The sequence below is a fragment of the Mustela erminea genome, chromosome 14 (assembly GCF_009829155.1).
Source record: "Mustela erminea isolate mMusErm1 chromosome 14, mMusErm1.Pri, whole genome shotgun sequence".
Taxonomy (NCBI): Eukaryota; Metazoa; Chordata; class Mammalia; order Carnivora; family Mustelidae; genus Mustela; species Mustela erminea.
The window spans coordinates 49,021,668-50,145,105 of record NC_045627.1 but is presented as its reverse complement, the minus strand read 5'-3'; the positions used below and the strand labels follow the sequence as shown (position 1 = coordinate 50,145,105).

Here is a 1,123,438-nt window from a genome sequence, read left to right as displayed (position 1 = left end):
ACGCCCAAGGATGTTCCATGAACCCTTCCTTCCCCAAGTCCGGATTCAGCAGATCTGGCTTGGCGAGGTAGGGTGCTGCAATGCCAGTCAGAGGAGTAGCCCAGAAGTCCTCTTCCAGAACTTTCTATGACCAAAGGAGATGGCCAAATCGCTTATGGAAAACGTCTTTTTCTTTCCTTTTGTCTTTAAAACTTGAAGTCAATCCACTGTTCTCTTGACTGCCTCTGCACCCACCCGGTAGACAGACACTTCAGAACAGGCTAAACAATACGATGCGGTGGGAAGAACATCAACTTTGGAGTCAAAATTCTGGCTGAACTTCCTAATTTTTGACCTTGTGTGGACTTTGTCAACCTCTCTAAATCCCAATCTCTTCATCTATAAAATGGGGATAAATAAATAAATCAAATCTAGTGAGACAAATGTGAAAGTTAAATGAGAATATATGGGAAACAGTTGGCATAGAGTCGATGCTCAATTAATTTTCGTTACCTTTCCTTTTCCTTCTAGAAAGTGATTGGTCCATCAGTATTTATGTTGAGGGGGAAAGAAAACAAACTGTAAAACTCCTAATGAGCCTTACTTCAAATACAGCCCAGTGCCATTCAGTAATTAGTATGTAAGTTCTGGTTCAGCTTGGGCTGGGCTCCAGTTCTTCGTTCCAGCCTTAGCTCAGGAATTTCCTTCTCTAGAAACCCTTTGCTGCCCATTCCCAGGCTGAGTTATTGCCTGATTAGTCCTGTGGCACCTCAAGCTTATTTCTGAAAACCTGGATCCCAAACTCAATCAGTTTCTTATCTAATCGATGCCTACTTTTCTTCAGGGCCTCCTGAACCTACCGTCACCGAAAAGTCACAAGTATGGAAGGAGACTCTGTAGGGGTCTCTGTGGCGATGACCACAGCAGAACAGAATTGTCCTCACTATTGGCCTTCTGTCTTGGACCGCAGGCACTCCCTGGATGCCTTGCACCCATTCTGGAAATGCAAGGAGCCTCTGTCATTCAAAGCGCTTCATCAGAAATAAAAGATAAGACCTTTGTCCTTGAATCTGAAAATTATTTTGAAATCGTCTATTTATACCTACTTTTATGCATCAATGAGACCTTGAGCCAGGCTTAGATAAGGGGACACCTGATTTGCAAATGGAAATGCAGCCCTAAGAATTTACTTAGCGAAATGTTTTGGTTTTTAAAATAAGATTTGTATGTGAGAAAAGGAACTCAGCTCCCAGCTAAGCTGCATCAACATGGCATCCTTTTGCCGTTTCAGTTCTAAATTTCATCAGTATCCTGCCTCGCTATAGATGGGGGGAAAATGATAATCCAAGGCATGTGCTGCTGTGGAAAAGTATTCAGAGTTTTCACAGTTTGACTAACCCATAAATGCACTCCAAATAGCCATTGTTTATAGCTGTTTCTTGTGTAAACAGGTGAGAAAGAAATAATTGAAATAAGCAGTCAATTATTAAGTAATGGGGAAATGCAAGAGTGTGCTGGAAGGACCAAGGATGGAATGCTGGCTCCCAGGATGGCCGAGAAGAGAAGGTAAGTCCGTGACAGGTTAAGAGGCTATAGAAATCCACATTGCTAGTACGTGGGGTCCTGTATGCAGTTAGTGTGGGCGCTACTGAGTGGTCATGGGAAGCCATTTACAAATGTTAAGCAAGACCATTAACTGATGGCCAGATTTATTTTTGAAGAGATATCACTACCTGCTGTGTGGGCGGTGGGTTAGCGGTAGATGGGCGGCCAAAAGGAGACAAGGTCAGGAAGCTGGGGAGATACCTAGAAAAGAGATGTTTGGAGGCAGGAAGGGTCCTAAGGAGGAGCGAAAGGAACAGTTCCCAGACAGATCAGGAAATAAATATGGCAGCCTGTGGTAACTCTTGTCAGAAGGAGCAGTGGTAGGAGAAGACAGACACATAGGATGACTCCCAGATTTCCAGTTTCAATGACCGGGTGGGACCTGCCATGCCCTGAATGAAACGATACGAGAGGAGAAGCAAGTTGGGGGTAGAGCAGTAAACTCAGTCAGCATCAGGTCCAGAATTCCTACACAGAAGAGGTGCAAAGCAGCAGGGCTATGGGACTGGTGCCGAAACTATGTTAACAAAAATCAGCACTCTTTCTGTTCGGATGGGGTGGCATGGGTAAGACGAGTGGCAAATGGTGGGGGCTTCAGCTCCTCCCACCATCCTGAATCCAGCATGGGCATTGTATTGGTTGCAAGAGACAGAAACCAATGGAAGCAAGCTCAAGGATCAAGGGGAAATTTATTACATCAAGAAAGAGATAGGTGTGGCGCCTCAGGAATGACTAGATCCAGGAGCCTTCATGTTGGCAGAACACTTCCTCCTCTTCATTTCTAATCTTTGCTTCTCAGTATCTGTTGGCTTCTCTCTCTCCTATAGCAGACAGACTTTCTCTGCACAGGAGGGAACACAGGGCTTTTGGACTAACATTCTTCCAGCTTGGCCACCAGTAAGAGAAAAACCTATCCCTTTCCAAGCTCCAGGTTTAACAAAATCTCAGGGAAAGGTTCTAACTGTTCTGGTTTGGTTACAAACCCACTTCCCGAACCAACCACTGCACCTCAAGGTACTAAGAGAAAAGATGGGAAGAACCCAGCCATGGCCATTCCTCCAGCCTATGAAATAGGCTGACTTGGAGATGGCTGTAGGATATCCAGGAGAGACAGTAAAGAAAATCTGGATATGTGAGCCTGAGGATCTCAGGAGAGCTGTACATGGAAGACATAGATGTCGAATAATTCAGCAAAGTAGTTGACAGCCTTGACAAAATTCATGGCAGAATTTATGCCACAAGCTCAATAAACACATTAACTTGGGATCATTATTACTTAGATTACCCTTATTATGTATTTTGTAGAGCTTTATTTATTTAAGTTAATCTATTTTTAAAAAATAATCTCTACACCCATTTTGGGGCTCTAACCCATGACCCCGAGGTCAAGAGTCACATGCTCTTCAAACTGAGCCAGCCAGGTGCCCCTATAGAGGTTTAAGTAGGATCAAACAGTAAAGTTCATAGTTAAAACATAAATTGTTTTTAAAAGAAAGAAAATCTTAGAACAGTATATATAGTATGATTCCAATTAAGTAAAACCTAATGTGTGTGTGCAGTTTGTGTGGGTGCGTATACAAGCATGGGTCTGTTTCCCAGATTTCAGAAAACAATGTGAGCTATAGCTACACAGATCTGTTTCCCCGACGTTAGACAACTGTATGAAACTAGTTTTGCCATATTCATCCGAAACTGCTTAATGAACAGTTTCAATTTTTTTTTTTTTCAGGTGAGAGAGCACACTTGAGCAGGGGGAGGAGGGCAGGGGCAGAGAAAGAGGAGACAGAAAATCTTGAGCAGGCTCCACACCCAGCATGGAGCCCCAAACGGGGCTTTATCTCACGACCCTGATCAAGAGTCGGCCACTTAACTGAGCCACCTAGGCACCCCAGGGAAAGTAAAATTTATTCTTCTATCAAAAATGGAAATTCTTGAGGCGCCTGGGTGGCTCAGTGGGTTAAGCCGCTGCCTTCAGCTCAGGTCATGATCTCGGGATCCTGGGATTGAGTCCCGCGTCGGGCTCTCTGCTCAGCAGGGAGTCTGCTTCTCTCTCTCTCTCTCTCTCTCTGCCTGCCTCTCTGTCTACTTGTGATCTCTCTGTCCAATAAATAAATAAATAAATCTTTAAAAAAAAAAAATGGAAATTCTTGGGATCCTGCGTGGCTCAGGCAGCTAAGCATCTGCCTTCGGCTCAGGTCATGATTCCAGGGTCCTCAGATTGAGTCCCACATCAGACTCCTTGCTCAGCAGGGAGCCTGCTTCTCACTCTGCCCCTCCCAGCTACTTGTGCTTGCGCGCGCTCTCTCTCTCAAATAAATAAATAAAGTCTTTTTTAAAAAAAGTGGAGTTCTTTTTTTTTTTTTTAAGATTTTATTTATTTATTTGACAGACAGAGATCACAAGGAGGCAGAGAGGCAGGCAGAGAGAGAGGAGGAAGCAGGCTCCCTGCCGAGCAGAGAGCCTGATGCGGGGCTCGATCCCAGGACCCTGGGATCATGACCCGAGCCGAAGGCAGGGGCTTTAACCCACTGAGCCACCCAGGCGCCCCATAAAAAAGTGGAGTTCTTGGATTCAAATATTTATCTCCTTTCAACTGGCAGGAATTTGACAGCATTATGTGGCATGTCTTACTGAGACCTACAATGTCTTCTGTGCTCCTCGCCTCCTCTCTTACTGCCCTCTCCTTAGTTGTACTTTCAAGCCTGGGCCTTCCCCGTGCCAAAATCCTTCCCTTAAAGCCTCCACATGTATTTTTCCCTCCTTCTGAAACACTCTATCTCAAACTTTGGTATGGTTGGTTTCTTCTCATCATTCAGACCTCCCTCAGCTCGAATATTATCTCCAAGAAGGTCTTCCCTGACTAAAGTCCCAGCCAAAAGTAGCTTACTGTGCCCCCAACACCACGCTCTTGTTTTATTTTCCTGTAGCACTCACTGCCTCAAATTATACTGATGATGTATACCAGCTTCTTGCTCGTCTTGTCCCTGAAAGTGAAAGCAGGAACCTTGTCTGGATTGTACACCCTCCATCCCTACACCGGAGCCCAGCCACTCACTGAATGTTTGTTGAATGAAAAGATATATTGCTGGAATATTATTCAGCACTATAAAAGAATGAGGCGTCAAGCCATAAAAAGACCTAGAGGAAACTTAAATGCATATTACTAAGTGAACGAAGCCAACAGCCTACAAAGGCTACATACTGTGTGATTCCAACTCTATGACAGTCCAGAAAAGGCAAAACTATGGAGACAGTAAATAGATCATTGGTTGTCAGGGGCTAGGGGAGAGGAAGAGGTGAGTAGGTACAGCACAGAAGGCTCTTTTTTTTTTTTTTAAAGATTTTATTTATTTATTTGACAAAGAGAGATCACAAGTAGGCAGAGAGGCAGAGAGAGAGGTGGGGGAAGCAGGTTCCCTGCTGAGCAGAGAGCCTAATGTGGGGCTTGATCCCAGGACCCTGAGATCATGACCTGAGCTGAAGGCAGAGGCTTAACCCACAGAGTCACCCAGGCACCCCAACACAGAATGCTTTTACTGCAACTCTGTATGACGTCGAGATGTCATCATACATTTGCTCAAACCCAAGGCATATGAGTGTGTCAAACCCACTAAGAGTGAACCCTAACATAACCTGTGGACTCTGGGTGATAATGACACCTCAGTAGGGGTTCAGCAATTGTAATGAACGTCCCACTCTGGTGGGGGTTGCTGATAATGGGGGAGGCTATGTGTGAGTTGGAGCAAGGAGAATCTGGGCCACCTGTGTACCTTCTGCTCAATTTTGCTGTGAACCTAAAACTGCTCTGAAAATTAAATCTATTAAAAAAACAACAGCAACATACATTGCCCAAGTTGTTGCGATGATTGCAGTGTGTGAGTGGAACATGGAGAAAAATTCTTACCTTGGTCAGGATTGTCCTGGGAAAGCTAGAACCTGGAAAGCCTAAACCCAAACTTTAAGAAGTCTTTCAAAATTGGAATTCCATATTCTGTGCTAAATTAAATGAAGCAAGTTTCTTTACTGGGGAGCGGGCACTAGTACAGCTCACGTATGTATACCGTGACTCTCTAGAATGAACAGTGTATGCAGCCCTTTCCTATGATTTGATCCAGAACCTGTTCTTTGTGCCCCATCTCTGTCATGCAGGAGCCTGAGTCCGGATGAATGCCAGTGGTTAGCCTGGAGAGTGGCTTCCAATAGTCAGCTGTTTCGCCTCAGAACTAGTCCAACATGTTAGTTATTATCTTGTTTTGCAGATTCCAAACCCCTAGAATCTAAGTTCCATGAGAAGAGCGGTTTTTGTTTGTTTTATTTACTATTATTTTCCCAGTGTCCAGACCAGCACCTGAATAGAGCAGGTGCTCAATAAATATCAGTTGAAAGAATGAATGAATGAACAAATGAATAAACAAATTTTCTTCTGTGAAAAGGACAGAAATTCTAGCACAAGGTAATTCTACCAAATTTTCATCCAGGTGGTTCATATTTCCCAGCTCCTTGTGTAATATTTATTCTTGCTTCAAGTTTTCCCAAAGCATTTTTTTCTGAATGGACACATTGAAGGAGTTAAGAAAATCAAGGAATGTGGTACAAAAACAATGAATACTGTTACGCTGAAAAGAAATTTTAAAAAAAGAAAAGAAAAGAAAAGAAAATCAAGGAAGAGTAAGGACCTTGGGCTCAGTTCTCACCTACTCCATTGGTGATAATGGTCACTAACATTTGTGTTGTAATTTCTAACAAAAGCTATTGCATTTAGCTCTCAAAACACCTGGGAGGCAGGTGTCAGTACCTTCACTCTCAGAAGGGATGAGAGTTGGTCTGCCAATATCACCCTGTTGATATTAGATCACCTTGATCTAAGCCCTGGTCTTAACATGTCAAAGTCCATGTTCAGTGCATGGTCCCCAGCTGCTTCCCCAGAAGACCGAATGTACTGGGAAGCTATTTCCCCTTTCTTGGTTTCCACATCTGGAAAGTGCCCAGGGGATTTCTTAGATTCCTTCCAACTTTACATTCTATGACTCTATGAGACTCCTTTTTTTTTTTCTTTTTCTCCATCTAAATTGCTACAGCTTTGAAAAGTACTAAAATAATATCTTATTCCTTCTTGCAATCGCACAGCTCTTTGAAAATCTGATTGAGGTACTAAAAAAAATCAAATAAATTATAAACATTTTCTCTTTCTTTTCAAGTAATGCCTGGAAACAGAATACCTTAACAAAGAGGGAATTGGGGCGCCTGGGTGGCTCAGTGGGTAAAGCCTCTGCCTTCGGCTCAGGTCATGATCCCAGGGTCCTGGGATCGAGCCCCACATCGGGCTCCCTGCTCAGCAGTGAGCCTGCTTCCCCCTCTCACTCTCTGCCTGCCTCTCTGCCTACTTGTGATCTCTGTCTGTCAGATAAATAAATAAAATCTTTAAAAAAAAAACCAAAAAACAAAGAGGGAATTGGTTTCGTTAAGCATAGTATCCTCAGAAGGGTCTTCCTTATTAAAAAAGAAAAAAAGTGCCATGAGAGGGTTTTTCTGTGAGCTTATTTCAAAACAAAAGACATGGAAGAAAATATACCAACTTTTCTGGAAATGGAGCCATTTAGAACAGAATAAAAATAAATAAATCCGAAATATTTAATCACCTACTAGCTAAATAAATAAACTTTTCCAAAAAGAAAAGGCAAAGCCTGGTCTTCACTTTATTATTTACCTGATCAATTCCCTTTGTATGCAAAACATTTGTATTATTCACATATCCTTGTCTGTTTAAACAAAGCAATTAAACTGCTGTTGAACCACACAGTCAACAGAGCAAGTGAGTTATTTGTGCTTCTTCTCCGTAGGACATTTTGTTTTGCCTTAAACTTTTTTTTCATCTGTATGGAAATAATCTAGTTTTGGTGTCATGTGAAAAAACTTTACACAGAAATATCTGTATTTGCTCATCCTTTTTTAGGTTTTATTGTGCTAAAAAGTAGAATTCACACAAGCAAAAACAAAACAAAACAAAAAAACAAAAAAAAAAACCCAAACCAAACAAACATGCAAAATATTTTTGTGCACACCTCTATCACACTACTTTCCACTTTTGAAATCTTGAAGAAAAAAAAAAAATCCCAAAGCAAAAGTACCTGAGTTGAAAAGCTAACATTATAAAAGCTAGATTCCTAACACAAACACTGCAGACATAAATCACTCCATTGCAAAATTTATAAGTGTTTATAAGTGTTAAATAAGCATCAAAAATGAAGACACCAGAACTGTAGATCCAAAGTGTACTCCCCACCAGGAACTATTAGAAATTGTTTGGTGTCCTAGGACAGCCCTGATGTTAACTTGAAATAGATACAACCTTATCCTCAAAGCTACGCCAAACTTGCAAACACCGAGGGAACCCCATATTCAAAACTATCCTCTTCTCCTACTACCTTTAAAATGGTTTTTGTGTATGTGTTTTGGTAAATTAAAGAGTCTCTCAGAAGCAACACTCGCTCTCTCTGAGATGTAGAAAAACCGATTCAGTAAATGACCATGATGAAGTCCTTCTTTGAGATGCTTCACTTTTCCTTTTAATGATCATGTACTTTTTTAATGATCGCACGGGCATGTGTGCGTCCATTTGCGCCTAACCCCTTTTAAAAGATATTTTTGGAAACTTAACCCTTGGGAACTGTTTTTCCTTTCCTCTAGACCAATCCCTGAAAACGTGTTTTTGTTTTCATTTTTGCTTTAAGAGAAAGCAAGAGCTTTTCTGTACAACCAACAACCTCCTTATCCCTGTATATTTGAACTTTCCAAAAATAACAGAATGCTCCAAGGTACTTGTTTGCAACTCCTGAAAAATCTCCAGTCACTCCCAGCAGATTCTACTGTCTGGTACTTTAGATTCACTTTCTTACTGCACAACAGGTAAAGAAGGGCCCGGTGGTAGGAGCACAATTATGTACGAGACACAGCTTCACCCCTGGAAAAAAAACAGGGGCCTCCTGCTAGGGACGCATCCTGCTGCTTCTTTCTCCTTCAAGGAGAAGGAACACACTCAGGGAGAAAGACAGTCCCCTGGAAGCCTCAGTTCTCAGAAGAAAAAAAATGTTCTAATGCATTCTCATAAAACATGCAAAGAGAAAAATCCAAAACAGGAGTGAGGAGAGAGTAGCAGTGAGTTGGAAGAGTGCCTAACTATTGTGTTCAAGTGAGAAACACCCCCTCAGACTGCCTGCTTCCATGCCTTGTTCCATGAGCGTAATGACAGTGCTTCCTGAAGGGAAAGAGAATGTACCATTTCCAGGCTCAGAAACCAAGCTTCTCTCTTTGTCACCTAACAGCTTTAAAATGCTTTCTTAACTCAAACTATCACTAATGTTTAAAGAAGTTTGAAGACCCAAGACTATTTCAATAAGTACTTAAACAAGTTCTAGATCAACTCAGCTTATCCATTGTCAAACTATAGGCCCGAATGGCAAATGAGTACCGTATCAGTCCCTCTTCGCCTCCCAACAGTCAACACCCCGGCACGTAATCAGTGCACTGTGTTGAAAGGAACCCTTGAGAAGCCTGGTGCAGGTCTGAGGTGGGAGGTGCTGCCAACACTGGTGTTCTTACTGAGGCTGACAGAAAGTAACGCTCCTCTCCCCATGCAGAGTTCGGGCATATTCCCAGCCTAGTCTGCCATCCTGTTTCAGACACCGTCTCTCTCTTCTTGTCCACAGCTCATCACGCCTGTTGGGGGAAGGGGTGCTGAGGAAGACTTCATAAGTGAGCCGTCCCAGGATTGGGAGAGAAAAACATGCATAAGCCTGGACATTCACGCTCACGAACTTCATAAAGCAAAACAAAGGCTAGACACAACCCAGAGTCGCTTTAAAATCTCCTCTCACACACAGCAAAGCAAAACTGGAAAAATCCAATTCCACTTTCCCATCACAATTCAAAAAGGAGCTCAACCTTCTGGGGACATAGGATGTCTTAGACGTGAGCCAGAGCCCTTCCTAAAGCCCTGTCAACCGCCCCGCGGCTCCCAGAAGGCACCTCCTAGATGCCTGGACTCCCTCAGAACGCTCAACTCTGTTCCAGGTCTGAAGTCTGATGCGCAGAGGTGGCTCCGTGACGCTAGTAACGGAATAACACTTCCTTTTTTGGCGAGGAAAGCCCAATCGGTCTCAGCTAACAAGCCCTCAGCTATGGCTCTAAAAATACCCCACAGCGAGTACTGTTTGGCACTTGGGTCTGCTTGCCAGACAAGCTCTAGAGAACTCCACAGCACACTCCAGAGTCTCCAACAGCGCCCTGAGCTCTGTCCCTGCTCTGGTGACCTCAGGGAAGGGTGTCGCTTCGAGAACATGACTTTTTTTTGTTTTTCACTTTGGAGTTCTTGGAATTCTGTTCTGAACATTTGAATTACCACTCCAGCCTTGGATTAATTACTAGCTTGGTTGAGGAATCTTCATTTGGCTTCTAGTCTGAACTATGCAAATACACGATCTGTGTGCAGAAGGAAGGACTAAAATTATACTTCAAAAGGGCTCAGTAGCTTCCTGTCTTCCTCCTTTCCCCCAAAAGAAACATCAGCCTCCTTGAATCCTTTGTTGCCAGCGGCAGGAGCGGCTCCCGGCCTGTCCGCATCAGACGCTCCGGGCTCCCTACACGTTGATAGCGTGTGCGTGCTTCTTACACAGGGGTCTGTCCTTCTTGGAGTAGAAAGGCTGCCCCTCCAGATTCACGTGGCAGACCTGAGACAGAGGAAATGGACAGGCATGAGGCGGGGCCTAGCTTTCCCCACCACAAATGCTTAATGATGTAAGCAGAGTGGACAGTCGAACTACATAACATTTAAGACTCCCAAAGAGGAACACAGAACTAAACTCAAATGAAACAAAATGGAACACACAAAAAAATACACAAGATGAAGATGATCGATGGATGCTATCCAAAGTTTACAAGAAAACAGTACAAAACCATGAGTCAATATCCACGGGCGTGATTAACATCCAAGAAAATACCATTAGGAAACTAACAAAACATATCAGAAAAGATTACCTCACTAATATTTAAAGGAAAAATAAATTAAAGCCTCCATGAGAGACCCCTAGGTATCTATTAGTCTAACAAAATAAATAAAACAAACAAACAAAAAACCCCTTCAATCACATGTTACCTTTAATCTTAGAAGACTAGCTAAAAAACAAAAAGAAAAAAAAAAGTACCAATCAACACTCAACAATGCCTACTCATGCACTGCTAAGGACACAGCTTGGTGAATCAGCTCAGCCTTCTGTAGGGGGTGTGACAATACCAGAGAGGAATGGTAAAGATGCCCAGTACCACCCAGGAGAGGTTCATCCTGCAGAAACTATTGCACGGAACAATGTGTGCTCAGGCCAAAACTAAAAATTACCAAAATGCCTCTCAATAGGGAGATGACTAAGTAGATTCCTACAGTACATTCTCCAATGGAATGCCACCATGAAAACGATCAATCCAATATGGAAAAGCATTGCAGGGAGACATTATATGAAAGAAAAAGAGGCAAATTGATATGTCCCCATGATGACAGCATGTGAGTGCACTTTGAAGATGGAGACATCACAGAGAGAAGAAAGCTCAGTCATGTATGTTGAGGCTACTGTGGGTGAAGCAGGAGGCCAGACACTCTATATACATGATCTCATTTAATCCCCACAAAAAGTTATAGGAAGGTATGACTTGTCCCCATTTCATAAGGGAAAACTGCAGTTCATAGAGCTAAGTGTGTTGCTTAAGTCAGAGACCCAGCAAGTTGTAGAGCTGGGACTTGGTGTCCAGGTCTGCAAGACTCCAGCTCTAGCTCATCTTCCACTCACCCCACTGCAGAGAGGGGCTATGCTTACTTAAAATTGTTCTGGGCTTACAGGACTTGTATTGAGGTATCCTCCAAGTTTATTGGACTACCAGTATGTAGGCTGGCCCTGGGTGGGCAGTAGGCCAAGGTGTCAGAGTTACCTGGGAAGTCAGTTTGGCTGGGATGGGCCCCAGGGTCATAGACAGCACTGAGCAGATGAAGTAGGCACCACACCCAGGACATGGACATCAGAAGACGTGCAAGTAGGGGCGCCTGGATGGCTCAGTCGTTGAAGCATCCAACTCTTGATTTCATGTCATGTCATGATATCAGGGCCATGAGATCAAGCCCCATGTTGAACTCCACACTGGGTGTGGAGCCTCCTTAAGATTCTCCCTCCCTCTCTCTTTCTCTTTCTCTCCCTCTGCCTGTCCCCCTACTAAAAGAGAAGAAGGAGGAGGAGAAGGGCAGCAGGTAGAGTTTCCATATACAGAAGGCATGAAGATAGAGAAATCATCCTCTTGAGATGAGCTAGCTCAGTGAGCATGCGACCACTCGAAGACAGTTGGAAAGAAAAGCAGCATCACAGTGGTCCCTCGTGGGCCAGTTGAGAATGTAATACTCGGGATTACACAGGGCTGACAATGGGCCCTGGGAAACAATGGTGTAAAAAAGTGACCAGAAACATCCCAGGTGGAGGCAGTGATATTGAGTGAAACCAGGCTCTTGGGGTGGCCTCAAGCTGCTGGTGAAGATGTGGAGACAAGCCCAAGATCCAACAGTGAGGATGGGTTTCATGGAGATAGAAAGGCAGCTCTGGAGTGAGTTGTCAAGGAGCTGCTTGTCAACGTCTGGGGCTCTGCCTAGTCTGGGACAATGCTGGTTACTTGTAAGAACTGTGGGATAAGTTGGAGAGTGTATTGGGAGACTAAAGGCCCAGAAGTAAGCAAGGGCCAGATCCTCAGGGGTGGCTAATTGATAAGATGGAGCTGAGGGCAGAAAACATCACAGAAAGGTTGTGTTCAGTGTCCTGGGCTAGGAGACTCTAAGTGGGATACATGGTGGCTTCCTGGTAGGGTCTCCCGACTACTCAGGCACAACAGGGATGGTTCAAGCTCCAGGCTCCGTGGTCAAGTGTCATCAGGACCCGGGTGAGTAGGAATCATGGATGGTGCTGGGAGACAAGGACATCGGCCAGCTGAAGGAGCCACTAGGACTGCCGCCTTCCCCTCCTGATACCCACACCAGTGGGGAAGGGTTGGAGACCCACCAAGACTTAAAGGAAAAGAGGGGCCACTCTATCCACTACCTACTAAAGATAGGCCCCACATCTTTTCCATTGGAACTCAAGTGCCAAAGCCAGATAGGAGCTTAACCCCTTACCCCAACCCACACAGCCCTTCTCAATCATCATTTTATTATTTATTTTTATTTTTATTTTATTTTATTTTTTTTAGAAAGAGAGAACAAGTAGCGAGGGGCAGAGGGAGAAGAAAAGATAATCTTAAGCAGACTCCATGCTCAGCACAGACCCCGATGTGGGGCTCCATCTCAAGACCCTGAGATGACCCAAGCTGAAATCAAGAGTCGGACACTTAACTGACTGAGCCACCTAGGGGCCCCATCTCAGCCATCAATTTATGTGCTTGGGACTTTAGAGAGGCTATCTTGTTCTATTCTTTAATCGCTTATAAATTTCAACTTTGTTTCCTTTCAAGATTCCAAACTCCTTGAAGGTAGCGATTTGTTCTGGCATACTTTTTTTTTTTTTAGATTATTTATTTGTTTATCTGACAGAGAGAGATCACAAGTAGGTAGAGAGGCAGGCAGAGAGAGGGGGAAGCAGGGCCCCCACTGAGCAGAGAGCCCGATGTGGGGCTCGATCCCAGGACCCTGAGATCATGACCTGAGCCGAAGGCAGAGGTTTAACTCACTGAGCCACCAGGCACCCGATGGGATACTCTTCTGTCCTCCAAATCAAGCAATATTTGGTAAGCTGAATTTGCCTAAAGTTATGTGTTCTCCTGAGATCTAACTGACGGGAAAACAGCTAATCAGCTGGGAGAGCTAGTTCTGATTTTCCTTTCTTACTAGGTTTTTTTTTTTATTATAAGAAAATACACGCATCAAAGATGATTTAGAAATAGAAAGTGATGATGGGACGCCTGAGTGGCTCAGTCAGTTAAGCATCCCAGGGTCCTAGGATCGAGTCCCGCATCTGACTCCTTGTTCAGCAGGAGTCTGTTTCTCCCTCTACCTGCTGCCCTCCCTACTTACGCTCTTTCTCTGACAAATAAATATAATCTTAAAAAAATAAAATAAAAAGTGATGGAAAAGGACTCCCCTCCCCCCCAACCATCAGTTTTCCAATCAAAAATTAAAACCAAAACCATGTTCCACTTCACTGTATCTTAACAGGGCAGTGAGTGCCACACAGGGCCACTTTGGAGGAAGACATAATGATTCACCATGCCGATTCTCCAAAGGACAGGACTTGCCTGGTTTTTCTGCATAGACCCTTTTGCAGTGCTATGGGTCTCTCGCACCTTGCCAGAACTTATTTATAATCTTGGCCTGAACAACCCTACACTTTATTGCTTCTTCTGCTCTCTCTCTCTGGGATTTGTGCCACTGTGACTTTCAGCCAAACTCAGTGAGCTCAAGGGAGCAGACCCATGCTCACCTTTTCCGTGGTACCCTCTCCATGTGACACACACCTCTCATCAGCCCGCCCTTAGAGAACAGGCCTTCTGTGCCACAGTCTGCCCTGGACCTTCTCCAAGTCTCTTGGATCCTTCTAGAAGTCGGGCAACCAGACTTACAGGCAGTGTCTTAGGATCAGACAAGCCACGGCTTGAATGCAGGGGTCAGAGGGCTCTATGTGCCTTGCTGAGCCATGGCTCTGTGGGAGACAACCGGAAAGCCAGTATATTCACATCACTGTCCCTTTTCAGAGGGAAGGACCTGATGTACTCAAAGGACCCTAAAAGGCAATTAGAAAATCTATTCCAAAAGCTAGAAAATTGGAGTGTTTAGGTTGAATTGTGTTATTTCCTCCCCCAAATTTATATGTTGGAAGATACTCCCTGTACCTTTAATCTACTTGGCACAGGGACACACCAATGACCTTCTTTGAAAGCAGGATCTTTGTGGATATAATTAAGGTGTAAGTTAAGATGAGGTCATTAATCCAATAGGACCAGTGTTCTTATAAGAAAAGGAGAAGCTGGGTGCCTGGGTGCCCCAGTTGGTTAAGCAAATGCCTTCAGCTCAGGTCATGATCCCGGAGTCTTGGGCTTGAGTCCCGCACCGGGCCTCCCCACTCAGCGGGTATCCTGTTTCTCCCTCTCTTCCCGGCTCCTGCTTTCTCTCACTATCCCTGTCTCATTCCCTCCAATAAATAAATAAAAACCTTAAAAAAAAAAAAAAAAGGAGAAGCACATAGAGACAGACACACACAGAAGAGGGTGCCATGCAGAAACACAGACACACATAGGGCAGGCTGCCAGGGGACCATGGAGTCCGAGACTGAAGTTCTGCAGCTATGATTCAAGAAACACCAAGGATTGCTGGCAACCGCCCAAAGCTCAGGGAGAATGCATGGCCCTGCTGTGGATGTCTAGTCTCCAGAGCTATGAGACAGTCCATTTCAGTTGTTGAAGCCACTGGGTTTTGGTCCATTGTTACAGCAGACCTGGCAAACTCACATTCAGAGTCAACACAGTGCACTCCATGCACTGTGGAGTGTGGGAGTGGTGTAGACACTGATGTGTGTTGCTGTAAACTTTATGATGAGGGTTTCCTCTATTATAAGCCTATCAAAATGGTTCAAGTGGAAACTGCATGGATATTTGACACATGGCCACACTTTACCTTGAGCAGTACTTGTAAAACAAAACAAAACAAAACAAAACAAAAGTGGTAGCAGCACATTAATTTTCCCAAATAAAGTTCAGTCAATTGCAGACTCACATCACAGGCCTTTCTCAGGGATGAATATTTCCTAGATGTAAGGCAGAGTCTTAATGTCAGTGAACTCATTGCTGTGTCCCCTCCCCAACCCGAAGCCCTCATAAGGAAAATGCCAATTTCATGGGAAAAACAACTTGGCTGTTTGGAAGAAATAGATGGCACATGGTTAACAGTTATGTAGGGCTTATCTCTGGCAACTATGTATCAAGAACAAGACCATTTAGAAAATAAAATGATAGCCCCCATTCCTAAAGAGTCCATCAAAAGAAGAAGCCCTATCTCAGCCTTTCATAGAATGAGTCAAAAAGCTCCAACCTAGTGTTTCTTGGTGCAAATTTTGGGGAAAATCCTTGAAACACTTCATCACATTTAAAGCAACTTATAATCAGAAGAAACCCCCCTGCTTTATTATTCACTGCTCCCAATGATGGAGAGCATTGCTAGTGAGGCAAGCTGCTGGTATGACAGATCCTGGGAGAGTACTCTTTTCCTTAGTGAAATGGAGAGTAACAAAAGCCACACTGGTTTAGAAGTAATTATTAGTAATAAACTTGGCTTGACTGTGACATATCCAGATACCATGGTACTTCTAAAAATGATCAGAATATCAGAGCACCAGGGTTGAAAGGGATGTAGACAGTTGATCACCTGGCCCCGCTGGGTCCCTCTTGCCCCTTCTCAGAAAGTCAGAACCCCCAGCCCCAGCTAATCACATACTGCGCAGATGAAGCAGGTGTCATGCCAGGTGTGTCCCAGGGCTTCAATAAACTTGTCACCGGCTTCCACGGGGAAATCACAGCCATGACACTTGGTGCTGAACAGATTGACGTAGTCTGAAATGAAAGGCAGAGTGAGGACCAGGCATCCAGGCAGGCTGGGAGAAGCATCCTGGACACACCAACCTGATGCCCTAACAATGACATCACACCACAAATCACTGAGCGGGGGCAGTGGGTATGATCTAACTGGTTTACTTGTTGTCTTGCAGACAAAATGCTCAGCTATATGATTGTGGTTTCTTTTCTTTTCAATCATTTGCACAGGTGGTCTATGGATTCAGGCTTAGTTATCACTCTGTGCTGGTTTGATTTGCAAACACTCTCCAGACCTGTCGTTAACTTTCTACAGGGTGATTTTCTCCTCTGCCTTTACAGCCCAAACAGACCAATCCCAAAAAGAAGAAAAAAATCATATTTCCAGATAGCTTGAAAGGAGAGCTCTTAACATTTTCAGGAGTTATATAGTATGTTATTTGCCTGGCGATTCTTCTCTCATTGGGCATTTGTGTTGATAACAAATTTTTACCACTGGAAACAATATCTGAGCTACTATGTTAAAACGTGTCCCCTTCCCTGCCTCACCAAAGAGATAATAATACCATGTATTGCTTGTATAATGCTTTACAGTTCACCAAGCATTCTCGCATAGATGGTATTCTTTACTAGAATCTCAATGTCATGGTCTGTGGATTTGTATGTACTAGTTTTCTTGCCACCCTCAACACAGTGCCTGGCACACGAGTTAGTACCCAACACATACATGTGGGATGAATAAGGGAATGGACGAACCAGTGAATCAACAAATCAATGAATGAACTCAATCTTCAAAAAACCCCTCCAAGATTGAACTAATTATTTTTTCTGTTTTATGTGTGTTTTATTTTGTGGATAAGGAAACTGAGGCTTGCCAGAGTCATACAGCTGAGACACACAGCTGAGCAGGCTGGGTCCCAGGTCCACCAGCTGTCTCATCTGGGCCCCGGGGGCAAGCAGGTCTACTGTCCTCAGTGGAGAATCCTTCCAGATTCTTTGAGAGATGTTTGATGTCTCTTACGAAGACTTCATTCCCCTACAAGTATACTTGTCGCTCCACAGCTCTGCCACAGTTGGCTTCTCCTTGCAACTTCCATGTTTCTGCTTGTGGACAGCATGGCTGCTCTTAGACCACATGCTGAGAGGCAGTGTGCCATGGGGGGTTATGTACTTGGGTTCTGAAGAACAAAAGCACTGAGCTCAAGTTCAAGCTCTGTTTGGGAATTGCTCCTCCTTGGGGCAAGTCACCTAACTTCTCAGTGTCTCCATTTTCTCCTCTATAGAAAGGAAGTAACTACAGGACCTAAGTCGTGGGGTTGTTTTACCGATTCAGTAAGATAACGTATGTGAATGTACGTGGCACAAAAACTCAAAAATCTTGGCTCTTACTTGTATGTCTTTATAAATGACGGAAGGAGAGAAGGAAACGTGAGTCCAGTGCCTACTCGGCACCAGTCCAATACTAGTGCTTTTCTAAGTTTCCTGTGTAATCTTCACAGCAGCTTTGTAAAGAAATATTATTCCCACTTTAAAGATGAGGAAACTGGCTGTCAAGTTTCTGTCACCTGGCAGGAAGGAACCCTCCTCAGGGACTCCAAAGTTCATCCTCTTCCCATGACTTCACGTGGTCTCGTTATCTCTTTGCCATTGAGCTTTGATAAGTTATATCTCTTGGATATATTTTCCAATATACGGTTTCCCCTTTTGTGTTTAATTATGGTTTGTCATGCAAATGCTGTGTGTCATGGTCTGTGAAGCCCATCTCTGACAGACCCCTTAATTTCTCACCACAACTAAAAACATCATTCTGGTTCCTCTACAAGGTTAGAGCAGGTTTATGGTTCACTCCGTGCTCTGTAGGAACTCGTGTGGGTGAGAAACAGGGCCATAGGCTACCCCATCTCCATGGGAGGGCAAGCCCTGAACCCCACTTCTGACTTCTCTCTCCTTATACCTTATAGTTTCCGCATGCCCTGGACTCTCTCACCTACCTCATGCCTGTGTGTGAACCAGGTCCTGGGCTTGGAAAACCCTCCCCACTTTGTCTACCTGTGATCCTGTGGGCCAGGACTTCCTTCTGCGAAGTCCTCTTCCTCCACCCTAACCAAGAGAGATGAGATGGCCTTCCTGGGAGCTTCTCTTGGGCTTCCCTGCCTTCTCACTCCATTCATTCATTCATTTAGTCAATATCTCTTCACTGTCCATTTATGTGTTGGCATATCCTAGGATGATGTGTCCCCTTGAGGTTTTTGAGGGCAGAGACCCACTCCTAATGCTCAGTGTCTTTCAGAGGAATTGGCACAGAGTTGATGGATAAACGATGAACGGGAAAACAAAGGAATGGTTAAGAAAACCTTACTAAATACTGATTCCTTCTTTCACTGTGCAGCCTAATATTAAACTCTTACAATAGAATGTCTAGTCTTTTTTTTTTTTAAGATTTTATTTATTTATTTGACAGAGAGAGACACAGTGAGAGAGGGAAACAGCAGGGGGAGTGGGAGAGGGAGAACAGGCTTCCCTGCGGAGCAGGGAACCTGATGCAGGGCTCAATCCCGGGACCCTGGGATCATGATTTGAGCTGAAGGCAGACGCTTAACAAGTGAGCCACCCAGGTACCCCTAGAATGTCTAGTCTTGCCTGCTGATTGTTTTTTCTGTTATATACTTGATTCTGTATGATCTGGGGAACTGCCACCTTGTTTTAAAATTTGGTAGCACTGGTCTTGACCCTAATACATTTTTTTTAAAAGTTCACATATTTCATCATTTATCAAAAAAAAAATGAGAATATAATTGCAATTAAGTTTGTGCATGGGCCTTTCCCACCATGAATATAATCTAGTTCCTCATGTATTTATTTCTTACTCTATTTCTTCTATTAGGTCTTTATAATTTTCTTTGACTAACTCTCTTAGGCCCCAAGTTGAATTTGTACCCTGTATTTAATGGATTTTATTGCTGTTGTAAAAGGGTTTCTATCCAACAAATCACAGTTGCTTTCTGTTGAAAAAGGGCTTAGTGCTTTCGGAGAGCAGTGGGTCTTCAAACATTAGAATCATCTTGAGGGTCCCCTCAAGATGTGTTCCCTCAAAACACAGACTGCTGGGCCCCATCCCCTCAGAGTTTCTGATTTGGTGCATCTGGGGTGGGGCCCAGAGATTTGTGATCCTGATATTGCTGGTCTTAGGATCATGCCTCAATTCTCAAACTTAACTGAATATAGAATCATACGAGTGGGGGTAGGGTGGTGAAATTCTGCATCTGAACATCTGGGAACTGATCTTCTCTATCTTTAAAGTTTCCCAGGTGATCCTCAGGTGATCAGCCTGACATGGGGCTCCACCTCATGACCCTGAGATCATGACCTGAGCTGACACCAAGAATCAGATGCCAAATTGACTGAGCCACTCGGGTTCCCCAGTAATAGCAATTTGTATTGGCACGAACACACATCTATCAATTATCTGCTAATTATCTAACAATTATCACTATACACTCACAAGAAAGGAAAAGAGATGCTTATCTTCTCCCTTTTACACATATGGAAACTGAGGCACGGAGTGACCAAGTAACTAAGTCATTCAATTAATAAGAGCTGGGAAGAGATCTCACCCATATATAAGAACTCCAGAAATTTTTCTTTCATAATTTGTTGTCAGGGGAGAATAGTTTTAGTTAGCTTTGCTTTTCCCCTGGAGGAACTGGAATGTTTTCTCCTTTCCGACTTTAAAGTACACTAACTTACTGTGTTTATCTTTTGCCCTCAGACTTGCTGCCCATTCACTGTTGTTCTGTTATTCTTCATAATCAACATGCTTGCTTTTCCTTCTTCTATTTGGTGCTAGTTCTATGACCTTAACCTTCCTATCTATGGTAACTTTGTTGGACCCTGCCTCAAATCCTTTTCTGAAAAAGGCAGTCTATGGGAGCCCCTGGGTGGCTCAGTCAGTTGAGCATCTGACTCTCCATTTTTTTTTTTTTTAAGATTTTATTTATTTATTTAACAGAGAGGGGGAGCAGTAGAGAAGCAGGCTCCCTGCTGAGCAGGAAGCCAATGTTGGGCTCCATCCCAGGACCCTGGGATCATGACCTGAGCCAAAAGCAGACACTTAACCATCTGAGCCACCCAGGCACCCCTGACTCTTGATTTTGGCTCAGGTCATGATCTCAGAATCATGAGATCGAGCCCCACGTCTGGATCCCCCAAGGAGTCTGCTTGTTCCTCTCTCTCTCCCCCTCCTCCTCTACTCCTCCCCCTACTCATGCATGTATTCTCTCTCTCCAAAATAAATAAATCAATCTTTAAAGAAAAAGAGAGGTAGTCTATGAATAAATGAGTGAGGAAGTGGCTAACTAGCTAGGATACCTGATTCTCTAATAGAGTGCTTTGTCTTCAAAATTTATAATTTACTCCAAGTTCCAAGGTAAAATGTAGCATTTTAAGGAACAAAGAAACTCTGAATTCAGACGGGGCGGGGGGGGGCTGCCGGTGGTCACAGGATACTGAAGGAACATCAGAGGAGTAGGGAAAGGGACTTTCACATGTTTGATTCTTTACACACTTTCTCTGGTTAAACACCTGCTCGTGAGGCTGGTGTTCATATGTCCCTTTGTATAGATGAGGGAAGTGAGCTCAGACAAGTTTAAACACTCGCTCAGGGTTACAAAGCCAGCCCGAGGTGGAGCCTGAAATAGAACCGAAGACAAAGTCCAAAGCCAAAGCCTTTTCAGACTCCAGATCAAACTCATCTGAAAGGTTTCCCAAGTGGTTACAAGATGCCAACCTGTGATCCACATATTTGGTGCAGGGAAGGGAACAGAGATCGAATGTATAAAAAACTTTTTAAAAGGCTATCGACCCAGCCCCCACCCAGGAAAGTATGACTCTGTCATTTGGAGACTCCTGATGGTTCCATGTGAATGGACACAGGCAGGAGTTTCCTGTACCTGCCCCTTTCTCCCAGACCGTGGAGCCCCCTCCATAGCATAGTGGTCCTACCTTTCTCGCAGTAGGGCTCCCCGTCTTCCATGTGGAAGAGGCTGTTCCCGAAGGGTTTTTTGCAAGCTGCGCAGACGAAACAGGTGGTGTGCCATGTCTGTTTCAGCGCATGCATCACTTCCTAGGAGAAAGAGCCTCCGCTCGGGTCACAAAGGTTCAGGACAAAGAGGAAGTTGGGCCCCGCCTTCCTCACTGGGCCCTGGCTACTGCTGGAGCACCCCAACAGGGAGCAGGGCAGAAGAGGTGGGCCTTGGACGTACTGAGGAAAGGCCCAGGGAGGGAGGCAGAGGAGTTCGCACTCAGGTAGCACCTGCTGGGTGCCATGTTCTGTGTCAAAATCATCAGAGAGGTGGTTACATTGTCTGTGATTCTGAACCCTCCTATCAAAGCTGCTGATTACGTCACTTTACCAAAGGAGCATGGAGGGGTCAACATGTGGGTGCATGGCAAGGTCAGTCTATGAAGTGATAACTTGCTTTGCAGAAGCTCCACCAACACTTCAGGCTGTGTGGCCCAGGCAAGTTATCATCTCTCTCTCCAAGTTCATTTGCTCCCTGGTTCACTGGTGGCAAACCAAGTCCCTTATAGGATAGATGGTTGTTCTCTCTCTGTTAGCAGCCACTTCTTGGCTCCATAATGGGACCCCACAATCTTGGAGAGGAGAGAGATTGGTTGGGGAAGAGACAAAAGTCAGAGGACTTACCCCCATGATTTTGGTGTTGCACTTGGCACAGATTGGCGCAAAGAACTGTTCGTAACAGCGCTCGCAGTACACGTTGTTCTGTTCCTCTACGAAGCACACGTCCGCCAGGGAGGTCTTGCAGTAGGCACAGTTGAACTCTTCTGGGTGCCAGGAACGGCCCATGGCTACCAGAAAGGGGCCCCTGGGGAAGCAGAGAATGGCATCTTAAGGCAGGCCCAAAAGCTCAAGGCCCAATGTTTCAGAACCCCCAACACTTGTGTAACCCTTCTAATGAACTCATGTGAAATTCAGCTAAACTCTACACAAAAAGATATTCATTGTTGCATCAATAACACTAAAGAAAAACAGAAAAGCAACTCAAATATCTACCAGCAGGGGACGAGGAAAGCATATTATAGCTATCGAGTCAGTTGTAACAAGAAAAGCCAAGACGACCATGCCAATGGCTGACGTTTACTGAATGTTTACTCTGTGCCTGGCACTATTTAAGAAGAAATGCATGTGTTCACTTGTTTAGTGCTTATAACAATCCTAAGAAGTAGGATTATGGTGCCCACTTTCAGATTAGGGAACTGAGGCACAGAGAGGTAAGTGGTTCAAGGCCATAGTGCTAGTACAGCTAGGGTACCGCAGATCCAGGTTGGCAGTCAGAGCAGTGGGACTATGAGGAAATGTTGTACATCTTAATTTTTACTTTTCTGAACTCTCTAATTATTCTCTAATGAGCATGTGTTGCTTTGTTTTTAAGTAAAAGTATATTTATTGCATGTATACGCCCTCCTCCCCAACACACATATCCTGTAAACATACTATGTCCAAACGAGAGTCACCTAGGTCCATGAAATGACTTGTTTTCCTTTTAGGGTGGCAGATGCCCACCAAAGCCCTGAGCAGCACTGGCCTGACTGTGAAAAGACCCAGAAGGAAGCCTAAAAGAAAGCTGGGTCAAAACTAGCCCTGTCAGCCAGCTTGCAACACGCCCAATAAACCCAACAACAAGACCTGTGATTCCCAGAACCCGGCCTTAGCCCAAGGGGGAGGTCCTGGCACCAGGCACTGTGCTGGGAGCTTCATCCACTTACCTCATGGAATTCTCCTGACTCCTGAGGGAAGTGGCTGTCTCATAGGTATGGAAGCCAAAGCTCAAAGAGGGTCAGACAAGGTGGCAAGCCAGAGGAGCCTGAGGCTGCCCAGTAGAAAGCCTTCTCCCTATCCCTGCCCTCCCTCTCACCCCCTGCCCCACCACAGAGTTCAGATGGTGCACAAGCACCCACCACCCCCGCCCAGGCTCCCAGAGCGCCGACTCCATGGCACAGCGGGACCATACCTGATGACGTTATTACAGTGGCCACAGAGCGGAGTCCGGCTGCTGGCTGGGAAGCGCTCAGCCCGCTGAACGATGCCCCTGGCCAGGGGAGACACTTGGGGCCCCATAGGGGTGTAGGCAGGGGTCCCTCGGGGCAGGGTTTGCTTGCTGATGGAGGTGGTACTCTTGCCAGGGGCAAACTTCTGAGAGAAGCTGTCGTCTGACACCCATGGGGGGCGGCTGGCAGACTCCACAGGGCCCCCGCTGTAGGCAGCTGAGGGGGCAGGGTTATAGCTTGGGGCTGGTGAGGGGGTGTAGCTTGGAGCCGGGGAAGGGGAGTAGGTGGGGGCAGGCGAGGGGGTGTAGGGAGCTGGGCTATAATTGGCCCCCGGGGATGGGCTGTACGTGGACACCGGCACTGCAAAGCCAAAAACAGCCAAAGAAAAATATATCAGGGATTCATTTCCCCAATTTCCCCCATGCCCAGCCAGAAAACTGTAAAAGGTGACTTTAATATTAGAGCAGTACAGTTCCAATTTTGATGGAAGACATGTTCCTGAACTTTTTGATGCCCCAGATTTGAGTTTGCAGCAGGGAGCTAAGGGAGATAGAACAGAGCCCTCGGGAGCCTGGACAGGGCTGGGAAAGGGACAGAGCTATAAATATCTGCAGCTGTGTGGGGTGGGGCCCAGCCAGGCCTGGGCTTCCAGAAGCCTGCAAAAGACAGGGAATGGGGGTGGCGGGCGTGCCAGGCAAGCCTCATATCTGGGTCCCCTGGGCCGGGAAGGGGGTGGGAGCGGGTCAAACTTGGCCTTGACTGGAAGATGCTTTCAGCTGCACTCTGACCAGGGATTTGACATCCACAATGCCTCTCTCACATGTGTTTGCTGAACTTGGCCCTAGTCCAGGCTTGGGGACAAAGTAGATGATGGGGCAACTGGGTTCTCAGGTTCAGGTTTCACTTTTAGCTACAATCATTTTCTTGAAAAACACTGTAGCTTCATTTGCATTGGGGGAAATTTCCCCTTGGTTTGATTGGGGTGGGGGTCTTGAGGGAGCCATTCAGAGGGAACCTGGGCAGAGATATTGGGGAGACACAGCCCAGGTCTCGCTGCTCCCTCATTCTGTGGCTGGCTCTGGAAGGCCCATGCTCCCCTACACCACTTTGGGGGAAACACAGTATGTCTGAGAGCATGTGAAATTACCATGAAAGAATGCAGGAGAATATACCGCCTCACTTCCAGAACCCCTTCCTCCAGCTCTCCCAGAGCTAACACCCTTTTCCAGAGACAACACAAAGGAGCACAGCAGCTGCTCACCCAAAGCCTTCTGAGGCCTGGACTCTCAAAACCCAGGTTTCCGAGTACTGCGGCCCCCCCGCTGGGGATCCTGCACACACATTCCAGTCGGCTTCCTCTTCTAGCCAGGGAGGCTCCAGAAGCCTCACCTCAGCTCACAGTCTGTGCCTCTGGAAAGAGGCCTCATTCCTCCCATCCTCGGAAGCAAGTTGGGGCAGCCTCCCTTCATTCCTGAGCCTGCTTAGGTGGGTGGACTATGTTGAGGGGTGCGGACACAGCCCCCCTCGTCTTTCAGTCGAGAAAGGAAGGTCTTCCTCAGGGCTAAAGTTCCCCACCTGGCCTTTGGTCTCTCCCACCTGGTTCTCCGGGCCCACCTTGGGTGGCCTGTGGCATGCTGTTCCAATTCTATTGTGCTACTCCCAGATGACTGGCCCCTCAGTGCTGGGTAACACAGGAACCCCAATGCTGGGCGGGAGGGAGCAGGCCTGTGTTATTGAAAGGGGAAGGGGTAAAATCCTCCACAGCCCTGCTTTGGAACCATGTTGGGAGGGATGCTGGCTCCTAAAAGTAAAACCCTCTCCAGAAGGAATCAATCTTCTTCTCACTTACTAAGGGAGTAGACTTGGCACATAACAAGTCATCTGGTTTAGTCCTCTTTAGGGTTGAGGTCACTGAGGCTCAGACAGAGCCAGTAAGTGGCAGAGTGAGTGTCCAAAACCGTTCCATTACCCCAAGCTACCTCTGTAAAGAATACAAGTCTAATTCCAGAAAATCTTGGTGCACCACGTCATTGAGGAGTAACTATCAACTTGGAGGAGGTCCCATGCTCTGGCATGTAGCACAGCCATCAAGAGCCCTAGATTCAAGTCCCAGCACTACTACATCCTGGCTGTGTGTCCTTGGACAAGTTCCTTACCATCTCTGGGCCTGAATGTCCTTTTTTAAAAACAGCATTAATAATTCTTAGTGCCTCACAGGGTGGTTATGAGGTTTCAAGGGGGCAAGAAAAATAAAGTGTTCAGCCTAGTGCCTGGCACAGTGCATACATCATTTCATGTTAGTGAGGGTGGTGACTTCTGGGTCTCAGGGTCTGGGTGAACTGTCAGCTCAGCTTACTGCCTGATGGTCCCCTGAGGGAACCCGTCCAGGGAAACTGTGGGATTTTGAGGGTGGGGAAGGAAGATGTGATGCCCTGAAGTCAGATAACCTGGGACTGAGTCTGTCACCAGTGGTAGAAAGTATGATGCCCCTGTCTGCCTCAAAGGGAGTGGTGGGGACCTCCTGGGGAGACATGATGCATGCACTGTGCAAACTTGTGAAGCCCAGATTCTGCGTGTTGCCCCCCTTCCTAACAACCTTGCATAGCAGCCAAGTGCCCAGAGCAGAGCGCCTCAAAGTGCTAGGATAGGGGTGATGAGGGGAACACCACCAGGGAGGGGTGTGGGGAGAGGTCATCTAGCAGATCTTCAGAGCAGCTTCATCCCTCTCTATTATATATAATGGGGTTCTTTTTTTTTTTTTTAATTTTATTTATTTCTTTGGCAGAGAGAGAGGAGGAAGCAGGCTCCCTGCTGAGCAGAGAGCCCGATGCGGGGCTCGATCTCAAGACCCTGAGATCATGACCTGAGCCGAAGGCAGAGGCTTTAACCCACTGAGCCACCCAGGCGCCCCTATAATGGGGTTCTAAGCAAGATTTTGTCCCCTGCTTTTTTTTTCTTTCTAAAGTGGGGGAATCTCTGCAGAAAGGGATTAAGAACGCAGCCCTAATCCTGTGCCAGTGCACAGCCCTAGGAGGCAGTAAGCACTTGAAATGTGGCTAATCCAAATTGAGAAGTGCTATAAATGTAAAATACACACCAGATTTCAGGGCTTAGCACAAGAAAAGAATATAAATATCTCATTAATCATTATTTTATGTTTGACATATATTGAAATGATGTTTTGAATATACTGATAAATAAAATACGGTAACGTGATTTTCACCTGCTTCCTTTTCCTTTAAAAATGTGGCTAACTAGAAAATTTATTTTTATTGGACGGTGCTGCCCTCACCAGCACAGTGGCTACGTGGTACTGATGGCTTCCCCAGGCCGGCTCTTTACGTGTAGTACTGCATGTAAATCGCACTGCAAGCCAGAGAGGCAGAGAATATTTTCTAGCCCATTTTACAGGTGGAGAACTGAAGCTTGGTGAGTCTAAGTGACTACTGGAAAGTTAGGGAGCTGGGGCAGCAGGACTCAACTCCAGATCCCCTGCTTAACCACTCCCTAGGCAACCAAACGGGCTTTAGCACGCCCCTTCCAACTCGGGCCCTTGCCCACTTTTCGTGCTCCCCTCCAGCAACACAAACCCCATTCCCTCTGCCTGGAAGATGTTCTCTTCCCTCCTCCGGAAGGCCTTCCAGACTCCCTGATCCAGCCCCGTCTTCTAAGCCCTTGGGAAAGGCTCAGCAGGTCAGAGGCCTGCCAGAATCTGGACCCCGGTGGGCTGCCCTAGGGACTTTCGGTTTCCCGAGGCGCAGGCCGGCAGCTCCCCACTTCCACACCGCGTCCCCCAACGCTAGCGGGGTGAGAATGGGAGTGCGAGGAGCGGCGGCTTCCCTGTCCCCTTCCCTCTGCGCCCTTCCTCCTGGCTCTGGCTGCGCCACCCCAGACGTGCCAAAAGGGAGACCTGATATCCCATCTCCGAGCCCGGGGCTGTTGCTATTTCTGCTTGACGGAATTAAGCCCGTCTAAATTAGAAGGTGATATTTCATCTCTAATTGGCAAGTTCAAAAGGCCCCTATCGCACTTGGCGGCCTCGGGAATGTGTAATTAAACAAGGTGATTTCTGACTCATTCCAGGTCGGGCCTGGCTCCCCGCGAGCGCCGGCCCCCGCCCGCCCCGCGGGCCGACGTGGCCTCCCCCGGCCCGCTCCGGGCCCCTCCGCCCACGGCGAGGCCTCCCCGGCCGCCTCCCGGGCCCCAGGTGCTCCGGGGAGCGGCCGCCCAGCCCCGGCGCCCCCGATGGCAGCCGGGCTGCGAACGTCACCCTCGGCGCAGAGGAGTCCCGCGGGGGAGCTGCGGCCCGGCCTGGGTCCGCGGAGGACGGGAGCGGCTAGGGCCAGCGTTCCCTGCTTCTTCCCGGGCCGCCTGCCAGCCGCCCGGCCTCCCCGGGAGAGGGGCGGAGGCCGGTCGCCTCCTTCCCCGCGGGCAGGCATGAGTTAACGTCTGCACCGCCTGGGAACGCTGCGCAGGGAGGCCGCCGCCCGGGGCTCCGGCACGTCTCGCCCGCCTGGGCCCCAGCCCGGGACGGAGCGGAGGGGCGCCGGGCTGGGGGCCAGGCGGCGGGCGCCCCCGGAGCTGTGCCGCCCCCTGGCGGACCTGCGGAGGAGAGCCGGCGCCCGGAGCGGGGGCGCCGAAGCCCGGGTCCGCCCCGGAAGGTGCCGGGGAGGACCCGCCTGGGAAGGGAGCCCGGGCCGGGACGGAAATGCGCTCCTGGCGCGGCGACAGAGCCTCGCCTCAGCCGGCTGCGCCTCCCCAAACTCCTTTCCACCCTGCCCGCCGTGGTCCCGGTCTCCGCAGGGCAGCCGCGTCCTCCAGCTCCCCCGGAGAGCTTCGCCATGGCAGCCAGCTCCGAATTGCTCCCTAATCCTGTGGATTCTAACCTCAGAACTTGTGTCCCTAAGTCTGAAAGGTCAGGGAAGGGCGCTTCCTGTGTGCCAAGTACTCGGCTGGGTGCTTCATTTCGTCCCCAGAATACGAGGTCTACACAGCTGCGTGCCCATGTTTCAGAGCCGGGAACTCAGGCCGCGAAGACAAAGGGCTGTGCCTTGGAGGAGGCAGAGCGGACCCCCGCACCGGGACCCGCCTGATGCTGAAGCGACTTCTACTGCCCACACTCAACCCCGCCGGCAGAGCGAGCTTTATAGGAGGAGGGCTGATGACGGCTCCTGGCTCCTCGGCCCTGCACCTCAAGCCTAGCCAGGCCCTTCCTGCTCAGTCCCTGTCTGACCTCCCCCTAACCGCCCATGCAGGATCCTCTCCACCGACTCTCCTTTTCCTGAACAGGATTTGCTCCCCAGTAGGGACTCGACCTCATGACTTCTTGACCAACTCTGCCTCTCTTGGGTGATATAGAGAAGCCCCCTCCCATCCCCTCAGAGTTAGCTACCCGATTCTTTCCCAAGCATGTCCTTAACTTCCTCACCCCATCACGGTTCCCATGTGTGAAAAAGGTGTGGGTGTAATAACTTGGGAGGGGGAGGGGAACAGTTTGGATATTATTACAAGTGGAAAATGTCATTATTGCTAGAATTTTTATGGCCACGATGGCTGTGAAGAGAAAATGTTGAAAGTATAATGCTTTAAATGAAAGGTGTGTGCCCACCTCAAATCCTATCTCAGCCATCCATGGAACTGGCATGGGCCCCTCATGGGAACCATTGTGACCCATGACCCCTGGGTTCAGTCACCAGAGTGCACAGTTCACCGCCTCTCTCCATGCCATTCCTTACCCCTGGCTTGAGTTCCTTACCAGCATTCATTCATTCATTTATTCATTCATCTACTACCTTCGCTGAGCTTCTCCTCGGTGCCAGGCCTAAGTCAGGCGCTGGGGAGACAGTGAAGAAAATCTCCACAGCCCTGCCCTCCTGGAGTTCAAAGTCAGAATCCAGAGGGAAGGAGGGGATGGTGATGTCAGCCCTGGACGGCTGTAATTGCCCAAAGCCCTGCTGTGGACATATCCACTAGACCAGGGCACACAAGACCTTCCCCAGCCTGGGGAGATGGAGGCTAAAGAGCCCTTAGCTTCACTGAGCAGGGGGGCTTCACTGAGGCAGGGGGCAAGTAGGCAGGGGACGGTGAAGTGAAAAACTGAGAATTGCCCCCAGGCTCTGGGGAGCAGGCCAAACTTTACCAAGGGAAGAGGAGACAGGGCGCTGAGTCCTCATCACTGTGAAATGGCGGGGACCAGAGGGATGGAACAGATAGCCGAGAGCTCTGCGGCCCGCTGACCCTGTGCCAGCCATTCTGTTGCTGATCACGGGTGCTCTCTGGGCCTCCACTATCCTGCCTCAGCTGAGGAAACCAAAGACCAGACAGGATGAGCAGCTCGCCCCAGGTCACAGCATGGTTCAGTAGGTCTGTCCAGAGCCCACAGCATTTTCATGACACCTGCTCGTCTTCCAGCTTGAATCAGACCCGCACTCCTGGAGAAACAAGCTCTCTTCCTTCACCTTGAGCCTGGAAATCCCCAGCCAGGACCAGGATCTTCCTGAGAGCTGGGCGGCTCCATCCCTGGCTGGCGCCGCATACCTGTCTGCCCAGGGCCGGAGGCAGGCTCCATTGGATGCGCCCCACATGTGGAGGAAGGAGGGCTGAGCCTCCTTGGCAGGGCCTCACTGGCCACCAACCTTTTGGGGATGTGGCCTAGAAGTCACATCCAGCCTGACAGCCTCCCCTCCATTTTGCCTCTCACCTGGCTGGTAGACAGAAGGCCGGATGCTGGCGGTGGTGACAACCCGGGGCTTGGGCGCAGGGGCAGCTGAGGCCTCATTGTATGTATGAGTGGCAGGTGCTGGAGAGGTCGCCTTGGCGGGACTGTAGGCTGAGGCCTGGGGCCTGGAACCAAGGGGGGGGAGGAGTTAGCAGCCAGAAGCACAGCCCTACCCAGGCCCTGGGGCCTGCAGTCCTGGCAGGCTGTCTCCCCCAGCTTCAGGAGCTTCTGTGAGGAGGAAACCTGACAGAAGTCATCCCGGAGTTGCCAGAGGCTGTAAAGGAAAGACCATGGCAGTCTTTGCAGGGAAGAAGCGGCTCCATGGGGGCTGAGTGTTTGTGAGCCTGGTGAGAGCAATACAGCCCATTGCTAGTGCTATCACCTTAGGAGAGAGGGAGGAAAATCACCGGCTTGCCAGAGAGACACAGAGAAAACCTTCACTCCCTGGGGAGAGACTTCCAGGGTGGGGCCAGGGCTGGAGGGGGCAGTAGCAGGAGAGAGGAGACAGATGAGGTGGTCAGAGCTACCCCTCTCCCTCAACCTTCTGACCTTCTGGGGCACAGCCTCAAACCACTGGCCGCCTCCCCATTCCCCTTCCCGCATTGCTGGAGGGAGCTGCCAAGTCTCAGGCTTCTGGGTGCTCCAGGGAGGGCTCAAGGGGAGCCAGGAGACACAACCCCCCAAAAAACCACACGCACACAGGCATCTCTGTACAGAATTCCTGTTGCCCTCTTCCCACTGAGTTAGCTGCCAAGGGGCCTAGAGCAGCCTTTTCCCACTTGTGACCCAGGAACCATGGGACCTCAGTGAAGGGGGGAAAGTGCCCCAGTTCTTTGCCCTCAGGAAATGCTGTCCTTGGCCTCTCCCCTTGAAGAGCTAAAAGTTCCAAGAACTGGAGTTAAGCAGCATGTTCAACTTTGTCTCATCCAGTGTTTCCCAGTTTCATTTGTCAGTGAACAACCTGCCCCCCCACTTTTTTTTTTTTTTTTTCCCATTTAAAACTCAAGAATACCTTACTGAACACATCCTTTGTTTCTCTCTACATCTTTCAGATACCACTGGGAGCCACATGTCCCCAGGGCAAATGGGTCATTGATGGGGATGTTAGAGAAGTGAACCCTTGCTAATATGTCCCTGCCTCCCAGCCCCTGGTTTCCTGCCTTCCTTCCAATGCTCCCGATGGGCCCAGGTGCTGGGCAGAGTCAAAGGATAAGAAAGTATATTCTCCAGGGCTCTGAGCTAAGGACCCACCCCTGAGCTCCTGAGTGGATCCAGAAGCATGTATGGTGCTGCCCAGAGGGTATGGAGGTAGAATGAGCCTCAGACAGCCAGTGTCCTGGATGTTGGAGGTGTGCAGACTTACCGTGCCAAGTTACCATGTTGCTGACTGGGTGAGGCCATTGTCTTCCCTGCCAGGGCCTGCCTGACCTGCTCTGATATGCCACAGTGGAGTAGGGGCCTCAAAGGAAGAGGAGGAGGCAGTATCCCAGGGGTGCCCAGCTTCTAGTGCAGTGGAAGGCCTAGGGTCAGTGGGGCTTAACCAGGCTCTCCCAGCAGTGGAGGAAGCTTTCCCAGCATCCCAGAGCTAAAGATCCTGTGTCAGGGATTGGTACTAGGGGAGGAAGCAGAGGTTTAAACCATCCAGCAAGGATTCTAAGGCCATGCCAAGAAAGGTTGGGGTGTCCATTCGCCTCCCACTGGCTCCCTCTAGCTCCATCTACCCTTGGGCAAGAAGGGGAGGTGTCTGGGCCCAGAGTGTGGTTCCTTAGTCCTTTCTGCTCTGGCCTGATGCTGGGAGCCCTCCAGTTGTCTCTCTGACCTCTACCTAGGCCTCATCTCCCTTTGCAAGGCAAAGGAAGGAAGGGTTTATCCTGTGGAGGGAGCCCTAAGGGCCCCAGGACACAGATGACATGGAGGCCTGAAGCACAGTGCTGGAGCTCATCCTTGACCAGGGCCCCAGCGTCTGGAGCTCCTCCATCCAGCCAGGGAGGCATCTCCCCACTTAACAACAGAGACATTTCTTACCCTCTTCAAAGTGTCTTCTTTGTGTCCTTACCTGAAGAGATTCTGTGTGCAGAGGGGAAGCAACTTGCTAAGTGACCCCAGGAAGCTGGAATAAAACAACCCCTGGAGGCCCAAAGTGGGCTCACCCTTGAGACTTGAGCTGGGCTGAGCAAAGGCTGGGCCTGGCACGTAGGCCCTTGTGAAGCCTGGGGCAGGGGGGCAGCCCACATGTCTGCAAGCCACTCTGCCCACCCTTCATCCTGCCTCAAGCCAGGGACCTATGAATCCTGACCCAGAGAGGCATGACCTTTCCAGCAAAACCCTGGGAGGGGAACATGGAAAGCTGGGAAAGCTGGCTCTGACCCCAGACACCAACTTGACAGCTTCCTCTGCCCCAGGAAGAGTTGGGCCTCTCCAGCCGTTACACAGCCTGGCCATGCTAGAATGACTCATCTGGCCTACCCCCTCCACCTTCCTGCAACACCCTGTACCCTTCACAAACTGCAACCCCCATTGCCCCCATCCCCACCCCAACCTTTGTTGGGTATCCAGGAGGTCAGATTGAAATGATACTTGAGAGCATTTTATGTGCTGGGTGATTTACGCACACTTTTCTCTGTCCCAACCCTCAAAAAAGACATTGTATTAAGTATCTTAGCAGGTGAGGAACTAAGCTGCAGAGAAATGAAGTCACTTTCTGCAGTGGTGGAGCAGAGACTTAAGTCCCATGACATAGGCTGCCTCTGGAGGTAGCATGCTTTCTATCAAGAGATAAAGAAAGAGGGCAAGTTAGTTGCTAAATATCTGCCCAGACCTGGCATGCCCAGGTCAACACTGCCTCTGCTCCAGAGAGCCTTCCTTGACTTCCCCAGACCACAGGGACAATTTCTATTCTCCCCCTTATCCCAGTTCCAGGCCTCTGTTATCTGCGTGTGTGTGTGTGTGTGTGTGTGTGTGTGAGAGTGTGAGAGAGGGAGACTTTATCACTGTCTCAGAACACGTGCTGGCGGTCAAGGCAGCATGTCCCTGTCTCTGTCCTGACCCACATAGTGTGCTCTCCTGCAGGGACCCAGGGTCTGCCCTTCACGCTCAGCACCAGGCAGTGCTAGGTTTGGCTTCCCGAGGACCCAGAGTCCTAACCACCTTGGACGAGCTTTTCCAAGGGCTGGACACAGTTGTCAACAGGTAGACACAGGTTGAGCCTTTCCTGACTCCCTCACCTGAGGTCACGGCCGGCACGTGGGGGGCCAGTTACCTTGGACTGTCCGCAGGGCTTGAGGCAGGGGCTGCAGCAGAGGCGGTGGCAGCATGGGCAGTGGCTGCACTCAGGGGTGGCGAGGCGGCCCCGGGAGGGGCAGCAGCAGGCGGCTGGGCGGAAGCGGGCAGCAGCGGGGTGGCGGCCTGGCTGGTACACACTGGAGCATGCGCAATAGGGGTGCTGACGAGGCGGGACCAAGAAAGACAACAGGTCAAGGGGGTCCCGTATACACTGGAGCATGCGTAATAGGCATGCTGATGAGGCAGGACCGAGAAAGACAACAGGTCACGGGGGTCCTGCTGTATGGAGATGGTGCTGGCAGCAGAGACAGGCTGGGCGGAAGGCACCATCCATACTGCAAACAGGGTAGAATCTCCCAGAAGGCGTGTTTCCAGGCTCAGGGAAGGAGCCTCCCAGGACCCAAGAGGGAAGGGCTCAGAGTACTTGAAGGTCCATAGTCACATCAAAAATATTCTCAAGCCTGGCTAGTTTCCACACAACCCCCTGCTCCCAATTTCTGTGTGCTTCCTATCTTGTCTTTCTCCATATGTAAAACAAAAACACAGTGTGGTGGGAAAGTAGATTGAATTACCAACCAAGTTTCCTCACCCATCCTGTTTTCCTTCCCATTTTGCCCTTCCCCATTTAGTCAGAGGCATGCATTGTGTCTGAGAAGGGATGGGACACGGCACAAAGCAGAGGTAAGATGTGTGCAGGCCCAGGGCTTCGACTGTGGAGTTGTGAGAGGCTGGGCATCAGGCTGCAGATGACTCAGGCCCCTGAATGCATTTGGAAGATGGACGAAAGCTACCATGTCAGGCAGGTCCAGGGCATCAGAACAAGAAAGGGGACAATGCAGCAAAGGGGATTCAAGGAGAGAGGGAGCCATGTCCCTGTTCTGGATAAACCCTGGGGATGTAGCAGGACCCCATGGTGAAGAGGCAGACCCAAGACAGCCCAAAGATCCCCAGGCCAGCAGGTGACCTAGCACCCGTAGAGGGTTTCCCCCACACCCCCTGAGAGTCATGGACATGGTCCTGAGTGCCCGCGCAGCTGAGAGGCACTGGGAACTAGAGAGGGGCTGCTCTGCGGTGTCACCAGCACGAGACCACGTGGGCTGGGAATATCTCAGCAGATGTCAGCCCAGGCAGACCACCACCAAAGACCAAGGACCCACATGCCCTACCCCACTCTGTAAGCACCTTTTCCCCCAGCCCATCCAGACAAAAGAAAAGCATCAGAGCCTGGGGTGATGGGATTTGATTTCTGCCATCTCTGTGAAGCAGGGCAGAGAATAAAAATTAAATTATAGGAAAGCAAAGACATGCACATTCTTTGCTCCTTGGGGTCTTTGGACGAAGATTTGCACGCAAAACAACGGCAGCAAGATATGCAGCTCCTGCCCATGGAAATGACCTCCCCCATGTTCTGCAATTCATTCGCTGAACTCGTACCACCTGCCAGGCACATGTCTTTAATTTCTCACTCCAGTCCTCTGATGATCGGCTCCGTTCAATAGCTGAGGGAGTGGAGGCCGGGAGAATTCAGTCACCCAGCCTCCCAGCGCCTCCCGGCAGAGACAGCAGGATCTGAGTGACATGCCCTTGGATTTGAAGGAAGTCTTACCCAGGACCTCAAGGAGGAATAGAGAAACTTCTCGTGATTAGCCAAGTAGAATCTTTCCATGACAAAACACACTCTTCTTATTTGAAAACAGAAGACTAATCTTCCCTCTGTGAGTATTTACCATATGCTGGGTCTTGGGCTGACTACTGTACAAATCTCAGTCCATTTGATCCTTTCAACCTTCTTGAATGATTGGTATCATGGTCCTCGTTTTACAGATGAAGCCCCTGAGGTCCAGAGAGATTGAATCTCTGCTGAACGCCGTGCAGCCGCCAAGGGGGGCAGTGAAGGGTATGAACCCTAATCACTACGCAGCTTCTCAGTCTTTCATAGGAAGACGAATCGCCTGGGAATCTTGGTAGAGTGCAGCTTCTAGTTCAGTGGGTCTGGGGGGCTGAGAGTCTACTTTTCTAACAGGCTCCTGGGAGGAATGCCGCTGCGCTGGTCCGCAGACCACACTTTGAGTAGCGCCGTGCTGGGGAGGGCTCTCCCAGGTAGCAACGCAACTGGGCCATGTGCTGTTCACCAAAGCATTGCTGAAGTGATCTCCATCCAGCGAGGTGCGCGGTAGCGAAAGGCATGAAATAGCAAGAGAGGGTTGGGGAACAAGAGAACCAGGGACTTGGCAAGGTTGTAGCCTGACTTTCCTGTGGGAGGGGGCACCATTCTTCTCCATGACCATGTGGAAAACATTCAGGGTGGACAAAGGCAGTGGCCATGTCCTGTCCAGCCCTTTCCCAGCTTAGTGGTTCTGACAGAAAGCCTCAGGCAGCCCCGCTCTCAGGCCTGCTGTATTAATGCCTTGAGGCCACTCACCCACCCTCCACAAAAGAACCTGGTTTCTAGAAGCCATGCCTATGAAGCATCTGCCTCAGAAAAGGACTGAGTCATAGCACAGCGCTGGCCACTCAGACCCTGCTCAAGGTGTGAGCAGGTGCAGGCTGGGATGACTCAGGCTGACAAAGGACACCTGGTCCCCCTGTTGCATGCTTCTGGTGGGCTTCTGAGAACTGAGGACACCACTCAGGACTAGAGTGATGAAGATGTCTGGGTTAGAGACTGTATTCTGTAGGACAAACAGGAAGTTGGCTCTGCCTATCCCTTTTGCTCCAGTTCTCTGTCAGACCAGCTTACCTGGTGGCTCTCCCCAGGCATAGCTCCAAACACACCTGAATTCTGGGGGGCAAAGGTGGAGCTGGATGGGGGCCCTAGGAAAATTCATGACCTCACATCCTGTTTAGGCCCACTGTTGGCAGACACCAAGCAGCCAGGGCCTAGAAGAAGTAGGGGTGGCACTGAGGGTGTCCTGTAGGATTTTGGGTTCTTGTTTGGGTCAACTCTGGCCTGAAGTTCCACAGGCCCCCAGAAACTCCAAGGAGTAGGTACAAGAGAGCAAGCACTGTAGGGGACTTATTACGCCCTGGCTACAGTCCTGAAGAGAGTACCCATGAGATCACCCCAGCCTGGTCTAGAATTCAATAGTCGCCTCTTGACTTGGTCATAATCCACTTTAAATATCAAAGCAAAAACCAGACTAGACCACCAAGCCAGTTACACTCAAATGATCACAGCTGTGTGGGGGAGGGCATGGCCAGAGGAAACTTACAGCCTGGCTAGTCCCCCTTTTAGCCCATCTCTTCCCTCAGCCTGGTTGGCAGCAAGGGGAGCGTGCCAGCCCTGTGCCCCTGCTCAGTGGTGATGGCCCTTGATGGGGGGAGTGGTGGGGCTTGGTTGATGTTCTTATTGATGATGGCAACATGTATGGGAAGGGTGCAGATGGTATTGGTGATGGTGCTAGGTCTTGGGTTTTGTGGTCATTGGGCTCAGGTTGGAACTGTGGGTGACGATGAAGGTGTTATGATTGATCGTGCGGTCGGGGGCGGGGATTGACAGTATTTAGGTGAGGATGCTGTTTGTCTTAGTTAAGAGAATGGGAAATGAACATCTTGGTTGATTGCATGATAGCAGAATACCAGTCAGGGGGTTGGTCTTGAAATTGTTCACACTGCCACAGACCGAGTTGGCATTCCATCTTGCAGCCTGATAGCTATGGCTCAGGGCAGCCCTGCCCACATCCCTTTGCAGCTGCGCTGCTGCAACACACAACTCCAAGGGCCCTGGGGTCATTATAGTCTAAGCTAATGACACCCCTCAAGAACAGTGTCTGGCAATCTCCATAGGCTATAGCGTGAATGAAGCCCTGCAAACTTTGCTAGTCCTACATGGCCTTCAGAACACAGAGCACCCTGGCATCCCAGCTCTGGACCACTACCCATAATATCCATTCCAGCCAAACTGATTAACTCGGGATTCTAGGACACCCTTCTTCTCCTAAGCACCTCTGTTCCCTCTGCGAAGAACACCTGTTCAGCCTTCCCTAACTGCACTTGCTCCAGTCCTACCTAGTCATGAAGATCAAACACGAAGACACTTTCTTCCAGAAAGCATTCTCAGACCTCTGCTTGGAGGGTGCTCCCTGTCTCTGGCTCTCACATGACCAACCTTGCATCGTGGTCAGCCACCATCCACAGTGGTCCTTTCTGATTCCTTTGGCACCCACATCTGGCCAACTTGGTGCCTTTACTAAAGCCCACAGACAAAGAATGCTGGATGAGGAAATCTCTTCTCAGCATCCCCCAGAGGGCTTTATACAGTCCCCTGGCCTGGGGCTCCCAGTGCGCTTGTGCAGGGGTCGGGGTTATTGGGAGGACACTGGGCAGGCTGGAAAGCAAATGAGGGCCTTCCAGGGCTTCAAGAGAGATCCAGCAGGCAGAGGCTGAATACAGCAGCTGCAAGGTCACCAGCTCTGACTAGTGGTCCTCTGTCAGCCTCAGACACCCACTGCCTGGGACTTCTCTCTGTCTGGCAGCGTACGGCCCCACAACCTACCCTTGGGCCTTGGATGTCCTCAATAAAAGTCAGCTAAATATGGGGCGCACCAGGGTGCCTTGATGCAAGCAGGAGTCCACATCTCCCCTTCCCTGTTGATCCCCCAGCCACTTGCCCTGCCTGGTCCTGGCCCTGGACTCAGACTGCTAGAGGCAGGAAAGGTTTGGGAGTCCAAGGTGGAGTAGGCTGGTAGGGTGCTTCAGGGAGCATCTCAGCGCGGTGGGCAGCATAGACCTCTCCCCCTTGGCCATCCCTTCCAGGTGGGATTGCCAAGTCCCTAGAGGCAGAAAGAAAGCCTTTGCCCAGCCAGTGGGAATGGGAGAGACTTCTCTGGCCAGTCCAGCCATAGGGAGGGACAGTTGGGGAGCCCTGGGAGATGGACCTTCACATCTGCCTTTGTTTTTGGTTCCCTATGGTTCCCTCAATCAAGGGACAGGCTGATGGGTGGGCAGGTGTGTAGGGAAGACATGAGCCGGCCAGCCTGGACCTTCCTAAATGCTCAGGACAAGGACAAGGCTGCAGGTGGCTGGGGCTAGACGCAAGGTCAAGCTGGGGGTCTTCCACACCTGCCTGCCGCCTAAGCAAAGCTTCAGCAAGCCCAAGGACCCCCCCTCCTCTCCTCTCAGTCATGGCGTCAGCCCACTGAGGTCCCCCAGCAGTTCCCGTGTGAGTGGCTCTTCAGTCTGGGCAAGCCCTTTCCTCGCTTCCTGAACCAGGTCTGAGCATGACAGCATCTTCCTGGGCCAGGGGCTTGCAGCAACCCGGGGATGGGGATGATTTCTGATCCGTAGGCCTGCTGGTGTGGCTGGGTATGGGAGGGGAGTAGGAGACATTCCAGAACCTTACCCCCCCCCCCTCCCCACTGCCCTCTGGGAGGCTATAGCTGCCCTGTGGGCCCGTAGCACAGACTCCCAGCCACCATTCACCGTCCCCTGAGCTCCACCAGCCCAGGGGGGCCCCCGAGTCAGGAAGTCAGAGGCAGTCAGGCAGAGCTGCACTGGGTTCCAGCCCCAGCAGGCACCGCTGAGCCCCTTTTCAGGGAGTGCCTGTCCTCTCCCCATCTCAGAACACCCCCTTGAGTGGTACGCACACAGGCACAGCATGACTGGGGCTGGTTTGGTTCATTTTAAATCCTCTTTATTTCAGAACAAGCATGCATATATGTACAGAAGAGAGTACTAGGGAGCCATCGCACACAGCACAGAGAGGAGAGCGCACACCCCAATCTCACCACAGCCTGGAGGGGCCTCTACCTTGTCTACCCTGGGGCTTCCATTTCCTCCACAGAGAGCCTAGTTCTGGGCTGCCTGGGCTCCAAAGGGCAGGAAGAGAGAGAGTGGGGCCGGGGGGCGGGGGTCAGGGCGGGTTGGCCTCTTCCTGGGACCCTGACCTAGAGGCAGCTTATTCCAGGACGGCACTAGGGCAGACTGCCTCTCTTAGGAGCTAAGGGGGGGTGGGAAATGGCCCAGGGGCACATTCTGTTTCCCTTGGGTCTGCGGTACTATGCCAGCCAACCCTGCCATGTCCTCTCTGATCTATGGCTGAGGCCCCGGGCAGGGGAGCAGAGGCGTGGGCCCATGGGGGTGGGGTGTGGTGAGGGTGGCACTGGGGGGGCAGGAGTGGGCGTGGAGCTGTGTGGCGCTGGGCCTCGGCTGTCAGCTCTGGGGTGGGCAGAGAACAGAACTGCTGAAGGTTTCTATCAAAGGTGCCCCCCAGCACAGTTGTACATTCTCAAGCATCACCGTGGGGCTCACATGCCAGAACTGTGTGGGGGGTTGGGGGGGTGTCCAGCCTGAGAGGAGTGGGGGCATTCCAGATAGCCTTTTAGCTTTTAACATTAAGGATTTGGGCCGAAAGGCCATGATGCCAGTTGCGCAATTTGGCAAAACGTGGGCTGTTACGTTCCGTTTCAAACCTTTCCCTGTGGCACAGAGAGAGAGAGACAGAGACAGAGACAGAGAGAAGAGAGAAAGAAAGAAAGGGGTTAGGGGATGTGTCCCATTCCCCTGTCTGACAGCTCGGGCAGGGGGCATGGGAGGAGGGAGTTTGGTTTGGAGAGGCTTGGCCACCCACGGAGTACTTTCCAGGTTTGGGACAAGACTAGAGTCCCAAGGACCAGGATTGAGGGACTAGAGTCCCTTAGTGGAATAAGAAGGAAGCCACAGAGAAAGGACCTGGCTAGTGGGCCTAAGAGCCGGCTGGGCAAGGGGGTGGGCCTCTGGGTTCTCCCTGGCCCACGTGGTGAGGGCTGGGCAAGGCTGCTTTGGCTCTCGGGACTGAACCACATTGGCAGGTGGGCCTAGCATGGTCTCTGTCCCCAGGCTGGGCATCAAGAAAGAGGAACGCCTGTTCCCATGATGAGATTTGGTGAGCAGACCTGTCACCTTCCTATGCTTCCCTGGCCTCTGCCAAGCCTTCTCTGTTCCCAGACAGAAGCCTTCACATACCACCAACTGCCTGCACCCGCCCAGCCCTGAACACAGCCAGGTACACACGTGCAGCACATCCTCACGAGACCAAGGGCACACCTACAGAGAACCAGGACTTCCCACAACTTCCCACCCACAGGGCCTCCGCGGCTCCCCCCACAGCCTGCTCAGCCAAGGCGCAACACAAAACAGGCAAGGCGCAGCTAGAAATGCAAACACAAAGGAGAGTGTGTGCCTGGGGAAATGCAAGTGCCACAGATGCCAGAACCCTAGACCTTCCAGGCTGGAGGGACCGCTAATCGCCTCCAGACCAGAAGTGCACATTGGTGGCCCAGAGGCCCACATCTGGCCACAAACATGGTGTGTTTAACCTGGATTGTGTTTAAAACTCCTTTTAAAAATTATTTGCTACATCCAGACCATGGAATACTATTCAGTAATAAAAAGAGATGAACGAAGCATTGGTACACTCTCTAACTTGGCTAAATCCCCGGGGAAACCAGGTTGACAGAGAAAAGCCAATCCCACAAGGTCACGGACTGTATGATTCCATATACACAACAGACTTGAAATGATAAAACTAAAGAAGTGGAGAATAGTTAACAGATTGGTGGTTGCCACAGGTCAGGGAGACGGTGTGCACGGTAGGGAGGTGGGTGTAGTGATACATGGGCAACAGGGGGAGAAGCCTTGAAGTGATGGAAATACTCTGTGTTTGGCTATCCCAGTGCCCACAGGCTTGTTGTGATTTTGTTCTGTAGTTTTGCAAGGTGTTATCATGGGGGATAAAGGGTATCGAGGACCTCTCCATATTATTTCTTACAACTGCATGCCAATCTGCGATGATCTCAAAATAAGTAGTTTAATAAATGAATTGCCAGCGTACAAAGGTCAGGAAGATCAGCGTTAGGTCTCTGAAAATCAGAGATGGGGCAGTGCTGGTCTTACATTTCTCTAGCCGTCCCGCATCCCCACATACACATTTTATACCACCCCCGTCTGCATTACAGTCTCCCCCTCTACACGTGGAGTGTATGCATGCTGCGTGCTGTGTCTCTGCGGAAGATTCTGTTCGACTGCCAACGTACTGGAAAACCACTGTTCCAGACCAAACTTTCCTGATACCAACAGGAAGCGAAGGCCCAGAGACATCGTGTGAACGGCCTAAAACCACGCGGGAAGTCAGCAGCAGAGCTGTGAGCTAACCAGGACCTCTCCGAGGTTGGGGAGGAAGAAGGAAGACAGCAGAAGCAGGGGCCCTGATGGCAGCAGGGTGTGCGGCAACAATCGACCATCCCATAGAGGCCACCCAGGACAGAGACATGGCCAGTCTGTCCAGCCAGGTTCACAGCCATTGTCATCAGTGCTCAGTGACAGGCTCGGAGATAGTCCCCGAGAGTCGGAGACTCTAGCAAGCTCTGCTTGCAGTTGTTGGTAAATTTACAGCCTGCCCAAGAGAGGATCCAGGGGAGGAAAGAAGAGACGGAGCAGAGAGAGGGGAGAGCTGGAAGGAGAGGAAGGAGAAGTCCTAGGACACCCATGGGGGTTTCTCAGGGATACCCAGGGAGGGTGCTGGTTTCTCCAGTGTGGTTTTCGGACTTGCTAGGCGGGCAGACCACCAAGAATAAAAAATCCACAAAGTGCAGGTGACTTTTGCCATCTGTGTGAAGTTTCCCTATGGGGGAGGGCTCTGAGCTGGGCTGGCCCCAGGGGAGTCAGCCACAGGAGCTGGGCCAGAGCTGACTGTGCACAGGGAGGGAGGGAAAAGGACCCTGGGTGCTTGCCCAGGGAGGCCACAGTGGGGAGGAGGGACGAACTGGTAGGTGCCTGAGCTCGGCTGGAAGTATGGGAGGGAGAGGAAAAAGAACCTTGGGTGGGGGGCACCGTGGAGTAGGGACTTAGAAGAGTTTTTATGCTGTTTGTGGAGGAGGGTGCAAGGGCCCCCCTCCCCTCCGACTCCTCTGTGAACTTGTCACTCAAATCAACTTTCTTCCTTAACCCTTGGGGTCTAAGAGAGGGGCTGAGTTCTTCACACAGGTGAGCATTGCGTAAAGGCAGAAATCGCACTTATAAGACGGTTGAGCTACAAGCAGGGGGGGAGGGGATGTCTGGGTTACACACTGGGGTCCTCTGGGATGGTCACGCCCAAGCACTGGGAACCTGAGGCCTCAAAGATTCGGACCCTGCCTGGGACAAACTAGGCTCGCCTTCACGTCCACCCTCATCAGCGCAGCCCCACGTGGGGCTGACCTTCTGAGCTATCAGACCCCCGGAGCGCTTGCCCCAAGTCCGACAGAAGCTGTGGTGACCTCTCTGAGATTAGAGGCTCAGCTCTTGGAGGGAGGTCTGGTTTGTGCTCTGCTACTTCAGACGGAGGCCAGGAGCCCCCGTACTCCCTGCACCCCCGTAGGAGCTGGCAAGAGCTGCTATTTCAGTCTGCCTGGAGAGTTTGCTAAGATGCTGGGGTCCTTCCAAGGAGGGGGCCAAGTCCACAAAAGATGTCTGGGCTATTTAGGGGCCCACCCTGCCTCGCCTGGAAGGAGAGGGTCCCTGGAGATTAGACTCTGCCTTGGGCTGGCCAGCAGGTGGGCACGGGAGCCTCGGAGGGAAGCCACCTGCTGCTACCAGATGTGGGGGACACCTTCAGTGTCAAGAGCCAGGACCCTGAGGAGAGGAGAGCAGAGCTATGCACTACTATAGAACTATTGCAGGGTTGGCGTGGGGAGCAGGGCAGACCTGGGAAGTGAAGCAGAGACACTCTGTGAGGGGAGAGGATGCAGAGTCCTGGGACAGGCAGACTGCCCCCTGCTGGTGAGGCCAGCAGGGCCACCGCACCTGGTACAGAGCCTCTGCTCACAGCATTCCTGCCTGTCTCCACCGCCCCCCCCACCCCTGCCCCACCCACAGCAGTAGGAAGAAGAAAGCCCCTCTGCACGTGTACAGGCCTATACAGGCTGTTGCCCAGGCCCCAGTGTCGGCAAACTCAGGCTCGGCTGGAGTCTGCTATTTGGAAGTGGTGTGCTGGGATACCTCCCTGGGGAGACAGCCTTCTGAGATCCCTTCCTGTCCGTGCTGCTGAACTGGGAGGAAGAGAAGGACGTGGGCCCCCTCGGTGGACAGGACGGGTCAGCAGGGTGTGGGCGTGCAGCTTCTGACATGGGAATGGGGCACAGTCCCCCTGGGGAGCAAGATCCCTGACCAACCCAGACCCAGGGTGGGGACAAGCGTGCTTCCTGCTGCTTAGATAGCCACTCGGGTGACCCCAGGGTATGATCAGGGACCACAGTCCCTCCGCAGACCTTAATCACAAACAGAACGGGAGCACTGCACCCAGCACAAGCCTTACTCCCGGGGCCTCTGGCTGCTTGTGATTCAGTGAGATGAGATTGCACGCCCACCTCCACCGACCACGGGGAGAATGCACATTTTGTGGAAGGCTCTGAGGACTACTTCCTGGAGATTAAAGTCAGGAAAAGGGAGTGGAGCAGGAGGCTTCTGCCCCTCCAGTCCTGGGTAGAAGTCTTGTCCCTGAAGCTTCACAGCCCGGCCAGAGACCCCAGTGGGTCTCTGTGGGGGAAGCTATTTTTTCTCCGGGGGTGGGGGGTGGGGTGGTGGTGGTGTGTGTGTGTGTGTGTGTCCAGAACTGAGGGGGAAGCAGGATGGAGCCTCTATTTGGGCTCTCTTTCCAAGATTTCCCTACAGAAAACCCTGCAATAGCTGGCAAGAGGCTCTAAGACGTGCAGCAGCCTTCTTCTGGGGGCTGAGCCAGGCTCCTGTGGGATTAGGCCCCAGGGGGAAGGACTGATCTGCCCACATATCTCCAGGCCTAGGCAGAACAGGCCCTGGAAGATGCTTCTGAAAGGAGGGAATGACCAGTGAGGCCTGGACACAACCCTTCTTTCGAGCTTTGGTGTTCTCACTCAAGAACTTTGCAGAGCCTGCATACTCCCAGGGAAATATGAGAGACGGAGGTTCTGCCTTCTAGACCGTGCCTGGTTGGTGAGGTGTGAGCTCAGAGTGCCCGGCCAGGAGAACGAAATGTCCTCAGAAGTACTCACTCCAGGGGCAGGGCTCTGTCTCACACGAGGGAGAGAAAACACGCTGCAGGCTTCCTGATAGAAGGCTATTTGCTGTGTGTGTGTGTGTGTGTGTGTGTGTGTGTGTGTGTGTGCTGTTGGTGGGCAGTAAGCCCCTCTGTTGGGGAACTACACTCCTCATCAAAGCATTCATATGGGTGGCTTCAAAGAGGAGGTGGAAAAAAACAACAGAGTGCCATGGAGCCTGGGAGTGGGGACGGCTGACAGCTCGGTCACACTTCAAGTAGCTAGGTACTATCTATTGAGCGAAATCTCGTGTCTTCCCATTGGGGCTTTATGTAGACACCGTGCGGGCACTAAAGGGTTAACAACTGTGACTGGAACTACAGGCCATTTTAAGCAGGCCTGGGAGGACCACGCTTTCCCTTGGATGCCCCAGCCAAAAAGTGAGAACAGTTTGGACTGGCATAAATAGAGGTCAGAAAATAAAAGCCCCTGTCAACTCTGAGCTGACCCCAGAGCCCCACTGTCCACGCAATCCTGAGATCACTACATGCCGGTTAGCCAAGTACAGAAAGCCTGGACCCACGTACCAGAGCCCCTCTGAGCCCCAGCGCCTTACGGGGAGGCCGCCACAGAACGCACCCCCGAGGCAGACTCTCCCAGGAAGAGCACGCACATTTGCTGCCGCAAGTACAAACACAATCATACGGGGCCCCAGGCCTCACCACAGAAGACCCTAGCAGGTTCCAGTGGGTTTCAGGGCAGTGTGCCCGGGCCCGTGAGCACCTGGATGCAGGTGGTAGGTTAGTGGCTATGGCCTCAGGCCTGCCACCTTCAGGGGAACATAACCCAAGACACTCAGCCTAGCAGCAGCCACTGTGCTTGGAGCAATCAATGGAACTAATACCTCAGTGTAGGTATGGACAGGTGAATCCTAAGTGAGGTACCCGTGCCCAGCACAGCCCTCCACATGCCTGCTTCCCTGTGCCCAGCCTCCAGACTCACAGGGGACAGGCACTGAGCGGAGCGCGCAGGCAAGGCTGCTGGCCCGGTGCCCTCACAGGGAGAGATGCCCTCATTCTCAACAGCCCAGCAAAGGCCAAAGCAGCCCTGCCCCCTGCCCAGGGACAGAGCCAGGAGAGCCCAGAATCCTTATTCCTGCAGCCTGGGCCCAGGGGATTGAGACTCTGCTCCAGGCACCAAGCTCAGTGACCTGGGACGAAGGCCCCAAGCCAGGGTCTGCTGGAGCCCTGCAGGGGCCAGGAGCTTCCAAATACATAAACTTGAGAGTTTCCTTCCATGAGTCATGTGACCTGGGAGCTGCCTGGGGAGGGGTTGAGTTAGGAGGGACAAGGCCACAGAACCTGAGTCCGGGCACTTACCTTGACCGTCGTAAAGCTTCTTCATCAGGGTCTTGCACTGTGGGAAGAAAATTGTCGATTAGGAGGAATCGCAGGAAACGTAGGAGTCCCCACCGAAGACTGAACAGTGATTGCCCCCAGCCTGTAAACCGTGGCAGGGGAAGACTGTGTGCTGGGCAGAGGGCAGGGGGAGACCATAGGAAATGCTGCCATTGGGAGGGAGTAGTCCAAGGTGTGGCTTTTGAGGTCCTCTTATCCCAGCTCTGGGTCATCACATGGCATGTGGCTGCCCCCACTGCAGTTAGAGACCTGGGCAGAGGGCCCATGTCATTCAGCAGCCTGCCCCAAGGGGCCCAGAGCCGTCAGCAGGCCACTAGTTATCTGACAAGACCAGCTCATCTTCAAGGGCAGGGGTTTGACAGCCTGGCTGTTGTGGGCCCCTCTGCATCTCCCCTGCCCGCGCCCCTCCCCCACCCCCAGCCCCACTTACTGTATTCTGTCCCCGTCATCTGGGCCAAGATACGGAAAGAGCGAGACTGCAGGTTGGAAGAGCGTCGGGCCCACTCGTCAGCCTCGTCTTCCGGCTTGTTCTGGTTCTTAATCACGGCCTGGTACACGGGGGAGGCACTGTCCACGGCAAGGTCTTTAATAGGAAGGCTCCTGCAGGTCAGAGAGAAGCGTGAGTGAGGGCAAGGCTGGAGGCCTGCTCCTGTCCTCCTGCACTCCCCGCCGCGGCTCATCCACTTGCACCCTTACACCCTACACACCAGTTGGTGGCCCCTGCTTTTCTCAACCCGCTGTGCCCTCCACCCACTGCCATCCGAAAGCCTGTGACAAAGGCTTGGCCTGGGTCCTCAGTGCTCAGAGAGGCCACAGCAATTCCTCACGGATCCCTTCGGCCACGCCCACACCCCACCCTGGGCTGACTCCACACACAGACCTGAAAACCCACTCCCATAGCTACTGCCGCCTACCCCAGTGGGGAGGGCTGTATCTCTTTTAAGGGAAGAAGAGGCAGAATAGGTCTCTTGAAATAATTTCAACCTCTCTGAACAATTCCTGAGTTTGGGGCTGGGTGACAACGGGCCTTTTGCAGGGACTCAGAGGCTTCTTCAGGGTCAGTCCTTTGTCCCCTGCACACTGTTGGATCCAAACAGGGAGCCACCAGTGCCAGACCTGACCCAGAAGAGGAGTGGGGGCCTCCTGTTCAGCAAACACGGGCAGGCTTGGTGGGGAGTTGGCGTGAGAAACAAGGCAACAAGTCTGATGGGCTGGCGTTACCTGTAGATGGGCAGGGGGGTTCTGGCCTGGGGAGCTGGGGGAAGAGCTGCAGGGAAGGTCATTAGTCCTCTGCTCCAGAGCAACACGGCCTTCGGAGGAGGAACTGGTGACCTTAGACTCCTTTAGGCACATGGCAGGTGCTCAAAACTTACTTAAATGAATGAATCCCAGATCAGAGCCAGAAGGAACCCCAGAATCTCTTGGGTCCAGGATCTCCCAACCTGAATCAGACTGCAGGGCATCTTACAGGTGCCCACTTACCCTGGCCAGTGAGAGCTGGAGGATCCTGACTGTCCAACCCACACTCCAAGGAATTAGGGTGGACTTGAGTCAAGTTCACAGCAGTGACGGCCTGACTCCCCAGCCTATGGACCAGCGGCCCAGCCCTCTCTTCTTAGAGATGCTGAAACTGAGGTTCAGAGAGGCTAGCTCCAGCTGACAGCATGTAGGGACCCTGTTGGGTCAGAGCCCAGGCTTCCTGCGTCCCACCCCACAGTCCTTTCCATCAAATTATCTTCAGCAAAAATGGCTGAGAGAAGCAACTTCTGCCCACTGGGGCCTTGCTCACCCCAGATGCTCCACACCTGGAGACATGGCCCAGCCCAGGGACTCACTCTGTGAAGTCTCCATTTGCCTGTTGCTATGGCCACCTCTACCTGCCCTCCAAAGGGCCAGCTGGCTGGGAGAGGGACCTCCCCAGCGCCCACATCTTTTAGCCTCTCTGCAAGGAGCTGGAAGGAAGCACTGGCCTACTTTCCCAAGACTGGGAGTCCCTCAAGATTGGTCCTCAGTGTCAGGCTCAGAGTGGGTTCTAAGAGCAGAGGTGGAGAAAGGTGACAAAAGGTGACCAAGACTGCATGGAGCTGCCCCTACTTCCCTGAAGGGTCTGCCCGGCCCCCCAGGAGCTTGAGCTACTGTCCACCTCAGATCAGATGGGGAAGACCAGCAGATCCTTCCAGGGTCCAGCAGCAGGGAGGCTGGGGATGCCCAGAAAGCAGAGGAGACAGTGGGGTCTCGTGCAAGAGGCCATTTTTGGCATAGGGAGGAGCAGAGGCAGGTCTGCTGCCTTCGAGTGAGAGGTACAGTAGGAAAGAAGCAGGACTCCCCGGTCTGCTAGAAGGGAGAAGGAGGAAGTGAGGATTGAGCAGCGGAAGAGGGAAGGTATAGACCCAAGGCCAGGCCCTGCCCTTGAATCTGCCTACACACAGCTGTTCGGTCCAGAAAGTGGATGGAAGGTGTTTGCTACCATTTTCCTGGAATGTGCCCTTGAGACACTCCCCTGTTCCTTCCACAGCTCCAGGGGCTCAGAAAGTTCCCAGGGGTGAGTCCCTTGGGATTCACATTGCTAGCTCCACTTTCCACGGTGCTGTGCAAAGACCAGGGATTTGTGTTGTTGCCACGACAGCCCCTGGGAGTCAGATGAGGGAATTCCTGTTCCTTTTGAGACTCCAGGACTCCAGGAGAATATGTACAGAGAAAGGATGGAACAGGCCCTATAGTCCTGGGACCCTGGGTCTGAGGCGACTCTGGAGCCACTCCCAGTAATGGTCTTCTTGCCACCAAATACATGTCACAGTTACCACAACATCAAGGTCACCTCTAGACACTTACCCACTGTCCACTGCCCTCAAATCTGACTCATCTTTGGCCTCCCATGGATGATACTGGCAGGTGCTGGCTCCTTCAGATCCCTGAGGATCCTAGGGAATGGCCTCCAAGAGGCCCCCTCATCACTCCTTCCCTGAATAATGGCCCCACGTGGATTCTGACATTCAGGTCTCTGCTGTCCCAGAGCAGACAGGAGCTGCCGCAAAGCATAGCCCAGAGATCCACTCCCAGCCTTGGGTGCAGGAGAGGCAGTGTGATGTCACTGCTCTGATTTCCATGTTCATAGTGACATTACTGGAGGCAAAGCCCAAAAGCACTTGCCTGTATAGTCTCCTGAGCATGTCGTTTGGCTGTGAGGTGGGTGTGAGGAGAAACATGGACAGAACCGCTGTCCTCAGACATATCCCACCAAACCCACACACCATCCCTCGACCAGACAGACGACCACAACGCGGAACAGACAGTGTGGAGTCTACTTACGCCAGCGGCGACGCCCTGCCAAGCAGAAGAAAGCCCAGCAGTGAGTGCGTGTCCATCAGCGGATGGCAGAGGGGCCGCGCACACACAAGGGAGCGGGTTTAGGGTCAGAAATGAGTTAGGGGAGTGGGGTGGATAAAGGAGGAAGAGAAAGAGACAAAAAGAAAACTGTCAGTGAGGAAGGAATCATGGACATTAACAGCAGAAACGGAGCACCTTACGGCACAGGACGGCTCCTACCCCCTGGTACCACAGACGCATCAGCCCAGCAGGGCGAAGTTAGAAGGAAGGGGAAAGCAGGTTGCTTCCCAGGCACACAGGGAAGGGAGGGTGAGGGGAGGGCGAGGGGAGGGGAGGGGACAGGAGGAAGGTGGGAGAGGCACTCTGAGAAGCCTAGGTTAGGTCAATGTTGCGTCATGTTAAAAAAAAAAAAAAAAGAAAGAAATAGTGGTGAAACCAAATGATAGTAGTCTTTTTGCCAAGACAAAGAATATATAAAGTTAGTGAAGAGCAGTTCTTCCATTATTTTCCACTGAATTTCCCTCTGGCAACCTTACCGCTCTTAAGGGCACACCAAGGACACACAGGCAAACAAATGTTAACAGGAAATCCCTGTTAGCTTTTTGGCTTAGTCAGGCAGCCTTGTTTTCCTGGGTACACATGAGCAACTGGTTGTGTTTTGAGACTTACGTGGTCATATTTTCTGCTTTGAATGGTGGGATTAAAGAAATAACACTCTCCACAGTTCTGCAAAGAGCTACAGCTCAGAACCTGGTGGGTTTGAGACTCAGGGCTCCAGGGCAAGCAAATTCTGCCCCCTGGTGGCCCACGGAAGCACTGTGCACGGAAGAGGAGAAGTGTCCGCACACTGTTCCATCCTTTGTCCCCTGGAGCCTCCCCCTTGTAACTACAGGTACCATCATGGCCACCAGGGCTGAGTTCTGCAAAGGCCAAGCACTATCAGAGTTATCTGGGGCTTTTGAACCCTTTAATCTCTCTTACAAACATCTGTTTTTCCTAGCTTCGGAAAAAAAAAAAAAATACAACCATCATTTTAAGATTTCTTGCTTTGAGTTGCTTAAGGTCCTGACTTGGGGATAAGATGTTGCCCAAAGAGATTACCAGTCAATTCTGAAAGTTAACAATGATATTCTCAAGTAGAAAACAATACGAATGTTTGTGTGAGAGAAAGAAGGACAGAAAGATAGAGACAGAGAGACAGAAAGAGACAGAGATGGGGAGACACATACAGGGAGAGAGAGATACAGAGAGACTATGAGAGACAGAGAAAGTAAGAGGGAGTGAGGTCCCTATTACCATTTGCACTATTAGCGGTTTTTTCCCCCCACAAATGATTCCCAGCCAACTCTTTCCCTATTTAACACTCGAGTTCCTCAACCATTGCTAACAGGCAAATTCTGAGAACCAAGGATGCCTTAAATCTCATTGCCTTGAGATTGGGCTTCCCTGAGTCCTGGGTGCTTCCCAGGCTCTGCCGTGGGCTGACTACAACCAGTACCTCAGATGATTTGTCCAGAGGCCCCTTCCCAAACAAGAAACCTGGTCATCCGTTTGAATTGCTCTCATCATTGAAAGAAAGCAAAAACTTCCCCCAAAGAATGGCTTAGTCTATGAGAAGACTGGTTTATCCAGATGTGACCCAGGATTCCAGATGTTTCTTTCTAAACTGACCCCCTTGCGGAGTCCGGGGGAAAATGCAGAAGCTGTGAGAAGCGCTTGGAGCAAGCACCATATTCGTTGATTTTCCACCCTTCTCCTAAAGCTGAGACTGATTCTGAAGAGAGAATATGGTGTTCTGGAAGGCATGGCAAAGGTTCCCCTCCAACAGCCATGGCCCTAGAGGCTCAAGGTGAGGGAGGAAAGCTGGTCTCGATACCCAAAGTCTCTGATGGCACCAAGCAGCCTGGTGCCGTTGGCCTCCACTGGTGAGGAGGCCCAGCCAGTGGTGAAGGCGATGACCGATGAGCAACAGCGGAGGAGAGGAGGCGCTTACCCACTGAAGTCACTGCCCTGGGCCTGGGCCTGCCCAGCAATGGCGTCCATAATGGCGTCCTGGGAATACATGCTGATGGGTGTGTTGTACTGCGCATGGATGATGGTGGCCTTGCCGCCCAGCCCCTTCACCTCAATGGGCTTGTGGGTGGACAGGGCAGAGTCCTTCAGGGCGTTGGGGTTGAACCGTTCCTGGTAGTCGGCGCTGGGGGAGGGCAGTAGGGAGAGCAGAGGAGGAAGAGGAAGGGAGGCAGAAGGAGAAAAGGCAACAGGTGGTGTTACACAGGGGGTCAAGGAAAGGGCTGGTGATGGAGAGACCTCCCAAGGCCTGATCCCAGATAGGTCCCCCAAGTCCCCTGAACTATGGACAGTGGGGTCTGGTAGAGAAAACCCTAGCACCCTCCCCAGAGCCCTTCGTGGCCGGTTTCTCTCGCCCACCCTGGCAATACCAGACCCTGGGAAGCCTCTGCTCAGCCTGAGCGAGCTACATCTCAGGGTCAGCAGGGGGCGCCAGGCACTGGAAGCTCTCTCACCTCACCAGCAAGGAAGCAGAGACAAAGAGGGTTGGGAGTCGGGGACAGGAGCTGGGCCACACGTGAGAAGCAGCGGCAGCCCAAGCAGAGTCCAGAATGACCGAAAGGCAAAAAGCAGCCCCGCGGGGGCACCCATAGGGGTTCTGAGCAAGGTTCCTCCACGATGGGGCTCATCCTGCTGGCCATGCCCTCCGTGGCCCAGGGCTCTGCTCTTCCAGATGATCCAGGGCACGTGTTTCTTCCTTGGAGCAGGACTCGGGCTGCTCAGTACCCCTCAAGTCCGGCTGGCTGTGCAGCCCGCAGTCTCTGCCCATCGGGGCGCTCCCCTCCAACAGATGAGCGCACTCCCCGGGCCCAGAAGATCAAGCGCAGCCCTTTGGAGTAGTCCCGCCACCCCCAGGACAGAAATGTCTTCAGGCTCACGTGGAACCCAGCAGGAGCACGGCACACACTCCACCACCGTCCTCCCCTCCCCCCAGAGCCAGCCTGCTGGTCCAAAGCAGCCACCACAGGAAAGGGCGAAGGGAAAGGGCGCATCCGACATCCGACAGAGACCTGGCACCCCTCCCCCGTGCCTTTCCTCCATACTTGCAGATCCACTCACATGCAGGCTCGCTCCGGGACACGAATGCACGCCCACTCACACATGCACACGCATGTACACGTGCTGACGCAGGCGCACGCTGTCCAGACCCACAGACACTCGGACGCATGCTGGGGTATGCACAGAGCGCACACACATGCTTTCCTTTGATACTAACTTGGCTGGAGAGTTGGCTACCACCTGGGGAGGAGAGAAAGAGCAAAGAAGACAGGGCTGTCAGAGTGTGGTCCTGCCAGGGGCTCTGAGTGCTGGGACCATCCTCAGACTGGCCCTCATGGAGGCTGCTCCAGCTCTGACAGGCGCAGGGGGTGGGGTGCCGAGGAGAGGGGCAGGGCTCCAAGTCAGGGTCACGGCCTCTGAGTTTGGGTCAAAGGTGCTGACAGTGGTGCTACCCTCTCAGTAGGTCCACAGTCCCTGAAGCTTTGCCAGGAGTAAGGGTTTTCTAGTCCATCTTCATGGGTGCCACATACTGCCTGGCTGGAGACCCCAAGACAGGAAGATGGAGAAGAGACAGGACCAGCTGCGGCTGCTATGGGCCAAGCCCAGGCTGTAGGTGCCTCCTAGCTAGTCAGCCATTCTGGACGTATCCTTGTGTAATTGGCAGTGGTGCTGGGGGGGTGCAGTCGGGTTACCCACAGTCTCCCAGATGTACTCTCCCTCCCAGAGTGGGCACAGGCAGCCCTGGCTGCTACTTCTGGGGCACAGAAGTGCAGTCCCCTGTGACTGTCCCTAAAGGCCCTGTGGACGGTCAGTGAAGCAGGATGGAGGAAGGCAGAGGCTCAGGAGAAGGTCCAAGGGGTATTGCAGGAAAGTCCCTAGCCAAGGCAACCCAACTCAGACCTAAGAGGGACCCTGCCCTCGCTTTTGTATAGAGCGAGCTTCCTGGAGCATCATCTCTTTGGAAAGGCATTGCCTGCATTAGGTTTCCTTAAATGCAAATCCCTTGCAGGGCAGACCGGGGCAACACCAATGGCCTTGTCAGAAACCTGAGGGAAAAGAGCGCTGGTGGCATCCCTGCCCCTGTCGCAGACTGGACCACTCAGGGCTCTGGCTGGGAGATCCTGGGCCCCAACTAGCCTGACCCTGGTCATCCCTTGGCCAGGCCAAAGCTAGGGGGCCCTCTAGCTGCACGCCTCACAGTCTTGGAGCTGATAAAATTCCCTCTGTCCTCTAGGCTCAAATAGCTCCAAGTGGAGCTATATTAGGAAAGATCTTCCATCCCTTCTCCATTTCTGGCCAGTGCTGACAGCTGCAGGGTCAGCTCTTGCCCTGACCAGCCCAATGTCCCCTACAGAGGGCAGTGGGGTGGGGAAGGGGAATGCCGCCTCTGCCCTTCCCTGTCCCAGCACCCGGCACCGTCTTTGGCATTGACTCCTGCTCCATGCCTAGCTCCCACCTGAAGACTTGGAGGCTGAGTGGCCCACAGCAGACAGCTCAGAGAGGAGCCAGCACCAGGTCTCAGGGAGAATCAGTCAAGATCCACCCAGAGGCCCCTGCACCGAATGCCCTGAGGGGTATTGCCCTGCCCTGCCAGCTCATGGCGGTTGGAGAGGGACTGCTGCCATGCTCTGGCCTGGGGATCTCGCACCCTGTTTGTTCTTGCCAGTCCTCCCAAGAGGATTCAAGCTGTCGAAGACTCACATTGCAAGCTGCCTGGAGAGGAGGACAAGGAACTTCCTTTTGGAGCCAGGTGGGACAGAGTTTAAATCCTTACCCTGAATCTTCCTAGCGCTGTGACTCTGGGCAGTTCCCCACCAGTCTCAGCCTCAGTCCCTCATTCACAAAATCAAGATGATGGTGGCCACTGCGCAGACAGGCTGTGCACGCTAAACAGAATCCGGAGTGTAAAGCCCTTGTCATGACTTACGTGTGCAATGGATGGGATGTGGGGATTAGCATTTACCAGCCCTGCCACCTTCCTGCACACAGGCACTTAGCAAAGCTGGTAGCCTCAGCCCATCAGAAGCTGCCTGGGCTAGCCCAGGTCAGAGGCTCCCTGCTTCCAGCATCGCCCGGGGACCGCAGCATAGCCTTTACTGTGGATGAATGGAGATGTACTCCTTCCACTAGCCTGTCTACCCTTAGAGAAGCTGTTGGACCCTGCTGCTCTGAGTGTCGAGTAATAAATTAACACTTGTCGGCTTCTGAGAAGCCCCTGCACCAGAGGGAAGGCACCCCTGGAGTCATGGGAAGCTGGGATGGGGCTGGCCCTTGATTTTCCTGGCCAGGTTGTGAGGTCCCTATCACCATATAGGGAGGAGTCAGGCTGACCCGGGTACCAGCCCTGTGTGCCTCTGTGCTTATTAGCTGTGTGTGACCTTGACCAAATCACTCACTCTGAGCTTCTACTTCCCAGCTAGGAAATGGGGGAAATGATGCTCACCTCTGAAGTTGCTGAGAGCTGAAGTTAAATAAAGCACATGGACTGTGAGTTGGTCCCAAGTCTAGACTGAGGGCTCACAAGGGGACATATTATTGTCACTGTAGGTGGGCTTCATGGAGGTCCCTGTCTCTCAGAGACTGATTTCCTTGCCAGGGGCCAGTTCCAGAGAGCACCAGAAAGAGCTACCAGCCCATCCAAGGTGGAAGGAGGCCATTTCTGCTCTGTCATTCCTCGGGTTTTTTGGCAGAAGCTCCTTGCTGGGAAAAGCCCAGGGTTTATGGTTCTGACGCCTTGGTCTGAGGAGGCTGGGGTCCAGGTGCTCAGGCTGTGGAGTGCTCAAGGCCAGCTTCAGACAGGATCCCAGAAAAGGCTGAGGGATATGGGGAAGCTGGGGATCGGCAAGGGAGCAGTGAACCAGTGGGGCACAGGTACCTTCTGTGGCAAGGGCAAAGGAAGGGCATGGGCGGGGCCAGACTGACCCAGATTCTGATTCTAACTCCTGGGTGCATCTACCGTGTGACTTCAGGTAGCACAAGGCAAGTGTGCTGGCTCGGAGTTCAGGGCTGTGCAACGTGTGTCCTCTTTCCATCCTGCCGGCAATCCTGAGATATGGACAGTCTCATACCCAGGTACAGAGGAGGAACCCTGAACCCCTAACCACTGGGCCATAATGGCCTTGACTCAGCCTGCTCCACCTCTAGAGCACATGAAGATAATTATACCGATTGTAGCCGAGAAGTTAGAATAAGATACAAGCAGGAAGGGCTTAGAAGCTAGCACGTGCTTGGCTTGGGGTCTCCCTCCCCTCAACCCCTCCACGATGCGTACCCTGGTTGCAGATTCTTTTAGCTCCTGTGCTCACAGAGTCCCACCAGCTGGTGCTCAGCGGGTTGTGGGGGGCAGGCTACCGTTCTCCTACACACCCTCTTTGTCCTCGGTTCTTCCTTGCCTCATTCTATCTTGGCTCAGTTCTACAAGCCCATGACACTCACCCCATTCCTGAATCTTTCTGCACCCAGCTCAGTCGCTCCCACCTACAGGCAGCCTTCCCAGATCACTCCCAGCCCCCAGAGAACTTACCCTCCTACCTTTCTATTTCTTCCCTGCTCCTGCCTCAGGGCTCCTCCAGGGGAGGGACCTTTGTCCCAGGGTTCCGTGAGACAGCAGGCTTCATCTTGGGGGGGGGGCGTTGTGTGGCAAGGGGGTGCTGGTATGGATGTTTTGGGAGTCAGTATCTCTTGCATTCAGACCTCACTTAGCCACTTAGCAGCGGGACGGCTGGACCTCGACTAAACCTCTGAGCCTCAGTTTCCCCCTCTACAGGATCCAACACGTCACCCCAGCTTATGGAAAATAAATACGTCTGGCTCCTGATAAAAATACCGGCCAGGTTATTACTTGTACGGCTCTAGGCTTGTGCCACTGCGTGGGCCGACTGAGGCCAGCTCCTTGCTCTGACTGCCTGGCCGAGCCTCCGTGAGCACTGAGGACCCCGGTGGCCCCAGACCACCAGCAGAGAGCGGCGCACCTGTTACCTACCCTCCTGGGAGTCCAGCACCTGAGGCCTTCCCTCGGAGGCTCATCTGATACATCTGAGCCATCTCCCTCAGGGTCTCTGCTGAGTACAGGCCAATGGGGTTGTTATACTGCCTTGGCTGGCTCGAGCCCTGCGGGGCTTTCGGGCTGAATGAGTCCAGGGCTCCCTCCAGGCTGGTCTTGGCCCCTGGGCTGCCCCGCGGAGGGCCGGGCTCAGAGGCCTCGGTGTGTGAGGAGAAGACGGAGGTCTGGGAGAAGGAGCTAAAGGTGTGCCTGAGCTCCGGGGTGCCCGGGGTGCCCAGACTCGCCCTTGCCTCAGGGTTGGGGCTGAGGGCCGCCGGGCTGCCGTTCGTGTCCCGAGCGGGGTCCTGGCCCAGAGCAGCGCCATGCAGGGGAGAGAGAAGAGAGCGGTTAGAGGCCATAGGGGTCCCAGCGCTTCCGCAAGGACCTGAAACACAGGTGTTAGTGTGAGCGCCCAGCAGCCTACCCCCTGCTGCGACCACGCAGAGCTCGGGAGGGGACACAACGGACACCTGCAAGAGAAGAGTTTTGTCGAGGAGAGGGAGGGAGGCGCCCATCCCTGGCCCTGAGGCCCACATCCTCCTGACCAAAGTGCCAGCCCCACACAAAAAGCCAAGCCAAGCCAGCCCACCTGCAGGGCTGCGGGAAAGGGGACGTGGGCCTCAGGGAGTTGGGGAGAGCCTCCTCCATCCTCTCTCTGCTTTCCGTTGCCCTGAGTGGAAGCCCCTAGTTGGCACAGCCTGGCCTCCTGCTCTACCAACCCCATACTGAGATGCCTCCACATGGCCAGCCAGAGGCCCCCCACCCTGAGCTGGCAGTGGTCAGGCAAAGTAGAAATGCAAGAGGGAAAATGGGGACACTGCGGGGCTGACAACTTGTTCCCACAGTCTGCCTGTGCAGCTTCTCCCAAGCAACCCTCTGCTCCCTTCCCCCATCTGTCACCCACCCCAAGCCCCTGTCAGCCTCTTTGTATCAGACTGAGGTCATGCAGGAGGCAGGGGGTGGGCCCTGCAGGAGGGGTGGGGAGGGCCTTCCATGCTTCAGTTCAAGTCCTTTTGGCACACAGGGTTGAACTGCTTCAAGGGAGCACTGAGGGGGTGGCAGGCAACGTGGTGAGGTATGCCTGCCTTGGGCTTGCTGCCTGACTACCATCAGCACCTCTGAGGGGGCTGTTGGGACATCCAGTCGGGAGGGGCAGTGGAAAACGGTGGGAGAGACCCTATGTCAGAGATAAACTCTGAGGACCAGCAGGCCCCCTCCCTCCATGCCTGGGCTGGCTGCTTGAACCAGGGTCTCTGGCTTTCATGCCCCAGGGACCCCCCTTCCCAGTACCCTCAGGATCCTTGTCCCCACCTAGCTGGGAGGAAGATCCCTCTCCTAAAAACACCATGGCCTAGGCTGGTTTCCCAGCAGCCCAGCCATGAGGTCCCAGGACCAGGACCCAGGCAGACACCCCACACTTGGTACTGCATGGGGGCTGGAACGCCTCTTCTTGGGGGCCTGCCCCCACTCCTTCACGCTCAGCCATAGCTGGGGCAAGGAGACGGCTAATCCTACTACTCTGTCCGGTTTGGGCCAACCAAGGGCCAGGCAGGCAGACCAGGGGCCACCCCACAGGAACCACCGCTGAGAGTGGAGTCAGCACCTACCTTCTGGTGGGGGATCACTGGCAGAGGGGACTGGACCGGGGGTGCTGTTGTGGAGATGGGGATGGGGCGCTTTGACCTGGAAGAAACCAGAAAGGGGTCCAAGTGAAGACCACTGCCACTAAGACCAGGAGCTCCTGCCAGGGCAGGGCTGGAGACAGAGAACATCAGAGACCTGGGTCACTGGGCCACAGCTTCAGGTCCGCTGTCCTCCCCATGGACTGTGTGACTCCAGGAAGGCACTGGGCCTGACCAGGATGAGGAAGTCATGGCCCTTGGACACTTTGCTCCCATGGGCCTCTGTTAGGTCCTTGGGAGGCTATCTGGGGCAAAGAGGAGGCAGGGCTTTCAGGCCCAACTCCCTCCGCACTGACTGGCAGCACTGTGACCGTCCCGACCCCCAAGGCTTATCCATAAAGTGAGGCACAGACATGTCAGGTGTTTGATGGCTTGGCCCTGTCCTCCTCCTGGTCCAGAGGCCCTCCTTACTTTGCTGTGTGATCCTGTGGCACAGGCTGGGCCCACATGACTGCTGCCGGACCCCTTCTTTTGGGCCCTTGATGCCCACGTCCCTCTACCCCCTGCTCTGGAGAGCTCCCACCTACTTCTGCAGTGTGAGACTCAGGTTGTAGCTAGCAGACTTGATCTTGTTCTGAGCTTCCAGGTGGGTCATGGTGTCTGTGTTGACTCCGTCGATGGCCACCACGAGGTCACCCTGGCTGAGCTGGGACTGGGCGGCCTTGCTCCCCGGTGTGATCTGAGAGAATGACAGATGGGGGGGCAGCAGTGAGCATACAAAGGGTGGACCCAGGCCGTTCTTGAGGAAGAGTCACCAGGGATCATCCAGTAGAGGCCTGCCATTTCCACTTTCATTCACTATGACCAGCACCCGCTGCTCCCCAAGCCCGATGCCTCCTCCTGGCACACCATCACCCCTCTGCCTAGCGTTCTGTATCTGAATGTGACCCAGAGCCCAGCCCTGGCTAGGGGAATGTGGATGGAAGCAATACCCACCACTTCCAGGCCTGCCTCTAGCCACCATCCTTGACATCCTGCACTCTCTCTCCTTCTTAGCTGACTGGATGCAGAGGACCCAGAAGAGGACAGCTGAGCCACCAACGGAAGGACCCAAATCCTCAACTCACTGCTTGGAGGAGAGAGGATTAAGAAGTACTGCATCTGATGTTGCACAAGGGAGAAGTAAGCTTCTGCTATGCTAGGCCATTGAGACTTGGGGGCTGTCTGTTACACCAATTAGCCTACTATAATGGCTGCACCCCCAAAACCCATGGAGCACTTTCTGGGCTCCAGGAGGGAGGGTATATGCACGAGTTAAGACTCAGCACCACCACAGAGACTCTGCCAGGCTAGTACCCAGAACAGATGAGCCCTCAGGGGAGCACCCCAGGGCAAGTGCCTAGGGCTATCATGGCAGGGAAGCAGAGAGCTGTGGAAGCAAGGTCTGCTGGGGCATGGGGCAAGGCTCAGCACTATGTGGCTGGCTTCAGACTTCCAGAAGAGGAGATGCAGGTGTGGGGGCCAGATCCCAAATCCTGCACACTAATGATATCACAGAATGTTAGAGTCTGGGGCCCCCTATCCCCAGGGTGATCACACAGAATGCTATAGACACCACACGCCAAGAATATCTCCTGTCATGTCAAGGCCACCCTCCCAGGGACATTACATGCAATGTCAGGATGGCTAAGACCCACTCTTAGTGACATCATGCACAACGCCAAATTCCATAGGCCTGGTCCTCCGTAACAGCATGCCCCCCACCAGCCCAGAGATGTCACTTGAAATGCAAAATTCTGGAGGGCCTAGATGATATCACCTATGATAACTTGATGGCTGGCCCCTCGGGACATCACATGGAATGTGAGGAAGCTCCAGTTCCAAAGATGCCTCATGGAATGTCACCAAGACTGGCTTTACACCCCCATGTCACAACACGAAATACCATACCCTACCCCTTACAGATAACACAAAGAATGACTTGACCCCCATGATATCATGTGGAAGGCCCCCTGTGACATCATGTAGAATGACATACAGAGCTTGCCCCAGTGACATCACAGGAAAGAGGAGGCTCTGGGAGCCAGCCCCCACCAATCTGTAACTAGAGGATGTCCCTTGGCTTTTGTTCCCCAACATGCCCACCAGCCAGCTTTCCTGGCTTCTATGGGCACATCTCAGTCACCTTCCTGTCTACAGCCCAGGGACAAGGCTGGCTTCTAATGCTGGCAGAAGCCGTTTTCTGGCCCTGGCCTGGGGGACCATCCTAGAAGGAGTCCAAAGAGGACCTAGGGAAAATCCCCTATCCTGGTTGCCAGGCCCTGGGCTCCCAGACATGGACGGAAGCCTCCTGCAACACCCCTCATGAGGAATCTTCCACCAAACCAGGGCCACCTGTGGTCACCAGGCTCTAGTCCCTGGTGGGCTCTAAAGGCCAGGTTGCAAACCGCCTGTGCAAACCCAGGGACAGCAGCAAGAGCAGACGAGTCCTCGAGGAGGAAGTGCCCAGTTAGCCCTGGGGACTGCGCTAGCTTCACCAACGCCGAGTAGCCTCCCCTCACCCATGAATCCACAGAGACCTGGCAGGGACAGTAGAGAAACCACCCCATAGACTGCCAGGAAACCAAAGTCCAGCCCACTTTCCTGGCTCCAACAGAGGTATCTTAGAATTACTTGGGCTGGGGTGCCTGGGTGGCTCAGTCGGTTGAGCATCTGCCTTCGGCTCAGGTCATGATCTTAGGGTTCTGGGATCGAGCCCCAGGTTGGGCTCCGCACTCTCCTTCTGCCCTTCCCCCTGCTCATGAGCACACATACTCTCTCTCTAATAAATAAATAAAATCTTAAAAAAAAAATTACTTGGGCCTTCTCAAAATGCACATCCCTTATCCCCAAATTCATGGCCTCGGGGAGACTCTACTAATGACAGGAGTGTTGTTTCCGTTTATTTTAAGGGTTGAACAAAGGGTAAAAACAAAAACAACAACAACAAAAAAAAAAAAACGACAAAACAAAAAACCCAGAGAAAAACAAAGCACTTTCTGGGCCAAGAGGGGACTCCTGAGGGCAAGCTGAGGGGCAAGCTGGGCCTGTCTGCAGAAAATCGGCTTTCCCTACTCCTCCTGGTTTCGCGTTCAGGCCTATGCTATCCCCAGCATTTTCTGATATGTATCTTCAAACAGAGAAAGCAGACAGAACTCTACAGGGAGCATCCCCACACCTGCCACTGAGCTTCTACCTTCACACGGTTCAGCTTTCTGTGTCACATGTCTAGCCTCTCCGTATGGTAATCCGTCTTAGTTTGGAAGGTTTTCAGAGAAAATAGCGGATACCCATATGCTTCCATTCAGGGTGAATTGTGCAATGCCTCTGCGGTGTTCGTGAACCGCCCACAGGGCTCCCCCACAGTAGGACACCCCCCACACCAGGGCTTCCCCATACCAGGACTCTCCCAGATGCTTCTCACCATCTACAGACAGCATAATGAGCTCCCAGGTATGGCCACCACAGACCCCAGATAGAAGGGCAGGCCTTCTGCCTGCAGAGGTGAGGCCTGCCAGCCAGGACTGGAGCTGTGTCCAGAAGATCATGGATGTGTGAGCAAGGACGCCAGAATGACATCCAGAGCTGCTGGGGCCAGATCAGCTAGGGCAAAGTGTAGGACTATTGGGAATGCCCTCTCTTTGGAGCTGCCCTGGGGACATCTGTCTTCCTCAAGCGTGGGCTAACACTGTATCTTTCCACGGGGTCTCCTGCCTCCCTCTTGCCTGGCTCCACCTCATTCCCAGTATAGATTGGGTGATCCTGGTTCCCTGGGAAATGCCCAGCCTCCCCAGGGCCTAGTTAGCAACCAAGCTCCCCTAGGAGAGTGCCAAGCTAGCTCCTGCCTTCCTGGCGCCTCTCTCCCCACACCTGTGTCTGCTCATCAGGGCTCAGCTGGCCTGGCTTTCAGCTGCCCTGAGCAGGGCCCATGACCTCTGAGACTGGGGGTGGGTGGAGGTGGGTGGAGGGTACTGTAATTCTCTTCTGGAAGGGTGCTCTTTGGCTCGGTCCAAGTCTCCTAAGAGGAGGCAGGGACCCTAAGGAGGTCGCCCCCTGCTTGGTCCAAGGGCCATCAGATCCCCACCCTCTTCTCAGGAACAGCCTGTCCTGCAGGAGTGTGAGGCCACCCGGGGACCCCTGCCCAAAGCCCAGGACTTGGGAAGAGTGCAGTGCAGGTGTGGTATACCCATGTGTCTCTTGCCTGACTCTCTGCTTCTCTCTCTGCGTTCCTTGTCCCACAGAGGACCTAAAGCCACTAAATCCTTGGAGGATTTTTTTCTTTGAAGTCTTTATATCCTCTTTTGAGCATTTGAAAACCTCTTCATAACAACAGTTCATTCTCACTTCACTTTTCATTCTTCTCCGACCAACAGCCACCTCTCAACTCAGAGCCCAGATGTGGGCAGAGCTCCAGGAGCATGGCCTGTTCTCAAAAGCTCCTGAGGTCCCTGGGGGCCAAAACTGCCACCAGACTCATGGGAGCCCTTCCTTCTTGTTGGGCCGTGGTTTTGGGTCCATGAGAAGGGACACCAGGCTAGCAGGTGCTAGGAGGGAGCAGCCGTGGCCTCTGTGACTGTTGGGTGACTTATAGGGAGGCAATAAAGCAAAAAGCACAGACTTTGGTCCGAGTCAGACCTGAGGGTACAGGGCAGCCTCCACACTCTCTGGGTAAAGACAGCAGCAATGCCTTTCGCACACAATCGCTGGGAGGATTACATGTTTAAATAAGTTATCCATAAGGAGGTGCAGAGCCGAGAAAGCCTCAGGGAAGTTCCCAGTGGAGGAGAGACAGGGGCTGGCCCCCAGCCCTGCCCCCGGAGCACGGAGGGCGCCATAGGGGAGGAGACTGGGTAGCTGTACCCTGGCTCCACTGGGAAACAAGATCTGGGGCTGGAAGGAAGCGGGGTGTGAGGGGCCAGCCTCAACTGACCAGTCCTAAGCCAGCCTTCCGTCCCTAGAGGGGCCTGAGCATCAGCTGGAAGAGACAGAAGTCCTGACCAGGGTCCCAGGGAAGCAAGGCACTGGTCAGGGCTCAGGTGCACATAGGGTCCTATTTCCCCAGCTCCCTGGTGGCAGGGGGGTGGCTGGGCTCTGCAAAGGTTCCCAGCCTTCACTCTCGGTGCTCCAAACCAGACAGGTCCCTGCCTTCCTTCCCTTCTAGAGCTGCCAGCGTAGGTGTGGCAGGGGCTTGGGGGGCAAGGGTAGATGGTAGTTGCGGTGAACTATGCATCTTCCAGAATCTCCTCCCAAACTGCCCAGAGTGACCACCCCAGCAGACTTCCCATGGAGCCCTAAGTGCATTTAACATGATGTGATTAAATTACCATCAAGCCATGCTCTGCTTCCCTGCCCATCTGGCCTCCCCTGGGGCCTTGCTCCATCTCTCATCCTTTCACTGGAACCTTCTGTCTCCCCATGGCCCCACTCCCCAGCTCCACCCTGGCTGATAAACAAGCCAGAGTCTTGGCTATACACAAAGAGCCTCTCCTTGCCCAGAGGATTTTTAGGGCAGTGAAAATATTTTCTATGATGTGATATTGTGGATCTAAGTTATTCTACGTTGGCCCAAACCCACAGACTGAACAACACTGAGAGTCAACCCAGATGTAAACTATGGAGTCAGGGACAGCTCTGAGCACCTGGGAGGGAAGCAGGCAGGGCTAATGCCTGGCCTGGGAACCTCCAAGAACGCATTCCCCAGCTGGGGGCCTCTGTCCGGTTATCTTCCCCACTCGCTCATCTGGGAAGGCCCCGGCCAGCCTCACAGCAGTCCTCCGGAGGCTTGCCTGACCTTCAGTGTGGCTATAAACAGCTCAGCCTGTCAGCACTGCTAGGCGCTGCCCAAGAAACAGCACTAAGGCCTCAAAATTCCGGGAATGGCCGGCACAGTTAACCCAGAATAGTCTCCGCCTGTCCCCCTCCCCCTCCCAGGGGACCCTCTGTCCTCTGCGTCCCCACCGTAACTAGGAGATCTGACAAATACTGGAACAAAAAAAAAAAAAAAAAAAACAGCAAAGAAGCAAAAGCTTCTGGGCTGGTGCCCCAGGAAAGCCTACAAGGCCAGATGAATAAGGCCTTAAGGGACAGAGGCCTTGGAGCAGAGAGAAGGGCCTCCCGCATGCCTACCCCACCCCACCCCGGGGGCCTGGCTCGGGCCCCACCGCTCCCCCATCCTCACCACCACCTCAGCAGAACAACGGGTGCACAGCACTTTCCCATGCTTGTTAGAAAGCACTCAGCGGGGCGCCTGGATGGCTCAGTGGGTTAAGCCGCTGCCTCCGGCTCAGGTCATGATCTCAGGGTCCTGGGATCGAGTCCCACATCGGGCTCTCTGCTCAGCAGGGAGCCTGCTTCCTCCTCTCTCTCTCTGCCTACCTCTCTGCCTAATTGTAATCTCTCTCTGTCAAATAAATAAATAAAATCTAAAAAAAAAAAAAAAAAGAAAAGAAAAAAAGAAAGCACTCAGCCATGCACACTTCCATTTCACAGATGAGACAACCAGGCTGAGCAGGAGAACCTACAACTTGGCTCCAAAGGCAGCACAACTGTGAGCAACAGAGCCAGACAAAAGCACACGCTTCTTCCCGAAAGTCAAGGGCTGCAGCGTGCACCAAGGACAAGGCCCCAGACCAGGGCCCCAGCCTCTTGACGTAGCTTGGACAGGGGCAGGCCCGTCCTTTGGAGCGCTCCTCCGTGGCTGCTTCCATCCCTCCCCCACTTCCTGGAGAACTGGCTAGGGCTGGCAGGGGGGCGGTGGGAGGGGAGCTCATGTTGCAGGCCCAGCCGCACCTGTCCCGGATAAATAAAGGCATTTCCCCTCCACCCTCCCACTTTCCCTCCTGAGCCCACTTCTCTGTGGGTCCTCGCGGAGACCCACTGAAAGGAGGCCGTGGCGGGCTGTTATCGCCCCTGGGCTGATTCTGGCGGGTGGGCGGGGCAGGGGCAGAGTAGGGTGGAGACTGGAGCTACCACTCAGCCTGAGGGGGGCAGCCTTCTTACAGGAGGAGTGGCAGCCTGCATCTCCAGCTGACAAGGGACAGGCCCCATTCAGTCCTCTTCTGCTAATCCCCAGCCCAAGGGTGGAGGGCAAGCCAGGGAGTTAGGGGTTACTGAGGTCACCAGAGCTCCCGAGCAAATCTGAGCCTCAGCTTGGCTGGCACTGAGGTGAGATGGTAATCCCAGAGCCCCACCCCCACCCTGCCTCAGATGCCCAGGGGTGTCGGCCCTGCTGAGAGTGAGCAGGCCCTGCCTTCATTATCCCCACCCCCCACCCCACCACCCTTTGCCGCCACTGGCCTGTTCCAAAGGCTCAGGCCAGGATGCCAGAGCATCCATGGGCCTTGCATCCTACTCCCACGGAGGGAGAAGTTCCTGCTGCAGAAGGGCCTTGAGAGCCCCAGCAGGAAACACCACAGCCCCCGTGGGAGTATCCTGGGTCTGAGCCGGGGATGCCCCAGCCCAGGGCATCAGTGGCCCCACAGAGGAGTCTGTGGAGAGGTTCTGAACCCTGGGGAGGACCGAGCGCCCAGCCCAGCTTGTTCCATTGCTTTGATGATTTGGGGCACACCTCTGAAGGAAGCCAAGAGGCCATTATCCCTGGCCCCCGATGCCCTGCTGGAGTTGGGGGTTCTATTTATAAAGGTCCCCCGTAGTCATTGGTTCCATTACCTCCCAATATACCCTTTCCATGCGGTGGGGACATTCTTCCTGCTGTCTAGCTTAAGGCCTCTGTGCTGCAATATAAGCCCTGGGCTGGCCAAGGCCAGGTGGTGCATAGATCTGGGGTGAGGTCATTGGCTATCCTGGGTGCCCCTGAGCCAGGAGGCTAATTTCCACCCGCTGGGGCAAGGAGCACCAGCATGAGGCCTTGAGGACTGTAAGGACGGGGGGGAGATGTGGGCTTAGTCCCAGGCATGGGAGGCCTGTGGACCCATGATGGTAAAGGTGGATAGCCCTGTGACCGTGCTGGTGGGGAGCTGTGCAGGGTCCTGGAGGGAGGGGGCCACATCCACGCATTTGAGCCCACATGGCAGCATGTCATCAGGCAGGGCGTACAAGGCTCTGGGTGTCCTCCTAGCATTACACACCAGGGCCTCTGGGACAGTGGGTCTGGAGGGATGAAGACTCAGATTAGATGAGCCAGACCTCCAGTGGGATCAACGTGGTCCTCTCCCTGGACTCAAGCCAGGCCAGTGCCCGCCCCCCCCAGGGGGTCATGTCCTCTATAGCTGTTATGAGGCTCCTCTGGCACTCCTGAGGGGGGCTTCTCCTTCTCAGGTTCCCCCCAAAGGCCCACTTCAGGTTCCACAACCGGAACTGCCCCTCCATGGGGGCATTGGTTCCCTGTCCTCTCTGCCAAGCACCTCCAGGCCTTCCCTGGCTACCCACCTGAGGGCCCCCCTTGCCCACCCCCATGTTCCTGCCCCCTACCCCCAGGCCCATGACAAATCTCTGCGGCCCTGAGGAAGAAAGTGCCTCCCTGTCCCCAGGTGGGCAGGGTCCAGACTCCCTGGGCCATCATCCCCCCAAACCCCCAACCAGTGACTGCCTGGAACCCCAGGCTGCCCCCTCAAGCCCACACCAGTGGTGTGGGGAGCTCAGTCTCAGCCTGACCCCACCAGGCTCAGCTTATCTTGCTCCTCCCACACCTCACAGCCCGCCCTGAGCCCTGAGGTCTTCACCCTAGCTCTGCCAGACTTGCTGGGGAGTCCCTTGACAAGTGCTACCTGAGTGCCTACCATGTTCTAGACATGGGGAGGGGTGGGGGTTGCCCAGTGGTGGTTAAGACAAAGACAGCTTCCTCTCAAGTGCATCTAGCTTATCGCCTCTCTGGACTTGAGTGTTTCTGGTTAGGCAATAGAGTTACTCAGACAATCTCCAGGGATCTGGGACATCGCCAGCAAGCTGTTCCCTGATCACAGACCCTGCAGAACATATGGGCCATTTCCCCAGGTGAGCATGGGGAAGAAGATGTCAGACAGTCAGAGCAGCTGTGGCCGTGTCCGAATGGGTAGGGCCCCTGCGAGGGGAGGGAGGAAGCTGGCAGGAGATCCCCAGCAGGCCCAGGAAAGGGGTGGTGGGTATGGAGGCGAGGCTGTTACCTTGCTCCTGGGATGGAGTGGATACTGGAGCCTAGTCACCAGCCCAGCCCAGCCTTGAACCCCAACAACAGGACTGCTGAAGTCCTCAGTCTCTCCATCTATCCAGCTGCCAGCACGTCACCTGCACTCTCCATGCTAGGAGTGCCCTCTTCCCAAAGCAGCTGCCCACTTCCATGGAGATGCTCCAGGCTTAGGGGCTCCCTGGGTTCCCCCTCCCCAGGGAAGGGCTTAAGAAAGCATTAACTATACTCCATCCACCGGCCTGCCTACCCAGAAAACTTGGCATTTCCTTCTTGGCTCAAGACACCCACTATTTGCCCATGTTTCACACTCACGACAGGTCGGTGAACTCAGGTGGACAACAGCTATGACTGAAACCAGGGGTCTGCGGCTGGCAGCATCCAGCTGGAGCCAGTCCCAGCCCCCAGACTGGGGACGGGGCATGCTCTGCTTTTCCAAGAGCCTCAGACAGGACAGCGCAGGGATGGAGGGATGCACACACCCGCCTGTGGGCGCGTCCTGCCCCTGCGGGCACCAGGCTGTGTGGGCAGCGCACACTCACCCGGGAGATAGTGAGAGGCATGTTGAAGTCCTTGCCTCCCTGGAGACGGAAGCCCCAGGGCCCGGGCCCGGTCAGGGTCACGCTGTAAGACATGCTGGTGCTGACAGCGGCAGTCTCTGTGAACAAGAGAAGAGAGGGTGAGAGGGCCCTCACGCACCCACCTCCCTGGCCTATACCTGGGCCCCTACCCCCGACCCCCAGCCTTGCCTGTTCTGTCCCTTGCTGTCTGGCCAGGCTGGTGGAGCTCCTGAGAGGCTCCTAAGAATAGCTGGGAACGAATGCCATCGACACTGATATCTGCCCTCGGCTGCGCCCATAAATGGACTGTAACCCTACACTCCGCCCGCCCGCAGCCTCCCACCATGACTCACATGGCTAATATTGCCCCCAGGGAGGGCTGTCCAGCACCCAGCACCCCCCAGGGCACAGGATGGGGGACCGGCCAGATTAGCGATAATGCTCTCTCCTCCTTGCTCTCCTCTCCTTGCTCCCTCTGCCCATTCGGGCCCAGATGTGTGTTCTCTCTGCCCAGCTCAGCTCACACCCCTTCACCCAGAAGACTGTGGCTGAGCTCCTCTGGGCAGGGGCTTTGCAGTTTGCTGTCTTCTTGCTCTGGGCTCCCTGGTGAGGACCTGAGATTGTAGCTTACCCAGAAGGAAGCCTGGGATGGAGCTGAGCCTCCGGCTTCTGCTCAGGAGACTAGCAATTGGCCCAGGGTTGTCCAGCTGTAAAAATAATCCTAATAACAGCAGGAGCTCTGGGCATGCCCGAGCTCAGCATCGGGTCCCTCAAGCCATTATCCCATCAGATCCTGAGAGGCTGCCACCTTAGCCGGCAGCAACCAGGGCTCAGAGAGGTTAAGTGACTTCTCCAAGGTCACACAGGAATGAACCCAGGCTATGCTGGAGCACTGAATGGTGCTCATTCCTATTAGACTCGTGCCAGATAATGGGTTCCCAGGGGCTGCAGACACCTCACAATGCCCAGACCAGGCATGGGAGTGAAGGGCACAGGGTCCTGGCCTAGGGTCTGAGAGGCCTCAGACCCACACCCTCCAGACCCTCTAGGGGCCTGGTGGTTATTCCTGGCTCTCCTGGCTCATTTGTGCCCTGGAAAACTTGACAGCAGCATGGAAAGCTCCAGCTGCCAATGTTGCATGCCAGATCCCCATGCCCTTTGCACTGGAATGGCAGGGGGCAGGGAGGAGGGGAGGAGATGCCATTTGCTCAGCTGCTGGGATATGGGCCAGAAGGCAGAAGGACGGGGCTGTGCGTGCGGTGTGTTCAGCTTGTAACACAGAGACAGGGTGTTCTGGGTGGGGGCCTGGGAGCCTAGTCCCCTCAGGACTCCAGCCAGTGTGGTCTTAGGGCCAAGATACCTCCAGAAGTCCTTCCTCAGAAGAGGCCACAGGCCCTGTGTGGCCTGGAGATACACATCAAGGCCATCCTGACTCTGGCTGGGGAAACTGAGGCTCATGGAAGCTGCTCTTTGGCCCTCTGGGAAGGCTCTAGCCTAAGCTGGGCCCTGAGGACTCAGTGCAGGCCCTGGTGTGAGTAATTTCCCAGCTGCCAGGACTCCTACCTAATACCGTGGGCCTGCCCATACAGCATGCACGGTAGGAACCCCCCATCACCAGAGCGTTTGGTAACTTGCCTAAGTTCACACAGAAATCCAGAGAAAGAAGTCAGGGAGGGACCTGTATACTTTCACCCACTCTACTGCCTCTTCTGTGTTTCACACAGCCCAGTCTGTCCCTGCTGCCCGGGCCTGGCCCAGAAAGCCGGCCACTCATGGCCAGCACCCCACCCTCCTCTATACTAGCCCCTGCCCCACCCCTACACGCCCCCCCATCCCTCCCAACCTCCGGTTTTACCCCCTTTCCTGGGAGGGGTCTGTCCTGCCAAGCTGGAGAGGGCCCGACAGCAAATAGGGTCAATGTGGGGAGAGAGAGGAGCAGATCCCGCAGAGGGAGGGGAAGCCCCGGGCTAGGCAGTACCTGGAGCTGCCTGCTCTCTCTCTCTGGACTGGCACCCACACTGCCTGATGCTGCCTCTTGGATGGGGGAGGCGGGTATAGGATGCTCTTAAAGGGAAAGGCCAGCCTCCTTCCATCTGCCTCCCCTTGGAGACCAGAAGCCAGCCAGAAAGCAGCTGGCCCCCTAGAGGATGGGCATGAAGTGTTTCCTGAAAACAGCAGCCTATTCGGGAGTGGGGACAGGGGCAAGCCCAGTGTCTGTCCCTCCTCCACCCTGCCCCTTGAAGTTTGAGATGGAGGCTTCAGGAGTGAGAGAGGCCAGCTGGGGGACAGAGGGAGGGGAGAAAGAGAGGCCACTGTGGGCATCAGAGGTCAGGCCCTGGCTCTCTCCTTCACCACCACACTCATAGGTAAAGACCATGCTTATCTGAGGGAACTTCTGTGCTTTTTATTTTCCTATACACTATCAGAGCCATAGGGCCCCGGGATGGACTCAGACAAACCACAGGTACAGAGTACACACGCCTGTGCATGGTGCATGCAGACATGTCCCTATAGGAGAGTGTGGGCCATGGCGGACAGAGCACTCAAGAAGCAGGTGCGTGGCAGACAGGCAAATGATGGTTTCCTATGCAGGACGGTCTGTGCTTGGCTTCCAAGGTGGGCTGCAGGGATGCCAAGCTGGCCTGCCCGTGTCAGTGAAAGGCCCAGCCTGGGTGCAGAGGCAGCTCACAGTTAGCCAGCGTGTCCCACGGAGCTGTCGCCATTGTCATTGCCTGGACAATCACAGCACACAGCATTTGAGGAGAGGCGGACGACTGCGGGAAGCAGGAGGGCCTGGGCTCCCGCACTTCAGGCTGAGCCTGGGGTACCGGCTGTTGAGATGAGAGCACTTGGCAGGGCAGGAGTTTGGTGGTGTTGGGGCCGTGAATCCAGCACGGCACAGGTGACAGGGCCACTTCAAAGCCCGCAGGCTCCTGAGGGTAATCCTGGGTCTGTGTGTATGAGGGGGAGGTGAAGGGGCTGGATGTGTCCCAGAAGAAAAGGGGAGCCAATGGGCACCCTACATCCTGGGGTTCGGGCTGGGGAGCAGCCCCTTGGTCTGAAAGCAAACAGCACACATTTGTTTAGCCCACAGCGTGTCCCCCTGGGAGCAGTTTCCCAATGAGCCACCACGCATAGGGTCACCGAGCAGTGAAGAGTAGTGAAAGGAGGTTGCCTAGAGGGGCCAGGTGGTGTCCTGACTGGGGGATGGTCCTTCCCCGAGACCACAGGCCATATGGCCTGGAGGATGGAGGGCCATGCCTAAGGCCACTGATAGGACGTCCCCCTGGGATGTCTCCCAAGCTCTCTGACTCCTGCAGTAGGGCAGGACTCAGCTCCCCTTGCCTCCACTTCCTCCACTCCTCCTGGGGCCCCAGCATTCCCTCTCTCTCTGCTGCCTTCAATGCCCATTTCTTGCCCATCCTACAGCATCAGCTTCCTCTGGGCTTTTCCCTGCCGCCTCATCCCTTTCAACCTCTGCTTCCCCAGCCACTGCAGAGAAGCCCTACCACCCCGCGAGGCTGACCAAGCCACTACGGGGGCCCCAGCTCAGTCCTCCCGCCGAGAGCTCCCTGCTCCCCCGGCTCAGGGCTAGACACCTGATTGGGCCTCCCACAGTTCTGACCACCTCCTGCCCTTCTTTTCTTCTCTTCTGTCCCCACCACCAGCTCCCGAGTCCCTTTGGCTGTTCCCTAGTCACAAAGCAACATTGTGTTCCCAGACACCCCAAGCTCCACCCCCCAGGCCCCGCCTGCTGCATTCACACAGGGCGTCCCCTCTGCCTGGACGACTCAGCATGACCCCCTCACTGCCTGACAATCCTTGCTTCACCTCCACCTTCCCTGGGGAGCTCTAGGGGATTTGCCTCTTCTCTCAGCACCCTGTGTGATGGCAGTGCTTATCACACGTGTTAGGTGACTGCTGATGTGCTGTCCCTCTCTACCCTGTGCCATAGTCCAGTCCAGTATTCCCTCCAGGACGGCACACTGTCTTTCACCATGCACTGCCCCCAAATCCGAGGGGCACTTCCCATCTCTGTCCTGGCCTCTGTGGCCGTGCACAGTGCCCAGGCCCAGGACTGGGGAGTGAGTCCTTCCTGAGGTCAGAGCCAGTGTTCCCCGGGAGAGGCAGGGGCTCCACAGTTGGAGGGAGAAGCCCAGGTGTCCCCCTGTCTGGGATGCCGAGGGAATAGCCTTGGGGAAGTAAGGCAAGACATGGTCTTGGGCTCGTGGGGAAGCCCAAGAGAGCCCAGGAGCTGGGGGGTGTTGTACGGGTGTGAATGGAGGGGCTGGGTGGGGAGCTGTCTGCTGAGGGGACAGGGGGAAGGGTAGCCTCGAGGCCTGTACACATGGCATTTCCAGCGTTCCAGAATATGGCCTTCTCTAATCACCATCGACATTCCGTTCCATAGGCACTTGGGCTGACAGCTGGCCTTCTTTTAATAGCCACAAGTATTCTGGGTGACATCCTAATCTCAGGGCATTCACTGTGAGCACATACACAGCTCGCAGCAACCCCCCCGCCAGGTAAGTCCAGCCTCCGATCACGCAGAGAGGTACACACCAGCCACCCTTCGTCACAGGCAGCTTAGAGCAGACCTGTTGAGACACTTGGTTCTGTGCCCTGCGGTGTCACAGTGACAGAGAACATGTGCAGGGCACATGGTCACACACAGGCAGAAGTTACACTTCACTGTGCACACACATTCTGTCTGGCTGTATACAGTTACACATGCTGCACATTTCCCACAGTACCACAAGGCCCCTGCTGCTGGCCATGGATGTACAAAGTCAGGGTCCCACCATCCCACAGACACTCTCATGTGCGGTCCAGACTCACTCAGGCCTGCTCAGAACATCGTGGAGTCCCAGAGAGCCCCATGCACCCCAAACAGGAAAGGGGACATCTGGGTGGGGAAGGAGTGATTCCTAGAGGGCGCTGGACCTGCCCACAAGAATAGCTCCCCTTTTGGGGCCACTCCCTAGGCTACTTGCCCCTTGTCCCCACCCCTATATGGACTGGCAGGGGCCCAGCCCAATCACCTTCTCAGAAGTCTCCGCTTCCTGCCCGCCGGGCCTGAGAGGGGCCTTGGTTTCCATGTCCTCCAGGCCCTGACTGCAGGGGAAGCGTACGTTCACTTGCTGGGCAGCCTCCCACATGGCTGCTGCCTCTGTGTCCATCCAGCCCTGGGAAAGGTGGGTCAGTTATAGTGAAGGGAGGGGGACCTTCCCTAAGCCCCGCTCCTGCCCTCATCCCCAGCCAAGACTGTCTCCATCCTCTGCATAGGTATTCACTACAGGGAGGTCCACAGCCCTGGAGGCTTGCTGGTCACAAAATCTCTGCCATCTTTGATTGCCTGTGCCAGGTCTGTGAGTGTGGGCCTTCTTAAACATGTAGGATGGTCCGTCTTTACGAGGGTCCAGACCTTTGTTGACAGATAGCATTCACTCCTTTGATATCATTCACTATGTGTGGTCAGGGAAGGGACCTCTGACATCTCCCCCCTTAGCCCCTCAACCGAGGCTCTCCAGGGATGGAAGCAGTGGGAAGAGGTCAGTGGAGATTCTGGGCGAAGCCAACCATGGGCCCTGTAGTACAATGATGGAGGAGCCCAGGTGTGGGTGAGGACAGGAGTTCACAGCACAGAGAGCTCTCCTGGGGACATTAGGGGGCATCCCAGCCCCGGGCCCCAAAGAGGGGCTGGCAGGCTGGTAGTTCCCAGGGCTATCACAGCTGTGGAGTCAGCACCCACCCGTGGGCACCCTAGCCAGTCTTGGATGTAGACACAACTGTTTTCCCTTTTAGAGAAGAACACAGAGGCTCAGAGTGGGTGAGTGACCTGCCCGAGGTCACACAGCGAGGCTCTAGTAGAACTGAGGCGTGACTCCAGGTCCTCAGACTCCTGGGCCAGAACTCCTTCTGTTGTATCCTGTGGGCTCCTCAAGGCTCCCAGGAGGAGGGGGCTTAAGGCTAAGAACAAAGGACCCTGAGCTAGCTCCTGCCTGGGTCTCAGGAGGCCCATCTACGGCCAGAAATGCCTATCTTTTCACGGCTCTCAGCTTCTGGAATACTGCCAGCATGGAAGAGAGAAGGCCTGGCATTGGCAGATGCGTCAGTCCTGGCCCTGTTACTGGGTGACCTTGGGCCAACCCATTGCCTCTCTGGCCCCAGGGCCCCTGCCTGTCACAGGGGATGGGGCAAGGGAAGGCCCTGGAGCAGTCATGGAGGGCTCTTCCTGCCAGCGTCCCAGCTTCCTGAGGGTCCTTGGTTCTCAGAAGCCTGAGGCTGGCCTGGTAGAGGAGAGGAGGGCAAGGTGCCAGCCTCAGGAGACCACCGCATCCTTACCACCTCGCTCTCTGAGCCCAGGGATGCATGGCGCCTCTGTCCGGAGATCCAGCTGAGGTCTGAGGCCTGGCTGCTCAGTGTGGAGCGGTGGGTGGAGCGGTAGCTGGCGAAGGGGCCAGTACGCTGGCCTGACACACCGAGCAGCACCCCCAGGCAGGGCAGGTGCTGGGCAATGGCCATTCTGCAGGAACAGCACATCTGGTTAGGGGGATGAACAGGCAGACACCAGGAGATGGGGGTGGATGGACAGACTGCTATAGGGCTAATGGGAGTGGACAGAATGTGGGAAATGGGTGGTTCAGACACTGGGGTTATGAGGACAAATGCTGGAGTGATGGGAATGGACAAAAAGACACTGGCAGTCACAAGAGGTGATGAGGAAGGCCAGACAGATGCTGGGTTGAAAGGGACCGACAGGCTCATAGCCTTGAGGATGGACAGACAGACACAGGGGCCATGGGCAAGGAGGGTAGCAGGTTCGGTAAGGTGCTTGGTCTCAGCTCTCAAGGGGCTGGCCCAGGCTGCATCTCTCCCAGTGAGGACCAGGGACATTCCCCAAGGAGCCTCTGAGCCTGAAGCTGGCCTCAGCATGGTGGCAAGTTACTGACCCCACCAGGCAGAAGGAGGCACTGAAGGGCCCCTCGCAGGCGAGGCCGGCTATGCTGGGAATCCCATCAGCAGAGAGCACTCTGGGCCAGAACCATGCCTGGGCCTCCACCAGGGCCCTTGAACCTCTCCCTACTGTGGTCTCTCCAGGACATTGCTGTCTGGGGGCTTCTCTTTGTAGGGATCACTGCTGATTGGCCATCCCGGCTGCCTTTTGGCCTTGGCTCCCCAAATCCCATAGGCAGAACTGGACACTGTCCAAGGAACTCTGATGTCCCTCCAAGCTGATCCCCCCGGGAAACTGGAGCAGCCGAGGGGGTCACACCAGCTCCAGACCCCATCCATGTCACTGGCTGCTCCCAGCTGCTGGAGGCCCCCACCCAGTGCATATAGGAGAGACAGAAAAGATGGCCAGTCTCTGCTCCCATTCATGTCTTCAGGCCCTCCATGGCCTGGGGACCTGGGGCTGGGTCCTGGAGGAGGGCTGCACCTGTACTTGGGGTGGGTGATGGCATAGATGATGGGGTTGTGGATGGCAGAGGCCTTGGCGATGACAGCAGGCACTGTGTTCATGTAAGGCGTCAGGACATGGGCGTACCTAGGACAGAGAAGCCGTGATTCCCCTGCTAGCTGGCCCTCCCAGAGACTCCACAGCCCACCTGCCCTCTCAGGAACCTGCTTCCCCTGGGCCAGGCCCTGCGGGCTACAGCCCAGCCTGGCCCAAACTAGCACTGCCAAGCCAGCCTCATGAGAGGGACTGAAATGCAGGGAGAATTCTGACCTGAGGTGAGCGGAAACCTGGGGAGCCCATGACGGAGGGTTGCTGGAGGAAGATAAGGCAGGCTGGGGGGGTTCTGCCCAGTCCCAGGATAGCCCGGAGCCCGTGCTGCAGGCAGGAAGCCCTCCCCACCCCGAGGACCTCTGGGCCTCTGGCCAGCTCCTCTCCCACCCCCCACAACCCTGAGACCCACTGCTCCCTGGCTCTCTTGGAGGGACTTCACATGACAGTCTTACCAGGGACCAGGCCCTTCCTGCACAAGCAGGTCTCAGACCCAGACACTTCCCAGGATGAACAACTCTCACTGTCTCGAAGTGCTTCTGAAGTCTGGCCTATGTCCTCGCTGCTGCAGACATCAAGTCCCCAGACTAGCCACGAAGAACTGGCAGGCAGGAGGTGAGCGGCACCCCAGGCCGTGTGCCCACAGCCCAGGTGAAGAGGGAACCAGGATCTCAGGGAGAATCTTGTGTTCCCGTGGGATCTGGTAGGAACTGGGAGCCCATACTATGGGCCCTCAGATCAAACCCAGCATGGCTGAGAGCTCCCCCAGCGTATGTCCCGGTGCCTCCAGGACATGGCGGGGCCATCTCCCTCGGGGAACCTCGCTGCCACTACCACAACCGCAGAGAGAATGAATGAATGGCTGTGAGGCAGGACTTTGGGTGTGAAAATGGCTGGCTTGGGCTTGGACTTGGGCTGGGGAGGGACAGGCCACGCCAGGGTCCCCTTACCGTTCTCCCACCCCCTCCAGCCCCTGTCCCAGCCCCTTGGGCACTGCTCACCCAGCAAAGGCCGTCAGGGCCACAGTGGAGTAGGGGGCCCAGGAGAGCACAAAGAGAAGGATGACCAGCAGCTCAATCTTGGCCATTTTCCACTCTCTCTGCAGCCGCTGCCGTTGTCGGGGGGACCTGACACCGCCCTCACAGGCCCTGAAAGTCTGGAGAGCCCTAGCACAGGCGCAAAGTCCAAGTCTGACCCTGCTCTGGTGGCAGCGAAGGCCGCGGTCATGGATGCTGTGGGGGAGGCTCCCTGGACCTGGCCATTCTCTCCAGCGCAGGGAGCCCTGACTCTCAGAAAGTTCTCCATTACATCCAGCCAAAGCACCACCCTGTGGTTCCGCTGTGCGGTCTTCCCTACCCGCAGACCTCCCGATTAAGCCTAAAGGCCCCTCCTCAGAAGCCCTTGTCTCTTGAGACTTCTCTAGGCGCCCAGGTTGTGCTGATCTCTGGGCACCTCACCCTCTAAGCACATGGGCTCAGCTTGTCTTTGCCCATCTGGAGCTGGGAATCTCCTGGGGAGGGGAGGGCGCAGCGTGAGGCTGGGGACAGGGTCGGGTCTTCAGGCTGAGGGGCGTGGCCACCCTCCCATCTAGCCCCTCCTCCAATCCCAGCTCTTACCGGCCTGTCTCCCGGATGGCCCTGAAGATGAAGATGTAGCAGTAGATGATGACCAGCAGGGGGAGGAAGAACACGAAGCAGAAGAGCAGCATGGTGTAGGCTCGGACTGACGGCGTGAAGCTCATGTAGTCCCAGGAGCAGGAGGTCAGCAGCCCCTCAGGTACGTAGGCGCCTGAGAGTCAGGAGTCGATGCTCAGCCTTCGGGGCAGCCTGCTTCAGGCTCCTCATCCAGCAGGGGCTTTGGATGTGGGGTCCAGGCTCCCGGAACATTTTTACCAGGCTGGAACAGAGACCCGATCGTAGCCCCCCCCCTCCCGCCCCCGTCTTACTCTTCCAGATTTGGGCCAGGTTTGTGGCCTGCCACAGAAGGTGGGTGCCTGGCTGCTAACCTTCCCACCTGCTCAAGCCCACACTCCACGGCCTGCCTCAGCATCGGAAGCCCCTGTCACTTCCCACCAGCCAGGAACCAGTGGTCTCCCCTGGTATTTGGGGGTGGGAGCCCAGGTCATGCTCGGATTGCTGATGGAGCTACCTCGGTTTCCCCTGCTGCTAGTCATGCCTCCTGAGGTATCCACCTGCCTCGAGGCCCCTCTTGCTAGCTGACGAATGCAAGTCTATCTACCTGCCCCTTAAACTTGCCTCGCCCAGGTTATTCTCCTCTCTCCCAATTCCCCCAGTCTACTTACTCCAGCCAAAGAAGGGTGGCAGACTCCAGGCCAGGGCATAGAGCCAGACGCCCACCAGGACAAGTGCTGCCCGCCTCTTGGACACCACCCCAATGGCGGCCAGTGGGTGCGTGATCACCAGGTAGCGGTCCAGAGCGATGGCCATCAGGGTAATCATGGAGGTGATGCCGAAGACAGCCCCACAGAAGGCATAGAACTCGCAGCCTGTGGGCACAGCTCCCTGACCTCGGGCCATGGCGGGAGACCATGAGGTACCCCAGCGGAGGGAGGGTCTGGGGATGGCACATACTCAGCTCCTGCCTTCAGCTTTCCAGAAAAGCCGCCTTGAGCCCCTCTCCACCCTGGCTACTTGCCACATCTGGCCCAGAAGCTGAGTCTTCCCTCTTGCTCACTCACAGGGTCAAGGGTGCCCACCCACTCTCTGCCCAGGAAGAGCCAATGACCTCCTCATCCGAGGCCAGCCTCCACTGCGGGCATCGCCTGCCACAACCTGCCTCCTCCCTCCAGCAGAAGGGAACCCTGAAGGTCTACCTGCCTCCCCAAAGAGCCACCGCTTATGGAGGCTGCTGACGAAGAAGACAGGGGCCTGGGTGAAGGACATGAAAAAGTCGCTGACCGCAAGGTTGATAATGAACATGTTGGAGGGTGTCCTGAGGCCTCTGGTCCTGCGAAGGGTTGGAAGCTGTCAGGAGGTGCTTCTGCTGGGGAGCTTCCCCGAACTATGCACGCACGCGTGCATACACACACACACGCGCACACAGGCACGAGCCACAGGCCACGACCTGTCCTGCTGCCCAGCAACCACCAGCCAGACAGCTCTAGGGCCTGACGGCGTGATCTAAGAATCCCCCGCCTAGGTAGCAACTCTTGCCTCATATGGAGAGTGATACTGTCTCTGCAGTTCTGTGCAGCCGAAGCTGGCTTTAGGACTCGTCTGTTCCCTCCTCCCACCCTCTGGATCCACTCTGCATGACCGGCTCTCTCTCCTTGGTCACACCCCTCATTCCACTGAACCTTTCCCAGCCAGTTCTCCCAAGTGCCTCCTCCTGCATGCTCAGACGTGCCTTCCCAAGAGCTCCTTCCACCTCTTTGGTCCCCAGCGACCCCTCCTGGTTCCCCTTCTGCCAGAATCTCTGCAGTCTTCATGTTCAGGGTTGGCGCAGGGCAGAGGGACGGACAGGTGTGCCCCACAGGCCAGGCGCTTTCATAAACTCCTCTCCCGTAATCATCCATCTTTGCATCTACCTCTCCCTCTTTTCCAGTTGAGAATACTGAGGTTCCCACCCGCAAGGTGGTTTGCTCCAGGTAACAAGACTCAGTAGGTGGCATGGCCAGGATTCAAACACTTATTGGATGGGCACTGCACAGTCTGAACTTGCATAATCCTACACTGACTCCCTGAAATAAATCACAAGTCCATTTTGCAGATAAGAAAAATGCACGCACAGCCACCTGGGTGGCTCAGTTGGTTAAGCATCTACCTTCAGCTCAAGTCACAATCCCAGGGTCCTGGGATCAAGTTCCGCCTTGGGCTCCTTGCTCAACGGAGAGCTTGTTTTTCCCTCAGCCCCTGACCCCCGCTCATGCTCTCTTTCTCTTTCTTAAATAAATAAATTTTTTAAAAGAGAGAGAAAAATGGACCCACAGAGAATAAGTGACTTGCCCAAAGTCAGTTCAGCTAATAGGTAGTAGGGAATTGCCTGTCTCGGCCATTCAGCCCAAGAATGGAGCAGGTGGGGAAAGAAGCTGGGGTGCCCACCAGGGGCTCTTGCTGAAGGTCTTGAGGACTCGGGACCCTGTTTCCAGTTGGGCTGCTTATCGAGGCAGAGAGAGGATGCCCACTGGAGCAGGTGGCATGGAGGTGAGCTGAGAGCATGGCAGAATGGGCAGAGGCATGTGAGTCATAGAGACACTTGTCCTACACAGAAAGTGTGTCCTGGACTATTTTTTTGACCCTTCCCTAAGCTAGAAGATGGAGGCCTGTCCTGAGACCATGGAAGGCTTGGCGGCAGCGTCCCCACCCAGGCTTAACAGAACCCTGCAGAGCTGGCGACAGCATTCCTGCACCGTCTCTGCATGGCTGGCTGCCCTCAGTGCCCTTGCCCTAGTCTCACCAATCAGGCACCTGCAGAAGGTATAGATGACCATCAGATTGCCCAGCATCCCTGTGAGCCCCACCAGCAGGATCACTGTGCCCAGGGTGTAGTGGGCATGGTCTGGAACATCCACCGTTGGGAAGGGGACCCAGGCAGCACCCTGAGCCCCGGCTGCCTATGGAGAGACAGAAAAACAAGAGCATCACATTATCCTATCATCTGGAATAACCCTGAAAAGGAAGGGTTAAGGTTCCCAGGAGGGCCGGTAGAGAAACGGAGGCTCAGAGAGGCACCGCCATTTGCCCACACTGCTAGGAAGTGGCTGAACCAGAGAGTAATCTCCGTTCTCTCTGAAGTTAAGCCAGAGCTCCTGAACCATGGCACAGAGGCATGAGGCTCCTAGGATCACCTGTTAGAGGCTGGACAGACAGTGACACATGTCTGACAAGGAGGGACATAGCTGGAGTGAGTTTACCTTTCCAGGGAGAAGGCAGAGCCATCCCTCGGTGCTTCCTCTCCCCTGTAGGGGCCCTGACCGAAGCACTGGAAGTGGTTAGCAAGGGTCTTCCAGGCCCTGTAGACTCTGCAGTGGCGGAGCCCCTTTCCCCTGGAGCCCCACCCCCTCACCAACCTCAATGAAGAGATTGTATTCCCCCACAGTAAAACTGAGGAGTGCTGACCTTATTACCTGGCGTGAGACAGAGGAAAAGAATTCCCCTTTAAAGAAAGTTTGGGGGCACCTGGCTGGCAGGTCGGTTAAGCGTCTGACTGTTGATTTTGGCTCAGATCATGATCTCAGGTTCGTGAGGTTGAGCCCCGAGTCAGGCTCACACTCAGTGGGGGGAATCTGCTTGAGATTCTCTTTCCCTCTCTGTCTGCCCCTCCCCCCAATAAATAAATAAATCTTAAATAAATAAATAAATGTAAAAAATAATAAAGAAAGCTTAGGTTCCCCCAGGGTCACTGCTGAGTCCAGCACGGAGGGCTTTAAAGAACCCTCTGCCCCAGCTCCTTTCCTGGAAAGGAGGGCAATTTAGTCTCTGTCTCGTCTCCTATAGCTACAGAGCCTTCCCGTCCAATCCAGGATGTAGGCCCACATCCCAGGGTCCTCAGGGTACCCTCTGTCCTCACCAGTTACCAGTGGTTTCGATGGGGTATGACCCTGGGGCCCTGGCCAGAAGGATGGAGGCACAGGAAGGTACCCACCATGTCACTCTGGGCGGACAATGCAGACGCCTTGGGTGTGCCTTCCTCTCTGGAAGGCTCTGTGGGGTGTCCAACCACCCTCAGAAAAGAATGCATGCAACCAAGGGCAGGTCTGGGCCATTCCAGCCCCTTGTCCCTTACGGTTGGTCTTTCCGTTCCTCAGATGCTCTCTCCACAGGGACAGACTTTGCCCATACTCTCCTCTATTGGCCTCTCTGTGGAAGACAGTCCCAGAGGAGTCCAGTAACATGCCCAAGGTCCCAGAGAGGAGCTCAGGTCTTTTCTCTCTCCCTGGCAAAGCCCCTGGGTGTTCCCAGCAGGGAGGCCAGGGTGGGCAGAGGGAAGCCTCTGTGTGTGCACATGCTGGCCCCCGGCTTACCGTGGCACTGATGGCCAGAGCTTGGCCCAGGCTGGAGGTGCTGCTCCGGGAGCCGTCCCACCTGCTGGGTGAGGCTGGGGTGGCCACGCAGCTGGGCTCCTGGGCTCTGGGCCCTGAAGGAGGGTTCATCCTGAGGCAGGGTAGTCCTTTCTCAAGCCGTCAGGATATTAGCTGCGCCCAGCCTCCCAACCTTCCTCCGTCCTCTGTACCCCTGCCTGGTCTGCGGCCGCCTGTACCCGCGTCCTGCGTGGACCCAGCCCGGAGCTACTCTTGAAGCTGATGACTGCTGTGTCCAGTGAAGCACAAAGGAACGAGTGTCACAGCTATGGCGACTCACAGCCACGGGCTCTGTCCCCACCTTTAAGTAGCAGAGCTGGGAGTGCACATGCCCAGTTGCTCAGTATGCGAGCTCCCCCAGATACAGGTCCCTGGGTGTCTGTCCACAGAAGGTCTGATGATGGCGGTGTCCATGTGTGAAAGTGTGTGTGTGTGTGTGTGTGTGCGCGCGGACGCGCATGAGTGTGAGAGTGTGTGTCAGTGTGAATGTGTGTATTTCAAGGGAGACTGTTGTCCTTGGGCTTCCAGACACTGGGCAGAAGCCTTTGTCCTCCCGTCTGACAAGGCTCTCTTTCTCCCCTGAGCTCATCAGAAACAGCCTCTGCTGCCCTCAGTAAACCCCACGGCTGTCCGGGAGGGCAGCTTCACCCTTTCCATGGAGCCCCTGGCCCTCAGTTCTGCCCACAAGAGTCCACCCCATCGTCACAGCCACCGCCATGAGCCAAGGCTGGTCACCCATTGCACAGATGAAGAAGCTAAGAGGTTGTGTCATGATATCACACAAGCAGGGTGAGATCAGACCATAAGGCATTTTTATTTATTTATTTTTAAATTAACATATAATGTATTGTTAGCCCCAGGGGCATAAGGCATTTTTTGTTTGTTGTTTTATGATAATAAACTTTTTTATTGAAGTATAAAGATTTTATTTCTTTTTAAGATTTTATTTATATAAGACAGATAGTAAGAGGGGAGGAGAGGGAGAAGCAGGCCCCTGCTGAGCAGGGAGCCTGATGTTGGACTCGATCCCAGGACCCTGGAATCATGACCTGAGCTGAAGGCAGGCGCTTAACCAACTGAGCCACCCAGGTGGCCTGAAGCATAAATATGTTTAAAAACCACCAAGTGCAAAGCTGGTAGAGACCTGGGAACTCAGGCCTGGCAGAGATGAGTGAACGTCAGAGGGGGAGGCGTCCCCAGGCCAGCACCTCCATCCAGTCTTGCAAGAGGCAGTGGGAATGAAGTGAAGCGTCCCAGAGCTGGAGGGAATGGCTGCTGAGCAGTCTTCACAGGTGTCCCCTCAGCTTCCAGAACATTCTACCTTGGAGTGTGTCCTGAGACACAGTGCAGAGGTTTGTGGAACTCTGGAGTGGAGACACACACCATCTCTTGCTCCAGGACAGCTCCCGGTCTTTACAACCAATTCCCCTTGAGCCCCAGATTGGGGCCAGCGGGTGGGAGCACCCATACTCCGAGAGAGAAGCTGCACTTCCCAACAGGCGTTAACTCATGGCTCAGACACACTTACCCCTGACACCTTCCATTTCAGGTCTTAGCTCACAGAGGCTCACCTAGGGTGCTGGGTGAGGCTGGACCCTGGCTTTGCTTCTCCTTGTAATGCCCAGTGTGGACTTACCAGCTGCTGGCTTTTGAATATAAGGCTTTCCCTACTGATCGCCACTGGGAGCAGCTCTGAGCTGACGTGAAATCCCATTCAATGTCCTCTCTCCCTCTCCAACCTGAAAACTAGGAGAGAACACAGTGCAGGAGCTAGGACCAGGAGCTCTCAGAAAGGTTTGTTGGGTGGACAGAAGAGAAGGGGCCATGCCCAGGGCAACACAGGCCTCGGAGCAACTCCCAGAGGCCCAGGGAATTGAATCCTTTTATATTGCCCTTCTCCGTGGCTGACATACAGCCCCTTGGAAGTGACACTGAGATGTTCCATCCCCTCATCCTGTGTTGCGGGATCCTTCAGGGGAGGCCCCCCCACGACCGTCATGCTCCACACCTCTGTGCCCAACTTCTGCTCTGCTCAGAGCCTGCAGTCCAGGCTAAGTCAGGAGAGCTACACGGACAGCCCCAGCCTCTGAGGACACAGTGTTTAACTGTCCCCCCGTGGGCACACCGCTGCCCAAGCTGTGCTGGTTATAAGTCACGGGTCTGAAGTGGAGGAGTCCTTGACCTTCCATCACTCTCCTCAGACCTCTCAGGTATGCAGCTGCATTCCCACCTCTGAGCCCCACTTCTGTTCCCTGCTCTGCCTTGCCCGTCAGATCTCTCTCCAGGCCTGGCTCAGAGTGAGGCCCAGCCTCTCCAGGCCCATCCTGGCCTTCCTGTCAACAGTCTCAGGTGCCCCGCTCCGCCCAGGAATCAGCACAGGGACAAACAGAGGGGGGGGCCTCCAACCCCTCCTAGGTCCCATCCTGGCTAGTGCCCACTCCCTCGGATGGCATCTCTTCCTCTCCCTGTCCAGCAGCCGAGGGCAGGTGGATATTCAAGGCCAGACTCTGGCTCTGGCGACCTCTGTGTCCCCCGGTCCCCCGAGCTGATAACAAGTTGCCATCCCCGTACATGGCTTCTCTCTTCATGGCTTCCCCTTTTCTCTTGCCCCCGCCTTACAGCTCATTCTTTGCACTGCAGCCCTTAAGTCATTTGGAAACATGGAGTCAGATAACCTCATACTTAACCCTTTGGCGGCTTCCATTGCTCTTGAGACATAGACAAAGGCCCAGATTGGAGAGGAGGTAAAGGAAAATAACACAATGTCCATGGATTTTGTTGGGGAAGCTAAACTCTTCAGCATCAGCAAGAAGAGGCCTGCTCTCACCTACCGCCTCATTGTATGTGTATACGGGCCAGGCGGTCATCACTGCCCCTTTTGGATGCATGTTCCAGAACAGCCCTGTTTTCAGGAAGGAGCGGCTGAGCTCGGGTGCCAGGCAGTCTGGGTGTGGCTGCCTGCTAAGCCAGGAAGTTTCTGAGAAGGCCAGCTGCCGGCACCCTAAGACCCTCCTGGGAGCTGGATTCAGGCCATAGGGGAAAGGGGAGCTGATCACACGAGGAATTGAGTTCAGGTGCAGACCCTCTTGCTGGGGAGGAGGAGCTAGCTTGGTCCCTGAGCTTCTGGACTCACTCTCCAAGGTGTCCTCATGGTGCTCCAGCCAAGCTGCCCTCCCCTCGGCGCGCCCAGTCCCTCTGTCGCCCAGCTTCCGCTCATGCATTGCTCTTGAAACTGTCCTCCACCCCTTCTCAACGTCTCAGCTCAAACACCGCCTCATCAAGGTGTCAACGAAGCCGTCCTGAGAACCCAGCTGTTCGCAGCCTCCTGTCCGTCCTGTGGAGGACTCACTCATAGTGTCATTTATAGTGATCGTCGTCTGATTGTGTCCTCTCCCCTCCCTGGGTCACAAATAGATCTATGTGCTTCATCTCTGTGACCCACTGCCCAGCGGAGTGCCTGCACGTCCTTTCAGGAAAATAAAAATCTTGGTCCTTGCTTCTTGAAGTGCTGGCCAAGCAACTGGTGGGAGAAGTGGCCCTGAGGGGGACCCTGAAGCAACCCAGGGATTAGCAAGAGCAGGACACTCTGCCAAGTCTGAGGCTGGAAGGACAGAAGAGGAAGGGGGGTCCTGGGATACCAGGGGCTAGAGATGTCCAGCAGGCTGCTGCAGAGAGAGGCTGCTCACAGGTGGGACTGGAAGCCTCGGTGGGGACATGGCGGCCGACAGGGACTCCATGGTGGGCAGAGAGTGAGCCTGCGCTCCCACCCTCTCCTCTCTGGCCTCCTGTGTTCTGCTCTTCCCTCCCATTGGCCAAAAGTCCCTGGAAGCCAGAGGTAAGAGGGGCTGAGCAACGTGGTTCCCTGGCACAGAGAACAGAGTAGGGAAGGGCGATGGTGCACACAGGTTATCATCCTCCACCCCGGCCCCAACCTGCCACCGTGGCCAGTAGATGGTTTGGGTGCCGCCCCAACCTCCCGGCCAGCAGATCAGCCCTCCCAGTTCACCCGCAGGTGCTCTAGCTCCTTGATTTCTTGGGACCCCCTTCCCAGAGGCTGCTTGTGGAGGGATGGCCTGAACCTTGGGTGGGTAGTGGTAGCAGCTGTCTGCCTGGCCAGCCTCTGGGTTCCCCTGGACCAGCCTGGGCCACCCTGGGGTCCAACGTGGCCTAGGAGTCTACGGCCATCATGCTCACGCCCCCTCCGCATGCACACGCACCGTGCCGGGAGATCTGAGTGTGCACTCTGCACCCAGAACCCTCGCCTAATCTCTGTGTTGCCTGCTCCTCGCACCTCACTGGCATGACTGCAGGTAGGGAAAGCTCTCTAGGTCCCTCATTCTTAGGGGAGTTCTGGGAACATAGGAAGCAGGAAGCCTGCGAGCCGTCCTGGGTGTCTGCACAGCTGAGGGGCTGGGGAGGCAGGGGTATGGCGTGTTCTGTTAAAGCAGGCAGCGGTTATGCACATCTCACGGGTGGGTCATCTGCCAACACAACCCACACTGGTTGGAGGGCTAGAATCAGCCAAGGGCATGGACACTCTCCACAGGGCCCTGATTCCAGCTTTACTTACTTCTGAGTCCCAGAATTCCTGTCCAGCATAAGGAAGTCCTGAAAGCTCTTATAAGAAAAGCTGATAGAGGGGCGCCTGAGTGGCTCAGTCGGTTGGGAGTCTGCCTTCAGCGTGGGTCATGATCCCAGGGTCCTGGGATCGAGTCCTGTGGCAGGCTCCTTGCTCATCAGGGAACCTGCTTCTCCCTCTGCCTGCTGTTCCCTCTGCTTGTGCTTGCTCTCTGACAAATTAAAAAAAAAAAAAAAATGCTGCTAGAAAAGCCAGGAGGGCAGGCCCGTGGCCCCTGCATTTCTGTCTTTCTGGCCACAGCACCAGTGTCCAGGGAGCCAGGTCCCTGTGACCTAGCCTAGCAGGCAGCACTGTACTGACACTCCCACGCCCTTCCCAGCCTCTCCACAGCTTCGGATCACTTTCCACGTCCTGAGGCTGGTCAGGGCTATCTGGTTACCCAGAGACTCCTGGGAAACTCCCAGAAGCTGTTGCCAGGGGAATATTAAATGTCTTAGTGAGCATATTCCCGCAGGCACCCAGCCAGCCGCTCACCTAGGCACCTCCTCTCCTGGAACGTGTTAGGATCCAGGCAAACCCTGTCAGGATAGGGCCCACCGTCCTACAGCATGGGGTGGGGGTGGGGGACATAAACTCGGAAATTTGGAAAATCTTGCTCTTTTGCTGTCTTCTGCTGCAGAGCAGCAGATATAGCTCTGTCTATCTACCTGCTCGAATGCCATCCAGACGCGCCCCTCCCCCACTGCTGCCCCACCACCAAAGTAGGCCTACTCTTGGGAGCCAGCCGAGTAGCCCAGTGGCCCTGCTAATGTCCCCATAGGCATCCAAGGGTCTTTAGGTCCCTCTGGCCCACATTTTTGTCACTCCTCCCACACTTACTCCCCCAGAATGGGGGAGGTGCCTTCTGTGCACCCTATGATAGCCAAGAGGGGGACTTGCCGGGGTACAGCCGGGGGACAGAGTTTCCACAGCACTACGGGGCCTTTTCCTGTCCTCACAGGAGCACCTATGGTGGCTCCTGGGTTTGCTGCCTACTGACGCCTACATTCCTGGCTTGGGGTCCAGACCCAGGGCCTTCAGTGTCTCCTAGCCCCATCTTCCTGATCCACGTGTGTCATGTCAGTCTGGGGGCTCCAACTTCGTACCATCCAAGGACCATGCATTTATTAAGTGACTACAGTGTGCCCTGCCCTGGGTTAGCATCAGCTAGAGTGGCTGCCCTGGGCACACTTGCTGTGTTATCAGGAGGGGAATGACACAGTCTCTCTCTCTCTCTCTCTCACACACACACACACACACACACACACACACACAGTGCCTGCCGACCCCAGAAACTAGCTTTTTCCTCCCCTTAGCTGGAAGCATCTGTCTAGGGGAGTCAGGGCCAGTTAACAGGTGCAAGAGAGGAACAGGGAAACAGAAAGTCAAGGGAAATATGAGTAAGGCCAAAAAACCCGAATCCTTTAAAAAAAGATTTTATTTATTTGTGTATTTATTTAGAGAGCACTCGCATAAGCAGTGGGAGACGCAGAGGGAGAGAGAGAGAATCCCAAGCAGACTCCGTTTCGCGCTCAGAGCCCGATACAGGCCTGGCTCGATCCCATGACCCTGAGAACATGACCCGGGCCGAAATCAAGAGTTGGGCACTCAGCTGACTCAACCACACAGGTGCCCCAAGAACTTTTAACTCAAAAACTGATTGCACACCCCAGAGAGTCATGTCCCTCGGGCAGGCCCAGCCCATGGAAAGCAAGAACTTGCTACTGGATTTCAACCACAAGACTGATTCCTTAGAGCCTTTGACATTTCCTGGGGACACATGCAGCACTCCAGCTGATGCCCGCAGAGAGCCGTGTGAACCACCTGGAGACTATATACTGTTTTTTGACCTTTGGGTAACATGCTGGAGTAGCCGGAACAACAGTTTTCTTCCTCACTGTGTTTTCACTTCCTGAGCTCTTCCTTACCAAGTGGAGCATGTGTTTGAGGGGAGAGGAAGGGAGGAAAGCATCCGCTTTGATTTCTAACAGCCCAGAGCGATTTTTGACAGCTCACAGAGGACACGTTGGGGCAGGATGGAAAACCTACATGAACCACAGAGATGCACTACATAAAGAGGGCAGTTCTAGCATGGGACCTGTGTCTGGGTTCATTCTCAGTGAATAAAGTACCCCATAAACCATCAGATTTCTGAGCACTGCATGAATAGACCTGGAAGACTTCTGAATGCAAACCCTGAACTTGAATTGGCTTTGTCTTTTGATGTTGACTGTGGACCTGGTAGCTTTGCAGGGCCGCCGAAGCAGGAGAGGGCAAGTCCTGGCTTCACCCCGGGGCTGTGAGGTTTGCACAGCACAAATGCCCACCCCACCCCACAAGGACACTGGGGTCAGCCAGGACTGTGCCCCCCTATGGAGCTGGGTGACCTTGGGTGATTCCGTCTTGCCCTCTGAGTCTCCTTCCTTGTTTGTGGAATGGAGACCAGGATACTTCATTAGAGGCAATGGTTTAATTTGACAAGAGAAATGACTCATGCACCTGGAACACAGCAGGCTTCAGCAATGTGAGCCCCTAATCCTTTTAGCTGATTGCAGAGGGATTGAGATGGCTATGGCAGGTCTTGCCAGGATCACAGCCCGCTTTGTGGCAGAAAGGGCCCCTCCTGAAGCCCTCAAGGTCAGGGAGCAGATGCGCAGAAGGCGGCATGGCAGGTGTGGGGACCACATCCCTTTTCTCAGAGAGGGGAAGTGAGCCCCTGGTATGAGTGTGAGCTCCCTGCCCACCAACAGCCAGCCCCACTGTCCAAGGCCCCAGCTTTTCCACCCACAGGGAATATGGGGTTGGCTCTTTGCAGGGCGGTGGGTTGGGACAGAAGGTGCTCATTTTCTCTCCTTAGAAGACTGGCTAACTCCATGAGCTGATGGCAGTTTCAGCCAGCCAAAGTCGGGGACTAGCGGTGGCTGGCACCCTCCTCTGTCGGGGCTCTTCAGTCTTCTCCCCCTCCTTCCTTCCCCACTTGGGCCAGCTGGGGCTCTGGACAGAGCTCCTAGTCAGCTCACAGATGGACCTCTGTGAGCCTCTGGGGCCTCTTTCCTCTCTCTTCCTGTACACCACTCTGTCCCTTGCCTTTACATCCAGCTCCCAAGGCACTCCGGAATCATCAGGGAGCTTAAAAAATTATGTCACCTGGAGCCCACCTCCCAGAGACTGATTCAGTTGGCCTCAGGTATGAGCTAGGCGCTAGGACTTTTATTTCATTTTATCTTTTTAGAGATTTTATTTATTTATATGAGAGAGAGGGAGCGAGACAGAGTAGGAGTGGGAGCGGGGGGACAAAGAAAGAGGGAGAAGCAGACTCCCCGCTGAGCAGGGAGCCCAAAACAGGGCTCAGTCCCAGGACCCTGGGAGCGTGAACTGAGCTGAAGGCTGACGCTTAATCGACTGAGCCACCCAGGGGCCCCGGCACTGGGATTTTTAAAAAACACTGCCTAACACAGTCTTAGGTGCCCGACTTCCATCTTTAGGCTAATGCCTTCCAGACACAGACCTGGACTCAGGGGCGGACCCTGTGCCCCCACCCACCTTGAGCTCCAGTCCCCTCAGCTCCAGCTCTGTCTGCTCTGTACGGGGCTATGGTTTTGCAGCCTGTTTGCAGCCTGTGCCACGAGTGAACTCCTCCACCTTCTCCGCCCTGCCAAGGTCCAAATTCAGGCTCGAACCAGACCTGCCTGAGCCCCTGTAAAGTAGGGGAAAGGGCTGGTGATGAGGGGTCTGGTGCTTGGTGCCCACGGGCAGAGGGACACATGAGAGGAACCAGTGATGAGGGCTGTGATGGGAAGAGCCGTGAACTCGAGAAGCCAGGCAGAAGAGGCAGGGTTCTTAGCTGGGGCTCTGCAGGGAGACTTCAGGGCATCCTTGAACTTGGGTGAGAAAAAAATGATACTGTTTGCACGAATCTCTGGCCGAAATTTAACATTTTCCTTTTATTATGAACATGGACAAAACCCCACAGTAATATGGCCTGTGATTCTGTCACTAGTGGAAATCACTGCTGCTTTTCTATGGTGGTAGGACTGCTGTGCAATGGCACAATATTGGTTTTCGTCTTCATCGTTTCAGAATTACAGACCCTGCTTACACCTGCCACCAGATCTAGTTGACTTGTTAATGAAGAACCATGCATGTAACCCCATCACAAATTTATTTATTTACTATATTAGTGGTCATATTTCACTGGGATCGGTTTCCTTTGTAATCCTGCGTATTTTATTTCATGCATTCACTTCATGCAATGCTCCTGGAAAGGACCCTAGAGGTGGCGCAAGACTCTTGGAGTAGAAGTTGAGGCAGGTGTTCCGAGATCAAGCTGTGGCCACGATTGTAGGGGCCTGTTGGTGGCCTCCCTTGGGTACCTCACAAAGGTGGCCTGGAGGTCTTTAGGAACCGGGAGACACCGACAAGCCCCTGGATCCTTCAGGTCTGGTTGTTTAGCTTTGCCTAGGTCCCCGGAGGCAGCCAGCATCTGGCAAGAGCTGCCTGGTCTCGAGGCCCCACCATCCATCCCAATCCCTGAACCCTGAAGCCTGGTCATAAGTCCTGCCTGCCTCTTTCTGCAGATAAACTTTGATTCCTTGGAGCCGGCAGAGCTGACCAACACCCCATGGGGACGGAGTGTGCAGGAGGCCTCGCCACCCAGAGGAGAGGGGACCCAGTGTGTGGCAGTTGCCCCCGAGAGAGAGACTTCACTCAGTGTGCTGCGCTCAGGGCAGTGCCTCACCGGAGAGCCAGAAGCAGCCTTCACCGCAGGTCCAGGAAGCTATTAGGCCTTAGGGAGAGGGCCAGACAGAACAGGAAGATGATGTGGAGAGTTAAGAAGTGGGACCCTGGTGCAGGACTGACTGGCAGAGCCTGGAGCTGCTCCCTTCGCTGCCTGTGGACACAGAGGGGCTGGAGGCCCACACTCACACCCAAGAGCATGGACCCTCCAGCCTGGTCCACCCCTCTGCTCTTCTCACTCGGAGAGGCAGTGGTTGCCACCAGGGACTCTACCTTTCCCTCATCATCTAAAAGCTTCTCAGAATCCTGGTTCTGAAAGCGAAAACTTCACAGCTTCCCCCCCAAGGACTGGGAAGCCTATGGCTTCACAGCAGCTCCTCCAGCCACCTCTCCCCACTTGTCCCCACTTGGGGCTCTGTGTCTACAATAGTAACTGTGTGAGTAACCGTGTGACAGATTTGAAGAGTGAGGGCTCTCCCTGCCCCACAAATCCCAGAGGACAGGCCAGGGCAAGGGAATTCCTGGGATTGTTTTGTAGTTTTTATTTGTACAATCTAATTGATACCAGCACATCCTTTAAAAATGAAATCATGGGGCGCCTGGGTGGCTCCGTTAGTTAAGCATCAGACTCTTGATCTCAGCTCAGGTCTTGATCTCAGGGTCATGAGTTTGGGCCCCGTGTTGGGCTCTGTACTGGGCATAGAGCCTACTAAAAAAATAAATAAATGAAATGAAATGAAATCATACCAAGAGATTTATGTGAAAAATCGTCCCTTGTCCCAACCCTTCTACTCCCTAGTTCCACCTCCTGGAAGCAACCATTTTCAATCCCTTAATATTTCTTCCGCTAGCTATCTCCATATTTGTAAACAAAAGGCTTATGCTGCTGAATCTTGCTTAGAAGGATGTAGAAAGAGACTTTTCCTGTTGTTGGTTAAAGCCCCAAAGCAGAAGTCAAGAGGCTTAAGGGCCCCCACAATCTAGAAAAAAAATGTCACAGAGCTGCTTGACAGCCCTCCAAGCCACCTCAGAGGAACGCGAGCTGTCCCCTGCACCCCTTCCCCAGTGAGCCACCATGTTTGCAGGAAGGTATGCTGGTGTTTTTCCTTCCAAGAAGCTGGAGGCTGGGTGAGTCTCCTCACCCCTACTTCTTAGAGGTAGATCTGGCTAGTTTTCCCAGAGAGGACTTGAGTAGAGAAGAGGGCTGGTTGGGGAGAGAGGTATCTCAGTATTCACTTAGCTGCCTGTTTTGGTTCAGTACCTTCAAGCCCATTACTTTTGCCCGATGCCCATCCCCCAGTGCAGAGACCGCCCCCCACTCACCCACTCCAGCGGAGACCCTGCAGTCTTCGACCGTGATGGGGAGACAGCTGTGCAGAGTGGGGAGGTTGCCAAGGGCTCCTAACACCATCTAGGGCTTCCTAACACTCCTCCTGCAGGCCTCTTTCCTCTCCCCACCTCTTCCCAGGTACCTGGTTCTGTCCACTGCAAAGCCTTTTGTGGCTCTTACAATGTAATCAATTGATTGTGGGTGGTTCATGGTGGTTCCTATTGCCGGTTTAAGACCTGGCTTTCTCGGGGCTACTGAGTCAGTTTCCACTCATCTTCCTGTGTCTAGGTTTCAGATAGTTGTGGCTTTCTCTGCTGTTCTCCCCATCTTTGGGGGTTTCTGTCTTTCCAATGTCCACTTACTGTGACTTTCATGGATGTTTTGGACAGACAGCCAACCCAGATACAGTGTTCCATCGCTATCTTGATCGGAAGTCCCAGTTTGCTTTCTGCTCCGAGGTGCCCTCCAAGGCTGGGTGTTTTATGTTCTTCCCCTTCTCTGTAGGTTGTGAGGGCACAAGTGGAAGCAGGAATTAGCAAGAGGAACAGGAGCCCCGGACTGAGGCACTGTCCATCTGTGCTAGGACATCTGTACTCTGCCCTGTCTTCTAAAGATGGTTGATGAATTATTCAAAAGGCTGGGGTTTTATTATATATTTTCTAGCTCACTTCATTAGTTACTGGGGAAGAGAATATCTATGAAGATATTTTAATTGACTATTGCCACCCATGACTTGGAAGTCTCTCCAGAAGAATCTTTGTACATTAGGGTGGTCCTTCTGGAGGCTTATTTCCCTAAAGTTCTTATAGCAGGATTCTGAGGTACAGGCCTGGTCAAGGATCTGGACCTCTGTTCTGAGGGTTGGCCTCCCCCACCGTCCCCAGCTTCCCCTCCCCAGTGCAATGCCCAGCATGGCCACCCCTGTTTGCAGCTCCAGCCTGGACTGCACTGAACAGAAAAGCACAAATGAGAACAAATCGACTTAATGTGGGGACTTGAAGGAAAAACAGTATTCGATTTTACAGAACCCTGAGCCTAAAAACCTAAAAGTTTTAAGATATGCCCCTCCCCCATGCCAACCCCAGGTCTAATTGACAGGCATAATAGGACTTTAAATCCCTCTCCCCAGCAGCCCAGCCCTAGCCTGGACTTAGGTTCAGGTTTCTGATCTTTAGACTTGTCACATAAAACAGATGTGTCCCCATGAGAAAGAATCGAGGCCTGGAGACCCCTAACTATGTCGTTTTCAATCTCATGGTAGATAGCCGGTCTGAACTTCTCTCCATTACAGATTTTGCTGTTCCTGCCTCTGGTTAGTGCTCCTGGAAGAGACTAGGATCCGGGCGGCCTGGGTTCTCAGGCACTTCTGAGCCCCACAATTGGGACGAGTCTCTCCCCTGGGCCTCCTGGGTCCAGTATCTACAGAGGACACAAAGACAGAGTCTGCAGGAGCTGGGGCAGGGCTAGGCTTTGAAGAGGAAACTACTTTCAGAAGTGAAGAAGCCTATCCTCAGAGCGGGGCCTCAGGCACCCCAAAAAGGATGGAGGTACTTACCTGAGCACTTGCTTGCCTCAGTGAGGGCCACAGCAGCAAGAGCTCTCTGGGAGGTCCAATAAGGAACCACCTACCCCCACATTCCTATTCCTCCTCCTCTGCCCTGGTCTCAGGCCTGGCCTCAGCCACCCTGTGCTCTGAATGAATGACCACACAACAGTGCTCTGTTTGGGTAGGGCTTACCCAGGTGAGGCCCAGGGAAGGATACCCTGCACCCTCCTTCCTATACCCTTGCTAATGCACAAGAGGAAGGACTGTGGCTGCTGTACCCTAGGCCCTCACATCATCATGCCAGCCACTAGATCCTGCCCCCATCCGCCTACAGAGAGTTCCAGGAGCAGGGGCACTCCTGACCAGCTCTTGAGGGCCCATGAACATGGAATTCCTGGAACTTCAAACTCAAGAACAGTGAAATGTCAGGGTGGGAAGGGCTCAGCCAGACCTGAAAGTAATGTGAGCAGAGTAGGGAATGGGAGAGGCAGCCAAAGGTGCCACGTCAGGCAAAGTCCTAGTCTCTACCTGATGCTGCTAGGAACTCTGGGGTGTAAGCTACCCTTGGGATTTAATTCAACCTCAAGACAGAGGGCCTGAGCTAGCAATTCTTTGCTATGGGCTACCCCACAGGTACCTAAACACCCTAGCATTTCCAGTTCCCTCCAGGGTGAAGAACTCTCAGATGCCAGCACTTAGAAGGGGGTGGGTCCACAGGACTGGGGAGTGGTGGCCATAGGTCCTGGGCAGAGCACCAAAAATACCTGCTGCATTGAAGAAGTAACTAGAATGAAATTCTCCCAAAGACTAGAAATTGGTGAGTCACCAAATCCCAGAGTGGGAAGGAAAGTCAGAGGTCATTACACATGGATTCCCAACTTCCAGTCCACCCTATGAGGGGATAGGGAGGGTCTCCTCCCCTTGAAGTTTAAACCTTCCAAATTTGTCATTCTCTCACCAGTCATCCAGAACATCCTGTCCTCCAGCCTGTGTGTTCAAGCTGGCCACAAGGTGACACAAGAGCCTTGTGTCTTGTGTCAGCATCTTCTAAGATGACTGCTGGGACCTTGGTACTCACCTGGGAAGCCCTGCAGCCCACCCACTCTTGCAGGTTTTCAGGAAGGAGATTATCTGGCAGACAGAATATTTAATGACTCTAGCCACACCTCCCTTTCCCCTGTTTACAGGTTTTAGAATTGAGCACCAATAGACATTAAGGCCTAAGTCCTAGAACTGGCTCTTCCTACTCTCTCTTTTTCTACTATACAGTGGGATATTTATCCCCCTCATCTCCCTTGGCGCCCCCCTACCTCAGGGGCTCTAGATGTCAGGACTACGCCTGCTGTGTTGGCCACCATGTCCCCAAGGTCTCTCCTGGTGCCCAGCAGACAGGAGGAGGTGCTAAGTGACTTTGGTTGATCAGAATTGATGTCACAGGATGTTTGTCACACCAAGCGTGAAGAATGAGCCTTGTTTTAGCCTGCATTCCCTGGGAAGCAGAATCTGAGGCAAAAGCTAAGATGCTAACACTTTTTGAGGAGTGAATCCCAGAGAAGCAGGAGTGAGGCAAGCAAAGGAGAGGGAACCTAAGGGAGGACTGACTGAACCGAGCACAGCACTGTAACAGGCACAGTGATTGTTCAGCTCGAAAGATGTCTAAAGAAAGCTGCATGAACCACCATGACGTCAAGGAGTTGGCCTCAGAGAAAAAAAGGGGGAAACACACTCCCATCTCCTAGTTGCTGAGTTTACTGGGTGCCTGCACCTGGGGCCTCTCTAGCCCTGCTCTTAGGTCTGGTGCTCCTCGAAGCCCCAGTAGGAACCAGAAGAACTGAATCCCAGGGCCATGGTGGCATGCTTTGGCATGAGCCACCGCCTGTGGGCAGGCCAGCCAGGGGACTGAAGCCAGCGGCCCACGCCATTGCTGTCTTGCGGCCCACAGCTCCGCAGGCCAAAATGCACACACAGGTGCCCAGTGGGTCTGCAGTTGCTTGCGTCCCAGTAGGGACAAGCTCCAGGACAGGAGGAAGAGACAAGCAGCAAGAATGTGGGGGCAGGGATGCCACAGGGCCAGGAGGTCAGGGAGGGCACTAGGCAGACACGGGCTGCTTCACAAGGCTGCACCCAGCTCAGCACACTCCCTCTGATGAAGATCCAGACCTTCCCTGTGCCTCAGGGATGTGCTGGTACCAGGTGGTCCTCCAGAAGGCTCACCTGCAATATCAGGCAGAAAAAGATCAAGTAAATCCAGGGAGATGCACAGACTGTGTCTAACATAAGACTTTGTCAGCCACTGTGGGAGAAAAAGATAACACTCCATCAGAGCTGGGTGTCTGGCCCCATCCCCACTCAGGTTCTGTAACCCCTGGTTCACATGGGGAGGTTCTGGGAAGTGCCTGGGGAGGGTCTGAAACCACAGAGTGGGGGAATGGGGAGGCCAGAAGGGGAGTGGTGAGTAGCTGAGGTGGGCAGCCTTAAGGAGTTAGAGCCCACTACCCAGATCCTTCCAGTGACCCAGAGGGCAAGATGGACATTTTGGAGAAGAGACATATTCAGGTTGTGAATGTGACTCACATGGTTCCAGCTGCCCTGATTCCAAGGGGTGTCCACAGTTAGGCATTGCTGGTGTGGTGGATTCAAAATGGCCTCCAATTCTTTGACACTCCTCCCCTTGAGAGATGAGATGTGTCCCTGCCCCTTGAATCTGGGCAGGCTCTGTGACTGCTTTAACCAGTAGAATACAGAGGGAGTCCTGCTCTACCAGACTGTGCCCAGGCCTTAAGAGGCTGGAAGCTTCCACTGCCTGTGTCTTAGAACACTGTGTGTGGGGAGCTCTGGTTGCCTTACAGGAAGCCTGATGCCTGGGGCTGCCTCACAGGAAAAGCCGCATCAGTCAGTTTTGGTTCATAGTCCAGCAGCGCCCGGACTTCCGGCCATCCTGGCTAGGTGCCAGGCACATGAGGGACACAACCTTGGACCTTGTCATCTGCCTGAGTGACCTCGGTTCGTGTCTGGCGCAAACATCTTGCAGCAGAGCCCTGCCCCGATTCCTGACCTACAGAACTGTGAGACAGAAGAAAGTGGTTGTTGGTTGAAACCTCTAGGCTCTGCGGTAGCTTGTTGTTACACAGGAAAGGACAAACAGAACCAGAGGCTACAGGCCCTGCCCACCAGGACCCTAGATCCACTTTTGTGTGGTTTTCCTCGCTGTGCCTTCTGCGTTGGGTATCATTTTCAGCTTAGACTAAAATGGCCTCATTTACTGGTGTGTGATCCAAGCTTAAGGGATGCAAGTGTTGTTTTTAGAAATGACACCCCTGAGGAATTTTCTCATATTAGGGTGGTCCTACTGAGTCTTCCCTTAAGATAGGATAAACTGCCTATTCCTAAGCCAACTGCTAGTGAGGAAAATGGCGTGAGGACCATAATCGGCTTAGATCTGCACTGTCTACTATGGTAGCCTCGAGACCACATAGAGCTACTGAAATTAAAATAGAAATTAAACGAAAAGTTCATTCCTTCAGTTGCACCAGTCACATTTTGTTCAGTAGACACATGTGGCTCGTGGTTAATGTAAGGGAAAACACATAGGATAGAACATTTGCATCATTGAAGAAAGTTCTGCTGGACAGCACTGACTTAGATGAATCCTTGAGGAGTTGGGAGGGTAAATCTGGGGAAGTCAAGCACAGTGGTTACCACACTGGAAGGGGGTTAAGAGAGGTAAAGAGGTAGGTAAAGAGGACTCCCCCTGGGTGCCTGGGTGGCTCAGTGGGTTAAAGCCTCTGCCTTCAGCTCAGGTCATGATCCCAGTGTCCTGGGATCGAGCCCCGCATCGGGCTCTCTGCTCCCCCTCTCTCTGCCTATCTCCCTGCCTATTTGTGATCTCTCTCTCTCTGTCAAATAAATAAATAAAATCTTAAAAAAAAAAAAAAAGGAATCCCCCCCAAACTTTCAGTTACCATTGACCCTCCCTCTAAGAAGAAACTCATTCCTTGATACTCAGGCCACTAACTTGGCCACCAATCAGGGCCTTACCAGCATCAGAGTCTTCAACAGGCCCTGTAAGCAGCCGTCATCAGGATTATGTCCCCAGTTTCTGAATGTGTGGTTGGAACGGATGGCCTGCTGCCACAGAGCTGCTGTGGGCTTAAAGAGTAAGTCCATCTTCATAGGAACTACCAGGTAGAAGCCACTGGATTACCTCTCCCGGCCAAGGGAAATTAACTCCCAATGTTGGAGGTCCTTGGGGCTGTGTTTGCCTCGTCTTCTGCACTCAAGCAATCGCTCCCATGGGTCATGGAGTGTGTATAAAACTCATGCAGGGGAAGCATATCACAAGAAGCCAGCAGAACCTCAGGTAAAAGGGGACACAGCTGGAGGCACCTGGCGAGGATCAATAACCAGGGATGAAATCCAGAGCTTATTCAGAAAGTTCTCTGTGTGGTCGAAGTGGGAAACCTAATCAAGAAACATGGAAAGAGGACTGACTTCACAACGTAAAAAAAATAAAATGTGGAAGGACAAGGGGAGTCAGGGTCTTCTCAGGAAGTGACTCTCCTTTTGTAACTTAAAAAGCACCATATACAACCCAAAATGTGGCAACTCCTTATCAAAATATCAATTTTTCCAACCTTTGTTCATGAAAATGTATTTTTTATAAAAACAAGAGTTTTACACACGAAACAGGCAAAAATACCAAAAAATGGGAAGAAGATATGAACAGACACTTCTCCAATCAAGACATACAAATGGCTATCAGACACATGAAAAAATGTTCATCATCATTAGCCCTCAGGGAGATTCAAATTAAAACCACATTGAGATATCACCTTACACCAGTTAGAATGGCCAAAATTAACAAGACAGGAAACAACATGTGTTGGAGAGGATGTGGAGAAAGGGGAACCCTCTTCCACTGTTGGTGGGAATGCAAGTTGGTGCAGCCTCTTTGGAGAACAGTTTGGAGATTCCTCAAGAAATTAAAAATAGAACTTCCCTATGACCTGCAATTGCACTCCTGGGTATTTACCCCAAAGATACAGATGTCGTGAAAAGAAGGGCCATCTGTACCCCAACGTTTATAGCAACAATGGCCACGGTTGCCAAACTATGGAAAGAACCAAGATGCCCTTCAATGGACGAATGGATAAGGAAGATGTGGTCCATATACACTATGGAGTATTACGCCTCCATCAGAAAGGATGAATACCCAACTTTTGTAGCAACATGGACGGGACTGGAAGAGATTATGCTGAGTGAAATAAGTCAAGCAGAGAGAGTCAATTATCATATGGTTTCACTTATTTGTGGAGCATAACAAATATCATGGAGGACAAGGGGTGTTAGAGAGGAGAAGGGAGTTGGGGTAAATTAGAAGGGGAGGTGAATCATGAGAGACTATGGACTCTGAAAAACAATCTGAGGGTTTTGAAGTGGCGGGGGGGTGGGAGGTCGGGGTACCAGGTGGTGGGTATTATAGAGGGCACGGATTGCATGGAGCACTGGGTGTGGTGAAAAAATAATGAATACTGTTTTTCTGAAAATAAATTGAAAAAATTAAAAAAAAAAAAGAAAGATGATGAGGGCTAAAAAAAAAAAAAGACAAGAGTTTGTTTTGTTTTAATTTTAAAGATCCTATTTATTTATTTGACAGAAACTGCAAGAGAAGGAATACAAGCAGGGAGAACAGCAGGCAGAGGCAGCAGACACAGGCTCCCTGCTGAGTGAGGGGCCCGATGTGGGACTTGATCCCAGGACCCTGGGATCATGAACTGAGCCAAAAACAGACACCCAGGGGCACCTGGGTGGCTCAGTGGTTTAAGCCTCTGCCTTTGGCTCAGGTCTTGATCTCAGGATCCTGGGATCGAGTCCCGTATCAGTCTCTCTGCTCAGCAGGGAGCCTGCTTCCCCCTCTCTCTCTGCCTGCCTCTCTGCCTACTTGTGATCTCTGTCTATCAAAAAAAAAAAAAAAAAAAAAAGCAGACACCCAAAGACTGAGACATCCAGGTGCCCCCCAAAAATGTAAAATTTTTGAGATGTAGAAGAAATAGTTGTGCCTATTTATCTCGTTTATTAATTTAGCTATTCATATTTTAAGTGCATATTTTATAAAGTAGTATCTCAATCTGTAAATGTTTCTTTTGTTCATTCCATGTGTTGTGAAACAACCCCAGTTTTTATGTCCCCTAGAGCCTCTTGGTGAGTCATCCAACAGGTTTCTTAAAAAACTCATTTCTTGAGAACAAAACCAAGAAGCCTCGAGAATTTCAATTCCCTACTTACCATCAAGAAGATCTCAAGGAAATAGGTTTGCATGTGGTGCACTTATTGTAGGTGGAAATGGGGACCCGCTTGACCATTTTGCGGAGGTGTGACGCTGCTATAATGCCAGGGGAACACCCAAGGCCCTGTCTGCTAAAGGGTGGGAAAAGCAGATGGCCCTGGGACTTGGGACATGCTCACAACTGATTCAGTAGTGGACAAAGGATCCATAAAAAAATAGGGGTGCTTGGGTGGCTCAGCCATTAAGCATCTGCCTTCAGCTAAGGTAATGATCTCAGGGTCCCAAGATCAAGCCCCGCATCAGGCTCTCTCCTAGAAGCCTGGTTCTCTGTCTCCCACTCTCCCTGCTTGTGATCCCTCTCTCACTGGCTCTCTGTCAAATAAATAAAATATTTTTTAAAAAATAGAGGAACTTCAAGAGATTAAGAGAAATGTAAGAGTCCTGTTAATGGAATGTAATGTGTTACTGAAACAAACATTTGGGGACAGTTAGGGAAATCTGATCCTCAACTGGATATTAGATTCTTTTTTCAAAGATGAGATGATAGTACGGTGTTTGTGCTAAAAGCGTCATTTTCTGGGATGCCTGGCTGGCTCAGTCAGAAGAACACGTGACTCTTGATCTCTGGGTGGTGAGTTCGAGCCCATGCGGGTGTAGAGATTACTAAATAAGAAAAAAAATTTTTTTAAAGGAAAAAAAAGATTATGTATCTTCTAGATACATGTCTAGAACTTAATTTAAGATAATCTAGTAACAGAGGTTAGGGAGAAAACAGAGAGGATGTGTGTGTGTGTGTGTGTGTGTGTGTGTGTTGGGGGGTGGAGAGTAAAGAGGGAAAAAGATTGGCCACAATTAATAATTGGTCAAGCTGTGTGATGAGTACTTGAGGGATGATTATACTAATCTCTCCATTTTTAAGCATGAAGGCTTTCATTTTAAAAAATACAATGTCTTCAGAAGTTTGTTTTTCAAACTGAGGTAATTTAGAGAACATCCTATAATATGAGAGGATTTTAAGGACTAGACTATTCTTTTTTTTTTTTTTTTTTTTTAACTAGGCCATTAGTTACTAGTTTTTTGAAGCTTTAGGCATGTATAGTAGGTATGGAATACAGAACAGATAGGGTTCCTTGCCTTCCCCTTCTAGCAGTTGCAAAGTATCAAGAGGCTGGTTGACAGTCGACCAATTGTTTACATTTCTGTAATACCTTGGCAGAAGGTGTTGTGTGTTATCAAAACCACCTGTCACCCCTTACTAAAATGCTCTACCATTTAAAAATTGTAAATAGGGACACCAGGGTGGCTCAGTTGGTTAAGCTTCTGCCTTCAGCTCAGGTCATGGTCCTGGGGTCCTGGGGTCCTGGGATGGAGCCCCACATTGGGCTCCCTGCTCAGAGGGAAGTCTGCTTCTCCCTCTCCCTCGGCCACTCCCCCTGCTGTGCTCTCTCTCTGTCAATTATATAAATAAGACCTTTTTTTAAAAAAAGTTCCTCCAGTAAGAAAGAAGGCCTGCCACTCAGCCTGCATAGGGGTAGGGAGGAATTCCTTTGACCCCCACACCAGGCATCTTGAAAATTCCACTAGCTTCAGCCTGCGGCAGAAGACCCTTGGGGTCCCTTCCATCCTGGGCACTGGTCACAGACATTTCCGAGTAGTCCTTCCCTCCGAAGCAAAATGAAGTTGTTTTAGCAACAGGTAACTTCACTCTTCCTCCATTGTAACAGGCCCCCCAGAGCTCCCCCTCAGCATTAAGGCACATACTGTCTGGGGCTTGTCTCCCTCTCCAGCTTGTGGACACTTCAGTAGATCTTTCCCGTCTGCATGTCCTAGTCAAAGGCGCCCATGGAGCAAGACAAACTGTCAATGTCCTAGAGGATGTCGTGGTCCAGGGGCCAATCCAAACCACGGGAGATGTCCGCCTGGTCAAAGTACTTTTCCACTCAGTGGTCAGGAAAGAGGGAGTACAGGGACCCCTTGTGCTGCTCTAGAACAGCCAGGGTGGTCTCCTCAGCTGTGGTGCTAGCCAAGTACCTCTCAGTGGGCTCCACCTGCCCGTCATTGAACAGATTGTTTTTCTTGTCTTATCTGCTTCAGCCAGCATGACCACTGACTGATCTTCCCAGTTCGAAGCCTAGACTTGTTCCAGTGGTAGCAGCGTAGCCTCCTGACTGGCGAGGAGCCACAGAGCTGGCAGGGGCATTGACGGTCACTTGTTGCACTCACATGCTGAGCAGACACCACTGGCAAACCTTTTCTGCAGAAATATCTATGGAGAGCGGAGAGTTGGACGCTCCTCCCCCACCTGGAGTCTCATCACCCTGGTAGCTCTTTGATGGAATGCGCTCAGGCTAAATGCGAGACCTTGTCCTGGGGGCCATCTTGGTGCTAATGACTGTGGGAGAACTGACTCAGGACTAGATTTCCTTTTAGTCTTCTCTGAAAGAGTCTTTGAAAATGAGTAACTCTCGATGTTGGTGTCTGTGGTAGTAATGAGACCAAGGTCTCATACCTACCACATGGTAAAGCTAGAGTGTGGTCTTTGGCGCTCTCTCCTGACAGCTATGTGACCCTGAGTCACAGCCACCCATGTCAGAACCTCACACTAGTTTCTATGTCAGCCTCCTCCTCTATCTTGATTTGGATCACTTGGTTGATCCATAACTCAACATCTGTTCTACTAGAGTAAACTACAGTGTCCATTACCTGGCTGTTAGTACATTGGAGATATTGGCTAACTATGAAAATTGTACCATTTATTTTGCACCTGTCAATCTCTCCACTTGGTTTCTTTTTGAACAGAGCTCAGACTGCTTCACACCTACTTTTCTTTACTGTGTTTGTGATTGACTCCTGGACCCTTAAAAGCATTAGTGAAAATATATGTATAAAAGAGGCTGACATGTACTAGATATTCACAAAGACTGCTCAAATCTGAATTGTGCATTATTTGGGTAGACAAAAATTTCAGTGCAACATAATAAAACATTTGATTTTAATTTATGGTATTCTATTTTATAATTCAACTTTTGTTACAAAAATAATAAATGTTCATTTTAGGAAATTACAAAAATATTAAAAAAGCCAAAACCAGTGGGTAAATTTACTAGTCATCCCACCACCCTAACATAACCACTGTTACCATTTTAGTGAATATATTTTCAGTAATGGGGCATCTGGGTGGCTCAGCCAGTTAAACGACTGCCTTCGGCTCAGGTCATGATCCCAGGGTCCTGGGATTGAGTCCCGCATCCGACTCCTCGCTTAGCAGGAGCCTGCTTCTCCCTCTCCCTCTGCCTGCTGCTCCCCATGTTTGTGCTCCCTCTCCATGTAAGATAAACAAAATCTTTAAAAATATTTTTTTTCAGGGTGCCTGGGTGGCTCAGTCGTTAAGTGTCTGTGTTCGCCTCAGGTCATGATCCCAGGGTCCTGAGATTGAGCTCCCTGCTCAGCGGAAAGCCTGCTTCTCCCTCTCTCACTCCCCCTGCTTGTGTTCCCTTTCTGACTGTGTCTCTCTCTGTCAAATAAAAAAATTAAGGTCCTTAAAAAAAAGAATATATTTTTCAGTGATATTTCTAATATATGTAAATGTGTAAAAATGTATAAAATATTTTAAAAAGTATAAAAATGTATTAAAAAATCATGTTGTGATTGACTAGTTTCACTTCTCATATGATGTGACTAGTTATTGATACCATTAGGTATTACACCACATTATTAGTGGTTGCACAATATCCTATCCTAAAGAAGCAACATAATTTGTTTAACTAGTTCTCTATTAATTATCAATGATTCTATTATAAATTTCCTCATATATGAATAATTTCAAACAGCCACGATTAAAATTTCCATAGACCAGCTTTCTAGGATGAGAAATGCTGGAGCAAATGCTTACATGTAATTTTCAGTGCCAGCCACAGTATCGAATTACAAGAAAAGTACTCAAACAAAGAAAAAAGAGACAAACCAAAAAAAAATAGTCTCTTAACTATAGAGAACAAACTGATGGTTACCAGAGGGGAGATGGGTGGGGGAGGGGGGAAATAGGCAAAGGGAATTAAGAAGACACTCATGATGATGAGTGCTAAATGATGTATAGAATTGTTTTTTTATATAAGTTTCTTTTTAAGATTTTATTTATTTCAGACGAGAGAGAGAGAACGAGAGAGAGAGAGAGATATCATGAGCAAGGGGAGGAGCAGAAGGAGAAGCAGGCTCCCTACTGAGCAAGGAGCCCAAACATGACCTGAGCTGAAGGCAGACGCTTAGCTGACTGAATTGTTAAATCACTATATAGTCCAACTAAAACTAATATAACACTATACGTTAATTACACTGGTATTAAAATAAACATTTTTAAAAACCATTGTGGGGCGCCTGGGTGGCTCAGTGGGTTAAACCTCTGCCTTCAGCCCAGGTCATGATCTTGGGGTCCTGATCGAGCCCCACATCAGCTCCCTGCTCAGTGGGGAGCCTGCTTCCCCCTCTCTCTCTGCCTGCCTCTCTGCCTACTTGTGATCTCTGTCAAATAAATAAATAAAATCTTTTTAAAAAATCATTGTATTTTGGTGTCTAATATATGATTGCCGATCATCTGTGCTATTAGGCTTCTTGCATTCCTCAATCCTCTAAAGAAGTACCAAACTATTACATGATTTTAAACCAAGTAAAGAACTCTCACTTTCAGAAATAGTGCACTAAATAATTCAGAACTAACCTCCTATTGAAGACAACTAAAATAATTCATATGAACTATAAAAAGCTTTCCCCTAAAAACAGAAAAATGCTAACAAGTAACAAGGAATCACCTTGCCAATAATTGGCAAGAGACAATTGCTCAGAAAAAGTGAACAACCAGAGAGGAGAACTCAGTTTGGGGGCCACTTTTGCAACCAGCAGAGTAGCTAAAAAGCTGAGGGAGCTAAGGTCATGTATGTTAGAATCTCAGGCTTTTCAAGGCAGAGTCATTCCTGGAAAACCATTCCAAGCTCAGGACTGTAACCCTGAGTGGATGCACCCTGGAAGTAAGAGTAAACTGAAAATAAACTAGCTTTCTCCTGTGCTTCAGCTCAATTTCAAGTACTCTGGGTGATTCAGAAAAATCTCAAGCACTGAAAATGCGTTTGGTGCTTCTGGATTGCTAGAAGGGCCCCTCACATTTGCCAAAGTCAATGGAAACCCTTTCTATAAGAAGATGATATTATCCTAGTCTTAACATCACTCCAACAAATTTTTCAAGTACAGTTTTCAGCACACAATCAAAGATAATCAGACATAGAAGGAGACAAAATAAGAGCAAGAACCAGCATAAACACTAGACAATAGACTTTCAACAGTCCAGACAGTGGGGTCATTAGACATAAATCAGAAAAAAAAAAACCTTAGTATGGTCAGTAGGATACAAATTGAACTTTTGACACAAAATTGGAAACTAAACAAAACATAAATTGGGGTGCCTGGCTGGCTGAGTTAGTATAGCATGAGATTCTTGATCTCAAGATTGTGAGTACAAACCCAATGTTGGGTGGAGAGGTTACTTTAAAATAAAGTCTTGGGGTGCCTGGATAGCTCAGTTGTTGAGCATGTGCCTTTGGCTCGGGTCATGATCCTTTGGTCGTGGGATCGAGCCCCACACTGAGCTCCCTGCTTGATGGGAAGCCTGCTTCTCTCTCTCCCACTCGCCCTGCTTATGTTCCCTCTCTTGCTGAGTCTTTCTCTGTCAAAAAGATAAATAAATAAATAAATAAATGACGTCTTGGCTATTGTGAGTGCTGTGAATTGTGGAAGACTTGATGGTTCACAGACCTGTACTCCTGAAGCAAATAATACATTATATGTTAGTAAAATTAAAAAATAAATAAATAAAAATTAAAATAAAAAAATAAAGTCTTGGGGCACTTGGTAGCGCAGTTGGTTAAGCATCTGCCATTGGTTCAGGTCATGATCTCAGGGTCGTGGGATCAAGCCCCATATCCCCTGCTCAGCAGGGAGTCCTCCTCTCCCTCCTCTTGCTCATGCTCTCTCTCTGTCTCTCAAATAAATAAATAAATAAAATCTTTTAAAAATAAAATATAGGGCGCCTGGGTGGCTCAGTGGGTTAAGCCGCTGCCTTCGGCTCAGGTCATGATCTCAGGGTCCTGGGATCGAGTCCCACATCGGGCTCTCTGCTCAGCAGGGAGCCTGCTTCCTCTTCTCTCTCTCTGCCTGCCTCTCTGCCTACTTGTAATCTCTCTCTGTCAAATAAATAAATAAAATCTTTAAAAAAAATAAAATAAATAAAATATAAAATAGAATAAAATAAAATCTTAAAAAACAACCACCATAAATTGAAGATTCAAAAGCCAATAAATATAATGGCACAAATTAAGAACCCAATATATGGGTTTAAAAACAGATTAGATGAAGAGGATAGCTTTGAAGAATCATTCAGAATTAGAAAATTCACATGTATTTAGACTTTTAGTTTCTGTAGGTTATATTATGAATCATAGGTTTGTTTAACATTTTTCAGCTGCTCAGGGCCCCTATTTCCCCCAAGATCTTGGCACGTTTCATCAGAGATGACTTTCCTCCTGTCTGCAGGGTCATCTGTAATATTTGCTGCAGTGTTTCTTATCAGTTCTTCCCAGTCTGAGAAGCCATAACCAGGCTCAGAAGCTACGGACACCGGGTAGTCTCATTCTCTTCTAGACTCAGCTGTGCTGGTATCCCTTTTTCCCTCCCTCTGAACCCAGACTCAAGGCATCTCTGCTCCTGGCTTCACCCTATAACAGATACATCCTTCCTAGGGGAGTGGAATGTCCCTTCCCATTGTCTCAGAGTTACTCCTCCCTCTCTCAAGGGCAAATCACTCCTTCTTCTCTGGAATACAGCTCTTACCTATTTTCCTGATCAGGGAAGCCTTATCATGTAACTAAAAGTCTTGTCAATCAGGAAAAAAGCGGGGGGTTGGCATCCTTGAGAATGGGGACTGTTCAAGGAGGGAAAACATCATCCTCTTCTGAGATCAGAAGGACTGGGCCCCCAGAGGGTCAAAATGGACTTGTACCTGGCCCACTGTCCCACCGCCATTTTGACCTTGACTGTGGAGTACAGGAAGGCCCTGCGCCCAAGGGGATCCACCCTGTCGCCTCTGGTCACCTTCAAAGCCTGCTGTAAGGACCCTCACCAGCATGGGGTGGGGCGAAGGGCCCTCAGCAAGCAGCCTCAGTACATCCATCCTGCCACTGGGTGGCACTGTGACTCCTCAGAGAGGGAACAGCGCCCACGGGGGAGACTGACCACAAAAAGGACTGGGAATACCATGCCTGTCCTAATGCACTGGGCATTGTGGTTACAAAAGAGAACAAGAAATGGTTCCTGCCACCCATGAGCCCATGGTGGGACAGATAAACACATGGATAATGGATTAATTGCTCCAACAACCCATTCCAGCTGTGGGGCCCAGGGAAGGAGGAGGCACTTGAGACTTGATGCACAATTGGCCATTCCAGGACAGGCTGGCTGTGATGGTGCTGACTCCCAGGGCACACCGCACAGATGGGGATGGGGGAGGTTCACGGACTCCCAGCAAGGAATGGCAGGTAGGGAGCTGGGGGTTGGGGGCGCCTGGCACAGGTGAGGAAGGATGGGCACTTGTGCACAAGGTTTCAGCACCAAAAAGCTCAGGTGCTCTTTGTGTCCATGGAGCACTTAGCTCAGAGATGTGGTGAGGCCCCTGGTGCTCCCACGACTAGAAAATGCTGGAAGATCCTGGCAGGAGCAGAAGACTACTGGCGTCCTGTTCTCTTCCTGTGCTTTTCTGCTCTCAGCCTCCAGTTCCAGCACTGGTCCCATCTTGCCGCAGGATCCTGGATCAGACACCAAAGCTCTCTGGCCTCCGTGACTGTTTGTGTACAAGGGATCTTTCATATGCACAAATACGTTGAAAGATGAAAAAGTTTAGTCAGAAGCCACAGAGCGGGGGAAAAAATAAGCCAAAGAGCATCAAGAACTACTCACGCTGTTTCCTGCTGCCCTGGTCTTTTTGGAGGTGGGGCCACTGGGGAGGAGGACTCCCTTGGCTCCCTTCAGGCCTGGGCAGGACCCAATAGAAAACCAGATAGTATCTATTTGTCCTTGGAGAACAGTCCATCTCCACAAAGTCTGTAAAATTTTTTTTTAATTTTTTAAGATTTATTTATTTGACAGAGATCACAAGTAGACAGAGAGGGAGGCAGAGAGAGAGGGAGAAAGCAGGCTCCCTGCTGAGCAGAGAGACCAATGTGGGGCTCGATCCCAGGACCCTGAGATCATGACCTGAGCCGAAGGCAGAGGCTTTAACCCACTGAGCCACCCAGGCGCCCCAAGTCTGTAAAATTTAATAAGCAGAACTTTGCAGCAAGGAAACAATTTAATATCTGGTATATACGTTTTCATTAAAATCTTAAAGATGGAACAAAGACTCTGTTTTCAAATTTCCTATTCAGGAGTTAACTTATTATGGTGTTGAAATCCACGTGGAAACAGCTGAACTGAAATGAGCCTCCTAAAACAAAACACAAGTGGTAATGGACTGGCAAGTTTGAGACTAATGACTTCAAACCCTGGCTGGTGGGTAAGGCCTCAGCCTGACTCTGGTCCACACGCACAACCATCAGAAGGGGGTGCCCGTTGTGTCCCTTATCCCCCCCCCACCACCACCATAGGAATCTGGGGACCAGCAAGAGTGCTCAGGGCTCCAGGCCAGTGCAGACAGTACTATTTCAACCAGATACTCCCCACCTCCTTTTGTAATTTACAAATGAAGCTGATAAGAGGTGATAAGGCCCTTGGAGATACCCAGTGTTTGTCAGGGAAGAGGCTCCTCCCTACACTCCCCTCTACTAGCGTCCAGCCCCAGAGCCAAACCTGCCCAGCTCAAACTGGGGAACCCAGGTCACCTTTTAGAGAGATTATTCCCCTCCACCTAGTGAGGATTCCAGAAGAGGCACAAGGGGCTTTGCATAGCATAGTGCATAGCATGTACATCCTTTTCATTAAAAGGTGTATCACAGTTCTGTTAAATTACAGTTTTCAAAGATGCTTTTATACGCACATTTCACTGCAAACAACATAAATTTTATGAAATTATTTGAATAATGATGAAAGGGAAGAGAGGAAGCCTGGGGAGAGGTAATGGGGATTAAGGGAGATAAAGTCCTTCCAGTCCCACCCTCTCCTCTGCCTTTGTCCATTTGCTCCTAATCGGTTACTTTTTTAAAGTATAATCATGCAGGGACGCCTGAGTGGCTCAGTTGGTTGGACAACTGCCTTCGGCTCAGGTCATGATCCCGGAGTCCCGGGATCGAGTCCTGCATCAGTCTCCCAGCTCCACAGGGAGTCTGCTTCTCCCTCTGACCTCCTCCTCGCTCATGTTCTCTCTCACTGTCTCTCTCAAATAAATAAATAAAATCTTTAAAAAAAAAAAGTATAATCATGCAGCAATAAGTCAAGAAAAGCCTTGGCCCAGGCTTTGGAGTTCAACACCACAGTCAGAAGGTATGTAATTCCATCCTCAAACTGACAAGAAGTCAGCACACACTAGACTAGGTACAGAAAGCTCCAGCTTTATGCACAGAAAACTGGTCTTGGAGGAGGGGTGATTGAGTTTTCAGAAGGTATGATGTGACGCCCACACACACAGATTTATTATCTGCAACTATATGTCCCAGAAGAGTCTTTTGAGGGACATGAGAAGTTCTCTATTCCTCATCTGTCTTGCAGAGTGCTTCTAATCTCTTTGCAGAGTATCCTAGCACCCCTGATTTCCTTTTATACATTTTAGGTATGTAATTTAGAGCAAGTGATACTGTATCTGGTCTTTCCATCAATCAGAGCTTACGGTTGACTTTGACGTTGTCAGTACCTTGGTCATGTATTATCCTCAACACAAGAAGAACATATGTAAACTAAATTTTTAAAAATAAGTAGTAAGGGGTGCCCGGGTGGCTCAGTGGGTTGGGCCGCTGCCTTCAGCTCAGGTCATGGTCTCGGGGTCCTGGGATCGAGTCCCGCCCGTATCGGGCTCTCTGCTCAGCAGGGAGCCTGCTTCCCTCTCTCTCTGCCTGCCTCTCTGTCTACTTGTGATCTCTGTCTGTCAAATAAATAAATAAATAAATAAATATTTTAAAAAAATAAATAAGTAGTAAAAGACACGAAAAATACAATTCATAAAAGGTTAAGAAATGCCCAGTGTTAGGTGAAACTGTCCCTCACCTTTTATGACTATGCATATAATCTGATACAACTGAGAGTAGTTTCAAAATGTTTCAGTGTGTATGCTCTGATAAGCAATTCCACTTCTCCAAATGTATCCTATGGAAACATCCACTCAACTAAACAGAGACAGATGTACAAGGATTTTCACTGTAGCTTTATATAGTATAGGAAATTTATTATAGAAAAACTGGAAAAAAGCATAAAAGTCCCTCAAGAGCAGATTCGGACTTCTCCAAGCTTCATCCAGACACAGGGAGCCGAGCCAGCAGGACCGAGCGCCGAGTGCCCCTCTCACTCCTGCGGAGCCCCTGCTGGGACCCTCTGTGCGACTGGTACCCGGCGCACAGCCCCTTCTTGGACCGGGCCTTCGGGCTGGCCCGGCTGCCCCAGGAGCGCGCGCAGTGTGTGGTTGGGCCACAGCAGCTGGCAGGGCTATGTGCGCCCGCTGCCTGGGGCGGCGCTGGAGGGCCCAGCCCCGCTGCGGTGGCGGTCCCCGCCTGTAGCCCTGGGCTCTGCCCGCAGCTCCGAAGCGCAAGGCTCAGCGATTCCGCAGACGGTCAACGGCTGCCTTGTCCCTGGACGTCCACCGCTTCGCGCCCAGGAGTTGACAGTCAAGACCAAGGTCTGCGTGGTGGCGATCACCTGCAAGCACGGAGAGAGGCAGAAGGAGCATGGCTACATCTCGCGGTGCCTCACTAGAAAATACACATTGCTCCACATCCCATCCCCCACCCCTCCTCCGGGAGCTCTGAAACCCTCAGTTCCTTTCCTGGAGCCCATAGTCTCTCATTGTTTGTCTCCTTCTCTGATCCCTGCCCCCTTCAGTTTTTCCTTCATTCTACTTTTGTCCTCTGTTCTATTCCTTCTGTCCCACATATGAGTGAAACCAGATGATAATTATCTTTCTCTCCTTGACTGATTTCACTTAGCATAATCTTCTGGGTTCACCCATGAGCATGCAAATGGTGGGTAATGGCTGAGTAATATTCCATCGTATGTATGAACTGCATCTTTATCCATCTATCTGTTGAAGGGCACTGAGGCTCTTTCCACAGCTTGGCTATTGTGGTCATTGCTGCTATGAACTTTGGGATGCATATGGCCCTTCTTTTCACCAAATCTGTATCATTGGGGTGAATACGTAGCTAGTAGTACAGTTGCTGAGTCATAGGGTAGCTCTATTTTTAACTTTTTGAGGAAGCTCCATACTGTTTTCCAAAGTGGCTGTACCAGCTCTCATTCCCACCAGCAGTGTTTCAGAGGGGAGAGGGTGAGGGGTTGGGGTAGCTGGGTGATGGTTAGTAAGGAGGACACACATTGTGATGAGCACTGGGTGTTCTACGCAACTAATGAATCATGGAACACTACATCAAAAACTAATGATGTACTACTGTATAGTGACTAACTTAACTTAAAAAAAAGAAAAGAAAAAATACATGCTCCTCCCTACTGTGGACCCTACCCTGGTCTCCCCCTCTCCATTCCCTGAGGGCAGGCTGACGCTAGAGGTGCCAATTCCAAGGCCAGCCACCCAGTCATCAGAAGTCACTATCCCTGGGTACCTGGATACCTCAATGGGTTAAAGCCTCTGCCTTTGGCTGAGGTCATGGTCATAGGGTCCTGGGATAGAGACCCACATCGGTCTTTCTGCTCAGCAGGGAGCCTGCTTCCCACTGCCCCACCCCTGCCTGCTTCTATGCCTACTTGTGATCTCTCTCTCTCTCTCTCTGTCAAATAAATAAATAAAATCTTAAAAAAAAAAAAAAGTCAGTATCCCTGTCATCTTTAAGGCACCTTAGAGCATGGGGGCCCAGAAGCTGGGACATCAGAGCAGCCTGGAGCCAAGGAATGGGCTTAGCCCTGCTGTCCACCTGTCACCTCTGTAGCCATTACTACCACCCACCAGTAGAGTTCAAAGCAACAACGCCCCCCTCCCAAAAAATGTAGCTTGGTTAAACTATTGGTTAACCATACAATAGTCCATGAGACAAAAAGTATAAGGTAAATCCATACCTCTTGATATATGCCAGGATGTCCTCAAAATACTGTCAAGTAAAAAAGGAAAGCAGATTAAAAACTAGTATGGTCCCTATGAGTTCTATGAAAATGTATGAATCTATATATATATATTGAAAACCTGGAAAGTTACACCGGTTAAATTTGTTAAATTTCTGTGATTGACTAGCTTTGGGATGGATTTAAATTTTCCTGTTTTCAGGGTGTCTGGGTGGCTCAGTCAGTTAAGTGTTTGCCTTTGGCTCAGGTCCTTATCCTGGGGTCCTGGGATTGAGCCCTGTATTGGGTTCCCTGCTCAGCCGTGAGCCTGCTTCTTCCTCTTCCTCTCCCCCTCCCCTGACTTGTGTTCTCTCTTCCCTCTCTCTCTCTCAAATAAATAAAATCTCTTTTAAAAACAAAATAAACAGGGGCACCTGGGTGGCTCAGTGGGTTAAGCCGCTGCCTTCGGCTCAGGTCATGATCTCAGGTTCCTGGGATCGAGTCCCGCATCGGGCTCTCTGCTCAGCAGGGAGCCTGCTTCCCTCTCTCTCTCTCTGCCTGCCTCTCCGTCTACTTGTGATTTCTCTCTGTCAAATAAATAAATAAAATCTTTAATAAAAAAAAAACAAAATAAACAAAATAAACATAATAAATTGTCCTGTTCACATCTGGATATTTTTAAAAACTTCTATAATATTTCTTAGTATTATGATCAGCTAAAAAAAAAAATAGGATTCCCAATTGGGGAGAAAACAAATATTCCAACTCCTGAATCTTTGAACATTTTATGAGTTATCTACCTTCCTACAGGTCAGGGAGGAAGCCAATTATATCATCTCAGTCGTATACATGGGTACCTTGAACCCCCAAAAGTATAGGGATCCTTGCCAGGATCACACAGACAGAAACACATGTTCCCACCTCTTCAACTAGATGTTTCACAATGAGCTTTGTTTTGTTTCATTCTTTCTGGCAGCCATACTTTCTGCCCGAAGGATCTTCAGGCAGAGCTATGTTGGTATCCTGTTTTTTCCTGTAACAAACACTGTCAATATCCTGCCTGTCCCTTCTTAACCTTTATCATTTCATTGCACACGAGCCTGACTTCTGAATGCCAGCCACTGTAGATAATTGCCTGACAGCACTTTCTGGCTGCTGGAAACCACTCTGCCTTCAAAACAGTCCAGAAGTAACAGAGAGCTAATCTCTCCAGGTAGCAGCATTCTACTTAATCACAGGCAGCAGCTGCTCTGTAAATACCCCCGCGCCCCCACACCTCAGGGGGGTAACACTGCAGCAGGCATTCTACACTGGCTTCCCAAGTACTGTAGTGGGACTGACCTCCAGATGCCTGCAATGGTAACCTGCTTGGTAACATACCCTGTATTGACTTCCTTCCCACTTTCCCACCCCCTTACTAGCATTTCTGGGAATCCCTTCCCAAATGGAATGCTTTCACTGAAATCCTTATCTCAATGAACAGTCTTGGGAAAACTGGACAGCCACATGCCAAAGAAGGAAACTGGCCCAGAATCTTATACCATACACAAAAATTAACTCAAAATGGATTGAAGATTTGAATGCAAGTCATGAAACTGCAGAACTCCTAGGAAAAAAATACAGGGGGTAAGCAACTTGACATTGGTCCCAGTGATTATTTTCTGGATTTGACTCCAAGAGCAACAAAAACAAAAATAAACATGTGAGACTACATCAAACTAAAATCTTCTGCACAGCAAAGGAAATCATCAACAGAACAAAAAGACAGGGGCACTTGGGTGGCTCAGTCAGTTAAGCATCTGCCTTTGGTTCAGGCCACGATCTCAGGGTCCTGGGATAGAGCCCTGCATTGGGCTCCTTGCTCAGTGGAGAACTTGCTTTTCCCTCTCCCGCTGTTTTTGTCCTTTCTTTCTCTCTGTAAAATAAACAAACAACTTTTTTAAAAATGAAAAGACAACTTACTAAATAAGGGTAAAAGCTTTCAAATCATTTATATATATGATTTTATCCTAAAATATATAAATAACCTCTGATAAGGGGTAAATATCCAAAATATACAAAGAACTCTACAACTAAATATCAAAAAAAAATCTAGTTAAAAAATGGGCAGAGGAATTGAATAGGCATTTTTCCAAAGAAGACATACAGATGACAAACAGGTACATGAAAAGATCCCCCAAATTGGGCACCTGGGTGGCTTAGTTGGCTGAGTGTCTAACTTTAGCTCAGGTCATGATCTTGGGGTCCTGAGATCAAGCCTGGCACCAGGCTTTGGGACCAGCAGGGAGTCTGCTTCTCCCACTCTCTCTGTCCCTCTGCCCCACCCTCTGCTTGTTCTTTCTCTTTCTCTCAAATAAATAAATAACATCTTTAAAAAAAAAAGAAAAGATGCTCAAAATCACTTATCAATAGGGAAAGGCAAATCAAAACCATAATGAGATATCCCCCTTATACCTGGTTATTATCAAAAAGACAAGAAATAACAAGTGTTGGCAAGCATGTAGAGAAAAGGGAACATATATGCACCGTTGCTGGGAATATACATTCATATGGTCACTAGGGAAAACAGTACGGAAGTTCCTCAAAAAATTAAAAATAGAACTACCATATGATCCAACAATTTCACTTTGGTAAATTTATCTGAAGGTAACACAAACACTAACTTGAAAGACACATGCACTCTCATGTTCACTGCAGCATTACTTACAAGAGCCAAGACATGGAAGCAAGCTAAGTGTTCATCAATAGATGAATGGATAAACAAAATGTGACATAAATAATGCAATATTATTTAGCCATAAGAAAGAAAAAGTCTTGCCATTTGCCATCAACAACATGGATGGAGCTTGAAGACATCATACTAGATGAAATGTCAGATAGAGAAAGACAAATACTGTATGATTTCATTTATAAGTGGAAGATAAACAACAAAACAAAACAAACTCAAACTCACAGACACAGAGAACAGATTAGTGGTTGCCAGAGGGGTTGGGGAGTGAGGTGAGATAAGTGAAGGGGTCGAAAGGTACAAATTCCCAGTCATAAGACAAGTCCTGGGGAGAAGATGTGCAGCATGATGGCTAGAATTAATAATACTGTATTGTATTAGAAGTTGCTAAGAAAGTTGATCTTAAAATTGTCATCACACACAAAAATCTGCCACTATGTGTGGTGACGGATGCTAACTGGACTTACTGTGATCATTTCACAATACATACAATATTGACTCCCTACCCTGTACACCTGAAACTAATTATATGTCAACTATCTCAATTTTTAAAAATAAAATGAAAAAGAAAAGACAGAAACAGAATAGTGTAAATAACATCCTACCTGTTTTTGTAAGAAAAAGGGGGAGGATGGGTGCCTGGGTGGCTCAGTCATTAAATGTCTGCCTTCAACTCAGGTTATGATGCCGGGGTCCTGGGATGGAGCCCTGCATCAGGCTCCCTGCTCAGCGGGAAGCCTGCTTCCCTATCTCCCATTCCTCCTGCTTGTGTTCCCTCTCTTGCTGTGTCTCTATCAAGTAAATAAACAAAATCTTTGAGGAGGGGCACCTGGGTGGCTCAGTGGGTTAAGCCTCTGTCTTCAGCTCGGGTCATGATCTCAGGGTCCTGGGATCGAGCCCCAAGTCGGGCTCTCTGCTCAGCAGGGAGCCTGCTTCCTCCTCTCTCTGCCTGCCTCTCTGCCTACTTGTGATCTCTCTGTGTCAAATAAATGAATAAAATATTTTTAAAAAAATCTTTGAGGAAAAAAAAGGGAGAAAAGAACTTGGGTGGCTCAGTTGGTTGAGCATCTGCCTTTAATGAGCCCGAATGGGGCTCCATGCTCAGCAGGGAGTCTGCCTGTCCTTCTCCCTCTATATACTATATTAGTTTCAGGTGTACAAAATAATGATTTAATATTTTACATATTGCAAAGTGATCATCACAGTAAGTCTAGTTAACATCCATCAGCACATATAGTTACAAAACTATTTGTATTGTGATAGGAACTTCTTTTTTTTAAGATTTATTTACTTATTTTTAAAAGATTTTATTTATTTATTTGACAGAGAGAGAGATCACAAGCAGGCAGAGAGGCAGGCAGAGACAGAGAGGGGGAAGCAGGCTCCCTGCCGAGCAGAGAGCCCGATGTGGGGCTTGATCCCAAGACTGTGAGATCATGACCTCAGCCAAAGGCAGAGGCTTTAACCCACTGAACCACCCAGGTGCCCCAAGATTTATTTACTAATTTGAGAGAGAGAGAGCGCTTGTGTGGAGGGATAACAGGGGAAGGGGCAGAGGGAGAGGGAGAGAGAAACTCAAGCAGATTGTACATTGAGCACAGAGCCAGAAGCTGGGCTTGATTCTAGCACCCTGGGATGACCACCCAAGCAGAAACCAAGAGTTGGATACTCAACAGACTGTAGCACCCAGGTGACCCATGATGGGAACTTCTATGATCTACTCTCTTAATAACTTCCCAATATACAATACAGTATTATTAGCTGTAGTCACCATTCTGTATACTACATTCTATATTTACTTTCACTTGCATAAATAACCACTGGAAGGATTCGCAACAAAGAAATAAAAGAAAGTGGTTCTCTATAGAAGGCAGATGGGGAGGAGCACCTGGGTGGCTCAGTCAGTTAAGTGTCTGCCTTCATCTCAGGTCATGATCCCAGGATCCTTGGATCAAGCCTCTTATCAGGCTCCATGCTCAGCGGGGAGTCTGCTTCTCCCTCTTCACCTGCCCCTCCCCCTGCTCATACTCTCTCTCTCTCTCTAATAAATAAATTAAAAATCTTAAAAAAAAAAAAAGGAGAAAGCAGGTGGGGAGGTAATGGGCTGGATGGGGGCTTAAGTTCAACCAAGACTTTTAAGCACAAACTTTTTTTTTTAATTTTTTAAATTTATATTCAGCATAACAGTACTCATTGTTTTTGCACCACACCCAGCGCTCCATGCAATCTATGCCCTCTCCAATACCCACCACCTGGTTCCCCCAACCTCCCACTCCCTGTCCCTTCAAAACCCTCAGATTGTTCTTCAGAGTCCCTCAACTCCCTTCTCCTCTCCATCTCCCCATGTCCTCCATGCTATTTGTTATGCTCCACAAATAAGTGAAACCATATGATAATTGACTCTCTCTGCTTGACTTATTTCATTCAGCATCATCTCTTCCAGTCCTGTCCATGTTGCTATAAAAGTTGGGTATTCATCCTTTCTGATGGAGGCATAATACTCCATAGTGTATATAGACCACATCTTCCTTATCCATTCGTCCGTTGAAGGGCATCTTGGTTCTTTCCACAGTTTGGCGACTGTGGCCATTGCAAGCATGAACTTTTTAATATTGTTTTGATATTTGAGAGAAGTGTTACCTTTATGAAAAAGTAAATTACAAAAACCGAACAACAATGGTATCATCAAATCTGGTAAGGATGCAATAAAATTATTTTACACACCCACACAGCCATCTCCATCCAAGAAAGCATCACTCATTGCCAACATCAGAGGTCATTTTTCGGTTGCTTTTAAATTTTTTTTTTTTCTTTAAATCTTCTGGAACTCTGTGATGCATTGCAAGGAAATGTAATGTCTGGGTTGTGACTAGTCCAGTAACACAGGCTGGGAGAAATCTAGGTGAAGATGGGTCAAAGGGAGCTTTGACTTTCTTTTAAGGCTGCCAAGTATATGAACTTGTCTATGACTCTTGGTGGAAGGCAGAGATGATCATTTTCCACTATGGAAGCCATAATGGCCAGATACTCTCTTTTCCAGCTTCCTTTGCCCATAGGACATAGACTCATCTGTTACACTATCAGTAGCTAATCAACTGCATCCTCCCCAAAACCTGAAGTGGGAGCTAATGGTATCCAGAATCCTCTCTATGTCATCAGCAGTCACGAGGGCACCATCCACGTCCTGGGACAGCAAAGGTGTCCAGGGCTAACAGGAGGTCCAGGGGTAATATCCTGCACCCCATGCTGACTGACCACATAGATGCAGCAGTGGTCTCCTTCCCCAGCTCTGGTTTTATTTTACAGCATCAACTGTTGCTGCCTTTCTGGCTGTACGGCTTCCCTCCACTATGCCTATTTCCCAGGCCTGTGTCTCCAAGTCTCCTTCGATTCATTCTATGCATTCTGTTTTCCTTACATCTGTCAGAATTGGCTTCTGTTGCTTGCAGAACCTGACTGTGCATTAGGGGGTTCTCTAGGTGGAAGTCAGAGAAAATATGGGAACCAACAACCCAGCCAGCATCTCCAGATCTTTACCTTTGGCAAAAAAAAAACAAATGGGAAAGAGGGAAAAGCAGTCCCATAACTGCGTGCATGCGTACGTGCGTGTGCATGCGTACATATTACAGGGCATCAGTGGGGGTGGCAGTCAGACAGGAGAACACAAGAGGATCTCCTGAGAAGAGGCTGCTGGTCCGAGGTCCTGGGTCGAGCTGGGTCTAAAGCTGGCTGGGAGAGGTTGACAGCTACACACACCATTAGCTACGCTAATGGTTTTAACTAATTAGCGATAGGAGGTAAAAACTTGAAGTAGGACAGAGAATCTGTGAGAGGGAACTTTCTGCCACATAGTTACAGTCTGAAATCGGATGATTTGTTAAAGATTTTATTTATATATTTATTTGAGAGAGAGAGCACAAATAGTGGGAGCAGCAGGCAGAAGGAGAGGAAGAAGCAGACTCCCCACCGAGCAGGGAACCCAATGCAGAGCTTGATCCCAGGACCCCAAGATCATGACCTGAGTCGAAGGCAGATGTTTAACTGACAGAGACACCCAGGTGCCCTGAAATGTATGATTTTTTTTTTTTTTAATAATGATCATTTGGGCACCTGGATGGCTCATTTGTTAAGCATCTGCCTTCCGCTCCCATCTTGATCCCAGGGTCCAAGGATAGAGCCCTGCTTCAGGCTCCTTGCTCGGTAGGGAGCCTACTTCTCCCTCTCTTTCTCCCACTGCTTGTGTTCCCTCTCTTGCTGTTTCTTTTTGTCAAATAAATAAATAAATAAAATCTTTAATTAAAAAAAATAATGATCATCAGTTCATATGGCACTTCTGAACTTAAAAGACAGATGGAACAAAGGACTGCAGGGGTAAAGGTACGTGTGATTGCTCCTCTGTATATATCCAGAAAGACTTCTCTTAGATCTGATTCATTTATTCATTTTACATGTGTTCACCGAGCAGATACAGAAGTGAATTAAAAATGTACATCTCAATTCACTCCTCTGAAAACGCCAATACTACTTCAATAAAGGGATTTATAACTATTTTTTTTCTTTAATTTGGGTCTACATATCTTTTGTATTGTGGTAACATATATGTTGTTTATTTATCATTTTATTTTTTATCTTTTTAAAATGTTTATCATTTTATTTTTATCATTTTATTCGTGTTGGGTCCATGGTCAAAGGAGCAAGACTGATACAAAGCGAAGGTCAAGCAAAGCTTTATTATTTCGTGCCAAGCATCAAGAATCAAACTGACCGGCCAGGGCTGTCTCTTGCAAAGAGGTGACCTTTCCCAGCCTCTTAAAAGACTAACTTTTATAGAGCAAAGTCCATGTGATTGAGCCTGGCCACACACAGGTGGCCAATTGAATTATAATAGCTATTTGAACTAGCCTATCACTCTGGTCAGAATTGGCACCCAAAAGGCAGGGCCCACATTCTTGGGTGGTTAGGGAGGTGCTTTCCTGATTGGATGTCTCCACCTGGCTTGACTCATCCTTGTATTCTGGGCTCTGTTACCTCCCCCTGACCTAGCACGTCCTGGTATATGGGCTCTGTTATCAGGGGCTGGTCAGTCATATTTTACTGGTTTCCCAGACTTGTCTCTAAGTAAGTTCCTCTGGGGGGGCAGGGTCAATCTAAGTTTACTGCATAAAGAACAAAATGGCTCACTCTGGCTAAGTAGGCCCTTACATTTGTTTATCATTTTTATTATTTTTATCATATTTGTTTTTTATTTTTTTTAAAAAAGATTTTATTTATTTATTTATTTGACAGAGAGACAGAGATCACAAGTAGGCAGAGAGGCAGGTAGAGAGAGAGGGGGAAGAAGGCTCCTGGCCGAGCAGAGAGCCTGACTCAGGGCTCAATCCCAGGACCCTGGGATCATGACCCGACACTAAGGCAGAGGCTTAACCCACTGAGCCATCCAGGTGCCCCTCATTTTTGTTTTTTAATTATCATTATATTATCAAACATTTATCATTTTAACCATTGTTAAGTATACATTTCAGTGGCATTAAGCACATTCGCAATGTTGTTCAGCCACTGCCACTATCCTTATTGAGAACTTCTTTGTCATTCCAAACAGAAACCCCATGTCCATTGCACAATACCTTCACGTTCTTCCCTCCCTCCAACCCTAGCACCTCCATTCTATTTTCTGTCTCTGTAATTTTTCCTGTTCTACATACCTCACATAAGCAGAATCCTACGATATCTTTGTGGTTTTTTTAAATTTGGCTTATTTCACTTAGTGTAATGTTTTCAAGGCTCAACCATGTATCAGAATCTCCTTTTTAAGGCTGAATAATATTTTGTAGCATAAATGTAACACAACTTGCTTATCCATTCGTCTCCTGATGGACACTTGGGTGGGGTCTACCTTCTGGCTTTGTGAAAAATGCCGCTATGGATTTTGGTGTAGAGATATCTGTTCGAGTTCCTGCTTTCTGTTCTTTTTGGGTACGTGTCTGGAAGTGGGACAGCTGGGTCATATGGTAATTCTATACTTAACAGTTTTGAGGAACAGTCCTACTGTTTTCCACAGCAAATGTGTCTTTTGTTTCTCCACCAGCAATAAGCAAGGGTTCCAAGTTCTCCACATCCCCACCAACATTTTCATTTTTTATTTATTTATTTGTATTTTTAAAAAGATTTTATTTATTTGACAGAGACAGACACAGTGAGAGAGGAAACACAAGCAGGGGAGTGGGAGAGGGAGAAGCAGGCCTCCCACTGAGCAGGCAGCCCAATGTGGGGCTTGATCCCAGGACGCCGGGATCATGACCCCAGCTGAAGGCAGAAACCCAACAACTGAGCCACCCAGGTACCCCACATTTTCATTTTTTAAATAATAGTCATCTAAAAGAGTATGAAGTGGTATCTCATTGTGGTATAGTTACTTTTTTATGCATAACCTCAATAAGCAAAGGACTCATATCCAAGCCTGTGTGATCTGACCCTTTTACTCCACATCTTGGTCCTTCTGAGGCCCAAGCACATTTGTTCTAACAAAGCAGAACGTTTCCCCAACATTAGCTTAGCTTAGATATGCAGCCTTTGGTGTTGAATGCCATGTATCTCACCTTCAGGCCCATACCCTGGAATCTTGCTTCAGGAAATATGGGAAACTAAGCTCAAATAGGACCAACTCTGAGATATAAAAATGTCCATGACAACATTTTCTTATAAAAACAAAAACAATCTAGAATAACATAAATGTATAATAGAGAAATACCGAGTAAATTTCATATTCTTTTTTAAAAATTTTTATATTTTTTATAAACATATAATGTATTATTAGCCTCAGGGGTACAGGTCTGTGAATTGCCAGGTTTACACAAGTCACAACACTCACCATAGTACATACCCTCCCCAATGTCCATAACCCCATCACCCTCTCCTGACCCCCCTCCCCCCAGCAACCCTCAGTTTGTTTTGTGAGATTAAGAGTCTCTTATGGTTTGTCTCCCTTCCTGATCCCATCTTGTTTCATTTTTTCTTTTCCTACCCCCCAAACTCCCCATATTGCATCTCTACTTCCTCATATCAGGGAGAGCATATGATATTTGTCTTTCTCCAATTGACTTATTTCGCTAAGCATAATACCCTCCAGTTCCATCCATGTCAGTGCAAATGGCAAGATTTCATTTCTTTTGATGGCTGCATAGTATTCCATTGTATATATATATACCACATCTTCTTTACCCGTTCATCTGTTGATGGACATCTAGGTTCTTTCCATAGTTTGGCTTTTGTGGACATTGCTGCTATAAACATTCGGGTGCACATACCCCTTTGGATCACTACACTTTTAACTTTAGGGTAAATACCCAGTAGTGCAATTGCTGGGTCATAGGGTAGCTCTATTTTCAATTTTTTGAGGAACCTCCATGCTGTTTTCCAGAGTGGCTGCACCAGCTTACATTCCCACCAACAGTGTAGGAGGGTTCCCCTTTCTCCGCATCCTTGCCAGCATCTGTCATTTCCTGACTTGTTAATTTTACCCATTCTGACTGGTGTGAGGTGGTATATCATTGTGGTTTTGATTTGTATTTCCGTGATGCCAAGTGATGTGGAGCACTTTTTCATGTGTCTGTTGGCCATCTAGATGTCTTCTTTGCAGAAATGTCTGTTCATGTCCTCTGCCCATTTCTTGACTGGATTATTTGTTCTTTGGGTGTTGAGTTTGCTAAGCTCTTTATAGATTTTTGATACTAGCCCTTTATCTGATATGTCGTTTGCAAATATCTTCTCCCATTCTGTCAGTTGTCTTTTGGTTTTGTTAACTGTTTCCTTTGCTGTGCAAAAGCTTTTGATCTTGGTAAAATCCCAATAGTTCATTTTTTCCCTTGCTTCCCTTGCCTTTGGCAATGTTCCTAGGAAGAACTTGCTGCAGCTGAGGTAGAAGAGGTTGCTGCCTGTGTTCTCCTCAAGGATTTTGATGGATTCCTTTCGCACATTGAGGTCCTTCATCCATTTTGAGTCTATTTTCATGTGTGGTGTAAGGAAATGGTCCAATTTCATTTTTCTGCTGTGGCTGTCCAATTGTCCCAACACCATTTGTTGAAGAGGCTGTCTTTCTTCCATTGGACATTCTTTCTTGTTTTGTTGAAAATTAGTTGACCATAGTGTTGAGGGTCGATTTCTGGGCTCTCTATTCTGTTCCATTAATCTATGTGTCTGTTTTTGTGCCAGTAACATACTGTCTCGATGATGACAGCTTTGTAATAGAGCTTGAAGTCCGGAATTGTGATGCCACTAACTTTGGCTTTCTCTTTCAATATCCCTTTGGCTATTTGAGGTCTTTTCTGGTTCCATATAAATTTTAGGATTATTTGTTCCATTTCTTTGAAAAAAAAAATGGATGGGATTTTGATAGGGATTGCATTAAATGTGTAGATTGCTTTAGGTAGCATAGACATTTTCACAATATTTGTTCTTCCAATCCAGGAGCATGGAACATTTTTCCATTTCTTTGTGTCTTCCTCAATTTGCTTCATGAGTACTTTATAGTTTTCTGAGTATAGATTCTTTGCCTCTTTGGCTAGGTTTATTCCTAGGTATCTTATGGTTTTGGATGTAATTGTAAATGGGATTGACTTCTTAATTTCTCTTTCTTCTGTCTTGTTGTTGGTGTACAGAAATACAACTGATTTCTGTGCATTGATTTTATATCCTGACACTTTACTGAATTCCTGTACAAGTTCTAGCAATTTTGGAGTGGAGTCTTTTGGGTTTTCCACATATAGTTTCATATCATCTGCAAAGAGTGAGAATGTGACTTCTTCTTTGCTGATTCGGATGCCTTTAATTTCTTTTTGTTGTCTGATTGCTGAGGCTAGGAGTTCCAGTACTATGTTGAATAGCAGTGGTGATAGTGGACATCCCTGCCATGTTCCTGACCTTAGGGGAAAAGCTGAGAGCTTTTGGATAGATTTTTTTTTTTTTTTTTTTTAAAGATTTTTTTTATTTATTTATTTGACAGAGAGAGATTTGACAAGTAGGCAGAGAGGCAGGCAGAGAGAGAGGAGGAAGCAGGCTCCCTGCCGAGCAGAGAGCCCGATGTGGGACTCGATCCCAGGACCTGAGATCATGACCTGAGCCGAAGGCAGCGGCTTAACCCACTGAGCCACCCAGGCGCCCTGGATAGATTTTTAAGAACAATATTTGCTATGGGTTTTTCAGAGATGGCTTTGATGATAATGAGGTATGTGCCCTCTATCCCCACACTTTGAAGAGTTTTGATCAGGAAGGGATGTTGTACTTTGTCAAATGCTTTTTCAGCATCTATTGAGAGTATCATATGGTTCTTGTTCTTTCCTTTATTAATGTATTGTATCACATTGATTGATTTGCGGATATCGAAGCAATCTTGCAGCCCTGGAATAAATCCCACTCAGTCGTGGTGAATAATACTTTTAATGTACTGTTGGATTCTATTGGCTAGTATTTTGTTGAGAATTTTTGCATCTATGTTCATCAAGGATATTGGTCTGTAATTATCTTTTTTGATGGGATCCTTGTCTGGTTGGGATCAAGGTGATGCTGGCCTCATAAAATGAGTTTGGAAGTTTTCCTTCCATTTCTATTTTTTGGAACAGTTTCAGGAGAATAGGAATGAATTCTTCTTTAAATGTTTGGTAGAATTCCCCTGGGAAGCCTTCTGGCCCTGGGTTTTTGTTTGTTCGGATATTTTTGATGACTGTTTCAATCTCCTTATTGGTTATGGGTCTGTTCCCAGGTGCCCCAAAGAAACTACTTTAAAGAGAGAGAGAGGGGGGTGCCTGGGTGGCTCAGTGGTTTGGGCTGCTGCCTTCGGCTTGGGTCATGATCTCAGGGTCCTGGGATCGAGCCCCGCATCGGGCTCTCTGCTCCGCAGGAAGCCTGCTTCCCTCTCTCTCTGCCTGCCTCTCTGCCTAATTGTGATCTCTGTCTGTCGAATAAATAAATAAAAAATCTAAAAAATAAATAAATAAAAATAAAGAGAGAGAGAGGGAGAGAAAGGCATCAGTGAACCAGACACGTGATTGAGGTTGGCTGATGAGTGATGGGTAAATATCAATTCTCATTTTTTATTGAGATATAATTGACATATAACATGGTGTAATTTTAAGGTGTACAGCATATTGATTTGATGCATTTATGTTACAATCTGACTGCCATTGTAGTGTTAGCTAATATCTCTGTCATGTCACATATTTATCGTTTCTTCTAGTGGTGAGAACAATTAAGATCTAAGCTCTTAGTGAATTTAATGTTTATAATACAGAATACACTTTTGTTGTCTCTAATCACTGTATGGTGTATTAGACCTCCAATTTATCTAGTAGTCTCCAGCATGTGCCCTTAAGCAACATCTCTCCCATTCCCCATTCTCAGTCCCTGTCTTTTTGAGTTTGTTTGTTTTTTGTGTTTTTTAGATTCCACATATAGAGATATATATATAGTATTTGTCTTTCTCTGTCTGACTTATTTCATTAGGTGTACTGTCACCAAGGCCCATCTATATTGTCACAAAAGGCAGGGTTTCCTTCTTTCTTGTGTCAGAAAAATATTCCCCCATATGATACAGCACATCTTCTTTAACCATTCACCCATTTGGGGATGCTTAGTTTGTTTCTGTGGCTTGGCTATTTGTGCAATGATCGTAGGATTGCAGATATCTCTTCCATCACTTTTCATTTTTGTCTGATAGCACATCTCACTATGATTACAAAATTTATTCTGAATCTTCTGCCGGCACTTTTTGCCCAATTATATCTTTATATGGGTTCCAAGGAAGGTGTGACTAAAACTATGATGGCAGATTCTAGGAGGCCTAGATGACTCGTGCAATTTGGGTGGAAACCATTACTGAGGTTTGTAACAGTTGGCGGGATGGGGACATCCCAAATCCTCACATTTTCCCATGCATTAAACCACCACTAGATGCCACTAGAGGCTTGCTATGCCTCCCAAGCAGGCTCTGTTTGCCTTCCTCCTTTCCAAGGGGAAATGATGAACCTTTAAATGTTATGTGTTAGCACACACTCACATGCATTTTTATGCCAAGTAAAGCTCCGTGAGTTGGAAGCACCACCTTTTCTACATCTTTTGAACAGAGCTTTGAAACTCAGGTCTTCCTAGCATCTTCTCTGGGCCAGGCAGTCTTCATTCATTTTCCCATTTGATCTCTGTGCCTGGCATCTTCTGTTTGCCCCACCAGATCAGCTTTCCACCCCTCTCCCACCATTGCGTGCCCCCAGGGACTGAGCTGTGGAGAAAGAATTTGCCAGTTTTTTTCTGCTATGGCTTCCCCTTGGGTTTGGTCAGTGGGAAGCTCCAGTAGGAGGTGGCAGGAGGAAGAGAAAGGCCTTGAGATGTTTGTTCCCCAGTTCCCTCTGCAGAACCCCACTGGCTGGCTTTGTCCGGCCACCAACGGTTCCATCACCTGTAGAGCAGCCCTCCACACAGCCTCCCTGTCTCCAGGTTTTGTCCTTCAGGCCAGGGGAGGTGACAGATAGTCCTATTGTTTAGGAACAATAGGACTCATCCTGGTCTTGGAGTACAGCACAATCCCCCAGTGGTTACTCTACACCTTATTCACACCTTTGTCAATAGTCTTTTTATTAAGCTCTCCTCAAATTATCCCTATTGAGTGTGTCACATGTTTAGTGCCAGGACCTGACTAATATAATCCCTAAAGAGATGAGGGTAACTCAACCAAATTTGAGAGGTAACAGGCACCATGACTGGGCTGGGAAACAGGTCTGTCTGCATCGTTTGCCAGGTCAGACTGCACTGCTCAGGAAGAGCCAGACTTGAGCAGTGGGCACATTGGATACCCAGGAATGGGTCTAGCACTGGGCATAGGGAACGAACTCTTCTGCTCCATGCCCTAGACCACTGCACGTCCAGAGCCCATTCCTACTTCTGTCTCCCCTAAAGCTGGTGTGTTCCCTCCTCATTATTCAACTGTCAAAGCATTTCCCCAGGAAGCCTTTGCTTATAGAGCCCAGAGTAGTCTCCCCCAGGACTTTTGTGGTGGTTTTTAAAATATGCCCAGAAATTCTTGGAGATTGTCTCCATCAGGACTGGTGTCTAATTCTCCTTCCCTTGAATATGTGCTGTCCCTAGTAATTTGCTTCTAAACAGCAGAATACAGAAGTGATATGCCCTGACTTCTGAGACTGGGTCACAAAATCAGATCAGTTTCTGCCTGCCTTTCTCCTATTGGGACATTAATTCATGAAAGCCAGCTGCCATACAGGGAGGAGACCCAGACAACATGGGGAGGCCACGTACAGATGAGCCCTTGCTGAAGTTCCAGCCATGAGAAAGACTCAGGCCCCAGCCATGGTTTGATTACAACCACGTGAGAGATGCCACTGAGAACTGCCTGGCTGAGCCCAGTCAATGGGAAATGAGAGAGATAATAATAAAATGTTTGCTATTGTTTTAAGTCACTAAGTTTTGAGATAACGTGTGATACAGCAGTAAAAAATTGATGAAGTCCCTTCTGCATAGAACCAACAATATTGATTCTCTTTGGGATGTCCAGTGTATTCTGAAAGACTATTCTCCTTTAATTCTCTCTTAAAATCTCCAAATTTGGGGTGCCTGGCTGGCTCATTTGGTGGAGCATAAGACTCTTGATCTCAGAGTTGTGAGTTCAAGCCCCACATTGGGTGTGGAGCCTATTTTTAAAAAAAAAAATTAAATTAATTAAAATCTCCAAATTTCATAAATAAATAATTCTGAATTTCCAATTTTTGTTACATCATGATCTTGTCCTGGATTTTGTTCCTGGATACTTGAAAGGTTGATAACATCTTGGAATTTAATATACCTGAATTTTGGTTCAGAATGGGTTCATGTTCTAGAACTTGCTCTTTCCACTTGGTAATATATTGTTGACAACTTTCCAAATGAGTAAATATAGATATCCCATGTTTTAAACAATGGCTGTGTAATATTAAGCTATGATTTTTATGAGTTTTCCCAAGCTGAACCTGCCATCAAATAACCCCCACCCATGGGAGGATAGTGTGTTAGTTCATTTGTTCCCTCACTCGCTCATTCAAAACCCTATAAAGTGTTCACTACATTCCTCATAGTGGTTTTGAGAATATCAAGAACTTCTTAGAACTCTAAGTCTAATTTTCTAGAGATAATTTTTCCTTAAGTTAGGGGGAAATGGTCATCTTCCCTGGATAGTATTGAAGGTAATTGTTACAGACAGACTTTAAGACGGTTCCCAAAGCTCCTCCCCTCCTGTACTTTATACTATTGTGTGTTCTGGATGTGGGGACTTGCTTCTAACAAATACTGGAAAAGTGATGGGCTGATTAAGTTACAAAAGACCGTGACCTCCATCTTGCCCTATGACCTTCCATTTTTACATGCTTTAATGAAATTTGTTGATGTGTTAGAGATGTCCAAATGACAAGGAACTGATCAACAGGTTATGAGGAACTGAACCCTGTTGAGAACCATGTGAGTGAGGGGTGCCTGGGTGGCTCAGTAGGTTAAGCATCTACCTTCAGCTTGGGTCATGATCTTCAGATCCTGGGATTGAACCCCAAATTGGGCTCCCTGCTCAGCAGGAAGCCTGATTGTCCCTCTCCCACTCCCCTGCTTATATTCCCTCTCTCATTCTCTCTCTCTGTCAAATAAATAATAAAATCTTTAAAAAGAGAGAGAGAGAGAGAGAGAACCATGTGAGTGAGCTTGAACATGGATCCCTCCTGAGTCAACATTCAGATAAGACCGCAGATTTGATTTTGCCACCTTGAGAGAGACCCTGACATGGAAGATGCAGAAACACTGTGCCCAGACCCTGACCCATGAATACTGGGAGATAATAAGGATGTGTTGTTTCAATAGCCTAAGTTGTAATTTGTTGTTGTGCACCAATAGATAACAAACAGTAGGTATTTAGGGATGAGAACTTGTAGGTTATGGCAAGTAAGGGACAAAATCAATGATTTAACTATTGCTTAGGGTTGCCTGGAAAGAAATACCAATTGAGGCAAGGCTCTGGGGGTCCTAATGGCCACCATCCGAAAACATCATGGAGGAAACAATTAATTCCAGGACTATGGGTGAGACCATTGTTTTGAACTCTGGACAATTTAAGGAAGGAAACTGAGAAGCACAAAGTCATAGCTTCTTATTCCTCTTCTATTTCTTTTTATTTTTATTCTTCTCTTAAGTTCTTGGAAAATTCTATCCTAAAGGCACTAGGCAGGACAGAGCAAGGAAGGCATTTGTACCTGGAGTGGAAGGAGCGTTGGAGGCATAGAGTGGGGTATTGGTGACTGAATGGGGTTCGGAGAGCATTTGTGTAGAAGAGTGGCCTGGCCCAGCGAATTGGAAACTAGGCTGCCCCACGAGGGTGTTTACATAGGACAGTGGCCTCGCATAGGTATCAGAGTCTGAGAAGGGTAAGGATAGCCCTGTAGAGGGTTAGCTCAGTGAGGGTGTCACAACCTGAGCAGAGTAATGAACGTGTATTAGTTATCTCTTGCTGCATTAGAAATTACCGCCCAACCTCGTGGGGGTAGAACCATATCTTTTCACTATCTCACAGTCAAGAATTCAGACAGGACATAACAGACACAGCTTGTTTCTGTCCTGTGATTTCTCAGCCTGGCAGCCTTGATGGCTAAGAGCTGACTTAATCCGAAGTCTTTCTTGGCTGAGGCTGGAGGATCCATTTCTACAGTGTCTCACTTCATGCCTGAAAAGTCAGGGCTAACAAGCTCATTTTTTTCCTGTGTGGACCTATCCATATGTGACTCTGTCCATAGGATGGTTGAGTGTCCTTATAACATGAGGACTTCCCTTCTCAGGCTTCCCTGAGAGCCAGTGATCCTGGAGAGTGAGCTGGGAAGAAGTTATGTTTTCCTAATGAACTAGCTTAGAAAGTCATATGGTATAATTTCTATCATATTTTATTCATTAGAAGTGAGTTACTAAATGCAGCCTATCATCAAGGAGAGGGGGATTAGGTGACACCTTTTAAAGGGAAAAGTTTCAAAGAATTTGCACATATATTTTTAAACCACTATGGAAGACATGGAGGGGCAGCCTGGTTGGTGGTAGTGGGTGTCTTAGACTCCAAGCAGATTGGGGAGGGCATGGACAAAGAAGAAAAGTGTGTCATGAGTTTTCAGAGCCTGAGCAGGATGAAGAAGCCATGTGGAAGAGACAGACTGGCTGGGGAGCTGGAGCCCAAGTGAATTTGAGGAAGGCATCTGTGCTCCTGTGGGGGTTGGAGTCATGCTGGAAGATGGTTTGCATACAAGGGATTGATCACATAAGTAAATATATTAAGGATAACTAGAGCCAGGCTTCTCACTGTCAGAAGAGCGACTTACAAATATGGAAAGAGAGAAAAATAATATAAATCTTGTGATATTGGATTGGGAGCTGTAGGTATGAGTGTAAACTCATGGATTCCAAGATGGAAAAGTGGATAAATAGATAGTGTGTGTGTGTGTGTGTGTGTGTGTGTGTGTGTGTTTCCTATCAGTGTCCAGGGCCCTTGGAAGAGCAGAATCCGAATAGCGATGAGCACACCTAACACACAGGAATACCATTTCCCCTAAAAGGAACCAGTGTTTTTCAGGCGATAGCAGATTCCAGACTTAGAGCAGGGAACATACAAGATAAGCCCAGAACACCTTTTCAAACCAGAAAGCAAGGACTTGCTCAGGAATGTTTGGAACATGAGCCAGCATGATGGGGCTCCCACTGACCAAATCTGGGACAATCTGAGCCAGCCAAAATAAAAAATGATATTAAGAAAACATAGCCCACTGAAATAAAGTAGGAAAGCAGGAGTCTATACTAGTATTAATAAATGAGTAAATTAATGAAGAATGGGGTATTTACAGAGTTTCAAAGTATCCACTAAATATTTAATAATTACAAAGGAAAAGTGTGCTTTACAGTGGGGAAGCAGGCACCATGAAGCAGTCAAAAAAACACTACCGGTAATGTGACAAATCAAAGTCAAATACCATCTGATTCGATGCGGGCAGAAATGCACAGATTCACTTCTGTAATAACCTGCATCTAGTCATGAGGAAACAGACAAACCAAAACTGGAGGCCACAGAATAACTGAGCTGTGATTTTCCAAATGATCAAGGATATGAAAGTTAAATAAACCTGCAGAATTGTTCCATATTGAAGGGCATTAAAAAGACATGAAACCTGAAAGCAAATTGCCAGTGTGAAATGAATCCTAATGTTTGAAAAGACAAAAGGCCAAACCTAACTGGGATCTGAGGATTGCATGGTAGTGATGCTGATTTCCTACTTCTGATACAGTTTGATACTTTGTAGGAAATACACACTTAGTGTTCTATTGGAGATAAAAGACCAAAATTCTAACAACTCCCTCAACTCTGCTCCAAGAAAGCTCCCCTGCACTGCAGCCCCCGAGTGGGTCACAAAGTCTCCGCGTGTTTGCCGGGTGGACACGACATGCTCCGAGCAAGAAAGCGCTCTAGGTAAAAAGGCACAGGGTAATCCGCAGGGCCGGCCAACGCCGGCCAATTCTCACGAGCTTTCTGCCCAAATCAATGCCTACTTGGGCAGAATACTCGTGAGAATTGACCGGAAATCCCCCGAGACGGATGCCACACGTCTGCAGGGCCAGCCCTGGGCCTGGCCCGGGATCCCGAGTGGTCGCAGCTCCAACCCCACCAGAAAGCCCTCCCGGTGTCAGGCGCAGGTGAGGCCAAGGCCTACTGTTCCTCAGCCTCCAGTGGTCCCCTCCCTGGTGCTGGCCGATGGGGCTGGGCATGCACCGAGGCCCGGGACCTAACCCTCGCCTGTTTTTACAGCCTCCCATTTCCAAGGTCCTGTCCCTCGAGCCTTCCACTTGGGGAAACCCAAGTTTCTGAGTCCGCCTGCCACCCTGGCGGAAACGGTGCCTTTCGGAGCTGCGGAAAAGCCTCAGAATGAGAGAAATATTCGTGACCCCAATGAAGCCAGTCCCAACCTTCGTTGCCCCAGCGGCCCGAAATGTTGGAGGCAGATACCCGGCCACAGTTCCTCCCTCAACTCTGCTCTGGGAGAGCTAGCCTGCCCCTGGGCCCATGGGTAGGCTGCGCTATCTCGGCGTGTTTTCCGGCGTGTTTTCCGGGTGACCGCGACATGCCCCGAGCTAGAAAGGGCCCTCAGCCACAGGGGACTGGGTGCTCTGCAGGGTCGCCCAACCCCGGCCAATTCTCAAGAGTGTTCTGCCCAAATCAATCCCAATTTGGGCAGAATGCTCTTGAGAATTGGCCAGAATGCCCCGGCGAACTCGCTTCGGGAGCCGCACATCTGCAGACCCGCCCCCAGGGACTGGCCCAGCATCCCCAGTGGTCGCGGCTCGAACCCCTCCAGAAAGCCCTCCGGGAGTCCAGTGCAGGACTGGCCAACGCCTCCTGCTCCTCTGTCTAAGGCGGTCCCCTCCCTGGCTCTGACTAATGGGGCCGGGCCTGCCCGAGGCTGGGGCACGAACCCTCGCCTGCTTTCTCAGCCTCCGGATTCCAGGGTCCTGTCCCTCCGGATCTCCAATTGGGGAACGCGGAGTCCCCAGCCACGAATGACCTTACCACCCGAACACAAACGGTACCTTTCTTTGCTGCGGAAAAGCCTCAGTGCGAGGGAAAATTTCACAGAGGCCATCCCAGCCTGGGGCGACCCAGTGGTGCAAGAAATCGGAGGACACCCGGCCACAACCCTCACCTCAACTCTGCTCTTGGAACGCTCCACTGAGGCGGGGCGCCAGGGTGGGCAGCGTCGTTTTCTGGGAGGCCGCGACATGCCCCCAGTGAGAAAGGGTCTTCGGCCACGTGGGTCTTCGGCTCTGCAGGTCTGCCCAACGCCGGCCAATTCTCACGAGCATTCGATTTGGGCAGAACCCTTGTGAGAATTGGCTGGAAAACGCCCAGCGAACTCGCTTCGGGCGCCGCACGTCTGGCATGGGATTGAGAGTGGTCGCACCCAAACCGCGCCACAAAGGACTCCGGGAGTCAGGCGCCCGCGAGCCGGACGCCTCCTGCTCCTCAGCCTCCGGGGGTCTTCTCCCGGGTGCTGTCCGATGGGGCCCGACCTGCCCCGAGGCCCGGGCACCAACCCTCGCCTCCTTTCTCAGCCTGCCACTTCCAGGGTCCTGTCCCTCGGGGCCTCCAACTGGGGAACCCTGAGTCCAGCGCCAGGACTCCCCCTACAGCCCCGGCGCAAACGGTGCCAGGGCGGAGTGGCGGAAAAGCCTCAGAGCGAGAGAAACTTTCCTGCCCCCACCGAGGCCAGCCCCAGTCTTGGGCGCGCAAGCGGTCCAAGAAATCAGACATGGACGCCCGGCCACAACGCCTCCCACAACTCGGCTCAGGAATGGTCCCCTGTGCCGGGGCCCCCGGTTGGGCCGCGTCATCTCGGCGCGTTCTCCGGGTGGCCGCGACATGCCCCGAGCGAGAAAGGGCCCTCGGCCAAGGGGAACAGGGCGGTCCACAGGGCTGCTCAACGCCAGCCAATTCTTACGAGCCTTCTGCCCACACCGATCCCGGTTTGGGCAGAAGGCTCGTGAGAAATGGCTGGAAAAAGCCCTGCGAACTCGTTTCAGGCGCCGCAGGTCTGCAGGGCCGCCCCCTAGGACTGGCCTGGCATCGCGAGAAGTGATGTCCGAACACTGCCAGAGAGTTCTATGGGAGTCAGGCGCTGTGAGCCCAACGCCTCCTGGTCCTCAGCCTCTGGGGGTCCCCTCCTTGGCGTTGCCCGATGTGGCCGGGCCTGCCCCCTGGGCGGGCACGAAGCCTTGCCTGTTTCCTCAGCCTTCCGTTTCCAGGGTCCTGTCCCTGGGGGCCTCCCTCTGGGGAACCCTGAGTCCCGCTCCTCTACTTCTGCTTCAAACCCAGCGGAAATGGTGCCTTTCGGCGCTTTGGACAAGCTTCGGAGCGAGAGGATCTTTCGTGACCTCAATGAGGCCAACCTATCCTCGGATGCCCCAGCGGCCCAGACAGTCCAAGTTGGACGCCTGGCCACAACCCCTCCTTCAACTGTGCTCCTGGAATGCTCCCCTGTGCCTTCGTCTCGGCGTGTTTTCCCCGTGGCTGCCAAATGTCCCAATTTTGTAAGTGACCTCGGCTACAGGGGACAGGGCGGTCCTCAGAGCTGCCTAACTCCGGCCAATTCTCACGAGTGTCCTCTCCATGTTGATCCCGATTTTGGAGTGGAACTAACCTGGTCTTTCTTGTAAACCACCCCCACCCTCATTGTTCTCCCTGCCCAGAAACCCAGATTTTGCCGCACTGCAGGACCCATTTCCTGAAGTCAACCCCAAGGGGAGCCCTCTCCACGCTGGCAGATCGGAGTAGCCATTCCCCAAGTCCATAAGGCTAACCCTAAGTTGTGTTTTCAGGCTTCCTTCTACAGGGGCCTGTCCCACAAACTCTCTGGCTTGGGAACCCTGAAGTCACACCGTAGGGGTCCACCTGCCACCTAGCAGGTAACCAGTCTGTTGGGAGCTGCACAGGGCCGTCAGAGCCAGTGAAAAATTGCGTGTCCTCATAAGTCCTCCCCCACGTTCTGCTGCCCCCCTGGAGCATGATGCGCCACCTGACCACCATCCTCAACTCGGCTCCTCGGGGATCCAACCTCCAGATCAGCAGTTCAGGCATGCCACGCCCCTACCTCAGCTCTCTTCAGGAACCCCTGTCAGCTCTAGGCAGACCTGGAACTCCCCTGCCTGCCAAAAAGCTCTGGGATCCCCTCTCCTTCTACTCGATTGACATTGGCCCAAGGCTTCCTTGACAAAGGGGGAAGGCTACCTCCTGACTGCTTCACACCTCCTTTCCTCTTCTTCCTTATTTCTCTCCTGGGCAAACTGGAAGGAACATATCCATGGAACATGGACATGCTCTGACATTTGAATCTTCCTGGCAGCTTTCTGAGGCCTCCTTAATGCAAACAGAATCTAGTGTAGCATAACATAGTGTGTTTGCAAATGATCATCAAGAGAACAAGAGAGCAAAAATCACTCCATTTTTACCTCCCTCTTCATGAAGTAGAACATGGTCTTCTTCTTTCCTTCCTTCACTTCAATTCCAATTCTTTTCCATGCAGTGTGCATTCCTTTGCTTCGGGGTAGGATTTCATGATTCCTTGCCTGCACAGAACACCCAGAGCTCATCACTACGAGTGCCCTCCCTAAGAGCCGTCACCCATTGAACCCTTCCCTTCACACCCCTGCTCTCTAGCCACCCTCATTTGGTGCTCTAAGTTTGAGTCTCTTTCCTCATTGACCTATCTTTCTCCCCTCACTATGTTCCTGTTTTCTTTCTGAAATCCCATAGAAGTCAAATTATAGGCTATTGGTCATTTCTTACTGATATGGCTAAGCTAAATCTAATCTAGATCCATCCACATCCTAGCAAATGTTAAGATTTCATTCTTTCTAAACCTGGCTCCTATTCCATTGAGAATATGTTGGAAATTAGATATCTACAATCATATATATATATATATATATATATATATATATATATCTCGCTCATCAGCGAATGGACACTGCGACTCCCTCCATCGTTTTGCTATGGCTGATAATGCTGGTGTCCATATCACGGTGCTTGTACCCCCATTGAATGTGCATTTTTGTGCCCTTGAGGGAAATACCTAGGAGGGCAACTGCTATATCCTAGGGTTGTTCAGTTTTTAGCATTCGGAGGAACCACCGTGCTTTTTTCCAGAGTGGCTGCAACAAGTTGCATGCCCACTGACAGTGCAGGAGGGTTCCTCTGGATGCAGAACATTCCCTGCCAGCAATTTCCTAAGGAGGAAACAGAAAACCTGGGGGATAACATGACTCAGACAGCGTCCGGCAAGCAGCCCCAGAAGTTCACCTCAGGGTTCCTGATGCCATGCCCTGGGAAGCCATCAGAATGCCTCTATCCAGTGGAATTCCCCAAGACTCTCCTTCTGACTTCACCACCCATGAAACTGCAGAGAAAGGATGCCATGACCAACTTTCTAGAGGGTCCACCGAGTGAAACTAGAAAGTCAAGCTTCCCTTTTCAACCGTCCAAGGCTCCTTGGAATCCTTTTGAATGTTCCCTCTGCCCTCGTTGGAACACTTTGGATGAAAAAAGACAAATCCATTAGGATCCATCCCCTTGGACAAAGAAGAAGCCATCCTCCAAGCCTCTCTCTGACCACAAACAGCCACCTCACTCTAGATGCCGGCCATTCCACCACAGCCTAGGACCCATGGAATCAACATTGTTCGATGAAGGAACGCATTCTAGGTCCCAAACACACACCGAGTCCATCTCATCTTCCTTTTCGAATCCAAGGGATTGCCTAGGAAAGAGATGTTCCAAATACCTCTGTGAGCCAGAAAGAAGCAGAGAAAATGAGATCCCCTGCCAGGTGCTCCCTGCAAGGAAACTCAGGAACCCTAGCACCCATGCTCCATGGCTGACAGCTGCATTCCTGTGACTTTTTGGCTCCACTGGAGATGAGAGAACATGCAGGATGTTTGGGGTGAAAGAGAAGTTTTACCTCCCATGCTGGCATGGATGTGCCATTGTGCCCCACATGCCTGCTGTTTTCTCTGAATGCTGACGTGCTGGGACAAGCTGCATGACGGACTCAGACGCTGATTTCCAAACCTCAGGTCTCGTGGAGCCAGAGTGAAGAAGGGTTGTCAGGTGGGCATAAGCAGGTACCTCCCACCTAAAGCCTACACAGCTGGTCTGATTCCTGGGAGAAGGAGAGACACATGCTTGTTTCTTAAGTGGTCATTCACTTCCTTCTCAAGCTGGCCAATGCCCTTGTCCTTTTTGGAGAAGCAAATAGACTCCTCCAAACAGACACTCAACTCCTTGGTTCCAAAGGCACCATGGGTCGAGTTTGGTTCCCTCAGTTCCAGACCCCCACCTCCTGAAATATTCTGACAGCGCATTCCCATCCAACCTGGGGCAACGGGGCACAGTGCTGAGTGGGGGCCTGGCTCCGGCGGTTGTTACCACCACTCTTGAGCCTGGGGAAATAGAGAGTCTTCAGCTCAACACACGGTCCTGGAAAAACAAGCTGCAGTGCCTCACATTTCAGGGTCTCTCACACAGCACCTCACCACTGACCTCAGAGCCAGCAGGCTGCATGGACTCCTCTTCTGGTGTGTGTCCCACGGCAACTCGTCACTGCCTCCAGTGGTGGCAAGCAGCATTGCCACCCCTGCCGTGCTCTCTCGTGCCACAGCTCACCACGCCCTCCAGTGGCGTGAATCGGCACTGCCGGGCCTTTTACAGACTACTAATGCAGCTCACAAACCCTCCACAGGTCTAAAGCCAAACTGGCACTATCCCTCCAGATTGGGACCTCTAGGCCACACCCCACGAGTCTGCCTGCCACCCAGGAGGAAACAGTGCCATTCAAAGCTATGTAGAAACCTAGGAATGGAACAACCCACATGCCTCCCTGAAGACACCCCCAACCTCAACGGCCCCCCCAGTCACAAACTCACAACCTGATGTCCCCTTCCTGATCCCTGTGCTCAACTCAGCCCCCAGGATTCTCACCTCAGCGCTGGCAGATCAGGCCTGGATACCCCTAAGCCCTAACCCAAACCCTAGTTTGTGTTTTCAGGCATCCACGCCCAGAGATCTTGCCAACAAGCCCTCCAGATTGGGAACCCCTGAGCCACACCTAAGGACTCCACCTGCCATCCAGGAGGAAACCTTTCGGTTTGGAACTGCCCAGAACCCTTAGACCGCGAGAGACCCGCATGCATTCCTGAGGCCATCCTCACCGCAGACGGCCCACGTGACAACAAAACCCAGAGCTTGAAGTGCCACTTGACCCCCATTCTTGACTCAGCCCATAAGGGAACCCGCCTCAGCACTGGCAGATTGTGTCTGCCATGCCCCTAGGCCCTACAGTGCCTTTCGGAGCTGCGCAAATCCCTCAGAGCGAGAGAAACATTCATGCCCAAACTGAGGCCTCCCCAACATTTGGTGCTACACCGGGCCAAAAAGTCGGAGGCTGACACCCAGCCATAAGCCCTACCTCAACTCTGCTTCAGGAAAGCTCAACTGCACAGGGGCTCTCAGTCAGTCAGCATAGTCTCCACCCGTATTCCAGACGGCATGACAAGCACCCAGGAGAAATCTCTCCAGTCCACAGGGGACAGTGTGGTCCGAATCACTGCCCAATGCTGATTTGGGCAGAAAGCTTGTGAGAATTGGCCAGAAAACCCCCGGCAAACTTGATTCGTGGAAGTCACCCAAGACATAATAAGCATTAACTCTCTCTTTAGCATAATGCTGCTAATTGTGTACCCACCCATGGGAGAGCTGGAATAAATAGTCCCTCAAATAATTTTCTTCTCGGGGCGCCTGGGTGGCTCAGTGGGTTAAGGCCTCTGCCTTTGGCTTGGGTCATGATCCCAGGGTCCTGGGATCGAGCCCCATGTTGGGCTCTCTGCTCAGCGGGGAGCCTGCTTCCCTTCCTCTCTCTGTCTGCCTCTATGTCTACTTGTAATCTCTGTCTGTCAAATAAATAAATTCCTTTAAAAAAATTAATTTTCTTCTCTTCTGTCATTCAGTTGAAGATATTTATTTATTTATTTATTTCACAGAGAGAATGCACAAGCAGGCACAAGTAGGCAGAGGGAAAGGGAGAAGCAGGCTCTCTGCCACACAGAGTCCAACAGTAGGCCTTGATCTCAGGACCCTGAGAACACGACCTGAGTCAAAGGCAGATGCTCAACTGACTGAGCCACCAAGACAGCCTAGCACCACCGTTTCTTAGGTGAAAGTTAAGGAAGTGACGAGGGAAAAACAGGCTTCTCACATGTTCAGTGAGGTTTACAGTACTCCTAACCACATTCAGCCTCATGTGCCTGAGGGGTCACCTTGTAGCCTAAGACCTCTGGAGCCAGGCCCCTGCAAAAGGTAGCCATTCTCACAGGTACTGGCTCCCGGCCTACCATGGGAACTGTGGCTCTCAACCTTGGTTGCCCGCTGGAATCACCCATGGAATCTTCATACTTACTGGATCTCTGGATTGCACGCCCAGGAATTTTGATTTAATTGGTTTGGGGTCCAATTTAGTTTGGGTCTTAGCAGCTCCCAAAGAGATTCTAACTTTCAGCCAAGACTGAGAACTACCAACTGAACTGGAGGTAAAACCCAGCATGCCCAAAGGTCAAATTACAACAGAAAACTCAGGAGCAGCCTCATATGCAAAAGGAATTGTAAAGTTCAGCTCATTCACACCAGCAACATACATTATTTGGAATTCTTCTGCATGGGAGACTTGTCCCTTCTTTTCTATTTATTTATCTTTTCCATCCCTTCCATCAGTATGACTCATGGATATATGCTATATATTTTGGGTTATAACCCAATACTATTCATATTGCTATGATTGCTCCAGTTTTAGCCATTAGGAGCTCCTCCTCCTCTCTTCTTCTTTTAAGATTTTATTAATTTATTTGACAGACAGAGATCACAAGTAGGCAGAAAGGCAGGCAGAGAGAGAGGAGGAAGCAGGCTCCCCGCTGAGCAGAGAGCCCGATGTGGGGCTCGATTCCAGGACCCTGAGATCATGACCTGAGCCGAAGGCAGAGGCTCAACCCACTGAGCCACCCAGGTTCCCCTGTAATTGCTTTAATTCTCTTGTAAGATGAATTCCGCCCTAAGGGAACTTCATAAGGGAGACTTTCAGGACAAATACAGGTCTTTGATATGTTAAAATCCTGGAACTGAAATGGGTAAGAATTTACAGAAGTAAGGGCTACATTCGGACTAAACCAGAATTAGTAACATGGGACTAGATGAACTGAAAGGTTGTAATGTTGTGTCTCTTAATGTTTTAAACATGACTGGTTCTGTAATGTTTGCTCTTCCATACTAGGGAAACTTTTTCTTAAGTTATCTGTAATTTATAGAGATGTAAAAGTGCTCATTTGTAAACGAATCAAGGCATTCAACTTTGCTCTCTATCTGAACCCTCTGAAACCAAAAGGTCTTAGTAAATATTCTTTCTTTCATGGCAATCAGTCATTTTCACAAGTTCAATAAGAATCTGTTCTCCTTGTAACAGGACACTATTGGAAACACTGGTTATTTTACCAAGGCTTTGACTGGGATGTCATATTTGAAAAGACTCAGATATGACCAGACATTTTAAAGGAACTAAGGTTGACTTTTTTTTTTAATTTATTTATTTGACAGAGATAACAAGTAGGCAGAGAGGCAGGCGGGGGGACAGAGGGGGCGGGGAAGCAGGCTCTCCGCTGAGCAGAGAGCCCGACGTGGGGCTCGATTCCAAGACCCTGGGATCATGACCTGAGCCAAAGGCAGAGGCTTTAACCCACTGAGCCACCCAGGCGCCCCTAAGGTTGACTTTATAAAACCTGGAGCCGTAAAGCCCCTTGGAACCATTGGCCTGATCCCTTGCTTACAGAGTTCCCAGCAGCCTCACCAGGTGAGTAAAGAATGTCACTCCCTGGTCGGTGCAGAGCCCAGGAAGAGGAATTTGCCCAAATCAACAGGTATTGCAGACATGTCTGATGGCAACTACGTGGCTTGGCTTCTGGCCGGGAGAGGCTACTAAAAGTACAACCTAGAGATTCCTTATAAAAAGTTCCAGCAAAGCAGATTCTAGAAGATCTATATGATCACACTCACTGTTCTTGCTGAGCTTGTGTAAATAATTAGGCCAAGTTTGTTAAAACTGGACTTGTTTTTCAAATGAATAACTCCTGATTTGGCTATCTCTGGAAATGAGGGTTATTTTAGAGAGAAAAATTATGTTTTAATAAAACACCTTTATGGATATTAAATTCTAGATTTTTAAAAACAATTAAATCTAGAATTTACCTAAACTAGACAACTTGAGGTAAACTTCAGAGAAGTTGCACGATAGCTCGTTTAGGCAATCTTGCTTTTGCCAGTCAGTCAGCCCCAGATGTAAGGAGCATTTCGGGAGTTACAAACAGCCTTACTGAGTGCCCCAGCATTGGTCATCCCAGATGTTACCAAGCCCTTCCACTTGTATGTGGGTAAAGAGGCAGGGGTGGCCAAGGAGTTGTGACTCAGACTCTGGGGCCTTGGCAAAGGCCAGTAGCCTATCTTAGCAAGAAACCTCTGGGTCTTAGCAAGATGCGTCTGGGTTCCCCCTTGTCTCCCGCATAATTACTACGACGGCCTTCCTGGTCAAGGATGCAAGTAAATTGACTTTGGGTCAAAATCTCATCTTGACCACCACTCATGCTATCAGGGGCCTTCTCCGGACTCCACCAGACTGGTAGGTGACAAACACCGGCGTGACGGGTTATCAGGTCCTCCTACTTAACAATGACTGATTAGTCTGTACTCCAGTCACTACAGGCATTACAGTCTGTCTAGCCCACGCAGAGATCCTATCTGCCCACCCTGAGACAGAGACAGAGCTGGAACCACCCGGGGACTTGGTTTGGATACGCTGCCGCCAAGTGGAAAACTCGGAGCCTCACTGGAAGGAACCCTACCTACATCGTGATCCTGACCACTCCCACCTCCAAGACTCCCTACCTTGTTACTGAGGCCAGCTCGGACCCATGATTGGGTCCTACCTTTGGTTCCTCTGAGGGGGAAATGTGGAGGCCAAGAAAAACAAGGCTGTACCCATCTCAAGTCTAGCCCTAACATAAGTGCAGCCATCTTGATGTTCCAGATTATCAAAAATATTTCTTGGGTCCTGACCTACTCAGGTTAGCACTTTAAACAGTCCCTCTCTCCTTTAATGATTGATTTAAACCTCTGGACTCAGCTGCCTCTGTCTTTCATAACTCCCCTATACCTTCCCCAACTGATCAATGTTGACCCGAGTAGGTAGGGACAACTCTACGCCCCTACTCAGTAGGAAGAAGTTACAGAAGATGAGACTTTCCACATTCAACAACCTTAAAGATTTAAGGGTCAAAATTGTTCAGGAGGAAATGTGGAGGCTGAGAAAAATCAAGGCCATCCCACCTCAGTTTTAGCCTCAGCATAAACAGCCACCTCAGACCCTGTGCCCAAGGGCTGAACTTTCCCCTACTTTGCTTTAGTTCCAGGAAGCCCCACCTACTTTAGTTCTAAAGACCCCCACCCTGCTTTAGTTCCAGGAAGCCTTAAATACCCCTGCCTTAACCAAGCTCTGGGTCCAAGTCCCTACTCCGCTGTGTCGTTTATACTTGGGCCCAAGCTTAAGCTTGTCAAATAAACCCTCCTGTGATTGCATTGGTGCTTGGCTCCTTGGTGGTCTTTCGGATGTGAAAACTTGGGCACAACATTCTCCAGCCCTGCTGCTTGTCCTAAGCAAAAGAATCCCCACAAAGTTTCGGAAGCTTAAGAATTTATTCCATGTGGGGTGCCTCGGTGGCTCAGTGGGTTAAGCCTCTGCCTTCGGCTCAGGTCATGATGTCAGGGTCCTGGGATCGAGTCCCGCATCGGGCTCTCTGCTCAGCAGGGAGCCTGCTTCCCCCTCTTTCTCTGCTTGCCTTTCTGCCTACTTGTGGTCTCTCTCTGTCAAATAAATAAAATCTTAAAAAAAAAAAAAAAAAGAATTTATTCTGTCTGCCAGGGAGCCGGGCTGGTTCAGTTGGGAGAGCATGAGATTCTTGGGGCACCTGGGTGGTTCAGATATTAAGTGTCTGCCTTTGGCTCAGGTCATGATCTCAGGGTCCCAGGATGGAGCCCTGCATCGGGCTTCCTTCTCAGCGGGAAGCCTGCCTCTTCCTCTTCCACTCCCCCTGCTTGTGTTCCGTCTCTCCCTGAGTCACTCTCTGTCAAATAATAAATAAACTCTTAAAAATAAAATTTTTAAGAAAAGTATGTATTCCTTGTGCCTTTGGGCAGGAGGGCGGAGTGGATTTTTATACCTTCCTTGGTGGCACTTAAGCAGCATTTGAGAGATTATTTTGCAGGTGATATTATCACATGGGTCCTAAAGTCGCCTGTACAACTTGATAAACTCGGAGAGTGGGCTAGGCTAAGAGAATGGAGAGGGTACAGAGAAGAGCTATGTCAAGGCCCTGTCCCAGCTAATGTCAGTCATGGGGACTGAGACAAACCCAGCCAAGACAAAATGTGGAGCAGCAGGCTCCAGGTCAGTAGGTTCAACCAGTTGCTGGAGTAGTTGGGAGGTGATTACCCCTGGCTCTGGTGGAGGGTGGAGAGCTTGGGGAAAGAACTTCAACTAGGGGCACTCTTGCGGGCACCTAACAAAAACACTGAAGCTGCACAGCCCAGAGACCTGCTGAGGAAGAACAAGTAAGCCAGCTCCACAGGAGAAAGGAGGCTAAGCAGGTAACTGGAGCCTGGGAGGTTCTGGAACAGGATTCTTAAGCCTGGGCCTGGACAAATTTCATGGCCTGGAGCCCGAAACCGGGCGCAGAATTGGGAGAGCAAGCGCATTTTTCAGGGCACGGAGTTAACAGAGCATATCCTTTTCTCAAAGGTTGGCACTACTGAAGAGTCTGCCATGTCAGGAGACCCACCGCAGCTCCTGGACAGAGTGAGATAAAACAGAAGCTGCCTTCCATCAGACCTTGCAGTTTATCGACAGAGCCCGCAGTGGCGTGGCCCCCTAACTCACAGCTGCCTCCTAAAACCCTTTCGGAGGGGAGAGGGGGATTGGTATGAATCGCCCTCCTTTTACCAAAACTGACGTGTCATTCCCTTTCCACAACCCCAGATGTCCTCCAAAGGTACCTCTGAGATTCCAGAGGAGGGATGCACAGCCAGGGGTGAGTATGGGAGACTGCGTGCACACATTTTTTCTGTAGGCGAGACCCGGGACCCTGGACCCTGGGTCCTGGACAGAGGGAAGCCAAGGCTTGGGGAAGCAGAGGGCACACAGCTATTATAGGTGCGATTACAACTTCATCGTAGAGTGCTATTAGGGGTAACCAAGGAATTTGGGGGCGGAGAAGAGGTTCTGGTCTCCGAAGCCTGAGGTTGGTTGTGAATGTCAGCTTCAGCAAGACAGAGGAAGCAATGCAGAAGTGAGCGCGGGAGACCTGAGCGCTGCAAAGACCGGCAGGAATCGTGCACCTGGCAGCAAAGGCTCGGGTAGCGCGAGGCCTGGCTGGGTGGGCACTACAGCTCGTGAGGCGCCACGAGGCGGCCTCAGGCTCCGGACCGCGGGTTGGCGCCCACACTTCCTTCCGGGAGCTTCACAGGCCGCACCCCGATAGGACTCAGAAGGAGGGAGGCGTGACGGTGCCGGGTGTCCACACCATGGGGTCAGGCGCAGGGCCGGCCAAACCCTTTTGGACTCAGAAATCTCAGATAAAGAGGCTGGGGTGGACGGGCCAATCCCACCACCGCTACAGGTTCCCCAACGACTCTAGAGCACCGCGCGGGACAGCAGAGCGGGTGCGCTTGGGGGAAGGCAGCCCCCACGCGCTCTTGGGCGGGTGCAACTCTCCGACCCGCCTTTGCTCATCACTCCGCTTCCGCTCCCTGGGCCGAGGCCGGACAGCCCCGCTTAGTCCCAGGGCCATCGATCAGTCTAGGAAGTGCCCGCGAGGTCATTCGCACAACAAAGGCGGCCCCAAGCGGAGCCTTCTGTCTTGTAAATATCAGGTCCCGCCCCGGGTAGAAGCTGAAGAAGGCACCTGCCCCCTCTCCGCTCCCCACCCCCACAACTCCCGGGCTCTTTCATTTGAAATGTTAATGTCTTGAAGCTTCTTTCTGGGCGGGGTTTTCTCACTGAAAGGCGGTTGAAACCTCTGGGATTAATAAACAAACCGGCATTAGACTTGGGTGGGAACAGGGTAAACATTTGTCGGTCTAAAAGAGACAGGCAGGTGGGCGTAGACAAACGCGGGTAAATTATTACACAGCCCCGGCTACTCGCTTTAAAAGAGACCGCTTTGTGCACGGATCCCAGGACTTGGAGAAGTTTTCCCCAAGAGAGAACCTTATTTGCACGGTGCAGACTGAGGGCTCCGACTGCACTGCCGTCCGCCCCCGCCTGGCACTGGGGAATCCAGGTCGCAGGTGGAGAGCTGACTGAGCCGCGCTCGGGCGGAGCCAAGGCCAGGCCCCGCCCAGGTCCTCCTAGGCTGTAGTCCTGCTGGGCTGGAACCTCCTCCCGCAAGCGGCCGCTAAGGTTCCGGGTGTCCTCGGGTAGCCCTGACCACCGCGAGGTTGGGTGTCTCTGGCCAGTTGGCCCGATTATAACATGCTCGGCTACCGCGCCAGCGGAGGACCCAGAGGGGTGTCGTAGCCGGTGCTTTTCAAAAGTCTTGGCGTGAGTTTCCCTGTCCACATTCGATAGTTTGTCAGGGTTATTGCCAAAATGTTATCAAGTCGGATTCCTTGCCCAGCCCAGCTGCTAGCGATGATAATAGTACCCGCGGTCACTTCGGGAGGGCTGACACTCGGCCGTGCACTGTTCGAAGCCCTTCACATTGAGAAAGTAAGCTGTGACGACACAAGGCATTAACTTGCTCTTTCTAGCGCGGGGACATCATGTATTCTCCACCTGTCATTGCGGGTGACAGCAAAATGAGGCATGTGCCCTCACCGGATTTGGGGTCCCAATGGTACAGGTCTGACTCCACGTGCCACAGGAACCGTGTGTGCCGGGGAGGGCTATGAAGGTGACCGAGGCACCATTGTGCTCCTGGAACGCAGCCAGGTCCCCACAATTCCCCAACTTCAGTATTCTTTAATCCACTAAATCCTCCCAGGCACAGCCTGGTCTTCCAAAAGCTTTTGCCTCAAGCTGGGAAAACCCAATAAAGGAACGATCATTTTTCAACCATGGGAGCCAGCAACACTCATACATAATGAAGCAAGTCGCACAAAGGAAGGAATTCTTTCCCATTCCCCTGGGAGAGGCCCCTCAGCCCAGGGAATTTTCAGAGCTGCCCAAATGCCCAAACTATGGGCCAGCCTGGGGGGGGGGGGATGCGGATATAAAGAGGGGGAGGTTTACTGAGGGGGGAGGTTTACCCTCCCACCCACCCAAAGGCCGGAGTTGTCACCTGAAGAAATGCCAGCCCAGGTTATTCCTAAGCATTTCTTAAAAATCCCAATTCCTGCATTTTCTCTGCCCCGGGGTGCCAGTTGTGGATTCCCCGGCCCGTTGAGTGATACAGAGAAGAGAGGAAGAACAGCTTATAGTAGAAGATCACCACCCATGATAGCATCTGGATGCTGTCGGAGGACCCAATGGACAGGGTGGGAAGAGATTGTACACCACCTGGTTAGGACAAGGTGCATGGGCCCGGGGTTATACATACATCTGACTTTGTAAACACCCATCTGCCCTGCTCCTCTACCCTCAGTGCTCATAAGATACATGATCACCCAGGTTCTTTACACATTCCCCGCAGGCACTAGACCATTCTGACTCCAACCTGGTCACTTCCTCTAAACACCCCTGAGGACTCAAACAGATCCTCACTCCTCCAGCCAGGCCTGGATATCCTCGGGCTGCAAAGGACAGCAAAAGAATAGGATTCCTCTACCTGGTGCAATGTTAAAGACCCAGGGTAACATATGCTTCATGCCTGTGACTTATGGAGAAAAACAGTCACCTGTTAAGTAGCTGAATGATTTTGGGCTAGTCATTTATCTTTGCTCAGTATTCCATAAGTTTCCCATTAGCAGAGTGGTCAGAAATAGAACATTCCTGGAATGCCTGGGTGGCACAGTTGGTTAAGCGGCTGACTCTTAATCTAAGAGTTGTGAGTTCAACCCCTGTGTTAGAGCCCAGCGTGAAGCCTACTTAAAATCCAAAAATAATAAAGTAAAATTTAAAAAATGAAAGAAATAGAACATTCCTGGAAAGGTGGAGATGTGGGGAAATCTGCATTGTAAACTCATCACCCAGAAGCCTTCTCACACATTCTGATGAGGCTCCACTGTATGAAGGTGGAGAGGGAGCTCTCACTGCCATGCTGTCATCTGGCCTGGAAGCGAAATACTTGAAATTGACTCACCCTGGCATCCTGGCTTGAGTGAGAGGCAGTGAGGGACAGATTGCCTTTCAGAGCAGGTGACAGTCCAACAGCCTGTCTCCTATCACTGGAGACAGGCAGTCAGCGAACACCACCTTACTGCTGGGATGGATCATACTCCCAGCATGGTATCCCACCACCTCTTGCCTGGGAGATGAGCCCAAGGGATCTTCACTGACATTAAATAGCCTTGTTCTGCTCCCACTGTTTCCATCTCAAGGATATCAATCCCTAGCCCGCGTGTGGCTATCAGACTTCTTTTTCAGCATTTCCATATCCACTTTCCAAACTTCCATATGCCCAGTTTTCTGTATTTACTTTTTTTTTTTTTAAGATTTTATTTATTTATTTAACAGAGAGAGAGATCACAAGTAGGCAGAGAGGCAGGCAGAGAGAGAGAGGAGGAAGCAGGCTCCCCGCTGAGCAGAGAGCCCCATGCGGGGCTCGATCCCAGAACCCTAGGACTCTGAGATCATGACCTGAGCCGAAGGCAGAGGCTTTAACCCACTGAGCCACCCAGGCGCCCCTTCTGTATCTACTTTTATTTAATTTAGAAAAGGTTTTATTTATTTGAGAGAGAGAGAGAGGGCGAGAACGCATCCATGCATGTGAGCATGTGCTGGGGGTGGGGGGACTGGCAGAAGGAGAGGCAGAGGGAGAAGCAGGCTCTGGGCCAAGCAGTGAGCCCAACATAGGGCTCCATTCCAGGACCCCGGAATCATGACCTGAGCTGAAGGCAGATGCTTGACCAGCTGAGCCACCCAGGAGCCTCTGTATATACTTTTAATTTAGAATTTATAGAAACAAGGGTTAGAGGATGACTGACTATATGCAAGGGTGTATGATTCACTGGGTTCTACAAGTGGGGAGGGAGAGGACTTTCCAAGTCGAGGGGCTGCACGAGTCAGGCAGTGGAGGCCTGAGACCATCGGTTAGTCTGGTTTAGCTGGAGAGGAGATGAATTGGAAAATGGGGAGAGGTAAAGTGGCAACAACTACGAACACCAAAGCCAGTCCTAGTGGTTGTGAACTTACACTGGTAGACACTGAATTTTTTTTTAAAGAGGAAAGTGGTGTGTTAAATTTATGTTTTAAATCATTTTGGTAGCTAGCTGTGCAAGGGTGAATTCATTTTTTAAAATAGATTTAAAAAAAAATAATAGTAGTTTTATGTTCACAGAAAAATTGAGCATGTAATACAGAGAATTCCCATATACTTCCCACCCCTTCCCATAGTTTATTACTACTGTCTTGAATTGGTGTGGTATATTTGCTAAGTCAGTGAATCAAAGTGAGGTATTTTTTTTTTTAAAGATTTTATTTATTTACGTGTCAGATGGAGATCACAAGTAAGCAGAGAAGCAGGTAGGCTCCCGGCTGAGCAGAGAGCCCGATGCACCTATGCAATGAGGGGCTTGATCCCAGGACCCTGAGGCTTTAACCCACTGAGCTACCCAGGCGCCCCTCCAAATGATGTATTAACTAAAGTCCATAGTTTACATTAGGCTTCATTCTTTGTCTTGTACACTTCTATGGGTTTTGACAAATGTGTATCATGTATCTATAATTATGGTATCAGACAGAAGCGTTTCATCCCCCTAAAAATTCCCCAGCACTTCACCTATTCATTCCTCCCACCTTGCTGCTGTAAGCCCTTGGCAACCACCAACTGCTACAGTGTTGCCATTTGCAAAACATCATATAGTACATGGACTTTTCAAACTGGCTTTCTCTTAGTAATATGGATTTATGGTTCTTATATATCTTTTTGTGGCTTAATAGGTCATTTCTTTCAGTAAACCTTTTATTTATTTATTTATTTATTATTTATTTGTCAGAGAGAGAGCACAAGCAAGGAACAACAGGCAGTGAGAGAAGCAGTCTCCCTGCCAAGCAAGGAGCCAGATGCCTGACTCGAGACTCTATGCCAGAACCCTGGGATCATGACCTTAACTGAAGGCCGACACTAACCAACTGAGCCACACAGGCATCCTCGGTAAGCCTTTTAAAAAAATCTTTTCCTTTGGTAAATATTTGCTGAAATTCTGTATCGGTACTGTCTGATAGAAATATAATCAAGGGGGTACCTGGGTGGCTCAGTCAGTTAAGTGTCTTCCTTCAGCTCAGGTCATGATCCCAGAGTCCTGGAATCAAGTCCTGCATCAGGCTCCCTGCTCAGTGGAGAGCCGGCTTCCTCCTCTGCCTGCTGCTCCCCCGATTTGTTCTCCCTCTCTCTCATTCTCGCTCTTGATGTATCTCAAATAAATACATAAAATCTTAAAAAAAAAAAAAAGAATTATGGTCAAGGTTACAAACTTGCTTTTCTAGTAGCCACTTTTAAAAAAGGCAAAAAGAAACAGATAAAATTAATTTTAACATTCTATTTGATATATTCAAAATATTATCATTTCAGTATTTGGTGTAAATATTATGGAGATCTTTTTTTTTTTTTTAAGATTTTTATTTATTTATTTGACGGACAGAGATCACAAGTAGGCAGAGAGGCAGGCAGAGAAAGAGAGAGGAGGAAGCAGGCTCCCCGCTGAGCAGAGAGCCTGATTCCAGGACCCTGGGATCATGACCTGAGCCGAAGGCAGAGGCTTTAACCCACTGAGCCACTCAGGTGCCCCTATGGAGATACTTTTATTCTTTTTTTGTACTAAGCCTTTTAGTACAAAATCCAGTGTGTTATAATATTTTATTTTTAAAGATTTTATTTATTTGAGAGAGAGAGAGAGAGAGAGAGACAGTGAGAGAGGGAACACAAGCAGGGGTAGTGGGTAAGGGAGAAGCAGGCTTCCCACCAAGCAGGGAGCCCAGTGCAATGAATGGCTTGATCCCAGGATCCTGGGATCATGACCCAGGCTGAAGGCAGATGCTTAAGGACTGAGCCACCCAGGCACCCCCATGTGTATTTTATATTTTCAGCATATCTCTACTTGGACTAGCCACATTTTTAGTGCTCAGTGGACATGAAGTGGAACAGAGCAGTACTGTGCTGGGTACTGAGGACATACAGCAGGGGACAAAATGGACAAGGCCTCTGTCCTTACATGTAAGGACAGTCTAGTATGGGAAACCCATAACAAAGTAAACAAATCATTTTGGAGAGTGATGTATTAGTCTGTGGTATTATAGACTGGGAAACTGAGCTAGTTTGCCGGGGTAGTCAGGAAGGCTTTTCTGAGCCTGAGAACCAAAGGAGGGGTCATTAACCATCAATTATCTATTGCCACAATAATGCAGTGTAACAACCCACTCCAAAATGCAGAGGCTTAACATAATAACTATTTATTATTGCTCGTGAGTCTAAAGTCATCTGGGCAGTTGGTCTGGCCCCAGGTGGGCTCACACAGGCATCTGTGGGCAGCTGCAGGTTGGGTAGGTGGCTATGCTAATCCTGGCTTGGCTTGCATGTTTGGGGTCTGCTGACTATTGACTGGTGTACGATGACCTCAGCTCTTTTCCATGTGGCTTCTCCTCCTCCAGCAGGCTAGCCCAGGCCTGCTCTCCTTGTGGAGGCAGGGATCCAAGAAAGAATGTGGAATCGTTCAAGTTTTCGTAAGACTCCAGCTCAGAGCTGTATCTCTTCTGCCATGTTCTTTCGGCCAACCCAAGTTACAAGTTACAGCCCAGATTCTTCAAGGAGCTGCAAAGTCACACTACAAATGGTGTGCCTACAGGGAGGGATGGAAAATTCAGGTGATTTTTGTGATTGATCTTCTGTATTACTTAAAAAGCTTTCAATTCCACCAGGAAGTTATAAAAAAAATTCCAAATTTCTATGTGCCCAATAAAATATCCTGAAAATATAAAAATGAAGATAGGTTTTTTATTTTTATTTTTTATTATTTTACCATAAAAAAAAAATAAGGAAAGGAGATATGGAGTGCTTGGCTGGGAGGGTGAGGGATTTAACTAAAATAGCACAGTTAGGGTAGGCACTACTGAGGAGACACCTGAGTGGAGGCCTTAGAGGTGAGTGAGTGAGTCAGGTGCTTATCTCCAGGACAAGTCGAGGAAACAGAGGCCTGAAGGCAGGAGCTGGTTTGGCAGGTTCTAGCAGTAGATAGAGGCAGGCTGGGTGAGGTGGGAAGGGATAGGAGTATTGGGGCCCAATCGCCCATGCCTTTATAGGCCACAAGATGATTTGGGGTTTTACTCTTGATGATGGGAAGCCCCAAGAGGGTTTTTGTTGGTGGGGCGGCGGGGGGGGGGATACCATAGAGCATTAGGGGTGAGGGGCCCAAGGGAAAGTGGCTGTTTGGAGATGAGGGTCAGGTAGCCAGAGTTTTAGAGGTTGCTGGGTACCAATCCTTGTCAGGCAACATGTCCCCAGGGAATTCGCCTTGCTTTGCCTTTCAACTACCTAGACAGCAGCTTATTCCCCAAAGGATGTCACCATCTCTGGAGAACATATTCCAATTATGCTGGAAAACAAGGTAATTGTGATTATAGTAATATTCATCTTCTCAATTCTCAGAATGAAAGCCTATCCAAAGCAAGAACAAAAGATAACTCCAGAAAGCATTCTTCCCCCACTTGGGAAAACCTAGTCAACTATTTATGGTGCTACCAGTTATAGGAAACTATTGTCAGTTTCAAGTCTCTTTCCTTTCAAGATACAATCTTACATGAAAGAAGGAAATAAATGGGGAGCATTTAAGTAAGTATTTGTTGAGCACCTACTGTGTGCTACACACTCTTCCACGTGCTAGGGTTTTAGCAGGAGATAATAATCCCTTCCCTCATAGGGAAGATAAATATATAATACAAACACAAAAATGTGATATACTAGATGAGATAAATGCCCTGAAGAAAAATAAAGTAGAAATAATGAACATTTTTGGACTGGGGTGTTAGGGTGTTACAATTTACAATTTATTTTTTATTTTTATTTTTTTAAAGACTTATTTGAGAGCTCAAGCAGGCGGAGGCACAGAGGAGAGGGAGAAGTAGGCTCCTCCGCTGAGCAGGGAGCCTGGCCGTGGTGGGAGGGTTGGGGGTGGGGTGGGTGCTGAATCCCAAGACCTGGGGATCTTTACCAGAGCCCAAGGCAGATGCTTAATCTAACCAACTGAGCCACACAGGCACCCTGGGTATTATAATTTAAGTAAAATAGGCTGGGGTGGGGGTGGGAATAGACTAACTGAAAAGAGAGAAGGGTTGGGGAGTGTTAGGGAGGTAAGGGCAGGGCCTGGCCCTCATCTTGTAGGGCACTGTAACACACCACTACAACATGCAAGTATATGATTTATAATTTTTATTCCCCATCCTAAGATAAGGAAAAATTTCCTGTAACCAATGTGGTAATTTCTGACTTCTAGTTCTCTGAATTCTGTAAATTGGGATACATTTTATTACCCATTATCAGAAAAAGATTACACAGCTCTATTTAGCAACTCTAGTTCTGATAATTCCCGTGCTTGGGCTAGAACAAAGACACAATGGCAGGACAGATTCTTCTAGTAGTTTTCTTTGCAGGATTTTCTTTTTTCGGCTGAAACAAAATACTAGTCCACCTGAATGGAGCTCCCTAAAGGCCCAGTCTGAACTTCCTCCTGAAGGGGCTCTAGAATAGGCAGTCTTTAGTATGAGGCACTAAAGGAGGAGAGCAGAGAGCCCCAGCACAGCTCTGTTCGGGATTAACATACTAAGCTTCCACATACTACACCCACATGCAGTTTTCCACTTTTAAAATCCTGTATCATTTTCTACTAGATTCAACAGTATCTGTAAGTAATAATGGGTATCCAATGTTTCAGAAAATGTTTGGGGACGCCTGGGTGGCTCAGTTGGTTGAGCGTCTGCTTTCAGCTCAGTCATGATCCTGGGGTCCTGGGATGGAGCCCAGCATGAGGCCAGCGGCGGGGTGGGGGGGTCAGATCCTTGCTCAGGAGGGAGCCTGCTTGTCCCTCTGCCTGCCACTTCTTCAGCTTGTGTGCTCTCTTGCTGACAAATAAAAACTTAAAAAAAAAAAAAAAGGAAAATGTATGACTTCCTCATTAGTTACCATACCTTGAGCAAATGCCAACCTCTCAATTTCCTCACCTGTAAAACAGGGATAACAAGCAGAGATGCAAATGAAGAGCCTGGCAGCATATCTGTTGTATAATAGGTTCTTAATGGTCTCTTCCTTCCTTCCCGAATCGTAACAAAAAAGATTAGAGTTTAGATAAACCTATAGGTATCCTTGAAAAAATAGGACTTGTCCACCTTTCCTGTGTGGACCAGTTACCTGGGGAATCCTGTTAAAAGCACCAATTCTGATTCAGTGGAGTTGGGGACAGGAATTCTGTATTCCCAAAAAGCTTTCAGATTATGCCATGCTGCTGACCTGGGATCATTCTTTGAGTGGCAAGAATTTAATGCTATGCAAACACAGTTACTGCACAAAAAGCCCCTAAATGGGTTCCATGTATTGTCTCTGTCTATAAAAAATTAATTCTTTTACTTAAGCCTCATGTGGAGTCACCGACCCAGCCAAGTAACCAGGCCAGGTCATAAAGAATACATCCTTTGGTCCAGGAGGGTTCGCAGCACCACTTCTGCAGGAAGATCCTGCAATTGTCTCCCCACCACTTTCTGCTTTTTGATCTTAGCCTTTGCCTCTGATGATAATTACCCCTTAATTAGCACCCACCACTCTGTCATCTAAATAATTATAGTAAGTGCAGCTAGCACCTCTGCTCTGCTCGCAATCTCTAAACAGATAAAATAAGATCCTATGCTGATTTTTTAAAAAAAGACAAAACTGACCCCAATACAAGTCATGCACATACTGCCCACAGTGGAATATGCAGACCTGGTTATAACTTCCAGTCACAAAGGCTATCAAAAGTTTATTTATTTTGAAACAATCAAGAGAAAGTACTGTTGTGATATTTGGGAAATTGTAAATGTCAGCATATAAATTTTGTAAGCAATATTGCAAAAGTCAAACAAGTCAGCCTGCTAAAATCCACCTTAACTTCCCACTGGGAAGGGCTGCAGAATCTCTGAACTATTTTTTTTTCTTTATTCGGAGTTTTCTGAATATATTGGAGGAATTTGGTAACTTCTGGGCGCATTTAAAGCACATTATCCTTTTGTGGAAGAAGGGGCGGGGTTTTCACTAGAACCAATTAGTTTTCTAATTTCCCAGGTGTATCTCCATTAACCACCCACCCAACAACAGGGCTGTCCGGGACAGATGAATCACGTACCTCTTAACACAAACTGATAGCGCTACTTTTTAGAATGCTGTTTTCCCACTGAAGCTTTAAAAAAAAAGACAGAAAACCCCCAAATTTCCAACTTTCTGAATACGTAATACATTGATCTGGAAAAAGAACCCGAACAGCACAAAAGAGCGTACAGTGTAAGTAACACTTTTCCCCCTTTCATCTCCCACCTCCCTGTCCTCCCCAGAGGCAATCACTGGTTCATTGCTCTAAACTTTTCATTATGGAAAATTTCAGAAACATTAGAGAGCCTGGAATAATGAGCCCTTGTGTACGTATCACGCAACAACGGAAAAACACCCCGTTGGTTTCTTTTATTCCCCTTCGCCCGGTATTTGTAGGAGTTACTTTCAAGTAAATACCAGACTCGAAATCATTTTACCCATCAAAACTTTAGACATTTTTTAAAATTAGTTCTTACATAACCACATTATCGTTATCACACCCAACAAGGTTAACGATAATTCCTTAATATCAGCCAGTATTCTCGGGGTCATTTTTAACGGGTGCGGGAGAGACCCGAGAACTATGAACGTACGGCCGAGGAGTCGGAGGGGGAGCATTTAAGGGCTGGAGCCGACATCACTCGCGGCGTTACATGCCCAGCGCATCGGGCTTCCCGGTTCCCGCAGTCGTTACCTGCGCTGGGCCAGCCTCCGCCGGGCCGGGCTGAGGGCGGTTCCGAGCCGCCAGCTCCCCACCTCCCCGATCCCGGGCCGCGGCCCCAGCAGGCCTGGCGCAGCTGCACAACCCATCCTCCCTAGACACCGGCGTGTCCCTGGGGGGGAAACGATTGACACAGCTGCCTGCACTGAGGCCCCGGCCCTCCCCCGCAGCACCTGGGTCTCCCGGCAGGGCCGGGAGCTGAAACTGGCCCCCGAGCCCGGGCGGGTCAGACCCGCCACGACCGTTCCTCCCGCCACCCGCTCCCGCGCCCCGCTCCGAGTATCGGGACCTCGCGGACCGGGACTACAACTCCCGTCGGGCGCCGCGGCCGGACCAATGGCGGGCGCCGGAGCATGCGGGGAGCGGCGCCTGCGCGGCGGTTTGAGTAAGCTGCCGCGCGATTGGCTGTGGGGTCGGACGGCCGCGCGGGGCCTGTGGGAAGCGGAGTGACGGAGCGAGCGGCTGTTGGAGGAAGGAGGTGGGGGCCGGGAGCGCAAATGGCGTTGAGATGGTTCAGGGCCCTGTTCAAACTCCAGCGCTGACCATTCACCGGCGGAAGCGGCGGCGCAGGAGGCGGCGGCGGCCTAGCGGGGGCACGTAGCGAGCTCCGGTACCGGCTCCAGCGGCGGCGGCCAGGGAGGCCTAGACACGGGCCCGGCCGGCGGCGCTCAAGGCGGGGAGGGAAGTTGCGGTGCCGCCGCTCCTCCCCCCTCCTCCACCGGGTTTCCTATTTACCCACAGCGGAGTCGCGGGTTCTGACGGTGGCGGAGCCCCTTGCCTCTCTTCGCGCACAAGCCGCCCCTGTTCTCCCGCGCGGGGCTCCCGCGCCCGTCCGTGGGCCGTTGGGAGCAGGAGAGGCGGAGGCGGCCCGAGGCCAAAGCACCCGCCAGGCGCCGAGGGTAAGTGAGGTCTCGGGCGGCTGCCTAGGCCCGGAGCGAGTCAGGGAGGGTGGGGGAGGTAGGGGTCTGGAAGTCTCGCTGTCTCACCTACACGGCCTCTGAGGAAGTTGGGCAGGGAAACGACATGAGGAACTCTCTTTTTCCTCTCTTATTTTTCCTTTTTCTGAGTTCCTTCCGGGCGGCTTCTAATTTACTTCCCTCCCCAAGCGTGGTCAAGTGCGTTGGTTTCAGCCCTGAGTCCTTCGCCGTCTTTTCTCCGCCCCTGGCCGCCACCGAGGCCTTACACTGCTTTGGGGATTCAGTCGCAGAGGCTTCCGGGGCCTCGGAAGCTACATCCCGTTCCTGGCGGTGGGGGTGGGGAGGAGAAAAGTTGCGTGAGCTTCCAGCCGGAGGGGGCCGCCTCTCCCCGCCACCTCCCGGTGCACCGACCGCCCCCAGGTGAGGATTTCTGGGTGGTTAGCTTCGCCCTCTCCGGCTTTCACTTCTTAGTGGAAGCCTCTAAGCTCTTGGGGATCCTAAAGACGCTGCACTTGGTTGAGGGTTAATTGTGAGGACTTTTTATCCTAGCGCACTTTCCTGAAAATTCGACCTGGCTTTGGGCAGAAGCAAGGGTCCAACGACCGAAAAAGACTTAGTTGTGAATCATTCTTTCCTTTTTCGTTAGGAAAGTCTTTGGAGTTTGAAACCTGAACAACACAGCCTGTGTACTTGAGATATTCTTAAAATATAATGTCAACTGTGTCTGCACACTTACTTGAATTAAACCTGCTTTACACCCTAGGCGTAGATAATGCCACCACAGTTGTCTGTTTAGTGGCTTTTCCAAAAAGACATGGAAAACTAAAGGAAGTCAAAAGTAGGGGGTATTATGTAATGATCACCCGGGTATTAATCGTTTAGATTCAATAGTTACTCTTAACCAAATGTTTCTCATCTACATGCTTTCTGTTCCACATCCTTTAAAGCTAGAGAATTGCTGACGTTATTTCACTAGTATTTTAGTATATATTTATAAGAGTGGACTCTTAAAAAACATAAGCATTATTTTCTTATTGCTTAATATAGTTAACTCCTTTATATCAAGTGTTTACAGACTTTCAGCATGAAACAGTGAACGCTTTGTGGTTCCAGGACCGTTTTCCTCCAGGGCCCAAAGGAGTTCAAGTCTAGATTTTTGGTTTGGCTTTTAGTTGACATTTTTAGGTGATCGCTACCATGTAATTGTATACAAAATGTTCCAGCTTTGTTGGTGTATGTGTAAATGTAGGTGTGTGGATCAGGGCTTTATTCTGTTCTTAGAGCTGCCAGATATACTTAGTTTTGTTTAGGCTTTATGCAACAGGAACGAATGATTCTTTAGTGTAAATCTACAGTAGATGGGAAATAGATCTCAGGAAAAGGTTTTCTGTCATATTAGAAGGTCTTCACACTATTTTCTCTTAACGGAGAGCTGTATGATGACCAGATAGTTACTTTGTCAAATTAGAATTGGTTTCTAACCAAAAATGAGAGGAAAATCCTCTACTGGATATATATAAAACTAAGTTTATAGTGATGTAAGTTGCAAGAATTTAAGTTAGTAGAGGAAAATGTGTTTAAAATGTAGATCAAAACGTATTCAAAAGTAGAAGACAAATGTATTTCCAGTTGTCGTATTTTAAATTTCAAGATACAAAGATTTTCTTTTCAAAATCTAGACTTCTTTATTTCTAGATATATTTGACATATCGGTATTTAAACTTTAGAAGGTTAAAGTGTAGGAAATGGATAAGAATTCATAGTGTTTAAAAAGGACTGTAATTTGCTTTAAAAACGTTTTACTTCTGATTTACTGTCCTAAATTTTTTTTTCTCATAGTAGTTACTATGTAGGCACATCAGATGAGTGCATTTATCTTTTATAAAGCAGAGCGGAAAATAAAGTTATATGTTTCTTTTGCTTCGTTTAATAATCAGAGCAGTCTAGTATGCTGGAGTTCACCAGCTTCAGGAAAACGTAACTCAGCAAAGGAGCACAGCACTATAGGGACAAAGAAGATAGAAAAAGTATGGTTCCTTGTGAGTAGGAAGATGACCAACTAGGGAGTATTTGTCAAGTCGCAGTTCAACCAACATTAGACCAAGAATCAGAACCTTTAAGATTGTTTTAAAAGCTATAGGTTCTGGGGTGCCTCGGTGGCTCAGTGGATTAAGCCTCTGCCTTCTGCTCAGGTCATGGTCTCAGGGTTCTGGGATCAAGCCCCACATTAGGCTCTCCGCTCAGCAGGGAGCCTGCTTCTCCCCCTGCCTGCCTCTGCCTACTTGTGATCTTTCTCTCTGTCAAATAAATAAAACCTTAAAAAAGGGGGGGGGCTGTAGTTTCTAATACGTGAGAAAATAGTACCATTTTTCTGACTTTTTCCCCATCAGTTGAATAAATGCTCTGAAGTTTCAAAGACCTAATTTAGTCAATTATTTGGTATTTCTGAGATCCTGAAAAAAATCAACGTTTTGTGTTTAAGATTTTATATTAGGAGTAATAACCTATTGAGATTATTTTTGTAAAGGTAACTTGTATTTATAAGGATAGTGCTTAGATTCATTTGAAACCTAAAAAAGGGTTTCAGTGTTCCTCAACAATGTTGATGTTCTGTTCTTAAGTTGGTTTGGGGGATAAGTTGGTTATTAGTTTTTATACTTGCTTACTTTCTAAGTAGTTTGTGAATATGTACTCACTGAAAGAAGGAAATGGAGATCTGGAAATCTGTAGAATAAAAAATGAACCCCTTTCCTTTATACGCCCTCTCATATGTATTTAACCATTTTACAGGTTTGTATCTTCAGTTTTGAAAAGCCCCAAGGGGAGAATCCCTGGTTCTTATTTTTATATTCAGTGTTAACATTTGTTACATATTTGGTGATTATATATATATTCTTACTTTTTTTTTCCACAGAGAATATGAAACAGGTGTCAAAATGACATCCAGATTTGGGAAAACATACAGTAGGAAAGGAGGAAATGGCAGTTCAAAATTTGATGAAGTCTTTTCCAACAAACGGACCACCCTTAGCACAAAATGGGGAGAGACCACATTTATGGCTAAATTAGGGCAGAAGAGGCCCAATTTCAAACCAGATATCCAAGAAATTCCGAAGAAACCTAAAGTGGAAGAAGAAAATACTGGAGATCCTTTCGGATTTGATAGTGATGATGAGTCTCTACCAGTTTCTTCAAAGAATTTAGCCCAGGGTAAGGGTTCCACTTATTCAGAATCTAGTGAAGCTGCTCAGCTGGAAGAGGTCACTTCTGTACTTGAAGCTAATAGCAAAATTAGTCATGCAGTGGGTGAAGACAGTGTTGTATCTGATAAATGCTTACATTTGGAAGAAACTTTGGTTGGGAAAGAAAAGAGCACAAACCGAATCTTGGAAGATGATGCAAGCAAAAGTAGCTGTGCTAAATTAATGACTTCAGGTAAGTTTTGAATTTCTTTATTCTGAGCCAGAAGAGCTTTGTGTAAACCATTTAGTTAAATGCTTTGAATTCTAAAATACTATTGTTCTTGTGTTTTCTTTATGCAGTTGTGGTTAATGGGGACTATAGGTAATTTTGTAGAAGAGACTTAAGAACTTTAAAGAAACCAGTTGGGGGTTGAAGTTTTACTTAAGCAACTTGGATATTAACGTTTCCAGGCTGTTACTCATGGTACATTTTGGGAACAGTTTTTCTTACATCCGTAACTCCGTTTCCGCAAGAAACATCTCTTTTTGTTGGGTTAGCATCACACAGTATCTCATTTCTGTTACTGTGGAGGATTTGTGTTGTTACTGATAATGGAAATTGGATGAGCATTTACACTGAGGATTAAGTTTAGGAGTGTTTGGCTTTCCTTCAAAACTAGTTTAGAAAGATTAAGGAGGTATTGTGGAAACATTGAAGAATTGAACTTGATTGCAATTTGAGATTTGTTTGGAGTCTGGTTAGCAACTTGTATTAATAGATTTTAATCCACAAAACCAGTTGTATTTTTAAGGTGCTAATTTGTAAATCTGGCATCTAGTATTCATTCAGAAAACAATATATTTTGTCCATTTTACCCCTGGTCCTTTTGTAAAAGATTTGAGATTTAGAGTAAGTGATGAAAGTACAATTAATTAAAAGACCAAAGAATTGAGATTGGAGGTAGCAGGAGAGAGCATGCTTGCTTTATTAGTAATAGGACAAGGATGGATAGCACTGTATTTGAAAATAGACCTTAGATTTCAACTTCTGGCAAAGTTTGGGGATACAAAAGATTATACAGATCTCTTATTTTGAAAGGAAGTAAAGACAAAACTTTTCCTCGTACTGAATTCTTAAGAAGAGTTTGTACTTGAGGCTTAATATAAGTGCCTCGGAACAGTATAATAAAAGACTTTGCCTTGCATAGTTTTACTAAAAATGCTGAACATTTTTCACTCTTTTTTTCACCCTTGGATGAGAGGACGAGCCAGCTGTTATTGTCATTCCCTTGATTCTGCCGGTTAATTCTGATTTGGCTGTCCTTATGCTTTGCCCACATTTTCTTCTGAAGCGTTGTTTAAAACTTAAGGTTAGGATAAACTTTCATTAAAAAAAACAGCTTAAAAACTGTTTCTCAGATCAGCTCCTAAAAACGTAATCATAGGACTGTTAAACCAAAATAAACTAACTCAGGTCTACTTACTTTATAGATGAGGCTCAAAGAGGTCAAGTGACTATCCAAGGTTGGGTAGTGGCACAACTGGAGTGAGATTCACTTAGCGATTTTAACACGTTGAGCACATAATGTGTGCCCTCCACTGTGGCTGTGGGAGTGCTGTTCCACTTCAGTTATCCAGTGTTCTTACTGCTGTGTCTTGTCCTCTGATAGTTCATCCACTCTGTGGATCACATAGCCTGGAGGAAGGAAGATGAGGCTGAGGAAGTGACAAAACTGGTCAAGGAAGGCAGACACAGCTTTCCCAGGTGCTGTCTTTTTGAGAGCAGGGTGTCACTGGCAGGGAGAGGATAACAGCAGGATGAATGTTTAGGTAGAGGAACAATATGAACTTAGAAATTAAATGTATACAGATGGCAGTTGCTTATATGGTTTTGCTGATGTTAGGTCTGTATCTGTCCATACCACCATAAGAAGTTGTTAGGTGGGAACTGGAAACAGTTTTCTGTAGAAATGAGATACTAGCTTCCCAGTCTGATACAGCTAAATTGTAGTTCTGCTGCTGATACTGTGGACTGACTGGGAGCCCAGACAACATTAGAATGGTTTCATGAGGAGAAAATGTGTACTAAAATACAGATAAATAGATGTTTAAGAACATCTTGTCCCTCTTCCTTCTTCACGAGGTATTCTTAGTGGAAAGGGCATGAGGTAGCTCTATGAATATTTTTTTTCCTCTCTTTTCCTTTGACCACTCAGAGCTGCAGCAACTCTGGCAGCCCCCAGTAGGGTAAGAAGGGAACTTTGAAGGAATGCTTTTAGTTCTTACTGTAGTCTTATTCTAAGTTCTTTTTTTTTTTTTTTTTTTAATTTATTCGATAGGGAGAGATCACAAGTAGGCAGAGAGGCAGGCGGGGGTGGGGGGGAGAAGCAGGCTCCCTGCTGAGCAGAAGCCTGATGTGGGGCTCAATCCCAGGACCCCAAGATCATGACCCGAGCTGAAGGCAGAGGCTTAACCCGCTAAGCCACCCAGGTGCCCCTTATTCTAAGTTCTTAAAAACCATTTATAGGTTTGTATGTTTATAAAAGTTGATTATAGTTTTGGAAATACTTGTGTACATTATGACCTTCCTTTTTTTTTTTGCTCCTGCCCTCTAACATTTGGGCATTTCCCTGTTTCTAGACTCTACTCTTACTATGTCTGTCACATTGTTACTGTCTTTACTGTCCTTGAACAAGCCTTTGGTTTTAGTTGAAGTTTAGAAACCCAAACTTAAATTTTTGATAAAGGGAGTCTTTATAAATCTAAAGTGGTTCCTAGCCTTTTTTGAATTAGAGATCCTTGAGAATGATAAAATTTTGGACTCAAGATAAAACTGTACATGTAATGTCTCAGAACTCCCTTTCAGGTCATTTTATTCAAGAGCCTTTGAGAAATTTGGGATAAAGTTTGTTCAAAGCATACTAGCTAATTTCCTTCCCATGGAATTCAGACCATTTTCACTGTAGAATTATATCACATCAGTGAAAAGGTTCAGATTTACTCTATCTAATTTCTCTTAGCATTAAGTGTTAGGTGCATATCTTTCTCTGTAGGGGAATATGTGGTTAATTTTTTAGCTACTGGTAAAATTGTTTCATTATCTATATTATTATACTTCATTTGAGGGAGTACTTTTAAAAACTGGCTTATTTGGAGAGGAAATGCAGAATGAGGTCATGATGATATGTAGTATTGTTGCCATTTTCCAAATAGAGGTTTGATGGGAAAGATAACCAGAAGCAAGATTACAGACTGAATGAGAACTGCAAGGAATGGTTGAGTTGCTTAAATGTCCTAACTTTTCTTTCTTTCTTTTTTCTTTTTTTCCAAAAAGATTTATTTATTTAACAGAGAGAGAAAGCCAGAGAGAGAACACAAGCAGGGAGAGTGGGAAAGGGAGAAGCAGGCTTCTTCCTGAGCAGGGAATCTGACGTGAGACTCGATGCCAGGACCCCAGGATCATGACTTGAACTGAAGGCAGATGCCCAACGATGGAGGCACCCAGGTGCCCAATGTCCTAACTTTTCATTTAAAAACAGAAAACTTAAGGGCATCTGGGTGGCTCAGTAGGTTAAGGTTCTGCCTTTGGCCCAGATCATGATCCTCAGGATCCTGAGATGGAGCCCCAGGTTGGGCTCTGTGCTCAGTGGGGAATCTGCTTCTCCCTCTTCCTCTGTCTCTCCGTGCCCCATTTGCTCCATACTCACTCTACTTTCCATCCTCTACTCCCTGGATTATTTTAAAGATTTATATATTTATTTGGGAGAGGGGGTGGGAAGGGTGATAGGGGGAGAAGCAGACTCCCTCCTGAGCACAAAGCCCGGTGTGGGGTTTGATTCATGACACTGAGATAACTTGAGCTGAAATCAAGAGTCAGACACATAACCTACTGAACTACCTAGGCCTTCCTTCCTGGATTATTATTATTTTTATTTTTGTTATTTTTTAAAGATTTTACTTATTAGGGAGAGAGAGTGAACACCCACACACCAAAGGGAGAGAAGAGAAGCCCCCACTGAGCAGGGAGCCTGACCTGGGCCTCCATTTCAGTACCCTGAGATCATGACCCAAGCCAAAGGCAGATGCTTAACTAGCTGAGCCACCCAGGCACCCCTCTCTGGATTATTATTATTATTATTTTATTTTATTTTTTAAAAGATTTTATTTATTCAACACAGAGAGATCACAGGTAGGCAGAGAGGCAGGCAGAGAGAGGGGGAAGCAGGCTCCCTGCTGAGCAGAGAGCCAGATGCGGGGCTCCCCGGGACCCTGAAACCATTACCCGAGCTGAAGGCAGAGGCCCAACCTTCTGAGCCACCTAGGTGCCCCTCCCTGGATTATTTCAGTGTAGATTCAGGACTTGTGTTTTATACGCAAATACTTAAGTTGTGATTGCTATTAAAGTGAGTTTTTAAACAGGTGTGCTGCTTAAAAATGGCCCTTAGCAGGACCTAAAGGTTTGCTCTTATAATTATGAGGTCGTGGAATGTTCTTTAAAAAGTTCATTAAAGGGCTGTATTAGGGTCACAAGAAGGCTTCTCTTGCCTTTTGTATGAGGCTGTTTCCATTTTCCGTCTTTGTGCTTTCTGCTACAGGTTTTTAATCAGGACTCTAGAATAAAGTATGCAAAGACTTATATTTCTGCTTGGCACACTTTCCATGCCAGCCAGCTGGGATTCAGTCTACACATCCTGCCAAATATTGAGATAACTACTGCATAGGATCTTAATTTGCATGACTGGTTTCGTAGCCAATATATTTTTTTTCCATTTGCTTAAAGCTGTACTGAGTGTTTGTGTGTTAGATGGATGTTATTGTCAGGAATTTAAGAACCTTGATTAGGAACTAAAGATGATTTTTAGAAAGGGTTGCATTATTCTATTCCTGAAAGCTTAAAGTAGGCCAGGAACTCCTGAGGTTAGATGAGATTTTCATCTGCTTATTGGATAAAGTATAGGTGTCTAATGAGGATTATTAAAGAATTCTGAAAGTATAATATCACGAACAGTTACTAGCTTTCATTTAGGTACTGAATATATTGTTTAGAATATATTTAAGTAGTACCTAAAATTCTGTTTTTCAGATATTTTATTTATTCATTTGAGAGAGAGAAAGTACAAGCAGGGTGGGAGAGGGACAAGAGGCATACTCTCTACTGAGCTTGGAGCCTGTCATGGGGCTCAGTCCCAGGACCTGAAAATCATGACCCAAGCCAAAGGCAGATGCTTAACCATCTGAGCCACCCAGGTGCAACTAAAATTCTTTTTAAGAGAAGTAGATAAGAGACCTATTATTTATTTAGCTCCTACTTTATTTTGAGTCCTTTATGTATCAGTTGACCCTTAATCACAACTAGGTAAGCCAGGCTTTATTTCCATTTTATAGAGGGTAAAGGACAGTTTAGTGAATAATTTGGATTACTAGTAGAAGATCTGAAAGACATCCACAGTGTTCTTTTCATGAATGAACATAATTTTATCATATTTAAAGACTTATATTTAAAATATGTCAACCTGCGTGCCTGAAACAATACTTTATATGTTAATAAAAATAAATAAAATAACATGTCACTGGGGCGCCTAGGTGGCTCTCAGTGAGGTGACACCTGATTTTGGCTTAGAGCACGTCCTGCATTGGACTCCTCAACAGGGATTCTGCTGGAGATTCTCTCTCTCTTCTCCTTCCTAACTTGTGCACTTTCTCTTTCTCTCCCAAATAAAGAAATCTTTAAAAAAATAATAGTGTCACTGTACAGTCATTTTTGATGTTGGAAATAACTGATGGGAACATATTATGGATTCTCTCTTGTTGTTATTTAAGTAATTTTATTTATTTTATTTTATTTTTAAAGATTTTTTTTTTTTAATTTATTTGATGGAGAGAAATCACAAGTAGGCAGAGAGGCAGGCAGAGAGAGAGAAAGGGAAGCAGGCTCCCCGCTGAACAGAGAGCCCGATGTGGGACTCGATCCCAGGACCCTGAGATCATGACCTGAGCCGAAGGCAGCAGCTTAACCCACTGAGCCACCCAGGTGCCCCTATTTAAGTAATTTTAATAAGAATTTTGGCCTAAGTAGTTATAATACTTAGTCAATAAAACTGACCTTATTTTCATAAGTAATAAGTATCTTCTATTTTTAATTTTTTGTTATATACAAATGGAAATTCAGTATGCAAATTCTGAAAGATTAATTTTGCTTATTTTGTTCTAAAGTAGAATTTTTTTAAAAATTTTTTTTTCTTAAAGATTTTATTTATTTATTTATTTGACAGAGAGAGAGATCACAAGCAGACAGAGGCAGGCAGAGAGAGAGAGGGAAGCAGGCTCCCTGCTGAGCAGAGAGCCCGACGCGGGCCTCGATCCCAGGACCCTGAGATCATGACCTGAGCCGAAGGCAGCGGCTTAACCCACTGAGCCACCCAGGCGCCCTAAAGTAGAAATTTATTTTTCAGATTTTACTTATTTATATGAGAGAGAGAGAGAGAATGAGAGACAGAGAGCATGAGAGGGGAGAGGTCAGAGGGAGACGCAGACTGAGCAGGGAGCCCGATGCGGGACTCTATCTTGGGACTCTAGGATCATAACCTGAGTCAAAGTCAACTGAGTCACCTAGGTGCCCCGTTTTTTGTTGTTGTTTGTTCGTATGTTTGTTTATAGTTTATTAACTTTTTTAAAAAAGATTTTATTTATTTATTTGACAGAGAGAGAGCACAAGTAGGCAGAGAGGCAGGCAGAGAGAGGGGGAAGCAGGGTCCCCGTCGAGCAGAGAGCCCGACGCGGGGCTCGATCCCAGCACCCTGGGATCACTACCCGAGCCGAAGGCAGAGGTCTCAACCCACTGAGCCACCCAGGCGCCCCATAGTTTATTAACTTCTCTAGTAATCTCTATACCCAGCATTGGGCTTGGAACTCACAACCCCGAGGTTAAGAGTGGCATGCTCTTCCGACTGAGCGAGCTGGTGCTCCAGAACTTTTAATTTCTTGTAAAATATTTTTTTAGTAAAAGGAGAATTATTTTCAGGGTCTGAGCAAATAACAAAAGTGCAGTAGACCACTAACAAGTTTCTTCTTGGATCCAGGTTGAATACCAGCCATGGGAGGGTAGTACATAGAAACTTAGAAACTATAAGCATAATCTCTGCCCTCTGGGAATGGAACTCTTGATTGCCGCTGATTAATAAGTAACTGCTTTTAAAACAATGACCAATACATTTGTATAATACTTGATGCTTTTCAGAGATTTTCCATATGCCATATTTTTAGAATTTAGAGCCAGATGATAAATATATTTTCCTGGTCCAGTCTCTGACTCCAGGAAGCAGTCCACAACTTTTCGAGAGCCCTGATAGTAGAGGAGGATAAATTAGTTTGTAGGAAGGTCTGGGGGAATGCCTGCCTTCCAACCATTCAGCTATTTTAGTGTCCTCTATGCTGAGAGCTCATTTATGCCAAAGAACAAGATCATGTCTTATTCACATTCTAGTGGGCAAGGCAGTAGATTGAAGACAGAATAAGAAGTGTGCTGAAAATTATAGAAAGATAGAAGGATCTGAGATGCCTGGTTGGCTGAGTCAGAAGAGCCATGTGACTCTGGATCTTGGGGAACTGAGTTCGTGTGCCATATTGGGTGTAGAGATTACTTAAACTTTTTTTTTTTTTTTTAAGATTTTATTTATTTATTTGAGAGAGAGAGCATGAGAGAGGAGAAGGTCAGGTGGAGAAGCACACTCCTCACGGAGCTGGGAGCCCCATGCAGGACTTGATCCCAGGACTCCGGGATCATGACATCAGCCGAAGGCAGTCGGTTAACCAACTGAGTCACTCAGGCACCCCTATTTTTTATTCATTTGAAAAAGGTTTTATTTATTCATTTGAGATGGAGATAGCATGAGCAGGGGGAGAGGCGGAGGGAGAGGAAGAAGCTGGCTCCCTGCCAGGGAGCCTGGTGCACGGCTCCATCCCACGACCTTGAGAGTATGACCTGAGCCGAAGGCAGCGGCTCAACCATCTGATCCAGCCAGTGCCCCAATAAATAAACTTTAAAAGTGGAAAGAAAAATATAGGGTCCTGTGAAATTGTATAATAGCCTATTTACTGGTCTAAGTGAGGGGTAGGGGCAAGGCTAACATTTAACTTGAGACCTGCTGTACTGAGCAAAGGATAAAAGTGACAACTTAGTAGCATGGGCAGTAAGGAAGAAGGAGACGTTAAAAATGATTCTCAGTATTTAATGTGAGCACCTGAACAAATGGTAATGTCATTCTTTGAGATAAAGGGACATTTTGAGGGCAAGTTCATCAGTTCAGGTTTATGCACATGGAATTTGAGGTATTTGTGAGGGTTAGGATATACTAGTATGGAACTTAGATAAGAAGTCTTGGTTGGAGATAATACATTTGAGATTCAGCATATAAATGTTATTTGAGGTGGCACCTGGGTGGCTTAGTCAGTTAAAGGTCTGACTCTTCCTGTCAGCTCAGGTCTTGATTTCAAGGTCATGAGTTCGAGCCTCCTGTTGGGCTCCCTGCTTGTGTGTGGAGCCTACTTAAAGCTGTTACTTGAAATTACAGGATTACATGAAGTCATTGAGAATGTAAGAGGAAAAAGCACTGTGCTATGAAGAACTTGTAATACTTGATGGAGAGAAGAAAAACTAGATAAGGAAATTGAATAAGAGCAGAGCATCAGTAGGCACATTGAGTCAGTGCTATCTTATAGAAGCCAGCAAAAATATGTTCATGAAGGATCAACTGAATTGGAATGTTCTCAGGACCACAAAGCTGGCATTGGAGTATGCAGCTTGGGTTGAAACAGTCTGAGTAGTGAGTACATAGGGTATGGGGGTAGCAAGAATGTACATGACTTGTTAAAGATGTTAGATGGGGAGAAGAGAGGTTTTGAAAAATTATGAGGTGATGAGGGGTTCTGCAAGGTTTGATTGCATGGAAGAGCCTTAGAACATAGGCTTCAAAGCACAGGGGCGAGAGAGGTCTTGGGAGAAGGATGCTGCGTTTTCTGGACAGGAGGAAAGATGGTTGAGAATGTGAGCTTCCTGAGAGGTGGAAGATAAGGTGGCTTATGGAGGAAAGTGTTTTTTCCCCCATGAAATGATAGAAGAGGTTATCCCTGGAAGTGGGAAAGAAAGGCAAGGAAATGCAGGGGCTGGAGTGAAGGAAGGAACAAAGGGTTTAAATTGATGTTGCAGAAAATGGAAGGAAGAAGTTGTGAAGAGACAATTTTTGGATAATAATGAGACCTTAGTGAAGATAATACCATTAGAAACTCAGTTTCTAACTTCCCTCATTATATTTGTGCCCCTCCTCCCACCTTTAGCCATGAACCAGCACAGAATGTAGAATACTGGAAAGGAAAATTAGATTATCCTGGATGGTTATTTTTGTCTAACAAGATGTGTTGTGAACAGACAGAGAAGGAAGAATTTAGGGTATCGCCCAGAGAGTGATTGAAATGATGGACTGTAGAATTTAAAATGCTTAGGATCTGGACAAGGCTGGTGGATAGGAGAAAGGAGAGAAGAGGGGTCAGTATACTAAGAGTCTTATTAAATAAAAGTTAAGAATGGGGTTACTGGAACAGGTTAGGTAGTTAGTAGGCTGTGATTGAGAGGTGAAGCCACTTTGGATAGAAGTGGCTTTACCTCTCAGTCACAACCTGCCACCACAAAGATACCCAAAACTATCCAATCTGATTTTAATATTTAAGAGGTGAAGCTTTCTGGGACATGACAAGTTGCTTCATGAAGCTGAGAACTGGTGTCTGAGCTGGAATGTAGAAGACTAGGGATGGGAGATGATTAAAGAACTGTGAGGTCAGGAGATTGGGATTTGGTGGAATTCAGCATGATAGCAAGACTGGCATGAGAGGTAGGTTATAAATCCTGTGTAAAACCCTTAAATGAAGAATAAGAGGTTGTTAGATGGACAGGTATGAGGAAGATTAGAGGGTAACTAGCTGAGTGGCACGAGCCTCAAAAGAATGGGCTTTTTATAAGAGGGTGGAGTCATAATAGTTTTATAAACAGGTTCTGGGGAGCTAGAATACCAGTGACCCCAAAGCATCCTACTCTCAGATACTTAAAGGGGCTGAAGAAGAACAGACATGTGTAGTCAGGGTTCTGCTAGGGCATGGAATTGGTTGAGGGAGTGAATCCCCAGGCATATGTGAGTGTCCTGATCACCAAAGCCTGCTTGCTTTAGACATAAGGGTTTGGGTGGTGGTGATGCTCATTTTTGGATTATGATATTGGAAAGAAGTACAGATACATTTTGAGTATTAACATTTAGGAGAAGGTAGATCACAAGATGTGTTCACGTTTTGGATCAAGACACAGAGAAAGAGGTGAGAAGCATACGTTAGAACCAAATTTTCCTATAGCAGTTTTTGAACCATATATATGCAAAAGATTTACTGAGAGAGAGAGAGGACAGAGAATGTACGGGTGTGTACATGGAGGGAAGGGACAAAGGGAAAGAATCTTCAAGCCGACTCCCTGCTGAGCGTGGAGCCCAACTCAGCTGCAGCCCAGGACCCATGATACCGTGACCGGAGCCAAAACCAAGAGCTGGATGCTTAACTCACTGAGCCACCCAGGCACCCCTCCCCATATATTTTTATAAGTTCTAGTCTGGATTTATTAGTCAAGGTTCCCACTGAAAATAGGTTAACACCAGGAAAATAATAAAGGAGCTATTTAGAAAAGTGTGGGGAGAATGTTAGGGAAAGCACAAAAAATGGTGTTGTCGGCTTGGTTAGCTGCAGTGAAGCTATTATCACCCATTTTCACAGGGACAAGAAATCATCTGAGTCTTATAGTGGAGGCCACCTTAAGAGGAGCAGTATTCTGTTGAGGGGCTTTATAAGCAAAGTGCTGGAGGGGTAATGTACCTGAACCTGTTTTCTCCTTCCCTCCTTTGTCCTGCTGGGGGTCCTCATGGGTAGAACCCAGTAGAAGAAGTAAGGGGACTTTGATACAGGTCAGCCTCCTGAGAGGGCTACGATCAGGGTGGAGAGTGGATCTGGAAGGACAAGTGGAAAATACTTGATGTAATATCTTAAAACAAAACTGCTAAGTTCTGTGGAAATACATACATTTGTGTAATTATTACCAAGATACAGAATATTTCTGTTATCTCGAAAGTTCCTTCATGCTTCTTTTTGGTTAGTTCCTTCTCTTACTTCCAGCCCCTGGCATTCACTGATCTGTTTTCTGTCTCTGGTTTTTATCTTTTTCAGAATGTCCTATACATGTGATCATGGTATATAGCCTTATCAGTCTGGTGTCTTTGAGTTAGCATAATGCTTTTAAAGACTGTTCCATGTAACAGTAGTTCATTCCTTTTTGATTGCTGAGTAGTATTCTATTATATATGTACTGTAATTCATTCATTAGTTGGAGGACATTTAGATGGTTTTCAGTTTGGGGCAGTTATGAGTGAAGCTGCTATAAACTGTAACATTGAGGTTTTTGTTAGACATATGTCCTCATTTCTCTTGGAGAAGTACCTAGGACGGGATCGCTGGTCATGAAAACATTGATCATAAATTTAAATGGTTGCAAAGGGTATAATTTCCTATGAAATAATATAATTTTAAAGTAAAACTAACACTCAGTATAAGTATCAGTGATTTTTTTAACCTTTTTTATTGTAAAATAAAACACAGATACAGAAAACCACACAATGTAATGCATAACAATATGCTTAGATTAATGAATTATGAGAGCAACACCCTTATGACCAACACCCACATTAAGAAATAAATTTTGGCAACCACTCTAGAATCTCTTCCATCTGTCCCTTCTTTCAGTCCCAGAATAACTGCTCTCTTGCCTTTTATCATAATCCCTTTGTTACTTGCAAGTGCTGTAATTATTTACTGTTTATTTTCATATATTAAATAATAATAAAAGAACAAGTTCTTTTTTTAACAGCCAGATGATTTACAGTACTCCTTTTTCTTTTTGAAATATTTCTATACCACCTCCCCTTCAGAATTTTATCCTAATGAACATACTTATGCTTAGCCTTTTAATGGTCATCCTTTTCATAATTCTTTGTACAAAAATGTATTTCTACTTAAACTTCTAAGAATTCTCTGTGATTGTCATGCTCTAGGTATTTAAAAATTCTCCTAGATTATTAGCACAATTAATAGTGCATAATTTATCAAATATGAATGCTATATGTTTTAGAGTTAGGGTTTAAAAGAAAAATACTGCTGCATGGTTATGTCAGTATCTATGTGCTGTAAATTCCTTAAATGGGTCATTGTTGATATGAGACTTTTGGGTTGCTTTCATATTTTTGTTCTCTTTTTTAAGTTGCTTTATTTTTCAAATACCACTTAATAACTCTATGACTATCAACTAGTAACTTACTTATATCTGTTATATTTAATTTGCAAAATGGGGTACAGGTTCACATTTCCTTATATAAAACCTTGGGGCCAGATTTGTCTTGGAATTTAGGATGATTTTGGAATATAGGAAGTGTGTATATATATATATATATTTTTTTTTTTTTAAAGATTTTACTTATTTATTTGACAGAGATCACAAGTAGGCAGAGAGACAGGCAGAGAGAGAGAGAGGAGGAAGCAGGCTCCCTGCTGAGCAGAGAGCCTGACGCGGGGCTTGATCCCAGGACCCTGAGATCACGACCCAAGCCGAAGGCAGCGGCTTAACCCACTGAGCCACCCAGGTGCCCGGAAGTGTATATATTTTATATTAATATTGCCTGTCAGAGTCTGAGGCGGCACTCTAATTGAACACCATGTTTGTTCAGAAAAAGAAAATAAATTCTGAAGTATTTGTATTTATTTAAATAGTCTCACTTAGGTGAGGTCAGGTTTTGCTTCAGAATGTATTATGAGAAAACTTAGTTTTCAGAGCTTTTTGGGTGTTGTAATTGTGGATAAAGTCTTATGAACTTGTAATAATAGTGCCTACCTCAGATGGTTGCTATTAGTCAAATGAATTAATATGTAGAAAGTATTTAAATGAATTTATATGTAGAAAGTATAACAGTATGGGGCATATACTTAGGGCTTAGTAAGTATAAATATAGTTCAACTTTGTTTTTTCCTCAACTTTATTGAGATATAATTAACATATAACATTGTGTACTTTTTTTTTTTTTTTTTAGGAGAGAGAGGTGGAGCAAGTATGTGTTTGCGGGGGTGCAGGGGTAGGCAAAGGGAGAGGGAGGAAGGGAGTGAATCCCAAGCAGGGTCCATGCCCAGCATGGAGCTGGATTCAGGGTTCTATCTCAGGACCCTGAGATCATGACCTGAGCCAGAATCAGGAGTCAGACCCTTAAGCAACTGAGCCACACCGGTTTCCCATGTACTTTTTTATCTTTAATTTTTTTTTCTTTAATATATATTTTTAAAAGTAATCTCTGCATCTGACATGGGGCTTGAACTCGCAACCCCAAGGTCAAGAGTTGCCCGCTCCACTGACAGCCATCCAGGTGCCCCTGTACATTTTTTTTTTTACTTTGATTTTTAATTGTGAATGAAATAAAATACTTTTTCATAAGTTATTCATTTATGTTTTTCTTTAAATTGCTTCTTTATGTTTCTAACTTCTGTTTTTACTGAGATGTTGACTTGCTCATGTATAAGAATTTTTAATATATTAAGGAAATTAAATTAGCCTTTTGCATTTCCCTAATGACTACCAATGAGCATTTTTCATGTGCTTATTTGATATCAGAGTAGTTTCTTTGCTGATACCTGTTTCTTTTTTTGCTCATTTGTAATTGGGTTGTTTATTTTCTCGTTGAATTTAAAGAGTTCTTTATATATTTTGGATAAAGATCTTTTGTAGGTATATTTAGTGCAGACATTTTTTCTGGATCTGTGGCTTGTCTTTGCATTCTCTTAACAGTGTCTTTTGCAGAGTAGAAGTTAACTGATTTTATTTTATTTTATTTTATTTTATTTTATTTTTTTTAAGATTTTATTTATTCATTTGACAGAGAGATCACAAGTAGGCAGAGAGGCAGGCAGAGAGAGAGAGGAGGAAGCAGGCTCCCCGCGGAGCAGAGAACCCGATGCGGGACTCGATCCCAGGACCCTAAGATCATGACCTGAGCCGAAGGCAGCGGCTTAACCCACTGAGCCACCCAGGCGCCCAGAAGTTAACTGATTTTAATTAAGTCCCACTTTATCACATACTTCTTTTATTACAAGGGAGTATACTCTTTCCCCTAGGCATTCCCTTTGGAGACTTCTAATTTAACGTTAATGTTCCTGCTCTCAGCCCTTACAGTTTGTATGAATTGAATGATTTCTACACATTGAATAAGTTTGTTCCCTCTTCTCATGACAACAACCCTGATAATTAAAGGCAGCTTGAAACAAACAAAAAAAGAAAAAAGGCAGCTTGTTTGTAATGGAGGTTCCCCTTTACCCCGTAAATTAACTTTTCTAGTTACCTCCTCTGTATTTGATGAATAATGATCTCCAAAGCTTCTTCTCTGTCTGTATAGTCTCCTTAGTCAGAAGTCAGAGGTTTTGTTTAAATCTAGTCCTCAGCACATCACTTGATTCATCTAGCCAAAACATTAGATGTTTAATCTGGACCTTTTCTGTTAATGTGGATTAAGATGGTTTACCTGCTTTAGTATTGCAGTTTTCAGCGACTACCCTTCTAGGTAGTTTAATGTAATAGAACTTACCGCCCTCGACCCGCAAGGATGACAAGAAGCCCCAGTTCAGATGTATCTTCTCTCTCTCCATTTCAGCAAGTCTACACACTTATATACGTTTACATGACCAATCAGCGAGCAGGGTACAGGAGGGAGCGAATCAGGCTGTGCACCTAAACGAACAACTTCGCTAGCAACCAATGCTGTTTACTTCCTCTTTGGGCGTTCCGCTTAGTCTCAGGAGGCAGTCCTAACCTGGCAACTAAACAGGCGCCATCTTTTAATGGCGGAGGCCGCCCTGGCCAGGGGCCTGCCTCCGACAAGAACTGGGCTTTTTAATTAGGTCTTTTGGATATTGGCTTAGTTGATAACTGTTGCTGTCATTGGCTTCTCTGAGCCTCTTTTTTCTCACCTGTGTAATGATGCGTTTGGTAAAAGTAAAAGGAAATATCTTTACTTTCTTATAAGATGGTGGAAGAAGTGTATATGTTGTATATGTGTATATATATGTTGTTAGTCTACAGCAAATAGCATACGGTTACACAGATGTGTCTATTATGTAGCTTCAGTAAACAATTCATAGTCTTGTCTTATTTTTATCCCTACCTTTTCCCTTTTTATAATGGATTATTTTGAAGCAAATTCCCTACATAAATATAATTCTTTAAAAGATAAGGACTCCAGGGGCGCCTGGGTGGCTCAGTGGGTTAGGCTGCTGCCTTCGGCTCAGGTCATGATCTCAGGTTCCTGGGAACGAGTCCCGCATCGGGCTCGCCGCTCAGCGGGGAGCCTGCTTCCTCCTCTTTCTCTCTCTCTGCCTGCCTCTCTGCCTGCTTGTGATCTCTCTCTGTCAAATAAATAAATAAAATCTTAAAAAAAAAAAAAAAGATAAGGACTCCAGGGATACCCGAGTGGCATAGTTGGTTGGGTGTCTGATCTTGGGGTAGTAGGATCCAGCCCTGTGTCTGGTACCATTGTTACTCTTTTTGTAGGGGGCAGGGGAGGGAGAGAGAATTTTAAGCAGTCAACTCAATCAGGACCCTGAGATCATGACGCTTAACTAACTGAGCCGTCCAGGTGCCCTGTACTGTTCTTAGTCTTCAAGGTGTATAATATGTACCTTTGCCAGTTACTATGTTTTAAGCTTTTGAACAGCCTATTTTTAGACAGTATACAATTCAAGAGACAGGAAAGTCTTTTCCATCATCCCTATCCCTCAGGGCAACCCTATCTGTACATAATGTAGATCTGCCTCATTCTTTTTTAATAGCTACGTGGCTGTATGATAATTTAGTTCTTTATTGATAGGTGTTTGTATTGTTTATGAAGGCAAAAACCAGGAAAGTTGTAATGAGTTTCCTTGTTACTTACTTTATTTCATGCTTATTATTTATAGAGTAAATGGTTTTAAATAAAATTGCTGGCTTCGAGGGTAAGTTCATTTCTTTGACGTATAGATTTCTAATTTTAAAAGATACTACCGCGCACCTGGGTGGCTCAGTCGGTTAAGCGTCTGTCTTCACCTCAGGTCCTGATCTCAGGGTTGTGGAATTCAGCCGCACATCAGGCTCCCTGCTCAGTGGGGAGCCGGCTTCTCCCTCTCCCTCTGCCTGCTGCTTCCCCCTACTTGTGCGCATGCTCTCTCTCTCTCTCTCTGTCAAATAAGATCTTAAAAGAAATTAAAAAATGAAAGATATTACCAAATTATCCTTTGTAGTGGTTATACTAAGATATGCTCCTACAGAAGTATAGTTTTATTTTTGTTTCTCTGATGTATTTTTGTTTAAAGATTTTATTTATATTTATTTGACACACAGAGATCACAAGTAGGCAGAGAGACAGGCAGAGGGAGGGGGAAGCAGGCTCCCTGCTGAGCAGGGATCCCGATGCGGGGCTTGATCTAGGGACCCTGGAATCATGACTGAGCCACCCAGGCGTCCCTGAAGTATTTATTTGTATAAGCAGACCACTTTATTGACTGGCCTGCTAATGAATATTCACATTTCATTGATGTTGGTTTTTTTTTTTTAAATTTTATTTATTTATTTGACAGACAGAGATCACAAGGAGGCAGAGAGGCAGGCAGAGAGGAAGGGAAGCAGGCTCCCTGCTGAGCAGAGAGCCTGATACGGGGCTCGATCCCAGGATCCTGGGAACATGACCTGAGCGGAAGGCAGAGGCTTTAACCCACTGAGCCACCCAGGCGCCCCTACATTTCATTGTTTTGCAGTGATGTTGCTATACATATGTCTGTTATGCTGAACCATGTAGGATTGCTGATATTCAATTATTTTATTTATTTGAAAGATTTATTTATTTTAGAGAGAAAGCCTGTGCACAGGAGCAGGTAGTTCTCTTAAATAGTGTTGTTTTATGGACAGATTTAATTTTGATAAGATTAAATTTTTCTTCCTTTGTGGTTGATGCTTTTTGTATCTTGTTGAAGAAAACTTTCCCTGCCTGAGGTCATAAAGATATACTCCTATATACTAAATTAAAAACTTTGCATTTTTTCCATATTCAGGTCTCTAATTCATCTAGATGTGTAGAGTTCCTTTTTATTTATTTTTTTAAAGATTTTATTTAGAGAGAGTGAGAGAGCACGAGCAAGACAGAGAAAGAGGGACAAGTAGACTCCTCTCTGAGCGGGGACCCTGACACAGGGCTTGATCCCCGGACTCCAGGATCATGACCCAAGCAGAAGGCAGACGAGTAACCATCTGAGCCACCCAGGCACCCCTTTAGGAGTTCTTTTTAAATTAAGGAAATTGACCCCATTTTTGGTAATAATAGGTGCACTTATGTTTTTCAGATTTTACTGTTTCCTTTAACTTTAACATGCTGAAATTTTAGATTGTATGTAAATTAATATGGATTATGAGCTTTGTATCTGAGAAAGAACTTCCCCATGTATTCTTTAAAATTTATTTTATTTTATTTTATAATATGTGTTTAGTTTCATTTTCTGTATTCAAATCTTAATCTAGAATATATTTTAATATTTGAGGTTAAAAAAAAGTTAACTTTATTTCCCCCGTATGTTTCTTATGGGGGAAATAATTTGTCTTTCCACAGATTCAAACTTCCACAATCAATACACACTGATGTCCTGCATATGTTTTGCTCCTGTTTGTCCTTTAAACCAATAAAAATATATTTTAGTTTGGAAACTTGCTGAAACTATACATACTATCCCTGAAAAATGTGTGCACATTTTCATAGAGTTCATAAAGTATAAAGAACCTCTGAAACCCATTCGTAAATCTCTGCTCAAACTTAACCTTCTCAACTTCTTAAATACTTCAGAAAGTATATTCATAGAAGCCTTAAATCATCCCACCTATTTTTTTCCTTTATAAAACTGTATATACTATTATTGTAAGTACTTGGATGTTAGTGTTTTTAAGAGAATTATCCATTTCCCTTCCGACTTAAGAATCCTTTAGGGAGTAATGGTCATTTAATTAATCTTTTATGTGAGGTTGCTGTGTTTTATTTTATTTCATTTTTTTTTTTAATTTATCTGACAGAGATCACAAGTAGGTAGAGAGGCAGGCAGAGAGAGAGGAGGAAGCAGGCTCCCTGCAGCGCAGAGAGCCCGATGTGGGGCTCGATCCCAGGACCCTGGGATCATGACCTGAGCCGAAGGCAGAGGCTTAACCCACTGAGCCACCCAGGTGCCCCTGTTTACTGTGTTTTAGATAAGCAGTATGAGTCCTAGAGAAAGAATATGGCTTGCCAAATTTTTACGTATCTAGTTATTGGTTTAGCTGTGTGGTTTAACCCTATGCTTCTCAAATTCCATGTAGTTTTCTTCATTAAGATAAATTCCCTCCTTACCTAATGTGTAAAAGATTGAGTATCTAGTGATACTAAAATCTAGTGATGTTGGGGCACCTGACTGGCTTGGTCAGAAGAGTGTATGACTCCTAATCTTGGGGTTGTAAGTTCGAGCCCCACATTGGGTGTAGAGATTACTTAAATGAATACATTTTAAAAATAAAATCCAGTGATGTTAAAAGGCATTTATTAAGTATCTGATTATGCCAATTAAGTCTTGAATTGAGAACTTTCTGCACATCCAGTCTTGACCCTCTGGCTTGAGGAACAGTAGGCCTTAGAATGTGGTTTTAGATTCCTTGCATGAAGCACGTAGACACAAGACACACAAGGGAGTATTGATGAACTTACACATAAGAGCCCACTAAGAAAAGTTTTGTTAAAAAATTATAAAAAATAAAAAATAGGTCCTGTGTTGTGGCATAGTGGTAATACCTATGATAATTTGCATTCATATGATGCATTATCCTGTAAAATACCCTTAAATATATTGTCTTTTATCTGTTCACCTTGCCCTTCAGAAAGATCTTATTAGTTCACTGTTTTGCTGAAGAAATGGCCTGAACTTCTTAAGGCCTCATTTTAGCCAGAAAGTAGCACAGTTGGCACACATTCACTTAACTCCTAAACTTAGCTAGGAATACATTTCTGGTTAAGTAGTTGATTTTCTTTCTTTCTTTCTTTCTTTTTTTTTTTTTAAAGATTTTATTTATTTATTTGACAGAGAGAGATCACAAGTAGCCAGAGAGGCAGGCAGAGAGAGAGGAGGAAGCAGGCTCCCCGCTGAGCAGAGAGCCCGATGCGGGACTCGATCCCAGGACCCTGAGATCATGACCTGAGCCGAAGGCAGCGGCTTAACCCACTGAGCCACCCAGGCGCCCGATTTTTTTTTCTTTTAAGATTTTATGTATTTATTTGACAGAGAGAGCCCAGCAAGGGGAGGAGGGAGAGAGAGAGAGAGAGAAGCAGGCTCACAGAGCACGGAGCCTGATGCGGGGCTTGATCCCCAGACCCTGAGACTATGACCTGAACCGAAGGCAGAAGCTTAACCCACTGAGCCACCCAGGCGCCCCAACTTTTATTTATGTTTGAAAAGGTTTTATATATTTATTTGAGAGAGAACAACGTGGGGGAAGGATAAGCAGACTGCCCTGAGCGCAGAGCTTGAACATGACTTGATCCCAGGACCCTGAGGTCCTGACCTGAGCCAAAGCCAACAGTCTGGTTCTTAAGCAACTAAACCATCCAGGTGCCCCAATTTATAACTTTCGTGAGAATATTTTCCATAGGAGTCTTTATTACTTTTTGTACTTAAAATAGATTACATGTAAGCTCACAACAAAGTTAGGCATATGAAAGATAGCTTATTTATGGGAATAAATACATGTTATAGTAACAACATGTATTCTCTCTGATTGTAGGAAAAATGGGAGTAATAAAAGTGAAACTTCTAAAAATAAACTTAAAAAAATTTTTTTTTAAAAACTTTTAAAAGTAGGGTTTTTTTGTTTGTTTGGTTTGTTTGTGTTTTTAAAGATTTTATTTATTTACTTGACAGAGTGAGAGCACAAGCAGGGGGAGCATTAGAGGGAGGGGGAGTAACAGGCTCCCTGCTACGGAGCCTGATGGAGGGCTTGATCCAGGACCCTGGGATTATGACCTGAGCTGAAGGCAGACGTTTAACCATTCTAAGCCACCCAGGCACCCCTGATGTAGTTTTTTAAAAATAGGGATACTAACATTTATTGTTCACAGAAACTTTTTAAGTCAGAAAGATACTTGCTACATAAAACAACTAGATACAGCCTAAATAAATTTTGTGACATTAAGACAGTAGAATGCTCTGCAGTTATGGGAGTGATGTGTAGGGGTGCCTGTGTGGCTCAGTTGGTGAAGCATCGACTCTTAATTTCTGCTCAGGTTGTGATCTCGGAATTATGAGATTGACCCCAGGCCTCCAGCTGGCTGTGGAGCCTCTTTTTAGGATTCTCTCGCTCTCCCTCTGTCCCACCTCTCTCCACCTCCCTCTTTAAAAAAAAAAAAGTCATGTAATATAACATTTAATGACCTGTCACAGACCTTTGTGTAGCTAAATATATGAGTACTCCCATAAGCTATTTATTAGGAAATAATTCCTTCAGTAATGCTGTAATGTAGTCTAGGTCAGTGGCTTCCCTTTTGAGAGAAATTGAAGCCCTCAGGGAAACTCTCAAAGTTTAGGGGTCTTGCTTGGGCTCTAGAGAGCTAGTTTAGCCAGGGCAACACAAGCTTCTAGACTCCACTACCAGTGCTCTTTCCACTTGATAGTAAAAGCAGTGCTGGTATATTTTCTGGTTTGTTTTTAATCTTGGCTTTGATTCTTTCTCTTTCAAAGTATCAGCTGTCAGAATCAGCTTTTAATTTTTAGCTTTTCAGTATTTTAGGCTTAGTGATTGGTACTTCTGAGATAATGAAAACTGTAGTTCCTTCTGCTGGGAAATGTCTAAGAATAAAACAGGTATTAGATGCCTTCTAAAGGTAGGTAAGTATAAATCTAACAAGTTAAATTATGTTTAAACCTGTTGGGTAGTATTAAAAATTGTGCGTTGAATTTATGTAATCATCCCTTTGCTTATACTTGATGGTTTGTTAATTGAGATCTGTAATTGGCTTTTCTTAAATGTAAGTGCACTTTTTAAATACTTCTATTGTTCGGCATAAACATTTTGCCAGTGTTTCTCTACCACTGAGTATTGGGAGAATTAATTATTATTATTATTATTTTTTTTTTTTAAAGATTTTATTTATTTATTTGACAGAGGGAGATCACAAGTAGGCAGAGAGGCAGGCAGAGAGAGAGAGGAGGAAGCAGGCTCCCCGCTGAGCAGAGAGCCCGATGCGGGACTCGATCCCAGGACCCTGAGATCATGACCCGAGCCGAAGGCAGCGGCTTAAGCCACTGAGCCACCCAGGCGCCCGGGAGAATTAATTATAATACCAGTTTGAATCATATTTCCATCTCTCATTTAGAAAGGTTAACAAAAAATGTTTCTGATGATAAAAATTAAAGATAGCAAAAGTGAATTCCCCAAGTACAAAATGAATAGGGAAGTTTAAGGTTTGCTATTTCCTGATATGCATAAATAAGCCACTGTAGTCACTTAGGCACCAGAACTATTGTTAAAAAAGAAAAAAAATCTTTGAAGTTATATGTATATGGCATTTAGGATTAGGAGAAAGAGTAGAAAGCAGGAATAGCAAAAGAAACCTGACCTTGAGACAGGTTTCTAGACAGAGCTGGCATGCCTTATGGGCATCCTTAACCCAGAGAAACACATTGCCAGAATGTTGTCATTTATTGTGTTATACTTTTTTTAAAAAAATGTTTTATTTATTTATTTGAATAGAGCATACAAGCAGAGGGAGAGGGAGAATCACACTCCCTATTGAGCAGGGAGCCCAGGGGGGACTTTGATTCCAGGACCCTGGGATCACGATCTGAGCCAAAAGCAGATGCTTAACTGACTGAGCCATCCAGGTGGCCCCTGCGTTACACTATTTAGGTATACTAAGTAAATCTCAATTTAAGGTTTTTATTTGCAAAACCTGTAATACTGCTGAGAAGATTTGGCTGAGTCATTTAATTCTGAATTGATCTGTTTGCTTAACACTGTTGAAATCTCTTGAATTAATTTTTTAAAAGATTTTTTAAATTTATTTATTTGACAGAGAGATCATAAGTAGGCAGAGAGACAGGTGGGAGGGGTGGGGGGGTCAGCAGGCTCCCTTCCAAGCAGAAACCTGATGTGGGGCTCTAGGACTCTGAGATCATGACCTAAGCTGAAAGCAGAGGCTTTAACCCACTGAGCCACCCAGGTGACCCTCTTGAATTAATTTTAACAAATTTAAGGGACTTGAATGACTAGGGAGAGGTCATTAAAAGACATGAGAGCTCTATGCTAAGCCTACATGGCTCAGTCAGTTAAGCATCCAACTCCTAATTTTGGCTCAGGTCACGATCCTCAGAGTTGTGAGATTGAGCCTGTGCAGGCCTCCGTGCTGGGTGTCAGCCTGCTTAGGATTCTCTCCCTCTTCCTCACCTCCTTTCCCCCAAAATAAAAGTGAAAGTGGAAATGTCAGATATGTAAACATTCATCAGTTTCTTCATAATTTAACATTACTGTAGTTATTTTAAGATTAATTGATTCTGTATTCTTAATTAGCTAGATACTCCCATTTGTTAATGTTTACATTGATGTCACTTATCCTTTTATTCTTATTTTTAATTTTTACAGATAAAATGGAGAATTTTAGTGAAGAATATGAAAAGAATAGTCACCATATTTACAGAAATGCTGAAGATAGTACAAAGAAACCCAGTGCAGAAACAACTGTAGCTTCTGGATACAAAGCTGATGAAATCAAGGAAACAAATGATACTTGGAACTCCCAACTTGGAAAAAGATCAGAATCTCCATCAGAAATATCTCCGATTAAGGGATCTGTAAGAACTGGTTTATATGAATGGGATAATGATTTTGAAGATATCAGATCAGAAGATTGTCTTTTAAGTTTGGATAGTGATCCTCTTTTGGAGATGAAGGATGAGGATTTTAAAAACCGGTTGGAAAATCTAAATGAAGCCATTGAGGAAGACATCGTGCAAAGTGTTCTTAGGCCAAGCAACTGTAGGACGTACTGTAGGGCCAATAAAGCGAAATCCTCACAAGGAGCATCAAATTTTGATAAGCTAATGGACGGCACCAGTCAGGCCTTAGCCAAAGCAAACAGTGAAACAAATAAAGATGGCCTGAATCAGGCAAAGAAGGGCAGTGTAAGTTCTGGGACCAGTTTCAGAGGGACGGTTGGACGGACTAGAGATTACACTGTTTTACATCCATCTTGCTTGTCAGTTTGTAATGTTACCATACAGGATACTATGGAACGTAGCATGGATGAGTTCACTGCATCAACCCCTGCAGATTTGGGAGAAGCTGGCCGTCTAAGAAAAAAGGCAGATATTGCAACTTCTAAGACCACTACTAGATTTCGACCTAGTAATACTAAATCTAAAAAGGATGTTAAACTTGAATTTTTTGGTTTTGAAGATCATGATGAGACAGGAGGTGATGAAGGAGGCTCTGGGAGTTCTAATTACAAAATTAAGTATTTTGGGTTTGATGATCTTAGTGAAAGTGAAGATGATGATGAAGAGGACTGTCAAGTGGAAAGAAAGACAAGCAAAAAAAGAACTAAAACAGCTCCATCCCCCTCCTTGCAGCCTCCTCCTGAAAGCAATGATAATTCCCAGGACAGTCAGTCTAGTGCTAATAATACAGGTAAGACTTTAAGAAAAATTATAAATAAATGTTTTTCAGGATTAAATCAGCTAGCTTCTGCCTAGATACTTAATTTTAACTTGTTATGTTCAATTTTAATAGAAGTACTGTGTAGGACCACACATTACCTGAGGTACAGGTACAGCATTTCATCCAGAGGCACAACATTTTAAATGTTAATAAAGTTCCACATTGTAAGGATTGATTTATAGATTGGAATCTTTTTGTTTGTGTTTTAATTCTGCTATTAGCACTTGAGAATTTTTAAGAGTGTGTGTATAGGGGTTCTAGACATCTTAATGTTTCAGCTTTGAAAATCCAAATGCAGACTTAGGGTAGATTTTGGACATTTAGAACTACACTGATAATAGATGGTTTCTAGTGAGGGAAAAATTAGAAAATTAAAATTGATGAAAAGCCTTTGTAGTTGTCTCAAAACTAATCAGCTAACAAATGTTTAAAACATTCTCAAGAAATTTTAAGTCTTAATCTTAAAAATCATCCTCTTGAGTTGATTTAATAAAATTGAAAAGTGCTGATTAAGTATTTATTTAATCTTAACAGTGACATTTAATTTGTCTCTTAGGTTGTAGGGCCAGTAATGATTAGAGGCTCTCAAGGAGTTGATAGTCTACTGAGAGAGACAAAAGAAGTACGATAGCTTTGTTATTAAGTCTTTACCAGACAAGGGTCTTTGTGAAGTGGATTGATTGTTGAGTGAGGAAGAGTTAAGTGAAAGTCTCTGGGATACAGGAGCTATATTTATATATATTTAACCAAATACATACTTTTTCTGTATTTGTTTACTAAATAAAGCTTTTGTCCTATTAAGTCATACAAGAAATGTCATTATGGTGAGTTAGAATTCTGATAGTATTCTTACATATAGATTCACTTGTACATTATAAGTCATACTTGAGACTACCTACCCTTTTGTTGTATTTGGCTTAAAATTAGTTTTGTTAGATTAGAGTCAGTCTTTAAAACTAGAATTATATAGGAATAGTCCCCGAGGCTCACTTCTTACTTCCATTGCAAAAATAAATAAGGGTATTGTCAGAATTTATCTAGTGCTGTCTTGAATTTCTTTTGGAGAACTGAAGTTGCAGCAGCCTTGCTAGTCACATGTGATCTGACTGGGCAGACAGCTTTACAGTTGCTTTCTCAGGAGGATGATAAGTAATTATGTACGAAACCTGAGCTCCTGTCTCCCTGCAGTTTACTTAGTTCTTACTGCTAACCTTGATAGCAAGTTATCTTAATCAGCAATTGAAAATCTGTGGCAGAAATTTACATTTTGAGGTCATAAAGCTTTTTTTTTTTTTTTAAGATTTTATTTATTTATTTGACAGACAGATGACAAGTAGGCAGAGAGGCAGGCAGAGAGAGAAGGAAGCAGGCTCCCTGCTGAGCAAAGAACCTGACTTGGGGCTCGATCCCAGGACCCTGGGAACATGACCTGAGCCGAAGGCAGAGGCTTAACCCACTGAGCCACCCAGGCTCCCCAGGTCATAAAACTTTAAGCATTGAAATGTGAAATCATTAGACGCCCCTTTCATAAACTTTATGTTGCTACCAAATAAAATTTAAAAATTAGAGACCATTTGATTGATACACCCAAAGTTGGAATTTGGGTGTTAATATGATGTATGAAATAGCAAACATTTTTAAGGTTGGGCTAGCAAAAAGCCCTCCTATTTTTCTTCTTTTGTTTAGGCTGGAATAAGTATAACCATTTAGGAATTAATCTAATTCTTGGGTTATTTTTTTTTGAAGACCCACAAATCATTGAGCTACATTGTACTGGGGTCATTTTCCATCTGTTGCCAAGGATAGCTATCTTTTTTTTTTAATGTGGTTTTTGTAGATGTAAACAGACATTCTTTGAAGGCCAGCATGATTCAGTATACTTAAGTTCTAGAAAAATGTTAAAAGTGAATACCACCTGATACTGTGTGTGTGTGTATTTTAAACTAGACCATTTTAATGTCGGTGTCCATAGATATCCAACAGTTATTTTACTAAAGAATTGATTTTGCCATTTACACAAAATAAAACTGAAGCACATACACTGTAACTAGGTTTCTGATTTTCTCCTTGAGTAGGGAGCAAGCAGGAGGGTGAGAATAGCAAAATGAAACTTTATACTGTTAGGAGTATTTTGTCAACTGAGTGGTGCTTTTATTCCTTTTATTTTTCCCCCCTCATAATATGCCACTCCCTCAAATGTTCATAGGTTGTTTGGTAGATAATTGGAAGTATTAGAAAGCTAGCTAGTTTTGATTGCCTTTTCAGAAAACTTGGATTTTACAGAGGACTTGCCTGGAGTGCCTGAAAGTGTGAAGAAGCCCCCAAATAAACAAGGAGATAAATCAAAGGAAAACACCAGAAAGATTTTTAGTGGTCCCAAACGGGTAAGTAAAGCATTATCTGTGATTTGTATTACTTATTTATTATTGGGGGGAAGGGTGCAATTCTTACTTATTTTATTTGAAAATTACTAACAAATTTTGTCTTTTTTTAATTTGAAAATTACTAGTAAATTTATTTATCTTCCAAGGGATATAAGTCAATTTTTTATATGTAACCATTTTTTGAAGTGTACAAAATATACCTAACATAGTTTTTATTATATGTGCAGTTCAGTAATATTAAATACATTCACAGTGTTTTGTAACCATCCCATTATCGTATACAAAACATATCATCTCCAGCAAAATTTGCCTATTCTGGTTACCTCATATAAGTGGAATCATAAAATACTTAACCTTTTTGTGTCTTAAAGCATATTTATTCTGTCACAGTTCTGCATGCCAGAAATCCAAAATCAAGATGTTGGGAGGGCTGTGCTTTCTCAAAGCCCCTATGGAGAAATCCTTCCTTGCCTCTTTCAGCTTCTGGTGGCTCCAGGTCTTCTTTGGCTTGTGCTGAGTAACTTGCAGTATCTACCTCTGTCACATGGCCGCCTTCTCCCTCTTTCCCTGTGTCTTCTTTTAGAAGGACACTTTGTATATACCACATTTTGTTTATTCATCATTAGGGTTGTTTTCACCTTTTGGCTGTTTGAGCCCCTGCTTTCAGTACTTTCGGATATCTATCTAAGAGTAGAATTTTTGAGACCTAGGGTAGGTCTGTGTTTAACTGTCAGACTCTTCCGCCTTAACTGAACCATTTTATTACATTACCGCCTGCAGCAATGCATGAGGGTTCCATTTTCTCCATGTCCTCACCAACACTTATTTTCTGTGGTTTGTTTTATTTTGCTTTTTGTTTTTGTTTCGTGTTAAAAGATTTATCTGTTTACTTGGGAGAGAGAGAGTAAGCACACTTACTCTCTCTTAAGTAAGAGTGCGAATGCTGGTAGGAGCTGAGTGAGACAAGCAGACTCCCCACTGAGTGGGGAGCCTGATGCAGGGCTCCATCCCGGGACACTGAGATCATGACCTGAGCCAAACTGAGAGACCCTTAAATGACTGAGTCACTCAGGTGCCCTGTTTTGCTTTTAGGTGCCCAGTGTAGGGCTTGAACTCATGACTCTGACTGAGATCAAGACCTCCGCTGACGTTAAGCTGAGCTTAACCAACGGAGCCACACAGGCCACCCCTATGGGTTTTTAAAAAAATTTTAATAACTATTCTAATGGGTATGAAATGGTATTTCATTGTGGTTTGATTTCCCTGACTAGTGATGTTGAACATCTTTTTGTGTACTTACTGGTCATTTTGTATACCTTTTCAGAGAAATATTTATTCAAGTCCTTTGTACATGTTTGAGTCGAGTTGTCTTTTGGTTGAATTATAGGAGTTTTTTACATAGTCTAAATACTAATTTATTAGATAAACAATTTGCACATAGATCCTTTATTCTGTGACTTGTCTCTTCATTCTCTTGATAGTGTGCTTTGATCACAGTTTTTAATTTCAGTGAACTCCTAATTTGTTGTTTCTTTTGTTGCCAGAAAATCACTGCCAAGTCAGGTGTCATATGGCTTTTCCCTTATGTTTTCTCCGAAGGATTTTATAGTTTTAGGTCTTATATTTAAGTCTTTGATCCATTTTGAGTTCATTTTTGTATATGGTATAAGTTAAGGGTCCAGCTTCATTCTAATGCATTATGTAAGACATTTTTATATGGTCCAGTGTGGTATTTAGAATAATTTACTTGATTTTACCTGTTCATTAAAAAATATTCCTTTCTGGGCACTTGGGTGGCTCAGACGTTTAAGCCGCTGCCTTAGGCTCAGGTTGTGCTGGCATGGAGCCCCACATTGGGCTCCTTACTCAGCAGGCAACCTGCTTCTCCCTCTGTGCTTGCTGTCCCTGCCCCCCCCCCATGCCAAATAAGTTAAATCTTTTTAAACTTAATTATATAACATGTTATGTGTTAGTTAGTTTTGTTATTAAAAGGTAGTTGTGGGATGCCTGGGTAGCTCAGTCTCAATGTCTGCTTTTAGCTCAGGTCATGATCTCCGGGTCCTGGGATCTGGCTCTGAGTTGGGCTCCCTGCTTAGTGGGGAGCCCTGTTTCTTCCTCTGCCTGCTTGGCCTGCTGCTACCCCTACTTCTGCTCTCTCTCTCTGATAAACAAATAAATATTTAAAAAAATAAATAAAAGGTAGTTACAGGTTGTTAACATCTTTTGCAGATCGAACTGCTTTTAAACAGAAGAAGCTTGTTCAGGAATGAATAAGGCCAAGTCTTATAGCCTTATTTTATTTTTATTCTTTTATCTAATTGGGATTCATTTCAAAGTAATTGTGCTATACTTTTATACCCCCATGTGTCTAACCCTCATCCAAAAAAAAAAAAAAAGTGTTTAATGCTAATTTCAAAAGTTGCTCTGGGGCCAGGGGCCAGGGCAGTGTGGAATATAATCTGTATGGACTATACAGATTGTAGTCTTTTTTTTAAATTAAAGATTTTATTTATTTATTTGACAGAGATCACAAGTAGGCAGAGAGGGAGGCAGAGAGAGAGAGGAGAAAGCAGGCTCCCTGAGGAGCAGAGAGCCCGATGTGGGGCTCGATTTCAGGACCCTGGGATCATGACCTGAGCCGAAGGCAGAGGCTTTAACCCACTGAGCCACCCAGGTGCCCCTTGAGGGCTTTTTCTTATATGAAACTGGTAGTTTGGGTGCCTGGGTGGCTCAGTGGGTTAAAGCCTCTGCCTTCGGCTCAGGTCATGATCCCAGGGTCCTGGGATTGAGCCCCACGTTGAGCTCTCTGCTCTCTGGGGAGCCCGCTTGCCCTTCTCGCTCTGCCTGCCTCTCTGCCTGCTTGTGATCTCTGTCAGTCAAATGAATAAATAAAATCTTAAAAAAAAACAAACAACTGGTAGTTTATTTTTTAAACTGAAGTGTATGGCAGTAAAAAAATATATTTTATTTATTTATTAGAGAGTGAGAGACAGAGAGCATGATAAAGGAGAGGGTCAGAGGGGAGAAGCGACACCTTCCCTGCTGAGCAGGGAGCTCGATGAGGGACTTGATCCTGGGACTCCAGAATCGTGACCTAAGCTGAAGGCAGTTGCTTAACCAACTGAGCCACCCAGGTGCCCCTAAAAAAAAGCTTTTTTAAAAATTAACATATATTATGTATTTCAGGGGTACAGGTCTGTGATTCATCAGTCTTACACAATATACAGTGCTCACCACAGCACATACATTCCCCAATGTCCATCACCCAGCCACCCTATCCCTGCCACCTTCCTCCACCCCAGCAACCCTCTGTTTGTTTCTTGAGATTAGTAGTCTCTTGTGGTTTGTCTCCCTCTCTGGTTTCATCTTGTTTCATTTTTTCCTCTCTCCCTCTATGATCCTCTGCCTTATTTCTCAAATTCCATGTATCAGTGAGGTCATATGATAATTGCCTTTCTCTGGTTAACTTATTTTGCTTAACGTAATACCCTCTAGTTCCATCCACATGGTTGCAAATGGCAAGGTTTCACTTTTTTTGATGGCTGCAAAATACTCCATTGTATGTATATACCACATCTTTATCCATTCATCTGTCAGTGGACATCTGGGCTCTTCAGTAGTTTGGCTCTTGAGGACATTGTTGCTATAAACACTGGGGTGCAGGTATCCCTTTGGATTACTACATTTGTATCTGTGGAGCTTTATCCATTACCGATTGCTTTTGCATCATCTGTACGAATGACAGCACAGTGAAAAAGGCCAATAACACATTATTATTGTGAAATAGTTGGAAGAGTTTCATGGGTCCCCAGCATACAGTTTGAGAACTGCTGATATAACATTTTGCTTTGTTTTCTTCCCTCTCAACTTTTTCTTATGAAAAGGCAAAATATATAGAAAATGTAAAAGATCGGTTTGATGAATACCCATATCCCTCTTCCTAGATTGATTCCAAGTTAATATTTTGATGTAATGGCATATATGTGATCTCCTCCCCCTACCACATATATAATTTTTTTCTTATTTGAAAGTTAGTTGGTCAGTTGTAGAGTTATGGATAACATACATTTCTTTCTTCTTTTTTTTAATTAAGATTTTATTTTTAAGCAGTCTCTACACCCAGTGTGGGGCTTAAACCCATGACCTCGAGATCAAGAGTCCCACGCTCCATCTACTGAGCCAGCCAGATGCCCCAAGATAACATATGTTTGTTAAGCATACATACCTGGCTGTGGTTATATGATTAAAGTTCTTAAAAACATTAGCAGTTCTTTGATATTATTTGATGTTTAGTCCATATTCTGTTTATCCCAGCTATCTCTGAATTGTCTTTTAGTGTTTTTATTTTTCTTCCAAACCATAATCATTTAGTTGTTATATCTCCAGTCTTGAACAGTCCTCTCGTCTTTTGAAAATTCTTGTGGCACTGATTTTATTTTAAAAAGCTCATGAGGGGCACCTGGGTGGCTCAGTTGTTAAGCGTCTGCCTTTGGCTCAGGTGATGATCCCAGGGTCCTGGCACCCAGCCCCACATGGGGCTCTCTGCTTGGTTGGAAGCGTGCTTTTCCCTCTCCACTCCCCCTGCTTGTGTTCCTTCTCTTGCTGTGTCTTTGTCAAGTAAATAAATCTTTAAGAAAAAAAAAGAGCTCATGATACTAGTTTTGTAGAATTTTCCACATTCACAGTTTGTCTGATTTTTTCCTGATGATATCCTTTAGGTAATTATTGTATTGAAGTAGTATAGTGGTGGGCGCCTGGGTGTTTCAGTTGACTGTCTGCCTTTGGCTCAGGTTGTGATTCCAGTGTCCTGGTATCAAGCCCTGCTTCAGGCTCCCTGCTGAGTGGGGAGCCTGCTTCTCCCTCTCTCTCCCCCTGCTTGTGCTTGTGAGCTCTCTCCGTCAAATAAATGAATAAAATCTTAACAAAATATAAAGTAATATAGTGGTATAGAACACTGGAAATTAGGTCTATACGCTTGATTAGATTCAGGTTAAACATATTTTGGCAAGAATAAGTCAAAGTGATAATTGTATGTTGCTTTACATTAGAAGCTACGTAACACCTGGTAATTTTGCTCTTAATATTGACTACCAAGTGAATGTTGTGATCACCAGCTGTCCAATAAAGGTCTGTTTTGCCTTTTGTAATTTAGTAAGTAAGCTTCTGGGTGCTACTTTGGTACCATCTAAATATCCAGTTCCCCGTTATTTTTTCACTTCATCATTTTGGCATCCGTTGTTGATCTTTGTCTGCATCATTTATTACACTGACAGTTGTAGAAAGGTGAGTTTTCTTTTCTTTTTTTTAAGGGTGAGTTTTCTAATGGCTCTTTCTTCTATATTTAATAACTGGGATTCTATAAAGAGTTTTCATTCTCCTTTCCCCACCACCTTGCACTCTCTCTTCCTCTCTTTCCTACAGTATAGACTCAATACTTTTTGCTTTTTAAATGTATTTACAGGAGCTCCTAGGTGGTTCAGTTGGTTAGGGGTCTGATTCTTGATTTCAGCTCTGGTCATGATCTTAGGGTCCTGAGATGGAGTCCCATGTTAGGATCCATGCTGGGCATGGAACCTGCTTGGGATTCTCTTGCTCCCTCCCCTCCGCCCCTCTTCCCAACCCCTGAGCACACACAGGCATGTTCTTACTCTCAAAAAAAACAAAAGTATCTACAGTAAACTGGGCCTGTGTGAGCCTTTTATCTCTTGTGTCCTTTTGCTATAACTGCATTATCTTTTATTCTCCCTAAGATTTTATTTTTTTAAGTAACACCTGCACCTGGCATGAGGCTCAAACTCACAACCATGGCTGAGATCAGGAGTTGCTTGCTCCACCACCTGACCCAGCCAGGTGCCCCAACCCCATCATCTTTGAGTATTTCCCATGCTTTCTGCACACAAGATGACTGGGACTCATCTTGTGTTTTACCTGTTTCAGTCATGGAAGCATTCATTTATGCAAGGATCCTTGGTTCTTTTGGTGGGAATAGTATTTAGAAACCCAGATCTGGATGCTAGGTGTGTTCATTGCTTTTAGGCTCTTTTGTTGGACAGAACTGTGAAACATGTTGAAAAATAAGCTGTGAGTTCATTTTGGTAGTTTCATTTCAAATTTAAGATTACAGAATTTTGTACTAGTTTACTTGCTTTATCTTATAGTATATATTACTCTCAAAATTGTAATACCAATATTATTATAATGTTTTTAAGATCTTGCTTATTTGTTAGAGATTGAAAGCACAAGCAGAGGGAGCAGCAGGGAGAGGGAGAAGCAGGCTCCCCACTGAGCAAGGAGACCCATGTCAAACTGGATCCCAGGACTCTGGGATCATGACCTGAGCTGAAGGCAGATGCTTAACCAACTGAGCCACCCAGGTGTCCCAAAACACTATTATTATGAACAATAAGTACACTGAGTGAATTTTAAGTTTTTCCAGTTTTTTTGTCCTTAGATTATTTCATTGAGGATGAAGTCATAGTAATGTGTTCACAAATTTTTAAATACTTATATGCTTATGTTAATTGATACTCATTTACATCCATTTGTATTCATTTGTGTTCAGGTTTTTTAGCTTAGTTTTAAACTTAAATATCGGAGTCATTTCTTTGCTACTAATGTGGCTTAGAAGGCAGCAGTGTACATGTACTTGACCCGATTATGAAGCAATCTCTCTGTCCTAAAGTAAATTAGGTCATATAACCTAGTAGGCAGAAGACCTATTTACTGGTGATGGCTAATGTCTGAGAAAAATTAAGAAACTGCTAATTTATAAAGCCAAAAGAGCTATGAAATTGAACTTCATTGAAACATGTAATATGGGTAAAGCCCTGCCTTAAAACCAAAGTTCTAAATAACATTTTATTTCCTGAAGAAAACACTTAAGTGTTTCAGTTTCCTTTTTAACCTCCTACTGAAATATTTGCCAAAATATTTTAAGTGAGAATTTATCAGAATTTCTTTACATATGTTAGTAATACTTAGGTGGGTAATTTTCAGAAATGAAACTTTGACCCAAGTGTTATTGTACTTTAATAAAAATAATAATGTTTTAGATCCCGTGGAAAATATGTACCCTCACAGAAATATGTAGGTAAAGAATTTAGAAGCCTACTTCAGGAAGAGAGCAACAAGAAGTTAAGCAGTATAAAATAGCTCATAGGAAATAGGTCATCCATTTGCCTTTAAGACACTAAAAGACTACTTCAGAAAGCCATTGAGAAACAGAAAAAGAAATTTTGCCTATTGAGTTTTGATGAGTGTAAAGGAATAGAGGAAATAAATAGGCTAAAATTTTAAGCATTTAAATGATATAAATTAATATAATGGAAATGATAGATGTTTTATATATAAGAAATTAAGAATTTTGTTATCTGTGCAAAAAAAAACATAGATAAGCTCATTTCTCAAAGGAATTTTTATGTAGGTTACCCCCAAATCTCCAGAGAAAAAAGAAGGGGGGGTTAAGTACGTGGGTGTAGGAAATGTTCTCAGCAGTTGTTCTAGTTCTCCATTATAATAGAAACAGCATCATGTTGCTGATAGGTCAGTGGGAGTATCTAGGTCTTCTCTAATCTGATTAGATTTAAAGACACTAATGACCTCCTTTCTGTGCAAAGAGGTAGCCCTTGGCTTGGGGTGGCAACAGTTTCCTTCCCTACCTGTCTGGCTTTCTTAGCTCCAATACTGTAGATATTTTGGACTGAATAAATCTTTATTGTGGGGTTGGCCCTTGTAAATTGGAGAATATTTAGCAACACATGTGGCCTCTACCTATTAGATGCTAATAGAACTTGCTCCCCCTAACCCCCCAAAAAACCCCACCACCAGTTGCTTCAACCAAAAATGTCTGTGGACATTGTGAATGTCTTGTGGGGGTCAAAGTGGACTTCCTTCCCATTCATTGCTGTGTTTGTGTGTCTTGAGAATCATGTTGCAGACTTGATGCCCATTACTCCATAATCTCTTAGTCTGTACTTTCTAAACACAAGAGCACTTTACTCTATAGCAGCAGCATTCCCATCAACACAGGAAATTGGTTTGACATTGATAAAATAGTCTAGGCCATAGATCCCATTCATATTTTACCAATTGCTTCAGTAATGGTTTTATGGCATAAGATAACCCTCCTCTCTCCCAAATAAAGAGCCCGTGCTCCAGTCCAGAATCACATGTTGTGTTTAATTGTGACAAGTCTCAACTCTCCTTCAGTGTGGAACATCTGTGTCTTTCCTGGTCTTTCCATGACTTTGACATCGTTAAAGTGTTAGGATCTGCTGGTATTTGTAGTTGCCCCTCAATATATGTGTGATTTAGGTTATATGTATTTGTTGGAAGTACCACAGAAGAGATGCTGAGTTCTCATTGCATCGTATCAGGTGGCACACAGTTGGCCACTTTGTACCATTACTATTGATGTTAACTGATCCCTTGGTGTCTGTCAGGTTCCTCAGCTTTCCTCAAAGTTTCACCCACTAGTTTTAGCATTCTTGCCCAAATCAGTTTTTTACTATGATGGTTGTTGGATGTTTTTTCCTGTTTATGTCATTCTTTCTGCAGTTATTAGCAGTTGGCCTTCTACTTTAAGGCGGATCTTTTTCTCTGTAAGACTGTGTGTATTTATATGTTTATATTTATGTATCATTTCTTTATCTCCATATGAACATGGATTCCTGTTTCATTCAATCATTTGTTAAATACTATTAAATGATAATACTGTCATTCTTTCAATGCCCAGTTTTCTTAGATTTGGCATTTGGATGTTTCTTCAGACTGCTTTTTGATGTGTCCAGTTCTTGAATTTCTTTACTTAATGGCATACTGAAATGTTCAGTATTCATCATATACCTTCCCAGTCCTGGAATCAAGCATTTATCTAAGGACCCCTGTTTTCTTTTAGTGGAAAATGGTATTTAGAAATAAAGGTCTAGGGTCCTGAGTTTGAGCACCATGTTGGGCATAGAGAGGACTTGAATAACTAAAGCTTTAAAAAATTTAAAAACAAAGAAATGAAGGTCTGGTGACTAGGTATGGTCACTTATTCTACATTGTCATTGCTTCTAGGCCTTCTTTGAGTTCACAGAGCTAGGAAGTATGTAAATATATGCATCTGTCTCACACACACATATTTTGTATCTATATTTAGAGCCATGAATTCACACTGATAACCTCTCACCATGTTTTATTCTAGCCTTTCCACATTTTCACTTTGCTGATAGTGAGAGCTCTGGTTCCATTATCCTCAGTGTATTTATTTTTTCAATCCTCATGTATATACGCAGTTTCCTGACCACACAGGCCATCTCCGTTTTAGTGCAACTAGCCAAGAGGTCTCTCTTCCCTCTCCCAGTCTCTCCATGTTAGAAAACATTAACTTTTTAAAGCATGCTGCTCTAATAATCTTCCCCAGCACGTAACCAGGGATACAGAAAAGGGTTGTTCATAACAGGATCAGGGGTTCTCTAGGGTAACACATATGGCAGCAAGATGAGAAGGGTGAGGAAAACTTCTGGTAAGAATGTATTGAGGGTACCTAGGTAGCTCAGTTGGTTAAGCATCCTGACTCTTGATTTTGGCTCAGGTCATGATCTCAGTGTTGTGAGATCAAGCTTCATGTTGGGCTCTGTGCTCAGCATGGAGTCTGCTTATCCCTCCCCCTCTGCTCCTTCCCCTGCACTTTCTTTCTCCTTCTTTCTCAAATAAAATCTTAAAAACAAACAAAAACAAAACAGTGAAATGGTCAGAAAAGTTGTAACTTGCTAGGGAGAAAATTAAAGATAAGAGTTTGAGGGATTAGGCTGGGACCTATATGTATTTAAATGCCTGTTTCTCGGGGCCCCTGGGTGGCTCATTGGGTTAATAAGCCTTTGCCTTCGGCTCGGGTCGTGATCCCAGTGTCCTGGGATCGAGCCCCACATCAGGCTCCCTGCTCGGGGGGAAGCCTGCTTCTCCCTCTCCCATTCCCCCTGCTTGTATTCCCTCTCTCGCTGTCTGTCTGTCAAATAAATAAATAAATAAAATATTTTTAAAAACAAAGCCTGTTTCACTATATGGTTTTATTGGTCATTTGGCAATTTTGATGCCTTTTTTTCTTGAAAATTTTTTATTCCTCTTTAAAAAATGCCATCCTAGGGTGCCTGGGTGGCCCAGTCAGTTAAGCGTCTGCCTTTAGCTGGGGTAATGATCTTGGGGTAATGATCTCAGGGTCCTGATCCCAAGGTCCTGGATTGAGTCCTGCAGGGCTCCTTGCTCAGCAGGGAGCCAGCTTCTCCCACTACTTGCTGCTCTCCCTGCTTGTGCTCCCTCTCAAATAAATAAAAAGTCTTAAAAAGAAAAAAAAAGTAAAAAGTGCTACCCTATTTTTGTTAGCTAGGCATAGTTTCCCTGAATTGTTATTTGTGGTTGTCATATATGTGCTGATACACTTAGATCATTTTTTTTTTTTTTTTTTGCCTTCAGTGCTTTTTACTTGATTTCTAGGTTTCCTTCAACTGCTTTTCTGCTCTCTTTCTTAAGGCGTTATCTGTGTAATCATCTTAATTTTTGGTGCTTGGAGGGATATATATTATCTGGGACTTTGGCCATCTTCTTTTGCTAGTTAAGATTGCTGCTGGGTCACTGATAAAACAAATCATATTTGTCAGTCTCCATTTCAGTTCTCAAATATTTATATTTTCATTTTTACAATTTTCCTGTAGTTTAGTGTTGGGCCCATCTGGCACTACCTTTTGTCTGACTCTCAGGGAACATTCTGGGCTTTATTTTTTTTTCTCCTTTCTTTCATTCAGTATGACACTGGTTAGTGGGTTTCTGGATAATTGAATTAAAATTAGATTATCACTGTAAATCATGGTTATATATTAGTTGTATTAAGATTACATAAAGCTGTAGTTTTAAAGTTAAGTATAACTATAGTTTTATAAACTCATTTTTTTTGTTTCATAAAATGAAACAAAAGCTGCAGTTTTAAAGTTAAGTATAACTTTATAGTTTTATAAACTCATTTTTTTGTTTCATAAAATGAATTGTATATCTTAAAAACAAAAGTCTTACAATTAAAGAGATTTTAAAGATTTTATTTATTTATTTGACAGAGAGAGAGAGATATCACAAGTAGGCAGAGAGGCAGGCAGAGAGGGAGAGAAGGAAACAGGCTCCCTCCTGTGCAGAGACCCTGATGCAGGACTTGATCCCAGGACCTTGAAATCATGACCTGAGTGGAAGGCAGAAGCCTTAACCCACTGAGCCACCGAGGCGCCCTACAATTAAAGAGATTTTAAAGGACAAGTAGTCCCAGCTCCTACCCAAGAGCAGATGTTCCTTCACAGTATCCTTGTTTAGCAGTTAACTCATTCTCATGAAGCAGCTTATTTTTTCATCATATTATTTTACCCACTGACCGTCCTGGGATCTAGTCTTCAAGATGGCAGTATGAAATTTACTACATCTCTTGGACTAGAAACCTGAGATAACCTGTGAAGCCTGGGCGGGGCGGTGGTGGGGAGCGGAGGAGACTCTAGCCATTGGTTTGCTATTGAAACTGCCCAAATTGTGCAAGTAAAAAGCCACAGCTACCCATTTATAGCTAGCTCCTCAGTTATTGATACAGAGAGTTGTTGAAGCTTGAACATATTCTTGCTGATCCAGGGTTTGGAAGAGGCTCAGTTTTAGTTGGCTTTTCTTTGTGATTTTTTTTGTCTTTTTCAAGGTTTTATTTATTTGTCAGAGAGAGCACAAGCAGGGGGAGCAGCAGGCAGAGGGGGAAGCAGGCTCCTGCTTGGAGCATGGAGCCCCATGTTGGACTCAATCCCAGGACCCTGAGATCAGGGCCCAAGTTGAAGGCAGACACTTTACTGACTGAGCCACCCAGACATCCCTGTTTTTATTCAACGTATACTACTTGGTTTTCACTGTGCTTGCTGCTGGAAAATAAAAAAAAGAATGTCTCTTTAAAAGGCTGTCTGGTAAGGAAGAATGTTTTTCCTCCTGTGGAAACTTTTGGGTAGTCTTTAATATTTCCTCAAGTGTGTTTATTTCAGAGCAGAAGCATCTGTCATCTTTTGTTTTGGTTTTTAAAGGTTTTATTTGAAAAAGAGAGATACAGAGAACACAAGTGGGGACAGAGGGAGAGAGAGAGGAATAAGCAGAGTCTCAGCTGAGTGCAGAGCCATACGTGGGTTTCAGTCCCAGGACCCTGAGATCATAACGAGCTGAAGTCAGGCGCTCAACCAACTGAGCCACCCAGGAGGCCCCTGTCAGCTCTTTATATAGATAGAATTTAACTTAAATAGTAAATGAGGTACTTAAATTGTTGATCTGAATAATGTAAAGATGGGAAAATGTGAATTATTTTCTTGATTAATTCTTAGGAGGTATTTTCTTACTTACTTACTTTATTTATTTATTTATTTTAAAGGTTTTGTGGGTTTTTTGTTTTTTGGTTTTTTTTTTAAAGGATTTTTTCTTCAACACATCAATAAAAGAAAGAACAAGAACCATATGATACTCTCAATAGATGCTGAAAAAGCATTTGACAAAGTACAGCATCCCTTCCTGATCAAAACTCTTCAAAGTGTAGGGATAGAGGGCACATACCTCTTTTAAAGATTTAGTTACTGGAGTGCCTGGGTGGCTCAGTCAGGTAAGCATCTGCCTTAGGCTTAGGTCATGATCTTGGGGTCCTGGGATCCAGCCCCACGTTGGGCTCCCTGCTCAGTGGGGAGTCTGCTTCTCCCTCCCTCTACCCCTGGCTCGTACATTCTTGCGCGCTGTCTCTCTCTCTCAAATAAGTAAATAAAATCTTTTTTAAAAAAAGATGGATGGATTTATTAGAGGGTGCGTGCCCGTGAGCCATAGAGGGGGAAGGGGAGAGACAACCTCAAACAGACTCCCTGCTGAGTGTGGAGCCTGATACAGGGCTCTGTCTCACAACCCTGGAATCATAACCTGAGCAGAAATCAAGACTCAGAGGCTTAACCAGCTGAGCCACCTAGGGACCCCAGAAGGGTTTTAATAAGGAATGAAAGTACTATTAATCTTTTCCATTTTCTTTAATTCAAGCTCCTTTAACGTTTGAAGGTTCAAAATATTTTTTATAACTGATTTCCCCAGAAAATGAAGTTTGAAATGAGGCAATGAAGCCATAGGTTAATCAAGAGCCTGAGAACTTTGACATGTATTTGACAGTTTGCCAAAGAGTATGTACCTGCATTTATTAGCGTACTTATTTTTTGGAATTTGTTTTTCCATTTTTTAAAGTTTATATTTAATTTATTTATTTGAGAGGGAGAGAGATCACAAATAGGGGGAAGGAGTAGAAGAAGAAGCATACTCCCCACTGAGCAGGGAGCCTGATGGCAGGTCTCAATCCCAGGACCCCAGGATCATGACCTGAGCCAAAGGCAGAATTTTAATCCACTGAGCCACACAGGTGCCCCTGTTTTTCCGTTTTGTAACACATTTTATTTAGAATTGCTCAGGATTCAGAAATCCAGAAAACTCACTAAACTTTCTTTTCCTTTCTTTCTTTTTTTCTTTTTTTTAAAGACTTATTTATCTATTTTAGAGAAAGTGCATGCATGTGAGTGGTGGGGGGGGTGCAGCGAGCAGAGGGAGAGAGAGACTCTCAAGACTCCACTGAGTGTGGAGTGTGACATGGGGCTCAATCCCACGACCCTAAGATCATGCCATGAGCTGTAATCAACGTCAAGTGCCTAACCAACTGAGCTCCCCAGGTGCCCCTAGACTTTTCTTTTTTTTTTAAGTTTGTTTTTGTTTGTTTCTTTGTTTTTTTGTTTGACAAAGAGGGACATAGTGAGAGAGGGAACACAAGCAAGGGGAATATGAGAGGGAGAAGCAGGCTTCCGGCTGAACAGGAACCCAATGTGGGGCTTGATCCCAGGACCCCAAGAACATGACCTGAGCCGAAGCAGACACTTAACAACTGAGCCACCCAGGGGCCCCAACTTTGTTTTCTTGATACTCTGATGACTTCATGCTAATGATGACCACAGATTAACATAAGATGTATAATTTTTTGAGGATGATGACCATGTTTTTGTTTACCTTCACATTCTCAGTGTATGAGACATAGAGTTCATAATGTTTATTTTTGGGATTCTTGGAGGTATCTTTTAGCAAAGAATATTTAGTACTAAATATATCTTTAATATTTAATGATTGGTAAGCCTATAAAATTTGTAAAAATTTCAGCCAGTATTCTTTTTTTTTTTTTACGATTTTATTTATTTATTTGACAGACAGATCACAAGTAGGCAGAGTGAGAGGAGGAAGCCGGTTCCTTGCTGAGCAGAGACCCCGATGCGGGGCTCGATCCCAGGACCCTGAGATCATGACCTGAGCCGAAGGCAGAGGCTTTAACCCACTGAGCCACCCAGGCGCCCCTCAGCCAGTATTCTTCAGATACTTTTGTCTGTTTCCTTTTGGTACTCCAATTAAACTTATCCTACCTCAGTCAACCAAAAGTCAGCTGGTAAAATTTATTTATTTATTGTAATAAATTTATTATAACAAATAAATAAATTTATTTATTAAATTTATTATTTATGTAATAAATAAATTTATTTATGGTAATAAAGCATATTGCACACCAGAGGAGTGAGGGGACATCTTATCAAAGAAAAGGCTTTGTAGGATTTTTGGTGGATAGAGGAGTTTAAGTGGTGAGATTTAAGTGGAACAGTATTTGAGAGGCTCAGAGCAAAGTGGTATTATCTGTAAAGGGATCTGTATAACGGCTTGGGCTACAAAGTGGGTCCAGGGGATCCAATTTACTTGAAACCATGAAGTTAAAGTAATTATGGGAGGTTGTGTCAAGAAACTCTTTTTGAAGCTGTGTATCTCTTCAAAATAACTTAGATCCTCCAAGTGAGAATGTATGCCTATTAATTTTTGATAGAATTCTAGTCATAGAGGCTTTTGCTTTGTTAGGTATTGGATATTTCCCTTATGAGATTTATTTCATTTTGTTTTGTTTTAAAGATTTTGTTTATTATTTTGAGAGAGAGCATGAGAAGGGGGAGGATCCGAGGGAGAAGCAGAATTCCTTCTGATCAGGGAGCCCAGTGTTGGGACTCGATCCTGGGACTCCACAATTATGACCTGATCCAAAATCATTTGCCCAACCAACTGAGCCACCCACATGCCCTCCCTTTAAGATTTGACTTACTCTTATTCCACTATAGCTAGTGGGAACATGAATTTTTTGCAGTTCTGGGAAAGAACAGTTGAGGGATTGTTTCCTTGCTCTTCTGGGGGGAAGTTCATTCCCTTGCTTCAGGTATTTTTCTTTACACATTCGCTCATCATTACTCACTACATACTTGATGGGGACCCTCTGTATATCCAAAGTACTTTGAGCAGCTTTCTCCTCCGACACTGTGCTCTACAAAACTGCCTACTGCCTTCGTCTTCCTGGTTCCATTTCAGAAGAGAGACTGCTGCTGGTTGAACTGTGACTTCTCCCTTCCTGTGTTATTGCCTGGAAACTCAGGCAATTATAGGACTATCTTCATATTTTTGCCCTCTCAGGCATCATTGTACTATGCTCTCTGATGTCCATTTTCTGGAAGCTGTTTCATAGAATTTTTTTCCCCACACTATTTATTTATTTATTTATTTATTTATTTATTTACTATTTATTTATTTATTTATTTTCAGATTGAAAAGTGAATTTGGTCCCTGTTACAAAATCATACCCAGAAATGGAAATCCTAGATTCATATATGTGTTAATGATAATCATTATGTTCTATATCCCCTTTTTTTTCCCTTCACGAGGACTTAAGAATATAAGGATTTACTCCAAAACTAATGATCCATTTTTTTTTCTATTGTTCTCTTTTCTTCTCTCCTTAATTTTAACTTGACTTGATCTAGAATTTCATTTTAGAATTGAAATACAATTTTGTCTGTATATGCTTAGTTATGATTTCTGTATTGCCCATATAAAAAACATTTGAGAAATGGACATTTGGTTCTTCCAAAACCAGATTAAAAATAGATGAGGAAATATGTTAAACAGTAAGGAGGGGGCACCTGGGTGGCTCAGTGGGTTAAGCCTCTGTCTTTGGCTCAGGTCATGGTCTCAGGGTTCTGGGATTGAGCCCTGTATCAGGCTCTCTGCTCAGCGAGGAGCCTGTTTCCCGCCCCCCACCTCTCTGCCTACTTGTGATCTCTCTCTCTCTGAAATAAATAAATAAAATCTTAAAAGAAAGAAAGAAACTGTAAGGAGTAGAAGGAGGTGAAATCAGAATTTAAGCCTTTTTTTTTGTGATGGATTTCGTAGGCCTACTGCAAATAGAACTTGGAGATTCTTAAAAGCCTGGCAGAAATGGTTGACAGTAGCCCCTTTACTTTTCAGTAAGGACCATTAAAAATAGAAAATCCTTGTCACCCAGGGTCACATATGGGTTATTTTAATTTTTTTCTGTATCTCAGCCAAGTAAGTATTGCTATTAAACTTTTCATTTGTTGGGGTGCCTGGCTGACTTAGTTGGAAGAGCACAGGACTCTTGATCTCAGGGTCATGAGTTTGAGCCCCACATTGGGTGTAGAAATTAGTTTAAAAAAATCAAAATTTTCTTTCATTTGTTTTTGATAGGGTACTAGCAAAATTTAATTTCAGCTTATAAATAAAGGATGTTCTTAACACTTCCCACTTGTAAAATTGGCCATACTAGGATTATATTCATCTTTTTATTACTCTTTGGCTTCTTTCTTACTTTCCTTCTTTTTTTCCTTTCTTCCTTCCTCCCTCCCTCCCTTCATTTGTTCTTAAGACTTTATTGAGAGAGGGAGAGAGAGCAGCACAAGCAGGGGTGCAGAGTGAGGGACAAGCAGACTCCCTTGCTGAGCAGAGAGCCCAACAAGGGGCTCGATCCCAGGACCCTGGGATCATGACCTGAGCCGAAGGCAGAGGCTTAACCCACTGAGCCACCCAGGTGCCCCGTTACTTCAGATTCTTACGTGGCAGTGGCTTGCATCTATAAAATCATTGCTACCAAAATACTTTGAAGTTATGTTTACAAACTGAATGGTGGTATGCATTGTTCTTCATGTAGATAGAAATTAACAATTTTTTCATAAAAATAGCAGCCCATTTCTTTAAAAGGTTTATTTCTGGACTTTAACTTAAGAAGGCAGAAAAGATTTTCCGCTCTTTCTCTCTTGTACATGTGGATTACGTTCTCTTTGTAGTGCCCTGTATTAATCTATTCTGTATTAACCTATTCTAAATGTCTTGTTTTTAGCAGTACATTCTGATTTTAGTTTAAGGATGTCTGCATTTTTCCCTTAAATAATTTAATAGTTTGAATATTTAACAAATTAAAAATTTTAAGGGTTTTTTTTGTCATAGGGTGGTACAATTTGAGATTATATAATTAAGCTTAAAAGAAAGTTCTAAAGAGCTAAAAGTTATCCTAATCTTGGTAAAACTTTCTCCCTCAAACTCCCTCTGCTTCTGCTACCCATCTTTTTTAAAACTCCTTATAACTTTTTAAATCAATAAATTTTTATTTAAGGAATTTTACATGTGATTCCTTCCACTGCTTATCATCATAGTTCCTCCAAAGTTTGAATCATAATCTTCAAAATAGCCCTTTTAAAAAGAACTTTATTAGTTCAGTCCAGTTGTCACTGTCAGTCCAGAGTTGTTTTGGTTGGGCTTCTTTGATCTGTACTTGAATATGGACATACTTCAAAAATTCTACACCTGTAATCTTTGGGATCCAATTTCGTTAGGGCCCTAAAAGTCAAATTGTACAAGTACAGTGACGGCTGTTTTGGCAAATGATCTAGAAGTATTATTTCTTAATTGTTTCTAGTACTGAAAAATCTTATTACTTCCACTCTACTCCATGAGCCTAACAGAAAATGTTAACAGGTCTCATTGTCATCACTGCAATAGCTTGTGTCTCAATGTAGCCACATTAACCATTTCTTTCAGAACTCATATAGTTGTAGAGCATGCTGATTGAATTACTGGTAAGAGTGCTATTCTCTTCTCATGTTATCCTTGTGTGGGTAATGCTAGATGAATTCTAATCAGCTTACTATATTTATCTCATTTAGTACATAGTTTTCTTTAAAACTCAGAAGTAAATTTGGTACTTTTTTAAAAAAAATTCATATGGCTTAAAAGCAGTTATTCCAATTTTTTTTTTTTTTTCCCCTTTTAGGAGCCAGTTCAGTGAAAGACAGCATAATATTGTCATTTCTTCTTAGCTTTTGGTGAAGCAGTTCTTCTTTCCTCTGTTTTATAATTGTGATTCAGTAAGCCAATCTGTTAAGCATGGACTTGGCATTACAATTGTAAAAACCCCAATTTTATTCATTGTTCTCATAGAAAACTGGGTTCTCTGTCATAGATAAATGCTCCATACGTCTGTTACTGGCACGTTTTACCTTTAGCTGTAGTAATGTTATACTTAGGGTTTTTCTTGTTTGTCACCCCACCCCCCCAGAGAATTGAAGAGAATAATATGTTTAAGATTAGAACTGAAATATGCTAAAATTATTCCAGATCTTTAGAATGTTGTTATAGGGATCTTTCTTACTTTTTTTGTTCTAAATACTCTTCTCATTAGATGAGATTAGAGCAAACAGAATCCACAAATATTTTAACACCAGGAAAAATTTAAGGAATTTGGTTAATGGGGCGTCTGGGTGACTCAGTCGTTAAGCGTGTGCCTTCGGGGCTCAGATGGGGCTCAGATCACGATCCCAGTGTTCTGGTATCGAGCCTGGCATCCGAGCCTGGCATCCGGGCTCCCTGCTCAGTGGAAAGCCTGCTACTCCCTCTCCCACACCCTCTGCCTGTGTTCCCTCTCTCACTGTGTTTCTGTCAAATAAAAATCTTAAAAGGAGGGGCGCCTGGGTGGCTCAGTGGGTTAAAGCCTCTGCCTTAGGCTCAGATCATGGTCTCAGGGTCCTGGGATCAAGCCCCGCATCAGGCTCTCTACTCAGGGAGCCTGCTTCCTCCTCTCCCTGCCTGCCTCTCTTGACTACTTGTAATCTCTATCAAATAAGTAAATAAAATCGCCCCCCCCAAAAAAAAAACCCTTAAAAGGAATTTGGTTGATATGATATGTCTCCTTTTTAAGCCAGAATAAAATTAACATTAAAGGTAAGCCTAGTGTAATGGTACAGTCAGAATCACCTGGTTAAAACTTAGCTAGGTTGCTGAATGATAAGGTTAATTTTTATCTTCCATGAAAAGTTGTGTACTCTGTACACAGTCACTTTCACTAGCATGTAGCACAGTATTTTTGTGTACTCTCCATACACAATTAACTTAGGTGCATGTGAATTTGGAATGATTTTTAGAAAGAGCTCAAGAGTCCATCATTGTCATCCTTAGCCACCCGCGCCCCTTGGGTATCTGTGTGCACACCACATCCAGGGTTATTTTTTATTTTAATCTTTAGATAGTAGGATTTATCTTCATCTCCTCCCCCTCCTTATAATAAACAGTATATTAACCATGTAGAACTTGAAATAATAGTCAAGGAAAAGTTTTAATTGAATTGACTTTCTTTTAGATAAGCATTAAAGTGGTAAAGTGTTTAAAATAATAGTATTACTAAATTGCTTTGTTCAAAAAGAGTAAACAAAGTTCATTGACTATGTCCTTCTAACATAAGTTATTTGGTTATTTTGTTTATTGTTAGGCTTTAAGGGCTTTTTGAAAAAGAATTTATTGTGGTAAAAAACAAAACATGGTATCTCCCCCCTTGGGAAATTTCTATGTGTACGGTACACTATTGTTAACTGTAAGCACAATATTGCACAACCAATCTCTAGAACTTTTTCCTGTTGCATGATTATTTTTTATATGCATTGAGTAGCAGCAGCCCCCTGTTTACCCCTTCCCCCAAGCCCTTGGCAACTACCCTGCTGTCTGTTTTTATGAGTTTCTCCTGTAAGTGGAATCACGCTGTATTAGTCCTGTGACTACTTCATTTAGCATAACATCCTACAGGTTTATCCATGTTGTAGCATGTGATAGGATTTCCTTCTATTTTACGGCAGAATAGTCTATTGCATGGATATATTACATTTTCTTTATCCACTTATCTTTTTTTTATGATTTTTAAAAAAGATTTTATGTATTTATTTGAGAAAGAGGGAGCAAACGCATGAGCACAAGCTGGTGAGAGTAGGCAGAATAAGAAGTAGACTCCTTTTTGTGCAGGGAGCCGGATGTGGGCCTTGATCCCAGGACCCTGAGATCATGACATGAGCTGAAGTTGGATGTTTACCACACTGTCAGGTGCCCCGGTTTTTTATTTTGTTTTTTTACAGTAATCTCTGCACCCAGTGTGGGACTCAAATTTAGAGTCACATGCTTTACTGACAGAGCCAGCCAGCCAAGTGCCCCTGTCCATGTGTGGTTTGATAGTATTTCAATATTCAAATAGTATTTGAATATTTCCACCTCTTGGCTGTTGTGAATAATGCTGCAGTGACCATGAAAATGCAGATACTTCTTCAGGATCCTGCTTGATTGATTGATTGATTGATTTTTTTTTTTTATGAATACCCAGAAGTAGAATTGCTGGGTCATAGGAGTATTCTTTTTTGAGGAGCCTCTGTGCTGTTTTCCGTAATGGCTGCACCATTTAAATTCCTGCCAGCAGTGTAACAGGATTTCCAGTTTTTCTATATCCTTCCAACACTTAATTATTTTCTGTTCTTTTTGATAGTGACTATTCTAATGGGTGTGAGGTGATATTTTATTAAGATTTTGACTTACATTTCACTTTTCTTTTTTTTTTTTTTTTTTTAAGATTTTAGGTATTTGACAGAGCACAAGTAGGGGGAGCAGCAGGCAGGGAGAAGCAAGCTCCCCATTGAGCAGAAAGCCCGACGTGGGGCTTGGCCCCAGGAACCTGGGAACATAACCTGAGCCGAAGGCAGATGCTTAACCTACTGAGCCACCCAGGCACTGCATCCCCCCTGCCTTTTTTTTTTTTAATTCATATGAGAGAGAGAGAGCACAAGCTGAGGGGAGAGTCAAAGGGAGAGGGAGAAGCAGACTCCCTGCTGAACAGGGTGCCTACTGACCCATCCAGGGACCCCTTAATTTACATGTCACTTATGATTACTGATGTCAGGCATCTTTTCATATACCTGTGGTTCTTTGTATGTCTTTTTTTTTTTTTTTTAAGATTTTATTTATTTATTTGACAGGCAGACATCACAAGTAGGTAGAGGTAGAAGCAGGCTCCCTGCTGAGCAGAGAGCCCGATGCAGGGCTCGATCCCAGAACCCTGGGATCATGACCTGAGCCAAAGGCAGAGGCTTTAACCCACTGAGCCAACCAGGCGCCCCCTTTGTGTGTCTTTTTTGGAAAAATTTCAAGTCCTTTGTCTATTAATCATTTTTTTTGCTTTTGTTTTGCTATTGAATTGTAGATGTTCCTTTTATACTGTGGATAGTGACCCCTTATTAAATATATCATTTACAAATGTCTCTCCCATTTGTAGGTTGCCTATTTACTTGTTTCCTCTGCTGTGCAAACTTTTTAGCTTGATGTCTGTGTGTGCATTTGCCTCTGTTTTTGGTGTCATACGCAAGAAGTCATTGTTAAGACTACTGTTGGGCTCTCTGCTCAGCAGGGAGTCTGCTTCCTCCTTTCTCTCTGCCTGCCTCTCTGCCTACTTGTGATCTCTCTCTGTCAAATAAATAAATAAAATCTTAAAAAAAAAAAAGACTACTGTTAATGTAACGTTTCTCCCATGTTTTTTCAAGGTGTTTCACAGTTTTATGTCTTTTATGTTTAAATCCTTAATCCATTTTGAGTTGATTTTTGTTTATGGTATAAGATAATTGTCCAGTTTTATTCTTCTGCATGTGAAACCTGGTTTTCCCGGCACCACGTGTGGAAGAGATGATCCCCACTGTGTAGTTTTAGCACCCTTGGTGAAGATCATTTGACCATATATGTGTGGATTTGTTTCAGGGCTCTCTGTTTTGTTCCATTGGTCTTGAGATCTGTTTATGCGAGTACCCTACTGTTTGTCATCGTTTTTTTGTTTTTGTGTTTTTAAAGATTTTATTTATTTATTTGACAGAGATCACAAGTAAACAGAGAGGCAGGCAGAGGGGGTGGGGAAGCAGGCTCCCCACTGAGTGGGTAGCCCAATGCGGGGCTCAATCCCAGGACCCTGGGATCATGACCTGAGCCGAAGGCAGAGGCCTTAACCCACTGAGCCACCCAGGCACCCCTACCCTACTGTTTTGATTACTGTTGCTTTATAAGGTGTTTTGAAACCAAGAAGTGTAGGCCTCTAGTTTGTGTTTTGTGAAGATTGTTTTGGCATTTCAGCATCTTCTCCCCCCCCCCAGTGTCTTGTGATTCCATATGAATTTTAGGTTCTTCTTTTTTTTTTCTTTCTGTAAAGAATACCATTGGGATTTTGATAGGAATTGCATTGGTTCTCTAGATCTGTTGGGAAGTATGACCATTTTAACAATATTAAGTCTTATAATCCATGAACACAAGATGTCTTCCCATTTTTTTTTCACCTTTTAATTTTTTTCAACAGTGTTTTGTACCTGTCAGTGTACAATCTTTTGCTTCCTTAGTTAAGTTTATTGTTAAGGTTTCTTTCTTATTTTGCTTTTGATACTGTTGTAAATGGGATTTTCTTCATTTCCTTTTTGGATTCTTTGTTAGTTGTATAGAAATGCAGTTGATTTTTGTATCCTACAACTTTAGTAACTATATTCTAATGGGGTTTTTTGGTGGACTCGAGTTTTCTATATACGTGATCATATCATCTGTGAACTGATAGAATTTTACTTCTTTTCCAGTTTGGATACCTTTTATTTCTTGCCTGATTGCTTTTGTTGATATGTCTAGTACTATGTTAAATAAAAGTGGCGAAGAGTGGCCATCATTGCCTTATTACTGATCTTAAAGAAAAAGCTTTCAGTTTTTCACTGTTGAGTATGATATTAGTTCTGGTTTAATATATGACCTTTATTATGTTTAGGTAATTTCCTCGTATTCCTAGTTTGTTATTTTTATTATGAAAGGGTGTTGAATTTTTTTCAAATCCTTTTTTTAAATCCAGTTGTCATGATGGACAGAATTTCATCTACTTTGTTAATGTGATGTATTACATGGGTTGATTTTCATGTTAAATTATCCTTGCATCCCAGTGATAAATCCCGCTTGGTTATGGTGTATAATCCTTTCATTGTGTTATTGAATTCAGTTTTCTAGTATTTTCTTGAGGATTTTTTCCATCTATACTCATCAATGATAATGTTTTGGGCAAAGACTTTTGAAATGAGTGAGAACGATGTATCCCCGTCTGATTTTTATAATAATAATATTTGCTAACAGCTTGTTTTTATGTCAGTTATTTCATTTGTTTATTGCAGTAGACCACATACTCTAGTTTTCTTGTGAAGGTGCTAGACTCAGAATTACACATCATTACGTAACTATTAGTGGTAGTATTACCCATAATAGTTAATACTTGTAGAGAACATACTCTTTCAGGCACTCTTCTAAGTGTTTTACATATATTCATTTAATTCTCACAACAATCCTTTGTAGTAGGTACTATTATTAACCGCATTTTACAGATGAGTAAAATGTTGAGTAACAAGTATAGAACTCAGGGTTTATCTGGATTTTAATACAGACCATCTGGTTTCTAAATCTGCTTTGTTAGGTATATTGCCATTCACAGTTAACTGGAAGGCAGTCTATTTAATTTAGACTCTTGACTTGCTCTGGCATTTTGTTACCTGTGGAATCAGATAAACTTCTTATTATCTAAGATTATTATGGGACATCAATTTTGTATGTGTGTGTTTGTGTGTGTCCCCCCCATCAATGCTTTTTAATTTTAATTTAATTTTTTTTAAGGTTTTTATTTATTTGAGAGAGAAAACGAATGGGGAAGTGTGGGAGAGGGAGAGACAGAAGCAGACTCACCGATGAGTAGGGAGCCTTAGGACTCATTCCCAGGACCCTGAGGTCATGACCTGAGCTGAAGGCAGATTCTTAACCATCTGAGGCACCCAGGGGCATTGTATCAGTGCTTTTTATTTTTGTTTATTTTTTATTCTTTTTAAAGGTTTTATTTATTTATTTGACAGAGAGCACAGTTGGCAGAAAGGCAGGCAGAGAGAGAAGGGGAAGCAGGCTCCCCGATGAGTAGAGAGCAGGAGGGCCTGGGATCATGACCTGAGCTGAAGGTAGAGGCTTAGCCCATTGAGCCACCGAGGCGCCCTATATCAGTGCTTTTTAAAAAGAAGTAAAGCACTTGAGCTTTGAGGCACCTGTTCTTTTCAAATGTCCTTGATCTTCCTGGGCTCATGAGTGTGCTTTGAATATTTAAAGTTGCTTAAGTGAGGTATCTAACAGCTAGCAGTCATAGGGATTATATAGCTGATGTTTGAGAGAAAAACAGTAAGGAATAGGGAGTAGGTTTTAAAATTTATGTTAAGTCTAGTCTACGTGGCTGTGCCTTAAGAGGCTTGATCAAGTCATTGCCTGGTGCATAAATTGCTTTAGATTACCAGTGTCTCCTCACTTTATGCAAACCTGGTATATAAGAATAATGGGTTTATATACATAATACAAGTGAGAGTCTTTATTTTTCTACTTTCACAGTAGGATTTCTTTTAGTGTTAAGATTTTTCTAACATATTTAATATACAAATCCATTTAAGCTCTATCTTTTATTTTTATTTTTTAAAGATTTTATTTATTTGACAGACAGATCACAAGTAGGCAGAGAGGAGGAAGCAGGCTCCCCGCTGAGCAGAGAGCCCGATGCAGGGCTCCATCCCAGGACCCTGGGATCATGACCTGAGCCGAAGGCAGAGGCTTTAACCCACTGAGCCACCCAGGCGCCCTTTATCTTTATCTTTTATCTTTTAAGCTTTATCTTTTAATAAACCAGTTCTTGTGGAGCTTAGACTGTATTCTTGATGTCACAACATGGTTATTTTAAAGGTAACATTTGAAAAAAGGTAACATTGATGTTTAATTCCAGTTATGTGAGTTCACTGTGGCTAGTAAGGGAAGATGATTACTTTTATGGATGTAGACTTTTGGCCTGTCTTGAAGTATGTTTCCCCACTTGTTCTCTTACTTTTTGCATGTAGTACTGAAAGTGTATCATTTATTATACTCTTATAAACAGAAAATCTCTAAGGAGATCAAATCATTAAGAAGCTTAAAGGACAAAGTTTAACATGACCTTTGTAAAGGATGGAAAAAAATGTTCTCAGTCTCAGTCTTCTTTTGAAAGTGAGGTTTTTGTGCTTTTTATAGAGATTTAAGTCTTTGGATTTGATTATAGGAGCTTATGGGTCTTTATTCTCAATTTGAAATTCAGAGAGTTAAAATCATTTTTTAAGTATCTCTCCATACACCTTTTTATTATTTTTTAAAATATATATTTATTTATTAGAATGAGTGAGGAGGAGAGGGAGAAGCTGAGGGAGAGCAGGGAGCCTAATATGGGACTCCATCCCAGGACTCTGGGATCGAGACCTGAGCGGAGGTCTTGATCTTAACTGTCTTGAGTTAAATTACTTAGTTACGCTTAACTGAGCCACCCATGCGCCCAAAACTGAAAATTATTTTTATTAAATTTATATTAAATTAAACAGTTTGTCCGCACACTGACCTGAACTGAGGTGGAGCAGTTTACATCCCATTTCATGTGAATAAGAATACATTTTGCTGCAGAAATAATATATGTTATTAAATAGTACTGCTTTAGATTCCCCTGTGTTACATAATATATGGGCTGTATTCCATAAATACTTTTTTAAAACTTTGAAAACTTCTTAGTAATGGTAGTCCTCTGGCCCCAAAAGTTTCACTTAAAAATATTTATGGACCTTTTACTTTCCATAAGCTGCCTTATTTTCATGGTTGGAAGAATATGCAGCATGAATCAGTAGTATTAAGAATAAAATATATGTTGAATTAACTATAGTGATTAGTAAGTACAGATGGTAATAGTTGCCCACAGCACTAATTGTTGCTTTTGTGGCTGAATACCACGGTGACTTCCATAGGCATAGGAGCACAGTGGGAATACAAAACAGATATTGTTTATCCTGCTCTCTCTAGGATACATGTTTATGTAGTCAAGTTATTCTTTGTGATTTTTATTAAATGTGACACACTTTCAAGGATGAAAAATAAGGAAACAGTTGCTCTTTTTCTTATTTCTTCAGTCTCCTACAAAAGCTGTATATAATGCCAGGCATTGGAACCATCCAGACTCAGAAGAGCTACCTGGGCCACCACTGGTAAAACCTCAGAGTGCCACAGTAAGTGAACTGTACTTTTTAACATCGTTTTTGTTTAGGCCGTTGCTATCTTTATTCACAGTTTGAAAATCTTTGACCATAACAGTTTATTTTGGGTCTTCCTCACTAAAATGAGCAGCTTCAGTTTAATTCTTTGGAAAAGTGAGGATTGTAGACAGGATTATTGAAATTCTGGTGCTACTAGTTTATAGATAAAGGCCTTAAAAAATACTGGATCATTTTGCTCCTGACCCATATCTTACGGAATTACTATATTTAATGTTTTATGGGTAAATTATTTCATATTTGAAGTTTATATTAGCTATTAAGAGCTATCTTATGAATTATATCCTACATAGATCTTAGAGTAGCAAAGTGGTTAGTTTGAAATTACTTTGAGTAATTAATTTCAGAGAACTTTTTCCTGCATTCCAGTAATAGCTTTCAATTCAAAACACGTAACTGGGAGGACCATGGATTAATACTTGAAGTTAATGGTAACACCTCAGTCATCTGGAGCTGTCAAGTAATGAATTCTTTATAACAACAAAAAAATTAGGGATAGAGATCTTTCTAAGATATTATAATTACAGTTCCCTGTGTTCTTAAAGTTGAATGTATTAAACTCCATTTACTAGTATAAGATCATTATTGTGTATATTACTAATTATATATCAAGCTTTTATTTTGGCTATTTATTTATACTCCAAATTACAGATTCTTACTTTAAAAGTTCTTTTGTCTATCTGTTGTGGTTTTCTTGTCCTGTTCCTAACTTTTTATCAATGCTATTTATGTGTGTAATTGTGGTTCTTTATTCCTTCTCATGGTCTTGGAGACAAAAAACAAACTGTATGAAATGTGAGGTTTAAAAAGACCAGAAGGAATTCCTGAGTGGTTCTTTTGTGAGTCTTACCTAGTAGTGCATAGAATTTTAAAGTAGCCCTTATAACATTTCAGAGGCCTCTCCCTGCCCCTTTTTTTTAAAAAGCCAAATTTGTTAGGTAGATGAGCTGTTACTATTTTTATATATTTATTTAGAACAATAATTTAATACCTTTATTAATAGGTGAGGCTGTCTTCAAAGGAACCAAATCAAAAAGATGATGGAGTTTTTAAGGCTCCTGCACCACCACCCAAAGTGATAAAAACTGTGACAATACCTACTCAGCCCTACCAAGATATAGTTACTGCACTGAAATGCAGAAAAGAAGACAAAGAAGTAAGCAGCCATATACAGTTTTTACTGCATGTGGATAGATTTTTATATGTAATATTTAGCCTTTTAATGTCTTGAACAGATATCCACGAACTTACCTTTTCTAGTACTATCTAATGTTTTTAAAACTTTTCGTTTAGTTGCCATATAATGAACTGTTTTATACACTTCTAAATGAAGTACTGCAAGCCCGTAGATTTAAATATACTAGTTCATGGTTACAAAAGAAGTGGACTTCTCTTTTCTTGGCAGTTGTATACTGTTGTTCAGCATGTGAAGCACTTCAATGATGTGGTGGAATTTGGTGAAAATCAAGAGTTCACTGATGATATTGAATACCTGTTAAGTGGCTTAAAGAGCACTCAGCCTCTAAACACACGTTGCCTTAGGTGAGATCTTATTTTTATATTTGATAAATATATGCATCCTCTAGCTTACTGAATATTTCCTGCCAGATAGAGCCAAACATTTTGTTACCATTATTTTGTTATCATAACTATAGTTTATAGGGGGTGGAAATAAGTTACAATGTGGTTGATTTCTTTTAAGGGGTTTGATTCTACATGGACAAAGGAAAGTTGGATGATTGTAGTTCATTAGCATAGTATAGATTTTACTTTACAGATGAAAAGAAGTGTTATACTAACAAATCTTAAGTTCTTTTTCAGCCCTAAATTTCAGACACGTGATAAATGTTTAAGCATGTTTTGATTTGGATCATCTTTTGCATACTATAGTGGATTGAATTATCTTAATTTGATTGAATTATCCAGTCAGTTGGAATATATCCAATCAAATGTTATCTGTAGTCTTCATGTATCAGAAGCATTATGGAAGGTCACAGTAGTGGTATAAAGACTACATCAAAGATGATAATGTGTTATTTATATTTATACTAATCACTGTGCATCAACAGGTTTTTAATAATTCAGTTTGCGCATGTGTTTTATATTGTGATCCATATGGGCAGTGGGTTGACACACCCTCACCCTTCCCCATTTGCTTGTTTTGATATTGCATAAACAAAAAACTAATGCACTATTTTCAGTCCCGCCCCCTAATGTAGTCTATTTTCTCCTAGTGTTATTAGCTTGGCTACTAAATGTGCCATGCCCAGTTTTCGAATGCACCTGAGAGCACATGGAATGGTAGCAATGGTCTTTAAAACCTTGGATGATTCCCAGCACCATCAGGTATTCTTAAGTTTCTGGGATTAGGAAGCATTATTTAAAATTTATAGTGTATTTGGGGGTGCCTGCGTGGCTCAGTCGGTTAAGTGCCTGACTCTTGATTTCAGCTTGGATCATTATCTTAGAGTCGTGGGATGGAGCCCTGCATGGGACTTGCATTCAGCAGGGAGTCTGCTTGCATTTCTCTATCCTCCCCCCATATTTAAATATGCTAGTTCATGGTTACAAAAGAAGTGGACTTCTTTTTTAAAAATTTGTGTATTTGGCTATTAAAAAATATCTTCATTGGATATTCATATATGATTATTTCCTAATTATGGGTTGAGTTTTATTTGCTAAATATATAGAGGTTAATACCAGAAGTTTTTGCTTTTGATATATTATTCAAGGTTATTTTCTCATGACACTTCTTTCTTTTAATATTATTGTCAATTTATACCATTAAAACATCAGTTACCACACCTAACATACCATACTATACTGGATATTTAATTCTGTGAACATTGAGTTCCTCAAATTATTAAGTGCTGAAAAAAATCTTTTAGGGGCATCTGGGTGCTCAGTTGGTTAAGTATAAATGACTCTGGATCTCAGTTCCGGTCTTGATTTCAGGGTTGTGAGTTCAAGCCACACACTGAGCTCCATACTGGGCATGGAGCCTACTTTAAAAAAACAAAACAAAACAAAAAACCAAAAAAAAAAACCTTTTTTACTCTATGATATAATAGCATGAAAAAATAGTTTGAAATTAAGATTTTAAAAAACTTTTTGTTTGGATGTTGAATCTAGTTCTAGCCCATTGTGAAAAGAAACAAAATTCTTATTTTCATTATGACTTTGACCTTAATCTCTTAAAAATCAAGTATCTGTAATAAAAGTCAGGTTTAACATTTTTGATGTTGGGGAAAAAATCGTTACTGGGGCACCTGGGTCACTTAGTCATTAAGCGTCTGCCTTTGGCTCAAGTCATGATCCCAGGTTCCTGGGATTGAGCCTTGCATTGGGCTCCCTGCTCAGTGGGAAGCGTGCTTCTCCCGATCCTACTCCCTCTGCTTGTGTTCCCTCTCTCGCTATGTCTCTGTCAAATAAATAAAATCTCAAAAAGAATCAGTACTAACCATTATCATTAGTGGTATTTTCAGACAACTTTATTACATTTTTGTTTAAGGAAATTATGTTCCAAATGCAGATTAGGTGACACAGTCTAATACTGAATCACCTTCTTCTAATTTTTTTTTTTTTTTAACTTATTTGAGAGAGAGGAAGAGTACGAGTAGTGTGAGGGGCAGTGGGAGAATCAGACTTCCCACCCAGCAGGAAGCCCGATATGGGGCTCGATCCCAAGACTCTGGGATCATGACCCGAGCTGAAAGCAGATGCTTAACCAAATTAGCCACCCAGGCATCCCTAATATTGAATCTTCTGAAATTGAAAGCAGTGTACTTAACCCTGAGTGAGTATAATCCCATTGTCAAGTTATATCAGATACAGAACAATGAGGGGGAAGAGAATAGACTTAAGAATTAATTTGCTTTATTACAGTTAGGAAAGGGCCAAGGCATTAGTGTGTGCTCTTGGGGGCAGTGGATCTCGTAAGGCCTGTACTGTGACATCATGATTTCAAAAAATAATTTGCTTTGTAAGCATTTAACTAGTCACCTAGACTGAAATTTTTCCATGTTGGTGGATTCAGAGTTTAAATCTTTAGGGGCATCTGCGTGGTGCACTCACTTTAAGCATCCAACTCTTGGTGTTTGCTCTGCACTCAGTGTGGAGTCTGCTTGAGATTCTTTCTCCCTTTCCCCCTCTTGCTTGTTCTCGCTCGCTCACTCTCTCTCAAATAAATCTTTTTTAAAAAATCTTTAGATATTTATATTTCTGTGCATTGAAATAAGTGTTAAGTACAAGATACTCCAAATGTTGGATTATCCCAACATAGACCATTTCGTTATGTAATGCTCACCTAAAATATATCACCTCAGTACCCTGGATTTTAGTACTATAAGCAGAGTATGCTAATTATCTTACCCAAATGATTTTTTTTTCTTTTTAAAAAAATTTTTTTGAGAGAGAGATCACGAGCAGGAATGAGGAAGGGTGGAGGAAGAAGCAGATTTCCCACTGAGCAGGGAGCCCAGTGTGGGGCTCCATCCCAGGACCCTGAGATTATGACCTAAGCTGCAGGCAGACATTTATCCAACTGAGCCATTCAGGTGCCCCCTATCTAAATGATTTTAAGAGCACATTATATTAATGGTTTTTTAAAAAATTGGTTCAATCAGACCTGATGGATTTATTTTAAAGAAATGAATCTAAATATGTATATTTGAGCATCCCAGCTTTGTATTTCTGACACAAACTCAGCTGCTTATTTTATTGAAAAAAAAAAAAAAAAAGCTGTGTCTGATGCTTATTTTAAGATACATATTACTGATTTAGAATTGAAATTCAACTTTATCAATTATAAATAATAAAGTGAAATATAGTGTAAAACATGGTTTGTGTGTGTGTGTGTGTGTGTGTGTGTGTGTGTGTGTGTGCATAGCTAGGAAAAAATGTTCTTTAAACTCTTATCACAGAATGGCTAAAGAAATATGTAATTCCACTCACATTCTTCTAGTTTGCAGCATTGTTATGGGGAACATCTCTAGAAAGGAAAATTTTAAGTAACAGCTTTATTTAATGGATATTTTCCTAGAGTATTCAAAGGGGGGTGATTTTCACTGAATGAAACATGTTCAAGGCTTCCAACATGTGAACAAATGTCAGAACAGTCATACTAACTGAAATTGTCACCAATTGCTCACATTAACTTTTATTTTTATCTTTTGAAGAATCTGTCCCTTTGTACAGCTGCCCTCATGTACATACTGAGTAGAGATCGTTTGAACATGGATCTTGATAGAGCTAGCCTAGATCTCATGATTCGACTTCTAGAACTGGAACAAGATGCTTCTTCAGCTAAGCTATTGAATGAAAAGGACATGAACAAAATCAAAGAAAAAATTCGAAGGCTCTGTGAAACTGTACACAACAAGCATCTTGATCTAGAAAATATAACGGTGGGTTTCTTCTTTCTACTGTAAAATGAAAATTACTTTCAGAAAGTTTTACATTAGTCACAGCAGATGTGTGACTTTGGAGAAGTCATTTAACCTCTTGGTCAACAATTCGGCAAGTTCTTCTAAGGTTCAGCTCTGAGGATAATTCTGTTCCGTGTCTGAAATTCCTGGATTAGTCCATCTATATTTAGATTTTTTGCCAAATTTTCTACTGCATTTTGTCTATCTTTTTTTCTTGGGGGGTGTGTGTGTAGGCGTCAGGAATAAAGATTCAGAGGATTTCTGAGGGCCATTTGAGTATTCACTTACTCTAGAGTATCTCAAGGTGTCTGATTAACTCTTCAAGGGCCCAAAACTCAGAAGGAAGTTTCCTAGGCACCTGCCTTTCCTGGAGCGATGGCTATAGTAATATTGGGGTCATGGCCAGTAGTAACTCTTAAGTTCAGCACAACTCCTGAAGTTTAAGATGACTGTGTTGTTTCTGGTTGATTCCAATTTTCCTTTCCTCTGGCTTTTTTTACTTATAGAATCAGTAATATCCCCACAGGTTACTAGACCAAAGAAGACAATTGGTCTTGTCATTTTGAAAAAATAAAATTATCTGTTTATATATAACCTTTCAGATATTCCCAGTATTAAAACTGTATAAACATTGTTTTTTCTACTGCCTACTAAACTGAAAACTGCAGCATTTACCTCAAAAATTAGAGAGTGCTTTGTGCTCGCCAGCTATGACTTAGGGGTATTGCTCTGTTTAATTAAGGTAGAATAGGATATTTGTGTAAAGTGGGGCTTGAGGGGAAAGCAGGTTAACATTAAAAGGCAAGATGCAGAATTGAATGTATTCAGTACATTAAAGTTGGAAAAATAGCTGCTAGGCTCAGATGGTGGATAGATGGTCAGATTGTACCTCATCAGACTATTTGTATACTATGTTTAAAATATATTTGTAATTAAAATATATTTGTAAATATATATTTTGTCATTTATTTTCTTTTAACATTTTTATAGCATATACAGATTTTTTAATGATACAAAAGAATAAATTTGAGATAATTTTTATTTGCTGCATCATTGAATAAGTATACCTTTTTTGCAGGGGTTTCCTATGTTATTCAACATTTATAGATTCTTTCCAGGCATTTGCTGTTAAATATATATACTTGTCCATTGAATTTTCTCTGTGGTTTGATAAATTTATTAGGATGGTAAATAACAGTACAGTAACTTTCTTATATCATGTTAAGTCATTTACTTACATGATTAAAACCAGAACACAGTTGCTAATTTTAGGATGCCTCTTTTCCTCCCAACTTCAGCTAGTCTTGAATATTTTATTTGTTTTAAATCTTACAGTAGACATTGTTTTGTACAGTCCCTCTACACATCAGTTTTGGATTTTTATTAATTACTTCTTCCTTGAAATACATTGTTATTCCTGATGTGCCATGGGAAGATAATTTAAAATATTATAGTGTTTTCATCTATAATTCATGTGACTGAGAGTTAACAGTTGCTCATTAATATTCTGATTAATGATTTGTGCTTTAACTCTTGGAGAACTATTCCAGTTTTCATATAAAATGTTTGAATTGTAGGCTATTTTTAATTGCTAGCTTATGAGTAGGCTTTATGAATATAGCCTAAAACATCAGACAGCCCTTTTTATGCTGACAGAAGACAAATTAAAATCCCTTTTTAGCGGGCGCCTGGGTGGTTCAGTGGGTTAAGCCGTTGCCTTCGGCTCCGGTCATGATCTCAGGGTCCTGGGATCGAGTCCCGCATCAGGCTCTCTGCTCAGCAGGGAGCCTGTTTCCTCCTCTCTCTCTCTCTGCCTGCCTCTCTGCCTACTTGTGATCTCTCTCTGTCAAATAAATAAATAAAATCTTTAAAAAAAAAAATCCCTCGGGGCGCCTGGGTGGCTCAGTGGGTTAAGCCACTGCCTTCGGCTCAGGTCATGATCTCAGGGTCCTGGGATCGAGTCCCGCATCGGGCTCTCTGCTTAGCGGGGAGCCTGCTTCCCTCTCTCTCTCTCTGCCTGCCTCTCCGTCTACTTGTGATTTCTCTCTGTCAAATAAATAATAAAATAAAATCTTTAAAAAAAAAAAATCCCTTTTTAGCATACAAACTTAAGATTTTTTTGCTATATTAATTTCAAATTACTGTCCCCTTTCTTCTTTAACAAAGAAAGCCTCATTAGGCTTCAGTTTTATTACTACAGTGAGTCTTGAGCTAATATACCTGAATTGATCTTATTAAATTACTTTTTCAGGGATTTAGAATAAGAATTGGGCAAAATGGAATCTTTCTGTAGTGATGATTTCTAGTTCTTTATTTGTCACCTTTGTGTGTGTGTGTGTGTAATAGACTAACATAGTCTAGATCTCTTCTAAATCTATAATACTAAGATTTTTGCTGGTAAGCTCTTTTTTCTCACTTCTCGGTATCTGTCTTCAGTTCTAGATAGGCCAGGAGGACTTAATGTAAACTTTTATCTTTGAAAGGATAAAAGCTTTGGAAAGAAAACCAGGTCTTATCAGCCTTCTAATTTTGTTATGCTGATATTCCTTATTGCAGCAGGAACCAGACTGTTCTTTGTTGGTGGGTGTCCCATGCTTTTAAAAGGAAACACCGTAAGAGAGAAAAATAATGATTAAAGGCAAATCAAGAGAAAGAAAAACTCCAGTCCAGTTGTAACTTTGAGCTTTACTGCTCTGTGCTGCTTCTAGTGGTGGTCTCCTCAATCATTATTTATATATAATTTTGTCATGATAGCCACATGATGTATATCCAAGTTGCCAACCCTGCATACAAAGTTTAAGACTGGTGAATCTGAAACCCTGAAAGTAACAGGATTTTTATTCAGAATAGGTAAGGAAATACATGGAATAATAAGAAAAACAAGGAACTTTGCAAGGAAAGTAAAGAATAATGGACGGGGGACTCACTTTTGGAGAAATAGAGTTAGCTTATAAATATGTGGGGAAAAATGTATAAGTTTCCTGTAGTTTGAAAAACTCAAACCAAAGCAGTATCTTTTTTTTTAACCATTTGGCAAAAATGTAAAGTGATAACTAGTGCTTTTAAGGATTCAGGGCCACTGGTATGTACAAACTTTACTCCTGTAATTAAGTTAATCTAGTATAGTGATTTATAGTTCATATATATGCACTTTGATTTAGCAGTCCTATCTGTGCCTCTGTACCAAAGACCTAACAGTACCACCATTTATTTTATTGAATTGACAAATGGTAGACTACTTTTAATAAGGATTTTCTCTGTGAAAACAAGCTGGTGGTTAAAAGTATTTAACTTAAAGACTATTTTGATAGACATTAGTTCAGTTTTACTTATAAAAGCTCTATTATATTATAAAGAATACTCTGGGCTGGTAGCATGCAGTGAACTTTTCCAAAAAACAGTCTCTTAGAAGTGTTGCCTCAGGATTTTTGTCAAGAGTCAGTATTTATTAATGATGCCTCTCATTTTTAGACTGGGCATTTAGCTATGGAGACCTTGCTGTCCCTTACTTCTAAACGAGCAGGAGACTGGTTTAAAGAAGAACTCCGGCTTTTGGGTGGTCTGGATCATATTGTAGATAAAGGTATGACATAAACACGTATAATATTTTTATGTGTTAATTTTAACCTGAAGAAAATATTCTGTGTATGTACTTCAAAAAATTACTGCATCAATATAAAAAATCTTCTTTAGGAGCATCTTGCAAATCTTGAACTTTTAAAGGAAAGGCCATTAGCACTTTGATATTGGAGAATTATGGAAATAATTATAATAAAAGGCTCATGTATTTCAACATCACAGAGTTTTATAAAACTTAGAATAAATAATGTTCAGAGAGGTTCCAGCATACTTCATATGTGAACAGATGGCTTTTAGTGTTAGCTAAGGGGATAGATATTGAGGTGATGAGACCTGCTAATTTTATATCCATTTCGTTTCTCCTAGTGAAAGAATGTGTGGATCATTTAAGTAGAGACGAAGATGAAGAGAAACTGGTAGCCTCATTATGGGGAGCAGAGAGATGTTTACGAGTTTTAGAAAGTGTAAGTATGGACAACTATGTTGGGAAAGTTGTTTAATTTAGTTATGATTGTGTGTGGGAGACTATCATATTTTACATTAAATATCCCCAAAATTTTACTTTTGTTAATCCAAATTGAAATTGTTACACCAATTAAGCAGCCAATGTTAACAAGTTAAATAATCAGTTTAGTTTATGTGTTTCATCACTCTTTGGGAAACCTTGCATGTCAAGTTTGTTTTTATTTCAAAAGGCTATTGTTCTTTCCTTAATGTGGAATTCTTAAATATATTAACTTGTTTGTGGGAAATGATAGTTAGGAGCTGTCAGGTTTTGTTTTTTAATTAGTAAGGATTTCCTTGATTTAGCTATTTGGGTCACATGGTTTATAATCACAGCTTATGATAATATTTGGCTTTGAGGAATGATACTCTTGAACTGTGTGTGCTATAAGTATATTTGTTAATTTGACTTTTATGAATGATTTAACAGAGTTCAGTGTAGGGTTACAAGTTATGCTGCCCGGTATGTTTCAGAATAATAGATTGTGTATTGACCAGACTGGATTAGTAACGTACTTTTTGAAACATCTTTGGTAAAATAACCTAGTGAGAATTAAAAGTTCCTGAAAAGACAAAATTGAAAATTGTTCTTTCTAGCTTTTAGAGTGCTTCAAGTGCCTCAGATTAAATAGATACCATTTTTTTATTCTAAATGAATCCACTTAGGACTTTATTAGTTTCTAAGTTAGAAACTGCTCTTTTCTGACATTCAGAGTGATTGGTAATTCATGATCATGAATGTGTAGTGCAGAATGTGTTACTTAAGAGCAAGCAATTTCAACAGTGTTTTTTGATTTTGTAATAAAGGAATAGCTCTCGTATTTTAAATCTGGAACATGTTGGTTATTCCCTTAGATGACAAGGGCTGATTCTTTCATTCTTTGTCTTTGATAGTACAAAGAATATATATTGTATTTGAATGAATGAAAATTACGGATGCCACAATTATTTCAAATTTTTCCCTTTTAGGTAACAGTGCATAATCCAGAGAATCAAAGCTACTTGATAGCATATAAAGATTCACAACTCATTGTTTCTTCGGCTAAGTAAGTTTTACTTAAATAATCATGCTGTTAATTGGGGTTGATCAAGTATCTAACTCTGAGTTTCTGGTCAGGGTCATTAGATCGAGGTCCATTGTTGGGCTCCACACTCAGCAGGATGTCTGTTTGAGATTTTTCTCTCTCTCTCCCTTTGCTGCTCCTTCTGCTGTGTGCTTGCTCTCTCGGCTTTCTAAAATGAGTAATTTTTTAAAAAACATGTATCATGATATTAAAGCATTTGAGTTGACCATAAAGGAAATATGATTGCTTCGCCTTCTTTCATAAAATACTTCTGTCAAGTTCTGGGAACTAGAAGTAGTACAGTATAGTACAAAAGTTAGGAGTATACATTCTGGAGCCCGAATGAGTAAATGTGGATCCACCTTCATGACTCTAGCCCTGTCACCTAGGGCAAGTCATTCACTTGCTACAAGTTCTTCAGAAGGGGGTAATAATTACATTTACCTACCTGAGGTTGTTGTCACAATAAAGAGATCATATATATGCTAATATGTGTTAAACTATTTACGAAATTTTAAAAGATATGTTTGTTAAATATTATGTGTATGTGAATTTTACATATTTTAAAATCTTTTAAATGATGTTTAAATGTCTCATATATTGTGTAAAGTACCTGTTAAGGTAATTATATATGTAAAGGCCTGAACAGTTCTTAGCCTAGTAAGAACTAAGTGTTAATCCTTATTTTTATTGTAAATGACCTTTTCTAAACTAACCCTCTTCTGTCCTTCATACCTATTTTTCCAGATCTCCATGCAGGTCCCCCTATTTCACTCTCTCTCCCCAATTTGCATGACATCAGGCAAATGCCATCACCTTAGTTCATGTAAAATTTCCAGTTCTGACTCCAATCTTGGCTCGAACTTAGTACAACAGGTTCTTCCTGGTATCTCCATCCTAGTTCATGATATTTCTGCCCTAGTTCTCTGGCTTCCAGCCTATCCAACACAATACCACAGTGGCTTAACTTTTGAAAAATAATCCCAAATGCCAAATCTCTGATTTCTTATTGTCTTTGAATGTGTATCCAAAGACCTTGGAATAATATCAGAAGGCCAGTGTAGCCTGACTCAACTTCATCTGTTTTTTTAATCTCTTATTTTGGTACATTTCAAACATAGACAAAACAGTATGATAAATCCTGATGTACAGGCCATTCAGCTTGAATAATCACCACCCATGGCTGATCTGTTTCCATCTGTAACCCTGTTCATAACCTTTCTGTATTATTTTGAAGCAAATTACAGATTTTATATAATTCATTAAGTACTTGAGTATATATAACCTCTTAAAAAGAGGACTCTTTATTTTATTTTAAAGATTTTATTTATTCGACAGAGAACAAGTAGGCAGAGGGGGCGGGGGGGGGGGGAGCAAGCTCCCTGCTGAGCAGAGAGCCCAGTGCAGGGCTGGATCCCAGGACCCTGAGATGATGACCTGCGCCAAAGGCAGAGGCTTAACCCACTGAGCCACCCAGGTGCCCCAAAAGAGGCTGTTTTAAAAGATGTGACCACAATACTATTTTCATACCTTATAAATTATTGATTGCTTAATATTATTTGCCCAGTCAGTATTCAGGTTTCCAATAGTCTCAAATTTCTGGTAGTCTTTAGTTTCCAATAGATCTGTATGTTTCCCCTCTCCTTTTTGCCTTATATTTGTAAATTTTCTATCACAGTTAGTGCCCTTAAGTCATGTATTCTGGTATTGATACCAGAGTTTTATCCTCCCTTACCAAGAATTTGCAAGTTAAATCAGTTTATTTCTTTTAAAATGTCTCTCATATACTTTATGACCCCTGACAGGTATCTTCCAGAAGGAGGTAGGGGTGCCTGGGTGGCTCAGTCGGATGAGCATCTGCCTTCGGCTCATGTCATGATCTCAGGGTCCTGGGATCAAGCCCCACATCAGGCTCTCTGCTCAGTAGGAGACTGCTTCTCCCTCTCTCTGCCACCTGCTCTCTCTGCTTGTTTCTGTGTCAAATAAACAAAATCTTAAAAAAAGAAACAAAAGGAGGTATTTAATACAACAGTTTTCATCTCTTTCATCTCAGATGTTTTAGAAGTGGTAGTGGAGGTCATAATTGGATGTGTGTGAAATATCACTCTTTTGGCTCTTTGAACTTTTCAGTAGGACTCTGATAAATGCAGAGAGAGCATATTGAAAGATTAAAATGATACACTCCTGTTATTCTTCCCTCATTTACCAACTCAGACTGTGATTTAGTTCATTACTACTAAAGGCAGTTAACAATAACAGCATGGTAGTTCTGGCTAACCCACTAACATCTAAACACCAAGTTATTTTATATTAGACATGAGAAATACCTTCCTAACCATATGGTACATTTTAAGGAGAGGCTAGAGAGGCATTAGATATAGTGCAGTTTTCTTTAAGGGATTTGTGTGGTGTATATAGTACATAAGGAATCAACTGACTGAGTCAGCTTCGTGTCTAATAGACTTTTTTAAGTTAATGGATCTGGTGATTTAAAGAGAGGCTTCAGAAATACAAGAGTCACTTAAGGATTACATTTCCTTGTTATTTTGGATAGCAGCTTGAGAATCCTTGGGATGTAGCGGCCAGGTACCCTATGTGGCTGCCAGGAGACAGGTCAGTTAAATGACCTCATGTTAAAAAACATGATTAGCTCTAATGTTGATGAAGTATTTAATACCATCTATTTATGGTTATTTATTATGCATTATTAACATAAATAATACACTGTACTGCTAAGAGCTTGCATCTTAAATGAAAAACATCTGAATGAGATTCAGAAATGTCCCGTGTTAGTTCTTATAGGTTTTATCTTGTGTGGGGAGGGATGGTGGTAGGTCTGTTTTGTTGGACAGATTGGTAAAATGGGAACAACTTTAAGTAGTACAGATGTAAACTTCTGCAATGAGTTCATAATTTTAACTATCCTTAGAAAAATTAAAATTATCAAGTTTTCTCAAAACAAAATTTAGCAGTGTGTTATTAGACACATTTGGTATATGACTAAATAGTTTATACATTATAGCTTCTGGAGTAGAAAGAGGAATTAACTTTGCAGCATTTATGAGAGATTTAAAATGTTAAGGTCCAAGTAAATAGAAATTCTTAGTATAACTAATTTTGTTTAGCATAATAGTCTATATTTTGTTTCTCTTAAGAGCATTACAGCATTGTGAAGGATTGATTCAGCAGTATAACCGTGCTGAGAACAGTATATGCTTACCTGACAGTAAGCCTCTGCCTCACCAGAATGTAACCAACCATGTGGGCAAAGCAGTAGAAGACTGCATGAGGGCCATCATCGGGGTGTTGCTCAATTTAACTAATGATAATGGTAAGTAATTTAATTTTCTACATGTATTTTCACTGAAAGCTTATATATTACATGTAAAAACAAGTTATTCCCCTTGTTTCTTAATGTAGTGATTTTTTAATTGCCATTGTATAATTCACTTACTCATGTATAGATGTAACTACTTTGAGGGTTAATATTTTTAGGACCAGCCTGGTAGCTATACAGAGGCACCCAGGAGCCTAGTTGGTTGGGCAGCTGCCTCCTGCTCAGGTCATGATCCCTGGGTCCTGGGATCAAGCCCCGCATCAGGCTCCCTGCTCCATGGGGAGCCTGCTTCTCCCGTCTCCTCTGCCTGCTGCTCTGCCCACTTGTATTCTCTCTCTCTCTCAAATAAATAAAAAGTTCTGGGGCGTCTGGGTGGCTTAGTGGGTTAAGCCTCTGCCTTTGGCTTGGTCATGATTTCTGTCCTGGGATTGAGCCCCACATCAGACTCCCTGCTGGGCGGGGAGCCTGTTTCCCCCACTCTCTGCCTGTCTTTATGCCTACTTATGATCTCTGTCAAATAAATAAATAAAATCTTTAAAAAAAAAGAAGTAGCTACATGTTTCTGACCTTTAAGTTCTATGTTAATGAATATTGGTTATTAGTATCACATAGAAGAATCAGTAACAATTTTCACATTGTTAACATTTCTTACTTCAGAGTGGGGCAGCACCAAAACAGGAGAACAGGATGGCTTGATTGGCACAGCAATGAACTGTGTGCTTCAGGTTCCAAAGTACCTACCTCAGGAGCAGAGATTTGATATTCGAGTGCTGGTGAGTTGGAGTAACTGTTTCAGAAAGCAGTATTTGATCTATTGAGTTGATAAACTTCTTAGTTTGGGGTTTAAGAACCAACTATTTGATATTTTGTGGATTTCACTGGATTCCTTGTGAACACACCTTAATGTACAAAAGAAAGCTGTGAAGGTTTCTGTGCAAAAATTAAAAGTATAAGAACTAAAGTAATGATTTTTAAGAAGCGGTGAAATCATTAGGAAGACCATTATCTTACATACTGGTTTTTAACGATTTAGTGGGTGGTAGAACATTAAGTTTCTAGCTGTCAGCGGAAGTTACATGTATTATGTTGATGTGCTTTTAATTCTCACCTGTGGTAATATGCATATTTTAATTTTTGTAGGGCTTAGGTCTACTGATAAATCTAGTGGAATACAGTGCTCGGAATCGGCACTGTCTTGTCAACATGGAAACATCATGTTCTTTTGATTCTTCCTTCTGTAGTGGAGAAGGAGATGATAGTTTAAGGATAGCTGGACAAATTCATGCCGTTCAGGCTTTAGTGCAGGTAAGTAACAACTTCAAAACAAGCGAACACCTTCAGTTTGTGGATTGTCCAACTTGTTCATCAGTTGCACCTTTCCCTGCCTCTCCCTCCCTCCTCCCTGTGTGTGTGTGTCTGTCTGTCTCTCTCTCTCTCACCCTTACCAGTTCACTGAGAGGCACACTGGCTTAGAATTTATACCCTTCCTTACTTTATTCCAATGACAGTTCAACTGTAATAATAATCACTCCTTAGGCATTATTAGTGAAAAGCAGAAACAAAGCATATTTGTTGATGAATCAAAAGATTTTTTTTTTTTTTAAGATTTTATATTATTTGACAGAGATCACAAGTAGGCAGAGAGAGAGGAGGAAGCAGGCTCCCCACAGAGCAGAGAGCCCGATGTGGGGCTCGATCCCAGGACCCTGGGATCATGACCTGAGCTGAAGGTAGAGGCTTTAACCCACTGAGCCACCCAGGCACCCCAAAAGATTTTTTTTTTATGATTTTACTTACTAACAGCCATTGAGAGAGGGAACACAAAGGGGAGTGGGAGAGGGAGAAGCAGGCTTCCTGCTGAGCAGGGAGCCTGATGTGGGACTCGATCTTAGCACCCCAATATCATGACCTGAGCCAAAGGCAGATGTTTAACGACTGAGCCACCCAGGTGCCCCTCAGAAGATTTTTAATAACAAATTAGGAATGAAGACCCAGCCCCAATCCTATCCAGTTCAGGTCCTTCAAGCATTTACTTTTTGGTCTGATCTCTGTCTAGTACTTTTTGTTCCTAAATATTGGGCCATAACTTTCCCCTTTCCCAGGTGAGGGAATACTTTTCAAAGTATATCTGTAGAGTAATTTCCTGGCTTAAGAATTATGTCAGTCACCTGGGTGACTCAGTGGGTTAAGCTTCTGCCTTCGGCTCAGGTCTTGATCTCAGGGTCCTGGGATGGAGCCCCACATCGGGCTCTCTGCACAGCAGGGAGCCTACTTCCTCCTCTCTCTTTGCCTGACTCTCTGCCTACTTGTGATCCCTCTCTCTCTGTTGAATTTAAAGAAAAAAAAAATTGTGTTGGGGGGCGCCTGTGTGGTTTAGTCAGTCAAGTGTCTGCCTTTGGCTCAGGTCATGATCCTGGAGTCCTGGGATGGACCCCAGTATTGGGCTCCCTATTCAGTGGGGAGCCTGCTTCTCCCTCTCCCTCTGCCCACCCCCTGACCTTGAGCTTTCTCTCAAATACATGAATAAAATCTTTTAAGAAAAAGAATTGTATCAATATGTATTTAAAACTTGATGTCTCAGATGTTATAAGAAACTGATAAATTATTAAACACTAAAAAAAATAACTTAAAAAATAAAAATTGAGGGAATCCTAGGTGGCTCAGTCGATTGAGCATCTCCCTTTAGTTCAGGTCATGATCCCAGGGTCCTGGGATCGAGTCTGCCACTGGGCTCCTTCCTCAGGGTAACCTGCTTCTCCCCTTGCCTTTGTGTTCTCCTGCTTGTGTGTGCTGTCTCTGACAAATAAAATAAAAATCTTTAAAAATTTAAAAAAAAATTTGCTACTTCTGTGGAGTGCCTGGCTGGCTCAGTTGGAGGACATGTTGCTCTCTGTCTTAGAGTTATAAGCTTAAGCCCCACATTGAGTGTAGAAAATAAATAAATAAACTTAAAAAAAAAAAAAAAAGTAAAAATTGATGTCCCCAATACACCTGATCCCAGCCACTAAAATCCTCAGTTTACACTTCTCCCAAAAAGCTGCAAGTGAGTTTTTGTTTCTTATGGTAGGCATTGCAGTTTTTAACATTTTTTGCCAATCTAATAGGTTCCTAAGTACCTTTGTTATTTCTTGGCTTTAAATGACAATTTGCATATGTTCAGAATTGGTAATGAACTGTCTACTTCATTGTTTCTGAAACCCTGTTAATCCTTTTGGCCTTTTTGAAACTAATAATACCTGAAAGAAGGTAATCCACAACAACTTGATCTTTTTCTGATTCATAACTAGGACCCCATCATTCTCTTCTCAAATATTTTGATCTCAGGAGTTCTTTTACAGTATTAAAAATTACTGGGGACTCCAGAGAATTTTTGTTTATGTGTGTTTGATCTATTGATATTTACTGAATTTGAAATAAAAACTGAGAAAATGATAAAACAAAGACACTCCTTCCATTAGCCATCAGAGCAATAACACAATCACATAGTATGTAGATCCTGGAAAACACTGTACACTTATGAGAGAATGAAAGAAGGCAGTAGTATTATAGATCTGATTTTGACCTCATAGATTCTCTAGAGGGGTTCTGGAGATCCCTAAATTTTAAGAAATTTTAATACCACTTTTACATAAAATTCAAATTTTATTTTTTTAGGGGTATTAAAGTTTATATACCACTGTTCTCTATACTCAGCAAATTTTTGAGATCTACTTGGCATTTGCTTTGCTGGTGGTAGTTTTTAGTAACTTGGAGTTTTTCCCAAATTCTACAAGTAAATGCTTTCCATACATTCATCTCTGTACCAACACAAGGAAAATAAAGTACATGAAAGTAAGGAGTTCAGTGGTTGCCTTTTAACTTAGTTTTCATTGTGTACTTCCATTGTTAATAATAGTAGTTGAAGTCCAGTTCTGAGTTCTCTTGAGACCTTTTACTTTTTATTTTTACTGGTGCTTGTTTATCTCTTTATTTATTTATTTTTTTTAAATATCTATGAGAGAGCAAACAAGTAAGTTAAGCCCACAGGGCAGATGGTGGGGAGGGGCAGAGGGAGACACAGAATCTTTTTTTTTTTCAGAGAGAGAGCACTCACGCACAGGCAGGGGGAGCGAGTGGCACCCAAGGGGAGAACCAGGTTCCCTGCTGAGCAAGGAGCCTGGTGTGGGACTTGATCCCAGGACCTTGTGTCATGACCCACGCTGAAGGCAGACTTTAAACCCACTGAGTCCCCCTTGTTTATCTCTCTAAATTTCTTTCTGAAGAGGCCATTTTGCTTTCCCCAGTATTAGTTTTATTTAGTGTCCTTTCTTTCTTAATTTATTCAGTTTGCTCAGGCTTAAGAAATTTGCTATACATCAAGTTGGTATTTTTTGCTTGAATTATCCTGTCATTATTATGCAGTTTAAGGGCAGGTGTTGAGATTTGCATTCTTAAAAACAATGCCTGTATCATTAGTAGATATATTTAGTTTACTTGATTGAATCCCAGTAGCATTTATACTTTCCTTTTTGCCTTCAGTTGTAGAGCAAAAGTTCCTATTATTAACTTACCCTTTTATATTTTTATATATATATATTTTTTAAAGATTTTATTTATTTGACAGAGAGCACAAGCAGGCAAAGAGAGACAGGGAAGCAGGCTACCCACTGAGCAGAGAGCCCGATGTGGGGCTCGATCCCAGGACCCTGAGACCACGACCCTAGCCTAAGGCAGAGGCTTAAACCACTGAGCCACCCAGGCACCCCTTACTCCTTTTAACCAGACCGCATGCTTCTTAGGGTTAGTGATCTTAAAAGCAAACATAACTTTATATTTGGGTGCATACATGTTACTTGATGTTCTTTTAATGACCTTCAAAAATAATTTTTATCAGCTATTCCTTGAGCGAGAACGAGCAGCCCAGTTGGCAGAAAGTAAAACAGACGAACTGATCAAAGATGCTCCCACCACTCAGCATGATAAGAGTGGAGAGTGGCAAGAGACAAGTGGAGAAATACAGTGGGTATCAACTGAAAAGACTGATGGTACGGAAGAGAAACATAAGAAGGAGGAGGAGGAGGATGAACTTGACCTCAATAAAGGTACATTTATTTTAAATCGTGTATTCAAATTCAGAATGTTTTCTCCTTTTTTTTTTTTTTTTTTAATTTTATTTATTTATTTGACAGACAGAGATCACAAGTAGGTAGAAAGGCAGGCAGAGAGAGGCGGGGAAGCAGGCTCCCTGCCAAGCAGAGAGCCTAATGTGGGGTTCGATCCCTGGATCCTGGGATCATGACCTGAGCCGAAGGCAGAGGCTTTAAACCACTGAGCCACCCAGGTGCCCCTGTTTTCTCCTTCTGAAACATTTTTAATTCATGTGTTTTCACAATCTTGCTATTATTTTATGGCCTCTCTAGTTCAGTGTAGCAAGCTTTAGTATTTCAGTGCTTATAGGAGTTCTTTGCTGGCTTCCTAGCAGTGAGGAAAGGTCTGCCTTTTCTTCCTGCTCTGGCCTTTCTTTAATCACCTGAAAAGAGAGTGGTTGAACAATAGGACTCCTAAAGGTTTTTACAGTTTTGAGATTTTGATTCTTGTATGAGCCTCACTTTATAAATTGAGATCTATTATCATAAACTACGGTAATAGTTCTCAAATGGTATGTCGTGGCTTGGAAGCACAGTAAGGAATATACTGACGGAGATGTTACATTTATTATCTCTTGTCAACAACTGGTATTGGATTTACTGTTTATGCAAGTACTGCAGGATAGTCATTTGTCACCCAGGTTATAAGATTGAATAATGTTTAGCCTCAACCAAGCTAGGAAGCAAGTCCCAGCAAATGTCTTTTTCTGAGCCTAGTCTTGTTCTCTTATACCCACTTTTCCACTAATGGCATTAGTTCTGATATTGTAAGAAATTGCTGTTCCGTCTTCTAAGTGTTCATGTTTCCTTTGGCATAATATTTTTGGTTGCTTAGCAGTCTTTTTTAATAACAGCTCTGTTGGGGTAAGTGTTAGCTTGTGAGGACTACTGTAATGAAGTACTGTAGACTGAGTGGCTTAAACAGCAGACGTGGGTTTCCTCACAGTTCTGAAGGATCCGCATGTCAGGGTTGGTCTCAGGCTTGACTGTCCAAGCTTGGATTGTAGATGACCATCTTTTGCCTCTCTTTTTAGGTAGTCTTCCCTCTTTGTATATCTTTTTTCTAATTTCCTGTTATGAAGATGACAGACAGAGTAGGCCTCCACCCCAGTGACCTCATTTAAACTACCTCTTTAATTAAACGCTCTATCCAAGTGTAGTTGAACCCTGAGCTACTGGGGATTAGGAGCTCAACATATGCAAGGAGTGGGGCCATAGTTCAGCAGGTAACAAGGTAAAATTTACCTTTTTAAAGTGAATAATGGAGTGGTTCTCAATACATTTGCAAGGTTGTGTAACCCATCAGCACTCTGTAAATTTCAGAACATTTTCATCACCCCCAAAAGAATCTCTATACCCATTACCTTCTGTTCTCCCCTCCCCAGCCAGTGGCAACCACTAATTCTGTCTCCAGATTTGCCTTTTCTGGACTTCTCATGTAAATGGAATAATATGTAGCCTTTTGTGACTGGCTTCTTTCATTTAGCCTAATCTTTTCAAGGTTCAGTCATGCTGTAACATGTTATTAGTACTTAAATGCTTTTCATAGCCAAATACTCCATTGTAAGTGTGTACCACACTTTATCTAGTTATCAGTTGATGCATGTTCGGTTGTGTCCACCTGTGGCTCTTAAGAATGATGCTGCTGTGACCTAGCATTCATGTACAAGTTTTTGTATGAACATATATTTTTACTTCCCTTGGGTGAAAGTGCTGGATTATTTAACTCAGTGTTTAATATTTTAAGGAACTACCATGCTCTTTTCCAAAATAACAGCTTCATTTTACATTCCTACTGCCCATGTATAAGGGTTCTGGTTTCTCCAAATCCTTACAAATAGTTATTCATCTTTTTTATTTTAGCCATCCTAGTGGGTGTGAAGATATATGTCACTTGATTTGCAGTTCCCTGTTGAATAAATAGTGTCAAGCATGGTTTCACATGCTTTTTGCTCATTTACATATCTCTGTTGTCTTTTCACTTTCTTGATAGTGTCTTTTGAAACAAAATTTTTAAGTTTGATGTTCAGTTTATCGGAGTTTGTCACATTTGGTTTAGGGGTGTTAACTAAGAAGTGGTTTCCTAACCCGAGATCATAAAGATTTTAGTCCTTTATTTTTGTCGAAGAGTTTTTTGTATTTGTGCTTATATTAAGGTCCCTCTTCCATTTGCGTAATTTTTTGTTAATTTGTGTGGATATCCCATTTTCCCAGCACTATCAATGTTTAAGGAGTTCTGAAGAAAAGATAACTAACAGAATTGTTGGTGTTCTGGGTAGGATTGTTTTTTGTTGTTGTTGTTTGGTTTTGGTGATATACTGTTACAGTTTTGTGTTTAAATATTCTCAGCCCTTCAGCATGCTGGCAAACACATGGAGGATTGCATTGTAGCCTCATACACAGCACTACTTCTTGGGTGTCTCTGCCAGGAGAGTCCAGTAAGTAATAGTTCAGTATTGTTTTATGTGTCTTAAAAAGATATTCTTGTGACAACTTTGTACCATCACCTAATTAACTTATGTATTACTGTATTTTCCCCCCTCATGTTAAAACTTCCAAATATTTGGTAAACTTTTTTATAATTGCTTATTTTTTTAATTTCATGATTTTAAAGGTACATTCCAAAACAAAAGTTTAATGAGAAAGTTTTTCAGTGATGAATGAATTGATTTACATGGCTTTCATTGAAGTAAAAGCGTAATATAAAACCTATGTTCAGCTGGCTTAAGATGGAAAAGTATAGTCTCAGTGATATTATGTGCTCTTTGTCTTTAAACCCTACTGTCTTGTGGTAGGTCTCCTCCTGGCCCCATACTGGCTCTGGCTGCATGTCTCTTCTAGTTAAATAATGTCCAACAGAAGAAGGCGGCCTCTTCATGTCTCTTTCTTTTTAAGAGCAGTGTTTTCTTCCCTCTGGGATCGCTCCACACCCACTGTACCAAGTAGAGTTCCCCTTATCTTGGCCAGCATTGGCTCATGTGACTTTTGACTTACTGGCAAGGAAAATAGGATTATTAAAGATTTAGATGATGGTGATTTTACTGGTAGTATTAGTGTCCAGTTGGTGGGGTTGAGTCAGCATGGAAGCAGAGGGTTCTGGCTGTTGGGACAGTCATTGGGAGGACTTCTTAAGGGAAAGGTCTAGTGGAAGAGCCAGATTTTAAAATGAAAAGGAGGTTCTTCTCCGTAGGAGCCAAGGGCATTCAGGAGGCAAGAATGGAAGTCTTTTCTGTAGTGAAAGGGTTAGCTTCTCTTTTGTGTTTTTTGTTTTTCCTGATTCCCTGTCTCTTCCATATTTATATTACAGCCAAGCTCTGATCTAAATGCATAGTAGCCTGCTCCACTGTGACCCTTGCTGGCACCATGGCTTTCAAGAACAAGACCAAAGTTCTCATCATTGCTGTGGAGGCCCTGCAGGATCTTTATCCCCTTTCCTGAAATCTTTTCAGCTCAGTCCTTTTCCTTATTTCCTTAAAGTCAGAGATTTTAAGGGCAAATGAGAAACATGCATCAAGCAAAGGGAAAGAGGGAGACGCACGTCTCCAAAAAATTATGGGCTTACTATTTAATGACTTTTTAGGTATTCTATTTTGCACACACCCTAGTTTCAGTTGTGTTCTTTTTTTAAATATTTATTTATTTGACAGATCACAAGTAGGCAGAGAGAGAGGCAGGCAGGGAGAGAGAGAGGAAGGGAAGCGGTTCCCTGTCAAGCAGAGAGCCCGATGTGGGGCTCGATCCCAGTACCCTGGGATCATGACCTGAGCTGAAGGCAGAGGCTTTAACCCACTGAGCCACCCTGGTGCCCCAAGTTGTGTTCTTTTTTTTCTTTCTTTCTTTCTTCTTCTTCTTTTTTTTTTTTTTAATAAAGATTTTATTTATTTATTTGACAGAGATCACAAGCAGGTGGAGAGAGAGAGAGAGGGAAGCAGGCTCCCTGCTGAGCAGAGAGCCCGATATGGGACCTGATCCCAGGACCCCAAGATCATGACCTGAGCCAAAGGCAGTGGCTTAACCCACTGAGCCACCCTGGTGCCCCAGTTGTGTTCTTTTATAGGTATAGACATTAACATGATACTGGCACATGTCATTTTATCTTTGGCCATTTTTGTCATGTGAATGTCATGTACCTATTCATCGGTTATCTCTCTTTTCTAAAGAGATCATAAGGTCCTTAAGCTCTGGGCAATATTGTGAATTCATAGAACTCTAGGTGTCATTATTGCCTTGTGGGGGGTCATTATGATTACCTGCTCCCCCCCCAAAAAAAACTGGGTGATATACAAAATGTAAAGGAAATTGGTTTGCTGAATATGTAAGTGGAAGAGATGAGAAAGCAGGTCATTGTACTATAGTAAAGGCTGCTTAATGGAAGCCCAGGGGATTGGGTCGTCTTCCATTGCATCTTGGAAGCTGTATAGTTTCCATCGGGATTGCCCTTATGACATTCATCTGGTGCATTGCAGTGGTCAGTCTCCTCACTGGTCTTTGTCTTTTCTGCTCTCTTGACTCCATTCCTGAAATCTTGGACACTGCCACCACAGCTGACTTCCCAAAGAGCACATCTGATCACTACTCTTTACCAATCTTTCTTGGTTTACCATCAGTTAGGGAATCATGACTTTGTTTGCTGCTACAAGTAAAACTTGTTAAAACTGCTTCTGCTTTTTCTAAATCTGTCATACCCATTGGGTATTTTCTAAATTTCCCAGATAAGCCATGCCATTTCTCATTTTTTAAAGTTTATTTAAGTAATCTCTACATCCATTGTGGGGCTCAAACTCACAAATCCGAGACTGAGTTTTATGCTTTTCTGAAAGAGCCCCTCTCATTTTTTCTCTTTGTACCTGCTATTCTCTGTTTAAAAACACATGCTATGGCTCCCCTTCCCATGCCCCAGCCACAGTATGTTGGATTCTGTAGAGAATATTGATAGAAAAGGGTTTGATTATTGAGGGTTTCACTCAAAACCTCGGGTCTGTTCATTTATTTTGTATCATAGCAATGCAGTTCTCTTCTGAGTGGCCTTTGTAGCTACTGAAGCTACTGTTCTTCCTGCCCTCATGCTGTCTTCCTGGAATTGTTTAAAGACATTCTTAAACCCAGCTTTCCTTTAGCTGTGTAGTTTCCATTGGGATTGCCCTATAACATTCACCACTCCAGTGATTGATGTTACATAATTTAGCATATGGTTACTTAGTAACATTCATTAGATCTTTTCTGAAACTGTATTCATACTATTTTGTTTATCATTTCAAAAGTACATTGACAAAAAATTTTTTTAAAAAAGAGAAGGAGGGATGCTTGGGTAGCTTAGTCAGATTGGTTTTATATATGTGTGTGTATATAGCAGTGTCCTCTGCTGGCATTGCTGACATTCTCTCATGATACAAGATTATCTTTGGAAAGATCTGGTTAATTCCCAGCCTACATAGGAACATGAGGATTTTTATTATTCCATAAGCACCAGAGTACATTCTCAATTTCCCCCTTATTTTCTTAACATTGCTTCCCACCCCAACACACATATACTCAGCAGTGCATTTTATTCTTTCAGGCATTTTTCTGTATACTTAACAAAAGTAAATATGGATACAGGTGTAGCTTTTGCCAGTTTTACCTTTCTGAGCATGGGATGGAGTAGGGAATGCACACATACACACACACAAAAGCAGAGTTTAGGAGGGTGGAAAAGGCAATGGCATATTAAACAAGGAGGTCAAGGACCTTGTAGAAGTTTGGAAGAAGGTATGTGCCAAAACCAGCAACACAGTGCAGGGTGCAAACTCCTGTTTTCTGCCACCTGACCAGTATATATTTGATCTCTTTTCTCAGATCAATGTGACCACTGTGCGAGAGTATCTGCCAGAAGGGGATTTTTCAATAATGACAGAGATGCTCAAAAAATTCCTGAGCTTCATGAATCTTACTGTAAGTAGGTTCTGTGGTCATAAATATGATGCGTTAATGACTGTAGAAATGAAAATCCTGTATGGCTAGAAGCAAAAAGGGATTTTCTTGTGATGTATTGTTTTAAGATAATAGAAGAGCAATATATTTGGCCATAATAATTAACAATTATCAAAGCCACCATTTAATCTTAGTGTTTTGATTTGTAGTGTTCAGTTTAGTGAAGCTAAAAAAATTTAAGCTTTGATTTGATACTTGTTAAATATTAACTGTTACTTCCTCTTTCCCCTCTCCACGCTTCCTTCAGTGTGCTGTTGGAACCACAGGCCAGAAATCTATCTCTAGAGTGATCGAATACTTGGAACATTGCTAGCTGCTTTACCTTTGCTTCAGGTGCTCGGTAATGCTGGAGCTATTCTTAGACAAAGAAAAGTCATGAAAGAAGTCCTTGAAGATATACCAAGAACATTCATCAGTATCATTCATGTTTGGATTTTTAAGGCCACCTGATTTCTTCGTCATGCATTCTGCATTTGCTAAATGACAGTTACTACATCAATCTGCAACTATCAAAAATGAGGGAAAAGGTTCAGGCTGTTAACAATTCCATGCAGTATTTAAATACACTTAACTTTGGCAGAGTTTATACTCTCCCCTTGTTCTCGGCAAGTTCTAAGGGGAAAATTTGTGCTGCTGTTAGTGCAACTGCTGTGTATGTTGAGCCACTGTTGTCATGCCAGCCAGGTGCAAAGGCAGCTTAGCTACTGAGGTATCGAATGTTTTGAGGACATTCTAGACAACAGCTTAGTTCCTTTTTCAGGCTCATTTGCTTTTGCTTTTTTGTTGAATGATTCCAATCGTAAATAAAGCTTTTAATAATTTTGTGAATTTTTTTTCGTTGTTGTTCCCTGAACTACTGTCTATATTTAAAATTAGATGGAATCCAAAGACACAAGGGATTAATAGTATATTTTTTTATTTTTGATTTGGTTTGGGTTGTTGAACTCTTTTTCACTTTTGAGACCATAACCATATTATCATACCATGATGAATCGTAGCTATAGACACAAAACCGACAACAGTTTGATGGAATATTATGTAGGCTGATATGCCCTGTTTTAAAGGATGAAGCAAGATAGACAAACCCAGGGTAGTTTCAGCTTAATACTAGAGGAGGCTCTTGAAACATTAAGTTTTGAGGGAGGACTCTCTAGATATATTTTCTAATGTTCAGTACAGTCATATAAGGAAGCTAAAACACCAATGTGGAATTCATGTTTCCAGATAATGTGTATATTCTTCTATAGAGTGACAGGATCAAATGCATAAACGCAAAGCCTTAAATTGCTGGTTCAGAGAAGATCCTTTTTTTCATTCAGATTCTTAGTTCATAGAACAATGTGTTTGGAAAATAGTCATGGAACACACAAAACACATATATTTAATTTCACAACATTGCAAATCTTTGTGTTAATTATTATTCAGTCCACTGGTTAAACTTTTTTGTTGTTGTTGATTGGGCCTGAATACAGGCTTTCCAGAGATTTCTTTCATCAATACTTTTAAATACCTTTCAGGTAGTTATATCATGTTTCTTCATTGGATTTGTAAAACTTGAAGCCATAAAAAATATTAGTTTGGTGTGTATTGAGGAAAATAGCTTAAAGTCTAACTGTTACTCATTTAGACTTTGTTATTTCCTTGTATAAAGTGACAAATCGGGGCTCTTGTATTAGTGCCAGCTGTAATGTTTTTTAAATGCAGTGGCTGCCTTCTATTGTCTTCCTATTTTTGATAATGCAGATTGTTGGGAAATCTATAAGGAAGTAACTGATTCCAGGCAAATTGTTTTCTTCCTCCTACCCACCCAACCCCCACCCATCACCTTTTAACAGCATAGTTATGCCAGTGTAACTTGGGAAAGATTGAGGTTTTATTTGCCCTGAGTATAAAAGCTAGCTTAGCAAACTTTTAAAAGTATATCAATAAGTGATATTCATAAAATTGAATTAGTTAGATATATTTTGTTTAATAATTTTAAAGTGCATTGATATTTATTAATCATTGGATTTAGGAAGAGGGACAGATTTTTGGTAAAAACTGACTTGTGGCAGATGGTAAAGAATATTACAAAATGTTTGGATGAGAACAATCAGGGCGAACTACATTTTTCTGTTACACTGGTAATCATTTGAGAATTGATTTACCTCAGTGTTTAACAGTTTTTTGTTTTGTTTTATTTTTTAAATAATAACTAATTGTCAAGCACTGATAGAGATGCAGACTTTGGTGGGGGGTGGTGGGGGAGAAATCACCTCACCAGCTGCAGTGCATTTGTGTGTTTTTAACCCTCAGAGAACTCTGCATTTTAGGGTACTTGAGGCTGACTTGCAAATTAAAGTTTTAAAGTAACCTTTTTTTCCATTGTAAATATTTCTGTAAATACTACCAATTGGAAATTAGAACAGTAGAGTACTTTTCTGAATCCAATCCTATTTTTATTTTATACAGTATTTCTCAGCTGTGATCTTTGGAGCAAAAGCCAACGGCAGGAAAAAAATAGTTTGTACCAGTTTCATGAAGTATGTCTTTGGGTTTTTGTAAATAATTTTAACTCAAATAAAATTGCTACTTTCAATACACATGTTGTCTTTAACATAAATCTATTGAACTGTTTTGGAGGAAGAAGTCTCATGAATTTGATACAGCTGACCAAGGGGAAACATGATGTGTTATGTGACTTTCCCTTCAACATACACATAAAAACCAATTTTTGTTAAACATTATGTACTTCTCCATGTTCTTAATGCTTCTCTAAATGTAATGCCAGTTCTCAGAAACACAGGTTCATTGAGGATGATGACTTTCTACTTGTATAGTTATGCCCTTGATACATTTATTAAGTTAGCTGCCTTAGTCTTTTTGCCTGAGTATGACCCAAAACTTTTTTTTTTACTTTTTTACAGTTGCTTTTTAGTTGTTCAGTTTTCTTCTTGTCAGACTTTTAAGTTTCCTGCATGGGATACAAGTGGATTCCTCAACCTCTACTGCTTTTAATCACAAAACTAGATTAAAGGATCTTATGTGAGTTCCCATCCACTTTACCCCTTCCAGCCATAAACAGTGTATAACCCTGTTTAAGAGTGCAGACTGTGGATCTAGAAAGACCTAAACCATATACATATATTTGGAAACCAAGTGCTGATGTATGTTCGAGCAATTTCCCAGACTTTTATTCTACTTACTCAGCTAGAAGATGGTGCTCCTGCTTGCTTCAGGGTTGTGAAGACTCAGTGAAACTGCATGTGAAGCAGTGGCGCACTGTGTTCCAAACGTAGATCCAAGTAAATGGGAGCTTTCACCAAACAGTTCTGTTCGCACACTGTCAGGAAATTAAAATGTTCTCAACAATGGAGTAGACTACCGTGACTATTTCAGACGTTTGGGATAATGGCTTTCATATTGTTGAGGCCATTGGGTTTGGATACCTTAAACTGCAAGTCTCTAAAATTATTTTCAGAATTGTTAATATCTTGGTAGTGACTAAAGCAGGGAGAAAATGAAACAAACTTGAGTGATTGTTAAAATGTTTCCAAACATGTCCCTCCAGTTTTCTTACATTGGAAGGAAAGACCGTAAGAGGTTTGCACAATTCACTGTCAGTTAATGCTCTTCTGATATTGGATGCATAGATTAATAACGACCTAGAAAATCTTTATTTTTAAAGTTTATTTATTTATTTATTTTTTAGTAATCTCTACACCCAACATGGGGCTCAAACTCATGACCTTGAGTGTTGCATGCTCTTCCAACTAAACCAGCTAGGTACCCCTAGAAAATCTTTAAACTGAACAAAGATTTTTAATAGTGTTTTGGTCAAACCTCTATTTCCTTAGACTCTGTACAATTTAAATACTCCAAAGGTTTATATTTTGGATTAAGGAGCAAAAACAGGAAACTCTATTAGTGTACTACCTAGTTTTCAGTTACCTAAAAGAACCTGTTACCTAGGGTTGTATTACAGAGGGTGTGGCTCAATGGAACTATACTGTTGGGAGGTTCATAAATCTTAAAGTAGGTTAATACTTAGTAAATTGTAATAAATTAGAGATGGATGTTATAATCCCTACAGCATCCAGTAAAAAACAATGCAGACACATAAAGGGTAGAGCTGCTTACAAGAATAAAAATGGAGCACTGAAATACTTTGGTTAATCAAAAAAAGATGAGAAGAGTAACCAAAAAAAAAAAACTGAGATAATAGGAAACAAAGAGAAAATAAATTTTAAAATTCACATGGAAATGCAAAGGACCTAAAGAAGTCAAAATAATCTTTAACAAAGCTGTTTGATACACACTATTGAGCTCAGTCTCATAAAACTACAGTAGTTGAAAGCTGATATTAGCATAAAGAGAAAAAAATAAGTAAAAAAAAAGATGTACACCTACACAAACGTATATGGTCAATTGATTTTTGGCAGAGGTACCAAAGTAATTTAATGTAGAAAGTATTTTTTTTTAAGATTTTATTTATTTGACAGAAATGACAAGTAGGCAGAGGCAGGCAGAGAGAGGAGGAAGCAGGCTTCCCGCTAAGCAGAGAGCCTGACACGGGGCTCCATCCCAGGACCCTGGGATCATGACCTGAGCTGAAGGCAGAGGCTTTAACCCACTGAGCCACCCAGGTGCCCTAGGTGTATTTTTAACACATGGTTCTGAGACAACAGGATATCTATTAAAACAAAAACAAAAAAACTCTGACCCCTACACCTCATGCCAAACACAAAATAACAGATCATATATAAGTATGAAAGTGAAAACCCTAGAGTTGTTAGAAGTATGAAGGATATATTCATCATTTGGGGATTGGCATCAGATAACCAGTAAAGGAAACAATGGATTAGATTTCATCCAAATAAAATACTTGTTTTTCAAAAGACACCATTAAGAAAATGAAAAAGCAAACCTCAGACTAGGAGAAAATAATCACAAATTGTGTGCTTGACGAAGGACTTGTGTCCAGAATATAAAGAATTACAACTCAATAATAAGCAATCCAATTTTGAAATGGGCTAAAATCCTGAGTAGGTACCTCACAAAGGGAACATGAATAACCAATAAACACATTAGTCATCATGGAACTGCAACTCTAACTTAGAAGATATACTTATGGTCAGTAGAACAGACAATTTGAAATATGCTGATACTAAATGTTGACACTAGCAATTGAGGGGCACCTGGGTGACTCTACATTAGGCATCTGCCTTTGGCTTGGGTCATGATCTCAGGGTCCTGGGATGGAGCCCCATGTCAGGCTCCCTGCACAGTGGGGAGCCAGCTTCTCCTGCCCTGTTCTCTCTGTTACTCTGTCTTTCTCAAATGAATAATTAAAATCTTGAAAGAAAAAAAAAATTGAAACTGTTAATGTTGTGGGAATGTAAAATAACACCATTTTGGAAAAACTTTTGCATTCATTGTAAAAGATAGAGCTGTCCCCCAACCCAGCATTTCCATGTTCTCCAGGAGAAATTAAAACATTCCATGGAAAAACTTGTAAAAAGAAATGTTGATAGCTATTAACAATAGCTTACACTAGAGGGCACCCAGCTGGCTCAGTCAGTAGAGTGACTCTTGATCTCAGGGTCATGAGTTCAGAATCCCATGTTGGGCATAGAAATTGCTTAAAAAAAAAAAAAAAGTCTAACAATTGGCAAAAAAAAAAAAAACCACCAACTCACAAATACCCATCAACAGTCAATGTATAAACAAATTGTATTTAAGCAATAGAATGCTACTTAGCAATAAAAATGGATGAAATCCTTTTTCAATCAACAGCATGGATAAATATTGTATTCATAATGCTGAAGGGGAGATGAATAAGAAAGTGTACATACAACCTGAACCAACTGACACAAATTTGTAGAACAGGCAAAACTAGTTTAAGTTGAAAACAAAACAGTTGGGGCACCTGGGTGTCTCAGTGGGTTAAGCCTCTGCCTTCAGCTCAAGTTATGATCTCAGGGTCCTGGGATCGAGCCCTGCATTGGGCTGTCTGCTTGGCAGGGAGCCCGCTTCCCCCCCTCTCTCTGCCTGCCTCTCTGCCTGCTTGTGATCTATCTCTCTGTGTCAAATAAATAAATAAAATCTTTGAAAAAAATACTCTAAAAAATAGCAGTTTATCTAGCAGGTAAAAGGTTAGATGGAAAACGCTACATGTTAAGGAATTTTAAAACACCTCTTAATTCATAGGCAAAAGAAATTATAATGAAATTTTTAAAAACTTGGAACTCAATAAAAAGAAAAAGTATCAAAAGTTACAGGATGCAGCAAAACGGACCTAACAAGAGATGTTTAACCTCAAACATCTATATAAAACAGGAGCTGAAAATTCTAAAAAAAAACCACTCCATTTTAAAGACAGAACAAGAGCAATAGAATAAACATTTGATGAGTAGAGAGAAGGTAATAGGAATGTTTGAAAATTTAGCCCAAAATTGATTATTTGAAAAGGATAACTTAACTTTGAGGACACTGAGCAAGAAAGAAAAAATCAAATATAAATTTAAAATTAAATATAAAAATACAAAAGTATAGAGACAGATTAAGAAGACATTAACTGGGTGGCACCTGACTGCTTCAGTCAGTGGAGTGTGTGACTCTTAATCTCAGCATCCTCAGTTCAAGCTCCACATTGGGTGTGGAGCCTACTTAAAATAAAAATTAAAATTAAAAAAAAAAAAGGGGACACCTGGGTAGTGCAGTTAATGAAGCAACTGATTCATGGTTTCAGCTCAGGTTGTGATCTTAGGGTCATGAGATGGAACCCTGCATCAGGCTCTACACTCAGCATGGAGTCTGCCTTGGATTCTCGATCCCTTTCCCTCTGTCCCTCCCACGTGTCCTCTCTCTTTCTTTCTCTCTCTCTCTCTCAAATAAATCTTAAAAAAAAAAAACCGACATTAACTGAAAGATAAGAGGAGAAATAAATGAAACAGAGACTTTAATTATGATTTAATTCTATTTTTTTATTTTTTATTTTATTTTATTTTATTTTATTTTAATTCTATTTTTTTATTTTAAGTTCCATGCCCAACAAGGAACCTGAGCTCAGGACTCTGAGATTAAGAGTTGTATGCTCTACCAACTGAGCCAGAAAGGTGTCCCTGAAATAGAGACTTTTATTTTAATTAATTAAAAAGATTTATTTATTTGAGAGAGAGAATGGGGGATGTAGGAGGGGTAGAGGGAAAGGGAGAGAATTTCAAGCAGACTCTGTGCTAAGCACAGAGCTTAAAACGGTGCTTGCCATAGGGCTCAGTCCCACATCTCCAAGGTCATTGCTGGAGCCCAAACAGAGGTGGGTGATCACCTCTGGCTCTAACTGAGACACCCAGGTGCCCCTGAAATAGAGACTTTTAAAGAAACAGAAAAGGTCAATGAATCTCTGGGTTTGTTCTCTGAAAAGATAAAACTGAAAACTACCAAAACTGAACCAGGAAGAAATAGAAAACCTGAACAAACCCATAGTCAGAAAGGAGATTGAAGCAGTCATCAAAAATCTCCCAAAAAACAAGAGCCCAGGGCCAGACGGCTTCCCAGGGGAATTCTACCAAACATTTAAAGAAGAATTGCTATTCTCCTGAAACTGTTCCAAAAAATAGAAATGGAAGGAAAACGTTCAAACTTATTTTATGAGGGCAGCATTACCTTGATCCCAAAACCAAGACACCCCATCAAAAAAGAGAATTACAGACCAATATCCTCGATGAACACAGATGCAAAAATTCTCACCAAAATACTAGCCAGTAAGATCCAACATTACATTAAAAGGATTATTCACCATGACCAGGTGGGATTTATTCCAGGGCTGCAAGATTGGTTCAACATTCGCAAATCAATCAATGTGATATAATACATTAACAAAAGAAAGAACAAGAACCATATGATACTCTCAATAGATGCTGAAAAAGCATTTGACAAAGTACAGCATCCTTTCTTGATTAAAACTCTTCAAAGTGTAGAGATAGAGGGCACATACCTCAGTATCAAAGCCATCTATGAAAAACCCACAGTGAATATCATCATCAATGGAGAAAAACTGAGAGCTTTTCCGCTATGGTCAGGAACAAGGCAGGGATGTTCATTATCACCACTGCTATTCAACATAGTACTAGAAGTCCTAGCCTCAGCAATCAGACAACAAAAGGAAATTAAAGGCCTCCAAATCGGCAAAGAAGAAATCAAACTATCACTTTATGTGGAAAACCCAAAAGACTCCACTCCAAATCTGCTAGAACTTGTACAGGAATTCAGTAAAGTGTCCGGATATAAAATCAATGCACAGAAATCAGTTGCATTTCTCTACACCAACAGCAAGACAGAAGAAAGAGAAATTAAGGAGTCCAATCACCGTTACAATTGCACCCAAAACCATAAGATACCTAGGAATAAACCTAACCAAAGAGGCAAAGAATCTGTACTCCAAAAACTATAAAGTACTCGTGAAAAAAATTGAGGAAGACACAAAGAAATGGAAAAATGTTCCATGCTCATGGATTGGAAGAACAAATATTGTGAAAATGTCTATGTTACCTAAAGCAATCTACACATTTAATGCAATCTCTCTCAAAATACCATCAATTTTTTTAAAGAAATGGAACAAATAATCCTAAAATTTATATGGAACCAGAAAAGACCTCAAATAGCCAGAGAAATGTTGAAAAAGAAAGCTAAAGTTGGTGGCATCACAATTCCAGACTTCAAGCTCTATTACAAAATTGTCATCATCAGAACAGTATGGTACTGGCACAAAAACAGACACATAGATCAATGGAACAGAAAAGGGAGCCCAGAAAAGTCTATGGTCAACTAATCTTCAACAAAGCAGGAAAGAATGTCCAGTGGAAAAAATGATGCTGGGAAAATTGGACAGCCACATGCAGAAAAATGAAACTTGATCATTTCCTTATACCACACACAAAAATAAATGAAAGGCTTCAATGTGTGAAAGGAATCCATCAAAATCCTTGAGGAGAACACAGGCAACAACCTCTTCGACCTCAGCCACAGCAACTTCTTCCTTGGAACATCACCAAAGGCAAGGGAAGCAAGGGCAAAAATGAACTATTGGGACTTCATCAAGATCAAAAGCTTTTGCACACAAAGGAAACAGTCAACAAAACCAAAAGACAACTGACAGAATGGGAGAAGATATTTGCAAATGACATATCAGATAAAGGGCTAGTATCCAAAATCTAAAAGAACTTATCAAACTCAACACCCAAAGAACAAATAATCCAATCAAGAAATGGGCAGAGGACATGAACAGACATTTCTGCAAAGAAGACATCCAGACGGCCAACAGACACATGAAAAAGTGCTCCACATCACTTGGTATCAGGGAAATACAAATCAAAACCACAATGAGATACCACCTCACACCAGTAAGAATGGCTAAAATTAACAAGTCAGGAAATGACAGATGCTGGCAAGGATGCAGAAAAAGGGGAACCCTCCTACACTGTTGGTGGGAATGCAAGCTGGTGCAACCACTCTGGAAAACAGCATGGAGGTTCCTCAAAAAGTTGAAAATAGAGCTACCCTACGACCCAGCAATCGCACTACTGAGTATTTAGCCTAAAGATACAAATGTAGTGATCCGAAGGGATACCTGCACCCCAGTGTTTATAGCAGCAATGTCCACAATAGCAAACTATGGAAAGGACCTAGATATCCCTCAACAGAAGAATGGATAAAGATGTGGTATATATATACAATGGAATACAATGCAACCATCAAAATTAATGAAATCTTGCCATTTGCAATGACGTGCTTGGAACTAGAGGGTATTATGCTGAATGAAATAAGTCAATCAGAGAAAGACAATTATCATATGATCTCCCTGATATGAAGAATTTGAGAGGCAATGTGTGGGGAGTTTGCGGGGGTAGGGAAGAAAAAAAGGAAACAAGTTGAAATCGGGAGGGAGACAAACCATAAGAGACACTTAATCTCACAAAACAAACTGAGGAGTGCTGGGGGGAGGAGGGAGGGGGGAGGGAGAGAGTGGTTGGTTTATGGACATTGGGGAGGTTATGTGCTATGGTGAGTGCTGTTAAGTGTGTAAACCTGGTGATTCACAGACCTGTACCCCTGGGGCTAATAATACATTACGTTAATAAAATATTAAAAAGAACAACAACAAAAAAGATAAAACTGAGTAACCTTTTGCTTGATTCATCAAGAAAAAAGAGGACTTGAATAAATAAAATCAAATACGGAGGAGAAATAACAACAAACACCACAGGAATATAAAGGATTATAAGAGGATTTTATGAAAAAATATATGCCAACAAATTGAACAATATAGAAGAAATGGATAAATCCATAGAGACCTACAGACTACCAAAACAGTCAGGAAGAAATAGAAAATTTGAACAGACTGAATGCCAGCAATGTAATTGAGTCTGTAATCAAAACCAGGACCAGACGTCTTCACAGGCAAATCCTACCAAACATTTATTTATTATTTATTTAAGAGAGAGAGAGAGCATGAGCACATGGGCAAGTTTTGGGAGCGGCAGAGGGGGAAGGAGAGAATCTCAGGCATGCTCCCCTCTAAGCATGGAGCCCACCTAGGGTTTCATGACCCATGAGATCATGACCTGAGCTGCTATCAAGATTTGGAGGCTCCACCTACTGAGCCATCCAGGCACCCTGAGTTAATGCCTACTCAAACTATTCCAAAAAAATTTAAGAGGAGGGGTGCCTGGGTGGCTCAGTGGGTTGGGCCTCTGCCTTCACCTTGGGCTGTGGTCTCAGGGTCCTGGGATCGAGCCACAAGTCGGGCTCCCTGCTCAGCAGGAAGCTTGCTTCCTCCCCACCCCTGCCTGCTGCTCTGCCTACTTGTGATCTCTCTCTCTGTCAAATAAATAAATAAAATCTTTTCTAAAAAATGCAAGAAGAAGGAGAATTTCCAAATTCATTCTTTAAGGCCAGCATTACCCTGATAGTAAAACTAGTCAAAGATGTTACAAAAAAAGAAAACTACAGGCCAATATCTTTGGTGAACATAGATGAAAAATTCTCAACAACATGTTAGCAAACAGAATCCAATAACACATTTAAAAAGTTATTCACCATCATCAAGTAGAATTTATTTCAGGAATGCAAGGGTAGTTCAATATTTACAATCAACATGATACACTGCATTAACAGGAGAAAGGATAAAAACCAGACAATCATCCCAATAGATCCATAAGACAACATTTGACAAAACACAAAATTCATTCATGATAAAAACTCTCAGAAAATAGGTTTAGAGGGAACACATCTCAACATAATCAGGACATATATGAAAAACCCAGAGCTAACATCATGTTTTTTAAAATTTTAATATTTAATTTTTAATATTTTTAAAAAGTTTATTTATTTATTTATTTGACAGACAGAGATCACACGTAGGCAGAGAGGCAGGCAGAGAGAGAGGAGGAAGCAGGCTCCCTGCCGAGCAGAGAGCCCGATGTGGGACTTGATCCCAGGACTCTGAGATCACGACCTGAGCCGAAGGCAGAAGATTAACCCACTGAGCCACCCAGGCGCCCAATTTTTAATATTTTTAATAACACAGAAAATAAATTCTGATTTTGAAGACATCGAAAGATGAAGACAAGCAAAATAAAATCATCTATAATCACTGGCTAACATCATACTTAATGGGAATCAGGAATACAATAGGGATGTACATTGTAACCACTTTTATTTAACATGATACTGGAAGTCCCAGCTGCAGCAATCAGACAAGGAAAAGAAAAAAAAAAGCACTCATTTTTTCAGAAAGAGGTGAAAGTGTTACTTTTTGCAGATGACTTGATACTTTATAATAGAAAACCCTAAAGACTCCACCAAAAAAACATCCAGAACTAATGAATGAATACTGTAAATTTGTGGGATGCAAAATTAATATACAGAAAGCTGTTGCATTTTTATACACTAATAACAAAGTAGCAGAAAGAGAAATTAAGAAAGCAATCCCATTTACAATTGTACCAAGAATTATAAAACACCTAGGAATAAAGATACCAAGGTGGTGAAAGACCTATATTCTGCAAGCTAAAAGATACTGATGAAGGGGGCGTCTGCGTGGCTCAGTGGGTTAAGCCGCTGCCTTCAGCTCAGGTCATGATCTCAGGGTCCTGGGATCGAGTCCCGCATCGGGCTCTCTGCTCAGTTGGGAGCCTGCTTCCCTCTCTCTCTCTGCCTGCCTCTCCATCTACTTGTGATTTCTCTCTGTCAAATAAATAAATAAAATCTTAAAAAAAAAAAAAAAAGATACTGATGAAGGAAATTGACGCAAGCAAATGGGGAGATGTTCCATGATCATGCATTGGAAGAATTAACACTGTTAAAAAGTCCATAGTCCTCAAAGCAATCTACAGATACAATGAAATTGCTATCAAAATACGAATAGATTTTTTTCATTTAACTAGAACAGAAATACTAAAAATTTGTATGGAACCACAAAGACTTCAAATAGCCTACACAATCTTGAGAAAAAACAATGAAGCTGGAGCTATCATAATCCCAGGTTTTGATCACTTCTTGACCTTTTGGCGAAGATCAAGTGTACAAGTATATTTGAGATTACTATAAAGATTCAGTAATCAAAACAGTGCGGTACTGGCATACAAACAGACACATAGATCAATGGGACAGAATAGAAAGCCCAGAAATAGACCCGCATTTACATAGTCAATCTATAACAAAGGAGGCAAGCAAGAACATCCAATGGGAAAAAGACACAGTCTCTTCAATAACTGGTGCTGGAAAAACTGTACAGATACATGCAAAAAAAAAAAAAAAAAAAAAAAAAAGAACCTGGACCACTTCCTTACCCTATACACAAAAATAAACTCAAAATGGATTAAACACATAAACTTGAGACCTGAAACCATAAAACTCCTAGAAGAAAACACAGGCATTAATTTCTCTGACATTGGCTTTAGCAACATTTTTCTAGATTTTTTCTCCTTGGGGAAGGGAAAGAAAAACAAAAATAAACTATTGAGACTACAGTTAAAAAGCCTTTTTACTGGGAGGGAAACCATTACCTTAAGGAACAGCTAACGTACTGAATGGGAAAAGATATTGCAAATGATATATCTGATAAGGGGCTAATATCCAAAATATATAAAGAACTTACACAAATCAACACCAAAGAAACAAAAAAGCTGATTTAAAAATGGACAAAGGACCTGAAGTCATTTTTCCAGAGAAGACATACAGATGGCCAATAGACATATGACAGTATTCTCAACATCACTGATCGTCAGAGAAATGCGAATCAAAATCACAAGAAGCTATCCCCTGTCAGACTAGCTAGAATCAGAGGACAAGAAATAACAAGTGTTGGTGAAGATATGGAGGAAAAAAACCCCTTTGCACTATTGGTGGATTTGTAAACTGGCCATTGCAGAAAACAGTGTGGAGTTTCCTCAAAAAAAATTAAAATAGGGGCACCTGGGTGGGTGGCTCAGTCGGTTAAGCGTCTCTCTTTGGCTCAGGCCTTGATCTCAGGGTTCTGGGATCAAGACCTGCACTGGGCTCCCTGTTCAGTGGGAAGCCTGATTCTCCCTTTTCCTCTGCCCCTCCTCCTGTTTGTGCTGTCTCTCTTTCTCTGGCTCTCAAATAAATAAATAAATAAAATATATTTTTTAAAGCTTTTATTTGGGGAGCCTGGGTGGCTCAGTGGGTTAAAGCCTCTGCCTTCGGCTCAGGTCATCATCTCAGGGTTCTGGAATCGAGCCCCACGTCGGGCTCTCTGCTCAGCCAGGAGCCTGCTTCCCCCTCTCTCTCTGCCTGCCTTTCTGCCTACTTGTGATCTCTGCCTGTCAAATAAATAAATAAAAATATTAAAAGCTTTTATTTATTTATTTATTTGACAGAGAGAGAGAGAGAGAGAGAGAGCAAGAAAGGGAACACAACAGGGGGCATGTGATAGAGAGAACCGGGCTTCCTGCAGAGCAGAGAGCCCAATGCAGGTCTTGATTCCAGAACTCTGAGATCATGACCTGAGCCAAAGGCAGACACTTAACCGACTGAGCCACCCAGGCACCCCAATAAATAAAATCTTAAAAAAAAATTAAAAATAGAAGTACCACAGGATCCAGAACTTCTACTGGGTATTTACCCAAAGAAAATGAAAAAACATTCAGAAAGATAGCGTACTTCTATATTGACTGCAGCATTATGTACAATAGCCAACACATGGAAGCAATCCAAATGTCCACTGAAGATGAAGGTCTAAATAAATTGTGGTAAATACATACAATGGAATATTACGTGGCCATAAAGAAGAATGATCTCTTGCCATTTATAGCAACATGGATGGACTTCGAGGGTGTTATGCCAAGTGAAATAAATCAGAGAAAGTCAAATGCCATATGATTTCACTTACATGTAGAATCTAAAAAACAAAACAAAAAAAACAGACTCTTTTTGTTTTTTTTTTTTAAAGATTTTATTTATTTGACAGAGAGAAATCACAAGTAGGCAGAGAGGCAGGCAGAGAGAGAGAGAGAGAGAGAGGAGGAAGCAGGCTCCCTGCAGAGCAGAGAGCCCAACATGGGGCTCGATCCCAGGACCCAGGGATCATGACCTGAGCCAAAGGCAGAGGCTTTAACCCACTGAGCCACCCAGGCGCCCCCCAAACCAGACTCTTAAATACAAAGATCTGTTGGTTATCAGAGGGAAGGCGGGTGCGTGGGGATGAATGAAACAGTCATCATTGAGTCACCAGTGGGGAGCCTGCTTCTCCCTCTCCCTCTGCCTACCCCCTCCCTACTCTCTTTCTTGAATAAATAAATAAAATCTTAAAAAAAAAAGAAAATCCAAATATCCACAGATGATTTTTTTTTTAAAGATTTTATTTATTTATTTGTCAGGGACAGAGGGAGAGAGAGCGAGCGAGCACAGGCAGACAGAGAAGCACGCAGAGGCAGAGGGAGAAGCAGGCTCCCCACCGAGCAAGGAGCCAGATGCGGGACTCAATCCCAGGATGCCAGGATCATGACCTGAGCCGAAGGCAGCCGCCCAACCGACTGAGCCACCCAGGAGTCCTATCCACAGACGATTTTTTAGAAATAAAAAGAGGGGTGCATGGGTGGCTCAGTCAGTTGAGTCAGACTCTTGGTTTCAGCTCACGTCATGATCTCCGGGTCATGACATCAAGCCCCCTCTCTACTCCTTGCTGGGCATGAAGCCTGCTTAAGATTCTCTCCCTCTACCATTGCCCACCCCCCTTCTACCGCTTATGTACATGCTTACTCTGTCTTTCTCTCTCAAAAAAAGAATCTTTTTGGGCGCCTGGGTGGCTCAATCAGTTAAGTGGCTGCCTTTGTCTCAAGTCATGATCTCAGGGTCCTGGGATCGAGCCCAGCATCAGGCTCCCTGCTCAGCGGGGAGCCTGCTTCTCCCTCTCTTTCTGCTCTGCCTCTCTGCCTACTTGTGCTCTCTATCTCTGTCAAGTAAATAAATAAAATCTTTAAAACAAAATCTTTTTACCAAAGAATTGAAGAGGTGACAGCATAAGACATTATTTGGCCTGGGCAAAGATGAGGAAGAAGAAGCCAGCACTCACAGTCACTATTGCCCTGAGGGGTTTGCTATTCCAGAATAAGTATCAGTGAAACTTTAAGGCAAACAATACTACGTTATAAGCATTAGATTGTTGTTTCCTAATGATAAAATGGTCAATTTACAAGGAAGATACAAAAATTACAAAACTGGTTTTACCTAATATGATTTCAAAATATATGAGCATTCATTTCCATATTCTAATGATAAGTTGATAAGCTAGACTTTATAAAAATTAAGAACCTCTGTTCTTAAAGTTTATTTATTTTTTTTTTAAGATTTTATTTATTTGACAGAGAGAGAGCACAAGTAGGCAGAGAAGCAGGCAGAGAAAGAGGGAGAATCAGGCTCACCGCTGAGCAGAGAGCCCAATGTGGGGCTCAATCCCAGGACCCTGAGATCATGACCTGAGTTGAAGGCAGAGGCTTAACCCACAGAGCTACCCAGGCACCTCTTACTTATTCTTTTTTAGTAATCTCTACACCCAGTGTGGGGTTCAAACTCACAACCCCGAGATCAAGAGTCTCACACTCTTCCAACTAAGTCAGCCAGCTGTCCCAAGAACTTCAATTCTTAGAAGCACATAGCTCAGAGAACCAACACATGAACTGCAGACTGGGAGAAAACATTTGCAAATCTCATCAGTTAAAAGATTAGTATCCAGAATGTATAAAGAACTCCCAAGACTCAGGAAGAAAACGGACAACTCAAGAACAAATGGTCAAGAGATTTCAACAGAGCTTTAAGGAAAGAGAATACACGTATCAATGGCTGTCTGGGTTTGTAAGAGAGAACAGCATGAGGGAGGGATTCCCAGGGAGCAAGAGACAACTTCTGGGGTGATATGTCTACTCATTCTTTTGTATTGTGGTGGTGATTTCATGGGTTTTACCTATGTCAAAACCTATCAGATCTTATACCTTAAATAAATGTAGTTTATTATAGAATTATAGATTATAGTATATAATATATATACATACATCAATATATATACATCAAGTATACCTCAATCAATCTATTAAAAATAATAAAACTTTCTATAAAGAAAACACTAGGCCCGTTTCCCTTTACTGGTGACTTTTTAGCATTTTAAGAAAAAAATAACAATAGTCTTACACAAATGCTTTAAGGGAATGGGGGGGGGGAAAAAAAGGAAAAGGCAACACTTCCCAACCAACCACTTTTATGGGATTAGTTTGTCCATAATATCAAAACCTGACAAGGACATTATAAGAAAAATTATCTCAGGTTAAGTGGATGCGAAACGGTAAATAAAATATTAGTGTTATGATTCTAGCAAAATACAAAAATGGTAATACCTCAAAAGTTGAATTTATATTAGGACAAGCACCAATTGGGATGCCTGTACAGAAGCTTCCTGAGTCCTTGACTCTCCATTCGCCCTCACTTTTGGGGGTCTTATCCAAATTCATGGCTTTGAGTATCATCTGTGTGTTGATGATTCTTCTTCAATCCTAACTTTTCCCTAAACATATAAATCCAGCTACCTATTCACCCCTCCTCCCACTGTACATCTAATAGGCATCTCATGAATAAATGTCTACAGTGAACTCTGGGTCCTTCCTCGCCCTCAAGCTGTACTTACCCCATCCAACGTTCATATCTCGTTTCCTTTCACTGAACTCTTATGCTCCGAACTTGGAATAATTTGGACCCTTCCACCAGCTTTACACTGAATTTATCCATTATCCTCTCATTTCCATCTTCAAATGTATCTGGAATCCCACTATTTCCCACCACCTTTTCTCACTGCCAAATACATTTTTATTATCATCTCGCTCCCCCTACTAGCATGCAAGCTTCATGAAAAGTGGGGCTTTGTCTCTTTCATTTCTACTAAATTCCAGTGCCCAGAACAGTGACAGACAAACACACAGTAGGCACCCAATCAGTATTTTTTTGAATTAATAGCTTGCAGTAATTTCTCACATATCACAAACACTTTAAAGATTGATATCACCAATTCTGTAAGGATGTAGGTCCACAGGTCCACATTCATAATACTGTGGGTGTGAGGATAAAATTTTTAATGGGGTCTATTGAAATTTTAAAGATAATTGATCTTTGATCCAAAAATTTTATTTCTAGAAATCCACTAGGAAAAAACACTTGTACCATACACAAAGACTGAATGGTTTTCACTCTTTGTGTGGTTTTCTACACACCAACTGAGTGGTTTTCTACAACACTGGAATAGTCAAAGATCAAAACTGCCTGAATCACCAGTCAGAATGGCTAAAATTAACAAGTCAGGAAACAACAGGTGTTGGTGAGGATGCAGAGAAAGGGGAACCCTCCTACACCGTTGGTGGGAATGTAAGCTGGTGCAGCCGCTCTGGAAAACAGTATGGAGTTTCCTCAACAAGTTGAAAATGGAGCTACCCTGTGACCCAGCAATTGCATTACTAAGTATTTACCCTAATGATACAAATAGAGTGATCCGAAGGGGCACATGCACCCCAATGTTTATAGCAGCAATGTCCACAATAGCCAAACTATGGAAAAAACCTAGATGTCCATCAACAGATGAATGGACAAAGAAGAGGGGTGTGTGTGTGTGTGTGTGTGTGTGTGTGTGTGTGTGTATACACACACACACACACAATGGAATACTATGTAGCCATCAAACCCCCAAAATCTTGCCATTTGCAATGGCATGGATAAAGGGTATTATGCTGAGTGAAATAAGTCAATCAGAGAAAGACAATTATCATATGATCTCTCTGATATGAGGAATTTGAGAAACAAGGCAGAGGATCATAGGGGAGGGGAGGGAAAAATTGAAACAAGATGAAACCAGAGGACTAGACAAACCATAAGAGACTCTTAATCTCTTAAGAGTCAAACTGAGGGTTGCTGGAGGGGTGAGGGGTGGGAAGGATGGGGTAGGCGGGTGATGGACATTGGGGAGGGTATGTGTTGTGGTGAACAATGTGTATTGTGTAAGACTGATGAATCACAGACCTGTACCCTGGAACAAATAATACATTATATGTTAAAAAAAACCAAAAACAAAAATTGCCTGAATGTCCCCTAGCAGAGGAATTGCTGAAATATCATACATTGTTCTTGTGCTGACAAGGACTTAACATCATACTGTTAGGGAGGAAAGCTAAGTTCATAGTACTATGCACTGTGTATAATAATCAGTTCAAGTATATGTTTATATAATATTTCTTTATGCTTATGAGTGCATAGACAGAAAAGTTCTCAGGGGCTACAGAGCCAACTGAGAGCAGTGATTATTTCTGGGGGAAGATGAGATGAGGGAGATGTCAAGGTGAACTTTGTGTCATCTGTATTGATTTGATTTCTTTTTAATGAGAATATATTCGTTTCATATGTATTGAAAATTAAATTTTAGAAGGACAGAAAATACAATGAACAGACAAAAAGTTGGTATTATTGGCCTTGCTACTTTGTAGCTGTACAAAGCAGCTGTAACAGAGAGTGTTACATATTCAGCCTTGCCGAAATGATCTGGTTACATTCAAGAGTATCCCAGCAAGCCACATGTAACTTAGTTAAAACTGTCCTAATAGCTCACAGTGGAAACTTGACCTTTGTGGGAGCAGATCATCATTTAATGCCCAGGCAGGCAGTAAATATTAATATGTTTTCTGCAACTAAGTGTTCCTGAGGGGCTGACACGTAAGGCATATTTCAACAAGCATGATATTAATAGGTAAGTGGGGTTTATTTATCTATTGGGAATAGTTCTTGTTCTTTTTATGAATGTCTTGATCCTTAAAAACTCTCCTGGAAAACAGCAAGCACTATTGAAAAGAGAGTACACTTGATGGTATTTAAGTGTTTGAAAGCACGAGGAGCAGGGACGTAACTCAAAGTAACTCTGCGAAGATATGATGAGAACATGACCACTGTTTGCTGACAAATGACCAAGACTTTGGGAGGAAAAGCAGGAGCGTGAGCAGCCGGAGCCCGGCCCTCTGATGGAGAGCCATGCTGAGGGAGTTGCTGTAGGATGGTCACGCTTTTAAAACTGCCCCTTTAGTTTTAAGTGATACTAACTGATAGTTGATGGAAAGTATATACTTCTCAGGGCACCTGGCTGGCTGGGTCAGTAGAGTGGACACTTCTTGATCTCAGGGTTGTGGGTTCAAGCCCCACGCTGGGTGTAGAGATTACTTAAAAATAAAAAAAATCTTTAAAAAGAAGTGTATATTTCTCGGGGCACCTGGGTGGCTCAGTGGGTTAAATCCTCTGCCTTCGGCTCAGGTCATGGTCCCAGGGTCCTGGGATCGAGGCCCGCATCGGGCTCTCTGCTCAGCAGGGAGCCTGCTTCCTCCTCTGCCTACTTGTGATCTCTCTGTCAAATAAATAAATAAAATCTTTAAAAAAAATAAAAAATAAAAAGAAGTGTATACTTCTCTTAGAATATGAAACATCAGACCTTTTTTTTTTTTTTTTAACTAGGGGGATTTTTCTCACAACCACTTCAAGAAATTTCTGACCTACAAAACTTGAGTTGAAGTCTGAAATGGGCATACATGGAAATGAAGTCATTACCTTCCAGCAAAATTCATCTTTTCTTTCCCGTAGTTACAAAACTGTAAAAGGGCAAAAAAGGTTATGGTGATTTCTGGGAGGACAATTACTGTATGCAATTATTATGAACATCAATCCGAGGGGTGCCTGGGTGGCTCAGTGGGCTAAGCCTCTGCCTTCAGCTCAGGTCATGATCTCAGGGTCATGGGATCGAGACCCACATTGGGCTCTCTGCTCAGCGGGGAGCCTGCTTCCCCCTCCACTGCCTGCCTACTTGTGATCTCTCTCTCTCTGTCAAATAAATAAATAAAATCTTTAAAAAAAGACATCTTAATTAAAAAAAATATGATCCTAAATCCAAAGGTAAGTAAGTAACCCCTGGATTCTATTTGGTGGGTTTTTCTGTGACTGCTGAGGTTGAAGGGCCCTTTCAAGGGTCCAGTGTTTTCATGTGTGTCTTCTCTGACATCATCTCTGCAACGTCCTGGTGGGGGTGGGGGGAGGTGGTATCTAATTCACAGAGAAATACATCGAGGCTCCGGGAGGGTAGGTGGTTAACGGAGGTCCCAGAGGAGCCGAATCAGGATATAGACCCAGCAGTGCCTGATTCCAAAGGCAGGGACCTCAGAACACCTTGCTGTCCTCTGTGGGGTACCCTCTCACTCTAGTCCCAATGTTCTAAGTGTCCCTGCATCTTTCCATTTCATGGCTTTCCTGGTCCAAACTGAACATGTTGAGAGCAGGAAGCAAGACTTATTCATGTTTGAATGCTCGGGGTCCTGATGAAACTAGCTTAAAATAATGGTTTTATTTTTATCTTGACCAATTTCTAAAATAAATTCTGATTTCTTACAGCAGGGAAGGACCCCCTTAACATTCAAAGGACGAGAGTAATTAGAAGCAGGAGGACTCTAGGAAGGACACAGTTAAGAAAGAAAAATTTGGCTGATAGGACACTCGTTGGTTTCAATGTTTTGAGAAGTGATGTACATGTCCGTTGGCAATGTGTGATGGACCCAAGATGTTTAGCATGCAAGTTACTTACTAATAGAGAGATAAGAAAAAGTTGCATAGGAGAAGACGTGCAACTGTGGTATAGTATATATGATACATGGTTCACCTGAGAGTAATATTTACATGGTTGTAGAAGTGAATACTGAATACTGATTTCCCTCAAACCTGTGATCTAGCTATGTTGGGAGGGTAAGTTTGTGGTGGGGGGAGGCACAGGAGAGAGAAATCCTAGACTTCCAGGGTAGCCAGTCAACAGGAAAATCAAGAAATAGCAGTATAAGTCCATAACCCAGAAGTACGGAGGGGACGGGCCCAAGAAATAGCTAGAAGAGCTGGAAGTAGGTGCTTCTGGGGGCGAGACTCAGAGTGCACTGGAGGAGAACCAAGGGAACTATTATTTTTCATTGTAAGATTTTCACTATAAAACTTAAAAAAAAAAAAAGCTTTTATTTTTAAGCAATCTCTACACCCACGGTGGGGCTTGAACTCAGGACCCGGAAATGAAGAGTCACTTGCTTCACCGACTGAGACAGCCGGGCTCCCCTCATTGTGCATTCTTGACTTTTTAAGGCACATACACGTATTACTTCAGGAGGGAGGAAGCCTAAATTATGAAAGTAAAATGAGTAGCAGCTGAGGCTCGGTTCAGGGTAGAAACCACATCCTGAGTCGAACCTTCAGACCATGGAACAGTTTCTAAAGTACTCAAGCATGAATTTTTGCATGATTGGCCACGGGGAGCATCAAATAATTTTTAGTGACTAGACTGAAAAAAAAAAAAGTAAAAGGGGTCAGGGTTTCAGTACTATAGTCAGGGCTTTAGCTATAGAGCATATCACAGAAAACAAAATCCTACAAAGCCAACGATACTTAGGCACGTGTCCCTACTCCAAGTTTTCCTGTTGCTATCATCAAGGGAAAATGTAAGCATATCTTCGTAAAAACAGCCCACCTGTACTGAACTCTCACTATGTATACACCAGACCCTGTGTAAACCACATCCTGCCTTTGACCTTCAGATCACTCAACAGTTTCTGAATTCATGAGCGCGAGTTGCTGCACAATCTACCATGTTCAGCCAGAAATAGTCTCAGTGGACTAATATTAGATACAACATTTATTTTTAGGGTTTTAGGAGTGACATAGCAAAATCACATACAAGAGAAACTAAAATAGAGTAAAGTAAACCATCTATTTAAGGCATTTGCTATTTTTCCAAGTACTACCTCATCTTCCCTTCCAACCTAGAATGCTATTTTGGAGGATAATTTTTTTAAAAAAAGAGTTAATTATGTATGTATGTATTTATTTATTTTCACGGTGGGGCGGGCAGAGGGAGAAAAAGTCTCAAGTAGACTCTGTGTGAGCACAGAGCCCGATGTGGGACTTGATCTCGTGACCCTGAGATCATGACCCAAGCCAAAGCTATGAGTAGGATCCTTAACCAACTAAGCCAGCCAGATGCCACTGGAGAATAATTTTTAATACAAACTGCTAGTGTTTACTGAGCATCTAGGATGTGCCTGGCACAGCTTTCAAGTTTTAGATGCTTCCAGAAGAGCTGATGTGTCAGTTCTACAGTTCTGGGTCTATGCTTGAGGAGGTCATGAAGCGTAAACAAGCTATCTTTAAACTAATTTTTAAGGCAATGTGAAGTTAAAAGAAAAAAGGAGGAAGGAGGTGGCATCTGGCTGGCTCAGTCGGTAGAGCATGTAACTCTTGATCTCGGGGTTGGGAGTTCAAGCCCCACATGGAGTATAGAGCTTCATTTAAAAAGAAGAAGAAGAAAAGGAAAAAAAAAAAAGAGAAGAAAAAAAAGGAGATCTACTTTGGGCCTTGCCTGCAAGTGAATAGTTATTTATTAATGCAATATTTTTTTTTAAAGATTTTATTTATTCATTTGATAGACAGAGATCACAAGCAGGCAGAGAGGCAGGCAGAGAGAGAGGAAGGGAAGCAGGCTCCCCGCCAAGCAGAGAGCCCGACGTGGGGCTGGATCCCAGGACCCTGGGATCATGACCTGAGCCGAAGGCAGAGGCTTCAACCCACTGAGCCACCCAGGCGCCCAATGCAATATTTTTTAATCCAATCTTTACCCGGTAAAATGACTTGCCAGTGATGTACTGTTGGCTGCCGTGTGGAGGGGGTGGGAGCCACAGGTATGTACTGTCTTGTGTAGTAGGAAATGAACCACTCCTTTGCAAAAGTGAGTGCTGAGTGGAGATGGCCCAGGGCTTGGGTCCATGATGGCTGATAAAATGGGCAGACAGAGCCAGCTACCAGCCGACCCGGTAGCAGCCAGTGTCTACTGGACACCTGTAAGGGGCTCTGCAGGGTGGGGGGACCTCATGTGCACCGTCTTGTTAATAGCCACAGGGCCAATGTGGAAACTCCGGCCTCGAGAAGGACTCACTCAGGGCGGTGACCCAGTTCTCCAAACCTGTCCTGTAATGGCGGGCGGGGCCTGCCTCTGTGCTCTGCTGGGTGCAGGCACTTCCTCTCTGAGCTCTGTGGGTGTTTCCTGAAATAATCTGCAGGATCAGAAGGCCGATGGAGGTATTTTATCTGTGCAGCTTTGACATTTAGTTCTGTTTTGCTCCACCTACATTTGTACTGATGCTTTGATTTTTATGAAGATCTAAGCTGAAGAGAAATTGAGGAAGCAGCTGGGTACAGGGTGGGGAATGGTATCAAGGGAAAGGACTTGGCTTAATTATTCAATCCGGGGTTTACCCAAGATAAAGTTTCTTCTCTTCCTTAAAAGAAAGAAAATATTTTTAGACCAGTCTTTGTCTCCTAATTGTAGAATGGACAGTTTCTCTGTTTCCTGAAGCATGGTTGCTTAGAAACACAGAAGACTCTGATGCCTGTGCAAAGCCCAAGGTGCTGGCTAGCGTTTGTTTATGTTTGTGTTGGGGATTATGGCAGCCATTATCCACACCTTTTAAGAGCTCAGTGGGCAAGGAGCTGAGGTGTTAAAGTAATTCCTAATGAGTAGGCTTTGTTAAGAGGAGGGAAGTCCTACAGGAGCTGCCCAGAGGGACACCTGTGAAAAGGAAGCCGTGCCCACGGAGTCTGGCTCAGATCCCTGACCCACAGAATCAGGGCAGATCCAATGACTATTGTCGGGAGTCACTAAATTCTGGGGTACTTTGTTACACAGCTGTAGCTCACACAGACACTTATCAGGAAGAGCCTAAACTGAAAGATGCATAGATTCATTGGCCAAGGCTGAATCCCAGCGAGTTAAACTCATGAGGTATACAAGGCCCAGAGAAGAGGGTGAAAAGGTGAGAGAGTGGAGGGGAGACAGAAGGAGCGGCGTCGCCATGAAGGGGAAGGTCAAGCCAGCTCTGTGGCTGAGGGCTGAAGAAGGCAGCCTGATTCTTCAAGAACTTTGTACAGTGTGTGCCAGTGGCAGAAGTTCAAAAAGTCTTTGTTGAATAAACAAATGAATTCATGAGGCAGTCCGCTCCCCCATTCTGCTTATCTCCATTCCATTAGCAAACTATGCTCCTCTCAGGGTGTCAGCTGACTTCTTATTTATCTTGTGAACCTGTTCGTGCCCCTAATAATGCTCAGTGTCCTTGCTGTGCTTGGTCACTGTCATTGCAGTATTTTCCTCAGGCAAAGTGTCAAGGGTTCCAGAATTCCCATGCAGAGCATGTGGAGAAGAGGAACCTGGTTGGAAGGAGGCACTAGAGGCCTTAAGAAAGTACAACCTCGGGACGCCTGGGTGGCTCAGTGGGTTAAGCCGCTGCCTTTGGCTCAGGTCATGATTCCAGGGTCCTGGGATCGAGTCCCACATCGGGCTCTCTGCTCAGCAGGGGGCCTGCTTCCCTTCCTCTCTCTCTGCCTGCCTCTCTGCCTACTTGTGATTTCCCTCTGTCAAATAAATAAATAAAATCTTTAAAAAAAAAAAAAAAGAAAGTACAACCTCTACACAGAATATACAAATTGTAATTGTTTGCCTATGTAAACACCATGAGACTACCACTCTGATCAAATCCAGAATATTTCCATCATCCCAAGAGGTTCCCTCGTGAACTTCCGAGGCACCACGAGATAACCACTATTCTGACTTCCGTCTTCATGGATTAACTGACCCGGCCTTGAGCTTCATATACATATGGAATTACACGTATGTATGCATTGGACTTCCTGTTGCTCACCATAATGTCAGAGATTCATCTGTGGTGGTGTATCGGTCATTATGAAAAAGATGTAAAAGTCATCTTTTTTATTGTATGAATAGGCCACGATTTCTTTACCTTGTTAATGGACATGGCAGTTGTTTCCAGTGTGGGGCTATGATAAATAAAGCTGTCATGAACACTCTCATGCGTGTCTTTTGTGGGCACACGCATTCAGTTCCCTTGGGTAAATATCTAGCAGTGAAATTGCTGGGTCATAAGGGCAGGCATTGGTTTCACTTTAGTAGATAATGCCCAACAGTTCTGTGATGTGGGTAAACCAAATTACTCTCCCTCTGGTGATGAAAGACGGTTGCTGGGTGCTGCGTATCCTTGTCAGAACTTAGTCCTGTCTGGTCCAGAGCAGTATCTCACTGAGGTTTTAATTTGCAATTCCCCAATGGGTGGTGAGGTTGAACACGTTTTCTTCGCGTGCTTACTGGCCACCTGGATATTTGCCTCAAGTCCTTTGCCCATTTTCCTACTGAGTTGTTTGCCCTTTTCTTGATCTGTAGGTCTCTTCTGTGAGATAAATGCATGTGAACCCATTCTCCCAGTTGCTGGCTTGCCTCTTAGGGAGGGCTTTTGCTTAACACAAGCATCTAATTTTAATGATCCAGGACTTTAAAAACTATATCATGTCTACGTACATTATAACGACAATAAAATGAGTACTTATAAACCAGCCCCAAAGTAGAACCTGAGCCCTGCTTTGGCGCAGCCTACCCTTCCTTCTGGGAACTGCTTCTTCAGAGAGAACTACTGCTACCCTTTCCACGCTTTAAAAAAACAGTGCGACCTAGTACGAATCTGTCTTTAAACAACATGTTGCTCAGTTTTGCTTGTTTTTGAGATTTATAAAAATAGTATCTTATAGTGCGTATGTGTGGGGTTTTTGTTTGTTTGTTTGTTTGCCTCTGAGGCTTTCTCATCTTCCACTCCTCTTTTGCTTCTAGGATTCTTTATTGCGGCAGATAGGTGTAGGTCCATTCCTACAGCTGGATGATAGTCTACTACATGGATTTTTCATATCTGTGCATTAGCACAGCACATCCATGCGGACATGGGTTGTTCTCAGGATTCTTTTTTAATTTCAAAGAAAGCTGTTGTTATCCATCTTGCAAATATCTCATTCACCCGAGCAAGAGTTTCTCTAAGGTATATCCCTAGAAATGGAAAATCCTGTGTGTAGGATGTGTACATACTGGTTTTACAAAAACACTGAATTTTCTAGAGTGGATTTCCAAATGTCTCTGAATGTTTTCCAGATGGTTGTACCTATTTATACTTCCCCTTGCAGTTAAAGTTGCTCCCACTGCCCCATGTTTCCCTCAACATTTTGAACTATCCTATATTAAATTTTTCCTAATTTTGTGGGTATAAAATGCCATCTCATTATCTTTTAAAGAAATACTCTCTGGTTTTGTTTTTTAAGCAGGGTCCAGGTCCAGCATGGAGCCCAATGCAGAGTTTGAACCCAAACCCCGAGATCAAGACCTGAGCTGAGATCAAGAGTCAGCTTAACTGAATGAGCCACCCAGGCACCCCTTATTTTTTTATTTTAAAAAATCTTAAGTAAGGTTTACACCTAACATGGGGCTTGAACTCATGATGCTGAGATCAAGAGTCACATACTCTACCAACTGAGCCAACAAGGAACCCTGCTGTCTTGTCATCTTAACCTCCATTTTCCTCAGGACTAGTGACCTGGAGTGTATTTGTGGACCACCGGTGTCATGTCCATATTTCTGCTGGGTTGTTTATCTTTTCCTTACTGGCGTTATGGTCATTTGTCTTCAGTACTGTTCCTTTGTTGGTTATGTATGTGGTGAATATCTTCTCCCAGTTTGGGGGTAGAATTTTTACTTTCTTTACAGAGTCTTCCAACACACAGACGTTCTTAATTTTAATGTAGTTGTATTTCTTAATCTTTTATAACTTTTTAATATTGTTGAACACAGGCATACTTTGGAGATATGGGTTCAGTTTAAGACTGCCACAATAAAGTGAGTCAAATGAATTTTTTGGGTTCCCAGTGCATTTAAAGATACGTTCCTACTACACTGTAGACCACTAAGTGTAATAGTATTGTGTCTAAAAAATGTATATACATTAATTAAGAGATACTTCATACTTGCTCTCAGCAAATCATAATCTTTCTGCTTGTTGAGGGTCTACCTCAACACTGATGACTGCTGACCAACCAGGGTGGTGGCTGCTGAAGGCGGGGGCAGCTGGGACAATTTCTTAAAATAAGACAACAATGAAGTTTGCTGCAATGATTGACACCTCCTTTCACAGTTTCTCTGTGGCATGCAGTGCTGTTTGATAGCATGTTACCCACTGCAGGACTCCTTTCGAAGTTGGAGTCAATGCTCTTAAACCCTGCTGCTGCTTTATCAACTAAGTTTCTGTCTCAAGAAACCATGTGCTTGGCTCATTCACGAGAAGCAGCTCCTCATCTGTTCAAGTCTGATCGGGAGGTTCTGAACAGGAGGTTGCCGCAATGTAGGCTCATCTTCAGGCTCCACCTTTTTTTTTTTTTTTTTTTTTAAGATTATTTATTTATTTATTTGACAGACAGAGATCACAAGTAGGCAGAGAGGCAGGCAGAGTAGAGAGGAGGAAGCAGGCTCCCTGCTGAGCAGAGAGCCCGATGCGGGGCTGGATCCCAGGACCCTGGGATCATGACCTGAGCCAAAGGTAGAGGATTAACGCACTGAGCCACCCAGGTGCCCCTCCACTTCTGATTCTAGTTTCTCTTGCTGTTGTCACCCGATCTGCAGGTACTTCCTACTCTGAAGTCTTGACTCCTCAAAGTCATCCATGAGGGTTGGAATCCACTTCTTTCCAAGTCCTACGAATGTTGATATTTAGACTGCTTCCCATGAGTCATGAATCTTTAAAAAATATTATTATTTGAGAGAGAGAGAGAGAGAGCAGGGAGAAGCAGGTTTTCCGCTGAGCAGGAAGCCTGACATGGAGCTCAATCCCAGGACCCTGAGATCATGACCTGAGCTGAAGGCAGATGCTTAACCCATTGAGCCACCCAGGTGCCCCTAATCACAAATATTTTTAATGGCTTCGAGAGTGGTAAATCCTTTGCAGAAGGTTTTCAATGTACTTTCCCCAAAGCCATTGGAGGAATAACTATCTATGGCAGCTAGAGCCTTATGGAAATGTATTTCTTAAATAACAAGAGCTGAAAGTTGAAGTGACTCAATTGTCCTCAGACTGCAGAATGGGTGTTGTGTTAGTGACATGAAAACAACATTCACCTCACCATCCATCATCGGGGCTCTTGGGTGACCATATCTTGAAGGGAATTTTTTCTGAGCAGTAGGTCTGAACAGTGGGCTTAAAATAATCAGTAAATCCTGCTGTAAACAGATGTGCTATTACTAGATTTTGTTCTTCCATTTATAGAGCACAAGCAGAGTGGATCTAACGGAATCCTGAAAAGCCCTAGGATTTTCAGGATGGCTAATGAGCATTGGCTTCAACTCCAAGTCAGCAGCTGTATTATTAGGAAGCCGTGAAGACAGTCAGCCTGTCCTTTGAAGCCAGGCATTGTCTTCTCTCTAGCTCTGAAAGTCCTAGAAACATCTTCTTCCATTGTAAGGCTGTTTTCTCTACATTGAAAATCTGTTGTTGAGTGTAGCTATCTTAATTATCTCAGCTAGATCTTCTGGGTAACTTGCGGCTTCACCTTGCATGTCTATGTTATGCAGACAGCCTCTTTCCTTAAACTTCGTGAACCAACCTCTGCTGGCTTCCAGCTTCCCTTCTGCAGCTTCCTCACTTCTTCCAGCCTTCACAGAATTGAGGAAAGCTAGGGCCTTGCTCTGGATTAGGCTTTGTCTTAAGGGAATGCTGTGGCTGGTTGGATCTTCTCTCCTGACCACTCAAACTTTCTCCCTATCAGCAGTAAGGCTGTTTCACTTTCTTACCATTCCTGCTCACTGGAGTGGCACTTTCAATTTTCTTCACAAACTTTGCCTTTGCAGTGACACCTGGCTATTTGGCACAAGAGGCCTAACCTTTGGGTGATCTCAGCTTTCAACATGCCTTCCTCAACTAAGCTAAGTCATTGCCAGCTTCTGATCTAAAGTGTGACACATGTGACTCTTTCCCTTGACACTTAGAGGCCACTATAGGGTTATTAATTAGCTTAATTTCAATATTGCTGTGTCTCAAGGAACAGGGAAGCCCAGGGAGAGGGAAAGAGATGGGGGAATGGTCAGTAAGTGGAACAGTCAGAAAACACACAACATTTATCAATTAAGTTTCCTGCCTTGTGTGGATGCAGTTGTGACAGCCCAAACTGGTTATAGTAACAGCAAAGATCACTGAACACATACCATCACAATATAATAGTGAAAAGATTTGAAGGATTGTAAGAATTACTAAAATGTGACACAGAGACACAAAGTGAGCAAATGCTCTTGGGAAAATTGCCCCCATAGACATGCTGGATGCAGGACTGCCAAAAAGTTTCAATTTGTAAAAAACACAATTTCTGCAAATCACAGTGAAGCAAGGCCCACGACCAGAGAAGGTATGTCTGTAAATCCTTCTCTACCCAAGTTGATAAAGATATTCTTCTATATTATCTCTGAAAGCATTAAATTTCCCCTTTCACATTAAAAAAAAAGATTTGAGAGAGTGTATGCACACACATGTGGAGGAGGGGCCAAGGCAGAGAGTCTTTAAGGAGACTCTCCGCTAAGTGCTCAGCCTCACACAGGACTTGATCTCCCAACCCATGAGATCATCAGCTTCACCGAAACCAAGAGTCTGCCATGTTGACTGAGCCATTGGGGAGCCCCTCTTTCCACATTTAAGTGTGTAATCTGGTTGGGGTTGATTTTGTGTTACTAATACCAATTTTGTTTTTCCCATATGAATAACCAATTATTTCAGCATTATTTCTTTTCCTCTTTTTTTTTTTTTAAGATTTGATTTATTTGTTTGAGAGAGAAAGCACAGTGAGAGAGGAAACATAAGCAGGGAGAGTGGGGGAGGGAGAAGCAGGCTTCCCATCAAGCAGGGAGCCTGATGAGGGGCTAGATCCCAGGGCCCTGGGATCATGACCTGAGTCGAGCGCAGATTCTTTTTTTTTTTTTTTTTTTAATTTTTTATTTTTTATAAACATAGATTTTTATCCCCAGGGGTACAGGTCTGTGAATCGCTTCACAGCACTCACCAAAGCACATACCCTCCCCAATGTCCATAATCCCACCCCCCTTCTCCCAACCCCCCAGCAACCCTCAGTTTGTTTTGTGAGATTAAGAGTCACTTATGGTTTGTCTCCCTCCCAATCCCACCTTGTTTCATTGATTCTTCTCCTACCCACTTAAGCCCCCATGTTGCATCACCACTTCCTCATATCAGGGAGATCATATGATAGTTGTCTTTCTCCGCTTGACTTATTTCGCTAAGCATGATACACTCTAGTTCCATCCATGTTGTCGCAAATGGCAAGATTTCATTTCTTTTGATGGCTGCATAGTATTCCATTGTGTATATATACCACATCTTCTTTATCCATTCATCTGTTGATGGACATCTAGGTTCTTTCCATAGTTTGGCTATTGTGGACAATTCGAGTGCAGATTCTTTTTTTTTTTTTTTAAAGATTTTATTTATTTATTTATTTGACAGACAGAGATTACAAGTAGGCAGAGAGGCAGTCAGAGAGAGGAGGAAGCAGGCTCCCTGCTGAGCAGAGAGCCCGATGTGGGGCTCGATCCCAGGACCCTGGGATCATGACCTGAGCTGAAGGCAGAGGCTTTAACCCATTGAGCCACCCAGGCGCCCCCGAGCACAGATTCTTAACGACTGAGCCACCCAGGTGTCAGCACTATTTCTGTCTCTACTCTGTTGGTCTTTGTGAGAGGCTGAATACTGGTTCTCCAAAGATGTCCTCTTCTCAATCCTTGAAACCTTCAGATACGTTACCTTCTATGGCAGAAGGAACTTGGCAGGTATGGTGAAGAATCATGAGAAGGGGAGATTATCTTGGATTATGTGAGTGAGCCCAAGGTAGTCAGGAGGATCCTCATAAGAGGGAAGGAATTAGACTTGGTCAGACACTGGAGTGCTGCACTTTGAAGAAAGAAAAAGGGGTCAGGACCCAAGGGATGTGGCAGCCTCTAAAAGCTAGAAAAGATGTATCAACACATTCTTCCCAACAGCCTCTAAAAGGAACACAGCCTTGTGGACACACTGAGAATTCTGACCTCCAGAGCCCTTCCAACAATCAGTTAGTGTTGCTTTAAGCTTCTAAATGTGGGACGATTTGTTGCAGCAGCGACAGGAAACTAATAGTCTTCAATGTCACCTTTGTCATATACTAAAGTTTCATACTCTTCTGAGGCTGATTCTGGGCTCTTTATCTTGTATCATTAGCTGTTCTTGATCTTTCTGCTCACGCCACACTGTTTTTGTATGGAAGCTTTATAATAAATACTGATACCTGCTAGAACAGATCCTTCATTTGCCTCCTCCCTATGTCTTGGCTACTTTGACTATTCTAGGCCTTTGCATTTCCAGGTAAATTTCAGTATCTGCTTGTCTAGGGCCTCAAAAAGACCCGGTTGAAGTTTTGTTTAGGATTACATTGACTCTATAATCCATTTGGGGAAAATGGACCTCTTTAAATATTGAGTTTTCCTAAGAACACGGCATATTCTTATATTTAGGTCTTTTATATGTTACAAGAGGCCGTACATTTTTTTAATTTTTTATAAACATGTATTTTTAGAGGCCGTACATTTTTTTCCATATTGATGTTGCAAGTCTTTTGTAAGATTTTCTCATAATTATTTTGTATTTTTTTTGTTCTAATGGAAATGGTGTTATTTTTAAGATGTTTTCTAACTGCTGTGGGTACCTAGAAATGTGATTTTTTTTTAATATAACCTCTTACTACAATAATTTTTCTATAAAATTTTGTTTTGTTTTCAATTAGACAGTAATATCACCTGTGCAATGAAAGTTTGATTTCACCCTTTTAAAATATATTTTCTTTTTCTTCTCTTACTGCACTGGCTAGAATCACCAATATAACATTGAATAGAAGTGGTGATTGACTATGGTCATCCTTTCTATATTTCTAGTTTTATATTTTATCTTTTTTAAAGATTTATTCGAGAGAGAGAGAGCATGAGTAGGGGGAGGGGAGGCAGAGAAGGAGAAGTAGGCTTCCCACTGAGCAGGGAGCCCGATGTGGGGCTCAATCGCAGGACCCTGGGATCATGACCTGAGTTGAAGGCAGACGCTTAACTGAGCCATCCAAGTGCCCCTATGGTCTCAGTTTTAAAATAATTTTAACATTTTCTCATGACAGTAATATCTGATGTGAATTCTTTTTAAACTTTGGTCTGGTGTTGAACTTCATCAAATGGTCCTCTTTATGCTTTCCTTTCAGTGAAATACAGCAACATTTTCCATTAACAATGGATTGTCCCTGCTGTTGTCTTTGATTGCTTCTCTCTGTCATCTCTATGAGACATGTCATTCAGCTTCTGACCTAATCTGCTTTGCCAAAGCTCAGGAAGGGACAGCCCTGGGTAACCTCAGCCAAGAGTGGACATATGACCTAATGCGCATGTGGCTCAATGCTGGCCAGCTATTCCAATGTCATGACCTCAACCTGTGTTCAAAAGTATGGAGCATGAGAACTTCTAAGCCACAGAGATGAGAAGTCAGAATTGGTCATGGCAACCCTGAATCACTGCAGGATAAAGTTACAGGGAGCAGAAACCTTGAACCATGGAGCACAGGTAGAGTCACAGAAAGGAGATACACAGACCCCACACACATGCAAGGAGTTGCCTCCTTGGATCTTAAGTATTCCCAGATCTCAGGCTCATGCCCATGAGGCCTGGCTCTGCTTCATTTCTGCCATACAGAAAATTCCCCCCTCCCCCTACTGGTAGTCTGAGTGGGCTTCTCCACATGGTCAAACTAGTCTGACCCACATCTCCTCCCAGATCATTCCCTAGGACGCTGGCCTCCACAGCGTCTGCCACACTGACCACTGCTTTCCCATCCCTAGAACCTCACTCAAGTCCTTCTTATGTCCCCCCTCTGGCTCTCCTGCTGGTGGCAAACCAGTCTCTAGGCTCGCCCTTAGGCAACCATCTTCCCTGGCTTCCAGATGCCTCCAACTGTGGCCTCACTCTGAAACTGCCCCTGCCCTACCTAATAACTGGTCTCAGCTGCCCAGCCTCTCTGGACCTCTGAACACCTCACCTTGCTTGGCCCTCAAGGGGCCATACAATTTGCTCTCACTGCCTCTCAAATGTATTCTACCTCTCAGCTATGACTGACCCACACAGTGAAAAATCCTATTTGCTTTGGACCTCAGTGTGCCCACATTCTGCTCTCCAGGAGTCCTTGCTCCTGTCCTCCCGTGGGTCCATGCTCCTTAGGTCCTCTCAGGAGGACCACTACCCTCTCAGGTCCCTTAGGGATGGAGACACAGGGAAGTCAGGACACACTCAGCAGTAGTGACCAGCCCTCAGCAGCACAAGTACATGGATCCCCTGCCAGCAGGCCTGCTATTCCCACAACTCCTGTGCTCTACTGACTCCTGTGCTCCATCTGTGAGTCCCTCTGCCCCTACTTCAGAGGCCACGGGGAACATCTGCCTCTCCGCCTGTCGGTGAAGCCACCTCTCACCAGGAAGCTTCTGCCCACACCTTTTCCTCAGAAGCACCTATAGGCCTAACACGCCCATGGTCCTCAGGGATTCTTCTTCAGGATAAATGCCTTTCTTTTTTCCCTTCAAGTTTCCCTACTGGAAATATATACTTACTGTATTTTTTTTAAAAAAGATTGACTTATTTATTGAAAGCTTGAGTGGGGGGAAGGCAGAGAGTGAGAGCGTCTCAAGCAGATTCCCTGCTCAATGTGAGCCTAACACAGGTCTGATCTCACAACCCTGAGATCCTGACCTGAGCCAAAATCAAGAGTCGGGTGTTTAAGCACTGAGCCACCAGGAGCCCCTATACTTACTGTAATTTTAAACATTTTTTTTAAAGATTTTATTTATTTATTTGACAGAGAGAGATCACAAGTAGGCAGAGAGGCAGGCAGAGAGAGAGAGGAGGAAGCAGGCTCCCTGCTGAGCAGAGAGCCCAACGCGGGACTCGATCCCAGGACCCTGAGATCATGACCTGAGCCGAAGGCAGCGGCTTAACCCACTGAGCCACCCAGGCGCCCCAATTTTAAACATTTTTAAAATTTTAACTTTTTCATTAAAAAAATCAAAACACAGTGATAATGCTGGAGTCCCACTGACTCCCTCTTCTAACCTGGTTCCTCTCCTCAGAGTGACCTTGATACCCATCAGGGCTGTCTCCGGGCCTCGGAAAAAGGTTTTCTAAAGAAATTAAGTTTGCCGCTTAAAAAAAAAAATTATATCCTATTTTATGCATTGATGATGCTCCTCCCCCATCTTACTTATTGTTGCTTGTTTTGAACTATTTCCTCCCCACATATTTGGAAGAGAGAGAGATGAACTAGGCCAACATTCACAATGTAGAAAAGGACAAGCAGTGGAAAGCGGGGCTGTCCCTGTCCCTCGGCAGAAGCCTTCTCCACCTGCAATGCCTCTCCCCTCTTGCCCCAGTTAACTTGTTTTCAAGGCACCTGTCGCCTGCTGACACAGAAGCACATGTGCCCGTTTCTGCCGCCTCCTGCACTGACTGGAGGCCACAGCAGAGAAGGGACCGGGTCTGTCTTGCCCAGGGCCTCTTCTCCAGCCCCTCTTCCCCAGCTCTTAGAACCTAGTGTCCCACCCCCAGTCGAAGGTGGAATCAGGAGACAGAATCCGATCTGGGGGTCCTGGGCAGTGGGGTCCCGGCCATAGTCTGCAGCTATGGAAGGCGCAGTCCTGGGACTGGAGAGCTGTCCTTTGAGGAAGGGCACGGAAGAGAGTTGAGGACAGAGGTTCAAGTGGAAGGAGGGAAGGATCCTTCAACCGAAGGGCGACCAGGGTAGGGTGGGGAGAATCTCAGGTACCAGGTGAGGCCGGTTCTTTTTCTAGGGCACTTCACTGCCCAGGGCCACTGGTGTGTCCTCCCCTACCGTTGGCCCATCCCCAGTATTCCTGAGTTGCAGCCTCTTGGGAGACCGGCTCAAACCTGTCCAGGAGCAGCAGCGATGGCAGGAAATTGCGGGGGTGGGGGTGGGGGATTGGGGGCTGGGCTCCTAGTCCAGCACCAGTCCGGGCTCGGCTCTACGCTGGCGGGCTGGTGGAGGATGGCGCGGCCGGCGCGGCCGGCGCGGCCGGCCGGAAGCGCCGCTTAGTTCACATCCCTGCGGTATCATCGGGCTGCCCATGGGCTGCCCAGAGGGGAGGCGGGGGCTGGAGGGGGCGGACAAGGCCTTGGGCCTGGCACCTGTCCTCTGTCCTTCTCTGTCCTCTCCTGGCGTCTTGCCAGCATCCTGGGGCTGCGCAGGCCAGGGGTCGCCAGTGTCCCTGCTTGTGGGAGTAGGCGGTCAGTCTGCAATCTTTGGGCGTGGGCACTGCCTCTGGCCGCTCCCCACGGGGCCGGCTCGAGCGGACTTTGGAGGCACTGGTACCCTGGCCCCAGCACACCCGCCGCCTCTGGCTCCCAGTCCGCCAAGTGGGCGTGCGAAGGGGAGGCTGGGCCCAGCCACCACTCCCGCCAGCAACCCCAACCCCGCCCTCATCTGTCCCCGCACCAGCAGCCCCGGCTTCCATCCTCCCTCCCGGCCTGGAGGGTGAGGGTGTGGGAGGCCCAAGCCGTACCCGGGAAGTCAGCGCTTTCTGCGAGCAACAAACTCAAACTCGGGCCACCAAAGGAGCCGCCAGGCCGGCCGCGTGGGGAGGGCCGCCTGCTCCCGACGCCACCTGCCGGGCTGGTTCTCCCAGTCCGCACGCCCGGGCCTGCCCGCCGGCCCGCCCACCGCGGATCCCCGCAGCCCTCCCGGCTCCTCCCTGCTAGCCTTCCCCTCGTTCCCTTCTCCTTCTAGTTCTGAGCCAGACCCACGGGGGAGAGAGGCATCCGAGCGCCCCCCGACCGGCTCCCAGCACCGCCGTGCGGGCCTCAGTCCCGGCGTGTCTGCAGCGCCCCCTGCAGTGAGTCCGAGACACGTTCCCAAACCCGGCGGCGAATAGAGGCCCGGGAGCCTTCCTTTCCTCTCCGCCTCTGTGGGCTCGGGCATTGGATGCTGGCGTTACCCGTTCTCAGTCTGCGTCCAGTCCCCAATATACAGTGAATCTTAGTAAATCATGATACAGGGAACAACCTTGACATCACCGCCCAGGCCGAGAAACCAGCCTCTCCTGCACACCCGCCCGAGGCCCCATCCTGATCTCAACCGTCTCCTCCTTCCAAAAGTACCCGCTGTCCTGACTTTTACAGTGGTTACTCTCCTTGAGTTTCCTTATAGTTAAAAAAAAAAAAAATCATTCCTGTGTGCCTCTCTAAATGCTAGAGGTTAGTCTTGCTCATATGTCTTTTAGGCCTCTGAATCTGCAGGTTTCTTCTCCATCTCTCTTCTCCTCACAAGGGGTGGAAGATAGTGAGCCATTCCCCCTGCAGAGTGCTCCAGGCCGGAGTTTGCAGATTGCATTCTCCGTGCAGTTCAGCACCTCACTCTGCTTCCTACAGCTCCTGCCGGCTGACCGCTGGATCCAGAGGGTCGGTCAGACACAGCATCAGAGATTTCTGATGATATTCTAGGTGCTGATGTGCTCTTTCATCAGGTGCACACAAAGTCTGCTTGTCTCGCTTTTTCCAAGGTGTCAGCAGAGATGATGTTCAACAATTCAATGCTTACATTAACTCGTTGTGAAAAATACTGAAATTTTAATTACATCATTTCTTTTTCATTTAGGAGCTGGATTGGTTTTATAAGGACACCTCCCATCATCCACCATTTGGTTACCCAATGAAACAGTTCATAAAGTAGAGGCAGGATAGATGCTTGTTCCTTTTCATTTATTTGCCCACTTTCTTTCTCTTTCTTTCTTCCTTTCGTTCAAGATTTTATTTGAGAGACAGCAAAAGGTAGAGAGATTACAGAGGGATCACTAGAGAGACAGAGGGAGACGTAGATGCCAGCTGAGCTGAGAGCCCTACTCAAGGCTTGATCCCAGGACCCAGGGATCATGACCTGAGCCAAAAGCAGATGCTTAACCCGTAGAGCCACCCAAGCACCTCTAGATAATCAATTGCTACACTGTCATCCTTTATTGATGATAAGTTAGTTTTTAAAAATATCATGAGAGGTGTGCCTGGGTGGCTCAGTTAGTTAAGCCTCTAACTCTTGATTTGGCTCAAGTCATGATCCCATGGTCGGTGAGATGGAGCCCCACATGGGCAGGGAGTGTGCTTGAATATTCTCTCCCTCAGCCCCTCCCCCTGTTCATGCTCTCTAATAAATCAATAAATCAATAAATCTTAAAAACCACGAGAAAGTTAAGGATTTAAACATATTTGATGGATTTCAATACACCACAGTTACTATCATTATTAATGTTCAAAATGTCCCATCTTTAGCCAGTTGGAGCCTCCTCAGGTCAACTTCTAAGTCCTTCTGACAAGACCCTTGTAGGCTGAGTATTTCCTTGCCAACTATCTGATTTGGCAAGAAGTTTTCAGCTCATCTTGTTTATTTCCTGCCCAAGACTAGAGTCAGCCATTTCTCCAAGAAGCCTTGGTTTCTTTTAGTGGAAAATAATAGTAAAGACCACAACTGGGATGTTAGGAATCCTCCTCACTTCTGGGTTAATCATTTCTAGGTTTTTTTTTTTTTTTTTTCAGCAAGAAAAGCTAGAAATGACATATGTGATAAGATACTCTGGGAGTTTATGCTACTCCATCCAATTCCAACTGAGGACACTAGGGTTTTTACTTAAACTCTTCTATCTATATTTCCTTTCCTCCACACTGGGAAACCTGGTTCTCAAGGACACAGTGACTAATTGAATTAGAATATCCATTTATTGGCTTTTTATTGCCATGCACACATGGGTTCAGAATAGCAATATCAATGATACCACAGAAGACACAGATGAAAGAAATTAAAGAAGACCCAAATAACTCAAAAGATATTCCATGCATTTAGACTGAAAGAATATATATTTTTTAAAGATTTTATTTATTTATTTGACAGACAGAGATCACAAGTAGGCAGAGAGGCAGGCAAAGAGAGAGGAGGAAGCAGGCTCCCTGCCGAGCAGAGAGCCCGATGCGGGACTCAATCCCAGGACCCTGAGATCATGACCTGAGCCGAAGGCAGCGGCTTAACCCACTGAGCCACCCAGGCGCCCTAGACTGAAAGAATATTGTTAAAATGTTCATTCTACCCAGAGAAATCTACAGATTCAATGCAATTCCTATCAAAACTCTACTGGCATTTCCCCCCCCCCCACAGAACAAATAATCCTAACATTTGTAGAGAACCACAGAACACTCTGAATGGCCAAAACAATCTTAAGAGGAACAAAGCTGGAGGAAACATTCTCCCTAATTTCAAACTACATCAAAAAGCTTCAGTAGTTAAAACAATGTGGCACTGGCAGTAAAACAGACAATTACTTCAGTGGAACAGAAAAGGAAGCCCAGATATAAACCCATGCATATATAGACAATTAATTTACAACAAAGATCTCAAGAACATAAAATGGAAAAGGACAGTCACTTTAATATGTGCTGTTGAGAATACTGAATAGCCACACATAAGAAAATGAAAGTGGACACTGTCTTACACCACACACAAAGATGAACTCAAAATAGATTAAAGACTGGAATGTAAGATGTGAAACCATACAACTCTGAGAGGAAAACATAGGCCATAAGCTCCAGGATGTCAGCCTCAGTGAAGATTTTTTTGAATCTGACTCCTAAACCAAAGGAAATAAAAGCAAAAATAAACAAATGGGACTACATCAAACTAAAAAGCTTCTGCATGGCAAAGGAAACCATCGACAAAATGAAGACGTAACCTGCTGACCAGGAGAAAATACTTATGAATGATGTCTGATAAGTGGTTATTCTCCATCATTTATAAAGAATTCATACAGGGGCGCCTGGGTGGCTCAGTGGGTTAAAGCCTCTGCCTTCGGCTCAGGTCATGATCTTAGGGTCTTGGGATCGAGCCCCGCATCAGTCTCTCTGCTCGGCAGGGAGCCTGCTTCCCTCCCTCTCTCTGCCTCTCTGCCTGCTTGTGATCTTTCTCTCTGTCAAATAAATAAATAAAATCTTAAAAAAAAATTCATACAACTCAATAGCAAAAAAATAAAATAAAATAAAATAAAAAATTAAAAAAAAATCAGTTAATGGGAAGAAGATCTGAATAATAGACATTTTCCCAAAAAAGACACACAGATGGCCAACAGACACATGAAAATATGCTCAACATTATTCATCATCAGGGAATGCAAATGAAAACCATAATGAGGGGCGCCTGGGTGGCTCCGTGGGTTAAAGCCTCTGCCTTCAGCTCAGGTCATGATCCCAGGGTCCTAGGATTGAGCTCCGCATTAGGCTCTCTGCTCGGCAGGGAGCTTGCTTCCTCCTCTCTCTCTGCCTGCCTCTCTGCCTACTTGTGATCTCTGTCTGTCAAATAAATAAATAAAAATCTTAAAAAAAAAAAAAAGAAAACCAAAATGAGCTGTCTCATCACACCTGTTAGAATAGCTATTATCAAAAAGACAAACAATAAGTGTTGGGATATGGAGAAAAGAGAGTCCTTGTGCACAGCTGGTGAGAATGTAAATTGGTACAGCCACCATGGAAAACTGTTCCTCAAAATTCCTCAAAATTTTAAAAATAGAATTCTCATATGATCCAACAATTCTACTTCTGGGTTTTTATTCTGACGAAAACAAAAACACGAACTCAAAATGAAATCTGCACCCTCATGTTCACTGCAACATTACTCATAATAGCCAAGCTATGGAAGTCACCTGAGTGTTCACAGATGGATGAATGGATTACAAAAATGGTGATACACACACACACACACACACACACACACACACACACAGGAATATCATTCAGCTGTAAAAAAGAAAGAAATCTTGCCATTTGTTATAACATAGATGGACTTTGAGGGCATTATGCTAAGTGAAATAAGACAGAGGAAAACAAACACCATACTATCTCACTTATGTGGCATCTAAATAAAACAAAACAGAACACCAAGATCATAGATACAGGGAACAGACTGGTGGTACCAGAGGTGGGAGGTGTCTGGGTAAAATGGGTGAAGGTGGTCAAAAGGTTCAAACACCCATTTATAAAATAAGTAAGTCATAGGTATATAATGTACAGCATTGAGTACAGTTATTAATAATACTATTTTTCATATTTGAAAGACGTTGAGAGTAGATATTAAAAGTTCTCACTTCTGAAACTAATAATATATATTGATTAGAAAGGAGTGCTCATCAAAAGATAAAAAATTTTTGTAACTATGTGTGGTAATGGATGTTAACTACACTTAATGTAGTGTTCATTTTACAATATATACAAATACCAAATCATCATGTTGTATACCTGAAACTAATATGTCAATTGTACCTCAATTTAAAAAATAAACAATATCCTAGAAAAAAAAAACAAAACCAGAACTAGACTTCTGAAAACAGTTAAAACATTTTTTTTGCACAATATTTAAATTCCATCCACTTTTCTTCCTTTGTACCATATCTTCATTCTCAGATCACAGAACCATTACATACTAGAATCTCTCATTTTTAATGCTCCTTGGATCTTAATTCTACAAGTTCCTGCTCACCACTAACCCTTACTGCAATGTCTCTTCAGTTATCTTGGTTCTGAAGATGGCTCTTAGGGACTTCCTCAGGGGGCTGTGGTGTGTTTTTCTAGAACTCTATAATAAAGGCAGGATCAGTATTACTGATTTCCCTCCTTGACCTGAAGCTCCAATCAGGCTCAGCACAGGGCTGTGAACGGTTCTCTCCTGATATAAAAGTTTGATATTTTGCTCATCAAGAGTTTTTGGCATTAAGTTTGCTTTTTAAAAAATTACTGTGGTAAAATCTCATTTACCTTGATTATTGAGTTATTTGATACTCCCTAAAACTCTGTTTTTCTCACCTCACTCTGGTTCCAGCCTGAAGCTGGAGCTCTTTCTTTCTTTCTTTCTTTTTTTAAAGATTTTATTTTATTTATTTGACAGAAAGAGAAAGAGATCACAAGTAGGCAGAGAGGCAGGCAGAGAGAGAGGAGGAAGCAGGACCCCCACTGAGCAGAGAGCCCGATGCGGGACTTGATCCCAAGACCCTGAGACCATGACCTGAGCTGAGGGCAGAGGCTTTAACCCACTGAGCACCCAGGCGTCCCTTTTTCTTGGTCTTTACTGTTCTCATCCTACTTAATTCTGATTCCACTCCCACCAGTGGCTGTACACTGTGGAGTCTGCTGCCAAAGAAGCTCAGGCAGGGAGAATTCACAGACCTTCAGACCTTACTGGATACCCTTACCTCACTCACTGGTGGGGTGAGCCCAGCCCTCCCAGGAGCAGCTGCAGGGCCTTACTCTGCCTCTATGCTGTGCTGGGGAGGCGCTGTCCTGCCAGGAGTGGGTGGGGGCTCATTCTGCTCCTATACTGAGAGTGGGCAGGGCCCTCTGCTGTCTAGTTACCCTACTGCTTCCTTCTGCTTTCCCCAATACTCATGGTGATGGAGGAACCGTCTCATGGCTGTTTTCCACCCGCTTCTATTTTGTGGTGATGGGGGAAACCTGATCATGTAGTTTGGTAAAGACTGTCCATGGTTTTGGTTTTAATATCTTACCGCTCTGTGTTTATGTGGGAATTCTGGAAGGTAAAAAACACTGTTTCCATTACCACGGCCATCTTCCCAGAATTCTTGGGCATTTTTTAAAGATTTTATCCATTTATTTATTTGAGAGAGAGAGAGAGAGAGCGTGAGCGAGCGAGAACACACTGGGGAAAAGAACAGAGGAAGAGAGATAGCAGACTTGATCTCACCACCGCAAAATCATGACCTGAGCTGAAATCAAGAGTTGGAAGCTCAACCGACTGAGCCACCAGGCACCCCGAGAGGTTTTTCTGGTTGTTGTTGTTTATTTATTTATTTATTTAAGATTTTCATTTATTTATTTGATGGGAGGGAGAGGGCGCAAGCAAACACGAGCAGTGGAGAGAGTCAGAGGGAGAAGCAGACTCCCGGCTGAGCAGGGAGCCCCATGCAGGCGCTCAATCCCAGGACCCTGGCATCATGATCTGAGCCAAAGGAGATGCTTAACTGACTGAGCCACCCAGGCGCCCTCACCCCAAGAATTCTTATATTTTTAAAAGGCTACCTTTAAAGAGAACAATGGAGAGCCAGAATTATTTTTTCATGCACAGAAAACATAAAAAAAAAAAAAAAAAGCAACTCCATAAAAAACTTCTATGTTTTTGTTGTTGTCTACTCAAGGCCTAGGTCTGTTCCCATTGTTAACAAGGGCCTTGCAACTATAAGGGATGTAATAGGTCCTAGTCCAGGCAAGACAGTCCCGACACCTGTGTGCCACAAACACCCATACATGCGATGGCCTGGCCAAGTGCAGAAGAGAAAAGCAAAGGCCCTTGAGTGAAGAGGAAAGGGAAAAACCAAGGTGCAAGTTTGTGACCCAGTATTGCAGCGGTCAGGGTGGGGGACCTGTTATTGGTCTATGGAGCCAGGTGACTGGGTTTCCCTGCCTTGCGACGGGAGAGGAGACAGGGATTAGGGGTGGAGATATGCACACCACCAGGTACCTGGGTGGTTTGTGCCCCTGGTAGGAGGTTGACTAGAAAACATTCTGCTCTTCAGGAAGCTTTATTGTCTGGGCTCTGGGTAAGGAAAAGACTCCTGGGGGGGGAACATTCCTAGGCCTGGGTTATGGACTGAAGGTTTATGTCCCCCCAAATTCATATGTTGACATCCTAACCCCTATGGTGATGATAGAAGAATGAGGGGCCTTTTGGAAGTGATAAGGTTATGAGTGGGCTAAAAAGAGGCCCGAGAAAGCCGCATTGCCCCTTCCACCATGTGAGTGCACAGCAGAAAGAGGGCTGTCTGTACACCAGAAAATGGGTCTTTGCCAGAAGCCAAATCTGCAAGCATCTTGATTTTGGATCTCTGAGCCTCTAAAGCTGTGAGAAATACATTTTTTTTGTTGTTTATATGCCACCCAGTCTGTGGTATTTTGTTATACCAGCCCAGAGGACTAAGACAAGCCTGGGATTTGGATAGCTAGTATCTGAGAAGTGTTATGGATATAAATAAAACAGGAGGAAGGAGGTGGGGAGCATTTTATTTCAACTAGGGTGATAAGTGAAGTCTGTGTGTCAGGAAGAACATTAAGGAAATAATATTTAAGAAGAATATTATATGTTCACCTCCCTGGGGCCTAAAAATGCATTTGAGAAAATTCAATATCCTTTTCTGATTGAAACCCATTCAACAAAATGGCAAGAGGGAGGATTAGAGGCCCCCGAAATTTTGGGAAATAGAATAATCTGATAAAACTATAAAATAAATTGCTCTAAGTCTTTTAGGTTAAAGACTTAAAAGATTGCAATGAAGTCACAAGTGAATAAGATAATGTGGAAAAACAAGAGGAAAATAGAAAAATAAAACAACAGGAAAAGAATTTCTAAAACCCTCCTCTGAAACCCAGAAAAGCCATGGAAATGAGAACGCTGCTGGGTGGTTTAGATACCAGGTTAATCATGATTGAAGAGAGAATTAGGAGACCAGAATGCTGCAGGCTGCAGAGAGAGGGAGTGGTGGAAAATAAAAGGATCATTCAAGAGTAAGGACATAATAAGAACATTTTCAGACAAGGAAAGATGGAGTTTGCCACTCTCAGGTTCTCACTGAGAGTGTGAAAGGATATATTGAAGGAAGAAAGTTGGTGAATCCCGGAAGGGATGAGGGGGTGTGAGAAACACGGAGGGCAAGGAATGGGTGAATGCCAGTCTAAGACCAAATAGTCATTGACTGTATAAAACAATAATAGAATTAGTAAGAGTGACTCATTTAGAAGGCACAAAAATAATTCCTTACTCACATATTATCTCTGTTTAGCATTTCCAGTTCTATTTCATTTCTATACCTTCTAAATTAGCCAGTTATTTTACTACTACTCCTTTTATTGTTGTTTCACAGTTAAAAAAAAAAAAAAAGTGGGAAAGAGAATGCCAGACAAAAACAATATGTGAGAAGAGTACTGAAATTAAAGCTTTCCTCAAGCCTTTGTGTTGTGTAGGAGGAAGCTAGAAATACAGATTAATTTTAGGCTATGCTAAGTGCACATATTCAAAGTTTAAGGACAATCACTACAAAATAGCCGTATAACATAGAACCCTCATGAAACATAAAAATTCATCGTATACTCCCTGACCAAGCAAATCTCAATAAATCCCAAGGGATTTATATCATGAAGTAATGCCAATAAAAATTAAAAATATGAAGTTGTAAAAGCTCTCAAACACTGGGATATTAAAAAGCGTATATCCAGAGAAGGGAAGGTGACAGAGCCAGAAGATGCTGAGCTTACCTCCTCCCATGCACACATCAAGGCTGCAAACGCACAGAGTGCAATTTATTCTAGAAAGATCGGAAGACTAGCAGAACAGCTCTTCCATGGCTAACGACAGAAAAACAATTACCTCAACAAGAATAGGAGGGCCAGGGATGATGTCAGGAACCAAACCCCTGGTGTGGTAGCCCTTAAGATATCACAGCAGAGATCCTCTCTGAAGAGCCCCATATTGAACACGCCTGGTCCTGGGGATCTGTGGTGGGAAGTCAAGACCCCCGATGTCTGGCATTGAAAACCAGAGGGATTTAACTCTGGGAGAGCCAGAAGGCTACAGGAACAATATCACTCACTCCAGACTCAGCACGGAGGCAGCAGTTTGCAAAGCACCTGAACTATATGTGAAGGAGACTTGCTGACCAATTATAAGACATGTGCTGAAATGGCAAGGACCTATAGGAACTTTCCCTGAGAATGAACATTTTTTTTTGCACTCCTTCAGCCTCGCTGGCATAATGCTGGTGGGTACCAGTTCTGACACTGCCTTGCTAGGACTGTTTGCTCTGCCTTGCAGTGCTTCTTCAAATCTATTCTCCCCAACCTGCCCACCCCAACAGGTGTCTGTCCAAAGTGGCTCCCATGCTGCCACACCTGGTGGAGCCTCCTTTATGTCCCCATAAAGCAACCACCACCTTCCCACAGCTGGTGGGCAGCCCTGGCTGGGACTGGGGCCCCACCAAAGTGACTTCTGCCTTAAGGATAAAGGGTCTAGCCTCATCTACTAGTGCACCCATGGCTGTTATCATAACAGGTGGATTCACACACAAGGGACACCTCTGGAGTGCCTGGTTCTGGTGACAGGAGGACTGTGCTACTGGAATCCACAGGATTCTACAGAAGGCCACTACCTTCAAGACCAGAAAACACAGCCGACGTACCTAATACACAGAAGTAAACACAGGAAGTCAGACAAAATGAGACCAGATGAATAGGTTCCAAAGGAAAGAACAAGACAAAACCCTAGTAAAACAAAACAAAACAAAACAAAAATGAAACAAAATAGAGATAAGTAATCTACATGATAAAGAGTAATGTCATAAAGATGCTTCCTGGACTTGAGAGTAGAGTGGATAAACTCAGTGAGAACTCAACAAAGAGATAGAGAATATAAAAAAGGAGCACCTAGCTGGCTCAGTCAGTAGAGCAGGAGACTCCTCAGCTTAGGGTCATGACTTCAAGCCTCACATTGGGTATCAAGCCTACTTAATAAAATTTTTAAAAATTTTAAAAAAGGAAATATAATAAAAAAAAAATCAACCAGAGCTGAAAAAATACAGCAGCTGAAATAAAATCATTGAATCATCTTCCAGGGAAGATGGCAGAGTAGGAGGTCCCTAAGCTTGTCTTGTCCCACAGATTCAACTAGATAACATCCACATCAGTGTAAATAACCCAGAAATTTTGGCGCAAAGTCCAGCAGAATAGATTCTCCACAGCTAAATATAGAGAAGAGACCACACTGAATAGCATAGGAAGGGCAGGGATGTGGTCAGAAGTCAAACTGGTCTATTGGACTGTCTGCAGGAGAGCGGGATGCAACAGGCACAGAGAGGGGAGAGGAGCAGACCCCACACCAGACAAGGGGCATTTACACTGAGAAGATGAATCCCCATAACATTTGACTTTGAAAACCAGGGGGAGCTAACTTCATCAGTTCTTACAATCAGTAGGGCTTAATACCTGGAACTTTAAAAATCTTCAGGCTGAGTACCTGGATGGCTTACTTGGTTAAGTGTGCAACTCTTGGTTTCAGCTCAGCTCATGGTCTCATGGGTCATGGGATCAGTCCCTGTGTTAGGCTCTGCACTCAGCAGGGAGTCTGCTTGAAGATTCTTTCCCTTTGTCTCTCCCCCTACTCGTGCTTTCTCTCACTCAAATTTTTAAATTTTTAGAAATTAGCAGGCTCTGCTCTGGGATAGCTAGAGAGTGTTGGGAAAAAGAGTCCCTACCCTTAAAGAGACAGCATAACAAACAGCCCTGCTGAGATATAGCATAGAAGCAGCAGTTTGAAAAATGCCTGGGGTATATGGGAGGGAGATTTGTTTACTAATCTCAGAGCATGAGCTGGAGGGATAGAGATCCTTGGGAGACTGCTCCAAGAATAAAAGAGCTGGTGGGTGCTCTTTCCTTCCTCTGTCCCCTAGCTTAGATACATGGACATCTGTGGGAACCAGCACAGCTCAAACATTCTCTACCTAGCTCACTAACAGTGTGTCCCACTCCCATGTTCTCTGATGGACCTTCCCCCTCCAACCTGGCTTCAACAGTTTTCCAAAGTGGTATAAAAAGTGTGCCACTTCTGCAAGCAGTCTCTACAGGGTTCAGCAACATTCTAAGTGACTCCTGGCCCAGGGAGAAAGGAAGATAATCACACATACCAGTCAGACTGTGGCCCCAACCATGGGCTAGGACCAGACATTGGGTCTGACTGCAGGCCCCACCCATCAATGAACGCTTCTTGGACAACACAGGGAGAATACCCTGCCATTTGGTGTTACAGCAGCTAGGCTGAATGCCAAGTTTGACCCAACTCAAGCTACGGTGGCCCATGACCAGCCCACTAACAGCACAGGGACCAAAACCTTCCCATAATAGGCAAAGACCATTGCAGATGGCTGGACTGATAGGTAATAGCCTGACAGAATTTAAAGTATTGGTCATAAAGATAATCACCAGACTCGAAAGTTAAGAACCTCAGTGAGACTCTCAACAAAAAGACAGAAAACATAAGCAATCAGATGGAGAACTCAATCACTGAAATTAAAAATACACCACAGAAAGTAAAAAGCAGACTAGAGGAAGCAGAATGGATCAGTGACTTGGAGGTCAGAGTAAATGAGTTATGAGCTTTTATTTAAGTAGTTCAGGGTAATTGAAAGCAATAAAGCTGAACAGGAGAAAGAAAAAAATAATAAAAAATGAGAAAGATTAAGGGAATTCAGTGATACCATCAAACATAATCATATTGGCATTCAAGGATCTTAGAAAGGGAAGAACAAAAAGGGGACAGAAATAATAGCTGAAAACTTCCTAAATTTGGGAAAGGAAACAGAAATCCAGATCCAGGAGGCAGAGTCCTCAACAAAATCAACCAAGGAAGTCCACATCAAGACACACAGTAATTAAAATGGCAAAAACTAGTGGAAAAGAGAAAAATTTAAAAGCAGCAAGAGAAAAGAAAACAGTTATATACAAGGGAAATCCCATAAAGCTATCAGTGATTTTTTGGCAGAAACTTTATAGGCCAGAAGGGAGTAGCAGGGTATATTCAAAGGGCTGAAAGGAAAAAAGGTGCAACTAAGAATACCCTATCAAGGCTATCATTCAAAATAGAAGGAGAGATAAAGGGTTTCTCACACAAACAAAAGATAAAGGAATTCATGACCACTAAACCAGCTCTATAAGAAATTTTAAAGGGGACTCTGAGTGGAAAGGAAAGAGCAGAAGCAGGAGTAAGTAGGAAACACAAAGCAATAAAATTAGGTATATCTATAAATATCAGTCAGAGGTTTTACAAAATAAAAGGAGGTAGAGTATGCCACTATACACCTCACAGGTAGACAGGGAAAGGAGTAAAAAATTAGTGCTTTTAGAATGGGTTCAAACTGAGGCACCTGGGTGGCTCAGTGGGTTAAAGTCTCTGCTTTCGGCTCAGGTCATGGTTCCAGGGTCCTGGGATCAAGCCTCGCATTGGGCTCTCTGCCCAGCAGGGAGCCTGCTTCCTCCTTTCTCTCTCTCTGCCTGCCTCTCTGCCTACTTGTGATCTCTGTCAAATAAATAAAATCTTAAAAAAAAATAAAAAAAGAATGGGTTCAAACTTAAGGGACCACCAACTTAATGTAGATTGCTATATGCAGAAGATGTTAATATAAATCTAATGGTAATCACAAATCAAAAACTGATAAGAGATATAAAAAAATAGAGAAAGGAATTCAAATCTATCACTAAAGAAAGCCAGCAAACTGTGAGAGAAGAAAGAAAGAGAATAAAGGAACAGAGAAGAACAACAAAAACAACCGCAAAACAAGTAACAAAATATCAATAAGTACATACATGCCAATAATTACTTTGAATGTAAATGGACTAAGTGCTCCAAACAAAAGACATAGGGGGATGACATTGATAAAAAATGCCAAGATTCATCTACACATTGCCAACAAGAGTCTTGCTTCAGACCTAAAGACACATACGGACTGGAAGTAAAAGAATAGAAAGAAATCCCATGTAAATGGAAACAGAACAGAACCTGGGGTAGCAATACATACATCAGACAGAGTAGACTTCAAAATAAAGACTGTAACAAGAGACAAAGAGGGAAATTATGTAATGATGAAGGGGGATCAATCCAATGAGAGGATATAACAATTGTGATTATCTATGCACCCAACATAGGAACACAAAAATACATGAATCAAATGTTAACAGACATAAAGGAAGAAACTGAGAATAGCACAATAATACCAGGGAATTTTAACACTCCAATTTCATCATTGGGTAGAATCATTCACACAGAAAAGTAGTAAGCAAAGTGGCTTTAAACAACATATTAGACCACATGGACTTAACTGATAAACACAGAACATTCCATCCAAAATACCAGCAGACTTGCTTTCTTTTTTTTTCGAAGTGTACATGGAATATTTTCCATGATAGATATGTTGAGCCATAGAACAATTTTCCAAAAATTTGAGAAGACTAAATCATGTTGAACATCTTTCCCAACCACAGCAGTATGAAACTAGAAATCAATTAAAAAACAAGCAAGAAACCCGGAGACAAATAAAAATGGTAACAATAGTTCAAAATGCTTGGGATGCAGTTCTAAGATGGTAGTTGATAGCAATACAAGCTTACCTCAAGAAACAAGGAAAAAAATCTCAAATAAACAATCTAACCTTATACCTCAAGGAACTAGAAAAAAGAAGAATAAACAGAGCCCAAAGTTAGAAGAAGGAAGAAAATAGTAAAGATGAGAGTGAAAAAAAAATCAAATAGAGACAAAAAACAAACAAAACAAAAACAAAATCATTAGGAAGGATCAATGATACCAAGAGCTGGTTCTTCAAAAACAAAGAAAATTGATAAACCTCTGGCCAGACTTCAAAAAAAAAGGAGAGAAGATTTAAATATAATCAGGAATAAAAAAGGAGAAGAAATGGCTGAAAACATTAAAGGAGAGTATGATGAAAAAATTATATGCCAACAAGTTGGACAATGAAGAAGCAGTGAATAAATTCCTAAAAATATGTAATATTCCAAAACAGAATCAGGAAGAAATATGAGATATGAACACACTAGTTTCTAGTAATGAAATTGAACTGGTAATCAAAAAATTCCCAACAAACAAATACTGGGACCAGATGGCTTCCCAGGTAAAGTCTACCAAATATTGAGAAGTATAGCATTAACTGTTCTTTACAACTATTCCAAAAAATAGAAGAAGGAAAACTTCAAATTCATTCTTCAAGACCAGCATTACCTAATACCAGAACCATACAAAACCACTGCAAGAAAACTAGAGGCCAATCTCTCATGAGCATAGATGCAACAGTCCACAACAAAATATTAGCAAACTGAATACAGTGTATTACAATGTGTTGTAATAAATCAACAATACAATAAAAGGATCATTCACCAAGGTCAAGTGGGATTTATTCCAGGGATGCAAGGATGGTTCAATGTCTGCAAATAGATTAGTGTGATACATCACATTAACAAAACAAAGAATAAAAACCATATAATCATCTCAATAGATGCAGAAATAGAATTTGATAAAATTCAACATCCATTTATAATAAAACTTCTCATAGCAGTAGGTTTAGATGGGACATGATTCAACATAAAAAAGGCCATACAGGATGAATGCACAGTGATATTATACTCATTGGGAAAATACAGAGACCTTTAAGATCAGGGACAAGACAAAGATATCCACGTTCACTTTTTTTTTTTTTTAAAGATTTTATTTATTTATTTGACAGACAGAGATCTCAAGCAGGCAGAGGCAGGCAGAGAGAGAGGAAGGAGAGCAGGCTCCCTGCTGAGTGAGAACCTGATGTGGGGACTCGATCCCAGGACCCTGAGATCATGACCTGAGCCGAAGGCAGAGGCTTTAACCCACTGAGTCACTCAGGAGCCCCACCGTATTCACCGTTTTGATTCAACATCATACTGGAAGGCCTTGGCATGGCAATCAGACAAGAAAAAGAAAGAAAAAGAAAAAGGCATTCAAATTGGTTAAGAAGTTGAACTGTGACGTATTACCCGTAGAAAGTCCCGAAGACTCCACAAAACCAAAACCTGTTGGAAGTGATACATGAATGCAGTAAAGTTGCAGATATAAAATTAATATAAAGATAAACAATTTCTATAAACTTCTAACAAAGGACTAGAAAGGGGAATTATGAAAACAATGCCATTTACAATTGCACAAAGAATAAAATATGTAGGAATAAGATTAGCCAAGGAAATGAAAGACCTGTACTCTGAAAACTAGCAGATACTGATGAAAGAAATCAAAGACTACATAAATAGAAAGGTATGCCATGCTCATGAACTGAATTAATACTGTTAAAACGTCCATACTACACAAAGCAATCTACAGATTCAATGCAATTCCCAAAATACCAATGGCATATTTCACAGACTAGAACAAATCATCTTAAAATTTGTATGGAATCACCAAGGACTCCTGGTAGCTAAAGCAATCTTGAGAAAGAAGAACAAAGCTGGAGGTATCTCAATGCCAGATTTCAAGATACATTACAAAGCTATACTAATCCAAACAGTATGGTACATAAAAATAAACATCTAGATCAATGGAATAGCATAGAAAACCCCCAAATAAGCCCATGCTTATATGATCACTAAATGTATGACAAAGGAGGTAAGAATTACAATGGAAAAAAGACTGTCTCTCCAATAAATGGTGCAGTGAAAACTGGACAGCTAAATGCAAAACAACAGACCTGGACCACTTTCTTACACCATACATGAAAACAACTAAACATGGCTACGGACCTAAATGCAAGACCGGAAACCATAAAACTCCCAAAATAAAGGAAAGGAAGTAAACTACTTTTTTTTTTTTTTTTTTTAAGATTTTATTTGTTTGACAGAGAGAGGGAGTACAGCAGAGTTGAGAAGCAGACTCCCTGCTGACCAGGGAGCCTGATGCAGAACCTGAACTGAAGGCAGATGCTTAACCAATGGAGCTACCCAGCTGTCCCAGGAAGTAAACTTTTAACATTGGTCATAACAACATTTTTCAGGCTGTTTCCTTGGGTAAAGGAAACAAAAGCAAAAATAAACTACTGGGACTACACAAAAATAAAAGCTTCTGTACAGCAATGAAACTCGTTGACAAATGAAAAGACTAACCAGGGAATGGGAGAAGATATTTACAAATGACATATCCAATAAGAGGTTAATAACCGAAATATATAAAGAACTTACAGAAGTCAACACCACTCCCCCTCCAGTGCACACACATAGATTAAAATAAACAATCCAATTAAAAGTGGGCAGAGGACCTGAACAGACATTATTCCAAAGAAGACATACAGATAGCCAGTATGTATGTGAAAAGTTGTTCAACAGCACTCATCATCAGGGAAATGCAAAGCAAAACCACAAGAAGATACTACCTCACACCAGTCAGACTGGCTAGTATCAAAAAGACCACAAAAAGCAAGAGCTGGCAAGGATGCAGGGAAAAATAGCCCTTGTGCACTGTTGGTGGCAACGTAAGTTGGTGCAATTACTGTGGAGAACAGTATGGTGGCTCCTCAGAGTTAGAAATACCAAAAAATCCAGTAATTCCACTACTGAGTATTTATCCAAAGAAAATGAAAACACTAACTTGAAAAGATAAATGTACCCTTATATTTACTGCAACATTATTTACTATAGCCAAGTAACTAATTGTCCTGTCATGGATGAATGGATAAAGAAGATGTGGTATGGAGGTGTTTGGGTGACTCATTCAGTTAGTCTGACTCATCGTTTCAGTTCAGGTCTGATCTCGTGGTCCTGAGTTCTAGCCCTGCATGGGGCTCTATGTGCAGTAGGGAGCCTGCTGGAGATTCTATCTCCCTCTTCCCCTCCCCTTGCCCACACGGATACGTTCTCTCTCTCAAAAACAAAAATAAATCTTGGGGCACCTGGGAGGCTCAATTGTTAAGCAACTGCCTTTGCCTCAGGTCATAATCCTGGGGTCCTGGGATCAAGCCCCACATGGGGCTCCCTTCTCAGTGGGAAGCCTGCTTCTCCCTCTCCCACTCACCCTGCTTGTGTTTCCTCTCTTTCTGTGTTTCTCTCCATCAAATAAATAAATTAAATATTTTTAAAAATTAACACCACTTAAAAAAATAAATCTTAAGAGAAAACATGGTACCTATACACAATGAAATATTACTTAGCCACAATAAAGAATGAGATCCCGTCGTTGGCAACAGCATAAACACATCTAGAGGGTAATGTTAAATGAAATAAGTCAGACAGAGAAAGAAAAATACCGTACAATTTCACTTACATGAGAAATCTAAAAAACAGTATATGAACAAAACACCAAAACTGAAGAAAACAACCACCCCCACCCCCCCAAACCCCACCAAAAATAAATTCATTAGTAAAGAGGGAAAACTGGTGGTTGCCAGAGGGGAGAGAGATGGGGTGGGGGGTTGGTGAAACAGTTAAAGGGGATTAAAATATACCAACTTCCCTTTCTAAAATAAATAACTTACAGGGATGAAAAGTACAGCATACAGTCAATGATACTGTGTTAATGCTGTATGGTGACAGATGGGGACTAATTGTGGTGAGCACGGAGTAATATGTAGAACTGTTGACTCACTAATTGTGTATTTCGAAGTAATGTAACATTGTATGTCAAGTATACTTATATTTAAAAAAGCTTAATCCGGGGCTCCTGGGTGGCTCAGTGGGTTTAGGCCTCTGCTTTCAGCTCAGGTCATGATCTCAGGGTTCTGGGATCGAGCCCTGCATCGGGCCCTCTGCTCAGCAGGGAGCCTGCTTCCCTTCCTCTCTCTCTGCCTACTTGTGATCTCTGTCTGTCAAATAAATAAATAAAATCTTAAACAACAACAAAAAAAGCTTAGTCCTCTCTTATCTCAGGGTCAAAACAGAAATAATGGGTATCAGGAAAACATTTAAAACTAAACTTTGCTGGGGCAGCTGGGTGGCTCAGACAGTTAAGTCCCACCCTTGGATCTCAGCTCAGGTTGTGATCTCAGGGTCCTAAGTTCTGGCCACACTGGCACCACGCTGGGTGTGGAGCCTACTGAAACAAAGAAACTACACTACACGACAGCATGGCCTAGCAACACTTGTGGCATTAAGGTAGTATTTACAGGGAAATTTCCAGATGGATTCAAAGCCTAACCATGAAAAGGAGACTTGTAAAATGTTTTGTAAGAAATGCAGAAATGAAGTGTGCCTGGATGGCTCAGCCAGTTAAGTGCCTGACTCTTGATTTCAGTTCAGGCCATGATCTCAGGGTTGGAGACTGAACCCCACACCGGCCTCCACACTGGGCATGGAGCCTACTGAAGATTCTTTCCCTCTCCCTCTGCTCCTCCCCACACCCCTCTCTAAATAAATAAATACATACATAAGACTGTTTCTTATGACATTAGAGGTAAGGAAAAGGAAGATACAATAAGCAAAACCCATAAAATAATGACAAATTTGACATTAAATTTATAAACCAACCACAAAGAGAAAAGGTAAGATACAGGGTAGGAGAAGGTATTTCCAATGGGTATAATTGAGTTAGCCTACATACGACAAACTTCCACAAAATAGTAAGAAAAAGATAAGCAACTCAATCAAAAATACGGGAAGGATAAGAATCGGCATTTCCCTAAGGAGAAAATATAATTGGCTATGAAGACTCTCCACCTTACTAATAACAGGGAAACAATAATTTAAAAAATGAGGTATATACTTTTACACACCCATAAGTTTTGCAAAAAATTAAGAAGCTTGGTAATACATTGCGCTGGGAAGACTGTGATGGACTCAGGAACCTGAGACTTTGCTGGGTGGAATATAAATGAGTGGATCACTTGGAGAGCAACTTGCCAGTCCTACTTAGGTCTCTGCACACGCACTAAGTAGACATTCGTAAGTGTTCGCTCTAGAGAAGCCCTTTCCCATGTTCCTTAGGACATGCGCACCAAGAGGTTTACTGAGTCACTGGTGACAATCCTAGAAAAGTGGATGGAAATGACTCAGCTCTGATCTCGGTAAGGGAACGGGTAAGAGAACTCTGGAATTGCCTGCAGAGAAGCAGCCAAGCCTGGGAGAAAGAGCTCCACCTACAACGCATTTAAATATCAAAAATACTATGCGAGGAAAGTGCGAGCTGCAACACGACAGGCAAAGCATTATCATAATTTATGTAAAACACACATGAAACCTAAATATACATCGTTGATGGAAATGACGTATATCAAAGTGTAGAAATGGCTTACAGCGCAATACTTAACCCATTAACCGATCCTACATCCCAAAGCTATGGTGCCGCACACCTTCTTTCCAAGAGGGGCCCCCAGTACTCGGCCTCGCTCCCGGGTCTCCACGCTTCCACGCCCCCGCCTTCCCTCCTCTTTCTTCTGGAGGCTTCCAGCGGCACCCCAACAAGCCCAGGAGGCCCCTCCCTAGAGAGAAAACTGGCCTCACTTTCCCTGGCTACCTCTGCCTCCAGCTGCCGCCTGCTGCCTCCCCTTCTTTGCACCTACAAGCTTCTTAGAGAAATCGTCTACCGCACCCTGCTCTCACTCCCTCCTCTGCCTATCTCCCCAGGTGCCGCTGCTCTCTGGTTTGGGCATCTGCACCCAGCGTCCGGTGGGCCGAAGCCCCCCGTGACCTCTGGGGACCACGCCCAAGCCCTGCAGTCCCGGACTTCCCACAGCCCGCGCGCGGGCCTCTTCCCAGTGTCTGCGGTGCGGCGCGCTCCTAGACTTGCCGCCGCCCCAGGGCGGGAGTCTGTAGCTCCCTCGGCCCTCCTCCCGAGCTCACCGCTCGCGCCGCCACCCTGCCCTCCTCCACCACTGCTCAGCTCTTGCTGACTTCGCTCTCGGCCCGACCTCCCTAGACCAGAGCTGCCCAACCCTAGCGGCGCATTACAGTCGCCTGGGACTCGATCAGTGCCGAGGCCCAGGCCGATTGCGTCCGAGCCCGCAGGGGAGGAGCGGGGTCGCGGGTATTTATCCAAGCTCCCAGGGGTTCTGACGCCCGCTTGGCCTCCCAGCCTGACCTCTCTGAGGAGGGCCAGCTGCCACTGTGACAGCTCCACCTGGCGGCGTTCTCAGGAAGTAAGGTGGGATGGAAAGAGAGACCACTGTTACTCGTAAAATCTGGTGACGGTGAGCTTATTAAAGAAACTGGAGGGGCGCCTGGGTGGCTCAGTGGGTTAAAGCCTCTGCCTTCGGCTCAGGTCATGATCCCAGGGTCCTGGAATCGAGCCCCGCATCGGGCTCTCTGCTCAGCAGGGAGCCTGCTTCCTCCTCTCTCTGACTGCCTCTCTGCCTACTTGTGATCTCTGTCTGTCAGATAAATAAATAAGAATCTTAAAAAAAAAAAAAAAGAGGCCGTCTCTTCTAAAAAAAAAAAAAAGAAAAAAAAAAGAAACTGGAACTGCTGTTGGAGCCGCTCCAAGGGACACGTTCCCCTCCCCTGCCCCCATCACTGTTCTTCCTAACCAAATAGCAAAACTTTTACAATAGGCGGGGCACTGTTTTAAGGGCTTTGCCACAATCACAGACGTAGATATCATTCCCATTTCACGGACAAGGAAACCGAGGCACAAAACCTTGCTCAAGCCCATGCAAGTATCTGGAGCGGATATTACAAAACCGGACGGTCTGACTCGGCAGTCCACACTCACAAGCCCAGCGCTGGGAGGCAGCGAGGCTGCTGCCTTCTCCGGGTACTAAGGACGGCCAGAGTCAGCTTCTTTGGCTGGGCACAGAGGGTGGCACAGGGATAGGAGGCAGGCTGCCATCCCCAGAAACATTTGATGTTACAGCCAGCCTGTTTTGGGGAGAGGCACTTACAGACAGGAACATAAAGGCAGCAGTAAATGAGATTGTCAAGTGACTCTAGGACGTTTAAAAGACAAATTCGATCCTGTCACTCTGCTAACAAACAGTAGAATTATTAGTGACACTTTGGGAAAAAGCCCAAATCCTCAGCTAGACCTCGAATCTCTTCTCCCAGCAGCCCTCCTTGCCTTGCTCCGCTCACTGCCCCCGTCTGCTCTCCCATGGAGCGTCCGGGTTCCCAGCACCAAACGTCCCAGACTCCAGATTCAACACCGGTTCGCTCTTTACCTGGATAATGACTCATCCTTCAGGTTTCAGCTCCAATGCTGAGGTTTCAGTCCCTCCGCCTGGGGCCCGCAGTTCCTCCTTCATGACTGAGTGCAGGGTCCCCGACGCCTTCAGTCTCAGACGAAGACGGGGCGGGGGGCTGCGGCTCCCAGAGACCTCAGGAGCTGAGCCCCAAGGCTCCGTCGGCCGCCAGCAGCCCAGGTGCGCCCAGCGGGCTCTGTCGCCCCCTGGTGGCAGCGGCAGATATAGTTTCTGGTCCTTTCACGAGGCCCTGAGAGGCCTGGCGCTGCCCTTACCCCAGAACAAGAGTCGCCCCCGTGTTCCTCGGGCCGTCACACAGCTGGCTTTCCACGAGGAAATTCCGGAGAATTCCACCAAACCCAACTGGGGGAAAATCAAGTTCTGACCTGGGGGGCGGGGCTTCCCGACATTGACCCCGCCCCAACTGAAGGCCCCGCCCCTTCAGTTTCTGAGGCGCTTAACCAGGTGGTCTTCCCGCGATTGGTGTTGGATGCAAATCCTAGCTCCTGCTGCTTTACTGTGCAGCTTGTGCATATCACCTTTATTCTTTTGATAAACGATGGCTGACCCCTTTTATGTGCCAAGCACTATTCCAGGCTCTGGGAATACCGCAGTGAATAAAACCCACAAAAGGCCTGTCCTCTTGGAGCTTACAGTCTAGTGCGAGGGACTGATAATTAACAAAAAGGGTTTAAAAACCATAGCGTGTTGGGACATCTGGGTGGCTCAGTCCGTGGAACCTCTGATTCTTCATTTCGGCGCAGGGTATGGTCTCAGGGTCTTGAGATGGAGCCCCTTGCGGGGCTTTGCGCTCAGAGATTCTCTCCCTCTCCTGCTCCTTCCCCCCGCGCCCCACAAAATAAATAATTTTTTTTTAAATCTTTAAAAAAAAAACTTTAATGATAAGTCCTGGGGTGGTGGTGAGGGGAATGAAGCGGGAGGGAGAGGAAGGAGGATAGGGACTTTGGGAAGGAGGGTTGTAAATTTTAAAAGGGTGATTTGGGAAAGACCTCCCTGGGAGCGGACAGGTGATTAGAACTTGAAGAGGTAGCTATGGTGGGGTGGGGAGAGCACTGTGCGTAGAGCAAACAGCAAGTCACAGGTGTGTTCAAGGAATTCAAATAGACCAGGCTGCTGGGGGGGGGGCACCTGGGATGGGGCCAGATTGGAAATCCTTGTGAGGCTTTTTCTCTGAAAGGGGTAGAAAGGGAAAGGTGCGGGGAGGGAGGGGGAACACTCTCCGCCCTGGAGGAACAGGATTGACACAAAATAACTGAATCTCTGTGGCTGCTGCTGTTGAGAACAGACTGCAGGGCACAAGAGAGGGGTAGTGGGACCAGTTAGGGGCTATTGCCATGTCAGGAGATCCCTATAGTAGTGGTGGAGGGAGGAGGGGTGGCTGGATTCCTGATCTAAGTTGAAGCTAGAGAGGATAGGATTTCTTAGTGGATTGGATTTGGGGTTTGAGGGAAAATCACAAGTTTCTCAACATCAGAAAGGATGGAATTACCTGGGGTGGGGAAGGCTGTAGGAGAAGCAGGTTTGGGGCCAGGGAGATGAGGAACTCACCTTTGGGCATGGCCAGTTAGAGCTGAATCTTGACCTCTCAGTGGTGATGCTGATTGGTTAAAAGAGACAGGTGTTCATAGGAGGGTGAGGCGGGAAGTCAAGATTTGGGAGTCATGATGTAGAGATGAGGAACAGTTGGGGTGGTGAGAGAAAAACCGGGGGAGGGGGGCAAAGCCAAGTGAAGAGACTGTTTCACAGGGAAGAGGATGGACAACTCTACCAAATGTTGATGGGGCAATACAAGGCCTGAGAGGTGACCACTGGATTTAGCATCATGGAGGCCACTGGTGACCTTAACAGAGCAGTTTGGGTGAATGATGGGGGTAAAGACTAGTTGGTGTGGGCTTTAGAGAGAGTCAGGAGAGAGCAGCTGGAGGTGAGTCTAGACAAACCTCTGACAGTGTTTGCTTTAAAGAGAAGGAGAGAGATGGGGTCATAGCTGGAGGGAGATGAAAGACACCCAGTTCCAATGGAGAGAAACATACTGAGGTAAGGGTGGTGGGGGGTTGCTGGAGCAATGTCCTGTGGTGAGAGCTTGACTTTCTACCAGTGAGTGAGCTTTATTAACAGTAAGAGGAGAGAACAGATTATTTGTGCCCAGGTGCAGCTGGGCAGGAGCTTGGGAATGTTCTCACCGCTCTCCCCTCACCGCAAATTAACTTGTGAAATATATTTATAGAAAATCATGCAAAGCACGTGTGTACAACTTTATGAATAAAGTACCTATGTAACCATCACCTAGGGCAAAGAAGGGACATTATTAACACTCTAAAAAAATCTATCCAGTGTACCTCACCAATCAGAATCCTTTCTTAGATATAAACATCATTCTGGGTTCACTGATAATAGTTTTTTTTTAAAAAAGCTTTATCACCTAAATGCATTCCTAAACAATTTTTGGTTGTTATTTAACTTCATTTGTTTTTTTTTTTTTTTTTTAAAGACTTTATTTATTTGACAGACAGAGATCACAAGTAGGCAGAGAGGCAGAGAAAGGAGGAAGCAGGCTCCCCGCTGAGCAGAGAGCCTGATGTGGGGCTCGATCCTAGAACCCTGGGATCATGACCTGAGCTGAAGGCAGAGGCTTTAATCCACTGAGCCACCCAGGTGCCCCCTTCATTTGGTTTTTAAAAACCTAATTTAATTTTCTCTCCAGCTTTATTGAGGTATAATTGACAAGTAAAATTGTAAGATATTTATTAATCTATTTATGTATTTATTGATGTACTGTTACATGCAATAGTACATTAGTTTCAGGTGTACAACATAATGATTTGACCATTCTGTGAATTACTCAGTGCTCACCCTGTGAGGTATTTAAAGTGCACAATGTGATGTTTTGATACATGCGTACATTGTGAAATGTTCCCCCTGAGTTAATTAACACATCCATCATCATGCATATTTACTTTTTTGTGTGAGAACATTTAATTTCTACTGTTTTATCAAATTGTTTTTAAAGATTTTTATTTATTTATTTGCCAGAAAAAGAGAGAGAGCACAAGCAGGGGGAGAGACAGGCAGAGGGAGAACCAGGCTCCTCCCTGAGCAGGGAGCCTGATGCAGGACTCGATCCCAGAACCCTGGGATCATGACCTGAGTCAGAGGCAGATGCTTAACAGACTGAGCCATCCAGGTGTCCCTCTCTTCGATGAAATTTTAATTATACAATACAGTGTTATTAACTATAGTCAACATGTCATACATTACATCCTCAGATCTTATTAATCTTGAAACCGAGAATTTGTACCCTTTTATCACCTCTTGCTGTCCACCCCCGCCCCCAAGAGCAAGCATTGTAAGGTGGAAATGGCAAGACTTCTTCTGACTGAAGCTTGCATATCTCAGCTGTGTTTGATTTGTCAAATGCCTGCTTAATTGGTAGAACATGCAGCTCCTGATCTTGGGGCCATGGATTCAAGCCCCACACTGGGTGTAGAATTTACTTAATATTCGTCAAATGAGTCACTAAGTCCAGCTCAGATTCAAGGAAAGGGGAATTGGATTCCATCTTCCTTCTTTCCACTCTTTCTTTCTTTCTTTCAAGATTTTATTTTTATTTATAAGAGAGAGAGAGAGAGCACAAACAGGTGGAGGGGCAGAGGGAGAAGCAGACTCCCCGCTGAGCAGGGACCCTGATGCTGGACATGACACCAGGACCCTGAGATCATGACCTGAGCCTGCCTCAGGCTTCCTGCTTAGCAGGGAGTCAGCTTTTCCCTCTCACTCTGCCGCTCTCCCTACTCATTTTCTCCCTCTCTCAAATAGATAAAATCTTTTTAAAAATATACAAATGAAAATGAACACAAAATGGTCCAAAATGTTTGCCATTCAAAAAAAGCTGTTCTAAGAGGGAAGTTTATAACAATACAGGTCTACCTCAAGAAGCAAGAAATATCTCAAACAACATAACCTTATACCTAAAAGAGCTAGAAAAAGAAGAAAAAAAATCTAAAATCAGTAGAAGGAAGGAAATAATAAAGATCAAAGCAGAAATAAATGAAATAAAACTTAAAAACAATAGAATAAATCAACGAAACCAAGAGCAGTTTCTTTGAAAAGATCAGCAAAATTGATAAACCCTTAGCTAGACTCATCAAAAAAAAAGAAAAAAAAAGACTGAAATAAACAAAGTCAGAAATGAAAGAGGAGAAATAACAACTGATGTTGCAGAAATATAAGTATTAGAATATTATGAAAAATTATATGCCAAAAATTGAACATAGAAGGGATAGATAAATTCCTAGAAACACATAACCTCACAAAATTGAATTGGGAAGAAATAGAAAATTTGAGCAGACTGATTACTAGCAATGAAAAATTGAATTGGTAATTTAAAAACTCCAAACAAACAACAGTCCAGGACCAGATGGCTTCACAGGTGAATTCTACCAAACATTTAAAAAGGAATTAATAGGGGTGCCTGGGAGACTTAGTCGTTACACATCTGCCTTAGGCTCAGGTCATGATCCAAGGATCCTCGGATGGAGCCCTGCATCGGGCTCCCTGCTCTGCTGGAAGCCTGCTTCTCCCTATCCCACTCCCCCTGCTTGTGTTCAGTCTCTCACTGTATTTCTCTCTGTCAAATAAATAAAAAAAATCTTTAAAAAAATAAAATGAAATAAAGAGGAGTCAATACCCATTGTTTTAAAACTATTCCAAAAAATAGAAGAGGAAGGAAAAGTTCTAAATTCATTTTACGAGGCTTGCATTACCTTGGTACCAAAATCAGATAAAGATGTTACCAAAAAAAGTCCTACAGGCCAATATCTCTGATGAACATAGAAGCAAAAGTCTTCAAGAAAACGTTAGCAAACAGAACCCAATAATATATTTAAAAAACGGGCGCCTGGGTGGCTCAGTGGGTTAAGCCGCTGCCTTCGGCTCAGGTCATGATCTCAGGGTCCTGGGATCGAGTCTCGCATCTGGCTCTCTGCTCAGCAGGGAGCCTGCTTCCTCCTCTCTCTCTCTCTCTGCCTGCCTCTCTGCCTGCTTGTGATCTCTCTCTGTCAAATAAATAAATAAAATCTTTAAAAAAAAAACAACAAAAAAACAAAAAAACAATTTACCACCAATCAAGTGGTATTTATTCCTGGGCTACAAGAGTGGTTCAGTATTTGCAAATCAATCAATGTGATACATCACATCAATAAGAAAAAGGATAAGAACCATGTGATCATTTCAATAAATGCAGAAAAGCATTTGACAAAGTGCAACAGGCATTCATGATAAAAACCCTCAGCAAAGTATGTTTAGGGGGAACATACCTCAACATAATAAAGACCATATGTAAAAACCCCACAGCTAACATCATCCTTAATGGGGAAAAACTGAAAGATTTTCCTCTAAGATCAGGAACAAGACAAGGATATACACTCTCATCACTTTCAGTGTAGTACTGGAAGTCCTGGCCACAGTAATCAGAAAAGAAAGAGAAGTAATAGGCACCCAAACTGGTAAGGAAGTTCAACCTTCACTATTTGCACATGACATGATACTTTATATAGAAAACCTTAAAGAGGGGCGCCTGGGTGGCTCAGTGGGTTAAACCTCTGCCTTCAGCTCAGGTCATGATCTGAGGGTCCTGGGATCAAGTCCCGCATCTGGCTCTCTGCTCAGTGGGGAGCCTGCATCCCTCCCATCCGCCCACCTGTTTCTCTGCCTACCTGTGATCTCTCTCTCTGTCAAATAAATAAATAAAATCTTAAAAAAAGAAAAGAAAAGAAAATCCTAAAGACTCCAGCAAAAAACCATTAGAGCTGCTATGAATTCATTAAAGTCGCAGGATACAAAATCAATGGACAGACACCTGTTGCGTTTCTATACACCAATAATGAGGTCATATAAAGAGAAATTAGGAAAACAATCTCATTTACAATTGCACCAAAAATAATAAGATACCCAGGAAAAAACTGAACCAAGGAGGTGAGAGACCTGTACTCTGAAAACTGTAACACATTGATGAGAAAAATTGACGTTGGCACAAAGGAAAGGTGTTCTATGCTCATGGATCGGAGGAACAAATATTGTTAAAATGGCCATACTACCCAAAGCTACCTACATATTTAATGCGATTCCTATGAAAAAAACTGACAGCGTTTTTCAAAGAACTGGGAAAAAATAATCCTAAAATTTGCATAGAACCACAGAAGAGCCAGAATAGGAACCATAATCTTGAAAAACGAAGACAGAGGTATCACAGTTCCAGGTTTCAAGTTAGACCACAAAGCTGTAGTAATCAAACGAGTATGGTACTGGCACAAAAATAGACACATAGATCAATAGAGCATGGTAGAAAGCCCAGGAACAAACCCACGATCACATAGTCAATTAATCTTCGACAAAGGCAAGGATGTGCAAGGGGAAAAAGACAGCCCCTTCAGCAGTGGTGCTGGGAAAACTGCCACGTGCAAATGAATGAAATTGGACCACTTTCATACATAATATACAAAAATAGGTAAAAAATGGATTAAAATCCTAAATGTGAGACCTGAAACTAAAAAAGTCCTAGAAAAGAGCACAGGCAGTAAAGCCTCTGACATTGGCTGTAGCAACATTTTTCCAGATATGTCTCCTGAGTCAAGGGAAACAAAAACAAAAATAAGCCATTGGTGCTAGATCAAAATAAAAAGTTTCTGCACAGCAATGGAAACCTTTAACAAAATGAAAAGACAACCTACCGAATGGGAGAAGACATTTGCAAATGACATATCTGATAAATGGTCAGTATCCAATATAAAGAATTTACTCAACTTAACATCCACCAAACAAATAATCCAATTAAAAATGGACAAAGATGTGAATAGACATTTCTCCAGAGAAGACAGGCAGATGGTCAGATGGTCAGCAGACACATGAAAAGGTGCCTGACATCACTCATTGTTAGGGAAATGCAAACCAGAAGTATAATGAGGTAACACCTCACACCTGTCAGAATGGCTAGAATCAACACCAGAAAACAAGTGTTGGTGAGAATGTGGAGAAAAAGGAAACCTCTTGGATTGTTGGTGAGAATGTAATCTGGTGCAGCCAAACCGATAGAAAACGGTATGAAGGGGCACCTGGGTGGCTCAGTGGGTTAAAGCCTCTGCCTTCAGCACAGGTCATGATCCCAGGTTCCTGGGATTAAGCCCCACATCGGGCTCTCTGCTCAGCAGGGGGCCTGCCTCCCCTGCCCTCTCTTTCTGCCTGCCTCTCTGACTATTTGTGATCTCTGTCTGTCAAATAAAAATAAATAAATGAAATCTTGCCATCTGCATTAACATGGATGGAACTGGAGAGTATCATGCTAAGTGAAACAAGTTAGAGAAAGACAAATACCATGTGATCTCAATCAGATGTGGAATATAAGGCACAAAACAAAGGGAGGGTTTTTTTAAATTTTTAATTATTTTTTATTTTCTATTTTTTTTTATAAACATATAATATATTTTTATCCCCAGGGGTACAGGTCTGTGAATCGCCAGGTTTACACACTTCACAGCACTCACCATAGCACATACCCTCCCCAATGTCCATAACCCCACCCCCCTTCTCCCAACCCCCCTCCCCCCAGCAACCCTCAGTTTGTTTTGTGAGATTAAGAGTTACTTATGGTTTGTCTCCCTCCCAATCCCATCTTGTTTCATTTATTCTTCTCCTACTCCCTTAACCCCCCATGTTGCATCTCCACTTCCTCATATCAGGGAGATCATATGACAGTTGTCTTTCTCCAGTTGACTTATTTTGCTAAGCATGATACCCTCTAGTTCCATCTACGTTGTCACAAATGGCAAGATTTCATTTCTTTTGATGGCTGCATAGTATTCCATTGTGTATATATACCACATCTTCTTTATCCATTCCTCTGTTGATGGACATCTAGGTTCTTTCCATAGTTTGGCTATTGTCGACGTTGCTGCTATAAACATTCGGGTGCACGTGCCCCTTCGGATCACTACGTTTGTATCTTTAGGGTAAACACCCAGTAGTGCAATTGCTGGGTCATAGGGTAGTTCTATTTTCAACATTTTGAGGAACCTCCATGCTGTTTTCCAGAGTGGTTGCACCAGCTCGCATTCCCACCAACAGTGTAGGAGGGTTCCCCTTTCTCCGCATCCTTGCCAGCATCTGTCATTTCCTGACTTGTTAATTTTAGCCATTCTGACTGGTGTGAGGTAATATCTCATTGTGGTTTTGATTTGTATTTCCCTGATGCCGAGTGATATGGAGCACTTTTTCATGTGTCTGTTGGCCATCTGGATGTCTTCTTTGCAGAAATGTCTGTTCATGTCCTCTGCCCATTTCTTGATTGGATTATTTGTTCTTTGGGTGTTGAGTTTGCTAAGTTCTTTATAGATTTTGGACGGTAGCCCTTTATCTGATATGTCGTTTGCAAATATCTTCTCCCATTCTGTCAGTTGTCTTTTGGTTTTGTTAACTGTTTCCTTTGCTGTGCAAAAGCTATTGATCTTGATGAAATCCCAATAGTTCATTTTTGCCCTTGCTTCCCTTGCCTTTGGCAATGTTCCTAGGAAGATGTTGCTGAGGCTGAGGTTGAAGAGGCTGTTGCCTGGGTTCTCCTCAAGGATTTTGATGGATTCCTTTCTCACACTGAGGTCCTTCATCCATTTTGAGTCTATTTTTGTGTGTGGTGTAAGGAAATGGTCCAATTTCATTTTTCTGCATGTAGCTGTCCAATTTTACCAACACCATTTATTGAAGAGGCTGCCTTTTTTCCATTGGACATTCTTTCCTGCTTTGTCAAATATTAGTTAACCATAGAGTTGAGGGTCAATTTCTGGGCTCTCCATTCTGTTCCATTGATCTATGTGTTTGTTTTTGTGCCAGTACCATACTGTCTTGATGATGACAGCTTTGTAATAGAGCTTGAAGTCCGGAATTGTGATGCCACCAACTTTGGCTTTCTTTTTCAATATTCCTTTAGCCATTCAAGGTCTTTTCTGGTTCCATATAAATTTAAGGATTATTTGTTCCATTTCTTTGAAAAAATGGATGTTATTTTGATAGGAATTGCATTGAATGTGTAGACTGCTTTAGTTAGCAAAGACATTTTCACAATATTTATTCTTCCAATCCAGGAGCATGGAACATTTTTCTATTTCTTTCTGTCTTCCTCAATTTCTTTCATGAGTACTTTATAGTTTTCTGAGTATAGATTCTTAGCCTCTTTGGTTAGGTTTATTCCTAGGTATCTTATAGTTTTGGATGCAATTGTAAATGGGATTGACTCCTTAATTTCTCTTGCTTTTGTCTTGTTGTTGGTGTAGAGAAATGCAACTGATTTCTGTGCATTGATTTTATATCCTGACACTTTACTGAATTCCTGTACATGTTCTAGCAGTTTTGGAGTGGAGTCTTTTGGGTTTTCCACATATAGTATCATATCATCTGCAAAGAGTGATAGTTTGACTTCTTCTTTGCCGATTTGGATGCCTTTAATTTCCTTTTGTTGTCTGATCGCTGAGGCTAGGACTTCTAGTACTATGTTGAATAGCAGTGGTGATAATGGACATCCCTGCCGTGTTCCTGACCTTAGTGGAAAAGCTTTCAGTTTTTCTCCATTGAGAATGATATTTGTGGTGGGTTTTTCATAGATGGCTTTGATGATATTGAGGTATGTACCCTCTATCCCTACACTTTGAAGAGTTTTGATCAGGAAGGGATGTTGTACTTTGTCAAATGCTTTTTCAGCATCTATTGAGAGTATCATATGGTTCTTGTTCTTTCTCTTATTAATGTATTGTATCACATTGATTGATTTGCGGATGTTAAACCAACCTTGCAGCCCTGGGATAAATCCCATTTGGTCGTGGTGAATAATCCTTTTAATGTACTGTTGAATCCTATTGGCTAGTATTTTGGTGAGAATTTTTTTATTTATTCAATTTTATTTTAAAAAATTATTTATTTATTTTAGGGCAGTCAAAGGGAGAGAGAATCTCCAGCAGACTCCTGAGTGTGGAGCCTGATGTGGGGTTTGATCTCATAATCTAGAGATCATGACCTGAGCCCAAACTAAGAGTTGGGCACTTAACCAACTGAGCCACCAGGCACCTCCAAATGGAACTTTTAAAAAAATGTTGCTATTATGTTTACTAGTGGTAAGAAATATAATTTATTTTAGCATGATTTATCTTTCAGAACATTCATGTTACTTAGATATACTGGATTGAAATACTATCTAGATAGTTCAGTTACGTGTTTCATATTTACAGACATTAAAGATCATTTTGGGGCACTTGGGTGGCTCAGCAGTTAGGCATCTGACTCTTGATTTCGGGTCAAATGAAGATCTTGGGGTTGTGGGATTGAGGCCCATGTTGGACTCTGTACTCAGTGAAATGGGCTTGGGATTCTCTCTCCCTCTGCCCCTCCGCATGCTGATGCACTTGCTCTCTCTCTCTCTCTCTCAAATGAATAAATCTTAAAAACCCAGCATTTTTTATGACTAAATATAAAAAATTTTTAAAAATTTCAAATCCATTTTGAGTAAAACAACCATCACAGAACAGCCAAATTGTACATTTACCTGGAACTTTTTGATCTTCCCAAATGGCAACTCTGCATCTATTAGGCAGCTCCCCATCCTCCCTCCCCCCAAACCCAGGGAACCAGCATTCTACTTCTGTCCTATGAATTTGACTTCTCTAGGAAGCTCATTTAAGTGGTATCATATAATGTTTGTCTTTTTGTGACTGGCTTATTCACTCAGCATAATGTCCTTAGGGTTTATCCTTCCTGTGTGTCAGAGTTTCCCTCCATTTTAAGGCTGAATAATATTCTATTTTATGTATATCCACATTTGGTTTACCCAATTGATGGGCACTTGATGTATCAGTTGACGGACACTTGGGTTGTTTCCTCCGTTTGGCTATTGTGAATGCTATGAACACTGATATACAAACATCTCTTTGAGATCCTGCTTTCAGTTCTTTTGGTCATATACCCGAAAGTAGAATTCTTGGATCACATGGCAATCTTTTTTTTTTTTTTTTCAGCCTGTATATTGCTAAGATTTTTAAAATTAAGATATAATTGACATATAACATTATATTAGTATCAGGTGTGCAACATAATTATTTGAAATGACCACAATAAGTCTAGTTAACATCCATCACCACACATAATTACAAAGTTTTTTTCTTGTGTGGCAATTCTATTTTTTTTTTTTTATTTATTTGAGAGTGAGAACAGAGAGAGACCATGCGAGCAGGGGGAGGGCAGAGGGAGAAAAAGAATCTCCAGAAGACTCCCCATGGAGTGGGAGCCCGACACGGGGCTCAAACCCACAACCCTGAGATCATGACCTGAGCTAAAATCATGAGTCAGATGCTCAACTGATTGAGCCACAGAGGCGCCCCTGTGGTAATTTCTATTTTTAATTTTTGAGGACCTGCCATACTATTTTCTAATGTGCTGCACCTTTTTACCTTCCCACCAACGACCCACAAAGGTTCTGATTACTTCACATCCTTGCCAACACATGTTATTTTTAAAATTTTTTTGATCCTATGGGCGTGAGGTGTTATCTCCTTGTGGCTTTGATTTGCATTTCCTTAATGACTAAAGCTGTTGAGCATCTTTTCAGATGCTTATTGGCCATTTGTGTATCTTCTTTGGAGAAATACCTATTTAAGGCCTTTCCCCATTTTCTAATAGGTTTTTGGTTGGTTGTTGTTGTTGAGCTGTAAAGGGTTTTAAGCCGGATGTCACTGTTAGATCTATAGTTTAGAGAGAACTGAGCTTAAAGCTTCTGCAGTAACCAGGATGAGAAAGGATGAGAGTCAGAGCCTCCAGCTGCAAGAGAGACGCTGTGCACAATGCTCTTCCCAAAGGCCTGCCTGGGCCTCCTTCCTGCTCTGGATCTTGGGTAGCTTAGGACGCGGGGGACCCAGGTCATTTTTTTGAATTCTGTGTAAAGTATCAGAAGAGTGCCTGGATCATAGTAAATGTTAGCGATTATTGTTATGTCCAAAGAGACTAGGAGCTGTCTAGCTTCCTACCAACAGCCCAGTTGCCCCCTGCTCTTCCTCTCCAGCTCAAGGCACCTATACGCCTAAGCCAGGGCCGCCCCTCTCTCCTGCCGCCTCCTGCGGGTTGCAGCCAGGCGTGTCTCCCTGACGCCGGCAGGGGGCAGCATTGCACCACAGCTGTCTCCGGGCGGCGCAGTAGGTCCCACCTGGGAAGCTGGGAGGGCGGACCCCTCTGTTTCTGCACCGCATTCAGGGGAGCGCAGATACTGCGGTCTCTACCGGCCCGGGCTCTTCTTCCTGCCTGGTGTCCTGCCTCCCCCTCCGCGAGGCTATTTGCCCTCGCGACGTATTTGCTTCTTCCTCTGCCCCTGTGCAACGTGGAGGCGCTCCAACGTGCTCTTGACCCCGTGGACCATCTCCCATCTGTGGAATGGGAATAACCGCGCAGCGTCGCAGGGGTTGGCCCAGGCCGGGTCCAGAGAAATGGGCAGGAGATGCTTTAACTTCCACCATGGCTTTCCTTAGGGAGTAGATGGGTGGGCATCAGGCCCAGAGTTATCTGGCAAGTGTGACCAATCAAGGGAGAGTGTGGCCAGGAGGCTGTATACATTGGCTTCTGCTTCAGTCTGTGGCTGGCTGTGTGGTCCCCAAGAGAGTGCTGATCTGGACATCAGCACAGGCCACTCTTGAACCTGCACAGTGTCTTTGCTTGTGCTTCCTGGAATGCTCCTCTGCCCATCTTCTAACCCAGCTTATGCTTCTCAGAAGATCTTAGCAGCCTCCTAAGTCTCTCAGGGCCTGGCATCAGATTCCCTTGGCCCCTGCCAGCCCCCAACAGCAGTCCTGTCCCTGACTGTGCCAGGCTCAGGACCTCACACCAGGACTCCTGTCTGCCCCGCCACAGGCCTTAGTAGTAAACCACAGGAGTGGTCTGGCATGAGTAAAGGAAGGTGTTGGGTGAATGGCTCCCATTCTGGAGTCTCAAGGATTCCAGGGGTCTAGCCCTTGGCTGCCTTTCTCCATAATTCCTGAGGGGACTTAAACACTGGTGGAGGGGACCCCTTCTCCCACCATCTATGGTCACACACCTCTAACAGTTCACCTTCTTTAGGAACCTGGGACAGGAAAAGACCTTTCGAAGAGCCACAAACTGGCAAAGAACACTCAGTGACCCCAGCGATCAGGAAACGCTCATTAAGATGATTTTTCACACAGAAAAGACACAACTTTTCACTTGCCAAATGAGCAAAACATTAGAAATTAACAATGCCTAGTGTTGTGAAGGTACAGAGAAACATTTTCATGAATTGTTCATGGAAATGTAAGTTGGTTTTAAAAAATGGGTTTTGAGGGCAATTTTGGAAATACATATTAAGAGATTTAAATTATGCATAACCTTTCTAGGCATTTATCCTAAAAAATAATTGCATAAAAGCTGGATATATCTGTATAAGTATTTTTACAGTTGCAATGTTTATAATGGTAAAAGTGGGAAAAAATGTCCAACTGCAAGTGACTGGTTAAATAAAGTATGAAAGATCCGTGAAATAGAACTGCAATCAGCCATTAAAAATCATGTTTTCAGGTGTCTGGGTGGCTCAGTCAGTTAAGCATCTGCCTTCAGCTCAGGTCATGATCCCAGGGTCCTGGGATGGAGCCCCACATTGGGCTCCTTATTCTGTAGGGAGACTGCTTCTTCTCCCTCTCTGTCTCCCTGCCCATCCCCCTGCTTAACCTCTCCCTCTCTCTCTCTCTGTCAAGTAAATGAATACATTCTTTAAAAAAAATCATGTTTTCAGAAAAAAGTTGCATGTTAGGGGGAAGTGCTCATATTAGAATGTTTGTTCACTCATTAATTCATGGATTTAACTAACATTTATTGAATATCCAGACATGCCAGACATTGTTCTAGATACTGAGAATACAAATATAAACAAGGTAAACTAAGCAAAAATTAAGATTTCCAACAGTGGTACTTTTGTCTGCTTTTATTAAAAAAAAAAAAAAAAAGTCTGAATAGAAAAAAGCACAGGGAAAAATACCATGATGTCAACAATGGCTATGTTTGGTTCACGGTATCAGTAATGATTTGTGTTACGAATAACTGGAAACTTTACTGCAGTAGCTCAAGTGGTGGAAAGCTTAACTGCCTCAGGTGTTGGAAGCTGGGAAAGTCTACTATTTTAATCTGATGGCTCTGCCCTCCTGGGGTGGGCTGTCAGTCCCACAGGTGGCTTCTTAAGATCAGAAGATGGCAGCCTGTGTTCTGGATCTCCCATCCACATTCCAGGTTGGGGGTGGGGGGCGGGGAGAGCAAAATCTTTCTCCTCCGGAGGAGGTTTTATTACCCAGGAGCTGGGCTCCAGCCAGTGTCGCCTAGGTCAGGAGGAGTCACAGCCCTGCCCCTAGCTGAAGGAAGGTGCGGAAGAACACAGAGGTGGTGTTGCGAGTGACTGTAATGTTCTTCTCCGTGTGTTCTGGCATTTTCTAAGTCAAACCAGACACTAAAACAAGCTTTGCATAGAGAAGAAAAGGGCTCTTTATGTTGTAAGAACTAGGGTGGGGTGGATTGCTGCAGGGGATGCGAGAACAGAGCGAGGCAGCAGCAGCTGGGCCCCTGAGGCTTCTCCCCCAACTTCCATCCCTGACCTTTGGTTTGTGGGCCCCTCCCACCAGGGCAGCTCAGAGAACAGGCAGTGCAGTGAAGGTCTGTGGCTGCCCCAGTGACGGCTGCTCGATCCCGCTGGCTGCCTTGCTGGCCTGCCCTAGCTCTCCCCACTTGTCGCTCTTCAGTCTGTGTCTTCCTCTGTCTCTCTCTTATAAAGACCCTTGTGATGGCAGTTAGTGTCCACCCAGACAATCCAGGACAATCTCCTCCCCTTGAGTCCTTAACTTAATCAGACCTGCAAAGACACTTTTTCCAAAGAAGGTCACATTTACAGATTCTGAGGATTAGAATGTTGATACCTTTTCAGCCTATCACATCCACTCATTCACTGTCCAGTCACTTTACTGCTCTGAGCCTCAGTGATCTCATCTGTAGAATGGGGATGAGAAGCACGTTCTCACAAAGTCTGGTGATGATCACCAACATAAGCAGAAGGACTGGGCCTCTCTGTGATTGAGCCCTGCCCTGCCCCTCTGACCTCAAGGGCTGTTCTCATCACTTAAGGCAGCTTCTCCTTCCCCCTCTTTTACCATCCACCTGTCCTGATCCTGGAGACCTTTAAAGAGCACCCGGGAGGCATAGACCGGAGGGCCTCTGATCTGCAGATCCTTGTCCCCATCTCTACCTGCTTCTCCTTCTTGTACTGCGGCCGCCCCTCTGTGTGGTGGTGTTGTGCCAAGGCCTGGAATGTGGCAAGTGTTAGACACATAGACACATGCATTCTCCCTTCTTCCCCTGGGAGCCTCCCCCTGGGGCTTCTGCACCCTCCTACTCCCTCTCTTGTTTCCCCACCCAAACCCTGGGGCTCTCTATTTTCTAGATGAGTCTCTGGGAAGTTAGGGACCTTGCCCAAGGTGGCACAGCACATTAGCAGTGGATCCAGGACCCGGGCCATCTCCCTGTCTCATCCAGAGTCATACTGGGCAGCCCCTGCTCCAAGCCAAGTCCCCAGGAACATCCCTGGGAGGTAGCACCTTCATCCTTCGGATTTACAGGGTGCTAAATGCATCATGACAACCAGACTAGGAAAAAATCAATCACAATTTCATTTCATCTCTGGATAAAAGAAGAGGTTTACAGGCCAGAAAACCTCCTCGTGGAAATAGGTGTGTCCATAAGCAGGGTGATCTGATCTGCTAGGGGTTGTTTCTAGCAGGATGCCTGGGTTGGGGGAAGGGCTTATCTGCCAGATGAACCAGGGCTCCAGGCAGATGCATTTTCCCTAATCCCTGCTCCCCAGGGTAAAATGGGGGTCCCAGCTCTGAGAGACAGCAGGCCCAGGTGGGTGGGAACTGCTGGGCTGTACCTGGCTTAGGATGGGATGAGGTGGGATGAGGGTGGGCCTCTCACATTCATTTAACAAAGGGGCTAGGGCCTTCGCTGTGTAGCTCCCAGTCTCTAAACCCGCGTGTAGGTTGATACTTGGGGACCCCATTGCAGATGCGGAGCAGGCCAGGACAGGGGTCTAGGGAGCCTCACATCTGTGAACACCTGCAGCCCTATCCCTCAAGAGGACATATGACTGACACAGCGTGTCCTTTGCAGAGCCAGGATTGAAGAACTTCCTGTGAGCTCCCTGGCAGCCAGGGAGACAAGGGCCTCACTCACCCCTCAGTCCTGACTCTCTACTGCAGATCAGTGGCCTTCCGGCTTCCCCAGGATGTCCACTGAAGACACAGTAGTTGGCACATTTCTGGCCATGGAGTCACCCCAGGGTGCTGCTCTACAGAGATGTGTCTGGGAACAAGTGAGGCTGGCCTTAGTGTCTCCCATTAGGGCCACTCTGACAATCCACCAACTCCTCCTTCATGTTCCTCTCCCCTCTGCATTTCTTATATGCTTCTTCCTCTACTCTTTCCCTCTTGCTGTTCTCTCTGCTTGAAATGTGTACCTTTTTCCTTAACTCAGCTCATGGTCTCAGCCCCACCTGCATGGAGCTCACTGTAGCAGAGGACAGTGGCAGGAGGAGCCCTGGGCAGTGACCGGAGGGGTGAGGGGCATCTGTGGATCTCCATATTCTAGATCTGGAACCCTGGACAGTGGCTGATGAAAGGATGAGCTTGACTCGCGGGATGGACAGACAGGCCAGGGGGTTCTTCCATGCTGCTTGGTCCCACCTGAGGAATCGGGAGCTCCCCCAAATATAGATGAACCAGGGCTCAGGGCCTGGGGAAAGAAGGGGAATGCCTCCCCAGGCCTCGGAGCTGGAAGCAGGGATTCCAACAGCAACATGGCAGGGGCTTTGTGCTCAGGGAGAGACTCCCTGGCTGGTGGTTTTCACACTTAAGACTCTCAGCTGCAGAATGCTTTCCTCACACGCAGTGGACAGAGCACCCATAGGCAAGATGTAGAAAGTGGGGTGGGTCTAGAGCCCCAGAGGCCCTAAGCCTCCTCTGAGGAAGCTCCTAGATCTGGGCTGTGGACGCACATCTGGGGGACCAGTGCTTGGGAGGAGCTTGGGCGTCAGGCTGCCCCAAGGCCTGGGACTAACATGACAGGTCACAGGGATCCTTCCTGGGAGTCTGCCTTCCTTCCCTTTGCTCTTCTTTGGCAGGAGGTAATGCCTTGGTGCAGATTTTGCCTTGCCTTGTCTGAGCTTCTGAGGGGCCTAAAGAAAGGATGGACCCTGCTGGCCTCAAGGGGCCAAGGGGATCCCTGGGTGTCAGTCTGAGAGTCCCACTTGGGCCTGAGCTGGTGTTTGGTTCTGCTACCCTACCCTGCTTGGAGAGTCTGGGTCCAGGGACCAGACCTCTGTGGTCCAGTTTTTTTCTTTTGAAAGAAGCAACTTTTTACACAGGTAACTCTTTGGACTACCTTGATTTTAGGTAGACTGAGCACACTCATCTGGGCCCCGGTTTCCTGACTGTATAATGGGGATAAAGAGGGGTCCTTACCCTGCAAAAATAAGGGGAGGACATACTGTGTGTGGTTTTCTTCTTCCTCACGGGGCAGGGCTCCAGCAAGTGAAGACCTCCCCTACGCCGGCTGCCAGCCACGGGCACCTGCACCGTGCCATCGGCAGTGGGGCAGTGAGGGTACCTGGAAAAGGTGCAGCAGCTGAGTATGGGGGAGTCTGGGGGCACACCAGTGGGTCCTGCTTGGTGGCTGCACTCCCCCACCCTCTACCTCAGGAAAACCAAATGCATAGAAGGCTCAGATAATAAAATGAGAGATGCAAAAGATTGCCAGCTTGGGAAATTGAAAGTAAAAACCCATGAGGCTACCCAAGAGTAAAAATAAAATAAAAAATATGGTAATATAAAAGGAGATCAAACAAAATAAATACAAGCTGAAAAATAGTGAAAATGAAATGAGAGAGGTAGGCAAGAAGGGGCAAGGAAGACAAAGGAGAGATGGACAATTGATACATAATGGGGGGGGCAAAGGCACAACGGAGGGAAGGGGGGGATAAGCAATAAATAAAGGTTTTTTTTTTTTAAGATTTTTAAACATTTATTTACTTGACAGACAGAGATCACAAGTAGGCAGAGAGAGATGGGGAAGCAGGCTCCCCACTGAGCAGAGGGCCTGATGTAGGGCTTGGACCCAGGACCTTCAGATCATGACCTGAGCCGAAAGCAGAGGCTTAACACACTGAGCCACCCAGGCACCCAGGGTGTTTTTTAAAAAAGAAAAACCCAGTGGATTAAGAGGGGCCAGGGGGCAGTGAGGATTTCTGAGCTCAGAATCCTGACAGAGAGTGGGTTTCCTGGAGTGCATGGGTAGGGCCCAGCCTGGAACTCAGGCTGCAGGGGTCCCAGCCTGGTCCTTTAAGATGCTGGCTGGCCCCACCCCTGGGAGATGACCTCAGGACTTGGGTTGGCCTCCTCCTAGTGTACTTGGGAGACCTTGTCTTCTGTGCCAAAGCCTGCAGAGAATGGCCGGGCCGTGGTCTTTCTTGCCAGCAGTAAGCTTCTGGGAGGGCCTAGGCTGAACTGTCTTTGAAACCCCAGGTGGGCTCCATGCTGGAGGGAGAGTGGAAGGCAGTTTTTCAGGGTACAGCATCCCATGCCATCTGGGGGCTCTCTAGAAGGAAACCTGATTGGGCAAGGGCACCTCTGCGGGGGTTGGGCAGTGGTGGACCTACACAAAACAGGCAGCTTCTTAGGGATTGTGCCAGGGAGAGGCACCTGGGAGAGTCAGGATTCCAGCTGGCCCTTCCTTTGTACAGTTTTTAGCTGGGGTGAGAAAGAAGGTAGCTGAGAAGGGAGAGGTCTGCTTTTCTGGAATGACAAAGCTTTAAGTTACGATGATTGTGGCTTCCTAGTGGATCACTGTGGCCTTTCTCTTTGCCTTGACATTTTATCTGTAGCTTCAGCAGTAAACTTTTGCATCCGTCTTTATTTCCTTGCATGCAAAAATGGGAGTGCTACCTCATAGGTAAGATGTAGGGTGCCAGGCTCAGTGCCCACATGTGGCAAATGCTAAAGAAATGTAGTTAGAATCAGTATAGCAAGAGATCTTTTTAGTAAAAGCAGTCACCTCTACTGGCTGAACTCTGTGCAAAAGGATTTTTTTTTTTTTTTGGACTCAGTTTTAATATCTGTGAACATATCCTTGTGTAGTTAGGAGCAAACCAAAAATACTGAGTCCTGGGTCTGCCAGCAACTGGCCTGGGTGTCTTGGGTGAGTCAGTCACTCCTCTCACTGAGCCTGTTTTCCCCTCTGTGAAATGGGTATGCATCGTATGACCCAAGTTCGCCAATCTATCGTCTTCAGCCAAGTTATCACAGTAGGCGTGAACTTGCTCATGAGGTAAAGTTGCTTCCCCAGGAGCCTCGTTTGGGGGAGGCAGCTTTTGCAGTTCCAGAGGTTATCAGGGTTTAAAGGAACTGGGCTGGTAGGGATCAATAAGTAATTAAGAGTTTGATGAGCCTGATATAGCCCCATAATAGCCAGTGTTCCTGGAACCCGACAATTCCAACTTCGGGTGGCAGAGAAGATTAAAAGTCTTGCCTAGAGGTGGGTGTGCACAGGGACAAGTGATCTCTGGGTCTGCCTCCCAGCTCCAGGAGAAATGTGACCTATGCAGAATACCCCTTGTGGCCAGGCAAGCGCAACCCAGGCCATTCTAGTCTGGCTGTGAAAGCTGGCTTGGTAGTGTAGGAGTTTAAGCACCAGAAGACGAGCATCACGGATGGTGATGGAACCCATGCTGTGGGAAGTATAGGGGAAGGGAATACCTAGGACAGGAGAGGATATTGCCCAGGGCAAACAGCTTCCAGGGGATTCCAACTGGAGTCACAACCCTCAGGTCCCAAACCAGAGGGACCTTATCATCATCCAAACTGCAAACTAGTAGAAGTCTCTTCAAACTCTATGAGTTGGGGGTGCCTGGGTGGCTCAGTCGTTAAGCGTCTGCCTTTGGCTCAGGTCCTAATCCCAGGGTCCTGGGATTGAGCCCTGCATCAGGCTCCCTGCTCAGCAGGAAGCCTGCTTCTCCCTCTCCCCCTGCATGTGTTCCCTCTCTCGCTGTGTCTCTCTCTGTCAAATAAATAAGTAAACACAATCTAAAAAACAAAAAACAAAACTGTATGGGTTGGTAGGTTGTTTTCTTAATATTTTGGGGGGGGGTGGTCTTGAGGATTGTCCTGCTGCAATCATGCTAGCTCTGCCTTAGCACAACATACATCAAGAAAACTTCTAAGTTAGAAACATGACATATTTTACCAACACACTGCAGAGGCCCAAACAAGTGAGTTTGGGGATCCCGGACCCTATGACTCTTGACCTCAGATTTGAGCCCCTATTGGAGATCACACCCACTATCTTTACAAGGTACAGGCAGTCCCATAGGAACCAAATTGTTACATTAAAAAAAAAAATCTAGGGACGCCTGGGTGGCTCAGTGGGTTAAGCCGCTGCTTTCGGCTCAGGTCATGATCTCAGGGTCCTTGGATCGAGTCCCGCATCCGGCTCTCTGCTCAGCAGGGAGCCTGCTTCCTCCTCTCTCTCTCTGCCTGCCTCTCTGCCTACTTGTAATCTCTCTGTCAAATAAATAAATAAAATCTTAAAAAAAATCTACCCTTTGTTTCTCTTTCTATAACTTTTTGGTCAATGAATGGTGGGATTTTGAGAGAATGAGGATGGGGAGGGGTGTTGGAGAGACTGGGAGGCATATTTTATAACTCAAGGCCCTAAAGATAAATTTTCTTGAGGAAGTGCATTTATGTGGGCACTATACCCAGCTCCCAAGCCCAGTCTCCTGCGGGCATAGTCATTCTTCTCTCCTTGCCCAGGGGCCCCCTCCTCCTGGAAGTCACCTTGCCGGCTCAGGTGGTTCCCTGCTTGTTCTCCAACCCAGCTTCTCCTCTCCACCAGGCTGCCCCCCACCCCCAGCTGAGTCAGCCCCATCAGCCACTGCAAGGGTTGCCTCATTGCTCTCCAAGCTTGTACTTGGCCCTCTCCGCACAGCCACTTCCCCCACCTTTCCAAAGTAACATTTGTCAATGACTCCTCCGTGGTTGGCAGCTTGAGACACAAACACACATGCACACACACACTAAATTCTTTATCTTCCTGCCTTGGCTGGATAACCAGCATCAAATGCCTGAAGGCCTCTATTCCTTCTCCCTTGGTAACCCCACTAAGCTTTTAGAACTGTCACCTCCTCCAGGAAGCCATCCCTGGCTCTTCCTCCCATGCTTGGCCAAGTGCATGCATGGCTCATTCAGGGTCCTCGCCACATCTTCTAATCATCTGTTTAGGTGTCCACTTCTCCCACTGCGCAGGGGGTTCCAGGCAAGGTCTGTTGCTAAGCCTTTCCAAGTCCCTCTAGCCCAGCGCAAGGAATGGCAGGAACCTTTCCGCGGGCGGACTACAGCCAAGGGATGTTCCCAGGCTTTCTAGAGAGGCCCCTTACACGAGGCTCTGCCAGGCGCGCCCAGACCGAGCTTCCGCGGAATCGGGGTCCCGGAAGGCTCAGCTGCGTCCCCGAAATCTTGAGTATGCCTCGTGGATCCCAGTCCGTCTGGGACTTGGGGGTGCGGGAGCTGCGCGTCCGGCTTGCCACCTCCTCCCAGGCTTGAGCCGACTGGTTAAAGCTGCATCTGGTGGTGGCCGGCCGGAGGCATTCGCCAGGCGGCGGAGAGACCTCGGTTCGGCGCTGGCCGCCAGGAGCGGGCTCTCCGCCCGGGCTCGCGCGTGAAAGCTCCGTGCAGAGTGGGAGTCTGAGTACGCCGGCCGCTTGGAAGGCTCCTCACGTCCAGGCGCCGCGGTCACGGCTGCGCCGGTTTCCGGCCATGAATTAGGCTTCAGAGTCCGAGCCTCCTGCCCGACTCCGGGCTGAGCGCGGGGGATGGGCGCCTAACGAGGTTCGCACGGCTAGCTAGGGTTCGAGTCGCGGCCCAGGTTCTGCTCCGTAACGCTCGGCCGCGTCCGGTCCCCTTTGGCTCCCCTTGCATCCCGGCTCCTGGCTCAGCGTCCCGCTCCGTCTCTCTCTCGGCTACCCCCAGTGAGGCTCAGCTAGGGGCTCTCTGCCCGAGGCTGGGTGCATGGCCCGAGACGCTCGGCGGCTGAGGTCGGCGGGCGCTCCGGGATCCCCCGAGGGCAGTCGGTGGCCGAACCTTCTCCATCCTCCCGCCCCCGGAGAACAAGACCCAGGGCCGCCAAGTCTCTGCGCGCCGCTGATTCGGCTGGTCCCCGCTGCCATGCCAGCCCCCGAGTGTCCCTCGGACCCGGAGCGCGGAGCACCGGGCACCCCCTCCGAGCCGCGAGCGGGCGAGCGCCGCGCGGCGAGGCTGAGGCTCCGCAGTCACGTGGCCGAGAGGAGGGCGGAGGGGAGGGAGGCGGGCAGGGAGGGGAGGGGGAGCGGAGCCGAGGGGGAGGGGGAGGGGAGGGGGCGTCCTCCGCAGTTCGCTCCTCGCCGGGGCTCAGACACACAGCCAGCCCGGAGCCGCCGCGCCGGCCCGGCCGCCGCCGTCACCGCCTCCGCCGCCTCCGAAGCCGCCCGAGCCGCGGGAAGCGCCGCCGCCGCCGCCGCGGGCCGCCCCCGCCTCACCGGCCTCGGCTCGGGCTGCCAGCGCCGCCGCAGCCGCCACCGGAGCCGGAGCGGGAGCCCGACCGCGCTGGGCTGGGCTGGGCTGGGCTGGGGCGGGCGCAGGGCGCAGGGGCGGGCGCGCGGGAGAAGACGCACGGGCGGGCTCGGCTCTCCCGGGGAGCGGCCCGGGACTGCACCCGGACCGGCGCCTCCCCGCTCCGCGCTGCCCTCGGCCTCGCCCCGGGCCCGGGCGGATGAGCCGCGCGCCCGGGGGACATGGAAGCGCTGACGCTGTGGCTTCTCCCCTGGATATGCCAGTGCGTGTCGGTGCGGGCCGACTCCATCATCCACATCGGTGAGCGCGGCGGGCGGTCGGGCCGAGGCTGGGCGGGGGCCCCAGCGGCGTGGGGGGTGCGCGGCGTCCAAACTTGGCGGTTCCCCGGGCCGAGGGGCTCGGCGGGCGGTGCTCCCCCGAAGGGCCGCGCCGCGCCGCCCCGCGGAGGAGCTGTGCATGGGCCGCGCCGCGTTCCCGCGGGCTCTTCGCCGCTCCCTGGGGCTCCAATCCCTGCGGCCTTTGCCGACACTTAGGGCCGCGACTGCGGGGAACCCGGGGCCGGACGCGCGTCCAGACCCGCGCCCCCGGCTGGGCCGTCGGCGTGCTCCGAGCAGCGGTGGGTAGGGGGCGGACACAGCCCTGGGTCTCGCCAAGTTGGCAGGGCAGGATCAAAGAGGCCCGACCGGAACCGTGTGTGAATGTGGGTGGGTGGGTGTTGTCAGCGTGTATCACTGTGTGTGCGCCTGGAACCGTGTTGGTGTCACTGCGAGAGGGCGTTGGGATGTGTGTGTCCATCTGAGCCTGTGTTGGTGCGTGCACGACTGTCAGTCAGCCTGTTAGAGTGGACATAGTGTCTGCCTGTTTCCCCGGTGTGTTTGTGTATCTCTCGGTATATGTGTGGGTGTTTGTGTATCTGGTTGTGGCGACTGCAGCCCAATCTTGGACAGTCCCAGAGTTTCCCGTGGTCCAAGTCTTGGGGGCCGGCAGACGGTCCAGGTGGTGGGAGCCGGGGGAAGAAGCGTGGGCGGTGGGGGGTGGGGAGGAGTGTGTGTGCGCGCTGAGCGGGAAGAGATGGATGGAGGAAGAGAACCGGGAGAGAAGATGAGATAGAGGAAAGGAGGAGGGGGCCCCCGGAGGGGAAGTGTGTGGGAGTTAGTGGCAACAGGGGAGGAATCCCAGGAAGTTAGGCCGGGTTGGGGGGCCTGAGAGCGGTAGCTTTGGGGGAGCCCCTCTGCAGTCGCCTTTCCGGAAGTTGGGAAAGACCAGTTAGCACAGAGAAACTGGGGGTTGGGAGGTGTGAGAAGGCAGGGATGATGGGACAGGCGGGGCATGGGGGGTGGGGTGGGTTGGGGCTGGGGAGGGGTGGTGAGGGACTAGGCCTGGGCTTGGTGAGCTGCAACCCCCCCCCCCCACCCCCGCCGGGGCCGGGCGCCAAACCTGCTTCCCACTCGGGGGGAGGGGGGCTCGGGTCTTGCGGTCAGCATTGCGGCTCTGGGTGTAACGTGGAACCGGGTCCTTCCTCCTCCTGCCCGGTCCTGAGCTCTGGGGATCATCGGGCCCAGCCCTGGGACCGTGGGGGACCCTCGGGGCCTGGCGAGGGTGGGGGAGGACTCCTGAGTTGCCCAGGCTGCAGGGCCAGGCTCTGGCGAATCGGACCGATCTCTGCTGGAAGCGCAGAGTCGGCCGAGGCCGTGCTAAGGCGCCTAAAGGGCCAGCGGGAGGCTTCCCTGGAGATGTTCGCGGTTCTAGAAGGCCCTTTCAGGAGCAGTATCCTATGAGCTCCTCAGCACTGTTGGGTCTGACGGCAAGGGGTCTAGGGTCCAGTTTCCTCTCCTACCACATACACACAGGAAGAAGAAGATGGGAGGATGGAGAGCAGGAGGTGATGCTCAGGGAGCCAGGCTGGGACTGACCTGCCGGCAGGTGCAGCAAACTCACTGGGACTTGCGTGATCAGCTTCTCTCAAAGGGGGACTCTTAGAGCAGAAGGAAGTCATAATTACATTCTGGGATTGGGGATGGGGACATCGCTCTGCAGGGGAACTTTCTGGTTCCTGCGATGGGATTTATGGGGCGGTATCAGGGCATTTGGGTGCTGCCTGAGGCCACCCAGCTTGGCTCAGTTCGTTGTGTGTTGGTATGACCCGAACATGAGGTAGCTTGGTTGCAAGACAACGTGTGTGACCTGGCAGCATGTGCAATGTGCATGTGTAACTCACGTCAACTGTGTGCACAAGTGCGCTGTGTGTGGGGAACACATTCCTGTTCTGGTTGATCTAAGAAAGCCCTAAACTAGCCTGTGAAGCTAAAACCCCGGTCTGAAACTCCCACCAGACAACCAGCTAACCTGCCAACACCAAGACCTGAGGGCCAAGACCAGGGTGGGGGTGGGGTGGGGAGGGAGCGCTCCTCTTTCGGCCAGGTCTTGACCCCTCCTCTCCTCCAGGTGCCATCTTCGAGGAGAACGCGGCCAAGGACGACAGGGTGTTCCAGCTCGCCGTATCCGACCTGAGCCTCAACGATGACATCCTGCAGAGCGAGAAGATCACCTACTCCATCAAGGTCATCGAGGCCAACAACCCGTTCCAGGCGGTGCAGGAAGGTGAGCGGCTGCGGCGCCCAAGGCTAACAGGGCAGCCGTCTGCCAGGCAGCGTGGAGACCCACGGAGTTGCGACGGGTTCGGCCGCCCGGAGCCCCCTGTGCGCCCGGGCAGCCGTGGTGCCACGCATGGTGCACGCGTCCTCTCCGACCCACCAAGCGGTGGCGCCGGGAGTGCTCTGCGCCGGGGAGCTGGAGCGGAGAGCTTGTGAGCGCCGCGAGCTAGGCTCCTTGCGGGGCGTGTCGCGGGCTGGAGCGGTTCTCTTCTAGCTCGGTGGGTGCCTGTGTGCGCCCCGCGCTGCCCGCGCAGGCATGTGTGGCTCAGGGCCGTCTTTGTTTCTCCAGTGTTTGTGGGTGGGCGTGTCTGCGTGCCGGGTACCTGCGTCGGTGCACCTCTGCTGACCTCGAAGGTCCGGGGCCCTCCTCATCCCCAAGCGAGAAGTGCCTGGCGCGCGAGCCCGCGGTCTCCCCTCTTCACAGCGCAACCCGATACGCCCGGCATTTCGCGCCCCGCGGCCAGTCAGTGCCTCGGCCCCGCGTGTCTGTGCCGTGCTCCTCCTCCCGGCTTGGAGGAGCTGGTTTCTCTCTCGCTGTCCCTGCCGCGGGCAGAGGCGCTGTCGCCTGAGCCGGAGGTGGGCGCTGTTTGACCAGGAAAGGAGAAGAGCTGGGCCAGTCCGGCTTCGGGGAATCCTAGTCCGAGGCTGCGCCGGCCGCCGCCTCCGCCTCTGCTCTGGTCCCGTCGGTCGGACCCACCGGCGGGGGCAACAGGTGCGCAGCGCGGTCGTTCGCTGCAGCGGCAGCTTCTTTTCCTCCTTGTCTCTCTTCCTCTTCCGTGTCACCTGGCTCGAGGCTGGGTTCTGGAACCCGAGTTCCTCCCGCATACTGCCAGCCGCCTTCCTGGTCAGGGCTTAGGGCTCTTTCCACACTCCGGGCATCTGCCTAGCCCAGGTACCTTTTCCTCTCCTCTGCCTTGCTCCCCGCATTCCTGGGTTGACTCAGAGGCCCTTGCCCCAGAGTTTGAGGGTAGGGGGCCCAGCTGGTGGCAGGGGATGCAGGGATTCCTCCCAGGAGGGACTGATATTGGGAGGAAGTGGGCTGGTTCAGGGTTCCAGGTCTCATCTCATCTCCCCCATCTCCCACCCCCATTCCCCTAACGACCGAGTGCAGAGCCCTTTTGCTGCCTTTGAGTTATGTGCTGGCTGCTGGGCTCCTGGGTACCTGCAAGGGTAGGATTGTTCAGTGAAGACTCTGCTCTGTGTCCAGAAGGTCAAAGCTTTTTCTGGGGAGAACTTTGTGCTAGAAGGAGGTCTTTGGGAGTCTCCTGTTCTTGGATGCAGCAGAGGAGGGGAAGGCCCAACTGTGAGCTCTGAAGGCCCAAGGATGTCTTGGGGCAGGAGTACAGACCTGGAGTTCTGAGTGTGTTTTTGGAATAGCTGCTAGAGGGGTGAGGCTGGTGTTGCCTATCATGGGGTTTGCTGCTTCTAGCCTTGGCAGAGTCCGTTGTCCGATATCCACTGAGGTATGGGGAATCCCTGTCCTTTGGTGTCTGAGTAGCCTACCAGCAGTCCCTGCCCCCACATGACCCACCCCAGAACTTTTTTTCTGTGTGCCCCCACCTCCCACCTCCTTGCGGGTGCTTGGTGTGGGCTCCAGCCATGGAGAGTGGGGTCCTCCTTAGGCAGGAATAATACTACCTGGGGTGGGAATCAGGGGGGTGACACAGACTTATCCTCTTACATGTCACAATTTTTACAGTGCCTTCTGCTCCCTTGACACTGTTTCCATCATTTGGCTCTGTGGTCAGTCATTCTTTGTGCTTGGGAGTTGAGGACACAGGTGGACACATGCGTTTCTTGCTCTCAGGGGCTCACATTGTGGTGGAGATCCTGCCTGTGTTTTCCACCTGCGTTTCCGCTCTTCCACTTCCCCTGTTGACATACCTTGTGTCCTTTGACTTCCCCTCTGCCCTGTGGAGTACTCCATGTTCATTCATGATGCCCAACCCCGGCCACCCCCCCCCCTCCCCGCCCCCATCAGCAGGTCCCCAGAGAGTGAAGATAATGCTCTTGCCCAGGGTTACAGTCTCAGGCAGGTAACACATCAGCCAACGGGGCAGCTGGTCTCTGCAGGGCCTGGAGCGTGGGGTCTGGAGAGGTCAATGCTGTTAAAAGGAGCAGCTGCTACATAGCTTTAGACGATTTTTCCATTTGGGAATTAAAATCCTAATGTTATAGATGTGCATTTTTTTTTTGAGAGGAGCCCCAAATCTGCACTTTAATGTAAAACCTGATTTCTAACTGTTGTCAACTAATCAAGCAATTTAAACAATACAGTACAAGTCCAATGAAACGCATCTGTGGGCCATTCAACCTTCAGGTCCCAGTGCACCTGTGTTCTGGAGACACAGGGCTCCATCCAGAGGTCTTTTCTGGTTGACAGCTTGCTTTTCTGGGTCTCAGTTTCTCTATTTTTATGATTGGAAAAATGTCTCAGGCTCCAGGGATAGCAGGCCGACAGTTCTCAGAGGGTGTGAGAGGGAGTGTGTGTACCCATCCAGAAGTAGGGAGTTGGATTCTGGTGACTGAGGGACATCTGATGCCATCCAGGTAGAAGGATCCTGACCAGATGTTGCTGGGCTGCCTGCTGCTCAGAGTGTGTGTGCTGGTTAAGGCTGGTATGTGCTTTCAACTGATGAGCCTCGTGGGCAGAAATCCACATGGTTGTCCCGTGACCTTGCAGGGCCCTTGGATATCTACAAGGGACAGTAGCAGCCAGCCCCTCCAGGGCCTCATGGAGTGACGAGAACATGGAGGAGAGCAGTGCTCGGAGGCTCCTTCTCTCTAGCCTGGGGCTCAGCTGGGCAGATATCCAGCTCTCTCCTTCCTTCTGTGCTCTGGGATGCTGTCCATCCTGTTGGTGGGTATCTTCTTTCTCCCCTGGGCTTGGACAGTCATTGCAAGTGGCCGTGGGTGGTAAGTTTGGGTGGGTGGAGAGCAGGTATGGATGGAGGACAAAGGCATACTGGGGTTCAGTCTCCATTGTGGACTGGACAAGCTCCCCATGGATCCCCAGTGGGTTTGGGATTGAGGTGATGCCGTTCCCACTTTGGCCCAAGTGGCAGGACCATACAGGGACAAAAGCTGGGTTGCTGGAGTCCAAGCAACCAGGTTCACATTCGTCTTGCCTCATGTGTAGTGTGGTTCCAGGGGGGGCGTCCTGGCTCCACTTTGAACTTCTGTTCACGTATCTGTTAAAAGGGACCAAACATAGTACTGGGCAGGTGGGGTTCTCGTGAGGATTAAATGAGATGAGACATGTGTAAATTGTCTGCAGAAGGCCTGTGGTAGGTGTTCAGTAAACATGAATTCCCTCTTTGTCCCTTGACCCAACTGTGAATCCATCTCAGCTTCTCTTGAGGCCGGTGATATTTTCAGCGGCATCATTTCTTAAACTGGTGAATTCCTTGAGAGCAGACTCTCACTGACCTTTTCATTTTCAGCATTTTGCTAAACGTGCCCACCCCCCATTATAAAAGAAATGCATCGCTACAGTGAGCATGAATCAATTAAAAGATGTAGAAAAGGAAAGGACTGTGCATACTCATTATATAAAATATGGAAGGCACAGAAAAGCATCACGAGGCAGAAGAGAAATCGTTCAGAATTTCAGTTAGTTCCTTCTAGTCTTTTTTTCACTCACTGTATTTTGTATATTTTGTAAGTGCTGAGAGCTCCCATTCTGTTCAGCTGGGTAGCCCGTTTTTTCTTTCTTTTTTTTTTTTTTTTTCATTTAACATCATACTGGCTTTTTCTGAAATTGTTGCAAAGTATGTGTAAACACTACTCTTAGCGACTGCATGTATTTTATGATATTCAAGACAATTTATTATTTTTTAAATGGAATCATTTATATGCTGAGATATGCTGAAGTGTCACTGAAGAGAATAAGAGGCTCTGCTTCGATTCCATTTCTTCAGGATGATTTTGTACAAGTTCCCGACCAACCACCTTTGGAGACACTTGGTCAGTTGATGTAAAAGAATGGGTTGCATTTAATAAAATGCATTTGATGGGGATTTAAAGTTAGCAAGTGCCGACACTGGAGTGGTATTTAAAATGTTGTGTCTTGGATTTAGCTGGCAAAGTCCATCTTAACAGTCAGTGACAATTTTCCTTGTGGGTACTAGGAGAAATACTAATTTGTCAAATAAAAAAAAATTCATATTGTTCTAAAGTGTTTGCTGAAGGGGAAGATTATATAAAATGTGTAAATGCATAAAAGAACCAGCCGAATAGGAGTCTTCTCTGTTCACAGTGTTATCTTGTACTGTAAGTAAAAGACTTGGGATATTGGTTATCCTGTAGACATATCTGTCAAAGAGTGGAAAGATATCAGTTTAGGGAAGAGGAAGGAAAAAGAAACATATGTAAGGCAATATTCCTTTTAGTTACAATAAGCACAAAAGTGTTTTAGGAAGACAGGGTAAAGTATAGCTTGGTGTTTGTAGACTAAAACAATGAGAGAGCAAAGTCAAATGAAAATAAAACACAGTGAGCTTGTTGGTGCCCATCTGATGGTCCCTCCTGGGGTCATTCTGCCCCTCATGTGCCTGCTGATATCTGAGCATTCTGCTAGAAGGTCTCCATTGGAGCTTTGATGCCTCTGGAATCTTCCTTGGCTTCCATTCAGAAGGCTGTGGCCAGTGAGGCCGAATCTTTTATACCTGCTGGGAGATTCCCTTCTGTCCAGGAGGGGCTCTGTTGGTTCTCCTGATGTGATGTTAGTGACACTGAAAAGATGCCTGTAGGCCCATGCCATCCTTCCCATCCACTCGGCTGTATTAATTTTCCCCGGGAGCTGAAAAAAATTTTGCCACAAACTTAGATGGTTGGAAACAGAGATTTATCATCTCACAATTCTGCAGGTCAGAAGCCTGATACAGGTCTCCCTGGACTAAAATCCAGGTGTCAGCAGTGCCGATGCCTTCTGAAGGCTCTAGGAGAGGATGCATTCTCTTGCCTTTTCAGTTTCCAGGGGCTTCCTACCCTTCGCAGCTCCTGGACCGTTTCCTCTGTCTTCTGCCGGGTTGGTGGATGGGGTCCCTCTCAGGGCGTCACCCCGATCTCGCCTCTGTCTTCCCATCTCCTTCTCTGCCTCTGACTCTTGTCCTCTGCAGGGCTGTTGTAATGTCACTGGGCCCACCTGGACAATCCGGGACAATCTCTATCTTACAGTTAGCTGATGAGCAACCTTAATTCCCTCTGCAGCCTTAATACTCCGACACAAAGCCTAACACGGTCAAAGTTGCAGTGATTAGGATGCAGGCATCCTCGCAGGTGCATTGGCACACCTGTTAGTGTCTGTCACTGCCAGCGCACATTGTCCCCTCTTCCCCATCTCCTGCACGGTGGTCTGCTCTCCTGTGGACTGCGTGGACTCGCCTCATCTTTGCCAGACCCACTGGAGACACGTGGGTCTTATGGCCGTGTGTCCACGTCTCCCAAGCTCGCTCTGTGAGCCTGTGGGCCTCCGCAGACTTACCCGCGCTCTTCAGTGAGGCATCGGCGTCCTTCCCAGGGCCTGAAAACTGCTGGTGCCCGAGGACGTTCCCAGAGGAATAGGCTTTTTGCAAAGCCAGACTGTAAGGCCCATGCACCTGCCACCACCTGTACTTCCTTTTCTGTTTGCGCAGATTCTCCAGACCCTTCCCACTCCTCGCATCATCTGCTGTGCCCACCTAGAGCCCCAGCTGGGACCTTAGCAGAGTCCATCCTTCTCGGCTGCTGCATGGCCCTCTTCCTGGCCCCATGGGGGCTGCTGCTGGCAAGGTTTTGTGCTGGAAGATGATTGTGGCTGCAGGCGGGGTTCACCCCTCCCTAGAAGGAGGCTGGGGGCAGGGAACCATCTAGTCCCCCCTCTGGATTGCTCACTAGCCTGTGAGCCATAAATAAAGGAGTGGCTGCCCTCCTCCCTCAGCTGGGTTCCCAGGCTCTCCAGCGCTCTCCTTCATTCTGGGCTCACTCTTGGGTGTGCAAACATGTGCACGCACACACACACATACACACTCGCTTTATAGACTATACTCCTGCTGCACCCATTTCTGCATGTTTGGGGTTCTAGAGGCTTCCTTTTAGTATCCCTGCGGCCATGGCTTTAACCCCCCAGATTGGGAGGTTGGACTTAATGGGCAATGAATAGATGGGCACTTCTGTCAGGTGTGTGGGTCGGAGGCCCATGGGTCCTCGCGAGACACCTGTCCTCCTGCTGCCTCCAAGCTGCTGCCATTCCCTTTCCTGGTGACCTGGGGACTTTGACAACCTTCCTATCTGGAGCAGCATGTTGAGGCCATTTTTCTAGGTTTCCTGTGGAGGATAGCCAAGACCATCCCTGGCACCCAGAGCTGTATCTTATAAGGGCAGATAGATTCTTTCCAAATTCTCGTAGTTGTGAGGTCAAAAATCCCCTTGCTTTGTTCCTTCTAGTAGCTGTCTTCCTTCTTTACCTGGCCTTTTTGCTACTAGAACATGCTGTCACCTAAAAACTTGGAACATTTAGTCTGTATTGCTTATTTCTAAACCACCTAGAGCCCAGTCTGATGCCTGGATGGGAGTCTTTTTTCAGACATGGCTATCCAGGTCCCTGCCTCCTGGTTTTGTTCTGTAGTTCCCTTGTATCAGCTAGGAAGTCTAGGTTATGCTGTAGTAACAAACAATCCCAACATTTCAGTGGTTTAACATCACAAAAATTTATCTCCTGCTCATGTTGCATGGTCACTATGTCACTCATTGGTCACTATGGAGTTTGGCTCACAGTGGCCACTCAGCTTGAATATTGCCCGTTGCTGTGCCACACTGAAAGAGAGCTCTGGGGGTCTCAGTCTTGAGGGGACACGTGTCACTTCTGGCTACAGCTTATTGGCCAAAACCAGTCCTGTGGTTCCAGCTAGTCTTAAGCGATCCAAGAAGCACAGTCCTACCATGTACCCAAAGGAGGGACAACTAGAAATATTTGGTGAATGACAGAAATACTTATTCATGTCAAAACAGTCCTCTCATTTCCTTGCTGACTCCTTAAAGCAGCAACAAAGAAACAAAAAGCCCAGAACACTTTTGGGTACTGGATCCTGGTTGGGCCAAAGCTGTGGCTCCCATTACTTCACCTCTAACCACTCATTAACTTGTCCCTCTGTTCTGGAAAGCTCTGGGCTTTGCTGTGTATGGGGGAAGTCAGGAACCCTGGGTTCCCAGCCCCTACTGGACTCTGAAAAGAGAGCCAGTCTTGTGTCTATCAACCTTGTCCTCTGTGAGCTATGGATGGGATAGGCACAGCCTCAGAAGACTTGGGTTAACTGCTTCCTAAGTGGTGAGGTGAAGATGGGTCATTGCCGGGCCCACCCCAGGGAGCCCCTACAGCCGGACTTCAGCAATCAGTGCTGCTCGTGGTTCGGCAGCACTCCCCATGGTGCTCTTCCTCTCACAGAATCCCCCTGCCTCTGTCCCAGGCCCCCTTCACCCCGTCTTCCCCCACGGCAGCGGCTCTCTCTTGCTACAGCTTTGGGCTAGGGCAGAGACTCATCGCTGGCATTGGCTGACCTGTGACAGCCCCTTTCTCTGGGATCTGGCCTTTCTGACAGGCATGGGACCCAGGAAGGCAGCTGGGTCTGTGCCCAGTATCCCATCACCTGGGTTCTCTGAAGACCTTCCTTCCAACCTATGCACACTCAGTTTTCTGGCCAATGGCCATGGGTTGGGAAAAGAAAGACCCATGATTCTCCCTTCTGGGCCTGAAGCACAGGCAGGGTAGCTGGGTGGTGATTAGATGGCCCATTTCTATTTGTTTCTGGGTCCATGCTGTGGGCGAGTCAGGCTCCCAGGGGGTGAAGCCAGGCACTGCCCACTGGGTCCCCAGGGTGGTCCTCAGCCCAGGCTGCACCCCCTCCTGCAGTCAGACCCTGGCCAGTGATGTCTCCTGCACCCCAGTCCTTTGCTGGTCGCAGGCTGTGGCAGCCAGACGCACTGCCCCTGAGCCTGTTTCTGGCCAGTGCTCAGCCTGGCACTCCTTCTCCTCTACACGGGAATGGATGTGCTGCCCAGAAGCCAAGGTGGGGGCAGAAAGAGCCTTGTGCTTTCACTCATGGACCGAGGCTCTTGTCCCCGCTCTGCGGTTTGATGCCGGGCAGGTTACTTCAGTGTCCTCAACTGACAGATAAGAATGACAACAGAGAAGACAGCTTGAGGGTCAGTTGAGGAAACGCCCAAGCAGAGAGATAGGGATGGTGGTTCTGTTGGCAACCTGAGTGGTTCCAAGGGGCTTTTGGCTTCTTTCCACTTCCTGCAGCTCTTGAGGTTCAGTCTGGCCTTTCTGGGTGTCCCAGAAGGGCAGGGAAATAGATTGGTGTTGACCACACGGCCCCCGTGGAGGCTAGCTGGAGCCATCTATGTGGGCCGGAGCTTGGGGAGCCTGCGGACTTTCGTCACACGTGATTGTATTTAGCTACAGCCTCGCTGTTCCGAGCGCACAGAGCAGCCAGAACCCAGCCTGCCTGGCCCAGCCTGCTTGCTCTGTGTGGGTGGAAAGGGGTCAGGCAGGTCCAGGTCCAGACCTCAGCTCTGTGACTGGTCAGCTGTGTGGTCTTGAAAGGTCACTTGCCCTCTCTGAGCCTCTGTTTCAACATCTGTGAAGTGGGGCTTCCTTGGCCATTGTGTTGCTAGGTCTAGAGGGGTGATGTGTGCCTGGCAGGAAGGAGGCTTTCGGCCAGCCGTGGTGCGTGGAGTGCCGAGCAGAGGTGTGCTCAGCCTTGTGCTGGGGTTAAGCTTGTGGGGGGTGCACACTGGATACAGTAGGAGTTTGTTTTCCCTGTGTCCTGGCCACCATTTGTTCTGTCCTCCTGGACTCCTGCCAAGGGTACATGGGACCCTTTGGTTTTTGGGCCTACCTGTGTGCTACCAACCCCCATGTCAGGGCAGAGACGTGGGCCTTGCTGGCTGGAACATCATCCCTGTTCCCAAGTGGCTAAGCCAGAAGCTTTAGCCAGTCCGTTTGCTGACCCCACATGGCCCGAGCCCCTGCAGGCCTGGCCTTGGCCTGGTCTGGCCTGCCAGGCTGTCTCCTTCCCATGAGCTCTTCCTGCTCAGTCTTGCGATTTTGCCTCGCCTGTGCTCCTGGGCTGGGGCAAAAGGCTTTCTTCTGTCCTTTCGTTTGAGGGCCCAGAAGCACGGCAAGAGAGGGAGGGCCATTTTCTAGGCCCTGGTCTGGGCTCCTTGTGTTTGTCTTGGCGGTGTCCATTTAGGGGCTGGTGCCAGGAGCCGAGGTGACCCTGACTTAGCTAAGAGCTAGGTTCTGCCGCCTTCCTTGTTGTGGCTGCGACATCAAATGCTGCTGCTTCTCAGTCCCCGTTGGCTCCCAGGGCACCTGCCCTCACTTGCCTCTCCCCAGGGCTCTTGTGGTCCAAACAATCCTGTGGGCCACCCCTGCGGCCTGTAGGCTTCCAGCCTGAGGGTACGTCTCTCCCTGTCACTAAGCCCCCAGCTGGAGCCTCAGCTCAGGGCTGGCTCGGGGCTTCTCCTGTTTGCCTGATGAAGGCTCCCAAGGGCTGGCCCATGGCACTGCGTGGTTCACAGCACTGAGCTGGGGCTGCATAGGGAGCCTCCAGCCAGTGTTCCTCCAGGAACAGGCAGGCCCAGAGGCCATGCTTTGGGTGGAAGGCAGTGCCCATGAGGTCCTCGGGCATCACATGGAATCTAGGCAGAGCCCCCCGGCCCTGTGTATGCACGTGCGTGTGCAAGGTGTGTGTGTGTGTGTGTGTGTGTATGCAAGTGTGTGTGCATGTGTGGGTGAGTGCGAACACATACACATGTGTATATGCAGATGTGTGCATGTGTGTGTGCATGCAGGTATGTGTGCTTGTAAGGATGTATGCACAAGTGAGTGTGTGTGTGTGTGTGTGTGTGTGTGTGTGTGTGTGTGTGTGTTGCAGACCCCACACTGCCTGGGCATGATCTGTGGAGAGAGCCAGGGGCCCCAGCTGCTGCCTAGAACCTCTCTAGTCCCAACCATCTTTGACCCCCTCCTGGATTTCCTGCAGGTCTTGGTTTAGATGAGGCATCCCTGGGGGCACTCCTAGAGCCCTGAGGAGGCAGGCCCTGCCACATGCCCCCACTGTCCTGTGTTTGGGGCTGTCACCTGGAGATGCTGGGCTGTGGGGAGGGACTTGATTTCTTTCGTACCCTGTTATAACCTCAGTTTTAAGACAGGGACATTCATGGGGAATGTTCAACAAATATTATTTCCCCCTATCTCCTGGGGGACGTTCCTGGATGCAGATATGGGGTCCTGTCCCTGGGCCCCTTGGACATCACTCCAGTGGATGGTCATTGTGGTTGTGGCCACTTGACTTGGCTAAGGTCAGGAGGAGGCTGTGGGTAGCAGCCCGTGCCCTTCCCCATCTTTGGCATCCATTGTGGCACCTTGGCACTGTATCAGGTGTGAGGGTGGAAGCCAGCCCACCTATATAGCCCAGGGAGTGGCCTTCCTGGGGTCCTAGCCATGTGGGTCAGCAGATAGCACAGGGTTCTAGTATCCAGAGCTGGTGGGGGGGCCACATAAAACCAAGGCCAGGGAAGGTCTGGAGGTGCTGTGAACTGCCTGGACCCCCCCCCCCCCGCCAGCCCCAAGATTCATCTACTGAAACCTTTACCCCCAGTGTGATGGTATTTGGAAGCAGAGTGTTTGGGGATGTGATTAGGTTGAGATGAGGTCTGAGGGTGGGGCCTCGTGGTGTGATCAGGTGTAAGAAGAAACCAGAGAACTTGCTCTCTTTTCCTCTCTTCCACGAGAGGATGAAGCAAGAAGGCAGCCATCTGAAAGCCAGAAAGAGAGCTCTGTCACCAAGAGCTGAATCTGCCAGCACCTCGGACTTCCCAGCCTCCAGAGTGCTAGAAATCAATGTCTGCTGTTTGAGCTACCCAGTCTGTGGGACTTTGTTAGGGCGACCCAAGCGGACAGCCCAAGGACTGGCCCAACTCCCGTCCCTCCCGGGGCCTCATGGCCTCAGGGCCACATATGTCAGATGATGTCTGTACTTCTGAAGCCCCCGATTCTGATCTGGGATGGTCCTTTGTGCTGAGCGGAGGCTTTCTGCACCCACAGTCCTTGAAGGGTTGAAAGACAGCCACTGCGCCCCCCACCCCCCCAAGAAGTCCAGCTGCACATCCTAGAGCCTGGTGATTTCCCACCTGCTTCTCTTTTGGACATACCCACTTATCACTGTCCCTCTTATCACACGGCATCCCTGAGGTGCCTCCACAGAGGTGGCCACCTTCAGTGCTCCTCCCTGCAAAATGGGGACAATGTCACTTCTTGTCACAGGCTGTCTTAAGGACCAAGTGAAATAACTACCATTGAGAACTTAGCTGTGCCTGGCACTGCGCAGGGGCTCAGCAAACAGGAGCCATTGGCACTGTCCTCACGCTGTCTGCCCTGCACAGAGGGAGAGGAACGGTCGCTGTTTGCTCCAGAGGCTCTGCTGGTATGAATGGATGTGAGTGGATGGAGGCCATCAGCACTGCTTCCTGCCAGGGCTCTGGGTGAACCTTTGGTTCCCCAGCTTGGGGGCTTTTGCCCAGGAAAGGGTGACACATCAGAGACCCCCACCTGGAGCTTGTGCACTTGGCTATTGATTCTAGCGCGCCACTTTCAACTGACTCAAGTCCAGTTTGCTCAGAGCCTTGTGAGTTTCACTCTTGTTTCCCAAATATTCGTTCTCCCTCCCAGCCCAGGCCAGCTCATAGGGGGGTCCTGCTGCCTTCACCCACCTCAGAAACACTCAGCAGTGGCTCCCCATTCTGCTCCGTCACTTGATTCTGGGTCACTGACCAGCACCCCTGTGACGCAGGGTCTCATCCAGCAGGATCACTAACACAGCACTAGCCAGCTGCCTTTCTGCACCTGGTGCACTCACAGGCACTGTGTCAGCCCGTGCATTCATTCTCCTGTGCGGACTTCATGGAATCACAGTGTGCTGGAGCCTGCCGGGGCCTGGGGCCTTCGGTGTCTCCTCCCTTCACTAGAGAAGCCTCGGGGGCTCCTGGGTTGTGCGGGGGAAGGAATGTGGCGGGCTTGGCAGCATTCGTTCTCCTCCAGGTGCCTGGTGATGGCCTGATGAGAAGCAGGGGTACCTGGAGATGCCTGCTGTCTGTGCCCCGGGCTGGATGTGCATCATTCACCATCATCATCAGGACAACCCAGACAGCAATGGGAATTATATAAGGAGTGAAGCTAAGCAGGGGTTGCTTAGGAAATGTGAAGGCTTCGTATCTTAGCCAGCGTTCTCCGATTCCTCACCTAGCCTCCAATATGCACATAGCCCTGACTTTATCCCCAGTTTGTGGATTCTCTCCACCTCCACTGCCATCTCGGCCTGGATCCCTGCAGTCACTTGCTCACTGCTCCCTCCTGTGTCCTCCCCTGTAGGCTGCTGTCCATGTGGCAGCCAGAGTTATTTGGAAAAAAAAAAAATCAATCCACTCACCTTCTTCTCCGGCTGAAACCCTTCCACGGCTCCCTGCTGTACTTGGAACCCTTGCCGGAGATGCAAGCCCCTCAGTACCCTGACAAGAACTGACCTCAGCTTCTTCACCTCTGCACTCTTCTTGGCCTATTTGCTTTAGCCATGTTGGCTTTCTGTCTTCCTAACAGGTAAAGCACACTCCTACCCCAGGGCCTTTGCATATGTTTTGTTTATATCATCTGGAAGGCTCTTTGAATGACAGCTTCCTTCTGTGCCTTTAGCTATGCCTCAGATCTCACCTCCTTGGAGAGGCTCCCTTTGGCTCCAAGTAGGGCCACGATGGTTACCTATCAAAGCTTTCTTCTTTGTATGCCCCCCCCTGCAGTTATGTTAATGTATTTCAGAGCATCATCAGCTCTATGAGGGCAAGGAAGTGTCTGTCTTGTTCACTACTGAGGTCCCAGAGCCAAGCCTGGTGCACGGGCTGGTCATGGGTGCTCCATACAAGTCCTGAATGGGTGATGGGATGGACAGACACACAGGACCTCTGCTGTCTGAGACCCTCACAAGCTCACAGTCCTTCCTTCACTCTTGAGACCACTGAGGGTCCTGTGGATGTGGGGCCCTGAGACGTGTTGTATTTACAGCAGCCCCTAAAGCCTACTTGTGCTGCCCCTTCCCTCATGGTCAGCTTCTGGATTCGAAGATCTTCCCCTACAGCATAGCGTCCCCTAGCCATGGGCACTTTCATGGAGTGTTCGGAGGCCCAGTGCAAAGGATACAGTCACAATGAGGGGGTTTCTCCTGCTTGCCACCTAGAGTGGGAGAGAGTTTGGGAGGCCCTGTCTTGGGAAGGCATTTTTCCACTGAGCTGCTCTGGCAGGGGCTCAGGGCCATGGCCTCCCCACCCATTCTATGGGACTGAAGTGTGCTTATGGTGCTGGGAGAGGGTGGGGAGGGTGGGGAGAGGGGAGAGAAAGGGAGAAGGGCTACACCCAGGAAGCAGAAGCTCTCCCTGGGCTCTAGGTGCTGGCCCTAGGGGGCTCTGTTGCCCAGTGGCTCTCGGGGTGTGGGGTGTGAGCCAGAACCTGGGTCTTCATTTCTTTCTCCCACCTACGGATCCTTTGGTGGGCTGGAGAGCCCATTCACTCTGGCCTCAGTCTCCACATGTGAGAAATGCGGATGACGATACTGTCCTAACCACTGCCTGTTCCAGGCTCAGGCCAGAGAAGGGGCTGTGGGAGGGAGGAGGAACTGTAGGTCTGGGGCCTGGGGGTATGACACCTGGGGGTGTCAAGCAGCTCTGAGCTTGGCGGGGAGGGGCAGTGCCGACCCCCTTGGTGGGTGCTCCAGGAGCTGGTAAGCAGGCCGCATTTGCAAGGACGCAGCTGCCACCGCTGCCACACTGGCCTCTGAGGAAGCAGGAGCCAGAACCCTCCTGGTGAGCAGGAGCCCGAGGGGCTTTGAAGATCTGTTGTTAATGATCAAAAACCTCATCAGGAGAAGCCTGCCTGAGTGCTGCTTGGGGGGGGTCTGGCTGTGTCAGGCTACTTAGCTCCTGCCAAGAAAATTAACTTCATTAAAAGGCGGGCAGCGGGTTTGTGATGAGTATCAGCACCCACTGATCCATCCTGGGGAGCGCTCCAGGGGAGATGCAGCTAGATGGGGACCAAGTGCCTGCCAGGCCCTGCCCTTGCCTCTGGGACACTGCACATGCGCACAGATGTTCAGTGAGCATGCCAGCCCAGGTACCCGCATCCAGCGGGTGGGCTCCTGCCCAGCGGTCCCCTCAGAGCCCACCTTCCTGGTGCTCATGTCTGGCCAGGCCCCCGGCCCCCCGCCTGCGGGATGATGTCTGTGCTCAGCATTCGGGTCCTTGTGCTTTAGCCTCAGCTGGGGGTCCAGCCTTGTCCCTGCTGCACATCCTGGTGCCCTCACTGGGCCAGTGGAGAGGTCGTGGCTCTCCCCTGACTGCAGCCACCTGTTTGCCCCTTGCCTCCGTCTCGCCATTTGCTCGCAGTCTCAGCTTGGGAGGCTCTTCAGGAAACCTTCCTTGGCTGCTCTGTTCTTTCAGCCGGGGCCCGCTGTCTGCTGCTGCCTGTCCACGCCTCCCAGCGTGTCCTGCCTGTGACCTCTGCCTCTCAGGATTCCCAGGCATTTGCACAGCTGGAGCAGGTGTTTGTGGAGCTATTCTCTGACCATCCCTGGGCACTTACATGTGTGGGCCTGCAGATGCACACCGGAGTGCGTACGCGTGTGTCCTGGTGAGCTCACAGACTCACACCTGCAGACCGGCTGAGTCCCCGATGCATCCAGGGAGCATCTCCCCACGGAGCCTCTTCCTGGGGGAGCCTGTCGGGTGGCCTGCTGGGACTGTGGCAAGGTAGCTAAGCCAGGGGGTCCTGGGCTCTGGGGAGAGTTTCTGCCTCTCGTGGCCTGGGAGGAAGTTGTCCCGAAGCATTTGTGGGAATTCTAAGCTGGACCATCTGAAAAACTACACCCTAACCTCCTATCAGGGAAACCTGTTGAGGGTCTGAAGTCATTCTCTGTATTAGTCACGTTAATCATGCGGGTGTCAGAAACCCCTGTACTGGCCAAAGCAAGACGGGCTACTTATCAGGCCATGTAGGGCACAGGCCAGAGGTTGTGTAACTTCAGTCATGGCTGGATCCAGGGGCTCCAGTGGTATCCCTGGGACTCTGCTTCCATCTCTGTATCCTGGCCCTTCCTCTCCCCAGGGCAGGCTCCCTTCCTAAGCAGCCTCATCCACTCAGTGTCCCTGGGCTGCTGCAGGCTGATGTCCCATCAGCCAAACCCCACCGTCCCTCCCATGGGAAGAGAGGTTTGCTTAACAAGAGTCTCACAAGGGTCCCAGGATTGCCACTCATTGGACTGGCATGGGGGTAGGCTCCTCTGGGATTCAGTCCTCTGCCAGAAGAGTGGGAAGCCTTGATAGGCCAGGCCTGGGGCTGCCTCAAACCCTGTGGGAAGAGTGAAAGGATTGAGCAGACGTGGTAGACTCACCTGGAGAGGAGAAAGGATGCTGGGCCCACAGTAGCATGCCCTCATATTTTGTCTTTGCTGCCCTGAGAGGCTTCCTGCCCACAGGGCACTTGAGATTGGACTGGAAGGCCTGGAGCCACACAGTGGACACCAAGAGATCCCAGACCATGCTGATTGGAAACCTCTCTTTGGGGCAGATGGGGTTTTGAGAGGAAGAAGCCAGAGTCTGAGCTCTGTGGCATGTCCACGGGTAGATGGGGAAGGAGAGGAGGCTGATGGCTGAGCAGTCCAGGGAGGTTTCCTGAGGGGGGGGCTCTTGTGCTAGCCTGGGGGCCAGGGGCCTTTGAGAGTGGATGGCAAGTGTTTTGGACACGCAGGACAGAGTGATCTGTGCGTGGGTTTTGGGCAGTGATGAAAGAGTGGGGGCCAACCTGGTGGGGTCAGGGCTGGGGAATGGGAAGGTGGGGGGGGGTCTGAGACCTGAGCCTCCTTATCCCCAGTGTCCCAAGGATCCCTCTGGGCATGGTGTGATCTGGCCCTCCCTTGGCACCCCCAAGTCTTGACAGGAGGCAGGGCCTTATTCCCAGGAGGTGGAGCTGGCTGCTCCCTGGGCTCCTGCAGCTCCTGGGGTGATCTTGGACCTTTCCCTTCCACTGGGTGTGATGTGAACACCCTTTATATAGGAGGGGGCAGGGTACTAGGTCTTGGCCTTACACATGTGATCCCCACTTTTTATGTAGCCACAAGCCATGCCTTTGGCCCTAAACTCAACCTTGCCTACCCGTCTAGTCTTTTCTGTCTCCACACCAATTGTGACCTGGGGTTTTTGCTCCCTTTTACAAATAGCCCATTTGTGGCCAGCCCTGAGAGCTCCCTCTAAGGGAGGGAAGGAGCCCTGGGCTGGCAGCCAGATATCTGGCCTTGCCCCATGCCCCGGACTGGCTCTGCTTATGCTTCTGCCCAGTGAGGGCATTCTGGAGTCTGGGTCACCACAGCAGAACTGGGAGTTGTGGGGAGGGCGGGGGGCTGCCTTACTGGCAAGGCCTCCTGCAGTCTCCTGGGCCGAGTCTGCCCCCTTTGAATGACTAATTGAATAAAACCCTTCCACACACCATGAGGCAGAGCTCTGGCCCTGCCTAATCTCGTTAAGGAGTCCCCTGACAGTCTCATTAGGCGCTGGATGCGTGGAGAGGTTTATCTCTGCCACAGGGTGGTCAGGCCGCTGGAGGGTGGGCCTGGGATAAGGCCCTCACCCCGCTGCCTTCCAAATACAGGCCCAGGCAGAGGTGAGGCCGTGAAACTCTGTCAGCCACTGCCAGTCCCTACTTAATCGGTTACAGTTTGTTGGACTTAATTACTTTAAAATTATTAACTTCAGCTGGAGAAAGCAGGTAGTGGGGGTCGAGGAAGAAATACGAGCTTCCTTATGAGGTGTGAGGTGGGCCAGCCCCACCAAGACCATTCTCTGGGAGAGCTCGGGCAGGCTGTGTCCAGCCATGAAGGCCCGGCACTCCACACTGCCCATCCTGCCTGTGGCAGCCACAGAGCTGGGGTGGCAGGGACAGACATGTGGGTTTGGAGCGTGATCTGTGGGACAAGAGAATGAAGCCAGCCCAGGGAGGCACCGATGTGGAGCCAGACCTAGCCTGGGCTTGGGGGCAACCATGGGAGACTTTCTGAAGAGGGGACTCCTGAGCCAAGTCTTAAGTAGGGAGTGGGGGTTTGAAGAGAGGGAGGCAGGCATTCCAGGGGGTGGAAGAGCTTGAGCAAAGGCTCAGAAGTGTGAAAGGGCAGGATTAGGGAGCTGATAGGGCATAAGTGGAGAAGGAGGATCCTGAGAGCCTGGCAAGGTTTACAGGGGTCTTAGAGCTTCCTCTCTGTGGTCCTGGCAGAAGTGGGCCAGGCTCTGGGGGTCGAGCTCGTGGGGCAGGCAGAGGGTGTAGGCTGTAGACACGGGGGCTCAGAGCCATATATTTAGATCTAGGCCTTGAGGCATGAGGGGAGCGATCCATGAGGATGGGGAACACAAGGGAACCGTCAGTTCCCTCTACTCCCTGCCCTTGTAGGCCTCTGTGCTCTGGTCCCAGGGGCTGAGGATGCGGGACTGTCCTTGAGGATCCCAGATATGAAGTGAGCCACTGTTAGAGATTACAGGGTTTCTGCATAGTGTGGCCCTTCCGTATAGGCTGGCTCCTGTTTTCTGTGCCCACAATTGCCTGGTCACGCATGGAGTGGAGTGGGGCATGGGGGGAGGAGGGGCAGGTTGCTAGGCTCTTCTAGGAATGCCATGTGGCTCCTGGCCCAGAGCCCCAAATTCCTGCTGGAAGGTGAGGTAGTCCCAGGCTTCTCTGCTCTTGTCACTCCAAGCTGGGCCTTTCTTGGTGACATCTACTGTTGATGACAAGAGTACCTGCATTTCACAGATGTCAAAGCCCAAGGCAGCCCAGCCCAAGACCAAACTGGATCCTGAGACAAAAGCAGCTGTGTAGCAGTGTACTGTGGAATGTGATCGAAAGGGACGGAAAGTGTGAACCAGGGAGGGAGGGAGAGCTAGTCTGAGCTAGTCACTGCCTGGACAACCAAGCCTCCTCCCCATCGGGACCATCCAAGAAGCCATGTAGACTAGCTCTTGGATTGTCCCCCAGTGAAGGGACAGGGGAGTGTTTACCACAAGCCACACCCCCCAGTGGATGGGGTGGGGTACAGCTGCTTGGCTGTGTGGGCTCTGTGGGTGCCTCAGGTGGTGCCCGTGGGGGGCCTGGTGCAGGGGAGGCGAAGTGCTGCCCCATCACACCTTTCTGCAGCTGGTCACCACAGCAACAGTCTAGAGGTGGGCTAAGGGGATGTGACCTGGGCCACAGAAGTTGTCTAGATACTCCGATTCTGCAGACTTCTTAGAATGGCCTGATGGTGAGATTTCAGGCCTCAGGTTAGGGACTTGCTGAAATCATATCCCGCAATTGTACTTTCGTCCCAAAAGGGGCTGGTGTAGGAGGATTCGGTGCCCTGATCTCTCCCCAGTGCTTGATGGAATCACTTGACACAGACAGCCCAGCACCTGGCTCTGGTTTGTCCCTGTTCCTCCCCCAGCCTCTGGCTTAGCATGGGGCACATGAAGGCCCCTGGCCAATTTTGAATGACCGAGTCGGAGGGAGGGGGGAAGGATAATGGGAAGTTTCAGAATGGCCTTTGACATTAGGCAGTAACCCAGTTGGGCTTGAATTCCTCCTGTGTTTCTCGTTGGCTTATGATCTGTGGCACTTTCCCTTAGGTTTCTTAGCTTCTGGCTCCCCATATTTATTTATTTATTTATTTTTAAAATTTATTTATTTATTTGACAGATAGAGAGTACAAGTAGGCAGAGCAGTGGGCAGAGGGAGAAGCAGACTCCCCGCTGAGCAGGGAGTCCAATGCGGGGCTCGATCCCAGGACCCTGGGACTACGACCCAAGCCGAAGGCAGTCGCTTAACAGACTGAGCCACCCAGGCGCCCCTGGCTCCCCATATTTAAAGTGGCAATACTCACCATCTACATTGAAGGATTGTTTATGAAGTCCAGAGGAATGGTCTAGAAAGAGGACATCCATACAGAAGGTGCCCATTCTTTTCTTGCTTCCATGTCTACCAAAGGTTGACCCTGTGCTTGCTACTGTGCTAGGGATGTGTAAGCACAGCAGACCGGAGTCCCCAACTTCCGGAATCTCAGACAAGTGTCCACATCCAGAGTCCACTCCCAGAGATCCTGATTCCCCAAGCCTGAGAAGGGCCCGGGCCCCAGTATTCTCTAAGAGCTTCCTGGATGACACTTCCCTGCAGCCGGAACCAGCCAGTCAACACCAGCCCTTAATCATGGACGTGCCGAGGGCTGGCAGAGCCACCTGGATGCTTTCCTGGCTCAGAGGAGGTGAGTTAATGGGGTGTTTACCAGCACTCATTTCCTTCATCATAGACGTGGGCATGTTCCCCCTGGTCCCTTGGTTTCCCCTCCTCAGATGCTGGGCTCTGGAGTTCAGAAGAGAGAGGACAACGAGAACTAGGCATCACTACACTGGAACTGGGGTCTCCAGAAAGGACCCACCCTCACATTGACTGTCTCCATGATGGTCTCCTTCCCTGCCCCGGGTGCCTCAGCCACGAGACGCCATGTGCCCCCCGGCCGAGCGAGCTCTGAGCTGAGGAGCACTTACGCCGTCTGTGAGGAATATTTCTCTGCAAGGAATATTTCAGCTCATCTTATCAGTAATGTGAAGCAGTAGAGCGGTGGTACGTGCGTGTTCTAATTCATAATTTTACAGTGATTTAAAAAAAAAAACCTCCAGATACTGGTTTTCCTTCCATTAATGAGATGGTGGCAGACAGTAAAGCCCACTGTCTTTTTATAATAGGATTTAAATTGTTTTTAATTATACAGCCCATATTCTCCCAGTAACATACCATCTCTGTGAGTTAATGGGCTTTGAAATCTCTCTTTCTTCTGTACACTGTAGATACAGATTTTTTTGTTAAATGATTTACTTTATATATAGAAATTCAGAGAATTAGCTGTGAGGTAGCTTCCAATGAGTATTGGGAGGTTCTGTCACCTTAGAAGAAGGTGCATAAGTGTCTGCAGAAAACCCAGCCCAAATCCTGGATGGAATTCAGGGCACCTCCCTATGACCGGAACAAGGTTTTAAGAGCACAAATGATGTATGGAGCTATCAGTGTTGCTGTGACCACAGCAGAGAGAACATTCTGATAAATTTCTCGGTTGACCCTTCAGTGAAGATATTAGAAAGAAAACGTACATGTATTCATTCATTCATTTCCTGAGTTCCTTCTGTGGGCTTGGCCCTGGATCTGGGGATATACAACAAGAAAGGCCATGCATGATCTTTATTCTTAAACAGCTGGCACTTTTCAGAGAAACAAACATTCCGTGTATGACTCTCACATAAGACCTCTCCAGTGGTCAGTGCTTCCTTGGATCGGGGTGCTTGCAGGACTGCCAGCACTCAGGGCTTGCTCCCTGCTGATGCTAAAGTTGGAGGAGGGTGCCTGCTCTGAGGTCTGACTTAGGCCTCCCCTGGCAAGAAGGTGAGCTAGGATGCCTAGGGCTTCCTGGAGAAACATCTCCTGTTCTTCAGACTCAGCATGTCCCTCAACCTTGTCCTCCCTACTCTGTCTGGGGGGCCTGGCCCTGTCTGGGGACTCCCGTGGGTAGGTACTGGGGCCCAGGCTTGGCTCAGCTGGCTTCTTAACTGGGCGAAGCTGCTCAGTCACACTAATCAGATTGGCAGAAGACTCTTGGTTCTGATGGCCATTGGCTGGGGACCCAGTGGGATGTTGTGTGTGTGTGTGTGTGTGTGTGTGTGTGTGTGTGTATGTAAACACACATGTGTGTACATTGTGAGAAGTGGGGTTCAGCCTCCTTGGTTATCATGACTGGGATCAGTATCTGGGATCAGCTGGAAGTGCTGTGTGTCTTGTGTGTGTTGCTGCCCTTTCTGTTCCTGATGCTGGCTGTGGCAATTTGGTCAAGTCATTCCTCTCCCGAAATCTCAGGGAGAGTATGCCTTCCAGTGTGAGGGCAGTGAGAACCCCTCCTTCTCCAGACCTCCCTTCTTGTCCTGTCTCCTGGAATACATGGGCACTGCACTTGGGGCCCCCTTGGCTAAGGGTCTTTTAGTAATATGGGGAAAAGGCCACAATCTCCCCATGGGTTCAGGAGTAAGCAGAAGTGGGCAAGCCTGGGTAGGTCCATCTGCCCTTCACCCACAGCCCCTCCATTGGAAAAGCACAGAGCAACTCCTCTCTCTAAGCCCCACAGTCTGGAACCGCAAGCTCAGCACCTCCTTCTGTCCCATGATAGGTCTTCTAGAATTGACACCCTTGACCCTTTTGCTAGACTCAGAAACCCTTGCATGGCATCCCGAGTTAAAAATTACCATGGCAAAACCCCAGGGTCCAGACCTCTCTATCAGCTCAGAATAAGAACTGCAGATATAGGACCGTCTAGCCTGGAGACCCAGTTGGGAAGCCACCCAGGCCCGATGCTTTAGGCTAAGGTATCTTGTTACAGAATCCTAGGACCATGCTTTTGAAGTCAGCTCTGGCCCAGAAGCTCAGCCCAGCTCCCCACTCTCATGGTGGGCAGCCCTGGGAAGAGGGGCACCCTCTTGTTGTCATATGCACAGACGTAAATGCCGAGCCTACAGCAAGAGACTGCGTGTTGCTAGAGGTGACTGAGGTTTCATACGTGGTCTCTGGCAGTGCGTTATTCACAGCTGCTGAATAGCAGAGGAGCTCTGGAAACTACGGGAAGACTCAGGCTGAGGGAGGGGTTGGGAGCCCTGCAGGGGAGGGCTACCCACTCTCACTGGCTGCGGAAATGTCATCTGTAAGCTCCTTCAGGTGAAGTATTACCCTGAGCAGGCCCCTCTGGAAAGGTGTTGGGAGAGTGCAGTGTAAGTGCCCAGAGCCTCTGGGTGCCCAGGGGTGTGGCTGACATGGGCCATCGGTCCCGGCTTCTTTGCTGTCCTTCTGGCCAGTTTAGTCAGGCAGTGAGGCCCGGGGAATCTGCCAGCACGTCCTCAGGATCTCTGTGTCAGCAGCAGGATTTTCTCTCTATCCCTAGAGCACTGTGCTCCCTTTATTCTTGTGTTTTAGGGCTTACATTAAGCGATGGGCCTGGGATGGGCCTGGGAGGCCTAGAGCTCTGGCTTTTCCCTTCCTCCGTGGGCATCGTCCATGCATTCCTCGGGGCCACCTCCTCCAAGGAGCCTCCATAGCCGCCAGTCTTCACCCCAGTAGCTCTCATCCTTGCCTGCAAGCTTGTGGCAGCCCTGGAAGTCCAGGGTACAGGGAGTTCTTGGCCACTCTTTTTCTTCCTCCCTCCCTCCCTCTTTTTTTTTTTTTTTTTAAATCAAAATTATACATGCAGAAAGTTGAAAGAGTTGAGTTCCACAAGGTTTAGAAAAACAGCAGCTCCCTTCCCTGCATTGTCCCCTGCCCGCGGCAGCCCTGCCTGTTAGTGGATGTTCGATGTTGACCTGCGTACTTCCCTTGAGCCGGCTTGGCTTGCACCCCTTGGCTTTCTGGGCACGGGCTTCTTGCCCCAGAGGAGAGAACCGCAGGCTGTTTCTCCCTCTGTGCCCGAACACTCCCCATTCCTCCTCCCAGCTGCGTTGCTCCTTCTGGTTTGCAGCCTTAGGCAGTGCCAGCAGGGCAGAGCCGAGCTGGGGAAGCCTCTGCCTTTCCTGTGCACATTTCATTTCCCCTGGAGTTGATGACTGACTTTGTGGTGGTCTGGGGCTCCGCTTCCCATGCACGTCTCACTAAGTCATTCCCGTGCTCTCAGTTGGTGGGTTGTCTGAATCAGGTGTGGTTTCCATTCCACTCTTGACCTATGACCCCTGGAACCTTCCTGCTGCTGCCTTGAGGCACTCTCCCTCCAAATATCTGTGAGGCTCACTCCTTCCATCCCCTGCCCACCAGCACTGCTTAGAATGTCACCACCTCCAAGAACTCTTCCCTGACACCCTCTTCAGAATTTCATTCTGTTCCCGTCCCCCCCCACCCCACTGCACTCCCTACATTGCCCTGTTTTCCTCTGTAGTATTCATGTCCTTGTCATAGGCCATTCATCTAGATGAATGACTTTCTTTTTGTTGGTCCACCATTGGTCCCAAATGGAACTTCAGGAGGCCGGGATTGCTGTCTTTTGGGTCCCTGTCTTGGGACAGTGCCTGACACCTAGCAGGCGCCGTCAGAGCTGGTTGCATGAAGGACTGAATACACCTGAGCTGGTTGCCAGACCCTGGTGCAGGACGCTGTCCTGTGATCTCTCAGAGCACCTCCCCACCGCTGTCCCCCACCCCATGTGGCTCCTTGGCACCTCCCTCCTCAGGTCACGTCCCTCTTGAGGTTTCCTGGGGTCTGCTGACTCCCAACCTTCCTCCTCCCCTACTTGCTCTCTCTTAGGTTCTCCTGTCTCCTCGGCGGGGTGTGGCTGGCCTCATCACTGCTCATCAGGTGCTCTGTGTTGCCATCCCCGAGGGCCAGCTCCAGGCCCTCCTCCTCAGCAGGAGAACTTTCCACCCCTGTATAGGTTGCGGCATCGTTCTCCCTGCCTGGCTCAGCCTCAGAGTGCAGTGGGAACTACCGCATGCCTGAGAGCAGCAGGTTAATTCATGCGGTTGGAGCCAGCACTGGGTAATCACTGAGTCCATCTCAAGCGCAGCATGTGACCGTCCCAACCCTCACTCACCCCAGCTTTGGGCTCCCCCCGCCCATGCACAGGGCTCTGAGGTGTCCTGGCCTGATCCTTGCCAGCCTCGGAGGCTTCTCTCTCTTTCCTTACTTTGCCTCCTCCTTCCCCTCTTGCTTTCCCCTGTAGCTCCTCCCAGGGGGTTTCTTTGGAGAGCAGGACCCCGGGGAGGCTCCTAGGAGATGCCCATGTGTTGTCCTCCTGGCGGAAGAGGGGGGCACTTTCACTCCTGCAGGTGTTTACTGGTGTCGGGTCTGGGCCAGGAACTGTTGGGTGCTGGGGAGGGCAGTGGTCATGGCAGATGCACGGATGGAGCTCGTCGTCTAATGGAGAGGGGTGAGAGACAGCACTTTGGAGGCAGGCCAGCTAGATCTGAACCCCAGCTCTTCCACTTACCAGCTTTTGATCTTGAGTAACTTAAGTTCCCTAAGCATCACTCTCCTCATCTATAAAATGGGGATAAACATAGCACCTCGCACTCAGGTGATTCGTGTGAATTTAAGTGGACACAGGATGCTAGGAGGTGCCCACTGAAGGTGGCCTCATCCCCATCCCAACACACGTTAGGGCAGCAAGCTCATACCAGGTGCCCATTGTGTGCTGTCTGCTATGGGGAATGCAGAGGCGACTGACCCGACCTCAGAGCTTTTGGAACTCGTGGTGGAGCAAAGGAGGGGCGGGCAGGGTCAGAGCTGTGCCAGGCAAAGTAACAGGGGAGTAGGACAGAGTTGAAAGTTCTCAGTGGACCTGGGGCCAGCCAGGGAGGCCTGCGGTTCTGGACTTTCAGGGTTTGGCTGCACTTGGAGTAGAACAGGGGAGGCACCCCGTAGGCGCTGGGGTGGGCATCATAACGGGTTTCTGTTGGCCGGAGACCCCTGATCATGGGAGGGAGCAGCAAGCTTCCTAAATGAACACTGATCAGAGCTCCTTCAGTTGTAGGAGACAAGAATCCAGCTCATCCTGGCCTTTCCAAAACGGACTCAGGAATGGTTGGTCTTGGACTTTGATATGGGCTCTCTCTGACTTCATTCTTTTGGCCAGGTTTTCTCCACCCTATATGGAAATTCTCCACCCTTCTTTCTTAGCAAAAATATCGGAGGTTAAGAGACCCATTCTGTCCCCATTCTGAAGCAGAAGACCTCAGAGGACTCCGATTGGCCTAGCTGGGGTCATGTGCCCATCCATGAGCCTATCGGGGCTATTAAGGCTGGGAGCATTGTGATTGGCTCAGCCTGAGTCACGTTCTTGCCCATGACCCAATCAGTGTTACCAGCGATGTGGGTTTTTTTTTTTATTTAAGATTTTATTTATTTATTTGACAGAGAGATCACAAGTAGGCAGAGAGGCAGGCAGAGAGAGAGAGGAGGAAGCAGGCTCCCTGCTGAGCCTCCCTGCTGATCCAGGCAGGGCTGGATCCCAGAACCCTGAGATAATGACCTGATCGGAAGGCAGAGACTTCAATCCACGGAGCCACCCAGTCGCCCCGTGGGTATATTGTTGATTAGCCCTGATTAGCTCTTCTCCAAGACTGGATAGAATTAGAAGAAAAAGTACCCAAAGCAGGGAAATGGCTGTTAGCAGAATAAGCTGAGTGAATAAATGTGCTGGTCATTCAGAACTGTAACTCGCCCAGCTGCTACCAGGAGCAGTTCCATGAGGAGCCGCGCTCCTTACGAGACTCTGTTGTTCTCGCCGTGCTGTTTTGAGGGCTAGTCTGGGTTTCCCCTGCTGCCTAGGAGTTCCCTTAGCTCAGGAAAGCACCTGTTACCTTTACAGCTTCGGGGGGGTCTCAAAGTGGATCAGTGTCTCCCTCAAACAGGGGATTCTGTGGTGTTATAGCTGAGGTCCAGCTGTGATTGGAACTGCCTGTCCCTTATAGGACAGTGTCCCTGGGGAGATGCCCTTGCCATAGGCTCCTTGGCACACAGGTCAAGGATCAGAGGCCCCCAGCTCCTGCCATACCACGAGGTAGTCTCTGGTCCTGTCCTGCTCAAACGTGGGTTGGAGGGGTGGGTGTGCTTGCTGGGGGCCTCTCCAGCTGGTGCTGGGCTGCATTCTTGGTGGCGGGGCTTGTGGTCATTCTGTTTGCGGACTGATCAGTGAGCTGAAGTGGTCCAGGCAGGCAGCTATGGTGTATGACGGTGTCTTTCTAGAGTGTGTACAGATCAATGGGCCATACTCAAAAGAAATGAAACAACTGTCAGAAATAATTTGTAGCCATGTTCCCATGGAGCCAGGCCTGGTTATGACTTTGCACGTTGTCTCCTGGCAAATGAGGTTTGTCGTCTAATCATCACACTTTAGTACTTATTATGAAAGCCAGCCCTGAGGCTGCGTTGGGCAGGAACACCACGGGGCTCCAGGCACCCAGGGGATGGGGGGTGGGGGAGCTGGTCCATGTCTGAGAAGGCATGGAGCTGGGTGGGTGGCAAGCAGCCCTAGTTGTCCCAGTGGGGATGTCCCAATGGGGAGGCCAGGCTGTGGACAGACTCGAATGTCTTCTTTAGCTGCCTTCCTGGGCTCTAGAAGAACACCTAGGCTGGTAGGCTCTGCAGGCTGGGATTCTGCTCAGGAACACTGATGTTCCCAGAGCTCCTCACTCCCTGCCCTCCTGTCCCTGAGGTGTCACAGTACTCTGTTCTGCCACCAAACCCTTTCTGATGCCTAAACGTGTGCTCGGCTGGGATTAGGGGCCAGGGATGGATTAGGGGCCAGGGATGGATTAGGGGCCAGGGATGCCCTTCAGCATCTGCATCTGCCATCCTGATCTCCGTTAGTGTTTTCTAATTGTGCGCATGTGTACATTTTATTGTGAGCGCGATGAGACAAATCTCCTTCTGGCACATGGCACTGGACTTAAAGTCCAATGAGCGAAGTCCTAGGAGCTTGACTTGAAGTTGTCTGTGGCCAAGAAAGGCTTCAGAAAGTTGGAGCAGCCCCTGCTGCTTTCCTGACTCAAAATGAGGGCTGACATTTGTGATCAACAGGTGCGATGTTTATATGACTTCTAGGTTCCTGTCCCTCCACTGGCTGGCGAGGACTCCTGGAAACCACGCTCAGCCACATGTGGGGAGGCCTCCCTCAGAGTTTGCTCTGGGCCAGAGGCAGACAAGGTTCCTGTACCTCTCTCCCATCTTACCTTCACAGCTCTCCAGCTGGGTTGGGGGGAAGAGGGGAGGGAGCCCTCCTGTCCTCTTTGGAGAGGTGGCCCTGGAAAGTGCAAGGAGCTGGGAGTCAGATAGTTCTAGAGGGCTGTCCCTGCTTTCCCCTGTGTGCCCCTCACTAGGCATTTCTTCACATAGCTCCCACTCTTGTGTCGGGCCTGCGGAGTGGGGGGGTCTCTGTGCTGGGTGCTGGGGATACAGCGGTCAATGGGAGAGACCTCGTGAACTTGAGTCGTTTTTCTAAGATGCGCACAGCCATAGCTACTTTCTGGGGCTGGGGAGGAATAAAACAGAGCAGCAGCATTTCCCAAATTGAGTCCTGCTCAACTAGTTCTATAAACTATTGTGGGAGAAACAGGTTCTGTGGCTGCATACATTGTGTCCCAGCTGGATGAGTCTCTTGAAGATATCTCACCATATGCACTGGCGTATTTAAGGCTCTGAGAAGTCCTGCAGTAAAGAAGCCTGTTAACTTTTGTGAACTCAGCATTTGCAGGCTCAGTTGAATGTGGAACTTTCTTTAGCAAAGCACTTAATAACATCCTGCGTAATTGCTGCTTCGCACAACCCATTCTAGAAATGTCAAGGCAGCATATGTAAAATACCCCACGGAGTGCTCTGTACCTGCGAAGTGCTCAATAACCATGAGTCTCTCCCTGCCTCGGTGTCCCAAAGGAGGCAGAGGGACAAGGCAGGCCCCTGCTGCCCACAAATCAGCTTGGTGGAGCTGACAGCCGTGACACTTGGATTTTAATGGTTATAGCAATGAAAGTTAAAATATGTTTAATTCTGAAAAGGCAAGGAGTGATTTCCCCCATGCACTGCCAAAACAGGACTTCATAAATACTGTAGCAGGGTGTGCTGGGTGCTGGGCACAGTTCCTGGCTGGGGAAAGCTCTGCATGGCACTGTTAGAGAGCAAATGGCTCTTCCCAAGCCACACTCCTGTTCTTGTTAGCGGGATCAACCATTTGACAGTTTTACCTGTCGCTGCTGTTAGCTGGCCTGGGATGGCAGTGTATTTCACAGGCTTGTATTTGGAAAAGATGTCCTGCAGCCACCTATGTGGGAAGGGACTGAGGGCCTGGGAGTTTCAGCAGACCTAACCCCATCCTTGAGACTCCCAGTCATGTGGCAGGATCAGAGAGCCTCATGTTACTTTTCTGGAACATGGGAACCATCCTGTGCAGCAATGTGTGTGCCTTGAGGTAGCTCCTGCATCTATACCCCTTGTGTCCCCATAATCCAGCCCAGGTGAAAGTCAAAACTGGGTTTTGAAGAATGAATAGGAGTTTCTAATACATACAGTGGGAGAAGGGCATTCTAGGCAGATAGGACTCCATGTACAAAAGCATGAAAGCCTGAAAAATCTGACATGTGATATGAGCCCTCCGTATTGAGGTACAGGGAGCGTGTGAGGGCTGAGTAAGTGACAGAAGATACATCTCAGGGTGGCTAGGGCAGCCTTAGGAATCTACTTCCTGTATGAGAAGAGACACCAGGAAGGGAAGCATGGTATGTTCAGAGACAGGAGAGATTCCTGCTCCCACCCCCCTCTGAAGAACTGGTTCGCTTCATCCTGACAGCCAGCAGCAGCAGTAAATGAAGGAGATGGAACGTGTTATTTTAATTATATACTCTCACCACCTAATTATAATTTTAATTGATATGTGAGCAGGTGCTGTGCTCTTCAAAGCAGTTTAAGGCAGGCACATTCCCTGGAAAAAGGAACACAGGTTGTTCTGTTCATTAGTCAAGCAGATGGATGGGCTAGAAGGGCTGGGAGGGAGCCAGGAGGCAAAGGGGGCAAAGGGGAGGGGGAAGCAGCCTTTGCCCTGAGTGACGTAGGAGGTGAGGGTCCTGCTCTGGACAGGCTGAGCACAATATGAGAAAAGAGTAGAGGGGAGGGTAGAGAGGGTGGGAGGGGTGAAGGGGAGGACGGGGGAGGGTCCAGGAGGTGGCTGGCATCCAAAGCTAGAGTGGATTTATTCATTTATTCATTCAGTTATACTCTGCAAACATTTATAGAGAGCTTGCTGTAAGGGAGGCTCTGTGCTAAATGCAGGGGGTTCCAGAATGACTGTGGTACAGTTCCTTCCCTCAAAAGGCTCCCAGTCTGGTGGGGGAGGGTGGATTGGTGTGAGAAACAAATAATTATAGTTCAGGGAATAAATGGAAAATTATCATAGAAGTGGCATAGACTAGGGGAGAATTTTTGCTCTCTAGTGATATCAGGGAAGGCTTCCTGGAGGGCACTTGATTTGGGGTTTTGAAGTGTGAATAGGAGTTGGCCAAATTGTCTAAAGTTAAGGATAGGTAATGGTGATGGGGGTTGGTATTCTAAGCAGAGGTGGGAAGCTGTATGGGTCATATAAGGAATGCCTGATAGTTTGCTGGATCTCTGGCATGAGGGAAGGTCTAGGAGAAGAGGCTGGGGATTTGAGTGGTAAGCGGTGTCCTGAAGGTAGGAGCTGGATCTCAGCCTGATTGCAGAGAGTTGCTGGGGTGACGCAATGAGATTTGTGTTTCTGAGAGATCACCTTCAATGGTAGAAGGTAGGACAGAGAGGCTGATGGTGCAGTGAGGAGGGGCTTCTGAAGGTGGGGGCAGGAGCATGGAGGTTGGATTCTGGATACTGGAGTAAGGGAAGGGGAGGGTCAGGGTGAAGGGTGAGTCTGGGTTCACTCCTCTAAGGGTTCCCATCCTTGAGATGGGGAGTCAGGGAGGAGCACAGAAAGGTGGTGGGATGTGATGACCCTTCAGAGGTGTTCTCTTTTTTTTTCTTTCTTAAAGATTTTATTTATTTATTTGACAGAGATCACAAGTATGCAGAGAGGCAGGCAGAGAGAGAGAGGAGGAAGCAGGCTCCCTGCTGAGCAGAGAGCCCGATGCGGGACTCGACCTACCTGAGCCGAAGGCAGAGGCTTAACCCACTGAGCCACCCAGGTGCCCCCTTCAGAGGTGTTCTGACGCCGGGAGGGAGGGCTGGGCCCTTCATGCCCCTTGAGGATCAGCCCTGGGGCAGCCACCTCAGGAATAGGACATGGCTTAGGGGCGTGGGATTTCTCATCAGCTGGGGAGGTCCCCTTTGGGGCTGACAGCGAAGAGCATCTGAAAGCTGTGTCTCAGGAGTCCTTCCCTCCAGAAGAGGCATCTAGGGCACAGTGTCCACCACACATGGGGTCGAAAAGAGACAGAAGGAGATCCCCAGCTCAGTTTTCCCAGACCCCACAACCCCTTGCTGCTTCTTACTTGTTAGCTTCTGTCCATCATTTTTTCTCCTGGAATGCCTCCTTCTCCTCTCCATGGGCTGTTCTTACCCATCCTGCACCTGAGTGGTCCCCTTTCCTCAGGCGGGAAGTCCTTCTTGATTCCAGAGGGGCACGGGAGGCCTGTGAGGGAGCCAGTCCCCCCTAGAGGGTCGGTGAGGCCAAGGACTTCCATCTCCATGCCCTGCCCTGCCACTGGCTGGCTGCGTGACCTCAGGGAAGTCCCACTACCCCTGGTCTCCAGTTTTTCCATTTCTGAAGTGAATGGTCCGGAATTCACATGTTCTACTATGTATAGGTGGCTCTGGTGTTGCGGGTCTGCCTCGAGGTCCCCCAGTCTCTGTCTGCTCTGTCCCTTACAATCAGGGCCTGCTGTGTCAGCCCCAGCTGAGAAGATGGTCCGTGTTCCGGGCAGTGGACCTGTGTGTGATTCAGCTCTGCGTACCCGACAGTAGCCAAGACAGTGGGCTGGACACCTCTCTTTTTGAAGAAGGGGTAGTGCCCTGTTCGATCTGTGCCAGGTGCCTTTTAAGCGCTATATATTTATGGCCCAGGACAGCTTGTCTGCAGACGAGGAAACTGGGGATCAGGGCTGCGGTAGAAATGACAGTGAGTTGGGGACACAGGTCTGGTCACCTCCGAGTCTGGGCTCCTCTTTTACTTGCTCCTGGGGTCCCGAGGTCACACCACCGCGGTGAGCCTGGAGGTCTCTGTCTCCTGTCCCCGCGACCCCCTAGCCCTGCCTGGCTGGAGGACAACTGGGAATGTGGAGCAGTGTTAATTCAGCTTTGAAATTTCAAATGGTGCTGTGGGCACCTTGCTCACCTCACTTGGGGTGGCGGGGAACGGGTGTCATGGTGGCACCACCATGGCAACCGAGCTCCCGAGCCACCCCTCCCAGCCATTCATGGAGCTGCTCAGCTCAGTTAGCAGTGACCAGGGTGGGAGACCCTGTCCGGGTGGCTCTTGGTGTGCTTCCCGACCCACTCTGGGGCACCCAGCATGACCAGAATGCTCAGTGGGAATTTGGAGAAGGGCTTAAAGAGGCCACAGTGCTTTGGCAGCTGGAGAGGTGAGGGTAGGGGGCAGGGAGAGGTGGGCTTTGTAGTACATCCCACCAGGACAAGCCAAGCCTGCAGTTTTGCACTGTTGACAGTGATCATCTTATGGCCTGCTCCCCCCATCCCCTGCCTCCAGCATGCCACAGTCCACCCCGACTGTCCACCCTTGCAGCCCTTCTGTGATGGGGCATCCTCGCAGGAGGCCTGGGTTCGAGCCCCAGCCCAGGACACACAGCCTGTCTTCCCTTCCTCCTGCCCTGTTTTTCTTCTCTACTTCCTTCTGTGCTTACCAGAGCGAGCAGGCGTTATAGGTCAGCGGTCCTGCCTTCAGGACCCTGAGAGTCTGTCGCTGTGCTGCTTGGCCTTGCACTGGTCCTCCCGTCCTCTGAGCCTCAGTTTCCGTGCCGGGACATGGATGTGGTGACCGGCTCCTCCCAGGATGGTCCTGGGCATTTAGCAGGCATGCTTGACACGTGGGAGTCTCCCTGTCCTTGTGGATCCAGCCCTGGCCAGGTGTCCTGCTTCTGTTTTTCAGAAAACCGTGCACCTGGCCTCCCCTGGGTTTTACCAGGTGCCACACCAGAATTCGTTTCCAGTCCCCTCTTTCTGGCTATGTGGCCTTGCACAAACTTGGAGGACTGTCCAGGCTTTCTTTGTGGCTCGGCCCTGTGGGGGACCCTACCGGTCTCTGCCTTACTCAGCTCAGTCAAGGCTGGGGAGCAGGTATGGCTGAGGCTGTGCCCTCTCCAGGGCTCTGCTTGAGTCCCAGGCTGTGGATGAACTCGTGCAGGAGGCGTGGGCCGGGGGAGCTGGGAGAGCACTCCTGGGGGTGTTGCCAGCCAGCCAGCCGGGGGCCGGGCAGCACCTCCTGCCCTTGGCCCGAGGTGTCCTGGGCCTGCCTGAGGATCTCTGCTGGGCAGGATGGAGAGCTGGGGGAGGAAGGGCTCCAGGAGGGCAGGGGTGTGTATACAGCCCCACCTGATGAGAATGAGGAGTCTGGGGTCAGAAGGAAGCCCTGGGTTCCTGGTTCACTCTTGACATTTACTGAGCCTCTTCCTGGGGGCTGGGGACTCTGAGAAACCAGAGGATCTCTGTCCTGAGGGAGCTCACAGACAGATCCATACTAGGGGCTGTGATGCCTGATTGCCCATGGCATGGGATGGGAGCTTCAGGGAGAGGCAATGGGAAGGAAGGGTGAGACCTACTGCCCGGCTCAGTGTATCAGGAGGGGGCAGTATGGAGGCGGCCCTGTGGGGTCTGGACGGTGGGAGGAGGCTGCATGTTCAGGCTGTTGAGCTGAATCCAAGGGCAGTGAGGAGCCCTTGATGACATGGCTGCTAAGCCCTGATGTGGCTGATGGCACTGGAGGAGGCTGCCTCCAACTTCTCCAGAAAGATCAAGACTCTGGGTCCTTGGGCTTGAATCCTGAGCTGTCCAAAGAGGAGACTGGAATGCTGGGTTGAACAGCGAGACCCTGGCAGGGACTCGTTCCCTGGGATTCTGCAGCTGGGATCGGCCGCATAGGGGATGGGCACACAAGGTGGCATGTAGGTGCTGAAGATCATGTGGGCCATTCTCTTATTGCCAGATGTGGTAATTCACTTCCCGAGGCCTGCCCTTATCCTCTGACTGGAAAGCAGGGCATCTCTTGCCCAAAACTCTACCCAGGAAAGGCAGCCCATAGGCTCTGATTTTTGGACACCAACTGTCTTCCCTCCTTTCCGTTTCTATGGTGACATGTGAGGGTACTTGCCTTCTAGCCACGTGAGCCGCAGACCCCTGGCTTCTTAAATGTTGGTGGCACGCCGTAACCACGGCATGTTCACCTGCCCCACCAGGTCCTTGAAGTCCTGACATGGTTGGGGGTGCTTGGGGATGTGATAGGACTGCAGGGGGAGATGGGGGACACAGGCAGCTTGGTGGGTCCTGCTACAGGTGGCACACATGTGTGAGGCTGGCAGGGCTGGGCAGGGCAGGGCAGGGGAGCTACCTTCTTATTTCATTTCAGAGGGTGGGAAGAGATTGCTGTGTCTGTCCCCACACGTGGAAAAAGATGGGGGTAGATATTTGCTAAGGACTCCATACCCATGCTTTTCTTTCTTTAGTTGGGGTTTCTTGCATTTGTCCAGCCATCCTAGGGTGGCAGGACTTCTGGGAGGGGAGGCACCCAATCCTGACAGCCTTGGGGGTCTGTAGTTCATTGTCCGAATCTCAAGCCCTATTCTCTTGGAAGCACTTGGCAGCACAGGGAGGTTCGGGGCCCAAGGGCAGGTAGAGGGAGAGGAGAGCCAGGGTCCTGGAGAGGGCCATCAACAGAGCTAAAGGGCCTCACGCAGTGAGTCCCTGAGTCCATTGTCTCTTGGCCCACAGAAATGGCAAGTCCAAGGGTACCAGGACAGGGGCAGAGAGTTCTGGTGCTCTTAACCCCAAGTTAATTCTCAGAATGTTCTCAGAGAACCTGTGGGGAATCTCTCCTAGTGCGAGCAATAGGGCACTGGCCATTTGCACATAAAAATGTTTCTGGAGGGACATCTGGGTGGCTCAGTCATTGAGGGTCTGCCTTTAGCTCAGGTCATGATCCCAGGGTCCTCGAATCGAGCCCTGCATCGAGCTCCCTGCTTATCGGGAAGCCGCTTCTCCCTCTCCCACTCCCTCTCTTGCTGTCTCTCTCTGTCAAATAAATAGAATCTTTAAAAAAAATGTTTCCAGAAATTTTCTGGTTGTAAAAACAGTACAAAGGCTTCAAAGAAAAATTAGGACCTAATGAAAAGCACAAGAAGGTAGATAAATGTTGCCAGGACCCCAACGATGCAGAGAACTGCTGTTCACATCTTCTGGCCTCCAGTCTTTGCAAACTTTGCTTCTCATATGGTTGAGCTCATACTCTTCATTTGGTTTGGTTTTCAACCTTAACAATCTGTTTCTTTAAATGTCAGAAATAATGCACAGATACATCTCATTATAAAAGAGTTAAGAATAATGAAAAGAAATAGAAGTCCCATTTACCTCAGAGGGAAAACTGAAATCAGTTCGCTCTGTATCCTTCCAGAACTTTCTCTTGCTGCTCACATTTATGTACACACAAAATGGCATACAGGTAGGACATTTCTATGAAACCTTTCACAGGCCAAAATGGCATAAAGCAAAGAGGATCGCCTGCTTTCCAAAAGTTCGAATGACACCACTTCGCTTTTTATGAAAGACCTACATTAGTATCTGTTATGCTAAGCAAAAGGAACCAGAAGAGGATTTTCACTTTTACAAAAGAAAAAAAAAAAGAAAAAAAGAAAAAAGAAAAAGCTGTTACCATAGTGATGTAGGTCTTTGGCAAAATAGAAGTGACATGGGAACTTTTGGAAAGCCGGATAACCACAGAATTTAGCTCTGCGTATTTTGAGTATGTAAATAATGCTGACTACCATATTTTACTGTACCTTGCTCATTTTCATTTTCTAATATGTCTTGGTGAGCTCCCCGTGTTATTTCATATAAATCTATCACTTTTTAAACAGAATCTCATAACATGTTTCTCTGTTAATAAATATTTAGTTTTTTTTTTCTGATTTTTCATAATTACAAACCATATTGGTATTAAAATTCTTACACATGCCTATGAGTATTAGTCTAGGTAGATTCCAGGATGTAGAATTGGTTGGCTGAATGGCAGGCACAATTGCATTTTTCAATAGCTCTTGCCAGATTGCACTCTAGAAAGCTGAATGAATCAATTTGCACTCCCACTCAACAGTGTGAGAAGAGCACCGACTTCCTCACATTCTTGCCAACACTTGATATTATCAGCCTTTTCAGTTTTGCTGATCTGATGGCTAACTCGTGGTCCTGCATTGTTACTTTAATTTGCTTTTCTCTAATTACCACGAGTCTTTTTATACTACGTATATGACATATGCCATTCTAGTAGCCCTTGTTAATAAAAATATTATCACTTAAATTTATTTATCCAAATAGGTCATTGCGAACACGATTAGCTAAGGCACTGTTCTCAGATAACAATACTTCATAGGCTCAATGAGGAAATGTTTGAAAGAGCAGAATATACCACTCCAGGACTCAATACTGCCAGCGATGGGTTGATCAGGGTCCACTAATATGGGGGGGCCCACTCATGGGGGGCCATTGTTCTCATGTGGATTTGCTACACTCTCGCTGTTTGCATACGTTCTTTCAGGTACTATTGTTAAAAAAAAAAAAAGTACTGTTGTTGAAGCGTGGGGTCTCCAGCTGTAGGCAGAGTAACTGGGCAGAGAAGACTAGTGTGTATCTGGGGTTATAGTAAGACACTTGGAAACTCTAAACACTGGGATTTCAGGCTGCCCTATCTTCATCACTAATTCAAAATAAAAACAGCACCAAGCTGTAACAGAAATGTAAGTGTGTCCAACAGAGGTATTAATTTTTTCAGGATGACCCTGAAACCAAATTATTTTCAAAATGTGTTCTTGTTTTGGGGCTCCCCACTTTGCTGTTTGCCTGCTGGGAGTCTGGTATGTGCTTGATTCCTGCCTCCCGTGGAACCCGTGATGTGCCTGCAGCCTTGATGATACCTCCCCTGTTCTGTGTGTCCCCAGAACTTTCAGCTTATCCGTAACTGGAGTGTGGCACTGCTATTTGCCTGGGCCACTAGTGTGCCATGACAGCTCTTCCAATGGCCAGTCCTTCTTCTCTTTCTTTTATGCCCCTTGGTGTCATCGTGGCCCTAGATTTTAATTTTTATCTTCTGGTCTATTTGAATTGCCTTTCTCTGTTTCATTAATGCTCTCCTCTGATTTCTCAGTGTTTGTTCATATGGTTCAGACCATTTCACCCTTCTTAGAACTTTCCAACATTTGATTAAGTAAATAAATGCTCAGAAAATGAATGCAGTTCTTATAAACGATCATCATCTACTTGTCACCCACCAGTGTCAGCAGTTATAAATGAAACAGTGTGTCTGTCACTGAGTGCTTTAAATATATAGGTTAATAAAGCAAGAGCTTGTCATTTTCACATACCGATACTTACCATCCAGAGGCAGAGTGCGTCTCTCCACTTAGCTGCAGTCCTTTAAATGCTTTTCGTAAAGTTTGTCCTTTTCTTCATATAAGTCTTGCACATTTCTTATTAGGTTTATCCCCAGGGATTTTATAGATTTTTTCTTTCTAATATGAATGAGCTTTCTTTTGGATTACATTTTCTAATTGGGAATGCTGGCATACACAGAAGCTATTGATTTTTGCATATGGATTTTTTTTTTATATCTGGGAATTATGTTGAACTTTCATAGGAGTTCTAAGAGTTTATTAGCCAATTCTCTTGGAGCTTATAGGTAGATGCTCATATTTTCTGCAAGTCATGCCAATTTTGTATGCCTTCTTAAGGTTTATCCGTATTTCTTTTTCAGGTGTTATCACATTGTCTAGAACTGATAGTGGTAGAATATTCTAAAGTTTCATGATTAAGTATGATGCTTGCTGTAGGTTTCTAGGAAATGGCCTTTATTTGCTTAGGATAGTTCTATTGGTCCATTCTTTACCAAGAGTGATCAAGGATTTTACTAAGAATACTATTTGGTCAAATACCATAGGTGCCCTGATTCAAATTCAGTTCTAAATACTTTGGAATCTTTTTTTGGTCATGATTTCATAAGCCAGCAGTTATGGGGAAAGAAAAAAAAGGAATGCTTTAAATTTTGTAAGTAGATACATTGGGGGGATAGTTTCTTTTATTGTTAATTCCTAATCTTATTTTATTGAACTCAGTTAATGTACAGTGGGTTTCTGAATAATTTCTCCTTTAGGCTTTCACCCAGATTTGCATGTTGGAGAGCTGGGTGTGCATGGAAGAGATTGGTGCTGTCTCTCTTGGGTCCCATGAGAAAGCGTGGAAGTGTGAGTTGAGAGCAGATTAGGGCAGATCTGGGTCCCAACTGTCCTCCTACTGGCTGCATGATGGTTTGCAGGTGACTGGGCATCAGTTTCATCGTGTGTGAAATGGACATGTAGTGCCAACTTTGTATCCTTATGGAAGGATTAAATTTGTTAATGTCTAAAAAAGTGTAAGACAGAAGCTGGAATATAATTTAAGTATTTAATAAATATTATTTGGTAAACTTACAGGTGAGATATGGAAATCTTCCATATTGTTTTTTGCCTGCTGAATCAGAAATGAAAATGTCAAAGTCACCTTTATGATTGTGGATTTGTCAGTATCCTCTTTAATTATTGTCATTTGGGTCTTATTTATGTTGAAGTTGTGTCATAAAGTTCATAAAATGCTGCAACTGTGGTTTTTTTTTTTTTTTTTTTTTTTTGGTGTGGCTTTTATCTCTTATCAGTATGAAATTTCCCTGGCTATTCCTTTGAGTGCTTTCCACCTTGAATTCCATTTTGTCTGATAAATACCTTGTTTTTCTGGCTTATCCATTACTTGATTGCCTTTCCTAACCTGTTATTTTCAACCTTTCTGGAAGTTCCTCTTGGTATCTTTTGCAAAAATAATTTTAAAAAATCTGGTTCGTTTATTGAGGTATTAGGCCCATCTACCCTGTTTACATTTAATAAGATGACTGATGCACTTGGACTTTTTCTTGCCATCTTACTTTGTGTTTCTCATTTACTCTGCTTTCTTGTGCAGTTTCCCCCCTTTCTTGCCTTTTGTTTGGTTTGATTGGATTTTTCTTGTCCCAGTTTTTGTTCCTTAAAGCAATGTTCTCAATAGGAGCACTGCTGTCATTTTGGGTAGGACTGTCTTTTGGGATGTGGCACTCTTCCCTTTTTTTGGAGGACATTTAGTGTTCTTGGCTCTGGACACTGAATTACAGTAGACCCCTGCCTGTCATGGTGACAACATGCCCCCTTCCCTCTGTTCGCAGTGGAGAGCCATCTGCTTAGAGTTCATTAATATATTACATTTTTGTTTTCTCATGCTTACTTATGTTTTAAAGATATCTTTAGGCTCATATTTGTCTCTCAGCACATAATTAGTATGTCCACTGTCTTCATGAAGAAATCAAGAACTTTTTAACTTTTTTTTTTTTTTTTCAAATCACTAACTTTAATATGCCTTTACGCTTCCACACCTGAATCTTTTCACCACTTAAAAATAAGACCAACTGAGGGGTGCCTCGGTGGCTCAGTGGGTTAAGCCTCTGCCTTCAGTTCGGGTCATAATCTCAGGGTCCTGGGATCGAGCCCCACATTGGGCTCTCTGCTTGGCAGGGAGCCTGCTTCCCCCCCCCCCCATCTCTGCCTGCCTCTCTGCCTGCTTGTGACCTCTCTGTCAAATAAATAAATAAATAAATAAAAATATTAAAAAAAAAATGAGACCAACTGGGATTTTTGTTCCAAATTTTAGTAATAGCCAATAAATGGCTTTAACAATAAATTAAAAAATTTTCTCAATGCTGCTTTTGTATTCCACATCCTGTTCTTGGATTCATTTTGTTGTTATTATTGAGGCAAAATTCACATAACAGAAATCATGATTTTAACCAGAAATTCAGTAATTTCTAGTGTATTTGCAGTGCTGTACAGCCATCACCACTGTCTGATTCCAGAACTTTTTCATCATCCCCCAAAAGAAACCCTTTCCCATTAGCAGTCACTCCCGGTTCCTCTCTTCTCCAGCCCCTGGCAACCAGTCATGTGTGTTCTCTATCTGGACTCATTTTTGTGGTTGCTGGAGCATACCATTTGGTAATTCTTTCCAAGAGGGTTTGTGGGAGATGAACTTGCTATGTCTTCACGTGTCAGAAAATTCCTGTTTTCTTTCCAAAGCCTGAGTTTTCAAGGTTTATGTCATTTCTTCCTTCAGCACATCTTCTGAGATGCTGTCTCACTGGCTTGTGTGTGTCTGATGTTTGCATAACAGTAAGAGCTAAGCCTCACATGGTGGGCACCCCGTGGCAGGGCTTTACGCACGTTAACCCACGTAACTCTGACGTCAACTGTGCAAGACTGTTCCCCACACAGTGGACAGGGAAAGTGAGACAGAGTGAGGAGGAGCCCCGCAGCTAGGAAAGAGTGGTACGGTCCACACCCCACTGGCTGGATTTCACAAAGTCGACACCAATCACTCTGACTTGTGTTTGCTGTAGGCAATCCGTGTTGTTTTTTCCCTGGAAGCATTTGGCATTTTTCCTTTTTCCCTTGAGTCTGAAATTTCACTACTTTTTGCCTAAATATTGCCTTTTTACAGACTCTCACTTTGCATGTGATGAGTTCTTTCAAAGTGAGGATTGTGTCTTTACGAGGTTATTTATTTTACTGATTTCCTGCGTTCTCCTAGATCTCTCCCGAGAATTCTTTTTAGGAATTTTAGGTGGTGGTTGGACCTATACCCCTCTGATTCCCTTTCCTTTCATCCTTTTCATCACTGAGTTTTGTGCCACCATCTGAGAGAATTACTATCTTGGTCCACAGGTCAGTCATTTGATCTTGAGATGCTCCATGCTTCTTTTCAGCCCTTTTTTATATTTTAACAATGAAGTGTTTGGTTCCCAGATCTAGTTCATTCTTCTTCTTCTTCTTCTTCTTTTTTTTTTTTTTTTGTGGACGTGATAGCCTCTGCCATCACTGTGGGTGTTCTTGTTCTAAAGTGTCATTCTGTCTGCCTTAATAGCTCTATATCCTCAGGTGTTAGTTCTGGTAAGTGCTGAAATTTGGAGTGCCTCTTTCATGTATAGCTGGGGGTTCTGGGTTGTGCTGTCTTTGGGTTTGAAATGTCCTGCTGGGGGCGCCTGCGTGGCTCAGTTGGTTGGACAACTGCCTTCGGCTCAGGTCATGATCCTGGAGTCCCGGGATCGAGTCCTGCATCGGGCTCCCAGCTTCATGGGGAGTCTGCTTCTCCCTCTGACCTTCTCCTTGCTCATGCTCTCTCTCACTCTCTCTCTCTCAATGAAATGTCCTGCTGGTATCTCTGTGGGGCTGAGCCCAGTCTCAGCAATGGGGTGCTAGGTTGAGTCCCTGGGTGGCTGCAGTGGTGGTGCTGGATTCTAGTGTCTGGGATGGATGCCTCCTGAATGTTGGTGCCACTCTAGGGCTCCCTGCTCCCTGGGAATCAAGCACTCCTACTTCTTGCTCCTATGGACAGTCACTTTTATAGTTCTCTGCTTTGCAGGATGGGGAAGGGGCACGTGGATGCTTCTCCCAAGACCCCACCATCACCAATCTCAAATGTTTCCCTTTTTTTTTTAAACGCTCTCTCAGATTTGATCAGGGATTTCTTCCATGCCTCCATATCCTCAGCTTCCTGGCTCAGAGCTGATACCTCCATGGCAGCTATCTCTTAGGTGTCTTTGGGCTGTGGGCCATTTCCAATCTGAACCCATCAGCCTTTGGCCTTTCAGAGATTTCTCATGATTTCTGCCCTATTAAGAGCCCCATTCATGTCTCCTAGCACTGTTATAGATTTTTAAAAAATTATTTACCTTTTATGTCATTTTAAGGGTTTTGTGTTGGGAAGGAACGAGGCTGAACATGTTCAGCTACCCTTTTGATCATCCCTGTTCTTTTTTATATGGATGACCTTGTACCAGAAGGATCTCATGATGTGGCTTACACTTCCTTCCATATAATTACTGTGAAATGGTGATTGTTTCCCAGGTCACTAAAAGTAATCACTGTTTCAATGACTACATAATATTTCTTTTCGTGGCTATACCTTAATTGACTTAAACATCTCCCTTTATTTCCCAGTATTTTACTATAACAAAAAAAAATGTAGTAATGCACATCTTGTACCCGGAACTTTGTCCACATTTTGGACTACACACAATCCCTGACTTAGTGATGGTTTGACTTAACAACTGTTAGATTTTATGATGGTGCAAAAGCAATCAGCATTCAGTAGAAACTGCACTTCGAATTTTGATCTTCTCTTGGGCTAGTGGCATGTAGTACAGCACTCTTGTGATGCTAGGCAGCGGCCATAAGCCTCGGCTCCCAGTCAGCCACACAAACCATTCCACTTTTCACGTTCAGTCCAGTTGTCAATAAATTACGGGAGGTACTCAGCACTTTATTATAAAATAGGCTTTGTATGAGATGACTTTGCCCAACTATAGGCTAATGTAAGCATTCTGAGCACATTTAAGGTAGGCTAGGCTAAGCTATGATGCTTGGGTATTAGTTAAGTGTATTAAAAGTATTTTTGACTTAAGGTATTTTCAACTTAAAAATGGGTTTATTGGGATGTGACCCCATCATATAAGTCAAGGAAGATTGGTATTTTCCTAAGATAGAGCCCTCAGAGGGTCATCATCATTTTCGTTTCCATTCACTGTTCCTGTAGCCCATGGCAACTGCCATTCTAATGTCTGACTTAGACTAACTACCCCAGGTGCCTCATGTAAGTGGGATTGTGCAGTATTTGTGCTTTTGTGATTGGTTTATTCATTTAGCATGTTTTCAGGGTTCATCTGTATTGTCAGTGTGTTTTACAATGCTCATTCTGTCCCCCTTCCACCCAAGGAACCCCCACTCCCCACCCTCCCCAGCCCCGGTTTGGGAATCAGCCGTGTTCCCCCAGGAGGTGGCCTGGGAACCCCTCTTCATTTGTGGGCAGAAAGAAGGGCTTTTCCTGGAGACTCTGCTATCATCATTCGCTTAAAGATTCATCTTGGAGTCAGAGCCAAATGAAATGGAATCTCGTTCCCAGCAGGGCTGGTTTGAAAGTTTGTGCTCAAAAACTTGCTTTATGGTACTCTATACCTTGAGTTTTATCATGCTGCCTGCGCTGTTCCTCCTGCCTCTGCTAGAGGTATTGCCATGTGGGTCATGGGGCCCGGGTGTGGCGGGTGACCCTGGGAATAGTGACCCTGGGAATAGTGACCCTGGGATGCCCTGTACCTAGGATGGGGATGGTGACAGCGAGGGCTGTGGTTTGAACATGCATTTTTGTTGCTTGATCACTGCTGCTTCTGTCGCTGAGGGAAGAGGGGGCTTCTGGTACAGATGCTTCTCACTGCAGTTCGTGCTTTAATGTCTGACCCTGGGAAGGAAACTGATAGAGTCTGGGGGAGGGGAGGGTAACCCCTGTAGCTTCCGGGGTACCAGGCCCAGCAGGTGTCTGTGAAAGCTGTCAGCAGCGTCTTTGCCACAGTCACTGTCCTGGTCAGCAACTCTGCAGGCCCCAAGTATTCCCGCCTCCCACACAGTCTCAAGAATCCTCTGAGGGAGCTGTTATCATGACTGTAGTGTAGATGGGGAAGTGGAGGCTCCTTGTCCAGAGTCATAGCTCACATGAGTGCTTCCTGGCAGGTTGGATGCTTTAGTCAGGGAATTGAAGGGGTTGGTGAGGGCAGTCAGAGGACCCCAGGGCCTTGGTGGGGACAGTTGGAAGCCCCTGGAGCCTTGGTAGAGGGAGGGAGAACGAAAAGCTTCCACTCCTCTCCCCTGGGCTCACCCAAAGCAGACCTGGAAGGGACTGTGGAACTCAGCTCCTTCAGGCATCATGTTCTCTCCGGCCCGGTGCAGGGGCTGCCCCCGGGAATATGGCGGGCTGGGCCAGTAGCAAGGCAGATGGCTTTTGCAGGGTCCCAGAGGCAGTAAGCTGGGGGCCCAGATTGGGTTCCTGGCTCTGTGATTCTGGCTGAATGATCTGGGTGCAGCTCCTTAACCTCTCTGAGGCTTGGCCCCTGTTATTGCTGTCCTCCCTGAACTGGACTGAGTTTGGTGAGGCTGATAGGTCTGTCTGGTCTCTGGGCTTTTCTTCTCAGCCTACTTGTCATAGAGAGCCTTTAAAACAAAGGCAGATATGGAAACAGAATCCTAAGTACAGAGAACAAGCTGGTGGCTGCCAGAGGGAAGGAGGGGAGCCTGGGTGAGGTAAGAAAAGGGGATCAGGAGGTACAGACTTCCGGTTATGGCATGAATGAGTCATGGGATGAAGAGCACAGGGGTATAGTGAATAATAATGTAATAACTTGTATGGTGACAGATGGTGGCTACATTTTATGGTGGGCATTATATAATGTACATAATTGTTGTATCTCTATGTTGTATACCTGGAAATAGTATAGCTATGTCAGCTGTGCTTCAATTAAAAAAAAAAAGTCATCCTCAAAACAGATTGATAATGCAGTCGACATCAGAGTCATGTTCAGTAACCCTGCATGTCCTTATATCCTGGCGGGAAATCAGTTTAAATGTTAGTTCTTCTTCCAGCCATTTCATACTAGTATTCAAGTGTATTACTTAAATAAAAATACTTGAAGACAAAAAACTAAAATGAACTAAAAACCTGGAAGGCACATCACATAGTTCTTCTGTTTATAGCCTGCCAAGACTCCCTCCGTTTCCTTTGGAGTTCAAGCCCATGATGTCCTCATGATCTGGTCCCATTACCACTTTTCCCTGTGCTTGCTCTCTCTCTCTTTTTTTAAAAGGTTTTATTTATTTATTCGACAGAGAGAGAGAGAGAGTGATCACAAGTAGGCAGAGAGGCAGGCAGAGAGAGAGGGGGAAGCAGGCTCCCTTCTTAGCAGAGATCCCAATGTAGAGCTCGATCCCAGGACCCTGAGATCACGACCTGAGCCGAAGGCAGAGGCTTAACCCACTGAGCCACCCAGGTGCCCCTCCCTGTGCTCTTTTCACTCCTATCAGACTAGCCTCCTCCTTGCTCCTCAGGCACCCAGGCATGGTCTAGTCTCAGGGCCTTTGCATTGCCTGTTCCTTGTGCCTGCAGTGCCCTTTTCAAGACCCTTACTCTCATGGTTTCTCTTCCATCTTCTCTTCTTGGGGAGAGCTACCCTAACCCTCTCTTTTCATTTAAAGCCCACTCCCCAGTTCCTATTTCCTTTCTCCTGATTTTTCCATGGAACACTTATAACCTGTAACACACTATTCTATATGTGGGTATTTAGTTAGATATATTTTTACACTCTCTTTTGTTCTAGAATGCAAAATCCATGAGGATAGGGTTCTAAATCTGTTTGATTCTCAGATGAATCCCAAGTGCTTGGTACACAGTAGGTGCTCAGTTGAAAGAAAAAATAAGTGAGTGAATGAGAGTGTCTAGCAAGCGGTCCTGCCCATGATAGGGCCTCAGGAAGAATGAGTTCTTTTTTCTCCCATACTCTCTTCTTCTGCCCATGATCTCAGACTCAGCCTCTTGGCTCAGATGTGTCCCAGCAGGGGATGGACAAGGGAGGATACTAGGCCTGGCCTGGTTGGGTTCTCTGGGGACAGTCCCTAAAAACACCCCTAGGATATTGGAAATGGGATTTCCACAGCAGGAGGGAGCAACAATGTGAGCTTTACCTGCATCTTGCCAACCTGGTGGTTCTGGGTGTGGCTGGCCCTGGCAGGTGGAAGACAGGGGCCTTGAAGTCACCATGGAAGCAGAGCACAGAACTTGACTGGGGACAGAGGAGGTATTTTCCAGCCCTGGCACAGCTTCTGTGTAGCAGCTGGGGCTGTGGCCATGTCCAAATTAAGTGAGTGAAATGTGTAGAATGAAAGCCAGAATGAGACATGGGATTTGGGGTCAGCCTGGTTCCGTAATGGAGAGGGACTGCGGTGGACAGCTTGGGGGTTGGCTGCTTAGCTCCAGTGTGTCCCTTGGGCCCAAAGTCCCTGCCTCTTGTCTCTCTCATCCTGAGGGGGGCCTACTGATGCCTGACTGTGCTGACTCTTAATAGGCGGCATGGCACTATGGGGAGCCCCAGCCCTCTATGTTTGCTGAGGAATAATGGGGATAGCTGGAGAGAGGGGTCCGACTCTATTCGCAGAATAGTGAAAGGTTGAGTCCCTCATGGTCCAAGAGAGAGGCTGGGGCGCCTTGCTAGAGGATAAGCTGGAAGGAGGCTAAGACCGCCAGAAGGTCTAGGGGTACCTGTTAAAGACATCTCTGCCCTTGGGTTATTCACCCTTGCAGAGTGGGCCCTGGGGCCCGCAGCAGTGGGGGCTGAGCAGCTGCACTTGGCTCCAGTACTCTAGTGCTGAGTCAGTGCTAAGTCCCTGCCTATCTTGAGGTGGGCTACAGCCTTATCAGTGCATTGACAAGCAGGCTGCAGCGGGGTGAGGTCCGCTAAGCACCTGGGGTCTTTTCTTTTCACTTGGGCAGCCCAGCCTGGCCTTTCAGACTGTATGAACTAAACAGACGCAGCCCAGGAGGTATCACTTAGCCTCCTTTTCCCTAAGGCTGAGCCCAGGAAGGGGGCCCACTTGTGCTCATGGCCCAGCCAGGAGCACTGGCTGAGATCACTGGGTGCAGGGCTCCTGATGCATGTGGCCTGTTCACCACTCCTTGCCATCCCAGCTGGGGCAGAGTGTGAGAATGCCAGATGGGTGCCCCTGAGAAAAATGGCAGCGTGGAGAACCCATTTTCAGAAGGTGAGATGTAATTGTGGATAATTGAAAACACTGTCAAGCTATTTGTCATAATTTCTATAAGTGCTTTCTCCTTGGGTCATTCATAACACCGGCAGAAGCTCACAGGCCACAGAGCATACGCGCGCTGCATCCCTCTCTTCTGCAGAGGCCGTCTTCTTCCCGGGGGCATGTGTGGTGTGGGGGGCTTGTGGGTAGGCCAGCCCCACAGGCGGGAGCATGTAGGCCTGGGTGGAGAAGGTTTTGGATTCAGGGGTCTGAGCTCTGCAGGGCAAGGCACAGCCTGGCCTGAGCAGTGAGCTGCAAACCCAGTGTTCAGATTCATGGAATGGGGAAGTCAGCACAAAGGGGCAGCTATGCACACTTGGGCTGAGCCCTAAGGCCTTGACTGAGAGCCCAGGGAGGGGTGTTGGTGCAGAGGGTGGGGGGCTGCCTTCTGGATGGAAGTGAGGGTGGGGACTCAGGCAGTTCTTTTCAGAGGGGATTTAGATATATAGTTCTTTGGCGACAGGCCCTGGGGCCGCCGGTATTGAAATCACCAGCCTCCTGCACCCACCAATCCCATCACGTCTCTTGGGGAAGGACCTGGGATTTTTGCCAAGGCGGTTCTTATGGATCCGTGCACACTGTAGTGTGAGAAGCGCTAGCTTGGAGTAGGCTGTTCTGAAATCCAGCCTGTCCCTGCCTCAGAGAAAGCTCCATGAGACCAAGACAGGGCCTTACCTGGAGGAGGAATAGGTTAGTGGTGGAGGGATTACACATGTCTGAGCAATGTCAACAAGATGACCTTGGAGCAACAGAAGGCTGGTGTCCAGGAGCCCTCGGGTTTTACACACTCACCACTGGATCATTCCAGGCTGTATTCTGTATGCCTGTCTTCTGTAGGGTCCAGCCCTACCAAACCTGAAGGTCTTGCCTATGCTGTTCTGACTTGGCTGGGGGCAGTTTTGAGGGGCTTTTGGGTTCAGTGCTGGGGAAAGGTTCTTCCACCTGGTTTCAGGAGAGTGAAGAGCCTCAGGGGCCAGGCCGGCCTGCCACTGTAGCCGCATGGCTTGGAGACTCTGAAAGGCACAGTGACATATGATCTGACTCACTTGCAAGTCAGGGCTCCGAAGTCCCTGACATGAGGCAGCTGGCAGTCCTGGCTTATGGGAGTGTGTGGATAGGATGCAGAGTGGGCCCAGTGTGGTCCTTACGGGACGTGTTGGAGCACAGAATTTTCCTGGGGGATCAGAGAAGACTCCCAAGAGTGCAGTGCCTAATGGTTGTGAGGGGTGTTGACTGAGTCAGGGTTCCCAGTATTGACCAGAGTGGACAGGGTTCCCATGGGCTGGGCCTATGGTCATTGCTAACCCCCATGTTGCATTCTATGACATGTTTGTTCAGTCTTAGGAGAAGAACCAGGGAAAGGAGGGTGGCTGGATGTGTAGGTAGGTGGATGATGGCAGATGGGTAGATGTGTAGATGGATGGATGGGTAGATGGGGGTCAGATGGATGAGTGGATAGAGTTGATAGATGGCATTTAGAAAGATATGGATGAATGGTTAATTGAGTTCATGCCCAGCTGGCTGGGTGGGTGGCTGGTCAGTGGGAAGATTGATGGGGATTGGAGTTGGATGGGTGGATGGTTGGATGGATCAGAGGATGGGAATGGCTGGGTGGACTGATGGAGTATAGATGGGAATAGATGGATGGCTGGATGATTGGAGGTAGATATATAAGAGTGACTGAAGGAGAAGATGGATAGGTAAGGGTCTGCGTGCATGTGGGTGGGAAGATGGGTGGATGGAGAGTAGGGAGAATGGAAGGATGGATCTATAGGTGGGTCGTTAGTGGAAGGACAGATTGCTGGGTAGGAGGCAGATTGGGTGTGTGATGAGACTAAACAATAGAAATAAACAATAAATAATATAAAATTAAGCTACAGCCGGATATGCAAAAGTCAAGGCTCCTTGTGGGACCCAGAGAGGCTGTAGGGGTTCTGGGAAGAGTTGCTCAGCCTCAGACACATTAGGGGAAGTAGCCCTGCACCCCTCCCTGGGCCACCCAGGTCAGGTTTCTGCTCCGTAAGTCTCTCCTTGTGGCCTCAGCCATCCTTCCTTGGTGGGTGTGGTTGTCTGGAGTCTGGAGGCCCTGCCCGGGATGTGGCTGTGCCTGGCCTGGGTGACAAGGTGAAAGCTGTGACACAGGGCCTGGGGCACAAAGGCTGGGGAGGGCAGGATCTTTGCTTTCTGGAATTGGAATCAGGTCCTGTACACTTTGCACACATTGCCCATTTCATCCTCATGATGGCTGAGGTGGTATTGTCCCCACAGAGGAGGAGATGGAGCTGAGGGAGGGTGAGTGGCTGGCTCAGGATCGTGCTGTGTAACATGGGCAGAGCCTGGAGGCCTGGCAGAGGCTGGCAGCTCTGAGCTAGAGACCTCATTGTGGGATCAGATCAGCAGTGGGTCTGTGAGGACAGATTGGGTGGGGAGCCCTAACTGCAGGCTGAGGCAGAAGGTGGGAGTGCTCCATACGGAGTGAACAGACACAGGGACTTGTCAGTTCAGCTGTGGGGCCCTGGGTCCTCTGTCTGGTCTCCATGCCCACAGGGCCTTTCTGATGCTCCTATTCCAGGTCTTAGGGGACAGGGCAGAGCTATGGAATGGCAACACCGTATTCTGGCTAAGCACAGAGAGTTAGACAGCTGGCATACCTGGGAGAGGTGCTGGAGGAGGGACTGTGGGCCCAGTGGTCCAAGCAGCTTCATAAGAGCTGCTGCCTTCAGGGAGTTGCCTCCTCGGAGGTCTTCTGCTGAGCAGCAAGTGCTTCCTGCAGCCCACCGACACTTTCATGCCAAGGGCACCCTGTCAGGACTTCCCAGGCTTGGCTGAAAATGTCCCTGGAACTCCTAAAGCTTCCTTGCCTCTGTCTCTGGGCCAGCTCCTGGTTTCCTCTGATGTCTTCCCAGACTGAGCCCTTGGGGCACAGCCCATCCCATCTTGTGGGGTTGGGGGAACAGACAACCATTGGACATAGCGCCCAGGGATGGGAGGAACCCTAGTCTCTGACCCACCTCCAGGCTGTGTTTCCCAGGCCTGGGGAGTCCTCATCATTTAGACCCTGGGCACCTGCTGCAACAGCCAGCGCCACCTCATGGTAGAGGAGCCCAAGGGGTGAGGAATGGAGCCTCAGGAGCCAAGAACAGGAAGCCCCCATGTTTGAGAGGAAGGAGAGAGGAAGCTGGACCTGAACTGGCTTTAGCAAAGAAAGAGAAAGGAGGAAAAACAGAAAAGTAATTTTAGTGCATTAGGCTAGAGATGTGAGAATGTTTACGGATCATTTAGTTTACGGATGGTGATAGGTTAGTGGTTAGATTAGCAGGAAACCAGTCAGCTTGAAAGGAGGGAATTAATTTATGAGATTGCAAAGGGGAAAATTGTTTGCAAGAAATACAGGGGTTTTGTTGTAATAGCAGCAAGTTTAGCAGAAACAACAAGCGCTGGCAGGCCCGGCTGTCCATCAGGGAGCCAGCCACCAGGAGCATGAGTCCGTGAGGATGCAGGGGAGCGGGATGCCCCAGCTGGGGTACAGCCCAGCTCTCACTGGCTCCCCAGCCTGGACTAGGCTGTTCCTGTCCCGGGAATTTCCTAGGCTTTGGCACTGAGGTTCTGGAACCTGGAACCTGGACTGGGGGCCCGGATGTGATGGCGGGGGGGGGGCTGGGTAATATGTGGGGGGTGGGGTATGGGCGAGACCCAGGACGCAGCTCAGTCCTGGGACATTTTTACCTCTGGTGCCAGCTTCTGCTGCAGTGCACCTCTAGTGGAGAGACCTCCCTGCCATGGAGACCTGGGGAAGGAGGCTCCAAGGTGGCTCTTTTAGTGCCTGTGCCCACCGAGAGAGTGGGCGACAGAAGACCTGAACCTGGGACTCCCAGAGCCTGGAAAGTCCTCCAGTCATCACACAACCATTCATAACCTCAGCTTGAGACCCAAGGGTAAGGCGGGACAGCCTGGGTTCTAATTCTGGTTCCACCGTCTAGTGGCTGAGTGACTTGGGGCTGCTGTGGAGCCTCTCAGAACCTCGGTGTCCTCATCTGTTAGTGTCTCATGGTTGCCATGAGGATGGCCTGAGGAAGTGCATGTGAGAAGCCTGGCTCGTGGTTGGTGCCGGCTAATGGCTGCTGTCAGGATAATCACTGTGTTAGTAATGGCAAGGGCGTTAAAGAGAGCACGCTAAGCCCTAGGTCCTTGTGGCCTCCCCAGGCTGCCCAGCCTCAGCACTGGTTCCCTGTACAGGAAGTGCCTCCTCCTGGCTCTGCCCCGTCTCTGGCCTCTCCTTCAGCCCTGGAGCCCATGCTGCAGCTGAGCCCATGGCTTGTCCTGTACCACTGCTATGGCGCCTGGTGGTACTAGGGAAGAGCCCCTGCCTTTGGCACCCTCTGTCCGGATTTCCTGTCCTGTGGAGCTGCTTGGAGGTCCCACTGCTCCTCTGAATGGTGGGCCACTGCTCAAGTTGTCATGGGGAGTTCTTTGCTACACCCCCACTGCAGGGGTGCAACCCTGGGTACTGGTCACTGCGGTCCGCATTCACAATGGCACCTTCCCATTTACCGAGAGCTCAGTCTCCCTGTTCACCTTGTGACACGTGACCCACAGTGCCCTCCAGGCCCAGAAAGAGGAAGCATCTTGTCCAGGTTGCAGAGCTGGCAAGTGACAGAGCCAGGATTCAAACCTGCCTCTTGTGGCCCTTCCTGCAGGCCAGCTCTTTCCATCTCCTGCCTCAGGGCTGAGCCTGGCCCTTGGGGTCCGAGGGCTGAGGCAGCTGCCCTTCTACAGTCTGTGGAGAGGCCAGACCACTGCTTCTGAAAGCACCACTTGAGTCTGACTGAGAGAAGACCCTCTCCAGAGGGGCAGCTGGGAAGGAAAGGAAAGCAATCCCTTCCCCTTGGCTGACTGACTAATAGAGGGTGAATCTGCTCCTTGGGAGGGGACCAGTGGGCGCTCTTGTCGTGAGCTCCAGCAGAGAAAGGAACAGTGCACTTGAGGGGGGCGGGGGGCATAGAGTGCTTTTCTTTCATTTCCTGTTGAGCACTGCCCTGGAAAGGCGTTTCTGCAGGTTAGGGGAATTTCTGTTTAGAAAGTGAAATGACTCTGATGTCATCTGGGCTTGATGGAGCTAAACCACCTGGAAACATTTAGAGATAGCTTTGCTTTGTTTTCGCTCACGTTTAACTTAACGGTAGCCAAGGCCGGCTGAACTTCACCAAAGTGCCGCTGTCAGCAGAAAGAGCTTGTGCACTGGCACTCAGTCAGGAGGCACTTTGCGCAAATTACAAGTGCTGGGACGTGGAGGGCAGCCCCAAGGGAGGCTCTGGGCTCCCCCTTTCCAGCCACGTGGGGGAAGGTATCCTGGGCTGAGCCATCGGGGACTGTCAGAACTGGAGACGAGAGAGAGAGAGAGATAGATCATGGTACATTTCTTCACTCTGGTGGCCTAGTATTCTCAGGAGCTAGGAAGCTTCTGACCCCTTTCTAGTGTTGAATTAGAAAGGTGTGGTCTAATTATTTGCCCTGCCTGGCTGGATGGGAGAGGTCTGTATGGGAACCAGTAACACCCTTAGGCGTTGATGGAGAGAAGTTTGGTTGCGAAGTGGGGGTCGTACCCCATGCATGATATAGTGGAACACTGTGGGAACACGGCTGTGGGTGACCCCCTGTCCACTGTGACCAGCTCTCCCAGCTGCCCCAGGGGTTTCTCTCACTGCCTCTTGGAAACTGTATGATACAGAGAGAGAGGTTGGCTTTCACATTAGACAGTCTGAGTTTGCACTTAACTGGCTGTGTGATTTCAAGGACATTTCTTAACCTCTCTGAGTCTTGGTTTCATCATTAGTAAACAGGGAATTCATAAACAGGGAGTGATACCTAACAGCATCTCGTGGGATTGAACCAGACAGCAATATATGATGTCTTAGCTCCGGGCTGGCACAGAGGATGTGCTCAGAAGACATTGATCTGTCCCTCCTAACCCTTCTCCTCTTCCTCCTTCACTGCTGTGCCTTCCTCTTCCTTGCCTCCTTTTCCTGTTCCTCCTCCTCCATCTTGATCCATGAGGCTCTTTTAGGATGGACCGGCTGGAAATCTATCATGCTCTCCATCCTGTAGCCTCTGCTGTCTGAGACAGAGAGATCTGGGCTCAGAGGTAGCAGGCTATGATTCTGCAGACCACTGCACAGTATTAGCAGAGTGGGCCAAATTGTAAATTCCTCTGACTTTGGCTTTTTGGAAGCTCCAAAAATAAATTTGGGGACATTTCAGGCTCTAGCCAACTGGAGGGCACGTAGAGTTTCTGGGACAAGACGACAGAAGGGCAGCAGGTGTGTCTGGCTGGGTCTGAGTGGGATCAATGACCTCTTCTGGAATTTCCAGGCTCTTTGCAGAAACGACAAACTAGGTGGTTGGAAACATGGATTCTGGACCCATACATACCCTTCTGTACATCACTTGAATGTCTGGGTTCCCTGAAAGAGTAGGGCTGGCTGCTAAATCAAACTGTGATTGGGGTCCTCAGGACTCGAGGCTCCTTGGTGGAGTCAGGCACAGGCTGTGAGTAGATGGAGCCCTGTTCCTACCACTGTGCTCTACCCCGGGCCTGGGAAATACCCACTGCAGATGTTGGCCACAGTGAGAGTGCTTGGCAGGAGGTGCCAAGTCCAAGTACATGCAGAACACCTGTGGCGCTGTCCTATGAAGCACGCTGGGAAGGGCATGGGAAGATTTGGGGCATTGGGCTGTGTCTCTTTGCAGTGAGAATTCATTAGTGGCCGTGGGCCTGGTTAGAAGGATCTTGGCTTGAGGGTGGGGAGAGAAGGGGGTAAGGGCTGCCATGGAATTGCTCTGAGTCAGGATGGAGCCACCAGGAGAGGAGGATTGGGAGGAGGCACTGCCATGTGCACCAGGTTCCAGTTTGGGTGATAATAGAAGCAATCTGAAGCAGTCCCAGTGGTAGAGCTGAGGCTCTGACCCTGGCAGGTAGCCTCAGGCCAGCCAGCTGGGACCTGGGGGTGGTGGTGGTGGGCTTGAACACATTTGGCTGTGAGTTCCCAGAAGGTAGAGTTGGGGAGATAGAGTGGGGTTGGATCAGTCTTGGATTTGTGCATTTCGCAGGTGTGGGACAGAAGGCAGGGTTTTAGAGGCTGAGCTCATTGAGGATGGGCTTCAAGACCCATGGAGAGGATGGTCTCTCCTACCAAGGGGGCTTTGCAGGAGGAATTTCAGTGCAACCTTTATGTGCAAATTGCACAGATATGTTTCGGAAGGAAGGATATTGATTCCATTCCATTTATTGGACTTCCCTTGGGTGGATTCTTTGATGGCACTAACTACGGAGGCCAGAGGCTACAATGCTGGTAATTCAGGCCCCTCATAAGAGTTGCCAGGGAAACAAATGCTGCCGTTTCCAGTCCAGGGTTCCTTATAGGTAGGGGTGCTGTGGATAGAACAGATGATGTAGTGTGTATATCTCTGATTCTCTAATGGTTAAAACCATGCCGATAGGGACGTGGCAGACAGGTACCATGCCCAGAACTCTCTAGAGCACAGGCTCAGTTGATTCCTTTATGGATAACCATGGTGATCTTGACACCTCCAAACTTCATCCTAGTAGCTCCCCCAGGGTAGTTTTTTAGAGGACCAAATGCTGTTGGTTACTGCATTCACTATGGCTTTGTTAATTTTCATTCATTAGCATGAGGCGGAGCCCCTTTTGGGGCTGCAGGTTTCAGTATCAGCTGCTCCTCTTTTTTCACTCTGTCAAATCCAGCTGTGTTTAGGGCTCACCTCACTCTTGTGGTCTCAAGAAAATTAATGCTCTGCAACTTCCCACCCCTTATCTCTTCTGTGACTTTATAAATCCTAAGTTCTAAGACAAGTTCTCCTAAATCCACTAATTTACTGTATCATCATCCTCTTAACATAAAATATGGAGTATTTCCAAACATAAATAATGAAATCATTCTATGTTTAGAATCCCTCTAACCAAGAAAATTTTATATACTTGCTATAGAACCTAATACCTTTTCCGTTTCCAGCAGATTTCTCTTTTGATCCACACTCCCTACAGGAGGATTTATGACTTGAGACTGGGTGTTTTGTGTTCTTATTCCACTAATACATTTTGGCGTAGACTCCCTAACTTGACAGAATATATAGGAGGAATAGCTCGCTTGAACCAAAACCCCACAGATTCTGGAAGTGGTTCTGGGGTCACTGCCAAGTGTCAGGGCCTCACTCCAAAGTATGATGGGCCCAAGTTCAGGTCTGAGGGGGCGTGGGGAGGAACCCAGCTGGTCACTCAGAGATAGCCTCAGTTCATGGTTCCATGAAGCTAAAGGTGAGCTGCTTTTGGGGCAGGGTCTAGCTGTGGAGAGGTAGGTGTTTGGGGAGACTGCAAAAGAAGGGGGGGTGGCAGAAAGTGAGGGAAGACCTGGCATCTGAATTCTGGACAGCAGAATTCACACCAAGGTAGCAGCAAGATGTGGGGTTAAAGAAGGTTTCTTCCCATCTTCATGCTCATCAAAGCACAGGGCAGGAGGGCAGGTCAGCACCTTGGATAGCGCCAGGGCGGCTCCATTGTCTTAAGCACTTCTGAGGTAGAACTCTGACTCCAGAGTTCAGCCTGAGTGCTCTCTCCCCTCTCTGGGACTTATATTGTTTAGGGGACCCTGGATCTCTTTATGTTATATGCCTTTCAGTCTTTGGATCTCTGTGTCAGGGCAGGTCCTTGTCTTCTGGCCTGGGGAATGGACCTCATTCCTCCCTGTCCCTCTCTGTTCCTCCAGCATCTAATACTGTTTGGCTAAACAATGGGACATCGTGGCCTGGCCAAAGTGACACATAAAATTAGCTTCCGCAGTTGGGACAGTGTCATCCAGTGGCTTAAAAATGCTCCTTTAGGGGTGCCTGGGTGGCTCAGTGGGTTAAAGCCTCTTCCTTCAGCTCTGGTCATGATCCCAGGGTCCTGGGATTGAGCCCCACATCGGGTTCTCTGCTTAGCAGGGAGCCTGTTTCCCTCTCTCTCTGCCTGCCTCTCTGCCTACTTGTGATCTTTGTCTGTCAAATAAAAAGATAAAATCTTTAAAAAAAATGCTCCTTTAGTCCATGTTTACATTCAGGAGGCTCAAATCTGAGAACACCCCAAATCCTGACCATGGAAACAGTGTGGCCAACTCTTTCTTTCTTTCTTTCTTTCTTTCTTTCTTTCTTTCTTTCTTTCTTTCTCCTCCCTCTCTCTCTCTCTCTCTTTCTTCCTTTCTTTTCTTCATTACTTTGACATTTGGCTTCTGGGATCCAGACTCAAGGCAAGGGCAGGAGAGAGAGAGAATGAGGGGAATTGAGCCCAGATACAGAAGGTCGTTTTGGGTCTTTTTTTTTTTTTAAGATTTTATAATTTCTTTATTTATTTGACAGGCAGAGAGGCAGGCAGAGAGAGAGAGGGGGAAGCAGGCTCCCCACTGAGCAGGGAGTCTGATGCAGGACTCGATCCCAGGACCCTGAGATCATGACCTGAGCCGAAGGCAGAGGCTTTAACCCACTGAGCCACCCAGGTACCCCAATACAGAGGGTCTTAACATCTAGGAGACCCTTTGTTTTCTGAGCCAGATTGTTACAGGTTTATGTTTGGGAGATTCCGGATAGCACTGGCTGTCTTTCCTTGTGATTTGGAAGTCTCCTAGAAGCAGATAAGGGAGTGCCAAATGTGATTAGGGTCTGTGTTAAATCCTTCAGAGGATGGTGATTGGGGAAGGTTACGAAAGCAAAGAGCTTTCTCTATTGACCTTGGCTCAAGAGAACCCTAAACAATCCACCAGGGCCTATTAACACTCACAGATCTTGTGGGATTCAGGGCCAAAGCAGGGGTCAACTGGGGTCTGGGGCTATAGCAGGAGAGGCCCTCAACTGGACTTACTGGGGTGGAAGACTCTTCCTTTCAAGCTTTGAAGTAGAGGCTAGGATCCCAGGGTATCTAAAGACTTGCTGAAAGGATCTAAGTGAGATGATCCCTGAAGTCATTTCCTCTTCTCTACATTCACGTGACAGGTAGAATCAACATTTTCCTTGACTGGGACACATCTGAGGAAGGATCATCTTAAAATGTGGGCAGGGTAAATGTTGGGACACTGATCACCCCCAAGTGTTGATAGAAGGATTTGGGCTGGAGGAGCATGCATTTTGAAGTCAAAACATTAACTTGTAAACCTGGCTTCTTACCATCTGGTTACAAGGTCTTTGGAAAGAGAGCGTGTGACAGTTCTTGTTGAGGTTTGTTCCTCAAATGTAAAAGGAGACAGTGTTGCTTAGCTTATAGAGTCATTGTAAAGATTAGAGAGAAAGTATAGAAAGTGTCCAGTGGAAGTCTCAGTCCTCCCTTCCCAGAGCATCCAAGACATTGTACAATCCTCCTTTCTGAAGTCCCCAGGGCAGCCATGGTGCTCTGGCCTTGGGGGGAGACCCACTGGAATTCCCAGTTCTCATAGTTTCTGGGAGGTGATGCCAGGACTACTGAGGACCCCCATCCTCTTCTCTCTGCATGGAGAGGCTGAACAGAGGAACTTCTCTGTGCAGAGGTGCTCTCAGCTGTAGGGGCACTTCCCCTTCTACTTCCCCTCCTACAAAAGTAGAAGGCTGCTTTGGAGCCTCTGATATAGATGCTAGGTATTCTGTTGCTTCTGGAGGCAGGAGGGAATGAGGGGTGGGAGGGAGGTCTGAGAACCCCGTGGTTATAAACTAACAGCTCTTTTGAGTTTTATACAATCATAAAGCCAAGATCAATCCTTAGCCCTGCCACTTTCCAGTCACTTTAAGAGAAATAAAGCAGGTTTTATGGGGCACACATCTGAGGAGACACAGGCTCTGCTTCTCTGCGTGCCCTTCAGCATCCCTGCTGACTCCTGACCAGTGGCAGGATCTTGAGGGAGGGCTTTTTCCCAGGAAGTGGTGTATTAGTCTGGGTTCTCCAGAGGAACAGAACCAATAGGCATGCGTATTTCTCTCTCTCTTCTCATCATCTGTTGAAAGACAAAGTGAGACACAGAGATAAAGATATAGAGAGACAAACAGACAGAGATAGAGCAAGTGAAAGTGAGAGAGAGATTTATTTTAAGGAACTGGCTCATGTGATTGTGGGTGCTGGCAAATCCAAAATATTCAGACTTGGCCAGCAACCTAGAGAACCAGGGGTGGGTTGATGTCGCAGTCTTGGATCTGAAGGCAGACTCAAGTCTGAAGCTTTGGAAAGACCTCACTCAGTCTTTTCTCTTAAGGCCTTCAACTGATTAGATGAGGCCCACCCATAATATGGAGGATAGTTTGCTTTACTCAAAGTCTCCTGATTTATTTTGTTTTTTAAATTTTTATTTTTTACTGTAAATTCAGTTAGTCAACATATAATGTATTATTAGTTTCATATGTAGAAGTCAATGATTCATCAATCATATATAACACCCAGTGCGATATATAACATATATATAACACATCACGTGTCCTCCTTAATGTCCATCACCCAGTTATCCCATCCCTTCACCTCTCTACCCTCCAGCAACCATCAGGTTCCTATGATTAAGAGTCTCTTATGGTTTGTCTCACTCTCTGATTTCATCTTGCTTTATTTTTTCCTCTCTTCCCCTGTGATCCTCTATATTGTTTCTTAACTTCCACATATGAGTGAGATCATATGATAATTGTCTTTCTTTGAATGAAAGTCTACTGATTTAAATGCTAGTCATATCTAAATAATACCTTTACAGCAACATGTAGACTCCTGTGTTTGACACAAGAACCGGTCACCATAGCCTAGCTAAGCTGACACACAAAAGTAGCCATCACAGACAGGGACAATGCCATCCAGTGGCTTAAAAATGCTCCTGTAGTCCATGTTTTGATCCCAGAGTTTCCAATCTGAGAGTACCATACCCCCTGACCATGGAAAGTGTGTGGATTTTTAGTCTGGATTCTGATCTCTGCCTCCCCACTTTCTTGGCAATGACAGGAAGACATCTCATTCCTTTTTTTATTTTTCCTGTTTGCCAAATGTAGACAATAGATTGTATGTTCCAGGAGAGCTGGATCTTGAGATCACAGATGTGGCAGGGCCAGGCACAGTGTTAGCTTTCTCCAAATTTCTCTTCCTGCCTTTGGGGGCCTCTGCCTGCCACTCTGGCATCTGTCATGCCATCTGGGTTGGGGGAAGTAGGCAGAGCTCTGCAGGGCTCAGCATGTGCCTACTGGATCCATCTCAGGGGTTCAGGAGCGGGTGGAACCCTCTGTGGGACTCTAGTAGCAGACCCAGGGGTACAGAAATGAGGAGCCAAATGCTGAGGATGGGACATGTGAAGCTTGAGTTCAAGTGTAGGAAGGGGTGAAGAATTCTTTCTGTTGATGTCTTCCTCATCTTAATCAGTTCCTGTCCATGCCCTCCTTTTGTCTTGGTTCATTTTGAAGCAGGTTATTGAGGAGTTGGGTCAGATAGGCAGTCTAGAAAAGTGGAGTGGAGTAAGCTGGAAACTGGGCCCTGGGGACCCTCTCAGTACCTCTTCTGAAGGAGGTGAGAGCAGGGAGGGTTACCTCCAGGGTCAGGGGATCTCTCAGCCTTCTGGGGAAGGGTGTTTGAGAACACTTAGCATCGCCTCTTCCCATGGCATAGCCAATGGCTGCCCTGTGCAAACATCCAGCCAGAGGGAAGGCTGGAGATGGAAAAGGGCAGCATAAGAAGAAGAAATGATCTGAGACTAAAAGGAGAAAATTTGTTGGGTCTTCAAAAGGTCAGCAGTCATGAAGTCAATTAACCAGGGGACACAGTGCAGAGGTGGGGCTAGGAGTCAGTATCCACAAAAGCACCAGTGTAGGTAGGAACAGCTCAGGACAAGACTTGTTGCCCCTCCTGGCAGCACTGCAGTGGCCAGAAGGGAGTCCAGGTGAGACTTCTGGAAGCCTGTGAGATCAGGTGGGGAGGACAGGGGTTGTCACCGAAATCCTGACTCCAGTCCCCACCAGCTGTATGTTGTGGGGTCCAGTAGGCAGCTAGCTCAGTTTCCTTATCTGTAAAATGGGGCTAAGAAGATCAACCTTGTGAGGTGATGTGAAGATAAATGAGGGAAACAAATACCCACTACTCTTGTGCCTAGTATGTAATAGATGCTTAATAAACATGTGTTTGCCTGTTGCCTATCCCTTCCCCACTCACTGCCTACCCGCTGAGCCTAATCCCTGCCAAGAAGGGAAATCATCCAAGCATGTGCCTACCTGAGCATGCTCTACTTTTTGTTTAGAAAAATCTCATTAATTAAGTAAAAGATTATTTCTAATTTTTATTATACAGATTTTTTGTACACATGGAGAAGTATTAGAATAATGTAATGGGCACCTACACAGCTATCACTAGACTTAACCATTGTGGCTATTTTGCTGTATCTGCTCTATTTATTTTTTTGTTGAAATATTTTAAAAGTAAATTACAGACATCATGACATTTCACTCCTAAATACTTAAGTACATCTCCCTAAAATCTAAGGACATTTTCCTACATAATCACGACACCATTATCATGTCTAGCAGGATAATGATAATTTCTTATTAAAATCTAATATTTCAGGGCGCCTGGGTGGCTCAGTGGGTTAAGCCGCTACCTTCGGCTCAGGTCATGATCTCGGGGTCCTGGGATCGAGTCCCGCATCGGGTCCTCTGCTCAGCAGGGAGCCTGCTTCCCTCTCTCTCTCTCTGCCTGCCTCTCCGACTACTTGTGATTTCTCTCTGTCAAATAATAAAAAAAAAAATCTAACATTTCATATTCAGATTCCCTTGTTGCCCCCCAAATTTCTCTTACAGCTGATTGGTTGAAGTCAGTATTCAATCAAGGACTATGTGTTGCTATTTGTTGGTATTTCTCCTAATTCTTTTCTTATTTAGACTAGTGCTTATCAGACTTTCATGTGTACATACAAGTCATTGGGAGTTCTTGCTAAAATGCAGATTCTGATTCGGGCGTTGGTGAGGGGCCCAGGCCTCTGCGTGCCTAACAAACTCTTCTTTTTTTTCAAGCTTGTGTATTGATTTATTTAAGCAGTCTCTACACTTGATGTGGGGCTCAGGCTCACACCCCCAAATCAAGAATTGATCTTTAATGAGCTCTGTAACAAATACTTTTTTTTTTTTTAATAAAAATTTTATTTATTTATTTGACAGACAAAGATCACAAGTAGGCAGAAAGGCAGGCGGGATGGGGGGAGGGGGGGAGGGAAGCAGACTTCCCGCTGAGCAGAGAGCCTGACCTGGGGCGTGATCCCAGGACCCTGAGATCATGACCCTAGCCGAAGGCAGAGGATTAACCCAGTGAGCCACCCAGGCGCTCCTGTAACAAGTTCCTAACAGACTCTTTAAGTGATGCTGCCGACAGTCCATGGAATACACTTGGAGCAACAAAAGTCTAGAACAAGCCCCCCTATTTCTTTCCTATGACATTGACTTGTAGAATGTGGGCAAGTTGTCCTGTAGAATGTTTCTTCTGCCTCTAACTGTTTGCTTCCTCAAGGTATCATTTCCTTTGTTCATCTACCCCCTGTATTGCCTGGAAACTGGAAGTTAGGTCTGGGGGTGAGTGTACTGCCCATAAGACATATGTCGTGAGAATATATCACTGGGCATTCTGCATGCTTCATATTTTATCTTATCAAGAGGTACGTGAAAACGCCTTTCATTGGGAGTCATGGTTGGTCATCAAAGTGTCCTTGACCACTTGGTATTGTAGGTAAGTGCTGTTGGATGTGAGTGCACACTTCTGGGGAGGTGGGGAAAGGATTCATTAACTGCATAAGATTCTCAAAGGGGTCTTAGAAGTTTTCACTCATGAAAGACAATCTGGTGCACTTCTCAAACCCTTGAAGGACATCAGAGCTGTCCCCAGTTCCTCTTTTTGTCCTTATCTCCTCACCCACAGAAGTGTCTGGGCAGGGTGAGGGCCATCACCTTGTGCTTGTGTTTCCCAAGGAGGTGTGTTTGCCTCTGTGGAGTGAGTCCCAGGGAAGAACTTGGTCGCAGGCACAGCTCTTTGTGTCCATGATCTGCCTGCTGGGATCCTGCGTGGCCATGGTCCTTCCTAGGTGCTGGGAGAGAAGTGAAAATTCAAAGAAAGCTATGTAGGAAGAGGTGAGGCTTTCAACAGGGCAATGAAGTGGAGTTGGGACCAGTCAGGGTGTGCAGCTTGGGCAGAGGTGATGAACCACGCTCTGAGTCCGAAGCCCATTTTTGGGGGTGTGAGGACAGCCTTGATGGCTTAAGAGGCTCCTTCAGGTCCAGAACAACAAGAGTTCATGCTGTTGAATCTAAGCAGTAGCTCCTTGAGTAGTATTGAGGCTTCAGGAAGGGTGGAGAGCCTGATTGTGGACGGGGACCCTGGTGTCGGTTACTAATGATCATTGTTAACCCCAGGGACCCGTGGTGCCAGCAGTTTAGGTCAGTACTGCCTAGAGGCAAGGCAAGACCAGGGGCTGATGTGCTGGCTCTCTCCTTCCCAGGCACCTGCTGCTCCTCTGGGGCCTGTGCTGCTCCTTTCCTTGGGAAAGTAAGGATACGGGTTGGAATGGCGCTGTGTGTCTGAGGGCCAATCTGTGGCCCCTTGAGAAATGGGTCTAAATCTGGGTGAGATTTGTGTCCACTCCCCTCTCCAAAGAGTCAGCAGAGCTGGAGAGAAAAGCACATGTGCTCAGGCTCAGGGGAAAGATAATGCCGTATAATTTTATATCTTCTTTTATACAGTGGCTTAGCCACACACCATTAGCACAACAGGAAGGAAAATGAATGGAAATGAAGGGTGTCAGTGGCAGATACAGATAGATGGGGCTGATTGATTTTGGGTTTTTTTCGAGTGCAACCTGAAGCAGAAAGTCAATGAGCAGCCCTGAGCCAGAGTTGGCTAGGGCCTCAGCGAGCACGGCCACTCTGGGGCATGGTGGCCCCTGGGTCCCAGACCCGTGTCCCCTTTGAGCTTCTCAGCTGCCTCTTTTCTGTGCTTGTGGGGGTTGGGGTTGTTTTAGTTTTCATATAAGGATTTATTCCCTTCACCTTCCTAGGAGGGTGGGTAGACTCTCCAGACCGCACACACATATTTCAACTCTACAGAATGGACCAGCCATGGAGGACAGAAGGAATGCTGTGCATCCCACTCTTGCACGATTTTCTAAGACTACCCAGTTTCCGCGATTTCTCTAAGACTACCCAGCTGTAATTGATGGAAGTGGAATTTGAACTCAGTCCACCTGCTTCCAAAGCTCCTGCTCTTGTGCCCCATGATGCTGTGGGTCTGTCTTCTCCTGTCTTCTTCTCCCCGACACAGGCCTCCTGGGCCCCATGCATGCTGTGCTCCAAGGCCACTGTCCAGACAGAGAGGGGGAGGTTTGGGGATCCAGGGGCCATGTTTGGCTCCCCTTGAGCGGAGACCAGGCAAATGCTTTCCTTGGAATCCCAGGGCCTCAGAGGCTTCACCGCAAATTACTCTAGGTTCATAGGTAAAGTGTTTGATGGCTCTGGTGGGACTTGGAAGAGGCTGGTCTGTGTGGCTCCAGGGTAGGACCTGGCTAGGGGCTGGAGCCTCTAGAGAATTCCATATGAAGAAAGGTTGTTTCCAGGTGGACTGGGGCGCTATTCTGTTCCGTCTTCCTTGAGCTGCCGTATCTAATTGCCACAAACTGGGTGGCTTAAAATAACAGAAATGTATTCTTCTCCCAGTCTTGGAGGCTAGAAGTCTGAAATCAAGGTGTCAGCAGGTCTGTGCTCCCTCTGAAGGCTTAAGGGAAGAATCCTTCCTTGCCTCTTGATTCCTAGCTTCTGGTGGCTTCCGGCATCCCTTGGCCTTCCATGGCTGGTAGATACCTCCTTCCGGTCTCTACCTCCATTTCCCGAGACCTTCCCTTTCTGAGTTTCTGGGTGTGCTCTCCTCTTCTTATAAAGACCCTGAGCGATATAAGGATTTAGGGCCTACCTGAATCCAGTATGACCTCAGCTTAACTAATTATATCTGCAAACACTCTATTTACAAAAATGGGTTATATTCTGAGGTTGCAATAAACATGACTTGTTAGGAGGAACCTACATATAGGGAACCCTACACTTGTTAGGGGGACCCTACATATAGGGAACCCTACATGTAGGGAACCCCCTACATATCCTGTCTGGCTGGGTCCAGGCAGAAACTTGACCAACCAGGCAGAGGTTAGTTAGTGGTACCAGCATTTCTTGCCCTCATAGGTCTGTCCCATGATCCAGTGGGGATGGCCATCGATGCTGTGACTGTCAGTGAGAAGCAGAGTTTCTCTGGGGCCGGCAGCATAGTTGGCATCCTCAGCCTGGGCTTTGGTGGGGGGCAGGGACAAACTGTGGCAAGTCTGCTGGCTTTATGCTAAGCCCTCACAATCTACATTAACAAAATGTTGCTGGGTTCTTCTTGCTCATGTGGAAAGCTAGTCCCTGTTCTGCAGGTCAGCTCCAGGACAGATAAGCTGAGTGAGTTTGGAGGGCAAAGGCATAAGCTTTGGATCAACAGACTTGTGTTTATTTCCTGGCTGTGTGTGACTTTACCTCCTCGAGCTGTGGAGTTGGTGAGTGTTTCTCCCTAATAGGGTTGTGAGGAGGTCGTGGGATAAAGCATGGACATTACCCCACAGTGCCCCACAGCTGGGAGCTGCCTTTCCTTTCCAGCTAGTTTGTGATCTTCTAGAAGGTGGGGTGCTGTTTGCTCCTTCTGTGTGTAAAGTTTCGCAGGCGAGGTAAACACAACACCAGGCAAGGTGGGCGCAAGGCAAGATTTATTAAAGGCATCTCTGGTAAAGTTTCAGGGCTCGGGAGAAGGGGAGCCAGGAAAGTCGCACCAGGAGGAGGTGGGCACCCTCGGGCGAGGTTCCTGGACTCCAGAAAGGGGAGTGGGAGAAGTTGCCCTAGGAGGGAGTTTGAGGGGGGTCTTTTATCGGGCCAAGGTAGGGCATGGGCTCACATCCATATTTGGTGATCGGAAGGTATGGGGTGAGGGCTCCTGATACTCCTGTTTCCTGCATAGGTATTGGGTTACCTATGGAGACGTGACCTGGGCGTACACCCTTCTGGCGGGAGAGTCTAGGGTTAAGGAAGTGTGGGGAGGGGACTGGAAGATGGCGGCCCAGCGGTCATTTCTATAGTTCCTCCTGCATTCCCGGAACCGCCGACCCAACACTGTGTACTTTTCCATGTGTCCTCTGGGGCTTGGTATAAAGGTGGAGGCTTGGGATGCGTGAAGGATGAGTGGCCCTTTGCTGATGTCTTTTCTGTGCCTGGTCTGAGCTCAGCAACTGGGCCTCCGAAGGCAAACTGGATGGAATCACTGGCCTCAGGGAGCCCCCCGGGCTAAGCAGGGGCAGGACACAGATCCGCTGGCCTCTCTGTGTCCAGGATAATTGTAGGTGCGATGCCATGGAGTTTGTGTATGGTATAGGGAGGTTGCCGGAGAAGGTTCATGGGGCATGTTTTAGGGTGAATCCTGAAGATGAATTTTTCCAGGGAGTCGGGAAGGGTGTTTCAGGCATTCCAGGTAAAGCCTGGCAGAGTTGTGGAGCTCCCACAGAGCCTGGGCAGGCTGGACCTGATGGGCCCCGGGTCCTGACAGAGAATGGCCAAGGGGCAATATGACCCCTCAGCCCCAGCCCTTGGTTTCTGGAGCTCAGGGACAAACGTCAGGTGAGGCTGACCACCTAGCCAAAGAGATTCCTGTGTCCAAGTCTTTACATAACACACAGAAATGCTTTTATCCTGGAGTGGGAATAATAGAACTAACCCCCCTTGCATAGCTCTGTGTTCATTTTCTCTACTCCCTTCCAGCCCTTGGTCCGTAGATGTATTTTTAATCGTAACACAACTTCACTGTTGGTCACAGCTTTCCTTATTAGACTGTAAACATGTTTCACTGTAGCTACAGTTTTGCTCATTATCATTTTGGGGGCTGCCTATGTTGGCTATTAAAGTGGCTCTTGAATTTATTTAAATATGCCCCTTTGTGTGAAGCTTCGCTTGCTGGGACTGTTTCCCGTTTCTGGATATTATGCATCGTGCCATGCTGACCGTCTTGAAGTCACCCTATTCCTTCTCAGTGTTTTCCCAGAAAAAGTGAGACTACTGGGTCCGAGAGTATGGGCATGTTCATGGTACTTGGAGTCGTGATGCCGTGCTGTTTTCAGGAAGGGCCGTTTCCTCATCAGTTTTACTCTAACGCAACAAGCATTTGGCGCTGCACTGACAAACATTTATTGTTCTTTACTGCTATTTTAATAGACGTGAAATGACTTCCCATTTGATTACCAGCGAGCTGGAGCCTTTCTCCTTATGTGTGTTTAGCTTAGCGATGTCCTCGTATGCATTTATGTCCAGCCCATTCATCTGTTGGCGTCTCCCAAGTTTTCATGCCGATTTGTTGTGAACTCTTCCTGTTACGGCCTATCCACACTCAGCCTGATACCGTGCTGCAAATATTTTTCTGGGACTGTTTTAATTTTAAGTTATCTTGTTCCATTTCTACAAAGCTTTTGTACTTTTATGGTGTTGAATCTGTTACTTTTTTGGGCTACTTCCTTTTATCAGTGTGAACAGATCAATTATTTTCTGCTAAGTTTTACTTTCATTTGACTTCTCCATTTGCCTCTTTAATCCCGCCAGGGTTTATTTTTTGGTGTGAGAGGTAAAGTATGTTTCTGAATTAATTACTTTTCCTTAAAACTTTCCAGTTATCACAGCACAGTTTATTAATTGAGAATTTCTTTCTCCATTGTTTGGTGATGCCCACCTTGTGATATATTACATTATCATACAGTTTGGTCTATTTCTGGATTTTAAGATTCAGATCCATATTTCTGTATTTGTGCCAGTTATATAGTACTTTAATTATTATTGCCTCATAATGTATTTTTATATGTAGTTTCCTTTCATTTTTTTCCTTTATAGAATTTTATTTAATGGTCTCATCTGTTAATTTTCAAAATGGTTTTATAATAGTTTTATTTAATTCCTTTAGGAAATCCTTTTGAGATTTTGATTGGGATGGAATTAAATTTATAAATTAACTTTTGGGAACGTTGACATTTTTATAACAAAGTCATCCCAGCTGGGAATGGTTGTGTTCTGTATTTATTAAAATCAAATTCAAATATAACTTTTATAACTCCCAGTAAAGTTTGCTAGTTTTCTTTAGTAGTTCATGCACATCTCTCGTTAAGTTTATATCTAAATAGTTATATTCTTTGTTGCTTCTGTGAATGGGCTCCCCTTTTGCTTTATTTTAGATTTATGCCTGTCTAGAATACAGTAGTAGAATAATTCAGTTTAAAATATCATGCTTTTTATTTACTGTATAACTTAAATGGTAATAACAATTGCAGAACTCAAAGTAGGAACCCCAATTCTCACTTTTAAAAAAAAGATTTTATTTATTTATTTCACAGAGAGAGACACAGTAAGAGAGGGAACACAAGCAGGGGGAGTGGGAGAGGGAGAAGTGATGCAGGGCTCGATCCCAGGACTTTGGGATCATGACCTGAGCCAAAGGTAGACGCTTAACGACTGAGCCACCCAGGTGCCCCACAATCTCACCATTTTAACAGGCAAATGATGTTAATTTTTTTGTGGCTCCTCCTAGAACTTATCTGCAAACAGATGTGCACAGCTATAACCTCAGTGGTGACCCATTTTACAACCCATGGCTTCTCTTATATTTTATCAGAAGCATTTTCCCCTCTTGCTGAAGAGTTTGGTTAGTGATTGCATGTGAACCGTGGGGACTGAATGTGGGTTCTTAGCCATCCTGAGGAGTGTACAGGGTGTGGGAGACAGGCTGTGGCTGCTGGCCGTGGTGTGGAAGGTGCTGTGATTAATGTGTGGCTGGTGGAGTGGGCACTGGGGAGACCACTTGGTTCCCAGTAAGGCTTGCCAGGGCGAGGCCAACCCAGCTCCAAGAACCTCCCTGGAAACAGGAGGAGCCAGGAGTCAGAAGCGCAGTCTGCAGGAGAGAAGGGGGAGGGGACTTTGGAATCCACTGATCGAAATTGCCCTCCACGGTCCAGATGAACAGGATACTTTCCAGATCTCTTTGGCTTTGGTGCCAGGTGGGCACAATATACATCTTATTGGCATATCTCCCTGCCTGATCGTTCCTTCTCTCAAACGTTTGGGGAGTGCCTGAAGAGTGTTGTTAGGTACGGGGGATGCCGATGAACAAGACAAGCTCAGAAGTGATGTCATCACTGGGCAAAGCCCCACCCCGCTACTCCTGGTATGGACGTCCATGCTGACCAGTCTCGCTGGTGCCAACTTCAGGGGACACCTGTGCATGCCGGCTGCACCACAGTGCATTTCTCTAGTCCATTCACTCTGCCATTGCCCTTGACTTTCCTTCTCTTCCCTTTGCAGACCCTCAAACACCTGTTATCTCCTGTGGGCTGCCCACCCCCCACTAGCAGAAGACCTGCTTCCTATGTATTTCTTTTCTTTTTTTTTTTTTTTAATATTTTATTTATTTGACAGAGAGAAACCACAAGTAGACGGAGAGGCAGGCAGAGAGAGAGAGAGAGAGGGAAGCAGGCTCCCTGCTGAGCAGAGAGCCCGATGCGGGACTTGATCCCAGGACCTTGAGATCATGACCTGAGCCGAAGGCAGCGGCTTAACCCACTGAGCCACCCAGGCGCCCCTCCTATATATTTCATTGAGAAATGAATAGAATCATCCCGTGCTCACTGCCATATCAGCACCACCACCAGTCTGTGCTCTGGGTCCCTCTGATGACCGTGCCCCCACCCGAGGAAGTCCTCCCCTTGGCACAAGGTCCCTCTGGCTCACTCAAGACCCTCGCCAGCACTTCTCCATTTTCTCCTTCATGGAGAGTACATCATTCCTGTTAGCTCACCAGGACGCTGGGCTGTGTCCGGCCTCAGGACTGCCCCCTCTCCATTACTGCCCCATTGCCTATGCCTTTACTGCCGATCTGTGTGCTCAGCCTTCAGTGCCTTCCCCTCTACTCGCTCCTGAATCCCACCAGTTGGGCATGACCTCAGGACGCCGGCAGAACTGTTCCCAGTGACCCATCACCTCAGTCCTCCTCTTCCCTGACCCACCGGCAGCACGGGGGACTCCCAACACTCCCTGCCCCTTTCTACTGGGCTCAGAACAGCAGGCTCCCTCCTCCCAGCTCTCTGACCACCTTCCAGGTGCTACTGTTGGGTCCTTCTCACCTCCCTGCTGCTACACATTGTGCTGTCCCATACCTCAGACCTCGAACGTCTTGCTTCTCCAGTTACACTCTCTTCCCTGGTAGACAGGACTCCACCAGACCAGACTCTGCTCTGACCAGAGTCACATGAGTGAGTCATAAGTGTCCCATTCCGCTGGCCTCTGTCGTCAATTCCAGCCTCTTTTGCCACTTGAATGGCTCGGTTGCCCACTTAAGTGGCTAATAGGCTTCTCTGAGGTGCAGGTCCCCAGCCAAGCCCGTTCTTCAGCCCAGGCAGGATCCCCAGATCCTCTCCATCTGCTCATTGTTCCCAGTGCTCAGGTCCAAAGGGGTTTCCCTCACTCTCCTCTTTTCCTTGTGCCCTGGCCACCCATCCTTCCCGCTGGTGCCACTTACTGCCCCACAGCTGTGGCTCTGCTCTGAGCCACCACCGTCTCTCGCCCGGATTCTCAGAATGCCCTCCCAGCTTCTGTCTTTCCCCCTTCAGTCTGTGTGCAACACAGCAGCAGCTGGGATAATGCTGGTACGAACAACTCATATCTCCCCACTCCTCTGATCAAAACCCCTGGTGGTTCCTCATCTCACAGGGCAAAATCTGGTGACGGTGGGGTCAGACCCTGTGCAGCTCTGCCTCTCCACCCCTACCTGGCTCGCTACGCTGCTCCTTGCTGTCCTTGAGCACCGGGTGACTCCCCTTTGAAGACAGACTCTGCCCGCTACCCCCCACCCCCAACCCCCGCCAGGCCTCTGTCCCACCTGTTCTTCCCAGAGCTCTGAAGGCTCCTGCCTTGCCCGCTGAGCCCTGCTCAAGTATCCCCTCAGGGAGGATTTCCTAGCCCTTTTCAGTGCTCCTCTACCATTGGCTTACAAGATGCCCTTTTCTGATTTAGTTTTACCCACGACTGGGACCACTAACGAATCTCTAATCTGCTTGGTCATTTCCCACTGTCTTGACTATCATGCAAGTCTGGGGCATCAGAGATGCTCTTCCAGTGTGGATCGGCTTGTCCCAGCACAGTGCCCGGACCAGAGTGAGCGCTGCTGATGTCTGTGGGACGGATGAGGGGTGAGTGAATGCCTTCCACCCCACCTGCGTCCTTGCGCTGCCCAGCTGGATCCCGCCTTCTGCAGGGCTGGTGATGACGCTTCTCCTAAGGGCAGCATCTTCATTCTGAAAGCTTGATGGGATGCAGATTTGGGAGAAGGCGGCTGGCGGGGTGTGTAAAGTGTCCTCCAAACTGCAAAGGCACGTTGAGACCAGAGAACAAAGCAGGCCAATTTACTTGGAGTTTTATTCAGGGTCCCTTATGGACAGGGGAGATCGGGTGGGGGCCGATGTGTGGCTGCTGCATAATTATTTCTCCACAAAATCCAGACCTTAGTCCACAGATTTCCTAGAGTGAGGGGACACGAAGAAGGGCATTGCAATGATGCACCTGTGCCTCAAAGGGCTTGTGCACGTACCTGATTGACAGATGACCTTCAGTTAGATCTCGGGGCACCACCTGTGCATCAGGAAGGGGAAAGACAGTGTTGTCTCTAACAGATTCCTGGGAAGACAAAGCAAAGCGTCCCCCTGTCCTGGCCTTGGTGGGCATTTCTGGAGTACGTCTGATAATCTCCAAGAGGCCGAGTACAGGCCCAGAACATGTAGCCCTGAGAGAGGTCATTGCGCAAACATGAACAAGATGGAGGGCGAGAGATGGAGTCCGTATTGCCAAGCCTTCTGCTCTGTGAATGCTCACTGTCCCCACTCCTGTGGGGCCACACCCCTGGACCTGGGGCCTGGGGCAGCGAACAACAGCTTGCTTTGTGGAAAATACAGAAGAGCCTGGTTTGGGGTTTTTGTTTGAAATGTAGTATATAGAATAGTAACAATAAAAGAAAAAAGTCTTTAACATGTAAATGGCTCTGTTCGGCAGAGCCAAGTAATCAAATCCAATGGCTCTTCTTTTATGCCCACCCTGATTCCCCAGGCATTTGCTGGCTCTGAAGAGCTCCTGTGGGGCTTTGTGAGCAAGCTCGTGGGGGCGGCTTTGGGGCCAGGGCAACGAGGCCTCAGGGGTGCCTGGCTCTTGGGGGTCGGGGCAGGCCATGGGGGGGTTGGGGGCTGCTGCTTCTTTCTCCCTGGCTGCTGGTGCCTGCGTGGGAGCCCCCAGGAGCCATGCAGCAGCCTTGAAAGGGGGCCGTGTGTGTGTGTGTCTATACAAAAGGCTGGGTATCTAGGAGAACCTGGGCTTTGGTGACCTTCTCAAAATCTCTGGACCTGTTCTGGGTGAGCACTGTGCCAGGGGTGGGAGCGGTTTCCGGGCCTGGTTCTGCAGCAGGGGCGACTCGTGGCCAGGCCACTGAGCCCTTAGGCCTGTGATTTTCTTAGGGCCCAGGCCCTGTGTGCCCTCTTTCACCAAGTCCATTTGTCTGTCCCCATCTGCCTCTTACACACACATATACACTCATACACATATATACTCACACACTCGCACTCATCCCCACACTCACCCACACCCATGCTCACTACACACTCATGCAGCCGTCCCTGCACACACACTCGCAGAAACACCTCGTCCTCCAGGAGAGGCAGGGGGGAGCAGGGTGAAGGGATGGTCCTGGGCACAGATAGGCTCCCTCTTCAGCCCTGGGAGGAGCAGGTTTCTGCTTCTCTTGGGGCCCAAGGAGGAGCCCACGCTCAACGCTCACCGCTCACCGTGAGCTGACCCACAGGCGCAGTGGCTCTGGCATCCTGAGAGGAGAGCCTTTCTTCCTGGCATGTTGATGCTTCCCTGGGGCGTGTGGCTGCAGGGCGACACGGGGATGCATTTTTCTTGCCACTCTGGCATTCTTGTGCATCTGGAAACCGAGCTTGCAGTTGGGCAGACAAAGATCTCCCTGCAGCTGGGGGCCCGTGGAGGTACCACCGTCCTGCAGCAAGGCCAGGGGGCAGAGTTGGGGGGGGGGCGTGGTGACCCTGAGTGAGCTGGGGGGTCAGCTTACTTCCCTGGACAGGCCTGCAGCTCTGCTTCCTCTGTGCCCTGCCAGTGGAGTGAGGGGTGTCTGTGTAGGGGAAGCCAGAGGCTCCCTGTATGGTGTGTGGGCACCACAGCCCCCTGCTCTGCTCTAGTTTCCAGGCTTGGCAGCTCAGACCCCAGATGATGACGGTAGTGAAGGGGAGGAGGACGCTCTAGCCTGGGTTTGAGTCCTTCTAGTTGTGGAGCCCTGGTGGGGTCATTGTCCTGGGCTTTCTCTATCAAATCAGCGTGCTCACCGCCTCCCCCCCTGGCCCCGCCTCACGGCCCTCTCCCGAAGGACCTCGGTATGTGCTGTGTCTATACTTCATGGGCTCAGGGGGTGGTGCTGGCATTATCCAACAGTGCTTTGCTCCAGGTGTGGGGATGAGCTGGACGCCATCTTTGTTCCCATGGAGCTCTGTCTGGAGGGGTGACGGGCATGGAAACAGAAACCCAGGACTTCATTGATCCCCGCAGCAGATGAGATGAGCACAGGGTCTGGGGTCACAAACGGCAGCCAAGAACGGTCCCTCACCCAGGAGGGAGTGTCAGGAGGGCTTTCTGGAGGAGGATGGCCCGCACCAAGGCCCACAGGGTGAGTGGGATTGTTGTCCTGTGTCCCCGGGCTGAGTCAGGGCTGGTGCTGAGCAGGCTGCTGTGGGGTGAGCTGGTGCTGTCTGGGGAGGCCTGGTCCTCAGTTCAGCCTACGCCTTCCCTGGGGGTGACTCCTGCTGTCTTTGGGCCTCTGATGATGTCTCTGGGCCAAGCCTTGGGCCTGGCCAGGGGCTGTAGAGTGGGTGGGGTCTGGGAGTGGGGACCTGGGTTCTCCACTTCTTCCATTCTGCCCTGCTTGGGTGGGTTGTGGACCTGGAGACTCCTGTGCCTCCCTTCCCACCCTCCCTGCACCTGTGCTCTTCGCTGGTTTGTCACTGAACTTCGTGCACACAGCCCGGAGTGGCCACACTCCTGGTGGGCTCTGAGCTGCTGGGAGCAGGGGGCTGGGACTCCTATGATATTTAAGAGCTCTCCTGGTCCTGTGAGACTCCTAGGGCTTGGCACATTTGTTGCTTTTTCCTGTGCTTTGCTGGATTGGGAACTGTACGGTCAGGATCTCACTGCCTTCCCTGGGGTGCTTTCTTTCCTAGGGCTGCTCTCTCTGGCTTGGGCTTCAGGGATGGAGTGTGATACGATGGCCGGTTTTCCCTCTGTTTTCTGTGAAGTATTGGTACTTCCCACAACTGCCCCTTGCCTCGCCCCATGATACTACTTCCTGTTTCCCTGACACGCTGCCTGTGGTCTTTCACGCTTTGTCTTTGCTGTTTCTTTACCTGGAATATCCTTTAAGAGATAACTGTGGCTCCATTGGTTAAGCACCTGACTCTTGGTTTTAGCTCAGGTCATGATCTTGGGGTCTTGAGATCCAGCCCCACATAGGGCTCTGTGTTCATCATGGAGTCTGCTTGAGCCTCCCCCTCTTCTCCTCTCGCTGCTGTCCCTCTCATAAATAAATAAAATCTTAAAAAAAAAGAGAAATACCTTGGATGTTGTAGAGTAACCCACAGCTCTCAGACAGAGTGTATGCTCCCTCTTCAGTGCTCCCAAGAACACTTTGTGGTTTCCCTTCATTGTATCAGGCATCCAGTTCGGGATAATTATTTATCTGTCATGGGGTCCACTTCCTTCTGGAGTCATGGGAAGCTGCACTCATCAGAGCTATTTTAGTTAAAAGTGACAGAAATCCAAGTTATACTGGTGTAAGTTAAAAAAAGGGAAGGTTTTAAAGACTGGGTGGTTCAAGAATATGTCCAGCTTCAGGTTCAGCTGGATCCAGTGGTTAAATATTATTCTTAAGGCCCTTGCTTTCTCCTCCTCACTCTTTCTGTGTGTCTTGCCTCTCCTCTCAATGGTCTTAACTGTCAGGAATGCCCTCCCCACGTGGTGACGAAGATGATCACCAGATGCTCCAGCTTATCTGGTCTTTGGTGTACATAGTCTCACCACAGGTGAGACTCAGCCGGCACAGGCTCTGAGGATATTGTGTTCACTAAGCTTGGGTGGCCAGCCCATCTCTGAACCATTCAAGTAGGACAGGTGGCACTGTGGTTGGGCTGGGCCACCACTGACTAGGAGAGTGGGACCAGCCCACTGAAAGCCTTGGACTAGGGGTAGAGGTATGTGGCCCTGCAGAAGATAGTGGGGGACAGGAGTCTGGGCAGGGGATGGCCATATAGAAACCATCAGAGGTCGGTCAGCAAGAAACCGAGGGGATCAGAGTTGTGCCTAGAGAGATGAAGCCGGCAACAGTTCGGAGACTGGGTTGGTTTGGGTGGGCCCGGGTCCATAGAAGCAGGGTGGAAGAGGCTGGGGGAGGAGAGCTTGATTTTGGTCTGTCCTGCATCACTAAGGGCAACAAAGGTGAGTGAGGGGATTGTAAATTATGGATGGTTCAGCGCATTAATGTTCTTTTTATCAGGGATTCATGTGTAAGTGATGGTGGTGCTAGCAGTGGTCCCATGAGACCTTCCTGTCTTGTTCACACAGCTGCATGCTTTGGGGGCTCTGATTCTCCAGGGCTGGGGCTTCTGTTCCTGGGTACTGTTTGATCTTTGTCAGACAGTTTGAGGGTAGAGGATGCTTTGGGCCTCATGGATTGTCCCAGTCAGCATGGTGGGGTCTGTTGGCCTCTCTCCCTGCTGACCTTGAGTGACACAGACTGATGAGTTCACCAGTGAAGCTTGTAGATCTAGTGAAGGTGGGCCCTTAGGGCCCGGTGTGAGCAAAGGTGTGGGGCAGGGCATGTTTCTGTGCCCATCTAAGCTAGGGCAGATGTAAGGGATGCCTGGGGGGTTGGTGTGGGCTGGCTCCTGCTGCTGAGTGGGGAGGCGGGCTGAGCAGGGCATCCTGGCATCTGCCCTGCCTGTCATTCACGACTTGAAAAAGGCCCTAGCGAAGTGACCCCGCTGTTCATGTGCTGCCATCTTGGGGCTCAGGGTGGTCACGGTTGCAGGGGAGTTGAGAAGGAACCGGAAGACCAAGGTGCCATCTTGGGAGGGCGCGGTGATACAGCCAAGGTGCTTTTCTTCAGAGGCATCTGAAGGGCCAGTATGGGTGCCTGATAGGACTTCTGGGTCCTCCTGAGGCTCTGCCTCGTTTCCAGTTTCTGAGGCGATTGAGAGCAAGTTCCTCAAGTGAATGGTGATAGCATACTGGGATAACGGTGCCCCATAAAAGCCTCCCTCATGGGCATCTTACCCTTGTCTTGAGCTGAATGTAACTGGAAAGAACCTCCTCCCGCAGATATGTAAATGACACACACTCTCCAAACGAAAGGCGCCATTGTTATCCTTGTAAAGTCCTAACTGGAGACAATGGGCTCTCTCAACCTCCTGGAGCACGTTCTTGGCAGGCCATGCCTGGTGCTTTCAGCTGAGGGGGTTTTTGTGCAGGAGACATTGAGGTCTCTTGGTGTTGGCTGCTGAGCCCAGCTCTGGCCTGGCAGGGAGCTGCAGGGGTGGTGGGATTCCGACCTGGGCTGGATGCAGCCCCATGGTCAGTCAGAGTCCTGTCCTCCCCCACCGTGGGCGCCGACCACACCACACGGGGCTGGCTCTGTGTGTGGCCTGGCATCCCGCAGACCGTCTTCAGGCTGCAGAGAGCCCAGCCTGGGGCTGGGGGCTTTTCCCCAGGAGGCAACGGCATGACTCAGCAACCAGCACCTTTGGTGGAGGCAGGACCTGGCAGGGATGAAGCAGTCACTGGGGACGGGGTGGCCCTGGGCTTGTGTGGAGCAGATGTCAGAGCAGCCCCGCCTCAGCGAGGTTCTGAGAAGGAATTTTCTGGAGTCTGTGTGCACTCCAAGTGGATCTGGACCCTCTGTTTTGGGTGTCTGGGTAACCTCAGAAAATCTCAGGGCAACGGAGTTCTGAGCTAAACGCCGATGTCTCCAAAGTGATCTTGATCACGCCAGCTATCACCCGAACCTGGAAACTGATGAAAGTGAAAACTGGTGCTATTAATAATTATGCCCGACAACAAGGGCAGCTGGCTGTGCTGGGCAGACCAGGAGGGGCTGCCAGCCCGCTTGGGCAGCCTCTGCAGAGGGGCTTGGCCGGCTCTGCTCTGTGGTCTCTCCAATGGGCCAGCGGGTCGTAGTCAAGAGGCCTGGGCGGGGGCGGCGGGGGGGGAACCCTGAAGTGTCACACGTCTGCCTGAGCATTGTGTCCTCAGGACAAGCCGACTCGTGAGCCTGCTCCCGTTTGGTCCTGGCACCGTCCACGCAGCCCAACCGAACCACTGAGCACTCGTTCGTTTGCATTTTTTTCTCTGTTGCAAAAAGCACTTGTTATTAGAACAAAAGTAGTTGCTATTTAATGGAGTGATCAGTTACTTGGGACCAGCCACAGTGCTCTGGACTTGCCCTTAACAGCCCTTAATGATCTCTTGCTCTGAGCTGGGCACTGACTTGTCAGTTAGGGGTGAATCAGTGAATGACCCAGCCGGTCTTGAGCAATAGCTGGGAGAATTTGGTGACCCTTTCTAGTTCCAGCTCCTGGTGTGGCCTCTCTGCCTTGCGTCTGGCCTTCTTTCCTCCCCACCGTGCCTCCTGTACCGCAGGCATACCAGCTCCTTCCTTACCTCCAGGCCCGTTCTGTGCATCCTTCTGGGTCCCACCTTCTCATCCTTGAGGGTCCTGCTCTGTGGAGCCTTCCAGTCCCTGGGCAGAGTGGTAACTCAGTCCTGCTCCACTCACACACGTGGCCATGTCTGTGGCCCTGGGCCTGGGACATGGTGGCCCCATCCCAGGTGCTTCCTGCTGCGGAGGGGCCCCTGGGGGCCCAATTTTTCCTGCTCTGGTTTTCCACATAGACACTGACTGCTTTCCAATCACAAGGAGAGTAGGCAACACCGATGGGGCATTTGTGGGGTGCTGGGCCCTGAGCAGAGGGCTCCGCCGATTCCGTCGTGTGGCAGAGCTGCTTCTGTCATCCCTGCCGCACAGACAAGGAAGCAAGGTTAGACAGCAGGTGACTCTCGGGCACATCGCGGATGCCTGGCAGGGCTGTGATTTCATCTCAGGTCTTTTGATCTGCTTCCAGGATCTTAAGCATATGCTGAGCTACTGAGAAGCATTCCCTCCCTGCCCTCTGTGGAGGGGCATGCCTGCTGCAAACTCCCACTCAGCAGCTGTGGTCTCACTTGTGGGCTGAAGCCGGCACCTTGTGGAGCCCACAAGGTGGTTTCTTCAAACCTGGTAACAAAGGCGGGCAGGGGTGGGGGTCGGATATCTGGTGCAGGAATCTTAAACGGTGACAGACCAGTGGTGACTCCCTCGATCTGTCCCCTGGGCCATGCAGCTATGGGAGCATTCAGGCTGCTCCCTGAGGTGTCTTTCCTAGGTCTTTGATGGGGGCCACGCTCCCAGAGTCACTGTTGGGTGGTAGCCCAAGCTCACTGCCAGCCCTGTGTCCTCCTCTGTAAAATGGGGCTACGGAACATCTGTTCTCCTATGGGGTTGTGGTGAGGATTGAGACTGAGGCTCTATCTATGCATCTCTCTGTACCTCTGTATATGGACACCTTTCCCTCCAGCTGTGGCCAATGTGTGCCTACGTCTACGCTTGTACCTGTCTGACTTGGTACCTACACCTACACCCGCAGCGACCTGTCTCAGAGCAGAGCTGGCATGTGGTGACGCTGTGCATGTGGGAGCAGACTTAATAATTATTATTAACCGAAGGCCAAGTGCAGGAGCACAGGACTAGGTCTCTTTGAGGGCCTGCAAGGACATTCACCTCTACTGCCTGCCCCATACTGCCCTCTGACTCCTCCCCAGCCTGCACTGCCCCCCACTCCGGGGCCTGACCTGCCGTGTCCCTGGTTTCCCTTTTCTCTAACGTGCTCAGCGGAGACCCTGGGCCTGGGCATTTGAGCAGCAGGTTTGTGAGAAGCTGCTCCCTTTGCTTCTGTCTGAAGTCTCCCCGGCTGCCTCCCCTTTGGGGGTCATTAAGAATGTTGCATTAGATTTAGGCAAGCAAGCCGGCATTGGGTTTCTCTGCAAGCACGGTTCATGGAATAATCCAGCCAGCACCTCCCGGGGTAGCCGGGGACAGTGCATGAAGTCCACGTGACATCCCGATGGCAGCAAGACCCTGGCTTGGGAGATGGAGGGCCTCATGAGGGGTTGGGGGAGGTGTGTGCAGGAGTGGGCAGGAGCATTCTGGACTCTTCCTTGGGCCTGGGAGAGGCAGAGACAAAGGTCCCTAACCCTCGGGACAGGTTCTCTCCTGTCCTCACCACGGAGGGCGAGCTGTCAGCGCATGGGGCTGGGTGCAGACATGGGCAGGGCCTCCTTGCACCCTCCATGGCTCTTGTCCCTGTTGTGTAGGTGTGAGCAATCAGGCTGTCCTGGGTCACCTTGTGGGTGTGATGGAATCAGACCCGAGGGCCGCTGGTTTGCTCTGCTTCCCCATACCACCATGCCCGCCTAGCCCCGCTCTGCCATCCCATCTCAGCCCTCTGCCATGATGCTGCCCTTTCCTTGGACTCTGACCTGAGATGTTGGTGCCTGACAGCAGACTGGGGCCATGTCTGGCCTCTTCCATAGCATCCATTTCTTCTTGGGGAGCTTGCTTGGTTTTCCTGCTCACCCTGCTGGCCCCACTTATCCCCTATTGGACCATGCCAGATCCTGCAGGGCCCACATCACTCATGCCTGCTCCGTCCGAGTGGCTCTGGTGTGTGATGGTGCTTGGTGGCTTTCTGATACCACCTGCCCTCCATGGGAGTTGGCAGAAGGGCTGCTTTTTTCCAGCAGTGGGTAGGGTGGCCTCAGCTCAGCAGTGGTGGAAGTGGATGCTCTTGCACCAGTTGGTGCTCTGGGGTTCTCTAAAGAGGAGCAGTTGGGGTTTCTTGGGCTTGCAGACCGAGCCTCCCAATTTCTGTGTGTTTCCATGAAGCGGAACCTGGTTAGAAGGGGGCTGAGCTGCTGGAGGGGTCTCCGTCTGTAACTGAAATATAGTGGTCATAAGAGAGGCACAGGCATGTGTGTGTGCATGTGTGTATGCAGGGTGAGGTGCATGTGCATGTGCGTGTGTGTGTGTGTGTGTGTGTGTGTGAGATAGGGGCAATCGATAGAACTACAGCATGTTCTAACCTAGTGCCCAAGCCCAGTGCTCTTTGTCTAACTAGGCAGCTTCCATTCAAATTGACTCAGCTCTGCTGAAGTCTTTCCATAGGCCAGGCAGGGGTCTAGACTCTGTGGGTAACTGCTCTGTGTGATGAGCCAAATGGAGAGAAAGCCTTGGACTTGGCCTTGAGAGGGTCTGAGTCCTCCCCAGCTCTCTGAGGGTCTGAGTTCTCTCCCACCTTTGTAAACAGCACAACTGCAGTGACAGCATAGGGACTGGGCTGACCCTGAGGTTTCCTAACCCAGCCTGGGGAGGGTCTTCAGGCAAGGATTCCTGGTGGAAGGGGTGACCAAGCAGAGCCTTGGAGGAATGGAGGTAGGCACACAGGTTGGGAGAGGGCATTTCAGCCAACGAGCAGCAGGGAAAGGCCCAGAGCTGCCCAGGATGGAGGATGCTGGCGTCTTAGAGGAAGTGCAAGCAGTTCAGTATGGTGTGGGGGGTGGAAGAGGTGAGGGTGGGCTGGGAGGTAAGGGTCTGGCCCTGATCACGAGCTTCCTGCCACTGCAGCCAAATGTGTTGCTGCTGAGTGATTCTAGGCAGAAGAGTAATATGAGCAGACTTGAATTTTAGGAGGATCCTGCTTGTTGAGGGTGGAGAGTGGGCTGGAGGCAGCTTTGGTTTGGACATCTGGGTGGGAGACGATGACTGATATGAGGCCGTGGCAGTGGGGTGAGGGGAGCTCAGAGGTCCTGGGAAGGGATCCTCCAGGCAAGGCTTGGGGACTGGTGCGATGATGGGGAAGATGGAAGGACCAAGATGCCTGGATTGGGGTGTGTCTGGGGATAGGAAGCCACAGCAGCTGTCTGGAACGATCCCTCTGTGCCCATCCTTGGGTTCCCCCTAACCTAAATAGTTTTGTTGCTGCTCATGGTGACTCCTAAATCTAAAAAAAAAAAAGGAAAAGAAAAAGAAGAAGAAGAAAGAGAAAAGAAAGTCTCAACTATTGCCTGTAGTTATCTCCATTTTAGAGATAAGGCAGCTGAAGCCCAGGGAGGTCCAGTGACTTACCAATGTCACCCAGGAAGAGAGGGGGGCACCTGGACCTCTGCCTCTACTTTTAGAGGCTACACTGACAGTGTGAGGTCACTGCTTGAATATGTGCTGTGTTCTAGGGTCCCTATGGGGTTCTTGAACTACACCTTTCCATTTAATTTGCCTAGCAGCCATGCAAGGTGAGGATTGTTTCCTTCCTTCCTTCCTTCCTTCCTTCCTTCCTTCCTTCCTTCCTTCCTTTCTCTCTCTCTCTCTCTTTCTTTTAAGATTTATTTGTTTATTTTAGAGGGGTGAGGGGCAGAGGGACAGGAGGGAGAAAGCACTCAAGCAGACAATTGCAAAACGCCCAACATGGGACTCTGTCCCAGAACCCTGAGACCATGACCTGAGCCAGAATCAAGAGTCGGACACTTGGGGCACCTGGGTGGCTCAGTGAGTTAAAGCCTCTGCCTTCGGCTCAGGTCATGATCCCAAGGTCCTGGGATCGAGCCCCACATCGGGCTCTCTGCTCAGCGAGGAGCCTGCTTCCTCCTCTCTCTTTCTGCCTGCCTTTCTGCCTACTTGTGATCTCTGTCTGTCAATAAGTAATAAGTAATAAGTAATAAGTAATAAGTAAAATCTTAAAAAAAAAGAGTCGGACACTCAACCATCCAATCTGAGCCACTCAGGTGCCCCAAAGATTGTTTTTCTTAATTTGTCTATGAGTAAACCAAGATTTTAAATGGTAGAGTCACTCTGCAAGGTCCTACTCTGTAGGGTTGGGATGCACACCTAGGTGACTGATGGCTAGTGTCTTTCTGTACCACTAGGCTATCCTGCTTTTCACTTAGGGATCTAGGGTAGAGTGGTGTTTAAGCAAACCATGCAGATAGGGGCAGGTGCCCTCCCTAGGCTGGCCCAGCCTCTGAACCTGGCTGCCCAGGAGAATCACTATGGGAGATTTTAAGATGTGGTCACACCTGGGCTCAAGCTCTGATCATTGCAGTTCCACTTCTGGAGGTCAGACATGGGCAATTTATATTTTTAAAATGGCCCCAGCTGATTCTCATGCCCAGTGAAGGCATAAGACTACTGGTCCCAGGCCTCAGACTGGTGACATGTAGATAGCAGGGAGCCTAGAGACCCTGCTGTTTCCTCCCTCTAGCTGCTGGACATGACTCTTGAGTCTGGAAAATCTCATTAAAGACAAAGTCACTTTGGGGCGCCTGGGTGGCTCAGTGGGTTAAGCCGCTGCCTTCAGCTCAGGTCATGATCTCAGGGTCCTGGGATCGAGTCCCGCATCGGGCTCTCTGCTCAGCAGGGAGCCTGCTTCCCTCTCTCTCTCTCTCTCTCTCTCTCTGCCTGCCTCTCCATCTACTGTCAAATAAATAAATAAAATCTTTAAAAAAAAAAAAAGAGTCACATGTTTAAAAAAAAAAAGACAAAGTCACTTTTCGTGATAGTTTTTTGTGCTGAATTTTGGAGATGAACTCTGAAAAGGCCTGCATGAAGCCAAACCACCTGGCTTGTGAGCAGGTGGAAAGAGGAGGGGAAAGAGGAGGCGAAAAAGCATGAAATGGCGCAGTTTCCCTCCAGTCTAGCACAGCCGTGGTGAGAAGTTCTCCATGAATAGCCTGCCCTCCTTGCTACACCTCATAACCCACTAGGAGCTCCTGGCTATGATGGGTACAAGCTCCTCCATGGACCTCAACTTCTGTAATCCCAGCAGTTCAATGCCAGGAACAAGAAGAATGTCAGGTCCCCTCCCTTCACAGTTTCTACCTCTCTTTATTCAAGTGTTTCATTTTCTTCCTCCCAGAAGAAGCTACCTACCTTCTTTCCTTCCAGCACTCACTGATGGTTTCTTCTGTCTGTGCCAGGCCCTGTTGGAGGGGCTTTAGGGATTGTAGAAGTGAGCCAGTCTCTGCCTCTGTCTATTGAATTATCTGTACAAGGATCAGACAAGAAACACGTAGAAAAGGAAAAGGGCTCTTGGCCTTGGTTGGGGGACACAGTGCCCTTGGGGCTCAGAGGAAGCATGATTCCCTTGACTGGTAGTCAGTAAAGGCTTCTTGAGGAAGAGGCATTTTCAGCTGGTCTCTGAGTCCTGGGGAGAACCTGCATGTGAACAGAAGGAAGAGTAATTGAGGATGATGTGGGGACCATCCAAAGGGAGAGGTGAGAGAAACTCCTTGAAAATTATATGCACTGACAAGGGACACTGTGGGGAATGTATGGGGAGTAATGAATCAGTTTAGCTGGTGGAAGGGCCAGTGAAGGGGGGAATAATGTTGGAAAGGTAGGTAGGGGCCAGGTCACAGCCTTGAAAGCTGTGATTGTCTGGACTGGTTTCATATTGGATGGGGGGATAAGAGGAGAACTTTTGTAAAATAAATTAAGATGGGAGAGAAGGGACGCAGGTAGAGCCACCAGCCCATTACAATGCAGGTTACCCATGACTGAGAGAGAAGAGCTTTGCTCCTCTGGTTTTCATAAGGATTCTTATCATAAAGACTGATCCCCATGTAAACTGTTCAAAGTCTCATTGCATTCAGTAACATTGATGTTCTGAGTTTGCTGGCCATACTGAGGAGTTGTTGAGTTTGGCCTTGACCCTGCTCCTGAAATGGAAGAGCAGGGAATCATTGAAGGAGCAGCAAGTAGAGTAGGGAAAAGAAGGAAGAAAGAGGTTGTCATGGTAGAACTTTTGTTAAATTGGTTTCTAAATCATGTGGTTTTTTAAAAAATATTTTTAAAAATTTATTTAACAGACAGAGATCACAAATAGGTGGAGAGGCAGGCAGAGAGAGAGGGGGAAGCAGGCTCCCTGCTTGGCAGAGAGCCCAATGTGGGGTTCGATCCCAGAACCCTGGGACCATGACCCGAGCCAAAGGCAGAGGCTTAACCCACTGAGCCACCCAGGTGCCCCCTAAATCATGTTTTTGATGCAAATAGTGAATCATTGTATTTTTAAATATTTCAACTAGTAATTGCTCATTGCTGGTATGTTGATATAGTGTGTATTTTGTATATTTATCTTGTATCTAGCAATGTTGCTAAACTCATTTAATTTTAGGTGTGTGTGTGTTTGTGTGCATCTCATCCCATTTTCTGCATAAATGATAACATTGTCTGTGAATAAAGACAGTGTTTGTTTTCTCCAATCTGGATATCTTTTATTTCATTTTCTTGCCTTATTGCAATGACTCGAACTTCCGTTAAAAAAAATTTTTTTTTTTTTTTAAAGATTTTATTTATTTATTTGACAGAGATCACAAGCAGGCAGAGAGGCAGGCAGAGAGAGAGGAGGAAGCAGGCCCCCCGCTGAGCAGAGAGCCTGATGCGGGGCTCGATCCCAGGACTCTGAGATCATGACCTGAGCCGAAGGCAGCGGCTTAACCCACTGAGCCACCCAGGCGCCCCCCAAAAAATTTTTTTTTAAATGCTACATAAAAGTGCTTCAGAGTGAACATCATTGTCTTTCTCCTGATCCTAGCAGGAAATCATTCAGTTTTTTCCACCATTAAGTATGATTTTAGGTATAGGTTTTTTGTAGATGTCCTTTATCAAGTCAAGTTTCCTTCTCTGTATAGTTTTCTGAGAGTTTTTATTAGGATGACTGTTTGAATATATACATATTTTATATATATATATATATATATATATAATATACACATATATATAATGTTAGTATGGTAAATTACATCAGTTGATTTTTGAATATTAAATTACTTTTACATTCCTGAGATTAAATCCCACTTAATCATGATTTATTATCATTTTTATATATTGTTGGACTTTGTTGCTGAATTAAAAAAATCTGTATTCATGAGGGATATTAGTATAGTTCATTCTTTTTTCTTATAATGTCTTCGGGGTTGTCAGGGTAATTTGTTACTGGGGTGATTTTGGCTTAGTAGAATGAACTGGGAAATATTCATTCCTTTAAAATTTTCTGGAAAAGTCCATGTAGAATTGGTATAATTTTTTTCTTAAATGTTTGACAGAATGCACCAGTGAAGCCATTGGGGTCTAGAGTTTTCTTTGTTGGAAGTTTTTAAACTACAAATTCCATTTCTTCAATGCACTTTAGGCTATTTAGATTATCTGGTTTTTTTGTTTTGTTTTGTTTTGTTTTGTTTTGAGTGAGCTTTACTAGTTTATATATTTCAAATTGGTCCATTTCATCTATGTTGCTGAATTTACTGCTGTTCATTATATTCCCTTATTATCCATTTAATATCTGTGGAATCTGTAGTTATGTCACTCTCATTCTTGACATTGTTAATTTGTATCTTCTGGCTTTATCCTGATTAGTGTAGCTAGAGGTTTGTCCTTATTAGTGATCTTAAAAAGTTAGGTTTTGGTTTCATTGATTCCCCTATTTGTTTTCAGTTTTATTAATTTTTGATCTGAACTTTATTATTTCCTTTTTTTCTACATACTTTGGATTCAATTTGCTTTCTTTTTAAAGTTTTTTTTTTTTAAAGAGTAGTCTTAGTTTTTTTCTCTTTTCTTTCTTTCTTTTTTTTTTTTTTAAGATTTTATTGATTTATTTGACAGAGAAAGAGAACAAACAGGGGGAGTGGCAGGGAGAGGGAAAGGGAGAAGCAGGCCACTTCCCCCGACCCCCTGCCACCATGGAGAAGGGAGTCTGATGTGGGGCTCCATCTCAGGACCCCGGGATCATAACCTGACTGAAGATAGATGCTTAACCCACTGAGCCACCCAGGCACCCTAAGAACAGTCAGGTTTACAACAAAATTCAGACAGAGGTACAGAGAATTCCCATATACCTCTGCCTTCACATGTGCTTAGCCTCCTCTGTTATCAACATTACTTACCAGAATGCCAGAATGATAATTGTTTGTTTAAGTGAGGATGCACCCACACAGACATGTTGTAACTACCCTGAATCTGTAGTTCAACTTAGGAGTCACTCTTGGTGTTGTACATTCTGTGGGTTTGGACAAATGTGTAATGACATATACAATCATTATGATGTTATATCAGGTACTATAGTATACAAACTATTTTCACTGCCCTAAAAATTCTCTGTGTTCTTCCTACTCATCTCTTCCTTCCCACCTCTGGCAAACACTATCTTTTTATTGTCTCTATAGTTTTGCTTTTTTCGAAATGTCATGTAGTTGGAGTTGTATAGTATGTAGCCTTTTCAGATTGGCTTTTCACTTAGTACAGGCAGATTTTGTGTTTTGCTTTATTGAGCTTCACAGATAATGGCTTTTTTTTTTTAAAACAAATTGAAGGTTTGTGGCAACCTTGTGTTGAACAAGTCAATTGGTGTTATTTTCCCACAGCATTTGCTCATTTTGTGTCTCTGTATCACATTTTGGTAATTCTCACAATATTTCAAACTTTTTCATTATAATTATATCTGAATTGCTGCAGTCTCATGATAAAACTAACAGATGAGGATTTGTTTCTTACGGTTGAGCAAGGAAAGTGGCTTATAGAGGTGGGATCTGTTCCCGGTGAAGATGCTGTGAAGACTGTTGAAATGGTAACAAAGAATTTCGAATATTATCTAAACTTAGTTGATAAAGCAGTGGCAGTTTGGAGAAGATTGACTCCAATTTGGAAAGAAGTTCTGCTGTGGGCAGAATGCTAGCAAACAGCATCACTTGTACAGAAAAGTTGTTTGTGAAGGGAAGAATCAATTGTGGCAAACTTCATCATTATCTTATTTTAAGAAATTGCCAAAGCCACCTCGGCCTTCAGTTGCCACCACTCTAATCAGTCAGCAGCAATCTGCCTTGAGGCAAGACTCTCCACCAGCACAAAGATTATGACTTGCTGAAAGTTCAGATGATGTTTAGTTTTTTTTCCAATAAAGTATCTTTAAATTAAGGTATGTACATTGTGTTTTTTAGACATAATGCTTTGCTACACTTAGTAAACTACAGTTTTGTATAAACATAACTTTTATGAGCACTGGGAAACCAAAAAGTTCATTTGATTTGCTTTAGAGTGATGTTCGCTTTCTGCAGTAGTCTGGCACCAACCTGTAATCATCTCAGCTATGCCTCGTGTATTTAAGGTTCCTTCATATCTTTTCATGGCTTGATAGTTCATTTATTTGTAGCACTCAATACTATTCCATTGTCTGGATGTACCACAGTTTACTTATCCATTCAGCCACTGAAGGACATCTTGGTTGCTTCTAAGTTTTGGAAATTAGGAATTAAACTACTGTAAACATCCTTTATTGGACAGAGTTCACAAGTAGGCAGAGAGGCAGGAAGAGAGAGAGAGGAAGGGAAGCAGGCTCCCCACTGAGCAAAGAGCCCGACTTGGGGCTCGATCCCAGGACCCTGAGATCATGACCTGAGCCGAAGGCAGAGGCTTAACCCACTGAGGCGCCCAGGCATCCCTATGTCTTCCTTCCTAATCTGTATACATTTATATCCTTTTCTTGCATTGTGACATTTTAGTAAGGGTTACCACTATGATGTTGAAACGGATTGATGAGACAAAACATCCTTGCCTTGTACCTGATCTTAGTGGGAAAGCTTTGAGTTTGATGTTAGCTGTAGGTTTTTTTGTAGACAGTCCTTATCCCGTTGAGGAAGCTTTCTTCTAAGTTGGTTGAGAATTTTTTTTTTTTTTTTTAACAAATGGGTGTTGAATATTGTCAAATGCTTTTTCTGCTGTTGATGTGATCATGTGATTTTCTTCTTTAGTCTCTTGATATGATGGATTATGCTTATTGATTTTTTGAATGTCAAACCAGGCTTCGATACCTTGGATAAGTCCCAGTTCATCATGGGGTATGATTCTTTTTATACATTGTTACATGTGACGTGCTAATTTGTTGGGGGGGGTATTTGCATCTATGTTCAGGAGACATATTGATCTGTAGTTTTCTTTTTTCATAAAGTCTTTGTCTGGTTTTGATATTAGGGCAATGCCTGCCTCATTAGAAAGTAGGAAGTATTTCCTCTGCTGCCGTTTTCTGAAAATGATAGTTGAGAAATGGTGTAATTTATTTCTTTATGTTTGGTAGAATTTAGCAGTGAACCCATATGGGCCTGGTACTTTCTATTTTGGAAGGTTATTAACCATTGATTCAATTTCTTTAATAGATATAGACCTAATCAGATCATCTGTTTCTTCCTGTGGGGATTTGTCTTTCAAGGTATTGGTCCATTTCACCAGGGTTATCAGACTTGTCATAGTGTTCCTTTATTATCTTCTTAATGGGATCGATAGTGATGTCCACTCTTTCATTTCTGATATTAGTAATTTGGGCCTAATCCCTTTTTTTTTTTTTCTAAATCTGCCTAGGTGAGGCTTACAGATTTTATTTTATTCCTTCTTTTCAAAGAACTAGCTTTGGTTTTATTAATTTTCATTATTGATTTCCTCTTTTCAATTTCATTGATTTCTGCTCTAATTCTTCTGCTTGGTTTAAAATTAATGTGCCCTACTTTTAGTTTCCTAAAGTGAAGCTTAGATTATTGACTTTAGGTCTTTCTTCTTTTTTAATTTATGCATTGAGTGCTATAAATTTCCCTCTAAGCACTGTTTTCCCTGCATCCCACAAATTTTGATAAATTGTGCTTTCATTTTTATTTAATTCAAAACATTGACTCATGTGTTATTTACAAGTACTTGGGATTTTCCAGCTATCTTTTACTGGTTTCTAGTTTAATTTCGTTATGATCTCAGAGCAGAAATTGCATGATTTCTATCCTTTTAAATTTGTTAAAGTATGTTCTGTGGCTGAAAGTGTGGTCTATCTTGAAGATTCTCTGTGAGCTTGAGAAAAATGTGTGTTCTGTTGTTGTTGGATGAAGTAGTCAATAGATGTCAATTAAATCCAGTTGACTGATGGTGTTGCTGAATCCAACTATATTCTTATTGATTTTCTGCCTGCTAGGTCTGTCCATTTTTTGAGTGAGGGGTGTTGAAGTCTCCAACTATGATAGTGGATTCATCTACTTCTCCATACAGTTCTATCAGTTTTTGTTTCGTGTAGTTTGATGTTCTGTTGTTAGGTGCATGCACATTAAAATTGCTATGTCTTCTTGGAGAATTGACCTCTTTATCATTATGCAATACCTTTTTTATCCCTGATATTTTTAGTTAGTTTCACTTTTGCTCTGTCTGAAATTAATATAGTCCCTCCTGCTTTCTCCTGATAAGTATTAACACAGTGCATTTTTCTCTGTCCATTTTCTTTTGACCTATACATGTCTTTGTATTTCAAGTGGACTTATAGACAGCTTATAGTTGGGTCATGTTTTTTGATCCATTCTGACAATCTCTATTACCTGGTGCATTTAGACCCCTGAGATTCAAAGTGATTGTTGATATAGTTGGAATAATATCTATCGTATTTGTTACTGCTTTGTGTTTGTTGCCCTTGTTCTTTGCTCCTGTTTTGATCTTCTACTCTTTTTCTGCTGTTTGTGTGTTTTGTTTTTTGTTTTTGTTTTGTTTGTTTGTTTTTCCCAAGAGACAGAGAGAGAGCACAAGTAGGGGGCAGGGGAAGGGCAGAGGTAGAGGGAGAGAGAATCCTAAGTGGGCTCCATGCTCAGTGTGGAGCTGGACATGGAACTTGATCTCACGACCCTGAGATTATGATCCCAATAAAGAGTCAGATGCTTAACCAGCTGAGCCACTGAGGCATCCCTGCCTTTTGTGGTTTTAATTGAACACTTATTTATATTTGTTCTATTATATCAATCTCAATTTAACTTTGAAAATTTGTATTTGCAAATAGAGTGCAGTACATTCCTAGGAGAATATTTGTATTTATGTTTATTATTTTTTCAAAAACAAAATAAAAGCACAACACGATTATTATGATAATTGGTTAGCTTAATGAACATCTTGCTTCTTTGGTGTCTCTAATTACTCAATATTTAAATGAAAATTTGGGTTTTCCTGTTGGTTTTCAGCTGGAGCTGAGAAATCGGATTCTCTTCCTTTCCCAAACTTGGACATTTTTTACATTTTTGCAGCATTTCAACTAATGACTATGAGTTTTTGGTTTAAGTTCAGAGTTGCAAAATATAGATGAGTGCCTTGCATCAGTCCTTCAGGTAGTCCCTGGATAGCCTATAACAGACATACAAAATAATTTGTGAATAAGGTCTGTTCTGCTTTCTCTGGAATCAGGGATTAAGGGTTCTAACTGGGAACATGGGCTGTCACCACTTCAAGACTGCTGTCTTGTTGGAGATTGAGTAGAGCAGGTCAAGTAAAAACGTCACAATGCTTTCCTATTGTTTTCAAGTTCCTTTTTTTTTTTTTTTAAATTAACTATTCTCTTGGCTCTGTAAACCTTTGACTCTTTTCTAGAGTTCTGACAAAATTGTTTCTGGCTATTTCTGCTCTGTGTGTGTGTTTGTGTGTCTGCATATGTGCATGTACACATGCTTTAATTTTTCTCTGTGGATATGAGAGCTTACAGCTGCTTCCTCTGCTGCCATTTGCTCAACCTTCATTTTTTGGAAGGTATTTTTGTTGGGTATAAAAATCTAGGTTCATAGTTTTTCTCTTTGAGTACCTTAAAGTTGTTGCTCCTTTGTGTTCTTTTTTGCATTGTGTCTGCTAATGAATATATTGTCATCTTTATCTTGTTCCTCTGTAATAACATGTCTTATTTCTTTGGCTGCTTTATTTTTGTCTGTATTCCAATTTTGAGCATTTCAATTATGATATGCCTTGAGGTAGTTTTCTTCTTCATGTGTCTTGTGCTTGGGATTTCTTAAGATTCTTAGATCTGTGAGTTTATAGTTTCCATAAAACTTGGAAAATTTTCATGAATTATTTCTCTGAATATATTTTCTTCTCCTTCTCCCTTTCCTCTCCTCTGGGACTTAAATTACACATGTTAGACCATCTAAAGTTGCCCAACAGCTCACTATACTTTTCTTTATTCTTCCTTCCTTCCTCCCTCTCTCCCTGTCTTCCTTCTTTCCTTCTCTTTCTTGTCCTCCCTCCCTTCCTCTCTTTCTTTCTTTTCCCTCTTTTCTGTATTTTATTTTGGATACTTTCTTTTACCAACTTTTTAAGTTCTTTTTTTTTTTCTGCTACATCTCATCCGGTGCTAATCCAGTTAAGTTTATTTTTTAATCTCATACAATTCAGTTTTTCTCTCTAGAATTCTAATTTGCATCTTCTTTTCAATCTTTCATGCCTTTGTTTAACTTTTGAACATATGGCATATAGTAATAAGGACTGTTTTAATATCGTCGTCTGCTCATTCTGACATCTTTGCCAGTACTGGTTTGGTTTGGATTGATTGATTTTCTTTTCCTATGGGTAGTATAGTTTACTCTTGAACAGCATGGGTTTGAACTCCCTGGATCCACTTATTCATGGATTTTTTTCCCCAACAAATATACTACAGTACTGTTAAAGTATTTTCATGATTTTAAAATAATATTTCTCTCTAGCTTACTTTATTGTAAGAATAGAATATATAATGCATATAACACACACAATATGGTTAATCAACTGTTTAAGTTATTGGTGAGGCTTCTAGTCAATGGTAGGCTATTAATGGTAGGCTAAAGTTTTGGGGAAATAAAAAGTTATATATGAATTTTTGACGGCACAGGAATTGGCTCCTCTAACCCTCATGTTGCTCAAGGGTCAGCTGTATTTTCCTGCTTCTTTTAAAAAAAATCCCGAGTTTTGATTGGGTTATAGGATTGTGATGGATATTTTTATATTCCTAGAAATATTCTTGAGCTTTATTCTGGGATGTGGTTAAGTTATTTGGAAACAGTTTGATCCTTTTGAGTCTTGCTTTTACCTCTTGTTAGGCAGGATCACAGCTGTGACAGCTGGGGCGGGAACTTTTAATGTAATCTACCCAAAGTGGATCATGAGATTCTGGTTGAAAATGGCATTGTTCTTGGCCCTATGTGAAGTACTAGTCCCTCAAATCTTTTGGAGTGGATTTTTTCCCGGCCTTGGAAAAGATCAACTCTGTTGAATACTTCAGCGGGATCTTTTGAAAACTCTCCAGATTTCTCTCCTTGTATACATCTCTCTTTGGTACTCTGTCTTGATACTGGCTGCCTCTATCTCCCTCAATGCTCAGATTCAGATCCACAGCTCAGGGCATCTGCTGGACTCTGCCTGTGTTCCCCCTCCCCCAACCCCCACCAATGTTGTTCTGGAAACTTAAGGCAGTAGGCTGAGGCAATCGCAGGGCTCATCTTTTTTATTTTAGTCCCCCAGGGATCACTGTCCTTTGTTGTCTCATCTCCAGTATCTTGAAAACCATCATTTCATATACTTTACCATTTTGGGGGGTTGTTTCAGGAAGGAGGGTAAATCTGGTCCCTTTTACTCCATCTTGGTCAGAAGCAGAAGTCTGAGGTGTTTTAAAAAATATGGATAATTTGACCTTATTTAATAACAGGGGGAATGGAGACGATGAATATGCGAGGGATGGTGGAGAGGAGGCAATTGTTGTAATGGGATGAGAAGGGACAATTTAATGTTTTAATCTGCCACTGACCAATATTCTTTCCAGGCTCCTGTGGGTGTTAGGGAGAATATTTCCTAGCAGCCCCTGCCTTCAAGGAGCCCATGATTTGAAGGGGCAGGAGAAATGGTTTATAGTTGTTTTAATCAAGAGGTACAGTTGCTGAGACAAAGCAGATGTTTCATGTTTCCAAACTATGAAGAATTAGATTCATTTAAAACATTTTTCACTGAATGCAATTATAAATGCAGTTCCAGGAAAGCCTACAAATCAGGATAGATTTGTTTAGCCATTAAGAGAAGAGGATGGTTAATTTTGTGAGGTGTCTGTAGGAAGGAGCTTGAGACTCATGTGTGAGCCTCCTTGGTCTTTCCTCTGCAGGAAGCCGCGGTGCCCCCTTGCACAATAAAATGGGATAATGACAGGCATCTTGTAGGGTTTTCATGGGATGTACATGTAAGTCACCCATCAGGGTGCCTAACATCTAAGAAGTGATCAGCAAATGGGGTTCCCATGTCTGTGCAAATGAGTCCTGTTAGTGTCTTTGCATAATGTGATGTTCTGATGGGCATTTCCACATGGGTCCCAAGTTTCTATGCCTATCAGTGTTGGAGCCTTCCCAGACAGGGTGGTGTGGTGGCTTTCTGCATTCTGAGAGATGCCATTTCTGGCTCCTGTGGACCCCTTCTTCATTCAGAGTCACTCCCTCTTGATCCCCTTCAGCAGACAAGTCTGAAGGCCCAGAAGGACAGCAGGAAGCAACAGGATGTAACCTCTATCTCCAGAACATTGCTGCCAGCCTGCCTCAAAAGAGCATTCTGCTTCAGAGTTGAGCCTGCGGAAAGGGCCAGCTGCGGTCAGGGAGGAAGAGGGGAAGGACTGGGGACCAAGACGGAGAAGCCCTAATGAACAAAGGGTCCATGCATGCCAGGGCCCAGATGCCCCAGAGGAGGCAGAAATGGGATCTCTCAGAATGCTGCCCTTTGCGTGCACGTGTGTGGGGTCGGCATGGCAATAGAAGCTGGAGCATCGGCTTGGCGACCTCAGTGAGGTCAGCACCCCAGGAGCCTGGGACCTCTCTGTGCCCTGCATAGGTGACAGGGGACATCATCTCAGAGGCCATCCTAAGTTGACTGGATGGAGTTATCCTGCTCCTCCCCGCCCCAGGGACCTTAGAGCTAATTTGAGGGACTGGTATGTATGAGCAATGGAAGACTCCCAGTGTGCCTGGCCCTTGACACCCAGTTTGTCCTCCTGACATCTTAAGAATGCCCTGGGGGGTAGGTATTGACTTTTTGACAAGAAAGCTGAGGTTCACAGAGGTGAAGGAACTTGTTCAAGGTCATGGATATTTCTTAGCTTGGATATGAGCTCAAAACTGTCAGCCTCCAAATCTCAATCCTTCTAATGTGCCCCATAGGTTCTGTTCCTGTTCTGGAAATCTGGTTTGGGGTCATCATCATGCAATAGGCCTAGTTAGAAAGCCAGCTGGGGGCACACACGTTCATGGCAGCCTGCAGAGTCCCGGCACCTGTGCTGTCCTGGGCAGGTGCATGTGGCATTTGTTTGCTCCTTCCTTGCATTGTCAGAATAGGCCAGCCTTGGTGACAGTGACAACATCCTCCAATCTTGGTGACTGATATCTCATGCAGGCTACATATCCATCATGGGCTGGCCTGAGGGCGCTGCTAGCCTGTCATCATCCTCCTCACTTCAGAAATCAGGCTGAGAAGCCACCACTCTCTGCCATGCCTTTGGTGATATGGGTAGAGAAGCACGAACCAGCTCAGAGTTCTGCATGTCCCAACCTGCTTCCATTTCATTGGCCCTAGTAGATCACTGGCCAGGCTTGACAGTGATGTGGGAGAGCATCTCCACTGGTAACAGTCTCCAGTGGCTGCTCGGTTCCACTCTCCAATGACTTTCAGAGCTCCTGGGGGTTCTTCCTCACCCCAGGCTGGAGTTGGAGCTGCCCAGCTCTCTGCCTTTAGGAGTTCACCCCCTATTGGAGGGTGGTCACAACCCCAAGAAAGGGATGCCCCTGGGAGAGAACAGGGCTGTGGGGTACCCAAGACCTGTGACACATTTTGCTCATGGAGAATTGCTGGAGGTGGGGGGAGACCACATCAGAGCCTCCAGTTCAAGGATGAGAAATCCCCAGCAAGGGACAAGAAATGAAGGGGCTTTGCAGCCTGAGGGACAGGTGTGCAAAGGCATGGAACCAGAGCCAAGAACATGGTGCTGGGTGAAGGCCAGTGGGTTGAGTGTTTGGAGCCCCCGGGTGCTATGGGATTGTGGTGAAGAGGAAGGGGCTGAAGTAATGGGAGGCCTGGGGGTGAGGCTTTCTTGGCTTATGCTGTCCGCCTGCTGAGCCCTGGTGACGGGATTCTGGCCAGTGTGTATGGAGAGCACTGGGCACCCTTGCTTTGAAAGCCCAGCTAGGCACCTTGCATGCATCAGCCATCGGCTCATCCTGGATCGTTCTTGGCTGCAGCAGGGGTCTAGACCCTTCTAGCCTTTGCTGGCAGCCCCTGCTGTTCACCCTGGGGTGGCGGGTGGGGATGAATCAGCTCCATTCTTGGAGAACAAAAGCTCCTAGGTTGCCAGGGAGATGCAGGGGCTGCTGCCTGCACTTCCTGGAGTTGTGGTTTGGTGTCGGCAAGAAATGGGGCAAGAAATGGGGACTCAGCGTGCCTGGAGCCGAGCTCTGTCCTGAGCAGGAGCCGGGCTGTGTTGAGCTGCCTTTCCACGCCTTCTTTGTGGAGGGAGGCTCTCTGTGGGTCAGAGCCAAGCAGAGGCTCCTCTGCCGGTTGTCGTGTGAGTTTAGGCCCCCTGGTCTGCTCTCTCTTTCCTTAAATTGAGATAATACCTGGCTTGCAGGGTGGTTGAGGTATTTCATGAGAGCAGAGGTGGAAAGCCCCCGTCTGATCATTTATTCAATAAATTCTTATTGCTGTCTGCCACGTGCAAGCACTGTACCAGGGCTGGAATCCATGCGGTGACGTGGGGCTGACGTGGCCCCGTGATGAACAGACAGCCTGGCTGGCACGGTGCTGTGCACAGAGGAGCGCTCACTGAGTGCTGGTTAATGTTGTTCTCCAGGTCAGGAGCTCTGTGAGTGGGGTGTGGGGGCTGTTAGGAGAGGAGCATTTTTGGGAAGTGGAGGGATGGAGGGAGTTCTAGTCCCTGGTGCCATAGCCCTGCTGGAAAGAGGGTGAGGGTCATTGGATGACCCTTCCATGAACTTAAGCTTCCTCATGAATGTGAGTCCCAGGGTGCAGGGGCGCCCTAGAGGGTTTCCTGAGCCAGGGAGAGCTGCTGCATTTGCCTTTGGAGCCTGCCAGGGAGCCCCAGTGCAAGGATGAGCTGGCCTTGGCCTCCTCTCAATTAGCAGGTGAGGAGTGGGCTGTGGCCAAATGCATGGGGACTAGGAGGCCAGCTGACAGCCTCTCAGAGGTTTGGGGTTGGGAGAGTGGGGCAGAGGGCCTCCCCTGCAGAAGGCTCCATCTCATCTGCTCTGCCCCCCCCCCCCCCATGCACAGATGTGGGAAGGTGTAGGTCAGATTTAGGGGCTTCCGGCTGTGTGGGAGTGCTGGGAATCTGTGAGGTGCATTTGGGGGTCAGACGTGGTATTGGGGTTGTTGATGATATTGAGGGCCGTCAGGGGTGCCCTGGAATGAGATAACATTCCAGGAATGCTCTGTGGTGGGGTCTGGGGGAGGGAGAAGGGTATGCTTGGGGAACTTCCCGAGAGGGTCATTGTTGTCGTGCCTTGGGGGTTGATGGCAGGTCCTGGGGTCACACTGGGGCCAGAGGTATGCTGGGGAGTCTGTGATGATGGGGGTATTGGGAGAGGATCACTGGTAGTGTGGTGAGGGGGATCAATGAGGATGAGGGAGCTCTCAGCGGCTGTCCCAGAGGCTTTGCGTTTGAGCTCTGCCGGGTCTGTTTCTGGTCTCTGGGCCCCAGGATGGCAGTTTGGGCTTGAGCCTCTGTGAGGGGTTCCTGGGCAGAGAGGTAACTATGTGGCCTGGGGGCCTGGGGATGGGGTGAGGGGGTGAGGGGGTGGAGGCAGGGGGCTGTTGATCAGCCAGCATGGAGGGGGAGGGGCTGAGCCAGAGCAACCAGGAGCCAGGGGTGTGGGAGGCTGGGCTGCTTCTCCCTGCGACTTTGCAGATGCTCAGGGTCATTACTTGCCGTTGTCACCAGGGAAAGTTGCAAAATGAAAATTAACTGTCAGAGAAGATTGATTCGTTTGATGTCTAACCAGGAGCAGCCTTTTATTACTGTAAAATGCTGATTTCCATTCGTCGCCAATGACAGGTGAGTCTTAGTGGCACTGAAGGAAGACAGACCCCCAGTCAGAACCCACAGAACACATGGCCCTCAGGGCTCAGCTCTCCTCCATCGTCTGAGGCTGTGGGAGTGAGACTCAGTGTCTGATTTCACTCACGGGGCAAGAACAGGTCTGTGGGTGGGCTACCCACGGGCAGGCCTGGTGGTGAGACTTGGAGCTCTGGATTCAGACACATCTGGGTTTAAATTCAGGCTGGGCCACTTAGAAGCTCTGTGCCCCAGGCAAGCCTGTGTCCTCATCTGTGAAATGGAAGGGGCGTCCCTCTCTAAGTCTTAGACTTTGGAGCACTTGGCACAGTGCCTGGCACCAGTTCTCAGGGGACAGGGCTGGAGGGATCAGAAGCTGATGCGATTCAGGACTCAGATCACTTTCCCAGGAGCAGCACTGATCAGGGGTGCCCATGAGCTAGAGGATGGACCTGAGTCAAAAGAGGTGGAGTGGTCAGGGAAGTAAAGTAGGAGGCTAGTGAGGGCAGTTATCTGAGATGAGACTGTGCTCAAGCAGGGGACGTCCAGGAGCCCATGCCTACTGGGAGCTGGGAGCGGCCCCAGTGTGTGGCCTGGGGTGTTTCCTCTTGCCTCCAGCACTTTTTAAATTTCTTAAATGTAGCCAGGAAGAAAAGGGCTGGGCTAGTTGAGGTCTCACCAGGTCTCAGTAATGGTTGGCAATGATCAGGGGGGTTTCCTGGAGGTTAGGAGGCAGCAGCCGTTCTCCCCTGGGAACTTCTGGGGTTGGCAAAGGGTATACGGATGGTGACAGGTTGGAGGGGCTTCCTCATCTGGGAGGCTGGGGAAGAGGGGGCAAGTAGTGACACAGCAATCGAGTGGGAGGTCTCTGTGTTGGGCGTCTGTCTGCCCGCATGCCTGCCTCTTTGTTGCTTGGAAGGAGGCAGGGGCTGGGCCTGCAGCTGCCTGGGCAGAGCGGCTCCTGCGTGGGACACAGCTCCTCTCTCTGGTGACAGACTCACCGCATCGCTCCCCACTCAACTCAACAGTCTGCGTGGGGCCTTGGGCCAGCCTCTCCTGAGCAAGAAGATTGTGGAAGTGTTCTTCTCCGGGTGGAGCTGCCAGCCCTCTGAGAGGTGTTCAGGGAATGGACCTGGTTGGGAGAGCCCCCAGAGGGGTGTGGTGAGCTCAGGCTGGATGTGCACTGACCACTGCTCCATCTGTGGGGTCCGCATCCAAAGCTCTGTAGTGGGGGTATGTGTGTGTGTGTGGGGGGGGTCGTTGCATCAGGGTCCAGGTATCCCCCAGTGCTGGGTTCCAGCCTGCAGGGTAGGGCACAGACCCAGCCCTGGCAATGAGGGTACAAGGCATCCCCAAGGGGCAGATGAGTTATAGAGAGGACAGGTAGGAAATTCCAGCAAGTTTCTAGGCCAGGGAGATGCTGCAGAGGATGAACGGAAATGAGAAATGAAGGACACATGGGTAGGGGGCTGCCAGTCTCTGGGGTACGGGATGGTAAAGCCTGAGGGTTACGGGGTTTCACCTGCCAATTGGGCTAGGCTCTGAGACTCTTATGCTGCAGCTGCTGGGTTGGGAGAGGAGAGTGCCCAGCTGGGCATCATCATGGGGCATCCTGACCTGGCATTACATAGAGAGGTTGGTGAGATCCTTACTGAAAATGAGGTAGATGGGCAGGAGGTCTCATGCTGCAGGGAAAAAAGCAAAACCCAAACTGAAAAACCCTAAACCAGGAACTGGGCCTGGGGGATAGAAGGCCTGGATTCTGCTTCTAGTTCTGCTGTGAACTTGCTGAGCTGTGGACAAGTCCCTTCCCCTCTCTGGCTTCTAGATTTTTCCTCTGTAAAATGCAAGCCATGGAATAGAAAAAGGGACTTCAGATGTTTTCAAGAAGTGGGACCCTTTGTTCAAATGAAGTATTCCATGGCCCCTCCTGACTATGACCACTCTTAACTGAGTGAAACGGGTAGAGTGGGTGAAGTAAGGTGAGCGGGTCCCTGCTCTACTCCCCTCTCTCTTGAATTCCAGACACATTTAGGTCCCAGTGGTCAAGCTCATCTCCAAAGCTCTGCTTAAATACACTTGTGGATTTTAAACATTATATATATTTTAAACCAGTTTTTATTGAACATTTACTATGTGCCAGGCACTGTTCCAAGCACTTATGCAAATATTAACTCTTTTATTTCTCAGAGTAGCCCTAAGAAGGAGATGGTAAAACGGAGGCACAGAAAGGTGGTGACATTTCAAGGTCACACAGCTTCTGAGTGGCACAGCCAGGATTCCAGCCCAGGCAGTGGGGGTCTAGGTTGGAGGTGTTCCCCTGATCCCTAACCCAGTAGATAACAAAAGGAGGTGGCGGGTCTCCTGGTAGAAGGAGGACCCAGCAGGTAATTAACTCAGTTGTTGCAGGCTCAGGGAACAGTCTCTGGAGGCCTGCCCCGTGGGGGTCTGCCTCTCACCTAGCTGGGAGAGGTCTATCCTTGCTGCTGGGACCACCGAGGCCCTGCGACGTCAAAGGCGAGTTTATAATGGCAGCGTTGCACGCGTTGGCGCGTCGGAAATTGAATGCGGGAGTTTCTCCGCCAGGCACACACTCTAACCACCAAATTTATTTAAGCAGATAAAATGCAGGGGGTGTAATGTCAGATTAATGGATAAATAACCGTTCTGGTTTTTGGCAGGATGGCGGGGAGCGGCAGTGAGAAGCCTCATTATGTGCTGCTCTGCCTCGAAGAACAAGCCTCGCGCTGCAACCCCAGCACCCGGGCCCGCGAACAGAGCATTAAATTGTTGGAAATGGCTCCCCTTCACTCGCAGAACAAAGATGTTTTCTCCAGAATAAATTGCCTCCCTCTCCGAGCGCTGAGCCCCGGTTTCCCACAAATGCAGCCTATGCTCGTGGCTCGGCTCGCCGGGGGTGGGGGGAGGGATGTTAGGGAGGGGGGGGGGGGAACGGTGCGGGCCTGGGAACGCGGCGCGAAGGGCGCTTCCTGCTGGGGCGAGGGTACCGGCCCCATGGGCTCGGGCTCCGGGGCTCTCCGTAGCCAGCCTCTGTGGCTTGGGGGAAGGGGAAGGAGCGGGTCTGCAGTTGTGTGCACAATGCCGAGAGTCTCCGGAGGAATGCGGTTCAGCTGGGGCGCGTTGAGAGGCTGTGCTGAGCTGTGATTATTAGGGCTTTGCGTTTCACGCCCTGGGTTTGCACGTCGCCTCACCAGCTGTGCGTTCCTGGCAAGTCATTTAACTTCTCTGAGCTCTGGTTATCCGTGAAAGGGAGATGACGGCCCCTCCCACCCGGGGTGGGGAGGAGTAATGAAACAGGGCGGTCGGGGAGGGAAGGTACTCTGGACAGCGCCAGCCGCTGCCTCCGCCTACCTTGGGGGGGAGGGCAGGCAGAGCTATGGGCGGAGCTCCGCCAAGACTCCTCCTCCTGCTTAATGGGCTCTTGATGCCCAAGAGGAGGGGAGGTGTGGGGACTCTGGAGAGCGCCTGCTGCTGGGCCTTGTTCCCTTAACATGGACCAGGGGGTTGGGCTAAGGGACCCAAGCTTCTCAAGGTGGCTGGGCAAACAAGGCCCCCCTCTCCTGGCTCCCCAGCAGGCTCCTGGCTGGGTGGGACCAGAATCTCAGGGGAGGCTTAGCTTTGGCCTGGGGTAAATTTTGGCAGATTTGGAGCTCCCGCACTGGCTGCCCTGGGCTCAGTAGGAGCAGGGCTCAGAGAAGCTGCTCGCGGGAGAGTAACTGCTTTCTGTTCCAGAAGAGCCCCTGTGTCCTTATTCCTCCTCCTAGAAGCCACATGTGGCAGTGGAAAGAGCACAGGCTAAAGCTAGACTCATTGCTGTCACCTCCTAGCTGTGTTACTCTAGGCAAGTTGCTTTCGCTCTGAGCCTCACCTTTGCCACTTGCTGACCCTAGAATAGTGCTTTCCCTTTGCAAGACTGATTATGAAGAGGTAAGCTCCTGGAGCAATGCCCAGCACACTCTAGGCTTTTCGGGCATTCATGTTCTGTAACAGATATTTACAAAATGCCTACTCTGTACTAGGTCCTGGGCTGGTCTCTGATGATGGGATGGTGAGCAGGGCAGCTATGTGGTGGCTTCAGGGGGTTGGATTGGGGAGCAGGGCTGACCAGTGTACTGGTACTGGTGGCTCTTTGGATGCATACATGGCCCTGGTGTTACTTACATGTGCCGCCTGCCCAGGGCCCTCAAAGTTGGGTTGCATGTGGCAGAATCTCGCCTTTGGGGCAGCCTGCATCTTGCTCTGCCTTCTCCCTCCTCTGTCATGTGCTTTCCTGTTCCTTGCCTGCTGCACCAGAGTTTCTGACTGTTCTAGCCCCTAGTTTAGAAAAGTAATGTTCCAAAATTGTCCGGGGTTTGGTTTTGGTGAGCAAAGCCTGCCACAGATCCATGGGGCATCCATTAGGGCATGGATCCCTAGTCGCTGATGGAGCATCTGCCAGCAGGGTCAATGGGCACCCTTCAGGTGCTGGTGTCCCTGGTGGGCAAAGCAGATGAGGTCCCTGCCCTCATGGATCTTCCAGTCTTCTGAGTCGTGGTGGTTATTGGGCACTTACCCAGTGCCGGGCTCATCCAGAGCATGGGCAGTGTCTGGTTTTGAATCCCACCCTCTTCCCTGACTGGCAGGCCCTGTCTGACCTGGCTTTTTGGTAGGGTCCCACGAGCCCTACTAACATAGAGCTCTGGGTTCTGACAGGGGCGGTTGGAACTTGACTCTGTCCCATGATGCTGCCGGTCACATGGGACACATACTCTGTGTGAGCCTGTCTCCTCCTGCACGAAATTGGGATGATACTCACACCACCTTCCAGGGGTGTGAGGAGGAAGCCTCCAAGCATAGATCCTGGATGGTCGTGGGGCTTGCGAAGTGGCTGGGTGTGTTGCTCCCCAGGGCATAGGCTGGAGGCCCTGGCCGCTTCCTGGGTTGGCAGCCATCTCCCCTCCAGCCCCAGTCCCAGCTCTTGCTCTTCCTCTGGTTTTGGAACCATGTTCGGGAGGCATGGAGTGGGCTCCCTGGGCAGCACTCCATCTCCCGCCCACCAGGTCTTTGTTTAGCTCAGAATTAAAGCCGAAGCAGAAAACACAAAACATTTCCTACATCGCAAGTGAAGGAACTGTCTGTCTTGTCGTCTCCAGAGCTGCCGGTGAGCTGCCGGTAATTGTGGAGTCTGGCTGTGGGGGCCTCCCCTGGGAGGCTCGCTTTCCATCACTGTCCGTGTCTGTTATCATGGTTATCACATTCCCAAGCAGGCTCTGGGGAAGCGGGGCTGACTGGTGATTTTCCATTTTCTGGAGGGGCAGCTCCCACCTCCCCTCACTCACTTGTTCCGCCGGCCTAACTCCCTACAACATTCTCTCGCCTCACCTTGAACCTTCTGTGGTGTCACCTATTGGTGTTGTTCTTTCCGGTGTGTTTGTCTGTGTCCCCACTGAGAGGGTGAGTTCCTGAAGACCCTGCTGGGTCCAGGCTGACATGTGCTGCAGGGACCATTAAAGATGCTGGGATAAGGAAGGGAAGCCAGGCACTTCTCTTGTGCGATAGCTCAGGCCTCTGAGGCAGACCCAGCTTCTAAGTCTCATTCTGTCACCGGCTCTGTGACCTTCGGAGACTTACCTAACTTCTCTGAGCCTTGTTTCCTTCCTTTCTAAAATGCGGGTGATCCTGGTCCCCGCTGGCTGTAAAAGTTGGTGTAAGGATGATCTTGAAGTTATATCCACAGCGTGGAGCTTAGCATCTGGCACATGGTACTTAGAAACGCTGGCTCCAATGGGGCAAGAAGTCACGTCAGCTGGGCTTGAGTTTCCCTGTGGAAGGAAGAACAGAGAACGGGGCATAGGAGAGAAGCGTGGTTGTTGCCCAGGCCACTCCATAGGCTGTGGGGGTCAGGGGACAGACTCATGGTGTCTGAGGACTAGGTGGGACTCACACTAAGAAGCTGAATTCATGCCAGCACATTAATTCACAGGGAGAAACCACAGGGTGAAACTTTCACCCCCGTGTTGGTGGTGCCCGTGTTTCCCCTGTTTTTCTTTATAATTTATCTATTAATATTTTTATTTATGTAATTTACACTTATGTGATTTTTATCATTTTTTAACAGCACATTAATTCACAGGGAGAAAGCACATTAATTCTCACATGCTCCCCCAGAAAGGAATCGCAGTGGGAGGTCCTAGCTTGGCCAGCATCTCCAGGAGCTAGGGGGTCAGGTGCTTCTCACGTCCATCTCTACTGGAGGAACCCTCTTGGGGGGCTCTAAGAAACTTCTTGGAAGCCTGCTCTGGATGGAGGTCAGGACATGGCCTCTAACCAGCTTTCTCCACATGCCTGATGTCCCTTGCTGGATTCTTTCCATCCTTCACCTTCCTCTGTACCTCTGCCTCTCTCTTTCTCTTGTCTGCCCCCCTCTCCTGTATGTGCCCCTGCACAGACGTGAACGATTAGGGTTGCAATTCCAGCGTGGTTCTCTGCTTCCTTAAATTTCAAGTCATTAACTGTTTTTTTCTGATTTGAAACTTTCACCCCCGTGTTGGTGGTGCCCGTGTTTCCCCTATTTTTCTTTATAATTTATCTATTAATATATTTATTTATGTAATTTTATCTGTAATATACACTTATGTGATTTTTATCATTTTTTAACCTTTCAGAGACATTTTGTTTTCTGCATGCAGATAATTTACAGACACATCTGAGCAGGGTTGGGCACTAGACTGTCCTCAGTGAACATGAGCAGATCCAGATTTATGAGCAAGAGGAGAGAAAAATGCTGTTGAGGTCTGGAAGCAGCCAGTGTGGTGTCTATACCTCTGGGGTGGCCCGGCCGTCTGCCCACTGGCAGGGGCAGAGCTCGTGGAAGGGAGCACATCTGTGTTCTTAGGGCTTCTTTCGAGGCTTTGAGGGTGCAGCTGTGGAGCACATGGGACAGACTTCCCCTGTTGGCACCTACCTCTGGAAGCCCACAGATGTACCCTTTCCCTCATCAAGAATATCCCCCTCTCGGGGCACCTGGGTGGCTCAGTGGGTTAAAGCCTCTGCTTTCAGCTCGGGTCATGATCCCGGGATCCTGGGATGGAGCCCCGCTTCGGGCTCTCTGCTTGGCAGGGAGCCTGCTTCCCTTCCTCTCTCTCTGCCTGCCTCTCTGCCTGCTTGTGATCTTTGTCTGTCAAATAAATAAATAAAATCTTTAAAAAAAAAAAAAAGAATATCCTCCTCCCTTTTTCTTGGAGATTTAAACATTATTCATCCATGAAACTTAGCATTCCTCTCCGTGTATAAACTTTTCCTTACACAGGCAGTGTCCCTCTGATTTCTAATATCAGTTCTTTGTTCAGCTCTGGGAACTCTTCTGATGATAGGCTTAGGAAGATAGCTGCTGTCGGTTTCTTATGTGTTCTTCAGGAACCCAAGGCCCTGCATTTGGGTTCTTCTAGCATTTTCTCTTATGCTTATCATTTTTCCTGTTAAAGAAAGCTTCCACTCAAGTATTCCATGTCCTGGGTATGGTGGTAGACTGTCTTATTGTTCAAAATATTCACTACTTCTCTCAGTGTGTGTGTGGGGGGGTGTGCGGGCTGCTCTGATGGTGTCCTCCCTGGCCAGGTGACTTGCTTGGGCCAATGAAATAGGGGTGAGGGTTCCTTAAGCCTCTCCCAAATGGAAGTTTTAAGAGCCATCACATGACTCTGGCGTATTTGACTTCTCTTCCTCCATGAGGGATTGGGGCTGCTTCCTCATCCTGAATAAAGAAACCATAGAACAGAGCTGTGACCAACCAGCAATAAACATGGACCCTGAGGGGAAAATAACCTCTTGTTGATGTAAGCCACTGAGATTTGGGGGTTGCTTATTATGACAGCATATCTTAACTTAAACTGACTAATACAATACTAATACGAATGATCTCAAATATATTTTTTGGTTTACTGGTATAATGTGTTGGCAGTGCCATTTCTGTTTTTTACTGCTTCCAAAAGCATTCTCATTAGAGGCATAGAGATATTAATTAAAAAACATTTTAAAAAAATTTATTTATTTGACAGAGAGAGAGAGAGAGATCACAAGTAGGCAGAGAGGCAGGCAGAGAGAGGAAGGGAAGCAGGCTCCCTGCCAAGCAGAGAGCCCAATGCGGGGCTTAATCCCAGAACCCTGGGATCATGACCTGAGCCGAAGGCAGAGGCTTTAACCCACTGAGCCACCGGGTGCCCCTATTAAAAAACATTTTTATTGTAGTACAGATAACATATAGTGTTATGTTAGTTTCAGGTATACAACGTTTTGCCTCAGTAATTCTGTACATGACTCAGTGCTCACTGCTGTAAGTATAGTCACCGTCTGTCACCATACGTTATTGCGTATTATTGACTATTCCCTATGCTGACCTCATCATCTCCACAGCTTATTGATTTGATAACTGGAAGTTTGTTCCTCTTAATCTCCTCTATCTATTTCACCCATTCCCCCTACTGACCTCTCTGGCACCCACTGATTCGTATGCAGGTATTAATTTTGTTTATAACTCTGTTATCCAGTTGATGTAATATATTTCTTGTTCTCTTTGAAAACAAATGGTAGCATTTTCCCAAACTCTTCTTACGCTCTATGTAGGAGTCTGTTTCCGAGTCGGCCGTCCCTCCGACATTGCCCTGCTTTCGTGCCCTCCCTTCCTTCCTTCTCTCTCTCTCCCTCCCCCTTCCTTCTTTCCTTGCTTCCTTCCTTTCTCTCTCTCTCTTTCTTTCTCTGTTAGACTGCAGAGATTTTACTTCCTTTACCTATTTGTTTATATTTGTGTTTTCTCTGTTGTTCCTTCCTGCTTTGCTGAGGGATTTGGTGGCCTCCTTGGGGGTGGAAAGCCAGGTTGTAAGCCTGGACACCCACCCGGAGCCGTGGCTGGTGGTGGGAAGTGCGTAGTTGGAGGCTGGGCACGTTTTCCGCTTGTCACTGTTGGTGCTGCTCGTGCTCTTTTTTTTCAGTGATTGCAGACAGTTTTAATTGGATCAGAGAGGGAGAGTCCTTGGCACTGCTCCCCTGTTCTTTATCTTCCTGGAGATAATCCCTTTAGGTGTCTGGAGCTGGCTCTTATGTCACCTTCTCCCTTGACTGGCTTCTTACCAGGCTCTTCTCTGGTCTCCTCAGCCACAGCTTGTGATGAGTTTCTGTGTCCTGCACACCTGGCCTGGCTTTCCCCTCCCAAGCCTTCCCCATGGTACCATCGTCTCTTCTGGATTAGAACCCAGAGTGGAACTCAGCTCTAAGCTGCCATCTGGCTGGTTATTAAGCTGGAGGGGTTGGGGTGTGGGGGTGTGGGGTCCCTTCCTTCTTCTTTTCTTTTTTTTTTTTTAAGATTTTATTTATTTATTTGACAGAGATCACAAGCAGGCAGAGAGAGGGGAAGCGAAGCAGGCTCCCTGCCAAGCAGAGAGCCTAACGTGGGGCTCGATCCCAGGACCCTGAGATCATGACCTGAGGGGAAGGCAGAGGCTTAACCCACTGAGCCACCCAGGCGCCCCCCTTCCTTCTTATCCTGGGTGTCGTGCTGTTAATTCACCCAGAAGTGACCGCATCAGTCCATTGGCTCATATTCAGCTTAAGCGTGTCTTCCAGAAGCTTTTCACGGAGTCTTTCCTTCCTCTTATGTCTTTGGCCTTCTAAATTTCTAAACTTCTCTCTGTCTCTTTTTGAGGTATATTTTGCTGAATATGGCCCATTGTTTCAGATGGCTGAAATCTTTTTGGATACCAACACTGCCATTCAGTATATTAACTAGCCCTGCAGTGGGGTCAGGAGCAGTCAATATCCTCTGCCAAATCACTCATAAAAGGTGAGTGGACAGATCTGCAGACAGAGCCCTTAGACGTATCACCAGAGACACTTTGCTGATTATTATGAATCATCCTATTTTGGACCTGGTTAATCTCTGCATCCACCTGATGGTATGGGCACATGGCCCATCTCAGAGAAGGGTCTGAAATACTTGGCTGAAACCCAACTCTAAAAGCCTAAAGGTGCCGATTCTTCAGGTAAATCAGCCAGTGATGGGCAAGAAACTGATCATACATTCCCAGGGGTCACTGAACAGAGCTGAATGAAGAGGAACCACTCCAGGACCAGGATTCTGGGGAGTGCACCATCTGTGGGCCGAGAAAGGGCAGGGGAAGGGTCAGTGTTCCTGAGCCTCCAAGAAGGAAGCAGCAGGAAGGGAGAAGTTGCCTGATGGGAGCTGTGTCCTCATACGGGGGAATACAGCCATTGCAAATGTGGGTCCAGCTCAACTTTCTGCCTGCTGATGCCTTCCAGTGGCTCAAGGAGGAGCCAGGGGGCCAGGGAGCCCAGGGGTGGAATCCCTGGAGGCTGGCCTCACGGGGTATGGACCAGGGTGGATTGGGGGGTGCAGGTGGACTAGGCAGCTGGCCAGGTGAGGCTGTGACGGCACGTGCATCTATAAAAGTGCTCCCTAACCTCCATGTGGTGCCACTCCCCATCACTTTTCAATGTCCCCCCCGCTTCTGTGAATGAAATACTTGCTTGGGAGTGCGTTCCCTGGAATGGAGAGCAGGCTTCTTTGTTGTCAACTATGGATTCTCTTGTCGATGCGGTGAGTTTAATTATTGAGTTTTAATTACTATTGAGTTTAATTACTGACTTGTGGGGATATGATGACGTTTGATTTTGGCACATCAAATGCCATAGGCACAGAGCCCCTGCCTAGGCCAGATAAGAGAGAGCAGAAGAGCAGAGAGAGCCTCCCAGGAGTGGGAGGGGTTTGGTAGGTGCTCCTGGAATTGTCCCTCTGCCCAGGGCTGTCTTGAGCAAGACATACAGACAGAACTCAAGCAGATATACCTGGGGACTCATGGGCCTGTGTTCATTTCTGAAGAGCTGAAGTTTCTGTCATAGTCTTGCATTTGAAGGGAAGGCAGGGTTGTGATCTGAACGATCCTGTTTCTCCAGGAGCTCTGATGACTGGCTGTCGTGTGCACCCTGCGGCCAGGGGTGTGGTGCTTGGGGGTGTGTGGGATACGAAAAGCTGAGATGGAGTGTGTGCTGGGCTGAGCTTCTGAGGCGAGAGCCCTGAAACTCCTCTTGAGTTATGTGTCCCCCTGCTGACCCCGCCCAGCACAGGTGGGTAGATACAGGGGGTCTTCCAGGGCCTCTGCCCAACGGAGTTAAACTCCTGTGGGGACAGTGTGGAGGATAGCCCAGGATTCCTTGGAACAGAGTGGGATTCCTCTGAGGCCAACACTGGGCAAGAGGGCTGGGGGCGGCAGCAGGAGGAGGGCCTCCTGAGCCACGGTGCTCAGAGCCCAGCCGGGTGTGCACACAGATGGCAACATCCGAAGAGTGGGGCGCCGAGGGAAGGTGTCGTGAAGGGGGTGGGTATGTGCGTATGTCTGTGTGTGTATGCGTGTGTGACACTGACCTAGGCCATGAGGTTTAGAGAAAATTTGTTTTAATCATTCATTTTAAAGTATAAATGTAATATAGTAATTATATGACAGTCTTTGAAAATGAAAGAAAAGAAATAAAAATCCACCTACACTTTAACCAGTCGGGATCGCACTGGCTTGTATTCTTCTAGGCCTTTCTCAAAGAATCGTGATTTCTCAGGAAGCAGAGGGCAGGGATCACAGTGGGGTGACATTCTGGTGGGTAGAGGGCTCCTGGGGCTGGAGATGCAGTGGGGAGCATTAGGGAGAGATGTTGGCTTTTGAGGGCAGGACATGTCTTGGGTTTTGGGGTCCAGGCCTGAGCAGGATTTGTTCCAGTGGGTTCCCTCCTGCAGCCTGCCCTGGGGGCTGGTCCTCAATCCGGGTCCTTGAGGCTTTCCGTTGTCAGTGCACGCAGTGGGCAGGGAGGTGATGAGCATCACTCCGGCAGGCATAGCCAGTGGGGTCCCTGAGTAGCTCCAGGACACCTGGCAGGGGGCCGTAGCAAGCATGGGTCTGGGCAGGTCTGCTGCCAGGAACTCTGGTCCCCTGGGCACTTTTGCGGCCTGGAGGCAGCTGTTGGACATCAGACAGGTGACGGCCAGTCTCTAGGTGGCTCTGCTAGCAGCATAGCTGGGAGCTTGCTGGGCCCTCTCTGCCATTCTTGAGATGCCTACTGGGTCAGAGCTTGGTTCTCAGCCCCAGCTGCACATAGAACCGTGCCCTCCCCCCCGGAACTTGTGACACCAGGGCCTCTGCATTCTGGGGGTGCCACCTGGGTATCAGAGTGTTTGAATGCTCCCCAGGTGACTTTAAAGAGCACCCACTATGGTTCTCAAATTTCATATGCATGACAGTCACCTGGAAATCTTGCTCAAAAACACAAATTGCAGGGCCCGACCTCCCAGGTTTCCGAATCATTAGGTTTGGGTGGGACATGGAATGCAAACACGTTCCCAGTGCGGTCGGTCTGAGGATCACACGTGGAGAACCGTCGGCCTAGAGGAAGATGGCTGGGGAAGATCCTGGTGCTTCCAGGTGGTGAGGCCAGACAGGCGTCAGCTGGTGAGGGCTGGTGTTGACTGCCACACAGAGGCTGTGAGAGCTGATGTTTGTCAAGGATGCTGAGGGAAGAGGTTGCCTGTCTCAGGTGATGAGGGAAGGTGCTGGTTGCTACCCAGTTGCAAGGAAAGGGGTTTGTGCTCACACCTCTAGGTGCTGGAAGGTGTTGCCTTGTATCAGCTAAGGAGGAAAGCTCTTGGCTGTAGGTGTAGATGACAGATGAGGGTGCTGGCTATGAGAGGTGGCAACCGAAGGTGTTCCTGGGTGACCAGGAGAGGCAGTGGCTTTATGTGTGGCTGGACAGGGAAGGTATCGGGCTACCAGGTGCTGGGGAAGCCGTCGGGGGCACACACAGGAGACGAGAAGGTGGTGCCTTGTCAGAGATGTGAGGGAAGGTGTTGGCAGTTACAGGCAACGAGGGAAGGTGCTGGTCCTTCTAGTTGGCAAATAGGGTCCTTCCATTGGTCTCATTTGCCCCTGAGGCTGAAGCGCCCTCCAGCTCCCAAGTGCGGCTTCCTGCGCTTGCATTTCCCCTTTCCTGACCCTTCAGGTCCTGCCTGCAGCGTAGATGGGTCTGAGAAGGCCGGTGGAGCTCTGAGGCCTCCTTGCAGGTGGGTGTGTTTCTTGGTCTTAGAGGGAGGGGTGTTAAGGGTGTCAAGGTCAGGCTGGAACTTGCCCCACGGCAGTGTGGGGCTCTTGGGTGGAGGGGCAGAAGAGGTTTGCACCAGAGCACACTGGCCATAAATAATGCATCTGCCACAGAAGGAGGACCCCAGGAAGCATAACTTCCCGCACGCGTTCAGGAGGCACATTTCAATGCAGAAGCCACAGGAAGAGCTTCCTTCCTCATCTCTGTCTTTTATCATTAGTTTCCAATCGAGAATCACAGCAGCTCCTGTCCTGGGGCTCCAGCCTGGTGCCTGTGGGGAAAACAGTTCTCCCAAGAGCAAGCTGCCGAGATGCATGATTTGGAGCTTAGTCTTTGGAGACGACAACATGCAGATGAGCCATTCTTGGGGGGAAGAGACAGAACTGTCAGCCGGCTCAGTCTGATGTCCCTTGTTTCTATAGCTACCGTAAATGTAATTACCAAAGAGTAACCCTTTGCGGATTTCACTGTAACCTCAGATAGCTAATGACATTTACTGGGTTTCTAGCAATCTGGGACAAAATGCTCATTTTGAATTTAACATGAGTAATGCCATTTTCCATCTTAGTTAAGTACTTTGTGTCATAAAAGAGTTATCTGCACAGAGCCCCTGGTCCTGTCAGTAAACATATTACAAATATTATCACCACTTATTTTCTGGATGAAAGATGTGGTGAAGGCCCAGAGAAACGCTCCTCCTTTACATTTATGACTCTGCTCGGAGACTCAGCAAATTCGGCATGAAATCATCGTGGAGGTAATTCAGACTGTGCACCAGGAGCTCACACACAGCTGGAGGCGTCTGGAGATGTAATGTTATTTCAGGGATCACAAACTATGTAAATACACCCTTCCACCTCCCGTCCGTGGTGGGCGTCAGACGGTGTCACTTGGCTACCAACACATATGATAGATGCTGAGCGTCTTGGGCCTGGGAAACTGGAGGTCTTTGACTGCTGCTTGTTTGGGGAAGACACGTTTCCTTGCTATTCCTGGATTCAGGAAGAATGAGCACACCATAGTGTGAATGGGTGCCAAACCACGTAGTCATTTGTTCAACCATTTCTTCTTGCACCTTCTGGATCCATTCCCACAGCCCTGTCAGTAATCGTGATGGTGCAGTGTGCTGGGTGTTCTGATGGAGGGGACCTGGAGTGTTGGGGCAGGAAGAAGCTGGAGAAGGGAGCTAGGTGAGCTGCCTGGGGGAGTCCCAGTGGGCCCAAGGGGAAGGTGCCATTCACTGCAAGGTCTGAGTGGATGTGATGGACCTGGGCACCTGGGGCTGAAGGCAGGGCCTCCATGTTTGGGCACGATGGTGAAAGTCTTCTTGGACCACGCCCAATGTCTGCCTTCCCTTGGGCCCATGGCTGCTTTAGAGGCCATTGGGTCCCTGGGGGTCAGCAGGACCCGGACTCTGGACTTGGCTCTGCCAGTTAGTCGCAGGGCCACTTTGGGTCAGCTCAGAGCCTGAGTTTCTCTGTGTTTAACGCAGGGACTCCTGGAGTGGAGTAGAAACGACACGAAGCAGCACACTAACCTGCACAGGCTGCCTCAGGTCTTGCTGGAGGCACCTCGTTTAGGAAATGAGAGCATCCATCAGGATGCTTCTGCAGGAGGTTTGGTTTGGTTCACAAAGCTTTGCAGCACCGCCCTCAGCTCAGCTGGACCTAGAGAAACCTCGGCAGGTGCCCTGAGCTGTCGGCCGCACGCACAGGTGGCTGGGAGGGATCCGTGTCTGTGCCCGGCGTCCATGCTCCCGGACTCCCGGTGCTCCTGTTGAGTGACCACAGAGGCAGCCAGGTCACTGAGAGCCTGTTCAGTCCAGCTGCTGCCTCGTCCTGCCTCTGACTCCTGCTGGCGGTGATCGGCAGGCAAATTCCAATGTGTGAGGCCTTTGGAGGAGGCCCTCCTGGGCTGCCTTCCTGCTCATGGATTGAGTGCATTCAGGTGGCAGTGCCGACCCGACTCTAGACCCATAGGCCTCTCCGTCTGGGGCCTGACATTACAGGGAGCTGAATGGAAGGTTGCACATCTAGGATTTTCCAGAAAGAGCTTGGGAGTAGCCCTTTGAGGCTGGAGGGCACCAGCTCCTGGTGCAGGTGAGGGGCCTTTGAAGGGCAGTTGCAGGAGTAGTCCCAAGACTGTGCGTAATTTGTTGTGATTTTGTTACATTGCGTGGAAAATACACAGTGGTCCTTGAGTGGGCCTCCGCAGTGTCCCTTTGTGAAACCGAGATGCTGCACGCTTGCATGAGCCCGCTGCTTGTGGACAGCGTATCCCTCTGCCCACGAGGATGCTCCGGTGCTGAGGCCTCCCCACCCCACCATTCTGGAAGGCCAGTGCACTGAGAAAGTGATCGTGAAAAGGCGGCAGGAGGGGAAAGCTTACTGATGAGGTGATGCTGCGGGGGCCACCTTGTCCAGTCCTTTGCTCCCGGGTAGGGCTGCCGTGAAGGCTGAGGACAGAGAGACGTGCGCCGTATTCACCCTCTGGTGGAGCCCCACTGCATGGAGGGAGTCTTGGCCCCTGGAGACAATGTTCATATTGGCTTTGCATCTTCTTCATGTGGCTTTCTTGTTGGAACGATTCATCCATCTTATGCAATCATTCCTTCATCTGTCAGTCCATCCGTCCATCCATCCATCCATCCATCCATCCATCCATCCAGTTATCCAGAGGTGCATCCACTCATCAAACACTGATGAGGGCCCTATGTAACTCAGGATTGGAAGGGTCTATTGTGGAGAGACAGACAGACAAGTGAACTCACGTAAGTTGACCTGGAGGCCCTGTAATTGGGTGGCGATTGGAGATTTTCTCAAGGAGGGGGCCCTGGCAGGAGTCTGAAATGAAAGAAGGCGTTGGCTTCATAGCATGATGGTGGAGGGAAAGGAGTCCCAGGCAGTCCCTTCCGTAGAGAACGGCTGTCTGTCCCTGGCTGCGGAGAGGGTGGAGGAAGGGAGGTGGGTGCAGGGTGGGAGAAGAGCCTGGGTGGTAGACAAGACCCTCACGGGAGGGAATGAACTTTGACCTTTGGTCTAAGGGCTGGGCAGGGAGCACAGTCAGGTCTGTGTTCAGACTGGGAAGGGGTAAGGTGGAGCCATGGAGTGGGGGGAAGTTCTAACTCTGCTCTAGAGGGAGTCTTGAAGGTAGGACTGGTGGCAGCCCCCGCTGGCCTTTGGTGGCCACGTGCTGAGTCCTCTTCTGCCTCCCAGTCCTCGCCCCAGTGCCCAGGTCCTGCTGTCGGGAAGGAGCCCTCTGGGAACCCCTCCATCTCCTAAGGACCCTTTTTCCATCTGAAGGGGAAAGTGGGGATAGGAGGGTCTTCTGGGGGCCCTGTGTGCGGCTCGGCACCAAAGTAAGCACAGGCATCAGCCCCCTTCTGGTCTTGGTTCCTCCTGCAGACTAGGGCGAGGGTGGGTCCCAGGGAGCTCAGTACCTTCTCCTGGGAAAGGGAGGGTGGGTGTGGTTCCTTCTCCCTGTGCCTGCAGCGTGCCAGGACACTGAGAACGGACGTGCGTTCTCCAGCTTCAATCCTGACAGTAACTGGGAGATGGGGATTGTCACACCCAGATTACAGATGGAGGCAGAGGCCCAGAGAGACCGATTTATTCCAGGTTATATGACTGGAGTAGAAAGTCGGCATTTCTTCCAAACCTGCTAATTCTGAAACTCATGGCCATTTCTCTTGATTCCTATAATGTCTTTTCCACCAATCCAGGCAGCAGCCTCCCCCCCACCCAGGCAGCGGCCTCCCCCCGGCCCAGGCAGCGGCCCCCCGCCCCGCCCCGGCCCACTAGCTCTCTTCCTCCCAGTTTGGTGTGGCGTGTCTGTAAATAGGCCACCCACCTGCCCCAGGTGAGGTGTCAGTGCTCAGCCCTCCTGCTCCCCCGTTCGTGGCAGAGTGTTGTGGGTGAAGGGGATTGTTTGCGGGCAGCAGCCACCTCATTAGTGCCTTTGTCTCTGAAGCCACTCTTTCTGTGCTATCTCTAGACTTTGCTTGTGGCTTTTTGGGGAGTTTAATAAGCATGGATGGAAATTCTATGTATTCTGAGGAAGTGGGAGGCAGTAGGAGGCAAGGGCAGCCCCCTCTATGGGCAGTCCTTGAGTCCAAGGGTTCATTTCATAGGCCCTAGAATAGGTGTACAGATTGATGCCCAGGCCTCTTGGGCTCTTTTTTTTTTTTTTTTTTTTAAGATTTTATTTATTTATTTGACAGGCAGAGATTACAAGTAGGCAGAGAGGCAGTCAGAGAGAGGAGGAAGCAGGCTCCCTGCTGAGCAGAGAGCCCGATGTGGGGCTTGATCCCAGGAACCTGGGATCATGACCGGAGCCGAAGGCAGAGACTTTAACTCACTGAGCCACCCAGGCGCCCCGCCTTGGGCTCTCTCAGAGGAGGAGCTCCAGCTCTGTCCAGGATGGGTACCACTCGCCCCCTGCCAGGCTAATGCTGACCTCACCTGGGCCCTGGGACAGTGTCTCTCCACTGGCCAGGTTGTGTTGGCCTTTGGCTGGTAGAGCGATCAGGACCACATTTTGTTCTGGCCTGGAGGCCTGGAGATGGGTAGACATAGCTACCAATGCATGCTAGGGGTTTCAAGGGCCTGGCATTTGGCCCATGTTGGTCCTTTCAGACTCTGCCAGGTCTGCTCAAGGGTGGAGTTCTGCCCTATCCCACCTCTCCAGCTCATAGCTTGGTGCTCCTTAGGGCCTCCTGGGGCCCGGCCTATGCTGGTCTGTGCTCTGCCTGGTGCTACTGGTTCCCAGATTCCTCGGTCACTCCCCTTCTCCACTTTGGACTCTAGCTCTTTTCCCATCTTGGTTCCACCACTTTGGAGAGACCCTGAAAGGGCAGACCTGCCAGTCTTGGCCCTTTCCTGGAGCCCCAGGGCCTCTCTGCCTGTCCTGCTGTCCTTGGAGACAGTGTACAGCCAACCCTTTGGATTTGGGAGACTGGCTGGGGTCTCTTTTGAGTGATTAGTTTGAGAGTTTATCTATCTGTCTCTCTGTCCATCCCCCTATTCTTACCTCCTTCCGTCCATCCATCTGTCCATCTATCCATTCATCCATAAATCCACCCATCCATTCATCTGTCTGTGTGTCCATCTGTCTATCCCATCATCTAGCCGACAAGTATTTATGGACACCTACGGTGTTTCAGGCCTAGTGCCAGGTACTGGGGACACTAAAGTAGATGGGTCCTGTCTGCATTTGGAGAGGAGGGCCCTTTCCTTGTCTGTGCAGAGGGGCCATCAGTCACCCTCGTGGGACTTCTGGGAGGTCTCAGTTAGTGACCCGAGGCTGTCACGGGCATGGCGGTCTGCGTCAGGGCTCTGCACATGTGGACTCCTGACACCAGTTACTGGTGAAGGCTCTGTGAGCTGGGCTGGCTAGAGGGACGGGCAGGAGCCTGCACTGGAAGGGGAGCCCTGGGCGTGTGTGTGGCTGTGGAGAAGTAGCTGAGGTAACACAGATGCCTGGAATAAGCTTTCAGGTGGTGTCAGGAGGATGAGGGGGTCTCTGGTACAGGGCGCATGGGGTATGAAGAGGCTCTGGGCAGTGGCGACTGGGGAAGATTTGGGCTGTCGCATCCCCGGCAGGAGGGAGAAGTCTGGGGTAGGTGGGGCCTGGGGGCTGGAACAGGCGCACTGGACAGTGGGGATGTCAGCGAGGGGAACCTCTGCTTTGTAACCCTGTGTAGCTGGACCGACCCTCAGCTCCATCCAGGGTCCTACTCCTTTGTTCTATGAGCTGGCCTGTGGGTGGCTGGGTTTGGGGTCCCAGGAGCCAGCAGAGTCATCATCAGGAACTGCCTTGCCTGCTTCTTCTGGTTCTGGTTGGTGCCTCGGCCCTGCTGAGCTTCTCTCGGGTCTCAGACACATGTCCTTGGCACAAGGGAGGCCATGGGGGAGTGAGGAGATATGCCTACACAAGGTCCTCAGGACCCTGGGCTTCCCAGAGGCCTTCGGCTTTGCTTGAGTGGCTGTAGTCTGGGGCTGGGGGACACGGGGTAGGAAGTAGCAAGGCCAGTGAAGGGGGGTTGGCCAAGCATCCTCTGCCTCCCTCGCTGGCCCTGAGCCCAAGGCAGAGAGGCCTGGGGTAGGATGGTTCTGGCCAGACTTGGTCCCCCAGATTACAGTGCCTTAAACGTCTGACACATGTCATTGATAAGTAATAGAGTAAAGCTAATGATAATAGGAATTCTGATAATAACGATAATGAGCCTTGGGAATAGTTGGCCGTCTGAGGCTGGGAGTGGGCACTGGGATGTGCGCCCCTGTGTGGGCAGCGTCCTTCCTTCCCAGGACACTCAGCCAGTCATGGGCGCTCTTGCCCTGAGGGCTTCTGTGCCAACCCAGGATGGTGGGTGGGTGGTATGTCCTGGCCCCTTCCCCTGGGGAGGTAGGAGAGCAGGAGCAGCCCCGCAGAGCCTGGGAGAGGGGCTTCCAGGTGAGGAGGGTGGACACCCATTGGTCTGCACCAGGCCCCATTCCTAGTACCCGAGGTCCCTGCTGTTGCCTCTGGAAGAGAAAGGAAGAAATGAAAATGCTGAATCAATGAGACAGGGGTCTAATTACTCCGGGTAGCATCAAACCTCCAATTTTGGGCCCGGGTGCTCTCTTTAATTTGGGGTGTTTAAATATTTACCTGAAATGGAGGGGAAAAAATCTTTTGGGCTGCAAGGCTATTCTGGCAGCAATGCGCTGAGAAATTCATTAAACCACAGTTAATTAGGGGATGAAAGATACATATATAGCTCATTAGTTCAACCCACATAATTTACATCTCGGAGGATATCTGAGTACGGGCTCGGATCCGGCTCTCAGAAACGGTGTCTTGAAACACAGGCTCTCACTGTGGCTGCCTCTCTGGGCCTGTGGGACTAGAGAGGGAGCCCTGGCTGCCTCCGTCTGTTTGTCGGTCCAGGAGCTGGGAAAGGTGCTGTGTGCATCGTCTCCCCACGGTCTCCCCCTGTAGCTGTGGTGGTCCGGCTGGCTGAGTGCCTGCTGCCAGGGATGACAAATGAGGCTGCGGTGCGGCCCTCCGCGCCCCTCCCCCAGCCGAGCTGCTTAGCATAATGGTGCGGCTTCGGCTTCGTAGCCGATTTTAAGCTGCATCAAATCCCTTTCCCAGATGGGGGACATAATCCCCAATTTAATCTGTAGCAGCCTGGTGCAGAAATCAGGGCTCCAGCGTCAAAACCCCGTGTTTCTCTACCAGACTTTGGTTCTTGTTCTGCCACATGTGCCTGGGCTTCTCATGGGGCCAGGGGCTGCCTTTGGCCCTGCTGAGACCTGCGTCGGCCTTGGACACCCAGTTGGCCCCTAGAAGAGACCCCATTTCGTCGGTTGGGGGCTATGGTGGGATCACTGACATTGCCGGGGTTTCCTGGGTGATCACTGTCTTCTGGGAGGGGTTGCTGGTGGGGATTGGTAGGGGTTGGTCTAGAAAAATTCCCTGTCCTAGACTCACCATCTGGTGCTCTCCCTAGTTATGCCTCCAGTTTGGAAACAGAGACGTGGAGAGGAGGGGAGGAGCTGTGTGTGCGTGCGTGTGTGTGCGTGTGTGGATGGGATGGTGGTGAGGGCCGAGGGAAGGCTGCATCAGATGCCCTAAGGGATGCGGGGGCCCTGCTCCATCCTGGCACCTGTGCCTGCACGTGGTGGGGGGCCGGGGCTGCTGTGGGAGAGAGAAGGGCTTGCTGGTGGGAATCCCACATCCGTTGCTGACTATCCGTACCACTTTGGGTGAATAACTCATCTCCAAGCCTCGGTTTCCCATGCAAACTGGTAGCAACAATTTCCAGCTCAGAGGCTGGTTTTGAGAATTCAGGGAATGCATGCAGCTGAAGCTCTTTCTCCAAAGCCTGGCGTAGAGCAGTCATTCAACAAGTCTTAGCTCTTTCCATTACCATTTTGTTCCTTTACCTCAGGTTCTTCATCTGTAAAATGGGGTTGGCGTGGCCTAGCTCATTGGGTGGTCTGAGGAGCTGAGCCTTCTCTAGCACCTGGCACACAGGGCTTCATTGGCCGGGTGGCTTGGGGGCCGTGTGGATGAGTGGGGAAGGGCGGGTAGAGGCTGGCAGGTTCGCAGGCCTTTCTGTGGGGGGAGGCTCTGGAGGAACGGAGCTCTCAGAGGCTTCATCAGAGGACACCTGGCCCCTGCTCCCCCCCCCCCCCCCCCCCACCGTAGACACCTGCCCCATTGAGCTCTGGTCTGTCATGCCAGTTCTCCTCCTCTTCCTTGGGGTTTGGTGCCTTTCCCTGATGGCCCCACACCTGTGCCAGCATCTTTGCTATGAAATACAACACAACAGCATCCTTGCTATGAAACACAATGTCCAGCATCCTTGCCATGAAACACAACGTCCATCATAGCAGCATGGGCACTGAGAATGACAGGTGACATGCACTGTGCTTGTGCTGTGGCTAGGCCCTGCCCCTGGAATGACATTCTCACCCCTATCCTGGCAAGTGGGTTCCCTTCGGACCCTCATTTTATAGCCGAGGCACGAGGAGCTGGAGCCTCGTCCCAGGCTGAGTGGGGAGTGTGTGTAGGGCTGTGGGAGGGCTGGGTGCAGGGCTGGAGGAGAGGCTGTGTCCATCCATTCATCCATGGTCAAGGTTAGATCCCTGCCCAGCCTGTTGTCATTGTGACTGGGAGCAAGTCACCTTTCTTTGCTTGGGCTTCCTGGGCTGTGACCTGGGGTGTCATCACTTGGAGAGGTGGGTCTATCCACATGAAAAAGTTAACGCCATATTAGGCGCACAGAAGGCTCTGATTATTGGGGGGGTGAGGGGTGGGAGTATGTGCTCCCAGAGGGTCCTCTGGGAAGAGGGGTCCTGGTGCTGGTGCTGAGATCTTGAGCCTGGCATGAACCACTTCCCTTACTGGGGCCTCCTAAGCCTGGGCCCCCCACTGTCAGGTGTCTTAGCCATATGGACTTGCAGAAGCTATCCAAGTGGGGCTGAGCCAGGGCCTGTCAGGGGGAGGCTTCCCATGGGGTGTCCCCCCTCCTCCGGCAGACAGCTCTGGAGGCTTCCACTCCTACCTCTTCCCTCCACCTCCATTCCCTCCTGGAAGTGGAGGCGTGTCAGGCCCCCTGCCTGGTTGACCTTTGGCCTAATTCCCCAAGTTCTCAGGGACTAAGGTTGGGGTGGGGAAGAAGTCTTGTCCCTCCATGCCCTTCTTGGCATTGTATGGGCCCCAGACACTCCCCCTGGGATCTAAAACTGACCGCAGTTCCTTGGACCACACGGTACTTCCATCTCCAAGCCCTCTTACACACTGTTCTTTCTGCCTGGGATGCCTGACCCTGTTCTTTATGTGGTGAACCCAGCTCAGTCTTCCAAGCTGAATCATGCTTCTAGAAACCCTCAACCTCTGCCAAGTGGGGTCGTTGCCTCCATCAATCAGACTCCACCATGTCACCAGAACCTGGCACAGGGCTTGGCACATAGTGGATTCTCCATAAGGGTTCATGTAATTCAGTTAGCACACGCCATCTCCATTTGTTCATGTCATGTCTCTGTGATCTTTCCCAGATGAGCTCTCGAGGCAGAACCCTCCCTGAGTGCGGGGGCTGCTTGATCCCCTTGTCTAGGGGCCCAGGGTGGGTGCTGGCGAGCAGGATCTGCTCAACTCCCCGCGCTCTGGCCAGGTCAGGTTGGGGTAGCTCCTGTCACTTCTCGGGCCAGGCTGGGCCATGTGTCCTCAGGCTCCTGGGAGGACGTCTGTCTGCTGAAGGGGGCTGCAGCCAGGAGTTTGTCCTAGTGGGACTTTGGGTAGGACCTTGGGCTTGCGTACTCATATCTAATTAATTATATTGTGGAATTGAAACTTATTCCCATTAGGCGCTGATGAGAAAATTAAAGATCTATTGATATTGCAATAATTAATTGAACAAAAAAGTGGGAAAAAAGATGCAAAGTCTGCGATTAAGTCAGTGCTATTAACTCCCTCATGGTCAGAGAGGGGTGAAGGAGGCCTGCTTGAGGGAAGTGTGGGCTAGCCAAGACTTGGGGACCCTGGTTGTCACTGGGGAGGGTGCAGGCTGATGGTGGTGCTCTGTGTGGCTGGGGTGCTGCCCAGACTGTGCCTGGGCTGTTAAGGGGGCCCTAAGGATGCGTCATTCTAAGCTTCCTGGGACAAAGGGGTCCCAGTGCAGGGCCAGGCAGGGGTCAGCGCCTTTCTGTGGAAGGGTTGGAGTGGGGGCTGGAGTTACCAAGAAGAGTCAGAGTAGCTGCCGGCCGAACGTGGCTCAGAGCCCCGGAGCAAGGGAGAGGAGTGGGGAGCTGCCAGCCCCGGGGCAGGGGGCTGAGAGATCAGGAGCATGGCAGTGGTCAGCGAGTGAATGGGGCTCACTGGGTGGGCCATGGCTTGAAGCACAAGTCTTGGACCCCTTTCAGGAGCGTGGGTGACGGTCACTCATCGGCTAGGTGGTGGCCTCTTCCCAACGCCTCATTGCCTGGGCTCGAGCATCAGACTGTCTCCTCATGTGCGCCTGGAAAGAGAGAGCGTCCGTTCAGGCTGCAGCCCCTCAGGGGCCCGAGGGGCGTTCTCAGAGGCTCAGACTCTGCCTGGCAAGTGGTGTTTGGGGGTGCTCAGGGGAAGGGAGGACATCTTCCATGCCTGTCTGTGTGGTGGGGGACTGCTTCACACCTGGCCCTCCTGCACTTCCATGCTTCAGGCTCTCTGAGGCTAGTTTGGGGCTTCCACTCTGCTGCCTCTGGACAATGAAGGCCTGGAGATGGGCACAGGTGAGCCATGGCTTGGGGGTGGCCTTGATGCTGTGGCTGTGGTGCTGGAACATTCTGGGTGCTACTGTGCTATGTGCTGGCAGCTCGGGGATCCCAAGCACTGACTCAGAGGTGGAGAGTGCTAGAGAAAGCATCCTCCCACCCAGCTTCTGGGCCTGTGTGTGGCCCCCTATGGTGCCAAGGCTGCTCTGGCTCTCTGTCAAGGAGCACATCCCACAGGTGGACTGTTGGTCTGTCCTCATCAGGAGCTCAAATCCACTTTTCATGGGTCCTGGCTGTGCCTTTGGGGCCCTAGAGCATGGCTGGCCACTCTGTCTGCAAGGAGGCAGGGCCCTGGGGCACGTCTTCTCTCCAGTCTCACATACTGTATCCCTAAGGTCTTGTTCTGGGTCAGCTTCCCATGTGCTCACTGACTGACCTCCTCTGCTCTCTCTCCGGACCCTTCACCCCCACCCACCATGGCCCCTGGAACCCCTCTGTGAACCCAGCACAGTCCCAGACAAGGTTCTGTGTTGTAGCAGGCTGTGTGTTGGGGGTGTGGGGGGTGGACAGGACGGAGACCTAGGTCCTGAAGCCAGGTAGCCTGGGCCTGCCTCTCCCCAGATGCAGGCCTCAGATGCCGTGCCACCTTCTGAGCCTCAGTTTCCTTGTCTGGAAATGGGATGTCTTATTGAAGACCTGCTTTGTGGCAGGCCTCATGCCCCCACTCGATACACATGGTCTCTGCTCTTCGGCAGGGCGTTATGATGAACTCCATTTTGCAGATTAAGAAATTAAGAGGTTGGTATTTACCACCTAAGGGGAAATATTTACAAATCACTTAACTGATCATGGATTTGTATCCAGAATATATAAAGAGCTCTTACAACTCAAGAAGAGAGCCCACCCAGTACCAAATAGGCAAAAGATTTGAATGAATCCTTCACCAAAGAAGAGACACAGATTGCAAATAAATGTAGGAAAAGATACTCAACATCATTAGTCCTTAGGGAAATGCAAATCAAACACGAGATGCCACTTCACACCTGCTAGGACGGCTGTTATAAAGATGGTAACAAGTGTTGCGAGGATACAGAGCCCCTGGAACCCTCACCTGTTGCTGTTAAATGTTAAATACTGTGATGGTTTCTTAAGAAGATAAACATATACTTGGGGCACCTGGGTGGCTCAGTGAGTTAGGCATCTGACTCTTGATTTCAGCTCAGGTCATGATTGCAGGGTCATGGAATTGAGTCCTACGTCAGTCTCCACGCTTGGCACGGAGTCCGCGTGTTCCTTTCCCCCTGTTTCCCCCTACTCCCAACATTCTCTCTTCCCGCCCCCCTCAAATAAATAAATAAAATTTAAAAAAGAAAGATAAACATACACTTAACCATATTATTCAGCAATTCTACTCCTAGCAATTCACATAAGAGAAGTGGCAACATCTGTTCATACAGAGACTTGTACAAGAATGTTCATAGCAACGTTATTTGTGATAGTTCCAAACTGGAAACAGCTCAAATGTCCATCAGCCGGTGAGCAGTAAGCAAAAGTGGGTATATCTCTTTGCTGGAATACCATTTGGCAATAAAATGGAATGAAACACGGGAACTCACTGCAACGCAGATGAACCTCAGAAGCTTTATTCGAAGTGAAAAAACCCAGGCACAGAAGACGACATGCTGTAGATTCCCTTTATGTGATACTTCTTGAAAAGGCATAACTGTGGAGGCAGAAAGCAGACTCCTGGTTGCTCGGGGCTAGGGCTGGAAGCAAGGATTGACTGCAGACAGGCATGTGGGAACTTTCTGGGGGTGATGGAAGTATTTGAGAACTGGATAGTCCCCATGGTTGCAGAACAGTATACATTTGCTAACACCCAAGGAACTGCACACTTAATGTGGGTGAATTTCTTGGTATGTAAATTATACCTCGTGAACGTTAAATAGAATCTTGCTGAAGACCATACAATTTGCAGATGGCCAAGACAGAATTCAGACTAAGGCTTCCACTCTGCAGAGCCCTGGCCTCTGGCACCCCCAGTGCCAGGTAGAGACAGAGCAGTGAGCCTGGGTAGGAGCTGAGAGATGTCTGCCTGGCCTTTGTGGTGGGGGCAGGGGGCTGCAAGTGACATTACGATTATATTTGGCAGTTGGTGAAGGACTGGGAAGTTGGGAAGTGCCTTCTGGAAGGCCCAGATTTTCAGGGATGTGCATGTGCAAGGGTGTGTGAGGGTCTGGGCTTAGAAGTGGGGAGGCTGGAGGTGCTGGCCCAGCAGCTCTGGGTCCTCTCTGAAGTCTATCTGCATCACATTCTGATCTCTTCTACACTGCAGCTCCCTCCCTTCAACCTGTCTCTAGTGCTATTGATGGGGCTGGGGCCTCTGAAGTCAGTGCTCCTGTGGGTTCCTTCAGGAAGCCTGTGGCTCCCTGGGCCTCGAGGAGGCCTGTTGTATTTTGCTGATGGGCCCAGGACCATAGAGGCTGCTTTCTTACCCTCCTGGTTCCCATCATTAGCATTCTGAAGTGGAAAACAAGCCTGGTGCTTGCTGCCTAAATATTTATGGAATACTGCTGGGGTCAGAGGACAGAGCAGCAAATGAAATTAAAGATTTACGCCAAAATACCAGCGAGGGGAGGGTTTGGGCCACGGCTTGCCTTCTGTGTTGCTTGGAGAAAAGGTTTTCTTTTTTCTTCTGAGAAACTTGGTTTTTATAGATTTTTGAAGCGAAATGCATGAAATTTTAATCCGTGGCTTCACATCGTATCTTCCTAAGTTGTTAGTTACTACGGAGTGCGCAAGCTGAAGGTGCAGGCACACTTCGTGGGTTTGGATGCTCTTGGGGAGTTTGGAAAAATCCATTCCTTTGCTTGGCTCTCATTCTTATGGCCCCGCTGGGGAGGAGGGCCCATTATATAGTGCAGAGAGCTGTGCTCCGTGTAGGGAGCAGAAGTGGGGGTTGGGGGAGATTCTCAATAACACTGAGAGCCACATACTTCTCTTTCTTTTGATGAAACCTCCCATTTTACATTGAGAAGACAAGGGAGGCTCGGACTTTGCTTCTGTACCAGTCAAAGGCTAACAGGAAGAGGAGGGTGTGCTCAAAGCATTCCTGGAGCTCAGGTAATGAACTGAGTCTTTACACGAGTTGGGGACAAGGGCAAGGTGAAGAAGACCAGCAGATTTGGTGAAGAACCTGAGTTTGTGCTCCCAGGGAGCTCTTACCTGCCCTAGGCCAGTGGGAGCCCAGGGAGGGGACAGTGGCTACAGTACAGAGGAGGCCGCTGCCACCCAAGCCAGGAGGGATTGGGGAGAAGAACCCTTACCTCTCTCCCCTCACTCTGGGTCCCCTTGACCAAATTCTAAAGGAAGGCAGAGGACAGGAAGTCCCTGTGATTCTGTCCTCAGTGGTTAGCCTTCCAGAGCACATGAGTGGCTCCGGAGGGAGGACGTGTCATCTCTGCTCCGGCTCCCTAGGAACGGGGTCTGGGACATGGGTTGGTGTTTGTGGTTTATTGAAAGAAGCAGGTTAGGGGCACCTGGGTGGCTCAGGCAGCTAAGTGTCTGCTTTCAGCTTAGGTCATAATCTCAGGGTCCTGGGATAGAGTCCCGCTCCAGGCTCTTTGCTCTGTGAGGAGTCTGCTTCTTCCTCTCCTTCTGCACCGCACCCCCCTGCCCCCCACCCCGGCTCATGTTGTCTCTCTCTCTCAAATAAAACCTTTTTCTTTAAAAAAAAAAAAAAAAAAAAAGAAGCAGGTTAGAGAAGGGGAGAGAGCCAAGTAAGGATGTGGTGTCATGTAAGTCTAGCCTGCCCGTGTCTGGGGACTCTGGGACATAGGGTTGTTTCCTCTGGAGGTAAGGAGGAGGCCGCCTTCTCTACTTCCCTGACTGTGGGTCACTGGGTGTGAGTTACCCTCAGGTGGGAGGTCAGGCAGTCAGCTCTGGGCAAGGTGGCTCCCTCAGGTATGGACTGTTTGCTGGAGAAAGGGGCACCTATGACACTCAGATCCCCAACACTGGGAGCAGGCGGGATTGGGAGAATCAGGCGGCCCACTCAGAGAATGACCGCCACACCACAGTATGATTCCAGGGAGGACAGGTGTCAGTTAGCAAATGCCTCCGGATTATAGAAACCATGCACTTCTCTTCCCAGCCATCTCCTGTGGGTATTTATCTGACTGTCTGTCTTCTAATTCACAGTGCTGGGCCTGGACGGGGTAGTGAGAGCAGCGCGAGAGCTTCTCTGAGGCTGATGCATTTCCCTCTCCAGGGGCCGGGGCTGTTGGGCTCCTACCCCAACCTCACTGCCTGCCGCTTAGTTGGTCCTGCTTCCTGTCCCCCTGCCACCAACAGACACCACGGGCCTCTGCGAAGTCTGGCGGAAGTGCTCCTCTGGTTATCCGGAGAAATTATACTGAAGGGTTCCAGCAAGTGAAGAATTTTAGATGAGGATATTTATCAGAGCCGAGCATTAATAATAAATGCTGCATGATTTTTTTATTAGAGCAGCCACATAAATGTGGCTGCTTCAACTTTTTAACTCTCTGGAAAGCTTGAAGTTGGAGGCCACTCGGCTGAGGAAAAGTGTTGGGCTAATCAGTTCCCATTCATATGCAAAGCACTCCCTTAGCTGAGTTCATCAAAATGCAGTCGTTTCTTTAAAAAAAAAAAAAAAATATTTATAGACTTCCCCTCCCTGCAAAGGACTATGAGGAGGATGGATAGTGAAAAATACAAATTGTTAATACCCTGAAAAGGAAGCCTCACTCTGAGCCCTGCTAAGCATTCTTTATTCTCTGAGAAAAAGTTAAAAATGGGCATTTGTAATATAGTGTTCTCTACTTCCCTTTACCAACTTTCCCTCCTCGTATTCCAACTGCTTCTCCGGGACTCTCTCCTTCGGAGGAGGCTGGCCTGATTTGTCCCCCTGGGCCTCAGGGGTGCGGTGGGCAGGACATGGAGCAGGGCAGGGGGTGAGGGTGTACCATGTCCTGCCTTGACCTTGCCTGGCACTGTGCACACTCCGGGCTTGGGAAGCATCACTGAGTCTTTACACCAACTCCGTCCCCATGACAGAGACTGGAAAAGTGAGGCTCAGAGAAATGCCCAGTGGGTGCCAGCTGGAGACCCCTCCGTGTACCAGTTCCTAAGGGCGCAGGCTCCTGTGTTTGCAGGACTGGAGCTGCTCGGGTTCTCATTCTCATGGCCCCAGTAGGATGGCATGTCACTCTGGGGGCCCTTCCTGGCCTTCCGTTGCTGCATTTTTCCAGGGAAGGGGAGTCAGGATTGGGGGCTCCCGTGACCTCTTTTTCCATCTTTTCTCCCCTTCTCTCTAGTCTCCAAGTGCAGTGAGATCAGGGCACCCAACCGCAGTCCTCAGGAGGGAGAAGAGCTATCAGTGCGGGTGCATGGGGAGCGTGTGCAGTTCGGGACAGCACTCACTCAGTCTCCCACTGCAGGAGCCTTTGCTTAGCGCCTTCTGGGTGCTGGTCATGGGGAGTTGGGGTGACTGAGTGCCTGCTTTCTTGGTTTGCAGACTGGCAAATGCAGGTTGTGGGGGAGGGTGTTGCTGCACAGGCTACAGGGGCTGGAGCAGCGTTGGCTGTCTGCTGACCCCCGTGGGTGGCTCATGATAGCTGCTCACCCTCTCCTCCCTCCCGTGCAAGCAGATATGCTTTTTAAAAATTTATTTATTTGAGACAATGGGAGAGAGAGAGTCCTAAGTCCTAAGCAAACTCTGCACTGAGCATGGAGCCCTACTTGGAGCTTGATCCCAGGACCTTGAGATTGCAACCTGAGCTGAATCCAAAAGTCAGATGCTTAACCATCTGAGCCACCCAGGTGCCCTGCAGATGTGCTCTGGGGACAGAGTTGGAAGAGTTGGAAAGGTGATTCTTCCCAGTTTGTCAGATGGGAAAACCTTGGCCCAGAAAGACACCAAAATCCAATTGTGTCATTCATGCAAAGCTTCAGGTGTGGCACTGCTTGGACACCTGCCTGTGATATGGTCCTGTGGGTGCCTGGGGTGTGAGAGAATGATTGAGCAGTGGAACCTCTGGGCCGGCCTAGGCTCAGCCTGCTCCTGGGTCGGGGTATAAGGGTTTGTAGGGTGGGAATGGAACTGGGGTATAGAGGGCCTGCTGGTTCAGGGGTCATCAGAATTGGACCCTCTATCCTGGGTGCAGAATGGCCGGGCCCTGCTTCCCAGGCAGAATAGTTGTGCCCTGAGCACTTGGGGGTCAGGAGGATGTCTGTGCCTTTGTAGAAACCAGCCCCAGACCCTCTGTCACCCTCCCAGGAGATGCTCTCCTCAGATTTTCAGGCAAATTAACAGGAACTTCAGCAAACCAACCATTTCCATTTGGAATTTAAATTGATTGTAGACAATTTTCTGACATGCGTGTCTCCTGCCATTTGCAAAATACACATCACGGGTCTCTTCTGGAAGCCTGGCTAGGCAGGTAGCATTTCCTCTGTCCCCAGCTGTCACCACAGGTTTCCAGGTTTGCTGGAACCAGGGTTGTGTTTAGCGACCCCAGAAAGAGTCCAGTGCTGAGAGGCCTGGTCCTCAGGTCAGTCTCGGGGAACCTGGGATGGCAGCTTGGGTAGATTCAGGGCCACCTGGGGCCTGTCACGTCCACACTGAAGGGCAGCGGTGAGCGTGCCTCATTCCCGTACCCATCCCTGGGAGGAGGCCATTTGCCGGGGCTCCTTCCTGCCAACCCTGGGCAGAAGATGAGTAGATGGCTTGGACATGGCTCTATCTGGAGGAGCTCACAGGCCGGAGTGGGGAGGCAGCTCTGGGAACACAGAGGAACTGGGAGAAACCAGGGAAAACGTCCTGGAAGAGGTGACAGCTGAGTAAATTCTTAAAGTATAAGTAGGAGTTTATAGGGGCCCAAGGGAGAGTTCTGCAGACTGATGTAACAGGGCATGCAAAATTATAAAATCTTGAAAAGTGAGGTGGTTCAGGTGTGGAGACAGAGGGGAATGCCTACTTCCTTGCTCTGGGTTTGGTGTGGATGGTGACTCACCCAGAATTGATCAGGAGAAGCCTTAAGAGCTCTGTCTGCTGTCTCTGCCTTGTGTTGTGTATCATGTAGCTGAGTGGCTTCTGGAAGAGGGGAGGAATCTGGGAGTGGTGGCGTGGGAATTCCTGATGTTCTTTTCCCTACTCGGTGATTCATTTCCTCATCTGTGAAATGGACTAAAAATTCCCACAGGTGGTCTTGAGTATGACCAGAGACCGGTGGGGACCAGCGGTGGCTCTCACTCTCAAAATGTCTCAGTCTACAGTGGTGGTGAGGTGAGCAGAGGCTCTGGGATGGGGCAGGAACTGTAGGGCCAAGGCAGGCAGAGGCTGGAGCCAGGTTTAGGGACAGGTTGGACTATGTGACGGGGTGGGTGGGCGAGATGGGCAGGAAGACTGAGGTAGAGGGGCGCTGCCTGCCCCTTACATTAACTGGGCTCAGGAGCTCGGGATGCCTGGGAGGTGTTGCTCCATAACTTCCCGACCGTCAGTTTTTCCGCCCACAGATACCCATCGGGCCTGCCGTGTGGATGCCCAGGTGAGCCAAATAGGTGTGGTCAGATGCTGAGAGAGTTCCCTGATAACAGGGCAGTGTGTGTGGTGGCTACATTCTCCTGAGGACACCGACCACCTAGACTGGGGGCTGGTTAGGGAAGGCCCCTGGAGAAGAGGTGTCCGGGCCAGACTTATTGAAAGGGAGGCTGTGGACAAGGCTGCGGCAGGTGCCAGGGCCCAAGTGGGAGGACCGGCCTGCCTCTGTAGCCCCTGCCCTTTGCCTTGACCATGCTGTCGGGGAGAGCACAGCACCTGCCTCTCCTGCCCTGTCCGGGCAGCCCTCCTCGAGGGTACAGGGATTGGGGAATGGGGAGGGTGCAAGCAGAGTGTGACCTGGAGTCTCCCAGGCAGGGTCCGGGAGATCCCATGACCCCAGACAGCAACAGGCAGAGGTGTGAGACACTTGGGTAGTTATGTGCTCTGGGCATAGCCAACCAACTTAGGAATTAAGCTTCCATGGGATAAAGTGACGGAGTCCAATTGCTCCCAGAAGTGCCCCACGCTGCCCCATCTAGGTCATGGCTGAAGTACACGGAGGATACCCTGACAGGCCCTGTTCCTAGCCCTTCGTACTACAGATCTTCGATTTACAACAGGGTTACCTCTTGGTAAACCCATTGTTAAGTTGACAATATCTTAAGCTGAAATGCATTTAATGCACTTAACCTACTGAGCGCCATAGCTTAGTCTAGCCTACCTTAAATGTGCTCAGAATGCTCGCATTAGCCTATAGCTGGGCAAAATCATCTAACAAGCCTCTTTTATTTTATTTTTATAGATGGATTTATTTATTTGAGAGAGAGAGAATGAGAGAGAGCCACAGCCACAAGCATGCAAGTGGGGAAGGGTTAGAGGGCAGGGGAGAGAGACTCTCTGGCAGACACACCGTTGAGCGCAGAGCCTGACATGGGGCTCGATCTCACGACCTGGAGATCATGACCTGAGCCGAAATCAAGAGTCAGACGCTCAACTGACTGAGTCACCCAGGTGCCCCTCAGAAAGCCCGTTTTATCATAAAGTGCTGAACATCCCCTGTCATTTATTGAAGAGTGGACTGAGAGTGAAAACCAGAATGGTTTAAAGGTATCGGGTACTTCCCTTGTGATCCTGCGGCTGACTGGGAGCCGGGGCTCCCGGCCCCTGCCCAGCATTACCGGAGAGTATCATACCACATATTGTCTGCTTGGGAGGAGATCAAAATGCAAAGTAAGGCTCTTGAATGCTTATTGCTTTCACACCATTGCAAAATTAGAAAAATTGTTAAGTCCCATCATTGTAAGTTGGGGACTGTTTATATTTACTCAGTCCTGTGATGTGGTTCTAGTATTTGCCCATTTTGCTGGTGTGGAAATTAGGCACAGAGCAGTTCTGTGTCTTGCCCAAGGTCACACAGCTCATGAAGTGGCAGAGCTTGTCTTTGAAGTTGGCAACCGGACTCCCCTGTCCTTCCTCAGAACCTACCCACTCTTTGTGTGGTCCCTGGTGTTTTGGGGGGCTTCCCTTCTGGCCAGGGAGGAGGGGCACTGGCTGTGTTGGCTCCATGCACTTTCTGGGACTGAGTGGGTTATGGTGGGAGGCATGGAAGGTATATGACTAGAGAGGCAGGGGGTCTAGAGGGCCGGGAGGGGTGTTACAAAGTAGCAGGCCCAGAGGAGATCACAAGGGGACCCTTTCCTGAGTTTCACGTAAGTCCCTGTTTCAAGGCACAGAAGCCCACTCTGCACCAAGGTGGCCCCTTCCCACTGGGTGTGCCAGTTGTGTCCATGCTCCCCACTCTTGCCTGGGGCACCCTTGGGCATGTAGAGGATCTGTAGGGGATGTACCCCTCTCCCTCACTCCCTTGCATAGTCATCAGGATGCCATTGTTATTTTGGGGGGTTGAAGATACCCCATATTCCGTATCTGAAGCCCTTCAAAGTCCCTCCTTGGGGTACCAAATCTTCAGAGCCATGAATTATGTCAGAAATTTGTGAGGAGAGGGGCTGGGGCAGAAGGGGACTGCCATGTTTATTTCCTGAGACTGACCCAGGTCTCTTGGTGGTGGTGGTGGGGTGTTGGTATGGCCTCCTGAGGTCTCTAAGCTCTGCTCTGAGCTGCAGCTCATGGATACTATTGTCCCTATAGGGCGCTGGGGACCCAGGAGGGTGACTTTGCTCTGGCCTTGGCTGAGCATATCCAGCTCCTGCAATCCCTCATATGGGCCCGACACCTGGCGGCTTCGAGCTTCCTGGCCAGGGTGTCAGGTGGAATTAACTGGCAGCAGGGACAGGTGGGTGTTGATTGAGGCTGATTGCTGGGAGGCAGCGTCTGCAGGCTGCACAGAGCTATTTCCAGCCGCTCCAATTGTATCAAGGAGCCTTAATCCTTCTAAGTGCCTTTGTGCTCTGGCAGCGTGGAGTGAGGGTGGGGGGCCAATGCCAGAGCAAGGTCAGCCTTCCCCTGGTTGTCTGCATTTCCCTTCCCTTTTACCCACCCATCTACCTGTCCATCTACCAGTCCCTTCAGGCATACATCCATCCGTCCATCTGTCCGTCCATCCATCCATCCATCCATCCATCCATCCTTCTGTTGTCATTCATTTCCTCTGTCCCTCAGGGTTCAGTGTTTATCTACCATATGCCAGGAACCATGCTGGGACCCAATTCCTAGGCCTTCCCTTGGCTCCCAGTCTAGTGTTGGGGTTAATGCACCGAAGCCCCATGATGGAGGGGAGCACGGCCGCCACAGGAGCACTGGCCTACCTCGGGAGGTGCCCTGTGCTGGAGCTGTGTCTTAGAGACCAAGCAGGAACTTCATGGGTGGGATGTGGGCTGACAGCCCTCCACGTTTAGAGCCAGCATGACCGAAGGCTAAGAGGTGGGAAGAAGGGCAGCAGAGAGCAGGAAGTCACCTGTGTGTGGCAGCATGAGGGTGGGGCTGGTGTTGGGGACAGGAGTGGCAAACTGGATGAGCTCACCAGGGTGTTGGGCCTGGCCTTGGCGTGGCAGGTCCCATACGGATGGGCATCCTTGAGGGCCTGAAGCAGGGTTTCAGGATGATTGTTTGGGTGAGAAATGGGCCAGAGGGGCAAGACTGGAGGCAGGAAGATGAAAGAAGGACCGTGAGCTTTGCTTCAGAGCCTTGCTCCCTTACTGGTGCTGGGGCCGCCTCTCTCCTCTCATCAAAGAATGTGGGCCGATCTCCTGGCTGGCTACCTCTGCAGGAGTTCATAGTTTCAGGCTTGAGGACTCCTGAGGTTCCTGAGACCCAGCCTCGACCCTGGAGGGGGGCCCTTTCGAGTGGATGGGGTACCACTGTCCTGTGACCTCTTTTGCTTGACCACACCTCTCCCCAGTTCTGTGTTCCCCTGCGCTGGGTCCCTCCTGTCACTCTTCCCCCACTGGGAGGAGGACCCACCGTGGCCATACTCGGGCCATGGGCAGCGGGGGAGGCACATCCCAGAGATGCCTGCAGGCCCGCATGTGCTGGGGGCTATTTCCCAGGAGCTCCCTAAACATAGCTTGGGGCGGCTTCTGCCTTGGATGTTTGAAACCCTGACAAGGATGAGCTGTGGCACTGGAGCCTGCACGGGCGGGGCACACAGCATCAAACAGGGAAAACAGCAAGGCTGAGGGCTGGCAGTTCTCCACGATTCTCTCTCTTGGTGACCTCTGGCATCCTGTTTCCTAATTAGTGCCGCAGACTGGCTGAACTCCGCACCGGTTGCGGGAGAGGTGAGGTCTGGTCACTTCTCTGCTGAGACTGCTCCCCGAGGTGCTTCTGGAAGGCAGGAGAGAGGAGGCTGGGTTGGACCCTGGGGTTCCTGCCTGGGGGAGGGGCTCCTGCTGCTGCAAATACCCCTGCTCTTCTGGGGAGCAGAGAGAGTGGCCGGGTGTGCTGGGTGGGCTCTGCCCACAGCTCCAGGGAGTGGTGGCTCTTCCGGTTGCTTTGCATATGCGTGAGGGGTGTGTGTGCGCGATGGCCAAGGATGCATAGGAAGGAGCAGAGTGATCCCCTCTTTCCCTGTGCATGTCTCTGGGAGTCTTCTGGGATGCCTGTGATGTGATTCTTCTCTTTATCCACACCCTCCCCTCTCCTGTTCCTAGTGTTTCTATCTGTGCTCTGTGAGCTCAGCTGCCCTGCTACAGGTCTGTAGAAAGGGCATGTGAGTCCCTGTGTGCTCGCCGTGGCCATGATGGTGCCAAGGTTGGTGTAATGACAGGCAGGTTCATTAATTGAAGGCTTCTCTGCTCATTAGGAATGTTCTCTATCCATGGATACTTAAAGTACTTCAAGTACAACTACCTCAGGCCCGGGCCATTTTTGAATTTTAATAAAGGGTCCTATCATTCAAAGAGGTATGGGACTTCCACACCCTGAAAGTGGGGTTTTTTTTTTTTTTTTAAAGATTTTACTTATTTATTCGCCAGAGAGAGAGAACACAAGCAGAGGGAGCATCATGCTGAGGGAGAGGGAGAAGCAGGCTCCCCATTGAGCGGGGAGCATGATGCGGGGCTTCATCTCAGGAACCTGGGATCATGACCTCAGCCACAGGCAGACACTTAACAACTGAGCCACCCAGGCACCCCTGAAAATGGATTCTTTAGCACAGGGTTCTGTGTCTCTCCCTGACAGCCTAGGGCCCCTCAACCTTCTTGTCTCTGCTTCAGGCCAGGCACCGTCTTGCATGCCTGGGGGGTGGGGGCGCTGGACAGCTTGGACCCTGCTGCCTCCAGGCCACAGCCAGTTGTTGACCCTCCTTCCTTACGAGAAGCAGTACTTTGAAGGAGAGTACAGATTGCCCTGAGCAATAATATAGTCCTCGTCTGAATATGAATATGCATAAACACTATAAATATTTGTAATTTTCAGCCTTGCACGGTGCCTCCCTTGGTCCTACATCCTTCTAAAAACCATTCAAGAAGTCAACTGTTTAAGGCCAAAAGATGTCATGACGGCTCTGGGCGGCCACTCTTGCCTCTGCCTTGGCTGCAGAGATGCAGGAGAGAGGGGAGCCCAAGAGCGCTGCTGGGATCTCGGGTTTGGGGCTTACCTGGGGCCCTGGCCAAGTCACAGGGCACATCCAGCTCACCCGCTGGAGCTGTGAAAGGGACTGGGAGATGGCACCCCCTTCTTCGTCCCCTGTGCTCCTCATCAGGATCCTCGGCTGGAAAGCCTGACCCTAGCTCTGTAGGGCAAAAGCGATACTCGGTGTGTGCGGGTAGTCCTCGGCACCCCCACTGGATCTAATGCAACAGTTTCATTCTCTTCTTCATAAAACAGTCCACAGGCACCTGTACCTCGGGGATCCTGCAGTGACCTCGACCGTTTGGTGGCCGAGTCAGGGTGATCATTCAGAGTGACAGCTCACCGTTTGGTGGCCAAGACAGAGGGAAATCATTCAGAATGACAGGTGCTGGGCTGAGGGGAACTGTGTGTGTGTGGTGGGAGGTAAGAAGGTCCCAGGAGGCTTCCTAGAGGGGAGCATGCTTGAACTGAGCTCAAGGAGCAAGGGGAGGTGGACAGGGGTCTTGGGTGTTGGTATGATGTTGGTATGATGTTGGCTAGTGCTCTGGCTGTGTTGAGGGAGTACACCTTGGGTGCATAATGAATGTCAGCTTGTTGTCTCCCCAGGTGAGGTCAGGGCCCCTGGGGCATGGTGGAGGCATGGGGGTCAGGTACAACCTGGGGGTGGGATCTTTGGGAGGAAAGGGCTGTGTCTGACCTATTTGTGTGTCACGCCCCGCCACCACGGGGTCGTGTCAGAGCAGAAGCAGCCATGCTGGGAGGGCCCCGGGCTGGGCTGGTGGGGCAGGGTGACCTGGGTATGATCATGGGTCGGGGTAGGCTGCAGCGTCCCAGTGCCCACAGCTTCTTGTATCGCCCTCTGCACATCTCAAGGCTTTGAGGTGGAAAGATCATCTTCCTGTTATCTGTGTGGGGGCATGGGCAGCTGGGGTGGGGAGTTGTGCTTCTTTCTAATGAGGCTCTGCCCAGGTAGGTGCTGATACTTAGTCTCGAGCAGGACCACCTTCCTTCAACCAAAGGTTTAAATAGATGCAGAAAGTAGATTTGTTAGTCTGGGTATGTTGGGAGTGTTGGGGTGTGTGTGAGAGGGTGGGAATCTGGGCGTTCAGGAAGAGGGGGAAGCATGCTGGAAGATGGAGCCCAGTTTGTGGGATATGTGCCTGGAATGAGAGCAGGAAGGTTTCCCTAATTTCATTTTTTTAGGTGACTTTGAACATCAGTGTACTGCTTGCTGGTTGTTGGTCTTTACCCGCTGGTTCTTGGTCTTCACCTGTTGGTCCTTGGTCTTCACCTATACCACTGGGTTTGTTGGGAATGTGGGAACAACAGGATCAGCAAAGTCAGACTGCTTGAGTTTGAACTCAGGCTCCATTGTGTGACCTTGGGCAAGTGACGTGGCTCTCTCTGAGCCTCAGTGTCCTCATCCGAAAAATGTAGACAATAATCCTTCCCTCAGAATTGTCAGGCAAGGGCTCCTGGGTGGCTCAGTGGGTTAAGCCGCTGCCTTCGGCTCAGGTCATGATCTCAGGGTCCTGGGATCGAGTCCCACATCGGGCTCTCTGCTCAGCGGGGAGCCTGCTTCCCCCTCTCTCTCTCCCTGCCTGCCTCTCTATCTACTTGTGATCTTTCTCTGTCAAATAAATAAATAAATAATCTTAAAAAAAAAAAAAAAAAAAAGAATTGTCAGGCAAATCCAGTGAGATCCCCCAAGGGATGCTGCCCTGAGCAGAGCGGTTTGCTCAGTAGGTTAGGTCTTTTCCTCAGCCCATTTGGCCCACAGTATCGCTGTATCTCTGTGAGGGGACTCGGTGTGTGGTTGTCACTGGCTCCCATGCCACCTCAGCCACATTTTGGAGAGCAGTCTCAGGCCTGGCAGAAGGCCGTCCACTTGTGTGGGACTGTGGAAGAGAGCACTCTTGCCCAAGTGTGGGACTGCCTTTCCATGGGGTGGAGGTCCCTGCTGAGGAGAGAGTGCTGAGGCAGACCACAGAGTTCAGATAGCTCTAGATCCTCCCAGAATCATCCAAGCCCAGTCAGGGGTCTGGGGTGTGGGGCTGCCTGCATGGCCTGGGAACTCAGTGCAGAGGAGCCTGTGTGCATGTGCGAGGCCGTATGGGTGTGTGCATGCTTGTGGGGTGGGGCCTTTGGGGGGACTGAGCCCCAGCCCTCCAGCTCCCCATTCATCTTCCGGCGTGAGCAATGGGGGCTGCATCCTCTCACCCCTTTGTCTCCTTGTCTCTGTCTAGCAAATTTGTCTGGGCAGAGGAGGGGGGCCCCTGCCTTCCATGGCCAGGGCAGGTCCAGAGTTGGGCCAGACGTAAGCCTATGGAGCCTTGTAGGCCTGGGCATCTCTGGGGAGCCTCTTTCATAGCCAGAAAATGCCCAGAGGGAGTGCTAGTCACAGTGAGCACATATTTTGTTGGTTTTTTGGAGAAGGAAGGGCAATTTTCACCTGTTTTCGGAGCCTTTCTGCCCCAGTTTGCTGCACCGTAGCACCCTCCAGAAGCAGACCTGTCTCACAGGAACATGTGGCCAGCAGCAGCTCACCCAGGGGGCCTGTGCCAGCTGAGCTTGCCCTGCAGACGGAAGTGGCCTCACGTGTGCCTCCACCTGGTGAGAGCTCTGTTCTGTGTGTGTGCCCCTGGCACTGCCACCTTCTGCTTGGCTGAAGGGGAGGAAGGGGGTACCTGCTCCCCTTGAGCTGAGCTCCAGGGAAAGGCTTGTGTACTGCGTGTGCCTGCTCGGACTTGGAGAGTTTCATGTTGCAGCTCTGTAAACCCATGATGTAAGCCTGTAAACCCAGGCTTACACCCTCGGTTCCCCTCAGTGATCTGAGAGGCCATCAGTCTGAGTGACGGGCCCCCTACACTGAGGGTCTACCTCGAGCGCCCATGCTCCATGTGGTGAGGTTGGCTCTCCTCTCTCCCCCCGGCTGCCAGCTGCTTTGGGGTGTCTGCATCCCTCAGGCTCAGCCTGTGCCTCCAGTGGCCTCCATGGGGTTTTCCATTAGGGGCAGAGGTGGGGGAGGGGCCCACTGTTGCTTTCCCAGCTCATCCACTCTCCTCTTCCAGCTCCTTCCCTGGCATTCCGTCCTCTCTCCTAGAGCTCTTTGAGCCTCCTGGGGCTTCGCAGATGCTGACCACAGGCCGAATGGCTGGCCTTACTCCCTCTAGGGCTGGAAGGCACGAGCTCCCATCCAGCCCTGCCCTTTGGGCCCTCAGCCCAGGCTTGGGTGGGCAGCCTGTGCCTCTCTGGAGGCCTGAGTTCTTGGTCTCATACTAGCCAGGGGGTGGGTTGTACCTGGGAAGAGACTTCACATTGCCAAGCCTCAGCTGTCCCCTCCGTAGAGGGGAGTGTGGCGATTCTCTTCTGGGTTGTGGGGGATGTGAGGCCATGTGCCACTAGTTCTGCTCGCTCTGGGGGTGGGGGAGAGGAAGCCTGGGCTCGGGGTCTGCCTCCTTGCTTGCCCTGCCATTCTGTGCTTCTAGCTGACTCTATCCCCTGACCTGTAAGGGCCCTGACAGTCCTCACTGTCTCCTGTACCCGCACTCCCCAGCCCTGGCCCTTGGCAGGGCAAGGAGCAGGAGGAGTCCGCTTAGGCCTCGAGTCCTCTTGCTGCATCCTCACTGGGGCCATTTTTCCAAAGGCAAGCTCTGAGCTGGCCTTGCCTGTGCCCAGGAGCCCTCCAAGTCTTCTTTGTGAGATCAAAACAAAGTCCAGCAGCTGAGCAGACAAGACCTCTGCTCTGAGCCCCCCATCCTGTGTCTCCCTCACTCCTGGTGGGTCCACTGATGCCACCATGTGCCTGCCTTGGCTCATGCCATGTTGCCAGGGGCCTAGCTGCTCTCTTTCTCTTGGTCCCCCTTTTATTTGCATTCCGTCCCAGCATCAGCGGCTCTGTCCTCTTTGAAGCCCCCTTGCCATCCCGGGCTGCGTGACTTCACGGCCACGCCCCTCTCGCCTGACATCCTTCCAGGGACACTGAGCCACAGCATCCCGGGCCGTGCTCCAGTGCCCTCTCCACATGGCGTTTCTAGAACCTGGGCCCAGATCTGCATCATCTCATTGTTCCTGGCGTGGGTGCATGGTAGGTGCTTGGAGAGATTTGTCGTAGGGCCCCGGGGGCAATTCGATTGCCCAGTAGGGAGGCTCTAGTTCCCAGTCGGTCTTCTCATGGCAGGAACGGTGCCAATGGGAAAACTGAGCCCCACTGATTGGGTTTCTCTTAAGTTCCTCTCTGGTTTGTGTGAATTTTGTTGTATTGTTTTTCGATTTTCTCCAAGCATCTGCTACTGTGAAAATTTTCATTATCACTGGCAAGGATTCCCTCTCATCCCTGCTGGCTGCAGGAGATTTCTGATTTCTCTCCCAGTCTGCTTCAAAGCACCTGGGAGCCAAGATGCCTAATGTCCCCGGACCAGCTGGGCTTTCGCTCTCGCATCTCAGGAGTGAGCCTCCTGTGACTGGGTTCAGCAGGCCTGGCCTGTGTCCTAAGGGCTTTGCCTCCATTCCCTTGGGATGCCGGGCTGGTGCAGCCGGAAAAGCTGCCCCTGGGGGCCGGGCTAGCACCAACACCAGCACCAACTCCTTTTCTTGAGAGACTGTCAGGAGGTGGCTGCTGGGAGCAGAGGCACCTGCATCCTCCAGATGCATTCTGGAAGAGTAGCACCGTCTCTTCTGTCTCTTCCGTGTTGGAGGCTCTGTGTTGTCATGACGGCTGTTAGGATGATAATGAGGTGATAGACGTCAAGGCCATGCAGGGCTTTGGGGTGAACGAGAGAAGCAGCTGCAGGCTTTGGCATGTCCCACCTCAGCTGGGTCCTGCCCCATTCAGCCCCCGCCAGCAGAGCTGCACCTGGGCCCCCTGCTGGGGAGATGCACACGTGGGCCCAGGGTGGCCAGGGCCCTCACCAGCAGCCTGTTCTTGGACCTGGCTGGGCTGCTTTCTTCCCTGGTCTTAGCTCACTCCTCACGCAGGCGCTCGGTTAGTCGTAGTCACTGGCGGGGGCCAGATGCTTTCTGGGTTCGAACTCGTTTGAGGCTTGTTCGTATCCTGTGGCGTACGCACTGTGGATTTTGTTTGCTTGGTTAAATGCATTTATCTGATTTGAAATCACTTTGGTAAGGCCATTTTTAAGGTGGGGCATGGAGAGAGCAGGGATTGCCCAAAGCTACTCGCAGCTGAAGGCACAGAGCGGGGATGTGAGTGTGGGTAGTTCAGCTCTGGAACCTGTGATCTTCCCGTGGGCTGTTCCATCTCTCTGGGAGGGACGGAGTGCTTCATTTTTGTTTCAGCCCCCAGTGGGCTGGACAGCGGCCTGCCACCTTCCCCTATGTCATTGGATGTCCTCTGCACCAGTGTGTGCTTGGTTGAAAAGGAGCTGGGAGGGAGGGTGCTGAGCACCTGATAAGTGAATGAATGATGAACGTGGGAACAGACGCTTCCCAAGGGGAAGGAATTAGCATCGGAGAATTGATTCAAGATGTATTTTGTGCCAGAGGCTTTATTTTTACGTCTTGTGTGTAATGCGGGTGCTGTGACCCATTCCTCCTTGTCCTCCTCCTTTAAAAAATAATACATGGATGTCCTATAAAGAGACTGGCCCAGGCTCCCGGATGCTAAGTGACAGGCTAAGGCTCCGGCTTTGTGGCTGCTGCCTCCTGGGAGGAGTCATGGGCTGAATGGAGCAAAGTTCATTTGTAAGACACAGGTCAGGAATCTGCCCCCCCCCCCCCCCCCCCCCCCCCCCCCCGTTGTGTTCACAGTCAGCTGTGGGTTTGGACCAGTAAGTGTGGCCACCAGCCTGCTGGGACTGCTCCATGCAGAGAGCGTGACAAAGATGTGGAGAGCCCCGCTGGCTCTGGCGGTGTGCTCAGCCCTGTCTGCCACAGCTACCTCCCTGGCTAGGTCCCAGACCCCCGCTCCTGCCCTCACCCTGGGTGCTGTGTGCTGAGGGCTGTGGGGAACTGTGTGCAGAGGGGTGAGAGGTGTGAGTGGGCTAGCCTAGCTGGCCTTTTCCCTGGGTCTGGCTGTAAGGTGTGGGGCTGGATGGCAGCCAGAGGAGGGGGGCAGCTAGGCTGAGCAGAGTGAGGGCCGGGGTGGGGCTGTGGAGGGGTGGCACCTAAAGGGGGTCCACACACCCTGTTTGAGGGACATCGTGCAGGTGGCAATGCTGAACTCAAGGCTTCCTTCTGGAGGGCCAGTGCGGCCCTCCCAGTGATAGAGTCGGGGAACGTGGCAGGATGGACGAAGGGCTTCCCTGGGTCAGCAAAGCCCAGAAGCTGGGGTCCAGTGGTGGGGATCCTCCCCTTGAGAGGGGGCTATCTCTGCCCACTCGGGGGGGGGGGGCTTTGGCTAGTGCTTCAGGACCGGGCTCCATTGGGAGATAGACCAGGGCATAGCACAGTGGGCTGGATCCATGCCTGCCTGACCTGCTCGGGCTTGTGGGGTTTGTGTGGGTGTCCCTGTGGACATTCACCCTAGAGACAGACCCACGGGGCATAACAACCTGTTGCCCTGAGTGAGAGTGCCATCTTAGGCTGCCCCTGTGGTGGTGGGTAGATCAGGGCCAGCATATGTCCATCCAAAATTGGCCTGTTGTTGCCTGCTCCCCCAAGGCCTCTCTGGGTGTCTGTCTCAGACTTGGTGCCAGGGACGGAGAGGTCTTTAGGGGACTCAGTCCAGGGTGTGACAGAGACCTGTGAACAAACAATGGTGCGCTCTGACTGTACTTGTGTGTAAAGCAGGGCCTGTGGTGTCCTAACTGGTGGAACAAGTCCTCTGGAGAGGAAGAGGCATTTGAACTGAGTCTGGAATGCTGAGTTTCTACCAGGGGAACACAGATGATGGAGATGTGAGCCTGACACAGCAGAGCCTCTGGTATTCCTGCTTTGTGTCTCAGAGCCTAGACGTTGCCTCCTGGAAGCCTCCTGGGAGGCCAAGCCGCAGGAATAGTGTGGGGTCTCAGAGCTGGAGCTCAGAGCTGGAGCTAGGCAGGATGGGGACTTTTCTACACCCTCTCAGCTTTCTGGAAGGGGCGCTGGCTGAGAGATGACACTTGCTCCTGGAACACTAACCCCTTATGTGTGTGGTCAGAGGAAATGGGGCGCTCAGGACCTAGCTGGCGGGTATCCGTGGGCCAGCTTATACACCCAGGGTGGAGATTGGGAGTCAAGGCATACACATGGGGCTCTGTTCCTCTGGGACAGTCAGCCCTACTAGGGAGAGAGGGCATAGGCTGGTGGGGGAGAGAGATTCACACGCACACGCACATACACACACACACACGCATGCACTCTGAGAGAGAACTTAGGCTGAGGCTCAGAAAGTGAGAAGCAACAACAGGGGAATGAGAGAGATGGCCAGAGAAAGCTAGAAAAGTCAGACATAGGTTGAGATGGGAAGGGAGATCCAGTAGCCTCCCTGAGTCTCTGTTCCCCGTCTGAGAGGTCTACACTAGGCCTGGCAGGAGCACTTAAGCCGGGCGGGTCTGGTGATGGGACAGCCTTGGCTTTGGGGAGACACATGCAGGTGGAAGGAGGGGAGAGGCACATGTGAGCTGGCCTTGGGCAGCCCAGGGATGTGGGGAGGGCTGAGGTCAGGCTCTGGGATCTGGCCTCTTGGCGTACATCCAGCCTTGGCCTCTGGCTTATTCCATCTTCCCAGCAGCCCTAGAGGTGGGGACAATTATTAGCCTGTTGGTAAGTGAGGGCTGAGGTTCAGCCCAGCTGAAGTGACTTGCTTGAGGGCACATAGCTCTAGCTGGGGCCCTGCCTGTCTCGTGGGTCAGAGGCAGCTCAGGGTTTGAATCCAGGCTTCCTTTTGACTTCGGGCAACACCCTGATGTTGGCTCTCTCCTCCTGTCAAGAGTGGGGTAGCAGTACCCACTTCCCTGGGGAACTGTGGGTTCAGCAATGAGGCGGATGGGCCGGGCCCCCTATGGCGCCTGGCGGCCATCTGTGCACGGCTCCCGTCTTTTCTGGAGTCCAGAGCAGCAGAGTGGCTGTGTCCTCACCCCCAGTCCCTCTGGCTCTAAAGGTGAAAACGCTGTCTTGCCTACCTTGGAGTATCTAAGCCTGTCCCAGCTGCGGCCATACAGGATGCCCCTTGTCCCTGAGTGCATGTCCTGGGAACGCTGAACTCCCTGTGCCGCCAGCTGTCCCCTGCTGTCTTCTCTGAGCCAGGCTGCCACCTGGGCTCAGGACCTGAGCTGTCCCGCCTCCGAGGCCCCGGGAGCCGGCGCTCCTCAGAGATCTGGGTGCGTCTCTCCCTTGCCTCGTCGACTCCCAGACAGCACCCTTGCTTTCTCCACAGTTTGCACGGTCCCTTTCCCACCCCCATACCGTCTCTCCTTCTTGGGCAGAGTTAGAGGAAGGGAGTGTCCCTTGGCCCCCGGGCTCATCTCTGCAGAGATTAGATTCTGGAGCCAAGTCCAGGAGACCCCAGAGCCCACAGTCTTAGTTCTCCCCGTGCTGCCTAGGGCTAGGCTTGCGCCAGGATGAGACACACTTTGCCGTTGCCCCGTTGCCGACATGTGTCCCATCCACGGATTCTGTGGGGGACTCGTTCACCTTGGGGCGCTGACATTCCCAGCTCTTTGTCCCTAGGCATCTGTGCGTTCACTTCCTCCTTCCTGTCCTGAACATCTTCTCATCATCTCTGTATCAGGCCCTGGACCTGCAGTAAGCTGTGAAACTCAATCTTGAGTTTCGCTATTCTTGGAACCTTAGGAATTAAGCATGAAGTCCAGTAATACAGACTTGATAGAGAGGCTAAAATACTCTGACCTCCAGGGAAAGGGAGGATTAATTTTTCTTAGCATGGGAAAGTCGAGGAAAGTTCCATAGAGAAAGAGGCACTTGGGATGGGTCTTGGAGGAGGAAGAGGAGTTTAGTGGTGGAGGAAGGGCATTTTGAGAAAAAGGAATCAGCACGTGTGAAGGTAGAGGTTGGGAGAGGGGCATGGTGATATGAGCACAGAGCTGGGGGCATGTGGGACAATAGAAGGGTGCCATGCTGGTGTGTGGAGTTGGGGGACCCTGGGGGACATCTCACAAACTGGACTCCCAGGTGATGGGGAGCACGGCAGGAATTTTGGGGAGCATGTTTGGTTGTTGAACTTTGGTCTGCAAAATGGGTGAGAGAAAGAAATGCTGGGAGGCAGGGAGACCAGTAGGCTGATGAGAGATGTGGGCAGGAGTAGGGAGTGGCATTCAGAGGCTGGGTTGGGGGGGGGGCCCAGGAAGAGAGCTCTGGGCTTGGATTGCAGAGAGAGCTATAGGAAGCCCCTGGGTGCACTGCTGCTTTCGAGGTTCTCTGAGTCTCCCAGGACTTGTCACTGTCCTGATTTAACTTCCACGGTGTAGGCTTTGTGTGAATCCAGCCCGGGAGCCCAGCGTTCCATTGGCGGAGCAGTAAAAGTCATTAACGAGGAGCTGGAGAGCTATAAATAAGGCAGCACGATCCCACCCCGTGTTCCCTGTGTTTCCAATCTGTGGGAGCACGGAATCAGTTTTGATTCATTAATTGGCATAAGGATGAGGCCCCAGAGATTGGCATGGTCCTGCCAGCTCTTCTCCACCCTCCTGCTCTGCTCCCTGTGTCCTGCCTGCACCAGCTGCTCACTTGCCTCAGGCTACACTCCAGCATCCAGGGGAACCCTCTGGAGCTGCTCCTGTTGGTCACCTGGGCTGGGTGGGAAGGGAGGCTGCAGGGGCATGGGCGCTCCCAGCCTGGAGGTACTTTGGGGTCTTCACTGACTTCTCTCTCACTGTTCCCTTGGCACTGTCTAAGCGCTGCGTGAAGACTCTCCAGATTTGGGGACGTGGCTTCCCTTTTGGGAGGGCATGAGTATCTGGGCACCTTGACAGGTTTGAAAACTCTGTCTCACCAACGAACTGTGGATGCTAGTAGTGCTTTTCTTGCAGAGTTGGTGGGAGTCTTAAACAGCTTGTTGCTCTGCTGTGCTGTGCTGGGCTGGGCGCTGGGCCAGTGGCTCAGAGGGTAAGCGGAATGCCCGCGCTTTTGCCCATGGGCTCATGGGTCATGAATGAGATGCCTGGCGGAGACCACACAAAGTAGTCCACAGTTGCAAATGTTGGTGGATGGTATGCAGGCAGAGTGCAGTAAGGGAAACTAAAGGTCATTGAAAGTTCTCTCGTGGGTGTGACGGTTACCCACAGAAACCCAGAAGGGGAGCCAGCCACCGGCTGCAGGAGGAGCTCTGCAGACCAAGGGAGATTTGTGGAGACCTAGAAGCAAGGAGAGCTTGGAGTATACCTTAGTTAGGGCATGAAGGCCGCTGCCTGGGACACAGGGTATGGGTGTGGGGTTGCAGGTCTGGTTGGGAGCGTTGATCTTATTTTAAAGCCAGAGGGAAGTTAATGTGGACAGTAAGCAGAGAAGCACAGCTTATTTGGTGTTCCACGAAGGCCATTGCGCTGTGGCGTGTAGAGTGGAAGGCAGGAAATGGATCAGCGGGGAGGCTGAGGTAGGTCGAGGTGGGGGATGTCATGGTGGTTTAAACCAAGGTGGCAGAGGGAAGTTGACAGACCCAAGACTTATTTACATATTTTATAAAACATCCAGGACTTGGTGATGGCTTGGATGCAGAGGGTCAGGGAGAGAGAAGGGTCAAGAACACGTGGTGGATAGGGGTGCGCCGTTTGCTGAGATCGGTGACCAGAATAACCACCTTGCTGGGTGCATGGGTCTCTCTGGCTCTCCACCGTTTGCTCACAGCCATGGAGCAGGGGGAGGGCAGTTTGACCAGCCGGGGGGACTCTCACTGGGGATTTCAGCAGCTGTGCTACCTAAGGAGAGAGCGGGGCATGAGGTTGTTTGCAGGAGAGTGGCTGGAATGATGGCCGGAATGACAGCTGGACAGAGCCGGAATGATGACTGGACAGACGCTGAGCTGAGAGGAGCGGGGAGTGACGGCAGGCGGAAGCTGCTGGGAGTGCACGATTTAAGTAGGTCTGTGGGACAGGATCCACCAGAGGGCAGGAGGTGAGGCTCTGCTGACTCTCCTTTGGGGTGTCCTTTGCTGGTGAGCAGCGAGGGCAGGGTCAGCATCCTGTAGGACCAGAGCTCTAACCTCTGCCTTTGTCTGGTGCTGCCACCCTTTCCCCCCATTTCGTGGTTTTGTTTACCTTTTTAAGTGTCTTAATAAAACATGAAAAAAATATTTATTCTTCCTAGATCAATAATTTACTATGAGTTATGACAATACTAAATTTGGTCAATTATTCATTAACTATAAAGTATTTATAAATGCTACCTTAATTTAAAGCATTAGCCCTTAGAATTCAAATATTAATAAAGCCGGTGCCTGCTGAAAGGAGGAAAGGAAAGGCACAGATAATGCGGGTGGCTCTGGGAGGGTGAGTGCTCACGGCTGTTAAGGAGATTAGAATAACGAGTTGTCGCCGGGAGCCCCACTTAGGGGGCAGGCAGAGGTGCTGGACCCCCGGTGAGAGACAGACTGTTCCTTCTGGAGGGCAGGGCTAAGCCCCGGGCTGCCCAGAGCCTGGCTCTCCCTTCTGTTGCCTGCTGAGACAAGCAGAGTCTTGTCAGGCTGCTCTGGGCATGTCTGCTTTGACCCAGGTGGAGTGGCCTCTTTTGCCTTGTCCATCTGGAATATGTGGGATTCTTGGAGGGAGGACAGAGGCCAATTAGCGCAGGAGGTTAGGGGACCTTGTCCTCAGAAGTGCAGGGCCCACATGGTGGATCCCACCATACCAGGACCACATCTGGTCTTCCAGAAGGAGCAGGTGTGAATGTGCAGGGACTGGGGGCGGGCGTCTGGTGGAGGGGAGGCCGGGGTGGCTGTGGGCAACATCATTTCTGGGTGGTCTCTTCCAGCACAAGGCCTCTGGGGCTATTGCTTGCCCCCATGAGTCTTGGTGCCTGGAGTGACCTCAATGTCTGGGGGCACCTCTCTCACCAACAGCGTCCACTGCGGGCCCCTAGTGACTTGATAAAGCCAAGGGTTTGCTGTCAGCCAGGAGAGGCCTCGTGCCCACTTGCCAGCTCCTTCCTCAGGGCTTGCGCTCAGTGTGGAGCTGCCCTCAGAATTTCTTTCCAGGGAAGTGCGGGTTACAGCAGCCCAGGAATCCTGGACTGTGTCCCCTACTGGCCACTGTGTCTTCCAGGACTGGCTCTAGAGGCTTCTGGTCATCTGCTTCTGATACTCTCTTTGCTGGTTGTTCTTTGGCTGTGTGGCCCTGGCTGAAAGGCCAACCCTCTCTGTGCTTCAGTTTTCTCACCAGGAAATCAGAAAGCTCAGGTGGAATGAGCGTTACAGAGAGCCTATCTGTCCCATGATGTGGCCGGTGCTGTGCTTGACATGTCCTACCCCGAGGGTCTCGTGTCCGGGAAAGCCTGGATCAGTAGGATGGCATCTCAGGGGACAGTGGCGGGAATGGGATTGTGGGGCTGTCCTGGAATCCTGGCAGAGCTCATGGGTCCTCTCCTTTGGGCCCAAGCTCGAGCTCTGAGCACTCTCTTTCCCCCAGTTCCTGGGAAGCCACTGGGCAGTGCACAGACCTCTACAGAGACCCTCTGCTCTCCCAGGCCGCCAAGCATGGGGAGGGGGCTGGAAGCTGATCACATTCATCTCTGCTTTTTGCTTTCCCAGCTGATGAGCCACTCTCAGGGTGCCCTTATCAAGCCATCAAGCCTGCATTCTTGCAATCAAGAGAGAGAGCCGCTTTATGACCACATGATATTGGAGGCAAAGAATGGTAACTAAGGCTCTTATCTTGTAGCAAGCCACAGAAACACCTCCAAGTAAAAGAGGCAATGACTCTGGTGGCTTCTGCATCCCTACTGGGTGTCAGACAGTGCAAATGGCTCTTCACACACCGAGACCCTTCTTGGAACATGCACAACAGCTCTGGGAGGTGGTGCCATCATCTTCATCTGACAGAGGCCCAGAGAGGGCCAGCACTGTCCAAGGACCCACAGCATGTATGTGGCAGGGCCCAGATTCAGACCCCGGCCAGGGGACCCCAGCACTGGGGTTCAGCCCCTCTCCCTACAGTCTGGGTATGAGTTGTATAACGTCCATTCCCAGGAATGAGCACACAACCTTGATTAAGCTAATAGCTGATTTGGCTTTGATCTGATGTATTTTGATCATATTATTTTTATGTTAGGAGCCTCTAAATAACCATCATTTCAACTGTGCCCCAATTAGCAGGCCATTCATAACAGATTGGAAATTGACTGGCATTGGGTCTCTCCATTAGTGCCTGGGCGAGGCTTCCAGCCTTAATCACCCGCCCTGTCCCTGAGGCTGGTGGCCTGAGGAGCTTGCATGGTGCTGCAGGTGGCCGAGGGGCAGGACAGCCAGCCCCACCTCTGCAGGGAGGGCCTTCATCAGCAGGGGTGAGGTCCCTCTCTTTCTTAACTACTCTTTCTTGGGATCCTGGGCGTGACTTGGGTGGGGATATTGATGGGGTGATGGGTGTGCCCAAGGAGAGTGGCAGGAAGCTGATACCTGTTTAACTTCTTTCTTGTGTACGGCAGGGGCTGGGATTTGCTATTCATGTTTTTTTTTTTTAAATTTATTTTTTTATTTATTTTCAGCATAACAGAATTCATTATTTTTACACACACCCAGTGCTCCATGCAATCCGTGCCCTCTATAATACCCACCACCTGGTACCCCGACCTCCCACCCCCCGCCCCTGAAAACCCCTCAGATTGTTTTTCAGAGTCCATAGTCTCTCATGGTTCACCTCCCCTTCTAATTTCCCCCAACTCCCTTCTCCTCTCTAACTCCCCTTGTCCTCCATGCTATTTTGTTATGCATGTTTTAAGTCAGTGCTGCCAGAACTCTGCTGGGGAGAGATTCTTACACTCATTTAATAGGAAATGGGGGCTCAGGAAGGAAACATGCCTTTAGCCACAGCCTGCTGACCGGAGGACCCTTAACCAGACCTGTGGTTAGATTATAGGGTGTCTTCCATTGCCCTGGTGAGCCCAGGTCCAGCCAAGAGGTTGGTGTCCCTGGCTACCAGCAGGATGGGGCAAGATGACCAGTCAGGCAGTTGTTCCTTGAGCATGTTCCTGCTGCCTGGCCCCTGTCTTTGTCCCACGGCACCCCTCTCTCATGCTGGTCTAAATCCTCTTTCTTCAAGGCCCTGATGTCACCCCTCTCTGAGCTCAAGGAGCGTCATCTCTCCTTCATGGGCTGGATTGTGCAGTCTGTCTTCTTGGTGGGTCCAAACCCCTCAGAGTCGGGGCTTGATGTTCTCTTGCTCTTTACTCTCCTCCAGTACGCAGTGCAGGGCTTTGCACATAGTGAGGGGGGTGGGTACTGAGTGTATGTATGAAACATGCAGGAAGGAAGGAACCAGTCTGCAGGGAGCAGTGGGTTGCATGCCCCAGGTGGGGAAACTGAGGCTCAGAGAGGTTCAGAGACTTCAGAACTGGTGTATATGGAGCGGGTGCAGGTTTTTGCCCCCAGAAGTCAGGTGGTGACCTGGGAGGGCGTTGGATGGGGTGGATGACAGCTGAAATGAGCACCATCATGGGTGTCCTGGGCTGGGTGTCTGGACAGCCTTGTATCCCTGTGATGTCAGGTCATTTTGTGTGATTACTTCTTAGAGGTAGAAATTCGGTGTATTGGGAATGAAGAGAGTAGGTACAAGAGAATAAGGAGGAATTCATTCAGCATCACAGCGCCTTGCTTTTCTCCTGCCTTTTGGTGATTTCTCTTGCCTTTTCCCCAAGCATGCTTTTTGCCTAACTGCAGTCCTGGGGAGCATATCATTTTGTGTCCCGCGGTGGTCACTTAGCTGCTTCTCAGAAGTCTTTTTTAAACTGGATTGTGTCTCAGTTCAGCCAGGTCCCTTATCGCTTTTTTTTTCCTCCCGGCCTGTTATCTGGAAAATGGACGCGAAGCCACCTGCTAAACACAGGTGTCGTGAGAACAAAATACACAAAGTTTTCAACAGTATTTGGCACGGAGAAAATTCTCACAAAATAGTCCCTCCTCCTTCATGGCTTCACTACTTACCCATCACCGGAAGATGATTTTCCTTTTCTCAAAGAATTATCTGTTCACGACTCAAAATTTTGGCAAAATAGAGAAAAGACGGAAAATCAGTTCAGGCCTCTTCTAAAATGCAGTCACTTTTAGCATTTTGCAATATTCTCTTCAGGTCTTTCCTTCATGTGTGTTATTTTATTTAATTGATACAATAAAATACATACAATTTCGTATTATTTTCACATAACTTTTATGACAAGCGCTTTCCCATGTTACTGTATTATTTTCATAAGCAATTTTAAAGGCTACGTGTGCTTTCAACAAATGGAGCATTTTTCCTAACCACTCCCCTATTTGCATCTTTTTGATTGTGAGAGATATTTTGAGAGTATGGATCAATGTCCTCTGAGTGTTTGGGGCTCTCAAGCCAATCCTATTCTTTGGATACTGCCTAGAGTAGAATTATTGACCCAAGGGCGTGAAAATGTTAAGGCTTACTGTAACCTTGCACTGGTCTCTGCTGGGGAATGGATTGTGTCTAGGGAAGGATGGTGAGCAGGACAGGCGTAGCCCATGGCCGCCTGGAGTTTGTGGTCCAGTAGGGGAGACAGACAGTTACACCAGCCATGCATTGTGCCGGGATGGGGGAAGTACAGGGTGCAGGGGGAGCTCGAGATGGGAGGTCCTTAGCCAGACTGATGATGTGGAGTCTTGAGGAGTGAGTGTGAAGGTTCAAGACGCATTGGCGTCTCCTCCCCCCGCCCCTGCTTCCTTCCCCTTGGACTTGTTTCCCCTGCTCCTGGTCTCCTTCTCTCAGCCTCGTCGGAGACGTTACATAAACCCAAAGGCCCTCCACCGCAACAACCGCATTGTCAAAAGTTGTTGAGAAGTCTGCCGTCTGCAGCAGATGGCCTGCTGACATTCACAGGCTGTGTTTTGAAGTTGCATCTGCTTTCCCACATTCCTCCGTCACATAAGCCTTATTAATAAATGTTTACTTCCAAACTGGTGCAGTGGGTTGCGGTGTCGGGATGGGCATCTTTCTATTAATTGGTCTGATGTCCCCAAAAGATGCAAGTGTGTGGCTGAAAGGGGCGTCCCTTGCGGTTCCTGGGTGACTCGTGAAGATGAGCCGTGCCGTGCCGCGGTCCTGGCCCAGGCTGCTGGCGCCTCCCTCCCTCCGGCTCTGCCTCTGCCTAGCAGCGTCTTCCTTTGTGATTATCAGCTTTTGAATAATCCTGGGCTTCTGGGCACCTGCTTCATCTGGGGTTTGACTCCATATTTTATGATATAAATCAGGTGGACTTGGCCAGAAGACCTAGCGTTTCTTTCTTTTTCTTTTCTTTTTTTGTTTTTTGCCTGCAACCTGAGTCCTCTGGGGTAAGTGTCTCCCTGACTTTCTAATGTAATTCATTCCCTTCAGCCCCAACCAGTTCGGTTCAGCCAATAATCATGAAGCACACAGTATATTCATGGCCCATGTCTTGGCCTTAGAGATACACAGATCAACAAAATGTGTTCTTGGCTCTTAAAGGGCTCACAACCCGGGTGGGAAACAGAATGGCTAATGGAGCCGCTGTGACGGTGTCTCAAAGCAGATGTGGGTTGGATTCTTGTCCTGCCATCCCTCCTTGAGTAGCCCACAGCAAATGATTTTGCCTTCTCCTGGCCTCCATTTACTCCATTTACTCAGCTGCGGAATGGGTGTAAGAACATCTAGCTGGCAGGAGCCCTGAAAGTCTTAGTAGGACTCCGCATGTGAGAGCTGCTGGCCTTGCCCGGGGTGGTTCCCAGTCTCTGGAGGGAGGCAGCATTTCCTGGGGGTCCCCCGGGCGCGAGCTGCTAGGCCTGGGCCCCGCGGATCAAAGTCAGTGCGGCTTTGTCTCCAGGCTGACCTCTCCCTCTCTCTCCCCTCTCTCCCCAGCCTGTGACCTCATGACCCAAGGGATTCTGGCCTTGGTCACGTCCACCGGCTGTGCGTCTGCCAACGCCCTGCAGTCCCTCACAGATGCAATGCACATCCCACACCTCTTTGTCCAGCGCAACCCTGGAGGGTCTCCGCGCACTGCCTGCCACCTGAACCCCAGCCCCGACGGGGAGGCCTACACGCTGGCCTCCAGACCGCCTGTGCGCCTCAACGACGTCATGCTCAGGCTGGTGACAGAGCTGCGCTGGCAGAAGTTTGTCATGTTCTATGACAGCGAGTATGGTGAGTTGGGGGCCGGCCGGGGTTTGCTCTGGGGCTCCTGGGAGGCACCTTGGGCTCTGGGAGCCCCTCGAGCCAGGCCGCTGCTATGACGGCCAAGAGCTTCAGGGTGGGCTGGGTGTACACGGTGGTGGGTGGTCTGGGTGGAGTGGGTCTTGGGGTTGGTGGGGCCCAGCCTTGAGCTTGCAAATGGGGGGAGAGCTGCAAAAGCAGATCTGTAGACAGGCACGAATGTTGCCTAGCAACAACACCTTATCATGATAGCTAAAGTTTGAATCATCTTAGAGTTTTCAATAAAATATTAATAAACTGCTGGCAGGGATCCAAAGGGCTGCACGTAGGTAGCGGCGGAGGCTGGCCAGCACAGTCCTTTCAGAAGACCCCTCTTCAAAGACCGTCCCTCACACTGGACAGTCACCTGACCCTCCCAGCTCCCTGGTCTCCCCTCAGTGTCAGGGTCTCAGGCGGGGGCAGAGGGCAGGGGTGGGGAACCTCCACGGTCATAGGACCAGTCTGGGATCATGGGGGTATGGATGGACACAGCTTTTCTGAAGACCTCCCAGAAGAAAAAAAATAAAATCTGTTGGTTAAAAATGCACAAAAAAATGGGCTTTGGAGAACTAGTTTTAGGTGTTCTTATGGCTGTCCTGTGAAAGGCCAGTCCTAGTCCTAAGATGAAATGGTTTCCATGTTGTGTGTTTTTATAAAAAAGACTTTTAATTTTGAGATAACTGAGATTCCTGTGCAGTTATGAGAAATGGTCCAGAGAGATCCCGCGCACACATCACCCAGGTTCGCGGTGGGCAATATGTGGTGTAACTCACATGATACCACAAGGAGGACTTGACGTTGGTGCGATCCCGAGACCTTTCCACACTTCTCTGGTTTGCGGACACTTGAGTGTGCGTGTTCACATCTGTGCAGCTTTATCATGGGTACATTCTTGTGGCCGGAGTCGGGACACACGGCGGTGCCCTCAGCAGGATCCCTGTGCCCTCTTTACATAGCCACCGCCACTCCCATTACATGTCTTTAAAGGGTGGAGGGGTGCTGGTAAGGGTCGGCGGCCCAGCGGTTGGGGCCAGGGTGCCATGGGTGGGCCCTCAAAAGTCTTGCCTCGTCTCTTGGTGAAATCATTCCTTTGCCAAGAATGTAACTAGGAAGAGAAGCCAGCATATGTTTGCATTTGCCTAAATATTCTGCGGCTCTAAGACTGGAAAGTTGTCCTCCACTCTTGAGCAAATATGCTGTTTGGAGTCTTCCAGAAGGAATTGGAAGAGCAAACAGTCACTGGGCCGAAATGAAGATGAGGTGGTGATAGAGACAAGGGTGACCCGAGGCTCCAGGCACTTGAACTAGAGACTGGCTGGCACCTGGCCTCTCCTTCCCATCTGCATTCAATCCCTGGCACTGTGCGGGGTTTGGTGGGGGGTGCTGGAGGAGCTCACAGGGCACCTCTCAGTGCCTCGGCCTTCTCTGAGAATCTCTTCTACCGATGTTTCAACCTGAGCATCCAGTGTGTTCTGTGGCTAGCCGGTGGACACCGCCGGGGCTGGGTGCTGTGGGACTGGGTCCGCACGCCCTCCGGCTCCCTTCTTCAGACGTCTTTGCTCTCCTTGTGCTGTGGTCCATAGAAGTTCTTCAAGCCTTGGTTCTCCCCAAGGCCTGGGAGGGGGGAACTCTAGCCACAGGAGGGCGGGGAGCAGCTCTGTGGCCTGCCCACCCTGCCTGGGCTCCTGTAATTCTTGTACCTGGTGAATGACACCTGATGGCACTTGCTTCCCTTCTTTCCTGGGAGCTGCTCTCACAAACACACGTCTCCCCCCGCTCAGCCTGCTCTCAGCTTGTCCTGACCCACTCATGAGGGCTGATTGCTGCCGAGCACTGACTGTCACACCAGGCTACAAGCTCCAGGAGAGTGGGCCACTTACTGTTCACTGCTGTGTGCCTGCTGCTGAGCACCGTCCCTTGCACGGAGAAGGGCCCAAGAAGTTGTCACTGTGTGAATGAGTCCACTTATGAGGATATGGGGTTTTCAGACAATTTTCACATAAGACAAAGGAAGAATGGGAAGAAAGACAAGGCACCTGATAGTCTCACCTCTGAGGTCGGGGAGGTGGGCTAGGATCTTTCATTCTGCAGATATATTGCCCTGCCCCTTTCCTCTCCTTTTCTGACCCAGAACCTCCAGTCAAACCAAAAGGTGTGCCCCCTTTTCTGACATGGACGCTTTTGCTACCTTTGGTGGGGTTGAGCTTAGTTCTCTCTCTCTCTCTCTCTCTCTTTCTTAAGGATTTTATTTATTTATTTGAGAAAGAGAGAGAGCGTGGCAGAGTGAGCATGAGCAGGGGGAGGGGCAGAGGGAGAGTGGGAAGCAAGATCCCCACTGAGCAGGGAGTGTGAGGAGGGGTTCAATCCCAGGAACCCCCAGGAACATGACCGGAGCTGAAAGCAGACAATTGACAGAGACACCCAGGTGCTCCTTGAAGTTAGTTTTCAACCAGCCTGGACCTTATCAGTGGTTCCAAAAAGACATAGGGTGACTGATAGCTTTCCTCTAGCAGACAGGCAACTGGTAGGACCTCGAATGCTGTGTTGAGAGGGATGCCGAGGCTGTATTGGCTCAGCAACAGAAAATGCCATGGTTGCTCTGTGAAGTTTCCGTGTTACAGGGGAGGGGCTGGTGGCAGCCTGACGTGTTTGCTGATTCTGCTATGGGTGCTGGGGTTTAATGGAATACCCGGGCACTGCTATACATTGGAGTGTCGCTGTCTTTGGTGCTGATCCGTTTGGCTTGAGGCTTTCTGGAGGCCAAAGCTCTTTCATCAGATTCTGTGCCAGACCTCTATCTTTGTGGGCCCTGGACATCAGTCCCCTGATCTGACAGCCTCCAAGGCCAAGCTCCAAGCTGTAGACTTTAACCACTTGGACTCCCACCACTTGTACTGGCTTTGCTCCTCGTGCATGTCTGGTTTCTGGCCTGTTTTGCCCCCTGCCTTGTGTTAGGTGGGCCAAGGTGGTGGAAGGTCATGTGCTCTTTGCTGCAGTACATGCAGCCCCCCGAGGAGGGGGGTGGGTGTCTTCTCAGCATGGCTGGCATTGGCTCGTCTGAGAGCAGTGGGTAGACTCAGGCTGCTGAAATGCCCGAGACAAATGGTGCCTCCAGAACTCCTCAGGGCCCCTCCTCCACCCCACCTCTGCACCACGAGCTGCAGATGAGCCCAATTAAAAAGCAAATTGAGTGTAAAGACTGTTTTATTCCTTCCAAAGTCAAACAGAAGGGGTTTGGGGATATGATGACTTTTTTTTTTTTTTTGATGCTGATCTACAAGTATCTTTACATATATTAAATGTATATTATATGTATATATATGTTAAAGCCATTCCGTGACTCTCTGAGGTGGGATTATTGTTGGCGTTTGACAGGTAAAGTACATGAGGCCCGGAGAGGTTCTTTTTGACCTGAATGCCCATGTGCTTTGCCAAGGCACCATCCTATTTCTGTAATCTAGGGCTTGTTATGCTCCAGCTTCATCTCCCTGTCCCTAGCCAGGCAGAGTTGATGCCAAGAAGGAGGGAAGAGTGCTTTGGAATGGACTTGGCATCCCAAGGCTGGTGTGCTCAGGACGTGAGTGAATGTCACATGGGAAGTCCCTCCTTTGCTGGCGGAGTCCTGATTCTTCCCTGCTGGCCCCTCAGCTTCCTTCTCAACCCAGGAATGACCTGCCTTTGGTGGAACCTGAGGACTGGGCATTGGAGTCAGGAGTTGAGGGTCGAAGAAGCCGAATCACTGGGCCCCGAGACAGAACTTGGCAGAGGGGTGTGAGAGGAGTTTGTGTGTATACAGTTTACAAAATGTAAGATGTGCCATTTGGTAAAATTCCATCGAAATTACTTGTATGCTTGTTGTGACAGCAAAAGGGAAAATAGAAGAGAAGCTGACATTTGGGAGAGAAAAATCTGTAACACGAAAATACCAAAAGTTTGGATCGAACAGAACAGAGAACTTTCTGACGTGCCACTTCAAATTCTGGGATATTCATTTGTGTGTTGGGGGAGTTGGGTGCCAGAAGCTACAGCCACAATTTCTCCCTAGTGAGTACACTGGAATGAGGGTGGTAGTCGGGAAGGAATCTTAGAAATCACTGACTCATTCATTCAACAAATATTCAGAGTCCCCACCACGTTCGATGACAACGTTTCTTTATTATAGATGAAGGAACAGGAAGTTGGCTAAGGCTGCCCAGGGCTGGGGTGTGAAGACGGGACCCCAGGGACTCTTTCCTCCACTGTATCCCCAAGGGTGCAGTGGTTTGCCGTGGACTCCTGGGCCAGCCCGCAGGCCAGAGATGGGTCAGGATCTGCATGAGTAGCTATTATCTATGTGTGCTGGTTTTTAAACTATTAAAATAATTAAAAGTCAAACATGATAATAATGTAGATGTCAAATTAAAAGAATGATAAGAAGATAAACTCCTGTGAACTGATACTAGTTTAAAGAGATGCAAAGCAGCCCTGTGCGGCCCATTGTGCTTACCTCCTCCCGTACTGAGGGGATGTGACCATGATCCTGACGGCCTAGGATCCCAGTCCTTGCTCTCCTTGCTGGCTTGTCACACAGGCACGGACCCTGCCAGACAGAGTACGCAGTTTGGCCTGTTAGTGAACCTTAAAGATAGGGGGTCACACTTCTGTGCACTTTCGTGACTGCTTCTTTCACTCAGAATTAGGTTTTTGAGATCCATGCATCTGATTCGGGGTGTGTTAGCAGTCATTTTTTATGATTGCGTAGCATCATCTGATTTATTATCTGTTTTAGTGTTATGGGTATTTGGGTTATTTCTAGGTTTTTGCTCACTGGAACATTCTTGTATTTGTATTTGTCTTTTGAGGTTTGTGTTCAAGACTTTTTTTTTAAACTTATAAACATTGTTTTAAGGTTTTTAAAAAATTTATTTATTTGACACAGAGAAAGAGAGAGATCACAAGTAGGCAGAGAGGCAGGCAGAGAGAGAGGAGGAAGCAGGCTCCCTGCTGAGCAGAGAGCCCGATGCGGGACTCCATCCCAGGACCCTGAGATCATGACCTGAGCCGAAGGCAGAGGCTTAACCCACTGAGCCACCCAGGCATCCCTAAAACTTATGAACATTTAAATTTCTTTTTTAAAGTTTAAAGTTTCAAATTTTCTTTTTCTTTCTTTCTTTCTCTCTCTTTTTTTTCTTTCTTTCGCGTTTTTGTTCTGATCACCTGGTGCTTCTCATGACAAGTGCGCTCCTTAATCCCCATCACCTACTTCACTTCTCCCCTCTCTCCTACCTCCTCTCCAGTAACCAGCAGTTTGTTCTCTCTAGTGAAAAGTCTGTTTCTTGGGGCGCCTGGCTGGCTCAGTCGGTTGAGCATTTGCCTCCAGTGCAGGTCATGATCCCAGGGTTCTTGGATCAAGCCCCACGTAAGGCTAGGTGCTCAGCAGGGAGCCTACTTCTCCTTTTGGCTCTACCCCCCCTACCCTCCTGCTCATGCTCTCTCTCTCCGTCTCTCTCTGAAATATAAAAAAAAGTCTATTTCTTGGCTTGTCTCTTTCCTTTTTTCCCCTTTGCTCATTTGTTTTGTTTCTTAAATCCCACACATGAGTGAAATCCTGTGGTATTTGTCTTTCTCTGACTGACTTGTTTTACTTTGCATTACACTCTGTGGCTCCATCCATGTTGTTGCAAACAGCAAGATTTCATTTTTTTATGGCTGAGTAATATTCCATTATATGTATATACTACATCTTTATCCATTCATCAATGGATGGACGTATGGGTTGCTTCCATATCTTGGCTATTGTAAATAATGCTGCATTGAACATAGAGTTGCATGTATCCTTTTAAATTAGTGTTTTTATATTCTTTGGGTAAATACTCAGTTGTGTGACTACTAGGTCCGGGATAGTTGCTTTTTTTTTTTTTCTTTAAAACGTGGAATCTGTACCCAGTGAACTCATGACTCCAAGATTAAGACCTGAGCTGAGATCAAGAGTCAGATGCCCAACCAACTGAGCCACCCAGGTGCCCTATGGTAGTTTGATTTTTAACTTTTTGAGGGGCTTCTGTCCTGTTTTCCACCGTGACTGCTCTAGTTCATATGTGCAAGAGTCTTTTGGGGGTCTATCCTGAGGAGCAGAATTGCTGGAGTATTTGGTCTGGCATGTTTCACTTTAGTAGGTTATTCCAGATTGTTTTCTAGAACATTTTTCCTGTTTATACTGTCATCTGTAACATACTGCAACCTCACTAACACCTGGTAGTCTTTTCACTTTTAAGATTTTCATGTGAAGTGGTATCTTGCTATGATTTTTACATTTTCTTGATAGCAGATGAAGTTGAGTGCCTTTTTGTATCTTTATGGGGTATTTTTATTTTCTATGGAATGCCTATTTACCATTTTAAATTTTTGCCCATTTCAAAATTGAGGCTTTTCTTTTTTTAAGTGTGCCTGATAGCTTTTTTCAGTCTGCCTTAATGCACAGACGTTCTATACTATATTGTTGTCAGATTTATTCATCTTTTATATGGTAGCTCTTTTTCATATCGTTTAAGAAGTCCTTCCCCACACAAATGTCATATTCTCTGGCCCAAACTTCACTCTCTGCACTGAGGGCAGATGTTCCCCGACAGGCTGGGTATCCACAGCTAGGTCCTAGCACTGGACATGCACAGCTCCTGATGGTAGACCACCTCTCTCCCTAAAGCTGTGGCCTGACATTCCTCCCATGACTTTGCTATGGGCTTTGAGCCAGTCTTGTTCTTGGTGGGCATTCCATAGCCTGTGGCAAGGTAGTTAGGGAAAGCTTCCTGGAGGAGGTGACAAGGACCTGAATGAGGACTATTACAAGTTAGGAAAGCAAAGGGCAAGGGGGGAGGAGGGCAGGAGAGTGTCCTAGGCAGAGAAAAGAGTATGCTGGGAGGCCTGGGGGCAGTGGAGAAGAGAAAGATCATATGGCTGGATTATGGGGCCTGGCCAGGAGTGAGGCTGGATTGTAGGTCTGGCAGGCCTGAGAGGCTCACTGAGGAGCTGCCTATGTCCAGGCTCACTGGCTGCTTATAAAAGGGAAGGAGTACTGCACGGAGAGGAAATGGGATCTGACTGAGGATAAACCCAAGGCCTGGAGTTCAAGCCAAAGGCAGAACTTGAACTTCCCAGGTGACTGAGGTGTCAGTGAGAAACAGCTCATGCCTTGTCAGTCCTTGCTCTGGGCTAACCATAGTGTCCCATGTCAGGGACAGCATCTCACAGCATCTCATGGTAGTTCTTCCCGGTGCGCTGGTACTATTCCTGTTTTACAGGTGTGGGAGCAGGCTCAGAGAGGTACAGAGGTTTCCTCTAGGTCAGATGGCCAAAGAATGGGGGCCGGCCAGGTCTGAGTTCCGAAGCTCATGACACAGCTCTGCTCACACACTGCCTCTGGGTCCTCAAGGGGAACACTGCAGGTAGACTCTCTTCTTAATACACAAAGATTTATTGTAGCATTGTTGGCAACAGCAGAAATGGCCAACAACCTAAATGCCCATCTTCAGCAAATTGGTTAATATATTATGATATATATATGTAATTTACAACCAGTTCTTTATGTACTCAGAGGGAGTAGTTCCAACACTTGGAACTGTTAGTTGACAAAAGCAAAGTTGAGAACCGGGATGTGGAGTGTTGCTCTGTGTCAAGGCAAGCTTGTGTGTGTGTGTGTGTGTGTGTGTATGTATGTGTGTGTGTGTGTGTGTGTTTGAGAACATACACAGTTGGTATAAGGAAATGCTGTTTTAGGGAGAGAAACACAATGACTCGGGACAAACACGGATGTATTTTTCACTGCATTAAAAAAAAAAAAAAAGACCTTTTGAGTTTTGTACCAAGTGCAAAAAATAAAGAAATAAAAAAGAGAGTGTGGGTTGCTCCCCCTGCCTCCTTCTTACAGCCCATGATGACTTCTCAGAGCTTCTGGTCCCATCTCTGGAACTGGGATAGGAATTCATAAACTATACAAATAAGTACTCAGCAGAGGTCCTGGCCCACAGCGAGTGATCTGTGTGATCATAAGAAGTCTGGTGTGGGAACCAGGAGTGGTGGTAGTCAGCATTCCTCCCTGGTAGGACTGTGTGTGGGTCCACAAGAGGTTCAGCTGTCTGCTCCTCTACTCTGGCTCAGGATGACCTTGAGTGTAGTGCTTCGGGGCCTAGATTTGGGGGCAGTCTGCCTGGGCTGGATCCTGGCTCTTCCTCTCTAGCTGTGTGACGGGGGGCATATCACTCCACCTTGTTGAGCAGTCCTCTCTTCGTGTGTCAAATGGGGATAAAATAATGATCCCTGCCTGATAGGGTCAGTGTGTGGATTAAATTTGCTGATACCTGCTAAGTGCTGGGTCGGACTTAATTCCTCAGGAACTGTGGCCAGCTCTGGCCCCATTGCTGCCTGTTGTCTCTTGGCCTCTGAGCTGGTGATCTCTGCTGTGGCTTGTTCTGAGACCTGGATCGCATTTGGGTTCTGTTCTTGGTATGTGGGGATATGGAGTTTGGGGGTCAGCTGTCTCGCCTGCAGGGGACACTCACTGCGTGGTCCCAGGTGGCTCTTGTGAGTCATCACACCTCAGTCAGATGGCCTGACTGGTTCCCATGGCAAACCTCCATCAGCCATTGGACCTTACCCCCGCGTCTTCCCGATGTGAAACTTCCCAGAAGACACAATCATTTGGACCAAATGCTATTTTAACGCTCCGCGCCAACAACGTCTTCTTTCCAGCCCCTGGCAAAGCAGGCCAGATGACTGAACTGCACTGGGGAGAATCTCATTAATAACACACATCGTATCATTATGGCATTAGCTTAAATCGAAGTAATAAATGCTTTTTCTAGATGAGATGAGTAAGTGAGTTTGATTGCTAGGAAACCTACCAAGAAGTTCGACAGTAACTTTAGCAGGACGAGTGTTTGAGGTTTTGTTCTTCCGTCTAATTACAAAGCAACTATACTTTGGGGCATGTTGATTGTAGCATTCCCTAGAAGATGAAAGTTCGTTAACCCTGAGTTTCCCTCAGCCCTCCGCCAGATTCCGGAGTGCGTCTGGGGACGGGAGGAGATGCCTGATACAGGCCTGGATAAGGGACGGGAAGGCAAGGCTGCACTGGCCCCCACATCTTTCCCCTTGTGCAGCTGGGGCCCGTCAGCTTGGCCACAGCAAGAACTCAGCAGATCTGTGCTTTCCTCTCCCACACATGCGACTGTGTCCCCTTGAAGACAGATAGGTCCCCATTGCCATCCCTCTCCAGCTGACCCTGATTCTCTGCTTTCCCTGAGCCCATTGTCCCCAGCATAAAAGAGGGAACAGGTTTTGTTGTTTTTAATACCAGGATTTCAGGGAGGGCACCATGTGATGTGGCCCCAATATCTGGGAAGACCGTTGGCTCAGATTGGATCCCTCCCTGCTTCCTTAGTGAAATGAGATCCTGTGTCCTCTACTGGGTCTCAACAGAACCATCTCCTGCCCTTCTGTCAGGAAGAGCTTGCCTGTTTCCTATTAGGAGCCACGTCAAGAGAGTGCCTTCATTTCTTGGTAATGAACTATATTGAGGTGTAAGTGGCAGGCAATAAAATACACTCATCCGCTGTGTGCTCTTTGATGGTTTGACAGACGTGTGCCGCAGAGCCTGGCGGAGGTGCGGGACGCTGTCCAGGAAAGCAGCATCAGTTTTGAAAAGAGAGAACTGTAGGTCACCTGCCCCTGGGCCCGGTCACTTCAGCCCTGGGGCCTGTGCACAGCTTCCCTCTAGCTGCCTCTCTGTTCCTTAAGAGGGTTCACGGGGACCCAGAGGGTCCCTGTGGCTGACTGGGAGAGAGGGAGTGGGACAGGGAGGCATGGATGGCAGGGGAATGGCAGGGTGAGACCAGGAAGCCCTTTGGCAGCTGTGGCGGGCATTCGGGCCAAAGCCATCTCCAGCAGGGCTGAGAGCCCTGACCATCTGCTCGCTGGCCGGAGAAGGCTTTGCATCCCTTGCTAAATGATGGCTCGCACCTCCTTGGGAAGTGGCATAGGTCGTTATGTACGCAGGCCTCCGTGTCAGGAAGAGCTAGGTTCAAGTCCCCGTTGCACTGCTTGCTGCATCCCAGGTGAGCCGTGTACTCTTTGGAGCCTTGGTTTTCCTGTCTCCAGGATGCACAGAGCAGCACCTCCCTCCCGGGCTGGTGGACGAGCCTGGCCTTGGGCACTCACTCAGCATACTATAGTGGGGCAAGGACCTTCTGCTTTAAAAGTTTTCTTTTTCCTTTGCAAGGGGGTCTCAACGGAGCCTATCCAGCTCTGAAGAAGTCCTTTTTGCTGGCCTGGGAAGTGGGTTTCTCTTGCCTGGTGCTCAGCACTGACCTGGCTGGGTGGAGGCCATGGCGGGGCTCTGTAGGAGGAAGGCCTGTGGGTCTTACGTGGCTTGTGTCCAGAGAGGATCTCTGAGACAGGCTTCAGAACAGCTTTCCACTTGGGGGTCTCAGGAGGCAGGAGGGTGCTGGGGGGGCACCCTAAGGAATTCCCCTGTGAAATGTCCTGAGGAAACCTCAGATGTCAACCCAAAGGTCCACTGTGGTCACCAGGGCTCTCCATTTTGTGCTGGAATAACAGCTACTGCCTTTACAGTGGCCTTCAGGCCTACCCCCTGTCAGGGGCACTTGCTCTCCACGCCCATTGATTCCCCTACCAGTTCCTTGCTACTATTTGAACATGCCAGGTACATCTGGCCTCAGGACCTTTGTGCTGGCTGTTTCCTCTGCTGGGACCCTCCTCCCACAGACATATTAGATGTCTGCAGGCTGCTTCTTCACCTGCAGAGCCTGGCTTCAACCCGGTCTGCCTTCCCTCCCCCACTCTTTTGAAGATAGCACTCCTTTTCCTCTTGGTACCCCTTTCTCCTTCCTGCCTTATTTGTTTTCATTAAATTCACTGCCCCTTATTTATTTTTTTGTGTATTGTCTTTCCCTAGTGAGAATATGAGTGCCACATAGGCAGGGATTTTGTCCGTTTTGTTGCCTGATGCTGCATACCAAGCATTTAGAATGGCACCTGGGACATAGTAGGTGTTCAATAAATATTCAATGAGTGAGCGAATGAAAGAAGCTGTATTTTGGGGGATTTCATTGCCCCTTTATTCTTCTAGGAAGCTTTTGTTTCTTTGAGTTTTATTTTTTAATTGACTTATCATTGATTCACAACATTGCATTCATTTCAGGTGTGAGACAGATTGGACAACTCTGTATGTTATACTGTGTTTGCCGGAGTGTCTCCTATCTCTCATGGACAACACTGTCAGAATTCTACTGGCTATATTCCCTGTGCTCCCCATGACTTACTTGTTCCATAACTGGAAGCCTGTATAAGATTCTAGTTACACCAGTGATCATCATTTCTACGGATTTCAGAGATGTACGAAGTCAAAGATCCCCTTTCCAGCAGTGAACCTGTGTGTGCAGCCCCCTGAGTTTCTGCCAGCACCTCACAGTGAAGGCAGGAGTGGCTGCGGTGGTTTTGGGGGTGAGCCTGCTGGAGGACTTGGCCATTCTTCCTGCCTCAGCCTTCTTCTCGCTTATCTCTGGGCACACTGACAAACCTTTTGCGTCCTTAGTTTTCTCCCTTCGGTAGAGGGCATCATAAACATGCTTACCTCAGAGGCTTCTGGGGAGGTTGGAATGAAATGCTGGATCTGAGGGATCGAGCTCCCTCTGGCCCTAGACCTTTTCTCACTTTTTCTGCTCCTCCCTGGGACCCAGGACAGAGCAGGGTGTGCTGGCCTATCTCGTGGCCTCCGCCTGGAGCAGAGATGAAGATGACATCGCGTTGTGCTGCCAGCTCTCCATTGTGGGCAGAAGCCTGGGAGTTTTGGTTCTGGTGGCAGCTGCCGACCCCGTGTTTCCCACTGGAGGCTCTGGGGTTGGTGACAGGGCCACGCAGGACGAGAAGCTAAGGGTCACGCCTGCCATGCTGTTTCCTTGTGGATAGCAGGACGTCTCCTCTCCAGGCCTGTGTTTATCCAGTTCCTTGCTGGAAGTCACCTTCCAAGGGGCTGGATGGAGTGCCCGTGAGGGCCTCCATGCTACCCTTGACCCTTCCCCACGTGGGCCTGCGTGCTGTCGTTCGATTTTCGGTTTAATTGTTTCTGCTTGCCTTGTCTGCCCTCTTGCTTATTTGTTTGTTTATTTCCTGCTCACATCCAGAGCGGGTTTGCAGAGGCTTCTAATGAGGCCCCCAGATGCTGAGGTAGAGAAAGTGGCAGTTAGAAAGTCAAGGCAAGGCCACCGCGGCTGTGCTGGTTGGGAGGGTGGCAGGGACCACCGTAATCACATTCCGCTGGCAGCCTGGAAGGGAAGAAGCCACAGATTGTAGGATCCTCGAGTCCTAGAGAAGAAAGAAGCAGGGTGGCAGGCTCCTGGGAGGGACCAGGCTTCGGTGGCCCAGCGAAGAATCCCCCGGAGGAACCTGATCTGTGCCATTGAGACCCTTGACGGGAATGGGGGAGGGCAGCTCGGGCTTCATGTTAAATAACACACACGTAGAGGTGGCTTTTGTTTGGCTGTCTCTCAGCAGAGCATCGCTTGCTGATGGTGGAGGGTAGCTCTCTCATGGCCTGGGGGGGTGGGGGTCCCATTTTCAGAGGTGCAGGAGCGTCCAAAGAGCAGGAGTCAGACTGCCCATGGAGCTTCCTGTAGGCTGGCCTTGGAAGACATCAATGAACCTATGGCTGCCTGTTCTGGGGTTTCAGGTTACTTGGAGTGTGGCCTCCTGAATCCAGTCAGTCTAGTCCCATTGGACAGTTGCCCATTGAAAGCCAGGTGCCATGTGAGGCCCTGGGGAGCTGGAGGTGAGCGAGGCAGGTGTGGCCTTTGCCCCCTTGGCCCTGAGCGGGAACGAGGCTCATGATGGAGGCCAAGCTATGAGGGCGATTTGGATTTCAGGCAGTGAGGTCTGCCTGCCTGACAGAGCCTGGGAGGACTTACGGAGTTCAAGTTAAGTCTGGGTGGAGTGAGCAGGGGTGAGGGTGGGTGGGCAGGTGTGGGACGTGGGCTGAGAGAAAGCAGAGGTGTTGTGGGTTGGCCTAAATTACACCTGGCTGGAGCCTCATCTCTGGGATCAGGGACGGCGACATGGAGAGCCCAGCCAGGTGGTGGAGGGCCTGCGAATCCCAAGGGTAGAGAGGAAACGTGGAGGGGCAGACCGCTCTGCTTTCTTTTTCTTTGTGATTTTTTTTCTTTGCAATAATTTATTATGTCAGTAATAATACCCATGAAAAAAAATGCAAGCGACATAGACAGCAAGGGGAAAAATTATAGCACCCTCTTCTCCCTCTCCCCTCTCCCTGCCCTCCTCTCCAGAGGTAAGGAGAGGACTTTCCTGGACACGTCCCACGGACGTGCAGACATTCACGTTCACGTGCATGATTGTTCTCAAAAGCAGAAGCAGGTTCATGCTTCCTGTATTGTTTTGGACTGGGTTTTGTATTTGGGGTGCTTTGGGGCTTTCCGTCCATGCTGCCCCCCTTGGTTCTCCCTCGCTGTGCTCCTCGCGTTCTGCCAGGTGGATGGTTTATTGGTTTATTGTTCCGTTTCCTCATCTCGGTGGTTTCTCGAGACTGTGCACTTGCGTGCGGCCCCGTGTCGAGCCTACCGCTTTGTGCGCGTGTCTGTGTATTTCTGTGGGATGGATTGCTAGAAAGCAGAGTTGCTGAGTTACAGGGGACTGACTCTGCTTTCCAGTGAGGAAGCTAGAAGGATAGTGGTGAGGTGCCAGGTACCAAAATAAGGCAGGCAGGAAGAGAAGTGTTTTTGGAGGAGAACAGACCTTGTTCTGGTCCCTGGTTTTTCGATGGCTGGGAGAAAGATAGATTCTTGGCTGCCATCTTGCTGAGGAGAAATGTGATATTAGGCAGAAATTCAGGGACAAAATCCAAAGTCAGAGAACCAGAGGAACTGAAGCAGGGGCCCTCGGAGGTCAGCTGCAGCTCTCCTGAGAAATGATTTGGGAATGGAGCCAGTCGGGGTGGGCAGTTGCCGGGGGGACAGTCCCTGTGGTGTGGCCTGTTCTGAAGGGATCACGCCTGTCTGGTACTGATGAGTTCAGGCTGACATGTGCTCCATGGGGAGGGACCCCAAGCTCTGGGAGGAGTAGTAGAGGGGGCTGGGGCAGGGTGATGTGAGCTGAGGGGTCCATCCCCCTCTTAGTGGCCCCCGTCAGGACAGATGGTACAGGAATCAGGAGCTGTCTGGCTGTCAAAGCTGGTCTGGGCTAGAAGGGGCTGCTCCCCTCTCCCAGGGTCCTCCAGGGCACTGTGGCAGGAAGGGTCCTTGTCTCTAATCTACCTCAGACGGGGGCAAGCCTTTGGGTGACAAGTCATTGTTAATCGAGGTGCTCCCCACCCCCAGCCCTCCACCACTAGGTCTCTACTTCATCTCTCAGCACTGAGAACTTCCCAATTTGCCTTTTTTCCCCCATTTTTAAAATTATGGTAAAACATGCACAATATAAAAGTTACACTGTAGCCATTTTAAAAGATTTTTATTTATTTATTTGACAGAGAGAAAGCGGGCATTAGCCAGGTGAGTGGTGGGCAGAGGGAGAGGGAGAAGCAGGCTTTCCATTGAGGGGGGACCCTGATGTGCGATCCCAGGATCCTGGGATCATGACCTGAACTGAACCGACTGCATCACCCAGGCGCCCCTACATGGTAGCCATTTATAAGTGTGTAGTTCAGTGGCGTTTAGTCCATTCCCAGCACTGGGCAGCATCAATCACCCTGTCCATTGCCACGCTCTTTTCATCTTGTAGAACACTAGCTCCCGCCCCCAGCCCCAGTCCACCACCCCTGTTTGCCGGTTGTTGATTGCTCTGGGGCCATCACACAGGTGGGATCGAGCAGTATTTATGGTCCTGGGATTGGCATATCTTACAGCACAGTGTCCTCAGGCTTCCTCCGTGTCATAGTGGGTGCCAGGGTTTCCTGCCTTTTTAAGGCTACGCAAGGTTCCATTGTGTGTATACACTATTTCCTGTTTGTCCGTTCCTCCATCAGTGGACATTTGGGTTGTTTCCACATTCATCTACATTGCTTTTGGAGGGTGTTAAAGAGAAAGGGGTCTCTTGGGAGCCTGTGTGTGTGCGTGTGTGCCTGCATTTGCGTGTTATCCATTTTGGAAGACTCCATTCATCCCTCCCTCTGCCACCAAAGTCACTGAGTTTACCGTTTTCTCTGCCTAGAGCCAGATAGTGGCTCCCTGCTCTCTTCAAGGGTCAAGTTCAGATCCCTTCAGGAGGCCCCTGGGGCCTTCAGGGTCTGTCCCTCACATCCTTGCTTTGTCATTCCCTCGAGACTCCTTGTGTCCCGGTTACACAGGACGTATTAGGTCAGGGAGACACAGCCGACTCAGCCTTCCTCAGATGAGGGTGTTTAACACGGGAAACCACCTGACAGGTGTCATCAGGGGTGAAGTGGAAACATTCCAGACTAACAACCATAGGAAGGTACCGGGATGCCCAGGGCTAAGGGATAAATGGGAGAGATGGTCCTGGAGGCAGAACTGCCCGGTGGGAGTGGGGACCTACCCCGGGAGGCTGGAGCATGGAGGAGGCACTGAGCTAATGCTTATGTAGAAATGGGTTAGATGTAACAGAAAGAAAAGGATCAGAGATCTGGAGACCTGGAGGCATGCGCACACATGCATGCACACACAAACACGCATGGACACACACATGCATCTCAGGTGCCTGGGGCAATTAGAGTCAGAGGCACAGGTGACTCTCACTCTCAGTCACTGAGAAAGATCGATAAATTTGCCTCCTTCCACATGGGCACAAAGTGTCCTTGGAGGGCACAGGGCAGCTCAAGGTCACATTCTCCCTCTGGTCTTCCGACTATCCTGGCCTGCTCGGGAGCGGAGATTGAAGGGTGTGAGGGTCCATTCGGACCTGCGGGACAGGGCTGGTATGCCAGGGGCAGCCTAGTACTGGGGATAAGGACTGCAGGAGAGGCTTTCCTGCTGAAGGGTCCACCTTGGACCTCTTCAGAACTGCAGCGAACTGCCACTGTGGTCACAAGACCGGGCCACAAAGCCAGGCTGTGGCCATGGATGCTGGCCGGGCCTCTCTTGACACAGCCAGGCTTCTCGGACCCCCATGTGTGTTGTGGGGACAGGGTCAGTGAGGTGGGGAGGCATGCGTGGTACCCTGAAACCTGTGTGCGTGGGCTACCTCTTGCCAGTGACAGCACTTTGGTAGCAGAAGTTGGCCAAGTGTGAGTGTTTATACCATGGAGATCAGCACGTGCTACACACATTGGGCTTTTTGTTCTGGAAAGCCAGCGTAGTACCACACCACATGTCCCACTCCCCAGTATTTATTATCTGCTTGGGTGGGGACAAGAAGGTGACCAGAAATTATGAAGGGCCTAGTTTATGCTATAAGAAGATAGGCAGCATAGGGCCTGAATCACGAGGAGGCTTCCTGTGGGACCCTTGCTGGACCCTGACAGCGAGGGGGGATCTGGGTAGATGGAGACAAGGGTGCTCCAGGAGGGGAATGGTCTGAGTATAGACAAGCATCAACTGTCTGAATCTGGAAGTTGTGGGGGACAAAGTTAGATAGGCTTACAGGTAAACAGGATGGGCCTGGAAAGCTAGAAGTTTGGTCTTTATCTTGTAGGGCAGGGGTTCTTAGTGGACCATTAGCTTATGCATGGAGACAGTTTGGGGAGGAGTGCTAGTGGTGGGGGCCGAGGATACTGCTAAACATCCTAAACATGCTAAACTTTCTGGCACAAAATGGCAGTAATGCTGAAGTGAGGAAACCCTGTTACTGGAGCTAATGCAGGTTCATGGTCAGAGGTGTATACAGTCATAATTTTAGTGCACTGTGTGTGTGAGAGAGAGAGAGGGAGAAAGAAAGGAATTGGAAGCAGATTGGTTAAGGAGGGGGAGGGGGCCATCATATGCTCCCTGAGAGACTGACTCCCAGCTTGGAAGGGCAGTGATTCACTCATGCCAAAGGAAAGAGAGAGAGAGAGAGAGAGAGAGAGAGAGAGAGAAATCAGTGCCCAGCCTGCTGAGGTCCCAAGTGGGGGGCCTCACCACCAGTGCTCTTGTCCCCCCGAGGTCCCTTCTCTCTCCCTCCCCACAGCTGAGGCCGTGTCTGGGTCTGGCTCAGCTCTCTGGGGTCTGGTAGGTGACCTCAGCTGCAAGCTCTCCCCTCACCCCAAGCACCAAAGCATGAGCTCTCAGTGGCTCCTAAAGGTAAACAGTTTTCTCTGGTAAAGAGAATATTTTCTGATTTTTGTAAAAGCATAAACAACACTGGCGTGTATAAAGTAAAAACCAAATTTCTCTTTCGAATGCCCTCCCATGGTACTCTGTTCCCTTCCTGCCCAGGGGGCCCCACCAGTATTTTCTTGAGGTATCTCTGGGTGCGACAGCCCCAGTTTCCTCTGTCCTGTTTGTGTGTTGGGAGGACGGGTACCACACACGTTCCCTCTAATATTCATTTTGTCACGTGTGTCACGTTGAGTGTGTATGTGTCACTCATCAGTACTCTTTGAGGATCTGTCCTCCTATGGCCTGCAATGGATGGAAAGGGCAGGGCAGGGCAAAAGCCTAGAGACCCTGGTTTCCATGTAGACCTGCCATCACCAACCACTGAGCTATGGGCAGAACTCTTCTTCTTCTTCTTCTTTTTTAAAAAATATTTTATTAGTTTTTAATTTTTTTTTGTTTTTTAAGGATTTTATTTATTTATTTGACATACAGAGATCACAAGTAGGCAGAGAGGCAGGCAGAGAGAGAAGAAGGGAAGAAGGGTCCCTGCTGAGCAGAGAGCCTGATGTGGGGCTCGATCCCAGGACCCTGAGATCATGACCTGAGCTGAAGGCAGAGTCTTAACCTACTGAACTACCCAGGTGCCCTGGAACTCTTCTTTTGAGACTCATTTCTCTGGCACTAGTAGGACTGAGGGTGCTTCCTGGGCCTCTGACATCTCTACTTTTATGTCTTACGTAGCAGCCGCAAAGGAGAAGCTCTTAGAAGTGGGTGGTGGGCACTTTTGGAATTAATTTAGCCATGAAGCTGCCATATGGAAATGAACCAATAATGGCCAATTCCTGGTGCAAGTCAGCTCCAGGCTCAGCTCAGCCTGAGCAGACGGCATGTTTCCTGCAGAATAAATACCTCTCCTAGAACTAGGGCAGCCCCGAGTGGCTCCGGAGCTTCTCCGCACCTGTGCAGCTGCCAAGAACATCACCTGTTCTGCCTGGGGCTCCCCCGTCCGCTGGCTGCTCCCAGGGACCTCACATTTCCTGGCCTACTTCAGTGCTGGGCTCCTGGGATATATTTGTTAAATCTCACAAAACCCTGGGAGGATAGTATAATTAGCAGTGTTGGATGGTGGTTTAGCACTCAGGGCTCTCGTGCAGCCTGTCTGAGTCCATTCTCTGTAGTGCACATGTAATACCTTACTAGGGTAAGGTATTCAATCTATGTCTCAGATTTTGCCAGTGATAAAATTGAGTCTCAGGAAGGTTAAGTAACTTGTCTGAGGTTATAGATCCAGATTGTATTTTTCCTACTACAACCCACATGGATCTGTGTTCTCGGAGGATTTGTTAGTTGAGGGTTCAAATGCTAAGGTTAAGTTGGAAGGGGCCTGGGGATGCCATTTCTTGGTTATCCTCTGGGATGCCCACTAAGCTCCCTGGTGTCTTAGAAAAGCCATCTCTGTGTTTCTGGTTGTACCTCTGAAGTTAATCCAAAGGAACAGGTGGTTCTGCTTGGGAGTTAGTCTCTGCAATCTGTGAATGAATCTGTCGGATCTGCTGGACTTTGTGGCTGCGTCAATTTCTGTATCTGTGGCTTGGGGTACTTCTATGCCTGTAGGTGTCACGCAAGGAAGTGATGGGGATGATTGCTTGTGAGAGGAAGGGAAGAAGTGCATATTGAACACGTACTGTGCTAGGATTAGGTTTAAAATTTGATCTTGGATATCAAATCTGATCTCAGAGAATTGTCATAACAGCTTTGAAAGGTAGGTACAGTGGTCCCCTTTTCCAGTTGAGAAAACAGAGGTGCAGATAGTTATTTAACTAGACCGAGGTCATGCAACCAGAAGTCACAAAAACCGATGGCTATTTGGCTTCAAGTTCCTTTGCCTCTTAGAAAGGCAGAAAGGTCTCAGTCAGTTATCTCACTTTCCACCTAAGAAGCTAGAAATTAGAAGAGCAAATGAAATTTGAAATGAGTAGAAGAAAAAAAGAAGATCAAAGTGGAAAGCAAAGATATAGAAAATAGAAAAACAATAGAGAAAAATAAATGAAACCAAATGCTGGTTCTTTGTGAAAATAAAATGGATAAAAGTCTAGACAGACAGATCAAGAAAATAAAAAAAAGAAAGAAAACACAAATTACCAGCATTAGGAATGAGAGAAGTGACATTACTACAGATTCTACAGGCATTAAAAGAATATCAAGAGAATATTGTGAAAAACTTCATGCCAACAGATTTGACAAACAAGCTGAAATGAACAAATTTCTTAAAAGACACAAACTACTAAAGCACCTGTAAGAATAGGAAATTTGAACAGCCCTGTATCTGATAAAGAAATCAAATATGTAGTTAAAAACCTCTGAGAAAGAAAACTCTAGAGCAAGATGGTTTCACTGTTGAATTCTGCTATATATTTGAGAAGTAAGTATTATCAATTTTATATGGTCTTCCAGAAAATTGAAGAGAAGGGAATGCTTCCCAACTCCTGCTATGAGATCAGTATTATCCTAATACTAAAACAGACAACATTACAAAACAAAAACAAACAAACAAACAAACAAAAAACAAACTTAGCCAATATCCTTCATAAACACAGACCTGTAAAAATCCTCAGCAGAATATTATCAAGAGTTGGGACGCCTGGGTGGCTCAGTTGGTTGTGCAGCTGCCTTTGGCTCAGGTCATGATCCCAGCGTCCTGGGATCGAGTCCCACATCGGGCTCCTTGCTCTGCAGGGAGCCTGCTTCTCCCTCTGACTCTGCCTGCCACTCTGTCTGCCTGTGCTCGCTCTTGCTCTCTCTCTCTCTCTGACAAATAAATAAATAAGATCTTTAAAAAAAAAAAGAATATTATCAAGAGCATAGAAAAGGGATGATATATTATGACAAAGTGGGACTTACTCAGCCAATGATGCAAGCTTGCTTTAGCACTAAAAATTCAATGGATCTGATTCCCTGTGACTGTAGATTTTAAAAGAAAAATCACGTGATTATGTTTCAGAAAAAAAACATTTTACAAAATCCAACATCTTGTTCTATTAAAACCCTCAGCAACCTAGGGACATAAGGGAATTTCGCTACCTTATAAAGGGCATTTATGACTAACATACTTAATGGCCAAAGACTGAATACTTTCTCCTTAAGATCAGGAACAAGACAGAGATGTTCACTCTCATCACATCTATTCAACATTGTACCTGAGGTTTTAGCCAGTGGAATTAGGTAAAAAAAAAAAAAAATCTAGATTAGGAAGGAAACGCTAAAACTTTTTATTTACTCATGACATGATCCCCTATGTGCAAAATTCAATATGATTTGTAAAAAAGCTACTGGAAATAAGTGAGTTTAGCAACATTGTGATGTAAAATCAATAAATAAAAATCAATTGTATCTATGGATACAATTGATAATTTCTAGCAATGGATAATTTCAGTCAAAATAAAAATCATACCATTTATTATAATAGCATAAAAATTGTGAAATTCATAGGGATCAGTCTGACAAAAATCAGCAAGACCTGTACACTGAGAACTATGTGACACTACCAAAAGATACTGGAGGACCTAAATAAATGGAGAGATACATTGTGTTCATGGATTGGAAGACTCATTAGTATTAATGTATCAGTTCTTCTCAAATTATGGATTCAATGCATCCCTATAAAAATCCCAGCATGCTTTTTTGTGGAGTAGAAATTGACAAACTGATTTTAATATTCATAGGGAGATGCTAAGTACCTAGAATAGCCAACACCACTTTGAAAAGGACTAACTCTATGACTTTAGAACATTAAAAAAGCTACAGTAATGAAGACAGTGTGTTTCAGATGTAAACATAGTCGGATAGACCCCTAGAACAGAACAGAGAACACAGAAATGGACTCCCACATATCTAGATGATTGATTTTCAACAGAGGTACAAAGGTAACTCAATGGAAAAACTATATTTTGTTCAACAAATGGTGCTGGAACAAGCAAGTATCTACGTGCAAAGAAAGAAACTTCAATCCATACCGTGTACTATATATAAAAAAATACAAGTAAAAAAAATGGATCGCAGATGTGAAAAACCCGAAACTATAAAGCTTCTATGAGAAAGCACAGTAGAAAATTGTCATGGCCTTGGGTTAGGCACAGATTTCTTAGACACAATACCAAAAGCCCAATCTGTAAAAGAAGGAAAAACTGATAAGCTGGATTTCAGGAAAATTAAGTCCTCTTTAAGAATTAAGAGCTTTCTAAGACCTCTTTAAGAATTAACGTCTTTGAGGGGCACTGTGAAGAGAATAAAAAGACGAGCCACAGTCTGGGAGAAAATATTTACGAACCATATATCTGATGAAGGGATCACACATGGAATGTAAAGGAACTCTTAAAACTCTTAAAACTTAAAGCACCACAATGAGGAACGGGCAAGATATTTGAATAGACACTTTACAAAAGAAGATATATGGATGGCAAACAGGCCCATGGAAAGATGCTTCTTGGTGATTCGGGAAATGCAAATTAAAACTACAACTAAAAGCTACCATATCCCTATTAGAGTGATTCAAATTTAAAAAGGAGGATAATATCAACTGTTAGTGAGGTTCAGAGCAACTGGCATTCTTATATCTGCTGGTGGAAATATAAAATGGCACAGCCCCTTTGGAGCAAGGGTTTGGCAGCTTCTCAAACAGTTAGCCTACACCAACTGTATTAGCTGTTGTACTCATAGGTATTCACCCAAGGGAAATGCAAACATATGTCTACATAGACTTCTAGAGCAGCTTCGTTTGTAATAGTCCCACATGGAAAACAACAGAAAGGTCCATCAACAAGTGGCGGGCCACACATTTGGCACATCTGTAGAGTGGAAGTACTTGGCAATGAAATGGAGACACTTATTGGTAAAAGCAACAGCATGGAGGAATTTTCAGAATGACTAAATTAAGTGAAAGAAGACATAAAAGAATACATACTGAATGATTCCATTTCTATTAAACTCTAAAACATGCAGACTAACCCGTAGTGATGGAAGTAGATCAGGGGTTGCTTGGGGACAGGGTGGGTGCGAAGGATCGGTGAGGGGCACAAGGAAGCCTTGGGGGTCTTGACCCTGATTCACCATCCTAGTTGGGGTGATACCTATGTCAGAAGTGTTTCAGCTGGTACACTGTTCTATTTGCAACTTACTGCATATCAATTACACTTCAATAAAGCTGTTAAATAAATTCCATTGCCCTTTCCAGATACCATGCTGCCTGTCACAGGGGTTCTGTCTCCATGCCAAAGAAACCACCATGCCCGAACTCATTCAAACAATCGCACGCCCTTATGGTTTCCCAAGATGTGTTAGTTTGATAATCCATCTGTATGACATCCACCACATAAGTGAGTCATGCTGGCTCGCTAGAATTCTGTCACACATGGGAGAGAAAGGGTGGAACAGTCAGGATTGTATCTGGGGCCCTGAATGCAGTGAGCGATCTCAGCTAATAGGCCTTGAAATGCACTACACAGGAAGCTAAGTGAATCACGATCTTCCAGGAGCTGACATCACGGTGTTTAATCTCAGTGTTATAATTTTATTCCTTTCTCAACTGTCCACATTAGGGTTGATTAGTAAGCCTCTGGCCTGCTTGGAAGCCATCAGGTGGGGACAGATTAGTGTGTCGGTTATGGAACAGTGCTGGGGGGAGCCGATCAGATGTACTCAGACAGGGCGGTAATTAGCATGCCCGAGACACCGGGCTGCCGTGCTGGCGCGGCCTTGGCTGGTTTCACTGTGGAGCAGTTTGTTCCTTTCCACAAAGAAATTCATTAGTGGAGATCAATGGTGAGCGATGTGGAACCCCCATCCCTGCCTTGCAATCTCTCGGCCCAGAGGCAGAGGTGTACAGGCGAGGCTCTGGGGGCCGTGGGCAGCCTCTGCATGGCCAGGCTTTTGGGAAGTGACTGCAGACCCTGAATTCTGCATGCCCCAATGTCTCACCCCAGAATCCCAACGGGGAGGGCTAGCCCTGGGTTCCAGGGCCCTCCGCTTCTTTGGAAGTTGATGTAGAATTGATGCCAGGGTCTAGTGCAAGGCCTGGGGAATGTGTGGCGGCCAGGTCAAGTTCATAAGGAAGTCCACATCTTTTCTGTGGTTTGTCCCAGTTAATGGGAGCAAGGCCATAGCAGCTTCTAAGTGCCAAAGCACAAAGTTCTAGATCCATTTGTTCATCCAGCAAGTATTTATTATGTGCCTTCTGTATGCCTAGCTCTGTTTTAGGTCCTGGGGATTCAGAGAACGACTGAGTCAATGTTCCTGCCCTCATAGTGCTCATAGCCTAATGTAGGAGACAGAGAATAAGTAAGTAAGGAAGCAAGAAGTGACTAATAATACTGTTCTTACTAATGCACAAAATATATAGGACTTCCTCTCATTCTAAGTTTCTCTTCCTGGGTTCATAGCCTCCATGAGCTCCTTGAAATTGTATGGAAAAGTATGCCTATGTGTGTGTGTTCACGCATGTGCATTTTCTGCCTTTTCTCGGAGAAAAGTCCGTAGTTTTCTCCAAATGCTTCAAGTGTCCACATTCTAAAGAAGAGTAGGCTTGTTACTCTAATTCCCTAGTGCCCCTCCTATCCAGCGGCACAGGGGTCCTTCCCTCACCCTCTCCTGGACCCACCATGACTATTTCCTTCTTGTCTCACAAAGTCCTCTCACTCCCAGAGAGACCTGCCTGCCTTTCTGCTAGTTGGGCTTTGAGTTGTTGCCTCCCTCCGTGGGTTCACATCCTCGTACAAGGGAAGCCGCTTATCTGCCTTTCTGAGTGGCAGTGGCCAGGGCTCCACGGGCAGCTGGATGCGGGGCTCTTCAGCTCTGCCATCCCCAGCCTGGCTGCCCAGTGCTGGAAGGTGGTGGCTGCAGTGGGGGCCCTCATGTGCTGGTCATATGGGCAGGTGCAGATAGCTAAGTACATCAGTGGGGGTCAAAAGTAAGCTTCCTTTGGACTGAGGCTTGGGGCATAGGGAATGTGTCCTGCCCCTGTAGCTCTGCTGGGAGATGATGGAAACTACAGGGACCATTCCAGGTATCTGGTAAGTCACTTGAGCCCCCTTCTGGGTGTTACCCATCAGCCCCTGGGGCCCCCTGCAGTTGCACCACCAAGGCCAGCCTCTCTCTCCCCTTCCCCTCCCCAGCCAGGCGGCCTGGGCAGAGTTGTGCTGGATGCAGACAGCCAGCGCTTTATTGCTGAACCTCTTGCCAGTGCCTGGTGCACATTTCCCAGAGCTGCGGGGAGAATGTCCGTGGCCATGAGTTCATGACTTTTTTGCGGTGTTGGTACACATGACCTTGACGTACAAGGCTCCTGTCAGCCTCCCCTGGAAGCCTCCCCAAAGCGGCAAGTCCCCAAGTCCAGGGCACTTCTCACCGGTAGGTCACACCTGAATTTCTTTTGGCTTGAGGGTCCCAGGGAGCCATGGAATGTCTGTTGCCATCTGGTGTTTAGCATCTCAGGACATTTTCTCTAGAACAAAATGTTCGGAAGACCTGAGAGAAGATGAAGAGCGTTTTTATTTTTATTTTTATTTCTTTGTCAAAGCAGCATGCTGGTGCTGGATGGAGCCTAGGATGTGCGGGTTTGCAGGTGCCCATGGGTACCTGGGGCACAGGAAGTGGGCCATGCTCAGAAACCTGTTCTGGGGGTGCCTGGGTGGTTCAGCGGGTTAAGCCGCTGCCTTCGGCTCAGGTCATGATCTCAGGGTCCTGGGATCAAGTCCCGCATCGGGCTCTCTGCTTGGCAGGGAGCCTGCTTCCTCTTCTCTCTCTCTCTGCCTGCCTCTCTGCCTACTTGTGATCTCTCTCTCTGTCAAATAAATAAATAAATAAATAAATAAATAAATAAATCTTTAAAAAAAAAAAGAAAAGAAACCTGTTCTGGTCCAGTTCAGCAAAGGCTGGTCAGGAGCCCCCTGACATCAAGTCTGAGCATCAAAGATCATCCTGACCATGGCCTGTGTGCCTGAGGGAGCAAGCTCTGGGCCTAGCTGCCCTCCACATGGCTGGCATCCACTGAGGACCAGCCCCCCTGCCTGCCCTGGACCTCAGCACCACCCTGAATCTTCCAGGTTAGTCTGCTCTGAGCTCACCAGGTCCTTGCCAGGGCCTGTGGCCTCTGTGGTCTAGCCCCAGGTTCCCTAGGCCCCCCTCAGGGGGTGCTGCTGGCACCCCGGAGAGCACTTCTGGTGATTTCATCCCAGTCACAGATGACTTGCACTGCCCAATTTCAAAGCCTGTCCTTGAGTGGTGGAGAAGACTCTGGTAGCTACCTTGCCCCTGCCTGGAGCCCTGAAGGAGACGGGGTCTTTTCTGGAGTATGTAGGGGGACGCTCAGGAGTGGGTGCACATGGGTTTTCTCCTGTAAGGCTTCCTGCTGCCCATGCCTTTGTCCCAGCACAGCTTGGAGCAGGGAGCACATGGTGTTAATAATTTTGGTCCCTCAAGTGGTCCTTGCCCTTGTGACCCTAGGACAGGACTTCTGTGCTTAGCAGACCAGAGGTTCTCATTATGTTTGGGACATGGTCAATACGAAGCACTCGGAGGACAGCCTTTGGAAACTCAGAGTCACTTTCCCCACAGAGAGTAAGGCCAAGCCTGACCCCGGGTAGCTGTTTGATCATTTGGGGTCTCCATTCACTGTGTCAGTAAAACGGGGAAAGGGACATCTGCTCGTGGGATTGAGGAGAGAAATAATTGAGATGATCCCTCCAAGACCCCTCTCATGGTGCCAGCCCTCATGTTCTCTGGGTCTCCTTCCCGTGTGCAAGCTGGATCCTCCCTTTCACCGGCTTGATGGCAGGTCACCTCATGTTTGGTGCCCACCTGGGCACCCTTCCTTTGTCTAGCCCTGTTCTTGCTCTGTTTTGCCCCAGTGGGCCCCACACAGCTCTGCCTGTTTCAGGTTGATGGCGCTCCATTTTCTTAGGGATGCCTAGGTCTTGAAGAGTGGTGCTGATCCTTTGGGGAGTCTCTCTGGACCCAGAGCCTGGGACACTCCCTGCCCCTGTGCAGCAGAGGGATCTGGATGGGGCTGGATGAGGAAAGATGGGCTTCCTCGTGATCCCCTGGAGGTTTGTCTAGGGATGGTTGTGTGGTGACTTTTCACTGTCAGACTCTCCTGATTAAGGTGGCTGTGATCCTAGCCAACATTTAGATGTGATTCACTGGTTTGGGCTGCGGGGTCATCTGCCGCTGTTGATGATGGGTGGGCCTGGGGCAGGGCAGGGTTTATGTGAGCTACGGCCCCGGGCTTTGTAAAGACGTTCCCATAGCCAGAGGGACACAGTCCCATGGCCAGTTAGAGCAGTGACCAGGGGACCCAAGGACAAAAAGGGGCTTTGGGGATCCACGAAATACCACCTGTTAAGACAGGTGAAATCCAAAATTATACTGTGGATCTCTACTTACAAATTATGTAACCTCAAGCAAGAGAGGGATACTTTCTGAACCAGTTTTCTCCCTTGAAAGCTAAGGACGGAAGGGCTTTCCCCTCGGGCTGTGGTAGAATCAGAGGAGGTAGCCTCAGTGGGGGTGGCCTGCATATCCTCAGGGACAGCCTCAGTGAATCTGAATGGCTAAGTGTTCTGCTGGGTCCCTAGAGGGAGAAGGTTGGAGAGGGCGGAGTCAGTTTCCGGAGACTGGTAGGCTCCCAAGCTTGATCTGGTGAACCCTTGTGCTTTCCATTACTTTCTCTGGTCTGGCCAGGGTGGGACCCTGGACCGGCCTGAGGAGTGTAGGGCTGGAGTAGGACCTGAGGATGGACCAGACCCTGCAGCCTCTGCTTGCCCACCCAAGTCAAGGCCCTCAGCTCAAAGTTGAAGTGAAAATCCTTCCCATCAGAAAATGTTTTGAGGCTTTCTTTGTCATGGCACTGAATTTTTAGGATCTCCACTCAGAATTAAGCTGGGATGCTGGGGAGAAAGTGTCTGCTGGAAGAAAGGTCCACTGGGGAGGGGAGAGAAAACAGTCCCCCGAAGTCAGAAAGGCCTAGAAAGGCCTGGCTGTGGTTCCCAGGCTCCAAAGGTAGAACGAGGGGCTGCTTCATTTAAGGGGCCCCTGATCCACCTTGTAGAGAACATGGTTTTGAGGAGCAGGCTGCATGTGGGTCACCTGGAGGCAGGCATGTGGGAGTGAGGTGTCTGATGGGTCTGCCTTCTGGCGCAGTTGCCCGAAACCCTCTGTGGGGCTTACCAGCTGCAGCCTCATGGCCCGTGGGCAGAGTTCTCAGGCGTGGATGGGCACCCCCTGGCTGGGCTCCCCAGGGGCCCTGCACCAATTTGCCAAAAGCCAGGCCAGTGTGCCCTCAGAGCAAGTCACTGGATAACCAGTTTGGCGAATGCTTGAAGAGGTTTTGCCAAGTTTTTGCTTTCGCCTCCTTGTCTCTGGTTGGATGTAGTCCTCCTGCCCATCCCTCCCCTGCTGGTTTGTATGCAAGTGATGGGGATGGGAGGAGGGGCAAGATGAGGCTAAAATCCTCACTATTGCCCTTTGGGGATTTTGTGATTTGGCTTCTGGAGAGTTGGCCACTAAGAGAACTGGTCACATGACCTTGTCATGAGGGGAACTGACTTTGGGTGGGAAAAGATTTGGTTTTTGTTGAGTTGCCTTGATTTCTGAAATGAAACATCAGGAAAGTTTACAGGAAGGCAGAGGCCTCCTCCTTGAAAACCTTTACGTCACTCATCGTGCCCCTCAAGGCTGAGACACAGTCTTTTCCTGGAGGCAGCACGTTTTGCATCAGGATGGACTAGAGTCCTCCCTGTTTTTCTTCCTCTGTGTCTCTTCCATCTCTGTCTCTGTCTCTCCCCCTCTGTCTGTCTCTCTCTTTGACACACACACACACACTCCTCTGCTTCAAGCCACCAGAGAAGCAAGTTGGCTGCTGGGCCAGATTTTCCCATGGGGTAGCTCAGAAACCAGCCGTAATTGGAGGAGTAGGGAAAAGAAAATGCACTATAACTGGTCTAAATAACCCTTCTCATTGCGTGTTTAAAACAAGTTCTTCAGGAGCAGACACAGCATTTTCCTTCCTTGGGCTTTTCTTACTGTTCTAGAAGATGGGCTCATCTTTCTCCCTGAAGGCTGGGTGGGGGACCGCGGAATGGCAGTATTTCCTGCTTATAGGCAAAAAGCCACCAGACAGGGACACGATGGAGGCTCTGCCCTGTGTGCCTGGGACTGAACTCCCTGTTTTGTTTCTCCTTCAGATCTGGTCCCTCCTGGCTTGGCAGGTGGCACCCCTGTCACCTGGGTGATATTTCTTCCTTTCTGTCGTGGCACTCTGCTGGCTGGTCACCAGAACTTTCTGAGCATCCTTGAATCTATCTTTTCTCTGTCCCCATCCTTGCACACCCTCATCATTTCTTACCTAGATTAGTATGACAGTGACCTGTCAACAGTTCCTTGACTGGTATTTTCTCTCTCTGATCCACTCCTATGGCCTAGAGACGGGACTTGGGAAGATGGATCTGACTGGTCAGATCCAAGCCAGAAAATCTTTGGTGGCTCTCTCTTGACTCAGGATCAAGTTTAGGTTTGCAGCATGACATGTAAGACCCTTCCTAACGTTCCCTTCCCTTCCTCCCCAGTATTGTCTCTCCATAGTCCCCATGTTTGCTGCTATTCTCTGTGGCACCCTGCTCTCTACTTATGCCTCCATCTTTTCCTGCTGCAGGGCCTTTTCATATGCCCGTCTTTCTGCCTAGGAATCCCTTCCTTTCACTTTATAATCCAGTGAATTTAATAGGCCTTCAAGACCCAGCACAGAGAACATCTTCTCTGTTGTTCTTGGTAATAGTAGATCTACTTCCTTGTGCTTTTCTACTTTTCTTCTTTTGCCTTTTTCTCGACGATTACTATATTGCCTCTAACACTGCGCTGTATTTAATTTGTTTCCATTTTCTACTGTCCTCTTACCCTTTCTTCCCAGCATGTGACGTTTGAAGGCAGGAACCTTGCTTTGTCTACCTCTGTATCCCCAGCATCTGGCCCAGGGCTTGGCACCTGTTGGTCCTCAAGAATGGGAGTTCTTTCTCCCTGAAGGTCCCATTCACAAATGTTTATCAAACACCCAGTATACGTTAGGCATGGCTCTAGGCACTGGGGATATGGTAATCTATGTGACCTCATAGAGCCTCCATTCTAGTGGGGAAATGTGGAGAGTAGATAAATAAACACGTCAGTGTGTCAGATGATGCCACCCAAACCCAGCCAACGAGGCGGAGAAAAAAGCAGCCAAGAAAGAAGGAGGAAAACTGGAGGAGAGACCAAGAAGGCATTTCAGGGGAGCGTGGGATGAGCACCATCCAAAGGTGCTCATCCAGCGACAGGTGGGTTGAAGAGGAAGAGGGGTGAATGTTGACTGTTGGATTTACAGCAGGGAGGTCCTTGACATCCTTGACAAGAGCTGTTGCAGGGGGTTGGTGGGGCCAAAGCTGAAGTCGGTTCAAGAGAGAATGGGAAGACAGGAAGTGGGGCCAGCAGGTGTAGACACCTTTTATGGACATTTCCTTGTAAAGGGGAACAAAATCATGGAGGAATGGTGGTGTCAAGGGAGGTATGATTTTATAAAGACAGGAGACATGATGATGTGTCTGTGTTTTGAGCTAGTTCCTCTGTAAAAAGCATGCTGCATACGGGAGAGAAGGGACAGTTGGTTGTGTGATGCCCTTAAGTTGGCTGGAGGGGATGGGAGCTGGTACTCAAGATGTGTATGTCATAAGTGAGATGAGCCTTGTCTGGCTTCTCCCAGCACCATTAACCAGCTGGCGCCAATGATCTCAGCACTGGAGAGATCTGCGGGGCTGTCCTTTCCCCACTGTCTCAGTGTCATGGTCACGACTGCCAGGACTCCCTGCATGAGCAGGTGCAGGGCGGAGCAGTGCTGGCTCCAGGGATAGGAAGCATAGCTCTGGTAATAGGGCATCAGAGCAGGCAAGGGGGTGGATGGGTGGCACCAGTGGTAGGTTTGACTGTGGTGTGCTTGAGAAGAAGTGGTGTGCCTGATATCCAAGAGGTGGTAGCATTTGGAGTGGGGTTCACAGATGTCCAGGCTGATGGGGGGACTAGCAGAGAGTAGTCCAGAGGCTGAGGCCGGGGTTACATTTGGGCTACTAGCTCCTGTTAAAGAAGGTTGAAAATAACTAGGGGACAAGTCGGAGCCAAGTTCAGGAGCTGGTTAGCAGTGTGTGTGCCAGGGTGGGAAGTAGGCAGAGCAAGACAGGATGGCAGTCCCGTTATGGGAAGTGAGCACAATGTGGGGACCCAGCCAGAGCCCACTTCGCAGGGTTGTCGCACCAAATCTATGCCAGATCAGCCAGGGAAGGGAACCCACTGCTATTAGTTATGTGCCTCTCTCTTGGGTGGATTATTTGTGCATCCACCCATTCATTCAACAAGGATTTATTGCACCTGGTCTGTTTTTCATTTAGGCAAAAGTTATTGTACCCATTTTATAGCTGAGGTACTGAGGCTGAGCAGAATTACAGAATGCTCCTAAGGTCTTAGCTATTTTGTGGTAAAACACTCAGGTTTCTGCCATAATATGAAGCTGCATGCCAGGAAGACCTGACACTGGGGCCCAGGTGGGCTGAGGGTCCTCGGATCCCCATAGGGAGGGTCCTCGGATCCCCAGGTGGGCTGAGGGTCCTCGGATCCCCATAGGGTGGGTCCTGAGTCCTTTAGAGGTGTGTGTGCGTGCGTAGGGATATCAGAAGGCTTTAGCCAGGGCAGAGGAGGGATGCAAAGGCTGAGAGCTAGGGAGGGCATGAGACAGTATCCCCATCTTGCACCTGCTCTTTGGTCACACAGGTAGCACCCAGGGCCTCAACTGGCAGCCTTGCTGCCTTTGCTGGGACCGTCAGAGCTTACGGGGCAGTTAGGGTGGGGTGGGGGTTGGGTTTGTGCTCCGATAGCTGAAGCTCTTGGCTCTCTCTGAGGTTGCTTCTCTAGCATGACAGCTGGGGAAGTCTCTGATGTATGTGACGTAAGGCTGATCTTCAGGAAGTGTGTTTTGATCACCTACGCCATGGAAAATACTGTGCCAGAAACCTGACATTTTTTTACCTGGTTTTTGTCCTCATGGCAAGATCATCCCCTGCTTTTATAGGTGAGAAAACTGAGGCACAGGAGACCTGAGTGACTGTCCAAGATCACACAGCTCACAAGAGGCAGTGCAGGTGTAGGAACAGGGTTTGCCTTACACTCCCAAATTTCTAGAACCTTGGTTGCTGACCATTAAGCCATTAGCTCTTATTAGGATGTCCTGGATTGAGTTGTCTAAAATCATTCCTGTGTTCATTTGTGGGCAAAATGAAGACCATCCTTCAGTTCCAGACACTGTAGTGGGATGATGGCAGGTTGAAGGGGGAAGGAAAGGTCCAGAAGGGCCCCCTGGGATCTGAGGTGGAGAGGACAGGAGGCAGGGTGTGGGGGGGTGGGTGCTCTGGACAGGAAGTGACTCAGGCATCCCCTCCTCCTGGGCCAGCATACTCAGTGTCCATCCCTAGGTCCTTCCAGCTCGTTTGCGCATGTGCATACGTATGCAAGTGCCTGTGTGGACGGCCACCAAGAAAGTATGGGTCCTCCCATCCATCTGTATCTATGAGTATATTGATTTGTCCATCTACATCCATCATTTCCTTATCTCTGTGTCTCCAGTGTTTGGCAGAAAAGGTGCTTAATCAGTGTTTGTTAGGCTGAGGTCCGTCTCCGTCTCCATGTCCGTTCCTGCTCGTGTGTTACATGTAACGATGGCGGTACGGCCACCACTTCCCCTGCCAGCAGCTCTGGTCTACCTTGGGCAGGTCCCCCATCCCCACACAGGGCATCTCAGACCCTTACCCTCTGGGGGGCTTCTCGAGTGTGCAGGATGGCTGAAGGATGGGTGGTCTGTGTGTGGTGAGCCAGTGGGGAGGGGAAAGCCTGCCTTCGTGAGCTCCTCCAAATCTTTTCGTCTCTCTCCTGACCCCTCTTAATGCGAGTTTTGCCTGATCCTCTATTCCCTCTCCTTCCAATTTGCTTTTTTAGTTTCATTTGGCCTTTGCTTTTACTCTCCCCCAAGCTGGATCCATCTAGAATCTCAGAAGTGAGAAACGAAAAACTAGCCGTGAATCTTCTCAAATGTAGGGTGGCACTTTCTTTGAGGTTTTTTTTTTTTTTCCCCCCTGCTTTGGTGGGGTAGGGAAGTGAGGAAATGCTCCTTGGGAGTAAGGGAGTAAGCAAAGGGGGAGAGGAATACATAGGGAATAACCAGATCGAGATGCTGAGCCCTGTATCTGTGTCTTTATCCGGATGTGTGTACCCTATACCCACATACCCACATTCACATGTGCATCTTTAGGTAACCTCTCAAGACTCTCCAAGGCCCCGGGGAACACTGGTGTGCTTCTTTAGGAACGAAAGGAGACGCAGGGGGCAAAGTAGAGATGGGGGTGACCCGAGATCTGTACAGCAATTGGCTGCATGTCTTGGACTTTATCAGGCTCCTGATTTGAAAAAACTGTACAAACATCGCTTATGGGAAATGTGAATACTCAATTGAAAACCTACTTTTTCAGGCATATGCATGATGTTGTGTTTATAGATTTAAAAAACATCCCTTGTCTTTTAGAGAGATAATTGGAATGTTTGCCTGTGAAGGATATGGTGTTGGAGATCTTTTTCAAAATAATTTGGGGGGGGGGAGAGTTATACATGATAGGACTTGACCCTGAGTGATAGGTACCTGGGGGTTCATTACACTTTCTTAGTGTTTGAAATTTTCTATAATATGCAGTAAAATAAGATCACATGATGACAGTTTTTCTCTAGTTTTGCAAAGAATATTGTTTGTTTTTTTGTTTTAGTTTTTATACCTTAACTTTTTTGGACTCTTAGGTGCTGTTTTCACTTTCCTGCTAGAGAGGAGCAGATGGCAGGATGAATGGATAAGTAATGAGAAAATATTAATGAGAACAGGAAACTATCAATCGTGTTTCCTAGACAGCTTGCTTTTAGCCCTGGATACTTCTGCAAAATTACTTGCATATAATACAGTCCTGTTATTTTTTGTGGGAAAATGAATCATACCATGGGCTTAAATAGGTCAGCACTTATGGTGGGAGGCTTCAGCGGACTAAGTGTAGACTCTGGAGGCAGACTGTCTGCTCTGCACAGTGACCTTGGTCAGTAACTCCCCTCTGCAAGGGGGGGTGATTATGATAGCAACTACTGTATACCCATATAATGGAATATTATTCAGCTACAAAAAGGACTAAAGTACCAAAGAATGCTATAATGTGGGTGAACCTTGAGTGCATTATATTAAGTGAACAAAGATAGTCATGAAAGACCACTTATTGTATCATTGTGTTTATACAAAATGTCCAAAATAGCAAAAATCTATGGAGATTGAAAGTGGAAATTGAAAGTTGTTAGGGGCTGGGGAGGAGGTGAGGTATATGAGGAGTATGCCAGTCATTTCAGGCCACTATAAAAAAGTGTGGTAGACGGGATGGCTTACAAGCAGCAAACATTTCGTTCTCACAGTTCTGGAAGCTGGGGAGTCCAGGATCATGGTGCCAGCAGATTCAGTGTCTGGTGAAGGCCCTCATCTGAGTCGGAGACTACCAACTTCCCGTGATGTCCTCACAGGGTCAAGGGGGGTAGGGAGCTCTGTGTGGGGTCTGATCTCATAGGAGGGCTCCAGCCTTAAGACTTAAGGACCTCCCAATACTGATCTCACAGGAGGGTACCATCTTCATGACCTGAGCACCTCCCAAAGCCATCACATTAGGATTTCAACATATGAATTATGGGGGTGGGGTGGGGTACAAACATTCAGACCACAACAAGGAGTGGCTACCGATGGACCCGAGGTTTCTTTTTAAGGTGATGGGATGTTCTAAAATTAGTTTGTGGGGATGGCTGCATAACTTTTGAGTATAATTTAAAAAAATGGACATGTACACATATAATGCATGAGTTTTGTGGCATGTAAATTATATATCAATAAAGCTGTTTGAAAAAAGCACCCATATCACAGAGTTAAGGCTAAAGTAACATGCTATGTGTAAAGTATTTAGAAGAGGGTCTGGCTCATCATGGAGGTTTTCTAATTCTAAGTGCTTTACTGAAATTATCGTGTGTGTGTGTGGGCGGGCACGTTTTCCTCTAGGATTTCGTTTCTGAAGTGTTTAATATTTATCATGCTATGAGAACTCTGAAAGTCAGTGGTTCAGGTAGAATTACCATCTCAAGGTTTTAATGACCATCTTTTTCTGGTCTGGAATTAAAAGCCTTCTAAGCATCCCTAAAATAGATTATTCATATCCCTCCACAATTTTGGTCATTAAAAAAGATGTCTCTTTAAAGATGCTCGAAAACACTTTGGGCAGTGTCTGGGCAGTGTCTAGACACTTTTTTTGGTCTCGTCCCCCTTCCTACCTCTGTACTTAGGCTGTCCTATATTCCGTATCCTGGTTTTTCAGGTGGCAGAACTTAGGGGAACCTCTGATTCTTAGTACAGCTTTAGATTCTCACCTCCATTAACAGATAAAACGCTAATTAGTAGTTAATCTAATTGATTCACCATCCCCTAAATTATCTCTCTTCCTTCAATAATTCCTTAATTGACTAAACTGTGGTGAGAGACACAGAGACAGCTGACCTGCAGAATTGGTCCTGATGAGGGGGTTTCCAGGTTCCAGGCTTGCCGACCAAAAACCCCTGGGCTCGGTGTGGAAGGTCTCAGCACCTTCTGCTGTCCCAGGTCCCTGCTCTGGTCATTCCTTGGAGTATGAGGCAAAGGGTACTATCCTGTTAGTTTAACCTTTGGCTGCCCTACCAGGGTCAAATCCTGCTTCCCATCATGGTTGCATGTTGGAATCACTTGGGGAGATTTGAAGACACCCTGAGGCCTGAGTCCTGCCTCTGGGGGCTCTGGGGTCACTGGTACATGGTACAGAGATTAGTAGAAGCTTCTGGGTGATTCAGACATGCCGCAGTTTGAGAACCACCGCCTTCGAGGGAAGACATGCCAAATGGGAGGTCTGAAGGCAGGAAAATCAAGTGTACTTAATTAGTAGGGGGCGGAAGTACGGAGGGTAAACATTTCTCCTGACTTGTGTGTTGAGCGAAACCTGTGAGTAAACATGCCGTTTAAAACTGGCTTTCCACTGAAAATAGACGGAAGCCTGGGTCCAGTAATCCATTCATCTTCCAGAACATGGACCAAAATAGCTTCCCTTCTGCTCTGACACATCCTCGGGCAGGACTCTGCCTCCTTTGTCAACCACACATGTCAGGGGCTTGTCCTCCCGCGCTCGGAGCATGTGCGCACGTGTGACAGCGGGAGGGCTTTGCGGGGCTTCGGGCCCTCTGCTGATTGCTTCTCCGGGGCTTCGCCTGCCCCTGGGGGAGCAGAGGTGTGTGTATCCTTTTGGAGCAGAGCAGCCCCAGGGGCGGAGAGCAGGTCCATTCCTTAAAGGACAGAGTGTGGCCTTCTCCTGGGGGAGGGACCTCAGGACCCAGGCCCTGTGCTGGGTCACTCTTCACTCTGGAGAGGAGGGCTGTTATAGTCCCCCTTTCCAGGGGTGTAAGCCGAAGCTGGGGGGATGTGTCCAAGGCCTTATAGATGGTGGGTGCTGGAGCCCAGGGTAGAGCCACACTGGGGGGGTGGGGGGCTCTGGCTCAGGTAGCAGCGAGGCAGGGTGAATGTTTCTGGTTGAGTCAGTGCAGAAGCCCCATCCTGGGGCACTGAGTGCTGGCTTGGATGTCATCGCCCCCTGGCTCTTTGATTCCCTTGAGTCCTAGGGGACTTCCTGTAAGAGGTGGGAACTTTGCTTTTCATTAAGGATGGTGGGAAAGGCAGAGAGGTGAGAGCCCCAGCAGTGCTTCCAGCCTGAAGGGTCGGGTGCCCGAGCGGGGCGCCTCCCCTGCTTCTCTCCTCCCCAGCCTGCTTTCGCTGACCTCACTGTTTCCAACAGCAAATCTTTGGGGGTATGGCATCTGCCGGCATATCCCCCGCAGGATGGGGGGGGGTTGACTCGAGAACGGGAACCTTTCTGCTGTGTGGGAGGGGATGTGTTCCAGAAATTCCTTCCTGGATCTCTGCTGAGAAACTTCTGGAGGAATTCTACATGTCTCTGACTTACTCGATCACCAGGCCTTACCGGTGGCTCTTCTGCATCCCTGTTTTCTTCTTGTTGGCTTCCCCACCACACCTCTGAAATAGAAACAGGCCCGAGCAGATGCGCCCCCGGGGCAGGGGTGTGCAGGGAGTGTCTCCCACCAGCTGGCTTCCCAACTCTGTGCTCAGTGATGTCATTTTGGTAGCTCGAATTGGATCATAGGAGAGGTACTTACACCAAGGAAGTCGGCAAACATGGCAAATCGAGGGCTTGTTATCTATCTATCGATCGAACTATCATCTATTTATTTACGGATCTATCACCTATCTTTTTATTGACTTTCAGAGAACCCGCTGTTGTACCTTCACCAGCATGCCCCTGCCCCTGGGGTCGCAGAATGGCTAGACTAGCCCACGAGTGCTTGTGTCCCTGCGTGCCTGTCCAGGCTCTGTGTCAGTGCAGGACTGGGAACTTGGCTTTGTCAGAGCCGTGTTTCCAGAGGCCACATGGCCCTTTGGGTCTGCTGTGACTGAACCCATGGATCTGACTCAGGCCCTTTAGGCAGTCAGGTCGAGCGCTTGTGGTGGGCTGGCCTGGATCGCTGCACCCAAGCCACCTCCCATGTTGGAGACCACGTCCCGCAGCCTCCCTGAGGTATCTGGGCATTCAGCAGCCCTGCGCAGCCAGGCACATTAGGGTGGGGATCTGGGGATCGTGAGCCTGTGCTCTCCCTCCCCCAGGGTACAGCTAAACTTACAAAACCCACTTCTTGCTTTGGGCTGTGGACTTGGGATCATGCTCCTCAGTCACTGCACTCTGATGTACACCTTGCCCAGGTCCCTCTGCCCCATCCCACAGGGCTGCGTGGATGGGCTTAGCAGAAACTCCAACACTTCAGTAAGGCGTGTGTGTGTGTGTGTGTGTGCGCGCGCATGTGTGTAAGTCATGCGAATGAGTACCTCTGCGTGTCAGTGTATATTCTGTCCCCCCATTGGTGCTAGCCTGCCGCTCTCCCCTGGTTTTCCCGGGGCTGCCTCAGGGCTGGAGCATGTGAGAAAGAGTAGCTTCACAGGAAAAGGACTGGTAGTTGGCTGGGATCCTGCCATATTTGCAGGGCGGGGTCGGGGAGGGGGGATGTCTCAGCTGTTGCATGAACAGCAGGCTCTTAGGGTGCTGGCAATTTTCTTGGGACCAAAGGTGAGGTGTCTCACTCCCGGGCTCTGACACACCCTAGGGGAACACAGACTCCCACTGAGGCAGGGGCTGCCCAACTCTGTGTGACGGATGAAGTCAGGAACAACTTACTTTACCTAACCTGCATCGTCTCACTGGCTCTGCACGCCAGCCTGGTGAGGTACAGGTCATGGTGCCCATTTCTCAGAAGTGGAAACTGAGGCTCCAAGTGGTTCAGTTCCAGGTTACACAGCCCATAAATGCTGGGGGAAAGATTTGGGTCTAAAGGCCCATGTTCTTTCTCCATAGTCAGCACACCGCCTGAGGCAGGAGAGCCAAGGCCATGTGCAGGTTAATCTTGCCTGCTGGAGCCTCTTGTAGAATCTGGACCTCTTGGGCTGCACGCATGCCTATGAGGGATTTCAAACCATTGATGCCTATGTGTGCCTCTTCCAGGCAGCCTGCCATGACTGCTCCCTTCTTCTCTTTCCCTCACTGTAGTCAGACAGCTCTTGACCCTGAACTGCATGCTGAGAAGCTGTGGGGTGCACATGGCTTCTTATGCTCCTTCCTTCCCTGAGAACCCATGGTGGGCCTATTGGGGCATTTCCCTTTGGTCCCAGTGGTTCAGCCCTGAATCTCTCCTCCCCTGAAGACAGTGTCTTCGCTTTCACAGATGCACAGACAGGTTGCCCAGACTGTATCTGGCCCAACCCATGCCCATTGCTCAGCCAGCCCTCTTCTGTGTCCCAAAGGCACAGGCTAAGGAACGGATTGGGGAGGGTTGACTCTTCTCTGGCTGTGAGGAGGACACGGTGGGAGAGCCTCAGTTTTCTCATCTGTAAAACAAGGACAGTGGTGTGGAGCCTGCCTTTAGTGAGGACTGCATAGGGGTACTCCAGCCCCAGCTTGTTGGGCAGAACTGGAAAGATGCTCCAGAGAAACCCTCCTCCCTCCTGCCACCCCTGTGGCATCTCCTCTCTCCCCACAGGTTCTGAGCTTGAGAACTCAGGACGTCAGGTTGGGGGCGTGGCGGAGGCTTCATCGGGAAGTGAGGAGATACTGGGTGTAGGGTACAGCCAACCCTGCCACAAACAATGTGGAAGTGGAGACTGCCCAGCAAAGACTTTGATTTGGCTGTGGGGACTGATGGAAACTGCATTCCGGTCACACATAACCTTCTGGGTTGAGAAAGCAAAGATAGCATATTTGTTCTCACCTAAACTCTAAATGTCACCCGAGGCACCTTCTGTGAGCTAGCCATTGGCCATCCTGGTTGCAGGCCCTGCTTTGACAGTTTTCAGCCACGGGACTGTGCTAAGGGACATATACTCTCTGCCCCTGTGCTAAGGGACATATACTCTCTGTGCTAAGGGACATATACTCTCAGCGTGCTCATCTACAGAATGGGACACTCTCAGAGCTCATATAGGAGTTCTCGGGAGAACTAAGTGAAAACCCGTATGTAAGGTGCTGGTAAAGTTGGCCTGAGGCTCAGTCAATGGTGCTACATGATGACAGGGACCAGAAGCACAGCTGAGCACGATACATCTCCTGTGATGGAGGCCAGCCATAGATCGAGGTTGGCTCAGGCAATAGTGAACCATGAAACGTTTTCTTGTGTCCTCAGCACCCTGGTGTTTCCCTGGGCTCTGATGTCCAGCCAGCATGACTCAGACCTCATCTGGGTGTGATGGGAGCCATGGTACTGCTCGGGATTTCTGGGGGTGTGAACAGGGAGGTGCGTCTCACCTCCTGAACCCCAGGGGCCTGCTTGGGGGCCACTTCCTGGGACTACCAGCCACTCACAGCCCCGCCTGCCTTGCGATGGAAACCACCCTTGCTTCCTCCTCCAATGCACCCTTAGGACAAGGAGGTCTATGGGACAGACTCTCACTTGGTGTTTGAGAATAAGGGAAGGGATTCCACTCACGTTGCTCAACACTCATCCTGTTTTTATCCCCAGACCCAGTGCCAACCTTAAACCTAACCCAAGTCTCCAAAGCACGTCTGTCTCTTTGTAAACTGTTCCAGCCCCAGACGCCTCCTCAGTGCCCAGGCTCCAGCAGGTGCTGACTATCTTAGCCCTCGCCTCTCAGGGTCTTGTCAGAGGCTCTGGGTCTCCAGCAAACAGCATCACCCTTCTGCCTCTTGGTCCTGCAGAGCCCAGAGCTCTGTTTTCCTTCTTCCTTGGTGTAGCCTGGGCCTGGACCTTCATACAGAAATAGGGCTTCTCAGGCATTTCTTACACAAAGCTTGAGCATGAATTATACCACAATCTGCTCGTGTGACAGGGTCCCAGTGTTCCCTGCCCCCTCACCTTGTGCCCCCCACCCCCAGGGCATAATAGAGGAGAGCAGGAAATGTGCATTGGGAGCAAACCTCTGGGCCCACAGAATTGGTTTTCACTGTGTTGGACACAGCCGGGGCTGGTGGAGAGCCTGAGCATCTGCTCTGTGGCCGTGTGTCCTGCCCGGAGCATAGTGTGCCTCTGGAAACACAGAGTAGCCAGTTGAAGGCAGCCCCCCCACCATCTTTGGGCTCTTGGATTGCTGCTTGTTACCATTCACATGCTTCTGTCCACTGTTCTTTGCTCTTTCTCTCTGGCTTTGCGTCCCAGGTGTGCCTTCTGGTCTGAGACATGCTTCACCACTTCCTACGTGGCCTCCCCCTGCTGCTGACGTTCAGGGAGGAAGGCTGCACACCCACCTTCATCCTTTAGCTCTTGGGGCCCAAAGGGAGGGGCCAAATCATGAGGAAGGGGGTTCTCTCAGGTCCTTGAGGTAACTGAGCTCACAGCCTTTGTTCTTGCTCTTCCATCTGCCTCAATGCTGTTCCTCCTGGTACCCCTCTACCCCCCCCACCCCCATCACCCTGCCTACCCCTCCTCCAAGCCTCAGCTTAAAGTCATTTCTTCCCTGATCCTCCTGACCCGCAGACTTGCTGTTGTGTGGTTGTAATGTAAGTCTATGATTGTGCCATTGTCGATCTAATGACACATCGGTCTCCTCCCCATGCGGGGCGAGGGCAGGGTATGCTCTCTGTGCTTGTGTTGAGCCGGCTGCCTGGACAGGTGCCACTCTAGTACATGTTTTTCACAAGCTGAGGGTCCGGGGCTGGGGCTCAGCACCAACCTTTCTGTTTTCTTCTACAGAGGGCTGATGGGAGTGGGCCTACCCATGTTGTGGCATCTTGGGAGATGCCCCCCCCACCCCGCCCTTCCCTGCCTAGTTCTGAGAGTTTTTCCTCCTGGTTCCTGGGCTGCTGTTCCAGGTCACTGGCCTGGAGCCTCCCCCAGATTTTGTCCTTTAAAACTCATTGATTTTTGTGCTGACTTTTACAGTACAAATGTCATCGTTAGATAAAATAATTGAAGCGGGTAATCTATTCGCTGAGCTCCCACGGCCCCTTCCACTCTTCCTGGCCTGGTGCGGCCACAAAAGTGCCGCTGGGGTTTGTCTCCACAGTTGGCCTGGGCTGGGCGTGGGGCCAGCTGTTGCGGTCGTGCAGGGTCCTCAGCTGGGAGACCCTTTCCCGCCACACCAGCACCTTCTCAGGTGGACAATGGGGTGACCCTGTGCAGGCAGTCAGCCTCCAGCTGGGGTCCCGGGGCCCCTCTCATCCTGTTTGCTCCTCATCCTCTTGGCCAGTCAGCTGGTTGATCTAACTTCCCAGGAAGAAGGTTGAGTAAGAGACCACAGTTGGGCGGCCCCCGAGGTCTCTCCCACAAGCAAGGACTCAGCAGGTGTGGCGCCCTCTTCCTCCTCTCCCGACTGAGTCCTCCAGGTTGTGGGCAGGGCCAGGTAACCAGCAAGCTGCAGACTGTATATCGCTTCAAAGCAAAGGTAGTTGGATGACTGGGAGAGAAGGGCTGTATGACAGAAACGTAAACCTGCCCATCTTTTTTGTTTCCAGGAGCTTACTTTTTAGGTAGGGCCTCTGGTGGGGCAAACCTGATTTCCATTCCCCATTCTACAGAGGCAGCCTTCAGAAACAGAGGGTTTGCTGTGCATGAGAAGGGTCTTGGGGAGGAATTTTTCCTAAGCATAAAGGCGGAGAGCGTGTTTGGACTGGAGCTAGGTGTGTGTTGGTGGGTGGGTGAGGGTGTTGTGTGGGGAAGCTGTGTGTTCCACAAGCACACATAGGCTTGGGGGTGGGGGGCTGGGGGAGGCTGCGGGGAAGTGAGGCTGAAGCTCCCTTGAGTCCTGGCGAGGGTGAGGATGGGTGTGGGCGACTGGAGGAAAGGGCGTTTGCTTAGATGCTTTTGGAATATTTTATGGGGAGACTGATGATGGAAGCAAGCTGGTTCGGAGCTCTGGGTCCATGGGGTTAGCGCAGGGCTCTGCCTGCCCCAGGGGTATTCCCCAGGATTGGGGCTATGAACAGGCAGCTGCCCCACCAGGTGTGTGAGGGAAGCCCTAAGTCAGCATGTGCCCCCCCGCCCTCGGTCCCTGGGTATGCATTCAGACCCTGCACACCAGGCTGACGCACGCGCGTGGAGCCCGCCACTTTACCGCTCGGAACCTCGCTTCCCTTGTCTTTGAAAGGTTGCCCAGCTGTGGAGTGGTGGGGATTAAGCAGTGCCGGAGTAGGAAGGCTTGGGGCAAGGCAGATGCTGGCTCCGTGTCCCCGCCCGCCTGAGGATGTGCATCTTCTTGGTGCCGAGTTTCCTGGCAGAGCAGGGGTGTGGTGGTCTTGGGGCTCAGGGCTGGGGGGTGGGGGCAGATGAGATGAGGCTGACCTCTAACAGGGAAAGGCAGCTTCAGCCCCAAAGGCTGGCTGAGCAGGTATGCACAGAGGAGTGTGGAGACCTTGTGAGACAAAGCAAGGGTGGGGCTGGGTGGGCTGGGGCTGGGGCTGGGAGAGCAGACCAGGCTGACCAGGGCCCCAGAGGAAGCTGTCAGGTCTGGGGGCTGACCTATCATGAGTGTCTGAGGAAAGCGGCAATCTCTCCAAATGTGAATGTGGAATCTGCATCCCTCTTGATCCCAGTCTCCATCCTGCGTTCAGCCTGAGCAGCCCCGGGGGAGCCTGCTGAGGGCAGGCCTCAGACCTGTGACAGGGGAGAGGGACTCTGCCCCCTGCCCCACATGGGGGGCTGGGCCTTCTCGGGTAGCTCTGTGAGGTTCCATCAGCCTTGGCTGGCCTGGGTCTTTCTGGCAGCCCCTGCCCCCTGCAGGGCACCAGGAGCAGCTTCTGGGGACACTAGGTCCTCTGGGGAGGGAGAGGAAGGAACATGGTTTGTGAGAGCTGGGGGAGAGATTAGTTTGTCCTGGGTCAGTGGAATTGCTAATTGAGCGTTGATGGTGTGCCTGGGGCTACCAGAGCGGAGCCCAGGTGACTTGTCCGTGACTTGTTTTCTGTGTGGTATGGGCCTGGAGCCTGGGCAGGTGGCCGGGAGAAGACTTTGCTTCCCCTGACTTTATCTTTCTGCAGGAGTAGCCTGTGACCCCTGTCCCAACACCCAGGGAATGCCTTCAGGGCCATGCTTGGCACATCAGGGGCCCACATGGGCCCAGACAAGCAGGGCTGTGGGGCTTGAGGCTTTCTCTCCCGGCCGGGCAGCCTGGCCGGGGGCATGGTATGTGTCTGACCCTTGGCTGTGTGGACATGAGCCTGAGGGGTCCCAGAGCCCAGGCTCAGGACATGTTGCTGAGCGAGAGCCTCCTGTGCCCAGTAGGAAATTGGAACACGGGATCTGGAGGAAGACATGGGGGCTGAGGTTGAGGAGCAGGGAAGCAGGAGGCTGGATAAGAGAGGCGCGAGGGACGAGGAGTGGCTGCACGGGTTCACAGTGGGCCGGGGTCCCTGGGCTTTTACTCGTGCTGGGCCTATCTGGGGCAGGCTGAAGCCACTCAGGACAATGTGGCGGTGGGGATGGGGGCTGGGAGCCGTGGGGCCTGGCCAGGCACTTGCCTTTGTAGCCCGTGGGCTGTCCTGGGTGGAGCTGCTTCTCCATCTCCCCTGGCTGAGATGAGGCTCTCCGTGCCCGTCTTACCTTTGAGGTGGGCAGTATTGCTGGAGGCAGTTGGGGACAGTGGTCCTCTGAGCACAGGCCCCACGGCACACCCCTCAGCGCATGCCTTAAAGACACTGCTGACTTGTCAGCCCTAAGCTGGTGGTGAAGTCTGCAGAGACAGGAGCTGGCGTCCTGGACTGAAAGGTAGTTGGCCAACTGAAACTCAGAGGAGGGGTCGGAGACTGAGACTTTGTGTGCTGTCCCACGCTGGTGCCCCTCCTGGTGGACCCCAGCTGCCCCTGGCTCAGACAGTGACTCTTCTGCAGGCTAGATGGACCCGAGGCCATGGGTGGTGGAGACACAGCCCAGGATCGCAGCCCATGCATCTGCTTTTTCCCCTCCCTGCCAAGCAGAGTTCACTGGCTTCTATCCCTGGTCCTTTCCCCCCAGGAAGCAGGACGGACCCCCAAACATGCCGATCCTGTATGACATTTGAGTAGGAGCATTGAGGAGGGGTGCACTGGATACTCTCATCCCGTCCAGCCTGGGTGACACTTCTAGCTTCGTGGCATCTTGAAGGGGCAGCAGCTGGAAGCTGGCCGATCGGGCTCTTGGTTCCCAGCTAACAGGTGCACCCAGGCCAGCTCCTGGGCATCAGCAGGGACACTGTGAAGACGGCCTGTGATTTCACCCTTTCCTATCTCTGCTCCTGGGTCTGTTCCTCCCTGGGATGGCCGCACCTCTTCCTTTTTACTTCCTTGGGCCTTGCTGCCCAAGACCCTGGGATAAATCGGTGTAAATCGCCACCACCAGAACACATGCATTTATCCCACATTGAATTTCAATGAGAAGTGCTACTGGCACCCTCAGAACACACCCAGGCCCAGCCTCCCTGCGAGTTCTCAGTCTTGCCGCTCCCCAGAACAGGTCCCTTTCTAGCCAGCTGCCATGAGAAAAGTTCCTGAGTGGCCGCCAGCATTTTCCTCCAGTAAACAGAGTGTGACAATTGGAAGTTCGTAGAAAATAAAACACACTTGTTTTCCTGCCTTCTCTATTGATTTGGTTTTAGCAGGAAGGAGCTGGATGTAATTTCTGTTTCATTTTCCTCTTGGTTTCCAAGTGGATAGAGATGTTATTATCCATCCCTCCACCCCTGGCCCTCTCTGCAATTCGGTTCCTTTGTGACCAACAGCGCCTGCTTGCAAGCCTTGTTGTGGGCACGTCAGCCGGGGTGGGGGTAGGGGGCATCACTGCCTCCTTCGATGAATGCCCTGCCAAGAGCAGGGTGATTTGCTGAGCGGTCTGTAGCACGTTTGGGAAGGCAGGTTCTGGCTGATGCGAAGACAACTCCTTCTGAGACCCCTTCAAGCACTCATGCCCAGAACGATCCTCCCTTCGTGTCCCAGCTTTAGCCATGGAGGTTCTCTCTGGGCTCAGTGCACTGCTGGAGCCTCCGTGTTCTCATGTATGTAGTGGGCTGATGGCATTTCTCATGGGAACTGGGAGCACTCACTGGAGAAATGTATGTCAACCACTTGCCCCCACACCTGGAGCAGAGTGAGAATTTCACAGATGCTGTTCCTTCCGGTCACTGCCTGTCCTGACTCGGCTTCTCAGACCGTCACTTCTCCAAGTGTCCCTACTTCCCTCTTAGGCCACCCGCCCTACACAGCTTCAGAAATCCCAGCATAAAAATCCCCACATTTCCTGAACAACCTGAATGCGCCAGGATGTCAGACTGAATGCACCAGAATTTGTTTTTCTTTCCTGACGCTCCCTGGTATCAGCTTACTTTCTCGTGACTTCTCGCACTGCGAAGGGCATGGCTCACACCAGGTTCTCCAGGTTACTGGTTCATGTGGCCTAGGTAAGGGGGCTTTTGCATGGTTGTAGCTTTCTTCAGGTTTCACACAGTCAGACTGTCGTTGGTAGTGACAGCTGAGAAGTGGGAGGCCCGTGATGGAGGCACAGCTTTCCTGAGAGCCAGCTGGGCAAATACTTCTTAACAAGAACTCCCTGGTTCTTGAGTATTGAGAAGAACTTCCAAACAGATGTCGAGAGATGCATGAAGACTTTCGGCCTCTAAGAATGAGAGGCTTTGATTCTTACTGTGTGATGTGTGCTCTGACAGCAGGCTTTATGATTCTAAGAGAACAGCTTATGAGCTGCACTCCCCTAAAGTCCATTCCTTGCTTCCCCACTTATGCCCTGTGTGACCCTGGGCAAGTTACTTCACCTCTCTGAGCCTCAGGCTACTGATCTAGAAAATGAGGGTGCTTATTCCTATGTGGAAGGATTGTTTTGAAGGCTCAGTGGGGAGGCTCTGGTTCCTGGCACATAGCAGCCCTCAGAGCGTGCGGATGGCTTTCTTCTCGCTGTAATTCTGGGGATTGCTACTGGTGAGCTTCTCTCTGCTCGACACATCTCGAGCAGAGTTTTGGGCAGGTACTTAGGCTGGAGAATGGTGATGACTAGCAAGTTGTTGGCTCGTGGCTACCTAGCCTTCAAACCCTTTGTTGACTATGCCTCCATCTTCCTTTCCATCTGGATGGCAGAAGATACACATCAAACTTTCTTCCTGGTGGCATGGTTGTATAGACCGTTCATGTCATCCTTCCCCGAGAGTAACTGGAGAGTGGTCATGCTACTATTGGCCTGCAGAAGGCATGGTGGTTAGGAGAGGAGGGGCAGAATGGGTGATGTGGACCCATACTGGGAGTTCCACTTGGCTGAGATGGAATGTGTGCTTTGAGGAAGTTCACTCAACAGGGGTGGAGAATAGGCACATGGTAGACATTGCCCTTGGCCAGGTACTTCCATAAAGACTGGTATCACATGTGCCTGTGATGGGGCCTCAGGGTGGAAATCGGACCCAACCTGGCCCAGTATCCTAGTTTAGAGGTTGATGTCCATATGGGGATGGACAAGTATGCTTTGGCATACATGGTCCTGGTGCTGGTACTGGTGATGGTGGTGATGATGATGATGGTGATGATGATGATGGTGGTGGTGGTGATGGTGGTGGTGATGGAGCTGGTAATGATGGGGATGGTGATGATAGTGATGGTAGTAGAGCCAATTCAGTATTTAGTACATGCCAGGCACTTATCTACCTGCTTTGTGTGGATGATACTTCATTTAATTCTCCTGAGACTCCTAGGAGCTTACTACTATTTATTATCTTCATTTTATAGATGAAGAACAGAGGCAGAGAGAGATTCAGCCAAGTGTCCAAGGTCAGGGGTGGAGCGTGATGGTGAACCCTGGCTGACTTAGTTATTCTGCCGCCCTGCCTCTCTCCCAAGCATGCCAGCCAGCTCTGCTGAGTAAGACGGTGCCCCGTGGAGCGGACAAAGCTGTGGCCTAATGATGTCTAACAGAAATATAATGTGAACCCTGTGTGTAATTTAAAATTGAAAAAGTAAAATGATCCAGGTGAAATCTATTTAATATACTTTATTTAGCTCAGTGCATTTATTTAGTTCATTATTGTTGTTCCAACATGTAATCAACAGAAAAAATGAGTAATGAAATATTTTATATTCTTTGTTTTGTACTCAGCTTTTGAAATTCGATATCTGTTTTACACTCACAGGCTTTCTGAACTGGATTAGCCATTTAAGGGGTCTGTGGTCACTTGTGGCTTGTGGTGCTCAGAGGATCACCCATGCCCCATCCTCCTGTGGCTTGCAGCCTACCTGGGAGAAAGAGCACCCTGATTTTTGCTTTGCATTTGCTCAGATAGTTTCCCATCTTTCTTGTGTCTCTGCAACTTCGCACAGTTGCTCCTTTCTGTCATCTCAGGTGGGGCTGGAGGTGAGTCCTACAGGTCCGAGAGACTTTGGAAAGATCGGGACTGGGGGAGCCTGTGAAAGTCCAAAAAGGCAGGAACGAGTCCTATTTGCCTTTCTGGGTGAGGTCAGGGAGAAAGGTGAGTCTGCGGTAGGGAATTTCTGAGGATGGCCATTGTAGCTGCTCTTTGCTGGGCACCAACACGACCTGCTTGACATTTTTCACTTAATCTTCCCAGTCACCCCATAATGTGATTCTCTCTTTTATTTTAATCAGTGGATTGAGTGGTAGGGGAACTGAGGTTAGAGGCACATTAGCTGCTAGACGGTGAGGCCAAGATTGAGGTCTGACTCCCAAGACCAGGCCTTTCTTTGGTCAACACACTCAGGCTCCAGCTCAGGCCCAGGAATGGACAGGAACTAGGGGGCCTTGAGGCTGGTGAGCAGGGGTGTATCCAGGGGACAAATCTGCCAAAGGGAGGACTGGTGAGCTGCATTTGCTTTAGCTCACTGGATAAATTGGGGGTGGTATGACATGACACAGTAGGAAGTCCCAAGAATGCTCTCTGCTTTGGATGAACCCCTGGGGATGACTTGCTATTAGCCTCTCCTGGTCCATGCTCCGGGGGCTACAGTGTCCTTCTTGGGGAGACACTTGGCTGGCCTGTGGGTGCATCTGGGAGTCACACAGAAACAGGTTACCCGATAGTTGGGACACAGAACCTCTGGGAGCCCGTCCATGGCACGCAGCCCCGGGATACTTCTCCTCACCACTGCTAATGATGGAGGATGATGGCGGATGCCTTTCCTGACTGCCTGCTCTCAACTCACATGTGTAAATGGAGTAGATGCCAGCTTAAACAGGGAAACCTCACGTTCACTCCCTGGCCTTTTAGCCTCCTTTCTTCCATGGGGACAACAGAAGAGGCCCAAGGACTTAGATCACTGGGAAACATGCCGACTCTGAGCTGTTGGAGGAATTTATGCAGGTGGAACACCACTAGTGGCTTTGAGGAGAAGAGCATTGGGCATGGCAGGTCTTGGTCATCTCCTTGCCATGTGGCCTCTAAACTGGGACACTGGGTTCCTTGAAGGACCTGCTGTGCATCCGGGCTGTCCGACAGGGGTCGCCTGCAGGGCATGGAGTCCCGCTCAGATCCGTGTGGAATGCTTCTTCCTTGCGAGAGATTTCTGAAGCTCCAGGGCCTGGGGCCTCAGGGAGAGCTCCCTTTATTCCAGCTCAGCAGGAGAGAAGGCAGAGGATCTTACAGTTGGCTACCCTTTGGGGGGCGTTTAGGGGTCCCAACAAGAAGTAGGAGGAAACCCCTAGAATCTGCCCCTCCTGCTCTACCTTCCCTCTTATATCAAGGTCCACAGCCCTGCTTCCCAGTGGTGGGGGCTCTGATGACATCACTCAGTGTCTCTGGACTTCTGTGTCCTTGTCCCCATGCTGGGGTGACTGGATCTCTTTGCAGGGTGTGGTAAATCTTTGGAGCAGATCTGGCAGGCCAGCATCTGTGTCCGGGCTGGGCTGCTTGTGAAGATTTTGGCCATCACCCTCATGCAGTGGATCCTGAGAGAACCTGCTGCCTCTCATCCTCTTGGCTCCACTTGGGGGCCTTGCCCTCATAGCAATTTCTCTGTTTCTTGACATTTCAGTCTTTCCTTGCTTTGGTTCCTTCCCAGTCATGTCCGCCCATCCATGCCAGGCAAGGAGGAACATGGCTCCTTCTCCTACAGTCCTGCCCCTTCTCCAAGCACCCATATGCCTGGGAGCCAGTGTCTGGAAACTGTCTTCGGTATTTACTGGCCTCCCTGCCTCCCTGCCTCCCCAAAGACGTTCTTCTGAAAGCCTGCCATGGTTTGATTCATGTGTCAACTAGCAGAGACAGACACTCATGTAAGTGTCTCTGTGAAGGGGTTCTGTAGATGGAATTAATGTCTACCCTCAGATGACTTCAAATGAAAGAGGTGAAGGTGGGCCTTGTCCAATCAGTTGCAATGTCTTAAGATCACAACTTTCCACGAGGAAGAAGAAATTCTGCTTCAGTATTGCTGCCTTGCTCCTACCTGAGGATTTCCAGCCTGCTGTCTGCGCTACGGATTTCAGACTTGCTGGCTCCCATGATTGCAGAAGCCAGATTTTTTTTTTTTTTTTTCCTGTGGCCAGGGCTTTCTCCCCACCTTTTCCCTTTGCTTCTCCATCTGCACACGGCCTAATTCCCTCAGCCTTGCTTCCTCCATATGGCAAGAAACATGGCATCTCTCACCTGCTGAGCTCACGTGGCGAGCTTTGTCATTACAATGCTTACCCTCTTCTCTCAGTTCTGGCTTGCAAAAAGTCGGGGATGGGCTGTTACTGCCTGGCCTGGATCAGGAGAGAACTGCTGGCTCTTGACCCAGTGTGCGGGGAGTGGGGGCTCTGGATGGCAGCTCCTGTTAGAACTGCAGGACTCGGGTGGAATAAGGAGGCAGTCCCCAGAACAAGGGCTGGAAGATGTTTCCAGAAGGAGAGGAATATGTATGTGACAGACAGCCAGCTGTGCACCCACGCCTTCCCTTCCTCCCTACTTGTGTAGCTCTGAAGTAGTTAGTACCTTGGCCGCGGGACTGAGCATTTTCACATCTGGCTTCTGCCCCAGCCGCTTGAGGGCACTGCTCATGCCTGTTCATCTGGGTGGTTCTCCCAGGCCAGCAGAGTGTCGGCAGCATGGTGGATGCCCAGTGTATCTCCACCTCTCTTTCCCCGCTCACATGCCATTTTTCCAATTCCCAGTTTCACGTAGGTGTTTTCACATCTGCTGTTATTGTCACTAATAAAAATAGTGACTGTTGGTTCAGTTCGTTCTAAGCACCTTACACTTGCTATCTCATTTAATCCCGGCATCAACTCCTCAAGATACACTGATTCTCATCCTATAGATGACAAAATTGCTGCTTTGAAAGGTTTGAAGGTCACATGGCTAGGAGGGGCCGAGCTGAGCTGATTTCCAACCCAAAGTAGTCGAGTTCCAAACCTGGGCCCTTCCCACAGCAAATGCTGCCCCTCACTTTTACCTGGGCTTTCCGTTAATGCCCCATCAAGTGACTGCTCCGTGCCAGGCACTGCGCTAGGTCGTGGGGACACAGTGGCAGACGAGACATGAGGACTGACTAGTGAAGATGATCATCTTAGGAGAGGCTAGGTGTCATGAAAAGAGGGCAGGGATGTGGCAGAGTCACAGGTGGCTGGGAGAGGGGCCCCCAGGCAGCTCCAGGAAGACCCCTCCCAGGAATCGACACTGGGATTGGTACCATGGTGCTTTGAAGGTGGTAGTAAGAGAAAAACTGGGAAGAGCTTTCCAGGTGAGGGATCCTGACCGCTTGATAGCCAAGGAGCTAGTAGGCTGGCAGTTGCATAGCATCTTAGGGTTTTTGATCTCCTGATTTCCAGGAGGAAGGAGCCTGAGGTCCAGAGCTTGGTGTCTGGGGCGCTTGTTCCTACCCATCAGCAGACTTGGAAGTGCTTGAATACCTTGCACTATCCTCATTTCGTGATGTTTCCCTGTCTGCCTTCCTGTCTTCCCCAGGCCAGCAGTCTTTGCAGCAGGACCTCAGTCCTTCCTCTGGGGTGCACAGCTGCGCCCTGCAGGAGACAAATGGCTCTCCTCTCTCCTGCAGTCTCCAGCCCCCTCCCACAAGAGACTCCTGGGGACTGTTAAACTTGTGCCTCGCTCATCCTGATGTATGCAGTCAGAGGGAAGGTACAGGCAGTGACCATGAACAGAGGGAGCTTTGCAGGACCTTTGACACTTCCGACTGCCCCCAGGAACCCGTGCCAGCCAGTAGACAATTGGATCACTCTCTTCTCCTGGAGACAGGGCTTGTGAAAAACTGCAAATATTTCATCTCTAACATAGATTTTTACTGCTATTCCAGAATGGTTGGATTAATTCTAAATGCTTTCTGGGGTGCTCATTTCCTCCTAAACTGAAAATCACTATGATCGCCATGAAAACTCTGACTCAGAATCAGAGCGTGCATCTCCAGTTGCCCTTGCAAAGTTGGGGAAAAGGCAGCTGTGGGTTATGAAAGAGCCTGGTTACTGTCCCAAGTGCAGGCTGCATGGCCATGGCTGCAGAAAAGGGCAGGCTGGCCGCTGAGCCGGCCCGGTGGGGCCTGGTAATGTAGGAGCTGCACCTTCAGCTCAGGCTTGGGTGGCCAGGTTCCAGGACCAGCATGGGGCAGTCCCTACCTCAGGGCACAGACCAGCCTGTGGTACTGGCCTGGGAGGAGGACACTGGGCACAGTGTAGGTTTGTTTTTGATTATTGCCTTGGAAGGCCAAGGAGGCTATCAATAATGAAGGGCTTTTGCATAGCAGACAGGTCCCTGTAAAGCAGAGGCTAAGGGCAGAGACTTTGGAATCATGGCTCTAGCACTTAACCTTCTTGAGTCTCAGTTTCGCCATCTATAAAATGGGACTAATGATAGCAGTGCCCTCCAGTTGGTTGCTGCTCCTGGAGAGGATGGCATAGGCAGCCTCCAGTGGCAGCCCTGCCAGTCCTTCCACTCTGTCTTCACCACCCAGCTCCAGCATGGGCTTCTGCCATGATCCAGGGGGGTCTTGTTGGACCTAGCATCCACCTTTGGGTGGAGAGTGGCCTTTCATGAGTTAATTTATACATTTTCCCCATGTGGCTTCATGGAGCTGCTCTTCTCTGCCAAGCACTGTGTGTGGTACTCAGGACACACTGGTGCATAAGATCCCGGGTCACTGGCCAGAGACACCTGCTGCTGCTGGGAGGGACCCCCTTAGATATTGAGGCCAGTCCACAGTCGGGTGGAAGTCACAGGTCTTCAGGAGAATGGGACATACATGGACTGTGGTCCTTGGGGATCCTGGTTCCATTGTGTTCACTCTCCTGGAGCTAGCAGAGTGGGGTATAGTCAGATCTGCCTGGGTCTGCCTTTCTTACTTGAGTGATGGAAGTAACCCAGAACTCTCTGGGTTCCAGGTTTCTCATCTGTAAACCAGGAAAGCTACGGCTACCTTCACAGGCTGGCTGTGAGGAGAGCATGGGCACGAGCATGTGGGGATCACACACAGAAGGTGCTCCCTGGCTGGGGCTTTGCTCCCCTCCTCTCCATCCAGCACTCCCGGTGCGGGGATGTTTATTCTTGGGAAGAAGAGTGGAGTTGGCATTGACCCTGGCAGCCATGTTCCCATTGTTGTGGCCTGTGCCACTGGCATTGATCATAATATTAGTCCAATTGTCCCCATCCTCCTTGGAGCTCTAGAGCTGCCCTGCCATTTCGAGGGCCTTCTGGCAGCTGGTGATGGATGACCCAGTGGTCTAGCCCTTGCCTGTGGTGGGCCCCTAGTGGGTGTGGAAGTGCAGTGGACCAGCCCGAGGATGGTATTTTGGAAGGAACGTTCAAGTTATATTTCAGGATAATACCTTGCCTCCCCTGGCCCCCACTCTGAATCCCATTTGTAATCTGGCCTGAGAGGCCCTGGCGGGAGTTAACGAGCTTGTGATGGATGGGCCGACAGTCCTATCAGGCCTGCGGATGCTGGCTCTTAATTAATATAGATGTGGGTTTAATTTTGGGATTTGGCAGATGTGTTTTGCAAGCAGGGTTATGTGGGGCTACAGAGGGCCCTGGCCCCTTGCATTTGCTCCCAGAATGGTCTGGCTGTCTGGGTTGGGGTATCTGGCCATGCCATCCCTCCTTGCAGGGCCCCAGGCTTCCCCTGACCATCGGCTGGTGATGCCATCATGCCATCATCTTGCTTGCAGTCACTAAAGTGAGGCACCAGAGTGAGCTGCCGAGCCTCTACTTGCCAGGCGGCATGAGGGAGTCGCAGCTTGGACACCTTCTGGGGGCATCTGCTCCTGGCCCAGGGAGGCTGGGGGAGGCTGGGGCTGTAGGGTCTGCTGTTCCTTCATCCCCAGAGCAGTCTCTGTTCTCACGTGGGCGTGGGCATAGGAGTGGTTTCTGACCTTCCACAAGGGACACTAGGGGAGATGATGTGCTGGTGCGTGTGGACAAGGTGGGGAGTGCCTTGTGTGTGTGAGTGTGTATGCACGCATGCGTTTACTTATGTCTGTGTGTGTGTCGAGTACTGCTGTGGGAGTGGGTGTGGGTGGGAGTGTGTGTGTGAATGGGAAGTGTGGATGTAGGTGTGGGAGCGTGTGTGCTGGTGAGTGGGCCAAGTGAGTGTGAGCTGGGTGAGCAGGGCTGTGCTGCTCAGAGCTTACCAAGCTGCTCTCTGAGAAAACAGGAAGCTCTGATTTACCACTCTGCTGGTTTCTGGGGTGTTAGTGCCCCCAGTGAGGCGATTCTGGGTGTCTTGGTATCACAGAGCGTTGAGTTGGGATTGCTTAATGTTCAGGTATCACAGGCGTCAGGAGCGTAAGTAATACTAAAACACAGCAAAGAATTAGGAAGTCATGAGCTTGTGTAGTCATCAGTTCGGTTTGTAATATAATTTGCTCAATTATAAGTTTGCATCATTTAATCAGTAGTGGCTGTGTTTAATACCTGGCTCACACAATTGAAAATTTAACAACAGGCAGGCTCTCATCAGGGGGCACTAGCTGGTTTCAGTGTAAGTGAGCCTGTGTGTGAACAAATGTGTGAGCCTACAAGTGAGTCTACGTGTGAGAGCAAGTGTGTGCATGAAGGTATGAGTCCAAATGTGAGTGTACCTGATCGTGAGTGTGCACATCAAGTGTATGTGAGGGTGTGCATGTGTGTGTGTGGAAGGGAGGAAGGGATTCCTGCATACCCAGCAGAGGCCAGGGTCTGTGTGTGGCTGTCTGGCCAGGGTTGAGCCTCCTGCCCTCTCTGCCCCCTCCTGTTGCTGCCTATCCGCCAGCCCCAGCAGGTTTCCTCTGGGCTGTGCCACCCCTTATTTCTCCCTTGCCTTTCTTCTCTGCAGCCAAAGGCCCTCCTCTCCGTTCTGTTGCCCTGTCATATTCAGGCTCCCTTGGGTCCTGCCTGGGCCATGGCATGGGCTTTTGATGGGCTCTGGACCTCTGTCCTCCAGGTCATGCCCTCTCTTCCAGAACTGCCAAATGAATTTTTGAAAATCAAACCCTTTCTTCCACCCTGTGCTTTGTCTACACTGCCTTCTGTGCTCTGCCCTGCCTTGGAGTCTAGCTAGCTTCCTCTGCATGACACCCTGGGACCTAATCTGTCTGCACCAAGAGGGCCCTCGTGGGGTCTCCACTGCCCCCACTGCCCCCTGACTCTAGCTCAGCGCCTTGCCCAGCACCCCCTGAGCAGAGCCTCCTGCCCTCCTACCTGGCACCGCCCACACTTCGCTCTGGGGCCAGACAGTCTTTCCTGCGACAAGTGTTTCTGCGTCCTTCCCTTTTGCTTTGGGGGCAGCAGTCCACCGCAGCCTGGCCCCATCTGGCCTAGGGAGCTGTGAGGCTCTGTGTATGGTGCCAGCATCTGGGCAGAGCTGGGTCCTTCTGTAGAGGCCGCATTTGGAGGCCTCTGGAGCGGGATGGTGGCATCCATGGGCCCGTGGCTGTATTTCCCTCCTGGCTCTGGTTGGCACTGCTTCTTCAAAGGCAAGTTCTGAAGGAAACAAATTAAATCTGAGTAAATATCAGAGAGTAATTATGTAAATTAAATATGTAAGTAAAAGAACATTTGCCATAAGGTCAACAGAGAGCCCTGAAGACAGAGGCTTCCTGTGCCCGGGGTTGGTGGGGAGTTGGGGGGCGGGGTGAAGGTGGGGGTGGGTGTCGCCAGACAGGTGGGCTCATCATGCCCAGCCTTCCCCACACTTGGACTTTGCCCCGGTGCTTTGTGTTTGTCATCCCTTTGTTCCCCACAACAGTACCACATCAGAGTTGTCATCCTGCCCATTTTACAGAGGGGGCACCTGAGGCTCCGAGAGCCGAGGAGACAGATCCAAGTCATGGATGGGTCTGTCTCCTGGTGTCGGACCCCAGGGCCCATCCTTCTCCTGCTTGGGAGCCACAGCCCTGTCTTGAAAAGGCCCCCCAAGAGGGGTATAGTGGCTGCTCAGGCCGTGCAGCTCTGGCCAGGAAGGGCACTCAGGTGCACACTGGGGCTCTGGACTAACTCTAGGGCTGGCTCTGCTACCCCTTGGTCCTTCCTGTGCCCCAGAGATGTGGCGTGGAGTGGGCAGGAGGGCTGGAGTTGGTGTGGCTGGGGCCACAGGCCCCGGTCTCAGTTGACCTGCAGGCCACTCTTTTCTTCCTACTGCTTTCTGGCCAGTCCCAAGAATGTCATGATGGCCACCCTCCTTGGGGACACACAAGGCCACGGGCCTGTCCTGGCCACACAGAGCCATCAGCAGGCCCTGCAGGTGGGCTGTTAGATTCGGTGAGGCCTTTGACCCTGTTGTCCCTCTGGCCTGGAGTACTTTTCCCTCTCTTGTCAACACAGAAAAGTCTGCTGCCTCCTGCAGTTCAGCCTCTGTGTTGAGGCAAAGTGGCTCCTTCCTTGGGACTTCCCATGGGTCCTAGCACGTCTTTGAGCATCACTAGTCCGATTCCATTGAGCTCCTTGTTTTCTCCATCTCTTTAGCCTTCACGGTGGGCATGGCAAGGTGTGGGCACCAGACTCAAGCTTGGAGAAAGCCTGAGAGAGCGAGGTGCATGTGGGGACCAACCACACAGCCCTGTCACAGGGAGGTGGGAGGCTGCTGCTGGTCCTGGGGTGAGCTTGGAGTGAGCCAGGTCAGCAGGCAGCAGCCCTGGGCATCCCCCAAGCAGGTCTGCAAATGGGGAACCCAACCCAGGGCTTCCAAGTCAGACCGGTTGAGGCTGCTGTTTCCAGGAGAGTGGGCTTTTCTTCGGAATGGTAATTTACGCAATAAATGAAGATGCTGCTTTTCACTGTGTAATGCTGGTTATTAATACTGATTGCAGATTAATAGCGGGTATGTCATGCATCCCATTTTCACTTCTTGCCCTTCTTAAAAGCTAGACCCTGGCACCTGACCGGCATGCTGTGTGGTCTCTCTGAAGCTCTATATGCCTTGGGCGGCTGTTCCGTAGGCCTGGCTGGGGTCGGGGGAGGCTCTGGCCTCTCCCATAGGTCCCATGACCTGGTGTGGCACAGAGAAGATAGCCTCTGACAGTAAATGAATCTGGAATTGAATCTCAGCCCTGTTCTGAGCCTAGAACTTATCTGTGGAATGGGCACAAGCTGGTGATTCCTGGGGGTGCTCCAGGCTCAGGTGAAGCGTGTATCAGGCATTCAGCCCAGCATCTGCACACAGCTGGGGGCACTGCTCTGCATCCTTCTCATCCCTCTCCAGGCGTCTCTGACTGCTTGGTGAATGTCGGGAGAGAGGCCTGGATTTGAACCCTAGTCTTCCCTCTGACTGGCTGGATGACATCAGGGCCTCATGGTGATCGAGAGACAATACGTAATCGGCACGTGCTGTTACGTTATCTTCGTTGCATATGGCGGCCATCCCGCCACACCGTGGCAGGACTTTTCTCTGTGGCATTAGCCCTGGGTCAACATTTGGAAGTAAATTTTCCTAGATTTGCTTTGGGATCGTACTTAGATTGGAGAGAAGTCCAGGAAAATATCCAGAACTTTCTCAAAGCCCCGATGTGGGCTGTTCCTCTTGTGGGCCGTGTGGTGTTGCTGGAGGGGCCCAACTTCCCTGGCTTCAGTTTTCTCATCTGTGAAATAGGTTAGTTATGCCTTCCTTACAGGTTGTGGAGGAGAAAAGACATGAAGCATCTAAGTGTCCAGTGGCTCTGGGAAAGGGACTTATAGCTCTGGGCCCGTCTCCCATGTCCTAGGGACCTGAAGATATGGGGCGGCCTATTGAGGCTGACAGCCAGTCTGTTGAGGGCCTTGTGTTCAGCCCCCTGTGGATATGTCCATTGGGGTTTTGCTTCCCTCCCGATGCACCTGTTGGCTCCAGAAAGAAGCCTGTTGAGAAATGCCTTCTGATTCCTTACCCTGAAAAACTGCAGGACTTTGCAAATCAGCCCTACAAATCTTGAAGGAGAATTGCTAAAATCCATAGCAAATACCTTGTAAGTAAAAAGTGACAGGAACATCAAACTTTATTTGTGAAAATTCTAAGAAGGATTAGTTTATTACGGATTCTTTAAAAATATGACCTCACTCAGCTGATGGAAGGGGATTGCAAATCAAAGGGACGATTTACTACAGGGGGAATAAGGGACCTGCCAGATTATAAAAAAATACTGAAGGAGCCAGAGATTTGAAACATGAAAGACAGTAGCAGATCAGCACCAACAGAATTTTATCCACATACTGGAACTGAACTTGGAGCAGAAGTTGGTGAAGAATTATTTTATAAACCCATTTTCATCATAACATGTGTAAAATGCAAATTTTGATCATTATGTAAATTAGTTACTTGGTGTAATTTACTTAATTCAAAGCACTTAATGCAGCGTGGTATGTTTTTTCCAAAGTGCCAGAGTAGATGTTTATTTTAAATTGTTTTTAATCTCGATCTACCAGCCTGATTATTTAAAATGTTTTTCCCTTATATTTGTTTTTCAAATGGGAAAGAACAGAGAAGTGAGTGAGTGAGAAATGGGTGCTGCCCTCCGTTGCTGGGGCCCAGGCGAGAGGTGTGGGTAGGGCTCGCTCATGGACCCCTGTGTCTGCAATTCCACGTGTGTGCGCATGCCCCATGGACACGCTCCCCAGGGTTTATCCAGAACACCCATTCCCCTTTCTGCCATCTGCTGTTGGATGGCTTCCTGGATGGTTCTGAAACCTGTTGGAGCTGAAGGCTCTTGGATATCACGGGCCCCTCTCATGGGCAGAAATTTGATCTCTTTCTCAGAGAGTGCTGGCAGACCATTTCCTTCAGCCATTTGGCGACTTTGGAATTACCACAGAAGGGAGAGCTGAGCCTTTCAGTGCTCCTTTATGCCGTCCGAATGGCACCTCCCTTCTTGATGAGTCTCTAGGGCAAGAGGGATGATTTGTTCGTTTGGGAACCCTTTTGGGGGCATTCCTGGTGCTGATGAGGCGGTTGGAAGGCGGCCGACAGCCACTGCACATCTGTGTTGCATATACTCGCAGTAATGCGCGCCCCTTACACAAGGACCTTGGTGCTCCTATGAGGAGGGCTGGGTTGGCTCTGTTCTGCAGATGAAGACATGGGGTCAGGGAGGGGCTGCCTGAGCTCGCCTGGCTAGTGTGTGGTGGGATTGGAACCCAGGCCCATGCTTATTCTGTGTTCCTAGGGGAGTGTAGCTGATGGGGCTGCTTCTCTGAGTTTGTCCCCAAGCTGTACCCAGATTCCACTCTGGAGTGGGTGTTGTACAATTATTCAGGTGTGACAAGGCCAACAAATGCCAATGACGGCTATTGGAAGGGAGTTCACAGTTCTCTCGAGGTGGTGGCACACTGTGTCATGGGGGTCGCCAAGGGTAGCACCTGGGGCACTCAGGAGGCAGAGGGAGAAGGGGAGCTGTGGGCAGGAGCCCTTCGTGTGACTTCCGTAGGAAAAGAAGGGTGAGATGGAGTAAAGGGGTTTAGGATTAGCTCATTTGAGTAAGTTCAGCAGACTCTGGGGCACAGGGCTGTCTCTGGTCTTCTGGTACCTGGTTCTCTGGGATGATTAGAGCACCCAAAGTGTGAGAACCTGATTGAGAAAGTGTTGGGTTTGAGCTGTGGAGGGGCAGATTTGCACCTGGAAGGTTGGATTCCTACCCCTAGGGATTGGCTCACCTTGCTAGGGATGGTCCCTCTGGGGTCAGCAAGGCCCTCGGTGTCACAGCCTAAGAATACAGAAAATAAAAGTCATGTTTAATATAGGAAGCTGTGCATTTTGGGGGGCTTGGGGGATGAGAGCTCACTCTGGAGGACTCCTGGGGCCAGGTTGGCTATGATTGGTGTCTGGGCCCTTGAGACTGTGACCAGGAGGAGGGGTGGGGTGGGGAGGGTCTGCCTCCCACACAAGACCCTCAGCCAGAAGGCAGGGAGTGGTGGCATTGTGCCGCTGAGGACTGTGGGACACCATGTGACCGTCTTCCTGCTCCCTGGAAGCTGGCCCCTGCCTGGGCCCTGGGGGTGTCTGCTGTCAGGAACATCATCACCCCATGATGGGGACAGACCTGCTGCTTCCTGTTCTACTGAGAGCTGGCTGGGTGTGCCACCTCCACTTCCTCCCTTTGCTGAACTCTTGAGGGCCTGCTTTGTGCCTGCCTGACTCCCATGGAGATTTTTTTTTTTTTTTTCTAAATCACACCTACATAGATCGACTGCAATGAATTAATTCATCCATGAAATGCAGTCTGCAAACGGAACACATTCTGGCATGTCATCGGAGATGCTCAGTCAATGGAGGAGGGGAGCCCCTTTCTGCTTCCGGCTCAGTCTTAGCTGCAGGGCTGAGTGCTCCTTGAGGACGGGGCTGTGAAGGGTTACAGTGCTGTTGCTCCAGTGCCCAGCCTCTGGCCTGGCCCAGAACGGCACTCAGGAAATATTGGAGGATGGAAGAAAGACAGGATGAAAAGGAAGGATGCAAGGAGGGGAGGAGGGGATGGAAGGAAAGAGGGAGGGGGATGGGTGGCCGGAGAGAGGGAGGGATGGAGGGAGGAGGGCAGCCAGGCAGGCAGGCGGGAAATGCCTAACTGGGCAGCTGAGGGAGGCCCCCAGGGGATTTGGAGGGAAGGGGTATTACTTCTGACTGGAGCCGAAGCCGGTAGATCTTTGTGATCTTTTCTCTTGGAAGCTCCTTCACCTGAAGTCCCCGTCTCCATTACAGCCATTTCTGTAGCTCTTCTGTGCCAGAGACAAAGGTGGCAGGTGGCATTTTGGGTTGGTCGTTGGGGGAGAGATGGGCCATGAATGAGGAGAGGAGCCTGGGCACGGGTCTTGGGAGTGAACTTAGGATAAACTTTCTTAGAAGAAATTTGAAACATCTCTTTGGGGGCCAGATAAGAAAGAAGTTTTTTTAAAAGTCCCTAGAATCAGAGTTGTGTCTCAGCTTATGGAAAATTTGCCAGTAATCCCTAAACACTTCTAGCTGTGAACTTCTCCTGGGTGTGAGTTAGCAGCCTTATACGTATATGTGTATTACAGATGGTAAGATATTCTTCGTAAGTACTCTCAGTGCTTGGACCTTTCTCGGAAATTGAAAATAGTAGGGGAAGCAATTTGAAATGTGTTCTTTCGTTTCAATTACTTTTCACCAAGAAAGTATTTAAAATACCCATGACTATTTTTTTTTTCTTTCTTTCTTTCTTTTTTTTTTTTTTTCTTCAGGAGTAGTGGGATAGCCACAGCTATAGCCTTAGATTTTGAAAAAAAACTTTTGCTGGATTTCAATTCCTTGTCTGTAACAGCCCTGCTTCCATCAAATACATGACAATGTGCAGTTGCTGAACTCATGCTGGGTTGCAGGCGGGCTCTCGCTTTGGTTCGGTTTGATTTCACACCCTTTTGCTGTCCCTGACCCTGTGCTAGGCACTGAGCCTGGGGATTGGAGAGAGAAACAAGAAACACCTAGTTCCCACTTCCCATGTCCATAAATTTTGAAACCCTGAGAGGGCTTGAGGGGAGGTGTGACTTCAGCTGGGTCTTGATGTGGGGGTGGGGCTGTATAAATTTCAGATTGGGAGCATCCAGGCAGAGGGTATGCACTTGTGGGTATGTGTGGGGTATGAGTGTGTGTGGCTTGGTGTGTGTGCACATATGTGTGTACGTGGGTTGTGTATTTGGTACATACATGCGTGCTTGCATGTGTGTGCATGTGTGTGTGTTTGTGGAATGTCCAGGGAAGGTCAAAGAGCTGGTTCTCCTTTTGGAGTTCAGGTGCATGTTTTCTGGTGGTGGTGATGGCAAGAGTAGGTGCTAAAGATACAAAAGCAAAATAGACAAAGCTCTTAGGGCCAGATAGCCCCTTATGTACGGGCTAAGATGTATGGAGTTTCTTTATGTATGATAATAAAGTCTCTAGAAGGTATCTGGTTTGTTTGTGATTGATTGATGTTTTTGAGGATGTTCATGTCTTGGCAACTTTAAAATCGACTTGTGTTATTTATGGAAAGTTTTAGAGGAGGGCTCTATTGTGAACAGATGAACTTAGAAGCCATCCTGGCAGAAGGCATTAGAGGGGAGGACCCCAGAGTCAGGGGGACTTCAGGGGAAGCTGTGACAGATGTCTCAGTGAGGCACTGATGGTGCCTGAACCTGGGAGGAGGTTGTGGCGATGAGCTAGGGTCTGGGGTTGATGTTCTTCCTGCCCGACTGACCATTGGGCCATGCCAGAGGGAAGCCCAGGAGTAGCTGGGAATGGGACAGTAGTGTGTGTGTTTGCGGGGTGGAGGAGGGTGAGAGTGAGGGGGGCTGGGGAACTGGAGCAGAAGGAGCACATACTGTCTGGAGGGTCAGGGAGGAGAGACCTTTGAGGACCGGTGGCCCTGGGCTGGGTATGCCAGAGAACTCATGAAGAATGAAGAGAGAGGAAGACCCCTATTTGTTGATGACTTTGGCGTGAGTTTTAGAGCAGCATGGTGTGGGTAGCCATGGGCGGAGAGGTGAGTGTTGAGGAAGTGCCATAGGGTGCTTGGGTCTTGAGTTAGGAAGCTGGTCTACTGGGGGAGGAGGTCCAGGGCTCGGGAACCTGGGACCTGTGTCTTTCCCTCCTCCACTTGTGCTAGGCACTTCCTGGTGTCCATGGACTCCAGCTTCCTTCCCTCATAGCTCCACAGTTCAGGCTGCTTGGTCTTTGCTATTCCTGGTCCCCATCATGGGTGAGCAAGGTCTTCTTCCTCTGGTGTCACAGATACCTCATTCTGGAACTTTCTATGTGCCATTGCTTCTGTCTTTCGTGTTCTTCTCTGAGAGGTTTCCAGAGTTGACTTCTTCTCATGGACACTCTTCACAAAGGTTTTTCCCACCCCTACCTCCTGCAGGTCCTCTAGCCCAAAATCTGTTTTCTTCAGTGCTCTTATCACTGTTGGAAATGATCTGTGTAGCATGGTGTTTATTTGTTCTGCTCTGTTCTCCAACCCCTGAAATGGAAGTTCTGTGACAGCAGGACTACCATGGGCTCAGTCATTCTCTGTTCCCAGCACCTTGGAGAGGGACAAACACAGAGAAAGCTCTCAGTGAATATAGGAGAGAAGAAGGAAGGAGTAAGTGTCCACTGGATGGCTTTGTCAGGTTCGGGTGTTAGAAAGATTTCTGGAAACCAGATCCCTTGAGGGCCCAGAGGGTGGACCAGGGAAACTGAGGCCTATGCTGGGTACCATCATATCACATTGCCCATGTAACCTGAACTTCTGCTTTTCTCTGGGGAGCAGGATGTCTCTCCTTGGAGGCTCTCCCTGTCCCCAAGTATGACTAATGCCCTTTTGCGTGGCTCATTTCTCCCCTTGCAGCCTTGGAGAGCTGTGGGCCATTTGTCTTCTCCTGCTCTTCCTGGGGTGGGGCTGGGGATGTGATGCCATCAGCTCCTTTCCCAGTGGGCATGGGTCTGGTTGGGGTAGCTGTACCAGCAGGGGTGCCTCGGCTGGGTAACTAGGATGCACAAGATGCTTGTAGAGGAGGGCTTGGGCCAAGGCCCAGAACTCCATGGGGGCCAAGGGGCTCCTGGGGTGCCCCTTCTGCTGCCCATGGGAGTAGTGTCAGCTCTGTCCCTAGTCTACCTTCTTGGAGAAATCTTCCTTCCTGGGGAGTGGCAGTAGACAGCTGGATTTCTTGGGGGAGAAGGGGGTAAAGATCATTGCAAACCCCGTCACTTCTCTTTTGTTGGAGAAGTGATCTTCCTGGGCCCATTCCAGGGGAATGCCAGGAGGGCTACAAAGTTAGCATTAGCTCTCCACTGTTACACTGCCCCCAGCCCACCCCGTGTGCAGCTGAATAAGAGCTTTGGAGGCTGAGAGCTGACCTTTTCAGCTCAGTGGAAGCCAGTGGTTGTAGCCAGGGGCTGTGGTCCCTTGGGAGCACTGCCTTGAGCCCCTACTGCTCCCTCCAGGTGTGGGGAGCCAGCTGCTGACAAGGAGCTTAAACTCTCTCTGATGGCTCAGTCCCATCAGGCTTCCCAGACCAGAAGGCAGAGACAGAGCAGCTAATAGGGTGGGGGGAGCTCTGATGGCTTGTGTTCCCCGTGTGTGCCTGTTTGTGTGTATTGTGGGTCCCGGGCAGTGACCTGCGTGCCATGGCGCCTCCTATCCCCTAGGAAAGTAAGACCATCCTATTTTAGGCAGGGGGACCTCAGGGAGGGGACTTCAGGGGACTTCTCGCCCAGTTTGGGAGGGCCGGCCATGCCTGCAGGATGTCTGAGATCCCTGGAGCCGGTCAGACTCAGGCAGTGAGGGGCAGTCACAGAGTGACGCTGGGGTCCTCAGTGTGCACGTGTTTGGGGGAAGGCACAGCAAGCATGCCCCTGCAGACGTGGCTCGTCTTGGCCACTTCAAGGACTCGTGATGGCCTTGTGAGGTGCCTGAAGAGTAGGAGCTAGTAGATGTGCCCCCTTCATGCCTGTCCCGGTCAGCTCTCACCGTCCTGTCAGCCCTCACTGTCCTGTCAGTCGTGCTCAGATCTGGGTCAGATCAAAGCCGCGGGGCAATGAGGACCGTGGGTGCCCGTGTGAAGGGATGGGGCCTCACTGGCCACCAGTGACCTTGCCCAAACTGGCTCCTGCTCAAGCCCACGTGGGCAGTGCCATGGGGGAGCTGTGTGTGGGGCTCTTTGTGTGGGAGGCCCAGAGACCCAACCTCCTCGTAGCTCATGGGGATGGGGAGGGCACTGTGGTGCCTGGTGAGAGCCCTGAGCATCCTTCTAGGGATGGCAAATGCATGACCAAGATTCAGTCCCATGGCACTGGTATTCAAGTGCAGCCCTGACCTTGGCCAGCTTCGCCCATTGGCGACCTGGCCCCTGGCGCACAGACAGTTACGCAGAGCTGCTTGCCTGGCAGCTCAGACGGGAAATGGTCCCAGGTACAGAACAGCAGGACAGGCTTTCTCCACCAAGCCCCCACCTGTCTCTCCTTCCCCTGAAGCTGCAAAGTAGTTGCTGCCCATAACACCAGGGGCTCCCCACATACAGGCCTCTGGCTGTCAACACCCCTTGGATTCCCAGAGAGACTCTGCGGTCCCCACAGCCTGCTCGGGCCCCTAGAGACCTGTTACCCCAAAGCCTTGAAAGATTGGAGAGGTTCTTCAGAGCTTTCTAGTGAAACAGAGGGAATGGCAGAGCAGACATGCATGGATGGCTTGGGGGACAGAAGTGCAATAGGGGGAGGGGACCCCCAACTAAAGCAACTCAGAGCTGGTGTCAACCCCAGCCACTCCCTCTCCTGAGCACAGCACAACTCACACCTGCCAGTAATATGCTTGAATGTCTCAGCGCCAAGCAGACACCCATGCCCAGCAGCCCCTCCTCTTGTTGGGCAGGCAGCAGCTTTCCATCTGTGCCCAGGATGGCCTCCCCCTCGATATGGGCTCCCCAGTACAGCAGCCACTAGCCACATATGGCTGTTTACATTTAAACTTCAGTTCATCAAAATGAAATAAAATGACACCTCCGTTTCTCACTCACACTAGTCACATTTTAGGTACCCAGCCACCACATCTGGCTAGTGGCTATCATACTGGGCAGATGTACATCATATATGATGGATCTTTGCAGAAAGTTCAAGTGCCTGGTACTGCCCGAGAAGCTGTCTTTTAACCAGTGTGGTGTAAATGGTGTTCCCAAATAAGGGGGTTTAGTTGCCTTCAGGTCCCTCGTAATAGCCTCCCTACTCCCATGCCAATTGCCGTGTCCCTTTGAAGACCCTTTGAGCTCCTGCTCTGGGACACGTGACCTCCTTTGACTTACGAGATGGTTGTGACTTGGTGTCAGCAGAGATCTGAGTAGATGTCTGTGCATTCTGCCCCCACCATGGGAACATCCCTGGGCTGGCCTGCCAGAGGGACTGGACATGTGTGGACCATCAGGCAGGCCTCCAGTGACATGTCAGCCGCCTCCAGGGGCACGGGTGAGCCTAGAACAGAACTGCCCAGTTGATCTACAGACTCAACAAATAATAAATGACTATTGTTCTAGGTCGTTAAGTCTGGGGTCGGTTTGTTTCTCAGCAATGACTGACAGAGTGAGCTTATCAGATGCCTGTATCTCGTATACCTTATGACTGTTTCCGTGAAAAAACAGGGCTTCTGTCTTAAAAGTAGCCCCATAGGGGAGCCCCTCAACTCAGTTGAGTTTCTGACTCTTGACTTCAGCTCAGGCTGTGACCTCAGGTTCGTGAGATCCATCCCCACATCAGGCTCCATGCTGGGCATGGAAAGTTTGATCCCCAGCTTACAGATGAGCAAATGGAGGCACAGAGTGGTTGGAAGATTTGCCCAAGTGTTTAAGGAACCATCCTAAATTCTGAGTGTTGGAATCCACAGCTAGTGCTCAAAGTGTATTCTGCATCTTCCCCCTGGTGGGAAACAGGGCCCCCCTGCATGTTTTCCCCCAGCACTCCAGGGCTTCCATGCCCTCTGGTCTCCTCCCTCACACTGTGTTTGGTTTTCCTTGACCTCTCTTGTTATGTCCAGCTGGGACTAGACTTACTGGTGAGCCTGCCATCCTGGGGAGGTGGGCAGCTGAGGGCCCACTGCAGCAGCTTGCACGGTGCCTGGAACACTCAGGAAGTTTGCGGAATGGGCATGAAAGGAAAGTTTGGGAGAGAAATGGGCTGGCAAAAGCAGTCTTGTTGAAATAACAGCGTTTACTGTGAATTTGATTTTGGGGGACTGGATGGGCCAGGGTATGCCTGTGGCAGCCCATGGGCTGGGAGAGAGCAGTTTGTGTGGCAGGGGCAGGCCCAGAGTATCCTTGAGAGAGGGCTGCTCAGTACAAGTACGTCTTTGGGAGCTGGAATACACATATGGGCTGATGAAGAAGACATCCCAGACTTTGATAACGTGGCCTCTAGGTTGAGACTTTGGGCTGAAAGTGACAGAAATCCTGCTCCAGTTGGCTCAGGCAGGAAAGGGTATTCTTCGGCTCATAGGAAAATCCAAGAGAAGCCAGACTCACAAATGCACAGAGACTTCACCGACGTCACTGAAACCAGGTGTGACTTTCATACCTGCTTGCCTCAGAGTTGGCTCCCGTCTTGGGGAGGTCTCCCTTTGGAGCAGACAGATGGCTCATGCAGGGCTGAGAGAAGATTGGGGCCCTCGTTAAAAATAAAATAAAATAAAATAAAAAAGTCAGCATCTTAGTACTCGGAGGAGTACCAATTTGCATTAATTGCATTAATATGCAATTAATATGTGGTTTGCATTAATATGTGGTCGAACTGGGCCCCAAGCACCTTCTGAATGTTCATTCCCTAGTAATTTATTCCAGCTCCCCCTGCTCCCTTTTTGCCTTACATCCTGACCTCTTAGTGATACAGAGGAAAGAGCAGGACTCTCTCTCAAGTGCTCCTCCAGAGTCTGAGGACGGTGCTTGTTGGAACATCTTGGACCATGTTCTCACCCTTGAACCAGTCAGGATGTGAAGTTCAGGTTGGATTTGGGCAGTCACCCCAGCAGGAAAGAGAGTGAAAGAGGGGTTCCATCTGGGGAAACAGGCTGCTGGAACAGGACAGGGTCCCAAGCCTCAGGGCTGGGGTGTGAGGGCGGGGTTTTCAGTCACGGGATTGGAGCTGGGCCAAGGTTGGGGCCAGTGGCCTTAGCTCACCTGCTAGGCTGTGAGCACAGAGGAAGGTGCAGGGAACTGGGGCCGGGGTCAGGGACCACCACTGCACATAGCCTCAAGGACAGAGCTGCCAGAAGTTTCGTTCTCATTGGGTGGAAGCAGCGGGGAGAGAAAGAGAGGTCATCACAGAGAACTTCCTGGCCACAGGACCTGTTGGAACAAAGGGCATACTCCTCGTGGTACGAGACTCTTTGCCTGGGACTGGACGCTGCCACCAAATAGATGTGTCCAGGTTTTCCCACTTCCATTCACGGGTCACTGAGGCACACATGCGCCCTGCTTATGGCAGTGGCCCATAGCTAGTGGGGGCCATTGGGGTTAGATCCTTCCTTCTTAAAGATCCTTCTTTCCTCCCCTTTCTCCACTGCTCAGATATCCGTGGGCTCCAAAGCTTTCTGGATCAGGCCTCGCGGCTGGGCCTTGATGTCTCTTTACAAAAGGTGGACAAGAACATTAGCCACGTGTTCACCAGCCTCTTCACCACCATGAAGACAGAGGAGCTGAACCGCTACCGAGACACGCTCCGCCGCGCCATCCTCCTGCTCAGCCCGCAGGGGGCCCACTCCTTCATCAATGAGGTAGGTGGTGGGGCCTGGGGCCACAGGAGGCTCTGCGCAGGATGCCACGGTGGACCACTGGGGCTGTCTGTTCATGCGTGGCCAAAATGGGTGTGGGGACTCCTAGGTGCTGGGTGTTTGGCACAAGCCGGAAGGAGTTAGATCCCGAGCACAGCTTGGCTCCTGGCTGGTCCTCCGCAGGTTACCCAAGGCCTACCTGGACAGTGAGGGGCTGGGAGCAGCTGGCGGGAAGCCTATTTACAGGAGACTGCCAGAGATTTTGGAGGCAAAACTTAGAGCTGTTGTTTCTTTGTATCGTTGTTGTTTTAAATTTCCCCTCTTTGTTGGCAGGTGTAAGCCTCTAGGGATAAAATAAATTTTCAGGTTTCTGCAGAGGTGGGCAGCTCTGCCTTTGGTATTTGCTAGCACCTGGTGGAGGTGTTGGTTGCACATTAGCAAATGATACTTGGTGCACAGGCTGATACTTTTGGGACCTAAGCTAACCAGTGATTTTTTTTTAATGCCTTTTTAAGGGTTAGGGCCTTCCAAGGAAGACAGGGCCCATCAGTTTAACAAAGAATTTAGTAACAAAGAATTTAGAATTTAGTAATTTAGTTGTGAATAGCCAACTAGAAATACGTTCTGAGCTGGCTTTTGCTGGCAGCCCTGATGGTCTGATGGCAGGAAGGTGACGAGCTGGAGTTGGCAGGTCCCTCTCTGGCCTGGGTTGGTTTTCATGGGGGAGCCCGGGAGGAGGGGGGATGTGCTGGGGGCGTGGTATGCCTGGGAGCAGGGGTGGCCCAATGCGGTCTGTGATTTCCTCTCAACCCCAGTCATCTACTTGGCTCTCTCTGATTGAAAGGAAAATGAAGAGAAAGGCAGAATTATACTAATTCCATTTGACGTACTTTGGTTGCTTATTCCGCTTTCTCCTCTAATTAATTATTACTCAAAATGCTACCTTATATATCAGGAGCCAGCACGAAGCCCACTGCTGGGGAACTTAAAATTCGGAACGCTTAATTTGGCACATTGGCTGGCAGTCCTGCAGCCCTTGGCTAATCAGACCCCGCTAACGCCGGTGGCCAGCCAGCCTGTGATGTCCTGTCGGCACTCGGCATTTTCTCTGGAACACGTTTCCCTGTAGGAAGTGATTCAGGCCAGTAATGGGCAGCCTAGGATTAGCAGCACTAATGTGTCCGGCTTTCTCAGAATGTTCCCAGCAGTGTGTGTCCCAGTGTCTGCTCATAGGAAGGCTTTTCTCCTTGCTAAATTCCCCAGGCCGGGCGGGGCAGGCTCCAGTGATGGTGTCTGCTAATCCGGTCGCTGGCCTTCTCCATCTCTCTTCTCGCCCGTCCCTTGCCTCCTGTCCTTGTTTCCTTTCTGCCTTGCCGCTGTCCCGCCATGAAGCTTCGGAGTGGGAAGAATATTGGCTTTGGAGTTCAACAGATATGGGGTCAAGTCCAGGCTCCTCCACTTCCTGTTGCTGTGACCTTGGCTGCTTTGCCTCACCTGTGTGACCTCAGCTTCTTCATCTGTAAAGGATGGAGGAAGGAGGCAAGAGGCCAGATGAAGCCTGCGGTTCATAGCTTCTCGGGAAACATCTGTTCTCTTCCACTTACATATTCATTGTTTCCCTTCTAGATGAATTCAGCCCATGCTCTGTTTCTAGGCCCTGCAAGGATTTAACACGTAAACAAGACTGGCCTAAAGATACTATTTCCAAGTGGTTCATTATGCAGACGCCTGCAGTGTTGGAAATACTTGGCTTGGCTTGGGCCTGGCGCCTTCTTGATCCCCATCCCCCGCACCCCGTCTGCATTTGCAAAGTCTTGGCTTTGCTGGGTGCTGCAAAGTGCTGCTGGGTGCTGGGGACCTGCCCTGGGAGTGGCCACTCTTTTTTTTTTTTTTAAGATTTATTTATTTATTTGACAGAAATCAAAAGTAGGCAGAGAGCCAGACAGAGAGGGAGGAGGAAGCAGGCTCCCTACTGAGCAGAGAGCCCAATGTGGGGCTCAACCCCAGGACCCTGAGATCATGACCTGAGCTGAAGGCAGAGGCTTAACTCACTGAGCCACCCAGACTCCCCAGGAGTGGCCACTCTTAGTGTTGGGCAAGAGTGGCAAGCCCCTGGGAGGGGTGGCCAGAGACTATGGGGGAGGATGGCACCCGGGCTTTGTGCCTTCAGCTCTAGCTGGTCAGAGTCCTGGTTTTTGATTTCCTGTCAGGGTGGGTGGCTGGGTGCGGGGGTGGTGAGTGTCTTGTCCTGGGTACCCAGTGTGGGTGTTTTGTGTGCTTTCCCTAATGTTCACACTTCACACACAAGGCAGCTGAAGTCAAGGAAGTTCCCTGTTGCTTCAGGTCCCGTGGGTAGCCACCAGGGGGACTCAGCAGTAGTCAAGTCTAGACGTGTCCCACTCCAGAATCTCCAGCTGCCATGTTGCTGTGATGATGGTGGTGGGCAGATGGGGTGTGCTACCTTCACGAGGGGAGGACGTGGTTCAGCAGCCTCCGTCCACAAGCCCGGCAGAGGTTTTCAGGGCACTTCTGCTCCAAAAATTTTAGTGTATGTACTAAACAGGGTATGGGAGGGGTTTCCGGACTCCGGCAGGCTGCGGGACCTGGGCCGCTGGCTAGCCCAGGAGGTCCCCTGGGAGGGACCTGGGCATGCCATCCCAGCACAAAAGCTTCATCCACTGCCTGGATGTACTGCCTGGGCTTTGCCAGCAGACTGACCCAACCTCTCCTTTGTTGGGACAAGGACAGAGGGTGTGCACAAGGCTGATCCACTGCCAGGACATGTCCTGAATTGTATGCATCTCAAAACACTGTTTTGGGCCAGCAAATGGCCTCAGAGCCCTAGTGTTACTGATGACAGGTGGCTTTGGTACCCAATCAGGACTGCATGTGTGAGCTGCGTTGGGAGTGGGGGTACACTCTTCCCCCAGCTGTAACTTCTCCCTTGCCCACTCAGAAAGCCCAGCTGATGGGAGGAGGGAGGAAGACGGTGCTGCTCAAATCTTCTACACGTTGCCACATGGGAATCTGTTGGCAAGGCTGGTACTTTCACTATCAGTAGTGACAAGTTCTGGATGACACAGACGTGGCTATCTGGGAAGTGCCAGGTGTCCCCATGCTACACGGGGGGCTGCTTCTCTGTCCAGTGTCCAGGATGCATGCACTCACTGTGGGGACTCAGCCCGGGGGCCCCTGCACTACCAGCCTCTCTGGGATCCCTCTTGATGAGGGGCCATCCTGCCCGGGGGTTTGGGGAGTCTGGCCTTGGTGGTGGGTGGGTGGCAGAGGTGCAAGCAGGCTGAGGCACTGGGTGGGGGTGGGGCGTGGGCTCAGATAATAGGTCCTTCTTTAAGATCCCCTCACCTTCCACTGTTTAGTCTCCAATCCACATTCCCTGCCCTGAGATCATTTCAGCCTAGTTTAAACAACCACCACATGAGTGCGTTATCTCTAAAAGACTCCCCTTGGGGAGACTGGGCTCAGGGGTAACAGCATGCTGGTCCTGGACTGGGAGCCCACCATGGGGTGGCTTCTGGCACTGCTGAGGGCACAGGATATAGAGAATTCTTCCTCCAGCTGGGCCTCTTGTGCTCTGGGCTTGGCAGTAGAGGTCCAAGTAAGGGTAGGTGGTGCTCTCTAATCATCCCAACCGGGAAGTGAGTGGAACACATTCTATCCTCAGCTGGGCCTTGGTTTGTCTCCAGGCCACCACTAAGTGGGGCTTCAGTAGGTGATGATACGCACTATGACACCCTCCTCATGTAGCTTGTCAGTTTGAATCACTGGACAGGGGAGCAGGGGCTGGGGGTGTGTGCTGTCCTCACTCCAGGGCCATGGGAGTCGTGAGAGGGGCCGAGGGACAGAGGCTTATCCTGAGAATCCTGTCTGTAGCCGTTGGAACCTTCCCCCTTCTGCTCCCAGCTTCCTTCTTCCATTTCGCCAGTATTTAATGAGCCCCAGTGGTGTGCCAGATTCTGTGTGGGACACTGAGGCTATTGTCCCTGTTCACGTGGGGCTCCCAGCTTTATGGGGAGGACGAACATGTTAACAAACCCCTTTGCCTGTCAGAACAGAGCTGTGGGCCAGGTTCTGGGAGAGTGCCAAGGATGGAGCAGTGCCCTCTGGCCAGGGAGAGATGGGGGTGGCCAGAGGGTCAGGGATGCTTCCAGGAGTGGGTGACACTGGGACTGGGTCTACAGGAATGAACCTTCATTAACCCCATGGCCAAGGTGGGAGCTGGGAGAAGGGGTCTGGAGAGTATTCAGGGCCTCTTGTGTTGCCATGGTGGGTGTGCCAGGTGAGGAGTGGCTGGGGCTTAGGCTGTGGTATTAGCAGGAAGGGGTCCCTAATCCAGGGTGGAGAGTCTGAACTTCAGGACCCGTTTGTTCTTGGGACCCCTTTTGGGGTCTTTGAAGCTAGGAGCTCACTGAGTCCTCTGTATGGCCCCAGTGCTGAGGGTTATGTATGTCTTACTGTTCTTTCTCCTTCAGGCCAGATTTGATGGAGAGATCTCCAGTGCACACTCAGGTTTGGTCCTGGGCGTCATCTCTTCTTCCTGGAGCAGATTCCCTCCATCTGTCCATCATCTGTCCATGTGTCCTTCTGTTCGTCCATACATCCATCTATCTATCCGTCCTCCTACCTAAACACCCATATGTTTAGGACAGATTGGGTGTCTGCGACAGATCAAGAACCATATCTTGATATGGTTGGGGACACAGAGGTGGTGTCCCCTCCTGGAGACCTGACAAGATGTGAAATGTTGTGGCTACACATCACGACCCTCGTCCTCTTGGGCATTCCCAGTGGCTGGCTGAGTGGGCACACCCCAGGTCTCTCATCCACTGAGGCCTCCTCTGGGCTTGGGGTGGGGGGTGCCCCAGGACTCTCACTTGTCATTTCTGTGTCCCTGTCTCTATTCAGACTTAGGCTTCCCTCTTTCCTTTTTGTATCTTTGTTTCCTCCTTTCCCTTCCCTCTCTCTTTTGTTTTGCTGGAAATAGTAGAAAACTTAACTATTTGAAACACTTAGGTACTTGATGGAGAAGAGTTGCCTCTCCCTGTTCCCAGTTCCTGAGGCCGACAGAGCAGTCTGCTGGGGTCCTGAAGCCCGTGTACCATCAGGCTGCCCGTGGATATCGGGCAGCCTGTCTGTCCCACGGGAAAGTGAGCCCCTCGCGGACAGGGACTGGATGGCGTCCACCTTTGTATCTTCCAAGAGCAGCACAAGGCTGGCCCACAATGGCTGCTGAGGGAAAAAAGGCATGGAGATTTGTATTTCTTCCCTCCGATAGAAAGAGCTCGAGGCTAGGTTTTCTTGTGTGTGCCTTGATTGCCTTTTAGCTTGTCTTCCAGTGCTTGGTCAGCTTATTAGCAAGGTCCTTAGTCTTAAAACTTCTGCCTTTACCAAGGCTTGAGTTTGTGTAAGGACGCTGCCTTTGGCCCCAAGGGCCAGCAAAGGAGTGGCTGCTCCTGTGGGTGGGGACGTTCCCAGGCCCAGCTTTGGTACAGGGTAGGGGAGAGCAGTGTGCAGAGAGGTGAGTGTCTTGGGAGAGGACTGACGATAAGCGACAGTGTTGGCTGGTGTGGGAGAGTGGACATGTGCGCGCACACACACACACACACACACACACACACACACACAGGCTGATACAGTGATACCACTGGCCAGCTACACAGCTGGTACAAGCACACCCTCAGATGAGCACAGTCTAACAGGAACACCCCCCACCATCACCACTTGTGACCCCCCCGTGCGGATCTAAACATAACTATGCACACACATACACATACGCACACACCAGGATAAAGGCACTGCTGGTGTCAAAGCAGCTGGGGAAGGGATTGCAATGTTGGGAAAGACACGGCTGTTACCACGTGATGGTCACAGCAGGTGACCATTACCTTTGTAGTTAGATGGGTCTCCGTGATCTCTTTATGGCAGCAAGAAGGATGGGAGAAAAAGTAGTTAGGGGAACAGCTTAGGGGTAGGACAGCTCCTCATTGCTCTGAGAGTGGGATCCCCTTTCACCCAGATTGGGAGGAATAGGTGAATAGAAGGAACAGAGGTGGAAAGGGCCACTTGCGCTCTCCCTCCTCACCCCTGCCCAGACTGGCTTCCCAGGCAAGGAGTGTGGCTGGAGGCCAGTTCAGTCCTTACTGGGAGCACAGCCTGGGTTAGCTCCTGGCTTTGAATCAATTGCTTCTCAGAGTTTGCTGCAGTGAGTGAGTTTCGTCCCGCAATTTGAATATAAAGACTTGCTTTTTAATACATTTATCGCAAAGGAAGATTAAGTAATGTCAGTGTTCTGTTGTCCCACATGATATATGCAAATATTTCTTACTTTACCATGGTAAATCTTCAGCAGGCGACTTTATCACTCAGAGCTAGGATAATTCTGTGCCATTTAAGTATCATTTACCAGAATATTTTAAATTACTAATTAATTATAGAAGATTAATTTTTAAATGTGGCCCTGCATTTGCATTTAATTGTATCCTACTGTTTACAGATTTTAAAGCCTTAGTACTTCAGAAAAAGTGCTAGGAGTCTGAAAAATTCATTTTTTCCCCTTAGAAATTCTTAGACATGAGCTCATGAGGAAGAGATATTATGTTGAGTTTGTTCTGGTAGGTTCAGAGCTAAAGGGATGTTCAAGGCAACCAAGACTTCAGGCCTGGCTGAGATGGGAAGGGAGCAGAGGCTCTGTATGGCCACTGTCCCCTTCCTTCTCTGTCCTCTTTGCCCTCAATCCTTGCAAATCCCCATGCATGTTGGGCAGGCCTTCGTGGGTTCCTTCCCTGTGGGACATGCCACATTCTGAGCACAGCTCCATTGCCTCTGTCATCTCTAGGTCTGCATCGTACCCACCACTTGTGTGGTGACTCTTTGTCCTTCCTTCCCCATGGGACCTAGGAACGTGTGAGGGCAGGAGCTGGGACAGGTTTATCTTCATGAATTGCCTTTTCAGAGCCTGTGGTTGATGGTTGGCACACGGGTGAATGAAGGGTGGAATCCCAGGAGCTTTGACCTCTGTTGTGCACACGCAAATGTTTTCTAGAAGGTGAGTTCCCCAGTGGACAGACCAAATATATTCCTAGTGCTCTGGCCAAGCAGGGGCACCCGAGTAAGCTGGTGTTTTGGAAGAACTTCATGTTTGATTTTTAATATTTCCAAGGAGCATCCAAGCCCACATCAAGGAAAAATGCTTGCCTGTGGCTGGGTCTTACTGGTGTTTGTTTTCTGGTTGAGGGCTGTTTCTATTTTGAGTTGACTTTTGAATCATGCCACCCATTCCTGGGGCTCAGGAAGGACTTCCTTGGCTGCCTGGGAGGACTGTCTGCTCCTTCCTGGGGTCAAAGAGTGAGATCACGAACCTAAAGTGTGGGCCTGGAGACACCTGGTGTTCTTCCCTTCCTTCGTGGGCCATTAAATAGCCAGCAAAGTGTCACTTCCTCCCTGTGGGCGCCTCTGTGGCTTATTAGCAGTAGGAAGCCAGCAGCAGCCCTGAGAAATAGGCATTTACGGAGGGAAGCAGCTTGCGGCCGTGGAATGACTCAGTTACCCTTTCTGCTCCCGGATCCCCGAGGGTGTTCAGGTTGTGGGGGCCTCCCCTGAGGTGGTGAGTCAGCTCATTTGTTGACTGAAGGGCTGAGTGGGGAGCCCAGCAGGGAAGCAGCAGCAGACTCTCCCCAGTGGTGCGGGAAGCCAGAGGAAGGCTGAGCTGCATCAAGAGAGGCAGAGGTGAGGCGAGGTTATCCCAGTTGCCTGGATTCATCTCCTAGCAGCTCTCTGTGCCGTACAGCCCACATCTGTTGCCATCCTCTGCATGCTCCCAAGTGGGGGCTTCGGTAAGTGCTGGCAGGAACTTGGCCTTGGTCACCTGCCACCTGTGCCCAAGCTGCCAGGCAGCTGGGAGGAGAGAAGGCCTCTGCATCCGTGAGCTGGAGCCATGTAACAAACCCCTCCGAAACTCGAAACTCGGTGTGTGAAACAATGAGCCTTTGTTGTTACTCATCAGCCTCATAGTCAGCAGACCTGTGTACGATGCAACTGATCTCGTCTGGGCTTGCGAATGCCTCTGTGGTCAGCTGACTGTGTGGCTGGAACCGGCTGGTTAGGAGAGTGGTTAGCTGGCGGTAAGTTAGGGTGACGGGGTGATCAGGCTGCGGGTCTCTCCTTGTCACACACGCTGGCCCACACTTACTCCTGTGACAGCAGCAGAGTTCCAAGAAGGCTCTGGGCCGCTCGAGGCTGGGGCTCAGACCCGGTGCCTTGTTGCTTCTATAGGTCTCTTGGCCTAAGCCAGCCAAGAGGTCAGCCCAGATTTAAGGGGCAAGGGGAGAGAGCCCCTGGGAAACCCCTCATGGGGGAAGTGCAAAGTCACTTTGCAAAGGGGGTGGTAGGTACATTACAGAGTGAGGAGTTGGGGCCATTTTTGTCATCTGTCTGCCCGGCCCCATTGTGCAGATGAGATTCCTAGGAGCAAGCAGGTGTCCCCTGGCTCTGTGGGTGATGGGGAACCATGTGTCTCCTTTCTCCTACTCTGTTTCAGTCTGGCTCAACTTGGGGGTGAAAGTGGTGAGGAAAGGGTTGTGGACCAGAGGGAGAGATGGAACAGGCCTTTATTTATCAAGAATGCTTATGCCGACCCACTGATTCACCTCATCTCTACAATGCTGGGAAGGAGGGGCTATTACAGAGTATGGGACCTGGGGGTTTAGGGACCTGCGCATGCTCCCAGATCTAGTGACACAGCTGGGATGTGAGTTCAGAACTTCCTGACTCACAGCTTGGCTCTGCTTCACTACATGGCATTGGGAGGAGGGGGAAGCTTGTTGTCTTGACAGATCAAGGGAAGCCCATTTTCCTCCTAGAACACGACAAAGGGTGCATCTGATGGACTTTGCCATTAAGGAGCAGGTGGGATATGGGGAAGGTGGACTGGGCACCTTTTTAAAAAATTTTAAAATTTTAAATTTTTAAAAAGATTTTATTTATTTATTTGACAGAGAGATCACAAGTAGGCAGAGAGGCAGGCAGAGAGGTAGGGGGAGGCAGACTCCCTGCTGAGCAGAGAGCCCAATGTGGGGCTTGATCCCAGGACCCTGAGATCATGACCTGAGCTGAAGGCGGAAGCTTAACCCACTGAGCCACCCAGGTGTCCCATGGACTGGACACTTTTGAGAGAGCGTCCCTTGGACTCCACGGTCCTGTGTTTGCCACCACACCTGCAGAGACTATGAGGGGATGCGCAGGCTGCCTCTAACTCCCTCCTCAGTAACCAGAAGAGCAGCTTTCATGCCCCAAGGTCACCAGAGAGTCTGAGGTGATTTCCTTAACCCTTCTGCCAGGTGGTCATTGGGGCCAAGACCTGAGTCAGGTCCCATGTCCTCACCATGGAGCTTTTCTGAGTTTTGCTTCCCCATCTGTACGGTGGATTGAAATTGATATTTGACCCCCCCCCAGGTTCCTCTAAGAATTAAGCTTGGGAAATATTCTGGAGCACAGCTTTCCTCTTTACTCTCCTTCCTAGGGCCGGCCATCCGAGGGTCTCTAGTAACTGTTGTGTAGATAGGGAGACAGAAAAGTCTTAGAAAATTTAAGGATATGGAGCCCTTAGAGCAGCAAGAACAATGAAAAATCTTGACTCCAGGCAAGGTCGACGTTCCAAATTTTGAAACGTGCTGGAGTGTTAACATTAGGGATTGTCGTGGTGACCTGCTGCTGGGTCAGGTCACCAAAGGGAGAAGTGGGCATGGTTGATGAACTATTAACAGGTGTGTCTAATGCTCATTTCTCCACTGTTTGCTGTGGCATCTCTGTCCCTGCGGTGTGTTCCTTGTGTGTCTTCAGTATCTGTGTCCATGAGTGACATCAGGGTGAGAAAGCCAGGGACAAGGGCACGATTGCAGCCATGGAGATTGCGGAGAAAGACGTTGCTGTGACAGAGCCGTGTGGAGGTGTAGCAGAGAAGACCAGATGGGAGTGGGATGTCGAGGAAAACACATGTCGATGGAGCCCCAGCTCCGGCCACAAAGGCCTGGTGTGCTGGCAGGTGTGGAGGGCAGAGGTTGGATTCCCACCAGATGGCGGGACGGGAACCACTTTAATTTCGGCAACAAGGGATGGGGCAGAGACCTGAGTGTGTCCCCTTTTTCGCCCTCCTCCTTCCCACGCCGCATGGATTCATTTCCTTGCAGAGGGAATCTGAGCACTTCAGCTGCTTCGGTGGCGGCCGTTCCTGGGGGGGGGGTGTGTGCAGTGAGGGCTGCTATCAGCATGGAGATGGGGGATTGCCTCTAGAACAGCAAGACACACAGGCCCCTGCTCACTGCCGGGGATGTCCTTTTGAGCCTGTTTACTGGTCTGCCGACAGGGATAATACTCCTTTCCCTGAGGGTTGCGGTGGGGTTTAAATAAGATAAAGCCCCAGGGCTGTACTCTGTGAATGTGGCTTTGTTATGGCGTCTGTGGAGAGTGTCTGGCTGAGATCGTGGAACCAGCCTGGGCCGCTGCCAGGTCAAGGGCAGATGTGGTAATGGGTCCCAGGAGCCGTGCTTTGGCCAGCCCCATGGGAAGGAACCTTGCGCGGTCTCTGTGGGAAAGTACAGCTTCCGGAGCCAGGTGAGGAAAACCGGGTGCAGGGTATACCCAGGGTAGTAGGGGATGGTGCTAGCAAAATGTGACAAGATGCTCAAGGCCCTCAGCCTGTTCAGCTGGGATTGAGGCCTGGCCTCCCACCCCAGCGCTCAGCGGGGGAGATGTCAGATTGGGGGGGGGGTGTGGGTGGGAGGGATGGGGAAGCAGGGGGCCTCTCAGTGCCCCCTCTCCCGCACAGGCTCCCTGTGCTGGCTGGGCACGTGCAGGTCCTGCCCAGGAGCAGGAAGGAGAGCCCAGGGCGCCTCCCATCTGGGCGCTTGCTCGCCTGTCCAAGCATGCACAGCAGCTGGTGTCTTCTCAGGGTCGCTGGTGGCTGGGCTCACAGGAGGAGGAAGAGCTGTTGGTGCTTTCTGCCTGCAAAGTTACTTTTGGAAAGAGAAACCTTCCTTTCATAGCCTGTCAGGTGGCAGCCCTCAGCAAGATACAACGAACGGGGCCCTTTCCCTGGACCCCTTGCACCGGGTTCTTGGGTGGGGAAAGAACCAGGCCCTGCTCTGAAAGAGCTACCAAGTTTAACTGGACTTGGGAAGAACCACAAGCAACAGAACAAGGCGCCCAGCTGCAAGCACCCAGTTGGAGACAACTCTGTGGCTAGCACGGGCCACGGGGTGGGCAAGGGAGCAGTGTGTCTGCTGTTCTCTTGCTGTTCTGTGGCGGCCACATGGGTCCATCCAGTCCACATAACCACGTGGACCACTCTTGGCTATTGTATAACCTGGAGCTTTTGAAGACAACCAGAGGATCAGATAAGAATGGCTAAAGCATCCCTTTTGAATGCCGGCCAGGTATAGCCAAGTCACAGATCTGAAGGCCCATGACATGCAGGCAGGGATAGTGCAGGGCAGAGCAGGTGGGCTGTGGGAAGGAGCAGCAGTATAGCAACTGGTGCCTGGAGGGGCCCATCTTTCCCTGAAGGGCACAGTTGGGCAGGTCCCACTGAGCTTCCACCGTGAAGGCCTGGTACAGCCAGTGCATTCTGTGTCTCAGAAGCCAGAAATCTGGACTTTTCTGTGAAATCTCTTTATTTTTTTAAATGTTGGCAACTAATGGCAGCAATTCTAAGCTCTCTGTTGGCCAGCTCTGCCTGGGGTGGGGCTGATACAGCTTGCAGACCATTGAGTGGAAACATCTGATTTATGACTTATATGCTGTCAACTTAAGCATATTAAATATGGGAATGGCACGAAGTGAGCCCCATTCTCTTCTTCCAGGGTTTTCTCACTAGGTGCCAGCAATCATTCTTCGTGCAGTGCTCCTGAGAGCTCCTGTTTCTCTCCTGGTTCCTCCAGGCCCGCCTCGTTGTCTGTGCAGCCAGTGTTCTTATCCTTGCTGGTCAGTGCCAGGGTGTTGCTGACCTGCCTTAGGACCCTTCTTTGTATTTACAGGAAGGTCTTGGTTTTTAAGCATGTGGAGTTCAGTTTTCTAGACAGAGGGTCACCGTTGGGTTTGGTCTGTGTCCTTCATGGGGCTCCACAGTGAAGCTGCTCATTCCTTGTCCCAGGGTGGGTAGCTCTCCGTTCAGCTCCGTTCTAGCTTTCCAGGGCTGCGGAGAGCTACTGAGTCTGATAAGGGGAACTGGACAATTTCTTAAAGGCCTGACTAATGCACTTGGTAATTCATTGAGCTCCTCTGCTGGGCCCTTTCTGAGCAATGGGGAAGCACCTGAGAGGTGAGGTTGGTCCCTTCTTGGGTGTGAAATATGGTTTAGAAGAACAGGCAGTGAGCCTACAGCCCAAGGAAGTAAGTATCTGAGCCCAGCCCAGCCCATGCTTGCCTGGGACGGTGCCACCTACAGAACAGTGCCTGTCCAAGTCTCAGTTTGCACGTCTTCTAATGGAACAGATGTTCATTGAGGAGCCAATGTGAATCAGGCCCTATTGTGGGTACTGGGGACACCAAGTGGCTGAGACAGACAAGGTCCCTGACTTCAAGGAGTTGACATTCTGATGGAGTCAGGGGGTTTTCACTAAGTCAATAAATGAATAATGTCCAAGTGATTGAGGTAGTGATAACCTACTTGAAGAAAGCAAAGCAAGGTAAGAAGAGAGTGGTTTGGTGGGGACGCCATTTTAGATGTGGTCAGGGATGGTGTGACCAGGTGTTTGCAGAGAGACCAGAAGGGCGTGATGAAACCCATCAAGCAATTACTGGCTATAGAGCAATTTCAGAAGATGGAAAAGCACGTGCAAGGGTCTTGAGGGTGGAATGAGCTTGGCATGCTGGAGGGTCCATGAGGGGGAGGGGGTGCCTGGTGCAGGGCAAGTCGGGGGAGAGTGGTGGGAAAGGAACATGGGGAGGGACCCGAGGTCAGAGCCCAGAAGACCTCATCGGCCACTTAGGACTTTGTGGACTTGGTTTCAGTCTAATGGGAAGGTTTGTGAGCAGGTCAGCTGCAAGATCTGGAAAGGGACCGGGCTGAGGGTGTCCTCTCTGCCATTCTTTTGCTCTGACAGGAAGTAGCTCAGGGACATGGAAGGTCTAAGGAGATGGTAGATCATAGTTATCAGGCCATGGGGAGCCAATGTTTGGGGAGCTGATCAGGGCTACTCAGGGTGAGGTGCTCTTTCTGCACCCTCTTCTTGCTGGGGCCACAGGGAGGGCAGGGGGTCCTGGGTGGGTGTCCCCATTTGGAGCTCTGTGCTTGGTCCCCTGCTATGGGAAATCAGGTGGCCTGGTTTCATATCTCACTCAGGGAGTTCTCAGGGGTAAGCACAGCCTCCTGGCAGCCCCCCATGGCAGCTTCCTGCTGGGTGCAAGCAGTCAGCCTAAAGAGCTTTGCATTTTATTAATGTGTGTGACAATGGGCCTGATGGTCTTGCTGCTCCAAGGACTCTCCTTCTGGAAGGGCTGAGAGGACACACTCTTTACAGAACCATCTTTCCTCTGTTCTTCACCAGGGAATTCACGAGAGCAGCAGCAACAGCTAACCTGACCACGACTCACTTTCCTCAGGTCCCTAGTGGGCGTCTGGCAGGACCATTGCTGAGCCCAGTGCAGGCCTTGGCCCCTGTGGGTCTCCATTCGTTTGCACATGTGCCAATACGTAAACACATTTAAACTGCCTTATGTTTGTGTGCTGTGTGTGCCTATGACAGGGGACAGTTTGCTCATGTGTCCCAGCTTGTCCGCCGGCTTCCACAATGACGCTCTGGGGCTTGTGAGATGTCCCCTGCTACCAGTGCAGTGGGAGACAGTGAAGTGGAACTCCCCCTCCACCCATCCCACCCTTTGCGGCTTCCCAACTGTGGCTCCTCTTCTCCCAGCTCCCCTACCCCGGCTCTCAGCATCCCCTGTAGGTTCTAGGCCATGACTTTGTGGCCACAGCTGTGACCTCTGCTCTTTGGGTTTGGGTTGTCGCTTTCCCCTTACAACAGGATAGACTTGGGTAGTGCCCCTTCTCCTGCTGTGACCCAGTGGATTCCAATCCTATTCCTGCCACTCATTCCAGACCTGGGGGACTTGCAGTGTTGGGGGCGGGTAGGCAGGCCTGGCATGGCACATGGTCTGGGTCCCTTGGCTCTGCTGCCTCGAGGCCGAGTTTTGGACTCCAGACTCAACCGCTGCCAGGCCCGTGGAGGAGGATGCTGAAGGGCTGCAGTGGGCTGGGACCAAGCACTCCAGACTGCTCAGCCTGGCCTCCCACCCATCCCCCACTGTAACCTTCCACATCCAGCTGCTGCTCTCCAGGTGCTCAGACCCCCAGGCTTAGCCCCCAGGGCCAGCCTCATAGTCCCATCAGGGGATACGTATGGCCTAGGTATAGTGGGAAACTGGAGAGGCAAATAAAAGGTGGGGAAAACTCCTTTTTTTCTGTGTAATGGGGAATGCTGTTTGCACATTTAATTCAGTGGCCACTTAAAAAAAAAAATCATAACTTTTTCTTTCTGTGAAAGGAGGTGTCCTTTCAAATCTGGCAAGTTTTAGCTTCCAAAATAAGGGAAGTTGCATAATAAGCTAGCTGGGCACCCAGACTGGGCTCTGGAGCCAGGGAGAGGCTGAACAGGGACAATCTGGTCCAGGGCTGTGCGTCTCTCTCCCGCGTGTCTGCCGTTTCTTTCAGGGAGAAAAGAGCCCCGCTCAGAATGGCTACCTGCCCTGGGAAATGCAGAGCAAACACATCCCTGGCTCATTAGTGGCTCTAAAAGAATGTGCAGAAAACAGCTCTGCTTCTCCCACTGGGGTCAGGTCCGGGCTTTGGTGTTTGGCACATGAGACCTGTCCTCAAGTGGGGAGGACATTTGGGGCAACAGAAGGAGTAAGGGCTTGGAAATTGCACAGTTGGGCTCACTCACTGAATCTGAGCTCACTGACAAAATGGGGAAGCTTCTGCCTGCTTACCCCAGTGTTGTGGTGAAGTTGAAAATAGGCAATGTATGGGACAACTGCCCAGTATTGTCTGACCTAGAGTGAATGACTGTGTCCTGTTCCCTCCCACGGCACGGTGTCCCTCACTCTGGTCTGATGCTCAGTCCAGGGCTAGGCTGTTGTCACTACTCTCATTTACCAGGAGCAGAGACTAAGGCACTATGAGGTTGTACTATACTTGGGGACCTGGGTTTCCAGTGGAATACTTCTTTTCTTTTCTTTTCTTTTTCCTTGAGTGTGGGAGGTACAGAGGGACAGGGAGAGAGAGAATCCCAAGTAGACTCCACACTAAGTGTGGAGCCCAACATGGGACCGATCTCACGATCCTGTCATCATGACCTGAGCCAAAATCAGGAGTCAGATGCCAATCCAGGTGCCCCATCCAGTGGAATATTTTTAAAGAAACTTAGGATGAGAACCTGTGGAGTGGGCTTGAGGGGAGAGGAGCCAGGGGAGGTAAGATGGTCCATAGCCTTTGGAGTTAGTGCATTTGAGGTTCGAATCCTAGCACTGCCCTTATGGCTGATGGCTGTGGGCTAATTATAAAACTGCACCAATCCTTTGTCTTCTCATCTCTAAGGTGGGACTGGTAGCACATAGGCTGAACTACATCATGAGGATGTGATGAGAATTTGACAAGATGGCAGACAAATTTCTACTCCACGGTGGGTACCCAGTTCACATTCCTGGTATTACTGTGATCAGGTGGTGGTGGCAGTGGTGATGATGGCTGGGATGGTGATGATGATGCCAGTAGTGTTGGTGATGATGATGGGGGAGTGGTGTGAGGACAGTGATGATGCTGATGCTGATGATGGCTATGATGGTGATGGTTATGGTGATGATGATGACGACAGGGGCAGTGGTGGTGATGATGGTGATGATGGTGATAATGACAGTCAGGATGGCAATGATGGGGATACTGACAGTGAGGATGGCAAGGAAGATAATGGGTGTGATGATGAAGTTGACCGTGATAGTGATGATGATGATGGCGATGATGCAGCTTGTGCTTCTCATTTGAATCACTGTCTTTGGTAGTATCTTTGTCTTACTTGGAGACATGAGTAACCCAGAGGTTTTACCCCATCATAGAGTGTTCAAAGGCAATTTTTATTTTGTTTCTGCACTGATGGCTGAGAGCGGGGTTAGGGGCAAGGAGCCCCTGCTGTGTGGGATTAAAGGGGCCCGGGGATCCCTGTGTTTGTGGGGGCTGTGGTTGTGGGGTCTGCGTATCTGTTTCAGGGAGATGTTTGCACCAGGAGCATCAGCACATTGGGGAGAGACAGATCATCCTCTGTCTTACAGCAGGACCAAAGCTATGTAGGAAACTGCAGTCAAGTTGGCTCTGAGTCAAGAAGGATCTGAGAACTACTGTGGCTCTGAGGTTGGACCTTTGGTCTGGTTCTCTATTGCTGTGTGATAAACCACCCCAAAACTTAGTGGCTTAAAACAAAAATCATTTTATTATCTCTCATGTTTTCTGTGGATCCTAATTTTGGTAAGGGCTCGGCTGGGTGCTTTTGGCTCTGAGTTTGGCATGCAGTTGTGGTCAGTCTTATATGGTGGCAGGATCTGGAGGAGTGAGAGGTCGGAGAAGCTGGAGACCAGCTGGGCATCTCTCCCTTTTCACATGGTTTGTCTGAATAGGTTGGTTTGAGCTTCCTCACAACAGGGTGGCCTTAGGGTGGCAGGATTTCTTACATGGCTGCCCAGGGCTCTGATATAAGTGGTCCAGGAATCTAGAGGAGGCTTAGGCTGGATTCAGGGTGACAGAGGGGCTAGGGTGGGGTACCACATCCTCCGGCTGGCTCATGGCATGCCATTTGAGAGTGGCCTAAAGGTGACTGACAGGAGGTTGTGTTTTTATCAAGGCACAGAATGAAATCCCAGTCACCATAAGGCAGGAGCCCCAGCCAGTCTTTGAGGCGGCTGGAGGAGAGGGCATGCTGGAAGGATGGAGTCCCAAGGTGGGGCCTTCCTGTTCCACAGCAAGCTTAGCAACCCCCTGACTCTGACTTGGGCTGTGCCGTCTCTGCCTTGTCATTGCCTCTGAGAGTCCCTTACTCCTTTTGGTTGCTGTGCTTCCTCGTTTTGGTGGGAAAATGAGGTCATGAAGGGATAAGTGATTCAGGGACCTCCCAACGGGCCTGGGCAGAGCCCTTGAGAAATTCCTCTACCTAAGGACCTCGGCTTAGCCAGAGCGAGGTAAGATAGGTGGTCTGCATGGGGGTGTGTGAGATGTGGAACCCACCTCAGGGTCAGGGATGCTGGGAGCCCAGTCTCAAGCCAGGAAGGAGGCGTGTCACCTCGAGGACAGTTGGCAGCCTGCAAACCCGGTGTTCTCCTTGATGTCACTTCCCTCACAATAGAGGCACTTCTCATCAAAAAAACCTGGTGTTTCTAAGCACTGTAAGCACACAGTTAGAGAATAGTTACACTGAAGGTAATATTTAATATTTATGTCCAAACGGGCAATACCTTGACATTAATTATCCTGTTATAATTAAATCTAGTAATCCGTTACATTGCCATATAATGGAATGTGGTTATATGGGACTCTAGTGAGAATAATAGAGTTCTGAAGAGTAGAATTTGTAATTTAATACCTAGGAACAAAAGGTCTGGATTGCTGCTTATGATTTTTCACCTCGTCTTTTTCCTCTAGGGACTTACTCATCATTAAATAAGCATTTGATAGAGATCGTACCAGAGATGTGCGGTGAGAGCCTTGTGCCTGGGCTCACGGCTAGTAGGCAGCCCTCAACAATGGGGGGGTAGATGTAAGGTAGGGGTAATTAGGGTACCCACCAAAGCCAATACATCCATCTTGGGGTGAAGGAAGGCTTTCTGTAGAAAGCCCTGTCTGAGCTAAGTCTTGAAGGACAGGCACAAGTCAGTTGGGAAAACAGGGACGGAGGGGCCATCCCAGGGGAGAGACCAGCAAATGCAGAAATGTGGAAGGTGGGGGCACAGGCGAGCTGGAGGAGCAGGTGTTTTTTTGTTTTGTTTTGTTTTGTTTTTTGGAGAAAGCCATAGAGTTTTGCTTTGAAACCATGGAGAGAGGTAGGTAAAAGCACCGCAAAGGAGACCATCAGCAAAACAAAAAGGCAATTTGCTGAACAAATTGAGAAGATATTTGCAAATGGTATATCTCCTAAGGAGTTTATGTCCAAAACAAATAAAGAACTTATACAACTCAATACAGAAAAAAAATAATAATCCAATTTAAAAATGGGCAGAGGTCCTGAATAGATATTTTTCCAAAGAAGACATCCAGATGGCCAACAGACACACGAAAAGATGTTCAACATTACTGATCAGCAGGGAAATGCAAATCAAAATCACAATGAAGTATCACTTCACACCTGTCAGAAGGGCTAGACTCAAAAAGCCCAGAAATAACAAATGTTGCTGACGGTGTGGAGAATAAAGAAGCCCTCGTGCATTGTCGGTGGGAATGCAAACTGGTGTAGCCAATGTGGAAAATTATATGGAGTTTCCACAAAGAAATTAGGGATAGAAATAATTGCACTACTGGGTGTTTACCCAAGGAAAACAAAAATAATTCAAGGAGATATGTGCACCCCATGCTTATTGCTACATTATTTACAATAGCCAAGATATGGAAGTAACCAGAGTGTCCATTGGCAGATGAATGGATAAAGAAGATGTGAGATGGTGTGTGTGTGTGTGTGTGTGATGGAATATTACTCAGCCATGAAAGAGAATGAAATCTTGCCTTTTGCAACAACATAGATGGAGCTAGAGGGTATTATGCTACACGAAAGAAGTCAGATAGAGAAAGACAAATGCCATATGATTTCATTTTTATGTGGAAGCTAAAAAATAAAACAAAACAAACAAAAGTAGCAGAAAGAGACCTGTACATACAACTGCTTGTTACCAGACAGGGTGGGAGGGCGTTAGGGGAATGGGCAAAAGGGGTGAAGGGGAGTGGGAGGTACCAGCTTCCTGTTACAGAATGAATAAATCACGAGGGTAAAAGGTACAGCATAGGGAACATGGTCAATGGTATTATAATAGCTTTGTGCAATGACAGATGGAGGCTACAGTGTAAGCTAAGCATAAACTATTGAGTTCTTGACTCACTGTGTTGTACACCTGAAACTAATGTAACATGTGTTGGCTATACTTCAATTTAAAAAAAGGCAATGCTAAAAAAAGAAAAAAAAAAAAGAGGGTTGTCAAGGAGGAGTAGGGGTAAGGCTATGAAAGGACACCCCATTCCATGCTAGGGACCAAGAGCAATTCTGAAGACAGAGGGAGACATTGCCACGTGGGTGTGCCTCCACACCTCTGGGTTGCCAAAGCTCTGTGTGGCCTCAGGGAGCGTGATGGATTGGATGGCGGGCCTGGGGCCAGCAAGGAGGAGTGGTGCCAATATTTGGGTGAGTGTTAACGTAGCACTGAGGAAGTCAGGGATTACTGGGGAGAAGGAAATACTTTTGGGGACTGTTTTGGAAGTGTAGTCTCTAGAACTCAGGATGAGAGTCCAATCCTTAAAAATAAACTTTTAATTTTAGAATAGTCTTTGATTTCCAGACAAATTGCAAAGAAGGCGCAGAGAGTTTGCGTACACACCACGCCCCGTCTCCCCCCTCCGCCGTCTGAGCGTTTACGTTAGTATAATACATGTGTCGGCATTCATGACGTTATTGATACATTTTTTGTTAACTAAAGTTCAGGCTTTATTCAGATTTCCTTCGTTTTTACCTACTGTGCTTTCTCTGCTCCAGGATCCCATCCAGGACCCCACAATACATTAGTCATCCTGTCACCTTAGGCCCCGCTTGGTTGCGACAGTTTCTCAGACGTTCCTTGCTTTTGGCGACCTAAACAGTTTTGAGGAGTCCTGGTCAGGTATTTTGGAGAATATCCCTTCACTGGGATTTATCTGATGTTTTCTCATGATTAGACTGGAATTACAGATTTCGGGAAGACCACAGAGGTAAACTGCCATTCTTCTCCCTTCCTATCAGGTGTGTGTGCTATCAGCATGACTGATCACCACTGATGTTGACCTTGACCACTGGCTGAGGTAGAGTTGGTCAAGTTTGTCTGCTTTAAGGTTATGCTTTCCCTTTTCTGTACTGTTCTCTTTGGAAAGATGTCACTCTGTGCAGCCCACACTTCAGAAGGAATAGGGGGTTATGTCGTATCTTCTTGAGGGTGGAATATCTCTGTAGATTATTTGGAATTCTTTGGCACAGGAGATGCCAGTTCTCTCTCTCAAGGGAACATTAGCTGGCTGTGGCTTGGTGGGGTTGATGGTGGACAGAGTGGTAGGAAAACATTCTTTCATTCTTCGGGCCACCTGTGCCCCTCTGAGCCTAGCTCCAGGGGACCTTTTGATGGCTGGTGGATGGATGACATAAGCCACTGCCTGGACCTCCCAAGTGAGTGAGGCTCAGCCTCCACTCCGTGAGCCGTAGCCCCCAGCCATGTGGCCTATCTATGCTCCTCTCCCACAAAGTAGAGAAGGCCATTCAATCCAACTTAGTTCACTTCAAGCTAAACCCACAAGCACATTGTTGACCTTGGGGCTCTTCCCTAAGTACTCTTTTGGGGAGAAGGAAAGAGAACAGCATTGCTGCTTTGGGGCATTTATACAATAGATTCTGGGGGGAGAGGCATTACAGACATGCCTCGGCCTCAATCTTGGAGGCTCAGTCCTTTCCAAACACCTATTTTTCCTCTTGTTTCGTTGTGTTTCTATGAAATAAAATTTTGTGAGTACTTATTGATTCTAGCCAGGGAGGCAACAACTGCATTTGATTGGTTTTTCTGCCATTTATCCTGAAGTTGTTAGAAGATATACACATGTTTTGGCTTCTCAGGGTAACAACCCGCAGGGTCCTTCCTCCGGGAGGGGCTAGGATAGGGCTCACCCTGCGTGGGGAGGTAGCTGGGTCTGTAAGGCAAGCAAGTTGGATCTCTGCACAGGTTAGCAGAGGGTATAAGCAAACGGGTCTGGAGCCGTCTTCCTGAGTTGGAATTCTGGCTCCACTGCTCACTAATGGTGGGACCCAAGAAGATTGTCTCACCTGCAAAATGCAGGTCTTGTTATTACCTACTTCGAGGATGGTTGTCAAGATTAAACTTGCTACATGTACAAAGGTGCCCCATACTGAGCAAACCTTCACCTAGGAAGTGTTAGCTGTTACCATCTCAAACATAGGCAGGAAGGACTTAAGACATTATGAGCTCAACAGTGGCTTTGGGGTTCTCATTCATGGATTCATCTATTCATCCACTGCAAAATTTTTTTTAACATGGCCCATACATTTTATTAAACGTATTTATATACATTTGCAGATTCTTTCCTAGTTGAGTCTAAAATAGACACAGTTTCAGAATTTTCATTCAAAAGCATTTTTTTTTTTTTTGCAGGGGGTGGTGTGGGGGGCAATTGGCTGTGAGATGGAAAAAGAGCTAAGCTTCTTTGTATGACTAATTCTAAATACATCCAACACAGTAAGTCCTAGGTACTATCCCAGGAGATAGTGTTTTGTTCCTTTGTGATCCAAATGAAACAGGTGCTGTCGCACAGCCCAGTCTCTGTAAAGTCACGTTAGGAAGAAAACCAGAAAACGTAATGGGCCTAGCAGGTCTCTGCTGGTATCCTTTGACGACTTTCGGAGGATCCCATTCATGATTCACAGCAGCAGGGCTTCGAATCTGCCTTCTGTCTCTGTCCCTTCGCCTCTTGTCTCTTCCTAGACACGGTCTCCCTAAACCCTCCGGAGAGGTCACATCGTGCACCTGTGCTCTTGATTCCCTTCCCCTCCTCTCCTTTCTGGCCTTGTCTTGTGTCCCCCACAAAAGCTCAGGAACCAGCCCAGGAAGCCCAAGGAGCTGTGACTGGATTCCGTGAGTGGGCTGGGAGGAGGGAATTCAGATGTGACTTTGTCCTGCTGTGGTTCTTCGGCAGTCCGTGAGCACCTGTGCCGGGTGATGGGAAGGAGACCGTGGGATGCCCAGGGGACTCTGTGTCTGCACCTGGCTGGGAGGAGGGGTTGTGGAAACATGCTCTTTCTAGCAGCTTCTCTCTGAATGGGCCCAGGGCTGGGTGGTTGAACAGGGAGCTGAGTGCAGTTCAGAGGGGCTCAACCTGGGGGGATGCAGGAGCCCCAGTGTCTCAGAAGATGGGGAGCAGAAGAGGCAGCATGACTTGAGAATGTTTCCAACTGGACAGGTCTGATTGGAAGGGAAGTAACTGATCCGCTGGGGGTCAGGTGACAGGGACGTAGGTTGTAGCATCTGTTAGATCTGAGCTCAGCCCCTCACCCCTCAGATGCCCTGACTTGGACAAGCAGCTGGGCCTTTCTGAGCCTTGGTTTCATGGTCTGTGGGTTGGAAGTCCTGTCACCCCCTCACAGGCTGTGGGGAGGACTGACGGAGGTAAGTGATCAGAGTGCACGTTGTGGCATTCCGTGACTGTCGCCTCTTCCACCACCTTCCCTGTTCCCTCTCCTGGCTTGTGTCCCAGGAGGGAGCTGGAGGCTCCACGCTTACTTCCATCAGGAAGGTACCTGCCTCCATCTGGGGCCACATGGAGTTGGCCCTGCCTAGAGCCTCCTGCTTTCACTTCCAGGAGGTTGGGCACATCTGCTGCCCTCCATGTTTGGTGGATGTGTGCGCTCCATCCATTACCATGGTCCTGCCCTGTGCGAGTGCTGTGGGACCGTGCCAGAGGGCAAGTCTCTGCCCTTGCTCAGAGGGTTGTGATCTGGCAGGGGTAAATAGGACCGAGATAGAAGAAACCACAGGAGGTATTGATTATGTCTCATGGTCTCAGAAATTAGGATGCTCATCTTCCCAGTCTGTGGTCTCCAGCAGTGGCCTCTGTTACATGCCTCCAGAGATGGGGAATTCATCTACTAAGGGAACCTATTCTGTTATTGGGTAGCTCGACAGTGAGAAAACTTCTGCCTCATGTCGGGCAGAACATTAAGTAGATCTGTCTCATGGCTTCCACCTTTTAGTTCTGGATCCACGTTCTGGGGCTAGAGGGGAACTTCCCTTTTCTTTCCCCACATGAGCCCCTCAGCATCTGAAGATAGCATGCTGGTGAGATCTTGATAAGCCAGATCCTACCAGCTCTCTCCCTGATCTTGAGTCCATCAGTACTAATTCAGTACCTCCTGTGTTTCACATGCTTTGCACCTGCAAAGTGCTGGGCTATGGGAGAGAATAAGACATGTGATATATCTACACCTATGGGACCCACACTGTGAGTGCATGGGGAAGGAGCAAAAGCAAAAAGGCGACATCAAAGGTGAAGGGTTCCACAGGAGCCACCATGGGATGAGGTGGTAAGGAGAGACTGGAGCCACGTTTGACTGCATGGCCATTCTCTCTGCTTTTTGAGCTGAGACCCGATTGGTAGAGTCAGGCCTGTGAAAGCCTTTGCTTTTGTAAGGCAGACCATGGCCATTTGCCAAGGTCCCAAGGTGGGAGTATAGGCTGGCTGGTTGGAAGTGTAGAAAGAGAAAGCCTCTATGGCTGGATCTTAGTGTGAGGTGGGGAGAGGGGGACAGTTGGTGAGAGAGGTGTGTGGGGGTAGGCCACCTGTGGTCTGCAGCCCAGTGAGGAGCGAGGTTTTATTTTAGGTGCAACGGGGAATCACTGGGGGATGTTTCTAGGGCCATGACATGACCTGTGTCCCCTTTTGTGATTCCTCTGGCTATTCTGTGGGGATGGGCCTGTAAGAAGGCAGAATGGGAGGAGAATGCATGTCATTGCAGACATGGCATGAGTAGGATCCTTGAAGACTTGCTTTGACAAGCACTGGACGAACCAGAGGCCAAAAGGTCTAGTCTCTTGCAAGACTTTGTGTCAGTCAGAGCCTCTGAGTCATGGTACCTTGAACACCCAAACTCTACGGGTGTTTTCTACTTGTGTAGAATTTTGGGTGAGCCGATGTGAAGCCCACACCTCAGCCAGATCCCCGGGCTCTGAGCATGACTGGGACTGGGAAGAAGAATTCTGATGATACGTTCACGTCCGCAATCCCCAGAGGAGCTTTCTTTCTGATGAGGGATCATTAGAAAACGTATCAGTGGAAATTGGTCTTTCATCTCCATCAGCATCACTTTTATGTTGTGGAAAAGACCCATCCTCACGAGGAGGCAAGGAGGAGGTGAGATTTGAAGCAGGAGTTCTGTGGCAGATCCCGCCATCACGTCCCCCACGCCCGCCCCAGCGCAGCCGCGGTTGTCATCAATCTGTATTTCACTCCTGCTTTCATCCTTCACTTGCTGTTTGTCATTTTTGGAGAAGGATCCTCTCTGTTAGCACATTTGGAAACCTATTTTATTGCAGAGGAGAAGGGAACAATACAGGTTTTCATCTCAGACTAATTATGCCTCCAATACACTGATGCTAAATAAAACCAAGGGGAAGGTAATTGGAAATTCTTGACGTGACATTCACAGCTTTGAGAAAAACAGATGTTCACTTGAGGAGCTGGGAAGAGAATGCCTGTCCCCACAACTGGCCAATGAGATCGGTTCCAGGAAGTTGTGAGTGGGAACCGGGCCACCCCTCATCCTGTGGACGTGCGTGAGGGTTCTCGGCAAGCCCATCTGTTCTCTGTTGGCCTCGCCTGTACCCTGTCCTCGCCTGGGCCAACACGGACGGCTTCCGTGTGGAGTCATCTAAGGCATTTAGGGACAACTCAGGTCTTGCGACAGAAGGAGTCCGCCTGCCGCCATTCACCAGGTGTGGGACTTCAGGCAAGGACTTTGGTGTGTATGTTTGGCCATTTCCATAGATGTGTGTTTGGCCCATGGAGCTAGCTCCTCACAGCACTTCACAGGGCTCTTGGGAGACTTTGAAGAGACAACATCTATAACATGCCCAGAACAGGGAAGGTGCTCCAGAATTTCTGTTTTCTTACCCAAAATGGTACCTTCCTGCAGATTAGCATGGCGCCTGGTCACCAGGTCTTCTTCCCATCCATTTGAATTCTTTGATCTCCTTAAGTGGCATGAGTGATTGGACTAGTGCAGCTTGGTTTCTGTTAGCCTAGGAAGCTATGCGCACCGGATCTACTTCCTTTACCAAGTAAACGTGTTCACTAACTGCAAATAATAGTGGAGAACTGAGCAGTTGTGTGTGTCTTGGGCAAGCCCTTCATCCCTCCAGGCTGCCTATTCTCCACCTGTCAAATGGGATGGGGACTGCCTGGTCTAACTTACAGGATGGCTGCAGAGGCGGAATGAGATAGAGGACAGGTGTCCTTCAGGCTAGAAGGCTCCAGGTCCCTAATGACCCCCATGATTGACCACATGTGTTTCAGTTATTCTCGATACATTGCCCTCTCTGTGCAGGCCAACAGAAGTCTGGAGGGGCAGAGACTGGGTGCGGCCCATAGAATGGTTACCCTCAGTTCTTCCTCATACCCTTGCTGTAGCCTCGGGGGCGGGAGCGGTAAATTATCCCTCCCAGTGTCTTACCTTTGGGTTTGGCCACACGACTTGCTTTGTGGCAGTCCCATGTGGGCAGAGGTGACAATGTGTGTGAGCTTGGGTTCTGAGCCTGAGTTCTGAGGTTGGGCCTTAAGAGACACTGCTACTCTCCTCCTGAGCTGCTACTAAGAAGACAAAGGCTAAGCTCTAGATCACCCACTGGCCCAAGGAGGATGAGAAGGGGGAATTGGAGCAGAGCCACTGAACTGACTGACCCATAAACTGCAGTGAGAAACAGATCTTCCCCCACCAGGCTACACATCTGTGAGAGTAGCTGAGGGGGATCTTAGCCCCTGAGTTTTTGGGTGGTTCATTATGCAACGTTATTGTGGCAATAGGTGACTGATACACCAAGTCCGCTTAGTTTCTGAGTTCCTCACTCCAGCCCCCTGCCTGGTTCAGAGAAGCCTCTTCTACCTGTTTACTCACTGAACAAATGAATGACTGAGTGAAGAATTTTGTTTTGTGGTTAAACCTGATTATTGTGTTGATCCTTTCTTCGCGTTGTCACATACAGGGACACTCTGAGCCTGAGGGTCTGCTGGTTCCTCTTGATGTGCCCACCCCATCTGGACGACTCTTGCAGAGTTTTGTTCAGATGGAAGGTAATGAGGCTAGCTCTTTTCTCAGTGCCACTTGGGGAGGGTGAGCAAGCAGTATGGGCCATAGGAACCAATGAGGAGCTCTAAGCCTGCTTCTGTTACGGCTGTTTCTTTGGTACCCTAGGAGCACTGCAGGGAACCTTGGGCTTTTGGTCGGTAGAGACTAGGAGTCTAGCAGAAGTCACTGCTGGCATTAAGGCTAATGCCTAGCCTACTGCTTAGCCCTCTTTAGGCAATGGTACCCTCTTCCCCAGTAGGTGGTTGCTGTCGTGGGGTGTTTCATGAGCCCTGTGGCAGGTACTGTGAGTCAGACCATCTTTCCCACTGCCAGGAGCAGTCAGCTCAAACCCAGAGATGGACTCTGGACAGCTTGGGATTTCCCTCTGAAAAGCCCTTTGCAGAAGTGCTTCGAACGGGGAAGGGAATTGGACCTGGGTGGGATGACCCAGGGGTGAGTTAAGAATGATTATATTAAATATTTATTGAATGCTTACTTTGTGCTAGGCTCTTTACATGCATTTTCTTCTTTATCCACTGGAAGTGCTGTTTTGATTCTCCTTTTGATGGCTGAGGACTCCGAGGCTTAACAAGGCCAGCAACTTGCTGGAGGCGGTTTGTGGAAGTAGGGTTTGGTTCCCAGCCATCCAGATCCAGAGTTCCTGCTCTTGGAAGCCCAGTGGTCTCTACCCATCTGTACATCAGAGGCACCTAGGGAGCTTTTAGATAGGCCTGAGGCCCAGGCCTCAACATAAGACCTCCAAGTAAGAGGGAGCCCTTGGGTTGAGGTTCGGTCATACTATGTGCAGGCCTTACTGCCTGCAGCTGGGCTGTGGCATTAGGGCCTGTCTGGCATTGGGACACAAAGTAGTAAGTGTGATTGTTCTTCTATGGAGTTGTGTGTGGGAGGGAGCTGGGTTGGGCCTGGGGAGAGCCTTGAACTTTTGTGGTCACTATGACCTTGAGGGGAGTTATTGTCCTTAGGCTTGATGACAGAGGCTTTGGGAGCAGGTTAATGAGGCCTTGTGTGTTGGGAGCCCAAGCTCTTTGCTGAGAGCTTTCTAAGCTGTGCTCAGGCCTGGCAGGCGGGGTGAGGGCATCTTCATCCCTGAACACACAATGTCTCTCTCTTTCTCGGTACGTGTTGGATTTGTTCCTTCCCCACTTTGTTCACCAGCTCCTGCTAACTGCCAGACCGTGGCCCTGGCTGGAGTTAAGGGAATGGTTGTTTGGAATTACAGAGGAAGGAAACTACCTTGAAGCAGGAGAAATAGGAAGGCAAATACATGCTGTGAAAAATATTCAATCTATAGCCACAGCTGGAAGGATGTTTGCCTAGAAAAGGGTCAGGAGAAAAGCTGAAGAAAAGGATGAGAAGAGAAAGTGGAATGACCTGTTGGTCTTGAAGGTGGGGGGCCGGCAGGGCTGGCCAGAGTGGGGACCTGGGCAGTAGCACGCAGGGAAGGAAGGAGCTCCTAGAGGAAGGCAGTCCAGGGAGGGGCAGGGGTAAGCAGCAGGGGCTACACAGAAACAACTCAGGGAACCCAAGTCATCACACAGAACCACGGCTAGACTCCCAGGCACCCTGGGCCCTCTGATGCATGCGCCTTTTCCAAAGAGTGCTGACAGGATTTTGAAAGTGATCAAAGACCTCCCCTGTTAAACACAGGATGGAAAAAAATCAAAGAATGTGGGAAATCAGAAAGACTAGAAATAAGGCAAATAAGAAAATGTAAACAACCCCGGGGGGCGGTGGTGGGAATGCTGGGGAATAAGCCTGGCGCTGGTCCACCCCAGCACCTCCCTCCTCAGTGGGGACAGAGTCAGTCCCTCCAGGTGTGCACATGTGCGTGTGTGCACTCGTGTGTATGCACATTATGTCTGCACACGTGTGCATGTGTGCATGGGCATGTATGCACATTATGTCTGCACACACATGTGCACGTGGGCCTGTAGGCCTACCAGGCATGCACACGTGTGTACTTAGGTGTGTGCATGCTGGCATTGTATGGATGCATACCATGCATGAACATGTGTGTGTATGTGAACACGTGTGTGCATGTATACACATCTTTGCTCATGGAAGTTTCCAGTCCCAGAGAGAATAACAGGGCAATTTGGTAGACAAAGCTCCGTTCCAGGCAGGCAGTAATAACAGCTAATTCTTGCTGAGGCTTATCATAGGCTAGGTGCTTTCTGAACATTTATTGTGTCTTGTCTCATTGAATCCCCTCAATTCCAGGAGGTAGTGTTTTAAATTTATCCCCATTTTACTTGGGAAACTGAGATGGAAAGAGGTTCTGTAACCTTGCCAGGGTTTGGGGTTTCCGTTGGCAGGTTAGAGCTCAGCCCACCAGAGGTATGGGTTTGCTTGACCTGGAAACCTTCTCCCCTAACCTCACCCCTTTCCTTCTCTTGTTGCCACCTCCGGTTCATTTTCTGCGTCACCTCTATGTGCCTTGACATTTTTTACTTGCATCCCGTCTTAGCTGCCAACTCCTGTGACTTCATCCTGGAGCTTGCCCAGCCCCAGCCCCGCTCTACCTCTTGCCTCTGCCATTCAAACCTTCCATCCTGCTCCAGTGCATCCCTAGACATGCCCTGCGGTCCCACTGAGACACCCCCCTCCTCAGCTCATCAGTGAGCAAGAATCAGAAGTAAATGACTTAGCCCAAGTATGTAGCCCAGGAATAGAGCTTTAACTTGAACTCATGTCTGTTTCTGCCCAACCCCACTCCTGCAGGCAGGTCCCTCCTTCCATGCTCACACCTGAATGCAGGTTCCTTCTCCATCTCCACACCTGAACACAGGTCCCTCCTCCCATCCTCACACCTGCAGGCAGGTCCCTCCTCCCATCCTCACACCTGAACACAGGTCCCTCCTCCCATCCTCACACCTGCAGGCAGGTCCCTCCTCCCATCCTCACACCTGCAGGCAGGTCCTTCCTCCCATCCTCACACCTGCAGGCAGGTCCCTCCTCCCATCCTCACACCTGCAGGCAGGTCCCTCCTCCCATCCTCACACCTGCAGGCAGGTCCCTCCTCCCATCCTCACACCTGCAGGCAGGTCCCTCCTCCCATCCTCACACCTGCAGGCAGGTCCCTCCTCCCATCCTCACACCTGCAGGCAGGTCCCTCCTCCCATCCTCACACCTGCAGGCAGGTCCCTCCTCCCATCCTCACACCTGCAGGCAGGTCTCTCTTCCCATCCTCACACCTGCAGGCAAGTCCTTCTTCATACCCTAACATCTATTTTGCTTATTTTAAAACCACTCTGACAACATCAGGAAGACTTTCATAACCTCACTGCCTAGCCCAGTTGCTGTTTTCATTTTCTGTGTTCTCTGGCCATATGCGTACCTATTTTAGATAGAGATACTCATAATCTAGATGCAATTTTGTGTTCTGCTTTTTTGACCTAACATCCTGGCATAAACATTTCCTGTGTTGCTGCAAAGCCTTCCTAATGATCATTTGTAATGATTGCATTGAGATGAAGAATTGATGTTCCATAACCCACCTAATGTTTCCTGTTATTGGACATTGTGCCTGTTTCCAATTCTTCAGTCAATTTTTTTTTTTTTTTTGGACAGAGTTTCAGCAACAATCTTCATGTGTCATGTTGTATTTTTTGCCTTGCATTATTGCTGGTGGGAAATTTCCAGGGGTGGGTCAGAAGGCTGAGGTTGCTAGGCTCCTGAACGGTATCGTCTTTGTCTTGGCTACCATACTCAGCTGTGGGTAGCATCACTCTCCTTTCCCAAATGAGAAAAGTAGCCTTTCCAGAATCTTCTCATACTGGCTTCCTCTTCCTGGAGCAGCCTGCATTGCTCTGTGCACCCTCTGCGTACCTTGATAATCCCCACCATCCTTTCTGTCCCTGCTTGGTGGCTGCACCTCAGGGTAGCCTTTTCTGGACACCCCATGGAACCCAGCCTGGTTGGATGTGCTCATGGCTCCCTGTGCTTCTCCTTGAGAGTGCATGAGTCCCTCTGTGATCGTATATCAGTCATATAATTATTTGACTAACCTCAGTCCTGCCCACTGTGTTCTGTCTGCACAGGAGAGGGGCAGTGTGGTCGTCTCTCTCCCCATGGTGCCAGCCAGGTGTCTGGCATGCAGAAGGGTCTTACTGAGTGCATGCTGAATGAGGAAGGAAGGCTCTGTGTGCTCAGGACACCACTGGGAAGGGGCACTTGGCCCCTTGCACTCTGGTTCCCTTGAAGGAAATATTCCCCACATGTCTAACTGTGTGCCTGGGGAGGTTACGTCTTAAGCGTGAGCACTGAGCGCGAGCCCCAGTAGACAAGGCCAGTGAGCAAATCCGTGATGCTATTGGGAGGCAGCATGGAGCGGTGACACACAAAGCCGAGAGGACATGCCTCTAACCAAGTGTGACGGTGGACGTCAGGCAGAGCATTCAGTGCCCCTGGGTCTCAGTTGTGTCACCTGGGCAATGGGCACACACTGTGGTGGACTTGGCAATGGCCTTCCTTCCCTCATGGGCCCCTTGGGCATCGGAAGCTACCCCAGGCATTTGGGTTACTCCCCAGGCATTTGGGGTAATACTTTTTGTGAAAACATAGCCCATTGAATTGAAGGTACTCCTTCACCTACCTGGGAAAGAAAGTGGTGATGCTCTTATCCAGAAGTTCAGAGCTACTGTAACTCACACTTGTTTTTCAAGAACTCGGGTGTCATTATATGGATAAATCATGGAGTCAGAAGTGGGCAGGATTGATTCGTCAGGTAAATTAATCTGAGCAGCAGACGGAGGCGCATGGGGGCACCTGTCACAGCCCTGTCACCTGCTGCAGGTCTTGTTCACTTCCCAGCCCCTGCTTGGCTTCCTTCTGCCCTCCTGTCCTCCCCATCTCACAGCTGTCCAGCCAGCCACATGGAAGGACCCAACGCCTTGTCTCAGGCTCTGGAGGGTCATGAGAGTAAGACACTGGGGCTCAATGTCAGCTGTATGGTGCAAGCCTGGGTGCCGGCGTGTGTCTGAAAGCGAAGGACAGAGGTAGAGCCTATGGCCCTGGGGGCATGGGGTGGGGGGGTCCCCCAAAAGAAGGCATAGATCGCTTCTGGCTTTGGTCTGATGAGGGTTGCCTTTGCTGTATGGCATGAGCTATTCTCTGGATACAAACGAGCTGACCCTCCCTAACTGCCGGCTGCTTCCAGCTAGGGCTGGGCCTGGTGTCCTTGGGACATAATGAGTGTGGGGGGAGTGTGCCCTTGCCTGGGCTGTCCTTGTGGCAGAGACCTGCACCCCAGGAGAGGAGCCCGGGCTGCCACCAAGCAAATGGGCATTAGCCATGCAGGTTAAGTCTACACTTGGGGAGGCCTTGCCTGCAGAGCCGAGGAGGCCCACAGGTGTGGGGTGGACCCAGACGCAGGTGCACCCTGGATTCTGAGTTGGGCTGGTGGCAGCTTTGCAAAAAGAACAAGCACTTACTGCCTGTGCAGCAGGTTTACACATGAGCACATTCGTGTCTTACAGCCCAAGAGAGACATCTTATAGGCGAGGAAGCTAAGGCTTGGGGGTTAGGTAACCTGCACACAGTTGTACAGCTGGTGAGTGGTGGGTTTGGGATTAGAATCTGGGTTCATGTGTCTCCAAGTCTGCTTTGCTCACTCTGTGATATTGAAGGGTCAGTGAGGCAGTGGGAGGGTGCCCTCCCCGGGGGAATGGGCTTGACCTCTCTACAGACGAGTGTGTGTGTGTGTGTGTGTGTGTGTGTGTGTGTGTGTGTGTGTGGCCGGAATAGACCTTGAGGGTCAAACCATTGGGCGATGCTTATGAGGGAAGTATGGCGGAAGGAACCATACTTCTGAGGTTCGGGATGGACAATTTGTGATAAATGTCCGCAGGTGGAGGTGGGAATGCTGAGGGATGTGTCCAGCATCCATCACCGGATGGCTGATTTATTTCCAGGTGGGCAGGGCTCAACCCAGCAGTGCTTAGTAATGATTTTCAGCCTCCCGGTGACATGGTTGAGGTGTGGAGGGGTGGGTGGTGTATCAGGGTGACTCTGCCCTCTGCTTTGCTACCCTTGGGCTGGAGGACATATGCTTTCTTAAGAACTCTGGCTGGGAAGAATGTGAGGCCCTGTGTCCACTTCTGGCAGGTGTTACACGCTCAGCAGTGAGGATCCTGTCTCTGCTGCTTGTCTTCTAGCCGCCGTGGCTGATGCTCGTCCTTGGGAGCCTGGGCACATGAGCCAGGATGGAAGCCCATAGCTGGAGGTGTGGTAGATTGTGAATCTTGTTCCTGGCACTGAGCTGAGGACTGCAGGCAGGTTGGGCTATGCCTTGCATCATAGACTCACATGGAATGGCTGAGGGGTCCAGAGTTCCCACCTGGTTCCTGTAGGACATTCAGGGGCAGCTCTAGCCTCTGGCCTCAGAAGGAGCCAGGCTGCTCTGGATGGCCTTGGGGGCAGAGTGGTGGCTGGCTCAAGCGCTGCCTGTTCCCCGGCTGTCCTCCCCTGTGATGCACACCTGCTTGGTGGGCGGAGTGTAGAGTGGCCAGGGTGGCTAGTCCCTCCTGTCTGTCGGTCCTGTTCACTGGGGGTGAACAGTTTGGGGTAAGGCCCAGTTCCCTCCCTTGGGACTTCATGTCAGCTCCCCCATGAATGGCCATTCCTTGACTGGGGCAGTTTTGTCTATTGGGTTCATGATAGGATTTCCCCTGTGATGTGATTTCTTCTTAGGAGGGGAATGCTTGCTTCTCTCTTTGTCTTTTTTTTTTTTAAATTTAATTTAATTTTAATTTTTTCTTTGTTCCAAAATTCATTGTTTATACATCTCTTTGTCTTAAGGCCAGTGGTGTGATGATGCCAAGCAGCTGCTGGAATCCCAGTCCTGGCTCTGTGCTGTTGATGGGTCGCTGTGAGCAAAGGTCTTCTCCTCCCTATGCTCTGCAAAATGGGTCAATCACCTTTTTTTTTTTTTCAGTTGCTCAGGTCAAAAATCCTGGTCTTGTCTTTGATGCCCCCTTTTCTCACTCCTCATAATTAGTCCAGCAACAACTCTGGCAGCTTTGCCTTCAGGATATCTGGAATCTAAAGATTCTAGGCCACTGGGATGGCCGACTCCCTGGTCTAAGCCACCAGTGTTCCAGCAATAGCTTCATAATTGGCCTTCCTGCCTCTGCCCTTGCCTTCTGCAGCCAGAGTGATCCTGCTAGAATGTCCTCTCACCATGTCATTTCTCTGCTTAGACTCTTCCCATAGCTTCCCACCTCACAGAGGTGACCGCCAGAGTCCCTATGTTGGCCCAAGTGGGGTGAGCACCCTTCCTGGTCTGCATAGGATGGCCCCCATTCACACCTCTTTCTCAGAAGAATTACTCACTCTCAGCCTTATAGCAGCAGCTTTATTCATAAAAGTCCCAGACTGGAAATCACCCATATGTCCTTTAGCTGGTGAATGGATTACAAACTGTGGTATATCCATTCAATGGAATCTCATTCAGCACTGAAAAGGAACAAACTGCTGATACACAGGATAACATGGGGTGATTCTCAAAAGCATATGACAAGTGGGAGAAGCCAGCTTCAAAAGGTCTTTGTATTCCATGAACCCATTTAGTGGTGTTTAGAAGCAGGCAGGACTGTAGGGACAGACAGCTGCTCAATGTTTGTCAGGGCTAGGGGGTGTAGACTGCAAGAGGCACAGGGAGTTTCTGCGGGGGATGGAAGCATTCTGTGTCTTCATTATGGTATTGGTTATGCAGCTAAGATAATCAAACAAATACAATTGTGCAGAAAGAATGTATTTAGCCATATGCAAGTTGTACTTCATTCTAAAAAATGGGTTTTGGTTTGGAGGATAAATTACCTGCCCACCCAACCTCTAAAGTCTTACTTGATGTAGTCATTTATTGTCTCTTTGACCTCATTTCTTAGTGCCCCTGTCCTTACTCTCTCCACTCCAGGCATGTAGGCCTCTTTGCTATCCCGTCAATATGACAGGTGGGCCTCTCCTCCGGCTTCCCTCAATTTTTGGAGCAGTCTTCCTGCAGATGGTCACAGGGCTCCTTCTCTCTCTTCCTTAAGGTCTTTACTCAAAATTCCTCTACCAGTCACATAACGCTGTGTAACAAATAAGCCCAGATCTCACTGAGATCCAGTATCTCATGCATCCCTACAGGCTGGCTGGGCTGGCTGAGCTAGGCTGGGCTTGGTAGGCTGTCCTCCCTACTGTGGATCTGCTTCCTGGCATCTCATCTGGAGCCCAAGGGAGAGGAACAGTAGCCACCAACGAATGTCTCTCTTGGGCAAGGCAGACACACGAGAAGGCAAGTGTCTGCACAAACATATTTTAGGCTCTTTGCTTGTGTCCTGTCTGTTAAGAAACCATTTGCCAGAGAAGTGGAATTAGGCTGTCTTACCACCTGTGTGGTTGAGGAGGGAGTGTATTACCAATAATCCAAACTGTCACCGTCACCTTCCCCGCGAGGCCTTCCCTGGCCATCCTATTAAAATTCAGCTCCCCTAACTTGACATTAGTGAGTCCTCCTCTCCTCCACACTTGTGACAGTGTAGCTTCTCATGCATTTTGCTTATTTATCTTATTTATTTCCTGTCTTACAGGAATGTGTATTTCATCAGAGCAGGGATATTTGTCCATTTCACTCACTGGTGTATCTCCAGCACCGTGAAAAATGCTCACTAAATATTTGGCGAAATGATTGAATGGGGTTATGCTAAGAAATTATTAAGATGATATATGAGATATGCTTAAACCACAGTCCTGCACACAGGAAGTACGCAGTAATTGAGGGCTCTTTTTACTCTACAGTTTGAGTGATGGTGGAACAGTGGGGCCTCAGTTACGCACATGAATGCAATAATTTGCATGACAGACATTTGAAGGCAGATCTGTTTTTAGTTCTGGTGTCAGAGATAAGACCTTGAGGCTGCCTTTTGTCCTGAGTCACCTGGCCAGCCAGGATCTCTTTGATGGGAAGTTCAAGCTCATGTGTTTCTCTAAATACTCTGCTGCCTCCCTACGTCACTTTATATCAGTTACTGGGTCCTGGCCCCTTTCTTTGCATCAGAGTCCCTGTGCAGTGAGAAAAAGTGACCAGATTTGAGCCTAGTCCCTCAGTGCTGTTGAAGGTCAGCCCAGGTATCCCTCCTGGCTCCCCAGGAGCCGGGTGCAGTATGGGACTGAGAACCCAGAGGGACAGACTTGGAAGCAGTCAGACCCTGAAGATGGGTAACTGGGTCTCTGGGCAGAGAGAATCATAGACGCGTATTATCAGGCAAAATGTAGGCTCCGCCGGCTCAGAGCCGAGTCATGGAAGGAGGGCATGATGGATGGGACACGTAAAAATTTATGAGAGTCATTCTGTTTGGTCTGATGACCCCTCATAGACAACGACGGGCTGGAGGAGCCAAACTGTTCAAATGTGAAACTTCAGGAGGATGAATTTGACCTTGGGTGATGGATTCCGCCCTGCCGAGGGGACGGGGGTATGGGTTGTGCCCACTCAGTACCTTGTTCATGCTTTTGTGAGGGCCCTGCCATGTGGATTGGCAGTTAGCGGTGTGTCTGTTTGTTTTCCATGCCAGACTTCGAACTCCGGCTCATCATCATTTTCCTGGGGCTGAGCAGATTGGCCCCAACAGCATCGGCAGCCGTGTGTGACATGAATGATTTATAGAGCAGTTATGGTGAGCCAGGAACTGTGCTTAGCTTCACACACCCAAGATCTCATTCGACCCTTTCCCTTGCCCTTAGGGGGAAATAGCTGCTGTTATGCCTGGGGCTTGGAGAGTCCCTACTTGTCCAAGGTGGTGCAGGTGGTTAGAGCAGAGCTGGTTTATAGACCTGGACTCATAGCACTGTGCCACCTTTTCTCCTGAATTTAAAGGACATTACTGGTCCCAGCCCTGCTAGTTAGAGGTTGTGTGACCTCGGGAAGCCAATCCCATCACTTTGGACCTCTGGTTTCTGCTCTGTAAAGTGGGGATTCCAAAGCCCTTTAGTCCTACAAATAGCGCTATTGTGCAAGTCAAACCAGAGTGCTTGGGTTGAGTGCCTCATAAATCTAAAATTTCATACATATTGTGAAGGCAAGTAGGCACCCAGAGCAGTCAGCAAACGGGAGTCGTAGCGGGAGTGTGACAAAGGGAATTTAGAGAAATTAAAATATGATACTGATCATCCTTAGTAGGCAAATGTGCAAAGAACATGATCAAACAAATCACAAGAGAAAATGCAGCTTGTTAACAAACATATGGAAAACCACTAAAACCTCACTTGTAATCAAAGCAAAGCAAATTGAGACAGGATGCCATTTTTTACCACTCAATTATAGAACACCCCGTGCTGGCGAGACTTTGGTAAAATGAACCTTCACCTCTCCTACTGTATGCTGGTGAAGACATTCTGGAAGATAGTTAGTAATGAATATCTAGAACTATAAAAGTGTTTATATTGTTTGATCTGAAAATCCCAGTTCTAGGAATATCTCCTAAGGGATGATCCTAATTATGCAGAAAGCTTCCTGGGTGATGTCATTCAACACAGCTGAATAAAAAATTGGTGATAATCTAAAGAGTCGACATTAGGACAGTGGTTCTGGAAAGTGTGGCATAGCCACATGTTGGAGAAGTGTGCCTATGGCCATTCTGTGACTGTTTGCCAGGTTGCAGATGATCACATAGGCTGTAAGGGAAAAAGCAAGCCACAAGATTGTATCATCTTATTATGAACATCTAAGATACCCTGAGCATCTTTGCCTAGAACCAAATCTGGAAGTCAGTAAAACAGAAATCGTGGTGATGGTGGTTGGATCAGAGTGGAAGGAATATGGGGATTTACAATTATTTTTTTTCAGTAGTAAGCCTGCGCCCCTTTTGCAGAGGAACAAACAGCATAGGAGCTATACTGACTTGGCTGGATAAATGGAGATTTGGATGCTGCTGGAATAAAAGTGTCAAGGTCAGCAAAGCCAGCTCAAGAAACTGCCTTCTTAGGTCGTCTTTCCATCTAGAATTCATTCTGTCGAAAGCCAAGCGATGGTTTCTGATGATGAGCCATGCCAGAGAATAATAACTTGATTTCATTTTCTTCACGTCTGGAATTTTTTGGTTTTGTTTCTCATTTGGTACTTTATCACTTTCTCCCACCCATCCACCGCCCTCCCCCCAAGTAACTTGAATATTTTTCTTCTCCTTATAAACTTAAAAGACAGTTTTATACATTTCAACCACGATCAATCCCCATGCAACTGAAAGTGAACAAGACTTGTTTCCCACCCTTCAGAGATAATCGCTATTAAGATTATGTATTAAGAGTATGCCATTAAGTGTGCATCTGTTCATTTGGATGGCAATTTAGCAATATTATAATGAAACATTCTCCTATCTGTTGATTCCACTCCTGAGACTCTGTCCTTTAGAAACAGCCAGCTATGGGGGAGCCTGGATGGCCCACTCAGTGAGCGTCCATATCTTATTTTCAGCTCAGGTCGTGATCTTGGGGTCTTGGGATCCAGCCTTGCATCAGGCTCTGTGCTCAGCTTAGAGTCTGCTTGAGATTTTCTCTCTCCCGCTGCTCCTCTCACTTGTGCTCTCTCTTTCTCTCTCAAATCAATCAATCAATCAATCAATCAATCTTAAAAAAATAAAGAAGCACCCTACTATGGATGGAGTGGTTGTATTCTTCCTCCTCCTCTGCCCCAATTCATATGTTGAAGACTTTACCCAAGTGTTAGAGCATTGGAGGTGGGACCTTTGGGAATAATTAGGTTGGGATGAGGTCATGAGGATGGAGCCCTGTGTTGGGATTGGTGTTCTTACCAGAAGAAGAGACTAGAGAGCTCTTTCACTCTGCTGTAGGAGGAGAAGGCAACCATCTCTAAGTTAGGAAGAGAGCTCTCACCAGGAACTGACTCTGTTGACACCTTGATCTTGTACTTCCCAGTCTCCAGAACTGTTTGAGATGAATGCCTGTTATTTAAGCCACCCAGCCAGACTTTTTTGTTATAGAAGCCCAAGCTGATTAAGACAAGCCATAAAGAAAGAACTACTAGAGTTATTGTTATAGCCCCCAAACTGGGTCTTAGATTTCTGGTGAATCAAGATGATGCTTTTGTGAGCGCCACACTGTGGGACAAAGACTAGGGCAGATCCTTCCTGGGACAGCCATGGGAGGTTGCACAGAAGCTCAGTGGGGCTGAGGCACCATTGGCTGATGAGAGCCCCGGTGCTGTTGGGCTGACCAGGCCACACCGAGGTACAGTGTCCATGAACTGCATTCTTTTTTTTTTTTTTTTAAGATTTTATTTATCTGTTTGACACAGAGAGAGAGATCACAAGTAGGCAGAGAGGCAGACAGAGAGAAAGGGGGAAGCAGGCTCCCTGCTGAGCAGAGAGCCTGATGCAGGGCTTGATCCCAGGACCCTGAGATCATGACCCGAGCCGAAGGCAGAGGCTTTAACCCACTGAGCCACCCAGGTGCCCCCAGGAACTGCATTCTTAATGGGGCTTTGGCAAGTGAGAAGTGTGAAGGACAGAATGTTTGCAGAGTATCCATTGTGCGATGGGTGCTTAGTGTCCACCCTGTTGAAGAGCACAAATATTGGTGGTGGATGGGTCTGTGTTCAGGTTTCAGCACAGACATGAACCAGTGCTGATGGTAACCTCAGGGAGTTCTTCACCATCTCTGAGTCTCTGCTTCCTTCTCTGACCATGGAATGTCTGCCCTTAGGGTAGGAGATCATCGAGCACACTCCTGGCCCATAGTAAGTCATCAATAGAAGTCAGTATTATCGTTATTGTTAGTAGTAAACCCTCATCCCCACCATGTGAAACATGCATTATTTTCAAGAGGGGCATACAAAATACGATGGTTCCCTCCCTCTTGCTCCCCCACTGTCTCTGCAAAGGGAGTAGAACATGCGTCGTTAGCTCCAGTTTATAAATGAGGGAACAGAGGGTTTATGCCATTTGCCCACCACCCCACAGCTCCTTCTTGTAGCGTGGCCAAATCCAGGTTCATGATTGTTTTTCTCTAGAGCCTTTGCTCTTTGATCCACATGCATTGTAGTGTCCACTGGTAGGAGTGGCTGCTTAGTAAGATGGAGTTCCTCCCTGCCACATGTGTCCAAGCAGAAACCAGTGACCATTCTTTTGGGTCTCTTGAATCCAGTGGAAGGGGGTAGATCCTCATTTTTCAAAGTGTGGTCTTTGTGATTTAAAAAGAATTTGCACGGCAATAGAGTTCTCTGGCCAATCAAGTTGTAAAAGGTTGGCTTGAACAAAGTTAAACAGATTATCGTAGGACTTTTCAGTGCCTTTAATATGCGGATTCACAGTAAGAATTATCAAGAAGGGTATGCAAAATGCAATGGTTCCCAAACTGATTTGACTATTGTATCTTCCCCCCGTCAGAGTATCTTGTAAACCTAGAGTTCCCCAGAATGTACCTTGGACAAGAGGCTTGCTGGGCGGGCTTTCAGCTGGGCTGGACGGTACTTTCCAGAGTTACCCAGGTTTGAAGTCATGATCCTGCCATCAGTGGCCATGATGGGATGCCATGGAGCATTTCATCTGCCATCTGGGAACCTCGGAGGAGTGTTCTTCTAGGAGGACAATCCTGCTTTCATTCCTTCTCCCTTCTTTCAGGGCCGTGAGCCCCTTCCAACTCCGGAGCTGGGCTACTTGTTTCTGCAGTTCCTGGGGGGCTCATACAGGTGATCTTTAGGGATGCTTGACATCCTGGATGCTGGACTTTTATCTGCCTTCAACTTTTTTATTAAATAAGTTGTTTTAAGATAGTTATAGATTCACAAACAGGTATAAAAAATAATACAGAAAGATCCATTGTACCTTTATCCAGTTTCTCCCCATGGTAACAACTTGTAAAACTATCACAACTGGGATTTTAACATTGATATAGTCAAGGTACAGAACATTCCCATCCCAACAAGGGTCCCTTGTGTTGCCATTTATGGCCACCCCCACTTCCCTCCCAGCCCCATCTCTCTTTAACCCCTGGCAACCACAGATCCATTCTCTGTATCTGTAATTTTGTCATTTCAAGCATTAAATAAATGGAATTATTCAGCACATAGTTTATGGAATTAGCGTTCATAACTCCTAATGCCCTAATGCCCTGGAGATTTTTGGATGTATCCATAGTTCATTCTCTCCCCCCCACCTTTTTAAAAAAATTTATTTATTTTGAGAGAGAGAGGAAGAGCGCAGGAGCGGGGAGGGGTAGTGGGAGAAGGAGAGACCATTTCAAGCAGACTCTGAGCTGAGCTGGGAGCCAGTCCAGGCGCAATCTCATGACCCATGAAGTCATGACCTGAGCCAAAACCAAGAGCTCATGCTGAACTGACCGAGCCACCCAGGAGCCCCCAGAGTCTATTCCTTTCTGTGGCTGAGTAGTATCCTGTGGCATGATGTACCATGATGTGTCTGACTAGTCACTCGTTAAGAGATACTCTTCTTTTTTATCCAGTTTTTGGCTCCTACGAATAGGGCTGTTATAAACATTCAGGTGTTGGTTTCTGTGCAAACATGTCTTCCCTTCTCTGAGACAGATACTTAGGAGTGCCGCTGCTAGGTCATAGGATTGTTGTGTTTTTGTTGTTGTTGTTAAGAAACTGCCCAACTGTTTTCCAGAATGGTGGTTGCATTTTTTTATTCCCACCAGCAATGTACGAATGATCTGGTTTATCCTCATCCTCCAGAAGATGTTGTCACAATTTTTTTAATTGTATCCATTCTAGTAGGTACATGACGATAGATCGTTGTGGCTTTCTTTTTTAAAGATTTTATTTATTTATTTGACAGACAGAGATCACAAGTAGGCACAGAGGCAGATGGGGTGGGTGTGGTGGTAAGCAGGCTCCCTGCTGAGCAGAGAGCCTGAAGCGGGGCTCGATTCCAGAACCCTGAGATCATGACCTGAGCGGAAGGCAGAGGCTTTCACCCACTGAGCCACCCAGGCATCCCAGATCATTGTGGCTTTAACTTACATCTCCCTAGTGGCTAATGATGTTGAACGTCTTTCCTGTGCTTATTTGCCATCCATAGAGTCTCTTCCATGAAATGGGTCTTCATACCTTTGGTCCACTTTCTAATTGGATTTTTTTTTTCTTTTTTACTGTTGAGTTTGGGGATTTCTTTATATTCCTTGTCAGATACGTGGTCTTAAATATTTTCTCCCAGTCTAGTTTGTTTTTCATCCCTTTGTAGCTTGAAAGGTCCCTGGATCTTTCACAGAGAGTATGTTTTTCATTTTGATGAAGTCTAATTTATTAATTTTTACTTTTATGGATCACATTTTTGGTGTCGTGTCTAAGCATTCGCTGCCTTGATCTCCACCCTGAAGGTTTTCTCCTATTTCTTTTTCCTAAAACTTTTATAGCTTTAGGTTTTGCATTTAAGATTGTGATCTACATGGAGTTAATTTTTATATATTATGCAAGACTTGGTTTGAGGTTAATTTTTTAATTTGAAAATTTTTTTACCCATGGATGTCCATTTACTCCAGCAGTATTTGTTAAAAAGGCCATTCTTCCCCCATCAAATTACTTTGCTCTTCTGCTAAAGATCTGTTTGGCATATTTGTATGGGTCTATTTCTGGCCTCTGAATATTGTACATTGATCTGTGTGTTTCTACCTCCACCAATACCACACAATCTTGATCACTGTAGCCCTATAATAAGTCTCAAAATTGAGTAGGCTGATTCTTCCCAGTCTATTCTTCTTACCCACCCCCCAAAATTGTTTTACCTATGCTAGTTCTTTTGTCTTCTAGATTAGTCTTGTCTATATCTGGGAAAATCTTGCTGAGGTTTTGCAAGGGATTACTTAACCCTGTATGTCAATTTGGATAGAATTGGTATCTTTGCTCTGTTGAGTCTTCCAATCCATAAACACGATATGTCTCTCCATTTATTTAAATCTCTCTTCTTGGGACGCCTGGGTGGCTCAGTTGGTTAAGCAGCTGCCTTCGGCTCAGGTCATGATCCCAGCGACCTGGGATCGAGTCCCGCATCCGGCTCCTTGCTCCGCAGGGAGCCTGCCTCTCCCTCTGACTCTGCCTTCCACTCTGTCTGCCTGTGCTCGCTCTCGCTCGCTCTCTCTCTGACAAATAAATAAATAAAATCTTTAAAAAAAATAAATAAATCTCTCTTCTTTTATTTCTTTCATCAGCATCTAGTAGTTCTCAGCACACAAGTCCTATACATGTGTTGTTCAGATTTACATTGAGATATTTCTTGCCATTGTAAATGGTATTGTTTTCCTAATTTCAGTGTCCATAAGTTTATCGTAGTATATAAAAATATAGTTGATTTTTGTGTGTGTACTCTGTATCATGTGGCCTTGCTAAACTCATTTATTATTTCTAAAAGGTCTTTTCTAGATACCTTGTGATTTTCTTTACAATTGTGTCGTGTGCAAATCGGAGCAGTTTTATTTCTTCCCTTCCCATCTGTAAGCTTTTTATTTCCATTTTGTGCTTTATTGCAGTAGCTGAAATCTCCTATACTAAGTTGCATAAGAGTAGTAAGAACAGATATTTTTGCTTTGTTCCCCCATCAAATAAGGAGCAAATGAAAGAGGAGAGCATTCACTCTTTTTTTCCGTTACTATTAGTTATGATGTTAGCAGTAGGTTTTTGGTAGATGCTCTTTGTCAAGTTAAGGAAGTCCCCTCTATTCGTTTTGCTGTAAGTTTTTATCATGAGTGGATATTGAAAGTTGTGAAATGCCCTTTCTGCTCTGATGGATATGAACACATGGCCTTTCTTCTTCTTGCCTGTTAATACGGTGGATTATTACGTTGATTGATTTTCAAATATTGAAACATCCTTGCATTCCTGGAATAAGCCCTACTTTGTCTTGTGTATAGTCCTTTTTATATATTACTGGATTCCATTTGCTAATAGTTTGCTAAGGATTTATGCACCTATATGCATTGGTGATATTGGTCTAATGTTTTCTTCTTTTCTTTTTTTAAAAATATTTTATTTATTTATTTGACAGAGATACACTGAGAGAGGGAACACAAGCAGGGGGAGTGGGAGAGGGAGAAGCAGGCTTCCTGCTGAGCAGGGAGCCCAATGTGGGGCTTGATCCCAGGACCCAGAGACATGATATGTCTCTCCATTTATTTAAATCTCTGCTGGAGTAAATGGACATCCATGGGTAAAAAAATTTTCAAATTAAAAAATTAACCTCAAACCAAGTCTTGCATGATATATAAAAATTAACTCCATGTAGATCATAATCTTAAATGTAAAACCTAAAACTATAAAAGTTTTAGGAAAAAGAAATAGGAGAAAACCTTCAGGGTGGAGGTCAAAGCAGTGAATTCTTAGACACGACACCAAAAATGTGATCCATAAAAGTAAAAATTAATAAATTGGACTTCATCAAAATGAAAAAACATACTCTCTGTGAAAGATCCAGGGACCTTTCAAATCTGAGCCAAAGGCATACACTTAACGACTGGGCCACCCAGGTGCCCCATGTTTTCTTCTTTTCTATGGTCTTTGTTTGGTTAGGTATCAGGGCGATACCAGCTTTGTAAAATGAATTGGGAAATACTTCCCCCTCTTTTATTTTTTGAAACAGATTGTATAGAATTAGTATTCATTTTTAGGTATGTGATAGAATGATAGAATTCTTCAGTGAAAATATTTGGGTCTAGAGATTTCTTTTTTGGGGGGTTTAAGATTATGAATTCAGTTTCTTAATGGCTATAAGATTATCCATTCCATATTGGGTAAGTTTTTTTTTTTTTTTTTAAGGAATTGGGCCATTTCATCAAAGTTGTCAAATTTCGACATGTAGAGTTGTTCACAGGATTCCCTTTTTATCCTTTGTTTGTCTGCAGGCCTACAACAATATTCCCTGTTTCATTGCTGATGTTGATAGTTTGTGTCTCACTTTTTTCTTTGTCAGTCTTGCTAGAGGTTTGTCAATTTTATTGATCTTTTCAAAGAACTAACTTTTTTTTAATTTATCATTTCTACTTTTTTTCTGTTTTTAGTTTCATTGATTTTGGGTTTTATCTTTATTATTTACTTCCTTCTGCTTGTTTCTGGTTTATTTATGTTCTTTTGAGACTCCTGAGGTGGGAGCTTACTTTATTGATTTGAGGCTTTTCCTCTTCGTAATGTGTACTTTTTAACATTATATGTTTTACTCTCATTATTACTTTAACTGTGTCCCACACATTTGGATAGGTTGTATTTTCATTTTCATTCAGTTAACTGTATCTTTGGTTTTCCTTGAGACCTTCTCTTTGACCCATAAATTACTTTGTAGTTGCTGTTTGATTTCCCAGTGTTTGGAGATTTTACTGTTATTTTTCTGTTATTTATTTCTAGTTTGATTCAGTGATGGTCAGAGAATGCACTCTATAAAATTTCAATTTTTTAAATTTATTGATACTTGTTTTGTGGCTCAGAATATGGTTTATCTTGGTAGATGTTTTCTGGGGACTTGAAAAATGTGTATTTTGCTGTTATTGAGTGCAGTGTTCTATATATATATACATATATGTATATGGCTGATGGCAGTGTTAGGTACTTCTATATTCTTGCTAATTTTCTGTTTGGTTCTGTCAGTTGTTGAGAGAGATGAAGCTTCCAACTATAATTGTGGGTACAAATACTTATCCTTTCAGTTCTATCAATTTTTCTTTACATAAGGTTGTTGGTTGGTGCATACACATTAAGGATAGCCTTGTTTTCTTGGTTGATTGACCCTTTTTATTATCACATAATGTCCCTTCTGTCTCTGGCAATTTTCTTTGTTCTGAAGTCTATTTCATCTGATATTAATGTTACCACTTCTGGTATTTACTTATTTTATTTACTTATTTATATTTTTAAAAAAAATTTATTGATTTCAGGGAGAGAGAGAATGAGGGTGCTTGTGAGTGGTGGTGGTGGAGGGCAGCAGGAGAGGGAGGGAGAGAAGCAGACTCCCTGCTCAGCATGGAGCTTGGGTCTGATCCCAGGACCCTAAGATCCTGGGAATGAAGCCAAAATGAAGAGTCAGATGCTTAACCAACTGAGCCACCCAGGTTCCCTGGCTCCTGCCTTCTTTTGATCAATGCTGGTGTGATGTCTTTTCCCATTCCTTTACTTTCAACTTCTATATTGTTATACTGGATTGATGTTCCTACAATAAACCTGAATTTGTTGTAGACAGCATATAGTTACTTATAATTTTTAATCCCCTCTGCCAGTCTCTGTCTTTTAGTTGTTATATGTAGACCATTTGCATTTAATGTCGCTATTGATCTATTTCAGCATAAGTCTGCCATCTTTTTTATTGTTTTGTTTGTTTTGCTTGGTTCTCTGTTTCTTTTTTCTGGCCTCCCTCTGGATTACTTGAACATGTTTTAGAATTCCATTTTTATTAATCTGTAGAAGTTTGATGTGTATCTCTGCCTCATTGTGAAAGTGGTTGCTCTAAGTATGACTCTTTCTCTACAGACACACACACATACATAATCTTGTCACAGTGTGATGTTATTGGCATTTTACCAGTTCAGATGAAGTGCAGAAGCCTCTCTTTATTTTTTCACCCTTCCCATTTGTAATATATAATATATCTTATCTTACATATTTAAGCAACTTACATTTAGAATCACATTAGACAGTGCTATAGGTTTCATTCAACCTTCAAACATAATGTAGAAAGCTAAAGAGGAGAAGGAAAGTGTCCTGTATGGACCTATGTTTTTGCTTGCCTTGTTCTTTTATCCTTTGTGATATTCCAAGGTATTTTATCTTTTCCTTTCTGTTTGGAGAACTTCCTTTAGCCAGAGGGCATGTATTGCATGGAGCACTGGGTGTGGTGCATAAACAATGAATTTTGGAACCGAAAAGAAATAACATAAAATTAAAAAAAAAAAAAAAAAAGGTCTGCTGGCAACCTGTTCTCTTGTGTTTTCACATGAGATTATCCTTATTTTCCCATCATTCTTGAAGGATATATTTTTTTTAAAGGAAGATTTGAACTCTTTTTTTTTTTTTAAACATTTTTATTTATTTATTTGACAAACAGAGATCATAAGTAGGTAGAGAGGCAGAGAGAGAGAGAGGGGAAAGCAGGCTCCCTGCTGAGCAGAGAGCCCGATGTGGGGCTCGATCCCAGGACCCCAAGATCATGAGCCTATCTGAAGGCAGAGGCCTAACCCTCTGAGCCACCCAGACACCCCTCCTGAAGGATATTTTTACTGGATATAGGATTCTGGGTGATAGGTCTTTTCTTTCAGCACTTGAAAAATATTGTCAATTCCTTAGGACCTGCATGGTTCTGATGAGAAGTCTACCATCATTTGAATTGCTTTCCCCCCTATAGATAAGCTACTTTTTAAAATCTCTGCTACTTTAAAGAATTTTTTCTTTGTCTTTAATTTTCGGAAGTTTGACACTGATATGTCTTGATATGGATTTCTTTGTGTTTTTCCTGTTTGAGGTTCACTCATATTTTTGAATCTGTATATTTATGTCTTTTGCCCAATTTGAGAAGTTTTCAGCCATTATTTATCCAAGCATATTTACAACCCCACCCTCTTTCTTCTTTACTTCTAGGACTTTGATGACTCAAATATTAGAATTCTTTTTTAGTAGTCCCTTAAGTCCCTAAGTTATGTTCACTCCCCGCCCCCCCCCCCCCATTCATCTTATCTCTATTGTTTAGATTGGGTGATTTCTGTTGTTCTTTCAGCTCACTGATTATTTGCTCTCTTCCCTCCATTCTGCTGTTGATCCCCTCCCCTGAGCTTTATTTTTCAGTTATTGTATGTTTTGGTTCAAAAATTTCCATTTGGGGGGCACCTGGGTGGCTCAGTGGGTTGGGCCGCTGCTTTCGGCTCGGGTCATGATCTCAGGGTCCTGGGATCGAGTCCCGCATCGGGCTCTCTGCTCAGCGGGGAGCCTGCTTCCTCCTCTCTCTCTCTCTGCCTGCCTCTCTGCCTACTTGTGATCTCTCTCTGTCAAATAAATAAACAAAATCTTTAAAAAAAAATTTCCATTTGGTTCATCTTAATATCTCCTATTTTTTTTTTGCCGAGACTTTTTGTTTTTTCATTTGTTTCAAGTATATTCGCAATTGCCCATTGAAGCATTTGTATGATGGCTGCTTTAAAATCTCTGCCAGATTGTTATAAACGTTTCCATCATCTTACTGTTGGAATCTGTTGCTTGTCTTTTTTCATTTACTTGGAGTTCTTCCTGGTTCTTGGTATGAATAGTGATGTTCACTTGAATCCTGGACATTTTTGGGTATTGTGTTATGAGGCTGTAGGTCTTACTTAAACCTTCTGTTTTCACTGGTTTCTTCTGACACGCCCCTGGAGAAAGGGTTGTTGTCTTATTACTGCCAATGGAGAATAAAGTCCAGGATTCCCTCCTGGCCTCTGTTGACACCTGAGGTGGAGGGTTCTTGTCACTTCTAGGCAGAAAATCTGGAAATCTCAACTCCATGTTCCTGAGGTCCCACATGGCCTCCACAGGTAGAGAGGACAGTGGCCTTTTTATCTCTGGGTGGGGTGAGAGTGCTGATTCACAGCTAAGCTTCCTCTGACATCATCTTGCTCAGGGGAAGGAAGGTTGTTAAAGCCTGTGAAGATAGAAGTCTGGGGCTTCCACTGTGCCTTCACTGGTGTGGCTGAATTTGGGACCACACCAAATTCTGTGCTGTTTGGCTGGAGTAGAGTGGCTGTTGTCTAAAAGTAAGCTGTCCATTCATTTCCTGGAACTTTGGCTAGAAAAAGTTCCTCCCCACCCCCCTTTCTTGTGCCTTTTGATGTTTTTGGGTTGCCACCTTTTCAGCTCCAAGTCTAGAACATATGAAGAGAAAAGAAAACCAAACACCTGGGGATCTAGTCGCCGTGTTCCTCAGGTCCCACGGTCCCTAGCTGGTTTACCTTTTTTTTCTAGTTCAGACTCGTTTGAAATTGTTTTTGTATAATGTTTGGGGCTTTTACTTGTACTTACTGGGAAGAAAAAGGAAAGATACATCTACTCCCTTTTCCTGAAGCAGACTTTTGCACTCCAGCCTGCCCTCACCTTTTTTTTTTTTTTTTTTAAGATTTTATTTATTTGTAAGAGAGAGAACACAAGCAGGGGGAACAGCAGACAGAGGGAGAAGCAGGCTCCCCACTGAGCAGGGAACCTGATGTGGGACTCAATGCCAGGACCCCAGGATCATGACCTGAGTTGAAGGCTGATGCTTAACCAACTGAGCAACCGAGAAGTCCCTGCCCTCAACTACTAAAGCATCTTTTTGTTGAGCTCAAATTCCCCCAGTCTCCCAAATTTGTCATGGAGAAGCACAGTCACTGCTTCAGAGCTAGAATTCTGGTGTTCTTTGGGACATGTCTGCTGTTCTTTAAATGGGGAGTTACAAAGTTAGTCAAAGTACAGTTGTTCATGTTTCAGGCATGTTTAATGCTAGCATTCATTTGCATGCTAAACGAGTATATCTGGACTCTAAGAAAGTATTTAAGGAATCTCAAGTGGAGGATATTTATTTAGTTCTAAATGAACAGTTGTGATCTTGTTCTTTTTTCCTTTTTATTTGCTTTTTATCCCATTGTTGTCTTTTAATTAAACAATTCCTTCGCAGGATGTTCTTTCATTGAGAATTATTAAAGATGTCAGCCTTCCTTTATCAAACTGTGAGCTGTGTAATTGTATACACTTTACATTTGGCTCTGGGGAAATTTAAGAATTGTGGGAGAGAAGGTGCTCCGTTAATTGGTTGAGCAAGATTGTGCCTTTAATGGAGACAAAGCCACGGAAGCGTTCGTGGGGTTGGAACAGTCCGCGGTTGTTGGAGAGGACAGAGGCAGCCAGTGTTGGGGACCCTGCAGACAGTTCCTCCTTCTGCACTGACCGCAGGACGTGCCCTGCATGAGTGGATGGAGGGCGTAGGGGGCAGGGAGGACTGGCCTCTTCCCGGGGCCTGAACGAGACCCGAGACCTGGTGATTGTACCACCTTCTGGAGCAGACCCTTGGGAACTTGTGGGGGTGGGGGTAGTATCAGTGGTCCAGGGGGGATGGAGGGAGCTGGGCCAGATGGGTGTGAGGGGGTGGAGTGTGGGCTGACTCACTGTGACTCTCTGAGGCTGTGTGGACAGGGATCCAGGGGAAGGGCGAGCCCTGTGCTCATCTGCTATTAATTAACCAATTAATCAGTTGTGCTTATTGGACACCCAGGAAGTGGCCAGTGATGGAAAACAGTGAAAGAGCCCACCTGGTCTCTCTTTTGTCTGGACTTTACAATGTGGAAGGGGAGGCAGGAAACACACACACACACACACACACACACACACACACACAGATTGGCATGTAGATTCATAGCCATAGGCCCAGCAATCTCTCACACCCAGGTCTACAGACACACATGCAGAGACACCCCAGCAACACATACAAGGCTCTACTCATATAGACACACATGCTCACACCAACACACACTTCATTTTCCCATACAGAGGTGACATAGGAGGCTGGATAGAGAGGCCCAGACAGGATGTGTGTAGAGCCACTGAAGAGACATAACATTGTGTTGGTTCCATGCCTCCTGGTCTCCGTATAAGTACATTCATTTTTTTAACCCTTAACTCTTGCTAATCTCATCTCTATGGACTCAGGTGCTCTCATTCCCCCTGACATACATCAGAAAAGCAAAGGAACTTTCAACAATGATCGCTCACATGCACACAGCTCTTGAGTGTGTCACAGTTTAGTAAGTTTTTACTGAAGCTCATTCGAAGGTCCTATTGAGTGTTCTGGACACAGAAATATGAAAAAGATGAGCTCTCTTTCTTCCAAAAGGTCCTGGCCCTGTGGGATGGAACCATGTCCAGGCCCAGGAGCACAGGCACATACACACCCACACATGCTCACTTACACACTCTTTCATTTGCTTCTTTTGTCTTTCTGGAATCTGTAGGACCTTCAAACAGTTGTAGCTTTCACTCCTGGCCCTGCCACTGCCTCACTGTGTGACTGGCCTGCAGTCTCCTGAGGCTCACTTTCCTCATCTATAAGGTGAGGACAGTAATTCCCATCTTAAAGCAATAACCTGATAGGTCAAATAAGATGACAGGTGCAAAAGTGCTTGGTAGATAATATTCATTTGTTCATGAATTCTGCAAATATTTTTGACTTCTACAGGCTCAGTACTCAAACTGGGTGCTAGGCCAAAAGAGATAGGCAAGACCCCAACCTTCATGAAGCTGTATGCTAGTAGGAGGAGACAAACTAAATGAGTGAGTGAATAAAGAGAGACAATGTATGTGGGACAGATAATTAAGGAGAGTGATGAGCTCTGTGGAGGGAAGGAGCAGGGGATATCAGAGAGAATAGCTAGGTGGTCAGGGAGGGCCTCTCAGAGGTGGTGACATTTTATGTATGTACATATCTATGTACATATGAATAGTTGGCACACACTGTTACATTAATTGCAGTGTACAACATAGTGATTCAACAGCTTTATATATTACTCTATGCTCACCACAATTGTAGGCACTGGCTGTCACTGTATGACGCTGTTACAGCATCACTGACATTCCCTAGGCTGCACCTTTCATTCCTGTGTCTTACTCATTTTATAACTGGAAGCCTGTTTCTCCCACTCCCCTTCTCTCATTTTACATGTCCCTTCCATCCCCTTTCCTCTGGTAACCATCAGTTTATTCTCTATATTAACAGGTCTGATTTTGTTTTTTATTTATTTATTCACTTGTTTTTTTGTTTGTTTGTTTTTTTTGTTTTCCACTTATGAGTGAAATCTTACAGTATTTGTCTTTCTCTGACTGACTTATTTCACTTAGCACAATACCCTCTAGGTCACCCACATTTTCACAGATATCAAGATTGCATTCTTTTTTATGGCTTTGTAATATTTCATTGTGTATAGTACATATTCTTTATCCATTTATCTGTTGATGGACACTTGGGTTGGTTCCATATCTTGGCTATGATAAATAATGCTGCAGTAAATATAGGGGTGCAGATATCCTTTTGAATTCGTGTTTTTACTTTCTGTGGGTAAATACCCAGTATTGGAATTACTGGATCATCATGGTATTTCTATTGATTTTTTGGGGGGGAATCTCCATACTGTTCTCCATAGTGGCTACACCACTTTGCATTACCACCAACAGTGCATGAGAGTTCATAAGATTACAAATGGCCAAAGCAACCTTGAGAAAGAAGAACAAAGCTGGAGGTATCACAGTTTCAGGTTTTAAGATATACTACAAAGTCATAGTAGGCAAAACAGTACGGCACAGGCACAAAAGTAGACACGTAGATCAATGGAACAGAATAGAGTGCCCAGAAATAAACCCAAACTTAAATGCCCAAATCATATACAACAAAAGAGGCAAGAATATACAATGGGGAAAAAACAGTCTCTTCAATAAATGGCGCTGGGACATCTAGACAGCTACAAGCAAAACAATGAAACTAGGTCACTTACTTACACCATATACAGAAAGAAAGACTATATTGGGACCTAAATGTCAAACCTGCAACCATAAAAATCCTAGAAGATAGCACAAGCAGTAATTTCTCTGAGATTGGCCGCAGCAACATTTTTCTAGATCTGTCTCCTCAGGCAAAAGCAAAAATAAACTGTTGGGACAATACTGAGATGAAAAGTGTTTCCACAGTGAAGGAAACCACCACCATCACCAAAAAAAAGGGCAACCTACTGAATGGGAGAAGATATTTGCAAATGATCTATCTGATGAGGGGTTAATTCTGAAATATATTAAGAACTTACACAACTCAACATCAAAATACCCCAAAGAATCCAATTTAAAAAATGGTCAGAGGATGTGAATAGATTTTTTTTTCCCCAAAGAAGACATCCAGATGGCCAACAGACTCATGAAAAGATGTGCAGTATCCCTTATCATCAGGGAAATCAAACCAAAACCACAGTGAGCTATCACCTCACACCTGTCAGAATGGCTAGAATCAGAGAGATAAGGAATAACAGGTGTTGGTGAGGATGTGGATAAAAAGGGACCCTCAGAGGCAGTGATACTTGAGGTAAAGTCTGAAAGATGAGCACCAGGCAGCCCCCAGGATCTGGCAGCAGCATTCCTGGAGGAGGGGACGCTAGGTGCAGAGGCTGTGGGGCTCCATAGGGCTTGGCAAATTTGAGGAACAGGAACAGCCCCAGTGGGGCTGGGGCACGGAGAGCTGGGGAGTCAATGGGTTGAGGCGAGTCAGTGCCCAACATGGGTGCCCTAATGGCTATGGGCCAGGCTTGGGTTCTGCTCACAGGGCATCATACTCAGAGATGTCAGAAGCCTTCCTGTTCCCCGGCCCATGCTAGCCTAGTGCCTCAGAATGTGTGGTCAGCAGGCTTCATGGGGCACCTTTCCGCTCTCTGCATAGAAGTCCTGTGCAGTACTGGGACCTGCAAAGACATGGAGACCGCTGGGTGGAGGTGACAGTGCCATCGGCCTTCTTGGGTGGCCAAGCAACGAAGAGGATGTCAGATGTTCCCTGTGATTCTCCATTTGCTCTATGGGAAGACTCTGCTCTATTGGCTTTGTCTTTCTGGGTATGGAGGAGGGCATTCCCTTTAACTCCTGAGGAGTGTAGCTTTCCTGGGCTACTGTGGGCTGAGGCACGCACTTCCCAGGCTGGCCCCAGCAGCCTTCCTCTCCTTACCTTGCCCTAGGTTTGTTTCTATGTTTATTGTTGGTTTCAGTGGTTTCTAACACCTGCCTGCACCTCTAGTTCCCTTGTAACTTCTCATTGTTAGGTGGCACAATATCCTCCTTGGGGCTGGTATGATAGGGTCTGTGCCAGGGGCAGAGCAGGGCAGAACCTCTGTGGGGGGCCAGATGTGCATAGATGAGCACACACTGCAGGGCTGAATGAGCCCCCAAAGCCCAGGAGAACAAACTGAGGACCCTCAAGGCTCATGGACAGCTGTCCCTACAGGGTGCTCCTCCTCACTCCAAGGGCAGGTTTTCCTCTTCTAATTCTGAGTTTCTTAGATGCAGTGAGCAAGTTATCACAATGCTTCTAACAGAAACACTATTTCCTAGAGACTCCTCTTTGTTTTTATTGATTGATGGATTCTTTTTCAAGATTTTAAAATTTATTTATGAGAGAGAGAGCATGAGCTGAGAAGAGGGTTAGAGGCAGGAGCAGACTCCCTGCTGAGCAGGGAGCCCCATGTGGGACTCGATTCCAGGACCCTCGGATCATGACCTGAACTGAAGGCAGATGCTTAACCAACTGAGCCACCCAGGAGCCTCTTGATTTATTTTTTAAATTGTGGTAAAGTGTACTTAACAACATTTGGCATTTTAACCATTTTTAAGTGTATGGGTCAGTGATGTTAAGTACGTTCCTGTGGCTGTGCAGCCATCACCACCATCCGTCCCCAGAACTTCTTCCTCTTCCCTGCTGTAACTCTACCTCCGTTAACCATTAACGCCCCATTCCCTGTCTCCAGCCTCTGGCAACCACCTCTCTAATTTCTCTTTCTGTGGGTTTGACTACTCTTGGTACCTCGTAGCAGTGGGATCAGAGTATTTTTCTTTTGGTTGAGTACCTTATCTCTTATTGTGACTGTGGACTGAGCATCACACCCTCCAGGTTCATCCGTGTTGGGGCCTGTGTCCGAATTTCCCTCATTTTTAAGGCTGAAGAATATTTTGCTCTTCATAGACGCCACATTGTGTTCATCCATCCACTGACAGAAACGTGGATAAGTTATCCGGTCCTTCAGCTCTTGTGAGCAGTGCTGCTATAAACATGGTTGTATAGACATCTCTTTGAGACCCTGCTTCCAGCCCTTTTAGACAATACCCAGATGTGAAACTGCTGTCTCATAGGGTAGTTCTATTTTTAGCTTTTTGAGGGACTGCCATCCTGTTTTCCATAGTGGCTGTGCTGATTTACATTCTCACCAACAGTGCACGAGGGTTACAGTTTCTCTACTTCCTCACCAGTGCTTGTTTTGTTTTGATAGTAGCCAAAACAGTAGGTCTCTTCACTTTTTAAAAAAAATTCGTTTAATTAATCAATTAATTATTATTTCTTTTATTGTGTTATGTTAGTCACCATACAGTACATCACTAGTCTTTGCTGTGGTGTTCCATGATTCATGGTTTGTGTATAACACCCAGTGCTCTATGTAATCCATGCCCTCCTCAATACCCATCACCAGGCTCACCCATCTGGAGTCTATAGTCTCTCATGGTTCGTCTCCCCCTCCAATTTCTCCTCCTTCATTTTCCCCTTCTTCTAATGTCCTCCATGCTCTTCCTTATGTTTCACAAGTAAGTGAAACCATATGATAATTGACTTTCTCTGTTTCACTTATTTCATTCAGCATAATCTCCTCCAGTCCCATCCATGTTGATGCAAATGTTGGGTATTCATCCTTTCTGATGCCTGGGTAATATTCCATTCTGTATATGGACCACATCTTCTTTATCTGTTGGTCTGTTAAAGGGCATCTTGTTTCTGTCCACATTTTGGCTCTTGTGAACATTGCTCCTATGAACATTGGGATACAGGTGGCCCTTCTTTTCACTACTTCTGTATCTTTGGGGTAAATACCCACTAGTGCAATTGTTGAGCCATAGGGTAGCTCTAAGGCTTCTTCACTTTTTAAGACACAGGTCAGCCATCACCTCTTCCAGGAAGTCTTCCCTGATGCTTCCAACCTGGTCAGGGGCCCGTCTTCCATATTCCCTTGGCCTCCTGTGCTTCTTTTCATTATGTTTGGTTGTGTGCACATTTCTTCCCTCAATGGTGGGTAAGCTTCTAGAGAAACATGCTGTGGATATCCAATGCTATTCTCCCTGTCATGTCAGGGCCTGACCCACAGGAGGTGCTCAGGACATTTTTGTGGAATGAATGCTTAACACCAGAACCAGGCTGGTCCCCAGGGTCTGATAGCAAGGACTCCAGATATAGGGAGAAGAGCCTGGTCCCTTCCCCTGGGGCTGCTGGACCCAGGACACCATGAGAGCTTTTCATGGGTTCTGACACAATCCTAGAAAGTGGCCCAGTGCTGCCACAGAGCCTCATAGCTGACAACACAGAATCACAATCTACTGTGAGCTGAACCGGAGTTGGTGTGCACAGAGGTGGGTATGAGGCAGACAGCTGCACCAGACGTGTGTGCTGAGTGGAGGTCATTGACGGTGTTGGCCAAGGTGGCCCGATTCCTGACGCTAGCGGTGGCAGATTTATCATTCTTCTTCCCGGTGATGAAGACAATGACAGAACTTCTATTCCTGGTGATTTAGTGGCAACATCTTCATTTCTCAGGATAGCCAAGAGACTTGGTTGTGAAGAGAGGATGGCCTTTCACTATCTCCCTTGAAAAATCAGTATAAGTTGGAGCTATCCTTAGCCCCTGGGGGAATGACTGTTCCTGAAATGAGATTTAAAGAGCAGACTTCTTGACAAGAATTATCCCGTTACTGCGAGGAAGGGAGTTAAGTGGCAGTAAGTAGGCCCTACTCTGTGTTAGCCCTATGGAAACCCTTGGTGCCCTTGACCCAGCCGTGGCTTCACGGTGGTGCTTAAGGTGACAGAAACAGAGCCCCACTGGTCTCAGCACAGTGGAGATGGCCGCAGAGCTCCCAGCCTGTCGCGTGCTCTGGGCCAAGCCCCACGGTAGCCCCTGTGCCCTTCTCAGCGTAGGCAGCTCCCAGCAAGCGATGCTTTAGAAATGAGAACGTAATGTTCAAGAGAAGAAGCAAATGCCGCTTTTCATTTCAAGTTTGGGTGGGAGGTGGTCCCGGTGGTATTTCCGTCCATTTACATTCACTCAGTCATTCCACAAACTTTCCTGAGCGCCCACAATGTGTCTGGCTTTATGCTGGGTGTGGTGACAAGATGAATAATGTAATGTCTTCCACCCCCAGAAGCTCCTGGTCTAGTGGAGCAGAGAGGCAGACGAGCCCTTCCATTGCACCATCATAGAAGCAGGAATAGAAAGAGGGGCCCAGAACTAGGAGAGCACAGACGGCTGCTTGCACAGACTCTCCCCGGGCATTCTGTGGAATGACTGCAGCAGGGGGGTGACCACATAAGCTGGGGGTTGAGGATAAAAGCAAAGAAAGAGGGAAGGACGGGGTGGGCAGAGGGGACAGTGTGTGTGCAAAAGCAGAGTCCTGGTTTGGTTCAGGAGAGACTGCTTGGACCTGGGGGCGGGTGCGGAAGGTTCCTGTGAGTGTCGTGCAGGAAGGACTCTGGTGTTTATCCCGTAAGGCAACTGGGCACCAGCAGAGATGGTGAAGATGGGACATGACCCTCTTGGATGAGTTTTCTTTGAAGCTCCCTCTGGCAGACATGTTGATGATGGACTGGCGTGTCATGGGCAGGGAAGTGGATGATGGTTGTCCCAGTGAGAGAGGACGAGGATGGGAGCAAAGCATATCTGCAGAGGCTGGCTTGCCTAGGAGAACCAGGAGAACCAGGCCCCTGTTAAACCCAGCTCCCACCCCACGGTGCACCCGGCACTGCAGCTGGTTGGAGAAGAACACACAACAGGGCTGGAGCTGGTTCCTCTGTGACCTGGCTGCCCACGTCCTCTAGACCCTCCATGCCGCCTGGCCATCCTACCACCTCGCCCTAGGCCATTCATTCCCGCTCTCCTAGATAAATATTTCACGTGTTCCCTCTCCTCATCTCCCCCAAACTCCTTTTTCTGTACTTATTTTTTGCTGAGTTTTTTTTTTCTTTTTAAAAAATTAATAGATGTTACTTTTTTGAACAGATCTAGGTTTACAGAAAAATTCTTCAGAAAGTACAAAAGTTCCATCTACCCCCTCACTCTCCTTCCCATCTCCCCTTGTTAATATCCTGCATCAGTTGGGTACATTGGTTACAACTGATAAGCCAGTATTGAACCATTGTTATTAACCAAAGTCCCCCGCTGACATTAGGGTTCACTCTTTGTATTGCATGTTTTATGGGTTTGGACAAATATATAATGACAGAGATCCACCCCTGTAGTATCATACAGCCTAGTTTCACTGCCCTAAAAATCCTTTGCTCCACTTATCCATCCTTCTCTCCCCCTCTTCCCTGATAACCACTGATCTTTTTATAGTGTCCATAGTTTTGCCTTCTCTAGGATACCATGGAGTTGGAATGCCACAGTATTGTAGCCTTTTCAGATTGGCTTTTTGGTAATAACAGACTTGGTAATATGCATTTAATTTCCTCCACGTCTTTTCAAGGCTTGAGAGTTCATTTCTCTTTAGGAGTGAGTAATAGTCCACCGTCTGGACGTACCATAGCTTATTTATGCATGTACCTACTGAAGCCTATCTCGGTTGCTTCCTGGTTTGGGCAATTGTGAACTTAGCTGCAATAAACATAATGACAGTGCTTTTCAAATCAACTGAGAAAGCAGGAGGGGTGAAGACAGAGTGGATCTGCGCACACTCTGCCGTGCTCTCTGGCTTCCCTTGGCAGTGACTGTGAGCCTCTCCTGATGGTATGCGCGAATTCTGCAGTCGCTCTCCTTGGATCCTGGAAACTATTCTCTGACACCTGCTCAGGGGTGGAACTCTTGCATTGTTACTGTTTCCTTTCCAGGTGGACCATATCTACCAGCTCTCGAGCACGCTATGATGCTTCCTACCGTTGCATGGTCCTCTGTGCACCCCACATTCATCTGCTGCCCCATTTCTCTGTCCCTCATTAAGCACAACGGTACAGAAATAGTCATCTGTGCTCTTTGCAGCTCCTCTCCTCCTGCTGTCTCATGGAGCTCCTGTGTAGCAGATACTGGGGGTTGGGGGGACTGAACCACACCCCTCAGATCCTCCCACTTTCTGGGGCTCTGTGCCTGAGGGCTTTTCCACTTGCCCTCATGGAAGGCAGGAAGTGCTAGGGAATTAGCATGCCTGAGAGCTGCCCTGAACTGGTGGACAGGACTGGTGTGTAGCTCCTCCATTCCTTGTCCCGCGGTGGGGTGGGGAGGGCATAATCCCAAGGCCCACACTGCTGCTCAGGGGTTCCCTGCAGGAAGACGTACTAGTCTCTTTGTGGGAGTCACCTAGTAACCCCTGTTATTGGTTCTCTTCCTTTCTGTACCCCCTACTGATTTTCTCTGAGCCTCCCGGATTAACTCCTTGCACTTGAGCCCTTGTCTCAGAGTTTGCTTCTGGGGACCCAAGCTCAGACACTTGGCAATCAGGCAGTGCCCGCCATTCCAGGCACTGCTCCTGTGTGGTCACCAGTGCCCTCTGAGAAATGAGGGGGGGATGTGGGCCCGAGCCCGGGTTCTTCGCTGGGCTTCATCTGACTCCGCCTCTCCACAGTCTTTGGCTCTGCTATGTACCCTCTTGCCCAGGGAATCCTTCCTTACTTAGACTTTGGGACACTTACTCTTTGGTTTATTTTACTGGCTGCTTCTCCTCTTCCTGCCCTCAACGCCCACTGCCAAGGAGCTCAGCCAAAATATACAGAAAAGAAATAACATCCACTTCAAACAGAGTGGGTGTTAACTTTCTCTATGACTTTTAGGTGTGGGGTAGGGGGCGTGACTGCCTTTATCGAGGGCCTGCTATGTGCCAGGCACTTCGCATCATTAACTCATTCGATCCTGAAAACCAGCGCACAGTGGAGATGCTATTTATCACCACCTACAGAGGAGGAAACAGAGGGTCAGACAGGTTGAATGGCATGGTCAAGGGCACTCATCGGTGGTCCTGGGGTTTGGAGCCCAGGCTGTCCCACTCCTTCCCCTTTGGACCCTGACTTCTTTTCCTTCTTCTTTCTCCCTCATTTCCTGGTCTGATGGATGCCTTATTCCCTCCAGCCCAGTGCCCCAGCCCTTGATTTGGCTGAGCCATGGAATAAGCCCCAGAGAAAAACGGATGATTAAGTCATCAATAGTGCGAAGCCTCAGCCACTCACAGGCAGCCCTGGCCCCCCATCCGCCCCAAGCATTCAACCTCTGTCAGGGAGAAGGAGGCTGACTTCGGAAATTCCTTTTCAGAGCTGTGTTCAGAGGGTAATCAGCCCTCATCCAGGCCACTGCCGAAACAGGGCTAATTCACCAGCTCACCCTGGACGGTCCCCGTGATTTGGCTTGAGCTGTTGAGGCTGTTAATGGGGCTTCCTGGAAATGAAGGGCCCACATCCCCCCCTCATTTCTCGGAAATGCATGCTGTGGGCCCGTGAGGGAGGGAGAGCCAGGTGCTAAGAAGAGAAGTCCCTTCATGCCAGTGACAGGCACTGCAACCGCTGGCCTGTCATGCGGTTTCCTGGGCTGTGGTCCCCTGGGGTCGCCCCTCCTCTGGAGGCCACCTCTGCTTGGGCCTCTGGAGCCCTGTTGGGGGTGGACCCTAGTCCATACGGGTCCCGACCCATGGTCTGCTCCAGGCCGACTGCGCAAGGAAGGCTGTGCTGGCTCCCCATAGAGGAGGCTGGGGCTGGACACCTGCCTGCCTCTCCCAAGCTCCTGTGCACAGCTCCTGCTGCCCAGCCGACCATGACCCCAAGTCATGCCCACGGCTCCGTGACTAGTGGAATGAGATGGTGTTGCAGGCAGAGTGGCGTGCTCCCAGATCGATCCGGTGTCTGATCCCTTGTTCAGGGGATACAGAGGACGTGAGGCAAGGCTTTTGAGAGCATCAAGGCTTTGGAGAAAGAAGGTGTGAGCCCTGATTTACATGACAGGGGGAAGAGGAGGGAGTAAGGAGGAAGCCCAGCAAGGAGAGAGATGTTATGTGGAGAAACTGCTACAGGTGCGGGAAACACCTGCTCCATCTCCTGACTGTGCCCAGGGTGACAAGCTGCTGACCATCCACAAGGGGGACATTTCTCGTTTACAGGTTTTACACTTAGGTGGTTTGGCAATGAGCAAGCAGGAAACTAAGAGAAGGCACAGAGCCCAGGCAGGAAAGGATTGATTGTGTTGCCCCTTCAATTTGTTCCAGAGCTTTGCTGAGCATATCCTCAGAGGCATCACAGTCTCCCGGCCTTTGGGAAAGACGAACTGTGTGATCACTGCCCTTGGCTAGCCATGGAGTTGAAAATCAAGCCCAGTGCCTTTCCTCGGAGATGGCCTGTGGGTGCTCCTGGTCAGGCCTGCCAAGGGAGAGATGAGTGCTAGCCCTGGCATGCCCAGATCCCTCTTTAATCCATGTCTTGGAGAGCCCTTGAGCATTAAAGCTGCTGGGCTGGCTGTGGCTGCAAGCCCCTGGGGCAGCCTCCGAGGAACCTTCTGGATGAGCTTTGGAACAGAAGCTCTCTGGGTTTGCTGCGTAGGACAGGCCAAGGAAGCCATTGTGCTTGTCATGCTGTGTCCATGCAGAGGTGGGTGGGGGTGCGGCTCTGATACCAACGTTTCTTCCCATCCATTATTGGTCTGCCTTCCAGCCGTTCATTACCAGCCTCCTCTCCTGACATTTGTTTCCCAATATATGTCCCCAGAAGGCATCAAGGAGTGATCAGTCTAAAGCAGAGATGGTTCAGTCAATGGTCCAATGAGGGTGGGGACAGATTCCTCCTTCCTCTCTTAACATATGGACAAATCACCAATCATAGTCACACAGTGTGTCTTTTTACTGCAGGTCCTTGCAGATGGAGACATAGAAAATAGAGACATGATTCTGTCTATGGGGAGCAGGGAACGTGTCGCGGAACAGGGGTCCCAGATAATAAGGGTCAGATGGGGCAGCATGAGAAGGGGGAAGGGCATTCCAGGATGTGCAAGGACACAGTGGCCAGGGACTGTAGGCAGCAGTCTGGCGGAGCAGCGTGGTTTACAGTTACTGCATCAGGAGGCTTCATGTGAAAAAGTTGGTGGCCACCAGGTCAGGAAAGGGCTCTGGAGGTTGGAGTGAGGAGTCGGTTGCGTTCCTCTGAGAACCCTGAAGAATGCACCAAGTCTGGCCGGGCTGTTGGCTGATGGTGTCAGAGCTTCAGGGACCCCAGACCAGTGGGCCCGAACCCCAGGAATTTGTGACTGACTTTCACAATTTGCCATATCTTGTTCATTAGTTACCATTTTTCTTTAAACCAATTTACTTCTTCAATGTTGCCTCATCTTCAGAAATAATTTCTGTGAAACCATGGACATGAAATGCTAGCAGTGAATGGTTTCCCAATTTAAACTAACTAGAATAAAATGTGTAACTGTTAAAGATGTCTACCTATAGACCACCTAATGTCATCTCTCACACCCTTGTAGTGGCAGAGACCATGCTGAGAAATGCAGTGGGGCCTTCTCTGGGAACCAGGAGCCATTTTGGTTTAGTTTCCTTGAGCCTTTCCCTTGTGCTTCTGTCCTCCAAAACTTTATGGAGCATCTACTAAGTGCCAGGCCTGGGGCAGGAATTGCAGGCACTTGGTAACAGTTTTGCCATGACTTGCTTGGCTCTGTGGGGACTGTGGAGATGTCAGCAGTTAAAACAGGACAGGGAGGGCTTGGGCAGTGTGGGCAGCAGGACTTTCTCTAGCTATATAATGGTGTTTCTCACATTCTGGTTGCTCTGAATGTATTCCAAATACCTGATCAGCCTCACTTGGATGCAGTGTTTTCGTTCTTGGTGAATGAGTGGAGGGATCTGCGGTGTTTTCCCTCAGGAGCTGCCATGTGCCTGCCTCTCCCCATGGACACTTGCTCCAAGACAGTCCACCCTGCTGGTGTCATGGCAGCCATTAGCGCTTCCTGGTCCTGAGGAGAATATCATCGTGGCTGTGTATTAGTTGGCTAGGGCTGCTGTGCCACAAATGGGATGGCTTGCACAAGAGAAATTGATCGTCTTACTGCTCTGATGTCTGGATGTCCAAGATCAAGGTGTTGAGGGTTTGTTTCCTCCTGAGAGCAGTGAGGGAAGATCTGCCCCTTGCCTCTCCTGGCTTCTGGTGGTTTGCTGATGGTGTCTGGCCATCCTTGACTCTTGGAAGCATTTCTGATCTCCGTCTTCTTCCTGTGTTCTCCCTATGTACATGTCTGTCTCCACATTTCACATTTTTAATAAGGACACCGGCCATATTCCAATCTTATCTCCCCAATGACTTCATTTTAACTTAAAGTTAAGACTCTATTTCTAAATAAGGCCATACTCTGAAGAGCTGGGGTTAGGACTCCAGCATACAAGTTCTTGGGGGACACAATTCAGCCGATCACAGGCTGCAAGCACTGTCACTGAGTCAAGGTGGCAGGGGGGTGGTGGTGTGTGAGGAGCCTTCTGTGAGGACCGTGGTGACTGAGCTGAGCCAGGGCCTCTCGTCCTCTCACCATGGGCTGTTAAGCTCCAGTTGAAGCCCACTCCTTCACTGTATGTATTTTAGTCATTCATTCAACAGGCACATACTGCTTAGTTATCTACCTGTTCATTCATTATTCCTACCATGGTTCAGTCAGTCATATGTTTATTGGACCCCATTCGTTTATCAACCACAACAATATTCTTCACCCCTCCCCTCCAACACTGACATATCAACACTCCTTCCATCATTCATTCAACCCCACATCAAAGATGGTGGAGCTGTCTCCTGCCCCATCACTGTGCTGGGAGCTGAGGTTGGGTTTTATTTTTAAATATTTACTTACTCATTTGTTTTAGAGATAGAGATTGACGGGAGGGTAGGGGGAGAGGGAGAGAATCCACAAGCAGACACCTGCTGAGCGTGGAGCCTGACTCCGGGCTCTTTCCCAGGATCCTGAGATCATGACCTGAGCCAAAATCAAGAGGTGGCTGCCTTACCAACTGAGCCCCCCATATTTTAATAAAACCCATGCCCTTCCCTGAAGGTGCTCCGAAGAATTCAGGAGTTCGGGGGGATATGTTTTCTCTACTGTGTTTTGACAGTTGGACTGCTCAGCTATCTTCATGTTGTGAAAGCGGTGTGCTTTTTTAAGACTGCAGGGAAGGAATAGTTTGGTGAGGAATGGATCTACAGACTGCGCCTACACTTGATTTCCTTTACTAATATATTACCAGTAGGAAATGTGAGTGGAGCTGTTGGTCTGTGTTTCTTAGTCTCAAGATTCACAAAGCCACACATCTGGATAAGAAGGGAAAATTCTAGGGTGCCTGGGTGGCTCAGGGCACTTGGTTAAGTGCCTGACTCTTGATTTCGGTTAAGGTCTTGGTCTCAGGGTCATGACATTGAGCCTTGTATTGGGCTTCACGCTCAGTAGGGAGTCTGCTTGAAATTCTCCCTCCCTCTCTGTCTGCCCCTCTCCCTGCTGCCATGCATGTGTTCTCTGTCTCTCCCGGCCCCCCGCAAGTAGATAAATAAATCTTAAAAAAGAAAAAAAGAAGAAGGGAAGATTCCATCAGCTAGTGGGGTGTTTCCAAATATTGTGGCTTTGGCATTGGGTAGATGAGAAAATAAAATTAAAAAAATTTCATCTCACATGCATGCTATGTAGACACAGTGGTGTGCTGGACAGGATTGTGCCTGTTTCACCAGCTGCTGTAGTACGGGTGAAGTGAGGGCAAGTGGGGTGGTTGTTTTTCTGCACTAGCGAAGTGTGGACTGAGGTTTGAGACCACGAAAGAGTGTGGATAGTTTGATGAAAACATACAGACAAGAGTACAGTGTAAGGTAAGCTCGCCACGCTGATCATGGCAGAGCGGCTTTGTTTTCAGTGTGGGTCCTTCGTGGTGTGTGTTTGGATTATCGTTCTTGACTCAGCTTGAGAACTTATTTATGTTTGTCATCCTAAAAGACAGATTTGGTTTTCCTTCTGACATTTTGTTCTACATTTTTGTTGGTTTGCTATTTCTTCTGGTTTTATAGTTTGATATGTGATTTGAGCTTCCACTGGTGATTACTTTCCTTAGTAATTTGGAATGAATACATCTTATTTTATCTCTACGGTATTGTCTTTAATTACCTATGCTATTTAAACAAATGTACCTATGTTTCCTGAAACGTGCCTCTATTTCTTTACTCAATAGAATACATACACACATATACAGAGAGAGAGAGAGAGGTGGAGAGAGAGAGAGTAGGTATTGATTCCTCTGGCTAAGATGAAGGAATGCCTGGTACTAGCTAAGAAAAAAACAAATCCACTGGCCTGAAAAATGACCAGGCGATGTCTTGCCCATGAGTCTTCTTTTAGCAACTTAGAGGTAACAAATTGCAGAAGTTTCTCCTGGCATCTGGCCCTAGGTTAGTGATAAATCTTAGTTTACCATTTTTATCTTGGTCTGAGTCGTCATAGATTTTTTTTTTTGGAGGGAAGTTGGCTGAGCTATGGATTGTTGCTGGACATGCTCTTGAAGTTGAAATTCTAAAATATAAGACTTAGCTGTCATTCCTTTGCATAAAACCCTTCCGTGGCTCTCCACTGCCTCAGAATAATGTCCTGTTCCTTTGGCCCCAGTGGGGCCCTCCAAGAGCTGCCAACGCTTCCTCTGTCACCCCCCATTGCTCTTACCTTCCCCTTCTCTGCCAGAAACATCAAATGACCCGCAGGCCTGTCCTCAGCACCCTCTTCTCTCCTGGCCTCTGCTCATATGGTCCCTCTGCCTCCATTCCCTCACTCTTTCTTCACATCCTTCAGCATCTGCTCAGGTGCTCTGCCTTTAGGAGCCCGTCCTACACACCAGGCCCACTGGCTCCTCTCATGGCAACCAGGGCTTTCCTGTCTTTTCCGGCCACCATCTTGTATTAACACTGTGGATTGCTTCAGGGTATCTCTCTCTCTCTCTGAGGAGACCATGAGCTCCTCAAGGAGGAGCTCCTCAAGGATTCACAGCTTCCCTGTCTCTCCATGGAGTCCTTGCCCCATCCCCCTCACACATTTAGCGCAGAACTCAGCATATAATCGTGCTCAGAAAATGTTTGTTATAGCCTGTAGAGAGAAAGATGTCAATCTTCATTTAGTCCAATGTAACCCGTGTGAGTTTAATGGAATGAGAGTAAAACTAGAATAAGGAAATGGCTTGGAATTGAAGAAGAGTGTTGCTTTTAGAGGCTGTCGTCTGAGTTTCCATTTGTGGAGCTTCCTGCCCAGCTCCACAGCCCAGCCTAGAGAGTATTATGGACCCTGTTTTTCGCAGGGAAGGGCCTGAGACTTAGAGAGGATAAGTGGCTGGGTTGTCACAGCATGGCTGCCAGAGCCAGGACCTGAGTCCATGTGCCACCAGCTGCTGCATTTGAACTCTGGGCATGTATGCCAGGGGGACATTCTGAGTAGCACAGGAACTCTGCTCCCTGTTTCCAGGACAGTGGGTCCCTTTCTCTCCTCTCCCAGGGAAGAGCCTACTCACAACAGGCTGGCCATGGGTCCTATTGGGGAGATGCTCCATTTGAGTTTATTCCTGCTCAATATAAACATTGAAGTTAAGCAAAGCTATTAAAAACATTCGTACAAGTTAATGTGATACGCAGGATGGGTAAGCCCAGTGCCACATACCCAGAGTCCACCTTGAGTTTTCAAATTTACCTATAATGTACCAACTTAGAATTGAGCGACAAGGTGCAGAAACAAGCCCCTGGGGATGCAGGGACCCAGGCTGCTCCCTCTTTGATGGCTTTAGGTAGACAGAGAGGGTCCTATGGTGGTTCTCCGCCATATTGGGTGGTTCTCTGCCATATTGGGTCCCCTGTATTAGCCCAGAGTTCCTCCAAGGTAAGAACAAAATCTGATCTCTGCTGATGCAGAGATTAATCTGCATTAGCAGTGCCTGGTTCAGTGCCTGGAAGAGTCAGTGAATGTTTCATGGGAGATGACTCAGGGTACAGATGAGTGGTACATAGAGATGCGTGGGCAGAAATGGCGTTGCCATCTTTCCTGGGAGTTCCAGGAAGTTCTGGGAGTTCCAGGAAGGCTGACAAATGCTTTCCAATGTCCGCTGTGGAGAAAAGGGAGCTGAGCACCTTGCAGGATTTCTTTCTCTCTATTCTGGGCCAACACCAAGTGGGCAAGGATTCCCGTGGTGGGGCTTCTGGGGGGCTTTGCTGGGAACAGGGAGGAAGGACTATGGATCCTGTGTCCATCCTAGCCTGGCCAGGCCAGAGTTTGAGACACTTACCTTAGTTTGAACATATGCTAGGCTCAAAGGGCTATGCTGGGAAGAAATAGCCACCCTGGAAAGATTTGGTTTTAGAAGGAGACTCTTCATGAGGGCCAGGTAAAGGAGATGGACCGTAAAGTCCACCTCTGCTCCCATCAGGTCCTCATGCTTTGGTCTCCACTGCTCCCAGGAATGCTGGCAATGACCATTCTCAGCTGCACAATGCTGTCTTTTAAGCCTGCGTGCTTGATATCCCTCTGGTTAGACTGGCCAGGAAAGAACTGAACTTCCAACAACATTTCTGAACTTTGAGGGGAAATAATGAATTAAGCATGGGGTACATGAAACAGTAACAAAAATGCTGGCATTCCTGGGGCTGATAACCTGGTTTCCATTCCACATACCTTCTGACAGCAAGTGGCTCTGGCTCCAAAGCTGAGAGCTGGCTGGGCTGCAATGGCTCCTTTCCTTCTACAGGCTTGTCCTTGTTGGCAGGCACCCTATCAGGACCCACGAGTTTCCTTGTGGGCATCCCTGTCTCTCTGTGGTCAAGAACAAACGGTCTCACTCACCTCACATACCCACCAGTCACTTGAGCTTTCTGGGCTTTCTGCATCAGGGATAATCTTATCTCTCCATTAGATCCTGACTAAGGCACAGAAAAGTGTTCTGGCCAAGAGGAAATGAAGACCGGGCTGGACCAGCTTGCTTTGTAACTTCCTGGACATTTTCTCCACTGAAAATGGGATTCAGCATGGTCTTGCTGAGGAAGCTTCTTGGCTCTTTGGGGCCTCTGTCAGGGAGGGAAATACTCTCAAATGCAGTGCTCTCAGGGCCTAGTCCTGTGTTCTAGAGCGCCCCCGACCCCTGAAGGCTGGGGACTACTTAGAATTCTGCTCACGTCTGGGGCCAAGTGTACCCAAACAGCCATCTCTGTATCTGGAGCAGCAGGCGTGACTGTGAACCTGGCCCGGGTGAGTGGAGCCCCCTCCTGCCTGCAGCTCTCAGTAGGGAGAGTGAGTACATGCATCAGCCTTGTTCCCCTCCTGATTCCCCCCCACCCCCCAGCCCAGCCTCCTCCCCCAGTTGGCTGCACACACTCTCCCTGCAGGACACTTTCAGGTCAAATCAAGCCAGAGGCAAAGGGACCGCAGACCCGATCGGAGTTTCAGATTTGGCCGTGGGAGCCAAGACTTGCCAGACACCGGGGACAGGGTGTGTGGCTGCAGAATGGCGAGTCTTTGAGAAAGAGGCTTCCCACCCCACTCCTGACTCCTGCCCACAGCATTCTGCCTGTCAGCTAGGAAGTCCCTGGGCCAGTAATTAATACCTATACAGAAGTGACACATTTCACTGTTGGTTTGTTTGGGTTGAAGTTAGGCTTCCTGCTTCTTCGTAGGAAAGATGGTATCCTTGGGTGACAGGATCTGAACAGGTTGCCTCTCCTGAGATGTTCCTCACAGAGCACGTTTTAATTAAGTTAGAGTGTGTGACAGTATCAGAAGCCACAGTTGCTGGCAGAAGTCTTTGTTACCTTTATGGAAACTATTAGCTCCTCTAGGCGAGAACCCCAAGTGGAAACATTTGCTTCAAACCATGACCAGTGAAATATGCATATGCTAAATTAAAATGTAGGATGTGCTTTACCATTGTGAATCAGAGAGGTGGCGAGTGATGAGTTTCTTGCTAGGCAATATGCGTAGGTTCCACTGGGGCTGAAGGAGAGTGTATGGAATGGTGATCCGAGCACCTCAGCCCGGTGTGGGTTGGTTTTCTTTCTTCCTGCTGGTCTGCCAGCCCTCTGCCTTATGGACCTTTGCTGATCCCAAAGTTTCTTATAAACCCCATTCTCTCTTCTGACGTTGCGCAGCTCATAGTAAATGTGGGGAAGTGACACGGTGTCATGGAAACAGACTTGCTCTGACTTCAGCATCCATCTCACCTACACCATTTAGGTGCTGTGCGACCTTGGCTGAGACACTTTCCCACTCAGAGTCTCAGTTTCCTTCTCTGGGAATGGTGATGATTTCCCATACCTCACAAGGTGACTGAGGAAGGCTCATGAAATCACGTGTGGTAAAGTCTAACAGAGTGCTTAGAAATTAGCAGTTCTCGGGGCGCCTGCATGGCTCAGTGTGTTAACGCCTCTGCCTTCAGCTCAGGTCATGATCCCAGGGTCGTGGGATCAAGCCCCACATGGGGCTCTCTGCTCCGAGGGGAGCCTGCTTTCTCCTCTCTCTCTGCCTGCCTCTCTGCCTGCTTGTGATCTCTGTCTGTCTAATAAATAAATAAAACCTTAAAAAAAAAAAAGAAATTAGCAGTTCTCACTCATCTCCCATCCTCTGGCTAAGTCTGGTTTCCTGGAAGCAGAGCCCAGCACTGTGCAAGTGAGGTATTCTGGGACAGTTCTCAGATAAGATCCTTCAGGGTGTAAAGGAAGCAGGATAAAGCAGGGGAGAAGCTCGACAAAGCCGGGGAATTCCTGGAGTGGGAATTTTACCAAAGTTATCCCAACTTGAGGCAGAAGGTCTGGACTTTGGTGTCCCATTGTAGTCACTCACTGGCTGCAGGCCACCCCAGAAGGAGGAGGTAAGCTCCCAGCATTTCCGGGCAAGGCAGAGCCTGCACGAACAGCAGCTGGGGATGGGCACACCAGCTGGTAAGAGGGATCTGGGCATGGAACCAGCAGCATCTTCTACATTCCCCTGGCCTATTCTGAAACTTTTTATCCTGAGAGTTTTCCTATCAGCTATAAATATTAATTATGTTTGAGAAAGTTTTAACTACATTCCTGGAGACCCAATACCAAATGGTTACCTGGGGTGTGGGGCATGTGTGTCGATTTCTCTAGTCTTTTGGGGTGAGGCCTGTGAGGCTCTCTTTGCTCATGCTGTCTGTCCTTGGCCACAAGCTCACACCCCATGCCTCGGACAAGTATCAGGGCTGCTGGACCTACGGGGAAGCTCTAGGCCGCTGGAGATGCTTTCTGCAGCAGCCGGGAATCAGTTCCAAATTGAGAAGCTCCCTGGCTTTAATTGCCAACCCTCCAGTGCCTCTGTGCTGCTGGAGCCATCTCTAAACAGCATTTGCTAAGGTTTATTAACACCTTATCAGTGCTTGGGACGACGCAGGGTACACTCCCTCTTCAGCAGCATTATCTCACTCCGGGAAATCTGAAAACATGAGATGTGGAGCCATCCTGCATGCCTCATTAGCTGTTCAAGGCACGCACGGTTTGAGGGCCGGAGGGGGGCGGGTAATGCATCAGGTCCACGTGATATTCAAGGAGGGCTGATTGATAAGTTAGGCTGGCGGCATCTAAGCTGTGTGACAACAGCCCACAGAAAGTCTCGGGCCTTGCCCAAAAGGTTCTAATGTATGGCTCAGGGTATTTGCCATCTGAGCCCATCGCCACTCTGCAGGTGCATTTCCTTAAAGGAGGTCAGGGGAGGTGGTCAAATAACAGGAAAGAATGCATAGAGCCTCTCAAGTTAAGGAAACGCGTGTCTGACCTCAGCTCTGCCACGTACACCCTCTGCGAACTTGAGTGCATTCCTCAGTCTTCTCATCTGGAGAATAGGGATAAGTGTCACTCCCCCGCCTGGCACATAGCCTTTTGGAAAGTTCTAGACACATCTTAGCCGCTCAACTACCAGTACCAATTTTTATTTTTGCTCTTAGATTTTAATCCTTGGCTTGGGTTTGAGCTTGTGGGAAACATGCGGTCCCTCTGGGTACGTCTTTGGTCTTTGGATTGGAGCCACTCATGGGGGAACATCTTGGAATGCCTCACATCAGGAAGGGGCTACGGGGTTGAGGGGTACTTTGAATAACTCTTCTTCCAAAATCTTACATTTCAGTCAACTTAGCCTCCTGCTGTGTGTGGGAAATTGCTCCATCTTAATACCTCTCCCAACCCTCCCCAATCTGTCTTTTCAGAGTGTTCTGTCAATTAGAAAATACTTGTCAGCTAAGTGACTGTTCGGAAAACAACCTACATGACTTCTCTAGCACTTGAAGAATTTGAAATAATGGAAGGGGATTAACTTGCAGGGGAAGGCATTGTTAGGAAGGAGGGCTGCTATTCAGAACTGCCTCCTCGTCTGTATGGTTTCATTAATAACACCTTTCATTCTATAGCCCCTCGAATCTAGAAGGATCTTGAGTGATTAACAGATGCTGTGAATAGGAATTACTTCATCTTCTGCTGAGATAGCCCTTCTCCTGGAGCGGCAAGCATTGGCTTCTCGATATCCTTGTCTGTCAGAGGAGGGCGGAGGCTGCTTCAGGGTCACTCTTCCTTCAACGACGTAGGGGGACATAAATATCACCAAATGAATGGATTCTATTCTGGAGAAGTCCGTCCATTCCCGTCGGGGGTCTGGCTCTGTGCTAGGTGCTGGGGAGGGAGGGATCATGATAGCCCTCACCAAAAAGCATTTCACAAGGTCGGAAGATGGGCAGGCGAACCGCCCGCAGCCGCAGGCAGGGGGCGAGGGTGGGTGTCTGTGACAGAGCGGCAATCCATGTGGTCTTGCGCCAACACAGGACTGAACTTTTCTGTAACTGAGGGTGGAAGGGTAGAGGCCGGGGGTGGGGAAGGCAGGTGGAAGACACAAGCTGGATGCTTGGGTGAGATCCCGTGATGCTAGAGCAGAGATTCTCAGATCTGAGTGGTCATCAGAGTCCCCTGGATTGCTGGGCCCTGCCCTTGGAGGTTTTGATTCAGTAGGTCTAGGATGAGGCTGGAGAGTTTGCCTTCCTAGCAAGTTTCCAGGGGATGCTGATATCCCCGGGCTCACTCTGAGAACCACTGGGCCAGAGCACTGCATGCAGGGATTGTGATCTTAAACAGACGTGGGCCCAGGTGGGGTCGGGGCTGCCTGGGGAAGCACACGCCCCGTCAGGAGAACAGCCGTTCCTCAGCCACAGCCTGTGGTTGCCATGTGGGAATGTGGGATGAGTGTTACTAGATCTTTCATTTGGTCTGGGAAGACTGGGAATCTCAGAGTGTTTACATTACATGTCCTTAGTTTTACAAGTTCCCCTGAGTCTGAGAAAACACATCTGTAGCCTCCATGAGATTTTAGTTTGTGACCTTTGGAGGAATGAATAGGAATTTTTCAGGTGGCTGGGGTGGGAAAGCCCTTGTCATGCGAAGGGGACCTCTTGTGCAAATACTTTGAGTGGAGAAGTTCAGAGCCTTCTGATGGGCTGGTGCCATGGGCGGATGCCTGGGGAAGGGTGGGAGGGGGGGTAGGTGGAGCCAGAGGAGAAGGTAGAAGGCAGGGAAGAGCCCCAGGCTCTGGGGAGGTTCTGATTTGGTCTCTGACTCAGCATGGCTGGCTTTTCTTGCTGACCTCAGTGCCTCTGTGTCTTGGGGTAGAGGGAGCAGCTCAGTGCCCACCACAGTGGTCCTACCAGGCTGAGGTATGCCCCGTGGACTCTGAGCCCCATGCAGAATTCTGAAGTCTTGTACCTCTGAGAGATGCTTCCTCTCAAGGCTGGTTTCCGGGCGGAGGGGCTGTGGGTTTATGGTGGCGATGCTCCTCAGCGAGGGGCACATTGTCCCTGTCTTCTGAGGAGAAGAGCCTGGGGCTTTTCTTCCACTGTGGTCCTGAGGTGGTCTTTGGTTCAGAAGGACCCAGGTTGGGAGTCTCACTTGCACCACTTGTGACTTTGGGCAGATAGCTAGAAATTTCTCAAATCTGGCTCCTCAGCTGTAGAATGGAGGAAGATCATTGTGAGTATTAGTGAAATTGTTTTTAGTGTAAATACAGCAATAGATCCAATAGATAATTTTTCTAAGTTATGTGCCTTTTAGAAGATTATACATTATTGGGGTAGAAAATGTAAATATATAACTAAGCATAAAGGAAAAAGCCCAGGGCCAGCAGACTCTTTCTTAAAGACCTAGGTAGTAAATATCCCTGGTTGGAAGCCCCTGTGGTCTCCATTGTATCCACTCAGCTCTATCCTATAGCCTGAAAATAGCCACAGAAAACTCATAAAGGAAGGGGTGCGCATGTGTTCTAACAAAGCTTTATTATAATAATAGGTCAACGGGTTGTAGTTGATCAGTACAGGGCCGTCCTGGTGCTACTCCTTCCTCCCTCCTCCATCTCCTGAAGCTGGGTGGCTCTGTACCATGCAGCCCAATAGAAGGAAGATGCATACAGCACGGGGAGGCGTGGGGATCCTACAGAGTGCACTGCTGCTCTGCCCCTTCCCTTGGGGGCTTTGGGAATGGTTTGGGAAGGGCTCATTGATCTCTTGGTGGCTAGGAGGTAAGAGCTCAGCTCACTCATCTTCTGACTCTGTTAGGACAGGCTGTACACAGGTCTTTGACCTTTATAAAGGAGAAAGCTTCCAGCAAAGGACAGGTTCAAAAGTTAGTCCAAGGAGCGCCTGGGTGGCTCAGTGGGTTAAGCCTCAGCATTCAGCTTGGGTCATGATCTCAGGGTCCTGGGATCGAGTCCCACATTGGGCTCTCTGCTCGGCAGGGAGCCTGCTTTCCCCCCTCTCTCTCTGCCTGCCTCTCTGCCTACTTGTGATCTCTGTCAAATAAATAAATAAAGTCTTAAAAAAAAAAATTTAGTCCAAGAAGATCCAAGGAACTCGAGGGGCTTGGCTGTGGCCTGGAGCCTCGGGTCTTGAGCCTGGACTGGATGTCACATTCTCGGGAGGGACCGAGACAACAGCTAGTGGTTTTGTTCACCCTGAGCTCTGGAGTATTCTTCCTGTGCCCATACAGGAAGGTGCGTCAATGAAGCCAGGTCCTGAGTGGGGGAGCAATTAGGTCATAAGATTTCAGAGCAGGACTGGCCTACAGTCCTGCTTTGCCCTCTGTGCCTGTGCTCTTGAGCAGGTCAGCTCCAGGACCTCAGTGGACCCAATCCCTCATTAGGAAATGAAGATTTGCTCCCTGCAAAGTCTGGGTATGCAGATCGGGTGGCTGGCCAGGCCACTTTCATTGCATGGTTGAACTGGGTGTTTCCACCTCCGTCCCCTGAGGCTAGTTCCCATCCGTGCTGGAAGAGACAACGTTCCTAATAGAAAGTGCTTTTTTGCATTTTCGCAGCCAGAAGATGCTGTACTTAGGGGAGAGGATCAACCTGACATTGAACATGTAAACTCTTCGCGAGGTAGATCAAAGGGTCCGATGTCTATCTGTAGCATCGGATTCTTTAAGTTAGTTACACATACATATTTAAACTCACATGTTATGTAAAATAGTCTGTTAATTTAGAAATACTGCTTTCTTCCTCCTCTCGCGTTTCATGGAATGGTTTTATTCAGAGCTTCCTCGGGCCTCTTGGGCTGCCGTGATTCTGTCATTGCCGGAGCCACTGTAAGCAGCGACTAACCCAGTTTTCTGGGCCACAGAGATCTCTGCTTCTGTCCTAGCTGTTTGGGAGCACCATTTTGTGGATCTGTGTAAAATGCTGCCCCTGGAAATCTTATCCTAAGCCACCCACACTCATTTGCATAACATTAGGAGAGTTTTTTTTTTTTTTTTAACCTGCCCTCCCCCCAATTTTTTCTGTGGGTATATCCGTGATCATGATCTCCACAATAACACTGCGTATGATCTTCGCTTTTGAAAGTGATTTGTAAAAGGCGTGTTTAGAACAATGTCCCCAGCTTACGATTCTAAGGTCCTACTCAGGAATAATTATTAAGTAGGGTTAAATATCTCTGCCTCTTTTTTTTTTTTTTAAACGATTCTATCAGGCAGCTTCCTATAGACATCCCAAACTTGCATTGATTGAGGTCATTTCAGGCTAATGTCTTTTCCCCAAACAGTACTTTGTTGTTGAAAATAAAGTAAATGAGAGCTGCCCTTGAACAGGAGAGGGCTCATCTGGAATTTGAGTGTAAGTTCACTCACTCGTTTTTTGAAGGATGATTTTGGGGAAAAAAAAAATCACTCTTGCCTTCTACTTGCCCATGGAGAAAAGCAGTGGCTCAATAGCTATTTGTCGAATTGAACAAATGGACATGTCTAAGGATTTCGTAGATACTCGAGTGGGGCGCAGTGCCCGACATGTAGGACGTGCTCGGGAAAGGCTGTTCTTTGCCCACGTGCCCTGGGTCCCACTCCATCTGTCCAGCCTCACCTTTGCCTACCTTCTCTTACCCATGAGGTTGCCAGGTGGCCTAGAAGCAGGATCCTTTGACATCATCCTGCACAAGGGGGCTCAGGCCCTGCACTGGCCACACCTGCTTCCCCTGCCTTCCTTGTCTCACACCACACCTGCTTTCATTATTGTCTACTTTGTCGTGCTCCTCCCATCAAAGGGCTTTGCACAGGCTGTTCCCTCTGCCGTGCCTGCTTTCCTCTGTTCCTTCTTCTCATGAACGCCTACATTGACCGGATGGTGAAGCCTCCTCATGGAGGCATTCCTTCCCAGGTGGTAACTGAATATGTAATTTGGTGGTTGTTGAATGCCTCTCCTCTCCCTTGGACTAGAACCTTCTCCAGGACAGAATCATGCACTCTGCCTTCACAGCTGTCCTACCTGTTCCATGCAGTGCGGGACACAGAGGCAGTGCCCAAGGCATTTGGCTGAGGGGATGGTGCTTGCAGATTAGGAAGATTAGGAAGATTAGGAAGATGGTGCTTGCAGATTAGGCAGTTTGAAGGAGGAAGATGGCTATTTGTAAGAGTGTGACCTGCTTTCTGGGTCCCGGACACCGACTGGCAGATTTGGTTTCTGTCATTTTGCGTATATATGATGGGCTCAGAAAATAAAGGCACATGGATGCCTGGAGCCTCCCCTGTGGGTCATGGTCTCCCTAGAAGGAGCCACTTCTTCCTCTGGAAGGAATGAATTAGATCTTTCAGTGTAGTCCGCCAATTTTGGTATTGAAGGGGCCCAGGAACTGAGAGTTCTTTAAAAAAATCCTTGTATTGGAGCACCTGGAATTGTGTGCTCATGGGAACCAGTAGTAGAAACAGAGAGATTGGAGCTGATAGCTCTCATGTCAGCAAGCTTAGAACTTGGGGAAGGAATCACCAGAAATCCAAGTAGAAAATCAAGTAGAAATGGGCGATTTCTTCCTTTGTCCCATCTGACGTGTCATGCACACAGGTGCTCCATCAACCTCTCTCTCTCTTCCTCCCTTTGCCCCCAGCCTCTAGTCTAGGGGTCTTGTTTATGCTTCCTTCCCTTCCCTTTCCCTTTTTTCCCTGTATCTCTTCCCCATCCTAGTAATTCTTCCTTGTTTTACTGTCTCAATAAATTGACTTGTACTCAAGTTTTTGTCCCAGCATCTGCTTTTGGGGACACCCAACCTAAGACACCGTGGATCTTCCATGTCTAGAGCAAAACTCCCAGTTAGAATCCTTATGGTGTACACCATCCGTCCGTCCGTCTCTCCATCCATCCATCCATCTGTTCAACAAGTATTTGTTGAGTGTATACCATATGCCTGCACTGTGTTAGATTCCACATACCAATGTAAGCAAAAGCAGACCTGATTCTACTTTCATGAAGTTTACTGATTAGTGGGAAAGACAGACATTAAGTGAGCAATTGTGACAGGGATATAACTTCAAGATACATGCCAGTACAATGAAAGAAATGGGTGTGGTTCTTGGGGGACTAAATCTGAGGAAGCTGACCCGAGATGGAGAGTCAGGGGAGACTCTCCTGGTGAAGTGGCCCTTGTGCTGAGACCGAAGGGCAGGGGAAGCATGTGTGCCAGGGCCTTTCCAAGAGAAAGCCACGATGCTGGGAACCCAGCAAGGGAGGGTGAGACTGATCACTATGGAGTGGGCCGGCTCCTATGACCATGCTGAAGACTGTAATCTTCATTTAACAAAAAAGGGAAAGCATGGTGTGGTTGTAAGCAGCATAGTGACAGTAAGTAGACTGGGGATCTCAATCATTTTGTTGGTCCTTGAAGGAGAAGGTGAGTCCAGATTCTGGAAAACTTGGCATATGTAGGAGGTCAATATTTGGGGAACATAGGAGACAGAGTTCTCACTATGTCATTCCTGACCTGAATCCTACACAGCCCCTGGGCAATCTCCAGAGAAGTGATGGCAAGAAAGATCTCCTTGAAGGCCTAGCCCAAAGGTCATGTCCTCCCCTAAAGCTTGCCTACCTGCTTTTCTTCCTCTTTCCCTCCTTCCCTTTTCCTTCTTTCTTTCTTTTCCTTCCTTCCTTCTCCTTCCTTCTTCTTTCTTTCTCTCTCCTTTCCTTCTTTTCTTTTCCTTTTCTTGCCTTTCTTTTTCCTCTCCCCTCCTCTCCCCTCCCCTCCCGTCCCATCCCGCCCCCTCCCCTCTTCTCCTGTCCTCTCTCCCCTCCCTTCTCCTGTCCTGTCCTGTCCTCTCCTCTTCTTTCCTTTTTTCTATTAAGTCAGCTCCATGCTCAATGTAGGATGTGAACTCATGGCCCTGAGATCAAGAGTCATATGCTCTACCAACTGAGCCAGCTAAGTGCCCTCCAAAACCTTCTTAAAGGCCCTTCCTGACCTCTCTCCATCCAGACCAGAATTAGTTGCTGTCTGTTCATGCCGACAACTGTATAAACCTCCATAGGACTCTCACTACTTGACTGGGGCCTCTTGAGGACCAGAGCCATATCTTGTTCATTGGTGTCCACAGAGCCCCAGAGACAACAGCTCTTTGCCTGTGTGCTGAGTGAACTTCATCTTCTCTAAGAGTTCCACCAAAGCCTAAAGGCTGGGGCAGTGCTCCAGCTCAGAGGGAAGCACACAGTATCCTCTGATGCTTTGTGGCATCTGAAACGAAGCTCTATCTTTGCACAGCAGATGGGTCCCAGGTCCTAGGGACTCCTGATTGCTGTGTGGTTTTCAAGATCTTGGAAGTAGCTGCCAGACCACCATATGCATGGTAACAGCCGAACTGCCTACATAAGCTGCAGTCTCGGCTACAAGATCTTCCATGTGTCCTTGGAGAAGCTGTGAGGGTGACCCAAGCATCCTGTCCCTTACATGGGCACAGGGTACTTCTGCCTTTATGATGCTGGTGGGCTGAAGCAGCTTCATTTCCTGGGATGTCCAACAGGCACCTAGGCCCTACCATCTGTCCATGCTGTGTCAACTGCATGGCTCAGCAGGCTGATTTGCGGAGAAGAGTCTGGGGAAGGGGCTAGATTGGGTAGGAATTTATGAGTAGTTTTCAGGAGTTGTGGCTCCTGGAGCCCAAGACTGGGACGTTTGGGGCTCTGGGGTTGGGAGCAAGATGAGAATTCCTGAAGGACAGCCCTTCCTTTTGTAAATTACTCCTGGAGAGGCAGGTCAGCCCAGTGTGCAAAGAACTCTGCTTTAGCCTTTTGTCTTTACCTGTGGTCTGACCTTGACCCATTCATTTAGATCAGCTGGTCAGTAATCCCATTAGACCAGGGCCCCACCTTCAGGACTTCGCTTAATGCTAACTCCCAAAGGTCCCATCTGTAAATACCAACATTTTGAGGGTTAGGGTTTAACATGAATTTTGAGGGGACACCAACATTCATTCCATAACAGGAAAATTTCTCGGTTCTCAACTTGAGTTTGGCATCAGTGACGGTACTCACCTGTATCCACTTATCTGTGGCCACAATAATACAGTAAAATAAACTACCTCCTAATGTAGCAATATAAAAGGACAGCCATCTGTTATTCCTCATGTGTCTGCAGGTCTTGCTGGGTAGGTCTGCTGATCTGGGCTCCTTTTGGCTGGTCTTGGATGGGTTCACCCACATCTGTGGTCAGCTGGGACCTGGCTGGGTGAGGGTGGCCTCGGCTGGGACAGCTGTTTTCTGCATGGTCTCTCATCCGCCAGCAGGCTAGCCTAGGCTTGTTCTCCGGAAAGTGTCAGGATTCCAAGAGAGTGAGTGGAAGTGAATGGAAGTGGGCTCTTGAGGCCCAGGCTTAGAATCGGCCCTTCCTGACTTGTTCAGCCATGAAAGTCACAGTATCTGCCCAGGGTCCAGGGATGAAAACTAGACTCCAACTGATGATGAGAGGAGCTTCAAAGTCACATGGCAAAGAGTTGCAGGTAGAGGAAGGGGTGGAGACGTGGGGCTCTTTTCACCGTGAGCCTTCTATGGTGCCTCTTACCCTTGCTGTTAGGCTCAAATACAATTGTTTGTGATAGCCTAGTGTCTGATAAATAGTGGCAACACGTTGACTGAGAGCTGCTATTATATTATTATTAGACGGATGACTTTTCAAAATGAATACAAGCTCAGCCACTTTATACAGCCAGGGCCAAAGTGAGGAGTCCATCCGAGCTTGGCTTTTGCAGGGTGCACTGCTCCCTCCTCATACTCGTGAGGAGAAAGGCTGTGGGTAAGCGGGCAGCCCTCTCCTGGAAGTCGCCTTTGGCCTTCTTCTAGAGTTGGGGAAGGCCAGCTCGAGTCTGACTCTCCAGCACCAATGCATCTTGGATGGGAGATGCGGCTCAGTGTATTCTCAAAGACTGACCCACAGTGTGCTCTGGTGCCTGCTGAGGGGAGGGACGGTGCCCCTTGCTCAGTACTTCTCTGCTGCTCAGGTGCCCACTGTGGTCTCCCCTGCCTGCTGGGGCCCCCCATTCTGCGCTCTTGATGGCAGACAAGCCTACCCACTCCTCCCAGTGAGTCCCGTTGAATCTCACCTCTGGGCCTTTACTCATGCTTTCATCTGCCCGGGATAAAAGCCCTTCAAACTCATTACCTCAGTTCCGAGAAGTCTTTTTCAGGGGTAATGACAGTTAAGTGGTTTCTTGGTGGTCAGACGAGGTGTAAGGACAGAGCTTCATGGGGCAGTGTATCTGTGTTTTTTATCTGCAGGGTCTGTTATTAAAGTTAAATCTTAGGCAGAAAGTGTCTGTATAAAACTTGTTAACAGTGGAGATGCTCTGAGTGTGTGTGTGTGTAGGGGAGGGCCTGGCTGTGGAGCAGAGCCTCCTGCATCACACCTCCCCTCTTGCCCTTTGCAGCCCTGAGAAAAGCTTTTGGATTTCAGTCTAGCGCAATTTAAAAAATATTGGAGCAGAGACTCTAGACAAGTGGTAACCATTAGAGCAGCTCTCTTGGATATCAGTCAGCTTTGTGGTGCTTTCCTTTTCCCCCTCTTTTAAATAACTTTTATTTGTTTTTTATTACACAAGTAATACATATTCATTGTAGAAAAATTAGAAAGTATTAATATGCAGAAAGTATAAAAGTCATCCATAAAACTACTCTCAGAGATAACCACAGTGAATATTTTAGTGTATATCTTTGCCAGCAGAGAGTAAACATCTTTCAGTATCACTAAATATTCTCTGACATAAATTTGGTGCCTGCTTGGCATTCCATAGTATAGGAGGGCATGATTTATTTAACGAATCATCTATTGTAGAGCCTTTGAGAGTGTGATACAGCTCTGTACCAAAGTCTTTGAGCACATTCTTAATGATTTCCTTGAAAAAGATTTCTAGATGTACAGTTGCTGGGGGCAAAGGGCACTCATTGCTCATTAAAATCCTTTGAATTATGAAATATATAGATGCAGACATGGATGTGAGTTTTATACAAAGTATCTGAATAGTTCAGAAACACAAGGGGTGCAAACTTCTCATGTCCTGTTCACATTATTTGCATTGGGCTCTTCTGACCTTTCTGTCCTGCAGAGTTCGCTTTTCTCCCCGCCCCCCACCCCCCGCCACTCCCCACATGTTCTCTATCTCTGTAATTCTGGAGTGCCACTTTATTTTTGTAGACTCTATGATTTATTCCATTAACATTTATTTTTCTTTTTTAAAAAATGACTTTAACATGTTTATTAGTTTTTGAGGAAAGAGTGCATTCCCATGGTTCAGAAATGAACAGTTTTTGTAAAAGGTGTGGAGCAAAATTTCTCCTAAGCTCCATTTTGCTCCATTCCTTCCCAGTCCCTCAGATAAATACATTATTAATTTTGGGAAGGGGTCCTTCCAGATTTTCACTATGAATTATAAGCAGATAATGAACACAAATTCACATTCCCCTCCCCACCTTCCTGTGCAAATGGAGACATTCTATGTGTATACCTGTTCCACATTTTGCTTTTTTTACTTTTAAAAGAATATAGAGATATTTCTGTGTTAGTATATAAAGGACTTTCCTATCGTCTTCCCCTACTGCACGGTATTTTAATGTATGGATGTGCCATAACCTACTTGACCAGCTTCCTAATGATAACACCTTGGTTCTAGCCTATCTTTTGCTGTGAAAAACAGTGCCGCAAAGACTAATCTTGTAATTAGGTCAGTTTGTATTTTTGCAAGTATCAGATAAAATCCTAAAAATGGAATTGCAGAGTAAAAGGATTTTTGCATTTGTAATTTTTATAGATATTGCAAAACTCCTTTCCAGAAGGGTTATGTCAATTTACAGTCTCACCAGCAAAGAATAAGTGGGCCTGTTTTCCCCTAGTTTGGCCAACAGAATGCGTTATCCAACTTTTGGATTTCCAATCTGATGGATTAAAAATAGTATGAGCGCAGAGTTTTGATTTGCATTTCTATTTTGAGTGAGATTAAGCATCTTCTCACGTGCTCAGGAGTTGTCTGTATTTCATTTTCTGTGAATCATATACTTTGCTTACTTTTCTGGTGGTTTTGAGAAGCTCTTTATATGAAAGATTTTACCCCCCCGCCTCGATCTTTGACATGAGTTGAAAATACTCCACGGAGTTCACTGTTGTTTTTACTTTGCTTTTTTCATGATGAAATTTTTGATTTCTGTAGTCAAATTTTCAATCTTTTATGGCTTCTGAATTTTTGTTCCTAGGAAAATACAGCCCTGTACAAAGCTGGGAAGGGTTTTCTCTATTTTTCTTATGAGTACTTTTATGGTTCCATTTTAAACACTTAGATCTAAGATCCATTTAGAAAGTGGCTCAGTTTTACTGAAAATCTTATCTTTTTCTCATTGATTTGCGATAGCACCTTTACGATATACCAAAATCCTGTGTATAATTGTATCTGTTTCTGGAAATTCTATTCTGTTTCATCAGTCTTTCCTATGGTCTTCTGCATGTCTGTACTACACTATTTTAGCAATGCTTTCTTTCTTCTTTTTTTAAAAATTTTTATTTATTTATTTGAGAGAGAGTGTATGTGTCTTTGGGAAACAGAGAGAAAAAAAAAAAAAGCATGAGTAGGGTGGAGGGGCAGTGGGAGAAGCAGACTCCCCACAACAGCAGGAAGCCCTGCACCATCGGACTCAATCCCAGGACCCTGGGAGCATGACCTGAGCCGAAAATAGAGGCTTAACTGACTGAGCCACCCAGGTGTCCCTTAGCGATGCTTTCTTAAGTGTTTATTTTCATACCTGGTAGAATTAGGTCTCCCTGGACCTCCTGATACCATCATTATTATTCCTTTAGTTTTTTCCACAACTCTTCTCTTGTTCTTTTTATCTTTTGAACTTTAAAATCAGCTTGTTTAGTGCCAGAAAAACAGCCTATGGACATAGAATTGGGATTGCTTTCAGCATGTAAACAAACTTAGGCAGAATCCAAATCTTGTGATGTTGAGTCCTGCTCAAGAAAATGGCATGCCTTTCCTTGTTTTTCAAGCCTTCCTTTGCATTCTTTGGTACTTGTTTCAATGTTTTCTTCATACAAATTTATGGCATTTCTAGTTCAGTGTATTCCTAGATATGCTATTGTCTTTCTTGGTTTGTGAATCTTTTTTTTTTTCTTTCCCGAGTCTTCATAATTAGTCATTTTTTGGGTGTAGATGAGAATTACTGATCTTTTTAGGTTGATTTCCTGATATATTACCAACTTTTCTCCTTTTTTGCTTACCAGAAGTAGATCAGCATTTTCTCATTTGTTTCACAGAGCTCTTCTGGAGTCCTGGCCATGTTGACAGATTTAAAAGATTTTTCCCACCCATTCCTAAAAAATAAATGTTTAAAATTTATAAAGTTACTTAATTACTGAAACTTTTGAACACTGTGTAGTCCAAATCAATTTTACCAGTTGGGGGAAAAAATGTGCTTCATTTTTAAAAGCTTAAGGAAATACTCAGAAACGGACATTTCTTATAAAGCCTCACTCCCATCCTGTCACATGGTCACCCCTCATACATTTATTGACTTGAATTTTCAGTGATCCCTGGATGTGTGCTATCCGTGAAATCAGAGCTGGCTGAGCCTGGTGGGGATGCATTCGGATTTTTGTGAGCGTCGATCCTGTCCTCTCCCCACTGCCTGGCAGATTTGGACAGGATTGCACAAGCAGACCTTTTAAGTTGAGCTCTGGCGAGTGCCTAATACACCTGCATGGGCTCTGGGGGAATAGTGAGAGAATGTCTCACCTTTTAAAACCAGCCATGGAAGGGCCAGTGTGGATGCTCTGTGTGACGTAAGGGGATGAGGTCATCCTGACAGGCTTGAGAAGGGGAAGGGGAATCCCATGGCTGCAGCTGAAGGCTGGACCCAAATGTGTTTCAAAAAGAATTCTGTGCTGCTTTTTTTTTTTTTTAGTTTTTATTATTATTATTTTTTTATTTTTAAAGATTTTATTTATTTATTTCACAGACAGAGATCACAGGTAGGCAGAGAGGCAGGCAGAGATGGGGGGAGCAGGCTCCCCACCAAGCAGAGAGCCCGATGCAGGGCTCGATCCCAGGACCCTGAGATCATGACCTGAGCCCAAGGCAGAGGCTTTAACCCACTGAGCCACCCAGACACCCTGAATTTTGTGCTTCTTAAAGACTTGGACAAGTAAGACTCCTAGGGTGGCAGTCAAAGCCAAAGCCACACAGCCATGCCCAACAACAGGCCTGGTGTTTAGCATAATGCATGACATCTGGGGGCACCCCGAGTCTAGTGGGATCCTCACTGCTGCTAATGGCTGGGTTTTCTCAGTGCTGGTGAGAAGCAGCCTCTACCTTTCCCAGGCATTGAGTATTCCGTCCTTGGCTTCTAATACTAGACTTGTTTTCTGCCTTCTGTCTCAGTCCTCCAACCTCACTATCGGGCCAGGCTTTTCTGAGCCGTACAGTAGCTCCCTCCCGACGAGCGGCCCTCCTTATTCAGGAATAATGCCTTTAAGAAGGAAATTCTATGGGCCGAAAATGCATATGTGGCTGGAATGTTGGGTCAGATGTAACGGGATCAAGTTTGATGTGGACTGATGGGATGTGTAGGAGAGACCCTCCCCACCACTCTGCTGAGCGTCAGATCCGTCTGTGGGTGCGGGCAGGGGCAGCGAGGTCGGGATGCCGCATGGGAACCTGCTGCGGGCCATTCACTCGTTCACTTAGCATCACGTGGTGCTGGTACGTCCCTGACCTGTTGTCAGCACACCAGCTGCCTGTCTCAGCTCTGCCATTTACTGAGTAATGGCTTCTGGCCAAGGTTGCCTAACTTCTCTCTCTCTCTCTCATTCTCTCTCTCTTTTTTCGCTTAACTTCCTTGAACCTTGACTTCTCACCTATAGAATAGGGATAATAGTAATGTCAAGTTCACAGAATGACCAGAGTGAGGCTGCGTCTGCAAGGTGACTGGCGCGAGCGAGGCTTGACATATATAGAAGGAATCTTTATTTCTATTTTCAGTTCTCACACTAATTCTGTGAGGTGAGTCACTTTCTGTCTTAGAGAGGAGACTGAGTCTTAGAGCAGAGGAGGGATAAAAGGTGTGTACCCAAGCCCGCAGGGCACTCCAGCTTGTCCACTTTCCACACGTCCCGCGGTGCCCCATGGTCATCGTTGTAGTATTTCTTTTTTGTTTTAAATTTATTTTATTTTATTATTATTTTTTATTTCTTTTCAGCGTAACAGTATTCATTGTTTTTGCACCACACCCAGTGCTCCATGCAATAAGTGCCCTCCCCAATACCCACCACCTGGTTCCCCCAACCTCCCACACCCCCGCCCCTTCAAAACCCTCAGGTTGTTTTTCAGAGTCCATAGTCTCTAATGGTTCACCTCCCCTTCCAATTTCCCCCAACTCCCTTCTCCTCTCCATCTCCCCATGTCCTCCATGTTATTTGTTATGCTCTGCAAATAAGTGAAACCATGTAATTGACTCTCTCTGCTTGACTTATTTCACTCAGCATAATCTCTTCCAGTCCCATCCATGTTGCTACAAAAGTTGGGTATTCATCTTTTCTGATAGAGGCATGATACTCCATAGTGTATATGGACCACGTCTTCCTTATCCATTCGTCTGTTGAAGGGCATCTTGGTTCTTTCCACAGTCTGGCGACCGTGGCCATTGCTGCTATAAAATTGGGGTACAGATGGCCCTTCTTTTCACTACATCTGTATCTTTGGGGTAAATACCCAGTAGTGCAATTGCAGGGTCATAAGGAAGCTCTATTTTTAATTTCTTGAGGAATCTCCACACTGTTCTCCAAAGTGGCTGCACCAACTTGCATTCCCACCAACAGTGTAAGAGGGTTCGTTGTAGTATTTCTTGACTTTACGAACAAGGTGAGTCTCCAGCATGATATGTCGTGAGTAAAGAGCTTTTGTGGCTTCAGGGAATGGATCTGCCATTCACAGTTCTCCTTTGCCGTCTCCCAAATGGCGTTTCTATGCACAAGCGCTCACTGGGGTTCTTCTCACTGGGAGAGGTCTTTGGTAGCAGGTGGGAGCTTCCCTGTGCCCTCGATCCTATGCACGGGGTCTGGAGCCCAGGCTACTGACCTAGCCCCGCTTTTCCTTGGAATGATTGTATTTCCCAGTCTTGTTGTGCTCCTGTGTCTGGGTCTGGAGCAGCAGCTCCGGCCTACCCCGTCAGTCTCTCTGACGTACAGTGTTCTGTGGTGTGGTTGGGGTTTTAGTGCTTTTTCTCTCGGGGGACCCTGTGAGGTTTGCAAAGCTCCAAGGAAAGCAATTGTGTTAATAGACTCATGATCTCAGGCAGTGGCTGCCTCTCTGTCCTACTTTTGCCTAAGACTGGCACTCAAGCGATCCTTCAGAGGTCAAAGAAGTCAGTGTCTATTAAGAAAAAAATGGCGCTCTGCTTCATATGCCAATGAACTCGAAATGAAATGAATGCCACATAGAGCCCTTAACTGGTGACCTCTGATCCCAGAGCCTCAGAAGAGTTTATCTCTTTCACTAGGCCATTTGGAGTTTGCTTTCCCAAGTGAGGAAAACCCACACATGTATTTATTTATCTGGAGGTGATAATAAGCTTGAGGTCGGGGGGTGGTGGTGATGGGGGGCTTGCCAAGAAAGCAAAAACCAGGAGCGACAAAGGGACTGCAGCTACCGTGTCGCCACATGTGGTGTTTCCAACAAGGACAAAGCAACAATTATTTTCCTCCTGGGAAGTTCCGGTCAGCCAGAGAACAAAAATCCAAATGCTTTCATCAGCAGAGTTTATGCCTAAGTTCTTGCTGGCCGTGGCTAACGGAAGCTCAGTATTACAGCGCTCTCCCTTGCTTGTGGTTTTGTGGCTGTTTCTATCTAATTACACATGTAATTCCATTTCCCAGGCTTGATTAAAAGTCATTTTTCTCCCTGGAAACCACGTCTCCCTTGCTTTTGCTGTACTACGGAGGGCGTCGAGTGTGGCTCAGAGGCCGCCACGAGTTGGGCTAGTCCAGGATTACCACAAAAATCATCTCCAGCAATCAGTGCTGGAGTCTAATTAGCCCAGAGCCCCTTTCACACACCACCTCCCCCAACACCCTTAAAGTTGACTTCATCGCAGTGTAAAGGCAAGGAGAGGGGTTAGGAACTCTGTTCAGGCTGGGTGATATAGTGGGGCTCCCCCACCCAAAAGTCCTCATTAACCATGAAATCGTGCACACTGCCTTGGGTAGTAACGAGTCCCTGAACATCTCTGTTGGCTGGGAGTAATTGCATCCTCTCTCAGGGCTGCCACCATGTCCTAGGAAAGGGCTCACACTATCAATCACCTAATGCAGAATAAGTGATTTTCAGCTTATGTTTTAATAATGTGCACCAGGCTCGTGTCCGTGCACTTGGGGCTTGGCTCCGCTCCATGCTCCTGGGTTACTGCGCAGCCTGTCGCCACGCTCCCTTCTCTCGCCAGGGCCCAGGTAGCTCTGGAAGCCCGAGTTATTTCGACAAGTGGCCTTCCTGCTGGGGAGTTGTCTTTGATGACAAATTCAGGTTTGGTATTTTTAGTCGCTGAGGGTGAGGCTTCAGTGAGCTTAACTAAGATTAATGGGTTTTGAATATGAGCAGCTAATTAGTTTTGAGGCAGTCCTTTGTTCTGATGCTTGAGCGGTGGCGAAGTTGGCAGACCACCGTCCCAGGGGCCCATCTGGAGGGACGCGTGAGTGGGGACAGCATGTGACCTATGCCGTCGAAGGGACAGATTTGGGTGGTATGCCCGATCGAAGGCTTGCTACCCATGGGGGGCCTCAGCAATAATTTGACCTCTCTGAGTCTCCGCATCTTCTGTGTCTAGCCATTTGCAGCCTTACTGCAGGGATTCAAGGCATACGTGTAAGTGCATGTAAGTGATCAATGATTGGGAGTTTTATGGGCGTGATTTTCCAGGTATGAGCAAATGGCATTTCCTTCACTGTCAGTGTCACTTGTCAGGATCAGGGTCCCTCTTTCCTCCTTCATTGTCATGGGCAGACCAATCTAGATGGATCAAGGTGAATTTAGGGTTTAACTATTAAGTATGATTTTTTAAAAAGATTTTATTTATTTATTTGTCAGAGAGACACAGAGAGAGTGAGCACAAGCAGGGGGGGCAGTAGGCAGAGGGAGAAGCAGGCTCCCTACTGAGCAAGGAGCCTGACTGGGACTTGATCCCAGGACCTTTCATGACCTGAGCCAAAGGCCGATGCTTAAACTGACTGAGTCACCTAGGTGTCCCCACTATGATTTTATCAAACCAACTCTTTGGGGAGATAAACTCTAAGAAGAGAATGAAGAGAGAAATTCTTGGCTGTCTCATCTGATGTGATCATGCTGGCTGTAATCAAGAACATCGTCATGGGCCACTTTGTGTCTTGAGACCAAGGTATCCAAGTCCATGGCCAGTGAAAGTCCAAAGCTCATCACATCACCAGGGATTTATAATCTGCTGGCCTCCTTTGTCTGTGAGCCACGATTTCAGCACCTGTGGCCTCTGCCTGGCCCCACGCCTCTCCCATTAGAACCATAGCCCTCCTGTGCTTCCAACACCGAACAGAACAGTCCTCATACCAGTGAACAATCATCACACTGATCAGTCATGACATCGGTCGGCTTTCCTCAAGATTTGTAGGAGAGGCATCCTGAGGAGGTCAGCCTAACCTTCCTCCTGTCATCTTGTGTTCTCCTTTCTCCCTCCCTGCATGTTTTTGTCCCCTCAGGTTGTGTCCCAGGAGCCCCACACTCTTCTCTATTTTATAGGCTTCTGTGATGCTTGGGACAGTCAACACTTAGGCTTTATGTGGCTTGTCTGTTGGCATAAACAAATGTCAACGTCTGTCTTCAGTAGACAGTTCTGTCCCTGTGAAAAATCCCAGTCTAACCCATCAAGACAATTTTCCCCACCTCCTTACGTATTGAGCACTCATTGATCCCTACATTATAAGTTCATTTGGCTCTGCATAACTATGGGAGAACATGTAGAGGTGGTTCCCCCAATACATCCAGACCTTGGCCCACATCACACAGTTGCAGTGATTGCAAGTGGGGACTCTCGAGGTGAAAAGTCGGGTTTGAATCCCAGCTCTGCCGTGAACTGTTGTGTGGCCTTGGGCAAGTTACTTAGCCTCTCTGTGCCTCAGTTTCTCCACATGGCAAAATGGAAAGAATGACAGAATCTACCCACATTGGGTTGCTTATGGATTAAATGAGTTAATACAAATGGAGCTCCAAGAACAGTACCTGGCCCATCATGAGCACTCGGTCAATGGTATCCGTGTTGAAATAATTTCCATTAGACTACAGGATCCATGAAAGCAAGGTCTTGTAAGTCCTTCTCTCCCATTGTGGAGAGGAAGGCCTGCCCGTAAACCTTTGAGGGATGAACATGGGAGGAATTGACATGATCGTGTCTGACATTGACACAGGGCCTCAGGATGTTGTGCATGGGGCCAGGCTCTGTGCTGCAGCAACCAGTTCAGCAGTGTAAATGGAATGGACTTTCGACCTGTATGAGATAACTTGTCAAAATGGACTTTTAAGTTCCACCCAAGAACAAAGGGTTTTGACTTCTTTTTTTTTTTTGCAGAGGAATGTGTGAGATTTACAGGAGGCTCCCTGAAAGTCTGGAAATCATTTACATTCCTCTCTTCCCTGCTCTATGCTACTTGTGCACATTTCAGAGAATTAGGACTTTCCTGGGGGACGCTGTGATAGCACCTTTGTGATGCAATTAGTAGTGGTTTTTTTTCCCTTTAGTAAGGTCTTTGATGGGAAGTGAGGTGTCAGATGGTGGAAAAATTGGGTGGTCTGCAGTAGCTCTCAGTGGATATGCAACAGACAAAAGCAGGATGTGAGGATACCATTGCCTTTATGAACACATGATTCTTCTTTTCTAAGCAAATCGTATGTCCTCTGTAGACCCGTAGTGTTTCAGGCCTTCCTGGCTCTGCAGAACAGCCAGCAATTAAAACATAATCAAAGTTAAAATCACTCACTGGCATGTCAGAAATGGTTAGGCCAATGCAGGTTTACAAGGGTACACGTGAGGATAGCTGAGTAGCGGAAGGAGGCAGGTTGTGTGGGTGTTTGCCTGGGATTTAAAAGTCAAACACTCGATGCATTGGAATGCCATGAATTTCTTCACTCTCTCGTTTGGTAAACATTGATATGGCATTTAGTATGTGTCCTGCACTTGTTAGCCACTGGGTGTGGAGACTGAACAAAGCATCGTTTAGTTCTTGACCTTGATCACGGTGAACAATGTCTTTGTATTGGAGCCTGGATGCTGCTTCTTTTGTCGACTACTGAAAACAGATGTAAAACGGATATAATCTGAGAATATATTATAAGTTGTTTTCTTAATGTTAAATGTGTGCTGTAGGTGGTGTTCAGTAAGTCTTAAATTATCATATTAAAATGTTTTGTCTTCGGTTTCTGTTGTCATGCATTAATTCCCACTGAAATTTAAAACCCCATAGGTGCATATCACATGGGATAACTCACCTTGCAGGTAAAGCTCCAGTTATTTCAAGTTCCAGAAAGTAGAAGTTTTCCTACATGGGTGAAATTCAGGATAAAGGCTGACATTCGGGAAACAGAAACGGAAGGTGTAAGAAGAAATTATTTTTGTAAGGGTGGTCAAAAATCCGGCCGTTGGGTTATTTATGATGCAGTGTACATTTCTGGAGGGGTTTTTATTCAATTCACTTGAGCTGTGAATTTGCCAGAGTTCAAACTGAAGCTCCAGCTGGATGCAGAACCGAGGTAGGTCACCTACAGCCTGCAGGCCGCCAACCTGTGCCCTTTCCTGGGCCTCCAGGCGCCGGCCAGCTGGTAATGAGGGCAGGGGCCAGTGGGCCATGGGCAAGGGGTCTGCAGTAGAGCCTTCAAGTCATGCTCCCAGGGAAGGCCTGCCTTGGGCTTCCCGACACCCTCCATGTGTGGCCCCACCCTCTGGCTGTGAGGAAGATCGTCAGGATGGAGAGGGAGTGCATTTCTTAGTTTCGGTCCTCAGATTCTTTATGTTTTCTGAGGGAGCTGGCGGGGCTGGCGGGGGGGGGGGGGGCGGGGGTGGTGCTGGAGGGTTCAGGGTGTGTAGAGAAGGCAGAGTCTGGGAGAGGCCCTGCTGGGTGCCTGGGACAAAGGGCCAGAGCTGAGGGAGGGCATTTTCTGGTCGGGAGTTCCAGGTAATGCCACACTGTGTTGGAACATTGTGTTGGCTTCTCAGGACTTCTTGTCTCTGTGCTGGCATCTTGAGCTTTCTGTGCGGCTCAAAGGGGAAGAGGAAGATGCTTCGAGTATGGCTTGGATGGTGTAGGAAAGTCAGGATCACCTCCTGCTCCTTGGCGGTCCCTGGGTGCCCAAGGAGTTCTTCGGAGGCAGCCCTGTGGAACCTGGGTTTGCTGTTGCCTGCTGCTTTAGTGTAGGCAATATCTCCTGCTGTTTAACTCCAGCTTCTAGAACCTTCTCAGACCACTGGGCAGACATTCCAGCTACGCAGGGACTTCTCCTTGCCTTGGTCCTGGACTCCTGCATCGGTGGGGCTTAACCTGGTTGAGCTCTTCCCTTTCCCCTTCCTTTAGGCATGTTGGCCCAGCTCTGCACCCAGAGGTGACTGTGCCTCTCAGAGAGGCTCCCATTTTTCTACCAGAAGCTGTATGGGCCACAAATGTGGTGTCTGGGAGTCCAGAGCCCTGATGGCCAGGCCAGGCTGATCTCCTCTGGCTGAGGAAAGACTCCAAGCTCAGAGACAAACCATCCTGTCTGACTCAGGGGGGCTGAAGACAGTGTTCTGGAAGGAAGGTTTAGATGAACTTCTGTGCTTCCATAGCACTTATAGGATGGACTGAAACCCTCCTAGGTTCCCTCCAGTGCCGACACAGTTTCCCTATTGCATAGCTCCAGAGTGCCTGAGAGGCTGATGGACATGTCCCTGTTCCAGGGTGGAGACTGCTTGGAGGGGGTGCCACTGGGCAAGATGATTGGCTTTGCTTGGTCTCCTTGGAGTAATCCCTAGAATGGGGCTGGAACTACAGTGGAGGGCTCACCTACCCAGGTGGGAGGGCCTAACAGGCTCTCCCCCAGTGACAGGCTATGTGAGGCATTAACACCCCAGCTGAAAAACAGTGGAAACAGAGGTGGGGCTTCCTCAGCACTCCAGCAGACAGCTCCACTCTCACATTCCCTTAAGATAGCAAAGCTAATAACTGTGGGATTTAAGGAGCGACTCTCGGGCCATGAAATTGACATTTGTGCTCCCTGTTACACCTCTCAATGACTATGAGTGACAGAGCAGATTTTATAGATTAGGAAACTGAGGTTTGATGTAGTCAGGAGACTGACCCAGGTAGCCCAGCTAGGATGAAGTAGAGAGTAGAGCTGGGATTTGAACCCAGGAAGTAGGAACGCAGAGCCCATATTCTCTGGGAAAGCCAGGCTGTCTCAGATGGACTCCCCAGCTGGCTCTACCAGGGAAAGCAAACCACCAGGTACCCCTTTCTACCCTATTTTATGTTGCCACCTCATAAACAACACTGGTCAGGGAATTTTCTAAATAAAGTCAACCTCTTCATGGAATAGGCTACGGCTCATGGAATTGTACCTCAAACCCTTGTTTCTCTCTGAGCCCCTTTGGTGGTGCTGGTGTGAGCAGATGGACGTTCTATCTTGCTGCTGTGGTGTTTGCAAGACTTCAGACCTTGTAGAGGACCCCACAAGAGCCCAAGGCTTTGTCCCACTCCTGACATCCTGGGTTCATTTGTAGGAGCAAATTTCAGCAGATCTGCCCTAAACACTGCTGGTCTGAGGTATTCTGGGTGGTCTCTGTGTGGATGAGTGGATGGAACACGACCCCTCTACCTCTGAGATCCAGGCATAGTTGATATCCCAGCACCCATGGGCAGCCATGTCAAACATATGCAGCGAGTGACAGAGTGGCAGAGTGAGAAGGGACCAAACAACAGAGGAGGAGGTAGAGGGAGGCAGACCGATGGAGAAAGTGGGCTGGGAGCCACTTCTGGATTCCTCCGTGGCAAGGGCATCCCTGGCTTTTATGGCTGGAGGTTTGGTTCCTACAGCCCAGAGGCCATCTTGGCCCGGCTCTTCCTAAGCATTCAGGTCCTGTTACAGTTGATGCCCTGCCTGAGATGGGATGGGTACTCTGTGCTTTTTGGGTGCATCCCATTCAGTAAAGAAAAGACTCAGCCTCTGCCCTCCCGGGACTCATGTCCACTGGGTGAGACTGACGCATTAGCAGATATTTACTACTCTGAATACAGATCTCTTCCTGCCACTCAAGTTCTGGGTTCAGCGGGCTAATTACTCATACTCGAGTCTTCTTTGAGTCCCACATGATTGAGAAACATATAGAAGAATCAGACAAGGATAAAAATAACATGTTTTATTGTTGAATAAAGGACCTGTTTTAGAGCTGAGGTCAAAATGGACTTTCTGTGATTTTTCCCCCCAAATATGTTAATTGACCCTACACACAGGTTCAGTCTGTCTGGAGTTCCAGCCTCCAGGCAGGTGACTGCTGGGGCAGCTGGCCTGGGCCTCGGTCCTCACCCTTCTACTTACCCTTGTTGTTCACTAGATGTAAGGGAGCCAATGGGCATCAAGCTCTTGCCCCCTTACCCAGCAGGTTAAACCTCCCACTTCCTAAGAGGAGGGACTAGAAGAGGTGAAAGGAAAAATAGCAGCTTTTCCCCTAATACATTTAAGGATGAAATTTCTTCTTTAGATTCTTGGACAAAACACAGTGAAAGGGAGTAAGCTGTTTTTCACCATGATTTATTAACATTGACTGGAAGAACTCAGAAAGGGGTTTTGAAGGGTGAGAAGTTGTCCAGGTGGTCCAGGAGGGGTGGGGAAGGGAACTTCAAGTGAAGGAACTGCATATGCCAAGCCAGAGTTGCAGATTGTCATGGGGTCTGGCATAGGGTCCAGAAGTACCAAAGTCGAGGGCAGGGGTTGGGGGAGGGTACAGGGAAATGACTGTGGATAGCTTATGAGTGGGGAGTGACAAGGTCAGATTGCCATTTTGAATTCTCTTCCTAGTTGAGTACAGGAAGCAAGGACAGGAAGAAGTGAGATTAAAGAAAAGTGATTAGCTTAGGGATAATTGACTAGTCTTGGCAAAAGATGATGAGGCTCGAAGGGAAGGAAGTCATGGTAGAGATGGAGTGTGGGGATAGATTTCAGTGCCACTTAGAAAGCAAAAAATAATGGGACTTGTTAATTGCTTGGTTTGTCACCTCGAGGATAACATTGGCTTCGAGTACAATTTGGAGTTACAAATCCAGCCTGTCGTGCGGTGAGCCCCTACTGTATCTCCTAGCTAGGAGATACGAGCAATCAGACCATCTTCTGAGAGTTACCACTTCAGCCAACATAAAATAGGTCTGTGCGGACACGTGTGAGAGAAAGCGATGGCTTTGGTGTTAGGACAAAATGGGACATTCAGAAGGACTGAGAAGTGGAGCTTGGTCCTCCCAGAGGCAAAGGCAAAGCAGAGTTGTAGGGGTCAGTGTCCACATCCATCTAAACACAGTGCAGGCGGGGGAGGGGGCCCCTGGGCTTGCAGGACCGTGGCTTCGCTGGTGGTGCCGTCCCCACTGTGGCCACAGCACCTGAAGCCAGTGGGCTTCCAGGCTCATCTGCAAGCCCATCAGCTCTTCTGAGAACTGTGCATTGGGCTAACTCCACTTGTTCCCATGACTCACCTGTGGCTTCTGAGCAGCCCAGGGGATCTGCTTCCCAGAAAGGAGGCAGCTAGTCTCCTGGAGGCAAGACTGCAGTCCCAGGCTCAGTTTTAGCTGCTGGTATGCTGGGCCAGCTTGTTACCTGCTCAGGAGAGTTGACTGTGTGTATCTGCCCCCAGCTCTGTCATGTTCAATGACATCACTTTGATAACTTGGAAGTAGTTATGGTGGGAGAATTTATAGCCTGGCAAAGCCTACGACACGGGGCTTCCCCCTCCCCCCCATCCCCCACCACCTGAGAGCTCGTCGTTCTACACTAACCAGCCCATCACTGCTTGTAGCTGTCACTGCCATTTTTTTTATTGGCCTTCTGGTAAGTATACCCATTTCAGGAAACATCCATTGGTGTTCCCTCAAACTTGTTTGAGTTTCTGAATGAATAAGGCCAAGCACAGGCCATGGACTGTCCCCAGAGGAAAGGAGGCATCTAGGTCACCAGCCCACAAGGCTAAGATGACCCTCTGGGTCTTCCAGTGAAAGGGCCCCCTCTCTGTAGGGGCCAGGCCCTGGTGTAAACACTTGGCATGAACTAACACATCAGTCCTCACAGCAAGCCTGGAAGGCAGGTATTATTACCATAGCCATTTCTGGACGAGAAACCTGCCTGACACGGCACAGCTCACAGATGGCTGAGTCAGGATTCTGGCCCCACGGCCTGATGCCCTCCATCACTAGGTCCCCGAGGCTCAGCATTCCTTACTTTACGTTGCCTCAAGTAACTGATTGTTATTAACCATCTCCCAGAGGCCAGGTCTTGGTCCTTGACAGCCTTTGTTCCCTTTCCAGGAAAGACAGTAAATCTTTGCAAACACGGTTGTGGTTCGAAGCTTGGGTGGCGGGTTTGATGATATTTCTGGCTGCCTTGAACCCCCCGTTCTGTCCCAGAAAGTGGTACTGAAAGGGCACCTTTAGAATCCATTCTGATTGCATAAGTTCTTTTAATAATACATCTGTAATTTGAGACATATATTCTCGAAGCAAAATATAGTAAGCCATGCTTTAGGGCACACACTGTGCTGCTGTACTAATTAATTTGTCAAGTTGTGGCTAATTATAAAATGCAATGTTGCTTATTTTGATTTGTAATGTAGCCCACATTGTTCGAACCACTAAATGGGAAGTGGCAGGGTGTGGGAGAATGGAATGTTCCCTCCAGGCTACAGAAGACCAGGGCCTGCCATCTGGGTTACCTATGTCAGGAGTGTGTATCACAGCTCGTGTTCCCCCTGCCCTGTAAGGGCAGCAGTCCTCCTGGGTTCCATGCTTCCCTGGGGCTGTTCCTGTCCCATGAGTGGGCAGTACAGGCCCCACCCCCCACCCCGTTCATCGGCTGCTGGATGCTTCTACCTGGCTTGCAGTGTTCTACCTGGATACTTCTACCTGGCTCATGGGATGGGTCCCATGAGCCCTTGGTTTCCAAACCCACTGGGAACTGGAAAGCTGAATCAGCTTATGTCCCTTGCATGGCTGCTGGCCACGGGGGAGTGTCCTGGCTTTCCACAGCACTGGCTGTGTACCTCTGGCTGGGCCTTCTTGGGGCTGGAGGTGACAGGCCCGAGGTGAATAGGGATGTGCTCAGAGTGCCAGAGACCAGCTTTCAAGACTTCCAGGGGGTGGCATTTTGGGGAAGATTCACTAGAGTGAAGGTGTGGGTCTTTGGATTGAATTCTTAGAAGCCTGATTTTGTTAGAGCAACTCCCAGCAAGGAGACCTCCAGCCAAGAAAACCCATGTGTGACTCCAGGCTAGAATTCCTGGGACCCCAAACACCTGTATGTCCTGCCCTTATGGAGAGCCACTCACAGTGGGAGTGTTGTCTGTCCGAACCACCACCTAGGACCTGTCTGCCCCAGAGCCCGGGGCTCATGTCTGGGGCCCTGGGTACCCTTTCTCTGATAGTACCTGTGTGGGTGCTGCCAACTTCTGCCTCTTGGAGCTCTCCTCCCCATATTCCATTTGGTCCCATCCCCTTCTGCATTTTTTTCCCTAAACTAATTGTAATACATTTGGTAAGGTGTCTCCACAGTCCTGCCTTTAGAGGTCCCAGCCAGCCACCTGGGGTAGACTGCAGGAGGCTCTCCAAAGCTTTGGCCTGAGGCTCCAAGTTTCTGATGATGTCAGTTTTCTGATATTCCCCTATGTATGGCCACTCCCATCTTAGTCTATCAAAGTACCTGCTGTTTTCCTGGGGAGCATGTAGGTCAGCTTATAAATATCTATTTATTAATATTTATGTGTTTATGCTATATATGATGTTATAAACATTTAGTTTCTGATGATCATTGTTTATCTGCCTCCTGGACCATGTCTGTTTGTTCATCTGGGCATATCTGTTGCCTAGCCCAAGGCCTGGCAGCTAATGGGTCCTCACTAAAATGAGTGTTGGGTGCACAAAAAGTTCAGCCCTGAGAGAGGGACCCCAGGAACACCTCCTAAACCCACTCTACACTGCCAGCTCTTGACACTGGACCCGGTTCACTGGGCTTGCCAGCCTGGGGCCTCCTCTGCTGGGACTTATAGGCACCCGGCTGGCACTGTATCCTGCCCAGCGCCCTCCCATCCTCAGTGCTTTCATAGTCAAGAGGACACTTGATGAAATTAAAAGCCTGCACATTTAAAACAGACACGCGGGAACCCCTTTTTTGGCAACATGCAATTAATCAACCTTTGGAACTCAATCCTGCAGGATATCATTGAGGCAAATAATTCAGCATGACTAAGGAGGGGATTAGAAACCTCTCTGAATAAGAATAGCATCTATTAGCAGAGAGCTTCCCTGTCCAGAGAAATCCATCCCAGGGCTGTTAGGTAAAATCTCATCATCAGCTCTGACGGAGGGATAACAGACCTACTAGAATAGAGTAGATAAAATAAAAGGGGCTGGTAAAGCGTGGCTATGGTCACTGTCCTTTGGTTGGCCAGGGAGAGAGGCCCTTGTCCAATGTGGTGCAGCTCCCAAAAGCCTCCTAAATAACCATGATTCCCAAAGGCTAGAACCTAGACTCACGTAGCCCTATGATTCCATGCGTCTGTCCACCCATCCATCTCTTCAGCCATCCAGCCACCCATCTGCTTACCTGCCCGATTGTCTACCCATTCACCTGTCTGCCCATCAGTCCATCTATCCATCCATCCATCCATCCACGCACCCGTCCATCCATCATCCCATCTTCCCACTCACCTGTCTCTCTGTCCTTCCATGCAGGCACAGTTGGGGATACAAATGTGAAAAGATAGACAAGGCCCTTGTTTTCAGAGACCCACAGTCCAGTAAAGGAGACCAAAGAGAAAACAGGTAGTTGTAATCACAGGGGACCTTCCAGATGCTGTGGGAGCCCAGCGGAGGGCGCCTTATCAGAAAGTAAAGTTTCAGCTGGTTCCTGGGAGGCAGTGTGGTATTGTGAAAAGAATGTTTGCTTTGGACTGAGTCAGAAATGGATTTGAGTGATTTTGCATTTGTGATTGGAGGGACTGTGGGCAAGTTGTGGAAGCTTTCAGAGCCTTCATTTCCCTCACCTCTGAAACGGAGACAATGCTGTCCAGCAGGGCTCTGGGAGGGTTCCATGAAGGGATGTCTGTGAAAGGGGCTCAGAACACCTGCCATTAGTAGCTTAGGTGGGAGGAGCATTCTTCTCTCTCTCTGTCCTATGCTAAGCCTCCCTTTGGTTAATTTGTTTATACAGTACAGATCCTGTTTAAAGATATTTATATATCCCGTATTTTACACATTCACACTCACACACACCCATAGAATTTAAAACTCTCAGTTCAGCTTCAAAGCCCTCACTTTTCCTGGGCAACTCGGAAGGACATCTGTTACCTCAGTGCCATTAGCTGTGTTAGCACACATATAAGTACCTCGTTAAAAAAGTCAAATATTAACACACATAGCAGGAGCCTTGGGCTTTCTGTTTGATTACTCTGAAGGGTACGTTTGCTTAATGTAAGCTAACTTATAACTCCGAAGTTGTAAATTTGAATAAGCCTGTCTCCTAAAAATTCTTCTGGATGATTCCAAGCCTAGAATGGATTGTGCATGTTCTGTAGGGAGAGTTGGGGTAAGGTGGTAGTGGGTGGCGCCTCTCTCAGAGGACGTGTAGTCAGCACATCTTAATACTGGAGTGGAGATGGTAGGTGTTTGGCACATGTTGCTGTGATAGAAGGTGATTACCATTTTCACCTGGCGGGACCCCTAGTGAGCTGTTGGTTCTCTGGGTATAATGGGAGAGAGTTGTCATCTTCACTTTTCTGCTGGCCGGTCCAGTCTGGAGCTCCAGCCCCTAACTGAGCAGGCTTGGGTGACCCTTCAGCTTGGGGCTGTCCTCCAGTCCATGCTTCTGTAGGACAGGGCTGTTGTCTGCTTATATGGGCTTCAGGAGCTTTTCATGCAGGCTTAGATTTTATTTTATTTTTTAAAAGTAGTGCAGTTCCCATCTTGTCCACACCCAATTCCTAGCCTTTGACTCTCTGCTTTCTTCCCCAGCCCATGGGCAGGACAGAGGCTGAAGCATCATTCATATTAATGGCCTCCCATTGTCTGCTGTTCTAGTTTTCTCTGTCCCTCTGAGGAGCCTGCCAAGCAGGGCACCATGTGCTCATGGGCCCTTAATAAATGTTTGATGATGATAATTAGATCATGGGCAATTTGTTACCATAACATTTATTTTTCACATTTTTCTTGGAAATGTTATCTGTCTCCAGCTCTGCTTGACTCAGGATGGTGATTTCAATTTCTACAAAGAATGTGGCCCAAAGATGCAATTCATTATTGAAGAAAGAGCAAAGGTTATACAGCACCACAATCTGGGCTCACATTCTGGATTTTCTACTTTCTAGCTGGAGGAATTTGGGTGAAGCTTACATTTCTGGGCTTAAATTTCCATGACTGGTAAAGATACTAGTATCCGAAAATGAGTCTCATCATCTCTAAAACATTTCAGGGCGGGCAACAGATATTCATTTTGTTGGCAGGAAGATTGGGGCCTATTCAGTAGTCTGGCTCACAGTAGATCACACAGTAGATCATGGCACATGGGACTTTGGGACTTCTAGATCTTTGGCTAGGACCCCGGATCTATAACCTTGCTGAGTATATAAAATTCACCCCCCATTTGCTGCCTTCCTTGTTCTCCCCTTCTACAAATATTTAATGAGCACCGACTATATGCCAGCCAGTGAGAGATGGTGGCGAGCCAGACTAAGCCCGCCTTTATTGTGGCACTTACATTCTGGTAAAAGGAGACAGGCAACAACCAGATGACCGTATAAATTTGTAAGAGACATACAGTGAAGGAAAATAAAGGTGAGTAAGGGGAAAAGAAAAATGTTAGTGTCCTATTTCAGAGAGGAGGGTCAGGAGGCCACTCTGATGTGGGGGCATTTGAGCAGAGGTCCAAAAGAAATGGCAGGTGCAGAGACTCAGAGCAAGGGTGGCTTTGTCATGTTCAAGAAACTGGAGACAGTTGGGTGGTGAGCTGTGGTCAGAGAAGCAGGTTGGCAGCAGGTTAGGTAGAACCATATGGGCTTGGTTAAGGAGATTGGATTTTACTCCAGGATGGAAGCTGTTAAGGTTTTGAGCAGGTGCATGGGGAAGAACAGACTGTAGTGGGAGAGAGAGAGAGGAAGAACTCTTAGGATACTATTGAAACAATCTAGGCAGAGGTGTTAGGGACTTTGGGTGGGGATGGGCAGAGGACCGAGGTGGGAATCCTGGAAAGTGGTCCAACTCTGGATGTGTTTTGAAGGCAGATTGATAAATTTGCCAGCCATGTAGATGAGTCCTGGAGGGAAAGAGAAAGAGGAGCCAAGGATGAGGGTGTCACCTCTTGGCTCTAGCAATAAGAAGAATGGTGTGGCTGTACCTGGGGTGAGGAGGACTACACAGGAGTAGGTTGGGGGGGGCATGAAAACCAGGAGTATTTTTGGGACATGTTAAATTTGAGACACAACTTAGATATCCATTTGGAGGCTTGGAGGAGGCAGGTGGATTTACTGTGTTGGGGGTGAAGGAGAGGTCGGGCCTGCAGATTCAACTTTAGCAGTTAATACTATAGACATGAAAAGCCAGGATACTAGGTGAGGCTGACCTTGGGTGAGGGAGTGAAGGTCGAGAAGAGAAGAGGTCTGGGGACTGGTAGCGGAAGGACTATTTTAAGAACTGAAGGCAGGAGCCTAAAGTAGCTGGCTTTCCTGCCTCTCACCCCTGAGAATTCATGGGAACATTTTGACCTTTGAATATCTCAATTTGGAAGTCTCCTAATAGAAAGCCTGGGACATTTTCTAAAAAGTATGGGTATTTCAATCATGATGATGCAAATATTACAAGGCTGTCATTTGAGATGGATACCACCCCCTTTCCATTGGCCCCTGAAATCCTTCTACCAGTTGGCCTTTCAGAGACAATGGATGCTCCCAGGGCCCAGGGTGTTGGCTGAAGGTGGTCCTAAGGGGAGCCCTGGCTGTTCTGATCACCTTGTTTCTGCTAAGTAAACCTCATACGCTCTCCTTCTCTGGATTCAGGCTCACATCTTCCATGTGACTATGCACACAAATAGCTAAAGATACCAATATCGAAAGACAATTCTAACCACTCCTAGGCCATTATGGGGCAGACAACAGATGCCTGCTTTGGTCATGAGGCCTGGTCTGGGGGACTGGCTCGCTTGATGTCAGACAGTCACTCAGGATGCTCCAGAGACCTGGGCACCTCTTAACTTTTGGATCAGGGTTCCAGTTCTGTAGCCTTGCTAGTGTATAAAATTGTACTACTTTCCCAGAATGAAGAGGGTTGAATTGCCCCCAGGCCCAGCAGACAAGGACAGGAGCTTTTTCTGTCCACAGAGATATAGTGGTGGTTCCATTTGAGGGGGCAAAGAGTGAACAGATAGGAACAGAGGAGCCCACTAAGCCAGCCCTTTGTTAATAATCACTCTGCCCAGGAAGCACTGCCTGGTGTTTGGGGGGCAGTTTGGGAGCCAAATACACCTGGGGGCTGAATGCTTGCCTAGCCTCTCCTAAGCAGTGTGATTTGAGACAAGTCCCTCCATCTCTTTGAGTCTGAGTGTTCTCATTCATGTGACAGGGCCGGGAACTCCTAGCTCAGAGAGTGGTAGTGAGGACCCTATCAGAGAAGAGCGCCAACAGAGCGCCTGGTACCAACTCGTGCTCGCCCCGTGTTCCTCCTCTTTCTCCATCTGTGTGCAGCCCACAAGAAATTCACGATGGTGAGAACCACAAGTTCACGCTGAACTGTTTCTGTAATGTGACGGTAAAATGTGTACATTACATCTGTAATGTGATGGTGATGCAAGGGTGGATTTTAGATCCATAAATCAGTTAGGAAGCACAAAGTGGTTGCTGATGGGGTGCAGAACAAAGGCTGTATACGATAGAGAAGCCATCAGCAGCTGGCTTCACCTGAAGTCTTGGCCTCATGGGGACATTGGGAGGAGCTGCTCCAGACTGTGTAAGTTGATAGGTAGGATTGACGTGAGTGAATGGACACAGCACCCTGAAATTGAAGCCATATTGGTCCCGCCATTAAGACCAGATACGCTTTCCTAGCGGCACTAGTCATGATAGCCCCAGGGTGGAAACAACCCAGATGTCCGTCAGTGGCTGAACAGATAGAGTGTGGTAGATCCAGACAATGGAATATTAGTCAGCCATAAAAAAGAGTGAGTGCTGATCAGGGTACAACTTGGGTGAAACCTGAAAAAATTTCAGATGCTCCGTGGAAGAAGCTGGACGTCAAAAGGCAAGTACTATGGTGGTTGTCGGTGCTGGGGGAGGGGGAAATAGAGGGTGACAGCTCACGCATCTTGTGTTTCCTTTTGGGAGGATACAAAGGTTCTGGAACTAGATACAGGGGATGGTTGCACAATACTATGAATGTACTAAGTGCCATGAACTTGTACACTTCAGAATGGCTACATTCTGTATGGATATTTCATTATGTATATTTTACTGCGGTCAAAAAAATAACTTACCCTGGGTGTCCTCTGCATGGGGCTCTCTTCTCTGCCTTTCACGGCCCCTCCGTGGGCCAGACACAGGGCAGCACACATTGAACATGCCATTTCCTCATCTTCATGGCATGTCTACAAGGGCAGAGGCCTTGGTCCCAGTTTACAGGCCAGGAAGCTGAGACTGAGCTAGTGACATTCCTTTCCTCAGGTCACAGAGCCAGTACACGCTGAGCTGACATTTAAGCCCAGCCTATGTCTGCCTCTGCTTTAGGGCTGAACTTGCTGCCAGACACATCATAGTCTTTGCTGTTTATTGAGCATCTACTGTATGCTGGGTTCTGTGCTAAGTCTGTGTGGGCTCTTGCCTCGGGCTTGCTTCTGGCTCCCGATGCCTAGCGCAGTGTCTGACCTCTGGCAGAGGGCAGGAACCCCTACACTTTTTTTTTTTTTTAAATCATTGAGGTTGTTAACTTAGCAGTTGCTTGTGAATTGGATTGTGGGAATGGCTTTCTCTTTGACAACCATTAATATGAGTAGTTTTCACAACGTGAACTTAACTCCTACCTTCTCCGAGGCGAAGCTTCTTGAGACTGTCATCCTACTTTTCCCTGATACTTGGCAGTCACAGCCCATCAGGCCGTTGAAAATCATTTCTATGTTCAGAGATGGACAATTTAGTATTGTAAATTTTAAAATTAACAAACTGTTGAAGGATCAGGGCACTTTAAGTTGTGGCAGAAAGCGAACAAATTTCAGCTCTCATAAGAGCAATGTGTGCGTGTGTTTTAGATATTACCTATGGAACATAAGCATATGTCTATAACCCGCCATTTATATGCAAATAACTGGCACTGTGGTGCATATGTCCCCCACAAACAGCGTGAAATGTCTATAAATTATGCAATAATATAGATGTTGCACATATGTTATTTTGAGCTAATTGTCATCAAAACTCTGGGCTGAGATGGGCTTGTGATAGGTGTGCTGGCACCAGTCGGCCTGGGAGGAGTGCTGTGGAGGGTCCCACTGTAGCAGAGAGCTGGTTGTTAGCGGACCCTGGGAGATGAGATGGCTGGCGGCTCCAGGGTGCCGAGGGACCAGGTCCTGAGGCAGAAGGCTCAGAGACACGTTCCCCAGGCTAGGGAATTTGGCTTTCAGTCTTGCAGACTTGACATTCAGTTTTCTTAGAGCCCTGGAGGGTTGGGTGGATGGGCCAAGGTACTATTGGAGGTTAGCTCAAGTCCTGGGTCATTCCCAGAGAGGAGCTGAGCATGTGCTGGGCTCATCCTGGCTGAGTAGCGTGGGCTCCTTTTGCTGACATGGCGCAGAACATAGACATCAGGGTCTGCTCTGGGTTTGTAATGCAGTTCTGCCACTTCCTGGTTGTGTATGCGACACTTGAGGGAAATACTCACCCTCTCCAAGGGTCAGTTTTGTGTAAAATGAAGACAGACAGGGTCCTCTCTTAGGGTTGCGGTGGGAGCCAAAGTGATACCATTTGGAAAGAACTTGGTGTGTCTAGTGATGCCCAATGGGTGGGGCCCATGACTGTGGCCATGACCATGGGAAGGCTACCAGAGGGACTGATTCTAATGAGGAGGCTGCTTGGTCTCCTCACTGGAGCTGGGTGATGTCAAGGGCGCCATTGCTGAGTGGCAGAACAGGAGGCAACCATCTCCACTATAGGGCTGGCCCTGCCCTCAGCTGGACACAGGAGAACTGCGTGGATCCCTGTTTTTGAGGACCTTCTATGTGCCATGCACTAAGTACACTGTATACATTTTATTTTCCACTCCCCCTTCAAATCGGAGAGGTGGTCCCATTGCTGGCCAAGAGCTGAGGAGCTACAGCTCAGGGATTAGAAACTGAGTCCCCAGGTCACAAAGCTGGTCAAGGCAGCTGGGATTTGAGTCCAGCCCTGAGTCAAGGACACGCTGCTCTGTGGCTGTCTCCTTCCATTAGGGCAGCCTCTCCCTAGATGCTGCTGGCCACTTGGGGACACATTTTTGCATGTGGAGCCCCTCTCATCCCGTGCTCTGTGTTTAAAACATTGGTGCTCTTTCAGGTTTCTGCTCACGGGGACTGACGTTGCTAAGCCCCCAGGCGTGGCTTCTGGATTTCGCCTGGTGTCAAGAGCCCTGAGCCTCCGATGACATGTTTGGGTGTTTCCCTGGTTTACAGCTTGGCAGATGGGGGGTGTCTCCCTGTGCTGGGGAGCCAGCAGCCTCCCGCATCCCTGGACAGTGAGGAGGTTGGGCTAGGTGTTCAAACCGGAGACCTCTGGGAGCAGAGAGGAGAGGCGTTCCAGCCCCGCTGGGTCAGCTGCGAGGCTGCTGGGCTGGGAGGCAGCGTGGTGGCCAGGACATCGGACTGCAGCCAGCCCGAGAAGCGAGTCTCCGAATAGGGGCGGTGGGAGGACAACATTTCCTGGCAGGAGCCCCGCACCTGGCTCAGAACTACTCACCTTGAGGAAGCCCAGCTCCCACTATGTTGTGCTGAGGGTTCTCACGCCTTCTTATAGAACACTGTGTACCATTTCGAGCATCACACCAGCAAATTTAGCCAAGCATATTTTGGGCCAATTGAAGTTGTAGGCATGCTGCCTGGGGAAAAAATAGATCTTTTCTTACTTGATGTGTGACAGATGAGAGCAGCGGAGAGGCCCATGCACTCTGTTCTGCCCACACAGGGATGCTGCCCAGGGGCCCTGCACTGGCTACCTTGTTATCCCTGCCTCTCACCATCACTTCGGAGATGTTTAAATGGGTTGTTTTCACCAGACAGCTGGGCGATAGTGGGAGAGGGCTGGCACAGGCAGAGCAAGAAAATGACTCCACAGGATGTCTTCAGGTAGTGCTGTCTCTGCTCACCCATCTGAGAACTTGGGGGTGGGAGGTGGGGGGAAGACTCATCCCAGACTGACCATGCCAGCTGTTCCTCCCCCGATCCGTGGCTGTGCGTGGTCAAAGTGTGGACACCCACCTCCTCACCAGCCTCTGATGGAGGGTGGGGGCCCTTGACAGGGAAACCGGACAGCTCTCAGACCATCTGCAAGCCCTGGGGACATAACGGGCTGGCCGTGGTTCACAGAGGCTGTAGAGGATGGAACCAAGAGGAAGGCTTTAATTCGGCACAATCAATGAGTACTCAGTCGCTGTGTGCTAGGCGCTCAGATGTGCTTGTGATTATTTTGTATGTGTGTGTATAGCTGTTTACATTTTTTTCCCCTGTTATCTAAATGAGAGCCAGTGAGGCCCTTCAAACATACAGCATAGGGAAGGGGAGCTAATTTGAGTCATGGGCAGGGGGTACTTGTAATTGACTTTGGTAGGAGACAGATGGGGCAGAAGAGAGAGGCTGGGATGAGGCCTAGGTGTTTGCCTGTGTGGCTGTGTCGATTGTGTGGGATTCATGGAGAATCCGAAGGGAGGAAGAAAGTGTTGGCCATGGGGACTGGGAGAGTCCAGCCTTAGGCCTTTTGAGCATGTGGTGTTTGCATGGGCTACACATGTAGGTAATTTTAGTAAGCGGGTGGTAGTAAAGAAATGGTGTTCAAAAGAGGGTTTGTACTGGACTGGAGACCTGGGTGTTAGGAACAGTGGGTGTGGAATAGGTTGCCTAGAGAGAGAATCTGGAAGGAAAATGACCTAGAGAGAGAGTCTGGGCAGATGGGCTGGGCAGGGCAGTGAGAAGAAGGTCGCTGTGCCAAATGGGATCATACTAGCCTTGAGCTTGTGGAGTTGTGAGTGTTCATTGAGGGGGTGCCACTAGTGCTGATAGCAGAGCGGAGGACACGGGGAGTTCGCAGGCCAGCCTTGCTGCTGTTGTGCATCGTGGGGGCAACTATTGTTCTGGCTTGATTAGTTTCTCCAGCCTTTTTGGAGCACCCATTTCACCTTTGGAACAAGGGAGACATTCGTGGGAGGGGAGCTGGGACTCTCGTCCATATCCCTCAGCTGGGCAGGGGAGACCAGGAGGACGGAGGGGCAGGTGGCATGCAAGGTGCTGGGGAACCTCTGAGTCCCCAGGGTTGGACAGGAGGCCAGGAGAGCTGGAGCTGAGTTGCCCAGGAGGCGGTGGTTAAAATCTCCTGTGGGCCTCCCCAACATGTGGTCATGGTTTGGACCGGGTCTCTGTTGGTCTTAAAAAATGTGTTTGTAATACCACTCATTCCTCAGTAGACTCATAGTCTTGAACTAGCGCCTCAAAGAGAGCATGAGAAAGAAAGAACTTCAGATCTGTCATCATTTTTACACCTTTAATCAACTTTGGGGTCATGGAATAATGACCGTTGAGGGTGGAAGCCAACATCAGTCAACTTGTGGGCCTCCCCGGGCCTTACTCTATAGTTTTGCCCTGTCCAACACGAGCCACCAGCCACGTGTGGCTTCTGAGTACCTGAAATGTGCCTAGTACAACTTGAGCACCAAAACTTTTAATAATATTTAACTTTAATTAATTTAAATGAAAAAATCTTTTTCAATATAGGCATTAGAAAAATTATTAAGTGTGTTTGGAACAACCTAATTATATGACTACTTTTCCAGGACAAATACAATGAAATCTAAAATTAGATCAAGTTTTTCTGATGAAAATGTAATATTTAAGATTGATATGTGCTGTAAGTATAAAGTACACATCACTTTAGAAGATTCGGTACAGGGGCACCTGGGTGGTGTAGTCAGTTGAGTGTCTGACTCTTGGTTTTGGCTCATGTCGTGATCTCAGGGTCAACGAGGCTGAGCCCTGTGTCAGGCTCTGTGCTCAGTGAGGAGTCTGCTTGAGATTCTGCGTCTCTGCCTCTCTCCCGGCTTGAGCTCTCTCTCTCTTTCTCACTCTCTCTCTCTTTCAAATATATAAATAAATAAATAAGACCTTAAAAGATTCAGTATCAATGTAAACTATCTTATTAATAATTTTTATATTGATTGCATGTGGCGATGTTGGTATTTTGGATACATTGGGCTAAAGAAAATCTATTATTAAAATTAATCTCACCCATTGCTTATCTTTTTAAGGTGTTTAATAGAAGAAAGTCACAGAGGCCTGACTCAGCCACTGGTCTGAGAATCCCATGGCTTCACCTGGAGCATTTGCTAAGGGGGGTGAATGAGACAGATTTGCAGGTCTGAAACAGACGTCAACTAAAATGTAAATTATGGAGTTTGGGTGATCGCTGCAGATCAGTGTTGACTCCTCAGCTATAACAAATGGACCACTCTGGTGGGGGATGGTGATAGTGGGGGAAGATTTAGCAGGGGCTGGGCAGGGGATCTCTGTACCTTCCTTTTAGTTTTGCTGTGGACTTAAAACTTTTCTAGAGAATACAGTCTATAAAAAAAAGCTTAAAGCAGAAGAGTAAGACAAACAAACAAACAAAAAAGCAGACATCTCAGAGTGCCATCAGTTTTCTTTTTTGGGGAGAAAGAAATTTGCTCAGTCAATCCCTACGAACCGGGGAAGGCACCTGCTCATCAAAGCATCTCACTTGAGTGTCCCAAGGCCGCCCATCACACAGCACAGGCTGAACTGCAGACAGCAGCCACCTGCCCATCAAGAAGTCTCTTCTGAGAGTCTCACCAAGAAACCCAGAAGGGCCCAGAAAGGAAGAGAATACCTTTTCCTAATTTGGCTAGCCTCCATTTTGGAGATCAAGGCCTTATGTGAAACCCCACGATTACAAGCGGATTCTCCTCCCACTTTGATCAAGATGCTGCCTTTGCATTGGAGAGCTGCTTTCCACCACTTTGATCCTCCTCCCGGGCAGACTGGCCTGGGCTAGAGAATCAGAATGGATGGCAACACCTTGAAAGTGGTCCTCAGGTGTTCTTGGGGGTTGCTAATACCAGTGTACTCATCGCTGTGTGTCCTCTTAGGAACATTCATCAGTCTTAGGACGTTTTTGTACTTTCTTTTTGCATGTTCAGTGGACGGTCTCTCTTTAACAAAAGGCCCCAGAGTTAGTTGCCACCATCACCAAACTGACAAGAAGCCAGGAGGATGCTGTTCCCGGGGGGAGCGGGGGGCTTTCCTACCTTCCCGGAGAGGCCTGGCTGTGTTTGTTGCCTTGGCCTGCCAGGCTGGTGGGGCTGACTGAAATGGCACAGTGCTTTAGGACTTTGCAAACAGGCAGGGATGGAATTCCCGAGTTCATGATGGTGGGTTACAAAGCACTTTATCTTTTCCCCTCCCTGTTTCTTCTTCCCACACACAGTCATGTTCACACACCTACCTTAACTTTAATAGGCTGGAAAGGGAGACCTAGGGAAGTCAAGAGATGACAACAACGTCTCTTGGCAAAGAATTGACCTCATTTCAGTTAGAGCCCCCTGGATCCTACGGGCTGTGCCTGGGGCCATATCCACGACCACTGAGGGGCCTGCAGGCTGGAGCTGAGTGGGTGGGCTGCTCGTCCTGCGTGGGCTGGTCTGTCCGTGTTGGCAGCCTGAAGTCATCCTGCCAATCGCGGGGGATGGGAGTGCTTGGCTCAACTTAGGGTCCTAAGAGCCCATGCCAGGCTCCATCCTCCCTCCTGTCTGGCACTTTACAGATGTGGGAGGGGGCAACACCCTCCCCAAACCCCCATCTAGCTATCGATAGCTGATTTTCTCAGTTACACTGGAAGAAGTTTCCTCCTAAGAGATGTGTGCTGTCTCACCTCTGCCGGTGTGTCGCTGGCTCTTGAAGGGGCATGTGCAGAATGCTAAATGAGCTCCCTTGATGTTACACCTGAGACATGCTTGTGTTATAAATGGGTACAAATAGAGTTTGGTTTTAGATGATGTATGAGGTCTGTCACGTTTCCCCCGGTGGTAGGACAGTTAGAGGAGAGCTAATTTGTTCTGGGTTGGGCATTTCCAGGCCTTCTGTGTGTTTGGGACTGCTGTTCACCCTCTGTAAGGGGATGGGGCCAGCGGGGCCCTGGGCTGCCAGTCGGGGGGAGCTCTGCTCGGGCATCATGATCCTTGGCCTGCCCATCTAAGAGGCCCATCCAAGATGTCCTGTGGCCCTGAGCAAATGTGCCTCTGCTTGCTTTTGGGCCCTGCAGACCCGACCTGGAGTCAGACAGATCTCTATTGGAGTCCTGTGCTACTTACGAATGACCACACTAGGGTGTGGCTCAAAGCAGGTCACATGCCTGTTCTGCACCTGAACGCTGACCTCCCCTGAGCAGTTTCTTGGAGGATCAGGTGGACAGTCTGACAAGGGCCTGGCAAGGGTGTTCTGTGCATGGGAACTACTTTTCCTCACTGACAATTCAGAGTACAGAGCCATCTGCTTACTCAGCTGAGTTAGAGTAAGCAGGTTGGAGTGGGGTTGGGGTCATGGGCCCCAAAAGGGGAAGCCTCCTGGGTCCTGAAGCACCACCTGCTCCCAAATCCCATGGGAGCCCAATGTTGGTGTCTCCTTCCTTACAAGGAAGCTGTGACTATCCCATGAGAGCCCTGTGGCTGAGGCACTGGAGGGCTTGCTGTTATGGTGCCCATGGGAACACTGTCCTGTCAAGGGGATGTCTGTGCACAGGGCAGCTGGGGTGGAGAGGTGGCTGGGAGGCAGGGCTGGTGATCATCAGCACTGTGGGGGGAGGTGTGCTGAGGCTCCCAGGCTCCTTTGCAGTGCAGAAGCCACACCTGGTCCAGATGTGTCCCTCAGTGGGCTCCCAGGGACCTGCCAGGCCTGTGGCTCAAGCAGCTCATGTCCATCCAAGCACTCTCACTGCAGAGAGAAGGCTCCACCTTCCCAAGGCCCCTTTGTGTCCAGTAAGGGCCCCAGTGTCTGAGATCGCCCCTGCAGTCGGGCATCCAGTATTAGGTCTAATTCTAGTTTGGGGTTTGCAAACTCCTCACCCCACATCTTGAGGGTCTTTTGGAGGCATCCTCTGTGGACTAGATGTGCATGCTCTCTTGGGGTCTCCCACATGCAGAAGAGTATCTGGTTGCATCATGAGGAAGGAGGGGACGTATTTTGTGGATGGTGTCAGAACCCTGGGTCTGTGCCTGGTGGACACCGTGGAACCCACAGCAGTCTTCTGCTGTGCAGCCTCTGACAGGGCGGGGAAACAGACCAGAGGGCATGTCTGTAACCCCAGCATTCTGGCTGTCTGGGCAGAGCTGGTGGGCCCATGGATGCTCCCCAGAGGTTGGAAAAGGAACAGCCTTCGCAGCTCTGGAAGGGGATTCTGGGCCCAGCAAAAGACATGGGCACCTGCAGTCACATGGCCTGTAGCAAAGCCAGCTGCTTGCTCTTGACATTGGAGCCTTAGTAAAGAACTCAGGACTTGCTGGAGGGAAAGGCATGCTCTCATGCAGGGCTGAGAAGACTGTGCATGTGAGTAAGTAGAGTTCCCCCAGACACTTTGGCGTGGAGTGCTGTCTGTCTTATCACATCTGCTGACTGTTTCCATGGGCCTGTCTTGTCCGCCCCCCCCCCAGAGTTGTAGGGGCCAGAGAGCAGGTCACCCCTTCATTTGCATCCACCACAGGTGGTCACAGAGCTGTGACCCAGAGGGGGCAGTTTTAGTGTGTCCCAGGGAGAAGTTCTGATGCTAGGGTTTGGGTAGAGCTCATGGTGGAAAGGAACTCATGAGAAGTCCTGTGGCCAGGGTGGATGGCCCAGAGCCAGATCACCCCTGAATTTACACATTGGGATCATTCTGCCTGGATGTGCCCATTGCCCCAGACTGGTCCCCCTTTCCCAGAGAGGTGAGGCCAGCAAAGCACCTTGGAGCAGGGGGTGAGATGCCTGGAAGAATCTCTTTGCGGAGCATGGGTGTAGCAGGTTTACAGGGAGGTGGGGTGATGTCTGGGCCAAGCACTGGGGGGTGTGCCAATGTCTTCCCTGTCCTTCTCCTTCCTTCTCTCTTGAAAGCTTTCCAAAGTCCACAAAGGACTGGCATCCTCCCTACCTCTTTCTCGTCCTCCTCACTTGGAATCTCCATGCAGCTTTTCTTGCCACGGTGGCCTGCTTAGCTACCCAATCATTCTCAATTGTCAAGACTGGCTACATTGATTCAAATGATTCAAGCTTGGAAGGATGTTTGGGTTGTCAACCAGAGCGCACAGTTCTCTGGACTGGATGTTTGCCATCCATCTCGGATCCTTGTCCTGGGGACACCAGGACCAACACAGCCACAGGGAGTGACCCAGGTGTGCCTGTTCAAGGGCTACAGAAAAAGCGGCTGGGGAAGCCTGGCTTCTGCAGACATGGCTGGGGCAATGGGTGGTATGGTGCCCAGTCCTTCCTCTGCAGACTGACGAGTGAGAGTGTTGCTGTAGAAGGTGAGGCAGTGGTGGGGGCTGGGTCAGTGGTCCCCCAAATCTGACATAGGACCCTTCATCCCAGCCTTTGGCAACAGTTCCTATTTTGAGCACTGGCTGAATACCCAGCCATGGATTCGTCTTAAAGAGAGATGCAGAGGAAGGGGCAGGAGAACAAGGAAGGTGATAGATGTCTCTCGATACTTATCCACATGCCAGGACTTTTAGATTTAGTTATCTTCATGGATAAATGAGAAAACTGAGCTCAGAGAGGTTTGGACATTTGCTTAATGTCTCACTGTGGCAAGTAATTGTGGGGGTAGAATTTGTACCCAGAAATACCTGTCAGCAAGTCCAATTTTTTTGTATACCCTTTGATCTCCATTGTTGTGTGCATGACCTCTACTTGGGGTTTTGGACTCTTTCTAAGATCCAGGCCCAGGAGAATATGGCCAGGAAGTAACACTCAGTAAAGGTTCATTCAGTGAATGAATGAGCCAGCACCAGACTCAAGATTGGTATTATCCCTCATCAGAGCAGCCTTGTCCTGTGGATGCTGAGTGTGAGAAATGATGTCTCAACTCTCAAGTCTGTGGTCTCTCTGCCACACGGTTCTGGCCATCAAGGTGCTCACTGTTTGGTGGGGAGACAGAATACTATACATAACAGAGGAATGAGTTTAGAAATCATAGCCAAGGCTCTGACAGAGAAAGAGAAAAGGTATATGACCAGCTATTCTTCAGAGCCTCAAAAATAAAGTATTACAGTATCAGGAAAGCGTGAAATGGAGGAAAGGAAAATTTAAGTTTATTCATTTATTCCATAAGTATTTAGTAGGGATGTGCTCTGTGCCAGGCATTGTTTCTAGGCCCCTAGGTGGTAAGAGTGAACAAGAAAATCCTAGAGCCAAGCTCAGGCAGTAATGTCACTAATATTGGCTGTAACAACATTATTCTCTAGAGGCAACATGTCTCCAGAGGCAAGAGAAATAAAAGCAAAAGTAAATTATTGGGACTACATCAAAATAAAAGAACTTCTGCACAGTGAAGGAAATGATCAACAAAACTAAAAGGTGAACAGAATGGGACAAGATATTTGCAAATGACATATATGATAAAGGATTAGTATCCAAAATATATAAAGAACTGACACAACTCAGCACCTAAAAATTGAATAATCCATTTAAAAGTGATGACATGAATAGCTTCCCTATAACCCTGCAATTGCACTCCTGGGTATTTACCCCAAAGATACAGATGTAGTGAAAAGAAGGGCCATCTGTACCCCAATTTTATAGCAGCAATGGCCACGGTCGCCAAACTGTGGAAAGAACCAAGATGCCCTTCAGTGGACGAATGGATAAGGAAGATGTGGTCCATATACACTATGGAGTATTATGCCTCCATCAGAAAGGATGAATACCCAACTATTGTAGCAACATGGAAGGGACTGGAAGAGATTATGCTGAGTGAAATAAGTCAAGCAGAGAGAGTCAATTATCATATGGTTTCACTTATTTGTGGAGCATAAAAAATAACATGGAGGACAAGGGGAGATTGAGAGGAGAAGGGAGCTGAGGGAAATTGGAAGGGGAGGTGAACCATGAGAGACTATGGACTCTGGAAAACAATCTGAGGGGTTTGAAGGGGTGAGGGGTGGGAGGTTGGGGGAACCAGGTGGTTGCTATAGGGGAGGGCACGTATTGCATGGAACACTGGGTGTGGTGCAAAAACAATGAATACTGTTATGCTGAAAAGAAATAAAAAATAAAAAAAATACAAATAAAAATGACATGAACAGCCATTTCTCCAAAGAAAACAGATGACCAACAGACACATGAAAAGAGCTCAACATCACTCATGATCAAGGAAGTACAAATCAAAATGGTAATGAGATATCACCTCATAGCTGTTAGAATGGCTAAAATCAACAACACAAGAAACAACAGGTGTTGGCCAGGATGTGGAGAAAAAAGAAATCTGTTGCACTGTTGGTGGGAATGCAAACTGGTGCCACCACTCTGGAGAACAGCATGGAGGTTCCTCCAAAAGTTAAAAATAGATCTACCCTATAATCCAGGAATTGCACTACTGGGTACTTACTCAGAGAATACAAAAACACTAATTTGGAGGGATATATGCACCCCTATGTTCATTTCAGCATCGTTTACAATAACCAAGCTATGGAAGCTGCCCAAGTGTCCAGCCATAGACAAATGTATAAAACAGGTGTGTGTGTGTGTGTGTGTGTGTGTGTGTGTGTGTGTGTGTGTGTGTAATGGAATATTATTCAGCCACAAAAAAGAATGCAAATTTTCTCTTTGCAACAACATGGATGGAGGTAGAGAGTACAATGCTAAGTGAAATAAGAGAAAGACAAGTACCATACAAATTCACTGATATGTGGAATTTCAGAAACAAAATGAACAAAGAGGAAAAAAAGGAGGCAAACCAAGAAATAGACTCTTACCTATAGAGAACAACCTGATGGGGAGAAAGAGGTGAAGGGGATTTAGAGGACACCCGTCATCATGAGCCTTGAGTGATGCAAAGAACTGTGGAATCACTGTACTGCACAGTGGCAACAAAGATAAATGGTATGTTAACTATTAAAAACTTAATTAAAAAGTAAAATAATAATTTAAAAATAAACCATAAAAAGAGTGAACAAGACAGAAAAATTTATATACACACATGCACACCTTTGAGAGAAGTCAGAGAGGTGAACTCATATATATCACTCTTACTCCTGGGGTTAAACATGCAGAGGGCTGGCTTCCTAGGACTCCTTAGCACACATGTGCTGTTCTAGGCTCTTGGGATTCAGGAACGGAGAGCTCTGATACTCCTGTAAGATCAGCTGCATTTGGGGCCAATCTGACAATTTCACTCACTCACTGTTTATTTCCTCTCATTCATGTAAGACTTTAGCCCCTGGATAACCGTGTTCCTTCTCCAGCCCCAGTCCAGACATAATGCTGGGTGACTTTGCTGACCATGTGGTGACCCTTCAACTCTATGACCTGTTATTTCCTTGACCTTGTTTCCAGGTGACCCTCTCCTCAGCCCCTTGGCTTCCTACCTCCATGGCAACTGGGTCCTAAGTATCCTCTGAAACTATTCCATCTCAGCTCCTACTTGCTGGCCATAACCTTGACACTGCCCTTTCCCTTACTTCTAGTACCTTTGGGGTACATTTGATTTGCAAATGGTACTTTTCATTTGCAAACAGTCAGCTCCAGCTATCCTAAATAGTGAAAATGAATTGTTAGGCTATTAGGCAGCTCATAGAATGGATGAGAAATCTGAAAAATCCGATTAAGGAAATGGGCACCAACCGAGGGAGTGTGTACTGTGGAGAACATAGGGAGGACACACATTCAGTGACACCTTGGTGAGGGGTTGGGGCCATTGCCGAACTCCGGCTGCCACTTCTGCTCTGCCACCACCACCATGGGGGGCACTTGTGATTGCACAGTCATGGTGCCCATATCTCTTAGACTTCTTTGTGTACTCTCTTCAGAGTTGAAGAGTTGGGCAAGATATCCAGTTTCCCCTTTTTACTGTAGCTGCCAGGAGGTTGGAAGAGAAATATCTAGACTCATTCAACAACTTTTGAGGAGTGACTTTTTCTTCCAGAAAGACTAAAGTTGTGGTTGAATCTCCCTCAAAGGTCACTGAGCAGCCAAAACAAAGCCACATGGTCACTATATTACACCTATCTGGCTGCCCATTACCCACAAACATTTATTCTGCATCTATTTTTGAATAGCTTTGTGACTGTCTTGATTTTAGAGGCTTGGGGCAGTGAACAAAACATAAGAATTCCTAAATGAAACAAGATTGGATTGGGAGGGAGACAAACCATAAGAGACTCTTAGTCTCACAAAACAAACTGAGGGTTGCTGGGGGGAAGGAGTTAGGGAGAGGGTGGTGGAGTTATGGACATTGGGGAGGGTATGTGCTATGGTGAGTGCTGTGAAGTGTGTAAACCTGGCAATTCACAGACCTGTACCCCTGGGGCTAATAATACATTATATGTTTATAAAAATGAAAAAAATTATAAAAAACAAAACCATAAGAATTCCTGCTGGGGTGAAACTGGGGAGATGGGCCCTCAATAAAGTAAGTAAGGCTATAGTATGTTATATGATAGTAAGTTCTATGGGAAAAATACGGGAAAAGGAGTTGTAAACTGTTAAGAGAGATTCTGCTTTAAATATGGTGGGAAGGGAAGGGATTATTGGGAGGCTGAAATTTGAGCAAAGACATAAAGAATGGAGAAGTGAGCTATTTGGATTACTGGGAAAGGGTATTCTGAACAGAGAGGACAACAAATGAGAAGACCTTGCTGCGGGCATGTGGGTGGATGTGGAGGCCTGCTTTACTTTTGTGAGCTCACCCAGCATCCTCAGTTCCTGCAGCTACTTTGAATCCTGAGCTAGGAGAGCTGAGTCTCATGGCTATGTGCACTGCATCAGGGACAAGGCAGAGAGTCTGGTGTTTTTGGGGGGCTCCACACAAAGTTGGCAGAATTTCAACTCCTCCAGGGAGCAGATGGGAATGGTATAGCTAAATATAGTATCTGTTGCCTCCAAAATCCGAAGAGACCCATGTTGTGCCTCTTTCTTAATAACACGGGATATAAGGAGCAACCTCTTGTCCTTGATTTCGTAGAGCATATTCTGAAAGACCCCAGAGCACTAGGACTCCAACAACCTTGACCAAGTTTTCAAGTTCCTATACTTTCATAGAGGTTAATTTTTACCAGATTTATATATACATGCATACATTTTTATATTTATTTGTAGACACACTTGATACCTGTTAATGTGTGCTCCTACATCCTATCAGCATGTTGTCACCCAAGTCTTGGGGTACCATGATGTCCTATTAGATGGTTGGAGTCAAATTTGTGTGGACCTTGTGGTTTAGAGCCAGAAAGCTGATTTGGCCCTCAGGTAGGACAGTGAAGTTTTATTGTCATATCTGCCTGGAGAAAGCTAACTGTTTCTAGCAGTTTTTGTTTGTTGGGATAGAGGAAAAATATACTGACAGATCAATAACTGTGTACCAGTTGCTAGAGTCTGTATTGATTTGATCCAATAAGAAGGCCATATCAGGAACACATCAGATACAAATTGGGAGTTACCACTGATTAAATTCATGATAATCCACTGTTACTGCATAGGACTCATTATCTTTTGAATCTGACAACCTAGAAAATTATACAGGGATGGGATTGGGAGCCTCCGCTTTGTGCCTTTCAAATATTTAATAATGATGCTAAGTTCTTTGATTTCCCTAGGGAGGTAATAGTGCTTTTGTTTTCTAATTTTGGCTGGGAGAGGGAAATGGCTTGCACTTTGCCCTTTCTGCCTTATTAGCCCTTAGTCAATTTCCAGGGAGTCAATTAGGAAGTTCACCAGATGGCTGAAGATGTGTTTTTCAAACCTTCACTCTGGAAATGGGGAGACAGCCATTGAGTTCGTCTGGGGTCCCTTGGATGTTCTATGAGGCTGACTGGGGTCAACACTCGATTTTTCATTTGACCTCCATTAGCCCCCCTCTGACGGATGCCCCAGTGATGTGCCAGGCTTCTAGGAATTAGGACGAGCCAAGATCCAGCATTCACGGATACTCAGTTGGTCATGGTATTTCCTGTCAGCCAGTGAGAAGTGATCTTGATAAGTAGTTTCACGTCCCTTTGAGAAAGGCTGAGAATATTCTATTCACAGTATTTAACTGTGATGCTCGAGGGAGGGCTTAGGGCTTTTTTTCATTTAAAGGGTTCAGGGTTATTCAGGGGCCTCAGGGTTTGGAGATTGGATGAAAATAGTGTATCTTTTCATCTTGATGGCTTAAACAAGGCCTCTTTTCCCCTCTCAGTTATACATATTAAGTAAGAACTTAGTGGGTCACCTGTTTACTTTTATTTTTGGGACCTTGGTGTCAGTTAATCACCATCAGCTCTCCCTGTGGGTGAGAACGTTGTGCTGACCCATTCTTCTACCAGTCACCCAGCTCACCTGACCCTGGGTGTTTGGGTACTGGCACTGGCCTCTGCCCTTCTGTTGAAATCAGGGGACCACAACTTCTATTGCTGTTGGACAAGTACTTTCTAGCCTATAGAGACCAGGCACTGAAATGTTTTCCCAAAATGCTGGTGCTTCCCCCACCTTTGCACGTATCAGCACTTGGAGGAGGGAGTGGCGTTTGGAAGTGTGGTGAAGGGGTGAGTAGGGGGAGATAGTGTATGTTAAATGGATCTCAGTCTTCTGTGGTCTTTGGACTACATCTACATGATGTCAAAAAAGTTCTGGCATCTCAGGTTCATTTAGAGCAGATCACTGTTGAGTTTAGATTTCCATTAAATAGCTGAGCAAATGATGAGAACCACTCCCAGCTGCTTGAGCTAGGACACTGCATTTAAAAATCTGGCAAGCCTCCATATCAGTGATTTCTGTCTGGTATGAAATTATAGTCCCCTCTTTTTGGTGTATTCCTCTCAGGGCCCATTCCTATACATATATTCCTGGAGTAAATTAGCCAAGTTCTGCTATTATTTTTTGTATGAGTAAGGCTTCTGCCCCAGGCTTAACTTTGTAATTGGTCCTCTGGGAGATGCTGGGATAATACTCTCATTACAGATATAGAGACAATGAAGTGTGTGTGTATGTGTGTATGTGTGTGTGTGAGAGAGAAAGATGATAGATAGATAGATAGTTTGGAGTGATGATAGGATACAATGAAAATGAATTTCTTGTTTCAAAGTAGAAGCCACAATCAATCAAGGGAGTTTTGAGTCTTCTAACAAAGAAGGACTATGCCAAGGGAAGGGAGGAGAGGTAGCTTCAGCCCGTGCTGGGGACCAGCAAGGCTGGGGGTAGTGAGGCTACTCTGAGCTACCTTATACTCTCCCATTAATATAAATTTTTATTCTCAGCTCCCTCCTGGTTCCCAGGCAATGCCTCAACTTCACTCTAAGAGACTTGGTTAGGTTATGAATACAACTTTACTATAATTCAGCACCTCTAGGGCCTAAAATTCAGAGATCTGAGTTTTTCTTTCTCTGTCTTCCTTTTATACAGTACAGTTAGAGATGGCCACTATAACTCATTCCATTGCCATCCAGCTGTCCATCCATCTATCTGTCCATCCAAAAAACATTTAACGAATATCTATTGTTTATTAGGTTTTATTCTAGGTGTTAGGATACAGCAAAGGATAAGAAATAACAGAAAAATCCCTCACCTCATGGAGTTCCCAATCTGCAGATATTTTATTTCAAATGATCACAGGTGATAATTAATGAGTTATTTTAGCACTACGAAGTATTCATTTTCTGTTTCTCATTCCTGAAACTTAATAAGATTTTCATTACTGTAGCCCCCAATGGGGCCAGAATGTAGTCCCAGATATCATCCATTATTTCTTATTGTAATCGACTATTAACTTATTCTCACGTATTCACTGTGACCAGCTCTAATTTTTGTTACGAGTGGTTTTTTTTTTTTTTCCAAAAGACAAACTGAAAAAGTCATATCCTACACCTACTGTTTCCTACCCCAAGTTATTTTTAAGATTGCCACTGGATTTGGGTAAAGACCTGAATCTTTTCTTTTCTTTTTTTTTTTTTTCATTCAAGTATAGTTAACATACAATGTCATATTAGTTTGAGGTGTGTAGTGTAGGGATTCAAATATTCCTTACATTTCCCAGTGCTCATCACAGCAAGTGTCCTCTTAATTGCCTTCATCTGTTTTGTGCATCCCCCACACTGCTCCTCCCCTCTGGAAAACACCAGTTTGTTCTCTGTACTTAAGAGCATTTGTTTGTGCATTTGCTTGTTTTGTTTCTTAAATTACACTTACGAGTGAAATCATATGGTATTTGTCTTTGACAGACTTATTTCCCTTAGCATTACACCCTCTAGGTCCATCCATGTTGTGCAAATGGCAAGACTCCATTCTTTTTTATGGCTGAGTAATAGTCCACTGAATATATGTGTGTGTGTGTGTGTGTGTGTGCACGCACACACATTTTCTTTATCTACTCACTTCTTAATGGACACATGGGTATCTTGAGCGTGGCCTCTATAGTCCATCTACCATCTAATGGTGCATGCACTTCTTTCCTCTGCCTTATTTGCTCCTCCACTCAAACGCACATGTGTACACACACACACACACACACACACACACACACACACTCCTTCAACAGATTACTTCTTTTTATCTTTCAAAAACAATTCAGATATTACTTTCTGATCTCACTCCCACTGCTGCCAGCAGGATCTGGTCCCTCAGCACCCTGCTTGCCCTTCATTGCCCTTAGTTTGATTTGTAATTGTGACAGTATTACGACTATCTGATGAAGGGCTTTTTTTCCTTGCTACCTAGTAGCTCCCAGACAGCAGGTGTCCTGTTTATATTCATTTACTGCTACATTCCCAGTTCTCAGCACACCGTCCAGCTCATGGTAATATCTAAAGGTATTTGTCTAATGAATTAATAACATCATGATACCATTCTAATGATTGCTCGTTGTCTAAGTGTCAGAATTGACACAGTACTGATACTGTTGTCATTTGGGTAAGGAGGCCCTTCAAAGGTTTCAGAACAATCATGGATGGCTTCCTGGAAAAGAAAGAGTTTGAGCCAAGAAGTGAACTGGATTTGACTCTAAATGGATGTTTGACAGTAGTGAGGATCTTTCTGTTCTGGATCCTATTCTGTGCCTGGTCAAAACTGGATGAGGTAATTGTTGATTTGAAACAACTGTCTGGAGGGAAGGAAGTGGAAAGAGGTAGCACTTTGGTGACAGCCACTGGAGACCCTTGAGACATGGGTTTTCATCCCTGTAACCTCCATGCTCATTTATCTGCTATGGTTGTGATCCAGCTTTTTGGGTGTATTCCCTTTTTTGTCCGTTGTCATGTCTGACACAGATAATTTAGGCAGTTTACAGACCTCAGCTGAGATTGGGTTAAGTAATGTGTCCATGTCCCTGGCTCTGTGAAGTTTTTTAGGAAAGTGAGAAAGCCTTTGCCAGGGAGGAGCATAAACAGTGCTTGCAAGAATCTAACAGCAGCTTTTGCCATTCTTCCAGCTCTATTTACCTTCCTTCTTGGCAACAAGGTTACCTCTTTTATCACTGCTGTTTCATTTGTCCAATAAAGTCCCGATTATCCATCTTCAAGAGCGTGGCCTGGCTTTATCTCAGGCAATCGGTTCCATCAGACAGACTGATTAGAAGCCATTTCCTTCCCCAATTCTGTAGCTTGATGTTCCTGTTCACTTTCACCATCCAGGTTGTAGCATTCTCTCTTCGCTCTGCCTCAATGCATGCATAAATAAAAATGGCTGCAGCTAAGCCCCCCGTCCTCTGCCATTTAAATCCCAATTTATCTCACTCTGGGATGCTGGCATAGAAATTTCACTTATGGTATTGGTTTGAGGAATGTCAGAAGGGACTTGCTGTTAAAAAATTCTCCTGGAATAAACATTTAGGTCCTTTGCAAGGATGAGATCACAGCATTTGTCTGGCCACAGAAAGGTGGCCTTCCAAAAAATTTTTTTCTACTTCTTTTCATTTGCATTTTGAACCTCAGAATTGGTTTAATCATAATCTCTGGTCTATGACACGCTCTCATTATTACTGTGTGTAGCCAGGGTTCATTACATAACACTCTAGTACTATACATTACAATAGGATGCTATTGTGAATGGTGTCTCCTTTTTAATCCATTCTCCTGTTGATGGGCATTAGGCATGATGCCAAGATTTTGCTATTCTGAACTGTGCTGCTATGAACATTCTGGTGCGCGTTTCCTGCTCTACATGTCCAAGTTTCTCTTAGAGTGGCATTGTTGGATTGTCGGCGACTGAAGGTTTAATTTTACAGGAAAATTACAAATTATTTTCTAAACTGACAGTATCAATTTACTCTCCTACCAGTGATGAATAGGAGATACTCATTTTTCGCATACTCTGCAACACATGGAGGCTTCTTAATCTGTGTGGACAGAATGTATGTAAGGTGGTTATTTTATTATGGTCTTTATTAGCATAATAAAGATCACCAAGGAGAGTAAAGATCTTACAGCTTTATTTTTCACAGGTGTTTACCCTTCTGTGAACTGCCTGTTTATGTCTTTTGATCTTTTCACTATTGGTTCTGAAGATCCTTTCTGTAGTTCTTTATTACTGATGTTAATCCATTGCCAGTGATGCTATTACAAATATCATTTTCCTATTTGCCTTTTTATTGTCTTCAGATTTTTCATTGATATTCAAAGTTTTCATTGATAAAGAAATTCTTAATTTGGATATTGTCAACATTTATCAACCATTTATTTTATGGGCTTTTTTTCTTTTAAGAAGTCTTTTTTTCATCCCTGGATCAGAAAGATATTTAGCTATATAAAAAGGTTAAAATTGACTTTTATCATTTAAGTTCTTAATCCAATTACAGTTAATTATTATGTTTGGAGTGAGTTAGGAATTGAAGTTCATTTTTCCCCAAGTGGACAAACCATATTTTCTGGCTCTTCATTGACTACATTCCATGACCTGACCTGCGATTTCTGTCATCTAGACAATTTTCATATAACTTTAGCATCTGTTTCAGGGTTTTGTATTCTATTCCTTTGGTTAACTTATCTGTTTCTGCACTAGTTCTACAACATCTTAATCCCTATGGCTTCATAATAATCCTTGAGACCTAGTAAAACAATCCTCTCCTCATTGGTCTTCTTTCTCAGACGTGTATTGGCTCTTCATTGTTCTTTATTCTTCTGCGTAAATTTTAGAATAAGCTTGTTAGTGCCCCCTGAAAGTACTGTTGGAATCTTGAATAGAATTGGTTTAAATATACAGATAAATTTGGGAAGAATTTACATCTACATAACTGTATATATTTCTATCCATGAGTATGGTATGTATCTTCATTTGTTTAAGGTTTTCAGAGATCAGACAGGACCTTGTGTTGCAAAATTTCTCCTGCCTGCTACTGTTAGAAGTCCTCTTCTGTTCCTCCATAAACCTTACAGGAGCTGGGCCCCGTAATTATACATTCCTGTATATTGTTTTAATTTAGTGTCTTCTCAGTTACTCAGCATTACTAGGTGGTAGTGGTTGTCTGACCCTGAGGATTCTGGGTATGTCTACTGGAGCCATCTTTGTATCCCCTGTCAGGATTTTGACCAAACCATGAAATCCCTTATCTGAAATTGACAGTTAATTTAATAATAATTTCTATAGATTTTTTTTCACTTCTCTTTGTGTTATTTTCTTGTAATATAGGTTTCTTGTGCTTTGTTATTAGATATTTCAAACAAACGCACTCTCTTCTGCCTGCTATATAATCCACCTGATTGAACAGTACATTCTCCAATAACATTCACCCTTGTCCTTGGTTTCTCTCCTTACTGTCTTAAGGGAAGCCCCATCTTGGGGAGGAGGATATCTGTAAGTTTTGCCTTACTTTACAAGTATTTGTGCATTTAACAAGAACTTACTGGATAGAGCTGGCCAATGGAAAACATACCAAGATGTATGTCCTGAGGGGAGGAAGGTATTCAGGGAACACTGGACAGAGCCATTGTGGTTGGTTGGCTGGAGCTGTGCACCAAACATAAGGTCTTCTGCAGTGAAAAGGCTGTTCACATTAGTGGCCCTAGTACCCAAACTGGTCAGCTCTTAGGATTCCAGGCATGCACCTTATTGGGGTTTAATCATTGGCAGAATCAAGGTGCATCCACAGATAGCCCTTGCTGAATGCTTTAGGACAATGTGCTTTGTCCTTGCCTGGTGGGGGAATTTGGCAAACTATTTAGCTCCTCTGAGCCTGTTTTCCTCCTTATAAGATGGGATTAACAATAGCTACCTTGGAGTGTGATGTTCTGATAATTAATGGCTTCTTTAGGGTTTTTTCTGTTAAGATTTCAGACAGCAAGGAGTAGGAGCAACCCAGCCAGGCCTCTTTCCATCTGTTCCATTTGACAGCTGTACTACATTCTGCTAGGCAAGGGCTGGAGGGAGTGTGGGTTCACCACAATAACAACACCAATAGGATGTACACCACACACATGTATGCGTACATACGCAGTGTGTAGATATCTGTCTATCTGTCTGTATGGAGAGAGTGAGAGAGATTTAAAGAATCGGCCCACACTGTTATGGAAGCTAGCAATCCCAAAGTCTGCAGGGTGGAACCCCAGGGAGAGCTGTTGCTTCAGAACCCATCAGAAGGCCGTCTGCTGGACAACTTCCTCTTGCTTGGGGGAAGCCAGCCTTCGGTTCTAGTCGGGCCTCGAACTGATTGGATGAGGCCCATTCAGATTATGGAAGGCAATCTGCTTTTCCCAAAGTCCACTGTTGTAAAAGTAAATATCATCCAAAAACATCCTCACAGGAACATCCAGAATCATATTTGACTAAATGTCTGGCCGCTGTGATCAAGCCAAGTTAACACATAAAATTAACCATCACCCAGGGGCTTTGGGAAGTTCTTTCTTGCAGCACTTCTAGCTCTTCTTTGACAATTAGGAAATTTTTCAAACATATGTAAACTTCAGGGAGAACTGCAATAAACCTGTATGTCCAGTCCACAGAATCAGGATTCCAGCGTGGTTAAGAGCACAGATTTTGGGCCAGATGGCCTGAGTTTAAATCCCGAATGTGGAAGTTTGGGAAATTTGCTTAGTCTCTCGGTGCCTCAGTTGTTCCATTGTGGAATGGGAGTGACTACTACATTTCCATCGCAGAGGTATAGCGAAGGTTAAATTCTAAGGTGTGTAAAGACAGATCAGTGCCTGACACATTACTTCTCTCACTCACCTCCCAAGGTTGATAAATCTCACCTTCATGATATGATGTGTTTGCTTTCAATTGTTAAATAAAAAGGAATCTCCATTTGAAGCCTCCTCTGTTTCTCTCCTTGCTCAAATACAGCGTTGTCCTAAACCAGGCATCTAATCTGGCACTTATTTTTTCCACATTTTGACTATGTCTTCATTAACAAGATAGAGCAGTGTTTTCTGTTTCAAGTGATAGACGGTGGTGTCCTATTGTACATAATATTCTCTCACTTGTCACTCAGCAATATGTTTTCTTGATCTAACAAACCTGAATGTACAGAGATTTGAACAGCTGATTGGAGTCCTTTGGGTGTGACTGGCTTATCTTCCTGTTCCTCTCCTGCCAGGTGCTGAGGAGCTTCTGAGGTTCTATTGAAACAAGCAGCGCTATAATGAATATTCCTGTGACTTTCCTTGTGCCGTGTGTGGGGAGCTGCCCCATAGGGCATCTGTGCTGGAAGGTTCCCTGGGTACTGCCAAGGGGTTCTACAGGCTAGCTGTGCTTTGTTCTCCATGTCCTGCCCAATACTTGGTTGCTGTTGTTAGACTTTAGAGTCCTTGCCTGTCAGGTGGGTCTAAGCAGTGCCTTATTATAATGTACTTCTCTCTCTTTGCAAGTGTTTGAACATCTTCTCAGAGACTTATTGGTCACTGGGTTCCAAAGTCTTTTTTTTTTTTTTAAAGATTTTATTTATTTATTTATCAGAGAGAGAGAGAGAGAGAGTGAGCCCAGGCAGACAGAATGGCAGGCAGAGGCAGAGGGAGAAGCAGGGTCCCTGCCGAGCAAGAAGCCCGATGTGGGACTTGATCCCAGGATGCTGGGATCATGACCTGAGCCGAAGGCAACTGCTTAACCAACTGAGCCACCCAGGCATCCCACTGGGTTCCAAAGTCTTAGAGAAAGAGAGCCACTCTCCTCTTCGGGGTCTGCTATGGTGGGCTTCTTCTTGTACTGGGGCTCACTGCTGGAGACTGGGAGGGGGTCAGGCCCACCGGGGGCTGTGTGAGCCAGCTGCCCCCTGTCCTGCTGGCTGCTGGTAGCCTTTGTACCTTTGGCAAGCTGCCTGAGCTCTCAGGCGTCTGGAGCAGTTGGGCTCCCCTGATTAGTGACTGAAGTAATAATTCTAAGTGGGGCACAAGTGCCAGAGAATTAAAAATATTTCTTGTTTTTGAATAAGAAGCTGACATGTTCTCAGGACAGCAAGGCTATATCTGGACGAGCAGCTGTTGGCTGCCTCGCGGGCTCTCTCCGCCAGCTGATGTGCCAAGGGCTCCCCATTCTACCAGCTCCCCAGCTTCCTAGGAGCCAGTATTTGCTAGACAATGGCTCAAGGAGGGCAGCTGCCTTGCCTCCTCCTCCTGTAGCTCCACTGCCTGACACCAAGTGTGGCATCTTACAGTCCATTTTTTCAAAGTGATCTCTATACCCAATGTGAGGCTCGAACTCATGACCCCAAGATCAAGAGTCACATCCTCGACTTACTGAGCTAGCCAGGTTTCCCTGTACACTTCCATTTGTCAAATGAATGTGTCAGGTGCCTCTGGTTGCCCTTGAGATTCTGAGCTGGTGTGATTCTGGGCTGCATCAGTCAGGGGAGACAGAAGGAAGGGAAGAATTTTTTGTCCTTGTGGGTTTGTCATTGACTTGGTGAAATGGATCAAACTAGTTGAAGGACAGTCACCCTTTACTTTTGGGAGGGTTAGGGAGCAGCCCCAAGATCCTGAGGTACCTTGTGTTAACCCCATGAATGCACTTAAAACACTGCATTTTCTTCAGTGTTATGGCTTGTCCTATTTGACTTAGTACCTCTAGTATGACATGGGGTGCAGAGCGTAGAATGTGCTCAGTGAGCATCTACCAGGTGCATACCTAAACCAAGGGAGGAAGGTCCAAGGATCCTCGCCAACCATAGTTTTGAAATGCCACTTTCGTTTCTGTGCAGTGCATATTTTAAACTGCACATTTTCACATACGCCTAGTTTGACATAGTACCTTCAAACAAAAGAACACAGCGGTAAGCATGGCTCCTTCTGCCTAGAACACATGGCCGAGTCTGGGGGGCTGTAAGGGGAGAGAAGTTTGTTTATATCCCTCCCGGGCCCAGTAAGTACCATGATAATTTTGTGAAAAGGCCAAGCGGTTAAATAAGGATTTTGCTGAGACTTGGGAAATCGAAACACAGCAGAAGCAAGTGCAAAAAATCATTAAATTTTACATCCGCGAGGGCTGGCTTGAAAACTTTAAAAAGAGGTGCAGACTGCATTTTAGAAAAACATACAGCTCAAGGGAGGCTTTGTTTTTCCGAGCAATTCGAAAAGGCGATTCAGGGTAAAGGAGAGCAGACGCTTAATGCCAGTCAGTCTCTTTAGGATCGATTGCTATTAGTACTTAACACAAATGAATGCCGGTGCTACTGTTGCATCTCGCCTTTCCCGTTTTCCATGGAATTCTGATGGTATAGGTTGAACTGTATTGGCCCAAAAGGTATGTGGATGTTCTAATTCCTTGTACCTGTGAAAGTGAACTTATATGGAAACAGAGCCCTTGCAGATGTGATCAATTAAAATGAGATCTAATTAGGGGATGCCTTAATCCGATATGACTGGGGTCCTTGTAAGAAGAGGGAAATTCAGACACACACAGAGAGGAGAACGTCATATGATGACACAGACACAGCGGGAAGGCAACCCTGGGAAGATGGAGGCAGAGATCGAGAGTCACGTGGCCACAAGCCAAGGAATACCTGAGGCTACCACAAACTAGAAGAGGCAAGGCGGGATCCTTCCCCAGGGGCTTTGCTCAATGTCGGACTTCCGACATTCCAACATTCCGACATTCGAAGTGTGAGAGACTACATTGCTTTGTTTTAAACCACCCAATTGGTAGTACCTAGTAACAACAGCCCCAGCAAACAAGCAGGGTTGATGACCTGTCATCTTAACAGTCCTGCTAATTGTCAGACATGTATCCCTCAGATGATAAGGGAACTTTCTGGAGTGTTCTCTGCTGAGTCATACGGCTCTATCACAGACACCACAGAAACTGCATCTCTGTATTTGCAATGGGTGCCCTTCTGCTGCAAGGTCAAATTCCCCTAGGAAACCTTTTCTGGCTCTGTATACAGGCAAATTTGAGGAGAAGTGCTCTCAAGACTCACTGTGTTTGGGATGGGGGGGTGCTTGCCTGAATGGTGTTCCAGGCTTGGGAGGAGGCAGCTTGGATGTGAAGTCAGGGGAGATGCTCAAGGGCCAACATCTGTCTCTTCGGCGCTTTGTCAATCTCTTTCTGCATCTTCTGGTTTCCAATGCGTCTCTTATCTTATTTGTAAGTTTTTAACTTGAGAAGCTGTCACACAGAGCCTTGGGGACTGATTGAGGGCTGCTACGGTGCCCCATCCCATTTGTGTCATGTTTCTTGTTGGGATTTTATTTTATTTATTTATTTTTTATAGTTCTCTGAATCTCAGCACATGTGGAGATTCATGGAGTCACCACCCCAATGAGGATACATAACAGTTCCATCAGAAATCTTCATGCTGTTCCTTTATGGTCCCAGCATTCCTATCCCTTGACCTGCTTTCCACCATGATAGTTTCATAATTTCAAGACTGTCACATAAATGAAATCAGATAGTGTGTCGACTTTTGAAACTGGCTTCTTTTACTCAGAATAATGGCTCTGAGATTCATCTGTAGGTGTGTCAATAGTTCACTCATTTTAATGCAGAAGAATATTTTATTGGATCAACCATGGTGTGTTTATCCATTCACCTGCTAAAGAAGGTTTGGGCTTATTTCCAGTTTTTGGTGACTATGAATAGTGATTCTAAGAACTCTTGTGTTTACATTTTTGTCTGAAGATTTCATTCCTCTGGGATAAATACCCAGGAGCAAGTTTGATAGATGATATGGTAAGTGCATACTTGACTTTATTAAAAGAGTCAAATTTTTCCAGAGTGGTTGATCCATTTTGAGTAAGCTTTTGTATAAGTTGTGAAGCTTAGTTCAATGTGGTTTGGTTGGTTGCTTTTGGATGTGTAGTTGTCTTTAAACCATTTATTGAAAAGACTATCTTTTCTGCATGGAACTGCTTTTGCAATGTTAAAATCAGTTGACCATATTTATGTGGCTTTGCTTCTAGACTCTGCCCTGTTCCACTAATCTACTTGTCTATCCCCTTATTAATAAGTTGTCTTGATTATTATGGCTCTATAGTAAGTCGTAAAATTGGATAGAGTGATTCTTTCAACTTCTTTTTCAAAATTGTTTTAGCTATTCTAATTCTTTTCCTTTCCATGTTCATTTTAGAAACAACTTGTCTGTATTTCAAAAATCCTTCTGGGATTTTGATCAAAATTACCTTAAATCTGTGGACCAATTTGGGGAGAATTAGCATCACTGCTATGTTGAGTCTCCCCATCTCCCCATCTGTGAACACAGTTTTTCCTTCCATTTATTTAGGTCTTTGATTTCCTGTTTTAGTGTTTTGTACGATCTTTCATAAGTTATATTAGCTTTATAATTTTCTTTTGGGGGAACTATTGTAAATAGCATTCTTTTTAAATTTTGTTTTTCAATTCTACATTGCTGGTATATAGAAATACCATTGATTTTTTTGTGTGTGTTGTTGTACTCTCCAACTTTGAGACACTTAATTTTTGATTCTAGGAATTGTTTGGTAGATTAATTGGGGTTTTCTACATAGAAGATCTTTTTGGTTTTGAATAGGTCAGTTTTATTTCTTCCTTTCTAATCCATGTGTTTTAATTTTTTTGTTATTGAGGTAAAATTGGTACATGGCATTATATTGGTTTTAGGTATAAAACATTATAATTTGCCATTTGTGTATAGTACAAAGTAATGATCACAATAAGTCTAGTTGCCATCCATCACCATACAGTTGACCCCCTTTAACTTTTGTGCCCACCTTCCAACCACCTGTTGGTTAAAATCTGTTCTTTGTATATATGAATTTTGTTTTGTTCTTTAGATTCCTCATGTAAGTGAAATCATACTGTATTAATATTTCTCTGTCTGACTTATTTCACTTAGCATAAAAACTTCAACGTCTATCCATGTTGTTGCAAATAGTAATGTTTCCTTTTTATGGCTGAGTATTCCATTATACATACATACCACACCTTCTTTATCCATTCACCGATCAGTGGACACTTGGATTGTTTCCATATACTGGCTATTGTGAGGAATGCTGCAATGCACAGAAGGATGCAGGTATCTTCTTGAATCAGTGTTTTCATTTTCTTCAGATAAATACCTAGAAGGGGAGTAGCTGAATCATATAGTAGCTCTATGTTTTCTATAGTAGATATACTAATCTACATTCCTACCAACAGTATATGAGGGTTCCCTTTTCTCCATATCCTCTTCAATACTTGTTATCTTTTGTCTCTTTGATCATAGCCATTCTAACAAGTATGAGGTGATATCTCAGAGTGGTTTTGATTTATGTTTCCCTGATAGTGATGTTGAACATCTTTTCATACCTGTTGCTCATCTGGATGTCTTCTTTGGAAAAGTGTTTATTTAGATCTTTTGCCCATTTTAAAATCAGGTGCTTTGTTTTTTTTTTGCTGTTGAGTTGTTTGAGTCCTCCCTTATATGAGTCGTTCCTTCCTTCCTTCTTTCCTTCTTTTTCTTTTTTTTATTTTAATTCCAGTAAAATTAACATACAGTGTTATATTAGTTTCAAGTATTTGAATTCTTTATATATTTTGGTTATTAACCCCTTATCAGATATATGATTTACAAATAAATTCTCCTGCAGGTTGATTTTCAATCTGTTGATGCTTTCCTTTGTCGTGAAAAAGCTTTTTAGTTTGATATAGTTACACTTGTTTATTTTGGCTTTTGTTACCTTCACTTTCAGAGTCAGATAAAAAGAACAACAACAACAACATTAAGACCAATGTCAAGGAGGTTACTGCCTGTGTTTTCTTCTAGGAGTTTTATGGTTTCCTGGCTTACATTCAAGTCTTTGATCCATGTGAGTTTATTTTTGTGTATGATTTAAGACATTGGTCTCTTTCCATTCTTTTGCACGTGGTTGCCCAGTTTTTCCAACATCATTTACTGAAGAGTGTCCTTTCTCCATTTTGTATCCTTGGCTGCTTTGTCATTAATCATTTGACTATATAAGCATGGATTAATGTCCAGGCTCTCTATTCTGTTCCATTTATCTATGTGTCTGTTGTTAAGCCAATATCATACTGTTTTGATTACTGTAGTATTGTAGTATAGTGTGAAATTATGAAGTGTGATATCACCAGCTCTTTTTTTTTTCTCCAAGATTGCTTTGGCTATTCAGGATCTTTTATGGTTCCATATAAATTTTCAAATTATTTGTTCTAATTCCATGAAAAAATATTATTGGAATTTTGATAGGGATTGCATTGAGTCTGTAGATTGCTTTGGGCACTATGGACATTTTGAAAATAATAATTCTTCCCATCCATGAACACAGAGTATATTGCCATTTATTTGTGCTGCTTCTATGTCTTTCATACATGTGTTAGAGTTTTCAGTGTTTAAGTCTTTCACCTCCTGGGTTACATTTATTCCTAGGTATTTAATTCCCTTTGATGCAATTAGAAATGGCATCATTTTTGTAATTTCTCTCTCTGGTTGTTTGCAATTAGTGTATAGGAACATAATAAATTTCTGTATATTGATCTTGTATCCTACAACATTACCAATTTCATCTACTAGTTCTCACAACTTTTTGGTGGAGTCTTTAGAATTTTCTATATACAGTATTATGTCTTCTGCAAATACTGATATTTTACTTTTTCCTTTCCAATTTGGATGCCTTTTGTTTCTTTTCTTTTCTTTCTTTCTTTCTTTTTCTTTTTTCTTTTTTTTTTTTGGCTAATTGTAATGACAGGGATTTTCAAAACTATGTTGAATAAAAATAGTGAGACTGAGCATCCTTTCTTGTTCCCTATCTTAGAGGAAAAAAAAACTTTTATCTTTTTACCATTAAATATGATATTACCTATGGGTTTGTCATATATGGCCTTCATTAGTTGAGGTACATTCCATCTATATTTACTTCATGGAGTATTTTTACTTAAATGGATGTTGAATTTTGTCACATACTTTATCTAAACCGATTGAGATCATCATATAGTTTGTATCTTCATTTTGTTAATGTGGAGTATCATGATTGATTTGTGGATGTTGAACCATCCTTGTATCCTGGAATAAATCCCACTTGAACATGGGGTATGATCCTTGTACTTTATTATTGAATTGGGTTTGCTGATATTTTGTTGAGGAATTTTATATCTATACCAATCAGGTCAGGTATTGGTTTGTAACTGTCTCTTTTTGTGTCTGTTTGTCTGGTTTTGGTATCAGGGTAATGCTAGCCTTGTAAATAGAGTTTGGTAGCATTCCCTTCTAGTCAGTGTTTTGGAATGAATTTGAGAAGAATAGGTATTGAATCTTTGAGTGTTTGGTAGAATTCACCAGTGAACCTGTCTGGTCCTGGGTGGCTTTTGTTTGTTGGGAGGCTGTTGATTTTATTTATTTATTTATTTATTACTCTTTTACTGGTAATTTGTCTATTCAGCTCTTCTATTTCTTAATGATTCACTGTTGGAAGATTGCATGTTTCTAGGAATTTATCTGTTTCTTCTATATTGTCTATTTTGTTGGCATAGAATTGTTCATAGTGATTCATGATAATTCGCATTTCTGCGGTATCAGTTTTAATTTGTTTTTCATTTTGATTTTGTTCGAGTACTCCCTTTTTTTATTTTTGGTAAGTCAGTTAATGGTCTGTCAATTTTGTTTATCTTTCCAAAGAACCAGCTTTTAACTTCTTTGGTCTTTTCTGTTTGTTTTTAGGCTCTATTTCATTTATTTCCTCTCTGATCTTTATTATTTCCTTTCTTTTATCAACTTTTGGCTTCATTTATTCTATTTTTTAGTTTCTTTAGGTGTAAAGTTAGATCATTTATTTGAGATTTTTTTTGTTTCTTCAGATAGGCTTGTGTTGCTATGAATTTACCTCCTAAAATCACTTTTGCTACCTTCTATAGCTTTTGTATTGTATTTCCATTTTCATTTGTCTCAAGGTATTTTCTTATTTCTGCTTTTAGTTCATTTCTTCATTGACTCATTGGTTGTTCAGTTGTTAGATCTCTACATATTTGTGATTTTTCCACTATTCTTCTTGCAGTTGATTTCTTGTTTCAGGCCATCATGGTTTTAAAAGATGTTTGATATGATTTCAGTTTTCTTAAATATACTGAAACTTGTTTTGTGGCCTAACATGTGGTCTCCCATGGAGAATGTTCCATGTACACTCGGGAAGAGTATATATTCTACTGCTATTGGGTGGCATATTCTGTATATATTTATTAAATTCATCTGGTCTAATGTGTTATTTAAGGTTGATGTTTTCTTATTGATTTTCTTTCTGGATGACCTATTCATTGGTGTAAATGGGGTATTAAAGGGTATTAAAGTCCCATAGTATTATTGTATTAATGTCAGTTTCTCCCTTTATGTCTGTTAATACTTGCTTCAAATATTGAGGTGCTCTTATGTTGTGTGCATAAATATTTGCAAGTGTCATAGCCTCTTGTTGGACTGACACCTTTATCATTATGTAATACCATTCTCTGTCTTTTATTACAATTTTTGTTTTAAAGTCATTTTGTCTGGTGTAAGTCTAGCTGCACCAACTTTCTTTTTATTTCCATTTGTATAGAATACTTTTTCCATCATTCAATTTTAATTTCTGTGTGTGCTTAGATCTGAAATGAGTCTCTTATAGGCAATATATAGATGAGTTTTGTTTTCTTATCCATTTAGCAACTCTAGCAACTCTTTTGATTGCAAAATTTAGTCCATTTACATTTAAAGTAATTATTGATAGATATGTACTTATTGCCATTCTGTTAATTGTTTTCTGCCTGTTTTTGTATGTAGTTGTATTTCCTCTTTGTTCCCTTTCTTCTCTTGCTCTCTTTCTTTGTTGATGATGACTTTTAAGTGTTGTGTTTAGATTTCTTTCTCAGTATCTTCAGCATATTTTTTGCTTTGTGCTTACCATGAGATTTATATATGACAGCCCATATATATAAGAGTTAATACCTTAAGTTGATAGCAACTAAAAAAAACCCAACTCTACATTTTCACCCCCCACCACAGTTTATGTTTTTGATGTCATATTTTACATCTGTTTTGTGTGTATCCTTTAACTAGTTGTAGTTACAGTTACTTTCACTACTTTTGTTTTTTAAACTTTATACTTGTTTTATAAGTTGTTAATCCACAACCATTACTATGTATTTGCATTTAACAGTGAAATTTTTACTTTCATATGTTCTTGTTACTAGTTTTTACTTTCTCTGCTTAAAGAAGTCTCTTTAACATTTCTTATAAGGCTGGTTTAGAGGTGAACTCTTCTAGCTTTTGCTTGTCTGGAAAACCTTTTATCTCTACTTCAATTTTGAATGATAGCCTTGCTGAGTAGAGTATTCCTGGTTGGAAGTTTTTTTCTTTTAGGACTTTAAATATGTCATGCAAAGTTTCTATTGAAAAAATCAGCTAATGGTTGTATAGGGGTTACCTTGCACAACCATTAGCTGATTTTTTCAAATCTTTTTCATCTTTTTTGGATCTCTTTGTGCTTCCTGGATTTGGATGTCTGCTTCCTTCTCCAGGTTAGGAAAATTTTTTGACATTATTTCTGTAAGTCCATTAAGTACAACTTCTCCCCCTTTCTCTCTCTTTTTTTCTCCTGGGATATTTACAATGCTGTTGTTGTTCCATAGGTCTCTTAAACTATCTTTACTTTAAAAATTTTTTTTTCTCTTTGCTGTTCTATTTGTATGAGTTCCACTGACCTGTCTTCTGGATCATTGATACATTCTTCTGCATCTAGTCTGCTACTGAAACCCTCTACTGTATTTTTCAGTTCACCTATTGAACTGAATTCAATTATTGAATTATATTCTTCAGCTCTGTATCTTCTGTTCCATACTTTCAAATATTTTATATTTCTTTGTTGAAGTTTTCACTGTGTTCATTCATTCTTCTCCCAGGTGTGGTGGGCATCTTTATGACCATTACTTTGAACCCTTTTTTCAGGTAGATTACTTATTTCTGTTTCATTAAAGTCTATGTTGGTGAGGAATACTGATCCGCAGTATTGTGTTTTTGTACTGTCTTTGGTTTGGTAATAGGGAAATGCTGGCTTTACAAAATACGTAGAGCGTACACTTCTTTTCTGTTTCCTGGAAGAGATTGTTTAGAATTAGTTTTATTTTTTTCTTTAAATGTTTAGTAGAATTTTCCAATAAGATCATCTGACTGAAGATATTTTTTGGGAAGGTGTCTAATTATGTTTAGTAGAATTTTCCAATAAGATCATCTGAAGATTTTTTTGGGGAAGTCTTCTAATTATGCATTGAATTTATTTAGTACTTATTGTGCTATTCAGGTTATTGGTTTTATCTTGGATGAATTTTGTTTTTTGGTGTTTTTTAAGTAATTCTTCTTTTCATCTAAGCTTCTGATTCTATGGGTTTATGATTTTATTCCTTTATTTTCCTTTTAATAGCTGTGACATCTGTAGTGACATTTCTTCTTACACTTCTGACATTGGTGGTTTGTGTCCTTGTTCTCTTTTTTCTTTATTAGTCTTTCCAGAGGCTTATTAATTTTGTTGTTCTCATGAAAGAACTTGTTTTGGTTCCATTTATTTTATCTGTTGTTTTTATGTTTTCAATTTCTTTGATTTCTGATGTTATCTTTTTATTTCCTGCCTTGTACTTGCTTTGGGTTTAATATATTCTTCCTTTTCTAGTTTCTTAAGATGGAAGCTTAGATTATTGTTTTGAGTTCTTTCTTTTTTTTAATATAAGCATTTCAGTGCTACAGTTTTTCTCTAAGCACTGCTTTTTACTTGCATTTCACAAATTGTAAAATGTCAAATTTTTGTTTAGTTCAGAATATTTAATTTATCTTTAGATTATATATTTAATCTAAATAAATTTAAATATTTAATTTATCTTAGATTTTCTCTTAGATCTATAGATTATTTATAAATATTCAAGTGTTTGGGTTTTTCTTCATTATTTTTCTGATACTCAGTCTTCTAGTTTAATTCCATTATGGTCAGAAACCTTTTTATGATTCAAATATTTTAAATTTTTAAAGATTTCTTTATGACATGATATATGATATTTCTTGGGGCACCTTCCATGTGCACTTGATAATGAAGGTATTCCATTGTTGTGTGAAGTGTTCTGTAAATGTTAATAAGATCTAGTAGATTGTTGGGGTTGTCTAGTTCTTCTATATCTTTTTGGATTATCTGTTAATTCTCTTACTGAGAAAGTTGTGTTGAAGTCTCTATAATTATTAATTTATTTCTTGTTTCAGTTCCTCCTGTTTTTTTTCTTCCAATTTTGCCTTTCTGTTTTTAGATGCATACACATTTAAGATTGATCAGGGAAGAACTCATTACTAAATACTGTTTCTCTTTATGCTAATTTTCTTTGCTTTGATGTCTTTTTTGTCTGATATTAATATAGCTGCTCCAGCTTTCATTTGGTTATGTTTACAGGATATTTTTTCCACCCTTTTATCTTGACTCTTATATCATTATATCTGAAGTGAGTTTTTTGTAGGCAGTTTTTGAAAAAAAAAATTCATTCTAATTTATTCATTTCAGTTTTTGAAAAAAAATTCATTCTAATCATCTGTCTTTTGATGTACATGTTTAAGGCATTTACATTTAATGCATTTGTTGGCATCTTTAGATTTAGATCTTCCATTTCTGTTTATTTGTTTTGTTTCTTCTGTTTTTCATTATTCTCTTTTCTTTTTCCTACCTCTTTTTTAGTTATATGAATATTTTTTAGTATTTCTTCAGGGTATATGGATCTTGACTGTATTTCTTCGATCATTTTGTATAGTGGTTGTCTTAGAGGTGAAAATATACATATTTATTTTTTCATTGTATGCTAAGAATCAGTATTTTACTACTTTAAGTGAATGTATAAATCTTACCAGCATTTAGTTCTTTTTACTCTCCCCCAATTTATGTTATAATTATTTTTTTTAAGATTTTAATTATTTATTTTAGAGAGAGAGAGCATGAGCAGGGGAGAGGGAGAAGCAGACTCCCTGCTGAGTACAGAGCCCAATGTGGGGCTTGAACCCAGGACTCTGAAATCATGACCTGAGCCGAAGGCAGATGCTTAAGCAGCTGAGCCACCCAGATGCCCCTACAATTGTCCTATATATATACACATTAAAAAAACCCACCAGACTATGTTTTTTTTCTTTTAGCCTGCAAGCATGTCTTAAAGAACTCAAGGGGAGAATAGTCTATTATTTATAAACATTATTGTTTTTAAGATTTTCTCTTTATGCCTAGTTTTAAATAATTTCACTATGATGTGTTTGAACATGGTTTTCTTTTGGTTTATCCTGTTCAATGTATACTGAACTTGGATCTACAGGTTTTTGTTTTTCACTGAATTTGAGAAGTTTTCAGTCATTATTCTTCAAATTTTTTTGTTTTCATTTTTCCGAGTCCCAGGGTGATTTTTTTGTTTTTGTGGAATAGATCCTTGAGTTGCTGTTATTTTTTTATACCTTATTTCTTTCCCTTGTTCTGATTATATAACATCTATTGATGTATCTTCAAATTTACTGAGTCCTCTATTATCTTCATTTCTGCTCTTGAGCTAATCCAATGAGGTTTGTTTTGTTTATTTGTTTTCGTTGTTGTTGTTGTTTAATGTTACTGTGTATTTCAGCTTAACTTTTCTGTCTGGTTTTTCACTACCACTTCTATTTCTTCACCAAGATTTTTTATTTTCCTGTTTGTTTTTAGAGTATTCACAATTTTTTGTTGGAATATATTTTAAATAGTCACTTTAAAGCCTTTGCTAGAACATTTCAACATCTCATCTTGGTGTTAGTGCCTTTTTGTTTTTGATATGAGTTGAGATTTTGCAGGTTCTTATTCTGAGAATTTTTGGATTTTATCTTGGACACTTTGAATATTATGTTATGAGACTCTTGGTCTCATAAGATATTGATATTTTTGTTTTAGGAGATTAGGTTAAGGCTACAAGTTCCAGTGTGTTGTCTGTGGACTGTTTCTAATATCAGTTTAATTTTCAAAACATTTGCAGTGCTCTTTTTACTGGAGATCAGTCTGAAGCCTGGATGGTAACTTGTCTAAATTTTAGCCTCACAGTTTTTTTTTTTTTTTTTTTTTAACTATCCTGATAGGATCTTATTCATGTATGAGCAACTCAGGGATATGTCTAGAAGTTTATAAACAACTTGATGAAGATGCTTTCCCCAGCTCCTCCCCCTATGTGATGTCCTCAGTCCTGTCCTGATCCCAGAGATCTCCTTTGATGGTCCTTCAGCCAGATAACTGTGGCTTTTGTTATCTTGCCCTGCTCTCCACTTTTGCAGCTGTACCTGTCTCCAGGGCTACATGGCAAGAGGAACAGAAGATAAAACTTGGTGAACATCAATCCAGTTTAGTGCAACTCCAAATTCTTGTCCTCTTCCCTTCCCTGCCTGCCACTATTTATTTTTCAGGTTCCTCTAATAGCTGCTCCATGCATTCTGTCCAAGTTTGCTTTATGGCTGAATTCAGTGAGGAGAGAATCATGGTGGGGTGCAATTACTCCATCATGTCCTATCAGTTCTTCTTAACCAGCTGTGCACCTCTAAAGCAGCTGTGGAATGTTTTTTCCCTTGCATATTTGTAACGGAACCCTCCAAGTGGGATTCACAACCATTCCTAGCTTCTAAGTCAGAGACTCTTGAAGAGTATAGCCATGGTGGAAAAGTCCCTGGAAATGAAAACTGAGCCAACAGATGGAGAGCAGGGCATCCAGATGCTCACTAGTTGGGGACTGCTCCACTAGCCAGATGTTCTTAGAGCACATGGTATACCCAGAAACAAAATCTAAGACAGATGACTGAGGGCAAATCAAAGAATTGGCTCATCGTACCAGAGAACTACTTTGTTTCTAGATGATGCCTCTGCATTGAGTTGTTATATGTGAAGCCTCAATTTCCTATGGGTACACCATTATTTTCTATGGGTACAGGATTCTATTTTTAAAAAAGAAGTAGGGAGTTCTTGTCTAGAAGTTTCTTTCATTGAAATCAGAGGCCACCACTCCTAATCCTGCCTGGGCACCTGGAGATAAGGTTCCAGTGTTGTTCCAGACCTTTGGGGTCTTTATGAGATAAAACCTCAAGTCTAACATGAAAATACATAAAAGGAATCTAAAACACAAACATGTGCTTTTGAAACATTTGTAGTAAGTTTACAAAACCAAGAAGGATCTGTAAAGGTTAGTTGTATATTTGTGTCTGTTTCAGCCATGTTGGGGCTGGCAAATGTTAAAAAAGATAAGCCCAATGGCATTTGGATTGAAGATACTATCTTCTTAATAATAGCCCAAGATTAGGTGCTTTTTTTTTATTCCTGCTCCAAGAACTTTCAAACTATGTTTAGAAGTAGGGAATTCTTGGAAAGGAAAAGTGAATTGGGGGAAAACAGAGGGGGAAATGAACCATGAGAGACTGTGGATTCTGAGAAACAAATTGAGGGTTTTGGAAGGGATGGGGGTGAGGGAATGGGTGAACTTGATGGTGGGTATTAAGCAGGGCAAGGATTGCATGGAGCACTGGAAACAATGAAACTTGGAACACTGAAAAAATAAAATAAAGTAAAATTTTAAAAAAGAAGCAGGGAATTCTTGTCTAGAAGGTTCTTTCATTGAAATAAGAGGTCACCACTCCTAGTCCTGCCTGGGCACATGGAGATAAGGTTCCAGTGTTTTTCCAGACCATTGGGGTGACCCCAGCATTAGTCCACTTGCAAACACATGCTCATGGGCTGAGCAGCCAATAGATCACCAGTAGATGAAATGCATGAATGATGCTGTAGCCAAGAAAAGCCTCTGTGTCTTCTCCCAGCATCTCAGGTTGGGTCAGTTTTATAGCGACACAGAAGTGGACAGCTGGGACTCTTGTGGTCCTTAACTTCTGATTCCAGGTATGCAATTTCAGGGCCGAGATGCCAAGTATAGACATTGCAGTTCTGGGCAGTTATCCGCTGGATTTCAGGCAACGTCATTCCTGCAACTTTTTTCCCAGGAATCCACCCTGCCTTACCACTGTCTGCTTACAGTCACTGTTGCTACAATCCTCATGGCTTTCCCAGTGGGGCCAGGCTGCCTGACTGTGGGTCACTGAACAACAGACCCTCCATCTGTAAACCCAGATGGAGGGTCTGGTTCTTGGCTGGAAGAGCTATTTGGGGGCCTTGGGTCGAGCATCTTTCTGGGTCTGGTTTGATCATTTTTCTTTCCTGTTGTTGGTTGTGTTTGAAAAGTGGAAACAGCTTGCAGCCCCTGGCCCAGGACATGCCTGATTAGCTGATTCATCCTGGAGGTGGCTCAGCAGGGCCAGAATCCAACGAAGTTAAAAGATGTGGCATTCATCTCCATGGCAGGGGCACCTGCTCTGTATTTAAGCTGCTCTCTTGATGGGACCAATGCCTGACGGGGCTTAGAGCACGTTTTCTGTGGGTTGAGACATCACATCCAACAACAGATAGGGGTGTCTGCCTTTCACTTTGGGCAAGTCTCATTACTCTCTAAATCACAATTATATCATCTATAAAATGGGTATATCATACAATTTACTTTGTTAGTTTTATCATGAGAATTAATAGGACAATGTGCTTAAAAGCAATTAGCCATAGGCCTGCCGTAATAAGTTCTAAATAAATCTAAATAATACTACTTCTCATCATTTCCTTCTCCTCCTTTGTGTTCTGTTCCTTGGGGGGCCCTGGGTGAGGTACCTAATTTCTCTGAACCTTGCTCTCATGTGTAAAGTGGAACACTAATATTTTCTCCATAGATGTGTCAGAATATTAAGTGGATATAAGTATACATATCCTGAAACCAGTAGGTTTCCAATATTAGTTCTCTCCCTAACTTTCCTTGATGAGGATACGTGCTTGCCCTTTGAAAATATTGATGAAAATACAAGGAAAGGTGACCTTTGTACAGAGAATCACCCATAGAGATAGTGTCTTGGGATTTACCACACCATCAACCAGAGTCCTGGGGAATGTTGGCTACAGAACTGTCCCACCTCCTCTACGCATCTTTTACTTTCCGTCCTGCCATTTTGCTGACCAGTCACGGCTGTCCCCAAGCCTGCGCAAGGTCTACTTGTTGTCCCCTCCCCCGCTCTTCCTCTTGCTTGGCAGGTGCCACCTTGGGGCTGGCAACCCCCTGACTTCCTCCCCGTCTCTTCCCCTACTTACCTTAATGGATACCTGCTTGTCCTCTGGAGACGGCCTGTCAAGTTGAAGGTCTTATTCCGCTTACACTTACTCTATCTCTATCCCAGATTTGCCTCATTCCTGGTGACTTTCACATTTCGGCCATTTGGTTCTGTAACTTCTTCATCTCTGGTTAGGCTTCCCCCACTTACCTGATCCTTCCAGCCTCACTGATCTCATACTCTAGACAAGACCACTGGCAACAGATACCCCATATCCGAAATCACAGGCACAACCTACTATTCTCCAACCACTGCCAGTTCTTTCGCTGGAATAGTGAGACCTCTAACCCCCACATTCTTCCACAAAACCCTCGTCTTCATGTCTTTTGAGTTAAGCTTCACAATTTTGTTCCATAATGATCCTTCCCTTGCCTGCCCAATTCCCCTGTTCCCTTTCCTTTGTGATATTCATCAGGTGAACCTCCAACAGGAGCTGAACTTAGTGGCCTCCTTGAACCCTGCGCAGGTGCCCAGAACTCCATGGAGAGGAGAGCCAGGTGGTGGGCTTGACTTGCTGGTGTTCAGTTCTCATCTCTACATTGTTCGCTTGACCTCCTGAAACCTTTGTGTCATACATACTTTGTCACCTCCTCTCAATCCCTCATCCTCTGTCTTTCCCATTTTTTAACCGTCATCTGGGAGCCCTCTCATCTCCAGACTCCGAAGTTAAAACCCCACCTGTGTCTGCATCCTTCCGCTTGTGACCAGGTCCCGTTGCTCCCGAGGAAGCAGGTGTCTCTCCCCTTGCAAGAGCCACTTCCTGCCCTGGGCTTGGATCCAAGCCTTTCCCTTTCCCAGGACTTTGTCTTTCCCCCTTTCACACCTCCCTCCTCCCTTACACCTCTCCTTCTCCACTCCTTTGCCACTGCTCTGCCTAGAAACTTGTTTTAGAGTCTTCTTTCAAAAAAACAAAACCGCAAAACCCCTACCCATTTTTCCACATTCCCCTCCAGCTACTGCCCTGTTTCTCTCATCTCTGTTTCTTCCCCACCTGTCCACATTGTAGCTCACCGCGGTGTGGCTACTGGTGTCACCCTCGCTTCACTGAAACTCCTTTGTCAAGGCCAGCCATCTTCATAGACCTGGAGCTGGCTGCCCTCCTCCATGCCCTCCCTTGTAATATTTGACAAGGTTGAGCGCCAGATCTGTGACACAGTCCCTTCTCTGGTCTTCACACTGTTGTCATTAGTTGTACCCTCCTGCTTCCTGGGCTCCCCGTCTCCTGTCCAAACCTGAACTTCTGGCAGTCCCCAAAGGCAGGGATGTGCCACTCCTCTTTCCTCTCTTCTTCTTTCTTGGAGACCTCATCTATCCCAGGGGCTTTGCACATTGACACATCAAACCACCCCCAGTGCTGGTCTCTAGCCCAGACTTTTCCTCTGGGTCTTGACATCTGTTGGCATGTTTCCCACATACCTTGGCCTTAACAGACCCCAGAGGGAATTCTCCAGCCTCCTCTTCCCTCAGGACCCCACCTCACAAGATGTCTCCACAACTACCCAGACGCTTGAGCCCCAAACAGAAATCATCCCTGATTCTCCTGTTCGTCACTCTCCACATTCCTCACAGCGCCCCCTGACCCTGCCAACATCATAAGGAACTAGATCCAGCCAGAGGGAAACCAGAGGCACCTCACCTCACTGACAGATGATCAGACACCTCAGACAATGCTGGGCATATCTCTGTACTTGCCCCCTGCCGCCATGGGCCAGAGGAGGGGAGGCCTGAAGAGGAGGGAGGGATAGGAAAAGAATCTCTTGGAAATCATACTTCCTCCCCCAGGACAAAGATTTACCATGGCTTGAGGGATGGTGGAGGAAGGCACTAAAGGGGCTAAAATAAGCCTGGACCTCTTGATAATTAAAAGCAACTTAAAGTTTTGGGTGTTATTCTGGAACTGAGGAGAAGGACTAAAGGAAAAAGGAACTTTTAATATTTTTATTCTCCTGGGTTTGTGTTGTTCAGTAAGTCAATGACAATAAAAGTGACCTCATCCCCTCCTGTGTAAGACTTTTCAAAGGTTTTCTGTTAAAATAAAACTCAAACTCCTCACAGGGGCCTCTATTCACAGTCTGTGTTAGGTGGAAGGGATTTGCTGGTGAACAGACTCAGCTTTTTACCTCCCTTCAAGGAGTTTTCGGTGGGTAAGGGAGGAAGACATCAGGCAAATAATTGCTCCGTTCCATAAAATAGTACAAGTTACGATGACCACGAAGGAAAAGTCAAGTGTATTAAGATGAGATGTGGTGGTATTAGAGGTCTAATCCAGATGCAAGGTCTGGGAAGGCCCCTGAGGAAGTATCTCTTATAGTTGGAGCTGCAGGGTAAGAATGCTTGACCCCAGCAGTGATACGAGAGGAGCATCCTGGATCCAGGTGGAAGAAATGTAGGCCTAGAGGGAGAAAGAGCTGGGTGAGGAGAGTTTGGGAGGAGGGAGGGGAGACTGAGAGGAGGCAGGGAGGCTGGGAGGAGGCAGGTGAGGCTGGAAGGCCAGAAATGAGGCCTCATGTGAGTGTGGAAGACTGAGAGGGAAGATCTGATTTTCAGAAAGTCTTTGGAAGGTGAGGACACAACCTCATCCAGGGTGCGTTTATAGAGCCTACTCGGGTTTGCTGGGCTGGAGGGCCAGGCAGCCGGGGACAACTCTGGGCATCGAGTGACTGCCCAGGTGCCTGCTATGGTGTCCTGCCTGCCCCCGCCCCCCAACCCCCAGTGACTGGCCCTAGCTGGCTGGAGTGGTTGGGTGGGGGGCGGGGAGGGAAGTTCCACGTCTTCCTGGAGCTCAGGTTGATGGTCCTCCCTTGGAATCGGCACCCATAGCTGGGAGATGCAGCCGGGCTGGAATCAAGCTGCTCTGGGTTCGGGTGCTGAGCAGGGGAGTGGGTGGAATTCCAGCTCTCTAGAATGAAAGGAGCAAAGGGGCATTGCTGTTCTTCCCACTCACAGGGAGGCTCTGAGAGAAGGAAGTTTTATCTGTGCTGTCCCTTGCCGAATCTTCAGCGCCTAGAACATTGGTTAAGGCTTAGTATTCCGCAAACACTTGAGTAAATGAATATTGCACATGGGTTCGATTCAGGCGCAAACGTGGGCCGAGCTGACCAAGGATCTGGGGCACGTTTCAGGAGGCCCTGGCATCCCTGCCCACTTCTGAAGTCCACAGGCAGGGTCCTGACAGACCCTGGCAGACCCTTTTCTTCTGCCAGTGTGACTGGCGGGTGGGGTGGACTGGGTTTAGTGGTGACACCCCTTCTCCTCTAGGTTCTGGTCCAGGCCCATCCCACCTGCCTGTAGTGGTGGGAAAGAAGGCTCAGCAGGTGGGGCGGTTCTCCTCCTCAGAACCCCTCAGCACCTGGGCTTCCTTCTTGGCATCAGTGGCTTGTGCCTTGGTGCTAGGTGTTAAGGTGGTGGGTGGATTAGACCCACCGGGTTTGGGCTAGGCTGGGTATGGTGAGTCTCGTATTTCTACCTTGTTCCACATTGACTGGTCCCAGGTGTTTTCTGAATTCCTCCATGCTGCTGTACACCCCGTGCTCCCCCAGACGCCCCCCACCCCTATCACCCCACCTCTGCAATTCATGCTATTTCCCCAACAGACAACAGCCTGTATTATCTTTTTTTTTTTTTTTTTTCCCTTGGACTGACTGCTTCAGTGCCCAGCAAGTGTTCTCCAGGGCATCTTGTTTGGAAACATTCTGGGCTAGCCATCAGCAGGCAAGTGCCTTTTTAAGACAAAGGTAGTCTGAGACAACTTCATTACCTTTCAGGGGTTTTCCCTTTAAATTTGGGCTGCTTGCAATATGGGGGGCTATGAGTAGGAGGTATTCTTTGTTGGGAGTATGAGGGGTCCTGAGTCTGCTGCTGACCCACAACGCTCCCCTTCCCCTTTCCAGGCCTTGATTTCACTTCCTGTAATATAACAGGTCTGACAGCTTCTGTGGGCTCTCTGGCTCTGATGCTTCTTCCTAGTGCCTGGCACGTGCGGGGGTCTGGGCAAGACGCAGGCTTCTGAGGGCTTTTCATATGGGTCCTGCTGACACCCCTTCTCCTCTAGGTTCTGGTCCAGGCCCATTCCACTTGCCTGTAGTGGTGGGAAAGAAGGCTCAGCAGGTGGGGCGGTTCTCCTCCTCAGAACCCCTCAGCACCTGGGCTTCCTTCTTGGCATCAGTGGCTTGTGCCTTGGTGCTAGGTGTTAAGGTGGTGGGTGGATTAGACCCACCGGGTTTGGGCTAGGCTGGGTATGGTGAGTCTCGTATTTCTACGTTGTTCCACATTGACTGGTCCCAGGTGTTTTCTGAGGCCATCAGGTGGGGAGATGTGGGCAAAAGGCATCTTTTAGGGGCCAAGGAGGGAGTCGCTGGCAAGAAGCTCAAAGCAAGATGAGCAGGGCAGGGAAGAAGCCAGGGGGACATGCTGGGGCCTCCTTGTGTGGTCAAGGAGGGGGATGACTGCAAGGTCATGGAAGGGGTGAAGAGGAAGGCCGGGTTCAGGCCAGGAGAGGTTGGCAGCTGGGACTCCTGAGTGGTCTCCGAAGGAGGTCCGTCCTGTGCACGTCTCCACATCCCCTCTCTGAGCCTCGGTTCTCTGTTCTTTAACATGGGATCATTGTTTCTGCCCTGCCCATCTTAGAGGGCATCCGTGAAAATGAACTGGGCTCATTTCCTAGGCGGTGCTCCACAGTGAACTCGGGGATTATGGCACATGGAGGGCTGGGGCCCAGCAGCTGGGGCACATAGCTCAGTCCCACAAGGTGAATTCACACGTGTGCCCTGCTCTGTCCTCTCTTCTCTGCCTTCTGCATGTGGCTCCCCCAGCTTCCCTGGTTGAGTGGGGTCCTACCCCATGCCCAGCGCTGAGCAGCATGTGGGGAGAGGCTCCCTTTCCTCACTTACCAACTCAACAGAGGTTGGGTACTTACACTCACTTCAGGCACGGTTGTGGGTGCAGGAGAGGGGCTGCGCCCTTGCTCCCCTGGAGGCCTGCGTCCAGGTCATAGTCAGCACCCACTCCCGCTTGGACAGCTCCTCCCTCTCTGGGGGCAGCCTGCCTCTGGGCTTCAGGCTGGCTAATTGATTCAACCACAGAGGTCCTCAAACACTTTGTGTGTTTCTAACATTTTTTTAGGGAGTCATGCAAGTGCAGACTTTCTTTGTCATGGTGGATTTTAGGTCCTGATATAAGAGATTCTTGAGTTTTCCGATGTTTGTCCATGGGTTTCTCTTGCTGAAAGGCTCCAGCCTCCTGTGAAGGAGTATTTTCCAGCAGCAGCAGCAGCCACTGTGGGGAGGCATTTTCCTCAAAATGTAGAGACAGTAGTGGAGGCAGAAGGAGGGTCCTGATAGGAGCCAGGCGCTATGCAAAGCTGGTTACATCTGTTACTTCATAGCATTCCCACTGGGAGCCTATGTGGTTGTGGGATTGTCCAGAGGCCGACAGAGACTGCGAGAAGCCACTTGTCTGAAATCACTCAGCTGCCAAGGCTCGACTCCCCAGGAGCGAGCTCCCCTCCTCCCTGCCGGCGATACTGTCTCTGCCACCCTCAGCTATCACTGACTGACCACGGCCACAGGAGTCCTCAGGGGTGGCCACACTCACCATTTGACTACAGACAGTTTTCCATAGAGCACCTGAACTGACCTTCTTAAATATAACCCAGATCGATTTTTGCTCAAAATGCTTCCAGTGATGCCCATCCTCACTCAGAATAAGATCCAGTCCTTTTCATCACCTCCAAGGCTCTCACAAAATGGCTGCCACTCCCTCTGGCCTTGGCTCTCTCTGACTTCTATATCCCGTGCTCATCTGGTCCCTTTCTTTTGGTTCTCACATATGCCAAGCAAACTCCCACCTCAGGACCTTTGCACTGGCTGTCTCCTTTAATTGGATTACTCTTTCCTCCAGATGGCCTCAGGTTCATTTCATTATCTTCTTGGGACCTCTGTCTCCTCAGAGAGACTGTCCCTGACTGCCCTTCCTTGTCCCTGACTCCCTGTTCTCCTCTGGCCCTCGCCCTGCTTTGTTCTGTAGCGTTTGCGATGACCCCATAGTACAGCACATGTTAGTGTGAAGGTTACTTGATTGCCTCTCTCCTACCAGAGTGCAACGAAAGGGGCTATATCTTTCTTATTCCTCTATGCTGGCAATGGTGCCTGGTGCAGAGCTGGCACTGAAGCATTTGGTGAAGGAAGGACTCATTGAATGAAGGGATGATGGGTGAGGGTGGAGCATGGGCAGTGAGTTAAGGAAATAAAAGACCAGGTCTTTCAGACAAAGCATCCAAATGTGGACATCTGTGCACAAGGACACTGGCCTGCCAGGGATCCCAGGCAAGAGGCAGAGCTTGGAGGAACTTTGGCACCATTTGAAGGAGACTGGCATGAAAGAGCCTTTGCCAAGGTTCCTGGTGGCTGCTGCGTCCCCATTTAAAGCTGGATAGGCCATGAAGCCCTTGTGAAGTCAGCAGCCTTGGTAACCAGATGCTTCCAGATTCCCTTTAACAAAGGCTGATAACTCGTGAGGCTTTTTCCCTGGAGCAACTATGGCTCAAATCCCTTGCCAGCACATTTCAAGGCAGAAAATAGAGGAAAACTTGAACCAAAAAATAGAGCTCGTGTCTGACCAAAGGTGTGCCTTGCAGAAACATGGGTCATTCCTGTCCAGGTGTGGAGAGACATGCTCCTCATATTTGGCCATGGTGTTTGTTTCTTCCAGGGACTAAACCAGAACATGCAGCCCATTGGGCTTGATTCTCTGCACTCATGCGCTGCCGTTGAACGGTGGTGTATTGAGATCTTGCCCACATGGTGCCTGGTCCCATGGCTTTTGTGAGAGCTCCTGGCCCCTCCACACTGGGGTTGCTTGAGCTATAACTTACCCCCGGAGGAAGGAAGAGACAGCTGTCATTTCCTACGTGCCCATGGTGGCCAGCATCAAGCGAGGTGTCTGTGGTGTCCCGAGTTCTCATGGAAATACTCTCTTGCATTTTACAGGGGAGGAAAATGGGGTTAAGGGAAGCTGTGAAACTTTCCCAAGTTCCTACCCTATAGGCAACAGAAGTCACATCTGATGCCTCATCCGGGGGCTTGGGATCCAGGACTCCATTCATGATGATGCCTTTAGGAGGCAGCCTTCCTTTTCCATCCTGCTTGAGTATGGCCAGCACTCTTAGCTGTTTATTACTCTCTTATCAGCCTTCTGCCCTATGACTTCTGGATGGGAACACCAGGGTGTTTTTCCACAGAGAACATGGAGCAGAGGTTTGTCTGCTGGCCAAGAAACAGCCAGAGATGAGCTACCTAAGGAGGAATCCAAGCTGTTCTGGACAACTCCCAGCTTGGAGAGCCAGTAGAGCCCTGTGGTTGAGAACTCAGGGTCAGGCATCCATTGTGTTAGCTGTGTAGCCTTGGACAGTCACCTCATCTCAGAAACTTAGTATCCTCATCTGTTATCTAGAAATAAAGGTTCTTTTTGTATCTAAAGCTCTTAGTGAGGTGCCTCATGCATAGTAAGGATTTAAGAAACATTCTCAGAAGGAGAGAAAGTCATCTGGGATAATACACTTGAATGCCACTGCCACACTTTGTCTTCACTTAACAGATATTGAGCAATGCCTTCCTGGGCATGTTCTAGGTGCTGAGGATCCAGGGGTGAGTAAAGCAGACTGACACTCTCAGGCTTGGGGATGTGGGGTAATACAGGATGGTACAGGACTCTTGGAGAGAATATCTCTGAGCTGGGATCTGATGGTGGAGGAACTTAATCGTGACCAGATCTGGGTGAGTTCCAGGTAGGAGGAGGAGGAAAGGGAGAGCATTCCAGGACCTGGTCCGGGGTTTGGAATGTAACGAGGATGGAGTGGCTTTGGTCTGTCCCCCGATACTAATGGGCGGTCACTGAAGGCTTTTGAGCAGTGATCGCTATTATGAGATTTACGTTTGATCAAAAAGTTCATTCTGGCTGCTCCATGGAACCTGGATGCAGGTGACAATTGTGGACTATTGAAGGCCAGGGAGGAGGCTATTGAGATCATTTTGGCAACAGACAAATGTGGCTTGGTATAGGCTGGTGGGTAGACCTGGAACCTGGCAGGAGGCCTGGCCTCCTGGCCCCATCCTGACCCCTGTGGACACAGAGGCTATCCATGCTGTAGCCCTTGGTTATGAGTTGAGTTGTGTCCCCTCAAAAAGGATCTGTTGGTGTCCTAACCCCAGTACTGGAGCATGCGACCTTATTTGGAAATAGGGGCTTTGTAGATAATCAAGTTAAGATGGGGCCATTAGGGTGATCTATATAGGATCATTGTAGGGTGTCTAGTGTCCTTATAAAAAGGAGAGGTTTGGACACAGAGACAAACATGCACTGAGGGAAGACGGTGTGAAGACACAGGGAGAAGACACCATCCACAAGCCAAGGAGAAAGGCCTTACCCTTCCATCCCTTGGAGGGACTGACCCTGCTAACGCCTTAATCTTGAACTTCTGTCTTCTAGAACTGGGAGAGAATAAATTTCTGTTTCTTCAGCCACCCAGTCTGGGGTACTTTGTTACAGTAACCCTAGCCAATGAATACTTTCTTGTCTCTTTGTAGAGAAACTTGGGGGCCTACAAACCACCAGCACCTGGGTCGCACTCTCCCAGGTGCAGATGTGGTGGGTAGGGTTTCTCTGGGTGGTGCTGATGCATATCTGGGATGTGGGGAGGGTGGGCTGCAGAGCGAAGGTCTCACACATGCCTCTTTCTGTGCCTTTGTATCCTTAGTCCTCAGATCTGTCCATGGAAGAGCTGGTCCACCCAAAAGCTCTGCACTTGGCCTTCAGTATGTCCCCTAGGCTCCTTCAGAGTCCCCTTCACAGTGGTGGCTGGCACTGTTATTCCTTCAGGCGTAGGAAGAAGAGGTTGAACATGGCAATCAGAGAATGCACCTGTCACTCACTGACTTGAACTTGGTGAAGATGGAGTCCCTTTTTTTTTTTTTTTTAAATCTTTGAAGTGGAACCCTGTCCTTGCAGGGTCACTATAAGGGTGTAGGCAGGATGTGCATAAACAAGGCTGCCTGTGCAGCTGGGCACAGGATGGCCAGGGGGTAAACAGAGCTGGGCTTGGCGAGCCCACTGCTCAGCACCCCTTCCACACTGGTCGTGTTCTCACGAGCTCCTGCTGGGGTGGTGCTGTATGTCAGGGGTCTCATGGCATTCTCAGCACATAGTTGATAGTTTGCTTTTTCCATGGAATGCATTGTCCATTACACAACTTGGAGAGGGATATCTTCCAGAATTTAGTGAATGTCTGTTTTGTCCTCCCTGGCATTGTGGTACATGTAACTAAATGTATTTCTGTTTCTTGTTCTCACCATCAGGAAAGTCGAGACCATTAGTTCTTATGTTTGTACAATTGTATTCCCTCTTTCCCCCATTCTAATTTCTTATGCTTTATTTATGTTGTATCTGTTGATTAAATAAGCTCTTTGTGGCAGGCTCTCCAAGTTCCTTTGAGAAAATGTTTATAAGCCAATGCAATATGTTTTCGGACTTTGGCCAGCACTTCTGGGTCCTCCGGTCTGGCGGCTGGTCAGAGATGAGTAGAATAGCCCCAGAAGCTTATATGGGGTTGAGACTGAACCCCAGCAATGTGGCTTCAGGGGTATTTCTTTGACCACAGGGTGAGTGGGGAAGACGCTGCTTGGCCTGGAAATATGCCCGTCTCTGCATTACTTGTTTATGGCTTTATTTTCTATCATGAGCAATAATTAAAAGGATAACCCCAGGTATCTGGGGAAGCTCCAGAAGGTTAGCAAAATGCTTTCAGAAGCTTGATGAGTTCCCTGGCCCCTTTGGCCCTTGGGTCCAGCTTGACCTGGGCATTCTCACAAAGGCCCTGCCATGGCCATCGGTTGTCCTATCTGCCATCATGCCCACCCTCCAGCATGCTGGCTGGGCTAGGCAGCAGCTGGGCTCCTGGGGGTGGCCCCCGAGGGCATCCTGAGGTTCACCCTTGCCTGTCTGTTTGAACAGTGCTTAGGATTTCACTTTTGGTGGAGGGTCTTCAGGAGGTAGTGAGTTTTGCCATGTAGAGTTGGGCCCGGTATTTCTACCTGGGATCTGAGGGTCCGTCATCTAATCCAGGGATGCGAAGGAGGTCACCTCACAGTACTGCGTCCCAAGGGGGCAGCTGTGAGTGTGGGTTTGCAAATGTGAGAGCTTCCAGGCTTAGCGAGTCTGTGTGGGGGCCTTGCTCTGACCTGGTCACTTTACATTGCTAGGAATATCCCATAGCTATTATTATTCCCTTGTTTTCCAGATTTTTCTCTTCTGTAGAATTGGAAACTCTCTGCCTGGTGCTGCCCTCCGCTCGGGTATGTGTGTGTGGCCAGCACAGTGTTTTTTACAGGCTGCGTTGGAGTACCTTTAGATGGGGTGTGACCCTCGGCTGGCACAGGGCTTACCTGTCTCTGTGGGCTCTTCCTGCAAGTTCCCCTCACTCCTCTCCACATAATCTGGCTGGGGCAGAGCCTCTGTTGCCTCCAACATCTGCATTGTCACCACAGTCAGCTGGGGAGGGGAAGAAAAGCCTTTCCTACCACCCACTATATATGTCTGTCACTCACTTTCTTCCAAGCATTTCTATGACTCTACTCTCCTTCAAGCTATATTAGCTGTATAATGTGGACATCAGCTACATGCACAGTGAAGGGACTGACCCCCAAACCAAAGGCGCCAGCAGAATGTGGGCCAGGCTTCAAGCGCCCTTGGCTTCTACTGGGGGTTTATGGGCTTCATCTCCCCTCCCACCCCCAGGAGCTGGGCTTTGTCAGGGAAAAGGCCACATAGGAATTCATGGGCCAGTGCCTGCTGCTGAGAAAGAAGTCCTCCCTAAGTGCCTTCCATATGGGGCAGGAGAGGGAGAATGGTTCCTTGGATGATTCTGGATCCCTTACAGTCCCACAGCTCCCAGATCTGTTCCCATTATGGTTGAAGCAAACCATGGCAGTGTGCTATATTTTCCTGAGTCCCAGGCAACTTTGGGATTTTTGGTTTTGCCTGCCATCTGGGGCTTTTGAAGACTGTCAGGACTGAAGGCAGAAGTTTGCAGGGCATACACAGAGAGGAGATGTGGCGATGGCCGACAGAGCAGCTGCTGTAGGGACACTGGGACACAGGAGGACTCTGTGTCCTGGGAATCGGCTTGGCAGGCAAGCACCCTCTCTGTTGTGCACACACAGGGCAGGGCAAGGGGCAACAAGGGACAGGGAGGATAACTGGTTGCGGTCAGTTTTCTCAAGACGAGGAGGCAGTAGCTTGCCCCGTGGTCTCTGAAGACAGCCAGGCGTGGGTCTGCTGAGCGATAGTCCTCACTGCCTTCCCTCAGTCTGGAGGCATCCCCACTCCTTGAGGTGGAGACTCCAACTTGTTTTACTGCCGGCCACTCTAGACAGAGCAGGGTCCCGACTCATGATTAACGTGGATCAAAGTGCTCAGCTGAAAACAGCTTTACGGACAGATTAATCACTGCAGGAAATGATCACAGTTTGATCGATGGTCATTTTGTTTTTACTTGAAAACAGAACAAAAACCCAATAATCAAATTAGAGAAAATAAGTGCTTTTATATTAATGAGAAAAAGGGCAGTGAGGACCATAGTCATGTTTGGATTCGAAGAAGGACAAGACAGCACTGAAGCGTTAGTGTCTATGAGACCGCACTCGCCAACCCAGTGGTCATGTTAGTATTTTTCTTTTAGGTGAAATCTGTGTTGCAAGAAAAAATCACTATTGTCTTTTTTTTTGGGGGGGGGACACAAATTAACCCAGTTTTGGGGCAAATGCCCTACATGAGAGGTTGGCCTCAGGCACTGATTTTCTTGATCATTGTTTGGGTGGTCTCCTGCCTTGTGAGAGCTCAGTTGAAACAAGGCCACTTGGAGACCCAAACTGACCACCAGTGTGGACCAGGAACAGTCAGTCCTTGGAGTCTGGGGTTGCAGGCCAGCCTTCTACAAACTGGCCCCAGCTCACTGTCTGCATGGAGACCAGTCAGCTTCTTCCCTTTGAAAATCTAGGCTGACCCCTAAGCTGATCCCAGTCACAGACTATCCATCTGCTAGGTGTCACTGAGCATCTGACAGGTTTTTGACACTTTTATTTTTCATATGACAGAGGATTTGACGAGGGCCGTTGCTACCTTGGCTCTAAATGTGGCCGATGTGGAGGAACTTTTTGGTAGAGTGGAAGAGAGGGGAACCTTGTGACAGATGTCCCAGATGACCTTTCCGTTGCCAAAACCAGGAAAGGAAGGCTGGACAAGCACGTGCTCTAACCTTATACCTTGATAAGGAGGATTTCAAACATCCGAAGAAATCCCAGTGTTTTTGTCAAAATAAGGGAAGATGGCTCTTCAGGCTGCAAAGACTCTGACCTGAACGTGGGCACATAATTATGGATGCCTCTAGCAAAGACAGGGAATGTCGGAATAAACCCACTGAACCATACACGGAGATTTTGGAGAAATTCATACTCAGGATGTGGATATGTAATAGGAGTGGTTTGTATGAGGCCCAGGATAGAGCCCTTCTAGAGAAAACAGGGAAACATAGAATTTTAAGCAGGACAGTGAGACTGATGTATAACTTTAAACATGTATCCAGAGGTTATTGATCCTCCGATCGTTGTCAATCAGGAGAGGGCTTCAGCACTGGCCCTGTCTCCTTTAACACATCCACAGTCTGTGAGGAGCTGTGGTGCAGAGATCGAACATGCAAATAAAGGCAGATCAAGAGGGAAGGCTGTTTCATCAGTCCCATACAAGTCTGCCATGTAAGAATATATGGGAACCTGTGTGGTGTGGTGCTCTCAGAATTTGATCATTTACTTGATAGCTGATGATTCCAAATATCTCCAATGACTGGAACAATGTGTCAGAGGTAACAAGATAAAATCTGAAATATGGAAAGACAGAAAGTCTCCCAGCTGGGTTCGTAAGGCCAATCGCATTGTTTGGTCTAGAATTAAAAATGGTAATAATACTTGACATTTATTGAATTCTCTTACTCAACAGCCATGATGCTGAGTGGTTTCTAGACATTATCCCATTTAGTCCTCAGGGCAGCCCCATGAGTTGGTAGGGTGATAATCTCTGTTTTACAAAAAAAAAGAAAAAAGAAAAAAAAAGAAAAGAAAAGAAAAAAAGAAATTGAACCTTGGGTTTTAGGTAAATCTCCCTATGTCATATGGTATAGTACATGAAATTATTGTGCAGCAGACATTCATTCCCATCCCTAAATATCCATCAGTGAGTTTACTTCCATGCACCATCCATACTGCACCTGGCCATGAACTTGCTTTGGCCCGTGTCATGTGGGTAAAAGTGAATGTATAAGTTCAGAGCCTAGGCTTTCAGTAGCAAGACATGTTTGCACCTGTCCCTCCACTTCTGACCACAACAGGAAGGACATGCCCCACAGACTCACTCACTGCCCTCCCCCCTGAGCACAAGAACGAGGCATAGAGAACAGGCACAGACCCAAAGACCTGCCAGTGGGAGAAATATGTCCTCAAAGTCTTATGCCACAGGGGATTTCTGGTTGTCACTTAGTAATGCTGACTGATACATAGCTCCACTTTGTAGATGACCTGGCATTCAAACCCTGATAATCCACTCCAGAGCCCATGTTCTTTGGCAGTTCACCATATTTTCTTGAGAGAAATAGTGAAGAATAATGGAGGAGACTTACAATATTCCCAAATATCGTGTTTTGGCTAAATACAAAAAAAATCTTTTTTCAATTTATAATATCATTCAATCTCTATCAAAATCCCAATCAGTTATTTTTATCGGACATGTACCAAATAATTAGAAAATTGGACTGGAAAGGAAAAGCTAGTTAATATAAAAATACTCAGAAAACAGGAAGTAATGAAGGGGACCAGAATTACAGATTTTAGAACATAAACACCAATAATTAAATCACAGAGATACTGTAATACTGTGCAAAACAGATTTACAGCAACAACAAAGTCTGAAGAAAATCCTATATAAAATAATTTAATAAAAAACAAAGGAGGAATCAGACGCTATGGAGAAAGCAAAGATTGTTGAATAAATGGGTTTAGCAGAAATTATTAGTTATTTGGGGTGGGAAAAAGCTATATATCTCATCATGAGCCAAAAATAAATAACGGTTCTATTAAGGAATCAAGTAGGAAAAATAATCCTGGGACATGAGCAAAAGATAGGCCATAAGATTTTTCAGATAATTTCCTAAAATTTAAAGTGATAAAAAATATTACAAAGGTAAACAATTAACTCTTGAACAGTGTGGGGGTTAGGGCACCAACCCCCCACCCATGTGCTATCAAGAATCTGCATTTAACTTACAATTTTTAAAAAATTTCCTCTTTTTCTTTTTTTTAAAAAAGATTTTATTTATTTGAGAAAGAGGGAGACCACAGCAAGGGAAGCAGCAGGCAGGGGCAGAAGCAGACTCCCTGCTGAGCAGGGAGTCTGATATGGCGCTTGATCCCAGGACCCTGGGATCATGACCTGAGCCAAAGGCAGAAGCTTAACCAATTGAGCCACCCAGGAGCCCCAAAATCTGCATTTACTTTTTTTTTTTTTTTTAAAGATTTTATTTATTTATTTGACAGAGAGAAATCACAAGTAGATGGAGAGGCAGGCAGAGAGAGAGAGAGAGGGAAGCAGGCTCTCTGCTGAGCAGAGAACCCGACGCGGGACTCGATCCCAGGACTCTGAGATCATGACCTGAGCCGAAGGCAGCGGCTTAACCCACTGAGCCACCCAGGCACCCCAACTTTTTTTTTTTTTTTAAAGATTTTATTTATTTATTTGACAGGCAGAGATCACAAGTAGGCAGAGAGGCAGGCAGAGAAAGAGGAGGAAGCAGGCTCTCTGCTGAGCAGAGAGCCCGATGCGGGGCTCGATCCCAGGACCCTGAGATCATGACCTGAGCTGAAGGTGGAGTCTTTAACCCACTGAGCCACCCAGGCGCCCTGCATTTACTTTTGACTGCCCTAAAACTCGGCTACCAGTAGCCTACTGTTCACTGGAAGCCAGTTGATTAACATGTAGTCTGTATATTACAGGTATCCTATGCTGTATTCTTAGCATAAAGGAAGCTAGAGAAAAAAAATGTTAAGAAACCATAAGGAGAGAAAGTACATTTACAGTCCGGTACTGTATTTGTTGGGAAAAAATCCACACATAAAATATAAGCAGGCCTATGTAACTCAAACCCATGTTGTCCGAGGGTCTAGTATAGATACAACTTCATAAAAACTTAAAACCTCTTTTATTATTTATTTATTTATTTAGAGCAAGAAAGAGAACGAGTCGGGGGAGAGGGGCAGAGAGAGAGAGGAAGAGAGAATCCCAAGCAGACTCAATCTCAGGGCAGAACTGCATGCTGGGCAATCTGAGATCATGACCTGAGCTGAAATTAAGAGTTGGTTGCTTAACAGAATGAGCCACCCAGACACCTCCAAACTTAAAACTTCTCTTAAAGAAAAAAAAAAGAAAAGAAAAGAAAAGAAAAAGAACAGAAGGTCAAGTAGCAAATGTTACAGATATGACAAGACAGAAATGTTTACTTTCCCTCTTTCAAATCAGTGAGGCATGCATGAGAACTTAGATTTTAAAATGAGCCAAAAGGGAGCACCTGGGGGGCTCAGTTGGTTAAATGTCTGCCTTCAGCTCAAGTCACGATCCCATGGTCCTGGGATCAAGTCCCACATCAGGCTCCCTGCTCAGTGGGGCATCTTCTCCTCCTTCCCCACCCCCGCACTTGTGCTCTCTCTCAAAAATAAATAAATAAAATCTTCAAAAAAAAAAAATGAACAAAAGGCATGACTGAACAGCTGACACCAGAAGAAACAGAGTTGAGTTCCCTTCACAAGATGTTTATCAAACTCCTCCTTCGTACCTAGCCCTGTATCAGATACCAGCATTTCAGAACACACATGGCAGGAAGAACAACAACTGGAGTAATCACAGAATTATAAAATGAAATGAAATGAAATGAAATAAAATGAAATTTATGAAATAATCTTTTGCCTAATGCATGTGATTGAAAGTTTCAATAATGTTGTCAAGGTTGTGATAAAACTATGTTTATATGTTGTTGGTGGTCATGTCAGTTAGGAAACCATTTTGCAAAACATACCTAGAATCATACCTTTTGACCCAATAATATTGCTTCCAAGAAGTTAGCCTAATGGCATAATTTAAATGAGAAATATGTGAATATATAAGCATTTCATGGCAGTGCTATCTATCAGACTGAAAAATTGGAAACAACCTCAACATTCAATGCAGGGAGTAGCTAAAAAAATTATGGGTGTAGCCACATGATAGACTATTCTGCAGACAATAAAAATGATAATTTTAAAGACTATGGAGAATATTTATGATGTAACAGTAGGTATATTTAAAAAAGAATAGCAGATTTGTATCTATGAGGTGATTATAAGTACATAAAAATTAAATATGTGAGTGGACAGGGCTGGGGGCTCTGGAACTTGACAATTTGTGGGCTGGCCTATGGGAAGTTTTCCTCTTTCCAATTGCATCTGATTTCCATTAGGGTTGTTAAATCTTGCAGTAACAAGTAATAATAATAACATTAAAAATATTTTAAAGATGCAAAGGGCAGAATGTGGATGATAGGCCCTAGCTGCGCATGGGGAAAAAGAGACTTGGAAATTTTAGTATAAGGAAATTCGCTATGGGCCATCAACATTTTGAGTCCCTTAAAAAGTGCTTAGGAGATTCTTGTCTGTTTTTTTTGAAACACAGCCTGAGGCACCAGGGTCATGGGACACAGAATGTGTGCTGGGTGCTGGGGCAGACTCAGGTAGAATCCTGGATACAGTTTTTAAAAATAATTTATATTGTTTGGTATTATTTATTTTATTTTGATAGTGTCATCAAAAAAACCTTTTAAATCACAGTTTGGTGAAGTGTATGAAAACGTTGATTTTAAGTGCACAGCTTGATTTATTTTTAAATATATATACACTGCTGTGTAACTAGCATCTGGATCAAGATACAGAACGTAATGGTATTCCAGAAGCTTCCATCATGTTCTAGTCCATTTCTCATCTATTTTTCACCAGGTGGTAACCACTAATTTTGATCACCTTCAATTCAGTTATTCCTGAATTTCATGTAATCAAAATCATACAGACTGTACTTTTTATGTCTGACTTCTGTCATGTCATATAATGTCTTGAGACTATTCTGTGTTGTTCTCTCTATCTGGTGTTTGTTGCTGTGTAGAATTACATTGTATGAATATACCACAGTTTATCCATTTCCTAGTTGGTGGACATTTGAGTTATTTCTAATTTTGTGATTTTATGAAGTCTTCTCTGAGTGTTCTTTTCCATGTCTTTGGTGGACATATGTGTATTTCGCTCCGTTGTGCATTTAGGAATGAGATTGTAGTATTATAAATAGGAATATGTCTGGCTTTAGAAGATGCAGCCCCTCTTCATGCCAGAGTGGTTGCAGGAGTTCATACTCCCACAAACAATGTACGAAAGTTTCAGCTACTCTGCATTCTCATCAGTACTTTATGTAGTCAGTCTTTTTAATTTTAGGTCTTTGGAAGGCAATATACTGGTGTCCCACTGTGTCTCACTTCTCACAAGAAAATTTCTATTTCCCAGATAACTAAAAATCATTATATTTTTAAAGTATATGTTATGGCTTTATTATATGTAAAAACTATATATCTGTTATATATAATATTATACAGAGTATATATATGTATTTATATATATTTTATACTTTTAAACTCTATTAATGTATGTGTGTATGTTATCTAGAGACAAGTTATCATCTGCCAAAAGAGATAGGTTTACTTTTTCTTTCCCACTTCTAGATGCCTTTTAATTTCTTTGCTTACCTGATCGGTGTGATTAGAAAGTCCAGTACAATGTTGAGTAGAAGAGAGATTTGTTGGTGGATATTCATCCTTGTTAAGTTCATCTTAGAGGGAAAACATTCTTTCCTCGTTAAGTGTGTTAGCTGTGGGTTTTTCATAGATGCCCTTATTCAGGTTGAGAAAGTTTGCTTCTATTCCTAATTTGTTGAGTGTTTTATCATGAAAGGGTGCTGGAGTTTTTCAAATGCTTTTTCTGCATCAATGGAGATAATCATATGGGTTTTTCCTTTATGTGTTAATACAGTGTATTACATTGACTGATTTTCAGATGTTAAACAAATCTTGCATTCCTGGAATAAATGTCCTTGATCATTGTGTATAATCCCTTTTATATACTTAGTTTGCTATTTTTGTGTCTGCAGTCATAAGGGATGTTGATCTTTGATTTTCTTTTTTCTTTTTCTTTCTTTCTTCTTCTTCTTTTTTTTTTTTTTTTTTGCCTACTTTTGGTATCAGGGTAATACTAACCTTACAGAATGAGTTGGGAAATATTCCTCTTTTTGGGGGGAGTGAGTAGGTAGGGGAGAATTTGTGAAAGCTTGATGTTCTTCTTTAAGTTAAAAATTTGCCAATGAAGACATCTGGGTCTTGGCTTTTCTTTGTGGGAAGTTTTAGAATTACTAATTCAATTTCCTTACTGGTTATAAGTCTATTTTGACATTCCATTTCTTCTTGAGACAGTTTCAGTAATTTGTGTCTTTCTAGGAATTTGTCCATTCGCCAAAATTATATAATTTGTTGACAATACAGTTATTCATAGTATTCTCTTGTAGTTCTTTTAATTTTTGTAAGGTTGATATTAATGTCCTCTCATTCTTGATCCTACTGATTTGAATCTTCTGTCCTTTTCCCCTGATCAGTCTAGCTAAAGCTTTGTTGATTTTGTGGATCTTGTCAAATAACTAACTTTTTGTTTACTGTTTTCTCTATTGTTTTTCTATTTTCTTTTTCATATATTTTCACTGTAAGATTTATTATTTCTTTCCTTTTGCTTGTTTTGTGTTTACTTTAGTTTTCTCTTTTTTTAATAGTTACCTAAGGGGGAAGTTAGATTGCTGACTTGAGATTTTTTTTTTTTTTTAAATAGGGGTGTTTACTGCTACAGATCTCCCTCTAAGCAATGCTTTCACTGCATGCCATGTTTTGGTATGTTGTGGGTTTTTTTTTTTTCCATTTATCTCAAAGTATTTTAAAATTTCATTAGTGATTTCTTCTTTGGGAAAAGAAGAAATTGAGTAAATTAAGGTTATTGAGGAGTGTGTTGTCTAATTTTCATACATTCATGGATTTCTAACATTGCCCTCTGTTCTAGATTTCTTTTCTTTTTTAAAAGATTCTGTTTTTAAGTAATCTCTACACCCAACTTGGGGCTTGAACTAACAACACCAAGATCAAGAGTTGCATGCTCTTTTGACTGAGCCAGCCAGGCACCCTCTGTGTTCTAGATTTTTAATTTAATTTCACTGAGGCCAGTTGTTGTTAAATGGCACAGCATATGATCTATCCTGGAGGAATGTTCCATGTGTGCATGAGAAGAACGTGTATTGTTCTTTTTTTTAAATAGAGTGTTCTATAGAAGTCTGTTAGGTCTAGTTGGTTCATTGTGTTGCTCAGGTCTGTTTCATTGTTGACCTTCTCCTTTGTTGTTCCATCAGTTATTGAAAATGAGATATTATAGTTTTCAGTTATTATTGTTCAGTGATCTAGTTCTGCTTTCAATTTTGTCAGTTTTGTTTCATGTGTTTTGAGGGCTCTGTTTTTACATGTATATATCTCCTATATAACATGTATATTATAGGGATGCCTGGGTGGCTTAGTGGGTTAAAGCCTCTGCCTTCGGCTCAGGTCATGATCCCAGGGTCCTGAGATCAGAGCCCCACATCGGGCTCTCTGCTCAATGGGGAGCCTGCTTCCTCCTCTCTCTCTCTCTCTGCCTACTTGTGATCTCTGTGAAATAAATAAATAAAATCTTTAAAAAAACCCCGTGTATATTATATATGTGTGTATATATATAACTAGATATAATATATATGTATTATAATTAGAATTAGAATTATGTATCTACTGCAATTAGAGATAATTACTTTATCTTCTTGATGGATCAACAGTTTTATCATTATAAAGTATCCCTATTTATCTATGTTAACACTTCCATCTTAAAGCCTATTATGTCTGATATTAGTCTCTTGGGTTAATGTTCCCATGGTACATCTTTTCCCATCTTTTCTTTTTACCTATTATGTCTTTGAATCTAAAGTGTGTTTCTTGTAGACTGCATCTGGTTGTATTTTTAAAAATTATATAAATCCCAATCTTTGCCTTGTGGAGTATTTGAGTCATTTACACTTAATATAATTACTGATGAAATATAATTTGCATCTTCCAATTTTGCCATTTGTTGTCTATATGCCTTATGTCTTTGTTCTTCTATTCCTCCATTACTGCCTTATTTTGCATTAAATATATATTTTCTAGTGTAGCTTCTTAATTCTGTTGTTTTATTTTTTATTTTTTGAGTTTTTTTCTTAGTGATTGAGGATTACATTAACATTTAAACTTAAAACAGTTAAATAAAACAGTTAAAATAGTAGTTTAATTTCAATATTTACAAAAACTTTATCCAATATAGCTGCTTGTAGTATAATTGCCATACAAATTAAGCAGAGAAGTGATGAGCAGCACCTGGGATTAAGACAGTGGCAGTGGACTAGGGAAGGAAGGGTCAAAGTGGAGGGAGAAATTGAGTAATCAAATCCATAGGGCCTAGGACCTGGTTGCATGTGGAGGAAAAGGTCAGAAGGATCATTTCGTGTTTGAAAGATGTACCTTGTTCTAAATGAAGAATGCCAGAGACTCTGTGTTTGAACTACCTTTAGGGATATGCTTCAGAATCCACAATACAGTTAACTGTGGAAGTGAAGAGAGGAGAAACACTCTTCATCTCGGGCATTAGCAACACAGATCCTTCTTCCAGATTCCTCTGGCTGGGTTGGGCATCTCTTCTTAGGCTCACACAGAATGTACATTTTATCTCCTGTGAAGCACTTAGTATAATATTTTAAACTGTCTACTTATGTGCCTATCTTTCCTTGTAAATTATGAGTGCCATAAGCATAGGAACCATCACTGTACTGCTGGCCTCTCCGAAGTAGGGGCTTCACAATTGTGTGTTGAACCGAGGGTGGCTAATAGTTGTTTGGGAGCAAAAGGAAATCTGGCGGGCTAGTGCTGAGTGAGTCCATCAGTTTCTAAATCCCTCCCCCGGTTTAGTACCCCCCAGGCCTGATCAGTGTGCCCAGAGTCTTCACCCCAAAGAGCTGAGAGTCCACAGACTGTGTCCCTGGAATCCAGTGATCGATATGCCAAGAGTAGGCAGTATTGTGATTGCATACTGAGCAAGGAGCTCCAACCTCTTGACTCAGGATGGTCAGTGCCAACTTGTCCACTCCCTGTTTGCATCTGCCATCCTTGTTCTGTTCATCTGCTGAAGTCAAGTGAGACTTTGGCCCCTCTCCCAGTGTCTGTTGACTGTTTCCCTCCAGGAGCTTGTGAGGTCTGTGCTGACTTGGGAGGAAGGGCTTACTGAACTAGGGCTCCCATATTTGTTTCTGCGTGCTTAGTAGGACTGTGGCCACCTTCTGGGACTGGGTTCTTGCAGACTAGTTAGGCGTGAGGTGTCATGGTCCTCTTCAGTGCTTGAGACACCTACTCTCCCTGGAGCAAGGATGGCCCCTGAGGCACAGTGATTTCTCTGGAGCCCTCATTTTGCTTTTCAAAATCCCCCCTGAGAGCCTGCAGTATGCCTAGAGGCCCAAACAACAACACTGGGATGGTGTATTCTTCCCTCCCTCCCTATTTGGGGAGCTAATATGGCTCTAAGCAATTTAACTTCCCTGGACATCATTGGTAAGTGTAGCTTTTGAACAGTCATGGAGTTTGCCCGGCACCTGGTAGTGCCACTCTGCTGAGCGGGGGCTTTTTCTGATTTGAGAAACAGGCAGCTTCAAGTTGACTCCTTAAGTGAAGCAAAGTGGAAACCGGCAGAGAAGGCTATAGGGAGGACCACCCAGGTCCAGCCACCAGATACTAAGTGTCTTCGTAGCCCATAATGTAAATCTGTGGGTGCTAAGAAAGAACGTTGGGGAAAGACGGAAGGAAGGAAAGAAGGAAGGAAGAGAGAAAGGAAGAAAGGAAGGAAAGGAGGAGTAACCCAGGTGTAACCCATGGGTCCTGGGGTCTGAGAACTTGGGGCACATGCTTTCTTTGGCCTCAGAGCCCCAGTGGTGGGAAACTGCCTTAACTGGTCTGGACCGGACTGTGCTCATCATACAAGGCCACGGTCGGGTGCTGACAATGAGTCTGTTCATAGCTTCTAGGCTGACAGATACATGAGGATTTGTTCAGCACAGCTAATGAGCCTGGTGGTGCCAGTGGGCAGGCTGTGTGAGGAGAACCCAGTGCTGCATGATAACAGGGCCTAACATTTGGGGAGCAATTTAGTGTTTTCAGAGCACTATCATCTACGTGATCTCATTCTCACCTCAGAGTGATGCTGTGGATGTGTTATCACCACTCTGTTCTTTCCAGAGGAGAAAACACAGGTGTAGAATGGTCTTGCCACTGACCAAGGTAGGGACCTCGCCTGAGATTCATGAGACCCATCTCTGGAGTCCTTCACTCCCAGGACTAGGACAACCACCTAGGAGAGCTGTTTTCAACGTGGAAACAAAGACTGTATGTGTAGAAAGAAGAGCTCCACCTGGGGGAGGGAGCTCCCTCTGTCAGTTCTCAGAATCAAGGCAAGGGTTAGTAGGGAATGCTGCAGAAGCCCCTTCTCTCTCCCCAAGGGTCAATATCAGTTTTGGCTTTCTTCTCAGAAGACTGAGATAAATGTTTTTCCCCAAGAGAGGTCAATGCTCAAATCATGTGCCCACATGGAGAAAACAGTGGTTCCACTGAGTGAGGTGGGCATAGAGATAGAAGGTCTTAAACCAGACTCTGTTTATTCATTCGGTCATTCATCAACATACATGGTGCAAGATTCCTGGGGGTTGGAGGTCAGGAGGGAAGAAACACCGAGGTGTATAAAATGGAGCCCTGTCCTCGAGCCCTTGGCTGGGTAGAAGCATACAGTGCTCTCCCTCCCCAGCATGGCCAGTGCTGTGTGAGTACATGTGGGTTACTGTGAACACTGAGGTACAGAGGAGAGGGCAAAACTGAAGGCCAGGGAACATGTCAGCAGGGAGGGGGCTCCAGACCCTGCTGGGAGGGCCCGCCATATTGTAATACTGTCACAGTGTCTTCCGGCCCCCGTATCCTGTAGGCTCCGCATGAATACCTCTCTGCATGTCTGTGGGGGCAGAGTGATAGGAAAACTTTGCTCCTGGGAGTAGAAGATGGTGCTATATCACTTTGGTAAATAATCTGTCCACTGCTTATTAAGTTAAGTGTAAATTTACCTTAGGAGCTACTGTTCTGCACCTAAATATTTGCTCAGAAGAAGTGAAAACATAGACTCACACAAAATCTTGGACGTGCATGTTTCGAGCAGCTTTAATCACAATAGAAAAACCCAGAAATAATCCAAATACCCATCAACAGGTGACTAGATGAAAAAATGGGGAGGTATTCAGATACCAGAGAACCAAACAGTAATAAAAGAAAACAGCCTATTGATACATAATGATGAAGATGAATCTTGAGAACATTACTATGTAGGAAAGATGTTGGGGTTCAAAGCTGACAGCCAAAAAAGAATTCTTGAGATGTCTGGTGCGTAAAGCACAAGGACAGGACCCATTGCAGAAGGAGCTACCATGGACATGAGAAGTGGCCCATTATATACTTCCAAGTTGGGTGGGAGTTAGGGACAGCATAGGTCTCTAAGGAATTCTGGAAGCAAGGTTTCCAGGACCTTGAGGTGCTAGCTGTTGTTAGGAAAAAGCCATTTATTGCCGTCTAATAAAACCTTAGTCATGATACCCTTCAGATGTATGTTGGTAGGTCATATGCTTGGGGGATGATTGCTAACATGTATCTTGGGTGGGGGGGTTGGTGGTAAAGCTAAAGGAGGTTTCCAAAGCAATTTTATATGTTAAAGTAGACTTATAGGATCTTGGGGGTCGGCTAAGTTTGCCTTTTGCGCTTAGCAAACATTAACATTTAACATTCAAACATTTAACATTAACATTTACCATTTCAAACTCAAAGCAGTTGAGTTTCTAGAGGAATGTACTCTGCCTGTTTCAAGGACCTGTCAGTGGGCTATACATAGTAAGGAAATTTAATTTTTCTTTTGCCTTTGTTTCCCACATCACATTATGGAGAGCAAAGGAAGCCAGGTGTATTCCATGTGTGTGAAACCCTAGAAAATACTAATCTGATCTTTGGTGCTGTTTCCTGGTTTCCCAGGATGAGGTAGGTGGGAGCTCACTAGACAGGGTGCAGGGAACTGTGCAGAGTGATGATTATAGTATAGTGATGGGTGCACAGGTGTATACGTGTCTCAACTCTGTGACCTGTGCACCTGAAAGCTGGTGCAGGCAGAGCAAAGGGCAGTGTCCCTGGGGACCCCCTGTGGTGCTACAGCTCTCCTCTCCTTTATCTGCTGGATTATGATGAGGCCCAGGGTTTCCCAGGGGAGGGTTCAGTGTCACCAAGGAGTGTTACTGAGGGGTACTATATTAAGGTTCTCCCAAAACAGAGTTAATAGGATGCATATATATGTATAAAGAGAATTATTGTGAGGAATTGGCTTACCCGATTATGGCAGCTAAGAAGTCCCAAGCTCTATAGTTAGCAAGCTGACCAGGAGAGCCAATGAGGTAATTCTAGCCTGAGGCCAAAGGCCTGGGATTCAAGGAGAGCCAGGGGACAAATTCCAGTGTGAAAGCCAACAGACTGGAAACCCAGAAAGAGCTGATGTTCAGTTCAAGTTCGAAGGCCGGAAAAGACCAATATCCCAGCTTAAACAGCCAGGCAGGAGGAATTCCCTCTCACCCAGCCTTTTAGTTCCATTTCGTCTTCAACTGATTGGACCAGGCCCACCAACATTAGGGGAGTCAATTGACTTTACTCAGTCTATTGAGTCAAATGCTAATCTTAGGGTTGCCTGGGTGGCTCAGTGGGTTAAGCCTCTGCCTTCAGCTCAGATCATGATCTTAGGGTCCTGGGATCGAGCCCCGCATCGGGATCTCAGCTCAGCTGGGAACCTGCTTCCCCCCTCTCTCTCTGCCTGCCTCTCTGCTGACATGTGATCTCTGTCAAATAAATAAAATATTTAATAAAAAATGCTAATCTCATCCAGAAACACCCTCCGGGGCACACCCAGAATAACAGTTGACTGAATGTCTGGGTGCCCATGACCTAGTTAAGGTGACACATAAAATTAACCATCACGGGGCTCATCAAGGGGTTTTGGAGCAGCATATGGGTGCCATATTACCCATCATATGTGCTCAGGTTCAGTGTACCAGGCTCCTGGTCGGGGTGGGGGAAGGTAGCTGTTAACAACCCCCTCCTCCAGTAGAATCTGATTTGCCCGCAGCAGCACATGTGTTTTCTATCCCACCCCCTTCAAGCCACGTTTAGAATTGCTGCTGCACAATTGAAAAAGAAGTTGGCATTTTCTATAGAACCTTGGCCAGTTGAGGTAGGAGTGATCCATGGATAATGGGGCTGTGGAACTCAAGTGAGTCAGGCTCAGTTTGTCTATTCATTTATTCATTCATTGTTTTATTCAACACATGTTTCCCAAGTTCCTACTTCTGTGGATCAGATGCTAAGCACTGGGGACATTTGTAGAAGCAAAGACCAGGGCGGGGGGTGGGGGCTGTCCCTGCCTCTGAGGAGAAGATGTTCCAGTGAGAGACTAGCAGCAAAGCAGAGTCACCCAAGGAAGTATCATTTAGACTGTGTCCTGTCCACGCAGGAGCCACGTGGAATCTAGGGGTGTATCTGTCGGCTTGTCCTGAGCACACTGGCCCCACATCTGTGGGGTTTGCCTGACTTGTCCCCTGGCTGGGCTCTGCCATCATGAGTTTGACTAGCTGGCGCCTTGTCTGACCTCTCATGTTCCATTTTCACTTTAATCCAAAATTGTAATTTTCCATTTGGGGAAGGTCCCTGTTTCCAACTGGTCTCACCATGACAGGTGATTGCTGAGTGTGCAAAGCTGCCTCTGAGTGGCAGTTTCACCTGATCAGACAGACAGACATCCCCGGCCTTGCTGCCTTCCCATTAATCCCTCATCTCTCCAGCTTTGGGGAGGCATTCGCCAGGGCAAGCATGGCCGACCTTTAGGATGGGTGCTGGGAGACAGCAGTCTGCACGGCAGGCTTGGGGGCTGTGAGGCAGGGTGTCCGAAGCAGGGTGTGACTCTGCCAGTTGAATTCTGGGTGTCAGGACTCTCTTGTCTTCATTTTCAAAGGGGGGCATATTCATCATTTCCTCTTTCCCATAGCTCTCTGATTTCCTTTTGGAGAGCTGCCACTTGCCCCTACAAGTCTGGGGGGGGGTGGTGGTGATTATTTTCCACTGATAGATGCCAGAAAGTTCCAATATTTCATCTCAGTGCCTAGGACAACCAGAAGGAGCACTAAGATCTAAACTGGCTGATCACATACTTTCTGTGAGGCTTGGAAAATTGGAGGATGGAAGACCCAGCTAGGGTTCCTTTGTCTGGGGGCATGGGGCTGGGGACAGACTGGTCACACTCTTCCTACTCCAAAGGCCATTTCCATAGTTTGCTCTTCAATCCCCTGGAGCTGCCTTACATCCCAGCTTCATTCGCCAGCCTTTGGCAGTGATTCTGTGAGCTCCCAGATTCCTTCCAATAATTCCCCAACTTTAATTAGAAATAATTTCTGTTGCTTGCCCTAAAAAGTCCAGTAGTCATGGTAGCTTCCTGGACCCTTTTCAAACTGATGCTTCTTGTTCCCACCCTGTTCTTCACCAACCTCACCAATGTGAGAAGGGCAGTTTGCGCTCAGCTCGCTAGAGCTGCCTGTGTTAGTCCGTCGAGTGCTGGCCTGCACAGGGGCTACTCCAGGGCTACCAGCAAAGGTTCGGGCAGCTTATGGTAATCAGGCCACATGTGTGGACACAGACGAAGCAAGATGGCCTCTCAGGGTCAAAACTGCACTTAATCCCCATCTGCTCACATTTGAAAACTGAAATCCAGGGCATCTATTTTATACTTTCTTAATACATGACATTTATGTAACGTATGGAAGTTGCACACCTGCTCCTGAACTTTGAAAAGAATGAGCTTTAGCCACTCGTGAGTGTCCGGGGAAGAGTATCAGGAGGCGTGCGCTAGAAGGAACTTGCTGGAATAAGAATTGTATGGGAAGGGAGTTGGCACAGCTGAATAAAGGCTCAGGTGGTCAGCAGTGCCCAGTGGTAAGGACCTTGCTCTGGACTTCTGGAGCTCAGGATTTGTCTGGCAGGAGCAGATCCTTTGAGACAGTAGCTTACTGTCTGATTCAGGAAAGTTATTTTGGTTAAAATTAAAATGAGAAAAAAATACGTGTTTAATGGAACATGAGCATAACAGGTGTTGAAGGGAGAAAGAATGAGGTGTCTGGCTGGTAGCGAGGCTGTCCAGTACACCAAGTAGCATGCGTCCTAGGTAACCATGTCTGGACTGTGGTCCTGACTTTGAGGACCAGGATCGAAACTCAGTTCTGCCAGATATCTGGAAGTGAATCAAGCTAGTCAAGCTCACAAGAATGCATGTCTGATCCCAGTTTCCTTGTTACACTGAGAATTAAGAATGGCCTGGCGGCCCACGACGGCTGGAGGCTGGCCAGCAGGCCCTCTTGTGGAAGTCGAGCTGGAGGGTCTCCCTGGGGGGTCCAACAGCATATGGGTGCGGTGGTGGGGGTGGTGAGAGGGTTAGGACTCAGGGACAGGTTGGCAGTACACTGTGTGCTATGCTACCGGCAGACGGGGCAAATTGCCTGGGATGTAGGATGCCCAGTAAAGCCATTAACTAATGGGCGGGCTGAATGAAGGAATCGGGGAGGGGTGTGTGTACAAAGCCTCTACCTGTCTGTCTATAGAGACCTTTCTGCCCCACTGGACCCTTTTAGGAGCTGGCTAGAGCTGGGCAAAACTGGAGACGTGGGAACACTTTTCTCTTCTGCTCACGTCTTTCGACAGAACAATCTGCTTAATGAGTTCATGTTCCCAGACTCTGCTCTTCCTTCCCTGACCACAGAGACCCTTCTAGGCAGAGGGCCAGGTAGAGGGCCTGCTGGGCCCTTCTCCACTGATTTCATTAGTTGTACCACTTAAGGAGGCTGTTGCATGCAGTCTTCCAATCCTCGCATGGCTATAGGCTAGCAACCAAGATGCAGGTTCCAAGGGTTCTCTTGGTTTCACCATATGTTGCTTGCTCATGGCTAGAGGTTCACCTCCTTGATGCTGCCACTCGTCCCTGTTAAATGGGACACTGGGGCAAGGTCACAGAAGCTTCCATTGTCCCAGTTCCTGCTGGGTGAGCACGTTCTTTCTGCACCATCCAAGGTGATGGATTCTCTCCTTCAACCCCCCGCAGCTTATTGTCTGAAGCCCTGAGGCCCTGGGAGCAGTCAGCTGCCCTCTCCCTCCATCATGGGCATGCTCCACCCCTGGGGGCAGAGCTGAGCCCCCACCCCCACCCCAGTCATGTGTAGGAGCGTTTGGTATACTTGCACCTGTAGACTCCAATCCTTGACACCTGTTCTGGAGGATGTGCTAGATAGGGAGAGAAACCTAACATTCTTGAGCATCTGCAACAGGTTTGACACTTTGTATCCAGGACCTCATTTAAGATTCACAATGACACCTTGGGGAACTGTGGCTCAGAGGGACTAAGAGACTTCTTGTAGATCACACAATTAGTAAGTGTCTGAGTTCACACCACTTCAACACTCCTTCACGTAATTTACTCCCTTGATCTGCGTTTTTGGGGTTTAACACAGTTCAGCAAGTTTGTGAGGACCTGGGAGGCTGGTGTTGGGATGAATATCACCAGATTTTATTTTCTGCCCCTGTTAGAGTACAGAGTTTATCAAAAGAGCCGCATGGCGTAGTGAGATGTTGTCAATTTGAGGATGGATTTCTCAAATGTAACCAGGGCCAACTCTTTGTATTTGGCGAGCTAATTTCTTTCTTTTATAATAAAAAGGTATAAAGATTTTTTTTTTTTGGCCTGCCAGGAGTGCTGATGAAAAGGGTCATTTGTATTTTCTGTGTTTATGACTTACATTTTCCTGTAGACTTAATTTCTGAAGATTTCCCATTACTATCGGTTACTCTCAGCCTGTTAAATAGGGCATGGGATAAGGAGCAGTGATGTTTATAATCCCTTGGCATACTTGTTTGAGATACAATGATTGGCATCCACTGATTTACAGTGGAAGTGCAGTTTCTTCTGTTAATGTTTATATTTAGTTGAATATCCTGAGAGTACCACCCAATTATTATCTTCATTCATGGCATGTCATGTCCTGGTTTTCTGGGGCTGGGGCTTTCCACCGACTCTTTTTCTTGCTTCCATCTTGTACACTTGTTAATTCTGGGTCAGTTTCAGCAGTTCTCTAATTTGTGGAGCAGTCCTAGCAACCCCTTCTCTCTGACTTGGTTATGAAGTGCCAAAGCCCCAAGTTCAGAAGAGTTTGTTATTTGGAAATTATTTTCCCCTCTTTTGTAAATTAATTTCCTTTCCTGCAAAGACAGCCAAAGCACCACAGTGATTTTCTACCACAGAGAGGTAATGAGGCTTAGGGGAAAATGTTTAATAGGAAAACATTGTCCCACACTGAGAATTAGGAAATCTGGGTGGAGAAGGCGCTGATGAATATTAAAACCAGACAGTGTGATGTTTCTGTGTGAAGATTTCCATGAGATCCTGCATGTGTTTTGCTGGGAAGGGGTTATGTCTGTGCCTTCATGCATATTATCCATGTTCCTAACTAGAGAGATGTGAAATGGTTGAAGACTTTATTTTTTAAAAGATTTTATTTATTCATGAGAGAGAGCATGTGTGCACAAGCAGAGGGAGAGGGAGAGAGAAGCCCACTCCCCACGAGCAGGGAGCCCAACATGGAGCTCAGTCCCAGGACCCGGAGATCTTGACCTGACCTGAAGGCAGAGGCTTAACCCACAGAGCCACCCAGGCATTTTGGTTAAAGACTTCAATGTCCACAGGGTCTAAGGCAAGGGAGAAGGTACATGCTAAAAGTTTAATGTTGGGAAGCCAGGAGTACTCCAGAGCTCAGGGATTCCCCCCACCCCAAGTCCCCCAAGTCTTTTTCAATTTTATGTATCTGGAAGTTTCTTCTTACAAAATATCCTATAAGCTATGCAATTGTCTAAAGATGATAGCTCAGCTCAGTGCAGGGGAAAATGCATATCAGAGAGCCCACAGCACCAAGATATAGTTCAGTGCACAAGACCTCCGTTATTTATTTATTTAGGTGGCAGAGACTTTATTTGGAGGGGGAGGTAAGTACTGACTGGAGGAGATCAGAGCTCCCGAGAAACCGCGTGTTGTGCAGGCACTGGAGGCCTTGTGGTGAGGTACCACCAGATACCCAAGGGCCCATTTCATCACGGATTAATTGGGGGAATTCAGGCGCATCGGGAGTTCACTTGAATTGGGAGATTTACGAAACACTGAAAAGGATCAGTGAAAGAAGAGAAGAATTTCTAAAACAGTACATTTGTCTCGCTTTCCCTCCGGATAGAGCTTTTAAAAAGGCCATTTTCGTTGTTCTCGGAGTTGATTTGAAATTTCCGCCCGCTCTAGAAGCTTGCTTACCCTCTGCTGTGTGGGCAGGTTTAGGCCATGCCGCCGCAGTGGGCTGACTCCTCCTCGTTTACTCAAGATTGTTAACTCCACTTAGTGCTCCCTCTTGCCTCATTCACACAACCCCCCTCCCCGCCATGTCTGGGCTTCAGGGTTCCACAAAAGCGCTGCGCAACAAGAGAGGGACGGGGGTTGACGTTCAGCTTGTTGTGAAGAGATTTGTTGGGGAGATGGGAGGTTACCTTGGATCATATTCCTTAAATGCACAACGCAGTTGGCAGATCCCTGAGTGCTTTATTTTTTATTTATTTTATATTTTTCATTTTATTTTATTTTATTTCTTTTCAGTGTTCCAGCATTCACTGTTTATGCACCACACCCAGTGCTCCATGCAATACATGCCCTCCTTAATACCCACCACCAGGCTCACCCAACCCCCCCCACGCCCCTCCTCTCCAAAACCCTCAGTTTGTTTCTCAGAGTCCACAGTCTCTCATGGTTTGTCTCCACCTCCAGTTTCCCCCAGCTCACTTCTCCGCTGCATCTCCCAATGTCCTCTGTATTATTCCTTATGCTCCACAAGTAAGTGAAATAAGTCAAGCAGAGAGAGTCAATTATCATATGGTTTTACTTACCTGAGTGCTTTATTTAGTGGGGACAGGAGATGCTCTGAAGGAGGGAGGGCACAGAGGAGGGGGTGGGGCTCCAGAGAAGATGGTGACCCCTGGAGCATGAATGGTGCTGTGGAGTGTCGCCTTGGGGTGCCAGAGCCAACTTTGGTTCCCCAGCCAGTGGGCCCTGGGACGTGGCCCTAGAGATAACTAACTCCTAAGCACTTTGGGCCATCAGTTGTCCCCCGGGGAAGGTTATAGGTCTGAGCCTTTAGCCCAGCACCTGTAGCCTCTGGGGCAGACTTAGAGGAGCTGGACCAGTAGAAGGGATGGGTGTAGGTGGGACTCCATGGCCGTCTACTGCAGCTGTGTCAAGAAAAGAGCCTTAGCTCAAGGTAGAAAATCCCAAATGTTTCAATAGTGTGAGATTGCAGCTTAAAAGGCCTATAGGGTACCTTGATCTGGGAGCATCTGGGAAGACTGCATGAGAGAACTAGCATATGAAAAAATCTAGAGAAGTTTGAGCTTTTGAGCATGTATCAGGGAGGGTCTTTTGGTTATATGTGACTGAAGTCCAGCTTAAGTTAGTGTATGCAGAAATGCAGAAATGGAACATGTGAATGCACTTAATTGGCAGGTCCTAAGGGCACCTATTCAGGAATCTGTCTATTATTTGCGTGCTGGTCTGTTTGATCTGGTTATATTCACTCGTTGAACAAATAAGCATGCACTGGGTGCCAGACAGACCCCACCCCCCCAACCCCTGTCCTTATGGAGCTCAGGGACTCAGTTTTACCCAGGGTGGGTGGTAGGATGGTGGTTGGTAGCCCTGGCCCACATTTTAATGGCCTCTCATCCCAAGGAATGTAGTGGCTGAATCTGTTCCCACATTCATCTATCATCACTCTTAGAAAGGCTGGGCTTGGTCTGGCTTTGGTTATGTTCCTATTCTGTGAGTTTCTGTTCTATGGTTGGGATTGTCCAGTGGCCAGCTGGAGTGGTATCTTCTGAGTGGCATTTGCTCAGAACCAGATAAAGTCATAGGGACCATTTGTAGTTGGAATGGGGGTGCTAGGTAGGCCCCAGACTCTAGGTGTCTACCACATATACTCTGGGCCCAGGGCACAAGTCAGGCAGTGATTCCCACAGAAGGGGGCTCTGTGCATTGGAGTGATCAGAGTGGGGGGCATATGGAGGGAGGGAAGTGGTACAAATCAGTCTGGGACCAGATTTAGGAGGATTCTAAATGCTAGGCCAAGACTTTAAACTTCATTCTGTAAATCACAGAGGAATATGGGGCCTGGCATGATCAACAGTGGGTTCAGGAAGTTCACTACAGCAGGACGCTTGTACGAGGCATAAGGTTTATGGGATTTGAGAACTGATTAAATTAGAGGATGAATCAAAGGTGGTTGCCAGGCTACGTTCCTGCTTTTAAATATTTTGAGATATTCCCCTTTAGAGATATTCCCCTCTTCCGCTCCTTGCCAGGACTATTTATTATAGTCCAGTCAGATCTGGATTCTGGGAGCCTCCCACATCTGAAGCTGTCTCATTTTTAAGTCTTAGTCTTGCTTTTCTCTAGGTGTCTTACAATCCCTCTGGCTGAAGGCTGGGCTACATTTGCGATTATAGAGAGCTTTACCCTCCCTGGCTCACACATGCTATTAAAATGACAGGGCCACTTTTTCTCAATGTTCTTGCCATTCCTGTTTCCTGAACTACTTCTCAGATCCAGAAGAGTGCTGTCTCCCCCCCCACTTCCTCCACCTTCTGAGGTGGGGGACTGTCACTTCCAGGCATCTCATCGCTACTCTTGGTGTAACAGCCCTTCAAGCAGATACCTTCGATGATTTAAATCTCCTCTCACTTCTGTGTTTTGTCAATTCCCTATTTCTGTGAGTGGTAAAAGAAGGAACTTAAGTTTATCTTATTTATGTTTTAAAAAAGATTTTATTTATTTATTTGACAGAGAGTGAGAGAGAAGGAGCAGGGAGGAAGGGGAGAGGGAGAAGCAAGCTCCCAGCTCAGCAGTGCTGAATCCCAGGACCTTGGGATCATGACCTAAGCCGAAGGTATACATGTAACCTGAGACACCCAGGCACCCTGAAACTTAAGTTTATTGATCACTGAAATTCCCCCCATGTCCTGTGAGTGAGGATAATTCTTGCAAGTCTTCCTTAATAACAAGGGTCTCTCCGTCTCTCTGCTTATTTGTCTCTCCATCCATCCATCCATCTGTTGGCCCTTAATTTTTCCCTCTGTGTCCTGTCTCTCTCTCTCGCTCTCTCCATTCATAGACACACACAGGGAAACTACCCAGACATTTTCTTTCATTCGGTTTCACTCATTAACATAAACTCATTTAATCCACACAACCTCCCTATAAGGTAGATATTATCTCCAGTTAAAATGAGGGCACTGAGTTTCAAGGAGGTTCAATAATCTGTCTAAAACCACAGAGTTAGTCTTTGGAAGTGCATGGAAGCTCAGAGGGCTTGATGTAAAGACTGTGCTCATTAGAGCACAAACAATGTGGCAGCATCATCTATAATAACAAGAAACTGGAAACACTGTAAATGAAAATCAATAGGAGAGTGGATAAATAATTTAAGCTTTATCCATAAAATGGAATACAACGCAGCTTCTCAAAAGAACGACTTACACCTACGTACACAAAGGGTGGGAAAATGTCCGTGATCTGTTTCATGAAAAAAAAAAGTGAATACAACAGCGTGCCTTGCGTATATGATCCCATATCTGTGATTATCTTTGTATCTTTACAGATGCACAGAAAGAGTCTAGATGGATGCCTAAAAGTGTGCAGTTATTAGCGGTTTTTTCTGGGAAATGAGATTAGGGGCTAGGAAGGAGTTTAAAATTAATACTTGTTTGGAATTTTTATAAATATTATTATTTTAATAGTAATAATAATTATTATTAGAAAGAGGGCATGCATGAGCAGTGGGGAAGGTCAGAGGGAGAGGGAAAGAGAGAATCATAAGTAGGCTCCACACCCAGTGCAGAGCCAGATGTGGGGCTTGATTTTGTGACCCGAGAGGAAATCACGAGTCAGATGCTTAACCTGCTGAACCACGCAAGGGCCCCAGTAGTAGTAATTTTTATGCTAAGACTATAAAAGCCTATTTCTGATGTTAGCGCTCTGCTACTGAAGAAGGGCTGACATCGCTCCCTTGCCTTCCCAGACATCTCATCTGTTCTCATAGAGAGGGCTCTCCCCTTGTCCTCTCGGCCCAGAGTTAGCCCTTGTGTCCGCATGGCCCCAGTTCTGTGTGGGCTCAAAGCTTCTTGTCTTAGATACATTTCCTGATCATAAAAAAAATAATAATAATAATATAAATTAAGACAAGGCACTATTGGAACACCTGGTGGCTCAGTGGGTTAGGCCTCTGCCTTCGGCTCAGGACATGATGTCAGGGTCCTGGGATGGAGCCCCGCATCCATCTTCCTGCTCAGCGGGGAGCCTGCTTCCTCCTCTCTCTCTGCTTGCCTACTTGTGATCTCTCTTTCTCTCTGTCAAATAAATAAATAAATAAATAAATAAATAAATAAAATCTTTAAGAAAAAAAAAAAAGACAAGGCACTATCATGTTACCTTTCAGAATGGTTGAGGGATTTGGAGGGAGTTTGTTACCTACAAAATTTTTCCCATAAAACGCATGTTTTTATTTAAAGTATTCAGTGTCAACAAGACAGTTGCTGCTTTTTTTTTTTTTTTTAATAAACTGGTATTCAGTTTACAGAGCCATGATTTAACATAGGCTGCCTCAGAGGCAAAACTACCATCCCATGTATAATGTGTGTTTTAAATGACCTGCTCTAAATTTCCTTGCCAATTTATAGCCCTCATCCCGTGCCATACAAGGTTAATGACTATTGCAAATCTCCCTGAAAGACAGGGTTATCTTAATGCTAGATTTAGTCATAGACAAACAAATGATCTTTCATAGCCTTGTGATTCCAGCAGAATTTTGTAAAAAAACATGTGAGATGTGTACATGAGTTAATGCCTCTGGGAAAAAGGAAGACCTGCTGTAGAACCGACTAGTTCATCAATTTATCTTTGGCCACCTCATCTTCCTTTTCTTCTTTTTTAAGTTTTTTATTTAGATCCTGGTTAGTTTAGCATCTTGTGTAATGTTGGTTTCAGGAGTAGAATTTAGTGATTCATCACTTCCATACAACACCCAGTGCCCATCACAAGTGCCCTCCTTACTGCCCATCCCCCATCTAGCCCACGGGTCTGCTTCTACTCTTTGACAAGTCTTTTTTTTAAGACTAAGATTTATTTTGGAATAAGTTTTGATCACTAAACATAGTACAGAGAGTTCTCACATCTCCTGTTACCCAGTTCCCCCTGTTGTTAATTATCTAATCTCATCAATCTTACATTACCAGGGTACATTTGTCAAAACAGAGAAACTAGCTTTGGCACATCTGTTAAACCGCAGGGTTTGTTTGGGTTACACTAGTTTCTCCACTGATGTCCTTTTCCTGGCTCAGCAGCCCACCCGGGATACCACACTGCATTTAGGACAGTTTCCTTTCTTCCCAGGCCAGAATCTCTTTCAACACAGCAAAGTGATACCATTTTCAAAATTTTCTTCAGGAGGGCAGACTTACAATAAGGTTGTTCATCACCCCCAGAGATGTTCACCATTACCCCGTTCTTTTGCGACGTCTCCGAGATGCTCTCCCATGATGTCTGGCTGACATGCCAAAGGAAGCCAGAACAAGGTTACAGGAGGCCGTTCTTTAGACGTTTGTCATAAGTCCAAGTTCTCCTCTTCAGCACACATAGTAGTTTTCTCTGTAGAAAGCATTTTGGAGAAAATTCCGTGCGGTTGACTGAGGCATCTGCGTGCTGTTTCTTGCACATCTGCCTGTAGAACAACATCGCTGGAATCACCGTGCGGCTCCCCACGCAGTGCTGCTCGGTCGGGGTCTGGGGGGGTGAACCACAAACTCCCTCAGCACATCTGCTGGGGCTCATGGGGGGAATCTGGGAGCAAAGCCTCCCTCACAAAACCAGCCAGCCTATAGGTAACTGCTCTCCACATATATTTTTAATTATATTTTATGTGCATTAACAAAGTTATAAATGGCTATCAGGACCAGGAAAACAGTGTAAAGAAGCATAAATCAGTGACTCCAGCCCCACGCATGCCACCCTCCAATCCCAGCCTGCTGAACTCGCCCCTGTACCTCTCTGTGTAAGTATGGGTGTCTGACATGCATAGGGCGTATTCATCTCAAGCCGCAGATTCCTAGGTGATCAAAATGCCACTCTCTGTGTCTATAGACAGCCTTAATTTTTACCTTGAACTTCTGGAGGCAAAGGAAGGGGTCATAGCCATGTTGAGTGCACCCCTTGCTCTGACGAGAGGAGGAAATGATGGTGGAGGAGGGGTATTGATGGTGCAGATGGCTCTGGTTCAGGCTCATCATCTGCCTTTTCGTCTGAACCTATACACCTGTCCTTACAGAATTTACTGGCTCTCATCTCTCCTAATGTATTCCCATTTCCACGTTTTGAGTTGTTGACACATTGTGCCCTTCTCATCTGCATCTGGGATATTTTCTTCCACAACTTTCAGGTCACCAGGCAGCTCCAGGTTCCACTCTGGGGAGAGGGTGTGGGGTTCTGTCTCACCTGCCTTCCTGGATGCCTGGGAACACTAGGCTTCTTGATGTCCTAGCCTCCCAGTGAAATGAAAGGCCAGCTTCCCTTTACTCAGAGTCATCTGGGATTGGCCAGTGCCCTCAGTACTCCTCCCCAGGGCTTGCTTTGGGCTGGGTGCCAGGGCCCAGGGAGCTGGCGCAGCACACCCATCACCCACCTCATTGGACTCTGTTGCTCAAGGACCTCATGCCATCTCTTCTTGCCTCAGCGAGGTGTTTTTATCTCCTTGTGGCACAGAAAGTATTTTTCCAAATGGGCTATTTAAAATAGTGCTCTCCAAAGTGGGTTGTACAGAGGTGCACAGTTGGTTGGAGGTTCAGTTCTTGGTCTTGGCTCAGGTTGTGATCTCGGGGTTATGAGATCGAGCCCTGCGTTGGGCTCTGCACTCAGCACAGAGTCTGCTTAGACTCTCTCTCCCTCTCCCTCTGCCCCTCCACCCCCTAAATAAATAAACAAATCTTCGTAAAAAGTGGGTCGTACAATTGATTTTCTGCGTTATGAGAGGAAAATATTAAAACTTCCTTTTTTTTTAAAAGATTTTATTTATTTATTTGAGAGAGAGAGAGAGTGAGAGCAAGCATGAGTGGGGGGAGGGGGAGAAGGGGAGAGAGAAGCAGACTCCATGCTGAGCAGGGAGCCCAACACGAGCTCAATCCCAGGACCCTGAGATCATGACCTGAGTTGAAGTCAAATGCCTAGCCGACCTAACTGCCCAGGTGCCTCCAAAATTTCGCTTTAATAAAAGAACAAAGAATAAAGAACAAATATTTGATATCAAGTTGGTGCTTGTGCCAAATGGAGTGGACAGAGTGGACAGTGAGGGGTGTTTGGAGCGGCAGCTCCACCCATCTGTGTCTTCAGGGTCTTGCATTCCATTTGACCTGCCGTGGGATATCATTCATTGATTGCTTTGCTAAAAACAAGACCTTTAAAAGGTAGAATTCTTTACAGTACTTTGTAATAAAATGCGGAGAAATTTTGAAATCTTTGGCACTACCCAGGGCTTCAGTGATGATCTTATGGCAAAGTGTTTAAAAGACTCGTTGAAACTGATGTTAAGATATTTCTTGTTTCCCAAGATGACAGACATTCACGTTTACTGACCTCTCTTTGAGATGACAGAATTAGTTGAATGGTACCTGGAAGCTATTCTTGAAAAATTAAACATATTTAATCTGTTCCTTCAATGGGAGATCCTGTTTTAACAATGCATGAGAAAGTAATTGCTTTTTGAAAGAAACTCTTGCTCTTGAGCATTTTGAAAATGAATGTTTGGAAATATTTCTATTATTTTGTTGCTGTTGTTGCTGAAAGCAACATATGTCATTCACAAAGAATAGTTTAAAATCCCCCTCTCAGGTCTGCCAATTGAAAACAAAAAAATCCCAAGAAACAGTATTTTCTAACCCATATATAAAAATCTTCCAAAGTGAAAGTTTCAATGTGTTTTGAAATGATTTCCTAAAAACATGAAATTTCAGTGTGTTCTGAAGCCTTTGCAAGAAGAAATGAGCAACACGTAGGAAAATGAAAATGTTTTAGCCAACTTTGGGCATGTTTTTTGGTGGCTGAGACTAACCAACCAATACTACCAAAAATGAACTTCTTCCCTTTGGACATATGAAACTCTGCAAGTTACTGCTTTCAGTTACACTAGCCATTAAAATCATGTACTACATTAAATGGAAGGTGGAATTAGGACTTTGAATTACTGTATCACAAAGTGTTAAACCAAGGTATTTTTTTAAAAGTAAAGCATTTTGGGGTACCTGGGTGGCTCAGTCGATTGAGTCCAACTCATGGTTTCGGTTCAGGTCATGATCTCATGGCTGGTGAGATGGAGCCCTGCATCAGACTCTGTGCTCAGCGGGGAGTCTACCTGAAGATTCTTTCCCTCTGCCCTTCTCTCAAATAAGCAAATCTTTAACAAAAACACTAAAGCATTTTCAATTACATTAGTAATTGTTTATGATTGAGGATATGTTTTTAGTAATAGCAGGACAATTTTGTACTATGAATGCACTACATATAAGAATATAACTTATTTAAAGTAGTTTATTTCCCTTTTTATCTCTCTTTTGAATATTCATATTTTTGCATAGGTTTATACTCTAATTCATGTACCTAAGTTTTAAATACCTAATACACATATAATGGAGCACCTGCTTCAAAGGTTTTACTGACACGTGTACATAGTTAAGATGTTAGTAGTCATGGTTTAGATGAGGACCTCAAAATCTGAAACTCAAAAGCCATGAATTGACCTCTGTTTCTATGATCTGCTGTGGCATACATTATTTCCATGACTTTGGGGGGGTCACTGCATAAAGGAATTAGTGAAATGAAAGCCTGTCAATAGTATTCTGCTAAAGCTTGTACACATGTATCATCTTTTTTTATTTTAGAAAAATAGAAGTATATCCATTACATTGTAAGCTGCTTTAAAAAATTCAACAGTAAATCAAATTCATTCCTCCACATTAGTAGCTATAGCTTGAATTCATTCCTTTAATATTTATATGATAATCCATAAGATGGATGCCCTGCATTTTATTAAACAGTTTCCTATTGATTGATACACACATTTCCCCTGGATTGCTTTCCTTTCCTAGTTTCTGTCCTTCACTCTCTTCTTCTGTATCCCTTCTTCTTTCCTTCTTTCTGTGATGATCCCCCCCAATGCAAACAGTGCTCCAATAAATATTATTATATTTTTTTTCCCCTGTAAGATAAATTCCCCAAAAGTGGCCGAAGGGTACATGCATTTTCAATTTTAATCTGTATTGTCACATTACTTCTCAAATAAGTTTGCAGCAATTTACACTCTTGTCGGCAATGAATGAAAATATTTATTTCTTCGCATCCTTGCCTGAACTGAAATTACCATTCTTCTTCATTTTTGTCAATTTGATGGGTAAAAAAATGATGTTCTGCTTTAAATTGGCTGCTTGTGAATTTGAACGTTTTATTTATTAGCTGCTTTTGTTAGCTTTTGCTGCATAATGAACCACCCCAAAACTTGGTGACCCAAAGCAACAGCTATTTATTTAGCTCATGATTCCGTGGGTCACCAGTATGGGCTGGGTTCAGCTTCTACTACTGGTCTTGGCTCAGCCCCCTTGGGGGTCTGTGGTTAGCAATTGGTCATTTAGGCAGCTCTGGTGCTTGGCAGTTACTAGTCCTTGCCTAGGGTGAGGAGATGAGTGGGCCATGTGTCTCTCATCATCCATCAGAATAGCCTGGGCCACAGGGTAGCTGTGGGCTGGGTTCTTTGGAGCAGCAACACAGGGCAAGCCCCAGTACTAAGTACTTTTCTTTGCTTTCATTATAGTTAGTTTCCCATTGACCAAAGCAAGTTGTGTGGCCAGGGAGCTGGAGGTGGGGCCAGGGACACAGAAAAAGACTCCATCTTCTGATGGGTGGGGGGAGTCCTGTGGTCAAGGTTGGCAATCTCCCACATTAGTCTTTTTTAATTTTTTTTATTTTTAAGATTTTATTTATTTATTTATTTGGGACAGGGAAAGAGTGAGCACGAACAGGGGGGAAGGGTGGGAGACAAGCGGATTCTCCCTGCTGAGGAAGGAGTCCTTAGCTGGACTGGATCCCAGGACCCCGTGATCATGACCTGAGCTGAAGGTAGACTCTTAACTGACGGAGCCCCCCAAACACCGCCCCCCACTGACCCCCATTAGCCTTTTCTAATTTCTTCTTCTCTGCCTTGCTTTTTGCAGTCTTTGCCCTTTTATTTTCTTATTAATTCTAAGGGAGCTCTTTCTTTAGTGGTATCAACCAGTTGCCTGTCATATCCACTATAAATATATTCCCTGATTTTTCACATATCTCTGGGCTTTGTTTGTGATATCTTTTACTGTTTTAATAATAATCTGGTTTAAGAAGTTCTTCCTCATTTCAAGGTGAGGTAATTCTGATATTCCCCCTTCTCCCCGCCCATAGTTTATTCATTGCATTATTTCCATTGCATATATATATATATATGTGTGTGTGCTATATATCTTATATATTATTGATTTATTTTGATTTATTCAAACATTCTTTTTATATTTATTAAGTCAAGTATCATTTTTTACATGGATTTCAATTTTTTAACCTATAATATTCCCACATATGTTTTGTTGATGGGGACTATTTAATAATATCCTTTGACACAATTCCACCTCTAGGAATTTATCCTGTAGAAATAGTTTATCACATGGAAAAGAGATAATGAACAAGAATGTTCATTGCAACATTTTAATAGTGAAAAATTGGGGACTACTCTATTTTTGGAAGAGGATTTGATAACCAGCCAGGAATATAGAGTATTACTGAGCTGTTACAAAGAATGTATTTAGACCAGTAACTCAAGACCTTTCGTTCAGTGAAGTGAAGAACACTGAAAGTACGCATGGTATGATTCCACTGCTACATTACTATTCAACTATCTATGTATTTATATTTCCCATGTCCAAAGGCACTAATACAGCAAGTGCATATTCTAAAATAGTCACAGATGTATTTTTCTGTTCTTTCTGTGCCAAGTCCCCCTGACCCCCCTCAAACAATATCACTTCTTGGTTCTGCTGTAAGTAAGAGATGATGATGCTAGTGCAGGACACAAAATTGCTAGGAGCGAAGGCTTATGTTGTCTCTGGCCTGAGTTGATGCACTCTCGACATCAGGTATATGTCATATACCTCAGGTACCCAGGTTGGCTGTCTGACCTACAGAGAGGAAGTAGAGATCACAGATCCCACCCACTTTAGAGAGCAGAGAATCTGATCTGAGGTGATGATGGAGTGCAGTGGACTTTGGGGAGGACTTGGTGTCTTTGAGGCTCTCCCAGAATGAAGAAGGGAAGGCCAGGTCACAAGTCTCAGATCACTGGTGATTAGAGTCAGAGACCCCCACCAGAACTCACTGGGCTGGCACCCTTGCAAATGTCCCCTGAGCAGAGCTGGCTCTGCATCAGAAGAATAGACATTTCTCTTAGGGCCTGAGAGACCCCAAGAAAGTCCCTTTAAGGGACAAGTGGGAGAGCATGCCAAAGTTTTCCATGGAAATTAGAGGTCCAAAGCTGCTGGACCAGAAGGGAGCTCAGAGTCGAGAAAGGGGTATTCCAGAATGTTCGACATGATTGATAAGTAGATTTGGGAAACTTGATGTCTCCCAGAGTCTGTCTGTCAGTTGGGGTCGATCCTGCAGACCAAAGCCAGACAAAAGGTATATCTTTGCTTACCCTTGCAAGATCAGATGATAAGTGACCAGACACCTCCACAAACCAGGCTACCATGTCAGCCCCCTAAAAGGAAGATGCAAATCCAGGTAGAGGAAGTGCGGGGGCTGAGGGGATAGGTTAAACACATGGAGAAAACCCTTATTGCCTGAATGTACCCTAGTGCTTGAGAAAGTTTCTGCCACTAGGTGGAATGGGGGCTCAAGACAGAAACAAAATTCAGTTACAGAAAACTAAAGCTGCCCTCTTTTGCACACCTGAGTTTTTGGCCTGTGAAACTCATGCCCTCTACATATATATTTAGACATGCACAGAAAAACATCTGCAAGAATTCATAACAAGCTGTTCCCAGTGGTAACAAAGTTTAATTTCCTATCCTGAACATGGATCACTTTTGCAATAAAAATGCAAATCTAGGAAAATATTTCAAAAGTATGTCATGTTCATTGTAGGCAATTTGGAAAATATGAAAGGTACATTTAAAAATTAAATCATCTGAATTCCCACCATGAAAATAACTATCGTTAATATTTTCATTTTCTTTCATATGTATATGTGCATATATAGATGGGCACATATTCAAAGTGTATATATTCCTTTTACAACACCAGAATTATATTGGTATTTGCCATCTACTTTTTTCCTTTTAATGCTGTTAAAGAAAAAGCATTTTCCCATGCTATTAAATGTTTTTTGAAAACAACATTTAAAAGCTCTGAGGTATATGCTATATTATATATAATTATTTCTAAATACAAATTATATATATATAATTATATATATAATTATATGTATATATAGTATATATAGTAATACACACACATATGTACAGTGTGTATATATAGTAATTTTTAAATACAGATGAGAAGATGATGGTCAGAGAGGTTCATTAACTACCCAAGGACACCCAGCTAGCATAAGGTATAGCTGGGATTTGAACCTATATCTTCAAGCTATTAAGGCCAGTCCTCCCAAGGGAAGTATAAATGAATCAATGTCATAGGTTGATGTAAAGTACCTGGCATGTGTGTGTGCTTAATAAATAAAATTCCTCTCTTCCATCCTGCCTTGCCTTCCCCAGGCGGGGCAGTTCTTAGGTCCTACCAGGTTCCTGCTTCTGTGCCTTGCTTTATAACCACCTTTCACAGAAGCCCTTGATTCTCGGGCTGCTCCTTCTGGAGCTCTTCCCTTTGGACCAGAGCCTCTGCCTTGGTCTGCTCTCTGAGATTCTGGCTGGCACCCTTGTCCAGCCCAGCTCTGGCTCTGTCTCCTCTGCATTTCCCACCCCTGCTGGCGCCATGTTGTTACCATGGATCTGCAGTGTTTTGTGTTCAGGTTGTCCAGAAGTATAACAGAACCTTCCACAAAGGACAAGATTTAAACAGTTCAGGGAGCCAAAGTTCTCCCAGTGGCCCTTTAAATTTAAAGCAATCAATCCAATGAGTTATGGTGGAAGCAGTAACTGGGTTTCAGCTGGGAAAAGTCTACGGTCTATAAAATCCAGATAAATCATTCTGGAGATATATATCTAGAGCTCTAAGTCACCCAGACATCAATAGAAACAAATGCTTCTCTGATTTCGTATTTTGGAAGCCACACCAGTGCGTGTGTGTCATGGACTCTGCATTCATTCTTCACTCCAGTAGCTTTGGAGAGGGCTGGGGATGGCATGGTGCCAGGAACTCTTGGGGTCCATTCACAAGATCACTCCTCTGAACTTGGCTTCCTAAGAAAAGAGCCCAAGCTAAGCAAGGCTAGCTCTGTCTAGAAGATTTGCTACACCTGGGCTGGAAAACCCAATGCCTCCTTGATCCAGGCAGATAAGGTAAGTGAGGGCAGCAGGCTGGGAAAAGACAACAGAAAAGGATAGAAACTGGGCAAACTAGGCAGGACTTAGCCCACAGCAAGGCTTTCAAATTCAATTAAATTCTTGTGAGGGCCAATGTTCTTGGACAGTTTGCTACCCCATCTAAGAGGAGGTGTGGTAGGCAGAGTAATGCCTCGTCCTCTTTTCCCCAAAGCCACGTACGTCTTAACCCGTGGAAACTGTGAATATGTTTGGTTACATGGCAAAGAAGAGGTTGCAGATGGAACTAAGATTGCTAATCCACTGACCCTAAAATGGAGAGCATATCCGGGATTATCCAGGTGGGCCCAGTGTAATCATGAGGGTCCTGAGGAGTCAGAGGACCATGTGACTACTGAGGAGAGGCCCGGGGAGATGCAGTGCTGCTGATTTTTGGAGACAGAAGAAGGCGCCACACACCAAGGAATGAGAGCAGCTTGGGGCCATTGGAATGAGCAAGGAGCCTCTGGAAAAGAATACAGCCCTGCTGATGCTCTTATTTTTAGCCTGAGGAGACCCATGTTGGAATTCCAACTTAAGACTCCGAGGTAATAAGTTTTGTTTGAGCTTCTAAATCTGGGGTAATTTGCTGCAGCATTAATAGAGAACTAACTAAAAGACAGCCTACAGAAGGAGAAAAGATTTGCAAAACTCTTACCAGATAAAGAGCTAGTATCCAAAATCTATAAACTTATCAAACCAACACCCAAAACACAAATGGGCAGAAGACATATACAGACATTTCTCCAAAGAAAACATACAAATGGGTAACAGACATGTGAAAACATGCTCAACTTCACTCTCGGCATCAGGGAAATACAAATCAAAACCACAATGAGCTACCACCTCACACTGGTCAGAAAGTCTAAAATTAACAAGTCAGGAAACAGCAAAGGTTGGGGAGGATGTGGAGAAAAGGGAACCCTCCTGCTGTTGGTGGGAATGCAAACTGGTGCAGCGACTCTGAAAACAGTGTGGAGGTTCTTCAAAAAGTTGAAAATAGAGCTACCCTATGACCCAGCAATTGCCCTACTAGGTGTTTGTCCCAAAGATACAAATGTAGAGATCCAAAGGGGCACATGCACCCTAATGATTATAGCAGCAATGTCCGCAATAGCCAAACTATGGAGAGACCAGATATCCATTGGCAGATGAATGGATAAAGGAGTTGTGGTATATATACACAATGGAATATTGCTCAGCCACCAAAAAATTGAAATGGTACTTACCATTTACAACGATGTGGATGGAAATAGAAGTTATTATGCTAAGTGAAATAAGTCAATCAGAGAAAGATAATTATCATATAATTTCACTCATATGTGGAATTTAAGAAACAAAACAGAGGATCATAGGGGCATAGAGGACAAAATAAAATAAGACAAAATAAGAGGGGGAGACAAACCATAAGAGGCTCAACTCTAGGAAACTGAGGGTTCCTGGAGCAGAGGTGGGTGGGGGGTGGGGTAACTGGGTGATGAACATGAAGGAGGGCATGTGATGTAATGAGCACTGGGTGTTATATGCAACTGATGAATCACTGTACCTCTCAAACTAATAATTCACCATATGTTAATTAATTGAATTTAAATAAAATTAAATTTAAAAAATAGAGAACTAACATAGGTGGCATCTTTTCTATAAACCAATTAGAGCATCCCAGTCTGAGTCATGGGGCCCAACAAGACCTTCTTGGATAGAGTGAGGTGGGAAGCAATTGACTTGACTTAGTTGTTGACCCAGGTCAGAGGGATCTCCTCCCCCAACTCCCCACCCCAACCCCCCATCTGGCAGTTCGGGTGAGCTGGCAGAAAGGCAATCCTACTGACAAGGCACCAGGTGGAACAGGACCTGAGCAATGCCCCCTCTGTAGAGGTCTGGCCTCAGGGCACAGCCATTTGGCAAGGCCCAGTTTTCTAGGGGGCCACAACTGTCATTGTCCATTCTTAAAATAATCAGCCTTTGGCAGGTCTGAATAGCTATGCTCAAGTTTATTTGATTAATTTTTGTTACTTTTAGGAAATTAATTTTAAAGAGAAATTTTACATAATGCATTTCTGTATGACTACTTTGGGTTGAATATGAGAGTATTTTTTATTGCTGGCATTAGCACATTTTAATTATTTAAAGCTTTTTGAGTCAAAGGTTAAGTGACTATCTCTGATTGTCCCACTGGGGCCTAACAAAATTGGTTTCTGGCCTACTTCCCCACTGTTGCTACATTGTTACAGGTGATGTCCCATGGGGGACTGGGTTGCTTACAACCACTTGGACCTTCCAAATATTATGGGTCATAACTGGAGAGGCTTTTGTACATTTTCAATGTGTTTACTCACTCTCCCTGCAGTGAAATCCTGGCTGTGTTGTATCATGGCATATTATCATGTGTCTGAGCTTCCCATTTCTCATTTGTATAATAGGCATAATAATAGAAACTACCCCATAGGGTTGCTTTGAGCTATTTAAAGAGCGAAGCCATAAAAAACATCAGGTAGCATAGAGAAAGTGCTAAAATAAAAATAACGATTTCTCTCCTTGTTCTTCTAAATTTAGAATCTATAATATGAAAAATTAAAGAATACTTGCTGTATTGAGGGGCAGGGTAGGAGTAGAGGGTAGAGTTCCATCCCACCTGAGCATTTAGATGCTGGTGATCCAGTTGGGGGGAGGTACTCAAGTGTGACCTGAATCATTCCCTCAGTATGGCACCCTACATAGAGACACATGTTCAGATGTTTTCCTCTTTAATGCAGGTGGGTTTTCCTGGAGAACTGGCCCTAAGGAGACAGTCTTTCCCTTCCACATTTCCTCTGGCAAGAGTTTGGGAGCATCCCTGGAATGGAGGCCTTCAGACCTCCTGAAGGAACTCTGTTGGTTAACATACTAAGTTCCAAATCTTGTCGAATTGAGACCAGATAGGTAACAAATCTGGCACGAGGAGTCTCGATGTTGATAGATCACACTGGCCTTATCTGGATGATGCATATGTATGGGAAGAAGAAAGTTCTTTGTTGCGGGGGGCAGCAGGGAGAAGAAAGTTCTGGATGGGAATATCTTTCTGATATTTGGTGTCACTCTGTCTAGTGTTAGACTAAACTAGGGTTTCTCAGCCTAGGTACTATTGACATTTTGGACCTGATAATTCTTTGTGGTGGACTGCCCTGGGCATTGTAGGATGTCTAGCCCCATGCCTGCCTTCTACCCACTAGCTGCCAGTTTGCATCCCCCTCCCCAAGTTGTGACAACCAAAAAAATCTCCCAATATTTCCAGATATTCTCGAGGGGCGGGGAGGAACATAATTGCTCCTGGTTGAGGCCCACTGGACTAGGTGATAGCGTTAAAGAACTTTATCAGCCTCAGCCTTTGCCATTAAAATCACGATTTTGGGGCACCTGGGTGGCTCAGTAGGGTAAGCCTCTGCCTTTGGCTCAGGTCATGATCTCAGGGTCCTGGGATCAAGCCCCGCATCAGGCTCTCTGCTCAGCGGGGAGCCTGCTTCCCCATTCTCTCTGTCTGCTGCTCTGCCTACTTGTGATCTCTCTCTGTCAAATAAATAAATGAAATCTTTAAAAAAAAATCTCAATTTTCAGGGGTGACCCTCCTCCCCCCACCATGAACAGTGGGCATAACAGTACAGTTGGGCTAACCACTGGGCTGAAGCCATATGGAAGGTAAGAAAGACCGAGATGGGCCAGGGGCTGGCCACTACCTTCACTATGGTGATCCAGTTCTTATAATTAATTACAGGTCAGTGTTTTGAATATCAGTTTTGGTTTCCTGATACCAAATATAGATACAGGGGCCAGTCAGAGGGCACCTGTTTTTGTCCCTGTAGCAAATGCTCTACGGTTTGACCTCCTGTTTCGTGTGTGAGGGAGTGGGCACTTTTCACTTCCTGTTGCTTCCTAATGCTTGTCTGTCTCTAACATTCCTGCTCTTCTCTCAAAGTGCTAGTGCTTGCTCAGACCGCACTTAGGTTAATTAACTCCAAAGAGTTGGATCCGGGACGCATATATATTTTTTTAAAGCTTGCTGGGTGAATCCAACGTACTTGAGACTGCCGATGAGAGACTGAGAAGTGTCTGGGTGAAGCAGATGGGGTGTGGGCTCTTTGAATCTCTCCAAGTCTGTGCTCCAGGGCTGCGCTGGCTCACGTCTGGAAACCTGGGGAATGGCCACTTCTAGGCAACCAAAGCATTGTTTTAATTTATAAAATTAAACTCCATTGATCCAAAAAACAAATATGAATCAAACCGAACTTACTAAACTACTCTTAAAACTTAGTCCCAGAAGAGACTATATTAGTGTCATTTTAAAGCAGACTGTCTTTTAACTAGATTTTTTTTTTAAATTGAACCTCAAAATAGCTCACTAAATATATTGAATGTCAGCTTTTTCTCTCAAACCGAAGTCAAGTTCTTCTCTTGAATAGAGACTATGAGCCCGTTTTCAAAAGGTCCAGTTTTCATGAACATGAACTCGGAAATAAGGAGTGAACCATATCCACTTCAAATCAGTTCAGCTGCACTGGGGTGGGGTCCAGACATCTCTCTTCAGTTATAATGCCCACTGTGTCCCCAGTACAGTCCTAGAAGTGGGGGGTAAAAAACAGATTCTTGAGGCATGCATGCATAAGATGCAAGGAACATACACTGTGCCCTAAGTCTGTTCATCCTTCCAAGTATCCAGTGCCAGGCCAGGAGGTATGTAGAGGAGACAAGGGATCTGACCATTTCCTAATATCTTCTGGGAAGGGTAGAAGACAGCTGGGTTCAGAATTGCCATGGAGAAAAATGAAATGTCCTTTGTACAGGGGCAATACTAGGTAATCTGTGATCAAAGGGAGGACATGACAGAAAGGCTAGAGAAGTCTGAATGTCATGGGAGCCAAGTCAGTCTGGCAAGACCACCAGGTCTTCACCCAGCCAGGGAACTGACCACCAACCTCGCCAATGAGATCAGCATGTAGGTTGAAGGAACAGACAAACTAGACCTGATGAGATGGATCAGAGGAGAATGCTCCTTTCCAGGACCCTTCATACCACTAGGTCATGAAAATCCAAGGGGAGGATATCTAGAAGACATCCACAAGAGACGGTCGAATATAAAATACTAGAAACATGCATATGGACCCCTCAGTTTCCCTGGTGCTCAAGGGTGGGGATGGAGAATTGTGAGGAACATTCTGGAGAAAAAGAGGCTATGTTATCTTTGCACATTGAATAAGGAGAAAATTTGCAACACAGCTATATATCGTGTCATCTGTTTAGATCTGTTGTTTGCTGTCATTGATTTATTCCAGCAATATTTATCAATGGAGTACTGTGTTCTCAGCATGGGTATCTGGTTGCTTTTAAGGGCCAGGATTTGCGTTAGGCACTGGGGACTAAAACAGTCAGCAACAGTCCTCATCTTCCTGGAGACCGGAGACTGCAGTCAAGCATGGAGAGAACAAATAGAGATAATCTTTATTAAGGGCCAGGTGATACCAGGTGCTTCATAGGTATCATCTTTGTGATGCTTCATATAAACCTCATTTTGTGAATGGGGATCAAAGAAGCCTTGGTCATGCTAAAATGGAAGAGAAGGCTTAGTGTGGATTTGGGTAGGCACAGACACAGACACACCCGTGGGCACGCACACACATTGTGAAAGAGGGCCAATACCCCTTTTCACCAGAGTTATCTCACATGAACTTAGCAGCTGACCCTGATGCTTGGCATTCCAGAGAAATATATCCTCAGGGTTTTCTTGATGTCCAGGAGAGGCTCATACCTGCAGAGGTGTGGTGTACAACCCTTCCTTCTATTCTGAGAGCAGACGCCACGTCGCAGATCCTGCAGGCAGCGGGTGGGGGCCGTTTTGGCTCATGGATCTTTTATCTTTGACTATAGATCTAGACCCATCCCTTCTGGGTATGGAGAGACACTCAGGGTTTGAAGAAAATAAATAAAGGGAAATTGTAGGTACCAGCGAGTTGGGGAGCAGGGTCTTGAGGGTCCAGTAAGCCTGCAAAACTGTTTTTCGTACGTGGAATTGTGCAGCAGTAGTGTTGATAACTAGAGGTCTAGTTACAAAAGATATAAAACCTTAAATCATGGAATGCTACTTCAAAAACTAATGATGTACAGTATGGTGACTAATGTAACATCATCCTTATAATAAAAGCCCTTAAAATAAAATTAAATTGATCCATTAAAATGAAGGTTCAGTGTTGAAAGCCAAGTAATCAAGGGTCAGAAGACATAGGCTTAAAGGAAACTCACAGTACGGTACGACCTCCATTCTGAGCTTCCTGGTAGGCAAGACGATGACAAAATCAGACAACGCATAACCCGCAGTGTTTACTACAAAGAAGAATACCAGTCCATGGGGAGAGAGGTTTCTATTCTGTATTTTATTTTTTAGTTTAGTGCTTTGGGAGACATTTATCACATCAGTCTGTAGATAAGGGACATAGAACAACATAATGGATAGTGTCTTTGCTAGCAGTTTTACAAACAATGCAAATGTGATTCATATGACTGCTTCTTATATCAGCCCTGGCTGAAAGCCAAAGGCATAAACAATGTGATATTCTAGCTCAGTGCAAATTTTCCTGTGGAAAGCTGAAATGATATCATTCAGACTTGGAGCTTCCTAGGGATTTGATTTGGCACAAGGTAGAGCTTAAAAGCTTTAGAAGAATTAAAATGTGTTTCTTAGGTTGTCTTGCCTGCTAGCTGCTACTTCATTTTTAAGATACAACTCCGGCATCATCTGCTCTAAGGAACCTTCCCTGATTCCTTAAGGTCAAGTTCGAGGCCCTGCTGTGTGCTCCCTGGATGCCCTGTGCATTCCTCCCCCCGGAGACCTCCTACTTCATAATAGTTGCTTATGGGTCTGTGCTAAAGGCAGTGAGATCCTGAAAGGTAGGCATGGCACAGTTATAGTGTATTCCCAGCTCACACAGTGGCTTTGGCTGTTGTAGGCCTTCATGGATATTGATTAGGTATGCCAAAACTCAGAATAGTTCTTGGTTTAAGGAGAGGCGGTACAGAGAGTGGTTAGAATCTGGGCTTTGACACCTGCTTTCTGGGTTCAAATTAGGGCCTCTGCCACTATCTAGATATGCTACCATGGAGAGTTATAGAATTACTTGTGCCAAAGTTTGTTCATCTGTAATATGGGGCTAATAAAAGCACTTAACCTCATAGGATTGCTGAGAGAATTAAGGGAATTGATATATGGATGCGTGTAGTACAGTGCCTGGTGCGTTGATATTCCTACATGTGTAATTGGCTCTGATGACTGGTGTCTTTGATGTCTCAGCAGCTCTTCTACCAGGGTTAGCCAACAGATGGGCTGAGCTGTGGTCCACACTGAGCCTGGTGCACAGGCTGCTTGTTGGTCACTCAAGAGCAGCTTCTGTGCCTGGGGAACCAGGCTGACAATCTGTGCTCGTTGGCTTTCCAGGCCGTCTCTGTTTAGAGGTCAGACAGCCCTATGTGTCCTTCTCAGAGTTCCCTGTCCAGCCACACTGGGGCCTGCTTGTGGAAGGATTTCATGATTCCCAGGTTGGAACTCTATCTCTGAGGCTTTCCAGCCCTTCTTCAGGTACCATGTCCCCTTGCCTCAGTTTCTTTCAGGAGGCACTTGAGAAATCTTTGGCTAGGAGCAGACTTCGGATCTTCTCCTGGCTCAGTCTCTTATTTCCTGTGTGAACTAGGGGGAGTAACATAACATCTGCAGCCTCTACAGTGTCATCTTTAATGATAGGGTTGACGGTGCTGTGCCCCCCCCCCCCCCCCCCCCCCCCCCCCCCCCCCGCCCAGTGTGGTGGCTGTTGTAAAGATTCAGTGAGGTTATCTATCTACAATTCTTGGCTGGGACCTGGCATGTGGTTAGTGCATGTTCCATGCAAGTATCTGCTGTTCTAGACCTTATGAAACTCCTCTGAAGTCTACACCCGGCATTTTTCTTTATGACATGAACTCACTTTAGAATTCATCTTGATCAAAATAGCTAGGAAAACTCAGGCGGTCTGAAAGTTCCTAGATGGATTTATCCCAACCAAGGTCCTTAGGGCTCAGTTGTGGGGAGGGATCAGTGTCCACCAACCTGAGCTTAGAGGTGTAGGACCTCCCTGCATGCCCACTCCCACAAGGCCTTCCTCCAGCAGGTAGACTGCCTGGGGCTTGGAGCCAGGCCTGGGCCTTCCTGACTTCCCATTTGCTGGTGTGCATCCAGGAGGAGATTTTCACTGCCCTATTTATACTAACTCCATTTTCTGTTCGGAAAGGCACACAGGTATTTTACTAAGAAGGATTAGGAAAAAAAAAATTAAATACTTTTTATCATACTTGTACAGAAAGTGATATGTGAAGTGGTTTTGTTGAGAAAAACATGGTTTTGTTATTGTATAGTATATTGTGTACTAGAATCAAAGAAGAAGCCATAAGTGTAGTCTTTGCAGAGAAATCTTAATCCTGAAGGAACACATACACACACTCCTGAACAGTCACGGTCCTGGGGACTCTACATGAGATTCTAGACTCTCTGAGACTGAGTAACCCAGACTCGAGCTCTGACTTGCCATCTTGGTTGAACAGCTTTAGGTGAACAGCTTTCTGTGCTGTGGGTTTTTTGGTGTTTCCCATCCTTGCCCCTAAGGACATTTCCACCCACTATTTAGGGGCATATTGTAGGCACTCGGGATTCAGAGGGATTTGTCTCTATACTTTTTTTTTTTTTTTAAAAGATTTTATTTATTTATTTGACAGAGATCACAATTGGGAAGAGAGGCAAGCAGAGAGGGGGGCGGGAAGCAGGCTCCCTGCTGAGCGGAGAGCCCAATGCGGGGCTCGATCTCAGGACCCTGAGATCATGACCTGAGCCTAAGGCAGAGGCTTAACCCATTGAGGCACCCAGGCACCCCTATACTTGTTATTTTTGAGAGTTGAGGGATGTCTTGCTCTCTGCTTTCACAGTTTTGCTCATCCTTACTCTTCCTACCCAGGATTTTAATGACCTTCTTCCTTCAAGTCTGTCTAAACTTCCTCACCCTTCTAGCCCAGCCCAATCATGAAGCCTTTCCTACTCCTCTAGCCTGCTCTTGCTTCCCTGCCAGAGGCTCACCGGACAGCTCGCTTATCCACAAACAACACACTTTATCTCTTTCTCCTCTCTCACCTCCTAACAGAACCTGGTCTGACTGGGGAAAGAGATGTGTTTGGCTTCCCTTGTTGCCCCCAGGCTCACCCCCACCAAGGGCAGGATGCCTAGGAAACCCTCAGCCTGGATTTTTGTCGAAGGAGCCTGGATCCCTGTATCTGTAGATTTTTAGATCAGTCCTCCTTCTAGAGGGATGTGTTGATCAAAGTAAGCCAGTATGTTTGAACTATTTCTTTGAACAGGCTACTATAAATCCCCAAACTTCATGCATGTTTATTGATATAATGTCAGTCGTGAGGTTACTGATGGATCTTTACCTCATCTTACCCTTGGTAGCCTGTTCATTTGAATGGGCTGTGGGATGAAGTTGTCAGATAAGAATCCGACATCCTTCCCCTCTAGGGTGATAAACAGAGCCCAAGCCTAAAATGGGCTATGGGTTTGATCAAGAATTCTCTGTGAAATCGTACCTGTAGCTGCATGTTCTCCCAAAGAACACACCATCCCAAACAGCTTCCAAGGGCTGTAGATTGGAGTAGAGAAGGCAGCCATCTCTAACTCACCCCAAAGTCTGGGCAGGCAGCCTCACCACCCCAAAGCTTATGGAAATGCATTCTTATGAGAAGTTTTGGAGTTTGGGTTCTCTGCTAGGTGTTCAGGATTGGTGAAGGAAAACGATATTCCCTTTCTTTTCGGTTTTGCCTGGGACTTGTCCTTCTCCCTCCCCGCTGAGCAGGGAGCCAGAGCTTAATCCCAGGACCCTGAGATCATGACCTGAGCCAAAGGCTTGACCTACTGAGTCACCCAGGTGCCCTTATGGCAGCAAAAATTTTTGAAAATTCTATACAGGCAAAGACGAAAAAATTTATACCTCATGTATATTTTCTTAGGAAGATACTCTAGGATGAGCTTCAGAAAAATAAAAGCCAAAGGGGGGAAAAAAAAAAGAAAAAGAAACAAGAAGCAGAAGTAAGCAGTAAGAGGCACAGAGATTCCAAACTGCCTGGTCACTCCACCTGAGACCAAAGTTGCACACAGGAGCCAGGGAGCCAGGGCTCTGACTGGCCGTCTCTGAGGGGTAAGGAAACTGAAAGACTATTTCATATTGTTGAGCATTTGGACCCATGTAATAAAGCACTTGTGTAAATAAATACAAATTGAGGCAATTGTTGACCCAAGAGAAGTAGAAGTTATATAAGCAAAGAAATAAAAATCATAGTCTACTACTTGGCTTAGTAGGGAAGAGTATCCATTGTCTGAATAGCATCAACAGGTTTTATTTAAAAATTGTGGTTTAAGTATGTGGGGGATATTGGGACAGGAAATGAAAGGATGAAGGGATATCTTAGAAGGTAAGTCCTCATTCCCATATCAGGAGGGTATTGGATAATGCTGATGTCTAAAACTAAGCAACCAAGTAAAACTGTGAACATAAGATTGAAAAATATGGATGTCAGTCTTCAAGACATAGTTAATAGAGTTACAAGTGTTTGCCTCTGGAGGGCAGGACTGGGAGCAGGGTTAGGGCCAGGAACTGCTTTCAACGGAAGGCTTTTAATACCACTTGATTTTAAAATATGATTTTGTATAGAATAATAGGTATATAAACTGTGGTTTAGTATTGCCTCAGTGTGCTTTGAAATTACTCCATTTCTTTTCCCTTAAAAAATTGATTATGTTCTTGTTTAGCATGTTGGTCTTACTAGTGTTTGATATTCAGATTTTAAAAAATAAACACTATTTTCCCTATTGCTGGTAAAACATTTTAAAACGGAGTTAATAGGAAATGAAAGGAATGTATTCAGGTGCTAGTGGGCAGCCCACAAAGGTGGGTAGGAGGATGGGAAGTCAGAGCTGGGACATGGCCAGTGTCACTTCTAAGTCTGGATAAGACACCATCATTGGACTCATGTAACACTACCCTCATTGCTGGGATTAGTTTTTCAATTAGATCTTTGGGTCACTTTCTCACAACTCAGAGGAATTCACTGTGCTAAGCTTCGGTCCTGTGCTGGCCTGTGTAGGCTGGGGAGAGGGACCTTCCCTTCCCTTTGCAATACCTTACCTCTGGCCAAGACACATACAATGGGAGTGTCCACAAATCAATGATGTTCTGATATTGGGTGGCCAACACCCTACAGCTGTCTCTGACTCCCATATGGGACAACTCTATTCTCTTCTTCCAAACTGCTGAGCTCCCCAAACCACTGGGAACCTGCTCATAGAATCTTAGAATATACTGAGAACCAACCATCACTCTTGTCTCTCTCTCAGATTTTTCAGATGAAGAAAATGAAGCCCAGAGAAGTTAAATAATGTACAGGAAAAGCAAGAACTAGGACCCAGGTCTCCTTCACATGGAATGTCTCCCTTCCCTAAACACCATGAGGCTAGCCTGATAAAATTCCCCCCTTTAATACATCCACCATGAAGAAGCAGGAAGAAGTTCCAGAGTGGTCTGAACATTTTGGATAGAGTGGCAGACTGACTCCAACAGCATGAAATTTATAAGGATAACGGAGAGTCTTCCAATTATGTTTAGAACCCTCTGGATCAGTGCAGGGTATAGAGGGAAGGTTGGGTGTGTGCCGTGTACTCTCCAAGAAGGTGGTGGCTTGGCTGGCACCAGTAGAAGCAGTAGTGGTCCAAAGGTGAAGGTGAAGAAGTTCCTGTCCTCTAGCCACGCCTGCCTGGCTCCCAGCCTCCACAGGTTACTGGTCCTATGGCTGGAGCCACTCGAATGTGTCTGTAGATGAAGCCAGCAACTGCTGGTTCTTACACCGGAGGATGGGGTATCTAGGTTAACTCGATATTGTGTCATCTGCCTTGTCCTGTGCACCTTCACATTTTGCCTGGGGTAAGCCCTTGGCTTACCCCTTCCTGTTCACTCCCATGATCACCTATTTCTCCCAAACTTCTAGGACTTGCCTCTCTGAGTTCCCTCTGTCCAGGATGTTATGCCTGAATTCATCTTCCTCACTGAGCCCACTCCACCTTCTGCTTTTATGCGATCGCATCTAGCTGTCATGTCAGATTTCTTTTTGTCCTTCACACTTCACTCAGTTTCCAGCGGATGACCATTTCCTATTAATGTTTTCCTTCTAAACATTTCATACTCCACCCTGTCCTCTCCAACCTGGTGACCTCACTCTGTTCTGGCCCTCACTACCACTTTTCTGGACCACTGGAACTGCTTCCTGGCTGATTCCCTGCATTTCTTGTGCTTGTGACCTTCTCCTCCATGTGGCCAGTCTGTCCCATCTGGAATCCAGATGGACCAGATCCTTCCCATCTGCACATCCTCTCCTGGGCCTCTGAGGCCTGGTCTACCATTTACCCCACCCTGTTCTGTTGCCACCTTAGTGTCCTGTGAAATATCCATGTGTTCCTTAAATGAAGAAATTTATTGTTCTGGGGAGATAGGTTTGATAAACATAGGTTTGATAAGCATCAGCCAAGTCTGATGATTTTCTGTGATAGCGGAAATTTTCTGTTAGTGTGCTTCGTGGTTCTTCAAGGTGGGGATATAAATGCATTGTATCTCAGACTTTCTGACCACAGTTTGTTTGTTTGTTCGGTCTCAGGAGAACTTTTAGCATCCCCTGTATTAGTTTGCTAGGAATGCTCTAAGAAAGTACCATGGACTGGGGGTTTTAACCACAGAAATGTATCATTTCATGGTTCTGGGGTTCAGACGTCCAAGATCAAGGTGTCGGCAGGTTTGTTTTCTTTTGAGGCCTCTCTTCCTGCTTTGTAGATGGCTGCCATCCCATTGTGTCCTCAAATGGCCTTTTCTCTAGGTTTCTCTTATCCCTGGTGTCTCTTACTCTTTTCTTATAAGGACACTAGTCACATTTTATTAGGCCCACCCTAATGGCCTCATTTTAACTTAATCTCCACTTTAAATACCTTATCTCCAAAGACAGTTATATTCTGAGGTACTGGGGATTGGGACTTCAGCATACGAATCTGGATGGACCACAAGGTAGCGTGTCACATTCCAACATTTCTGTTCGTGTCCTCCGTGATTCTCCAGGGTGCAGTCAGTATACCTCAAATTTCCTGAGCATAGATTTTTTTTTCTTAAATTGGAGAATTCTTAGAAACTCCTAAGGCTCTTCTATCCCACAGTACATGATCTGGGGGCTCCTGATTTACAAGATAAAATCTTGGCTCCCTGGCGTAGGGCCTGTTGTTCAGGACCTGGCAGTATTTCAGGTCCTAGCTCATTCCTCTTGCTACTGATCCCCTCACCTTTGGTTTTGAGCCACAGAATGATCAGTAGTGGGGATACTTCGTGTGCAGATTCAATTCCAGCTGATAGGCACATAGGCCAGACAATGCCACATTGGCCTTGTCAAAAGGCAATGGGCCCAATAAAGCTTGACATGGTAGAGAATGTGCTGGCAAGAATGTGTACATGGTCTCAAGGGCTTCTCCACGTGGCCAGCCTGACCTCTCTAGAATGCGGGTCTGACTGTACCCTTCCCTGCGAGGCAGGAAGAGGTTCCAAAACTGTCTGGTCTCTGACAGACTGGATAGAATAGGGATCTGACAGGACAGGATAGGGAGCACGGCTTTCAGGAGCTAGGCAAGTGGGTGATGGTTTTGTCAATACACTCAGGGAAGAAAATGAAGCTCTAATTGCAGACCATAGAGAAACATTGATTAGTAAAGGTCAGAGGAACAGATCCAGGATTCTTTACACAAATTATATTTTCTGTAGGACACTTTATCCATGAGCTAAGAAGTCTTTGTGGCTAATTTTGAGTATAATTGATTTTAGGATCCAATCTTTATTCATAAGATGTGAAGATGTGACTTAACCACCACTCCCTAACCTAATGCCCTTTCTTGCCTCCAGGCTTGCACATGCTATCTCCTCAGACTGGAATGCTTGTCTGCCCCGCCACTGCCCACCCCCAACATGGGGACTTCCACTCTCCAGGAGGGAGTTGGTACCTGGTTCCTCATTCACTGAACATGCCCTGATCACTGCAGGTTCTCCTTTTATCCTGTACAATATTCTCTTTGTGTGGAACTGTCTCTCTAAGTAGGCCAGAGTCGCCTCAGGATAGGGCCCCAGACTTCCTTACTTCCTTGTCCAGATTGCTCATAGCACCTGGCATCTAGCAGGAAGCCAGGTCCACGGTTTTTCAGTGGGTGGGTAGATCCTGCTGTTGTCTCTCACACCACTGGTCATGGATTTTCTTGAGGTTGACACCTGCTTCTTTGACTTTTTAATTCCATGATTCCCTGAAGTGGATGGGTCCAAAAAGCCTGTTTTTCTTCTTTGGGCCTCCCTCCTGCCTTGCTGTTTCTCTAGATCAGGCAAATTCCTCAGGAAGCCTATGGGGTGATGTCCCTTTCTAGCTTGAGGCCTCTAGTCCTTCCCCTGAGCCCAAACCAACACTACTTGGCACTTGGCCTTCCCCCTGGGCTATGGCCAACTTGGTCCTAGGGAGCACAGAGTCAAGAAGCATCAAGTCTATACTGAATGGCCACAGGGGAGGGCCTGAGACCATCACGAGCTCCCCATTCTCTGGATCTGGTGCGACAGGTAGCTACTGCAGAAGTATTTTGTCTCCTTCTGTCGTTAGTTAGGCTGGACTTCTGGGTTCCCAGTCCAGACAGAGATGATGTTGTTTGTCTGTGAACCCAAAGAGCTGGGTTGTCAGTCATTTCCTGGTTTGCTTTCCTCTTCTTTTCAAGGGGATCAGAAAGGGTCATTTTTAGGATTTGATGCAAGAAATAGTGCCACTATCAATGGAGAATTTACATTTTGGAATAAGCACCTGGGAGGCCATCTGGAAAATCTGGTCACGAAAGCTAGAAAGACGAGTGTGAATCTGAGGTAGGAATTTGAAAGAGATGTGATAATGGCAGTCCTGGGCATTTTGTATTTGTTGATTCATTGGTGTTTTTCTTTATTTGTGCCCCACATCCCCCTACAAAGGTGTATGAAGTGGAATGTGTGTGCATGTATATATATGTGTGTGTGTGTCTGTACACATGTGCACACACAGATGGAAGTTTTGGGGAAGTTCAAGGCTTAACATTGCCCTGGGGGCCAGAAGGGGTCGTCTCCTGCCTTCGTGTCTGTCACCAAGATCATCAAAGTAGATGAAACTAGTGTGATGCTTCCGACCTACAGCTCTAAGACAAGTGTAGGACATGGTTATGGTGAGTTTTCTCACTGCCTTTTCTACTCTAGATACTGAGCCTAGAAGCTCTGTGCTCCGAGTTTTCTCTTCAAGCAATGCCATTCCATGCATAGGGCCTTTCCGATGGCTTTGCGCTGGTCATGGGGGTGTAGGGTGGGACAGGTCAGCCACACCCCTGCAGACAAAGTGTATTTATTTGGCTTCTTTGTCAAATGTAGACTTGTAGCCACTGAATGTAGAGTTATGTGACTTGAACTTAATTGTTGGGCCCAGAGGAGTTTGGGCAACAGTGAGGTTCTTGGCCATGCCCAGGTCTGGGACCCAACAGCACAGATGCATTGTACTTGGAGAGAAGCTGTCTCAAAGCTGGTGTAACAGTTTATATTGTGGATTCTAAAGATTATAGATCCTCCCCTTTCTCTTTTCACTGAATTTGCAATAGCCTCTCCTTACTCCCCAGGACCTCACAGTCCCACCCATGGCCTCTCTGAATCACTTTAAATGGGGCGAGAATGTCGAGATACGCTTCATGCCCCCTTTCCTGTGCAGAGCACCTCCCTGACTTTCCCATGTCACAAATCAGGGACTTGTTTCCTGACAATTGCCAAGCCAGAGAACTCCTCCCCAGCACCCTGAGGAAGAAGCAGCTCTTGTCTCCAGAACTGAAAAGAAGATATTTTTCTTTCTATTCCATTCTCCAAAAAGTCAGGCTCATAAAAAAGAATACAAATTACACCCAGCAGCTCTTATCAGCTTGGTAAAGAATTGCTACTTTCAACTTTATTGCCTTAAAAAGAATTCAAACGCTTCCATCTTTTAAAAACAATTTAGGTTGAGAAAAGGAATTAGATCCGTGTGCAGAAGTCGCTTGCCTGGCAGGATTTGAAGGGGTCACGGCATTAACCTTGAACGCTGATGCTTTAAATGAGTAGCCCAGGCAGTGTAAATGTTCTCCCGGTGGATATGTGCTGTGGGTCTGGTCTCTGGGGCTGACAGCCACACGAGGGGGCAGGCTGGTGGGGCCTTATGTGACCCAGCAGCCCTGGGAGGGAGTTTTCTGCCCCATGCCTTCCCTTCCTTCCTCAGCCTCTGATGCCGTGGGTCCCCAGGGCCACTCTTTGGATGCAGGCAGTGCTGTCTCAGATTCTAGCATGAACGTCCAAATACTCATGGGAGGGAGAAGAAAACATTTTTAATCAGTTTTGGACTTTGCTTTGCTTATATCTGAAAATCACTTGAAGCTGGAGCAGAATAGTAGGTTGTATGAGAAATGGCTCAGCGCAGCCACCTGCCACCCAAGAGCTGTGTCCCTTGGCCTCTGGGGGACCACGTCATGAGATTGTTCACAACCCGCTGCAGAGGCTGGTGGCTGTTCTCTCCAAACCGGAGCATAAATAAGCTCAGAAGTGATTTGTTCTATTGTGCATCTTGGTTCTCGAAAGAAATGCTGCCGTAGTGTCCATGCAGCCAATGGCAGGAACACCTTTCTTTTGCATGACACAAGATCTGATAGAAAACCTGCTCCTGTCGCCTCCCGGCAGGACAAAGCCTGGGCGTCTGTGAGAGTGGATAGAACATAGAGGGCCTTACTGGGCCTCCGTGTTCTCCAGATGGCTGGGAAATTATGGACCACTTATTAAAATCCGAGTATCCATCATTTGCTACTCATCGGCAGCGCCTGGCTTTACTTCTCCAAGTTGCCCTTATTAAACAGGTCGTGCCTGTGAGCAGACTCCATTTCATTTTTCTGCTGATATTAACGTTTCCTCATAAATTGTCCTCATGTAGCATATTCTCACTTTTTATCACAGTAAATTGCACTTCCAGCACAGCCCTGGAACCTGTCTCTATTTCATCTGAAGGATCCACAAATGATCTGTAATGAATCTTCATCCCCGGAGGCTGTGGGCTAGCACTCCTGCCCTCCGCACGGAGTGGGAAGGCGGCTGGAAAGAGCTGTTTATCTCAGACTTGATCAACAGTGAGGACCCAGGCCAGGGAGGTCTAATGATTGACTAAAAATTGTTCAGTTCTATCAGATTTTTACATGTGTCTAGTCAATTATGCAGGCTTTTTTTTTCACTAACAATGTAATAGTTTGTCTCAGATCAAAGGCAGTGTAAAAACAAAAACAAAAACAAAAACAAATACCACCTAACGATGTATACCCTCTTGCCAGTATTACAGTAATACCTTTTAAAATGCCGCTGATTGACCAGACTAGTCTGGAACTTACTGTGTTGTTAAGCAGAATATATGGGAGCTTGCCTCAGGAGTTTAGCAAAATGAAGACACAATTATATCCCCATAGCAAGGCTCTGAAATTTGATCATGTTTCCATCCACTTCCAAAGGTCACGATGTCTTGCATTTATCCACCTTTCAAGTTCACTTTGTTTCATTTCACCTTCTTTCAGATGTGTCGAAGAAGGGTGCTATTTTCCAATACAGGAAGTACTTTGCACAGCACAGTGTTAACCAGAAATCAAGTGCTTATCCAGACTGTGCAAAACAAGGACACAGGTCCCGTGTGCATGGGTTTCTGTGAAGGCAGTACCAAGGGAAGAGAAAAGGAAGAGTAACCTGCTTGTCAGTACCCTCTCTGGCTATTTGGGGCTTCCTTTTTTTGCCCCTGGCTTTTGTCATTCTCAGCTTTGGGGAAATATGCAGAAGTGTGGGCCCACCCATTCATTGGTTCCATAGACATCTTTCAGAGCTCCTTGTCTGCTCATTGTCTGCCAGGTGCTGTGTGGGGAAGGGTGTCTAGTCCAGGCCTTAGGCCTTAGGCCTTAGTGAGGGCTCCTCCCCACAGCTAACTAGAGAACCACCTGATCCCGGGGTTTGGAGGGGTGGGGGGGGATGGGGTGGCAGGAAACTACAGAATCCGGGACCGAACTTCGCAGAAATCCCTGTGTCTTCCCAGATGTTCTATCCAGGCTTCCTCACTCTCTGCATTGTCTCCCAGCTTGGCTCTTGCATTTGTGTGAAACATCCTCAGAAGTGACCGGAATGGATTTGTCTTCACGTTGGCATGGCACACACTAGAGGGGCTGGTCATGTGCCCCGGTGACACTGACTTGCGGGGAGCCTTTCGGCAGGTCTCGCCATCTGGCTGCTCAGATCAGAAGCCTCTTTCAGCAGCTCATCGTGAGGACTCACTGTGTGCAGGGCTTCCCTCGGGGTCTGGGGAGAGGAGGTGTTCAGAAAGTGCAGCCATTGCTCCCAGTCTACAGATGGTCCTTCCCTCTAGCCTTTTCTAGCCAGCACCTTCCCTGAACTCACAACAGCAGGCTCCGATTCCCCTCAGGCAAGGCCCTCTTAGTGTCCCCCAGAGCTGTGTTTGGAAGCGACACAGGCTGAGTTCTGCCACACTTTCTTCCCCAGATGGCCTTGTGTGGCTGGGCGCCATTGCCCCGTCTCTACCATCCTCCAGCAGCCAACCTGCCCACCAATACACACATGCTAAGTGGCATGTCCGTGTGCTCAGGGGACTGTGGTTCCTGCTCCTGCCGGGGGCCAGGGCCCTTGGCTTCAAGGAAAACTCCAGGAGAGTGGGGGTGAGGTGGGAACGCATGACACATGCTTAGTCACAAGGCGCTGTTTCTTGGGAAGGGCCTGGGACAAGAAATAGAAAGGAAACCCACATACAGGTCAAGATTCCTTGGTGGGACCTAGAAGTAGGGATGGGCCCGTAGTAGGAGCCACCAACTTGGGGAGAACATTAAGGCATTTTCCAGTGAGAACAAAAAGATGGGGATAAGGTAAACAGGAGAAGGAGCTGGGCAAGAATTTCAGGCCCTTTTCTCAGGGAGGCAGGCCTCTTGGATGCCCAGAGTGACCAGACATAGTTCAGTGATGGCTGTCCTTTATGGGTTTCCTTGTGGTTCTGTGCTATCGCTTCTGAATGTGGGGGCCTGAGCATGGCAGCTGCTTTGCTGATTTCCTTATAAATGGGCTCCTCGATCACCCATGATCTTGTGGCCAGCGACTCCCCTTCTTTGCAGATCCAGGGCACCACACACCCTCACTCTCCAGAGGCGTGACAAGTACAGAGAGAATTGTTCCTAAATAGCATGCTGTTGCAAAGGCTGTGGTGGGTCTTTAAAGTTAGTATGCTACCCATCCTTGGGAAAACGCCAGCTCTGCGCTCCATGGGGGGAATGCTCTGAAATGTTACGAGTTGGGATTTTAAAAAGATGCTAATTGTCGACAAGTTTTCATTATCTCAGGCTCCCAGTGTTGGGGGGTGCCTAGAGAAGTGGCCAACAATTAACACATACATAAATAATCGGTGGCATTTGCACTTTGTGGAATAAATCCTCAGCGATGCCGCTGGAAGGCTTCCATGTGGAGGTTTTTTTCCACTCCATTTGTGATTCCTTTAGGCCAAGATAAAGTGAAACGGGCTCATGCTTAAGAAATGCGGGTGGCATAATGGTCTCAGGCTGATGAGTACAAGTTAACCTGGAGAAGGAAGGCATTGTTGCTTGTCACGGCGCTATGAGAAAAAAGATCATTTTGTCCCTATTGTCAGGGGCCGGGCCCAGGCCTGAAGGCTTGTGTGCTTGCCCTGACAGCTGATGAGGCCTTTTGAGGAACAGCATGACCGAGAGAAAAGAACTCAAGCTTTGGAGACAAGTTCAAATCCAGCTCCTGCCAAGTACTAGCGGAGGGCCCTGGGTGAGCTGCGAGGCCAGATCTAGGTCCTGGCTCCCGTCCATGGGAGGGGAATGAGAATGCTGCCTGAGTCAGTAGGCTGTGTGAGGAAAGGGAGGTGTGTGTGTTTTGGAGTGGGGGAAATGGAGTATTGAAGTATCTGGAGGGGTGCTTGACCAAAGGAGATGGCTCAGACTCGGTCCTGGATGAATGACTTAAAACAGAGGCCGGAGGCACTTCCTGCAGTAGCTAAGTACAACTGTCCTCTTGGCCTCTTTTTAGGCATTTGGATATTAGAGCTGATCTCCACCTCCATATGGCCAAAGGGACTCTCCCATCCTGTCCATGCGAGCCACCGTACATCTACCATTCCCGTCGGCACTAGGGGCTGCTTTCTGTCTAGAGCTTTGGGGAGCTAGGAGCTGGGCTTCAGTCTTCACCTACTTCTCTATGGAAGTTGTGGAATCAGGGTGGCTGAGGAGCCAGGACAGGATCCAAATGTCCCCTGGTCCCCAGGGGCCCTGCAGGAGGGCATGTTAGTGTCCTGTGTCACTTATATTCCAGCTCTGTGATGCACTTGGCCATGGGAAAACTGCAACTGGCCTGTGGTTCAGACAGGGGCTGCTGCTCCTGCAGAAGGGGACGTATTCCCTTCCCCAGGTTTGGGAAGGACAGCTGCCTTGCACTTTCTTAACCGATGTCTAGCTGTGACAGTGTGTGCTGGTGTATGGGTGTCAGACAAGTGTAGACACCTAGCTCTGCCTCTGGAAGGGATGCCCTCACCACTGGCAACCTGTGTCCACCATTCCAGCCCTTTCTATGGGCTGCGTGCCATAGTAAGCATGTGGAGGGGGGTCTCCTATTGAAAGGGGGCTCAAACAGGAGTCAGCTGAACCTTTGGAAGTTTCCACCTTCTCAGCTCTTCTAAAGTTCTCTGTTGGCCACTCTACTGATGGACACGAGAGCTTGGAAGTCAATCACTGATGGTCTGGCAAAGTCTTGCAAGACTCACAGCAGCAACTTAACCAGGGCTGCCAGTTTGGGTCTACCGAGATGTGGTTCCTGCCTCCTGCAGGGTCTAGGTAGAGAACCTGCGGTTGCTCAGGACTCTGTCACCTGTCACCACATTGTTTTGAGGATTGTCCCATGGCCATGTTGCCCAGCTCTGGTAGAGAAACCCAACTGCAGGAATGCAACCTCCCTACTTGCTGGAGGCGAGTGACTGGAGCCCACCCTGGCCAGAAGGCCAGCTGCACTCCCTTCCCCACCCATGGAAGGGAGGGCCACCCTCTATTTGCCTGGTTAGCTCAGTGCTTCTCTGCTCATGCTGATAGTGCTACAAAGCAGACCTGCTGTAGTGCCAGCGTGAAGGGAGCCCCACATTGTGCTGCCTCAAAGGGTCTGTGGACTCATGGCAGAGACAGCGCTCATCTCTGGCCATGCTGTGTTTATTGTCAGTCGTCTTGACACTGTTGGCTCCATGATGGCACGAATGGGGCTGCTGGCTCACACCTGCCTTCCAGAGAGTTAGGACAATAGCTGGTGTGAAGCAGGCACAGTCTATTGAGTCTGATGAGACTATGTATGCCTACCCATTCAAGAAGCTGCTGAATGATGAGCAGGCTGGAGACTTTTGAGTGGAAGGAATGGGAGGGACCTTCATGTTCACTGCTTATCTATAGTGAGCTCCTTTCCGGGCCAGGAGCCTCATACGTAATTTCATTTAATTCCCATGATAACCCCAGGGTGGGAGGTATTTGTCTCAGGTTGGGTTCCTGGAAGCAGACTCTGAGGCAAGGATTTGTGTGACAATGATTTATTAAGAAGTGTTCCCAGGGGAATTAAAGGATAAAAGAAAGGGAAAGGCAGCAAGGGAGTGGGAATGTGGGACAGGGAAATGAAGGAAGCCAGAGTGGGTGTGCTTGCAAGTGACGCAGTTTGGGTGTGGTCCCACGGAGAGTTTCTGGACCCAGCGGCACTCACACGTGGAGCAGTCCCATCTGGGAACGGGGCAGCTGGGATCTGTATATGTGACGCTATCAGTCCTCCATTAGGGGTGTAAATTCCCAGGCAGCGTGAGAGCTGCACAGGGTTCCAGCAGCCGGAGCCACGGGTGCCTGCCGCTGGGCGTGAACACACACAGTGAGCCAGTGTGCTCAGAAACCCTAATGGAATTTGGGGGGAACGTGGGCAGAGCATCGAGAGCCCTGTTGGCATTGGAACGCCTTAACAGGCGTGGAGCTGCCGCTCAGGGAGGTGGAGTAGCTCACCCAGGAACCCATGGCTAAGCTGTGCCAGAACTAGGATTCAAACACGTCCTGCCTGCCTGCTTCTCCCGACCCCGCTGGCTCTGCCATGGAAGAGAGGGCTTGGCTGCACCTGCCGCAGACATAGCTGGGGAGGAAGACGGAAGGATGGCACTTAGATGGCGAATTAGAGGTGCTGCGAGGGACACTGCCCACTGGGCTGTGAGCATTTAGGGCTCTTCCCATGGAGCTGGCAGCTCTCCAGTAACTAGTTGGGAGTGGGGGTTGGAGAGAAGTGTTCCTTCTAAATCTGCAGTAGCTTCTCCTTTCTATCTAGCCCAGCTTCTGTGTAAATTGCATCCTTTGGAGAAGGCTGCAGCCAAGCGCTATTTATCTCTGTGTGGGGGAAAAGAGGCTTAACAAATTAACAGAGCTTAATTGGTGAGGAAAGTAGGACAAGAAAGTTGGCCAGTTGTCCTATGGGGTTTTCTGATCAATTCTCTCCATCAATATCTTTCATGCGTGTATCTGAGACCAGGTGGGACAACTCCTGAGAGGAGCCAGGGTCCCAGCTGTTCCCTAGGACTTCCCGGCAACTCCGTCATGTCCTCTGCACGGTGGGATTCCTTGGGTAACAGAGGACCGCTCACCCACACAGGTGCATCTCTACCTTCAGATTTGAAGAACTAAATATTCTGGAGCAGGGCTTCCAGCTGCGGAAGCCAAGAGTCAGGGTGGAAACGATGAAATAACACAGGACCTCAGGCAGATCGCTATTCCTGGTGCACCGGCCCCAAGGAGTAGAGCCCCAAGGTCTGCATTTTTAAAAGGCTCCTAGGAGATTCCGACATGTGGCCAGACTTTCCAATCACTGCTTCAGAACAGCTGTGCTGAGGGAGTCTTGCTCCTCACCCATGGTCAGCCTTCCTGCTGATTCTTAAGTCCTTTCAGGGACATGCTGTTCCCCTTCCACTCGGGCACATCCCCTCCATGAGACCTTACTGCTCCCGAAGCAGCCCCTTCCATCTTGAACCACTCAGAAGGTCAGAAAGTTCTCTCTTCTATTGAGCTGATACTTCCCTCCTTGGTTCCTGGAGACCTTGGTCCTAAACCAACTCTGAGAGCCCGCGAAGAGCAGCTTCATTCTCTCTCAAACACGACAGTGCTTCATGTGCCTAGAGGTGCCTGTACTTTCCCGGCCGCACTCCATGACCAAATCCTGTCTGCGGTGTCCCACGTTGAGTGCGGTGGCCCAGTCGTCAGTGCTCAGCCCCTGCCTTTCCAAGGCTCCTTACTTGGCAGTGTGGCTTCCAAGTTTCATCTCCTCAGATGCCCTATTGTTCCTGGAAACCAAGGGCTTTGAGCTCAGCCTTGTTAAGCTGCCTCTCTTTAGAATCAGTTCAGTGTTGTAGCGTTTTGAGATATAATGACACGCTCCCAGTGCTGTGTCTTATACAGATCTGTTGAGCGTGTCGCTGGTGTCCTCCACGTGAGCATTAAGGGAATGCTGAGGTGTTGGCAATGGAGGCAAACCAGAGCCCAGCAGAGTGCTGCAGCATGTTCCCAGAGCACCCTGTGCCCACGCCTCCCTCCCACACCTCCTCCCCAGGGCTTCGGGTTTCTGAAGACATTCCTGAAGGTCTGTGTGGGGAGGCTTTGGGCTGGGTGGCTGGGACTGAACCTGGAGGTGCTCTCTCTTCCCCTCATCTGAGAGTCTGAGGCACCTCAGAAGGCGGCTGGCCTGAAAGTCCTCACAGCTTCTGGGGAAGGGGGGCTGGTGTATAGAGTGAGTAGAATGGGGAGAAAGTATCTTCAGGACATGGTTCCACAGGGGCTTGGCATCTCTGGAGCTCCTTTCTTCCACATACAGGAGAGAGAACACTTGAGGCCTTCTTCCTGGGGTAGGGGATGGAGCAGCCTAGGCATTCTTAGACATAACTCATTTATCCTGAGGAGGAGAGTGTTTCGAGGGGGCATGGCTCGTGAGGAGGAGCACTTGTGTGGCTAGAGAAGATTTTCAGGATCCAAGCATGTGGGCGAGTCAGTGAATAAGGGTGGAACCTGCAAAGCTTGGGGATGACCACTTCCTGCCTCTGCTTTGTGGGAAAGGCTTGGGACTGGGATGGATGCCATTCCATTTTCTGTATTTACTGCTTCTTGAGATTGAGGACTGAAGATATTGGCAGGAGAGAGGAAGCAAGTGTTATCTAATTTTTTATAGCTGAACAGAGACTGGAGTGGCTAAAAGACAGCCAGTGACGGGAGTCCCCTTCAAGCCAAGTCTAGACTCCCCTCCTCATCTGTCTTCATAGGGGCTGGCACCCTCTCACTTCTGGAGAAGGAGAATTCATGTCCTCCTCCACAGATGGCCCAGAAAGACTCCTCTGTCCACCTCAGTGTCGTGTGGGAGCTATCTGTGAAGGACTGGGCTGCTGGAGCTGGCTGGGGCACTCCCATGGGCTCTCTTTCCACATGCTTGCTGTCTTGGTCAGCAGACCAATTCATTCTCCATGTAGATGAAGTCCTAACAGAAGCCCTGTGCACGGGCAGTGCAATGGTCTAGCTCCCACATATGGCTGGGTCGCTGGTGCAGGCAGTGACCTGTACCCCTCTGTGCCTCATGGTTAAGAAAAATGGGTCATATCTCTGTGTACTGGTGAGGAAAGATAGTCTTGATACACTTATAGATAAAAAAATGACAGATGCAACCTGATGTGTAGGTCATGATTCCAGTTTAATAGAAGCAGGTGCCTGATAGGTGTATGTAGATATGTACCACAGCCTTCTAGAAAGGGACACCTCGAACAACCTCTGGAGGATGCATGCAAAGGGATAAATGGGGCATTTTCACCAATTTAGCATGTTTTGAAAAATTTGGGGCAGGGTTTTGGGATGATTTTGAACATTTTTTTCCTGTATTTTTGCAAATAAAAAAAGTAATAAAAATTACATCACACACAAAAACTTACATCACAAAAGTACACACACGCAAAGAGAACAACAATCTGGTAGCTCTCTCCAGGTTCATAGATGATTTGGCACAGTGCCTGGTACTCAGCAAGTCCTTGACACATGCTAACTGGGAGAATTCTTACGGGACATGCTTGACAATGACCGATTCCTTCTCTCCTTTCAATCTGTTGGATTTCCAAATAAAGGGGGGTAAAAGCACCCATAAAACACCTGAAAAACAGTAAAAAATGGGGTCCTATCTGCCTTGCCCTCTTATCCTTCCTTCGTGTGTTCAACATCAGTATTCATTCACATATTGAACACTATGTTCTGGTTATGGTGTAAGGTTCTGGGACAGAACCGTGACCACCCAAGATGCGGAGACCCCAACTTGGTGAAGTAGATCGGCAATACGAAATAGATAAGCTGCTAACTATTCACGTACTGAAATTGGAAGTGCGATCAATAAATAGAGCAAAGTGCCAGAAGAGAGAATGATGGAGGGGGGTATCACCACCCAGAGACAAGAGTGAGTCAGTTCTATGGGTCTTTTGTGGTTCTTTAGAACTAAAGGCAGCTCTCAGCCCCAGCAGAGGCACCTCTGAGTCCCAGGTGTCATTCAGCATGGCTGGATGAGGTGCCATACATCCCTCGTTCCAGATTCCTGATACTCTAGCCTCTGGCAGTCCTGAGAATCATCTCCCAAGCTCCCCTCTAGAAAGGTGCTCTCCAGGAGAGGGGAGGAATGCCCCAACCTGTGGTGGTCTTGGGATTTCTGCAGGAACCACAGCTTTCGACGTGCTCAGGGCTGGTGCATGAGAGCTTGGAAGAACAGCAGGAAATCAGATGTCTGTGTTCAGATGATGCGGTTTGTAACTAAGGCAGCCAGAGCTGACCCCAGGGGATAGCATGTTTTGCAAAGAAAAAAATCTCCAAGAGCAATGTTTATCAAACCCCGTCTCGGCAATCATCCTGCATGTCTGCCAGCTTCTGGCTTGCTTCTGTTCATGTTTTTTTTTTTTTTTTTTTCTCTCTGCAGGCTGTGGAGACCAACCTGGCTTCCAAGGACAGCCACTGGGTCTTTGTGAATGAGGTAAGAACCCCAGAAGGCCGAGGGGCACAGCCTGCACCGAGCCCCTTCCCCTTGGGAAAGCTCAGGGGGATGCTGTGGGGCCCAATTCTGCCCTGGAGTGCTGGAGTGAATTCCAGGGCTCCACTGTAGGACACAGGGGTTCAGAGAGTTGGATGTGACCTGCTGAGATGCTTACCTGGAGCAGGTGGGAACCAGAGAAGGAGTCAAGGCTGGAGTAGATGAAGAATGTAGAAGCCGAAGGGCAGTGGCCTCAGGCATGGAGTGTGAGGAGTGAGAGAGGGCAGCTGGTCAGGGATCAGGGACTGGAGCAATTAGGGCAGGTTAGAAAATGGGGCTCAGAGGGGGTGAGGCAGAGGAATGAGGAGGGGATGGAGGAAGCTGAATTTCATATAGGAGGTTGCAGGTGTGTGTGTTACTTGGGTGAGTGTGTGTATGCATAAGAGTGCATGCGTGTGAGAGTGTGTGAGAACGTGTGTGTCAGCCTGTGTGTGAGCACGTATACGGACATGCGCGTGAGTGTGTCTGTGAATGCACACACCTGTGTGCAGCTGGAGGGGGCAGGAATCTGTATAGCCATTTAAAGGAGGTAAATTGGAAAGTGTCTTCTGTGACAGGCCATCCCACTGCTTTGGGCCCTGGGATGAAGGGGAGCACTGATAGTTCACTGTGGCCTGGTCTGCTCTTTATCAGTGTCCCGTGACTGGCCCTGGCCTCCTCCACACTTATGGACATGACATGCGAGTGGCCTGTGACCACCCACCCTGGCTCTCCTCAAGAACCCCCTGTGCCCACATGCCCATTTGGGAAACACCACCAGGGCAGCCTGTGTGACCCCAGCGTGCTGTTAACAGAGCTGATTCTAGAAGGTAGTTCCTGGTGCCCCTTTCAGCAGGCCTTGGGCCCTCAGCTGCTCCTAAATTAACTGATCAATTTCTAATGGGCTCATTCGAGGAGATGCAAAGTTTATTATGTAGGCAATTTATTCTTTTATGATGTGTGTTTCTTCATTAGCTCAGTGCTCTATGGTTGAAAGAGTTCTGGGTGGCTTATTTTAATAATTTTATAGGTAGTATCAGATAGTAACTCTTGCAAGGCCTACTTTTCATGGCTTTTCTCCATAAATTCACATCTAATTAGCTTTTCAAGCCAGGCCAGTTGGAGACATGCATGGTAACTATCCATTTACCTTGGGTTGTGGATAGTTGTGCTCCTAATGAGGAGGGACATGGTGGCCACCGACCTATTCTTCAGAGCCTGGTGGAGTGCTCCTGGGTCCTGGAGAAGTTCTGATCCTCTGGGCTTCACCAGCTTCTCTCCAGGTTTCTCAAAGTCTGGGTTCCTTTGTCCCAGAGAAGGGAGCATTTCACGTGCCTCTTAGGGCAAATGTCTGGTGCTGGCGGCAGTTTTATGGTGACTTCTCCAAACCGGATAGCCAGTGTCTCTCTGTTGCCAGTCTTCAAAAATAGCTCTACTTTTGTTTCTAACTTGCATTTTTTTCCTTCCCTGTATCTGACCCTCTCCAGGGTCCTCTGTCCCTCCTGATTCCTTCTTCAGGGCTGGGGGTAACTTAGGCATGGCTTGTGGTGACATGCCCGCAAGGGCATTGCTGTGGCAGCTGGACCCCAGGAAGGGTTACCAGGAAGGGTCAGGTGTGGACACGGATATCAGCCACACTGGAACAGCCTCACCCAAGAAGATTGCTACGTGACTCCCTTGGCTACGTGTGTCCTCCTCCAGAAGTGACCTCTCCTGCTTTTCGGCTTCCTTTTCTATGGGGAGGCTCTTCCTCTTGAGAGTGAAGGATATAGCCTACTCTATCTTGATCACCCATTATGTGCCAGGCACTTGTCAGGGCATTTTATGTTTGTCCTCAACAACAATCCTGTATAACAGTTGTTATCATCCCCATTTTACGGAAGGGAAAGAGCAGGTTCAAGAGGTTAAATCATTTTCCCGAGGTCATACAATTATTCAGTGGTGCATTTGGGACTCTGCAGGAAGACTATCTGACTCCCAAGCCCTTTCTGCCAAAGGATGTCATCATGCACGAGGCCCTGACCGAGATCCTTAACTTGTGTTTGGGGTCTGATTCTGTAAGGCCAGCAGGTAGGGCTCAGGTATGCCACTGATGAAGACACTCCTGGCTTTCTTGTCAGCTCATGGACGTTCTTGAAGTTTATGATCTGAAGGTTGGTTCCCCCTATAAAGCTTGGACCCTTGGACCCCAGTGTGGTCTCTAGTTAATGACCAAGATGTTCTCTTAATTGCATGTAGACATATTGTCAGGATACAGCCATATTCAGAACTTCCCTTTCCTGTTACAGTCTAGCCCTACTGGAAACAAGATTCCTGTTACTCTCATGATAGCCTATAGTCGTATCATTCTGGGCTCTTTCTAAATACAGAGCCATGGACAAATTTTCCCAGTTGCTTTTCTGTTTGTCATACATGATAGGTAAAATAAGGTGGAAAGAAGAGAAGTAGGGGAAGTCCTTTGTGGTTCCAACATGGTCTCCAGAATTCAGAACCTCTCCTGGGGCCCCATCTTCTCATTTCTTGAACTGCTCCCACTTCTCTGGAGGAAGTTCAGTTTGTCTAACAGGGTTGGGTTTGTGTCTCTTGGTTCCACATCTTTCCCTGGGAAGGCCTGCCCTGTGGTCCCCAGCTCTGCTCCAGCTTCTCTTATTCCTCATAAACTCTGTTCTCCAGTTTCTTGCCCTGTATCTGATTCGCTTATCGTGTTTTCCTGTATTCAAGATAAACACACAATGGCACAGGCCTTTGTTTTTTTGTTTTTATTTTTTTCCTTAACGGGGTGGTTTTCTTAAAATATCTACCCCTTCACTGGTGAATATTGGTGTTGTATGTTTGAGGTCTGTTTCATTTGGAGAGTGGGTAATTGGATGCAGAGAAAGGCTTGCGAGTATATGAGCCTCACTGACAGTGTCTAGTTTCTGCAGGTCTCTGGGTTTGACTGTGGGGATACTGGCAAGCAGATGTGCTTTTGGGTATAAACTATATTTTTATTGATCGGTTGAATTATATGTTAGCTTGGAGGAGGGTAGGGATTTGAAAGAACTGTGGAAAGCTAAGTGAACAACTAATCAAGGTGGCTACTAGGTCATGAGTCCCTTGAAGACATGGCCAGAATTCAGCTCGTCACTGAATTCCCAGTGTCCCATGCGAGGAGTATATTCTTAGAAAGATTTGGTTGAAGGTAAGTCAATATACTTAGGGTAGAGCAAGTTCCTTTGAAGAGCATTTCCCAGGAGGCCTTCAAGGAAAGCCAAAGGCAACAATTAAACTGAAGGCTGGGGGATGGAGGGGACCACTCTGGGTCATTCATCAGAAACTGCCAGTTGAGGACCAGTCAGACTTGAACATGGATGAGCTAGCCAGTTTCTGGAACCTCTTCTCTTGCTGCTCCAGAGTACGTCCTCTCCATCTGGCTTTCAGCAGATCCCAGGTGAGCCAGTGCTTAGGACAGGTGTCCTCAATGCCAGGTGGAGTCAGAGAATGGCCTCTCCACGAGGATCTGTCTCTTGGGAACCTTTTGGGGGACATTCTTTTGTGGAATATATATACAAATTTCCAGACTCTTCCAAAACTAAGCTTGATTGGGACTCTGGTGCTCTGTTTATTGCTGAACAGCTCAGATTGTTAGATTGATTCTTCCAGACATGGGACCAAAGCATGTTTTGATGGAAATGGTTGCAGATGTTTAGAAAGTACTGCAGAAGCTCATACATAACCCTTGTGCTTAGGTTTCTCATTAAGTGAGGCTCTGAGCTGTGGTCTGTGGAAGAGACAGAGTTGGAAGGCCCCTCACATCCCTGCCCCATTTCCAGCAAATGTCAATGACCCCCACATCCCATGTTCATTCCAGACATTGCCTCTGAGCTCCAGACCCAGAGATCCAGATGCCTTCTGGAGTCAGCTGCTTGGAAACCTCTTGACCACCTCTAGCTCAGTGTGTCTTCCTCTAAACTCATCAATACCCCATATCTGGTTCTCACTCAGTGTTCCAGTCTCAGGAGCCAGTACCCCCTCCACATCTTCTCGTTGGCCCGCTATGCAGTGGAGAAAAGCCAACATTATGGGCCCTGCCTCAGAACCTGTCGAGGATGACTCTGACCACACCTGTGCACCCTCATTTACTTTTTACCCTTCTTCTTTCTTTTTTTTTTTAAATTTTTAATTTTTTATAAACATATAATATATTTTTATCCCCAGGGGTAAAGGTCTGTGAATCGCCAGGTTTACATACTTCATTCACAGCACTCACCATAGCACATACCCTCCCCAATGTCCATAACCCCACCCTGCTTCTCCTAACTTCTCACTCCCGTGGTTCATCCCTGCAAGTCGATGAGTGACTTATTTCCTATATTTATTTTCTTCTCCTGGCTCTAGATTTTGCTTTTTTCCTGGCATGCTCTTCCTGAATTGCTGTTTGCCAAGGACTTACCTTTCCTGCAGGGGTCTGCTAAACCTCTCCTTTGCTAAATGGTCTTCCTGGATTTCCCCAGTATTCATTCTCCTATGGCCCTCCTTGGCCCAGCTATGATACATTCGGACTTTGGTGCACGTGCCTGATTCCCTGAGCAACCTGTAAGTGTACCTCCTTTCCTTCAGGCTTCCTAGAGTTTCCAACACGAGGGACTCACACATAGGCTCCTCCTGCTGCTGGTCTGCTTCCTGCTTCCTCACCTTCACTCTGCTTGTCTAACTGCCAGTGTGTGGGAGAAAAGCATTTATAACCATTCCAACCCTTTATATATGCAGAAAGCCATCATCCTGCTCTGTGAGCTACAGTTGTCAGCACCCCCTTTCCCTGTGCTTGCGTGTCCCATGGGGTACAAGCTCTTCCTTTGAGGTGCTCCCCCCGGCCCCTGGTCCAGGCCATTAGCCAATGACAGGGCAGCCAAGGAGAAAGGCAGAGGAAATGCTGGCCGGGTTCCTACAGCAGTCTCCAAATTGCATTTGGGAACATATGTTCTGCTAATCTCTAGGTGCTTTGTGGAAAAAGGCTTCTGTGATCAAAGAGGGTGGCTAAGTTCAAGTTCAAGAGTGAGATACAGGTGTCCTGCAGGCCTCTTCAGTCTCAGAGGCAGGCCTTGCTTTTTAGGGTCGAGGCTGTGCACTCTGTCGGCTGCATATGCTTTTGTTCCAAACGCACTCGGGCTTTTTCTCTTGATGTACTCCCCTCCACTCTTGAATGGGTCATTGAAAGGCGGTGGAGTGTCAGGGCCCACAGGATGGAGTTCATTCCTCCATGTGACTCATGATGTTGTTCAGGAGTCGACCCCAGAGCTCTCCCTGGTCTTAGTTTCTTAGTTTATGCCCCCCCATACAGAGCTGCCCTGAGTGTATCCTTAGAGATCGCCACCAGCACCTGACATGCAGGGTCATCCCAGTGTCTGGACCTCTCCAGCCAGCCTTTGCCCAGAACGCCCTTGTGTTGCTGGCCCTTGAGCTTCAGCTTCCACCTTGTTGCTTTCACTGGTTTGCCACCAACACCTACTCTGTGAGGATCCTCCAGGTGCAGACCTTGACCTGGCCTAGAGGGAATTTCCCTCAATGGTCCAGAGAATGAACATCAGTCCAGACTTCCAAATCTTCCCTACCCTGCCCCCAACACACACTGAGTTAAAGCACATAAAAATGAGATTAGGCTACACACGAATAATGTGGGGGAAGGAAATGCTAATGCACTAGTTGAAGAAAACAAGAAGAAAGACCATGATATGAATGAAGAATCAAATAGCTTTAAGAAATCTCTATTTGGGACACAGAGAGAGGCCGGGAAAAGATTTAATTTTTTTTCTTCCTTTCATTTTGAAGACTCCGATTCTGTTTGGATATTAAGTCCCTGTACCATTTACTGTCTACAAATTTAATTTAGTAACACTCCAAACCAATTATGTTTGTTGTAATTGAGCTGATTGTTTGTCTCCTCAGCCCCACTGAGGAGCCCTGGAGGACAGGGACCACATCCCACCCACCTCTGTAGCCCCAGCTGGAAACCTGGAGCAGAGAGTAGGAGTCACCATTTATCAGACTTTGCAGTTCTGGCATTGTTTTTCCAGCATCACTCCCTTCATCTATTTTTTTTTTTTTTAACTTAGAAGTGTATAGCTTTATTGGGGTTTAATTCACATACAATAAATGCACATATTTAATGTACAGTTGACGTTTGACATATGAGTGCACCATGAGCTGTGACCACAAGGAAGAAAGTGAACATGTCCATGACCCAGAAAGTTTTCTTCTGCCCCTTGGTAATCCCACCCCCAGCCCCATCATCTCCCACTCACCAGACAATTACTGATCTGTTCCCAGCGCTATAGATTATTTATATTTTCGAGAGTTTTATGTATATGGAATCATACAGTATGTACTCTTTTTTTTTTCTGTTTTTCTGTGGCTATTTCCATCCAGGTAATTATTTTAACATTCATCCATATTGCAGTGTATACCAGTAGTTCCTTTTCTTAATTGATGAAGGGTATCCAAATGTACAGATACATCACAATTTGAATATCTCTTTATTCATCAATGGACATTGGAGTTGTTCTAGATTTTTAGTGACTACAAATAAGACTGCTATCAATGTCCATGCACAGGCCTTTGCATAATGGCTCCACATTATGTTAAGTAGTTGGTTTGATTAGGTTTTTGATATTAGCCATTGGACTGGTATGTAATGGTTCCTCATTATCATTGTAATTTTAATTTCCCTAAGGACTCATGATGCCGAGCATCTTTTCTTGCATCTATTTGCCATCTATATCTGTATTTTTCTTATTGGCGGGGGGAGCTGAGATCATTGATTTGAGAACTTTTTCTTTAGTGCTATTAACTTCCCCTGAAGTGATTTAATGGCATCCCCTAATTTTGTTATGTTGTGTTTTCACTGTTACTCAGTTTAAAGTATTTTCTGTATTATCTTTTGGTTTCCTCTTTGACCCATGGGTTGTTTAGAAGAATACTGTTATGCTGGAAAAAAAAAAAAAAAAGAAGTATATTGTTTAGTTTCCAAATATTTGGGGATTTTTAAAGGATCTTTCTCTTATTGATTTTTAATTCAGTTTCATTATTGCCAAAAAACATAGTTTCTATTACTGGCATCTTTTAAAATTTATTGAGACTTACTTGATAGTCTAGTATATTGTCTTCCTGGATAAATGTTTTTTATGTGCACTTGAAAAAGATGTGTTATCTATTGTTGTGTGGAATGTTCTATAAATGTCAATTAGGTCAATTTAGTTGGTAAGATTGTTTATGTCTTTTGTATCCTTGATTTTTTTGTCTACTTGTTCTATCAATTATTGAGAGAGGAGTATCAAAATATTCAACTTTAATTGTGAATTTGCCTGTTTCTCCTTGCAGTTATAGCTTAATGTATTTTGAAGCTTTGTTACAAGAGGCATAAATGTTTAGAATTTTATGTCCTGTTGATTAATTGATCTGTTATCATTACAAAATGACCTTCTTTATCCTTCTGCTCTGAAATGTTCTCCACTCTGAAATATAATTTGATGTTACTGCAGCTATTCCAGATTTATTTTGACTAGTGTTAGCCTAATATATCTTTTTCCATTCTTTTACTTTTAACCTACTTGTTTCTTTGTGTTTAAAATACAGCATGTTTCTTGAAGGCCATTCATACTTGGATCTTGCTATTTTATCTGTTATAACACTCGGCCTTTTAATTGCAGTGCTTACATAATTTACATTTAATGTGAGTATTGCTATGATTAGTAGGTATGGTTTTTTCATCTGGAAGCCAAATGAAGAAGCAATTTCTTCCTTCCTTCCTTCCTTTTTTCTTTTTTTAAAGTTTTTTCCTTATTTATTTGAGAAAGGGAGAAAGCGAAAGAGAGCATAAGCAAAAGGGGCAGAGGGAGAGGGAGAGAGAATCTTAAGCACCCTGTGCTGAGCATAGAGCCTGACGTGGGGCTCGATCTCATGACCCTGAGATCATGACCTGAGCTGAAATCAAGTCAGAGACTGTCTTGTGACTTAACTATCTGTGCCACTCAGGCACCCCTGAAGAAACTGTTTCTAAGTGGGGGGAGAGACCACTGATGTCAAGTGCTGCCGTCATGAGGATGTGATGACATAGGGGGTTAAAGGTGGGATGGAGTTGGAGAACCAAGTCCCCAGGTACTTAACGTGTATTATTCCATTTTACAGATAAGGGAACGGGGGCTTAGAGAGATGGGTTGACTTTTCAATGTCACTTAGGAAGTGGCAGAGTCAGGATTTGAACTTAGGGGTGGGTGACTCCAAATTTAAGAAATATATACCCTCTGCCATGCTGCCTCTCCCTTACCCTTCCGCCTCATACTTAGCACTAACTAAACACTAAATGCATGGCTGCATGACTGAATACCAGTCACATTTGAATGTTTTCATCATTTGGAAGTGGTGGAAAGTCTTATTATAAAACTTTTATTATTTATTATTAGAGTTCTTCCCTTCAGGTGATTTTACATATTAGCACCTTGTTTTCCTAGACCTTCTGTGGAAATGATGAAACTCTCCTACAAAAACCTGCAAGATTAAGCTAATACACATCCCATGAGTAGTATTTGAATGGAACAAACCCTATTTACTAGAAATGTACTTCCGCTCTCTACTCAGAATGAATCTATTTTCCTTTCTCAGCCCAAAAGGAATCTGTGAAATTTAACACTTGTGGTGACAAATATATGAGGAAATTGTCATCGTGGGACATCCTTCTTTGGCCCTTTTCAAAGCCCCATGGGAAGGGTGCTTAGAGCTGCACTGATGGGTTTGGGATGGTATTAGAGAAAAGTGACATACCATCGTGTTTTAGATCAGTCACCATGGATACCTCTTTGACTCTGGACAAACTGTTTTACTTCCTTCCTTGAACCTTATTTTCTTCATCTGCTCAGTAGGGTTCCTGAGAGCTACCTCTTAAAACAGGTGTGCAGATTAAATGAGATAACTCACCCCAAGTGACCCATCACAGGGGTATGGCCTATAGCAAGCACTCTTGAAGGAGAGTTCCTCTTAACAAATCACTACTGTCCTATGGGAAAGTTCATCTTTGGAATTTAATCAAGGAAATATGTACCAGGTCAGTGCATGACTTTATGAGGAGTGCCAGGGGATGGAGACATGGCTTGACTCATCGAGGTGAACCTGAGTTATAATATTTCTAACTGTGTGTTCGGCTTGCTGGGGCCCTAGTTCTCCCTTTCAAACTCCTACACACCCTTTAAAATTCAGCCCAAATGACCCTCCCCTTACTTTGCAACACCTATGAATTGCTTCCATACCTTTCTTTATTCCAGACACCCCAAAGAACTCGGGCTGTGATTCTTCGGTGGTCCTTAGCTCTTCCCCCATGTCCTGTCCCCCTACCAGAATCTGCAACTCTTGCCAATCTGTAATTCATTTCTCATGCATGTACCAAATACCTGTGAGGTGCTGGGGATGCCCATACACCTTGGAGAGATGCCCATACACCCTGGGGATGCCCATACACCTGGTACCCACCTTCAGAGAATTGATGGTGTCATGGGAGAGAAGAGTGTGCTCATGGATCACTGACCTACAGCAGCTAGGCAATGCTTGTAGAGGCCACTCCAGATCCTCTGTGATTTGCAACCAAGTTCAAGCTCCCTGAAGACAGAACAGCTCATCCAAATTCCTACCAGTGGCATGGAATCAGACTCCATGTTTTAGATGTGAGTCAACTGTCCCCAACAAGTACATTGTCGTTTTGCAGAGTTTTGACAGAAGGATGCTTGGGAAAGGGAGTGCTGACACTTAGGGAGTTTTAAAAATAGCTTTAATTACCGCGTGCAGCAAATGTATCTGAAAACTAAAGGTTAGTGTTTACCCTTGTGCATTCCTATCCATTGCTTTTCCCACAAATGGGTTCTGATGGATTCCGATGAACTCAGTACTTGTGCCAGAAAGATCCTATTATCTGTGCCTTCTACCCTGTTATTACACCTCCTTTGCCAGGCTGGATAATCACCATGTACCACATGGAGAGGCGAGAAGTCAGCACGTGTGCGCATGCGTGCACACCAAGGGCTGCTGCCTTTGCGCAGCGTGGGGGGCTTGCAGGCCCTTCGCAGGAGTGTGTTTTCAGAACCAGAGTGTGGAAGCAGAGGTGGAGGCCGAAGACAATTCAGACCAGAGAAACTTCTCCTGAAGTGTCTCAAATAATGTTTGAGGGCTCATAGAGACCGGAGGCTTGGTTTGGGTTATTTTTCCCACTGTCTCAAACCAGAGGATGTTCTGTGCACTGGGGCCACGTGTGTCTTAGAGCTGCTGGAGAATCCCAAATGAATACTGTCAAATTTCAGAAAGGGGAGTGAAGAAACCCTTTATTTGTCAGTGACCAGAACTAGGATGCGGTTTCTTGCAGCCTTGCAGACTGGCTTGTTGGCTGCAGAAGTGATGAGGGGCTGCGTCAGGTGCTCCCTGTGCCTGGTACTCCTCCCTGGTTAGGTTCAGAGTGGGGCTCCTGGGCAAGAATTGGGGAAGAGCCCACTTTCTGAGGCCAGTGGGGGTCTTAATGGCCTCCTCTCTACTTAGATCTCTGCTTATTTGCTCTGGGGCATTGCAAGAACAGTGAACCGGGTTGTTACCTTCAAAAGCAGGGAAACTTACATTGGAGTACCTACTGTGTGCAGGCCCTGCTTTGGAGCCTTATAGATGTTATTTCAAAACAAATTATATTTATCCATGAAATCTCACTTAAAAGGATTTTGAGAGAAATTTCAGAATCCATTCAAAGTAAGAATTTTCAGTGCTCGCTTTGGCAGCACGTATATAAAGTGCGGATTTTCAAGTAAGAAATTTGAACCTGTTTATAACAGGTGTCTTCCTCCTTGCCCTCGTGAAGGTCGAGCAAAGGTCCCTGGATTCTGTTCTGTCAGTATTAATCATAGAAAATCTCTGTAGATAGATACTCAGGAAGTTCCAACACTTAGGGTCTCAAGCCTGGGCATGGTGATTTTTTCCCCTTTTCTGGGTGTGAAAGACCCCACACATTGAGCACAGCCTTCCTAAGTGACTATGACTACCAGCTAGGGGCGCCTGGGTGGCCCAGTGGGTTAAAGCCTCTGCCTTTGGCTCAGGTCATGATCCCAAGGTCCTGGGATCCTGTCCCGCATTGGGCTCTCTGCGCAGCAGGGAACCTGCTTCCTCCTCTTTCTCTGCCTGCTTCTTCTCTGCCTACTTGTGATCTCCATCTGTCAAATAAATAAATAAAATCTTAAAAAAAAAATGACTACCAGCTACTCCTTTCTGACACCCTGCCTTGGATTAATGTGTATCAGGGGATGGGTAGACCCACAGATCCCTCTTCTGTCTCCTTCCCATCTCAGTGGAAAGTTTCCTGGCTCAAGCCACTTTGACCACTCCCATACCCTAAGCCACAGAGGTTTCCCCACCAACATCACTGCCAAGTTCATGTATTTGCTGAAAGAAAATATCTTGGGAGAAAGAAGAGCATAAACTCTAGAGCATAGGGTGTTGCTTGCTCCTGTGTGTGTACATGGGCACATGCATGGTAGTGAGAGAGGGCCAGGGATAGAAGGAAAGCAGTGGAAAATTGCTCTTTTATTGGTGACTCTTCTACAATAGTAAAACAGAAGACAGATTAACATGCTAATAAATTATCCTTTCCAATAGCCTTATATATGTAGTTTATTTTGCCAAATTGAGGTTTCTCTGTTGTGTTTTGTATCCTACTGCTTTCAATTAATAATGTGTAATTCACATTTTATCATGTCAGTAGCTAGCATGGGGAATAATATTTAATGGTCTTGTAGTAGTCTGTCATCTGGAGGAATCATAATTTATGCAAATCATCTCCATTTTTTGAAACTTAGGGTAATTAATGCTGTTGTATATAATGCTGCAATTGAGCATTGTACCTGGGTCTTGTACCTGGGTCTGTTGTGTCTCTGATTCCTGGTGATGGTAAGAATACTGTTCCAAGGTATGGGAACTCTCAAGGAGCCTGAGCTCCTTTCATCAGACTACTCTGTCTCATCCCACGCTTTTGTCTTGTGAACATGAATATAACCATTGTTCATCTTTACCCATATTATAGATAAAAAGGCTCACTGCATTGTGTTCATTTGTATTTCTTTGCTTATTAGCCAAGCCAAACACTTTGAACATTAAGGTTTTTGATCAGACTTCTTTCTAATTTTGTGACTTAACTGCTCATGTCCTTTGTGCAGATGTATTCATCCTTTTTTATGTGACTGGATCCTTACAGTGACCTTCTGAGACAGCTATTACTAACCCTGGAGTCAAGAGTACAAACTTGAGGGTCAGGGAAGGTCTAAGGTATCACCACCATATGAAGACAAGCAGGAATTTTCAGCTCACATTGATTTTTTTTAAACATTGTATTTATTTGAGAGAAAGAGAGAGAGAGAGAATGAATGAACAGGAGAGTGAAAGAGAATCTGAAGCAGTCTCCACACTGAGCAAGCCCAGCATGGGGCTCGATCCCACAACCACGAGACCACTACCTGCGTTGGATACTCAGCCGACTGAGCCCCCCAGGTGCCCCAAGCTCATATTGATCTTGTTCAATGTGGTGCTGCCTTTGAGCCAGCCTAATCCTACATGAAAGGAAGATACAGGTTCATTTATGTATTTTAAGGGTCAAAATAAGTTATATGTAATCTAAGGGTCAAAATAAGTCTTCCAGTTCTTATATTGGATTAGAGCATTTTAGTTCCTGAATCAAAACTGGGTTTTGCAACTTAAAGTGACATCAGGTTTTCTATTAACCATAGATAATAGACAGAAAGTTGTGGCACTTTCTCTAATTTGTATCCAGTAGAAGGGAATGAGCAATGCCAATGGGCCCATAGCAGGCTCATAAAGTAGTTTTATGATACAATGCAGAGAAGCTTATAGAAGTCCCTGGCTCTGTTTTGTGGTATTTGTCAATGGCTCCAGGGAAGGACCTCCGAGAAGACTTGCAGTGAGGGAGTAAGCACCCTCCTTTCTCTTATGGGGAGTGGAAGCATGTCCATGTTCTCTTTTCCTCCTCAAAGAAATGTTCCTCACTAAATCCTCTTTCCCTCAATTTTGACTCTTCTGGTTGTTGTTTTTGTTCTTGTTTATAGCCTCCTTGTAGGTGAGAATATTAAAATGTTAATATAAAGTATAGTTGACATTAAAAATACCACACAATTTGATGGGTTATGATTTGGAGGTTTTTTTTTTTTTTTAAGATTTCATTTATTTATTTGACAGGGAAAGAGCACGAGAGAGAGAGAGAGAGAGAGCACAAGCAGGGGAAGAAGACAAAGGGAGAAGCAGGCTCTCTGCTGAACTGGGAGCCTGATGCAGGACTTGATCCTAGGACCCTGGGATCATGACCTGAGTAGAAGGCAGCCACTTAATTGACTGAGCCACCCAGATGCCTTGATTTGGAGTTTTGACATATACACTTGTAAAACTATGACCACGGTTATGATAATTCACCTTTCTATTACCCACAAAAGATGTCCCCATGTAACCAGTTTCTCTCTCTCCACTGCAATCCCAGGCAACATCTGATATATTTTCTGTCAGTGTAGATTACTTTGCATTTCGAGGACTTTATATTAATGTAATCATACAGTACATATTCTCTGTCTAGCTATTTTCACCTAACATAATTTTGAGATGAATTCATGTTGTTAATGTAGATTGATGGTTAATTTTTGTATATGGTGTGAGGTAAGGGTTGAGACTAATTTTTGCTTTGTTTTGATTTATTTCTGTGGATGAATATTTAATTGTTTCCCACCATTTGTTGAAAATAATCTTCTTTCCCCTTTGGGTCATTTGTAGAATATCAATTGGCATTCAATGTTTGGATCTATTCCTAGATTCTCTCTTCGGTTTCATTGACCCATATGTCTATCTTCACATTAGTGCTGCATTTTCTTCATAACAATAGCTTTCTGAAATCAATTGGAGTAAATTTTCCACCTTTTCCTTCTTTAAAAATTTTCCTTCTTTCCTTCTTTAGAAATTTGCATTAAGCCTTCTATACCCTTCACATTTTCATGGGGCTGGGACTAGGATGAGACAAGCAAGGCATCTGAGGCACAAAATTTAGAAGGGAATTCACCCTCAAGTTTGTGTAAGCACCACAGCTTAGTTCTGGCCCTGCATTTCCAAACAGATTTTAGGAAAAGGCCTGCTAGGATTTTAATTTCATTTGTATTGAATCTAGAGATAATCTGAGGGAGAATTGAGAGCTTCATAATATTGAGTCTTCAGATCCTTGAACAAGGCTTATCCTTTCATTTATGTATATCCTCCTTAATTATTTTCAGCAGTGTTCTGCAGTGTTAAATGAATAGGTCTTGTTAAATTCATCCTTACATTTCTAATATTTTTGATACGATTGTAAATGGTGCTGCTTTTTCAATTTAAGTTTACAGTTGTTTGTTGCTAGTGTGTAGAAAATACAAATAATTTTTGAATATTGACCTTATATCTCACAATCTTGCTAAACTTACATATTGGTTTATGGCTTTATTTGCAGATTTACTGAGATTTTCTCTACAGACAATCATGTTACACGTGAATAAAGACAGTTGTACTTCTTCCTTTCTCATCCAGATCTCTTTGATTTCTTTTTCTTGCCTTATTGCACTGGCTAGAACCTCCAGAGCAATTCTGAAAAGAAGTAATAAGAGTACACATCTTTGTTTTTTTCCTGATTTTAGGGGGATACCTTCAGCTTCCTGCTGTTATTTATGATGTTACAAATAGGTTGATCATTGATACACTTAATCAGGTTGCAGTTTTCTTTTATCCTTGGCTTACTGAGCATTTTTTAAAAATTTTTTTTATTACTGAGCATTTTTAATAGAATTCGTAATTGGATTTTGTCAAATGTTTTTTTATGCATCTATTGATATATTCACATAGTTTTGCTTTTTTGTATTCTGTTGCTATGGAGTACTAAATTGATTCATTTTGAAGTGTGAAACCAACTTTACAGTCCTGAGATGAATTCCACTTGATCATGATGTTGCTGGGTTTTATTTTGTTTTATTTGGAGTTGTTGAATTTACACTTAGATAAAGCATTAGCTAATATATCTTAAGGAAGTTTTGTATTTATGTTCATGAGGGATGTTAGTTTGTAGTTTTCTTATCTTGTAAACCCTTTGTCTGGTTTTGTCATTAGGGGAGTACTGACCTCCTGGAATAAGAATGTGTTTCCTTCTCTTTGGTTTTCTGAAGGAATTTTTGTAGAATTGATATATCTTCCTTAAACATATGTAGAATTCACAAGTGAAGATATCAGGCCCTGAAAGTTTCCCTACGTATCCATGCATCTCCACTATGGGAAGATTTTTAACAACAAATCCAGCTACTTTAGTAGAAATAAGGATAATTAGCTTATCTTTGTTTCCCCTAAGTGAGGATTGGTAGTTTCCATCTTTCAAGGAAGCTGTCCATTACATCTAAGTTTCCTATAGTTCTGATATGCTTGTAATAAATTCTCCATCTTTTGTTTTTCATTCCTTAAAGATGTCATTTTAGTGACTTATGGTTCACCTTGTTCCTGATGGGAGATCAGCTGTCATTCTTTTTTTTTTTTTTTAAAGATTTGATTTATTTATTTGACAGACAGAGATCACAAGTAGGCAGAGAGGCAGGCAGAGAGAGAGAGGAGGAATCAGGCTCCCTGCTGAGCAGAGAGCCCAATGCGGGGCTCCATCCCAGGACCCTGGGATCATGACCTGAGCCGAAGGTAGAGACTTTAACCCACTGAGCCACCCAGGTGTCCCTCAGCTGTCGTTCTTATCTTTAGTTGTCTCTGCATACGGGATCTTTTCCTTCTGGTTGCTTTTAAGATTTTTCTTTTTCTAATTATGTACTTGGGTGTGGATGTCATCAAATTTAGAAATTGTTTGACCATTATTTCTTCCAATACTTTTTTCTGTCCTTCCCTTTCATGGATTTAAATGACATGTATACTAGGTTGCTTGCAGTTGTTCTCCTGCTCACTAATACTCTTGCTTTTTCACAGTCTTTTTTTTTTTTTTTCCTGCGATTCATTTTGGGACTTTTTGTTTTGATACTTTCAGGTTCATTTATTTTTCTTCTAATCTGCTGTTGATTTTGTCTAGAGTAATTTTCATCACAGACATTGCATATTTTATTTGTAGAGATTCAATTTTTGTTTTTTATTTTTCTCCCTATCATGTACATACTTTCCTCTACGTTCTTGAACATATGGTGTGTGTTTATACTATTTATAATATCTCCTTTAATGTCCTGTTCTACTAATTCTGCCAGCTGTATTATTTCTGGGTCTGTTTCCATTGATTGATTCTTCTTCTCATTATAGATAGCATTTTCCTGTTTCTTTGCATGCCTGGTAATTTTAGATAGGATGCCAGACATTGTGAATTTTATATAGCTTGGTGCTTGATTCTTCCTTTAAATACTTCCTTCCTCTGCTTCTCCCCCCTTGGACAGAATTAAGTTATTTGGAGCATTTTGATTTTTTCAGACTTTCTCAGAAGCTTTGTTAGGTCAAAACCAGTTTTAGTCTGTTGCTAATTTGACCCATTATGGAGGGTTGGTAAACCTGATCCTTCCTGGTGGTCCTTTCCTTAGACATGAATTTACTTTACTCACAAGTACTAATCAATACACTGCTAAAGACTTAAAGGGAACTTTCAGTAGATTTCTGGAGGGCATTTTTTTTTTTTGTAGCTCTCTCTTCTCTGGAATTCTGCCTTATGAATTGCAATTGTGTTGGCCTCCTCAAAACCCAAACTCTCTTCAACTCATGGAAACATTAGGCTTTGCCTAGGTTTCCCCTTCCTCTGCTGCCAACTGGAAAGTCTATTAACATTAAGTTCACGCTTACTTCATTTATTTCTTTTCTCTTGGGTGTCCCTTCTCAGCTATGCCTGTTGTCTAATACCTGAAAACTGCCCTTTCATATGTCTTGTTTTTTAAGGTGATTGGTCATTTCAGTCCCTATGAGTCCATCGTGGTCGGAATTTATACAGTTAATTACCATGCTCTGTATCTCTTCTCCTCTGAATTTATATTCTCAGATCTTTACAGTTGAGTCTACACAACTGGATCCAGTTCAAATAAAAGGGCTTTGATATGATAAATATGAAGCTATGAACTTCAGAGCCTTCTACTTCAGGCTCTGGGTCATGCAATTTTATTTTAACATCCTATTTGGAAATTTTAAAAATAATATTTCAGGATTTTAAATTATAATGCAATTAAAAATTATAATTTTCTGCCAGTTCCTTGGGGATTAAAAAACCATGAAGTGTTAATGTGAAACATAAGGTCTCATTTTGCTAGTGGTCGGGATAGTTGCGCACAAATAAAATCAGATTTTAATATTCTCCTGAGACCAACAAATAGGTATTGCAAACAAAATAATTAAAGTGGTTTGTAGCAAGCAAGCAAATGAGTGCTGTGAAGGATCAGCTGCTATTATATTTATTTTTCTGTTTGAATATCTGCCTGGGAGTAAGCTGCAAACTGAAGCCCTGATCAGCTTTAAAAAATTTAACAGCAGAATGAAGAGCATTGGCTTTATGTTACAGAATTATTTAGGTCAGAATTTCAAATATTAAAATTTTTGAGGTGCACCTTTTTTGGGGTGTGGAATTCTGAAGAACTCCATGTGCCCTTCGCTCCCTTCCTCTCTTCTTCTCTCTTTCCCTTCTTCACTCCTTTCTCCTTCTCTACCCTTCTTTGTTCATGAGTGTTTACCAGGCCTGGTGCTCAGTAGTAGAAAGACAAGAGCATATGAGAAACATACGCCTTGCTCTCAAGAAGCTGGTTCTGGTTCGAAGCCCAGGGTAGATGGAGCAATGGATTGCACCTGCAGTTTCTTTCTGTTGTATAAGGAACACAGAATTTACAGTACCCCCAGATTTGAATCAGGGTTGTGGATATACAATAACGGGCTAGAGGATCCTTAGGTATGTTGGATCCGAGTAAATGGAATTACCTTATTCAGCTCTTGAGACCCCTTTTTCAGGTGAGTTCTGTAGTGTTCTACTGGGCTTATAAGATTGCATGAAGGGCCACTTTTCTGACCGTGACTGTACCAGGACCAGTCTTCCTCAGACTCTGCCCTGAGTCTTTGAACTGTGTACACCCTACACTACTGCCCTTCCCTCCAGGTGGCAGACAAAGCTATGTTTAGCTTGTCCCTACAGTTATTAGTGCTTTTAGTACTCAGGCCCAGACCTGCAGAAGAATATATTTCCAGTCCAACTTAGAGCATAGTTCAGGTTTATCACATCTGGATGGTGGGGGGAGGGTAGGTTAGCTATCACTGACCCACTTCTGGGAACTGCTTTGACCTACCTTGGATGTTCAGAGACCTTGGAATGATGGAAAACTACCTGAGTGGAGGAACATGACATGGGGTTGTGGGAATTCAGAACTTGCAAGCTTGCTGGGAGCAGGAAGGCCAAAGAAGATGGGGCAAGGAAAAGAGGGAGGGGTGAAGAGTGAGAGCCAAGAGAGGAGTAGAAATGGAAAAGGAGAAAGTGAACATAAAAGATAAGGAAAAAAGGAGAGGAGAGAAGGAGAGTGTAAATCCCGCTGACAGCCCACTCCAGCCCAGCCGTCATCCATATATAACTCAAAACCGGAGGAACTTCACCGACTGTCTCCCGTAAATGCTGGGGACATGTGTGGGTCCCCTGGCTCATTGGAAGACAGATGTCCACCTTGTGTTCATGGTCAAATATAATAGAATAAAATGTGATGAAATAAAAGCTCAATTAAATGAAATAGAATAAAAGAGCCACTAAATATGCAAAACCCCAGGGGACTTGTTTGGGCTTTCTGGGCGAGATAGCAGATTCTTCTGTAAGGCAGCAGGCCTGGTGAGAGCCTGGGACATCTGTTTCACCCTGTGGTCATGGCCAGGTGCGGGTCTTTAGGAAATAGGGCCAGCTGCTCACTGCTAGCTGGTCTGACTGGGCCACTCGGGGGAATGGACTGTGATGGAGGAGGTGGGGACAGCTCTGCCACCTGTACCATGGGCAGTTCTGGGTAAAAAGGGCAGGCAGAATGCTGGCTTTACTGGGAGCAGAACCCATTCGTGTCCCTTATAAAAATGAAGGAAGCCATGCCAATTTTCAATTAATGGGCCATTTTATTTAATGATAAGATGGTTGAGTCCTGGTTTGATGTCTTGGCAGGGAGTCAAGTATACCACGGGTCTCTTGGAGATGAAGAACAGGAAAGAGATACATGCAGATTGAGATGATCTGCTGTGAGCTCCCTTAGGGCTGTGCGTTAGCCATGGTGTTGAAAAGGGCAGAAAGAAGGCTGCTCTGGCTTGCCCTGAGGCCAGGCTTTGGCCAACGTTTTGCTGGACCCCAAAGGATGTATGAAGAGCTTTAGCTTCTGAGTTAGAAGGATAAGGAGTGCTCACCGCAAGCCCCTTACTGGACACATTGAATCCCATTGCATTAAAGTCACTAAATGCAGTCAAAACCCTGGAAAGTACTGTTACCCAATTACAGATGACACTTACAGGAATTAAGTGCCTTGTCCAGGTTATGCAGCCAGGAAGAGAAGCCAGGACTGGAACCCAAACCCACTGGATTCCAGATCCTATAATCTCTTCATTTCATTGCATAATACCCTAGACCAGAGCTTCTGAAATTTGAGTGTGCTTACTGGTTCAAAATGCAGATTCCAATTAGATAGGACCAGGGGGAAGCCTGAGATTCTGCATTTTTTAACAAACTCAGAGGTGATGCTGATGCTGTTGGCCCATGGACCACACTCTGGGGAGCAAAGGCATCCTCTATGCAATTTCCTACATCCCATGTAAAACAGGGAGACTCATGCATACCCCATGAGCTTCTAAGGGGTGATGAATGAGACAGGGTGTCTCTGGTCAGAACCACCACTCAGAAAGTGCCTTTCTGGGACACAGGGGTAGCTTGGTCAGTTAAGCAGCTGCCTTTGGCTTGGGTCATGATCTCAGGGTCCTGGGACTGTCGAGCCTGCTTCTCCCTCCGCCTGCACGTTCCCTGGCTTGTGCTCTCTCTCTGACAAATAAATAAAATCTTTAAAAAGAAAAAAAAAAGAAAGAAAGTGCCTTCCTGCCACCTTTTCTATCCTGCAGTTGTAACCAGCACCAAGCTTTGACAGCTTCCTCCCACACTCTCTTTCTCACTGGGATGTCCTGGTCTCTGTGGAGCCTTGGCTTTCCTAGCCTTCCGTGTTCCATAGGGACCTGAATGCAGCAGATATTCTAATGAGTCTGTTGACTTCGTTGGGAGGAAATCTTCCACCACAACTTTATTGAATCCTCCTTTTTTCTCTCAGTCCAGGTTTGTCTGTGAAGTTTCCTTACTATCATCAACTTTAGTGGAACCATGGTTGTTAGAAGGGAAATAAACTTATTATTTCTCCAGAGATGGAATAATGCTGGTATCACACAGATGTTTAATAGATCTAGGCCTTTGTAAACAATAAAAGGAAATGACTAATAATGTGATTATACAACCCTATATGAGTTTAGAGCTTTGTATAAGTGTTTAATAATATTTTCCCCTGATATTAGAAGTTCTGAAATTTTACTGAAGTCCTAAAGATCAGACAGAAACTTACTTGTGTGTGAGTTTTGCATTGGATTTGCCAAAGTATATATTTAGAAAAAGGAGATCCTTACCATGTTAATTGCTGTTTTGAAGATTTCTCCTCGTTATGAAAATTTATCCTCTTTGCTGCTCAAACAGACATGGAGTAAGACTTCTGCAGTGATTCTATTTTAAACAAAAATTTCCAAGAGGCACAGAAGCTACAGGACATGACATCACAAAGCCCTACATGTTCACTGTTCAAACTTTGCCATATTTGAGATCTCAATTTTTAAGAGGCTGGCCATTTCAGATATAATTGAAGTCTGTTTTGTACCTGCTTACATTAAGTCCCATTAAATTCTGTGTCAGCCAGATTGGTTTTGGGGTTTTTTTTTTTTTCCCCTACAAGTAAAAGAATAATATGAACCCAGTTTCCTTCAGTGATCTGAGGCTTTATCATCTCACCTTAGAAAAGGCTCAGAGGTAGGCCATGAGGTCATAGGGCAGGGTGATATAGCCACTAACTAGTTTCCTCTGGGATCCTTGGTCTATCTGTTGTGTTCTGTGTGCTCAGACTGCCATCAAGTGCAAGTTCCCCCATGACTCAAGCCTCCAGAGACAGAAAGGTGCTGTGTTTTCTTGGTGGTCATCTTAGGATTGAGCAAACCTTCTCATAATTTTTCTAGGAGAGCCCTTTCACATCTCAACGAACAGAAATAGAGTTGTGAACCTTCTCCTCGAACTGTCTAGGGTAGTAGGACCACCCAGGTTGGCTTTGACCAAGCAAGGATGCACCTGTGGTTCTGGGTCCAGGGGGCACCTCCCACCACCTCAAATCCCAAGGTGGAGGGAAGGGCACCTGTTCACATAGCATAGAAGAGGAGGGGTAAGACTGTCAGCAAATCGGTTTTCCAGCCCCCTCTATTTCCACAGTGGCAGCCACTGTCCTGAAGCTGGTGTATGTCCTCCACATCTCTTTTTACTGTTGCACATATCTCTACTATACATGTCCTGTATTCGAGGTCTCAAGAGAAACAGGTGTCTGTTTTCCTTACCTCTAGTATCTGCGTGGTACAGGTAATAATGCAGTACTATAGGTGTATCCAGTGATTTTCCTAGCTGCATAGGAGTACCTCACACAAATCCCATTGCCTCTGGTTGTACTTTTTTGGTCATTGTTATTACCTCGGAGGCCAGAGTAGAAGTGAGGAAGAAGCAGCTGAGTGGGACAGACACGACAACTCGTGTGTCTCCCAGTACCCTGTTGATAGTGTCCTCATTATTTTCATTCTTCTCATGGTTAGCGATAAGCAGAACTTTTAAAAACCATTACTAGATTCAGTATTGGTTGTTTGTCAGCTTTTTGGGGTCAAAGGCTTCTCGGAAAATCGAATACAGCTCACAGGATTTCTCTATTGGCAGATGCACACATACTTAAATACTTAACATTTTTTGGAATGGTGAGCCCCCCTTGAAGCCCGCTAGAGGCCCCCAGCTGAAGATACACATTGCTTCTGAATGGAGGCAATCAGATCTTATTCTGTTCCTTACTGTGCTCTCTAAGAAGGACAGTTTGGCTTTCAACCAGGGGATAAGGAACACCTGAGAGGATGGGAAGATTGGCTTTTCTTTAGAATTTGTCTGACTTTTCTTTAGTATTAGCTCTTTGTACATGGAGATTCGTAGAGGTTTCCTGATAATTTATCTGACTCAAAATGAAGATGGTCTAAGTTTCAGTGTGCATGTTCAGTACAAAATTAGATGGAGTGAGCATTTTTATTATTTGGTCTCACATTTTATTTCTTTCATAGAAATCTTCCTTTAAGAATGCTACAAGGCATAAGAGTCTCCTGCCACCCTCCGCTCCCCGTCCCAATGACTAAAAGAATGGATGTTCCCTGGGAATTCTATCCCTGTTTTCTTCTCTACTTGTTTTAGTTGTTACAATATTTTTGTTATCAAACTACAAGTATTTCTTACATTGAGAAAGGATTCAGTGATACTTTGCCATCACTCTGTTCCAGTCTCATTAGTCAATCAACATGTGCTCTAGGTTCTGCATTTCGGCTCTATCTAAAGACGATCCATTTGCAACAACCCCAGTCTAAGACACCATCATCTTTCACAGAGATGATCTTTTGAGTGAGCAGTATTGATGAGAGAGGAGTTATGGGGAGAAGCTATTAGATTGTAGGAGGGCAAGGTAATAGAATATTTCAGGGGGGATATTTCTGGAGTAAGAGATGAAATAATTTGGAACCTGTGGAATGTTTACCTTTTTGGACACACAACTGGGAGATAACTGAAGAAAAGGCTGTACATACTTCTCTTGGGCCCCTCAGAAATAGCCTTCCTTTTGATATTAATGACAATGAACTTAGGGAAAGGCAGTCAGATGAAGCAAATAGAAATTGTAGCATGATAACTGAGGTTTAGTTAGTCACACAGCCAAAAGACATGACAAGTTTGGGAGATAGGTGTGTGTCTTATGCTAAAGGGAGAACATTCTAAATAAGAGGATTAATAGTATGTCTTTATGGAAGAATAATTAGTCTGGATGACACTCCCAAATGGAAAAGAACTAAAAACCTGGGTATAGTATAATATAGTATACTTTTAAAATACTTTCAAATGGGTCACTTAGCAGTCAAAAGCAATGTCCACAGAGGCCAGATATAAAGTGAAAATTGAAACTTTGGGAAATACATGAGGTTCCAATTTAGTTTTTGCCTTGACTCTATTGGCCAAAATGTAGAAACATTTGGGCTTTTATTCTTCTGTCTTTGTGGGGACCAATCAGATGTGAGGCTTAATGAGAGATTTTTGTCATGAAGCCAGAAACTTAGATTCTCGGTATAAAGGTTAACTAGAAATGAACTCACTGTGCAGAAAGAAATAGCAAGAAAAATGTTCTCTCTTGATCTTGGAGTTGCATGGAAGGGGTAGGTTTTCTTGAGAATTGATGAGGCCCTGAAGGTTTATGACCCAAGTCATACTACCTGTGGTGCCTAATGAAGCTCAGATGAAAGTTTAATATTAACTTCTGGGGTTGTAGATTGGTAATGCTCCTAGGTAGGTTGTAGAAGTGAGCACAAATATCCCCTGAAGTAATACAAATTTGAGTCAGACTTCAAGGGACTCATAAGGAAGTTCTGAGAGAAATAAGATTATACACAAGAAAGGGAGAGGAAGGAAGGAAAGAAAGAAAGGTAAAAGGGAAAGGAAGAAAGAAAGAGGGAAAGAGGGATGGAAGGAAGGAAAGAAGGAAACAAACCACCATGACTGAGAGCTGGGGGTGGGGGGCAGGGGGGACAGTTTAATCAGATCTGAAATGAACTGTAGATATTAGAATTATCTGACATAGACAATTAAATAAGCATGCTTAGATATGTTAAAAAAGAGAAAGAGGGGGTGCCTGGGTGGCTCAGTGGGTTAAAGCCTCTGCTTTCGGCTCAGGTCATGATCTCAGGGTCATGGGATCGAGCCCCACGTCGGGCTCTCTGCTCAGCAGGGAGCCTGCTTCCTCCTCTCTCTCTGCCTGCCTCTCTGCCTACTTGTGATCTCTGTCTGTCAAATAAATAAATAAAATCTTTCAAAAAAAAAAAAACAGAAAGAGATGCTGGAAAATATAAGCAAGGAATAAAAGCCATCTAAAAATGAAGCAAAATTGAGAAATAAATAGCTTCAGGCAATTAAAAACCTAATCATTGAAGTTAAAAAATTTGAAGGATAAGTTAACTATCAAAGTGGACACATATAGAGAGAGAATTGCGACCGGGAAAATGTGAAGAGATTATTTAGAAGGCAACCCAGAGATACAAAGGGATGGAAAATATGACAGGGAGGTGACGGCACATGGAAGAGAGGATAACACTGAACTTCTAGAAGGAAATAGGAGATGATGGGGAAGAAATAATATGAAAGGATAGTATGTTCTAGAATTCTCTGAAATATTGAAAGGAACCAAACCCCAGATCTAGGTGGCCTAAGGATAAAAATCAAAATAAAAAGTCTATATTGAGATACCTCTTTGCATGATACTGCAGAACACCAAAGACAAAGAAAAATCTAGAGAGCATCCAGGGAGCAAACACAAGAAGAGTCTTTCTTCTTCAAAGAAATGGCAGTTAAACAGATTCCTAATACCTGGAGTTAGTGGGCTGCATAATAGCACCCAAAGATACCAGGGCCTAATCCCTGGAACCTGGGTTACCTTATGTGGCAGAAAAGATTTTCCTAAGTGATTAAGGTAATGATCTTGAGGTGGGGAGATTATCTTGGGTTATCTGGGTGGGCCCTAAATCCAATTTCAAGTGTTCTTATAAAAGGAGACAAAGGGAGGTCGAAGAGAAGAGAGTGATGTGACTATAATTATGCCAAGATAGACTGGCAGCCACCAGAAGATGTTGAGAGGCAAGGAACCGTTTCCCTTAGAGCCTCTGGAAATCGTGCATCCCTGCCAACATCCGGTTCCAGCCTAGGGAGACTGACTCTGGACTTCTGGCCTTCAGAATAGGACAGAATACAGTTCTGTTGTTCTATTCCACGGAATCTGTGATAATTTGTTATTGCAGCCAGAGGAAACTGACATAGGGGGCAAAATGGAAGCCAGAAGACAGTGTCATAGAAAATTTAGTGTGCTAAGAGAAACTAGTTGTCAACGTAGACTTTTATCTTTCAAGAGTAAGATTAAAAAAGACACTTTCCAGCACACCAAAACTAAGTGTATCACTCAGAGAATGACATTAAAGGAAATTCTAAATGATGTGCCTCAGGAGTGCATGTGAAAGGTATGAGTTCAGAAAAGAATGCCTAACAAATACACTGATAAGTATTGGTTAAATGGAAAGATATTAACTCCACAAAGTATTAGGACATTTATGTCATAGGAAGGCCTAAAGAAAAATAGAACTAAAATACTGGATATTGTTATCACATTAGTTGGGATGATGGTAATTAGAAATAAATGTTGGAGAGGAGCCTGGGTGGCTCAGTGGGTTAAGCCTCTGCCTTCAGCTCAGTCATGATCTCAGGGTCCTGGGATGGAGTCCCATATGGGGCTCTCTGTACAGCGGGGAGCCTGCTTCCCTTCCTCTCTCTGCCTCCCTCTCTACCTACTGTGATCTCTGTCTTTCAAATAAATAAATAAAATCTTAAAAAAAAAAAAAAAGAAATGCTGGAGAGGAGAGTAAGATATGGATTAACTTCATGCTTTGTTTCATATGCATTTTAAAGTATCTGAGATAACCAAGAAAAGAATAATGTAAACAATGTAACTTCCAAAAGAGGGTAAAATAATGAAAATAGGAAGAAAAGTCATTCCAAAGAGAAGTAAAAAAGAAGAAAAAGGAAACAGGAATCTGTGTTGTAGAAACAAAATGATAGAAATTAATGTAAGTGTAGGTAATCATAGTCTAATATAAATAGATTAAGATTTCTACTAAAAAGTCAAAGATGGATATAAAAACCATGTGAGTGTATTTTACTTCTAATAGTCTCCAATTAAAGTGTGAGACAGAGAAAGATGGATGGCAAAGAGGCAGAAGAAGTTAGAGCAGGCAGGTAGTAACCAAAATAAAGCTAGTGTCACTGCATTAATATTGGACACAATACAGTAAGAGGCAAGATGAATTACTAGAAATATGGGGGATATCTAAATAATGGTTAAAAGATTCAATTCAGCAAGGAGTTATAGTCTTCCACATGTACGTAACTAATAAAACACTGAGAATATGCTTTTTGAATTTTTGAAAATATCGGCTGAATTCAGACAGAAATAGACTAATTCCTAATCTCATGGACCTAAAAGTAGGCCACTAAAACCTACAACATCGGAACAGTTAATGCACATGAAACATTCACACAGACTAACCACATGATAAGCCACAAAGCGAAGCTCAATACATTTTAAAGGATTACCTTTATACAATCCATGTTCTCAGGTCACAGTACGTTTAAGTTAGAAATCAATAGGATGATACTAAGAATACTCTCATGTTAGGAAATTTTTGAAAAATCCGTACTAAATTACTTATGGGTCAAATATAAATCAAAATGGGATTTTTAAAAAGAGTGGTATAATTTATACATATAACTTGTGGGACATAGCTAAAGCAATGTTTGGGTGTAGATTTATTGTTTTTACTTTCTTAGAAAAGACAAAAGGTGTAAGATTCCACAGCTGAGTTTCGTACCTAAAAAGCTGGGAAAATAGCTACCTAATAAATCCAAAGACAATAGAAAAATAATAAAGATAAGAGTAAAAATTAATGAAATAGAAAAGCAGAGAAACTTATAAGAGAGATTCAGTTAAGCCCAAACTTACTTTTTGAATAGGATTTATGGGCACCTAGGGCTGAGTTGGTTGGGTGTCTGACTCTTGGTTTCAGCTTGGACAGCCGTCTTGGAGTTGTGGTATCAAGCCCTGCGTTGGGTTTCATGCTCTGTGCAGAGTCTGCTTGGGTTTCTCTCCCTCCCTCCCTCTCCCACTGAGCCCCCTCCATCCTCCTCTCTCTTCCTCTCTCTCTCAAATGAATCTTAAAAGAAAAAAAGATTTATAAAATAAACTTCTAGTATCTAAAAAAGAGAGAGGGCACAAATAAATATTGTTAACAGTAGATGAGAGCATGTAGCTTTAGATGCATTAGAGAAAGTGAAGAAGTAGAGAGACATTGTGAAAAACATAGGCCAGTCAACTGGAAAGTCTGGACAATACAGGTGAATTTTTAGAAGAAAAAATGACTTTGGGCAAAGAAGGAGAAACAAGCAAAATCCCTATGTAAAAAAAAAAAAAAAAGAAATTTAATCAGTAATAAGAATCTTCCTACAAAGAAAACACCGGGTTAGGAGAGTTTATAGGCCAGTTCTACCAAACGTTCTAGAGAGTAGAGAAGATATTTATGACATGTGGTAAAGAATTATCCAGAATTTTTTAAAAAAAGGTCCCACAAATCGATATGCTGCAAGAGACCCAACCCAATAGGAGCTCTTTTTACTACTACACATGATCATAAATTGGTACGATCACTTTGGAAATTTGGTATTCCTTCATGTATTTGAACATATTCATATTCTCCTATCGAGGAATTCTAATTCTAGGTATATACCCTAGAGAAATTCTTATGTAAGTGCACCAACACATATGCACAAGAAAAATGTGCACAAAAGCTTTGTAATAGCAAACAAAAACATTCCAATGGGAAGGAACACCAGGGTATGTAAATGGTGGCATAGTCATACAGGGCAATGGGGTACAGTTGTATAAAGAAGTAAACTAAGCAGTACCCCCATCACCTGGACAGATTACAAAAGTGTGAAATGTTCACAAGTATTGGAATTGTCTGGGGAGCTCATGGAGAACACAGAGGCTTTGCTTGATAAAGTGGAATGGGGTTAGACCTCTCTATATTTTATCAAGTTCCCAAGGTGATACAGATGCACAGCAAAGTTTGAGGAACACAACTACCAAAATTTTAGCTTGCATGAAGCTCAACAAAATGTAGAAGACAAAGTTATACATTATTTGGGCTATGTACATAAGTCATAGCATGATGAAGTTAGCTGCTGGTGAGGAGGAAGCTGTAAGCATTTGGGGAGGAGGCAGCCAACCAAGATGCAGGATATACTTTATTTCTCAGCTTGATAGAAGACCCACTGATCCTTTTATTATTCATACTTAATGTGATGTTTGTGCCTAAGATCTATTTCACAGTATGAGCTTACAAAGTCATAAAAGCAAGATTTATTTCAAGCCTGTGTGTCCCGGTCGGCATCTGGGTATGACACATTATTGCTGCCACTGCAGAGTTGCTGACTTTAGTGAGGGTAGTGCAGGTCACATGGTGTATACACATTGTCTTTCTTCTGCTGCTCATCAGCAGTGCTCTCTGGAAGGAATAGTCAGCTGGGACAAAGGGAGAGTTTGTTCTCCAAATGCGTGGAATAAATTGGCTGCTTGAATTGCCCTCTGCATCCATAGGAAAGTCCAGAAGTTGGATGTCTTCACATGGGTCCAGAGACTGACCTGGTGGGAAGCCTGGAGACAGCGCCCGACAGCAGCAAACAAGGAGTGCGTGGATCCCTATGTGTAGCTCTGTGATACTGAAGGGACCCCAGGGGGCCAACAGCATAGGAAAAGGTCTGGCACAGAGCTCCTGGAACTGACTGATGATGCAGGGTTGGAATTTTCCAAGGGGAAGGACACATCCCTGGTAGAGGAGGTGACCCTTTTTCATTGCCCCCAAGGGATCTGAGGGAATTGTTCCTGCGGATTCATAGATTCTGATTGCAACTGTTTCTGTACTGGAGGCTAAGGATAGGCCCAGAAGTGCAGGGATCAGGGAGGACTGCACTGGGAGACAGTGTATGTGCTTTAACCCAGAGTGAGTGGATGAGAACTGGGCCACAGGAGACAGGGTGTGTAGAGATCCTCAGTAATGCAGCTAATGGGTTGGGTTGAGCTGTGCCAAGTTTGCAAGGAGTTCTGGGAAGGCAGAATGGAGAAAGAACAGCATAGGGACCACAGCAGCTGGGGGCAAAGGCAAAGCCCCCCCACCCCCCGCCCCATACTGTTTAGGTTGTGGCTGCCCTTGGCTCACTATACACTCACCCCAGGTTCTACTGCAAATTGCCGGGAAAGATGATGGCTGTGCTTTCCAGAAAGGTACTGTGCACCCTGTAAGTCAGGCTCCCTACAGAGTTCCAGGGTCCTGCTCTGGATACAGTGGGGAATGCTTGTGCCACTGACCAGCCAAGAAGTTGAAATTGCAGGAAAGGTTTAATCAAAGAGCATCTATAGTGGTTCTGCCATTAGGAGTAAGTGAGAAAAACAAAAGGTTGTAACCTCCCCATTTCCTCTCCAAGGTGTGTGGGCTCTGGTGAACCCTCTCGTGCATAGTTCAAATTATGTTCTTCCTGACCTCACAGAATTCCTCTCCCAATCCTCTATATTCCTTGTCCAAGGAGAGCTAGCTAGTCCATCCTTGCCCTTTCCCACAGTCCTACTTACTGTTAGGTCAGAATGTGGTTTATCTCACCCCATTGGCCTATGCTCAGGGCAGGGCTTCTGTTAGCAAGGCAGCTAAGAGCAGAGCGCAAACATCCTGCTCATCTATGGTCTCTACCTCTGCTCGGGTTCCTGAAGCCTAGCTCGTTCTGGGCGCAATCTGGTGGCCCTCAGATGCGAACACTTTGCCCTTTCCCCATCTCCCGTCTGTTGATCACCTTTCCTTCACCAGTCTTTTGTTTGAAATACAAAGTTTAGTGGTTCTAACCCAGATTCACTTTATTTTATTTATATTTTAATTTTTTTTAAGATTACTGCAATTCTGCATCTCTGGGAGCTATCTAAAAGGATACAAGTCTTACTGTCTCCCTTTCTCCCGGATCTGCATATGGTTTCAACTGGCCAGTCTTCACGCTCACATCAGGTTCCTAAGATAGTTCCTGGAATAGATATGTTAACAGTTCACCCTTCAACATGTTGTATTCTGGTGTAAGTGATCTGAAAGCCTGGATCACTGATTTCTAATCTTCTTACCTTCATTTATACCAGTTCATCATCTCAAAGCTAGAATGTATCATCTGCAAGGAGAAAGATTTAAAACCTATTTTAAGACATAAGTTATTCACAGTCAAAATCTTGACTTGCAACCAACCACCAATTTAGCCACCTTTGAGAGACAGTAAACAAGCACTTTTCTGAACTTGACTCCTCCTCCCAAACCCTTGATTTTTGTTAGTTTGTATTTTTTGTCATTGCTGGGTTGCTTCTAGCCTTGAAGCATTTTGGTTACTGTCTTGCCCGTCTCGTCTCTCCCTAAGGTAAGCAGACACAGGCTTTTGTTAAGAAAAAAAACCCTTATATTTCCACATCCTAAAAAAAAAAAAAAAGAAAGAAAAGAAAAGAAAAACTGATCGGAGCCCCGGGTTTGTTCCTAAACCTTTCCAGGGCTTCTCATTGCCCTTGGCCGAGTATGAGGACCCCGCCCCACCACAGCTCTGTGGTTGCCCCTGACCACTCCTCCTTTCTGCCTGGGAAACTGTGGGTAGGAGTTGGGGGACAGCAGACTTCATGGGCCCTGCTGCCTCTGCTGGAAATCCTGTACCACAGGGTGTCCTGTTGTGTTTCCCCCCTACCACCCCCCAAGCCTCGGTCTTCAGCAGCACTCCCAGCAGCTCAGTTCTGCATTGCCCTGCCCCCACATAACACTTCCGGCACTTTGCCTAACAAGTTCATCCTTCAGGTTCAGTGTCAGTGCTAATTCCTCATAGAGGTCTCATCCTGGAAGGGGCTCCCTGTGGTCTGCTGCCTTTGCTGTTTCTCTGCTTGCAAATGCTCAGTGAAAATGGGGTAATAATGGGATTTACCTCACAGAACTCCTGCAGTCGTGAGCACCAAATGAGATAATATGTGTAGATGTCCACCATGGAAGCACAATGAGTTTCCTTGGCCCCTAGATTTCCTTATGGCGGCACTTGGCATATTTCATGCTATGCAGACTGGAAACTTTACTGGGTTGGGTTAGGCCTGACTCATTCAAGGTCATCTCCCCAGTGCTTTGTACAGGAACAAACCAAATAGGAGATGCTGGGTAGGTCTTATGCAAGGAATGAGTGGGTATATTTTCAAAATTTGAAAGACCTTAAGAAAAAGAAAAGCAAATCTAATTGTTAAAGAATTAAGGGAAACTTAATTGCATTTTGGCCAAAACCAGGTTTGTTTCTCTCAGATAGATGATGACCCCCAATAGGAAATGTAGCTTTGACTTCCAGCAGCTGCCTACTATGACATTTGGCAGGATGGATTCTTGAGAGCTTCACCCCATGGAAGCCAAGGCATGGTGGTTTGGTAGCCAGATATCTTTTTTGGCCTGCAGGAAAGCTGTTGAATAATCCTATTTGCATTTTAGGGTTAGCGAGTGTTATAAATAACCAACTAATGAACTGTGTGACGTGGGCCCAAGCCTTTGACCCCTTCAGCACCAGCTGCTGGGGAGGTTGGCCATCGATATCTCCTGAGGGGCCTTTTGCAGACACGGTTGGTGAGTCCATGGTGAGCCTGAGTCTGTTTGTCTCCCTAGGAAATCAGCGACCCGGAGATCCTGGATCTGGTGCACAGCGCCCTTGGCCGGATGACTGTGGTCCGGCAGATTTTCCCATCTGCAAAGGACAACCAGAAATGCATGAGGAACAACCACCGCATCTCCTCCCTGCTCTGTGACCCCCAGGAAGGCTACCTCCAGATGCTGCAGGTCAGTGCTTCCCTCCCGAGCTCCCTCCAGAAAGGGGTCTCACCCGTGCCCTTGGCCTGCTACAGGCTAGGGGCACAGATAGGCCTCAGCTTCAGCTGAGTGCTGTTTCCCACCAACTTTAATTGCTAGAACTCTGTCTTTGCTGAAATTGAAACCAGTCAACTGGGCAGTGCCTCTGAGCAGCGTTAGCAGGCAATTATGCCTGTTGTCAGCAGACGGGCCTATTAGCTCACTGGGCATCTCTTGTATTTAAAAGTTACATGCTCAGGGATGAAAGCGATCACTGTGTCTTAGGCTTCTTTGTGGGTGATGGGTTTGCTTGGCGGGATTGGGGATGGGGAGTCATCGTTTGAGTCTGTTTTAGGGTCTTCCCTGTGAGAAGTCAATAATACAGATATAGGTCCTGTGAATCAACTAGAGTCTATTCCAGCTCATCTGCTGAGGGCTAGTGTTTAGGTCAACCATGACACTGCTGGAGTCCCAGCTGAAGAGGGAGAGGCAAAAGGTAGGACCTTGACTTGCCTAGGTGTTGCATTCCTTCCAAGGCAACAGGTCCAGTGTTTCTGGACAGTGCTTCTCCCACACCTTATACCATACATGCGATCAGTGTTAGCTTCTCCTGGGGCCAGGGAGGAAAATGTGAGGTTGTGTACCTATTGGAAGAGGTGGTTTTCTCTCTGGGTGTTTGGGAATAACGATGAAGCATGGTGAAGACTGTCCTCTGGCAGCCAGGAATCCACTTCTTCATTAAGAATGTTGTGTGTAAGAAAACTTTCATATGGGGGCACCTGGGTAGCTCAGTCAGTAAAGTGTCCACCTCTTGGTCAGCTCACATCCTGATCTTGTGGTTGTGGGACTGAGCTGCATGTTGAGCTCTGTGCTCAGTGCAGAGTCTACTTTAGATGCTCTCTCCCTCTCCCTCACACTCATGCTCTCTCTCAAATAAATAAATAAATACAAACTTAAAGGAAACTTTCATCTGTTGCTGGTGGCTGACCCATAACAGAAGGAAATTTCTCCTAACTGGGTTTGCAACGATTGCCCAGAAATTTATGCATGTGATATGCTTGCATTCAGTGTTTGAAAATAATTGTGTCTCCTCTACCCAGCCAGGCTTGAGGAGTAGAAATCAGGGTTCAGGACAGACATGCTGCCTGAGCATCCGTTCTGTCCCAGGACATTTTGGTATTACCTTACCGGGGGGCACACATTTTGGGGAGGGGGATGGTTAGAATCTCTGGAGAGGGCTGGGTCCTGTGGAATCTACCAAAGCATCCAATCCATACTGTAATCTTATATTTAGGTAGGGGGGAAGGAAACATGACCCAACAGATGGTAAACGCTAGAAATATATTCTTGGTTGATGAGGAAACATAGCAGACACAGATTTTAGCTGGAGTAATTCCCACTACTCCCATATACACTGTTCCAGGAAGCCACCACAATGTCTGAGGGCTTTCTAAGGTGGTGAAGGATCAGCCAAGGGAGTGGACAAAGGCCCCTGCAGGGCCCGTGGACTCAAGAGCCCTGGGCATATGGGCCAGTGGTGGAATGTGCTTCATACAAGATTTTATATTTTTGGGTGCTGCTGGCCTGCTCTACCTTCCTCCTTTTTAGAGCTTAGAAGAAGAAGTAGGACCAAATAAGTCCCCCTCTCTGTGCCTGTTTACCACCCCTACTGATTCGGTGGATAGGGGGAGGGTGAGACGATGCAGCTCAGACACTGTGTGCCCAACACTGTGTCCTCACCTGGGGCAGGAGGGTGGGGGGATTCTGTCATTCTCTGTGTAGCCAGACCCTGGGAGGGTCTTACTCCCAGGCTGTTCTCCCCAAGCTTTCAACCCTTAAAGGTCTCCATCCCTCTCCAGCCTTGCCCCCACTCCACCCCTTTTCCCCATCAGTTTTTCCGGTTCTTGCCTGGTCACACTGCACTCCTTCTCTTTGAGGAGCCAGGAGGGGCCCCTTGCAGGACACAGGTCTATGCGGCATGCACTGTGGGCAGCACGAGAAGGGGAGTACTTCTCATCAAGACCTCTGATCACCTGTCATATTATGGACTAAATGGGGCTATTGGGCTCTTTGGTGGCACATCAGACACACTAGATGCAAAGAATTCATCCTGAAAGACAGGAGAGCAGAGGAGATTGGTAGGACAGATGAGACATCTGGTGGAAGGTCTACTAAAATGACCCATAGCTGTTAAGAGGGTAAACAGAGGCACAGCTCTGAGGTATGTGGCTCGTTATCATCAAATGTGGTAAAGGCAATATCAGACCTAGAACCCTGACCATCCTGTCTGCCTTTGTCTGTTCCTGTTGACACCCAGGCCCTACATCAAGAGCAGGATGGAAGAGGCACATCACAGAGATCTTGTGGCAGGGGAGTAGCCGTAGCAGTGGCAACAATCACAGTAGTAGTAGGAGGAGTGCAGTAGCAGTACTACTAGTAGCAACAGTAGTCAGTAGTGATGGTAGTAGCAGCAGGAGTTTTAGTAGTAGCGACAGTAGTAATAGTAGCAATAGTAACACTAGCAGTAGTAATAGTACAGTAACAGTACTAGTAGTAATAGTAGTAGCAGTGCAGTAACAGTACGGTTAGTAGTAGTAGTAACAGTAGTAGTAGCAGTGCAATAACAGTACTAGTAGTAGCAGCAGTAGTAACAGTAGTAGCAGCTGTGACAGTAGTAACAGTAGCAGTAATAGCGATACAGCAGCAGTAGCAGTCCACTGTGTAGTAACAGTGCTAATAGTAATAGCAGCAGCAACGATAGCATTAATAGTAGTAGCAGTACAGTAACAGTGCTACTAGTAGTAGCAGAAGTAGTAGTAGCAGTGTCAGTGCAGTAATAGTACTAGCACCAACAGTAGTAGCAGTAGTAGCAGTAGTAGCAGTAGCAGCAGGAGCACAAGAGCTACATCCCCTCGGTTCAAATCCCAGTAACTCTAGGTACTAATGAATTATTTCATTATTATTATTTATTTGTCATTTTGTGCCTCAGTTTCCTGTTCTGTAAATTGGAAGGAAAATGTCTATCCCTCAGGGACATAATGAAAATTAAAAGAGGGAGCATACAGGAAGCATCTAGAACAAGATTGAGCTATTAACTGTGTCACTATAGAGGAGGTGGTCAGATGTATTCAGTGTCTGCCGAAAGGCTAACCATGGCCTCATTTTTTTTTTTTTTCTTTTTGTAAGGTATAGTCCACTTGTCTTTCTGAGCAAGCTCTTTAAACGCATCACAGCGGGAGGGAGAGCAGTTCCCGTCGGTCTAGCCCCGTCTTGCGTCTCGGGCTTCATGTGCCACTTACTGTCCACACCACTCCCGCAGGCGCTCCATCAGAGCTGCCTCGTGTCGGGGAGGAGAGGCCATGTCCGGGAGACCCACTCAGCCCTCCCAACAAGACCCTGCTTGTTGTAGACCCTCCATAAGGACTGATGGGCTAGATCTGTTAATGATGCACATCTTAACACAAGTTAAACTGTTTCCAGTAGTCTCCTTATATATCTATAAATAAAGCACTTTATTAAAGGAATCTGTCTCTATTTGTTGCCTGTGCCTTGAGTGGGGGTGTGACGAGAGGGAAATGTGGATTTACTTCCTCATCCACCCCAACTCCCAGATTCATCTCATTTACAAGCCATTCTCTTTGAGTTTCCTTAGTAGCTATTACCACTTCTTTATTTCTTAATGACAGTATAGAAAACAAACTAATTTCTACTAGCCTCTAGCTGTGAGATTTATTGAGAAGACTCTAACATGTTTAGAACAATGAACTCAAGAAAAAATAAAACATTTATGTCATGGATTATTAACTTTGTCTTGATGGAATTAATGAAAATCCTTTTGGAAGTGGAGTTCTCAAGTCCATCTTTTCGTTCTTACCCCAGACGGCTGCTAATCTTAGGACAATAACTCGGGGTTAGAAGTTTTCCTGAGGACCATCATGAATGGGAAGTTTTTACCAGATCATCTATCTCTTGGCTCCTCCACTGAGCTGGGCTCAGAAACCCTATTTTCTTCTATTAGGCCTGCGGTCAGGATTTTCTGTGCTCCAGACCCAAAGCCAGCCCTCTTATAGCAAATCAATTTGGTTCCTATTTAGTAAAAAGAAAGACTCTTGGAGGAAAATACCTAAGTAAGTGACTTCTCAGAGCTCCAGAAAGCATTATATTTGCCCGTGTGCTCTTGTCTACTTTCGTCTACAAAGCACTGTCTCATTTGGGTATTTCTCATTCTTATTTTCCTGACAAGTTAGTTTAGGGCCTGTCTGACTCGGCCAGTAATAAAGTGATAACTAGTCTCCAAGAACCTTGAGACTTTGCTAAGATTTCGTAGACAGCCTTGCTCAGAGGAGAATCTAGAAAGTACTCCGTCTTCAGAACGTGCCATCTGGTGACTTCTGGACTGCAATGGAACTAACAGACATATTGTCACATTGTGACCCCGTTTATATTCAAATGGGTTTTCAAAGGGGAACAGGCACCGTGATATGAACTGTGTTGTCTGGTCTGGGTGGAGCCTGATTCTTGAATTAAGTTATGGGGATAATGCGGTATTATTATAAATGCCCCCTCAGGTTGAAATTTCTCCTCTTAGTGCATTTTTTTTTTGATTTTATTTGTTTATTTGACAGACAGAGATTACAAGTAGACAGAGAGGCAGGCAGAGAGAGAGAGAGAGGGAAGCAGGCTCCCTGCTGAGCAGAGAGCCCGATGCGGGACTCGATCCCAGGACTCTGGGATCATGACCTGAGCCGAAGGCAGCGGCTTAACCCACTGAGCCACCCAGGCGCCCTCTTAGTGCATTTTTAAAGTGTCCAGTGACTTGATAGATGGATTCACTCTTCTCTTGCTGAGTCTATGAAAATATTTCAAGACTCCCCCTCCCCATCTGTCCCTATTTCTGTAGGGCTTTCTGGATTATTCTCTGGCTACAAGTTTTTTGCCAGTCTCTCAGTAGAAGCCTTTCCTCTGGAGTGACAGTGAGTTACCCCACACCGTAGCTACCTTGGACTTCATGTCACTTTCAGTGCTTTCCATTTTTCATCCTAAACCCTCAGAGGGAACACAGAGTAACCGTCGGTCAGGAGGCTTGTTGGGCACACAGTGAAGTGTGATCCTCACTGCCGTTGTCAGAGACAGTCACACAGATGGTCTCTCTGGCTGCAGCCAGCTGCTGTCCTGGCCACACACAGCCACCTGCGCATCTGGAGCCCAGAGAGCATCAGGTGTGGACCAATGCCTCTCCCTACACTGCCATCCCTTGGGCTTGGGTGGTGAGCAGAGCTCCCCATCCCTTTTGCCCTCTGCCCCATCCCCTTTACTATCTGCTTCCTCCTCAGACCGGGCTGTGGTGGCCTCTCTCAGGATGGGCGGGCTGGCAGCAGTTGGCCAGAAAGACCTTACCTGGGGATGGGTTTCTCAAGCTGTGACATCTGGGCATCAGCTTGTCCTCCCAGCAGGACCCTCTGCTGGCTGCTTGTCTGACTTTGCTGGATGACCAGAGCCTGTTTGAGGATCTGGTCTGACGTTAGTTCCTGCTGTTTGCCCCTGTGAGGTCTCCCTGAACAGTCCCCTTGGCTTGATTAATGATGGAGGGAAGAGAAAACTGGGCTCCATAGGAGCCTGGAGGAAATGCAGACTTTCTTAATGAAAACATCTCTGAGGTTTCTCTCTCTGGCGTCGGGGGGGATAATGGTCTGGTGTCAAGATGGACCTGGCTTGTGTGGCTGTGACCCTGGCCTGCCATTCGTCTTCCTTTGCCTTCAAGCATGATTCTTCCCTCGATAATGTGAAGGCGCAACAATTCCCTGGGCCTGGCGTGTAATGGAGACAAGGCTGAAGCACCCTCAGATTTGCTACAGGGAAACGTCTCCCGAGAGCTGGCTATACAGTGGGGCCGTTGTCCCTCAGGGGCCTCTCCCTTCCAGTCTGAGGGCGGTGGGCACAGGTCTCCACCTGCTGGGGTCCTGATGGGATCAGGAGAGGTTAGCTCTCCTGAAGAGCTTAGCGTATTTCCCAGGGAGGGGGGCGGATTGCTGGGGAAGCTTATATTTTCATTTCTCCTGGCCCTAATCCCGCTTCTGGGGACTCAGGTAAGTAAACAGATCATCCGGGCTTCAGAGGGGACGGCCTGCACCTCACTCAGTGCTGACCCAGATGCAAAATCAGTGCCTTTCTTGGCTTCACGCACAAACCCAAGTCTCAAAGATGCTGTCACGTATGGTAGGGGCCAGGGTGGGGCATTGGCATTGTAGTGGCACAGATAGCCTGTGAGGTCCTAAGTCCCCTCCTGCTGGGGAATGTTCCCTGCTTGTCCCCTCCCCCTTGGGCTCTATCCTCTCTTTCCTGCTGGCCTTCCTATCTGTCCTCTATTTTCTCTCCCTGGGTCTTGACTCCAAAGTAAATTCTCATTTTTTCATGAAGATCAACTTAACAGTTTTACTGGTAGCCTTCGTTCCTGCTGACGCAGGTAGTTTCCTAAATAAAATATAGTTACGGATGTAGTGTGGATTCTGGTGCTAACTCTTAAAAAAATGAAATCTGTTTTTCCATCTTGAGTCCTCGGTTGGCTTCATGCGATTGGTCTTTCGTTATCCAGCAGCCAGGAGGGTCTGCCTGGGTTTCTCAAGAACTTGCAGGCCCTAGTCAAGAGCTTCTGGCCAATTTCTGTCCTCTACCTCCCAGACATGTGTCCTCACCTTTCCCGTTTCCCTCCTGAGGACCCACTTCTTGCACAGGTTATTGGCTTTGGAAATGCAAGCCTTGCCATGATCCCTGCCCCCGCCTGCTCCCCAGTCTCCTGGAAATGCCCAGATTGTGTCTGGAGATGGACACTTCCCTATGGAACATATCATTCCATGGAACATATCCCCTTTTCCCAGTGTGGCCTCTATCCTCTGTCAGTCATATTGTAGGAAGCATTCTCTTTGCAAATACCTTGATATGTCTTTACCTTGGTGTTTTTTTTTTTTTTTTCTAAGAACAGACTTAAATCTATTCATTTAGCATTCACTAATTCTACAAACACTCCTTATGCACTCATTATGCTCTGTCTTAATTCCCACAAACTCTAAATAAATGGGGAAATTTCATCTCTCTTCCGCAGCATGTACAGATTAGAACAAAATAGCATATACAGAAACTCAGGGGCCCAGGAAAGCAGGGGCCAAGTTCAGTGTCTGAGGGGAGGGGTGGGAGGTGAGAGGTGTTGGAGTTCAGTCAGGGCAGAGGGTAGCTGCCAGGGTACTAAGGAGGAGGGGGCATGGGGGAGTGGGCTGGGAGACAAGGTAAGCAGTGGTTGCTGTTTCCCTAGGGAGAAATGAGGGCACCTGAACCATGCTGTGGTTGTGGGAAGTCACCACATAGAGAGGACATAAGGAAGCTTTCTTGGGATTGAAGCTCCTAAGTCTGGTCAGGAGCAGGTAACGGGTAACAGGTGACAGAGTATAGAACAAGGTGGTTCCCACAGGGCTAGGCTGTAGCTGCCCCTGTTCTAGGCATACTTGCCTGCCTCCACTTTTCTCCTGCCCACCTGGATGGTCTCATGGCAGGGTGGGCTGCAGAAGGCTCCTGTGGCTGAGCCAGCCCTGCGGTGCCAATGTCAGACCTTCCCCTGCAATGGGCCAAGCCACCCCCCTTTAAGGAACCTGAGTCAGGGCATCGTGAGGCCCCCACTCTCGGCCTTCCTATATTGGTACCTTTTATGCAACTCCCTGAGGGTAGAGAAGTAGCCTTTCCCATACAGGCAGTTCTGCATCACTTCGGCCCGTGCAGCCCCAGAAGACCCAGCTCAGGCCTGGGGACTGTGGCAGCTGTACTTCACTGCTGGGGAAGGAGGAGACCAGGGAAACTGGTCCAGGCAAGCTGCTTTCAGGCTGAGCTGGACACATAATCTCAAGGGGATCCTCGCTCAGACTTCCCAGTCACCAGCTGCAAATCCAGATATGACTCCTGCTCGCCCTTAAGCAGCTTTCAGACCAATGGCCCCTGGGGGAGAGGGTAAATGGTGTTGGCAGAACAAGTTCGGTTTCCCAGTATTCCCGAGGCTTCAGTGTACCAGACCTGTGCTAGACTCAGAGATGGGAACATGCTAGAGGAGCTCTCAGACCATCCACATCAAAGTCGGGAACCTCTGTAGATCCTTCATTCCCCCTTACATTTCTTCCATAAAAAAAGCTGCCCCCAGAGAGCGTGGCACATGGGTGTACTAGTGTCCGCATTTCTCAGGGAAGTAAGTTCGGGTCACCCCCACTGCACCTCTCCGGGATGGGATGATTCCAAAGCTCTTGCTCTTCCTCCCAGGTCACCTGGCTAGGCTGTACACAGAGTTGAGTCAGAGTTGTACAGTGTGACATTGAAAGAGGAATCGGGCTTGTATCTCTCAGGTGGGGAAATGAATTAGCTGGCCTCCGTTCCAGCTCTGTCCCCACTTAGAGCGGAGGCCATAGGCTCCAGCCTCAGGCCCTTTGCCTGGCTCTGGCTCCTATCTGCTTCTGACTTTACTCCCTCTGGCATCTCTGACCTGGTTCCAGGCCTTTTGCTTTGCATCCAGGTCTTTCCTCTGCCATGCCCTTGGCCTCAAACTTCAGTCTGTCTTCTGCTTCTCATGCCTACTTTCACCCGAAAAAAAAATTTTTTTTTTTTTTTTTGGTTTTGCTTCCTTGTCACTTTTGTGCTATAATGTCCCTAGGCCAGCCAGAGGGGATGAGGGTTTAAATAATGACAGTCCCTGCTCTGCTTGTCTGTCTTCTGTGAAAGAGCTCTGTGCTGTACCTTAACTGAGAAGTGAGGGAAAGAGTCCTTCAAACCAGGAGCCTTTTCTCTGCTCCTGTGGCCTGGAGCTCAGCTTGGGCTGTTAACCCCTTGAGCCCAACCATGAGTGAGTGTTCATGTAGCGGGGAGTCTCTCTCCTTCCACACCACTTTTCTTGGTTCGGTGCCCATCATGACCATCCCCTGACACTTGGTCTCCACCCACCTCCCCTGAGAAAAAGCTTGCTTTATGTCTGTCCTGACCCAGATGAAGCCCCAAGCAGAGGCTGCCTTTCTACTATCTGCTCTTGATCTTTCCCCCAAAGGTTCCATCTCCAGTCTGCAGACAGCTGGACTGTAAAGATAGTGCCCTCCCTTGGTGTCCCCACCAGTGAAACTGGCAAATCACCTAATTGGGAGGATGCCGAGGTAGGACAGGAGAGACAGGGCCACAGATCAACACAGGGTGTTAGTGTCTGCCTACAGTAGGGAGGAGTACTGACATAGCATCTAACCAGGAGAAGGGGCAGGAGTAAGAGGATGTGGAGCTCCAAGTGGGGATCAAGAAGACATTCTGAGTAGGCTGTAGGTGAGAAGCAAGTTGTGTTTGAACAAAGGAAGTTCTCTCCCAAGTCAAAGTGGAGGTGGCCAGTCTCTTCTTCCTCTTGTTCTCTCTTTTTGGGGACCAAGATCAGTGTATATCCTCTTAGCAAGACATATATCCTCCATTCGCCCATCTATCTGTCCCTCCATCCGTCTCCCCCTCCATCCTTCCATCCACCTGTCCCTCCTCACTCCCACCTACCCATCCCCCAATCCATCTATCCATTTATCCCTGCATCCATCCACCCATCAAGTATGCATTAAGCACCAACCATATTCCAACCATATGGTTGGTGCTGGATGCTGTGGTTAGAGATGGTAAGAAAAGTTTTATACACACACACACACACACTCACACACACACATATAAAAGTTTCATATACAAGAGTTATTTACAAGTTATATATGAATATGTACACATTTATCGATATATGCATATACATATGTTTATGTGTAGATATATGTATACATGCATATATGTATATATGTATAAGTTATATCTATCACATACATGTATATATTTCCAGATATATCTATGTGGAAAGAGCATTGCTGAAGCCTTTAAACTGAAAGCTTGTTCTTTTGACCTGAAATGCGGTCACCCTTCCCAGAAGACATACTTGTGGGAGGACCGAGGGCTTCCTCTGGCCTTTCTGAGTCACATCCTGTTTTTCCTCTTCATTGCCAGCCTCTCTGCATTCATACTCTCGTTAAGTACCTTAATTCATTGTGAACAGAAGTGCTGGAGGTAAAAAGGGATATTCCATTGGGTGCTGGTGTGGGCCACGGCTGGGGCGGTGCTGTCCCAAGTGGTGTGTGCATGTGCATGAGACGGAATGTGGGTCAAAGAGTGTCAGCTGCTTGAATGCCGTCAGCTAGGAGTGGGTGGCTGGGAATCCCATGAATGTCTTGAGAAGAGAAATCTTCACATTATGAAGGACTCTCCACTTTGAATTATTCTTTTGGAAAAAAATAAAATAAACCAAGCTAACTCTAAGTGGCTGACATTGTCCTATAACAACGTCTCATTATGAGTTTGTATTCCAGAAGGGAGGTGGACTTGTCAGCAATTATTCTGCAGTGGTAGGAGCTCCTGAGAGGCGGGATCTGACAAGCACAGAGAGTGGGTTAGTCTTTCTCATAGAGCAAATGTGCCCCCAGGGCTCGAGGGCTAGGAGACCCAGTTCAGGGATTCCCTGTAGGACAGGAGGTGGGTTCTTGGTGATGGGAATGACCGCTTTCTGCTGTCAGGCAAGCCCCTGTATACCACAGGGCTCTGGAACAGGACACTGGCCACTGACATGCCTGCTTCCCCTAGGCCTGAGGCCTCAGCTAAGTCGGCAGTGTCCACGTCATCTAGGCACACTCCCGCCACATTTGAAACATCGCCTGTCCATTCCCTACCCTCTTCTTCCACAGGCCTTTGTGGCCCACATCCCTGTGACCGCTGTAAGGATGCAGGTTGCATGTGCTTAAGACAGGGATCTGCAGGCAAGGCCAGGACACATGAACACCTGCAGAAGTGGTCAGCTCTGCTTGACGTGCGGTGGTGGGAATGCTTCAGGCAGTTAGCGTGAGTTGCTAGACAGTCACGATGGAGCAGATGGTTTGAAGTCCTGCACTATGTCAGTTGCAGGGGGCGGTCTTTGCTACCCCAGCTCTTGTCTGGGGCTCTGCTTTGGGGGCACCCACCCCAAGACACGTGAGGCAAGAAATTGCAGGTGGAGAACAAGGTATGTAGGTACTGGGAGTGTGAGGGCCAGCCTGGGGAGTGGTGAGAGGTAAGGCTGGGTGACAGTAGGGGTTCTTCCTGCAGACCAAGGATCTTATTTGATTCTCCTGGGAGTCCTGTGAGGTTGACACATTCTCCTATTTATATCCAGTGATTTTTGTTTTCCTGAAATATTTTTAGCAGAAATCTTGCTGCTTAGGTGTGCAGAGACTCATCCCATTGACCCACTTCGGCTATTGGTTGTTTGTGCAACCAGGAGGGACCACACACCTGAACAGGGGCAGATATCCCCTCCTCCCTAGCCCCGCCCCTTACACTCTCCTCCCTTTGTGCTCCATGACCTCCCCCTGGAGGAGTGGGCTGACGAGAAGTACCAGGCTGCCTTCCTTCCTGCAGAGGGCTCTGGAGGGGCCCCTGAGAGGGTGGGTGCTGGTGTTCAGGCTCAGGCACATCAGGGTGTTGAGTTGTTATTAGGACGGTGAGCCAGATCTGTCCCATCCTTGGATACCAGCATGATGCTGATGTTCTCCTCACTGTTGTCCCAGTGTCTCCCCAACACTCGTGCTCTTGGAAGTTCTGAGGTGTCTTCTGTGGGCCACCTCTCTGTAGCGGATGGCTCAGCAGGGGGTATTTTCATATGTGCACAGTTGCGATCCCCAAGTGTGTTCCCGGCTGGCGGTGATGTCCCTGCAGGGCAGGCTCTGTGGGCTCAGAATCTCCATTACCATAAGCTGCCAGTGTCATTCAGGCTACTCTTTACCCGTCTGGGGACCAGAGCTATCTTTCCAAGACAAAGATCTGACTTCTGGGCCCAGATTCACCAATGGCGTCCTTCTCCCAAAGTCACCTGTATTGTTACTCTATAGCATGACCCACAAGGGTCCCTGCCTCCCTCTTGATCCCACTTCCTCTCTGCGCTACACATGGATGCAGACATTTGGTATTGGATTCAGTCCCTTTAACCCGGGGCTTGGCCACTTGTGGTCCCTGGGCTGGATCTAGTTCATTGCCAATTTTTTAAAATCTAATTTTATCTAAGTCTTTATTTTTTAATAAAGATTTATTGGCACATCCCTTGTTTCTGTGTTGTCTGTGGCTGCTTTCCTGCTATAACAGCAAAATTGAGCCCCGTGTAAGAGACTAGAAGGTCCATAAAGCCTAAAATTTTTCATAGATACATTTTTCATAGCCTAAAATTTCAAAGTCTAAAATATTTCATAGATAGTGCTGCTAGATCCTGCCCTATCTGACCCCGCTCCTTTGTACCTTCATGCCTTGGCCTAATGCTGCCTCTCTGTAGTGCTCCCCCATCCTTTAGCCTATGAATCCTTTGAGACCAAGCTTTCTGCCCATCCTTCCTCTATCCTGTGTTATCCGATCAGGACGTCCCCTTGCATTCTTGCACAAAGCCCGTGTATAAGTCTCAACCATGGTGCTGATCGTGCTGGTTCTCCTAGTTTTGTACAGATCCACTAGTACAGATCCATTCTAGTTCCTGAAGCAGTGCTAGCTCTTATTCTACTTAGGACTCCATTGCCTGGCCTGGTTTTTGAATGAAGCTAGAAGACTGTGGTCTACATACTGGGCACTGCTTATTAGTGTTGGCCCCCTGGATTACCCAGACCCTCTGCTGGTTTCTCCCATTTCTGAAAATGCATCAGTGGAAAGGGTTTCACTGCCTTTGTGTTTGCAGATCTCCAACCTCTACCTGTATGATAGTGTCCTGATGTTGGCCAATGCCTTCCACCGGAAGCTGGAGGACCGGAAGTGGCACAGCATGGCAAGCCTGAATTGTATACGCAAGTCCACTAAGCCATGGAATGGAGGGAGGTCCATGCTGGACACAATAAAAAAGGTGTGTGTAAGGGGACACCCACTGGACGAAGGTTGAAGACAGACCCTTCCTTGTGCATAGACACTCCCCTACCCCCTTGAGCAAGTGCTCTGAAGCTTAGCTTTCTGCGTAGTTGCTCCTGTGGGCCCCTCCCAGGCCTCTCTCCGTGCCACCTCTTCCTTTCCCAGCATTAAATGCTGGTGAACTGGGCTTCATGGATATATTATTATTATTATTTGTGTTTTTCTACAAGGAGATTGGACTTAGAGAGGTTAAGTAACTTGCCTGAGGTTACAAGTAAGCAAACAACGGAGGCAACTGCCCAGCTTATGTGTGCCAGATGGCCACTGTTCCTAAGAGAGGCTGTCTCAGTCAACAGTGTGTATGCTGATCACCAAGACCTTAGCTTGTATGTGTGTGTGTGTGTGTGTGCACATACACATCTGTGTGTGTGCACATGTGTTCTGTGTTGATGATGTATTGTACACACTGAGGCATGACACCGAGTTGGAGGGCTGGATTAGGAGTGAATTGGATAATCACAGACTTGTTACAGTGAGTTGGCTTCCTGAGGCTTCAGAAGAGCATTTAGGGAAATCTACTGTGCTAGGAGTTGTAGGCACAGTAAATGATGCTTGGTGGCATTAGCACTGAGCGTATTCTGTGTTGGTTGAATTTACTGCAGCCTGAGCCAGAGCTAGGGTGCCTCTCTGGCCAGCTCAGGCTCTGGGACTCCCCTGGCTCACAGTGTATGAGAGATCAAGGCTGGATGACACCCCCACCCTAGGCTTGAAGAGAGAGGGAACTCGCCACAGCCTCCCTCAGCCTCTGCCACCTGCTCCTACAGAGCCCAGTGCATGGCCAGAGAGAAGGACAGGACTTCCACACCCACCATGTCCCATCTGTGCTGGACACCGTGATTCATACACATTGCAGCCTTCAAACCTTGCAGGCTCTGTGATGCAGAACTTATTAACTCCAGGCTGGAGATGATGGGAGATGGCTTGCCCAAGGTGGCACAGGCAGCAAAGCCAGGACTTGAGCTATTACTGGCTGGCAGGGCACAGGCATGCTGCCCTGTAACTTACGACCATGTGTCTGATATGGCTCCGTTGACCTTTGGCCCCCTCCTTTGGCTCAGGCTAAGGTGACTCCTGGTGCAGATTTCAAGGGAAGACTAAGCTCTAGGAGGGTGGAAACAAAGCTGTCATTCTTTGATCTCATGGCTAGCATGATACATAGGAAGGAGCAAGTGCTTTTATCATATTGCCAAGATGAATATCAAATGCGAGCCTTCAAAATTTCCCATGAGCAGAGGTCTGGGAAGCGTTGATCTTACTCTGGGGCTGTAGGACTGCTAGCAGCCTTGTCCTCATTACAGCCGTCCAGTGCTTCCTCAAGACCTTGATCATCCCATTCGTAGGGACTACCTTTTTCTCCTTCTTTGTCATTGGGATTCCATCCTATATTTTCCTCAATGAGCTTTCCTTCTCTTCTGCAGGGCCACATCACTGGTCTCACAGGGGTGATGGAGTTTCGGGAGGACAGTTCGAATCCCTACGTCCAGTTTGAAATCCTCGGCACAACCTACAGTGAGACCTTTGGCAAAGACATGCGTAAGGTAAGTCTTAGGGCCCCCACCTGCCTCTTTTCCTGCAGTGGTGCCCCTGGCTCTGTGTTATGAGCAGGTGTTAACCACCACCAATGTCCCCTCTTCCTGTCTCTCTCTGACAATGCTGCCCTTTATGTTTATGGGGCACAGTGTGGAGAAGGCTCAGAGAGTATTTCAATCAGGAAGTTCTACTGATTCAGTTTCTGAGTACAGCAGGGTCCCTGGCACCACCTGGTCCTGCTGCATGGCCCTGGGCAGCCAACCAAGCAGGCCTAGGCTGAGGCTGGAAGGGGTGTAGTGTTTTTCCAGAGTGGCTGAGATCAGCCCAGCTGTGGGACAGGTGTAACTGTGGCTGAGGCAGGAGTCTGAGGTTACAGCCAGTGTCCCCTAGATCTAAGAGCGAGACAAAGCCATGAGCAGAAAAATGAACCACAAGGAGGGTGAGAAGCAGGGAAGGGTGGAGCCCAGTTCGGGGGCGAAGGGAGAGGTAGGTAGACAAACTGCATAGCTCAGGGTGGGTTTTGGCTGTTTTATTTGGTGCTCATGAGAGTGGCAGACCTGGGGTCTCTTTCCAGTAATACTTTGCCTCTTCCTCTCTCTTCTCATGAAGGATTTTCAGGACTAAAGACTTGGGGGTGGAGGAGGCAGCCTTTGCCCAGAGTTGGAACCCTCAGAGTTAAAGGGAGGCTTGTGAAGTCAAGACTAGTAGGTATTGGGACCGGGAGGTCAATGTAGCAAGCAAGGTATTGGAACAGTTATCCAAGAACCCCAGATGTGGTCACTTAGAGCCTGTGTGGAATGGATGATGGGGTTGCAAGGCTCGGCCACGCAGCTGGCTTAGATGTATTCCTAGGAATGGCCCACGCAGAAGGCGCATGTGTTTGTTGGGCCATTAACTGATTGCCATATACTCAGGCATGGGATCATATTATCACACACAGACACACTCGCACACATACATTTCTATACAATTTAAAGGAGGGCATCTCTACTAATCAGTGCCCGAAAGAAGAAGGACATAGTGAACTCTTACTGGGGCAGGATAAACCTTTAACAAAGAGGCCTCTAACCTGGCTTTGGGCATTGGTTGGGCAGTGGAGAGGCAGGAAATGCTAACACGCTCTTGAGAGATTGCGAATCTAGGTGACGGCCTTCTTTGGCTGTACTCTTTGAGGAGCAGGTAGAAGGAAGCATGTGTGGAGTGGCCGAGGGTATGAGGGCTGGAGAATGTGCTGGGGGTAGTCATTGGTTATCACATGGGAAGAGGACCAGTTTCCCACAGAGGGAATGGGATGGCTGGGGGTCCATGTGGGATGTGGGAGTTGGGGAGCTTCAGCTCATTTTAGGACAGAAGGTGGAGTCACTGGTTGGTCCTATAAATAATGGGAGGTTGAATAATTGGTTGTGATGCCACACCAGGTTGGGTGATGTTTTGGAGGTTTGTTTGTGGCATCGTAAAGGGTGTTGGCTACTATGGTGTAATACCCCGGAGGGCCAGGGTGGGATGTGCAATGTCAAGGGCATCAGGGAGCCCTCATGATGTCTCTTAGGGATGCCCAAAGCTGGGAGGTTTGATGGGGGACCAGGAATGGGTGGTCAGCATTGGTCTTTGTTATTCAGGACCACAACAGAAATCAGCTCCTGTTGGGACTCCCACCTGGTAAGGAGCAATGAGAATCAGGAAACCACTTTAGTCACCCTGATACCAAAGGGGCTTGCAGAGTGTAGCTACCTGCCGAGGCGACTAGTCACATTTGCCACCGTGCTTGCTTTCATCCCCCAGTGATCCTCAGAGGCTAGAGACACTCAGGCCTGCCTGCTGGCTCCCTTGCTGCCCCCAACCCCCTTCTTTCAGCTCAGCTCCAACAACAATGTCCCACAGTAGGTGAGAATGTTGTCGGTGTGGGTCCCCCCCTGCTAGGGGGCCCTGCTGACCACTCCAGGTGCCTGAGAGGGCAAGAGGCACTGTGTCCTCCACTTCCTGTTTCAGGTGTCTGGGCCTTCCCTGTTGCCATGGCAACACTCTTCCAATACCCCGACTCCAATGGGAGCTGGAATCTCTCAGTGTAAGGAGCTTCGGAGAGCAGGAGGCCTGAATGTAATTGAGTTGGAAGGGAAGCTGATTTTCAAGTGGGCTTTATTTTAAAGCGTATCCTTTTGTCATTTTAAAATCTGACCTTAATAACTGCATATCCCAGTTGTTATCTGTCTGCCTGGCAGCTTATCTCTGTTAAGGAGAAGTTATCTGGAAAGCAGGGAATGGGATTTACCATAGCAAATGTTTGTTATTCAGGCCCATGGTGCATTCGAGCAAGGTCTGGGAGGCTTCGGGATAAAGCCAGGTGAGGGAATTGGGACGCAATGTCACAGGTCTAGGGCGACCTTTGAAAGCAGGGCTGAGCTATGCGTTCCCGGTGGAAGATGGGGCTGGGAAGGATAGGGCTGGGAAATTGGGGTGACCTAAAAGTAAAGTTTAGGGTGGGCACCTGACTTGAAGGCAGGGTTAGGGTGCTGAAGCACACCAGGGCAGTGCAAAGATCATTCATGCTAAGGAGGCAGGGGCACCTGTGATGACTGTTCCCCCATCGGATCTCTCTGGCCACACCCAGTTCCGAATGGTGAAAGGAGCTGACTGGGCAGGTTGCTAGATGCTGTTATGCTGGAGAAGGGTCAGGAGTGCTCTGCAGAGATGATCTAGGTCTTGATATATGTGCGTATCCTAATCTCTATTTTATATATATATATATATATATACACATATATAGGTATATATATATATAGGCATATATATATATAATAGGTATATATATATATAGTATAACTTCTGTATATTATATAGTATGTGGCCTCTTATCTATTCTATATGTAGATGTATGTATATATATATATGTCTATGTAGATATAAGTTTACATATGTATATATAAGATTAAAACCAAGTACAGCAAACAAACACAGGCACAAAAAAACAAAAAGCAAGTGGCTTCTTTAAGATTTAAACCAAGAGGAATTGTTTCAATTAGGGAGCAAATGGATGTTTTCTTAAAGTAAATACTCTGGGGGGAATCGCAGGGAGGGTGAGTCACCCAGACGCTTTAGATGAAGTGGCATCAAGAGACAGTGGATTACTCAGCCCCTTCAGAGGGTGGAAGGAATAGGTGATTGCCTTGCCCTGCAGGGTGCGGGACAAATGCTAATTCAATTATCTCATCCAGGAAGTGCGTTCTTGTTGAGGGAGTGCTGGATGGCAAGATCAAATGTCACCAGCCGGCTGTGTAACTCCAGGCAAAATATCAATCATCTCTGTGTTCTGCTTGGAGCTGCCTGGCACGGGTGGTCACCAAGCAGCCTCACGGGGGAGCAGGCTTTGCTGCATAGTCACGTCCAGCTCCCACAGGACTTGGCCTGCCATTTGTCCCGGAGGTGTGTGCTTGTTACCGTCAGAGCTCCACCAATTCCTTCTCGGTTTTCTCTGCACTCAGACAGAAATCTGTGAAGGGGAGTCGCATGGCCTTACCCAGGCAAATGTCCTTAGCGGATAACATGAGCTGGGGTGGCATGGTTGGAAGCCCCCTGGATGGGGGTTTCCAAAGATGGGGGCATGGAAAGCTGTTTCGCGGTGGACAGAAGGGAGCCGAGCAGGAGCTGTGGAGCTGCTACTTGTGAACAATGGTGCCTTCCAAGTCTGTTGCCTCACGGACTGGGGGATTTTGTGTCACTCCTGCCTCTCCTGAGATTTTGCAGCCACTTCCCTTCCCCGAACCTTCATCTTCTCAGATGGGAGGTGCAGATACCGCGAGCCTCCTGGTTGAATCAAGGGCTCCGTCGGTATGATGACCCCGATGCCACTCTTGGCAGTGAGTGCTGTCCTGGGTGGTGCGCCATCAGCTTCTGCCAGGCAGAGCTGTACCCCTTCTCCAAGCTGTCTACTCCGGACTGTGTAAAAGCAGAGACGTGCACACAGGCTTAGAATGAGGCCTTCCACCTTGAAGTGTCCTGGACCCCACTGCCGAAGCCTGAGGCCAGAGACAGGAGGGAGGAGGCTCTGTGTGCCCATGCAGTGCCCTCTCCCCTTCATGCGTGGGAGCAGGTAGCCACTCTTTATAAAGACCCAGTGGGAGAGTGTGCTGGGAACACGGCCTCTGATGAAATTTTGTTTTTAGAACTGTTTTGGTTTGATTCAAGGAAGAAGGAAAACGTGGTTGTCGTTTTGTTTTCTTTCTTTCTTTCTTTTTTTTTTTTTCCTTTCCCACAAGCATGAGTTGCCTGGAGTATAACACCTGCTACAGCCCTGCAGAAACATTTTTCCATGACATGATTACTGAGGATATCTGCCCTTTTCCACCCTAGTGATACTGATGTGGGAGACTCTTTCTCTTCTACCAATGAAGAGTGCCTGTTACACTGACACCCTGGGGAGACAGCCAGCTGCCCGCAGGCCCTTTGAACCTCATTTCCCACGGGCGCCATCCACCTGATTTACTGGCTTAGTGGAGGGTGACCTGTCTCCTTGGTCAGGATTGGGGGGTGGGGAGTGGTGGGAAGCATCGGGAAAGCCCATGAATGTGCTCTATGTGTTGGCATTCTAGGGCAAAGAACACTTTGGTGTGGTGAGAGAACAGGACTGTTTCTGCTCCTTGTGATAGAGTAGAATCCAGTTCGAACCAAGAGACTGAGGAAGAATTTAGTCTGGGGTCTTCAGGCTTTTCTTTAGTCCTAAAAAATCTGTTCCAGTGGAATCTTATTGGAACCCAGACACCATTAAACAGTTGTAGAAGTTGACATGCAGTGGTTACGATAGATGGGAAATTGGGGTCTAGGGTCCCGAGTTTCCCTGCACCATCTCCCCCATCCCAGTATCTCTGTGGTCTTCTGAGAGCTCCACATGGGAAACTGAGGCTCAGAGATTGGATTGACTCAGTTATGCAGCACCAACAAGCATGTATCTGTGCCTGGGCTGGAAGGCAGATTTCCTGAGGGTGATGTGTGGAGCCTGGAGCCTTCTTTCTGAGCTCAGGACCATGCAGTTCCAGGACGCCTAACTCCAGGAAGCCCCCTTTCCACCCCATCCTCCTGTCACCCCACTCTGTCTGCCCCCACAGAGCCAGCAGTAGGACCTCAGAGTCCATTCTCGTTGGAGCCTGCTGAAGTCCCACCATGGCCCTTGGCTCGGCCTCCCCATTCCAGCCACGACCCAAGAATGGGAGGGCTTCATTCTCCTTTAGCCAGTTTAAGATGCTTCTTTTGTCTTCTCTGTCAATTTCCATTCTTCATGAAAGCTGGCTTTGGACAGGAATCAAATGCCCTCCTTGATGTCATGTCCCTGGGAAGGGCTTGTGGTTGCTGATAATTCATAGAGTAATAATTGCTCATCATGTAGTGATTGCCATGCCATAGGACCCCGGCCCTCCCGGGGCTTGAGAGTACATCATTAACATTCTGGCCCAGGTCTGCTACACTGTGTTACAAATCTTCACGCATTCTCAGGGTTCAGAAGTTCTAAGCTGTGAGGCCAGGTGGAAAAGGCACCAGCCCGCAAGACAAGATAGCCCTGGTGATGAAGTAGGGGCTGCCACTTAGAGCACAGGAGGAATCCTTTACCTGGGGTCTCCAGCAGCTGGTGCCTGGAGCTGCACGGTAGATTTTGCATTGAAGAAGGGGAGGTGGGCAGTGGTGGGGCTGGGAGAATCCAGTGCAAGTATTGTGCAGTGTCTCTATTAAGCAGCTCTGATAGAGGCTCCCAGCTGTGCACAGTGAGTCACGGAAGAGAAATAAACTTCAGTCTCTTCGTGGATTAGCATTCTTGCAGCATATTTCCCAAGTAAAATGTCAACCGTTCCGAACCCTTGTGCAGAACCGCGTTTGATAGAGCCGAGAACCAAAACAAACCCTGCTGCTTCCTCTGAGTAAAGGGATAAGGAAAAGATACAATTAAGTGTTTCATTTTAAGTACGTTTATCACTTCATTTTGAAGATAGCATCAATACATGCTCATTTAGAATAGAAACATTAGAAAATATAGATAAATGAAAAGAAGAATATAAAAGTCAGCCATAATCTCTGAACCAAGGAATAAATACTCTTCGCATTTCTGGTGCATTTACCTTCTTTCTTTATTTTTCTTTCTTTTTTTCCCTTGCCCTGTACATGAGGGTAGAGAAAGTGATATGTTTATTTATCAAATTGCTACTTATTGTGCATATATTTTTATATCCTGACTTTCCACTTAATGCTGTACTGGGAGCATTTTTCCTTCTTTTATTCTTTACTCTTATTTTTAATGGAAATACATTACTTAGTTTACAGGAAGCCATCACTTAGTTTATCTTCCTATATGATGAATGTTTCGGCATTTATACCATATTATGATGGAATAATGTAGTAATGAACATCCAAAATATATGCAATTTTATTACATCTATATTTATTTCCTTCTATTTTTTTTAAGAAGTGAATTACCAAACTGAGGATAATAATTTTTTACAGTTCTTTATATTGTTGATACCCGTTTTTCAAATTGATTATAGAAAGATAAAATAATTTGCATATCCACCAGTAGTATATGGAAGTCTCTGTTACATCCTGTGCTCAAAACATTGAGTGATATATTAAACATTTTTGCTACTTTGGTAGCAGTATGGAAACATAATGTTGAAAAATTTGCATTTCTTATGGGATTGTGCATTTAAAAATGTAGTCATTGATCAGTTATATTTCACATTTTGTAAATTACATCTCAGGTCCTTTGCTCTTTTATATCGGGGATGAAGTTTTTCTTGTCACCTCCTATAACCTGTCTTTCAGAAGGTAATTGATAGTTATTTGTGTCAGATATTTTGTTCCCATAAATTGTTTGCCTTTGAAGAACCTAATTTCACACAGAGACGTTTAACAATTTAGTATTTGTATTTTTTTTTAAGAAAGTCATACCCAGTTCACAAAGTAGATACTATTCATCCATACTTTCTGCTAGTTTTTATGGTTTGATTTTATTTCACTATAATCTGCTATCTCCTTGGGATTGTTCTGGGATGAACTGTGACGTGATGACCTAGCTTTTACATTTTTCAGTATTAGTTTCTACTATCCAGGAAACTTCCCTTTTGCTGTTGGCTTGAACATCACTTCTACCCTATGCCCTGCTAAATTTTCCATATCTGCCATTGATTTTTAAAACATTCTTAGACTCTTTTCTCCCCTTTTTTCCCCTCTCAGCTGAAATTTAATCAGTCTTTGTACACTTTTAAAAGGTACTCATCTGCAAGTAACAGAATGTTCATCTTGAGTGGATTAAACAATAAAGAAGTCTTATTATCTCACATAAAAAGAACCCTGGAGCTAGGGTGGCTCCAGAGTTGGCCAAGGCAGAATTCTGTGCCCAGATCAAAGGCTTGGGTGTTTTTCATCTTCCTACTTGGCTATCCTCAGGGCGTAGTCCGAGCTCTCTTCTAATTTCAGGATGGCTGTGGTGGTTCTAGCCATCATACCCAGAAAGACAGTGCAAGTGGGAGAAGAAGGTCATCTCTTTCTGTGTGTTGCTTCCTTTTTATAAATGAGGAGAACTTTCCCGGGAGTTGAGCCTGGCTGCTCCTTTTTAAGGAGAGATGCTTTTGCTTTTTTGTTTTGACAGTTGAGGTTTTCCACCTACATGCATGTGACATTGACCTATAGTTTCCCTCTCAGATGCTTGTGTTCAACTTGTATGAGGCTTGTACTCCCTGCTTAACATGGATAGAGAATCCCTCATTCTTTTGTACTTGTAGGGACAGAGCTCTTGAAAGTTGGAAATAATTTAACTTGTAAAATTACCTGGGCTGGTTGTCGGTCTTGGAGCTATTACTTTGATATCTTGGAAATTCTCTTTCCTGGTTTCTACATTTCCTTGAGTAATTTTTCGTAATCTACTTTATAGAAAATCTCGTATAACCCTGGCATTTTCAAATTCATGACTAAAGCTCTGTCTCGTTTTTGCAGATTTTCAAAGTATCTGTCCGTTGAAATATTTCTCTTTTCATTGCTACTCTTGTGTATTTGTGTTCTCTCCCTTTATTGCTTGATTAGACTAGACAGAAGTTTTTTTTTTATTGATCTTTTTCAAAGAACTAGGTCTAATTTGCTTAATCAATTTTGTTGTATTTTATGTTTCTCTAATTAATTGATTTGTTTTTCTTCCTATCTCCCTGCTGCCTAGTGTTTGTTTTATTGTTAATTTTTAAACTTTTATAGGAGGCATCAGATAATTTATTCTTTCCCATTTTGGAATGCTCTCTATTTTATTCTGAATATAGTTGCTGCTGAATCTTCGTGGTTTTTCTAATGTAAACTGACATGTAACACTCGTATAGAAAAGTGCCTAAACCATCAGTAAATCCCAGTGTATTTTATTTCTTTTTTTTTTTTTTTTAAGATTTTATTTATTTACTTGACAGACAGGGATCACAAGCAGGCAGAAAGGCAGGAAGAGAGAGAGGAGGAAGCATACTTCCTGCTGAGCAGAGAGCCCAATGCAGGGCTACATCCCTGGACGCCTGGATCATGACCTGAGCCAAAGGCAGAGGCTTTAACCCACTGAGCCACCCAGGCGCCCATCACAGTGTATTTTTTCAAAAAGTGAACCCACCCATGCAAATCTACACCCACATCCAGAAATAAGACATCATCAGTGACTCCAGGGGTCACCGTGTGTCCTCTTCTGTTCACAACACCCACCAGCAGAAACACTGTGGACTTCTAATGCATGCACTACATACACTGTTGTATCTGCTTTCTTTTGCTCAACATCATGTTTGTGAGATTCATGATTACTGTTGTATGTTTAGTTCATTCATTCCTACTGTGTTTTAAAATGTAGGTTTTATTATTCCGGATGGTGAGGACAACAGATCCAGAGAGATGCCTACCACTGAAAAGACAGTTTCTTATAGTTCCCAAGAGTTGGGCACATGTCCCACACACCACACGGGGCTGCAAAGAGAAGCACCAGGGTAAGTCAGGTCCCAGAGCAGGCAGGAGAAAGAACTTTTATTGTGGTTCTTGCAGGAACAAATAGGTGAGGCAGAGGAAGCAGGCTCAGGATTGGGTAGTTTGAACTGACACAATGTCAGTGGGCTCTAGGGTGTAGGGGCTGCTCCTGGCTGTCTGCTATCTCCCCCAAAGATGCAGGCAGAGGAATAGTAGCTCAGAGTGGAAGAGCTCTGTAAAGCAGGTGGTTGGGGATGGGGTGGCAGGCTCTGGATTGGTTAGTTTGCATATGAAAAGCACGCCTGCGGAGAGTCATTTACTGTCCCTGGGAATTGGCCAGCCCTGGGAGGAACAGTCTCTCTTAAAGGATTAGCAAGACCCTAGGTGGCAAAGCTTCAGAAATACAGAAACTAAAAAGACATGATTAATATATGTTGATGTATAATATGCCTCCTACGACTATTTCATGCTTGGTTTAGGTATGCTGCTGTTGAGGGCACTGGAGCTGTTTGCAGATTTTGTCTCTCACCAATAATATGGCTATAAACATTCTTAGATACATCTTTCAGGGGAACATATATATGTCTTTCTGTTGGGTCTATCCCTGAGAGTGGAATTACTAGGTCAGAAGGCATGCGTACGATTAACAGATCCTGCAAACACTTATCTAAAGAGCTCGTTAGCAGTTTTATTCCTGGGGGTGGTTCCTAAAAGCTGTGGTTGTGCTTCACTGACCCTCCACGAACTAACACCGGTTGTTAGTCTTTTACACGCTGGCCGTTCTGGTGGGTGGGTAATGGTTTCTCACTGTGGTGGTTTCATTTCCATGATGATTAATGATGTGGAGCTCCTTTTCGTGTGTTTCTTGGTCATTTGGAGATCTTTGTGAGGTGCCCGTCCAAGTCTTCATGCCTAAAAAAAAAAAAAAATTGGCTTTTGGCCTTTTTTTAGTAATTTGTAGGTGAAACAGATACATGTTCTCCACAAATATATATATATAGGCATTGTTCTCACACGCTGTGCCTTATATCTTTCCTGCTCTTAATGACATCTTTTAATGAACAGAAATGCTGAATTTTAATGTAGTTCAATTTATCCAATTTACCACTTTTTAAAAAATCTATTTGTTTACTACATTTGGTGTGCTGTTTAAAAAAAGTGTGTACCTATTTAAGAATGCGAAGCTGTCATCCTATGTTTTCTTCTAAATGTTTTCTTGTTTTACACTCCTCATTTGTGTCTGCATTACATCTGGAAGTGATCTCTATGTAATGTGTGTTCGGAGGCAAGATGCATTAAAAAAATACAGGTATTTGATTGACCCAATACTATTTATTGAAAGAATAAACTTTTTTCCCTACTGCTTTATCATACTCCCTTTCTCAGAGGTCAGGTAACTGTATATTGTGGGTCTGGTTTTGGACATCCTCTTCCATTTCATTTGGCCGTTTGTATGTGTACCAGTATCATACCATTCTAACAATCAATGTTTTTTCTTTTTCTTTTTCTTTTTTGCTTTTGAGAGAGAGATAGCATGCAAGCAAGGGCGGGAAGGGGTAGAGGGGGCAGAGGGAGAGAGTCTTAAGCATGACTCCATGCCCAGCACTGAGCCCAATGTGGGGCTCAATCCCATGATCCTGAGATCATGAGCTGAGCTGAAATCAAGAATTGGACATGGAACCGGCCAAGCAATCCAAGTGCCCCAACAATCATAGTTTTATAATAGCTCTTGAGTGCTGATAGTGGAAGTCCTCTAGCTTTCTCCTTTTTTTCAAGATAGACTTGACTATTCTTGGCCCTTTGCATTTCCCCATACATTCTAAAATTCGATTTTTATTTTCTGCAAAGAAACCCTGAAATTTTGATTGAGATTGCATGTACTTCAGATCAATTTAGGGAGAATTAACATCTTACCAACATTGAGTGTGTGAACCTACTCTGCCCCTCAATTTATTTAGATCTTCTTCAGTTGCTCACAGGAAATTTTGTGGTTTTTACTTAGAGATCTTGAGTAACTTTTGTTTGATTTTTTCCTCCATATGTTAATATTTGTGATTATATTATAGATAGTATATATTCAAAATATTTTTTACTTGTTTGTTGGATGTATATAGAACTATTATTGGTTTTGCATATTAAACTTGCTTTTAGTGAACTATTTGCTGATTTATTCTAATAGTTCACCTGTAGATTCTTAAGATTTTTACATATATAGTCACATCATATGAAAAATGGGAGTTTGATTTTTTTCTTTCCCATTTTTATGCCTTTTATTCCTTTCTCTTTCCTTATTGCACTACTTAGGGTCTTTAGTTCAAGTTGAATAAATGTAGTGATAGTGGGCATTCTTATCCTTTTCCTGATCTCAGAGGACAGCCTTTTTATAATGCACAATGTTGCATTATATTTGCTACATATTTTTGGTATGCGCTTGTTTTAAGATTGAGAAAATTCCTGAGTTTGTGCTTTGCTAGCAGTTTTGTCAAAAAGGAGTATTAAGGGGCACCTGGGTAGCTCAGTGGGTTAAGCCTCTGCCTTCAGCTCAGGTTGTGATCCCAGGGTCCTGGGATTGAGCCCAGAGTCAGGCTCTCTGCTCAGCGGGGAGCCTGCTTCCCCCTCTCTCTCTGCCTGCTTCTCTGCCTGTTTGTGATCTCTGTCGAATAAATAAATAAAATCTTAAAAAAAAAAGAGTATTAATTCAGTCAAAGGTTCTTTTGCAACCATCAAGATAATTGTATAATTTCTAGTTTAACTTTCTCCGATAAATGTGGTAAGTTACATTGACTGATTTTTTTTTTTTTTCCACTTTTTGAGACCACTTATTTCTCTTCTCTGGATCAGTTCTACACCTTGCTGTTTTGATTCTTACTATTTTACAATATGTTCCAGTATTCATAAAGGTTGATACCTTCTGATTTCTCTTTCTGTTCAGAATATTCTTTATATTAAATTTTGTTCTGAGATTAGCAATAATTCACCATCATTTGTAAGAAATAATAGAGAAAAATCCAGAGATCCAGGAGAGCCTTTATTAAGTTTCTCCCAGTGGCGGCACCTTGTAATACTTGTGTACAGTAACACAATGAGGATATTGATACTGATAGAGTTCATGAATCTGATTCAGTTTTAGATTTTCTCAATTTCTTTTGTACTTATGTCTGTGTGTGTTTGCTCTGGCGTTATGATATACATACATGACTTAACAGAGTCTACTCATGTCAACATTTTGTCACATCAAGTGACAAAATGAAATCTGACTTTCATTTAAATGGCTTTTCCCTTTTCACTTTTTTTTCTTTTTTTAAAGATTTTATTTATTTATTTGACAAACAGATCACAAGTAGGCTCCTTCTTCACTTATAAATATCATTGTCTTGCTTCTTAGCTGGTGTTGTAATTTATCTTTTAATCATCAAATATGATTTATAAAACTCATGGGGAAGACAGTCTATTGTATATATTCCTATGACTGCTATTTTTTTTCTCTTCTTTCATATTTCCAATGCTCCAAGAATTATTCTGTAATTCTAAATATTCTGAATTCTAAATTCTGTAATTCTAAATATTCTGTAATTCTAAAATAAACTTCCTTTGGCAATCTTTAAGGATCTGCTAACCACACATCTTTTAGTTTCCCTTCATTGGATCATGTCTTTATTTCCCTCTTCGTCCTCAAAGGATAGTTTTGCCAGAAACATAATTTGTGGATGAGAATTCTTTTTTTCCCTCCCAAGAATTGGGAAGTAGAGAAGTGTTGTGCCATTCTCTATTGGCCTCCGTGGTTTCAGATGAGAAAGTCAATGTCATGTAAATTGTTTTTCTTCTGGTGGCTTAAAGATGAAAAAAAAAAAATTTTTTTTTCATCTTTAGTTTTCAGAAGTTTTATTATGAAGCCTCTTGATGTAGATTTCTTTGAATTCATTCTGTTGGCAGTTTCTGTGTTCTTGAATTTATAGGTTTATGTCTTTCATGAAATTCAAGAAATTACTAACAATACTCTTCAGCCTCCATTCTTTCTTTTCTCCTTCCAGGATTCCAGTGGAATGAAGCTGAGGTCTTTTGTCCCTCAGGTCCCCAGCAGAGGTCCTATTCATCTCTTTTGCAGTCTGTTTTCTCTCTGCCACTCATGTTAAGGAAATTTCACTGATCTGTTCTCCAGTTGCTGATTTATTTCCTGTCATTTAAATTCAATGATTGATTCCATCCAATGGGTTTTTAAATTTTTATTATATTTGTTTCAGTTCCATGATTTCTTTTTCATTCTATTTTGTATTCTCTTTGCTGAGCTTTTCTACTTTTTTTAAATTTGTTTCAAGAGAATTTGTAATTGCTTGTTACAACATTTTTATGATGACATTTAAAATCCTTATCAAATAATTCTAACATCTCATCATCTTGGTCTTAGCATTAGTTGTTTTTTTCTCATCCAGTTTGTGATTTTCATGGTTCTTGGTATGATGGATAGTTTTTTTATTATATTCTGAACATTGTGGTAATTATCTTACAAGGCCATGTTCCATTTAAATCTTTTTTTTTTTTTTTACTAGGGAGTTCCCCTCTTCAGTTTTGGCACAAAAGTCTGTCCTACTTTTCTCTGCTATGCTTCCAATGACTACTTATTAAGAGCTGATAGTATTTGGTCTACTTAGTTTATCTGGTGCTTTTGGGGGAAAGTGAGTGGGTTTCTCTGGATGAGTCACCTGGTACCTCTTGTTGAAGGAAGGGAGTCTCTGGCCTATGAAGCTGAGGACCACTTCTCAGGCTGGGCATTTGTGGTCAGATTGCCCTGCCTCTGGGGAATGGAGGGCACCTCCCTGGTTGAGCCCTGACTGTGGCAGGATTCACCCTTTTGATACCACCTGGTGGCTGTCAGTGGGGGAGGGCATTCTCAGGCCTATGGGGACAAAAATGCCGCATAGATCAGGCACTGGTGGAATCACCCCTATTACTTTTGCCCAACTGCCCAAATGAAATGTCTCACGATGCTTCAGGGGAGGCTCATGCTAACGTGGAAGAGAAGGATTGTCTAGGCTCTGCCGTTTGCTGCCGAGGGGCTCATGGGGGTTTCCCTGGCCAGTGCTTCTGGGTTGGACTGGCTGGGGAAGCATGAACCTCCTTGGGCTACCTCCAATTGCTAGATTAGGAGTTCCCAATTCCAGGCCTGAGATGCTTTCTTCTGTTGGTTGGGGACCATAAGACCCTGCCACTCTGTGCTTCCAGTCCTGAGTTCCCTAGCCCATGTGCCCTCATCTCCCCATCTTTCAGAGGTCTCCTTTTGTGTTCTCCTGCATCATGTCCAAGGCTTCTAGTTGTACTTATGTTACTGTGATATGCTATTCTTTTCAGTGGCTTCTTGATATGTTTGGTTACATAAAGTATTTTTTGGTTTTCTTCTTTTAATTTAAAGCTACTGATAACCTTCTTAGTGCGCTACAATCTAGGTTTTTGATGGGTGATATTTTGTCTGTTTACAAATTCCAAGTAATGGCTAATCTCTTTGGGTGTATGGTCATCATTTTCCTATTCATTTTCTATTTGATCCCCATGCTTCATATTCTTTCTTTCTCTTTGCTCTCTCTCTCTCTCTTTTTTTTTTTCTTGCCTTGATCTGATTTATTTTTATTTTTAATTTTTTAAAAACACTTATGTGGTTTACTTTAAAAATATTATTTTATTTTTTATTTTATAACTGTGGAATCTACATGTATTTTTTTTAAACCCCACAAGTTATTACTATTCAGTTTGTACAGTTGGTATTTTTATATTATACACACGTAAGTGCTCCCTCCTATTTTCTGGAAGAGTTTTTATAAAGTAGTGATTATTTCTTCCTGAAGTGTTTGGTGGACTTCATCAATGAAATCATCGATGCCTGAAATTTTCTCTTTTGAAAGTTTTTTTTTTCTTTTTGCTAAGGATTTTATTTATTTATTTGACAGAAAAAGAATGGGCACAAGCAGGGGAGCAGCAGATAGGGGGAGGGGAGAAGCAGGCTCCCTGCTAAGCAGAACACTGGAGGTGGGGCTAGATCCTAGGACCCTAAGCCAAAGGCAGATGCTTAACTGACTGAGCCACCCAGGTACCCCCCCCCCAAATATATATTAAACACATAAAATTTGTCATTAAAAATCCTTTCAAGGGGTTCCTGGGTGGCTCAGTCAGTTAAGTTTCTGCCTTCGGCTTAGGTCATGATCTTAGGGTTCTGGGATCAAGCCCTGTGTTGGGTTCCCAGCTCAGCGGGGAGTCAGCTTCTCCCTCTCCCTCTGCTCCCCTTTGTTCTCTCTCTCTCAAATAAGTAAATAAAATCTTTAAAATATATATTGATATTCAGGATATTCTGGTTATCTATTTCTTCATGAGTGGATTAGGGTAGTTTATGTCTTTCAAGGAATTAGTCCTCCCTATTTAAGTTGTTTAATTTATGAGCATATAATTATTTATAATATTTTTAAAAAAATTTTTATTTTTTATAAGCATATATTTTTATCCCCAGGGGTACAGGTCTGTGAACCGCCAGGTTTACACACTTCACAGCACTCACCAAAGCACATACCCTCCCCAATGTCCATAATCCCACCCCCCTTCTCCCAACCCCCCTCCCCCCAGCAACCCTCAGTTTGTTTTGTGAGATTAAGAGTCAGTTATGGTTTGTCTCCCTCCCAATCCCATTTTGCTTCATTTATTCTTCTCCTACCCACTTAAGCCCCCATGTTGCATCATTACTTCCTCATATCAGGGAGATCATATGATAGTTGTCTTTCTCCGCTTGACTTATTTCACTAAGCATGATACGCTCTAGTTCCATCCACATTGTCGCAAATGGCAAGATTTCATTTCTTTTGATGGCTGCATAGTATTCCATTGTGTATATATACCACATCTTCTTTATCCATTCATCTGTTGATGGACATCTAGGTTCTTTCCATAGTTTGGCTATTGTCGACGTTGCTGCTATAAACATTCGGGTGCACGTGCCCCTTCAGATCACTACGTTTGTATCTTAGGGTAAATACCCAGTACTGCAATTGCTGGGTCATAGGGCAGTTCTATTTTCAACATTTTGAGGAACCTCCGTGCTGTTTTCCAGAGTGGCTGCACCAGCTTGCATTCCCACCAACAGTGTAGGAGGGTTCCCCTTTCTCCACATCCTCGCCAGCATCTGTCATTTCCTGACTTGTTGATTTTAGCCATTCTGACTGGTGTGAGGTGATATCTCATTGCGGTTTTGATTTGTATTTCCCTGATGCTGAGTGATATGGAGCACTTTTTCATGTGTCTGTTGGCCATCTGGATGTCTTCTTTGCAGAAATGTCTGTTCATGTCCTCTGCCCATTTCTTGATTGGATTATTTGTTCTTTGGGTGTTGAGTTTGCTAAGTTCTTTATAGATTTTGGACACTAGTCCTTTATCTGATATGTCGTTTGCAAATATCTTCTCCCATTCTGTCAGTTGTCTTTTGATTTTGTTAACTGTTTCCTTTGCTGTGCAAAAGCTTTTGATCTTGATTAAATCCCAATAGTTCATTTTTGCCCTTGCTTCCCTTGCCTTTGGCGATGTTCCTAGGAAGATGTTGCTGCGGCTGAGGTCGAAGAGGTTGCTGCCTGTGTTCTCCTCAAGGATTTTGATGGATTCCTTTCTCACATTGAGCTCCTTCATCCATTTTGAGTCTATTTTTGTGTGTGGTGCAAGGAAATGGTCCAATTTCATTTTTCTGCATGTGGCTGTCCAATTTTCCCAACACCATTTATTGAAGAGGCTGTCTTTTTTCCATTGGACATTCTTTCCTGCTTTGTCGAAGATTAGTTGACCATAGAGTTGAGGGTCTATTTCTAATTATTTATAATATTTACTTGTTATTTTAAAGTCTGTAGTGATAGCTCATTTTCACTGAGGATATTGGTGATTTGTGTCATTATTTCTTGTTCAGTCTGACTAATTTTATCAAGCCTGAGTTTTTCAAAAACCTACTTTGGGTTTCATTGATTTCTCTCTATTGTTTTTCTGTTTTTCAAATTCAATGATTATTTCTCTTATATTTATTATTTACCTTCTTTTGTTTGTTTTGGGTTTAATTTGCTCTTCTCCTCTAAGGTGAAAAATTAGATTACCTATTTTATGTTTTTAGTCTTTCTCTACTATGAGCTTTTAACGCTACACATTTCCCCATAAACACTGCTTTGGCTACCTTCCATAAAACTTGATAAGTTTTGCCATTATCCATCCATTTATTTTCAATCTGTCTAGCATTTTTGTTTTAATTACTTATATGGGGAGCTCATAGTAGGGTCTTACTTTTTGTCTACCCTGTCAATATCTGCTATTAAATTGAAGTGTTCAGACCATTTCCACCTTAGCTAATTATAGATAGAATTGGATTTATGTCTACAAGTTTGTTAGTTGTTTTATTCTCGTTTTATCTTGGTATTTTGTGCCCCCTTTCTTCCCTTCTTTTGGATTATGTATTTAAATATTTTTAATGTTCCATTTTAGTTTATTTATTTGATTCTGGGGGTTATCTCTTTGTATCAATATTTAGGGGCCTTACTTAGGGATATATTGCTCTATATACCTATAGGTCTGTATCTGTATCTATCTGTATCTCACAGTTTAATTTTTGAGTTAATACTGTTCTATGTTACATAAACTGTAACATATAGATTGTAACATATAGGTTCCTATGACTCAGTTTATCTTTATTTTGTGTTATAGGTGTCACATATATTTACATACGTTGGAAACCCTCCCATACAATATAATGATTTTTGAATTTTAGCAGTCATACACATTTAAGAGTACTTCAGGTAGGGAAAAAAGTCCTTAGATATTTACCATTTATTTTATTCTCCTTTACCCCCAAAGAGCCATGTTTCCCTTTGAAATTGTTTTCTTTCAGCCTGAAATTATTCCTTTAGCATTATTTGTATGTAGTGCAGGTCTGCTAGCAAAAAATTCTCCTAGTCTTCCTTTTTCTGAGATCTTAATTCTTCTTTATTCCTGAAGGATATTTTAACTTTGTGTAGAATTTTAAGTTGAAAGTTTTTTTATCCTGGCTTCTGCATTCTCTGGGAGAAACCCGTGGTCATCCCATTCCTGGTTCCTTTGTATGTAATGTGCTGTTTTCCTTTGGCTGCTTTCAAATTTTTTTTCCTTTTGTTTTCAGCAACCTGTTTAAGATGCATCTAAGCAGTTTTCTTCGTGTATATGCTTTTAGGAGTTCATTGAGTGTCTTGAAATTATAACCTTCTCTTTTACCAATATTAGGAAATTTTCTGCAGTTATTACTTGAGATATTTTTTGTGTGTGTGTTGGGAGAAAACCTTTTTCTTTCCTTCTAGGGTTCCAACAGCACATATATCAATATGGACATTTTTAATGTCCAACAGGTTCCACGCTCTTTCATTTTCAACCTTTTCTGTCCCTATTTGTTTTTTGGGTTGAATAATTTTTGTTTCGTCTATGTTCAGATTCACTAACTCCAGAGCAGTGATGGGCTTCCATGCTGCCTTTAGGTATTACTGCTGTCACCACCACACTAATCATAGTAAGGACCCTCTTAGGGGTAAAATGGAGCAGGAATAGAGCGGAGAGAAATATATATAATTTTATGCACATGCATATACATGCAATTAATATAACATATGTCTCTGTGTTTAGTCCACATGTTTGTCTATGTCTGTACGGGGTGGGGGGAAGGAAATTCATCTGTGTGCAATTTGCTTCTCTAAGTTTTTATTCCCTTTCACATTCTGCCTACTTTTTTTTTTGTCACCCTTTGGAGTCCTTAGGTAATTGCTTTCTGCATTTTCTCTAGAAATTAGAGTTCCATCAAGCAGGAGCTATGGGCTATAGTAGATTTATGGCAAAATTGCAGAACTAGAACTCCAGTCATATGTCTTTTAAATAAATTAAGAAAAGAAAATAAAAAATAAAAATGCTTCAAATTGCTATTTATAAGAGGGTTTCTACAACGACTTTATTTCGTGGCCATTATCACAAAGTACCCTACTATCATTTCTTAAAGTGTATTTTCACTGGGTACCAAATTCAAGTTTCCAGTTATTTTAAAAAATAGTTTACAAATGTAATCTCATTAGTCTTTTGTCTACCTAGATGCTATTTTGAAAAGTCAGTCATCAGTGTTACACCTCTCCAGGGAGAGCGTGTGTGTGTGTGTGTGTGTATGTGTGTGTACTTCCAAGTTGCTTTTAAGATTTTCTCTGTCTTTGATTTTCAGAAGTTTGAGTTTAATGCATCTAGGTAGGTATAGTTCCCCCCCACTCCTTTTTCCTGCTCTATTTGTTGAGTCAATGGTTTGATGTATTTCATTAGATTTGGGAAATTCTCAGCCTTTATTTCTTTTAATATTGCTTGTGACACTTTGGCTCCCTTTTTCAGACAATTAAACATTTATTAGACATGTTTAACAAGAACCCACATCTTCTGTACTATATTTTCCCCCTTTTTTCCACTCTCTGAGCTTCATTTGAATATTGGGTATAAACATGTCTTTGAGTTAACTAGTCCCATCTTCTCTTGGGTCCTGTTTTTACACTGATTCAGTGAATGTCTAATTTTACATTTTTGTTTTACAGTTCATGACTGTCTTTATAATTCTTTTTTATGGGTTCAAATTATCTGTGTAAAAAATTTCAACTTTATATCCAGGTTCTTTCTCATTTCTTCTGTTTTTCTTAACATATAGATGTGACCTAGATTTAGTGTTCATTTTTAAATCTTGGTCTGTTATCATCAATACTCATCTACTAATGATTTAATTTTATTAGCTGTTTTATCTCTCGATTAATTACTTTTTAAAAAAAATTAGACATGTATAGTAGTAATTTTTGTTTTATCCTCAGCTGTGGGAGATATTTGTAGGGTGGGGTTTATGTTATATTTCTCTGATGATTGTGAAGTGCTGTGCTCAAGAACATCTGAGTTACTAACAAATCATCTTGATACTATTGAGGTTTGGTTTTAGAATTTGTTACAGTGGTTGTCTTTTAGATTTTACTTATTTATTTGAGATAAAGAGTGAGAGAGAGAGAAAGTGAGCATGAGTAGGGGAAGGGAGAAGGAAAAACAGACTCCCCACTGAGCAAGGATCCTGATCCAGGAATCCATCCCAGGACACTGGGATCATGACCTGAGTTGCAGGCAGATGCTTGACTGACTGAGTTACAGTGATTCTATTGGAGGTCTTTCCCTCACTCTTATAACAGGATTCTTAAACTTAGGACATGGCCTCCTGGGGTCTCAGTTGAAAGTGATTGGTATTCATCAAGATATTAAACTCAAGTTTTTAGCCTACAGTTTAACATGTCTCTAGCATTTTATTTTATTTCATTTTTAGTAGTTTATTTATTTGACAGACAGAGATCACAAGTAGGCAGAGAGGCAGGCAGAGAGAGAGGGGGAAGCAGGCTCCCTGCTGAGCAGAGAGCCCAATTCCCGGCTCTATCCCAGGACCCGGAGACCATGACCTAAGCTAAAGGCAGAGGCTTAACCCGCTGATCCACCCAGGCACCCTGTCTGTAGCATTTTATATCCTCTGAAATATCTGCTCATTTCTCTATCCTCCCAGTGCATCAATCATATCCTCTTTGCTTCTTTGCTTCTTTGCAAGCTAGATACACATCTTAGGAGTGAACTAAGAACTTATGGATAACCTTTACAGAGATATTTTATACTTTCTCACTTCAGCTTCTTTCCCTCTCTTAACACACTTCACAATTTTATTTTGCCTCAGTACCACAAAATGTTCCCTCCATCTAGTGAGGCTGCCGTTCCATGCTGTTGTTTGATTTCCATGGAGAATGGATTAACAGTGTATTCAGGTAAGTAGATCTAGTGTGAATGTCAGGCTCTTCTCATGTTTTTCTTCATTATCTCAAAGGTAGTCTCGTACTGGTTGACATATAAAGGCCTAAAAACAATTATTTTATACATTTGAGTAAGTTTTATTGTTGCTTACTATGGTAAGTTATGTTATTTTTATGATTCTTCCACATATTTATTCATGCCTCCCCACCCCAGCTTGACACATTGTTCAGCTTAAATAGTTTTGAACTTTTCCAGTAAGTGTATCATGTTGTATACCTTGTTGTCTACGTGGTATCATGTTGTGTATAACTTAACTTTTAAATTCAACATTATGTTAATGAAGTTTGTTATATGTAGCCAAGCTGTTTAATTTTTAGGGATGTCTAATATTTTATTTTCTGATATGATTTATTTATTTATTTTCCTGAACATGGACTCTTGATTTATTTCTAGTTGTTTTTGTTCCTTCTTATAAACCTTACTGTTATGAACATTTTTTGGCATGCATGTGTTTAGGTCCAAGAGCATCCCTTGACTGTGTTTAGACATAGAATCGCTGGGTTATGAATGATCAACTTAAAAACCAACTTATAACAATGATTTGTTTTCCAAAGTCATTGTATTAATTTACACTACCAGCAGTGTATACGATAGCCCTTTGATCCACATCTTCTTCACCCTTTACTATTTTTTTGACTTCTTATTTTTGCAGTTAAGACATATTAACTTATTATGCCAGTTAAGGCATATTTTGATCTTGATTTGTATATTGCTGATCACTGTGAAGAGTGAGCATCTTATTACATGTTTATTTAGCATTCATATTTCCTATTAATGTTTACTTCTCATTTTTTCTGTTTATTATAGATTATTGGATTATTTCTGACTTTCTCACTATTAAGTACCTTGTTCTCGTGTTTTTCAGTTGTTCCTGGAGCTTACAACTTTCTGGCTTTCAGTCATGCACCTATCATTCATGATTTGTATCAGGGTTTTTTCCCCTCCATCTCTCTCTTAAAAAAAAAAAAAAAAACATTTATTTATTTATTTAAGAGAGAGAGCATGAGCGGGGGGAGAGGGAGAGAGAATCTCAAGCTGACTTCATGCTGAGCATGGAGCACAACATGGGGCTTGATCCCATGACCATGAGATGATGACCTGAGCCAAAACCAAGAGTCAGGGATGCTTGACTGATTGCACCTCCCAGATGCCACATTTTTCCTCCATCTCTTTAAGGTATCTTTAAAATAATAAATTCTAAGTGAGATTGATTTCTCTTTGCTTTTTAAATTTAAAATTTTAATTTTTTTTGTTTGTTTGCCACTTGTTTTTATAAATAAAGTTTATACGTATACGGTCCTACCCATTAGTTTAGGTATTATGTATGGCTGTTTTCAGGCTTCACCAGCAGTTGAGTAGTTGTAACAGAGACCACATGACCTGTAAGCCTGAAATATAAAATTTATATTTTTTAAAAAGATTTTATTTATTTGACAGAGATCACAAGTGGGCAGAGGTAGGCAGGGAGAGAGAGAGAGGAGGAAGCAGGCTCCCTGCTGAGCAGAGAGCCTGATGTGGGGCTTGGTCCCAGGACCCTAGGATCATGACCTGAGCCAAAGGCACAGGCTTTAACCCACTGAGCTACCCAGGCGCCCCTAAAATTTAAATTTAAAATAAAAAATAAAAAATTATTTATTTGAAAGAGATAGAGAGAGCATGCGTGTGCACATGGAGGGGAGGGGCCAAGGGAGAGATTGATCTCAAGGAGACTCCATGTTGAGTGCGGAGCCCCATGAAGGGCTTGATCTCACAACCCTGAGATCATGACCTAAGAGGAAACCAAGAGTCTCATTCTTAACTAGCTGTGCCATGCAGGCTCCCCTAAAATTAGTACTTTTTGTCTAAATCGATGGTAAAAAGATATTTTTTTATATTTTCTAGTAAAAGCTTTTTAAATTTTGTTGAGATATAATATGCAAACAATAAAATGCACCCATTTTACTGCACAGTTGGATGAGTGATGATAGAAGTGTTCATCCAGATAATCACCACTCTGTTGAAGGGGTGGAACAGTCCCATGCCCTTTTGAATTCAGTGCCTGCTTCTATTGAATACAAATGATGATCTCATATCTGTCACTACAGAATAGTTGTGTCTATTCTGGAACATGTAAATAAAGTGCATAGTCATCATTTGTATCAACATTTTTAGCCTAATGTTTTTAAGTTTTTCTGTGTAGTTTTGTATATGAGTAGTTTGTTCCTTTTTATTGGTGAACTGCATTTCATCATATGAGTACAAGCACAATTTAATGGACATTCAGAATCTTTCCAATTTTGGATCATGAATACAGCTACTAAGAACATTCACATACAATTTATCATGTGGATGTGAACTTAAACTTTTATTCCTCTTATTTAAATATCTAGGGGTATGGCAATTGTGTGTCTAGCTTTATAAGAAACTACCAAACTGTTTTTCAAATTGATTATACCATTTTGCAATACCATGACAATGTGTGAAAGTTCAAATTGCTCCTCATTTTGTGAAAACTTAGTATAGCTACTAAATTTTTGTCATTCTAGTGGTTGTGCAGTGGTACCTCTGTTTTCAAATTCCTCTTCTGTAATAACCAATGATGTTGAGCACCTTTTTATGTACTTCTTTGCAATTCCTAATGTGTTCTTTTCTGAAGTATCTATTCAAATCTTTTGCCCAATTAGAACATTAGGTTGCTTGTCCCCTTCTGTTGTGTTGTATGATTTCTCTAATATTCTGGATACCAGTCATTTGTTGATATAGATAGAGATATATTCTAGTCAATATATTCTCTTTTTATTTCCTTAATGGTGTTTTTTAAAGGCTGTAAGTGTTTAATAGTTATGCAACCCAAGTTATTTTTTATTTATTTATTTTTTTAATGACCAGTGCCTTTTGTTTGCTATATATATAAACAAATCTTTGCCTGCCACAAAGCTACAAGTATTTTCCCCTGGATTTTCGTCTAGAAGATTAATAGTTTTAGGTCTTACTCTTCTGTCTGTGATCCATTTTGAATTATTGTTTTGCATATGGTGTGAGGTAGGCATCAAGTTTGTTATTTATTTACATATGGTAGCTAACAGTTGTAAAAGCTGCCTTAATGAATTACTTTGGCATCTCTGTTACAAATCAATTGAACATGTATATGGGATCTTTTTTCTGTACTCTCTCCTGCTTCATTTTCTTTACATCTGTCTCTATGCTAATATCACACTTTATTACTGAAACTTTATTGTAAATCTTAAAATTAATAATTTTAATATTTAAAATTAAAATTAAATTTAATTTTTTAAATTTAATTAATTTTAAATTAAAATTTAAAATTAATAATAAAAATTGTCTACTTTTGTTCTCTTACATAAAAATTATTTTTTCTATTTTAGGTCCTTTTAATTTTTAGAATCACAGGGGTGCCTAGATGGCTCAGTTGGTTGAGCATTGAACTCTTGCTTTCTGCTCAGGTTGTGATCTCAGGATTGTGGGATAGAGCCCCATCTTGGGTTCCAAACTGAGCATGGAGAACTGCTTGGGATTCTCTCTCTCTACTCCCTTTGTCCCTTGCCACACTTGTGCATGCTCTCTCTCTCTCTAAAAAAAATAAAAATAAAAAATTAAATTCTTAGAGTCACATAATTTCTTTAGAATTATACTGTCAATTTCTCAAAATACCTGCTGGGATATTTTGAAGTACTGTCAAATCTTTTGACCCATATGGGGTTTATTAGAAATCTTAATGTTGAGTATTTCATCCATGAACATAGCAACCTTTCCACTAACTTAGGTTTTATTTCTCTCAGCAATATTGTATAATTTTTAAAATATAGGTCTTACATATATTTTATTTAACATATCATTATGTATTTTACATGTTGTACAGTTTCAAATGTTATGTTTAAATTTCATTTTCTGATTGGTAATTGCTGATTTGTAGAAATATGCTAGATTTTTACATTTTGACATTGTACCCAAAGATCTTATTAAAATTATATCTTAGATCAAATAGTTTTTTCCTAGATTTCTATATGCATGACCAGAAAAGGAAGTCATCTTCTTTCTACCTCCCTTCCTCCTCCCTCCTCTTTTTCCTCTTTCTTTCTTTTTTTCTCCACTTTTCCTTTCATACCTCTAATAAGATGTTGAAAAGACATGGTGAGGGGCACTTGGGTGGCTCAGTGGGTTAAGCATCTGCTTTTGGCTCAAGTCATGACCCCAGGGTCCTGGGATTGAGTCCTGCATCAGGCTCCATGCGCAGTCCTGCATCAGGCTCCATGCTCAGCCCTCCTACTCCTCCCTCTCCCTCTCTCCCTCCACACCGCCACCCCTGCTTGTGTGTTCTCTCTCTCTCTGTCAAACAAATAAATAAAATCTTAAAAAAAAAAAAAAAGAAGAAAGAAAAGACATGGTGAAAGTTGATACCTTTTCCTTGTCGTGATCTTAGTGGGGAAGTATTCAGACTCTTACCATTAAGTAAAATGTGAAATGAAAGTGCTCTTTGAACATGCTCTTTTCCAGTTCCTACTTTGCTGAGATTTTATCGTAAATAAATGTTGAATGTAATCAAGTTTTTTAATGAAACTATTGTGGTTATTATGTTAATTTGTGGCTTTATTCTGTTAATGTGATGGATTATATTGATTGATTTTTGAATGGTAAGACAACCTTGCACTTCTAAGATAAATTCCCCCATGGTCACAATGTACCCCTTTAAAGTGGATTTGATTTACTTTTATAAGCGATGTGGATCTATCATTTTTATATCTTGTAATGTCTTAAGTATTAAAATGAGAATAATGCTGACCATATGAAATGAGCTAGAAAGTATCCTCTTGTTGTCTAAAATTGTTTGTGTGAGATTGGTATTTTTTCTTCTTCAAATGGATAAAACCATCTAGTTCTGCAGTTTTCTTTGTGGGAAACTTTTAAATTATGAATTTAATTTCTTCAGTAGTTATAGGCCTATTTAGAATTCCCCTTTCTTCTAGTGTCAGCTTTGGTCATCTCAATCTCAAAACATTTTTTTTTCCATTTCATATGTGCTTTCAAACTTATTGACATATCTTATTTTTATCATTTCTCCACTCTTTTTCTCTCTGTAGAATTTGTAGTCGTGTCCCCTCTTTTGCTCCCGAAATTGGTAATTTATGCTTTCTTTCATTTTCTTTCTCCAGTTGATCAGTCCAAAAGGGTTTTATCACTTTTCATTGACATTTTCAAGAACCAATTTATGACATCGCTATTTTTCCCATTTTTTTCAATTTCATATATTTCCCCTTTTAATATTCTCTTAATTCTATTCTTCTTTGTTTTAATTTGATCTTCTTTTCATCTCCTAAACAAAAGCTTGGGTCATGATTTTATGCCTTTTTCTTTTTAGAAATGTGTATTTAAGAATGTCATTTTTTGCTAAGTTTCCCACAAACTTTGATGTATTTGGATGTGCATTTTGTTTTAGTTCAAAATATTTTCTAATTTTCACCATAATTTTTTGACCCATCATTTATTTACATGTATATTTGAACATTTTCATTACTTAGAAAAATTTAGAATATTTTTGTTACTAATTTTTTAACTGATTTTGTTTAGGTTACAGAGTATTGTGTGTATGATTTTTGTACTTTTAAATTTATTGAAACTTGTCTGATGGAAGAACAAGAGTTCATGTAGGTGAATAGTACTTCCTTTGTACTATAGTTGTTAGATGTGTGTTCCATAAATGCCAGTTAGGTGTAGTTTGCACATAGTGATGTTCCAGCCTTCTGTATATTTACTGATTTTTTTACATATCAATTGCTGAGAAAAGAATATTGGAATTTTCTGTCATTTTTGGTACATACATAGATGAATTATTACTTTTATTTTATTTTTGAAGGGGGAGAGGCAGAGGGTGAGGGAGAGAGAATCTTGGAACAGGTGCCACGCCTAGCATCCACTGTGGGGCTGGATCTCTCAACCCTGAGATCATGACCTGAGCTGAAATCAAGATTTGGACTGAACCACCCAGACGTCCTTCTTATATTAATATAAAAAGACCTTACACACTGGTACTCATCCCCTGACTTCTTGATCCACTCTAATTCTCTTTGCCCTCAAATATCGCCTCTGCTGGGCTTCATGCTTTATCTAGTGGTATGAACCAAACCCTGATGCTGGTAAGTCTGAGCTTCTAGGGGTAATACTTCTCAGGCTGGGTAACTGTACTTGTAATTCATTCTTAATTGGTCAAGGCAGCACCAAGAGGCACCAGGTAGAGCACAGGCTTTTCTTCCTGCCCCCACTATGTAAGCAGGGTTATACCCTCCCAGTAAGCTTCCTGTCTTCTTTTTTCACTTGCTGGTCCTTGGACACAAAGAGTTAAAGAGAAAGAAAGAAAGTAAGTAAGCAAAGAAGGAAGGAAGGAAAGGGAAGGGAAAAGGAGGGGAAGGAAGAAAAGAAGTCTTTATTTCTTGCTTTCAGAGTACTTGATCAGATATTAATATAGCCACCACACCTTTTCTGTGTGTGGCTAGAGTTTGTGTGCCTTTTTTCATCCTTTTATTTTAACCTGTTTCTTTACATGTAAACACATAGACAACATACTTGGCTTAAAAAAATCTGTTCCAATAATCTTTACCTTTTATGTGTGTTTTTATTTTGTTTGCATTTGCTGTAAGTATTTATATGCTTAGATCTAGGTCTGTAAGTCTGCTATTTGTCTGTATCATCTGGATTTTTGTTGTTTCTTTCTCCTTTACTATCTTCTTCTGTATTATGACTAGTATTCCCTTTTATCTCCTCTATTGGTTTATTAGATACATGTCTTTAATTTTTTTTTAAAGATTTTATTTATTTGTTTGACAAACAGAGATCACAAGTAGGCAGAGAGGCAGGCAGAGAGAGAGGAGGAAGCAGGCTCCCTGCTGAGCAGAGAGCCTGATGCGGGGCTCCATCCCAGGACCCTGGGATCATGACCTGAGCTGAAGGCAGAGGCTTTAACGCACTGAGCCACCCAGGCGCCCCATGTCTTTAATTTTTAAATGTATTTTAGTGCTTGTTATAAGGTTTATCATAACCATTTTTATTTTATCACCTTCTACCTTCAAATAATATACCAATTCATGTGTAAATAAGAATCTTAGAAGAGTATACTTTCACCTTCCACTATCCCATATTTTATTGTCACTGATTTTGTTTTTACTTATGTTTTAAGGCTACAGTTTATTGTTATTAATTTTGTTTTACAAACTCAGATGTCTTTTTTTTTTTTTTAAAGATTTTTATTTATTTGACAGACAGAACACAAGTAGGCAGAGAGGCAGGCAGAGAGAGAGAGAGAGAGAGAGAGAGAGGAGGCAGGCTCCCTGCTGAGCAGAGAGCCCGATGTGAGGCTCGATCCCAGGACCCTGGGATCATGACCTGAGCCGAAGGAGAGGCTTTAACCACTGAGCCACCCAGGCGCCCTCAAATGTCTTTTTTTTAATGTCACTTAAAACTGAAAAAAAAATTAAAAATCCATTTTATATATACAATTTCCTCTACTCTTTATTGATTGGATAGATCTACGTTTCCTTGTGATATTAATTTCCAGTAGCCTGAAAAATCTTCCTTTAAAAGTTTTTGTTGGGAATTTCATTGTCCATAAATATGTTTTCTTTTTTCCAAAAGGATTTTATTTTTGCTGCATATTGATAATTAAAAAAAATTTTTTTTACCATTTTGTTTCATTATCTTTTGACTCATATTATAGTTGGTAAAAAGTCTGTAGTAACTTTTTATATAATTTTTTCTACTCTAAACAGTATTTCTTTTTTCTCTGCCTGATTTTTAAGCTTTTCTCTTTATTTTAGTAGTTGGATTATAATGTACCTTGGTGGGGTGTGTGTGTGTGTGTGTGTGTGTGTGTGTGTGTATGTATGTGTGCATTTATACTGCTTGGGATTCTGGTGAGGCTATAAGGCTCTCTTCATCTTTCTTTTTTTCTCTCAAGGATCACAGTCCTGCACTGCCTTTTACTGAAGACCTGAAATAGTTGTTTCCTATTATTTAGTGCAACTTTTTAGTTATTTATGTTGGAAGGGCTAACGTAATACTGATTACTCTGTTATGACTGGGATTAAGAGTACTTCTTATTAAAGTTCAGATGTTTTTCTTTTAAACTTAAGGTCTGAATCTATCAGGAAGTGATTTTTGTGCATGACGTAAGTTAGATATGATTTTTTTTTTAAGTTATGGACAATCACTTACCCCAGTTCCATTTATTGACTAGTACTTTCCCTAATGAATTATCATGCCTGCTCTTCCCCCATGGCAAATTTCCATATACATGTGGGTCTGTTTCTGGGCTTTCTATACTATTCCATTGGCCAATTAATTTATCCTTGGGCTAATACTGAGCTATCATCATTTCTATGGCCTAATAATACATTACATGGATTATACTATCTGTTTTTTCTAATTGTTTGGTGTGCATAGACATGCAATCGACTTTAAATGAATAGATTTTATAATCATTCTTCTTGGTAAACCCAAAGAAAAATTAGCTAGTAATTTTTCTCAAGATTATTTTGTTTTACATATACATGAACATGTAATCTAAAAATAATGACTCTCATTTCCTCCTCTGTAATCCTTAAGTCGTTTTCCCCCCAAATTTCTCTTATTGTATATTTTGTAACCTCTAGTATAATGTTGAATGGATTTGGTAATAGTGAGTATCCTCTTGTCTTTCTGATTTTAAAGTAATTGCTTTACTATTTCCCCATTTGGGATTATGGTTATTAAATGCACTTTGCAGATACCTTTTATCAGATTAAAGAACTTTTCTTAATATATCATGATTTTTGTCATGAATAGATATTGAATATTATGGCGAGCTTTTTCTGCCTCTATGAGGTAAGGACATGGGTTTTTTCCATTAGCCGTTTAGAACTTTGTTTCAGATATTTTTGTTTAGATTTTTTGCACCTATTTCTATGAATGAAATGGTTTGGTGACATTTTCTAGTATTATTTTTGTATATTTTGGGATCAGAATTATAGTGGGTCAGAAGATGATTTAGGTCTGTTCCTTCTTCTTAGGATTCTTTAAAGAATATATTCTCTATGAATTTACTATAGGTTGCTTGTAAAGATGCCAAGAGATTATTTGGGGGTAAAATATAAATTACTGCTTTAAAATTTCTTGAAAAGCTATAGAAACGGTCATGTATTATTTCTTCTTGGCTCATTTATGTATTAGTTTTAATATATTTTAGTTATTAGTTATTTAGTTTAACAAATATATTTCTAAAATTTTTACAAGTTATTAGTGTAAAAGAGTTAATATTCTCATATTTTAAATCTCTGCTATATTAGTAATTGAGAGAATGTGTGCATGCATGTGGTTGGGGGGGAAGGACAGAAGGAGAGAGAGAGAATCTTAAGCGAGCTCCACACCAAGTCTGACATGGGGCTTGATCTCATGACCCTTGGATCATGATCTGAGCAGAAATCAAGAGTTGGACACTTAACTAACTGAGCCGCCCGGGCGCCCCTTATTCATGATATTTTTTATTTGTAACTTTTTATATTTCTTTTTCTTTAAAAATCAATAATCCAAGAAGCCTGTTTTGTTACTCCTTTAAAAAAAATGGATTTCATTCTATTTTAACAAAGAAAATAGCCCAAAATTTATAGTCACATTCTAGCTACAGTGATTATTAGTTGTGTGGTTTTGTGTAAATTACTTAAGCTCTCTGTGCTCAGTTTCCATCTTTTCCTAAATAATATGGCTGTTATGAGGATGAGTTACTAAAATGTAAGACACTTAAAACAGCATGTGGCAAATAGTTATATAAAAATAATTTTTTAGTAAGCAAATCTTTTGTCCTTTTCTGTTCTTACCTTTATCTCCTTTCTTATGTATTTTGAGAATTCTTGTTATCTTCTTTCTAAATGTTTAGGTCTTGCTCCTCTTCTAATATAAGAATTGGAAACTATATATTTTCCTCAAATTACCACTTTTGCTACATTCTATAAATTTTGTTATGTGGTAGTGCTGATGGTTATTTTATTATTATTAGTGCTGTGTGGTTTTGAGCTATCCATTATAAGTTTCTTATGATCTTTGAGTTACTAAGAAGTATTTAAATTTTATGTATATATATATATATATATATAATATATATATACACATACACATAAAGGAATATCTTGTTTTTATTATTAATTTGTAACTTTTAGTCAAAAACATAATTTGTTCATGTTTAGTATGTAAATGGTTTTTACAAATGTCCCATAATGTATCTGAGAAGAATGTGTATTTTTAAATTATCCAGTGCATAATTATATGTTTATTAAATCATACTGTTCACATCTTCTATATCTTTGGTAATTATTTGGTCTGCTTGACCAGTGATTGAAGTAGCTTCTTAGGAATTAATGACTATGTTGCTAGATTTTTACATTTCTCTTTGCAGTCCTGTGCATGTTCACTTTATACATTTTGAGGCTAATTATTAGGTACATATTTGTTTAGACAGATCTTCTTGATTAAGGTCTTCAACATTTTGTAGTGATTCTCTGTATTCTTTATATTTCTGCCTTAATGTTTATTGTGTCTGGTATTATTTTCATCTTTTTTCTTAATTAATATTGCATGGTATGTTTTTTCTCATCCTTTTTCTTTTAACCTCTCTGTGTCCTTTGAATTTTTCTATCATTTGAAGATTTGATTTATTCATCTTTTTCTGCCTTTTAATATACCTTTTGCCTTTTCCCAAATGATAAAAATGTACCATTAGTTTCTCCCATTGCCCATATCACTTGTTATTTTCTAGAATTTTCATTATGGTTTCTTATGAATCTACTTTGTTTTTTTCTTTTGGGGGTTTAGTCATTTGAATACAAAAGGCAACTTTGTAGATATTTTTCTCCCCTTCTTTATGAATCTCTTAGAACATGCTAGATGTGTTTCTTTTCTTGTTTGAATACTTTCTCACAGTCTTTTAAAAATGTCCCTTTGTGTGAAGCCTAATGAACCTTTGTATGTCTGACAGTTATTTTATGATGTTTGAAAGGCAATTTGGCTGGATATAAAATTCAAGATTTAATGTTCTATTGTTTCAAAGCCTTGAGAAAGAGACTCTATTGTCTCATGAGCCAGTGTTGCTGCTGAGAAGTCTGATGTCCAGTGGTTCTCATAGGTTATCTGTTCCTTCAGGAAACAATTTGAAGATTTTCCTTTGTTTTGGGTATTCTTCAATTTCATTATAATATCGATTCTTACATTTTCTTATTTTCCTATATGCCATCCTATAGTGCTTTCACTTCAGGGTCATTCAGGATCTTTATTAAAGTCTTAGATAATGTGTCTCCAGAGTTTCTTCATTATTTCCTCCTCCACATACTTCATGTTCTCACCCACAGACTTTTTTCTGTTTCTTCCTTTGCTCTTCTCCTTTCCTTTTCTGTGGTGCCCAGTGTGACCCAGGGTGGTGGTGGTGGTGGTGGTGGTGGTGGTGGTGGTGCTTCTTCTTCCTCCTCTTTCTTTTCTTAAAGATTTTGTCTATTTATTTGACAGAGAAAGACAGTGAGAGAGGGAACACAAGCATGGGGAGTGGAAGAGGGGAAGCGGGCTTCCCGTTGAGCAGGGAGCCCAGTGTGGGACTCCATTCCAGGAAGCCAGAATCATGGCCTGAGCCAAAGGCAAATGCCTGGCTCACGGGGCTTCTACTACCATCCCACACCTTGCTTTCCTATTTCCCAAAGAGGGCACTTAATAGTGGTTGGTTGTTTGTTTTTTGATATTCTACCTGCATGGGGGAGGAAAGAGGCAGATCGGCATATAACTATCAAAAATGCAAAGATTCAATTTAAAAATAGATAAACTATGTGCTTAAGTTATTTCAGTGTTCAGTGTCATCATTTTTCTACTCTGATTTGCCAATCTTGATTTCTGTACTGTGCTTGATTTCTGTACTGTGTTATCTCTTTCGGGTGGCTGGATTAATATATGCATGTGATTTTTCCAAGTATGTCCATTTTTATTAATTTCTGAGCCTTTTATATCTGGCACTGCCCTTCTTAACCCATAACACACATTTTGTGTTATTACACAAGCTGAGGACAACACTTCTTTTTTCATTTATAATGTAAGAAAGGAAAAATCTGAGATCACACTGATTTTAATCAGTGTAATTTTTTTCTGTAAGAGTTTATTGTAGCATATATCCTTTCTTCAATTAAAGTATTTTTTTTTACCAGAATGTATCTTGATTTATTTGAAATGATTTTGTTTTGAACATTATAAGTTCCTTTGATTTACCGTTGATTCATTTAAAACTCAAAAACCATTTCTTTGTGTTTTCTTTGGTTTTCTTAAGTGTGTGTGTTTGCTGGTTTGTACATCTATTTCCCAAAAGTCTTCTGAAATTCTGGTGTTGCTCCCCATTCTCTGTCCTCCCATACTTTTCATTTTAGCCCTTGTCATTGCTGTCTCTCACATTGCCAGGAAGACGAGGTGTCACCTCACCAATTCTGTCTTTGCTTCATTGATCCCAATGTAGACTTGAACTTGGAAATTAGAGGTTTCGTTTTATTTGCAACCCTTCCTTCCTTAATTCACCAACTCCCTTCTTAATCTCAGGTTTTATATTTGTGTCTCTTCCTGTGACTTTTTGTCTTAGCTCATTTTCTTCTTTTAGTTCTTTGTAACAGTTTCATAAAAAAAAGAAATATCCTCTGAATTATTTTGCAAATGTTGTTTACTACATTGTACATTGTTCTATCTATGGCCGTTCTCTCTAGCGGTGGAAATAGATTACTCAGGAAACTACTATAATGCCTGCTGTAAGATGTTAAGATTCTTTCTGAAAGTGTCTTGGCCAAATGAACTTTGCTAGTGGGGACTACATTTCCCAGGAATCAGTGTATCCTCACCTGTTCCATTTCTTCTCCACTTCTTGCCCTATAGTTCTCTGGCAGTTGTTTTTCCTGAACGAATTTGGAGCATTTTCTGAAAGTATGTTTGGGGGATAGTAGTTCTTCTGAATGTGTATAGACGTTATGTGAAAAGTAAAAATGTCATGTATCTAAATGTATTTAAGAAATATTGAATGAAACAAAACTGTAGAAGATTTTTTACTGAATGACTTCTGAGAGTCTTTAATGGCACTGTAGCTCCTTGGGATGGGGCTAGCTGAAGCTCTTTGAGCTGTACCTTATACGATGGATGTTCTGCAGAATACCTTTTGGGAACCTTTGCTGTCACAGGTTGGGGGAGACCCAGGAAGTCGTCTGGCTGCCTAGGAGCAGGAAGCACTGGGAACTGATGCATACTCTTCAAGTTAGCATAGATGCTGGGCTCCAATCTCAAGGGCAAGTGCAGAAGGGGAGGGTAACGTTAGAATATCCGCTGATGATGGTTCAGAAAGGTGAGGCTGTCCTATCTTTTGCAGAAGAGTACACGTGGTGCACTGATTATATTTCTCCATTCATATCCGACAACCTTCTATTCAGTGGCCATTTCCCCAGTATTTACAATAGGATGGTTGCCAGTATTGTCCTCCTCTTTTTTCTTTGATTTCTTAAAAAATCATTTCTGAGTCTTTATAAATATTTTAGTTAGAAGTTGGGGGAGAATATGCCATCTGCCATTTTAAATCAGAGACCTACCTAAATAGTGCAAGAGGTTGGTAAATAATCCACATTGAATTTGCTGTCTCTTTGGGGGCAGGGAAGGCAATCACTTGGAAGTATGCCAGCTTTATGCATCTCCATGAATGTCTGACCTTAAGGGCACGGCTATGTTGCCTCATGATTACAGCAGGCAAATGCACGGTCTTATCTCTGGCTCAGCTGCTTTCACAGCACGGGGTTCTATTGGCACCCAGTGACAAGGACTGACTGCACCCCAGACACTTGTTTAGAAATAAAACTTTGAACTTGCCACTACTTAAACCCCACTAGAGAACCAACACATTTAGTAGATTACCTGAAAGTTCTTCAATGTATCCATCCTTTAGGTACTCTAATGCTTATGCTCTGGGAAAGCTGGGCATCGAGGATGCCTCCTCTGTTGAGAATCGCTCTCCTTCATGGGCATCCAGAAGTATTTCTGGTGTGATGTTATTGGCTGTCATTGAGGGACAGGGTTAAAAGCATGCTTAAGAATTAAGAAACTCAGGGCTCCTGGGTGGCTCAGTGGGTTAAGCCTCTGCTTTCAGCTCAGGTCATGATCTCAGGGTCTTGGAATCGAGCCCTGAATAGGGCTCTCTCCTCAGCAGAGAGCCTGCTTAGCCCCTCCCCCACCTGTCTCTCTGCCTACTTGTGATCTCTCTCTCTCCCTCTCTCTCTGTCAAATAAATAAATAAAATCTTAAAAAAAAAGAATTAAAAAACTAATGATTGACTTTATTGTAGGCATGAGCTTGAAAACACTCTCTGCCTGCTATGGGTTTTCTCCATAAGCATTGACACTCTGAGATTCAGTCTCAGGGATGGAATAGCTATGCTTGTTCTTGTCCTACGATATTATAAATCATGTAAATGATTAAGTTACTGATCATGTTAAGTACCTAAAATGATGGGTGACAGAGCTGATATTCAAATCATTATGGCAGACTCGGGGAGGCTAACGAAATAACCTCAGCAGGGGAAAAATCTACAGCCTTCATTTGGGTAAAAACAATCCATTGAAACACCTGTCCTGACAGAGAGATTAATACAGCATTTCCAAGAGTCTGTTCTGAGCAACAGTACTTCAAGAAGATGCTTCCCGAAGGAGGGGGCTCCAGGGAAAATGGAGTATGAGGAATGCTATATGTTAGATCTATCTTATGATGATTCACAGCACACGTTAGCATATTAAAAGTCTGTAGTAAAGAAATCTGTTTAATTTTTGTTGGAGCCATTTTTTTTTTTCTTCCCAAGTTCATTTATTAGAGGACTTTCCTTGTTGCTGCTGCCGCCGCCGCTCTTTGCCATTGGATCTAGTACTGTTGGAGGACTGCTCTGTAGAGTTCGCTTGACAAATGCTGGTTTCAGTCTTGTCACCTAGGACCCCTGGGTTTTTCCTCATCCCATGGCTTGTCTCCCAGTGTAATCATGCTCTGATTTCTCATAGGCTCGTCCTTATCTGCCTGGAGCTTTGTTTTCCTGGCAATAGTAGCAGTAGTTCCCACCTGCGGGGTGTCTAGAACATGTTACACCTGGGGCAAAGTTCATGTCGATCGGTAAAACCGGAAAGCTGGAAGATGGCGCCCTGCACTAGGGTCCGGCACTAGGGTTGGAGAATGTCTGTGACCACTGGTGGTCTAGAAGCAGGACTGGATTCCTTCCTTGGCTTCTTCACAGACCTTCTGTGAAGTGATGTGAGTGATGTTACGAGTAAGATAGAGATGTTGACTCCAAGGGCCCAACATCTGGAATGGGGACAGCTAAGGGAACAGACGGGGGCTGGCATGTGGCTGGGGGCTGGGGTAGGAGACGCCGGAAGAGGAAGTGATTAGTCGAGGTGCAGATAAAACTGGATTGAAGAGCACACTGCTGCGCTGCTGGCTGGGCAGGAGGTACCAGCTGCTGGCAGCCTGCAGATTCCCGGGCTGGGGGAGCAGGGACCAGGAGGCTACAGCTCGCAACACGAAGCAAGTGCTGATAGTTGCTTCTGCTGGGGGGCAGTGTACTCAGAGTGGCCAGACCCAGAACCTTGAGGAAAGGAAGCCCCAAGATGGAAAATGGGTCTGGCGGGCTGTAAAGGCCCGTCTTCTGGGGGCTGAACTACATACAGAAACTGGGGGCACCCCCACTCTGTGCCAGGGACACTTGAGCTGAGCTCTAACATCTGGCACTTGCCAGATGTTTAAACTTGAGAAAGCCTCTTAGAGATTTGGTTAAGGTCCTTTTCTTCACTTGTTAAATGGGGACTATTTGCAAGGCATACCTAAGGTTGTGTGGGCCTAGCCCAGTGCCTGGCCTATTTTCTGAGCTCTGTGTAGATTACCTGCTATATAATAGCTAGGTTTCGTTGTGGAAAAATCACTCCGTGCAGTGAGGGGTGGGGGAAGAGGGCCTGGAGCCATGAGGGGCGGGAAGGTGGCCACTGAGATAGTCTGAGAGAGAGACATTCTGAGTACAGAGGAAAGCTCCAGCAGGGGAGACTGGAAAACCTTGAAAAGTTTGAAGGAATCCAAGAAGGGAGGTGGCTCTTGAGGGCTGCTTGGGAGGACTAGTAACCTTGGATAATTGAGACCTTACCTCCCAAAAGCACACAGTACCCTAGTGTCCTAGTCCCAGGACAGTATGTTTTCTAGAAGAGTGGGAGTGTGCTCTGTGTTGTTCCAGAAGAAAGAGCTTGTAGGAAGACAGCTTTCAACTAAAGTAGTCACTATTCCTAAAACCAGTCATAAAGATGAGGGCAAATTTAAGACTGCACCACACAAATACCACATAACACAGCATTTTCCTTTCTGTCACGATAGAGGGATTTGCATATTTGGATCCAGGCTGCACAATCTCATATCCTTGATCTTGAAAACCTTTTGGAAGCCTCTTAACACCTGTGTCAGGCCATGTGGGTGCTTGGTGGCTCCCACTCAGGATAAGGTGCTCAATCCAGTGCCTGTTAAAGGTGGGAGCGAGGCACGATGGGCTTTCCACCTGCATCTCCCCGAAGGTGCCAACACTGAGTTCCTCCTTTGTACATCTGAGCATCAGGCACACAACCCATCCGCACTTACCTTGTTTGAAGGTGGTAGAAAGAATAGGAGCACCTTGGCCGTCCTGGGGGGTGTACGACTCGGCGGTGTCAGGGCTCCCAGAAACCTGAACATCCTGACCCATGGGAAACACCCCTGTCCACGAGTAGTTCTTCCTGCTGGATGCCTGCCTTAATGGGGCCGCTGTGAGACCCAGAAGTGTAGTGGAGCCCCAAGGTAGGCACCTGACTAAATCAGGTCGTGGGTAAGGACCTGAATTGCTCTCTGCTTTCCTGGACTGCTCCCTCAGGAGCCCTCACTCTGGTGTGGTTTTGTAGAAGGTGCCTTGCTGTGGAACTCTGTGGTGTTCTTTCCTGCCATGCTGTTGGGGTGTCATGGGGGAGGGCCTTCCACATTGAGTGGAAGAGGGCGACTTCCTTGGAGGAGGCACTGGGGTGATCCTGCCTTGGACTCTGCCCCCATGGATCTGGGTGCCCAGACAGAGCTGTTGCGGTTGCTGTGCTTGGCCGGCACCGGGAGGAGACGGGGACCCGAGGCCTTCGGCAACTCTCAGCTTGGATCGTGAGCTGTATTCCAGACTAATAAACCCTGCATCCTGCCAGAGAACAAATCATTTCAGCAAGAAAGAGGATTCTGGCTTTCAGTGTCTGATGACTTATTATGAAGTACAGCCAAGAGGAAAAATCATTTAAAAAATATTGAAAGGCACCTCACCAGGGCTCCCTCCACTGGTGGAAATATCAATACAAGATTTATTTGAGGCCCTGAGTCCTGTGGCATCATCCAGAGACAGGGACAACACTGTCTGAATTTCAGAACTGACAGAGAAGGCTTGTTTTTCCCACGGCAGCCCTCAGGAGCTTTGCACGTCAAGGTGGCACTGACAGTGGGGACAGGGTCTTCCGGTGGGCCGGGCCGCAGTTCCAGGGAGGCCGAGGGTCCAGGCCCGAAGAAGGATGGCTTGGGGAAAGGCACGCTCTGCGGCTCAGCTGGAAGACCACAGAGAACTTGAGTTACACCCTTGTCCGTGAATGTGCTTGTCCTCTCTGCTTGGCTGGCAAGCTTCTCCGGGACTCCCCAGCGCCCCTGCTGCCCGGTGCTGCCACCCCCCATTGCCAGCTTTCCGTCTGTGGGCCCTGCACAGAGGGCCCAGGTGCTCCCACCTTCTCTTTCTCAAGCCCCACCATTTTTCATTGTCTTTGTCTGTTGTTTTAGAATCTCTCTTCTTTGAAATCTTGTCTCTCAGATTTCTTTTCCCTTTCAGAGACTCTGTCATCTGTAACTTCTCTGAGACCGGGGAGAATATCTGTCTGAACTCTTCATCTTTTTTCTCTCTCTCTCTAAGGGATATCCCTTCTGGTGGATTGCACATTTTTATCGTCTGCTCTTTTAGGTGTTCCTTTCTTCCCCATGCCTGCCCCTGCCTCCTCTACCCACTTCCGGGGGGGGAATTCTGTGCATCTTTCTTTCTGGTTGTTGCCCATATTTGAGGAGCTCTGGCTCCCTGTAGGGAGCGAGGGGAGGGATCAGGGCTAGGGAGGGGGGAAGGGGGGCAGTCCTCCATCTCCATGGGAACTGGTGATCCCTCTCACAGACTTTGGGCTCCCTTGTCCAAGGCATGTGTTTCTCCATAATTTTCAGGATTCAGAATTTGAAGGGACTTTCAGAAAATTGCTTTCCAGTCTACATTCTCCTTGATATGACTTGAGCTCTCTGCCCTCAGCTCCTTCGTCCCATCATATCTTGAGGCGTCTGTCCTGGCCGAGGCTGGGAGAGACGACAGCATGGCCGTTCCCCTGCTTAGTGCCCTGTTGTGCTGTGTGGGGTCTGAGCTCTTCAGTGATGTAGCCCTCGTGTGGGGAAACCCACGTTCTGCTCATTAACGCCTGTCTCTTCACTCAGGGGCCACCACCCAGCAGGATGGTCTGGTCACTGTGGTTTGGAGTTTCTGGGGATGAAGGTCCCTCATTGTGTCTGAGAAAGGCAGGGTTAGAAGGGAAGCAGATTATAAGGGCAATAAAGCGTGTTCCCCCCACTCCCCCCAGGCCCTCAGGAAGACCAGGACCACAGCCAGTGAGCTTCTCATTGGTGCTTAAGAAATGCTAGGATGTGGTTGACACCTCAGAAGACTTCCCTAACAGGAGAGCAGGAGCTGGTTGGTGGAAGGCTCTGTCTAGGCCATGATGAGGGCTTGGTTCAGGGCAGTAGGTAGGAGGAGGAAGGAGGGATTTGAGGAGGAGAAATGACAAGCCAGATGCCCCTTAAAGTGACAAGGTGCCTGACTCCTTTAAAGCTGGGTGTTTCTTTGCAGCCACCTCCGTTCTTAGCCTCTGGATGTCCAGTTGTTAGGCAGGGCAGTGTGTCCCCGTATGTGCCTGACCAAGCCAGAAGGTGGGTTAGACGAAGCACCTGGCCATCCCGGCGGGGTGCCTCCTGGTCTCAGGTGATAGGTTCAGGCAGGAGCATCCTAGTGTCCTGGTCCTCTGCCTGAGGGCATTTGGACCCTCCCCTGCTGGTCTCACCTGCTGCCCTCCCCTCTGGCCAGCTAGCCCATTCCTCCTGACAGAGCTTCCATTCTGCCCAGCTCTTGTCCCCCGTAATTTCTCCGTCTTGCTGTTTCCTCATAGAGGTAGACCTTGTTTGTTTCTTGCCAGTTCCCCCCTTTGAAGGCCTGAAATGGCCTGTGAGTGTAGAGCCGGGTCCCTTGAGGACAATTGCCTAGTGACAAAGTGCTGGTGCTTGGCTAACTGTCACCTCATTCCATCATTCTTCTGCCCCATCTATATTTATTGAGTCCCTGCTATGTGCCAGTCATGGGGTTAGCTGCTGGGAAACGACAGGGGACAAAAGGAGATAGAGCCTTGCCCTCCCACATTTAGAGGGTGGTCCTTCCTCCGTCCAGGGGACATTTTCAGTGGTGCTCTGAAGGCTGTGGCTGCAGGAGGGCAGGGAGGACCAAACACACAACAGTGGTCCCAGCCTGGCTGGGGGGTGGGGTGGAGGGTGGCATCAGGAAAAGCTTCTGGACAAAGTAACATCTAAGCCAAGAGTCCTGGTGCAGATTCAGGCAAGGTTGTGCCGGAGGGAGAGGCCTCTGTGCAGATGGCAGAGCAGGTGTGAATGCCCGAGAGGCACAAGGAAGGTGGGTGCTGCCTCACAGAGCAGGGGGCTCCTTGGGGTGGGTGAGGCAGGAGAGCAGCCTACCCAGACCACTCCGACTCTTGGAAACCACGCTTGTGCACATGGACTGTTATTTCTGCAGTGGAGGAAAGCTTTGCATTTTAGCTCGTTCTGCCACGGTGGGGCGGGGGTTGTTTAGGACAGGCTGAGGCTGGCGCTCGGGGTGCTCACCTGCTTGTGAGGCGCTGAGGTCACACGAGGGCCTCGGGGACTGTCACTTGGTGGGCAGGTCTGAAGTCTGCCCAGCCTCCCTCTCTGTTGTGAAACTTCCGAGTGCTTGCAGCTTTAGCTGTGACAAAGGGATCATCCTTATGGCTGTGCTCGGAGGGTGGCAGCTGGAACATACCCGTGCCGCCGATGAGGTGTCTGGTACCAGGGGCCATGCCTTGTCCCAGACGCTGCACCAGGAGCTGTGCCACCCATCCCCGCCCTCAGAGACAGTCTTTATTCCTAACCCCGCTTTTCCAGTCCAGGGAGTGAGGCGACCCTTGATTATTCCTCTGGCTTTGCTGTACTGCCGGTCCCCGTGTGCTTTCTGTCCCTCCGGGCTACACTGGCACTTTCCCAGGCCCTCAGGGGCCAGGTCTCAGACTGCGCGCTAGCAGCAGGACCCCGCCGAATGTCGGCTTTGGCAGGTGTCTCGGTCCCAGAGCCAGCTCTGTGGTTCCTGCTTACACCGCCGGAATCCTGAAAGTCTAAAATAGATCATAGACATGTGGATGACCTAAATCCAAGCGGAGTGGGGGTACTCTGGGGGGAAGACGGAGCTGATTTTTATTTATTTATTTATTTATTTATTTATTTATATCCTGCCTCATGCCACAAAAGGATTAGTGGCAGCTTACAGAAATATTAATGTACAAGTGGCGGTTGGTTCCTCTTGCCCCCTGCCCCCTGTCAGTGCAAAGAGAAATGAGGGCAGGAATGCAAGATGAAGCCATGTGCCCCCCTCTGCCTGCCGCCTCTCACATTCTCCAGTCCAGGTATATTTCTTGGGCAAATTCTGGCTTAAGCTGAAGCCTTTAAAGCAGCCCAGACCCTCCTGGCTTGTTGAGTTATTAAAGGTTGCCTCCAGATGCCCCTTATATACCTGGGAGCCTGCTGCTAGCCACACTGAAGAAGGAAACAAGTTCTGGGCAGAGAGCCAGGCGATTCTATGGCAAAAATAAATCAGGTACCCTGGGAGATGGGCCTTCTCAGATACTCAGGACCTAAAAAATCTTCAGTTGATGATTTATATTTATTTTGTTATTTCTTTCTTTATTTATTTGACAGACAGAGATCACAAATAGGCAGAGAAGCAGGCAGAGAGAGAGGAGGAAGCAGGCTCCCCGCAGAGCAGAGGGCCCGATGCGGGGCTTGATCCCAGGACCCTGGAATCATGACCTGAGCCAAAGGCAGATGCTTTAACCCACTGAGCCACCCAGACGCCCCTATTTTGTTACTTTTTAAAGGTTTATTTATTTATTTATTTGAGAGAGAGAGAGAGAGCGCACGAGTGGAGGGGGCCGAGGGAGAAGGGGAGAGAATCTCAAGCAGACTCCATGCCGAGTGGAGCCCAACGCAGGGCTTGAGCTCACGCCCCTGAGATCGGGACCTGAGCCGAAACCAGGAGTTGGTCACTTAACTGACTGGGCCAGCCAGGCACCCCAGTGATTTATATTTAGAAATATTTAGTGTTTGCCTTCCATCGGAGAATAAATTCATGTGATCTGCCAACAAATGTTCAAGGACCTTCCTCTGGGCTAGCCAGGTGCTGCAGAAAGGACAGCAGGGAAACAGACCATAGCAAGAGCTCCCTAACTGTAAGAATGAAAGGTTGCGGTAAATGCTAAGAAGAAAACGGGAAGGGTTCTGGTGGTGATAGGGCAGTGCTGGGTGTGGGGCCATGCTCTGCAGGGTTCTTTCTGCGGATATAATATATGAATGGAAGCCTCAACATTGAGCAGGGGAAAGCCACACTAAGAGCCAGGGGAATGTGCTACAGGCAGAGGAAAGGAGAGGCAAAGGTCTAAGGTGTGACAAATCTTGGAGAGTTCTAGGGATTGATGGAAGTTGTATGGCTTCAGTGAGGTCTTTGACTTCACAACTTCTGTTTCGACTTTAGGGGTCCAAGGGCTTCTGCTGGAGGGCCTGACTGTGAGACCGGTCCAGGTGAGAGTTGGGGCCCTCTCAGGAGGATTCAACAGTTCTGCCTCTTAAAGCAGAAGGAGCTCACCAGGCTGGATGGATGCTGGGGTAGGACAGCTATGCTTCGGCAGGAGGACTTCATCTTCTCTGGTCGGGATTGGCTCTACCTGAGGAGAAGGGGAAGGTGCTAGAATTGGAGCCTGGATGCCCACAGGGGCACTTGAGGATTTGGGGATAAGGATTGGAGTAGAGAACCAAGGCCAGTAAATCAGGCATCCTCTAAGAGGTGTGTCATACCTAGAGATCAGGGTGTTCCTTCTAGAAGTGTCCATGGTAAGCACTAGCCTTCAGATGTGTGGCAGTGGGAAACGGGTGGGGAGCTTGACTGGCAAGGTGACCATGAACAATGAATTGTCTAAGTTCATGGACACATCAATACTTTGGTTTTCTCTCCCAACGGCAGAAGACAACAGGTAAATCATTGAGCCTGAAAACAGAAACTGGCTTGGTCGCAACTTGCAGATTTTCAGGAAAGCCTTTAAGTTGGATCCAGTTCTTCTCTCTGAATGTAAGGAGTGGAGGTGATAAGCAACATGAGCCAGGCTTGCACAAGCCCCATATCAAGCCTGGGGTTTCCACCCTTACCAGGGAAGAGGAGGCCACGTGGAACCTCAGATCTGCCCGTTTACTTATATAGGCTGAGACCTCATCTCCAGGGCTTATGATAAGCCTTCCATAGCCAAGATTTTCAAGTGCTTTCCACCGCCATTCGGATGTGTTCTTTCAGTCTTTGTAATCTGCCACACCCTCCTTCCTTCCTTCCCTGCTGGGCCCAGGTCAATGTCTGCCAGGGCACTGTGTAGCAGTGCCTGGGAGCACCTGCCGGTTGTGGCAAGGCTCACTGCACCTGCACCTCCCTACTCCTGACTGTGTTCCAGAAGGAAACTTTCGCCCCACAGAGGAGTAAATGAAGAAAGTTAAAGGCTGGCAAGCTCTAGGCATTAATGTTTTCTTATTTTTTTTTCATTCATTCATCAACTCTTAATTGGAGACTACTGTGTGTCAGACACTCTGCTAAGAAGTAATTAAAGGCAAAATAACTCTTTTTCCATGAAGTTGATAGCCTCCTGATGGTGACCGATGAGTAAGCAGATACTTATGATGCGATAAGTATTTTGCAGGGGTAGTGGGAGATGAGACCAGAGAGCATAAGCAGGAGCAAACCCTGGGGAGTGATTTTGGAATGGATTCTCTGAGCCATAGGGCCCCTTCTCAGATCTGGAAGCAGAAGTATCATGCATAGAAAGAAATTCTGGTGGGAAGTACCTGGAAGCACTGGCCATCGGCGGATGGCTGTCAGTAGGACAGAGCATCAGAAACTGTTGGGCCTTGGCCTAAACAATTGACGGTGGCCAAGGGATGGTCTGGCCGGGGAGGTGGTGGAGCTCCCCTGGTGGGGCAGTAAACCGAGCTGAGCATATGCCTGTTTCAGACACATTGGCCCCGAGTTTCCAAGGATTGTTAGGTGTCACTGAAGCTAAGCGGGTTCTGGGCTGGAGATAGCCATGACATGAGCTCCCAGTTATTCCATCCCAGGATTCAAAATAAGGCTGTAATTCCTATAGGAGAGATGAGTGAAAGGGAAACACAGGAGCCTAGCTCCTACGGGGGTACCAAACCCACAAACAAGCCAGGAGTTGCTCAGGGGTAGCCATACCCACAGTACCGTTTATGAATGGGCTCCAAGTAGATAGTAGAGCCATTACTCAAAGGGAAATGCCGATTTCATGGCCAAGGCCACTGTAGGCTATGGTCTTCCACCCAAGGTCAGCATTGTTCAGATCAGGGGGCCAGGCTGCCCCTAAGGATGACAGCACCAGTAAATCCAATGGAGACAGCATTGGCCAGGACAGGGGAAGGACTGGTCACATTTACCAAGCTCTTCTCCTTGCCAGGCCCAGTCTGTCCTAGGCACTCTATGTCTGTGATCTCACTACAACATTACATGAATGGGATGCTCTTTGTGTCAACCAAAGAGCAAGCTCAGAGAGAGTCTAAGTCACTTGCTAGTATTTCAGTCACCCTTGGTAGGCTCAGTGCTCCGTGCAGACCTCTGTGGCCCTGATGTGAGGGGGCAGACCAGAGCTGAGAGGCAGAGGCGAAAGTCTCTTCATGGGAGGGAAGGGCTGGGAAGCCCAGCCATGGCTCTGCCCCTCACATAGGCTGCAGTGTTGGCTGGGTGAGTCCCCTAGGCGGGCTGGTGAGAGACCTCATTCTCTAACAGCTTGTTCATTTCCAGGTTGAGAATGTCTCCCTCCCACTGCCCCTCCTCAGCCTCCCTACCCTTTGCAGCCTGGGCCCTGGGAGGCTGGAGTGACATCCAACGCTCACAGCAGGTTCATTGCCCCGTGCACAAGTCTGCTTCCTGTCAGCCGAGTCCTGGTGGGGGGTGGGCGTGCTAATCTAATCGGCCCTTTCCCCTCTGTAATTACTGTAATCTATAACAATAATTATAGTCCATTTTATTTTAGTGCCACTTAGCTAAATGTGGCTGTGCACCACTGAGATTGCCAATAGAAATAAGCCCCTGGGGGAGGTGGGAGTGTGGGGAGGCGCCAGGAGGGACAAGGCTGCCTCACAGCTTATGGTGACTGACCGTCTTGGCCTTTCTAAGCTCCTTGCAACCCTCCCAGGAGTCCAGCGACCTGCAGATGGGTGAGCCATTGAGCCATTGGCCAAGAGGCAGGACTGGCACATCAGCTCTAGGAGTGACAACCCAGGGACAGGGTCCTCTTGGACCTGAGAGCCAGAGTGACCCCTGGCTCCAGCTCCTGGGAGGTGGCTGCTACACTCTGGTCACAAAGTCTGCTGAGGGTGGGGATGCCTTCCTCTACACCCAGTTTCTCAAATGCCTCACGTGCTGTCTTAGGGCAGGTGCCTAACCAGCATTGGGTGCCTGATTCTCTCTCTGGAGGTTGGTCCTTTTCCCATCAACCTTTATGGCCCCACCCAAGGTAGGTGCTGTGGGGTATGGGTGTGTGATTATAGCTTGAGGATTGGTTTATATAAACCAAAGTCAGAGCTTGTGTTTGACTAATAGGGAAGCTGGAACTCTGCTATTGAGATGAGGGTCAAAGAGTTCTTTAACATGGAGCTGACATGATTTTACTTTATTTTTTATCTTAAAGCTTTATTTATTTATTTTAGAGGGAGGGAGAGAGAGCGGGGGGAGGGGCGGAGGAGAGGGAGAGAGAGCATCTCAAGCAGATGCCTGAAGCCTGACACAGGGCTCGATCCAAGGACCCTGCAATCATAACCTGAGCTGATACCAAGAGTCAGACTCTTAAGCGACTAAGCCACCCAGGTGCTCCGGGGAGCTGACATGCTGTTAACATCTTGAACCATGAGATACTTGGTCAGGTAATAAACCCCTGAAAGAATCATCCCGAGACAAGGCCCATGTATCTTCAACTTCCCTAAAATTTATGTCATTTTCTTTGCTGCCTGTTCTCCAGCTCTTTTTCATCTGCAGCAGATTTTGGGGAAGATCTGACCTGATGGAAACATCACAGTCCCATGCAGGAAACCACCCAGAAATTCAGCATTGCATGTTCTTGTCCTTAAAAGGTCCTCGCCTACCCCTCCATGCTGGGCCACCCCCAACCAATCCCTTCCACATAACATGGTCTCCTGGTATGTCCTGGTCTGGCTGTCCTTTCTCCAAGGCTGCACCTCTCTGCCTGCTTTTCAGGGGTTGGGGGGTGGTTTCTTTTTGACTCATGCGAGTCTCCAGTGGCAGTGACTTTATATTTTTTTAATACAATGATCCTGGCCGTGCTAGTTGAAAGGGAGCATTGGTCAGTCCCTAAGTGCTCATTTGTCTGAAGCAGATTCCCAGCAGTTTCCTGAGGTGACTCCTGGTCCCACCAGTAATAATCCTTGGCTTGCCTCATGGCACAGGTGAGATCTGTTCCTAGTAGCACCCGTGGTTTCTACAGAAGGATGTCATCTCTCCCTGGCTCCATTTTCTGTGAAGGCTTTGAGGTCACTCCTTGAGTGGCAAGAGAGAGCTGTCTGTCCTCCTGGAGATTGCTGGGTAGTACCAGGCCAGTCAAGAGGTCACACTCACTTTTTCTGTCTGTAAACCAGCTACAAGAATCTCCACTCAGGATGGCATGAAGACAAGAGGTCTGTCCTCTCTTCTCGATACTATAAAATCCACTCTGAAGTCAGTCCGGACATCTGCAGGTGGTGCCGTTAAATGCCCACCTCTCCCCCACACACTTGGTGGAACTGGCATGGGTGCCTTGTAGTCTGCCACCTGAGCAACAGGATCTGGAAAGCCTTTCACCGCCTTTGTTGCAAGGAGGCTGCGTGCTGTCGCTGGCCACTTTTTCTCCACAGTCTGGGCTTTCCCCAGGAAATTCTTCCTGATTATCATGCCAAAAATAGTCATAATCCTCAGAGCAGTTTGTTTGCATGTATCTTCTGGACATGAGGCTTGGGGTGACTAACAGCATTCCCATGTTCGGGCTGCTTCCTAGGAGGTAGGGAGCAAATTTGGGGTTCAACTGTTGGAGAGGTACAGACTGTCTTTGATTTCTGGTCAGGTGCTGGCTCCAGCTTATTTCCATCCTTACTTCCTTTTTTCTTTTGATCCCATGAAAATGTATGCTGTTGCAGTTAGCTTTGTAGGCTGCCTGAAGTCCCTCCTGGAAAAAGATTTCTACATCTGTACACACACTCATATACACACACACACAGAGGCTTGCACATGAAGCTCATCTAGAACGGCCCCCAAGGCCAATGTGATTTGTCCCCCTGACCTCCCTGACTCTGTTACAGCGGCCCTCCCCTCCTCGCTGCCCCTTCCACTGGGTACACACTTCCTCAGGATGTTGGCACTGCTGTTCCTTTAGCCTGGAATGCTCTTCTTTCTGATATTCACTGGGCTTCCTTCCTCAAATACTTCAGGGTTTTACTTAAATATCTCCTTTCCTTCGACTTATTTATTTTTAAAGATTTTATGTATTTGAGAGAGAGCGTGCATGAGTGAGTAGGGGAAGCAGCAGATAGAGAGAGACAGAAGGAGAAGCGGACTCCCCGCTGAGCAGGGAGCCTGATGTGGGGCTCCATCCCACGACCTGGAGATTATAACTTGAGCTGAAGGCAGTTGCTTAAATGACTGAGCCACCCAGGTACCCCAAGAATCTCCTTTTCAGTGGGTCCTTTTTTGTCCACTTGACTTAAAATTTTAATACCTGAACATTCGCTATCCCTCTTGCCATACAACTATTTGCATTAGTCTGCTAGAGCTCTCCGGAGAAACAGAATCAACAGGAGAAATAGAAATATATTTAATTATTAAATATCCTAAATATAAATGTTACTAAATATATATATCTACAAATTATGTGTATGAATTAGTTCACATGATTATGGAGGCTGACAAGTCCCCAAATCTGCAGGGTGAGTTGGCAAGCAGGAGAGGCTCGCAGGCTCAAGACCCAGGAAAAGCTGCTGTTTTACTTTGAGCTCAAAGGCAGGAGAAAGCCAGTGACCCAGTCTGAAGGCAGTCTGGCTTCAGGAGGACTTCTCTCCTTCTTGGGAAAGGTCAGCCCTTTTGTTCCATTCAGGCCTTCAACTGATTGAACGAGGCCCATGCTCACTGGGGAGAGCAATGTACTTTACTCAGTCTGTAGATGTAAATGTGAACCTCATCCAAAAACACCCCCCACAGAAACACCCAGAATAATATTTGGCCACCCTGTGGACCCGTCAAATTGACACATAAAATTACCATCCTGCTCTCTACCACACTCTTTTTTTTTTTTTTTTAGATTTAATTTATTTATTTGCCAGAGAGAGAGGAGCGAGAGTGAGCACAGGCAGACAGAGTGGCAGGCAGAGGGAGAAGCAGGCTCCCTGCTGAGCAAGGAGCCTGATGTGGGATTTGATCCCAGGACGCTGGGATCATGACCGGAGCTGAAGGCAGCCACTCAACCAACTGAGCCACTCAGGCATTCCTCTACCACACTCTTTATTTTGTCTTTCTTTGCTGGGTTTTTGGTCTCACTTTCTCCACTAGATTGTAGTGTACAGGGAAGCTATGATTTTTGCTTGCTTTGTTTAGGTTTAAAACGAAGCCTGGGGCGCCTGGGTGGCTCAGTGGGTTAAGCCGCTGCCTTCGGCTCAGGTCACGATCTCAGGGTGCTGGGATCGAGTCCCGCATCGGGCTCTCTGCTCAGCGGGGAGCCTGCTTCCCTCTGTCTCTCTCTGCCTGCCTCTCCATCTACTTGTAATTTCTCTCTGTCAAATAAATAAATAAATAAAATCTTTAAAAAAACAAAAACAAAAAACGAAGCCTGGTTGGCTGACTCAACATTTTTCAAATGAAGAGGTTCTGTTTTCAAGCTGACAGCAGACAATAATTCTGTCCATCCCACAGAGATCTCATGAAAGACACTGGTTGCCAACAATTCCAGCATTTTCTTGGCGTGATGATATAGATTCAGACTACTGTGTGCATGCACCTTTCTGATCTGAAGGTTAATTGTTAAGTGTTATAATTAGTATTGTTGCTGTCATTATCATTTTGTGTTCACTCTAGTGACTCCCAAACCTGGCTGGCTTTTTAACTTAGGAATGTCATGAAATTCTTAAAAGAATATTAATTTGGATTTATTATAATTAAACTTCTAATTTATGCCCTGAGGAAGATTAATTTTGAGACAAAAGACTAACAAAAATAGGTCAAATCCATTCTAAACGATTGAGAATTCCTAGCCTCTAGCACGAGAAGGAAGGTCTGTAAGACCTTGTCAGGGCTTCTGAGACCAGACATTTCAGGGTTCAGATCTCAGCCCGATAAGTCACTGACTGCATGAAAACTAGTCTGCACTACTTTAAAAAAATTTTTTTTAATGTACGATAAATCTCTGTTTCTTTGCTGCAAATTGGAGAAAGTGGTATTTCCTTAACAGGCTTATGGAATATGATTCTTGGTGTAAAATGCCTGCTACGAGGCCAGTCATATAGTACGTGTTCATTCAGTATGAGTTTTACTAAGGGGCTGAAAGGGATGAGTTAGCATTTCATGAGTCAAGCCCTGTGGGTTGGAAAGTATACCTCGGTAACATACCTCTTAACTAACTACATCATGTAGGCATTTTCTCATCTGAACTACATGCTACTTGTTTATGCTGGTCGATCACCACTGTATTATAGCTTGTGTCATCAACAATGCCACATTTTATTTTTTTAAAGATTTATTTATTTATTTGAGAGAGAAAGGAGAGTGCGTGAGTGGGGAGAGCGGCAGAGAGAGAGAGTGACTCCCAAGAAGACTCCCCACTGAGTGTGGACCCTGACCTGGGGCTTGATCTCTGAGATCACAACCTGAGCTGAAATCAAGAGCCAGCTGCTCAAGTGACTGAGTCACCCAAGTGCTCCAGTAATACCACATTTAAAAAAAGCAAAGATTATTCCCTTGTCTGAGACACACTATAAAAAAAAATATAACAGTATGGATTTCAGAGGACAAAGAATTAATTTCTGGCAGTGCGGGAACTGTGCACGTCGTGTAGCAGAAGCAGGTAGAGGTATCTCAATATTTGGAGGAAAAATGTTCTCCAAAGGATACTAGGACTTAGGAGTCCAAGGGCATTAGCTTTTGTTTCTTCTTAGATGAGGAAGAATCATCCTTGATCTGATACTGATTTTGTAAAATTGGGTTCTGCTGCCTTCACACTCAATCTGAGAACAGAGTTTCAGATGCCAGCTCTTAATCCTGGGCACACCTACCTTTTCATCTCCGCGTCTGGTTGGGGTGTTAGGAAGAGGCTCCCAGCACGCCACAGGGACCGGAGGAAACATTTCCTGTGATAGAGAGCATCCTTTATTTCCCTTGCTGCCTGGGGTTCCGAGCACATATGTCCCCATATGGAACCACCCTCTGGGCCAAGCAGGGCATCCTGGTTGCTCTAGACAAGAGCACACACTCTGGAGATCATACTAGTACCAAATCTTTATTAAGCCTTTACTATGTGCCAGAAGTTCTTTGAAGGACTTTATATCTTTACGACTGACTGAGTCTTCCCCATACTCTTGTGATGGAGGAACTGATGCTTCCCTCCACTTCTGTAAAAAGAGACACAGGGAGGTGTAGCTTACCCGGGATCACACAGCTCAGAAAGGCATGCACATGGGGCTGGACCCAGATGGTCTGCCTCCAGATGGGGCGTTAAGGAAGTTGGCACGTGAGTGTCACTGAAACATCTAATCTCCTGTCAGCCCTGCTGTGTGCCCGGCACGTTATACATACCACCTCTCAGTCCTGGCAGCTACCCCCAGGATGGATTATCATCCGCATTTTACTGCTGGGGGAACTGAGGCAGGCTGTGTTTAAATGATGCGCTCAGGGTCACAGGAGCAGTAGCTGGGAGGGACCGGACCTTCGCCGAGTGGGGAAGGATGAGGACCAGGATCCTGCTCCCTCTGTAACACTGATTCTCAGTCATTCTCCTCCCTCCAGCCCTTGCCCACCATCTCCTGCAAGCACACTTGGTTTCTGGGTCTGAAAGGATCCACTGGAAGTCGAAGGTCAGCGTGTTCCAGAATCCTAGCTATTGGTGTCCTTGGCTTTGAGTCCATTTGAGCTACTATGCCCGTGGGAACAAAGCATGAGTGGAGGGGGTCTAGCAGACCCTCCTTTCCCGAATAGCATAGGTGCTCTGAGACCTCGGGATGGGGTTAGGTGAGGGACCCATGAGGCTCTCCCAATTCTGTGCCGTGGCACGAGGTGGAGCATGCTTTGCTCCTTTTATTTCCCCCAGTCCGGCTTGACCTGGGATTATCTAAGTTGTAACAGAACACACAGTCTGGGCTGGTGCCTGTAGAGGGTAGATAAAAATCAGAATCTGCGTAAGGCTGCAGCCTGCCCTTCCCGGCAGGCATCTTTCTATCACTCCCAGATTCCAGTGTGCAAAGCTAAGCGGGTCCTGATGCAAACGGCCACCTCTTGGAACACAGTGGCATCATGGGAGCCACCCATCATTTCGGCATTTAACTTTTTCCCCACCTTTCCATGCTCATCTCCGCAGGTGTGAGATATCTGGCATTGCTGTCTGCTCACTCGAGCGCAAGCTGATAGGAGAACAGGCCTGGAAGGGGGCAGTTAGGACCTCTTTAGATGGTCTGATTTAACCTCATCACATTTCTGCTTGTAGAGCAGATAATGCTGTCAAATGCTGTCCAATCTTTCTGGTATTCAACATGTTTTAATTAAAACAGAAAAGCGCGGGCAGGACCGGGAGAGGAGTGGCTGAGCCCGTCCTTCTGGACTTGCCCAAGAGTTTATCGTCCTCTTGATCTCTGATTTCTGTCCTTCTGGAACATCTGGGAGTAGTGTCTGCTAGGAGTGCTGGGCCTGGCACGGGGTAGATGGCCAGTAAGCGCCTGAGCCCAGGGACAGGGATAAAACCCTGGTGGAAGCAGGAAGGCTTCCACTGGGCAAGGCCATTTGCACTTTCCCAAGGCAGGCTTTGGATTTTTCTGAAAGAGTAGAGCAGGGAAACAGAAATCGAGACTCGTTTCCATTTATGTGTTTTGCGTGCCTGCTCCGGGGGCCTTCGCAGAGTGAGAAACAAACGAGACAAGGCGCTCCTGGGCCAGGGGCTGGCGAGCCAACCGTTTCCCTCACATGAAAGGTGTCGGAGCTCTCCCATCCAACTTTTTCTCCAGCAGCAACTCAGCTACAGGGACAGCAGGAAGCAAGAAAGGTATCTTACTTTGCCAAAAACATTTTGAAGAATGACAGCTTAAAACATTTCTGTTTAAATAGTCAGCTCCTCGTCAGACTTCGATGCTTTCTTCTTCTTCACGTCTCTCCAAATATTGTCATTCCCTGGGGATAGTGGATTGTTCCACATGCTTCCCTGTTAGTGCCTGTCACACCCCAGCTTTGGGGAGCTTTCATGTTCTTCGTCTCCAGCTCAGGACTCTTTACATAGGTCATGGCTGAGAAAGGTCTTTCTTTTTGCTTGGAATTCTTGATCTCCTACTGACTATAAGTTAAAATCCAAAATATCAGCATGGTACGTGTGGTATACTTGTCCCCATGTCCAGAAATTATTTCTTTTTTTTTTTTTTTTTTAAAGGAAAGGTATTCTTTTTTTTTTTTTTTTTTAAGATTTTATTTATTTATTTGACAGAGAGAAATTACAAGTACACTGAGAGGCAGGCAGAGAGAGAGAGAGAAGTAAGCAGGCTCCCTGCTGAGCAGAGAGCCCGATGCGGGACTCGATCCCAGGACCCTGAGATCATGACCTGAGCCGAAGGCAGCGGCTTAACCCACTGAGCCACCCAGGCGCCCCAGAAATTATTTCTTATGGGTTATTTCAATCCACTAGAAAATGAGCTTCCTTAGGTCAGAAATCGTACCATTTTTGCCCATCACAGTGTCTCAAGGGTCTATAGTGAAAAGCTGTGAGAAGCACCACATGTATATAAGTATGTATGTACGTGTATGTGTGTGGATACATACGGAGAGTGCATAACGACATCATTCTTGACGACCTGGCCCTGGAGTCACCTTGCCAGGTTTCATCACCACCTTCCTGCCTTGGATTCCCTTGGTGCCCTTGTGTTCCCTCCCTGAGCCATCAGCTCATCACCCAGTCACTCCATGTCTTTGCTTCCCCATAAGCCCCACTAGGTTCCCCTGCCTCACAGGATGGAACAGCGTGTCAGATGTGCTCATCCCCCCCAAATTAAAAATAAATAAATAGATAAATAAATGATTTTTAAAAATGTGCTCATCCTAGGATCCTGAGCTTACAGCTATTCTCACGCCTTTTGGACCCCTCCTGCTGGAGCTGGGGTTCCCTGCGCTCCTCAGAAGCCCCTCCCTCCTCTGTGATCACCCTTATCCCATTGTTGCCTGCTTTCATCCTCTGTCTACCCATCTCTGACATTCCACGGGAGGCCTGGCCTCTTCCTGTAGATCCCGCGGGCAACACGGACCTGGCACGTAGACTCCCAAGAATTGGTTAAATGAATGAGTCCCCAGGTGGTGACAGACCGTGGACAGAAATCCATTTGGGGCATGGATTTGTTCTTTCCTCAGTACGTTCTCCATGATTTCAGATATAAACTTCTGCGTGTAAGTGTGTCTGACGATGTTAAATGTCTGCCTGTGACTGCTGACTGGTAAGATGCTCTGTGCTATGGTGACCAGCTTCCCCAGTTTGCCTGCGAGATAGGGTTTAAAAAGTGCTGAAATTGGCAGAGTCCTAGGATTGGTATGTCCTTCTCTCCTGAGCTGTGGCCAGTTAAGAAGTCTCTTTAGTAGATGAAAGGCTGGGTATTTGTTGCTCTAACAATCTTTGGTGCCTCTGTTTATAATAGCCATGAAGACAGAGAATGACACCTTCAAAGAAATAAAATTAGACAGCAATAGGATACAGGTTCCTAGAATCTCTGAAAAATTCCAGTGCCCAGGTCCCACCTCCCTACCACTTCAATCATAAGTCTGGGGGATGGGAGCCGACCATCTGTCTGTTTTGTAGAGTCCCAGGAGGTTCTCATGTTCAGCAGAGTTGCAACCCCAGTGATAGGGAGTTGTGAAGACACAACTGTGAATGGGTTTGATGATGAGTGGACTGTAGGTGGAAGGTAGACAAAGCACTACTGGTAGTGTTGGGGTCGATTCCACGTTAAAACATGTTAACCCCCTAGGGCCTGCCTGGGCCTACTTAGCCATAGTGACTCCATGTCGCCTAGGTAGATATTTTGTTGTCTAGAAAAGTTACTGCTCTCGGTTCCAGGTAACTGTTACTAAAACACAACACCTAAAACAAGGTAACTGTTACTAAAACACACACCTAAAACAAGGCCAGTTCCAGGTAACTATTACTAAAACACATACCTAAAACAAGGCCATTAGTAACCATTACTAAAACACACAGGTAGGAGACATCCAATCAGCCAAAGCCACAAATGGTCAACAAATGCAGATGTCTGCGATTGTGCCCTATAAAAACTAGCCTGTAAGACCAAGGGGCGTCGCTCTCTTCGGAGGCGGCCCTGGCCCGTCAGTCTGACTTCTAATGCTTGGCATAGAATAAAGCTTTACATAACTTTCCCTTTGTCTCAGCCTCATTTCCCTGGCCGGTCAGTCTAACTTCTAATGCTTGGCATAGAATAAGGCTTTGCGTAACTTTGTCTCAGTCTCATTCCTTTGATAACGGACCCAACAGTAGTAGTGGTAGCAAGATTGTTGGCTCGGCTAGGAGAAAGGAGGTGCCCGGACACCGTGGAACCCTGGTGTTGGGCACTCTGGTCACCTCTAGCGCTTCTTGTCACATCCAAGTGTGACAGCCTATGTTGGGACAGTGACCATCCTTTTTGGTGGAAACCCTCCATCTGTGGCTGTGCAGCTTCCCTTGGGCCCTGGGTACGGTAAAGTCCCAGCACAGGCCACACCAGCTCATGCCCATGCTTTACTGAGGTGACCTCCAGCTCTGTCCCAGCCAGGACCCTCAGCCCATCTTGTAAAAAGTGTGTTTCTGTTTTCCCCATAAGTGGAGAGAGTGAGGAAGCTTTTCTTATTTATTTATCAACCTTGTTTATTTTATCTTCTTTCAGTTGTCTCCCATGTCCTTTATTGAGGAAATCATGTAATTGAACTGAACTTCACTTTTCTTACTTATAAAAACAGGATTGCTTTGAATATAAATTTTTACTTCACATACATACATGCTGAGTGCTCATTCTTGGCCTGTACCGTCAAGAGCTGCTTGCTAAATCTTTACAGCCTTTGGCAGAGCAGCAAAGGCCTTACCCACCAGCTCCTCCAACATGGGAGGCCCAGGAGTGTCGAGGGAGCTGGTCAGGAACGAGGAGGGCTTAAGGTTAGGAGGGGCACCTCAGTCTCTCTGTCCATAGCTTCTGATTAGCCACCTCACTGACACCACCACCAACAGAAAGTATTTTACTGTTTTTCTGATGGTATAGAACTCAGGCACATATTGTTTTAAGTTCATCAGGTTAGAATTTTTTTTTTTTTTTGTAGATAATTTGATTATGTCATCTATTTACATGGCTGAAAAAAATCCTTTTATATAAATATATATATATATATATATATATATATATATATATATATATATATATATATTAGGAGTCAGAAAGGTACGTAGTGAAAATTTTCTTCATACTAGTTCAGAAGGAACTTCTCAATTTATTTCTGTAGGGGCCTTACGGCAAATTTTTTGTTTGTCTATTTACCACTGCAGTGCTTTCCTGTGAGTGAATGGAGCATGATTTATTTTACCAGTACTCAATAGAGGGGCATTTAGGCTGTTCCCAATCTTTTTGCTACTGGAAACATTGCTGAATGAACAACACTGAGCATAGATTAATTCAAAGTGCGTGAGAATAACTTTAAGAGAAATATCTGGGAATAGGATTGCTGGTGGAAAGAGTTTTCATGCATGCAGTTTTACTAAAGATGGCCAACTTGCTTTCCAAGGGGTCAAGTCAATATTCTCCACCCACCAACAGTGAATGGAGGCAGCAATTTTCTCAGAGCCTTACCAAACACTGAGGTGTTTGCCACTGTGATAGGCGAAACATTGTAACATAGAATAGTTGGATTTTATGTTTCTTATTATCCTCCACAAGGCTATGTATCTTTCCAACTATTTTAGAAGCATTTTCTGTTAACTGCTATTCATATACTTTCCCATGTTAAAATTTGGGTTTTTGATGTGTCTCATTCTTGTTCATTTGTAGGTGTTTTGATATATCAGGGAGATTACCTTTTGTGTTGTGCTTTGCCAGTATTTTCTCCAGAATATTGTTAGTTTACTTATTACCATCATTATTGTTGTTATTATTACTTTTGTACCACATGAAAGGTTTTTATGTAGCCCAATTATCATTTTTTTTCTCTTTATGGACTCCAGGTTTAAATAATTTTGTGTTTTTTTCTAGTATTTTTACAGTTTTAATTTGCTACTTTTTTTTTTTTTAAGATTTTATTTATTCATTTGACACAGAGAGAGACAAGAGAGGAGACACAAGCCTGGGGAGTAGGAGAGGGAGAAGCAAGCTTCCCGCTGAGCAGGGAGCCTGATGCAGGTCTCAATCCCAGGACCCCAGGATCATGACCTGAGCGAAAGGTAGATGCTTAAAGACTGAGCCACCCAGGTGCCCCAATTTGCTACATTTAAAGCTTTGGTTCTTTTGGAATTAATTCATCCTGGTGTGTTGCATGCCTAGTGAGAAGAATGAATCCCACTTAATATTTTTCCTGATGGTCACCCAGTTGTCCCAATACCATTTATTGAATAATTTATATTTTCTGCACTTTCTTAGGGTTTGGTTAAGGGCAAAACATTCTCAGCTTTCATCTTGCCTTAATGGATTTTAGCCTGGGATTTCCCAGGAAGGTGATAAATCTCTTTGTCGGGGTCTCTGGTGTTTACCATTCCTGCTCTGTCCGGAATTACTGTGTGCTTCTTAACTCCAGCACCTGCTGGATTTCCAAGGCTTCGTGGCTGCCTCCCTTGGCAACAAGACTCTTTTCCTCCAAAAAGCAACTCAAAGGCTCTATGGGTCTGATGTGCCTTCACAGTGCCTACAACACCAGTACCAGCCAGGGCCATTTGCAAGCAGAAAACTTTCAACAAATACCCCGTGGCTTGCCAGGCTTGCTAGGCTTGCTAATTTCTACCAAATGATTCTGCCTTGGGACAAAATGGGTCCTGCCAGCTAAAAGAAATATTTGCAGGTGGAATCAGAGCTATACTGGGGAAGTGAGAGCATAAAGGTGCCGGAAAATGTCATCTGTCAAGCATATGAAAAGACAGAGGATGGAATGAGCAGTCCCATCCCTGAACTCTACCTCCTCCTCTTCTCATCCCCCATCCCAAACTCTGGCTGATGGAATGATTGACAGGGAGCTGAAAACTCCAGCAAAATGTACATGGCTCAGGACTTCTGGGTCCTGTTTGTCTATTGATGTATTTCTATGTAAAGTTTATTTCCCCTTGTAGTGCAATTGCTGGGTCATAGGGTAGTTCTATTTTCAACATTTTGAGGAACCTCCATGCTGTTTTCCAGAGTGGTTGCACCAGCTTGCATTCCCACCAACAGTGTAGGAGGGGTCCCCTTTCTCCACATCCTGATCTCCCTGATATGAGGAAGTGGAGATGCAACATGGGGGGTTAAGGGGGTAGGAGAAGAATAAATGAAACAAGATGGGATTGGGAGGGAGACAAACTATAAGTGACTCTTAATCTCACAAAACAAACTGAGGGTTGCTGGGGGGAGGGGGGTTGGGAGAAGGGGGTGGGATTATGGACATTGGGGAGGGTATGTGCTATGGTGAGTGCTGTGAAGTGTGTAAACCTGGTGATTCACAGACCTGTACCCCTGGGGATAAAAATATATGTTTATAAAAAATAAAAAATTAAAAATAAAATAAAAATTAAAAATTAAAAAAAGTTTATTTCCTCTTGTAAAAATAAGCATGCTTATTGTGTATAGATATGCTTTTTAACTTCTTTGCCCTTTCAGTGAATCTCATTCAATTAGATAGGAAGCAGCTAAAGAATGAGCCTGCATAATGAAGGAAAAGAGATTACTAAAGCCTGCGGGTGGGGGATGGTAATGGGGAGGAGGATGGGCTCACAGAAATGTAAATTAAAAGAGTTAGGTCTAGGCAGTATAAACATTTTAACAATGTTTATTCTTCCAATCCAAGAGCATGGAATGGTCTTCCATCTTTTTGTGTCTTCTTCAATTTCTTTCGCGTGTTCTGTAGTTCCTCAAGTACAGATCCTTTTACCTCTTTGGTTAGGTTTATTCCCAGGTATCTTATGGTTCTTGGTGCTACAGTAAATGGAACTGATTCTCTAATTTCTCTTTCTGTATTTTCATTGTTAATGTATAAGAAAGCAACTGATTTCTATACATTGATTTTGTATCCTGCCACATTACTGAATTGCTTTATGAGTTCTAGTAGTTTGGGGGTGGAATCTTTTGGGTTTTCCCTATAAAGTTTCATGTAATCTGCGAAGAAAGAGAGTTTGACTTCTTCTTTGCCAATATGAATACCTTTTATTTCTTTTTGTTGTCTGATTGCTAAAAATAAATAAATAAATAAATAATAAAAATAAAACCAAGGTACAGTTCAAGAAATGAAAGTGATTAGATAATAAGCAAATTTCTCCTATTTTTATCCTAAAGTAAATATATTTTACTTAGATACATATATAAAATTAAAAAAAAGTAAGAGGTCAACAGCTACCTTTCGAATTTGGCTGTACATTTTCCAGCAAACCAAAAATGGAAGTACTAGTTACAAGCTTTATAGTAAGATAAAGAACTGTGCATGAGAAGCCCAGCTTGACTTGATGTCACAACGTAGGGCCTAGTTCTCTCTAAGGTCCAAATGCTCTTTATAAAGAAATCCTAGACCTCATGGGATTGACAGTCACGTGTGTGGATTTGCTTACAGGAAACAGGAGCATAAATGTATCCTTAACCTGTGGAGGAAAGATCCTTTACATCTAGTTAGGTTTTCAGGCTGGGTAGATCCCTGTTATGTGAGATGTGAAAGGTATGCCATTTCAAAGGATCTTTTAAAGGAAAAGAACACAAAATCATGAAGATAGAATCCAGGGTGAAATTGAATATTTATACACTGAGAATATAAATCATAACACAGATTATAAAAAACACAAAAAAGTTGACAAACATGACAAAATCATACACACACACTGCCTTGTGCACGGTTCTATAATCCTTTTCCCCACTTTTTAAAATGTAAAATCTCATTGTAACATCTCATTGTTGTGGTTCTATACATTTCAGATTATTGTCCAGTTTGGGTTTTTATCTGTGAGTTATAAGATCTGGAGCATTTTTCCATGAATAGCTTCTGACTTGGTTTATTTCAAACCCAGTTTGTCTATCATGCCCACGTTCATCCAGTGGGCAGGGGCTGCAGGGCACACATGGCCATGACATGGCCTTACCTGGGCACCTTGGTGGTCTGAGAGCAGGTGAGTTGGCACACAAGATGGTTCAAAGAAATCCTGGATTGCCACCCGGAGACTGAGGACAGTAAATTAACTCTGCACAACAGTGACGATAGACCACAGAAATGTGTCCCTCTAAACTCAAACCAAATGTACCAAAATGTGGCTTCCCCAGATTTCTCCTAGCCACTCCACCAGCAGTAGATGTAAGAACATGTGGTTAAAAAGAGTTGGAGTGGAGCAGTGGTCTGAATTGATTTCAGTTAAGTATCTTACCTTTGCACATTTCATAAAACTGAAGGGGTGCGGGAGCACGTAGCCAGAGCAACAGAAGGACCCTGGGCCAACAGAATCCCCTTTAACTGAGGAGCCTGATGCGTGCAGAATTCCCACAGGGTTGCCATGATCATTCCCCATGCCTCTGTGGGCTTTAACATAGGGGATTTGGAAGCAGACACCACATCCCAATTTATGGCGGTGTGACCATGCCATACTCGTTTCATATCTGTGATCCTTGGCTGATCACCTTGACCACCGAGAGCCTTATCCTAATATGAATGCACGGGGTTGCGGGTGAAATGAGATCTACATCCGTTGCTTTGCTCAGCATCCAGAACATCACAAGCTTTAAATAAACACCGCGTACGAAGATACACCAGGCATTTTGAAGGAGACCATTGAACCACTACTTTGTCCTCTGTGGGACCAAAAAAACCCTGCTCCATCTGTGCTTGCTATATCGTCAAACTGTTCTTAATATTTTAGAACCATAAAGGTCTTGCCTTCAGACAAGTAGATCCTGATTTTTGTTTTCAGTCTTCTTCTTCCCTTTTCCTTGAATTACCTTTACGTCCCTAACTCTGGCTAACATTTAACATTAACCAGAAGTGTCAGTTAAAATCAGACCCAACTCTAGCTGCTTTTTGGGAGGGAAGGGAAGTTACTGACGTAGTGTGGGAAGGAGGAGGGCTGAGCTGAGGGGACAGGTTTACCAACTTAGAGCAGATTCGGGAATCAAGTCCCAAGTGCATTTTCAAAGGCTTTGGGCAACCCCTTAGCACAGGCTGGGTATTCCACCGTGAAGGCTCTCTCTTCAGGGGACCACGGCAGCCTCCCCACCTGGGTTTGCTGTCTCTGTTGCTGGAGGACCTCACTGAGGACTTGTGAATGCTGCCCAAAAGTGCCATATGGGGCCAGGCAAGGGCCCTGCATCTGTTTGCGGTCTTTTGATGGGTTGATTTGCCAGATGGACCCCTGCTAAGAATGGTGCTCCTCAGGGGACTCTGTGTTGCCCTTTAGAACAGTGACTTGGCAGGAGACACCCAGCAGTGTAGAGAGACACTCGATTTCTCTGATTATTAAATGTGGCTGCCCCTTGGCCCAGGAAAGATTTATGGAGCATTTCGGATCACCTCTTGTCACCCTTCATGGAAAGGGTCTCCATTTGAGAGGCCTGTCATCCTTTTCCTGAACACAGTGGATTTCTGCGGGCAGAAAACATATTTATTTAACTTTTATTAAGAGCTAATGTGGGAGCATCTGACAGTCTCCAGAGGTCTTCTCTGTGGCCTCCTCTGTAATTTATGTATGATTTAATCTTCAAATGCAGCCTCATAGAGACTGCGGGATTTTCCTCATCTACCTTCTCACACAGAGATGAAATTATTCCCCAAGCATCTTAGATCACGAAATGGTACCTTTTGGAAATGAAAAGATAATACTGTTTATGTACGAGTACGAGAGAATTACTTTACTTGTCTGGAGTAACACTGATTAAATTGAAATGTCAGAGCTAATGTTACAGTTAATAAATGTTATACATATTCAAATCTGTCTAAATACTGAAGATTCTGACTAAAGCGGGGGAATGCTATTTAAAATTGCGGGAATACCCAGATCTCCTTGTGGATGCCATTAGCGTTCTCCATTTTCAGTGAAGAAGGTACAAATGTGTATTATAAATGAGACCCGTGTCGGTGATATCTGCCAGTGATGTTTTGTCACTTGGAGTTTTCTTAACCAGATAAATTGGTACTGTTAGGAAAAATCTACCTAGCATTTGGGAGCTGTTTTGTGAGATACGTTGCAGTATGGAAATCAGAAGGTGGACGGGGGTGGCGGGTCGTGGCGTATTGTCGAATGTGATGGGAAAGTGGAGTGTTGGATGTCACTATGCCAGGGGTCTCTCACAGCCTCATAAAGAGCTATCGTTGTGTCTTCTTTTCTTTGTAAGACAAAATGTAGCTGACTGCTGTCTCAGTGGGCACCCTGGGGCAGATGGCCATAGCATCCTTTCTTTCAAGGAGTAGAACACAGAGAACATGAGGGGAGGAATGCAGAGGAAGGGGGGTGAGGGCTGTGGACAGGCAGCTGGCTCAGGGTGACTGGCAAACGGAAACCAAGACTCCAGTGCCCCTTGCCTGTCCTCTGAGAGTCAAGTCTCAATTTGTGAGGAAGGATGGCACTTCTTGCTCTGGCCATAAGAGGGCTTTGCCAGCTTGCTGCCCACCCACTCCCCTCTCCTCAGATGCTCTCCATTCTGCTGCGGTTTCCCAGTTTCCAGAAAGAGCGTGTGATTTCCAGCCTCATAGACACAGGTGCAAATTCTAGCCTGCCCCGCAAGTAGGTGTGCCACTTTAGGCTGGGTTTTAATGGTGAGGCTGCTCGGGAGCCTCATGTGTTAGAGAGAGGGTAGACAGATCTGTCTCCTGGGACCGTGCTGCTCCATCAGTGAGCTAATGGGTCTCAGGCACCTGGCGAGTCACTGTTTCACAGGTGGCACTCACTCCTCCCACGTGGCTCCAATGTTGGTGTCAGGTGTTTTTATAGCCTCAGGGTGGAGCGTCCTCTTCTCCTCCCCTCTGCCCTCCCTCTGTCCTGGCAAAGCCCAGCCAACTTTGTTGGCCAGCGGGAAGGGAGCAAGCAGTCTGTTCTCTTTCTTGCTGGCCCGTGGAGCAGTCCAGGGCTTAGACAGAAAGGAGGAGGCCAAATGAGGCATAGTCCCTGCATCCGGCTGGAAATGGGAGTGACTTGTGTGAAGAAGCTCTTCATGGGCGGAATGTCTGTGACAGAGAAGCTGGCGTCGGCGGACAGGTAGCTCACCACCCTGGGAGGATTCTAATTCAGCAGGATTTTACCAGCAAATGACTGTATCAAAGAAAGGATATATTAAAATGTGCATTAGGGATGGTGGTTATTATAAATTCTTTGAAATCTCATTTAGATCCAGGAAACAGACTGTGTTTGGAAGGCTCTGAGGATTAATCCTTTTGGAACAATGGAGTGTCAGTGATCATTTGGAAAAGTAATTATGCCAAATTTAATTATCATGCACGTGCATTTCATCAGCATCACGGTGCACGCCCAGAGGACGGTCGAGGAAAGACGGCCCCAGCTCGGGCCCTGGATTGAGGAACGTGGTGCAAAATTATGCACGTCGTAATGGAACGTCACGTAATGTGAGGCTTGATGGATGCGGAGTTGGTGGGTGGAGTGAAGGGGAGGGGGCGTTTGGCCCACTCAGCAGATGTTTGAGATATTTGTAAAGGCTTTTCAATGATTTCAACATGCTGGAGAGGAGCAAACAACATTTCAAGTAGGCTGATAGAAATGTTTCCCTGTCTTAAGCATTTCTTTTGTTCTGTGTTCTTGTGGTAGCCTCACCTCTTCTGAATTGCAAAATTCAGTTCGGAATAGTCAAGTGAGCTGCTAACGTGAAGGACAGACAGACCAGGGCCGTGTGGGTCCCAGGGTTCTCAGAGTTTGTGATATCGGAGGCTGACCTCTCTGTCTTCTGGCCCCCATGCCAGTTTCCTCCCTTCGGCTAGCTAGCAGTTATCCTTTAGAACCTACTCTCACGGTCCCTTGTTCAGAGGACTTCCCCTGATGGCTATGGGTTGGCTTGGGTGCCATGTCCTAACCCACACCGCACAGCCTGTACCACTGCTAACTCATATGTGTGTTACTTCTGTTCCCTGTGGGCATCCGCCGTCAGGGAAGTGACCGCACCCTTTGCTCTACACCAGCCCCCAAATCCCCAGCACCACACTTGTGCAGAAAGGGTTCAGTAAATATGTTTGAATGGACGATCAAAAACTGGAAGGAACAGGAGTCAGTTCTTCCTTTGTACACATCCCTAACTGTGCTGAAGCCTAAACGAGCTCCTTAGGGGTGTGATCTAGAACACTCAAGACAAAACTATTAGTGTTTGGAACACGGATCTTCCACTTGATGAGTGACAAGAGCTAATGGGTCAGCCTCTCTGGGGCTCAGTGGGGATTGTAAAATTGGCCATAGACGTCCTTGAGAGGACAAACCAAAATAGCGTAGAACAGGTGCTCTGGCCTTCCCGGGGTACTCATGAAAAGTTACTTTTTATTTGCTCAGCTGAGCTCAGAATCTCTTTATTACCTTTTGAAGAACTGGCCAAAAATTTATTAGGGATCTCAAAGCGAGCACCTTTAGCTTCAGGGTAGAACTGTTTTTAGTAGCTTATCAATGCCGTGGGGCTGGACAGTGGTCCAGTGGAAACATGAGTAGCTTATCAATGGTGAGTGGTCAGTGGAAACATGAGTAGCTTATCAATGCCGTGGATCTCATGGATGTGAGTGGTCAGTGGAAACATGAGTCCATATTGTAGAAAGAATTTCTGCCTCTGCTTTTGGCTGAGAACCTCACTGCCACAGGCGGGATTCAATGGCCCTGCTGCGGTTTGGTATCCACAAGATGCAACTTTCCCTGGCGGGGTCTTTGACCAAGGCCCATGACCCTCAAATCACTAAGCCAAGCAGAATGGCTGCCCAACTGGAAATCCAGGAGTACCGCCTCCCTCGTGGAGCCCTTAGGAGAGATATAGTGGGAAGGTTATGAAGGGGGTTCTTGAGAAATCATGAAGAGTGTTGCAAATACACATCGGCGTCATCCTTTGCCTCACTAGCTGATACAATGGGTGTGACCAGTTGCAACTGCTCTTCAGGGACACCAGTGGGCTTAAAGGTAGAGGGGTGCAAGTCTGCTGTGACTTCTGTGGAGTTAATCCAGTTTTCCTGACAGCAAATGAGTAAAACCAACTCCACATTGGCAAAGTGGGGGAAAGAAATTATTTGGAAATTGCCTGTGTGTCAGGCGAGTGCTAAGTACATTACCTCTTATACTTTCATTTGATTCTCCCGACAACCTGAGAAGTAGGTGCTACTGTCTCAATTTATAGGTGAGTTGCCCAGATCACACGGTTCATAAGAAGAAGAATACGAAAAATATCTGAAATGTATCAAGTACTTGCCATAGGTAGGCATTTGGTAGAGCTGAGCCCTGTAAAATTGCCGTGTGTGTAGGTCAAAAACAGTTGATGGTCAATACGTTCATGTTTCTCATCTGTGGCTGAACTAGCAGGTCAGAGAGGGCCAGTGGTCTCCAAGTTTTCTATTAGGACAGCCCTTCCCAAAGAGGTAAACTACAGTGCTACTAAGAGAACCGGATGTCATTCGGGCATTTTATGGATTCATAATCACCACCGATGCTATTCTTAAGGCCTCCACGGAGAAGGGGACCGCCTGGGAACCGAAGGAGACCAGGGGCGGGGGTGGAGTACTTGGGGCATGAGACCACATCCCCAGGCACCATGCTTTAGGGACCAATTTCTTCCGCTAATTCTCCACCTGGCATGGCAGGGTGCCCTTAGAGGTGGAAGATGGTTTTGCTGTATTAAGTTTAAAATGTCATCACTAATTAGCTAGGATTGCAGGCTGGAGAGATACAACACCAGGCCTGGGGACTTAACTTTATAGACACAGAATTGAAGGGAAAAATACATTTTGCAAACTCATTTTAAAAATAGTTTCCCTTGGAAATTAAAACCATTAAATGTACATCATTATGCAGATCAGTATTCATGCTTTAAAGAAACATAATTTTGCCTTCATTTAATTTGTTTCTCCTAGACCTAATTATGGATTGGATAAAAAATGTTATTTTTCTATCACTGAGCAAATCGCCTTTTACCACCCAGGAGGACAGTTCTCTCTGGTTTTCCAGAGTTGTTTCCATGCTGTGATTAGTGAAGAAAAAGTCAGGGAGATGTATTCCAGGAGGGAGCTGCTTGTTCTTGAAGAGGAAGAAACATAGCAAGTGCATTCCTTCTCAGGAAGACAGAGTGATGGGGACAGGCTGGGGGTGGGGCTCCATGTCCTTCCCCAGGAACAGGTGGATTCAGTGATTTAGCCAGGCCCTGGGGTTATAAGGATGCAGCAGGCCAGGGGCAAGTCCCATCAACCTGGACTGCCTGGCAGGGAGCACTAGGATGGTGGGCAGGAGGGCAGGAATAGCACTCAGTGACCTTGACTGACTTTCAGACATCTGTGGACATCACTTTGCTTGGTGGGAGGTACTGATGCTAGTGACTTGATCCCCGGGAAGATTCTGAGATTAGAGCTGGCTCTGATCAGATTATAATAACAGCAAGCACTTCTATCTTGTGCACACTCTGTGTGGCAAGCACCCCAGGGTTGTTAAACACTAGTGCTTGTTCATTTTAGTGTGACAGTGCATCTTAAACACTTTGCAAACACCCCCTTACCTAGTCCTCAGAGCAGTTCTGGAAGCAAGTGCTGTTATTGTCTACAATATCTATAGATAAGGACTTCGGGGTGCCCAGGGGGTAAGTATATGTCTTGGGTCACCTTGCTGGTGAGCAATGGGACTCCAGCCATTTGGCTGCACTCTTAAGCTTTGACTGCTTCACTGTCCCACCTTTCAAGAGGAGCAGGTCACTCGTGACTTGCTAAGAACTATAAGTTCAGGCGTACACTTTATCCTCTCAGTGCGGGAGATGGGACTCTGGTGAGCTGTTACTCTGGTGGTCCTTGATGAATCACACCTCCTGGTACTCACGCCTTTTTGTTTTCCCTTCCCTTTGAACTTGAACTGACCTCTGACCGGCTTTAATCAATAGGCAGCAAAACAGACACTGGGACAATTCTGGACCTCCTTATGACACTCGTCAGCCTCTACTCTGTGTTCTGGCAGAAGCCAATATCCCTGTCAGAAATCTGATCATCCCTGAGAGCCGCCGTGCGCAAATTAAATTTAAGGTGGTTAATAATGAGCCTCGCCTTAAGTGTTTATTGATTCTTGAAATATTCCCTAATGATAATATGATCTATCAAGTCCAGCAAGACATTTGACAATAAATATTACATTTGTAACTCTACTTGTGGAATTCTATATAAAGTTATATATAGTGACATAGAATGTCACTCTATGGAGGTAAACTGAGTCCCCAGCCAGCAGCTCCTGCTGAGCTCCCAGCCAATAAGCCTACCACATTGCAGCCCGTGACAGAGGCCACCTTGGATGTGGATCTTGCCACCCCAGGGAGCTTTCCTGGCAGATGCCACATGAAGCAGAGATGAACTATTGCTGGACAGTGTCCAAATTGCAAAAGCATGAGCAAATCAAAAACTGAACACGATTTTTGTCTGAAGTCACTAGATTTTGTAACTGTTCACCAATGCAGCAAAAGATAATTGAAATACCTATTAACTTCACTTTATAGATGAAAAAATCTGAGGTACAAAGAGGTTATGGAACTTGCCCAAAATGATGTGGCATGCGCAGAAGTTGAATCAAGGAGAATGGGTGCAGACATATGCTCTGACCGCATTCTCTGCTTCTTCTGTGAGTGCGTCTTCCAGGATTTCCTCTGTGCTGAGGAGACTGGTCTGTGTGAGGCTGTGCAGGGAGCACTGTGATAAGTGGCCCCAGCTCCTGCCTTTTGGGCCTTCTTGGTCTGGTTGGAGCTGACATTCCCCCTTAGAATGATTCCCAGCATAGGGGTGTGCTATGGGCTTTCCTGAATGGCGAGGTTGTGCTAGATACCTTTTTAGCACTCTTATCTCGTATAATCTGAAAGCAGATGAGATGATTGCTCCCACCTTGCAGGAAGGGAAACTGAGGCTTGGAGAGTTAAGAATTTGTTCAGGTTAACACAGTATGTTTGGAGTGCTGCTAGAATTGGAACCTGGTTCAGCTCAACCTCCATGCATAATACATGGCCCAGCCTTGCCTCCTGAACCCACTCTCCGGTGTCCCCAGGCAGACTGACACACCATCTCACTAGCGTCCAAATTCAGCTTCCTCCCCACTTCCTCCAACATCAAGGGCACCCTGGAGAAGCTTTTGCAAGTTTGTGAGACTGCCCGGACTTGGTACCTCTCCTCATCTCCCCAATCAGACACTGTTGTGTCTGTTTTCCTGTGAATGCCAGCTCCTTCAGAGGACAGATGGAGGATTTCCTGCCTTCACCCTCCCTAGGCACATCAGCCCCACTCGGCATCAACAGAGCTCAGCAGGGCTGTGTCAGGATGAGGCTCTGGCTGGGCCATGAACTCTTTCCTTCCACAGAGAATGAGCAGGGAAGTGCTCCTAAGTGAAGGGCTGGTTCTTCCTAGGGAGGAGGGCAGGCAAGCCTCCAGGGGAATGAGAGGACTTTTGGTCTGGAGGCCAGTGAAGGAGCACCTGCCGAAGGGGGAACCAGAGTCCCCAGACTTCTCCTCTGTTGGCTTCATCGGTTTCTCATGCCTCGGCTCCTGCTCTGAGGTCAGGAAGGGTCTGTGTGCCAGGAGCCAGAAGACCACGACCACATTTTGATCAAAAAGGTGAAGTCACCTCCCTTATGCCTCCATCTTCCCACTGTACCTGGAGTTGGTGGTGGCACCCACCTCCTTAGGTTGTCCCAAGGAGTCGAGGGGTTCGTGTTTGTGCGGTGCTCAGCAGCGCCTGGCATAACCTGTATATTTGCTGGTTAAATCAGTTAAGAAGGGATGGACAGCCCAGTGGATAGGACAGATGGACAAACGGCTGATGCTTATGTGTACATGCAGCTGGGGGCGAGGGCAAGTGGGATGGAGCGGGTGGGAGGGAGAACAACCCAGTGAGGGAAGTTCAGAGCTTCTGCCAGGCATATCCAGCTCAGAAGGTGTGTCCTTGCATTGGCATGGAAGGGCTCTGAGAAGTCTGGATGCCATCCTCTTGTTTAGGATGAGGGGCTGAGGCCCCAGGCCAGGGGAGAGGCCTGTGTTATTTGGAGTGAGGTCATGTCAGAAATTTCCCTGTCCAGGTCACCAGGATGGGTCCTTGGAGGGATCTGGGGGTCAGAGCCCCCATCATGTGTGTTTTGGGGTCTGCTGTGCCTTGAGCTTCCTGCACTAGGTGCCTAGGTGGGCCTGTGCAGAAGAAACATGCCAGAGCCCGAAGGGTAAGAATGTCACCGTCCCCTGCTGGGTTAGGCTAAGGGTGGCAGGTTCCTCAGTTCCGTATGTATGCCCTTGGCATTTGCCCTTGGCTGCCCCTTTCTTCCAGACAGGGAGTCTCTTGCTCTCCCCTAGGAGACAAGACTGGCCAGTGACATGCTGAGACCCACAGAAAGTAGCCCAAGTGACATTGCAGAAGTTTCAGAGTCTCAGGAGCCTACCTGGCTTCTGCTTAGTGCACCTCGGTGCTGTCCTGAGCGGGCCGCCTCTGGAGGAGCCCAGCTTGGAACCACAGGAGAGCAGGACCCACTGCTCCCAGCCCCCTTTTGTTCCCTAGCTGAACACAGCCAGTGAGCCTTGTTAGCCCACTGACTTGTTAGAAATAATATGACATCTGAAAAAGGCAAAGTATGGAAACAAACAAACAAAAAAATCACTGGTTTTCAGTGAATGTTGGCGGGGGGGCGGGCGGAAGAGTCGATGGAGCGCACAGGATTTTTAGGATAGTGAAAATACCATCATGTCATACTATAATGGTGGATGAATGTCTTTATACATTTATTCCAAGCCCACAGAATATACAACACCAAGAGTGAACCCGAAAGTAAACTACAGACTTTGGGTGTTTATGATGATGTGTTGATGGAGACCCATCAGTTGTAACACATGCACTGCTCTGATGGGGGATGTGAATGAGGGGGGAAGGTGTGCATGTGTGGGAGCAAGGGGTATATGAGAAATTTCTGTGCCTCCCTCTTAATTTGGCTGTGAACCTAAAACTGCTCTAAAGAAAAAAAAAAAAAAAAGAAATAATACATTGTAGCTGCTTTAGGCCACCAGGTTTTGGGCAGTTGTTTGGCTGCGATATGTAATGAAACACCTGCCCAGGTCAGACCAGATTTGGAGTTTAGGTCCTTTGCTAGGTGCTCCCCTATCAATGGGTGAAGTAAAATTGGATTGTGTTTGGCAAAAGGCCACTCTGAAACATGCCTCATGGGGACCCATGGGAGCTGCCGGGGAGAAAAGCCTGAAACCTCCCAGGTGCACGATCAGGCCGCTTCAAATACCAGCAGGGCCGTCCTCTGCCAGGAAAACTGGATTGATTCCGAAACAGCCAAGCAGTTTGAGAAGAATCGTTAACAGTGCTAAAAAGTTTAGTACCTCCTGTATGCCAGTTATTTCATATACAGCTGACCTTAATCCTCTAAGTCACTCTTCTAGCTATTTGATTATTTTGCAGGTGACGGAACAGAGAGGCTAAGTTACTTGCCCAAGATCACACAGTGTGTCAGTGGGGGAGGGGCACTAATATTTGAACCTGAGCTTGACTCCCAAGAACAATCTCCGTTCGTTATACCTTGTTGGCTCCTTTCTGGTCCACAGGATGGAATTCAAGGAAACTTTTTTGGAAGAAAAGGGGCATTTTCTGCCTACTCTCTCTTACCTCCATGACGTCGTCTATGCTCTCTGTTAAATAGCAAGGACCTTTTCCTGTTCTCTGACCGGGGAAATCCTACTCACTCTTTAATACCATATCCCTCGTGACAGAAGTGAGCTCCCTCCACCTCCACCTGTTGAGTGTCCCATTGGTCACAGAGGCTGCTGTCGGGTGGGTTCTGATGTCATGTGGGGATTTCACTCGATCGTGATCTCATGAGCAAAATAGACCACAGGGAGACAGAGGATAAAATTAGAACATTTCTTTATAGGTTTTTTTAATTTCTTTACACTTGGGAAGGAAATGAAGCTTTACAATATTTATTACGTGGCTTGGCATTGGTCGATTGGAGATTGGCTGTACCTGCAGCTTACACATGTGTTGGTGGAATATTCTGGGTGCTCCTGGAACAGAGATGAAGGGTGTGATCATCTTCCACTGTTCTTATCTCTTCCAGGGGCTGACCTGAGATGGTTTCTCTTTGCTTCTTGGGCTGTGATGCGTTATGGGGGTTTCTGTGTACTGGGTATAGCTGTGGGGTATGAAACTGCTTCACTGAAGTCAGGATTTGGCTCTCTAGTGGGAGGGCACCCCACAGTTCCTGGGATGACCTGTCATGCGGGCCCTTTTGTCCCAGGGCTGCCATTTTTGCTGCGAGGCAAAAAGACCCAGGAGCTGGCACATTCGGCTACGCTTCCTTTCTCTGTCTATATAAGTCATGAACTGTCTGAATCTAAAGGTGGCTTATTGTATCTTGGGCAGCCCGACCAATCTCGGCCTTGGCCCTGGCCTTGCCTCTGTGCCTGATGCTGCCCTTGGTCTATCCATGTATCCCTCTGTCCATGGATCACATGGCACTGCTTCTTCACTATGTGTAATAAAGGGGGACTCGTTTTTATTTTTGATTGGCCACCAACTAACATTTTCATGGAGTGTAATAAAACCAATCCCCAAAAAGATAAAATGGAATAAAAGACATGCAAAATTCAGGCCCCTCCCTCTTGGTTAAATTAAATTACACAGCATAATATGTCAAATTGCTAGATGTTTATACACACTTCCTTTTGGTTTCTCTGCTTATTTCATTGAGGACCGGAAACAGTTTGAGGGCTAGCACTGCTCCATGGATGACGCGCTAGGCAGTACTCATGTGTGGAATGGGGGGAACCCCAAGGGGAAAGGAGGGATTTCAGAACACAGATGGTTTTTGCCAGAGTACCCAAGTTTTTATTTGATTTCAGTAAATTATGATATACTGTCATTCATATTTTCCCATTAAGGGATTTATGGATCATACCAAATTTATAACTAAAACAATCCTTAGAGAATGAGGGAAAAATGGCTTAAAATTTACCTATTAATAATTTACAGATTAAGGATAATACTAATAAGGCAAACACAGCTAACAATATAAAAATGGCAGAGTGGCTATTTTTCCAGATCTAAAGCTAAGCTCGCCGTCAGCCGTACTGGGAAGTGAAAAAAATGGCAGCATATTCTGATATTACAGGAAGTGGCTTTAAAAAATTCCAAGTTGTCTACTTATGATAACAAATTAAATTTAAGGTGGTTAATAATGAGCCTCGCCTTAAGTGTTTATTGATTCTTGAAATTTTCCCTAATGATAATATGATCTATCAAGTCCAGCAAGACATTTGACAATAAATATTACATTTGTAACTCTACTTGTGGAATTCTACTTTATATATAGTTTATAATATATACAATATGTTTGTACATTGTATATTATATATGTTATATTTACACATCATAATTAAGTATTCATATATTGTTTTGAGGTTAACATTCTTTCACTGAAGGAGTAGCATCCAGGAAGTATGGAAACCCTGACATGAAGTTACCTTCAAGGCCTTTCTAACCTTGGAAAAGGTGGTTAGAAATATCTCAACCTTTACCCTGCACCTGCAGGTCGAGATTTCTGGACTTTCTCCAGTTGGAGTGTGTCTCCAAGAGCAGGAGCTCAGTGCTGGCCCTGGGGTGTGTTTCCCAACAATCCTAGCTAATAAAGGGCCTGAGTGCTGGGATTGTGTGTGCTTTGGTCTTGTACCAATTACAAGGATCATAAAGATACACTCAAGGGGCACATCGACTCTTTCTACAGTTTGTGTATTCCAAGCTTCATTAGAGAATGTGAATTAAAGAAAGGCTGTTTTAGGAGGGCTGCTGTGGCTCAGTCCTGGCCAGAGTGGGCTGGCTAGTGTCAGTGTGAGGATGATAGCTTTCAGCTGGTCACTGGCATGGCGCTATTCCTGGGCTTCTCTGCCGATGAATGCTGAGCTTTCTTGCATAAAAGCACGGCCCAATTTAAAATTACAGTTTATTTTTCTTATTGTAAAATCCAGTCAAGCTCATTGCAGAAAGTTTCAAAAATGCATTGAATTCTAAAGAAACAAAATCAGCAATAATTTCATTACTTGAAGGAATCATTATTAACTTTTGTATCAATATCTGTCTCTCTATGTAATATATATCCCCAAACTACATACCACATATATATATAATTAAATATATATTGTTGTAATAAGAATATAAACTCATCATTGAGTTTATATTTTATATATTATTTATATATATTTTTTATATTATATTTTTTCTGTTTCTTTTGAAATCATGTAATTGTGATTCCCCATCCTTATCTACAATGACCACTGGGGACAGTGAGCTGTACCATTCTGAGGAGCTGAGGTTTCCTTTCCATGTAACAAAAGGCACCAGACTCAACAGGTGTGTGTGGACCGAGGCTATGATGGGACCACCTTGGTGGGAGTGACAGCAGATCTGGTGTTCTCCAGCTTTGGGATAGCAGCATAGTCACAGGTGGAATGAACCATTGTGTCTTCTCAACATCATCTTTGGTGTCCTGCGCAAACCCTTCCCAAACTTCTCCAGACCTGCCCCAAAGCACAGCTTCCTGGAGCCAACCTCTCTCTTCCCCAGTATCTGCTCACTTCATTTGCATGTGATTTGGCCCATTTATAATGTCATTATCCAGAGAAGGAGGCTTGTAACCCGGGCAACCAGAAGAGGTGGTTTTGCAATTCAGACTTTCTGCTCCATTTAATTGGATTCTGGTCCACTCTTGGCTGCCTTCTCTCTCGAGATTGTAAGAATGTAAACACCCAGAACCTTGCTTCATCTCCTGTCCTTTATCTCTCAGGGCTTCCCCTCAACCCACTGACACAGAACATTCTATTTCTACGGACTACACATTTCTTCAACAGTGACAAGATTTCCTCTCTCATTACGACTACCCAACATTTAGGATCATATTTTCTAGTGTTATTGCAATCCCTAATAATCACTTTTAATGCCACATAATATACCTGGGGGCAGACCATAACTACTTCACAATCTTCATATAATGGACTTTTAAAGTTTCCATTTTTATTTTCACCATTACATTTATTTCTCTGAGGACCATGTTTGTGGATTTTTTTTTTTTTTTTTTGGTCGTTTGTATATAGAACTCCTTCCCTATGAAACTCCCCTAGAATTGAAATGACTGGTCAAGAGGTATGTTTGTTCGGCTCTTGATGGATACTGCCAAGTACCCTTCACACAGTGTCAATGTAGCCTGTATTACAATTGTACTCATTTTACCATAACGGCACCAGCTTGTTTACTATTTAAAAATGTTTTTATGAGCAAGAAATAGCATATCACTACAACTTGTTTTTTTGGGGGATATTAAATTGGACACATTCCCATGCTTGTTAAGTAACTGCATATTGTCTTTTGTGGAAATATTTACTTATTGGGATTTTTACCCCCATAAAATTACTGGCTTCCTTTCTTTTCAGTTCTTAATAATGTTTTATGTTGCAAGGCATTGTCTGCAAGACCAGGGCATAAGACTTGTTTTTGACATAAGAGTATCATGCCTTTCAAACAATCATGATGGATGATGAGATGCCCAAACTTGATACTGGGTCACAAGAGTCATGTCCTTCTGAGCAGAGCCAAATCTTATCTGAATTTTAGGTGAGGGAACACTGCACATAATCTTATGTTAGGATTCCTCCATATCCACACTCCAGTCACCTGTCTGCACCGGGAGAGATGTTCCTGTTGGAATTCAGCTAACTATAAAAGTAGACACATGTTTCTGCATTGTTTGTTATAATGCTAGTAATAATCATTAGCTTTTATTGAGTGCCCGCTCTGTGCCCAGCATTTTAATAAGTGCTGAGCCTACTGCTGAAAAAGTATTCTGTCCTCATGTAGTTTATATTCCAGCGAGGGGAGATACACCATATATGTTTATATAAATTTTAGTGATTAAGTAATAAGGTAAGTTGGATAATATAATATAGCCATTCATACTCTTTGGCAATGAACTAGGAAAATAGGATAGAGAGGGACTTCATAGGGGAGTCTGCTTGGACAGAATTGGCAAGGAATCCCTTCCAAGGAAATGAGGACTAAATAATGCACAGAAGCCAACTCAGAATAGTTCAGGGTAAAAATGCTTCTAGAAGAAGAAGATGTACAAAGGCTCTAAACTAGAAATAGTTTTGGAATGTTTGAGAAACAGAAAGAAGGCCAGCATGGCAGTTTTAGATAACGAGGAGGAAGTGGTAGGATGCTATGGGAGAACTAAGCCAGGACAAAATCTTGGAGAATAGGTCATGCTTAGGTGCTTGGATCTTATTTTAATTGGGAGCTCAGGGAGCCTTTTAAATGAAGGGGTGATATGAAATCATTTATGTCTCTGAAATGTCACTCTGCCTGTTATGCAGAGGATGGGCTCTGGTTGGGGTAAGCTGGAGTGTGTTACTGTGAGAGGCTTGATATCGTAAGTTTATTTCTTGGTCATACAAAGTTGGTTGCTTAAGCAGTCTTCAGTCATCCTTGATTTTGCCTCTTACAGAGAGCCAGGCATGAGTCACGAGGCCCTGTGCCTGAGTTCTAACAAATGAAATGTTTGCAAAAAAGATTCTTACTTTTGGTCCAGCATGTATAACTGTTTGTGTATTTATCTTTCCATCTCTTCATTGGTGTCGTGGAGGTCACATGCCAAGAAGGTACAATCACAGGATAGATGGGGCATGGATCCCTGAGTCACTGCATGGAGAAGATGTTCCCTAGAGGTGGCCTGGAGACCTCACTGAAATGAGGCTAAGAAATTTAGGGGAACAAAGTGATATTTGATAAATAAGAACAGGTCATGAGCCTAACCATGAACTTAAGGAATAATAGGGATTCCAGTTATGTTACAAAGTGCTTTCACTGATTTAAATGATAATGGTGGTTGAGATTTGCGAGGTGGCGGTAGAGATGATTCAGTTTTGGGATTTGTTTTACAGGCAGAGTCAAAAGCAGATGGCTTTTTCATGGGAAGTAGAATCAAAGATGACGCTGCCACCTTTGGCATAAGCAACTGGGTGGATGATGGTGCTTGTCACAGACACAAGGAGGAAAGCAAAAGATGAGCTCATGCTGTTTATTTGGGGAGTCTGAGGATCAAAAGTTATGTTTTGGAGATTTTTGACTCTGAGTTGTCTCTTAGGTACTAAGTGGAGATGTCAAGTGGAAATCTGAGCACTGCAATCTGGAGTCCAGGAATCCTGATCTAGAGATTGAAATATGGAAGTGATCAGACATTGGTGGATTTTCATCTGTGCTATTATATCCTCTGCTTTGAAGAAGTAAAGCTTGGGGCACCTGGGTGGCTCAGTGGGTTAAGCTTCTGCCTTCGGCTCAGGTCATAATCTCAGGGTCCTGGGATTGAGCCCCACATCCAGCTCTCTAAATAGCAGAGAGCCTGCTTTTCCCTGTCCCTTGGTCTGTATCTCCAACTGTTTGTGCACTTTCTCTTTCTGAAATAAATAAGTAAAATCTTTTTAAAAAAATAAAGCTTGAGGCTGAAAAGGGTTAAGTAGCTTGCTCATGATCTTAATTAGCATATGATTGAGGTAGGATTCAAATTCAGGTCTGTCCAGATTCATTCTGCTAATGATAATGATTACTTTAGTATTATTAATATAGTATCAACTTTTTGTTCCATTTTATAGCTCTTAACCCTCTTTTCCATACATGGTTTCACTAGTAGAGAGAGAGTAGATATAAAAAATTCCTACCCCCAATTTTCAGGTGATGACAAGGAGACAGAGGGTATTCAAGGTTATTCACTAAGGTCATATAATATTTTCTAGGCAATCATACCCTTGATTTGCAAGTTTTTCAACCATACCACAGTATAATCCACTATATTGCCTTTCCATCGATAAGGAGTAATGGGAACATTCTATACCATTCTATTCTTTTTCGTTCAGTTATAAATATCCTTTCTGAAATGTCCTTACCAAGTTATTTGCTGTGAGTGCAGAGTCTGTGGAGGCTGGAAAGAGGTGCCCTCGGTTGCCAGCCTTTAGCTACACACAGCCAAAATGACCAGATGTCTTTCACTCCTGTGACTTATTTCCCTGCATATAGCCTTGAAGTTCATCAAGTGCAGAGCTCCCTCCAAATTTTACAAAGTCAAGTACTGATCATCTTCTGTTTTCACTGTTGTAGAAGTAAAGATTCTTTATTTGGCTACCTTCAGATCTGAGTTACATGTATAATCTAAATAAGAATCATTGGTATAGAAGCCAGTATCATTTTACTTTCTGATTAGGGGCTATGAAAGGGAAAATTAGAAATGGAAAGAGCCATCTTTCTTCTCTTGCTTGGTTTCTGTAGCAGTTCCAGGCTTTCACTATCCCCCATAACATGAAATCTCCATTTCACCCCCAGGTTATATATACAGTCACTTTCAGGGGTAGGTTTTAGCTTTCTTCTTGCTACTCTTAATATACATTTTCTGGGTAAGAATAATTGTTTGACTCTAGTGCTAATGGAATGAGAGTCCATTTGCCTGATGTGCAGTTGGAGAGACCTCTAAAGTGTGGGGCTAAGAGCCAGGGGCAGGAAAAACAAGGTCTGAGGCCAGTGAGTTTTCCAGGCTATCCAGTGTAATGATCTGGTTCCCAGGACGTCAAATAAACTTTTAGGAGAATGGAAGCTGGCAAAATGCTGACCTCAAGGATGTCAGCCTTTGTAAGCCTGGGTTCAGTGCCTCATTGGTAATCTTAGAGTCCAGATGAGATCCCATTACCATCAAAATTAACAGCCATGGGCACATTCATTCTTTCTTTCTATCTTTATGAAATGACTAATGCTTGTCTAGACCCTACTGTGTGCAAAGGAAGCATTTTACAAAAGAAATCCGGTGGACTTGGATTCAGAAGTCTAGAGTTTACAGCCTCCCCAGACTACTTAAGAGACCCACCAAACAAGTCACGTAACTTCTCTGAGCCTCAGTTTCTCCACTGGCAACACCAAGGATAATAATTCCTGTTCTCCTTCACTCAGAAAGTGTTGGTAGCCCTTGAATGGTTATGCATGGCAGTGCTTTGTGGAGTATAAACAAGTTCACCTGCCTTATGCCATCAGTCCATCTGTTGGATGCTATAAATATGCAGAGAGCAGCGATCCAGCTATTCCTGTAGGATGATCATGAGGACAATGCTTGGGAAACTGTTATTATTGATGCCTAACAAACTACCTCAAAATTTAGTGGCTTCAAGCAACAATCATTCTATTGTATCTCACAGATTCTGCAGGTCAAGACTTCGAGTAGAATTTGGCTGGGTGACTTTTTGCTCCTTGTGCATTAACTGAGATTATTTAGTTGTACACAGTCTGCTGATGGACAAGTTTGGGGAGCTTAAGAGGGCTTCAGTCACATATATGAGACTGTGGCAGGAATGGTGGAAGGCTGAGCTCATCTAGAACTATCTGCCAGGGCACCTACGTGTGGACTCTTCACTGTATGGTCCTCAGGGCTGCTTGACTTCTTACATGGTAGTGACTTCCCCCAGCACAAGTGTCACAACAGAACCAAGTAGTTACTGCATGGCCATTTAGAATGTAGCTTCTGAAATCACACAGTGTTAGTTCCATCATAATTACACATGAAATAAGTCAAGATTCAAGGGAGAAGAGAGGGTTTAGGCTCCACATGTTGATGAGGAAATGGTGAAGCCATGTTCTAGAAAAGCATACGATAAAGATGATTTGGTTGTTCCTCTGGGTACACACCATCTGGAAGAATCATTCCTTCCTCTAGCCACAATGATCCATACCCCTTTACATGAAAAATACTCTCATTCCTTTCCTCAAGACCCTAGAGCCTTGCTTCATTGTGTCATTGGCTCAAAGCTCAGGATCCTATCATCTAGATCAGGTCAAAGTAAAGATGACGTACCTTGGTACAGATTCATGGATTTGGCTTTCCTAGTATAGTTCATCACAATCCAAAGACCTCAGTCTAAAGAGACAAGTTGTCTGACCCTGCACACTCAATATATGTAAAGATAAGACCGTGATAGTATAACTGTAATAAACGTTCCCATTCATAAGAGAGAGACAGGAGAGAGGAGGCACAGGGTGTTCACTGGTCCATAGTCATTCTCATCCACCTGGGCTTATGTCATTAGCTCCTTAATTGGGGCCTGTGACTACTTCCTGTAAGTGATTCTCTGTTTGATCTCCTTCGAATCTTGATTCTGCCTCCTAAGTCATCCTTACATTTCTATAAAATGTATACTGTGTTTGTAGCAGTACAGTTTTCATAGCTACTTCCTACCCCAGTCTTTCTTCCTTTTGCATCCCCTCTGTTCCACTTGGTCTGAGCTGCCTGTGCTTCTGCCGTTACACTTCTTTTAAAAATTGTGTGGCTTTTTATGAAGTTTATTGTCTGTTCACTACATGAGAAGAAAACCATGCCCACAACTTGGAGTCAGGCCAGTCTCTATCTGGAGCTCCCTAATGGTCTACTATGAGGCTTTAGAAGCTCTGTTATCTAACAGAGAAAGTCTGAGACAACACACCTTGCAGATTGTAGAGACTGATCTCTCAGAAAGGTGAACAAGATGCTCTCCTATAATTCTAAGACCTTAAGAAAGGGTGTTGTAGTCACACCCTTGATTTCCTGGGGTCACATTTTCTGGGATTTTTTTCTCTGTTTCAAGCACCTGTGTTATTCTAGAATTTTCTGCTAGAAGAGCCTGGGGTTGAGAAATTTTCATTTCTGAATCCAACAAATCATGGCTTCTATCTCTTTACCCTAAATTTTGCTTGAAAACAGAATTCCTTCTCCAGTTCGTCCAGGAATCATCTATGCATCTATGCTTACAGGATTATATGCATCTAAGAGAAAAGAGAATACTCTAAAATTTTGCCTGATACATTCTTAGCCAGATCTACTAGCTTATTAAGTAGATATTCTGTTTTTCTTATTCTTGTGGATGACGGTTTTGCTAAATAGTTTGCCACTATATTACAGTGGTATTCTTTTCTGCAGCTTCCAATAATATTTTCCTTGTGTTCCTTTAAACTCTCATAATCTGTCTCCATGGGGCTCATTTTGTTTCCAACTACAAGTCTCCTCAAGGCCCTTCTAGATTTCCTCTGCTATGTGGCCCCAAAGCCAATTCTATATATTTTATATGTGTGTTATAGTGACAGCACATTTCTGGGTACCAAATTCTGTTCAAGTTATTATTGCTGCATAACAGATGTCCTATAAATTTACTTTTATAAACAAAAATATTCTTACATCTTATGTATTCTACATGTCAGACATTTCTTCAATGCTTGGCTTGGCAGTTTTTTTTAACATTAAAGGAGATCACCTGATGCTACTTATCTGGCTGATAGGCTGATCTTAAGGGTTCAAAATGGCTTCACTGACATGTCTAGCACTTTGGCAGTGGTAGCCGGAAGGCTGAATTCATCTGGAACTGTTGCCCAGAATACCTACATGTGATTTTTCAAGTGGTTTCTCCATGTGTTTACAGGGTATTGAACTTTTTCCATGGCAGCTGGCTTCTCCTAGATAAATGGTTCTAAATGGAGACAGTTATGTCCCCCAGGGGACATTTGGCAATATCTGGAGATATTTCTGGTTGTTATTCTGGGACGAGGAGAGAGGCTACCAACATCTGGTTAGTAGAGGTGAGGAATGTGTCTAAAAAATCCTAAAATGCACAGGACATCCCCCTTCCCCCAACAAAGAACCATCTGGCCCCAAATGTAAATAACATCAAGGTGGAAAAGTCTTTTCTTACAGCAAGCAACTCAAGAGGCAGGTAGAAGCTTCATGGCCTTTTTTTAACCTCACCTCAAAGAGTAGCATTAGATTCAGACCAGACTTTAAGAGAGGAATTCAACTTCACTTCTTTTTTCTTTTTTTTTTTTTTTTTAAGATTTTATTTATTTATTTGACAGACAGAGATCACGAGTAGGCAGAGAGGCAGGCAGAGAGAGAGAGGAGGAAGCAGGCTCCCTGCTGAGCAGAGAGCCCGATGCGGGACTCGATCCCAGGACACTGAGATCATGACCTGAGCCGAAGGCAGCGGCTTAACCCACTAAGCCACCCAGGCACCCTCAACTTCACTTCTTGATAGGAGGTGGTGAAGTCACAATGTTGAAGAGCGGGTGGGATGGGAAATGTTGTCACAGCCATCTTTGGAAAATACAGTGTGCTACAGGAACTGTCAAGGAAACCCGAATATAGTCAGTGCTGTGAAAAAGGGACAAGCGAAAGGCTTTAAGGATGCAGAAGGATCTGCCACTTTTGATTGGAGGGATAACCTGAAAACAGGACAATTACACATTTTTTAAGTGATAAATTAAATATTGAAAGAAGGATAGTGTTCTAAAAAGTTCAGTTGTAGGGGAAAACATTCTAGAGAGAGGGAATAAGAGAAACAGAGGTGTCAATTATTAGGGATTAGTAAAGTCTATATAGCCTTTTTGGCCAAATCCAGCTTGCCACTTATTTTGTTTATTGGAATCCAACCACACCCCATTGGGTGATTGACCACAGAGACTGTATCGCCCAAGAAGACTAAAATATTTCCTGTCTGGCCCTTTCTGGAAAAGTTTGCTGACCTCTAACCTAGGTTATTAATTGATTTGTTTATCCAACAAAAACTTGTCAAGAGCCTGCTGTAGGCCCGAAACTGTATCAGATGTTTAATGGATGATGCTGAGCAAAAACAGGCAACACAAACATAATTTCTATTGTGGAGGATGATTTCAGAAATTATGACATTTGAGAGCGATAAAGAAAATAGCAAAGAGAGTTGAACACTTGAGAATTTAGGAGGAGTGATCTGGGAGGCTTTGTTGAGAGGATAACTCCGTAGGGTAAGACCTGCCAGGTGGGAAAGAGCCAACCACAGGATGTGAAGGATGGAGATAAGAGTTATCAGAGAAGCTAAGGATGTACACAGAGTTCCTGAGGCAGAAAAGATGTTAGCTTGAGAGAATAATTGCAGAGTGGTCAGCATCTATGGGGTGCAGTGAGCAACGTGGGGCTCATGGCCTGAAATGAAGTTGAAGGCCAGGTATGGGCCAGGTCTCAGAGACTCTTCTAGGTCATGAAAAGGATGTATGCTTTTACTCTGAGTTTAACAGGGAACCACTTGAGAGTTTTAAGAAGGAGAATTAAAAGAAGAAAAGAAAGGGAAACTCTGACTGCTATGTGGAGTTTCACACAGATCAGGGAGGAATTGTGAGCTCGGTAAAAAAAAAAAAAAAAACAGCTTATAACGATTCCAGGTAAGAAATAATGATGGCAAGATCTGGAAACTGTGCTTCTCAAACTTTACCGTGCCTATGCATGACCTAAGATTCTTATCAAAATGCAGACACTGACTCAGTAGATATGGGGTGGCGCCAAGTTTCTTGGATTTAAACAAGTTCCCAGGTGACTTGGCATGGACCACACATTGTGTAACAAGGGTCTAGAGGTGAAGACAAAAAGTGGGTTTTAGAAAATGTCTTCTGAATCATTCATTTTACTAACACCTTTTCATGACTCAAAGTCTTAAAGTAAGTTTGCAGAACAAAACCACGCAAAAGAAAAAATCCAGTCCAGGCACTTTCAACCATCATAAATAAACCAGCGCTAACTAAGAAAGCCTTTTTCAGGGCTTAAGAGATATGACATACCGGGAAGCTTGAGTTTGAGAAAAGCATGAAATTCCAACCAGTTAATGAGGGGAGTGCCCAGGTCATGATCAATTTTATTAATTTTTCCAATAACATTTTATTCAGTGAGTTGACATGAAGAACAGATCATCTCTGCCATATAAGAGATATAGTATATTTGTGAATAGATAGACATAGAATTTAATGTACCATGAAAAACATTTCTACCAGCAAGGGAGCCACTTACTCTCAGTGTAGGGTGCAAGGAGGGACCCTTAAAGGGTGACTCAGAGTCAGAGAACAAAGAAAGAGGAGAAAGTTATAGGGAGAGTAAGAGCTGAAAGTTTCTAGAGAGTATAGTGAGAGACACCTGCTTTTATATTGCAAGGTCTCCTAGCGCGGGCTGTCAGAAGGTATCTTGTCAGCTTTCAGAATGATGTATAGTGTAGCTAGTGTGTATATTGCCATTGATTCTAGTCAATTCTAATGGGCAAGAGTTCTTTAAGCTGCTAGTATGGGCCTGTGCCTAGTAGAAACCCAAGAACAAAGAATGTACTGTCAGTGACAATAACTAATGTCTGTTAGTAACTAATAACAGATAAGGACACTTGAGGCCAGAGATAGAGTATGGCCAATTCAAGTCACTTGCCAGAGGTGTTCAGCACCCAAGGTGGAAGAACCAGAATTTCAGCCTGGCTTGTCTTGCTGCAGACACTGCCTTTGCTAGAATGTACCATTTATTTCGAGCGACAAAACCAATACATCTAAAACAGTTAGAGATAGAAAATCAACATTATAGTTACAAGCTAGTTGGCAGTGCCATTTCAAAAGGGAAGTAGCCTTATTGTTTTTCTTCTGATTATAAAAACAATGCTTTTTCTCTGTAAAACGTTTCATTACGGGAGAGTATAGTAGTGCAGGAGATGAACATTCCCACAGTCCTATTGCTCTACCTAAGGCCAGAAGTAGCTACTTAAACCTACCTTTTTGTCTTGGGCATGCTTTTGTACCATCGCACAAAAAGAAATAAGCATTAAAAAGGTGTATCACACTACATATAATGTTAGGAAATCTGTTTTTCCCCACACGCTAAAAAGCTATCCAAAGGCAAAACTGCACTTCTCTTCTTCCTAAATCCTTATAAAGATACATACAATTCTTCTAGATTGATGGGTAATTTCTTGGCTGCTTGATACCTACTTAACTTCAGCTACTTCGAGAATGATGACACAAGTGTACTAACATCAGTCATAGTAGCCTATCACCATCTTTGCTTTATTTTAATTTTTTTTTCAGTGTTCCAAAATTCATTGCTTAGGCACCACTCCCAGTGCCCCATGCAATTTGTGCCCTCCATAATACCCACCATCAGGCTCGCCTAACCCCCCTCCCAAAAACTCTCAGTTTGTTTCTTATGGTTTGTCTCCCCCTCCCATCCGTCCTTGCTTTAAAAGTCATCATCCTCGCTGGCAGGTCATAGGGGATGCCCTTGGGACATGCGTGCCGTAATGCCACGACTTTGGCTCTCCAGCACGTGGCTTCATCCCTTTCTAAATCATTGGCAATGTGTGTATGTTCTGTGCGTGTACATGTATTTGTACAAAACAAGTCAGTCGGGTCTATTTGGGTGCGATTACGTGCAGTAGACTCACTCACTGGAGACGTACACTCTTCGATCAGCTCTGATAAATGCATGCAGTGGCGTAATCACCACAACACTGAAAACATAGACTACTTCTTTACCTCCGCATAGCCCTTCTTACCCTTGGCGTTCAACTCCTTCCTCCCATTCCTGGCCCCAGGCAATGGCCGATCTATTTTCAGGACAAATAATATTGCCTTCTCAAGAAAGTCATGGAGATGGGATCATGGTGGCTGGCTTCATTCACTTGGTGTGATGTGTGTCCATGCTATTGCGTGGGTCAGTAGCTTGTTGCTTTTTACTGCGGAGCAGTAGTCATGTGTGGCATAAATATGCCACATTTCGTCTCTCCCGTCACTGATCACCATGATCCATGTTTGGAGTGTTTCCATTTGGGGGGGCATAAAAAATAAAGCCTCTAGGACACCTGTTTACTGACCTTGGTATGGACATACTTTATATTTCCCCTAGGGAAGTAACTAGGAGTAGAACTGCTGGGTGGTAGAGTGTGTGTTTAACCTGAGAGGAAATTGACAAACTGTCTTCTAGTGTGACTGCACCTTTTGCATTCCAGATCTTTACCAACACTTGGTAAGGTCAGTCTTTGATTAGCCACTCTAGTGAGGTTTAGTGGTATGTCTTGTGGTCTTATTTTGAATTTCTCTGATGACTTATGATGTTGAACTTATTTGGTTTCATGTTCATATTATCCTTTCACATATTTCTTGGAAAAATAGATCCTTTCTCTATTTATAAAAATTACAATTTCTTCTTATAATTGAGTTATAAGGTTTATTCAGGTATAGCAGATATAAGTCCTATAATAGCTCCGCCTATATCTCATATTGTCCTATAACTTTTGGTTGCTCTCTTCCTCTGTTCTGTTTTGGTTTCTCCCATTCCACCCCCTTAGAGATTCGGAGGAAAGAGCTAATGAGTGGGTATGGCCTCCCTTGTGTCTGGGCCCCCAGGGAAACTCACTATCACTTGGCCTTTAAAAATCTGGTAAGGGCACCTGGGTGGCTCAGTGGGTTAAGCCTCTGCCTTCAGCTCAGGTCATGGTCTCGGGGTCCTGGGATTGAGCCCCACATCAGGCTCTCTGCTTAGCAGGGAGCCTGCTTCCCCCCTCTCTCTGCGGGCTGCTCTGCCTACTTGTGATCTCTCTCTCTCTCTGTGTCAAATGAATAAATAAAATCTTTTAAAAAAATTAAAAAAATAAAAATCTGGTAAAATTTTGGTCTTTTTTTCTTGTTATCCACTGTTACAACTACAACTTCTTTTCTTCCAAGCTCTATCGAGGATGGAACATTTCTCGTGTCCTGTCTGTCCTTAGGGAGGCTTCTCATCTTTTGAAATTCATTAGTTCACACAGCATAGTGTGTGACCACAGCTGTCTTAGAGGCTAGATTTTTTAAAATACAGTTTTGGCAATTATCTGACTTTTTGTTTGTTTGTTACAGTGAAAGAAACATTGTCTTGCTGCTTTCTATATCTTAGGCAAAGTGGAATTACCTCTACCCTTACTGTTAATGTGACAGAAAGACTCCATTGCTGGCACCATTGGAGTCAGTCAGTCCTTCTGTCCCTTTGTGGACCCAGCGAGTCCTCTGTGTCTGTGCTTTCAGAAAGTGGAGGCTAGCACTGGGGCATGTTCATGGTCTCCATGAATGACCCGGTTGCTAATGTCAATAGCACTTCTACATGTTTTTCTGGTCCTCCTCGCCAGCACCATTGGAGGAGTATCTTTCTCCTCACCTTGCTAAAGGTTTTTCATGAAGTCCTTATTTGTGATAGCTCTCTGGCCATAAAAAGCCTTCATGTTCTCCTGGCTTTGCTCTCTGGACATTTAACAGGAGTTCTGCTGGGGCTGATTTTAAGGAGTACAGCTTTCACCAAATGTACAATTCCTGCACACATAGTCCTGGGCTGAGACTTTCAGCTCTCCCCTGTGAGTCCCCCATTCCCATGAGGGCCTCCTCTTGTCTTGTTGTAACATATCTGGAGCTTCAGGAGTGGTCCAGTGGGTACCTCTGACCTGATGGTGATCTTCTGTGGTTCATACTCTCCCAAGGCCCATATCTTAGAGGCCCTGATATACTGGAATTCCCAAAAAGAACTTTTAAATTAGACCTTACTTTAGCAATCCTGGCTATAAATAATATTCTATGTTCAGATCCTTACATTTGGTTTCCAAGATGCTCTTTTGTGTCTAAACATGTTGTCCCTGCATTTAGCCAAAGCTTAAAATGTGCAATTGATTATCTGAAACCAGTGCTGGCTGAATGCCCCAACGCAGGCTGGTTCAAGATGTGGGTGCCCCCTTGGCTCCAAATCCAGCCAGGAATGTGATCCTTTGAAACATACCCTGAACCCATCTATTCTATAGAAATGGACAATGGAACAAAAGCTAATAGAGGGATTATTGTTTTAGAAAAGTCCATGCACTAGCATGATGGTAAACCCACTGTGGCTTTCACTACTGAAGCCCATATCCCAGCCAAGTCTTGTGTGCTCAGCTGAATGTGGTCACTGGTCAGTGAGGGTATGGCTCAAATTGGACTCTAGCAAAGGCTGTGAGGTATGATAGACATGGTCATCAAAACTTCACTTCCTGCCTTCAGTGCTCTCTTGAGGTAAGCTCTTCACTGAAGCAGGTGGTCACTTAGTTGTGAAATGTGACTATAGGTTATTGATCTTTTGTCTTGCTGGGTATAGTTAAATATGAGATTTGGAGTTAAGCAAACTTACCTTCTTTCGTTCCCTCACTCCCTCCCCAGGAATTGGCGAGGCTCTATGGATGAAACTGGTCATATTCTGTCTCTGGGCTGTAAAGCAGTTGGATTGCCTCTCCTCTCCTTCCCCCTTCCCATGAAAAGAGATGACAGTTTAAGAGACCTCTGTCACTAGATTATAGACCACAAAGCCCATTCTGCCAAAGGAGGCCTATCCCATTGATGGTTAATGGCCCTGCATTTATTAAAGACAGGGCCACAGAGTCCCAAATCCCCACATCTCACAACTCAAACGCTAACATGAAGAACATCCCGATTGACTCAGGAAATATATTTCCCCAAGACCAGTGGTTTATGAAATTTATTCTTCAATTGGCTGATCCCTTGAACAGTTGTTTGTCATAATCAGATTTTGAAACCATAGATCTCCTTTCTAGGGATGATTGTGCTGTAACCTCTGGCTCCATCCAGGCTTCTGGTCTGGGTCGAGCAGACCTCCTGGATGAATGAGAACCAGAGCTGTCTTATCAAATTGTGGCAGTTCTCGTTTTGTTTAACCGTGCTGGAAATTAGTTTTTCAGGCACTGATCTTGACAGGTCAGCTGTCAGAAGTGGGTGTCTGTGGTCATAAAATTCATCGATCCCATAAACAACATTCTGTCTACAAAATACGAGAAGTCAGAATCGACGCCCTTATGTACAAACGAAATGGTCTGCAGCTGTATGACTGAGTGTCAGGACTCGTATGGGGGAAAGGTTTTTCTGGCTTCCCATTTATCAAGCCCATCAGCCTCATTTGGCGTTCATTGACTGAAACTTTTTCCTTGGCGTTCTGAACCAGGAGAACCAGGCACCCTCAGGAGGGAAGGCAAATACAGTCTCTCCTAATCTGGGTCGGCTGCAAGTTTGGGAATCCATTTAAAGGCTTTATTTTATTAAAAAAAAAAAAAAAGAAGAAGAAGAAGAAGAAGGAGAAGGAGAAGAAGAAAGAAAGAAAAGAAACCTCCAGTGGAGTCCATTAGATTGTGCTTTTTCTGTGTTCTGGTCTTATGTATCAGGTGTTCAGAGGGATGGCCTCACTCAGAAATGAAGGATTACTACTCTGGTCTTAAGATTTGGGAAAGAACACAAGGCTTTGTGGAAATGGGGGGATTCACTCAGCCTGAGGCGCTCGGCTTGAGGCTGATGTGAGGGAATAATAAACTTCTCTGCCCAACTCAAGGATCCTGGTTCCTGGAACATGGTTGCACTTTGATGTGTTTGAAGGCAGAATTTTGGTTTCACTTTGAAGTATTTTTTCTTTCTCTGTCAGAGTACAGGATGCCCTGAAGGCCAGGGAGAGAGAGGTCTGTATTAAAAAACAAAAACACACAAAAATAAAAACCTTTAAGTCCTCAATACTTTCAGACCAAAAAAAAAAAAAAAAAAAAAAAAAGAGGTAATTACAGGCTTGGAGGAATTTTTTTTTTCTCCCTCTCATGTACCTGCACTTTGATTTAAATGGTTTTTGCCTTAGGATTACTGTCCTTCTTTATTAGTGGAGAAAGATTATCCTGTCTTCATGGAGCTGGACCTCAGCAGTGGTCACTTCCCTGTCTCCAAACCTAACAGGTGTACCGGGCCCCATATCATCCTGGAGACATCATAGAATGGGAGACACCATGCTAGATGAACCTGTAGAGCCTGTAATTGGCTCTTCTAGGAGTTGGGGATGCTGTGGCCACAGCTCTTGGCAGCCAGAAGACTGAATTTTGGGGGGTTCTGACTCTCAGACTGGTCATGACACACGAACAGATTATTTAACTCTGATCACTCTCCTCTACTCAGTCCTTAGTCCTACAAAGCATGTGACAGGATTTTGTCACCCCTGCTAGTTATTTTGATCAAAAGCTTATTTTCCTTTCTGTGACAATAGTGAAAAACCTGTTGAAAACATAGGACAGTGTCAAGAAGTTGCAATGATTATTCATAATCCCACCACCTGGCTATATTCACATATTACATTTTAACAAAGCTCCTCCCATGTTTACCACCACCCTTTAAAAAATGGTTTTAAAAAACCATAATTAGGCTTTTATTGCACACATGGGTTTATATCCTGATTCTTTAATCTGTGGTTATTGCTTGGTAGCAGATTATTTCAAAGTGATTTTTTCTTTTGAATAACCCCCTAATTGTTCGGTAGGCAGAGAAGTATTCTTATTTTACTTTTTAGATAAGTCAATGGAATCTCAGTGGAGTCAAGTTTATTCAAAATTTTAAGCACCACGGTCAAACGTGCTTTCTGAGGTCACCCAGGTAAGTGATGGAAACACAACTAGAATACAGGTCGGTCGACTACAAAACTTATGCTATTTTCATACCTTCAAGTTCCTCTCTTCTTCCCCAGATCTTTACCAGGTATAGTAAGTTGATCTTCAAGAGGAGAACATGGCATTCAAAGCAAGGTTGGAAACCCTGAGCTGGGAATAATCAAGGCAAGGTCTAGTCCAAGAGCCTGAAGTTCTAGACAGTTTATGAAGGGTTTTGATCTCAGGGGACAAGGTGACAAACCCAAGTAGTACACACTAAGGTCCAGCATGGAAGAGAGTGGAGGTTATTTCTACCTCAGCTCTGTGTAAATGGTGGCCATGGGACTAATAAACACTGCGTTAGCTGTGAGGAATGCGTCATGCCAATGTACCATCTTAAATGGAGAAAACTGGGGGTAGACTATATGGGCAAATTCTGCACAACCTCTACAACTCTTCTGTAAATCTAAAACCATTCTAAATGGAAAGCTTATTTAAGCAAAACATGAATAAGAGTGTACCAGACCCAACCAAAGAGGGATGGTATTACAGGCTGGAGGGAACTGGAGAAAGCGTGCCGTGTGAGTTGTGTGAGGAAGGTGAGGGATTTGGTAGGGTTGGAGTGGACCGGGCCTACGTAAACTTAAGTGAGGCTGATCATCAGGTTTGGATCTCCATAAGGAAGACCTTTCTCTTAGGCCAAGCTTCAGAGTGTTAAGATTTATTCTGTAGGAAATGGGAAGTCATTCAAAAATGTTCATTAACACCTTCTTGTTTGTTTATTTATTATAAAGGTACAAGTCAGCACAATGGAAGAGGCTGTAAGAGAGAGGCTGGGAGTAATGAGATCAATGGGGAGGCTGTTGCAATCCTCCAGGGCAGGGGGGCTGCTGCCTTGAGCCAGGCAATGAGCTAGAAGAAGAGGGTTGTGTGGGCAGGCATTGAGAGACAGAGCCCGTGTCACAGCTGAGCTTAAAATTCTACAGGGACAGGGCTTCATCCCAACTGGTTTTTCCTGCCTCCATTCTCCATTGCCAAGACTGACTACAATCACAGTCAGTGACAGACAGTGAGTAAAGTTTGGTCAGGGCCAAGCTGAGCCCCATCCCGGGTCTTACTCAGGCAGGTGCTGGCACAGAGCGGAGATGCCCCTTCACCTGTGCCACAGAGGTTTAAAGCAGCACATGTTAGGAATTCAAGCCGTGTGGCAGGGCAGAATATCTGGTACCTGAAACAGTATGTCATCGTGAGGATAAGACCGCCTTCATTTTGACTTTGTCAGTCATCGGGATGGTTCAGGGACCTTCTCAACACCACCCCACCGGGGGTCTGGTGGATTACCCATCAGGGTTAAGCAGTTCCAATGCCTGGGCTAACCAATTAAGGGGATAAGATGTGAGCAGCCCAAACACACAACATGAGTCCCTTGGTCCATGTCACAGGGTCCAAAAAATGCAAGGGATCAACACCTTTTGTCTGGATTTGTCTCTTCCCTTTGACCAGCATTTTAATCTGATGCAGGACTTGATCCTGGGTCCCAGTGCTGTTTCCAAGACCCAGAGGGGAAAGAGCCATGAGCTTTCCCTCTCACTACGCCAGTTCCCAGAGTGTGGCATCTTTGATGTCCTTGAACAGGACTTTGGGCAGATTTTAACTTTGCCCTTTCCTGCAGTGCCCCTCCAATTAATTGGTGGTGGCTGTGAGGAGCTCCTCAGAGCACACGGCCATGCTCTTAACTAAATGATTCATTCATCACTGCCAGGCATCCTATTACTTAGGATGGAGTGGGTCTTAGTTGGTATTGTGTCCAAAGTGATAGCCGGAGTTTCTAGATTCCTTTTAAACTGCTTTTACAACCATGTACCTCATTCTGATAGTCCTGCTTTAGGCCTCAGCATTCTAGTATCTTCCAGGTAGTCAAAGCTCAGAGCCTAGAGCTTGCTGCAGATGTCAAGGCTTAGGGACATGCTGAGAGAGCCATCGTGTCCTTAGGTAGCACTACTGGTGGCTTCTTTAGGGCACCTGGTGACATTTCTCCAACAGAGGGATAGTTCTTCTGCTCAGCCTAAGCAGGGCAATTGTGGGTTTTCTCCAGTGAAAATTGGATGCTGCCCACAGTGGTCTGCTTCAGTGGTGGTCCTGGATCAGCAGCAGCAGCCTCACCTGGGAGCTTGTTAGACAGGAATAATCACAGGCCCCGAATCAGAGAGTATGTATAAAATCCCTGGATAATTTGTGTGCATATTACAGTTTGAGGATCCCCTGCTTTAATCTATAGCAGAGGTTTACAGTCCTGGCTGTGAATTAGAATCACCTGGGGAGCTGAAATATTCCTATCTAGCCCACTACAGACCAATTAAATTCAAACCTCTGGGGGCGAGGCCCCACCTCCAATATGCTTTAAAAGCCTTCTTATGAGAATCTAATATGCAGTAACCTAGAAGAACAGGGTTTCTCAATGAGGACCGCTGGTGAAGCATTACAATTCTCCATGCCTAAGTGCTGAAATCCTGATTAAGTTGAGATGGGGGCTCATATCTGCTTTTTTTTTTTCTTGTTCCATTTCACCAATTAGTGATTGAGAATCATTGATCAGATAAGGAGTTCATCGTGGTTCCCCCCGGGCCCTGCCGAGATGCAGCGAGGGGAAGCAGTCTGGAGAATATGTGTGTCTCCTATTGTTCCTGAGCCAGCAGAGGGGCTCCATAACCAGCTTGGGGGGCCCTCTCAGAGATGCATCAGGCTCTGGGAGAGGCTCTGCAGGCCTTCCTTATCAAGGAAAAATTATGAAATTTGCCCTACAGTGAAGACAGGCAGGGAGCTCTTAACCCCGCTTGCAGCAGGCATCAGGGTGTAAGACAAGCCACAGAAAGGCACCTTTGTTACCTGCTTCCCTGCTGAGTCTCATCCTGCCCTGGTGGCAGCAATGGGTGAACCCAAGGGGCCATCTGGCCTGGGCAAGTCAAAGGAGTAATTACAGAAAGAAGACACTTTGTGGGAGACACGGTGACATGACCTCAGTGGGTGGACATAATAAAATTAGAAATATTCATTCTAGAAACAAGTTCTTACCAATTGGTTTTATTTTAAAGATGTGGCAAGTCCTCAAGTTCCAGACAGGCTAATGGAGCAAGTGGAACTTTCTGCCACACCTTTATTCTTTTGAAGGTTTTAAGGGACTGCTGTCCTCCTAGCTGCCTGATTCAGGACCCCAGTTTGAGAAGTGAGTTTCTGAGGTGCACACAGGTGCCCGTTCTGTCCCTCACACTCCCTTTTTCCTCCACAGCTGGCGACGTGGGACTCAGAGAAGGGCCTGAATGGCAGCCTGCAAGAGAGGCCCATGGGCAGCCGCCTCCAAGGACTGACTCTCAAAGTGGTGACTGTCTTGGTAGGATCATGGGCATATTGGGGAGTTTACCATTCAGGCTTTCGAGCCAGAGGCTTCTGTTTGGCTTAATGCTGGGTTTGGAGAAAAGGGGATCTTGTGTCATGGCTCAAGTGTTCATAAGGCCTTTATGGCAAATAATTTTGCAAATAACGAAGGAAGAGTAATGTTGGAGATTCTGCCCCAGCGCCTTCCACCGGAGGTGACTGGGCTGCTCTAGAAGAGGATTACCGATCTGGAACCACGGCTAAGCTTCCAAGCAGGCACAACTCTACACGTTCCTGGATATAACCAGTATCTTGACCTACTGCTGGTCCTTAGGAGAGCTTTGCTCATAGCCAGTGTCCCTGGACAGTTGCTTGGCGGAACACACCCCTCTGGTTCTCCTGATGGCCCCATGTGACACAAGCTTCATAACAAAGACCCTTTATTGCCATTTGTCTGCATAGTTGTCCTGGCATCATGGATTTTTACATCTTTAAGAGACCTTAGAATCATCTTCCTATCAATTTCTTCCTTCACCTTTCCAGGGCCCTAGGAGATATTTTCGATTTACCTCTTATTAACTGGTCAGACCTGGTTCAAATGTCCCCTCGGTCACATCAGGCATTGTCATCTCCTTGGTTCTAGAACCCTTTGGCCACAGTGTCCTGCATTCCCTGTGTGCACATCACGGAATAAGCATTATACATACCCCCCCAGGCCCCCTGTTAAACTGAGATCTAGTCTCTGGGGCTGTTTGCCAAAAGCCCCCTTCTTGTTCAGTTTTATAGGATTGTGGTGGGGAAGGCTGAGGTGTTTTCCATGCCCTACAGGAGTGCACAGGACACAGCACAAAATGTGTATATGTGGCTTTGGGCTTGGGAACTGCGAGGTTTAATTCTGTCCTGTCCTTTGACATACGGTGTGACCTTCTCCCATGAATCAGAATCCATTTTCTAGTACAATCTGATAGATGTAATACCGTCTTCTCTCAATCTAATGTTATAGAGCTTTTACTGTCGTTCTTTATCCTGGATGAGAAGTCACCACATTTCTTATGTGGGTCCTGAAGAATTATGGTATTTCCTAAGGACAGAGTCCTGAATGTCACAAATAAAGGAATGAAAACAAATCATGTCATTCTGGCTATAGGGTTCTGAGCAGAGGCTGGGATAGCATCATACAGAACAGGTAAATCTCCATTCCTCCATCAATATGTTGATTGGAGGGATCTTCCTATCTGCTGTGCTCTGAGTGTCCATAAACTGCTTTTTAAAAAAAAAAAAGGGCAGAGATGTTCAGACTCCAGGAGAAAATTGGGTAAATACATGCCCATGATCTCAAACATTCTAGAGCTATGATTCATCACATTAGTCGCTCCAACAATCCCCTGGAAACATGTGTGTTAATAACCTGTTATTTAATTGAAGAACATCCATTCTGTTGTCCTCAGGAAGAGCCTTTCGTGATGGTGGCTGAGAACATCCTTGGACAGCCCAAGCGCTACAAAGGGTTCTCTATAGATGTCCTGGATGCACTGGCCAAGGCTCTGGGCTTCAAATATGAGATTTACCAGGCCCCCGATGGCAGGTATGGTCACCAGCTCCATAACACCTCCTGGAACGGGATGATCGGGGAGCTCATCAGCAAGGTAGGTCCCAAAAGCAGGGTCATGGGGAAGGGTACCCTAGTCTGCTTCTAGGGTGATATCTAAATTTGGCCCATTAGGCAGTTAGGACTGTGGAACTAGCTAAGGAGATCACAGCTTACCACTCTTCACTCATCAGAGCTCTCTTTTCTTCAACCCACCCCTCCCCATCATACCCATTCCTATTCTCTAATTTTCTCATTCCCTGGCACTCTGTTTTCCTTCTGTGCCCACTGCTGCCATTCCTTTCAAGCCTGTCCACTGAGTCTGCTCTGTCATACACACTTCCTGTAACCCACCCACACGTTTAGGCTGAAACAGGAACTTGGTTCTCACAGGAGGTATGAGTGAGGGCTTATTCTTTTCTCCCTCATGGCCTACAGCAGGGGTGTGTATACACAAGTTCATATGTATGTGTGAGTGTGTGCATGTGTCTTCAATGTTGTGATACATTTCCCAGCTCCTTAGATTAATTTCAGATAATGACACTTCCTCTTTCCTTACAACCTGGGTTTTCATTGAGACTCATGCTCATGATATGAGGCCTGTTCACTGTGTCCCCATCCCCACCCCATCATCCCATGTCCTCTGGGTTATTTCCTGGTAGTCATTTATGATGGTGGCATCTGTTCAAATTCTCTCTCTCTGCTGTTGCTGCTGCTACCAACTTTGACATTGCAGACATCTCTGGGGCCAACTGTGGGCTCCCAGTGTTTTGACTGCCTCGCTGTCCAAGATCTTGGTTTGTGCTCCATGTCAGTGCCCGACCCCATGCATTTTGTCAGCATCTTATGCGTTACCATCACTGTCCACTCCATGACTATGACTTGTTGTCCTGAGTCTTTTGAACCTTTGCTCCTAGAACACAGGTCCTTTGCTTTATAAACCCGTAAACGCAGACACAATCTCCAGTTCCTCCTAAGCTTTAAAAGAAAATTTCCTGCAGTACTAATTTATATAAAAAATTCACCCATTTTGGAATATACTATTCAGTGACTTTTAGGAAATCTACTGAGTTATGCAACCATCATCATCATCTAGTTTTTGAGTAAGTCCATCAACCCAGTGAGATCCTTCACACTTATTTACAGTGAAATCCCATTCCAACTCCAGCCCTAGGCAACCATTGATATATTTCCTATCTCCATAGATTTGCTTTTGTGAACATTTAATGTAGATGGAGTCCTACAATATGTGGTCTTTTGTGTCTGGCCCTTTCCACTTAGTACATGTATTTGAGGTTCATCTTTCTTTAAGATTTCTGATACCTTGGGATACTGCATCCTTTCCTGCCTGGTGTGCCCTTGGTGTTCGACCAGATAATCCTGTTCCCTTCATCTTTTGTAATTCTCTTTGTTCTTAGTTTCTTATTGTACTGAAACTCTGACTTGATTATATTATCTACCCTCTGACTTTGACTTCCAAGTTGCTACATACAATTAGAGAAGAAAATCACAAATTTGCCTAGATGGATATATGAATAGTGTGTGGGCTTCAAACTCAGGTAGGCCTTCAGGACAGCCAAGTTCCTTAACTTGTTGGACCCCTTGGCTGTATTCCTTAGAGACTGTTTCAAAGTTTGTCTTTCTCTTCAAGCAATCCAAAAGTCTTTTCTCCTAAATTAAAACAAAGTGCTCCTGTATTAGGCAAAGAAATGAAGATTTGTGGGCTTGAAATAACTACTTCAACTACCTGTAAAATTCACATCTGCAGACACCTGCTCATACTCCAGGTTCAGAAGTGAAGTGTTTTTCCCTGTGTTACAGGTCACCCCTCTTCCTGTGTCGTAAGTCAATCCCTTTGTCCTTCTTCTGGACCTGGCTTCATAAATTACTTTCCCTTCTTCCTATGTTGTAAAGCTATCTTGTTCCACTAGATCTCTTCTTAGCCCTTACATATGCTCTGAATGACCCAAATCTTTAAAAAGAAATCTCCGGATCTTGAGTTTTTGAAAAGAGAGGCAACAAGCAGAGATGCAAATGTGACAGTTCTACAGGAGAGCTTCACCATCATTACCTCCAGCATTTTTTCTTTATACTCTAGATAGGTTGTTGGATTTCACGTTTATTATCTTATTTTATTTATTTATTTTTTGGATTTTTTAGTTAACATCAATACATCTGCCCCTCTAGCCCACATATTAAATCTGATAAAATTTTTTTCTGATAAAATGTTTTTATGTATGTTTTCCCAATTTATTTTTTTAAAGATTTTGTTTATTTGAGAGAGAGACACACGCACGATGTGAGGGAGGGGGAGAGAGAATCTGAAGCAGACCCCTTGCTGAGCACAGAGGCCGACTTGGGGCTCTATCCCATGACTGCAAGATCATGATCTGAGCTAAAACCAAGAGTCAGCTGCTTAACCAACTGAGCCACCCAGGTGCCCCTAAAATAAACTTATTTCTGATGGTATCTCCTACTTAGAAGTACAAGAGTCAAGATCAGGATAATCATTGCATATTTTGGTTCTCTTGTGGTTGAACAGGGGGAATGCTGGCCTATTATTGCCCACCATTATCCATCTAGTCTTAATTATCCTAACCTCCACCAGTCTTGGCTGCTTTAATCTCACAGTCTAGTTCCATCTTAATGGAGTCTTTGTCTATTTTTAAAATTAAGCCCATCTTGGAAAGCAAAAGTCTTATAAGGTTCTTTTGGGGTCAAAGTGAGGCATGCCCAGAGAGTCCCCTCCCAACGCGGCTTTACTATATGAAGAATCAACCCGTATGTTTGAGAGGCCATGAATTAAGGGCCATGGAAGGTCAAGAAAAGTAGATAACCTTTTTTTCTTGGAGGATATTGCTCTCTGGCATAGAGTTTACATATAAAATAACCAGGGACTGTGACATTAATGAGATTTCAAGTAGTTGTACAACTCACCATAAAACTTCCAAAGCGTCTCAGGAAAGGGAGACATCCATGTGGGCTAAAGAGAGTTTGGAAAGGCTTGATGGCAGTATAGAAGGATGCAGATAAGCCTAAAAGAAGATAGAAGGGACTTCTTGGTTGGGGCCAGGGATGGGGAAGAGGGAAATACTGGCAAGAGAAAGAAGAGAGTGAAAGTTTGTGAGGATAACAAGAAAGTAAAGGAAAACTACAATTCAAACAGACAATGTTGAATTTTTTTTTTTTTTTTTTACAGTATTCAAGGTCAGTCGCAGGGTGTTACCTCTTGAATCCATTTCCTCTGGACAGAACAACCCAAAAAGTAGAGGGCAGCCCTTGCCCCAGGGTGGGCCCCAGCAGGAAGCTGAGGACTGCTGTCTGATGAATTGGTTTTGCCTTTCAGAGGGCAGACCTGGCCATCTCCGCCATCACGATCACCCCGGAGAGGGAGAGCGTTGTGGACTTCAGCAAGCGGTACATGGACTATTCGGTGGGGATCCTAATCAAGAAGCCAGAGGAGAAAATAAGCATCTTCTCTCTTTTTGCTCCGTTTGATTTTGCCGTGTGGGCCTGCATTGCGGCCGCCATCCCTGTGGTGGGCGTGCTGATATTTGTGTTGAACCGGATCCAGGCCGTGAGGGCTCAGAGTGTTGCCCAGCCCCGACCGTCCGCTTCGGCCACCTTGCACAGTGCCATCTGGATTGTCTACGGAGCCTTTGTACAGCAAGGTACATTCCTGGTTTCCTGATGTTGCAGTCACATCTTCCCAGGGGCCTGGAGGAACGTGCCCATTGGCAGAGTTCTTAGATGCGTTTTGGCAAAGTCATTTTAAATACAATTTTATTTAATCTCTAGGACAGTACTAATATCAGTCTGTACCCGATTTCTCTGAGTAATATCAGGTAGAAATTAAATGAAGTGACAAGGAACTCAACTTCAAAGCCCGATTCTCCGCTTTAGATAAAATTAACTTTGGAGTTCTGCTTTGTACTTTTCTCCCCTCCCACATTAGGTTGATTGTTATGCACATGGGGTTGTCAGATGAAACTGAATCTTGCTTAAATTTGAAATCTTAATAGAAAAAAAAAGTCACAATTGTTTTGCAGTCATCTAAGCAGTCCTCCATCCATCCTTGAGATACAGAGTCTCTTTTCTCCGTGAAGTCTGGAGAGCACTTGATAAGTTAGAGGATCTTGCAGTTTTGACCCAAGCAACAAATTGCAAAGTTCCTAACGTGAGTGTTGGCCTTGTTTGCACCATGGCAAAACATGTATTGCCTGTTTGCAAGGTTATGTAAGAAGAGTCAGTGAAATGCTTTCTTCTGCTACCACCTAAGGGACCGAGGAGAAATAATTGGCCTCCATGGGGCAGCTACTGACTGCAAGTCACAGGCAATGGTTTCTGAAAATCCTAGGAAAAAAGTCATCCAGTGAGGGCTGAATATTAATAAAAGCGAGATCTCATTTCTGAGGTTTAAAAGAAAGCTAGGGAACCCTCCAGGTAGGAGGTAATTCTATATTTACAGAATTCCTGAGACTACTCTCTATGAACTTGAAACTGAAAAAGGATCTTACATCAGATTGCAGCCCTGGAAGTAGGCAACACAGGGAGATAGAATCTTCTAACTGGAAGATTTTGATATTCAGAACTCTACCTTTGGTGTTTTGACAAACATCACATCACTAAAAGGCCAATTCTGGATTTTTCGTATTTGGTGGTCTTCCATCCCTTTCAAAGACTGGTGGTCTTTGGAATCTTTCCCAGCATTGTCACCATCCCCGATAACTAGCCAGGAACTCACTTCCCTGCTCCCCACCCCAACTCCAGTGGTGTTTCCCTAAGCCAGGCGGCGGGGTGGAGGAGCTAGAGCATTTCTGGCGGGGGTGGGAGGATGCAGGGTAGAGCAGAAGCCCAGGACCAATCCATTTTGCTGGCCTCCTGTAGGTGGCGAATCCTCAGTGAACTCCATGGCCATGCGCATCGTGATGGGGAGCTGGTGGCTCTTCACCCTCATTGTGTGTTCCTCCTACACGGCGAATCTTGCGGCATTCCTCACAGTGTCCAGGATGGACAACCCCATAAGGTAAGATCCATTCCTCCTTCCAGGTGTGGGACCGTTCAGCTCCGAAAAGCTGTAAAGGCAGAATGCAGCCTAGTGTCATGGAGGCAGACGGACTTAGATCCCAGATTTGCAGTTTGATTATCGTCCTCTTAAATGAATGAAGAGCACCACTCCTCTTGTAGTTTACTTCATACACAATTATATAAATGCATAAATGAATTAAATAATACTTCTCTGAACATTTAAATGCTGCTTATAAGACTAAGAAATCAAAACATTAAAAATTAACAAATTAAATTTCCTCAGGCATTTAAATGTTGATTACAAACTTATTTAATCAAAATTTTCTAAACATTAAATTATAATTAATTAAGACCACAAGTCTAAGGTATTTTTTCATATCTTCAGACACCTTAAAATTATTTTTAAAAACATGTCATTATCACAGTGATTAGAAAACTTATTTTACTTATATTCATTAAAGTATAAAATTACCGAAGCCAGGGAATAAAAACATTTCTTTGTTTTACCAAAGTGTTAAAAATATGGCATGAAAGAATTAGTTCAACATAGTGAAATAACTTGGGAATGCCTTTGTGTTTTGGAGCAGATTTCCACAAACTGTATGAATTGCAAGAGAACTTGGACAAAGTGAAGGGGTATTGGAAATGTGGTTACTAAAGTGACAAAAGGCACAGATATAGTCTACATTTCCTCGGTACAATATTGGCTTCAATATCACCTCTCACTTGATCCCTAATTATAGTGTTATGTAATTTCTCCTTTATCATACTCACTATCATTACAGGGATGCTTTCTATCTACTGCCCTAACTGGTCATCCATACTTAACCAGCTTCTATGGCTCCCAACAGCCTATTTAAAAGAGTTCAGACTCTGGCCAAGATTCAATATTTAGTATGATGTTATCCAGTTTTATTTTTTAGTTGGCATTTTTATTGAGATAATTATAGATTCACATGCATTTGTAAGAAATAATGCAGTGAGATCTTATAATATCCTTTAACTGGTTTCTCCCAATGGTTACATTTTGCAAAACTATAGTATTTTATCACAACCAGGGTATCAACATTAATACAGTTGACTGATTCTATTCAGATTTCTTCTCTTGTACTTATTTCTCTGCGTGTGCGAGTGTGTGTGTGTGCACGTGCGCACATTGGATTCTACACAGTCTTAACCCATGTGTAGGGATCGAGCCCTGCTCTAGGCTCATGTTCCGCACAGAGTCTGCTTGTCCCTCTCCCTCTGCTCCCCTCCCCCGCTCACTCATATTCTCTCTCTCTCTCTGTAAAATCAATAAGTAATAAATAAAAATCTTTAATATGTCATTTTAAGTATGTTATATAGATGGAATTATAGCTCTTGGATTGCCGTTATCATTTAGCATCATTCTCTGGAGGTTCATCCAGGTTGGTGTGTGTCTCAGGCATTCATTGCTTTTTTCTGCTTAGTAGTATCCCATGTACCACAGCTTGTTTAAATGTTCACACACTGAAGGACATCCAGGTTGTTTCCCTTTTATGCAATTATGAATAAAGCCACAATGAATATTTGTGTGTAGGTTTTGGTGTGATCACAAGTTTTTGTGTTCCACAGTGCAATTGCTGGGTTGTGTGGTAATTGCATGTTTTATAAAAAAAATATGCTTTCTAAGAAAACTATCAAACTGTATTCCAGACTGACTCTGCCATTTTGTATTACTGCTAGTGATGTGGGAATGATCCAGTTTCTTTGCATCTTTGCCAGCATTTGCTTTAGCAGCATTTATTGAAAAGCAGTCCTTCCTTCATTGAGATGCTTTTGTAATTTGTCAAAAATCAGTTGGGTATATGTGGTCCATTTCTGAGTTTTCCATTCAGTTCTATTGATCTGTGTGCCTATCCCTTCATCAATACCACACTGTCTTGGTTACTATAGCTGCAGAGTAAACCTTAATATTGGGCAGAGTGATTACTCCCATTCTTTTTTCTTTTGTTCAGATTGTTTTAATTATTGTACGGCCTGCATCTTTCCACATAAATTTTAGAATAAGCTTGTCTATGTTTACAAAAAAAAATTTCCATCGTTTTGATAGGAATTACATTAATTACAGTTGAAATTGCATTAAACCAATAGATCATAACTTGCTGAGACTACCATGAATGGGTATTGGCTTTTTCAACTGCTTTTTTTTTTTTTACATTGCTTGACATGACCATATGATTTTTCCTCTTTAGCCTACTAATAGGATAAGACTACACTGATTGATTTTCAAATGTTGTGTACCTTGAATGAATCTCACCTGGTCATGACCTATGATTCTTTTAATGTATTTTAAAGATTCTGTTTGCTGATATTCTGGTTGAGGATTTTTGCATCTAAATTTATGAGAGATATTCATTTGCACTTTTATTTATTGTGCTGTTTCTGTCTAGTTTTGGTTTCAGGGTAACTCTGGCTTCGTAAAATGATTTAGGAAGTCTTTGCTCATTTTCTATTTTCTGAGAGAGATTATATAAAGTTGGTGTTAATTTATCTTCAAATGTTTGGTATAATTCTCCAGGGCAACCATCTAGGAGATTTCATATTCTTGGAGCTTTTAAATTAATAATTAAAATTTTCATAGCTATAGGGCAATTCATATTGTCTATTTCTTCTTCAAGTCTAGTTGGTTTATAGTGTTGTCATGTTTTCTATTAACTTGCTGATCTTCTGTTGTTGTTTATCAATTATTGAATGTGGGATATGAAAGTCTCCAGTCATTTTTTACAGAACTGCCCATTTCTCCCTTCAATTTTATCAATTTTGATTCATATATTTTGGGACCCTATTGTTAGGTATATATATGTTTCTAATTGTGCTTTATATTCTTATCAAATGACCCTTTTATCATTGTATAATGTCCTTCTTTTGTCTCATAAAAACTTTCATTAATGTTTACTTCAGCTAGTTAGTTCTCTTTTGGTTATTGTTTGCACAAAATATTTTTTTATTCTTTAATTTTCAATCTGTTTGTCTTGGAATCTAAAGTGAGTCACTTTCATACAACATATATTTCAATTATGTTTTTTAATTTGTTCTATCCACCTCTATTTTAATTGGAGCATTTAACCCATTTATATATAATGTAATTAGTGGTAAGGAAGAACTCACTTCTGCCATGTTGTTTGTTCTCTTTATGTCATACCTATTTTGTTCCTCGTTTCCCCCATTATTGCTTTTCTTTTTAATATTAAGTAGATACATTCTGTATATCATTTTAATTCCCCTGTTGTTTGTTTTACTATATATGTTTTTAAGTTATATTTTTAGTGGTTGCCCTAGGCATGCCAATTAATATCTTAATTTATAACAATCTTATTAGCCAACTTTATTTTAATAGTATTAAAAAATGTTTCTCCTGTATCACTCTGTTCCATTCCACCTCTGCCCCCAACAACTCCTTTTTGAAGCTGTCTGATTCCTTACTTTTTTGGAAGTACTTAAAATTTTTTCTCCAATTTATTCAATGGATAATCTTCTATATTCAATTTTTAAATTGTTATTTTTTATTGTTTTTTTTTTACTTATTGAATAAGCTTCCTTATTGTTTTAAAACAACTTTAGCTATTAGAATGTATTATTAAAATGCATGTTTATAGTTTTTAACTTTAATTTTTAAATTGTGATAAAATATGCATAACAAATTTTATTTTAATCATATTTAAGTGTACAGTTTAATGTCATTAAGTACATTCACATTGTTCTGTAAACATTACCACCATCCATCTCTACAACACTTCATATTACAAAACTGAAAGTCTATATAATACTCTCCATTCCTCACTTCCCCACTTCCCCAGACTCTGGAAACCACCATCCTTTTTTCTGTCTCTATAAGTTTGACTACTCTAGGTACTTTATATAAGTGAAATAATACAGTTTTTATCCTTTAATGACTGGCTTATTTCACTTAGCATGTCTTAAAGTTTTATCCATGTTGTAGCATCTGTCAGAATTTCCTTCTTTTTAAAGCTAAATAACATTCCATTGTATGTATATACCACATTTTGTTTATACATTCATCTGTGGAGAGACATTTGTGTTGCTTCCATCCTTTGGCCATAAACACGAGTGCAGATATATGTTCAAGTTCCTGCTTTCACTACTCTTGGAGCTTTTAAATTAATACTTGGGTAAATACTTAGTAGTAGAATTGTTGTATCATAAGGTAATTCTGTGTTTCATTAGGAACTACTTTATCATATTCTACAGCAGTTTCACCATTTCACATTCCCACCAACTCACAAGGATTCCAGTTCCTTCACATTCTCACTCAAACTTATTTTCTGTTTTGTTTTGTTTTTATAACTGTCCTAATGGGTATGAAGTGGTATCTCATCTTGGTTTTGATTGGCATTTTTCTAATAATTAGTGATGTTGAGCATCTTCTCGTTTTTTTTTTTTTTTTTTTTGACAGACAGAAATCACAGGTAGGCAGAGAGGCAGGCAGAGAGAGAGGGGGAAGCAAGCTCCCCACTGAGCAGAGAGCCCGATGCGGGGCTCGATCCCAGGACCCTGGGATCATGACCTGAGCCGAAGGCAGAGGCTTTAACCCACTGAGCCACCCAGGCGCCCCTCTTTTCATGTGTTTATGGCCACTTGCATATCTTCTTGGAGAAATGTCTATTTAAGTCTATTGCCCATTTTTAGTGGGTTGTTTTTGTTACTGAGTTATAGTTTTTTATGTATATTCCAGATATCAATCTCTCATCAGATATTGATTTGTAAATATCTTCTCCCACTTTATGGGTAGGCTTTTAATTCTGTTGTAGTATCCTTGGGTGCAGAGAAGTTTTTAATTTTGATGAAGTCCATATTATCTATTTTTTGTTGTCACCTTACCTTTATTGCTATATCTAAGAAATTATTGTCAGATCCAATGTCATAAAACCTTTCCCATATGTTTTCTTCTAGGAGTTTTATAGTTTTAGGTCTTACATTTAGGTCTTTGATCCATCTTGTTAATTTTTGTACATGGTGTAAGTTAAGGGTCCTGCTTCATTCTTTTGCCTGAGAATCCCGGATCATGACCTGAGCTGAAGGCAGATGCTTAACTGACTGAGCCACCCAGATGCCTGTTCTTTTGCATGAGGATACCCAGTTTTCCCAGCACCATTTGTTAAAAAGACTGCCGTCTCCTCACTGAATGGTTTCAACATCTTTGTTTGAAATCATTTGAACATATATGGGATAGTATACTGAGCTTTTTATTCTATTCCATTGGTCTATGTGTCTGTCTTCATATCAGTACTACACAATTTTGAGTACTATAGCTTTATAGTACATTTTGAATTCAGGAAATTTGAGATCACCAACTTTATACTTTTTCAAAAATTGTTTTGGCTATTTGGGGTTCCTTGAGGGGGAATTTTATTTTTTTTTAATTTCTATTTATTTTTTAAATTTCTTTTCAGTGATCCAGAATTCATTATTTATGTACCACACCCAGTAGGGGAAATTTTAGAATAGATTTTTCTATTTCTGCTTGAAACATAATTGGGATTTTGGTAGAGATTGCATTGAATTTGTAGATTTCTTTAGGTAGTATTGACATCTTAAGAATATGAAGTCTTTCAATCCATGAACATAGGAACATAAGATGTCTTTCCATTTATTTGTGTGTTTAATTTCCTTCAGAAACATTTTTTAGTTTTCAGTATACATGTCTTTGCCTTTTTAGCCAAGTTTATTCTTAGGTATTTTATTCTTTTTGATATCATTATAATTAGAATTGGTTTTGTATTTCCCCTTCCAGATTGTTCATTATTATCGTATAGAAATGCGACTGATTTTAGTGCATTGATTTTTTTTTAATCCTACAACTTTGCTGATTTATTTGTTAGTTTTCATTGTTTTGTGTGTCCAGTTTTAAGGTTTTTTACATATCAGGTCATAATGTCTGACAGCAGATATACATCTACTTCTTTCTTTCCAATTTGAAAATATTTTATTTCTTTTTCTTGCCTAATTGTCTATGACTTCCAGACGATGTTGAATGGAAGTGGTAAAAGTGGGTGTTCTTGTCTTGTTCCTGACATTGGAGGAAAAGCTTTGAGTAAGATGTTAGTTTTGAGTTTCTCATATCTGGCCTTTATTATATCAACATAGCTTCCTTTCCTTCCTAGTCCATTGAGTTTTTATCATGAAAGGGTATTGCATTTTATCAAGTGCTTTTCCTGCCCTGAGATGATGATGTGGGTTTTTTTTGCCCTTCATTTGGGTAACATAGTATTTTATACTAACGGATCTTTGTATGCTGAGCCATTCTTGTGTTTCAAGAATGAATACTGGTTGGTCCTGGTGTGTAATTTTTTAAAAATATGCAGTTGAATTCAGTTTCCTAGTATTTTGTTGAAGATTGTTGCATCCACATTACTCAGGAATATTGGTCTGCAGTTTTCTTTTCCTGTAGTATATTTTTGGGGTTTTGGTGTCAGGGTAATGCTGGCCTCATAGAATGAGTTAAGAAGTGTTCCAAACGAGACACTTGTATTCAGTCGATGTATTCCTATGCTTTAATGTTTCTGTTTTTCCTTAATTCTTAAATAAACATTTATTCTGAAAAACTCCAAAAAAAAAAAAAAAAAAGAAGTGTTCCATCCTCTTAAATTTTGGGATAAGAATTTGAGGAAGATTGCAATTCATCCTTCTTTAAATGTAGATTGTATGTTTCTAGGAATTCGTTCATTTCATTAAGGTTTCCAATATATTGGCAGACAATTGACAGGTAATATAATATAAATGTATTTAATCTTCTTTCATGTCTACTTATGCATTCTAAATTGTTTTTATGATGTTCAGCGTTCTATTACCATTATTACTGTGACTCCCCATCACCCCCACAACTGGAAGTTAAGCATCCTCTTTTAACCTTTAGGCTTAAAAATACAGGCTTTAGGCTTAAAAATATAGGCATTGCTGTTTCTCTTTCAGAATCAAGCGTGAAGCCATATATTTTTATTTCTTCCTATGTAAGATGATACTGGAATATCTTTTTGTCCTCCCCTCCTTCCACCTACTCAATCATGCTTTGGTATTATAATCTGAAATTTCAGGCCCAGTTTACTATTGTTATTCCTTTCCTTCTCCTCCTTCTAATATTTAATGGTTTCTCTAATATATATATATTTGGCATTTTCATTCTTCTGTTTTATCGCATCTACATTTATAGTCATTACTTGTATTGAAGTCTATGTTCCAGGGATTTCAGTGATTGTTGAAAGTCTCTCTATTCTGTGATTTAGCAATTGTTCATATTTTTATTTTGATGAATTTTTGTTTAGCTAGAGTGGTTATTTGAGCAACAGACCTAGCAGGAGTGGTATATTTTGTGAGATAATATATCTGAGAATCATTTTCTGTTGCATTTATTCATGAATTAAAACTGATCTGGATATAATATTCTTGTGTTATAATTTTCCCCCTTAATATTGTATAGAATTTGCTCTATTGAGTAAATTCTATAGAATTTGCCCCATTGTTCTTCCTGTATGTAACGCTACAGAGAAGCATGAGAATACCTCATTCACCTCCTTCTTCTCCCCTCCTCTTTCCTTTCCTATCTTTTCTTCTCACTCTTTCCTCTATTCTTTCCTTTTTTTCTCCATCTCCTTTTTCTCCCTCCTCTTCTCCTATCTCCTTCCCTTTCTTTTGTCTTGTTCCTCCTCTTCTTTTCATGCCCTTCTTCTTGCTTTTTTCTTCCTCCCTCTATTTTAATCCTGCTCTTCCTTCTTCTCCATCTCCTCCTTCTTCATGTCACTTTCTTTTTTTCCTTTCTCCTCCTCTTCCTCCTCCATTCTTCATTCTCCCTCTCCTCTTCCCCACTGTTCCCCCTTCTTCCTTCCTTTTCCTGTTTTCCTCCTGCGATTTCCCACTTTTTCCTTATCTCCCTGCTTATCTTATTCCTTCTCCCATTCTCTCTGCTTCTGATCCCTTTTCTTCTTTCTTCCCTCCCTTTTCTTTTCTTCCTCCTTTACTTCTCCTTTCTTATGCTTTCTTCTTTGTAATTAACCTTAATATCTTTGAATTTTAAAACTTCCATCAATATTTAATGAGTTGACCTACATCTCATTAATTATGATTAGAATCCTGAGTTCTTTTTACATGCAAAAACAACCTGATAACCTTAGCTCAATAATTTTGTCATCTATTAAATCTTTCCTTATCTATTACATCTTTTGCATTTGTCTTTGTCTTGTTTCCAGGAATGTTAACTTTACTTTTTTTTTTTTAAGATTTTATGTATAAGGAATGTTATATGTTGATTCTATGAGTCCTCCATGTCTGTTATACTCTCTTTGATCATTTTCCATTCATAATCCTTTTTCTTTTTATTTTGAGAGTATTTTAGTTTGTCTTTCAAATTTCTGCTTAGACTTTCTTCAGTGTTCGTATGTTTTTTAACAACGTTAATGAATACATAAATCCTTCTTGTGTATTTGTGTTTCTCCTTAGTTTTTCCTCCCTGCCACTCCATTAATACCTCTTTCATGTCTCAACCACTCATTATGGAATTAATTCTTAATTTTTTGTACTATGTGCCAATAGAAAAACAAATATTTTTAAAACTTCATTTCCTTTAGCATATACTTTTCAAACAATTTGTTTTTAGTGTCTTTGATGCAATATAATATATTTACACGTTATTTCTTTCATGCTAAATCCTTTTCTTACTCTTCCATGTTTAGTTTGCTCTACCTTGATGTTTTGATGTTTAGTTTGCTCTACCTTGATTCTGGAGAACTCTTTCTGTAAACAGGTAGGTATAGACTCCCTGAGTCTCCTAATAGTTCAGGCTGCAGGTAGAATCATCCTCTCAGATCTTAACCTGGTCTTCTGAGTTTAGCTGGAGACTGCGATGTAAATTCCCATTACAAGCCCTGTGCCTTAATGGAAAACTTCTTTTTTAGAGGTTTGCCCTGATAAAGTTTCTGTTTCTAGAATCCTGATTGATGCAGCCCCTACAACAGTAAGAAAGGCCACTGTATTTTTTAACCTTTTTTCTGGCAGTGCTCTTCTTTCTGTCAGAGACAAATGCCAGTGAGCTGACGTTTCTGAATACTGTATTCTACAGAGACCAGAGTAATTCAAGGGGCTTCCATTATTAATAACTTGAACTGCTCTGTCTATGTAGATATAAAAGAAAATCCACTGAGATGATGCACTTTCAATACAAGATGAATTTGAGTCTTGCTGTGTCTCACTAATTTGCTTCCCCACAATATGTGATCAGTGGGTGGCATCCTTTCTTAGGTTCATGATATGTGATCCCCTGTAGTTTACAAAATTACATGGTCATTTCAGTAGGTATCCAGAAGGCTTAAAGATGGATATCTGTTCTCTCTTTACTGATGAATCTTTCTTATTAATCTAAATGGTCTTCAGCCTGTACATTTCAAACTAATATAAAACCATTCAATAATGATTATAATATGCCTTATCAATGTTCATATTCACTGTCCATGTAAGTGCCCTAGCCTTTAAAACCTATGAATTCCTTTAAAGGCATAGAGAAAGTTGGTATCCAAGAGAAACTGAATTTTTTAGAGAACAAACATATACTTAACAATTGCCTTAAGCAATTTTTAGCTTTTTTGTTTGGAGTAGGTATGAGGTCCATTCGGGGAAGGGGACATATCTTATAATTACTTTTTATCTCCATTACAATTACAAAAAATCTTTACCTGTTATCATGATGAAAACAGATTCATTTGGAAAAAGGTAGCACTGGCAGGTGCTTTGGCACTATGAGCATCAATGCCCTATATTTAGGAAATGCTTTGGTTAAAACTTCTAGGTGAGTAGAATTCAGAGGGTTCACATTTAGAAGGATTGGATTTGGCCTAGAGGCTCATGTTGGCAGGCAGAAGCACAGTGGCATGACTAAGAGATATAACAGAGTGCAGTTGTTATGAGCATTGACATTGAACCTTGATTGCTAAGCTTCAAATCCTTTCTCCCTCTTACTAACTCTGTGATCTTGGGCAATTTACCTAATCTCTGTGTACTGCACTTTTCCCATCTATATGTAGGAGTAAGAATAGCATTTATCTCGTAGGACTATTGAGGGAGATTAACAAACATATATTTAGAACATTTACCTGGTGTGTAGAAAGGACCATATAAATGTAGATATAATTGTTGTTGACAAGGACCTTGGTAGTCAAAGTAATAGCTCTGAGATTTGGAGTCCTGGACTGAGGAAAAGCAGCATGACTGACAGATGTGGGCAAGAAGATGCTAGTCTAGGAAACAGACAACTCTGTTTTGGGAATGTCACCAGCTGGCTCGATGACATTAGTCACTTGTCCTTTCTCATTCCTTGTTTCTCTATCTGTAAAATGGCGAGGTTGTTGTAAATGGCCTCATGATATTTAAGATGTTTGTTCATCTTTCCATTGAATTTGGAAACATCAAATTTGTAAACTAAGATGAGAAAATTCTTCCTACAGAAAAATTCTTGTGCTAAGCTTGGGAAAGATATACAATCCATAAGAGCTTTGTCTTGTGTCCACACATTTATACAATTTCAGAAGGGAAAATAAAAAGATTGAACACCCCAGCAATCTAATTTATCCCAAGGTGATTATCCCTCTAATCTTCTTGACATAAAAAATGACCTTTATTCACACAAACTTGCTGTAAGCTTTTTATTATAAATATCTTTATTATTATTTAAAGTCTTATGATAAACTGAAGATTCGATGACCTTGGGTGTGCGATGACTTCTTAGGGACAACATCAAAAGCACAATCGATCAAAGAAAAATTGCTAACAGTTGGTCTTTACTAAAATTTAAAACTTCTGTGACAAAGATATTGGTAAGAGAATGAGAAGACAAGCTAGAGATTGGGATGAAATCTTGGCAAAATACATATAAAATAAAAGATTTGTATCTAAAATCTATAAAGAACTCTTAAAATTAAACAATAATAGAACAAATAGAGAGGGTATGGATTGCATGGAGCACTGGGTGTGGTACAAAAACAATGAATACTGTTATGCTGAAAATAAATAAAAAATAAATTTTAAAAAAGTGAAAAAAAATAATAGAACAAATAACCCATTTAAAAACAGGCAAAAGATCTGAACAGCATCTTACTCAGATTTTCATATGACAAATAGCCATATGAAAAGATGCCTAATGTCATATATCATTAGGGAACTGAAAAAATAAAATAGCAATAAGATACCACGACTTTAGGATGGCCACAGTGCAAAATGCTGACAGCACCCAATACTGGTGAGGATGTGGAGCAAAAAAAACTCTCTTTCTTTGCTCATAGGAATGGAAAATGGCCACTTTGGAAGAAAGTTTGACAGTTTCTTACAAAACTGAACCTACCTTTAGCATATGATCCAGCAGTCACACTCTGGTATTTACCCAAAGGAATTGAAGTCACATATCTACACAAAAGCTTGCACATGAATTTTTATGACAGCTTTACTTGTAATTACCAAAATGTGGAAGCCAGAAGTGAATAGATAAACTCATGTATATCCACACAATGAAATATTTTTCAATACTAAAATGAGCTATCAAGTTATGGGAAGACACAGAGGAACTTTAAATGCATACTAATTATAAATTATGTATACCTATAATATTAATTTGTGGTATTATTTATATGTAATTATACATAAATATTACATTTATTTGTAGATTGATAAATTATTAAGTATATTTTTTTAAATATAGAGAAAGAGAAAGATATATATGGGTTTTACTAAGACCTATCTTACATTTAAGATATATTTGTGGATAAAATGAGAAGTATATTATATATATTTGTGGATAAAATATGAAGGGCCAGGCTAGTTGTCAATTAGGCCAAATGAAGCCAACTTACCAGTTTTTCTTTTATTGATCATGTTTTTGGTGTTGTATCTAAGAAGTCATGGTCAAACTCAATGTGGATCAAGCTGTTTGCAAAGTGAACTTAAAGGTTGTTTACATATGGATTATTGTTAATTTGGATATGAAGCTGACATTTTTAAAATTAATATATGGTTAAAGACATTGAACAGGAATCATAAACAGTTGGATATGGTGCGAGTTTACCTCACAAGCTGTTTGTTTTTAATATGTCAGCCTAGTGGTTTTTAAAATTTAATTTAATTTTTTCAGTGTTCCAAGGTTCATTGTTTAAGCACCACACCTAGTGCTCCATGTAATACTTGCCCTCTTTAATACCTACCACCAGGCTCACCCAACCCCCCTCCCCTCTAAAACCCTCAGTTTATTTCTCAGAGTCCATAGTCTCTCATGGTTTATCTCCCTCTCCAGTTTCCCCCAACTCACTTCTCCTCTCTAACTCCCAATGTCCTCTGTGTTATTCCTTATATTCCACAAGTAAGTGAAACCATATGATAATTGACTCTGTCTGCTTGACTTATTTCACTCAGCAGATTATTCTGAGGATAAAGTTTTAAATATTAAATTTGAATGACGTTGGTGGTGCTAGCACTCCTCTGGTTCCCTCTGGTCCCACCATCCTGTTGTGTTTTTGTTTTTTACACATGCTGGTTTCTCAGTCTCATATACCCACCTTCCACCATCAAGTTACTCAAGTTGGTCACCTGTGACAGAGATCTGAATGACTTTCTGCCAGTTAGCAAGTCCTGTATACATTCTTGCTATTCAAAACATGTCCCACAGACTGGGTCTCATCTCAGATCTCCTGATTCAAGATTTGTATCTAAGTCTCCAAGTGATTTCTATTTACATTAAAGTTCAGAAAGCATTGCCTTTAATTAGAAAAAAATGATCTGTAAAATTCTAATAGGGTGAAGGGATTGGCTGCATCTAACAAATGCATTTTGACAAAGCTACACATCAGTTCCTGCCTTGGGGGCACCACAAACTGGGAAAGGATGGGGGTGTACATTAATGGTACTCATAAAAAAGAACGTGGGACTTCTTCTGCCTGTCATGATGGAGTAGCAGGTATCTGACTAAACTTTCCAACATCAACAACAATAAAACCTGAGGAAAAAAATGCTGTCTGTAAGCATTTTAAACTTAAATGCACAAATAGATTAAAAGGGAAGGGAAAAGATAGACCATGCAAACAGTAAGCAAAAGAAAGTAGGTGAGGATATCTCAGTATTCAAGTAGACCTCATAGTTGACCCTTGACCAACGTGGTGTTGGGGGTGTTGACCACTGCACAGCCAAAAATTTGCATGTAGCTCCTTTTAAAAATTTTTATTTATTTTTTAAAATTTCTTTTCAATGTTCCAGAATTTATTGTTTATTGACCACATCCAGTGCTCCATGGAATATGTGCCCTCCATAATACACACCACCAGGCTCACCATATAACTTTTGACTCTCTAAAAACTTTACTAATGGCCTACCATTGACCAGAAGCCTTACTGATAACATAGTCAGTTAACACATATTTGTGTATGTTATGCATATTATATGTCATATTACTACAATAAAGTAAACTAGAGAAAAGAAAGTATTATTAAGAAAATCGTAAGGGGGGGCGCCTGGGTGGCTCAGTGGGTTAAGCCTCTGCCTTCGGCTCAGGTCATGATCCCAGGGTCCTGGGATCGAGCCCCACATTGGGCTCTCTGCTCAGCAGGGAGCCTGCTTCCTCCTCTCTCTCTGCCTGCCTCTCTGCCTACTTGAGATCTCTGTCAAATAAATAAACAAAATCTTTAAAAAAAAAAAAGAAAAAAGAAAATCATAAGGAAGAGAAAAAACATTTACAGTACTATACTGTATTTATAAAAAAAAATCCACAGATAAGTGGACCTATGCAGTTCAAACCTGTGTTGTGTAAGGGTTAACTGTATACCATACAGTATTATAAGGAATAAAGAGGGATAGTATATGATGATAAGGAGAGCACTTGTATCAGGAAAACAATTCTAAATATGTCTGCACCTAATAAGGAAGCATCAAAAAAGGTTGATATCCAGGATCCATAATGAACTCCTCAAACTCAACACACACAAAACAGACAATCATATCAAAAATGGGCAGAAGATATGGACAGACACTTCTCTAATAAAGACATACAAATGGCTATCAGACACATGAAAAAATATTCATCATCACAAGCCATCAGGGAGATTCAAATTAAAACTACATTGAGATATCACCTTACACCAGTTAGAATGGCCAAAATTAGCAAGACAGGAAACAACATGTGTTGGAGGGGATGTGGAGAAAGGGGAGCTCTCTTCCACTGTTGGTGGGAATGCAAGTTGGTGCAGCCTCTTTGGAGAACAATGTGGAGATTCCTCAAGAAATTAAAAATAGAACTTCCCTATGACCCTGCCATTGCACTCCTGGGTATTTACCCCAAAGATACAGATGTAGTGAAAAGAAGGGTCATCTGTACCCCAATGTTTATAGCAGCAATGGCCACGGTCGCCAAACTGTGGAAAGAACCAAGATGCCCTTCAACGGACGAATGGATAAGAAAGATGTGGTCCATATACACTATGGAATATTATGCCTCCATCAGAAAGGATGAATACCCAACTTTTGTAGCAACATGGATGGGACTGGAAGAGATTATGCTGAGTGAAATAAGTCAAGCAGAGAGAGTCAATTATCATATAGTTTCACTTACTTGTGGAGCATAACAAATAGCATGGAGGACATGGGGAGTTAGAGAGGAGAAGGGAGTTGGGGGAAATTGGAAGGGGAGGTGAACCATGAGAGACTATGGACTCTGAAAAACAATCTAAGGGTTTTGAAGGGGCGGGGGGTGGGAGGTCGGGGTACCAGGTGGTGGGTATTATAGAGGGCACGGATTGCATGGAGCACTGGGTGTGGTGCAAAAATAATGAATACTGTTATGCTGAAAATTTAAAAAAAGTCTATGACGTAAAATGTGACAAGTCTAATGGGAGAAACAGAAAAATCTAAAATAGTTCAAAATTTAACTTTATTCTATTAGAAATCGACCTCTCAGGTAAACAAAAGACCAGTAAGTCTGTAGAAGATCTGAACAACACTATCAACCAACTTGATATGGTTGACATTTATAGAATACTACACCCAACAATTGCAGAATACACATTTCTTTCAAGTATACAGGAAACATCCAGCAAGACAGATAATTTCTTGGGCCATAACTTTAAATCTCAATCAATTTCACAAAAGTAAAATCTTACAACAGAGTATATTCTACCAGTATAATTAAGTTAAATTAGAAAATAATAGGGTGCCTGGGTGGCTCAGTGGGTTAAGCCACTGCCTTCTTCTCAGGTCATGATCTCAGGGTCCTGGGATCGAGTCCCACATTGGGCTCTCTGCTCTGCAGGGAGCCTGCTTCCCTCTCTCTCTGCCTACCTCTCCGACTACTTGTGATTTCTCTCTGTCAAATAAATAAATAAAATCTTTAAAAAAAATTAGAAAATAATAAAAACAAACAATCTAGAAAATCCCCAGTGAAATTTAAATAACATAGTTCTAAACCTATGGGTCAAAGAATAAAAAAATCACAAAAGAAATATAAACAATATTTCTAATAATGAAAATAAAACATATCAAAATTTGTGTAATACTGCTAAAATAGTGCTTAAAGGAAAGTTTATGGTTTTAAATGCCTACTAAGAAGCCAAAGAATAGGGGTGCCTGGGTGGCTCAGTGGGTTAAAGCCTCTGCCTTCAGCTCAGGTCATGATCCCAGGGTCCTGGGATCGAGCCCCACGTTGGGCTCTGTGCTTAGCAGAAAGCCTGCTTCCTCCTCTCTCTCTGCCTGCCTCTCTGCCCACTTGTGATCTCTGTCAAATAAATAAATAAAATCATTAAAAAAAGAAGCCAAAGAGTACTTAAATTCATGATTCTTAGTTCCCCCTTTAAAAGGATAGAAAAGTAAGAATAAGCTAAACTTAAAATAATTTAAAAGAAAGAAATGGAATATGTACGATGATATAGAAAATTAGCAAAGACGAAAGTTGTTTTTTTGATAAATTTAATATGTTGGCAAACTCCAAGCAAGACTAATCAAGAAAAATAAATGAAAAAAAGAAGAAAAATAAATGAAAGAAAACTGAAATGATCAATATTAGGAATGCAAGTGGGGATTTCACTTTAGATCTTGTGGACATTAAAACGATAATAAGGCAATATTTTGAAAGTTGTTTAGCAACTTTACGTCAATAAATTAAACAACTTAGATGAATATGGATATAGTTTTTTGAAAAACACAAGTTATAAAAACTAATTTGAAAAGAGATAGAAATCTGAATATCTATATATCAAAGATAGTGGATTTGTAAGCCTCCCCACAAAGAAATTCCAGGCCCTGATGGCTTCACTGGTGAAATCTATCCAGGATTCAAAGAACTGAGACTAATCGTAAGTTCTTTCCGAAAATAAAAGAGGAGAAAATGTTTTTAAATTCATTTAATGAAACTGCCATCACTCTATATCAAAAACTGAAAAAGATAGGACAAGTAAAGAAAATTATTGGCCAGTATCCCCCACGAACTTGGATACAAACATCCTCAACAAAACAGGAGCAGATTGAATTCAGCAATGTATAAACAGAGTATGTCGTTTTCAAGTAAAGTTTTTTCCACTGGGATACAATTTTGTTTCAGTATTTGAGAACCAATCAATGTGATTCACCACATTAACAAAGTATAAAGGACAAAAATGTGATCTTCACCTCAAGTGATACAGACAAGCATCTGAAAAAATTTAACACCCAGTCATTATTTAAGAATAAGTAAATAAAAGGAAACTTCCATACCCTGATAGGCCTAGGGAATTGATTGCTAATAATATACTTAATGATGACATTTTTATTGTACTTCCCAACATTGTGGTGTGTGTCCCTGCCTGACCAAGAAGCAATAAAAGAAATAACAAATGTACAGACTTGGGGTTCCTGGGTGGCTCAGTCATTTAAGCATTTGTCTGCCTTTGGCTCAGGTCATGATCCCAGCACCCTGGGATCTGGCCCTATTGGACTCCTTGTTTAGCAGGGAGTCTGTTTCTCCCTCTCCCTTTACCCCCCTCCCCACTCCCGCTTTCTCTCTTTCTCAATTAAATAAATAATATCTTTTAAAAAAAAGTATACAGACTTAAAAGGGAGAAGTAGCCCTGTCTTTATTTTCTGATGGCATGATAGTCTTTGTAGAGAATCTTAACAATCTTCTAATAAAATTAAATCTAATAAATAAATCTTTATAATTTGCAAGAAACAAAGTAACCATACAAAAATCAATTATATTTTTATATACTAACAACTGAAAACTGGCAAAGAAAAATTTTTAAAAATTACAGCATCATCAAAAACATAAAATTTTTAGGGATATATTTTAAAAGATATGAAAGAATTATATCCTTAGTGGAAAAATTACTGGAGGATATTGCTGAGAGAAATTAAAGATCTAAAAACAAATGGACAGATGTCCAATATTCATGGATGGGATTGGAATACTCAATAATGTGGAGATGGAAGGCCTTCCTAATTGAGCTATAGATTCAATGAAACTACCATCAAAAGTCCAACAGAATACACACACACACACACACACACACACACACACACACACAAACACACACATAAACACACACACACACTTAAAGGGTCTAGAATGGGGAAAGAATTTTGATGAGGAACAAAGTTGGAAGACCAACACTAATTTCAGGACTGTCTACAAAGCTGTAGGGGCATTCTGCATGCCCTCCCTAACTTTATCTCCTCTAATTTCTCAGTCTTCTTGCTTCCCTGGCTCCTGGCTGCTCATCAAAGCTCACAGGTCATGTCATGCTTTGGCTTTCACTTAAGCTAATTCATGTTTTTGGAATGCTGTTCTCTGCTTTTTTACCTGGTCAACTCTGACTCATCCTTCAAGCTTCTGCTCAAATGTCATCTCCTCTGAGGGGCATACACCTCAAATTAAATCACCCTTTTCTATTTATCTCTTCATAGATTCCAGTACTTTTCATTCTTGGCAGTTATCACACTGTGTAACTCTGTGTTTATGTGCATATTAGACCTATGCAACGAGGGAGCTGACTTTGGTGGTTTTGTTTTTCTCTATTTATTTTTATCTTGAGGGCAAATGCTTATACCTGGTATACATATTGGTCTCCTGCTGGGCAAAGTGTCGACAGAACACCTTTTTCTAAAGGTCAAATTGGAGATTTTCCACACCTTTTGCATTTTTTTCATCCTTCTTATTCCTCTTTGCTCCTGTATTCATGGATCCATTAGCATTGTGTGAAATGCAGTTTGCGGTCTGCGTACTGTTTCACATTTGAACCATGAGATTCATGAATTGAAAACCTCCAGACTTTATAGCTGTGCTAAGTCATCCGTATACACAAACTGGCTGTAGAATTGGGTGTTCACGCTCTAGCTTATGAGTACAAAAATCAGATGATTCAAGGGAGCTGGGTTCCTCGGGGGCAAATGTACTGTGCCACTCCTGCGATGGGGTGCATGCCTAGTCCTTCCCTGTCTCATCTACAGCTGCAGCATCCTGTTAAAGAACTTCAAAGGTGTGGAGTCCAGCCCTCTGAGCAGACACTGGGCTCCTAAGGAATTATGGAGACAGGGCTTCCCCAGACTTACTCTGTAGACTGTGCTCAAGAGATGACCCACCTTGGGATGCCTGGGTGGCTCAGTTGGCTAAGCAGCTGCCCTCTGCTCAGGTCCTGATCCCAGGGTTCTGAGATCAAGTCCCACATTGGGCTCCTTGCTCAGTGGGGAGGCTGCTTATCCCTCTGCCTGCAGCTTCCCCTGCTTGTGCTCTTTCTCTCTCTGACAAATAAATAAATAAAATCTTCTAAAAAAAGAGAGAAAGAAAGATGACCTTCCTTGATGCTCACCTAATGTGCCATGCCCATGGTCCTGGGAGGTCTCAAGTTGGTACTTCCTGTACCTTCTATTTTGTTTTTTAACAGTAGACTATTTTCTTGAACAGTTTCAAGTTTATAGGAAAATTGAATGGGAAGTATGGAGGGTTCCTTTATATTATCTCCCACCAATGTCCCCTATTAGTAACATTTTTCGCTGGGATGGTGCATTTGATGAGCCAGCCCAGATACATTAGTATAAACTGAAGGTCATGGTTTACTTAAGGCTCATTCCTTGTGATGTACTGTCCATAGATTTGGATAAATGTGTAATGACATATGTCCATTATAGCTATATACACCATAGTTTCACTGTACTAAAACTTTCCTCTGCTCTACCTTTTGACCCTACTTTCTTTTTCCTTGAATATTATTTTTAACTAAACATAAACTGTGATTACTCTAAACACCAGCCTGCTCCATATTCTCTGGGACTACTCTGTGGATAGATGATATCCATTCTACCTCCTCAGTCTCTTGAATAGTTGTTATTTCTATATTCTCTGTATCATATCTAGGTCCAGATGACCACTGAGCTTATTACAACAGCCTTCTGATTTCCCTTTTTTGGTCCTTTTTTCACTTCTTCAACCCTTTCTTTATATAGCCAGCAGAAACACCTTTGTCCAAAAAGTGCTGGTCAAAACCTTGTGTTTAAATATCCAGTGGCTCCACATGCATTTCTGGTTAAAATTCAGCTTCCTTAGCATGTTTTCTACACTTGGCCTTGGCCACCTTTCCAGCTTTACCTTTATTTAACTACATGCATGTACTGTTCTGCCTCAAATGGTTAAGCCTTGGTGGGTATCTTAATAGAAGTCCTGTACTTAGCTAGTTTAAGAGTTGAATTTTTCAAGTTGCAGTTTTGTTTTCTATTGTTGTTGTTGTTTTTAATCTTGTATGGTTTTCTTTCTTTCTTTTTTTCTAAGGCATTTTCTGTATAGAGCTCCTTAAATTCAGTTTTAACTTTCATTTATTTGTTTTCTTTGTGTTTCTATCCTTGGATTTATTAAATGGGCTTATTATATGTTATTCTTTTAATTAGACCACAAAGTCTTTGAGGGTGGACACTGTGTCACATTCATATTAGAATTCTCCATGGTAAGCAAAGGACTTGGCACTGGGCTCAAATTTAATAGAGGTAGGGTAAATGCATGAATGAATAAACAAGAGAACTTGACAGACTCAGGTAACCTAGAGTCAGTAAGAGAATAAATAATAGTAAAAATGAGCATTGAAAGTTGGAGGAAAAAAATGGATGGGTGTGGAGAGAAAGGAGGATGCACTGGGCTGCTGGTGAAACCAGTAACAATGTTTGCTGCTGAGTGCAAGCTTCTCATTGGGCTTGTGCTCTATGATGGAGGACATCTGGGGTGTCAGAGAAGCTATCTCAAGAACTACTGTGAGAGGGACACAGTAACGACTTAAAGTGAGACCACCCAGTGTGCAAAGACACCCCACCTCCAGTATCCCCGAAGTGGAAACAGGTAGTTTAAATTAAGTGGTCATTGCTGTTGGCGTTCAGTGACTATGGGAGCATTTATCTTCCAACAACCTAGGTGTTTTTGGTGTCTAACAAGACAAGGTCAAGTATCATGGAAAACAACCAAGATATTTATGGCAAATTTGACACCATGTGGAGGTGTTCTCATTTTAATTATTATGAAAAGAAAGTGATTTGTTGATTTGTTGAATGAATAAACAAGAGAACTTGACAGACTCAGGTAACCTAGAGTCAGTAAGAGAATAAATAATAGTAAAAATGAGCATTGAAAGTTGGAGGAAAAGTAAATGGGAAGTTTGGGAGGAAGAGAAACCATCTTACTGAAATTTATCATACCAGACATAAGAAAAAGAAGGACGAGCTACACATAACTTGGATCTTAACTAAGACTATAGGAAATTTCAGAAGGAAGGGTCTTTAAACAATGAAGTGGTAGTAGTCGAATCACAAGTTATCCCAGTGATGAGGGATATGGACAGTCCAGGGGCTCTCCTGTGGAGTCAGATGGCTACAAGTATAGAAGTTGGAAGGCAATACACAGGATTGTAAAACAAAACAGGGACATCCTGTCCTTGCAGGTAGGGCCAACTAGGGGAGCCTGCTGAAGAAAACAGTTGTAAAGTTTTGATAGGATGAATTTCTAAGCCCTCATTTTGATTAAAAATGTGTCTCAAGGAAAGGGAAGGTGAGGACTTGAGGAATACTGACTGCGTGGTGTTAATGGATGGTAGAGTAGAGTAGAATCTCTGCTGTAATATAAAAATCACTGAATTCAAATGGTGTGCTAAGCATGACTGTGTGCTTTCTGTTTGATTTAAGGTGGTCATTTGATGGGTCAGAGCCTTAGCTTTCTCACCTCCAAAATATACACAATTCTGCCAGTTCAGTGGTGTGCTATATTGAATAAAGTGAGCTTTGTGAAATCCACCATGGTGTTGGTACTCTGTTGGTCCTCAAAAAATAAATTCATCCTTCCCTTGATGCCTTTTAAAATCTTGCTTCTAGATGCAGTTGGATAATTATTCTAAGGCATTGGAAACTTACAGAAATATATGCAAGTACACTGTTCATCATATTTGAAAATGGGAATGGTGTCAAATTATTGTTGATGGTTAAATATTTGAAAAACAGTTGAATTTTTAAATTTTTTACTTGATAGGCCAGTGAATTTGATGTGCAACCATGGGAAAAGTTATAAATGATCTATTTGAAAGGAGAGTTGTGAGTATCTAGGCAAGATCCCTAGGAGGTAGTACCAGTTCCCCAGTTAAAAATCATGTTAGGTTAGGCTGACCTCTTTGGATTTGTTTTTGTTTATTTTTGACAGGCTTATGAGACTGGCAAATTAGAATAACTCTATAAACATAGTATATCTTGATTTCAGCAGTAGAGTTGATGGGTTTACATAGTAATCTTGTAAATAAGATGGAAAATGTGGTTTATAGTTAAATAGATTTACAATTGATTAAAATTGGTCCCAGAGCATTAATAATACTTGGCTTAACTTTGCAGATGATTGCCCAGTTGAGTGGCATAAAGTTCTGACCTTGGAGCTATAGCATTAAATAATCATCAAGGGCTTAGATTAAGATACAGATACATGCTAGTCAGTTTTGCAGATGATACAAATTTAAAGGACTTATAAATACATTTTATATAAAGCTTATTGACAATATAAGTGCTTTTAAGGGCAAATATACAAATCAAGGCATAAAAATTAGAGACTGTATATTTCAATGTGTAGTTATTTTATGACAGATTCAATTCATGGCCAGTTCTAATAGGTATGGATTTTTAAAATCTTTCTCCTTCAGATAATTTTGATAAGCTGGGTGTGGCTCCTGCTGATAGGTTTTTAAAAATCTAAATATCATCCTGTGTCCAGTTTTTCTATATTTAGGTTCTTACTATCAATTTAACTCTTGGGTTGGTTGAAGTATGTTTTCTGTAGGTGATTCAACAACAGAATATAAATGTTTTCTCTCCTAAACTCTTTCTTTTCTGCAGATGTGTTTGATTTCTGGTTCTTTATATATGAATGATAACCAGTTGGATCTGAGTTTATATTCTCTATCATGCAGGACTCCACTGGGTATGAATGACCAGTTCTATTTTTCTCCCTTTGGCTCTACCCTTCTCCCATTTTAAGCTTGAATTTCTGTAGTTGATTTTTGACAGATTTTTGTTAGTATGCCTACAAGTAGTATATGTTTCTTTGCATTGGGTTTCCTTCAAATGTGGTGAACCCTCCCAATTTTCATGCCTTTAAAAAAAAAAAGATTTTATTTGTTTATTTGAGAGAGAGAATGAGAGAGGGAGTGAGAGAGAGCATGAAAGGGCGGAAGGTCAGAGGGAGAAGCAGACTTCCCACTGAGCAGGGAGCCCAATTCAGAACCCTATCCTGGGACTCCAGCATCATGACCCGAACTAAAGACAGTCGCTTAACCAACTGAGCCACCCAGGCACCCCAGTTTTCATGCTTTTATATTTTGTTGGTTTGTTGTACCCGGGGATGTTTTCTTCAATTATAACTACAATTATAACTTCAGTTACAACAACAATCATAACTTCGATTATGATTAACAATTTACATGTGTCTTTGCAATTGGTATATTCTGAGGGTGCTGTTCTGGTCTCTTGTCTCTGTAACTATTAGCATTTTCTTTTCATTTGCCTTCCATTTCTTTGTTCTTTTATTCAGCTTTTGAGGCAGCTTTTGATGTATGTTCTTCACCTTCATGCCATCTATTCTGTTTTCTCTATTGTCAGTGTGATTTTCATTTGAGCAGCTATAGTTTTTTTCCTCCCTGCAATTCATTTTATTAATCTTTTCCTTTACACATCGTCCTATTGACCTTTCACTTCTGGCTCTTATCTTCTTAGGCTCTAGGTACCAGTTCCAAAAATACTTATAAAAAATGGCATTATTGAGTGATTGTGTGACATTTTACCCTTGTTATTTTATTAGGAAAATGAGAAGAGTAGTGTGTGCCAGCGAGAAACCATTTTACACTGGAAGGTCTGGGATGGCTAATCTGTTGACTGATAGAATCAAGACTTTAAATGATATCAACAAGATGGAACAAAGTGCTAGAACCAACCAGATGGATAAATGTAATCTGACAGGCTGCCTAAAAATAATCAGCCACTTACGTATAGGACAGGATGGAGGATGCCTGACATGGTGGATTTCCAAGCTTACACATTCAGCTCACAGCTTAGCTCACTCCCCTGCCCTTTCTGGGCAATGTTTCTACTCTGAAGGCTTCAATTACCAGCAAATACCGAAGATGTGACATCTGTGGCCCTGGTCCAGGCCAGACACCTAAACTTGACATGTTCAGCACTGAGCTCATTAGCCTGACCCTCAAACCATCCCACCAACACTATTCATTAGTTGAAGAGTATCGCCGTCCACCTGGTCACAGAGTTTTCCCTAGCCTAGTCTGTCCCCATTTCCCATAGGCAATCATTCACCGCCTTTAGATTCTTCGTAAATATTTCTCAAAATTTCCCCTTCTTCACTGTACCTGGGGAGCAGGTGCTCAGACACTGGATGAATTGCTCCCTGCCTTTGGATATTTTAAATCCATCTTTCTGTTTTTCTCTTACCAGTACATTCCAGGTGTCTTTTTATTGTTTCACTTACTTATTTTTAAAAGATTTATTTATTTATTTTAGGGGGAGAGAGAGAGTGTATGAATAGGAGGAGGAGCAGATGAGAGAGAGAATCCCAATCAGGCTCCATGTCCAGCATGGAGCCTGAGGCGGGGCTTAGTCCCATGACCTTGAGATAATGATCTGAACGACAGATAAGGGTCAGACACTCAACCCACTGAGCCGCCCAGGTACTCCCTGAATCTCTCTTTTTTTTTTTTTTTAAATATTTAAAATATTTTTATTATTTTTTTTTTAAATTTTTTTTATAAACATGTATTTTTATCCCCAGGGGTACAGGTCTGTGAATCGCCAGGCTTACACACTTCACAGCACTCACCAAAGCACATACCCTCCCCAATGTCCATAACCCCACCCCCCTTCTCCCAACCCCCCTCCCCCCAGCAACCCTCAGTTGGTTTTGTAAGATTAAGAGTCACTTATGGTTTGTCTGCCTCCCAATCCCATCTTGTTTCATTGATTCTTCTCCTACCCACTTAAGCCCCCATGTTGCATCACCACTTCCTCATATCAGGGAGATCATATGATAGTTGTCTTTCTCTGCTTGACTTATTTCGCTAAGCATGATACGCTCTAGTTCCATCCATGTTGTCGCAAATGGCAAGATTTCATTTATTTTGATGGCTGCATAGTATTCCATTGTGTATATATACCACATCTTCTTGATCCATTCATCTGTTGAAAGCTTTTCTGCTAAGGTCTGGAACACGGCAGGGATGTCTATTATCACCACTGCTATTCAACATAGTAGTAGAAGTCCTAGCCTCAGCAATCAGACAACAAAAGGAAATTAAAGGCATCCAAATCGGCAAAGAAGAAGTCAAATTATCACTCTTTGCAGATGATATGATACTATATGTGGAAAGCCCAAAAGACTCCACTCTAAAACTGCTAGAACTTATACAGGAATTCAGTAAAGTGTCAGGATATAAAATCAATGCACAGAAATCAGTTGCATTTCTCTACACCAACAACAAGACAGAAGAAATAGAAATTAAGGAGTCCATCCCATTTACAATTGCACCCAAAACCATAAGATACCTAGGAATAAACCTAACCAAAGAGGCACAGAATCTATACTCAGAAAACTATAAAGTACTCCCTGAGTCTCTTTTTAAAAGGCAAAGTTGTTCATGTCATTTCCGAGCACCCAAGAAAGAAAGTCTGTTAGTGTTACGCCTCTAGCAGTCAAATCTCTTTCAGAAAGCCCCAGAGGGGGGAATAACCTTACAACCTTGCTGCCTCTGAGTCCCTGCCCTTCTCCATTTCTCCTCACACATATTATAATTCCAACGAGTTGTCTATTTCCTGTGCTTTTTTTTTTTTTTAAAACACATCTTGGAATACTTTATTCCTCTTGTCTTCCTGGAAAACTCATCATTTTCCATTCAAGAATTACTCAAGTATTGTATCCTCTGTGAATCTTTCTGTGATCTGCCAGACTCAGTGAACAATCCCATCTTCCTGCACTTTCCCAGCACTTTGCACATACAGTATTAATAGCCAGCTTCCTCTACTGAAACTGCCATTAACATGCTATAATCTATCTCTATGCCTTTTTTTTTTGTTGTTATTAGTTTCAGAGGTAGAGTTCTTTGATTCATCAGTTGGATATAACACCCAGGTCTCATTACATCAAATGCTCTCCTTAATGCTCATCTCCCAGTTATGCCATCCCCCCTCCTCTACAGCAACCCTCACTTTGTTTCTTATAGTTAAGAGTCTCTTATGGTGTGCTTCCCTCTCCAGTTTTATCTTACTTTTCTTTTCCTTCCCTTCCCCTATGCTCCTCTGTTTTGTTTCTTAAATTCCACATATAAGTGAAATCACTTGATAGCTTTCTTTCTCTGATCGACTTATTTCACTTAGCATAATACCCTCTAGTTCTATCCACTTGTTGTGCATGGCCAAATTTCATTCTTTTTGATGGTTGAGTAATATTCCATTACACACACACACATACACACACACCCCACTTCTTCTTTATCCATTCATTTGTCAATGGACATATGGCCTCTTTCCATTGTTTTGCTTGGCTATTGTGAACATTGCTGCTATAAACATTTAATCTCTACACTGTTAAAGGTAGGAGTTTCACTGTCCTGTGAACCAGTCATTTTCAGATTTGCTTTCCTCACTTTCCCCCACTTCCCACCACACATTCTATCCTTCAGTTCTTCGGGATACTTGACGGTTCCTCGCAGTTTGGGTACAGATTGCTCTTCCTTGGATTGTTTTTGAACTTTTCTGGTTGAGTTAGTATTCCCTTCCTTAAAATTCCTTTTCACATACTGTCTGGTTCTTGCAGGTTGAACCTAATTCTTATTGCCTTATGAGTCTTAAAATAATAATGGTTGTATTTTTAATAATTTTTTTATTTTTATCATAAAAATTCAAATAAAAAATAAAAAAATTTCGCCTCTGCCTCAAATACTCAATATCTTTATTTGGAGAAAATAATTTTAGGTATCTGGCTCTGCATGTTTATAGATAGATATAGAGAGGTAATGTAGGAAAAAATAAGATCATATGATCAAATCTATTTTTAGTAAAATGATTACATTTATTATTACTTTTAGGAAAAACAATGTAAGTGAAACTAAATGTACTACTGAAATTTGATAGCTTTTTTTTCTATTATAGGAAACATTAGTTTCTAAATTATTCTTCTGTGGTTACACAATTAAATCTGAAAACTGAAGAAATTCATGTACGTTTTAAATACCTGCTTCCATTATTTGAATCTCTACTAAGAAATTACCATACACAGGTTGCCTCCCATTTCCCTTAACATTATTTTTCATTTTTGCTAGTTAATATACTTACATTGTAAAAAAAATTATGACATTTGCATTCCTTTTCTGTAACCACAATAGCTGAGAATTGCCAACTATTAGTTCTGTGAGTAAATGAATTCATCACTTACTCAATATTTGTATTTTTATCACTGTTCATATCTCATTATTTACCTTGGATTTTGCACAAAACATTTACATTGTGAGATATACTTAAAAGTAATATAACAAATATTTATGTGACCAATGTTACTTAATCAATTTCCCTTAAATTATGCTTTTGAGCCAAATTTTATAAAATTCAATACACATTCAAACTTATCTTCAGTTTTATTTTTTTTTTCTATCCAGAGGCATTTAATGAAATGAATTCAGAGTCTGTCAAGATCACATATATACTGTATATATAAAATTGTACCATATGTATTATGCATCTGTAAAAAATAGGATTATTTTTAATATATTTAGTATATATCTTACTTAATATATTGAATATTTAGATCTTTCATATCTCTAATATACTCAGTATATTTTCAGTATGTAAATATATAATCTGTAATTTTAATATGTAAGTGTATAATATATTTATATTTATGTTACCTGTCTCCCTACTGATATTTGGATTATTTGCAGTATTTTGCCAGAATTGACAGCCCTGCCGTTTGCATTTTTGTATGTTTTGTGAGCACGTGGATGTATTTCTTTGGATCCAAACCTTGAAACAGAATTGCTGGCTCATTGATGTAGGCCTGTTTAATTTCATTAGCTATTGCCAAATTGCTCTCTAATGCGGTTTTGCCAATTTACATTCTTAATAGCTGTGTAATAGTACCCATTGTTTATTAACCTTGTGAATAATTGGTGACTTCATACTTTTCACTTTTGAAAATATGATGGGTATGACATGATCTTTTATGTCTATATTAATTCGCAGTTGCCTGGTTATAAGGGAGGCTAAATGTTTTTCCATAAGTTTATTTTCATTTATGTCTATCCTTCTGTACATCTTTTGTTCATAGTTTTTGCTTTTGTTCGATTAGATTATTTGTTTTAATCTTATCAATCATACATTTATCTGTCACATTTGTACAAATATTTTTTTCCTGTCTGTGGCTTATATTTTATTTTACTTAACAGTGTCTTTTACAGTCAAGACCTAATAGTAATACAGTCAACTTTATCATCAGTTATTCCCACTGGGGTTTGTTCTATTAGTGTGCTATTTAACAAATATCATCGCTAACACCAGATCATATAATTTGCTTCAAAAATTGTTTACTATTGAGTTTTCACAAATATGTTTTTTATTCATCTTGAATTTATTTTGGAGACTATCCTTAGTCCATATGAATAAACAATTTTGATGTACTATTTATTGAAGACACCAAGCTTTCCCCTCTGATACTTACAAATAAATATTTTATTTTAGAGTAATTAACATTTATGTAAAAATTGCATAACTAGTACAGAGAATTTTTGTGTACTCCTTACCCAGTTTCCCCCATTGGCAACATCTTACATTGTGATGCAATTTTCTTACAACTGAAATTCAACATTAGTATATTACTGTTAACTACATACCACAGTTTTCCCCAGGGTCCTCTTTCTGCACCTGGATCCCATGCAGGAGATCACGTTACATTTAGTTCTCATGTGTCCTTTGTCTCTTTCTGGCCTATTATAGTTTCTCAAACTTTGTTTTTCAAACTGCAGTTTTGAGGAGTGTTGGTCAAATATTTTATAGAATGTTCCTCAGTTTGGATTTGTCTAGTTTCTTTTTTCGTGGGTTTTTGGAAGAATACCCTTCTCATCCCCTCATGTCATGTTTTACATTCTATGGACATTACTTAATACTGGCGCTCTTGGTTTTGTTCTTCTGGCAAAAGTAGGGTTCACCAGGTTTCTCCAACCTGGAGTTACTTTTCCTTCTCTTCCACACTCTACCCTTTAGAGGCAAGTCATTAAGCACAGAGAGTTCACTTCCACTTCCTGGAGAAGGGCATATCTGTGTAAGTGATTCGGAGTACTTTAAGGGAGATTAATTCCTTCTCTCCCCATGTATATATTCATTCAATCATTAATTTGTGTTAGTATGGACTCATGAATATTTTACCCTTCAAGTTACAATCCAGTACTACTATATGTATGTTGTTGCTCAAGTTATTTCAGCTTCGGCCATTGGGAGGTCTTTTGGGTTGGCTCTTGTGTCCCTCTGGTATGCCCCCCCATTCTTGTGATTTCTTAGCACTTTTTTGCTTTCTGACATTATGGGGATGCTCCATGATCATCTGTTATATTCTCGGCCTTAGTCCCAGAATCAGGCATTTCTCCAAGGAACTTTATTTAAGAATGGTATTAGAATCTAAGATATGGGCTCTGGGTATGCTCATTGTTATCAGGCATCACTACTTCTAGACCCTTAGCGCTAGGAGGTGTCTGTATGTGTGCTAACTCACGTATCTGTAGTTGTTTCATCTGTACCTTTACTAGGCTAAACATGAATTCATACTATTGTCTCTAACTTGAATCTGGTACCACGTGGTTCATTCTAGTTTCCTCCCTTTGCTTCTCTGTAATTTCTCTCTCTAATAGTCAGAAACATGGATCCAACTATACACCATTCATTTACTTATGTGTTGAATTCTGATATGTGTGCTTGCCAGTTTCAGAATTATTAACCCATACTCTCATGAGAGACAAATTTACCAACTAGAACACAGTGTTTATGGACTCTTCCTTTTGTCTTGAGCCTTACACTTTCCAGTAAAACACTTTTTTCCAAAGTTACTTAGGTTAGCTCATTCTTCCCCCAGCCTTTCAGAGGTCATGTCACACATTTGTATTATAGTTAGATTCCTGTGTTGCCATTTATATTCCTATCTGGATTCCACTCAAATCCTGCTCAGTCTTTAAAAACTTGTATGCATTAAAGTTCATTTTTTGTGCTATAAAGTGTTAGGGGTTTTGAAAAGCCCCACTAGTTTCCAGTGCCTGTTCTACCATGTAGGAAGTTTTTGTATGTCCTAGAGGCTGTTGCTGGGCTTTCCTTCTTCTAGTGATCTCTGTCTATCCTTATGCACCATAATACTTTTGTAATTGCCACACTCATCTTGGCTTTTCTTTTCCAGAACTGCTTGAGGCATTATTCTTTCATATACATTTTTAAGTCAGCTTCTTAGATTTCACAGAAATAGTAGATACACTTGCAGGTACATTTCAAGGTAATTGGCCTCATTATGACATGAGCCTTTCTACTCATGAACATAGTATATCTGTCTTTCCATTTCTTATTTATTGTAATTTTCCTCAATATTGAATATTCTAACCCATGTAATGATAATCTCTCTATTTAAGTATTTTTCCCTCAGTTTAATTTCTCTCAATAATAATTCTGCCATAAAGACAGATAACATTTTTTAGAGTTATTACTTGGTGCCTGAAATTTTCATGACATTTTAAGTAATATCTTACAATTTTTCACTTTATTTTGAATGTTTATGTTGCTGGTATATAGAAAAATAATTCATTCACATACTGATTTTAAATCTAGTTATTTTAGGAACAGTCTTATTAATGCTAATAATTTAACTATAGATTTTCTTGGAATTTCTATGTACATAATCATATCACTTGTGAAAAATCAGAATTTTATTTTTTCCATTCTTTAGAGTTTTATTCCCACTTCCCTTTAAGGGACCGAAAGGACCTCCAGCATAATGTTGAATAAAAGCAATGTTAGTGGGTACTATAGACTGAAAAATATCTCCTCAAAATTTGTATGTATGTTGAAATCCTCAACTGGATTATGACTATATCTGGAGGTAGGGTCTCTAGGAGGGAATTAAGGTCTAATGAGATCATAAAGATGTGGCTCTAATCTGATAGTATTGTGGCCTTGTAAAAAGAGGAAGAGAGATCTCTCTCTCTTTCTCCATCTCTCTGACATGTGAGGATACAGTGAGAAGGTGGTCATCTACAAGCCAGAAGAGAGCCCTCAACAGAACGTGACCATGCTGGGCCCCCGAGATTGGACTTCCAGCCTCCAGAACTTTGAGAAAGTAAATTTATGTTTTTCAAGCCATTCAGTCTGATACTTATGGTAATTTGAGCTGACTAATATAGATGTTGGTATGAGAAATGAGGTACTACTGTAACAAATACGTAGGCATGTGGAAGCAGCTTTGGAACTGGGTAATAGTTACATGCTGGAAGAATTTTGAGGTGCAGGCTGGAAATGTGGATGTTAAGGACAATTCTGGTGAGAGTCAGATGAAAATAAGGAACATGTTATTGGAAGCTGGAGGAAAGGCAGCTTATAAACTGGCAAAGAACTTGCCTGAACTGTGTTCTGGTGTTTTATGGAAGCTAAAACTTGTGAGCAATGAAATAGATATTTAGCGGAGGCGATTTCTAAGCAAAGTGTTGAAGGAGCCTCTTGGTTTTTCCTGACTGATTATGGTAAGACAAGAAGGAAGAGATGAATTGAAGAAGAAGTTGTTGGAATAAAAACTCAGAGATTTGGAAAATTATCAGGCTGTCCATATTGCCAGAAATGAGAGAGCTTATTCTACGTAGAACACTAAGGTTGTGGCTGAGCAACCATTTAATAAAGAGATCAGGAGCGTGACTCATGGACCTAATCAGCCATCTCAGCAGAAGCCAAGAATAGATTGGGAATATACCAGCAAAGACATTTCCAGTTTGAGCTAAAAAGCACAGAGAACATGAAGTGTAATGAAGGAAGTCAATTTGGACTTCTTGGATTCTACAGGACTGAACCATACAGCCTTAAGATCTAGTGGAATTTACCTTGCTACATATTAGACTTGCTCAAGACCCATCATCCCTTCCTTTCTTCCAGGTTTTCCCTTTGGAATGGGTATGCCAATCCTATGCCTGCCAGACCACATATTTTGGAAGCACATAATTAGTCTGGCTTCATGGGTTCACAGTAGGAGAGGAATTTTGCCTCAGGATGAATCATACTTGAAGTCTCACCCATATCTGATTTAGATGATATTGAGATGAAACTTTGGGCTGTAGACTTTAGACTTGATCCTGAAATGAGTTAAGACTTTTGGGGTTCTGGGAATAGAGTACATGTATTTGGAATATGATAAGAACTTTCATTTTAGCAGGCCAGGAATGGAATTGTGTCTTTTCAGAACCCAACCATGGTCTCACACTTCTAGTCTCCAGGACTGTGAGACAATACATTTTTTAAAAATTTATTTTTTATTTATTTTCAGCATAACAGTATTCACTATTTTTGCACCACACCCAGTGCTCCATGCAATCCGTGTCCTCTATAATACCCACCACCTGGTACCCCAACCTCCCACCCCCCCACCACTTCAAACCCCTCAGATTGTTTTTCAGAGTCCAGAGTCTCTCATGATTCACTTCCCCTTCCAATTTCCCCCAACTCCCTTCTCCTCTCTAACTCCCCATGTCAATACGTTTCTGATGCTTAAGCCAGGCAGCCTATGGTATTTTGTTATGGAAGCCCAAGCTGACTAATACAGTGGACCTGTTTATCTTGTTTCTTGTCTCAGATGGAAGGCTTTTTCAGTGTTTGGCCATTTGGAATTTAGAATGATGTGTGTTATGTTTTACAGATAAAGATTATTAAGAATTTCATTCATTCCTATGAAGTTAGAGTTTCTGTTTTGTTTCTCTTAAGATGAGGAGATATTTTATGAATCCTTTTTCTACCTCCATGAAGATGATCATAGGGTTTTCTTTTTCTGTTATAATATGTTAAATAGGAAATTACATTGATATTTCTAATGCTATGCCAACTTTGTATTTCTGAAAGAAACCCAATTAGGTTACAATGTTTATCTTTAAAAATATATATTACTGTGTTCATTTTCCTGGTATTTTGCTTAGGATGTTTATATTTATATTTATGATTAAGTTTCCCTATAATTTTTCATTTTCTTACTATCTTTGTCAGATTTTATTATCAAAGTTCTGCTGTTTTCATAAATTGTGTTGGGTGTATATCTGTCAGGTTACTCTGCGCTCTACTGAGGTAGTAATCAAATGCCAAAATGTCTTAATACAGTTCATTCTGGCTTTCATTCAAATGCAATATATTTCAGGGGACTTTCTACATAGGGATGACTAAGAGATCCATGATATGTGTATATTGTAAAACTCTCATTTTATATGTATGGTTTCTGAGAATTATACAACATTCTGCCCACAGACCATTAATTTGAATCTAATCCAATGACCCCCCAACCTAACTGCCAGGAGCGGTAGAGGATGTAGTGTTTGGGTGTGTCCAGTAAGAGGAAATGGGTTTAATAAGCCATGTTGATCCTGTTGATCACAGGAAGAAACCTTCATTGGTGATTATGTACAGGTGTTTGTTGAAGACTGGAGCTATTTAGTTCTTAAATATTTGGTAGCACACTACTGTGAAGCTGTCTGGGCCACAAGTTTTCAATGTAGGAAGGTTTCAAAGTACGAATTTAGTTTCTTTAATACTTGTAGGACTATTCAAGTTTTCTATTTTTTTCTCACATCAGACTTTACTAGGGGCAGTTTCCAGATTTTAACTTTGCTATAGTTTCAAGCATTTGTTCTTGGACAGTGGCCATGAAAAGCGGTAGTCCTGAGGATTGTATAAGTTTCTGCTGCCTCTAATGAGGAAAGGAGGAAGCACATATGCCTTAGAGTTGGTTTCATGACCTTTGCATGGTCCATAGTACCACATCTCAGCACTCTGGTCCTCAGGACACCTCATAGGCCCCATATCAAACCTTTATTAAAGGCCCAAAAATAATATTGTGAAGATCTCTTCATAGTCTTTGTTAGATCAAAACTTTAAAATAAATTCCTCTCTTAAGGTTTGGAGAGTCTGTCTCCAATGGGATTTGTATATTGCCATTGAGAGAGACCTGTTTTGACACTCATATGTCCCTCAAAATATATGGCAAGAGATCACTTTAACTTTTGCCCAGTGAAATTTTGTTTTTCAATTTTTTTTTTCTACATGTCTGCAATAACCTCTAAAACTTTGTATCAAGTGAGATCTCTCTTGTTGAGGAGGTTTCAGTTAGAGATGGGAGAAATATCTGTTGAAATTGTTTTTCTGGGGTGATGGTGAGCTGGGTGAGTGAGGGCTACTAGCCCAACGTGTTGCTATGGGAACTGAGTGCCACTTAAGTACTGATTGTAGAAAGAAGTTGCTTTACCAGACTGGCTGAGACAAACTGAGAAAAAAGTAGAAATGAATCGTGAAGGAAAATGCAGGATGTTCATATCCTTGGAAATTTGAGAAATTTCTGAAGGGCTATCTAGCTGTGAGCCATCTTCCTTGGAGGATGCCAGAAGAAGGCTTTTCTTGTGCCTTCAAAGAGAATTCTCAGAACAGTCAGGCTTGTGGTTCTTTCCAGGCACCTCCAGTCTGTGAACTTGGCTACACCCCACACAGGGACTAATCCCGTCTGGTCTCTGGATTGCTGAGGCCGTGCAGGCTGTCTGGAAGGAGGCCTCAGCCCTGTTGGCAAGGGTGCCTGAGGTCTCATTCTCCTCTTTTACACCCCATTGGATGTCACGGTTATTATTTCTTTTCCACCTAACAAAGAAGTCCGTCTATGTTTACAGGGAGGTGGAGAGAGTGGCAAATGGAATTAATGTTTGTTTTTGTTGTTGTTTTTGTTTTGTGAACCACAAGCAGTGCTGTGCTGGAGGTGGCTAGTGATAGTTCTGTGATGTCATGTGGCTAGCTTAGAACTTGTCATCGTAGGAGCGTCTCTACCACAGAAATTGGTGAACTCTATGATTCAGGGCTTCTTATTTATTAACTAATTAATTTACTTTTATGTTTGCTAGTGTACCTTTAATTTTCCTCTTACAATTTTCCTCTTTCCTTTTCAAGAGTCTATTGTTGAATATTCCCCCTTGTCAACTGTAGAACATAATTGTTGCACACCTACTATGTGCTAGATTCCCTAGTAGATGTCTTATAAACATCATCACATCATCACATCATCACAATTCTCTGGGAGGAGTGGACTGTATTTTCCCCGTTTCACTGAAGAGGAAACAGAGGATCTAGACTGGAAACTGGGAGTCTTGTTCACTGTTACCTGACTGCTCATGGATGTGCTGGTCCTGGGATTCACCTTGTACGCTTGGTTGGAATCCTTGTCTCTTGCTGCAGAGAAGCCCGCTGATTCTGAGAGGGCAAGTTTGTCTTTCTAGTCACCATCACCCAGCACCTGTTGCTCCCTACTGCTTCCCCACCTCAAGAAAGCTACAGACCATGATGAGAAAGGGAATAGGATGCACTCCCCATGCCTGCTAGTACAGGACCCCTCACAGGGATTTTACTGAGCATACTTCCAAATGAATTGCCTGAGCTGCCCCAATGTTCATTCAGCTCTGGTTGAGCATCAGCTCTGTGTAAACACTACGCTGAGCATGTGTGAGGAGAATGAAGCATCCACTGTCATCCTTGGAAGGGACCCTGCATCAGAGAGAGAGTTGTTTGACATGGGAAGTAGGAGAGAAGCAGTAATGCTAGCAGAACAACCCAGAATAATGTGTCAGATGCGTGGGCTGTAGGCAGTGTGGGGGAAATAATTGTTCTCAGCTGAAGTAGCAGGAAGGGAGCTGGGCTGTGAAGGAGGTGTAAGATCTAGAAAGTGATGGTGAGCAGCAGGGCATTCTAGGTAGAGGCAATGCATGTTGGGTAAAAGCTGGGGTGAATTCACTGTGTATTCAGGGGAAGCATCAGGTTGGACCAAAAGGAACAAAGATGTGGAAACTGTCAGACCAAGGTCTGAGTTGCTGCCCTAAGAATTAATAAACCCTGTGAAATTAAAGTTTTCTTATCTTGCTTTTTCTCCTTTTTTCTTTTTCTAGAAATAAATGGAAGTGCTGATATCTGCTTTATGAGGGTTGTTTGGACTGGAAAAAAAACTAATGAATTTAAAAGTGTTGGATGTAGTGCTGGACCTCAAGGAGGTGCCAGAGAATCTATTCAGTGCTCCTTTTCTCTCTTCCTGGGTTTAGATTAGGTGAAGACCAGGGCTTTCAGGGGATCGGGGGGAATAAATTTGAACATGAGGTTGGATTGGGCCCCTGGACAAAGAGCCTTGCATACAAGATCCAAGATTTCTACACTAATGACTAAGCTAATGAGGGATTCAATCAGGTTTTGGCCATGATCATGGTGGCACATCTGGGAAATGAGTTTTTGTGACTAGGCTGGACTGAGAAGCTGTGAACTGAACTAGGAAAGGGTTGAGGGTATGGTCTCCAGGTTCAGCCCTAATGGAAAAAGGGCCTGTAAGAGAAGATGCAGTGGAGGATGACAGGTAGAATTTCAGTGCTGGTCATGGCCTGGACGGAGGAGGAAGGTGAAGAGTGTAAAGTTTGCCCTTGCCAGATATCCTTGCTGCCTGGATCTGTTGCCGCCTTTTCTACCCTCCTTCCCCTTTCAGCTCACTTATCCTCACCTTGACCCTTCAGTATTATTGGAAGATCCAAGACCTCTCTGGAATGACTAGAGGAACAGGCTTAGGCATAGAAAAGAAGAACAGGTTGGTAGTGCAGGCCACCATGTAGTCCAACGTGGGCAAGGTTATGGATGCAGTGGAGCCCAAGCTGCCTTTCCAGTACCACATGTCACCTCTATAACCATCTAACCATCCACACTGACCCACTCCACTTCCCTTGGCCTTCACAGTCATTACCTGCTCAACACTCTCAGGCTGTTCATTACAGGGGGTTGGAGCTGCCTCAATGGCAGGGATTGGAGTGAATTAATATTGCTGCTGTGACTCCTGGAGGTCATTTGCCATTGTGTCCTAAAATTAGTTTAGAGATACTTTCTGCCTTTATTGTATCACTAGATCGTCTTTTAGTCACGTTTCAGGTCACTGGGAAGCAGTTTGTCTAGAAACATGTTTGCCTCATGTACTTCCCTACCCCTGCTAGTAATAGATTTTGCCTAGAAGACCAGAGGATCCCTGGCTCTATATCCCATGCTCTTCACCCTTTTCCTTTTGCCTGGAAGGTCCTGCTCTCCGCTTCTGCAAGGCACTAAGATCTGTATCTGTTTCTTAAGACTCATTTCAGTTGTTAACCTTCTCTAAGAGGCCATCCCAGATTCCTCCTGGATGGATTGAGGAATAGCTAGAAATGTGTACCTATTGATCTGGGAGAAGTAAGTACTGCTAAACCCAGAGCCTTCAGAGTCTTCTGCTAAGACATATATTCATCATTATGGAAGTTGATGAATTTCTAATGGAGATACTATACACTGTAAAGCAGTGGGTCTTGGACAGGACCTTGGACAGCAATAACATATAAGGTATGTCTGAGGAAAAGGAGGGAGGTCTGTGGTTAGGGAGGTGGGGGAAGAGGCCCAGGGACCTGGATTACAATGGTGTTCTAGGGGACAGGCTTTGTGGGAATGTAGCAGGGGTAGTTGAGGCAGTTGGTCTAGGGCTGATAACTGTTTCCCTCTGGGGTTTTGAGACTATGCTCCCCACCACCACAAGAACCAGTGCCATGATTGTTAGGTCTTGCTGCCAACAGGAGGATGTTCTCTCCCCGGATGCCATGGGGCACATGAAACTAGAAAGAATTCTGGATTAAATAACAAATGAAGTCATCAGCATTCTTTGAGAGCCTGTTTTCTCTTACGGCAGGTGTAGATTACCTATAATGAGGCATGTTAAACAGCAGTGTGGAACTTGGCTGAGTGTAGCTCAATCTCCTTTATCCATTGAGAGAGAAATTTAGTTACATGCTAAGGGTGTAATTTAAATTTCAAGGAGTATAAACCAAAGTTGAAGAAGTGAGGATATTTCATTATTGAGACCTCAAGTGGTAAGAGGCAGGAGAAAAGAGGCAGTAGCTTGCAGAGGTAGTGGTGACAGGGTTGGGGGTAAGGAGGGGGAGCTGTCTAGGGACATTTGACTGTTGTAGTTATGGTTTTGGGATGAGACAGACCTGATCATGGTTTTAGATTGAGAGGAACCAGAGGTAAGAGAAAGAAGAATTGGTTGATCAAGGGGCAAAGTCTGCAAGACTAGATAAAATGAGGTTAACAGCAAGATTTGGGTACAGAAGGGAACCAGAGAATAGAGGTACAAAGACCACCTGAGGAGGTGATCCCTCTTCATGGCTACCAGCTGCAGAAGAAGCCAAGTTTCAAGCCTGTCCTTGGATATTCATCCTTCTAGAAGTCCACATTCACTGTTTTTGCTCCTAAACTGAGAAAGGGTAGAAGGGAAGCCTAAATTCATAACTATCTTTGAACATATTTGAAGGAGGCTGGAGGAGAAATAAAATGAGTATGTTCTGTCCAGCCTTTGTTTGATCTTTTCCTTCAGGACATCTCTGCTGAATCATTGAGGTTTCCTCTTGGGGCACACTGGCCGCAGAAACATGGTCATTCGTCTTGGCACTCAGCAGGCCCTGAGCCTCCTGCTCCACAGAAGCCTCAATTGGAAAGCTCATTAGAGATTACTCCATTCTTGCCAGGAAGCCTACCTTAGGCCTTGCGTTTCTGGCCAGCTTCAAGTTTGGGTGCAGGAGTGGGGTAGAGAGGCAGGAGAAATGAGTTCTTGGCCTTTGAGTGCCATGTCACTGAGGAATGAGAAACAGCAACCTGCTTGCACAGGTTAAATCCCTCTGCAGATTCCAGGTCTCTTAGTGTCTGAAAGGGCCCGGGTACCCTTATGCTCTGGAGCATCTTGATTTTGTGTCTCAAGATGCAGCTCAATCAACTTACTTCTTTAAATCTCACCAGTCTTCAAATTACATCATGTCCTTTACCCCATCATTGTTCATGTTGTTCCTGTTTCCTGGTATGTTCTTTGTAGCTTATGTACCTCTAATATTCTACTTTTCATTCACAGCTCAGCTCATAAACACCAGTTGCTAGGGAAGATTCAGGGTCAGAGCTAAGACTCCATTCTCTCCAGAGAAGTGTTGGGTATAGAACGATGGTAGATGAAAATCGCCTTGATTGATGTAGGCTTATATCTTCTCAGCTCTGTTTCCTTGAGCTCTTTGACAGAAATATGAATCCCTTCTCTATAAGGCTGAAAAGGTTAGTAGAGATGACTATGTGAATGCATCCAGCACATGGTAGGCCCTTCATTAGAATTAATGCCTCTCTGTTCTTTCCCTTTTCTTCAGTTTCCAGTTCTTGACACATCCAGGAACTCATTGACTTCTGACCTTACACCAAATCCCAAATCACAAGGGTGACTCAGGCTACACCCTCCACCTCCTGCTTACTGGCTACTTGGTATTGGGTACAGTGCCCAATAGGGTCTCCATCTATAGCCATCACCCCTGCTCTAAACCCACTTTATTTTTTGTCCTATTGAATTCTTTGACTCCTGATATTTTTGCTTTAGAAACAGATTCCAGGCTTAACACTGTAGTGACCCTGGCTATTCTGGGGGTCAGGAAGCCCTGCTCTGAGATTATCAGAGGCGACCTTGTCACACAGTCCAGAATCATCAGGACGGCTTAGCATGTACAGTGCAAACACAGGGCTAAAGAATTGGTTTCTTGAAATGAAAAGAGGATCATAGGGGAAGGGAGGAAAAAAAAATAAGACAAAATCAGAAAAGGAGACAAATTATAGGGGACTCTCTTAACTGTAGGGAACAAACTGAGGGTTGCTGGAGAGGAGGGGAGTGGAAGGATGGGGTAACTGGGTGATGGGCATTAGGGAGGACATATGATGGAATGAGCATTGGGTGTTATATGCAATTGATGAATCACTAAACTCTACCTCTGAAACAAACAAACAAAAGAGAGAACTAGAATTGGTTTCTCAGCTTGTCTAAAAGCAGCATCCATGGTGGAGCCAGGTTTTCTCCTAGGCCTTATTTATTTAATTTCTCTCCAAGCAGACAAATGATGGTTCTGATAACTCTGCCTGCCATTAACTAATGGTGAACTCAGTGACTAATTGTGCTTGAATCTGGTGAGCAAATGAAGTTAATTGTTAATTGTGGATCCTGGCTCCAGAGCACTTGGGGGAGAATGGAAATGTCGGTGTGAGGAGAGCCAACCGTATGAAAATATGGGGTTTTATCAATCAAGTCAGGCCTCCGGGATCTAATGGGTGCTTATGACATGCTCAATTCTGTGTCTCATAGCTTGGAAGTATATGCATTTCTAGCTTCTACCTGCCTTCCTGGGTCTGGGAGAAGCTCATTGGAGTCTGCTTCTTCATTGTGGTGTATTTGACCCCATTGCCCCAGGCCTCTTGCCACTCATTGGGACCCCTACAAGCAGACCCCTACAGGTTGAGGACTCTTCCTTGCACAAATGGTTTAGGTGGGCAGGTGGGAGGGTGGGAAGTGGGAGGGTAGAGTCTCAAGAGAAGGAGAATTAGGGAAATAGGGTAAGACAGGAAAACCTTGCTAAGCAAGGATATTCTATCAGCTGGAAACCAGCTCCAGATGGATCCCACAAGAGCTTTGATGTGAGAGTCGCCACACAGAGCATAGAGCTGCTCCTACCATCAGGCAAAGAGGCTGGCCTTTTATAGTCCCAAGTCATTCAGTTGTTGGCTATGGGCTTCCCCCTGGAGAGGAGATGGGAAAGGAGGCAGTTTCTAGGGAAATTATCCCCTCTCCGATCTCCTCTGCAACCCTCCAGTGCCTCTGACCATTAGCAGCCAACACTCACAGGAGGATGGGTACATCCTTGCAAAATGGGATCCAGGTAGGACAAAAACAGTGTCCCCTGCAGGTCTGACTGCCCTTCCTTCCCTGAGGAGGGACTCCGCATATACCCATGTTCTTTGCTGCCATAAAAATCCTCCTGTTATAGCTGTCCCCTGTGGCACTGAAAAGCCTTCTTAGCAAAAACCTCCTGGCCACAGGCAAGGCAGGAGATAGAATTTGACAGCTGCGTTTTAACCAAGCCCGGGATTCTGCACCCAGGGCCTGACCCTGGAACTTCAGCTCCCTATCACGACCTCACGTATAGGTCCCAGCCCTCACAGGATACCTGGAATGCTCACAGTGCCTCCCCAGCCACCTGACCTGGACTTCATCCCCCAGCCTCTGACTTGGCCTCATAAGTCAAGACCCTGCCTTTCTTGAGCACACACCTGCAGTGGACCCCTCCAATTTTGTCTGTACTGTCAATGTTACACTTGGCTGTGCAGTGTTTTTACACAGGGGCCCTGCTGTACAGGGAAAGGACATCATTCCTCTGATCCCTGAAGTTCGAATGCGGGCTTCATTGTGTTTACGATCTTCCTCTGTTTGGGAGAGATAAAGATGGAGAGAGGGATAGGGGTTCACTCTCCATCACATAAAATGCATTTTATTGTATTTTCTTTATTTATTTAAAATGCATTTTAATTAATTTACTTGGTCCTTCTCTCAGACATCTCCCTTAAGCATCTTGAGCCATAGTCTGCAAGACTGGATCGGGCAGTCCCTCAAGTCACATGCATATGGGTGTAATTCCTTAAAGCAGCTTTGTCTCCCACAGTCAGGTTAACCGCCCCTACCCCCCGCAGTAATTTGCCCCAGGTCAAGTTCTTTATTGTCTCCTAACCTGGGAGAAACTGGGCGAAGGGGGAGGAGGCACTCAGATGCCAGACTGTCCAAGCAGGGTCAGTTGCTGGCTCTGCTGTTTCCCGTCACTCCCTCCCAGCCATTTCACTCCATGTCTGAGCCGCCCCAGGGTAGACACAAGCAGGAGGCCCCTTCTGGATGCTCTAACAGTGTGAATAATTTCTGGAAACTTTCCCTGAGATAGGTTTCTCTTTTTTCTGGGCAATTTTCCTAGGAGGAAATGACACAAACCAGCAGCACTGAGCCTGATGGACGGTCTCTTATCTCCTCCGAAACAGCTGTAAAGCCATTGATAGAACATTGAACATGAACCCAGAAATGAGCTCTAAAAAATAATTTTCAGTAAGCTCCAATGGAATATATCAGCAGTTAAGGCAGAACGATTCTCTACATTTTCTTCACTCCACGCCCAGGGTTTGTCCTATATATATCTCCTCCTGAGGTGAAAGACCTGGTGTGCACTGGGTTACGATTTGCCCTAATAATGAACGAGCATCCTATTAACATACACTGGGTATGTCCGTGGCAGGTAATCCATTAGTCTCTGCTCTGGATGGATTTGTGTAACACCTGAAAAACGTATAGTGCCAACTCTTAACTTCTTTTGTGTTAACTGGGGTGGCAGATTTCACAAAGTACCAGCTCTGTGATCCAGAATAACCCTTAACCTCTCCGAACTTTCATTTCCTTATCATTTGAAAAAATGGGGATAATTAATGGTAGTTGATCTCATAGGATAGTCATCTTGATCAATCAGTGTCATCCAGATTCCTGGAACATTATAAAAAGTCACATGAGATAGAACATAAGCCTTTATAATTTATCAGTCTTCAAAATAGGACTTTTATAGTTTTGTCTTTCCTGAGTTTGAGTTGTGCAGCAGGATATGCTGAAGGTGTTCCCAAGTGGAGAAAGATGCAGAATTTTTCCTCTAGGTAATCCAAGGGGAGTGCCCACCAGCCCACATCTTTGTAACTAATAGGCCAGTCATGGCACATGAGCCAGAGAGGAGGCCCAGAGAGAAGGGCAAGCTCACACACTCAGTCTGGAAAGGTGGATGGAAGGGAACAGAGAGAAAGTCACCTCTGAGCTGGAACAGGTGTGGCAAGTAGAACACATAGAGATGCAGGGAAGAGGAGTCAACAATTTTTAATGTTGAACCAGATTAAAAAACTGGATCTGCCCAGTGGTGCCATGATTGTGAAAAGAGATGCTGTTTGTAAAGTGCTCTTTACAGTGCCTGGAATATGGGGAGTCTTCAATGAAGAGGAGACCCCCCAACTCCTCACCAACCTCTCTCTGTCCCCAACCTGCGGTAGACTGACTTAGTGAAGCCAGAAGAGAAGATAATGTCATGGCTGTGGGTTACAGCCTGAAATAGCCACTGGCCATGGAAGTCAAGTCAAGTTGGGTTAGCACCTCAGGCTTGTTGAGGCCTGGACCCGGGAATCCTGTCATTAGCCCTGTGTTACCCTATGGAAATCAAGAGGATTCCTAACTCAGATATTTTCCGAACAGCTGACTTTGCAGGTACAAATCCACTGTGGTTCCCATCCTCTGTCACTTCTTTCCTCTCTGGCCGCCTGAGATCTGGACCCCTTAGACCACAGTCCACTGTTATGAGTTGGTTTCTGGACTCACAGAAAGGATCATGTGTGGTTGAGAACACAGTGACCCATGTGACTCTCTGATGTGCCACACAGAGTGTGAATACTGATGGCCTTCCTTTGGAAGCCTTCTCTTACTACATTGCAGAAGTGTGGGATAAAGTCTACCTTTTAGCTGTGGCAGATTCTGTATCTGCCCCTCAGACATTGTACAAAGTCTCCTGAATAGGGTCTGAGAGTGCTGGCATCGTCCCCAGCCATAAAGTGACTGTTCTTTTCTGGGTCTGTACCATGAGGGGATTTTACAGGATTCCTAAAGTGTCCTCCCACCCCAACAGTTTGTGGGCTGATCAACAACTCAGCCCTGACTCTGGTCTTACAGACAAGTTTCTGTAGAACTTCTCAGAATTGGCTTCTCTTGGCTCAGCACACTAAGAAAATCCGGCCTCAGTCTAGGGTCAAGAACAGACACATTTTCTTGCCTCTGCTTCAGAGCTCTGCATCGAGAGGACACACATCAGCCCCCACACACCGACTCAGAAGTGGCCACACACACACACACACACACACACATAACCACATACTCTGTTGCTCATACACAGAAGTGAATGTAATCTCTGTGCATTGCCTTCTTTTAGTTCCCTTTCCACTTTTGGCTGCAAAGGACAGGGCTGGAGCTGAACTTCTCTGTCTAGGACTTCTCTTGGGGCCTCTGTCAGAGCACTTCCTGTGTCTGATGGGCTGTGGGATGCATGTGTATGCCCGATACCCTCACATAGCTAATGTGCCTTATATCGTAACAATGGCATTCAAAATACACAGCAGGTTAGCACAGGGTTTTCCACTGAGCATGGGGAGAACTCAGCTGGCAAGACGTATGGGATCTCTGCAGGGCTGGGCTTTGCCTGGCCGTGGTGGCGATACTCTCCCACTGAGGACAGTGGCTCAGTCCGAGTTGATGGAGAGGTGAGGAGGGAGGATGTTTTGTGTTTTGCGGGGGAAGGAAGGCTAGTCATGCAGCAGGGCCAGGAGCAGAACATTGCTGACCCATCACAGGTTTATGTAGTGATGTGCACTGGACGGGACTCACCCCTTCACCCACTGATGGCTCTATTGATAACCTCTGTGCCAGGCACTTTGCTCAGTTTTGGGGGTGCAGTGGGGAAGCAACCAGATCTGTCAGATTTTTTCATGGAACTTAAAACACAGAAGCATGGCTAGGAATGCAGGCTAGGGAGCCAGGTGTCCCGATCTTACATCCTGGACCAGTGTTTAATGGATGCATGACTTTGAGCAACTTAACTTTCTGGGCTTCCAATTCCTCTTTTGTAAATTGGGAAGAATAGTAGATCTTACCTAAAACTTGTTCTGCAAATATTAGGAATTGTGTCCTGTACTGTCTAGTGCTCTGTGTAGTCATAATCTTCTCTTGTTTGTCTTTCTTATTCTTTTCAGATTTTTAAAAAATTTTAAAAAGATTTTATTTATTTATTTGACAGAGAGAGATCACAAGTAGGCGGAGAGGCAGGCAGGGGGTGGGGGGAAGCAGGCTTGCCGCTGAGCAGAGAGCCCGATGCAGGGCTCGATCCCAGAAGCCTGAGATCATGACCTGAGCTGAAAGCAGAGGTTTAGCCCACTGTCACCGAGGTGCCTCTCTTCTTTTTTAAAACAGTAGCTTATTAGGGGAGGAATCAAGCAGATGTGAGGCATATAGTATATATAAGACTTTGGTTAAAGAAGAGTGTGCTACTTGTCAGGTTGTCGGCCCCCACCTGGGGTCATAGAAGGATACCAGAGGGGTGAGGTCTGTATTCATGAGACGTATCTCTCCTCAATCTGTCTTTTCATCTCTGCTTCTCCTTGGTTCTCCTCTCCTACAGCCCTGTGAACGTTCTCTGTATTTTCCTGACCTAGGGCAGTGACATTATGAGGAGGAGAGAGATCTAAGAGAGATGGAGGAGGTTCACTTGGTCATGATTTTTGGGATGTGACAGATGGGAGGAAGGCTGAAGTGAGGGGGCAGGGCAACCCAGACTTGAGGGCTGGGATGGGGGGCTAGAGATGCCTGGACCTGACATGAGGTATACAGGGGAAGAGCAGGGTCAGATGGGCACAGCGAGGTCCAGTTGGGACCAGGTATTTTGGATCCTTATGGATGCCCAACTCATCTCAGGATAAGCTGAGGTCGCATCCCTTTCAGTGTTAGGAATCAGGGCACACAGCACAGTGGGCTGTGAAAACTGATCCATAAACCAGAGTGAAATTGACCTAAATAAAACAATGCAAACACAAGAGTCTCTAAAATCATCCATCATCTCCTGATATCTTCTAAGTTAATCCCAACTGAATCTTGTATTTCTCTAGGAAGAAGGGCCTCCTTGGCTGGTAAGCAAGAGTCCCAGTGCTGGTGGGAGGGACAACAGCAGGTGACGGTCTTGTAGAGGGAAGCGCTGACCCTCTTCCAGGACTGCTTCCCTGGATAAAGCCTGTTCATTCTACACGGGCCTCCCGTGTCTCCTGTCTTAACACAGCAGTGTGGGGAAGTGGTCTTAGCCAAGCATGCTTTTGAATCCTAGCCAAGATACTGAGTAACCATACTAGGCCTCATTTTCTTCATCTATAAAATGGTACCATTCTATCTCTGTCAGTGTATTGTGACAATTAGTTGAGAATATAATACCAATCCATTAAATATTAGCTACTTCCCAGGCCATATCAGGGGACATTTACAGAAGTGATGGTCTAGTTTCTTACAATAAAGGGGACTCATCAGATAGTTACGCTTTGTCTAGTTTCTTTGTCCAGTCTAGGGAAGCTGTCACCAGCACCAGAGCGGTGACCTCCAGGGGTAAGCTGCACGCTCTTCTCTCTACCTTCCCCATGGTAAAATTATGCTGATCCGGCCCAGCCACGTGCCTCCCTTCCCAAGACAGTCTGGAAATGCATATTTATGTATTTCCAGCCATCACCCCAAGAGCTCAGATTTTCCTGTCCTTGGTGTCACTTTAATTAATATACTCCCATGTGCTGGGTGACAAAATTAGGTTGCAGGGGTGGCAGGCGTTTATATCACGAAAGGAGAGAAAAAGGTGTTTTGTACCATTTTCCTTCTTAAGCTCCATTATTAATCTTTGCAATCAATACTCCTTTATTTTTGGCTCCAGGAGGTAGTGGGTTGGAATCAGACTGTCAAGTAATTTAAGGCCACATCTGCATAAGTAATAGAGATGGTTTGTTACTTTCGGTCTAGGTGAGAACATGTGTCCCCGGCCAGATGTGGCCGGGCTAGGCTCTGTGATTCTCATGCCAACTTTATGATATGTTTGATTTAGGTAAAGTGTCTGGAACCTGCTGGGACTGAGTTGTTATTAAACACCATCTGCAGTTTTCACTTTAATTAATATCATAAGAATTAGGATCTCATACTTTAATTACCATGGTAACCCTTTACAGTCATGGGAAGAAGGAGAGAAATGTGGCCAGAGTGGTCCTTTAGTGGCCTTTGGATCTATGTGTTGATGCCTTTTATCCTGAGCCTCAGAGCTTGGAGCACATGCTCTGGGCTGGTCACTGCCTTGGCTAGGCCCTGGGCTACTGGGGTTTGCTGATGCAGGAAGGGAACTGGAGTATATGGTCCCAGTGGAGAAAGGGGTTGCTGAAATATCAGCCATCTCCATTCCCATTGATGGGTATTAGTTACCGAAGAATTACTATTATTTTACTATATTATTTGATATACTGTATACTCTCTCTGTATATATATACATCATATATACACACCGTTTTATACAATATGGATATGTGCTATGAGTTGTCTAAGTGCTCGGCATGCTTTTTATTATATAATTTTCACTACATCGAGCTATTAGGGCAGAGAAGGAAACCAAGGCAGAGAACCAGTCCACCCAACTGGTTTGTAGCCAATCCTGGATTCAAAACAAACAAATGTCTGTTTGTTTCCATCAAAGTCAGTGCTTTCCCTGACGGATACCACTTAACAAAGTATGCACGTTGAAAGTTGAGAGGAAATTCTCTAAGTTGAGAGGGGACCTGTTGGGCCCTCCTAAGTTTCATTTTCTTTGATTCTGGTATTGCTGCCACTGCCATCTCCTCAGGGTGCCCACGGCTCTGGCTGCTCCCTTTACTCTCAGCGGAGAAGGAGCTTATCACTTGGGTTCCCCAAGGTGGGCTGGGACTTTGAAAATGCTGCATCAACCCAGGTGGAAGGAGAAAACACGAATGTATTCAGATTTTACAAGAGATGAAAAACTGAAAACATACACTGTGAAATCTGAGATGGAAGTCTAGCCTCAGAGTCATCCTCCAGGTCCAAGGGAAGAGCATTTTGGAGTCAGGCCCTGCTATGAAATCTTTCCTCACACCCTTGCCAGCTGAAGGACCATAGACAAGGCACCTAATCCCATATGCCTTGGGTTCCTCGTAGGAAAATGGAGATGCTTGTGCTCGGCCCTCTTGAGGTTCATGAGGATCTGACCTGGTGCCTGACACATAGTAGGTGATTCCACTTGCTCAGGGCTTGTCCCAGTGCACTCTCATACTGACTGTGCAAGGGGGCTATGATCTTGGCCTCCCAGGGAGGAACTCTCCTCTGGGCATCTACACATCTCTGCATTCCTACTCTGTTACATGCCAAGATTGAGCAACTATTCCACATAGCTGGGTTCATCTCTAGAAGCATGGCACCAAAAATGAACTCCTCCTAGAGGGGAAACTGTGCTTTCTACATTCCAGGGAAGCCCAGGTCTCTTCACACGTTAGTTGACACAGTTGTTCATTTACTTGTTCATCACAGAGTTATTGGGCTGGGTATTGGTGGGTGGTAATACTGCGGTGATACTACCACATAACTGACACAATGACCGTGAACTAAGAGTTGCACGTAGCCAGGGGTTTTGCTGTCCATTCGTTAAGTCACTCACTCATTCCTTCATTCTCACATTCCTACAACAAAGAGATCATGCGTTCCTATTGTATGCCTGGCATTGTGTTAAGCTCTAGAGGTAAAAACATGAATGAGAAAAACATGCTGTCCACCTTTGTAGAGTGGCCCTTGCCAATTCAGAGGAGCCAGCAGACCAGTGACTCAGTACAGCACAGTGAGGAAAGAGCTGTGATAGAGGAAATGTTGGTGATATCAGAGTACACAGGAGGGGTACACATTTCCTGGGGCTGCCATAACCAAGTCCCAGCACACCTCACACATACAGGGGGTTCTGTTCCAGACCGTCATAAAATGACAATGAAGTGAATCAAATGAGTTTTGGGGGTTCCCAGTGCATATGAAATTATGTTTACACTACAGTGGTAGTCTATTAAGTGTGCAATAGCATTATGCCTTAAAAGACAATGTGTGTACCTTAATTTGAAAATACTTTTTAAGATTTTATTTTATTAACATGTAATATATTATTTGCTTCAGGGCTACAGATGTATGAATCCTCAGTCTTACACAATTCACAGCAGTCACCATGGCACATACCCTCCCCAATGTCCATAACCCAGCCACCTTATTGTTAAAAAATTCTTACCATCATTTGAGCTTTCAATGAATCAGAATCTTTTTGCTGGTGTAGGGTCTTGCCTCCGTGTTGATGGTGGCCGACTGATTGGGGTCGTGGCTGCCGAAGGCTGGGGTGGCTGGAGCAATTTCGTAAAACAAGACAAGGAAGTTTGATGCTTCAGCTGACTCTTTCATGAACAATAGCTCTGTAGTGTGCCATGCTCTGTGATAGCATTTTATCCACATAACTTATTTCCAAACTGGGGTCAGTCCTCTTAAACCCTGCTGCTGCTTCCTCAGCTAAGTTTGTGGAATATTCTGAATCCTTTGTTGTCATTTCAATAATCTTCACAGCATCTTCACCAGGAGCAATTTCCATCTTCAGAAATCCCTTGGTTTTGCTCATTCATAAGAAGCAACTCCTCACTCATTCAAGTTTTATCATGAGCTTTCAGCAATTCAGATACATCTTCAGGTGCCATTTCTAGTTTCAGGTGCCAATTCTAGTTCTTTTGTTCTTTCCACCACATCTGCCCTTACTTCCTCCACGAAGTCTGGAATCCCTCAAAGTCTTCCATGAGGGATGGAATCACCTTCTTTCAAACTCCGGTTAATGTTGGTATTTTGATCCCTACCCATGAATCCTGAATGTTCTTAATGGCCTCTAGAATGGTGAATCCTTTCCAGAAGGTTCTCCACTCACTTTGCCGAAATCTGTCAGAGGAATTACTATCTATGGCAGCGATGTATTACAGAATGTATTTCTTAAATAAGAAGTCTTGAAGGTTGAAATGATCCCTGGATCCATGGGCCACAGAATGGATGTTGTGTTAGCAGGTGTGAAAACAACGTTAATCTCATTGTGCATCCCCATTAGAGCTCTTGAGTGACCAGATGCATTGTCAGTGAGCAGTAATATTTTGAAAGGAATCTTTTCTTCTGAGCAATAGGGCTCAACAGTTGCTTTAAAATATTCAGTAAACTGAGTTGTAAACAGATGTGCAGTCATTCAGGCTTTGTTCCGTTTACTGAGCACAAGCAGAGTAAATTTAGCATCATTCTTAAGGGCCCTAGGATTTTTGGAGTGGTGAATAAGCACTGGCTTCAGCTTAGTCACTAGCTGCATTAGTCCCTAACAAGAGAGTCAGCCTATCCTTTGAAGCGTTGAAGCCAGGAATTGACTTCTTTCTAGCTACAGAAGTCCTGGAAGGCATCTTCACTGACAGAAGGCTGTTTTGTCTTCACTGAAAATCTATTGTTGAGGGTATACCCATGTTTGTGAATTAGCTTAGCTGGGTCCTCTGGCTACCTTGCTGCGGCTTCTCCATCCACATCTGCAGCGTCACCTTGCACGTCTATGTTATGCAGACGGCCTCTTTCCCTAAACCTCTTGAACCAACTTCTGCTGGCTTCCAGCTTTCTTCTGCAACTTCCTCACTTCTCCCAGCCTTTATGGAATTGAAGAGAGCTAGGCCTTGCTCTGGTTTAGGCTTTGGCTTAAGGGAATGTTGTGGCTGGTTTGATCATCTATCTGGACCACTCAAACTTTCCCCTATCAGCTATAAGGCTATTTCACTTTCTTATCATTTGGGTGTTCACTGGAGTAGCACTTTTAATTTCCTTTGAGAACTTTCCTTTTACCTTCATAGCTTGGCTAACTGTTTGGTGCAAAAGGCCTAGCTTTTGGCTTATCTCAGCTTTCAACATATTCTCCTCAGTGGACTGAATCATTTTTAGTTTTCGATTTAAAATGAGAAACATGTGACTCTTCCTTTCACTTGGGCACATAGAGGCCATTGTAGGATTATTAAAAGGCTTAATTTCAATCTTCTTGTGTCTCAGGAAATAGGAAAGCCCAGGGACAGGGAGACAGATGGGGGAATGACTGGTCAGTGGGGCAGTCAGAACACACATGTTTATTGATTACGTTTGTCATCTTCTAGGGTGCGGTTGTGGCACCCCAAAACAATTATAATAGTAAATCCGAAATCACTGATCACAGATCACCACAACAGAAATAATACTAATGAAGTTCGAAATGTTGTGAGGATTACCAGAACACGACAGAGACACGAAGTGAGCCAGTGCTGCTGGAAAACAGTGCCGACAGTCCGGTGTGATGTGGGGCTGCCAGGAGCCTTCGGTTTATAAAACATGCAGTGTCTGCAAAGAGCTGTAGAGTGAAGCGTGATAAGATGATGTGTGTCCATACAGCCCATACTGTAAACTGGGTGACTAAACAGAAATTTGTTGCCTCCCAGTTCTGGAGGCTGGCGGTCTGCAAGCGAGGTGTTGGTAGGGTTGGTTCCTTCCCAAACTGTGACAGAGAACCTGTGTCCTCTCCTGGCATCTGGAGGGTTACTGGTAGTCTTTGGAATTTCTTGGCTAGTGGATGCATTCATTACTCCGATCTCAGCTTCCTTTTCATGTAGCGTTCTCCCAGGGTGTGTGACTGTCTGTGTCCAAATTTCTCTTTTCTTAGGATGCCAGTCATTGGAGTACGGCCCATTCTAATGATCTAATTTAAATTGATTACCTCTGTAAAGACTCTAATCTCCAAAGAAAGTCATGGTCTGAAGTACTGAGGGTTAGGACTCTGATGTATCTATTTTGGGGGACACAATTCAGTCCATCATTGAGGGAGTCTTAAATGGGATCCTAGAGGTAGTGATATATAGCCTAAGACCTAGACTGTCTGAGGAGATAGATGTGTGTTTAGGAAAGAAAAGTGTACATAGGGCAGAGAGGAAGGATGAGAGGTGAGGGAAAGCCCAAGGGGCTTTGGGAACAGTGTGGCCAGGGCAGAAAGTATAGAGGCGCTGGCCAGATAGACATGACTCCTGGAAGGCTTAGGGAGTCATGGTTAGGAGCGTCCACTTTGTTCTGAAAGAAATGGGAAGCGACGGAGGGTTGTCCAGAAAAGCATCATGGTCAGAACTCATCATAGCCTCCCACTCAGAACATTGTCATGCATGCAGCGAGGAGTCCTTCCTCTACAACTCAGGGTGCAGCTCTGTTCTGGTCAACCGAGTCCCCTGTCAGACCTATATCAGAAAAACACAGTACATGGCTCCTCAGGCATGGGGGGAGTGTGGCCTCTTTCCTAGACAAGTGCTGTGTGCCGGGAGCTGGAAGACTGCCTCTGGTTGGCATTAGACACATCAGGAGGGAGGAGCCTGGGAAGAGGGATGATGAGTAAACCGTGTGCGGGGCTGAAGGGGTGGATCCCTTGGACGGCCCCGCCCTTCCCATGGCGCCATTGCTGTCGCACAGCGCAGGAAGTCTCTCCTCCTTGCGTTCAAGCCCCCTCTTACTCAGTGGTCTCCTCGCACCATCCTCCCTCTGATCCCTTTATTTTTGCTTTTTCCAGCCTGGCTGGTTAGACCCATAACGGTTATTTTCAGCAAGGCCTTTAGAGAGAGCTTTAAGCATCCCCTGTTTGTTTATCTGCCCAGAGCTTCCAGAATGGAGGAAAAGGTGAGGAAACATGCATGAGGCAGCAGAGGTGTGTGGTTTGTACATCATGCATCCACTCAAACAAATTGAAATGTGCTGTTTACTGAGTGACTTCTCTGATCTGGGCATAAACATCCAGATACAGTTTGGTCCCGGTGATCCAGGCTCTAAATCCTGGACAACAGGAGGCTGCCTCTGTCCTGCCCAGCCCCATGCCCGGTGAACATGGCAGGAGGGAGGCATTTCAGGGAGACCCAGCTATCTGAAGGAACAAAGAAAGCACACTGACTTTGAATAACAGTCCTTTGAGGGATCCCATGGCAAGCTCATTTCTCTTGAAGATTGAAGGCCACTTCTTTCTAATACTCACCGTCAAGTCTTCTTGCGGAAGGACATTCTTGCCCTACTGAGGAAGGGATTGGGTCTGCTTTGGGTTTATTGGGTTTGGTGTACTGTCTTTCATCCTGAGGCCCTCTGGGGACAATATTATGTTGCTAAGAGTCAGGGAGGCCCACAGAGACCTTTGAAGGGAGTTAATTGGCTTTGTCCTGTTGGGTGTGGTATGGCTGTGGCCTTGGTATATCTTGGAGGCAAGCCCTGGCAGCCCCCGCTTCTGGGGAGGAAGCTGCAGGCCCTCCATAGGGGCAAAGCTCCTGGTATCCAGACAAAGTGAATTTTAATTGCTAAAGGTCTATTCTTTGTGAGATCCTCCCCACGGTAGCTCTGAGTCCTGACAGACGTTTCAAAATGAGATTCCAATTTTCAGAGAAAAACAGCCATGTTTCAGGGAAAACAATCCACAGTGCTGCTTTGTAGAAGAGAAAATCCTAAATAAGATAAGGATTTGGCCCAACCCAGGCCATAGAATCATGAAATATCACAGTGGGAAGCTCTGAGAGCTCATCTTGGCCAGGGGTTTCAATCACACATGTTAACATGGCAAGGCAAGGATGTCAGTAGAGGCTTAAGACCAAGGAGATGCTGGGGTTTGCGATGACCCAGAGATCGTGTGCTCATATTAAAAGCATTCAAATTCAAAACAAACAAACCTTAGCTAGCCAAATCAGCCATTTCTGGACATTTGATGAAGACTGGCATTTTATAACCATAATATGGTACACATGTCTCATTGAATAATTGGGATCATGGAGGTGACCACATAGTAAGTGTCTCCCACGGGCCAGCACTGTTCTCAGTGCACTGCCTGAATTCACTCAATCTGTGAACATCCCTGTTGCATAAAGAAGGAAACTGATGTACAGAGAAGTTGAACTTGGTACGGGCCATGGGGCTAGCAAGTGGTAGGGTGAGATTTACACCCACAGTGACTCTGATGTCAGAGTTCTGGACCCCAGCCTTGCATGGCCATGGGTGCCCCTCAGAGCCAGAACCCAGGTTCTAGACCTCCAGTCTGGTAGCACCAAACTGGACCATGTTGCTCCTGCTTCTCAAGAGCGTAACAAACCAGGGTAGACCCAGGCTTTGCAGTCATAGCGGAGCGGTTTACATGCCCGGCTCTAGTGTTGGCTGGCTGGAGGGTCCTGGCTAAGTTGGTGTGAATCTCTCACTCTTGGGCGAGTTTGTTCACCTCTCAGGGTCCTGAGAATGAGGACTGTGATAGCTTTCTCCAGGGCTATCAGGAGGATCCAATAAGGAGGGAAGAGCCTGAGGCATGGCTAGGTCTGGTTGCCCTCTTGATGCCAATGTCCTTCTCTTTGTCCTCTGGGCTGTGGAAGCCTCAGCGTACTTTTCCCACAACTGCTCCTTGGTGGTTTATTTTGTGTTCTGCAGCTGAGGGTTTTGTTCCCATCAGGCAGCTTACTGTTGGACACAGGAAGCGTCCTGAGTGTCCTGCCTAAACCCTAAGAAGTTAATGGGATGGGTAGTTATCACAAGCAAAAAGCAGGATCATGCTCTGTTCTGCCTGCATCCAGCTGCTGCCATGTAGGCCCCGTTTCTCTGACCAAGGCACCCACTGCTCTCAGGGGTTCCCACCAGAGAGAGTGCCAGCCCAAGGCTTGTGGGGTTCCTGAGGTGTTGTGGCTGGCACCTGGCATTGTTCATGGCACTTGAAGAGCCTTCTGTCCAAGAGACAACTGTCTAGGATGGAATGGTCCATGGCACAGACATCATCCTTGGTTAGAGCTGGTACAGGAAGCCCCCTCAGGCATCTGCGAGATGCAGGCCTGAAAAGGTCAACATCAGGCAGACCAGCAAACTCAGCCTGGCTCCAGCACAGCTTTGCCCTTAAAACCTTATCATTTCCTTGTATACCAGGTGGGATGAATAATTCATCATGAAGGTTGATTCTAAAGATGAAACGAGCCGACCCTTCTACGGCACTTGGCACAGAGAGAGGCGCCTGCCATCCCTGCCCCCAAACAAGCCTCATCAATAATAGAGTATACCGTCCTCCTCGCAGCTCCCTTCCCTAACCTTTCCATCAGTCTGCAACCTTGTTAACGTGATTTTTCTGCACGCTGATTCAGAACGGCCAGCGTCTTGTAGCTTCACATGTAATTGCAGTCGACTTTGTGTTGTGCGGTAATGGGCTCACATGTGCTAGCATTTTCTTCCCCGCTTTCCCAAGCAGGGAGGGCCCGGGTACCTGCTTTCTTGCCCTGTGACTGCTGCCTCCCCGGGCCCATCAACAAGGTCAGGGGTAGATGTCTCATGTGCTGGGATCCCTACTGAGACCCCCAGAATTGGGTGGTTTCTCTGTCACACAAATCTGCCTTTCACGGGTCACCATGCCACCACTGAGGAAGCCCTAACTGCTCCTTTCCTTGAAAGTCTGTCACAGGGCACAACATCTCATAATCTGAGCGTCCCAGCCCTCCGGTGTTTCCCCCTTCCGTCTTCCCTGTCTTCTTCCTGCCCTGGGTCCTTCCACGTGCACTCGTATGTGCACACACCCAGGCCCTACACACGTGAGCACAAGCATGCATGCACAAACACATGCACAAGGGTTCACCATGGCTCCTCAGCCCTGCCTTCTGGAACACATGTGAAAACTTCCTGCTCTAACTTCCCAGTCCCCCAGTGTACAGAATGTGCCCTCCTGTTCCTCTCACACCTTCTGGGGTGCTGTAATCTTCTGGGGGGACGTCAGCATTTCATCTCCTATCATTTTGAACTTCTATCCCATGACACTTCCCTCAGTATTTTTTAAGTAATTGTGCCCTTTGTCCGACCGTACCGTTTCTACTCCCTTGCAGTAAACCATCGGTAGGAGGTTTCCCTCTCTCCAAAGATCCATGGCTTGAAAATATCATCACCTTTGCACAGAACATCTTTCATTGCTCTCCTCTGTGCATCAGTTTGCATTTTCTCCTGAAGTAGAAGCTTCAGCCTCACCTTTTCCCACCTGCTCCTCTGTCTCTCCTGTGCTGAGCTGCAGTTGGTTCAATGGCCTATTCCAGTAAGTCTGAGCTTCCTTCAGACGATGAGTCCCGCATGATATTTCTGAGTGTCTGTTTGCTTGTTAATCCTGTGCACTTGGCTGTGGGCTGCTTGACACACTGCAGGGTGACAGGTTTGGGAACAAGCAGTCCTGAATGGAAAGACAGCTCTTCTAGCCTTCCCTAAGTTACTAATCTCCCCGAGCCTTGATTTCCTCATCTCTAAAATGGGGAGATGATAAGAACTTGAGGTAAGAGTGTGGCCAAGGTTAAGGAAGAAACACAAATGAAGTAATAGCACAGTGTCAGTAAGTCAGCATTATGACAGCTTTCTTCTGGCATATCAAGTGACAGACTGCCTGGGAAGCTGACATAATGGAGGGGCTCAGACAGACATCTAGAAAGGAGAAGAGGGAGGGAAGGACAGTGAAAACAAAAGCCAGCAGGGACAGAAGAGGCTCAGGCTGTTTCTCTGGAGCGGAGGGGGATGCAGGCTGTGCCAGGAGGCAATGAAGGCACCTTCACATCCTCCCGAAGGGCTGCTGCTCTGATTTGCATTTCGGTCACATTTATGACAGTCTCATAATGGATTAAGAGCCCCAGCACTGATATATTAAAGGTTAATGGTGCATCCTGCTTTTGTATTGATTTGTGGCAGCAAATATTTGCGGGTGTTGAGAGCAGGGCATCCGCCATATTCTTGGTGTGGAGCTGCGGCCGGCTGGAGAGGCTGTTCTGTGCTCCCACTGAGCACGAGGGGCATGGGGGCTGGGGAAGCAGACAGCTGCTGCTTGGAGGGTTCAGGCCCAGAGGATTCTCTCAGCTATTGCTGATTTCCGTTAGATCCACAAAGAAACCGGATCTTGAAGCTTCAGTGTCCTGAGGAGGAAGCCTGGGGAGCACCTGTCTCCATCCCTGAGTTCCTTGGTGATTGGTGCCTGGGCTGGCCCTGACCACATAGCTCTGTGCTTTGTTTCCTGGCTCAAGGCTACATGTCTTCTATTCAAGCTCTCACACTATCATTATGGCTGCTTCTCTGCAGATGACTGATCCATACTTGTCCTGAAAGGAGACCAGTCCACTCAAGAAAAACACCTTTGCAACACTATATCCAACCTAGACATTGGGAAAGTGAGAAAAAAAGCCAATTCATGAATACATTATTCATGCACATAATAACCCATATTTATTCAAGTGTCTACTATGTGGCAGGCACTGTTGCAAGTAAGGAGGTGAATTATCCCCGTTTGGCCGGAACTTTCCTGGTTTTAGCACTAAATGTCCTATGTTCCAGGTAATTTCTCTACCTTGTGCAAACCGGGATGATTGGTCACACAGTTGTGGGTATGGGTAATGTAGTAATAAACCAAATGATCAAGTCCCATTCTAGGGAAAGAACTGACATTAAAAAGCCCGTGATATATTTCTTTGCTTTTATCATATAATTTAAGAAGGATGGTATTTTATATAGGGTTGTCAGCAAAGACCTCACAGAGAAGGTGACATTTGATCAGAGACCTAAGACAGCTGAAGAAGTGAGCCAATTAAAGATGAGAGGGAAGAGGATATCAGGTAGAGGGGAAAATAGCTCCAGAAACCCTGAAGTGGGAAGGCAGGGACAGCCAGCATGGTGAGAGTAGAGGTGTTGGGTTCTGATCGTGTGGGACTTTTCAGCCCATGCGAGGATTTTGGATGTTTCTTTGGGAGATAGGATGCAACTGGAGGATTTTGGAGAAAGAGGTGATGTGATTTCACTTAGACTTTGAAACAATCATTCCTCCTGTCCCCCTGAGGAATAGAGTATAAAGTGAAAAGTGGAGGTAGGGAGGCCATTAGGGAGATGGTCTCAGTATCCACATAAGACACAGAGTGGTACGTGGTGAAGGTGATGAGAAGCAGTCTGCTTCTGGAGCTCCCTCAGTGGTGGGAAAGAGCAAATATGCAGAGGTAGTATGTAAGAGATACAAGGAAGAGAGGAGTCAGCAGTGATAGCCAGGCTTTTGTCCACAGCATCTCAAGAAATAGAGCTATGTTTGTCTGAGATGGACAAAGGTGAGGAAGAACAGGTTTGGTGATGGGTTCTGGGGCTCACAATTCAAGACCTTGGGACTTATTAGCCATTCAATTGGAGATGTCAAGGTGGGGGGCAGTTGCCTGGGGTGGGTCAGAACTGAGGCGGTCCACTGGAGGCATCCGTGTATGGATATTTTTACAGCCAGTTGACTTGACCAGATCATGGTGAAAGGGATATCACTAGAGAATAGAGGGAATCTGTGGGTTGAATCTGGGACACCCCAAGATTCAGAGTCTGGGAAGAGAAGAGGTAGAAAGGGGAGGGATAAGGAAGCACCTACAAGGTTAGAGAACTGAGAAAGAGTGATATCTCAGAAGCCAAGCGAAGGAAGGCCTTCAAGAAGAACAGAGTGCTCAAGTTTGTCAAATTCCATTGGTTGGGGCAGAGTGTGGAGTGGGATCTTTAATGACTTTTACAAAAACAGCTTCAGTTCAGTGTGGGGATGAAAACTTGATCAAGGTAGGGTCATGAAGAATGGGGATGGAAGAACTGGAGAGTGGTTGGAGGAAGGTGTGATCTCAAAGAATGCAGGTTTGTTTTTTTCCCCCACAAGATAGAATATGTATATGTTTTCATGCTGATGGAAATGATCTGTATAGGGAAGCAATTTCTTGATGTAGGAGACAGAGGAGACTCCTAGAAGGGCAGTGTTTCTGAGAAGGTAGGGAGGTCTGGGCTCTGGGAGACAGAGTGAGACATCAGTAGGAGCAATGGCAGACCACAATTTAAAAAGTAGGACCAGTGGGTATTCCATGGTTTTAGGAAAAGAAGTTCTTTATAGAGACACAAAATTCTCTACTGATTGCTTCTACTGTCCTAAGAAACGGGAAGCAGGGTCACTGTGTGAGAGTCATCGAAGAGACTGGGAGGATCAGTTGAGGAGGGGAGTTGGGAAGCGTGAGGCAAGTTGACGGTCCTCCTGAAGTTAATGGCTATGATTCTAAAGGTAGGCCCATCACTGTGCTGCTCTCCAGCCTGGATTTTTTCCCCACCATATTCACTATAAACAGAGTTGTTTTAAACCAGAGTTGATTCTTGCAGAAGACACAAAGCCTGCTCCTATTGTCTGTCAGACCCTGTGTGGAGTGACAGAGATCCAGACCTGGACAGAGTCCAGCCCTGAGGGAGGGGAGACCAACATGTCGATGGTCACATGAATTCCAAGGAAGTAGAGGTTAGGATTGGCTATACTGGGAACACAAAGACAGGGCCTGAATCCCGGGGAGTGGGGGATCTGCTCTTCATACTGGAGACATCGGCTGAGGTGATCCTGGAGGGCAGGCAGGTTTTAGTCCTGTGCAGAAGGCAGGACACAGCCTGGTGGGCAGATAACGAGATGAGGGAAGGCTCAGAGGCCTGAGAGCTGAGTAACCTGAGAAGAGACTGGAGGAGATGGGTCTGGAATGCAGGGGGCTTCGAGACTGAGCATCCCCTTTGCCAGTGGTATTAGAGGTCCCCGGTTTTGCCTTAATGGAGGATGTGGCTGTTCAGCCTCTGACTCTTGCTAGCACTTCGACTTGGGACCTGGCCCAACATCATCTGATCTGGCCCCCTCCCTCAGGGCCTGTTCCTGAGCCCTGCTGACTTCCAGGGTCTGGGCTGAGTTCGGCAATCAGAAACAGATGACCACATACGCCCCCCTTTCAGAAACTTCAGCTGCCAGGGCACAAGGCCTGGGCCCAGTCCAGGCAGAACATGCACCAGTGAGAGAAACTTCAGCCTACCTGGGTGAGGGAGCCTCAGTCCTAAGACCCTGGATGCCCAGGATGGCTCAAGCCATTCTGGATTAGGCTGGACATTTTTGTTTTGTTCTGGGGCTTGAAGATGGAACTATCACAGCTCCTTGGAGCCTGGTCGTCCTAGCCAGCAGTGCTGGTGCCTGATGGAGTAGGACAGGAGCCTCTCTCCTCCTTGTGGATCACGGCTGCACTGGGCACCTGGCAGAGGGGGTGGACATGGAGAACACGGAGTCTGCAGAGCTAGGATCTCAAGGCTCAGAGCTGGCTGTCACTTGGGCAGCAGAAGGATTTTCAATTTTAAGGATTTGTGCTGTGTTTACAATGTAATTAAAAAATGCAAATTTTTCAGAAACACATTTGTAAAGAGTGGAAGTCTCACAACTGTTCTTATTCCCCTTGTTTTTGTTCCTATATTTATTTACATTTAATAATGGTTATTTTTTACCAGAATGCAAATAGACCATATACAAAACAGTTTTTTTTTTTTTTTGAGTGGAGTTTATTTTGGGCATCTTTTTATTTCCAATTAAAAAAAAATAGAATGTAGAGAGAAAACAATGTAGGGGTGGGTGGGGAGGGAGGGGAGTGCCTTCTGTGACCAGCAGCCTTGGGGCGCACAATTTAAGAAGGGCTTTGTGGCCTCCTATATCTTACAAGGATATGTCTTCCTCTTTTTCTTTTTTTAAGATTTTACTTATTTATTTGACAGAGAAAGACATAGTGAGAGAGGGAACACAGGCAGGGGTAGTGGGAGAGGGAAAAGCAGGCTTCCTACTGGGCAGAGAGCCTGATGCAGGGCTTGATCCCAGGACCCCAAGATCATGAGCTGAGCTGAAGGCAGATGCTTAATGACTGAGGCACCCAGGATGTGTCTTCTTGTCATGGGCCATGTCGCCCTCATCCTGATGGGTCACTAAGTGTAAGTGTCCCCAGAAGGTTTTAACCTGACAGTTGTCCTGGGCTGGGATTCAGACCTGTGGCCACTCTCAGAACCAGATGGCTACAAAGGAGTGTGTATAGTTCCACCGCCCCCCCCCCACCAGCCCCATTGTCACCTACTCTCAGGCTTCCCCGGTGGGCCCTGGGGAGTGTTGAGGGGACTGTCCCAGGGAAGGAGATGCTCACAAACTTGGAACCTGCCTGCCTCTGCTCCTTGGAAAACACGGTGTCTCCAGGTGTCAGGCCCACCCGCAGGGGCACCCTCCAAGTGCTGAAGAAGGACGTGCCCTCAGTGTCAAGTCCACTGGCAAAAACAACCCCCTGCACATTTGATCTAATCACTTCCTCCATTGTTCTCTAACGTCCTTTCTCTGCTTTATTCATCTTCATAGCACTTTAGATCACTGGCTATGTGACATCAGAGGTCTGCCCGCTACGCCCCCACAAGCCACATTAGCAGCCTGCAAACAAAGACTGTTTTTCTTTTTCCTGAAACATTTTTAAAGTGGACTAAAAAAACCAAAAGCGCAAAACTCAAGGGTATGCCCAGAGTGGTAGGTGGCCCTTATAGTCTGCCTCTGCACACTCTTTCCCTTCCAGAAAGCTTGCTGATCCTGGCATTCCGTGGTTATTTGTGTTTTTGTTGATGTCATTCGTATGTTTGTCGCTGTCCCTCTACCTCCACAAGAGCGGGAACATTGTGCTGTTCCTGCTGTATCTCTACAGAAGTGCTTGACATGAGCGGATGCTTAGGAAAATGTGTTTTGGGATGAACGAATGAAAGAACGAAGGCACCTGTGGAGCCTTTCAGAGCCTGAGGTTGAGAGGCATCTTGGGAGTGTCTCAGCCTTCACCTGAGAGCCTATCCCCCTCGAAGAAGCCGGGTCTAGGAGAGGAGAGAACCGGAAATGTGGCAAAGCCCCGGGTAAGGGAACACCACATGCGAGAAGAATCAGAGAGACTGGAGGCACAATGGGGAACACTGGGGAAGAAACCAAGAAAGGGCAGGGAAATAGGAAGCTGGGAGCACCGATACTGGAAGGTTCCAGAAGCAGCCTGTGGAAACCCACCCAGGCAATCCCAAATGAGTCAAGCAGCGCCATCTCCTAGACACTCAGATGGGAGTGCTGGAAAAGAGGGGCTGCTGGGATCCCAGTCAAGCCATCTGTGGGCTGTAGGTCAGACAGCTTCTGGTTATGAGGATGGGCATCCCCACCCTACCAGGCCTTTTGGGTTACTCCAGTACTTTCTCTTCTTTTTAAGGAACAGTAATAGGTTTATATAGATTTAGATTTATCAGGCCCGTGATTATGGCCACCCCACAGTTGTTAAAATCTCTTTTACATATACTGTATATTGATTCTGCTCCTGCTACAAGTGTATTTATCTCTATTGCCAATGTAAATAGTTCTGTAACATGCAAAGATGTGTTTATAAATTCTGTGTTATTGATTTTTCTCATGCTGCAAACACATTTATCTCTTTGTTAATGAAAATGTATCTAGGAAAGAGTAAGACTGATTTATGGAGAAAGGTATGGGGTGGGAGGGAGGTGGTGCTGAGCTGGGTAGGCTGTCCTTGGCCACAGCCAAAGGAGACATCATGGGACGTCAAAGGTGCATGTGTAATTGGAGGAAACTGCTCTCAGAGGCAAAGGATGTTTGGGAAGTCCTTTTGCAAGGCAGTCTGGTGTGTTCATGGGAGTCGGCTATGCTTTCAGCTAGGGGAGACCCTCCAAATTACCCATCTGAGCCAGGAGATAGAGAGGAGCATCTCCCCTTGGTCTCAAACCCAGTTTCAGTAGGGCACAACTAAGTGAAAGATATTGGCTCAGTAGTAAGTTTAGAAATAGGGCCAAGCTTTGCCATCGGAGGATTCCAACACTAAACGTTGTCAAAAGATGAAAAAGCACGGGGATAGACAGTAGGCTACCGGGATGCAGGGTAAGCTGCAAAGTGCATATTCTTGCAAAGTGACACTTCATTAGTGAAGGCAGACCCAGACAGGGCAGCCCAGGGAAGATGCTTTTAAAGACTTCCTTTCCTAATACAGACAGGGTCATGAAAGCATTGTATGGTGACAGATGGTAGCTCCACTTGCACTGAGCTTAGCCTAATGTATAGACTTGTTGAGTCACTATGTCATACACCTGAAACCAATGTAACAGTGTGTGTCAACTGTACTTCACTAAAAGTAAATACATTAAGACATCCTTCCCTGGAAGCTTCTGCCACCCAGGCACTCGCTGCTTTCCCAGGAAAACCTGGGAAACTGCCGGGCAGTTACCATCACAGTTCCCCCAAAACAAGAGTCCATATGGCCTGCCCATGGTGTGTTGGTGTCTCCATGCTGGGTCTGGGTTCCTCAGGTTGTGCCTCCCGGGTACCTAAAACATGTAGTGTTCATAAGGTGACCCCTTGCATGCTGATGAAGAGGCATTTGCGTGTACCTTGACAACAATATGGAAATAAGAAACAGGCTCCCTACTGGGGATGCATTTGGACAGGTGCCAAGACAGGCTTCAATCTCATGAGTCTAGGAAAGTCAGAGAAGCTGCTTGTCCTTGGTTGCTTCTGTCCAAGCATGACCATCACCACCCCATCACTGATGATTCCTTTACACTGTTCTCTTCTTTGACCATTTGAACTCCTTATTGGCAGCCTAATAGAAAGGCTAGCATCTTTAAACATTGCCTATGTGCCGGACATATGTCTGTGATCCTTAATCTTCACCACACCTGTGAGAAAGTTCTGAGTTAAGAAAACTAAGGCTTCATTTGGGGGTTCTGAAACCTGCATGTGCATCACGATCCCCTGGAGGGCTGTGAAAGCACAGATTGCTGAGTGACACCCCAAAGTTTCTGGCTCAGTAGTTCTGGGGTGGCCCAGGAAACTGCATTTCTTCGAGGGTTTTGGGGGATGCTGATGCTGGGACTCTGAGGGCCATACTTTGAGAACTACAGGTCTGCCTCGTATAGCGAAGTTATTCTCAGGCAGGATTCACACCCACACCTCTAAGATTCAAAAACCTCCATCATTTCAGCTGATATGAAGTGTGTGTCCCAAAGGGACCACCAGTGCCTTCTTGGGTAACATCTTGTCTTGCTGGAACACCTTCCCCCCTGATTCTCCATCCAGCTCCCTCTACCCATCCTTCACAGCTCCGCTTAACATTTCCTCTTCTACAAAGCACTTCTGTAGCTCTGGCCCTAGCCCACTGCCCCTCCCCCGTGCTTCCAGGATCCCCCAGGCAGAGCTCTCCTGTAGTTTGCTCATGTTGTTTCCTTACTGTCGGTTTACTTCTCTGACCATCCACCACCTCCCCCATGAACCCCACGAGGATGCCCACCATTCATTCCTTGCTCTCTTACCAAGTGACTGCTCGATGGAGCTGTTGATGGAACCACTAACTGGTTGAATGACCTCAGCCAGGGGCAGCTTGCTTGGTGGAGGTTTATAGAGATAGCCCCTATGATGGACAGATCTGCATCTCTCTGTGGTGGGGGTGCGTGGATGCTTCCTAGCACTTGCTGCTGAAGAAATTAATTGGACAAACATGCTAACTTAAGTGTGCTGGTGCTGCCTTCTCCCAGCTAAGCATCTCTGGATTGTTCGGACAGGTGTCCTATCTGGTGTGTGCATCTGTCGTCCCCTGCCTGCCAGAGTTGGCTTGGACCCTGACTCGCTGGCCTCTCCTTGACCCCTTTATTCCTCCACCGGTGTCCCTTCCAAAACTGTACCCTCTGATGAGAGAATGAGTACCCCAAGTAGATGATGGCTTTGGCATATGAATAGTTGGGTCCTCCTGCCTGAACCTCCAAGTCCTTTGATAGCATTATCTACTCTCAGATATGATGGCGGTACCTAGTGTGTGCTGGGCATGTTAGTGAGCTTGCAAGCTTTCCTTGAAAGAGGATGTGTGCATCTGAGATGGGAGAGATCCATCTGCAATGACTCGTGGCTTTGCAAAGTGATATATGGAAGCCGTGGGGCTAAGCCATGAGACCAGCCCAGCGAACGGAGGTGGTATTGGGGGGCGGGAACAATGAGGTCTACTGGGACAGACTTGGACATAAAGCCATAAATATTCGGGCTGCCTACTTGTCATCCAGAGATGATCCCTGAGCCTCTGGCCAGGGGCACAGTCATGAATAACTACTAGGAGGAGAGAGGAAATCTCCATTTCAAACGTGGGGATGGAACGGTAGTGCTGAGCTCCTTGGCGGTTAGGCATTCAAGCCAGACTCATGGAAACTGCAGTAATTTAGAACAGTTCAGTGTTTAGACTCAACTGTGTAATTCATCCTGATGTTTCCCATTCATCAAAGCCTCGTGTTTGTTTGTATTACCATGAGAAAAATAAAAAACGTGGGGAAAAGAGGTCCCCCCGCCTTTCATTACAGGCAAATTACGACAGAGTTACAACCCTTGGGGCCCTTCAAGCAAAGGAACATCTTGCTTCAATTAGATATAAATAATGAACAATAATTAGAAAGATTTCTTCATCGAATTTGTTATTTTATGTTTCCTTTCATCTGTAATGTATTGAAACAAATACTGAGCTCCCTTTCTGGACTGTGTAGCAGGGCCTAAAGGAACTTCACGGAGTGTCTCTCCAAAGCAGGAGGAAGCAGCTATCACTGGTTCTTCCGTGAGCACGCTGCGAAGACTTTTGTCAGCCCTGCGTCCAGCACCACAATGCACACCGGAAGTAACCTTGGGTCCAGCCCTCCAGCTCCTAACAGTCTACTATGCAGAATAATTGTTCCTGGTGACTGGCCCCTGAGTTTGAGTCAGCTCAAACAGCTTAACACACATCCTCTCAGTTTGTCATAACAGTAGCCCCCTACCACAGGCTTTGCTTCTTGCCCTAAAAGATTCGGAAATTGAAGCACAGAGAGTTTAGCTAACCTGCCAGTCCTACATTGTCCGCGATGGGGGAGCTGCAATGTAAGGCAGGTGGTTGGACTCCAGAGATGCGGCTTCTGCTCACCCTGGTATGCTTTGCTTGGAAATCACAGTGCTATTATGCTGCCATAGAAACCACGCAGGGTGTAGATGGCACGGGGAGGAAAGTGATGGCTGTGGCTTTGCGTGGGGAAGGGAGGCACCGAGATCTTCCGGGTGTTTGCAGGAGAACATCAAGTAGATAAGTGAAATAAAGGGGTTCCAGGCAGAGGAAGCACCATGGCCTGGTGCTATAGAGGGGGAGCTATGTGGGATTTCTCCTTTCAGCCTTGGCTTTGGGGCTGCGTGGAGACAGAAGCAGTAGCTGCAGATGAGATCAGAAGATGGAGGGTTGTGTAGATCAGGTTGAGAAGATTGGATCTTCTGAAAAGGGGGACTGAGGGAAAAGTGGAGATGATGGTCCTGGTTGGTACAAAGGAGAAAGAGATTTCCAGGAGAGAAATAAAGAGTGATTAAGTTGGAACCTGGGCAGAGAGAGCCTGGCTCGCCACTGAGCATTTGGGGAATTTTTGTTCTTTTTGCCATTTGATTATGTATGTAACATCCTCTCAGCACACTGAACCAGGTGGTGCCCGCGAAAGGCAGGTGAGGGCTTTGTGCCAAGTGGTCCTTCCCAGTGTGACTAGGGCCCCCACCCCAAGGAAGACTCTCATTCTCCCCCCGCAGCTCAGGCATCTGCTGGGGAGCCTCCTGGATGTGCTCCCTCCCTCCAACATGCACGTGGCTTGAGCTACCTGCTTCTCCTTTGCATAAAACCAACTCCAGGCTCTCAGAAGTGCTTTGTTTTATCTTTACCATCTTTTAATAATTGCCCACGCCTAAAAATCAAGACACTTCCTTTAAAAACACAGATTTCTTTATTGGAAGACAGATTGAGGGGGAGGTGCTCAAAATGTAACAATTGGATCGAAATCTAGAAGAGCCACAAACTTTGGAGGAGACCCGCCTCTTCACGGGCATAACCCGAGTGCGTGTCTCTGCCCACGCCAGTTCTAAGTGGCAGAGACTAGACATTGTCATCAATCATACTAACATGTGTTTCTTTCCGGTGCTGTAGGCGTTGGAGTTGGAGACTTTTAGTGTCCAGCTGCCTGTGTTGCTCTCTTATACTGTGATTGTCTGTATGTGTCTGTGGCTAGACTATAAGCTCCCTGAGGGCAGGAATGCTGTCTTACAGATCCTTTTGTCCCTTGACCTCAGGGCAGGAGCTGATTTTAGATGTTTGGTAATCTTATTGAATTAATCTACATTGAGGAAATATACCTGTGTTAGGATTAGGCCCTGACAAGTTATAGTCTGGGCCGAGGAACTGGAGCTCCTCGGGGTTTGGAGTGAAGAATGGAAAGAGTGGGCCACAGCGGGGCTTGGTCCTCAGGAGAACCTTGCAGCCCATCTATATCCCTGCAGTGGCATCAGGTTCCCATGTTTCACTGTCCTTTTGCATTTTCAGGACATTCCAGGACCTCTCCAAACAAGTTGATATATCTTACGGCACTGTCCGGGACTCTGCTGTGTATGAGTACTTCCGAGCCAAGGGCACCAACCCCCTGGAACAAGACAGCACATTTGCTGAGCTCTGGCGGACCATCAGCAAGAATGGAGGGGCCGACAACTGTGTGTCCAGCCCTTCGGAAGGCATCAGGAAGGTAGGCGGGAGGTGGCCCCCTGGCCACGTGTGCACTGTGACTGACTATGGGCACTGTCATCTCCAAGGTAGGGAACACCTTCCTGAAGCATCTCCTGTGAGTCACCCTGTCACCTGCAGGGTGATCCGTCTTCAGCCAGTTGGACAAAAGTTTCTCACAGGCCGGTGAGTGTCCATAGGAGATGTACATGTTCTTTAGGTAAGATGCCCATTCTTGGCAACAGAAGCAGAGGGCTGCTCATTAGGTATCTTCTAAGTTTCTAAAGGGTCAGTGAAGAGCAGGCAGATTAAGCCTGAGGCATGGACCTCCCTCCTCATGGGCTCGTGGGATGGAGGTTCAGAGAGACCTGCCATCCCAAGTGAGAACACTCAGCCAAAGCAGAAGCAGAGGAGCAGGTAAGAGGTGGAGGGACTGTGGGGACAAGGTTGAGGAGAGGGCGGGCACACAGTGGGCAACCAGGGGTTAGAATGGGGAAGACCACACATAAGGGGTGGGTGGTCCAGAGCAAGGGCTGGTCGGTTGACCTGGCATATCTGTGAGACTGTGCTTCAGCAGAGAGGTGGTGCTATGGGGGTGGTGGTAAGGGCAGCAACCCCAGGATGGAGTCCACAGTGAGGAAACCTGAAAGAGCGCAGGGTGAGAGGAAGCCAGGGCCAGAGAGAAGGAGGAGGCAGAAAACCCATCGCATGCTTCAACAGCGGGTTAGACTTTGCTCATTTATTTCACTGAATTGCCCACAGTGACCTGAATTAATCATCACTATCCCATGATACAGATGAGGATCAGAGACATGGGGTCACACTCCTAGTTAGGGTCTGACACTTGGGGTTCCGGGCTGTGTTTGGCATTTATCCACCTTGTGCTTGCAGAGCCCTAATAGGAGGAGGAAAATGATGGGGTGAAGGCAAGTGTCATATAAGGAAGCTACTGGTGGTGGTGTCCTGTCCAATGACACCTTATCTGCGGTAGCTGCTGTCCCTCAGGTCCCCAGTGAATGGTGTGAGAAAGATGTGCTCTCTGAGTAGATGGGCAGTCCAGCCTGCCTCGGCATCTCCTCCTTCCCGTTCCATTCTCACAGAGCAGTTAGCTCACGATGGCCTCTCCTCGCTGTTTAGCCGCACTGAGCTGCAGGAAGCATCTGGGCTCGGAAGCCTGACATGCGTGGGTGTGAATCCCAGCGCCACACTCGCCAGCTGTGTAAATTTGAGCACACCACTCTTCCTGTCTGGAACCTCTCAGAGTTGAGAGACATCCATTGGGAGTCTCCTTAGAAACTTAAAACCCTTGGAGGTACACGTTACGGTTGATACCACAACCAAGTGATAACAAAAATAACAGAACACAGTATAAATGCATTATTCCTGTCCTGACAAGATTTATTAAAATCTCTTTGTTTTAGTGAACTACAAAAGATGGCGCTCTAGCCTCCAGCTGCTGGGTCTTCTTCCATCCCTGACAGTGAATCTTTGGGGCTGTAGATGATAATGAATATAAAGGTGACTTAAGGCATTTTACGAACATAAGGCCTGGGCCAAATGGGTTTTGAGTTTCTGCTCTCTGCTTTCTTTGTCGCTCATAGAGAGCAGACACTCCCATCCACATGGGATTCTTGTGACGATTCAGTGCAACAGTGCTATGAAGAGTTCTTCTAATAAAGGAGCTTTATTAGAACTTTACTTTTGACTTTATTAAACTTCTGTTTATTGTAAGACAGTTTAAAGAAAAAAAAAGACAAGTCACATACTGGGAGGAGATATTTACAGTGCGTTATAACCAAGATAAGATTAATATCATGATTATTGGAAGAATTCTTATAAATCTGTAAGAAAAATTCAAATAATTCAACAGAAAAATGAGCAAAAGACTTGCACAGGCCTTTCACAGAAGAGGCAATGCATATGGCTAGGATATCATAGGAAGAGATGTTCAAAATCATTAGTGATGTAGGATATGCAAATCAAGACCATAAAGGTATATCATTTTACACCAATTAGACTGGCATAAAATGAGAGGTGTTGGAGAGGACGCGAGTAACAGGTGGTTAATTGCAGGTGGGAGTGTACCCAGTACAACCACTTTGGAAATGAGTACGCTCTTCTCTTATAAAACGTAACATTCATATACCCTATGACCCAGCGAGGCCACTCGAAATATCTACCCAAAGGAAACTCCTGCATGCACTTCAGAAGTGAAAAAGGTCAGGGTAGTATCACTTATAAAGTCAGAACCCTGGAAACAATCCCAATGAGCCTTAACAAGGTGAAAAAAATAGGACCTGCCACGAAATGAATGGCCTACAGCTTCATGTAATAGCACGAATGAATCTTAGCAAAATAACATTGAATCTGAAAAAGCATCAAAGGCAATTTTATATGGGTCAACTAATAGAAAACAACATACAACTTAGGACCCATTTAAAATGTATGAAACACATGCATGCACACAGCAAAAGTAAGGATGAAATACAAAATGCACGATAGTGGTCAATGCAGATGGGAGAGGCAGAGCAACGGGGAGGAGAGAAACAAACAGCTGAATATAAGTCAAGGTCAGTGCTAGCTTTAGATTCACAGAGTTTAATTTTTTTTTTTCATTTCTCATTGTAAGAAATAACTAATGAGTTAATTAAAAAGAGGGCCATTCCTGGACAAAAGGATGGGTGTCCTGAACCCAGGGTTGTGATTAATCCCACTTAGAGCACCTACCTGCTCTTCCAAGTAAGTAAGTCCTGACCAAGCCAGGCAGAGTATGACTGCCACAGATGCCAGGCCCTTTTTGTCCTTACAAGCTCCCATGTGCCTGCCTTGTCTTGCTCCTGGTGTACCATAAGAGAACAGACACCACCACGGAGCCCTGTGGAGGGTGATAAATCTAGAGATGGTTCATTGGGGAAGTATCTCCTCGTCATCCTACTTAGCCCTCGTTCGTTGCTGGCACATTAGAAATCATTCACCCTCTGACGATATGATGAAAACCATGTAAAAAAGGTTAAGTAGTGGAAGATGCAAAGAAAGGAGTCCTCAGAAATGCCTAAAGCTTCGGGGTGCAGAATCTAATCTCTTTTTCAGTACATAGGATGTGTTACTTTTATGACGCCTTCATTTTATAAACCCCAAACCAGCTTTGGGGTCACAAATCTCCCTCCTGCATTTGGATCTCTAAGAAAAAAACTGACTGCCAGCACTAGACAAATGTTAAGGGTTTTATAACTACTGTCATAAAAGTGAGTTTATGGTATTGTCAGAAAATGGAGTGTGCTGCATTTTTTTTTTTTTTTTTACTGGAAGGAGAGCTCAGATTTACTCTCAGATCCTCTTCATGTGCCTGTCTGGGGGTGGGGGAAGCTCCTGGCCCTAAATGCTTAAGCAGTGTGGACAGCTCAGCAAAGGTGAGGAGGGGTGCCCCCAAGGGGCGTTGCCGGAATCTTCCTTAGCAAGGGGAGGATGACCTCCCTTCTAATTTCCAGTTACTCTTTGGTGACTCTGGCTCCATTTCTGGAGAGTGCTTGGTAGTGGAGCAATGTCTAATTGGTCCTGAAGTCAAGGAGCTTGGTGTAGAGGGTAACCTCAGAGAGCTGTTATGTTTTCCTAGGGAGTGCTGCAGCTTTTAATGACTTGAAACCAATTTAGGTGGGAAATTTCTTAGCAAGAGGTGACTACTTTTCCACAGTCTTAGAACCAGGGAAAGGGATTATGTCATGGTTGTCCCACCTCTGTGACCCATGCTTTCATGCTAGTGGCCCCTCAGACAAGAAGGGGGCAGCCCTTTCTGGGCTCTGATGAGGAGAACAGGAAAGAATACGTAAGGCAAAGGAAGTTTTATTTATTTATTAAGAGCCCACAACATCCAGTTTTTACAACAGACCTGCCTGGCACCCAGTAAGTCTCAATAAATAGTGGGTTGTCCCTAAATGAGTCATCTGTTTGCTGTCTGACTGAGCAGAGACACGTAAATCTGAGCTACAGCTGGTGCCATCAGTTAGCAGGTTACCCTCCGTGGATCCCTTGATGGGAGGGGTAAGGGAAGTAACTCTAGGGTCCCTTGCAGGCTTGTCTCTTTATAGCCTTCTCTTAAGAAAGAAGCCATGCTGGTCCTCAGAAAGAGGAAAGAGGCTGCCTTCCTTTCTCTCAGCCTCCTGCTCCTGTCAGCAATGAGGAAAGAGTAGACTAAGTATCAGCAAATATGGCCCATGGGCTAAATCTGGCACATAGCCTATTTTTGTAAATAAAGTTTTATTGAGACACAGACACACTCCTTCATTTACATACTGTCTATGGTGTCTTTCCTACTACTTCAGCAGTGTTGAGTAGTTGTGCCAGAGACCATATCATCTCCAATGGCCCTTTTAGAACAAAATTCAGGATCCCTGGTCCAGAGCAATGGATGGGCCAGGGATCTTACCCCTAGGTCCATATCATCTAAAGGCACATACACCTATCTAGTTGCTCATTGTCTGACTCTGTACCATCCAAGAGTGCATATAAGCACATCAAGTAAGGAGTCCACCTCTTAGTCCTGCATCATCTAACAGCCCACAGACACATGCAGTAACACATTACTTAGCTCCAGGCCACCGAGTTGCACATCACTGTATCTAGTACTATATCATCTTAGCTTTGTACCTACCATCCAGTAGCTTACAGGTTCTGCCTACCCACTGCCCTTTCTTGTTCTGTTCAGGTCTAACTCTAGTGGCCCAGGACTTCTCCCTCACTACACCGGGACCCAGCTCTGCTCCTGGCCTGGCCTAGACCCCCTTCGAAATCTGCTGAGCAGTCTCTGTGTTCCAGGCACTGGGCCAGATGATATACATATATTATTCTTTTCATCCTAAACAGATCTCTTGATTATCATCATCTACATCATGTAAAAATGGGGCCTGGGCCTCAGAGAAATGAAGAGGCTTGCTCAAGGTCACACAGACCTGAGTAAGTCATGGCACAGTCCAAGCCAAAGCTCATTCCCATCTTGTCTCTTCTCACAGGGTATCCCTCCCATTTCTGTGCCTTATGGTGCCTCTGCCTTTTGCATACTCTTTACTTTATGTTTTTATTTCCCTTCCTCTTTTACACCGGAGTAATGAGACACATACCTGAACCCATTTTTAAAAACTTTACCTGCCCTTCCATGCCCTAGCAAAGGTTTCTTAAGTCTGATTTTATTTTTTGTCCAAACTACTGAAAATATCAAAGAAATTCTGAGATGCAGAACTGGGCTAGCAAGTGGCTCAGATTTCTATGATAATAACTTTGTCACATGAAATCAGACTTTAATGTTGTTGGTGGAAATTTTTTTCTTGAGTTTGATCAACACTATCAAGTAATATCCAGTGTAACCCAATTTCAGTGCAGCGCTGGGGTTGACCAGGCCTGCCAATTTATTAAGGCTTTCCATAAATCAGACCTAATGTTTAATAACATTGTCAAATAGAATACAGTGTTAATAGTTCAAATGTCAATCTTCGCAGCTCATTGAGCTCTTCGAATAAATAGACAAGTAGCTTGTTTTAGAACTGTTTAGAAACAGTATTTTTCAGAAGGAAGTAGCTTTTGAGTCCAGCAGTCCTAACAGAAGGTGGTTTTTTTCCACTCAGTAAATATCGCTGAGGTCATAAAGTGTGAATGCAAATGCAGGAAGAAAGCAGGCCCACAAATCTTATTTATTTCCACACTGATCTAATGCTTGCCCTGGACCAGATTGGGCATCATCCAACAGCCCCCATGTTTTGTCCCTTCCCTTGCACTCTGCTCTATGGCAAGGGTTATTTCCTTTGCATGCACCCTTTGCTGAATGTCAGGGACTTTACTGTGTGGCAGAAAAGGATAGGGTTGGGGGCCATACCCTGAGGCTGGTAGGTCCTTCTTGGGGTCCCCAGAAGAACTGTAGCTTGCCATGGGAGGACAAGGAACTTTGGTCCCCCACAATACTCTTCATTTGGAAGGATCATGGTAAGGAAGCATCCTGGTTTCATGGCCTGCTGTATGTTCCTACCGAGGAGGGAGAAGAAGCTTCTGTGGAATGGTAGTCCTTTGCATTTGGGGGATGCTACGTGCATTGATCAGGAAGATTTGGCGAGGTTGATCAAAAGGAATGTTGATGTAGGTCTGGCTCCCTGGAAGAGACTGGTACAAACTAGGCAGTCCTGTGCAGAGGAAAGGAGGGACATTCTTTTGGCAGCAGCCATGGACCTTATAGGCGCATTTTGTTCTTTCTCTGCTTCTGAGTCAATGCAGACCAGGGATTCCGTATGCCTCTTTCCTTCTGAGATACTCACATTGGATAACTATTCATTTCTATATCTTTTCTACTTGCTCAAAAGCACTATATCCATATGTCAAGTTGGAAAGTCTCTTCTCTTTATATGTTCACGTATTTACTTACTCATCCATTCAAGAAAGGTAGTTTGAATAGCTTAATGCCTAGGAGTTTGGAGATGTGAATTAAAGTTTCACTTTTGACTTAATTTAATCTGTGGCTTGTCTTTGGTCAAGTGAATTCACTCTCTGAGCTATCTGTGAGTCTGAGAAGGGCCTTCCCAGATTAGTTGTGAGTTTACCAATGCATTAAGCAGAGAGTGTCCAGTATGGTAACATGAGGTTGTCTTTTGGTAGACATCAGCAAACTGCCTCAGCACCTACTATTTGAAATGAAGATAAAAAATAAATAAAGACAAATAAATAAATAAAGACAAATAGTATATAATCCTTTCATGAAGTGTAATTGACATAAAATGAAATGCACATGTACTAAGTGTTTGTTTCATGGGTTTAGACAACCATCTACAACTGTGTAATCAACACCCAAAACAAGCTATAGAAACTGTTCTTCATTTTGGAAAGTTTTCTCATGTCACTTTCTGGATACTTCTCCCTACCCCGAGAAGCAACCACTTACAACTTTCTAGTAACACAGATTACGTTGACCTGTTCTTGTAATTCCCGTAAGTGGAATAATATAAAATATATATATTTGTGTTCTCTTTCACTCAGTGAAACACCAATAAGATTTAAGTTGTGGATATCAGTACTTCTTTTTCTTTCTTCCTTTTGAGTAGCATTCCATTGTATGAATAAATCTCAGTGTCTTTATCCATTTTCCAGCTGACATACATTCAGCTGTTGCCAATTTGGGGCTAATAGGAGAAAGACTGTATGATCATTTTTTTTTAAAGATTTTTTTATTTATTTGACAGAGGTCACAAGTAGGCAGAGAGGCAGGCAGAGAGAGAGGAAGGAAGCAGGCTCCCTGCTGAGCAGAGAGCCCGTTGCGGGGCTCAATCCCAGGACCCTCGGATCATGACCTGAGCCAAAGGCAGAGGCTTTAACCCACTGAGCCACCCAGGCGCCCCTGTATGATCATTTTTTAAAAAGATTTTATTTATTTATTTGACAGACAGAGATCACAAATAGGCGGAGAGGCAGGCGGGGGTGGGGGGAGCCGGCTCCCCACTGAGCAGGGAGCCTGATGTGGGGCTCAATCCCAAGACCCGGAGATCATGACCTGAGCCGAAGGCAGAGTCTTAACCCACTAAGCAACCCAGGTGCCCTGAGTATCATTTTTATATAAAATCTTTTGGCGGAGATATGTTTACACTTTTCTTTACCAAATATAGAAGAGTGAAATTCCTGGGTCATGGGGTAGATGTGTGTTTACCTCTATAAGGAATTCCCCAGGCACCTCCAACTCTATTTTATACTCCCACTGGTAATACCTGACTTACATACTTGTAAGCTCCAATTCCTGAACATCTTAACCAACATTTAGTGTTACAATGTTTTTGACTGTAAACAATTTAGTGGATGTGAAGGATGGTTCTAGGTAGTTTTGCCACAGATATCTTGCTGCAAGCATTTTCATTGCAAACCTTTTCGTCATATAACTAATTGGCTGTTGGGCAGTTTTGCTATAGAAGTTAAAATAGCTGGTGGACAGTCTGGCTTTACTTCTCCATTGAAAATTTTTCCTTTTTTATATTATATAAATCTTAGCTAGCCCTCGTAATGATCTATATAAATCTCAGCTAGCCCTCATAATGGTCTATACAGTAACATGTAGAGATAATGGTCTTAAAATAGTGTATGATGACAAATCCGTATGTTGACTTGATAGAAAATACAGTGATGAAACTTACTGGAAGTGTGAAATAAGGGAATGTAAAGCCAGATTGCACTCTAGACTACACTAGAAAATGATGACAGATCAGTTACAATGATCACAAAGCTCAGTTCCAAATGCATTACAGCCTTAGCATTTCTTCCACATTTTCCGTAGAACTTTAGAGCATCTGTTAGTGGACATGTGAGACTCTGCCAAGAAGGAACAATAGTGTAGAAGGCTCTAATCATGCAGTGCAAAGCTCAGTTACAAATATGCATCCTAGTATTTGGAAAACCGATATCTGTCTTAATGAAGGAAGAAATTAATTTTATTAATTTTTTCATGTTTCATTATGTCCTTTTTAATGTCCCTCTTTTCTTTTTCATTATTTTATCTTTTACAGCAAAATTCCCTTATAGCCAATTAGCTATGTGGTGGAAATGCTTTCAGCAAAGATGTCTATGGCAAAGATGCTTATGGCAAAAGTGAGAACATGGTGAAGGATATCCCATTTTTTAATTGGCACTCTTTTGGTGGCTAATGATGGCTAGTACTCTTTCATGTGCTTATTGGCCATCTGCATAGGCTCTCTCTCTCTCTTTCTCTTTTTAATTTAAATTCAATTAGCCAACATATAGTACATCATTAGTTTCACATAGCCTCTCTCAAGCAGTGTGCACTCAAGTCTTTTGTTAATTTTTACTGGGCACTGCAGCTTTTCATTATAGATTTAGATGAGTTTTCAATATATTCTAGATATAAGTGCTTGATCAAATAGAAGTATTGCAGTTATAATTTCCAGTTGGTAATTTGCCCATTCATTTTCTTAATGGTGTTTTTTTAAAGAGTAGAATTTTTAGATTTTGATAAAACCCCATGTACCAGGGGTTTTTTCTTTTACAGTTTTAATGCTATTTGTGTCCTATGTAAGAAAGTTTCCTACCTTAAAGTTTTCTTTTCACATTTTCTTCTGGAAGGCTTTTACATTTATGTCATCTATTTATGTTTGTATTTATGTTGCATATCAAATTAGTTTTTGTATATGGAATAAAGAAGTGGTCCATGTTCTTTTTCTCCCCCCATATATATATCCAATTGATCTAGCATCATTTATTAAAAAGATGAAAAATAAAAATGTGTTTACTTAATAAAGAGAATAAATGTGTTGATTGAAAATTAGCTGGCCGTATATTTTTTGGTCTATTTCTGGATTCTTTATTCTGTTCCATTGATCTGTATCTCTATCCTTATGCCAGTATAAAAGTGTCTTGATCACTGTAGCTTTATAATAATCCTAATTCCTTAAATCGGGTAGTGTAAATCCTCCAACTTTGTTTTTCTCTTACAAGAGTATTTGGTCAATTCTAGATCATTTCCATTTGAATCTTAGAATCATGTTGTCAAATTTCTTAAAAAATCCTTGAGATTTAGATAGCTATTACACTGAATCTATAGGTCATTTGTGGGGAAATTGATATCTTCACAGTATTGAGTCTTCTAATCCACAATCTATTAGTCCAATAATCGATTTTCTTTCAAAACACCAACTTTTGACTTTATTGATTTTCCTGTGTTATATAGTTTATTGATTTCAGATTTTTTTTTGTTAATTTTTTTTCTCCTGTTCACTGTGGTTTTAATTTGCTCTTACTTCTTCTTGCTTCTAAAATGTTGAAACTTAGACCATTGGATTTTACTCTTTCCTGACATAAGCATTTAAAGCTATAAATTTGCTTCTGTGCACTGTTTTAGCTGAATCCCGTGGGTTTTTATGTGTTGTATTTTTATAATCATTAAGCTCAAGACTTATATAAAGTGTCAGACTTAGTCTTTTTCTTTAGTGTCCCTGTTGAGTTCTGGAGGGGAGTAAATGGCTGTGATTTAATGTGGGAAGAGATTATGGGGACAGAGAGTGGGTATTTATTCTGTCTAGTGAGGTTGAGGAAAACTTCTTAAGGTTCTTCTGTCAAATGCACATTTACAATCCAAACACCTCAATTCCTTTTCAATTTTGAGGATACAACGGTGAAAAGTTAAGAGAAAACTGGCAAGCAGGAAATCAAATACAGAGAAAAAATAAAGGAAACTGGAGAGGCAAAAGCAAAAAAGACAGTTGAATGGCATGCATGCAAACAAAACCCACTTTTATTTCTATTGAATGTATAGTTTCCTCATAGGAAAGTGAAGATAGGCTTTCCCTGCTGAACCGTTGCTGTCTGCAGAGCCCTCCCTGGGGTCTTGGGCTTGATTCTGAGTGTCTTGGCCATGTAATAATATACCTGAACCGTCTTCATGAATGAACCATCTTCATTCGCATGCTTTAACTGTGGCCCAACCTAACTCCAAGTGCTTTAAGGTTAAATATCCCCAATCCATGCCAATGTTTAAAGTAATAAGAGCTTTTAAGAGGAAATCTTAGGTTATACACTTATAATTTAAATGTAATGTATCACCATTAAGAAAAGCTTAAAATAGTCCTAAAAAAATAAGCAGAAAAGAACCAGCCAAACTTCTTTTCATCACCTAAATAAGGCTCCAGGGATTCTTGTGTATATTTATGTCTAGTCTTTTTTGAATCTCTACAAAGATTTTATAGAATTACAATGTTATAGAAAAGATTTTTTATCCTGTGGTTTTCTAGTACTATTAGAAAAATGCATAAATTTTTTTGGTGGCTAACTAATATTTCATCAAATCAATGTAAAATAATTTACTTATTTTCTTCTTCATTGTCATTTGGATCATTTCTAAGTTTTCTCAAACATGTATGTGTGTGTGTGTGTGTATACATACACATATATGTATATATACATATATATATAATTTTTATTTATTTAGTTTTATTTTTTTAATTAAAGATTTTATTTATTTATTTATTTATTTATTTGACACAGAGAGAGAGGGAACACAAGCAGGGGGAGTGGGACAAGGAGAAGCAGGCCTCCCACTGAACAGGGAGCCCAATCCCAGGACCTGGGATTTTTGTTTCCTTTCTTACTTTATCCATGGCTTTCCTTCTTTCCACGGGGGCCTGGGGCCATGTTTGGATAATCAGGAGATCAATATAACATGATGGCTACCATTAGAAAGACCTAGGATGGCTCAGGTGTAGTGTTGGGCTTCTGCCACGCTTTAGCTCAGGTATGCTTTAACATAACCTGATTATTAATGAGGAAACTGAAGTTCGAGGAGGACAAGGGACCTGGAGATCAATCTTGCAGTCAGTTTGAGACCCAGCATTTGAGCTCAGTACCTTTCTCACTCCAGCTCCTGTGTCATTATTTGTGCCATGTTGCAGAAATGGAGGGAGAGGCATGATCAGAGTAAAACTTCGGCTTCTGCCTTCCTTTGGCTCTTCTGGAAGCCGGAGTGCTTCCTTTCCCTCTCCCCTCCTTTAAACATCCCCATGCTACCTGCTGCTTGGAGTGTCATTCCCTTTCTTGGTTGGCCAGGCTAATTCCTAGTAATTCCTCCAACATTAGCAGAAGCTTTCACCCTTCCAGAGGCCCCCCCACTCCCCACGCCAACACCAGGTCTTCCTACCACCCCCGCCTGGGGCGCAGGGCGAGAGGCTCCCTTGTCATTCTGTGTATCCTAGGGTACAGCTTCATCAGATACCACCCCATCCTTAGTGCCCTACTCTGACACAGACCCACTATACACTGAGGCTTCTTAGGGTCAGGCCTGTGTCTTAATCTTCTGTCTGTCCTCAGGGCCAAGGCATAGCCACAAAGCACATGGATATCCATGTGCTTCTATCCTCTTTAAAATCAAACAAATGCTCAGTGAATAACAAAGGAGAGTGTGTAGAAATGTGGGCATGTGCATCTTTTTTCAACACAGATGAGCAGGATTGCTGGTACCCAGTTGCGGAGAAGTCAAGAAGGGGTGAGGAGGGGCCGGGAGGGCAGGCGGGAGGCTTAGTCAGTCTCCTGGAGCAGGTTCCCATACAATTGAGTAAGTTGGCCCCTTCATAATGCCCTACTGCTTAATTCTGTTTGATGATGTTTGGTTTGGGATAATACAGTCCAAAGATCAAGGAAAGCCCCCACTGTGCCTCTCTTATTAAATTACTTTGCTTTGGGTTTTGAGCATTGCCAAGCAAATCTCGTTATGAATTCTTCAATTACTTTCTTTGGCGATTTTAATAATTTGGTAGGGTAAGCTCTGGAATCAAACCAATATCTGTGCCATCATGCTAACTTTGATTATTCTCAAACTCCTCATTAGAGGGGTGGGAGGATGTTCACTCCCCTTAAATCTGATTTTATTTTTTCAGATTTGCTCTGCCCCATAATTTGCTTTGTACCCAGGTCTGATACGCTTCACCTTAGTGCTGGCTATAAATGTGGGCTGATTCTGTTCTGTTTGTTCCACTGAGCATTATTGCTTTGGGTTTTATGATTTAAGTTTTTACATTTTGAATTGAATTGTTTTGTTATTTGATTACATTAAAATCAAGAAGCGATTGCTGATGAAAACAATTTTGATTTATTGTGTCAGTCAGATTGTTGGCAATTTTTGTTTAGCTTATTTTTATTTCCATTTTGTTGGTGTAATGTTGTTTGTGCAGAAACAAAAAGAGAAAGGGAGGGCGGAAAATAGCATTCATAAAGAAATGATTCCATGTGGCATCGTGCTTCTCTCCTCTATCATCACCGTTGATGTCACTTTGTGATATTTCCATTTTGCAAATGAGGAATACAAAAACACAAAAAGGTTGAACAATTTGTTCAAAGATTATCAGACTCTTTCTCTGCCATCCACGTGTTCATTACTATTACTACTATTATTACCAGCACCATCAACATCACCATCATCATCATCATCAATAATATAAAACCTATTTGAAGGTCTCCTGAGTAGCTCAGTCGGTTAGTGTCTGCCTTTGGCTCAGGTCATGATCCCACGGTCCTGGGATTGAGTCCCACAATAAGCTCCTTGCTCAGTGGAGAGCCTGCTTCTCCCTCTCCCTGCTGGTCCTGCTGCTTGTGTGCTGTCTCTCTCTCTCTCTGATGGATAAATAAATAAAATATTAAAAAAAAACCTATTTGAGTAGAAGTAGTTGTTTCCACTGGATGTAGAGCTCTAATAAAGAATCTCTTTATCTTCCAATGTAGAGATATTAAGATTGGCTTTGAACCTGACATTTTAAACTTTTAGTATGTGTTTATGTATGTGTGTGAGACACACACATACACACACACACAGAAATAGAGACAGAACAATGAGGGGTAGATGAACTTAAATCAGGAACAGTAATAAGAACAGTAAAAACTCTGAAGATCATGCCTTCCAAGGATCAGATAAAGGAACCAACCAGAAATGATGTGAAGCCTGGTAAAGACAACTCTGAGCAGAGAAATTTGGTATCTCTAGTATTCCAAAACCTTCGTCTGGAAGAGGTCTCAGACACATTCTGTACGACCCAGATCTCACACCACAGCTTAGTTACATACACAGGGAGTGATGAGAAGCGATCTCTGCGCTTTCTAGTAAGGGTTCAGCATCCCTGGGCGATGTGACAGGCTCGTATTAGGCAGTGCCCCTGCCGGACCCCTCTGGTGGCGAATCTTTCTGATTCTTTGACTTTACAAAGCTGTACGTCCTGCCAGGTGGAGCTCAGAGTTTGTTCTGTGAGGGATGGGAGTCCATTTCAATCTCTTTGGTCGGAGTGTGACCTCTTTTGTAGCTCCTCAAAGTGCTTTCAGGCTATTGTGCGAGCTTTTTCTCTCAGGGCTGACATTTCAGCAGAGGCCATAAAGGAATACCTCAGCTGTAAATGGGGTTGGAGAATGAGACTCTTCTACATAAAACCCACAGAGAGGGCCTCCCAACACTCTTAGGGGTTGTCTTTAATATTAATTATGATCACACACAATTTTACTGCTTCTGTCTCCTTCAGGCACAGCCTGAGTCACCAGTTCCCAACACCTTTTATGGCTAAAGAAACAGTGAGAGGAAGTGGCTTGCCGTTGGCAAAGCCGCCTGGCCTCAGGGGGTTAGTTTCATGGGTCTCGTTTGAACTTTGTCTCAATGAAGTCAAATGCTCAGTTAAAGCAGCATTTGTGTGGTGAGTAGAGTGGAGGATCTGAGTTAACAAGAACCGGGTTTGGTTCTTGCATCCCTCTGGTGCCAGAGGGAGACCTTGGTAACTTAACTAACCCCCAAACAAAGTTATCTCCTCTGAAAAATAAGAATAATAATCCTGGATCTTCTTGCAGTTACCACAAAATTTAGAGGTGATGTGAAGGGATGGGTGCGGCGCCCGATAGGGTGTATTTTAACAACGTAGCTCTCAGAGTGTGGTTGTTGTGCGAGTAATGTCAACACCGTCCAGAGCATTTTAGAAGTGAAATTCTCAAGCCCCACTTTAGACCTAACAAATCAGACACTGAGGGAGGGGAGCAGGGTGGAGATTACTAATCTGCATTTGAACACACCCTCTGAGGGATTCTTATGCCCTCTGAAGTTTGAGAACATGCCTTTGAACAAGGGGTGTTTACTGTTATGATCGTTGTTTTATTAGTATTAATATCTGATTTGTTCCTGAATCTTAGAAAGTGACTCTTAGAGGCCTGAGGGTGACCTTTCATGCTGTCCCTGAAGGTCAACCTCTGGAGGAGAGAACAGGATGGAGAGGGGCAAACCTGGTAGGGTGGACAGGATATATCCAGCCCAACTTGCTTTGATTCAAGACCTCAGGCTTCCCAGATCCTAGCATTCATGCCATCAGTTCTTGACTAATCACTTTATGCATATTTATTCAGCACCAGCTGTATACCAGACATCATGCTAGGGCAGCGAACAGGACATGCATGGCCATGGGACTTACCTTCCTTCGTGGTGTGTGTGTGCACGCACGCACGTGTGCACACGGGGAGTATCTGCATGGTCCTAGCCCGGTGCTTCTCCATAGGATGTTTAACTGCATACTTGTTTTCTGTGCTATCTGAATTCTTGTATTTTTTTTTTTGTTTATTTTTGTTTTTTAAAGATTTCATTATTTATTTGACAGACAGAGATCACAAGTAGGCAAGAGGCAGACAGAGAGGGAGGAAGGGTGCCTGCTGAGCAGAGAACCCAATGCAGGGATTGATCCCAGGACCCTGGTATCATGACCTGAGCCGAAGGCAGAGGCTTTAACCCACTGAGCCACCCAGGCGCCCCAAATTCATGTATTCTTAAGTCTCTCGGATGACATTTTTCATTCTGTATTCTTTTCTCTTTGTGATCTATTCTGTATCTAAGCGAACCAATTCACTCTTTCTTTTAGATCATTCTTAATCTTTCCCATGGAAAAACTCAGATTAGATCGTTGTTTATCATGGTCCTCAGACAATTTAAAGTTTTGACAAATCATTGAAAATCAATGTGTCCCTTTGCCCTGCTGGGAAGGTTGTTTATGAAGCCCCTGGTTTTGCTGATGGTATGCAGTTTGAGACTTTGAGGAAGGAGCCATTGATCCTTCTAAGTTAGGATTTTTCTTTCTCCTTTGTACTGAACCAGCTCCTTCTCCCTTGGAGATGTGAGAAACCTTCTCCCACGAAGACAATATATGATTCACTACATAAGACTATTTCTCCCAGGGTATTAGAGGCCCAGAAAGGGAACACAGCTATAAAGCTTCCATAGGCTCGAGTGCTGGAGGCAGACATTATTAACAAAACCTTGGCCAGAATCTGGCTGCAGAAGAGAAAAAAAAATCAGTATGGTGACAGAGATAGCTGCTCAGGTGGCCCTGTGTCACTCTTCAGGGCTCCTGAGGTAGAACTTTTGATGTGGGAGAGCGGAAGGCCATTTGCAGTCAAGGCGACCTGGGGAGACATCCAGTCTCAGTCAATAGCTGATTCTGTGGTCTTGGGCATGGTCCTTTTTGAGCCTCAGTCCTCTTGGGAAATTGACAGTTTATGCTGTGGAAGTTTATCCCGGACTTTCTAAGAAGAGAGTGGTTGGGAAAGCACCATGTAGAGTACTTTGCAGCAAGGAGGTATAAAGTATAAATTACCTTTAGTGTTTGTTTTCAGTAGTCTTGCTCTTTCAACTCTATAACTTCCACTCCTGTTTAGGGCCCCAAGCTGAGACCCTAGAGCCATAATACTCTCCCCTTTGTAAACCTTCTCTCAAGAGAATATCAGAAATTAATTGACACCGAGGTCTATACCACGGGATCTCTCAGCTTTACCACACATCAGCACTACCTGGAGAAATCATTAGGTGGTTGGGCTCTACTCCCAGAGTCTCTTCTTCATTGGGTCTGGTATAGACCCTGAGAATTTATATTTCATTTCAATTTCTCCAGTGAACACACTTGGAGAACCACTGGTCTATATCATAGACTTTGAGGATGTTAAAGCCGGAGAAGACCTTAAGGATGATCTCGGCTCATCTTCCATTTTTACAAATCAATAGTGAGTTGGTGGCTGGACCAAGACTGTGACCCAGGTTTCTAATTTACCAGGCCGATGACTGAGGATGATAAGTGTTATTTCCCCCAAGGCATTTGCATTTTAATGAGGGTCCAAACTCTGAGTTGTAAGGATGATGCCGGTGATGATTATCATGATCCTGAGGACAGTGTCTTATTGTTTGAGTTCCTTCAATGCATCAGGCACCTTCCATGCTGTGTGCTCCTGTGATGAGCCTGTGAGGTGAGCTTGCAATTCCTGCCTTGTAGATGAGGTCATTTAGGCTTAGTTTCAGGTGGCTAGCCAAGGACACTAGGGGAAGGCCTGGCCCACCTGTGTCCAGACCCTTGTTCTCACTGACATGACATGCCTTGCTCCGTGTGAAATGGAGCTGAAGATTCTATAAAGGATGTTAAGGAATCAAAGAGAAGATAATGTAAGAGTAAGGACATTGGTAGCCTGAGGGATTATGTGCCATTCATTCTCTGTACCCTTGTCATGCTCCTCACAATTGACTATGTTACTCTAGGATACAGGAATACCAGGATGGGACAGGCCATCATTGCAGACATCTGGCAGGCGTAATGCCTGGCTATCAGGAGCCATTTTATGCTGCTGTGGCCTCAAGACATTTCCCTTGTCCCTGCCCTCTCATACAGGTAATGGACAACATCACCGGGGCTGCCATGACAAACCTATAGCATTGCCCTTTTACCTGAGACCATGTACACACACACACACACACGACATCCCTGTACCAGATGGCCTTGCCACCTCTTCTGTTGTGTTATCTCATCATCTAGCCCCATCCTATTCATGCTAGTCTGAAGCCAGGAGCCAAACTGACCGTGTGCCCCATGGACACTTCAGAAGAGCAGGCATAATGCTAATTGTGGGAATGTTCAGTTGCCCTCTCCCCTCCCATGGAGCCTTCCTGGTTTGCTTGCTTTTGCTGGTCCAGGGGCTGATCCAGACAAATGGTCATGATCACTCATTCCTTGAGTGGCATGTTTCCTTCCAGTCTCCTGAGGCTGGCTTGTGAACAGCTCTGAGAGTCCTACTGATTGTCTTCCCTGCATTGGCATGTCATTTGGGATAACCTATCCATTGTTCTGACCAGGAGAGGCAGGCTCCTTACCGGCTGATAGTCTACTTATTGTAAACCCTTTGTGGTTCTCCAGGTGCTTGGTACCTGAGTTCACTTCTCTGCTCCTTTCCTACGGGCTGTGGTGTTCACACACACACACACACACTCTCATGTATGCACACTCACACACACACATACCCCATACATTTCCACAGAGCATGTTGATGACTTGGTTAAGGTGCAGGAATGACTGGCAGGGGGTGAGGGGGAGTGGGTGAGAAGAAGGATGTTCCCTTAAGAGCTGACAGATTGGCCTCCTGAATCAGGCTGAGGACTACAGGAAGGAGGACACAGAGCTCGCACTGAGCCCTCACTAGTGCCGGACATGGTGTATTGGGCCTGTAATGTCATACTCAGTGTAGTCCTCTAGGAAGCCATTTTTAGTCCCCAAGATTGCGAGTTCACTGAAGAGCTGGGATGTGGCCCTGTGTTTGTCCATGTCTAGAACTTTACTCTGTTCACTACACTGTGCTGAAGGAAGGAAGCCAGATTGCTAAAATTTCCCCCTTGGACAGTTGCAATCACAGAAGAAATGCTTGCCGAGCTGCAGAAAACAGGCAACGCAGCAGAACGAAAGAAACTGCCAGAAGTCACCTGTGATGGCCTCACCCCAGATGACCATTGTTGCTATTTGGTGCTTGGTTTTGATTCTTCCTAAACATAAAAATATCATTTTTATGTAATGATTGAAAAAGGATACACAAGACAAATACTCTAGTGTAACAGATTCTTTTTCACTATGCAGCATAATACTGGTTGCCATTTATTTAGCTTCTACTATGTGCCAGGTAAGGCCCTAAGCACGTCACATGTATTGAGGGGTTTAATCCTCATTGGAATTCTGTGAGGTACGGACCATTTTGCATCCAGGAGAACCGAGGCGCAAAGATGTTAGGCAACTTGCCTGCAGTCACACAGCCAGCAAGCACTGGAGCTGGGATTCACATTGATACGGTCGGAGTTAAGAACCCAGGCTGGTCCTTGTTTACCATGGACAGCCGTTTCCCTTAGCAACCAATGCTCTCTTAAAACTCTGTTGTAACAGTGATGTAATATTCCATCATTTGACACCATCATTTACCCAGTTGATTCTGAAGTGTTGAACATATAGATTATTTCCAATGCTTTCTAGTTTAAACGGTGTGACTCTGAAAATCTTTGTACAAACATCTTTTCAGAAACTGAATAATTCCTTAGGATAAATCCCTAGGGGTACAATTGCTGTGTATGCACATTTTAAAAGTGAATCTCCCCACCAAATTGCCATTCCAGAAACATCATGCCTGCCCACATTCCCACCAGCAGACTGTGAAATTATCCTTTTCTGCCCAGATGATCTGGGTTTTCACTGTGCACCTTGTGAGTTGCTACAGTGCATAATGCAGGTGTCCCTGTAGCCGGGGTCCAGGCTGTGCATGGTGAGGCACTGCCAGGTTGTGAATGAGACCATGGGAGCTGAGACTTGGGACTCTCGAGAGGACCAAGCTCTGCTTTGTTGGGGTGAGAGGTGAATGCAAAGAGAGGCACTGGGCGTGCCCCTGGATGGTGAACTGAGTCCAAGGAGTCCCCCATATCCTGACAACCCCATCCGAGGACAGATAGTGTGGTTCCCTGTGATGTCCATCTCACAGAGTTTCAGCAGTTCCACAAGCCACCTCTGTTTGCAAAGCTGGAGAAGGCCAGCTCCGAGCACTGTGTCACCAGCAGCATTGCCCTGGGATGGGGCTGGCGGGCAAAGACACTGGGAGCAATTTCCTCAGCCATCCTCTTCCCAAGCCCAAGCGGGGTAGAGAGGAGAGCCCAGGCTTCTTTGGAGCCAGAGCCACAGGGACCTCACCTGGACCTGGCTCTGCCATTCGTCACCTGGGTTTGTTTGGGGCAAGTCACTTTCTTTGCCTGAATCTGAGTTTCTTTGTCTGTAGAAGGGCATTAATGTTCGGCCCTTCACACTTATACCAGGGATGGAAAAGGAATTGGGTTTCTGAAGGTCCCGGCACCCAGCAGGGACTCTCCCCCTCCTCGTCCCTGGCACAGCAAACACCAGACACCTGATTTCCTTCAGCGTTTCCTTTCCCATAACATCTGTGTTTAATGTTGGCAGTACCAGCATCCTTGTTTTGGGGAACAAAGTGGTTGCTTGCCCCTTTCCAAAAGCAGTTAGAATGGCGGAGAAGAGCATAATGAAGTTCTTGCCTCTGAGGCTGTTGTCTCTGAAAGTTGGTATTCCAAGGGACTTCTTAAAAGGGCGGAATCAGTGGTGCAGTGAAAGACAAAGCAATCTCATTTTATCATCAGTGAGGAGCAATGGAGAGTGAGTCATCCCATATTCCAGCTCACTCTTGGCCTGGTTTGTGGTGCCCCAACCTTCCTCCAGCCATAGAAGCTGATCCCTTTCTCCCAAATGTTGGGGAGGGTGCTTGAGGTGCAGGGACCAGACACCTCATGTCTCCGTCCTTTTCCATGCTGTAGTGTTCCAGTGTGTATGTGACGGGGCAGAGCAGACTTCAGGGAAGGGCTTGGGACCTGTTTGCTAAGAGGCTTGCAGGGAGACAGGTCAGGGCAGGCCAGTCCACCTGCTGCTATCCTGACATCCCAGGGATGGGTTAGTCCGCTATCCTGACATCCCAGGGATGGAAGTCCAGAGGCTTTCACTTTCTCTAATGTGGAAGCTGTTCTTTTCCTCCTGTCCCTGAGTCTTCACATCTTTTCATTTCATGTCGGAACCTTGTGCCTTTCCTTTTCCTTTTAGGGACAGGGGAAAATGAAACAAAGCAAAATGTTTAGATTCAGCCCAGGGAAATAAGGGGTGTATTTGGGTAATGTCTAAGAAATTGGAGAGCTCTGCTGGGCCTCTGTGTTCTATTGATGGACAAGGGCACACAGGGGTACAGAGATCAGACTTGGTGCCAGTGTGGTGTGTGGTAACAGAGACTGTGTTACAAGATTAAAGAAGAACCTTTAAGCAGCTTGTCCTAAGAATCACTGATAGCACTCCATTATGTAATAATCCTATCCAACTTTTGGCATATTACATTTCGTATATCTGCAGAACAGTAATAATATTGTATCCATCCTATGGTTTTCTACTACTTTCCTTTTGTATATGTATGCTTCTGCATATACATATGTTTCTGTATACACACACACACACACACACACACACACACAAATACCCCAAGCTTTGTGGATAAGCAGCACAGAATAAGAAGGTAGATAAGGGCCCATGGAAAACTGTTTCTGACCCTATGAGGGAGAAGTATATCTTAGAATTTGGTGGGAGCCTGTGGAGCTCATTTTACATGGGGACAAGAGGGTCCCTATCAGGGGTCATAACCATGATGGGTGGGATGTTTGGGCTACTTTAGCTGGCAGCTGAAAATTTCCGAGAGCATAACCAGACCAAAGAAGACTTCTGTGTCTCATAGGGTTTGTGACCCACCAGGAAGATGGGGCGACATCTTCAAGATCCAGAAAATTTCCCTCGGAAGCTTAGAGAAGGTTATGGTGCCACATTTTTACTCGGTGTGGGGCTAAAAGGAGGATGTAGTAAGCTCTGGGGTGCTGAGGAAGTGAGGCAGGGGTTTGAGAAAGAGAAAGTATTTCATAAAGATGGAGCATCACTGCTGCTGGGTCTTCATATTGGCCTGTGTGCAAGATGGGGCACACCTGCCTCTCCAGATCTCCCTGTTCAGGCATTGCCTAGTAGACTGGGACCAGCCACATGCTTCTTGAAGCAGACAGGAAACATAATAGTACATTTAGTCCCTGTTTATAAATGGGGAGACTGAATGTCTGGGGTCACTTGGCAGCTCAAGGACGCGAACCACTTTCCCCTCTTTTCTTGAGTGCCTTCCTGGTGAGCAGGCATTTGCAGCTGAGACATCGTTGGCATTGCTTCTGTCTTTCCTGCCTTCTCAGCTTAGGCCAACGAGACAATAAATGCTTCCTTCACGGAACCGTGCTCACCTATCACTGAGCCCCATATGGAGCCACCCATGCTCGTGACTCGAAGGAAACTAAGTACCCCCTTAGAATGGCTGTGCCAAGCTTTTGTCAGAGTCAGTTTCCACTCAGTCAAGGCCAGCTTATTTCCTTTTCCTTCTGGGAACATCACTTGAAAGGTGGAAACGAACATGATCTTAATTCTTCCTTCAACATGACATGCCCTTTGGAAATCGTACAAATAACAATGTCTGATTGTCATGTTGAATTGCGAGCATGGATGTGAAACGCTCCAAAGTCAGACCGAAGCCAAATATTAGGTCATAAGTCAACATTTTGCTGAGAAACTCAGATACTAAGAGGTTGAAAATTTATATCTTTTCATGGGAAAACTTGTTTGCCAGCAGGAAAAAATTTCAAAGACTGTTATCTTCCCATGTGGAGGGAGAGAGATGAGTGTAATTTTGCAACCAGGGTCAAAGTCCTTGAGGGACCTCTGAAATTGGCTTGGCCAAGAGTGAGGCTTTGATGTCCTATTTGGATTGCTCCCTGATGTGAGAGTCCACAGGTGGCACAGGTGCGTGGGTCAATTCTTACAGGGTCCTTGGGCAACACTGTGGGAATGGCTAGGAGCAGCCTCTTCCTGCCGGGTGGGGAGATGCCACACTCTACCTACAAATCCCTTTGATGGAAAACTTCTGAAGAGAAGATGATCCGTTTGGGCCCACGTGTGCTTTGGGTCTTGAAAGAAGGAAAATCTTGACTATCTTCATCTAAGCAACTATGGCCCTCCATGGAAAGTCTCAGCGGACGTGAAGACTGAGCTGACATGAGAGATCACGCCCATGACGATATGGCGAAGCTTGTAGCATGCCAGATTGGCCTCTTGACTGCTGTGCTTCAGGCCTGCCTCCAAGCTGAGACTAGTGTGAGCTGTGGGAGGAGGGAAGAAGTGGCAAAGAGGCATCTGCATACTCATTATAGAGTAAAACCGGGCGCAGGGCTACATTAAGAACATTATGCTCTATTTTAAGCTGGTCAAGTGACAATGTCTAGTTTACATCGCCTTCCAAGAAGAGAAGCAGTTTACAGTTCTTCACTGTGCCCAGACTCCAGGCAAAGTCAGAATTGAGGCTCAGGATAAAATAGAAAGTTTGCTGTGGTTGGGTGTGATGGAGTGGGACTTCAGCGTGGCCATGGGCGGATTCCTGATGGAGTAATCTGCAGCCATTGCCTTGATAGAGAAACCCGCTCCTGTGTGTGTGTGTGTGTGTGTGTGTGTGTGTGTGTGCGCACGTGCAGTCCCACACATATGTATGCTTGTGTACCTTTGTGTCTGCACATGCATGCAGATATGTGTACATTTAAAATGTGCATATGCATGTGTGTATGTGTATGTGTTTGTGAATGTCTGTATGCATGGGGACACTCTGGTGTGAGCAGGGAAAGGCAAATAGAAGAAATGCAGCCTGACACCATAATAATCAGGACCCTGTCCTGGATCCTTCCATATGCATAGCAAGTTTGTGACCTAGGTATTAGGTCATGGCCACTCAGAGTCACTAAACCTAGGGCCTTTCATGTTCACCCTGAGCAGGGTTCAGTTGGGTTCTAAGTACAAATACTAAATGGGGACTGTTATGTTTCCCTATAAATCTCTGATCAGAAAACTTCAATTCCCTAGGTCAACCTTTCTGCACTTTCCAAGGTGGGCTGCTAATCGGAGAACGAGGTCCCTGCCACTGCGAGCAGGAGGCTAGCAGGAGAGCCCACCTGTTGCTCACCTTCCCCACCTCTCCATGTGATGTGAGCTGCCCTGGAGCCTCCTGGAGGCAGCATCATGGCCTTTTATGTCTAAGCACAGTGGGTGGCATCAGCTTGCAGCAGAATCTGTTGCCGAAAAATAGGAGAAGAGCTTACAGTGCTGGCTGGCGGGCAGGGGGCCATGTAGAAGGGTCCTGCAAATCCCATGATTGCAGTTCTCACCACTCAAAACTGCAGCAAGCCTGCCTGACTTCATGGTGATTTTGGTCTTTCAGGCCAAGAAGGGGAACTACGCCTTCCTGTGGGATGTGGCAGTGGTGGAGTACGCGGCTCTAACGGATGATGACTGCTCTGTGACGGTCATTGGCAACAGCGTCAGCAGCAAGGGCTATGGCATCGCCCTGCAGCATGGCAGCCCCTACAGGGACCTCTTCTCCCAGAGGTAAGCACCGCCAGCCAAGGGGGACTTGGCGGGTAACCTTCTTATTATAACCTCCTTCAGCCCTGACTGTGTCCCAGCATGGCTCCCCCCCCACCCCATCTAGTCCCATGCCAGCCCAGGAGGGAAGAGCAAGTATGTGGTTCCTTCCCATAAAGGTATGTAGTCTCCGTCAGAGCCATGATGTGGGCATAGTCCTTGGCCTGGGGCATTCAGTACAATGAAGAGGATTTTCTAGAGGTGGAGGAGGGCAGAGGAAAACAACTGACCAGCCTCTGGGGGAGGCCAGGGAGGACTTTCCAGAGGAAGTGACACCTGAGGCCTAAAGGATGAGGATGAGTTAGCCAGCTAGGCCCAGTTATTTGAAATTAAGTGAATAATGAAGTGGATCCAACAAGGATGCAGTAATTACTTATTCTAAGTAATAGGAACTTCTGACATTGGCTTTCAGTGGGAAAAGTCAATGTGGGAAGAGTCACCGTGGAGTCTTGAAAATAGTGTGGTCAGAAAAGCATATTGACCCTATCTTCATGGGCACGTGGGATGAGGAGGCCGATGGCACCTACTGGGGGAGGCAAGGGACCTGCCTTCCCCTGCAGAGTGGACAGTGGCTCATGACTGCCTCCTTCCCATACTCCCCAGAACAGCTTCCTGGTGCTTAATACTAGCAAATGCTAGGTGTAGGGGGCAGGGTAGTGGGGGAGGAGGGCTGAATAGGGGTGGGTATTCTAGCCGAAGCAAAGGCACATGGATACCCTACAGCAGAAATGAAATAGCATGTCCAGCGTGTATTGGCTTTCTTAGCTTCCCATGTAATTTGCTGGTGGGAGCCCATCCTTTGTTGAGCCTGTTCTTCTCTGGACACTGGGGCATGATCAAGTTTCCAAGTGCTCAGCCTGCACACCTGGTGAGATTCCTTGTGAAAAATAATCTGTCACCACCACCCCACTGCTTCTGCCAGAGAAGCTTGCCTTAGTCTTTGACTAGGTGTATTGGCCTTACCAGACAAGGCGGAAGTGAGGACATGGGTCAGCTCAGTGGCCTTTTCCCAGTAGCCAGTCTGCTACCTGGGCTCCTCTTCCCAAGGACATCTGTGCCTCAGGCCCACTGCTCACACATGTCTATGAGGTGACATCCTGGTGAGTAAAAAGGGCAGGACTGAGGAGCCCAGAGAGGAATCCCTAAGGACAGGCTCTGCCTTGGCCCACCGAAATCCAAAATGGTATCCAAGTGAAAAAACTGGCATGGTACCCCAGCTTAGGGGCAATACCAGTTGGCTGGTAAACACAGATATCCCATCAATAAGGATGATCTATTTGGAGGGTCAAGAGTGGTTAGATATCCGTCATTTAACACCTTGAAGCTTGCAGAGGGTCACTCAGCCAGCTCCTGGCAGAGTCCAGAGGACAATACAAGTCCCTGAGTCCCACTCCTTCACCCACATTGCTGTCGGACCTCCCATCCCTACTGCCTTCCTTCTCCTACCTTGGAGGTGTGGGTTAGGGCTTTGTGACCATGAGCACTTGAGCCTAAACCCCATCAGAGATAGGCTGAGGAGGACACCCTGTGACCCATCCATTCGGTAGCTTGTTTGCAAAACTGGGAAAGAGGGTAGAATTATCAAAGTTAAATGAGGCTTTTGCGTTTTTGTTTTGTTTTGTTTTCCTAGAATTTAATCAAGTATACATTCTGTGCCTCCCTTTGCTCCCTGGAGCAGAGATGACCAGGGAGAAGAAGGGGTAGAATTTTATCAAGTGTTACAATTAAAGGCATGAAGAAGGAATGACTTCTGTCTATGATGTGTATTGCATTGGTGTTCTTGAGGTGTACTCCGGCTGGTTTTCTGTCACAGGAGGCTCAGGGCATTCCAGACAACATCAACCCATGAGCACCTTTATGGAACAGATGGTAGGGGAGCTGGGGTGGGGGTCAATAGCTAACATGCCCTCAAACCACAGTCATGGAAGCCCAGGGTCCCAGTGAGGGAAGCATAAGGTCCCCAGGTACTTGAACGATCTAGAGAGCTCCAAAATCTTCTGAAATGACTGTTGGCACACTGGAGAGAAGAGAGGAGAGAGCTTGCTTCCCAGCTGGATTGTTCAGCAGTCCCAAATAAGATCAGGAGGAAACCTAAGGATATTCAGCCCAGAGAAGGAGATGAGCAGAGAGAGTGGTTGGTCACTTTCAACATTGTGACTGCTTGCTGGGTACAGAAGTAATTCCATGCCCTTTGTATGGCCCTATAGGGCAGTCGACCAGGACCGGTGTGGGGGTGTAGGGTCCCAAAATTCAGGCTTGCCCTTGAGCAGGCCTGTTCATTATCTATCAAAGTGCTGACCCTGAGGTTCTTTTCAAAATTTTTCACAATAGAGGCTCTGTTGGCTGCCCCCCGCAACACCAGAAGTGACCAGAAACAAAAGTGCCTAATCCAATTTCCTGGTTATTCTGGTTATTACTCTTTGCTTTCATGAGAAGGCCATGTGCTCTGTGACTCTAAGTAAATGTCCCCAGTGGGCTGTGCTGGCCTCCAGAATTATCATCACTTGGCTCTTTGTTGCAGCCCCTCTTAAACTGGAAGCATCCTCCCTCCCCGACCAGGGCAGATGGGTCTCTACTTGGAGGGAACCCTCAGACTTTGGGTTGCCAACTTACTATGGCCAGTGGTTCTTCAAGAGGTTCTGTTGTATGGTGCCTACAAAACTGTGAGGTGCCCCTACTTGGGGACATCACGCCTGAGAGCAGGAAGGGGGCAGATCCAGAAAGCAATGCTCCATGCCATTTACAGAAAAAAGGTCTTACAGAAATAGACCCCTAGTCTTACCTGGAACTGCAGTAACTTTTTTTCCCTTAGGCCTGTGAATTAAGCTATTTCCTTGGGTACAGATACGTTCCCTTGCTTTGGCAGACGGGGTCTATACACTACACCTTATAAGTGTGTATGGTGGGGGTTGAGTGCTGTAACCTGCTTGTGAACCGTGGCATGCGGAGCAGGCATTCAATAAATGTTTAACAACTTAAGAGCCATTTATGGAGCACCTACTGTGTAGCAGGGCTCCACAACTATTGACCAGAAGAAAGCACCTGCAATTACATCTGTCTGGAAAAATAGAATGACTGGCTTCAGGAAACAGCTATGATCACTCCAGCTTACTCGTAAGCAGGGGTATAGATTATTCTGGTGTGCATTAGTTTAGCCTTGTTCTAGGACTCATTTAGTGCCCGTGACTTGTTTTATCTTTCCTTTGTTGCTTACATTTTTAAATTTTCCTTTTGATTTGTTTGTTTTTATTTTATTCTATGTTTTCCTATAAATTGCGTTCCATTCTTCCTGGAATAATATCAGGCATAAAAATACATACAATTAAAAGGAGCAGAAAGTTCTGCATCAGCAGAACTTAGCAGGCTGCCTAATGCTGCCATCAGTGAGTGGAGGAATAAGAATCAGACCCTACAGCCATGCTCTGGCCAGAGTCTCGTGGTCCCCTAAACCAGAGCTTGACTCTCCAAGAGCAGGCTGACTGCACTTAGCAACCTGATGTTTTGGAAAGAGCGTGGCCTCCCGAGTCAGCATGACCCAGCTCTGAAGAGCAGCATTGCCACTTTCTGATTGCTACTGTGGGCCAGTCATCTAGATGTTCATTCAGCCTCAGGTCTTCAGGATGTGAAACTGACATTATAAGAATGACTTTATAGGCTGTGAGGAGGATTAAGACAATGGAAAATGATCAATCCCTTCTATGTTCTCAGTAAAGGGCAGCATAGGTCAATACAGGACAGGATAGGGCTGCCGGTCCACATGGCCATCAGACCATGCCACTGGAACTGGCTTTTAGGGAACTCTGATTCCTTGCCAGATCTTGAGCTGAGGGGTGGCCACGTGTCCTGTCTTTTCATTTTGTCACAATAATTCTGTGGTAGGAGTCATTATGATCTCCGAATTTAGAAGTGAGAGTGCTAAAGTGGAGAGGTTGCCTGACATGGCTGGTGTGATGGCAGGTCTGGGTTTGGACCATGAGAGCAGAATCTATACGAATATATACAAAGTTCTGCTGTCGCTCCTCGGCAAGCCAGGAGCCTACCCACGAGGCTTCTCACAGCCCAGAGATCCTGCCCACCCAGTCCTGGGGATCCTCTAACTACCAGGAGACCCAGCTTCTTCGGACCTGCCAACAGAGACTTAGATGATGGCCTTCCATCCTGAGCCAGTGGACAGCTTCCCTAACATGTCTGGAGCCACACAGTGGTGGTGGGACACTGCTGCTGCCCAGTCCGTCTCGGGATGCGCCATGCGAGAGGTCTGTGGCACTCAGCAGCATATGGATCAAGCCCAAACCACACAGATCCACATGTCAATCACGGATCTGTGTCATCACCAAGCCCCTATGTGCACAGCGGCATTTTAAGTCTTTTGTGCCGACTTGTGTCCTTGGCCCTTAAAAGACATCATCTCATTATCTCACGATGACCATTTTTGTTTAGATTAGTTTTCATAATTCTGTTAATACATTCATATTTATGTTGATGCAACAAACATTCATGGATGGCCCAAGTTGGGTTGCCACTGTGCTTCCTCAGGAGAAACCATGGAGAGTAACACATAGCCCTCGTCCCAAAGGATTTACTCACCTGGAAAGCTCGTGGGTCTGTCTTGCAATGATAATACAGTCAAGGTTAACAGGGGCAAGTCACTTGTCCTGTGATACTCAGCTGAGATCTGGTGCCTCCATGGCCTGTTCTTTGCCCTGAGCCAGGCTGTTCACAGCGGGTCAGAGGCCATGCTCTGCTGGGCCCATGATGCTGGCAGGTCAGAAGACACCCTCCCCCTACCCCTGGGCTGTCACCTTCCCTCTCCACCAGTCACAGCTCATGCCTGGTCACAGAACTCAGCCTCAGCCTGTAGTCATAGTTGGCCTGCAACACAGGCCCAGGGCAGAGACTGCTCAAATGGCCAGTTGGAGGTGAGCTTCTCCTGGCTATAAAGAACCACTGCCCTTGAAATGTGCACACCCGGGTCGGCTCAGAGTGGTCACCGCAGGTGTTATCATATAGCAGTATAACCATGAACCAGGCTTAAAAAAATACCCTCTACCCCAGAAGGAAAAGCTTGGGTATGAGGAACCTGGGGGCTGCCAGTTACTACTTGCTCACTGTTCAGACCCCTGGATTAGAGAGGGAGTCTGTCACATCCCACAACAAAGGAAAACCACCATTCAGACACCTACATGGGGAATAAGGGAAGAGCACGGGTTGCCCTACCTTGGTGAACAGGATAGAATGCAGATTGCTCTCACACCTTCTCTGAGCCCACATTCTCAGCTCTTCCTGTGTTACTGCCTTCATCTCCCACCATCCTTCTCCTCCCCACTGCCTCTCTGGAGCCTCGCTGGCCATATTGTAGCATCTCAGATATACAGATCACGTAGCTGAGAACAAACTTGCAAGAATGGCTGTTGTCTGTCCTCATTCAATGCCATCCTTGCCAACCACAAATTGACCTTGGCAAGATACTTTACCTCCCTGTGCCTCCTTTTCCTTCTCTGGAAAAATGGAAGGAACCATCTCAAAGGGTTGACATGAGAATGAAACACTATTTGTCAAGAGCTTAGGCTATATCCTGGCACTTAGAATGTATTAGACAAGTGGGAGCTATTTGATGACTAACCTTCCTTCAGGTGTGCACCCCCTTGATGAGGTCCTCCCTGTAATGCCCCGACTGGACCACCCTCTCCATGCACCATTTTCTTAGCACCTCTATCTTCATATCATAGTATTGATCACAGCCTCTCTCTGTATATTATTGTTCAAAGTCTGTGTATAAGTCTCTGGACCTCACCCAGTGGTGCTGAGTATCGTACATAGCCTAAGGCAGATGCTCAATGAATGAATGAATGAGTGATTCGGTGAATCCTGGTGGGAGAGACTTACAATGTGGTTATTGAAGTTTGAAAGGAAGCATTTTTAAAGTCTGAGGTCTGAGTGTTGCCTCAGCCAGTTCTTTATGTTGCCCCTGATTCCATGTGAAGGGTCCTTATGTGCTTTGCCACTGAACCTTATCCACGGGCAATGAGACAGGGTGGGTGGGAGCTTCGAGGTTTTTGAGGAGGAGAGAGAAGAAACCTGGAGTGTGCCGGGGGAAGAGCACTTTGCTTGCAGAGGGGAGGATGGGTTGGGGAAGGGGACAGCTGGGGCAGAAGAAGGCTGCCATGGCTCAGCGTTTTCTGTGGGAGGGCCAGTGTGCTGCGGAAGGGGCTGGGGTCACCAGGACCGCGCTGAGGAGGCCAGGGGCCATGGCTTCCATGGCTGGTGTCTTGCAGGATCCTGGAGCTGCAGGACACCGGGGACCTCGACGTGCTCAAGCAGAAGTGGTGGCCTCACCTGGGCCGCTGCGACCTCACCAGCCCTCCCAGTGCCCAGGCCGACGGCAAAGCCCTCAAGCTGCACAGCTTCGCGGGGGTCTTCTGCATCCTGGCTATCGGCCTCCTCCTCGCCTGCCTGGTGGCTGCCCTGGAGTTGTGGTGGAACAGCAACCGGTGCCACCAGGAGACCCCCAAAGAGGTCCGTGCCCTGCGTCCTGCTTCTCCCTTCTGCAGCCCAGAGGCAGGAGAGTCCCCCGGGGTGGGCTTTCTTCTAGTTACTACTTACCGGAGTCACCTGTGTGCAGACAGCCATGTTTTACTGGGGGGTGGGGGTGGGGTGTCATTACTTTTGTTCGATTTTAAAGCAAGAGAACAAATGGAGGGGATGTTTCGATGCTTGACTGAAGGGCCAAGGCCCTAGCCGTGGCCACTAAAGTCCTGTATTTATCTGTAGAGCGGGTGCAGCATGAGCAGCGCCAGAGGGCCCTTCCCTACCCTGCCCCGCCCATGTGCCTCCACCCTGACCTGGAGAGAACAACTGTAGGGTAAGAGAGGAGACCTCATTCCTTCCTGGTTCTCTTTGCTTTCCCATCAAGGGCCACAGGGCTCTGCTCTTCCGGCATGCAAGTAGGGAGCGGGCCCTGCCTCTCCCATCCTCCCTTCCTCCCTCTCCTCCCTCATCTTGATAGGGCCCAGCCTTGCCTACGCCCAGCACAGGGAACATGGCGGCTCTGTCCAGACTCCGTGTTCTGGCACATTCCCCGCCTTATCTGTGGTGAGCATGAGCTGATTCCACCCAGGACACTTCATTCCATTGGGGTTTTGCTTTTCTTCAAGCTCTTTTTTTTTTTTTTTTTTTTTTTAATGTGAAGGCTTCATACCCTGGAGTCAGTTCCCCTAAGGGAGGGTGGCAGGGCAGGTCTTTTGACTATTTGATATTCTGCCAGCAGAAACCTCCACACCGGCACGGAGGAATAAGCCCAGCCACTCCATGGTAGGCCTTCCACTGCGTGCTACATACAGCTCAGCTTCTTCTGAATTATCATCAACAGATCAGGTTGACACAAACAGGTGTAAATTTCAAACACAATGCAGCAAAGTAAGCAGCCCCAAATCCAAAGAGGCAGTGTCGCCATGGCCACTGTCTCTGCAGCCTGGAGGGACTGGTTGGCCACAGCCCATACATCAGTCTGTCATGGAACCCTTGGCCAGGTGGGGGAGGGAACAGACTCTCCATTCATACCAGGCATCCCGCTCTCTGTCATCACACTTAGCTTTTGTTAGCTTTTGCTGGAAGGACGTTGCTGTTTGACTCAGTGTGTTGGAAATGTTCCGGAGACACCCATCTTCCTATTCTGCCTTCTGTGTGCCTCTCTGCAAGGAAGTGCAAAGCCTAGGTCTCCCATGGCCTCATGCTTCTCCTTGTTACACATGGGCCACAGGAGAGCAGGAGGGAGCAGACTTAAGGGAAAAGCACTGAAAGGAATGGCTAATGGTTCTGCCCAAGCTTCTTTTGCTACTGGAAATTTGTGTGTGTGTGTGTATGTGAAAGTCATGGGGGGGACCTGTGAATTATTCTGATGAGTAGTTTTAAGGAAAGGCCACAGATCTGTCTTGTTACCAACCTGCTTCTCACCACCAAGGCTATATGCACAGAGGCATCAGAGTACACACCCAAGGAAGGGTGGCCCTCGAGTTACCTCCAAGTGGGACCAGAGAGGACCAGATCCCATTGTATCCAGGCTCCATGTTATTTTGTTTGGGTCTGGTGTTTTTCCAAACCCAGTCACCCATAGCCTGATTTCCTTTGTGCAAATACCCTTGGGTCGGGGAGCAGGAGAAGCTCTCTGGGTGGGTGAGCTTCTCACCATCATGGAGAGGCTAACCTGGGGTGGCATGGGCAGAGCAGGTGCCCAGGCTCAGCCTTCCAGAATGTCCCTTATGAGCCAGGTGCAGGGAGAGGCCATTCTTCCTCTGGATTGGGTGTTCTCATCTGCTTCCAGTCTTCATGTCCCTTTACATCCCTGTTTAGGGTTTAGTGATAAGCCTAGCCTAGGTATCCCAGAATGAATAGTCACTGTGTGTGTGTGTGAGAGAGAGAGAGACAGAGAGACAGAGAGAGACAGAAGGACAAGTATTTGGGTTGATTGTTGGAGAGACATAGAAGGCAGAGGTGAAAGAGAAAAACACAGAGAAAAGACCAGGAAACCAAAGAATGACCTAGTTACAAGGAACAGCTCTCTTCTTGCCAGTAAAGCACCCTACCTTCTCTCTGGCTTCTACATAAGCCCAGGACCTCAGGCACAAGAGAAGAGAATGAAGTATATTGGTCCTACCTAGAAAATGTGGAAATTCTGCCCCTGCCACCAACCTGCTTCCAGGTAGGAATGAGGACCAATGAAGAGGCAGGTTAAAAAGCATAGTAGCTGCCTTTCTTTCTGCCAGCTCCTTCTGGTAGAAAAAGGAACTATCCCCTCTTTTTCTTGTTTTTATGGGTTTCTGATTTTCAAATGAAATTTCTCCCTTCCTCTTCTCCTTCCTTTCATAAATATACCTATAGGGGCATAGCCCATGTCCTTAGGGAATTCACCTCCACAGGGGCAGATGTGTCAAGCAGAGAGGTTGACCAAAGCAGTCTTCATTGGTCAGGACCATTCTCAAGTGAGCAGAAGGTACCATGGACGTACCAAGGTGCACCCAGCCCAGCCTTGGCATGGCGGGGACTTAGGGGGCAGGGGTACTGGTTACTGAAGAGTTCTTGGGGCTTGGAGTTGTTAGAAGTCAGTGTTAAAGGATTGGTACAGATCGTAGAGCTGGAGGTGAGATCAGAAAGTTAGGCAAGGTGAACAGACAGCATTGAGGTAAATAGTCCTAACTGACCTCCTACCCCCGGCCCCCGCCCCCTACCTGGAGCTCTGGGGACTGGAGGGTCAGCAACAGCAGGGGGAGGTGAGTGGAGAGGGCTGGACCAGGGACCAGGGGCTTTCTCTGAGGGATCTGAGTGCCAGGCCAAGTGATTGGGACCTCATCACATAAGGAACAGAAACCGGGAAGGCAACGCAACACAATATTAGAAACTCATCTTTCACACCTTCCACAAATAATAATGATCCTTAATCCAGAACCACTTTGTGGTACTGGTTACCTGTGTTTTTTGGAGCAGTGTTTGCAATTGGGTGAGAGTGTCTGGTTAGTCTTAGAATGCTTCATTCTGGGGCCTTGGCCATATTTCTTAAGAGCCAGAAAGCTGTCTTTGGGTGTAGTTCTAGTTGTGTTTAATGGCTTGTGTTGAGATGCCTTCAGACTTTAGACACCTACTTGAGGAAGAATAGTAATGTGCGCTGAACCCCTTAATATTCATGTGGATTGGGGCTCATATTTTTTCTAAGGAATCAGACTATTATGTAGTTACCCAGTGCAGGTGAGTGCAGCAGGCTCTGTGCTTGCTGTAAAGAGCCACCCTCTAGATTTATGGGGGAAGTGGAGCCATTGCTCGGAGAATAAAATATTCATGAAATAAAGATGAGAACCGCACAAATGGGAGATGACATGAAGAGTGAGGGATGAATCATCTGTCGCAGGGCTAGGAGCTTGGCATGCTTGTACTGCCTGCCTCACCTGCCCTCCCCCAGGCCCTGCTTCCCTTGCAGACAGGAGCTGACTGAGGCCCGGGTGGCCAGGCACTGCCGCAGGTGGCCAGATGCACTTGGTGGGAGATTTGTTTCAAGAGGCTCTCCCTCTGGCTGCACACCCTCTCTGCCTCCACTCCTCTGACGCTTCATCAACCTCACATAGAGAATTTTCTCTCCTGTACCTTTCCCCTCTTCCTTTATGCCAGCCTCACAGCATTGCCCTGAGATTCAATGAAGGGAGGTGTGCAAAGTGCCAGAAACAGCACCAGCCCATGGGCTGTGCTTGGTGAATGGTAGCCTGGGGGCTCCTCCCTCCCAAGGACCTTGGGATGGGCAGTCACGGGCATGGGTAAGACAGGTCACATTGTGTGGTACCTTGTCTGTGCTGGGAAAGTTACACATTATCTTCTTACCTGTCCTGATTCTCTTTGAGAACATTGGAGGAAGGCATCCTTCGCCCTGGAGAAAGAGGAGGCAGAAGTGACAGGGACAGAACTGGAATAAAATGACGTGTCTGCCCCTGGGTGGGGTATGATTAGGAGCAGGGGTTCTTACTTAACATCTTCAGGATGATTTGGCGCATGAAAGGTATAAACTGGGCTTTTTCTTGAGCCAGGATCCTGGCTCCTAGCTAGGTGTTGACATCCTCTGAACCCCAGTTTCTCTCTTCTGCTGAAAACCAAGCCTGGCCCAATGGCTACACTGCTGATATCAGACCTCTTAGCATGAGGGGGAGGAGAGTGAGTGTATGTTGCTGCCCTTATTCCAGGGCCTCCCAGCAGGAAGGCTGTGAGTGCTTGTCATACACCAGTGTGCACCTCACAACCTGTTCAGACATCACTCCCCTCTGTCTGATCTCCCCTGCTCACCTCCCACGGGCTGCCCCCCGCCCTGTCACCGCCATGCATACGCACTCAGGCTGGCTGCGATTCCAAGTTGCTGCGAATGGTTTACCTGTCTGTGCCTGCTCAGAGTCTGCTGGCGCTTCTCCACCTCTGCATTCCCATCACTTAGTCCAGCCCCAGCAACGGCAGAGCCTCTCGTTACGAGGTGATGGATCTAACTGAAGTATCGAGTACCTTCTATATGCCAGGGACCGAGATGGATGCTTTACCAAGAACATTAGCTCATCTGGTAGTAGGAGCTCAAAAGTGTTTATCGAATGAATGAACCAGTCTGGGCTCCTATAAAGAAAATGTTATTAATGTTAAATTGTTGTGTAATCATTGCAGCTGGATCAATGGCTTTCCGTTCTGGCTGCACATCAGAGGTGATTAATCCTGGAGCTTTTTAGAAATATAGATGCTTGGGCTCCATTCCCCAAAGGGTAGGGTTGGGTGGATATGGACAACCATAATTTTTAAAAGCCCCATGCCTGCTTCGGATATCCTGCCAAGGGTGAAACCACAGGTCTACACCATCCTTCTAAAGGGAAATTGGGAGCACATAGCCTGCATAGTGGGAGAGAGCCCAGGTTTGGGAACTGGGTAGATTGGACTCTGATCCTTACACTCCACTTACCATGCAGTTGTGTGACCTTGAACAGATCTTGTCACCCCTGCCTCGGTTCACCCCTTTGTATACCTGTTGCTACCACCTCTGAAGGAAAGTGTCCATTAGCTCTCTCTTCTTTTTGTCTTCCCCTGTGAAATGAATGAGTGCGCCTAATGGAAGTCTTTGTTGTGATGCTCTGAAAACTGCCCGTCATCTCTTGAGACCACTTCATTAGCTGTTGAACTTCTTTGCTCTTACCCAACCACTAGTCTCAGACTCCAGCCCAGGCCTTTGGGGTTGGCAAGTCTTTGGAGCAATTCTTTTTTTTTTTTTTTTTAAGATTTTATTTATTTATCTGAGAGAGAGACAGAGAGACAGAGATAGCAAGAGAGAGAAAGCACAAGCAGGGAGGAGAGGGAGAAGCAAGCTCCCTGTAGAGCAGGGAGCCCAATGTGAAACTCGATCCCAGAACCCCATAATCATGACCCCAGCTGAAGGCAGACACTTAACCTACAGAGCCACCCAGGCACCCTGGAGTAATTCTTAAGAAGCTCAAATGGATGGTGTTTCTCCCAGCTGTTCGGTCTCATTTACAACTGGGGTGGTCTCAGTGGTAATGGAAGGACACCTCTACAACCATCCCAGTCAGGTTTGAAGTTCCTCATCCCATTTTTGTTCCATCCCAACTTAAAGTAAAAGCCACTGGACACTAAACAAAGTCTGTTCTAACAAGTCCCACGTGTAACTGGCTGTTACATAGATGATAGTTTAGTTAATTACCGTTTTCCAGTACACTGGATTATTTCCACATTGGTGAACAGCGGCTTAATTACAGAACTTTATCTCTCTGCAAGACAATGCCTGGGAGAGGGTCCCCAGTCACCTCTGTTGGTGCATCTGTCATCATGTTTAATATGAGGGGAGAAATGCAGAATTTGGCCGATTCAGGGATAAATGCAGTCTGTGAATTTTATGTCATATTCAGGGATGTTTGACTAGGTCAGTTACCTACAGTAAATTAATGAAGACAGCAGCAAGTTTCCATGCGGTTGAACACCAAAAACTTGAGATAATGAGGATGTAAACTGATGTAGTTCACATAAAAAAGTCCATTATTTAAATTTGCATAACATAATAGAATGTCCCATTTTGTCTAAAATATAGATAATTATTCAAATCACTACTGCCTCTTTCCTTGAGTGGGCGGATTATTTCCACCTCCTCGTTCCTTGGCCAGGGGCCACTGGAAATGACTTGGTGTATGCTAAATCTGTGGCCCCAGGTGACCCAAGATTATGCTTCTGGGCTTTACCACCCAAGGTGGTTCTCTCCACCTTGCACTTGGACTAGACAGCGGCGGAGGAAGCAGGCAGCCGAGGGATGTCGTGGCCGACTCAGAGCCAGATTGCCTGTGTTTTCAGGGGGCGTGAGACATTTTCTTTAGTTCTCCTCATTTTGCTGTCCAGATAAACAATCACATATGGGCAGCTCACGATGGCACCTTGTTCCTCCAGAGTTTGTTTGTGTTGGATCTACTGGCAGTAATCGAATTTGAATAGAGTGAAATTCTGCTGGGGTAGAGAGGGTGACTTACTTGACTACATTTGGGGCAGAAATTTTCCCTGGGAAGTCTGTTCAGTTGGTGTGGACATTTTCTCTGGGTCCTGACCTGGAGAGGTTACAGGATCCTGACTGACCTCAGCTGGAAGTCGATCCCCATGGCACAGCTTTATAGTTCTTCTTGAAGTTTTTTAATCTGTCCTTACTTAACTTGAGGCATGAGAAAAATTATTTAGATTTAGGAAACTATTCAAGCTCTTTCCTCCAAAAATACTGATTTTGGGGGTAGTTGGGCTGTTTCCACACCTACACTCTGGGCTGACTTTTATTCTAAACACTTTGGTATTACCAGACCAAGTCCTCACAGCTGTGATTATCATGTTAGATTGGTGCCTATACCCAGCCACTTTGAGAATCCTACTCTCTGAACCTCTTCTCCCTCATACTTCTCTGGTAAATGACTGCATCTCAGAGACCTCTTTTGCTACATTTTTCTTTAGAGGATTTTGGGTGGTTGGTCTTCTCCCAAAGCTCTCCTTCTGTTTTGTGTCTGTGGCATTAGGCAGAGAGGGCTCCTTTCACGCGGTCTCCACTCTCGACTCTTGTGCCCTTCTTGGGCAGGAAGTTCCCCTTTCTCTTTCTCTAGACCCCAGCAAAATGGGCAGCATCTCCTGAACACTTTTCTGAGAAAAAAGGGTCATGTGCTTTCTTCCCACCACCAGAGTGAACAGGGCTGGGGCCAAGATGCTTGCCTTCCTCTCCAAATTAGTCCACTCCTAAACTTGACTTCTTTCCATCCCCAAAAGGATCCTTAAAGCCCTGGAAAGAAAATCTAAAGGAGGAATAGATGAGATTATGTAACTAACAAGTTCTCCTCATGATCCCAAGTCCAGTGGCCATTGGTTTTCCTTCAGTAGAAACTGAAGGCACTGCCAACAGTGACACTCAGCTCATTCAACCTTCTACAAGCTTTGCTGTAAAGAGAAGGGAGGATTATATAAATAAACCCCAGAAGTGTCTGAAATTCTCTCTCAACTTCCCCAGCTTCCAGGATCTCTGATACTTGTCTTTCATCCTTCCCCTACTTTGTAATGAAAATAACCAATAGATATGGAGATTTGCCATCATGGCACAGACTTCGGCCAATGCAAATGAAAGTGCTGTATCAGCAGTTTTTCTGGAGCACATAGCAACCATGGGAAGACTGGAGAAGCAGGATGGGTTGGGGTGCAGGGGTCATGCTTGTCTACAGAGCTGGGAGACAAGAGATGGTCATGGAGCAGAAAGTTTATTGAAGTATTCCTACTGTATTGGAAGGATAATCAACTCTTTTCTGTCTCTTTTTATCTCTTTGTTCAGGATTCAGATTTAGCCATATTGTCATTGCTTGGTCATGGTCCTGCATCTTAGCTACTGGTGGGGCAGGGCACCTGCCAAACTGTTATCTGGTGAGGAAGAAGTAATTCCCCAAAAGCACACAAACCATGGTCTTCTTAGGAAGAGATGATTGATCCATGGTGGCCCTAAAACAACAAGGGGCTAATATAACAGTTTAAAAAACTATTAAAAAATAGATTCATATGCAAGAATAAAAACCAATAGATAAAACACAGAGAAAAAGGCAAGGTTGCACAGAGCTGGATCAGTATGCTGAAAGGTAGTTGAGAGAACTTGAATTTGGCATCTTGTCTTTTCACAGGCTTTAAAGAGTCTGTGAAAGACAGCCCATGCTTCACATTTAGTTAGGCTAAGTAAAGGCCTGGTCCGCTCCAGCGACTTTCTCCAGTGTCATCAACGACACTCGCTACCCTGAGATGTCCTCAACTTGGAGCTGGTTTCCCAGCATCAGTGAGCTGAGCTCTGCTGTGTGGGGCTTCAGATCCCTGGAATGTTGGTTCTGCCCAGGGGGCCCTGCCAGCAACTTCTGATGTTTCCATCTGGGACACGGTGTCAAGCCCCATGTTATCTTCCATCCTGAAATCAATTGGCTTTCTTATTCTCAGCTTTGCTCTTGGCCTGGGATGAGTGCTTTACTCTCTTGTGGGGGTTGTTAGTTTTCTTATTCCGGGAAAGGCTCTGGGAAAGATGGCTTGTGTCCCACAGAAGCCAACCTCTGTCTACCAGTCATGAACTTGGCAAAGGTGTGGAGAGAGCAGTGGCCCTGCCTTCACCACACCAGGAGGCATTGGGAATAAGGAGCAAAGTGCAGAAGCAACTTCCTTGCTCGAGGAATGCTGGATTGAGACTTCATGGGGGTTAACCACCCATGAGAGAGGGGTGTTCATGCCAGCTACTCAGGGTGGCCTCTTCCTGGAGAAAATCTCCCACCAGCCTCCTAGGAGCTCAGAGCAGCCACTGGAATGGCCCTTAAATGTGTATGGTTCCTTCTTTTTCCTTTTGAAAGTGCATTCAGGGCTTCTCCACTGTGTGGTATTTCTAACCACGCTACAAGACAGGTTCCTACTGAATGGATGCCATCATTAGACAGCCTTAGAACACTGTGGTGTTCTGTCTCAGACCGGAGCTTTGACACGGCATTTCTCTAGCAGTCTGACCTCAGAGAGAAACATAGCAATAGCCATGAGCTTGCCTACCACATTGGCGCTCATGCTGCCTGAAACTTTGAGCACCTCATCGAGGAGCTGGTGTGGCTTCTCTGTGGACACCTGGTCTCATGCCCCACCTCCTTGGGGCGAACTGAACAGCTAGAGTACATCTTCTTTGTCTTTTAGGAGCTTCAAAGTAATTTGGCCTCCTTGATTTATTTTAATATTATAGACAAAACATCAGGTTTTTGAAAAGAATGATATTTGTTAAGCACACAAAAACCATTTCCTTGTTACCATTTACCATATGGAGAAAGAGTCAAGTGTGAGGGTCACCATCTTGGTGGTCTCAACCCCCTTGGTACCAGGAAAGTCACCTGAACCCTGAGAAGTCCCCTTCCTCACCATCTCCTCCATCTTCCTCAACCAGGAACCAGCCCCATGAGCCTTGGAGGCAGGGGCATGCCTGCTTGCTGGCATCTCTGGACATTGTGCACAGGGAGAATGGATTTTCAGGGGCAGCCAGGACTTCACTTCCTACTCCACACTTCCCAGGCTGCCCATCACAGGGTTGTGATTCCAGGGAGGACACTGATCTTCCCGAACCCAGGCTTCCTCTTGTGGATGACGGGGATGATCACACAAGGCTTTCTGAGCATTGTAAACTCTATGGCAAATACATGGGGCCCAGTTCCCTGGGTCTCGAGGACCAGTTCCCTTTATTCCCACGGGAACTCCTTTATTCTCCTTCTGTCTCTGCCGGTTCCTCAAGACATCTTCTCACAGGGTTGCCTCTGGGAATGACAGGGGTTCTAGCAGAGTGAGGAGGGGAGGCACGTGTTGCCAAAGCCTGCTTGCTGGGTCTATGCTACCCAGGGCCAGTGTCCTAGGCTACTGGTTCCCCAGATAACAGAGGGCCGGCCATCCAGGTGAAGGAGGGCGGGAGGATTGGGGGGATGCCCACCCCGTGTCCACAGGCTGAACAGACCTGGGGTCTCCAGGCCTCCCAGAGTCGGTGGAAAAGCCCGCTGTGGCTCATCTCAGGACTCAGCCTGACCCTACTGTGCTTTCCCTCCAGGACAAAGAAGTGAATTTGGAGCAGGTTCACCGGCGCATGAACAGCCTCATGGATGAAGACATTGCCCACAAGCAGATTTCCCCAGCGTCCATTGAGCTTTCCGCCCTGGAGATGGGGGGCCTGGCTCCAAGCCAGGCCTTGGAGCCCACGCGAGAGTACCAGAACACGCAGCTTTCTGTCAGCACTTTTTTACCCGAGCAAAGCAGCCACGGCACCAGCCGGACACTGTCGTCAGGGCCGGGCAGCAGCCTGCCGCTGGCCCTGAGCAGCTCCGCCACCATGCCGTCCATGCAGTGCAAACACAGGTCGCCCAATGGGGGGCTGTTCCGCCAGAGCCCAGTCAAGACCCCCATCCCCATGTCCTTCCAGCCTGTGCCGGGAGGCGTCCTTCCAGAGGCCTTGGACACCTCCCACGGCACCTCCATCTGACCGCGCCGCCCGCCCCGCCGACCGTCCATCCACCCACCCGACCAGCAGAGCTTTTTAATACAGGAAAACCACAACACAAACCACACACACACACGCACACACACATACACACACACACACACACACAGAGACTCTTTCATTTTTCTTGTACATACGTGTAAATAATGACAGAATGGAGTGGGGTAAAAGTGTATTTTGAATATTCCCAATTTTCGAAGTCAGTAAAAAAAAAAAAAACCACAAAAACTGTATGAATGACTTTGTAAATTTTGTTCTATATGAATAAAAAGGCAAATTACTTGTGATCATTCTGAAGTGCCAAAGAAGCCCCCTATTCCTGGGCCTTTCTGAAGGCAGGAGGGGGTGATCAGATAAGGAGCCCCTTCCTGCTGGGGGAGAGGGGAAGATGAGCAGCTATTCCCTTTAGAGGAGCCCCAAATGCTGCTTGTTCCCATGTCCCATGGTTTCCTGCCACGTTCCTCTGCTCCTGGCCCTTTGTTCCTCTTTAATCCTCTTGGGTAGACCAACAGTGAGCCAGCATTGGCATGACCCCAGGCCACTGAGCTGTAGGGTGATCAGCTGTTCCTGTCAGCCTGGAACTTAGAAGGCTCCTGGGACAGGGGGCAGTCCTCTGGGTCACCTACCACATGACACCATGTGCTGTGGCCCAAGAGAAGCACCCCCCAGTGAGGTGACCATCTCTGAGAGCTTTGCTGCTGACATACAGAGGGGTCATACTATTGGCCTTGTTTTTTACTTTCTTTCCTCAATTAGAAGAATCAACAAGTGATAGAATATGGAAAAAGGCAGATAGGCCCCATCATTGGCTCTGGAGGCTTGGCAGAGGTGGGCTTGTCCTCGTCCGTGGGTGTAGAGAAAGGCTAGGTATGGTGTGAGGGCCAGGTGAGGTGGTGAGAGGGAGGATATCCCCTTGGGTTTGCGACCTTTAGTTTCAGGTCCAAGGACTCTGTTGGAGAAGTGGAGGGAGGCACCTGGTGAGCAGACCAGTGCTCTAGGTGATGGTGAGTGCTGGGCAAAGATCAAAGGGACCATATTTGTTCAGATAGGAAGGAGCCTTGGCTCCTAGAGAAGGAGCAGCATAACTTGGTGTGATGTGAAGACAAGTAACTCATCCCCCAGGGAAGCAGCCCCAAAAGTGAGAGGGTGTCTTCAGGTCTAAAACCCTGCCAGCAGTCTGCCAAATGGCCGGAACCCAGTCCTCCCCACCTGCCTTGCCCCCTTCTCCAGACCAGAAGCCCTCAAGCAGTGAGCCAGCCCATAGCAGGGGTCCCTCTGGCTGGGAGCATCACATGGTCTCTGAGATTCCCAGAACTATCCTTGAATTGGCCAACCTGCTGGGAAGCTCCGTTCCTTGAGGCCAGAACAGCCAGAGAACCACGCTCCCCCCATCTTTCCTGGGGTGATTACACTATAGAACCAGACAGAGAACTATTAGGAGCAGAGCAGTTCCTGGTAATCCAGTAATCAGATCTGTGTCACTTCAGCTCTTCTGAAGACAAAGGTGATTCTGCTCTGCTAACCTGCCAGGATGGTGAACACAGCCCATATCCGGGCCCCAGAGGACTGGGCTCCCTGCCCCTCACCCCTCTCTCTGGGCTAGACGGTAATCAGGGAGCTGAGAGCCCATCTGTGGTCATGGACAAATACAAAGACTATTGACTGCATCTCTTTTAGCCTTGTAGAGTTAGTCCAGAGTTGTGTTTAGGAGGGTGATAACTAGCCCCGGATTGATTTCTCTCCTGAAGTCCTGACTGACATGATTGAGCAGAAAGGAACGGCTGCATCACATAGTCAGCTAAAAGCACCCCGGAGAGAAGAGTGTTTATAATTATGTTATTTATCTCTGGATACTGAGAATGGCCTGGTATTAGCGCTACCAAGGCGATCCATTGACATTTCTCCAATGAGAGTGTGGAGAGCCAGGAGCCGGGCGCATGCGCATAGCGAAGCCTGGGTGGGCGGCGGTTTCCCCGAGGGAGGGCAGGCTTCGTTTTCTTTCCATCAGCACTTTGGGGGCCTTGCCCTGGATGGTCAGTTTTTCATATATATCTATTTTTTTAATCAAATTCTGGTCTCACTGCCTTATCTCACTCCCAAGTCTGTTTTGTGCTGAGAATGATCTGTCTTCTGGGGTACACCATGGATGTCTTCTTGGACAGCTTTGCTTAGAATGGGTGTGAGGGACAGTAGAGTGAGGGCAGGTGTGTGTGTGTGCGTGTGTGTCTGTGTGTGTGTGTGTGCGCGTGTGCGTGTGTGCACCTGTGAGAAAGAGAGCACACACATCTTTGAGGAAAAGGTATTCTGCTTATATTAAAAAAAAAAAAAAAACCCTTAACATCTTATGGTGTTATTCTTCACCATGTTTATGTTATTTTTAAAATTTCCTACCCTTGGCATGAGGGGAAATGATTGATATTCAAGTAAGTTCTCCAGAAAAAAAAATTCCCAACTCGGATTTCTGTGTCAGCTCAGAATGTATCTTTTTTTCATGCTTTGCTCTTTGGATTTATAACTCTGTTTAGACTATTCCATACATTTTAGGTATATTTTGTGCCTTCAGACACTGCAAATAATAATCAGCATTTGGATTAAAGTTGTTTAATAATAAAACTTGACTTTGCTCCCTATCCTCTTCTTCTCTGGGATAAGGAAATGCTATCTGCTTGTTCCCGGGCATGCTGTGGTCATGAGCTGAGTTCTGTCCCATTGGCATGGGCGGTCGTGAGGGAAATTTCTCTGACCAAGTGGATGTCAGACAGGCCTGGGGTGTGGAGGCATACCCTCCTTATCTGGTCTATGTCCACAGTCCCCCATATCAACCAGGGGGCAATGCGAGGGACAGACTGAGAAGCAACTCTAATTTTCAGTTATCTAACAACTTCCTGTATAACATGAGTTACTAGAAATCGGATAGGAGAGAATTTGGCCATACGGCATGGAGACGTGTTCCCCTGGCCTCGTGGAGTGAACAACCTCTTAAGCGTCAGTTGGCTTTGTTTCCTCTCATCCCTACACTCTGACCACAGATAAGTTGTTTCTCTGTAGCCTCAGGGCTAAGGGGCTGTCATTCTTTGGGGAGCCACAGCTTGGCTTTTCATTACCAGACCCTCAGAGGCTCTGTGGGTATCATTCTCTGATGAATATCCATCTGCCTGGAATCACCAGCCTGGGCCCTGGACCCCCCAGATTCATATGTTCCCTAGGACACCTTGTGCATCACAAGGTTCTCTGACTTCTAGGCCTTCCAGGGAGAAATGACTTTACTGTGAGCCTTGGGACAAAGAGGAGTTTGGTTTTCATTATCAAGATCTCAACTTCCAAGAACTGAGAGGAGAACGTCTGGCCCTGGTTCTTGTGGCCCCACACCAACAAGAGGCATCTCCAGTGCTGAGTACAAACTCTAAAGGCTAGGAGGCCGGGAGGCAGAGAGCCAGCAGACGTTCCCACATTATCTGAATAGACAGACAGAGCTGGGTAGAATTCCCAAAGGCTACATTTGCTTAAGGAACTGCCCAGTTCCTAAATTGTAAATCCCCCCAAATCTTGCCAAGGCAGAACTAATTCCATACTTAATTTTGTCTTCTCAAGTACTAAAAGAAGAACAAAGACACAAAGGGAGACAAGATCACTGGGTCTGAAGGCCACGATGGCATGGAAGGGAGAGTTGGTACCTCTGGTTATGTCTTCTCCTTCAATAATCATAGAGATGAACAAAGTCTGGTAGATAATGTGGGGGCCCTGTGTGAACTATGCTTCTGAGACAAAGGGGTTATTTACTCATGGGCCTTTGTCTGTCCGCATTTTCAGTTCCCTTTCTTGAAGAACTCACCTTCCATTCCCGTAGGTACATGCTCATGAATTAGCACCTGTCTCAGCAAAAGCCTTGTTTTGTGCTCCTGGCTTCGGCAACACAAGATAGATAAAGGCTCCAAGAATTCTTCACTGACCTTTCCTTGCTAGAGACAAAATAAAAGAGAGAACATTTCTGTTCCTGCTGTAACATTCCTCATATCTAAAACATTATTTTATTTCACCCCATTAGTTGCTTTTAATAAATGAAATCAGTTTGATTCTTATTATGCTCACCCTTCATACCAGGAAACTTGAAATAGGTAACAATTTTCTATGTTAATAACTTTAATTATTGTCTTTTCCCCTGCTGCATGGTATGTAGCTAGAGAGGTTAGTTATAAGAAAAGTGCACAAATTGCAAATAAATCAGGTCATCTCCTACAAAAGAGGAAGAGAAAATTGTCAGTGATATCTGTCAGACCTTCCCTGCAGCTTTCATTCTTTCACCTCCGAACTTGACCTTGGGTGCTGAACTCCAGGGAGAGGAGAGGTTCTTTCCACAGCAAGAAAAACTCCTGCTATGGAAATTCACAATGACCAAAGGTTAGGATCTGGGAGAGGGGGCGCCAGGGTGAGTGAGCAAACATGTCTCAAGGAGGGTTCAGTTGCTGGCAAATTCAAGTATACAGTTGCCAGGGCAACCAGGTGTCCAAACTCAGAGGAAAACAAAATTTTCACCAACAATGAGACTTCTCAACCGACAAAGTAAGTATACCCAAGCACACGTACACCTGTACATTGTTCACAGGCGGACACTGGGGTCCCTCCTTGCACACTCATTAGTTCAATCATGGGCATATAATGTTCTGGAAAGCATGCAGCCACACACCTGGGCAATGCAAGCAGAGGAAGTCCCACTGGCCAGACGTGGAAAAAGAATCCAGGGGAAGAAAGAGGCTGTTTCAAAGCTGTCCTGCCCAGTGCGTAATCTCATAGCAACAACCAGGCAAGTGATGCGGTGCCATCGGCTGCTGTGGAAGGTCACGTGTCTCCCAAAAAGTGGCCTCTCTCTGGCCAGGTGTGTGCACCATGACCCATCCTCTGCCACCAAACACTTGCTCTGAAATCCTCCCGATTTTCCACCCAAAACTCCTAAATATGCCAAGAAGTCTCGAGTATTCCCCAAGGCATCATAATGGTTTCTAAATAAGAACACTCATTATCATATTCATATCAGCAGCTGTTTATTGATCAAGGATAATGGTGCAGGGATTGTGTCACACCCTTTACATCCCTCTCTCATCCTCAGACCAGCCCTGTGAGGAAGAAAGTACGATCCTAAACGTATAGGAAGGAAAAATGAGACTCACAAAGGCACGGTCCGTAAGCTGGTAAGTGACAGTGCTGGGATTCACACCTCCCCATCTGGCTGCCTCTGTAGCGTATGTTCTGTCAGAGCTGCTGGTTCTCCTGGGTCAGGAGCATGGCCGGCCCCAGCCACCCAGCATGTGCTGGTTTTCTCTGCCCCTCAGCGAAGGGCACCAGCACTGCCAACTGCCCTGGCCTCCACCTCTGCTACCTCCTCTCTGGTGGCTTTGGGGCATGCTGGTGAGTATCTGGTTTTGCACCCCTGCATTGGCTGTGGCTAGCCTGGGCTGGCAGGGTCATTCTTCACCATAGCACCCAGGCCAGGCACTTGCTCCCTGGTGACTGCTGTCAGCCAGACAGGGCATCCAGGTCTGTGAGGTTCACTCAAGACGGCAAGATGGGCTGCTTCTCCTGGGGTCTCTCTTCCCCTCGTCTCTCTTCAGAGCCTCTCCTTCTGCCAACAATAAACTGTGCATCAGGCCAGGGGAAATTCTGGGGCTGACGAGTACCCTAAAGGACTTCAGGATTCTCCCTCAGAGCAGGAGTGCCTGCCCTGAAGTCCTTGGGTAGATCTCAGAGGTGTTTGAGAACCTCCTAAGATTACTTGCCAAGGGGGGCCTGGGTTGGTTTAGTTGGTTAAGCGTCGGACTCTTGGTTTCTGCTAAGGTCATGATCTCAGGGTCATGAGATGAAGCCTATATAGGGCTCTGGGATCAGCGGAGAATCTGCTTGAGATTCCTTTCGCCTCTCTCTGCCCTCCCCCTGACCTGCTCGTGGGCACAGCCTTACTCTCTCTCTCTCAATAAATAAATAAAATATTTAAAACTGCTTGTCATATTGCTGAGTATATAGTCTGTATTTTTTCCAGAACAGGGAAATCTTCCGATATATTTCCATATAGGAATATATAGGAAGAAAATCCCATATTTTCCAATATATTCTTAAAACTCTCGAGGCACCAGGGTGGCTCAGTGGGATAAAGCCTTTGGCTCAGGTCATGATCTCAGGCTCCTGGGATGGAGCCCTGCGTCTGGCTCTCTGCTCAGTAGGAAGCCTACTTCCCTTCCTCTTTCTCTGAAAAAACAAAACAAAACAAAACAAAACAAAAAACCTCTCTTGTAAGCGCATAAGCCAGTGCCTTGAAGAGCTGGGAGTCAGGCCACTGTGTCTCATTCTCTCAATGCCATTGTTTAGGTGCACTCCTGTTTCAGTGCTTATCTGGGGGAGGCAGTAATTAAAGAACAGTAGCCAGAGGAGGGAGCATGGAAAATGCATTGCAAGTGAGCCCCCCCACCCCTGGGTTTAACCCAGAAGCAGGGAAATCCCACTGACAGGGCATTAGGGATGCTGCAAGGTGCAGGCGAAGTGGGCCAATGCTTATGTCTTAGTGTGCAGGAAGGCAGCCCTGACAAGGCAAGGGATACTGAAACTTGGCCAGGTCTGGGCTGGAGCCCTACTTCGGGCATGTTTTGGCCAGGGGACCGCGAGCACATTGTTTTTTTTTTTTTACTTTTTTGAATTTCACTGCTTCAATCAGAAATTGATGACAGTAAACTCTATCTCTGTCTTTTTTGAGAATCTCATAACTAATAATGTTAACAAAAGCCAGAAGGGATCGAGTGTTTACCACATGCCAGAGCTTTCACTGTAGCATGCATTTGTTCCTACTATTCCTGTCCACCGTAGCTGATGAGAAAGAGGAGACGCAGGGCAGTGTAATGACGTGCCTCCGTGGTGGAGAAGGGGTAGGATGTCGAGGAAGTCTACACAGAGCCCGTGCTTCTCCTCGTGACCTGGTATCAACACCTTACTCTGCAAGCATTAGTGCGGTTCCAATGTCCTCTGCACTGGCTTTGTTCTCTTGGGTCTGGCTCCTGGGGTGGCAGGCTCAGGAGGAAGGGATTGGTGTCTCCTAGACCCCAAGTTAGACAAACGCTGAGTATCAATAAAATAAGTAAAACTCAGTTTATATTTTGGTTCTGGATTTTCTAGCTGTGTGATCTCGGATTTGAAATGAGGAGCAGGTGCTATCTGTGATCCATAGAGTGAAGTTTGCCCAGTTTCTAAGCTCCTCTCTTCTTACATCTGAGCCTCTTGTGAAACCTACACAGATCCCAAAGGCCAGCACTGGCTCCTGACAAGCAAGGCCACGCTTACTTACCTTTGCTTCGTGGAGGTCAAATTACCTTCTTCTGCATTCAGGTAGAGTCATATGTATGGTCCTGTGCTCATACAATAGGTGCAAACTGGAGATGAGAAAGATCTTGCTTAAAATTTTTTTTTAAAGATTTTATTTTATTTATTAGGGAGAGAGAGAGAGAAAAAGCATGAGCAAGGGGGAGGCAGAGGGAGAAGCAGGTTTCCTGCTGAGCAGAAAGCCTGATACTGGGCTCGCTCCCAAGACCTGAGCCGAAGGCAGACGCATAACCAACTGAGCCAAACGGGCACCCCTAAAATCTGATTTTTGTCACTCACCAGACAGGTATGCACAGTCCCACCGTGATCCTTTCCAAACCTCCATTGTTTCCCCTCACCCACCATGAGTCTTGCCCCCTGAGCCGTGGTGCAGATCCATGCTGATGCATGTCAGGGGCCGGGGCAAATACCCTCTCGCCCACGGCAGCTCTGGGCACGATCAGCACACCGACAGCACCGCCTGTCTCGGCGGCAACCTCAAGGCTCTGTTAGCCTACCATGTCCTCCGAAGTGTTCACGTCTTTCCGGCTTGGGCAAGAGGTGGAATCGCCTGCCTGGGCAGAGAGAAACAGCGTTTGCACTTCCACCCTTAGCACGTGGATGTTGGCTGAGTGCCCCCACTCCTGCCCCCACTCCTGCCGCAGGTTGCTGACGGTGTCAGCAGTCCTCCCGTCTGTTCCTGAGACCCATTCAGGTAATAATTCTCTTGCTCCCAGAAAACAAATGGAAACCAGCCTGGCATTCTGGAGAGGCATGCCTTGGTTGTAAGCTCTTCAGTCCGTGCCCTCCCGGCACCTGACTTTCAGGTGTGCTCCTAATGAGATGCTGAGAAGTAGAAGCAGGCTCTGGGGCAGGAGAAGCTCCAAAGTTAGTAGGGCCCCTGATGAGGCAGGCATGGGAATACGTTCCATAAAGCCTCAGACCTTCAAGAGCCTCCTGGCATGACAGCCTTTTGCTTCTGAGGTAAGACCCAACTTCCTCACATTCTGTGCAAAAATTAAATGCATAAATTTAGTGCAGCCCAAAGTACACGTGCTGAGATGATTTTACATTTACTCTGTCTGTGCCTCATTTTTAGCTGCTGCCACTTTCTTCAGTCTGAAGCTCACAATAGCCATATTATTGTCCTCAGTCAGCAGCTTGTGGTCTGGACAAGCTACATTATCTCATGGAGAAGATGCTTCTCACATTTGGGAGGAAATGGCAGAGCAGGCAGCTGAATCAACATGGGTTCTGCCCGCCCAGTTAGAGAGGGCACACTGAAAAAGAAGGATCTGGGGAGAGGGACTCTTCAGAAAGATGTGCTCTTGCCACAGGTCATGGAAAGTTGCAGGATAATGGAAACACCTGGGAGCAGAAAAGCTGGGTCCCTTAAGTCCTCACAGCCAAAAAGGATGGTCGGAGGGGGCGTGTCTTCTCACTGCCAGAGAGGTGGTTGGGAAGGGCTGTCCGTCCCTTTCCTGAGAATGAGCCATCGACAGTGATCCAACAGGGAGTGAGCTGGGAGAGCCCATCCTCTGAAGCACCCTCTCCACCTCCAATCTCCTGCCAATCACAAGAGCAGAGAAAAGGGAGCCCATTGAGGCAGGTTGCCCTGACCAACCTGGGGCATGGAGCAGGGTGGAAACTGATGGAAAATTAGTATGGAGGTATGGCAAAGATGGAGAGATAAAAGATATTTAATACGGAGGGGGGTGTCCAGAGAGGAAAGCAAAAGGATTCACATAGATTATATGCCTATCATGTCCTAGGAGAATTAATTCATTTCTTACATTGGAAAATTATGAAATCTCTTTCTGACAAATGAAAATGAGACTCAGAATAACTAAGTGGTTTGCTCAAGGTGATCCAAATCATCCGTCAGTCTACATAAAACCTGTGCTCTTTCTATCCTGAATTGGCCTGTGTGTTCAGGAGGTAAAGGATGTGAGAAACCATCAGACAGAGGGTAGCTTCCCAAGATCTGGGGTTCAGCCATCCAGGGTTATAAGCCTGTGGGAAAAGGTAGGCAGAGTGGAGTAAAGAGCATGCGGAGAAAACACTCATCTACCTTTTCACAGCGAGGGCCGAGTGACTGTATCCTGCACAACTAACTTGGTTGTTGGCCAGTCTTCTGAACAGATCCCCCCAAAATATAAAGGCAGTATGTTGGAATCAGAAAAGTGTGCTTTTGAAGTCAGGTTCTTCTACTTTCCAGCTACATGACCAAGAGTAAGTCACTTAACCCCTCTGAACATCAGCTTCTGCATCTTTGAAATCTATACAATACGGGCAGCAGTCCCATCTCAAAGGATGAAATAAGAAAACTTGGAATAAAGCCCCTCGTGCCAGCATCAGTGGCTGGCTCAAAGCAAGTGTTCAATCAATGACGACCATGACTAGGGTAGGAAACAGGGTTGCAAAGGGCTTGATGATCACAATTTTCAAACATACTTTCTTTAAAAAAATCATAAAATACACGCAGAAAAATGCAGAAGTCATAGCTGTACGGCTCAGTTAATTTTAATAAGCTGAGTGCTCCTGCATAGCCATGAGCGAAAATAAGAATAGAAAATTATCACTTTCCTGATTGAACCCTCCAGAACCCCAGTGGTCGTCATGGCCATCAGTTCTATATCACTGACTAGTTTCCTATACATTTGAAATACATATACTTAGAATCAATTCTCTTTTTGTCTCTTTTTTTTCACTCGACATTGGCTTTAGAGACTTATCTACGTTTCTGCGTGAAGTTCATTTTCATTGCCGTTGAGGATTTCACTGTAAGGACATCACAATGTATATATTTTACTGGTGACAGACTTTGGGTCTGTTTTCATTTTGAATTAATTTAAGTCGTGTTCCTATGAAGGTTTTTTGTGAATGATTTTGGGTGAATTGATGTATGCTTTTCTGTTGGAGTGCCAGGCCATGGGTATGGGTCTGTGTGACCTTAGGTAGACACTGCTAAAAAGTTTTCAGAAATAGTGGTAATGATTTATGTACTTTATCTGTGATGTTTGAGAGTGCAATTGTTCCCATATCCTCACTGTTGTTAGTGCTGTCAAATATTTTAATTTCAGCTCTTCAAGCAGGAACGTAGCATACCTATTTGTGCCCTTAACGTGCATTTCCTTATGAGTAATGAGCGTGAACCCTTAGGTATGCTTCTGGAAAATGCGGCTCTTCCACACCACAGCTTGCCTCCTCACTCTCTTTCTGCAATCTTCTGATGAAGAGAAATTCTTCATTGTAATGTAGGTTCACATATCAACTTTTCCCTTATCCTCAATGCTTGACGTGTGCTGTTTTGAAAGTTTTGCTTAATGCAGGCTGGGGAGGTCTTCTCTCTGTGTTCTTTGTTTTTCTTGGTTGACTTTTGTTTTGCCTTTCACATTTACATCTATAACTCTCCTGGAGTTGATCTGTGAGTATGATGTGAAATAGAGGTTAAAAACATTCTTAGAATACAGATCTTTATTATTCCAGCACCATCCACAGGAGAGAAAAAAAAGTCCCTTTGCCATCAACATCGCAGGGTCACATTTATCTTAAATATCTTGTATGTGTTGGCCCCTTTTCATATTCTGTTCTGTTGGCCCGTACGTCCATTTGGCACTGATATGGGCCTGTCTTAGTTACCATGACTTTGAGGTCAGTCTTGATACTGACGTGTAAGCATGTCCTTTACACCAACACGTAAATTTTAGAATCAACATCTCATTTCCACAGAAATTATATTGATATTTTAGCTGAGACCGCTCTGAATCCAAAAATGAACTTGAAGATAATTGACACCTTTCCATTCCCTACTTTTCAACTTTTCTGTGTTCTTGTACTTAAGGTCTGGCATCTGCAAGCAGATGGAAGTGTGTTTATGCATGTTTAATTTATGATAGTTTCTTAAATCCTTAATGAAGTGATAGTCCATTCACATTCAATGTAATCGATGTATTTGGGTTAGATCTATAACCTTACTACTTTTTTCTATTTGTTCGTTTTGTTCTAGGCTAATTATATCCCTTTTTGCCTTCTTTATAGTTAAAATAAGCTTTGTTATTCAATATCCTATCTCTGTTAACCTGTGGGTTATGCATTCTTGTATTTTCCAATTTCTTAGAGGAAATATCCTAAAAACAGATATAGTATTTTTACTATGCCCAAGACAAGGCTGGGACCTTAAAAATACTTTAAATTCATTTATCACTCTATTTCCCACTCTATTTCTTTTATTATTTTATTTCTCCATTTATTTTTAACAAGGTGTGATGGAATCATTGCTATATACATTCAGGAATTATTTGAGTTTATCAATATATTAATCTTTGCTGTGCCTCTCCTTTCTGAATTTTTTTTCTGCCTCAAGAATTCCCTTAAGATTATCTTTAGCAGTTGGTCAGTTGATGACATTATCAACCCCCCTTTTTTGGGAGAAGGCTGGAAATTCATCTTTAATTTTTCCTTTTAGGGAATGTTTTCACTGGGTACAGAATTCTAGGTTTCTTATTTTCTTTTGACACCTTATGAATTTCATTCTTTTGTCCTCCTCTGGCTTCCAGAATTTCTGCTGAAGTCACTTCTTATTACCTGTAGTTTTTCTTTGAACATAATATGTCTTCTTTTCTGGCTGCTTTTAGGATTTCTATTTGTGTTTGGTTTTTAGCAATGTTACTATGATATTCTCAGGTGTGGTTTTTAATAAATTTCTTATGTTTGGTGTTTAGAATTTTTTGAATCTATGAGTTATTGTCATTCATCCATTTTAGTAAAATTTCAACCCCTCTTTTCTGTCTGTGGCTCTACCTGTATTTGAACTTGTATTTTTTAATTTTTATTTATTTTTAAAAATTTATTTATTTGACAGAGAGAGAGATCACAAGTAGGCAGAGAGGCAGGCTGAGAGAGGGGGAAGCAGGCTCCCTGCTGAGCAGAGAGCCCGATGCAGAGCTCGATCCCAGGACCCTGAGATCATGACCTGAGCTGAAGGCAGAGGCTTAACCCACTGAGCCACCCAGGTGCCCCTGAACTTGTATTTTTTTTTTTTTTTTTTTAAGAAATCATACTATATATGTCCCTTAGGCTTTTTTTGCTGCATTTTTCATTTTTTAACAATGGCCATCTTTAGCTAGTCTTAAAGACTGATTATAATTTTTTTTTCTTTGTCTAAATCCTAGATCACCTACGGGTCTGATTTTATTATTTATATTTTTCTATTTTTATGTTTTTAATGTGCTTTTTTTGTTCTATGTTTCTAAAAACTTTTCCCACCTGTCACATATTTACATATTCATCCTTACTAGAGTATTACTATTTTTAATAGGCTATATTTTTAGAGTACTTTTAGGTTCACAGCAAAATGGGGTGGAAATTAGAGTTCCCATATATTCATAGTTCCCACACATGCACAGACTTCTCCCCTATCAACACTCCACACTAGAGTGGTACATTTGTCATAATCAATGAATATACATTGAAACATCCTGTCACCCAATGTCCATTGCTTACAACAGGGTTGATCACATTCTCTGGTTTAACAAACGTAAAATAACATATACCCACCACTAAAGTATCACATAATCATTGCACTGCTCTCAAAGTCTGTAATCCTGCTATTCACCCCCCTTTCCCCCTAACTCTTGTCAACCACTGATCATTTTATTGTCTTCATAGCTTTACCTTTTCCAGAATGCCATATAGTTGGAATTATACAGTATGTGCCTTCTTAGATTGGCTTCTTTCACTTAGTAATAAATATTTAAGTTTTCTCAATGTCTCTTTATGATGTGATAGCTCATTTCTTCCTAGCACTGAATAATATTCCATTGCCTGGATATACTACAGTTTATTTACTCATTCGCCTATTGAAGGACATCTTGTTTGCTTGGTAGTTATGACTAAAATTACAATGAACATCTGTGTGCAGGTTTTTGTGTGAACATAAATTTTCAATTCTTTTGGGTTGAAATATCAGTGATTATTAGCTCCTTATACCAAGATATACCAAACATTTTGCATTTTGGCCATTCCAAATAGCCCAATGTAGTAGTATCTTGTTTTAATTTGCAATTCCCTGATGACATACAATGTTGAGCATCCTTTCATATGGATTCCTTTCATAAGGATTCTTCAAATATTCTTAGTTGTGGGGAATCCCCTTGCAAGAAAACTGGAGCTGGAACACTCCAAGGACTGGGCAAACCTAGCAGTAACACCAAACGAGGACACAGGGACCCCACTTTAAAGGTCTGATAGACTCAGTATAATACTCAGACCAGCAGAGCAGGGACCTGAGTCAATAGCCATCAGTCCAATGGCAGCTATCCTTGAACCTGAGCTTTTGACATGAGTTTGCTTAAATTGGGTTAATTATGTCTTCTCTCCTTGTTTTTAAATAATATTCTATTGGATGCATTCCACATGTGACTTAGCAGAGCTTAGCAGAATCCATTCTTTGTTATATGTGTCTTGGGGATCTCAGATGGATGGGGAGAATGTACCTGAATAGACTGCATGGTCCGTTCCGACCACAGAAATAAATAAAAAGCAGGATGGGCCAAGAGACTCGGTCAACTTTTATCAAACACAACAACATGCAGGGCATCAGCTTCTTCTGGGGATGCAGAGATGCACAGACACTCCCATGAAGATATCAAAGCATACTGTAGGGAGACTATAATGGGAATGACCTTGCATTCTAGTCTGCCAGAGACAGTCTTAGATTATGCCTATTGTTTCAGAAGTTATTACTAGCTTCAATTAGAAGGACAAATTACCTGGCTACTCTAGCTACCATGGATGTATTTGTTAGTTTTATGGTCAACTTGTCCTGCGCACAGCTCCCAGCTATTTAGTCAAACACAGTGTTGATGTCATTGTGAAGGTATATTTTAGAACAGACCAACATTTTTTAAAAAATATTTTATTTATTTATTTGACAGAGAGATCACAAGGAGGCAGAGAGGCAGGCAGAGAGAGAGAGAGGAGGAAGCAGGCTCCCTGCTGAGCAGAGAGCCCATACAGGACTCGATCCCAGGACCCTGAGATCATGACCTGAGCCGAAGGCAGCAGCTTAACCCACTGAGCCACCCAGGCGCCCCCAGATCAACATTTAAATCAATAAACTTTGAAAAAGCAGTTACCCTCCATAATGAGCAGTTATCCTCATCTAATCAGTTGAGGTCCCCAGGGAAGAAGGACTCTACCTCCCTTCTGCCTTCATACTCAAGTTACAACATCTTCTCTCCTGGATCTCCAACCTGATAGTTTGTCTTGTAGATTCCATACTTGCCAGACTCTTCCATAAATGCTTGAGCCAATTCCTTAAAATAAATCTCTCTTTCTTCCTGAGTACACACACCTACACCCCCCACCCAACACACACACCCTATTTCTGTTTTTCTGGAGCATCCTGAAGAATACCATGGACTTACTTATCAGGGCCTTCAGGGACATAGTTGCAAGAGGCTTTGTTCCTTCAACACTCAATCATTTGAAGGGCAGGCTGTCTAAATAACAAGGCTGGTGAGGGAATAGCTGATGGAAGAGCCTGGGGATTCTATGGAGTTCTGTGTCCCTGGTAACCGGTGGGCAGGCCCTGGAAGAGGAAGTAAGGTGTAAACTCCGAAGGACTAGTTTGCACTTCTGATAAAGTGTTCCCCAGGTAAAGTGAACTACCAAGAGGGTTTGATCAGAGCAAAACCTGGTTCAGTTTACTTTTTCCTAACGCTCTCTCTAGCAGCAGATCAAGTGGTGGGATGGAGAAAAGGATGACAGCAGAGATAGTGAACGGGTGCTGGCCAGAGCTCGGAGAGTGAGATCATGATTCTGAGTGAAGGCAGCAGCAGCGAGCATGGACAGGACAGAGATAGATTTCAGAAAAGTTCTCCTTCCTTTCTTGGTATTGTGGCACCTGTTGGGTGACACCTATGTTCTGAATAAACCCAATCACCTGCTTTCTCTATGCCTACATCCAGACAGTGGAGCACAGGTGCTGAAAACAGCACGGCTGAGCAGATTGCTGTCCTCATAAATGAATGGTCCCCAGTCTCAAAGAGACCTGAAATTTCTACCAGGACTTTCTGGCCAATTCAATCTTTACTTTCTTCCAGAAACTGTTAATATTTTTAAAATGCATGAACGTGGCTTTTCTCCCTCACGCAACATTTTAAAAACTAAGCTTATTTATTTATTTATTTATTTATTTATTTTTAAAGATAGAGGCACCTGAGTGGCTCTTGGGTTCAGCTCAGGTCCTGATCTCATGGCTCCTGAGACTGAGCCCCATGTCCAGCTCCCTGCTCAGTGTGGGTCTGTTTGGACAGTCGCTCCCTCTGCCCCTCATACATGCACTCTCTCTCTCTCAAATAAAGAAGTCTTTAAAATTTTTTTAAAGATAATTACAGATTCACACAGAGTTGTGAAAAAGAATACAGAAAGATCCAAGGTGCCTTTGGTCAGTTTTCTCTAATGATAATGTCTTGCAAAACTACAGCAAAGTATCACCACAGCATATTGGCATTGATCTAGCTAGGATAGAGAATGTCATTGCCATCACAAAACTTTTTATTTTATTTTTTATAGCCACACCCATTTCCTTGTGCTACTCCTTAACTCCTGGCAACTGCTAACCCATTCTTCATTTCCATAATTTTGTCAAGAATATTACGTATGTGGAATCACGTAGTATATAACTTATGGGAATTGTTTTTTATCACCCAGAATAATTCTCTGAAGATTCTTCCAAGTTGTTATGTGTATTAATCGTTTTCTTTTTGATTGATGAGTAATATTTCATGATGTGGCTATACCTCTCTTACTTTAACTGTTCACCCACTGAAAGACATTTTGGGTGCCTCCAGTTTTTGCCTATTACAAATAAACCAGCTACAGAAATACATGCACAGGTTTTAATGTGAATATAAACATTCATTTTTATGGAATAAAAATCCAGGAGTGCAATTGCTGGATTGCAATTGCTATGATGGTTACATGTCGGTTTTATAAGAAACTACCATGTTGCTTTCCAAAGTGACTTCACCATTTTACATTCCTACCATCAATATGGAGGTGATCCAGTTTCTCCACAATCTCTCTAGCATTTGGTATTGCCATTATTTTTTATTTTAGTCATTGAGGTAGGTTTGTAGTGAAAGCTTGTTGTGATTTGAATTTTTATTTCCCTAATGTCCAGTTATATTGAACATCTTTTTTTTTTCCCATCTGATTATCCTCTTACTGAAATATTTCTGTGTCTTTTGCCTGTTTTCTAATTGTATTATTTTATTGTTTAGTTTAGAGAGTTCTTTCTATATTCTAGATACTAGTCATTTGTCAGATATGTGGTTTCACTGGGAGAGGTTTTTGAAAAGACATGACTGCCAAGTGACTGCCAAGTCACTCCTCCCCTGTCCTTGGGCTATGGGTTCTGGTTACCTTTCCCACTGTCAGGGACTTCTCCAAGAGCACAGACTTGAGACAGTGATGTGGTATTGAAAACATCTGCAGGGTATACACGACTGAGCCCAATTAAGGCCTCTCTATAAACTCTGAGATTCTGGACGGCAGGCGAAGCGACCCATTAGTCTGGCTGCAGCACAAGACCAGCATCCTATGTAAGTTCCCTTTACTTATTAAAACTGTCACTTACCAACCTGGAGTGGCCTGCCTCTTTCCTTGATCTCTCCCTGCCCCTCATGTAAGGGGTCCAGAGATAGACTTCACCTGGAAAGCTCCCCAAAGGGTTTTGAATCAATGGGTTTGCAAATATTTTCTTCCAGCCTGTCACTTATCTTTTCATCCTCTCTGTGGGGTCTCTCATATGGCAAACATTTTAAATTTCGTTGGAGTCTAATTTATCAGTTTTTCCTTTTATGTATGGAGCTTTGAAGTCAAGTTTAAAAGCTCTTTGCCTTGCCTTAGGTCTCAAAGATTTTCTATTTTTAATGAGTTAGTTTATAGTTTTATATTTTACATTTATGTTTGTGATCCATGTTTACTTACTTTTTTATATAAGGTATAAGACTTTGGTTGAGTTTCGGTTTTTTGCCTGAGGATATCTGCTTGTTCTACCACTCTTTGTTAGAAAGGCTACTTTTCCTCTGTTGGCTTACTTTCACTCTTTTGTCAAATTCTAGTTGGGCATATTTATATAAGTGATTTCTGGGTTCTCTGTCCCACTGATCTCTATGTGCATTCCTCCATCAATATCACATAATCTTGGTTACTATAGTTATATTATAAGTCTTGAAATAAGACAGCTGAATTTAATACCCTTCATTCTTTTTCAAAATTATTTTGGTATTCCAGTTCTTTGCCTTTCCATTGCATTTAGAACAATCTTGTCCAGGGGCAACTGGGTGGCTCAGATTTTGGCTTGGGTCATGAGCTCAGGGTCCTGGGACTCCTCATCAGGCACACTGCTCAGAGGGGAGTCTGCTTCTCCTTCTCCCTCTGCCCCCCCCCCAACTTGTGCTCTCTCTCTCTCCCAAAATAAATAAATAAATAAATAAATAAATAAATAATGTCTAAAAAAGAACAATCTTGTTCATACACAAAATTCTTGCTGTGAATGTTATAGTAATTGCATTAAACTTGTATATCAATCTGGAGAAAACTGACATTTTTACTTTGTTGATTTCCAACCTATGAACATGGTATGTATCTCCCTTTATTCATCTCTTCTGTAATTTTATGGAAAGTTTGTAGTTTTTTTAGCATAAAGTCCTAAACATATTTTATTATACTTACACTGAAGTGTCTTAGGTCTAAAATAAATGGTATTATATCTCAAATTGTCATATCCATGTGTTCATTGCTATTATACACAGAAATGATTTTTGTATGTTTATTTTATATCCTACAACCTTGCTGAACTCATGTATTAGTTCTAAGAAAGTTTTTTGTAGATTTCTTGAAATTGTCTGTGTCACTTTCAAATAGAGATAGTTTTATTTCTTCTGTATGTCTTTTATTTCCTTTTTTTGTCATGGATAGAACACCAAGGACAATGTTAAATAAGATGCTTTGTTCCTGATTCATTCTTTGATGATTAAGTGTAATGTTAGATGTAGTTTTTTTGTATTTTTTAAATCAAGTTGTAGACTCCAATATAGCCCCACTTCAACAGTCAAAGACAACCTGACAAGAATAGAAGTCTAGAATCCTCATTTGACTTTTGCTGGCATGCGTTGAGGAAAAACCATGGTTTTGAGGTTTGGTTTTTATTTTGTTGTTTTGTTTGGTTTGGTTTAGTTTCGTTTTACTATAGTAGAGCAGTTATTATCCATACTTTTCTGTCTTGCTAGGCTACCTACTTCCTGGTTCTTCGGCTAGAAAGAGTAGGCTTTTGTTGAAGGCCTTTTTTTTTCCCCCTTTGTCTGTTCTTATTTGTGTCTAGGTTGCAGGCTTCTTTAGCAACAAGTCTGGAATGTATAACACAAAAAGAAGATGCAGGGAACTCACTACTATGTTGTTCCTTCTCATCATAATGCCCAGTCTGCCACCTTTTCCTCATACTTGAGAATCTTCTTCTATTTGCGTTCTATATAGTGTTAGAATACGATTTAGAGGGAGTGATATGGAAAAATATATCTACTCCATCTTCCTTGAAGCAGAAGTTCTTGCTCAACTGATTTGACTCCATGTCCACCTTACAGAAAAAATGAAACAGCTAGAAGATACCAAACAAGAATTCCCTTATCTTCTCAATTATAAACCTGTAAAATGATTTATATCTCCCTCCAAATTGCTCTTCCTTTTGTTTTTTCTTGTTATAACAGAGGAGACTTCCCACTTTGGAGCCCAAAACCAAACCTCCTACAGAACACTAGATTCCATCTGCTCCTGCCTCCCAGGAACATTAAAAAAAAGATTATTTTTCTTTTTCTCTTATACATGGATTCCTCCTGTTAACTAGATTTTTCTCTTAGATTTTAATTGTGTTCAAGCCCTTTCCATTAAATACAGGTAAAATCTTGATTGCACATTTCGTTCAGCTATTGCTCTGGCTCTTGAACTTCTGCTTCAGCCACACTAACCTTTGAGTGACAAGTATGCTTCACAGTGCTTGTGCCCCAAGGCATTTTATCCTCCTCTGTTTAACTCCTTATCTTTCTGTATTCTTCAATTTCTGGCTCACTCATCATTTCCTGTTATATTATTGCAGTATTTCATTTATTTGATAGCCACCTTATTTATGCCAATGCTATTCCATTGGATTTTAAGAATCATGAAGGGAGATAATGCATTTACTGCATGCCCTTATAGTCCCTATGTGTAGCATAATATCTCACAGAATCACTGAGAAACACAAAATGCATTATTATGCCCCTGAATTGTGCATTGTTGCAGGTGGAATTATTTACTTCATATGCAGGGGGATTCAAATAAATACTTTGGAATGAATGAATGAATGAATGAGAGTAAATCAATGGGACTTGATATTGATTGCAAATGTGTATGACAGTATCTAATACAAAAAAATAAAATGTCATTCTTAAGTTTTGACCTTGAGCAATTTTATCCATTTTAATGCCATTAACTAAAATAGAGATTACAGAAAACTATTTGAAGAGGAGGGGGAGGGGGAGGAGGTTGGGTTTAATTTTTGGCATACAATTTTTGCTATGTAAGTGAAGAGCTCTGTCTTAAATTGAGGTCTGGGCTTGGGAAATTGGTTTGGAATCATCAGCTTATATATGGTATTTTCAGATATATATGTAAATAAATCTATTCAGTGGAGGAGGGAGAACAGGTAAAATGAGAAGAAAAGAGGGTCAAAGATATGACCCTGAGTAGCCTACCTTAAGATTAAAAAATTGAATCATCATAGAAGTCACAAAAAGAGGAATTTTCGAAAGGAGGCTATGATAAGCACTATTAAAGTTATAAATTTCCATTAAGATGAGGAATGGAGTGGGGACTATGGACTATGGACTTAGTCTTTCCAGAAAGAGATGGCAGGGGACTCTGAAGTGAATGGAATGATTGATGGTAAACACAAGTCTGCAGTGGACACTTAGTGGCACGGCAGGGTCCAGGGAGCTCTTTGACAAAATGAGGTCCTACTGAAGACTAGGATATTTGAAATCTAGGGGACAGGTGGGCACATAAATAGAGAAGGCAAAGGGATTTTAGAGGAAAGTGGAAGGAGTTCATGCTTAATGATCTCAATTTTCTCAGTGGCACATACTACTTATTCATCAACTGAATGAGGTCAGGAACCTGGTGGGGTGTCTGAAGATAAAGACAAGGCTAAGTGTCGCCCCTGTGGTGAATAGGAAAAGGATCCAACATGAGCAGGGTAAAGGATTTTTGAGTGAAACTGATAGCTTAACAATGGCTGAATTCATACATGTGTCATGGATTTTATCCAATAGCACTCTGTATCCCCAGGGTGACTGAGGGAAAAACAGGCAGTTGTATTAATTCAGGTCTGGACATCATTAGAGTATGTGCTGAGAAAGATTAAGGGATCAGAGGAGTGGAGGGATTTGGTAAACATGCAGTTGAAATGCCTGACATCATAACCAGGTTGATAGGGAAGAAAGTAAAGCTGGGCTGAGATTGGTGGATTGGGAAGATAAAGCAGGACATGGGACTGGAGTTCTCTGTGAGGCTTAAGTTAGAGCATTATTACTGAGACAGGTGAAGAGAGTGACTTTAGGTAGATGCTGTAATGTTAAATCAGAGATTGCAGAAAAGAAGCAATGAGGAACCGATAAAAATATATACTGTGGTATTAGACGCACCTGGATATAAGTCCTATCTCTTAGTTATTAGCTGTGTGTATTTGGAACTCAGTTGTTTCATCTGTAGAAATAACATTAGTTCCTATGTCCAAAGCCTGCAGTGAGGATTGAATGTGATAATGCACGTGAAGTGTAGGATATGGGGAGCTTTGTAGGAGTAGGTAGATATCTCTCTTCTTACTATATGGTGATCATAATGTGACCTCAGAGTGTGGCTGTGAGTGAGTATTTGAAGATGTGCAGAGGTACAGGATTTGGGAGTGGAGAGGACTTGAGACCAGGGGTACCAGAAGGATGATTCACATGGGTAGATAACAGTATCCTTGCTTTGTCTCTTGGGTTGACATGAGTGTCATAGTTGTAGCCTAGAGATGGTCTTCATGCTTCCCCTATGCCACAAAAAAAAAAAAAAAAAAAAAAAAAAAAGCAAAAGCATCCCAAGGCTCAACCCAGCTGGGACCTCCTTGCAACTGAAGGTACACATGCTTGTACATGTGCCACTGAAGGTACAACTTTGCTTGTTCATTGCCATTCCATGTAGATCACAGTGCTTCATTTGCATAAAAGGATGCCCAGGTTTTAGTAATGAGACCTTTTTAATTGTTTGGTTTCTGCACATAAATTGGTTCTGAGTCAGCCAAATATGCTCATAATTAGGAGACAAACAGCAGAGGCCAGTGAGTAGCATTTTCTTTTGCTTATTTAAATAGTTGGCTAACTTGGAGTCAAGCCATATTGATTCTGAGAAAGCTTTATTTAATTAGTGCCCACATGTGCCTTCAGAACTCTGTAGTCAGTGAGGACCCAGGTATGTCTGAGAGTGACTCCAGGTACTTCTCAGGAGCATGGTGTCCTGTGTCCTGCATAGAAGATGAAGAGAGTCTGGCCCCTGCAAGATGTCACTTTTGTTACCTCTGCAGAAACCAACCAAATCAGCACCTGTGGGACACCTATAGTCTAGCTGACAACCCATTAAAGCCCACAGATCTTGGTGATGAGCATACCCTGAAAGACCTCGGGAAGATAAGTCCTGGTACCTAGCTTAAAAGAAGAAAGAAACCTAGCAGTTAGTAAGTGCCTACTGCTTACACATATTCTTTTAAGTACATTACTAATAGCAAATCATTTAATCATTACCTTGTCCTACAGCAAGGAAAACTAGACTCAAAGAAGTAATTGCCTGGTCTAAGATCCCACAAAGTGGTGAAACTGGGAAATGAATCCAGGTGTTACAGAATCTAAGGCACATATGGTTAGTGGACTGCTAGTGTGGTTTTTTTCTTTTGTGTGTGTATATGTGTGTTTTTGTTTTTCAGGGCTTACTGAGCACTTCGAACAAATTATGTAAAGTATTATGTATTTATAAATTAAAAATAGAGCTTCCCTATAAATTGAAAGACTGCCTATGTGGGGAATATCCAGGGCCAAGGTGAGAGACTGGCATGTAAGAGCAGGCTACTCATTGTCCAAGAACCAAAAGCCTATTGGAAAAGTGAGGGTGAGACTCACTGGGGCTGATAGTTATTTAAAAAGTCCCTAAGAAGGCCCCTGGAATGTTTCAAGAAAATCAAATTTCAAGGTCTGTCATCCTTGAATCTAACAGGAGATGGACACATTGGATGTATGGCATCCATCTTTCTCTTTGGCTTAAAGAACCTAAGAAAAATTGAGAAGACAGATGAAGACCAGAAAGACACAGGGATGGTATAAGGATGTAACGTTTGAAGGTACATGAGATTCTGGCAGAAGTATTTCCTTGGGTTAATGGATAGAATCAATGAGATATCTCCTTAGCAGGGAAAAGAAACAAAACAGAAATGGCAATTAAGTCCAAGAGTAGGACTTGAGGGTATTCAGCTATCTAGTTTGCCTAGGACTGGCATGGTTTTGCATTGAAAACCCTACTTCTGGGAATCCCTCATTCTGGAATGAGTCAGGAATGAGCCATCAATGTAGATTTCATGAAAGGCTCAGGATAAAGGTAGGGAGAGATGACAGAGCAGCCAAGAGCTTGTCACATAATGGATAATCTCTCTAAGCTTCAGCATCCTTAAATATAAAGTAGAGAGAAGGATTCCTTTCTTGTGTGGTTACTGTGAGGCCAAGGGTATAAAAAGGATTGGAAGAAAAGGGACAAGGGACTAAAATCACAGAACATTTGAAACCATGCTGGCACTACACAATCTCACTCAGTACTCCTTTGTACTATTATTATAATTTTCCTTGTTTTATAGGAGAAAAATAAGTTAAATGAATTAAGGTCTTAAGTAGCTTATCCCAAGTCCTATGACTGGGAAGTGGTAGAGTTACATTTGAGAGCCAGATAGTAGGGATAGGGAATTAGAGATAGCTGAAAGAATTTACTTGCCAGTAGGACTTGTGAAAAATCTAGAGTTGGTTACCCCACTACTCCAGTGAGGCCCTGCTACTGGGAAGAATGGCTGGGGATGATGCTACTCTCGTTTGAAGTGTTTAAGCTATAGGGTGCTGGATGGGTCTCAAAGGAGCTGAAGTTTTTGACCTGAAATTTTGTATTTCTTTTGAAGGAGAAATAATCACTTTTGAAATTTTTATTGTTGGCTATCCCAAGCAATAAGGCAGAGACAAAATGGAATAGGATCTCCTATAGTAATGCATATGGGTGTTTGTCAGGGGTTATTTCTTCTTAGCTTGAAAGAAGATAATCAGCTCAGAGAAGAGAAGATGTCTTTGGGTCTGAAATCTTTTTACAGAAGCTGGTTGGCAAGCATTTAACCAGGTGGAGATATATACACCTTAATCCACTGCAATCCAGAAGCCCACTCACTGGGAGTGTTTCCATTGGGAAATTAATCATTTCTAACTGAATTAACAAGGGAGGGACCTTCCCAGACCCAGCTCATGGGAACTTCAGATCTCCATGGGATATCCCTGGGTCATGGCTCTTGGAGCTTCATGGAGGCTTGTAGATGCCACCCTGCTTTGACGAAGGAAATTCCAATCAGACTGGCCTTTACACATAGCACTCCAACATTACTATAGGACGTCTCAGAAAGAACACATGGCCTGCAAATGTTGATCTTTGAAATGATAACCTTCTAATTTTTATTCATTAGCTTTTAATTTCTGTAGAGATGTTTCTTAGGGGGGAAAGAGTGACAGCTAATCAATAAAGAATTTGAAAATTATCCATTCACAAACCCCAATATAAAACTTACTGAAGCAAATACTGGCAAATGGATGCAAAATCCTGTGGGTAAAATATTCTTGTGGAAAAAAGAAACTCATGTAGTCACAAATATTACTGCCCAGTTATTTACCAATTATATAGATGTAGGTATATAATACAGTATTATATTACATATATATGATAATAAAAGTACAAAGGACAATGAAAATAAAGCTATACTATGTCTATTTTCTTATATTCATGGCCAAGTTGTATAATACTCACTTTTATTTTTTTAAGACTTTATATATTTGATAGAGAGAGAGAGCACAAGTGGGGGAGCAACAGGCAGAGGGAGAGGGAGAAGCAGGCTTCCCCACTGAGCAAGAGCTTGATGTGGGGCTCAGTCCCAGGACCATAAGATCGATGCTTAACTGACTGAGCCACATAGGTACCGCTAATGTTAACTTTTCCTGCTATAATTTATAGAACTACTAAATGTAATACAAAGATGTATAGCTGAAATTCTGACAGAAAAATTAAAACCAATCATTAAAAAAGGAAGAATACTTTTTTTTCTTCTTTACTCAAAGTTATTTAATTATTTTTTAAATTTTATTAACATATAAGGTATTATTTGCTTCAGGGGTACATACCTCAATATCATTCTCAATGGGAAAAAACAGAGAGCTTTTCCCCTAAGGTCAGTAACACTGCAGGGCTGTCCTTTATCACTACTGCTATTCATCGTAGTACTACAAGTCCTAGCCTCAGCAATCAGACAACAAAAAGAAATAAAAGGCATCCTAATTGGCAAAGAAGTCAAACTCTCATTCTTTGCAGATGATATGATACTTTTTATGGAAAACCCAAAAGATTCCACTCCAAAACTGCTAGAACTTATCCTCTTCAGGATATGAAATCAATGCACAGAAATCAGTTGCATTTCTATACACTAACAGCAAGACAGAAGAAAGAAATTAAGGAGGCTGCCTGGATATAGTATTCTTGGGTGCATATTTTTCTCATTTAGTACTTTGAATATATCATGCCAGTCCTTTCTAGCCTGCCAGGTCTCTGTGGATAGGTATGCTACCAATCTAATATTTCTACCATTGTATATTATAGGTTTCTTGTCCTGAGCTGCTTTCAGGATTTTCTCTTTGTCACTGAGACTTGTAAGTTTTACTCTTAGATAACAGGTTGTTGACCTATTTTTACTGATTGTGAGGGGGTTTCTCTATGACTCCTGGATTTTGATGCTTGTTCCCTTTGCCAAATTAGGGAAATTATCTGCTATAATTTGCTCCTATATACCTTCTTCCCCCCCCCTTTCTTCTTCTGCTGGGAATCTGATTATTCTAATATTGTTTCATCTTATGGTATCACTTATCTCTTGAATTCTCCTCTGTGGTCCAGTAGTTGTTTATCTCTCTCTTCCTCAGCTTCTTTATTCTCCATAATTTGGTCTTCTATGTCACTAATTCTCTCTTCCACCTCATTTATTCTAGCAGTAAGAGCCTCCATTTTTTATTGCACCTCATTAATAGCTTTCCTGATTTCAACTTGGTTAGATTTTAGTTCCTAAATTTCTCCAGAAAGGAATTTTATTTCTCCAGAAAGTGATTCTGTAGTATCTTCCATGCTTTTTTCAAGCCCAGCTAGCATTTTGATAATCGTCATTCTGAACTCTACTTCTGACATTATACCAATGTCCATATCGTTAAGTTCCTAACAGTTGGTACTGTCTCTTGTTCTTTTTTGTGAGGTGAGTTTTTCTGCCTTGTCACTGTGCAGCTAAGGATAGATGAATGAGAGAACAAAATACTAAAAGGGTAGCAATGACCCCGGAAAAATATACGCTAATGAAATTGGAAGAGACCTAAAACCGGGGGAGGGGGGTTGAGGAGAAGAAAGGAGGTGTAAAAATATATATATATATTTTTTTTTTCTATTTTATTTTTATTTTATTTATTTATTTTTATTTATTTTTTTCCCCTCCTTTCTTCTCCCCAACCACCCCCCTCCCCCCTCACCCTGGTTTTAGGTCTCAGGTCTCTTCCAATTTCATTAGCATATATTATTCTGGGGTCATTGCTACCCTTTTAGTATTTTGTTCTCTCATATATTTTACATGTATGTGTGTATATATATATATATATATATATATATATATATATACATATGTATATATATTTAGACTGGTGAATAGAACAGAGCCACACACTTGGATCTGGGTGTATTTTAAAGAATGAAAACACACACACACACACACACACACACACTCATATATATATATACACAAAAATAAGGGTAAACGATGAAGCAATGGAGTATGACTGTAAAGATGAAAATTAAAATGATTCTTAAAAAGAAATTAATAAGATAAGAAGTTGGTTGAGGGGCGCCTGGGTGGCTCAGTGGGCTAAAGCCTCTGCCTTCAGCTCAGGTGATGGTCTCAGGGTCTTAGGATCGAGCCCAGGCTCTGCTCAGCAGGGAGCCTGCTTCCTCCTCTCTCTCTGCCTGCTTCTCTGCCTACTTGTGATCTCCGTCTGTCAAATAAATAAAGAAAATCTTAAAAAAAAAAAAAGAAGTTGGTTGAAAAAAGAAAAAAAAAGAGAAAAGAATGTGATCAGGCTGGAGACTAGAACAATGCCATGTGCTAGATTTAGGGTATATTTTGATCTGTTAGAAGAAACTGTATCCCAAAATTCTAAAGAAAGAAAAACCTATATGTATACAAAAAATAAGGTTAAATACAATGAAGGGATAGAATATGCCTATAGCAATGAACATTTTAAAAGATTTTTTTAAAAAGCCATTTATAAGATAAAATAGTTCAAAAGGGTTAAAATAGGAAAGAGGAAAAATTAAAGAAAATAGAATAAGAAAAAAATAAAATAAAAAAATTAACTTTAAAAGATTAAAGAATCATGGGGGGAAAAGCCATGAATTCTATATACCGCATTTCCTTAACTCTGGAGTTCTGTAGTTCTCATTAATCAGAGAACTTGGTCTTGGCTGGCTGTTCTTGCTGATCTGGGGGATGGGCCTGCTGCTGTGATTCTCAAATGTCTTTGCCCGAGGCAGAATTACACCGCCCTTGCCAGGGACACAGGATAAGTACTCTGCTCAGGTTCACTCTTGGAGCTTTTGTTCCCTGAATGCTTTCAGAAAGTGGCGGCCTCCCAGTTTCCTGCCCAGAGGAGCCTCAGTGCACCCTCAGAGAAAAGCAGTCAGTCCCTCCCGTCTCTCTGGTCTCTGGCTGAGTTCCATGCTCACCCAGCCTGTTAACCAAGCATTTTTATCTCTGGTGAATGGCCCTGTTTGGAGTCTCCAAACCCAGCCAATTCTTGTAGTGTGGTCCTGTGCAGGGAAAGAAGGTGAGTCTCCGTGGATCTGCCACTTGTAGGATCCCTGATCAAGGAGCAGTGGCCTGAATGTGCCTTGGGTCATGATTTAAGGTAACACTGAACTGAGAGCCCCCTTCTCAGCTCCATCTCTGCAGCTGGCTTCCCTGCTCTGATACCTGGGTGCTCTGCCACACTCAGACACTTCCAGTCTTTTTGTGACCCTGCGGGTCCTGAGACCACACTGTCCCTGCAAGGGCTCCACAGGCCCCCCTCCCCTGCTTAGCTAACTCTGGAGCGATGTCCCTCAGTGAAGCTGACTGCTAAAGATTCCTGTTTTGTGCTCCGCTGCTGTACCACTTGCTGGGAGGCCCCCCCCACCCCCGCCGCGTGGTCTTGTCCCATATATCACCTCAAATTCACTTCTCCATTCTATGCGTCCTACCTTCCAGTAAGTGGTCACTTTTCTGTTCTTAGAATTGCTGCTCTTCTTCTCTTCAATCTCCTTTTGAGTTTGTAGGCATTTAGAATGGTTTGATAACTATCTAGCTGAACTCCTGGACCCTGAGGATATTTAGGTCTCTTAGTGCTCTGCCATCTTGCTCCTCCTCTGAAGAAACACTTTAATTAAAGGGCACAGCCTATCAGGTTAGGCTATTTAAAAATGACAACAAAGTTTAGCTATATACTGTCTATAAAAAATGAAATTTAAATATACTTAGATTGTTGAGTAAAAATTGATAAAAAAATAATACCATGAAACCAATAACTGAGAAAATTATAGTGGCAATATTCATCATAGACCAAATAGGCTTCAAATTATGGGAATTTGTTATGGAGAAGAGTATTTCATAATAGTGAAAGAATTGCAAGTTGGTGCAGCCGCTTTGGAAAACAGTGTGAAGTTTCCTCAAAAAATTAAAAAAGGAGCTACCATGTGACCCAGCAATTTCACTTGTGGGTATTTACCCCAAAGATACAGGTGTCGTGAAAAGAAGGGCCATATGCATACCATTGTTTATAGTAGCAATATCCATGATAGCCAAACTGTGGAAGGAGCCAAGATGCCCTTTAACAGATGAATGGATAAAGAAGATGTGGTCCATGTATACAATGGAATATTAGCCATCAGAAAGGATGAATCCCCATGATTTGCACTGACATGGTTGGAACTGGAAGAGATTATGCTAAGTGAAATATGTTAAACAGAGAAAGACAATTATCATATGTTTCACTTATATGTGGAACATTAGGAATAGCATGGAGGACATTAGGAGAAGGAAGGGAAAAATGAAAGGAGGGAAATCAGAGAGGGCGACAAACCATGAAAGACCATGGTCTGTGAGAAAAAACAGGGTATAAGAGGGGAGGAGGGTAGGGGGATGGGTTAGCCTGGTAATGGGTATTAAGGAGAGCATGTATTGCATGGAGCACTGGGTGTTATGCACAAACAATGAATCATGGAACCTACATCAAAAACTAATGATGTACTATATGGTGACTAATGTAACATAATAAAATAAAATAAATAGAAAGTATCAACTCATTAGAAATAGTCATCAATCATAAATTAACAGTAATAAATAACATTATTAAAATAATAAGAACAGAAAGCAATGAGAGTGAACAGAACATATATAACAAAACAAAAAAACAAAAAAATCAACAAAGGAGAAAATTGTCTTTAAAAAAATTTTCATGAATGGACACCTCAGTGGTTCAAGAATGTTGAATTCTTTCATTTCCAGTGGGGTTGTGCTCTCAGGGTTGTGGGATTGACTCCAAGTCCGGCTCTGTGCTCAGGGAGGAGTATGCTGCTCTCTTAGTAAATTTCAATAATTGATACAGTATTACCAATATAATTACCAAGTTCTACATTAGATCCTCAGACCTTACTCATTTTGTAATTGAAGGTTTGTCCCCTTTGACCAACATCTCCTTATTTCCTCCATCTCCAACTTAGTCCTGGTAATCACTTTTCTATTCACTGTTTCTATGAGTTGTTTTTTTTTTTTTTTTTTAATATTCCACATATAAGTTATAACATGCAGAGTTGACATGGAATCAATAGAATACAGAAAGAAAAATCTTTTCAAAAATTGGCGTGAGAACACCACTGAGAGAAATATCAATAAAGGAGAAGCAAATTAACATCAGCTTTAACTTTAGAAAACTTACTTCAAGAAGGATCAAGGATCTGGGACGCCTAGGTGGCTCAGTTGGTTAAGCAGCTGCCTTCGGCTCAGGTCATGATCCCAGCATCCTGGGATCGAGTCCCACATTGGGCTCCTTGCTCCGCAGGGAGCCTGCTTCTCCCTCTGACTCTGCCTTCCACTCTGTCTGCCTGTGCTCGCTCTCGCTCTCTCTCTGACAAATAAATAAATAAAATCTTTATGAGACTGAAGCGCTACCTACTGCGCTAACGAGGCACCTTAAAATCTTTAAAAAAAAAAAAAAAGAAGGATCAAGGATCTACATGTTAAAGTTAATTATAAAAAGCATTTAGTGGAAAAGAGAATATCTTTGCAATATGGATGTATACGCACATTTCTTAGAAAGGGCACAGATAACAAAATCCATAAAAGGAAATGGCATGGATAAATCATACTTCATCAGAATTCTGCTGATAGAAAGACATTCTTAATAAAATGTAGAGGCAATCCAAAGATAGAAAATATTTTATTTATATTTATAGTACCGAGCTGACAAAAGACTTGCATCCAGTATACATAAAGAACGGTAACAACTTAATGAAAAAAGTCAAATAATTAAATGAAAAGATCAAAAAATGATAGCAGAATGATTAGTTACCCTGTGTAAGAGTGTTGCACATCATTGCTCTCTCCCTCCCTCTGAGACTCATCTTTTGCTTTTTTTTTCTTTTTAAAGATTTTATTTATTTGACGGATAGAGAGAGAGAGAGACAGACAGACAGACACCACGAGAGAGGGAACACAAGCAGAGGGAGTGGAAGAGGGAAAAGCAGGCTCCCCACAGAGCAGGGAGGCTGGCTCAATCCCAGGACCCTGGGGTTATGACCTGAGACGAATGCAGGTGCTTAATGACTGAGTCACCCAGTTACCCTTCCTCTATTGCTTTGATGAAGCAAAGTTGCAGTGCCCAGAACTCCTCTTTGGAGAGGCCCATGGAAGGAACTGAAGTCCTCAGTCCAACAACACCATGAGAACTGAATTTTGCTCACAACCAAATGAGTGAGCTTGAATCCCATCCTTTCCCAGTAACATCTACAGATGACTAAGGCTGCAAATACACTTACACTTGCTGGCACTCCAGAGAGATTCTGAGGCAGCGGACCCAGCTTAGCAGTGCCAAGATTGTTAAACCACAAAAATTGTGAGATAATATATGTCTGTTGCTTTGAGTTACTAAGTTTTGTGGTAATTTACAATACAACAATAGATACCTAATACAGTGACTGTAAGAAAATCAACTAATTTATTGACTCCATTTCCTGTCTCTCTGTTGACCTATTTCTGTCTTTACCCCAAGAATACACTCCCATGATTTTTGCAATCTTCAAACTTGGTATTGCAAGTCCTCTAATTTTTTTATTCCTTCTCAAAATTGTTTTAGCTATTCTGAGCCCACATTGATTTTAGAATCATACTACCAATTTCTGAAATAAGTAAGTAAATAAATAATAAAAGCCTGAAGTGATTTTGACTGAGATTGCATTGAATTTAGGTCATCTGGAAAGAGTTGACATCTCAACCACATTGAGTTTTCTAAACTATGAATATGATAGATACCCTTCTCTATATATAATTTTTTGTCTTTAATTTTTTTTTCTGCAATGTTCTCTAGTCCTTAGTGTTTTCTTTTTTTTTAAGATTTTATTTATTTGACACAAAGTGAGTGAGCGAGAGAGAGAGAGAGAGACAGAGCAAGCACAAGCAGAGGGAACGGCAGGCAGGAGAGAAGCAGGCTCCCTGCTGAGCAAGGAGCCTGATGTGCGGCTTGATTCCAGGACCCCAGGATCATGACCCAAACCAAAGGCAGCTGCTTAACTGACTGAGCCACCCAGATGCCCTTCTGTAGTCTTTAGTATAGGAAATATGTATATTACATGTTATATACTATAGGAAATTTATTATTTTAATTTTTCCTATGTATATTTGATATTTTTGGTGGCACTATTATTTTATAAATTTTATTTGTCCATTGTTATTTGCTAGAATTAGAATTAATTGTATATTCACATTGCCTTTTGGGACCATGCTAAATTTAATTTTTACTTGTGGTACTTCTTTAGTAGATTCCATAGAGAATGTGTAAATCATTTTCTGCAAACAAATCAGCAATTTTACCTTTTCTTTTCCAATCATTTTCCTTTTCCTCTTCCTCTCAACACCTCCCCCCACCCTTTATTTTCACTAGATTGGACTTCCAGTGAAATGTTAAATACAAATTAGGACAGCAGATATTTTTGCCTTCTTCCTGATCTTTGTGGATAATCATTCAATATTTTACAATTAAGCATGATGATAGATACAGTGAATTTTTGTTGTTGTTGTTTTTGTTTTTGTTGCATAATTGTGCTTTATCAGAATGTGGAATCCAAGAATCTGTTCTTGGATTCTTAGGAGTTATTATCATGAGGAGGTGGTAAATTTAATCAAATGCTTTTCTGCATTTACTGAAATAATTATTTTTTCCCTTCTTCATTCTATTAATGTCATTGTGTTGCTTGATTTTCAAATGTTAAAACAACCTTGCACTCCTGAGATAAATTGCACTTGATGATTTATTATCCTTTTTAAAGACTGCTGAAAAGATTTACTAATATTTTATTAAGTATTTTATGTCCATGTTCATGAACGATATTGATCTGTAATTGTTTTTCTTTTAATGTCTTTGTTGGGTATTGGTATCAGTATTATGCCGGTTTTATAAAATGTATAAGGAATTGCCCTTTGCATTTTGAAAAATTTTATGTTGAATTTGCATTTTCTCTCACGGTGTTTCATTGAATTGTTGTGAAGTCATCTGGGGCTGGATTGTTTTTTGGGGAAAGATGTTTTATTATTACAAAGTTATAAATTATTAAATTGAAAAAAATAATTTTATAATAGATATTGAGATTTTTAGATTTCTAGATTTTCTATTTTTACTTATTTTTAACCTTGGTCAGTTTTCCTTTCCAGAGGTTTGTACCATACCATAAACTATGGTAAAGAATTTATTGTCATAAACTCTCTTAACACTAGTCACTTATTATCTTCTTAATCTTTATAGACCTACAGTGATATCCCTTATTTTACACCTCATGTTGGGAGTTTGGGTTTTCTCTCTTTATCTTAACCATTTTTGCTAGATTTTTGACTAATTTTATTACTATTTTCAAAGCACTGAGTTATCAATTTTTATATTTATCATTTTTCTATTTTAGTGGTTTCCAGTATTTATTTTTTTCCTTCTACTTACTTTTGGTAGAATTTGCTTTTTTTCTAGCTTCTTAAGGTGAAGCTAAAGTAATTGGTTTCAACCCTTTTTTGTCTACTGTAGTCATTTAAAGCGATTTCATTTTTTTCTAAGCACCTCTTTAGCTATAACCTACACATTTAGGAATGTCATATTTTCATTATCACTCAGTTTGAAATACTTTTCAATTTTCTTTTGATAACTTGTTTGACTCATGAGTTATTTAAAGTGGTATTACTAAATTGCCACATAATTGGGGATTTCCTGGATCTCTGAATGCTGTTTATTTCTAACTTAAAATCCCTTTGGCTAGAGGATACGTTCTGTGTGATTCCATCCTTTTATATTGATTGAAACTTATTTAATGACCTAGAATATTGGTCTACCTTGGTGACTGACTGTCCCATATACAACTGAAAATAAGAGATATCTGCAGTTTTGAGGTGAGATGTTCTATAAATGTCAATTAGGTCAAGTTTCATGATAGCATTTTTCACATCTTGTCTTTTACTGACTTTTGTATACTTACTCTATCAATTACTCATAAAGGAGTCTTAAAATACCCCGCTGTAGTTTCTCTTAGCACTCTGCTCTGCCCTTAGCTTTTCATCTGATAGCCTGGCTGGTCTTGATCATTTAATTTCACTCTGTTCCCCTCCCACCCACCTCTGCTCTTGGAGGGTATTTGTCTTGCAGCAGGGGGAAGGGCCCATGTACCTCACTGCAGTATCTCCCAGCACTTGTCCTGCATCCAGCCTTTCGCATGCTATCCTTGAGCCTTCAGTGAAGATCAGTTTCAGAGAGTTGGTGGGTGGGATGGTGGTTAAGATGGATCAGAACTTCAAATTACCATGCAAGTCCACTCACCACCATAGCAAGTATGTCAAAAATTTTTGTATATTCTGGGGAGTCTGAGTGTCTCAGTCAGTTGAGTGTTTGACTCTTGGTTTCAGCTCAAGTCTTGATCTCAGTGTTTTGAGTGCAAACCCCACATGGGCTTGGTGTCCAGCGGGGGTCTGCTTGAGATTCTCTTTCTCTCCCTCTGCCTCTTCCCCTACCCCTCCCTCTTTCTCTTTCTCAGATAAATAAATCTTTAGAAGTTCCTGTATATTCTCCTAAACCTCCTCTATGATAGAATATTTTCCCCTTTACAACTCTCCATGAGTCATCAGTTTCATTTATCCTATAATGTATTTATCCTTTCCTGGAATTTAGTACATTTGCATTCTCAAGTTTCTGATTTTTTTTTTAACTTTAATTTTGTTGCATAACCAGCTTGTTTCAGTTGGTAGTATAGAAACAATGGATTTGTGCAACTTCCTAAATACTAACAGAAGGAGAAAGTCTATTTCAGTTGATTTCTCATTTTAGGTATTACTTTTTAAAGTCTATTTTTGAATATGTAAAACATTTACTTGGTTCAAAATTAGAAGTATGTAAAAAGTATAATGTGAGAATTTTTATTTTAATTCTTCTCTCCTTTTAAAAATAATGTCTGTGTTTTGCTTCTCTTTTTTAGTATTTCTATTTTTCAGTATAAATGTGTGTGTCTGTACGTGTGATATGCAGATAGATAATGTAGGTAGATTAATTTCACATCCATTCTTACATAAAAGTAGCATTCTAAAAATTGTTTTTTACTTTGTTGTATAATAAACAACAACAAAAATTAAAGTTGATTATAAAATAGAAAAGTAAAATAATGGTAAGAATAGAGACTAGTGAATAATAATAAATGAACATATTTGTGTAATCAGTATAATTGCCAAGAAATAAAGTATTAATTGAAGCCCATAACTCTCCCGCATGTCCCCTCTAAATTATTATACTCTTCTTTGCCACAAATACATCAAACATCCAGGCATTTACCATCACTAATTAGTCCTTCCAGCTTTGAAATTTTATAGGTGAAAGCGTACAGACTTTCTTTTGTGTCTGACTTATTTTTTCAACAATGTATTTGTAAGAGCCAACAGTGGTTTTATGAAAAGCCTTAGTTCATTCATTTTTATAGCTTCATGCTATTCCAATGTATGAATATCATGAAATTTTGCTTCTTTATTCTTCATTGATGTTTGCTATTGAAAACTGCATTTAAAATTACACACCATCTGAAAAAAATCATAGCTTTAATTCTTACTTTCTGGTCCCTATACATTTCCTTTCTTTTTCTTGCCTTACAATGTCAAATAAAAGTAATAAGAGCAAACACATTAGTTGCTAAATGTCAAAAGGTTTTTTTTTTTTTTTTTTAAGATTGAGTTAAACATTTATATTCTGGGTTTACTAGCAGTTGTTAATTTGTGTCATCAGTAGAGGTTGAATTTTATCCCATGATACCTGGGTATCTTTTGAGATATTTTTATCTCTTGTTCTCTTAAATCAATTACATTGATTTTTGAATGTTAAACCAACTCTGCAGTCCTGAGATAAACTTAAATTGGAAATAAAATATTGCAATTTTTATATATTGCTGTATGTTTTTGCAAATATTAACTTTTAAAATTATCATTTATATTTATAAGTAGGATGGGCCAGTACTTTTACTTTCTTATAGTGCCTTCATTGCGTCTTAAAACCAATTTAATTCTGTTTTCCTAAAATAAGATGGTGAGTGCTCTGTCTTGTCTCATCCTCTGGGATGATCTCTATAAGCTTGGTGTTATTTCAGCATTACAAGTTTAGCAGGTTGTCCTGTGAATTCTTGTGGGGCTGCCCTTTCATTTGTGAAGAGTTATTATTATTATTATTATTATTATTATTATTATTATTATTATTTTAAGGATACAATTTCCTTGGGAGAGCTCAGTTGGTTACCCATCTGCCTTCGGCTCAGGTCATGATCCCAGGGTTCTGGGATTGAGTCCCACATCAGGCTCCTTGCTCAGCAGCAAGCCTGGTTCTACCCCTGGCTTTCCTCCTGGCTTATGCTCTCGCTCACTCTCTCTGTCTCAAATAAATAAATAAATAAAAAGTCTTTAAAAAAAAAAGGTTACAATTTTCTTAATAAAGAAAGGACCATTTACGTTATTTCCCTGTTCCTATGTCAATTTTAGTAAGTTATGATTTTTCTTTTTTTGTTATGATTTTTCTAAGAATATGTTCAATTTATCTAAATTATGAACTTCATTATCAAAAAGTTGATCATAATACCTTCATTTTTTTTAAATTTTGTGGTCATTACTTATTTTTTTAAAAGATTTTATTTATTTATTTGACAGAGATCGCAAGTAGGCAGAGAGGCAGGCAGAGAGAGAGAGGGGGAAGCAGGCTCCTGCTGAGCAGAGAGCCTGATGTGGGGCTCGATCCCAGGACCCTGAGATCATGACCTGAGTTGAAGGCAGAGGCTTTAACCCACTGAGCCACCCAGGCACCCTGATACCTTCATTTTTAATTGTGATATCCTCCTCCTTCTAATTCTGGGATTTTTTCTTTTTTATCTTTATTAATATTAAACATTTTAAATAATTTTTTTACTCTTTCTAAGAAAACAATTTTTGTTTTTGTCAACACTTTCTGTTATATTTTTGTTCTCTATTTCATTTATTTCTTTTCTTACTATATTGATATTTCTTTTGTGCTTTCTTTTTTGGTTTAATTTACTTTTGTTGTCTCCGATTCTTGTCCATGGTCACTCATTTTCTTATTTTATATAAGCATATCTTCAGCACAAACTATTTTTGCCTGGAGACCTCTTATACCGTCTAATTTACATAACACTTAAAATGAATTGCTTTGTGTTTGGTTTTGCCAAAGAGTTTCAATAGTTTTCCAAGCATTTGAATTTTACTTTTGTTTTTCTCATTTGTGAATTATCATGTTTTATTTCCATAGGAGACAGAGGACATTTTTACCCACCCAAAACCCTAGGCAGGAGCATGCTCACTTCTCATTTCCCAGGGCCATAGGTAAAGAGGCAGGTATTCTCTTTGTCTCGTCATTCAGGTACAACACTTCCATGATTTTGATTCTGAAATAGGCCTCATTTGCTTTCCTTGACTCATTTGAACCCAAAGCCAAGTATTCGATTTATTTATTTATTTATTTATTTGGATTTTAGTTATTTGTCAGAGAGAGAGAGAGAGCGCGCGCATGCAGACAGAGTGGCAGGCAGAGTGGCAGGCAGAGGCTGAGGGAGAATCAGGCTCCCTGCTGAGCAAGGAGCCTGATGTGGGACTCGATCCCAGGACGCTGGAATCATGCCCTGAGCCGAAGGCAGCCACTTAACCACTGAGCCACCCAGGCAATCCCCTTAAGTATTCTGTTTCTAAGATAGTACTAAAATGCCAGATCTTCCCTCTGAGGCCTTAATCTGTTATGCTTTACTACAGGCTTCTGCAGTCATATCTAAGGGCTTATTATTAATTCTACTTAATTTTGTTCCTTGTGTCTGGGTTTTCTCTTAAGTTTTGGAATAGGTCTTTCATTGGGATAGAGGGTTATACTAAGTCTTTCATCATATTGCTGGACTTCTGATTCTGGACTACCTTTATAAAAGTTGGACTGGAGTCTGATTATTTTGTATGTTTCAAATGAGGGAGTGACAATATCAATGCGGATATGATAGAAATGAAGGGATACATTTGGATGATCAGAAAACAAGACAAAATGAATGAATTGCATGACATGTATTTTATTCTTTTGGCAAGATAGCCAACATAGAAAAATGCCACTCCCAAGACACCTTGAATATAAAAAGTCTTAGCAAAGAATGTGTCTGTGGAATTAAGTATAAATAAATCAGAACATAAGAATTATACTTCTCCATAATGCAAATTTATGTGGAATTTGAAGTTTAATATAAGTCTACACTTGGGAAAAATTTAAGCCTATCAACATGTATTGGGTTTCAGTGAACTTGGCTTTATTCACCCCTGATTTAGAGTGTTCTAAAGTTTGCAATTAAAAGCTACAACTGAATGGTGGCTGAACACAGACTCATTAGTACAGAGTTACAAAAGCTTCAGAAAAATCACCTAAATTGTAGACCTTGGCTATTCACAAGGCTGCTTGGTTTTGGCAAATCAATGTTTTCTTTTTTTTATTTTAAATTTAATTTAATTTAATTTTTTATTTCCAGCATAACAGTATTTCTTGTTTTTGCACCACACCCAGTGCTCCATGCAATCCGTGCCCTCTCTAATACCCACCACCTGGTTCCCCCAACCTCCCACCCCCCGCCCCTTCAAAACCCTCAGATTGTTTTTCAGAGTCCATAGTCAAATCAATGTTTTTAAAGTGTTAAGTGTGTATCTGGGGAAGGGATTGTGTATTTATTGCTTACAGTCTTTTATTCTATCTCAGACTTAGAGATGTGCATCACTAGAATGCCACCATTCAATCACCCAGTATAAAACCTCCTCCTTTTTTTCCTTCAAAAATTTGGAGTAGTTTCGAGTTTACTGCAAAATCCTCCATAGCCCCCTGCCTCCACACATGCATAGCATCCCTTGTTATCAACATCCTCCAGCAGAGTGGTTCATTTGTTAAAACTGATAAACCTACACTGACACATAAAGACCAACCAAAGTCCGTAGGTGACATTATTGTTCACTCTTGATGTTGTATATTCTACGGGTTTAGACAAACATATAATGACCAGGATCCACCATTATAGTATCATAGAAAGTATTTTCACTTCCCTCAAAATCTGTTCTCTGCCTCAACACTTTTGCCTTTTCCAGAATGCCATATAATTGGAATGTATTGTATGTAGTCTCTTAGATTGGATTAATTCACTTAGTAACATGCCTTTGAGTTTTTATTTCACCCATTCCTAACTCCATTTATTTTTCCCAGAACAGGTACCATAATACATAATACATCACATGGTTGGGAGCATATATTCATGCTTAAAATGATCAGATTGTAGTAGATAATATTGGTAGCCTGATGAATCCCTTAACTCCATGAATGTTGACTGATAACACTCCCAGTTGCCCCTTGTCTGGAGAATTGCTCTTAGTTGCATGGGAGACCTGTCTCTTACCCTGTTTGCTCCCATCATTCTTTCCTCACAAGAATCCCTCTCTCAGGCTCTTCTTTTAGAGAATCTAAACGAAGACACTGGTTTGTCACAGAAATTAACAATGTGATTCACACAGACACACACACATATACATAAATGCAAATATTATATGATTTATAGGTTTTGTAAGTTTTAAATGTATATGTAATTTGAGTATACTCTAAATATTATAGATAAATAGAACAATAACTATAAATTTTAAATATATCAAATATTATATTTGTACAAATTTATATATGATTTATTATAAAATATAAATTATTATAAAATATATGACTTATATAATATGTTATATCACATATTATATATAAATATATTTTATATATATATATAAAACAAAAGAACCAAGAATAATCAGAATAATTTGAAAAAGAGTAACAAGCGGAGGGATCCTCTCTGATAGATGTTATGATTAAGCAAATATTATATCACTTAAAGAGAGCTTTAAAGCCTTGAGATTTTCAGGAACAGGGGTATTAACTTAAATAAGGGAACAGAATAGAGAATACACATGTATGCATATATATATAGTTATACAAACATATTCAAACACATGGTAGGTAACAGAAACATGCTGAGTGAATGGACAGTTGATATGTGATAGAATTGACTTACAAGTAAGTGGGGAAAGAAAGGATAATTCAGTAAATGTTTCTGGAACAATAGTTTATGTGAAAAAAATATTATAGCCCATCTTCACACTATAAAAACAAATCAGGCCCAGTCAGTTAAAAAAATCTAAATGTGAAAAGTAAAACTCAAAAATGTTTAACAGAAGATATAACAATATCTTTATGATCTTGGTATAGGAGAGTATAGTTGGTTATTTTATCCACAAAAAAAAAAAAACCCCAAATAGAGGAAAATGTGGATTAGTTTTATTATTAAAAAAGTTTTTGTATCTAAAGTGTAAACACATTAAAAAGATAAACCACAGATGAAGAAAGCTATTCGCAGTATATAAAACTGACAAAGGACTAGTTTTTCCTATATATAAAAGTTACTATAAATCAGCGAGAAAACAGATAAAAATGGAAAAATAGACAAAAGATATGAAAAGGCAAATCCAAAAGATGAAATAAAAACAAGATTTTCAACCTCAGATGATGCTTCATATTCATCAGAAATATAAAGTTCTAAAACAACAGCTAACAATCCCTGAATGTGCCACATGTTGACAAGGACGTGGAGGAACAGGCTGCCTGGCTGCTGAGAACGTAAATCAGTATTAGCACTTGGGATTACCATCAGCAACATCTAGGGAAATGTAAATACCAAAGCCACAGGAATTCCAGTTGTAGTTTGATGCCATAGGTGAGCCCATGTGTAAAAAAAAAAAAAAAAAAAAAAAAGCTCATTTCAACATTATTTGTAATGTCAGAAGTATTGAAATATTCTGCCCATCAACAAGACAAGGAAAAATAATATATGTGTCTTTATACAATGAAATACTCTACAGTCAAAATGAATATACCTGATGTGTCAGGAACAACAGAAAAAAATTTAAATGTAATGTGGAATATATCAAGCTAGTTTTAAAAGGATATACATAGTATGATGTCTTTTTTATAAAGCTTTAAACATGGAAAGTAATACTATGTGTTACTCCTGCACAAATACACATTTGATAAAAATATAGAAGCATGAATGGAAATGATCAGTAAGGTCAGACTTGCTTTAAACTCTGGTCAGGGGAGGAGGGAGTGTGTTCTTAGAGGTTTAATTTTCAGCTACATGTGGGTTGAATTTTACCAGTAATGTTTTATTCCTTAAGCTGAGTGGTAGTATGTGGTTTTTTGTTGTATTATGTAAACATTTCTATACCCCAAACTCTCTTGGAAAAAAAAAGTGTATATTTCTTGCTGTTTCCTATATATTTAAACTTATAGACACACACTGCTTTGTTTTATACTTTATTCCAAAAGGATTTGTTTTGTTTCATTTTTAGTATTACCTATAAAGCTCTATGTAGATCTTCCTGAATATTTCTGAGTGCTGTGTCCATTGCTCACATTTTACTTTTATTCTTCCAGCAAGGGACAGATTATTCCCTTCCACCTTTTTGCCTGTCCTTGTAAACCTGTGTAGGAGATTGCTTCGTGTATTGATGGATCATAGAATGTAAACGTATGTAGTTTCACTCAATATTCCCAGATAGCTCTACATCAGATAGTCCCAAATAACATCTCATTTTATACTTCTACCAGAAGTGGGTGAGGGTTTCTATTTTCCCACAAACTTTTAGTCCATCATTGGTTAACAAAATCTATAGCATCCGTTGGCAAACGGGAATTCTTTTTTTTTTTTTTTTTTAAAGATTTTTATTTATTTATTTAACAGACAGAGATCACAAGTAGGCAGAGAAGCAGGCAGAGAGAGAGGAGGAAGCAGGCTTCCAGCTGAGAAGAGAGCCTGATGTGGGCCTCCATCCCAGGACCCTGGGATCATGACCTGAGCCGAAGGCAGAGGCTTTAACCCACTGAGCCACCTAGGCGCCCTCAAACGGGAATTCTTAAATGTGATGTAGAAGAATTAATTCATCTTTACCTCATACTATGTGGGTTTTTTTCTTCTTCTTCTTCTTTTTTTTTTTTCCATCTGATTTAGGAAGTGGTTGCAAAGGTATTTGGGGTTGAGGACAGGTTGTTCAAAAAGTTCTATCATTCTACCAGGAAGTGCAGCTCTTTGAATGTTCTTGGTTCAAGAACTGTTCTCTATCTGGGAAAATGATCCTTCTCAACCATAAGGGCAGTTTCAGGAGGAATGTCCCTAGAGTTTAAGGGGAGAGGACTGCATTTAGAACACCAGAGCACATAAATTGTCTGGGACACTCAGTGGGGTATGAGCTGTCCCCAGAGGGCATTCTCACCTGTGACTGAGACACTTGAAAGCAAGACTTAACCCAGCCATACCGGGCTCAGCGTTTCCCTTTCTGCACCTCAGGGTTCTCATGGATAGTATGAAAGGGATGGACAGTAAAATCTCTATTATCTCCTTAGTCTATGATAGAATATATTTTTTAAAGATTTTATTTATTTATTTGACAGAGAGAGATCAGTAGGCAGAGAGGCAGGCAGAGAAAGACGGAGAAGCAGGCTCCTTGCTTGCGGAGCAGACAACCTGATTCAGGGCCCGATCCCAGGCCCCCGAGATCATGACCTGAGCCGAAGGCAGAGGCTTAACTCACTGAGCCACCCAGGCTCCCCTATGATAGAACATTTTTTTAACCAATTTATTAATTTCATCATTCCAGAACTGCAGGAATCAAGTTTGGTGATAATTTTTCACATACCCTGGACCAAGCCATTTATGAATCAAGGTGATCTCAGAATCTAGGTGAAACCATATTAAACTGTTCACAACGTGTATTACTTTAGCTTAACTGCCATACATATCAAATCTCAAGCCTCAATAATTCACTGCGATAGAAACCAATGTCTCATCCATTTACTTACTTATTTATTTTTTAAAAAGACTTAATTTATTTATTTTCGAGAAAGAGAGTGAATGCGAGAGGAGGGAAGAGGCAGAGGGAGAGGCAGAGAGAGAATCCCGAAGCACACTCCATACTGACATGGAGCCCAAAGCAAGGCTGGGTCTCATGACCCTGAGATCATGACCTGAGCTGAAATCAAGAGTGGGCATTTACCTGACTGAGCCTCCCAGGCACCCCAATGTCTCACCCATTTAAAGAACACTGAAGGGTTTCAAGTTGGGTAGCTTTGAAAGCTATCATTCAAGGACCTGGGATTTTTCCATCTGTGGTTCTTCTCTTCTTAAGATTCTTGAAGTTCTGGCTAGTCACCTTCCAGACAGAAAAGAGAACAGAGTTCACTGTAGGAGGCTATACTTGGCCTAAGCTTTGAAGTGGCACACATCACTACTGTTCTCATTCTCTTGGCCAGAACAGAGCAGTCTCTGACATAACAAGAGTACCTGCCAGGCATCTGCAGAAGACAATTAGTTTTGTTTTAATTTTAATTTTTTTAGTTTTTAAAGATTGATTTATTTATTTTACAGAGTGAGTGTGCAAATGAGTGGGGGGAGGGGCAGAGGGAGAGAGAGAATCCTGAAGCAGACTCCCCACTGAGTGTGGGGCCCAACGTGGGGCTCTATCCCAGGACCATGAGATCATGATCTGAGCTGAGACTAGGAGTTGGCTGCTTAATGAACTGAGCCACCCAGGCACGCCAAATTTGTTTTAGTTTTAGAAGGAATGTGACAATATTAAATAACAGTGCTTCAAAACTAGGAGGGAATCACCCATAATCCCATGCCAGGAATAAAGTATCTGTTAGTATTTATGCAGTTTTACATAGCTGTAATTTTAGGGGGATTGTACTTGAATAGTCCCCCCATTGTTCCCCCTCCCTCTCTCCTTCCTTCTTTCCTTCTTTTCCCTTCCTTACACTCCATCCTTTCTCCTTTCTTCCCTCCAATTTTCTAACTTATTTAAACAGTTTTCATGATCTACTGGGCTAGATACCAAGAACACAGACATCAATAAGACACAGCATTTTAAATTTGCCCTCAAGTTCCACTAGTGTGAGAGCAGGCAAGTAACTAATCATTATACCATAATGTGATGAGGGCTGATAGAAATAAATATGGTGGCAGCCCTTATGCTCCCCAAAAAATGTTTAGAGAAGGTAGTATCTGGACTGAGCAATAAAGGATACATAGACACTAGTGTTAAAAAAAAAAAAAAAAAAAAACACCTCTGGAATGGGGGCACCATTTTCAAAGGCCCAGAGGCATGAGACAGAACAGTGAGCTCTGAAAACTGCACATAGTTGAGACTGATCAGAAAATAGAGTGTGTATGAGCAGTGGTGAGGGCTGAGTTGGGAGACTTCTGATGAGTCAAACAGTGAGAGATTTTTAATTTTGGTAAGGAGTTTTTAGTTTAAACACAAAAAGTATTATTGAATATTTTCATCAGAGAAGTGATATGATCAGAACTTTGAGAAAGATAAACCTGGTTACTGTGTGGAAAAAAAATTGCAGGGGGAAGAAATTGAAGACAACATCCCAATTAAGGAACTAGTTTCACAATTCATATGAGGTGTGATGGTGGGGGGACTTGTGTTTGATTGACTTTGGAGACAAACATATAGTATTCAAGAGAAACTTCTGTGGTAGAACAAACAGGGCTTAGGAATTGACTAGATATGAAGAGTTGGAGAGAGAAATATGTTTGGATTGCCCCCCAGGATTTCAGTTTGGATCATTTGATTGACAATTATTCCAGGAATGATTAGGGAAGAAGAGTGAATAATGAATTCAGATTTATATTTTAATTTTTAGGTACTTTTGGAAATATAAGCAGAGGAGAGTGGTAGGAGGTAGATTGTAAAACTGAAATTCAGGAGAGAGACCTACAGGGAAATTAATGTTCTCAATTAAATGTATAGGGTGAAAATGACCCTATACATCCTACACATGTCTGGAGACCATGTGTAGAGTATGAGGACCAATGTTTAAGTGAAGAATAAAAGAATAAAAACTGACAATGGAGTCTGTTATGAGGCAAGCAAACAAATAAAGATGAGCCATGGAATAAGAGTATCATTAAGTCACAGAAACTAAGAGGAGAAAATTTTAAGGGCTGAGAAGAGATCAAGAAAAATAAAGATGAAAAAGTGCCCATTAGATCTAGCATCAAACTGCTCATTGGCACCTTTGTGAGTACAGTTTTTATGGAAAAGAACCAGATAATTTGGATTGAGCTGTGAATGGAAAGTGAGAAATCAAAGATAATGACAGTAGGTAGATATTAATAAGGAGAAGAGAGAATAAGATAAAATCTCTAATGTTAATCTGAAGAGAGATTTTTTCCCCAAGTGGAAAAAAATTTTCTGATGTATAAATGCTTTCAGGAAAAATCTTGCAGAGAGGGGTCCTTTGAAAATAACAGAATGATAATAGAAGGAAGAGTAATTAATAGAGTGAAGTTTTGAGGAGACAGAACTGGAGGAATAAATTTTTCATTTTAATAGGCAGAAACAAGAAACAGTGATTCTGGATGGGGTTTCCTTTGTCAGTTCAATAGTGGGAATTGGTGGTGGATCTCATGTGATGACTCCTATTACATTTGTGATGAAACAAACTGCTGAGAGAAAGCAAGATGGTAGGGTCAGATGTTTAAGAAAAATGGAGATTTAAAATCACCATTGTGGACAAAGATCTCATGGGAAACATATAATAGGAACACTGAATAGTGCTGGGCACTGGGCACCTCCTGGAATCAGAGATGCTGCAATGGCTACCATCCCAAGGATCTGCTTTGGAGGCTTTCTCCAGCAGTGTTCAGTGTCCTCTTTGTGGAGGTGGAAAAGGAAGAGAGTTGAATAGTTGCATACTTGTCAGGTGAGTTTGGCAAAAGAAAGTAAATAAAATGATCAACTAGAAAATCTAAAATGACTCTGGAAGAAGGGAAAATCCTCCATGGGACTGGTGAGTCTTATAAGATGGAGACCAACTGACACTAGTTAGTGAAAGAGGAAGAACGCATGACTTTCATTATCAACTTGCTTTTTAAGTGATCAATATAGTAAAGTGGATTTTATTTTAGTGTACCATTCTATGACTTTTTAATTAAGAGACTATTTTAAAGCACTTTTAGCCTTGCAGAAAATTCAACAGATGGTACAGAGTCACCCATATGCCCCCTACTACCCCATCCCTCATACACAGTTATCAACATCCTGTATTAATGTGGTAGTTTTGTTTGACTTGACAAAGTGATATTGATACATTTTAATTAATGGAATTCTATAGTTTACATTAGGATTCACTTTTTCAGCTGAAAAGCTCTATGGGTTTTGGCCAACACAAATGTCTTGTATTCACCATACACTATAGCTTTACTGTCCTAAAAATCTCCTGTGCTCTACCTATTCATCCCTTAGTCCCTAGCAACCACTGATCTTTTTTTCTCTACAGTTTTACCTAAAATTCATAATGTCATATGGTAGGAGTCATACAGATGTGGCCTTTTCAGACTGGTTTCTTTCACATAATAATAGGCATTTAAGGTTCATCCCTGTCTTTGATAACTCTTTTCATCTGTGCCTTTTCACCTGTGGCTTGATAACTCATTCATTTTCAATGCTGAGTAATATTCCATTATTCAGGTGCACCAAAGTTTATTTACCCATTTATCTACTGAAAGATATTTTGGTTCCTTCCAAGATTTGGCAGTTATGAAATTCATGTGTAGGTTTTTGTGTGGCCAAGAAGGAGAGTTATTGCTGGAATGTATGGTAAAACCATGTTTACCTTTGTAAGGTATTGCTAGACTATCTTCCAAGTATCATTTTGCATTTCCACAAGAAATGATTTGAGAGTTCCTGTTGTTCTGAATACTCACTAGCGTTTCATGTTGTCAAGTGTTCTAGATGTAGACTATGCTAAAGGGTGTACAGTGGTACATTATTGTTATCTTAATTTGCCATACTTAGGGACTAGCGATGTTGAAAATTTTTCATATGTTTATTTGCCATCTGCTTTTCTTCTTTGGTGAATTCTCTGTTCAGATATTTTGCCCATTTTAATTGAGTTGTTTGTGTCCTTGCTTTAAAGTGTTAAGAGTTCTTCATAGCCCTTTATTGGATATGTATTTGGCAACTATTTTGTCCCAGTCTTTTACTTTTTGCATTCTCTTAACTGTCTTTCTTAGGGCAGAAGTTTTACATTTCAATGAAGCCCACTTTATCCAGTTCCCATCTATTCCCACATTTTATCATGAATTAATACCGAATTCCTTCAAAATAGTTTCCTTCATCAGTTGATCTGATAATGTATCTTATCTTCTTTGGCCTTTGAATATGGTGTGTCACGTTGATTGCTTTTAAAATAAAAGTCCTAGCAACGGCAATCAGACAACAAAGAGAAATAAAAGGCATCCAAATTGACAATGAAGAAGTCAAACTCTCTCTCTTCGCAGATGATTCTTTTAAATGTATTGAAATTTGTTTTTATTACCCAGAATATGGACTAGCTTGGTGAATTTTCTATGTGGACTCAAGAAGAATGTATATTTTGCTATTGTTTTGTGGAGTGTTCTATAAATATCATTTTGATCCAGTTGGTTGGTGGGTTTGCTTGCTAATAGTCTGACTTCTAGTTCTATTACTTAGGGGCATGTGTTGAATTCTCCAAATATGACTGTGAATGTTCCCATTTCTCTTTTAATTTCTGTCAATTTTGCATATAGACTTTGTTCTTGGGTACATATATTTATAGGATTGTGTTTCTTTTTCATGAATTGAATCTTTGATCAGCATGCAATGACCCTCACAATCCCTGGTAACTTTCTCTATTCCAAAGTCTTCTTCGTCTGATTTCTTAAAAAGATTTTATTTATTTATTTGAGAGAGAGAGAGAGAGAGAGCGAGAGAGAGCAAGTGCACCAGTGGTGGGGGAGGGGCAAAGGAAGAGGGAGAAACAGGCTCTCTGCTGAGCAGGAAGCCCAGCATGGGGCTTGATCCACAGACCCTGGGATGATGATCTGAGCCATGCTGGTGCCCCCATCTCATATTAATATAGCTATTTTAGCTCTCTTTGGATTAATGTTTTCATGAGACATAATTGTCTATCTTTTTACCCATTTTTTTAAATATTTGAAGTGACTTTGTTGTAGGCAGCATATAGTTGTGTTATTTTAAAAAGTCCATTCTGAAAACTTCTCTCATTGAATTGCTATATTTAGACTGTTGACATTTAATATAATTATTGATAAGTTTAGATTTAGGTCTACTATTTGATTGTCTGTGTTCTGGCTGTTTCCTCTATTTTTCATTCCCCTGTCATTGGGTCAATATTGTTTTTTAAATTACATTTTAATATATCTATTGTGATTTTGACTTTATCTGTTTACAGAGGTTTTTAGTGGCAATTCTTACAGTTATAATATGCATACTTTATTTTTTTTTAATTCCAAAGTATTTTATCACATCAAGTGGAATTTATAAAATCTATCTTCATATAGAATCTTTACTCTCTGCCTTTTAAGTTTTGGAGTCTTACATACTACAATTTACATCAAAAACCTAATTAGACAATGTTAAAATTTTTCATTTTCAACCATTGGATATATTTTTAGAACTTGAGAAGATAATAGTCTGTTACATTGACCAAGAAATCTACTATTTTTGTTGCTCTTCCTTCATTCCTAATGTTTGAAGTTTCCTTCTGATACCAATTCTCTCCCCACCGCCTCCAATTCTCTTCTGTCTGGAGAATCAGCAATTCTTTTTAAGTAAGTGTGCTAACAAAAGTTGTCTTAATTTTTCTTCATGTGGGGATGTCTTTATTTTATCTTCACTCCAGAGGACAATTTCACTGTAGGTAGGATTCTTGGTCAATAGGACTTTTCTTTCCTCATTTAAAAAAATATGGTACTTCTGGCTGGTCTAAAGGTATTAAGTTATCTCAACTGATTGCTCACTCTCGGTTACAGATCAAACTTCCTGTTCTACTCTTTCCCCCCTTCTCACTACTGCACTTGACCAAAAATTAAAAAAAAAAAAAAAATTGGGATGCCTGGGTGACTCAGTGGGTTAAGCCTCTGCCTTTGGCTCAGGTCATGATCTCAGGGTCCTGGGATCGAGCCCCACATTGGGCTCCCTGCTCAGAAGGGAGCCTGCTTGCCCCCACCCCTCGACTGCCTCTCTGCCTACTTGTGATCTCTCTCTCTGTCAAATAAATAAATAAAATCTTCAAAAAAATTCAAAAAGTGCTGCTACTTTCTGGCCTTCATGATTTCTGAGAAATATATAGTCATTTGAAATCACTGCTTCTTTAGTGATAATGCATTGTTTTCTTCTAATACTTTCATAATTTTTTTATTTGCTTTAATTTTCAGCAGTTTGATTATAATGTTTAGGTATGGATTTCCTTGGGTTTATCCTGCTTAGGTTTTACTAACTGTGACTTACATCTTTTGCCAAAATTGGGACATTTTCAATCATTTCTTCTTCAAATACTTTTCCAACACTGTACTTCTCCACTTTTAGAATTCCAGTGACATGAATGTTAATGTTAATCTCTTTTTATTGTCACACAGACTCTGGGGCTCTGTTCATTGTTTTTTCAATCTGTTTTCTCTCTGTTCTTGCTATTAAGTCCATCCAGTGAGTTTTCAGTTTTGGTTATTATACATTTCAGTTCCAAAATTTCTATTTGGGTCTCTTTTATATATTCTATTTCCTTGCTGACTTTCTGTTTTGCCCTTTTTTTGAGTGTTTACTATTGTTTCTTGGATCATTCGTGTAATAGCTGCTTTTGTACTCTTTTCCAGGTAATTCCAACATCACTGTCATATTGACATTTGTTGGTTATTTTTTCCCATACAAGCTGAACATTTCCTGTTTTGTTTTTATTTTTAATTTTTGTAAGGCAAGTAGTTTTGGACTGTTTCCTGGTATTTTGAATATGATGTATGTATTTCTGGGCCTTATTTAAATTCTATGGAAAACATTGTTATTATACTTTTAGTAGTTAATTGCTCTGGCTTGGTACAACTACGAATTTCAACTTACCTTCCATGGTCTGTGCACCCAATCTCAGTTTAGTGTTTAATGTCTTGCAGTGTTACTCAGAATTGTGCCAGGTATGTGGCACCCCGTACTCAATCAGGGACATGGACCATGATCTGTTTATTAGTTCAATTTTCTCTAACTCTTTCTTATACTCAGCTGAATGGGATCCATGTCTGAGTGAGCCCAGGAGTTCTGATACCACTTTGTGGGGTAGTTTTCTTGATATCCTCCTTCTCCACGGTCTCCTGGTTCCAATATATCCATCAGTTTTTAACAGATTACAAAGGGCCTCTCTGGAGCCCCTCCTTTTTATCCTCCAGACAAAGTGCTGTGGCTTTATTTGTCCTCCTTGCCCTGCACTTCTGAGACTGCACCTATGTCTGGGGTCAAGTGGAAAGAGGACATGGGGGGAAAAAAAAGCAGTGGTGGTTCATTCTACACTCCTGAGGTCCCAACCCCACTGACTAGAGGGGCCTCTGCCTCTGCCACTTCCATCATACTATTGTTTGGGGACTGGGCATGAGACACCAGAGAAAAGAAAACGAACAAATAAAACAACAACAGCAAAACTCCAGAGGATTTTCCCATTCTTTTTGCAATTTCCAACTTCCCTTTCCAGCTCTTGGATTGAGGACCAGAGGGTTCTTCCTAGAGGTCTCTCTGTGCTGATGGCCACTGCTAGGTTTCGGTTTGATTCACATGCAGACAAGGGATCTTGGAGGAAAAAAACCAAACAAACATGTAAACTCACTACTACCTTGATGGCATTTTGAATTCTGGTCTTCTTTCCCAATCCACCTGCTCCTGTTTACTTTTCAGAGTCATAAAATAGCTCTACCAGGTATTGAATCACAGCAGTGGGAGAGATGTGGGGGCATACTGACTCTACTTAACAAAACTTAAGACTTGCCATCAGGTGTGTTTTTCCAGTTTTTAACTTTTTTATTTTAAACTAACTTTAGACTCACAGAAGTTGCGAAAAGATTAGTGTCTGTGTATTCACCCTGCTTTCCCCAGTGATAGTATTTTATATACCATTGTACATTTCCCAAACCAGGAAGTTGGCAGGGGCACAGTACTATTGATTAAACTATAAACCCAATTTGATTTTCATCAGTTTTGATGGTGGAGGAGGTGGTGTATAGTACTATGAAATTTCAGCACACCTCAGTCAAAACAGAACTCCTCCATCCTTAGAAGAAACTCCTTCATGTTACCTCTGAATGGTCATACCTTCCCCCACACCTAACCCCATGCAACCGCTGATCTGTTCTCCATCACTGTAATTTTGTCATTTCAAGGTTATTCTGTAAATGGAATCTTATGGTAGATCCATCAGTTTTTTAATAGAATCCAATCTTGGGAACCATGTGTTTTGCTGCTATTAGGCATTCAGACATTCAGCAATATACGTTTACTGGGACAAAAACGGCAAAAGATTGCTCCCTTTCCTCAAGTCCCTTTAAAATGTACAAGAGTTTAAAAAGAAGGAATTATAGCCCTGGATATATAAAGTGACTAGGGTCTGTTAAAGGACCAAACACTCATTACTGCCCATTTCAGAACACCCAACTGCTAGCCTTTGAGGGTCAGAAGGAAACCAGTTTCCTGGACATAATACATCTGAGTCATTGCCTCAGCTCATAAACTATGACCTGGGGTCCAAACCTGCTCTCTCCCTAGCCCCAAGTGGCTCCTCTGCCTTCATGTGGCTGTGAGGACTGGAGGAAGGTATGCTAACATGCACATTGAAGCTATAAAAAAAAAAAAAAGAGGCACATTTAAACACACCTATTATCACTGTGGCTTTGTAAAGAAAATATTTCAACTCCTGATGAATCTCAGTGTTCCTAGATTTATTTTTAGGGGCAACATAACAGGTTGTTTCTTTGTTTACCCTTCTATTTGCTCATGAACCTGAATGGTTCATCATAGCAGCAGTCACACAGGAACCATCGGACAGTATATTATTATTTATTCTGTATCTAGTGTCATAAAGCTTCATAAAGCTCACCAGGTGCCTAGAATGATATGAACCAGAGACTACAGACCTTGCTGATACATTTGGGCACTCACTGGGGAGAAGGATCTGGAGGCCCAAAGATGAGGCAGGCAGTCCTGGGAGTGAGATTTGTCATCCTGCCTGCTCTTGGTGGTGGAAATGGACATAGAGCTCAGGAAGCTCTATGTGGCCAGGACACACAGGAGGAAGTACACAGCAAGAAATCTTGATATGGATTTCACAGGCAAAGGTTGTGGTCCCTGTCCTAGCATGGATGGCTTGACTTCTTCAATTATGAAAATGCAACTCTTCTTGTCCTGTCTTCTGAAATGAGATCCTAGGGGATAGGGTGTTGTGAGAGATGGTGGGGAATGATAAAAGGAGAGCAAAGCTAACCCACATTTATAGATTATCTCTGTCTGCCTGGACTGAACTAGACATTGGTGTATAGAAGAAAGAACCCACAGTGTGTTACAGAAAACAGACCAGAGGTGAATGAATAAATAAATGTACAATGTTATGTCTAAGAAAGTGATGAAAGTTAAGCAAGGTGATTAAGCAGAGATAGGTAGTTATTTTTGATAGCTTGGTCAGTGAAGTGTTCTGAAGATTGACCTTGGAGCAGAGACCTTGATGAACTAAAGGAGTGAGCCATGTAAATATCTGAGGAAGAGTATTGAGTAAGAAGGAACAGCACGTGCAAAGGCCCTCAGTTGGGGCACACTTGGCAAGTGGGGGGAAGGGCAGCGATTCCATCGGTGGAGTGGTAGCCCATCAGGCAAAGGGGAGGGGGAATGAGATGGGATTGGAATAGCAGCTGTGCACAGGCTATGCAGACCACAGGGAGGCCTGTGGATTTGCTTCAGGATGATGAGGACCCATGCAAGGGCCGGGATGGGGAAACTGCATGGTCCTGTCCATGACTTTAAAAGTTCCCTTTGAGTGTCGTGCTGATGTGTGGAAAATAAACTAGAGTGGACAAAAGTAAGAATGGGTCTGTGTGTGAGAGACAGTCACTTGCTAGGCTAACATCCTGTAACATTTGATTCCTATACCAACCCAGGAGCTAGGTAATAGTCTTCCCATGCAGAAGAGTCTGCAATAAGTCCAGCAACCTGGTCCAGGTCTCCCATGTAAAGAAGAGTTGAGTCTGGATTTGAACCCAGGACTACTTCACTTCAGAGCTCTCCTTGAATCCCATTCATAGCCCGAGCATGGCTGCCTTGCTTCTGAGAGCCCAGGAAGGCCAGGGCCTCTGCATTCTCCTCTCTGCCCATATTCCTTCCTTGAGTAATGGGGACAAGATGCATTTGTGTCATTGTCACGGTTAGAGCTCCCAGCTACTTTGTGCCTTTTGCACAGATAGGCCCCTCCAGGGTGCCCACGGTGGTTGTCAGAGAACATGTGCTCTGGCCAGGGGAGGCTGCCCTCTGAGAACATGCTTCTCTCTGGGGATTGCTACCTCGCTGATGAAGATACTAGCCACAGGTGGGGCTTTTCTCTATTCCTGTTTCAGTGCTCTCTTCTCAAGAAGTGTGGTTTCTCTCAATGTGCTCACTCTTAGAGCCTAAATCCTGCAATTAGCCAGTATTGTCCTTCAGTGAAATAGTAACTGATGTGAGTTGTTAGAGAATTATGATGATCTCTGACCAAATGCTCTAAGGACACACAAAAGAGGAAAGAAGTGTTCTTTCTAATACCTGATGAAAAAAATTCAGCAATTTTGCAGCCTTGCGCAGAGTGTGGCGGGAGTCATGGTTTCCATAGTCCCATTAGACCTGTATAATGCCTACAATTCTTCTTTTTCATTGGTGAGGTGACACCAGGGCCAAATTTCTGCCATGGCTCCCCATGCACCAGGCTACCCTTTGTAGCAGTGTTCAGTGTTCTTCGTGAAAGAGGCGACATAGTGTAGTCAGGAAGAGCCCAGTCTCTGAGATCTGATTGTCTCATTTAGAATCCTAGCTCTGTAACTCACTGATCTCTACTGCTGGGAGGGATTGTGGTGTATCCCGGTCTTCTCTGTGAGGTGCAGTGTACACCAGTAAAAGCTCCTTTTGCTGTGTGGCTGTTCATGATCCCATGCCAGAGCCCAGGCTGGCTGCAGTGGCCACTTTCTCCAAGCTCATGAGACTGGGGGCACTCAATGCAATTGCTTTCAAGAACAAAATGATTGGACGAGGAGAGCTGCCTGAGGCCCGTCCTGCCTCACAGCCTTGCCTTTTGTCTCTTCTTCTTCTTTTTCTTTAAATTAAATTAATTAATTTATTTTCAGAAAAACAGTATTCATTATTTTTTCACCACACCCAGTGCTCCATGCAATCCATGCCCTCTATAATACCCACCACCTGGTACCCCAACCTCCCATGCCCCCGCCACTTCAAACCCCTCAGATTGTTTTTCAGAGCCTTTGTCTCTTCTGGTGACAGGGGGGTGACACTCCATTAGGGTTTTCTCACCTCCCTCATGGGGACAGACCAAACTCAGGAGGACAGCCATGTGCTCCTTGGGGGTAAAACAGGTTTTTTCTCTTCTCCCTCCCGTGCTAGGTTCAAGGCAGTATTTCCCTGTTGTTCCCCTGTCTTTCACCTGGCATCTGCAAGTCCCAATCAGCCAAGATTTGTCAAATTTAATTTTTTTGAAGTTTGTTTATGGACCAATTCTCTCATTGACTCTGCTTTCTAAGCCTGCTCAATGACCCTCTGGGGATTCAGGCTCACCTGTTTATTTCTCCCTGAATGAAAATAGGGTATAATTTAGAGATCTCTGAAGTTTATTTTTTACTCTTGATTGCAACTCAAGTCTGATGAGACATTTTCCATATTTTTACTATGTATCAATCATTCTAATGAAATTAATGGAAATAGAAGCACTTAGATCCCTGTGCTCAAATCACTATCTTACCCAAAGTCCTAGGCAAGACCAGATTTTGTTATGTACTTTGAATGATATGATGTGCCTACATTTCCTGGATAAACCCTCTTGATGCCTCTAAGTTAACCCCTCCTGTGGGATTCCATCACCTTCCCAGGCAGGGTCAGGGGAAGTTTGGAGTTTCCAGGAGTTTCCTCTCCTCATGCATAACAAGGACATTGCCTTGGCTTTAAATATCTTTCTGGCCAAACTCTGGGCCTGTCACAGGATCACTAGCACTTGACACATGTCTACTTTGGACCCAGTTCTGACAGTTGCCACTGTTTTGTAGGCCTGAACTTTGCACCTGTGTGGCTGCTTACTTCACAAAGGTCTAGAATAGAAGTTCCATGAGGACAGGGACTGGGCTGATCTTGTTCTCTCAGACCCACATTGGTGACTTTCCCAAACCCACATCAGTGTGTCTCCCAAACCCACATCACCATCTAGCATATTATAAACCCTGGACATTTACTGAGAAATGAATGCATGTGGTCAGAATTATGGGCTAGATACTTTTCATGCTATATTTCAAACTATTTCAAAAGCTTTGGTGATAGCGCACTGTGGCATATATTTAAATATAAATAAATAAATAATTAAAATAGATGTATAAATCAAGTCCTAAAGAAATAAACCTCTGGTTTTCATTAATAACTTTCTTACTTTGCTCTAGTCCTGTTTAACTGATCTAATAGTTGATAGACAAATGTTGACTACCCACTCCTATCAAAGGGCATTGTCAGTCATTATATACATAATCTAGCACCTCAGACAACCCAGCTAAGTCATCAGGCTCCATGAGATTCTTCCCAACCCAAGGAAACTTGGACTTTGTATATGTTCCTCCTCAATGTTAGCCAGGTACTTCAGAAACTGAGTTGACTCCATCAGACAGCTCTGATTTTTGTGATATTAACTCAAGAAATCATTGCACAATCTCTGTTTTTATTTGATTTCTCACTCTACTCTGCTTACTTTTATTCAATCTTCTGGTCATTCTTTCTTTCTCTCTCTTTTTCTTTCCTTCCTCCCTCCCTCCTTCCTTTCTTTCTTTCTGTCTTTCTTTCTAAATATTTTATGTATTTATTTGAGAGAGATGAGAGCATGAGGAGAGAAGAGGGAGAAGGACAACCAGACTTCCCAGGGAGCCCACTGCCGGACTCCATCCCAGGACCCTGGGATCATGACCCAGGCCAAAGGCAGACACTTATCCAACTGAGCCACCCAGGTGCTCTCCTGGTCTCCTGGTCTTTCTTATCTAGCAATGTGAGGTATCCTTTTTGAGAACATTTAAGAGAACATGGAAAAAGGAGCAAGGAGAGAAACCATCCCTCTGTAGAAACGTGGTAGAAAATAGAAATAGAAAACTGGTAGGCAGAAGTTCTAGGAACACAGTCAAGCCCTAATTCCTGGAGCCTGTGGATGTGCAGAGATACTTCCACGGCTGTGTTGTGTTATATAACACACTTGACCTATGTAGAGAAGGAAAAATTCTTCCTCTACCCTTCAAGATCTTCTTTAATGAAGAATGAAACTGACATAAGACAGACTAACAGGAGAAAAACCAGAGTTTCATTGCTTGTACACGGAGGCCCAATAATGAAACTGAGACCTAAAGAAATGACCAAAGAAGGCATTTTTTAATACTTTTTAGACAAAAAGACAACAAATCTGCAAGGAATTGACAAGACAAAAGAAACTTGGGAGTTTCACTTAATAAGGAATTCTATACAGAGTTTGGGCTGGGGGAGTAAATTAGTAAAAATAACCAAGGTCATTGATAAGAGCCTTCTTGGCTCTAAATTTCCTATCTCTGGCCATAGGGCGTGTCTTTACCTCCTAGTATGGGTACCTTTCCCATAGGAGATTTCTTTCTTGCTTCCATAAGGGAGACAGAAGAGGCTCTGAGTGTCCTCGTCCAGGCTGTCTCTTAAGCAACGTTTCTTTAAAATAATTAATATACCAAAGTGGCACATTTTGAGGTGGCTTGCCCTTGGCCCCTATACATAGCAAAATGGAGATTATTCAGGTAGTCCTGATCTAATCATATGAGCCTTTAGTCATGGACCTTTCTTTGGCAGCAGAGAGAAAACTCAGAGAGCTGTGAAGAGTGAGAGGTAGGAGACCTCATGAGAAGGAACTTCGGTGGCTTCCAGAAGCAGAGAGCAGCCCCTACTGAGAGCAATGTTGGTCTTCTGTCAACAGTCTCTGTGAGCTTGGGAGTGGATCCTTTCCCAGAGCCTCCAGGAAAGGCCTTATCCAGGCTACATCTTGCTTTCCCTTAGAGACCCAGAGCCTAGAGGAGCCCCCTCAGACTTCTGACCTACAGAAGTAGGAGCCACTAAACAAAATTTTGTTTTATGATGCTGAATCTGCAGTTTTATTACAGTGGCAAGGGAGAGCTCATACATACCCTTTCATGTGTAATTAAACTCTACACAGAAGAGGTGAGTGGGGCCCCTGAATATACTGCAAGTAAAAGCTAAATTAGTGGGTGTGGACTCATTTGCAGGAGGGAAACATTCTTTATATTACCTAAGGATGAAGAAGTTCCTCTAAGTAGCACTTCTTTAAGCCTTTGTTTACAGATCATTACCTGCTTAACAAGGGAAGAGATGGAAAGCTGACATGTTCCAAGCTTTTGCTGATTAAATAGCAATCAGAAATGAAGATAAAGTATGAGATTATAATAATGCATGGACATTTACACACGCATTTCAAATATTTTCACTCTGCAAAACTGAAAGCAGAAATACCAGCATTTCCAGTTCTTTCCAGGACACCAGTCCTTCTCATCCGAGTCACAGCTAGTGCCCTTAAGAAACTTGGCTTCTCTGAACACCTTGAAAAGACAAAGAGGAGACAAGGAATACTTGCCCTCTAGGAGACACTTGGCTCCAAACTATTGTGCCTCTTAATTCTTTCTAACATGGAACTTTTGATTGGAGGAGCAGGTAGGAAGCAAAAGCATCAAGAATCTCAAAACGTGAAGTCAAGAATCCCAATAGCAGGGATCTAGCTTCTGGGGAAAGGAAAAGGGGAAACTTTTGTCAGTCCCTTACTCCCAGGGTCTGACAGTAAGGAAAAAAAAAAAATCTAATGACATTTGCCAAAATGATAAGGCTGCCTTTATTTAGGACCATTGCCATGGGCTCACGGTAATGGGATTTTACAGCAGGGCGATGGGGAGAGAGGTTGGACAGAACTCTGAATACAGATGTCCAAGAGGGAATTTATAGCCAAGGAACAGGCTGAGGTCAGTGGAAAATGACTTAAAAGAAACCTCAGGAGTAAGGGGTTTCTGGCTGGTTGGACCTCATAGGATTCTTGCTGAAGGCAGGGCAGGTGGATCAGATATGGGGGACAGCCAGTGCAGGATGGAATATAGAGGCTGAGGCTGATGAGTTACAGAGGGTAAGGGATTCTTGCTAAAGTGATTTAACAAGGCTCTTGCTGGATTTTACAAGCAAGTGCATATACATGAGCCCAGGAGAAGGTTCAGAAACCTGACTAAAGTTTGGCCAACTAAAGAATCTTTGTCACCAGGCTAGGCCCACTCGGTTTATCTCACGTTTCAGGTAAATAAACCAAGGTTCCAAGAGGAAAACCAATTTGCTTAAGTTTATGAACATGTAAATAAAAGGCAGACTCAATTTGGTTCCCAAACCCCTGCCGTTTCTGTTTGCCGCTCCAGACATTTGCAGATGATGAAGAGAAGTTACAAAATCAAAACTAGGGCAACATCAATTCTACCTTTGGACCTTGGCCAGGTAGCAACAAATTAAGAATTTTGTCTGAAGGTTCCTAAGTGTTTTGACATTTCCTTCTTCTATCTGCATTTAACATAACTGTGATTAGTCCTGATGATTTTCACAATTATCCTTAATGGTTAGACTCAGGGTTAAGTTGAAGCAGACAAGCATCAAGCACAAGTGACCTGTGTCAGTTAAAACCTACAGTGGAACTAGAATGAGTCTTGGGCAGGATCTCCTACCACCCTGAGCTCAAATTTTACCTTCAGGATATTAAATTTTTTAAAAAATTTATTCAAACGAAATATGCACATTCTTTTACTCTCAGCTTGGTGAATCCTGAGGTAGTTTGTCATAAAAGCTCAGTCCTACTAAGCATTTCACCTGGCATAAACTAGGCATCCCATAAATATTTCTTAAACTAATCCTATTGGTCTCTAGCTAATTCTGGTCCTTTCTTGAAACCCGCTGGGTTCCATGAAGCGGTTGCTCATACACTCACCCACACTCTGACTCATTAAATAATTAAAGCTCTTATGATCAGTTCTGTTGCATTTATATTCACTTACCTCACTCTCTTGAGGGTTTTGTGTCTCTTTTTATTTTTCTAGCTCAAATAAGAGTTAAGCATTTATTGAATGATTTCTCTGTGGCAAATACATTCTCACGAAGTCTTTGCTAATTTTGGCACTGGTCGTAGGCAAGATGTTATATTCCGTGGCACTAGGATTCTGAGCCTAACTGCAAAGCACTCATTCATTCGACAAATATTTATCAAGTGCCAGCTGTTTGTCACATGCTAGCAATGCAAATAGAGAGATGGCAGACACGTCTTCTGTCCTCTATGGGGCTTTCTATATATATATATGGGAGAGAAAGAAGATCTTACTGATGACAAGAGAAACTGGTAAGTACTTCTGTGCTGGTGGGATTCAAAGAAGAATGCGAACACAGAGAAGGGACTTAAGACAAGTAGGGAGGTGAAGGATAAAAAGGTGTCTAGAAAAGTCACAAAATGAATTGAATTGTGAAAAGGAGTAGCAATCAGCCAGGTGGATAAGGGAAGAAATGAAGGACAAAGCATAGGCTTTTGATAGCCTGATATTCTAAGGGATGTATTGAGAAGCTCAGATATGGCTGAGTGATGTGTAGGAACAAAGCAAGAGAAGGAGATGGAAAGGTTGGCCTAATTCCCTTGTACTTCTGGCTGTGCTTGCACACAGGCTGAGCAGATAACTGTGGTGTCCGACAAGGTCCTGGCTGAGAAGCAAAGCTGACTGATGCCTGGCTCCTGCTTGAAGTGGAATGCTGTCCCTCAAGGTGAGCCTGAGCTTATGTGAAACTGACCATCGCAGCTGGGAATGAAATGAGAGACAGGTCGGGAGTACACGATGGGAGCACTGGGGGCACCTGTGCGTGTACTTCGTATGTGTGAATTTGGGACTAGGTTCTCTGGGATCATCACCCACTGCTAGGAAGCCCAGGAGGCCCAGCTCATATCAAGATAAAAGCAGGGAATCTTCAGGCCTGCAAATTGTTTTTAGGCCTGAAACTGTCCTGCCAGATGTCCAAGGAGAGTGGAGAAAGATGAGCTTCACAGCTGCACAGCAACTTTCCTCCTGGACCTGCTGGGCCCTCTAGCTCTCAGCCTGCCTCATGAACACCTTCATTCTCCTTCCCCAATCCTTGAGGTGCTAGAGTTGATGACCTCTGCTAGAAAACAGATAATGGAACTCTAGGAGACACTGGCTCAGCTTGGGGACCACCAAATGAAAAGGGACAGAGAGAGAGCAGTGAGAGAATTATGAGGGCGGCCAGGAGAAAGTTTGGTCCCTTAGCGAAGAGGAAAAGGTAAGAACCACAGGTGCTGTGTCAGAGGACGATCAGGCAAGACGCTGATCTGCATCCTTCTTTGGGTGCAGCACTGAGCAAAACCAAATCCATCCTGTCCGTCCCCATGGCATTGACAGGAATATTAAATTTCAAGAATCAGGTTTGTGAGAGTCAATTTACTTCATTGTTGATTTCTCCACCAGCATTACAATTAATAAAATTGAAGTTTTATTTCAATTGTCAAGAACCAAGTCTAGAGGGAGACCCCTAATTAGCCATTTCCCCATGGGTTTCTGTCCCGGCTCTTCTGGCCCTTGTCTTTCCCAAGTGAACTGGATTTTCTTTGTCCATGTTTCCCAACTTGGACCCATTCCATTCTTTACCTTCAAGCCTGGTCCCCCCTTCCTAGGACAACTCCCTGTTGCTTTTCTTCAAGGCTGAGCTGACATGAACCATTTCTGAAAGGTTTTCCCTTATCAATTCTCTGTCCAAGACAGTTGGCCACTTTGCTTGACAGCTGATGAGACCTGTGTAATGCCTAGACATTTTCTTCCTCCTTGTTCAAGGGCATCAAGGTAGGGTTTCCTCCCATTGGAAAATGGAAAACGTTTGCAAAGATGACTCACCTACAGCCTTGGGGATGAGCCGATTGTCTGGTAACAGTGCCCGGGAATGGGCAGGGCAAATTCACCGTAATTTTCCTTAAACTCTCCTCATAAAGAAATCCAAAAGGAAAAATCCTCCTTCTGGGAGAACAGTGAGGGAAGCCCTCTGGCTAAGGTGCCCTCATTCCACTGGGCTCCACCCAGCTCCTGCTGATTCCCTCTGTGAGATCTGGTGCCCGGAATCTCAGGGACTCCAGTGCACCTGTATTTTCTGTCTTTCTCCCCAGCTAGCATTTCCCAGCTGGCTTTCTGGATAAGACTGATTCCTCACATCTGTAAAATAATTTCTCTTCACATCTGTGTATGAATTTCTTACATCTGTAACAACCTTGGATATTCATTATCTTATTTGATCCTTATGACTGTCATGTGTAATCATAATAATGATGATGAAAATCATTGAATACTGAATCTATTCCAAGTGGTATTCTAGAGGTTTTATGCTCCCTAATCCAGTTCTCTCAAACCCTATAATGGAGAGATTTTATTATCCCCATTTTTCAGATGTGGAAACGAAGGTCTAAGTCTGTCATGACCCTCAGTCAAGAGCGTCCAGTTTTTTAAGGTCATGCTACTTCTTGTTTCCAGAGCAGTTAAGGGTGGCAGAATATACCACCCCCAAATTTGGCACTTTGGTACGTTAAACCGAAGGCAATTGAGAAGAAACAGGTACAAGGAAAGCTCTCTGCCTTCCCCCTGTGGCCTAAAAGTAGGATAGACGTTTGTAAAGGCGTCCTTACCCAACCAGGAAGGACAGAAGTTCATCATCAGAGGTAACTCTAGACCCTTATCAGGCCAGAAACAGCACCAGATGAATAGAGATAACAAACCTGGCCCAAACCAGCCCCTATCTACCATTAGTTCCCCCTTATATTTACTTCTTTAGGGTTTGACACCCCTAGAAGCTCCAAGTCGTTTTCTCTGGTCATGCTACTTCTCCAAAAATATGTTGTTTTTTTGTGAAGATTCTACATAAGCCCACATCTTAACCACACCCTCGAGCTACTCATCACTGATATTCTCATGTGTTTTTAAACTTCTGTTTGTTTTTCTTGTTCACCTATTTTTTCCAGTCTAAGTTATAGGGCCCCAACCAGTGAACCTAAGAAGGGCCAAGGGGAAAAAAAATCATTTTTCATGCCTATAGCTAGTACCAAGGATCAGATATCCCATCTCATCAGTTTGTGCTTATTTTATTGTACAATCTCATTGCTTGAAACATATCCTATAAAACAATACTTTTCAAACTTTAATGTGCGCAGAAGACCCTGGGGATCCTGTTAAAATGCAGATTCCAGGTTAGTAGGTCTGGGATGAGGCCCATGAATGTGTACTTCTCACAAGCTCCTGGGTGATGCTGCTGCTGGTCCAGGGACCACACTTTGAATAGCAAGATTGTAGGAGCCTGAAAGTGTGACCCAAGTCTTCAGTTCCCTTTTGAGATAAAAACCACTTCCAGAGGAAGTGCCGCCTGATCCTCATCTTGCTTGCTCTGACCACCCCTTGCTTTGAATGGGTGGCATTGAATGGGCGAGCCCTCTGAGAGGCAAAGAGCTGTTTCTAGAGAACCTCAGAGAATCTGCATGATGGGGCATCAGAGCCTCCTTCTGGGAGCCAGGGAAGGCATTGGTTATAGAGAATTAAGTCTTGAACCCTTTATCACAAAGGCAGCCTTACTTAGTGTAGCAGAAGGATGAGGCAAGGCAGCAGATACATTTTTTATTCCAAATGATGCATTTCCCTTCAGTTTATTGAAGCATTGTGTATCTTTTATAAATCATTTGCAAGATACTTAAAATAACAAAAGAACTATTTAGTTTTCAGAGCTCAAAATCTAGCAATAACCACCATTTACAATTTTTATGTAATTTACAGTGAGTTTTTAAGCTAGGTATAGCCATCAACTGGTAGATAAAACGAGATGACACAGCACTGTTAGAGTTACATGTGGCAATAGGTTTAAAATTCTGCTAGAACATCTCCTTATGTTAAGAATCCTTTGTAAACATCATTTTTGATGGTTGCATAATTTTCCACCATGATTTTCTTAACTACTCCCATCTTTCTATTCTTCCAAGTTATTTTTAGTTTTCACTGTTATGATCAATGTTGAAACAAATCTCAGTTTATGTTTCTTTATGGTTTCCTTATAATAAACTCCTAGGAGTGGGAGCTAGTGGGGTAATAGTTTTAGACATTATTAAGATTTTGGCTACATATCACGAAGTTGCCTTCCAAAAATGCCGTCTTCTGGAGGGGACATTTTATAGGTGTCTTCTTCGAGCTGTGACCCTGCATCATGAGACTGAGCTCACCCACAGAGGCTTCCTCCTGGCAGAAGTTCACAAAGGGCTCCAGCCACTTGCTTTGCGATTGTGTTCCCAGTGTTTCCTCCCTCTCATTTTCTGGAAAGTGCCAGTACAGGACCAATTTGGTCCTTAATGCACTTTTACTAATTGCACCGTATGTCACACATTCAGGTCACAGTAGTTTTGGATTCTGTTTGTGTGTCTTTGGGGAAGGAGATGAAAATGAGCCAACAGAGGAAGGAACCAGTGATGTGGGAAGCTCAGCTCTGGGCCTCCAGCTGTGTTCTCCATCCCGGCAGGCTGTGAGATGTGCTGATGAAGGGGTCTGGGCACAAAGACCTACATGAGATTGTCTTTTTGGTCTATCTTCATTTTCTGGCATTTAACATAGATAAATTTAACTGCAATTAAATCGCTTATGATATACTTGTGGGTTCTTCTCCACCTTTGATGCTGCGTTTTGCTTGTCCAAAGTCATGTGTCTTATGACACAGGTCCTTGTGGAAACGTGAGCCATACTTTTTTGTGGAAGATGTGAGCATAGCATGGGCTGTACAGAAGATGGCATCTATCACCTGGCAATGTCCTATGTCATCCTGGCATTGTCATTTTGGAGTAGAGCCTTGTCTGTATTGGACATAAGGCAGGCCATACTGCTGGGAACTCCAGGCAGGGTATGGTGTGCAATGGGGCATGGACCCCAGTGGGAGAGGCAGGGGCACATGATAATGACTGCCAACTTAGGAGAGCAGTTGAGAAGCAGGGATAGAAATGAGCTCTAAGCTTACAGGATTTCAACATATAAATTTGGGGGCACACAAACATTCAGTCTCTAACGTTCCCCTTTGACCCTGGACAAAGCTCTATATGGCTAACCTAGCGCAGAAAGTAGGTAGAGGTTGCCCCCTTTGGTGACTCTAAGTGATCATTTCTGATTCATTTATAATTCAGCCAGTGGTGCTTGGCTTCTAGTAGTATATGAGAGCCTGTGACATCATCAACCTGGCTTCCTCCCTTAAAGGTAAATACCTGGGCATTCTGAACATTTCTGCTCTGCATGGTACCCACTCTTTTCACACATTTCCACCAGACATCAACCCCCAGGGCACATGGTCACTGTCCAATAACCCAGAGGTGACCCTGTATTCTGAATCAGCCCTCACTCATCAGATATCCCTGGGATTACGTCTGCAAGAACTGTTCATCTTTCTCTTGGAGACTTGAGGAGTGGCAGGCATGGGTAAATCCCCTTCTCATCTCCCACAGAGAACCGGGCCAGCAGAAACAACCAGAGTGGGGCTCCTTTCTTGTTAACAACAGATGGACCCAGATTCATGAAGATGTGGGAGGAAGAGGCTGTAACCTTTTTATGCAAAGCAATGAAAAGATCATATTCCTCAATCCTTGATACAGCTTTTTACGTCAGTGCAGTTATCCCCATTTGGTTGATTAAGAAACTGAAGCTCAGACACATTAAAGAAATTGCAAACTCATACAGTTACCAATCCAAGTGAGGTTTGAAGGGCTAATATCTGCATTCAAGTGACCATGCTCTTACATAGGGACCACCACAAATCAGTTTTGTGGGACACAAGAATGAACCTCAATTTTTGAATGTTTCTGTCATGCATTTTAACTAGCTCTTCTCCCCTTGTCCTTGCCTGAACTTTCAGAAAATTTGGCATAAGATGAGGTCTCACAGATGCCCTAGGTCAATATCCATGCTTCATAAAATGGGAAACCAAGGTCATGTTACTTATGTGACAAGCTGATTACCAGCAGGAGGGATTTTCCAGATCTGGGGTGATATATTAGAAGGGGGGAAAATAACCAAGAAGTTTTGTAATAGACCATAGACACTTTTCTTAACATCTTTCAAACTCCTCTGCTTCCTTATTTGTAAAATGGGAATAATAATATCTGCCATCCAGGCCCATGGAAAGAATTAAATCAAAGTACATTTCTGAACCATCTGTCATGGTGCCATGAAAGTTTAAAGAAAGAAAATGTTCCAACTTGCAGAGTGATTCTAAAATCTAAGAAGCTGGGGATCCAGATCAAGTCCTCTCTACACATCTCTTCTCTCGCAGGCTTTCTCTGCCTGCTTCCTTCCTGCTGTCACCTACCCGCTCTCCCCTCCCCACCCGGAAGGGCACATTAGTTATGTTCAGTCTCCAGGTGTCCTCTCTTCCCACCAGTTTCTACTTGTTTAAACCATTTCTAGGGCCAGAGAACACCCATTTGACCAGTTCAAAGCCCAGGATCTCTGCCTTCTTTATTGTTAGCTGTGTAGTCAAAGGCCACTGATGGCGCTAAACAGTGCTTGGTGTACCCCGGTAGCATTAGAGCTGTTTTCTCTGAGGCATTATAAGGCCCTCAATGGAAGAACTTTCATTCTCAGCTCAGTGGAGTGCACGCCTCAGTTCATGAGAGCAGCTCTAGGCCTGTCCTGCCCCTCCAGCTGATCCCAGACCCGTTTAGGACAGCGCATGGAATATGGAAGAGAGGGGTGTCTGGGTGGACATTAAATGTCAGACTCTTGGTTTCAGCCCAGGTCATGATCTCAGGGTTGTGGGATGGGGCCCCACATCAGGCCCATACTCAGTTGGGGTCCACTAGAGATTCTTTCTCTCCCTCTCTCTCTGTTTCTCCCACTCATGTTCTCTCTCTAAAATAAATAAATAAAACTTAAAAAGAATACAGAAGAGAAAGGAAGGGAGAGGTTAGCATCTTCTGCTGTGATGTTCCTCTTTTTACTGCTCCCCCCTTGTCTCACATGCACACTAACACACTCACACACACCCTCATACTTAGCAAACAGAGCACAGGACTGGACCCATTTCACAGCAAAGTCTTGTGACTAGTTTCTTTGAAGCATCTTCTTGGGAATCTCCGCTGATGTGAATTCAGGCTTTGCCCATGACCTGATTTATCTAAACAAGTCAGGCTTATTTTGTCACTGAAGACTCAAAGACTTTGGCTGATTGCTTAGTGCTCTGACTGATGGAAAAGTCTTTCCTCAGCCACATGAGGTACCTATGATGAAGAGCACGAATAAAGAAACTAACCCACTGGGTTAGTTCCCCTGATGTTGAAGGATTGAGAGAAAATTTGTACCTAAATACTTTCCAGAAAATTCCATAAGGCTTGCTTTAAACACAGGCCTATCCTGAAGCTACACACGTAAAATCTGACAGAGCACACTTAATTTTCCCCACTCGGAAACAGTCTCACAGTTGTTCCCAATTGCCTCAGAGAGGATAGAAAAAGGGAGTCAGAGCAGAATCAGATTACTTCTGATTTGATTTCTTTCTCAGTTTCATGGATCATGGGTTTAGGTTATTTTAAGAACCGCTGTTAAAGAAGAAAAGGCAAGGTATCCAATATAATAACACTAGTGACAAGACAGAATGGGTCTGTGAAAATTTCTACTTGCCCTTCCTCCTTCTCTTTGTCCCATGCATTCCCTCTTCCTTTCTCAAACACAATCTGTGGAGCACGAGGTCACAGAGTAGGTTCTGAAGACAAGGAGATAAGCAAGAACAAGACCTTCTCCTAGTTCACAGCCCAAGTGGCAGAGGGGATAGCGTAGAAGGACCCAGTTGCAGACCAGAGCTCTGGTCATAACTGCAGAATAACACTGAGCATGTCCTTCTCCTTGCTTTACCCCAGCACTCCCCCTGTGATTACTGTTATTTTCAGAGTCAGTGACACCAAGAAAGGGTGAGACCTTGATGAAAAGAGGAGGTTCCAGCAAGAAAGCAGGGATTGGAACAGCAGGATTATAGCCAATTCTGAATTTTAGGATTCTTCTGTATTCATTCCTTTTTGGCATTATTTGTTTTTAATAGACTTTCTCTTACACACAAAATCTCATGTTAGAAACATTATTTAGAAAAATAACTGCTCATATCGACTAAGTTCCTGCTTGGTTGCTAGGCCCTGCACAGAGTACTGTCTGTGAATTACGCATCTCATTGCTGCTGAGACTGAAGGATAGGGTTACTAAGGTGGTAGAGCAAGTAAATGGCAAACCGGGATTTTAATCAGGGTGTGTTAATGTTAGAGTACAACATTTAACTCCTAACCTATTCTGTTAAGAAAAACAGGGTCACTAAATCCCATTGTGAAGTAATTTTGGTTAGTATGTTTTTTGCTTTCTAACATTTATAACTCTTATTTTGACACCAGTTATGTTGGGTTCCACTTCCATGTTGACATTCAGTACCACTGGCAATAGCACATTACCTTGCCTGGTGTCAGATTTTAAAGTTTACATTTCAAAGCATAGATGCTTAATTTTATCCAAGTCTTTCTTTGATAAATTCATTAGGATTCTTTTGCCCTGCAAATGTAGTTAACAATATCAAGAAATTTGTGGACATTGAAGCTTCTGTGCATTTTATTCAAGGTGATGTGAGAATGAATGGCTGATGTACCGTCCTTCCTTCTTGGATTATACATTATTGCGAGGGAGGTCCATATCTCCCCTGGTAGCAGGAGAAATAGATAAGGCATGAGAAAAGAAATATAACACTTAGCCCTATGATTAGTACTACCAAGGGAATAGATAATGTCTGCGACAGAGGATAGCAGGGAAGAGGTTTTGCTACATTTATAATGTAATCACTGGAGGACTTGTGAGAAGGTGATATTTAAGCTGACTTCTAGAAACCAAGAAAGAATGGATCAGGTGAAACACTGAGACAGTTGAAATCCAGGAATCTGACAGGTGCAAATAGGCTGATTACAAATTTTAGAAATCATCATAAGATGCTAGAGAGGCAGAGTTCTGATCATGACCTAGTAGGCAATGGCAAGTTTTTCATGATACATACAACAGATAACCTCTGAAGCATTTTAAGCAAAGGAAGGGTAGGAAATAATTAATGTCTTTAAAACATTTATTTGGTTACTGTGTGAAATCAGCACTTCTTCTGATAAAGGATGGATATCTAGAATATATAAAGAACCCCTACAACTCAACCACTAAAAAACAGCCTAAGTCAAAAATGGACAAAGAATTTGAACAGACATTTCTCCAAAGAAGATACACAAATGACCAATAAATATAAAAAGATGCTTTAAACATCACTAATGCTTAAAGAAATGTAAATCAAAACTACAATGAAATACCACTTCAAACCTATTAGGCTGGCTAGTGTTGGTGAGAATGTGGAGAATTTGAACCTTTATTCATTGCTAGTGGGGATATAAAATGGTGTAACTGCTATGAAAAAACAGTATGATACTTATTAAAAATTAAAAATAGAATTAATATATGATCTAACAATTCCATTTCTGAGTATATATATTCAAAGGAATTACAAAAAGGTACTTGGGATATTTGGGCACCCATATTCATAACAGCATTATTTAAAATAGCCAAAATGTGAAAGCAAGACAAATCTCCAGCCACAGATATATGGATAAGCAAAATGTTGTCTATACACACAGTAGAATATTATTTAGCCTTAAAAAGGAAGGAAATTTTGACATATGCTATAACATGAATGAGCCTTGAAGGCATCAGGCTAACTTTATGTTAAGTGCAATAAATCAGTCACAAAAGGAAAAATATTATATGATTCCATTTATATGAGGTAGCTAGAGTAGTGAAATTCATAGAGACATAAAGTAGAATAATGGTTACCAGGGTGAGAGAGAGAAGGGAACGGGAAGCTAGTGTTTAATGGGTCTAAAGTGTCAGTTTGGGGAAAATGAAAATGTTCTGAAGATGGATGGTGGTGATGGTTGCACAAAAATGTGAATATATTTAATACTTCTAAACTTTACACTTTAAAAAAAAGGTTAAAATGGTAAATTTTATGTTATATATATTTTACCACAATAAAAATAATGGGACTTCTGCTTCTGATTATGACAGATGAAATGGTATTAGATTATCTCTTTTGCCACAAACGTAAAACTGGATAAAATATATGAAGTAATTTTTCTTCCTGGAAAAGAAGGAATATTCATTAGGCAAACCCCATTGTGGCTTCAGGTCTCTTCTGGGGGATAACTTCTTAATGGCAGTGCAGTGAGCTACAGCCCAAGTAGGGAACAGCACTTCCACTGATCAGAGAAGGCAAATATTAAGGTTGGAGGAAGTTCAAAGTTTTGGAATTTGAAAGGCAGGCATTAGAGGGTGGAACCAGAGCAGGTTTCCTCATGAGTTCCCATGAATCCTTGGTGAAGAGCTATGGTTTTGTAAGTGCTACGTGAAACTTAGGGGATGTAGCTGCTACAAGGTGGAGGGAGAATGGACCAGACACTGGAGTTCAAGCAGTGCTCAGGGATGCTGGAGGCATCCATCAGAGACACCAGAAAGGCCTTGTCTCCCAAGGAAGGATTGCCCTCTAAAGCAAGACCTACTTTAGATCACTCTAACAAAGTCCAAAAGCAAACTCTAATGAGATTCTGAGAAGAGACAGAGTTTGGAGGTTGAGACTTGCCAAAATTAGAGAGGCTAGGAAAACAGATTTGGCTCTCAACAGATCTTCCATAATAAAATGTAAAACAAACCTACTCAATCCCAAGGTGAGCAGCCAAAAGTCAGACTACATACTAGGACACTCTTCAGAGGAAAATAACAGAATCCAAAGTCCATACAACTTAAAATAGCCACATCTAGACTACAGTAACAAAAATGCTGACTGCAGAAAAGAACCAAGAAAGTATGACACAGAGTTAGGGGGAATAGTCGATAGAGGCTGACCACAAGGTGGCCATTAACATGGATTTAGCAGCAAACAATCAAAGCTTAAAGCAGCTACTATGAAAGTGTTCAAAAAACTAATGAAAATATTTCCAAAGAATTTAAAGAAATTACTTATTGAGTGAGGATATCAGGGATCTCCATAGAAAAATGGAAACTATAAAAATTAATCAAATACAAATTTGGGCATTGACTAAGATGAAAAATTCATTGAATGGTTCTATTTGCCAATTAGAGATAAGGCAGGGGGTAGGGCAGGAAGAGACAGTGACCTGGATTACAGATCCAAAGAAATAATCTAATCAGAAGAAGAGATAAAGTTTAGAAAAAATTCAACAGAAACTTAAGGATATGTGGGTCAGTATCATATTGTCTAGCGCATACATAAGTAGGATTTCCAGAAGGAGAAGAGAATAATATAATACAGAAAAAAAAAAACACTTGAAATACAATAACTGAAAGGTTATAAAATGTGATGAAAAACATCGACTTATAAGAAGCTCAGTGATCTGTAAGTAGGATAAATACAAAGAAATGTGCATATCTTAGTCAAATTGCTGAAAACCAAAGAGAAAGAAAATCTTGAAAGCACTCAGTGCTAAAAAGTCTTGTTCTATAGATGAGAAAAAGATGAGTCTATTAACTTCTGTGAGGAACAGAGGCCAGAATACAGGGGAATGTCGTCTTTAAAGCACGGGGGAGAAGGGTGGTTCGAGCCAGTCTTCCAAGCATTCTATATAAACTGAAACATCTTTCAAAAATGAGGGTTTAAAAAAGAAATCCTCTGATAAGCAAAAGGTGAGAGAATTTGTGACCAGCCAACCAGCAATAGAAGAAATTCTAAATAAGATCCCTAAAGCCAGAAGGAAATGATATCAGAGAGAAACCCAGATATCTAGGAAGTAAAAAAGGCAACAGAAATTGAAAATAAGCAGATAAACACAAAAGAATGTGCATTTTTTCTACTTATAACAACTATATATATATTAACTGTTTAAAATGAAAATAGTGACATCAAAAGGAGGAACTTACCCTGTCTATAGAGATAAACAAGCACAGTAGCACTTAAGTAAGGATTGTGTACATAAAATTACACTTTCCTTTAGTTATTCCATTTGAAAGGTGATAAGTAGGAGGTGTGAAAAGTAATGTGAAAAGTTGTAACATGAGAAATGGAAAGCCTCAGGTGTGAAGTGGCACAATATTTATTTAACTAGATATTGAAAGTGAAAAATACATGCTGTTAGCCCCACGGCCACTATTGGAAGATAACAAAAGAGATATGGCTAAGAAGTTAAGAGAAAATAAAACAGATTATTATATGGGACGAATCTCCCCCACTCCTCCCATAAGGAGAGAACAAAAGAACAATAAAACAAAAACAGTAGCTACAAGTGACAAACGGAGAGGAAGACTATGGGCTTTAACCAACCACAGGAATAGTCATAAGGAATGTAATTGGACCCAGCGCGCAAAGTCACAGCTTCTCAGAATTGGGGGGCGGGGGGAGAAGAAAAGCAAGATCCAACTCTACTCTCTACAAGAGAAATGGATACCAGACCCACGTGGCTCACCCATGAATTCTATTGAACTTTCAAAGAAGAAAGAATCCCAGTCGTATGCAACTCTTACACAATGCCTGTGTCATGTTATGAATTCAGCATTGTCCTGATTCCAAAATGAAGCACATATATTATTCAGAATGAAAACTAAGATGAATATCCCTCCTGAACCTATATATGAAACCCTTAAAATATCAGCCAATTGTATCCATAGGTGGGCCTGGTTCCTCATTCCCAACATTTTCTCCTTTAGCCCGTAGTTGAATGTGTCAGAATGTTGTTTGTTTTATTGATATTTACAAAAACTTGTAAAAGTGTTCATTTTAATTTGGATTTTGTTTTTAATATAATTTCAGGTTTTACACTGTATTTAAGCTCTGTGTATGTCTAGAGTGTAAGATTATGTTTTACGTTGTTTCCAATACCCTACCATCATTTAAAAAGATTGTGGAGTACAAAGTATATACTGTTATGCCCCAATAATGGGTCCGTGATTAAAGGAGCGAGACACACAAAGCGAAGGTCAAGCAAAGCTTTTTTTCGCACCAAGCATCAAGAATCTAACCGAACGTTCGGGGACGCACCTCTTACAAGAGAGGGCGACCCTTCTCCGTTTCCCAGACTAGCTTTTAAGGGCAAAGGCCATCGGCCGGGCCTGGCCACGCACAGGTGACCAATGAGATTGTAACACACACAGGAAACTCCACAGTGATGCTAGGTGACCAATTGAGTTACAATTTACCCTAGTAGACATTTGATTTGGCCTATCACACCTTGGTTAGGATTGGAGCCCAAAAGGTTCCCAAAGGGCAGGGCCCGTACTCCTTGGTAACCAGGGAGACCGTATGCATCCCCCCACTGATCGGATGTCTCCACCTGGCCTGACCCACCCTTGTATCTGGGCTTTGTTACCTGGAGCTGGTTTCTGGGACTTGTTTTAAGTGAATCCCCTGGGGGAAGGGGAGCAGGGACAGTTTAACTTTAATGAAAGCCTCTTGCTAAGTAGGTCCTTATATATATGTCTAGCAAATCGGTTTTATTTACTGTACTATCCCGTTCCCTTAAAATCCATTGTTCTTGTCTATTTGATGTGTTAAAGATTTAGAGAATTGGCTTGGTTTCCTAACTTGATTATGACTCCATTAATTTCCCCTCATATTTCGGCAGTTGTTATAGTCCTATTAATGCAGTGTTATTCAACATACACACTTTGTGATATGTCCATTGAGAGCAATTATCATTATCAATAATGCTATTAATACTAAATATACATCCCACTTATCTTTAAATATCCAGTTCAGGAAGTGCCTCCTCTCAGAAGCCTTGCCCTGGCCCCCCAGGCTGCCTTTTCCTACATCGCTCAGCCCCCCGTGCTGAATTCTTTTTGTTGTTGTTGTTGTTGTTTTATTGAAGTTGAGTTGGCGTGCTCTGTGACATTACTCTCAAGTGTACAACAGTGATTTGGTAAGTCCAGCTGTGCTTAATTCTTCGGTTGTACTCACAGTCCTTTATTAATAAGCTGCATTGTGTGACATTCTTCCTCCTTAGGTTGTGAGTTCCGTGAGAATGTAGTTTATTTTCTTTTAAATCCCAGTTCTTAGCAGAGTTCCTGAATTGGGGGTGGAGCTGGGTAAAATCTGTTGAATTGCACTGAAAGAAAGGTGACAAAAAACAATAGCATTTAGAAATAGTCATCACAGGCCTTAGAGGGGGTGCTGTGTATGTCAGACAATGTGAAGAATTTGAAAACAAAGAGAAAAGCAGAAGGAAAACTGCATGGAGCTGAGAAGCCCCTGTGCCCACCCTGTCCCATATCACGGCCAGCACCATCCCAAATCCCTGTGTTTGTGGGCTCCTCCTTGCCCAGCGTCAGTCTCCTCCTGCATGCTCCTCCCTCCCCTTTCACCCAGGAGAGCAGCAGGTCAGATGGCATGCAATTTGTGCCGCAAGTCTCCTGGATTTAAAAAAAAAAAAAAAAAAAAAAATCCACAAAGACAGTGTTTTGACAGCTCTGTGGTATGAAATCATTCCTTACAAGCCACCTCTTTCGGGGCTTCTGCCTTACACGGGAAGTGGATACAAGGCAGTAGCCGGGACGACACTCTGTGAAGACGGGGACAGGCAGTGGGAGAAGCGAACATTCTTGCTTCAGTGTCAGATACCTCGCACACCCGGCTCAGAGAGCATTCTTGGATGAAGCCAGTGACAAGCCTGGGATTGGAGAGCAGCAACATGACACCTTACGCCCCAGTGTTCCACCTGCTTCCGACCTGTGTGCTCCTAGGATCTCCTGAGCTTTAGCTTCCCCTGTAGTCAGCCTAAAGACATAGGAGTCCCAAACCGCTTCTCCGGGCCTAACCTTTCCTTCTCAAGTTCATCCTTTCCCAGGAGGGGTAGGGATCTGACCAAGAGGACCACATTCAATTCATAAAAAGAGGATTGGGTGCTTTTCAGTTTCACCTCCGCACCTGCTCTTCCCTGATCTGGAATGCTCATTGCCCTCACCCTCTCCATACATCCCGCAGGGTCAGCTCCTCTATGAAGACCTTTTTTTTTTTTTCCCCCTAGCGAGTGTTGATAATGTCCTCCTGAGTGCTTCTCCCGTAGCTTGGTCATCTAGCTATCATAATAAAATTCTAAGAGACTGACAGTAGTGAACATTTTTGCTAAGAAATCTTTTTTCTCAGCCTGTGGGATTCTTATAGACAGCAAGATTTTATTCTTTTTTTTTCTTTTTTTTTTTTTTTTTTGCATCCTCAGTACCTAATACTTTGTACATGTTGACATACAATGAAAGCTGTGAATGTATTGGACTTGAGGGCATAGATGCATTAACTCACTGATAATTGTAGTAAGGGATGCTTTAGTACAGAGGACTAGTCTTTCTGGATACGTATCTGATATTTGTGATTCCCAAGATCTTGCCCATGTAAGTTCCCTTTGTCTAAAAAGCCCCCACTCCTCACTCATGTTTCAAGGACTGATAAGGATCATGTACACTTGCCTGGAAGAAATTCCAGCTCACCTTAACCACTAAAGAAACATTGTCTACAGGCTCTGGATCTCAACAGAGATGGAGTCATGTTTCTGTTCTGATATTAGTAAAACCTTGGTTTTGGTCAGGTTATAATTTTTTTTTTTGAGCCGATTTATTCATCTGGTAAAATACAGAGATTAACTTCTACTTGTGGTATAACAAACTGCCTGTGAAGTTTTTATTCTAATAATTTTTGTATGAAATCTAGCCTATGACTTATGACTTATGACTTATGGCATTCCTGACCTCCCCAGAGTATGGGAGAGATCAAATGAGAGGACGGAGTGCACTGATCAGGATGGCTCTGCAAGGTCATGCTGTGAATCTCCCTTTGCTTTAAGCACGTCAACGATGGATGAGCTGTGTTGTCCGAATGAGAGCAAACTCTTGGGAGCCCAGAGCATAACCAAAGCCTTCTGTGGTGAAGTCACAGGCCTGCTGAGCCCAAGTCAGGAAGCAGGCAGAAGCAGCCTGGAGTGGGGTGGGACATGGGTGGGGTAAGGGGAACCAAACACACTCCATGTGGGTAGGGTTCCCAAGCCAGCACATTGCATGAAACAAGGGTAATGGCAGCGTTCTTGGACCTAGGAAAGAAGGCTGGAAGGATGCCATGGACCCTGTCCTGGGGTGTGGCTTATATAAGTGGTGCATGCCCCAGCTGAAGAAAGATTTTGAAGTTTCCTTAGGAGCCCAGCTCCCTGCTAACACAGTTTCAGGATCTGCTAGGTGATATTTGCAACATCAGTCCAGGATGGAGCCCCGAGCCACCCAATGTAAGATGTGCTTAAGGACTGGATGACACAGGAGGACATAACAGATATAACTGCGAAGCCCCTAGATTGCAAAAGGGGTAACTATAGAGAGAAGACAAATAAATTGCCAAAGAAAAAAGTCTCTCCAGATGAGTCTGCAAAGCAATACCAGATAGCCTAAAATGTACTACAAGCTCACAAAATAGTACCATATCTCCATCCCTGCCGTGACCCTATCATTTTCTACTTTCCTTATATACCTTTAAGTACTCCTGTTTTCCTTCTAGACAGTGTGCTTCTCGAGGACAGTGACGTTTTCTAAGTCCCCCCTCCTCCCTGCAGGGTACAGGACAAACAGTGGGAGCTTAAGAACTCTTTGCTTTTGGCAGAACTCTGTGTATACCAAACACTGTGACTTTGTAGCAGAATCACTGGGAAGAGCTCAGTGGGTGTGATCAATGTCTTTGTGAAAGGGAGCTTCAGACACTTTCTTTTCCTTGGACCATTTCTGAAGACTGGGTAGTTGCTCTGGGGAGCTTTTCCTATTTCTTAGCACTAATAACATTCTCTACAGCATAGCCTCAGTGCACAGCATTCTTCTGGTCATGGATGTAGCCTCCATCACAGAGCAGAAAAGTCCCAGGCCAACCGCTTCCCCCATTCAAGGCTCATCAAGTGTATTTCATCTTTCTGGCTGGCCAGTACTGTTTAGTGTTATTCTCCCTGCTGACTTTTCAGATCTTTCTTTTCTTCTCCCATCTATTTTGCTTGCATGGGCTGGCACCTGCCTGCGCTAAAGTTGAGGAAGGCAGTTGCCTCCAAAACAGTAGGATAGTTTCCTTTGTTTTTGTCCCCCCCCCCCAAGTGTTTGATTTGATATTTTCTGTGAATTTTATATCCTTTGGTAGCACTCTATTGGTGCATACCCTGGGGCTACAATTTATCTTCAAATGAAACTAATTTTGCCTCTGAAATTCTCTCCATTAACTGTTGCTGTTTTGATCCCTGTCTATGAGCTCCTGTCCATGCAACTGTTCCAGTCCTGGTCACCTCTAGTTCCCCATCACTTCCATTCTGTTTTTCTCTCTCTCTGAAGGGCTTGGTTTCCAGAACTCTGTGTCTTGTGAAGGCGGTCCTTTTCTATTAAACCACCTCTTGCTTTTATCTAAGTCTTGGCCAGTAGCCACACACTATTTACATCTTCCTTTGAACTCGTAATGTCATCTGAGTACAAATAAGTCAAAATCCAGGCAAGGAAGGCAAGTTACTACAAAATGGTGGTTTTTAGACTCCAGTCTAAAAACTCCAAAGTTTTAGACTCTAAATTTGAATTTTCTCCTTCCCACTACGATGACTCCTCTCTCTGACCCCGGTACACTGTGGCCAGCCTTCTCTGCTTTACTGTGTCAGGCCAGTCCATTGTGCTTAGAATGCATCATCATTTTTTGAAAGAAGGATCTAAATCTTCTGTCTGGGTTGACATACTCACTCAGGGCTCCATTGCTTGGCCGTCTGCTCCTGCCCTGACAAACTCATTAAAATTATAATCCTGGCTTTTTCTCCTCAATCCTCACCCTACTGTTGAAAACATGATTCCTCTCTGTCCATAGCTTTGCTTCTTCTAACCCTGCTTCCATGCCCTCCTCACATGGCTTCCTTTCTGGACTCTGGTCTGAAAGTCAGCAGATGTTAGACTAACACAAGTCTGCTTTTCCGCTCCTCAGCCTTCACTCTTAACTTCTGTCTTTATTTAACTTGCATACAGCAGCGACTTCTTGAGACAAAAGGGAAAACAACAGTGCCCAGCTATACCCAGTCAGAGGCTAACATCTCCGGCTATATGCTGTCTTCCCTATTACTTTTTGATGTGGATTTTATATGGTCTATTGATCCATAATGTGAAGTGTAAATGTGAGCACCGGTTAACATACCTCAAAATAATAGGGGAAGACAAAAAATAAAGGAATTGATTGATGTGTAATTTTATACTTAAAAACAGGCATAGCTGCTATAGTCTTATTGCTGTACTAAGTCATGGGCTAGTGTGTCTTCCCTACAACACGTTTCATATTCCTTTTGCTCTTAGCCAGCATCTTGGCTGGTTGGGCTTCTTGAACTGGTGGAATAATGCAAACCTTCATTCAGGAAAGATCTCAGTTCTTAGTAGCCCTGCTTCTGTTGGCTTCTTTTTGCCTTGTGCTAAATTTTCCTCTTGGATATGGCTGCTGTGTTAAACATAGTCCTTTCTGCCCTTACGTGGGTGTGTGTATGTGTGGATTTGATTTGATTTGTAATAAATTTCAAAGGGTTTTTTGCACCTCTGCTTATAAAAAAATACATAATTTTATTTTTCATAATGTTCTTATCAGTTTTTGGGTCAAAGTTATGATAGACTCATCTAAATGGTTAGGAAACTTTTCTTGGTTTTGTATGCTCTGAAACGACTTGTATAAAATTGGTATTTTTTGTCATATCCATCATAGTATTGAGCCCATCCCATGAATTTAAAAAATTCTGTTATTGCATTATTCAGATCTACCATTCTCTTTTGTTTCTTTTTTTATAATTTTTTGCTGATATTTTTCTATCACTTATTTCAAAAGAGTTATTACTTGTTGAAGCAGTTTTATGATGGCTCACTTAAAATCCTTGTCACAAAATTCCAACATCTGATTCATTTCAATGTTGTTATGAGTTGATTATCTTTTTCTTTCAAACTTCTTGATTCTTGGTATGAATGGGTGATCTTTAAATTTTATTCTGGCATTTTTATTATCATGTTATGATACTCAGGATCCTATCCTGTTTTTTTTTTTAAAGATTTTATTTATTTATTTGACAGACAAAAATCACAAGTAGGCAGAGAAGCAGGCAGAGGGAGAGGAGTAAACAGGTTCTCTACTGGAGAGCCCAATGCAGGGCTTGATCCCAGGACCCGAGGATCATGACCTGAGCTGAACACAGAGGTCTGAGCCACCTAGGAGCCCCTGGAAATCTGTTATTTTAGTAAGCAGTCCCCTGTTTATGTTTCACATGCAGTTTTTGGACAACTTTGGTGGCTTTAGTTTCAAAGACAATTTAGGGACGCCTGGGTGGCTCAGTTGGTTGGGCAGCTGCCTTCGGCTCAGGTCATGATCCCAGCGTCCTGGGATCGAGTCCCACATCAGCCTCCTTGCTCGGCAGGGAGCCTGCTTCTCCCTCTGCCTCTGTCTGCCTGTGCTCGCTCTCTCCCCCTCTCTCTCTCTGATAAATAAATAAAATCTTTAAAACAAACAAACAAACAAACAAACAAAGACAATTTAATTTGCAGAGCCATTTTGGTTTACTTGGTTTATCATGTTTGGTGGGATTTCACTGGTCTCTGCTGATACTGCTTGAGGAGGAATGCAGGAACACCTGGAGCCTCTAGATGAGCAAAGGAACCTACAGCCCGTGGAAATGAAGAGTGCTTCCCAGGCTAGACCTCTTGGTATGGCAAGATATCCTTTGGCACAAATTTACCTGGTGTTGTGAGAGGAAATTTCACTCAGTCGGATGGAAAAATGATCCTACCTGGACTATCTGTTGCTAAGTTGGAGGTTAGAAAGTGCTGGGCCTGAATTGGTTTCTTTTGTTGGATGGGCTGAGGGGACCTAAGACTACTTGGCCTTACCTTCTTCTCTAGTTCCAGATTCCCTAACCAATTTGCCTTTCTCTTTCTACCTTTCAGAGTTCCTGATTGGGTCTTGTATTATTTCTATGGGTTATGATGTTTCATAGTGAGAAGAATCAGAGAGAAACTAGCTTATGACATCTTCTTTGAATAAGAAGTTCTCAGGAGAAGAAATTTTCAGAACAAAGGTGTCTGTTGTGTCACATCGTAACTAAATTAATATCTTTTTAATCTCTCCATTTCCATCAACAACCAGTTTTCATAAAATCTATCATACACTCAAACATACACAATTGTCAGTAAAATCCACACCTAAGAAAGAACATGTGTGTTTGTGTGTATATGGGAGAGTAAGAGTGAGTGATTAAGTGTGCAAGAGAGAATAATAAAAGAGATAGATTTTTTTTTTTTTTTTTAATTTGAGAGTGAGAGAGACCATGAGCCAGGGAGAGAGGTAGAAGGAGAGAAAGGATCAGGCTCCCCACTTTGCAGGGAGCCTGAGGACATGGGGATCATGACCTGAGCCAAAGGTAGATGCCTAACTCATGAAGCCACACAGGCATTCATTCCTAAGAGAATGCTTTTCACAGCAATATGCTATAGAACCAGAACGAACAATTATAGAAGACAGCATTAATCCAGAAACTATTGAACTCCAGCATTAGCTGAAATCAGAGGAAAGGCCATCATCAGAACCTCAGTCTCTTGTATATTTAAAAACAATCTCTGAGAAAATGAACAGTTCACCAAATATGGAATGGAGATTCTAGATGATCTTAATAAGGTATTAAAAAGTCAGAAGATGTCAGTTGATGTGTGAGTTAATGTGATTTTCCTTATCATGGAGTCAGGATTTTGCTGTTTCTAATTGCAAAATTGCTAACATGTTTGGAAATAAGTTGGACATGTAGGTAAAGTTGCCCTGGATTTGTTATAATCATCTGCGTTTGTGATGTCTACATTTGGTTGCAAAGTAGCGAACCAATGTAAATTGTCCCTTTGATACCATGAGCTGTCAAGAAAATAAAACCTATGCTCACTTGTCTATTAATAACCCAGGCACATGAATTTTGAGTAGGAACAAGCATTTCTACCAGAGTGTTCAACATCTGGTTGGTGGCTTGTTCTATGGGGGTGGTTGGAATTACTTTCAGAAGGGTGCAAAGAGAGAAGAGATGAAACACAAAAGTAGTCTCAGGAGACCAGCACATCTAAGGAGCAAGCAAGCGCAAAGATTTGAGGATGCAGACTAAGAACAGAAAAAAAAAAAAAAAAATCAACAACAATAAAATGGTACTTTGTTTATCATACTACTCAAGGGAGAGAGAAATGGTAAGAAGGTCAAGGACTTGCTTTCATAGCAGTCTGAGATGGCCTTGGGGAGGCCAGTGTCAGTGAGTGGTGGGAATGAAAGACAGATTGTAGTGGTTGAGCAGGGATCATGACACAAAGAAGCTTGCTCTTTAAGGACAGATAGGATCTCTTGCTGAATTTTGCATTCTCAATAATTTCCTGTGGAGAATTGGCATATGGCGGATGTTTAATAATATTCTCATTGGCTCCTCAGCGACTGGGTTTCTTTCTCTTTTCTAGGGAACTGATCTGTGCACTCCTAGGACTGGCTAGGTTTCCTGCAGCAAGACTTGTGACAACATCTCCTAATGGTGCTTGACGTGCACCATTGTGAGCTCTTGGTATTCTGCCATAAGCCTGAGCTCTGCTGTGGTTGATTTCAACCCACTCACGAGTCCAGGCTTGATGCTTATTATCCCACAGAGGCTAGAGAGACATTGCAACACACCCAAGGTTTTGCTTAGATAATTTCACAGAGTGATGACAAGTCATCAATTATAAGTACAAATGTTAGAATAAGGGAAACACACTGTTTAACAGCTATAGGTTTAAGAGACAGTGTTGTCAATCATGGCTCTTACTGGGCAAAGACATTTTTAATTAGCTGGTTTGGGAAAATAATAAAATATAAGACATTGTTCTAAAACTGACAAATGAGAATTGGATGCTATCCGAGTTATACTTTTACCCTCTGTGATGCTGACCACCTGATCAGCACATCTTTGCCACAATTTTTCATCTCAGGGCTCTGTCTCTTCTTTAGCCATGACTGACTGCCACATAGCCTTACCATTCAGTCTCTCCCATCAACTGCAGATAGGTTGTGGTTTCCCTTGATCTTTTCCTCTGGCTCCTCTTTCCTGTGTCCCTTTGAGTCTTAGGAGTGTGAAATAAAGAATTGCACCAGAGTAAGCGTTATGTTCCTCGTCTTTCCAAGGAAAAGAGTCTAAAATGCATTGCCTTTCCGCTATATGCCAAGCACTTCCACATATTTTATCTAATTTAATCTTCACCACAACTCAATGAAGTACACTTTATCCCACTTTTGAGATAAAGAAATTGAGTCTCAGGTAAGTGATTTGCTTATCCTGACATATCCATTTTACAATAAAACCATCATTTATAACCAAGTCTGTCTTATCCAGTGCATTCCATACAGCATATTAAATCCACGTGATAACGCAGTACCCTGTACCACTTGCTATACCCTTTGCCTGAATGCTCTTCTCCTGTGGCTGGATTCTTCCTTTCATTTAGACATAAGCTTAAAAATCATCTCCTCGTAGAGCCTCTTAGGACCACTCTAGGGCTCCACTACTTTCTGTTACTAGTACTTGACAGTTTGATTTTTTATTTTGGGTCTTTATCATGTCTCTTCTCCTTTTAGGATGAAAATTAACTCGTCAACAACATACCTAGTCTCTATAACAATGTCTGGCCCATCCTAGCCATTCAGTAATTTCTTGGTTAATGAATGAATACGTAAATGAATTATGGGTTAAAAAATGATAGAATAAATGAATGAGTAGAAATTTTTCTTTTCCATAAACTATACATTTTAAGTTTTACCCAATAATATGAATTATAAATCAATAGTTCTGGGGGGGGATGAAACATTCTTTTCAAAGTGAAGGAAGTTTAGTTGATTTAGAAAATATACAGGTTTGGTGAATAATGGCCAATAGAAAAAAATGAGCACTGAAGGGGACATAATAGGAACTGGGTTCTTTTGCTAATTTAGCAATGTCTGGCTACATGATTCAAAGAAGTAACTTCTGTGGCATCAAATTTTCCATTCTTTCTTGGTTTTAAAATCTAAAAGTATATGTAAATATTTGCCTAGTTTTCTTTTTTTAAAGATTTTATTTATTTATTTGACAGAGAGAGATCACAAGTAGGCAGAGATACAGGCAGAGAGAGGAGGAAGCAGGCTCCCTGCTGAGCAGAGAGCCCGATGCGGGACTCGATCCCAGGACCCTGAGATCATGACCTGAGCCGAAGGCAGCGGCTTAACCCACTGAGCCACCCAGGTGCCCTCTTTTTTTTTTTTTTTTAAGATTTTATTTATTTATTTGACAGATAGAGATCACAAGTAGGCAGAGAGGCAGGCAGAGAGAGAGGAGGAAGCAGGCTCCCTGATGAGCAGAGAGCCTGATGCAGGGCTCCATTCCAGGTCACTGGGATCATGACCTGAGCCGAAGGCAGAGACTTTAACCCACTGAGCCACCCAGGCGCCCCTTTGCCTAGTTTTCTAAGGCAAAGCCCCAGTTGGCATGCAGGGACTTCAGCACTTGGAATGTATTTCTTGAAAAGAGTCATTGCTTATGAATGCAGAACACGAAAAAGTGCGTATTGATTTAGATACCTGGGTGTGTGGGCATATTAGTTTCCTGTTGTAATTGTAATAAATTATCATAAACTTATTGACTTAAAATAGTACATGTGTTTTCTCTTACATTTCTAGAGGTTAATATTCTAAAATGAGTCATTTTCTATGTAAGATAACATCTTTATAGGTTTAGGAATTTGTATGAGGGCAGATTTGAGAGTCTGCCTCTTGAAATTTGAGTCTTCTTAGCATGGCCTGCAAAGCTGTATAGGACCTGGCCTTCATGTTACCTACTTTATTTTGTATTGTCTCCCCCTTCATGCACTATATTTGCTACCTTACTTTTTTCAGTGCCCCCTCCCATGGTCTTTTCCAACATGGAAGATTTGTTCACACTCTTCCCCATTCTTGCGCTTTCCCCCCCATTCTACCTGTCTGCTTATTCCCTTAAATATCTCATTCTCTTGTTTGTTCCCATTATTGTCATCATATCTTAGAATTATTTTATGTCTTCTGCTTTGCTGTTTTCTTTTTCATTTTTTGATCTCCCAATAGAAAACAGCCACAAAAAAAAACCGTTTGCTTTTTTCTTTTGCTCAAGCCACCTCCAGTGCCCTGAATAGCGCTTAGTACAGATCATGTAATCAACAGATATCTGTTAAATAATGAACCAACAAATAGCTTGAAGTCTTTATAAAGACTTTATGCTTTGTTTTAATAGTGAGGAAGATTTTACAGGGAGTAAGATTGAAATAAATTTGACATGATCTTTTTACATTTTGAAAATATTATTTTGATTGACGTATGGAGAAGGGTTCCAAGAAAAGCAAGAATGGGTGCACGAAGGCCAGTCCACATAAGAACTGATGTTCACTTGACTTAAGTATATAACAGTGAAGAGGGAGGGAAAACTTGATGTCAGAGGGAAACACATGTAAAGAATAACAATTAGTCATCTTCTTTATACAACTGAATGTTGATGCTGTTTCCTGAGTTAGGCAACACTGGAAGAGATTGCTTATTGGCAGGGAAGACTGAGTTTAAACTTGAAGATACTGAGTCTGAGAAATCTCAGGGACATCCAAGTGGAAAAATCAAAGAGGGGATTGTTATACCTTAGGTGACCACATGTTCAGGTTTTCAGGACAGAACATAGAGTGAGCCTAGAGTGAACAAGAAAAAGATCAAGTACCAAGGCTTTGAAGATTCCAGTGATGGCACTGAAAATATTCATCCTGCATGGAGACAGAGAAGATAGGACTAGTCCTATGGAAGATAAGGAAAAATACAATAATTCTTATATTTCTCTTTGTTACAGATTTTTTATTAAGTAATCTCTATACCCAATGTGGGGCTTTCACTCACAACCCTGAGATCAAGAATTACATGTTCTAAAGACTGAGGCAGGCAGGCTCCTGTCTTATATTTCTATGTAAAAAATATCAAATGCCTCCAAGTTGACAGCCTTAGATTTAAGGCCGATATGCAATATTAACACATTTGATTCCAAGACACCTGTCTTTTCCAAAGTAGTACTCTTGAGAGAGTGCTACCATATAATTAAAGGAAGGAATCCAGAGCATGGAAAAAAGGATACAGAAGAGAAGGAAGGAAAAATGTTGATTCAGGGCTGAGGCAGGAAGGATATCTGGTCATTCTGTTTGGTGAAACAAACTGTGAGGAAACCTGGAGAGGTTATAATTTCAGGCCATAAAAACTTCAAACCATCTTCCCGAGTTGTTAGATACCCACAGCACACACAACAGGGCCATGAAGACAATAGAACCCCTATAAATGTTGATTCATGGAGGAAGTATTTTGTTTGCCTGGCTTTTATTATTAAGTTTTTGTTTTCATACCAACTGTGGCAGGCAGAACAATGGACCTTTGAAGATATCTGGGTACTAATTTCCAAACCTGTGAATATGTTACTTTATTTGGAAAATGGAATTTTGTATATGTGATTAAGTTAAGAATCTCGAGGTGGGAAAATGACCCAGCACTATCTGAATAGGCCCATTGTATTTGCAAGATGTCTATAAGCCAGGGAAGCAGGAATAACAGAGTAGGAGACATGGTTAAAGTTGGTAGCCTACTGGCTTTGAAGATGGAAGGAAGGGTCGCAAGCCAAAGAGTGTAAGCAGCATGTAGAAACTGGAAAAAGACAAAGAAACACATTCTCCCCTAGAGCCTCCAGAAGGAATGTAGCTTGGTCAACACTTTGGTAGGAGGCCAGTACATTGATGAGAAAGAGAGAAATCATGAAGTACTTCTAAGTTTATGGTTTAAGTAACTGGAGGAGTGGCAGTGCTCTGAGAGAAATCTAGAGGAAGAGTGAGTTTTTCAGATATGTAATGCCCATTACACCATCAGGTAGAACTGTTGAGTGGGCAGCTGGCTGTAGAAATCTGGAGTTCAAGAGAGTGATTAGGTCTGGAAATATCCAGGGAGGAGAAGACATTTCATAATGCTAACAGTTTAATGATCAATTCTAATATGCATGCTCCTACTAACAGAGCTTTGAATTTAATGCAAAGCCTGGCAAGTATGAAGGCAAAAAGACTAATCTAAATCGTGTCTGGAAATTGTAACATTCCTCTCTCAGTAACTGGCCAAAGAAGCAGGCAAAATAATCAGTAAAGATACGAAAGATTTAAACAGAATGATTAGTAATGTTGGCAGAATAGGCTATCTATAGGACATTCCATGCAGCACAGAATGAACCTTATTTTCAAATGTACATGGAGCCTTTACCAATACTGAACACATGCTGAGTGGCAAACCTGAACAAATTTTAAGAATTGAAATTCTATAGAGTCATCTCATTGACCAGAGTGACATTGAGCGAAAACTCAGTAATGGTTAGGAAATTCGCAGATGTCTTCAGATTAAGGACTACAATTCCAAATGTATCAACATAAATAGCCAATAAAATTAGAAGATGCCTGAACTGAATGAGAATGAAAATTTGTATCAAAATTTGGGGGATGTAAGTACACAATCTTAACATAAAATTTATGACTTTCTATATGAATATCATACAAAAAATAAAAGCTGAAAAGTTAGTGTCCTAAGTATCTTTCTCAGGAAGTTAGGAAAGTAAATCAAGTTAAACTCATACAATGCTTAGAGAAGGAAACCATAAAGGTAAGAAGAGAAAATAACGTGAAATTGAAAACATGCAGGAGGGGATTAAAAGTAAAAGTTCTTCCCCCTCTCTCTTTCCCGGCTTCTCTGCCTGCTTGTGATCTCTGTCTGCCAAATAAATAAATACAATCTTTGAAGGGGCACCTGGGTGGCTCAGGGGGTGAAAGCCTCTGCTTTCGGCTCAGGTCATGATCTCAGGGTCCTGGGATCGATCGCATCGGGCTCTCTGCTCAGCAGGGAGCCTGCTTCCCTTCCTCTCTCTCTGCCTGCCTCTCTGCCTACTTGTGATCTCTGTCTGTCAAATAAATAAATAAAATCTTTATAAAAAATAAAATAAAATGCTAAGACTGATAAAAAGAGAAAAACAGAAGAGTGCTGTAAATGTTAAAGAAGGTGAACCTGGAGTTTAGAACCTTCTAGCAAAGAAAAGTTCATAACTAGGTGGAAATGTCTGGAAAATTCCATTAATATTTAAGGAAATATAATGGTGAGAGCTGAAAGCTTGCTTTCTTTTTTCCCCCCATTAATGCTGTATTATTTTTATTTTTAGAGATTTTCAAACCCATAAAAAGTCTAAAAGCTGTACAGTGAACACTTATTGACCCCTTGCCCAGATAGTTCTTAATGTCTTGCCATACCCATTCCACCCCATTCCGCCTCTTTATATACATAGGCACTCTTCTGCCAAACATTTGGACAGACACTGCAGGCATCATGACACTTCACTCCTAAATATCTTGGCATGTTTTTCCCTTGAGGAAGGACATTTTACTACACAACCACACCATTATTATTATACCTTAAAAAAAAAATCCACTTTTTTTTGGGGTGGGGAGAGTGTCCTGGGAGGTGGGGCTAGAGGGAGAGGAAGAGAATATTAAGCAGACCCCACCCTGAGAGTGGAGCCCCATGTGGGACTCAATCTCACAACCTTGAGAACTGAACTGAAATGATCAGTTGCTTTTCAACTAACTGAGCTACCCAGTAACCCCCAAATCAACATTATTTTAATCTACACTCAAAATTTCCCTAAAATATCCTTTATAGTTGTTTGGTTTAAAAGAACTAAAATGAAAGCTTTTTTTCTTAAGATTTGGAATAAAATGAAATATTTTTCCTCAGAATAGGAACATACTGCTGCATTTGTTTTGTGTGTCCCAGATAACTGTAATAACACAGTGTGACAAGTACAATATATAAATGAAAACAGAAGAAAATTTCGTTTGTAAAAGTCGATCCAGAGAGCTTACCAAATGTTTGCAAACAGATTCATTGTGTGTGTGTGTGTGTGTGTGTGTGTGTGTGTATGTAAATGTAAATGTATATGTATACACGTACATATGCCTAGTGTGATTTATTACACTAACAGAATAAATAAGAACAAATATATGATCATTGCAAAAGAGGCAAAGATGCTGATAAAATTTACCATCCATCCATTCTAGATGTCTTAGCAACCTAGGAATAGAAGGGAATTGCCTTCATCCGATAGAGAGTATCTTTAAAGAATGTTATTCAAAATATCATACATAATGCAGTATGATATTTTATAAATTATACAAGTAGGCCAAAGGAATAGCAAACAGCCCAGATTCATACCTACTCACAAATAGTCACTTGATTTAAACAAACGAGGAATTATAGAACAATAGGAAAAGAAACATAAATATAATACAAAATAGGTGGTAGTGGGTCAGTTGTCCAAATGGACAAAAATGAAACTTGAATCCTGCCTTGTACCTAGCACAAAAATAAATTTCAAGGGGATTGTAAATCTATATATAAATTATAAAACAATGGAAATTTTCTAGAAGATAATGTATGAAAGTATGCTCATGATCTTGATATAGGAAGAGCTTTTTAAGATAAATCATAAATATCTGTTAAGTCTAAAGGAAAATATTGAAAAGAGGACTGTATTAAAGTGAAGTACTTTTGTTTAACAAAAGCCACTATTAAGAAAGAGGAAAAAAAGGAGTGTCTTGGTGGCTCAGTGGGTTAAGCCTCTGCCTTCAGCTCAAGTCATGATCTCAGGGTCCTGGGATCGAGCCCCGCATCGGGCTCTCTGCTCAGCAGGGAGCCTGCTTCCCCTTCTCTCTGCCTGCCTCTCTGCCTACTTATGATCTTTCTCTGTCAAATAAATGAATAAAATCTTTAAAAAAAAGGAATGGGAAAAAAAAAACCAAGCTTACAAAGTGGAAGAAGATATTTGCAGCTTGTACAACCAATAAAGTGTTTCTATACAGAATCTGTAATTATTTCATTGAGAAAACATAATAGACTACCTGGTAGAAAAATCAGCAAGAGCCCTGAACTGAACAAATTACAAAAGTTGTTTGTCCAATTGGCCATTAATATATTTCACCACGTGGTCAACTTTATGACAATAGAGAACTTGCAAATTAAATCATAATCCAATACAACATTCCGTTCACCAGCATACCTAAGGGAAAAAGAAAAAAAAAAAGACTAAGAAAAAGAAAAAAAGACTACTGTTTCTAAGTGTTGGCAAATATGATGTGGAGTAGAAGGAACTCTCTTATACTGCTGCTGGGAGTGTAGCCTGGTCTAGGGATTTTGGAAAACATCTGGCATTATCTATTAAAGTAGAAGATATATAAAGCCCACACTCCCTCACTTTTATATCTGTACAGCCCAAGCGAATCTGTATAGGTATATACCAGTAGACTTGCAAGGATGTGCATAGCAGCATTATTCATAAGAGCCCCAAACTGTGAACAATCCAGTGTCTATCAAAAATAGAATAAAGAGTCACGTTCATATGATGGGAGATTTTTTTAGTAATGAAAATGTGTAAGTTACAGCTTTGTGCAACAACGTGAAGAATCTTGGGGACACGATATTGATCGAAGAAGGCAGATTCAAACCATTTCCTACCATATGGTTACATTTATATAAATATAAAACATTAGGCAAGCAAAACTATCCATTTAAGGCTGCAATCATCGGTGGTAAAACTACAAAGCAAAGTAAGAAAGTGTTAAGTAAAATAAAAACAGTTAACTTTGGAGTGCAGACAGAGAACAGGGGAGAGTGAGGGGAGGGGAGTAATTCTTGTAAGGTGGTGACACGGTTTCCATTACTCCGTTTTTGTCCTGGGTGGTAATTAATTGGTTGTTGGATTTACATAAATGTGTGATATATTTTCCAATTAAAAAAATTATGCCTCTGTTTGTGTCTGTGTGTGAGAAAGAGAGAGAGTGAATGAGAAGTGGGAGATTACTCATGAAGACAATTTTAAAAGGAATCTCACTTATAGGGGTGCCTGGGTGGTTCAGTTCATTAAGCATCTGCATTAGGCTCAGGTCATGATTCTGGGGTCCTGAGATCCAGCCCCTCGTCGGGCTCCCTGCTAAGAGGGGAGTCTGCTTCTCCCTCTTCCTCTGGCTCCCCCTGCTCATTCTCTCTCTCTCTAATAAGAAAACAAAATCTTAAAAACCTTAGAAAAAGGAAAGCCTTATGGCAGATGTTAAAGAAATGTGTGTCTCAATACAGTTGTTTAAGATAGGAGATGGTAGGGTGTGTTTGCACACTAACAATAATTCTGCACAAGATAATAATACATTATATGTTAATAAAAAATAAAAAATTTAAAAAAATTCTGCACAAGAGAAAGGGAAATGAATGATGTTGAACATAGAGGGAACAATAAAATGCAAAGCCCTTGAAGACGGCTGGAGTGAGCCACAGAGCATGAATGGAGGAATCTGCTTGAAAAGAAGGAGCCCTCCAGAGTAGGGGTACCTGAGGGGGTTGAGATGAATGTAAGCATAGCGAAGTTTGAAGGTCTTTGTATTGGAAGGCCCGCTTGTTTCCTAGTGAGATGTGTACCTCCTCTCCCTCACAGGCTCACCTCTTCCGGAGCTTCCTTTCTATTCCTGCAGAGGCTCAAAGCTCCTTCCTCCCGAAACACCCCTGCCCACTGTGCTCTCTGCCCGCTCCACCGTGTGAATGCCTGCCTATTGGGCCAATCTCAGCTCCACCGCCATATACACAGGAAAGCCAGACCCGACTCCCCAGAACACACTCTTAGCTCCCAGGGCAAATTTCCCTCCCAGCCCATATCCCTATTGTGACTTCACATTCATTTAATTTAGGCTGTCCTCCCACAAGACAGTGTGTGCTATGTATTCAGAGAGCATTTCTTCTTTGGACCAACCCCTGGCACAATGCCTCCGTCTTGTAGGTGCCATTTTTTAAATGCATGAACGCGTGAATAGATGAAGGTCGCCCGGAGTATTTTTAGAAATAGTATTTGAAGAAGTCAGAACGTGTTGGCAAAAAATGTTATTAGCAATAATGTTTCTGCTCACTGATCAAATGCTCTAATATATTTAACCTAATAAATCATATGTTCATTTAGACAGCCATTCATTAATAAACATGTATTTAGTAATGACATGATGGGAATGGTCACAGAAGCATTTCGGTTTTCATGTAGGTAGAAGAGCTCTGTGGAAACAGCCCCTGGCTTTGGGGTTTACTGCTTAAGTTTTAATTCCAGCTCTTCTTACAAATTTGTAGGCATTGGGTGAGTCCCCTAAATTCTTTGAGCCTCTCTCTCCTTGTTAGTAAAATGGGACCCCTCGTTCATCCTTTGCATTATTTTTTGTGAAGATGGCGTACGGCAACCTCCATAAAGTCATAAAGTAAGGTGCCTGGTACGGAGCCGCATCCTGCCCTTGGTCAATATCTAAGTAGAGAAATGAGGCAAGAAGCATGTGCCCTAAGTATGTACATACGTTGCACGTTCCTGGGGATGGGGGCTGATGCTGACGCAGGTCCTGAGTTGATCCTGAGATAAACGTGGGGCACAGCTAGAAGGAACGTAAGATTCGTGTAGTCAGAGTACCTTCTCTACAGGTGAGGCCTCTGTGACTCCGAGAGGGGAAGGGGCTACTGCAGACCTACGGCTTCCTCTCGAAGCAGAGGGCAGCCTGTATCTTAGAGACGGCACACTTCTTCCTGCTTTGCCTGTGGGGGCTCTCGGCTGGGGTGCTAACAGACAAGCTATTTTGGGCCAGGAGTTGTATAAGGAAAGGCTCACAGCAGTGCCCAGCCTTGGTCTTGCCATTGTATTGGCCTCCTGTGATGCCTCCCTCCTTGCAAGGCACTTTGTGTCAGCAGGAACGGGAGGCAAGTTGTGAAATTCAATTAATTTTACAGTCAGCCCACACACCTCCTTCTGGGGCTGTCCAGCCAGGGCTAGGAGGCCCTACCCACTCTAAAACCCCAGGCTTTCTGACACCCCCTTCCCTTCCCTTCCACCAGCTCTCTGTCAGGTCTTCCCCTACTTTCTCTTCGTTCTATTCTTGTCATAAGATGAAGCTGATCTATGGGGATATGTTGCAATATTAAAAAACTGTTTCATACCTAATTTTGATCTGGAATCTCTGAAGGCTTGAATTATAGAAGTGCTTTTGTTGAAGTTGGGAGAGAGTGACTAAGATATCCTCTCCTTCTCCAGTTCTAACAGAGTAAAAGCAAAAGCATGAATATCTTTATGACTAATGTGTTTCTGGGATGCACCTGTAACCTTAAGTATCAGGGTTCCAGTTAACTAAAGGCAAAACAGGGCAACTAGTTTTCTCTCCTGTGAAGGAGGGGACAAGGAGCAAAGACTTGCCCAGGTTTTAGCACATGAAGTAAGAAAACAGAGTCCAACGTTCTTATAATAGATCCACATGTCAGGAAGTAAAGGGGTGTGTGGGGGGGAGGTGAGGATGAGGGGGTGGTTGTGTCTTATTATAGTTTTGGAGCAAATTAAGTGCTCCCTCCAAGCTGGGGACTGTCCTAGACTCTAAGTATAGCAAGAGAAAATATGAGTTTGGAGAAGAGCTCAAGTGTTCACTCCAATATTTTCATCTTCCGGGAAGTTAAAGAAAAGTCCCCCTTTTTATGGACAAAGTGAACACAGGGAAATACTGGGTATATATTCACTGACATTCTCCAAAACATTTCATGTTCACGTACTGAATTTGAGTGCATACAGTGAGTCAGCCCTGTGGCTGTCTTTTGAGGCTGGAGCTCTCTGACTTTTCAGGGCAGGCCTGTCTTTGCTTTCTACATCGAATCAGGAGGTCACTCCTGATTTTATTTCCTGAAGAGAAACACGAGTCCCATCAGGAGGTCACTCCCGATTCGATGTAGAAGCTCACATATACTCTCCCACCCAGAAGACTGAAATGGGTTCGAATGAGTTGTTAATTAAATTAAATTTTAAGGTCAGTTTTTACCGTTGGCAAATGGTTTACCCACGATTTTGCTTCCCATCCCACACTAAGCCCAGCAGAGAAGACCAAAGAAGGTGGTATTATGAACAGTTTATGAACAGTAAGCATATTACCGGTGCCTCCGAAGCTGAGTTATCCATCTTCAAACCTCTTATGCCTCCACATTTGTGAAAAGTCCACAGCAAAGTTCATACCAGCATTGTTCACAATGCCGCAAAATGGAAACAACTCAACTCTCGAATAAATAATGCATACGGTGTATTGATACAATGGAGAATTTATCCGTCTCTGTATCTGTAGCTATACAATAGCATCAGTAATAAAACTGTGTAAAGTACTGACACATACAATAACATGGATAAGCCTTGAATGCATCATGCTAAGTGAGACAAGCCAGTCCCAAAAGGGCGTGTATTGTATGGTTCCATTTACATGCTCTGTCCAGAAGAGGCAAATCCATGGACACAGGAGATGGTTTCATTGTTTCCAGCGGCTGCAGAGAGGGGGATGTGGAGTGACTGCTAGAGGGTTTGGGGCTTCTTTTTTGGGGTGTGAAACTGTTACGGAATTATACAGTGATGATGATTTCACAAATTTGTGAATATACGAAAACCCACTTATTCACTTTAAAACTTAATGGTGAACTTTATGTTATATGAATAATATCTCAATAAAATAAATGTCTCTATTGACATTTCCTCACGGAATAGTATAGAATGATGATCCGGATTGATTCTGTATTTTCCTCTTCCTCCATCCTGGAACCTGACTGTTCTTCAAAGAGCTCTGGTTCCTTTTAGTTGAAAACATATTTAGAAATTACGATGTGGGTTTAGGTACGCTTATTACTATAATGGTGGTATCGCTTCTAGGCAATCTTCCCTCCTTCCCTCTCCCCTCCTGCCTTCCACCCGTAACTAACTCTGTATCATCCATCTACCTACCTGTCAATCATCTATTTATGTTATCTACTTTTATATCTTTTTATGTTAAAAATCATGTTTGTACTCATACTTCCCGATGAAAATCAAATCTACGTCTGTTTTCTGGTTTCTTCTGCTTTCTTATTTGTAATTTTCTTTCCTGAAGAGAAACACGAGTCCCATTATCTGCAATATGATTACTTATTTGTTTAAATGAAAATACATAATTCTGTCAATATTTGCTACTTAATCTTTTTTGGAGAGTGTATGACTGGGCTCATAAATTGAATTTTTGTATATTCCTAGATATATAGAATTGTTATATGACATTTTTATCGTAGTAAATTATCATTTTTTTCTTTAATAAATCTGTCTGTGGGTCTTTGTCAGGCTAAGAGTTTTGGTTAATTTACACGATACATGATTTTATTATTTTTACTTTTAAATGCTCTATGTCTTTATATTTAACCTGTGAAATCTTAAAACTAGTTAATCCATCCTGCTTCACACCCACACAACTCTTTACGCTATCATATAGCACAAGCCTTTTCTTAAACCCAGGTTGTTTTAGAGTTCTTTTCCAAAAACCTGCCTTTTCTCTGCCTTCCCTTGAGCACTGGAGCCTTTAAGGTCTTGTTATATGTGAAATAGGTATGTGCCATTGTCAAAGTCCTCTCTGAATCTTCTCTCTACCCAATAAAATGAAGATTCCACATCACATATTTCTTTTTTTATTAATTATTTTTATTAACATATAATGTTAATTATTATTGTGTATTAATGTGTAAGCCTGATGATTCACAGACCTGTACCCCTGGGGCTAATAATAACGTTATTATTATTATTATTAATATCACTATTAATAATAACGTTATTATTAGTCCCAGGGGTACAGGTCTGTGAATCATCAGGCTTACACATTTCACAGCACTCACCATATTACATACCATCCCCAATGTCCATAACCCAACCACCCTATTTCTTTTTTTTTTTTTTAATTTTATTTATATTTGAAGAAGAGAGAGAGAGGGAGGGAGGGAAGGCATGAGCGGTGAGAAGGGGCAGAGGGAGAGGGAGAAGCAGACTCCCTGCTGAACAGGGAGCTGAACTCTCTTGGGCCCTATCCCAAGACCCTGAGATCATAACCTAAGCGAAGGCAGATACTTAACTGACTGATCTACCCAGGCACCCCCCCCACACCCTCTATTTCTGGCCACCCTCTTCATTTCCCCTTTCAATCTCACTCTATATTCACATTCACCTCACCTCCCCCTGCCCCCCATTTGCAGCAGTGGCTAAATGTGTCCAACTGGGAATCAGATACCCTGGAAGAAAATCCTGCTGTACTGCTTACTGAAAGGTTATTTGACCAGTGCTCATTCGTAAATTGGGGAGAATAACAGTAGATCCCCCATAGGGACATTTTGAGGATTAAGTTAATAGAGGTATTACTGCCTGGCTCACAGAAAACACTTCATAAATGTTGGCAATTATGGTGGTTATTGTTTGAGGTTCATGATGTCCAAATACAAAAATTTCTGCTTCTTTCTTTTTACCATCAGTTTAGTTATTCATCACAATTTGAGCCATTTGAACACCTGGTCTACAGTCCTCAATACCTTCAAGACGTGCTTTCACCCAAGGTCACATGCAGAAATATCCATCCGACCTCTTTACACCTGGGATCATCCCATTCCTGGTACCTACTACTCTCTGAACTCTAATTTCTATGCCTTCTGTCATCTAGGCCCTTTCTCACATCCTTCATTTTATTAATATGACAGAACTTTGCCTTTCTATGCTATCCTATCTATCAATGTCCTTTCAAATTCATTCTTTTTCTATAGAGCCTTCTGGCTAATACCCTCATCCCTTTATCCCCTCTGTCCCTAAATGATTCCCTAAGCCTGGGTAAGTAAAAATATCTGCCTTCATTTTTCTTGCACTGGGACTACTGTGTATACCTACAGAACATTAGACAAGCCAGAACATTTGGTGCTACTTTGGATTCATGGTCACCTTTATCTGTTGGGACATTAGTATTTTCTGGCAGTCCTTCCAGATGGCCCTGCCTTAACTGATCTTTTAATTTATCTTCCCACTCTCATTTAAGAATATAACTATTTAGGAAAAAAAATTCTCTGATACCCAGTTAGGTGGGTGTTCCCCCTTCGTGCTTTTATAGCATCCTAGCTTATTTCTCCCACAGCTCACATTGAACAGGGTGCTAATTTCTTCCTTAATTATCTCAGTCTACCACTAGACTGTGAGCTCCTTAAGAGTAGTGTACTTACTTGAATAGTGTTACCCCCAAATTGTTGTCCACCTGCAACACCAGAATGCAACCCATTTGGAAATGGGAATTTTGCAGATATAATTACTTAATTTAGGATGAAATCATATTGGGCTAGAGTGGACTCCAAATCCATGGAAGAAGATTCTATGAAGACAGAGGCAGAAATTGGAGTGATGTGTTTGGGAGTCAAGGAATGCCAGGGATTGCCAGCAACAACCAGAAACTAGGACGAAGCAATGGAACGGATTTTCCTCCAGAGCCTCCTGAAGAAACCAACCCTATTTACAGACTGATTTTGGCTTTCTGGACTTAAGAAGAGTGAGACAGTAAATTTCTGTTATTTAAGCCTACTAGCTTGTGGTACTTTGATAAAGCAGTCTAGGAAACTAATACCAATGGAAAAAATGTCTTTAATATCCATACATTTAGCTTCTAAGTCAGATCATGGCACAAGGTAAGTTTTCAGGAAATGATTGTTGAATGAATGATCAAAAAGGAGGTCTGACAAGTAAGCATGGTGTGAGTATTGGGGTAGATTAGTTGTTTGCTGAGTGCAATAAAGATTGAGGACCAAAGGGATCGGGAGGGAGACAAACCTTAATAGACTCTTAATCTCTCAGAACAAACTGAGGGTTGCTGAGGGGAGGGGAGTAGGGAGAAGGTGGTTGGGTTGTGGACATTGGGGAGGTTCTGTGCTATGGTGAGTGCTGTGAAGTGTGTAAACCTTGCGATTCACAGGCCTGTACCCCTGGGGCTAATAATACATTATATGTTAATAAACAATTAAAAAAAAAAGATTGAGGACCAAAGATTAGATTAGAAAGAGCTCATGGCAGCCCTGCTTATGGCCCTCTGCTCAAGGGGATTCTGGGAAAGAGGAGAGATTTTTCCCTACTTCATAATCATGGAAGGAGCTGGGTGGATGCATAAATGTGGGAGCAAAAAGAACTGGAACATCACAACAGGAAAGCTAGAAACCAATGTGGCCAATGCCTGGGATTGAGAGAAGACCAGACTGTGCAACAGACCAAGTATTTTTTTTTTTTTTAAGATTTTTTAATTCATTTATTTTTCAGAGAGAGAGACACAGTGAGAGAGGGAACAGAAGTAGGGGGAGTGGGAGAGGGAGAAGCAGGCTTCCTGCTGAGCAGGGAGCCCAACTTGAGGCTCGATCCCAGGACCCTGGGAACCTGGGACCCAGGGACCCAGGAACCTGGCCACCCAGCAGCCCCAGCAACAGGCTGAGTATTAAGAGGGGAGAGTGGGAGGGTCATCACCACCAGGGAAAAGGAAGAACAAAGAAGGATGGATGGCAGTTCTTAGCCATAAGGTGAATATATTTGAACACAGATAAAACAAACATGTCACAATCATGCCATGAGTATGCCTCAGGAAGAGAAGAGAAATTTTTCTTGGATTTCCCAGGATTCTGAAACTGGAGGAGATACTGCTCCTGTTACTAAGCTTTAGCTTTCATAAAACTGAGTGCCACCTGTGATTCAAGTACCCAGACCCAGAGGCCCATGCAACTTGCGGATAGAATGAGAGCTCACTTCCTAGCACCCAGGAACACTTAACCTCTCTAATGCAGATGAGAATTTGAAAACACTTGGCTTATCTTATCTAGAGAAGCAAGCACAGTCATCCCACTTGTTTCACCACTAAGTATTATTAAAGGAAAGCTTTTGTTTAGAACTTCTGGCCAGTCATTCTCCCGTTCCTTTTGTTTGCTTTGTCTTTTTGCAAATACATCCCTGGGCTAGAAGCCATTCTTGTTTCCCTTTTGCTAAAATCCTAAATCCAGACAAATAAAGGTGGTGTTTGGCATTATCACACGTGAAGCCATCTCTGTAATTAGCACAGCCCGTGGATTCAAGCAGAACAAGAGGACTACTGGTCTGAAGGCTGGGGACTTGTGAATGACCACACCATCCGTGAATCTACTGTTTTCTTGCTCAGACATCGGTGACAGTGGAAATCCACTGTAGTTTCCCTTTGAGCCTGTGCAAGTCCCATCAGAGAATTTTAATTCATGCATACAACCTCCTTATCTGTTGACGGATTCGGTTCAGGAATGTCCTTGCTGCACGAACACTAAGGTTGAGGCACAGATTTGGCAAATCAAGCACAGATTTGGCAAGAACTCACAAACGGAGCTTAGCTTGCCACAAGACAGGCTGAAATGTGAAAGGAATCAGAGTAACTGAAAATACCTTTTTCAGAGATATAAGGAAGAGAAAGAAGTTGGTGGAATTCAAGTTGTTAGCCAGTGGCAGTTCCCATGTTTATGGAAACAAGGGGTTTAAAGACATCAGTATGAATGGAAGGGAGATGGTGCATAGCAGAGAATTCTAATGAAGCTGTAATAATGTAGATGTTTGGATTATAAAACTGAGATGGTCCCAATTACTGTGTTCTCACTATGTGCTATACATGGCGTAAATGCTTTAGATATATTGACTGACTGGATTGTCATAAGGTCAAGACTATTCATTTACAGGTGAGGATATTAAAGCAAGGTCACACAGCTAGAATGTGGCAGTTCTGGGGCGGCCACAAACCCCAGTGGTACGGCACCAGGATCCATGTTCTTAAACCCCCAAGCTATATTCTCTCTCATGCTCTATGTTTATTTGTATTTATTTAGCTGGTCATAGAGATAACATAATGATCCATCTTTGGCACTGGATTATTGCTAGTTCAAGGTCAGGCATTGCAGAGGCTGATGGCTAGGATGACCATATAATTTACTGAATAAAATTCAATTGTTTCTGATCAACAACTTGGATTTACTTCATTCTTAGACATATAATATAGTTCTTTTAAAATTATTTTTCATTAGTATCTCTAAAACAAAACAATGCAGTCTTTCTGTGTACATTAAAACAAGACAAACTTTATATTGATTATCAGAAATGAAAAAAGTAACATTAAACAGAATAATGTATTCTTGGCATAGGCTCTTGTACCTTAAGCAATTTTGTAGCTTTATGTATCTCACTTGGATTTTTAAACACTGAATTTTTTCATATAGTCTTAATTACATTATTAAAATAAAATTATCTGAAAAGTTCTTCAAGATTGCATTTTATGGTTAATAAACTTTAAATTGTGATATTTTGAATTAGTGTTCTTCTATTGACCATAATATTTTTAAATGAAAAAATACTGTTTTACAAGCATTGAGATACTTGCAATTTCAAAGATAATGTTTCCATTTAGCAGTCTAAATGGAAGCTATTCATAATTTTAATTTTTGCAATGAAACTGGTGTCTATTTTAGACTACATATTTTCACAGGACTGTTACTTTGCCTCAGTCAAGTGTACCTTTCTTTGAAAAATATTTTTACAACTAAAATCTTGTCAAATTCTATTCAATGCTTCACCAAATGCAGATGCTCCAAAACCAGAGGCCATCTCAATTTCATTCTGCTCTGGTGTTAAATATCAATTTATTGAAACAAAAATAGGAGCTCTATCAAAAGATCCTTCTTACAGTTGAGATATTTGAAAGAGTAATTACAGAATTTGAAACTTAAATCTTGAACACCATTTGAATTATCTTTGTATAATTTTTTCAATTTCACTTCTGCTTTTGTAGGATTAAATTTAAATGTCTATCTGTTTGCAAGCTTGACTTTCAAAAGTCTCAATTTACTGAAAATTCAAAGACTGGATTTTTTTTGTACTCCCCCTGTTGAATATGCTGATTAAAGATTTAGAGCTGATTTTTAATAAAATGCGTGTCAGATATAGAAAGTTGATTTAAACCATGTTTAATACCACTGTAGGACATTTAAGTTGATTTACAAAGTAGTTCTTCAAAAGCCCAAACATCACTAAAAATTGGCTGGTGTTAAGAAAGGAAGAGTGAAAATACGTGCTGTCAACCTGAATTTTTGTAGTCAATAGTTTTGTCACACTAATTCTGTAATTCATTTCTTCTGTGTATGTATAAATATTTTTTTATAGTTTTTACCTCAATCTTTAGACTATTGGTGTTTCCTTGAAAGCAGTGTGTTCTGCAAACAATTCTGAGTACATTTTTGTTCCGTTGGTATATTAAATTAGTAACAACACTATTTGTCACGAGGCTGTGCTTCACTGAAATTTTTATTTGTATTTTTACTGAAAAACAAATTAATTCTTAAAGTTGAATTTTTTAGCTGAAGTTAAAATTGCATTCATAGTTACATCAGATGTTTTACCTTCCACAAAATGAACTTCTAACCAGCTTTTGTTTAGTTTCTCTGAATAGACTAAAATTTGGCCCATTATTGGAATTGAGTGGGTTTTTTTTTTTTGAAGCATCTGATGATACTTACATAATTGAAAATTAACTATTTGCAAGATCTACATTTTGCTATTGAAGATAACTTATTAGCAACTATTTTGCACTCCTTTTTATATTCATACGAAAATCAGATATAAATGAAATCAATTTAGAAAATCAGTCATTGATCTATGTGAAAAGTCACGTTCATTGTATAAATAGAACTTTCTCATGAATGAATTAAATCATCATCCACAGGCATCATTTAAAAAAATGCTAACTTTTGAAGTTGTTACTAAAGCTTTATCATATTTTTGTCTTCTCACTATAATGTGATCGATGATATCAGTGAAATGGAAATAAAGGGCAGGAAGTGGGAGTTAAACATGATGAAATGACTGAGGACTGACACATGGACGAAGTTTCCAGAGATACTGCGGTCTATGACGTGCTGAGTTATTTTTTCCAAAATAAGGGACATGTTGTCCCTATCCATGGAAAGAGACACAGAGTCATGTTTTGTGGGTAGTTTTGGATTACGGAGGCTAGATATACCTCATCTGAGTGTCTGCTATGAAGCATTTACTAAGTAATCTAAGAATCCATTATTTTTAAAATTTTATTTATTTATTTGACAGAGAGAGATCACAAGTAGGCAGAGAGACAGGCAGAGAGAGAGGGAGAAGCAGGCTCCCCACTGAGCAGAGAGCCCAATGTGGGGCTTGATCCCAGGACCCTGAGATCATGACCTGAGCCAAAGGCAGAGACTTCAATTCACCGAGCAACCCAGGCGCCCTAAGAGTCCACTGGCTTTGAGAACGACATAGCAAAGAGATTCTGTAGCAGGGCTGGACTCCCGTTTTATCACCTGTGCCTTACAATGCAGCAGATTTTATTCATTTATTTGAGAGGAGATTGAGCAAGCACAAGTCAGGGGCAGAGGCAGAGGGAGAGGGAGAAGCAGACACCTTGCTGAGCAGGGAGCCTGATGTGGGGATCGATCCCAGGACCCTGAGATCATGATGGCTTAACTGACTAAGCCACCCAGGTGTCCTAATAAGGTTGCTTCCTACTGTGTTTGCTTGTTTGTCAGTATTTCTGTAGAGAGATGGGAGCCTGTAATTGCCATAGTTGCCAGCTTCACCCTTTTCCTAATGGCTCTCATCAAGTTTTGTTGTTGGTGTTGAGTTGTTTTGTTTTGTTTTTGAGGAACACCTTCTGATTCCTTACTGGAACCTGTAGTAGTTGACTATATGACAATGATGTCTTCAGTTACTATCTAAGTAATCATGCCGTAATGTCAGTCATGTTCTGTAGGGTGTTAATTGTGCCTGGAAGTGGTTTATGTGAAATCAGGATTAAGCAGACACTGACAAAAACAAGTAAGTTGAGTGAACAGATGATTCAGATTCCAATGGCATTTACTTATTTTACATTAACTTTTCTCCTTCAACTCATAACTTAAACCTTTGAGGAGTTTCCTGTGGCCAAATTTTTATTCCTGATTTACAATTGGTTCTGACAATGTGCCCACACCAGCCAGTTTTTATAGCCCCAATCAGAAGTAGCCCTAAATTATAGTGGGGAAGGTATATTCTCTCAGTGAGCAAAGCTTTGGTCAGTGGATTTGTTTCTTCATTTTGAAAGAGGAAATTTCCAGAGGTATAAATGTGCAGTGCTTCACAGGCAATGGTTAATGGTTATGCCTACTGGTCAGGGGCTTGGAATGACAAGATTTGAAGATCAATAACAAAGAATCTTAAAAAAGAGGCATAGGGAACCTCTTCCATCAGTAGTGGGCTTTCAACCATGGATGTATTTGCAGTCAGTAGAGAGCCTTTTGCTTTAAGTATGGGCTTGCTTTAATATCCCAATACTTTCTCGGCATAGGCATGGATGAGAGTGTACTTATTTTCTTTGTGTGAATGCACACAGAAGGGATCCACTGTAGAGGAAACTTTCAATATTCAGGGTGACAAAATGACAAAACTGTGGCTGTAGTTGACCCCTTTCCTTGGTTACTAAAGAACTTGTTCATAGAATTCAAGAAGAAAAGGAGCAGGGATGGAGAATTATATATGGACTCGACAACACAGTTTTACCCTCACCAAAACTGACCTGGACATCTTTTCTTTTATGTGTTTACCTGCCAATGACAGAGACCAATGTTAAGCCTCCAATACAATCACCTCTTACAGAAGGATCGCTCATCTACTTAATGGCAGATTAATTACAATGACCTCTTCCATCAGTAGTGGGCTTTCAACCATGGATGTATTTGCAGTCAGTAGAGAGCCTTTTGCTTTAAGTATGGGCTTGCTTTAATATCCCAATACTTTCGCCAGCATTACTACCAAGAAATTTATGAAATACCTTATTCATTCACTATCCTTTTGTCCCAAACAATATTGATTCTGAGCATGGGACTCATTTCTAGACTGTTTTTCAAAGTGGTTTTTATCATTATATGTTTCTGTTCAAGTAGATGATAGTCTTCATTGCTACACATCCCCGACAACACTGATTATCATCCTATTCAATTTGGGGGTAGACAATTTGTCATTTTCTGGTGAACCTGAAAATGAGAATACCTTATAGCTTAGCAAGTAATTTCACTGGTATATACTCTAAAATACTCTTGAGAAAGTTCATGAGAACATACATACACAAATGTTCATATCGCCATCATTCATAATACCAAACAAATGGAAAAAATCTGTATTTACTCAACGGTAGAACAGACAAATAAATGTTGGTATATTTATACAACACAATACTGGCAAGCAATGAAAATAAATAAATTAGAGCTATATGTTTCAGTGTGAATAAATTTCAGCAGCATAATATTGAACCAAAATAGCAGCCATGAAAGAATATATGCATTTTGACTCTGTTTATGTAAGACTCAGGAACAGAAAATCTCTCTCTATTTTTTAGAAAGTATAGACAAATGTTAGAGTCTACAAAGAGGAGTAAGGGATTGATTGGTCAATACAAAATTTCAGAATGCTTTTTCCTGTGGGAGGGTGATGAAATGGAGCACATTTGAATTTCTATGACGCTGTAGAAGTTTTTATTAAGCTGACTGATAAGTACCTGCATATTCATTTTATTATTTTCTTTAAGCTGTATTTTCCAAAGAATATACTCTGTGCCACTAAATCTTTTCCTCTTCCTGGTTACATAAGAGTACAACATTTCCTAGCCTTCTTTTCATTAGGGAAAAAACATGACATTAGTTCTAGCCAAGGAATTGTGAGGGATGCACTACATTTCCAGGCTGAGACAGTAAAAGCAACCACATGACTCCCTTCCCTTATCACCTTGGCTTCACGTCAGGATAAGGACAGCTTGGTCCTCTGAGTTACTCAGAAGGGGTGCCCTGTGGAACCTCTGGACCTGTCGTGGACTTTGTGTGGGTGAGAATTATGGTTTATGTGCTAAGCTATGGAGATATGTTTGTTTTTGCAGTATAAGCTAGTTATTCATCTATTGCGATGCACTTAGATGACTTACATATTTATTCTTGTATATAGTAAGTTTCTCAAGATAAAAAGAAAGCTTGTGCTTTGGAGCCAGACATGGAGAGAGAAGTTGTAGGGGCAGAATCATTCAAAGCTCCATTCCATAGTAGGCAGGTTCTTTACTCAGGTAAGGAATTCCCTAGAGTTTCAGCTGTTCATTAAAAAAAAACAAAAACCAAACCAAACCAAAACAAAAAACCCAAATTGAATAATAATGCCTACCTCGCAGGGTTGACTGGTTATTACACGGGCTAATGTATGTCATTGGCTTGGTGAAATGACAGTGAATAGTGAATGAATAAATATTAATTTGTTTCCTTCTTCTCAGAAAGGAAGTAAGAGATGGTACAGAAAAGGTTAAAGGCCCATGGTTTATTAGATGGAGATACTCTGGTGGCTTGACTGAACTATGACCAAAGGATGGAGGCAGACAGAACTGGGGAAAAAAAAAAAAAAAAAAAGCCCAATTAAACCTCAGGGATGGATGGATGGTTAGGGTATTCCACTATTCCATGCTATAATCTGGTATTGGGAAAACATGAGAGTCAACACAAAGGTGATATTGGGTCATGATTCATAATCCCCACACCTGGAATTAAACCGGCTGCTAAGAAATTCATGGTGACTTCGAACAAGACTCTCAGAGTTACGTCTTTTCTGTGGTCTTCCTGGTTAAAGCTGTTTACTAGTGGGCTTTGGGATAGGGTTAGCCAGTGGTCTTTCTTGAGCCAGCCAGTTTCCAAGGACCGTAAGTTCTCATCCTTCACTACGTGTACTTCTCTCCACAGCTTTCCCTTTCGCCTACAGAGTCTTAGCAACTTTGCAGAGAGCTAGGATTTGGGGACCAGTGGTTTTCAAGCTTCAGTGTACGTAAGAATTAACATCGTTCGGCTTCTCCCTCAGAACTTTGGATCCAGTAGGTTAGACGGGGCCCCAGAATCTGCATTTTGAATCTGTTCTCCTGTGATTCAGATGCTGCTGCTCTGGGAGCCTCACTGTGAGAAAGGAACCAATGCTAAAGAGCATGTCCTCTCTTGATTTTCTTTTACGCTTAGGAAGGTTGAGGGAAAGCAGGAGCCCCAGCCGCATTAGAGGGTCATATTCACTGTGGCTATGCATTCCAACCCGGATGTGCATTTTGCCAAGATCTATGGTCTGGGACTGGATGTCTGCCCTCCTAATTCAGAAGTAATCCCAGTATCTACTTTGGCTTCTTTCATGTGATTAAACAGCAGGAAGTGACCAGGGAAGAAACCAGGGAAGGGATGAGAGCTGGACTCCTTGAAGTGGATTTTTCATGAGAAAATCTGTTAGCCTTGGTGATTCTCAGAAACCACTGCTGTAGGCTGATTGTGGGAACAACCCTTTTTAGGAAATGGGAGAAGGCAGTTCTGGGCACCCCATGGGATCCTCCCAGCTCTAATTTCTCTCATTGTAATGAAGACTGATGGGTAACGGGATCAGCTTTTTGCCCAGGGGCCTGTACGGATCTGCAGGAACTCTCTCCCACTGTGGCACATTTAGTCCGTGGGGAGAGGATGAATGCTGGAGGCAGGCTTCCTGACAGGAAGCCAAATTCAGGCTGGCCTCACATCATCTGATTCCCTGTGTGCTTGGCTGGCCCAAGGGAACCACATGCCCTCCTTCTTACTCAAGGTCGAGCGGGGAACAGCAAGGGCTGATGGCTGCCCCTAGTTACAGCCCTTCTGGGTAGGCGCTGGGGAGGAATATGATTCCATTAAAACACAGCCATCCCCTTGGGGCAACTGAAGGAGACAGTAATAATTTTGAGATCCAACCCTGAAGTTTAAAGAAATTACTGAGAATAAAAACATGTTAACACACTTTGCAAAAACAAAACAAAACAAAACAAAACTAGACGGAGTCTAGACCAGTTAGGAAAGCTGGGATGAAGGGGAAGAACTAAGATTTCTTGAGCATTTTTCTAAGTGCCTGGTGATTTAAATAACTCCCCTAACTGCACATTTGGGAAAACCCTGGAAACTAGAATTTATCATCTTAATTATATGAGAATGTAAACTGGGGTCAGAGAGGGTAATTGATTTACTAAAGTTTGATAAGCAGCTGAGTGTCTCTATGAAGCCCAAGCTGGCCTGGCTCCAGAGCTACCGCCGTGGCTGCACAGCCCTGCTTTCCAGAATGTTCAGTGTCATTTGGATCAGAATTAAGCTGGCCAGGGGACAAAATGTCTATACACCTTGAGTACATTTCTTTAATGTTCTATGGAAGGTTCACACATTTGACAAACTCCATACTTTGGTCCTGGTGCAAATGAGATATTCCACTTGTATTATCCCTAATCTTACCTTACGAATCAGCACAAACACCTAAAGCCTAATAACTTCCTCCTTAGCTTGTGCTTCCTGGAATCTTTCCCTCTCAACTTTTGTGTATCATGATGACATTTTTCACCTCATTCATTCATTCATTGAATAAATATTTATTGAGAATCACCTACTATATTCCAAGACCCTTGTTTTAGGTTTTAGGGATGCATAAATGCATAAAATCTATCTAGTCCTTGCCTTCCTGAGCCTCCCTCGTCATAAAAAAAATACATTTTTTGATTTTAGCTGATAAAACTTGTAATGATGAAAAATGCACTTAGAGTAAGAAGTTTGAGAGTATTTGGGGGAAGGACCTATTAGAGAGAAAAGGTCATTAAAGGCCTTGATAAAGAGAGATGATTTGACCAGACAACCTAAAGTTATGGAACAAGTGATGTGAATATACAGAGGAAAGAATATTCTGAGCAGAGGAAAGAATATTCTGAGCAGATAGAGCAACACATTCAAAGGGACTATGTTGGGAATGAGTTAATGGGTTTCATGGGAAATCTTGTGTGGCTGGGGTGGGGTCCACTAAGGGGATAATGTTGACAATAAGGTGGTAAAGCCAGGCAGGCTGTGGACAGCTCTGAGTTTCCTAGCTCAACCTTGGACAAAGCAATTGTCTTTTCTGAGCCCAGTTTGCTCATGTGTAAAATAGGGGTTACAATGCCTGTTATGCTAGATTGTTTGGAGGATGAGCCAAGAAAATATATTAAAGGCCTGGCTCAGGACTCAACCACTTTCACGTTTCTTTCTTTCTTTTTTTTTTTTCCTTAATAGAAACCTTAGTTTATTACTTTATAAAAAAAAAAGAATTTGGTGTTTTCAAGAAGAACCAGTGTACCCCATTAAGATGCAATAACCAAGTCATCTCCCATGTCTTCCAGACCAATGAACGTTTCTTCCTATTTTTCTCTTATTTTCCATTTTCTCTTCTTTTTCTATCCTTTTTATCTTCCTAAAAAAAATCTATCCATCCTGAAAACCAGGACTTGGGCGGGTCCTTGGGCATATCAAAATGATTGAACCAAATGACTGGCTCTTACTTATCAGAGGGGACGGTCACAGTTACAGTAGAACTTGCCTGAGAACTCCAGATCTGAGAACTGGATCTGAACCTGCCATACCGGGGAGAAGAAAGGAAATAACTCGGCTTGGGGGTGTCACTGAATGAATGCTAGAGGATGTGCTATTTGAGCTATATGTTGAAGAGTGTGTGGAATATTCCAGGACATTGCAAGTAGGGAAGAATGTATTCCTTGTGACAACAAGAAGGGGACTCCCAAAATATTTGCATCTTAATCCTCCGAATCTGTAAACAGGTTCTTCTCCATGGCAAACTGCATATGCTTGAGGTTAGGATCTTAAGATGGGAAGATTATCCTGGGTCATCCAGGTAGACCTACTATAATCACACACATCCTTATAAGTGAGAAAGGGAGGAAGGAGAGTCATAATCAAAGGGAGAACAGCAGAGGCTAGTTTGTTGACTTTGATGATGGAGGCGAGGGGCCGTCTGTCAAAGAATGCTGGCGGTTCCCAAGCTGGATAAAGCAAGGAAATGGATTCTCCTCTAGGGTCTCCAGAAGGAACATATAACACTATGGAAACCTTGGTTTTGATCCTGGAAGACCCATTTTAGACTTCTGACCTCCAGAAGCACAAGATAATAACTTTGGATTGTTTGAAGCCACTCTGTTTGTGGGGATTTTTTCCAGCAGCAATGAGAAATGAATACATTCCCAAAGCAAGGAAAGAGGGAGTTGGATCCAGAGAGATGAGTGGACTTCAAAGTGGGAAGGGTATGGTCTTCCATGCTTTATCCTGTAATCCAGCACATTTACTCCTTTCCTTCTCTTTACCTTAGAGCATTTTAGCATCTAGCAAATGGCACCTTTAAATCCTGATTACCTAGTTCAAAACCCTCTTCACTATTGGACACTTCCTTTCTCACTTCCCCTTCAACATTCTTCCTTGTATCTGTCAGACAATCTGTAGTAACATTCCCAGGCCAGAGCTGCTTTATGTCAGACATCTCAAGCCTTTAACTTGTCCTAGACTACAGCTTCCTTGTCTTGCTTTTCACTCCTTGGAAAAACCCATCACCACATTGCAGGTTCTCATATCAGATCCATACTTTAATCACCAAATTTAGCATCTCAATTTGGAAATCTTGAAGTAAATTAATTCTATAACTGAATTATACTTCCCTCCCAGAAAACGTTGCTATAATAATAAACATCTTCATAGAAAGATTCTCAAATTGCAGAGGCATGCTTGGTTTCTCTCTCTCCACCCTACCTTGGTGTCTAGGTGCCAATGTGCTTTGATGCCAACCTTTTATGTTTCTTGCAGCTATCCCTCCTTCCTCCTTTACTGTCCACAGTCATTTTCCCTCTTTTCTGTTTGCCTCTTGACTGACCTTCTGCAGCCAGCCATCAGTGTCCTCCAATCTGTCCTACTTTGGAGATATCTAGTGAGTTTTGTGCCACAGCACATCTCACACTGAGCAAGTCACTCCCCGCTCAGGCATACCCTGTCGCATACATAATAAAGTCTCTTATTCTTTGTCTGGCATTTCAAAATCTTCCCAATTTGGCACCAGTCTACTTTTTCATATGAATCCCACTGCATTTCCTCCCAACATACTATGCATTGCACCATTCCTGGCAATTCTCCAATCCTTGAATACACCTTTATTCTTCTGATTCCATGTCTTTGTTCAAACTACACCCTACATGCTATAACCTTCTCCCTATTGAAGTGCTTCCTCTTCCTTTAAGACCTACAGTAAATATGAACATTTTCCAAACCTTTATGAGATTTTCTTATTAATCTTCTTAATTAATGTCCCTCTCTTATTTCCCAGTACTGAATATGGAAGTGGAGCTCTGGTTGTAATGAGAAATGAGTCATTTCTCCTAATCCTTAAAGTTCATAAGCATATTTTATTTCATTTGAAAGAGTACTAGGAATACTAGGTTAGGTAGTTATTTATTGGGGTAAATTCCCACTTCTTCCCACCTTCCTATCTGGAGTCAAATGTCCTCAGGATTCCTTTTCTTTTAAATATAGTGCTAGTCTTTGGGAAATGTGCTGGGCAACTTCCAGTTGCCCCCGAATTTTGCTCCTCATGCTTCTCTACCCTGCTCTGTGTTCCTGGAGGTTGAGCTATATGGATTCCATTGACCATTTGCTTTGCCCACTGGCTTTGGGTTGAGTTTGTCCAATGGGGAGCCCCACTAGAAGTTAGGGAGAAGAAGAAGAGAGATATTTATTCTGGCTCTTCCTTCTGGTGGCATCATCCCATGCTGGCTACTATCTTGTTTGAAGAGGCTCCTTTCAGGTCCTCCTAGCATACTTCACTGTTTTATGGGAGGTAAAGTCTCATCTTGTTCTTGCAAACCAAATAGGACACCGCACCATGATTTGTTTCATTTTTCCTAAACAACGCCTGTGTCTTTTCAAACAGTCCTGTTGCTAAGGTCTTCTAAAACTATCAAAGGTGAGTGTGCCATCTCTTTTCTAACAGGACTGTAATAGAAAGCATAATTGTCTGCTGTTCTTTGAGCTCCTGCTCTATCTCTCCAGATCTACAGTGCACAGTGTAAGGCCCAGCATGTAGACTCTAGCAAATCTTTGTGGTGGGAAGGCTGTGTGGACTACACCCAAGCAGTCCTGCTGTAATGGTAGTGCAGATGTCACTTTGGTCACTCTTATGAGCTTCTGGAGCAAGAGTCACCAAGTGTCTCTGGGTCTCTACAGTGCATGGTACATGATGATTGCATGGGAAAGCATGGTGGAAAGGAGTGGAATCAGAGCTATGGCTGACTTCTCTTTTTCCTACAGCTATTGGATCTCAGAAATGCCTATTGCTAGTGGCAGAATTATATCCTTGGGTCACATAAACTTATTCTTACCCAAACCTCACTGTTTTCATCTATGTGATGAAATTCCCTAAAGGCCATTCTATTTCTTTCTTGGATTAAAAGAGCATGGAGATATTTTCTTGGTAGTCTAGAAAAGGAGACTTCTCTGGGAAACAAGGCTAGAGACTTCTGAGAGAGTGAAACAGACACATCTCTGGGGACACAGAACCCCAGCTCTTGGCTGACACAGAATTGTGGAGAACAACTTCCTGGAAAGAAATCCCACTCAACCTGCCAAATAAATATGCTCACTTCACTTCCACTCCTCAACCACTACTTGTGCTATTCACAGGGAGAGAGGAGTCACTCATACAAGCCCCAGAATATTGTGTTGGGACAAGGAAGAAACATTTTTGGAGGAGTTGGTGTACCAGAAGGCCAAAGTCTCTGAGAGGAGCCCCATGGAATAAGTCTGAAGCGGAGACATATGGGTTAGGCCTGACATGGCCTCCAACGTGCACTGTGATTCTATCCTGAAGGGTGTTCTAGGAGTGGCTCTCAAAGTGTGGGCCTAGAATAGTAGCATGGGCATCACCTGGGAATGTGTGAGGGCTGCAGATCTCAGGCTCCATGCCGAATGTATGGAATCAGAAGCTCTGAGGAAGCAGTCCGGGGAGGGTGTTCGCAGAGGTTGTCCAGTGATTCTGAGGCTGCTAAGGCATGAGAAATGAGTTAGAAGAATGTATTCTGACAGTGCCTTTTGGGATCCAGGATTTATTAGGTGCCTTCTTCCTACCTCTCCAGGGAACAGGCACCACAGTCAAGGAGTGCGTGATACAAAGGGCATGGTGTGGGAAGGTAGAAGGCACTTATTAAAGAAAAAAAAAAAAAAAAAGGTCAGCCTTCTTGCCTTAAATTCCATCCAAAATCCTTTCTTTGTATAGCCTGGGCTGGCTGAAGGCTAGGGATTCCTCAGCAAAGATGGATGAGTAGGTAATAGTTCTGCAGGGGCCCAGGCCCTACATATTAGGAATGGTCCCCTGGGCTCTGCCAGCCCCTTGCTTAGCATTCCACAAAGGGCTCTAGGTCATGTCATATTTCTGAGACTGAGAAGCTAGACAGAGGTGGTACAGCTTGGGTCTCTAGTGATTGCTAAACAAAACCAACCCAAGGGAGACGCTCAGGCACAGACGTCTCAGGGAATGAGTCGAGACTCTGGCATCAGGATGGGACACTCACACTCCAGACACTCCAGAGGCTGCAACCAAGGGAAAGGAAACTGAAGGCCAGAAGCCCAAGGACACACCATCAGCTAAAGGCTTCTGGCTCATGGGTCTCATTAGGCAGATGCAGCTCCAGCTCTTTGGCTGATATATGACATGGGACAGACAACGATCAATGCACAGATCAGTAAAAGCTCAACGCCGCGTTCTCAGAATCCCTCAGCTTGGTCGGAGGTCCTTTTTATTGGGGCGTTTGAATAGATGCAAAATGTTAATCCTGTTATAGCGGTAACTGTGCTGGATGTCAGGCCGTCTGAAGACAATCAGCTGATATTTTTGTGATATTTGGGAAAAGGATCCAGGAACAATCAAGTCAGCTGTAGATGCCATTGACAATCACCTCTCCCTGCAAGGTTCTCATGGGAAATACGTGTGCAAAAATAAAGCCAGGCAAAGCAGCACTTTTTTCCCCAACACAGTTTGGTTCCAATCAATGGGAATAAGGGCAGAGTGTCACCTGCACACTGGGGAATCTTTGACCTTGGGCGGGTCACCTGTTCTGACCTCCTCCTCCCGAAAACCCAAATGTGTCACAGAGGTTAATTCCATAGTCCTGGAAAGGTCATCCATGCAGGAAAGAAGAGAGAGGAATGCCAGAGATGGGGAGCATTTGTCCTGGGAGACAGATGCCAGAGAAAGCCGTTGGGTAAACTCCCACAGGGCTGCTGAGAAGTTAATTGAGGTCTAAGATACTCTTATTTTTTAGGCTCCTAATAGAGTAAAAACACGGAGAAATTGAAAAGAGGGTCATAAAAATAATAAATATTAAATGTTTCCTTGGAGCAAATTAATGGTTTAACAAAAACAAAGCAAAGCTAAATCTGTGCAATATAACCCCAGAATTTTAAAAATTATCTGCATGGAGGCAATGTCATAGAATGGTGAGGCAGGAAAAAACACACATTTAATGTTTTATGATGGGTGTCTCCTTCCTTTAGTTGGCCAACTTATTTCTGTAACTGCACGTGTAATGGTATTTGAGCATAACATCCAAAGTGTACATAGTCTTCCTGTATCGCCAGCCTACTGATGGGCTCAGAGCAGTCCTAACCACGTCTGTCGCTGCAGGGTGGCAGAGAAGACAGCATTTGTATTGACATGCCATAACAGAGTGCCACGGACTGGGCAGAACTTTCCTCTCGCCCAGTCCTGGAGGCTAGAAGGCCAACATCCAGGCATTGGCAGGGTTGGTTTCTTCTGACGTCAGTCCCTTGGGCTTGTCGGTGTCAGTCTCTTCTCTGTGCCCTCCCGTGGTTTTCCCTCTGTGCAAGCCTTTGTCCAAATTCCTCTTCTGATAAGGACACTAATTGTATTGGATTAGAGCCCACCCTAATGACATCATTATAACTTAATTATCGCGGCAAAGATTCTAGCTCCAAATACATTCTAAGGTACTGGGCGGTGGGGGGTGGGAGTGGGATGGGAGTAAGACCTGAGTTTTGGGAGGACACAATTCAGCTCATAACAGTAAGTAAAACAAATAGCATCCCCCATGTAGCCTAGCCCTGACCCAGCACTAAACTACCTCTCCATCCGTAATGCCTGTCCAGCTGGAGTCTTCTCTGTGATTCCTCACTCTACCCACCCAAGGGTGAGGAATGAGAGGCAGGAAGTTAACTTTGGCTTCTGCTCCTAAAAGCCCAGAAGCCTTGTGGCACTGCAAGTTTATGGGAGGCCAGAAGATGTGCTCTGGGTCGAGGCCACGAAAGGAAAAGCACCACCACTGCACCAGGATTTTCCTGGCCACATCTTGTCATTGTCATGTGTTTGAGCAAACGTGAGTTTGCCTGGTGTTCAGGGCACAGGCAACATTTTTGCTGATTTGCTTCATGCAAGATGGGACTTTGCCCTTCCCTCCGCTCCTTCGTGGCTTCCTCAACAGTTGCAGCGCCACGGGCTGTCACCTGAGAGCCAGGGAGAAGCCGGGGATGACAGAGACCTGGCTGTTGCCTCCTCTGCCGTCTGCTCAGCGCTATGGGAGCCTGCTGAAACATTTGACTGCTTCCCTAGGCAGCAGAAGCCCGGCTGGCAGCCTCCTGGGAAGGTTTCACCAGGAAAGACGGGAAGCAGGCGGGGCGGGCCATCCTTTCTTCGGTGCATTCGGCTCCGGCACCGGCTGGTTTATCTGCTGCAGTGAAGCTCTGCTAATGCAAAAGGAACACATTCAGCACTGAGCGCCCTGGAGAGCAGTGGGGATAATAATGCCACTATTCATTATTTTAAAACAAACACAGTTTGGAGTGTGGATCTATCTGGAAGTGTGAAATTGGTTCCTCTTTAAGAGCAACTGGCAAGGGGAGAGCATGTGACCAGCCCAAGGGCAAGGATTCCACCTGGGGCCAGAAATGCAGTCTCTCTGAGTCCCGCCAGCCCTGCTGGCTCAGCTGCAGCCACAAGAAAGGCAGGAATATAAAGAGAGGTGTCTAGCATGGGATGGGCACCTACTGGGTGCTCCGTATGCTTGATCTCATCAAATCTTCACTACTGTCTTGTCAGATGAATATCCCCTCCGCCGCCCCAATTTTCTATAGAAAGAGACTGAGAAAGAAAAAAAAAGAGAGACTGAGGGTCTCAGAGAAGTTAAGACATTTGCCCAAAGTAACACAGCTCAGCTGTGGCAGAGAGAAATTGAATCCAGATTGATTTGACTTCAAAGCCATGCTCTGTCCAGAGTTCCTTGTTATTGGGGCCAGGAGAACACCTGAACTGGGAAACAAGACTCTAGGTTTGACCCAGAGCCAAGAGGTGGTGTGAGAAGGTAAGAGAGACCAATAAGAAGAGATCCTCTCCGTGACACAAGTCAAGGCCTATCTCCCTGGCAGCCTGGCCAAGTGTAGGCACCCAAACCAGACATGACCTTGGTTAAGTTGTGAGTTCTGCCCCAATTCCCTCATCTGTAAAGTAGGGATATGAATGGGATGCAAACTCTGCTCTTTGTGTTCCCTGTATGTCATTCTTATGTCAGCTGGATGATTGCTCCCTGATCTATCCATCTGGATGGTGCAGGTTCTGGAAGGACATACCGTGTGTGGGAGGGCAGACTTTCATGTGGTCTGGTTGGGGGTGGCCTGAATGGACCTGGTGGATGGATGGGGTCATACCCTGAGGTCCAACTTCTCTGCGCCCTTGCTATTTGAAAGTATCAGTATCACCATGATGAGGTAAGAAAGGCACCGTTTGGAATCAGACAACATTCTGGGTCCCAATTCTATTCTAGCCTGTGTCCGCCCTGGACAAGCTGCTTAACAGCTTGGAGCCTTATTTCCCTTGTCTATAAATCGGGGAAAATAATGCAACCTTGTAGCTAATGGGGGACAATTGAATGTGATGCCAGGTGTGAAGCAGCTGGTACAGTGCCTGGCCCATTGTCCTTCTTCACTTCCCAGTTCTTCAGCAGACAGATCCCTCTGCTGAGAAGTGATTCCTAGGCTCTGGCTAGCATCTGAAATAGTGAAACTATGTAAGAGCCACACTCTTATAGTTCTTTTAGATCATAGGCCCTTTTGAGACAACATGAAATTTATGAAAACTTTTCCCCCAAAAAGAATGGCAGTGAGCTATCTGTATTGGTTCTCCCTTTCCAGCATCCCCTCCCTGGAGCCTCTGCTAAACATTCCAAGCCACATCCTTGCCCTTGCAGAGGGGAGGGCTTTGGAAGGTCCCATGTGTCCTCTTTCATAGCTTCCAAGAATTCATTTTGCTGCCTGTGATCCAGCTCACAGGAAAACAGCAAATCTTCCCCAGGTCCCAGGAAGGCACCTGGAGAGGAGGCTGAAGGCCAGACGGTCGCCTGCTGGCCTTTCTTAATTGATTTTCTCATGCTTGCATGGGGAAGTGCACTTGTTAACCTGTGCTTCCTGAGCCCATGGCCCTGGCCTTCTCCCTGATCCCTGACACCAGCAGTAGCACCATTAGTGAGCAAGAACAAAGGCTTGGAGGGGCCTGGCCTGGGCCCTGACCTCACCAGATGTTCTGGCTTGGCCTTTTTCATGTAGCTTCCTGGGGCACCCGGGAGCTGCTGGCTGCTCCCATGCACAGGCCCGCTAGGTCCACAGAGGGGGCCATGTGCCTCTATTCTGTTATCCTGTGCAGTGACAATCATCTGTCCTCAGGCACTTCACTCACACCAAAGCCAGGGATGCCCATATTCTGAGATCAGTGCCCCCTTGCTTATGACCTGACAGGAGAACAAAACAGATGGCTGTCCTTTAATGTGAAAAGGGCCCCTTGGCTCACAGCCAGCCGTGCTCACAGGAAGCCCCACAGTCCGGGCAGCAGGAGAGGTGTTGGAAGGTGCAGCATCGCTGAAGGTAGGGGACTCCCGGCCTCCACAAGCTTGCTTTTGGTGCACCCCCTTCCCTCTGCCCTCCCAAAGGGGTGTCTGCAATTTGGTGTTATTATCTGGCTCTTTTTTCCCCCAGGCCAGAAGCTCTGTGCCCAGGCCACCCTTGATGAAACCTCCACGGATTCTGACACCATAACACCTGTATTTTGTGGAGTTCCTACAAGATGCCAACACACAGCGGTCGTGCCCGCCCTCCACACTGCCCTGCTTCCGTGTGTCCTTGTCCCATGCATACAAGCTTTGGATGTCAGTGGTTTGTGTCTTCCCCGTGATCACGTTCTCCTCTGTCCCCACCTGCCGAATGATCCCCCTCTCCTTCTAGCCTTCTTCTTCTCACTCCCCTGCTCTGTTTCACCTGTAGATCTGATCATCTTCTAAAGTTCCATGACTTACTTACGTCCCACCTATTTATTATCTACCCCTCTTGCTGAAGGGTAAGTCCTCAGAGCAGGGCCTTCGTGTCTCTCCGTCACGTTCTATCCCCAGGGCAAGGAGTAAGCACTCAAAGCCAGGTTTGTTGAATCCAGTGTTTGTGGCAAATATAGTGCTAGAGATGGACTCAGAACTTTCCCCTGAGTCTTATTCTACCAGAAGTTTTATCCACCCACAAGAAAAGGATTCAGGAAGCTTTGCAGGCTTAGGGGCTGGGTTGGTTGTATCTCTAAGGTAGCAGGTATTCCTAGATCTTGTTCCTGATACCTGCCTGCTTCTTCTGCTTTTCAAACTCAGCCTCATCCATGTACCTGTGGTCTCTGGCTCCCTGGGAAAGGCCTTTCATGCCAGGCTGTGACATCCGATTCCCAAACATTGCTGTGTAAGTGTCATGGTGCTAAGCCTGAGGGCCATGGGCTTCGGGGTCGGCATGCCATTTTGGGGCTTGTGGGCAAGAGCATGGAACAAGATTATCTCCTTCCTAAACTTGTGATGCACGGAGGTTCATGACGCTCTGCGGCCAGCTGCCAGAAGAGGCTGGGCTCACTAGTATTCCGAGTATTAGGTGGTGGTAATGATGATGACAATGGTTGGATCATGTTGAACGCTTATGCTTTGATGAAAACTCTGGTAACTATTCTATGCATCATTGCATCTAACAATCACAGCAACTGAACAACATAGGTCTTGGTATTATTCAGATTTTTTTCAGAGGAGGAAACTGAGGCCCAGAGAAGTTAAATAACTAGGACTTGAGTGTGGCTCTGAAGCCAGCACTTCTAAGCACTGTGTCCTGTGGCTCCGGGCCCAGAGGAGGTGAGGAGCCAGGATGGGTGGGACCATGCCTGAGTGTGGAGAGGGTCGCCAGGAGGATCCCTCAGCCACTCAGATAGGGTTGCTGGGGACTGGGGCCCGGCAGGAGCATGACATGTTTTCTCTGAGGTACCACTTTTGACCAGAGCAGTAGAATTAGGGAAGAAAAGTTTTGGTGAGAAAAGAATATTGGGGAAATGTCGTAAGATGTGAAGCAGAGAACGATTCCTTCTCCTACTGATGTTGCCTTGACGAAGTCACATTCTCTCTCAGGCTCCCACATCGTAGTCTGGAATAAAGAACAACATCCTTCCTCTCGGGTTTGTTATGGGGTTTAAATAAGATATAGCCCGTTTGTATTTTCTCTAACTGAAATCCTTCCAAGTAGGCCAAAGAGAAAGCTTGGGAAAATCTCTGGACACCCCTCTCCCCATCTATCCTAGACATAATCTTCCATCCAGGCCTTGCTGGGTGAGAATGGGCGGTCAGCTCTGCCAATCCCGACATGGGCGTTACCATCCCCATTGCGGGTGAGGCCCTACAACTCAAATGTCGAAGTGCCAATGGGGCAGATGCTGGCGGATGAACATATTGTTGTCATGGAAGCTTGCATTTTGATATAGAACATCTACCATGGAAGATGCAGGGGTGGGACTTGCCTGTTGCCCATCACTCTAGCTCCAGGCCCTTACATGAGATCTGAGGATGGGCTTCACATGGGGTGTCTGTGGCACCCCTATTGCATATATACAGTTACGAAAAACTTTGTTTTCTTCTGTCTGAGGTAAGGAACCAATGCATTCACCAGTTTCTCAAGGAGCTCTGTGATCCAGAAGAACTGAAGGAAGGCCAGGTCCTAGATGACAATCCATAGCACAGAGAGAGCAGCCTGGAATCCAGTAGCATTGGGGGCTCCAATACACATGGAAACTGAAAGGAGAGCAGGCACGGACATGAAATGTATGACAGCCTTCTCACACTCTGACACTCTGATGTCGTCTTTTTTGTTGTTTTTTTCAATTTATTTATTTTCAGAAAAACAGTACTCATTATTTTTTCACCACACCCAGTGCTCCATGCAATCCGTGTCCTCTATAATACCCACCACCTGGTACCCCAACCTCCCACCCCCCGCCACTTCAAACCCCTCAGATTGTTTTTCAGAGTCCATAGTCTCTCATGGTTCACCTCCATTTCCAATTTACCCCAACTCCCTTCTCCTCTCTAACACCCCTTGTCCTCTATGCTATTTGTTATGCTCCACAAATAAGTGAAACCATATGATAATTGACTCTCTCTGCTTCACTTATTTCACTCAGCAGATTATGATGTCGTCTTTTTTTGAAGATGTCTGTGTTAAAAGAGGCCAGTCGAAACAAATCTGGGAGGGGGGGGCAGGAGTGACTGAACGAAATTGGCATGCCGTGTCACTGTATCTTCTGGGTCAGCCTTTTGCCTCTGTAAGCCCACTGGAGCCTCATGAAGACCCTCTCGGAACAGTGCTGTTAGCTGTACTGCACAGTGAGGAGAACAAGATCCACAGACAAGACAAAATTTTTAAAGATAATCAGCCAAGAAGCATAAGATCAAGGATGTTAAACTCAGATACGCCTGACTCTGTTGTCAGAACTTTCAAAAAGAGAAATAAAAATATAGGATAGTTATCATCAGTAGAGGCAGCCCCTCAGATCTTAGCAAACATGAACACTGTGATAGACTCAGGGACAAACATCTCTAAAAAAAGATAATTTTTAAATAAAGGATTAGAAACACATTTCTAGTTTTTATTCCTTCTTTCCACCAATACCTTGCCCCTCCACCCCCCTTTTTCTCTCTTCTTCCTTCTTTCTTCCATCTCTTTTCCTTTCCTTTTTCCCCCACAAATGTCTCCTGCACCACTTTTAGGTGCAATACAGAGTACAGGGCACTGAGGGTCAGACGGACCTGAAAACATGTTCAATACATCCTGCTCTCGAGAAAATCTTAAACTGTTAGGACACTTATCTCTAACCCAATCTACCAGGAGAAGAACTACTTAAAAAAAAAAAAATTCTAGGTGAAAATTTAGTAGAATTCTTGTTGAATATTTGGATGGAGGCATATTTTAGGGAAGAAAACTCAGAGTGTATAACTGGGAAAATACTCTTATAGCAAAATAGATAATATATTAGGTATCTATCTTTTGCAAGTGACAGAATGTAAGTAAAACTAAGTTAAAAGAAAATTTAGAGGCATTTGTAGCTGGTAATCGAAATTACACACAGTACTAAAGGTTAATTTCCTAAATATATCAGAAATTCCCACATCTTGATATGATGCTTAGCTGGATAATACTTGCATGAGTTTAGTTATGGGGAATATACACATTGCTGATGGATCTGTAAATCCACATAACTTTTTAGGAAAGTAATATTGGATTTTTAAGTGCAATTGAAATATCTATATATTTCAACCTTCTGGGAGCTGATAGTACAAACATACATGTACAAGGATGTTTGGCATGCCGAAGTTTGCAGTAGCCAAAGCAAATGAAGGGGCGCCTGGGTGGCTCAGTGAGTTAAAGCCTCTGCCTTTGGTTCAGGTCATGATCCCAGAGTCCTGGAATCGAGCCCCGCATCGGGCTCTCTGCTGGGCGCGGGGAGCCTGCTTCCTCCTCTCTCTCTCTGTCTGCCTCTCTGCCTACTTGTGATCTCTCTCTGTCAAATAAATTTTTTTTAAAAAAAAGCAAATGGAAAAACAAAAAACATAAAGATAAAATAATCTAAATTTATCCACTGGAAGGGAGTAGTTGAATAAGCCATAGAACATTCTTACTCTGAAATTTTATGGTATCATTTAAAAGGAAGAATGAGGTACGTGTGTGGGTCAGAGGGCTGGCCATAAGGGATTAGTATGTGAACACAAGTCAAGGTGCCCAGCTGTGTGTACAAGATCTTCACATTTCTATAAAATACTGCAAATGGAAAACAACATTTATACATTGTATATGTTTTCATATCTTTGTCCAATCAGTCAGAAAGGCGAGGGAGTAGACACGCAGACCCCACTGCTAATGCTCTATAAGCATTAGATTCGGATGTGGGGAGAAGTTGCAATACTGATATTTTATTTTTACAATTGTATTTGTAAATGTGTTGGTAGTACCATGTCTTGTTTTTTTCCTTTTAATTTGTACAGCCAACCTAGAAAGGGAAAAATAGAAAATCAAACAGGGAGGTGAAATTCAGCGTATTTTCCATATTAAGAGGGAGCAGGGCGGGCAGCTGAGGCTCAGGAAGGAAGACTGGGCCTTTTGTGAAAGTGAGTGTGGTCTGATTATGAAGTACTGGGGGTTGCTGCACTAATGCAGGATCCACCTTGTGGACAGGAAGAGGGGCTGACTGTCCAGAGATGTCAGGGGTGGGGAGAAATGTGGAAGACCCCCTCCCACATTTCACTGCCTCTTAATGTCTCAAAATGACAAAAATGGTGATATGCTGTTTGTCATGTGATTGAAAACTCCCAATTTCAATTGTAATTGGTAAAAAAAATTTTTTTAAATCTTTGTTAAAACTCAGCATAATTTCACTGTTGTCCATTGCAGACCATTCCTTGTAAAGCAATTATATTCTTCAATCCCAGCAAGTCTCTAGCTTACCTTCAGTAATTGCAACAAGTTGGATCACAATGGATGTCAATTTAAAAACCATGAGACCCTTGCTGAAGTGAGAAGACTTGGGGACATTTTTTTTCAGACTGCAAATTAGACAGAAGACACAGGTCCTAGTTGGTTGTATTGGTGCCAAAGGACAAGTTGATTTTCTCGGATGCTACTGAGAAGCATAATAAAGGCTGTGTCACAGGCTTCCGCTTCATGTAAGCTGTTTGATTTCAAACCCCACCTGTCTTATAAGCAACTGGATCATTAACCTCAAAAATGTCAACTTGTTCATGTTAATGTGAAGTGAGTTCCAAGCCAAGGGATCACCCACAGAACCAGCAGGTATTACAGACATGCGCATAACGTTCTGCCTTCAGGCTTCTTGAGGCCGGAAGTCAGGAGAGAGGCTGAGAGCAGGAATCACCCATGGGAGTCCGTGTCTTTCAGATCGGCTGTGTCCAGTGGGAGAAGAGCAGGAAGGCATGTTTGGGAAGAGCGGGACTCATGCCAGAGTAGAAAACCCAGGATGTGGGCTGAAGCCAAAAGCTGACCATGAGCATAGACCAGGGAAGGAGCCTAGAAATAGGGGTTCAACCTGCAGAAAGAGGGGGGTTGCATCAGAAGGACCTCGCAAAGTGAGGAGGATGGAAATGTGCCTCCAGCTCAGCCTTTCCCTCCAGTTCTGTGGGCCAGACCCTCCACCCCTTACTTCAAGGATCTGTAGCACTCCTGACCTGGGAAGAGCAGGCTGAAATTCTTTATGGGACTTTGTGATAGAGTTAATGGCCAATTATTGACTGTGTTAATTTGCTCAGACTGCCTTAACATGGCACCAGAGACTAAACGGCTTCAACAACAGAAATTTTCTGATCATTCTGGAGGTAAGAAGTCCAAGATCAAGGTGTCAACAGGGTTGGTTTCTTCTGAGGTTGCTCTCCTTAGTTCACAGATGGCCATCATCCCCTTGTGTCCTCACATGGTATTCCCTCTGTGCATATCCATGTCCTAATATCCTCTCCTTATAAAAACACTGGCTATGTTGGGGTAGGGCCCACCCATAGGACCTCACTTTAACTTAGTCACATCTTTAAGGGCCCTGTCTCCAAGTACAGTCACATTCTGAGGTGCTGGGAGTTAGGACTTCAACATCTGAATTTAGGGGGATGCATTTCAACCCATGGCATTAGCTATTCCCATTTTCCCCTCAAATAATGCCAAGTGCCCATTTAGAAATGCGTGCATTTGTGTAGATGTGTATGTATTTATGCATGAATATGAAATGGTTATTTTCTTCCTAATAATATTCTATTTCCCCTAGTTTTCAGCAACTACACATAAGCAACAGCCCTGAGCTATGTACCTCCAAAGAGCATGACAGATACTTGCCTCAGAGGGACAACAGAACCCAAGCACATTCACATAAACCAGCTTTAAAACCCACTTCCATCACTGCCCCCAACTCTTCACAGAGGGCCTGAGGTTGGGGTCTGATTTTGATTGTCAGCCCATGGGTCTGCTCAGACTATAAATGTGCAACCATCATTTACCAAGTGCTCACTCTGCGCTCAGCCCTTCACCACATTCTTTATAGGGTTTAGCACATTGACATTGTATGACTCTTTCTAACGCTGTGTCCCCATAGGTATGTACACATATTTGCATGTTGATTGTTATATGCCTCTTTTTGGGATTCTGGACCTAATTCCAGAGTGAGGGGTACCCCCTCTGTAACACCAAGCAATTCAACAGGTTGTCCTCAAATTCAACTCCATTCTGATACTGTCTACTTGGAAATAGCATCAGATTCTAGAGATGAGGGGTTCAACCTTGTAAGACTGCCCACCAGACATCACTTTAGGTGCAAGTCAGGAGCCCCAGGGGGTTACCTGTGCTTCTGACTGACTTCCTACAGATTGGAGGTTCCAATGACTTCTTCCTTAGGTTCAATTAATTTGCTGGAGCAGACCACAGAATTCTGGGACACAGTCCTGTTTATCAGCTTACTAAAGGATCCAATAAAGGACACCAATACTAGCAGATGAAGAGATACATAGGGAGAGATCCTCAACAAATGAACTTCCACCTTCATGGTGCTTGGGGCCCTGCTCAGTGGCACAAAAAAGCATTCTTGTTCCCCAAGTATGGAGCTTTTCAAGAAGGGCCAGATAGCTGTTCTCTTGGGTTTACTGGAGGCTTCATTACATAGTCATGATTGACTACGTCATTGAACATTCTTGGATTCAACCTCCAACACTTCTCCCACCCCAGGAGGTCAGTGCAACTGAAAGTTTCAACCCTCTAATCACATGGTTGGTCCTACTAGAAACCATCCCCCTTTCTTGGGTGGGGTCCAAAGTCATCTTTATTAGTAAGAAGACACCCACTTCACTTTTATGGCTCTGAAGACTTTTTAGGGACAGTGGATGAAGACTAAATATATCTGAGAAATATAGTTTGATCATTGAATTACCAACTATATATTTCTTATAAATTATTATATTACAGTACCACTTACTTGGTTCCAGATATTCTAGGTGCTGCGTACATGTTAATCCATTTAATCTTCACCACGACCTAGGGATACAAGGCTACTCGTTATGCCCATTCTGTAGTTGAAGTAACTGAAACGGGGAAGCAAATCACCTTCTCTGAGCTTAGACACCCAGCTGGGGCTATAGCCTGCACCCGATACCAGGTGGCCCAGAGCCTATTTATTCTTCCTACAGTCCTGTGAGGGAGTATCTGCTATCACAGTCTTGCAGATGAAGAAAGAGATTTATAGCTGTTTAGACCCTGGGGTGTCTAATTCTAAAGCCATTTTTCTTTCCATTGTGCTGGCCTGTTTGCTTGGACACTGCCTATTCCCCAGAGCCTACGCTAATCCTCCCCCTTGTCACACATCCCTCATGAACACCCAGAGCCAAGCACAGTGGCTTCTTCACATCAATATTTCAGACTGTAGAGAGCTGTCAGGTCCATTCTGCGAAATGGAAAAAGCACAGGCTTTAGAGTCCAGGAAATCTTCCTTCAAATCTCGGGGCTCTGAATCTCCAGCTCTGTGGTCTTGGCCAAGTCACTTAGCTTCTCTGAGTCACAGTTTTCTCATCAGTACAGATAATAATCACTAGGTAAACAGAAAGGGGGCATGACTAAGGATTTTGGAATTCCAAATAGAAATCCTACTCCACTCTGATTGCCCCCAAATTTAGTGACAGGAAAATAAGCATCACACCACAATAGAATTGATTTAACATCTGAGAATATATTGTGAGTATAGGTGTGTGTGAATCCCTCTTACTAATTATTTTGTAAAATTTCAGATAAAAAAAATTTCAGTCCAAAGAAAAATTAATAATCACTAGGTAATAGTGAGTCTTAAGTGCTTCACACTCAGTAGTTAACCCACTCATCCCGTCACCGGGGATAGCTATAGTAGATTGATGACAACATGACTCTGAAGGACTCCCCAACATGAAATGACACTCACCTCTCTACCCTGAAAACTGGGTAGTTCTTGGGGCTTCTTCTAGCAAAGGACAGTGACAGATGTGATGGTGTGTCAGTTCTAAGTCTCAGGAGGTCTTCACACAGTCCGACTTCTCTTAAACCCTCACAGCCATCAGGAGAACAAGCCTGGTGTAACATGATAGAAAACAAAAACAGGGATGCCTGGGTGGGCTCAGTTGGTTGAGCGGCTGCCTTCGGCTCAGGTCATGATCCCTGCGTCCTGGGATCGAGTCCCGCATCGGGCTCCTTGCTTGGCAGGGAGCCTGCTTCTCCCTCTGCCTCTGCCTGCCACTCTGTCTGCCTGTGCTTGCTCTCGCTTCTCTCTCTATGACAAATAAATAAATAAATAATCTTAAAAAAAAAAAAAAGAAAACAAAAACAAAAAAACAAACAAACAAAAAACCAAAATAAAAACAAAGAAACAAACTAAACACATGGAACAGAACAGAGTCATTTCAGCTGAGGCCATCCTGGACCAGGAAGTCGCACCTGACCAGCCAGCTGACCACACATGCCTGAGCAAGCCCAGCTGAAATCAACCCACCATCAAACCAGCCTGTCCGATTCCTGACTAATAAGACACTTGTTGTTTAAGTTATTAATTTTGGTGTGTTTTTTTATGCAACCATAGTTAGCTGATAACCACCGGAAATTAACATCATCAGTACCATTTAGAAGAAGCTCGAAAACATGCTCACCTTTCCCCCGAGCAGTGTTCCTTCTCCTGTAAGTAATATCATAAGCAAACTGATGTTCTCCCCTCCAAGTTCCTTAGAGAAGACCCACACAGGCTACTGGGTGATGAGTCTAACAACAAAGGAGAGCAGGGAATTTTTGTTTCCATGGGCTCAAGTAAACTCTCTTTACACATGCTTCCCATTGTCCTTATGTCAATATTGGCTTATGGAACTAGAATGTTTTGATGAGGCCTTTAGAGTTGGATTTTAGCAAAGAAGCTAACATTTCTTTTGGCAAAAAGGACACCATTCCAATGGCATGAAGGCATCAGAAAGTGTCAGCTTCCTTCTAACCTAGTCATTCCAGCAGGGCCAGAGGCCCGCAGTCATGGTTCTGGGTCCCTGATGGGCCTTCTGGTCCTTGGCTACAGTCAGAGCAGTGCGGTTACTTTCTGGATGGCAAAGGTATTCCCCAAGTCTTTAGAACCTCTGGTGGTCTCACATGAGCCTGCAGGGCTGACAACCTTCACTAGCTTGAGGTAACCATTGCTCGCCTATGTGTACCTATGTGCATGTGTCTTTCTCCCACGTTCTACTACATGACAGTGAGACAGAAAATGGCCATCCTTTCTGGAGTCCTCTGTATTTACCATAGACATTTATTTTTGCAGTGGGAGGATGGGCCAGGAATTCCCACCCAAACTGCTTGATTTTGGAGAGCCTGGCAGTCCCAGCTCTAGAAGAACATGGTGGAATCACAGCACAGTATCAACATAGCCCCCCTGAAACGACGGTCCACGCAGAACCGTTCCATCTGTCCTTACCCTCAGACAAAATTTTCATTTCTCGGAGACCAGCATGAATGTTAGGAGCCTGGGTTGCCTTCAGATTCCTGCTCTCGCACTTTGTACCTGACATGTCGTTTTTAAGTACATTAACACCGATGAGCCTCAGGGTGCTCACATGTAAAATACCCGGTACTGTTTACAGTGTTGGGGTGAGGAAGTAGGTGCGGGGATGAGTTCCTACCTGCCTGGCACACGGGTATGTAGACACATCACCCTCTCTCCATTTATACATCCGTTTAAATCACATTTTCAGAGCAGCAATTACTTGCCACCTGCAAACCAGGCAGAGATGCTGAGATTAGCGCGCTGGCCCCTCCATGCATGGCTCTCCTGGTAAGAG

General features: G+C 45.8%; 5 protein-coding genes, 4 long non-coding RNA genes and 2 pseudogenes across 19 annotated transcripts; 6 read left to right on the top strand and 5 right to left on the bottom strand.

Annotated features, from left to right (window-relative positions):
- Window positions 1-8,003: 8,003 nt before the first annotated feature.
- LDB3 (LIM domain binding 3) lies at window positions 8,004-67,716 on the bottom strand. 8 transcript variants are annotated; one of them, XM_032312844.1, is made up of 16 exons: window positions 67,605-67,716; window positions 67,398-67,513; window positions 58,283-58,434; window positions 57,681-57,756; window positions 52,249-52,271; window positions 50,956-51,159; window positions 48,945-48,959; window positions 46,066-46,235; window positions 45,597-45,633; window positions 33,228-33,410; window positions 29,951-30,093; window positions 23,214-23,610; window positions 21,887-22,067; window positions 21,184-21,304; window positions 16,088-16,203; window positions 8,004-10,310 (listed from the first exon to the last, which is right to left on the bottom strand). In XM_032312844.1, exons 2-16 carry the CDS (start codon window positions 67,488-67,490, stop codon window positions 10,221-10,223), a joined length of 2,001 nt encoding a protein of 666 aa, XP_032168735.1. In that variant the 5' UTR covers window positions 67,491-67,513; window positions 67,605-67,716; the 3' UTR covers window positions 8,004-10,220. The 8 variants fall into 8 exon arrangements, with proteins under 8 accessions (XP_032168735.1, XP_032168738.1, XP_032168734.1 ...); XM_032312847.1 differs by lacking the exon at window positions 33,228-33,410; XM_032312845.1 differs by lacking the exon at window positions 48,945-48,959 and having other exon boundaries at window positions 10,221-10,310.
- Window positions 67,717-70,434: 2,718 nt separating this feature from the next.
- Window positions 70,435-81,037, bottom strand: OPN4 (opsin 4). The gene is made up of 10 exons (XM_032311671.1): window positions 80,909-81,037; window positions 79,353-79,498; window positions 77,759-77,892; window positions 77,228-77,431; window positions 76,542-76,713; window positions 75,927-76,091; window positions 74,857-74,964; window positions 73,761-73,941; window positions 72,458-72,601; window positions 70,435-70,473 (listed from the first exon to the last, which is right to left on the bottom strand). Exons 1-10 carry the CDS (start codon window positions 81,035-81,037, stop codon window positions 70,435-70,437), a joined length of 1,422 nt encoding a protein of 473 aa, XP_032167562.1.
- A 19,961-nt stretch (window positions 81,038-100,998) lies between these two features.
- LOC116572819 lies at window positions 100,999-102,000 on the bottom strand (annotated as a pseudogene).
- Window positions 102,001-106,515: 4,515 nt separating this feature from the next.
- LOC116572818 lies at window positions 106,516-111,627 on the top strand (annotated as a pseudogene).
- A 31,288-nt stretch (window positions 111,628-142,915) lies between these two features.
- LOC116572856 lies at window positions 142,916-146,806 on the top strand. The gene is made up of 3 exons (XR_004278533.1): window positions 142,916-142,976; window positions 143,157-143,208; window positions 146,793-146,806. It is a non-coding gene; the product is annotated as an uncharacterized LOC116572856 (long non-coding RNA).
- Window positions 146,807-149,378: 2,572 nt separating this feature from the next.
- Window positions 149,379-157,337, bottom strand: LOC116572817 (translation initiation factor IF-2-like). The gene is made up of 5 exons (XM_032312196.1): window positions 157,302-157,337; window positions 155,418-155,565; window positions 155,060-155,247; window positions 154,298-154,908; window positions 149,379-150,112 (listed from the first exon to the last, which is right to left on the bottom strand). Exons 1-5 carry the CDS (start codon window positions 157,335-157,337, stop codon window positions 150,061-150,063), a joined length of 1,035 nt encoding a protein of 344 aa, XP_032168087.1. The 3' UTR covers window positions 149,379-150,060.
- Window positions 154,871-238,633, top strand: WAPL (WAPL cohesin release factor). Of its 3 annotated transcripts, none has more exons than XM_032312241.1 (19): window positions 154,871-155,223; window positions 158,156-158,676; window positions 181,210-182,253; window positions 184,567-184,667; window positions 210,905-211,000; window positions 212,049-212,201; window positions 212,451-212,587; window positions 213,280-213,391; window positions 216,223-216,450; window positions 219,943-220,054; window positions 220,417-220,514; window positions 221,524-221,600; window positions 224,774-224,949; window positions 225,613-225,728; window positions 226,096-226,260; window positions 229,829-230,036; window positions 232,431-232,519; window positions 235,917-236,012; window positions 236,299-238,633. In XM_032312241.1, exons 2-19 carry the CDS (start codon window positions 158,178-158,180, stop codon window positions 236,362-236,364), a joined length of 3,573 nt encoding a protein of 1,190 aa, XP_032168132.1. In that variant the 5' UTR covers window positions 154,871-155,223; window positions 158,156-158,177; the 3' UTR covers window positions 236,365-238,633. The 3 variants fall into 3 exon arrangements, with proteins under 3 accessions (XP_032168132.1, XP_032168131.1, XP_032168130.1); XM_032312240.1 differs by having other exon boundaries at window positions 184,549-184,667; XM_032312239.1 differs by lacking the exons at window positions 235,917-236,012; window positions 236,299-238,633 and adding an exon at window positions 233,389-233,524 and having other exon boundaries at window positions 155,000-155,223; window positions 184,549-184,667.
- A 36,475-nt stretch (window positions 238,634-275,108) lies between these two features.
- LOC116572870 lies at window positions 275,109-282,071 on the bottom strand. Its single transcript, XR_004278535.1, has 3 exons — window positions 282,061-282,071; window positions 278,017-278,020; window positions 275,109-275,180 (listed from the first exon to the last, which is right to left on the bottom strand). It is a non-coding gene; the product is annotated as an uncharacterized LOC116572870 (long non-coding RNA).
- Window positions 282,072-315,890: 33,819 nt separating this feature from the next.
- GRID1 (glutamate ionotropic receptor delta type subunit 1) lies at window positions 315,891-998,724 on the top strand. 2 transcript variants are annotated; one of them, XM_032312359.1, is made up of 17 exons: window positions 315,891-316,390; window positions 318,536-318,691; window positions 466,913-467,197; window positions 534,626-534,831; window positions 745,083-745,136; window positions 776,850-777,020; window positions 789,802-789,963; window positions 791,444-791,563; window positions 884,048-884,149; window positions 885,582-885,779; window positions 889,068-889,392; window positions 890,609-890,747; window positions 957,329-957,524; window positions 981,158-981,324; window positions 987,636-987,876; window positions 988,132-988,222; window positions 997,988-998,080. In XM_032312359.1, the coding sequence occupies exons 1-16, from the start codon at window positions 316,312-316,314 to the stop codon at window positions 988,219-988,221; spliced, it is 2,691 nt and encodes an 896-aa protein (XP_032168250.1). In that variant the 5' UTR covers window positions 315,891-316,311; the 3' UTR covers window position 988,222; window positions 997,988-998,080. The 2 variants fall into 2 exon arrangements, with proteins under 2 accessions (XP_032168250.1, XP_032168249.1); XM_032312358.1 differs by lacking the exon at window positions 988,132-988,222 and having other exon boundaries at window positions 315,892-316,390; window positions 997,988-998,724.
- Window positions 410,234-416,370, top strand: LOC116572910. Its single transcript, XR_004278550.1, has 3 exons — window positions 410,234-410,375; window positions 413,391-413,504; window positions 416,186-416,370. It is a non-coding gene; the product is annotated as an uncharacterized LOC116572910 (long non-coding RNA).
- A 14,660-nt stretch (window positions 998,725-1,013,384) lies between the features above and the next one.
- On the top strand, window positions 1,013,385-1,077,498 carry LOC116573295. The gene is made up of 3 exons (XR_004278690.1): window positions 1,013,385-1,013,432; window positions 1,057,925-1,058,021; window positions 1,077,290-1,077,498. It is a non-coding gene; the product is annotated as an uncharacterized LOC116573295 (long non-coding RNA).
- The last annotated feature ends 45,940 nt before the right edge of the window (window positions 1,077,499-1,123,438 follow it).

Coding starts and splice junctions, on each gene's coding strand:
- LDB3 (XM_032312843.1), bottom strand. CDS start 67,490: ATGTCTTACAGCGTGACCCTGACCGGGCCCGGGCCCTGGGGCTTCCGT. Junction 58,435..67,397: donor TGCCTCTCACTATCTCCCGG/GTGAGTGTGCGC, acceptor TCATTCTCTCAG/ATCACACCGGGGAGCAAGGC. Junction 33,411..45,596: donor GAAGCTTTACGACGGTCAAG/GTAAGTGCCCGG, acceptor CCGCCTCGTCAG/CACCCCTATTGCGCATGCTC.
- OPN4 (XM_032311671.1), bottom strand. CDS start 81,037: ATGAACCCTCCTTCAGGGCCCAGAGCCCAGGAGCCCAGCTGCGTGGCC. Junction 77,893..79,352: donor GTCATCTATACCTTCTGCAG/GTGCCTGATTGG, acceptor AACCCTTCGCAG/GACCAGAGGCCTCAGGACAC. Junction 74,965..75,926: donor GCCCTGACGGCCTTTGCTGG/GTGAGCAGTGCC, acceptor TCTCTGTCCTAG/GTACGCCCATGTCCTGACGC.
- LOC116572817 (XM_032312196.1), bottom strand. CDS start 157,337: ATGTTGGTTGAACTGCGACTTGACAAATACTCCCTA. Junction 154,909..155,059: donor AACCCGCGACTCCGCTGTGG/GTAAATAGGAAA, acceptor TGCCCCCGCTAG/GCCGCCGCCGCCTCCTGCGC. Junction 150,113..154,297: donor CGGAGGCTGGCCCAGCGCAG/GTAACGACTGCG, acceptor CCCTCCCTGTAG/GCACACCATTTGTAGTGTGA.
- WAPL (XM_032312240.1), top strand. CDS start 158,178: ATGACATCCAGATTTGGGAAAACATACAGTAGGAAAGGAGGAAATGGC. Junction 211,001..212,048: donor TAAAACCTCAGAGTGCCACA/GTAAGTGAACTG, acceptor CTTTATTAATAG/GTGAGGCTGTCTTCAAAGGA. Junction 225,729..226,095: donor GATTTGATATTCGAGTGCTG/GTGAGTTGGAGT, acceptor TAATTTTTGTAG/GGCTTAGGTCTACTGATAAA.
- GRID1 (XM_032312358.1), top strand. CDS start 316,312: ATGGAAGCGCTGACGCTGTGGCTTCTCCCCTGGATATGCCAGTGCGTG. Junction 889,393..890,608: donor CGGAGCCTTTGTACAGCAAG/GTACATTCCTGG, acceptor GGCCTCCTGTAG/GTGGCGAATCCTCAGTGAAC. Junction 981,325..987,635: donor AGGGACCTCTTCTCCCAGAG/GTAAGCACCGCC, acceptor GGTGTCTTGCAG/GATCCTGGAGCTGCAGGACA.